Genomic DNA, 1,037,918 nt, shown 5'->3' with positions numbered 1-1,037,918 from the left:
ACACTGAAGTTGCTAAGAACTAAAAATACTTTGTCATCATAGCCAATAGACAACATTATAAACATCCTGTCAAGGCTGAAGTGAATAATGTTTAAGGCTTATACTGAATACAACTAGACTAAGATATCAGGTTAACTGGTAAATCTAATAATGAAAGTTTAGGAGCTAAAGCTATCAAATCAACTGGACCATTTTAACAAAAATTTTACCACATTCCAACTTTACTTTGAGATGAAATTTAGTGTTGCTTCTCTAATCATGTTAATCATTAAGTTCCCAGTTGAGAATGATTCATAGATGCACAGAAAGAAATTCTATCTTTAATTCTAAGGCTACAGTAGGTTGTATCTATTTAATGGGTAGTCAAGCTAGTCTGACCTTTAAGGCTAGCTCACATTCTTGGAGTCTACAATTGTCTTTACAAATATTTCTTATACTATTGGCTATATTATTAATCCAAACGTGTACAAATAGATTGATAGATAAGCATGAAATAGAAAGGTATGAAGGCCCCGATGACCAAACAGACAATGTTTTGCCATCCTTTAATTTACAGCTAAAAGAAAGGTTTGGGTACAACAAGGCTAAGAGATTTGCCCCTGGATGTTCCTGTCCCCGGAATCCAGATTTTCATCACAGTTCATTAGGGGAAAAGTGTAAATGAACATGGCTGTAGGTGTTCAGCTCCAAGAATAAAAAGTTAGACATTAAAATTCTGTTTGGGAACAAGAAATATGTGACTCATTATTCTTTATCATATACTTATTTATATATTCATTTCTTCCATGAGATGCCCTACCGTGACATTAAAAGCACCCCAAAGCACCCAAAGCACCTGGGTTAGGCACCCGACTCTTGATTTTGGCTCAGGTCATGATCTCCCAGTTCCTGAGTTCAAGACCCTAGTCAGGCTCCGCACTGACAGTCTGCTTGGGATTCACTCTCTTTCCCTCTCTCTCTGCCCCTCCCTCTACAAAATAAATAAACTTTAAAAAAAAGTAGTAACTTATCCCAAATTAAACAATAATCATGAGTAACTCCCAAATAGACAGTCCTTCCGACCAAGGAGACTGAGAGACAGCAAGTGGGAGAAAGCCATCCAAATGTTGCACCAGTTCAAGCTGAAGGACACAGAAGGACAAAGATTTAACCCATTATTTCTAATTTGTAAAATTCCACAATCCATTTCAGGTTTAAAACTCTATCTCTTCTTTTTCCAAAAGTTCTACTTCTACGCTCCACCTCAAGCATTAAGACCATCTTTTATACCCCCCTCCAAATTTGAAAGTAGCTGAGAACTTAAAAAGAATAAACCCAATAGGCACAGAGGGAAAATATGGGTCTCAGAGTTGGTTTGGGATAGGTAAAGAATATTTAAAATATTTGCATAAACTGCTTAACAAAAGTAGAGAATTCCTTTCTTCTTAAAACAATGTAGCACATAATTTTGTCTAACAGACAACCGATTGTTCTCTGATGGTAAAATAATTATGAAAATACCAGGAATTGACAAATGAGCTAGATTGCTTGCTATAATCAATATAGCTACAGTTTGAAAATAAGATGTGGGGTGAGGGGGAAGCAGGGCAGGAAATTTAGAATTTTTGTAGGACATCATGGTTTTTTCAGTCAGTGACTCTTGATAAAGGCCAATTTTGAATTAGTTTAAAAATCAGAGACCAATAGATAGCATTATAAGATGCAATCTTGGAAAACTTCACAGTAAATATTTTATTAACTCTCTAGATAAAGACAACTTTCAGGAAGGATACTAGTGATGGAACACTTTCTATCAAGTAATAGTTATACTGTACACAACCATGGGTTTATGTCTTTCTTGTCTACTAAATTGAGCTCCTTGAAGGAAAAAATGCTGTCTTCATATCCACCACTCCTATACAAAATGTGACTCAAATGTTCATGTAATTGTTTAATTTACTTACTTTTATCTTGTATGATTATGGAGCATACACTCAAATGAGAGTTTATATTAGAATCACTTTTGAAGCTTTTCATAAAACAGATGCTCAGGAACCATACACAGGCCTACATATGTTGAAAAAGCTCAGCAAGTTGGTACACTATTCCATAACATGATGAGTATATAGAGAACCACTAAAGTCAGGAACAAGGCAAAGATGCCCGTTAGCTCCACTACTGTTCGTTCATCTTGGAGCAGAGGTATTAGTGAATTCAATCGTATAAGAGAGAATAAGCAGAAGTATAAGAATCGAAAAAGAAAGAGTAAAACTATATCCAATGACATATGATATATCCGTATACCTAAAACACAGAAGAGAATCAATTCTAATACCAATAAGAAAAAACATTTAATAAGGTAGGAGATATTAAACTAACTATAAAAATCAATAACTTTCACAGACAAATAATCACTTAAAATCTATAATTGAAGTAAAAATATAGTAACAATGAAAAGAGAAATACTTAAGAATAATCTTAACAAAAAAGGTGACGAACCTATATAGGAAAAAATGTAAATACTCTTGAACCCAGAAAGTAGACCTAAAGAAATGGAAAGGCATCCCTTGTTTTGAGATAAAACAACTCAACATTATAAAGATGTAAATTCTCTCCAAGTTAATATATAAATTTATTGTGATCCTGATTAATATTAATAAAAATACCTTGAAGTTGTTTGTTTTTGTTTTGATTAATATAGGTTGATTTTAAAGTTCATATGGTAAGATAAACATGCAAGGTAGCTAGAGAAACTCTAAAGAAAATCTAATGAGCGAGGACTAGCCCTATGTGATACAAAACACACTATAAAGTCTCTATAATTTAAAAAATAGGGAATGGATACATGAATACAGAGACACATGTAACAATACAAGCCCAGAAAGAGATCCAACTACCTGTGCAACTTAGTAAATGATATACAGGTGGCTATTTAAATGACCGGGGGAATGATGGATTTAAAAAATTATTTTAGAATATTAAACAGAATTTTGGAAGAAGACAAAATTAGACGCGTATCTCACCAATACCAAAGAGAAAACTCTGACTGCATCAGATATCTAATGTAAAAAATATCATATAAGCACAAAACATAGGTGGATTCATTTAAAACATGGGTGGATGGAAAGGCTTTTTAATTTTAACTCAAAATCTGGAAGCATTAATAAGAAATCTTTTACTTCCTATCCTTTATTCCTGAAGGAATCTTTATTCAATAGGAAGCTGAGCAGAGAAAATCAACTTGAGGGGTCTGGGATGAATCTTGCAGCTACAGGGATCAGTACTAGGGTGTCTATGCACACTGAGCAGATGTGTGCCAATCAAGGGCAACATGACTCTCGCTCTCACAGCATGCTTACTTCATACAATTGGGATTCTGCCTTTGATTCCCTACCTGATACTAGACTGAAACTGGAGCCTCTAGCCTGCTTCTCTACTACCCGGCAACCCTGCATAAAATTTACTGCCATCTTCCCATCAGAAGGCCACATCCTATCCCTCAAATCCCCCTACCGTTCGTCATTGATTAAGGACCCATTGTGAAATAATAACCCAAAAGTAGCATCAAATTGACTTCTTCCGGTGTTTACGCTTTCCTGCATATACTGTTTATACTGTGATGTCACGTGGGCTCCTTGTATTGCCTGTCATCTTTATTTGTACTGCACAATCGACCCTCCTCAAGTAACAACTTCTGCCAGAACCAAGCCCAGGGCTTCTTTCAACTTTGTGTTTTGGGCCACTGGCCTGACTTCCCCAGCTTCTCACCCAGCAAAGAAGTCGTTCTTCTCAGGGAACCTTTTTCTGTCTTCCCTCTTCTTGATGTCTAGTCCTTGTTTGGTAGTTAGATAGCTAAACCCATGTCTTCTAGCCTTTAACCACCAAATTGATTTTCATTGTGCTGTGGTAGAAATAACAGGGCTTTCCTATATCGGTTCTTCTCTTTCAGGAAAAGACATGCGTAATACTTTTTTTCCCACCTTTTTTTTAATGTTTATTTATTTTTGAGAGAGAGAGAGAGAGAAGGAGAGAGAGAGACAGAACATGAGCAGTGGAGGGGCAGAGAGAGAGAGGGAGACAAAGAATCTGAAGCAGACTCCAGGCTCAGCTGTCAGCCCAGAGCCCGATGCGGGGCTTAACCTTACAGACCACGAGATCATGACCTGAGCCGAAGTCTGATGCTTAACCAACTAAGCCATCTAGGTGCCCCTTTGCCCATCTTTTAGTTAGGTGTCAGTATTTTAGGTCAAGCTTCTTGGATGCAGTTTCTAAGACAAAAATGTGTATGCAAGTGTTGTATTAAGAAAATATTCACAAGGGAGAATAGTAAAGAAATGAAGCGAAACAAGGAATTAAATAAAGCCAAGTAAATGTTCAGACAAAAGTCCCACACAGGATAGGTTTTAGCATCATCCCACAGGAGAATTCTGGAGGATAAGTGACATCTCTGAATTGTCCTAAGCTGAGAAAAGGAAACTGAGCTTATATTCTTGCACAGAAGAGTCATTAAACAACACCCACATCAGGGTTCATCCATGTGAATGCCAAGCACTTCTAAATCTGTACAAAGAAGTTTCAAAGAGAGTACCTGCTCAAAGGCAGGTGGTTGAAAAGGAGCCACAGGTGCTAGCCATTGAATTCATATAGGCTGGAGACAGAAGGAGATAAGCCAGGGACACGCATTGTCTACCTTACATGTTGAGTAGTTCTAGCCAATAAGTTTTGGAAGGAAATTACTATCACAGGCAAATTTCATTTCCTGTGCCATCCACCAGCATTTTCTTCTCCCATCTTGGCAACCCAGAACCTGCTTGGAAACCGTGGCAACCTTCTTCAGACAAGCCAGTAACCACAAGATGGTAGCGCCTTGTCAACCTGTATTCTTGAATTATTGGGAAAGAACCTCCTTCTGATCTGTTGGACACTTATATTAAAATTAGAAATAAACGTAGGCTGCGTTTGTTATCATGGTACGTCCTCTCGTGTCCTAATACACATATCATTTAGGCATTCTTTCTTCAAAATTTTTGTTGAGAATATGCCATGTGCTCGGCATGTGCTAGAGAATATAAAAACAAATAAGAATTTTTTTTCCAGAGAGCCTATTGTTCCAATAGAGTATAGTTTTTGCTGTAATACACTATGGATCTGTGGGATCCAGAGTGTTATATTAACAATAAATAGGAGACTGCAAATCGGGGAAGGCTTCTTACAGGAGGTTGCATATAAGTTACAATAGTGAGTAGAAAATAGAATACAAAGGGGCTAGGGAAGAAAGGCCATTTCATGCAGGTAGAACATGAGATGCAAAGTTCAGATTCATGAGGAACAGGTTACCGTGATGACTCAGTAAATATAACAAAATACAAATAAGTACTTTGATATTGTTTGTTGTAGCTTGGCCTATTAGATTGAAGCACAGACTAGTTAACTGAAAGGAAGACATTTCAAATGATGAGCTAGTTCATGACCTAAGGCAAATTATTATTTTAACTCACCGTGTCCTGTTTATCTATGATGAAAGATGAAGTTACTGATTTACTTCATGGGGATGTTTAATATTTGAAGCTGCCTTGAAAATATCAAGCTCTGGGGCACCTGGGTGGCTCAGTCAGTTGGGCATCTGACTTTGGCTCAGGTCATGATCTTGCATCCGTGGTTTCGAGCCCCACATTGGGCTCTGTGCTGATGGCTCAGAGCCTGGAGCCTGCCTTGATGTCTATGTCTCCCTCGCTCTCTACCCCTCCCCTGCTCGTGCTCTGTCTCTCCCTCTCTCTCAAAAAAATAAAATAAAACATTAAAAAATCTTTTTAAAAAGAAAGAAAATATCAAGCCGTTCTCAAACTTGAAGAACTAGTACAACTTCCTTGGGATCTGTGCTGATGAAAGGCAACATGATTTTTAAATCTTCAGACTAGAATAAATGTAAAGAAGAAAATAATTGTTGGTTCCCTTTCAGTATTAATAAAGGACGTTCTGCTGCTATATCTTTAATGATATGAGGCTAAAGAAAATGGTAGAAGTATGATCAATTCACAAGGCTGAAACAATTCCTAGCAGATGGGAAATTTTTCAAAGTGATTATCACTGGAAGGAGTTTCCAGGGAATAAGTACTCTGATGGCCCATTTTTAAATTTAAATGCAGATGGTGATGGTGATGATGATGATGATGATGGTGACGACTAACATCTAATAAGCAGATACTATGATCTGAAGCTGTTTGAAGTGCTTTTCCACTTACTATCTTTTTACATTCTCTAGACAATCCTATCCCATAGCTTTATTACTACCCTGTCTTACAAATAAGAAGATGCAGGCAGAGTTTACTAATGTGTCCAGGGCAACTCAATAACCTTGGTGGCTCATGGGTCTAGCAATATTCTTGAGTACTCATCTGTCCCTGAACTCTGTCTCTGTATATCTTCTTAGGACACCCACAATTTCCCTGTGAAATGAGACCCAGAGGTCTCATGGGCAGAACAATGCCTTTAAGTAAAGTATCATCATACTTGGGTCAATACTTTTGTATGTATGACTAGATTAATAAAAAATCATTTTAGTAAGCAAACTGTACGGAAGAATTAATCTGAATTCTTCTTTTTCCTGACCCCTTTTGTTGATAGTATTTAGTTACCCATCTATTTTCCATTTTAGATTCTATCAGTTTCCTAGGGGATTTCTGATTTTTTCTCAGGAACAGCTGCACATATGCATTTTTGTGGTGAACAACTGCTCCTGAAACTTCTGCCTATATTTGATGCCACTTTCCAGAATTAGCCCATTTTATTAACCAGAGCAGGTTTCCTTTTGCCCATGCTGGAATATGACATGAAGCAATAATACACACAAAAATAATCCCCTAGAAAAATATGGTTTGTTTTCTAAACACCTAAAACATTCACATTCCTGTAGCATATTTTCAGTGTTCTCAACATATTGGTGAAGATAAATGATCTGATCTACACATTGATTAAGCAATGTTGATATTGCTTAAAGTTTCCCCTTATATATTTTTTTAAAATATTTATTTATTTATTTTGAGAGAGAGAGAGAGAGAGAGGAAGAGAGAAAGAGAGTGAGCAGGAGAGGGCAGAGACAAAGAGAGACAGAGGGAGAGAGAGAGAGAGAGAGAATCCCAAGCAGGCCTGGTACTGTCAGTGCAGAGCCCAAAATGGGGCTCGATCTCACAAACCACGAGATGATATCCTGAGCCAAAATCAAGAGTCTGATGCTTAAACAACTGAGCCACCCAGGTGCCCTCCCACTTATATTCTAAGAGCACCATTCAGACTACAACATTAAATTTTAAAAGCTAATATGGATCTAAATTCAAGTACATTATAATCGGTGGTATGTGAGTAGTGTAATCTATTTGATCAAACTGAAGAGATAAAAATATGAAAGCAGTTGTGTGTTCACTTCTGAAGTGGGCATGTCCTGTTATTTTTATCTGCAAAGAATACTAGTCAGGCTTTTAATAATCAAGTGATAGACTCACTTACAGGACTGTAATGAAAACAATAGTTAATATTTATTGAGTACTTACTACATGCCTAGCTCTATGCTAATCGTTTGACTTGCATTATCTCATCTAATATTCCCTCACAAATCTGCGACCCATATATATGTCTACTAATTCATACAGTCACTTATAGATGGTAGAACATATATGTATATTTTCCTAACTCTCCACGAATACTATGAAGATTCTTCGAGTCACCTTGCATTGACAAGCAGTTTTCCCATTTCCCACTTCCTATGGAAAATACCCTTTGTTTTCTAGGCATTTACTTACTACTTCTGGTGAGTTCTATAGAAAATAATTTTCGCCTTCCATTTAGCAGATGCTGACAAGAATCAAACATTACAAGAGCGGACAATGAAGAGAGTATAGAGGGGGAAGGATAGAGTCCAGGGCTCCACATCTCCATCAGCTCAGGTATCAGTTGTCTTTCTCAGCTGAGAACAACCACCAGAAGACAGTATTAAATTAGCGGAGACAAGGGGCGCCTGGGTGGCTCAGTTGGTTCAGCATCTGACTCAGGTCATGATCTCATGGCTCATGAATTCAAGCCCTGCATCGGCCTCTGTTCTGACAGCTCAGAGCCTAGGGCTTGCTTCAGATTCTGTGTTTCCCTCTATCTCTGCCCCTTCCCTGCTCATGCTCTGTCTCTCTATCTCTCTCAAAAATAAATAAACATTGAAAATAATTAAAACAATAAATTAGAGGAGACATGACTAGAAGTAGTAAGAGGGAAAATGGAAAGAGACTTAATTTTGGTTTAGAATACTAACATGAACTAAAGACAGACACCTATCTCCGTGTCACACAAGAAGAACTCGAAAGGCCAAATAACCACACAACGTCTACCATATACGGGATGGAGCCTGAATCAAATCCGAGTCTGTCTAATTCCAAATCCTTTCTACCATTTTGCTATTTACAGCAGAGCTGCCTGGATCCACAGTGCTTTGCTATTGCAGTGGCCTGAGGTGAGAAGACTTTCATAGCCCCTTCTCAAAGCAACCTGAATCTAGGCTTTCTGATAAGTTTTGAGAGTCATAGTATGCACTGGAAGTAAAAGGAAGAGTTAAGAGAAGTGCTAAGACATGGAGGCAGTAGAGCCTAGTGACTTTGTCTATGGATTCTGGAGCCTAACCTTTTGGGATTCAAATTCCTGGTTTACTAATTACTGCCTGTGTTCCCTTGGTCAAGTTACTTAGGTTTTTATGTGCATAGGTTTCCTCATCTGCCAAATAGGGGCAATAATAATACCTACTTCTTGAAGTTGTTTTTTTTTTTTTTTTTTTTTTTTTTTTTTAACATGAAGTAATAACTACTGCAAAGCACATAGAATAATGCCTTTCACACAGCGGGTATTCAATTCATGTTGTAAGACATTTTGATATAAATGGCAAGACACTAATATTATAGTTAAACATAGGGTAGAAACCAAGAGGGCAATGAAGATCAAAAATGTCTAAAGTAGACAAAAATGGCTTAGTGAAGGGGGGGAGAAGAAAGAGAAGAGAAGATGCATAGGGACTTGTAGGCAAGTTGGACAGAAGGAATAAAGTGCAAATGTCAAATAATGACAAGTCAAAGAATACAGTTTAACAATACAGACATTGCCAGGGAGTGAGAAGGAAACCTATCTTGCTTCCTTTCTGGCTGATTGTAGAAGCAGGAAAGCAAGAGCTTCCTATGGGGAGCTGTAAGGGAGGCAAGGACTCTTAGGGAGAGCCTAGAAGAGCCAAGGGAAGTTACGACAAATCAACAGGATTAAACACACATTTGCCCTCAGGGGACTGGGCCATAGAGGTCACACAAAGGATGATGGAAATGAGGGGAAAAGGATTATTGAAAAAGAATTTTGTGGGACAAAATGAGGACAATAAATGTGTGCTGTGAAAGTGGGTGGGGAGAACAAGAATGAGGAAGTCCTGGAGTAGGAGAAAGAAGTAGGACATTCCGTGAGGTGGAAAAGAGTCAACAACTTATTCTCCACGCACTAAGAGACTGAAAGATAAACCAGGTACGTGGCCAAGGTTGAAGAATGAGTGTAGTCAGGTGAAAAACGTACAATCATAGAATTGTGCAGATGAAGAGTTAGAGATAGCTTACCCTAAACTCTTTTTTTTTTTTTAAGTTTATTTAGTTTGAGAGAGAGAGACAGAGAGACAGAGAGAGGGAGAGAGAGATCAAGGGAGAAGCAGAGAGAGGGAGAGAGAGAGTCCCAAGCAGGCTCCACACTGCCAGCACAGAGCCTGATATGAGGCTGTGCAGAGCCTGATGTAGGGCTGGAACTCATGAACCATGAGATCACAACATGAGCTGAAGTTAGACGCTTAACCAACTGAGCCATCCAGGTACCCCTTACCCTAAACTCTTACCTCATAGACGATCTCCAGCTCTGTTTGACTCAGAAAATCCATACAGAGCATGTATGTCTCCATCCATGCAGTCATGGCTCCATCCATGCTGCACATGGAGTGGTTAGGACATAGAAATCCTTTTCACACTTTTGGGTACATGCAAATTCAGGGTGAGAATGGGCTATTCGCAATTTATTAAGCCGGCTGGGTTTTCTAATGGCTAATCTATTAATTTCAGGGTTTCTGACAAGGGTATGATTTTAGACCAACCTTGTTTAAGGAAGTGAAAACATTAGCTTTCCAGACCTTTGAACAATTAACAGTCATATTTAAATTTGAATAAGTGACCCAGATTTTTCTTTAAAGTATTATTTATTTAAGTAGTCTCTACACCTGGGGTGCCAGGGTGGCTCAGTTGGTTAAGCGTCCAACTCTAGATTTCAGCTCAGGTCATGATCTCAGAGTTGGTGAGTTTGAGCCCAAGTCGGGCTCTGTGCTCTCTCTCCTCTCTCTTTGCCCCTCCATAACCCCCTGCCTCCGCCAAATAAATAAGTAAATAGATAGATAGGTAGATAAACAAATAAATAATAGTTTAAGTAATCTTTACACCCAACCTGGGGTTTGAACTCACAGCCCTGACATCAAAAGTCGCATGCTCTTCCAACGAGCCAGCCAGGTGCCCCATTTGACCTGGATTTTGACACTGATCCTGATATACATACGGTAGAAGCCTTTAGCCCTCAGTATGGCTGTAAGTGAAGCAGGAAATCAAATAGGTTATTAATAGAAGAGTTGGGCTAAATAGACTGTTGTTCCAGAAAGTTATAAGACTTTTTTTTAAGTAATCTCCATGCCCACTATGGAACTTGAACTCATGACTCTGAGATCAAGAGTTGCATGCTTTACCAACTGAGCCAGCCAGGTGCCCTAACATAAGACATTCCAAATTGTTTTGGGATTACTTACATGTGTTCACATATTAAATATATTTTCCCAAAGACTCATTAAAAAAAATATATATATATAGCTAATGCATATCAACATATTTAACTTCTAGGACTCTTGTAGCGTCCTTAAGAAATATTACCCTTTTCTTCTTTGGTAAAATTTCCAAATCTATACAGACATTAACTTTCAGAAGTAAAGGACTTCTGTGTACATCTAAATATTGAGGCATTAAAAAAAAATCTCAGACTGACAGAATCAATTTCATATTATATTTTGAACTGAATTGAAATCTCAACTCTAGGTGGCAGCTTACTCCATCACTTACTTAACGTTCATTTAACAAGCAGTAGATTCATTCACAGTTTTTCCATGAATGTATAATTTTGTGTAAAAATTAGTCCCTGGCTCACAGTAGCTGTTAAAAATAGATTTGATTTTAGGAAGAAAATCATGGCTTGAGATGCAGGTTTTCCTTAAAGCTTGTCATTCGTGGTTTCATTAAGTTGATGGGATGAAGCAAAAAAGAATAAAGATGAATGTTTTAACCAATTTTTTCTTTGAGGAATATAATCCTCTCCTGGCAACAGTTTCATGTCAAGGTTGTATTTTTATCATGCGGAATAGAATTCTGTATTAATAATTTTTTCCTGAACACACTAATTTTCAAAAATATGAAGGATGTCCAAAACTCCAGGTTCTCTGGGATTGTTTAATGATATTGATTTAACTGAAGAAAAAATATCCAAAAAAGAAAAAAGCAAAAGGACTCATATCTTCGTTTCTTTGCATCTCATTGACAGAAAATAGCCAAAGCTAGAGTTTAATTAGGTTGTCAAGGACCAAAATACTCAGGCTGACTGATTAAAAACAATGCCCTCCTCCAACCCACTTACTCACAAAACACATCTGTATGAGGTGTTTTGTGCTTTTTTTATATTTGTAAGGGCCCCAGCAATGGGTTGTGCAGAATAGCTCCAGGCACTTACCACCCAAATGACTTGCTACACTTCACAGTTGTTTCATTTTTAGTCCCAGCAAGAGAAAAATGAGTAAGGAATTAAACTTGATCCTAAAATTAGGTTTTCTTTAAAATGGGGATAATAGCAATACCTACTTCTCTATGGTGTAGTAAGCATGAAATAAGATCATGTTTATACACAGTGACTGGCACTTGACATTCTGAATGTATATATTGGTTATTCTTGTTCTTACTATTCTCGTTTTTGTGAGTTTATTAATTAATTTATTTTTAGTAAATGCTACACCCACATGGGGCTCAAACTCACCACCCTAAGATCAAAAATCATATGCTCTTCTGACTGATAAATGTTATCAGCTAGAATCTCAAAGAGACTGGTCAATGTGACAAACTCATAAAGAGATTTTATTTAGGCTCTCCTGGGCCTAGCCCTGTCTCCATACTCTTTTATGTGTAAAAGGAACATTAAAAAAAGCCATATGGCATGGGCGTAGGGGGTGAGGATATTAGTCACTGAAGTGAGAAAATGAACAATTTCCAAAATGTGTCTAATTGTTTATAAAAACGAATATAAAATTATATTTGGCAAAACTTGGAATGGTTTCTGCATTTCTTCTGATATATATATATATATGCGTGTATATATGTGTATATATATATCTGCACATATATATATCTACACATGTATATGTATATATATATATGTGTATATATACATATACATGTGTAGATATATATATGTGCAGATATATATATATTGCATATATATTTACAATATGTGTGGATGGAGAAAGAGGTATGCATTGTAATGTCATCACCATCTGCACTCCCATTTTATTGAATGATACTCTTCCTAAAACTTGTGCTCATCACTTCATTTTTTCTCGTTGAATAGAACTTATTAGTATTCATAATGAGCTACCTGGATAGCTGAGAAATGTAGTCTTTATTCTGAGTGATTATGTACTCAGTTAAAAAACCAGTGTTCTATTAAAAACCACAAGTAAAAGTGTCACTATTTTATTTAAAAATTAGGAAGAGGGGTGCCTGAGTGGCTCCGTCAGTTGAGCGTCTGACTTCAGCTCAGGTCATGATCTCGCAGTTGATGGGTTTGAGCCCCGCATTGGGCTCTGTGCAGATAGCTCAGAGCCTGGAGCCTGCTTTAGATTCTGTGTCTCCCTCTCTCTCTGCCCCTCCCCCACTCACACTCTGTCTCTCAAAAATGAATTAATGTTATCAAAAAATTTTTAAAAAATTTAAAAAAACTAGGAAGAAATGTCATGGATTATTATACCCTATTTACCCAATTTGGGCCAATGTGATTCTGATAAGTTAGATTTGAATGCATACTAAAAATTAAAAAGTCAGAAACCTCCAAGTAGGAGGTATAAAAGCTCTGCTAGGAATTTGATACACAACAAATTTCATAACTGCCACATTTTCCTGAGGTGTCTGTGAAGTTTTCTGAAGCTAGTTTATAAGAGCCTCTTGGACTCCTTAAGTTGTTCTCTATGCCTCACTTTTACTTCCTAAGAAACTCTGAGAATCACAGACTTGTTTTTCAATCAAGAAAAAAATCAGTTTACATGTGAGAAGAAAAAATTTGTTAAGCACAGACTCATTTGGAAGCAAGAAAGTGTTTCTTTTTGAAAAAAGGCAATTGACTGTATACTCAGTTGACTCAGATGGGTCCATTGCTGCAGAGTGGAGAAAAAGGAGATAAATAAGGACATGGGATTTTAAAAAGAACTGCACTACATGTAGAGACATTTCTGGAACTCAGTCAGACGGCAGCCTGGTACTCAAAGTTCTGGGAGGTGAATCTTGGTTTACAAAGCTGGGAAGAATAAAGCCCACAAGATATAAGTGAGTATCTAAGCACCCACAAACCTGTTGACTAAACACATTTCTCTTGTAATCTTCGAATTTCCTCTTATCATTAAAATTTTTAGTCAATTTTTCTTTCACAAAGATTACATAGGAGTTTTATTTTGTTTTGTTTTGTTTGTGTGAGTGAGCCAATAATACATTTAGAGCAGAATATCAATTCAAAATTTTTTGGCTGATCTAAATTTTTTATTCACATGGCCCCCTTCGCTTGGCCAGAATTTCTTTTTACCACCCTACCGAGGTTCTATTTTTGTACCCAAAAGCAGAATGCCTCACCTTAAAGAAGAATCTTGCATTTGCTACAAGTTGCACAGATAGAACTGGATTTAAATGATCATCATCTCATATGAGGAAGTGATAGGAGAAACAGAGACCTCTTTCTCAAAGCACAGGAAACAGAATTTACTTTTGAAAAAAATTCATTGTCAAAAAGTTACCAGATCAAGTTTGGACTCCTAGGCCCATTTTAATGTTCCTGATTCTCTAAACTGCATCATGGCCAACTCTCATATACGAAGAGGAAATGAACACTTTCCTTCTTGTCCAAAGTATCTAACTCAAGGATATTAGCCTTCAAAGAGACACAAACTCTGAGCTATAAAGCAACCCCTCCAAAGTGTAGTTCTGTCCAGATTTATGCCATGTGCTACCATTTAGAAAATCCAGGTGCTGTATGTAGCTAAGTTTTCTGAGGAATTTTCCACTTAACAGTCAGTGTTCTACATGGGCAACTTTTAATTTTTAAAAGCCTATTTAACTTTCAGTGTCACTAAACTTTAATACTGTAGTATTAGTCAGACTTACGGGAATTGCAAAAATGGAGATCTAGTTTTCTTTTTCCTGTTTCCTTGGAAACAGGCAAAATTTTGAAATAAAAAGCTTCCCAATTCCTTTTAGTATCTTTTTTTTTTTCCACTATCTCCTCCTGGTCCATTCAGATTCATGGTGTCTTCTTCCTGTACTAAGTGCCCCTTGTAGGATTCCTCTGAGACCTATTTTATTCTCCAGAGTACTCACTGTTCCCATTTACCTTGCTCCCCTCCCCAAGTCCAAACTCAAATTTCTTCCCCCACAGCTTTCCTTTAGGGATTATGAGAAAAGCAATCTGTTTGTCTCCCCACAGCCTTCCCTTGGGTACTACAAGGAAAGAATTTGTTTGAATCTTGTGTCAGTGATTAAGTTTCTTTAGTCTCAGGTTATTTACATTATTAAAGGAAAATGTTTGTTACCTAATGATAATAACTAATTGGAAATATTTCATTTAGGACAACAAAGTGAAATGAAATATACAGTTCTTAGTATAAAATGGAGTTAAACTGAGTGGCTTTTAATATTCCCTTTAACCCTGACATACTTTAATTTTATGAGTAAATAAGGGTTGTATAAAGAAAAGATCTTTTTGGCCACAGGCCTTTTTCCTCCCACAGCCAGTCTATCCTAGGCTTAGTTCAATTGCATTCCTTGGAACCAATTTGGACTTCAGGCTGGAAACATGTAAGAAGCGCTAGACTGTCGTTTGTCCAATGGAAATATAACATGAGTCACATAAGTAATTTTGAATGTTCTAGTACCTAATTTTAAAAAGTAAAACAAAATGCAAAATTAAGTTTATTAATATATTACTTAACCTAACATACCCAAAATATTAGCATTCTGACATGTAATCAACATAAAAATTATTGATGAATATTTTACATTATTATTTTCATAGTCTTTGAAATCCAGTGTGTATTTTATTCTCATAGAACATCTTGACTCAGAATAGTGACATTTCATGTGCTTTATAGCCACATGTAGCTAGTGCCTACCATATTGGAGAGTATAGTTTTAGACCACAAATCTCTACATATTATGATTGTCTAGGGACCTTTTTAAAAGCCCTGATGTCCAAGCCAAACCCCAGACTTGTTAAAGTACAATCTCTTGGGATTGAACCTGGCCTCAGTATTGTTTTAAGCTACCCAGGTGATTACAATGGGCAGTTAAGGTTAGGAATACTTTAGTGTTTCTCAACTTTGACTTAGGATACTTGCATGGTTTTTGTGTTAAATATCAATGCTCAGTCTTCACCCTCAGAGATTCTGATTTTAATTGGTTTAGATTGGGTACTAGGCGAAGATATTTGTTTCGATTACCGCCAAATGATTATAATGTGCTAGCCACGTAGAGAAGTAGTAACATTCTGCAATTCAGCTCTCTTCTCCATGTTCTGCCTGGTCAGCTAGTAATAGGCTTCTATCTTATTGCCAAGACCCACCTCCCAAACTGTACCCAGAGCCTTATACTTGGATCCCTGTTTTTGTTTTCTTATCTAGGTCCCTAGTGGGGATGCCAGTGGGGTATTAACCCACAGAGTATTCCATTTTTCAAAGGTCTGTAGTTACTTGCCTTATCAGTTTTTCTCTTAGGCACTAGAATTCTCCCATAAGACCCACCAGTGAATGTGTTACCTACTGACAGATTTCCCCCACACTAGCACTAGTTGTCTGCCCACTGGGAGTCCCAGATATTATCTTTCCCTGAATTATACATCATTATGCTTGGTTGCCCATCGGACAAACAAGTCAAAATAGATTTTCCCTTTACAGAGGTTGGACTCTACTACCACCTACTGCCTATCTCTAGTCACTCTAGGTGACACAGACATTCTTAGCCTTCAACTGGATTTGTCGCCTCAGCATATGCCCCACTGCAGTATTATATTGAGATTATCTATTCTCCCCTTCTGCCCCATTCTGATGCAGTCAGATCTCATCAAACACCTTGAGAAAGAGTATCTTTATGATAGGCACACATCTTCAGTCCTCCCTTCCTGGAAACCCACACTAGAATAAATTCCCTTAATATTGTTGATGACCTTTACAGTTTCTTCCCCTACTTGTAGTTTTATGCCAAACTTCACGTGAGATCCTATGCTTCTCAAGTCTGCAATTTTTCCTATAAACCACATCTTAGGTACTGCTATTGCCATCCACACACTTACCCTAAGGTAGGAGCTTTTGGAATGCCCTTGGCACCCTCATTCCCCACCTCCAATTGATTGCCATATTCTTTTTGATTCTACCAACTTTCTTCACATCATAACATTTCTCCACTGCACTTACCTTTCTAAAACACATTGAAAAAGCACACATTTGTTTAAAACTTTCCAGCTCCCATGTGCCTTACAAAAGTAAGTACGAATACCTAAGCATGGCACATAGCAATAAAATTAATATATGCTATTGCCAGGATTGTGTTAAGAACGTCCCATTTTTCAGTCTGTCCTCAGTCTTTGTTTTCAGCCTTATCTCACTACACTTCTGCCTTGTATTTTCCATCCAATTACCCAAAACATGCACTGTGCATTCATGTACTTTTCCCACTTTTGCTATTCCTTCTGCCTGGAGTATACTTCCTCCCATTCTTTGCCTGGAAAACCCCTATTTGTCTTCAGAATTCTGAAATTTGACATTCTTCTTCTATGGACCTTCAGCACTTTGCATTGACTTATGTTACCAGCACTTACTACATTATGAATTATTTTTATCTGTCTACACAGTTAGGATGTGAGCAGAAATTTCTTATTCATCTCTATGTTCCCATCCCTGGCACGTTAGATGTTCAGTAAATGTTAGATATAGTTATTGCATAAAACAATCATAGCTTCATTTATATGGAACTGTGTGAATCCTTTTATTTTCACCCACTTGGGAAGTTAATTGTTGATATGCATTCTGAGACCATTTAATAGGAAAATTTATGAACACTTTAGTCCCAGTTTCTTTTTTCGTACTTTTTTTCTTGTCATAAGCATCTTTACCCAATCATCCAGTGCTGTCCATTGTCTCAGAGGAAGATATGATAGAATCTGGAATAAAAAGCCAATACTGATATCTGAAAATTTATGTCAAAAACCAATGATGGGTCAAACACTTTGATTTACAAGAGCCAAACAATTTGAAGGAGAAAAATATTTTAGGATCCAAAAAGTCAGAGCTTGGAGAACTGAAAAAAAGTTTGCACCAGGGTTTTTAAAACTTTTTTTGATGGTAGTTCACAGAAATTAATATTTTTACATCTTGATCCAGTATACAACACACACACACACACACACACACACAAATAAAACAGAAGTTTTACAAAACAATACTTACATCTATGATATGATAGAGTAGCATTTTCTATTATGTTTGACTCCATTTAATGTTAACAAAAATAGATTTTATAACCTATTAATGAATTGCAATTTATACCTTGAAAATCTATGGTTTACGCTATAAATCATAAAATGGGAAGAATTTACTCTTTAATGTCTGGGCATCTTTCTCACCACTAGGAAAAGAGATAACATTTTAGCTAGCTGTCAAGAAGAAGGTGAGAGGAAGATGACTAAGATTTAGATCCTGCCTTAGCTAGAAAATTCAAACAGATTGAAGAGGAATTCAAGAAAAATAGCAAAGAAGAACACAGACTCCTTAAAGAAATTCTGCAAGAATCCTGCTGCTATGGGACTTGGATCCGCAGCTGGAGAATGTGTCTGGACAATAGACCCTGATGGTGCACTTGCAGAGACCCACACACATTGCAGCATAGGAGGGGAAAACAGCTGCGTGTCTTTGAGCTCTCTAGAGGTATATAGAAGAGCTAAGAAGTGGGGGGAGGGGGTGAAAAAGGCCTGAAATTAGGATGAAAAATCTCCAAATGCATGGGATCTTGTGACCAGGCACCAGGGCAGTCAGCACGGATAGCAGCAGCAGATGGCAGCCCATAATACCCAAAGGCCAAGTAAGGGCATCCAAACCGTAGCAAATGCCAAGTTAGCATGCCTGAAGATGGGTAGTGTGTGAAGGGAGAGGAACAGGGTAGAGACAGGACACGACTGACAAAGCACACAGTTTTGGGACAAGATACTCCCTGTTCTCAGGGATCTTGGTTCACTTAGGGGAGAGAAGAGAAGATTGAAGAGGCGGAGGAGGAGGAGAAGGAGAAGGAAAATGACTTTTTTTAACCTCCTGCTTGGAAGACATTACATTTTAAAGAAGAGTTAAAGGTATTGAAATGGTAGAAGTATGAGATTTCCATCATCATTTCTGCATATTTGGGTAATGACTGCGCATTTTAAACCTACTAAACAAACTGCAAAACTGACACCATTTCTAATGGCTAGTGTCTTCCGTCATCCATTTGGTCATCAGCAGAGCTTTACTGATTGGTTTGCATCAGGATGAAAATTTTGGCATTCTTCGTAACTACCCCAGCTAAGGCCGGTCACAGGGAGGAGAGGCCTTAGAGTCATCAGCCACTGGGGGCAGCTGGGGGCTTTTTGGCAGCTTGACTGAGGTAGGGAAGAGCAGAAAGGCTCATCAGCCTTTACCTGATCACCTAAGTTAGGCTCATCAGCTATTAGTCAAGAACAAGCCCGCCTATGGAGGAGTACCTGAAATGAAGGGTTTGATTAGCACCTTGGGGACAGAGCAATGCTTCTCTAAACACAATATACCTCACAGTGGATGAGCTATAAATATTGCCTAATTCCCCTAATATTGGGGATATGTGTATTCCAAGAGAAAACACTTACAGAACCCCTGATGGTATTGGGATGCACAATGGGGAGAGACTGGTGTCTTATACTGGGTGACCATTGAGAAGGACCCTGAATCATCTGAGGAAGCCATTTGAAACTCAGTGGAATAGGAGGCAGGCAGTATACATGAGCTGCCTGTCTGGTTGGGAGCAGCTGGGACCTCATGAAGTGGGTTTTGCTGACCACATTTTGAGCCCTCAGTGAACCTTAACCTGCTTTCATAGGCATGCTGTGGATGGACAGGGCTCTTGTGGAGCTCTCTGGAGTCGTACTCTCTATTCATAGCAACACTTTCTTTCTCCAGCACTTAGATGGCTCCTTCTAGTTTCACTCTACCTCCCTCTGACTCAAGGTTATCTGCCTTCTCATAGCATCTTCACTTTCATTCAACTTCTGCCCACTCTACTTTCTTCTCTACAGACAATGTACCTCACAGCGGATGCCAAAGTGTCTCTCACTAACACCCTTAAAGTTTCTTTGGTCAACCCTGCCTGCAAATTCTCAACTCAATTGTACAATCTATCCTTTCCCCCCTGTTATATCCAGGCTGCAAAGGACAGCTATAAATATAAATATAAATATAAATATAAATATAAATATAAATATAAATATAAATATAAATATAAATATAGAGAAGGGGGCCATTCAAAATATAGAGTACTCAGTCTCAGTTGGTCCTTTAAGGACATGTGAAAATCCTTCTAAAAATATCATGTGTCAGTATACACTCTCTCCAAAGCTCTAGTAATTTGTCTGCCCTTTTATTTCTGTTAATATAATTGATAGCTTATATTTATTGAACACTCCTTGTTATAGGTATTTTACAAGGATTATCTCATTTAATCCCTACAAGCACCCCATGACAGGTATTACTATTGACCTCATCTTACAGGTGAAGAAATTTAGGACTGGGGACATTAAACCATTTGCCCCTCATCATAGTAGATGAAGGAGCCAGAGTTCAAACCAATTCCTCTCTGATGTCAGAACAATGCATTTTAACCACTAGATGACTGCATATTTCTCATCAGGCCATTCTAAACTTCCTCACAGAAACCCCTAGGACTCCTGCCCTCCAGATCTTTTTAGCAATTGTCCTTACTTTCTACCTCACCATGGGCATAGACACTGGCAAACTGGAGCAACTGAAACTCCTTCCCTGGCCAACTGTACCTCCCACCATCTTTCCCCAACTATATGTGAGAATTATCAAGTCCAGACCTTCCTTTCTTCTGCTAGGTCTACTTTATCATTTATCTCCTCTCTGTATCTTTAACCTCTGCCTACTAGCTCTTTCCTCATTAAAAAAAAAAAAATCTTTAACTTTGACATTGCCTCTAGTTTCTTCCATTTTTCCTCTTAAAGCCAATCTTCATGAAACAATAGTCTCTACCTCTGGTGTCAACCCTTGAGATTGTGAGACCCATGAGGACAAAGACCACATCTGTCTTGTTAACTGCTCTATACACTTGTCCTCCCCTCTTATCACAGTGCAGGCACTAATAGACATTTGATAATGTTTTATTCAATTAAGGAATAGATGCATGGATGCGTGGAAGAAATAAATAAGATTTCCATCGCCAACAAGTTTTTGAAGACTCTGGTAGTCCTACTTCATCTGAAATCAAACTCATTATTTTCCCTCTTCATGCCTGTTTTTCCTTTTGTGATAGTTTCCTTTCCCTTATCGTGTATATGCAGCAAGTTACCAGGTAAAACTATTATATCAAATCAGAATAGCTTATGTAGTGTATTAAAAAACATTTATATTTGTCTCCCACTCCCTTTTGAAATGATTTCTCTGGGTCTAGTTATCACTTTATCTCTGGATGAAATCTAGGGCAAGATCCATGACACCCTGTTCCCTTTTAGTGACCAGCTATATCATAGCCCTGAAGACCCAGTCTCCCAGTAGCTGATCAAACAAAAGTGGCTCTCTCCTTAAAGAAGATTTTCAGGTCAATTGCTAATGTTTATAAATATATAATGTATATACATATACATGATATTTACATTAAATATAACTTACATATAAATTATATACATGTGTGTGTGTATGTGTGTATTTCATGTTGTTATATTCCTTGTTTCTCACTCTTGGCCCAGACCTTTTGAGTTCATGCCACCACATTTGTTCTATGAATCCAAGCCTTTTCATTAGTTCCAACCTATTTCTACGCTTAATCTTAAAATCGGTGGGCCCAGAAGAGGAGGTTGTACTTTCTATTCACTTGGGAACACTTTGAGAGAAGGCATGACATCCTTTTATTCCTCCAACATGTATCTGTCCCCCTGGCATCCTGATGTAGTTCCCATTTTACACATGCTCCTTAGAACCCAGCAGAATATAGAACCCTAAATGGTTAAGCCACATATTGTGAGTCTGAAGTGTTGAAAATGTGAAATATTAGGCTGAATTCAGATAATTAAACTCAAGTTCTATACCCAATTGTCTCTAAAATGGGAATGCCACAAATTCAGTACCAAAAGTTGCAATAACCAAATTCTGAGTTTCAATATTAGAATTCCAGTTCTTCCCACCCCTTCCCATAATGCACACTGATGGGCTTGCTTCTTACTCCTTGCCTATCCCACCCCTATCTATTTGACCCTTCTGTCACTCACTTTTTGGCATGAGTAACTTGGCCTCTGCTTGTGCCTAGGTTCACTATGTGGCAGCTGTTTTCATTACCATCTCATTATTTCACTGAGGGGGAGACGTTTCCATGGTGATACTGAACTGCATAAGTAGAGATTTTACTACACTGAGCTTTTATCTACTCAGTGAACCAGTTAGACGGGAATTGAGCTAGAACCTTTCCAGTAGGAAGAGGGACTGTATACTTCCCTTCTCTTTCCTGTTATTTGTCTGTGCTTTTTATCAGCGAGAGTATGTTATAATTATGAGCTCCTAACAACAGATGGGAATTGATGAAGAAAACCAGTAGTTATTTCTGTTTGTATTAATTAACTTGCCCTTTTAACATATCCATGGAAATTTCCAGAGTAGCATTACATAAAATAACTGACTAGCTCTATTCAATTTTTTTAAATAGCCCCACCAGGAAAAAAGAGTTTGGAGTCCCAGGAAAAATTCTGTATGGCAAATGGACCCAATTACTAATGTGATTATTTGCCTAAGCTTTGATTGCTTCCAAAGTTGTCATTGCCTGGGGAAACAAAGGTCACAACAGCATTGAAATGACTATTTAATACTTTCTCCACATGTGAATGAGTGGCACTCGCTTTTCCTTAATTGCTTTGTGGTTAATCCTACATTTGCAGGATGATTTTTATTAATAAATTTCCCCTTGCAGTAAGCCTTCACTAATTTGATCTTCAATAAAAGTAAATCTATCGATGGCAGCAAATTCTTTTTTCTTCGTTTGCTTTTGGACTTTTAGCCAAATCAAACCACATTTGTTTAACACTTAGGATCTTAAATTATATTCTTAATTTCAATGTAACATCACTGTGTTAACTGAACTCTAAAGACAATTAAAAAGCTTAAACAGCATTGACATTGACAGAATTATTAAGGACATTCATTAAACAAATGCACCAATAAGGTAAGTACATCAGAGCATGTGATGGTTAATACAGACTGTGATCAAACCAATTATGGCATGGAATTCAGTTTAACATAGATTTATCTCTAACCTGATCCATCCAACTTTGATGGCCAGAAGAATATCGTTTTCACATAGTTATTGATTTCTTAGCATTAATCCTATAGAGATTTTCCCATGGTTAATTTTCAATAAATGTAACCAAATAGATGGTACAGTAGGAGAAAATATAACAGAACACTTGTTGGGGAACTATTAAGTGTTAGAAAAAGTGGCTCAGGTCATGATCTCACAGTTCGTGGTTCGAGCCCAGTGTTGGGCTCTGCGTTGACAGCTCAGAGTCTGGACCCTGCTTCAGATTCTGTCTCCCTTTCTTTCTACCCCTTCCCTGCTTGTCTTCTCTCTCTCTCTCTCTCAAAAATAAATAAACATTTTTTAAAAGAAAAGGAAAAGGAAAAGGAAAAGGAAAAGATTTTTTCCCTGTTTATTCCTTGCAACAACATGAGGTGGGTATTACTATTTCCACCTAAATGTTGCTGAAACAAACATTTTGGATATTCAAGTAATGTGTCACGTGTCAAACACCTAGTCCAGTATTAGAATTGGTGTTCAAATTCTGATGTTAGGTGTATTGTTCCTAACATCTCATCAGAAGTGATTATGGAATTATGGTAGCCACCATTAGTCTCTAAATATAAACTAAAAAGAATTTGGAAGGGGCACTGTGTGGACAGTTATAGGGTGAAAGCAGCATAGAATGAATTGCAAAATCTAGCACAAAAATCTGTTTTTATGAGGAATGTTATATATTAGAAAACAATGTTCAGCAGTATCTTGGAAGATAAATCACATATTAAAATGAGAAGTAGATTTTTATAAGCGAGGAAGGGTTTGGTGGGCAGTTCAAACTTGAGTGCAGTTTCTCCTTTTCAAGAGCCCTTCTGTCAAATAAAAGTACATTGGAACTGTTCATCGCTGCTTATTTTAAGTTGCTTCTATTTCAAAGTTCTACTTCCAGGGGAGTAATATCACCTATCTCTACATGAAACTCAAGGGTTCTCTTCCCTAAGTATTTAGAGGTAACCCATAGAATGCAATAACCTGTACATTTGAAATAAGTATAGATTCAAGACTCGGCCTTGCCTTAATATCCCATTTGGCATCCAAAGTTCTATTTCGTTAACCCACTGGGCTAGATTAAGCACAATTTCAACTTTGCTTATTAGTATGTTCTAATTTACATTTTCTGTGAAACTTTGTCTTCCATATTTTAAAATAACGGGTAATTTTGGAGACAATGGTTAAGATGAGGAAAGAGACGTGTACTGACATAAAGTTATAAGGATATTCTTCTGGTCAATACTTCCAAAATATGCAAGATGACACAAACACAATCAAAGTGTTCAGTCAGGGGTTTGTAGAATCAAGTCCTATGAAAGTTGTGGTTATAGACAAAACAGAACTCCATCTGAGTGTCACCCAAGTATCACCTGGTACTATTTTTGAACAGGCCATTGCTATCAAGACATGTCTTTACTGAGAGTGCAAGTGTAATGACCTTTCAGCTTTCTAAATGTGGATAAGAGCTCAATGTCAAAATACATTGCTATGCCTCACCACATAGCTAGAAAGAAAATTAATCAAAATTTTATGTGTGCAGATGGAAATGCTTAAGCCAGTTTTACAAACCAATTACTGTTTGGTTCCAAAAACCTGTAACTTGTTCGAGATTTAATACACACTGAACAGCCTCAGAACTCCTTGAAGAATAATAATTCAAACTTAATGTGGCATGTAAGTTGTCTACTATTTCTGTGTTCCTTAGTTTCTATATTTTTCCGTTAAGGTAAGTTATAATTCAGGAACATGCAGGAGATGCCTTTATAGAATATGTTTTCTGCTGATTGGCCTTTTTACAAAGACTTATGTAGCATATTTTTAGCGATGTAGTACCGTTGCTATTATGGGACCTGATTCTGCCCTTCCTGTTCAGAATAAATGTCCTGAGAATCCTAGATAAAAACAGCTGAATTTTGGATCAAAAAGGAAGGCTTTATTTTAGCATTTGTCCTGGCGAAAGCTTCAGAATTATAATAAAAAAAAATCTAATTTCGCAGGGATTTTTTTGTTGTTGTTGTTTTTGCTTAGAAAGCTGCTAGTGTTCAAATCAAAATATAGACTCTACTGTTTTATTTTAAATAATTTTTCTTACGACATAAATAATATGTGCTTAGGGTATGAAAATTAGAAAAAAGAAAAAGGAAAATACAAAAACTAAAATGAAAATTAAAATTACTTGTAATTTTTCTACCCAGGCCATTGTTAATATTTTAGTATTTAACATTAATATTATAACCTAATGGATATTTTTTAAATAAATGGCGTAATATGATGATAGTGCTAAAATTTTAGCATCTCTAGATTTTTCAAATTGCAATGTATCATATGATTATCATTTAGTAAGCATATATTTTGAATGCTTTTCCATGTTCTTAGTTAGATCACTTGTAATGGCATGAAAACATTAAATACCAAATATAAAGTTTCCCATTTATGAATCTTGAATTTTTTGTTTTATTCTTAACAATGTTTTGAAAATTCAGATACTTAATTACTCATTTTAAGTGAATGTTTAAATTTTATCAGGGGAATAATAATTAGTAAACATGCCATTTCCACATTTTTAAAATATTAACACTTTACATAAACTAAAACTGTTACAGTGTTCTTAAATATAGCTAATGGAATTCAATATCATAGTGATTGGATGCCCATCATGGTACATTTGAAAGATACATCAACAGGCTTTTTTTTTTGTCGGAAAGTATACATTGTTCCTTTTCCTCCTTATATTTTCATTACACTCACCTCACTGATTTTTTTTTTTTTTGTCCTAATATACTCTATTTTTATGTTTGAAGTATTTATGTTTTGAAAGGATTTATTGAGGGGCACCTGGGTGGCTCAGTCTATTGAGGTTCCAACTTCAGATCAGTTCATGATCTCACAGTTTGTGGGTTTGAGCCCCCCATAGGGCTCTGTGCTGACAGCTTGGAGCCTAGAGCTTGTTTCCATTCTGTGTCTCCTTCTCTCTCTTCCCTTCTCCTCTCTCTCTCTCTCTCTCTCTGTCCCTCTCTGTCTCAGAAATAAAACAAACATTGAGAAAAAAAAGGATTTACTGATTATAGTATTACACCTCTCTGAATCAAAATATACACATAAAATGACATTTGAAAATTGATTTATTGGCTATTATCATAAAGCCTTAAGTGTTTACAATTTCTTTCTTTTGGGTTGAATTATGATGATATTTAATATTAACTGATTGGTCAAAGAAACCTAAATTTATTATGCTTTTTATAAAATGTTAAACATTTAAGTAAGATTTTATCAGATGCATTTCTTAATATGATGAATGCAGCTTTTTCTCTTTTCAATAAAGGGTGTACCCATGGCTAACTATGCCTTATTTCCAAAGTGAGACAAGTTTTAGTGAAAGGTCACTAAAAGTTCACTGATAAGTCTATGGCTTACGTGAAGTCTTTTCGTGAGTGTTTCTAAGTGCATTATTTACAGAAGAATCCACAACACATCCTCTTTAAGTGGGTCCAAACAGAGTAAGTGTGTGATAGGAATGAAAAAATCACCAGAGAAGTAGTTAGCAAGTGATGCTAAGCAGGAGACCTACCCAAAGAAAAGACAAATGTGAATTGACATCATCAATAATATTTTAGCAAATCTTAATGGAAATATATATCCTCCAGCTCTGAGTTTATGCTAAAAAAAAAAAATGAACAAAACCGAAACTCACTAATTTACCTTCACCATTGTTCTTTCCACTCAGACCTGAGACATTCATAGGACATAAATATGGAATATTTCACTACCTACTCCTTGAAAACATTTTAAAAAATTAAAAGAGACCCAAATGGTGTCTTGATCAAGGGAGGCTTCACAGACCCCCACATTTAGAATTACCCTTTGTCTGACAACCACATCATCTTTATATAACCTGGGGAAATGCAACCTTGTAAATTCAGGGCAGGTGAGGATATGCCTTTCTCTGGTAAAGTGGACAAGGGTGTTAGGGAAAGTGAAGATAGAAGAAGAAAATAGACATGATACTTTGACCATAGGCACTTTCTTAGACTTAAGAAAAACAACATTCAAAAAAAAAAAAAAAGATCTGGAAACTGATTTTCTTAAAACTGTCACTGCATATGTTCCATATGGAGTACCTGCAAATATCCCTAACGATATTGAACCTTGTGTGAACATCATTGGTATACCAGGTCTCCAACAGTAAAACATTTGCTTAAATACCCTGACTTAAGTGACTAATATTAAAACATCCTTGTTTTTAAGATAGAGAGAGGAAATTCCAACAATTGTAGGTTTAGTTATATAATAATTGGATGCTAACAGTTTAAGGTTGATAGAGACTAGCTGAATCCTCTCCCTGGTTATAGATGGAAAGCTGAGATACTGAGGGGAAAATAATTCTTCCCATGTGACTCACATAGTGGGAGCAGAGTAACTAGGATTAGAAACTTCTTTAATGGATCATAGTGCTTAGGAAAGAATTCTCTTCCATTTGTTCTTTAAAGTCCAGCCTTAATATAGTTTTAAACTAGAATTCAAAAATTGCCAGGTGCCAGGTACAGAGAGCCTGGTGAAGGGGCTTCTCTGCAAACAAGCCCCTTGCCCAAAAATTAATCTGGATCTCACTGGACCTGAATTCTAGTGTCATCACCATATCTATTTGCTTTTCATGGTTTTTACTAGTGTTTTTTTTCCCTTAGTTTCTGCTTTGGTGTTGGCCTTCTTGGTCTTTGGAGTCTTCAACTTCTGTTCCCCTTTGAAACTGCCATTTTTAAATCAGATTGTTTGTTTTTGGTATTGAGTCGTATGAGTTCTTTATGTATTTTGGATGGTAGCCCTTTATCAGATAAATGATTTGCCAATATTTTCTCTCATTCAGCAGGTTGCCTTTCATTTTTGCCTTTGCCATGAGAAGCTTTTTAGTTTATGTATTCCCAGTTATTAATTTTTGCTTTTGTTGCCTTTGCTTTTAGAGTCAAATCCAAAAAATCATCACCTAGACCAATGTCAAGGAGCTTACTGCCCACGTTTTCTTCTAGAAGTTTTATAGTTGCAGGTCTTACAATCAAGTCGTTAATCCATTTTGAGTTAACTTTTATTTATGGGATAAAACAGTAGTCTAGTTTCATCCTTTTGCATGAGTCACTCCAGTTTTCCCAAAACCATTGATTGAACAGACTGTCCTTTCTCCATTGTATATTCTTGCCTCCTTTGTTGTAAATTAATTGATCATTTATTTGTGGGTTTATTTATGGGCTCTCTAGTCTATTCCTTTGGTCTATATGTGTAAGTTTCTTGATTAAAAAATTCTACAACCTTTCATTATCAATTTGTCTAACCCTCAAAAAACTCATATAAGACTAAAAGTGTTGGGGTGCCTGGCTGGCTCAGTCAGTGGAGCATGCAACTCTTGATCTCAGGGTTATAGGTTTGAGCCTCATGTTGGGTGTAGAGACTTCTTAAAAATAAAATCTTAAAAAAAGATTTTAAATTATTTATTTTTATGATAAATAGGAGACCTAGAAGAATGTAATGGGTTTGTGTTACTTAACCATTATCTGCATCCATTTCTTACCAGAAGCATAAGCTAAACACACAAAAGTCATGCAAAATCTTAACTCCACCAAAAGTTTTTCCTTTTTCCAATACCTCTGAGATTTAAACACTGGAATTTTCCTGGGTATACTGAAGCAACAGGGAAACAATGATGATGGTATAATAAAGCCAGATGATGTTCAACTGAAGACCCTTTTGGCTCATTTTATTTCATAATCAAAATCCCAAACAAAGTTTAAAAGGGACTTGGTTCCCCATAGTGCTACCCTGCCATTTGTGTTTGTCTGTAATGTAATCTGTAGATATAGATCTCAAGGCCTGTGGAAAGTTAGCATTAAATTACTGGTTAATGTTACTCTGTAAGAAGCGTGTTCATTACAGCATGTCTTTGAACCAACTTAAATATCCTTATAGTTGTCCTTCAGTTTATGATGCTGAACGTATGGTGCTTTAGCCCTATAAGAAAATAGCAAAGATGAGATTGCCTTGTAGTCTCATTTAGGCAGTTAATTTTATCTTTGTTTTCTTAAGTCACATTTCATTGTGCGTCTCGATGGTGCAAAACTAATTGGCTCTTATCACAGTTACATTACCTTCAAAGGCAGATAAAATTAATGCAAAGTAAAAGATCACTACAATCAGAGATATCTGGTTAAAAGGGAGACAGGCTTGCATAAAGTGGCTGCACAATCCACAGAAGGCTCTGGCAGAATAATAAATCATTACTTTCTCCAGGTTATCATCTTGTGCTCTAGTTCATTATTTTGTATCATTTGTTTTAACCTTGGATTGTCCCTACTACATCTGCTCTGCTGTGATTAATTCTGCTGATGGAAATAAACTGTCGAAGGGCAATGCTGTACTGCATGACTAATTAGCCTACCGAATTATGTTCATAAATTAACATTTTGTTTTTATTCATTTAAATAAATCAAACTTGTCCAAACTTATTTTGTATAGATCACGCTAATATCAATTTATATTTTGTTACCTTTTAGCTTAGATCAGTTTACTTACTTTTTGGTCAACTAATTCTTAAACAGTTTCTCACTTTCACTTCTCTAAAATCGCCATAGAACATTATTGTCCCTGTTGGCCTAAGAGGAAGAAAGGTATGTTCAGTTAAGCTGAATAAGAGCTCTCCACCAAGCTCTCTGCTTTACCTTACCCTTTCTCAGCTTCCTCCTGCCCCCAATGCTGGCCACAACTCCTGTCCTACTCCTTTTGGTTATGTAGGACTAAATGAATGTTTGGGTCTGCCCCCAGATTCCAGTGTTGCTGGAAGCACTAATCCCTAGTGTGATGGTATTAGGAGATGGGGCCTTAGGAAGGAAATTAGGTTGAGATTAGGTCAAGAGGGTGAGACCCTCACGATGGGATTAATGGCCTCACAAAAAGAAGAGGAGATACAAAATCTCTCTCTACACACTGTGAGGATATAGCAAGGCTGCAAACTGGGAAGCCTGCTGTCACCAGACAGCGAATCTGCCAGCACCTTGATCTTGGATTTTCCAGCCTCCAGAACAACATGAAAGAAATGTTTGTTGTTTAAGTTTCCCAAACTATGGTATCTTGTTATAGCAGACCAAAATGACTAAGACAGGTTATTATTGTGAAAAACCAAATTCTTCTCATAAAAATTGTGGATTATACAAGAATGTTGTTAGTTATAAAAACAATTATTTCAAGAACAGAAAAATTGATGGCAAATGTTTCTATATATTCTGCAATACTGGGTTGTTTGCTTCCAAAGTCTATTTGAAGAATAGGACTTAGTCTTCCCAGAACACTATGTCATCAATCTTATTTTTTTTCATTTTTTAAAAATTTAAATTCAAGTTAGTTAACATATAGTGTAATAATGATTTCACGAGTAGAATTGAGTGATTCATCACTTACATATAACACCCAGGGTTCATCCCAACAAGTGCCCTCCTTAAGGCCCATTGCCCATTTAGCCCATCCACCCACCCAACGCCCCACCAGCAACCCTCAGTTTGTTCTCCATGTTTAAGAGTCTCTTATGGCTTGTTTCCCTCTCTGTTTTTATCTTATTTTCACTTCCCTTCCCATATGTTCATCTGTTTTATTTCTTAAATTGCACATACAAGTAAAATCATATGATATTTGTCTTTCTCTAATTTCACTTAGCATAATATACTCTAGTTCCATGCACATTGTTGCAAATGGCAAGATTTCATTCTTTTTGATCACTGAGCAATATCCCATTGTGTGTGTGTGTGTGTGTGTGTGTGTGTGTGTGTGTGTATACACGATATCTTTTTTATCCATTCATCCATCAATGGACATTTGGGTTCTTTCCATAATTTGGCTATTGTTGATAGTGCTCCTATAAACATTGGGGTGCAGGTACCCCTTCAAATCAACACTCCTATATCCTTTAGATAGATACCTAGTAGTGCAATTGCTGAGTCATACGGTAGTTCTATTTTTAACTTTTTGAGAAACTTCCATACTATTCTCCAGAGTGGCAGTACCAGTTTGTATTCCCACCATCAGTGCAAGAGGGTTCCCCTTTCTCCATATCCTCACCAACATCTGTTGTTTCCTGAGTTGCTAATTTCAGCCATTCTGACAGGTGTGAAGTGGTATCTCATTGTGGTTTTGATATATATTTCCCTGATGACTAGTGATGTTGAGCATCTTTTCATCTGTCTGGTAGCCATCTGGATGTTTCGTTGCAAAAATGTCTATTCATGTGTTTTGTTCGTTTCTTTACTGGATTATTTCTCTTTTGGGTGTTGAGTTTGATAAGTTCTTTACAGATTTTGGATACTAACCCTTTATCTGATATCATTTGCAAATATCTTCTCCCATTTTGTCAGTTACCTTTTAGTTTTGCTTATTGCTTGCTTACCTGTACAGAAGCTTTTTATCTTGATGAGGTCCCAATAGTTCACTTTTCCTTTTGTTTCCCTTGCCCCTGGAGAAGTGTTGAGTAAGAAGTTGCTGTGGCTCAGTCTGATTTTAATAAGAGCAGGTAAGCTCTTTTCAATAAGGGGTTCACTGCCTGAAACTTCAGGAAACTGAATAATATGAGAGAATTTAAAAGCCCTCACGTTTATTTAGAAAGTTTTCATTGAGATTGTCCTAAACTTTTATCCAAGGGCCTCGCCTACCAGCTCATGTGACACAGTTACACTCATTCTTTACAATTCCGTGTTCACTAAGGGCACGTTGGTAGCTTGAATTTGGCAATTGGGAGTGTTTATTCCAAGGAAATATGCAAACAGTACAAATCAGGGCTTTTGTTTTCCAGAGAGCTGGTTGTTAAGCACTTATCAGCACCCCCTGTTTACATGCAAGGTAAATGTTGCTAGGCATGGCTCCTTTATAAGCTTTTTCTGATCAAATTCTTTGCTGTTTCATAGAGAAGAATCTTTATATTTATATTCGTTGTTCTTCCCCTATCTCTGCTCTCCCCACCCTCTTCTCTCTTTCTTTTTCTTTTATTTGGGAGCATAGTTTCTCAGCGCTCTGCACTCTTTGAAAGAAATACCTCAGAAATTCTCTCTGAGTAAAACAACCAGGAAACAGTTATTCTCAGGCTTTTTAACTCAGCCAAGTCAGGTACCATCCCGGTTACCGCTCTAGACAGGCTTCCACAATTGTAACACCTGTTTCTGTTTTACACAGGTGGAGTCACCTTATGTCTTCTTTGATACTTAGCTTTGACAGAGGAAAGTACCATATAATTGAATCACTATATCAAACATAACTAAATCACTATTCAGCTAGTGACCAATGTGTTTTCAATGGAAATAAAAAATTTGCCTATAGGGCACTTTTTACTTTTTATTTTATTTTAAATATTTTATTTTTAAGAAATCTCTACACCCAACGCAGTGGTTCTTGAACTCACATCCCTGAGGTCAAGAATCACATACTTTACTGACTGAACCAGCCAGGCGCCTCTGTAGGGCACTTTTTAAACCAAATGAACTTGTTTTATCTATTTCATGCCTTCCATTACTGTTTCAAGCACTGAAAGGGATAAAGACCAGAGAAAATAGTCATCTCTTTCAGAATCCTTCCAAACTTCTTTGGAAAATGAGGGCTGATTGATGAAACGTATGGAGCAATGAGGAAATAATTAAGAACAAAACTGGTAAAACCTGGTCAATGTACCAAAGCACTAGAGAGGTCAGGAAAGATTGTATGTTGGAATTTCCACTTGAATTTGTCTTTGAGCAATGACTAGGACTGGGGCATTAAGGAAAGAGGAAAGAGGCACTTTATGTGAGACCAACAGCATGAGTGAAGGACTTGGCCAGTGAGCAAGTAATATCTGACTCTTGGGAGTTATTCGGAAATTTGGATGGATCCTGGGAGGTTTCTAAAAGCCAAAAGAAAAATGTGTTAAACACAATAGGCAAGAGGAGGCTATTATAGAGCTTTTGAGCATTAGAGTGATGACATCAAAGGGATGCCTTTGAAGATTAATCTGTCAGCATTATTAAAGAGATTGTATAGGTTAAAATTAATGGCATGGGAAGAAGTAGAAGTACCTTAGGTTGGCCTTGTTAATAAGCACATAGGGACCACAGCAAGGAGCAGGTGACAGCCAACACTGGGTAGAATGCTACTTATTCACTGTGGCAGAGGTAAGCATACAGGAAGTGATAGAGTAGGCACAGTGAGGTCAGAAGCAAGCTCCCAAAGCACAGCATCCAAAACGCATGCTTGGGCATGATACTGGCAACTGCCAGACTTAAAAGAGTTCATCTGATGGACAGAACACAGTGACGGGAAATCTAAGTGATGGAGCAAGAGAGCTGACCAGATGTGACAATGTAGCAGGTGTGGGAGAGACTATTCCAGGCTTCTCCCCAGGAAAGGATGCAGACACTAGAGCCAGCAAACTTCTAGAGCCTTGATATCACTTGGGATTCAATTCAATGTAGGGCCCCAGACCAAACAGGAAGCAGAGCACAAAGCTGAAAGAATATGGGGAAGAGAGATAATGGGAGGAGAGAGTGTCAGAGTATGCCAACCCAAGGAATACTTAGACACCTGAAGCTTGGTCCTCAAATAGCAGACCTTGGGCTGAGCTGTGTTGATGGTAAAGAAGAAAAGGACAGTGAGAACCCAAGCACTACGGGTAGCAGATGCATCCCAGCAATGAATTCTAAGCCTATACCAGCTTACAGATTCAAAGCTTTTGATCTCTGATTTTGGTTCAGAAACTAGCAGATCCCTGTGAGAGTACTTGAGGAAGGAGAGCTGGGAGATATAAAATGAGGATTGACCCTTGGAACTGAGGCAATAATACAGTTAGCAAGAGCCCATAGTCTAACTTTTTTTATATTTTAGCCCATTGACATATGTTTTGAAGAAGTACACATGTCTAAGTGGCAGAGGCAACAAAGAAGATGGGAAAACTTGAGAGGTATTTACATATAATTTCAGTAAAACGTTAAATAACTATCATGTACAGGGATTGTATTGTTGATTCATTCAGATTTCTTCTTCTTTTATTTTGGATAGAGAGGGGGTGCAAGTAAGCAAGGGGCAGAGAGAAAGGGAGAGAAGCAGGGCTCACCAAAGCGGACTGGTGGTCACCTAAGTGGGGCTTGAGCTCACCTGAAGTGGGGCATGAGCTCACTGGAAGCAGGACTCGAACTCAACCATGAGGTCATGACCTGAGCCAAAGGCAGATGCTTAACTGACTTAGTCACCTAGGTGCCCTGATTCATTCAGATTTCTGACCGTTTGAGCTGTGTAGAAAACTTTTATGGACATAAACTCTTCCTATATTTACTTTTCTTAGGTTAGCTTAACTCTCCTGACTTATCATGGTGGTATAATGCACGTAACTTGATATTACTTCAATAATTGACTATTGCATATAATTCACAGACGTTATTCTTTAATGAAGAAGCACAAAGTATAGTTTTGGACAATCCCATATTAACTCCAGGACATACATTTTTATAAATGAGGCCCCAATTTGAGGTTATTTTTTTATCACTTGCCTGTAGCATTTCAGCATGTTGCACTAATGATGTGGAGGATCCCACTTAATTCCAAGGGACTATCGTTCCATAGTTTCCTTAAGAGCCTAGACATACACCCATACACATAAGAAAGTCTAGTTGAGGATTTTGCTTGTTTGAATACATATTAGTTATCAAACTTTGAATTAATAACATTTTAGAGTATTTCTTAAGGTTTCCACATTACACTACCCAAATTCTGTTACCAAATAGAGGAACACAGGACAAAGTCTATAAGCGTGTCTATTAATAGAGGAAGAATTCCGTTTCAAGCAAAGGCAAAGAGGATATCTAGGCTTTATTTCACGTACATACCATGTGAGCAAAACTGTTCTAGCTGTTTCATACATGTTCATAGTGAATCACAACATTGTGTGAGATATTTTGTCTCCATTACGGAGATGAGGAATCAGGGATTCAAAGACATGTATTAACTGGCTCATAGTATAGCTGGTAAGCAGCACAGTCAGAATTAAAATTAAGGGGTGTCTACTTCTAGAGCTCATTCTTGTTTTTACTGCCCCACATTACAAAAATACGTTTGTATACATAAACTTTTATAAATGAAAGTACTAAATCCATTTTTAAAGATGCTGCAGCTACGAGGTCAATATCAATATATTTTCTGAGTTAATTAAACAAAGTTAATCCTACAGACCAACCCACAAATACAAATACATTTTTCTATGTAACAATTCAATATTTCTCAAAATACAAATCAGCTGAGAAATCCTCCTGATCGAGTGGTCACCGTAACAGAGGAATGGCATATAAGTTTCACCTGCCGTCAGGTCTTACTAATTGGTAGTGGCCACTTGGATTTCTGCATGGAGAAGAAATCTGAGGTCATGTGTAAGACAACAGGAAGGCGCCCTGGGATCCATTGGAGATGAAGGCCAGGGACATGGGTGAGGAAAATGGCAGCTATGTGCCTGTATTGGCTTGAGCTGCCACAAATATTAGAAAAGTAGTATGCGATTTGATATGCTACTGCTCAAAACTGCCTTCCGCACTCAAAATTCTCTCACTTTAATTCTCTCAAAATTATTCTCCCTTTTGTTTTTTCTAAGCTGGCCTGATCATCTAGATTAATCATCTAGATTAATTGTTTAAAAATACTGTTTCCCAGGCTTCTTATCTGGAAGATTCAGAAGCTTAAGACTAGGAGTCCAGGAATTTTATGTTGTGGCAAGTTTGGGATTATTTGAATTGCCTTATTTATTTATTTGTTTGTTTGTTTATATTTTTGAGAAAGAGAGAGAGGGAGAGAGAGACAGAGAGCGAGCACAAGCAGGGGAAAGGGGCAGATAAAGAGAAAGAGACAGTTTCACGTAGGTTCCACGCTCAGGTTCCATGCTTAACCAACTAAGCTACCCAGGTGCCCTTGAGTTGTCTTTTTATTCAGAAAACCTCTCTGAGGGACAGACATTAAGTTATTGAGCAGTAATAATTTAAGACATAATCTTCCTGATAGAGATTTGAGCACTTACCGGTCAGGAGCAAACAACAGACCCATTTGATCAGAGAAATTCGGTGCATGTGATAGCTTCCCCACCTTATATGGTTCTGCCCAATTTACTGACTCATTCTGCTTTTCCTCTCGCTCACTCCACTCAGGGAAATACTAGCCTTCTTTCTGTTGCTCTAACATGTGCATGTTTCCACCTCAAAGCCTTTGTCCTTGCTGTTCCCTGCATGGTATGTCATTCCTGGAGACTTTCACAGGGCTGGTGCCCCTAATCCTCTCTGAAGTGGTAGGACTATTAAGTGAAAAAGCTAATTGGTAAGCAAGGAGGAAGATTTTAAGTCTGTGAAGTAGACTCATTGCTTATATGACAATCAAGCTGTTTAATGTTATAAAAGGGAGGCTCCCTGCCCTAGCTCTAAGCAATGAGTTATGGCAGTCATTGCATAGCGTCTGCAATGAAATGAGGGTAAAGAAATAATGGTTTTTTTTCTAGAAAATCAAGAATGATGAATATAAAAACAGAGAACGAAGTCACTAGTTGAATAATAATTAAATCTGGGTAAAATATATTATTTAAAACCATTCAATCACTGCCTTATCTTTTTTGATTCCTGCCGGATGCTCCTGAGTAGAATCATCTGACTATCTTTGAATGAGCATTAGGATTTGGGAAGCATCTTAATAAAACACTAACTGAAGCCACTCTGAAGAAAACATCATTAATCATGTCATCTGATAAGAGATACTGTCAAAGCTAGACTTAGAAATTTATACTCAGGCTGAATTCCAGTAACATCCCTTGTGTACATTAGAGATTAGGAAAATGAGAGCTTCTTCATTTACTATATAAATTTTTGAAAAATATTATTTTGGCCTAATTTCTCAAAATGGAAATCACCTAGACACATGGATCTCCCAGTGGCAGAGTCTTTCTAGTCCAGTTCACTTTATACAATTCTCCTGTATTATCTTCAGAAAGTACTATTTTCATTTTAACACCGTCTATTGAAAATATACTGAAAAGGCTGCAAAACTCCCTATTACTTTTTAAGTAAATATAAAATCTTTAGGTTGGTATTTAAGACACCAATTTAGCTATTCCTAGGTTTACCCATCTTTAGGCAAGATTTATATCAATTTAAAAATATCAACCAAACTATAATAACTGACTGCTTAGTATATGGTAAACATTAACTAAGACATCTTGAAGATGCAAAAAATTTATGAGGGACAGCTGGGTGGCTCAGTCAATTGAACATGTGACTCTTGACCCTGGCTCCGGTCATGATCCCAGGGTCATGGGATCAAGCCCTGATTCGGGCCCCACATCAGGCTCTGATGATTCTCTGGGCAGATGATTCTCTGTCTCTCCCTCTGTCTCACTCCCTCTCAGGGTGTGCACATGCACGCTCTCCCTCTCTAAAAGAAAAAAAGAACAAAGAAAGAATATATGAAGTATTCCCATTCCTTAATGACTACCCAAATTAATCTCATAGGAATAGGCAACATTGTAAAGAATGATGCAGACAATAGGAGCTTGCAGGAGAAAGACACAAAGAGATCAGAATTGTGACGTTTGTAAAAGAGGGCCTTGAAGAAAAGTAAGATTTAGTCAAGTGGAGGGTAACAGAGAGGCTATTGGAAGTTAGGAGAATGTATGTAAAGGAATGATGGCAGAGATTTGCAAGTATCTTCTGGGTCAATAAATAGACCAATATGCACAGAGCAGAAAGTGTATATTGGGAATAGTGGACCAGATTTTGATAGTCAGGCATCAGAATAAAGGATGGGTTTTCTGTAAACAATAAAAAGGAAATCATTGAAAACTTTATGAGATCAGGTAATGAAAAATATTTTAGGAAAATAAGTCTGGCAAAAGTGCAGTGAGAATCTGTAGGAGGATATTAGGGTGCTTACCTTAGACATTAGTGATGTAAAGAGGTCTTTACCCTTAATATTTGCCCACAGTGGCTGAGAATAAGCTGTATTGGGGGCTGTTGGGGGAAAAGTTTGAGAAGTGCCAAGAGTTTGGAGAAAAGCCTCTATTGGAGGGTCATAAAAAGTCAGGGAGAGAGGTCATCTTGATAAGAAAATAGTTATCAATCTGATAATGGTTTTTAGAAATGCCAAGGAGAATGAAGAAGGCCAATAGAAATAAAATAAAAATAAAATAAATGCTTAGCCTGAAGGGAAACCATCAAAAGGACAGAAAAGTAAACCATTTCCACATGATATAAAATACATGGAAACCAATTGCCAACAAATCCTAATAGAATGAAAGAACTGAAAGTTCATAGAGATAAAAGATAGGGGTTCCTGGGTGACTTAGTCAGTTAAGCCTTGAACTCTTGATTTTGACTCATGTCATGATCTCACATTTTGAGAGTTTGAGGCCTGCTATTGGGCTTTGTACTGACAGTGTGGACCCTGCTTGAGATTCTCTCTCTCTTCCTCTCTCTCTGCCCCTTACCTGCGCTCTCTCTCTCCCTCAAAATAAGTAAAAACAAACTTAAAAAAGATAGGATCCCCAAATAAGGAAGTCTTATAGCAAATTTCTAAAAAAAAAAAAACTTCAAAGAGGAATTGGGATATTGAGAAAGGGAATGATCTATAGTCAATTTGCTTAACTAAATTATTTTAATGAATATATTAAAGAGCAGTGGAATAGTTGTGACTGTCTCCAAATTTAGACTAACAGATTCCATAATTTTGTGAATATAGTTATCGAAAGTGAGAGGGCAAAATTTCAAGGTAGGATTTTAGGCTTGAAAGGCTATATGGTATATTGCCTTCTCCGTTACAAGAATATAAAAGTTATTCCACATTTTATTCCAGTGCTTTAGAGTTTTGTTTTTTATGACCATCTCCCCTGGAATTTATTTTTATGCATCATTTAAGGATGAGAAAAAACTTGTTTCCCAATTAATAGTTTTCCACTGATTTCCATTGATTGATCAATGCACTATTTATCTAATGACATGATACACCAATTTTGTCATATATATGCATCCTTGATTTAATGCCACTTGAGCAGAATTAATTATGATATATATATATATATATACACACACACACACATATGTATATATACATATACACACATATATATACACATATATATACATACATATATATACATATATACATATACACACACACACACACACAGTTGACTCTTAAACTACACAGATTTGAACTGCTTCAGTCCACTTACATGCCAATTGTTTTTCATAAACACTGTACAGTCCTATAAATGTATGTTCTCTTCCTTATAATTTTCTTAATAACATTTTCTTTCCTCTAGCCTACTTTATTGTAAAATACAGTATATAATGTATATAATATGCAAAATATGTGTTAATCTGTTGTTTATGTTACCAGTAAGGCATCCGGTCAACAGTAGGGTATTAATGGTTAAATTTGGGGGAAGTCAAAAGTTTTAAGAGGGTTTGTGACTGTTTGTGGGGTCAATACCCCTAACTCTCACCATGTTCAAGGGCCAACTCTCTCTATACATATATATGTATTTCCTCCCCTTCAGCTTCTAAGTACTGTTGTGAGCTCTCAGCCAATAGGAGCTGGTATGTATTGTGATGGGCTGTATAAAATAGTTCTTGGCCAGTAAGCATAAGTACACTATAGCTTTCAGCTACAGAATCTGCTACTTTGCTAACCATTTGGTGAATATATTCTGCAGTGTGTGTAATTTATTATGCTATGGCTTCTCTTTCGTTTGTTTTGTATTCTGAGAGCAGTTTGTCCAAAATGACTGGTTAAATGTGTAGCACTTGATATATTTAATATATACAAGGTAATGGTGTTATAATGGTACTTAAAATATAAGTTTTGAAGAGGCTGGAGGTGCTTTCCAGGATACAATCAAGTAAGCAGATTGTTAAGATCATCAAAAAGATATATATTGATAAGTGACAACTGACATTAAAAAGCCCATTATAACATCACTATGATTTGGATTGACCAACAATTATATGAAGATACTTAAGGAAAAGATTATGGCAGGAATCTCATCCCCATTTCAGAGAATCTGAGTAGATTGTAGGAGTGGTTGCCAAAGCAGGATACCAGCAAAGCATATCCCATAGGGATTTATGATAGTGATTCTCCTATAGAATTGATTCAGTTATGTTTCTCTTTCCAGTAATACAATCCCTCCATTAAATGGGGTATGGGTGTGCTAAATTCCTGTAAGTATTCATGGGTCTGTTTCAGGAATTTAAATTCTGTAATATTAATTTATGTGTTCATTCCTGCATCAATACAACAGTTTTAATTACTATAACCTCATGTTTTATTATAGTACAAAAACATTTTGAAAAATATCTTGAATATTATTTATTACTTATCTTTCTAGATGAACTTCAAGAAAAGCTTCTCTGTCTTTTTAAATACTATTAGGATTTTTATTGGGATTATACTAACTAGGTGATTTGAGGAAACTCTCATAGTGTTCCTCCCCAGATTCATATTTTTTATATCCTTTAGCAAAGTTTTCTCATACCAATCCTACAGTTTTGGAGTTTCTTACTGGTTATTTTGCAGATTTTATTGCTCTAGGTTGTGGCAATCTTTTTTCAAATATATTTTAAAATTATGTTTTGTTGGTGTTTAGGAAAGGCAAATACTTTATCTTATCGGTAGTCATTTTGCTGACCTCTCAAAGAAATAGTTTTTCTTTTGATTGTTGGATCTTTTTGTTGATAATTATGACATTTGTAAATACCGACAGTTCTGCCTCTTTTTACCCAATACTGCTCTTTTTCTTGTCTTATTCCACTGCCTTAGAAATTTGACTGATTGTAGTGGGAATTATTAATTATATCTTTGTAAGTCTCTAATGGATTTGCTTTATCAGGTCAAGTAAGCTTCATTCTATTCTTATTTTACTGATAGTTTTATTTTTTCAAGATTGTCAAGATGATTGTAGTAAATCCTCTTTACTATATAAGGTCTATATAAATTTCTTTAAAAAATGTATGAAGACTATGACCTATTAATATTTTTAATATTTGTAAATGTTCTCATTCATGCTGGAAAAATGTGAATTATCTGTTTAGTTTCCATATGTAGTTATTAAAATAACATCTTTTATGTATGAGAGTTTTGTTAAAATTTCCCTCTATTAATGTAGATTATACATCTCTCTTCATATTGTTTTGTTTTCTTTTTATATTTCAATGTTGAGTTTTTAACTACATAAAGATTCATGATGCTTGTAACTTATGGGGGGTTTAATCAGCAAAACATATGCCATGTTTACTTTGACTAAAAGTATCACGCCTAGGTTCTCTTTGTAAGCATTTATTTGGTATATTTTTCATCCTCCCTCTACATCCAACATTTTGTTTAGATGTGTCTCCTGGTCTCTTGTAAACAGCTTATCATTAAATAAATTTACTCCCCAATCTAATAATCTATCTTTTATGAGGTTAATTTAACATATTGACTTTTAGTTAATATAGTGACTTTAGTTTAGCATATATTTGGTATTTTCTTTTTGCTCTATTTTCTTCCTTACTTACTTCCTATCTTCAGCCGAATTTGTTTACTTTGTTCACTGGGCCATACTTTTTTTTTTTTTTCCCCTGTCTAGGAGTTTTCAAGTAATTCATCGCATTTCTCTCTTGCTTGTCCTTGAATTTTAAATAACATATTTAAACACAGGTTTTTGGCTATAATGTCAATCATTTGTGTCAGTAACCTCCTTCCCAAACTACATAAGATTATTAATACACTTAGACCAATCCTAACATCTCCCAATCTCTCATGCTTTGTGGATATCATCTGGAATTTTATTTATAGATTTTAAAATATTTGCTTTATATTGTGGCTCAATTTTTATGTGAATTTTATCTTAATAACTATGATAATTGTAATTTCATGAAAAATAATATTTTATCAGTTTCACTGTTACCTCTTTCAATCCGTGTGTTCCTCTTAGTCGTATATATTTATTTTCGATATCTTTAAGTGATACATCAGAAAACACTGATGGTGGCAAAGTTCTGAGACTTTTAATATATTAAAATGCCCTAATTTTCCCCTCAAAATTAAATGATAGTTCAGCTGGGCAAAGAAATCTAGGTTAAAAATAATGGTCCTTTAGAACTGCAAAAATTGTTTCCACTTGCTTACTGCCTGGGAGATCAAACGAGAAATCTAACAGCAATCTGAATATTGTTCCTTTAAAATTACCTTGTTTATGTTTTATCTTTTGAGAAGCTTTTAGGGCCTGTCTGCATTTTCGTGGAGATCGGAAATTTCCCAACATGTCTAGGTGTGTGTCTTATTTTTCCCCACACATATGCAGACATTTTATTAGTTTCTGCAACAAGAGGACAATAATACCAATTTTTAAATATAAGTCTGAGGTCATCTGAGATGCCAACCAAATACACGGAAGAAAGATAAATGTCTTGCAAGAGGTTTAGCACAGATCTTGGAGAACTTGTGCTCAATGGGAAGGGGAGCAGCCCAGAGGAGGGGGAGTAAAAGGGGGCAGAGGGTCAGATGAAAGGGTAGTGGTGAGGGTGATGGATCTGGTTGCCTGCAGTTGCTAGTTATCCTGAAGCAACTTTAGCAATTATGCCTAAAATTCCGTAGTCACTTTCAAACACCTCCATATGATACCCTCAAAATCTGAAATCAGTAGATGAACTGTAGCTGCAAGGTTCACAAAATAATCAATGAAGCCAGAATGAGACAACCCAGAGAGAAAATCCCAGCACTTATTCTCAATCTGTCCTTCCTCAATTTAAAATAAACTCTAATAGGGGTGCCTCGGTGGCTCAGTCACTTAAGTGTGGGACTTCACTCAGGTCAGGATCTCAGGATTGGTGAGTTCCAGCCCCACATCTGGCTCTGTGCTGACAGCTCAGAGCCTGGAGTCTGCTTAGGATTCTGTGTCTTCATCTCTCTCTGCAACTCCCCCACTTGTGCTCTGTCTCTGTCTCTCTCAACCTCTCAAAAATAAAACATTAAAAATTTAAAAATAAAATAAAATAAACTCTAATATACCTGAGGTGAGATTCAGAAAGTAGCAGCAGAGCCAGCTGGGTCTTCTACTGAACTTTTCATCAAATACCAAGAAAGAACAAGGGGCAAGGTAAATTTTTATTTTTATTTTATCTTATTTTAAAATAGAATAACCTGAAGTTATTCTATTACAAAGGGACATGGCTGAATAGGTAGGAAACAGATTCTCCGTTGTGAGTTCTCTTGATGGCTTCCGCAAGGATCATGGAGATGTCGATCGCCTGTATCTTGGAGCAATGTTTCATCTTACCCTCCTGAGGTATGGTATTGGTGACGACCACCGCTTCAAAGCACGCACTGTTGATGCGAGCAAGGGCTGGGCCAGAAAAGATTCCGTGAGTCAAGATCGCGTAAACTCTGGCGGCTCCAGCGGAGAGAAGTTTGTCAGCTGCATGACAGATTGTACCACAAGTATCAGCCATGTCATCCACAAGGATGGCCACACGATCCTTCACATCCCCCACTAGCACCATACGGTCCACTTCATTGGCCTTCTTCCGTTCTTTGTGAATCAAGGCAAAGGCCACATGCAACCTGTGTGCAATGGCGGTCGCTCTCTTAGCTCCACCAGCGTCTGGTGACACAACAGTGCAGTTCCTCCACTCAGAGATATTCTCCCTTATCCATTTCAGGACAGCTGGCTCCGCATAGAGATTGTCTACGGGGATATCAAAAAACCCCTGAATTTGAGAAGCATGTAAGTCCATGGTGATGATATGATCTGCACCTGCTACAGACAGCATATTTGCAACAAGTTTGGCGGATATTGGGGCCCGGCTCTTATCCTTCTTATCCTGCCGGGCATAAGGGAAGCATGGGATGACCGCAGTAACCCGGCTGGCTGAAGCAATCTTGCAGGCATCAATCATGATCAAAAGCTCCATTAGACTGTCATTGATTTCGCCACAACCACTCTGTACTATGTAGACATCCTCTCCTCGCACACTCTCGCCAATTTCCACGCAGGTCTCCTGGTTGCTGAATTTCTTGGTCACCACCTTGCCTAGCTCCAGGCCCAGGCGGTCGGCAATTTTCTGGGATAGGTCCTGATGGGAGCTGCCCCCGAAGATTTTGATATTTGCCATTTTGCCCAATCACTCGAGGTACTTACTCTTCATCCGGAGATCACTGCTGCTGTCAAGATTGCAACCGAAGTCAGACCACAGACTAGCAAACGACTTTCCGTTGTTACCGGGCAGTTACCCGCCCGGTTCAGACGGTGGGCGCGAGCTGGTCGATGTTGATCTTGAGTCTTTGGGAAAAAAATTCCTGCTTGGCATCCACTTTGCACTTTTAAACTAAAAAAATCAAGTCTTTCTTCAGTTCATGGAAGTTTTACTTCTGTTAGTGCCTGTAGTAGTTTCCTAGGGGTGTGAAATTTAATGCCTAAAAATATAAAGTTTCTGTAAGGTAAAGGATGTATATGTTTAAAAGGAAAGTTACAGACTGGAGAAAATGTCTAACAATGTGCTTCCAATGGAGTGAGGAAAAAGACCAAAAACATTTGGAAATGGTATGAACAGGCAATTTACAGGGGAAAAAAGATAATAAACATATGAAAAAATGCTAGTAATCAGGAAAATGCTAATTTTCACACATTAGGTGGGCCAAAATTATAAGATAGATAAACTCCTCCATTGTAATAGAATGTATAAGTGTGAAATTTTGCAAGGAAAGTTTTGTTTCATAAAACCTTTGACTCAATGTATCTCCTTCTAGGAATCTACTCAATAGAAATATTCATAGACAACCCCAAAATATATTGATAATTTTATTTGTCACTGTGTTAATTCATTCAGTTAATATTTCATGAGGTATTGTCTGTCAGGTATTGTACCATTTATAGAATATAAGATGGTGAATGACAAATAGTATATCTCTCTAGAGTTACTCATAAAAACAAAATCTGGAAACTAACAAATGTCCATCAATAGGTAAAGTATCATATAATGTATTATACAAACATAAGCAGACATTAAAGAAACTGACTTATGTGCAGTCATATGGAAATATTCCCAAGATATTTCTAAATGTAAAAAACCCAGTCAAAAAGGTACACAATATATGAAATTTATGTATTTAGAATTAGGAAATAGTTAAAGCATCAAGTCATTACGGAGGTCCTTTTTATGATGATTATCTCTAGAGAGGGGTGTAGGTTGGTGGCAGTTTGGGATGAAGAAGGACTGTCACATTTTATTGCCATTTATTAGTGTAGTATTTGAACTTTTATTACTTTTGTAATTAAAAAAAGACTAATAAAAATATATGTGATGATTAAGTGTTAGCAAATTTTAAGTACACAGCTTCCAAAATGCATTAGGAGTTGGAGCAATGGGGAAAGAAATGGAAGGGACCACAGATACCAGAAATTTCAAGAACAAATTGTATCATAAAAATAATGGAAGCATCAGATATAGATCATACATTTTTATCCTGCTAATTGTGTGTCTGACTTTTGGTTCTGCAATATTTTGATGTAGCCTAAATATAAATAACTATTTTTTCATAGTTTGAAATTGATAAATAATCTTTTGAATATATTTTCTCACCCTACTTGTGAGCTCTCCCACTGAGTGGGGTTCATGAATCGGGTAAGGACTGGAGTAGGCAACAGAAATGGGTAAGATTTGACAATGTCTATGAAACACATCACTTTGCTAGAAAAAAAAGTGTAGTTATATTAAATGTGCTATTAATATAAAACCATATAAACAGCTATGTCAAAAAGGCTAAATCAAAATGTCCTGCTGCTGATCCAATCACCTCTCTTCTCAACATCGTCAAGCTTTTCTCCTCAATTCAGACTCTTCATGGTTGATAGTGCCTGCCAGCTCATTTCTGCCTACAACCCTCCATTCATGTTCCTTCCTATCATAAAATCAGCAGACCCATCTATACTGTATAATTCTCATCCTCAGCCTGACTACATACAGTGATTTCTAAAGAAAATTCTGTGGCTTAATTTAGCTGCACTAAAAAGTACTTGCAGCTTCAATTAAAATGATTTTTCTCTCAGTGTTCTCAATGTGTCACACATTTTTCACTTTTTAAAGAAAAACAAAACAGATTTTTAAATAGACTTATTATTACCTAAATAGGACTGAATGCTAATGTAAACATTAAAAACACATAGTTGGTTGCATTGCCTTGAGGTGTTAAGTAGAAGAAATTTTTGTCTTGCTGCTATTTTTTGCTCCAAGCTCTGGCTGTTGCAACACCTTATAGTTCCAGGGATTTGTCTAAAATCATAAAATGTTAAAGGTGGAAATAGCCTTCCAGACCACCCAGTCCAACATCCCGATTCACAGACGGGGAACTGAGGCCCAGAGAAATGAAGCAACTGGTTTGGGATCTAAAAGCTAATTAGAGGCAGAGTGTGGCCTAGAATGTGGGATTCCTGAATTTCCAAATAGCATTTTTCTCAGTCTATCATTTTTCTTTGAGGTTTATGAGAATAAAGGAAAAATGTAAAAGTCGGGCAGAAACTTTTACATAAAAATATTACTTTTTTTATCAAACAACTACAGTAAGGAACAACTTTCCATATCTGAGACCGAATAATCCTTTTAAAAATTATTTCCTGAAACAAATGAACAATTGGTAGTGTCATGGAAATATCTCTGTTACGCTGACATTTCTGTTACATGAATCTATTGCAAGGGGATTTAGTTCCTCTTTACTTTGGTCTTTGTGGGTTGAGAAAGACATCTGTCTTATCATTGGCTGTTCCGAACAAAAGTTACAGGTAGGAATGATGCCTATTGAAGAACATATTCTCTGTATTTAAGACATCATATCTTAATAAATTACTCTAGATAAATAAATTGTGGTATAGAGAAAATGTCTATCTTTCTCCTTCCCAAGGTAAGCATATTTAAATGTCATCTCTACAGATCTTTGAGAACTGCTATATTTTGAAGGTCTTTTGAGTCAATACCCAGAATATATATATATATATATATATATATATATATATATATATATATACACACACATATATATATATATATATATATATATATATATATATATATATATAAATATAACCTTGGTGATAGTTTCTTGCTTTACTGATTATTTTTTACCCTTTGCAATTCCAACATAAATAATTCAAAGAGAGAGCCTTGATGCAGCTTGATCAGCTAAGGAGAAAAGAAATTCAGTCAATTCTTTTAGAAAGTGGAGAAAAACAGTTGTTGTATTTTAAGTAAAATAAATGCTTTCACTAAACATACTTGCAGTTGACAAAATGCTAGATGTTTAGGTGGCAATTATAGTTCTTTGATAAACTGTCAAATCTTGTCACAACACATGTTACAAACAAGGACAGATTTAGATGTCCTTTATGACAGCTTTGTGTAGGTTGAGAATGTTTGGCAGTTAATTTCAAACAAGGAACATATTTTTCTTTCCAGCAGTTATCTGCTTGTTTATTAGGAAGAGTTTCTTTATGCCTTTAATCTTACTCATTTGACTCACAGTTCCAGATCATTATTGTAACATTACCTTACCTCATTTATTTTGTTCATAATAACCATCCACAATACTTTGAGAAAATTTCCCACAGAGCTTTACATTGGTAGAAATACTTTAAAGTTTGTTTTGTAAATTAAAGTTGACTACTGTGTGTGTTTATTGAGCTTTTAGTTGGAAATCCATCATTTTATACAATAGATGTGAAGATAATGATTAGGTAAACAAAGCTGAGTAAAACAAATAAAAGAAAAGGAGAAAGATTTGTGATTCAGAAATGCCCCTTTAATTTTGAGAGTTATTGTAGACTTACGAGGGTATTTTTGAAACATGTTTACAAATTAAAAAAAATTCCAGAGAGCTTGAAAATCCTAGTATGAAACAATAATCTTGGAATAAAAATGATGTCACATATGCTGAATAATATGTACTTGCAATGGCAGATGAAGCAGTATATATGGAGATCTTCTATAACTAGCAAATTGCAAATAAGAAATATCTCCCCAATATTTATATGAAATATTTTAAAGTGTTTTAAAACAGTTTTTGATGATGGATCTTTCCCTTTTGTGTATAATATTAGTTTCATGAAATTAGTAAAAAGATTCATGTTAATTATATTTTGACAAAACACAAGCTCCATTTATGCTATTCAATTCTTTTTTAAAGATATTTTAGGGGCGCCTGGGTGGCTCAGTCGGTTAAGCTCAGGTCATGATCTCATGGTTCGTAGGTTTGAGCCTCTCGCCGGGCTCTGTGCTGACAGCTCAGAGCCTGAAGCCTGCTTCAGATTCTGTGTCTCCCTCTCTCTCTATTCCTCCCCTGCTTGTGCTTTCTCTCTCTCAAAAATAAATTAAGATTAAAAATTTTTTTAAAAACATATTTTATCTTTTTCAATTGTGATCATTTGTTTAGTCCTCATAATAAACACTAAGACCCATTGTCCATTCAGGTAAGTAAAAACTGAGTGTACTGTGCTTTGGAATGATGTAGTGATTCTCAGACGTGAAGGACATCAAGATTTCCAGGCAAGACTGTTAGAATATACATTCCTGAACCCTGTGCCTATAGGTATTGATTAGTGGGTCCAGGGTGGAGTCCTAGGCTTTGTGTCTCTTTTTTTTATTATTTAAAATTCTTTTAATGTTTATTTATTTTTGAGACAATGCAAGAGACAGAGTGCAAGCAGTGGAGGAGCAGACAGAGGGAGACACAGAAACTGAAGCTCCAGGCTCTGAGCTGTCAGCACAGAGCTGACTTGGGGCTCAAACTCACAAACCGTGAGATCATGACCTGAGCCAAAGTCAGATGCTTAACTGACTGAGCCACTCAGGCCCTCAGGTGTCCCCCCAGGCTTTGTGTCTAATAAGATACCAGATAACGCTTAATGCCGCTTTCTGCTGACCGCACTTTTGAGAGCCACTGGTTTTTATCATCAACATTTATTTTGCCATTTGGGAAAATGAAAGGTATAGTTTTCTTTTTCTTTGACTCATTTCACTAGCTGTTGTGATGTGGCATTTTGATTTTGCTTCTAGATCTTTTTCTCTTCATATTCTTCTTTTCTATGTATGAATATTACTTTCACATATCACATAATTCTTTAAGAACTATAAACACACACACTTCAACTTAAAATACCTGTATAATGTTCCAGAAATATTTTGACAAGTACATGTAGGATATGAACTCTTGTTATTTTGGAGATTTAAAAAATCCATTAGGCATTTGAGCATCTGAAAATCAGTTTCTACCTACCAGCCCAGTAAGAATTGAATGAAAACTAAGAGGCTCTCCAATTTATTGTCTGATTTCCCCTCCTTGAATTTCTTACAGTATTCACCACTGAGATAGTTCTTTTTGTCATACCCTGAAGACCATTTGGCTGTCCATGAGGATACTAAGCATTGTACAGGATAAATACTTGCTAGTTTGATTTGATATTCCCCCTTGGGAGGAAGTCATTGTATATCAGTTTATAAAACAACAACGACGACAACAAAGTAAGCAAAAACAAAAGAATTTCTCTATCAATTAAGTGTTAGAAAGAGTACAATCTTAAGGCCTCCATATTGTTCTTTCTCAAAGGCTATTATTCCTTCATACTTCCTTTCAAATTTTAGAGTCAGCTTTCAAGTTCCACTAAAATTTTTGTTAGATTTTGATTGGAATTACATTATACCTATGAATCAATTTAGGGAGAAAATTGACATTACAATACTGAGTTTTCCAATCCATGAACATGCTATTTATTTCCACTTAATTACTTTTAAAATGAAAATAAGTTTTCATAATTTTTCTGTAGAAGTCTTTCCTTACAAATATTTTTCTGTATGGCTTTTGATATTTTCAGATATTTAATTTTTATATGATATAAATGCTATCTACTGAAAGTTGTATTTTCTGTTACATAGATATATACTTGATATTCTAAATATTATTTCTATTTTTAAAACTTTTTGGGATTTGTAATAGTTTCTGTATAAGCCATCACATCATCTGTAAATAAATGTCAGTTACGGTTCTCCTTTCTGTTCCGTGTACTTCCCCCCGGCCTTTTGTTGCTGGTTAAAATCCTCTAAATTCAGGTTGACTAGAAGTGGTGACAGGTCATTCTTGCCTTGTTGCTAATCTCAAAAGGAAAGACTTTTAGTATTTTACCATTATGGATGATGTTTGTCAGTTGCATTTTATCAGAAAATACTCTGCTAGATTAAGAAAATCCTTTCTGTTGTTAGTTTGCTGAAAGTTTCTTTTTTTCTCTTTAATCAAGAAAGGGACTTGAACAAAGTCAAGTGCTTTTCCCACAGCTTTTGAGATTATAATATGATTTTTGAGTTTAACTTCTTAATATCGTAAATTACAGTGATTTCTTTTCTAATGTTAAACCGACCTTACATTCATGAGATAAACCCAATTTAATCATTATATATTTCCTTTTTTATATATTGCTTGATTTAGTTAGTTGATAGTTTATTTAGAATTTTTTCATATCTTTTTAAGCGAATCTGGTCCATAATTTTCTTGTCTTTTCTTATTGAGAACACAAGATTATGCTAGCTATACATGAGTTGAAAAGCATGTCATTTTTTTTTTTGTCCTATAGAATATTTACATAAGTTATGACATTATGTGGAACAAGGCCAAAAAGTTTTGATTATTTATTTAATTTATCTAATGGTTTTCAGTTATATTCAGGATATAGGTTATTGGTAATGTTCAAAATTTCCAATTTTTTGTCAATTTTGTGAGGTTTTTTTTTTTACTGAATTTCTTATTTCATCTTATTTTTCAAATTTACTGACTTGATACTATCCATAATATCCTCCTATTTCATTTTTAGTACGTGCAACTTTAGTACGTGATTCCCTTTGTCATTTTTTGTCACTTCTAGTATTAAGTTTTTTTAAATATTTGCTTTCTTTTTGATCAATTTCATCAGAAGTCTATTAATTTTATTAGTCTTTCCAAAAAACTAATATTTGAAATTGTTGATGCACCCCACTGGATGCTTATTTTAGTCTTTGTTGACTAAGATTATTTTTATTATTTATTTTAATCTCTTCTTTGAGTTTATTTTGCTTTTCTTTTTTTTAAGCTTGTTGAAATGTGTGTTTAACTTATTATTTATTAATATTTAAAGCTATACGTTTTTATTCTAAGTACTATTTGGACTGAAGATTTGTGTGTAATTTTTATAGTATTTCTGTGGGTATTCAGGTAAACTTATTTTCTAATTTTGATGGCAATTTCTTCTTTGTTCAGCGGTTATATAATTTTTTGACTAACAAGTAGATAGGTAATTTTGATATCTTATTTATGGTTTCTAGCTTAGTAGTACTATAGTCAGAAGACATGATCTGTGTGATTTAAGTATTTTGAAATTTGCTGGAACATTTTTGTAGTCCTAAGTGGTGACTTTTCGTAAATATTCCATGTGTGCTAGAAAAAATACGTACTGTGGAGTGGTTAGGTGCTATAAACATACACGCACATTAGATCTGGTCTGTTTGTAATGTTCTTTATGTCTTTCCTACCTTTACTGATTTTTTTTTCCTATTTCATCAAATACTAAGAAATATGTTAAAACTTCAACAGTGATTTTTGGTGTATATTTGTCTCTATAAATCTCTCCTTTATTTCTCTGTATTTTAAGTTGTAACGTTTGGAATCGAGAAACTATTTTAAAGTAAAACTCTTTTCTCTACTAATGTCTTTTGCCTTAAATTCTATTTGCTGATAATTATATTAGCTATCTTTAAAATAGTATTTGGTTTATTTTCTGGTCTTGTAGTTTTAGCCTTACTGTATGTTTATGTATTAGTTGTGTTGCTTATAAATGCCATTTAACTTCATGTCCTTTAACTTTATTTATCCCTTCCTAACATAGAGTGGTCAGGTATTATCATTTCCCTTCCTTCTCTCCTTCCTTCCCTTTTTTTTATTTCCACAATTAAATTATTATTGTTGTTTATATAATCAATGTTCATTTAGATATATCTACCTATGTATTACTGTCTTTTCCCCTCTTTTATTATAACATCTTAAATATCCTTTTGAGATCAGTTGCCTTCTGCCTAAAGTACATCCTTACAAATTTTCAAGATACTGCTGGTGAAAAACTCTCTTTTTTCTTTTGGTGTGATGTCTTCATTTCACCCTCATTCTCAGAGATATTTTTGCTAAGTGTACAATTCCAGGTTGTCGGTTATTTTCTTTCAGCCCATTGAGTTAATCATTTTCCCTTTCTCTGGATTCTCTTGCTGCTATTTAGAACTCAGCCTGCTTTGAAGTTATTCCTTTGAAGGTAATGCATTTGTCCCCTCTAGCTGCTTTTTAAGACAATCCTTCCTTCCTTCCTTCCTTCCTTCCTTCCTTCCTTCCTTCCTTCCTTCCTTCCCTCCCTGCCACTCTCTCTTTTTCTTTCTTTCTTTCTTTCTTTCTTTCTTTCTTTCTTTCTTTCTTATGCAGATTCACTGTTATAAGTCTTGGTATGGAATTTTAAAAAGTAATTGCATATGTTTGAGATTCATTTGGTTTCTTAAATCTGTGAATTGGTGTTTTTCCTTGGTAGTGGAAAAATTCTTTACTTTTCTTTAAATATTGCTTCTGTCCAATTCTCTCTCTTACTACTGTATCTCTGGTGAAACTTAAAATATACCCCTCATTGCATATTCCATGAACCTCTCTTTCATAGTTTTTGTTTGTTTGTTTGTTTCCTGTGCTACGTACTAAATCCCTTCTTCTGACCTGTCTTCCAGTTTACTTACTCCCTTTTTATCTGGGCCTATTATGCTATAAAATGGTAGATTGAAGTTATTTTTAAAAACATTTCTGAGAGTAGTTTCAAAGTCAAAAAACTGAGAGGAAAGTACAGAGATTGTGAGGATGTGTGGGTATAGCTTCCCTTATTATCAACATCACCCACCAGAATGACACTTTTTTTTTTTTTAAATGGAGGTTGAACCTACATTGACACATAATAATCACCCAAACTCCATAGTTTACCTTAGGGTTCACTTTTGATGTTCTATATTCCATGGGCTTGGACAAATGTATACTGACATGTATCCATCATGATAACATCATAAAGAGTATTTTTACTACTCCCAAATCTTCTGTGTTCTGCCTATTGTCTCTCCTCTCCTTCCTTACCACAGGCAAGTACTGATCTTTTTTAGTGTCTCCATAGTTTTGCTTTTTCCAGGATCATATGGTTGGAATCATTCAGTATGTAGCCTTTGCAGATTGACTTTTTTCACTTATTAATATGCATTTAAGTTTTCTTCATATCTTTTCATGGCTTGATAGCTCATTTCTTTTTAGTGCTAAATGATATTCCATTTAGTGACCCAGAAATCACACCCATGTGGTAAGAGTAGGTTGAGTTTTATAAGAAACTGCCAAATTGTCTTCCAAAGTGGCTGTACCATTTTGCATTCCCAACAGGAATGCATAAGAATTCCTGTTGTTCCACATCCTCACCAGCATTTTGTATTACCAGTGTTCCAGATTTGGGCCACTCTAATTGGTATATCTCTTGAATTTTTAATTTTAGTATTATATTTTTCATTTGAAAACATTTTAATTTTGTTTTCAATTCTATGGGGGCAATTCTTAGAGTTTTGTTCTCTGAAGCTGTCTTCACAGTCATTCTTATATGAAACTAATTTTTAAATCCTAGTATAAGGGGCACCCGAATGGCTCATTCGGTCAAGATCATGATCTCACAGTTCATGAGTTCAAGCCCCGCATTGGTCTCTGTGCTGACAGTTCAAAGCCTGAAGGCTGCTTCGAATTCTGTGTCTCCCTCTCTCTCTGCCCCTCCCTCGCTCGTGCTCTGTCTCTCAAAAATAAACATTAAAAAATAAAATTTAAAAAAATCCTAGTATAAAAACTGTGTCATACAGTATATCTGGTGATTCCATTGTCTAAAGTCTTTGGAATCTGTATCTGCTGTCTTTTTTTCTTGCTGTTTTTTTTCTTTTATGCTTATTTATCTTTATGTACCTTTATAACACATGAAATTTTATATTAGAAAAATTCTTTGAAGTCTAGAATGAAAATTTCTTCTTCCAGAAAGAATTTGTTTCTGACTCCTGCGTGGGATTGTTACCAGTCTGGGACCACCTTGACCACATACAGCACTTAAATTTCCCTGGACTATCCAGGGGATATAACAACTTCTCAGGGATCCCCTCCTCCCAACCCTTTCACCCATCTTTCTAACACCACTCCCTGCTCTCTGCTCTGCTCACAAGTCATCTCTCCCTACTATGGATGGGGGTGGCAGGTTTCCTTCTGGTTCACCGTTATTCTGAAGACAGAAAGTTTTTGGGTCCCAGTTTAATGAGGAGAAGGCCTCCTATGAGACTCTTCACCTTCAGCAGGCCCTGGGCCTTAACTTCCATCACTCTTGACCCATGAAGTCTAGAAAACTGAAACCTACAATAATGACAGCTAGTCTTGGATCAGGAATTTAGGATGAGTTGTGCTCAGATTCTCTCCCTGAGGGGTAGAATGGTGGAGGCAGCAAGCAGCAACTGCCGCTGGCAGAGAATACCTGTCCCTGGCAGGGAAGCCATCTCGGCAAGCTTAGTGGTAGGAGAGACTGTACCATGGTGGCTGATGAAGAGGCTGAAATGGACAAATTTGCAGGATCTTGTAGAAGTAACAGAAACCTGTAGTCTAAGGAATTATCAGAAATAGCTGTTGGATGCGTTGAGACAGGGCTAATTTTTGGAAGTAGCTAGTGTAAGCTTGTGCCATTGTGGTTACATTTATAGTCCCAGCATGGTTTCCCCATGTCTGCTAGGACCTTTAAAATCAAGGATATAATTACATTTATGATAGACTCAAAGTTGGTGATAAGGGAGAGTAAAGGCATATAATGAATGTATATTCTATATACTAACTCCTAGTAATTTGTCTTTTTAAATGTTACTTGCAATTGTTGACTTTAGCAGTTTACTTCGCCAACAGTCACTTTTTGTGTAAATACATTCTGCTTCATATCCTTATATGTTAATTGACTTCTTATCAATTCAATTCATGAGCTTCTCATTTCAAATAAACTACAATGAAAAACAAGAAACAGCTTATTAGTGTCAATCTGTTTTCTTCCTTTCATACACATAAGAAGAGAGATCTTGCCTGTGGATAAATGAATTTGTGACAATAAACCATTATTTTAATTCTCAAAATTATATATTTTTTAAAGCAACATTTTATTTTTGTAACTTTGGAGGGTCCTGCTCTGTGTTTGAAGCCTAGAAACATAGTGATTAATAGTGTTTTCAAGTATGAGGAATGGAATGGAAATAGTTGATTTCTAATTTTCTGTATATTTAATTCAACTGCAGAGAGGCAGCTTGATGTCACAAATGTGCACAGAGGCTCTGGTGCCAGACTGCCTAGGTTTGAGTTGTGCCTCTGTAGCTTCGTATCTGAGTGACTTTGGACAAATTAACATATCTTTGCCAAAGTTTCCTCATCTATAAAATGGATGACAACCATAGTACCAACTTCTTAAAACTGTGAGGATTAAATAAGTAGAACGAATATAAATCATTAGTAACAAGTGCTTTATATATTGTATGTATAGCACAATATGTTATAAATGTTAGCTATTTATGTATGCAGGATAGGTGTTAAAAATATTGAAAAGTGAGAGCAGGACTGGTCTACGTGGAAACTTGTTTCAGATTCTTCTTTACTTGCTATTTATCTTCTTCCTAGAGCGGCAAGAACAGTGTATTAGAACTGGAAAGTTATTGCTTGTCCCTGTCTTTCCCATGGGGTTACGGTAAGCTGTGATGAGAGGGTCACATGCTGAAAGTATGCCTCCTCAAAGAGTGTGTGGTTCCATCTGACTTTTTGAGCTAGAATGAGTCTTTGCCCGTGAACTCCTACATCAGGTGAGAGCTGGGAAGACACCGACATCTTAGTGCACCTTTATGGCAGCAGACTGCCTCCATATACAATGATAGATTAAGGTTCCTGAAAAAAAAAGTTTAATCATATAGCCACGTGGAAGATTATTGGTTAACTAAAAGAGAATGGTTTCTTATTTTCCTTAGTTTATCTGATAGGGATTAAGCATATTTTGACTACAGATCATAAAATCTTTGGACTATTTGAGTGTTTAATTCTTATAACTATATATTAAGTCTCTGTTTTCAGTATATTTTATAGCAGTAAATGGTGATTGGGAAATATGATCTTTTCATGTTGAGATTCTATGATAGTAGATTATTTCTCTCAGAAAGACATCACTGAAACTTTTTGAACAAGGAAAAATATGTCTTATTTATAAATACTTCCAGGGAAGGAAATTCCACAGAACCTTTTGATGATTTGCTCTTTCTAAAAATATAATTCTTTTGGGAAATTCTATTCTATCTCACTTAAGTCTTCTCTCCTGAAGTTTAATCTCATTCTTGCTTATTTGTTCCTCAATAAAGATGGCGAGCAGCTGATATCATCCTCTTCATATACTTGAGAACTATTGTTAAAAAATTCCTTTGCTGAATAATGTCATTTTGTTAAGGCCTTCATTAGAGTTTCCATTTTTATAGACTTTGATCATTTTTACTACTGTCTACATCTCTCTCTTAAATTTGTAAATCTAAATAATTGGTGCTCATGCAGGTCTGACCAGTATAAGTATTATACTGGCTATGTCACCTCACATTCCTGATGCTTAGCTACTATTTATACATCCCAGTATCACACTTGCTTTTTTAAGAATAGTAAGGGCGTTTCAATGGAGGTGATACATCATCTCTGACCATATATTTGTGTCACAGGTAAATTAAGGCCACTTGAAAATTAGCACCCTCCCCTCACACACACACAAAAAGAGCATATCTTGATTGTAAATTTTTTCTAATTAAAGGAGTTCTTTAACAGTTGTTTAAAAACAGCACTATGTTCCAGAGCTACTTGGAGTTAATTATGGTTTATTACACACTGAAGGGAAAAAAATATCAGAGGTTGCAAAAAAAAAAAAAAAATGAATAGAGGAGATTTTTAGCAGTTAATTGAATTATATGTATTTTTAAAAAGCCAATGTGTTTAAAATAAGTAAATAGATCTTGGATTGAATTGTTAGATTTTACCAGTGATATACTTCTAATATTTCTATTTTAAATATATTTTAAAATATTTATTTATTTTTGAAAGAGAGAGAGAGAGAAAGAGACAGAGAGAGAGAGACAGAGTGTGAGCAGAGGAGGAGCAGAGGGAGGGAGACACAGAACCTGAAGCAGGCTCCAGGCTCTGAGCTGTCCACAGAGAGCCCGACTAGGGCTCAAACTGACGGACTGTGAGATCATGACCTGAGCTGAAGTCAGTTGCTTAACCAACTGAGCCACCCAGGTGCCCCACTAATCTTACTATTTTAAATGTGGATTGTAGGCACTTAGTATTTGTGTTTGAAGTCTGAATCTTAGTATTTATGTTAGTATAGTTAAAAAAAATTGAGATAATTATGTTATGAAACTGGAACTGAAATTGGCAAGGTAACTCAATGAAATTTAATATTTTCTTGATTATCATATTAGCTCTCAGATTATTTCTTGAATTTATGATTAATTCAAAGAGTACATGGCAGATTGTTTTCTTATTTTAACTCTGTTTGCATGGTAGCTTTATGATGTTGCTTTGTCGAGTGACAGAATTTTACTTGCTTCTTTCACTTGTGTTTTTGTGTCTTTAAAGAGCTTTTACCACTTTTAAAAAAACATTGCAATCAGAGAAGATTTTCATTAAATTCTTTTTTCCATACTTACTCTCTTGTTTTGCTGATGAAATCTTCGTTTACTTTTCTTTGGGAGGTTTAGTTTATGGCCAACCATTTACAACATATTCATAATTTATTTATGACTCAAATATGACCAAAATAAGACCAAATTTATGACCAAAATAAGATAAAAAATTAGTGAAACTTAACACTTGAAAGGTTCCATATGTTTGGATGTGCTCAGATTATTATTTTTTCCCTATAACTAAGTTACAAATCACTGAGATGTAACTTATGTGCAAGCACTGTATGGGATTTCATGAATATTTAGTGCTTTGTTTCTATTTCTAAGTCTGTGAAGTTTCATAAATCAGCACTGTTTTTGCTTGGTTGCTACATAGCTGTGATTTTTGTGCTGTCTCTTCTGTATTATAAAGGCTGAGTTTCATACAATTTGCATACGAAAATAATTTCTGGTAGGTAAGAAACAAATTATGTTGGCTCAATATTAAGGGTTATGATATAAATATAATGGAAGCAGGAAATACACATTTAAATTTCCACTTAAACTTGCAATTCCTATATGGTGTTTACAGGTTAGTAAATAGGGAGATCTTGACAATCTATTTCCAATTTCATGAACTGAAATCCAAACTATTACCAAGTATTTTCTGTCTGAAAGCTCCACTGGCAATGTTTCCTCAAACTTTATGAGGGTAAATATAGGCCCTTGGCTATTTATTGGGGTGTCATGTGTTCTAAATCAGAGATTTCCAATATGACCAATCATCAGTATCACCTGAATTGTTTTCTGAACATTTAGATTTCTAGACTCAACCTCAGGAATTTTTTCTTTTTTTTCTTTTTTTTTTTTTTTTACCTGGTAGCATTAAAGCAGTGATTCTCAACCTTGGCTACACATTAGAACCCCCTGGGGAACTTGAAACAAACAAACAAACAAACAAACAAACAAACAAACAACCTGATACCTCAGCTCTATCCCCAGAGATCCTGCTGTAATTGGTTTGGGGTCATTTCCATCTAACCTGAACCCTGAGAGACTTTCAGGCTAATGTCACTTTTGAGAACCATTGCTTTAAACAAGACATTTCTTTATTATTATTTTTTATTTGTTGAGAAAGAGAGAGAGAGAGAGAGCGCACAGCCTAAGCAGGGGAGGAGAAGAGGGAGAGGTAAAGAGAGAATCTTAATGAAACTCCATGCCTAGCATGGAGCCTTATGTGGGGCTCGATCTCAAGACCCAGAGATCATGACCTGAGAAGAAATCAAAAGACGCTTAACTGACTGAGCCACCCAGGCATCCCTAAACAAGACATTTATTAATTAGAGGCATAATATTCAGAGTTTCTTATGGTGAATATTGATTTGGTTTTTAACTTTACTATTTCATTACCATCTTCGTATTTTTCTCCTTTTTTTTTTGTTTGTTTGTTTGTTTATAAAGTTATAGTGATAGCCACTGGGAGAATCAGAAGCTGATACTTCCAACCAAGTTCTAGCATGAAGAATATCTGAGCCTGTTTACCTTCACGGGAGAAATATATGACTTCTTTGAGAAGTACTCGAGAAGCTGGATTGCTTTCTTCCCACCAGATGGAGAGCCTACAAACAAGTAGATTAGGCACAGAGGAGTTAATAAATTGATTTTGCTGTGCCCTGGACAACCAAGAGATCTACTTTAGCTCGAGTTGTCTCCTTGAGCCTTGGTAATAATAGATAACGTTTACTGAGTTCTTCTATATGCTAAATACTTGGAATCTTTATAGTAGTCCCACTTCCATTTTACAGGAAAGGAAATAGCAGGCACAGGGGAGTTAAATAACTTTCCCAGAGGGGCGCCTGGGTGGCGCAGTCGGTTAAGCGTCCGACTTCAGCCAGGTCACGATCTCGCGGTCCGTGAGTTCGAGCCCCGCGTCCGGCTCTGGGCTGATGGCTCAGAGCCTGGAGCCTGTTTCCGATTCTGTGTCTCCCGCTCTCTCTGCCCCTCCCCCGTTCATGCTCTGTCTCTCTCTGTCCCAAAAATAAAAATAAAAACGTTGAAAAAAAAAATTAAAAAAAAAAAATAATAACTTTCCCAGAGTCATAGTCATTATGCAGTGAGATCTGGATTTGAACCCAGACAGTCTGACTCCAGGGCTCTCTTGGCTGCCTACGATCCCATTTTGACTGACTAGCTAGACCACAGTATGGTATAATAGATATGGGCTTATAAGGGTATATGATCAGATTGAAGTGTGATTTTATATAAGCAATGTAACATGTACAACTTACTTGACTTCTCTCACCTTTAATTATCCATGTGTAAAATGGGTAATAATAACATCTTCTTCACAGGGTTATTGTGAGGCCAGCTTAGTACCTGCAATTACTGAGGAAATAACTTCTGTTTTTAATCAATCAGCACAGTGTATGAGTCCAAAAACATAGAAATGTGGGATTTGGACTCATTACTATATTTCTTATGAGTAGGCTAGATGGTAGTTCCAGAGTGTATATAAATTAGCTGAGGTTTATTCTAACCCTGAAATTCTCTTATTTTTATTAATTGTACTATTCTTCCAAATCCATTATCTTTACTTGGCAAAATTCCTCTGGTCCTATCATTGTGGTCAATCATTTAATTTGTTAAATAAAACTTATTTTTTCATAGATGTGCCTAAGAAAAGCAAAACTTCATTCCTATGAAATATACTCCTTTGAGGACTGAGTAGAAGACTCTTCCTGAGGAATTAATATGATGACTCACCTGAAAGTCCCATAAAATGATGCTTCATAATAATATTACTGCAATGGGAATGAAATAATCCTCCTGATCTTACTTTTTAAGTGCTGAGCAATTTCAGGCATGCTCACTTAACCTCGTAAGTCCATGGTTGTCTTATGTGTAAAATTTAGAAGCTGTATTATTTGATAGTGATGGTTTCTCTCACTCTAATATTATCTGATTCTGGATATTACAAAATAGCAACAAAGATGTATTTATATATGGAAACTGTATATATAATGAGAACTGCAGTTCTCACCCACCAGTTCATCGTTTTAGTTCCAACAGTTTCTTCCTTATTCCGAGCTCATCTGTCAAAACGAAGAAGTAGGATTCTGTGATTTCCAACTTTTTATGATTCTATTAATCTTTCCTCCATTATCAGCCATTTGCCAAAAATGCAACAGCCCCAGTGGACATCCTTTCCTCGGTTTGAGTTCCAACAACTTCTGGGAAATTATTTTATCTTGTTATCATTTAATATTTTCTTTACCTGATTATAGTGTTTCTCCAGGATTGATTCCTGAATATATATTTGATTATCAGACAATGCAAATCTTTTTCTAGTTCATATGCATACACATATATATAAAAGTTGCATTAGTGGATAGAAGATTTCCCCCACAAAATATTTTTAAACTTCTGACACCTGGTACCATTTACTTGTTTTAGAACAAAATATGACAGTGTCCTATTTAACACAGAATTATTTATACTATAGTATAGTGCTTCTCAAACTGTGGAGTTCTTTATATATATATGTATATATATATATATATATATATATATATATATATATACATATATATATGTATATATATATACGTATATATATATACGTATATATATATATGTATATATATATACGTATATATATATACGTATATATATATACATATATATATATAAATATATATGTGTATATATTTATGTGTATGTATATATATATGTAGATATATCTCCAATCCATTGTAGATCAATTCTTTTGTAAAATACAATAAAAATGAATTACTAGAAAAAAGATATTTAAAAAAAATAATATAATTTTTAAAATTATTTGTTGCAAGAGACATAAACTTATTCTATCAAACTTGCAAAATTATTTCTTTCACATTTTTATTCTCAATGTCTTTATGTCTCACAAGCCAATAGCAAAGAGTTCATAGAATTTTATAATCTGTGGATAATTGTGTTGCCCTGGTCCTAAAAAAGAAGTTTGACTTTTTATCATTTTTGTAAGTTTGAAATTCTTTTTTTAAGGTTTATTTATTTTCAGAGAGAGAGAGAGAGCGTGCACACGTGGGAGCGAGTATGAACAGTGGAGGGGCAGAGAGAGAGAGGAAGAGAGAGAATCCCAAGCAGGCTCTGCACTGTCAGAGTAGGGCCCAGTGTGGGGCTTGATCACATGAACCTCAAGGTCATGACCTGAGCAGAAATCAAGAGTCAGACGCTTAGTCCACTGAGCCACCCAGGTGCCCCATGAATTTGAAATTCTTTAGGAAAAATAAGCATATTACAACATCTACAATGCTGTAAATTTTTTAAACTTGTTTTTAATGTTTATGTAATTTTGAAAGGGAGAGACAGAGTGCAAATGGGGGAGGGGCAGAGAGTGAGGGGGACACAGAATCTGATGCAGGCTCCAGCTGTCAACACAGAGGCCAATGAGGGGCTGAACTCACAATTCACAAGATCATGACCTGAGCCGAAGTTAGATGCTTAACAGACTATGCCACCCACCACCCAGGCACCCCTGCAATCTTATAGTGAAAACATTCACCTCTTCATTTGCAGGAAATATTTTACTTATAATTTTGATTAAGAATGAAATGTAAGGTGTAGATTTTGAACGTTAATCCCTTGCTTCTCTCTTCCTTATTCTCCTTTCTTAACGTGTAATATGGCTTTAAAAGGCCAGGTTGGCTAGATCAGACAATCTCCACATTCAGTGACTGGATCCTTCAGGTTCTTTCTATGGTTAAAATGTAAGTAGATATTAAGCCTCACCTGTGTTTAACTTTAGTAGAAGCAAGTTGTTCAGATCCGTTCCTGACAATGGCTTTTAATGACCAGGAGAAGGACAAAGCCTGGGGAGAACCAAGTGACTCAGGCATGGAGAGGAGATACTACCAAAGGGACCATGTCTGTTTAGGCCACATGCCTAATAAACCAGCACCAGAGATTTATCCATGATTTTAATGCCAGAGCCATTGTCTGAGTGGAAAACAATCCAAAATATTGATGATGAAGGAAATTCGTGTAAGATGATGCATTTCACTTACTGTAAGAAAGAGTATTTCTCAAAATCGTAATTCTACTGGAAATTTCAAATATATATACAGTATGTATCTTTGAAAGATAGTTGCTAGGTGAGTAGATTTTCCAGTCCCCAATGAAGGATTCATTTCACAATCAGCTTAAGCCTGTATTTTTGAAACTTGAAACCTTACTCATCTGGCAGAGAAAAGGATCATAACTACTGAGAGGAAATACAAAGATGTTTCAGAGCATCCAGATTTTACTTCTAAATCTTATCCTTCACGGACATTAAAAACAAAAAATCTTATTTATCTGCCAGGGAATTTTCTGCATTACTGCACAACCAAGTTAACTATTATAATGCAAAATCTCCCTTTATAAGGACCCTTGAGAAATATTTCTCTCTGGCAATGTATTAAGAATACTGTGCTTCCCTTGAGCTACTCATTTGTTTTTATTTTTCTTCTTAGCTCTGTACTTATTAGATAATTAAATAATTTAATTAAATTTCATGGGCCTCACTTTTTCTCCTTTCAAAGGTGGGGATGAAAACACTTATAGGGTTGTGCTATAGATTAAATGAATTAATATGAATTAAATAAATTAATATATCACAAGTGTTTAGAACAGTGCTTGGAACATAAGTACTTACGAAGTATAAGCTATTGTTGTTGCTTTATCATTCAATTGGTTGATGATTTTTATTAACTATTCATGTTTTTCTTTTGTGCTTTTTCTTCTAGGAACATTAGGGTCAAATTTGTTTTTTCTAGTAGCTGTTCACTATCCTTTTAGTCCCCTTATTCTCAATTCTTCATCAGTTTATTCTTTTATTTACTTATTGTTTCATTTTCATTTATTTGAGGGAGAGAGAAAGAGAGCAGGGGAGAGAGGGAATTTTAAGAAGGATTCATGCTCTGCGTAGATCCTGATGTGGGACTCCATCCCACGACCCTGGGATCATGACCTGAGCTGAAATCAAGAGTCTGCCACCCAGGCACCTCTTTATCAGTTTGTTCTTTATTCTGGTACTTTGCATGCACATCTGCAGGCTGGGCTGAAATCTTTGTTTTTGGAACAAAGCGGTGTATCAATCAGTTCATCCATCAGTCTCCTAAAAACTGAATGATGAGTCCACCTAAGGACAAGAATTATCTCAAGAACATTTAAAAACTCAGATTGGCTTAAATGTGGCATTGAAAGGGAGATGGAATTATTATATTTGACTTAGAAAAGTCACTCCAGCCTTGTCTCCGAGGTCAGTCCTGTTACAGCAAGGGGGTGTATTGGGATGGAGAACAGTCAACCTCAGTATCAATTACAATAGAGTATCCTCTTCCTTAGGTCTTTATCCTCAGTGCCTTACACAGTTTCTGGCACATTACAATACTCAATAAATGAACAAATCATTTTTGCTTGGGTACCGCATTTTCCATTTGGCAACTTGAGCAAAGGAAACTCAGTTATAACCACACAATTCCTATAAATTAAATATTTTCTGGAAACAAGACCTTTCCGTCAAGCAAAACTCTAGGATGCTTTTTATGATTTATTCCCTGCCTAATTCACTTTGTATCACTCTTACACATACACTCTGTGTTCTAACATTATCAGATCCCAGAAGGTCTCTGAAACCAACGTGGTTTTTCATTCAGACTTATGTTTGAACATGATATGCTGAACTCTTTTATCTAGTAAAGCACTTATATTTTAAATCTGGACTTAGATCTCTGTTTCTCCGTGGGGAGATTTTTTTGGCTAATTCACTCTATTAGGCAGAACCAGACATGCCAATATTTATGGCTCTCCATGCTGGGTGTATGTTCTCCTCGTAATCCTCTAAATATTGTATTTTCTTAACTTGCTGCCCAGACAATGTGTGAGGGAGAAAGAGCACAGGTTTCCAATCAGGCAAAACTAGGTTGGGTTCTTTTTAGCTGTGTAACTAAGCCCTGCTATTTAATTTTGCTGAGAGTCAGGCTACTTGTTTTGAAATGAGGATAGTAAAATCTACCTCATGAGGTTGTTGTGAAGATTAAATTAGGTAATATATGTAAAGGTCAGCACATAATTGGTTCTCAGTAGATAAATAATAGAGTAGGTACTTAATAACTAAAATGTATTTAGCATTATTGGAGGATTCTTGAAAAAGTGAAGATAGTGTAATAGATTTATGATGATAGGCTAAAAATCAATATGAACTTCTATTTGAGGCATTGGAGTTCTTAGAATTAAATTTCTTTTAGGGTTATAAATATGAAAAGGGTGAACCATGATTTCAGCTTCCTCCTAAGTAGCACCTAGCATAGATCATGTGTTAATAGATACTCACTAAAGATTTTGATGAATGGCCAGCAAGAAATTTGCCTCCTTTTCTCACATGTCCTCAAAGTTCTATCACAGAGTCAAATTTAAGAATGATAAGCATGGTATTAGAGCAGTGGTGCCCCCAAACCTCACCATCAGCATTGGTTTCCAGATGAGGCTATTCTTGAAAGACTTAATTTAAGCTTTTCCACTTAGCATTTAATGTGACTTATTTTGTACAATGACAAAGCTGCAGGTGTTAACAAATCTAAGAGTTTAAAAATGTGCTTGTGGTATATTTAAAGTGACCAAAATAACTTTTTTTAAGATTCAAAAATAAACTGTTGACATAAATCACAGAAATACCACTGCTTAAAAAATAAGATTTGTCGCATCTTGTCTTTTTCACTCAGAATTAAAGGTTCTCTGTAATCTAGCCCTAGTTTACCTTCCTGACACCACCAGCACCCACCCCCTTCCCAGACCCTCTACAGTCCAGTCTTAAGATGAAATTTTTCCATGTCTGCCTTTAAGTCCTCCTTAGCCTCTGCTGTGTTTTAATATAGAGACATGACTTTTCCATTTTTTTAATTCCAATTTGAGCTGAAGCTCAGGGCCTGGTAGGTGCTGGAAGCTCAGGACACATTTGATTAGTGGTGGGTGACCCAAAGAGAGGGGTAAGCTAGGATATGGAGTAATCAGACATATACAGTCCTTCCTGAAATGGACTGAGGAACAATGACTGGAGTTGTTAGAGTTGATGGCTGGTCTCCACAGGCTGGTAATAAAAACCATGCTCAGTCTTCCCTGGCAATATCCTTGATGGAGAAATGCATCCTGAGTGGCAGGGGAACTGAGGTTCACAGACTTGACCCAGACACAGTGGATAAAGGTCAAAAGGAAAAGGAAATTTTGAATGAATCACAAGGCATAACACATCCTTCAGCCCAGATCTTCTCTCTTCAACTCCTTCCTTTCTCAGGATTTGTGGCAGAGCCCAGAGAGAGTTCTCTTTAGTGAAAAGACACAGAATTGAAAGCCACCAAGTGAGTGGTGAGCAATTAGTCCCTTTAGTCAGCAAGGCAGAAGGGCAGCACAGTTGGAAAGCTGAATGGGAAGAAGAGGGTGCCTAAAAAAAGTATTGGCATCCTTGTCTCCCTGATTCCCCACACTTCCAAACCACTAAGCCTAAAGAAATTTCTAGAATCTTGGCTCTTTCTTAGATAAACAAGGGAACAGCATTTAAAATACCTTGTAACTCCTTATAAGAGATGATTTCTCTGTAGGGTCCCTCAGATGGAAGAAACCAAATGTGACATTTCACAATATGGGAAGGGGGAGGCTCCTCGCTAATTGAGAAAACATTTCTATTCACAGTCTTTAGACTGAGATTTAGACTATGCTATTCCCAAATTAACATCTGTTCTTGGTAAAGATAGCATGGCTAAATTCCATTATTTAAAGATATGGCATGCCTCCATTTTACCATGGCCAGTCTATGGAGAGAGAAATACAATCAGGAACTTTCACAACCTTATGATTACACCAACTATTCTTTTTATATAAAGTAACTTATTCTTACATTGCCTCTAGAGGAAATCTGTAAACTTGAGCATTAGTCTTAAAATATTGAGTCATCAATAAAAGTTTAAGAGACTGAGAAACCAACATTTATTAAGTTTGCATCCCTCACCTACAATACTCACTTTCCCCACCAGCTTCCTGCAGAATTGGGCTCAAGATAAATACTATGACCATTGTGAATCACAAGAAGACTATTTTTTTTTGCATGTCTAAGTAATAAGGTGTTAATTTTCAATCCAGTTATGCATACATGGTGACTATATGAAATCTTTTCCCTGGTTTTAGTCAAATATTGTCCGTCCTTTAAAGCTTAATTTAAGTCCTACACGTTTGCTCTCCCTACACTCCCTCACCCATTTATTAAATTTTCTTAAGTCACATTAATGTCCTCTTTTTCAACCTCTGAATTTAAAGCATTGTTATCTCTATTTTATATTTAACTGCTTGACAAGGGCTCAAAGACACATTACGTGATTGCTTAGTCTTCCGTTAAAAACTTTTTCACCTCAGCCACTGGTTTGTTCAGACTTGATTGAGTTAGCCATACTTAGCCCCCGAAGCTAGAAATTTGGGAGATCTAGTCTGTGAAGTTTCTAGATCATTTTTTAAAGGAATAAATGAACATTTGGCAGGAAGTGCCTTTCACAAACACCATAATGAGCACGTTCCAGTGGAAAAATTTCAATGGTGAACATTAGTTACTAGTTTTTTTTGCATGGAATTCTACACTTTCTATGAATCTTTATGTTTGTCTATTTCTTGTTTTTTAATGAATAAATATTCATTGTTGAAATTTTTGAAAAGTGTGAAGAAGTATAAATGAGTACAAAAAATGTCACTTAAAATCCTAGTACTCTTTTTGGCATATTTCTTGCATTTTTTTGTGACAAATTTCATGCTTTATGTACAGTTTCATATCCTGCTTTTGCATTTGATATGACATGGGGATTTCACTTAGTCATTCAAACACCTAGCAAACATAATTTTTAAAGCAAATTCTCTTTCGTATTCTCATTATATGAATAATTCATGTTAGTTATAGAAATTTAAGTGTATATATTAACAGTAATTCCACCACACAAATAAATGCAGTAAAATTTAGTGTGTATTCTTCCACATTTTTGCCTATGTTTTTAAACACAAATTTGTATGCATATACACTATAAATAGGCAACCCTAGGATCACATTTTGTATTTGGTTTGGCAACGTGTATTTACCACTTAATACATTTTGGATATCTATCTATTATTTACTCTGTTAAATAGCTGCATAGTAGTATATTATGAAAACAGATGTGCAATGACATTTCCTCATTGCCCACTCCCCTCTCCCAATGATAGTTTCTTAGCTTTTAAAACTAAGAATAATTCTAAACTAAATACAATGCTGTGATGAACATCTTTACCTCTAAATGGCATCTGTACATAAAATTATTTCCTTAGAATAAAGTTTCACTCTTGGAACTGTCGGTTAAAGTACATGAAAAAGCTCAGTATGCTTGTTAAATATAAATTTTCTGTGGTTTTAATTTAAAAATTCCTTTGCTATTCCTTACTTCATGTAAAATTCTTGCATCTACCTACCCTTTACTTTTTAATACACTGTGGGCTAAAAGTCGTTTACATTTAAATTTGCATTACTGTTGGGTTGCCTGGGTGGCTCAGTTGGTAAAGCATCCAACTTCAGCTCAGGTCATGATCTCAGTGTTTGTGGTTTCGAGCCCCACATCAGGCTCTGTGCTGAAAGCTCAGAGCCTGGAGCCCGCTTCAGATTCTGTGTCTCCCTCTCTCTCTCTGCCCCTCCCCCACTCACACTGTTTCTCTCCCAAAAATAAATAAACATTAGGGGCGCCTGGGTGGCGCAGTCGGTTAAGCGTCCGACTTCAGCCAGGTCACGATCACGCGGTCCGTGAGTTCGAGCCCCGCGTCGGGCTCTGGGCTGATGGCTCGGAGCCTGGAGCCTGTTTCCGATTCTGTGTCTCCCTCTCTCTCTGCCCCTCCCCCGTTCATGCTCTGTCTCTCTCTGTCCCAAAAATAAATAAAAAACGTTGAAAAAAAAATTTAAAAAGTAAATAAATAAATAAATAAATAAACATTAAAAATTAAAAAAAAAAGAAATTTGCATTACTGTCATCATCAATGAAGATATTGGACATGGTTTTATAAAATTTAGTTTGAATTCAAGAAAGCCAACTAGATAGATGGCTGGTATGAAATTTACTCATAGATTGATTTGATGGTGGTTTCTGGCTCTATCTTTTGTCCTTTGTCAACCCCTTGGGGAGAGTTTATGACACTAAACACAATTTAGTGTACCCAGAAATATGAGATTGGAGCTGCATTAACTGCTTTAATTCCATAATAATACCTACTGAGAGATGAGATTTTTATGTAGGTAAGTGTTCAAGTCTGAATGAAGTCTCTTGCAATCTTCTATGAAATGTGTGCATTCAGAGCTAAAATTTCATGAGAACTTTGCTCAAGGAATTACTTTTCACCTCAGTTCAATGTTAATTTACTTTACTTGTAAGCAAGCAGAATGTCGCAATACTATTTCTATCCTAAGAACATATGCATGTTGTTCCATTAGTAGTAATATTTTCATCAGAACATTGTTGAACAGTAGCAAGTGATAACATTTGTAGGCAGTAATCAGAGACTTGACAGCTTTCCTCACCATTAACATTCTTCCTTCTAGGAGGCGAGAGATGTAAATTGAATAGAACACTTCAGAAAATGATTATTAGCTGATGTTAACACAGATACCAAGTTGAAGTTGGATTACTTTTTAAAGAAGACAAAGTGATCTTTCAGAGTTGTTGTATCTTAATGACTCTGTTTTATCGATGACAGTCATAACGAAGTGGGGGGTGAAGTAGAATCATACAAAATCTCTTTTGCACAGAGAAAGTGAGAGTTACCACGTATGAGTTTCTTCAACTTCTTGCTATGCACCTAAAATTTACCAGCATCTATCCCATTCCTTTCTTCCCTCATTAGCTGTGAAAGAATAGGTGCCTCTCCTTCTGTCTAAAACCAAACTCTCTCATCTCCTTTAGGAAACTTGTGCAACTGTCAGAACTTCTTCTTTCTCTTCTGCTCTTAATACTAGACTTTTGAAACCCTTGAAAGATGTTGTTTCCACTCCTTCTCCTTTTATTTAGTTAAAAAAAAAATTAATGTTTATCTGTTTTTGAGAGAGAGAGAGAGAGAGAGAGAGAGAGAGAGAGAGAGAATATAATGAGCAGGGGCAGGCAGAGAAAGAGGGAGACACAGAATCCAAAGCAGGCTCCAGGCTTTGAGCTGTCAGCACAGAGCTGGACTCGGGGCTCGAACTCAGGAACCAGGAGGTCATGACCTGAGTCAGATGCTTAACTGACTGAGACACACAGGCACCCCTTACTTTACTTTTTTAAAGCTTACTTTTACTTTTATGTCCAGCTCCAAATGCCTCTCTCAACCAGGGTTACATTAGAAAATTAAGCCCTACAGAATAGGATTTGAGGGACTTTTTTTCTTTTTCCCAATTTCCCATTAATAGTGGAGCGATAGTCCCTTCGTGAAGCATAGTAGAGAAGATAATTACTAACACACGATGGATGCTTTAGGGCACTAAGGTTTAAATATTTATTCTAGTAGGGGCGGCTGGGTGGCTCAGTAGGTTAAACATCTGGCTCGGGTCATGATCTTGCAGTCCCTGAGTAAAAGCCCTGCATTGGGCTCTGTGCTGATAGCTCAGAGCCTGGAGCCTGCTTCAGATTCTGCATCTCCTTCTCTGCCCCCTCCCCACTCACACTCTACCTCTGTCTTTCAAAAGTAAATAAACATTAAAAGAATTTTTTTTTAATATTCTAGTGGAGTCCTGGTTGAGGATGTCTTCTTCCATGTTTATTTAACCCTACACAGAGTCAGCGATTTTACCCTTTCTAGCTAATTCTTTGGGTATATACCTACATGTCATTGAAAAACAGGCTTGTTACTGCTTGATTTTTCAGTTTTGGGTATTATATATTGTCTTCTCACATTTGAAAATGAAAACTGTGGCATGTATAAAAATGGTCTCCCAAAGATACCATACCCTAAATATTTGAAACCTACAAATATTACCTTATTTGAAAAGGGGTCTGTGCATAAGAGATTAAGTTAAGGATTTTGAGATGTGTGTGGAGGTTATTTTGGATTTTCTGGGTGGGTCCTAAATGCCATCACAAGTGTCCTTATAAAAGGAAGGCAGAGGAGGATTACACACACAGAATCGGAGGTCCTTTGACCATGGAGACACAGATTGCAGTGATGTGCAAACTGACTTCAGACCTTTGCCCTCTAGAACTGTTGGCCTCTCCATACTCACATCCTACTGTTCTCCATACACTTTTATGCCTTTTGAGACTGCTCTGTATGGAGTACATCTATAGGTTACAACCTTAACCTCTTGCTTCATGTTGGGTTTAGCCAATGGGAATCTCATCAGGGGTCAGAGGAGAGTGAGTTTGGTGTACTTATGTCTCTGGCTCCCACTTTGGAATATCATCCTGATGATATTGTTTTGCAATCAAAGAATACAATTCCTTTCAAGATGGCCCTCTCTACTGGATTCTCCTGGATTCCAGTTACTGCATTCTTTTTTTTTTTTTTTTTTTTTTTTTTTTTTTTTAATTTTTTTTTCGACATTTATTTTTGGGACAGAGAGAGACAGAGCATGAACGGGGGAGGGGCAGAGAGAGAGGGAGACACAGAATCGGAAACAGGCTCCAGGCTCCGAGCCATCAGCCCAGAGCCCGACGCGGGGCTCGAACTCACGGACCGCGAGATCGTAACCTGGCTGAAGTCGGACGCTCAACCGACCGCGCCACCCAGGCGCCCCCCCCCAGTTACTGCATTCTTACCTTGATACAAGCTTCAAGGTAGTAACAGGCCAACTGTTATTATTCCTGGGAAGTTGGATGATTCTACCCATATAACTCTTGCCTTTATTAAGCCTTACTTAAATTATCCTAATTTGGGAGTACTACCTGTTTTCTGTTGGGACCATAACTAAGCCATAGCCAGAGATAAATACTTAGATAAATACAGAGTATGCCATTGTTTCCTGCTAGGACAGACTGATACAATAGGCAACAAATATTGAATGAATGAATCAATGAATGAAATTTCCATTATCATTGTACTGTAATGACTTTGTTGCTCTTCTATCATCTCGTCAAGACTGAAAACCAGTAAAAGGCAAAGAGTAATTACAGTCCTAGAGCTTAGTGTAATATTTAGCGCATAATATACCCTTGACAAAAAGTTACTGAATACTGAAAGAATTTGATTTAGAATCTGAATCTGATTCCCCTATTTACTAGCCATTTGACCATGGCTTAGTCCTTAGGTTCTCTAAGACATAGTTTTAAAAAATATTAATATCTACTTTACATGGTATTTATATTTATCCCTTTGTTGATTGTTATAAAGATCAAATGAAATAACATGTGTAAACGGTTATTGCAAATTATAGAGTTGCTTTTTACATGCAAGAATTCACTTCAAAGAGCATGATATATACACACTACTGATGTTCTAAAGGCAATAGCTGTTATCAATGAATACCTTAAATTTCTTCTTTGTATGTTGTTTAATAGCACTTTTTTTGGTCAGAAGATAAAGTAATCTGGACCATTTTCTTTTCTTTTCATAAAGGCAAGAACTTAGTTCTAACCTGAGAGTGTAAGGCTACTCTAGTGCCTATGGCTTGATTTTTTTTTTATCAGGGAATAAATGTCTAAAGCTGTGACTCTATTGATGAAGGTATACTTTATTACCTTTATCCCAACACTCCAAGAATCTAAGACAAATGTGGACATATATAGGTAGGAACCTATATAAAAATCTATACAATACTAGATTGTTGAATATCAGTGTTATTTGGGGGAATCATCAATCATTGGGTTGTCCTATCTAAGCAGTGAATACATACTCAAATATCTTTAATAGAATTTAGCTATATTATTCTGATATTTTTGATTTACTTATCTCAATGTTGATTATTCATCCTGCATTTAACAGACTGAGGCTAGCCTTCCTTCATGAGCCTTTGCTACATTGCTGGTTTACCTTGAAAGGTAGGCATGTGACAGGGCAGTAATCTTCACTAAGTACAAGAAGAAACTAAATATAAAGATAATGACTGAATTTCAGCCATAATAACAATAGCAGTAATAATTAATGCTAGCACTTATGGAGCACTTATTTTATGCCAGTACCATACCAAGCACTTTATAGGCAATAACTCATTTCATGTTTGCAACAAAGTATAAAGTATATACAACTATTATGCCTTCATTTCATAGAGGAGGAAACTGAGGCACAGGGAGGTTGTGATATGCTTGTTGAGCTAGTAAAGGGTAAAGCCAGAATTTGAAGTTGGAGTGTCTGGCTATAGAGCTCTAGATTTCCTACGCTATGTTGCCACAAAAAATGAGAAATGGGGGGCACCTGGGTGGCTCAGTTGGTCAAATGTCCGACTTCGGCTCAGATCATAATCTCATGGTTCATGAGTTTGAGTCTCGCGTTGGGCTTTGTGCTTGCAGCTCAGAGCCTGGATTCTGTTTCGGATTCTGTGTCTCCCTCTCTGCCCCTCCCTCTCTTGTGCTCTGTCTCTCTATCTCTCTCAAAAATCAATTAAAAAAAAAAGAGAGAGAGAGAGAAATGGAAGGCCTAGGACCAAAACATTTTTTGGGTAATAGGCCTTAACTACATGCCATGTCCAAATCCATCTACTAACTGGGAATACAAAATATCTAAATTTTATGGTCCTTATATTTGGGAAATTTTCCAGATTAGTAATAAATATACAAAATATCTTTATTTGGTGGATGAACTGAAAAAGATAGAACCAGTTTATGAAGGGCTTTGGTTGTCCAGCTGAGCAATCTGTTGTGACTTGGTTGGTTCTAGTTACCTTAAAAATAATGTTTATGTTTTTATTTCTTCTTTATTCCTTCCATCCTTCCTTCTGTCCATTTCTCCTTCCATCTATCTGTCCTTCCTTCCTTCTCCCCCCACTCACCTATATAGCATTTGTGTGTATTTCTATGTAAGTTCAGTTGTATGTTTTAAAATTTATTTAAGTATAGGGAAACCACTCTAATTTATATTTAATGTGAAAAATCCTCAGCTAAAAAATGATTTACAAATAATTACAGTTTTTTACCTCTTTTAAGGAAGCTACCATAGCTAGGTCTGAGAGAAACGTTGGCTTAGATGTCCTTTGCTGACTTGCTTTTAGTAAACAGATCAAAATTATTTCTGAATGACATAACAACAAGCTGTGTGTAAATGAGTATTTTTAAATGCTTAAAGGTACTTGAAAATAGTGGCCTGAAACAGTTAAAATAGTTTTCATGAAATTTTGTGGAAAATTCATTTATTTAATAAAGATTCTCTTTGGAGGTAGTACAAAAATTACCCTGTCCTCCTTCTGAATAGTCACAAATTCAGCTTTAGTAGTGTGTGAATTAAAGAGGTATAATTGCTTTTCCAATGCTCTTCAGTCCAATTGGAAAAATTAAGAAGACTAAGGATAGTGTTGTCTGATTCTTTTTTTTTTCTTCTTTTTTTTAAGTTTAATTTATTTATTTTGAGACAGAGAGTGTGCGTGCACAAGTAAGGAAGGGACAGAGAGAGAAAAGGACAGAGAGAATCCCAAGCAGGCTCCATGCTATCAGCACAGAGCCTGACGCTGGGTTCGATCCCATGAAGTGTGAGATCATGACCTGAGCTGATACCAAGAGTCGGATGCTTAACCGACTGAGCCACCCAGGTGCCTCTTAAACACATCACAATATCTGATATGAAAAGTGGGCACTTACTTCGTGTTGCTGATTGATGGGAATGGAAGGACAGATGTGCTCCAGGAGTGCATTTACCAATGTCAGTGGTCCCTTTCAGGTGATGGAGTCACAGCAAATGGAAGCCATTTTTTACAAAAGAAGAGAAAGAGAAACAAAAATTTGGTTCGTAAGTCATTTTTTTTCTGGTTGTTTTAGAATTTCCATTTTTAGATGAATTTCTCACTTGTGTGAATTTATGAAAGGCAAATTACGACTTCCAGTGTTTTTCTCTCAAGCTACCCACTCGGTTTTCCATTCTACCTTCCCCAAATGATTCCATTCTGTTAGAAATGTTACATGAAACTCTGTTTACACGAGGAGTGAACTGGAAGGAATGGATTGGGATTTGGGGTTTGGACCACAACTATCTTTTATATTGCCTCCTGCATATACTCATAGCAAGATAATGTTCAGCAGGTTTTTGCTTGGAGTAAAAACATACTAGATGACATCGCCTAATGAAACTCTACTATTTGCACAGGTATTTAGTACTGAGACTTGATGAAATCCTCAAGATAAAGATCAAGATGAAGACATGTACCTTCTCAAATACGCATAATGTAAAATTAACTTATGAAATTCATTCAGTCAATTTTATCACCTGCTTGCTACGTGCCAAGTACTGTTCCAGACGGTTAGCAATATAACACTGAATAGGATAAAAATCTCTAGCCTTGTGGAGTTTGCTTTAAGTGGAAATGGAGGAAAATATATAGTACTCAAATAAATGAGTAAAAAATATAGTATATCATATGGAGATAGGTACCATAGAAATAAGGAAGGAAGGGAAATAAGGAATGAAAGAATGTGAGGGCTGTCGATTTTAAGGAGGTGCTTTGTGAGTAAATACTAAAGTATTAAAGGGGGTGTATTCTGTGTATATTAGGGCAAAAAACATTGCTGCAAAGGGAACAGCAAATGCAAAGAGTGTGGGCAGTGGTGTGCCTGGCATGGGATACCAGCTAGGGACAGCAGGGATACCCGTGGAAAATGAGAGGCAGAGTTACAGGACATAAAGTCAGAAGGCAGTAGAGAATTAGATCATCTAGGGATCTTGTAGGCCATTGCCAAGACTTTGACTTCTATTTGTGTTGGTTTCCACCCTGAGAATAAGCTGTAGAGGAACAAGGTGGAAGCAGGAAGACTAGTTAAGAGGCTACTGAACTGATCCAGGTGAGAGGTAATGATGGTTTGGGAACAATGGTGGAGATGGAGAGACACAATCAGACTCTGAATATATTTTGAGGGTAAAGCTACCAGGATTTGCTAATGAATTGGATATAGTTTATGAGAGAAAGAGAGAAATTAAACATGAATCCAAATTTTGGGCCTGAGTAGTCAAAAGTTTGGAGTTGTTATTAACTGAGGAGAGAAAAACTCTAAGGGGTACTGGATTGCAGAGAGAAGATCAGACACCTGGTTTGGGACATCTAAGCAAATTTGTTGAGTAGCAGCCACAAAGCCTGGAATGAGGGGAGAGATCTGGCTAGGGGATACATTTGGAAGCACTCCATACATAGATGATATTTAAAGAGATTTGCTCATGAGATCAAATTTCCAATTCCAAGGTTGTTGTCTTTTTAGACAGTGATGGTGCAAACAGAATGATTTTAGGTGTTTTGACATGCCTAAAGTTTGTCTGATGATAATACCGAGCACAAGTCTTTTTCTACTTTTGCTCTGAACTTCACCATCATGTTCACTGTGAAGGCATCTGTTGCCAGATGGGGCTGGCCCCTAAGTGATCAGTCTAGGCCTTAAAGGCTCAAGGCTGCTCAGAGACAGTACTCACACTTTGTTGTAGTTGAAAATAAAATAAAACACAGCGGGAAACATCCAATTCCACAATGTCTTTGTGAATAATGAAAAATTTATTGCAGATTTTGTGGTTTGATAGAGAAGAAGGTTCACACAGGCATACCACATAGCTAAAATGTAATAAAAATCCCCCCACTTCTTTGCAACCCTTCTCCCCTCCTCTCTCCCCCCGCCACCCCCCCTGCCCCGGCAAAGTTAATCTTAGTCTACCAGCTATCGTGCCTTCATTCTCCTCCTTCACCCCTTCCACTATCTCTCAGAACTCTCCTTACTACCCAAACACACTTTTTCGGTGTGTTTACCCTCCATCCTCTGCAAAACAAAACTCTCCCTGCATGTAATCAAGTCTACTCTTCTCACAAAGCAGTTTAGCAACCTTCTACTGAAACTCATGTTCTATTTCAACATTTTTCAGTCTTCTCTACTATGGTGGATACTATACTGTGCTGTCCAAATCCCCCGTTCAGAACTGAAGGACTTGTTTCCTCAGCTGATGGAAAGAGTTATCCTTTGTTGAAGAGAGCATCCTTGCCCAAATGCATGCTTTTGAACTAAGGACAAAAACGGCTCAGCCACCTCACCCTGGCTCAAGATGACTAGAAAGGGCCATTCCAGCTTCAGAGCTCGTTGTGGCTCATTCAAGGCTGTGTGTGGTTGCACTACATACAGCCCAGCTTCTCCCTCTTGACTTCTTTCCCCACAAAAGGTTGGTCCCAAGAGTTCTGCTTAGTAAGCTCTCTGCACACTATCCTCTTTCTCAGAGTCTGCTTTCTGGGGAAACCAGCTGCAATACTCCCTCACTGTCACCGCCTTCCAGAATATTTGAGATTGAGTTTTTCTCACAGTTGTTCTGAGCGCCTGCCCTCAGCTGCTTTTTCTCGCCATGTGTTCCTGTTGATCACTGCAAACTTTGTGGCTTGCTCTTTCCCTGGAACTGTGATGCTGTTCTGTTCCAACAGGTGCCCTTCTAGAGGACTTTCTGTGCAACAGGCAGCATTTCCTTCACTGTCCTATGTGTCTATTCCCTACAAATCATGCACACCAGGCTACAAGGATATATCAGAATTACTAAAGCATTGCAGGCAACTGAAAGCTGTCACAACTAAGTATGACTGACATAGTGCGAAAAGAGCAGCACTCAAACCTGCTATTGGGGGTCCCTCATGGACGCACCCTAGGTATTTATTATGTTCTTTATTTTGAAATCCTTGTCTCACTCCCCATCTCCCTACACCCCCCACTCCCCCACCCCTCACGCAATGCAATAAGCACATCCTTTTTCAAACATCCACAGTATACTCTTCCTTCTGTTTTAGAGAAATCTTACACTCAACCTACAGGAGTGCTAGTATCATTTTCCTCAGTCCATTCCAGGGAGTGTTAATCCAATTGCTAAAGTCTGGGCATCAACTGGACAGTGGGCACTGGCAGTTCAGGTGTCTACTGTGAAGTCTACTTATCAATGTAATGTGACAGATATGTCTCCTCAGTTTCCCCAGGCATCCAGTGGTTCACAATTAAATTATCTCCTAAGGGCAAACTCTTTCTGAAAACTTTTCAGAGCCAGTATTACTAACTCTGTATTTCCAATACTGTATCTCCTAGCCAGTTCCATGATTAGGGGTATGTGTTATTTCCAATTCTTGAGTCATGATTTGACTTATTTTTCTTTTAAGGTTTCTCTTAGCTTCTTAACCATTTGTAATTCATCCATCTTGTTTTGCAACCTCTCCAATTGTGCTGTTGTTGTCTTCCTTCTTATTCTTTCTGTTTTTATGGATTTATTCTTCAAAACAATCATTATTGTCATTTTAATGGGGTTTTAGGAGAACCCAAGACAAATGCCTGTTCAGTCCACTGTGTTTAACTCAAAATTCCAAACACAGTGTTCTAAAACAGTTAAACGTTTTCTTCACAGGCCCTAAGTTTAAATAAAACTGTAGAAAAGTCATGATTTGAAATACAGGAATTAGTCACCAAAAGAATTTGTTGTAGCATAAATATTTGGCTACCATTGAGGTTAAGTCATATTGAAATAGGAGGAAAGAGGATTTCTTAATAATTCCAAATGAAATATATTAAAATAACATTTCAATATAAGGATTTGTGAATATGTCCTATTAGTTCTTCTGAAATTCCCCAGTCCTTTCTGGGGAAATCTTCATCCTTTCAAAATTTCTAAGTGAGAAAAGCAAGGAGGTAGAAATATTTTCCCCAGTAAGCTTTTTCTTAACATTAATTTGTCTTTTGTGTCCTATTTTCTTTGTCAGACTACAAAGTAACATATTTTAAAAATCATGGATCCATTTCATATTTAAAGATGATAAAATATGCCTTTCTTACTAGTAAGCCAAAGAGTTAGGAAAAATAGCACTTTGTTCTTTAGTGTTAAATGGACAAATTTGAGTAATGCACAAGGCAGTAGGGAGAAATGATACATATTTAAGAAATACTGTAGTCTCCCTTATCTGCAGAGGATACATTCTAAGATCCTCAGTGGATGCCTGAAGCCATGGATAGTACTGAGCTCTATCGATACTATTTTTTTTTCCCATACGTACATACCTATGATAAAGTTTAATTTGTACGTTAGGCATGATAAGAGATTAACAATACTAACTACTAATAAAATAGAACACTTCTAACACTATACTGTAATAAAAGCTATGTGAATACGACCTCATCCTTCTCCTTGTGAGGGTGTGAGATAAAATGCCTACGTGATGAGATGAAATGAAGCGACTGATGATGTAGGCATAATGACGGTGGTGATACGTCAGAAGGAGGGTCATCTGTTTCTGAACCTGAGGCTGACTGCAGGTAACAGAAACCATGGAAAGCTGAACCACAGATACGGGGAGGACTACTGTATATTACAAATCTAAAAAGCTTTTTTAAAGCACTGAAGCATGCAACTGCTATGAGATGAGTAATACCATGTAAAATATAGTTGCTGAGTTCTATTTTTCCAGGGTTTTCAACCAATACTAGGAAAGTTTTGTTAAAGAAAAAAAAAAAGATCAAAGTCTCTTTTTGAAGAGAAAAAAGAGGTTATTGATGGGTTAGGGGATATTACAGTACTCTGGATTCATTGAGAAAGTCCATTTCTTTAATGTATAAAGATAAAAGCATCCAGAAGGGGTATAATGCTGACATTATCTTTAGAAAATACAAATAGGGGCACCTTGTTGGATCTGTTGGTTGAGCATCCAACTCTTGGTTTTGGCTTAGGTCATGATCTCACTGTGCTGGGCTCTGTGCTGACAGCGTGGAGCCTGCTTGGGATTCTCTCTCTCTCTCTCTCTCTCTCTCTCTCTCTCTCTCTCTCTCTCTTTCTCTCTCAATAAATAAACATTAAAAAACACATAAAAATACAAATAATATCAAGCCTGGAAGAATAATAAGAAAATATGTGGTTTTAAATCAATAGAAATAGTTTAAACTTTTCGTTACTGCATTAGGGGACTAATGCACATTCATTGAGTCAGCTGTATTTTGCTGATGATTTTGCAATCTTTAAAGATGATTTTTATTGATTTGACTTTTTTTCCCCAACAAACTTCCTTGTTTCCATTGTTTGGTAGTTTTAATATCAACCATCACACTAATGAAATAACCAAATGGAAGATGAACCACAGTTTTCTCTTTTCTTTACATACAGTGGTTAGCCTCAAATCTGAAGCTTTTTATTCTTCCAGTTCTCTTAACACCTCATTATAGTGTTAGACTATCTATTCTAAGTTTTCCTGCTGTGAGTACTGAACACCTTCATTTGAAGACTAACAGGAATATTACTTTCTTTAATTGTGGCCCCTAAAAACACACTAGAATGCTTTTCTGAGACAACTACTTCAAAAACAGTTTCCTTTTTGGCTCCTAATTCACATACTTTATATGATCCATTTCAATGCAACTTGCTACATTTCATGTCAATACTATAATTATTGTGTTAGATATATCCATTGAAGACATAAACGTGCATCTTAAGCTGAAACACACACACACATACATACACGCGCACACACATACACACAAATAGTAACCCTTCCCTGCATGGTGAAGCTAAAGCTTGGAGGAATATACACGTGTCCTACATACCTTGAATTACATTGGATAGGAAAATCCCAGATTCTCAGAAAACATTGGAACTCTAGACTTTGGTGAGCTCCCATTGTGCCTTAAAAAATTCTTCAGTCTTAGTCTTGTGATGATGATGGAACTATATGGTAGCTGCAATCAGAGCATTTTGTGGCTGCCTGACTTAAAACCTTATCTTAGGATAGGTGGTTTTTAGCCTATATTATAATCTAAACAGAAAAGCAGATGGCACAATCAAAGGGGTAAGGAGGGTTTAAGTCACTCCGTATACAGGTGTAGACAGTTTGGAGGAGCCATCAAGTAACAGACAAGTATTTGGAATGCAGCAATGGTAGCAAGTTCTTAATGCTACCATTAAGCATACCATTGGAATGCTTAATGGTAGCAAGCTTGAGGTGTTGAGGGGTGAGTGCCTCTGAGCAGACCCTTGTGAGAGCTATATTTGCAGGAGCTTCAGGCTGAGGAAAAATGTAGTCATTGCCAAACGATGGCCCAGCAGGTAGAGCTGGAGCGATGGGGCTAAATACCCAGTGTAACTTCTTTCTCCATGCCTTCCACCAGCAAAATCCAACCAGGAGCCCAAAGGCAAGGAAACCCTGGTGGTATGGTCTGCAGAGGACTGTCTTCTGGGCAGAGAGCCAGACATAGAAGAGATGAGATCTGGAGGGAATGGATGAATATTCCCTATAAAATGAATATGGGATCTGATTACTTTGATTCTGAAATCGGGTTGAAATTAAACTGAAAACGTGACTCTGTAAAACTCAGCTACTGGTTACCGATTACACAAAGGCACAAATTATAAAGAGCAAAGTGTAAGTGGATAGTTAAGATTGGAACCCCAAATGATTTGACACATTTAATAATGTGCTCAGTCAATATCGTGTTTATTTATTTATCCATTCAGTCATCTATGTCTATTCAAGTTAAGTGGTTTACCATAGAATGTGGCTTATATTCAAAGCCTAATTTAATTCTTAATTAAAAACAAAACAAACTTTCCCCCTTTTTAGTGTATCAGAGAGCCAAAATTAGAAGCCAGGAATAATAGGAATGAAATAAACATAAAACATTTTATATGATAAGTTTTCATGATAATTAAGTTCAACATGCATATGCAAGTACATGTGGACAATTTTTTTTTTAATTTTTAAAATGTTTACTTATTTTGGGGGCAAAGAGCCAGAGAGAGAGGGAGAGACAGAATCCCAAGCACAGAGCCTGATGCAGGACTCGATCTTATGGCCTGAGACGAAATCAAGAGTCGGACACTTAACCGACTGAACCACTCAGGTGACCTAGGTTGTGGATAATTTCATGTTCAAGAGCTAGAGAAAGAAAACAGAGAAGAAAGTGGGCCTGTTGGAGCAAGAGAGACAGGAATGAGTCAAGTTAGGTTAGTTAGTAGAGAAAGAATGGTACTAATAAACTGGAAAGGTAGGTAACAGCATTACATACTCATTTGTCCACCCACATTTAGTGTCCAGAAACATTTCTGTAGTAACAGCAGTGAGCTTCTTTCCCCCCCAGTGAGCAAATTAATGGAAATTTATTTGCACTAGAATATAATGAATATCAGATTTTTTTCTTATTTTGATGGATGTGGGACATAGTGAAAGAATTGATGGGGTGAAAAAAAAAGGGTGAAAGTTGTGTGTTTGGAAAATAGGGGTATTCATTCTGTGTACCTCACGTGATTGTGTAAATTTGGGCTCTAATACTATACACTCATGCAGAGTGTAACTCATTCCAGAGTGATACACATAGGACAAAGGAAGGGACTGCCTAAACACTACTTTAGGTAATTCACTAGTCTGAAAGGTCAGGGATCCATATCTTGGTTAATTTCTTAGGTTCCCTTGGTCTTAATCTTTGGTCTTTTTTGATAGATATAGTCTGTCTCACATTATCCTTCTTGGTCTTCTTGGCCTCAATCTCTAAGAATATCTCTTTCCATGGTGTTATGGATATTGCAAAGCTTTTGCAAGTAACCAAGTTTACTGAATATGTGTATTACCAGGACTTGCTGACTTAGCATTAAAATCTTATGAATTTCCTTTGTTTATCTCATATGTCTCAATATTGAATCTTTTGTCTTATGTATTCCATATTCCATAAACTCTGCAATTGGACTTTGTGCACTACTTCAGCATGCGGGTTAGGAGCTGAACCCTGGAGTTAGACTGTCTGTGTCTGAGTTTAGGATCCCATGTTTACTTGCTAGTTGTGGGATTTTAGCATTAATTAACTTTACTCTGTCTCAATTTCCTCTTCTTAAAGATGACAATTAGTACCCAAATTGTAGGGTTGTTACAAAATTGGAAAGGGGTAATCTATGTGCTAGCACTTAGCCTAGTGACTGGTGTATAGATGAGCCTAAATAAATAAATATTATTATTATTAAAATAATAAATATTATTATTATTTTAATTTTTGTTTTTAATGTTTATTTATTTTTGAGAGAGAGAGGGAGACAGAGGGTGAACAGGGGAGGGACAGACAACGAGGGAGACACAGAATCTGAAGCAGCTCCAGGCTCTGAGTTGTCAGCACAGAGCCCGATGCGGAGCTCGAACTCACCAGCCGTGAGATCATGACCTGAGCCGAAGTTGGATGCCTAACTGACAGAGCCACCCAGGCACCCCAAATATTATTATTATATTATTATCAATACTATTGAGGCTCCTCGCTGTAAGAGGATTTTACTTCACACAGCACTGAAGTTAGACTTGGCTGAGTGACTCGCTTTTGCTAATGAAACATGAGGGAAACTGATATATGCAACTTTCAAGGGGAAGTTTTTAGAGCAGTGCACGTGTCCACCATAGCTTTGCTCTTTCTGCCAAGAAAATGTGCTTTCAAGACAGCTGTGCTCTATGTGTTGAGGCCCTAGAATAGACACAGTATGGCGGAGACTCATAGCTGAATGGCCAAGGATCAGTTTCATGAAAATGAAATAAACCTTTGAGATTTGGGGGATTGTTTGTGCATAATGTAAAAAAAAGCCTATACGTTCCTCATGCCATCAGAGTTCATTGTCATACTGTTACTTGTTGGCTGTCTTTATATCTGAGGTCTTTGTTTATGTTTCCTTTTATAGAGCAAAATATACCTTCTATGGCCTCATAGATCATTTGGCTGGGCAAAGACTTGACCTCTGAGCACTACCACTGTTAAGACAAGTCTATGTTATCTTCTGCTCTGTACTACCATTGTTGTTTATCTTGACACTTTTCTGAGTAACCTGGTAATTTATGAACACCTAGTTATAAAATATTAGTGTTTTTAAAGAATTTTCTGCCAATAAAAAATAATTTAAAAACTGTTTATTCCTATTCTTCTGCTTGGAGGATATAATGCTTATGTATTTCAAACATAGATCCAATTACCACAAATTATTAAAAGAAAAAAGACAATGGCAATAATGGGAGTTAATTTACTTAATGCTTTCTATGTGCTCCTGAATTGCATGAAAATAAAAATTACATATTTAGAAGTCCCTAGAAGAGCTTATTATGTAATAAAATGCAGAGATTAAGCTTTTTAAACACTTCATAAATTTTAAGAAAAATTCCCCTACATGTTCCAATTTTATTTAATAGTACATGATTATAGCTTTCAATGACCAAAACTGTTTGTAAAACAAATAATTTTTTGTTAACAATCATTACCCAAATTAGTCTTTTTCTAAATTTGAATTTTCTTAAGGCTATTTTATGGATGTATCCTGTTTTCTTAGGCAGGCAGCCATAAAGAACTATAGAAAAGAAGGTGCTTCTTTACAGGAAATTACAATTGTCTCTAGAGAAGGAAGGGGCATTCTAATGTTCTTAGTGCTCTGAAATAGCAACTGCAAACAGCAAAAGATTTAGGATGAGAAACCAGAAAAGGAGGGTCATACTGTAAAACTGATTTTAAATACTGATCCAAGTAATATCACATGCATTGGAAAACTTTTTACAACTTATGTTACAGTGTATGGAGTTTTGGCTCAGAGGAAGACAATAAGTTTGAAGAGGATGGTAGGTGTACTTTCCTTTTCTTTTTTCTTTTCTCTCTCTTTGTCTCTCTCTTTTTTAGTACTTACACAGAAAAGGCAGAGTAGGCAGTAGTTAGTTATACTGGGAGGAGGACACTGATATAAAAGGTGTATCTTAGATCAGAGAGGACTCTTAATCTGGACTAATTAAGACCTACTGTGGTCTTGGGCGAGTTTACTTAAAACTTGCGGATCTCAGTATCTTCATTTGCAATATTGAGTTGGATTAGATGTGACTGCTAAAATCAGGATAGTGAATATACGAAATGTCATGAAATTCTGTAACTAAGCACATTCTTTAAATTGTATTTTATTTATTTATTTATTTATTTATTTATTTATTTATTTATTTATTTATTTATTTTAAAGCTCTATGTCCAACGTGGGTCTTGAACTCATGACCCTGAGATCAAAAGCTACATTAAGCACATTCCTTTTAAAAATACTGAATAATGAAAATTTTCTAGTAAAGTCAATATCAATATTTTTGAAACTTAACTTTGGGGCTATGGTGGATATTATAGGTTGGTTCCTTCACCCATTCAAACTCTTTTTATTCTGTGTTTCTCTGGTATAGAGGCTGGAAAAATACATACTACATAAATAAATAAATACAAAATAAAATTTGCTATCCCAGCTTCTCTTGCAGACAGAGTTGATGATGCGATAAAGCTGTGTTGCGTGAGAACTAAGTAGAAGAGTGTTTAGGGCTGCTGGGAAGTCTCTGTTTTTCTTGATAAATGTATTACCCTTTTTATATTCCCCCTTTTGTTGCCTTCTGGAAAGTAGATTTGATGGCTGGAACTACAACAGACATTTTGTGGCAATAAGGGAAAAGGCCCTGACAAATCACAAAACCTTGCCTCTCCATTCTTGAGCTACCAAACCTATAGCAGACTTCTTACAGTGTTAATAAATAAATAAATAAATAAATAAATAAATAAATAAATAAATAAATAGAAAGGAATCTAAAATAAATTATCAAGGTATCCTAAAATTTGTATAGGTTTATTCTCATGGCAAACAACATTATGCAGATGGGTGAACACCCTAAGTACAAAAGGCAACATGAACTTTATGCTTTCACATCATAAGGTAACATTATATTAGAGTTGAAATATAACTTAATGATTACTTCAAGCATACTGAAAATTAACGCACAAATAGCATTAATTTGTTCATGTTCTTCCTCTAACTTAAATGGCACAAAACTTCTATATGTTAAGAACTATTTTCTTTTTTTTTTTTAATGTTTATTTTTTAGAGAGAGAGGGAAACAGGACATGAGCGGGGTAGGGGCAGAAAGAGAGGGAGACACAGAATCTGAAGCAGGCTCCAGGCTCTGAGCACAGAGTCCAACATGGGGCTTGAAGCCACAAACGGTGAGTTCATGACCTGAGCCAACATCGGATGCTTAAGTGACTGAGCCACCCAGGTGCCCCAAAGAACTGTTTTCTAATAAGGACTTTACCTAAAAATTTTATGCATAAATATATGCATATACCAAGAAACATACATCTAGATTTTGAAATCTTTTCTTTCAATGTAAGCTGATTGGCTATAGATTTGAGGTACCTTACTATGAAATACTTATAAAAATGGATATGGAAGCTCTTCTTTTAAAAGAAACTCACTGTGAAAGTATAAAAAGCAAAGATTTTTCTTTGATTGTTTCCTAATTCAAAAACTTGGTTTGACAGTCTGCTAATGTGCACACGATAACAGTGCTTCACATTTGCATCTGACTAATTGCAGTTCAGAGTATTTCATAAATGAGCAATGGGTTGTGATTAAACCTCACTATGACCCACACATTTTTGCATAAGAAAGGAATTATTAAAAATAGAGGCAGCATATTCATCCTGATTCCATTCAAAATTTAGCAAGGGAAAGAAATCCTTAATGGGTCACATTACAACCTCTATTACTGCACAGACCTCTCCCTTCAATGGGGAGTTCCTGAACAGATGATGAGCAATACAATATCCATTGTTGCAGACCTAGAAGCGGACAAAATTAATTGAGAATGAAATAGTCACTTAAATCTCCTGAGGAAGTATTATCAGTAACCATGAGAAAAATTATTTTCAAAATGAAATGACTTCCAAGAAAAAATGATTGCAGTGAAAACTAGAACTTTTATGGAGAGGACTAATGCACTCAATGACTTTTATGTGTAACAAACAAAATGAAAGCCACATGATGGGAAGGTGCTATGGTGTGTATACAGACATTGGCCTTGCAGATTGGGTAGTTTCTAGGCTATACCTGACACTAAATATATCCTCCTTTCTTATTATAGATGTATACGCAGATTCAGTTTTTAAATGTGCCTGAGGAACCCAAACTTCAGTATCACCTTGCATGGAACTATTTCTTGGAGTTCAGATACACAGATTGTGGAAGTGTTACCAGTAAGTTTTAGGGCTGTGGAGCTCTTTGCTTTCACCTTTTCATATCTTGTAGTAAACAGGGAGAGAGCCAGGTTTGGTGGGGTATGAGGCTTATGCATATTTGGGGCCCTTTTAAGTAAAATAATACAAAATTATGAATATAGGGCCTTAGAAGGCACCTGTGCACATGAGAATCCCTGGAGCTTAAGTTTTATTAGTTTCATGGTAAAACCCACCTCTGATAGTCTGTTCTTCTAGCTAAATTTCTTTATCCCTCCCCTCTACATATATATCTTTACTTTTTAAAATGGCACCACCCTTTGGTGAGGATGTGGAGAAAGAGGAACCCTCTTGCACTGTTGGTGGGAATGCAAACTGGTGCAGCCGCTCTGGAAAACAGTATGGAGTTTCCGCAAAAAGCTAAAAATAGAACTTCCTACAATCGAGCAATTGCACTACTAGGTATTTACCCAAAGAATGCAAAAATACTAATTCAAAGGGATTACGTGCACCCCGATATATTTATTGCAGCATTATCTACAATAGCCAAATTATGGAAACAGCCCAAGTGTTCACCAACTGATGAATGGATAAAGAAGATGTGGTATATATATACACCACATTTTTGGTATATGGTTTTATATATACATATATATGTATATATGTATATGGTGGAATATTACTCGGCCATCAAAGATAATGAAGTCCTGCCATTTGCAATGCTTGGATGGAGCTAGAGAGTATTAAGCTAAGGGAAATAAATCAGTCAGAGGAAGATAAATACCATATAATTTCACTCATATGTTCAATAAGAAACAAACGAGCGAAAGAAAAAAAAAGAGAGAACCAAGAAACAGATTCTTACCTATACAGAGCAAACTGATGGTTGCTAGAAGGGAAGTGGATGGGGTATTGGGTTAAATAGGTGATGTGGTTTAAGGAGTTCCCTTGTTTTCTTTTTTTTTTAATTTTCCAATGTTTATTTTTCTTTTTATTTATATGTATATATATATATATACACACACATACATATATATATACATATATATACACATATGTATATATATGTATATATATATGTATATATATATATAATTTATTGTCAAATTGGTTTCCATACAACACCCAGTGCTCATCCCAACAGGTGCCCTCCTCAATACCCATCACCCACTTTCCCCTTTCCCCCACCCCCCCATCAACCCTCAGTTTGTTCTTAGTATTTAAGAGTCTCTTATGGTTTGCTTCCTTCCCTGTCTGTAACTTTTTTTTCCCCTTTCCTCTCCCCCATCGTCTTCTGTTAAGTTTCTTAGGATCCACATAAGAGTGAAAACATATGGTATCTGTCTTTCTCTGCCTGACTTATTTCACTTAGCATAATACTCTCCAGTTCTATCCATGTTGCTATAAATGGCCAGATTTCATTGTTTCTCATTGCCAGGTAGTATTCCATTGTATATATAAACCACATCTTCTTTATTCATTTATCAGTTGATGGACATTTAGGCTCTTTCCATAATTTGGCTATTGTTGAAAGTACTGCTATAAACATTGGGTGCAAGTGCCCCTATGCATCAACAAGGAGTGCCCTTGTGATGAGTGCCCTTGTGATGAGCAGGGAGTGTCCTTGTGATCCTTGGAGAAAAATGTGTAAATGAATGCACAAGAATTCCAAATGAATAATGTATATCAAATAAATATGTACATGCATAGAATATTAAAAGTTATTTAAGTTACTTTTATTATTTATTTTTAAATATTTATTTATTTATTCATTTATTCATTCATTCATTTAAATGTTTATTTTTGAGAGAGACAGAGAGACAGAGCACCAGCAGGGGAGGGGCAGAGAGAGAGGGAGACATTGAATGTGAAGCAGGCTCCAGGCTCTGAGCTGTCAGCAGAGAGCCGGAAGCAGGGCTGGGGAACTCAGGAACTAGGAGATCATGACCTGAGCTGAAGTCAGATGCTCAACTGACTGGGCCATCCAGGTGCCCCTAAATATTTTATTTATTTCCGAGAGAGAGCGAGAGAGAGAGAGAGCGCGCGCAAGTACAAGTGGGGCAGGGGCAGAGAGAGAGGGAACAGAGGATCCCAAGCAGATTCCCTGCTGACAACGGAGAGCCAGATGCAGGGCTGGAACTCAAAAACCAGGAGATTATGACCTGAGCCAAAGTCAGATGTTTAACCAACCGAGCCACCCAGGAACCCCTAATTAAATTACTTGTATTTATTTTTATTTTTATTAAATTGTTTTAATGTTTATTTATTTTTGAGAGAAAGAGAGACAGCACAAACAGGGAAGGGGCAGAGAGAGAGGGAGACACAGAATCTGAAGCAGGCTCCAGGCTCTGAGCTGTCAGCACAGAGCCCGACCTGGTTTGAACTTGTGAACCATGAGATCAAGACCTGAGCTGAAGTCAGAGGAGTAACTGACTGAGGTACCCAGGCACCCCTTAAATTACTTTTAAAGTATGGACTACGCATAGTGACTTACTTCCAAAGAATACAGTGCAGGAAGGGGAGAAAAAAATTTATGGTGGAGACATCTGACAAACACTATTTTAGCCAGGTCAGCATCAGCAGTGATAGATCATGTTGCTAGTATGCACCCTTGATATGATGTGCTAAAAATGGCATTTTTCCTGTGTGATTTCTCTCCCAAATCCATAATGCAAGTCTTAACATGAGAAAAACATCAGACAAATTCTACTAGAGGGCCATCCTGCAATAGAGCTCATCATCACTGCTCCAAATTGTCATGGTCACAACAGACAAGGGAAGTCTGAGAAACTATCACAGCAAAGAACAGCCTAAGGAGACATAACTGCTAAAGACAATGTGGGATCCCTACATGGGATCCTGAGACAGAAAAAAGACATTAGGTAAAAACTAAGGAAATGTGAAAAATTATGGACTCCACAGTTAATGATGTCTCAATATTAATTCACCATATGTAACAAATGTACAATACTAATGTAAGATGTTAATAATGGGAAATTATGTGTGTATGTGGGGGGATATATGGAAACTTCATAGAGCTTCTCAATTACTCTATAAATCTAAAACTGCTCTAAAAAATAGTCTTTTTAAAAAAATTTTTTTTTTAACGTTTATTTATTTTTGAGACAGAGAGAGACAGAGCATGAACGGGGGAGGGGCAGAGAGCGAGGGAGACACAGAATCGGAAACAGGCTCCAGGCTCCGAGCAGTCAGCACAGAGCGCGACACGGGGCTCGAACTCACATACCGCGAGATCGTGACCTGATCAGATCCTTAACCGTCTGAGCCACCCAGGCGCCCCTAAAAAATAGTCTTAAAAAACCTACAAAAACATGAATAAAGTTATCTGTCCTCTGTGTTGAGGAGAGCCTAAAACCAGAAAAAAAAAAAAAAACAATGTAATACTGCATCATGAAGGCTAGGTTTGAACAGAAAGCTGTGGGAGTCCCATCAGGACTTCTAAAAGAAACTATAACCTTTCTTACAAAACGTTATCTTAAAATATTGGAATCTCCAGTAGCACCTAGCAAATGCCTTGCTTAAAGTTATCATGGAAATATCTAAGAGAATGATGAGCAATTCAGCTCCCTGTTGTCAAATGACTTAGATGTGGTAAAAATAAATAGAGATGGTGAATGTCAGCTATGCCCTGTGCCAACTCCCTAAAAGGCAAAAATGAGTTTTGGTTCAAATTCTGCCATACATACCTTTATTACACAAACATCTAGTGAAATCCCAGCACATTTGTCTTTTTTTTTGTGCTTCAAAAGGTATCTTGTGTGTGTGTGTTTCAACACTTTATGTGAAAGGTTTTCTTGAGAGACAAGACAGGGATAATTGCTTTCCTTTGAGTCAGTAGTAGCCAAACACAATCATCATCCAAAAAAAAAAAAAAAAAAAGTCTGGACACTAGACCATTTCAGAAAGGACTCTATCTTGGAAAGTAAAGGTTAAAGGTCACTAGATGTTTATACCTGCTTATGCGTAGTCCATATGTGAATAAGAAGTTTCTCTGAAATATATTTTTAGTCAACAGTCAACACAACCCATTTCACTAATGAGATCCTATTATCAAGATTCATCCTGTTGATGCACACATCCCTAGTGTAGACAGAAAGTTGAGCAAGCTGTTAGCACTAGCAGCCTTAGGATAGTGGCTTTTTTTATTTAAACCTAGCTGACCACCCTTGTACTATGAATTCCTCATTAGAGCAAAGTGAGGTTTAAATCTAACCACAACATGCCTTCATTCTACTATAAATGCTGAACTATTTTATTTTTTAAAGATAATATTTTCTCACTTCTTCAAAATTTTGTTTTAGAGAGACAGAGCGAGAGAGCGAGTAGGGGAGTGGGGCAGAGAGAGAGAGAGAGAGAGAGAGAGAGAGAGAGAGAATATTAAGCAGGTTCCACCTTCAGCCCAGAACCCCAGGGTGGGACTCCATCCCACGACCGACACTGGGATCATGACCTCAGTCAAATCAAGAGTCAGATGCTCTACTGACTCAGCCATCCAGGTGCCCCAAGGCTGAACTATTTTAAATTAGACACCGTACTGGTTTCTCTGAGTTATCCGGGTCTTTTTGCATTGACAGTTCAATTTTAATACTAGAATTTAAACTAAACCCAGCCACTGGCCACTAACTGAGACCTTGGCCAAATCACATCACGCCTCTGGATCTCTGTTCTCTTCTCTGAAAAGGAGGGCACTAGGTTAAGTGTCTCTTGTTCTTTACATCCGTTTAATCTATGAGCCAGTAGCGTTTTAGCTGACTTAGAGGAAAACAGAAATGTACATGCAGAGACACTAGCTTTGATTCGTTTGAGAGTCACTTTATATACACTACAATATTAGCCTCTGAAAGATTAAATGTTCGCATTAGATAAGTATGTGTAGGACTACAATTTTTGAAAACATCCTTCAGGTTTCTACTCCATATATAAAGGATTCTATAGGTGTGATACCAGAATAGACGAAGTTATAGCAGGAAAAAAAAAAAAAAAAAAAAAAAAAAAGACAACCCAGCTCTGCAAAGTAAAAATATTAACCACTGAAGGGGATCACCTTGTCACTTCTCGGACCTACTAACTCTGCCTCCCTACCCTCAGGGTTGGTCTGAGAACAGATGGTGCTCTCTGTTCAGCCTTAAAACGCCACAAACTAAATCATGTTTCCAATAGCAATCACCATTATTTCCTCCCATTTCCCATTCGTTTTTAACCTCCCCCCCCCCTCCCAAATGTAGCGTTTTCTCTTAAAATTTCCTTGAATGATTCTCTAAGCTGCAAGCGTCTGTGGGGACGCTCCAGGTACCGCCCCAAAACGCTCCCTTCTCTCAAAAAGAAGTGGCAGAGACGTGGACCCGCGGGGTCTGCGTGGCGCGCACCTGAGCGGCCGCGGCTCCCCGAGCTGGGGCGGGCACGGCGGCTGCCTGGCTCCTTCCCGCACCGTCCTGGGTCACGGCCCCGGGCAGCCTAAGGGCCCTGCGGGAGGAGCGCGGGTCGCCAGACCGTCACCTTGCGCCTCGCGTGGGCGTGTATCGCTTCGGAAACCCAAGTCTTCTCAGGCACCTGGTCCTTCCCAGGGGAGGAATCGCTGGTCCTCCACGCCGCCCTAGGCGGCTCTCTGGGTCCTGCTGCCTCCCGCGCGTCCTTCCCCGCGCCTCGGCCGCGCGCCCAGGTTTTCCCGCACTCCTTGTTCCCCCGCCCCGGCTCGCGGGTCCCGGGCCTGCGGGTCTCCAGCGCCTGGGCCCGCGGTCCCGCCGCCGGCCCTGCCTCCCTTCCCACCGGGCCCCGCCCAGCCTCGGCCGCGCAGGGGCTCGGGGCCTGGCCTCTCCGTCTCCCTCCCACCTCCGCCCCCCCTCCTCCCAAAGAGTTGCTATTTTTAGTAAATCCTCCGCGCGCCTCCACCCGCTCAGCTCGCAGCTCGCAGCTCGCTGCCGCGCGCACCGCCCTCCCGAGCTCCCCCCGCCCCCCGCGCGGCGGCCGCGGCGGCGGCGCGTCCCGCACATCGCGCAGCGCGCACCGAGCCGGCCCCGCCGCGCCCGCCACCCTCGCGGCGGTCTCCTCCTCAGGCGCCTGTCGCGGCCGGTAAGTGCCTGCTGGCGGAGCAGCGGCGGTCCCCGAGTCAACTTTCAATCCCCCCTTCGCTTCTGCCTCGCCATTCTCTTCTCCGCGAAAGATGGCTGTTTGGAGAAGGGGGAGAAGTTAGGGGGTCGCCGACGTGGGGCGAAGGAGGGCGCGACAGCCTCAGCAGGAGCGGGCGGAGGTGAGTGGCACCACAGCCCGGTCCCCGGCTGGTGCCGGGGGAAGCCCTGGGAATTGGGGGCCAAGCGTCCCCCGGATTTACCGCTGTATTGCCGGCTCGGATTCCCCAGGTTAACAGCATCCCAGTCCAGACCCCGGCACAGCTTGCCTTGCACCTCGAAACCCTGAGGCTGTGGTGGGTTGACGGGAACCTTTGTCGTAAGTTCAGCGCCAGGTGATCTTTTTTTCTGCTGGGCAAAAAGACATTGGCTACTCAAGCCCAGGCGAGGGGTCGGTGACATGACACCCCCCCTTTCCTCCCCCAACGCACACACCCAGTTTATGCTGGAGCCGAGTTATGAATGAAAAGTTTTGTACAGCCAACGTGTTGCTTGAAAGGAGCAATACTTAGTGGGGGTACCTTTGATGTTTCGTGGGGGGGGGGGGACTTCAGTTCCATGACTACACACCAGAATTCTGGGCTTTAAGAAAAGTTCCGGAGCCTGGGGGATGGCTAGTAGAAGAAGATTGATGAATCGTAAACTCACTAAGGTAAACTGGTTAATTAAATGCCTGGAGGGTGTCACGGTAGGGATAGGAAGGAGACGAGGCGACGGGGGAGGGCGGGTGGGGGGGCGTTCCCTGAGTGCCTAGCGGGCAGCGTTTGGCTTTGAAGCCATCTCCCACTTATCCGCAGTGAGAGGTGTCAGGCCTGTGCGTTCCTGTTGTGATCGAGGGGCACTGAGCTGCTCTCCAGATCCGAGGCGCGGTAGTCAGGAGAGGTGGCCTGCAGCCGGGAGCTGAGGACGCGGTTCAGGTGGTATGGAATTGGAAATTCTCTAGTGAGTCTCCCACGCTCTAGTTTCAGGAAGATCTCTCCAGTTTGTTTTCCCTGCCAGGAGGTGTATATTATCTCCTAAAAGGAACTTTTAGGTTAAGTAACCATAACATTTTGAAATCTATGAGAAATGGGCTATCTACATATGTGCCATTACACACATATTGTGCCTGTGTGTGTGTGTGTGTGTGTGTGTGTGTGCGCAAAATGTGGGAGTGAGGTAAGAAGGGCTTAAAAAGTTGAACTTCAACTGGAAAAGGATGTGAAGAGTGAGTATTATTCTCCCCAAAGGATAACAATGCTCATACAACTAAATAATCTTGGCTTGTTGAGATTTCTCGTAAAGGGTAGGATTTAGGAATTAAAGGTATTTAAAGTACAGTCCATGTTTTCAAATCTTGCAAGCATCCTTGAAAGCTAGGATAAGGGAGTAACTACATAGAGAAGTCATATTAAAGAAAAAAATTAAATTATTTGCAAAGAAAACAATTTGACATTTGAAAAGGTCTGGATGTTATTTTCTGATGTGCTGCAAATCTTTTAAATCCTGTAATTAATAACAGCACAGAATAAGTTGCAGTTAGTAAATGAGGACAATTAAAATATCATGCTTGGAAAAGATATCTTTTGAACTACTCTTTGGTACTTTGAATGTTTATTATGGAAATTATTGTGATTGAAAACTTGTTTAATATATTTGCTTTTTGCCACAAGTAATTAGTTCTCCTTTTCCTTTTAAACCACTGTTCCAGTTTGCACGAATTTAATTACCCAAATACCAAATCACTGATGTGCCTTCTGGAAAGCATTTGCATTTAAGCTACTTAATAAGAATATTGTATTTCCAGGAGGACAAATAATTTAGTTAGTTTTAAAACTTTTTTTGTAATTTATTTTCATCCATTTTGTTTGAGTGGGGCACATCTCAAGAAGAGAGCATTTTCTTGGAATATGTCATTTTCCATGTGGGGAAAGAGTGAATGTTTTCATAGATGTTTCGGTCACAAACAGGTGCAAGTAGAGTTGGAATCTTGAGTCTGACCTTTGATATTAAGCTACCAGCTAGAGAGAGAGATGCTTTCCCATCTCTCTTCCTGAATTGAACGTCTCCATTCAGAACGGACATAGGTGCACATAGGACATAGGATTGTGCAGAAGGAATTAAGTATTTTAAATTAAGTACCAGTTTATGGTTAGGAAGGAATTATTTTTTTTCTTTCTTTCTTTTTCTTTTTTTTTTTTTTTCTTAAACCTCAGTCTTCCTGTTTCTCTCTGTAATTCAGCCTGTTGGGCCCGCCTTCATTGGGAAGTCAGACCAAACACTCTGGCTAGAAAGAGTTTGGCATATTAAACTGACATCCTTTAAAAATAAAGATGGCCCTTCTGAAATTAAACAGGTAATTTTGTACACTGTAACAGGCTTTTATGATTGAGTGTTTCATGACCATTACGGTGCCCATTAATATGGTAGACAGTAGCTTTATGAAGTTACTGCCACGAATATAAATAATTACTTATTATATGTATTTGGGGTATATTTAGACAATATTTGGGTTTTTAGGAATTTTAAATGATAAAGCCAACTAACCATATAAATTGTCTAATTAACTAGTTCTAGTGATACACATAGTTCGGATTTGTATTAATATCAACATCTAAGGATGTTTTAGGGTTGTATAGCTGTCATTTCTTTTCATTAGAATTGCTTCTATCTTGAATTTGTTTAAATATTACAACATATTATACTGCAATTTACACCTGCTCAGTGGGGAAGGTGTAGGTTATTCTTAAATAGAGATATGGAGAAATAGCTAACAAGGAGACTCAGTTGAGAAACATATGGACATCATAAAATCCTTCTGTATGTAGCATCTGTACCTTCTCATTAGTGAAATATTGTAGTTATGGACATTTTTTATTACGTTCAAATGTGGCTTTTTATTTTTGCTTCAATGGGTTTTTTGTTTTAGAATGTAATTATATTAATGTTTAAATTGGCAGGGACTTTTATTGTTTGAAGTCCTTTCCTTTCAATAAAGATGTCATACTTAATTTTTACTGCATACATCCGCAGAAATGTACAATTGTTTCCTATCTTATTATTATGATGCTTACCTTTCTAAGATATTCTTCAAAACATTTGAGAGGCAGGTAGGAAGACATACTGTTCTCATTTTCAGAAGAAGGTAGCAGGTACACTGTTAGATCCAAAGTCACACAGTAGTGAATTACTGTGAGGCTGAGGGTGACATCTGTATTTCCTGTGTTCTGTTCACAATAGCATGCTGCTCCCATGGCCATGTTAAATGATATTTTCATAAATTTATACATTCCTGGATTTCAAAGTGCTTAGCTTTGTAGATATGCTGATCAGATTTTATATCTATCAGTATAGTCATAAGGGAATGAGCCTTACTGTTGTCTACTGATGGGGGAGAACCGCAACCCCAGTAGTTAATGCTAAAACAAACACACACCTCTGAGGGTTATTCATTCCTGCAGTCAGTCCATGTGCCACGCTTTTCTCTGTCCCCATTGGCCTGGCCTTATCAATTATATACCATCCTTTCATGTGCCACACTTTTCTCTGTCCCCACTGGCCTGGCCTTATCAATTATATACCATCCTGTTTTAATGGTCAAAGCTGCTTTGAATTTTATCAGTATGGTCATCAGGCTTGAAGATCATCAGGCTCACTGATGAGAGAATCAGGATGTGATTTTTGAAAAGATAGAATATTGACAGGGGACAGTAATGGACCGTCCACTCCAGAGCCAGCCAGTATCGATTAGAGATCATGTTTTTCTGGGTGTTAGGACACCTGTCTTCTCTTATTAGCTCTGCTTCTTTGGCTGAACTTACGAAATCAAAGTGAACAGAGAGTTTATGCAATTATCTGGTTGTTTCTGTTCATGTAGACAGTTTCTCTTCGTATCTAGCTAAATCAGATTTAAAAACAAAAACAAAAAACAAAAAAAAAAAAGGATAGCAACTTGTTCTTCTGTGGAGAAGGTACTCATGACATTTTTTTTTTCATTTTTCCAAATTCCCTCTTCTTCAAATCTCACTAGACTTTTTCAGGCTAATTGCCCACATGATTTGTAACAGCCAAGACTTATGATATTATATTGTTAGATTAAAAAGTGGAATACATTATCCAGGATACAGAAGAAAGCATTATAATTTCATAGACAAAAGCAATATGTAATGTTTGGCAAGCTTCGTGTATTTACGAAAATACTTTCAGGCATTTTATTTATTTAAAAAAATTGTTTTAATTGTTTATTTTTGAGAGATAGAGAGGGAAAGAGAGAGAGAGAGAGAGAAAGAGAGAGAAAACGAGCAGGGGAGGGGCAGAGAGAGGGAGACACAGAATCTGAAGTAGGCTCCAGGCTCCAAGCTGTCAGCACAGAGCCTGACGTGGGGCACGGACTCACGAGATGTGAAATCATGACCTAAGCTGAAGTCATATGCTCAGCCAACTGAGCCACCCAGGCACCCCAGCATTTTCTAATGAGGAGAGGGTATCAGGAACTCTCTACTTCATTAGGTTTATTTATTTACTGTCTTTCCCTAAATGTTTGGTTTCTAGGAGTTCATCAAAATGTTTTAAGTGTGAAATTTGGAAAAAAAAATTATTCAAGTGTGGTTTGCCATTTACTATAGGTTATTCTGTTTAGAACCTCAAAGAGAGGAAAGCAACCCATATTTAATATTCTTTGCTAACTAGGGAGAGTATAGCATGCTGCTGGTGAGATTGAGAAGAGTTGGGATTGCTGGAAATGGTACTTTCTTCCCATTTCTACAGAATATATGATAAGGAGATTAGTGTGGAGTAGTCTAGTTTGCATGGAACTGTGATGAGTGGAATTTGACTTGGCCAGTGAAGGAAGGATAAAATTTGGTTCACTCAAATATCACTCAAGATATTTAGCAGCAAGTCACTGAAACTAACTTTAGTTAATTTAAGAATTAAATAAATGTATTACAAGATATCGACTCTGTTTTCTGTTGCTTTGGACACGTTGCCACAAATTAAGCAGCTTGAAACAGCAAATGTTTATTATCTCAGTTTCATTGCTGTTCATGGCCCAATTGCATCCTGTGTGCAGGGATCTCACCAGGTGTTGGTTAAGCCTGCAGTCCAGTGAGAGGTTCACCTAGGATCAGGTCTGCTTCCAGCTTTCCTAGATTGTTGGAAGAATTCATCTCCTGTGGTTGTAGGACTGAAGTCTCTATTTTCCTGCTGGTTGTCCGGGGCCACTCACAGCTCTTAGAGGCAGCCTGCTGTTCTTTGTCATGTGACTCTCTCATAGGTAGTCTTACAACATGGCAGCCTACTTTTCAAAGCCAGCAAGGAAGAGTTGTTGCTTCAGTGTGATAAGACAATCTTTTATAACATATGGGAGTGACATGACATCATTTTTGTCACAAAACATCATCTAATCAAGGGAATGACATCACTCATCTTTGCCATATTTTGTTGAATAGAAGCAAGTCATATGTTCTACCCACACTTAAGGGGAGGGGATGATACAGTGGCATGACTCACTAGAGGTCATTTAGGATTAATCAGTGAATCTTTTTTTTATTTTGTATATTTCAAAGTTTATTTATTTTGAGAGGGAGAGCAGGAGAGGTGCAGAGAGAGAATGAGGGAGAGAGGATCCCCAGTAGGCCCCACACTGCCAGGGTGGAGCTGGATGTGGGGCTCATACCCACGAACTGCGAGATCGTGCCCTGAGCTGAAACCAAGTGTTGGACTTGTGACTAACTGAACCACCCAGGCGCCCTGCCCATTGAATCTTTGGAATAGTCAGCAGACCTTGCTTAGACGCCACTCAGTCAAAAACAGTGCTCAAAATCTGTCTGCAGAACCGATTCTGTGAGATATTATTGCGGACACTGTTGGCACACCAGCTTCTATAATAGAAGATGGGCTTTGTGTCATAAGACAGAGCATTCTTCATATATACCAATGTGGTTTGGTTGCTCATGGCCCAAAAGGATGACAAGTGTCTACTGCTGGAAAGAAGGATAAAAAATGTGAGCAAATGATTACTTAATGAAATGTCAAAGGTTTTGACCAGGAGAGGCATGATGACCGACTGGAGATGGGGTTTAACTGGAGAGTAGCTGGGAGTCCTGCAGCTCCTTAGAAAGAAAACTCTTAATAGGATTTGGGAGAATGGGGGTAATGAGGTTCCATTTAGGAATGGTGGTAACAAAGGAGTAGAAGACTTTAAAAAGATGAATCCCTAGGAGGCATGTTAGTCTAGGAATTGACTTCATTAGCCCTTAATATATTTACATATGAAAGAGAAGGACTACTGCCACTCCTCAGTGCCTGGAGCCAGTATGTGATTTGGAGGTCTGCAGCTTGCCCTCCCCTTCTTTTTCAGGAGAGAACAGAGCCAGAGACCGTTTCAGATCCATTGTACAATTGGGGCCCAGTGAATATCAGGTATTGTGTAGGGGCATGGAGGTCTATTGAGTACAGCTTGTGTTTCAGTCACTTTGCAGGAATGATTTTATCCAATCTGTATCTCATCTCTGGCCACTGAGTTCCAATTTTCCTAGTTCTGCCACCTCCACTTCCCTCCCAAGGAAATGGAGACTTTGAAAGGTTAAATACATTGCTAAGGGTCATTCAGATATGGGAGGGACCAGTTGAATCTAGTTCTGATTTCACAGCCCATGGTCTTATACATCCTGTACTCACAAGCAGTAAGTGAGGCTTCCAAGGGAAAGCTTGTTTTTCCCACTGAAGTGAATGTCAGCACTATAATTGCTCTTGGGTTCCTTCGTTCATCTTGTGAGAACTGGATACTGGAGTATGAGGGTTAAACAGAGGAGTGAGCGAGTGTGCTGTATCATGCCTTCTTTTTTCCCAGCAGGAAGTACAGATTATAGGTCTGTCTTCCATCTAAAAGTAAGAATGTGGAGTGGAGGCTGTATATTTTTATTTCTACTTATCATTTTGGCAGAAATATAAAGCTCTGTGTCTCCTTTTTCTCCTATATGTAGATTTCTATTAAATTCAATTAGGAAACATTATGAATTTTCATTGCCTCTTTGACCATAGGGTTCTTTCTGTAGCTTTTTCAGTAGATGCAACTGTTTTGATCTACTTGAAAAGTCTATTGAGACATTCCTCCTTTGTTCTTCTGTTACTCAGTCCCCCTTTCTACTCTGTGGTGCCTCTGAATTCTATTCATAGATATTCTGCTTTTTTTTACTTCTGTTTTATGTACTTAAATCTCTTCTTTAAATGGATCTAGTTCCATTGATCGGAATCATTTGCTCAGATCCCCTTGCTGTTCTACTGCAAAATACAAGCTCAGTATGGGACTCATCTGTATTCTGCTAATTTTACAGAGTTGTACCCTCCATCCCAGCATGGTATGAGGAAGACTTTAAGATTTCCCTGGGTATTCAAGTCAGAATGTAAACACTTTAAACTGAATACCCTAAAGCAGCTTTCTGATTGGATTGTATTCTATCAGGTGCATACCTATGGCTTATTAGGGTCGAGTACAAGAAACTAATCCCCAGCAAGTTATAGCTCAGGAAACTTTGAAGTACACTTATTTTTTCATATAGGATTTAGATGTTCTAACGTAGCCTTGGCCAGATTTGACTCTAAAAGCTGAAAAACCTTAGCATGGCGTGCAGATTCTCTCATAGTCTGGACCTAGCCTCTATTTATTACCTTTTCATTTTTAATTGTTGCCACTCCTTGCTGTATGGCTTTAAGGATATAAGCCCTAAACTTAGAACTAGAAAGTGGCTTAGGTTTTACGTAATGAACAACCAGCCTGACATGTAAAGAAAAGTCAAGATGTGAATGTGTATATGTGGAGGGGGTAAGAAGGTTGTAGGGAATAAACAATAACAATGTTTCAGTTCCAGCATCGAGTCATTCTTGAGGCCATTCTACTACTGTTTTTGTGGTTTTATGTCGTGTGAGCAAGAAGTTATACATAAATTGAGTTTCTGTCTCTTTCAATTGAAGGAGTACTAAATAGCACAAGTTTCTTTCAGCCAAGGATTCTCCATGCATTTTCTGAACCTGCCACCTCCAGAACTATCAGTAGCTTATCTCTTAGCCACAATCAGCGCTTTACTCCTCTGGGGTTTTATTTGGAAAGTGTGCCCATTAGGAGGTGCACCTTCTCTGTGCTCCTTTCCACCTGATCCCAACTTCTTTTCCTCCCCTGTTGTGATGCTTACTGCAGCTGACAATGATCTCGTTCTTCTCTGAATTCTTAGAGTAATTTAGGGCTCTGGCAGTGGTTTACACAGACTTAAAGTTAATTTTAGCGTTAATTGATTTTAAAAACCCATAATAAGAAAGGCTACTGTATGAGTAAAGCCATTAAAGGAATTTGCGTTTTATTGCCCAGAATAGCATTTTTATACTTCTGAGATATAGTGATATACCTAATGTATGACTTACGTAGTTTTTGTGGTCTCTTTGCAATTCGTCGGTGGCCCACTAGAGACCTATAGCCTCTCATACCTATTTGGAAAGAAAGGAAGAGGCGGTCTGGCTTCATGATGAACACCCTTCTAAATAAAACACGATGCGGAAGAACAGTCTGATTTTAGCTGAGGCTACTGGTCTCTACAGTATGAACCTAAGTTATTCTTATTAAACATTTTATGTAACTATGTAGGAACATAAAGTACAAACATCTTTACTTGTAGATTTCACAAATTATAAAATGAAAACCAACAAGCCAACATTAAATGTCCACAACAGACCGATGAAATTAAGAAGAGCTGGATTGACTTGTGACAAGTGATGTATTGCTGAAGTTAACGTTGCCAGTGTTGCATTTAAGAACATAAAGATGTAGCCTCAGATCCTGTTCTTATTTAATCCATTTCTGTGTTTTATATTAATATACATGCAGAAAGTATCCTTTGAAAAAAATGAATTAAAAAAGAAAATCCACAATAGTAACTTCAAGGCTTTGTTTGCTGGTTCAGGGTAATCAGACTTCATATATGAACAAAACTCTCCAAGTGAATAATCTTCAAATCAGTTTTAATGAAGTATCACCTGAGTACTCTATAATCCCTTTTTGTTCTCTTAAAAATGTGATCAGCATTGTAAAATTTTTGAAATCTAAATCAAATGTGTGAGCCATATCCAAAGATTGTAGGAATGGTGAACAGATTGTGTAGAAACTCCCCAGAGATAGCATGCTGTGTCGCCTTCAAACACGATGATGATTTTAACCACTGTAGTGCAGGTACTTTTGGATCCCTTGACCACGTGTTCTATAATGACTCAATTAATCCTCATCTTTTTTTCTTATCAGATTTTATTTATTTAACAAACTGTATGCTATTTGTCTTCACCTAGTACCTGCATGATTGAGAACACCAATAGCATGAAAATTCCATGGTGGTTATTTCATTTTAAGATATTTATTCAGAAATTAATTAGAATATATTCATATTTATTTTACACTTTTAGATCATTGTCCTGGTGTCCCAAAATGCAAAAGCAGAATTCCACATCAAACTCATGGATTTCAGTTTGAAGTACATAGATTGCAAATATTGTCACTTAAAATATTATACATCTTACTCTGTGTTGTATTATTAACTAGATTGTAAACTCTGTGAAGGCAGAGAGAATATGCTTACTTTTTTTTTTAAGTTTATTTATTTTGAGAGAGAAAGAGAGAACAGGAGAGGGGCAGAGAGGGAGAGGGAGAGAATCCCACGCAGGCTCCACAGTGCCAGCATAGAGCCCAATGAAAGTCATGAACCATGAAATCATGACCTGAACTGAAGTCAAGAGTCAGACACTCAACCAACTGAGCCACCCAGCCGTCCCTGTTTTTTGTTTTATTCCTCAGCGCTAAATGCGTTTCTCAGTTGGTGCCTAAGAAGTATTTGCTTATAATCAGTTTGACCAACTGTTTATATGTTGTTATTTCCTAGGGCACTGTGAACTCCCCATTGAGGGCAGGGACTACTTTGTTTTAATCTGTAGACTCCAAATGCCTGGCACAGCAACTTTTACATGAGAAATGATCAGTAAATGTTCTGAAAGAAAGAGTGGATGTGTTATTGACGTGTGTGTGTGTGTGTGTGTGTGTGTGTGTGTGTGTGTGTGTATGTGCCTGTCTTCTTTTAGATCACATGTTTCATATACAAGGCAATTTTAACACTTTTATAGATCAGTGTTGTCTAATAGAATTTTCAGTGGTGATGGAAATATTCTGTATCTCTTGTTCTCCAGTTATCATAGTCACTAGGCATGTGTGACCTTTGAGCACATGAACTGTAGTTAAGTCAGGCTGAGAGCCTGAATTTACTTTTATTAATTTTAATTATAAAATAATGCCATGTGGTTGGCAGGCAGCTCAGGCAGCCTCCATTCTCAAACTCATTTGCCCACATCACCAACACTACATTTTTTGGTTGTAATTGGATGTTGTTACTGGAGATTGTTGTTATTGGGTAAATGAGTTATATTAATTAACTAATTAATTAATGCTCTATTACTTTATACACAGGGCAGTATATTCCATCAAATTGGTTTCATTCTTTTCCCAAAGGACTGATGACATTGTGTGTCATCCCACCATCTGATTTAGGTGTTCATCATTTCCTTATTAGTTTAGAGGCCTGACACTGACCAGTTTACCAGATAAGCTTTACATATACTTTCTTTTCTAATGGCCCAGGTTTCCTTGTCTCTCCTAATAAACCATTTAAACTTGGATTCAGTATTTGTTCATCGTTATTATCATCGTCATTGTATAAGATGGTGTTTATAATACCCTGTCTTTGATGTATTAATGTCTGCTGATATTCTGATTTTAAAGGTACTGCATTATTAAAAATGTCTGAATTGCTTTTCTTCTATTAACGTTTTTGCTTTTCTTATCATTTTATCCTTTCTGGTAGAGAAGAAGAATGAAGTAGCATCATACACACTTAAACATATGATAACCCAATCCTTATGTAAGATGTAATCCCAACATAACACGTTTCAAAGCTGGTATCAGGGGCATGAAATCAACACAACAGGATTTTCCATTTAGAAAGGTAGGAATTGCTCTAAGTGGCCAAGGTTTTTTATGCAACTTGTGGCACTTCAAGAGAAGACTTTGATTAAAATCCATCATATAGTTATTGAACTTCAGTATTGGGTATGTTCACATATATTGTCTCATTTAATTCTTTAGAGAATGCTGAATCTAGTAATATATAATGGTGTAGAAATTAAATATTCAAATAAATTGAAATAAACTCTGTTGGCAGAGTTTAAAGAAATACTTTAAAATTTTCCATTCATTCTCTCCTGCTGGATATTTAATAGTTGTTTTATATGGCAGAATTTGAACACACATACTTAGGTGTGGAGACTTGCCTTTGTTCATTCTTTTAGTCTAGCTTAGCAGTTCCCAAATTTGAATATGCATCAGAATTGCTTTTCAGGGTTATTCACTCAAGTGCCTGTGAACTATACTTTATGGCTGAGTTAACCCCTTTTCCAAGGTGGTTTTGTCAATTCTAAATTTTCATCTTGGAACCTACTTTTTCCTCTTTACCCAAGAGATACATCTTGTTTTATTTCTTTATTTTCACTTTCATTCCAGTGCAGGGCTACTCATTGAGAGAACCTGTGGTTATGCTTTTGAATAGATTTCACAGGATAGGAGAAAACTCAGTAGCAATATATAGAATTTCGCACTCAGGAATTGCTGATTATGCTTTAGTCTCTTGATTGCTTTCATCCGCCTCTTAATGGTGAGATGCTAGCACTGCTTTTTATCTTCTGTCCCAACCTTGCTGATAAACGTTTCCCTAAAAATACTTAATGATGTGTATCATGCATTAGGTTCACACCATCTTATACAATTATGATGATAATAACAATGATCAAATAGTGAATCCAAGTTTTGTGAATTGTACTATAAATAAATAAATAAATATAACGTTTATTATTTATTTTGAGAACATGACCTGGGCTAAAATCAAGAGTTGGACACCTAACTGACTGAGCCACCCAGGCGCCCCTAAATATATTTTTAATCTACTTATCTGTTTGACTCAATTTTTGAAGTTACCTGCATTAAAGTAAACATTTGATGAGTTTCACACTGTAGTAAAACAATAGTTATTTGCTTTTATTTATAAATATCAGCAAAGCCATTGCCAAACTGTGTGAGCTAACTTGTTTACTAAGAGCATACTTTTGGAGTTCCTTACTACTCTTTCTTTATTAAAACAAAGGTAATAAATTCAACTTGTGTATTCAAAAATATAATGCTAAGACTGCTCAGGCCAAATGAGGAAAATGTAAGCCAAATGGAGTGGGTTTTTAGAATAAGGGCTACAGTTTTAATTTCTCTAGAATAGCAGATCTGAAATATTCTTGGGGGAATTTATAGTTTTCAAGTAACTGTTGAAAACTCATTAGATTTTTATTTCATATCCTGTTCTATTTTTCTTTTAAAGATATTTACATAATAAAACCAAATCTTTTGTATTTCCTCATGTCGTTGCCATTTTAAGTGCTCTTCATTCCTTTCATTCCTTCATTTCCTTTCATGCTTTCCATACAGTTTCCATCTGGTATCATCTTTCTGCCTGGAGGGCTTCCTTTAACATTTCATGTGGCATAGGGCTGCTAGTGAGGAATTCTCTTAGCTTTTGTATATAGGAAAGCATCTTTTTTTTTTTTTTGGCCTTCATTTTATAAGATTTTTTTTTTGATATAGAATTCTAGATTGATAGTATTTTTTTTTCTTTTTCTCAACTTTAAAGATGTTGCTCCACTGTTTTCCTTCTTGCATTGTTTCTTAGGAGAAATCTGCTGTCGTCCTTCATTTTGTTTCTTTTTCTATGTAACACATCCTTAAACATATTCCCTTTTCACTGGTTTTGAAAAACTTGATTATGGTGTGTCTTGGTATAGTTTTCTTCATTTTTTTTTTTTTTTTTTTTTTTGTGGTTTGGGTTCATGCAGCTTCTTGGACCTATGGGTTTATGATTTCTATCACATCTGAAAAGAATGTCATCACTCTTTTCTTACAAATTTGTTTGGTTTCTTTTGTCTTCTATCGTCTTTCAGGAACTCCAGATACATGTATATTAGGATCACTGGTGGTCTGTTTATCTTCTTTTATTCTTTTTTTCCCTCTGTTTCATTTTGGATAGTTTTTATTGTGTCTTCAGATTCACTGCCAGTAACCACATTTAATATTGTTGTTGTTGTTATTGTTGTTGTTTATCACACACATTGTAGTTTTCATCTCTTGAAGTTTAATTTGGGTGTTTTAAAAATATTCGTCACTATTTCTAACTTTTTTGAACATATGGAATAGATTTATAATAACCAATTAAATGAACTTGCTTGTGAATTCTAGCATCTTTTCAGTACCTGACCAGTTTTATTGGGTTGATTTTTCTACTTGTTATGGGTTATATTTTCCTACTTCTTTGAATGCCTGGTTATTTTTTGGTGGATAACAGACATTGTGAATTTTACCTTGTAGAGTGTGGGATATTTTTATATCCCTATAAATCTTAAGTATTTTTTTTAATGGGATGCAGATAGTTACGGAAACAGTTTGATTCTTTCAGATTTTGTTCAGGTTTACCCTAAACCCCATGAATTAGAAGGTTTTCCAGGCTGGTTGGTGGGAACAGGCACAATTCCCAGCCTTGAGTGAGTACTAGGTACTATTCCCTGTAGTCCTTTCCTGTGGTTCTTTCCCTGGCCTTGTGTTGTTTCCCTTATATATTGTGCTGATCAGTACTTTGCGGAATACCTGAGGGTTATCTGCAAATCTTTGGAGATATCTCTATTTAGCTCTCATTGCTCTGGAACTCTGTTTGGAGATTTCTAGCTTCTCTGATCTCCGTAGATTCTCAAATACATCTCTTCAGTTCAGGAGCTGTGCTGGGCTGTCTTGATTTTTCTTCCCTGAGCTATTATCTAGAAGCTGAAATAGGCATAGTACTCATGTCATCAGTTTTCCCATTTCTTAGGGTTTGCCTTATGTTTCCCATTTCTCAAGGATTATTGCCTGGTATCCAGTGTCTTGAAAATTGCTGTTCCATATATTTTGTACAGCACTTTCATTTTTATAAGCAGAGTACATTTCCCATCCCTGTTGCTCTGTCTTGATTAGAAGTGTGTGTCCTCCATTCATTTTTCTCTTCCATGTAAAATCTTTTTGGTCAGGATAACTTTGGAGATGATTTAAGTATGTAATACTCACTTTAGTGCAGTTTATTGGACATTCTTTTTATTTTTCAGTAGTTTCCAAACTTTTGTGTTTTAATTTTTTTTTAACATTTATTTATTTTTGAGACAGAGAGAGAGAGAGAGAGAGCATGAACAGGGGAGGGTCAGAGAAAGAGGGAGACACAGAATCTGAAACAGGCTCCAGGCTCTGAGCTGTCAGCACAGAGCCCAATGTGGGGCTCGAACCCACGGACCGCGGGATCATGACCTGAGCCAAAGTCGGACGCTTAACTGACTGAGCCACCCAGGCACCCCCAAACTTTCTATAATGAATATTTCATACTGAATTTTTAATTTTAAAAATTAAGTTTTAATGGTCAGTTATGTCCCATATTATGCTTGATGATTTTAATCATTGCCCTAGCCATTCAAAATTCTTCTTAAGGCAAGCCAGTCATAAATTAAGAATTTAAATTAGTTAAACATAATTTACATATTTTTAAGTGGATAAAACATGCTACTATAAGGAAGTGGTATATCCTATTAGCTTGTTTTTTAAGAAGGATTAAAGTCAGGTAGCTTTGTGTATAATATATTCTTGAATTTATAGGATGTGAATGACCATAAAACAGCTAAAAAATTGCTGTCTTTTAAATTGTATCACTTTTTATGGAGTTCCTTTTTATATTTATTTAGGAGATTCTGTAGTTCATGGGTAGGCCTCTAGAATGTTCACATATCAAGTAAGTAGTGAACTATGTGCTGTTGAACTATTTTATTTTTGGTTTTCTCTAGTATTTAAGTGATAAAATATAGCACTGTGAACTTATATGAGAATAGAATGACAAAATTCAGGAGCACATCTTGCTTTGGTACATGCATGTTGTTACTTTAAGCATTTTCTGGCAGTAAGGGCACAATTGACTGTGTTAATTTAAAAGAATCTTTGAGGTGGTATAGTTCCATATGCTGTAGGAATATGTCAATGATTTTTGTATTTTATAGTTTGAGTTTTAATGTAGTCTTTTGAAAGCTAGTTGTTAAGCATGGCAGGAAGACTAGAGTTGCTTTAGAATTCTTAGGAAAATAATTTTGTAAGAACAAATTAAAATTAACTTTAACTTTCTTCAGCACTGTCATAAATACCAGCACGATGAATCCAAAATTGTGGCAATGTTACATTGCTCTGTTTCCAGTATTTAAGCATAAAGGTTAGGCTAGATTTATATTCTCTTGTAAAATTGAACCAAAATATAAATTATTTCTAGAATTTTAAGAACAGAATTTTGAAAATTAAATACCACTCTGTGGTGGAGACTCCTAATTATCTCCCAGTATCTCCTTTCTCCATTGTCCTCAAACCCAGAGCCTCTGAAGTTTTGCTGGGATCAGACCCCACAGAATAAAGATGATACTTCTCAGCCTCCCTTGCAGCTAGGAATTGTGCCATGTGGCAAAATTCTGGCTGTAGAAAACAAGCAGAAGAGATTTGAGTGACTTCCAGATGGGCCATTAAAGCACAGGCATGGGCTCTCTCTTCCCTTCTAACTTGCTGGAATGTGGATATGGTGGTGTACTCTCTGAGACCTCCTTAAGAGGCCAGCGTCCTAAGGATAGAGGAGCAACAGGATTGTTTTTAAAAAGCCTGGGACAGTGACGATGACTTCTTGAGGCAGAGCTGCCAAACCAGCTTGAAGCTTTATGTGAATGAGGAAGAAATTTCTCTCATCTAAGCCACTGTTATTTTGCGTCTCTGTCACACACAGGCAAAGTTATTTACACTGTTCTCCCAATTTTTTTTTTTTGTTTGTCTGTTTATAAGACAGGTCGGTAGTGAATTTTTATAAGTGCAAGCTTAAGAGAGCAAGTGATCATGCATCACAGAGATTAAAACTTGTTCTTTGGACATGATTAAAAAAATTGAACTAGTCCAGTATCTATCAGCTGAAGAGGACCACATAAGTAATGATGGCTCTTTGAGAAACGTAAACAAAAATTTGGGGCCCATAGTTCCTATGCTGACTTTTGGAGAAAACAAGGTTTGAGAAGTGAGAGAAAGCTAAATTATTCAGCTTTATACTTGCTCACAGTCATCAGATTCTTTTTTTTCATTTTCCTGAAAATATTTTGTATTTCATAGTTGTCAAATCCTGAAGTCCACTTTTCAGTGCTAGTGTGAAATGGCACCCTTGGCATTTTACACTGTTTACTACTTACTCCCCTCTCTGGAATCTATCCCTGAGCCTCTGTGATGTCACACCATTACAGTTTCCTCCTCTGCTTCTGCTCTCTCCTCTGTCTCCTTTGTAGGATCTTCTTGAGTCCACCCCTGCCCTGTGCACACACTCTGCTTCTTGGCTCACTGTTCCTTTCGCTTCATGCTGGAGAGATCACAAACTGCAGCCATTGGCATGTTTTATTGATATCACAGAATTTAAAGAAACATTGCATTAATTGTCTATATTTGAAAATCTGGATATTTAACATGAAACCCAGTTTGGTTTTTCTTGACCAAGGAGATTGGACAATACTACTACATCTACATTTCCCATAGCATTGGGGTTGTTAGAGCTGAGTTATAGCTGCTATTTTTTGATTAGATGTGTTCTTTCCTCTGTGTTATAGTCTCTACCATTCCCTATTGCTTATATCTTGTATTTTATTTATTTTCCTTTCTTGCCTGATCTTTTAGGCATTTATGTTTATGATACTCACCTTCATGTGTAATTTGTTTTAAATTGATCATTTTTAAATTAAAAAAAAAATAATGCTTGTTTTTGAGAGAGGGTGAGGGAGAGGGAGCAGGGAAGGGGCCGAGAGAGATGGAGGCACAGAATCCTAAGCGGGCTCCAGGCTCTGAGCTGACTGTCAGCACTGTGAGATCACGACCCTAGCTAAAGTTGGACACTTAACTGACTGAGCCACCCAGGTGCCCCTAAATTAATAATTTTTAAAGGCACTTTCCTTTCTGGGGTGCCTGGGTGGCTCAGTCAGCTAAGTGTCTGACTCTTGATTTTGGCTCGGATCTGATCCCGGGGTTATGGGATTGAGCCCCATGTTGGGCTCTGTGCTGAGCATGGAGCCTACTTAAGATTCTGTCTCCTTCTGCCTCTCCCATATGCTTGCATAGGTGCTCTCTCTCTCTCTCTAGGAAAAAAAAAATGTGATTTCCCTTTCCTTCCTCTTCCTTTTCAATTTCACTTCCTCCCCCATCTCTACTATTATTATCCTAATTAGACTATCTTGTTGTCTCACCTGGTTTCTTTGCAGTAGGCAACTAGATTACTTTTATACCTCTTATCCAAATTATTTAATTGTTCTCCACACTGCTTCTAGAGTGACCTTTCTAAAATTAAAATTTTAGTATAACTATTACCAGCCTCAAGACTTTGAGTGGCTCACCTGACTTCTGGATGACTTCAGACTCCAGCATTGGTATGTACGTAAAATGGTGCAGCCACTTTGGAAAACAGTCTGGCAGTTCCTCAAAAATTAAACATAGAGTTACCATATGACCCAGCGGTTCCACTTCCCTCAGGCATATAGAGGGAATTAAAACCACGTTTTTAGACAAAATGTGTACATGAATGTTCTTATCCATTTATAATAGCCAAAACGTGGAAACAACCCAAATGTCTACCAGCTGGTGAATAGATAAACAAAATGTGGTACAGGCACACAAAGGAATATTACTGGGCCATAAAAAAGAATGAAACACTGATATATAAGACATGAAAACAGTATGCTCAGTGAAAGAAGCCTGACTTATAAGGCCTTTTGTAAGGTCTCATTTGTATAATTCCACTTAAATGAAATATCCAGAGATAAGAATAGAGTAGTGGTTGTCAGTGACTAGGGGGAGGGGAAATGGCCTGTGACCGCAAAAGCATATGGGTTTCTTTTGAAGGGTGATGAAGAGTTAGGTAGGGCTGTTGGTTGTACAACTCTGTGAATATACTAAACAAATCATTCAATTGTACAGTTTCAGAGGGTAAATTTTATGGTATGTGAATTATACCTCAAAAAATAAATCAGAGACCATAACAGACATGACTTTTGCTGATCTTTCCAGTCTCTTTTCCCAGTCCTTTCGTCTTCCCACACCCCTACCTGCCCCTTTCCCCCTTGTGTCGGTTACGAATCTACTAACTGTTGGAAGAGTTGCGTGCTATCTCTCAGTCTTATCCATTTACACATTTCTGCCAGAAGAATTCTGTCCACTCTTTTCTCTCTCAGCCCATCTAGAGAATTCCTGATTTTCCTTCAAGTTTCAGTGAAGATCTCACATCCTCTGGAGTTCCTTCCTATACATCACTGTTGCTGGATTACTTACAAGGATTAGGTAGACCCTCCTGAAACAAGGAGGAGCACCCTACAGTATGAAAAGACATTAACTTTGTTGCACTTATCCAGATTTTGCAACCAGAAAATCTAGAAAGAAGCTCCTTTAACTTCACTGTGCTTGTAAGTTCATGTTTTGTAGTTTTTTATTTTAAATAAAATATGGTGGGCCAGGTATGGGGAACGATATTTTAAAGCAAACATTTTATAAGAGTCTTAATCCAGTTTTGCTGACTCCACGCTCCATTCCTCCAACCCTGTGGGGATTAGGAGCATGTCCTTTGTGACCCCCAAATACCCTCAGCATCCATTGTCATCCTGAATGCTAACTGTTCATTTTTCTGTCTCACTATCTGGATTGGGGACTCCTTGGGGATAGCTATGTGTATTTCATTTTTCTATCTCTACAAGTAAATCCTCATAAGTCTCCATAGAAAGCATTGTCAAATTTTGAACGAATGAATGAGCATACTCAGTGGCATCAAACGTAGGCATATGGGAGAGAGAGCTTATATTTGCTATACTGAAAATCAGAGATCTGGGGCCATTTAAGAAATCCTGTGTAATCAGATGACTTTATTAAAACAACCTGATCTCTCCTCTCTCTTCTCTCCTCTTCCCCGCCTTTAAAAAGTTATTTCAAAAAGAATAGATTAATACAATGTGAGAAATTTTACTTTTCTCAGCCTGTGCACCTGAGGAAGGTGTTAGAGGCCTAACAGGAAGGTATTTTTAGGCCTTTAGGAAGGCCTAAAGTGGGTATTAAAATGGCACTTTGCCCAACAGATTTTTACAGTGTCTTCTGTATTTTTCAAAGCAGTCTTTCTTTCCTTTTCATGTCAGAAAATTCATAACTTAAAATTCATGTACTAACATTAACTCCCAGTTTGGATTGTTTTCACTGTGCAGTGACAAATAGCGGCTGGTTAATGTTTTCTCTTTGAAAAATGTGATTATACTAAATTATTTATAAGTAATCCCTGACTTTTTTACCTTTGTTTAAAAAATGTTTAATGTTTATTTATTTTTGAGAGAGAGAGAGAGAGAGCACAAGTTGGGGAGTAGCAGGGAGAGAGGGAGACACAGAATCTGAAGCAGGCTCCAGGCTCTGAGCTGTCAGCACAGAGCCTGTTGAGGGGATCGAATTCACCAGCCGTGAGATCATGACCTGAGCCGAAGTCGGACACTTAACCGACTGAGCCACCCAGGTGCCCCTTTACCTTTGTTTTTTAAAACTAGAAATACTTTCCTATCCTACATTGTTTCATTTCCCAGAATCCGACTCTAAGACAAAGGTTTGGAGAGCAGGTAGTTTCTTTAGGATGCAAAGAATACATGGATGGGGGTAGGAAAGGCAGTCAGTAAAGGATGTGTATTAAGCCAGCTACCATTTGGGGCAACTGAAGCTTAATTTGGGGGTGGGGGAAATTGCAAGAAAGCATCCCTTAGAGTTGTGTATCCAAGACACCACAGAACCAGTTACTCCTTAGTTGAGGCTGCTTCTAGCCTGCTGTGGAGAGGGGAGAAAACCCTCAGGTGACTAAATGGAAGTGTTGGCTGTTGAAAGTCTGTGGGCATTCATTTGAGTGGTAATGGCCACGGGATGTGGGCAGGCATCAACAGTATCTGCTACATCTGGAGGTGGCGCACTGGAGTGTAAGGAGTGCTGAAGGGTGACAAGTGTCAGAATTTAAGTTAGCCTTACTCAAGCATTTACCCAGCCATCGGTTAAGTACCTACTATGTGTGCAGTACTGTTCTGGGATAGACTGATTTGCATGTTGAACCACTTAGCTTTTTTAAAAACTCAGGTTCTTCCACTTACAAAGATAACTTGTTTTCTTCCTTTAAAAGTTGAGATACAGATGGGATGATATTCCTGCAACTACTTTGAAATGTTTAAAGCAGAATTTCAAATTTATTATTGTGGTATTTACCCAAATTTACCCTGAGAAAACAATGAAAATGAGGTTAGACCATAAACTTTTCTCTTGTCTGGGATGTGTTAGCTGGTCAAAAGCTTTTTTTTCTGAGGCTGTGCGAGTTTGGTCTCTATGTGCGGTTTGTATAAGCCAGTAAATTTATAAGTTCCATGAAAGGAATAAGGTACCATGGGGATGGTTATTTTTAGTCAGTTGGCAGTGAAGGCATCCCAGGGAAAATAGATAAAATGAACCTTAAAGTAATAGGTAGGAATTAGCCATGTGGAAATAGGGAAATGAGGAAGAGGCAGTGTATTCCAGGAGAGCTTGTGTTCAGTCCAAGAGGCAGTGCAGAACCCACTCAGTGCCCAGGTTAAGCTTTTGACCCATGGGTTGGTCATGACAGGGTGACATTTTGTCTCCCTTTCTAACTAGCTGTGTGGTATATGACTGGTTACTTAAGTTTTCTCTACCTTTCTGTCCTTAATTATAATTTGGGGATCCTAGTACTATCTATACTACAAGACTGTTGTAAAGATAAATGAGATACATTATATAAGGCAGTTAGAATATATTCTCAGTAACCTCATCTGTAGCTTTTGGTATCAGTATAGTTTCAGATTACAAGTCATATTTTCTAAAGATGCACCTATTTCCATACAACAGATTTCTCAAAGTATATGGAACATTAATCCTACAATATCTGCAAGAAGAAGAGATCATGAAGTTAAAAGAATTTGATAAGCTCCGTGTACCATAGATAGATGTCATGGAGAGTCATATTAAGATATTAATATCTCTGAAAAGTCTGTGAGTAAATAAACCCTTTTAACCTTGTTTAATACTGTGTATTAAATTTCTTTAATCACCAGTTTCTATTAGATACCTATTCACATTGGATGTTTTTTGGGAAATGTTAATTGAAAGAGCTTCATATAGTGGATCAAGCAAGTTACCAATAACTATACATCCACATTAATATTGCTCTATCAGAGAAATCATCTTAAGGACTTGTAAATGTGTTTAATATGACAAAATATTATTAAGATATTGCTCAAAATATTTTTTGAGAGTTTCTCTGTAGATATACCTTTGAGCCAGTTTATTAGTCCCCCCACATCAATCATTATGTGATCTGGTACATATTTCATTCCTCGTTTTCTACAGAGAATTGTATCACTTGTGCTGTGATTCCTCCTAGGCCTCATATCTGTTCAGAATGATGTTTTTTTGGCCTCACTTGAGATAATTTAAAGAACATTCCCCAGACAGTTCTGAAAGTCGACTTCCAAAAATACTTGGAGTAATGCCACCATCATTAAACTAAGTGGCTAACTTTCAAGGTGAATGGTTTTAAAAGGGGCAACAGCTACTTAGTTGTGTATTTTCTCTGCAGAATAAATGGCTTGTCATTTCATAGTCCTACAAGGAGTGCTGAATTCCTACTCTGTGCTTGTCTCTGTGGTCAATATAGTCAATTTTGGGCAAGTGTTCATAGTCTAGTTGGGGAGAAGTAAATATTCAAAAGTAATCATTATAGGAGGGGATAAATATAGTCATAGAAGGGTCAGAGCATTATGAAAATAGAGTGGGAGGGGTCTTTGTTGGAGGTCAAAAAAAAAAAGAGCATGCAATGAGCCTTGACCACCAAGTGGAGAACAGAGAGAGGATATTCCAGGTTGAGAGAAGTCAAAGTATAGAGGCCCAGAGATGTGAAAGAGGGTGGGGAACTACAGCCATGTAAATGCAAATAGAGTGAAGATGCTTCCTAGGAAAGTGGAAGGTGGTGAGACTGGGAAACCAGATGAGGTCCTGACCACAAAGGGCTTTATAAGTTCTAGGGGATGGAGTTTGGAGTTTCTTCTCTAGCTGGTAGCACACCACTGACAGACTACTGAACAGAGATGGCCACAGTCATCCTTGTAAAGAGGTTGTTTTGGTAGTACCATGAATTTGAGTCGGAATAGGGGAAAACAGGAGGCAGGGAGCTCAGGAGGCTACTGTAGTGGTCCAGGCAAGAATGAGTCTAAGCTAAGTTAGCAAGAGTGATGGTGAGGAAGAAGGAAAAGCTTTGCAAGTTGTTTAGGTGATGAGAAGGTAGATTGTCGTCAGTGACTGGATAAGAAAAATAAGGGGAAAGGGTAGTCTTGGATTCTTTCAGATGAGGCAGGGTTAGATATTGGCACCATTTGGTATGATTGAGAGTCAAGAGAGAAACACATTTTGTGGGGCATTTACTGAGCTCTGTTTTGTACTTGTTTAGTTTGAAATGCTTATTTCAATGTATACCATTAATGATTCCCAGAGTAGCTACTCTGTGCTAGATAATGTGCTAGACCCTGAGACTATGGCAAGAAAAGAGTCACAATGTTCCAGGTGCCTGTGAAGCTTACAGCTTAGTGGGAGAGACAGACACAAACACATAATTACCCAACTCATTACTTAATTAGTAAATAAATAAGAAGGGGACCTAACTCATACGGCATTGTGCAATCCATTCTGGTACTTAGCAGAACAGCCTGGTCTGCTAAAAGAGATTTGAGGTCATTGGTAAATTGTTGCTTAACTAAACCCATTAGTGACATTGCCTAGACTGGGTTTGCAAAATGAGCAGGAAAAGGGACTGAGGTTAGAATAACATGAATGTTTAAGGAGAATGGTGAATGAAAAAAGTTCTATGATGAATGTGGAAAACCTTGGCAGAGTAGTTGAAAGAAAGTTGAAAGTTGAAAGTAGTTGAAAGGCAGTGTGTGTAAAGTGTTGGGAATGTGGCAGAGAGGTCAAATAAGACAGGTGTGCAAAAGCTCCCATGAACTGGTAACGGAAAGTCTGTGTTGGCTCTAGCAAGAGCAGGTACGTATTGTATAAGCCATATTTCCATGCACTGGTGACCTGGAACTGGTTTACACTGACTTGTGAGAGCCAGCTTGTTAAATTTTCAGCAAAGATGCAGGCTGGTTGTTAAACATAGCCATTACTGTCAACTGAATTATGTATCATTACAATTAAAGACATTTTATTAAAAATCAGTATAGTAAATGTTCAAAATTCATCCTTCCTAATTATTTTACTACATTCTCTTATTGTCTATGCTCTTAATGTTATTTTTGTCTAGTTTATCTGGATATGGATGTACCATATAAAATTGTCCTACTGCCTACCTCTTCTGGAGTCTATGTTCACTGACTTCACTTTGGTATCTTGAAATTTCCCATAGTGAGAGTATTGATACCATGGAAATTGGCAAATGCTGCAAATGTGAGATTTTGTTGTGCTGATTTTCCAGACTTAAAGGGATAGATATATTGTTAATAATGCAGACTAAACTCAAAAGAATGTTGGATATGTAGCAATTGCATTGTAAATGGTACAAAAATTGAAGAAATATTTTTCCAAATATTCTTCATATATGTAAAATATTATCTAATTCAACAGAGAAGTTGTTCCCAATATTGATGAGCAAGAGAAGTTCTGACATACATATTCATTGTTTCACTTTCATCTTATTTATTAATGTAAAAGAAAATATCAACCAACATTCATTCATATCAGAGCACACCAGAGTTGGTAAATATCAGTGAAAGCACTTTCTAAGAAACAAGTTGGAAAAAAAAAGAAAGCAGTTTTCTGTGTGGAATTTAAGGTAAAGAATGTTGTATATTTCATTATTATGTGTAAATTCTGTGCTATGTCTCTTTTATACTAGTAAAATTTATAATAAACACACACGCATATATAAACACATATTTTTTTTTATTGGAGCTGATTGCTAAACACTTAATAGCACACAATGGTTGTATATATGGGATGTTTGGAAACAAGGGATCTACTCTTTTGAGAAGCAGAGAAGGGATGTTCCTTAGGTACTAGGTTATAGGTAGCCAGAAGACATTTGCAGATTTGGGGGTTTTTTGTTTGTGTTTTTGTTTGAATGGATTTATAGCCCTAATGAAGAAAGCTAGTAGAGAGGGAGAGATTGATGGTGTAGAAGGTAGAAGTAAATGTTGGAAGAAGGTGACAAACATATGGTAGGAAATGAAATGCAGACCTGTGAGAAAATTGTGGGAAAATTGAAAAATAGGAGGAGCCTTATTTTTCTAAGGATGAGGAATGATAACATAAGATGTGATAAATTCAAGTACAGGTACATTAAACTCATTTACATCAGTGAATTGTAATTGAAGAAGTGGGAAGGATGAGCTCAAGAAAAGAAACTCAGAAAGGAACCAGTTAATTTATGAATAACTTATAGAATGAGAGGTGAATATGTGATTGACCAGGGTGAATTTTCATGTTGATTTAATTTCTGAAATATGAGTTGAAATTTTAGTCTGTTTTTCGGTGGAGATATTTAAATAAAAAAGGAGTCAATTTAAAGGTACCTCATGCATTTAAATGCCAAGTATTGTTTCTTTTACTTAGCCCTGCAATGTGATGCTACATTTCCATGGACACAGGTTGAGCTTCTACAAGATGATCAGAAATGGGGTATAATTTGAGGTTGACTAAACTGCATTCATTGCATGCATGGATAGTTTGAACACAAGGTAAAATGTTATCCAGACTGCTGAAGAAAACAAGTCTTATTTTGGAACATGACTTTCTTCAGCATTATAATTTATGACTTTTTCACTTGGATTCTTGCTTTTAACACACTCATACTTATATATATGCTTCAATCAAAGAAATGCATACATAACATTTTTGCTTATCCTGTCTCAGTTCTATTAGTTTGTCATTATTAAGATTTACAGTCCTTATTTGCCTCTCAGTTGAAATATAGTAAAATAAAGAACTATTTTACATTTGCATGGTAGTTTAACATTTCAAGTCTTTTAAGATCTGTTTTCTCAAATACATATTAAATAATTGGCCTAAGTATTCAGAGATATTGGTACTGATGATGCTAAATGTGGATATTGGTATTGAAAATTCAGACAGCTGTCTCCTTGTTGCCATTGTAGTGACCATCATTGAATCTGACACTGTGTTACCTACCTCCTTCGTAAATCTAATACCACTTCAGCCATCTGGCTGATGATCCTGGCATCTTAGCCTTGATGTTTAAAAGAATAATGCCTTACTCTCTATTTCCGTTATTAGAGTTAGAACACTGTTGTGGCCCTGCTCCAGTAGCTGGTCCTTGTGTTTGTTGATTGATTCATGGTTGCAGGAGGCTATTGCTGTTCTCAACCTCACGTTCATGTTCTAGGTAGAAAAAAGGGGGTGGGGCAGGGGAGGGACAGCACCAGGCAGGTGGTGTCTTGTTTAATCACAAAAGCAAAAGCTTTAGAGAACCTTAGCACTTCCTTAGCAGTGTTCTGCTTATACCTCGTTGTCCACTCCTAGCTACAGAAGAGATTGAAAAGTGAATATTTAGTTTCCCAACATCTATAGCAAGAGACAGCATAGGAGAGAATGGCTTTGGTTAGCCAATTAATAGTGTTTGCTAAAGGGGAGGCTCTAAGGCCCTGTGTAGCTCCAACCTTTGCACTTGTATTTCTCACCAATTTAAGGCTGTCTTATTTGGGAAGGCAGCCTTTTCAGTCTCCATACCTACTGGCCTAGGAGAAACTTTTTTGGCCTCCATCTAGATTTTACTTTTAATTGGTAAGTAAAGCCATCAGACAGTTCCTGCTGGACAAGAGGATCCATTCTTCAGTGTCAGTCTAGATAGAGCAGTTCAGGAAGTGAGACACAATCCTGGACTTGAAAGGGGACCAGTGTTAACAGGCTCTCTTTACCAAGTGTGGCTGCTGGGAAGGCTCCTGTGAAAAAGTTCAGCAAGGAGGAAAGTATTCTGAGAATCTGCCTGATAATACTTTTTGTATCTGAATGCTTTAAACAAGTATAGCTGCACACATTACTTGGTTATTTTCTGGTTGTTTCCAGACTTCTTGTTTGAAATATGTTAGTTTCTGTGCAGCTAAAATATGTTAGAAAAGAGTGAAATTTAAGTAAACTATTCATGGACTACTTGGGAGCACTGAGAATGGGTCTAAAAGGAATATTTCTAAAATCCCTGTCTACAGGCATCTGGGTGGCTCAGTTGGTTAAGTGTCCAACTCTTGATTTCAGCTGGCTCCTGATCTCACATTTTGTGAGACTCAGCCCCGTATTGGGCTCTGCTCTGAGCTTGGAGCCTGTTTGGGATTCTCTCTCTCCCTCTTTCTCCCTTTCTCCCTGCCCCTCACTCACTCATGCTCTCTCTTTCTCTCTCGCAAAATAAATAAACTTAAAAAAAAATCCCTGTCCTGATCAATCTTGCACTATTCATACCTGCAAAAATATTTCTGACCCTCTAGGCATGGAATAATTCTTTGTTTTGGATTTATGAGAATAATTTTTAAATGACAAAGAAATTTGCAGTGTGTGTAAGTGAAAAGCCAATTATTAAATTATTTGCATAATTAAATTCTACCAGGAAGATATAACGAAGTATATATATTTTTTCTGAGATCTTAGTGTATTCCAGTATTGAGCTAAGCAATTCATACATATCATTTGATATTCTTGAAGTAGTTACTATTATTTTCCCCTTTAGTAGAATGTGATGCTCACAGAGATGAAGTTTCTTGCCCAATATTTCAATGCCAGTACTTCATAGCAGCTGTGATTTGAAACCAGGCAGTTTGCCATACCTGCCAGGTGTGGATCCGTGCTCTTAATAATAATAACATTAGGCATTATGCCAAAGATTTTATAGTCATTTCATCTATTATTCATTAAAATCCTCGATGTTGGTACTATTATCATCATCCCTCTTTTACAGCTGAGAACACTGAGTGTTAGAGAGATTGAGTGGCTGTTTTAATTTATTGCAGCTTCCAAGGCATGGCTTCCAAACCAGGCAGTCTGATCTGACTCCACGTGGACCCTAGACACTTCACTACACTGCTTGTATGTAGTCAGCCCCATGTTTGGCTCGTATCTCTATAGTTATTCAAGTATGTATATGAAATGTAATGTTTATTCCTAAAGAGAAAATTTCATCCACATTATAAAATTCCAGAAAAGGCCTCTCATGTTTCTCAATGATTTTGTGCTGAGAGACTTTACTCTGCCAGATCAAATTTGGTAACTGTTTTCTGGTGAAAATTTAATACAGATTGCTTTGTGCCTTGCATGTATGACCAGAGCTTAGATTAGTTCATTTTTTAAGGTGAATTGAGTGAATTTCTCTTTATCAAAATTAACTAAATTCATATTAGAAACATTCCAGGCTGAGAGAATCTGACACAAAAATTCAGCAGTGATGAATGCCTGACTGGAACAGTTATATTTTATGTGACTTGCTGATGTTTTACGACAAGGGAAAAGTGACCATTTTTATTCTTTAAGTACCACTTCGCTCAAAGGATATTAATAGATAGCAACATGTACTCCCTTTTACTTTGAGCTGTGATTGGAAAGAAAGTGTTTCTCAGTCTCAAATCTATTTCATTACAGATACATTCGTATGAAATTATAGTTCATTTTAGGTCAGTGGTGCTTTGGTTTTGGTTCAGATATGTATAAAATAAAATACAATGCAAATGTGTTACATGGGGAAAAACCAACTCTGTATTATTCCAGGCACATTTCATCACCTTTCTTTCACCCAAATTCAGTGCTATATTTTATAGTGACTGACTCACAGGGGAAAGATCTATGACTTCTATCTTGCTGCATGACCTTGGGAAAAGTTAGCTTAAATGTATGAAAGGATATTTCAGACATTGACTCAGACTAAATAAATGTGCTAAATTTGATAAAGTGAGTGGGAAATTTTTCTCACCACATGGAACCACTAATGGGCTTGGGAAGTAAACATGGTTAAGTAGACAGAGTTGCCTTTTTATTACAATAATTCTGAGTTGGCCCATTAGCATGAATAACATTTCAGTGAATTTCTCATTTAAGACTGACCCTCCCTCCAACACCCCCCCTGCAAAAAAAAACCCAAAAAACAAAAAACAAAAAAACTAAAAAACCCACAAAAAACTGGCTACACAAACCAAACAAAAACAAAGTAAAATGTCTCCAGATGAGAGAGGTGTTGTGGTTGAATTGTGTTCCTCCAAAACAGTATGTTCAAGTTCTAATCCCTGGTACCTGGGATTGTGACCTTATTTGGACAAAAGGGTCTTTGCAGATGCAACCAAAATAAGATGGGGTCTGGGGCACCCGGGTGGCTCAGTCGGTTAAGTGTCCCACTCTTGATTTTGGCTCAGGTCATGATCTCACGGTTGTGAGATGGAGCCCCACATCCAGCTCTGCACTGACAGCTTGGAGCCTGCTTGGGATTCTCTTTCTCTCTCTCTCTGCCTCTTTCCTCACTTGTGTGTTTTCTTTCTTTTTCTCTCTCAAAATAAATAAATAAACTTAAAAAGAAGGTAAGATGAGGTCATACTGCAGTAGGGTGAGCCATTAATCCAGTAGGGCCAGTGTCCTTATAATAAGAGGAGAAGAGAGAGAGAGAGTCAGGGACATGCAGGGAGAAAGCCATATGACAGCAGAGGCAGAGATTGGAGGGATGCAGCCATAAGGCAAGGAATGCTTAGGACTGCCAGCCACCACCAGAAGGTAAGAAGAGGCAAGGAAGGATTCTACCAAGTCTCAGAGGGTGTATGGCCCTGCTAAAACCTTGATTTCAGACTTCTGTCCTCTGGAACAGGGAGAGAATAAATATCTGTTGCTTTAAGCCACCTCATCTGTGGTAGTTAGAGCAGCCCTAGGAAACTAATGCTAGAGTGCATTTGAATGGTGGTGGAGAGTTCATGGTAGTGCTCTGTGGACTTGCTCTTTCCCCTTGTTCCACATTTTCCTTTTTCTCCTCATCAGAAACATGAGAATACTGGGTTCTTTTTTCCACGTCCAGCACATAGCTTTGCAACATCACTTCATCTCTCTGGGTTTCATTTGCTATGTGGGTGAAGGTAAGATGTCACACTGTTCTACGTAACATTAATGGCTGACATTTATGGGACTTCCTTATGCCAGGCCCACTGCTTAATGTGTATTATTTATATACTCCTCACAAGAATCCCATGAAGAATGTATTTTTATTATCCCTACTTTACCAATGGCCCAAATAATGACATTTGTCTCTGACTTCTTACTTTTTCTTGACTTGTCCCTTTAGAGACTAGAACATGGGAATCAGAGCTAAAATAGTGGTAGTATTTATGTTTCTTTGACAGATACCTAACCTGACTTAATCTGAGTAGAAAGGATGTAAAAGCCATTGGAAAGGAATGATAGATAAACATGGTGCTCTTGCTTTGGCCATGTCAGTTTCCACATCTGCAGAATAGAGGGTTCCTATTTTCCTTTTGAAATTCTCTTTCTTTGCTATACCTTATTCCCCTTTTTATTGTGAAAATTGTCAAATAATTTCCTTATTTTCTAGCCTGCTTAAAAATTTCATTATTGGAGTGACTTCAAGGTAGGATATAATAGAGGAATTTAGTAATATAGTTGCAATTATTGATGTTCACTGTGTGCTAAACACTGCATTCTGTGCAGCGACCTATGCGATCTATGTTATTATAACACAGTTTAAAGATTAAGGCTTATAAAAGTAACTAGGTCAAAATTACTAGTCTCCAAATCTTCATTTATTTTGCCACCAGACTCTGTTTTTGCATTTTCTTGTTAGAGAGGGCCATTAACACTGTGACATGGATTAATTTATCACATTAATGATTGACTTGGAAGATATGTATCTGGGCTCTAAGAGGATACTGACCAGCGTAAGTACATAAGGGAAATCTGGCATCTGAAAAATGGTGCTCTGAATAGAGTATCTTAGGCTTGGGGAGGGGGATACATACCATAAAAACCACAGGTGGGTCCGCATGGGGATACCAAAGATGAACTTTTTTTCTTCCAGAATATTTTGTCTAAAGCTACTCTAGAGTTAAACTCATTCATCCTTCATTACCATATTTAGGAGCAGCAAAAACTGATGTTTCTTGCTATAATTTTTTGTTGCTGATCCTCTACTCAAGAACATGGTAGCAAACCTTACAATCTGCCCCTAACATGGACCTTCTAGTAAATGCTAGGTTACAACCCTGTAATAGAAAAGTTGTTATATTTGAAATCAGAGTGCATCAGTAGTCATTCCATGCCTTTTCCTTGGAAGGCATAGACACTGTGTCCCATGCTTCTAATAGTAAAAATTCTTAGAAATACATCAAGCAGTAGTGTTTGAGTAGGTCTTCGAGGCAAAACTGATCTGACCAAGCAATGTACATTGGTGAAGTGAAATATGAAATGCTATCTGTTCTATCCTAGCTGCGGATGTTTGCCATAGAAAATGTTTGTGATGGCATACTAGAGAGACTGAAGCTATCAGTTTCTTGCTGACCAAACTTGCCTTGGTTAAATCTGTCTTCTGTCTTCTAGACCCTAGAGAGCTGTCAGTCTCCTGAAGAACTGGGTAATATAGTGAAGGAAACAGGAAGAAAGTTGGAGCAACTTAGCTAGTTTACCAAAAGGAATTAGTGGGAAAATGCACTTGGACAGTGAATAGACACTGGAAAGTCTGACTGTCTAATTTGGATTTTTCCTAAATACTTGTCATGGTGAGATGAAATATCTGTTGAACTAGGAGTAAGTGTGTCAGTATTTTGGTCACCGCTCTGCTACAAATTAACATTAGGACTGAAAAGTAGTGCTTTGTGGCAATAATTTTTTTTAGCTGTGTGTGTGTTTGTGTGTGTGTGTGTGTGTGTGTGTGTTTGTGTGTGTGTGTGTGTGTTTTAATTTGAGAGGGAGAGAGAGAAGGCAGGGGAGAGTGGAAAGGGAGAGAGAGAGAGAGACAGAGAATCTCAAGCAGACTCTACACAGCATGGAGCTCCATGCAGGGCTCAGTCCCATGACTATGGGATCATGACCTGAGCCAGAATCAAGAGTCGGATGCTCAACTGACTGAGCCACCTAGGTGCCCAAAAACTGTGGGTATTTTATATTCCCTGTAACTTCCCCCAAATTTCTTTACTACCTGTAAAAGACCATAGGTATCTTGTTGAGAGTACATGTCATCAGGTGGTGATCAAACTGCTGGATGTTGACTATGGCGTCGCCATGCTGCCCATATTTGCCACCAAAGAACATTTTCTTTAGTAACATGTCAATGGTACTACAATGTTTATCTGGACACTAGTATTTAATGGATAATGATAATGATGACTATTACCATTACAGTGTAAGCATTTATTATCAGCCAGGTAGTTCAGCGATATACCACAGGGGAAGGTTTTGCCTCTAAAGTACTTTTGGCAATGTCAGGAGACATTGTAGGTTATCAAGAGAAGGGAGGAGTGCTACTGGCATCTAGTGGGTAGAAGCCAGGGATGCTGCTAAACATCCTACAATGTACAGGACAGACCCCACAACACAGTTATGGGGCTTAAGATGCTAGTAGTGCTGAGGCTGAGAAACTGTGCTGTATAGCCTGTTGCTTATTTATACTTTGTATACACGGTGATCATAGAAGGTATTAAGACCATCTTACGCCTGAGGCCCAGAAAGGTTAAGTCAGTTTCTCAGTGTTAAACAGTTCATATAGAGACAGAGCCGACATTCCCATCTCAGCCTCTAAAGCCTATTCCTTTTAAACTAAGAGATGGTTCTAAACCCAAACCTTTTCTCCCCCTACATTGGGAAACATCCTTCACCTCAGTTTTTCATGTTTAGTGTGAGATTTTCTGTCCTTTACCCAGAAGTTTGTAGTAATATATTTGGGTTGGGGGTAGGTAGTGAGGAGGAAAGATAGGGTGTTTGGAGATTTTCAAAAACTTGAGGTATTATACTTAAATGTAATATTTTTGGCAAAAATCTGTAGTCATAAGCAGTGTGGGTGAAATACAAATGTATATTTAGAGTTTAGTGTTGCTCATACATATGCATTGTTTTTAGATTAAGAATGAGAGCTTTTAGTTTTTCTTCTCTTTGTATCTTTCAAGAGCAATTTGATTTGCTCTTCTCTTGGGCGTGATGGTGATTTGTAGAGTTTGCTGCTTGTTGAGGAATCGAATACTCTTTGTGGAAACTTGAGGGTGAGAGTTTGCATGCTGGCAGTAAGGTAGTTTTGGGGCATTTTGCACTTAGAGCATAACAGAAGATACAGAGATGTGAGGAAGACCAAATTGTACTTCGGGGAGGGAAGTGTAGAGAGCTTCAAGAGGAAACTGTTTTATTTGCTTCTTTAGTCACTGATAAATTTTAATTTTGAGATAAAGCATGACAGATAGGGGTTATTGGAGTATAAGAGGTGGGAAATTAATTTGAATTATTTTATTTGAAAACTTACATTTTTGTGAGTGGGAAGTATGGCTTAGGAAAATTGACAAGACTCATTCCCTCTGTGATACCCATTCTTTTTTTCACCAAAATATTAAATTGCTTTGAAACAGTGTATTTTGGGACTGGTGCTTTGGAAAATATAGATAGCCATGCTGGATAGGCTTCTGCTTACCTGTGCGGAGTTGAGTTTTATTGTGGAGCCTTGGGACAGCAGCTTCAATTGCTTTGTACGATAATCACATAGAACAAAGGCAACTCTTTGATTTACCTGGTGTTCATTCTATTTGGTAGATTTAGTAAGCAGAGAAAGGACAGGTCATGGAACCAAAGTAACATGAGTACCATAACAACATGCAAATAACACTTCCAAATTAACGGTAGAGGAGTTGAACACAGATGGCTTCTAAGCAGCATCCAAAAAATTGAACATTTTAAGAGAGCAATACACAGAGATATGCTCAGTGTGGCAGTCAAGTTAACCAAAAGAATGAATTCCTGCTTTCAACATTAATTTCAAAGCATTAAGAACACTGAGGTTTAATCTTTACTGTCTTATGTTAGCTATAGACATCATTATTTTAACTGGCATTCACTAATTATTACAGTTTACTTTTAAGTAAAAAATGGTTGCTGTATTATAAAAGAATAATTTTGGAAACTCTGAAACTTAATAGTTCACAAGGAAAAAATGAGGAGATCTTGAGGCGAAGATAAGATTCTCTGTATCATACCAAACCTTGATTTGAATTGTAATTGTTCATTTCTTTTTTACCCTTTTATACTACCTTTGTATTTCTTCAACATGCCAATCCCAGAAGCTTACATCCAGATCTATGGTTTCAGCGGAATTTAAATATAAGTTTCAGAAAATGCAGTAATGAAAAGTCCCTGTAGCATTCAATTGTAATATTTTATACCAGGCAGAGAAAAATGTTAATTCATTTTCACATAGAGTTGAAAGATTATGCTAGACTTGATTTTCTTTAGAGACCATATGCATATTTACCAGAAGAATAAACTCTGGTTGTCAGTTATGTGTGTAGGTTGGTGAGAATTTAGATATGTTAGATGAGGGCAGTATTCTTGTAAGAAAGAAGAGGAGACAAAGTAATGAAACTGACAGTTACTGAGTACTTACTAGATTTCAAGTACAGCACTGGGGGATGCTATATCATGTAAATGTCACAACAGGTCTGAGACCTAGATGGTATTTTTTTCATTCTATTGTAGAGGAAATAGAAAAAGTTACAATATCTAGGAAGTACCTTTTCTGCTATACCCCGATCTATCTTTAGTATCCGGACCAAGAAATGGAGATTTTTTTTGGCAGGTGTGGGTTGGGGGGTGGGAACCAAATTATAGTTGTTGGCTGACTTGAACACAAAACTCCAAGGGTTTGGATTAATCCTTAAATACAAAGGTTTTTCTATTTTGGGTTTTAAATTTATTTTGGTGTAATATTTTCATACATTCATTCAAATTACTGCTTGAAACATTTCCCAATGGCCCTGAAGACATTGCTTACAATGACAGATTTTGGCACGATGGGCACTATTTAATTTGTAAAGTAACCCCTCCTCCAATAGCAAATTTTAAGATATGGTAGGTTATCTGAATTCTGATTTTTAATGTTTATTTGGTACTGCAAGATATTACTACCCCCTTTTATTCAAAGTTATTTTATCCAAAATGGCAAAGGGACACTGATTAATTTAAAGCGAGAAGTCCAAATGTGATTTTTGCACCTGATAGCTCATTTCCATCCTTGTGTATTTTAATTATAAATAAATATACAACCCCCCAATTTAAAACAGGTTGCATTCAAAAGTTCATTTGGAACAGAGTTTGGAGTTTGAAACATTTTCCATAGAAACAATGTTATGTTTCCAGGCCAACCTACAAAAACCTATTTAAACCATATAGTACAATTTCTGCTCTATAATCGTCATGGGGCCCACACAACATATATTTCTACTGGGAAAATGCGCTTGAAGTTTGGCTTGGCATAGACTAGTGCTTCACTGGGGGTAGAGGTGGGCACTTGAAGCCCTCCTGCTATCTTGGCAATGAGAATTAGCTTTTTATTTTTTCCCTTACAATGTTGCCTAAGGTTCCCATGAACTTAGGTGAAGACTCTTTAGGATAAAGGCCAAGGCAGGGAATGGAGCATCTTCTAAGAATGGATACATGATTCAACATGTTTTGGCTGCAAGCAAGAGACTACTCAATTTGAATAATAGTATGGTTTATCCTCTCGCTTAAAAACTCTGGAATCAGTGGTTTGGCTTTGGTTAATTCAGTAGCTCAGTGAAGCCAAGGTTCTGGGTTAGGTTAGGTTCTTTGAAATCTTTATAGCCTCATGGTGATGAGATGTCCCTAGAAGCCACAAGAATCTTGTCCTTGAATAACAAACTCTGAAAGGTCAAAGAATGAGGAGTGGACTTTTAATCATAATATATAGGAAAATATCTCCCAGAAGGCCTTCTCCCGAGCAGATGTCCCTTTCTCCATTGGCCAAAGTTCTGAGTCAGAGTCTGCTCCTAAACCAGTCACTGGCCACCAAAATCAGACTGGTAGCACTGGCTTAGACTCTAAGCTTCAGATGAATTATCTTCTGGGAGGCGGGGCAGTTGCACACTTTCTCTGAGCACAATACCAAGCTCATCTGGAGATGGGTAGACAAAGAAGGTCTGTTGGGTGAATGTCATCCATGTCCTCCACGCTCCCCGCCACTAGGGAACAATGGCCTTGGGCAAGGGAGAGCTTATAAATTGAGTTTTTGTTTTAGGTTTCTCCAGTGAGCTATGTGATCTTGAAATACTCCAGTTTCTGTAAAATAAGGGAGTAAGATAGATTCATTTATTACTCAGTTTATTCATTCAAAAATGTTTATTGAGCATCTACTTTGTTGCAAGCAGTATTTTTGATACAGAAAATATAAAACGAACCTTGAACAGTCCTTCCCAGCTCTTACATTTCTAAGTGATTCCATGTGATAAGCTGTCATCTTGGTAAAGCTCTGTGGGATGGGATAGAGATGGTGTAGTCACGTAAGGCTGTTTCATGGTGTAAACTTTGGGGGGAGTTTCTTGGCCTTGGCCACTTCATATCACTTCTGTTATTTTCTTTTTCTTCTGAGAATACAGGAGATTGATCTGATCCATTCCATTTGTCCAGCCTCTAGCTGTTGTTCCTGACAGGGTTTCTGTCTTTCCATTATCCATTCTAATACAAGACACAGTGTCAGAGCATTTTTCTTATACTTCTGCCCCAAAAGCAACAGATAACTTGATTGATGTTTTCTAAGTTTTTGTTGTTGTTGTTGTTGTTGTTGTTGTTGTTGTTGTTGTTTTTCGCCTTTTAACTGTTAGCAACAGAGGAAATAGATGGTGGTGTGGAGGGGGCTTCTTCACCCTCTTCATTCATTTCTCTTAGACCTGTAGAGAAATTTGAAAGTGCACAGAAAGAATGATAGGGCTTCCGTGAACTCAAAATACTGAATTAAGATCTACTTACATTTCCATGAGATACCAGATTTGGTGAGAAAGAAGGAGAAGAGTATGTTGGAAGAAATTGACCTGTGACTGAGAACAGCTTTAGGGGCACTGAGGAATGAGGGTTCCCTCCCTTCTTCTCCCCTTTGCCATGGCCATAGCCATTCCTGCCCCAGGAACACTGCCCCAGCCCGGCTGCCATGTGGGTGAGAATCAGAGACTGGAGAAGGGAAAGGGGCTGTGTGTGCAGGCAGCATCAGAGATAGTAGACCACGAGGGAAAGGGAGGGAGAAGGCAGAAAATCCTCTGCTGAGAGAATAGCAGAAGTCCTGCTACATACAGCCTGAGTTTCTGGGCCTTTCATGAAAGTCCATTTTCTAAGGAAAAACATACATATAATCAAATGTAGCAACAAGATGAGTCCTGGCTCGTGATAGTTATGTTTTATTTTCTAAGTGATGATAAATTACATTCTAAAGTAGTTCGGTGCTTGTAACTACTATGCTTTAGAATTCTAGTGCAACCTACTGGGATGGGTAGATGATAGGGGCTTGTAGTTTGTATTATCTATCTACTTATCTGTCTGCCTCGGGAGTTGGCATACAGATAACATCCTGAAAAGGAGAACAAAGTGAATATTTCAGTCTTTGTGGGCCACATGGCCTCTGTTTTAGGTACTCCACTCTGCTGTTGTTGCACAAAAGCACCATAGACGATAGGTAAACAAATGGGTGTGGCTGTGTCCCAGTGACTCTTTATTTATGGACCACTTCTTCATGTTTCATCCACTTTCATATAATTTTCATGTGTCATGAAATATTTTTCTTCTTTTGATTTTTTTTCAACCATTAAAATATGTAAACCCCGCCCTTACCTTGTGGGCTGTGCTAAGACAGGCTGAGGGGCCAGACTTGGCCATTGGGCTGTAGTTTGTCGACCCCTGGTCTATCATCTGTTTTTCTTTCTGCCTACCCATCCATCCTCTTCCCTCTTTCATCTGTGAGCATGAATCTTATTCCATTTAATTCTACACGAGGAATTCTTAATTATTCAAGTTGTCAGCTGCACTGAACACTTATGAAGGGGATAGAGAATAACTGATCTATTGGATTGCTAGTGTGATGCATTCTGTTTCCATGGCTGAACTTGTACAAGCTTTAAATATTTTTATCAACATTGTAAAATACTACATTTAGCATTGTTATAACCAATTTGGAGTAATTCCTTTGTAAAAGATCCTTAAGGAAGCACTGTATGTCAAATAATAAATGATCTTGGATCTTGTTAAGACTTGAAAACTGCAGGTGAATGATAGTGCCATGTCAATTTTTATACGCTGAATAGGGCACTTGTTTTTCTGAGTCAGAAAGGCAAGACTTGGATAGCTGTATATTACTGTTTATGAGCCTTATCCTTTACTGCAAATCAAGTGTTTATTCCACTCCTGAACTTAATTAGCAGCTAAGAGCTTTGTGCTTTGTATTTTAAGGAAGCATGTGATTTGTTCATTAGTTCAAAAGCAGATTAATTATTATATCTTTAGTCACCATCTGTAAACACATCTAATATTGGTGAGCTCTCCCCTGCTGAGTTACCTTGAAATGCCCTGTGGTGTTTTATTAGCTTTCAATTCTGTGTTTATTACAGTTGGTTGGAGATTTTTCAATTTAGTTTATTGGCCACAGAGTCCAATCCTTCTTTGGAAAAACCACCAATTTCTGAGGGTGAGGGATTTATTAATACTGGCTATCAAATTGCTATAAACATTTCTCCCAAGTCATACTGTTTTGGTTTGGATTAAAATATTAGTAGTTCTATTACAGGCCAAGGTTTTAAGCACCTTATGTACTGTTTGGATTCAAAGAGAGAAGTTGGGAGTAAAATTAGTAACCTACATAAAAAATGTCTTCCAAGTCCAAGCCATCCTCAGACAGAATGATGAAGTACAGGAGGGCAAGTGGATAAACGGTTATACTGATACATTGGTATTTTGCTATTATTTAATTTGGGATTGTAACAACTTTTTCAGGTTTCAAGTGATTCTCAGAGAATGTAAAGAGCTTACACAAAATCATTAGTGGAGCTGGGATATGAACTAAAGTCATATGACTTGTGAGGTTATTTTCCTTTTCATTAGTGTCTAGGTTGCCAGATAAAATACAGAATGCTAGTTAATTGATATTTTGTCTCATCAAAACCTTTTTTTAGTATTAATAGTTCCCAAATATTGCATGGACCATATTTAGACTGCAAATATTTGTTGTTTATCTGAAATTTAAATTCAATTTGGCATCTACATTATCATTGTTACCGCTTGTTAAATCTGGCAACCCTAATAGTGTCCCGTTCTTCTCTCCCCTTCTGCGGGTAGGGACCCCCACTGTGCTGCTGGCTTTGGTTTATTAACCCTGTTTTAGTCCCTTCAGGCTGGTGTAACAAAATACAATAGATTGGGTGGCTTATAAAGAATAAGTTCATTTCTTACAGTTCTCACGGCTGGGAAATCCAAGATCAAGGAGCTGGCCAATTCAGTGTCTGATGAGAGCCTGATGTAACCTCATGTGGTGGAAAGTTCTAAGGATCTCTCTGCGGCCTTTATAAAGGCACCAGTACCATTCATAAGGGCTCCACCCTCATGACTTCATCACCTTCAAAACGCTCTACCTCCTAATACCATTATCTTGGGGGTGAGGATTTCAGCTTATGAATTTTGGGGGGGACACAAACATTCAGGCTATACCAAACCCCATTCTTTGCTTTTTTAGTTTGAAGTTTACCAGCTCAGGACCATTAAGTAAGGGTCTTATTCTTGCGGTTTTCCGTAGTGCCCAGTGCCTAATCTGGTAAAACAATTTGGGGGTTCACCTGTTTATCAGCATGAATGGCATCATATGCTATTTTTTCCAGGTTATGTATTTATTTAACACTGCTGTAGCTAATGCTTTAACACATAGTAACTTCAGAGGACAGAACTTCAGACTCCATGCAGAGAAAATGGAGAAGAGTTTTGAAATCATTCTTTCAGTTATTCTGGTATTGTGTTCTTGCTCACAGAACATCAGTTTATGATTTTAACGATATTTTTTATTTCACCTTAAATTTGATCATCATAGTTGTTTATTTTCTTGTTTATGATTTCCATGTCTATTTTGGTGAATTTTCAAAATTGTGTTATAACATATTTTTTAAAGATTTAGTGGATGGTTGAGATCCCTAATAATTCTGTAACTGTATTTTCACTTTTAGTAAAGGTAATGTTTTAGTAAAAGCTAAACTCTAAAATGTTTTTTTCTTTTTTGGACAATCACAAAAAAGTGGATGAAGTTAGAATTCTCAGTGTCTAACTACATAACCATGTACCAAGGTGGGGGTAGAACAGGAGTTTCTCTTTGCACCTGATCTAAGCCAGTGCCTTCCTACTTTGCCAAAACTCTAGGAAACTTATATTTTTCTTTTTTTTTTTTTTTTTTTAATTTTTTTTTCAACGTTTTTATTTATTTCTGGGACAGAGAGAGACAGAGCATGAACGGGGGAGGGGCAGAGAGAGAGGGAGACACAGAATCAGAAACAGGCTCCAGGCTCTGAGCCATCAGCCCAGAGCCCGACGCGGGGCTCGAACTCACGGACCGCGAGATCGTGACCTGGCTGAAGTTGGACGCCCAACCGACTGCGCCACCCAGGCGCCCCTAGGAAACTTATATTTTTACCAAAAAATCCCAGAGAATAGACTGGAAAACCCCTGGGTATATTAGGGGAATAGTTTTATTATTTAGTTACCATGAAGAAATTAATAAGGGCCCTAAACTCTTTTTGGACTATTAAGCAGAAATGGTGTGTTGTTAGTTTAAATATGGATTGACTCCTTTCTTCTCTCTAGACCTTGGCTTTCTCATCTGTGAAGTAAAGCAGGGGTGGGACTGGATGGCCTCTAAGGTCTTTATTATGTTGGTACTGTCTCCAACAGAGTTGGATATCCTGAGGAGTAGTTCTGGAAAATTGTCATATGGCATGAGGCTTCCCAACTCTGTGGAATCTTATAGGGCATTAGTTGTGGTATCCACTCATTCATTCCTGATCCTTTCATTTGTTCAAATATTTGCTTTCCCCATGATCTGTCCACTGAACCATGCTTGGCACAAAGCAGACACAGTCCCTGCTATCATGAAGCTTACAATGGAAGAGAAGGCACTAGAAATTAAACATAAGTGAATATGTAATAGTAAATTGAGATAAGCGTTAATTAAGGAGAAAACCAGGATTCAAATGAGAGAGAATAAAAGTGACATCCTATCTAGATTAGATATATTTAGACTCTTTGGAAGTAGCATTTAAGCTAAGAGAGATCTCTTTGGGATGAATGGTTACTTCTTGGCTGGTTATAAACAAAACAAAGCAAAACAAAACAAAAGACAACTGATGAAGAGTAGATTAGATGTCACATTTCATGGTACATGTAAAGGCCCTAGGGTAGAAAAGAGTTCTGTGGGCCCGAAGAATTAAAACTTAAGCATGGGCGGGGTGCCTGGGTGGGTCAGTCGGTTGAGCTTCAGACTTCGGCTCAGGTCATGATCTCACAGTTCATGGGTTCGAACCCCGCGTCAGGCTCTGTGCTGACAGCTCAGAGCCTGCAGCCTGCTTCAGGTTCTGTGTCTCCCTCTCTCTCTGCCCCTCCCCTGTTGACACTCTGTCTCTGTCTCAAAAATAAATAAACATTAAAAACAAAAACAAAAACTTAAGCATGGGCATTAGTGGCATCAGAGGTAGTGATGCTGCTCCTGGTGTCCAATTTCTTAAGTGTTGTATTCCCTTACTGAATTACTCCCTTGCAGTAGCTTCTCTTGGTGCTCCGCTTGTCAGCACATTCATAGGTCTCTCTCTTTCTCTCTCTCGCTGTCTCTCTCTCTTTTTGGGGGTGGGGTAACAGAATTATTGAGACATAATTTACATACTATACAGTTCACTCATTTAAAGCCTACAATTCAGTGGTATAGTGTACATTCACAGAGCTTTGCAACCATCACCATAATCAATTTTAGAACATTTTTGTCATCCACAAAAGAAATGCCACGCTTGCTCTTTAGCTGTTACCCCTCAAACTCTTCGTTCCCCCAGCCCTAGGCAACCAATAATTCACTTTTGGCCTTTGTGGACTTTTTGCTTCTGGACATTCATATGCATAGAATCATAATATGTGATTATCTGTGTCATGCCTCTTTTGAAGTTTTCTCTTACATGTTTCTTGCTTCCCTCCCTCTGCCTCCAAGTCACTACAGTTACAAGCTTTTTCTTGCCTTCAGTGTGCCAACTGGTTTCAGTGATGTATTTTTTCTTTTTTCTTTTTTCTTTTTAGACTATCAGCAACTTCCTAATTCAGAACAATTTCCAGATTTCTAAGTGCAACAGCATAGTTCATGTTGGTGAAGAGATGTCTTTGTTGTTTCTCATTATTACTCATTGTTTAGAAATCTTCATTGATGATTGGTTGGTTTTCTTTTGTCTGTTACCCAAATCTGATCTCTTTCACTTAAGTGTTAGGAATCTTGAATGAATCTTTGTACTGTAATATAATGTAACATTGTATAAAGCTTCTTTACTCTTATAGATAACAAGAAAACTTGAGGATATGTGAATTTTATAGTTTTGGATGGTGCATATAAGGAAAAATACTTAAAATCTCTTCTGATTATTATTTTTTAATGTTTTATTTATTTTGAGAGAGAGTGCATGTGCATGAGTGAGTGGGCAAGGGGCAGAGAGAGGGAGAGAGAATCCCAAACAGGCTTCATGCTCAGCGTAGAACCCCATGTGGGGCTGGATCCTGTGACTGCAAGATCATGACCTGAGTCGAAATCAAGAGCCAGACACTTAACTGTCTGAGGCACCCAGGTACCCCTATTCCAATTATTTTTTTGAAAGTGGACTCTCTGGGGGCTCTTGGGTGGCTCAGTCAGTTAAGTGTCTGACTTTGGCTCAGGTCATGATCTCACGGTTTGTGAGTTTGAGCCCCGCGTCGGGCTCTGTGCTGACAGCTCGGAGCCTGGAGCCTGCTTCACATTCTGTGTCTCCCTTTCTCTCTGCCCCCCCCCCCCCCCGCCCCGCTTGTGCTCTGTCTCTTCTCTCAAAAATGAATAAATGTAAAAAAAAATTTTTTAAAGTGGACTCTCTGCTTTAAAACTAGAGCAGTGATTATTGGCTGCTCAATACTTGTTAATATGAACTTGATTGATTGATTGATTGATTGGTAGCTGATAGTACTATTTGGTTGCTGGTTATATATCCATAGTGTGCTGAGAATCAGAATGTTATAGTTGAAAAATCAGTTTAGTTGCGTCAATCAGAATTCCTCGGTTTTGGGGAAAGTAGGAGGTTGCTTCTTTCCTACTTAGGAAAGGAAGAAGTATTAATCGTTATTTATTTTTGAGTAGACCACTCGTAGGATGGAGTGGCAGGCAAAGTGTACACTTTTGAACTACCTTCTGCAGTCAGTTGTAGAAAGTATCTTTTGAAGGCAGAAAAGGAAGTGACAAGGTCTTTCCTGGGCCAGAGCTTTGGCCATTGTCATCCCCATGCCCTAGAGAAGGAAAGAAACTTTTTCTGAGCAAGGGAGGAAGAAGAAAGTGATCACTGCCGTCTGAAGCAATGAATGCCTTCAGTCCTAGCAAAGGACTTTCGAAAGAAAGAAAGACATCCTTAAAGAAAGCAGGCCCAGGTGGGGTGCCATGGCCACTTATCCTTGGTCTTTGTCCTCTGAGCAGTACTAAGTTTAAGAATTATGATGTAATGATAGACAGTTGAAGTCAAAATTGAAGACAAATACTTCCCCAATTTGTTTTAGGCTAAGAAGAGGCTGACGTCAAGTATTTAAGAGCTATTTCAGCTAATGGCAACGGATAGATTATGGAGAATCACTGCTTGTTCTTTCGGCCAGGTGGTAATTACAGACTTAGAGAAATAGGAGTTGAATGTGTTCCATTCTCTAACACCTTCACACGCCTCTTTTTAAAAATTCTCTATTGCGTGTTCATTTGCTTCCCTCTTTTTGCTCCCAAGTCACAGCAATTAAGGGCTTTTTCTTGCCTTCAGTGTGCCAATGTGTCCCAGTGACGTTATTTCTCTTTTCTTCAGACAATTAGTAGCTTCCAAAATTCACAACGGTCTGCAAATTGCTAACTACAGAAGTAAAATATAACTACATTCAAGGTGTTTAGAAACTCTCATAAAATTGTAGTAATATGTGGAATAATAGGCAAAATATTTTATCGTATCTGAACATACTCAAATGTTTTGATCGAAGTTTTTAGCTTATTCTTTGTGAAGTCAAATAAGTTCATATCACCTGAATTAAGTGGAAGAAATGAAAAATTTCCAAAAAAGACAGTATGTTCTTTCCAGTAAGATTATTCAGAAAATGGTATAGAATCATTAAATGACTTTGGCCGAGTTCTTTGGATCTGTGAGGACTTAGTTTTATTATCCATAAAATGAAGAGTTTAGCCTAAATCTGTCTTTAGTGAGGTGGCTTGTGCAAGGCTGAGAATGAAAAGCAGCTGTTTCAAATTATATTGTTTCTTTATATCAGAATCCCAGTATATCCTGCTCCTCCTCCCTTAATAAATGACTTTATTTTTTCATTTGATTTTATTTTTGTAAAGCATCCTAAGGTTAACATTCCTTTAAAATAACTCTCAGAATGAAATTGATTGGCTATGAACTTTGGACCCTGGCCTAACTAGGTCCTCTGGCCTCAAACATAAGTGAGACTGCTCACCATGGAAACAGTTGGTACCAGCGGTCTGTCAAGGAAAGCAAATCTTGATTCAAACCTCTGCTCTTCATCCCCAGCTCCTTATCCTTAGCTTCTGTCATAAATTGCATTGAAAATTAATAACAAAAAGAACAGAGAATATTGAACTCCCGTTCAAAGCAGAAATAATTCCCTCCAAAATACCCATGGCGTGTCAGTAAAAAAACAGGATTAATCACAGAAAATAATTGTAGTCCTCAGACATGTCAGAACCTTATAATATATTTAGAGCTGTTCATTCCTCATATCAACCTCTTAAGAAAAAAAATCCACTGGGCATTTTGTTAAGCAGTGGTGATATTCTAGATGACATACGGGAAGACTTGTCAAATATCCATGACTTGAAACTAGACACAGCATGACTTCTTGTCATTTTAGGGACACTTAGCTACGTCTGGTAGCTTTGGCATCAGCTTATTTTTAGCTTCATGTGATGTCTGTTTTTCCTGGTTATTATCCCTGGGCTTAATTTTGCAATTGTAGGATATACACATTATTCAGCAGATACGAATGTTTTCACTTCTTCTGTATGCGTGAACACCTTTTTAATGAATTAATGGGCTCAGTTTCTGTTGGTTGTTTTGCATTTAAAATGGCACTCAAGTCAGATAACCAAAAACATCAAGTGCAAAAATGATTATTGTAGTCAAAAGAGAAAGCAGCTTGTTTCTGTAAATTCTTTTGTGTTGCTTACTTAGAGAAAACCATTTGATTATTGGAAGTTGCTATGGGAAGGAAGCATGTGACACTTCTGTGACATTACATTTCTGTTTGCTTGTTGGAAGTTATTATTTATTATCTGTCTGTGTGTGTATGTCTATACAGATATATATATATATGTATATACACATATATATATATATATATATATACATATATATACACACACACACATATATACATACACACAAACACACACACACACACACATTTTATTTTTTTAAATGCCTGAATGCCTCTTCTCAGGCAGGGCTAACAGAGTAAAATTTAGCCTTGATTATAATGTTCACCCTCCTGGAATTGGTCCATTACAACCATTGTGTGAATAACCTTGTGGAAGTTTCCGGTAGCTGTGCTGGCTCCTTGGCACCACAGTGTTCTCTGTGTTCATGTTGTGGACTGCTTTAAAGTTCAAGTCCCCTTACCAAGCAGCTTGGTATTTCAGAGACTAAATCTCTTGTGGCTAAGCAATACAAGGTTGACCTGCTTTACTCCTATTTCTTCTAGATAGCGTATTATTTTTCACTAATGTCATAGTATATATTAATTAAGAAGTGTTGTGAAAGGACTGCTAGGAAAAGAAATGAGCCTTTGGGTGACCGTATAAATGCCTTTATAACTCTGATGGATCAAGACCAATGAAGCTAGTGGTTAATTTCCACCATTAGCTGTACTTATACCTGTCATTAAAAAAATTCATGGATTGAATGTAGCTTAGAGATTCTCATGCATGGTCCTATTTGAAGTAGCAGAAATTGGATAGGACTTTTTAAAGGCAGAAATTAGTTACAGGAACTGTATAAAAGGGAAGAAGAGGATCAATTGTAAGTTGTCAACATTAGTGAGCAACATTATTGCTCATTCTTACTTCCTGAGAGTGATTCTGAATCAGATTTATGTTTCTACTTTTCAGCCTCATCTCCATGCCCATCCCCAACCTCAACCCACGTAATATCTGACTGAAACCAGACATATTCTCTCTTTACTTGCTACATTAGGGATTTCAGAGGGAATTCTATTCACCCAGGGAAGAGAAAATCAGGCCAGTTCTGAGAAACTAAAAATACAACTATGCAAAATTGTTTTCAGAATGGAATTCATTGGCATTTGTTTTTATGCATGACAACCCTTTAAAATATAGCATTGAATCAAACTATGATTCTGACTTCAATGGTTTTTGTCGTTTGTTTATGAATACTGACTACAGGTTTTCTTATATGGTTTGTATCTAAACAGAGCTAATTTAAGTCCCTGAAGCATTATAGTAACATTAATAATAATGATGATGATAGCAGTAATACTTATTGAACTCGTAATATGTGCCCAACAGCATACTAAGATATTTTCTCTTTTGATTCTCATCAGTACCTTTGCAAGAGGGTAGTATTGGCCCCATTTAAATATAACAAGATCTTATCAACTTGACAAAAATAAAAATTACCATTAGGAAGAGAAATGTGTTAGTCTGCAGTGTTGATGAGGGTTCCGAGGAGACCATGAACCTCTGACATACCTGATGCCTTCCTCACCTTGTCCGCTTTCACAGACTGTCTTCTTGTTGCTGGCGCCAAGACTTTAGAGTGAGAACTGGATGGCATGATAGTGTGACAAGGGATTGGAATTCTTGGGTTTATCTGAGATAGAGGGAGCGTGGAATAGACATGAGGGGGTAGAAAAAAAAAGGGAGACCAAGAGCAAGATGGTGGGGTGCTTTCCATAAAGATAATGCTGATGATAATGATGATGGTGATTATTATTTGTTATTGTTATTTTTGTGCAAACTCGGGCTCTTAGCTTAAATAGACAGTGCTGGAGATGCTCAAGAAGCAGAGAGGGTGGCAGGTTGCAACCTTCCCAGGAACTGGTAACAAGAGAAAGAAGACTACTTTGGACTTGTACCCAGCCAAGGAGTCGGGGGTTCAAGTTCAGTTTCATTATGAATCTTGATGGTAGGGAAATGCCCAGAGACATATCTCACATCACAGATCGACAAACTGAGCATAAGTGTTTGCCCAAAGTCACTCACCTTGTCAGGGGCAAAGCTGGGATGTAAATCCAGGACTCTCAATTCAAAGTACTTTTTCTTCTTCATTACACTCTCCTGGCACTCTAGATAATGATTTCTAACTTGAGGCTTCGTAGAATCCCAATAATAAATGTTATGATTATGCCTGTGCTTACTAACATTTCTAGTAATCTTCCATTTCTAAACTTGTTAATCAAATGTGTATAAATTAAAAAAAATTATGTGAGGGTGGAAAGTATGCTTAGGAATATTAAGTATTTAATTTATGGGATATCATCAAATCATTATAATCTGGACTTTTTTCTGACATTTTATTTTACCCTCTGGGACCAAGAAAGTATGGAATGCATGACCCTTTACTTGTAATCTTCACATACTATGTTTTGCTATTTTTTTTTACTTTCTGAGAGTAACAGAGTAGTAAATTGTCAAGTTTTATAAGCTAGTTTGTAATATATTGGATTGTACAAGATACCTTGGTAGGGTGAATAATGGCACTCTGTAAAGCATTCACATCCTAATCCTTGGAATCTGTGAATGTTACTTTATATGGCCAAAAAGGGACCTGGCAGATGTGATTCATTTAAGACATTTGAGATTATTCTGATTATCCTGGATTATCCAGGTGGGCCCTAACAACAGTCACATATATCCTTATAAGAGGGAGGTAGCAGGACATGTGACACATACAGAAGAGGGAAAACAGTGTGACCATGGAAGCAAAGATTGGATTCCACATGCCAAAGGAATAGCAGCGGCTACTTGACCTGGGAATTGCAAGGAGGTTCTACCCTAGAGCCTCTGGTGGGAGTGTGACCCTACTGACACCTTGATTTTGTTTTTTGAAATTGCTGTTGGACTTCTGGTCTCTAGAACTTCTGTGAGAGAATAGATTCTGTTGTTACAAGCACCAAGTTTGGATAATTTGTTATGGCTTCCCTGGGAAATGAATATGACACTGTGGAGAAGTCCAAGGCCTCATCTAGCCTCAGTCCATGAAAAAAGTAAGGGCAGGATGTAGACTTTATTTTTTCTTTCTTCCAAAGCTAGGGTACTCATTGCCCAGGTAAAATTCTCGTACTGCTGAAGTGAAATCTCTAGACATATCGGAGGCCTTTCCACCTGCAGAAACGAGGGGCTCTGATGACAAGCCAGGGGTGACAGGATGGTCCTCCTTAGGGATTCTTGGCAGAAGGGAAATGGCTCTCTGTCACCTCAAAGAACTTGTCTAAAGAAGAGATTAAATATTATGGATTCTGGGGCGCCTGGGTGGCGCAGTCGGTTAAGCGTCCGACTTCAGCCAGGTCACGATCTCACGGCCCGTGGGTTCGAGCCCCGCATCAGGCTCTGGGCTGATGGCTCAGAGCCTGGAGCCTGTTTCCGATTCTGTGTCTCCCTCTCTCTCTGCCCCTCCCCCGTTCGTGCTCTGTCTCTCTCTGTCCCAAAAATAAATAAAACGTTGAAAAAAAAAATAAAAAAAAAATATTATGGATTCTGTTGTATTTTTTATTTTATTTTTTTAAAGTTTGGGGCGCCTGGGTGGCGCAGTCGGTTAAGCGTCCGACTTCAGCCAGGTCACGATCTCGCGGTCTGTGAGTTCGAGCCCCGCGTCGGGCTCTGGGCTGATGGCCCAGAGCCTGGAGCCTGTTTCCAGATTCTGTGTCTCCCTCTCTCTCTGCCCCTCCCCCGTTCATGCTCTGTCTCTCTCTGTCCCAAAAATAAGTAAACGTTGAAAAAAAAAAAAATAAATAAAATAAAGTTCATTTATTGATTTTGAGAGAGAGAGAGAGAGAGAGAGAGAGAGAAGGGGAGGGGCAGAGAGAGGGGGAGACCGAATCCCAAGCAGGCTCCATGCTGTCAGCGAGGAGCCTAATGTGGGGCTTGAACCCATGAACCATGAAATCATGACCTGAGCTGAAATCAGGAGTTGGACACTTAACTGACTCAGCCACCCAGACTCCCCTGTTGTATTTTTTAAAATCATAATAATGGCATACAAGTTATTTTACGGGTTTTTCTCTTTGAGCACACCAAATAAGAAAAATAATAAAATAGAGCACCTTCCCCAGAACTTAGAAAAGCTTATGTTACTCTTTGACTAGGTCTAGATTTCATCCCATCTCTTTTTTAACTCAAATTCAATTAGGACACTGAATCAATACTTTATATTCTGTAAGGGAATTGTTAGTAATTATGTTTAGACAATTGATTATTCAAGATGTACCTTTTATTTAGCTGTGTAAATAAATATATCCACCTATGATAACTTCAAAAATTTTTTATAAGTTATTACTTGGTACGCAATACTCTGAAAAAATAAAATTAATTTTTCTTTCCATTACCAAAGATTTTAATCTATATGCTTATGTCAGTGAATGTATACATCCTGTTCTTTTTATAAATTTTTCTAGTACTGTCAAATGAAAAACAAGGCAGTTTACTGATACAGCATTTAATTTGAAGGTCACTTATATTTTGAATGGAAAGTCAAATTGTAAGTTTTTTTTTTTTTTTAACCAAATGGCTACAATACAATTTGACTTCCTGTTCCTTCCTAAAACTAAAATTCTCAATGAGTAGCATTTTTCATTAGAATACATCAGGCACTATAAAAATAAGCTTCTTCAGCTGGAGAGAAGTTGTGTGCCCTGATTAGCAAGCGAGCTACCCTAGACTTCAGGTATTTTAAAGTTGAACCGGGGCGCCTGGGTGGCGCAGTCGGTTAAGCGTCCGACTTCAGCCAGGTCACGATCTCGCGGTCCATGAGTTCGAGCCCCGCGTCGGGCTCTGGGCTGATGGCTCAGAGCCCGGAGCCTGTTTCCGATTCTGTGTCTCCCTCTCTCTCTGCCCCTCCCCCGTTCATGCTCTGTCTCTCTCTGTCTCAAAAATAAATAAACATTAAAAAAAAAAAAAAAAAATTAAAGTTGAACCAAGGCCCTTGCTGAAGCCCTGCTTCTGTTGTTTGATAATGAGTATTTTGCAGAGTCCTTTCAGAAGTAAACTGTATTGTTCCCTTGCTAGTTGCAGTACGTCTGACTGAGGTGATTATGGTTTGTTAAAAAGCATTTTTAGGACAGCAGAAAAATTATCTGTTTGAAAAAAGATTCCCCTCCCCCTACATGTAGTGATAAACTTAAAAGTCTTGAACATTTTCTGAGCACCCTGGCTAGGGCTTTAAAATTATCCAAAGAGCCTGCCTTTGATCCCAGGTGCAGGGAGTATGAAACCCATCAGAGTCCACCGGCAGTGCCCTGCTTCCTGAGATGCTGGTTTGGCTGGGCAGGAAATTTTGCTTAGTAACTGCTTTAAACTTTGGTATTCAGAAAGTAATATTAAATTCAGGGGAAGACTAACATCCCTGAATAAACAGAGTGATTTTTTAATGCGCCAAAGTACTTGTGGTACAGATATTGAGGCACCCTTGTTCATCAAATGAAATGTTAAACTGCTGGGGCATTTGGAGTTTACTCGTATTTTCTGATGGGATATCTATAGGGCTCTCAGAGTAGAGGTGGGGCATGGGGTGGGATCAGATCTCATCTTTCACCTTTTTGCATTTTTATATATTCTTTCCTCTCAGTTACTTGTATCATTTCTTTATTACCAAGTTGAAGTAAACACAGTCTTGCTCTTGTTCTCAGATATGATTTTTTAAAATATTTGGTTTACAGACTTTAAATATAGTGTAAGCAGAGTTTTGAAAGAGAGGGCACTTACTGGATAGGGCCAACAACACCCTATCACTTCACTGAATCATGATTTCCCTATACAAATCCTTGGTTTCTTAATTATCAAATTGATCCTGGTCCTTTGTTGTCTCAGGACTTTTTTCCTAAATCCTAATTGAGTAAAAAGCTCTGTCTGAAGAATTCCCACCTGATGTCTGTGTAGGAGATACTCTTCTGTTGCTGAGAGAAAATGGGGTTAAAGTATGAGGAACCCATATGTCTCAGGGTCTCCTCCATTTCCCCACCCACTATACAGGACTATGGAAGGGATTAGAAGTACATACCTTCATTTGGCCTAAGAAAGTAACTTAATTTTACCCAGTGAAACTCTACCCTTAATATATAAGGTGCTTCCAAAATAATCATAAGAGAATAATCCTCAAAGGAGACCATCCACTTTGCCTACTCTTCTTTCCTAGCCACTCTGGCAGTTCTCATTCTTGTCTTTGAGGTTCTTTTCCCTTTTGAAAAAACCCATGTTTGAAGATTAAGTGCCCTGGAGTTTTATGAACTGCCTTAACCTGCTACAGAATTTGTTCTACTGTTACTGGGATGAGGTCAACATCACCATGTAGAATTTTGTCGTTTCTCCTTCATCTTGCAGGGGAATTAGTGTTCTTTTAATTTCCCGGCAGTTACTCTGCTTTTAGCAAAAGGCACAACTGGCCATTTGGTTTTGTCCTTTTTGGGACCAGCTCATCTCAGGTCAATCTGATGGCCTCCCAGCTTTCCCTGTCCCCGGCTGCTTATGTCTGGTGGCCCATGGGCTGCAGACTTTTACTTTCCTTGAAGTGGAAGCCAGTTATCTCCTCTCTCAAAGGGTTTGTTAGGTCAAGAGTATTCTGTTTTATGTTTACATCTTGTGATTTCAGCACTTCCTGCCCCAGGTCTGTGGAATAAACCTATAGCAGTAATCACTGCATGAAACTGGGGGTGGGGGTGGGGCTCTTCCATTAAAATCTTCCATTATGCCAGCAGTGTGTACAGAAGCATTGGATTTAGTTGTTAAGTATTCAGTCCCACCAGGGCCCTTCAGTTCCACTCTTTGGGTTCTTTAGTTTTTGAACCACTTTAATTTATAGTAACCTTGTGGAAATACTTCCAAAACTCTGCCCTCTCCTGCTTTCTCACCCAAATGTATGCCACATGAAGACAGAGAGTGTTTCCCCCTCATCTCTTGTAAACCAGTGTATTCCATGCTGAATGAGTGGATGTCTACAGTGGCATGTTTGCATTTTGTAGCAAATAAAAATAATGATTTTTTCCAAAACCTGGAGAAAAAAAAATTCCTCAAAGAAATCAGGAGATGGAGTTAGACTGCTTGTTAAACCCTTACCATACAACTGTCTACATTAAGACAATTTGAAAAAAACTCCATGTATGTGATGTTTGTAGTCAATCTGCTTATGAGGATGGCATGTTATATAAGAGTTCTATTTATTTGCAGGGATGACAGAATCTATTTAAATTACCATGTCAAGATGTTAAGTATGTAAGTAAGATGAGTTGTTGCTATTACCGAAAAAAGAAATTAGAGCAACTTAATTAGTTTATAGGTACTTTTATTTTACCTACTAATTTTGTACAGTTTGTCTGTGCATGACATTACCTAGTAAGTAGTAGGCATTACACAAAAATTTTGTGGGATGTGGAAGATAACCTCATTAGAAGAAAAAAAAGCCCAGGTTGACATGAATCGCCTGGTAGTGTCACAATCTTATATTGCTGGTTGTCTTTATGACAAAAAACAAAATCTCCAAACCCCTATATCTATCTACATGGATCATCTAATTTTGATTGTAATGACTTACAGACTCATCAGTGGGAATGACTTTCAGACTCTCATTTTATCTTTCAGACAAAACAACAAAACCAGTTTTTTTAAAATTTATTTATCTATTTTTGAGAGAGAAACAGAGAGAGAGAGCAGGGGAGGGGCAGAGAGAGAGAGGGAGTGAGAATCCCAAGCAGGCTCTGTACCATCAGCATGGATCCTGATGCCGCTGGAACTCATGAACTGTGAGGTTATAACCTGAGCTGAAACCAAGAATTCGACACTTAACCAAGTGAGCCATTCAGGAGCTCCTAAAGCCAGTTTTATTGAAAAAAGTTAGAAATAAAACATCTTCTGATTGTGAATAACACATTTTTAAAGAAAAATTGGAAATTAGAAAGAAAGACTAAAGGAGATTAGATCACTTTAAATACCAGTTCTCAGAGGGCACCATTAACATACTGATGTACATGCTTCTCTTAGTTTGAGAAGTGAAGGCTTCGGAGCTTCTTGATTATTATTACAGATTCCTGATTTCTGTGACTGGGACCTCCTTCTGGTTCACCAATTCAGAAAGCTTGAGGGTCATCTTTGACTTCCTCTTTCCTTCACCTCTTTATCATTTGACCCTATTGGTCCTACTGCCTTGAATATTCCTGTGCTCCATTCTTTGTGGTCCACCCCCCATCCCACCCTCTTGTCATCTCTTCTTCCAAATTCTATAGCAGCTTCTTACCCATTTCTTGCCCCTAGTCCTACCCTCCTCTGCTAAATGCACTATTCTGAGAGTAGCATTTTCTGTTTCTCTAAATGTTAACCTGGTGAGGTCATATTCTTGTTTAAATCTTTTTAGAGGCTTCTACTGCCCTCTTTTCATAATCTGCCCTGATAACTCCCCAGGCCACCCCTTGCATTTCCCCACACCACCTTCTCCTCAGCCATCACATCAGTTGGCTGGCAGTTCCTAGAATGTTCTTTTTCTTACTTGTGCATTGTTCACCAGTGCTGTTCCCTGTACCTATAATACTTTTCTTCCAACCTTCTTAAAGTCTCAAACCTCCTGAAGTCTAAAAATATGAAACAGAATGGCATTACAGCGCTGTGTGTTGATTATAAATACATTTTTTGAATGATATCTTTCTGTACCTTCTCCAGGATATAACCTTATTATCACCAACTCTGGGAACTCTCCCTATCCGTAAAGACTAAGTTTTACTCATTTTGAAATTCCACAGTGGCCAGCACTTAGGCATTGTATGATTTAGGTCAGTAAGAGATACTGAATATACATGAATATGTCTGTTGAAAATTGTTGAAAAGCAATATTTTAGGTAGAGTTTACTTGAAGAGCCAACAGTATATGTGGACCGTCTATTGTGTGAGGCACTGTTCTCTGGTTCCTGTGAATTAGATGCACAGCATCTTTACTTTCATGGAGTTTGTAGCCTGGCAGCAGGATACATACACCAAACAAGAAATAACAAATAAGTAAGATAATGTCACTGGATTGAATTTGAAGTCATAAACCCAGGGTGATATGATGGCACTGAATACAGTAGCATGCTTTTAGACTGACTGAACTGGTAAGGGCTATGCTAGTTCACATATGGCATATGTATGCATATGCTGTATGCCAGGCATCTGCTGGTCATATCCTAGCTTAACATCAATTGGTAGTGGGAGCAGAGCATATTATGGAGCTAAAGGTATTAAGGTTAAAGGCTTATTTGGATAAACAGAGGGTATTTAATTAAGATTTGAAGGAACCATGATAGCATTCAAATAATGGAATGGATAAAAAACATGACAAAGAGATTTGGGGCCACCCATAGAAGAATGAATGAAGTAAAGCAATAAATAAAACTAACTGAGAGGTGTGTCTTGACTTCATGTGGAGAACATCTTTTACATACTTATAATCTACTCATCAATGGCATGGATTTGGTGAGTTTTTGACAGAGGATATATTCAGGTAGAGGTCGTGTGTCTGTCAGAAATGAGTAGGGAATTTCCTCTAAAGGAGAGAAAAGCAGCGAAGATGGTTTCAGAGATCCTATTACATTGAATTTAGGGAACTCGACCTATGTGCTTGAAGAGGAAATGATCCTAGGCAGAGAAGGAAGACCCCTCAGAAGAAGTGGATAAAACAAGAGATGACATTTCTCTGGAGAAGGGACATATGGAAAATATGTAAGAATGTTGATTTACCAACCCAAATGTCTTCATGCTGAGAAAAGAGAAACAGAAGGGAAAAAGATGAAGGAAGGTCTTACAAGAAAGAAGATTCTGTTAAGTGATTCTGGAATGCTATTGGTAGTAATGCTCTGCATAAATGTGAGGCATTGGTTAAAGGAGGAAGCTTTGATTATAAGATGTTACCTGGCTGGAGTAGTTCTTGTCAGTGTTTCTTACATGATAGTTCTTAGTGTATTAATAACCCAAATAGTATTATATAAATTAAAGTAAACTGAAATAGTATGTTTATCTTTTATTTTAGGCATGGTATTATGGTATGTCTTCATGTTTGATATTCAGAATTGTTGATCAAAGCATGTTATTTGGATTCAGGCTTGGCTTGGTCAGGGAAACAACAAAGGAACATGTTTTTCTTTAGAGCTGTTATTGTTGCCTTTTATGTTGTGGTTGGCATTTTGGCAGGCACAGGTATTATATTTGTGCTACCCAGAACTAAATAGAATTAGTTTTATCAGGCTGAAAAGAAAGGGATCTTGGCTTTTTAGAGGTTAAATAAGCTTTATATTCATGACAATTGGTTGTAGTGCAATGCTTCTATTTTTACCAATCATATATTTATTATATATTATTCTTAGATTATCCTTTTTATTTTTTTCTTCTAGCAAAAACAATTTAGTGCCAGTGTTTTAAGTAATGAATGCTTCCCAGAGAAAGAGTTGACGTTTTCCAGTTCAGGAGGAAAAGTGGTTAAAGTGGAAAACCCCCTCATTCCTAATCTTGTCCTAAAATGCAGAATAGTCATTGCCTAATCTTAATGCCCTCAGGGCTTTAGACAGACATTGCCACCTAAAAAAAAGATAAACATAGGAGTTTATACATGTTTGATAGAAGTGTAAATAAAGGGGAAATATGAAACCACAAAAAAGGAGATTTATATTTTTTTCCTAAATACTTGTGTCTCTAGTAAATAAGCTTCTTAATCCTTATTGATGGAGGATTTTGGCAATGATAATTAGAATATTATTTTGTCAGGCAACTTATTTAAACACTGTATTTCTAAATGAACCATCTCACCTTTTTGTATGAAAGGTGATAACATATTTATTATGGTCCATTTCATAAATACCCACTTACAAATAGACCTCTTCACACCTGGGTGTGCCTATTTGGAGACACTCAGAAGAAATCCTCCCAATGTGAATTACTTCTTGACTTTCAGAAGTAAGATGAAATTGCTTAAAATAAAAAGAAAAATAAAAATCTGCTTATTTCAGTGTACATTTGGAAGGTTACAAAAATTAGGTCAAATATTGATGTTTGCTTTTTGGTATTTTTGTCTTTTAATTGGTAAGTTAATAGGGATATTTCCTTGGGTGAGATCATTTTCTGTGAACTTGGGAAGAATTGGTTTGCCTGTTTGCCAGTGGACATGTGGAAAATACATCACTGAAGCATATGTTGTTTATTTTTTTATTATGAAATATTTCAGTAATACAGAAAAGTATGAATAATAAACTTAATAGTTATCTACACATATGCCCCTGTCAGATCTCTATATTTTGTGCTATTTCCCTCAGGACTTTTTGTTTTAATAAATAAAGTGTTTGAGATGTACTTGAAATACTGTTAATTTCATTCACTTGGAGGTAGCCACTATCCTGGGTATGGTGTTTATCATTCCTATTCATTTATTTATTCTTTAGCTATAATATATTTATCCACAAATATTGCCGTATCATTTTGTATGTTCTTGAACCTCATATAAATGGTATATTATACAAATAATGCTTTAGCTTATTATTTCACTAATTTACAATAAGCTTTGAAATGTATCTGTGTTGATATGTATATCTAGAGGTCCTTTATATTAATTACTATAGAGTATTCTTTTTTATATTAGCATTTATTCATTTTCCTGTTGATGAACATTTAGATTGTTTTCCAATTTCTGTTCTAAATAATCTTGCTGTGAACATTCTTGTGCAAGCAGTCGCATGGGAGAATTTCCCTAGGAGAATAATTGATGGGTCATTTATTAGTTTCCTATTGCTGCTGAAACAAATTACTGAAACCTGGTGTTTTCAAACAACACAAATTTATTATCTTATAGTTATGGAGATTAGAAGTCTGACACAGGTCTCAGTGGGCTAAAATGCAGGTGTTGGCAAAGCTGTGTTTCTTATGGCACCTCTAGGGGAGAATCCGTTTCTTGCTTTCACAGTTTTCAGAAAGTGCTAATTTTCTTTGGATTATGGCCTCTTTGCTCTGTCTTCAAAGCCAGCATTGCTGCATCTATTATTCCATAGTCACATCTCCATCTGACTCTCTTCTGCCTCTGTCTTCCACTTTAAAACACTTGTGAATACATTGGGCCCCCCTGAATAATCAGGATAACCTCCCTACATTAAGGTTATTTTATTAGTAAACTAAATTCTTCTGTAATCTTCATCACCCCCTTTGCTATGTAAGGTAACATATTCACAGGTTCTGGGAATTAGGTCATGAACATCTTTGGGGTATCATTATTTTGCCTACTACAGGTCATGGAGTGCTATAAATCTCCCTTAGACTAAATAGTTTTAAGTTTCTATTCTAAGTGGTGTGTGCTTAGAATATTCTCTCTTAAAGTGTAGGAGAATTTCAGTTGTTCCATATCCTTGCCAACACTAGGATTATGCGATTTAAAAATGATATCCAATCTGACGGGTGTGATTGGTATCTCATTGAGCATCTTTTCATGTAATCATTGGCTGCTGAAATTCTCCTTTCAGTTTGTTGCCCATTCCTTTCCTTTTCCTATCCTAAATTGTTCTTTTTTTTGTTTTGTTTTGGTTTCTTACTGATTCATGGATGTTCTTAAAATATTCCTGTTCCTAATTCTTTGTTGGTTATTTGCATTGCAATATTTTTTCCTCAGTGTGATTTATCTTTACACTTTTTGAGAGTTTCTTTGATTGCACAAGTTTTTTAATTTCAAAGTTGACAAATTCTGGCTCATTGAAGAAATAATATCCTATTTGATGTCATGAAGATATTCCTTTTTATTTTGTTAAATGTGTAACAGTGTAAGTTGTTCATTTTCATATATTTTTTTGTCTCTAGCTGTATATGTTTCTGTATTTGTGACATGTAGCAACACAAGTCTGATTTATTGGGTTGGCTCAGTTTTATAAAGGCTGTAACTGAGAACTATATAATTTAAAGGTTGATGATTTTATGAAATGTTATTGCTAGGAAGAACTTCAGAGGTGATCTAGTTTAAAACTGAGGCCCAGAGAGGCAGGGAGCAGCAATTCTAGAACTACTTGTATTGATGTGGTGAACTACATAGATACTGCATTATATTATCTTCATGGCTGAGGAGTCTGCCTGACCTTGAAGACACGTTTTATACTATTGGTAGATAACTTAACTCTTGGATTGAGTAAAATAATGCATACTGATTTACATCCAAGAAAATAAAACAACATTTACAGAGTAGAGATTTTCATGAGATGGTAGTAAATTATTTTGTTTGAACTTACCAGGGGGGAAAAGTATCTGAAGGAAGGAGTTGTTGATTTCTGTGACTGTAATGCTTATTCAACCTTCAGTGATGAGTGCATGATTATAAAAATAACTAGACATCAGTTTTGTTGAGAATAGCCTATTTCCTCTAGAGTACATATTTTCTTTTGGAAAAATTCTGTCACAAACATGCCTTTACTGTGGACCAGGTTCCAAAAGGGAGACTGCCTTTAACAAAGTCTCTCACTTCTCTATCTAGGTACTCACCCACATCACTACCTGTACCACACACACTGTCCCTTCTCCAGTTCACTGAACATATTTATTTTCTCAATATTATTCAATTCACAGACTCTTTAAGCTCAGGGATAAAATTAAGTGCATTTCTGATGCCCAAAATAAGCATCTCAAGAATTTTTCAGTATTTTTTTTCTTAAAGGAGTGTTGCAGAGGAACTTAAGAGTGAGTGACAGTTGACAGAAGATGTGGTTGCCCAGCAACTGGCAATTTAAGTAACTAGGAGCTGATATGATTTACCAACCTGATAAACAGCAAGGACTTTAATACAATCTTAAGGACTGCTACAGATGTTGCATTGAGCTATTTATATGTGTTGATCTGTCTCAGTCTATTTTAATGTGTGTGTGTGTGTGTGTGTGTGTGTGTGTGTGTGTGTGTGTGAATATTTTTTCCTGCAGAACGGGAATATGAAAGCAAAGACTGTATCTCTTCCCCTATGTGACATTAATAGAAGTTGCCTGCAGTAAAATGAGTTGGTTTAGCTACCCTTTGTTTTTATGCAGATACTCAGTTTCAAAGGATACTTTCTCACTGAGAGGAAATAAATGTCCTTTGGATTGAGTTCTGGGTTTGTTTTGAGTTCTGAGATTGTATTTATATTCTCAATAATTGTTGTTACCTTATTTTTGCAAGTTTTATAATTTGAATCTTTTCTCCACTTTTTGAAACAGAGTAGGAATTGCTCTTTATTCTTCATAAGATAATGAGGTTTAATAAGATTTGCTCAGAGTGAGTTGGCTTCATTCATTAGTGTGTTTTACTAATGGGATCAATCTCTTGATCCTGTTATGAGCCAGTTAGCTTCCTTGGAGCAGTTGAATTTTCAGCTTTGCTAAAAAGGCTGCCTTCCTGACCCTCAGCAGACATCTTTCACATGGTTCTTCTAAGAGATGTTAGAAAAGCTGCAACCCATCAGTAATAATATAGTAATCCAGAGTACCTCCTCCTGGCAAGAGTTAGTACTATCATTTTGTATATAAAGAACATGGTATACTTGAGAAGCAGTCTGTATAAAATTTGTCCTCTTTTGGGGGAAATAGAATATGCCTCATAAAACAAACTACCAACATCTTGTTACTAGCATAGAGCTTGAGATAACTTTGAGGATAATTTTATTGTATTTTTTAATTTTTTTAATTTTTTAAAATTTACATCCAAATTAGTTAGCATTTATTGTAGTAATGATTTCGGGAGTAGAATCCAGTGATTTATCCCCTACGTATAACACTCAGTGCTCATCTCAACAAGTGTCCTTCTTAATGCCCCTTGCCCATATAGCCCATCCCTCACCAAAAACCCCTCCAGGAACCCTCAGTTTGTTCTCTATATTTAAGAGTAACTTTGAGGATAATTTTAACACTGAAAATATTTTATGGTAGGGGACTACAAAAATAGATCATTTTAATCATGAAATAGTTGAAGGACACAGCAAGGTAATTTAAAAATTGTTTCTTGAAGCTATTTACAATTCACTGAGGTTAGGACTTAGGGAACTTCCTGGAAAGGAGGACATTTTTGCCAACTATGCATGTTTGTATAATATTCAATATCCTAAAGCTGCATGCCAGCTTTTCCATGGTACCTTCTCCCCTCTACCTCTGAGTGCAGTGAAAGCTTCCTTCAAATCCCTGTAGCCCTTGTGCTGTCCTATTCTTTTTAAGACATGATATCTATTAGGGGTGCAGTGTTTCACAATTCCAGAGGCAGTCTGCAACACAGAGGCCCTGACTGTCATAATGATATCTCACATTTGTTGAGCACTGCGCTAAATATTTTAAATATATTGTTGTTTGTCCCTAGTTTTACAAATAGATATTAGAGTCAACAACTTACCGGTGAGCAAACTGAAGGTCAGAGTGGTAAAATAATTTGCCTGTGAGAATATAATTAGAAAATCAGAGAGGTGTAATTTACAATAAGGTCTGTCAGACTTTAAGTGTGTTTTTCACTGTGTTTCTCTCTCTCTCTCTCTCTCTCTCTCTCTCTCTGTGTGTGTGTGTGTGTGTGTGTGTGTTTTGTTATTTTGTTTCTTAATTGTACACATATATTCAGTGGTTCTCATATTTTAGCTCAGTTAAGAATTATTGTGGAAGCTTGTTAAAAACACTGTTTCTGGGCCTTTGTCCCAAAGATTTGAATCTAGGAGGTTCTTAGATGAGTGCCAAGTATCTGAATTTCAGAACAGTCCTTGGATCACACTATGAGAGATCCTTCACACTATGAGTGAAATCTGCATGGCAGGGGCCATCTGAGCTACCTTCTTAGCTCTGTACCAAACATTCTTAGTGAGCACTCCAAGTACATGTTACACTCAAGCATGGTTAAAACTGTTGCTTTTATGCTACATATAACCCACAAAAGGTTCCATAGCATGAACCTGGGTTGACTTAGTGGAACATAATTATGAAGTTTCTGTCAGTTAGAAAAGTCAGTAATAGGGGCGCCTGGGTGGCTCAGTCAGTTGAGCATCTGACTTGGGCTCAGGTCATGATCTCATGGTTTGTGGGTGCGAGCCCCACGTCGGGTTCTTTGCTAACAGCTCAGAGCCTGAAGCCTGCTTCAGATTCTGTGTCTCCTTCTCTTTCTGCCCCTCCCCCACTTGTGTTCTGTCTCTGTCTCTCAGAAATAAATAAATGCAAAAAAAAAAATTAAAAACAAAAAGAAAAATCCATAATAATTGGTAGGGTAAAATTCAAATAACAAGATAGTTGATATGATGTATTTCTTACATATCAGTGTATTCTAGAAATTGAGGGGTATCCTAAGATATCAGTGTGTGTTCAAAGGAAGCCTCTGTAGAGAAAGAAAAAGCATAGGCAAGAAAAGAACCGGAGAGGGATGGAATTGAGGTAAATCTTAGGTATAAACTATAGTTCTTTGTAAGACGATAAGAAGGAATTAAAGATGGAAGATGGGAGGTTGGCTCAACTCATTACTTAAGGAGAGTTTTTTTTTTTTTTCATTTTGTTAAATGTTTTTATTTTTGAGAGAGAGAGAGAGCAATAGAAAGAGACAGAACATGAGTGGGGAAGGGGCAGAGGGAGAGGGAGACACAGAATCCGTGTCTCAGGCTCCATGCTCTGAGTTGTCAGCACAGAACCCTGTCTCAGGCTCCATGCTCTGAGTTGTTAGCACAGAACCCAATGTGGGGCTTGGACTCGTAAACCATGAGATCATGACCTAAGCAGAAGTCAGGCACTTCAGGGACTGAGCCACCCAGGTGCCCCAAGGGGAGTTCTTCAGAAAGGGATTAATGAAGTGAATGACCTGTTCAACTGGAAGAGATTCCAGAAAAGGTTAGTGGAAAAGTGGGTCAAAAATGTCCATCGATGGATGAATGGAGAAAGAACATGTGGCATATACACACACACACACACACATACACAATGGAGTATTATTTGGCAATCAAAAAGAATGAAATCTTGCCATTTGCAACCATGTGGATGGAACTAGAGGGTATTATGCTAAGCAAAATAAGTCAGTCAGAGAAAGACAAAAATCATATGACTTCACTCACATGAGGACTTTAAGACACAGAACAGATGAACACAAGGGAAAGGAAGCAAACAATATATAAGCAGGGAGGGGGGAAAAACATGAGAGACTCTTAAATATGGAGAACAAACAGAGGGTTCCTGGAGGAGTTGTTGGGGGGGGGTGATGGGCTTAATGGGTAAGGGGCATTAAGGAATCTACTCCTGAAATCATTGTTGCACTATATGCTAACCAACTTGGATGTAAATTTAAAAAAAGTGGGTCAAATATAGAGAAATGAGTAAAAAGAAGCAGTGACAACATGGTTCTTGACTGGGGAGGGAGCCCATGTACCTGCTGTCTTTTGGCAGCTGCCCTCATGGCTCATGGCTCATTGTTTCCCTTCTTTACCATGTGGGAACTCTGCTGTTGTCATTTCTTCCCCTCAGGTGCATGTCTGTCCATGTCTGGAGATATGTCTTGGGTGGCTTAAAATAGAACTGACCACTTTCAGTAGAGCAGTTAGTAAAATGGTTAGTAAATTCCTCCTCATAATAAGAGGAGAGGCCTTAGAGTCTACTGAAATTCCCAAGGTGATCTGTTAAGACAATAGAAAAGTTCTTTATAGAAAGATTTATACAGTGCTCAGGGAATACAGTTCCTGTTTCTTTTCAAATTTCTGCAAAATGATAATTGTTTCTAACTTACTGGATTTGATATTCTTTTGCTTTCCTTTCCATCAATACCTAAGAAGTGATTAAAAAAAAATATTAGCAACATCAGTCAGTAAAAGATTAGGGTAAAGAAAGTATAGTCACAAGCAAATATTGGCACATTGTATTTCCATAGAATACACATTTGCCTTCTAAAAGGAAGAAGCAAAGAAAGGAGAAAGCTTTAGTAATTAGATCCCTGTTGTAGCCCTAGTGGAATGAGAAAGATTAATAGCTGTGGCATAGAACTTGTTCCAGGGTCAGAGGCACTGTGTATCACAGTTTCCTCCTGGGATGGAACTTGGCCTGAAGTAAAACACAATATCTATACTAATAATGATACTAATAGTCAACATTTTTGTGCACTTTCTCCTTACCGATTACTTTACATTTATTTTTTCCAAGCCTCACAACGACCTGGTGAGTTAAGTAATTCATGTGTAAGCATCTGAGGTTCAGAGAGGTTAATTGACTTCCATAGCACCCAGCTAGTGAGACATTTCACATGGGCAATTTGCTGCATGAAGGGATTATCAGATCTTCAAGAGGTACATAGCAGCATTAAAGAAATCACAGACATTTTTAAAAAAATGTATTCAATACTGAAGTTTGGAAAAGAGAACTATGTCAATCTAAATTGCAGCAATGGATAAAGGTCTTTTGTATTTGGCCAGCTGATCATAACCCGTGCCTCCACGCTAGCAAGGGAGTAGACCGGGAGCCAGGTTCTTTTAAGCATGCTTGATCGGGCAGTTTTCTGCAGGGAAGGTTATAGTGTAAGAGTTACAAAGCCCTCCTGCTGCACAGGTATCAGAGGTTGTCTGTTACAAGTTCCTTCACTTCGACTATTACTTCCTTTTCACAATTCTATTTTGGACTTCTGTCTCGTGTGTATTTACAGGTAGACAAAGCTTTTTTTTCTAAGAACCCCTTTGCCATGACTGAAAAGGGGCCTTGTATGTCCTGCAGTTTCTGGGTATTGTGATTCTAGTTTTAAACTCAAACTGATGATAATGGCGGCTGTGACTCCCTATTCCCTATTGTCCAAGGAGGGAAGTTTCAGGTAGGGGCTTTCAAAGATGATTCAATAAAACTCAGTGCAGTAAGAGTTTTTGATAAAATGTTCTTTGTTATCTATCAGAAGCCATTTAAGATATGACTTGGGTACTGGCGTCCCTGGGGCTAAACCCAATGTTGTAAAAAAACAAGACTTACTAAGAAAAGGTCTGTTTTATTAGTGCAGGTACTGTGGTTGGCAGAACTTCTTCTTATGAAATGAAATAACCAGCAGACCATTCCTGATTGTTTTGTATATTTTTAGATGTTACCATTGAATTATATTTATAGTATAGACTACTGAATTCCGTCTTAAATATGCAAAATACATGCATGACAACTAACCTCCCAAGCTGCGTTCCCTGCTCTGTGTTACACCTACATTGTAGCCTGTACTTAAATGGCTCTCCTAAAAGTCTTATAATGGAGCTTATTATTTGCTTTTAAAATGTAAGCACAGAGACTGCATGTGAGATGTGTGGCCCTCTGGGTGACACGTTCTGTTCTTAGCTGTACTCAAAGGTGAAGTCAGCAAACATCTGGCAAGCAGACAGGGAGTGAAACCAATAGTCTTGTGTAGGTAACTGCCCAGAGACTGGAATGAGCCAAAAGGAGTCGATATGCCAGTCTTTATGAATGTGTTTGGTAATTTGGAGCACCAGATATCTGCTGTGGTATTAGGTGAGGTTAAATAACTGGCTGTATCTTTAGTGTGGCTCTTGTTGTGTCCATCAGTTTTCCAGTCCCCAGAGTCCCTGGGGTCCTGTTGCTTAAGACAACTTTTAAGTATTGTCAGGAGCATTATTTGCACAGTCCTGCTTCTGTTGTTAAAATTGAAGGGGAACAAGTATCCTTAAATCTGTATCGCATTCTCTTGTGTCTTGATGAATAGTGGTTTGATGATTTTGATGTAATGGTGAAGTTATAAAACTTGTCGAATAAAGAAATGGACTTCCTCCAGTGGAGAAAAAGCTGGGCTAATAAGGTGAGAAGCTGAACCCTTTTAGTGATCTGGGAAATCACTTCATATGATAAGCCCTAGAAAATGACAGTATCTTGGATAACAATTCACAGGCAAATTTGGTTTTGGGTGAATGGTGTCTTCCCCTGATCCGTGAAGGCATCCACCCCCTGTGGGTCTGCTCCTCTTAGATGGTGGCCCACAGTGCAGAGTATTTTCTTTTTTTTTGACCCAAATCAAAGGACTATGTTCTAGTCCTTCAGAACTCTATAATAAAACATTGGATAAATGATTCTGCAGCCAAATCGGGCAACTGCAGATTCATTAGTTCAGCCCTTCACCTTTGTTAACTCATCTATCAATAATTTATCATGTGCCTGCATGTTCCAGGTACTGTACTAGGTGTAGGCATTAATGAGATGAATACAGTATAATCCCTGAACTGAGGAGCATAGTCTTATGGTGGATAAAAGTACTTCACTAACATGAGAGGCATTATTATTATCTAGCACAAGGGGTGTTATTACAGGTACAAGATACAGTGGGAAGGGATATAGATGGGGAAGCTGACCTTTTACTTGGAGTGGCTGGTTAAGCGTTCTCATTGAAGATGGTCTTAAAGAATTTGAGCTGGAAGGTAGTGAAGAGATGATAGTACTCTTTGTAGAAAGAAGTACAAAGGCATGTAAATATGAATATGAATGATACTATACAGGAATAATCAGGACCCACAGTCCGCTGATGTGCATTAGTACAGCCATACAGGTAGTGTTCATTTTGATTATTTGGTGCCTGTGCCTCAGCAGTAGTTAACAACGTGGAACATCACCCTAGGAATAATGACAGATTGTGTGGAACCATAGGATTGTGTGAGGAAAAGAAGGAGAGAAAATGAGGTGGGAAGAAATGAATTATGAAGGAACCTGAATACCAACTAAAGAGTGTGCTGGTCGCCAAATTTTATTTGCTCACTCACTTAATCATTCAGACATTCCCTAGAGGCAGGGATACCAGATAGAAGGTCAGATAAAGAATATAATTAAGATGAATGATTACTTGGGCCAAGGCAGCACTCATTGAAATGTAAAGGAGGGCCCAGATATGAAAGATATTTTTAAGACATTAGTGTACTGGCTTTGGTGACTATCTGTGGGAAATGCAAGAATCAGAGAAGTGAAATATAATCTGAGCTTTCCAAACTGGTAATGGAGTATCTTGTATGTAATCAATAAGAGTTTGTTGAATTGAATAGAATGTTAAGAGTAATTTTCTAGTGTTTGCCTCTAAATATAAAATCGTGGTAGAATTTCATGTTATTCTAAGGCATAAGAGAGAGAGACTATGGGCTTGATGATACTCACTGCACTGGCACAGTAGGCTTATTTCACCAGTAAACTCTCTTCGAGTGGATGTTATGAATTGAGTCAGCTCATGGTGCCTACTCTATAGAGGAATAGTGGCTAACAGCTCCATCTAAGAAGAGAAGGACTGCAGATGAGTGTGAATGTCTTTGTAGACTGAGCTGTGCATTACAACATACCCTAAGTCTGGGAAAGATATTTTAGAGACACATAGTTTTTGTTAGCTACATAACAACAGAAGCATTGTTTTCTTGGTGGCACATTGTCTAAGATAATAGCAATTGTCCACAAGGAAAAAACTGTAATAAAAGGTCAGACTATAGTTAACCAAGAAAGTTTGTGGTAGGACCATGAAGTCTAAGTCTAAGGAAATGAAAGCTTATAGTGTGAGAATTCATGTAGACAGACATTCGTTCCAACTTTTTGATTTATTTTATTGTTTTTGTTTGTTTTTGTTTGTTTTGTTTTTGGGTTTTTTTGGTTTTTTTTGGTGACTGAATTCAGTCTATTCAATGGCTAGATAGGTTCTTTAGTAAGGGAGACCTGTTACTTAATGAGCCATTACTGAAACTGTAATGACTAGGTAGACACAGTCTTGATATTTAAGCAGCTCTGCTCGAAGGGTCTATAATTCGTTGTGATGCTACAGAGAACACTGGGCTAGCAGTCAGAAGACCAGTTCTTCCATTTTACCACCTACATGTCTGTGAACAAATCTCTGAAATTCTCTAAGCCTCAAATTCCTCATCTGTAAAATGGGAATAATAATGGCTTATCAGTGTACTCCAAAGAGCTGTTGTGAAGATCAGAGGAGATAATCCTTGTGCAAATTCTTTATGTCCTGTAAAGTCCTGGTGACTTGCCATGTTATTACTGTAGAACATGTCATACAGGTAGAATGGCTAAAGGACCTGTGGAAACAACCCTACAATGATGCTAATGAGAGCAGTGTGGCATGGGGTGATATAATGTGTTAGTGCCCTTCTTTCCCTGGCTGCATGGGCAACCTGAGACATTGCAAGCTATCACCCCCTTGGACTGTTGCACTATGCTTGTGCTATGTCCCACGATATCATAGCAATAACTGACTTGTAGGCAGCTGATCAACCTGCAGTCAGAGGTGGTCTTTTGGAAGCAAGACTCCCAGTGCCTTATTGTGGATTCACAGAGCTCAAAGAATATATTCAGGAAAAAAAATAACCATTCTTGGATCTCAATAGGTAAAAAATTCACAGCAGCAATTTTACTCTTGTTGTGCTTGTGTTTATCTCCTTAAATGTGCACATATATATTTTTATAGCATGAACAAATTAATGTGCAAATTAGTTGAAACTATTAATTGAAAACAAATATATTTCTATATCTGCTTGGGTAATCTGTACACACAATCAGCATTACTTGCTTTCTTTTTCTTTTTTTCATTTATCAACCCACTTGAAGGCCAGTTTCCTATTATTTCTACATTAGGCTTATTTGTAAGAATGACTAATGTACTAGGGGAAAATGTTCCCATTCTAAGAAAACAGTCTGTTTCTCTGGAGCTCATTTGGATAAAGAAGTGTAGGGAGATTTAAGAATAAATTGCCCATTCTCACTGACAGGTGTTCCCTCGCTGACCACCCCTCTTTCTTTTCTAAGTAGCTAAAAACTGTCTTTTGTAAAAGGTTTATTTGCTTATCTTTGAGAGAGATAGCGCTCGAGCATGAGTGGGAGAGTGGCAGAGAGAGGGAGAGAGAGAATCCCAAGCAGGCTCCACACTGTCAGTGCAGAACCTGACATGGGACTCCATCCCAGGAACCGCGAGATCGTGACCTGGGCTGAAACCAAGAGTCGTGAGCTTAACCTAGTGGATCACGCAGGCACCTCTGACTTAATTTGTGTAAAATTCTGTATCAATTTTGTCCCTATAATGTGTGAATACAGTTGCTAATCTGTCGATTTTGTTGGCCATGAGGAAAGAGAAATTTATGTGGCTGATGATGCACACGTGTATGCACATGCACACACATACACACAAGATGCATGTATGTGTAGAGGATCGATACCCCTGAAACATTTTCGGAGAGATTTTGATATGCCCACAGTTCATTTATGCAGCTATACTGTCATGATAATTTTGGTTTAATGCAATAAATGGGAACTAGGATGTATCAACATGGAAATGCACGTTAATTTTCTTTATGCAGCGTTCAGATAATAAGACTTTAATAATATTAGAAGGATATGTCATGTTTAAGCATAAAAGGCTGAATGGCAGAGTGAGTAGATTACATTTTAAAAAGTTATTTACTGGGGCGCCTGGGTGGCGCAGTCGGTTAAGCGTCCGACTTCAGCCAGGTCACGATCTCGCGGTCCATGAGTTCGAGCCCCGCGTCGGGCTCTGGGCTGATGGCTCAGAGCCTGGAGCCTGTTTCCGATTCTGTGTCTCCCTCTCTCTCTGCCCCTCCCCCGTTCATGCTCTGTCTCTCTCTGTCCCAAAAATAAATAAACGTTGAAAAAAAAATTTAAAAAGTTATTTACTGATATTTTAGAAGCCAAATTCATATTTCCATCTGAGATTTATTTTGCAAGTCAGGTCTAGAGCTATGAAGTCAAAACCCAACAATTCTGTACATAGCCATGAATCAGCATGTCATGGACATTTGTTATGTATGTTTGTGGAAATAAATGGCAGGTGTGTGGAAATAGAAATAACTTTTTCATTTTAGATTTGGGGATAAGTAGTAAAACTTTGGCTTTAGTATTATCACAATTAAAATTTTGGACATTATTGGCTAAATTTAGTTGTATTTGTACATATACAAGTATTTGAACAAAGTAACATAGATTAAAAAGAAGTGTTTTTTTTGAACACAGAGTAACTCTGCCACTGATGGAAGACACATTTCAGTACTGCCTCCCTCCATACTCTTAAGGTTTCCTGGTTGTTGCTTTTTGTTATTCCTAATTTAAAATCAAATTGTACATTGGGAAGCCAGAATGTATCAAGAGCATTTATGAAATGTTTCATACTGCGTTGTGAAAAAGTATAACTGCCCAAATCCTCAACGTTCACGTTCATTAATTTTAGTGTATAAATTCAAATCTCACTCAACTTTGTTTTTGCTTTTGCTTTATTACCTTTTAAATATGAAGTAGATGATATCTCATTTTTCTCACTCACAAAGAGAGGGGAGAGTTACAAGTACCTATTAGCATGGTTAATGTGAAAATGATATTAAATACGATGATAGGTTTAAAAGTACACTGTAACTATAAAGAACTATGCACATGGTGTTATTACTTTAAAATATGACATTGACATCTTTTCATTTAGAAGCCAATGTCAACATGTCTCTGCTGATAGAGAAATCAGAAGAGTTTTCTACTTTTCATTTTTCATTTTTTGTAGAAATATTGCTTTCTCATCAACATGGAAATTAAGATTCTTAAAACAATGCTAATAAAATAAGCACATCAGCATAATTTTTAAAGAAGATTTACGAAAGTATACGTTATATTGTTACATGTATGTAGCACCAAAGATATGATGAGAAGTAACCAGCTGGACTGATAACTCTCCGCTGTTTTAGTAACTAGCCTATTTCTATGTAGAGACCATTGAAAATACTATAGGTGTTCTTGGTGATGTTATTTAGTTCTTCAAAGGAAATATGTATTTATATCCTGCTTTATACATTTGGGCAAAAATAGTATAACACTTTCAAGATACTGATGGGAAAGTGAGTCCCAGTAAATATGTTGGATTCTCAAGATAAAGAGAAGTACAATTCTCAGTGTTCACAGCATTCTCTCTACAAAAATAGTCCAATTGGAATATGCTATTTTAGTAAGAAACTCATTAAGTATAACTTTAAAAGCTTCTTCTTCCTTTTCTTTTTTTTAAACTTTGACATTCCAGTAAACTGTGAGGAGAATGTCCTTCCAATTGTGTTTCCTTTGCTGAAGTGTCTAGAAGTGAGAGTACATTCAAATTGTAAGCAGAAAGTCCCTTAAATTCCTTTCCAGAAGTCCATCCTGTAAGTGCCACTCCTAGAAAGACGATGGCTGTTATTGCTTTTGGCTGGAATAAGACTGCAAAAGGTTTCAAGGAGAAATGGAAACTGTAATGGGGGTTTTCTGTCACTTGTATAGTTTATGGCCGATTTGTTCCTTATTTTAGTCCATTAAAATTTTTTTCACTAAGAACTCCTGCCTCTGGAAGGAAATCTTTGACAGTGATAGTCAAGAATTCTGTGTAATGAGACCCTTGTATCCACATTCCAAAACATGTTTTCAATTTGTATAATAATGATCACAGTGAACAAATTATAGTGAACGGTAAACAGGAAACTAATTGTAATTGTGTGAAGTGCTTTTCTCCTTACAGATTCTTTCCACACCTATTATATTATTTGGTGTTCACCATATTCCTGTGCTTTAGGGAATTTTGTTCTTTTATGGGTGAAGATTTAAGACACCAGGGAGGTTGATGTGACTGTTTCCATGGTCCAGCTGTGGCTGAGCTGAGATGCAAAGCCAGTTCTGTCTCTTTTCCTATGTAACTTGACATAACCTGTATCATACACATCTTTTTTTTTTTTTTTTTTTTTTTTTTACATTTTAGGTTTCTCCTCTACCAGTCTGTCCAAGACCAACACTGAAAGCGGAAGGAAGGCGGTGAATCTGCATTCCATCCTATTAGTCCTTCTCCAGATTCCCACGATGAGCTCGCCAGTGCAGCCCGGTCAGTCTGGTTCCTTCTTAAACCATTAACCAACTTTATGTGAAAGTTGTTGCTTTGTGTTGCTTCAAAGCAAGAAATTTCAGTCATGAAAGGACTTTTTTTTTTCTTTCTGACAAAGATTGGTTAATATAATGAATTTTGAATGTTGTATTCTACAGCTAATCCTCTATTACATAACCCAGTTTGCTTTCCAGGAGTAATTTCACTTGCATTGTTATCTGAGCACTAGGCTTTAATCCTTCTGCTCCTAATGTAGCATTTGGATTGCATTTTATGACGTTATTAGTATTTATTACATATGATGTTGGCATCTACTTCACACCCATAGTCTTTCTGATCTAATACGTGTCTGTATGCTATTAAATTGTGCTGTGGGCTTGGGAAATCAGCTTGTGGATTTACACTTCTCCATCTCTTTGACACACAGGAAGGATATTTCTCCTCCCTGCCCTTCTTTGCTGCCACTCCTGTTTCCTATATACATATTTAATTATAATCTCAGCACCTGCTTCCTCTGAGTCTAGTGTAATACGTTGCTCATATAGTTGTGATCAGCAGAGCCAACACCCATTCCTACAGGAACTGGGTGTCACTTTTGGAACAAACATAATCCAAGTCTCGAGAATGATGGAGTAGGGTCAGATACTACATGTTAATCATAGACACATTTTAAAAGAATTTTCTGCTTGGATAATTGTATATTCTTAAAAAAAAAACACCCTTTCCTCATATTGATGTCCTTGAGTTATCCAATTCTTGAGGTTGAAGCTAATATAATATTATTTTCAGGATTTACAAAAGGAGATCTTTTGCCAAGATTTTCACTCTGTGGTGTGCCACACCCAGATCAGCTACTGTGATATTCCACTGTCTCACGACAACTTTCCCCACATCCTCAACAAGCTGCCAACTTGTATGTTGAATTTGGAACTGAACATTATTGGAGGGTATATCCATGACTGTTGATTCTAAGTGACGTAGTAAAGGTATTCCAGAGTTTTTAGTTACAATCATTATTTATAATTGGCCTTGTCTTCTGGATACACAGATGAAGAGTTACCTAAGGCCTCTTAACCTCTGAGTCTTTGTGCTCCAGTGGTTCTCAAACATTAGCATTCATTAGCATCACTGGGAGGGCTTGTTAAAAATTTCCCCATCCCCTTAGTATAGGATTCAGCAGGTCTGAGGTGGGGCCCAACCCTTGCAAGTATTATAGGTTGCCCCAGGTGATGTTAGTATTGGCCTGGAGACTACACTTTGGGAAGCACTGGTCTAGCCTGCTGTACTTGTTCCTTCCTGCTCCACCCCCACCCCCACCCCACAGACAGCCCTGTGTGTGAGCTACATTGCTTATCACAGTTCTGGTATACTGTATTATCCTTTCTATTAAGATGAACTTAAAATCATGTTTGCATTTTATATATGTATACATTATATTTTAAATGTATTATATATCATGTATGTATAAATTTAATGTGTCACAATTGCATAACTTACAAAAAGTCATTTAATTTAGAACCACGATAGTTGAATATTTTTTTCTTGTGATGGGATGTTTTGATGTCATTAAAAACCATACTAAAATCGATAGGGACAAATTGGCTAAGTACAGAAGTGGCAGAAAACTTCTTCTGTTTCTGGAAATTATTGTCTAGAATTTATATAGGGGTTTGTCTTTAATTCTCTAGACCAGAAAGTGGACTTTTTATATATTAAAAAAATTGTCCTGTCCCTTTATTATCCACCACCTCGGTCATATGCTCCCCCTATTGTCACCTCTCACTCTGACTGGGAAGAGTGATGGGTAAGATTGAATGATGAGAAAATAGAATTTATGGCAGTGACTACAACTGTATCCACATGAAACATTTGAAACAGCAACTTTACCAGGATATGTATTCTTGAAATGGGCACAAAATGCAGATGCCATCATGGCTAATGAAGGATAAACTATATAGGACAAATTTGGATCCAAATTATAATTAAATTCAATGTATGAAACTCACTCACTTTTAAATAGTGCAATTTCAGTGTCTGTGTGGTTTTTATTTAGCATCTTTCTAACACATTTAGACCTGGACCCACTTATTTTTAATGAGAAACACATAATCCCATTAACAACACTATTTTAAGTGGTTAAATTCCCAGTTTAGGCCATCCAAGGCTATTTAAAGGTAACTAGCTTGCAGTGAATACAGAAATATCTTGACAACCTTAGTTAAAGAAGAGACTCAATACAATATAATAAGAAATATTAAAAATTTTTCCAAGCCTAAAGGAAAGTAGACCACATAGCAGGAAGATAAACAGGTGGGAAATTTTATGCTTAATGTGAGCTATGGGTACCTTAGAGAATTTCTCAGGTAGGTCCATATTACATCTAATTTTGTTCTAAAAGTAATGTTTTTTTTTTTGGAAGGTTGGTGTAAGGGTGATAATAGTCTTAGTTTTCTCACCTTATGTGGAACAGGGTGAGATTTTTGTTGCTTTTGAGATAACTGCTTAAGAGGTAAAGTACATTGGGCAAGAAAGCTATAGAAATGGTATTTATATGTAAGGAGCTGATGGCCAGAAGTAACATTTACTGAACTTTGTGTGGTAAAAGAGAGAAGTAAAACATAGAGTGCTTGTACCTAACTCCTCCTGAGGGAGAAGAAACATGATTAAAGGGGATTTGAGGTTAAATAGAAGTCTTACTGTACACCCAGCATAGGTGTTTGTTTCAAAGAAAGTGGATATGAATCCTTGCTTCAAGGTGCATATGGAGAAGGAGGGAATAGTATGTGTAGGTCAACTTTTTTCTGCTCAAGATGATAACAACTTGTAACTTTTTTTTTTTTTAATTCAGAGCTTCTATGTGTAAAGGTACTGTAATACATAAAATGGGCAAATACATTGGACTGTCTTCCAAAAAACATAAAGTAAAATAATACCAAATACTTTAATTCCATATATACCTGATACAGCTTATGACTGGTAATATTTGACAATTGAAATCAGCATACCCTTCCCCCCCGCCAAGAATATTGGTTTTATAATATGAAAATATCCTTTGAGACTGCTGTTTGAATGAGGAAGTTCTTGCCAGCCATGGTAATTGTTCAGTTAGGAGAAGGGAAAAAGTGGGTGATAAATAAGACAACTATTGACTGAAGCTCATTAAAATTTCCTTGTGTACTTTTCTTATAAATGCTCTGCTCTGTTGAGAGCAGCACTATCGAGGGGCCTCGGTCAGTTCTGTTTGGGAAATTTTTATGAATGAAATCTGAATTGTGGAAAGTCATAGCAAGTGGGCCAGGTGGGTTGGAGTCTTTTCTATTTGTTACAAATGCAAACTATGATCAGAGACCTGAAATGCACTTTGCGTATATAAAGGAAAATGTTCTGGCCACAGACATGAAAAAATTCTCCTGCTGTCATTAGCCTGTATCTTTTGGTGCCATATATATTCTGCTGGTGAGAAATAACCTAATCTTTTGACTTAGAAAAAGTGTTTTTCTTACATCTCATTAAAAAAAAAAAAAGCGCTATCTAAAAAGAGACTTAAATTGGCCTGAGGCAATCACCATCCATTTGTTTTGCTTTTGTTCTGCAAAGGGCTCTAAGGAGTTATTGTGCACCAGAAAAATAGCCTCACTCTGGTTATTCTAGAAATTCTTTAATAGTCAGTGTTTTGGACAAAGTATTTATGTTTGTCTTGAAAATTGGTTCTGGGATAGTATGCATTCTTGTTTTCCCTGTAAAACTTCTCCATCCATGTTCAATTATAGTTGATATCAAGTACTAAATATTACTGTCTTGATCATGTATTCAGTCAAACAATAAGTGCTGATTTTTGAATATAGAATTCGCTAGTTTTTATTTTAATCCTGGTGCCTCAATAATGTTCTAAGTTAGAGCAGTGTGTATTGCTTTTGGGCACTGAGGAGCCTGCAAGGAGGGCAGACTGGATAAGATTGGCAGCTAGCTGCTGCACTTGGGATAGTCAATCATTCACATTTCATTAAGCATCCATTTTGTGCCAAGTGGTGTGTTCTTCAGTAGGGACGCAAAGAGTACTAAATTATGGTTTCTACCCTTATAGACAGCATCCTTTAGTGGAGAGAGAGAAGAATGAGTAGTTTGGGTCCATTCAGTGTGTTAAAGTATTTTAATAAATGTAGGATCAGAAATTAATTTCTTCTGTATAGCAGTATGGATGCCATTTATAGTAATTTATTTTTTATCAGGATTGCCAAATCTCAGAAGGAAAGACTTTAGGTCTCATCCAATCTAGAGTTTCCCAACCATGTCAGGTAATAAAAGTCACATGGGGCTCTTGTTATAAATATGGATTCTCAGACTCCTCCCCTAAAGAGAATTATGTAGTCAGCTTGCGGGGAGGGTACCAGATAACAGATTTCATAGTGCTCTTCACTGTGACTTGGCAAAATACAGAAATGTTTTTTTTTTTTTTTAAGTTTATTTAATTTGAGAGGGAGAGTGAGCAGGGGAAGGGCAGAGAGAGGGGAGAAAGAATTCCAAGTAGGTTCTGCACTGTAAGCACAGAGCTCAACATGGGGCTTGAACTCACAAACTGAGAGTTCATGACCTGAGCCAAAACCAAGAGTCAGACACTTGACCTATTGGGCCACCCAGATGCCCCCCAGGAATGTTTTTTAATCTGTCTAACAAGCACTAGTAATTCTCATTTTGAGACTCTAGAAAAACAAAAAATACATCATTAAATCCTATCTCAATAGAGGTATTTCTCTTGTGAGCTAATATATAACTCAGTTATTTTGCTTTCCGCCAAATGAAAAGCTAGTGTTATTGAAAATTAGAGGAGGTAATCATTTGCGGAGAAATTCTGAAGGCTTCTATGCATTCTCTGCTATCTAGGCCATCCTGTTTTTATATGGAGGAGAAGCAAAGATATTCTTATAGAGAGAGTGCATTTCCCCCCCACCCCTCATATTTCTACCTATTTTAAGCCAGATCATATTTTCAGGATGGTCTCAAGAATACAGAAGACATGATGTGAGCCTGGACATTTTTAAGAGTAAATAAGATAGGCTGAATCAACCCTAGAATGATTCTACCTTTTACTTTTGATGGATCTATTTTGTATAATGCAGTTTTGATGAAAATGTACCCAAAGAAGTTTTGAAACAAAGAACACAACATACATGATGCCTCTTTATATTGGGCAATGCTGTGGCCTGATGGGCATCTAGGTGAGTCTGGATAGTAGAGATACTCTAGCTGTATTGCAGCATCCTATAACCTTAGTTTTCAAAGCGCATTGCATAAAGGTAGGTAATTTCTCTTTTCTTCACCATTGTGAAGACACTTATAATGCATATGGAGTGAGAGGGCCAGGATTGTCTAAACAGAAATTAAAGGTTTTGTGGAAAGATCTTATATTCTATTCCTTTTCTGATTGGCATATCTTAGGCAAAAATTAGCTGAGTTTTCCCTGCCTGCCTCTGTTTTGCTAAAGAGCCGAATTCTCTTATAGAAATGTGGTGGATTTAACTAATGATCAAAAAGTTCTTTGAAATATAAATTGTTATGGAAATGCTAAGTAGTATAAACAATTTGAGGGCAAGCATTAATAAAAGCTTCACTGCAAGCATTTTTAAAGAGGACTAATAAAAGTTTCACGGTTCAATTAATACAGCACAACATTGGGTTTTCTAGAAGCATATGGGGCCCAGAAGGCCTGCCCCTGTTTTTAAAATTTACGAACTCTTTAATGATTCACCACTTTTACTCTAGTGTATCACCCACTGTGGTGCCATTTAGTCATTAAGTAGGAAACTAAAACCAGGACAAAGCTACAAACAAATATCAAAATGTCCAAGTGGGTATTTTTTTCTTCAGTTTGTTCACAATATGTTACCATAAAAAATGAATGGTAAATGAAATAGAGTCAAAGGACAAATCAAGTAGGTTAAGGCTTCCCCTGATAAGTCTGATAAGCTTTTTAATGAAATACAGGTGAAATCTCATTACAATAAACTCTGTGTAACTAAAATATTTTCAGGCCCCCAGCTAATTATTTATTTCAAAGTTGTGATCAAGATAAATATTCTAAGATAATCAAATCAGTCTCTTCAAGTTTTGTAGCAGAATTTGATTAGAGTACAGTATTGATAGGAGATAATGAACGTTAAATTTGTTAAATATTATTTTGGATTTTCTTTTACTACTTTAACTTACAGTTATGTGACTCATTCTTTTGCTATTACTAAGTCTAAACTTCTCAATCTGATATTCAAGTTTGAAACAAACCAGATAGAAGATTTTATTTATTCTTCAGTTCCTGAGGGACAGTGCTTGAAACGTGGGCACAAATCTTTTACCAAAATATTCAGTTTAAATTTATTTTGCACATGTATTTCTTCTCAACTTTACTTTTCACAATTACACAATTGTGATTACTTTTCACAATAGGTAATTCAGTTTATATATTTATTGTGTTCATTACTATAACACTACCAAAAAACTCCTCATAATGTAGTTCAAACAGAAAAGAAGGCTGTTTCTTCCTCACATAAAGACTAAAAAGACTTTCCTGAGTGGTAGGCTCTTCTTTTGTAGTGGCTGTGGAGGCCCCAGATGGTTGCTGTCTTGTGACTTTTCTTTCTTCTCCTTGTGGATTCCAAGGTTTAGTATACATCTCTCCGTCAAGCTGATGGAAGGAAAATGGAAGAGGTGGGTTTATGTGGGACGTTTCCATAGGCACACCCACATTTCTTTGGATATAATTTAGTTACATGATCATACCTAACTGCAAAGGAGGCTGAGAAAAGCAGGCTAGCAGTGGTCCAGGAAGAGTAGGAAACAAGTTCGGTGAATAGCTGGTCAGTCTCTCCCACGTTTATTGTGAACATTTATAGCTGGGAGTAAAAATATGGTAGTGCTTATAAGAGGTAGGAGTATTTCATAATGTACTCTTGATTATACCAATTATTAAAGAGTTAAATAAGGTTCTTTCAAAGAGGTAGAAACATATTGAAATCAGGGCAAATCATTTTCTAAGAGATTCTTCAGTAAGCCTTTCATTAGGAATCATGTGAAATAGTGAAGCAGTGTAGCTATTAGTAAATTCAAGTTCTGGTTAGTGGAAGCTTCCCAGAAAGTGGGAATAATATGTACAATATAGAATATTATGTGTCCTTAATTAGTATACAAAAGGCATATCAGTGGCAGCTGAAGGCTGTCTGCCAAAAATAAATAAATAAATAAATAAATAAATAAATAAATAAATAAATAAATAAAGTCATGTCAGCTTATCTGAAATTATAGTTACATCTACTGAGGAAGAAGTAATTTAATACTCACAATTCTTATGTTTGCTGTCTATTGCATATTGGCATCACATTAAAAAATTTTTTTAACATTTACTTATTTTTTGAGAGACGGAGACAGAGCTTGAGCAGAGGAGAGACAGAGAAAGAGAGGGAGACCCAGAATCCAAAGCAGGCTCCAGGCTCTGAGCTGTCCGCACAGAGTCTGACGTGTGGCTCGAACTCACAAACTGCGAGATCATGACCTGAGCCTAGGTCAGACACTTAACTGACTGAGCCACCAGGTGTCCTGCATAACATTTTTAAACACCTTCAGGATTTCACATATTATGTTGAAAATCTAGGTCAAACAGACAGTGGTTGATAAACACTTGTTTTACAGTGAATGCAATTATAAAACAATGCTAGGCTTCATTTTATTGAAGATCCAGTGGCAAATTTTAGTACCTTGGCAAAACAAATGGGCAGCCTTTTGTTTATAACTGTATGTGGACCTTTGCAGATTTTTTTTCTATATTCGTTAGGGTTTGCTGTTAATAATATCAAAGTTGTGGGTGTGTACATGTGTGTGTGCATGTGCGTGAGTGTGATTGTTTTGCAATATTGTAATAAGTGTCAGGAAATACAGAGGTATGTAGAACCATCTAAACTCCACTAAAAAATACTCAAATGCTTTAGTTTCTATGCTTTTATATATATTTAATTTTTATGTGTTATTTTTTGAGAAAGTTAATGTATAACAGTCTTCTCCACTTATAATTTATTACTTCTAATTTGTTATAGGATTAGAAAGCAAAGAATTGTGTCAAATAAAATGTTAGTGAGCTATGAATAAGTTCTGAAGAAATTAAAAAAATTCTTTGTTATGAGCAAAATATATATGTTTGTTTTTTCTTACATACTATAATTACATTTTAATTGTTCCCATCCCCCTTATTTTCTTGTTTTCTTTCTGCCTTTGCTATATAGTTTTTTACAAATTCTAAGTTTCTAATAGGTGAGCCATTATTATGGCTTTGATTTTCTCATGTTCATCCTTGCAAATTATGATCAATACCTTTTATCCACACGTCTCATGTGTTGATTTTAAGTTGCTTCAGAGTTACTTAAATACCCCAAAGGAGAGACTCATGACATACTATGGGTGAGTATTTCCTTAAACTCTTAAATCAATTTACTGGGAATAGAAGAATTCTGAGATAGTCTGTGAAATTGTTTTGAGTCTTTTTTCATGCTAACTTTCTGACATTTGATTGTGTAAGACTCTTTGCTCTTATGATGGATGGGTTGCTCCGTAGTTAGCACTGCATAATTAACCTTTCCTTCCAGGCTCTTAACTTCTAAGAAGACTTTATATTGGTTTCATAGTTCCACTGGCAACTGGCCTAACTGGGGAATTTCCTTTGAAGTTGGAATTTGGCCTAATAATTTTTCCCACTTTGGAATTCTGTGAGTCCTAAGAGAGGGCAGATAATCATAGGGGCACATATGCAGGCATTCATCTTGTAACCTTCACCTCAGAGGAGATTGTTCTTCAGAAAGAAACACTGAGCGCGTTTGGATTTTCTGAGAATGTAAGCGAGTTTAACAAAAGCTGGTGGTGACACCTGGATCTGTTGTTACTGAAAAGGTTACTTGATTACCTCACCTATGTTTTCTGGTTTTGAGATTTTGAGTGCTTTTTGCAGAGCTAAGACTGCTGTACAAATGGGCAAAGACAGAACTGTATCTTGAACTCCTCTTTTGGAATCTCTATCTGGTTGGAAAAAATATAGAAAGTCATTGTAGTTATTGTTTGGTTTGTCACTGGGATCCCCAAATATCTGCCCAGTGTGTTCATGGATGGGGACTTATGGGGAATGTTACTGTCATTCAGCGAATATTGTCTTTTGTAGTAAATTATTAACCCAGTGATTATGAAGTAATTCTTCCTGAAAACCTGTCTTCTCTGCTTATATGTTTTATTAAAAGAAATATTATAATTAGGGATATTTTGAAAACTACTTTAAGAAAATAAAAGCACACAGCTATGAAAATTGTTTTTAGGTGGTCTTTATGTTATTTTTGAACGTATCTGTATCTTTGTGCCTATAATATGGTGCTTCATTTTTAATGGAGAATTTAATATATCTTATTTTGGCTTTATGTTTGAAACAATCTATTGGAAAACAGATTTTAAAGGTATTAGTATTTCAGTGAAAGGAGCTGAAAATTAGAAAAAGTCAGGAAGCCAATTATAGAAAGAAGAAAAATAATACATATGATAACTTGTGTTGGATAATGTGTGCTATTGGATCTCTGAATTTCAATAAAATATGTCAAAGTAGAGTTCATTTTCCCTTCTGTTGGGAGAACTGATAATCCGCCTCCCCATCTGCCTTCTTACCTTTCTTAGTTGTCTTTCTTTCATATTCTTTTCTCCTAACTCCCAAGAAGGATTTGGGATTTATATAATATGTTTTAAAAAATAAAATACATGACGAGGAAATGAAAGAAAAGAAGGGAGATTAGATAAAGCAAATGTCCTTGGTATATATACTCAAGTTCTGTAAAGTTGCTAGAGAAGTAGATTTGGCTTTGAACTTCTTGGTAGCAAGTCTTTTTTCTACTATGAGATGACTCCTTCAGCCAAACTGATTAAGTCACCGCCCTGTTTGAAAAATGTCAGAGACTGTCTATAGCCTCTACCTGAGGGACACAAGGACCCCACACCCTTTTCTTGTTAGTCTTTCTTTTCCTCCTCCATGCACCACGAGCCTCTTCTGGTCACCACATGAAGCTCTGTCCCTTCCCCGGTTCCTGCTTTTCTGCCTGTAGACCTTTGGGTGTGACTTTCTCACTGTTGGGAGTGCCCTCCCCTTCATACCAACACACCTCCAGTCCTTGGAAAATTTCTTTATTTATTATTCAAGGCATGCCTCTGTTTCATTCTTCTGTGAAGCCTTCCTTGGTGATCCTGGGCTTCTCTGATACCTGTTACCTCACTGGAAAAGGAACTTATCTCCTATAGTTGGGGGGTTTTCTTAGTCATAGCTTAGTAATAAACTAAGCTCTTTGAAAGCAAGAGACATCTTTCTAAGATTTTTTTTTTAAATGTGTAACAGTTGGTTATTTGACTCATGGTTCCTTGATTAGCTAATATGTTGCCTAGCACATAAAAGGAGCCAAATAAGTGAAGAACAAGGGATATTTTGTGAGGAGGCTGATAAACTATCTTTGGAGTGAGGGGAAACAGTTGAAAATATCTCAGTAAAACCAAGGTGCTTGATCTCTGTGGTAAATCATGTCCCCTCCCTTTGTTTCTTCTTATTTATTCTTTTGTTGACTTTCTGTTCTTTTAACTTCTTTTTTTTTTTAATTTTTTTTTCAACGTTTATTTATTTTTGGGACAGAGAGAGACAGAGCATGAACGGGGGAGGGGCAGAGAGAGAGGGAGATACAGAATCGGAAACAGGCTCCAGGCTCTGAGCCATCAGCCCAGAGCCTGACGCGGGGCTCGAACTCACGGACCGCGAGATCGTGACCTGGCTGAAGTCGGACGCTTAACCGACTGCGCCACCCAGGCGCCCCTCTTTTAACTTCTTCATGACGGTTTTGAGCTGTTCTTTTGCTTCTGTTTAGGTGCTACCCATTGAAATTTTTTGTGTCCCTCTAGGGTGTCTTTTTTTTTTTTTATTTATTTATTTTTTTTTTTTAAATTTTTTTTTTCAATGTTTATTTATTTTTGGGACAGAGAGAGACAGAGCATGAACGGGGGAGGGGCAGAGAGAGAGGGAGACACAGAATCGGAAACAGGCTCCAGGCTCCGAGCCATCAGCCCAGAGCCCGACGCGGGGCTCGAACTCACGGAGCGCGAGATCGTGACCTGGCTGAAGTCGGACACTCAACCGACTGCGCCACCCAGGCGCCCCAGGGTGTCTTGTCTATTCCTTAAACAATAAACAGTGCAAGAGGGTGGTTATCCTTTGCAAGAACTGTGGCCACATACTGAGTTCCCTGAATGTTAAGTCCAAGTTTGGAGCTGCTGTAGCTAGCACAGTAGTAGAAAGCCGACCTACCAGCCTTTTGCCTTTTAGTAACTTGAACTCTCCCTGTTTCAATACTTACAAGCTACCTCCCACCCCATTAAAAAAATACACACTGTAGGTAAGAACAGAGGAGGGAGTAAAAGTATTTTCAATTGTGGTTAAGCAGCAAATTGTTTTAAGTTGAATTCATTGGTCCAACACCATTTAAACCTTTAAAGTTTTATTTGTTTATTTATTTTGAGAGAGGGACAGTGCAAGTTGGGAAGGGGCAGAGAGAGAGGGAGAGAGAGAGAGAGAGAATCCCAAGAGGGAGAGAGAGAGAGAGAGAGACAGAGAGAGAGAGAGAGAGAGAGAGAGAGAGAGAGAGAGAGAATCCTAAGCAGGCTCTGCACTGCCAGCGCAGAGCCCAATGTGTAGCTCAAAGGAACAAAACTGTGAGATCATGACCTGAGCTGAAACCAAGAGTCAGACGCTTAACTGACTGAGCCACCCAGGTGCCCCAAACTTTTAAAAATTAATGCATTTTTGAGGTGCCTGGGTGGCTTAGTCAGTTAAGCATCCAACTTTGGCTCAGGTCACAATTTCACGGTTCATGGATTTGAGCCCCACATCCTGCTCTGTGCTGACATTCGGAGCCTTTAGCCAGCTTCAGATTCTCTGTCTCCTTTTCTCTGTGCCCCTCCCCTGCTCATGTTCTGTCTGTCTCTCTTTCTCTCAAAAATAAGTAAGAATTAAAAAATTTTAAAAAATGGATGCACTCTTTGCAGACTGTATTATTTTTTTTTTAAGTTTTTTTTTTTTTTAACGTTTATTTACTATTTTTGGGACAGAGAGAGACAGAGCATGAACGGGGGAGGGGCAGAGAGAGGGAGACACAGAATCGGAAACAGGCTCCAGGCTCCGAGCCATCAGCCCAGAGCCCGACGCGGGGCTCGAACTCCCGGACCGCGAGATCGTGACCTGGCTGAAGTCGGATGCTCAACCGACTGCGCCACCCAGGCGCCCCTGCAGACTGTATTATTAACAGTAGTAACATTTTTCTGAGGAACTTCCATGAAATATGTATAAAGGAAAACAGCTGGTTTAAAATTTATGACATTTTGATCTCTGTGTTTTCATTTCTTCTCATTTAAATTGATGAACTCATAAGCACTTTAATATGATAGTTGAAGTCTTCATAAAAATTAAATTAGGTTCCTAAATTTTCTGTGTGTCCCCATTAAAGATGTGTTTTGGCTTTATTATTTGCCACTGTTGCAGCATGATATTGGATAGATGGAGTGATCTCTTCCACTGGCATATATGTAGTCATATGGGGGTTCCTTTCATATCTGCCCAGGAAGTTCATTACTCTAAAGCTCATGGAAAGAACAGATGTGGAATAGGCAAGTACTGCATATCTTTCACTCACGGCTCTCTGGGGAACCTCTTTGGGTAGGCTCTTGTTTGTCACGCACAAAAGAAGTATGTCTTTACCCTGAGTGATGCAATGGTCCAACCTCCTGTGGGGTAACATCCACTGACAATAACGCCATAACCCATTAGTTGATCGCAAACTCCCTGAATCCATAGGGATTTGCCCCAGTCTAAATGAGTGACTAATTCTTAAACTACACGGCAAACCTGAGGTCCTTGGGGAATTGGGACATGTTAAGGTTGGATTGTTTATTTTGCTTGTTATAACTGTAGGATCATTATGGATATGTTTACATTCTGCTGTCGTTGTATGTTCTTAACCAATATACGAGGTAAAGAGGTTTAGTCTTTTTGCTTCTGCTTTCCTTCTGTTCTTTGTCATCCTACCTCCACCCCATAAAAAAAGTGTCCACACTCATCAGATCTAAGGGAATCTATATCTTTTGCTTTGAATACTTTGTTACTTTATCTGTTACTGAGAAATTATACAAATGCATATTTGAGGTTATTAGTAAAAGCCCACGGACTTAAAACATAAGCTCTGGAAACAAGTGTTACCTGTCATCTATCTGCTGTTCACTAGATCTCCCTTTGTCCCAGTTTCTTTATTTGGAAGATATGTAATGAATTTGTTATATCAATATATAAAAGATATAATTGTAAAAGAGATACTAAAGCATTTAGTGTTCATTTAGAGTTAGTATACACAAATTTGTGCTTTTGTCTCAACTGTGACCTGTAACTATCCTTTTGTGAATGTCACTCTAAATATCCACGTCTGTAGGTCTTTTCACACTGGTGACAAAACCATCATTTCCACATTCTATCACAATTTCTAGTTGTGTCTGTCACTTGCTCAAAAGCTTGTTCACTTTTGAGCAAATGGAATTATGCCATCCCTCTTTTTTATTATATATTGGCCTCCTACTCTGTCCCACCTCCAATAAATGATTGTGTTGCCTTGCTTCACCTTTTGGTGTGTTTTTACACCATTTGCCATGCTGGCATTCTTGTGTGCCTCCCTCTGAATCTGTTCTTTGCCTCTTCTGACTTCTGGTGCCTTAGTTTGTGCAATTATCACTCCAATCTCTGCCTTTCTGTTCACATTGCCTTCTCTGTGTATGTCTAATCTCCCTTTAATAAGGATATATATGATTGCATTTAGGGCCCACCTGGGTAATCCAGGATAATCTTTCCATCTCAAAATCATTAATCACAATTGCAAAGTCCTTTTTTTTTTTTTTTAACATATGAGATAAAATTCACAGGTTCCAGGGATGAAAATGTGAGTATCTTTTGAGGGGTCATTATTCAACCTACCCTACACACCTGACTGAAATAATGTCTCAAATCCTTCCATTTCGTAATTTCTGTTCATGAATTTGCTCATTCACTCACCCATTCATCAGACTTTTATTTCATGCCCACTGTATGCCAAACACTGCCCGAGGTGTTAGGAATAACACCCTGACCATACTTTTAATTACTTGATTATTTTGTCGATAAGATGTACCATACAGAGTAAACAGAGATACAGGCAAAAGAGACAGTTTGATCCAGACTGTAAGATTAATTCTTTATATGTCTCCTTTTACCTAATTCTAGAGCTTAAGTCACCATCATGCCTCAGTGCTCATAAATTAGTTCAGTAACTATAGAGGTTATGTGTAGCCTATGGGCCAGAAAGTATTTTACAGGAGGGAAAACATATATCAGCTTAAATTCAATTTCAAAGAATGTGTTCAGTACAAAATACAGACCTTGCCCTCTAAGGAATTTATAATCTTATACAATTCTTATCAACCTTTGCTGCATGTCAACATCAACAATAGGGCTTTAGAAAAATATCCCTGCCTGTTCCCCACTACATATCATGCTTGATTTTGATTTTGGGTGGACCCTAGAGGTCTTTTTTTTTTTTATAAGCTCATCAGGAAATTCTTACATGCTGCTAGTATTGAGCACAAAGAATCTTTGGTCAAGTAGAAGTGACCTGTAACTAGGAAAACAAAGGCATAGGTACTGTTAAAAATGTAAGTCAGAATGCCGTAAGTTCCATTAAGATAAAAAGAAACAAAATAATTTGTATACTTAGAGGCGGATGAGATCATATCTGTCTCAAGGGAAATTTGGAGAAGGAAGTACACGAAATGTCCTTCACAGATGGGTAAGATTTCAAAAGATTTGGTGTGTAGGAATAGGGGAGGTGGGTGGTCATGGCTAGAGGCAAGGGCTGGGGGCTCACATCTAGGCATTAAATTTCCTTTTGCTTAGATTTTCTGTCCTGGAATCCAGAAGCATCTGAAAAATATAACTTTAAACCTGATCTTCTAATCCATTTCAAAGGCAGTAGAGAAGAAACAATTTTACTTAACAGCTAATAGGTTGATTTATACATTAAAAAAAATTTAGAAACAGGGTAGGTGGACCTCTGAAATTTTAATCTAGGACCTGTAAATATTAGGAGCAGGCTTCAGTGAGAAAAACAGAGATAGAGGGGAAAGTTTTATTTTAAATGTTTCAAAAGAAGACTGGAAAACAGAAAAGCACAGTAGGAAGCAACAAAAGTAATTATGAAGTTCAAAAATGATAATAGAATTAGTGGGAGTAAGTGATATTGATAGAAAAGATAGTTAACTTTTGCTGAATTTTTCCCACAAGCTAGGGGCTTCATTACTATATTGTCTTCATTTCATGGAACTCTTCATAACTCTTGAGGTGTAGGTACTGTTCTTATCCCTGTTTTACAGATACGGATCTTGAGGTTTTGAGAGGTTAAATATCTTGCTCTGTCAAGGTCTCACAGTAAGTTGAGTGGAACAGATCTAGGACTCAGATCTAGGAACTCTAATTCAGTAGTGTGTATTCTTGACCATAGTTCTGCTAGTTGTCAGGAATAGCTTGAGACGTAGAGTTGATGAAGAGAAATTTGTCCTAGAGCTAGAAATTTAAGAATCATCTGAATAAAGGTCATAGTTAAAAACATGGGTAGCTTAAAATTAGCAAGCATGACCTTATCAATTAAAAGATGGAAATAAAGAAAAAAGAGAAAAAGAGGAGAGAGGGCCAAGGACTAAGCCACACTGAAACTTTCAGGGACAGTGTCTTATCCCTCTTTAAGGCTGCTGCTAACTTAACACATGATTCATTAAAAAAAAAAAAAAAAAAAAAAAGTTCTTGAATAGTTAAGTAAGCAACTGAACCCATCTTTCCATTCTAAAATTTTCAACCTATGCTTAAGGTTCTACTTCCTAACTTCACTTACTCGAAGGAAACAATCCTAAACACTTTCTTAAATTCTCTTGCCTGTATTTGTGAACCTGATTTAGTTTCAGATCCTTGGGGTCTTTGTTGGATCCCATTTTTTCCACCTTACCCCATGTTTTCCCCAGTGGAAGAAGGCTACTCTGTAGAGAGGTTATGCCAGTATAAGAGGATTTGCAGAGTGGTTCAGTATTTTTATCCTTTTAAACCATTGGTAAACTAAATTATTGAAAGGATAAATAATACATAAATGGTGATGTGTCTTGGCCATTGGATGTCTTTCTCCTTCTGCTTCTTTTGGAGTTCCTGCAACTTCATTTCATTCCCTATTGCTACATAGCACACAGGAGACAGCAGTATTAAATAACCCAGGAAAATAAAGTTATTGCTGTTGAAATACATAAATTACCTTCTTTTTTGTTACCTGCCGGTATAAGCAGATCAGGCTTCCTATGCTTGTCTGGTTCTTTTTAACCCCCATTGTTCTGCAATCTGGATCCAGCATTATTTATTCGAAGGGTTTCAGGAATTGAATGAAAAGGATTTCAGAATAGCTGTATGGTTGTGTCAGATATTTTAATGCTATAATGTTGTATTTCTTTTGCTGGTGTTTTCAGAATCACATTTTTGTCAATGATTTATAACTTCAACTATTACAAAATTAGCATGATACATAAACTCTTAAAAAAATACCACAGAGCACTAATCTGTAACCTGCCTGACCTATTTTTTTTCTAGTGCTGTAATTTGAATGCTGTGTATAATGTGGTCTTCTTATATAACTCATCCCACCTAACTTTATGAGGAAAATTAATGGAATGGGACTCTCATAAAATCATTTGATTAGAATCAAGGGAAATCTAACTTGCATTGAAGGTCAAGACTGCCTTTCAGAGTAAGCAGTTTTATGGTTCGAAGTAAAACAACTTATTTATAGACAGCAATCAACAAGGCAAAAAAAAAAAAAATCCATCATTCTGTTTGAAAGACGTTGGGTAAGCCAGTGATTCTTGGTTTGGGCTCTGCCTTAAAGTCATCTGTAGCGCTTAAAGGAAACAAAGACAGAACCTTGAACTGGAACCACCAACCTCAACAATTTTAATTTATGGACTCCTTATAGGTCTATGCCCAGGTATTCATTTAAACCTCCAAAGTGATTATAATGTGTAACCAATGTCCAGAGCCACTATGACAAGAAACATCAGGGAAGTACAAAAAAGCAGGAGAAAGTAAATAAATATAAAATTCTTGTTCTTTAGGAGATAACATTTACTTTCTACAAAAAGGCAATGTTGTTTTATTAGTTATGAAAATTAAACACTTGTTCTCCTATTTTGAAAGCATGCAAATTAATTTCATTTAGATATTAATTGTTACAAGGATATGTGAGAATACATATTGGTGTGTTTAAAAAAGCCCTTTTCCTGTGTTTCTAAATGTACTTTTTTATGTTTAAGATTTTTGAAACTCAACTGTGGGTCTAGCTGCTCCCCCCATCATAAATCATCTGATTTATTAACTGAAAATGTACATTAATTTACAAATGAATAATTTAAAGTCAGAGGAATGAATGTGGCAGTTTCAGTCAATGACAAATTCATTGATTATCTTGGGCATTTCTTTCTCCATAAGGAAAGTTACTGTTTCAAAATGATGTTTGGTCACTTTGTGCAAAGTATCTTGATCATTCTGGGCCTGAATTGCTTTCTCCGCAAGACTAAGGTACCACACATTGCTGAATAGCAGAGACCACGTATTGAGTGTTCCTTATATTTCACATTCTAAATGTGCCAAATACTTTGTATGTGGTATTTCATTTATTAAAGTGAAAACCCTATAGGGTAAGGGCTATTTTCTAGAATCCCCATTTTAAAGATGAGAAACCCCTTTCAGAGATAGATAAGATGTCCAAGGTTGTGCATCTGCTTAGGGTCAGGGTGTGAATTCAAGCAGTCAACACCATGGGCAGTGGTACAAAGTGACAGTAACTCAATATAAAGACAAATTTTTCTGTTTAACCAGTTGGTTAAGATCAGAATTTAAAGCTTGTATCATCGTTACAGAAACGCTTTCCAAAAAGACAGTTCTGATACTTCCCAAAGGACAGCAGATTTTTCTGTTGTAGCTAACAAGAAACAGGTGTGCTGTGGTGTTAGCATTCGTGACTGGCACTGGACTAGCAGGAGGATGGGTGCTCTGTGGTGCTGGCTGCGTTTTGAGGAAGGAGCAGTATTTTCCAAACTTCCTCAGGCCCGTAAGACTCTTCCCCACTCTTCACTTCCAAATCGTAGGAGGGAAAACTTTGTGTGAGGGCAAGCATGGAAGAGAGCTCATCTGGAATAACTTGAATGGGCTTGATGAGTGTGGGTGGTGGAAAGCTCAACAAACTTGTGGTCAGAAGACCTCAGTTAAATTCCCCTGGCTCTGACACTCATGCCGTAAAAGTACCTCAACTTTCCTGAATCTTAGTTTTCTCATCTTTAAAATAGAAATGATGATAGTAGTAACCGAATTCCTTGACTCAAGTAGCTGAATATCAAATGAGACAATATACTGTAAAAACTCTAAGGGATAAGGTGTTTTTAATACTGTTAAAGTTAATAAAGCAGATTTTTCTTTTCTAGCTGGAAGCCTTTATTTAACGGGCAGAATAGAAAAAACAAAACAAAACAACAAAACAATGAAACTCGAAGAAACTTTAATTCTACAATACCACTTCATTTTCAGTGTCCTCTACCAGAACACTTGGACTTTATCTTCACACAAATGTTCAAAACCCCTAGGCATTTAAGCAGTCTCTAAGTGCACCAATTACTCTTTAATGGCCAAATCCCATGATCTTTTTTCAGTCTTCAATAGAATTGTCATAGCAGTAGTAATTCATTCATTCAACCAGTGTATGTTGAGTGCCTACTGTGTGTCTGGAATGGTTTTAAATCATTGAACATAAAAGTTGGTGAAAAGAAAAGCAGAAAAACAATGAAATTGTCCTGTTAGTCACCTACTATGGATCAGGTGTTACAGATCATTTCATTTAACCCTTACAGCAATCCTGCAAAATTTTTTACTAGCATAATTTATAAACAAATATACTAGCATTAGAGAGCTTAAAAGATGTGTCTAGCATGTGCTAGCAAGAAGATGGTAGAACTGGGGTTAAAACCCTATTTCCTGTCTTTACAAATGACCTTTCTTTTAACCATTCATTTATGAATTCATTTACTTATACTGTACCTAGTCTAAATTCTTTTGACCTTCTTTCTTTCTATGAACATCACAGATATCTCCTCAGCCACTTGTGCTTAAAACAATGGTGCCACTTTTGAAACTCTTATTCTGCTCCCCTGCACATCAAGTTGGCTTGGATTTTGACTCTATTTTCCGTTTTTGTTGCTAGCCTTTAGCATTCATTACTTCTGGCCACAACTATTGTCATAGGCTTCCAGCTAATCTCTCTATTTTTAGTCTCTCCTGCATTCAGGCTAATTGTACAATGCTGCCTAGTAAAGCACTGCTGCTAAAGCACAAATCTAATTATTTCCTTTATCAAAACTCTCCATGGCTTGCCATGGTCTATAAAAACTGGCAGTACTTATGAGACATTTCTAGTGTCCATGGTATAGGGCGAACCACATTTCTGGCCTTCTCCTTCAATGTGCTCCTTCCCATACATGCTAACAGTGTTTTTCAGTCTTGTCTGATAGGAATCACATGGGGCTTATCAATACACAAATTCTCAGGCCCCACTTGAACCTACCTAGATAGAATCCTTAGGGATTTACGAGTCCTTGTGGTAAAACCTGCTGGTACTCTGATAGGCTCTGAGCACAGGGACACAGTTGTGACCACCCTGGGACTCTTGCTACCACTGAGTGTTGAGGAAATCAGCCAGTACTGTCTGACATTATGACACTTAGTCATACTTGAGGTCTCCTGACCACCCTTTTACACACGTCACTGAGGTGTAAACCAAGTGCCCCCAAACCCAAACGTTAATTAAAGTGAGATCTTGAGAGAAGTGATTTTCTCATATTTGTATGAGCATGAGATATTTTTATGTGCGCTCATATGGAATACATAAAGATTAACTTGTAAATAAATGTTGAGTTAATATAAGGATTGTCTCATTTCTAAATTATACATATATAATTTATGTATATAGTTTTATTATATATAATTTCTAATTTATATATAATTATATGTAGTTTCTGGATATAAATTAGATATTTGTATATATAAGTATATACAAATAAATAACATAAATATTTGTATTTTATATAAGCATATAAAATAAATAATATATAATCCATAAAAATATAAATTATAAATATATAAATATATTTATTGATATATAATATATGACATATATTATATAACATACAATTTCATATATGTGAAAGAGACAGAATGCACCCAGGAAAGAGACATATACATATATAATTGTATATAATTATGTATATGCATAAATGATTATGGGCATTTATATATAATGTATATGAATATATGTGTTTGTCTATAGATACACACATACACATATATGGCTTTTCTTTCAAAAAAGGACATAAACTGGCTTAGAAAAAGATCTTCAGTATTGCAAAATAAAAGACATTAACAATAAGATTATGAAATAAGAGAAAAATGATGACCAGAAAGTAAGATGGAGTAGAGGTATTATTCTGTAACACCTCTACATTACCATTGAAATGGCTACTAAATAGTATATTGAAATAAAGATCATTGCTTTTCTTTTTTTCTTTATCCTTCCCAATTTGTACCACTAATAAGCACAATTACCTAGTTTTAAAAATCTCCTATGTTACCACACTACATATAAACACATTTCTTTATTCTCAGTAATACCCATTTTCCCCAAATTCCTTTTAAACATAGTATTTTTATGAACTGCAAATTTCAAAATTGTGAGTAAAATAGCATGCAATTATTTTGTTTTGGAACACAAAAATATCTAGATCTTTTGGCTATCATACAAGTTAGGCTTGAAAATAAATATGGGTAGACGTTTAACTGGAAATTGAAGAAATCATTTCAAAACCCCTACATAAAATGAGATATTTAATTATATACTGTGAATGTGACCATTTAATCTGAATCCTAATTCATTTTTTCTTGCCTGCATCCATTGATTCACAGCATGTTTATTAAGTACCTACTATGCAAAGTGCTGGAAAAGATGTATATTTTTAAAATTTTGCTACAGCCTTGGAGAGCCTGGGTGGCTTAGTCAGTTAAGCATCCGACTTTGGCTTAGGTCATGATGTCACAGCTCGGCTGGTGCGTTTGAGACCTATGTCAGTCTTTGTGCTGACAGCTCAGAGTCTGGAGTCCACTTCACATTCTGTATCTCCCTCTCTCTCTGCCCCTCCCCCTGCTCACGCTGTCTCTCTCTCTCCCTCAAAGAAAAAAAAAAGTTAAAAAAAGTTAAACAGAAACTTTGCTACAGCCTTAGTACTCAATGAGTCACAATGACTTTCTCAGAGCTGAAGAAAAGTAAATCAAATCTGTATCTCCGTTCCAGGTTAATTTGCTTCAACATTAAAATACTTTTTTTTTTCATATTGGTTTTATATTTCAAATATGTAGGTATCTTTGTTCTTTTGTTAGCTTATGAAATATTTTTTGAGAATTACAGTCATACTGTGTCTGCCATGAAACCAGTGTCTCTACCATTTTACTAGGTAGAGTGTTCTCTTTTGCAAGTGGGACAGGCTAGTTTAGGATCTGTGCTTTTAATTAGTTTCCTGACCTGCTTTTATTGTATCAGCATTCAGGCCTTAGTCATCTCTGATTCAGAGGGTTTTTACATGCTATGTGTGTTTGTACTTTGCTCTTGGAGCTACTCTCTTCCTTGGTAGGAAGAGCCATGCTATATACACCCTAGAAGAGGCAGTGAGGAAGGCTGTTGTTGCTCTTGGTTACAGCTCTCTAGTAAAAAGAGGCTGGGCTTTGAAGCTAGGTAGATTCGTGTTTAAAACCAGTCTCCCTCACTTGCTCACTTTTTGATCTTGGACAAATTATCATTTCTGAGCCACAGTTTTCTCATTTGTAAAACATGGAGATTATTGTTTATCTCATGGATTTCATTGATGGTAAAAAATTTACTTCCCTTTCAGTATCAAGAAATATTTGTCGAGTATAATTAAGTGATAATATTTGTGGTATTTCATATATCAAACTAATTGCGATCACTTGTTTTACCTGTCAGTTTCCTGTTATAGGCCCAATGTTTATGGCACCTCCAAATTTGTATGTTGAAGCCCTGGTTCTCAATGTGTTGGTTTTTGGAAGTGGGGCATTTGGGAGATAATCAGGTTTTTTTAATTTAATTTAATTTTTTAATTTTTGTTAACGTTTATTTATTTTTGAGACAGAGACAGAGCATGAACGAGGGAGGGCCAGAGAGAGACGGAGACACAGAATCCGAAACAGGCTCCAGGCTCTGAGCTGTCACCACAGAGCCTGACATGGGGCTCAAACCCACAAACCGTGAGATCATGACCAGAGCTGAAGTCGGACGCTTAACCGACTGAGCCACCCAGGCGCCCCGAGATAATCAGGTTTAGATTAGGTCATAAGAGTAGGACCCTCACGATGGGATTAGTGCTCTTATAAGAAGAGAGAAAGATCTTCTTCCATGAGCATGTACCAAGAAGGGCCATGTGAGCATGCAGAAGGAAGGTGGTTATCTACAAATGAGGAAGAGGACTCTCACCAGACGCTGAATCTGCCAGCACCTTGATCTTCGACTTCCCAGCTTTTAGAACTGTGAGAAAAACATTTATGTTGTTTCAACCACCCAAGCTGTGGTATTTTGGCATAGCAACCCAAACAAACTAAGACCACCCTTTTTTTTCAATTTCTTACCAATTCCTCAGAGTAAGAGGTATAGTTTACATCTTTGCTGAGGATTCCCAGTATTTAGTGTACTATCTAGTACATAGGACTTAATAAGGAAGGTGTTGAATACTTCTTCATCTTCATGTTCTTATCATCCTTAGCCTCAGCGAAGGCTCTCCCCACGACTCGTCCACAAAAACCCATGATGGTTTAGACAAATAGGCTAATATAAAAACCTACAGTTTGATCAAAAGGTTCATAAGGAAAACAATGGAATATAGTTTCCACTATGAGGTTGGGTATAAAACTGAGTGGATTTGGATTCAAGCTCTGTCATTTATTAGCTGTGTTAGGAAGGGAACTTATTTAACTTGACCAACTCAGTTTATTTTTAAATAATCTTGACAGGCTTGTTTTGAGCATTATCAAGTAATAAAAGAAATGTGAAGGTTTTCTGAATAGTTTTATCATTCTGTACCATTATTTAAATAAGTTTACAGTGTTTCTCAATTCCTGAAAGAATGACTTTAAACACCCAGAGAACTCTTTTTTGAATATCATTCTTTGTTTCCAACGTATTTCCTTGTGGCAGGAAGCGATAAAAACACATGGCACTGACGGCTAGTGACTGAAGAGGAAGTTAATGGTGTTTGTTTTTCCTCCAGAATTAGTAGTTCAAAAATTAAAAATAAAAATGTGGCTTGCCAAGTTTGGAAAATGCACAGAATGCTTTGATTACAGGATTACAATGGACCTAATTTTTTGACATTAATATTTCTTTCATGTTTATAATTCAAAGTGCTTTTTAAAGTTAAAACTTTGAGGCTTTACATTTTATTTTATAAACTGTCATGAATAAAATATCCAAATGCTATTAAATACATGTGGAATTTACTTCTTTACCCGGTAGACTTAGAAAGCAAGAGAAGGTTTACAAAGTAAAGCAATTTGAAATCACTTGACAAGCACAGATGATGCTGTTAGGATTCCATGTCTCAATGGTAATGCCTTTGAGGAAACAATGTTTTAGATGGTTTTTAAGCTATAATGGGAAGAAGTAAACAAGACCTTTCCCTAGCTATGTACTGAAAAAACCCCGATTGTGATTGGGAAGTATTGTTTGACTCAAAGCCAGCTCATTTTTCACCAGAGACTCCTGCACACCCACAAGTTTGGGCCATTACTAAAGATGGTGAGGATGAGGTGGGATGAAGAGGGGGGTCTGCAACAGACGGCATCCAATTAAGAAAATCTACAAAAGTGACAAAGATGCTATTCTAGAAACTTAGAATAATTTTTTTTCAGGGAACAAATTGTGTAGTTTCGAAGGGAGAATACAACTACTATGAAATATCTTTCATTTAATTAAAACCAAGGTTTATGTGGTTTGCTGCTGCTGCGTGAGTACCATTTTGACTTTTGTTTAGTTATTGCTGGGTGGCTTACAGAGATTCAAATGTACTTTATTACGGGTTAAGGGAGTTCCTTTGGTAAATGTTTAACTTTTTATTGCAAAATCCCCTGTGTTCACCTCTGCTGTCAGGTGGGGCAATAGTTGTACACCCTGGGAAAATCACTTCTAAAGCCTGTTGAATGGAAAGTATTGTGGGCATTTATTGTGAGGAAGAAGGGAAAGCAAAGATGTTACAGGGGTTATATCATTTCATTCAGTAATTAGCTTTGGAAAGGTCATTGAGGACCTAGTATTTAGGAGTTGTGGATATTTTTAGATCGCGTCTACATAAAATCATGTTCTTTCCTTTAATGAGCTAGAAAGAAATCATATAGTCCTGTGTTTTCTGCATGTCACATGGGCTCTTATCAGGCCATGGAATCAGTTTTGTACTTGCAATTAAATGGTTCAATAGAATAGACCATATTACAAGATACCAGAGTGCACATGCGTTATAAGATCAAGTATTAATTTGTGAAAATTGAAATTGAGTTTTCTATAGACAAATATGTTTCTATATATACATATAAATATATTTCATTTAATATGAAATGAAGTTTTAGTGTGAGTAGCAAATGAGGAAGTTGGAAGTTACTGATTGAATCCTCACATTTCTCTGATAGGATACTAAAAGAGACTACTTCTGGTTTATTTGAGTAGGTCTCACTGAGGTGACTTATCTATATCATCTGGCCTGTCTTCTGTTAGAATCTTTGTTTTGATCACCTTCTTATCATTTACATTTCACCCCCATACTTAAAACTTTCTGTATTTTTGTCAATAGGATTTGAGTCAAAGATGTTGATTCTGGGGAAATTAATCTTCACTTAGCCTCTGAGCACCATGCTGCGGGTTGGTTGTTACTGGGGATGCCAAGTGGAAAAGAATAAACCTTTACAACTGGCTCTATAGATATTTTGTGTATTTTCCATAGGTTAAGTATGGTGGAAAGTTGGAACAATAATAAATTTCATCAGTACATACAGGTACTGTGTATTAGCTTCTACCACTTGCTCAGTTCAGTTCAACAAGTATTTCTTCAGCTCCTACTTTGTCCCATGTATTTTCCCATCCACTTACTGCCTCCTATATGTAGTTAATTAAATTGATCCCTCACTTTGCTTGTGGGATATCCCAGCAGATTTACCGAAATACATGGTGTTTTGGGGTTCTTTGTCAAAGATAATAGAGATGTAGCTCCAGGTTTTTAACACAATATTACACTTTGGGACTCTGTTGTGTTTGGTCTAGAAATGCTCCTGAAGTCAACCTTTCACTCATTCAGAGGTTCCACGATGAATAAAGTTCACACAGACTGTTTTTCTCTGTCTTACTTTCATAACACATTGATTTTTATTGAAATTTCTCCTTGTTGTTATATACAAAATGTCAGTGCTGGAGATTCTTAATTTGTATTCTGATAACTTGAGAATTAAGGCAGCAGGACCAAGGGGACCAACTGCCTGGATGCCATATGAGGTTTTCTCATGCTCACCTTGTTACTCCTTTTTACTGGCCTTTCTGTATGGCAGTTACTGAAGGTGATGTTCTGGTTTCTGCCTTTCTTTCTTTTGTTCTTTTCTTTTCTTTTTCTTTTCTTTTCTTTTCTTTTCTTTTCTTTTCTTTTCTTTTCTTTTCTTTTCTTTTCCTTGTCTTTTCTTCTTCTTCTTCTTCTTCTTCTTTGAAGTATATGAAGTGTATTGTTTTGTTTAGTTTGGTTATTAGTTGAGTATTGACCATATAAGTCATTGCCTGATGCAGGTACAGCATCGGGGAAGAGTCCCCAGATGGCACCATGAGCCTGCTTTTTCTTGATGGGTCAGTACAAAGACGAATACCCATTAGGCCTAAGCAAATGAAGGATGATGTATAAACAGAACCTGATCTTTTTGGTGGGTCTAGAAAAGCTGCCTGTTTTTCTTTTTTAAATTCTCAATATTTTTAATCTTCACTAATTTGAAAGATTGAATATGATAGTTTGTAGTCATTTTTACTTGCATTCTTATTAGTGGTTTTGAACATTTTTCCATGTATTTATTGGATTTTCTTCCCCTGTTTTCAATTTGTTTGTACCCTTTGCATATGTTTCTTTTAGACTATTTTTTATTGATTTTAAAGAGCTTTTTGTATATTATTGAAATTGTATGTTATATAACAGTAAAATACACATAACATGAAATTTACCCTTTAACCCTCTTAGAGTGTGTACTTCCTTGGCCTGAAGTATTTTTACATTATTGCACAGCTGTCACCACTATCTTTAGAACTTCTACATCATCCCAAAGTGAAAAATAAAAAAGCAACCATGCCACAAAGTAGGTGGCAGTGTCTTACCCATACATGTATTGTGCAGGCCTGAGGACATCTTTTATCCTTGGCAAGGAATGTGCTAACCTCTTCTCCTTTCATACAAGGATGGAAAAACGGCTTGAATGATGTAATCCTCTCATTGTTTTTCCGAATCCAAAGCTTCCTTGATTATTGCTACTTCACTTTAAGAGATGTACTTATACATTAAATAAACAGGTGAAAATATGTTCTCATATGACCATCTTACTGAGCAGATTCTGTTTTGTTGAGTCTTTATAGTTCCTACACTTTAATATACTGGTGTTTGATGTTTTCTTTGCTTGCCAATGTGGTATTTCCAGCTGTGCATGGAAATTAATTTTCTATTTGAATAGACAATTCCAGGAAACTATCTATTAAGTTTATAGGAGGCAAAGAGAATGTTCTTTTACAATTTTTTCCTGGTATTCTTGGCATTATAAGGGGAGTAAAAAGGTTGATATAAGAGTCCATGATTGGCAGTTTATTTTTTGTTTTTAACTAATACTACATAAGTAAAATAAACTTTGCCACGGATCACAAAGATGGTCAAAAATAGAATGTGTTTGGCAATGAGAACTCACCCTCCATTTAACAAAACAATCCTAAATGGATCTTCCATGGATTCTAAAACCTTTCTTGGGCAATAGATCCCCTTCTGTATCTGACTGGTTCTGTGAAATCTCAAAATCTAAGGTCCATAGAATATTCCAAAACCCCACGAGCCAGGTGTGTTCTAGAATTGAGATTTTATCAGTTGTGTTTTTTTTTTTTTTTTAATTTTAACATTTACCAGCTTTGGAGTTAAAAAATTTTTAATTCCAGTATACTTAACATACAGTGTTAATAGTTGTTTCCGGTATACAGCATAGTGATTCAACAGTTCTGTACATTACTCAGTGCTCCTCATGACAAAAACATTCCCTTCACCTACTTCACCCTTCTCCCTATCCACCTCCCCTCTGGTAACCATTAGTTTCTTCTCTGTAGTTAAGAGTCTGATTTTTAGTTTGTCTCTTTTTTTCTTTGTTTCTTAAATTCCACATGTAAGTGAAATCATATGGTATTTGTCTTTCTCTGACTGATGTGTTTCACTTAGTATTATTCAGCCATGAAAAGAAAGAGATCTTGCCATTTGCAGCAACATGGAAGGATCCAGAGGGTATAAAGCTAAGAGATTTTATCAGTTTTTTAAAAGGTAGCATGGGACATAAATCCTGTGTTACATGGCATGTCACTTTTATTTTTTATTTTTATTTATTTTTATTTTTAAAACTTTATTTAGCCTTTTAAAAAATCTTTTCCTTTTTCTTCAATTTACATTTTTGTTAGTTAACATTCGGTGCAATATTGGTTTCAGGAGTAGAATTTAGTGATTAATCACTTACATGCAACACCTAGTACTTATCACAAGTGCCCTCCTTAGTACCCATCACCCATCCAGACCATCGCCCACCCACCTCCCTCTGTGAACCCACACTTTGTTCTCTATCATTAAGAGTCTCTTGTGGTTTGTTTCCCTTTCTTCTCTTTTTCCTCCTTCTTATATGTTCCTCTGTTTTGTTTCTTAAATTCCACATATGAGTAAAATGGTACAATATTTGTGTTTCTCTGACTTATCTCACTTAGCATAATACATTCTAGTTCCATCCATGTCATTACAAATGGCAAGACTTCATTCTTTTTGATGGCTGAGTAATATTCCATTGTATGGATACACCACATCTTCTTTATCCATTCATTAGTCGAGGGACATTTGGGCTGTCTCCATAATTTGGCTATTAGTGATCATGCTGCTATTAACATTGGGGTGCACATACATCTTTGAATCTGTATTTTTGTATCCTTTGGGTAAATGCCTAATAGTGCAAATGATGGGTCGTAGGGTAGTTCCTTTTTTTAGTTTCTTGAGGAACCTCCATGCTGTTGTCCAGAATGGCTGTACCAGTTTGCAATCCTACCAACAATGCAAGAGGGTTCCCCTTTCTCCTCATCCTTGCCAACACCTGTTGTTTGTTTGTTTGTTGTTAATTTTAGCCATTCTGATAGGTGTGAGGTGGTATCTCATTGTGGTTTTGATTTGTATTTCTTTGATGGTAAGTGATATTGAGCATCTTTTCATGTGTCTGTTAGTAATTTTGATGTAATTTGGAAAAGTGTCTATTCATGTCTTCTGACCATTTCTTAACTATTTGTATTTGGGGTGTTGAGTTTGATAAATCCTTATAGATTTTAGATACTAATCCTTTATAAGATACTATTATAACCCTTTATAAGATACTATTTAGATACTAACCCTTTATATGTTGTTTGCAGATATCTTCTCCCATTAAGTAGGCTGCCTTTTGGTTTTGTTGTTTCCTTCAGTGTGCAGAAGCTTTTTTTCTTGATGAAATCCCAGTAGTTCTTCTTTGCTTTTGTTTCCTTTGCCTTTGGTGATGTGTTCTAGTAAGAACTTTCTACAGCCAAGGTCAAAGAGATTGCTGCCTGTTTTGTCCTGAAGTATTTTGATGGTTTCCTGTGTCACATTTAGGTCTCTCATTCTTTTTCAATTTATTTTTGCATATGGTGTAAGAAAGTGGTCCACTTTTATCTTTCAGTGTGTTCCTGAAAGACACAGGATTTTTTCCAACGACATTGTTGAAGAGACTGCCATTTTTTCCATGGGATATTCTTTCCCGCTTTGTTGAAGATGAGTTGGCCATTTAATTCTGGGTCCATTTCTGGGTTTTCTCTTCTGTTCCATTGATCTATATGTCTGTTTTTGTTCCAGTAGCATACTGTTTTGATGACTACAGCTTTGTAATGTAACTTGAAATCTGGAATCATGATGCCTCTGGTTTTGTGTTTCTTTTTAAGAATTGCTTTGGCTATTCAGGTTCTTTTGTGGTTTCATACAAATTTTAGGATTGTCTGTTATAGCTCTGAGAAAAATACTGGTGATATTTTGGTAAGAATTCATTATATGTGTAGATTGATTTGAGTAGTATGGACATTTTACCAATGTTTGTTCTTCTAATCCATGAGCATGGAATGCTTTTCCATTGCTTAGTGTCCTCTTGAGTTTCTTTCATAAATGTTCTACAGTTTTCAGAGTGTAGATCTTTTCCTTCTTTAGTTAGGTTTATTCCTAGGTATCTTATTGTTTTTGGTGTCATGTCACTTTTAATGGGGTCTGGGACAGTTCCTCATAATAAAAACATTTAATATTTATTTCTGCAGTGAAATTCATAGCTATTAATACTAAATGAGGTTAAAATAATAAATAATCTCCTGTCTGTTTAGGCCAGTTTTTATTGCCAGATGAGCTTAGATTTGTCACCAAATGAGTAATGAAAATTCTTTGTTCCTTATGGTCATCGATAAGGGACGAATAAAAATCTACCTGTATTTTAGGGATTTCCTAGTCTCTCAGTTAGAAGTGGTGTGGCTCCATGCTCCAGCCATGTTTGCTTCTCCTCAGCTCCACACTCAAGTTCTGGACTTACTATTCTCAATATGACAGATACTTTTGTTTCTAGGGCTCCGTTCCTATTACTCAATGATACTTTTACTGAATTTAATCTCTTGCTTTTAAGCCATTTTGTGCCTGGATTCTGATCCTTAACACCCAGTTAGTTTGCCAATGTGGTAAATGTCTCATCATATCTTATATGAATATATATGAATATAAATGTATATGTGTGTATATATGTATCTATACGTATATATGCGTATGTATATAACTATGTATATATGTATATAAGAAGGTATATATATATGTGTGTGTGTGTGTGTATATGTGTATGTTCACTGTTTCTGTTCTTTTGCACTGGTTATTTTCAGTACTTGAAATGCCTTTTCCTCCTGTTAAATTTATCTCCAACCACATTATTCTACTAGGGATATTTAGTTTCATCCTCTGTTATATTCTCTATATTCCCTTAGAGCACTGTATCTACCTTTGTTACAGCATGCAGTACATTGTTCCTTAATTATTATAGTAATTATCTCTCTCTCATATTAGACTGTAAGGCTTTTAGAGTAGCGCTTCTTTGTATGTCTATTGCCTTAAACAGTGCTTGGCACAGCAGAGTTTCCAAGATTTTCAACCCAGCATAAATAGAATGTGTGTGTTTGGAAGTGATAGGGTGATATTGGGAACCAGGGAAAGAGGGATGTGCAATAGAAATAGATTCATGGGAACACCTGGGTGGCTCAGTTGGTTAAGTGTCTGACTCTTGATTTTGGCTCAGGTCGTGGGATGGAGCCCCGTGTCCACCTCTGCACTGGTGGTGTGGTGCCTGCTTGGGATTCTCTTTTTCCCTCTCTCTCTCTCTCTCTCTCTCTCTGCCCCTCATCCACTCATGCTCTCTCTCTCTTTCTTTCTCTCCAAATAAGTAAACATTTAAAAAAATAAATAAATTCATGAACAAGACAGAGTAGTTTAGAATAGCAGTGGTTTTGTTTATTTTAAATGTACATGAGGGCTAGAAACTAAAAGATTCATGTGGTTTGGAGAATTAGGAAAACTTCAAAAAGGAGTTGAAACTGGGGACAGAGCTTGGCAGGTGGATGGGATTGAGGTAGGCAAAGAAGAGTTCGCAATGCTTTCCAGAGAAGGGGAAATATGTTGCGGAGGGAATGGGTGTGGATGAGAGAAGAAGATATTTAAGCTGTTGGCCGGTTATAATGCAAGTTCTAAATTAGGAGATTGATAGAAGAAACAGGTCAGTAGGCAAAGTAGGGCTGGATTATATAGGGCAATATATTGTAAGAAAAAGAATGGATCTTTTTAGAGTAAGATGTCATTGTGAATTAAGGTATATAGAACAGGGATGATATGACAAAAACATTTCCGAAAATAAATGTATCCACAGCATATTCACTGATGCGTGAACTAAAGGAAGGTGAGGGGGCTGGTTTACATCCTTTTGCTAAAACCAGTAGGGGATCATAAGGACCTGATATGAGATGATGGTGGTGAGACCAAGAATAGAGAAAACAAGTGTGACTTTTGAAAAGTAAAACTGTGGTGTGATGGTGAATTTTTTGCATCAATTTGACTAGGCCACTGGGTGCCAAGATATTTGGTCAAACGTTATTCTGGGTGTTTCTGTAAGAGTGAGATTAACAGTTTAATTTGTAGACTGAGTAAAGCAGGCTGAGTCTCCATAATGTGGGTGGGCCTCATCCAATTAAGTGAAGGCCTGAATAGAACAAAAGGCTGACCTCCCCCAAATAAGAGAGAATTCTGCCTGACAGCCTCTGAACTGGAACATTGGTTCCTCCCGGTTCCACAGAAGCCTTGTTGACCTTCAGACTCAAACTGAAATACCAGCTGTGCAGATTTTTGGACTTATCAGCCTCCATATTCTGTAAGCCAATTCCTTATAATATGTCTCTGTTTCTCTGGAGAACTCTGACTAATACATGTGGGGTGTGGAGACTGACTAGATATGGATGCTACAGGTGAGGGAGGAATTAAAGCTGACTAAAATTTAGGACTGAGAATTCTGGAGAATAATAATGGTAGCAATAGGGGAAGCTGAAATAGGCAGTCAGTTCTGAGAGAGAATATGTTTGGTTTTGTTTCTGTTGACTCTGAAGTGATATTGGAAATTCGAGTGAAATTGTTACACGCAGGTGTAGTAAGGTGGGTAGCTCCTGTGGGTTAGGCTGAGTAAGGCATCTTGGAATCCTGTGTAAGTGAACAGAAGTCATCTGACAGAACAAACCCCATAGGGGAGTGAGAGAGAGGAACAGAGGGTAAGAATGTGATTCTCACTCTCCAGGTGGGAATTACAGGCTTAGAGAAGAAAGATGAGTCAGTACACAAAAACTTGGTTGGGGACAGAGTTCGCTCTTGACATTGGTTTGTCTGTATGTGCATGAGAATGTAAGCTCCATGGAGCTGGTGGTTTCCCCCACTCCTGTTTCTCCCATTTTAAATATTGTGCTTTGGATTTGTGAGATCACCAGACCATTACTTTTACCTTTATTTTTCACCTTAAATGAAAAATGAAACAGGAATTAGGATTTCTTTGCTGTAATTTTGACTTGGCATTTAAGTAGGTATATAGAATCCGGTTTCACATTTTAATTCCTAGGACTTTGATTTCCTTTTCCAAAAATGTGAAGATTGGTTTAAGAAATTTTAGGATTTTTTTTTTTTACAGCTGACAAATACTGGGGAAAAATATCTATATGTCAAAAAAATGTTCTAAGCTGCAAAAGTGGCCTTGGGTAAATTCAGAAAATAAATTTTACAGCAAAACTTCCTCATTGCTATTTTGGAAGTTTTTATTGATTTACTATTAATTAGATTATTATAATATATTAAATAATTCAAAGTGTATAATCTTGTCTAAAAGCATCTTTGGACCAACAGATTTCCTCCTAAATTTTAAAGATGTGATTAAAAAATTCTTGGGGTGCCTGGGTGGATCAGTCAGTTGAGTGTTTCACTTAGATTCAGGTCATGATCTCACAGTTCATGGGTTTGAGCCCCATGTTGGGCTCTGTGCTGACAGCTCAGAGCCTGGAGCCTGATTCACATTCTGTCTTTCTCTCTGCCCCTCCCCTGCTTGTGCTCTCTCGCTCTCTCAAAAATAAATAAATAAACATTAAAAGAAATTCTTTACAGGGAGCCTACCCCTATTTTATATAGCTTTAAGTTAATATAACTGTAAAAAGTATTCAGAAAACAAAAACAGACTAGCATTAATTTTTCTTTAACTCCAACACTGTAAAGAAATTTCAAGTTCTTACGGTATTTTTATTCTATTACTAAGTCTTCTAACTCTTAAAATCTCATACAATCAACTTACACAAAGAAAAAAAAAGAGAAGAATCATTGGTTAAAGTGATCATATATGTTTACTATGCCTTATTCAAAATTATATTGTACCTCCTAATGTGTTTCTAGATCTGTGTTAACATCACAATACCCATTTTTAATCAGTTTTGAGTATTTGGTCAATGTGTGATATTTATTTATTTATTTTTTTTTTTAATTTTTTTTTCAACGTTTATTTATTTTTGGGACAGAGAGAGACAGAGCATGAACGGGGGAGGGGCAGAGAGAGAAGGAGACACAGAATCGGACACAGGCTCCAGGCTCTGAGCCATCCGCCCAGAGCCTGACGCGGGGCTTGAACTCACGGACCGCAAGATCGTGACCTGGCTGAAGTCGGACGCTTAACCGACTGCGCCACCCAGGCGCCCCAATGTGTGATATTTAAATTGTAGTCAATACCCTTTAACAATATTTTGATTGTACAATGTGAAACATGATGAATTTCTAAGAAGTTTGGAAAAAATAAGATCTTTCTATTTAAAAAATGTACAGTGTATATGTTGATATAATATGTGACACAAAAACTATTGAACAGATGGAGAATAGGTGCCATCAGCTTTAATCCGGAGACATTAAAATACTAATATTAACAAAACCAACATTTTTTTATTGAATGGCACTTGTGCCCCCAGGATATTGTGTGTTAGGTATTGTAATTCTAATTGTGTGCCTTCCTACTTTCTGGTAAGTAAGGGGAGACTGTCTTTGGCCATTCTTTCTTATTGACCATTTATGTGCAAATTCCATAAGGAAATAATCTGCCTTCAACAACAAGGTGCTGACTTTTTTTTGTCATTTAATGTCTATTTTGTTTGCTTTGAGGCTGTCTTTAATTGAGGACAGTTGATAGGTGAGAAATCTCTTGGGAAGGTAATCAGATACGTGCTTTTATGACACAATTCTTCTATCTACAAAATGATATCTAGAAATAGTGTATTTCCAATAGTGATACTTGAAAATGATTTATTTTTACTTCCCAGAGTTTCCCAAATTTCTGGATATCTTATGAAGGTGAGTAATTTATCCTTGAATTTATTTTACTTTTGTGTCTATTTATATTCAAGTCATTTCGCCATTCTTGTTGGTCAGCCAACATCTTAGTTCTGTTTGTGTTGTGTTTGGGCATGAGGATTTGCTCTGCAATCAGATATAGAAGAGATTAGGGGCACCTGGGTGGCTCAGTCGGTTGAGCGACCTACTTTGGCTCAGGGCATGATCTCACGGTTTGTGACGTTTGTGAGTACGAGCCCCGCGTCGGGCTCTGTGCTGACAGCTCAGAGCCTGGAGCCTGCTTCGGATTCTGTGTCTCCCACGCTCTCTGCCCCTCCCCATTCATGCTCTGTCTCTGTCCCAGAAATAAATAAACATTAAAAAAAATTTTTAAAGATATAGAAGAGATTAAAAAATAAAAATACATATTTGGGAACATAAAAAAGCATTAGAAAAACTTTTTAAACATTTCTGCTCCGTTTATAAGTCACACTAATGACTGCTTTGCTTCTCAGTAATTTTCCATTTGTAACATTTTATACCTGGATACACAAATGTAATGCAATTGAACAAGAAAACAATTATCTGTCTGGTGGAAATAAATGTATTTATCTCATTGAAACAATTGACTTGTTTAAAAATACACAGAAGTTCTGTTCAGACTGCGGTTACCTGTAATTTGTAAAGAATTTCCAGGAAAGAATTAAAATCCTTTGATGTAATGGGATCAGCTATTAAAGCCATTGGTTGTGAATGATAAATTTCCATTCAGAATTCCCCTGTCATAGAAACCTCTATTTGGAATCATTTTGGTTTTGAGAGCTTTTTTCAATAATCTCTGAGTTTTGGCTGGATCCCTGGAAAACTGCACGCAAAGGCTGTATCTTCCAGTGAAAGCTTCATGTTGACTTGTGGGTTCTATGTCAGTGGAACGTTTCAGTGCTTTTTGGCCTGGCTCAAATGTTTCTTGGCATTTTCTGAGGAGTTTGTCCCATCCCATCTATAGGATCACACTGGATTCTGGATAAATTCTTAAAGCCATCATTCATCTGCAAGCTAATTTGGGATTTTATTGGGTTTTGGAAGTGGCCTAATACCATTGGGCAATTGAGGATTCAATATTTTTAATACTATTTTCAAGGACATACCTACTTTAAAAATAATACAGGGAAAAACTACTTTTCCCTTAGTCCAGTAATTATTTTTCTGTATCTGATCTTTTCACAGAGGTCAATGTCCTGTTTTAATTTCTCAGTGTATTTTTTGCTCTCTTCACCAGTTTCTAAAATTACTGCAGATCAACAACATTTTCATCTTTCTTAGAGAGTGCTCTGGCTCTGGGCTGACTTCAGTCTTGTGATGTGGGACTGATGTGGGTTTTCATTTTTCACATTAAAAGTACTGCCACAGCTAGTTACTTTTAGTTATAATATCATAGAATGTTGGTGCCCATAGGTGCCCTGAAGATGGCCTTGTATAGCCCTCTTGTTTTACACATCAGGGAACCAGGCCCAGTTCCTTAGCTCGCACTGGAAGCTTAGGGTGGAACCTGTGGCCACTTCACAACAGAACTGGTCTATAGGAGCACCCCCTCACCCCCTACCAGAATGCTTAAGATCCACCCCTATTCCCTGTCTCAGGTTTTGTATCTTAAATCTTAAATCTTAGTTTTCCCTAATGCTTTTTAAATAATTCCCCATACTTCCTATGAATTTGGAAAACCAGCAGGAAAAAATTTGTTTTATGTTTGGTTGGGATTTCAGAGTGTTACGTATGACACCATTCTCTTCATGTTTTGAGCCATCAAGAAATAAATGTAGGAAAGTGAAAGGGATCAAAATTACTGCCTTCTTACAAATAATGTTGGGTTTGGGACCACATGGTAGACTCAAGGCTAAAGGAGGCTTCCTGTGCCTCCTACAGAATGTAGCCACCCACTGATAGATGGAGAAGTGTCCCCATCTGACTCCTGTGTAAGACCACTCTCAGGAAGGGCTGTCAGACTAGAACCTCTGAGAGACGCCAATGGAAGGCTAGGGGCCTCCCACCAGAGCCCTTTACAAGGACTCTGGCAAACTGTAGCAGCCCTCTACCACCCATAGGAAGCAGCTCCTTTCAAGTAGGCTATGGTCTGGTGAGTCTTTGTTTTCTATTCTTTTTGTTCTTACCTTACTATTCTTGCTTCCTGTAAGCCTTATGACACCAGCGTCATTTACATTCCCCCCTCCTCCTACATGATGAGTTATTTTCCTGTTATTCTCCTGAATAGAGTTGAAAAGACAAGTACAGTAAAGTCAGCCTAGGCAACTGACCGTTTGCATTTGAGGAAAATAAATGAAAATTAGGCAGTGGTGATGAGAACGCCTTGAACATGTGCTCAGAACATTCACAATAACAGGAAATGAAGAACTCTTCTACTCCGTCATCACCAGGGCATTCTTCTGTCATTTTTAAGAGTAAGCTGGGGGAAGACTTTTCCTCTTTATCTGCTGTCTTTATGTAAGCTTGGCCAGAGCTCACTGTTATAGTTTAATAAATATATTCCCAGGTATCTGTAGACAGTGTCAAATTATCTTGTTTTGTTTTGCTTTTGTCTCCTTCTGGACCTGAATTAAGTAAAATTTCAGGTCATAGAATTGTCTTGGAATTTTTAGTTGATTTTCACTTTTATGTAGGTAGGTATCTACTGGGTTTCATGACTTCGTTTTATTTTCCAGATGTTTTCTGAGTGATCATCTTGTTTCTTTACCTTCTGCATTAACAGTTGAAGATAGTTACCTATGACAACCTAGAGAAGATTTAACAGTATCCTTCCTATTAAGAGACTTGTTTTCTTTAAGATTTCTTGCCTTGTGGAACTTGTCGCACCTGTGTATAGACACTTTTACTTAATTTAGAGGTAAATTAAAAGTAATCAAAAATTATAATGTTCTGGACAATCACGGATTCTTCCCCACTGTTATGCTTACTCAGAGTTTGCTTCCTTTTAGTAGGTTTGAGGCCATTTAGATAAAAACACTGAATTGTAGAGTAGGTTTCAAATGTTATGGTTTAAGATGTTAAGATTTAAGATGTTTCAGTGCATTCTTGAATTGAAACCATCACCTTTTAGATTAATTGTTTCTGAAGAATTGGTTTCACTGACATCTCTTGAATCATCATCGTGTTTTTGCTTAGTGTGCATGTCAAGTGTCTGTTACAGTGAAAGCTGAGATGTGGCACACAGGAAATAACACAGAGGTAGACATGGTACACAGTGGAAGGCATGGGGGCAGTAGAGAGTAGTGGTGGAGTCCTATGGACCTGGGTTGAAACTCAGTTCTATCAACTGACTTTCATAATCTCTCTGGTTCAGTTTGCTCATCTGAACAATGGGCATACCAATTAATGTCTTCTACTTCAAAAGTCTTGTGAGGATTAAGTGAATTAATACCTGGAAAGCCTTTTAGAGCAGTGTCTGAAATATCATATGAGCATTATAAATCTTAGCTGTTAAACAGTCTTAACATTCCTGGGGCTCCATGGTGGCTTAGTAGGTTGAATGTATGACTCTTGATTTCGGCTCAGGTCATGATCCCAGGTTCATGGGATCAAGCCCGGCTTCAGGCTCTGTGCTGAGCATGGAGCCTGCTTGAGATTCTCTCCCTCTCCCTCTCCTTCTCCCTCTCTCCCTCTGCTCCCCTCCCCTGCTTGCTCTCTCCCTCTCTTTCTAAAATAAAATTTAAAAAATAATAAAAAAATAGTCTATATATTCTTATTGGGTTAATGGATCAATGTTTATCTGTATTTTTAAGTGTTTTTCTTAGTACATTATTATTTAGGAAAACTGGATTAGAAAGATTTCTGAGGTATTCCTGGCTTGCATTTGTTAAAAATTAAAAAAAAAATTTGTTTTAATGTTTATTCATTTTGAGAGAAAGAGCCTACAAACACAAGTGGGGGAGAGCAGAGAGAGGGAGAGAAAAAATCCCAAGCAGGTTCCGTACTGTCATCACCGAGCCTGACTTGGGGCTCGAACCCTAGAACCCCAAGATCATGACCTGAGCCAAAATTAAAAGTCCGACGCCTAACCGACTAAACCACCCGGGTGCCCGCTGGTTTGCATTTTTATTTTTATTTATTTATTTATTTTTTTAAATTTTTTTTTTCAACGTTTATTTATTTTTGGGACAGAGAGAGACAGAGCATGAACGGGGGAGGGGCAGAGAGAGAGGGAGACACAGAATCAGAAACAGGCTCCAGGCTCTGAGCCATCAGCCCAGAGCCTGACGCGGGGCTCGAACTCACGGACCACGAGATCGTGACCTGGCTGAAGTCGGACGCTTAACCGACTGCGCCACCCAGGCGCCCCTGGTTTGCATTTTTAAAGGTGAATTGTGTATCAAAAGACTAGGAGCCTCAATTGTGTATAATTTAATACTAATAAATAAAGTTGGGTTTTGGGTTGTCTGTGTGAAATTATTTGATGATTTCAGGGAATTTATTTCCCACTGCCAAACTGTATTTAATTGTCTTCATTGTTGTCATTGGTTTTGGCACTAAAATTGTCGTATAGTCATAATTGCTCAGATTAGAAGGGAAATATTGAAGAAGTCGTCCTCCAGTTATTAACAGATTAACAAGCATAAAATAGTTGGATATTTTTGAGGAATGTAGGATAACCTAATACCCAGGGGCATAATATCCCAAGGAGAAAATTTCCTAATGTGTGTTTTGGGTGTATGGAGTATTAATGTGGGTATACCAATTTTATCATGTAAAGAATTGCGAAGGAAAAGTTTTAGGGGAACCTAAAAGTTTTACTTTAGCTTGTGTAATAAACTTGACTACATCAATATCTGGAAAATAATTAGAATACCAGATTATGTTGAGTGCCTAAAGAAATATGTTTGACAACTTTTAATTTTCTTTCCTCCTACACACCACTTCCTAGTTTGTTTCTGGCACACCAGATGTGTCTCAACACAGTAGCTGATCCGGGTAGAGTTGTGTGAACACCCGTGGCATAACAAATTTTCTCATTTTCATTACATTTAATGAAACTAAAATTGGAAGGAGCAGTGCATGTGGCAAATAGTGTTATAGAGACATAAGGGGTAACTTGCCCTTTTTCCAGACCTCTGCATCAATGTGCCTTTTTTTAAGCTAATATTAAAGTTTGTATGCAAATGATGAATGTACACAAACAAGGCTCATTGTAACCTTGCTTTTCATAGTTAGGCACCAATGGGCTACTCTTGGTGCACAGAAGTGAAGAGGGATGACTGGTGGGGGAAAGTGAAAAAAAATTATTCACGGGCAAAGTTTTTTTTATTTTTATAATACTCTATTTTCTGTTTTCTAGCTTCTTTGAATGGACCAATTCACTCCTGTTTTCTTAGCTTAAAACCAGCTTTAGTTCTTGATCTCCATGGAGAAGATACTTTCCATAGGCATTTTTATTTTGTCTTTCATTTCTTTACTGTCGTAATTTCCCCATTATTCTTACTTAGCCTTTTCTCCATTTAAATGCCAGGGCATGTACTATATTTCAGAAGCTGTAATTTTCTTTCAAAGAAATTAATTTTGTTTTTAGCTTTGGCTTCATATGTGATCTGTTTGTGGGTCTCTAGTTTTGAATATCTACCAATAATTTATAGAACCATTTTTTTCTCAATTTTTAATTATAGAATAAATAATATTAAAAACAGACAGGAACTGTTCCTTACCTTACCAACCTGTGCATTTTGTTTCCTTTTGGTTTCAAGTTGTATTTGGTTTCAACTTATATTGCCGTTTTCAGGTATTATACTCTTTAATGAGTGGTTTCCAGGAGCAGTTGTTTGGTAATCATTAGTTTACTTAATCATTCCTCTGATGTTGAAGATTTAGATTTATAATGTTTTGCTATTATAAATTGCATCACAACAAAAATCTGTTTGAATATGGCCTTTCTTTTTTTTAATTTTTAAAATTATTATTATTAGTATTATTATTATGGGTCATTATTCACTCAGTTTAAACTTTCTGGCCTGATCTTATTAAGTTAAAAGTTTTGAATATTTTTATGGGTCAAAGGATGTGATTTTTAAGAAATGATTTTTGAAGTGCTTTTTCAGATGGCTTTCCACTATAAATTGCCAACAATAATGTCTTGGCTTTATCAATTTTATTTTTCTAAGAACCTGGGTATTGTTGGATATTGTCTTAGAATTTTGTATTTGTTAGTTAAATGTAAAATGGTACTTCAGTGTTGCCTTAATTTGCCTCACTTTGGTAAATAAAATGCTTTAATGCTCTTTTTTTCCGATGTGTACCTAATAATTTGATTCCTATGTGCATGTCCATGTTACTGCCTTATTTTTCTTCTGCATCTTATTTTTCTGTCAGTTTATCCCCTTTTGTAACGACCTTTGATCTCTTGTATTTGATAAAAATTTCTGCAATATGTTGTTTTCCTTTTACCATGACTATTACTTTTCTTAGTAAAAGTTAAAGATTAAACTGTAAAATTTACATCTTTTTGTTTCTTTTATTAACTCAAGGTTTAGAAAGCTACCATTGTTTCAAAAATACTCAATTTTATGCTAATTTTTATGAGCTAAATCATATGTGTATTATATATGCAAATATACACAGACACACACACACACAGAAAGACAGAGAATAAGGAGGCATTAGTATTGTAATTATATTATGCAATATAAATTTTGACCCATTTTCCCCTCAGATCACTGGTTACCTCAGTATAATTTATTAAATAGCTTTCCTCCCTGATCGTTTTGAATTTTTATTATATCATTGCATTCTTACATATAATTAGATATTTTACTGGACTTTCTATTCTTATTTGTTGATGTATTTCAAAATACATGTCAAAACCACATTATTTAAATTATTATTGCTTTATAATACATTTTAAAATCTAGTGGGCTCAGCCCTTCTTTTAAAAAATCCTTGAACTTCTATTATGTACCAGAAAAAGTGAGGATAGAAAAATGAAAATTGCCAGTTTCCCCACCCCTGGTAATCAAAGTCTTGCCAGGAAAACAGATATGAAAAAAACCCAAAAACTGGATACATGTATAATATGATAAAAATCATGATAGAGAGGTGAATACAGAACTGTGGTAGCACAAAGGAAAATAGTATGTTTTCACCTCTTTATTTTTTCTAGTTCTAATGAAAGTTTTGTTTTAACTATAATTGCTATTTTATGTCTACAAAATACTTTGAGAATGTTTGGTTTTTTAATCTTGTAATCTCATTTAGGATTATTGTATCTTACTTATTTCTAAGTTAAGTTCTATAGTTTTCTTGAATATGAAATGCTTGTTAGAAGAATTTCAAGTTAAACATGTACATGTTATGAATATTATTTGTGACAGTCTCCAGGTAATTCTACATTCGATTTATTTCTTTTAAAAAGGCCTATCTTTTGGGTTTGCTCTTAAATGAAAAATTAGAGCACATACTCCTTCATCTTTTTTGGGGGGGCACTCAAACATTCATTGATAATACTTCTGGGTGTCATAGGATTTGATACACATACAAGACACAAATGTGGAAGTGTTATCGATGTTAATTTTTGAAACCAATGATAGGTCAATGAGAAATTCCTGAGCCAAGGAAACCATATTCTTATGAAAATGTGATTGAAATTATAGAAAACAATCTGTGTTCTATAGCTGTGGAAACTTTAGACGGATCATCTTTGACATGTGAGTTGTAGTTTCTATCACTGCAGCTGTTAATTGGTGACAAGGAGGGATAAAGTGTATTAAGGAGTTTTGGAAAATAAAACATAAATACATATCAAATAGTAATTATTTCTGGAATTCTGTATACATAAGGTGTTTAAACCCTCCTTTTTAAATGCACACTAAAACTCATTTCATTATTTAAGTTTTATAAGGTATTCTTCATTTAAAAATAGTTTTGTATTGGCAAATTAGGTCAGGAATAAACAGGACCTCAGTGACGTAAATAAATAAATCCCAATGGATGACTTTCTTTGGACTTCCTCTTTTGTGTAATTCTTTTTATGTATAAGAGCACATCTCTTGGCAAGGTCCCATTATAAAAAAGAAAAGAAAGGTGGGGATGTGGGGGGATAAATATTCCCAGAGAGACTCCTTGAATTTCAGCCCTTTCAGTTACATGATTATTCTTGTGGTTACAGGAGATGAAAGGATAATGAGGACTTGGTTTCCTGAGTTATAAAAAATAATTTGGATATACACAGGGCCATTTACGTGAATAAATAGATGCCTTATAAAAATTCTCTTTGGGGAGGTACACTAAAATTATTTTAGTGGTCCAAGTTCTGTGACCTCAGAGTAAGTTCAAGTGTAGGGAGAAGCATGGCAGGCACTTGATAATAAATTTAGTCCAAGTGTTTAATTTATGTACTTCTTCATTCAAAAAAATGCTTTGGGACATCTTATAAGAATATATTTGACTTAATAATGAGAAAAAGCACAGAGAAGTAAAGATTCACTATCAGGAAAATATAAATAAGTGGGGAGTCTTAACCACAAAAAAGAAAGTAAATATATTTATATTTATTATTCATATTATGTCTCATTACATATACACATGCACTTGTTTTTTATATATTAAGTCTTTATATTTGTGTTTTAAAAACAGTTTTTAGTAGTACCATTTAGCTTTGTAGTATTTTTTTTTTTATTTTTAAAAAAAAATTTTTTTTTCCAACGTTTATTTATTTTTGGGGGGACAGAGAGAGAGAGAGCATGAACGGGGGAGGGGCAGAGAGAGAGGGAGACACAGAATCGGAAACAGGCTCCAGGCTCTGAGCCATCAGCCCAGAGCCCGACGCGGGGCTCGAACTCGCGGAGTGCGAGATCGTGACCTGGCTGAAGTCGGCCGCTTAACCGACTGCGCCACCCAGGCGCCCCATAGCTTTGTAGTATTTTTAAGTGATTCCCTTTAAAAGAATTGATTTACCTGTGGGTGATTTCAGATCAACCTTTTCAGTACCTAATTTAGGAGTAGATGGATTAAAAATGTTGGGAAGAGAACAGCAGCCATAATAAACAAGATGTATAAAAGTTACTGAATTCTCCACTTGAGAGAGAGTTTCAAATATTTCTTAATAGTTATCCAGATCACAGCCTTTCACATTTTCTATCTTAATATCTATCTCCCTTTTCTACCTTACCATCACCTGCAGCCAAAACAAAACAAAACAAAAACCAACCAAACAAACAAAAAACAAAAAATAACTCCCCTAATCTGAAATCATTTTTGTGTGGGACCTAAACATTTGTATCCAAAATATCCTAGCACATCCATTGTAAATTGTCATGAAGTCATCATTGATAACATAGAATATGGAAAGAAAATTTAGAGAAAAATTTCATCTAGTTGTCAATGATAAAGGAAAGAGAGTTGAATAATAAAATAGCACGAGTTAATAAAAAAACAATGAAAGACTAGAATTTACCATGAAAATTATGTAGTGTGTAAATCCTGAGCAACAGTTTTGAAATATTGAGTCTGAAAATCAGACCTGCAATTTCTGCATTTGTTTTTTATTATATACAACTTAATTGCCTGTTAGTTAAATCCTAATCCATCAAATAAACAAAAATAATTATCAACCTACCTTAGCTGTTTTCCCTTTCCCCTAAATCTTATTTTCCTTATTTATTATGTCATTATTTCCAAACTCCATTAGTCCCTTTGGTCTGTTATCACCCTTATACTGCTGTAGGTATGGATATTTTAATGGGAAGAGACAAGTAGTAACTTTTTGGTTTTGTGATCTTTTATATTCTGATTCAATGAAACTTTATTGATAACCTACTTATGTAATAGGCACTATGTGAAGAGCTTTTTCTTATCATACATTACTTCTCATAATAACTTCATGAGATAAGTACTTTATGGTCCTAATTTAATATAGGTGAAGACTTATTTTAGGGAGAGACTAGCCCAAGGTCACATTGCTAATAAGAGCTGCATTTTGGCTCAAACCCGTCTTTGACCTTAAAACCAATGTTCTTTCCATAGCCCTATCTCTTGCTAAGTACTCCTGACTTTTACTTAAGATACCCTGTACTCTCTGTTATTAATCATGTTTGTGTAAAATGTAGTTTTCTCTTAAGTAGATACAGTAAGGCTGCTATTGTTATCTGGGCCAAATTGAGGAATTGAATCATGGAGATGGAGCTCTGTTGACTATACACTGGTCAGAAGAGTTGGTTCAAATTTCCATTGGTTCAAATCAGAAAGAGGGACAGTTTTTTAAGGGAAAAGGAGTATGTAGTGGGTTTTTTGTTTGTTTGACACTGATGTTAGTTTTCCTTTTGCCTACTAAGGACAACTGCAAACACTATGTACTGTAAACATTGTATCTGATATAATGAGGAAATTGTGAGTTGCATAGTAGGAATTCTTTCAAACTTGACATTTATTGAGCATCTCATAAAATCCAGATATTCTACTATGTTCATTGCTCCATCCTTGAATAAGACGTAGATCTGACTCTCCAGGAACCTACGGTCTAGTGAGACTTTCAATTTGTAATAAAGTAGCTATTTTTCAAACAATTCAAATCTAGTAAATTTCTTACTAGAATCATCACCTCTGAGAGTGCCTGGGTGGCTCAGTCAGTTGAGCATCTGACTCTTGATTTCAGCTTAGGTCATGATCCTAGGGTCATGAGATCAAGCCCCACATCGGGCTCTTTGCTGAACAGGGAGCCTGCTTAAGATGTCTCTCTGTCTCCCTCTGTCCCTCTCCTCTGCTTGAGTGGCTCTCTCTCTCTTGCATTTATCACTTATCTAATAAAGAATGTAAGTTCTGGTTAAGAGAGTTTCTTATTTCAGGCAATGTAAGGTAAATCAGTTTGTACCATGATTTTAAACCTTTTTCAAATATAACCCGCATTTTAGCTTTAGAATTAAAGTATGTTGAAAAGAGTTCAATATAATGTAATTGAGTCACTTAGAAGGCCTATTTTAAACCAGTCACTTCCTTTTCTTTCTTTGTGCCCTATGAGACACGGACTTGCAGAATCAGGAAAGCATTGTTTTTGTTTTTTGGGATTTGCTATATTATGTGGAACCAAAACCAAGTTAATATGAGTAGTGCTTTTAAGCTCAAAGTAGTAAGTGACATTGAAATTTTCTTTTTCCCTTCTAAATTTGGGCCTGAAGGAGTCATGTTATAAATTGACAATTTTTATTTATTCATAATGAAATGATCCTTTTTATTTATAGCCAAGTTCATCATTTTAACACTTAATCCTCCGTGACAGTCTGGAGGACGGGAAACTTGGCAACCCTTTATTATTATCTGTTTTTACCATCAGAAAGTATTTATTTGTAACGAGAGCATGGCAATGACGTAAAGGATAGGAATGAAATACTCCCTGACATTTTTATACAGGGCGGCTTTTCCTTTGGAGTCATGACGGTAAATATGACCATAATTACTTAAAATACAGGCAGAGTCCCCTGTAAAATACAAAAGCATATAACTATAGGTGTGGAAGGAGAACATCTAATGATAAAAGGAGAAGATGTCGGCCTTGGATTAATGTTTCAGAAACCCCATCAGTAACCATCTACACAACATTTCATGGACATTTTAAAGCAACTCACAAGCTCTTGCCATGTTTCACCACCTTTGTGACTGTAAAAATCCACCCACCAGAGAAGCCCACTAACTCACACTGCCAATATTATAAATCTAAGATATTTAAAACGTCGATTTTCAGGCCCTGATAGTGTATCTTGAATACAAATATAGTACTTAGTGGATGAGTTTCTTATATTTGTTTTGGGCCTGGCAGTGCTGTCAGATCTTGAGGGAAGCCCAGTGTCAAGGGCATATGAAATGATTTGACTTTTGCCCCTGCATGTGAGAATGATGAGCTTTGATGAAAGTGTTGGTATCCTCATGATTTCCTTCTGACACAGTCATAGTATATATGGCTATTAATTGACTTGGTCTGTGTGACATACAGATGTCTGCTGGAATCTACTGATGACAAACAGAAGGAAAGACCTACTTGATAATGGGTATTTTAAACCTGTGCCTGAAAGAATGAGTTTTGAATGGTCATGCGTTCAGCAAGTGCTTTTGAGTGCAGGTTATTGTGCTAAGCTCTGAGGATGAAAACTGTGCAGTGAAGACCTGGCCCCTATAATGATAGGCATTGAAGTCCATTTGGAAGGACATAAATAAACAATATTTAAAGCAATATAAAGAAGTGAATTGTTGAAATGCATTATTAGCCCTGTCAGTGGTGAGCTCAGGCTGTGGGGTCAGAAGAAATAGGTGTGAATCCTGGTTGCCTTATTCACTGTCTTTTTTACTCTGAGCATGTTACTTAGCCTCTCCAAACTTTTGTTTCCTCCTTTGTACAATGGGATGATAATTGTGCCAGCCTGCTAGGCTGGATCAGGCAACGCAGTTGAGTTTCTTGTTGAGAATCTTCTTTCGGTTATTTCATAAGACAGAGGAAGTGTCTTTTCTGTGTCCCTCTCTTGGAACATCCAGAGAAGAGCGCATTCTCAAAATTAGGTGTCAGACTATCATATTCAAGTTGTAGTCCATCCTGCATAGCTGAAGACCAAACCACAGTTTTACATAAACCTTTTCCTTATTGAAGGTAGTTGTTCATTTATTAATGCAAATGCCTTGTGCCTTGGGTGTGTGAGCCCTAAAAATATACTTCCAGGGATAAAAATAGATCTCTTGGAGTTCTGAGATGCTGCTTAATCAGAACCAGCTGCAAGCTGTCTAGAAAATGCAAGTTGTATGAGCCAGATGGCTTTTGCCCTTTTTGCTTTAGACAGCATGTAATTTGGATAACTACAGCTACAGTAATACATTTTGCCAGTCACACTGTTTGATAAACATATTTGTTGAGAACAGCCACTTCCAATTAGAGACCCAGTAAAATGTTAATTTATTTTAATAATTTTTCCCTCTGGGGTAAGATCAGGAATACTTTTAACAGAAATGCCTGTTCACAGGAGAGAGTACTGTTGAAGGTTTCTTGTATGCCAGTGGTTAATTTTTAGGTTTGGCATTTAAATAATGATGAGGAGTATTCATGACCTACCCTTCCAGTTTTTTTCTTAAAATTTAGTGTATATGTGAGGAACCATGATTTTCTATATTTAATAACTATATTTGTTTTACCTGTGGAAAGATGGTTTGGCTAGTTTTAACTTTCTTCGATACGAAGCTAATTACTATAAACTCTGATAATAGTTATTGAATTATTGTTTGTACCCACAAACCATCATTAATGTGGTATTTCTGGGATTTTGCATTTATGACTGTGATCTATTAAGAAGGAATTTTCTCTAGTAATTGATATAACCATGAGTGATTTCCACTGACTGAAGATAACTGTAAACCTAGTCACTAATATTAGCTAAATTCTAATTTTGTCTAGTTCTTGTTCAGCTCTGATGAAACCACAAAGCTAAATGTTTGGGCTATTCACACTCTAAGACATAAGCTCAGATACAGCCTGCTTTTAAGAGATGTGAAATTATCAGTTCCATTTTTCACTAGTGGCACCACTTCTTGGAAAAGCATTTTGAAGCCTTGATCATCCATTACATGTGATGAAGTATTCTCTATTTCTTGAGACATCTACCAGGCAGCAAATAATAGATTGCTGAGCACCTCTGAAGGATCTCTCGTGTCATAATTTTTCTGTAGTTGCAAGCCTTCCAGCCTTGTGAGTTTAGCAGTCCCCCAGTGGTCTTTCTTCCTTACCCAGTTTAACAAGGAGAGGGTATTTCATCTATAGGATTAGTGATGTTAGAACATAAATTTCACTATAATAGTAGCTTCAGGTTTATTTACTGTTACTGTAGTACCAGGAACTCTGCTAATCACTTTATACATTACTGCATCTAAGCCTCCCAATAACATAGCATTACAGGGTGTATATTTTTATCCTGTTTTACAGATAAGGAAGCAATGGCTTTGGAGTATAATTATTCAACATCATACCGAAAGTGTCAGAGTCGGAATTTGAAGCTACTGTTGTTTTAATGGTTTCTCTGACTCATGCTCTTTAATTCCACCCATTAAGCTATGAAAAGTGGCATTTGACTTAGCCATAGCTGTTTTCTCAGAGATAAACAGATGCCTCTGTCCATTCTTGTATAGCAGTGATCTTCTTAGAATTTATTTTAAGCTCAGATTAATATGTGAAAAGGTCTAATCTCTCTCACTCCGCTTCATTAGATATATTGTAACTAAGGTACTTTAAACCTAAAAGTCATATCACTGGGGAAAATCTCATTTTGGTGCTTTTCCAATATGTAGTTAAGAATTATATTGATATGTAGTGCTTTGAGAAACTGGTAAACACTTGTGTGATATGAAACGGCATAGGAAGCAAGTGTTTACCAAATTTACCAAAGTGATATCCTACTTTTATGTCTTTAACAAACTAATAAGATAAAGAAATTCAGTAATGAATAGAGCAGTTCATAACTGTATGTTGTGTCCCAGGCAGCAGGAGATAAAGCAAAGCGTTATTTATAAAGACATCTTAGTTGTAGTACTGTCCACTCAAAACAAACTGAGGATCATGGAAGTATTTTATTATACTGTTATAATTATTTACATATGGAACCATAAAATACTTTCTTGAAAGATAATATAAAATGATAGAAAAGCTTGTACTTAAGTACTATGGTTTAATAATGGACTTATGCTATCTATTAGCAAATAGTTGATATTATTTGTTGTTTCCTGGAAATGAGAGGGGGATATGGGTCAAAAAATATTACTTTTTAGTAAATTGATTATTTCTTTTCTCATTTAAAATAGTATATTTAAATAATTATTAACCTGTTTTTCATATCTCACACAGTACACTCAATTAACATATAGATTCAAATGTGAAATCTGATAGTGCTTGACCCAGTTGAAGAAAATGTTTAATGTCATTATATGGAAGACATAAATGGCCTAGAGAGAGGTTTCAGTCCTTTCTTTATGTGGAGAGATATAACTTGGAATGACCCAACAAGGCTGCTTTAGTCCATATGTATCAGTTTTCCATTAACATGTGAGGTGGTGCTATGGAAAGGAAAAGGATGCATGAAAAATGATCTCTTCCAAATTTATCTGTGTTTATCCTAAGTGGGTAAATTGTTCCTTTTTCACTGTATGAGGGTTTAGTAGGTTAGTAAGTAGTCTGGTTTGTTTAAATGATTTAATAAGGAAGTATTGAGCATCTAAAGAAATGACTTTATCCTTGTCCTCAAAGAGCTTTTGGCATTTGGCACCAAAAGGGTACAATGTTATGTGATTTAAAATGTGGTCCCAGAACAATGTGATTCTTGGAGGTTAGTGACTCCAATGAAAGTAAGATAGATGAAGGGAGATCTTTTATTCTCTTTATCCCATAAGGGACTTTTTTTGCTTTTGTCTTCTTGAAGAGAAGACGAGTGTTCGGCTGAAATTGTATGTTATCGACGCTTGGGCTCCATTGGCATATTTCAAGCTGTTATTGTCAATCGTATAAATACATGTTTAGACAACTTCTGAAACACGTCTTGTTCCTTGAAAATAGAGAAGTCACTCATCTTGGTGTATCAAATTCTATAAGATGGCTCTCTAGAATTGTGTCATTTCTTCATTATGGCTTCTCTTATCTTGAACCACTTCAGAAGGCCTTTTTTTTTTCCTCCCTTTCTTTTTGCATTAGATAAACATAATTTTATTTCTAGGTGTGAAACAGTATGAGATATAGGGATGTATGTATGCATGTGTATAGGTGTGAGAGAGAGACAGGGAGAGAGAGAGAGAGCAAGAGGAAAGAATGGGAAGAGGGAAAGAGAGAAGCAAAAGAGAGGAAAGTGATGGAATGATTGAGTGATTGCTTGGTTGTATGTGACTGTGGCTTTTCCTGAAAATTTTCCAGCTGTTGTTGGCGTACTGAAAAGTTCATCCAAATCTCATAATTTCTTACGGTTTTCAGTTAAATGTTGTAAAAAGATAAGCAACAATATTATATACGCATATAAGTTGCCTTTCCAATATTTATAAATCTTAATTCTTTTTTTATTGTATTGGTAAGAATGTCAGGCTTTCATTCCCATGTTAGTGATGGGCATCATATATACATCTGACTTTATTGAAAACAACTCCGTTTAATGCTTAATAGGGTGATAACTCTACATTAAACTATCCTGGTTTACTAACCCATGAACATGTATCCAGATAGTTACATTTTTTTGAGGGAGTGTTCTGTTTTAATTGCTTTTGACTTATTGATGTCATAAATTTATTAATAGCTTTCCCAATATTAAATCATTCTGGATTTCCTGAAATAAACTCAACTGGACATGTTTTATCATGATTTTAATATGCTGCTGTGTTTGATGTATATTTCATCTAACATTTTTGCCTCCATGTTCATAAATAATACCTGTAGTTTTCTGTTTTGTCAGCTCTTTTTCAAGTTTCAGGGTTAAGTGTTAGTAGGCTTGTCATTTATGATTGAACAACCTGCACGTCATCACCTATCCTATCATTCTTTGCCCAGCTACAGTACTTTTACAGATGAAGGTAGTATGGTATCTTGAGAAAGGGACCTTTTTAAAACACACAGGCTACCATATCACCTAGCAGAAAGGTGAGGGTTACTTGAACATCCTACAACAGATTAAAAAATATGTATATCCCCGTATTTTTCTATGCCTTCACTGTTTAAAGAAGTAACATATTAAAATCATCATGGCCTGGAAACTTTATTTGGCAATAGTTGTTTACTTCAATTTTTTCTAGAATTGTTGGTCTGTTTTGACATATATTCTACTTTAAAAAATTTTTAGCAACAGACTGTATATAGGAATCTATATAATTTTTTAAATCTTTTCTGAAGTAGTGGTTTTTACCTCTCATTTTATTTTTGGGCCTTTCTTTTGAGAGCAAAGATTAGCTCTTTCTGCTTTCTCTCTCCAAATCCCTTTACTTTCTAGAATTGTACATATTTTAATATTTTTAAGAAATAATTGTTTATATCTTTAGTGTTACTTTCCTCTTGCTTTCCTTAGGTATAGTTTACTCTCTTCTTAAAAAATTATTTGCATATTTGTATTGAATATTTAGTTAATTTATTTTTATTTATTTGCAAAGGGCCTTTCAAGGTACATTTTAGGCTTTCTAACTTAACTGTAACTGGAGCATTCCATTTGTAGGACCTCTCTGCTGCTGGATTAGTACAGGTATGTTACCTGCGTGAGGATCCTTTGGAAATATTTAGCTTGAAAAATTGACACTGGGACTTAATCTAAAATCTGTATCAGGATTATACTGACAATGTCTAGTGTCCTAAAGTGGCATTTTGGCCAGGCGTGGTGGCACGCACCTCTAGTCCCAGTTACTCGAGATGCTGAGGTAGAAGGGTTATTTCAGCCCAGAAGTTCTGGACTGTAGTGTGCTACGCTGATCGGGTGTTCACATTAAGTTCAGCATCAAGATGGTAACCTTCCGGGAGTGCGGGACTACCAGCTTGCCTAAGGAGGGGTGAACCAGCCCAGGTCAGAAATGGAGCAGGTCTGAGGTGGCATTTTGTTCTCTAATTTTCAAAGCAGTACTAGTTATCCAAAAAAATTTGGAATACATATAGAGAAACACACTTTATAACTGTATAACTACTGTATAACAAATTACTCCAAAATTTCATAATTTAAGACAATCATAGCCTTAAAATATTTATTTTCTCACAGTTTCTGAGAGTCAAAAATCTGGGAGTGGCTTATCTGGGCTTTTCTGGCTCAGTGTTTTAGGAAGTTGCAGTCAAGCTGTTGGTGAGTGCTGTTGTCATCTGAAGGCTTGAACAAAGCTGGAGGATCCATTTCCAAGATGGTTCACTCACATGGCTATTGGTTACAGTCCTCAGTTCCTCTCTGGCTGTTGGCAGAAGGTCTCAGTTCCTTGCCATGTAGACCTCTCCACAGAGCTGATTGCTTTCCCCAGAGTGAGTGATCCCAGAGAGTAAGATAGAAGTTCTAATATCTTTTATGAACTATCCTTAGAAGTGACATAAGGTCCCTTCTCCTTGATCCCACCTTACCAACCTTGATACAGTGTGGGAGTTGACAGCACAAGGAAGTGAATGCCAGAGGTGGGGGTCATTGAGTTTAGTCAACACACATATCTCAGGTTATAAAAATTGTCTTCAGCCTACCATCCACACATAGTGGATCTTCCAGTGTTTTATATTTTTCCCCTCCCAATGCAGATATGACCTTGAGCATTTGCAAAAACAAATTAGAATATATGTTGTTTTTAACCTTTTCTCACATAATGGCACATCACAAACAATTGTCATGTTATGAAATAGTGTTCTAAAATAGGATTTTTATTTGCTTGGTTGACATCCATTCTGTGAGCATGCCATAATTTATTTCTACCAATCTACTAATATTGTTTTTAATTAGGTCATTTTGGGTATTTGACTAATGTAAATTGTTTATTAATTTTTTTGCCTCTAATATTGTACCATAAATTCCTAAAGATGTCATTGCTGGGATGAGGCATATAAACATTTGAAGGCTTTATACATATACTGCCAAAATATTCTCTGGAAATTTGTATTAAAGTTATGCTCCTCTTGACATAATAAAAAAAAAAGTCTGGCTTCTTTTATGCTTATCAATACTATGTAGTATATTTGAAAAATAAAAGGGCCTTATAGGGAACATGGTATCTAACTGTAGTTTTAATTATTACTTTTGGACTACTAATAAGGTAGGAGAATTACTCTGACAGCCTTATCTCTGAATCTGCATATTCTTTTTCTTGATGTTTAAGAGTATATCTTTCTTGTAATTACTTTTAAAGGTGCAAGTAATTCTCATTAAAAAAATATTATGGTTTTCTTTGAAAATGTATTTTATTGGACTTTTCCTTCAGGGCTACACAGTGGGACTGTTCTGCAGTGAGCTTGAAAATGTTGGGAAATAATTAAATTACTGAAGCACTTTCAAGGTACTGATCACTTAGTTTGATGGCTACTAACGTATCGCTTGCTTATATTTTATTGTTTGAACATTTGCTAGAATAATCGGTTAAAAGTAAGAAAAGATACTTTTTTTTTTACTTTTGTTGTCAGCCATCTGCCAAAATTTGGTGAGTGTTAAGGAACATTTGTCCAGGGATAAAAGCATAATTGAGAGTTGTCTAGTCTTAAAAAAAAAAAAAAAAAAAAAAAAGAAAAAAAAGAAAAGAAAAGAAAGAAAGAAAGAAAAAGGAAAGGCACTTTCAGCATTCTCATGGCTGTTTTTACTTGAAAAGTCTTCCTGCCCAGCACTTTCGGATCACTGGTGTTCACAGTGACGTACCAAAAAATTAACCTCCTGGACAGTTTTCTGGATCTCAAAAAATTTTCCTTTTGATAATAATTGATTTTAAACTTCAAATGTCATTAAGAGGCTGAGACAGTAAGCTGCGGTGGAACATGAGCACACGTTGTCTGACGAGGCAGAAGCAGAGTATAGCAGGGAGACCTTGGGAGTCTGAAGGGCTTTTTGACAGGCAAATCTGTTCCTTACTTGCTTTGTGATGTTGGCCCTTTTAATTTCCATTTTCTCACCTGTATAAAATAAAAGAAGCAAAAAGCCTCCTTTCCTGCATTGTTTTCAAAATTATATGCTATACACATAATGCCTGGCATGCATGGTACATGGATGAAGCAACAAGAATAACTACAGAAATGTATAATCTTCTTGGAAAGTGATATTTTCACAAGACCTAAACAAAATGGAAAATTCAGGGATTTTCAGGTGAATATTAAATTTATGCCATAATTTTGATCAAGAATGTATGTGATGTTGTATGTGGATCTTGAGAAATTTAACAGAAGACCATGGGGAAAGAGAAGGGGAAAAAATAGTTACAAACAGGGAGGGAGGGAGGCAAACCACAAGAGACTCTTAAATACAGAGAACAAACTGAGGGTGGATAAGGGGGGGCGGGAGTGGGAAATGGGTGATGGGCATTGAGGAGGGCACTTGTTGGGGTGAGCACTGGGTGTTGTATGTAAGCCAATTTGACAATAAATTATATTTTTTAAAGAAAGAATGTATGTGATGGATGGGGGAGGGAGGAGGCATGGGCAAATACTTGTTTTTTTGCACCAGTGAAAAAATTTGCTGTTATTATACTTATAAAAGTTTTCTAAAGGATTCAAAATAGAATAATATTAGCCATGACTTTCTATTCCAAAGTGACCGTGCCAGGCAAAACAAGTCATAGACAAATCATATGAACATAAAAAGGAAATGAATAGATGTGATAGATTCTCTGGAACTGGCTCTAAATGTATAATACATACACATTCATGATTTTGTTGGGGGAGGGTTAGATCTTGAAGTGGATTTGAAGAGTGGTTTGGCTTGCACAAGACTAAGGGAGAGGCAGTGTTCTAAATCTGGGGATGGTATGAACACCCGCACAGACTGGCATCCACCTGGTATTTTGCTGGGAGTAAACTGACATAACCTTGCCTCAAGAATCTGTATTTGAGATTCAGTATGAATAGGGAAAGTGTAATCAGAATACAGAGAACCTTGATTATCAGGCAGAAGAAATTAAGCAGATACTAGATCATCACTTGAAGCTCCTGGAGCAGGAGAGAAGTCATGATTCTCAGGTTTGAGAGTCTTTAATCTAGAAGTGATGCAGTGCCCCTGTCACAATCCAGATATGAAGATGCATGCTGAAAGTCAATTTGATAACCCAGCAATGAGGTGTTCAGAGTCCAAACACTGCATCTATCACTTCTCTCTTGCTCAAGAACTTCTAGTGGTGTGTTCTTGTTCCTTTATGAATTTATTGTTATAAAAAAAAGGGAAATTAAAATGTGAGGTGGTTAGGGGCGCCTGGGTGGCTCAGTTATTTAAACATCTGACTTTGGCTCAGGTCATGATCAGCTTGGTTCATGAGTTTGAGCTCCATGTGGGGCTCTGTGCTGACAGCTCGCAGCCTAGAGCCTGCTTCAGATTGTCTGTCTCCCTCTCTGCCCTTGCCCTGCTCACTCTCTCTCTCTCTCTCTCTCCCTCTCTCTCAGAAATAAATAACCATTAAAAAAAATTTTTTTAATGTGAGGTGGTTGGTTAATGGTTATTTACCTTTGTGTGGCTTTCCTTTGTTGTTCCTGTTGTTGTTGTTTTTATCTTAGCACCTTATTTTTCAAGTAGGCCAAGAAAATGCATGCGTTTAAAATCATGTAACTGTAATTATACAATTACATTTACTCTATTGTTTCACATTTTTTTTTCTTTTCTGGGCTGCCCACTATTAGTTATCCTGGCTTCTGAGCATATTTTGAGCCCCCTTTTTTTGTATTTTGCATTAATATTAGCCTCAGCATCCCATTTAATATTCACACATCCTTGTAAAGCAGGTGATGTTTTCCCATTTTACAGATATGTACACTAAACTTTCTCAAAATTAGACATCTGTTGGTGAGTGTTGGTGTAGAATGCTCTGCTGTATAACATGATGCTTCCTAAGAGAATCTGGGGGATGCACAATTTTTGGCAGGAGGAATGAGTTCTAAACTAAGAACAGTAATGTTCATTTTTTTATGCCATAGAGAGATAGATAGGGAAGTTAGTCTCTCTTGCAGGAATCCAGTTTAATTCTTTCTCAGGGGTATAATATCCAGTCATATGGCTGTTCCTCTGCTTCCTGAGGAAGTGAAATTGTTCACTAAATTGGGTGGTGGCCTTCCATATTTAAATATAGTTAGAGCTTGCTTTAGTAAAACTGTTCAAAACCACGGAAAATGTAAAATATTTGCTCTCCAGAAGATTCTAATACTCTTCAATGATGAAAAAGAATATCTTGTTTCTACTATACTAATTATGAATTTTCCGTATAACTCTAGCTTCTGAAAGAAACGAATTTGTTTACCATTAATGAGAAGAAATTACTTTTTCTCCTCCTAAAAATTATGATGCATAGCACAAGTTTTATAAGCTGTAGGGAAGTTTTTAGTTTCTAAAGTGTAAAAAACATTTTGAAAGTCAAATTAAATTGGACACCTTCTTATTATTAAAATTTCTTTAAATGCTCTGCCTGCTATGGGTTATAATTCTTGGTTTCAAGTACTAATGGAGATGTTACTTGCAAGTTAAACTCTGAGAAACATGCTTGTGAATTCTATTGTAAGTATCTCTTTTAATTGCAGTTCTTTTAAAGAGGAAGTTAACACTTAAGTATATATTAATTCTTGACAAGGACCTTATTGAACCTAAGCAAAAAATGTTTTAAAAAGTCAGGTAGCTGTTAGAATTATGTGAGAATCTGAAACTAGCAGAGTAATTATTAGGAGTTTCTTAATCTCTTATTTTTTCCAAAATGGAAAGGTCTCTTTTTTACCTTATGAAAGGAATTCTCAAATGTAAGAAAGTATCCAAACTATACTTAACAGTATAAATTAAAAAGTGAAAGCTTCTTATAATCTTATCCCACTGAAATGACCACTGATTACAGTTTAAAATATATTCTTCCAGAACTTTTCTTTGCAATTATAAACCTATATTGCCACTACATATGTTTGAAATAGGACTGATTCATACTGCATATGCTATTTTTTAAAAAATTTTTAAAATGTTTATTTATTTTTGAGAAAGAGACAGAGACAGAGAGAGTGTGTGAGTGGGGAGGGGCAGAGAGAGAAGGAGACAGAATCTGAAGTGGGCTCCAGGCTCTGAGCTGTCAGACAGCACAGAGCACCCCCCCTGGGGTTCGAACTCACAAACCACAAGACTGTGAACTGGGCTGAAGTCAGGTGTTTAACTGACTGAGCCACCCATGTGCCTTGCATATGCTATTCTTTAATTTGTCTTTTCTTACTGAATATTGACCTATTGATCTATTTCTGCATTAGTAATTACCGATTTACCTCGTGGGTTGTTAACTTGTTTGTTTTGCTATTTTAATACCAGTGTGAAAAATATGTTTTGTTTTTTTTTGTACTTCTCTATTTCCTTAGGCTATGTTCATACAGTAGAACTGTTAGGGAAAGGTAATGCATCTTTAAATTTCCATATACCTTCATAAACTGCTCCCCAAAAGGTTTTACCAATTTATTATCTCATCAATATTGCATGAGAAAGTTATTTGACCTTACTCTTTTACAGTACTGTGAATAATCAATTTTTGCTAATCAGAAAAGAAAAAAAATATTTCTTTGATTATTAGTGAGGTTGAAAGAAATGTCCTATGTTTGTGGGGCCTTTGTATTTCTCTTGGGGAGCAGTTTGCTTGTGATATTTGCCACATTTTTCTTAAGGTGCTTATTTTTCAAATGAATTAAGAGCTTATTAATATATCCTCAATACATATTGTAAATCATTACATACTTTGAATTTTGCCTTTACTGCGATATTTGTTGCACAAAACCTTAAAAATTTGATATACTCACATATGTCATTCTTTTTCCTTATGTTTTCTGGCTTTTGTTTCTATGCTAAGCATAAAAACCACAAGTAAAGTTTGTTAGACACCTAAACACTTTATGAGCATGCTGTCATTCAATCCTCATAACAACCCAATGAATAAGATACTATTAATCCTTTTTTTATAGATGGTGAATAAACAACTTATCCAAGGTCTATAGTTTTAAATGATAGCACCACAATTCAATATAGGCAGATACCTCCCAAACCCCAAGATTTCTGATGCAAACAAATAACAAAACCTCCTTTATCATTTCTACTTTTTGTTTTTTAAATAAATTTTTATATATAATAAATCCCGTGGAATTCTTCATTTTAACAGTGTGAGGAGCAATAGAACTGTTTAATTTTAAATGTATATACACATGTGTCTGTTTGTAGACTTTTTTATTATCACCTGTAATTTCTCTATTAGTATCATACTGTTTAAATTACTCTACTTTATTTTTTCTCTTTAAAACTCCCCTTAGCTCTTCTTACATACTTTTTCTTCGAGAGTCAATATGTTAAATTAGGTTTATAAAATCTCTCTTCAAAATAGTTTGCAATTGCCCTATTAACATCTTTACAGTATTAATCATCCTATCAGGAAAATAGTACATCTTTTAATTAGCCTTTTTAGTTGTTGTACAGTTAACTTCATTTAGGTCTCAGACATTTTTATTTAGGTACATCCCTAGGTTAAATCTTGATTGTGTTGGTTATTCAAATTTATAACTGCATGCCATTTTGGCAGTGGTATATGCTACTTGTCATTGATATTTACCATGTTGATTTCCATTTTATGATTATTATGTTAGTTCATATCCTCTTTTTGTATACCATTGTCAGAAGAGAAGGAATGGTTTCAGTTTGTTGGTGGCCAAAGATTCTTTTTAATGAACTATTACTATCTGAAAATCCAGTTTCATTCATACGCTCATAGGTATTATTTGATATGGATTCTGGAAAACCATTTAAAATTATATTTGAGGGGTGCCTGGGTGGCTCAGCCGGGTAAACGTCCGACTTCGGCTCAGGTCAGGAACTCACGGTCCATGGGTTTGAGTCCTGTGCCCGGCTCTGTGCTTACAGCTCAGAGCCTGGGGCCTGCTTCAGATTCTGTGTCTTCCTCTCTCTCTGCCCCTCCCCCACTCACGCTCTGTGGCTGTCTCTCAAAAATGAATAAAAAACATTAAAAAAAAATTTTAAATTATATTTGAAACCATAACGATTTTAGAAAACAAAGTTTTTCAAAACTGAACTGAGAGTCATGTAGCACCATTGAAATAGGCAGAATTTCACATTTAAATTGTCAGCACAAATCGTTCTGTCCAAACAAGTTTGATTTTTTTCCTCAGTTGTCGATCCTTTTGCCATACATGTAGGTTATGGGAAGAGTTTGGTATTCCCTCGAGATTGAGGGCCACAGGAACATCACACACACACATCACATGCAGAAACTCTTTTCTATTCCTTACATTGCTGCTGTGTCTTAGATAACCAAGGGAAAGGAGGCCTTAGTTTACATTTTCTTTACAAAGTGTGGCCAAGGATTATAGAAGAAGAAGTGAATGGAGAATGTTTTAGAAATTGAATTTCTAAAAGAAATATGAGGCTATGTAAGTATAATATAAAGTAATTATTATAGCGAAAGAAGGCCAGAAGGAGTCAGAAAAGGGAGAAAGGATCATGAAGAGGGGATGAAATGGGAAAAGATTGAGGGTATTGAGACACTTTCCCCCCAAAAGGCTTGAAAGGAAGTTGGAGAATATGGGGGATTGAAAAGGAAGGAAGGGGCATGACAGCATGAAAACCATGCAACAAAATAAAGACAAGGAACATTTAGTAAAGCTGACAGATCCTTGCAGATATAGTTGGCTTAAAAAACAAAAAACAAAAAGCCCCACCAGTCTTTTCCTTTAAACTGTTCAGTATCTAAATAAAGAAGTTGTTGATTTCTCTTTAGCAGGCTATTTTAGTAGTGCATTTTGGAGATTTCTTCATGGAACATTAGGATATTTTACTACCTGACTGAAAGTGAATAAACAGAACTGGAGGATTTCTGCTTTGCACATTTCTGAAGCTTTATTATATCCTTATATAGGTAAAGAGAGAAGTTATACACAGAGTATGCCAAAATGACCACATGCTTCACACTTGCACTACCTCTTTTTATGAAGCTAAATTTGGAGTTTTCAAAACCTCCTGTTTAAAAATACATGCCAAAGACTTCTGCTTATTGCACATTTTGTTCCTGTCCTGTACAACTTAGATCTTCCTTTACAATTCTTTTTGGAATGTTTTCCCTTTTGTCACAAATACAAAAGGATATTGACATATAATCCTTCATTATGTTTTATGCAGTAGCATCCTAATTCTCAAAGTTTGAGAACATATATATTTTTTCCTTCAAGTCTAGAGACAAATCTTACAAGAACGTTTAATTATGTATTCATGCATATACATGGACTTTTAAATATAATTGAATGAATAAAAATGAAGTTGCCACAAATTAGTTTATGCAGGCAGTCTTCACTTAAAATAACAGATACTTTACAAGAAGAAACATTCTCGACAGATTATAATTCTATTATGTGATTTATATTTTTCTGATAAGTTTCATTAAAAAAATATAGATTTGTTTTATCAAAGGGAAAACTTGTCCCTTGATTTTAAATATGAAATCATATTCAGCAATGTATCAGTCCTTTTAAAATAATATATTTAAACATAAAATAATAATATTATAAAGTTTATTAGCAAACACATTTAGAATATTAATAGATGTCTTATGCTCAATAAAAATGTTAAAATTAAAGACGAGAGTTTTAGAAACTCTCAAAATATAATTATTAATCTACCCTAATTTGACTCATAATATAATTCTTTACCCATTAATCTACTTTCCAAAATACCAACATGCCTCTTTTTTACTGTTTTACATGCCTCTGTTTGAACTGTTTTTTAAATGTGTGATTTTTCTGCAGTGAACTAATGGATAAAAATGATCTGCAAATTAGTGAATTCCTAATGTGCTAGCTCATATGTTTCCAATTTAGGATTTATTTCAATAGAGTGCTAGTAATAAAATTTTTAAAAGTGTATTTTAAAAAGATTGATGTCAAGAGTCTAAAATTCATTAGATAGAAAACATGTTAGATGGAATTTGAAAGTAAGAAATATTGTAAGAGTAGCTACAACTTAACTGGAGGTAATAGTTGTGCCTGAATAGTGGATAAGATGGCAGGATGACATCTAAGTAGTTACTTGTTTATTTAATAAACAACAATTTCAGAGCACCTGCTCTTGGCGAGGCGCTTGCTAGGTTACAAGGACTGTAACGGTAAACCAGACATCTCTTCCCCATCTTTCAGAGCTTCTAGACTTACCAAAAACAGTACATAGGTATTATGATTTGGCGGATTGAGTGTTCCCAAGAGAAATCACTCCTTGTTCCTATATGATTTCTGAGCAAAGTGAGAAATAAAAGAGTACGGTGGATGGGAAACAAAATTAACATGTTTATACTGATACAGATAGTATTAGACTAACTAGCTTGTATCAAGGGCCAAGTGGGCTTTCTGATACTAAACCCCTTCTCATACTATGAGAAATACACTCATAATGTTCTGGGAGGGCTGGGCAACTACATGCTCCTCTGAAGAGAAGCATCTGGCCCCTGTGACATTAATAGCATTGAGAAGCAAAGCACATGCTCTCTCTGGGCAGAATGGTTCTTTTTTCCCAGGAGAAAGACACTGTGCTTCCCTTTTAAAATTCACCATGGCATAGTCACTCCTTTTGGGGAAGACTAAGAGTGTCACACTAGTAGGTAGTGTTCCTCCCACGTGAGAGAAACTTCAAAATTGGGAAAGAGCATTCCCCCTCTGAATAATAATAGTGTGTGGTAAGCTAGGGTTTATGAGAAAGGAAGTATGGAATGCTATGGGATCATAAGCTAGTTTTGGGCGTCAGTGGTAGTGAGGTTTAAGCTGCAGGAGTCGGGTGTAGGACTGGGGAAAGATTTTGGGGTCAGGATGACAGACTTGTATTGATAACGTCTATAGAATTAAGAGCGATTTGGCATGGTCAGTCACAGCCTAGACTATGAGACCAAGAGTGGAGAGCAATGCTGCAGGTATGTGAGCTGCGAGCAAATCTCAGAGAATGTTGTGAACCAAATTCAGGTGAATGAAGGGCAGTTGGACACATTGTGAAAGTTTTAAGCAGAGCAATAACGCAATCAGATTTGTGTATCATGAATATCATTCTGGTTGTAATTTGGAAGGAAGCGAAACTGGACAGAAGGAGAGACCTGTTAGGGAAGGAGGTTTAAGGTTGGGAATGCATAGATTAGTCTAATTTTGTGCCTTTTGCCCTTGGAGGGCAAGATATTCAAGTAAAGATATTTAGAAGGTTACTTGAGTGCATACATGTAAAGCTGTGATGAATACCTTATATTTGAAATATTGATCAATAAATTTGTGTTAAGCTGGGACAGCTGCAAATTTAGACTTCTTACCTTCTGATAGAAACTTTTTAATACTCTTAAATATTTTCTTTAGTTTTCTGGTGAATCTAATCATTTCAATGACTTAAAAGTTTTTTGAAAGAACATGTAAAAATTCACTGTTTACTATAAGATACTGTTGATATCTTACAGGTGTTCTGGTATATGGGAGAACACAGGAAAATTTATTTTTGAGAAGACACATTTTCACTGAAAGTGAACATGCTACAAATACGTAGTCATACCGAAATGCATTCATAACCAGTTTTTCTTAGATGCTGTCAACATACAACTATGTAAAGGCTGCACTATTTCAAAAGATAATAATTTGTATCAACTTTGTTCGTAGGCACAAATAAAGAGCCTGGGACTGTATCTGATAAACTTCTAAATCTGTGTGAGAAAGTTCTTTGCAAAGATAATCTTGTACTACCCAGCCGAAGGTCCCTCAGCATCAACTAACAATGCAGCCTGCTGCCTGCTGTCATTTTTCTTTTATTAGAAATATTATCATATTATTACTTTTACAACTTTTGTGTAATGTTATAATAGCTTCCCAAGAATTTTTCCTAATATTTCGAGAACTTTTGTTTGCATTCTTGATATGAAACAGTGTGACCTGTTAGTGCTTACTGGATGAATTCTATGCTTTGAATGTCTCTTTTTCTGAGCCACTGTGCTAATACATTTTATTCACTTTCTCTTGTGATATAATAATTATATTTAAGTCTCATAGCAATCTTCTTTAGTCTATATGTGCTCAAAAGATTTATTTGCATTTCTATCCAGAATAAATCAAAATAAATTTTGCTAGAAGTGGCACCATGTGAATTGAATCTCTTTATCTTGTAGTTCCTAATCACCATGCTTTATCTGGTAGAAATGTTAATGTTTGGTGGAAAAGGAATTGCAAACACCTTTACACCCACCTTTAGTCACATATACTTTCATAGAATAAAGGTGGCTGCTTAATACTCAAAGATTTCACTGTTTCTATTCTGATTTTGTGATTTATATTGTTTCCGAGTGATTTTTACAAAGAACAATTATCTTCATAAGTACTTTCATTGTAATTTATGGACAAATTCATTGTTAAATAAAACAGATGAACTTATGAATATGAAGCTTAAAATTGCATTCTTGTGATAGGTGTAAAACTGCTTTGATTAAAAACCATCTGGTAACATCACATCCCCTAAAATACAGTTTCACCCATACAACAATCCTGATGTTCTCTGTCACAGCTATAAAGGAAACCCGTGACATTAGAAGGAAATACTTCTAGAGAAAAAAAGGCAAATTATATTTCCTTCCCTCCAGCGAGGTTGTCTAGAAAGCTCAAGCACGCTGTGGGGTGGGACCAAGAAGTGAGAAGTTCTGGTTCAAAAAAGGAGCTGCAGTCTGATGACCTCTTCCTTCTTAATGCACCTTCTTTTTTGACCCTCTGTGTCTCTTTAGTTCTGGGATAGATATGAAAATGCATGTGCCCTCCAGCTCTTATCTTTATGCTTTTTCTAGAAGGAAGGCTGGAACTATCACTAAGACTTTGAGTTCAGGAGGAGAATGTAGTCTGAGAAAATCAGGCTGAATAGGATCAAGTTTGTTGCCTACTAAACTAGTCCTGTTGTAAGTCCATGAGTTAGTAAAATGGAATTAATGCTAACTAACTGCATCTAGTTGTGTGAGCCTGTCATTCTTGAGAAGAACTCTGGGGAGAGCCAAAAGTCAGTATGACCCATGCAGAGGAGGACCCAAGTTTTGTGGGTTGTGGATCTTAAAAGTTTCGGGGTCCTTTTTAAGAAAAGGGATACAAAATTACAAATAACAAAATGAGTGAAAAGCGTTGAAAGGTGACTGTGCAAGTAAAGAGCCCTGAGCTTAATTAAGCTTCATTAATTCACAGTAAATCCATCTTTAGCTTCATGCATAGACCTGCACCTATTAAATCACATTCTGAATTGATAATAAAACTAAATATTTTTTCAATAAGTTTGAATGTTACGTCCTTGAATCCGTCCCTGGTCCTTTCCTTTATCATTTCACCATGTCACGTGTATGTGGTGAAGTGGTGATGCCATTGCACGTACTGCCCCCTAGATTCTAAACCTCAGGCACACAGGTCTCTGTGCTTGGAAGACTGTGGTGGTTTAAACTGGAATGGAGGGATGCTGGGATCATGGGTAACATTGAGCACCTTCCAGCAGCAGTTCTGGTGCTGGACTTAATGTGCTATTACGGCAGAAGCAGTTTTCATCAGTCATATGAACAGCAGCTTCCAAGTTTCGTTTTACCTGATGTGTTGTATATGGGAAAGATGGCTTTCAACTATACACAAAAATTCATAAAGAACAGGCTAAGAGTCCATCCCTGGTAGGAAGCAGTAATTAGAACAGATCTGAAGGCATAGTAAAATACAAAATGCCACCTGAGGATATTTTACTTCTCTATGAACACATTAAAAATGTATTTCCTGAGACAATAAGATCAAGGGAAAATAATGGAAGGCACAATTCAGAGATAACAATTTTTAATTTGATGAAGTTATACTTGGGTGATTGATTTTAAATCAGAAGTCTATTTACAGATTTTACAGCTAAGACATCTTACTATATCTAAAAAACATCACAGTAAATACATTATTTCTGTTGACAAGTGTCTTGAGCTTAACATATGAAAGGAGAAATAATGACTTTTTTCTCCCCCCCCCCCCCCCCACATAAAATGATTCTATTGCTTATGTTTAGTATTTATAAGACATAAGTTTGGGAGTTTGCTGGGGGGGGGTGTCTTCATATATCCATGTGATTTATTTTTAATACTCAGAAAAATATAGAATCAGTTCCACAAATGCTGTACTTAAATTGCCAAAGGAGAAATACCCTCAAACAAGAACTTTAGGGGTTGATAGCTGTGTGAAAGATGTCAAGATGGGCTATGTAATTTTCAGTGCCCAGTCGGTGTACAATGACAATATGAGACCCCTTGTTAAAAAAGTTGAGAATTTCAAGACAGCAACAGCAGAGCATGAAACCAAATGTGGGGCTCTTCCAGTCTTGGGGTGCTGTACAGCTGCATGGGTTGCATGCCCATGAAGCTTATCCTGCAAGATGTCTTTGCATGGTTTATGAAAACTTCCATTAAAGACCTTATTCATTATGTTGCCTGGTAAATTATACAGAAAGACTTAGGCAATAAATTCCTCTTTGATCATAGCACCAGAATAGTGTTTATCACTCTCAATGACCTAATAGGTTTTTTGAGCTACCACAGTTAAGTGTTATGCCCAAAAGGGGTTCTGCAGTCTGGGTTTTCGTTATTTATTTCTTCTTTATTATTTGACATTAGTTTTGTAAGCATTGTTAATGAGTTTTGGTCTTTTGTGTTTTAAGCCATCTCAAATTTTCTCTTGAACATAAGTAAAGACCGTAAATAAACAAAACTCTTAGAAGTGGTTTTAAAAGTTGAATCAAAAGAGCTATAGTCATCAACATTTTTACTGTGTGCAGTAATAGCTCCATTGATGAAATCAGTGCCTTCCAACAACATAGTTATTTGTTATACACCTCATAACCTCAAGCAGAAATAATCTGGGAAGCAGAAGGAAGCATTCCAGATAAGAAAGAGTGCAGGACAGAAATTTTAAATAGCATTAAAAATATCTTAGTCTTGAGCAAAAGCTTCAGCAGTTAAGGTTAAAGGAGATGAAGGCTGAGGCTTGGTTTATACTCTGTAAAGGAAAATCCATTGGGAACAAGCGAAGAGGGATGGGATCTGCTGGCAGACGGCCCTTTGCTGGGGTGATGTAGGCTCACTTCAGATGTAACATATACTCTTCTATTCTCCAGTTTCCGACCTCCTTAGCCAGGGTCCCAGAAGAGCAAGGAGCCATTGTGACTGATGGAGATGTGCTCTGTGCCTCCCTCCCCAAGTCACCCCACAAGAATTAAAGTGGGTTGTGCTTCAAGTAGGGCTGCTATGTTCAGTTGTGTAAGGTTTTTCACTGCACTGATGCATTGGGTAATAGGCAAATGGCATCTGAATTTCTCCCTACTTTAACTGTATCCCCTACAAGCTGTGCCCCTCTCCCCATATAAGCTAGTGTTTAGGACCACTTAAGAATCAGCCAAAAGTAGGCTTAGTAGACAGTCTAAGTATTCAGGCATCCTTCAGAATGAGAAAATGCCTTTCCTTATTAGGAATAAAGAATTTTTTCCAATTAAAGACCTTTAAAAATCAGTGTTAATTTCAGTGTGAATGTGTACTGGTTAAAATGGGATGATAAGAGTAGTGATTCTTCAGTTTTCGATAGGTACGTGGTAGGTTAGGACCCTGAGCCTCTGTGTATGAATTAGAAGCTAGAGAATGGGAGAAGTGGATGCAGAAGGAAATACAGTATTTTTCACTCTATTGGTTTTGATTTAGGTACCCTCTTCCAAAGGTATTTGTTAATTGAACTATTACTTATAGGTGTAAATTGAAGTACTATTTGACATGAATGTAATATTCTCTAAGTTTTTCTTATCCTTTAGGTGTTCAAGGGAATACTTTTATTCCCTTCTTAAAACTGATGGAAACATGTAAAATCATATATAAACACATAGAAAGATACACATTGATAAATTAGGTAACATTTTTATAATAGCAAAATGAGAACAAGTTAATTTCCATTAAATACAAAATAACGAGCAAGTTTGTGATTTGTGCCGCTTGCTTATCATAATTATGAGATACGACATTTAACTTCATATAAATTGAGACTTAGACTGCACTTTCACATTTAAAACACTAGTTGTCTTCTAAGTAGAATCTTACACGTGCATGGCTGTCCTAGTTGGAGTATTACTCCTCCTAGTTACTCTGGGGCTTGACTGCCTTCCACCAAAACATGTTGAGTGCCTGCTATTTGCCAAACATGCTGCTAAGAGGTTATAAAGCCAAAAGATTCCAGGGTTGTGGTACAGTTAGTACACAGTATGATTTTACTCTCTCTTCATTATTTCTCCCCCTGTTACTATAGTCTCTAATACTTCCTCTGATCACTTTTCAACTACTGTTGCAAGCTTCCACATCTTAGGGAAATTTTAGGCTTCTCTCTATGTCTATCTTTTCTGTAAAATCTTCACCAATCTCCCTATTTGCTAAGCACTTCTTCCCTAGTGTTTTCCAGATCACTCCATATTTTACTTTTTTATCATAGTCATTTACATTCATGTTTTTATTCCCCACTAGATTTCAAGGTCCCTGATGGCATGGATTCTAGTGAATTCTTGAGTCTCTCTTCATGCTATTAGCAAAATCCCTTTCTCATAGTTGGTGCTCAAAAATAGTATGTTGCATTAAATCAGATTGGATTAAAATAATGGTTAGCCATGCAGGGGCACAGATTGTTGACCCAGTGAGCTGTAGAGTCAGGTTGAGTTATTGTTAGCATTCTTAATTTATATTTGTTGCACAGTGGAAAACTTAATGCCCAATCTCCTATCTCTGAACAAATCAACTATTATCATTTTCTGTTGCCTTTTCTAGCCTGGTTTATTTGCACATATAATTTCTATGATCATAGACCCATAGTATAGATTCAGTTTTGAGTTCTCTACTCTTCTTTCAGATATGTGGGAGGCTCTTAATTAAACTAAAGAAACAATAAATTCTTTTCAATAGTTGAGAACTTTTGAAGGATTGTTGCCCAAAGCAGCCTTTTAATTCTGAGAGAAACATGTCTGGGGGCTTCTTATCAAGTTTCAGAAAGTATATCCTTCCTAATGGCAGTGTTATAAATGATGCCCACATATATCAGAGGATCATCCCAGACTGAGCTTTTTCTCCAGTGAAACAGCAGTATCTAATAATATGTGATGAAATTCTAATTATTTTAATGGGATTATTTTGCTTCTTGGCATATCAAACAATTTGTTTTACACCTTTACTCATTATTTTTCATTTTTAAACACTTAAATAGAGGAGACATGACAGAACAGAAGTCCTGTTTCATCTTTTAGACCATTAATTATGTCATGACAGCTTCAGTACTGATGAGACCCTCAAGACAAATGAATCTTGTCGGGTCATACTTGGTTTAACGGATTTCATTCTTTATACTTCAAACAAGTTTTCTTAGAAAACCATTAATCACTAAACTATGGATTAAATGGTGACAATAATGGAAATATAACCAACAACAAATTGTTCATGGTTGGCTTCTCCAAGGATTTGACAGCTAATTTATAAAACAAGTTATTTTTATATAGTAAGATTTTGTGACTAAAGTAAAATTGCTTAGGCAAAATGCTCAGCATTATTCTGTAGTGTGTGGGGGAATGATGCATGCAGAGACCTTCATCCTTCTCTCTTGACCCCTTTCCTGCCACTTTATGAAAGATTTCAATTGGTCCTGACTCATTGCCAGCATGTGACCTTGAAACAGTTGCTAAGTTTGCTAGTATAAAAGGCTATGAAATCTGTTTTTATCTTGTCAACTCAGGGTTCACATTGGAGAACTTTCAATTGTAGGAAACTTGGTAAATAGGTAAAGCAAAATTCCAAAGATTGTGTTGTAGGAGAGTGATAGTACCTTTTCAATTCAGGACAGGCATACACTAGGGAAATGAAGAGAACGAATTTTGTGACAAGGTGGTAGATGGCTTTGAAAGCCAGAATGTGGGGTTTTATCCATAGATCTACATGTTATGGCAGGACCACTGATTTGGGATACCCCCAGAACTTTGGGTTCCTTTTTCAGACATACTGTTCACATTACTGAGGGGGGAAGGCTCTGAAATTGGCATTTTTTTAATTTCATTTTTTTTTAAATGTTTATTTATTTTTAAAAATGTTTTAAATGTTTTATTTATTTTTAAGACAGAAAGAGACAGAGCATGAGTGGGGATGGGGCAGAGAGAGAGGGAGACACAGAATCCGAAGCAGGCTCTAGGCTCTGAGCTGTCAGCACAGAGCCTGACACGGGGCTCGAACTCACGAACTGTGAGATCATGACCTGAGCCAAAGTCGGATGCACAACCAACTGAGCTACCTGGGCACCCCATTAAATGTTTATTTGTTTTTGAGAGAGAGACAGAGTGTGAGTGGGGGAGGGACAGAGAGCAAGGGAAGCACAGAATCCAAAGCAGGCTCCAGGCACAGAGCCTGATGCTGGGCTCGAATCCACAAACCTTAAGATCATAACTAGACCAAGTTGGACGCTTACCTGACTGAGCTACCCAGGCACCCCTATTTTATTTCAGTTTTAAAGTTTTTTCATATATTTTGAGAGAGATAGTGAGTGTGTGAGGGCAGGGGCAGACAGAGAGGGAGAAAGAGAGAATCCCAAGCAGGCTCTGCACTCTCAGCATGGAGCCTGACTTAGGGCTTGATCCCACCAACCTGGACGTCATGACCTGAGCTGAAATCAAGAGCTGGAAGCTTAACTGACCAAGCCACCCAGGCGCCTCTCAAATGTGCATTGTAAACAAATATCCCAGATGATTCTTGTCCCACTTTAGACTGAAAATCACTGCTGCAGGTTAAGAATTTGGTAAAACATATTAGTATGTGTTTTAACATGCTTTTTTTTCCCCAAATTGTAACTTTTTTATGTGGTATAAAAGGGAAAAGAAAAATACGTGCTCATTGCTTTATCAAAACGGACACTGGAAATATACCTCTCAAAGGCCCAGTATGTCCTTTAAAGCAGTGCTATGCTGGTAAGTGTTTAACAACTAGCTCTCTGAAAATAAACAGGCCACACACAAGTCCTGATTTGTAGCATTTGTTGATTTTAAGCCACCAACTTAATGTCATTAAATGAGGAGTTGGGAAGACATGTACACAATTTGTTCTAGTTCCCTACTGCCCATGAGTTTAACTAGTAAGTGCCTGATAGTATTGGTAATATTGGTGAATGTTAAAATTGTACGTGTGTAGGTGTGCCTGGCTGGCTCATTCCGTTAAGCATCTGACTTCGGCTCAGGTCATGATCTCACGGTTTGTGGGTTCAAGTCCCATATGGGGCTCAGTGCTGAAAGCTGGGAGTTTGGAGACTGCTTTGGATTCTGTGTCTCCCTTTCTCTCTGCCCTTCTGTGTGTGCTCTGTCTCTCTGTCTCTCAAAAATAAATAGACATTAAAAATATTTTTTTAAATTGTATATGTGTGTATTACATATATAGTCATTATATATTATGTTATATATACTATAATGTAATATATGATATATATTTATTATATTCATATTTATGAAAAATATATATTATACATATACATATGTATAATGTATATATATATCTATAGTTTTGCCATATATATCTAATTTTTATAGAGTTAACTATTTAGACTGAGAAGTTATGTGGATGATAACAGATATTTCACCTTAAATATAACCATTAATTATTTTCTTTTTTTTTTTTTAATTTTTTTTTTCAACGTTTATTTATTTTTGGGACAGAGAGAGACAGAGCATGAACGGGGGAGGGGCAGAGAGAGAGGGAGACACAGAATCGGAAACAGGCTCCAGGCTCTGAGCCATCAGCCCAGAGCCTGACGTGGGGCTCGAACTCGGGGACCGCGAGATCGTTTCCTGGCTGAAGTCGGACGCTTAACCGACTGCGCCACCCAGGCGCCCCTACCATTAATTATTTTCAAAGCATGTTTTCAAACATTACCTTTGAGTCTTGCAAATATTCTGTGAGATCACCATGGTAGGGAAGATAGAATCAGCCTTACTTAATAGTTGAGAAAACAGAGCTGGTAAATTTAAATTTTTTTTTTTTTCAACGTTTATTTATTTTTCGGACAGAGAGAGACAGAGCATGAACAGGCGAGGGGCAGAGAGAGAGGGAGACACAGAATCGGAAACAGGCTCCAGGCTCTGAGCCATCAGCCCAGAGCCCGACGCGGGGCTCGAACTCACGGACCGTGAGATCGTGACCTGGCTGAAGTCGGACGCTTAACCGACTGCGCCACCCAGGTGCCCCAAGAGCTGGTAAATTTAAAAAAAACTTAACCAAGGACACATAGCTATTAAGAGGTAAAGCCTGACTTAGAAGTTTTTAGACTCTGGTGAAGTCATTTTCCTTCATTCTACACTAACATTTAACAAGCTGTAGGATATATCCGAGGGCAACTATATGCACAGTGCTGACAATATAACACTTACAGATGTAGCAAAATGATAATTTTTGAGATACTAGTTGAAGTGCTCCTACAACACCATGTTTCTTTTTGTTACACTATTTGACCTATCCCCAAGTCTAGACATATAAGGCATTCATTCCACCCTCATTGGCATTTGTTTTCTTGTCACATGGAGTGATCCAAAGCTCCAGGGAGACAATTCAGAGAATGGAAGAAAACTAACGAGGAGCTGAAATCACCCAGAAGGCCTCTGAATATATGCCAGTAGCTCTCGAAGTATGGTCCCTGAGACCAACCGCATCAGCATTACCTAGGAGCTTGTTAGAAATGCGAATTCTTGAGCATCCCACCCCAGACATACTGAATCTGAAAGTGTGGGGCCGTTCCCAGAGATCTGTAATCAACAGGCCCTCCAAGTGATTCTTTGTCTTGCTAAAGTTGAGAAAAGGTCTGGGTCTTAACCCTCCAAACCCAGAAACCCTAGAAGGGTCAGAGGATCTTAAAGAAGAGAAGATCTGGCTGTCTCATTCCAAGTTGACAGACTTTAAATTAGAAATAACTGAGTAATCACTAATTTGATTGCATTTACTTGAAGTGACTCGATTAAGTTGTCTGCCATTAACTGGAATTAGGGATTTAAAGTAGAAATTTAGTTTAGTTTAAGGGAAATTAAGATGGTTACATTGTATACACACCTGGGTTTGTGGCTTATAAAATCAAATTTTCTGTGTGCACTTTGGATGCACTTGGAATTTTGTCCTGGAATGAACCAAACAGATGAAGTGAACACACAGACTTGGAACCCCATGTAGTGTCAGATGGCAGTTCACACACTTGACTGAATTAAGATTCCTCATGTGCAGCTGTGAGCTGGGAAGGTAAAACACTTGAGATAGGAAGGTATGGCCAAATGTGGTCCATGTAAGTGGTCCTAGGCCTTTGTGCTGTAACCTTGGCTCCCTGCCCCTTGGCTTTGACTTCCCTGACTTTACTGATTGTGCTTTGTGTTTCTCCTTCCCCTTGGTGTGTACCTCACCATGGTCTTAACCAGGGTGACCAACTTATCCCAGTTTGCCTGAGATTCCTCCAGTTTTAAAGGTGAAAGTCTCATGTCCTGGGAACCTTTTAGTCCCGTGCATACTGGAGTAGTTGGTCACCCTAATCTTGACTCACTTAAGACTCTAGTAGGTATTTCCTTTGTTTCTTTCACTGGCACATGTTGATCCCACATCTCTGACAGACTGGCAGTCTCAGTTTATGCTGCTCCTGGGGATCTCCAGGGCACCTGACTGCTATGAGTCCCTGTGAAACAGTCACTTACATCTTGTACACATAAGTCATATTTGTAGAAGCCATGATTAGCAGTTATTTTTAGCGCCATGTTAAGCATTTCTTACTGATTTGGAGATATCTAGTTACATATTACTGACATAGTCTAACTGCACTTTATTAAAGCTTGGAAACATCTTGCTCTTGAGTGACTTCAGTTAAGGACAGTCACTTAGAGTGGGATTTAAAAGCTTCACATGGCACTGGGCATTGATTACTTGTGTGATACCTGGAAGTGGGGGTTCTAAGAAAATTAATCCTCTGCTTATGGAATAGGGTATGGGAGTTCTGAGATGAAGAGGAAGGAAATCGGTCTGTTAGCCTAGACTTGAGATGATAAAGCTACAGTAGGAGTTAATGGTCAGATAAAAGAACATAATTCATGGAAATATTTTGAAGAAAGAATGGATGAGGTACTAACCTGGGTGACTGAGAGATGAATGATGTCACCGATGAAAGAACAGGCAATTCTAAGTATAGACAATTTAAGTGAACTCAGTTTTAGAACTGTTCAGTGTCAGGAACTCAGATGATGCCAAGCAGTTTGATATTTGAGTTAAGACCTAGGAGAAAAGAGTGGATAGTGTATGCTCTTCTGTGTTCTTTTATCAAAGGTGATGGTTGAAGGTTGCATAGGATACTTGAGTCAGTGTGGCAGAAAATCATCAAGAGCAGACAGCTGAGTTGAGTAGTGTCAATGGCCATAAATGTTTTGGTTATTCCTTGATACATTTTGATGCTTTGTGTAATTAACATGTGTTCAGGATTTTATTGTGGCTTCTTCCGTGTTATTTTAGCAATAGAAATTTCAGTGAACCAATTAGAACAGTGAACTTGATTACACATGCTAATGAAGGTCTTCTTAATTAACTTTTTAATATAAAAACATCATCAAGTTCTTAAGAGCTATTTACTGCCTCCATGATAAGGAAATTAGAATTTGAGAATACCAATAATACTCTAATCCCTCAATTTCTATAGCGTTTGTAATTTGCACATCATTTTACCACTTCTTATTTCATTTCTCTCTGACTAAAACCGTTTGAAGTAGGTGGCTTAATCCCCAGTTTATAGATGAGTCAACTGAGGGAGGCGCAGAATGATGGCATTGCCTACAAAGACGTGGTCAAATAAATTGCAGCCAAGTCAGGTCTTTTGGTTCTTTGGACAGTGTGTTTTCCATACCACCATACATGCTGACATGCTGGCTGCCATACCTTAACTCTCGTGTTGTGAGTAGTTCCTCTAGTATTTCCCCAGCGTAGTGTAGACTTTAGATACTTGTGAAGATGTGGCTTCATTAACCACAGAAAGACAGCACCTCTAAATATAGAAGTTTTAGATGGATAAATATGTCTGACACTGCTGTAAGACTTTGGCACCACAATTTTCAGATTCAGTCGTCTTCACCAGGAACCCAAGAATAAAATCAGGCTGATTGAGGGCAGAAGATGGCTGAGCCAATTAAAGGAAAACTCTAGGAAGCCGGGATTAAGTAGCATATAGATGCAGGTGAGTGAGCTGGTGAAATTGCACCCCTAGCTGAAAAGCAGCACACTTTCGGTAAAGCCATAGAATGTTCCGCTAACTTTTAGCAGTGGGAGTCACATAGTCTAATACTTAATTGTCTGTAGCTTCTGGGCCTATTAGAGAGGTGTGGGTGGAACAGACTCCAGAGGCAAATCGCTGACTTGTGTGGTGGTCAGGAACATTGCCTTAGGCACTCAGCTTCTTAAGTGGTAATGCTTACAAGTTGTTTTCCCCGTAATTTTTAACCCTGGGTACAATCCTTCTCCTGCTAATGGGTATTTTAAGAGTATCTTAAAGATTTTTCACTAGCCTTTCACTTAGAGTTTGGAAATTGCTCATTTATCAAAAATACTTCCAACTGTCAAATTTGGCACTTGTTTTTCTTTTTTCTTCCCCGAAAGACAATGACTAAAATAAAAGGTGACAGAATAGCCCCAGCACAGTGGAGGAAAATGAAGATTATTGCAAACAGAAGGGTAACATCATTTTAAAATAGTTTAAACTGCCATAAGAACTAGAAGGAACCCCATTTTATCTGGGTTACTTTGAACAGACCGTACTGTCACAAAGGAGGAATATGAATTCTGACTCGGAAAGGAAGAGCCCCTGCAACCACACAGCATGAAGAGAGGTTAGAAAGAGGCTGCAAGCCCGTGAAGGCTTTCAGTCACCAGGGGCCATACGTTTCATTTTGATGTACATAAAAGCTGCCAAGGACTTTGTGAAAACTTTGAGCTGCCTTCCTGACCACCTTGGTTTCTTTCCTTCACCCATAGATCAGCGTCATTGACAACCCTGTTCTTTTCAAGTGGTTAAAGAGGTTAAAAATAAAGTTCTATTTTAGATGTACCTTTGATTTTCTTCAAAAAACATTTCAGATGATAGGAAAGAGAAATAGAGTGATAAATTTTAGTAGAGACCTGGCAGAGTCTTCCTATAGTTTAATCAAAAATGGGCTCAGCTTCAAATATATTAAGTTGCCACAGGAGAATGGGAGTGCCTTTTGGGAACAGTTAATAGTTCCCGGAATTTTAATCTCCTTTTATCATAATACAGGGTGAAAGTTCCAAGGTAAATAAAGACAGACAACGCTTAAAGGAATATTGCACAAAATGTAAGAGATGACGTTTTTAGAAGAAGTAACCCTTATACAGTTTGCCTTTCCTATGAGATGTGCTGCATATATATTCTCTGGATAGTTTGGACATCTTCCAAGACAGCAAATTCCAGTTTTCTAAAGTCCATGTTGCTGGTCTCATCTTCTTAATAGTGTCACAAGAGATCTGCTTGGAACTTTGTGAAAGTAAGGGAGAGCACTGTCTGGCATCTAAATTGGGCACTTTGGAGTAAATCATTTTAATAATGTTGACCTATTTCTTTGATTTATAACTGCAAATACTATACAGTCAAAACTACCATGGTATTCCTCACTGAGCTTCCTACTTGGGTATCGATGGAAGCCATAACTGAAAGTGGCTAGGTTAGAATCTTGGATTTCGGTTGTAATTTGGGTATTATCTTCTGTTGTGCTGGGTGTGCTGCATGTTCCGCTACTGAAAAAGGCCCTTCTTTATATTGAAACTTATTAAAAGATTGCAGTTATTTGTAATGTATACATTATTCAAGTTGCTATTTTTGCTGTAAAAATATGAAGAATATTTTATTTCATTCTCTGAACAGCTGGTGGGAGAATTTCTCTGAGGAAGAAATATTGCCTGGACTCTTGCATTAACTTTCTGCTTCTACCTTTGCCCCATATGGTTAATTTCTCACACAATAACCAGATTGATCTTGCTAAAAGTCCTCTCATGTTATTTCTGTGCTCATAACTATCCAATGGCTTTTCATGTTATCAAAACAAAATCTAGAATCTTCCTCTTTTTCTATAGTGCTGTAAATGATATGCACTCCATCTCTCCACCCTCTTTCTGATTTCATCTCATAAACCCTGTCCATTGCTCATTTTACTCTACACTGGCCTCCTTGTTGGCCCTTACATACAGTAAACACAGACCTACTTCAGGACCTTTGCATGTTTCTTTTTCCCTCTTCCTCTAGATATACAAATACTTTCTGCTGGAGCTGTACTGTTTAGCAACTATGTTTCTTTAGCTGTTTAGTTTGTTAATTGCTACTCTACAAAACTAAGAGTATTCTGAAAATTCAGAGAGATCACGTTGCTTCTCAAATGAAAATGTGAACTACTAATGTTCTCTTTGGGGATTCCTTCCGGGGAATCCCTTGTTATTGCCATAGATGGGTTTATATACAGAGAGGGTATTAAACAGAGAAAAGGAGGGGTGCCTGGGTGGCGCAGTCGGTTAAGCGTCCGACTTCAGCCAGGTCACGATCTCGCGGTCCGTGAGTTCGGGCCCCGCGTCGGGCTCTGGGCTGATGGCTCGGAGCCTGGAGCCTGTTTCCGATTCTGTGTCTCCCTCTCTCTCTGCCCCTCCCCCCGTTCATGCTCTGTCTCTCTCTGTCCCAAAAATAAATAAACGTTGAAAAAAAAAAATAAATAAAAAAATAAACAGAAAAGGTTATCTTCTCCTTTCATTGCTTAGAGCTCTTTTTTTTCTGTATTGTGTTCTCTCTGACCCTTAGCTGGTTCAGGTATTGTTTATAGCTGTTTCTATGAAGTAAACTGTGACCTTCTCACATTGCTGCTTCTTTGTAGTTTCTACTATAGGTATGACTCAGTTACACAGTAAGACAAAAGAATAAAGAAAAATTGTTTTCTATTTTATTAATGATTTTAAAGGCAATATTATCATTCGATTAAAAGCCAAGTCAACACCATTTTGGTATAATTTTCTAGAAGTTTTATGGTCCCTTGGCTCACTCATGGCTACATGCCAACTCTTGGAGTTCCCTGACATTGAATTGCATGAGTACCATAGTGGTTATACATCTGACTGGATGCTGTTGCTGGTTGCACATGTCACACCTGATAGAAGAGTAGAACTTGCTTCTTAAAATCCAGTAGCTTTTATAAATATATGCCATAAAGTGGTGCTATAATATGGAGGAGGGTAAGACAGAGTATGCGTCTGTCAGGAGATTGGATTGCTTCTCTTATATAATGCCAGGTTTTAATAAAGTTTGTTTGTTTGTTTATGAGAGAGACAGAGACAATGTGAGCAGGGGATGGGCAGAGAGAGAGGGAGAGAGAAAGAATCCCGAGCAGGCTCCATGCTGTCAGCACAGTGCCGGATGTGGGGCTCGAACTCAGGAAACCATGAGATCATGACCTGAGCCAAAACCAAGAGTGGGATGCTGAACCAACTGAGCCACCCAGGCATCCCGCCAATTGGTAAAGAAGACCTTGGGTTGCCTTGGTGGCTCAATCAGTTGAGTGTCTGGCTCTTGATGACGGCTCAGGTCATGATCCCCCATGTCAGGAGACCCATAGATATATGTATCTATGTATCTATGTATCTATATATCTATATATCTACCTATAGATATATATACATATATCTGTTTTCTTAATTTTCTGTGTTATCAGTGTCAAAAACAAACACTAGGTAGGAAAACATAAAAACATTCTATGTACATAAAGAAATAAATGTGAACCCTTTGATGATCTGATTTTACTATTGGTGCTATAAAGTTTTTCTTAACTTTGTTTTCCCTGGTTGTGAGGACTAAAGTTCAGTGCCTGTTTCTTTTAGGCTTCAGAGGGCATGGTTATGTCATCCTTGCAGAGTTAGAATGATTCATTTTTTTGTCAAAATGATCAGGGAAGGAACCCACTTTGGGTATCCCTTGTAACTTTAGTTGGGCACGGAAAAGGCCCAACTAAACAGTGATGACTTGTAGCCTCTGGATATATATAGGTAGAATGGCAGTGCTTCTTCCAAACTCCACTCAAGGTGGAAGCAATTCATTTGCTGACTGAGTAGTCCCCACACAGAAGTGTCATATTGAATCTGCCCTAAATAACACGACAAAAGCCAGAAAGAGAAGATTGGAGGAGAAAACATGGACCTAGGCTGAAGATCAAATTTCCCTGCCACCCACACATTTGTTTTGTTTACTTCGATGAAATATGAAGCTATTTTAAATTGCTATATAACACAATGGTATCAATAAAATGCAGCCTAGTTAAAAAATATATTTTATTTTTTCATTTGTGATTACATTAAGCTTCTGTGAAAATGGAACACACCACCAGTTTCACAGCAGGAGAGGATAGATATAGCAAGATTAGAGAGGCAGGATGTTCAGGATTAGAAGGATCTGTATGGCTGCAAGTGAGGTAATGATAATGATTATGTGATAATAGTACTGTTGTGCTGTTTTATGAGGCAGTAATCCAGCTCCCAGAGAAGATAAACTATGGGGGTGAAGGCTGAGTTTATCCCATGGAGGGGAATAGATTGTTGTTGAACAACCCAGCATGACAGTATGCTTCTTCTTTTTTGATGCAAGAGGTTAAAAGTAAGTTTTAATATAAGATAAGTAACTTCCCAAATAGGAGCAAGTGAACTGCTAAGCAAGGGTGAAAGAAAAAAAAAATGCATGGTGTGAGGGCAGTGGGGGTGGGGGTGGGGGAAGGGTTGCTAGAGAAGTGGAGCTGGATTTCCTTTTATGCAACAGAAACTGCAGTGCTAGTAATAGGAAAAAAAACCTTCCAGAACCAAAAACAAAAACAAAACCCCACCACCAAACATACTGGCAACTGAAATGAAGTGGTATTTTCCTAGAAAAGTATTAAATACTGCAAAATACAAACAGATTTCCATTCATCTTATTTTAAGTCACTGTTCATTCATTTTTTCACAAGTTACTATGTGCATTAGTTACAACAGCACTTACAGACAAATGGTGTAATAGCCTTGCCTTCTTATTGCTTAGTAAGTTGAAAGAGCTCTGTCTTCAGTCTTTCTTTTGTAACCAAGACTGACCAGAAAGCAAATATCCCTCAATCTTGGAGATGCCTCCTTCTTCATACAGGTATTTAAGCATCTGAAGGCTTATTTGCTTCCAGGAAATGGAGACCGGATGAGACTCAGTCCTCAGTCCATGTTGGTCACTGCTCCTGGGCTCTTACTTAGTCATGTGGTGTCAGTTCAGTTTGGGTAGCTCCACTGGCAGCTGGTTTCACTCAGGGACAGCTAGGAAAATTTTGCTTCAACTTTCAAAACTTTGGTGCTTAGTACTAATTCTTTGTCCCTCTTGGCCGCCAGCAGGCATCGCCTTGTGGTACTTTCTCCTTAGAAGCCGTACTGTCAAGTGGGCTCATGTATCAGACACCCTGTAAAATTGTAATCCCTATCTTTTCAGAGTGTCTGGAAACTATTAGAACCTCCCAAGGGAAGGGGCCACTTCTAACCCTGAGATCTCAGCTGCTCCTCCAAAAAAATCTGGTTCAAGAGCCTCACGGGCTTTGGCCTTCTAGTGCAGAGGCCCAGTTAGGATATGCCTTCTGGGCCCTCACCCAGCTGAAACTTCTTTTTAGACCCATCACTCAAAAAGGCCAACTTTCAGAATACTGAGGTGGGTTTTAAGGTTAACTTCTGAGGGTTGCGGAGATGAAAAAAAAAAATCCTTTTTTCCTCCTAGGTGAAGCTAAATTTGTGAAAACCAAGACTAACTTAATTTCTCAGAAGGGTGTTCTGCCACCGTAATTCCCCTGCTATACTTGAGAAAAGGGAGTATTGTGCCTGTTTGTTTGCCATTGAATTTCTAACATCTAGAAAATTGCCTTGCTTCTAGTAGGCCTAATATATATATTTTTAATAAATCAGGCTAAATACGTATCATTGTTTTTTTCTTCCTAAAAATAATACACAAAGACCCCTGCCTCTTAGAGCTCTTATCCTAACAAAGGAGACAATAAGATGTGTATATAGTGAGTAAGTATGTTATCTACTATGCTAGAAAATAAGTGTTGTGGGAAAAAAAAAAAAGGGTTGAGCACGGTAAGGGAGGTGCAGAGTAAGGAGTAGTTTGCAGTATTAAATAGGGTGATCAGAGTTGGCCTCATTGGGAATGTGATATTAAACAAAGACACTGGTGGAAGGGAGTTAGGCAAGTGGATATTTGGGACAATAGCACTCTCTGGACAGAGCAAACAGCTACAGCAAAGATTGGAAGGGTACTTGGCAATTTTCTAAACTGGTACAATACACATAAAATTTACCGTTTTAACCATTTTAAACTATATAGTTCAGTGACAGTGCATTCACAATGTTGTGCAACCATAACAACTATCTAGTTCTAAAACATTTTCATCATCCCAAAAGGGGACCCTATACCATTAAGCAGTTATTCTTCCACAATTTTCCTTTCCCCACCAGACCCTGACAACTATGAATCTGCTTTCTGCTTTTGTGGATGTGCTTGGCCTTTTGAGGAAGACCAAGAACCTGTTGTAGGCAGGAGCATAGCAAGTGAACCAGGTTGGTAGGGAAGAAAGTCATTGAAGTAATGGAGAGCTGAGTCCCTTTTAAGCCATTGTAGGGACTATGGCTTTTATTCTGAATGAAGTTGAGGACCATTCCAGGATTTTAAACTCAAGAATGAATTGCTCCATGGACTAGATTGGAAGACTAGACTGGAAGAGTGTAAGATAAGGGTGGAAGGAAGAAGACTGATCCAGTTGTGGAATGAATAAGTCATAGGGATGAAAGCTACCACATTGGGAATATACTCACTGGTACTGTAATAGTGTTGTATGGTGACAGACAGTAGCTACACTTGCAAGCATAGCATAACACACAGAGATCTTGAATCACTGTATTGTACACCTGAAACTATTATAACATTTTCTGGCAGCTATATTCAGTCTAAAACATTTATGTATGTATGTGTGTATTCAAATTAAAACGTTAAAAAAAAGAGGTAAAAGAACATGATGGCTCAGACAAGGTTGGCAATTGTGGAAGTACTTAGAAGGGGTTGGATTCCAGGAATATTTTGAAGCCAGATCCAACAGGACTTGTGAACAACCTGGATTTGGGGTGTAATAGAAAAGTGAAGTCAAGTGTTGTTCCTTTGGTTCTGGCTTTAGGGACCAGAAGGATAAAATTGCCATCAGCTGAGATGAGGAATACAATTTGGGCAGATGGAGTTTGAGATAATCTGTTCATCCAAATGAAAATGTCTAGTAGTTAGATGTATGTATCTGGGGTTCTTAAAAGTGGCCTGGAGTAGAGATACAAATTTTAGAAGCCATTAGTAGAGAGATGGTATTTGATGCCACGAGAGCAGGGAGAGTCACTGAGAGATTAAAGGTAAACAGATAATGAGAAGAGGCCAAGTCTTGAGCACTGGGACATACCCTCCTCAAATGCTGACGGATACAGAAGGAACCAGAAAAGGAGGAACCAAAGCAGGAAGAAAATCATGAGTGTGTAGTGATTTGAAAGCCAAGTGAAAAAAATTGAACCAAGGAGGGGAGAGTTGCTCATGAGAATGGTACTACCGAATTGACTATTGATCTGGCAGGTTGTGGTCAGCTTAAGTGGAATGATTAGCTTGTAAATCAGACTGGAATGGGTAAGGGAAGATGGGACAAGAAGAATTGGGAATCATGAGCAGAGACCAATGTTTGGAAGATTTTCTTGCAAAAGGGCTGAAAGAAATGGGGGCAGTACCATGTTCTTTAGACTTTCACTTTCATTAGAAATCTTGCTATCTCCCATTTTATAACATAATTATATAGTTAATTCATGTGAGTGATACTTTTCTTTGCAAAACATTGTTTCATTTTCTTCACCATAGATTTGCAGGACAATCCCTAACATTAAAAAAAATAAGCAAGATAGTGAAGAAGTTGAGACTGATCTGAAGATTCTTTTTCTAAACCACTAATAATAAACCTAACATTTTAAAATGCAAGTACTTTAAAAAACTGTCCAGTAAAGGGTTTGTTCATGGACTTCTTATAGGTTAGTTGATTTCTACACAAACTAAGAAAGTTTTGAAAATTTAATTTTTTTGGAAATTTTGAAGATAGTGAATTTGAATAGTCTTTCTTTCCAGATCTTTGAAAAAACAGGAAGTTGTTTGCAGTGCTTATTTTAAGGCCCTTACAATGCTTAATTTATTTAGATTCATAAAAATGTATTATGTATAACTTAGCTAATAAAGTTTTGTCTGGGATAATTAAATTTTTAAAATATGGAAGATTAAAAAGGCAATTGCAAATTTACTAATTGAATTTGCTATTTGATGTTTTTAATTTTTTTTTAAATCACAAATAGGTTCTAAAGTTGCTGAAGTGAAAAGAATTTAACTTTTCTTACATGTTCTAGTAATGGAGAAACATATAAACACCAGGCCATTAATATTTGTGTTATGAATAGACAGAGTCTGTTTTAACTAGTTTTGTGCTCTTACAACATTAAAAAGTTTTAGAGAAGAGTTTTTTGCAAAGTAGCTGTACATTAAAGAGGAGGAAAGCCTTGCATTCACTGGATATGGTATATTGACGTGAAACTTGGTTAATTTTGTTTGCAGTTTTTGAGCAGCACCTTCTGAAACATTTTCTGTCACATTCTTTCATGCTTAGCTCATTTCTTTACCTTGGTAAGTACCAAATGAATGCTTGTAAACACTAATGGATAATTTGATGCGTGCTTGAAGATGGAGGATTTCAGTGGTTTGAGGCATGCTACTCTACTCTCATTTGATAATTGTTTTATAAGCTGAATATTTCTAACGAAGGTGAGTTTCTCTCATGCACTACATGAGATGAATGGGTGTGAAATATGAGATTCAAGAGAACTCTATAAGAATTGGTTCTGAAGACCTCTTCTTACCAGGCTGTGGAAAGGAAAATCAATCTCACTGAACATTTGTTGGGTCCCTACTGTGTGCCAGTGATTGTGTTAAATGATGTGATTCAAAGAGCTAGATTAATTCATTCAATAATTAACTTATTCATTCAGTCAACATTTGTCTAGAATCATTTAGAGTATTCAAACAAACATCGAAAGGCAGTTTCTGAATATAGAACTGAATATAGAAATGACTTATTTTTTGCTTTGTAATTAACTCAATTACTATGCTATCCAATATCACCTACATTTCTAGTTTTGACTTTAAGACTCAGACGTCTTGCAGCTGGAATCTTAGAGATTCAATTGGGTAAAAAGCTGTTATATCTGTTATCACAAAACTCCTAGAAAAATCTTCATTTGTGTTTTTAGTATTTCATATTCTTCATATTTCCCTCTTTCAGGATGCATTTTTTAAAACATGCAAAAAATTTAATAAACCCACAATTATATGATCAGTCTTTGACAAAGGAGGAAAGAATATGCAATGGGAAAAATACAGTTTCTTCAACAAATGGTGCTGGGGAAGTTGGACAGCTACATGCAAAAGAATGAAACTGGAACACTTTCTTACACCACACACAAAACTGAACTCAAAATGGATTAAGATCTTAAATGTGAGACATGAAACCATAAAAATCCTAGAAGAGCACACAGGCAATAATTTCTGTGACATCAGCCAGAGCAACATCTTTCTAGATATGTCTCCTGAGGCAAGGGAAACAAAGCAAAAATAAACTATTGGGCCTACATCCAAATAAATAGCTACTGCACGGCAAACAATCAACAAGACTAAAAGGTAACCTACTGAATAGGAGAAGATATTTACCAATGATGTATCGAATAAAGGGTTAGTATTTAAATTTTTTTTTTTTTCAACGTTTATTTATTTTTGGGACAGAGAGAGACAGAGCATGAACGGGGGAGGGGCAGAGAGAGGGAGACACAGAATCGGAAACAGGCTCCAGGCTCTGAGCCATCAGCCCAGAGCCTGATGCGGGGCTCGAACTCCCGGACCGCGAGATCGTGACCTGGCTGAAGTCGGACGCCCAACCGACTGCGCCACCCAGGCGCCCCTAAAGGGTTAGTATTTAAAATAAAGAACTTATCCAACTCAAAACCCAGCAAACAAATAATCCAATTAAAACTGGGTGAATACATGAATGGACATTTATCCAAAAAGACATACAGATGGCCAACAGACACATGAAAATATGCTCAATATCACTCATCATCAGGGAAATGCAAATCAAAACTACAAGAAATATCACCTCACACCTGTTGGAATGGCTAAAAAAAAAAAAAAAAAAAAAAAACAAGAAACAATAGTGTTGGCGAGGATGTGGAAAAAAGGAACCCTTATACACTGTTGATGGGGACCCCTGGGTGGCTCAGTGGGTTGAGCGTCTGACATTAGCCCAGGTCATGATTCTGCGCTTTGTGCGTTCAAGCCCTCTGTTGGGCTCTGTGCTGACTGACGGCTCAGAACCTGGAGGATGCTTCGGATTCTGTATCTCTCTCTCTCTTTGCCCCTCCCCTACTCTATCTCTCTGTCTCCCCAAAATAAATAAACATTAAAAATTTTTTAAAAAAAGTAGGAGCACCTCGCTGTCTCAGTCAGGGAAGCACACAACTCTTGATCTTGGGATCATGAGTTTGAGCCCCATGTTGGGTATAGAGATTACATAAACAAAAAACAAACAAACTTTTGAAAAAGAAAAAGACTAACCCTTTTCTAAAAGAAAATCTAGGGTCACCTGGGTGGCTCAGTCAGTTTAGCATCCATCTTTGACTCAGGTCATGATCTTGTGTTTCATGAGTTCAAGCCCCACATTGGGCTCTGAGCTGATGACACAGAATCTGTGCCTCCCACTCTCTCTACTCATCCCCTACTCATTTCTCTCTCTCAAAAATTGATAAACATTAAACAAATTTAAAAAAAAAAAGAAAATTTAATAAACTGCAAGTTGGCAAACCTTTCAGGGTTTACTGCTGCCTACAGCCATCTACCCACCTACCCCAAATTAACTCTTTGTTATCAGTGAATGATCTTTCTCTTTTCTGGGAGAAAACACCAGTTAAGTTATTAGGCATCTAGATACCTAGTGCCTTAACATTTCTTTTTAATACCTGTTAACTTTTTAAAAAAATGAATAGGTTATATTCCCTTTGTGGGGAGAAAACTAAGATGAGAGGTTGTAAATTATTTTAATGTAACTACAACCAGTTGCAGTGATAATTCAGATCCAGAGGAGTGGCTCGAGTCAGTGCAGCCAACTAATTCCAGGAATGGTCGGGAGAACCATAGGTCATCTATCAGAAAGCTGGGGAGTATGTCCCCATTCTCCTCTCTTTATGAGTGACAAATAGTATTTGCTGTGTCATTAAAATATGAGCACTATCTATATAAATATTAGGTTTTTAATACTTTTATAACTGTACAAGAATAATATAATTATATATTTTACATAATGAACTTATTCTATCCTATATATAGGATATATCCATGTATCTATCATGTATGTATGTTCTATACATCCTAAAGTACATGAAACATAGTCAGGAATGGCTTTATTTTATTTTTTTTCAATATATGAAATTTATTGTCAAATTGGTTTCCATACAACACCCAGTGCTCATCCCAAAAGGTGCCCTCCTCAATACCTACCACCCACCTTCCCCTCCCTCCCACCCCCATCAATCCTCAGTTTGTTCTCAGTTTTTAAGAGTCTATTATGCTTTGGCTCTCTCCCACTCTAACCTCTTTTTTTTTTTTTTTCCCTTCCCCTCCCCCATGGGTTTCTGTTAAGTTTCTCAGGATCCACATAAGACTGAAAACATATGGTATCTTTAAAAATACTAAAATACTAAACATAAGAATACTATTGTCATGTTTTGAAGGAGCTGTGTATAATCCACTACTTAACACTCTGAACCTATTTCTTTGTTTTAAGCCTACTTAACACCAAAGCACACTCATAAAAGCATTGAATTGATTATGAAAGGTAATAATGGTTGAGGTCTATACTTGAAATCATATACTTTTGTTTATAGAATGTTTATTGAAAGAGAAGTTATTCATTGATGTTTAAATTGGGGTAGGTGAATATAACTAACAAGACCCAAATCTTGATGGCTTTAGTACAGTCAAGGATTGTTTATCACCATGTCACCATCCAGAGAGAGGTTAGTGTTGGTGGTAGTGGGGCAAGTGTTGGGAGCCTTTGCTCTTTCCAGTTATTTAGGAGTTCCAGCCCTTTCCATTGACTGGCTTCACTGTCATTGGATCCTCTGTATCCGGCCTATAAACAAGAGAGGAGAGTGTGAAAGATTGCATTGAAGAGTATTATTTTGGTTCAGACCTGGAAGTGTTAGCCATCACTTCTGACTGCCTTTCCTTGGTTATAGGTAGTCACATGATTCCACTTAATTTAAGGGAGCCTAGGAAGTGTTATCTAGCCTTAAGCCCTGAAAGAAAAGGAAACAAGGTTTAGAAATATACAGCACTGTCTCTGCCAATGTTTAAACATGCTACCTTGATTTAAACTTTTCTGACTGTCTTTTTAATGATTTTATTTATTTTTGAGGGAGAGAGAGAGACAGAGTGTAAGCAGGGGAGGAGTAGAGAGAGGGAGACACAGAATGCGAAGCAGGCTCCAGGCTCCGAACTCTCAGTACAGAGCTCAATGCAGGGGGAATTCACGAATTGTGAGATCATGACCTGAGCTGAAGTCAGATGCTTAACTGACTGAACCACCCAGGCACCCCCCAAATTTTCTGACTTTTGATGTACTTCAAAAGTTTCCAACTTAACACAAAGTTAGTGGGTCAAATGAAAAAGGAATGACCAAAAACATCGTGAGAAAAAAGACAATATCAAATTCACTGGCCAATTTGGAAGCAGCTATATTTAAAGAAGTAGCCATCTAAAGACAGTTCAAACTGAAACGAAAGGCGACTAAAAAATGCTTCAAATCTTAAACTAAATATGATAGTGTAAAGAGTTAGGTATCTGGAAAAAGTTAGAGAGGGAGGGAGCCAAACCATAAGAGACTCTTAAAAACTGAGAATAAACTGAGGGTTGATGGGGGGGTGAGAGGGAGGGGAAAGTGGGTGATGGGCATTGAGGAGGGCATTGGTTGGGATGAGCACTGGCTGTTGTATGGAAACAACATGTTGTTTAAATTTCATGTAAAAAGAAAGAGTTAGGTATCTGGGTATTGCCATTAGTTAGCTTTGTGTCCTTGGGCTGTTCACCTAACTCCTCTAAGACCTGATTGCATCCTCTGAAAAGTGGAAGTAATACTGGTATTTGTTTTCATCATTGCTTTAAAGCAAAAAAAAAAAAAAAAAAAAAACAATTGTGTGTATGAAAGGGTTTATAAAATAGTAATTGCTAAATAAATTTTATTTCAGACCAGTTGCATTAAGGAACAGTTACCTCCAGGACTGCCCCTGTCATTCACCTATGACTCATGAATTTTCAGTTGGCATAGAGTAGCAGAGGAAAGTCTTTCAAATATTGTAAAATCAAGGTTTCGCTGAAGTAACCTTTGCTGCTTGTAGGAAGTGTGTGGCTGAGTAATAGTTCAAAAATAGCAAGTTATTTTGAGGAAGAACATATGGTCTTTAACAAATAAAATAAGTGTTCAGAAGAATAATTTTATAGCATATTTAATCATACATTTGAAATAATTTGACTCCTGTAATTCAGAGCACTCTCTACTTTGTTATGAAGTTTTAGGTGCTTTGTTAAGTGTTGAAGTACCAAGGAGAGTACTATTTTTTTTTTATGAGAAAATTCGTATTTATTGTTTTATTTATTTTTTTCAATATATGAAATTTATTGTCAAATTGGTTTCCATACAACACCCAGTGCTCATCCCAAAAGGTGCCCTCCTCAATACCTACCACCCACCTTCCCCTCCCTCCCACCCCCATCAATCCTCAGTTTGTTCTCAGTTTTTAAGAGTCTATTATGCTTTGGCTCTCTCCCACTCTAACCTCTTTTTTTTTTTTTTTTCCCTTCCCCTCCCCCATGGGTTTCTGTTAAGTTTCTCAGGATCCATATAAGAGTGAAAACATATGGTATGTGTCTTTCTCTGTATGGCTTATTTCACTTAGCATAACACTCTCCAAGGAGAGTACTATTATGTAGAGTTGCATTTTATGAGTAGTAGCCCTTATCAATCTCTGTGAAGGAAAACTATTCCATGATTAATCAAAACTGGAATATGCAAACTAAACATTTTATATATTTATTGTGTTTTGCAAAATTATGAATGTGTACTTCATACACACACATAAATGGGAGGTGTGATTAAGAGGCTTGTTTCATAGGAAAAACAGGTAAACAAATAACACTTTCTTTGCTTTATAATGACCTGCTGATGCATGTCTACAAGGATTTTCTTTTCTTTAAATTTTTTTTTAGCTTTTATTCATTTTTGAGAGGCAAAGACAGAGCATGAGCTGCGGAGGGGCAGGGAGCGAGGAAGACACAGAGTGTGAAGCGGGCTCCAGGCTCCAAGCTGTTAGCACAGAGCCACACGCGGGGCTCAAACCCACTAACTGTTCAATCATGACCTGAGCCAAAGTCAGACACTTAACTAACTGAGCCACCTAGGCGCCCCTAGCAGGATTTTGTTGATGGTTTCCTTCAGTAGACCTTTAAAGACTAGACTGAAGAGAGTAAGGTAAGTGTTTTCTGAATATTAACAAAAAGTAGCCATAACTTTCTTCAGAGGGCTAACCAGTTGGCAGATATCATATGCAAAAACAAAAACAAACAACCAAAAAACCAAGAAACAACAACAACAACAACAACAAAACCCAAAATGTAGTCAAAAGCAGTATTCTGTAAGGAGACAGGAGACAGATGATAGGTTATGCATAAATGTGGCAGACTGAGATTCCTTTCAAATTGGAAAATAGGGAAAGACACCATCATGAAGGAGGAACATTTTCATTGGTTTCTGGAGGATGGATAGGATTTAGTTGTGTGACAGACATGAATAGTACTTCAGGCGGGATTCATGATATTAAGCAAGGCAAGGGGATGATAGAAGAACCATTTGAGATAAGTAAATGGATTGATTTGCCTGGAGAATTAAATATATAAAAGAAAAATGGGAAATAATTCAACTTGGAAAAATAGGTTGTGACCATACCTTTGATAGCCTTAAAATTCAAGCAGCTTTATAGACAGCTTTGATGAGACATTGATGAGTTTCTACAATGGAGTGAAATGATTAAGAGGACTTTGAAAGCATTATTTAAAACATCTTAATTGCCAAGGTGACTTCATAGTTATAGGTGCTTTTCAGTAACCTTGCCATCCTAGCAGACCTAGGGCTTTTCTTAATAACTTGAAGAGATAATTTTGTTTGTCCCAGATGGTTAGTTTTTAATTTCTTACCTCTGTATTGAGTGTCCAGGATTATTATGCAGTGCCCCCTATTGTAGGGTTCCTACAATAGTAATGTTGTTACTTAATAAGCAGAAAGTAATATTGATGCTGACTACGTGGAAAGTTGGGTGCTAGGTAAAGTGAGGAACACAAAAATATAAAAATATGAATGTTATAACAGCACTGTATATATAGCATTTAGGAGAGAGCAAAAAATAGTACAGAAAATAAATTCTGTTCATAGTGGTAATTGGATTTCAGGGAAGTTGGTGGAAGAATTGAAAGAGCTCTGAACCCCCAGACTGAGTGATGAGATCCACAGCATATCATCAGCGAGCTGGAAACAAATCAGGCAGCCAATGGCCAGCCATTCCTACCTTCCAATTTGGGTTCTGTCTTACTGCTCTGAGACAATCCATTGTCATCAGTAATGGAAATGATAGCAAAGGCTTTTGGAACCCTAATTTTCTTAAAAATAAATTTAAGTCAGGGGTGCCTGGGTGGCTTAGTCGGTTAGGCATCTGACTCTTGATTTTGGCTCAGGTCATGATCTCATGGTTTGTGGGTTCAGGCTGTATGCTGACAGAGTCAGTGCTGACAGCATAGAGCCTGCTTGAGATTCTCTCTCTCTCTCTCTCTCTCTCTCTCTCTCCCTCTCTGCCCCTCCTCTGAGTTCTCTCTCTCTCTGTCTCTCTCCCCTAAAATAAATAACTTAAAAAAAACTATAAAAAATAACTTTAAGTCAGTTAATAAAAATTTTAGCAAGCTGCATTGTAGTTTTTATAAAAGATGATGGAATGTTTGAGAACCGTGATACATGTGTTTTCTTCTTAAAATCTGTCAGTTTTTCTTTCAATTTCCATTCCAGTCCATTTCAAACAGGATTTTAAGTCTGTTTATAATATATAAATATAATACTGCAAAATCCAAAATGTAGTAAAATAAAAGCCAGCAAAAAATAAGGGAAGCAAAAGGTAGATGAATTATTTAATGATTTAAGATGAAGTTGTACATATAATCCAGGTGCTAAGGTACTGCTCATTTTCTGTAGGGAAAGGGCCGACACAGCTGTCTGTAGGTTTTCAAGCAGCCACAGAAAAAAGGGAAACACCAACAGTTTAAAAGATTGATACTGTGTGTCCTAGAAGAACAAGCCAGCTGTGCAGAAGGAGCGCCACTCTTTCTAATACCAAGTCTCGAGAGAAATCTTTGTGATAACGTCCTCTGAGACAAGCCCCACAAAATATAATAAATAATGAGAGTACTCAAAAGCACCCAAGTATATAGGACAAAGCTCGTCTTAGGACTTTTAAAAGTATGCTTCTAAAATGCTTTTGGCTAGTAGTTTAATGCTTAAGCATTGTCCAGGAAAACACTTCTATAGAGAACAAAAAATGAACACCAGGCACAAACTTTAAGAGTGATTTAGAGCCGACCAACAGAGTGAGGTTTGCTGACCAGCAGCTTCAGCATCACCTGGGGGCTTGTTAGAAATCTAGACTCTCAGACTCCATCTCAGACATACTGCATCAGAATCTTCAGGGGATTATCGCGGAGCACTGATTTCAAGTATGACTTATTGCACATTTAGATGATCTTTTATCGATCAGAGGGTACAAACTGTCAGCTATGAGAGGAGTGAGTTCTGGAGATCTAATGTACGGCATGGTGACTGTAGTAAACAATAGTAACATACACCACACACACACAGAAGTGTTAAGTATGGGAGGTGATAGGTTAAATAATTTCATTGTGGTGGTCCCTTATTTGTATATCAAATCATCGTGCTGTATGCCTTAAAGATATACTATTTTTATCTGTCAAAAATAAATAAAAATGAAAATATTATTTTCTTAATGAGTTTTAGCTAAACCTTATATAACATTGGGTTTGGAGATTGTCTCCCTGGCAAAATACATGAAATAAAAATATATTAGTTTATTGGTTAAGAGTAGATTTGATGCTTTTGCTATCATCCAAGCAGGGGGAAAGGTGTTAGACATAGGTAATTTATAGTTGTTATCTGTGTGAAGCAAGCATTATGTTAAGTACTTTGGGCATGTAAAAGTGAACAAGATGTGGTAGCTGTTTCTAAGAAGTAATCTAGCACAGGAGGTTTAGTTGTAAACAAGTTGGCACAAGGAAATAAAAACCACAGAGTACAAGCAAAATGCTGAAATTTATTTCTATTTTACAGATTTTTACAAAGGAGGAAACTTGGCTCAGAGAAATAATTTGCTTTGGCTAACAGTTTAATTCAAGGTCTCTGTGATCCTGGATCCAGTTTACATGTTACAGGTTCTTTTTTTTTTTTTTTTTTTTAATTTTTTTTTTTTTTCAACGTTTATTTATTTTTGGGACAGAGAGAGACAGAGCATGAACGGGGGAGGAGCAGAGAGAGAGGGAGACACAGAATCGGAAACAGGCTCCAGGCTCTGAGCCATCAGCCCAGAGCCTGACGCGGGGCTCGAACTCACGGACCGCGAGATCGTGACCTGGCTGAAGTCGGACGCTTAACCGACTGCGCCACCCAGGCGCCCCTACATGTTACAGGTTCTTAAAGGAAAGAAAATAAAAAGGAAAGCCATTTATTTAATTTATTTATTTATTTAAAAATTTTTTTTAATGTTTATTTTTGAGAGAGACAGAGACAGAATGTGAGTGGGTTAGGGGCAGAAAGAGAGGGAGACACAGAATCCGAAGCAGGCTCCAGGCTCTGAGCAGTCAGTGCAGAGCCCGATGCGGGGCTCGAACTCACAAGCCCTGAGATCATGACCTGAGCCGAAGTCGGACACTCAATCGACTGAGCCACCCAGGTGCCCCTGAAAGCCATTTAAAAAGTGACAGAAATAGTCTTATAAATCAGTAGACTTCTCTGCAGGTGAATCCTGCAGTTTTCCTCAGGAAATATTTAAGCAGGGATTAAAATTTTGTCAAAATAGAATGATTGAATTTTTTAATTTAATGTTTATTTTTGAGAGAGAGAGAGAGAGAGAGAGAGAGAAAGAACATGAGAGTGGGAAAGGGGTGGAGAGAGAGGGAGGCAGGGAATCAGAAGCAGGCTTCGTCCTGCCAGTGCAAAGCCTGATGTGGGGCTCAAACCCATGAACTATGAGATCATGAGTTGAGCTAAAGTCGGACACTTAACTGACTGAGCCACCCCGGCACCCCAGTTGCATTTTTTTCCTAAAACAACTAAGATTTTATTGATATATGAAGACAAGCCATTTTTATCCCTGAATGCTGTTTGAGGTTTAGTGGAATGAGGTATTTAGCACATAATCAGTTATCAATAAATATTATTGAATAAAGGAATTTGATATTTACCCCTGAGATCTCCTTCAGAGCCTAGTTTTATCAAAAGAATATATCCAGAATTAAAAAAATGTTACTTTATTTAGAAATATTTCATAGTGTAATAATCCCTCTTACCAGATAGGAGTTCCCCACCTTTAAGCACTTTTACTTCAGTTGGCATTGGCTATAATTTCCCCCGATCATACTGATGTGTATATTTGTCTTATATTCCCCTAGTATTGTGAGTCTTTTAGAGAATTGTCAACTTTTTTTTCCCTGTATAGAATCTAGTGAGCATTCAGATGCTTAATAAATATCTGAATGAACAATGAATGATGATCACTAATAATTGTAAGTCACATCTAGTCTAGCCACCTGTTCCTTTAATCAGTTCCCAATGCTTGCCTTCTAAACTTAGTCAAAACATTGCTAATCAGATGTGTTCTTTGATAATGTTTCTTAGTATTTACAGTACTGCTGTTGAGAAGGCTCACATTTACTGAGTGCTTATTCTTTGCCAGGCACTGTTTTTAGACACTTAAAAACATTATCTCATTTAGTCAGCATGACAGTTTTAGGAGAAATTCCTAATTTCTCTACTTTGGAGATAAGAAAACTGAGGTGTATAGGAATTAACTATTTATGCAAAGTCATGAAGCTACTAAATAGTGTATCTGGGATTTAGATTTGCTTTTAAAGCTCTGCCTACTACATAAGAATAGGAGTAAATGAGTAACTAGGAGGTAATGAATTACCAGGCCATTTATTCTCAAAGAGCATGGCTGTACAAAGTATGTTGATCTGGAACATTATAGTCCTCTCTTACTGGAAATTGACTTTTCTGGGGTGGCTAGGCTTATGCTTGGGAAGTCATCCAGAGCTAGATCAACAGCTGTGTGCAGAGAAGGTAAGGGTCAGTGTGTTAAATCCACTGAACCAGTCTTAGGACAGATACTTTAGGGTTCTAAAACATGGAATGGACATGTTAGACAACTCTGGAGCTGTTTCTGATTTAACAAAATGTATTCTAATGGGAACCCTGTTGGCTCCTCTGATGCCAGCACTACCATTCTCTCCCAGTTATTTGGGAATAGATTCTTAAGGATCCCAAGATATGTGTCACAGTCCAGTCTACTGGGGCAGTATATTGTAGGGTAATCACACAAGTCCAGAAACCGTCATGCTATAACTGCATGGGACTAATGGGAAGTATTCTCTCCTTCATTCCCACTACAAAATAAGGTTTACACTCTGTATTTAAGATGCAACAGAGAGCACCAACAAAAAGGTTGGTGGCTTGTAAAGAAAACAAGCACAGGATTAAGATAGGGTTTCTGGGGCATACTCTTTTCAATAACACCAAGAAGGTAAATTTTGTTGCCTTTTTCTGATGGTGTTTATAAGTTATGAAGTAGAATCAGTGAAGTCAAAGGCATGCTGCCTTAGTTTTTGTTGTTGTTCTTATTGCTAAAGTCAGTTAGCGAGGACAATAAGGATTTCGTGTGTGAATTGTGGCTACTTGTTCTATAATTAAAATACATTTAAATAATCATTTCTTTTGATTTATTTTAATATAGTGGTTCACTGCTTATTAATCAAGTCTGGCTAAAAAATTATGTCAAGTCAAGAAGGTTGGCTCTAGCAAAGATATAAACATATTCTCTAATCTATTCCTTTTACTAAGGTATTATTTTTAAAACCAACAAGGACCATTTAAACATGAATAATACTAAATACTGTCAGTTGCTTTATTCTTTTCTTTTTAAAATAAAACCAAAACAAAGCAATTAACTGCAAAGGGCTATATTAACCCAACTCAAAGGTTGCCTGTTTCAACATGGAAGAGTAAGGAAGTGTAGAAATTAAATTCTCATGGAAACATTAACTACTCTGCATTTCACCTGTGTTACATTAAAGTACACATTTAATAGCCTAATTAAACACATATTAAGTTTAACATAACTAAATGGTCGTTAACCTGAGAACCTTAACTTTTGTCTTCTTTGCTCTTTTTTGCTTAAATGTGCACTTTAAATTTCTTTAATAGATTTTCCCACTTAGGATACTTTTTTTCCTTTCCAAAGAGTTAAAAATAGTGAATTATCGTAATGACCTCTTTCTATAACTATGTATCATTTTGATGAGTCAATTTATTTATTTAAGAAATTAAACCTGTTGTCAGTTAAATAAAATATTTTAGAAAGATCTATGGTATCCAACTGTAATCATCAGTCAGCTAATTTTAAGCCAGCTATTATTTATGAACTAAAAGCTTCCACATACAAAATACCAACCCCTGGGGCGCCTGGGTGGCGCAGTCGGTTAAGCGTCCGACTTCAACCAGGTCACGATCTCGCGGTCCGTGAGTTCGAGCCCCGCGTCAGGCTCTGGGCTGATGGCTCAGAGCCTGGAGCCTGTTTCCGATTCTGTGTCTCCCTCTCTCTGCCCCTCCCCCGTTCATGCTCTGTCTCTCTCTGTCCCAAAAAAAATAAATAAACTTTGAAAAAAAAAAATTTAAAAAAAAAAAAACAAAATACCAACCCCTTTATTTTTATGAGCAAATATGAAATGCAATGATTTATCTTAAGAGCAGATTCTCAATTTGTGGGAAATTTAGTCAAGTGGAACTTTTAAAAATGTATGCATTGATTTTGATATGTAAATTTCCAAGCATAGCTTTTTTATTTGGCCAATTCCTTTTTACCAAGCTCTATCTAAGGACAGAATGGAAAGATAACTGATTGATCCCATAAATGTACTGATACAGAGTCTCTGATGACTTTTATGTGAAAGAATTGGGTGTGTTTGATATAATGCTGTGCTCTCTGTCACCCTCATGAAGAACATCTATAAGATGATCTCAGCACAAGCAGCACTGGAAAGATTCAATTATCATCTCACAGAAAGGTCCCTGAACAAGCCTATGAAGTCAAAATGTTTGGTTATGTAAGCCCTTCTCTAAATGAGCTGTATGTGCTGAGTATGTGTGAAAACCATGAAACCTCTCTCTGGGGAGTGGGCTACAGAAGATGCTGAACTCAGGAACTTTTGTACAACTGTTTAGAATTTTAATTTGAAGATGGAAGCACTTTGGCATCTCCTGGACCCTATCATCTTCAAGGTTTTATTGAAATATGCAACCTTTGTAATATCTTGGCTTGTAATGCTTGGATCAGGTTCTGTGTTTTTAAATCATCTACAAAATATGCAGAGAAGTTTGTTCTGATGAGCATAAAACCATGATTTATTCAGAGCCAGGCAGAGAAATATTAGCTAATGGTAAAGGGCATATCCACAGTGAATTAAGTTCTGGGTCATGTAAGAATTTATACTGATGATGCTTCAGTGTCTTGTTTTATATAACAAGGAAACTTTTTTCAGTTTTTGCTTAAGAGATACAGGCAGAGATGTGCACATGCCCAGGAGAGACCTGAGAGAGCCCTAACCTTTACCTTTGGCTGACCTTGAGCTTCTTCACAAGGAGGAAGTCAAGGCTGAGTCAGAGTTGTAAACTGTTCACCAGAACATTGCATTTTTGCCCCAAGATGCATATAGGGCCCCTTGTCAAAGTCTGGGAGACATATTGGTTCAAGGTATTTAAGGAAATCTTTGTCTAATCATTAGCTCATCACAGATTTAACTGAGCAGAGGCTTCAGTGGTTACAAATGACAAAACTACAAACTTTAGAGAATTCAGAAAAGTCACTAAGCAAACAGCAGCAAAACCAGCAAGAGAAGCAATAACAACACCAAACAGACAAACCAGAAACTTTGGGGATGAGAGAGTATCTGTTTTCCAGAATTGCTACATTATATTGCTTAACATGTCTAGTTTTCAACAAAAAAATGTGCAATATATGCCAAAAATAGAAAGAAGAAAGAAAGGTCTTGATCATACATAGAAAAAACAAAATCAATAAAAACTGTCTTTGAGGAAGCCCAGACATTAGACCTACTAGACAAAGGAATTAAATCAGCTATGATAAATATGTCCAAAAATCTAAAGGAAACCATGTTTACAAAACTAAAGGGAAGTATGAGAATAGTGTGTTGTCAACTAAATATACAATATCCATGAAGAGTTGGACATTGTAAAAAAAAGAATCAAATAGAAATTCTGGGGTTGATAAGCACAATAAATGAAATGAAAAATTTACTAGGGGAGCTCAACAGATTTGAACTGGCTGAAGGAAAAAAATTAGCGAACTTGAAGATAGGTCAATTGAAATTATTTCATCTGAGGAACAAGAAGTAAAAGAATGAGGAAAAATGAACAGGGCCACAGAGACCTGTGAGACATCAAGAGTACCAATATGTGTATAATGGAAGTTCCAGAAGGAAAGAAGCAGAAAGAATATTTCAAGAAATCATAGCTGAAAACTCCCCAGATTTGAAGATAAGTATAAGTCTATGTGTTGAAGAAGCTCAACAAACCCCAATAAATGTTATGAGGAAAATGCCAAATAAATAAACCACACCCAGACACCTCATAGTCAAACTGGTGATGCAAAGAACAAAGAGATCTTGAAAGCAGCAAAAAAACAAAACAAAACAAAAAAAAAACATAAAATCAAGCAGTCCTCAATATGACTGACAGATGACTAGTCTTCAGAAACCATGAAGGCTAGAGAAGGCAGTGAGATGACATATTCAAAGTGCTGAAAGATTCTCATCCAAAAATATTACATCCAGCAAAGGTGTCCTTCAATTTTAAGACAAATTAAGATAATGAAAGATAAACAATAACAGAGATTTTGTTGCTAGCAAACTTGCCCTACTAGATATACTAAAGAAATTTCTTCAGGCTGAAATGAAAGAATACAAAACCACAATTCAACTCCACATGAAGAAATAAAGAATACTGGTAGAGGTAACTACATAGGTAAATATAAAACTATAAATGTATTTTTGTTTATAACTTTTTTTTCTCTTGATTTAAAAGACAACTGTATAAAGCAATAACTATAAAACTATGTTAATAGGATAATAATGTATTAAAAGTAATTTGTATGACAATAATAACACAAAGGAGAGAAGAGGGGACAAAACTATTTAGTAGTAATATTGTGTGTCTTAGTGAAATTAAGTTAGTATTAATCTGAACTAAATTGTTGCAAATTAAGATAATTTTAATCTCCAGGGACTAATAAAATAATTAAAATATATTTATCTTTTTAAAATTTTTTAATGTTTATTTTTGAGAGAGAGAGAGAGATTGAGAGAGAGACAAAGTGTGAGCAGGGAGAGAGAGGGAGACACAGAATCTGAAGCAGGCTCCAGGCTCTGAGCTGTCAGCATGGAGCCTAATGCAGGGCTCAAACTCACAAACCGCGAGATCATGACCTGAGCTGAAGTCAGACGCTTAACCAACTGAGCCACCCAGGAGCCCTTAAAATATATTTAAAAAGATGACATGGGAATTAACATTATACGGCATAAAATATCTGTGTAACACAACATAAGGCAGTGAGAAGAATAGAGGAACAAAAGAGACATGACATAGAAATGGCAGACATAAATTCTATCTTATCAGTAATTTATTTAATATAAATGGGTTGAATAACCCAATCAAAGGCAGATGCTGACAGAATGGATAAGAAAGCATCTATCTTCTGTATACAAGAAGCATGTTAGATTCAAAGAAACGAACATTTTGAAAGTTAAAGGATGGAAAAAGATATGTATACCATGCTAGTAGTAACCAAAAAAAGATACTAATGTCAGACATAATAGACCTTAAGACAAAAATTTTTACTAGGGGCAAAAGAGGACTTTTTGTAATGATCAAATGATCAACCAATGAAGAAGACATAGTAGTTATAAACACTAATGCACCTAGTAACAGAAGCACAAAAAATAGGAAACAAACACTGACAGAATAAAGGGATAAATAGAAAATTCACTAATAACAGTAGGAGACTTTACCATCCCACTTTATTAATGAATACAAAAACTAGACAGATGACACAGAAGAAAATAGCAGACTTTAATAACAATAACACTCTAAACCAACTAGACCTAACAAACATCTGTAGAATGTTAGCAGAACATCTGCTCCAGCCAACAGCAACATGTAATATACATTGTTCTGAAGTGTGTAAGGTCTATTCTCTAAGATAAACCATATATGCTAGACCACTGAACAAATTTCAACAAATTTAAAAGGATTGAAAATATGCATAGTATATTGTCCAACCACAATAGACTGAGATTAGAAATAAAAAGCAGAAGGGAATTTGGCAAATTCACAGGTATATAGGAGTTAAGCAACACTCTCTTTAACCAATGTATCAAGGAAGAACAAAATAGAGTTTACATACATATATAACTATTAATGTTTTAATTTAAAGAAGTCATAGACATATCATCATTTTAAAAAATACTGTGCAATTATACAAGCAAAGTATTTGCTTCATAGCCATCATGAAATTAGGTGTGGAAGATTTTAGCAAGCTAAAAATCATTGACTATATACTCATTATGTAAGACAGACATGAATATAGAGGCCAGCAATTCATTTTGAGGGATTAACACATTCCTATTTTAGAAAGGGTGATTCTTGTTAAGACAGTCTTACTCGTGTATTGCTACTATGTGAATTTTAGTTCTTATGGGGAAGATTAATTAATTTATTCCCTTAATGACATCTTGAAGCCCTTCTTCAAATTGAGGCTTCAATTAGACAGAATTTCCAGTTGTAAGAGAAATCTGTTTATATAAGTGAATTTAGAAATTTAGCTATATATTCTTTAAAAATATTGACTGCATCTAAATGGTGTTAGGCCACAACTTTTTCATTTACTTTTTGTTATATACTTTAGTGCCATTAAGGAAAAACTATTTAGTTACTATAGGGGTATTTAAACATTGTGCCCAGGAGTGTCTGTGTATGTCCATCATGATGTATTGTTAAGTTTAGAGCACATCTGTTTAAGAGGTGGTGCTTACTGAAGAACAGCAAGGACTTTAAAAAAAAACACAAATTATTTTAGGAGAGAGGGAGCATGCAATTGGGAGAGAGTGGCAAAGGGAGAGAGAGAGAGAGAGAGAGAAAGTCTTAAGCAGGCTCCACACTCAGCAATGAGCCCAGAACGGGGCTGGATCGTACTACCCTGGAATCATGATGTGAACAGTAATCAAGAGTCAGACGCTCAGCCGACTGAGCTACCCAGGCATCTCAATGAGCGCTTTTATTATAAATGGTGAATTTGATTTAATTTCAGTCTATGTTAGGTGGTGAGAAAAGTAGATCCTGAGAACATTCAAAGAAAACTTGTCCTTTTCTTCAGATTAAGGAGGAGTCAATACTAGGTATTTCAGTGCATGGATACAATTTCACTTATAATAGTATCCATGAATGTTGAAGGGAGACCAAAGCAAAAAATCATATATGCACAAAATTGTCTCTAGAAGCAGTATCTTATAAGCTATCCGTTCATGCTATTTTCCTTTTTTAAAAATGTTTATTTATTTTTGAGAGAGAGAATGAGTATGAGGGGGAGGGCCAGGGAGAGAGGCAGATGCAGAATCTGAAGCAGGCTCTAACTCAGAGCTGTGAGCACAGAGTCCAGCACAAAGCTCCATCTCATAGACTATGAGATCATGACCTGAGCTGAAGTCAGACTGACTTCATGACCTGAGCTCAACTGATTGAGCCACCTAGGTGCCCTGTTCATGGTATTTTCTTTCATAAAATTTTATGTTTGGAAATCAGACATTTATTAAAAAGAAATCAAAGTACCCAGGAATAATATTTTATCAGTTCACCAATAGTTGTTTTCTGAACTATTGTAGTGTGGCTAGTCAACACGCAGGGGTGGGAGTTGGGTCAGAAAGAGAATCAGGGTGCCTGGGTGGCTCAGTTGGTTAAGCATCTGACTTTGGCTCAGGTCACGATCTCGTGGTCCGTTGGGTTGAGCCCCTCATCGGGCTCTCTGCTGACAGGTCAGAGCCTGGATCCTGCTTAGGATTCTGTATCTTCCCTCTCTCTCTGCCCCTCCCCTGCATGTGCTCTGTTTCTCTCACTCTCAAAAATAAATAAACATTAAAAAAGTATTTAAAAAGGAAAGGAAGAGAATCTATGCACATTCCTTTAGTCTGGGGTTTGTTTCCCCCATGGTATTCAATATATTCCTGTAAAGGGCTTTTCTATCATGTTTCCTCAACTGGAAATATTTTCTGCTTCTTTTTTTAATTTTTACATAGCTTTGTATGTGGTAGATGATACATATTAGGTGGATACGTAAATACTGTGAAAATGTCAACCGAAACCCATGAAACCATTCTTATAGTCTATTTCCAATGTTATTATTTCTTTTCATAGTACTTGGTAGAATGCTGAACACAGCTAATCTTTTGTTTTTAATGTTTTTAATGTTTATTTCTGAGAGAGAGAGAAGAGTGCATGAGCATGGGAGGGGCAGAGAGAGGAAACAGAATCGGAAGCAGGCTCCAGGCTCTGAACTGTCAGTTATAGAGTCTGACACGGGGCTCCAACTCACAAACTTTGAGACCAGTACCTGAGCTGAAGTCCGATGCTCAACCAACTGAGCTACCCAGGTGCCCACGTGCTAATTTTAATTGATGTTGATACTTCTCACAGCTATTGGAACAATTTAAAATGTACATTTTTGATCAATTAATATTTTCATGAGAACTCAGATATTTAAGAGCTAATGAAAACACTAAACCTATTAGAATATTCAGAAATCAAGGAGAACAGTAGAAAAGCTTTTATAAGATACTTCCAAAATATTGATTGTTGTATACTTTATGAAAACTTTTCAGTATCCATGTTCATTGACAAACATGTGATTGATACATGAATTGCTTGAGCCATAAAATACTTTCTCTCATGTTGCCCTATTTGTCATGTACTCATGGTATTCAGCACGTGGAATTTTCTTCACAAAAGTTGGTTGAATAGCTTGAATTTTATCTCTCTTTACTGATGTTTAAGTTACACAAATTGCATTTCCAGTTAAGTTGAAGAATTTTCAAATGTCGGAGAGGTTCCCAGAACCAAAGTTTTAAAAACACTTTTGTTGCTGAAAATCTTTTCTTAGTCTCAAGCTCCACAGTTTTCGAATGTGGTTGATTTTAATTAAAGATTAAAGAGAAAAAGAAACCATTGGAAAGATATTGGAACTAAATAATTCACTTCTGGTGAATAGGGAGTTTGCAGTTTGAGTTAATGGTATTCATTACACTGATTAAAAGCAGTGAGCCATTTTGCCCTTGTTTATTTTCCAAACCAGTGTTTTCAGTAATGGGGTGGTTGGTATTTGATGTTTTATCTGATGAGGTATTTGCTGATGGGCTGCTTTGACTTCTCTACTTAAATTGATAACCACTTGAAAGGAACTTATCAGACAAAAGGACAACTTCTTTTCTAGAGCTGGACCATTTATTCCAAGTTTAGACAGTGAAAAAACAATTGAGTAGCTTTTGTTGCCACCAGCTGTGCTGTGGTTATTTGAACAAATGGAAGATTAAAGGAAATGTACAATCTCATTATATACAGCATTACACAAAATCAGGATTCTTTTGCCTAATAAATATTGCATTTGTAGTTGAAGAACTTATAATTACTTAGATTTCAATTGCTATGATGAGTTTGCTACTCTTTGAAGGCTCATGTGGGTCCCTCAAAATTGAATCTTCTAGAATTTCAGAGAAGGTACTGCTGCCGGGTTTGTAGCAACTTTATGATTGTCTTGCAGATGTATGTATATATCTATACATAGTATATATAATATATACATACTGTACTATATATATGTACATATTCTATAAAACATGTATAGTATGTTTATAGTAATTACATATACCCATACTACATACACACATACATATACATATATTCCAAAATAAATAGCTTGAAAAATAAAACGAACCCTCCAAACTCTGAAAAATTACATCTTTCTTCAAGGATTTCCAGTAATTAATATCATTTGGCTACTCAAGGGCTTTGGAAAAAATGAGAAGTGGGTGTTTAAATGTTTTAAGAGGTAATTTTCCAAGCAATTGAGCAGGTAGTTAAAAATACCTTGTTTTCATTTTCTTGCCTGAGACAATCCTAAACTCGAACAGTCTGAAAGAGAGTAGAAGAAGCCGCATTAAACAGAGTCTGAAGTCTATGCCCCAGATTTAAAATCCTGCCAGGCTTTGGGGTTCATTGATCAGTATCTGGAGTCACTGTATTTGAAATACGAGTATGGAAACTGGGATGGACTCCTTCTAGTTGGGCCATTCTGTTGACCTAGATATGTAGCTTCATGGAGATTTTTGGTGTGCCTAATCATTCTTATAACTTATTAAATGTTATCATTGAGGAGAGATGAACTCTTGAGTGTGATGGAGTTGGAGACTGCACAAAAGGACTAGACCAGGGTTTCTGAACCTTGGCACTTTTCTTACTGAACTTTTGGGCTCCATAATTGTTGTGGTGGCTAGTTGTGTACACTGGAGGGTGTTCACCAACATCCCTGGCCTCTACAGGCCAGTAACACTATCCTCCCACACTGTAACAACCAGAAATGTCTCCAAGCATTGCCAGATGTCCTCTGCAAGGCAGAGTTGTCCCAGTTGGAAATAACTATGATAGACAATGAGCTCCTGGCAAGTGTTTTTCACTCATCTCTGTATCCTCTGTGCTTATGAAAGGGCCTGGAATAGAATTGGTCTTCAGTAAATGTTTGCATACGTTTTTTAAGACAGGTGACTTAGAGAAGAAAGGTGGTTTATTTTTCTGTCACTTTTTCTGCCATTAAGTTCCCACGTAATTAGTATAACAGGCATAAAGTAAAAAGACGATGCTTTTTATTTATAAAGAACAAATAAAGTCAGAAACATATCTGAATGCCTACTAATGATAGAAAACAGCCAAGTTTAATATGGTGCATTTTTCCTGTGGAATATTACACAGTCATAAAATAAGTCTTTTAAGTGATATTGTTTTTGTAAAAAGTAGGTTATAAACCTAAATAATGATTTATTTTGAATACATATATATGTCTTGAATATAAATATACATATATGTGTGTGTGTATGTATATATACATACACACACACAACATATATACATAAATGCATTATTTTTAGGCAAAAAGAACAAGAAGGGAAATGCTAAAATATAAGTCATGGTTGCTTCTGGAATTATGATTAGATTTTATGTTTACCTTCTGAATCATGACTGAAAAATGCTTTCCTTTCCTTTGGTCTTTGGAAAAGCCAAATAAAATAGAAAATAGCTACATCTGCATGGATTTTGTATCATGATTCAAACTGGAATTTTGTTCTATTTTTAATGAAATGACAAAAATAAATTATAAGCTTTACTATTTTTGAATTTAAGTTAGCCAAATTTTCTGGTAATTACATTATTTGATTGTTGTTGTGATATTGTTATTTGGCAAGAACTAATGTACTATTAACATTGATTTGGTATACTAAACATACTATGGAAAGAATATTTAGTATATTTAATAATTATGTGGAAATTCTTCAAATGTTCAACAAATAATTTCTACAAAGTTTGTCTGAATTACAAATATCCCTATGTAATACTGATCATCTCTCACCATTATTGTTTGTCAATATCTTATGGTAAAATTTTCTTGTAGAAATTATAATTAGGGAAGGAAATGTAGATGCTGAAGGTGTACAGTGTATGATTTTAAAAGAATTGTACATCAGAAAAATAATTGTATATTTTGAGTTACTAGTTTCGCATATGTGACTGTATACCTGCATGGTATACTCTGTGTAGATATGTATATATTTTTTTTAATTTTTAAGCTTTATTTATTTTTGAGAGAGAGAGAGTGAGAGAGAGAGAGAGAGAAAGAGAGAGAGAGAGAATGAATGTGAGCGGGGGAGAAAGAGAGAGAGACAACACACAGAATCTGAAGCAGGCTCCAGGCTCTGAGCTGTCAGCACAGAGCCCGACGCGGGGCTTGAATCCACGAACCGTGAGATCATGACCTGAGCCAAAGTCAAACACTTAACCGACTGAGCCACCCAGGCACTCCGTAGATGTGTATATTGAAGTGAAATTGTATATGAACTATTTGTGAATTAATCCCAGCTATTCTGTCTAAGTACATTTTAGGTACATACATATTGTCTTAGAAAGAGAAGATCCACAGCTTAGAACATTAGGAGTTCCCATTTCTGCCTCCTTGTCTTCATATTGAACCAGAAAGTCCCAAGTATTTCAGGCTGTCATGTGTTTGAGTAAGAAATCAAAGAACAAATATTTATTTGGCATTGGTTTCCCCCTTTGTTTCCTGGATCTTTGAAATGCTGTGATCTTACATGTTGTGCACCCCATGCCTTTCGCCCAGCCTGAACACCTGTTTTGTCTCTAATTCCTAAGTTTTCTTCAAGTATTAGTTTTAACAGCACTTCCTCAAGATGGGCATTCCATGAGGTCTTCTCTCTCAGGTCCTCAACTGTACACATAGCACTCTGTATTTCCCTTGTCACAACATTTTAATACAGAATGGTGAGTGCTATTTAATATCTGTCTTCTCCAGGAGCCCATAAGCTTCTGTGAGGGTGGAAGTTAGGCACATTCCATTTACTATCTATTAAAGTGCCCAGGGGGCGCCTGGGTGGCTCAGTCAGTTAAGCGTCAGCCTTCAGCTCAGATCATGGTCTCACAGTCCATGAGTTTGAGCCCCGTGTCAGGCTCTGTGCTGAAAGCTCAGAGCCTGGAGCCTGCTTTGGATTCTGTGTCTCCCTCTCTTTCTGCCCCTCCCCTGCTCATGCTCTGTCTCTCTCTGTCTCAGAAATAAATAAAAACATTAAAAAAAAATTTTTTAAATAAAGTGCCCAGCATATGGACTGAATTTAATAAATATTTGATAAATGATTGTGTGGCTGAATGAAGGAGAAAAATCTTAATTCTAAAATTTGTGGGAGGAAAGAGTAAGATGCATGAGAAACAGTTCTCAGATAATGTAGTGTGTGTATAGATATAGATATAGATATAGATATAGATATAGATATAGATATATAGATATGTTTAAAATATTAAATACATATGCAATATATTTAAAATATTAAATATTAGGTGTGTGTAATAATAAAAATCCTTCAGAGTCAGTAAGATATAGGGATAATTTTTTTACGATAAATAATTCTAGATCCTTTTTGTGAATCATTTTTTGAATTGTTTTAAAATTTTTCTTCCTTGGTTTTAGCTTCCTCTGAAATGTTGCCTTCTACAAAATTTTCTGCCCTTCCCTAGTTTTTCTTTTTGAAGTTGATTTCTAATATTTTGGTTAATTCTGGCTTTAATTTTTCTCCTATTTTAATCTTACCTTAGTTAAAATGAAAACAAAATAATGCCCAATAATATGTTTCTGGTTTACCATCATTATAGAATTTTATTTCTCATGTAAATGTCACAACATTTTGTCATTCATTTATTCATAATCAAAATGCATATAAGGAGCCCTAAATGTATAATGAGCTCTGGATACAAAGATCAAGAAGATATATTTCCATAGTTAGAAAATACAACTCACAATATCTATAACATTTGCCACACACAAAAAAGGAACCTAGGAATAAATCTAATAAAAGACACAAAATATCATCATGTACAAAGATGATCTTTAATGAAAGTCATTTGAAAATAATTCAAGTAAATAGAGAAAGATACTATTCTCATGAATTGAAATATTCAGTATTATTAAGTTGTTAATTCTCAAACTGAGCTATGGATTCAATGAAATTCTAATCAAGTACCCAACAGAATTTTTTATGGAATTCAACAAGCTAACTGTCAAATTTACATGAAAGGAAAGGAAAGGCAATCTTGAATAAAAAGAACAAAGTGGGAAGAATGGCTTATAACATACCTAGACTTCTTATAAAACCATAATATTGTACATTATGTCAAATGGATTAGACGGAATTACCCAGAAAGCACCAATTTATACGTGGAAACCAGATATATGACAGAGATGGCCTTGCTGATCATCAGATAAATGAGTTATTCAATAAATGGCACTGGGACAAAAAATTGAATATGTATCCCTACTTCATAAAAGCACAAAAGCAATTTCAGATGAATTTTAAGGATTTAAATTTGAAATGCAAATTGGAGATTATGATATAGCGGGTGGAAGAATTTTCTGAGCAAAATACAAAAAAGCACTAATTCGAAGGAAGGGATTGATAATTATGAACAATAATTATTATTAAATTAAAAAATATAAGAGAAAAGAGAAAAGAAACAAGTCAAAGACTGGGAAAAGGTATGTGTGACATAAATATGACCAAGTATTAGCATTCAGGATATCAAAAAAAAAAAAAAAAAAAGAAAGAAAGAAAGAAAAGAAAAGAACCCAGGAAAAACAGGACAAATAAGAGTAGTCAATTTTGATCAAAGAAATCGAAATGGCCACTAAACAGCTAAAATCAAGATCAGGGAGATGCAAGTTAAAGCTACTAGGTTATACAATTCCATACACCCATCAGCCATAAATTTGACAAAATAATAAAGTTCAACAACACCAACTGGTGGTGAGGATATGGAGCAGTAGGAAATTTCACCATACTGGGAAGTTTAAATTAGTACCATGTCAGAGAGCAATATATTCATACATATGTAGTCAAGTTGTGCATCTCATAAGGGCCCAGTCAGCAATTCCACTGGGAGGTGTAATCCCATGGGGATAGATACTCACATGTACACAAAGTGACATGTACAGAAATGTTTATTTCAGCATTATTCACAAACCAAATATCCTTCAATAGGAAAATGGATAAATAATTTGAGATATTTTCATGCAGTGGAATAGTATGTGGCTTTGATAGTAAAAAGCTAGGCATATATAATCATATATGAAATCTCAAAAATATGTTTACACTGCTATATATTGTTTAGGGTTACACACATGAAATCAAAGGCATGCTTAGGAGCAACAAATACTAAATTCTTCATGAAACTTGGAATGACATTAATGATAGGCCAGGTATGGGTATTGAATGGCCAGCTTGTAGCGTAAGGCAAGGGTGAGCTCACCCAAGAGCAGGTGTGGACCTTGGCACAGTATTTCCTTTGACAGTACTGTTCAAATTCTTATATGGAACCTTAACAAAATACAAAATCCTCTCAAGTTCTACAAATACTCTTTTGAATTTCTTGGGTAATGCATTCAGCACGTATCAAGCTTCTTGATGTTATTTTAACATGTCTTTCTGTAATTGTTTTTTAAGTGTGGTGCTTGAGTTTTCAAGAATGTTCTGAATTGTGATTGATCATTGTACATGCATTTTGAATAGGGACATCTGTCTGCAGCATATTTTGTCTCCTGACATGCCATTTCTCAGCTTGACAGAGCACCTCTATAGGGCATAGGTTTTAATAAGAAAGAATATGTGATTTTTTTTCTTCCATAGAAAGTGGGTGGTGTTACATTTTATAAAGAAATAATGAATAGTTGGAATGACACCTTATCCAATTTACTTTTTTTTGGGAGCCAAATATAAAACTAGAAATAATGCTTATTCATTTTAGCCTTTATAATATTCACTTCAAAAATTTTTAATAGAATATTTACTAAGTTTGCTCATAGTCATAGCAGGCAGTGACAAAAGTGGCTTTCTGGTCCATTTCTCCTAATTTTTTCTTTTTGTATCCTTATTATTTTTCTTTTATACCCTAAATATCTTCTTGCATTCTATTACATGAGCAAACTTATATTTTAAAACATGTCAGAACATTGTAACTTTTAAAAACATATTATGGTTTTTATTACTAATTTTAAATCCATTTTGATACTATCATTTAAGTCATTCAGTAATCATAGCACAATTTTAAAAAAAAAGAGACAAAAAAAAGAATGAGTGAGTTTTCTATGGACTCTGCCCTTGAAGAGGTCCCAGTTTAGTGAGAGAACTAGATAAAAACACCTTCATAGTAAGAAGATGTGAGCACTCAGGCAGAAGTAGGGATGGTGGCCTGTGACACTGAAGAAGCAGTGACAATCTCTGCTTGAGTGGGGGGTCACCGAGCAAGCTGACAGACAAGACACCTGATCTAAGTCTAAAGTGCCTTTGCCAGCAAAAAAAGAGGGGAGAAGGGCAGGCAAGTGGAACAGCAAGCCCAAGTGGATGGAAGAGGGAAAGGTGTTGGCCAGTTGAATGGAAAATGAGAACTTCTTGTACATGAAGAGCAGGTCTATGGGAGAAGTGACAGATAAATCTAGAGAGGTGCAGTTTTCATTTACAAAAGTTTTTATAGTCCTTTGCTTCCATTTCGATAGTTTCTGCCTGACCCTTAATATTTTGCCTTGCACTACTCCCTCCCCAAACATTTCCTAGTCATTGGAGAAGACTGACTTTTCATTTTTTGTCCTACCTCGTTTTCTCATGTCCTAACAACTTCCTCCAGCTGTCTGGGTTGATTTCCAAATATGGGAATTAACGTCACTTACTATGTTCAAAAGAGTTTATTAAAGGGTCCTACCTTTGAATCAACTACATGGCTAGCCAATTTATCCTAACTAAAGGAAATGTTCATAGTTTAACAAGTCACCAGTATAAATCTAATTGATTAAGTTTCTCTTTGGTTAATATAACTGTTCTAGAGGGTGAGTATTAAAGAAATTTTTATGACGTGTACCTTTATGGAATTAGTTTACTCTTAGTCTTTTTCCCAGTCGACGTCACTGCACACGCTTCACCTTCCACTTGCAACATCCTATACTCAGGAAGGAACACCACCTTGAACTTTTATTTTGTAGAAATCTCTTCTCCTTTGAAGTGTTTTAATTAGGACTTAACTAGCTATTTCCCATTTCTGGATGTTTTGGTAAAATTAAAAAGAATATTTTGGTAAAATGATCTGTTAAATGGGTATTCTGTCTTAAACCTTGTCAAAAGATTAGCTTCGTGTCCAGAATGTTTGACCTAAAGAGCTTAAAGGTAACTGTTGTTTGTTCACATGTAGCAATGATTTTTTAAAAAACTTTGAATGGACTGCTTTATTAAAATAATGGAAGAACTCAGTAGAGGAAGAACTCCCAGGGAAGAGGTTAAATAATATAAATAGCTCTGCTGAGAGTGCAACACAGTTCTCTATTGTGCTGTTGCCACAGCAGCACCAATAATTCAAAACAAGGAAATGGAGCCTCATGTTTAATATAATACAGACTTTTCCCTAGAACTTCTGTGGTCTAGGGTTTTTCAGGGATTGGCATGTTTATCTACATACATCTAAATTTAGATATGCCTTTTATGTGTAACATGGTAAAAGAGAAGTTCTTAAAATGCTATAAGGTGCAGTTATTTCTTAAATATTTTTGTTTATTTGTTTTTAAATCAACTTTAAAACATCAGGAATTCTGCTGAAATAAATGCCTTAGGACATTGTGAATACATGAATATGGAGAGAGACAGAATCTTTTATGCATTTCATATTCAATTTTAAAAGGTCACTTTGAAAGGTATGAGGAGGTGTTTGGTAACTCCAGAAAGAAAAAAGATTCTTTCCTGTTGAACATTTTAACCCCATGACAGGAGCTACCTCTGCTATAGAAATGTGTATTCTTTTATTCTGAGAGTCCCAATCTGGAAATTCAAAAACATGGATGTGGAAGTTTGGAAGTTTTAAAGTAAACTTTATGTCATTTTAGAAATAAATTTAAGGTATCGAACTCCAGTCTCAGATATGTACAAAATTTAATTCACCGTAAAATAAAGCACACCTAAACCTCCACCAAAAATGTTCCAATACACAATAAAAACATATTTACAAAAAATGTTGGAGTGTAGCAAACTACATTTTATTAGACATAATTGACACCACATAGTCCAGATAGAGGCCTCCTTTAGAATGCAATTTTTGTTGTCCCTGTGTTAGCTACTTTGTCTCGCTACCTGCCTACCTGGATTTCATACCACCAATTGTACACTTATTATTACTAAAAAGTAGTGTTTAGGCAATTTTGACTGTTATGGGAGATGAATAAATGAAATGATTAGGGGAATTTTTCTGTTCTGATGTTTTCTACCTAATGACTTCATGATGAGGACGATGCAAAAAAATTGGTCAAATGTATATCCAGTATGTATGTGTGTTTGCATTTTACCCACTTAATAAGGACAGATGTTGCCTAGAAACTACTTTTCTCAAAGGCTTAATTCACATACTACGTACAAATTGGCCAAATATTATTTTTCACATGAAAATTTTATTAAGGAATTATGATTCCATTTTACTTATCTATTCTGTCTACTGTTGAAAGGGGAATTCTCAGAGGTTTAAGAAAATAATTGTGTGTTAGCCTTAAAAATGATGGAAAAGTAGAAAAGGAAATAAAAGGAAAATGAAAGTGTATTTATCCATTCAGCAAATACTTGTTAAGGAGCTACTTCTGTTGGGTATGTTTCTAGGCACTGGAGATAAAGTATTAAAAAAGACAGGATGGCCTCATGCAATTTACTTATAATAAATATTTAAAGAGGGTTCTGATAATAATATAGCTTATTGAGATTTTCCAGTGTTGTTATGACTCCTTCCATTCATTCATTCAGGCAATATTTGCCTCATGAGCACATCACAATTTTTATTATGTACCCTATCTCCCTTTTTTCATGCAATGTTATTTTTTTCCAGGTTCTCAAAAGGAATAAAAGTTTAAAAATTAAATGGACTTCACTGTTATTGGAAAATAAAGTCAAGATTATCCACTCTAGGATAATCCTTTGTTCTATTTTTCTATTTCCATCCCAACCTGGAAACTTTACTTTTAGGAAAGTGTGCCTGAGGAAGACCAAGTGTGAGGTTCGAGAGCAGAACTTCGAATCTGAAACAGAGCCAGCAATGATCAATGTATTCTGGAGGATAAAAAACTTTCTATATGATAGCTATGTTTTACGTGGTACTAGTGAGCATCATAATTATTCATTGACTTCTATTCAAAGCTTTTTCTAAAGAGGAGGGAAATGTTTCATAAGCTTTGTGGCCATTCTTCCTGTTCATACTCAGTATGCTTTGTGGAACATGTTTTTATAAGTACTCTATTTAGAGAGGGAAAAAGGCCGACAAAGGCTTCCAGGACTTCCAGTCTTGAAATGATGAAAATTGAGGACCTGGTGAAAGATTTCAGGAAACCACTTATTTAATTGACTCTCTTTTCAAGTAAAATGTATTTCAAAGGATAATGGCCCAAGAGTTGACTCCAAAGCTTCAGTGTAGATCAGAAATTCTTCAGGTTGAACTATATAGCTAGCTAACGCTCAATTACCTTAGCTTCTATTGAACCATATTCTAAATACCTTCTTTTGTAACCATCACCTTGTGCAGAAGTCTATATTTTTAGCCTTTAAGCAGAGCTCAAGCACTGTATTTAGACATCTGACTTGAAGACAAAAATTGCTCAGTGAGCAGAACAAATGTTCAGAAAATAACATTTCAAGGTTAGAGTTAGTGTCCTGAATAAAATTCCTTTTCTTCCTTTCCTCCCTATTGAATATAACATAAATAATGTACCCTGACTGGCTTTCAAGATTAAAAAAATCAGAGAATAGCAGTGAACTTGAAGAAGGAAGAGGGAGTAATTAAAAATTGAAGGGGCTTCTGTTGAACTATTGTTTGCCTGAAACTAAGTATACATTTTATTCCTGATTCAGTGGGATTATGGATCTTAAAAGGATTTAAAAAATTGTATAGTAAACTTGTGGGAAAAGGGCCTAAATGGGCCTTTAGCCACCTTAAAAAATATGGAAAGAATATACATACAGTTTCACAGTCATTATAATATCCTTCTCAGAGTGGAGAGGAGAAAACTGTGTAAATATTGTTTATGATTACTTATAGAAATCATAGTTATCAGTTATTAACCATTTAAAATGTGCTGGTCATTGTGTGAAGGCCCTTTATATAATTGATCTTATTTAATATGTACAGCAATTCTATGAAATAGACATTATTAGCCCCATTTTGTAAATGAGAAAATAAAGGCCAGAACATTTAATAACATTTCTAAGACTATCTAGTTAGTGAGTGGTAGTACAGTAGGCAAACTTTTTAGGAAAATCCGAGAATGGTCCCTGAGAATCCCTAGTATTGAGAAATAAAAACATTTTAATTCTTAGGGGAATAGATGAGAGTGAAACAACAAGATTATTATTGTTAAACAAAACATTGCAAGGTCTCGAGACCTTTTCCAGAAAGGGAAGTCACATATTTGCACTGAGTGAAAGTGATGATCAGTTAGTGGAAACTACTTTAGAAGAATGCAGCTCATTTGGACTGTGTGTGACTTGGTGAGGTATTTATCCCTTCGGGAGACAAAAGAATGTTGTAATGGCATTTCACAATGGGCACATAACTGAATGGGTCTGGGTACTCCTTTTTGCTGCCTCGTGCAGGGTATGATCTTCACTTAGTACAACCCAGTCTCTACATGAACAGCTGGAACCCAGGACTGTTTTAGTGATCGAAGTTTCTCACCCTTGGAACTGGGGCCTGAAAGAAATGTTGGAAATTCTGGGTGATTTTAGGCACTGTTTAGAGAGAAAGAAAGGATACATGGAACTCTGACCCTTTTCTGATCCTCCGTTTCTAATACTCAAAGCACACTTTAACCCAGCAGAGGGAGGCATTCCATAGTAGGGCATAGTAATAATGTAAGGAGAGGGAGAGAGAGTCAATCAAAGGTGAGTAAAAGATTTATTTTTAAACTTGGTGGAATACCAAGTCATGTCACAGAAAATAGAACAGCAGGCTATTATTTGTTGAACTGATTATCATTCCTCTTTGCAGAATGGGTTTTCAGTATACGTGGCCCAAATGGTATCTTAATTAATTCATTTAAACTCCCAAAGGTTAGCATTGCATTTTGATGCCCAAGAGTGTTGTGTTGTTCTCAAACAGAGATTCTTAAGTACTAAAATTTAATTCCATTTAGTTACTGAGTCATTGACTCTTTCAGAACTCTGGAAGTTATCACCATTATTTATAGGTGAGAACATTCTGCCTGGGGAAATTCAGTGATTTGCTCAAAGGGAAATAGTAGTAAATGACAGAGTCAACCATCTAATATTTTGCATTTTATGAAAGTATTAAAAACAGACAGTTGAATACTCCCTTCAGTTTCTGTGTTTGTGGAGTATTCCACCCATCCCCCTACCTTTGGCAAAATGGGAGGTAGAAAAAACATTCCTGTGGGAGTCAGACACATCTCTGTTCAAGCCTTGCCTCATGTCACCAACTATACTACTTGGCCAATTTAACCAGCCTTCATTTTCCTAATTCCTACTATGTTGTTTTGTATGTGAATAGAAATCTGGGAGGTTACCACGTCAACAATGGCTATTTTTTGTAGTGTAGCATGATGAGATAGTTTTTACTTCTACCCTCATAAATTTTTTTCTGTTACTTGATTTGAGGAACATATATTACTTGTAATTGAAATTTTCCCTTTGAAGTAAAAAATGTGACTTTTATTTAGTGTTTACAAATAATATATAAGATGCCAATTTAAACCCCCTCCCCGCCCCCCCCCCCCCCCCCCCATTAAACATTGGGCATAGGATGGCTACACGAAACAGGAGACTGGTACCATGTCTATGTCATGTGTCCAGATCATGTGTTCTGATTTTGGGCTCAGAAAACATGACCTCAATTATTAATTCAACTGTGTGTTTCCCCCTCCTCCCCCAATTTTCTGTTAGTTGTTTCATCTTCCATAATAGTAACTCCAGAGGAAAAAAGTATGTTTTATTCTTATTAATAATCTATTTCATAATCTTCTAAGACTTTATTCTTTAAGTTGTCTGGGTGCACTACCTGGATTCCAAAGAAACACCTCTTTTTATATGCTAGACAGTGGTTTCGCAGCCAGAATTATCTGTAGTCAGTTCTGGTTCTCCATTTATGAAATATGAGACCTTCGTCAATTTACCTAGTCTTTGAGAAAATTAATCCCCTCATCTGTAAAATAGATGGAAGAAAACTTAACTCTCAGCATTGTTGAGATAATTAAATAAGTTACAATTTTCAGCTGTTCGGTATTATGGAAACTAGATGAAAATGAATTTCTTTCTCCTTGGCTTGATTTAAATCCAACACTCACTGTTACTATTGTCCCAGGTAAAAATTTGCTTATTTATTTTGCAATTAATTGGGTGTGGATTTTAGCAGTTTTTTTTAATGTTTACTTATTTTTGAGAGAGAGAGCGAGAGAGAGACAGAGTGTGAGTGGGGAGGGGCAGGAGAGAGCAGACACAGAAACCAAAGCAGGCTCCAGGCTCTGAGCTGTCAGCACAGAGCCCAACACGGGGCTCAAACTCAGGGACTGCAAGATCATGACTAGAGCCGAAGTCAGACGTTTAACCAACTGAGTCACCCAGGCGGCCCAGCAGTTTGTTTTTAAGAGTAACTAAATCTCATGGAGTAAACTACGATGACCAGCTGACACATTAACATAACATAACACATCAACTTAAGGTTGATTTCACCCTAAATTGTCTGAGTTTCTAGGCAAGCTTCACTTTATCAAGGAGTAAAATGAGAAGTCCACAAAGCCAAAGTAACAATAAAATGTACTTTTGAAGACTAAAGACCAAGTAGAGGGTGCTGTGATAATGAAGAAGATTCTGACATCCATGAAGAGTGCTTCACAACTTTTTGATGTCTTCAGATTTATGAAGTATTTTTTTCCTGATGCTCAAGGTAGAAAACTTGGTCAAAAAGAAAAGGTAAAAAGAAGAATATAAAATTTATCTATAATTGTACCATCCAGAGATAATTATTCTTCACATCCTGGGCTTTTGGCCTTTTTCTATTGAATATGCAGATACATTTTATTTGTGACATGTAAGGTTATGAATGGAGCATGTTTGTGTTCCAAGATATGGATAATAATACATACACTTTTTGTAACTTTTTTACCTAACGTTGTATTATAAACATTTTTTAGTGTCATTACATATTTTTAATATCATGATTTGTAGAAGTTGTGTTATACTTTTTCATATAATTACACCATAATTTCTTTTATTATCCCCCTTATGTTGGGCAGATAGATGATTTGCAGGTGTTTAACAGCTTTTTAAAATAACAGTGTAATGGAAGTTCATTTACACGAATCATCATTTTACATCTTTTATTTTTTATTTTTTTCCTTTAGAAATGATGCCTGGAAAAAGAGTCGCTCTCAAAGAGCATGAACTTTTAAAAAGATTCTTGATACACTGTGACAATTATTTCTCCAGGAATGGTGTACCAATTTACACTCCTATCAGTAGTATATGAGAGTGCTTTTCACATCATGAGCTTGTCATCATCTTCTATTAGCCTCAATTGATTAGCCTCAGTTGATAGCCTCAAATGTTAATCTTTCATAATTTACACTTATTTGATAACTAGTGTATTTGAATACTATGTGTTACACACACACACACACACACACACTAATGATATTCCTTTCCTTTCAACAAGTATTAGATGTGTTGTATTCAATGGCAATTTTAAAAGTTTTATTTGAATATATGGCAATACGCAGGATCTTGCCTAAAAATAATCACCTTAGCAGCAAATTTAATCCAGATGCCTAAAGCATTTTAAAGAAACTATATTTGGGATGCTTTTCTCAGAAAGACATGCTGCATGATACTGTGCTTATGAGATTTTCATATCGCATTTTATGCTGGGCAATTGGTAAGTTTGTTGCATTCACCCTAGGTTCCCCAACAATGTCGAACTAGCAACTTTCAGACCTGCAAGCATCTGCTTTTGTCATCAAAATTGAAAGACATAACTGAAAGGAAAGTTTTAGTTCACAGACTGTATAATCTTCTGATTCTGCAGAATGGAAATGAACAAACTTGAAAACGTATTTAGGGACTGACGCTCTAGTCAGCATATAGCTGAAGCCTGGAGAAAGGGTGAATTCCTTTCAAAGTAAGCAGTGGCATGACTGTACTCTCTAACAGGAAAAAGTAACATCTCTAGAAATGGTAACATCATTTCCACACCAATTTCTGTGGTTCTAAAGTTCCTTTCTATACAGTCTGGTAGTACATTTTTATTCCCAAAAAATCAGTAGCGATTGCAGAATTTTTAGTGTGTATACCTGGGCATTTTAAATCGTCTTATTATGTATGATTTTTTAAGATCTTAGCTTATTTTTCTAGGATGTCATGTTTGGTCCCTAGGAGGATCAGCTCTGAAACATTTCTAATTAAATATTTCTAATTTGGGAGAAAATAAGCTTTTATAGGAGTAAAATGTGGTCCAAGTCTTCAGCAGATAGAAGGATAAAACTGGCTTGCAAAAAAGAGAGGTTTTATGAAGTATTTCTTAAGCCTTAGAGGAGATGAATAAACTAATTTATTGAACTCAAACATGACCCAGCTTCTGTTGATGTTGTAAATAGGAAAAAGGTAATTAAATTATTAAGACACTTTCATTTTAAAGATTAACTTTCTTCTTGTTATTATTATTAAGCTCATAGAAAAACTTACTTTTTCACCTTTTTAAAGGACTAGATCTTTTTTAATCGACAGTTACTTGAGTATTTCTTTGTCATGCACTCAGTCTTCAATTCTGCCTGTGTGGGCTCTGGCTGGCTAATAAAGGAGATAAAGTAATGACCCATTATCTGGAACCCAATGCAGTGAATCCTAGTATTTGGGCACAGCCTTCTTCTGGTTTGCAGAATGCTTGATTTTTACATCTGGTCTTTAGCCAGTGCTTGACATGGAGCAGAATTTGGGATTTGAGACGAATTTTATTTGTTTGTACATTTTAACCGTGGTCCTTTCTGTGTTCAAAGAGCTTTTTATAGCTACTGTCTTCTCTCTAATGTTTTAAAACTAAATATACTTTCTGTTGCTTATTTCTTATTGTAAAACCTATGTGCCCATCTTAGAAAGATTAGAAAATGCTGAAAAGGAAAAAGAAATATCTGTCAGTAGAGAATTCCTGTGAACATGTTGGCAGATACTCCAGGGTTGATCGTATATAATTTATATATAATTGTTTTTACAAAATGAGATCAGAGTGCTGGGTCACCTGCTTTTTACACTAAATATCATATTTTGGCATTGCATATTTTATAAATGTTATTACAGCTTCTTTTTGTAATTGACCAAATAGTTCATGTTAGAGATCATGTTAGCCTCCAGAAAAATTGTGTTTGATCCCAAGAGTGTTTGCCAATCTTTTGAAAAGTGAAATTTTGCATAAAAATCTAGATGTCTCCTTCCTTTCCCTTGAAAGACAGAAGGTTCTGCACTGCTCATAATCTGTAGGTTACAGTGGGTAGGAGCCCATGGTGGCTGCTAATGGTGGCTCACGTGAGCCGAGGGCCGTGTCCTTCATTTCGCGTAACCCTCCCCTGGTTTCCTTCACTTCTTGATGTTCCTGCCTGACTTCCGAAGCAGTTCAATTTGCCAAGGGTCGTGGATTGTCTTGGGTGGTGGCTCTTCATGAGGCTGTGCTGACCTCCAAGGCAAGGATTGGAAAATTGTGAGAATGTTTTCTGGATGCCACAATGTTCAGGTGGTGCTTCTGGTATTTAGTGGGCCAGTCTCATGGTCATGAGGGGTCTTATAATGTGAGGAACACTGCTACACCTGGAAAAATTTTTCTTAAGCCATGCATTTCAAATATTTCTTTGGATAGTCATATGCGTGAAACGCCTGTCTATAATTATTTGAGCCTAACAACAAAGTCTGCTACATATATGAAACTGTTTTCTTCAATTTTATTATACACAGAATTTTCTAGGACTACAACTATCGTGTAATTTCAAATTTTATTGTTAGAAGCTTTGTGACAAATTGTTCACCATTTGGAGTACCATGTCACTGGCAACAATGTGGCTCATGGGATTTTAACCAACACGCACAGCTCTATCAGTATGCATCTGTAGCTCTCTGGTTCAGTATTGAAAAAAGGAGAAGTTCATGCTCCTGTAAAATGTTTTATGAATAAGGAACAATTCTCAGCTTCTGTAAGAGAATATTAATCATTTTTTCACATTTTCTTTAGGTCTACAGTCTGTAATTTTCCTTAGCATGTTATCTGGACCTCACTTACTGTTATTTTCCTTTTACTTTATTATGTGATGATAAGTCTGGTTTATTATTTCTTTTTTTTTTTTTTTGGTTTATTATTTCTTATTTTTAAATTTTTTTTTTTTCAACCTTTTTTTTTTTTATTTATTTTTGGGACAGAGAGAGACAGAGCATGAACGGGGGAGGGGCAGAGAGAGAGGGAGACACAGAATCGGAAACAGGCTCCAGGCTCTGAGCCATCAGCCCAGAGCCCGACGCGGGGCTCGAACTCACGGAGCGCGAGATCGTGACCTGGCTGAAGTCGGACGCTTAACCGACTGCGCCACCCAGGCGCCCCTTATTTCTTATTTTAATACTAGATTTTATTTTCCCGGCTACTCAACTGTCCAGTGTTTCACTTTCCTACTTTTCTTGTAAAGATTGGATTCTTCTTACATCTCTTCAATCTGGATTTGCTCATTGGGAGGTAGGGCAAGTTTTGGAGGACTTCTGAAGTGTGTACATACTCATGCATGGGAGCACTTGATTGATTTTCTTAAGTTTATTTATTTTGGCGGGGGGAGGGACAGAGAGTGTGAGTGAGGGAGGAGGAGAGAGAAGAAGGAGAGACAATCCCAAGCAGGCTGTGTGCTGTCAGTACAGAGCCCGACATGGGCTCAGTCTCACAAACTACGTGATCATGATCTGAACTGAGATCAAGAGTCGGAACCTTAACCATCTGAGCCACCCAGGTGCCCCAGCACTTCATTGAGTTTGCAAAAATATACTGTATTCAGGTTGGATTCAGAATCTCTGAGTTTCATTTTAGGTCAGTAAAAGAGCCTTGCAAAATACTTGTTTTAAAAGAGGGGCTTTGTGATCCATAAGCTTAATGTTCTAGGTGGGCATCAAGGATGTATCTAAGTCCTGAAGAGGCTGACAGTCTTCTAGAAAGACATTCCATAGAAATAATTTATGGCTAGACTGAGAGAATGATGAAATATGCTGTAGGACTTCAGAGAGGGTGCAAGTTGGTATGTTTGAATGGAGGAGGAAGGCTTCTGGAAGAGGCCAAGGAGGTGGCCCTGAATGTAGAAGCCTGGTGAGGCTGCAAAAAATTTTAGAGAAAGAGTGTGGGTCTTTTTCATTTTCCTTCCCTTCTTTTTGCTCTAGAACTCTGTGTGTTTTTCTCTTCCTTCTGTGAAGATATAGAAGCCACCGATGTTGGTGGGAGGGCCATGGGTGTGAAATGTTGATTTTAGGTATTTGCTCCTCCTGTTAAACTCACACAGTTAGGCAGACATGACCTTGAGGGCTTAGAAATGTGCAACTGTTGCTCTTCAAGGCAGATTGGAGCTGGGATCTCAGAACAAGGTATGGCTGGTATTTCACCTCAGTACAGTATACTTTCTTAGTTCTAACTAGAAAACAAACTTATGGAGGTGGAAAATAAATTCACTAGTTTCACCAAATTTTTCCTTTCCTCATTTGATTGGGTGAGTAGCGAGAACACTAAGAAAGGAAAAGTGACAGTAATGAATTGCTAGCTTCCTTAGCGTGCCTTAGTTTACCAAAGCTAATTCTTTTTGCAAACGCCATCACCATATGCAATTATATAAAAACTGCCAGAATTTCTCTGAAGGGACTGAAGTTTTCAATTTCTCAGCCAATCAGAGGCAGGAGTTACTGTAATGATTTGATTTTCAGAAAATTTTTTTTTCCACTGCCCTAATGATATGGTGGGAAATACACTTCAAAGTGAGTATTCCATATTTAATTCAAATGCCATACATTTAAATAACTTAGAAAATCCTGTGATAGAGGTTTCTGGGGAGCCAGTGTTTTATATATTGCTATTTTTGGAGTTGGCTTGTCACATCAGAATTACTTTATCTCATTAAAATCTGTCTTTAGGTTGTGTATTTTCTTTTCATTTACCGCAGATACTTAACAACCATAAGACAGTTCATGATTTCTTTAAAGGACGCTTAGTTTTCCCTCATTCAGAGGCATATGCCTTACTTGGCCCTATGTTTTAATTGATAAACTCTGGAGGAAGAGACTTGTCCTAGCCAGGGCCCCAAGTTGTGGAAGTGTATATATCCGGTAAACTGGCTCCATTCCAGGGCAGAGAATTTATCAGCAGTGAAACACCAGCTACTTCCCACACATCCTCTGATTGCATTAAAATCACTCCCCTGCACACCCGACTGAGAGTATGCTTAGAGTATGGAGCTGACAGACATTCTCTCTCCTCCTCCTCCTCGTTTTGCAAAATCGCTGGTTTCTGTAGTCTGTTGGGCTTCTTACTAATAGTAATAAAACGTTCATTCATTAAGTGTCTCATGCCTAGGAACTAGATACTGACTGTCACTCTCTTTCCCCTCAAGTTAGGTTGTTTTTATAAAGGCGTGCTGTACCAGAGAAGTGAGCTGGAAAACTGATCTCGGGTCTGTAGCATCAGGTACTATTTAACCAGTGGGAGGGACTGATAAAATTAGCAAGTTGACTAACCACTTCCCTTCCTTGTGGCTCTTTAATATTATAACGGATACAGAAAAGTTCAGAAGCACTGGGCTAGTTTTCGAAACCACAGCACATTTTGGCAAAGAGGGAATGTACAACAGAACGGGTAAGTTTCTCTCTTTTCACCTTTTAAGAGAACTGTGAAAAGGCTATAGGGGTGGACGTTTTTAGTTTGATTATGCAAATAGTCTTTAGTAGTTTGTAGGCTGTGGAAAGACAAACCCACTACGGGGAAGGAAGGAAAAGGTTTTCCTATCAGCAGCAGTAGCTCCAGGAACAGCAGATGTTAGAGTGAGCCAAAGGTTCAACTCCGAGAATATCTTCGTTGTCCCAGATAGATGAGAGTAAAATACTCCTGGGGAAGGATTCTCGTATTAGTAAAATTTTTGATAAATAAGTTCCTGCACTCTTAGTTCTTGCAATCAATCCAGTAGAGACATTGTCCAAAGAAATATTGAGTTACTGAACCCAGGTGTCTGGATCCTAAAATGGGTTAAGATCTTCAGTTATCTTGTTTGTGGTTTAAATTTTTATTGCTTTTAACTTTTTATTATGGAGAATCTCAAATACAAACAGAAGTAGAGTGCACTGTGCACAGATTCCCTGTGCCTTATCACAAAGCTTCAAGAGTTCAGGACTCAGGGTCCACTTTGTTTCATCCACACCTCTGTGATGGGGTTCCCACTTCAGTGCTAGTAGAATTACAATATTTTAAATGTGCGTATTCTGAATATTAAATGAAAGAGGCCTAGAATCTGTTCAAAGCTCCTGCCAGTTCAGTAACATAAGTTTTAGAGAAATATCCTTACAGAAAATTGAATTATGAATCAGAGAAAGCAAGACCAACTTTCCAGTTGTTTGGCCAATGGGAGTGGGGCATAGAGGAGAGGAGTGAAGATTAAGGACTTGGAGCTAGACTGGGTCAAATTGTGGTTCCATGCAATCCAGTGTTTTTTTAGGAAGTTTCCCAATCTTTGTCTTTTAAAAAATGTTTATTTATTTCTGAGAGAGAGAGTGTGTGAGTGGGAGAGGAGTAGAGAAAGAGGGGGACAGAGAATCCGAAGCGGGTCCCACACGGACAGCAGAGAGCCCGATGTGGGGTGTGAACTCAACGAACCACAAGATTACACCTTGAGCCCAAGTCAGACACTCAACCAACCGAGCCACCCAGGTGCACCAAGGAAGTTTCCTGATCTTTCTATGCCTTGGTTTCTCACCTGAAAAATGAAGAAAAATGACAGTATTGATGTTTTTGAAGATAAGAGACAATGAAATTGTCCATACATGTAAAGACTGGGCCAAGTGCTGAGAATACAGAGAGCTCACTCTGTATTAGCTCCCCAACTGTTTGCTGAAATGATTAGAGTCATAGGAGGGATGAGCTCTGTTCAGACAGAAAGCCAAACATGTGTCTGGGCATACTTGGTTGATTTCTGACCGTTGCTTTCTTTTGATTATTTGATGATGTGAGGCCAGGGAAAGTGTCCATGGAGATGTCTTACTTGTTCCTGGGCTCCTGAAAACTCCCTGCTCTTACTCTTCCCCACCAGCTCCGAATTAATTCTCTCTGAAGAGTGTCAGAGCATGCCTTGTCCGTACTCTAGCTTTGAGGATGAGGGACTAGAAATTTGCTTCAGCTGACAGAACAAGGAGACGTCAGTCTGGGGAGAGAGGCGCGAGCCCCTCTCATCCCGGAGAGGGGGTGTGTTGTCAGTGGGTTTAGGCAACGCTGCAGGGCCTGAGAAGCTGCCTCAGATCTGAACAATTGTCCTTTCTCTCAGAGACAGGACCCCCTAGGCTTGCTGTGGTTTTCCAGGGCTGCAAGCTGCCTAGATGCTTTCTTCATTAGTAAAGGAGGATGGTGGAATTCTGAAGATGGCAGTAAGTGGGGAAGTGAGGACTGTCCCTACTCTCTTATTTCTCTCTGTTATTAATAAAACACTAATGACTGCTATTTACTGAGCATTTACCATGTGCCTGTTACTGCTCTGGGTGGTTTTCTCATTTGATACTCCTAATATACCCATGCGACACTTAGTGTTACTATCTTCATTTTATAGCTAAGGAAACCGAGGCACAGACAGATGAAGCAACTTACCTTTGATTACCCAGCTAATAAGAGACAGCTAGGATTCTGTTCCAGGTCTGTCTTAGAGCATTTGTCCTTAAGAAATCAGTTTATTCATACTTATGCAGTCAAAATGCATCCATGATTTTACTCTTAGCCTTTCCAAGGTGAAAGTCATCAGTGTTCCTTTAAAGCAAAGCGAATGGAAAAGCTTTTGTCTAGCAATAGATTTCCCACAGTGAATTTTCATAATGCCTAATTATAAGCTGGAAATTTGTCAGAAATCTTTACAAATAAAGAGGCTCTGGTGGAGGTGGAGTTACCACTGTAAGGAAGTAAATATTGAACTGACAGGGGGACAAAAAAGAAATGCTCTTTTAGTAAATTAACCATGCCTCAGTGGCGGATTTAGTTTTTAAGGCTATTCGTGTCTCTTGAGTTTTTGTAAACGAGGGGTGAAATTCATCTGTGTCAACTTTCAAGAACATGCAGCACCGTTGTAAAACAAATGATAAACAATGGTGCACTGCAGAAATAAAAATTGGCTGAATCTTCTGGGAGGTGCTGAAGAGAACTGGGTCATGCACAGTCAGACATTTTAGAGACCTGGAATTGACTTTCAGTGGCTTTTCTTTCAGATTACTGGTACGACTGTAAAAATAAAAACCAGTGTGTGAATGAAGGAAGAGTTTCATTTCACAACTTTGGAGAAATTTTTTCCCCTCCAGTGGAGTAATGGTGTTTTAAAAAATTTTCCTTCACTGAGAGAGGCACTATCTGAAATTTCCAGCTGAAAATGAAAACATCAGATAGAAAATAATTGACTTCTCTTATCAGGCAATCAGGTGCATTCAGCAATCTCTCATCTTTATTTTTCCTTTATTGGCTACAGAACTTTTGTCATCTTGATAGGATCAGCCAAGCTTTACTTACAAAAACATTGGAAGAGATTTGAAATCGGACTTTTTTTTTTTTTTTTTTTTTTTCAGAGAAAGGGGATAAATGGAGTTGAGACTGCTGGTGGGGGAGGGAGTAAAGTCAGAAAGATCGTGGTTATAAAGTATCCTTGGATTCTTTCATTTTTGCAAAAGCGAAGATGCTATTTAGTGCTGGTGACTGCAAACCATTGTTTGCAGAACTGTTCCATTACGAGTGTTTTCTTTTCTCTAATGTCTTTATTTCAGAAGAGCACGTCATTCATTACTTGTAAGGGATTCAGAGTTGGACATTTCCATGTCTGTCTATGGCTAGAAACAGATTCAAAAGTGCCATTTTGCTGGTCCTAGTCACCTGCTTTATGCACTTAATGTAATTTCTGATGGCTTTGGTCACAGCCATTGGAAGACTGAATAGTAATGACCTCATGCTTCCAAATCCACTTGTTCCTGGCCTAATCTTCAGTATTTGTCCCTACTGTTTTGGGGATTAAATATTTTATTAAAAGTCTTGGATAAATAAAGCCTTGTTTTTCCCAGAGATGAATTCTCTTGTTTATTTTATTTATTATTATTTATTATTTATCATTTTTTTATTATTTTTTATTATTTTTTTTCTTCCTGTTCTTTTGACCCTTTCATCACAAATTTTAAGTATCACCTGCCCTTGAGATTTAGAGATCAATAATTGCAGCTTCTGTCTCCGAAATCTTACAGACTAGTGGGTAAACATTATTGTATGAAGTGAAGGAAGCTGTAATCTGTAAAGCATATCCTGTCTTTGTTAGACTATCTACATTGGGAAAGGTCTTGTGTGTGTTAGTCAGAGACCAGGCTTGGAGATGAGAGAGCTATGGATCCAGTTCTGTTACTCTGTGATGTGAAAATATCTTACTAACCTTCCTAAGCCTTGATGTGTTTATCTGTAAAATGATACGGAGCTCATAGCAGCTTTGTATGAATTATATGCTATGATACATATTAAATGTTTACATACCAGGCCATATATGGTTTGATGGATCAGAGAGCTCTCTCTCTAAAGATGCTCATTTTAAGATGAGCCTGAATGGCACAGAAAGATCTTTCTAAGTCACAGGGACCTGCTTGTGCCAGGTGGTAAGGAGTTTGGCTTCTCTGAGAGAGTAAAGACCACCATGGATAAAACATGTACAAAGGGGAAAGTTGCTTGGAGATGTAAGCAAAGGAGTTCAGATGGTGCAGAGCCTACTAGGTCAAGGCAGGGAATTGCATATTGCTATAAGTGCAATCAGAAGTGATTGCAAGTTTACACTGGAAGTTGCAGGATCTGAATAGTATTTTTAAATTATTGAGTGGAGAATAGGTTCTTAAGAAGCAAGAGTAGACATATGGAAATAGGTTAGAAAACTCTTTGAGTAGCCTAGTCCAGAAATGATTGTAGCCTTCAGTAAGTAGTACCAGTGGGGATGAGGACAGTGGACAGAACTGACAGATCCAGTATAATAAATAGGATTTGATAACTAATTAGATGGGAAAATAAGAATGAGGAAAATGTCAATTCTGATCCGATGGCATGAGCAGCTGGATCAAGGGAGATGTCATATGTGAAGATGGGGCTTGAACATCTCAACTGAAATGCTCTTGGAACTTTGAAGGGATGACGTCAAGGAGGCTGATGATGGCACATAGACCATATATGAAGCTGTGGAAATAGATCTCACCACTCGGAGATATGGTATGAAGTGAGAAAAGCTAAGGGCTCAGTACTCAACCATGGGAAACTCCAAAATTTGGAAGACAGAGGGGAATTGGTCAGTAAAGGAGATGGATGAGTAGCTGCCAGAGAAAATGGAAAGCACAAAGCATAGAATATTCAGGAGAAATGAGTGGTTACTCATATCCAGTGCTAATTAAAGAGCTAATCAATTATCAACAAATGTCATGGAATTTAGTAATGTGGAGCTTATTGGCACACAATAAATACACAGAAAATTTAATTTCTTTAAAATGTTCCTGCATTTTGACATATTGACTAATCAATTTACTGCTAATTGAATACATCAATGAAGATTAATTCTTATTTGAGAGTCATTTTAAGTGGCACTATATTTATCAATTTCCTTATTTTCATGTAGCTGTATAGTATTCAAGGAAATAATAAGTTACTTAGGCTGGTCTAAATTGATTTCCCATAATGCATAATTTGCTTGAACTTAGCACTTTTTTCCTATTTGTATTTCTGTTGTCAAGGCTGCTGGGTCCTATTGCTGAGGGCACCTATAGGGTGTGTTATTCATATAGAGCAGTGGTTTTCAACTGGGGGACAGTTTTATGCCACGGAAATACTTGGCAATATTTTGAATGTCACAACTGGGGACAGACTATGCTACTGGCTTCTAGTGGGAAGAGGCCAAGGATGCTGTTAAATATCCAACAATGTATCAGACAACCTTACACAACAAAGAATTATTTGACCCAAAATGTCAATAGTGCTGAGGCTGAGAAACCTTGACATAAATTATCATGCAGACCTATTCAGTGCTTACCATCAAGCATTGACAATAGTAGTTCTTGACTAGAGTTTTTCTGCAAGCAAGTAGGGATCTCTGTTCATGATCAGTGTTTTTGATAAGTTTGTATAGCAAGTAATATTTGAACTTTGTTTTCATCTTGGGGTTTGGTAGAAGGAATTAAATAAATAAAAATAAAATGCATTTGGATGAACTGCCTCGGTAAATTAATTTTCAGTAGAATTTATCTGTATGATTAGAAACAGAGAGCAGTGCTCCACCCAATGGATGTTAGACTGTTTTATCTCAGAGTTGGAAACTTTTAAGTAGACTTCTTTTTTTTTTTTTTTTTTTTGAGACAGAGAGAGAGTCCACACACATGTGCACACAAAGGAGGGATAGAGAGAGAGGGAGAGGAAATCCCAAGCAGGCTCTGCACTGTCAGCACGGAGCCTGACGTGGGATGTGATCTCAAGAATCCTGAGAGCCTGACGTGGCAGGTGATCTCAAGAATCCTGAGATCATGATCTGAGCCAAAATCAAGAGTCAGATGCTTTACTGACTGAGCCACCCAGGGACCTCTAGAGGTAAGTTCTTATGCTAATGGGTATATAGGGAAGTTTTAGAATTAAAAAATCATTTTAAAAGTTATTAGATTCATTTTTTTAAAAAACTATAAACTTCATCCCTTTAAAAATAAACAATTTTATTTTAAATTTTTTCATAAAATAGTCCATATATCTAAAATTGTGTATATGTATATGTACAAATATAGTGAAATACCAGGTACATACATAAAACCAACTTAGGAAATTGAATATGACCATTATCAGCGCTGTCTCCTCTGAGACTCCCTGCCCCCAAAGGATAAACACAATTCTGCATTTTGGTTTATTGTTCTTTAATTCATGTTAAAAGTTTTACACATATATGTATACATATATGTATACCTTTAAAAGGTGTAAAATTACTTTTTCAAATGCCTGTGTGTATGAAATTAGACCATTGTCTTACACCATACACAAAAATCAACTCAAAATGGATTAAAGACTTTAATACCTTAAACTATGAAACTCCCAGGAAAAAATAGAGGAAAAGCTTCATAACATTAGTCTTTGCAATGATTTCTTATATATGATAGAAAAATCACAGGCAACAAAAGCAAAAATAAGTAAATTTTGCACAGCAATGGACACCATTAACAGACCAAAAAGGCAACTTACAGAATGGAAGAAAATATTTACAAATCATGTATCTTATGAGGAGTTAATATCCAAAAAATATAAAGACATCCTACAACTCAAGGCAAAAATAAATAAGTAAACAAACAAATAAATAGCCTGATTAAAATGGGCACTCTCCAAAGACAATACAGATGGCTAACAGGTATATGAAAAAAAAATATTCACTGTTGCTAGTTATCAGGGAATTGTAAGCCCAATAATGTATCATCTCACAACTGTTAGGCGGACCTTAAGAAAAAACAAACAGAAAATAACAAGTATCGGTGAGAATGTGGAGAAATTGGAACCCTATGCACTGTTGGTGGGCATGTAAAATAGTACAGCTGCTATGAAACAGTATAGAGGTTCCTCAAAGATTAAAAATAGAATTACCGTATGATCCACCAATCATACTTCTGGATATTTATCCAGAAGAATTGAAATTGGGATCTTGAAGAAATATTAGCACTCCTGTGTTCATTCCAATATTTAGTTCACTCTAGCCAAGATGTGGAAGCAACCTAAATGTTCATCAACAGACAAAGGGATAAAGAAAATGTGGCATATATGCAATGGAGTATTATTTAGCCATAAGAAAAGATATCTTGTCATATGCTACAACACAGATTAACCCTGAGTAACTAATGCTAAGTGAAAGAAACCAGTTACAGAAAGAAAAAAATTCTGCATGGTTCCATATATGTGTAAAGTAGTTAAACTCATAGGGAAAGAAAGCAGTAATGGTGGTTGCCAAGGGCCAGAGTGGGGGAAAAATGGGAAGTTGCTCTTCAATGGGTATAAAATTTCAGTCAAGCAAGATGAAAAAGTTCTAGAGATCGATATACAACAATGTAGTTATAGTTAATAATACTGTACACTACACTTAAAAATTGTTATGGGGGCGCCTGGGTGGCGCAGTCGGTTAAGCGGCCGACTTCAGCCAGGTCACGATCTCGCGGTCCGTGAGTTCGAGCCCTGCGTCAGGCTCTGGGCTGATGGCTCAGAGCCTGGAGCCTGTTTCCGATTCTGTGTCTCCCTCTCTCTCTGCCCCTCCCCCGTTCAAGCTCTGTCTCTCTCTGTCCCCAAAAAAATAAGTAAACGTTAAAAAATAAAAAAATAAAAAAAAATTGTTATGTGAATAGATCTCATGCTGTGTGGTTTTTGTTACCACAATTAAAAAATGTATCTTTGCCTTTAGGATGGATTGTCAAAGGGAAGGGTGGAAGGAATAAAACAAGCTCAGTGACTGAGAAATGTAGGCTTGTGGCTTTTGGGTGATGGCAGTGGCATCATTAGAAAGGAGTAGACATCTTTTGTGACTGTCTGCATCCCTGGATAAAGTATGAGCCTGAGATCAAAATGACAGTGTTTTATTTGACTTTTTAAAAATTTTTTAATTTTAAAAAAATTGTTTATGTTTGTTTATTTTTGAGAGAGAGCAAGAGAAAGACAGAGGGTGAGTAGGAGAGGGGCAAAGAGAGAGGGAGACACAGAATCCCAAGCAGGCTCCAGTCTCTGAGCTGTCAGCACAGAGCCCGACGTGAGGCCCAAACCCACAAACTGCAAGATCATGACCTGAGCTGAATTTGGATACGTAACAAACTGAGGCACCCAGGCACCCCCTACATGACAGTGTTTTAAACACAATGATACAGTGAATGTTTTATTAGCAGACACACAGAAGGAGACAGGACAAGGAGTATACACAGTGAGATTGATTTTGTATGCTGCGCCTTCCTTCAGGAAGAGTGAAGTACCATGTTTATTACCTGGACTTGTCCTTGCCCTGGCAGCAGGACACTGTAGAGTTTCTCAGGGAAGTTCCAGAGAGGGATTAATCATTAATCAAGATGGCAGAAGTAGAGGTGGCTATTTGAGAGTCTTCAGTGTGGCGGGCAAGTTGAAATTGCACGAAAGGAAGAAAGTAGGACTAAAAGGGATATGAAGTTTGGGGAATGCCACAAGGAATGGTGGCCTGAAAAAAAAAAACCATCATGAGCTTTTTCTATTGTTTTTTATTTTTATTTGAAAATCCTCCATCAATTTATTTCTATTCTATATAATTCCTCTCTCTTTACCATATGCATTATTGTAGTGGCTTAACATTCAAAACTAGGTTGCATTCTTGTGACAATAAACGTGATATGATTTGGAATTTTTATATGACTTGGGACAACTTTTTAGTCCTGGTTGAAAGAATGTAATTCCCCAAAGAATCAGAAGTGGCGTCCTTGCTAAGTAGATCGCGACATCGGCAAAGCTGGTTTCTATGGCCGCCATTCACCATTCTCCTTTTGGTTGGTCTGTTTGATCCTGAATTTCCTCCTCTTCAAAATAAAAAGTTGGTCTAGATGATGGTAAAATCGTTTAAAGACATTTTCTCTGCCTTTTGAGCTTTTCTCTCTTTTAATCTTCATGAACCTTCTTCTTACGTTTTAGGGCCTAAACCTGGGGGGTTTCACTCTTCCTTCCTCCCTCCCACACAATTTAAATGTTACAGTTCTGCATTCCCTTTTCTCAGAGGCCCACTAGTTACTAACGCTAACGTGTCAGGTCTGTATTATTCACAGTAATTCACAATACACTATTATTGGCATAATGTATTCGCTCCCAGATGGTATCTTCACTGGGGGCTTCATTGCTTGCATCTGAAGAGGTGCTGCTTGGTGGACTGTTCAGGTATCATGGCAGGTTCAAGTCACAAAGGTCTATGTTCGCATTATTTATTTCCACAGGTACTTCTTTGGTCCATATTTATCTAACCTTTGTCAACATGACATCAGACATTAAAAGACCTATATTTTTACATTTTTCTTGCTTGAGATGATTTTTCAAAAGAAATTTTTACTTTTAAAGCAGTTAACATTCTTTTATTCAACTTGTACTTGAATTAATTAAATAGGTTCTTAAGTCAATTTTTATGTAATCATGTTGCTGCCTAGGGCACTCTGAAGCATATGTTACAGCTGCTAGATGTTTCAATATTCCCATATGAAAAGTTACACAAATAGTAAACCTGCTATTTTAGAATTACCTCTAAGAAAACTAAAATGTTATTAAAAACATTGTACCAGAACTTTGTTGTTTTGTAATAACACCATGAATGGAAACCCAGTAGGAAGAAGAAAAAGTATTTTATATTTATCGTAAAGACTGAATCTGTTTGGTTCAAAATGATCAGAGTTAGATTTTGAACTTTTTTGGAGCCCAACTTTTCTAAGAGTTTCAAATGAATAAAGATATTTATATAATTAAAATTCAGTTTATTATTAAAAACTGAATTAAGATGACGGTGAAAGAACAGCCCTCAGGTGTGTTGGTCTGCATTTTAAAGTGATACATTTAATGTTTATGCAAGAGTAAGACTTTTTTGTAAATTTACTTTAAAAAGTGATTAGCACCTTTGCTGTAGAGTTCCTACAATTTTTTTTGTAACACTGCATAAAATTTGAAGCATTTTTTTTTTTTTTTTTTTTTTTGCTTCAAAATTTGACCTACTTAGAAAGTCCTGATAATTCCAATGTAATATATTCCCTCAGTTTTGTAAGCGCCTTTGGGTAATGTATTGGAGAGGCAAGTAATCTCATCAAGAAGCGTAATGGACCCTATCACATTTCGAGATATATTTTTTTTCTACTACTTCTGCTTCAAATTTAGTTCTGTGTTTAATGATACCACACTCTACTGGCAAGGGTACTTTTCCAGTACTTTAACTCTCTTTGCATACAAATGGTGTTTTTGGTCTGACTGCCATTGCAGATCTTTTCCTTGAAATTAGGTGACATAATTTGATTTTTTACAGTCAGGAAAAAAAAGTGTTCATCTTCCGAGGTTTAGAAAAAGAAAGGTTGTCACTGAATAAAATGTATGGCTTGACACAATTTGAAAAATGGGTTGGTGCCAGCTCAAGTAGGCAGGAATAAACTCCTACTTGGTTGAAAAATGTGATTGGCCTGAAGTAAAGGAAAATCTCTGGGATGAGTCATTTGGGGCCTGACAATGGAGAGTGAAGCTGCACAGAAGAGGACACCTTCCCAATTCTCTTATGCCTTGGCACACACTTTCCCCTGCTTGGTTGCAGTGAACTGCGTATTTTAGTCATAGACGTTAAATTTTGAAGGCTTCTCAAGAGACTCTCTTGACAAGTAAGATATTCATTATCTAGACTTTTACCAATGAAATACTTTAGGTCCCAAGAGATATTAAGTAGCTTCCCAGGAACACACATATCACCACCCTAAAATTTAAGTCTTCCTCCCTCTAGAGCTGTGTCTCTCTAGATGGAATGTCAAAGGTAAGATCTGATTTTAACTGGTGGAAGGCATACTTCTATAAATATCAGGTTTCCTTTGACTTACCAATACTTTAATGAAAAAACACAAAAGGATGTTTTAAAAGAAGGCTGTGTAAGCCACTACAAAAGTATATGTAATGACGTATAAAATATTTTCTGTATGCTAAGTAGAAAAAAGATTATAAAGCAATATGTTCATTATATATAGTTTTTTTTATCAAAATAAGAGTAAGACATACCACAAGAGCAAATTGTTTTTCAGTGTGCAAATATCTTAAGTATCTTAATAAATATAAATGTTTAAACATTCATTTTATTTTTTTAAGTTACGTTTTTAGAAATGTTTAGTTATTTATTAGAGCAAGAAAGAGTGTGAGTGGTGGAGGGGTAGGGAGAGGAGAGAGAGAATCCATGAATCCATGAATGAATCCCTGCTGTCAGCACAGAGCCTGATGCAAGGCTCGAACTCATGAACCCATGAGATCATGATGAGCTGAAATCAAGAATCAAACACTCAACTGACTGAGCCACCCAGGTGCTCCAATAAATATAAGTTTTAAAGTTCTTGAACTATATTCAAAACAAACTATTCCAATGAACAGGCAGGTTATATTAAGGCTAAGCAGAGCCTTAGCTAGAAAAAAAATGCTTTCATATTTTGGAAGACAACTATGATTTTAGGTATGTAGTTGACAAAAAAATTACCTTTAGAAGAAACAATCATTTCATTAATGGTTGTGAAACTGCAGTTGAAAACTCTGACATCATGGATTCTAGTTAATAAAGCAGCACTCACATAACTCTTCATGAACCGTGCTGAGAAAAATACTGTCAAAAACAGAATTAAGTGGGAAAACCTGGGTGGTTCAGCTGGTTGAGTGTCCGACTCTTGATTTAGGCTCAGGTCATTATCTTGTGTTTCATGGGATGGAGCCCCATATCAGGCTCTCAGCTGATAGTGCGGATCCTGCTTGGGATCCTCTCTCCCTCTCTCTCTCTCCCCCTCCCCTACTGACATGCACATTCTCTCTCAAAATAAATAAACTGAAAAAAAGAGAGCATTAAGTATAGTTAAGGAACTTAATTTGTTTGTTTAAACTGAGGCTAAGAAATGCAAACATTTTTGTTCTTTAGATAAAACCACTTTCTCCTGCAGTGCAATTTTTAAAAATACAATGTTTATTGCATATGCATTTGGATGACCATATAATGCTCATTTTGTGTAAAATTGCTTAAAAGAATATTCCTTCAAGTTAACTCATTCAATTGGAACTTTCCAGCTTCTCAGTATAAGTATCAGAATTACATTTTAAGGTAATAATATTGTGAGCTATTGTGTAAGTGATTTGAAGATATAATTTAATGTCTCTATTCTCAGAGCAAGTTAATTTAAGTATGGTAGTTGAAGTTGAATTTTATAATAGAATGTGAGGTTGTCTTTTTTTTAACCTTACACTGAATGTAGTTACAGCAAAAAACAATCTAGACACATAGATTTTTTTTTTTGCATAAATTGATTTAATCCTCTATTTTATTCTGGAGACTTATTTAGCTTTCATTTAGTATCCCACTGGGAATAGTAAATAGCTTAATACTTTCTTTCATATTCCCATCTAAGCATTTAAATGTAGAAAGAGACAAAAACTTTGCCTCTGTATTTGAATGTATGAATTTACATATACATTTACATATAAACTGTAAAACAATAAACATGTGTATGGAATAAATCACCATATATTTTTATTTGAAACCTAATGCTACAGAGACAGAGACAAAGAGATCAAAGGAGATCTGCCCTCAAGTGGGTAGTGTCAGACCCTTCTATATCTCAAGTAGGTACTTATTTTTAATGAGAGTGATTGAATGATAGAATGGGGGAAAAGTCTCTCTTGTTATTTAGATGTTCTCAGATGATAAGGTCTTAACACACCTGCGTTTTCCTATTCCTTCTCAACCATCACAAAATTCAGAATATAAGAAAATGGATTTTGTATAAATCTTATAACAGCGTTTTTTGCTTATGTCTTTGACAAAGTAATTCATTTAAATATTTGGCAACTTTACTGCTTTTGAAGTCATATGTATTAGCATATGTGTATCTAAAATACTTACGTATTATAAAGAGAGATCTTACCCCCAAGTTGGAAATTTCCTTCAGTGGAAATTTCTCTTCTAACTTTTAAGAGCCCAAGTTGCAATTAAGTAGACAGTGTGCATGTGATTAATAATACTCCCCAGTCTGCTTGTTTGTTTACACCCTTGGGTCAGTCATGCTGATTTTATGCACTTAATTGCTACTTGTGACGTATGCCCATGTGCACAGTTCTCTGATCATGTTTCCAGTGGGGACTCACTTGGCATATGTAGTTTTTATGCATCATTTCAGTCAGAAAATGAGAAAAAATTCAGATAATGATAGTAAGTGCATGATCTGTTCTTTTTTGGTGAAGTCATTGCTAGTATGTCTGGTGTAGTTTGAGTCGGGAGTCAGGACATCATGGAAAGGGCACTGGTCGTGGAGCCAAGAGGATTTGGATTTTAACATGATACCATTAACTAGTGAGTAACATTTGCAAATTGACTACCTTTCTGAGTCTTAGTTTCCTCATTTATGATGTCTACTGTGTAAGGTGTTAGTAGAGGTAAAATTAAACAGAATATGTGTAAAGTTTGGACCTCACCTTCTAGAAGGCATAGACAGTGTCTAGTCTCTAGTAATGCACACTGTTTGTGGCATAATGAGTGTTCAGGAATTATTTGTTTGAATTAATTAAGGCACCTAGAATACTCGTAGTTGTTTGAAAGTGTTAGTTCATTCTCTTCTGTTTTAGGGATTCTATATCTGGTTGACTTACTATCTAAGACTAGTTAGGACTTCAGTTAAGTCACTTTTTGGTTCTTAATTTCCCACATATAAAATATGAACTGTGATTTTTGTCAGTCATTCTTTAATGCCTTTTCCTAAAAGCATATAATTTTATTGGATGCAATAACACTGAGAGATTGATGGTTTTTCACAGAAAGGGCAGAACACGAGCTCATGTAATTTTTAAGTGTGTAGTAAATTCATCCCCACTGTAACATAGTCAAGTAACTTGCATGATAAGCTGTTAGGTTTTCAGGGATGGCAACAGAGTAGTTACGGAATGAGACGTTAGATTCTTTATGTTGAAAATAATAGGGTTAGAGTCCATGGTAGAGATTGTTAGCTGTCTACCAAAATCCATTCCCCCTTGTTCCAAGGAAATAAAATTGCAGCTGAGCACATGGCTGACCAGCAAGGCCCAATAATTCTCAGTCCCCATTTGAGGTAGATGTGGCCATGTGACTAAGTTCTTAGGAACAGAATGTGAGTGATGTGTGTCACTCCTCCATCTATGCTTTAAGACATTCGTTTGTTACATTCTGCCCCTTTCTTTTCCTGCTGTCTGAAACTTCTGATGGTTTTGATCCCGCTTCAACCATACATTGACACGTGTTCTAGGAGATGTCAGGGCAAAAGGAGTAAAGAGTATTGGTCACCGAAGGCATTGCCAATCTGGCATGCTACACAAGAGAGAAATAAACTTCTCTGTTGTTTAAACCATTGTATTATTTGGTTTCTTTGTTACAGCAGGTTAACTTACACCCCGACTGATAGAAAGTCCCATGGATTTTGGTTGATCTGAGGTCTGCCCATCATGAGCAATGTGATCTGAGTCTCAAAGATTGAGTGCCTTCATGTGTTACATGGTACACATGTAATTCTAAGAGTTTAGAAGTTTGTTATTTAGGGATGTCTGGCTGGCTCAGTCAGGAGAGTGTGTGACTCTTGACCTCAGGGTTGTGAGTTCAAGCCCTATGTTGGGTATAGAGATTACTTAAATAAATAAAACTTAAAAAAGAAGAAGAAGAAGTTCAGCATTTATAATATGCCAGGCACTGTGCCGTGTTCTGTCATTTAATGTTCATGACCAATTTATGAGCTAGGGATTACTGTCTGGATTTTATGCATGGGAACTCTGAGGAGTGATGATTGTAAATTAGTTTCCCAAAGGTCTAGAGCTAGTAATGACATATTCAGGTGTTAAGCACAGACTATTGATTCCAGAGCTCACAATCTTAAGCAGTACCAGCCACAATTAGCACAGTGCCAGGAAAATATTAAGCATTCAATAAATACTAATAGTGTTTATTAATTCATTTGGCAAACATTGATTACCTTGTATAGGTAAGATATTATGAATTATACTGTGAGGAACTCAACGCTGGCTTTTTCTTCACATTTAACAGGTAATGTCTAGCAGACACATGGATAAGTCATTACAGTGTAAATGCTCCATGAGGTGGAAGAGAAGTAGCTTTTATGTGACAAAAAAAGGAAATATGAATCATTGAATCTTAGATTATTTACATGAAACCATGGAAGATATCACCTTCTATACTGTTTATATGGTTAATACTTAATAACTCAAGTACACATGCCAATATCAATGGACACAGAGTGGTAATCTATTTTTACTTATCTAAGTCTTGTGACTTCCCCAGGAGGAATTCTCAAACAGAATGGAAGGGTGGTATCCTGAATGGAAGATGTGTCAGAATCAAGCATGCTGTCCTGGATATTTGTATATGCTCCCCAATCTCTCCTCTATATTCCCCAATTAGGTAATCTGTCTTCATAAAACAGGATGCTATAGTCCTCAACTTTATTAGAATAGGGTAAAATGTTTATGAGGTTGAATTTCTTGTTTTACAAAATTTTTTCAATCTTCATTTATTTTTGAAAGAGAGAGAGAGAGCGCAAGTAGGGGAGGAACAGAGAGAGAGGGAGGCATAGAATCCAAAGCAGGAACCAGGCTCTGAGCTGTCAGCACAGAGCCTGGCGTGGGGCTCGAACCCACAAACCATGATATCATGACCTGAGCTGAAGTCAGATACTTAACTGACTGAGCCACCCAGGCACCTTTGGCTTGTCTGCTTACCCTTTAGGGCAGGAGGATCTTCCCTGATCAACCCCATTTGAGTAGCCCCTTTTTATCCTGGCCATTCTTTTCAACTAGACTCTGTATTTTTATTTCATAGCCTCAGTTTTATAATTCTCATTTTTTTGTGTGTGTTTGTTTTTGCTTGCATATTATCTGTCTTCTTTCATTTGTACCCTCAGCCATAAGTGCCAGACAGCAAAAACCATAATTTCCCTCTAAGATGTACAGGTTTGCTATGCTAGTGCCTGACAATAACAGGTTCTCAATAAACAATTGTTGAATAAGAAAATGGATGAGCAATACTAGGTTTGAATTAAAGAGAAATGAATCTTCTTAGTTTCCTCTGCATTCTATACTGAAAAATTAGGAAACTGGAAATATGTTTGGAACAGTGGGCTTCTACTTAGAAGCCAGAAAGCTAGATTCAAATTTGCTGGTCCTTTTACCTTCTCTCATTCTGCCAAACCATATGTGTCCAAAGAACCATATCTAAATCCTAAGCTAAATAAAGTATGACTCCCCTTTTATCAGCGTGTTTTCTGGTCTGTAAGTCAACAGGGAGAAGTAGTAATCAGTAGCCATTTGAATGACACAAATCTCAGCTTTATGCTTGTGGAAGATACAAGGAAGCAAAGTTTCAATCTATAAGGTGAGTGCCTAGTGGATGAGAAGATAAGACATACACATTACACACCATATGATATAGAACACCTAAAAGTAAAGGCTATGATTGTTGAAAGTTTTAGGAAAGGGAGCCTGTGCAATGAGCTGGGCTGATCAGGGAAACTCAGACTAGGGGTGAAAGGAGGTACTTTCTGGGTCTTGAGCGGTTATTAGAACAAGGGAGGTAACTTGAACCAAGGTTAATAGGCTGAAACACCATGGTGTATTTTAGCTTGCGTTCACCCTCACCCCAAGGCAAGGATTCCAGTTTAAGTCATTTGGAAACAGAGTCTAGGACACTGTAATAGGGAAAATGTGAAAGAGAGTAGAAGACAGCAGGGGTGGGAATGTGTGGGGGGAAGATATCAAGGAAGTTACTATGCTGGATAACTAAAGACTTATTCTACTGGTAACTGAGGGAAAGAATGTACAACATGCACACTAGAAATATTCTGAGCCTGGGTGGCTCAGTTGGTTAAGCATCTGACTTGGGCTCGGGTCATGATCTCATCTTTGTGGGTTCGAGCCCCATTTCGGGCTCCATGCTGACAGCTCAGAGCCTGGAGCCTGCTTCAGATTCTGTGTTTCCCTCTCTCTCTACCCCTTCCCTGCTCATACTCTGTCTCTCTCTCTCAAAAATAAACAAAACATTAAAAAAAGAGAAATATTCCATCCAGGGGAGGGAGCTGAGATATTTATGTGGCAACCCTTGATTCTAGCCATTGGTTGAGGACTGCTGGGCAGAACTCAGGGTTGGTTGTGTGGGGTTTATGTCCCCAGCCCCTTCTGGCCTCTGGGAAAGAAATACAGGTGCTGGAGGTTGGAAATCAAAGTTTGGCCAGGGTGTTCTACAGTGGTAAAGGCAAGTAGATATGGAGGATCCATCAGTAGCACCTACTATCGCATATGTTTTCAGAAGTAAATCTTAGTAAAGCAGCTCCAAAACTGCCTTTATGTAGTTCTGAAGTTGTAGCATTTGTAAGAAAATAAAAGATAATAGTAAGATATATTTAACAACTATTGAGTAATTTATGGGTCTTTGAAATTGACCAGTAGATTTTAAAGCCTTTCATACAGAGCTTTGGGGATTTCCTCACCAGCTTCTTTTTCATGCTCTTGCTGAATATTTGTCTCAAACACCTTTTAATCAAAGTTCTTCTCTACTCACAATTTTTGGATGAATGCCAGTGGTGGTAGGATTAATCCTGCCAGACTTTAATTCAAGACGTTCACGATCTTTTCAACTGTTTGTCCAATTTCATCAATACTTTTTTTTTTTTTTTAAATATAAATCCTTCACTCCAACCAGATTGTTTACTCACATGGCTCTGTTTTGCTCCTGTTATGCTGGACACATGAAACATGTCTCCGCTTAAACTTTTCTTGTTCTACATGTCTACTTCAGGACTCCTCTTTATGCAGCTGTCCATGCTCATTTGAGCCACACTGACCTCACCCCTTGTCTTCACTGCTTAGTTCACATTGCGACATGTGTTGCCTTAATTCGCTGAGTTGTTATTTCTCACTTTTATTATTTAACTTGTTGTATGCTTACGTCTTGGATCCCCGGCTCGATTGTATACTCTTTGAGTGGGATGGTTCTACCCCCTTTCTTTTGTCAGGGAAAGGTAAGACTACCCACCTGGGGGCCATACGTCCTGGCTTCACCCATTTGTGAGTTTTGTGTCCGTCGGCAAGTAATTGACACCTCAGGCTGCATGGACATTTGCAATGATCGATCCAAGGGTACAAAAGGAATGCAGTAAAGGAAATTTCTACCTGATCCATATTAAAAAAGGCTCTTGCTATAACAGTCATCTTGAACATTGACTTTTATGAGAATAATGATAATTGTTTAGGGTCATTTTTTTAAAAAGTCAAAACTCTTCTTCTTATAGATACCATATCATTTTCTCAAAGTAAGTGCTTAGCTATCCTTAGATTCCAAAAACAGTGTCTGACATTATAAAATCATATTAATCAAAATCATAGTGATATTTTCAAAACCATAATCCCACACATAAGAACAACATATATCACTAATGCAATTTTTTAAGGATTTTAGTTTTAAGTAATCTCTACACCCAATGTGGGGCTTGAACTCACACCCCAGGATCAAGAGTTTCACGCTCCACCGACTGAGCCAGCCAGGTGTGCCTCACTAACACCAAAGATCATTGTGCGAAAAGAATGCTATGTGTCTGTGATTCTCCACCTGGCTAGATGTACTCTCTAGATAATTAAAATACTTGAAGTCGTGCACAAATACAAGCAAAGAAATATTTCTGAAGCTGGCAAATATACATACATATGAAAATGTTACAAGTAAGTTAGTGTCTTTGTTAAAAGTTTTCCTATGACTGTGAAGAATGATAAAAACCTCAATGTATGCATGAACAGTTTCCTCAATTTAAATAAAAATTTTAGCACTTTGTTTTAGTTTATGTTTAGATACCCAATATTTATATTTAAACATTTTAACAGTGTTGTGAACCAATTTTGATTGTTAGAGACTTCTTAATTCCTATAATGAACTTGGTTCTGGCAATCGAGATTACTTAGAATGTGAAATTTGCAAAACCAAGGCTGCTTAGAATATTTTAAACATCAAAGAGGAAAAAACCTCACTATTTTTTAATGTTTTTATTTCTTTTTGAGAGAGAGAGAGAGACAGAGCATGAGGAAGAGAGGGCAGAGAGAGAGAGGGAGACACAGATTCCCAAGTAGGCTCCAGGCTCTGAACTGTCAACACAGAGCCCGATGTGGGGCTTAAACCCATGAACCGTGAGATCATGACCTGAGCTGAAGTCAGATGCTTAACCAACTGAGCCACCCAGCACCCCAAAATCTTACTATTTTAACCCCGTTTCATTCATTGTCATTCCTGTAGGCTTGTTTGACCAAGTATAAGAAATGAACATTTTTCCTATGAGAAAAAAGTTCAGTGCGAGTTTGTAGTTACTTAACCTTTGAATAGTTTGCAGCAAACAATAACATTTGCTACAAATATACTGTACTTCCTTCTAACGTGGTAAACGACATGAATTTAGGACATACAGTGAATTTCAAATTCCCTTAAGGATGTAAAAGTTTTGGTAGCATCTGTAGATAATTGGAGATACACTCCTTTATGGGGAAAAAATGTTAGGTAAGTCTGACCTAGAGAGAATGTTCTGTTAGTGCTTTTCTTGTGCTAGATTTATAACGAGAAGAAGTAGAGAATGTATAAAGCCAGAATATATGCATTCTGTAAATTATTGACATGAAATGTCACTAGACATTATTTTTCCTGTTATTCATACTGTCTCCCAAATTAAACTCAAATCATGGGGATTAACCTGAGTTTTATGGATGAATGTGAAAGCAGGAAAACTGAGTCCATCAGATGCCTTCTTAGTGCCATATTTCAAGTCCGCCTTGTGAGGCAGGTTTTACCTGTGTGTGCAGACGTAGAAACTGAGGCCCAGAAACATCAGGTGATCCATACCACCTCATATGGATGCTGAAGGGAGAATTAGCATCAACTCCAAGTCCCAAGGTCCTTATGCTTGTGGAGGTCTCTGCATTAACCTATAACATTCATATTTTATGGCAAAATTGTAGGTTTGCTGAGACTGACCAGAATTATTTTTAAAGCTGGGTTGTTTTATGCTGTTTGGGAAGAATTGAAGGCTGTCATTTCTAGGACAATGAAATGTTCAGCCTTTTACGCAGTGTTCATTTGTCTCTACCCAGTGTACATTTATCCTTGGTTTAAACACCCATTTCCTTCAAGGTCTTTCTAACAAGACTGCAGGTTTTCCAGAAAATATATTGTGTCAGTGACAGTTTATTCACCTTACTTACATAGTTCGAGGAACTGCTTGTTTAAATTTAGATACTGTTTCTGATGAAATGTTTTGACAAAGTAATACCAGCTTGATACTATTTAAAATATTTTGACAGATGGGAAAATTGTTTCAGTCTGAGTTGAGCAATACTTTATTGCAGTATTTTGCCAGTCAGAAAAAAAATGGGAAAGGTAGCCTCACTGTTTCTGAAAATAACATCCTTCCATTCTCCCTGAGAACAGAAAGGGCTCCATTCAGTCATAGATTACAGTATGTGTGCCACGTATGTTAAGAATTCATGCAATTTAAACAAGAGGGAACATTTGGGGATTATTTCCAAACAGGGAACATTATTGTTCTGTAGGGAAATAGAACCTAAAGAACTTTTAGGAAAATGTGTTTCTATAGCACTGTATCAGAACCTTCTCATGCCCTAGTGAGTGTGTTCTCAATTAATGAAGCTAAATCACTAGGATTTAAACACTGCTTTATTGAAAAAAATCCCCAAATCTAAATACTTTGTATGTTGAATTTTTACGATGCTATTGTAATAAAAATGTTTAGAACTTTCAAATTAGTTGCAAAGGTATAAAGTATAGGTGATCCTTGTTCAAGTTATATCAAGCAAATGTGTTGAAGGGGTGGTAGGGCTGTGGTTCTCAAAGTGTAGTCACTGGACCCAGGAGCATCAGCATCACCTGGGAAACTTGTAAGAAATGCACACTCTCAGGCTTCACAACCCTGGCCTTCCAGACACTGGTGGGCTTCAGCCATCTGGATTCTAACAAGCCTTCCTGATCATTCTGATACCTGCTATAGTTTGATAGCTACTGAGATGGAATAGAGGCTTTCAAACTGTCCAACGGAGCTCTGTTAAGGTCTGCCGTCTGGAAGGAGAAGGAATTATTGGGGGAATAATCAGGAAGAATATTCCAGGCTCCCCTCATGCCTGTATACACTAGGGGAAGCTTGGTTTTCTGTTATACATATCACAAGGTTTTAGATTGGCTTCTGCCACTCAACACAGTTTTGAAAACCATTGGGTTACAACTTGCTTTGGAGGAGAATGTTTGGTGGGCCAGAAAGTCTTCTCAGAGTGACAGCATTTCGTATTGTGTCCATATCATTCTAGCCATGTGGTCTTGAAACTGGGTTTAGTCAGTAAAGAAAGAACTGGTTGGTGTCTCAGTAACAGCTTCATGCTCACCAGACTCCCAAGGAACATATGTATAAATCAGAATGCCACTTTTATTTTTCAAATCACAATGTGAAGCATAAAAACAAAACACATATGATACTCATGTTTAATCCTTCCCATTTATTCTCACTACACACAAGTTAACATTTAGAGTTGGGGGGATCCCTGTCCAGCATTTGGATTTAGTGCCTTAGCTTCTGCACATTGCTACAGGTCAGATGCAGAAGTAATAATGGATTGTCCCTTTGCAAAGATAGAATCAGAAGAATAAGAAGTTGATATTTTCTCTAGGTCATCATGAACCTTATGATTCCCGTTCACATGTACACACACACACACACACACACACACGCACGCACGGAGTTTATTTTCACCCAATGGTGAAGTTCCCTAAATTCGGTGTTTTTCTCCTCTGAACTGTGTTACACAAACCTGCTATATTATTTCATTCCATTTTCTGTTTTTAAATTTTCCCAAGTGATCATAATTATCTCTATAGGTATTTTAATATCATTATATTTCATTAAGATTTGTATTTTATGTAATTTTTTTGCTGCCATCAATTATATATTCAGTTTACTTTTTTTAAAAAAAATTTTTTTTTTTCAACGTTTATTTATTTTTGGGACAGAGAGAGACAGAGCATGAACGGGGGAGGGGCAGAGAGAGAGGGAGACACAGAATCGGAAACAGGCTCCAGGCTCTGAGCCATCAGCCCAGAGCCTGACGCGGGGCTCGAACTCACGGACCGCGAGATCGTGACCTGGCTGAAGTCGGACGCTTAACCGACTGCGCCACCCAGGCGCCCCTCAGTTTACTTTTTAACCTCTGAATGCTATAGATGATGATGATGACAAAAATTGGTTACTCTTACTGTAATAAGGATCACAGAAGCTCATCCTGAGAGTGCTTACTAAGTGCTAGGCAAAGTATTAAGTACTTGGTATTTATTAATACAGTTTTTCCTCATAGTTAATTATAGTAGACTTTTAAGTTGTTTAAATGACCCCCAGTGAAAAATTGAGACACCTTACACATAGAGCCCCCCTAGTCCCTATGTTGTATATGAATGGAAAATAATTCATGATCAGCTTTCACTATGTTTAAAATTCATGTTTTCTTTTTTATTCTTTTCCATTTTTTTCTGTCTCATTTAATTAAAGAAGTGCCAGTTGTGACTCAGCAAATTAATTTTATTATTCACTCTAATGGGTTGTAACCTAAAGAATGAAAAGTTGTGCTGTCAGATTAGGTAGTATTATTACTTACAGTTTGCATATGTGGAAATAGGCACACAGAAGTTATGAAAGTTGTCCATATTTACTTAGTAAGTGGCAAAATCAAGGTTCAAACTTGGACAGTCTCTCTTCACAGCCCCCACTTGTAACACTATGTTCTGTCTCATCCACTAAGTGCTGTCAGATTGTAGTACTATCAAGGAGGGATGTACCAAATGGGGACTTTTCTCTCCAGTATGGGGTCACTGTAGTGATGGCCTCAGAATTTCTTTATAGAAAGGTTCAGAAACAAAGGGCTAGGGACTGGCTTTGGAGCTGCCTTTTCAATGCAGGCACCTTTTCTAATTAGAAAGCATGCTTTTTCTGGGAAGCTTTTGGACGAGAGATTGATGAAGATTAATATGGAAGGGAAATGGCTTTTGCCACTAAACTATCTTCCTTATGCTACCACGGGAAGTTTATTTGAAACAATCCAAGGAACAGTAGGTGGAAAAGATGTTTACCCTAAGTTGAAACAGCCTTTGTTATGTGGAGCTTCCTGGTGAATGAGGAAACGATGAAATGGAAACCATTTGAATACTGTAGGGCTTTTTGTCCTGACTCCTTGTATGTCGTACAGATGTCCTACAGATGTAAGGGTGGCTTCATTATTTTCTCACCAGTGGTATTAAGTATGATTTTATGTATGAGATATACAGGTACAAAATTCAAAGATAGGAAAGTCACAGTGTGAAAAGTTTGTATTTCTCCCCCTTTGCCTTGATTGCTCCTTTCCTCTCTCCAGAATCAGTCACTGCTCCCTGTTTCTTGTGTAGTCCTCCAGAATGTTGTGCTCTGTGTATTTGTGTGCATATGTATTAAATATTAGCATGTTATAACCCATTTTCTGTGCCTTGTGTTTTATTCCCCTTGCCATACTTCTCAGAGTTCCATATATGGAAGTCTTCTTGCTTCTTTGTTTTTCACAACTATATAGTATTTCATTGTATGGATTTTTAAACAATTTACTTAATAGGTCTTCTATTAAGAGATGTTAGGTAATTTCTAATCTTTTGCAAGGCTGATTATTTTACACGTAAATTGTCCATGGGCTCTGTGTCCTCTGCGGGGTCTCTTATTCTTTGAAGCTTCATGACCCTCTGGGTCTTAAGCAAGGACTGATAAAAACCAGACTGTTGAATTAGGTCAGGTTTATGTCAGGAAGTTGCTTGATCTCAATTTTCTTGGATGTCTATTTTTAGATTCTGAATGGTAATCATGGTAAGAAATCTTTGTTTTGCCCTAGACAATCTTCTCTGGGAAGATTAAAGTGATCCCCTTAAAAGAGTTCAAGAAACACAATTTACTAACAGTTTGGTGGGTTGATTAGGGATGGTGGATGTTTATTTCTAGAAGGACAAAATATGTGTGCTCTGAAAGTTCTATCTGCTTTATTCTCCACAGCCATTAGAACTTTTTCAGATTTATATTCCTGTAATTCATGGAGATTTGGAAAATTATATGGAGGTATGTATTTTCTGAAGTGCTGAGTTACCTATTTCCCTGTCATCTATTTTTGAAAACAATTCTGGGAACTCTTTCAGTTTTACAAAGAAAACATTTCTTCATCATCTGCATTTTCTGTCATCTCTGCATGTTGAGAATGTTTTAGCCAATTTCAGGAACAAATATTTAATACTAGTGAGTGATAATTATAGAGAAATAGATCAGCAAGGCAATCAAGTGGAAAGTTGGTAGTAATGTATGGAGAAGTAATTTGGTCTATTCTGTATTATTTCTGACTCCATTATATCCACACTAACTCAGAGATAATAAAATTGGTGCTATGTAGCAAATAATCTGAAGAAAACAATGCTGTGGATTCTTTGAGAAGTGATTTTAGAATTTAATATTTTTCTGTCAGGAGATTGATGACCTGACACTAAAAATTATTAAGGCTCAGATCCAAATAATTCATTTTCTCTTGCTCAGCATTTAGTAAAGATGTGGAACATTCTAACTAGATATTGGTTAGCCACACTTAGGATTCCAGGTTTGGTATTCTTGTCACCACGTGTGAACTTTGAAATATTTGGATTTTAATATATGTAAATGCTTTTATAATGTATGATGATTTAGATAAGAAACTATTACAAATGTTATCAATTTAATTTAAAATGCTACTCTTAAATATTTTCTAAATCTCTGGAATAATATCGTACCCTTAGTGAGCTTTAGAAAGTTTTTGCTTTCTTTGTGGCTAAGTTGTGCCTTCACCTTACGTAAAACAGTGCCTCAATTTATCCTTTTGTGCTAGGAATTTTATGTTAAAATAGAAAATAATCAACAATCCAAATCAGACATCAATCATACTCACTTTAAAAGTTATATTTAGAGACATGTGATACTTTCTTGGAGGACTTTCAGGGATCTATATTGGTTAATTTAAATCTATAATTTGGTTATATATAAAATTAAAGTTAATTTAAGTGGACAGAATCAATACCCTTCTGAATTTAATTAGATGGCCAGCATCCAAGCAAGAGATTATTCTTCTTAGTATTTTCCTATCCTCTTTTCTTACAGGGTGAAATAATTCCTTTGCCAAAGTATGTTGGACAGTTCCCTGGTGACAGGTCCTATAGAAGCTCATAGCTGTACTGTTTCCAATGTGAGACAGAGGGGAGGAAAATGTAGGCAAGTAAGCCATTGTATTCTGGAGATAGTTATGTGCCTGGCCTATCTTCATATCACAGTCCAGCCATGGAAACAATGTCCCATTTGTAGTGGATCTGCAGTGACTGTTTCTAAACCCAACTTGTAAAACATGATGGTATTTCTTTCAGGCTGAAGCATTCCAGGACAGAAAGACAGGAATAGTGGGGAAATAAATTATAAATTAGACTGGACTTGCAGTTTGAGGATCCTACTATTTATAGTTATGTTTGATATGGGATGCCTGGAAATGTGGCAATAAATTGAAGCTGAGGTTTTATTTCAGGTAATAACTTTCTTTTTTATCTCTGTTGGAGCATCAGTGAAAACAACCTAAAGGAGTTTTAGAAGGGCTGTATAGTATAACCTTCATCAGTCTTTATGTTCAATGTCATAAACACATTTTTATGTTATTGAAGAGTAGGTTTTTTACAATGTTTTAAGAAGGTGATTTAACTGTAGCTCCATGAAACAGTTGGGGTTGAGTTGCTCTGATTGATATTATAGAAATTTTTTGCTGTGTCAATGCATTTTTAGAAAAAAAAACTTAAAAGAAGTTTATTAATACGTTACATAAATATATTTCTTTTTTTTTTTCCAACGTTTATTCATTTTTGGGACAGAGAGAGACAGAGCATGAATGGGGGAGGGGCAGAGAGAGAGGGAGACACAGAATCGGAAACAGGCTCCAGGCTCTGAGCCATCAGCCCAGAGCCCGACGCGGGGCTCGAACTCACGGACCGCGAGATCGTGACCTGGCTGAAGCCGGACGCTTAGCCGACTGCGCCACCCAGGCGCCCCCATAAATATATTTCTAATGTTGTGGCTGTCTTTTTAAAAATAAATGAATGCTGAAATTTGTATTTTGTAATTCAGATTTTTATTTTTCGTGTTGTATCATCACAGATAAATATATGTAGCAGTTTCTACAGGGAAGGCATAGTGGGGAGTATGAGGAGACACAAGTGTCTTTGTTTTCAACGTTTCTTGGCAATCTGGTTGAAAAAACATGGCAAAGATACATAAAATAATTAATTAACAGTAACCACATAAAGGTGTGACCTTATTGTGAATGTCATGCAGAATATGAAAACATAAGGCCTTTGTCTAAACCCCCATGTTAAAGGGAATGGATTCCTTTTTATAAGACTGCTAACAAAGAGGAGACCAACATTTTTTTATTCTGTTTCATCTACCTTTTTTTTTTTTTTAAAGAACATTTATTGAGCACTTACTGGATGCCAGGCACTATTCTATGTGTTCTATGTATGTGAATTCCTTTAATCCTTGGCATCAATGTAAGATGGGTACTATTGTTCTTATCCCCTTAGACCAAAGAAACTGGGGCAAAGCATGATTCATTAGTTGTTCAATGTCACAGAGCTCCTAACTGAGGAGCTGGGTTAGGACAACAGGCAAACAGGACTTTGCAGTCAACACTCTTAACCTCTGTGCTTTATATGCCCCCATTCTCCTTCCCACTGGTTAACACCTCTCTGCTTAAAACCTAAGTAGATGTCCATTTTCCCCTAGTAAAATACAGGCCTTAAGCTAGGATCAGAGACTTGACACTTACTTCTGTAGAAAAAGAGGATATGTTCTTTTGATGCAACTGTTCACAGCCCTACATAACTTAACAATGACATTAATCCCCTTTGGTGACGTGGGGAAAGTTTCTAGGAGGATAACACCCTACTTTAGGAAGTTGAGAGCTGCATATTTATGCAGATGTGCCTTTCCTCTGCCTTCCCAGTCTCCTCCTTCTTCCTGAGAAGATCCTTATGATGATATATGTCACAGATCACAAGAGATTTAATCACAGCTTCGGGTGTCCACACACCAAAGATGGAGTGTGGAGACTGTGTGGAGGTACACTGGTTTTCAGATGGTCCTTGCCCAATGCGTTTTTCCATTTATACTGGCAGATCTCAAACTTTATCATGCATTAGACTCAGCTGGAAGACTTTTGCTGGTCCCAGCCCCGGAAGCTTTGCTTTAGTGGATTTGGGGAAAGGCCTGAGAATTGGTTTTTCTAAGAAGGACCCAGTGAAGATGATACTGCTAGTGTGGAGACCATACTTTGAGAACCACTGATTCATAATAAAAATGTAACTGAAAGGAGGTTAAATTTCCCCTCCCCTTCCTTCCCTTTGCTTTTAGGCCAGTGCTCACTCCTTAAATTCCCATCCTTTCATTTACAAGGATTAGAAAATCTGATGAACAGCTTTCTTGGATCTTGGAAGAACTCCAGGAAGTGTATTTATAACATAATAATCACTGAGAAGATACAGCACTTTTAGTAATAATTGACTGCAAATTTGAGTGCTTACTACATTGCCAGGCAATTCACTAGACCCACTGACTGTATTATCTTATATAACAAAACAACAGGGATAGGGCTTAGTGGTGTTGTCATCTTCATTTTATAGTAGGAAACTAAGGTATAGAAAACCACATGACTTGCTCAAGATTCCACATGACTTGCTCAAGATACAACACGTGGCATAGCTAAAATTCAAACCTGGATAACAGATGAATTCCAATAGCTATGCTTTGGACCACCATGGTTTTTTTTTTTAAGGTCATTTTTTAAAATTTATTAGAGAGAGAGAGAGGGAGTAAGGAGGAGAGGGACAGAGGGAAAGGGAGAATCTTAAGCAGTCTCTATGCTCAGCACAGAGCCTGATTCAGGGCTTGACCCCATGACCATGGGGTCATAACCTGAGCCGAAATCAAGAGCCAGGAGCTCAACTGATTGAGCCACCCAAGTGCCCCAACCACCATGTTTTTTAAAAATCTGTAGTGATGAACCAAATTTCAGTTAGACTCAAAAGTTTCAGCACAAAGTGTCCCTCATTTTCATTTCTCCTTTCATATAAGTTCTTAAGCATCCCAAAAAAAGCAGGGGAGAATAATTGCATGACCACACATTTTTAAAAGGAAATGTATAAATGTAAATTGCTGCTTGGAATATGACTTTTTTAATTTGTAGTGGTGGTCCTCTTCAAATTTCAAGGAGTAAAGCGTTAATGTTAGGAAAACAAATTTTTGCAGCTTGTTTTTCACTTGTTTATTTGCCCCTATACTTTTTTACAGCAAGGGTTTCAAAAAGTAATTGTTAAACATCTTTGAATCATAGACTTCTTTGAAAAATCAGTTAAAGATCATGAAGCTTTTCATGAGAAAGGTGCACTGAACTTTGCATACTATCCAACATCTATCTATTTGTGGGTTCTGAAGGAAGACATTCTGTCTTAAAGATAACACAGCAGAGAGAAACAAACAGGGCTTTTGTATCTGATGGCCCTGGGTTTGGATTTGTCCCTTCCTGTTTATGTGACCTTTGGAAAAGTTATTGCCATGTCTTGTTTCTTCACCCATTAAGTGGTAATGATGAAAAGAAAAATATCTAGCTAGTAGGAATGTTGTGAGGATTAAGTTAAAAAACAAAGTGCCTAGCTTGATAACTGCTACACCAGTGTTTCTCAAACTGTGAAGTGCCTATGAGTCACCTAGCGATCTTGTAAAAATGCAGACACTGATTCAGTGGGTCTGGGGTGAGGTTGAGATTTGCATTTCTAATAAGTTCTTGGGTGATGTTGCTTCTGCTGCTGTTGGTTCAGGGACCACACTGAATTGCAGGGTACTTGCTATACAATATATATAGAAGACATGTTACTTAGCAAGTACTCTTAAGTGTGTTATTAACAGAATATTTTCATTGATAACTTTGCACACAGTTTGGGGTTATCTGCCAAAATATGCACATAAGTACAGGAGTATGGCATTTAGAATTTTCTTACTGGGAGGTAATACTTTACATACAGATTTTTGTATGTACTTGCACTGTACCCCGCCCCCCCCCCCAAAGTCAGTATTGAGCCTTCTTTGGAATAACACTACATTAAAAATATTACCCATTTAAAAATATTCCTGTGTGTGTAATAGTGAATGAAAGGATGTGCTTTGTGTCAGATGTTTACTTCTGGCAGCCAGATTTTCTTAACTGAAGCAGTAATAGTTCATGGGTTTCTGATTATTCTACAAAGCAACTTGGTTATCTTCTCTTAAGACCATTGCCCTTTATATACTCTCAATAAGGAATTACTAATAAAGTATGCTGAACTTCTGCCCGGCAAACTTGAATCTTAAAGTAGATTTTTGAAGACACGAGAAGAGAAACTGTATATGAATATCTAGTTATTTTTAATCTTGACAAAAATGGTAGTATCTTGCTTGCATGTATCTTTCCCAAACATGGGCTGAGTGACTGATTCCAGTTTGTCACTGATGACACACTACCCTGGTCCTGAATCTGTTTTCTCTGATAACTATGGAGTCAACTGCTGTCTTAAAGTAAGAGGTGAAAAGATTGTGGAAATCTGTGGAATTGTTGTTAAGGCTAAATAGAACTTCCCACTTTGCGGGGAACCGACGGTGTAAGACCCCGAGCTGTGTTTCATTTCTTTTCATTAAACTAGTTTGTGTTGGTGAGAGTTCTTCTTATATTTTATTGTCCTATCTTGCACAAATGGCCCAGTAAAAAGAATATTTTGAAATCATTGGGGCTACGGAGAAATTTGCCTGTAAAAGTGGAAATGGGGAGAGAAGTCTGCCTTACCTAAACTCCAGAAAATATAATGGTCGTCAGGAGGAGCTCTGACTAATTATATTTTCTGATGACACATGCTTGCTGTTGCAACAGCATGAAAGTATAGAGGAAAAGAAACATACCAGAGCCAGTTTCATCCCGATGTTCTGGCCTCTGAGGGAGATCTCAGAATGGATTGGTTTTCTGCATACACCTGCTGGATGTGCTAGCATATGTTGGATTAGAGTCTTTCATGAAATAAGGGAGAACTACAAAAAGACTGTAGCTCAGGCCTAGAGACGAACTGAAAGGTTACAGCTTGTGTGTTGTCATCAAGAGAAAATGCTAAATAAATATCTACATTTTTTTTTTTTTAAAGAAGTGTCCTTCCTCAAGCCCACATACTTGATCAGCATCCACAACTCATATTTGCCACTTTCAGTAACAAATGGAATGCAGATGGCCTATATTGCAGTGGGTTTTCTCTTCGGACAGTGTAAGAAATGAGTAACTTTGGTGATTTCCAGGGTCACCTGTGGAGGTGATGAAAATATTTAGACTTCTCAGTTCCTACCACATTTATCAAAAAGGAAATATATGGGGGACGGGGAAAGGTGGTAAGGCCTGAGCATCTGGGTTTTTGTAACTGCTCTAAAATGGAGTTGAATCCATTTATCTTGGATTAGTAGGTTATTTGTATGTAGCATTAACTATTGATGATGGGAGATTCTTGAGAGGTGAAGGCAGTGAAATGTTGTAGATAAGGGGACTTGTGTTCTGTCACTTGTGAGTTGTATGAAATTTCTCTTTTCCTCCATTTCATTACTTGGTAAGTGGAGATATCTTAGGATGGTTAAGAAGGTAACACGTAAAAATATGTGCAGCATCAGCATCACACAGGAAGATGTGTGCATTTCTAAATGCAGACTCTCACGCCCCTTCTAGACCTCCTCAACCAGAATTCACATGGGTGGCAGGGAGGAGTTGCCTCTTTCCAAAAAAGTGTGACAAGCAGTGATATAGATAAACATAAAATGTTTGATAGTCCAGTACTGTTGTCATTACTGTTGTTTGCTTTACAGTCGTATGCTGATAAACACACTTGATGGTTGAAACAAAAACCTGTTTTATGGTATTTGGTTTTGGTACTTTCTCTTTATTATTTGCTGCTAGCAAGATGGTTTCTGTGGCTGGTGCAGATTAGTTTGGGGTTAGTAAAACTTTCAAAATTGCCTCTCAGATCTTAAAATAGATTTTACATATCTCTTTCTTTCTTATGTTTATGCATTTAAACTAAACTCTAAAGCCATAGAAGCAGTTTAAAAGTAGGCACAGTGTATTTACAAATAAAAGCTCATCTAGTCACCAATAAAATGGAAATTTGTGAATGCTTTAAGTAAATTGCCAGCCAGATTTTACAAATCAGATCAAATAACATATTTGGAAACTATCCTATTTGTTGATGCCCATAAATTTAAAAATAAGTCTAACAAATCTGCTGTTCTCACAAAGCCTAAATTTTATGAGTTCCCATAATTATTGGAATGAGAAATCACCGTTGTAAACACTGTGCTAAATTTAATTTCTTTATTTGACTTTTACAACTTACCAATATAATGCTTGTAATTTGCTCCAGCAAAAATACAGAAGACTAAATTTACAAGGCATCTTACTGTGCCCCTCAGAAAATGTTTTAGCCACCCATTTTTGAAAAAAAGGTGAAGATGGGTTTGCCATCTAAGGCAAGGCCTAAATATTATTGAAACCATTATTTAGGGCTTTTGAAAAGTTTCTTTGCAATTATATAAAATAGCAGCCTTGGGGCACCTGGGTGGCTGAGTCGGTTAGGCATCCAGCTTTGGCTCAGGTGATTATCTCACTGTCCATGAGTTTGGGCCCCACATCGGGCTCTGTGCTGACAGCTCAGAGCCTGGAGCCTGCTTCAGATTCTGTGTCTCCCTCTGTCTCTGCCCCTCCCCTGGCTCATGCTCTGTCTCTCTTTCTCAAATATAAAATAAAAAACATAAAAAAAATTTTTAAAAATAGCAGCCTTGCCTTTAACAACAAAAAATCACAACATTCACCCAATATTTTGATTTTCTTTTCTTGGAGCCCAAACTGAGGGAGAAGAGTGAGTTTTTTTGTTTTTTGTTTTTTGTTTGTTTTCTTCACATATACAATCTATTTTAGTTAGTGCAGCAGGTTGTTGTTGTTGTGGACCGACTATCAGTTCCAAATTTTATAACCTGAATAACTCATGATGGTGGGAACAAAAGGTTTTTTTTTCTCTCTCTCGCTCTCAAGACCAAGTTCTTTCAGCACTTGCTGCTCCCTGTAAGCTGCCTAGCTTTTAACAAGCTTATCAGCAAACCTGTGGGATAAAAATGCTTGAGGACATTCAACCCTGGTGTAGTGCCCAGTAACCATCAAGGATGCTTATAGTAATAGTCCATTAATTTTTTTCAACAAGTTTGAGGCTAATAAGCGATCTCTGAAGATCTTCCAAATCAGCGTTGAGCACTTTTCTTCCCTAGCCCACATTACCTGCTTAGGAGAGTAATTTGGGTTGGTCAGATACTTGATTATATTCTTTGTCTTTATCTCCTTGATGTGCACCACGGTTGATCTCCCATTGAATCCACTAGTGACACCATCATGGGACTTGGAAATCTGTCTTTAACTTTCAGCTAACAGAGAAATTGTGCTGTGAATGGGATGAGTTCCTTTTTTTTTTGTGACAGTAATAACGACTGAGGGCATAAAATCCTTTGCACTGGCTCTCTTGTCCAGCCCTGAAAGATGTGTCATGGTTGTGATTGGGTAGCTCTTTAAAGTATCCCTTATTGTCAACCATGTTAACTAATCACCAGCAAAGGACTCTTGAATTTGACAAACTTGGGATTTACTCTTAAAAAATGCCACTAAATCATGGCACTTGGGGGAAATGTCATTCTTTCAGATGACTCATTTTTTATTCATTGTTCTCTGGTAACATGAGGTAGAAGCGAGCTCTATTTTGGTAGATATGATTTTGTCCCTCAGTGAAATTCTGAGTGTGCAGGTAAGTCTGACATTTGCTCTTCCTTTCACATTGTTTCTCTCTTTGGACCTTCCCTCTATTGCATAGGGTTATGGAAGGAGTCCTGGGATGGGGGTCAACTCTGATTTTTGATCCCTGCTCTGTCTGTGGCTAGCAGTGTGTGCTCAAGCAGTCCTATAGCCTCCTTAGAGGAACTTTCCAATTGCCCATTTTTCAGCATATTTATCCCAGTCATGCTTGGGAGGAGGAGAGAGCACAGATAATTAGCATTGACTATGCAAATGTTTATCTTAGGCTGAACCGTATGCAATAGGGATTTTTGTAGGTCAGGCAATTTCATATGGCTCAAACTTATAGATCCTGCTATCCGTATTCTAAGGCCTAAGGAGATTCTACAGATTTCCTACGAGATTTTCTTACTGTTCCAGTCACACCTGACTTGAGTCTAAATAGTAGGGCAAATGAACAGCGTTCTTAGTATCTACAACTACTTTTTTTTTTTTTCCTGCCTCCTCCCTTTCATAGTATTCTCTTTCCTTCTGGCTAAATCCAGGCCTTCAGAACCTTCATTATCTTCTAATCCTTTCCTTTCATCATCCGTCCTCCTGCTTCATTCATCTTCTTACCCTAGTCTCACATGTTTTCAACACTTACATTCCATGCTGTATGTGGAATAAAAGTGGGCAAGTGAAGAAGAGCTCAGAATTGATGGTAAACTCAAGAACAGGTGCCATTTAATAGGGGTGATGCCTTTTATTTTGCTAAAGATCATTTCATTTTAACCACACAATTATTTTGTAAGCTTTAAGAAAAGAGTGTGTGTGTGTGTGTGTGTGTGTGTGTGTGTGTGTTGGTGTGTGATTGTGGAATTATAAGAATAAAATTAAATTGGGGCGCCTGGGTGGCGCAGTCGGTTAGGCTTCCGACTTCAGCCAGGTCACGATCTCGCGGTCCGTGAGTTCGAGCCCCGCGTCAGGCTCTGGGCTGATGGCTTGGAGCCTGGAGCCTGTTTCTGATTCTGTGTCTCCCTCTCTCTCTGCCCCTCCCCCGTTCATGCTGTCTCTCTCTGTCCCAAAAATAAATAAAAAACGTTGAAAAAAATTAAAAAAAAAAAAAAAGAATAAAATTGGAAAGTGGTTGCTTGATTTGGTGTAGAGAGCACTATCAAAATGGTATGTACTTTTGCAGTGCAGAAGATTTTTATCTTCATGAGGTTCCCCCCACCCCAAAAAAAAGGTTAGAGAGGGAGGGAGCCAAAACATAAGAGACTCTTAAAAACTGAGAACAAACTGAGGGTTGATGGAGGGTGGGTGATGGGTATTGAGGAGGGCACCTGTTGGGATGAGCACTGGGTGTTGTATGGACACTATTTGACAATAAATTTCATATTAAAAAAATAATAAAAGATTAATAAAATTTAAAAAAACATTAAAAAAAGAAATAAATGGTATGTACTGGTGAGTTTTGGATAGATTAGTCCTTTTGAGAGTAACTCCGTATATTGTGTCTTGTGGAAGGCTCACGCTCCTGTCTGATTTCAGGTAGCACATGAATAATTGCCTTATTAACTTTTCTCTCCTCAACTACACCAAGTTTCAATCAAATTGTGCACGCTGATGCACAATAGAACCACATAAATGTTATCCATTTCTTTTAACTTGGAGAGCTGTAACTTTGAATATTTCAGTTGGAATTTTTATGAAAAGCAAGGCAAAGTTGAAGTATTTCTGCTTTCCATTATGTATTAGCCTCAATTTCAAAGAGGTACTTAACATTTCAAACTAGCTGAATTTATTTTACTCTTCTTTTAGGTGAGAATTCCTTTAAGATTTCTAGTGGAAGAAATGTATATAGCTTCTAACTCTTTAAGCTTCCCAAGGTCCTTTCTCTTTTATTTAAAACATCTTCTGACAGTTACGTGTAGAAAAATCTCATCTATGGGTAAAGATAACATTGAAATGATCCTTTCTTTTTGGTAGATTTAGCAGCATTAAACACTGTTCATCTATACAGTAATGGCATAATCAGAAAATTTTTTTTCTAGTCTAGTACTTTAGCATTTGAATGTGAGCAGTACAATTTGGATTATTCAGTTTGTTTCTTTTTCATAATCACAGACTTTGGGCATAGGAAAATGTGTTTTTAGATATCAAAGAAGGGGTAGTGAGTGCAATTTTCATGATCATAGACTTACAGAGTAGCTAATTTTTATGGATTACCATATTAGATACTGCAGAGTACAGTTTCCCTCCAGGAATATGGTTAGATGCATCGCTGGTTATCAAGGAAAATAATTTTCAGGTTTTACTTAATGTGAGCATATCACTTTTGATACACGGCAGCTCTTATCTCCTACTTACCAAGAGATTGTATTTTCATACTGAAAAGGTTAATTCTATAGACAGAGACAGAGTGTTCATTTCTACCTTGACAGTATGCTGGCATAGAGCATGCTGATTGCTGACTCAATAGGGACATCCAATGTGTTTTTCTGGTTAGGGTACAGGAGACAAAAACAGACAGTAGGATTTAAGAACGGGATTGAGGGTAAAATGTGTGGTCGCTGTGGAAGAGAAAAACAGCAGCTAGTCTCAGGATGCAGGAAGAAACAAGAATGGTGCCCGTCAGGAGAAAAATCATCCAATAAGCATAGGGAAAAACTTGGGAGAGGATCCATGAGAGGAAAGAAGGACTCTAGGAAGAACAGGGAGTTTGGAGAAGAGAAGGAGCCTGGTTTAGGGAAGGACATCAGGGAAGAGAGTGAGTATATGATGATGGGGGAAAGAACTTCATTACTGAAGAGCAGGCTCCATTTTATTTTTATTTTTTTTTTTAATTTTTTTTTTTTAACGTTTATTTATTTTTGGGACAGAGAGACACAGAGCATGAATGGGGGAGGGGCAGAGAGAGAGGGAGACACAGAATCGGAAACAGGCTCCAGGCTCTGAGCCATCAGCCCAGAGCCTGACGCGGGGCTCGAACTCACGGACCGCGAGATCGTGACCTGGCTGAAGTCGGACGCTTAACCGACTGCGCCACCCAGGCGCCCCGAGCAGCCTCCATTTTAGATAACACTGACCTCAGAGATTTTTGACCCCCTTCTGGAATGTATAGTGTCAAATGTACACCTACCTGTTACTTATCCCTTCGAAAGTCTCTTAGTAAATAGCAAACAAGTCTTGTAGTTGTTCAGGCCAAAAACTTTGGAGTTATCCTTCATCCATTTCTATCTTCTAGACCCACATACAATTTGTCTTCAATTCATATTGGCTCTACCATGGAAAAATATCTAGACCTATGACTATTTCTCATCACCTCTATTGCCACTCCCCTAACTATTCTCAGCATATCAGCCAGAGGGAGCTTGTCACAACCCTCTAAAGTATACCCACCTCCCCCAGAGTGAACATCCTAGCTCTCATTATGTCCTTTGAGGCTCACCATCAGGGATTCTCACCTGACAACCCATTAGAATCCCCTGGGGAGTTTTACAAACATGCTGATGCCCAGGCTCTAACCCAGACCAGACAAATTTGAATCCCTGGGAGTGATGTGTGGACACTGTATCTTTTAAAAGCTCCCATGATCTAAGTATTGGGGTATCACCAAATTTTGAGTAAGACAAAATTCCAATTCTCAAAACTTTAGACACCTGGCAAAGAAGATCAGAAGACCCCACTCCTTCGCAAGTGCTACACTAGCAAGATGAACTAATTTCTGGGAAACCTCCAGGGAAGTAAGGAAATTACATACAGTGGAAGAAAATCAAAGAAGTGGGGTCCTGCTGGGCCTTGAAGGATGGGAGATTTTCTCTGAGAGAGAAGGAGAGAAAGTACATCCCAGCCAATCTCATTTATTATGGCTAAGAGATGCTAAGAGGAATTATGTTGATGTGACTGAAAGCTGAAGCTGTTGATTCTGGCAAACCTGGGTTCAATTACTTAGGCAAATTACTTCACCTCTTTCCCTGTCTGTAAAATGGAGGTAAAATAGTACTTACCTCTTAGGTATGTGAGAGTTATTGACTGTATTTGGTACATTGTAGGCACTCAATACTGTTGACTTTTTACCAAAGGTAACTAGGTTATTTCTGTCAAAATTGAAAGCAATGCCTTTAAGTGGTTCATGGCTTATACTGGGTGCTGTATACCCTACTTACAGTGTGGTTTTCAGATGACCAGAATCGGCAAACCTGGTAGTTGGTCAGAGAACTACCCTACGACCCAGCAATTGCACTACTAGGCATTTATCCAAGGGATACAGGTGTGCTGTTTCGATGGGACACATGCACTGCCATGTTTATAGCAGCACTATCAACAATAGCCGAAGTATGGAAAGAGCCCAAATGTCCATTTATGGATGAATGGATAAAGAAAATGTGGTATATATATACAATGGAGTATTGCCCAGCAATCAAAAAGAATGAAATCTTGCCATTTGCAACTACGTGGATGGAACTGAAGGGTATTATGCTAAGTGAAATTAGTCAGAGAAAGACAAAAATCATATGACTTCACTCATATGAAGACTTTAAGAAACAAAACAGATGAACATAAGGGAAGGGAAACAAAAATAAGAACAGGGAGGGGGACAAAACAAAAGAGACTCATAAATATGGAGAACAAACTGAGGGTTGCTGGAGGGGTTGCGGTAGGGGGGCTGGGCTAAATGGGTAAGGGGCATTAAGGAATCTACAGAAATCATTGCTTCACTATATACTAACTAATTTGGATGTAAAATTTAAAAAATAAAAAATAAAGTTAAATAAAAAAAATAAAATTAAATTAAAAAAATAATATAAAGGCAGACAGAGCCAGTCTTACAAAATTTTTTTTAAAAAAAGAAAGAAATGCAATCCTTCAGGCCCCATCCCAGAACTGCTGAACAGAATCTTCATTCTAACAAGACATCCAGGTGATTTGTGTGCACATTAAATTTGAGGAGCATTTTTGTAAAACATAAAAAGATGAATAAGAAATAATTCTTGCCCTTATGGAACTTAGAGGTCCCTAAAGCAACTTTAGTATTTACAGAAATAATTATCATGTAGGGTATAATGTGATAAGTGACACGAGACATCTATACCAAATGCTAAAATACCACAGAGTGTTTTAAGCTCAAACTGAAAATAGTATAAAGTTTCCTTTCTGACTGATAAAATCTGAAAGTTCTTAAAGCTACCATGAACATATTTCCTTTTCTGCTATCCTCTGTATGCAATAAACTGCAGAGCTTAACATGTATGTAAGTGCAGAGCTAAATTAGGGACAATTGACCTACAAGTACAAGTTGAATCATTGCCTAACAGAAAAGGGTACAAGAAGTACCAAAAGGTAATAAAAATTACCCAGTAATTTTCAGTCTATGAGATGAAATAGACTCAGAGAAAGATCAAGATGAAGACAAAGCATGTGAATGGAAATAGTACAATTACCTTAATTTTGGATGCTCAGCGCTTTTGAAAATAAAACCCTACTTTTTTGAGTTAAAAAACAATGAATGAAACAAAGGAATGGCCTACAGTTTCCCCTGTTGACATTATGAACAAAACATTGATGTATCAATTACTCTTCATTAGGTAGTACTGATTTCATCTTGTCAAGTTTATCATTGCAAGTTACCACAACAGCCAGAAGTAACAGTTTAGTGAAAGAACATCATTAAACTCTGTATAATCATTACAATGTACTTATTACTGTTGGGAGTATTAGCAGCAAAATGAATTAAAGGAATACTTAAAATACAGGAGACTAGCCTCATTTAGTGTATCTGAGACAGAGATGTGTATGTGTGTAGGATTATTACTACACCTATTCTTCTTCTGTTGCCACCTTCCAAAAAACCCCCAAACCAGAAAATATTCTAAAGGAGTTGCAGAGGGCACTTGAGGGGCTCAGTCAGTTGAGCATCTGACTTCAGCTCAGGTTGTGGTGTTGTGGTTTGTTCGTGAGTTCATGCCCCAAATCGGGCTCGCTGCTGTTAGCTTGTCAGTACAGAGATCGCTTGGGATCATGTGTTCCCCTCTCTCTCTGCCCCTCCCCCACTTGCGCTCTCCCAAAAATAAAATGTTTAAAAAAATATAAAGGAGACGTAGGATAAAAGTGAAGACAATTTCCATGACACGTAATGATTCAGTCCCTTCCCCTGATATGATGAAAATTGTCAGATTAATGCAGAAGCTGATAGCTTTGAATTTGAAGACTGTTTCAGTAATATTGTACATATCCTTGCATTTTATTTGAGTTTACTGCACAAGTATTTTGTTTTTTTTCCCCCCTTGGTTATTTCCTTCCTCTACTAAATTTCAGCTAAGTTTCTTCTTTTTCTTGTTCCTTGTAGTATGATGTTAAGTTGTTTATTTGAACTTTTTTTTTTCTTAATACAAGCATTTAAAGCATAAATTTCACTCTAACAGCTGCTTTTGCTGTGTCTCATAGGTTTTGGAATATTGTGTATTCTTTTTCATTTTTTTGACACACATTTTGATTTGCTGTTTGATTTCTTATTTGGCCCACTGGGCAGTAATGTGTTTAATATTTATATATTAAATACTTAATATTTACATTGTAGATTTTCCAGCTTTGTTTTATTGTTGATCTTTAGTTTTCTACCATTGTGATTGGAAAATATATGCTTGTTATGATTTCATTCTTATTAAAATTGTAATATTGTTACGTCTCTTTTCATGTGACTTAACCAGGGGATTCTTCTGTGTGTACTTGAGGAAAATGTGTATTCTATTTTTCTTGGATAGAATACACACACACACACACACACACACACACACACACATATATATATACATATAGTCTGAAGTATGCTTCAAGTAAAAAATGTTCTATTTGAAAAAAAATAACAACTTTAACTGAGGGTACTTATTTAAAATAAAGCATATCAGAGGGGCTGTGGGGATGGGTGAAAATAGGTGAAGGGGACTAAGAGTACACTTGTCACTATGAGCACTGAGTAATGATGTATAGAATTGTTGAATCACTGTATTGTACACCTGAAACTAATATAACACTGTGTTAACTATACTGAAATTAAAAAGCTTAATAAAAGAGGGGTGCCCGGGTGGCTCAGTTGGTTAGGCGTCCAACTTCAGCTCAGGTCATGATCTCACACTTTGTGGGTTTGGGCCTCAAGCCTGGCTCTCTGCTACCAGCACAAGCCCACTTCAGATGTTCTGTCCCTCTCCCTCTCTGCCCCTTCCTCACTCTTTGTCTCTCAAAGATAAACATTTTTTAAAAAAAATTAATAAAAGAAAAAATAAAATGAATATATAAAAATTTTCAAGTTTGAGGATATTTCACTTTAATTTGTGGTAAAATCACAAGGCCTAATGCGTATAATATAGGCAAAAATAATCATTTGAGGGGCGCCTGGGTGGCTCAGTTGGTTAAGCGTACGACTTCAGCTCAGGTCACGATCTCGCGGTCCGTGAGTTCGAGCCCCGCGTCGGGCTCTGGGCTGCCGGCTCGGAGCCTGGAGCCTGCTTCCGAATCTGTGTCTCCCTCTCTCTCTGCCCCTCCCCCGTTAATGCTCTGTCTCTCTCTCTCTCAAAAATAAATAAACGTTAAAAAAAATTTAAAAGAATAATCATTTGAAAGAAATGTTTAACTCATTTTGTTACTTGTCTTAAACTAATGGCATTTGACAAAAGTAAATAAATTCCGCTAGGTTTTATTCGCGATACATAGATGTTGTAAATAGTGAAAACAATTCTCAGGTGACAAATTGGACAAATGAGATTCTGACATGGTTAATTTTATTTAATATTGTTCTTACTATTAGTGAACACAAAGACCTGTTGTCTTAGTTCAAATTGCTTTTTTGTCTGGGAATGGTTTGAGTTTTTACTTTTTAGAACTTCGAATTGAAAAATCCTACTTACATTCTTCAAAAATTGTATATTTGAAAAAAAATTACCTGAAAGAATATATTTGTCTTACAATGACAACGTTCTTAGGATTTTTAAAAACATTGTTTTGGAGAAGTGAAGCTTGAAGGAAGTGTAAGTTAGATAACAGATGTCAAGCAATAGTTATAGTATTTTCTTGGCTACTTTATGCAAACACAGGGGATATGTCACTTTCTCTTTAGGAGCTAACTATCAGATCTTAATTCTCTTCACCATTTATATGTTTCTGATTTTGTCCCAAATGATAGAACATGCTGGCATATTTTTGGTACATAGAGTAAAGGGTCTGATTAGAAACAGAAGCTTGATCACAATGCATGTGGTCTCTCACCAAAATGAATATATATTTTGGATTTCTCATTGCTTTTAAATTGTTTAGGTTTTAAAAATCTCTATTAGAAAGTCTAGTTAAGAGTTGTATAGTGTATAGGCTATGTTCTTTTATGTAATTCTATCTTTTAAAGTTATTTATTTCTTTTTCTATTTTTAAATTATTTATGAAACCCATTGTCAAATTGGTTTCAATACAACACCCAGTGCTCATCCCAACAGGTGCCCTCCTCAATGTCCATCACCCACTTTCCCCTCCCCCCCACCCGCCATCAACCTCAGTTTGTTCTCAGTATTTAAGAGTCTCTTATGGTTTGCCTCCTTCCCTCTCTGTAACTTTTTTTTCCCCTTCCCTTCCCCCTGGTCTTCTGTTGAGTTTCTCAGGATCCACATATGAGTAAATCATATGGTATCTGTTTTTCTCTGCCTGACTTATTTCACTTAGCATAACACTCTCCAGTTCCATCCACATTGCTACAAATGGCCAGATTTCATTCTTTCTCACTGCCAAGTAGTATTCCATTGTATATATAAACCACATCTTCTTTATCCATTCATCAGTTGATGGACATTTAGGCTCTTTCCATAATTTGGCTATTGTTGAAAGTGCTACTATAAACATTGGGGTACAAGTGCCCCTATGCATCAGCACTCCTGTATCCCTTGGGTAAATTCCTAGCAATGCTATTGCTGGGTCATAGGGTCGATCTATTTTTAATTGTTGAGGTGCAGCAATTTCTTACTTGACACATCTCCAAAGACAAGAGAATTAAAAGCAAAAATGAACTATTCAGACCTCATCAAGATAAAAAGCTTCTGCACTGCAAGGGGAACAATCAACAAAACTAAAAGGCAACTGATGGAATGGGAAAAGATATTTGCAAATAACATATCGGATAAAGGGCTAGTATCCAAAATCTATAAAGAACACACCAAACTCCACACCCAAAAAGCAAACAATCCAGTGAAGAAATGGGCAGAAGACATGAACAGACACTTTTCTAAAGAAGACATCCAGATGGCCAACAGGCACATGAAAAGATGCTCAACGTCACTCCTCATCAGGGAAATACAAATCAAAACCACACTGGGAAAGCCATTTATTTCTAGTTATATTCCCTGTTATAGAGTAGAAAAGTTTGTAGAAATCTGAGGTCTTCCCAGTTAGAATCCAGGGGACAGCTGATACTAGGTTGTTCACTGAATGATTAAGTCATACGGGTCATTGAGGTAAACGTAGATCATCCTTCTCAATGCCCTATTTTCCATCATTTCACCATTTTCATGATTTCATGATTTGGGATACCTCAAAATATAAAAGCAATTAAGAGTGGAGGGACTTAGCCCCTCCCCACTCCTCCACTTTTCCCATGTGCTGATAACCCATTAAATGTCATGGAAATATGTGACAGGATATATAAAAATGAATTCTTACATTGATTTTTATTTGAACTCATTCTATGTTTGACTTACAATTTATCGGACTTCCTTCATTTAATAAGGGAACATCTCTTTTTCATTTTCGGTTAGTATGTAGAAGGCTTATATGATTACAAGTAGTTGTTTTTAGGGAAATCAACTTATTTCTTAGGATAAAGAGAGTTATTTGCTATAAATTAAATTTAACCTGCTTACTAAAATGTCTTATTTTTGGCTTAAATATCAGAAACTAGATATAATTGGCCAGAAAATATAATGTTGTCATATAGCTAATTTGCAGTAAAAACTATATTTTAAGTAAATATTAGTTTGAGTCATATGAAATTACTGATTTTGACCACTGTTGTCCTATAGATATTACAGTTGCATATGGTTAAACTTGATACTAAAAGCCAAAACATGGAACATTACACTAATTAAAACAATAACAAAACAAAACATGAAATGGGCAACACCTCACTCTTGGGGTGCAAATTTTTATGCTCAAGGAAACAAAAACTAAAAGAAAAACACATATTTCTGAGGAACTCGCTGTTTTTATTATCATCCCATAAATGTGAAAAAGCTAATTAAAACTATTAATAACCAGAAAATTGAGGATAAACTTGAAGAGGCTATACCAAATAAAGTTGGATGAACAGCAGAAAACACATATGAGCTACTCCGAAATAATTTTTTGTTTCTTAATAGCATCAAACTAACCAAACTTCCTGATTTTAATTAGTGAGGAACAACTTCTTGGTTATTTTAATCTACTTTTGGTACTTATTTCCTTTTTTATTGTTATAGGATTGGATGAAATAATAACATCAGTTTGGTCCTTTGTGAAAAAGGAGGTTGTGCGAGAAGGTACTCTAAGGCATCTTTCAGCAATAGGCTGCCGTAGAAAGAGGAAACAAAATCTAGCATGGTTTAAAGGATATTTATTTAAGCAGTAATTATGAGACTGAAAGACATCAGAGTGGAAATGAGGTATGGTTTGGAAGCCTCTTTGCTTTAGCTCATTTATTTTTGGAGTTCATTAAAATCAAATGAAATTGTAAAAATTCAAACCATGACTGTTTTTCTCTTTGAACTTTTTAGTTCCTGTTGAAATTGGAGAGAAAACTGCATAGTAACTTAAGTGGGCTACCAGGAGTGGCCATGCTACCCTCCAGGGGCTTTTACAGTGTGGCACTGCCTTAACTCATTCATTAAGCTCCTGTCATGTGTCAGGACTGGACTTGTAGGCTGTAGGGTGTAGACCTTAGCAATGAGGGTCTAGGTACTTATTTGGTTAGCATATTGAGACTAGAGCTCTCAGACAGAGACAGGCTTGCATTAACCAACTCACAAGATATTAATGTATAAACCCAAATGCAAATATATTGGTGTCTAATAAGAATTCTTTGCTCCAAATGGTTTAGAATGCACATCTGTGCCTACTCAGTGGTGACTCACTGAAAGTGAGTCTGCAGGGAAAATCAAATTATACCTGAAATCAAAATTTTCTGCAGGGAAAATCAAATTATACCTGAAAGGCCACGTGATGAGAAAGGTATGAAGAGAGAATGGAATGGATTGTATGATTCAGTGTTTGAAGTTAACCTCTGATTATTTTGACATCTCGATTTTCACAACAGTGATATAGCTGCCAGAAGGACTAGCTTGTTTGAAACTATGGACCAGAGTTTACTTCCCAAAGACAGTGTTTGGATGCAGATTATGTCTACGATAGACTTCCCTTTCTTTTCTTCATTTCATATTATGCTTTCATCCCTGCCCCAGAATTTTGTATACCTTACTAACGCAACTCTCTATCTGAGTGCCTTGCCCCAAAAAGGTGCTCAAGAAGTGTTTATCAGTTTATAATAAGTCTCTTAGGAGTTCTACTTTAGAAATAGTATATTTTTTAAATTCTAAGATACATGAGGTATAAAGTATAAACCATAGTTTATTGCTTCATTCTAAGATGTGTATGTGTATGGTCTCTCACATCTGTGTGGGTAATGGGAAGGGTATGACACGCCTTCCTTGCCTTGATGCTTTGGAAAAATAAAAGTTTCCAATTATACTATGTTGCAAAAGTTCTAGATATGCTAATGAATCTTTTTTTTTTTGCTTGCCAAATAAAGGTTTATAGACTATGAAGACTCCTTCCCAGAGACAAATGAAACTCAGAGTATCCCTCGTTCTTCCAAATTTAGTGAAGCTCTTTGTGATAATAGTGACTATGTGTTGCAGAAGGGGAGTGGGGTAAGAAGAACCTCCTTTTGATACACTTGAAGGTCATACTCCAGATGCTTAGTCATTTGCCAGGAATCTTCAACTTGTTGTTGGTTCTAGTCTAGTCTTTACTAAATCAACGATTTTTTTCTCCTAAAACTCTTGTCCCATTATTGAAACTAATGCATATACAAGATATTTTGCCTGTAAATAGAACAATAATGTTAATGTTTTACCATAATCCCTCACGGCATGAGTCTGCAATGTAGAGTAATGGGTTGAAAAGGTACTAACTTCAGAAAAACCAAAGAGAATTAACCTTCCAGAATACTTCTGAAACCACCAACTTCTGTTTTCTATTTTATATTTCTATACCTCAAAAAAAAAAAAAAAAACTATTTCCCCACCATTCTCTCCCTGTTTTCTAAAAATAATTTTCTCTTGGTTTGCTACCCTATAACACATGCCAAAATTCAGCCCAGAGTAAATTTTTGTAGCCAACTTAGAACCCCAAAATAGAAACTGCTGACAGTTCCTTAAATACAGTAACACTGGCAGGTGCCTTGGTAATAAATTCACAAGCTTAGAATCCACAAAACAATAAAGTTATGCAAATTGGAGCATGTAGGAAGAATAATCTGAAACAAATGGCAAAGCAGTAAGTTTAGCACTGTAGCATCCTGGTTTTACTCACATAAAACAAATAATCCTGAGGAGAATCATAAGGAAATTTAAGATCAAGGAGGGAGAGACACAGACATAATAAATAAAGGAGTACAGTTTGAGCTGACCAATTAATGATTGATTTCCCTATCATCACAACCACAGGCAGAGATGAGAAACTGATTATATGTTTTTTGCATCTGAGGTATAAGTAACAAAAGGCAAATGGAAAACAAGAAGAGACATACCCTGATTGAAGTTATCAGAGTTATGCAGTTTTAATTGTTCCTCCAGCAACATCCCCATCAGTCGTATTCAGATTAGTTGTTTAATTTTAGTCAAACAATCAAGCATGCAATGCATTTTGATTTCCATTTATTTTAAATGTCTCTGGTTAATTATCTTTTACTTTTGTTATTAATCTCTGATATTATCGGCATAATGGAAAGGTTTTTTTAAATAAGAAAAGGCAATATGTTCAGTTAACTTATTTTTAGGAAATACATAATTTCAATTAAAACTTAAAATAGCTCTAACAACCACAGAGAAAAACAGAGCTGAGGAATATAGCACCACCTTTTGTTTGTTTGTGTGGTTAAACGTAACTTTTTAACCTATGCTGTGGCTTGCGGGCTGGAACAGAGATGTTTAGCTTTTTCTTTCTTTTAATCACCTTTAAGTAATTCTCAAAGAAGTTCCCAAATGGCTGTTGTGTGCATAAGAAAAACATATTAGAATCATGACTGTTTTAAATATGATAACGTAGTCATCCTGTTTGAGGTGAAGAAAGAGTGTGGGCAGCTGTGCATTTGTTGTAGGTCGGGACTGTAACTACCCTTTTTCATATCATCCATTATCTAGCCCTGTTGCCTGGCACTGGATACGTTCTGAATAAATATCACCTGAAATAAAGAACAGTATCATTTGCAAACTTCGGTTTCACAAAAATTGAGTCCAAAGGCATGGTAGGGACTATCTGTGCAAAGCCTCTCAGGAAAGGGAGGTCTAGAGAAACATCCAGAATCACAAAGCTAAGTCACAGATGCTACAGTCATAGAGCCAGGCCTGGAACCACACACTACACTTCTGTCAGGCTCAGTACACCTCCCATGGCCACATTTGCCAGGCATTCAAAAGTTTAAGCCGGTTTAAAAAAATAGTTTGTTTTTTTTTTTAGTTGTAATTAAAATTCTTTCTAGGAGAGGAATAGGAACTATATGTAGATATGAAATAATTTTCCTGATTATTTCCTCACTTAAATGTTTCTAACTAACAACTAAAATATTCTTGTAGACTAGTAAATATTATAACATAGCATGTATAACCAGAGCTCCCCTGAGAGGCTTTCTATCCCATCTCAAAGATGATTTTTCATTTTTTCACAAGTCTGCAATTTGTAGCTGTGTTTAACTGTGTGTGTGTGTGTGCGTGTGTGTGTGTGATATTTTCTAAAAATTCTTCCCCTAGTCACTTCAATTTCATTTTTGCTTCTCTTCCAGCATATAATTGTTCTAATCAAATCAATGAGAAACATATAAAATTAGTGACTACATTCTATAGTTGGGCCAATAAAAAGAGAGAGCACATTGGAAGGGGACTATGGCATGAGAATCCAAAATCTCCACCCCCCCCCCCAAAAATTGTTCTGCTCTGGCTGCTCTGCACTAGATGTAAGATGGTAAACAAGTCATTAAGCCTCTATAGATTTCAGTTAATGCGTCTGTAAAATATATTTTTTAAATGTTTATTTATTTTTGAGAGAGAGAGAGAGAGAGAGAGAGAGAGAGAGAGAGAGAGAGGGAGGGGCAGAGAGGGAGACAGAATTTGAAGCAGGCTTCAGGTTCTGAGCTGTCACCTTGGAGCCCCATATGGCGCTCCAACCCATGAACTGCAAGATCATGACCTGAGCCAAAGTCAGGTGCTTAACCGACTGAGCCACCCAGGTACCCCATCATCTGTAAATTTTTTAAAACTTCAAAATGGTGGTTATTTAAGTGATTGAAAAACCCCACTTCTCATTTTGGCCTGTCTTTTGTGTTGAAGCTAGAGGAAGTTATTCTTTTTCATGTACAATAGACTATGAGCTAATAATTTTGTGAGGGGCAAAGAAATCAACAAGTACCTTATAAAACACTGAGAAAGGCTTTATTTCAGAAGTTGGAAGACGTTTTGATAAAACATTCATTGTGAAAAGATAAACTTGTACAAAGATCCTGACTCAAAGTATTTACCTGAGAGTGACAAGTCTATTTATCATGCCAAATTTAGTTTCTTGTATTGTTAGGGATTAAGATGTGTGCCAAGAGATATTAGATAGACCATATTCTCTGATTATAATGTAATAAAAACAGAAATTATTAACACAAAGCTGTAACACAAAATAAACAATTACTTGGAAGAAATATGCCCTTCAGAACAGTTGGGTCAGAGTCAATTAAAACTGTAATTGTGAGTCATTTAGAAAATAAGAACACTATTCAAGGGGGAAAATATCCTACTGAAATACAACAAAGCTGAATTCACAGGCAAATATATGGTGGCAAATTATTTCATTTTTAAACTACAAAAAATAAAACCCAACACAGGATGTTTTAAAAAATATAAAGTTTAAACATAACAATATTAAGGGGAATTGGATGAGATAAAAAAACAAAATTTAAAGACACCATGAAAGGTGGTGTTCATGTATCCAAGAGTTGTTTCTTCAAAAAAAGTAATTTAAAAACCTTTGGATATATGACGAGGAATAAGTGTAAAGCACTGTTATTTTAAAAATTAATAAAGAAGTTATAATGGTATACAAATAATAAAAATAGAATTCATAAGCTGATTCTCTGTGAAACCTGGTAGCAGACAAAATTTTGGTGGTTGACTACTTATAATTTTGGAGTAAAAGACTGAAATATCTGAAATGGAAGAAATTTGGAAAAAACTTTTTTAAGAATTACTCCTCAAAGTATTTGTACTAGTAAGCTGTTCAAATTTTTAAAAAGTAAATTCTTGTTTGAATAGATAGAAATTGATAGAAAGTATTCCAACTAATATTTTTTGAAGGTCACATAATTCTGAATTTGAAACTTAGCAGAAAATATCACAAAAATATATCTATACACCAATCCCTACTATGAATATATAGGCAAAAAGTCTCAGTAAAATATAGCAAATTAAATTTAGGAATATCTTAAAAGAATAATTCACCTCAGCCAGGAAGAATGACTTAGTGTCAAGAATTCATTAATAATTAATTACAGAAATATATCAAAAGAAAAAAATCTCCCTAGATATGGATAAAAAGCATGAAAAAAGTCAATACCAATTCCTAGGGGAAAATATTAATAAACTAGATATAAAATAACCCCCATTGTATAAGAAAATATACTTAAATCAGATGATATCAGAGAGTGAAATGCGAGTCATTCTTGCCAAAATTAGGGTATTCTTTTTTTAAGGTTATTTATTAATGTATTTTGAAAGAGAGGGAGAGAGAGAGAGAGCACAAGCATGCATGAGCTGGGGATGGGTAGAGAGAAGGAGAAGACTCCAGGCAGGCTCCACTCTCTGCACTTAACTTGACTCAGGGCTCGATCTCACAACCACGAGATCATGACTCAAACTGAAATCAGGAGTGGGACACCTAACCCACAGAGCCACCTAGGGTATTCTTATATTTGATGGCATATTAAAGGTTATTGGTGGTGATTACTTTTTCAAAATATCAAATAGCTTTTCAAGTTTATTAATGAAAACATGTATTTACCTCCATTATTTCCAAAAACTCCATTAAAATAACAATAAACATTTGAAAGTATAAACTCATAGGAGAGAGACAGTAGGAGAGGAGATAATTGCATAGAAGGGTTACCAACATATTTCTGGAAGATGGGAAGATGACTAACTTAGAACCACGGAAGAAACTCAAACTCAATGTCTACAGGGAGAATGACATTGAGAAGTAAGATATTTTGTTCCCCGAAACTCAGATGGATCCAGAGATTATAGGTGGGGAGGAGCCTAAAGACTGAATATAAAGGTTGGTTGACAGTTTATTTAAGTAGCAGTCAGTCACCAGATCATTTCTCTCCCTTCTTTGCCCCACCACCCTACACAGTTAGGATACTATCCTACTTCTTGTCCAGTAGGGTTAGGGAAGTTGATTTGAAGTTAGGGAAGCTTTATTTGAAGAAATTAATCCATAGAATTTTGTGACTTTGGGACACCCAGGACATGGGAAGCTGGGGGTAAGGGATAGGATTGATAAATAGGGGATCAAGGGAAAGTCTACATACTGACCGTGAGAATTGTCAACCTACTTTCTACCTGCTAACCTGAAGTCCTGATCTTCCAGAGGAACTTTGAACTTTAAAGAAATTAAACTTCTCACACCAGAGAAAGAGAAAAGAGAGAGAGAGAGAGAGAAAGAGAGAGAGAGAGAGAGAGAGAAGAAAAGAAAAAGAAAGAAAAGGAAAGGAAAGGAAAGGAAAGGAAAGGAAAGGAAAGGAAAGGAAAGGAAAGGAAAGAAAGAAAAGAAAAGAAAGACTCAGAAGAAATACATTTAATGCAGGGAACAGAAGAAAATTTAGAACAATTTAATAGTAGTCTCTGAGAGAAGCAATATATTACATTAATTAAACAAGCAAGAGGTGCTATCTTTGTTCTACCATAGATCTTTTTCTTTGCCTTAGACTTAGTCTTCTCTCCTCCTTTTTTTAAATGTTTATTTATTTTTGAGAGACAGAGAGAGACAGTGTGAGCGGGGTAAGGGCAGAGAGAGAGAGAGAAAGACACAGAATCTGAAGAGGCTTCAGTCTCTGAACTGTCAGCACAGAGCCCGACAAGGGGCTCAAACTCCCAAGCCATGAGGTCATGATCTGAGCCGAAGATGGACATTTAACCGACTGAGCCACCCAGGCGCCCCTTGTCTCCTCCTCTTTTTCTTGGGGGGTGACTGTGTTCATTTTGACTCTTTCCATTTCTTAGTCCTACACAGCTTTTATGCCACCAAGATTTCAGTCTTCTTTAGCTAGGTGGACTGAGAGTGAGAGATTCCATCTCCTGATTTCATCCTGTATTGCTTAGGGACATGTTCCAAGGTTAGACCGGGCCCATGACATTCTTGATAGAGGTGGATTTGCTGCTAAGCCTGGTCTGGTGCAAAGGGCTATGAGCCTGTTTTTAATTCCTTAGCCTCCAAGATTCTGCTGGAGACTGGAGGAGGAAAAGAGTGAGAATGAGACATGTTAATTTAAAGAATGTAGAAAGAATATTATGGAAGAGATTAGTGAGGAGAGTAGACTTATCAAGTAAGAGGTGGAGGTAAATGCTGAGCTGCTGGTCTCTCTACTAGTGCTTAGAATGTCCTCAAAAAAGAAAGTAAAAAAGAAAAAGGCAGGGTTATGAGCCTGTATGTAGGATGATTCTAAGTCATTACTTTCCCTCTCTATAAGCAGAAGAGAAGATTGGGGAAGGGATCATGCCAGATGGAATGGTGGGGTAGGGAACTTTATTTTTGGGAGGGTAATCCAAACATGAGGGGTAAGTGTCAGCCAGTCACTAAGTAGTATAATTCAAAAAATTTTTCAGCCACACAAACATTTTGTGGTTTGTAAGTTTTTCACTTGTTTATTGTTCATATGGGGTAAATAAATTATATAATTACAAAAATATGTAGTTCAAAGCAACCATTTTTCTTAGGAAGGTCAGGAATTCACCTTCTCAGAATGCTTGGGATCAGATTTTCACGTGATTGCCAGCTATAGGACCTTGGACAAATATTTTATTCTTTTGTGCTGCAGATTCCCCATCTGAAAAATGGGAACAATAATAGCACATATTGTATCAGGATCAGATGTTATTATTAACATTTTGGTATAGCCTCATTTTAAATTCCCCATGGGATGGTATCTAATTATGATTATCCGTTTGTTGTATCTTAACTTTTCTTTTTACTTCACAAGTTTTCACATTTAAACACTGATGCAAATGTAGCCACATATATAAGCAACAGCTCATCAAACAAGGGGCTGTGCAGTGAGCTCTGTAAACAGAAGCTTGCTAACAAGCAATTGTCATTGTAACAAGCAATTACATTGCCCTCTGTAATGTAAATAACAACACCTTCATTTTAACATAGGCACTTTTCATTATGAATATAGTTGACATCCTTCTCTCTATACCTTAAGCAATAAAACTGGTAGAAATTTGGTTGCTATTCTAGCCATTTGAGAGAGAGTGGATTACTATTGCTAGTTTCATTTTCTGTTAAATAGTTCTAAAAAGTCACTCTTCATTTTGAGGTGGGTCTCAGTATAAATGGTAGGGCTGATGAGTGAAATTTGAAATTTTATCATGTTACTTTCATGTTTCCATAAGCAGGAAAATTATTGCCACTATTTATTCCTCATCTGTTTTCTTTTGAGGAAGCCAACTGAACATTACGTTCTTGTGGATGTATTTCTTGAAAAAGTAGTGCCATACCACGTACTGTCATTATTTAAAAACTGTGACATTCTGACAGTGTGTCAGGAAAAGTGGTGACTGTATGAAATTTACATGCCTAAGTTTGTAGCTAAAACTAATTTTGTCGGGGAATATTTTATGATTACCAAATTAAAGAACTGTATAATTAAAGTAAAATGAGCTCTGCATGTGCCTAGAAACATAATCTCTTGGTGCTTTTGTTGGTTTTTCTCCAATGGCATTATTTTGTAATGTATATAATTTATGGCAGAAATAGTGACAGAGTAAGGTTGTTTCCCAGAAATTTGCAATCATTTGGAGAAATCCACGAACAACTTAGTATGTTGAATTATTTTCACATTCAATTTAGTGATTTTTAAAAGAGGAACAGCAAATCAACCAATTTCAGATGCCCCCCCCTCCTTCTCATACTTCTGTATTTTATTTATAGAAGAGGAAACCTTTCTTCATTTCTTCCTGTCAGCTGTGCAGAGGCACTTCTACTGAAATTGGGCAAAAGAATATCCAAAATACTTTTTAGCACTTTGAGTTAGTCTCTGTTAAATAAATTGATTAAGAAGGTTATTTTTCTAGTTAAGTTGAAATGGAGCTTAAAAAGCAGGTTATTTTTTTTTTTAACAGTGCTATATAAAACTTTAAAACATTCTTTCAGTAAGGGGAATTTATTATCATAGATGAATTTTGTGGAAGTGTAATGAATATTATTTATATTTTGGATTCTAATGTTACAGTCATGTGAATTCTTAGTTCCTTGATCTAGAATTTTCCTCACATGAGCCACTTACTTGCTCACTCTTTGGACAGTCTGGTTGTCCTGTAACAATGTAATAAGACTTGAGGAGTGTGTATGTTTTATAGTGGACTTGATTACTGCTGGGCTAAAAGCTTAGTAGCCATGTTGGAAAAGCCATATTAAGTCTATTTGAAGGAGCCTATTTATGAAATTGGACATGTGCCACTATATTCAAGAAAGGTAGTGTTTTCTGAAACTTGAAGGAGATGAAAGAATAGTTTGTATGTGAAGAAATTATATAACTGTGCATTATGGATAAATCACTTAACATCTCTGGACCTCAATATTCTCATTTATAAAATAAAGATATTCCTTACTCTCTTTAGTGACTGCACAGAATTTTTCAAGTGAGATCATGATATAGTCAATGTGAAAATGCTTTGAAATGTGTAAACCACTATGCAAGCGTAAAAGGGATTATTATTTTTCATTATTGTTTTGTTATCTAGAACTACAGTAGAGTTCAGTGCATTTATCTTATTTAAACAAGAAGTAGAAAATTGTTGTATTTAAGGTAGTAGTTCAGGTCTAAGAAATAAGAAACAGAATGTACATAGGCCTCTAATGAGACAAAGTATGTATGTAAAATCAATTGGATATAGCAATTTACTATGCTGGCAAATTGAAGTGTGTGGTAGTGTGCCATTACTATGCAGGGAAGGATCTGAACAGATGATGATGTTACAAAGATAATGACAACAATTACAAAGATATAAGCTCTACTGAAGCTAGGGTTTGTCTCTTTTTTCCTAATGTTTTCTTAGCCAAGAATTAGCTCAAGTGCATATATATTTAATAAATATTTGATGATATGAATAGCACTTACTGTTAGATACTTTCAAAATTTGCACATTTCCATGTAGCTTAAGAATTGATTTGGTATTTTTCTGCTTCTCTTGAGATGTTTATGTGATTTTTGTCATTTATTCTATTAATATGGTGTCTTTCATTAATTGCTTTCCAAATGGTAAACCAATCTTGCATTACTGGGGCAAATCCCACTTGGTCAAGGTCTATAATTTTTTATATGTTGACAGATTCTGCTTGAGGAATATTGGTCTGGAATTTTCTTTTCCTGTAATGTGTTTGTCAGATTTTGGTATAAGGGTAATGCTAGTCTCATATAATACATTGGAAAGAGTCACTTCAGTTTTCTGGAAAAGTTTGCAGAGATGCATTCTTTTTTCCTTAAATATTTGGTAGAATTTAACAGTTAATTCCACCTGGGCCTGGAGACTTTTTTTGCAGGAAGATTTTAAATTACAAATGCAAAATCTTTAATAGATGCAATGCTATTCGCATTACCCATTTCTTCTTGAATTGGGTAGTTTGTATTTTTCAAGAAATTTTCCCACTTCATCTAGTTTTTTCAACTGTTCAGGAATCAAGTTTCTGGTAATATTCTCTTATTACCTTTTACATATCTGTAGATTCTGTAGTGCTATCACAAATTCCATTCTTAATATTAGTAACCAATGTCTTTTCTCCTTTATTCATTAGTCTAACTAGACATTTCCCAGTATTTTAAATCTTAAATATTATCAACTTTTGGGTTCATTGGTATTCTCTATTGTCCTTCTTTTTTCTGTTTCATTGATTCCCACTCTAATCTTCATTATTACATTTCTTCTACTTGCTTTGGGTTTGATTGGCTCCTCTTTTTTCTAGTTTCTTAATGTGGAAGCTGAGGTAATTGTTATGAGACCTTTTTTTTCTTTTCAATTACATCTATTTAGTGTTACAAAATTTTTCTTAAATACTGCTAACAGTGCTGTAGATTCACAGATACTGATATGTTGTGTTTTCATTTGGTTTAGAAAAGTTTCCTTTTTTAGGTGTATAAATGATGATTTTATATATGTATACATTGTGAAAGAATTTCCCCTATTGAGGTAATTAACACATCCTTCAATCTCATATATTTACCTTTTTTTTCCTGAAAACATTTAAGTTCTATCTCTTAGCAAATTTCAATTGTATGACATAGTGTTATCAACTATTGTACCATGTTATACATTTGATCCTCAGACCTTATTAATCTTACAACAATATCTTCAAACTAAAAGTTTGTACTCTTTTATCAACCTCTCCTTCTCCTCCTTCTGGACCTCTGGGATCCCTGGGATCCTTGGGAACTACTATGAGTTTGCCTTCCCTCCCTCCCCCCAACTTTAATGTCCACATAGAAGTAATACCATATAGTGTTTGTCTTTCTCTGGTTTATTTCACATAGCATAGTGCCCTTCAGGTTCATTTGCTGGATCATATGGTAGCTCTATTTTTAATTTCTTGAGGAACCTACATATTGTCTTCCATAGTGACTCTACCAGTTTACATTCTCTCCAAAAGAGTATAATTGTTGCCCCTTCTCCATCTACTCAGCAGCATTTGTAATTTCTTGTCTTGTTGATCATAACTATTCTAACAGGTGTTAGGTGATATCTCATTGTAGCTTTGATTTGCATTTCCCTAATAATTAGTGGTGTGGGGCCCTTTTCATGTACCTTTTGACCATTTGTATGTCTTTGGAATAATGTCTATTCAGGTTATTTGCCCATTTTAAGATTAGGTTGTTTGTATTTTTTTGCTGTTGAGTTGTATGGGTTCCTTGTACATTTTGGATATTACTGTTTATCAGATATGTTGTTTGCAATTATTTTCTCAGATTCCATAGGTCACCTTTTTATTTTGTTAATGGTTTCCTTTGGTAAGTAGAATCTAATTTGATGAGGTCACACTTTTTTTTTTTTTTTTTTAGCTTGTGATCTCTTTACTTTTCATGTCACAGAATTCTTTGTAATTTCCCTTTTGATTTATTCGTTGCCCCATGATCATTCCTAAGGGTTTTATTTATTTTCCAAATATTTTAGTATTTTCCAAGTTATCTTTTTGTTAGTGATTTCTAATTTATTGTGTTTAGGTCAGAATATAACTTGAATGAATTGAATCCTTTTAAATACTGAGATTGTCTTAAAGCACAAAATATGGTACCACATTCATAGGCAAATATATCATATGTACTTGAAGAAAATGTGTATTCTACTGTTGGGTTTTCTATCAATATTAATAAGAGAGTGCTGTTCAAATCTTGTATATTTTTGCTGATTTTTCTATCTACTCTAACAATTATTGAGAGATGAGTATTGAAATCTCCTATTATAATTGTGGGTTTGTTTATTTCTCCTTGAAATTCTATTAGTTTTTTCTCTATTTAAAGACTCTAATATTAGGTGTATAAATATTTAGTACTGATATATCCTACTGATGAATTAATTCCACAATCATGAAATGAAAATTTTTATCTTTAGTAGTATTCTTTGGCTCTGAAATCTTGTCTCAGCTGTCTTTTGATTAATGTTAGTGTATCTTTACCAATATTTTCACTTTTAGTCTGTTTGTGTCATAATCACAATAAGTGTCTTGAACAAAGCATATAGTTGAATTTTACTTTGGCATTCAATCTGGCAATCTTTACCTTTTAATTGGACCATTTACATTTAGTGTGGTTATTGATATGGTTAGGTGTAAATCTATCATCTTGCTATTTATTTACTATTTTTTCTTTCTCTTCTTTATTTCTTTAGTACCTTATTTTTAAATAATTGAGTTTTTAAAATGACTCATCTTGTTCTCATTTTGTAGCTTGTCATCTACAGTTCTGTTTTATAAGTTTAACTCTATGGTTTATAATATGCATCATTAATTTATCATAGTCTATGTCCAAATGATATTATACTGCTACTTTTATAGTATGAGAACTTTACCAAAAGTATACTTGTATTTACTCCTTCCTGACCATGGTGATATTATTGTCGTAGATTTTACTTGTACCTTAGTTATAAACCCTACACTGCATTGTTATTAGTTTTATTTAAACATTAGATTATTTTTTAAAGAAATTTAAATAATAAGAAAAATTCCTATTTTTCCATGAGGTTGTCGTTTGTGGTGCTTTGCATTTCTTTGTGTAGATCATCAGATTTTTCCATCTGATATGATTTTCTTTACATAAAGGACTAGCATTTCTTGAAGTACAAATGTGCTGATGATAACTTCTTCCAGCTTTTGTATGTCGGAAGAAGTCTTTATTTCACTTTCAATATTGAAATATGTTTTGGCTGGATATAGAATTCCATGTTGATATTTTTTTCTATCAGTATTTTAAAGATGTTGCTCCATTATCTTCTTGATTACAGTGTTTCTGGCATGAAGTATGCTGTCATAATACTTACCTTCGTTTTTCTGTACTTAGAATGTGTGTTCTCCCCATTCTTGTCCTCCTTGCACCCGTTGGCTATTTTTAAGATTTTTATTCTCTTATTAATATTTTGCAACAATTTGATTATAATATTCTTTGGAGTAGTTTTATTCATGTTTCTTCTGCTTTGGGTTTATTTTGAGTGTATGTTTTCCATCAAATACAGGCATTTTGGTGGCCATTTCTTTTTCAAATATCACCCATCATTTGGGGGCTTCAAATACATGTATTTTACCCATGTGAAATGATTCCGTGTTTTGATGATGCTCTGATCTTTTTAAAAAATTCTCTTTTGTTGGGTGCCTGGGTGGCTCAGTGGGTTAAGAGTTCAATTCTTTATTTTGACTCAGGTCATGATCTCTCTGTTTGTGAGTTCAATTTCTGTGTCAGACTCTGCGCTGACAGCATTGAGCCTGCTTGAGATTCTTTCTTTTTTCCTCTCTCTCTGCCTTTCCCTTTCTCTCTCTCTCTCTCTCTCTCTCTCTCTCTCAAAGTAAATAAATTTTTAAAAAGTTATCTTTTCTTTCTGTGTTTTATTTTGGTAGTTTGCATTGCTATGTCTGCGAGTCCACTAATCTTTTTTTTCTGAAATGTCTAGTCACCTATTAGCCCATCCAATATATAGTTCATCTGGCATATTGTAGCTTCCATTTCTAGAACTTTCATTTGGTTCTTTTTAATATCTTTCATGCCATTACTTAATTTTTGAAAATGTGGGATACCAGTTTATAGCTGTTTAATATGCTTTTTTTTTTCCAGTTAACTCTAAAGTCTGTATCAGTTTTGAGTCTGGTTTGATTGATTTTTCTCCTTAGTTGGGTCATATTTTCTTGCTTCCTGGCATACCTGGTAATTTTTAATATATGCCAAACATTGTATATTTTACCTTCTTGAATGCTGCATATTTTTTATATTCCTCAAACTATTCTTGAGCTTCATTCAAGGAAACAACTAAATTATTAAAAACATTTTTATCCTTTGGTTCCAATTAGGCATGACTGGAGTAGTGCTGTCTAGGATTTATTATTTCTTACTACTGAGGGAGGCCCCTTTGGTTTACTGTATCTAATGCCCCATTACTCATGAGACTTTCCTCTCTGGTTGGTAGAAATAAGCACTATTTCTAGCCCTTTTTGACACTTGGGCACTCTTTCTTCTAATCTTTTATGGAGGTTTTCTTACAGACACGTACTGATGATTACTGATTATTTGAGGGAAGTCCTTCTGTGTAGCTCTGGAAATTCTTCATTTTGCTTGGTGCTGCATTCTTCTCACTAGTGCTGCCTGCGAACACTGTGCTGTCCTCAGGTTTTTGACTTTGTTTCTTCACCTCTGGGAGTCCACTGTATTCTCTTTGGGTTTCCACCCACTGTACCACTACCAGAAACTCTTTCAAGGCATTAAGCTGTGCAGTCTTTAGGCCTACTTTGTATATTTTGCATCTGTCAAGGATCACTATACTTGGTTGCCTGATGTTCTAGTGTTTTAAAACTATTGTTTCATATATTTTGTCCATTTTTTTGGTTGATTTAGGTGGAAGAGTCCATTATTCCATCTTGACAGGAAATGGAATGGGAATTTCTGATTCATAGTAATATTTGTATCATAAGAATAGTGTCCTTATTTCCCCCCCTCTTTTTTACTCAGAAGTCTGGTTTCTCAACCTCTATGTGCCTCAGTTTCCTCATTTATAAAATTAGAATTGCAGTTGTGCCCACCTTCTGGATTGTTGAGAGATTTAAATGAGACAACAGTGTAAAATATTTAATAAACACAGATAACTTCTAATAAATTACTTACCTTATTATCATTTCTGTTATGTTACAGATCACACAGAACAGTCTCTCAGTTTTAAATGCATGTCCACTTTGACTCATTTCCTACTTCTGTTAAACAAGCTTAATGTTTATGTTATATGTAAACAAAGCATTAAATGGATCTACTGATGAGTGAGAAAAATTATACATTTTGAAAGGCAGGTGGTAGCTGTTAATATAGTCATTTGGGTTAAGTTTCTTGAGAGAAATTTTGTCAAGGACACTTAATATGGTGCTCAAAATATTCATCTCAGAATGAAAGTCCAGACAAAAGAGTCCCAGTAACAACTCACCAAGTCATTTACATGTGATTTGGATCATCTCTACTCTAATTGCATACCATCTTCTCCTGCATAGGGAGATGCACATTTCATCCGTCTTTCTCAAAAAGAAGCTGGGCTGTTTAACCAAAACAAATTCAGCAGCTTGGGATTTACATATCTCGCTGGTATCTTACTCATCATTTTGTAAATGCTTGGGTCACTAAAGTTACCCTTTGGGAAATATTTTGGCATTCCCTAAGGTGAAATATTAGAAGCTATTTAATAGTAAATACTTCATGTCGTATGAACTTTTTGCAAGGAAGGTAATTAGTAAGTTGCTATTTAAAACCTCCAAGGGATTTATGGTATATAAATTTTTAATTCACAGTTATAATGCATTAGACACAATTTAATGGAAACAATATTAGGCACACTTCAAATCATCATAACATTCAGATCACCTACAGAAAAATTGCCTATGTATATGATGTGTGCAGCTCAGCTGTGTCTATTTGCAGAAGTATTGACAGTGAGGAGAAGGGGCTATACCTTACATCAAAATTAAAACCAAACTCTAAATTCCTATTTGCATATTTTTGTTTTTAAATACAATAAGACTAAAATATATTCTTTAAAAAAGGGTAGCGAAAGGTAAAACATAAGAAATAAATCTCTACCTTGGTCCTAGCTGGAAGACTCTTTTATCTTCTCTACTGTATTTGGATTGAGTAAAAGAACAACCATATTAGCATAGATTTTATTTGTACTAATCTTTATTGCCCTAATAAGGATTATTTTTATTTTAATAAATCTACCTTTATATATGTATTTATTTCCTCCAGAAAGAATTATAGTATTCTTTTATCAAAAAGTAGGAAAATGGATAATATTTATTATAGGGTGCCCACTAAAGTAATAAAGTAGTCAAATATAATCTGGAAATAACATGGGGAACCTTTATTTTTTCAGTAAGTCAATTCTGTTGGGTACCGATCAAATTATATCTGTTTTTGTTAGAATTTCTTCTGTAGTGGACAATTTGATTGGAAGATCTTTAGTAGGATTTTAATGAGTAATTATTTGGGGGGAAGAATGGTATATTTGACAGAAAACGTTCAGTTTCTTAACAGAGTTTTCTCATTAATATAATGCCCTAAATCAGGGCATTTTTCAAATTATAAGTGAAGGCTTAGAAATCCTATTTGAAATTATTATTTTCCTTTTGCAAATCATGATTAGTGTCTTGAACCCAGTAGGTGCAAATGTCTAGTAGGATATAATGGTAGAGGTATCATTTATTGATTAGCTACTATGTGGTAGGAACTAGAATAGACACATTTATTATCTCGTTGACTCCTTCCAATAAGCCTATGAGGTATTATTTTCACTATCTGATGAATAAATTGGGGCTGAGAGGTTAAGGCTATTGGCCAAGTAGCAAAGAAAAATCTAATAAAGTTGCCTGATTTCAAAGCCAGTTGATGATAGTGACAATTTCAGGGTATCTGTTTTCGTTTGTAATTTCCAGAAATAGTTCAGGTAGTATTAAAAATAAAATAGCAAATCAATCTATCACTCTGTTGTTCTTGAAAGCATTTTTCATTGCATCCGAAATTACCATTGTAAAGTTTTTAGAGAGGATAGAATCTGCATATTTGAGCCTTTGTTTTGGCAGAAAAAAATAGGAGTTAAAAATGTGCAATTTGTTCAAAGTGCAAATATGCTGTGGCATTTTGGAGTTGTTCCAAGGGCACAGATTTAACTTGGAATTTTGGTGGCTGTTACTGGGAATGTACTGTTTATCAAATTCAGTGTTAACTGCACAGTTGAAGATTTTCTAGCAAACTCTCTTTTTAACTTGAAAAAATTCTTTCACCAACTTCTGAGGGTTGATAAATAAAAGCCATAAAAAGATATGGTTTTTGATGAAGAATGTCTTCTATTAAAGGATAATCTGTGAGGTCATTCAACAGAGAGTTTGCGTAATCAGAATTTGGTTACTCTGGCATCTCTGCTAAAACCTGATGGCCTTATGTCTTTTTTTTTTTTTTTTTTTTTTTGGATGGCCAAACATCTTAATGCAAATAAGAGAGGATGAAGTTAGTAGCCCTTCACTGCCTTATTGAGTGAAATAACCAGCCAGCAAACATCTGTCAGGCAATAGTAGGTGTTCCTGAAAGGTCTGACAGGTAATATTTTAATCAGATGCATTGGTAATTCTGTGACCTGAAAGGGTTATTGTGTTTCTGAAGGCCAGAATTTTCTTTCTTCTAGATAATGCTGTGTTTCTATGCATAAAATGTCTTCAAATTAAACAGTATGAACATGGAATATGTTTTGACTTATTGCTGAAAAAATTTTCTTTGTTTACTCCCTCATTGCCTTTAGAAATTTCCCCCTCATCTCTACTACGAGCTGTTAATTCATGCAGATCATGTTAAGCATCATTTTCTCTCATGTGCTAGAACAAATTCCTGATTAAGAGGTCACTGACATAGGACTCATTATTCTACCTGACCACACAGTGAAATTCAAGAAATTGTTAGTTAAACGAATTATTGTTTAATAAAAGTATATGATTGTCTTCTAGTAGAGCAGCTCATTCTCTTTATCAACCGATGATGAAAAAAAAGATGATAGGGTTTTGAATCTGAGTGGACCAATGAAGAAATTCTGTTAGCTTATTTTTCTCCCACAGTATATGTAGAAAGACATGAACTTGTTTTTCACCAGATGGATGAGATATAATTCAAAATCATTTTATCTCTAGGTTAAGGCCCTAAAGAATCTTTTTATTTTCCCATTTGATCCGGTGACTGATTCTTTGCAGGTTATCCCACCTGTACCTCCATTTAGCATTTTTCTTTCATTTTATCCAGATTTTGGGGCTTTTACTCCCCCTGCTGGCCCCTGGCATGCATTAGAGTTGAATCTTTTCCAAGGACTCTAGTTAATTGTTCTGTCTTGTTTCTTTTAAGCCCCATGCAGAGTGATATTTATGTTCCAAATACAGCAGCAGCCATATAATTTTAAAGGTAGATGTCTTAAGCTTTTACACATTTATTTTTCTTAAATTTTTCTAGAGAGACTAGAATGCACCAATGCTAATTGAGAAAACATAGAAAAGACATTCTGAGTGTCTAAATGCTGAATCTAATTAAATTAGTTTAATTAAAAATCATTTGCTAACGAAAAGTTATGTTCTTGTTCAGAATGAAGAAAGTTTCTTTCTTCCTTGTAAGATTGCAGTAATTGTGCCACAAAAGAAGAAAACAATTATTTTCGTTTTAAAAGAATTTATAGGGGTGCCTGGGTGGCTCAGTGAGTTAAGCTTCCGACTTCAGCTCAGGTCATGATCTCACAGTTCGTGAGTTCGAGCTCTGCATCGGGCTCTGTGCAGTCAGCACCGAGCCTGGAGCCTGCTTTGGATTATGTCTCTCCCTCTCTCTCTGTCCCTCGCCCACTCATGCTCTGTCTCTCTCTCTCTCAAAAACAAACACATTGCAAAATTTTGAAAAAATAAAAATTTATAAATCCTTTGAAATTGATAGCTTAGTGTTATTACAAATAGATGGAAGCAGATGTTTTCAAAGTAATTTACTTTGACAGTGCTTTGAAACAAGTGCTCTCATTGTTATTAAATCTTTAAGACTATTTCTTTATGAGGGATTTTGGATAATTTAAACCTCAAATTTTGTCACATGCTTTTTTAGCCTCTGTAGTTTTGCTTTTGTTGGAGGCACAACCTCCATTGCATTACTTTCTATTTTTCCTTTTATTTAGGTTGGACTGAAAGAGGAATATGAATATTTCCTGAGAACGTGTTTATTTTAGGTCCAAGAGTTGCAATTTTCACACTGTTCTTTTATCGTCATTAAAAGAAAAAATCATTTGACCAGGAAATAGTGTTGTTGAGTCAACATATTTTTCGGAATCTTCTTCATCTTGAAACTGTAGGATGTTGCTGCTTTGCCATAGCTAATGGTCAGTGGGACTGGAAGACTCTTTTATCTTGTATGTTTACGATAGACCCTGGTATGCATGCTTGATTAGTGACTCTCATCATTAGTAGTCACTGAATTCTCAAAGCCAGAGAAGGTGGAAGCTTCCCATTATTTGCACGGGAGCCAGAGGATGACAGTTCAGATCGTTTCTCTTGGTCCAAGGAAAATAGAATAGCTGTTAGTTATTTTCCTTACAGCGTGGTATTGGGAGCTTAAGAAATTGCTCTTGTTTGTTCTGTGTACCACATCAGATAAATACTTTATAGAATTTCTTTTTAGACCCCAAAGCTTTGTGAAAAACTACAGTTATTCACCATTTTAATGTGTCTGACCTCATCCTGGTTACCAGCACTGGATACCACTCAGCAGTTGGCAGAATATACAGCAATCTGTATTTTTTAGGGCATAGTGAAGACTTTCTAAATGAAGACTCTTTTCCCACTCTTACCGGAAAGTGAAGGGAATGGGCATTTCATTTCAACAATACTTTTCACTATGTTACCAAAAAAGTTTCCAGATACTATGAGACCTTGATCACCACCCCCTGCAGAAGGCTAGGCGAGGAATGCTTTTTATAATTAAGTCTATGTAAAAACTTTCAATACTAGAAAATCCTTCCTTAGACATTTGCTTGGATATGTAGCCTGTCATGGGAAAACCAAACTAAAACTCCCATGCATATTGTGTTTATTCCCATTTAACTAAAATCAACAAAGTGATCTTAGTCAAAGTTGATATCTTGCAACATTTTTAAAATCTGTAATTCAGGGTCCTCTGTCTTTGCAAAGAAGAAAGATTATTTATTGGGCTTTGAAATGGCGGAGGATTGAAAGGGTTATATATTCTTCTTTTTATTTATTTGTTTGTTTGTTTGTTTGTTTTTAAGTTTATTTTGAGAGAGACAGAGACAGCGCTAGTGGGGGAGGGGCAAAGAGAGAGTGAGACAGAGAATCCCAAGCAGGCTCCACATTGTCAGCATAGAGCCTTATGTGGGGCTTGACCTGAGGCTCAAACTCATGAAACCATGAGATAATGACCTGAGCCAAAACCAAGAGTCAGACGCTTAACCAACTGAGCTACCTAGGCATCCCATATTCTTTTCAAAAGAGAGGTAGCTGGCAGTTCTAGATTAGAAAAGAGTCATTATGCAGTTAATATCCAGTGAGGTATTTTTCGGAATTCTCTACTCATAAGAGTCTTGTTAAAAATATTGATTTCTAGGCTTTTTCATAAAAGTTTCTGGGTCTGGCAATGGAAAAAGGAGAAAACACAAGCATTAGATGATTCTTAATCATCAGAAGAATTTGGGAAGGATTTACCTGGTTTAATAAATTATAGAGCCATTATCAATAATTTAGACATGAAATTTGGAGTAAAGCTTCATATATTCATCTAAGAAACATTAACTGAGCACTTACTATGGACAGGCTGTGAGCTTATTTGTTAGATGTGTGATATGGACATTTTATTTACCTTCCCCAAACCTCAATTTCCCATTTTAAAAGTAAGTTTAATTCTTACTCATAGGTGATTGGGATGCTTCCATTAGACATGTCCTAAGAAATGTATAATTTTCACTTTAAATACCACTATTTTCATTCATCAGTTACTCTGAAGGGATAATAATGTAATTATCCAATTAGATATTTGTATTGTGTACCAAACTCTCCTTATGAACTTGCATCTTTTGGAGATTTATTTAGATGTCGAGAGCCCCTTAGAATCTTTGAAGATTCAAAGACTGTCCTAATATCCATCTTCTCTTTAGACCTTTCAAAATTTGTGTATTTCCTGCCTAAGTTCATGTCAAACACATTTTCCAGTTGCTTACAACACTATTTAAATGTCAGCTATTAATTATTAAGCAGTTACTATAATCCTGGAACAATCTTAGGTGCTGTTTGTATTATGCGTTGCTTAATCTTACTGTAGTGTACATATTATGACCATTCGTGTGGGGGTTGAGAAATGCGGTAATTAACATAGGGTCTTTCAGCTTTGACATTGAAAAATAGAAATTATTTTAATCCCAATATGTCATTCTCCATGCCCCAATTCTGGCCACTGTGCCTTATATACTATTCTGATAGCTTGAGTACAATTACTTTTCCCCCACATTAGAAAATGCAGTTCTCACACTGGTTGCACAATGGCTTTCTTTTTATGCAGAGTGAAATCTAGTCCTTACCGAGGCCCATAAAACACTGCATGATATGCCTTACGTATTCAAGGATGTTTTCATTTGCTGTTTCTCCCAGATTTCCACACAGCTCTCTCCATCTCACCAGAGATGCCTCACCAGGTTACTTTATATTAGGGAGCTTACACACACACACACACACACACACACGCACGTGCACATACACACACACACACAGATAGTGCCCCTTCACCTTGCTGGCTGATTTTTTCTCTGTAGCAGAGATCAATAGCTAACATCTGCTATGGGTTTTAAATTTATTTTTCATTTCTCCCCAGTATAGTGGAAGTCCTCAAGAACAGAGACTCAATAAATATTTAAATATTAAACATTGAATTGGGGGACATATTTGATATTCTTTGCATTAGTAACTTTATAATTTTCACAGCATTAAAGCTTCATAGATGATGTCTTGGCTATCATCCTAATATCTGTATTAACTGTATTTTTCATTAAAAGAATTTCTGACTAAAAATGTGTTGTTGGATTTCACTTTTTGTACGAACAGGGTTATCACTATGAAGAAAATAAAATATATCTTTCTAGATAGGATACCTAGAACAAACGCATTTTTTTTAAAGATCCCTTACTCAAGTAACTTAGTAGGTCTTCAGTATTAATAATACTCAGTACATTTCTCTTGCTCTTCCCTTTTGAAGCTAGAGTATTAGAATGTAGGCGAAGATTAAACATTACCTCTGTATTAGGAAGTGCTCCACCTGCTGATGCAATACTTTTTTTAAGTTTATTTATTTATTTATTTTGAGAGAGAAAGAAAGAGGGAGAGCCCAAGAGCATGCAGGAGGCACAGAGAGAGAATCCCATGCAGCCTCCACACTGTCAGCATGGAGCCCAATGCGGGCCTTGAACTGACAAACCACAGATCATGAGCTAAGCCCTAATCAAGAGTCAGATGCTTAACCGACTGAGCCACCCAGATGCCCCATGATGCAGTACTTTCCCAGCTCTGGTCATCATTCAGTATTAGTATTAGTGTTATTGTTGTCATGTAAGTGTGGCAATGCGAATTCAATAGGTTTCTATTTTTTTTAACCTGCTATTATTTTATCCTTTACTGTGAAGTTTTGCCCTGTGGCAAACTGGACTTATAGGTTGTTTTTTCAAATTATTGTCCATGTGTGTAACCTAGTGATTTAAGGGCAGTCACCATGTCTTTTCTCAAGTAAGTTCTAGCGACATCATTTCATTGATCTCTCAAGTAATGTTAGTACTAGCTTTGAAAAGCAGTATATTTTGGGGAGGCAGTAGTTTTTAGTATTTGGATTCGATGGCGGGGTGGGGGGGGAGGGGAGAACTCAGAACTCACCAGATTAATTGGCATTTGTCCAAAGCGGTGTTTAGCAACTGTCAATGGCAAGTCCACTTTATTTTGATTTCCCTTTATCACTAGTTGGTCAGTTATGTATCTTCAGTCAGTACTAGTATTTTGATTTCCTCTTTCAGGTGTCTCCCTTCCTATTTTTCCTTCCTTCTCATTCTCCCTTTCTTCCTCATTCTAATCTGCTTAAAATAATAATAACTTAGTGACGTTTAAGATGCAAATGACTTTGGAGGTGAGAAGGTGGATATTTATACATATGCTCCGTGATAGGGGTTTCTAAGTGTGTCCCACTGGGGATGGTTAGTACATTCCACTGCTATAAGGGAAAAACTCCAAGTTTCCCAGAAATAAAAGTCAAAAGACAAGCAACAACTTTTTTTATTATTGCTTTCCAAACAGAGGGGGTATGATTTATGTAGGATATAAGCTTATGTCATAGCTGTGCAGGTGCTGCCATGAAGTGGTGACCCCCATCTAATCCCCATAACGACACTGGGCATTGACTGCATTTGCTTTGTTGTTACCGAGCTGCATTCTCAGGGGCTTTTAAGTTTCTGAACCCAGCCGCTGGGTAGCTGGCAGGCCTGCTTGGTGCAAGAACATTGTTTTTAAATCCAACCTGAAGTGCATTTTATAATCCCTCTCTGAGTTCAATAACTGTCCATTTGTGGTGGTTCCCCTTATGAATCTCAAGTCTTTTATCAACTGTTTTTTTAAATGAATTTAGTATTCATGATAAAGTGTTTTCTTTGCATTTCTCTTTTTTATTGCAGAAAAATAATCACAATTATTTATTTGAAAAATGATAAATAGTTGCTCGATACAAGCTAAAATGTTTTTGATACTGAGTTTAATATGTCAATAGCTGATTTAGTTATATACTTCACTTTTATTTTTAGAAGATTTAATACTCTCCCATGTCATTTCATATTTTCTTCATTCCAGCCCCCAGAGATTAGTGACTTAGTAAATATTTGTAAGTCATCCCGAAAAATTGATTTACAATTTTATTCTTTCTTGCACAATTTCTATCTATCAGGGTTTTAATATTTTTAAAGATTTCTATGTGCCATGGGTTTTTTAAAAAAGTACCTGAAAAGTATTTAACTTTATTTTAAAATATTAAACTTTATTTTAAAGTATTAACTTTATTTTGTTAAATTTCATTAATGCTTTTTTGATGTGGGAGAAAACAAATCTGTGTATTTAAGGTGAGTTAAATTTAAGAAGTTAAGAACCAGGACTCAGGAGCCAAAGTGCTTAAGTTTGAATCTCAGCTGTATCACGTCCCAGTTCTGTGATCTTGAACAACGTTAACCTCCCGTGTCTTACCTGTAAAAGGTAAGTGTTAATCATAATACTTACGTATGTTATGATTTAATTAACTTAATATCTGCAAAGCCCTACCTAAATATTTGTTATACAAAGAGATAAAGTTTAACTTTCTCCACTAAAAGATTTCATACTTTCCATTTATTTGTTTCGAGTCATTCATACTCATTATTGCAGTTTTATCATGGAATTATTAGCTTTGTCTTAAACCTCAAAAATTTTGAGCTGATAGTGAATAAAGGGAAAGTGATAGTGATAATCCACAAAGTTTCCCCTTATTTTAGGTGGAATGTGAGACAGCACAGAAGTAGTTTACGTAACTACGGGGAACCAAAGCTCAAGAAGAAAAGACTTCAAGATAAGTTTATATTTTTCTCACAGTAGCTGTGGGCACCCTTCAAGTTTCAGTGAAGTAATGACAATGTAATTAGACCTCAAAATATTCAGTTTCTTCAGTACTCCTTTGATGGCCTCAAGTCATCTCTGAGGCTTCTTAAGTTCTAGTAAGGCTTCCCTAGGCTATCTAGTCTGATTTCTCTGAAAAAATATGCATGAATAAATAGGCCCTCCTAAGCATAAAAAATTAATATTGAACATTTAACAGAAGTTGTAGCAAATATTAGTTTCAAACAGGACAAAAGGAAATGAGATGAGATGGAAGAGCCAAGAAAATGTAATATTCTGCTTAAGGGAAAACAGTAGGTTGCTGCTGATTTTTAGGCATATGTTTAAAAAAAAAAAAAAAAAAAACATTTGAGACGGCAGTAGTAAAATTGCAGTGAGGATTACTGCAGCAGAATTCCTTGGTCCTTACAACATTCATTGATGAAAAGTGCAGTATTTGCCAAGGAGTCACCTCTGGAGGGCAGTGCAGTCCTATATTTGTTGCAGGAGCTTCAGGTAGCTTTCAACGTTTCCTGAAGTTCATTTCAAAGATTCTTGGACTTGTAAGATATGAATCACTGTCTGTTTTACGTACTCAGAGGAGACATAGCCATGAAAGTTAAGTCTTTTCTGGAGGCAGGAGGCTTTACCTGAAAAGTGTGTGAGCTTTGCTCACAGCACACCGGTGAAGCTGGTTATGGAAGTAGCCAACTGATAATTTGTCTTTTCCCCCCGGCTTGGTTCAGATACCTGTGTGCCTCAACTTAAATATCCTGGTTTTGGTCTCTGCCTCGCTCCAAAATACACATTCCTGTCTTCTAAGAAAATCTGTTGACGGCCTAGAGAGTTGACAGTGTATAGTTGTCAAATCTGCTGACCCTATATAGTGTCATGGAGGTCAGTCCAGCAGCCAGCATAATATCTCCGAGTACCTTAACAAATCAGCAAAATATTTTGAGAAATGCTTTACTTTTATGAACAAAATACCCTGATAGTTATTGGATTTGTCACAGCATCTAAGGTTTCTCTCATAACCATACTGACCTTCACGTGCTATTATATTACAAAACCAACTCTTTATGTAATCAAACCAAAGGAAGAATGCTTAATTAGCCATACATGACCCTATGTTACAATATAGGCATACAAGAGTTATTTTCATCAGCACTATCTAACTATTGTATAAAGAAACATCTTTATACAGTAAGGCCTGAGCTATTTGAAGTCTCAGGAGTAAAGTAATATTGGGATTTTCTTTTTCCTCTGAAGGCTGTTTGAGAGCTTTCAGCAGGGGGATACCACATTTAAAGGTTGCCTGAGATCTCATAACTCCAAGTGTCAGAAAAAATGTGTAGATTATGAAAGACTTTTCTCATGAGCAAAAGAACTGTGCTTTTCAACCCTAAATCATGACATAGCCTTGTTATACCACAAAGAATTAAAGAATGTTAAGTAAATGACTTTTTTCCCTCCCTCTGTGCCTCTGAGGATAGTTATTAATGTTGATTCTTGCTGCTGAGTGATCCTGAAGCTACTGTCGCAACCTTTTTATTCCCTGAGTGCAAATGAATCCTTTATGAGGTAATTGAAGGAAATTGATGACATTATTTGCTGTATCTTGGGTATCAACAGTATATAAATGAAAAACAGTTATCACATTGACCAACACATTTGGATAGAAAGATCTCAAGCTGTTTTCTGCCAATGCAGACTTTGCACTTTTGTGTAGTGAAGTAGTAGGCAAACAACCTTTAAAATTATTATTATTTTTTAATGTTTTTTTCACTTTTTGAGAGCGACATGGAGACAGAGCGTGAGTGGGGGAGGGCCAGAAAGAGAGGGAGACACAGAATGTGAAGCAGGCTACAGTCTCTGAGCTGTCAGTGCAGAGCCCAACGTGGGGCTCGAACCCACGAACCATGAGATCATGGCCTGAGTCGAAGTCGGACACTTAACCGACTAAGCCACCCAGGCACCCCCAACTTTTAAAATTATTAATGCTGTGTATCAGTTTACCATCACCTGGTGAAAAGGATATGTCTTTTAGAAACACAAAGAGCCTGTACTTATTCATTTTATTTTGTTACTCTTTGTGTATTTTAATGTATTCTTCACAATCAGAATAGTAACTTATTTCATATTTTGATTTGAATATTAGTGCATGCACATTCTAAGCCAAGGATGGCTTTAACCTTTAGGTTAGTCTCACCATTTGAGCCATAGCAAATTCTGGGTTGTGTGTTGTAAGGGTGAGAGGGAAAGCATTAAAAAGAAATCTTTGAGAAATTTTACAATACAGAGTATAGATGAGTGGCTTAAATAGAAAACCTGTATTAAAACAGCACTACTGAATGAGCTATACTAAAAGAACATTCATTTACCCAGCTAGGGAAAAAGTCATCTTAGATATGGTCTCTAGTTACTTTTCTTCCCACTTATTACATTTGCCACTTCATGGTAACCTTACTATGACCTTATAGTTTATGGCCTAAAGGTAACCATTATGTAATAATGAAAATATGCAGACCAAGCTTTACCACCTAGAAAGAACTGGTTTGTTATATTTTGTTTAAATTAACACACTTTGCTGTTTATAAAACTCTGCTCCTTGGTGCTTGAAAGAAGAGAGGAGTATTAATCGTAATTAATGTGCAGATTTGTGCTTGTAGGGACTGCCCATGGTGGTGGAGGTGAGTCAGCAGGCCTTGTTGCTTTAATTAAAGTGGATTCACAAAGATATGTAAGGTTCCTAACTTAATGCTTTAAAGCATAAATTGCTTAGAAAAAAAGAAACCTAAAAATCAAACTATTAATTCCCATCTTTGCTTTCTTCTTTGATTTGTTTAATTTTACTTATCCAGATCTAAATTTATTCCTTTTCTACTTTGCTATAATCACATAATCTTATCTTTGTGAAGTAGACAGTTTACCGTTTGGATAAGGTAAAGGAAAAACTCGTAAGGCAATGAATATGGGGAATACAAAAAGCCATAAAGTGTGTCAGCACATTCTTGGTACTTAGGCCCTGATGAGCGTTGTTGCCTTCTTTGAGACCAGCCTTTGAATTCCTCTTGGTTTAGTCCTTAGTCTTGAAGATGAACCAAAACCACAACTTGGCTTTGAAAATCCATAATGCATGTGATATAAGTAATTGTAAATCGGTGATTTAAAATTCTCACTCTGCCCATTGTTAGACATTTTTCTGCTGCCAATCACAAATCCATTCTTTACTTTTATTTTTTTATTTTTTATTTTTTTAATGTTTATTTATTACTGAGAGACAGAGAGAGAGAGTGTGAGCAGGGGCGGGGCAGAGAGATAGAGGGAGACATAGAATCTGAAGCAGGCTACAGGCTACGAGCTGTCAGCACAGAGCCCTACGTGGGGCTCAAACTCACAAACCGCGAGATTATGACCTGAGCCGAAGTCGGACACTTAACCGACTGAGCCACCCAAGCACCCCGCCATTCTTTACTTTTAAATGATTATAATTATCCTTGGTAAAATAACTTTCAAATAATATTGATTATAAACAGTCACTGTCACTGGGGCTATGTTCAAGGCACATGTCTCAGTACTTGTAAATCCCAGATAAACCCTTATCTCCATTGTATGGTTGAGAAAACTGAGGTACAGAAAATTAACTGTCCTGCCTAGGTAACATGGTAAATTTCAGATGGTATTTCTGCTCCAGAGGATGGGCTAGAGTTTCAGGTCTCACCTCCTGAGAACCTGGGCTCTGCTGAGGGAATCTTTGTTTCTGTGTGAAGACTGTCACACCACTAGGATTAAAATAATTTCAACCTGGAAGACATTAGGCTAAGTGAAATGAGTCAGACAGAGAAAGACAAATACCATATGATTTCATTTATATGTGAAGTCTAAAAAACAAAACAAATGACTAAACAAACAAAAAGCAGAATCAGACCTATAAATACAGAGAACAAACTGATGGTTGCCAGAGGGGAGGGTGGGTAGAGGATGGGCAAATGGGTGAAGGGGAGTGGAAGATATAGGCTTCTAATTATGGAATGAATAAAGTAATAACATATGGTGACAGATGGCTGCTACTCTTAGGGGGAGCATAACAGAACATATAAACTTGTTGAATTACTGTGTTGTACACCTGAAACTAATGTAACATTGTGTCTCAACTATAACACATAAAAGAAAATAAAATTAATTGCCCATTAAAAAAGCGCTTTTGACAGATTAAAAATGGAGATTTTTAATTTTTTTAATGTTTATTTTTGAGAGAGAGAGAGACAGAGCATGCATGGGAGAGGGGCAGAGAAAGAGGAAGACACAGAATCCAAAGCAGGCTCCAGGCTCTGAGCTGCCTGCACAGAGCCCAGTGTGGGGCTCGAACTCACACACTGCGAGATCATGACCTGAGCTGAAGTCGGAAGCTTAGCTGACTGAGCCACCCAGATGCCCCCTAAAATGGAGATTTTTAAAAGCTTATCAGCAAAGAAAGGAATAATTTAGGGTTTTTTTCAACTTAAAAATGGATTGCTCACTTAAAAATGGATTGCTCATACCTATTAAAGAGAAATATAATAACCATTAATCCTTTATAAAACCTTGGGGTGTGAAATCTTATTTTGAAATGGACTGTTGACCTGCATGTGAAAAGTATACTCATGGTCAATTTTTACATAGACTAGAAACAGATTTAATATCACCTTCAAACTGTGGAAGACTAAATATATGATGTGTTGAGACATTGAAAAGTAGTAGCTATTTACAGATATTCTCCCCGAAGTTGGTTTGGTAAGGGATTCAACCCTTCTTTAATGACATTGATCAAAGCAGGACAGTTTGAAGGAGAAGCATTACAAAAAGGAAGACTTGCCTTGATTGCTGTGTTAGGGAATATTTGATTCCAGACTTCCATATTTCAAAAATGAAATGAGAGGCAAATCTATAGAGATATACAGTAGACTAGTGGTTTCCTGGGTCTGGGGCAGGAATGGGTATTAGCTTTACTTTGGCGGACCTTAACGGGTGTGATGGCAAAATTGTGAAACAAGATTATGGTGATGGTTATACAGCTAGGTTTAAATTTATTTCAGAAAATCATTAAATTGTACCCCTGAAATGGGTAGCTTTACTCAATAAAATTGTTTTAAAATGCATTTTTAAAAGTTTTTAAAAATCCCCAATTGTGTTTTTCAGAGAGAACTATTATTTACCTCAGATTCGGAATTTCCTCCAGCTGATATTAATTTACTTCTCATATTCAAAGCCTGACACTAATTGTTCATTAGGTCAGAAAAACAGTACAGATGGACATATGCGCCTCCTGCCCTCTTTCTCTTTACTTCCGTTTTCAGAATTTCCAGGTTGATTCGTTTTTTCCCCTTGTAACTCTAGAGGGCAGCACATGTGTTTTTATTAGAAAGACCAGTGTCTTCTCAGAAATCTTCAAACTGCAGTGACTTGCAAGAATTGAGAATGCCACATTGCCTTAGATGAACCTTCCGATTTCAGGGATTTGTGCTAAGGACCTTGATAATTGAGAGTCCTTCCTTCAATGACTCTTCAGGATGAGTCACCCCTTCCTCCCTGTCAGCTGTCCCACCTTTGGATGTCTATACCTTAGAAACATCTTTTGATCCAACCCTCAGTGGTCTGTAGGAGTAATTTCACTTAAGACTTTCACAACATTTTTCCTTTAGAAAGATTGGTTTTAAGACAAAGACAAGAGTCAAAGAAGAAAATCAGTATTTGCACATAAGAAGGGGGGGAAGATCCAGGAAACTGTGATACAAATCTTTAAACCTCATAAGTTTATAAAGTTATACTGGAAGAATTAGGCTGACAAGAGACAAATGCAATGCCAGTGTTCTCTTCAATGTATGGATGATAAGCAATGCAGGACCTAAAAATCCATAAGAATTTTTTTGAATTGTGATATGTAAACATTCTGGGTTTTTTCCCCCTGTTCTTTTCATTTAACTACTATTAGTCTTGTGTACAGTAGAAATAAAAAATATGGTTGAAAGATTAAGTTAATTAGCAATAAGGTCTATATCTTCAGGTCAATTTAAGAAATGACTAGCTTCCTCTTACACAAGTGTAAGCTTCCTCTTACACAAGGCATTTTCCTGATGGTCGTTGAGTTAAAAAAATACCTATGAGGGGCGCCTGGGTGGCGCAGTTGGTTAAGCGTCCGACTTCAGCCAGGTCACGATCTCGCGGTCCGTGAGTTCGAGCCCCGCGTCGGGCTCTGGGCTGATGGCTCAGAGCCTGGAGCCTGTTTCTGATTCTGTGTCTCCCTCTCTCTCTGCCCCTCCCCCGTTCATGCTCTGTCTCTCTCTGTCCCAAAAATAAATAAACGTTGAAAAAAAAAATTTAAAAAAAAAAAATACCTATGAAATTGTACCATTCTGGGCTATCAACACGTAAGATTTATAAGCTTTGATTTTGGTGTAAGGATCTGAAACAACTTTAGGCCCCCCTCACTGTATCTTATCTTTACTTTGAAATCCTTCCTACATATCTAACCTAGCTTGTATGTGAAAAGAGTAGACAGGTAGAGTAAGAAAACACTTGAGAATTGTTTAAACAGACATTCACATCGTCTGAGTAGACTCACAGTCCAGTGATAAAAAAATTCCATTTGCATGAACCCAGCAGTTAATTTTTCTTCTCCCATCCCTCGTTTTTTCTGTCATTCTCTTCTCTCCCTCCTTCTTTCTTCATTTCTATCACTGAACTTTGATTGCATGCTAATTGTGTTCTAGGCATTCACTATACCATAGTGAAAATGCAAGCATAGTTTCTGCCTTTGTGTAGTTCTAGCCAGTGGAAGAGACAGACAAAACATATAAACAAAAAGGAAAGGCATCATTATGGACTAAAATCAGTTCCTGGAGGGAAGAGGATAGTGAGAATAACTCTAGGGATGAAATTAAAGCTAGGAAGTCAGGAAGAATATTTCTATGGAGGTGACTTTGCAGAGCCCCAGCCACATAGAGGATTGGAAGAATAGCTTTCTGGACAGGGGAACAGAGTATGAGAAGATGCTGAGTCAGGAAAGAGCTCGGCTTGTTCTCAGAACTGAATGTGTGTCTAAGTATCTCACTGTAAGTGAAGAAGTGGGTTAATATGTGGCTCGAGGGGTGGTAGGGCAGGTAAAAAAGGTTTTTGTGAGGAGCTTGGATTTGTTTCTAGGTTCAGTGATGACTTTAGAGGACAAAAGAAAACCAGTGACATCACCATCTCATTTGGATTTTGCAAGTATAATTCTGTCCTCTGTATTGGACAGAAGCTCAAGTGAATATAGAAGACAACTGAGAGACGGACAGGGGCTCAAGTGAGTACAGGAGACAACTGAGGAGACAGTTGCAGTAATCTAGACTAAGATGGTTTTGCAATTGACTTTTACCTGTGTGTTGGGAGTAGAGGAAAAAGCTTTTTTTTTTTTTTCTTTAAAGGTATAGTTTTCAGCTTGTTAAATGTGGCTACATTGAGAGAGCAGTTAATGATTCATGGGATATTTAAAAGTACTTTTGGAAATAATAACTCATATTTCTAGTTTTATACAAACTGACATTGATTGTAAAAAGCCAAGGCAATCCAAACATCTTCAAATGAGTGTTTCTTTTATTGAGGATTGGAACTTAAAAAAAAAAAAAAGAAATATGAGAGTAGATGAGAACACTAAGAACTTGATAGGTATGTGTATCCTTTAATATTATTTTTTAAGGAACTTCTCTTTTGATCAAATACAATAATGGACTCCTGAGGTTGAAAACATGAGAAAGAACACATCTGAATAATATTATTGATTCACATCCAGGAAGACTTTATAAATGTGTGTCTACAAATACATATATACTTACTTTCATGAATGGCAGGGGGCACTTCACTGGCTCGGTCGGTAGAGCATACATTCGTGAATGCCTGAAGTATTTCAGTAGCACATTAAAATAATATGAATGGATACATTTGTGCATACTGCTTAGCAGTTGTATAAGTATATATTGGTGGTCTTGATGTGAGCAGAAGTGATATGGAAAACATTTGAGACATTTTATACCTACCACACAAGATTCCTTCCTGCTGAGGTGGTTCATGTGACATTAATGCTAAAAATAAAAGTATCCTGTATCTCCATTGCAGCATGTCTGAGAGACCAGAGGACAGCTTAACTACATAGCATCATCAACCCCTTACTACCCTCATTTAGATTTAGGAAGGTGGTGCCCAAGGGGCGAAGGGCTCAGACTCTGGAGGTAGCCTTCTTCCATTCAAATCCTGCCACTGAACTTGCTAGCTTTGTGACCTTGAACAAGTTATTTAATCGGTGTCTCAACTGTCTCCTCTGTAGAATGGGAACAATAAATTCACCTATCTTATATCGTTCCCTGGATGACTGAAAGACTTGTTGTATAGAAAGCACTTAGAACACTATGTGGCACACATGGAGAACTGTACCAGTGTTGGTAATACTCTCAAAAAGACCTGTTAGTCCCTCAAGGCAATTTGTTAAGCTGAATATAATGCAAAATGTGTTATCTGGTGCTACAAGATATTTCTTAGGGAACATAGGATTTACTGTTTATGCACCATCCCTAGACATACCATTTTCTGGGCACCTTTTTCCTTTGCCAGAAACTGCAAGAGATGTGAATAGCATTACTCTGTTAGTGGACCACTAGAGTAGAAGTGAAACTTTGTCTGGTCATGCTGAGGTTGTGGCCCAGTCCAAAGAACTTTAATATTTTGTTGGCCTTACATAGTAATTTTAGAGCACTTTGAATTAGTTGTCTATATCCTCACTTCCATGCTTTTTTTAAAAAATTGAAGATACATTAACATGGACCTACTTTTCACCGTGGCAACCATTGACTAATACTGAATGGTGACTAATTCTCGAACACTACCTCACTGTTGGGGTGAACTCTCCAGCCCCCTCAACTCGTGTGTTACCTAAATGACTCTTGCTAGAATTTGATTTTGATTATGAGACAGTTGTAGATTCGTTGTACATTAAATAAGAGCTGTTAGATGCAAAGATCTAGGCACTCATGTCTTGGTTTTGGTGCTTATGCTCAGAAATCCAACATAGGGTACCATGTAGTACATCCCACCTTCAGTTAATCCCTCTCTCTATCATTTAGTAGTTAAGAACACAGGCTCTCGAATCAATAGAGCTAGGTTTGGGTCCTGACTTTAGCGGCAACTTTAGGCACATGTGCTCTCACTGATCATCCTGAAGCAGAAAACTGACCTATGAGACCATGTAATAAGAATGTGAGGATTAAATGAAATAATGTCGGCAAAGAACCTGTCACATCGTCAGTAGTCAAGAAATAAAGTGCTTGTCTCACAGTCAGTACTCAGGATCAAGTGATTTGCCCCAAGACACTAGTAATAAATGGCAGGGCTAATATTTGAACCCATACGGTCTGGCACCAAAGCCTGCACTTCAGTGACTGTGCTGAACTACGTCTTTAAATTGGTGGTGGGGTTCGGGAGAGGGGAGGAGAGATCTTTGCTCTTGTCCCTAAGCTAGCTTCTCTTCATTCTTTCACTATCATTTCCTCAGCTCTAATTCACATTTTCTAAAACTTAAGAAGGAATTTTTCAGAATCACATAGGAGACTGTAGTACAGTGACCCTCCTTCTACCTATAACCTCAGTACCTGCTTTCTGTCTCTAGTGATCTACCAAAGTCAGTGGTGATTTCCTGAATAACCCAAGAGCATTTTCTCTGTCTCATTTTCCTCTCCAACACAGGCTGCCTACTGGTATTACCTCCTCCTGCCAATAGTGTCTGTCACCACACTCTACTGTCCCTTTCCTTCGACCTCCAGATCCTCATCAACTTCTTACTTTGTAGTCCTTGGCTCTTCTCTTATCTAGATTGTTTAAAGAAAATTCTTCTACTTACTTGGAGTCACTTACAATTCCAGTTTAGATGGGGACTACTCTAATCTTCAGTCCTGATCTTTTTCTCTGAATATATTCCTACATTTTCAATTACTTTTAAACATTTCTGAATAGATTCATCACATCTCTCACCAAGTGGGTTTCATTTTGTGTCATCATTTTTCTCATTTTGCATGAGTGAAGTTTTGAAGATATTTCTCTCTACTTTCATATTTTGTTGGCCATTCAGTCACTGTCTTTATGGCTAAGAGTTTTAGCATCTTCTCCTTACTTTGTTTCCCTGATCTAGAAACATTTATGAACCTCATGACTAGACTATTACATATTATCCTCATGATTGTTATCCTGACTTTGATCTTTTCCTCTACACTTCCTAAAACATCTCTTTAGCCAAACATTTCCAGAGGCTCCCCATTTGCTGTGGAAAAAAAGGAAAACTTCAGAATCACCATTTCCCCATCCATGCCTCTCTCTCCAATGCCCTTCTTCTTACCATCACTTTAATAAATGCTCTATTTCTTCCAAGGTTTGCTTTGGAATGCAAACCTTGCTCAAGGTTTGCTCAAGATGTCCTTCTTGAAGATTTCCATGTCCTTACCTCAGAAAATAATTTCTTCCTTTATATAGTACAGGGCTCTTGGTCCCATTTATTGCAAAATTATTACACACTACATTGCTGACAATTTTTATTTATTTGTCTTGCTTTACCAGTAAAAGCATATATTTTCCAAGGGCTGGGATGAGTTCTTTCTACTTACTTATTTACTCTTATGGTGTCTAGAACATTTCTTTGTATATAATTCTTGATTGATAGACTGACTTTACCTGAAACATGGCAGAAGAAGTATCCTTGTTTGGCATCAGTTGTGTGACTTAGAGTTACGAGCAACTTTTCAGTTCATTAAGGTCATTCAAAAATAGCCTGTTCCTAGGAGCAAAATGGTGTTTCTTCTCTTCTGAGAATTGTGAGAAAGTGTTTTAGTTTAGCAAATTTTTTTCTACCTGATTGTCTCTTAACCTCATAACTAATAACATACTGCATTTTATAGAATATACTAAAGTTTCCAAAAGCTGGAGAGATTTTTTTTTTTCTGGTCAGGCACCACAAGGAGAGAAACTGTTGTTTTTTTTTTTTTTCTCTTAAAATATTGAGGTACTAAAATTATAGGTGCTCACTGAAAATCTCAAACAACACACGGGTAAGTGAAACTAGATGGTGACTGACCTCATTTATCCTACCCATACCTCTTTCCTGAAGTTATCCAAACCAGTGCTGTCTATCCCTTCAAAACAGCTTGTCTATTGCATGTTGATTTCTTGTTTGGGTAGCATTTTTCCCCCCTAGGAAGAACTTAAATTTTTCAATTACAGTTTAGTGTAAACATTCTCATTCTGTATATTTGGTAAATAATTACATTCAGGTATATTACACCAGGGAAGCCAAAAGAAACTTTCATTTCTCTTATTTTGGAAACACTTTAACTGCTTCAATGGGCATAAAATTTAACTGAGGGTTAGATTTCTGTTGAATATGTGGCTAATACTGCTTCTGTTTAAGGATAGGCCTTAACTTTAATTCATAGAGGAATACCGTTGAAAATATGTGATTTTCCAAATTGTCCATAGTCCACAAAACACTTTAATGTACTGTTTCCTTTATTGCAGAGAGAGTAAAAGAGAAAAACTTTTTGGAAGGAAGCCAATTTATTACTGATACACTCAGGAGACCTATTGTCAGTATATGAAATGTTCTTTTCCTCCAAGGCCTCCTTATTTCTTCCTGTCTCTCCTTGCCAGCCTCCCACCCTTCTGGAATTTCTGGTTCAATGACAAGTGCTGATTCAGCATGGGCTACTGTCTTGAGCTAGCTTTTGCTGCTCCGGAGGAGTTAGGTGCTTTGGGAGGGGCAAATGGAGCAGTGGTGATTCCCCACCCACTTCTCTTAGCAGTCCGAGCTCTCCTCACTGAGTAGGACTTGTTTCTGGGAGAATAGAATGAACTGTTAGGCTGAAAATGCTCTAACCTTTCATACTTGACCATGTGGACTTTGAGCATTTATGATGTTCTGGTCCTCATTTCTAAATTTCACTACAGAATTGAAGAAATTAAAGGATTCTGTTATCACAGGATAGAAATCGGTGATGTCTGTGTGCTGCACTCGTGGTTCCCCTCTATGTCTGTGTTGGAGGGAAATAATATGTGTTCATATTATATATTAGAAGAAACTTGGTTTTTAATAAAAATATGAATCTTAGTAACTAGAAACACAATGTGTTCCAGTCATCAAAATCATGATAATTTCTGAACACTGAGGAATTTGGAGATTTGTGATTTCATGATTTATAAAGGCATGAAAAAGGAATATACATACACAATGGTGTACACAAATAAATAGCATGGAATTATTATGAGTACAAGTGTTAAGTGTAAAAGCAGTGATTTCTCTTTAAGAAATGAACAAAAAGTGACCTAGATATGGTGAATTTTTTTTCTCTTATTCACCTAATACATCAGTTTATCATGCTGTTGATTTTCAATTTCATGTGACTGTTCTCATACTGCATTTATGTCTTAGGAAGAATTACTTCTGAGTTTTATATTTGAAGGTAGAGCAATCCTGAATAGTGAAAATTCGGATATGTTTTTAAAGGCCAGAAAATATGTGCTGTTATGTTTGGTTTGTATCTTCTAGTAAAAAATCTATGCCTGAACAATTACCAGAAGTGTAGAATTTATGAGGAAAAATATTTATTCCAGTTTGATTCAAGTACTGGAAAGTGTGAGTTTTAGACTTGTGTTGATAAAGTTAAAATAGTAAACTCACTAATGAGCATTTTTGCATTTTGGATTGATTAAAGAATGTTTATGTCAAGAAAAGTACATTATGAAAGTAATTACAACCATTAATTATACTAATTCTATTTATATTTTTTAAGGAAAGGTAGAATTTAATAAGGTGGTTTTCCATAAAGCCGTTAATCTGTGACTTATTTTAGCTACAGTGGATTTTCATATAATTTCCTTCTTTACTTTTTCTTAATGTCAAATGAGGTATATATATTTTGTGACTTCCTGGTATCTGATCTCAGATGCTTTTCAAGTTAATTGTGAGGATTAATGGGCAAGACTTCTGTCTAGTAATTTTGTGTTTTAAAAGAAACATAATAATCCTAGAGAAAGAAGTGGCACAGTTTTGCCTGTTTTGCAGAATTTGGCCTAGATTAACAAATAAGAATTTGTTAATTCAGTTTTTTTTTTTTAATTTTTGTTTTTGTCTTTTAAAGTTTATATTTGGTACTGTGACATGTAGATAAATCAGTGGAATCTGAGTTAGGCTTGATTTGAAGTTCTGTTACTGATTCACTAAGTGCCACTAAGTCACTGCATCTGCTTCCTATTTTTAAAATGGAGATGTTTTCTGCTTCTAATTAGTCTCTCAGAAGTGCAGTGTTAGAAGGATTAATTAGAAAAGGCCAATAGCCTGAGCATTGAGGAAGGCATAAATATAGACATAAGGCAACGTTACCAGGTGTCTCCTCATTTTGTGTGGTCGATCTCAATTCTGAGAGTCCTGTGTCTGCATTTTCTACAAAGGACATCACATTTGCCACTAGATCCAGTGACTTGAATTGTGAGGATATCAACTGCCCCAGAGTTTGGTTTTTCTAGTGAAATGCCTTACCATCAATATTTTTTTCGAGTCCAACTTTTCCTAAAGATTCTTCAGGTTCAGAACTTTAATTCTGAATGGATGGGCCGATCTGATTACTTTGTATTAGCAATCCATTCACCTTCAAATGTTGCTCTATCAGATTTCCTGCAATGGTTCACAGCCTTTCAGCAGCCTTTTCTCCTTCTTTATGACACCTCTCAGCCACTTACTTTCAAGGTACAAACTTGGAATTGCTGGCTTGCCCATGGTTTCTTGAACAACACTGGCAAAAGGTTGGATAGCTGAGGTAAAGTTACCAGGCTTCTGAGCTAAATTGCCTGGGGCTAAATCCTTGCTCCAAGCTGCCTGTGTCATGTTGGTGATGGTACCTCAATTTACCATCTTTAAAATGAAAAACTTCTCATGGATTCTTCTGAGGATTAATTAAGATAATCAATATAAGGTTTGTAGTGTAGTGACTGGCACATAAGACATGCTCAAAATAATAGTATTATTTTTATTAACATTAGAAATATGGGGGCGCCTGGGTGGCGCAGTCGGTTAAGCGTCCGACTTCAGCCAGGTCACGATCTCGCGGTCCGTGAGTTCGAGCCCCGCGTCGGGCTCTGGGCTGATGGCTCAGAGCCTGGAGCCTGTTTCCGATTCTGTGTCTCCCTCTCTCTCTGCCCCTCCCCCGTTCATGCTCTGTCTCTCTCTGTCCCAAAAATAAATAAAAACGTTGAAAGAAAATTAAAAAAAAAAAAAAAAAAAAAAAAAAAAAAAAAAAAGAAATATGGGGCACCTGGGTGACTCACTCGGTTATTGAATTTGGCTGAGGTCATGAACTCATAGTCGTGAGATGAAGCCCCATGTCAGGCTCAGCTCTGGATGTGAAGCCTGATTGGGATTCTCTCTCTTTCCCTCTACCTCTCCCCTGCTCACGCACACGCTCTCTCACTCTCTCTCTCTAAAAGAAAGGAAGGAAGGAAGGAAGGAAGGAAGGAAGGAAGGAAGGAAGGAAGGAAGGAAGGAAGGAAGGAAGGAAGGAATAAAGAGAGAGAGAAAGAGAGAGAGGGGGGAAGGAAGGAAGGAAGGAAGGAAGGAAGGAAGGAAGGAAGGAAGGAAGGAAGGAAGGAAGGAAGGAAGGAAGGGAGAAAAGAAAAGGAAAGGAAAAAGAAAGTTTAGGCACAAGGAAGAAGAAAATGTCAGTAAGGAGGAAGAAAAAGGGCAATTATGGGCAAAAATGGAGACAACCAGTCTGGAGTGTGTCTTAGAAAAAGAAGAGAGAGTGACTGAAAAATGAGAGAGATACAGCCTTACCACTCAGAGTGTGGGCCACAGCAGCATCCTCTTCACCTGGAAGCTTGCTAGAGATTCTGAATCTCAGCTCTCCCTACCCCTGCCCCACCCCAGGTTCAAGGAATCTAAATCTTTAGCATAACCAGATCTCTGGGGAGTTCACTTGAAATGCAGCAGAGTTGAGGGGGAAATTGTTTATTTTTATGAGCAAGAAACAGTGGGACATGTATTGACACATGGAGGTAGGTACCACATAGTGGGTGACAGACTTAAGAATAATGAAGGCATGGATGATTAAAAGATTGGTTAGAGAGGAAAAGCATGGATGGCTGCTTCTTTTAAGAAAAACACCTCTTCTTAGGCAAATGCAAAGATGGAAAGAATTTGAGATCAAGAAGAAAGATAAATGTGTTCTACTGAGATGTCTTCTAAGCTGCAAGGCAACTTGCTGGGAGCAAATAAGGCAGGGATAGGATTAGTAACTGGTGTTCTGATAGGTTTGGAACCACTGTGGTGAATGAACTAGGACTAGGGTGGTATATAAATTTTAAATTCAATGCTAACTATGATTAAGTTGGTAGTGCCTGCATAGAATAATGTGCTGAGTGGGATTCTGAGGCCAAAATAATATACAGAGCTAAGAGGTACACCTGATGAACAGTCCCTGACCCTGGTAATCAGGGAGAGGTAGTGGTGTTTACTCCACACATTTGCCATCTCTGGTATAGAAGATCTCCTGGAATTGTATGAAAATTATTGAGTATGAATAAATAACTCTAATATGAATTTATGGTAAATTCTTCTTGCAGTATTATTTGATATTTCTCCAGTAATACTTAGCCTAAGAATAGGAAATGCAATCAGAGGAATAAAGCAGTGAGTTTATTCTTTAAATGCCTGACTCTGAAGTCCATATTTCATGCAGAGGCAAATAAAGCCTGAATTTGCACAATTTCATGTTCTAGAAAGTGTGGTCTAATGGGAAAAACACATACTATGGAATTCAAACACCAGATCTACTACTCATTAGTTGTGTCATTAGGTAAATTATAGTAAACCTATTCCTAGAATGGAAAACTCTGTTTCCTGATCTTTAAGGTAGGAATAATCGTAGTAATTTCCAAATAGAGTTCAAGAGAAATTGAATGAATGGAACATAATGACAAATGCATATCTCATATTACTTCTTTTCCCCTTTTGTGTTGCTTTTAAATATTTTATTAATATTATTTTTATTTTTTAAAGTTATCTCTGTACCCAACATGGGGCTCAAACTCACAACCCAGAGATCAACAGTTGCATGTTCTACTGACTAAGCCAACCAGGCACCCATGTTGCCTTTAAGGGTTTTTTTTTTTCTGTCAATTACTCCTTCTTCTCTTCTTATTTTTTGTGAGGACCCAAAGCAGTCAAGAATTAAGAATTAAAATTGAAAAATAAAATGATAGAGTGGTATTCCCATGTTCATTCCCCAGTACTGTAATTTCCTTCACTTCCTGTCCTGTGATGGCGATAAACTGAAGGAAAATGGATCATGGATGATGGTGCTTTGCAGAATAGTTTTAAGCAAGTCTTCTTAGACACCAACATATTTTTTACCAAGTGACTCAGGGAAATACAGGTTCCATAACAGAATGCAGGGTAAGTTACTAGCTGTCAGTATCCTCTAAGTGCTAAGGAGAAAATAATGGCCTAGGACCTTGGGAATAAAAGTTTCTAGATCATGACAACTGGCTTGGATGTAAGACCTAGAATTTGCTCCAGTGGAAGATCTCTGCCCCAAAATAACTTGCTACAATGCCAATGAAGACTCTTACTTACTCTTCCATGGGCTCTGGCCTTTCAGTCACACTTGGCCAAGAATCTCCTTGGCCAGTGAACTTTTACATGAATATACTCCAAAGGAGCAGGGCTGAGAGCCAAAGGGTGGGATGCATAAATTCCATAACCACCTTTTCCTTTTTATTCTTCAAGAAAATTTAAGAACATAGGATGCTGACAGATGATGACATTTTTTGGCAGGGCTATGAGGTCCTTGCTACAAGGCAGCTTTCCATCTTTGCAGTTACAAAGTTATAAACTTGGTTTCTAAAAGAAAAGCTCATAGCTATTGTGCTAGCTCATATTCCATTCTCAGTTTGAAATTCCAATGAATTGACTCTCCTTTTTTATGTAAAAGTGATGCTTTTAGTTAATCATGTTTTCTATGTCTTGTTTACTTCATTTAGCTTAAAAAGAAAAAAAAAATTGATGGGGGTACCTGGGTGGCTCAGTCGGTTAAGCATCTGACTCTTGACTTCAGCTCAGGTCATGATCTCACGGTTCACGAGTTCCACCCATGCACCATACTCCATGGTGACAGTGCAGAGCCTGCTTGGGATTCTCTCTCTCCCTGTCTCTCTGCCTCTCTCTCTCTCAAAAATAAATAAACTTGGGGCGCCTGGGTGGCGCAGTCGGTTGAGCGTCCGACTTCAGCCAGGTCACGATCTCGCGGTCCGTGAGTTCGAGCCCCGCGTCAGGCTCTGGGCTGATGGCTCAGAGCCTGGAGCCTGTTTCCGATTCTGTGTCTCCCTCTCTCTCTGCCCCTCCCCCGTTCATGCTCTGTCTCTCTCTATCCCAAAAATAAATAAACGTTGAAAAAAAAAGTTTTACAAAAAAAAAAAATAAATAAACTTTTTTTAAAAAAGGAAAAAAAAACTGTAGAAAATGTTTAAATTAAGCATGTTTATTAAAATGTCATAAATTTGGCTAATTTTATTAACATGGAATTCTTAACATGTAGGTAGCATTCACTACCTTTCTAGAAACCTTGTTTTTCATTCTCTTCCCATCTGTGTGAAATTTATTCATTTTTCTCTTGCAATACCCATCAAAATAAAGCTCATGTTTCTTTTCCGTAAGTAATATTTACTGCAGAAGAGTAAGAAGCACAGATAAGAGAAGAAGAAATAAAATCATATTTAATTCCACCATTCTGAGACAGCCATTGTTTATTCCAGGGTGTTGTAAGGGATTGCGCACTCAGATACTTAGGGGGACGGGGGACAGGGGGACAACAAATCAAGCTGGATAGAGGCCATGGGACTAGAGAGGGGACAGTTTTTATTTAGTTCCACTGATTTTTGCACCATGCAAGAAGATGGGCCTCGGGTCGCCAGTTCTTCCTATGATTAAGAGAAGAAGAGTGCCAGATTTTTTTTATATAATATAGTTAATTTTGAAGTTTGAGTGATATAAAAAATAATAAAGACAATATACAAGCCAAACAGAACAGGTACACAGACATTTTTCTTTCTTTCATATGTATAAGAGCTAACGTTAGCTATTGCAATTGTGTTTGTAATTTTTCAGTGTAAGGTTTTATTCATACAGGAAAATATACAACATGTAATTTATAATAAAATAAATACTTCTGAACCCACCACCCTGCCTAAGGACAGTATCAGTGCATGTAATACTCTATGTTTTACACTGATCCAATTCTATGATAACCACTCCCACCACCAAGTATGCATTTCACATTTTTGTTTGTTGGTTTATTTTTATAAAAAGAGACCATATCTGTATATACTCCAAAACAATCTTTAGGTTTGTTTTTTGGAGTTTTGTAAACATAGCATGATAATGTATGCAATCTTCTACAACTTGCTTTTTTTACACTGATTATTATATTTTAAAATTCATCAGTAGGTTATAATGTATAGCTGGAATTTATTCATTTTTTATTATACTTTACTATTTCATTATTTGAATAAACCACATTTGCTTATCTCTTTCCTTCATAGGTATTGACATTGTTTTAGGTTTTTGCTGTTTTTTTATGTTTTTTTTTTTAAATTTTATTTTTGAGAGACACAGAGTGAGAGTGGGGGAGGGGCAGAGAGAGAACAAGACAGAATCTGAAGCAGGCTTCAGGCTCTGAGCTGTCAGCGCAGAGCCCAACGTGGGGCTCGGACTCATAGACTGCGAGATCATGACCTGAGCCAAAGTCGGACGTACAACCAACTGAGCCACCCAGGCGCCCCTAAGTTTTTGCTATGATAGTCGATACTTCTCTGAACATGCTGCTCATACATGTTTACTGCTGCACTTGTAACTCTTTTCAGGGTAAACCTGGAAGTGGAATTGCTGAGTCATAAAATGGGTACATAAAATTTAGAATTCTAAATTACTTTCAAAAATATCTGGAACCAATTTATACACTCATCATCAGTGTCTGAGAGTTCCTGGTGCTCCACATTTTTCCCAACACTTATATGTTAAGGTTTCTTCATTTTTGTCATATGAAGGTTATTGACGTGGTCTGGGTTTGCACTTCCCTGCTGGCATGAGTTGAGCATCTTTGGATGTGCTTATTCATCATAAGGCTCCTTTTCATGGGAAATGCCTCTCTTTTCTGTTTTTTCTTTTTGTTTTTTTCTTTTGGGTTGCTTCTCTCCCTTATTGCCTTCTAGAAGTTGTTGGAATAATCTGATACTAATCCCATATCAATTTTATGTTACCAGCGTCTTTTCCCAAATTGTGGTTGTCTTTTCACTTTATTTATACTGTCTTTCAATACATAGAAGTTTTTAATTTTAATGGATTCAAATCTATTATTTTTTATTTAACAATTAATACTCTTCAATGTCTTGTTTGAAATTCTTTCCATGGAAAGATCACAAAGATGTATTTTTGTATTTTATTCCAAAACTGAAGTTACCTATCACATTTTAAATCCTTTAAATCCACCTGGGATCTGTGTGTGTGTGCGTGTGTGTGTGTGTGTGTGTGTGTGTGTGTGTGTGTGTGTGTGTGTGTGTGTATGAGGTAGGGATCTATCTTCATTTTTGTTTTCCACATGGTTAACCAGGTGTCCCAGACCAATTAGTGATCTCCATAGCTACCATTGCCATATATCAAATCTGTTATGTATCAAACACATGGTTCTGTATCAGGACTCCATTTGGTACCATTGATGAGAACTTTGCCTCTCACATAAACTCTTTTTTATGAAGCAAAACATATTATTTTGTTAAGATGTGCTTTATTTTCTGAAAAAAAAGTTTAGGTTAATTTTATGGGAAAAAAGGCCATCAGTTTAATTTCATGCCTTTTCTCTTTTGTCACCTTTGTGTTGGTTATAAGGATTCACTCTTTCCACTGTCTGAGCTTTGTGATGATTCACTTGAGTTATGTTGAAGAAGAAAAGACATCCAGGTTTCAGATATCGATTCAAGACAGGAAAACTAAATATGGAAGTCCTCACATAACAAGTGGCCAAGTAAAAAAGGGACATGCCTCTCTGTGGTGCCTTTTATCTGGAACAGGGGTTGTAATTGTTGAACTCACCATGCACACTGCAACCTTATGCTGGATTATATTACTTTATCTAGTAATAAAGTATTATTAATAAAGGATTATATAGTCTTTATAACTATCTAGATGCAGTGATTATAAATTATCTTTTGTCCATCTGCTACTAGTTTAAAAATCTACCAAACCCACTTTTAAGCCCCTTAAAATCTACTCCCTGGCTAAATGCTTTCACACTATTTATATATGGGACATTTAGAGTATTCTTAATTTTTTTTCCTTTGTTATGGTATATTTCTTTGTTCACAGTATCATTTATGTGTTTAAAATGAAAAATACTTCCAGGGTGCCTGCGTGGCTCACTCAGTTAAGTGTCTGACTCTCGATTTGGGCTCAGGTCATGATCTCATGGTTCATGAGTTCGAGCCCCCTGTCAGGCTCTACACCGACAGCACAGAGCCTGCTTGAGATACTCTCTCTCCTTCTTTCTGTGCCCCTTCCCAGCTTGTGTGCACTCTTCTCTCTCTCAAAATAAATAACTTAAACATTTTTTAAAAATTAAGAAAAAAATGTCCAACTAGGGTTCAGGTCATGATCTCATGGCTCGTGAGTTCGAGCATTGGGCTCTGTGCTGACAGCTCGGAGCCTGGAGCCTGCTTCGGATTCTGTGTCTCTTTCTATCTCTGCCCCTCCCCTGCTTGTGAGCTCTCTCTCTGTCTCTCTCAAAAATAAATAAACATTAAAAATATAAAAACAAAACAGCATAATACTGGGATACTTATGTAAACCATTTTTATACTTTAAAAATTCCCTTTTAGTCACCTGAAATGCAAGAAAAAAGTGATTAACAACTTATGTTATCATTTTCTATAGCAATATTTAGAGTATTGTAATATCATGTTTATCATGGTATCTGAAAATGAAACGAGGTTTAAATTACAAATCTAGTCTTTTCTCCTTCCCTTTTCTCTTTCATTTCCTTTTTGTTTTCTTTCTTAAATATTTGAAAATTAATATTCTTACACTGAAATCTTGAGAATATTTTATCTTGAGCTCCATATCTACTCTTTATTTATGTAATGACTCCTTCAGTGGGATTTCTAATTACGTGTGGAATAAACTTCCCCTAAATGCTGTGGGCTTAGCACTGAAGGAGGCTGTATACCAGAATGATCAATACCAGATAGCTAGCACTGTTATTAAAAAAAATCTTTTTAGAATGGTGCAGAGCAAGTCATGAAAGTGTCTCATGGTTGATCAAGGAGAGATTCAGACAGATGACTGAGAAAGTGTGCTGCTCCCTGAGTCCGTCCCTGCCATCATCCTGAAATGGGATTGTTTGCATCAGTATAACTGCTGCTGTGAGGGGGGAAAAAGGTTTATAGAGAATCTTTAAATCATTCCAGGGTAGAAAGGAATTATAAGGTCAACTTTCCCACCACCTGCCAATGCAATAATTTTTTTGAGGTTCAAAGCATATTTAAGAAAAGTTATTTCTTTTTTAAGATCTTTCTTTAAGACTTGCTTTTTCAGTAACCCCCCCCCTTTTTTAAAATAACTACAGTATAATTTGTCCATAGAGATAATGATACTGAAAAGAAAAAAAAGTATGAATTTTAGTAGACTGGAGCATAAACTATTAAGAAAGTAATTTATTCTTGCAAACCATTGTGCTTGTAGTCCTCCAGGTTCTTGAAGCCCCAAGTGGGTTACCTTCTTCCTGTACTCACTAGCAAGCCAGTCGGTGTGGTTCTAGTTAGAATCCCATAAATCTGCAATATAATTAATTGCATATCCTTTCAAGCTAGCAGTGAAAGGAGTAACACTGGCCAGGATTTTGATGTTTTGCCATATTCTGGAATCAACGTGATGGTATACGACACTGCTGAAAACATTAATTTAGAGGGTGGCTGGAAATTGCTGAAAATATTGAAGTCCAGCTAGTGAACCCAAACATTCTCCTTTTTTTCTGCTCCTAGATCAGAGAAGTCCATGTAGTTAAAACTTCACTCCTAATCGAATTCTCTATTTCAAGTCTATATGCATAAAACCATATTTTTTTGTTTAGCAAGTTCAACACTGCTTCTTATAATGTAAGTCTGTAAATCATAAGTGTGAGGGAATTGGATCATTGTGCTCTATAAGAAGCATATTTTACAATAGTTTATTTTATTTGACTTTTATCTAGCCCTTGCTGGCAATCTAATGGATTTTGTTTGATGCATTTTGCATAAGGGTTCTATTTGGTCCATAATGGTTTGTGTAATGAACTATTTGTCCTCTTCTAGATGACATCCAGTTGCTTAAAACTTATAATGAGATGTCAGGTGAATTGCATTGATTGACACTGATGGATGAGCTTGTTGAAATATTGCTGGGTTTCCTGTAGGGGCAAAGAGGAAAATTGCTGTTTAGAGCTTTGGGTCTCCTAAGCATTGAAACTGTAATCACATAAACAGAACCACTTCTGCAGCTCCAAGGTGTCATCATGAATTTTCTGGCTAATCCATCCATTCATCTCAATGGTCCAGAACTTGCGCTTCATGTCACTCTTTGCCTTTGTTCTGCACTTTGATCTTTCAAAATGCCTGTCAGAAGAAAAGTGTTTATATTGAATTATGTGTGGAAAGGGATAGGGTGCATACTTCAGAAGCTTGGCATGAAATTTGCTAAACAAACCTTGCCAGTTGCTCTGCAGCAATAATCGAGGTATGGGTTTCAGTTTAACAGTATGTAGGTATACATTTTTCCCCTTCAGAAACAACTTAACGTGGGTGTTTGGGTGCACATTTTATTTATTTATTCTATAGAATGCACCTAGCACCTTTATTATAACTGTTAAAATTAATGTTAAGAAGAAAGATAAATATTTCAGTTAAATTTTTCTCCTAAAGTGCTGATTAGAGGAGTTAAATGAAAGCTTGGTATGAAGTATGAAGTATCTTCTCTTTGTGTGTGTGTGTGTGTGTGTGTGTGTGTGTACATAATATATGTATATTATTGATTATTTTAGTATAAGATACTCTGTTTTAGTATCTTTCATGTGTATTATAATATATGTATTAAAATGTACTAGGAATTCTACAACAAAGCCAAACAAAATTAAGAACTAATTACACTGAAAGTACTATACAGGCACAAATGCAGAAAGAAATGAGTGAATTATTAATTGTTGTATTCTGTCACAGCTAAGTTCCTCTCCTTTTTCATACCTTTTGAATAATTATGGAATGAAGGCATTTTTTCCAAGTACCTCAAATTATTGAAGGACTCTGAATCAGCTTCCTCTGATATGATCCTAAGGGCAAGAAAATATGTACTGCTTCTGTTTCCCAGACTAACTTACCTTGCAATGACCAAAAACAAAATTCAGAGATCTTTTGACATTAGTCATATGTCTTTCCTTAATCTATATACTGAAACATTGGTACCTCTCTATTTGCTGGTCTGAGATTCTTGAAGTAGGGACAGGTGTTAGGTCATCTCTGGGACACTTTTGAATTGGAATTCAGTTGTACCCTCCAATGATGCTGATAATCTTGTATCAGTTATTTTCTCCTTATAAATGAGGCATTGATGGAATCTGAATGTGCTCAGCCAACCCAATAAGGTAGCTCATACCTAACAAATCCTTATTTGATCTTCAATGAGGCCCAGTCGTATTTCTGGAATCTTTCCTGGTGATTCCAATAAGCAGGCAGATTTGAAAAACACTGGGCTAGCGAGATGGAACATAGTGGTTGCACCTGAGGGAATATCAGTGTCCAGACATAATGAATTACGTGGACACAAGTGAGTAGAGAGGACTAGCCTGCTCTGCTAGTCTTCAGAGGGCTTTTTAATCCTGAGAACGAGGGCAGGTGTGTCAGAGCAGTGGCTGCACGTGCAACAGAGAGCCTGTGAGGCACGAGTAACCCAACTGCCTGGTCTGGATTTCCCCGTAGCTCAAGATCACTTCAGAAGTTAGAAGTTTTGATCCTTTACAGGTTTCAACTTGCTTGGTATAGGCACCCTTTCCCACTCTTGGGATCATTCTGGAATGATTGAAAACATTGTTATAGAAGGTAAGAGTGACAGAGCTGTAATTATCTCCTGCACGATTTTAATCATGAGACCAACCTGGGCTCAGACCAGACCTACCCTAGTCCATGATCTCCCAGGGCTAGTAGAAAAAGCTTCCTTGACCAGCTGAATAGCTTCGGGCAGACTTGGTTGTGTTAGATGGCGTTGGTGATCCTGTCGGCGATGCTGCGAGAGTAGCTATGTATTATAGATTAAAAGAAGGACAGGTCATTTTGTATACACAGCAGGGTTATGAACCATATAATGGATTTCTGTATCCAAAACAGTGGATTTTAATAAACTAGGAATTTTCATGTCTATATCATTTGCTTAATTTTGGTTCAAAATGTAAATGAATTGGAGCCAAAAGACAAGTTTTTTATCTGTAGCTGTAGTCCTTTCTAGCTGAGCTCTCCTGAATATATTGCTTTTGTAGTGTAGTAAGAAAGGTGAGTGTATTTATTTAAAGTTATCATTTATGCAAAGTTTATCTTGTTGCAGAAAAATTTTCATGAGAGCCTACAGTGTATTTTTTCTAACATGAGAAAGATAAAAGGATCATTTAAATATGTCCCTATGTCTCAGTTTACTCATCTCTAAAATGGGAATAATCATAGTAACTACCTTATGTGGTTATTATGATACATAAATATGCATATTTGGAGGGTCTTCACGATGATATTAACAGCTATTCTGTTTAGTTTTATGTCCAAGTAATCCAGAAATCCTGATGGACTTTCATTTATTTGAATATTGAAGACATTTTCCTACTTTAATAGGATTTCATAGTAAGTTAGAATTCCTTGCCAGGAAATGAGGTGTAAGTGCCACATTTGCAACACTTCTTCTCTTGAAGTCCAGGTGAAACTGAAGGAGCTTTGAAAGGAACACACCAAAACCTGAACTCTCGAGGTAACCCTTCTTTACTAATCATCGACATTTTTAAGCTTTGCCTTGAAATTTCATTTGTTTGGGAAAAAAGTTTATAATGTATTTTCTCTGGCTTTTAAGACATGCTAACTTTTAAAGAGAAATAGTAGACTTCTACTTATGATCCTTTGGATTTTTTGTGGCTGATACTTGATATTTTTAGAAATATGTAAAGCACTCCATAATTGGATACTTAACCTGAGTACTTCTAAAAATAATGGCTGATATTAGTTGGTTACTGCTATAAAATTTTTAGAATACAAAAATTATGAAATTAAAGTGGAATTAAAATGCAACTAGTTCTCTATAGATGTGTTTCTTCTAATTTGAATGCTCATTCACTAAACTATTCTTTGTATTATATGTATAATAATATATAATTAATAACGTACAATCTATAATATAACATCTCTTATGTATATAAAAGCATATATAAAATATAAAATATATATTTAAAATATAAAATATATATTTAATATAAGTTATATATATGATACCCTGAATCTCTTTATGTATATTTCTTGCCCCTAAAGCATATGTAGTAGGAAGCAGCAGTATTGCAAGAAAAGACAATGAGCATCAAAGTTAGACAGTCAGGCTTACCTGGTGTTGAGTTTTCATTTTCCATTTAGTAGCTGTGCAGCCTTGAATAGGATCCCTTAACCTATAAAATAAGATGAGGTGTATTCTTTTCTTCCATAAAATGAGTATGATAACATCTATTTTGTAAGGTTGTTTGCAAGAATAAAGTAGATTGCTTATATAGTGGGCTTGATATATAGCAGGCTATCAATAGGTTGTCCCTTCCCTCTGTATTTAGCTAGGCCACCGCACAGGTGGTGCAGATGGGACCCTGTACTGGCACCTACTGAGGGGCAAGTGGATACTTAAATCTAGCTTGCCTCCTTTTCATCGGCCTCAAACCCCAGTGTGGAACTGCATTCACGCTGCCTGGGTCAGTGAAGGCTGGGCCCTTTAGAGCCCTGGAAATGAGAATCTAAAGTCTGTGACTGAATCCTTCCTGGCCCTACCCAGCTACATGATCCCAGTCGTGTCACTTGCCTGTGTATCCATTACTTCATATATAGAAAGGGTATTAATTATCTGTCCTCCAGAGCTCTCTTGGTGTCATTTTTTTTGAAGATGAAATAAAATAATGCTATGAAAAAATAATTATAAAAGGAATGTATTATGCACATGTCTGGGTAACAGATTATTATTTTTTAAAGTTTATTTATTTTTGAGAGAGAGAACATGGCATAGAGAAAGGGAGACAGAGAATCCCAAGCAGGCTCTGCACCATCAGCGCAGAGCCTGATGTGGGGCTCGAACTCAGGAACCATGAGATCATGACCTGAGCTAAAATCAGGAGTCAGAATCTTAACTGACTAAGCCAGCCAGGTGCCCCAATTGTTTTTTATGCAGAATGGGCAGGATCAGGGGCGCCTAGGTGGCTTAGTCAGTTAAGCATCTGACTTCAGCTCAGGTCACGATCTCACAGTTCGTGAGTTCAAGCCCACGTTGGGCCCTGTGCTGACAGCTCAAAGAGTGGAGCCTGATTCGGGTTCTGTGTCTCCCTCTCTCTCTGCCCCTCTCCTGCTTGCACTCTGACTCTCTCTCTCAAAAATAAATAAACATTTAAAAAAATTTTAAAGAATGGGCGGTATCATAAAAATATTTTGATTATTGACATTGAGAGTTATTATTTAGTTAGGTTGGTGGTTTCTTTAAAAAAAGGCCAGGGGCGCCTGGGTGGCACAGTCAGTTAAGCGTCCGACTTCAGCCAGGTCACGATCTCGCGGTCCGTGGGTTTGAGCCCCGCGTCAGGCTCTGGGCTGATGGCTCGGAGCCTGGAGCCTGTTTCTGATTCTGTGTCTCCCTCTCTCTCTGCCCCTCCCCCGTTCATGCTCTGTCTCTCTCTGTCCCAAAAATAAATAAACATTGAAAAAAAAATTTTTTTTAAAAATAAAAAAAGGCCAAAAGGTCTTTGTGATTCTTCCTTCCCAGAGCTGCTGTGTGTGAAAAACAAGCAAAGATTGGGAATGAACCTAAGAAAGAGGTGTTCTGAGAAGTGAGGCCCTGGAGGTAGAGGTCAATGTGAAAGGCAGTGATTAGAGCATGATATTGATATTGTTTGGGCCAGAAGACACTGTGCAGGAAGAGGTGCTCTGTTCAATAACAAATTATATCAAAATAAATTTGGTGTAGGAGTAGAATTACAAGTTCTCCCCTAAATACGACTTGAAATGTGTACAGTTGTAATAATTCTGCTTCTGAGACATAAATATTACAAAAAGTAATACTAAACTTGCTCTCATGCTATAACTTTGATCCATTGAGTGAATGTGTGCTTCACATTGCAGAATGCTTTGATTCATCACATACTGCATACTCTGTCACCCTAAATTGATACATATATCCGTTTTTACTGTTGAGTTATTGAATGCAATATTATATATTTCTTTTGCTATGGGATCCTGGAAATCATGAAATAATTCTGGCATCATATTGACACTAGCTTCTGGCTGTTAACCATAATGCTTATGTAACGTTCCCTTCCTTTGCTTGATTTAAGAAAGAGCAATCAGAGAAGCTAAGGCAAAGATCCAGTCAATTGCCTGGAAAATTATTAGCGGCCAACACTTTGTTCATCTCTAGCCTAGAATTTTTATTTTATAGTCACTCTTATTCATTAATAATGCTTTCCCTGTAGGGGCGCCTATGTGGCTCAGTCAGTTAAGCATCCGACTTCAGCTCAGGTCATGATCTCGTGGTTTGTGAGTTCGAGCCCTGCGTCGGGCTCTGTGCTGACAGCTCAGAGCCTGAAGCCTGCTTCAGATTCTGTGTCTCCCTCTCCCTCTGCCCCTCCCCTGCTCATGCTCTGACTCTCTCTGTCTTTCAATAATAAATAAAATTTTTAAAAAGTTTAATAAAAAAAATAATGCTTTCCCTCCTTAAAAAATTGCTATCTGGATTTTGTAAAGATTTCCTTTAAAAATGAACATTAGTTCATGTTGTAGGTGTTGTGCTAGTCAGTAGTATTTATTAGTTATATTAACTCCTTATTTAGGAAAATTTCTTTCACCTCTTTTTCCTTTAAGAATGGAAAATATACTCAATGTCCACATATATGTATGATACTTGTTTTGATTGGAGTTTAAGTATCATAAAGAATAATTTCAATGTAAGTCTTAGATCTTCTTATCTGAGTGAATGTGGCAAAGATGTTTCCTATGATTTGAAATTTAAATACCAGCCTCCAGAGTTCATCATATTTTATTCTTTAAGTAAATCAGGTAGGCTACAGATATATATTGAGCAGCAATTCTGATCAATCTTTTGTGCTTCATCCTGCAAGGATAATAATGTAATAATGATTCATTGTTAAGGATGTCATTACATTTAAGCATTTTTAATCTACAGTTATTCATATAAAGATAAGGATTTTGCTTTTTATTATTTCTCCTTTTGTTCTTCAGATTTAAAGAAGAAACTTGGTCTTTCAATAGACAAGGGAACATGAAAGTGGTTTGATTTTACATGTTGAAAAATACTTAACTTTCATTCCAGAAAACATAAAGGAGTCTCAGATATCTCAGTAGGTGGAACAAAACTAGTAAACCTGGAGACTTGAAAAAACATAGGGACTTAATAGCTAAATTAGGTGCCACTCTTTGTCCAGTGAGCTCATACCGCTCATACTCAGGGACTAGAAGATATGACTGGATGATTTAGTGCAGATTCAGGAAAATATAAAAGACATTATTAAAGTTACTAGGAGGTGAAAAGTCAAAGGGGTTTCAGCCGTACAAATGTCAGAGCATATATAAATGTTCTTTTTAGTATAAATACAAATGCCATAGCTAATTTTTCTGAGAGAATAAATCATTTAGTGTGTATACGGATACATATTTATATGCTGATGTGTGTGTATTATTCATAGATGTGTGTATTACATTTACCAAACTATGTATTTATTTTTATACGTGTTTAGATAATATATTTATTTTTATTCATTGCTGATCATATTACAGTATCATGTTTTCATAATAATGTCAGATAATAATACCTAGGAGTGGGTTAAATTCACATTAAGAATAATTAGGGGAAAAAAGCACCTCACCACAGATAGTCGAATTTTAGTAATCTAATCTTTTTTCCTGTGGATGTTTACCTGAGTAAAGTGGATTTTATATATACCCGTATCTAACATAGATATATATTTATTTATGCATATGTGTTTATATATATATAAATATGTTTATGTCTATGCATAAGCTCTATTTTGGAGTAAACATATGAATTTTATAAAAGCAGAGCTCATACCAAAACACAACAAAATGGCTTCACTTCAATATGTCTGAGCAATTGAAGCGATAAAGCAGATAGGAAAGGGAGCTTGTTTTTATTAAATGACATCTGTATTGTTTTTAGTGGAACTAAATATGGAAAGCCTTCTCTTAATTCAATTTTATCTAAAACTGTAATTGGTTATTTGATCTATGGGCACATCAGTTTTATTCAAACACCAAAATAAAACAAAAGCTTAGTTTTTGAAAGATTTATATCTAAAAATCATTATTCTTACTACACATAGGGATCTATGTCTTTAGTTGAGGTGCAGTTGAAATTTATAACTTCATAACTCATAAATGAATTCTCTCTTTAGTAATGGTTTAATAGGTTCCTTCTATTTTTTTTTTGAAATAACCACTCAAAATTTGGTTCTCTGAATAATAGAAGATGCACTTAAGAGAATGAATATAACAGCTACCTTATTTTTAGTATAAGTTTATATTGATTCTTAGATAAATACAGATTGAAATTATAACTATATTATCTTACATTAGTGGTTGCCATTTGGTTTCTAGTATTCTTTGTGTAGAACAATTAAGTTTGCCTATGTAGCAAATAGACCCCAAATTTGTGTATACTCGATAAACCAAATTTGTTTTGTCTTGTAAAGAGAAACCTGCTTATTTTGTGAGCATCTTCTCAGGAAATTAATACTAGGTTTTCACGGATCTTTGAACATGTTGCAGTATTCATCTCTAAGTGGCCATCTGTTCTATATCAGCAATTGAACTGAGTTAGGTAAGGTATTGGGTAGCGCACCAATTATATTCTGTTGAACTCACACACACAAGAAATCTAACTTCACATCAGTTTGTGAAATTTAAGGTTAACCTTAAGTATGCAACTCTTTTCTGTCTTAGTTCCAAAATCAGTCAGAAGGTTACCGCATTTTTTTTCAGTATTTATGTTTCTATTTTACTGGGATTTTGTTGTCTTTATCATGTGGTTGTTTGGGACTCACAGTACATTCTTGGAAATAATAATGGTGGTGTTTCTCTTTACTGATTCTCACCTGTGGTTTGAACAGACCTAAGGGATTTCCATTCCATACAGATTCTGCAGAATTCCTAATGGATTGGTTCGTACTACTTGAAACACCCTTAGGATTTGCATCTTGTGGGACTCTTCTCTAAGAAAGTCACCGAACACTGGGATGATATCCCTCATGCTTTTCCCCACCTGGAGTGGAATGAGTAAAATACCTTATTTAAGTCTTACTCTAAAACCACTTGAGTTCCTAAAACAGTCTCTAATCCCTAAGTAAAATGAAACATTAAATTATGCCAGTTACGAGTTCCTGGCTGGCTCAGTGAGAGAAATGTGGGACTCTTCATCGCAGGGTCATGAGTTCGAACTCCACTTTGGGTGTAGAGATTATTTAAATAAACAAACTTAAAAATAAATAAATAAGTGAATAAATAAATAAGTAAAGCCAGTTAATACAAATGCATCACATTTCTACTTTTCGAGACAAAGAGGCTCTCTCAGATTAGGCTTAAAAATAACCTGTTTTCAAAAGGCCTTAAACAAAAATGACACAGTACTTTTAAAATCAAATAATAGGTTAAAATACTTCAGCTAAGTGCAAATAGGGAAATTACTATAACAACTCATAGAATATAAGTCAGAAAAGCATTAAATGAGAAAAATCAACTTATTTGATGTATACCTCCACAGTGACACCACAATTGTGACATTTTATATTGTGAAAACATAAAGAGTGGCAAATTAAATGGCACTGATTAAATTGCATTGTTGCAGTATGGAAATTCATATTAGCAAGGTAAGGATGAAGACATTAGTTGTTGTAAGTTTTCCATAAACCTTGCTAAGGGCCCATGATTAAACAGAAGAGAGTTGTCTGAACAGAGAGGAAATGTAGCCTATTACTACATGGCTTTTCCTTTGCTCCTGACTGCTGGCATAGATCTGGTCCTCACATAAGGGAAAGGAAGGCTCAAGTCTTGCTCTGTTGGAATCTGTTTACACATGGGTTTTCATCACCATTCCAAGGAGAACTCACACTGACCATCTACTGGCTTCTCTAAGAGGGGCTTTTTTTTTTTTTTTTTTGGTTCTTTAAACAAGTGCACTATTTGAAAACTGCATCCTCATCTGGAGGGAAAGAGCACTTAGTATCCTGGGGCCCCCAAATATCTTTAATTCTAGCTCTGTGGACTTTGAGGAAGCTATTTCTTCATATTTATAAAGTAAAACTTTTGAAAAAGATTGACATTGTTGGAAACAATTATTCTGGGTCTTTGACAAATGGTTTGGGAAAAGTCTTGGAGGAATTAATATGGTTGAATAAATATTTCAAACTAGAAAGAGCACAGTGTACATTGTCTTAACACAAAGTAATGAAGTAGAAATTAATAATCTAAAAAAATACTAGAGATAGCAAAAGAAAACCACTTCTCTAAAAATTTTTGACTCAAAAAGGAAATCAAAAGAAAATGATGCAATGATGAGACCGTTTGTCAAGGTGTGTGGGATAGGATAAAATGAAAATTAATTGGCAAATTTCAGACCTTTGTCTTGGTATTAAGAAAGTAAAAATAAATGACTCAATGTTAAAATGTGAGTGAATAATGCTATGAAAAGATTATGAAGGAAATAATTTTCAAAATGAAATGTTGAGTAAGGACCAATTTAATAGAGTAGACAAATAAATTGTATACTTTAGGGAAAATACCCCCTGATATTATGGGGGGTATATTTCAGGATTTGGCATTATGTTTAGTATTAGAAAATATTTTAATGTTTTACATGTTTTGGGTTGTTTCATGTTTTTTGCCTGAGGTATGTGTACTCTTGGATAGTTGATGAAAAAATTTAATGCCTTTTTATTAAAAGACAGTAAATATAAACTTGTTTTTATACACGTGTTATATACAAACTTGTGGATCTCAAAGTTAAATACAAAGTTGTGTGTGAGTGATGTTTTTCTAGGTAGTGTCAATATTAGCATCTCAAGGTGGTTTTAAAACCTCCTATCCTCCCAAATTATTATTTTCACTGAAACAGTAAATCGCTTTGGTAGATCAAAAGAGAAAATCTCCATGGTAATCTTCTTTTAAGAAATCTCCCAAATGTAGTCCATATCAATTCTATATTTCAAAGAAGAAAGAAAGAAAGAAAGAAAGAAAGAAAGAAAGAAAGAAAGAAAGAAGAAACCATTTAGTTATAGTAAAATGCTTTCTTAACAGTAACAAGTTATTCCCAATCCAATTTTTTTTTAAGTTTATTTAGTTATTTTGAGAGAGAGAGAGAGCATGAGCAGGGGAGGGGCAGAGAGAGGTAGAAAGGGGATCCAAAGCAGGCTCTGCACTGCCAGCATGGAACCCAGTGTGAGCCTTGAACTCACTAACCATGAGATCATGACCTGAGCAGAATCAGGTCATGCTTACCAACTGAGCCACCCAAGTGCCCCATTCCCAAGCCAATTTTTAAGCATCAGTCATATGTATTAGTGAACTGCCATTGACATTCTGAGTAAATAACAAGAAAAAATCTCTACCCTCCCAATGGTATTCTTGAAGTTCTAGCCAATGTACTAAGTTAGGAGCCAAAATGTTCAAATATAACTCTTCGAAATGTGAGGAGGGCAGTCCTGTTATATTTGGACGATTATTTCTTTTCAAGCAGCAGTCATTCAACAAATGCTTATTGAACATCTACCATGTGGCAAGCACTGCTCTAGGCACTGGAGATCAAATTGTGGGTTTGGAGTGTATCACTTAGAATGGTAAATAGGTAATGATGACAAAAAAGGAAATGAGATTTCAGATAGCGATCTTATGATTTCAATTATATCATTGCCTACGTAGAAAGTCCATGTGTCAGCAGAAAAACTATTAGAAATAACATGATTAGTAAGGATGTAAAATACATATAAAGTATAAATACATATAAAATACATATAAAGTACATGTAAAGTCCATGCGTCAGCAGAAAAACTATTAGAAATAACATGATAAGTAAGGAGGATGTAAAATACATATAATGGTTTTAAAATAATCATATAGATAATGTAGTGAACAAATATCTCCATTCACAATAGCAACAAATAAAATGTATAGAGAAAACTTAACAAGAAAGTGCTGGACATATAATGCACAATCTGGATATGAGTATGCATACATATGTATATGTATATCATGTATGAATGTGTACACATATATTTTTCTAATTGAGAGAATACATGACAAAATAAATGGAACAACTTATGTTTCTGGCTAGAAAGACTGTTTGTTGTACAGATGCCATTTATCTTCATGTTTTTTTATAAATTTACTGTTACTATGATCCTAACAAAATTCTGTGGGACACTTGTAAAGAGAATATAACATTCATCTGGAATAATAAACTTTAAAGAACAGCCATAAATAATTTGATTAAGAAGAGAAATAAAAGGGCACCTGGGCTACAAGATGTCTAAATGTATCATAAAGCTGCAATGGAATTGATCTGAAAAACACAGAAGTTATTTAACTAGCGCAGGGCTGGCACATTTGTGGCACAGCTACGGTCTCTTCCCATCTTCCTCTGTGACAGACGTAGCAGACTCATTGCTACGTGACCTGGGCAGCCTTCCCTGCTGGGCCCGGACATGAGCTCAGAATACCCCAGACAGGCACTATTAGGCTATCAAAGTTGCTACATGGGTTAAAACATTTTGGCACCCTGTTCAGGTATAGGATAAAAGAGGCATTTAAATTAGTAAAGAAAGGAAAGATTATTTCGGAAATGATTCTGGAAAAAACTGGCGAACTCTTTGGAAAAAAATAGAGTTAGTTTTTTACTTCACATTATATACTAAAATAAATTCCAGATGGATCAAAAGATTGAATGTAAAAAAAGAAAGCAGGAAAGAGCTTGAAGATAATATAGATATTTATCTTACATCAAAGCAAAGAAGGTCTTTTTAGCATGAAAGGAAGAAATCAATAAAAGAAAGGAGGGATGGATGAAAGTAATGAAAACTTTTGCCTTTCTCTAAATCTTAAAAGTGCTAGTTACAAAACATACCGGGCATGTTTCACAATATTTTTATAAAATATTGTTTGAAAATATGTATACATGCACACACATACATACTAAAAATTGAAACATAGAAAAGTATTTGTAGCCTTTCATTTAAAATAGGGAGATTATGGATAATTTTTAATTTTTTTCTACAGTAAATCTGTATTTTAAAAGGAGTATATATAATTTTTTTAAGTTTGTTTTGAGAGAGAGAGAGAGAGAGCATGAACACAGGGAGGGGCAGAGAAACAGAGAGAGAGAGAGATGAGCATTCCAAGCAGGCTCCATGCTGTTAGCACAGAGCCCTATGAGGGGGCTTGAATTCTCAAACCATGAGATTATTCTCTGAGCCAAAATCCAGGGTCAGACGCTCAACCAATTGAGCCACCCAGGTGCCCCAGGAGTATGTATCGTTTAAGAAGGGAAATGTAGGAAACAAGTTTTTAAATCTCATATTAAATACATTTTACATACATTATTTCTGAATTCCCTTAACAGCCTCTTGAAATATGTAATAATATTGCACTTTTAAACATCAGGGACCTGAGGCTCAGTGAGATTAAAAAAATGCCCCACAATAACTCAGGTAGGCGTAGGAAAGTTAGGATCCCAAGTGGGTGTTTGGGTGATCCTGTAGGGTAATCAGCATCAGTTATGGATTTCTGTCCTGCTTGATGTCAGAACTTGGGGGCAGGGGGAAGAAAAAAGGTTATGCTTAAAATTAGGCCTAATCTTTCAATAGCAGAAGGAGGCTTATTGTATCCCAGTTTCTGTGCCTGCCCCCGATTCCTTCCATGTATCTCCCAGTCAGCCCTTCACAGGGATAATAAGATAAATGCATTTCTCCTATAAGTGATGTTAGGCTTTTGGAGACAAAAAGACAAAACATCAAGGTTGGGTAAAAAGTGAGCTGTTTTTGTTCTTATTTGCCACTTGCAAATGTGAACTGCTTGAAGGCAGTTCTTTGATCCTTCTTTTTTTTGACCCACCAGCTTGTAAATTTTGTGTTTGAGTTCTTCTCATTGTGAAGAGTGTGAATGCTGAAAAAGAAAAGGTTTATTTCCTCATTACAGACATTCTGGAGGCTTTAGTTGTATGTATTATAGGCATGCTCCTGCAAAAAGAGGCAAAGTGATGGAATCAAATATATATGCATTACAGCTCCAGGGAAGAAATAAGCTCTCTCAGATGCAGAAGTATTTTGAGGCTCTTAATTATACTAGATAGGTGTATGTTCAATAAAGCTTTCTTCTCTCTGCATGCATGCTTCTCAAATGCAATCATTTCCCTTTTGGATAACAGCACCAAAAGAAATGAATACATTTATGTTAGTATGCTAGTGAATGTAGCCAGTTTACAGTTTGGGTCTAGTGTATGTTAGTCTACTGAAGTAAACCTGCCTCTAATTTGGAAATATATTTTGTGTATATCACAATTGATGTGTTTTATTGCTCTCTGACCTGGGTTTGGGATCTTTTCTCTGCTTCTGTTCACAGAGGAGTATTATTTGAAAACATCTAACTAGCTATGACAAATTGCAAATTGACTAAAGTAAGGACTATAGTTACACTTATGATATTGTTCCTCTGGAACTATTTGCTGATGGCAGTTTTCATCTAAGTTGGCTTTAGAAAATACTTCTAAGCAGCATGATTGTGACCACTTTGTTTCACAGCCTCCCATCCTGCACAAACCAATGAACTGAAGCCTCTGATTCTTTTATTATTAAGCACATTGTATAACATGGCAGCCACCATTGACATTTTCGGAAGAGCTAGAGGAAAGAATTCCCCTGTAACTCTTTTCCTCTTTCCAAACTTTTAGTAGCCTCCCCATTGCTTATCAAAAACGTCACAGTCCAGGGGCGCCTGGGTGGCTCCATGAGTTGAGTGTCCGACTTCGGCTCGGGTCGTAATCTCGTAATCTCACAGTTCCTGAGTTCGAGCCCCGTGTTGGGCTCTGTGCTGACAGCCTGGAGCCTGCTTGGGATTCTGTGTGTCCCTCTCTCTCTGCCCCTCCCCGCTCATGCTCTCTCTCTCTCTCAAAAATAAGTAAACATTAAAAAAAAGTCACAGCCCATATAGCCCAAAGCTACATTTCAAGCCACCTTGGTTATTTAGTGTACCCTTTGTTCCAGCAAAACTGTACCATTAAATAGTCAGCTGATGATGCTTACTCGTTTTCTGTTTCCTTTGGTCATCATGATTTTGATCTCCTGTATATTTTCTTCATCCATCTCTCTTTGGCAAGATCAACTTGCATTAATGGCCCAGTTTAACTCATCATTAAGCTTTCCCCTTATTCCCAACTCTGAACTCCTTTAGATTGCTTGTTTGCACTTCTGACACCATGCACTTGTGTAGACTTTGAGTTCTCTTGTCAGCCCAGGTAAGCCTGTGAGAGCCTTGTAATATGGACTCTGAGCACCTGCAGTGTGTATCTACAGTTCCCCATTTCTTTCTCTTTCTCATTCCCTGGGAGAATTCCTCATTCCTCACCTCATTTGGTTTCAGTTTTCCACTGACTGAAGTTTTACATCTTTAAATGGGATCTTATTGTCAGTGAACCCCTCACACAGGGAATCTCATTTGGTAATTATTATTTTTTAATTTTTTTAAAGTGTGTTTAAAGTTGATTTTGTTTTGAGAGAGAGTGGGGGAGGGGCAAAGAGAGAGAGAGGAGAGAATCCCAGTCAGGCTCTGCACTGTTAGTGCAGAGCCCAATGTGAAGCTTGAACTCACAAACCATGAGATTATGACCTGAACCAAGGTCGAATGTTTAACCGACTGCAATTTTTATTTTTAAATGGCCTCTAAGTATTTGGCCCTGTGCATGTCACACATATCTTTTGAGGCCAGAAGAATTTTGACACAAAGCCATAACATGAGACCCAGGTCATTCTCACCCCTGCCCTGCATTTGGCCTTCCCTACTAGAGGAGAGAAATTAAACACCTACAAGAATATCCCATTTGACATTGCAGTGTCTAAGGTGGTCCCTCCATCCTTTTTGTGGAACCTAGTAGGATAACTGAAATGGAAATGGAAAGGAGAATGTTCAATCTCTTCAGCTTCAAGAAATGTTTTCTCACTCCTATTCAGTCCCCAGGGTGAAGAAGATTCTAGACTGCCTTCTTTAGCCTCTTCAGCTCTTTTAATGAGTTCTACTCATGGAATTTACTCTTAGTCTTGGGACACACCATGTGGTCAAATCCATTCTTCACTTTTGGCAGTAACGTCCTTCATGGGTCCTCTCCATTTAGCAGTCTCACCATGTTTTTCCCTCCCCCCAATCCAGCAGTTGCCAGTCTTTTTATGTCTTTGCACCCTCTTGTGTCTGGCTTTTTATGGAGATTTTGAGTCTCAGATCTGTCTATTTGTGCTGATAGATAAGGAATGGTGACCTTCAGCTTCTGAGGATAGAAGACCTGAAGAGGAAGAGAGTGTCTCCAGCTCACAAGAGTGTCTGTCTCTCTCTTTGTTTAAAAAGATCCCTTTTTATAACCTTAACCTTTTCCATGTTTTGGCATGGGGTGGGCTGACCGAGGGTGGGGGGCGTGCGGGTAGGAACCTGTCCTGACATCTTTTCTGTTCATAACTGTTCTTGTGCTAGTCATGTTTATATTTCCATCCAGTACCCAGTGAGAAGGCTTGCACGTAGAAGGTGCTCAGTTAAATGCTGAATTCATAATCCTGTCCGTTTTTTAAGAAAAAAAATCCCACTTCTTAATCTTTTCTGCTGTTATAGAATCTTAGCACAATTAAAGCCTTTTTCTAAATTGCCTGTGTTGTATTTCTCAGTCAGAAGCTTGCAAAGAATATTTTAAACAGTTGTCGTGTGGGCTTTTCCTGAAATGCCATGTCACTCCAAAAGTGATACTCTGCTATTTTGACTACTTGTAGAAAATGAGGAAGGAGGTAGGCTGAACAGAGAGAAATTCCAACTGAAATAGTACTCCTAGCCAAGCCAATGGTGTAGGAACATTGCTTATCTTTAGACTTTTAGAAATAAGTAAGGCAAGTGTGAATTTTAAAAAATCTTTCCCATCAGTGGCAAAAATAAATGATAAGACAATAACGGTAGACGGAATAGGGATAAACGATTGAACAAAGTATCTCCTTTTTTGATACTTTAAATGGTAATTCCAATAGTATGATGTGGTCATATGCTTTGTTCAGGACTGTGTGCGAGAGTAAAACAACAGATTATATCAACTCATTATTTGAAAAACACCTTAATGTTTTTTTTTGTATGTTTTCATTTAGGTTGTAGGGGAAAATTTTTCTATGTGGGGGGAGAAAGGGAAAAAACCCTTTCATTCACATTCAATTGCAGTAACTGAGTGATTTCTTACACTTTAAAAGATTTTTGAAACGGTATTTTTAAATTCTAGCAGTATTATTTTAAGTTATGCCTGGGAGATGTTGGGGGGGGGGCGGGTTCATCTTGTCCAGGAGAGAAGAATCTATTTCACTGAACTATATGGGCTTGCTTTATGGAAACAAGATAAATATTCTGACCAGAATCACCCTGGTGTATTTGTACATGAGACTAACAAGATGAAATGATGCTGTTCCCAAAATTGTCTCCAGAGTATTTTATTCATGTTCTTAGTGGCTCTGCCACAGTCTTCTGGAAAGCTCTCCCTTGTTGGTGATCCTCTAAGAACACCTCTAAAGTGAGCAGTGAGGAAGGGGCCCTTTGTGGGGGTCACAGGTCTTTCACAGCCCAATTACCACAAGCCTGAGCTTAGAGCCCCAGTATTGTTTTGTACAGCTTCTGAGGATAGAAGAGAAATGAAGAAAGAAAGGTCTTTGATGACTAGCTTCGCGCGCGTGTGTGTGTGTGTGTGTGTGTGTGTGTGTGTGTGTGTCTAATCAGTTAGTTTTAGGCCCCCTACAATAGTTCGTTCAGAAATTTAGTGGGCTTCTGATATATTGCTTCCAGTCAGTTCCATGGCCACACGCAATGATTTTCTAAACTCGGTTCCTAACTCTGCTCTTTCTTTCCTTTAGTCTCCTGTGCTGCCTTCTCAGTTCGGTGGTTGCCATCTTGAATCCACCTGGAACAAAGGCTGGGGCAAGTCACAGGGGTGGAGTAGCTGCAGTTTTATTTTTCTCACAGAGTTAAGTATTTTTGTTTAATTGGGAATTTTTGATGGATGTCGTTCAAAGTTGTTAAAATATAAACTTATTTTTGCTATTTGGGGATCAGAAGCAGTCTCACTTTTCAGTCTTGCAAAGTCTGAAATTTCTAGACTCTGTACTCCTTTTCACTTCTGTCTCCAAACTGGTTAATTTTTGCGTTAGCTCATTTCTTTCTTGTTATACCTTGTACTAAGCAGCAAGGAACAAATAATACACTCTGGTACCATGGCCTTTTGCAACCATTTCCCTTAGACCTTCAAGTTCACTGGGCACTTAGGTTACTTTTTGAGTAATTATAGGCTTCTGTTTCACTAAATGGTATGGTTTTGTTTTGTTTTGTTTTGTTTTGTTTTGTTTTGTTTTGTTTTTTGGTGGCATAAATCTCCAATTTTCCAGTTGTGGTATATCTGTTTCTTGCTACCTGACTCTGACAACTAAGCCACTATTAAAATGTTGGGCCTTTGTTATGGTCTCATTCTGTTTCAAGTTGTCATTTCATTTCACTGTCTCTAGGTGTGGTAACAGAGAGACCACAAAATGTCGGTGGATTATCACAGTAAAAAATTATTTTTCATTGATGTAAGAGTCTTTACAGTCCTTAGTCCATAAGAGTTCTCCTTATAGGAGTTTAAATCAGCACAACAGTTCTCCTCTCCTGAGCACCTTACAGATCCATTTGGATGGCAGTTTTGAGATTTCTGCACGTGGCTTCTAGTGTTGCCCAGGCACTTAAAGGGAGATAGCATGTGGAGGGGTGTCGATGGTGATTCTGTACAGGTTGGATCTGGAGTGGCACAGGTCGCTTCTGCTCACATGTCATTGGACAGAATGCTGTTCTTTCACCTAACTGCAGGTAAGGCTGCGATGTGTAGCAGGAGAGGCGCTTTTAGTCATTAGCTAGTGGTTTCTGCCACAAGATGGCGGGAAGCAATCTGTGTGTTTCAACAGTATGCATAAGAGAAAGGAAAAGGAGTACCTGAGGGTTGGACTTAATGACTTGATGATAAAGGACCTTTAGGGTGATGAAGGAACTATGAACTAATGATTAATATCTTGTGCTTTTCTGAAGGTATAACTATTTTGCTTTTTTTGAAGGTAGCACAGGAAAAAAGAGGGCTTAGCAAAAGTTGGTCTCCATGGTTGCATGCTTTAAAGACTGTGTGACTTCCTAAGGATATAATTTTTAAATTTATTTTGGCATTTTGTGAACATGACTAACATGTTCTCTACACACATCAATTAGTGCAGTTGTTTTGAAAAAAATGAGATATTTTTAGATTTTAATTGTGTTTGCCCCTGCAGACAGAAGGACAACACAGAGACACAGGCATAGACACAGACAGTGACACAGGCATGCGCACGTGCACACACACACGCGCACACACACACACACACACTATTGAGAAAAGAGGCAGTGGAGAATGAGACAAGCATGAGAACCAAAAATTTGTTCAAAGATTTGACCATGATTTTCTTGGCTTTGTTGGGAAAAAATAAAGCCACATTTAGAAGTAATTCTCCAATAATAATGAAATGATGTTCTTGTGGCCCTTGGTAGCTGACTGCTCCCTGGAATCTGCTGATAGAACTAGAGAGGAGGTTTCTATGCTAGCCTGCAGGCTTCTTCAGAATTTTAGAGAAGAGCCTAGTAGGTCAGCAAGTCCTGTATCTCCCAGAAGTGACTGGTTCATAGCAGCTCTCGAGGTTTACTTCTCTTCTTGAATGTTTGATTTAATGCTTGCATCTTCCTTTTTCTTTCTGCCACCCACTTGACTCAGCCATTTTGCATGTCATTTCTGAGTTCCTGCAGTAGTTCTATAATGGCTGCTAATGTCTCTCCACTTCAGTATATTTTGTACCCTGATTTTTCCTACTTCTAAAAATGAAAATTGCTGTACCTTTTCCATAGGGTACATTTTAAGATCTTTCACTATTTTTCCCTAGACAAAGCCTGGCCTGGCAGCCAGAGGTCTTCAGTTCTGGCTTTCGGGTTCACCGAAACCAACTGCATGGCCATGGAGAAGTCTCAGTTTCTCCAGCTTCTCTGCAGAACAGTAACTGTTCCCTGCTCAAAGAAGATTCAAAAACACTGTGCACTATATCCTTTTCTTAATAATCTAAAATTGCACGGTGGCATGTTTTAAAGGCTCTGAGAAGTCCTGTCACACAGTGACCTGTTTGCCGCAGTTTAACCCTGAATACCTCTCACTTACTGACCATCAAACCCTGTTCCTCATGCATCACTTATTGACACTGCAAGAAAATCGTGTTCCCCACGAGACACACTTGCCAGTAGTGAACTACATTTGATGGCACTTAGGACCTTACAAAACTTTCTCTACTTTTTCATCTTTATTATCACCTATTGAGAATGGCAGCTGTAGAGTAAGACACCTGGATATAAATAAATCCACGTTTGCTCACTATATGGGCAACCCTGGATGAGTTATTTACTCTTTTTGTTCCCCAAGTTTTCATTTGTCAAATGAGGGTGATAGTACTTGTTACCTCATGAGGATGTTTTGGGGATCTATTTGCAGATTCCCTGGCAAATTGGCATTATCCATGACCCACAAATCTGCTGTGATTGCTCTAGTATGCATACACACACAGAGATAGATATTTCGGTGTAGGTGCTAATCTCATTAATCGACATGCATAGGTGTTTGGTAAATGAAGACTGTTGCTATTATTATAATTATTGTATTATTAGCTTAAATCCTATTCTCATGGTGTCATTTTCCCTGACCACTGACCTCCAAGAACTGTAATTTTCCCCAGAAGAGCTTGACTTCTGTGTATCACCTATCTGTGTCATTTTATTGTTGACATTTTTTTTTATCTTCTCTCTTATCATCAGCCAATAATGAAGTCATTCAAGTTAGGGATCTACATTTCAAGCTTTTTATTTTTTTAGCAGACATGGCATTTTACTTTTCACCCAGGAGGGTCTTAACTGAGTCAATTTAGCCTAAAAAAGAACCAGAGGAGAGCTAAAGGAAACAATTGGACATATTTTCCTGCTGACCCTGTTTATTTGCTGGACTGTGACATTCAGAGTCAACAGTCTGCTAGAAAGCTCAAAAGCCATGACAGATGGGAGGTGTTGAATGTAGGTTTAGACATGATTGACAAAAAATAACTGAAAATATTTTAATAAAATATCTAAAATTCTGCCAAGATTTATATTAAAGATAATGGAGATATATGTAAAGTTTATTAGAAATGGAATGGGCCTAACAATGCTTTTTAAAGTAATAAGGAAATAGGAAAAACTGTGTACTGTAACTTTTAAAACTTAGATAAGATGAGTGTTTAAAAAACACATACATTGACTCAAGATGAAAGAGAAAACCTGAGGGTCAGCAAGCAGTAAAGAAATTAATTTAGGCCAACATGCATAATGAATTAAACAAGTAAAGTTTGTAAGACCTATTATGTACAAGAAGTAAAACATTAAATTGGTCAAAGTAAGAATTAAGAGGAAAAGAGTTTTGGAGGAGAGATTCTTTGGCCTGATATCATCAGGGCTATTTCCATAAGATGGACTATGCTTGGAGAGTGAAGAGAAGGGACAACAAAGAAATTGGAAGCAAATATGGCAAAATATTAATGTGTTTTAGAACAGAGAGGCTTCTCGTATTATTTTTGTTTTCTGGATATTTGAAATATTTCTAGGTTTAAAATTCAGCTTTTACAAGAAAATCCTACCATTGGCAACAACATGAATGGGCCTCGAAAGCACTATGCTAAGTGAAATGAGTCCTAGAAAGACAAATACTGTGAGATGTCACTTACGTGTGGAATGTAAACATACAAACAAGTAAACAAACTAACTGGCAGAAAAAGATCAAACTTATGGTTACCAGAGGTGAAGGGTGGGGAGAGGGAATTGGAGGAAGGTCGTCGAAAGGTACAGACTTCCACTTATAAGATAAATAAGTACAGGATGGAATGTACAACATGATGACTGTAGCTAACACTGCTGTGTACTATATAGGTAAGTGTTAAGAGAGTAAATCCTATGACTTCTCATCACAAGGCGAATTTTTTTCCCTTTGTTTTTATCGTAGCTACATAAGAAGATGGATGTTAGCTGAAACTATTGTGGTAATCATTTCACAATTTGTGGTGAATCAGACTGCTATGTTGCATGCCTTAAACGTCTACCATGATGTTTGTCAATTATTTCTCAATAAAACTAGAAAGAACTAAATTTTTAAGAGAATGGATGAGATGAGGTGGGGATGAGGAGCAGAACACTTTATCTGGAGTAGATTTTTGTTTAGAAGTATGGAAAAGTGAGCTAAAATTAAAGCTAGCTACGAATTTTGAGCATTATGTGAGTCTCACATTTCCCATTACTGTTGCTCTGATAGAGCTGCTTTTAATACCCTACATGCCGAAAGCTTAAGAAGTATATGTATTTTTTAACTGAAATAACTTTGGCCTTCCTTTTCTTGGTTATGGGAAATTGTTTCAGTGAAAATTTCCTACAGGCTGCTTAAAAGCAACGCCTGAACAATGGGCCTTGTGGCAAGTGAAATGCGTGTGGGGAAGTACTTAGAGTTTAATGTGAGTTATTTTTATTTCCATTCATAGACATGTCTCAGTGAAGTTCAAATTATCCCTTGGACAGTCTGTTAATTTAAAGCTACACTTTTTTGGTTCCATAAAGCCAAATTTAGGATAGATTTCAAAAGCTAAATAAACAACAGTCTACCTCCCTTTTAAAAATGTGTGTCAGGTTTCTGTGTACTTGTCTTTAAATAATCTCCACTTAACATTTCTACAGGGGGCCTTCAATATTTAGGAAGAGGCTATCCTTTACAGTCATACCTTATTTGTTAAAGGGAGCTTAGAGAAAGGGGCCCTCTTAATTTTGTTCCTAAAATTCTGTAAGTGCCTTGTTGATTTTAACAAATTAAAATGGCGGCTGGCAAAGTTGCACATATTGAGAGGGAGTGATTGTGAAATGCTGGGAGGAAGGGAAGGCGGAAATCTTTGGAGATACTGCTCTGCATCTTCATGCCATAACGCCATAAAATATTTTTCTGAAAAATTATCAGAGGAAACGAATGTTATACTTTATAGCAATGGTTCAGAATCTTGATTCTTAATCAGAAATTCCCTGTGGAGTTCTTTTAAAAATAGGTATATTGGGGCCCTGTTTTGGAAATTCTGACTCAGTATTTCAAGGAGATGGGGCAGGCGGGTGTGTGTGTGTGTGTGTGTGTGTGTGTGTGTGTGTGTAAAGTTCCACAAATTATTTTGAAGCAAATTCCAGAATTGAGGATTAAACTATACTAAATTTCTTCACTGGAAATTCATTGATTAGGAGCTACACTCCACAGATTCCAGGCAGATCAGGTTGTAACAGGGCTACCACTTAGGAGAATGTAAGGTGAAGACTTAATAGAATCGCTGAATGTATGCATGTGTCATTTTTGTTATTGAAGAACACTTTACAAATCAATCAATAACATTTATGTGTTTATTAGTTAGTTTTGTATTTTAGTTTTTAAATTTTCTTTTTTTTTTCTTTTTTTTTTTTAACGTTTATTCATTTTTGAGACAGAGAGAGACAGAGCATGAATGGGGGAGGGTCAGAAGAGAGAGGGAGACACAGAATCCTAAACAGGCTCCAGGCTCTGAGCTGTCAGCACAGAGCCCAACACGGGGCTCAAACTCACAGACCGCGAGATCATGACCTGAGCCGAAGTTGGATGCTTAACCGACTGAGCCACCCAGGCGCCCCTAGTTTTTAAATTTTCATATACCATACTTTAACAAAATAAAACAAAAGCTTCACTGAGTTGAACATGCAAATATTGGGAAATTTAACAGTAATCTGGTTAACATGTTAGTTGACATGATTTATAGAAAAGTTTCCATCAAAATAGTAATTTTACAACAGTAATTTTACAATTTTACAACATGGATTTAAATGGATAATTACACTATGTTTGACATCCTACCAAGAGAGAATTATTTTTGTAGAAAATGCTGTGGTATACGGAGGCAGTTATGATAAAATGGACAGAACATGGTAGTTGAAGTAAATTCAGGGTTTGAATCATGGTCCTGCCACTAGCTGTGTGACCTGGCAGGTAATTTAACTTTTTTTAAAAAATGTTTTTAATGTTTATTTATATTTGAGAGAGACACAGTGTGTAAGGAGGGGAGGAGCAGAGAGAAGGAGACACAGAATCCGAAGCAAGCTCCGGGCTCTGAGCTGTCAGTACAGAGCCCAGCGTGGGGCTCAAACTCATGAGCCGTGAGATCGTGACCTGAACTGAAGTTGGATGCTCAACCAACTGAGCCACCCAGGAGCCCCGCAAGTAGTTTAACTTTTAAATAGGGCTACTTTTATCAACTTTACAAGGTCATTTTAAGGATTAAGTGAGACAATGTGTGAAATGCTACATAAATACAAATCAGTATTATTAATTATTTAGATTGAGACTTACTTTGTATCTTTTTTTCTATTGGAAAATGAGGTGCATATGTGTGTGGCTATTTCACGTGGTAATTTTGCGTATGTGGATGGTGGAATTACAGAAGAAATGACTTACACCAAACATTTTCACATTTATATTTGTAGCCACCTAAGCCTTCCAAAAGGGAATTACTATAAATATCTCTGCACTTTTTTGGGAAGGAGTGCATTCTTTGAGTGTTCTCAGGTGTGATCATTCTTGTCAGAAACTGGATTTCTTTGATATTACTTATGATGACATAAAAGATACATTAATGTGTGGGAAACTTAACATTGCCAACACATATAGGACTTTTTAGCATGAAACTTTCAACTATTGCTTCCCCGAGGCCATTATGTTATTTCAAAGAGGAAGCCTGAAGCTTTTAATTTTTCCTCAAAAATTCTGGAGCTTTAGAATTTCATATTGACACCATAAGATTTAATGAAATATTTTTAGATGAGAAAAACTGGAAGATACCTTCTTTTGAAAATTTGTATATTGTTCTAGTAGTTGATTCTACCTTTGGTTATATTTTCTCACATGATGAATTCTAATATTTTGAATTATACTTTTTATTCTATTAGGAGGGATGTAGGAAAAAGGCAATCTTTTGAGACTATTACTTAGTTATGTAGCCTGTCCTGACAGTGACTACCAGATTGTTTGTTATTTCTCCCAAACTCCCTCTAATTCCCCACTGCCTTCCTCCTTTCCTTCCACAAATGTTCATTGAGGGACACTGCGTGCCAGGCATGGGGCACTGGGAGAAGATACAAATGAAAAACAGGAAGTCATGCTTTTGTAGAACTTACATCCTAATAAGGGAGACAAACTATCAATAGGTTAAAAACATTTGTAAGATGATTGCAGACTTGGTAAGAACTATGCAGGCATTAGCAAGGTACTGTCGCAGACAGATCAAGAAGTAGTGCATATGGGCTCATCTCATTGCATGAGACACGGGAGGTGAAGGTAGGTTATTCATGTCGCCAACAGTTAGGAACAAAGAGGAGTTGATATTCCCTACTCCCATTACCTCCCCATACATTCTCCACTGTAATTTTATTTACCCTTTGAGGCTTCTCTTGCCTTTTTATTTGAACCCAAGTCTATCCCTGTAAATTGTTTTAAAGGATAGAGGTCAAGGTGTTAATTTTTACACCTGACTGGTGCTATTAAGAGATGATGCCCTTAAGTTTCACACCCCTTTATGGAGACCAGGCTTAAAAATTCCAAGTGTCTGATGAGTGGTGGTAATTGTGTTTAGCTAATACATTAAAGACTGCTAAGTACTGGAATTTTACCTGGGAAAAGTACTTCAGTTAGCATGTTCTCCTTGGAAACAGAACCTTTCCTGATTCATTTTTGCTTATTTTGATGGTACAGTTAACTTAGGCTGATGGTTGTCATCTTGTCCTCAACCACATTCCTTTGGTTTCTTTTTTCTTTTTTTTTTTTTGACTTATGATGTTGTGCCTTCCCTCCCTCATTGCTCCCCCCGCCCCAACTCAACTCTTCTAAGGAGAGAAATCGGTGCTGTACTGAGAAAAAAAATATTTTTGTTTCCTATCTTTGGGCAAAACAAAAAAGGAACAGAGGGTACAGATTTTTGATGCATAGAAGTAGATGATTAAGAGAGATAATAGAAGTGAATTGAAATAGAATAGACAAGCACAGGTACAAATGGGGGAAGGTGTGTGAAACAGAATAGAGGCAGAGGGGATTGTTATGTGGTATGTTAATATAATTTCTGATAAAACACAGTAAGATTTTTGTCCTGGGAAAACTCTTGCTTTAAACCTCAGAAAATAAAACACTGCCTTTGAATTGAGTTTGTTTATTTTTCTTCTTTCTTTTGTCTTTTAACAGCTTATGCTATTTTCCAGCTTCCTTGCTTACAAGCGTTGTGGTGGATTTTATAGGTCTTTAGATTTGACAAGTGGAAAGACATAAGATTATGGGTGTGATCTGTTGCTCAACTCAATGGTTGAGCTGTGTTAGCCCACTGAATTCTTTAAGATCTATTTTCATCATAATTTTATCATTTAAGTGTGACTAAACTGAATGTAGCCAATTTTGATCCATTTTTAAAAATAATGTGCTGCCGAGCTAAGACTCTCTATGCCATATTTCAGCCCCAAGCATGTTTTTATGACAAAGTAATGAACCCCTGGAAACGGGTTTATAATGGAAAATGCAACTTGACCTTAACTAGAGGAGCCCAAGTGCACCTTACAATAGCACATTTTTGAAACACACAAAATCCTTTTCTCCCAAGGGTGGTGTCACAGGAGGAAGGTGTATAATAATAGTTGTATTTACCATAAATACCTAACATATTTTATGATGATTTGATTCTATTACAAATTTCACCTTATAGATTTTAATAAAGCCGCCTATGGGCAAAGTTATTGCAGTTGGATTTCTTTTCCTTTGCCTACTGGTCTCAGTGGAAAGAAGCAAGCAACTCTTATAAAAGGCTTTAGTTTTTAGTACCTGGTTAATAAAAAATAATTTCCTCTCCTTTGGACTTGTTCATGAAGCTGAAAAATGACTCTGCAGGTCAGTGGTGTGTGGCAAAGCTAATTTCTATAAGCTTTTTATCAGGTGGTACTGAGTAAAACAATATGGGAAAACTGAAAAATCCACCTTTCTGTACCAAATTTACAAGGGTGAGAGTTATCCCCAGTGTCACTACAAGGGAAAAAATGACACTTTTTTCTTTCGGGTCTCTACTAGTACAACAAAAAAATTGGACATATAAAAGGTACAGAAGGAGAAAAACCAAAGTGTATGGAAAATTTCAATTAAGTATAGATTTAAAAATGAGATACAAATGACATTCATTGTTTAAAACACAGTAAAGCTCAACTTTTATTTGTTGTTTTGTGGACAAGGGAACCTCATAGTAGTAAATGTGAGTGAGGCAACACCTATCATAGCAACCCAGAGAATGGTTGTCATTCAAATAATGCTCTCCTCCTCAAGTTCCTTTTCCCCAAGCATCACATTATCTCAGAGGAGCATTAGAACATTCTAACCAAGAAAAATCGGGCTTCTCCCCTTGAGGTTCAGGAGAGTGTTTGCTGTGCATCTTGTGAAGTATGACACCAAGGAGCATCACACCTCTTCTGTCTCTCCAGGATACTCATGGGCCATCTTCCAGGGAAGAAGCTGGGAGCAGGGCTGTATGACATGGCCAGGCACTAGTGTGGTGGGCAGCTCTGACTCCTGGAGTCTTTAAGTCATGTTCCTTTCTCTATTTCTTTCAGCTGGGGAATATCAAGGATGCACAGCAGCGATGTTACTTAGGGCATCACAGAACCCCTTTTTACCACCCTTGTTTGGAGGCCCTCATGGCATCCTTACACTGGTCTATTCCCCTCAGAGTCCAAAAGAAGAATCAGAAATGACAGGGATTTGGAGAGGTGGTGGGTGAATCTTTCTTGAATTGTTTTTATTTCAATGCCTAGTATGGATGCTTAGAGATCACAACGTTCAGGTGGCATCATTCATTACCTTAGATGAAGGTAAAAAGACAAAAACAATGATAAGCCTTTTGGCAGAAGTAGCCAAAGAACCAGTTTTCCCCATTTAGACTTAATTTAACAACAGCGACAACAACAACAACAAAAAGTAAAGTCATGTGGTGTATAGTTGGGGGATACTGTGGATCATCAGGTTAGAAACCTGTGAAGTTGCTGGTACACTGTATTGCCAATACACTGCTATAGAACTGATTGACTGGAAGGAGGACGCATCCTACTACTGATCTGGGAAACAGATGTGAAGGATGAGTGTGGAGTCAGACAAGTGTATTATTCTGGAGGCCCAGAGGTTGGCAGTGGTCCCTTACATCATATGACCGTGGACATGTGGACATTCACTGAGAAGGTATCCAAGAGATGTGGATGGGATCCAAGAGGGCAGATAAGAGGTTAGAGGATTGTATCTAGAATGGGAGAGGATGCTGACCAATGAGATAGAAAAATTGAGAGCCCTGCTTTGATTTATACATGGAATTAGGTGACTCAAGTAGAGGTGGATGGAGCTGAATCAGAGCTCTGCTGGAAGGGTGAGGCAGAGGAAGAATTCAGATGTAGGATGAAAGTGATTAGCCCCGAGTCCTGGAATAGGAAGAGGAGCCTCTATTGATCATTACCTTGAAGAACTGGAGACTGTGTCTTGTAAATCAAGTCTGCATTTTGCAAAAATAACTTTCCTCTTAGGTTTTCTTTTCCTAATGGAGCAGGGCCTGAGTGTTTAGGTTAAGCTATCAGATGTTAAATAAACACAGCAGTCCAATTTGTGTACGCGAGGCTGAGAAACCTTAGTTGTGGTCTGAAAATGATGGGAAACTCTTAAATCTAAACTTAATCATTTTGTGGCTGTTTTGGAGGAAATAAATCTTCTTGTACTTTGCCCAACTTTCACTACTTTTAGTCCCTTTTGCTTGTGGCATGTCAAATATTTGCTATTTGAAAACTACTAGGAGTCGGAATTTTTATGAAATATTGTACATTTATTTAAAGTGTGGTACAGATATGAATTTACAAGGCTAATGAATGTGTAGGCTAACAGACCTAAATAAAATGATCTGATAGTCTCCTTCAGTGTGCTCTAAGAGATTTGTACTCAAAGAAAGTTACCTCCTTTCTTTGACACCTCCTTAATCCTTAAACATCTACTGGATGTGGTTGTTTTGCGATATTCTGCAGACATTTACCTCATTCAGTAGTTGGGAAGACGAGGTGGCAGTGGAAGTTCTGGGGGTTGGGGTGGCCCTGTTCTCCTGCAGAAGACCCAGCCCTTCCTGACTTATCCTAATATGAGATCTTTGTGCTTTGCATAGTAATACTTAGTATCTCCAGTTTAGCCATGTTGAAAGTGATTGAGCTGGAGTGGGGACGATGGTGCCAGGAAGTAACTAATGTCTCAGCAGTGTTAGGTCAGTAGCGAACAATACTCTTTCCTCTTGTCAAAACCGTGGTCAAAAACCTGCCTCGCGTGCATTTCTAGACTAAACTCATTAAATTCAGGAGCCTTCAAAGAACCCCATGCACTAAGCCCTATCCTATCTTCCTTTTTTATTCCACACACTTCAGTTATTTATTCTTCTCTTGGCTGGGGTTACTGCTCCTCGTTCACAATCTGTCCTTACCTACTTCTGGGATTTATTTATACAGGTGTTCCTCTGATCCTCTTTCCATTTTCTCCTATCCAGATTTTAGCCATTCTGAGAAACCCAATTAAAATAAAACTTTTGGGGATGCCTGAGTGGTTCAGTCAGTTAAGTCCAACTCTTGATTTTGGCTTAGGTCATGATTTCACAGGTTCCTGAGTTTTGAGTCCCTCATTGGGCTCTGTGCTGACAGCTGGGAGCCTGCTTGGGGTTCTCTCTGTCTCCCTCTCTTTCTGCCCCTCCTCCATCCACTGGCTCATGCTCTCTAAATAAATAAACAAAAAAACACTTTAAAATAAAATAAAGTTTATGTTTAAGAAGTCTTCCTTGATTTTCTCAATCTGCCATTTCTTCTTTCAACTTCCATAGAGTTTATTCATAGAATCCTTTGTGGCATGTATTTATTCCCTTGCCTCATTTCTCTCCTGCTAATCTCTTTTGTAAATGCCTTAAGTATCTTAAAGCAAGATTGTGAGGTGTGGGGTGGGCCTGAGGAGAAGACAGAGGCCAGTTTATGGAGGCTCCTGTTTGTTAAGCTGAGGAGCTCAGATTTTATGCTGTATGTGTTGAAGTAGCATCAGGAAGCTTCAGATATGTGAGAAGCATGATAAGATTTTTGGTTTAGACTACTTATTCTTGTGGCAATGTGGATAATGAAGCTGGAGATCGGGGACTAGTTAATATTTAGGATTGCTGATGGTTGGAATGAATTTTGTATGTGTAACAGCACTTAAGATAGCTGAGTGAATGACTGCTTTCATGCCCTTCTTCATTGGCTAGGCACCTCTTTCAAGAACAAACTCAGTAACACACCATATATGTTACATTAACCTTCAGAGAGAAAATTTTGGGTGGCATAGCAAGTCTAAAAAAAATCCACGGGAAATCTGATGTTCTAAACAGAGTGATTATATAAAACACTGGCTTGTGGCTTAAGCAAACACAATCATAGAATTGCATAGCTGTGAGTCAGAGCCGGCTTGGTCCTTCAAGTCCCTTGCTTGATAGCAAATTAGTGGCTAGGGAAATATGTTTACATTTCATTTCTTATTGTACATCTGATTGCATGTTTTGAGAGTTGGATACAAAATTTCTTTATTTACAGATTTGGAGCAGGGAATTATATTGACTGTGCATGCAGATTTAAGTTTCCCAGTTAAGTGTATAAATACAGTTAGGTATATACTTACTTAGTAAGGTATTACTAATTTGTCATTTTATTTCAAATAGAAACATATGGAAGATACAATAAAGAAATTCACTCTTATGGTTAAATCATCACTACTATAGAATGGCATATAAGTCTCATGATTTGATCACTAATAATTTATAGATGTGAGGAAAAACAGTTTTAACTGTTTTTAAACTATGTCTTTCCATATGTTCCCATATTGCTTTCTGTCATAAAGCTTAAGCACCTTGTTGCTCTCATTATTTTCCTATGTTTTTCGTTTAGGTCGTGTGTACTTTGAAGCCATGGCCTGCTGTATATTTGGTTGTAGCCCCTGTAACCCTAGTCTAACGCAGTGCCTAATTTCAGTAATTACCCCACATATATGTACTACAATTGAATGGCAAGGGGCACCTGAGTGGCCCAGTCAGTTAAGCATCCAATTCTAGGTTACAGCTCAGGTCATGATCTCATGGTTCCTGAGATCAAGCCCCACATCAGTTCTGCACTGACATGTTTGGGATTCTTTGTGTCCCTCTCTCTCTTCCCCTCCCCTGCTCAAGCTCTCTCTCTCTCTCTTTCAAAATAAATAAATAAACATAATACAATTTTTTAAAAGAATTGAATGGCAAAATTAATGAGTAAATAAATGTAAATAAATTAACGAATAATAAGTAAAGGAACTTGTAGGTGAGTTGGCCTGCATTATAAACATTTATTGTGTACCTATTATGTCCCAGGCTCTGAGCTGCTGTACCAATGGTAAACAAGACAGAAATGGTTCTTACCTTTAAAGTTCTTGCTTTCAGGGGCGCCTGGGTGACTCAGTCGGTTGAGCGTCCGACTTCGTCTCAGGTCATGACCTCCCAGTTGGTGAGTTTGAGCCCTGCTTTGGGCTCTGTGCTGACAGCTCAGAGCCTGGAGCCTGCTTCAGATTCTGGGTCTCCTTCTCACTCTGCCTCTCTCTCTCTCTCTCTCTCTCTCTCCCTCCCTCCCTCCCTCCCTTCCTTCCTCTCTCCCTCCCTGCCTCCCTCTCTCTCAAAAATAAATAAACATTAAAAAATGTTTTAAAGTTCTTGCTTTCAAGGGCAAGACCTCTGTCAATGAAATAATTATACTAAACTCAACTTTCCTAATCTGCAGGTTTAATGAATCTATATATTGAGTTCTTTGCTCTGTGTCTAGAATAACGTCCTAGCTCTATTTGATTATCTCTTTGCGACCCAAGAATGACTTGTTCTCTGCCAAAGGAAAGTGTTCCTTGAACATTCCCTGTTTAAAAGTAGGTACCCCTTGGGGTGCCTGGGTGGCGCAGTCGGTTAGGCGTCCGACTTCAGCCAGGTCACGATCTCGCGGTCCGTGAGTTCGAGCCCCGCGTCGGGCTCTGGGCTGATGGCTCAGAGCCTGGAGCCTGTTTCCGATTCTGTGTCTCCCTCTCTCTCTGCCCCTCCCCCGTTCATGCTCTGTCTCTCTCTGTCCCAAAAATAAATAAATGTTGAAAAAAAAAAATTAAAAAAAAAAAATAGGTACCCCTTGTTTCCTGGGGACAGATTATGTTGTACATTAAAATTTTGCTTCTCTATTAAGTCCATTCTTAGGTCTCAAGCTGCTGTAACAATCTAAAAGTGCAGTGGCGGGGCGCCTGGGTGGCGCAGTCGGTTGGGCGTCCGACTTCGGCCAGGTCACGATCTCGCGGTCCGTGAGTTCGAGCCCCGCATCGGGCTCTGGGCTGATGGCTCGGAGCCTGGAGCCTGTTTCCGATTCTGTGTCTCCCTCTCTCTCTGCTCCTCCCCCGTTCATGCTCTGTCTCTCTCTGTCCCAAAAATAAATAAACGTTGAAAAAAAAAATTTAAAAGTGCAGTGGCAAATATTTAGGCAAACAAAGAACCTAAAAATGTAAGAACAGACAATAGGAACAGGAGATTCAGAGTCAGTGCCCATCCTTTCATGACTGGTCAGTTCATAGAGTAAAATCTCCAAACAAAAAACTGTCCCATTGCTCACAGTCCCTGTGTCAGGGCACTTAGTATGGGATTCAAATTCTCAAAAGTCTATGAAGGGTTTATGAATTAAATGTTAGAGCACCAGGGATGCATTGGTTTCATAAAATAGCAATAAAGCTAGAAAAAACCAGAAAAATGGCTTTTTGGATGTCAGTTAGGATTATGTCACAGAGATGGTTTAGGAAAATGATGCGGCTGTCCTCAGTTGTAAAGGAAATATGATTGTGTTTCCTTTTGTCTAGATATACAAATTCTGCATAAAATTTGTTTATTGGGTAGATTGAGATCCTCTAAGATTGGATCCTAAATTATTTTTCAGAGAGATAATTGCATCATAAGCACAAATACCTTGGCATCTGACAGAAGTAGGCTTGCATTCTGGCCCTATTCAATTGTGTGTTAATCATTAAGTTACTTAGCATTGTACTTACATAGTACTTGCATTATAGAATTATCGGGGCGGTTAAATGAAATGACATATATGGAGAATGCTTACCATTATACTTGGCACAAAGTTGTATTCAGTACATGCTAGTTATCAGTATTATCATTATTATTATTATTATTATTATTATTATTCATAGTCTGTGAATTTAATGTTAGAAAGGAGTGAAATCTGTTAAAATTAGCAAATGTTGAAGAACCAGCCTAATGGTTTATGCTCATTAGATGATCAGATATATGAGATCAGCTATATATATATATATATCACTCTACTTACAGTACCTTGTTCTTGTGTTATAGAAGGCACACAGTAAAACAAGAATGAATGAATGAACCACTTCCTAACTTGTGTCTGTCTGTTGGCCTTTATGTATGCAGATATTCTCTAGTTACAGAAAAGTCAGACATCATATAATACCTCCACTAGCTTTCTGACATAAATCTTTTAATTACCCCCTTAGGAGGCTAGTTCACATAAATAAAACACTAGAAAAAGAAAATAGCTCTGCCTGGTATTGTAAGTTCAGAAAAATAACCAATTTCTTAATATGGTAGTAATTCCTAGTATGGCTAGCTGTGCTGGGACCAAGACCAAGGGCTTGACACTAATGGGCCGTTTATGAAACTTACATAGCCTGAAGTCATCTTATCGGAATGTCATTAGTAGCCATCACCATTGTTACAGGAAAGAATTGGGAGGCTTTTTCTTTCTTGTAGTGCTTTCTTTAGATTTCTGTATTTTGTGAGCCCCACATTTGGGATCATAGATTGGATGTTTACATAAGAATAAACAGTTGTAGTAAGCATATAATATTTTTTAATATAGCCTCTAGGTAATGGGAATGAAATAAATGGCACAGACCTATGGTGCAGCCACACTAGGAAAGGAACAGATTGAATTTGGAACAAGAGTGACCTAGTCCAAATAAAATCTTTCAGAGAACAGTTTTTTTGGAGATACTCAAATCCAATTTGTAGACCTCCACATTTTCACTAACTTTATGCCCTCCATAAAGACATGGTTTTTGATATGTATTTGTGTGCTTTCACTTCCTGGTGACCTTGGTAAGGAATCATGCCTGGAGTATAGCTGCCTTGGAAAAAAAAAAATCAAGGGAATATTTTCTAGGTTTTGCTGACTATGCCTTGGAAGCAAACGAATTATGGTACAGGGCTGGAACTTTACCTACTTGTTAATTAGCAGGTTAAACTTTTATGAGTTTCTGGTACCCTGGCGATACATGACTATTAAAATTTGCAGGTGGTTCAAGGGGAGAGAGATGTAAGTTCCTGTGCTAGTAATATATTATAAAAGTGTGTATTTCATGTGCCTGTTGTGAAAGTGGAGACTTTAATACTCTTTCACAATATAAGCTGATTAAGGAATCTTTATGGTTCTCATTAACTATGGGTCTTTTCCATAGAAAAGTGAAAAGTGTAATGCTTATAGACAGAAGCATAGGAGAAAATAATTAGGCACAGTGGTACCTCTTTGAGACTAACTGAGAGCTTAGTGACACCCTCTGTATTCACCTCTCAACCCTCAGAAACTGCTCTTGTTTCAGAAGTCGCTTCTACCACATGAAATGTTGCAAATCTGATGTTTTAGTCTTTCCCTTACGAAGACAGAGTTTGCTTAACTATACTTGCAATGTACTTAAATGTTAGTATCTTTCCTTTCTTGAGACCACTTCTTTATCAGGAAATATAAAGACATACACTGTGGTTAGGCATAAGATTCCACACAAGAAACAAAATTGTAGAAAAAGTGATAAGTTTGTAGTTTTTCAGAAAGCCATACTTTCTTCATTTTGCATGTGGTTTGGGGGACAAGAGAGACTCTCAAATAATGGCTAAATTAACATTTTCCCCCGAAATCTTATGTGACTTTTTGTAATTAGGATTAGAGCTTATTTTAACATAGAGAAGTAATGAAGTGAATTAGTTTTAATTAAGAAAAGGTGGAAGAATGAACTATAGAAAATATTTGTTTTATTTCCATCCCATTTTATTAATTCAACATTTTTCCTTACATATTGTTTGGGGTAATTTCTGTACGCTTCTCTTAGTGTTAAATCATAATCTAAAAATAGTTCTTTTTGAATACTGGATTATGATTCAGTTTTTTCACTCTATTGGTGAATATGTAATGTTTCAGTTTGAAGGTACTGCATCCATTTGTTGCTGAGAGAGAAAAACAGAAACTTTCTTCAAATGTATTCCTTTAAAAAATGATAGGTCATTGGCCAATGTTAACAATGAAGAAAGAAAATTGTACTGGCTGGACAATCCTATTGGAGCTTTTAGCTCTGGCATCAATCATAAGAATCTTGTGTCCAAAACTCTTTGTGTCAAGAACCCATAGCACTTTGTTTTGAAAGAGAATGCTTTCTGAGTGGGACAGTTACACACACACACACACACACACACACACACACACAACTGTTAAGGTCCTATATTTTTATAAGGACTAAAGACTCAATCTTATTCCTTCTTTAAAAATTAGTTTAGTGCGAGCTGGGGAGGGGCAGAGAGAGAATCCCAAGCAGGTGCCATGCTATCAGCACAGAGCCCAATGTGGAGCTCAAACCCACACACCGTGAGATCATGACCTGAACCAAAACCAGGAGTCAGACACTTAATCTACTGAGCCACACAGGCATCCCTAAAGGACTTTAACTCTTAAATATGTGTTCCCTTCACTTTACCTACTTTTATATTTCTTGAAGGATATTTTTCTTCAGGAAGGAAACATTTTAGTTTCTTTTAACCTGGTGAAATGCAAAAGTATGGGAATAGGAATGCATAGCAAGACTTCTATCTCATTTTTTTTTAAATTAAGAAGTGCTCCAAATGATATTCTTATCAAGCAAATAGTCTTTTTAAAAATGTGGTAAATATAAGCCTTACCAAAAGTGCTCTGTTTTAGTGAGGGAAGCAAACTCCATTTTGTAGGAAAGATGTTAAGAAAGGAAAAAAAGGCAGCTCTAGAGAATTATAATTCAGTCAAGGAAGTATTTGAGAATCAAAACCTAGTTTTGGAAATCTGTTTCTTGCCAAGAGAAAAGGCGCTAAGCTGCTCAGCAAGAAGCAGTTTGCGGCATAGGCTTGTCTGTCAATGTTTGGGAAGTGCTAATAAGCTAATAAGCCAGGAGTTCCAACTTAGGGTATTTGGTCTATCCACAGAGTGCTGGTGGACACCACACCTTTAGGAAAGACCCAAATCGTTCTACAAGAGTTATCGGGACCTACTTTCAGTATTTGGCCTCTTACCAGATGCCTGTCTGGGAGACACATTTATTTAAAAATAAGTAATTAGGAAATGTCTTATATATTTTCTTTATTTCCTCGTCAGAAAAACAAACAACAAACAAACAAACAAAAATAGCTCACTGAGAAAGCTTTAATAACAATAAATAAAATACAGGTGGAGAATAAAATACTCAGAGGTATACTGGAGTATACCAATTGAGGCAAGGGTTTCAGCAGAGGAAGTCTTCCTCAGGACTGTCCTAGATAAGGGTAATGACTGCTTGCAGCTTCATTGGTGTGCTTTGTGCTATGTGCCTCATAATGGTTTGGTTTGATCACTTAGTTTTATAGGAACACCATGATGGGGAAATTATCCTCCTGTTGGATGAGGACCCTAAAGTTCAGATGAGTCAAGTCACTTGCTAGGCATTGCATCACTAAGAGACTCATACTTAAGTCTGACTTGCTCTGAAGCTTGAGCTCTTTACTATATATCAGAAGACAAAGCAAATGTTATTCACAATAAAAAGTGTATGATATATGCAATAGGGACATCTAGCCCCATGTTTTCAAGGTTCAGCAGTGAGATAAAAATTATATACATATTAGAAGAAATGGCAGTCTAAAAAAAACAAAGACTCTAGTGGCAACTTGAGTTTAAAACAATAGTATAATGAAATGGATCATTTTTCTTTATACTTAAGAGAGTATTGACTTGAAAACCTTTAGAAACTAGCATAATATGAAATGCTTTAAACCACATTACAACATCACTCTAAGGTTTTAAAATATGGCCATCTTCAGATTAACCAATTAAAATATGATTTAGCTTAAGCAAATTACAAAACTCCTGAGTCAATAATATATTTACTGCTATAGTATTTGAAAGCATTCGTTAGTTTTAATCATTAACTAAACAGGGAAGGTATCACCATAATTTGAAGAACATGCAAAATAATAGTGTATCATTTCCTATAAATATTCCCTCTATGAATTGATATTTCATGCAGTGAGATCACAAAAGGAAGGCAGAGAAAGAGGAACTGCAGACATAGAAAATTTAATTTGAGGAAAAAGTTGTGGTAACTACAGTATTTTACTGGTTTTCTAGGGTCAATTAAAAACTATGGGGAAAAAAAAAGCAGAATACTTGGAAGTAATGATTCCTGCCTGGAGTCCATCTCCAGGGGGCACCAACTTAAAATTTTGTATTCTTATTAATATTTAAGGGTCCTAACATTAGTACCTGACTCCAGTTAGGGGTACACAGGACTTAAACTGGAACTTTTCGCTGTTTATTGCTACATTAACAGAGTATTATAACCTCTTTCAAATATATTAGAAGCTCCATTGGCTGTTACAAATGTCTTTGTTTATAAAACATATGAAACCATGTTAATTCTTATGTTACAGAATTTACTTGCTGGCCAAATCTTTGAAATAAATGGATATTTAGAGGAATAGATAATAATAAAGGGTATGATGAATAGGCTGGGGAGTCAGTGTTCTGTCTACTTAGACACCTGAGTAAAATAACATCTTATATCTCAGTGTAGACTGTGGCTGATGTTTATGGGGCTAAAACTCAAGATATTTAGTGTTTGCGTTGTTAGATAATAATGATTAACTATGTGGAAGATGCTGTATCTTAGTGATAAGCGTTGTTTAATATTCTGTATTTTGCCTTAAATAATGTATAAGCCAGTTGTGATAAGATTTAAATGAAACTGCTAGTAAACTCTCTTCAGACTGAGACCACACATGGGAAACTTCATTTCAAAGGAAATTAGAAGGCCAGAGGGAAGAAATTAGAAGTAAATAAATGATGTTTTAAGACCGAGGTACCATAACTAGAATGCTGCTAAGATATTAAAATACGCATTTCAAAAATGTGGTTATTTAACATTTACTTTTTAAATGTATTGAAGAGAAAACTCAAAAATATTTGAGGTAAATGGAACTTTTATTACTTCCTTTATTTGTGAAAGAAAAAAATTTACTTTCATTGCACTTTTGTAAAGATGTAGCAAAGATCTTGACCATTACATTACATAATGTCACTTTTGTAAGATTCACAGGATAAATTCTTAAATTGAGGTTTGGAGAGAATGTCCATTAAAGGAACAATAACAACAATAACAAAGTAACTTTTGTACTTATTCTTATGAAATAATAGGATATAAGTATGTCTTCTCTATCATCACTCTTCAGTTTTTTGTTTTTTTGTTTTTTTGTTTTTGCCTTGGCCAAAAATGCATTGTATAAACTACCTAAAATATCTTTAGATATATGTAAAAAATAAAATATAAGTAAAGAAATGACCTCCGAGGAACCACACACTTTTGCATCTTGATTTTCTAAGTTAGATGGTCTAGTAGACCATCAGTAGATGGTCTGAGTAGACATTGTGAGAAAAATATTGACATTAACTTTTAAAAAAATAAAAAAATACCAACATTGACTCTTATATATAGAAAAAACATTGTTATAGTGAATACAAATATTTTTTAGAAAATATTAAGAAAAAATATAACTTAAATGAAGGAGGAAGGCTACATCATAAGAAAAAACATTTGTAACCGTGTGAAGTGATGATGTTAACTAGACTGTAGTGATCATTTCACAATATGTACGAAAATAACAAATCATTATGTTGTACCCTTGAAAGTAATATAATGGTAAATGTTAATCCTATCTGGTTAAAAATTTTTAAGAAGAGTGCCTAGGTGGCTCAGTCGGTTAAGCGTCTGACTCTTGGTTTTGGCTCAGGTAATGATCTAACGGTCCATGGGTTCGAGCCCCACATTGGGCGCTGCGCTGACAGCACAGAGCCTGCTTGGGATTCTCTCTCTCCCTCTCTCTCTGTCCTTCCCCCTCTTGCTCTTTCTGTCTCTCCCTCAAAATAAATAAACATGAATTTTTTTTAAATATTGAGAGAAATAAATGGATGAACAAAATGTGGTGCATACACACAATCAGATCTTATTCACCCACAGAAATGAATGAAGTTCATTATAATACATGGTACAACATGGGTGAATCTTGAAAACACATGCTGAGTGAAATAAACTAGATTTAAAAAAAAAGGAGGAGGAGGAGAAAGGCTATTTGTTATTTTTGGGGATTTACCCTGCTTGAATTTATCATTAATGGGGAAATAGAGGATGGTTGATGTTGATATTTTTTATCTCAACTTCCTGCTTTCTCCATCTTTATTTTAGAGAATAGTCTTTTTTGAATCCCTTTATATGTTGTCCCAATTTCAGATTTTCCAAGCCTTTCTCCCTTGCCTCTTCATTCTGTAATCTGTCCACCACTTTCTTTTCTCCTTACTTTGTAGTTCCCTGCCCTTCTCTTTGTTTGTCTGTCTCTTTCTCCTCATTTTACAGATGAGCAAACGGATGCTCAGAGGCATTAAGTAGCTTGACAAAGTTTACACAGCTGCTAATTGGTCCAAGCTGGGCAAGAGCTCTGATGTCCTGTCTCCTGGCACACTGCTTTTCCTGACTTTCTAAGGAAGTTACATCTTATGTCAGAAGGTGATGCTGATGGACTGTGGGGTAGTTCTCAACTGCTTAATGTGCACGTGTTCTTCAGTCTAAACTAGAATATTCAGGCAGTGCACACTGGTATAGTTGAACCCTTTGTAGAAATACTGAACTATTTCCACACTGGCTAATAATTAACCACTGCTAGGACCTCTCTATTTTACCTCCTCCTGCTTCACCAGTTCCAGTGCACCCTAAGGAACCACTGCTCAGTCCGTGCTGCCCTACACTGTGGCCCAGTAACAATCACAGTGAGGAATTCAGCTGCTGACCGGTCAAATGATTAGTGAGGTACTTTGGGTTTTTATACAAAGGCACACTCTCTAACATTATTTTTTAGGTTTGTTTCACTCATAATAATTAGAGGGAAAATTTAATCTCTTAAAAGAAAGGTGATCCAAAATTTTTCTTGTTTTGATTTTGTCCTTCCTTCCTTCCTTCCTTCCTTCCTTCCTTCCTTCCTTCCTTCCTTCCTTCCTTCCTTCCATGCTGGGAAATGCCTGAAATCAGTACTGAACAAAATTATGCAGTTTCAAGTTTTTCCTGGTTATATCTACTCAACTTTTGCAAATGTATTCCCTTCAGAGATCATTTAAAAGTTTTGATCCTGAGGTAAATGAAAGTATCTATATATATTTTGTGGAATGTTCAGCATGGAAATACTATTATATCTTTAATGTATTATTAGACTTTTTTCTGGTTAATATGGGAAATTATATTCATTGATTTTCAGATGTTAAACCATTCGAGCATTATTGGGGTAAACCATATCTAATCATGAGGTATTATTATTCCTTTTATATATTGTTTAATTAAGTTTGCTAAAATATTATTTAGAATCTTTGCCTTTATGTTCAATGAAGGATATTGATATATATATTTTCTTGTAACATCCTTCTCAAGTTTTAGTGTGAAGGTAATGCTGTCCTTACATAGAATGAGTTGGATAGCATTGCCTCCCCTTCAAGTTTTGGAGGAGTTGTGTAGAATTGATATTAAGTTTTCTTTAAGTTTTGATAGTATTCAGGGGCACCTGAGTGGCTCAGTTGGTTGAGTGTCCGACTTCAGCTCAGGTCATGATCTCGTGAGCCTGAGTGGCTCAGTCGGTTGAGTGTCCAACTTTGGCTCAGGTCATGATCTCGTGGTCCTTGAGTTTGAGCCCCACGTCAGGCTCTGTGCTGACAGCTCAGAGCCTAAAGCCTGCTTCAGATTCTGTGTCTCCCTCCCTCTGCCCCTTCCCCACTCATGTTCTGTCTCTCTCTGTCTCTCAAAAATGAATAAACGTTAGAAACAAAAAAATTTAATTTTGATAAAATTCATAAGTCAAGCCATCTAAGCCTGGAGTTTTCTTTGTAGGAATATTTTAAACTAAATAGTTCATTTGTGTAATAAAGGATTATTTATATTACTTATTTCTTCCTAAGTGAAGTTTGGCTGTAAGTGTTTTAAGGGATATGTCCATTTCCTTTAAGTCATCCAACTTATTTGAAAAAGGTTGTTCATAATATTGCCTTATTATTTTGTAATATCTACAGAATCTGTAGTGATGTCACCTTTGTATCTTCTTTTTTTCCCAAATTTTATTTTATATTAGTTATTTATTTTAAAAATTTTTTAATGTTTATTTTCGAGGGAGAGAGTGAGCAAGGGACGGGCAGAGAGAGAGGGAGACACAGAAACTGAGTCAGGCTCCAGGCTCTGAGCTATCAGCAGAGAGCCGGACACAGGGCTCAAACTCACGCACCATGAGATTCTGACCTGAATCAAAGTCAGATGCTTAACTGACTTGGCCACCCAGGTGCCCATTTTTTCCCAGATTTGAAACAAGTTGTTGAAACAAGTTGAACAAGTATCGTCTTGTTCCTATTGTTTCCAGTGAGATCTCTGCTTTCATTCTCAATTACTCTGTACATTAAAGTATCTTTCTACTCGTGGTTGGTAAATTATAGTCTCTTTATCATTGGTTTTGAGTAATTTGATTATTATTTTTCTCTCTGTGTTTCTGTTTGGATAATTTCGATTGCTATGCCTTTGAGTTTACTAGTCTTTTCTTCTGCATTGTCTACTCTGCCATTTATCCCATCCAGTATATTTTTCATCTCACACATTGTAATTTTCACCTACAGAAGTTCAGTTTCTGTCTCTTTTATATCTTCCATATTTCCTCTTAACTTTTTTTAAACATATGGGTTACAGTTTTAATGACTGTCTTAATCTCTTGTCTGCTCATTTTAACATCTGTTTCAGTGCTATGTCAGATTCAATTAGTTGGTTTTCTTACTGTGGGTCATATTTTTCTGGGTTTCTTGAATGCCTGCTAATTTTTTATTGGAAACCAGTCATTGTGATGTTTAACTTGTTGGGTGCTGGATATTTTTATCTTCCTTTAAGAGTTGCTTTGTTATGGAAAACACTTGTTTTCACACAGTTGTAACTTGTTTCCACAGTTACATGTAAATACTTTTATTGTTTCAGGTATTGCTTTTAAGATTTGTTTGGCAAGATTGGATTAGTGTTTCGTTTGGGGCTAATTATTTCCCAGTGCTGAAATATACCATTCTGGATACTCTGCCCACTGCTCTTTCTATTATGAGGTTTTATGCCCTGGGTGATGGGAGCAGGCACTATTCCTAGTCCGTGTGTATACTGTTCAATTACCTCTAGGGTTTTCAGGTGGCTCTTCCCCATACTTCAAACAGTTTACTCACATTTTTCCTGGTACTGTGACTGGTACAGTGCTGAATATTTAGTGGAAGCCTTTTGTCAATTTTCAGAATTCTAGCTCTGTGCAGCCTTTACCCTTGTAGCACTCTGTCCTGAAAACTGTAGCTGCTGTGTTCTCCTTGGAATCTCAGATCTGTCTCCTCATGTCTGGTAGACCATCAGACTCCTCCTGGGCTTCCTCTCCCTGTGCCATCACCTAGAAACTTTCTCAAAGCAACAAATGCAGACCATGGGAGGTCTCAACTTTTTTGCTTTCCATCCCTTAGGATTGGTATCCTTTGTTACCTTGAGTTCAGGATCATAAAAACCATTGTTTTAGTTTTGGGTTTCCTTTGTTTCAGGGTTTTAGCTTTTTCGGGCAGAAGGGTAAATTCAGTTCTTGTTACTCAGTCTAAGTTGGTACAGCACTGAAGTGGGAAGGCTTTGAAATAGGATATTCAAATTGCAGCCTCAGAGAGTAAAACTCTGGAGAATAAATCTTAGTATTTTGGTTGTTGGATAAAGCTTTATATTATTTTGTTCTTTTCAGAAAATAAAAACCTGCTCATATAAAATTATAAAAACATACAAACCAAAACTCTACAGCCACACAAACATCTAAAGTTCTCTTCAATAAATTCATGAGATAAAATTTTTGTGGGCAATCTAAAGGATTATGTAGGTGGTTCCCGAAGTCATATCCATGGATGAGTAGTTATGTTTAAAGATGATTTCACCAGGCCATAGAAGAATAAGAAAAATATAGGGAGTTTTTCATAAAACTAAATTTATTCCATTTAAAAGACTTTATTTTTGACCATGTCCTTCCTACATTTTCAGTGATGAAATTCCATGCTTTATTGAATTTATTGTGATAGCAGATGGATGGTAAGGATTTTTTTAAGTCATTATCTGTTAAAAGTACATGCAAGTTGGGGCACCTGGGTGGCTCAGTCAGTTGAGCGTCTGGCTTCGGCTCAGGTCACGATCCCACAGTTTGTGGGTTTGAGCCCCGTGTCGGGTTCTGTGCTGACAGCTTGGAGCTGGGAGCCTGGAGCCTGCTTCTGATTCTGTGTCTCCCTCTCACTCTGCCCCTCCCCTGCTCGCACTCTGTCTCTGTGTCTCAAAAATAAATAAATGTTAAAAAAAAATTTTTTTTTTAAAGTACATGCAAGTGGTCCATGCTTTGTTGATTCCCTATAAAATTTTTGTTCTATTTCTCTGGGTACTCCAACAGTTTGGAAACAACAGTTTGTTATGCCCAAATAATTTTTAGCCCTACCTATTTATTGATTTATCTTTTTTACAAATATTGATTACCATAAGACTTTATGCCAAAAAGCAAGTATAGTTTCTCTTGAGCATTCCTTTTTTTTCTTTTTTTTTTTTTTTTTTGAGGATAACGTGTTTTGTCCTGTACAACTCGTAGAATCTTTGTGGACAGTGGAACATAATCTGAATAGCCTATTTGGGTCATCTTTATATTTCCTTCTTTTCTTTACCCCACAGCAGCTATGCAACTCAATTTTTTCCTCGGTAGTTACAAATGTTATTTGAAAACTGATGATTGATTTTGATTGTTTCCCAATATTGTTTCTCTTTATTGTATTACCAGAAAACAGGAATTGACTTGGTCCCTTCCCTTTTTGTCATGAACACATGGCCAGTGTATTAGTCAGGGTTCTCCAGAAAAACAGAACCAATAGGAGATCAATTGATCGATTGACATATCAATTGATATATCTATCTATCTATAGATAGATAGATAGATAGATTTGGACTTTCTTGTCCTGAATCTGCAACCTGTTATTTGAGATGTAATACTGCACACTGAATTATAAAAATAAAAAGTAAAATTATATTTCAAATAAAACTGAATACTTTATATATATATATATATATATATATATATATATATATATATATATATAGTATTGTGTATGTACATAGAAAGAGATTGATTTATTCTAGGAATTGGCATACGTGGTTATGGAGGCTGGAAAGGCCCATGAACTACTGTCTGAAAGCTGGAGAACCAGGAAAACCGGTGGTGTAATTCAGTCTGAGTCTGAAAAATTAAGAATGGGCAGGCCATTGGTGCAAGTTCTGATCTGAATCATAATGCCTGAGAACCAGGATGCCTAAGGGCGGGAAAAAATGGGTGCCCCAGCTGAAGCTAAAAAGAACAAATTCACCCTTCCTCTACATTTTTGTTCTGTTCAGGCTCTCAAAGGATTGAATACTGCCCATGTGTCAATGAGGGAGCATCCTTTATTGAGTCTACTGATTCAAATACTAACCTATTCCAGAAATACCCTCATAGACATACCCAGAAGTAATGTTTTACCAACAGTCTAGACATCTCAGCCCAGTCAAGTAGACACATAAAACTAATCCTCATAACCAGTGAGAAAAATGCCTTTTCAATGATGATATTGATAATGATAATAATATTTCAATCAGAATACTACTAATAAACACAATGTCAATTATTGATGTACTAAGAAATACATTATATCATTCAAAATTTACAACTCTGTATGTTGGTTATCACTATTCTTATTTTACAAGTAAAGCAAGTAAATCTTAAAGAAGGTAAGTAATTGCTCACAATGTCACTACTAAGGGAAAGCTATACACAAGACTCAGGTCTGTGTCGGGCAAAGGCCATGCACCCCTAACTCCAAGTGAGGAGATGATTCTTAGTGTTTTCAAAATTGTGGCAACATGTTCCTCTGCAGACACTACTCAGAATCTCCAGAGGGGCAAACAACTCTGTTCTAGCACTTCAGAATCTCCAGAGGGGCAAACAACTCTGTTCTATGCACTATTTGTTTCTCCCATTATTATACAGAGGAGAATGCTGCTAATGATAAATTATACTCTGTTGTTGAAATAAGCCTTTTAAACCTTTGAAGAGGGTTGGAAACCTGTGTTTTGTTTTTAAATAAATCTTTTCTTCTGCTAAGATCTCCTAAAAATATTTCCATTTTTATAAAAATGTTCTGGTTTCTTTATGAAAATAGCTGTAAGGATATGTCACTGGGTAGGTTCATTAAAAATTACAAGCATACACCATTCCTGTGAAAAGTTTCTGCAGCCTGTTTCCTGCGCTTGGGAAAGGGTGTAGCTTTCCAGGGATGGCTGCCCATGAATCCTGGAAGCCTGCACCTGCAGATTCCAGCCTCAGGCACAGGCACAGTGAGAACACCCCCATTTTGTAAAAGCGAAAAGATCTGCTGTTCTACAGAAATATTTGGGGCAGAGAAGTGGACCTCAATGAAATAAAACCTATAAACCACTGAGATTAGGTAAATTGCCAGAGTTGTTTGGGAGGCCAGGCAGGAACAAACATTCTCTTCCTAAATGTAGTTTTCCCTGCACTTGAGACAAGCACACTATCTGATTACCCAGGATGATTTATTTATCTTTCTAGACTGTTGACATGAAGTCTGAATTTCAGGCCCAGGAATAGGTGTACTTCCTGTAGTTATTTTGTTTGCAGAAATCAATGATTTCTGTCGTGTTACTTTTTGTGATTGCTGGAGCTAACTATATCCATTTAGTATGCTCATGTCATCTGTAATGGTAAAGTCTTTGTAAATCACTCTGGGTTTGAAGTATAGGTGCTGGTATAATAATCTAAAACATACAGAGTTCTTGCTCTTTTTATGGTTTTAGCTACAACCTTGTATTAGTGACATCAAAGTTTCTTCCTTAAAAAAATTTTTTTTAATGTTTATTTATTTTTGAGAAAGACAGAGCATGAGCGGGGGAGGGGCAGAGAGAGAGGAGATTCAGAATGTGAAGCAGGCTCCAGGCTCTGAGCTGTCAGCACATATCCTGATGCGGGACTCGAACCTACAAATTGAGAGATCATGACCTGAGCCAAAGTTGGACTCTTAACCAACTGAGCCACCCAGGTGCCCCCAAAGTTTCTTCTTGATAGAGATTTTTAGTACTAAAAACTCATAAAATTTATTCTGCCAAGTAAATAAGCTTTTTTGAAAGCATCCATTCATTTGTTTAGGCATTGACCTCCCAGATTTTATAAAATACCTAGTCTCTGACAGATATTCTCATGGATCTTAAGGACTTCAGTGGTGAAAAAGATAAGATTTCTCCTCTTATAATGGCACCTGGGTGGCTCAGTCAGTTGAGCCTCAGACTCTTGATTTCACCTCAGGTCATGATCTTTCCTTTTGGGAGACCCAGCCCTGGGTGGGGCTCGTGCTGGCAGTGCAGAGCCTGTTTGCAATTCTCTCTCTCTCTCTCTCTCTCTGCCCCTCCCCCTCTGGTGCACTTGTTTGCACATGTGCTTTCTCAAAATAAATAAACTGGAAAAAAAAAGATTTCTCTTCTTATAGAACTCATGTTTTAGCTGAGGGCTGGAGTGGAAGTGAATAAAATGAGCAAGAAAATATCAGATAGTAATACTTCTTTGGAGAAATAAAGCAAATTAAGTAATCAGGAGTGCCTGGAAGCCTGCTTTATAAATAGGGCAAGGATAAGCCTTCCAAGGAGGTATCATTTAAACTGATATCTGAATGAGAAACAGCCTGCTATACAAAGATCTGATAGAAGAGCATTCCAGGCAGAGATGACAACTAATGCAAAGATATCATTATAACCTGGACATGGCTAGACACCCATTATTTCACCTTAACTTGCTAACCTGATTTGCACTTACTTTTACTATTCAAAATTTCTTCTGTACTCTGTCCCATTCTGCTTTACCCTTCAAGTTTGTGTATTCTTTCTTTTTCTCTTTTTAAAAATGTTCATTTATTTTGAGAAAGAGAGAGAGAGAGAGTGTATGAGTAGGGGAGGGAGGGTCAGAGAGAGACAGAGAGAGAATCCCAAGCAGGCTCTGTGCTATTAGGCCAGTGCCTGGTGTGGGGCTCTATTCAGCGAACCATGAGGTCATGACCTGAGCCCAAATCAAGAGTTGGCGCTTAACTGACTGAGCCACCCAGGTGCCCCAAGTATGTGTACTCTTTTTCTTTTTTTTTAATGTTTATTTATTTTTGAGAGACACAGAGAAAGGGAGACAGAGAATCCCATGCAGGTTCTGCACTGTCAGCGCAGAGCCCAATGTGGGGCTCAAAACTCACAAATTGTGAGATCATGACCTGAGCTGAAATCAAGAGTCAATGCTTAACTGACTGAGCCACCCAGGGGTCCCAAGTTTGTGTATTCTTGATTAAAACTATCTTGTTAGCAGAGTGTAGGAATATTATTGTTTTAGCTAATTGATTCTTTAGTGTTTTCAGGAAATTACTCCACACTTAAAATATTTTTACAAAATGGCACCTGGGTGGCTCAGTTGGTTGAACTGCTGACTCTTGATTTCAGCTCATGTTGTGATTCCAGGGTTGTGGGATTGAGCCCTGCATTGGGCTCTGTCCTGAGTGTGGAGCCTTCTTAAGATTCTCTCTCCCTCCTTCTGCCCCTCTCCCCTGCTTGTGCTCTCTCTCTAAACTAATAATAATTGTTATTATAATTTTATAAAATGAATTAGCTTAAGAGTGGTTACTTAATAAACAGGTACATTTCAAAACAATTCTCCCCAAATTTTCATCTCAAAGCTTACTTTAAAATTAGCAAATATAACATCTCTTAAAAACACAAAGAAAAGCATAGTTCTTTTTATGTCTGAAAAGATGAAGGGAACTTTTTTCCAAATGAGGTAACTTTGAAGCTGGGAGACAGATTCACATGTTCATAATGTGAAACTTCCAGGGCATAATTTCCTAAATTATTTCTTTCACTGCCCTCTTGGTAGCTCAGTGTCATGGATGAGTGAGCTTACCTCACAAGTAAGCAGTTAGCTCCCCAAGAACAGACTCTTAACCTTAGCTCGCCACGTGATTAGGCTCAGGGTGAATGCACAAGATTAATGAGGGCCCTGAGTGAAAACAGTCTCTTGTAAGGACAGCACTAAATCTTGAAAGTCTGGTTGTTATTGTTTGTGGAGGCTGAGCCTTGGACCAACCCCAGAAGGGATCTGGTGATGGTCTCTCCTGGTCTGGGTATATCTTTAATGCCTTGACCCTGTTTTTCTGTGACTGGCATAATGTCATTCTCTGTTGTAATCTATTTTTAGAGCCACTGCATATTCGTGCATTTTCTCACTGTGTCTAAATGTAGATCTTTTCATTCTACTTTTACTCTGCTTACTTTCCCAGATGATGGAAAGAGGACACAATCTCACATCTGGAAGAAGATGCTTTAATTCTAGTATTTTCTCTCTCCAAGTACACTAAAGATTTTTTACTTTCCTAGGGTTAATCTAGCAGATAGTAAAATGGTGAGAAACAGTCTGTAAACTCTTCTTATTCTCTTCAGTTTCCCCCATCTAATCATTTTTTGTAATCCTATATCATTTTATTTCTAAAAAAATATGGGGCAGTGATCTCTGGGGAGAAAGGTTAGAAAGGAGTAGCCATTGGCAACTAACAGATTTAATATTGGCAGGTGAGATAACCTGGTTGGAGAATACATATGCAAATTACAAATAGATTATAAACGAAGACTTATACACATGAGGAAAATCTGAATCAACTCTGCTCTGCCCAGTTTCTGTCAATTGACTACTAGCAGTGGTCTCCAAAGAGCACTCTAATAGGCAAGAATGAGGCATTGATTTTATAAAACAGAATCTTCAAAGGAGGGAGAAACCAAGCCTGTGGGGAAAGAAAGCAGAAGTCTGGCAATAGGTCATGGGAAAGGAAGGAATCACTGTGGGGTTTGGACTTGGAGAGAGAAAGAAGTAGCAGCAGGCTACAGACCAACCTGTCATTAGTGTTTAGGAAAAAAAAAAAAAAAAAAAAAAAAGAAAGAAAGAAAAAAAAAAGGAAAAAAGGAAAGAAAGAAAGAAAAGAAAGAGAAAAAGAAAAAAAAAGCTGCCACTAACCTCAAAATGGGTTGGGTTGAAGGTTGTTTTTTCCTCTCTAGACTCATTTCCTATCTGAATTTATGTTAATAATTCCACTGCTTCTTCCCAGCCCTGAGTTTGAGGAGGGAGGGGTTAGGTCTTAAAATTTCCAATCTAATAGTCCTGCGTATGCCCCCAAAGAGTAATGTGGAAAGGTTTCTACTGAGCTAATAGCTGCAAATACATCAGTTTTCTATCAAAAGTCACTTTATAGCAGACTGCTAATGGGTAATTGAGATACACTTTACTAAAATTATAACAGGTTTAAACTAGTGGATTTTATTAATACTTGTTTTTTTACAATCCTATTACCTAGAGCACTACAGTTTATTCAGAACAGGTATCTTTTGTTTTTATTAAAAAAATAAATTGATTATAATTTTTTTTTTTTAACGTTTATTTATTTTTGAGACACAGAGAGACAGAGCATGAACAGGGGAGGGGCAGAGAGAGAGGGAGACACAGAATCTGAAACAGGCTCCAGGCTCTGAGCTGTCAGCACAGAGCCCGATGCGGGGCTCGAACTCACGGACCGCGAGATCGTGACCTGGCTGAAGTCGGACGCTTAACCGACTGCGCCACCCAGGCGCCCCTAAATTGATTATTTTTTTTTTAAAATTTTTTTTTTTTCAACGTTTATTTATTTTTGGGACAGAGAGACACAGAGCATGAACAGGGGAGGGGCAGAGAGAGAGGGAGACACAGAATCGGAAACAGGCTCCAGGCTCTGAGCCATCAGCCCAGAGCCCGACGCGGGGCTCGAACTCACGGACCGCGAGATCGTGACCTGGCTGAAGTCGGACGCTTAACCGACTGCGCCACCCAGGCGCCCCAAAATTGATTATTTTTATGAATGTTTAGAACTTAGCTTTATATGCCTTTGCTGAGTGAAAACTTCAACAGATAATTTCTGATTTTGTTTTCTTTTTTGGATATATGTATATATCTATATCTCTGTATCTATATCTCTGTATCTATCTAGTTTAAAGTTTAACTCTTTTAGAAACTAAAAGAGTTTCTAAAACAGTAATCCTAATTTATTACTTTTCTTACAATATTGAGAGAGTTTTGTTTCTAGGGCCTAGATGTCCCTTTAGAAGAAAGCTTTATTTATAAGATATTACTAGATGCTAAAGAGGTAACTTAAAGGAACAGATTTAATTGACCACTATTTTTATTTTCCCTTTGTGTATAGCAAATTACTCTAAACTATGGTGACTTAAAGTACCACCAATTATTTGCTCATGGTTCTGCATTTTATTTTTTAATTTTTTTTAATATGTATTTATTTTTGAGAGAGAGAGACAGTGTGAGCAGGGGAGGGACAGAGAAAGAGGGAGACACAGAATCTGAAGCAGGCTCCAGGCTGTGACCTGTCAGCACAGAGCCTGATGTGGGGCTGGAACTCACAAACCATGGGATCATGTCCTGAGCAGAAGTGACCCTTAACCAACTGAGCCACCCATGCACCCCATGGTTCTGCATTTTAGACAGTACTTGGCAGGATGGCTTATCTCTGCTCTCGTGGCATTCAGCTGGGGCTGAGGATGTCAAATTTAAAAGGGCCTCTCATTCTCCAGAAGCTCTTTTCCACATGGCCTCCTTTCCTTCATAGTCCCAAGCTTTTTACATGGAGGCTGGATCTCAAGGGACTGAAAGCCAAAGGTACTACACGTCTTAAAGCCTGGAAGTGTTTAACAGCCTTGCTGAGAACTAACATAGTACTACTCACACCACATTTTATGAGCCAAAGCAAGTCACAAGGCCAACCCAGATTCAAGGGAAGGGGGAAGGGACTCTATCTCTTGTTGGGAGGAACTGAGTACATTTACAAGGAAGGAAGGAATTGGGCAACACATTTGGAGACTATCTAGTGCAAAGAAGGTATAAATATATCCTTGAATAGAATGAGAAAACTCCTTCATTGGGGCACCTGGCAGGTTCAGTCAGTAGAGCATGTGACTCTTAACCTCAGATTTGTGAGTTCGAGCCCCATGATGGGCATACAGCGTATTTTAAAAAATTAATTGATTTTTTAAAAAAGAAAACTCCTTAATTTTGAAGGCCTTTTTGATGTTTTATTTATTTTTGAGAGAGAGAGAGAGAGAGAGAGAGAGAGACAGAACATGAGCAGAGGAGGGGCAGAGAGAGAGGGAGACAGAATCCAAAGCAGGCTCCAAGCTCTGAGCTGTCAGCACAGACCCTGACACAGGGCTTGAACTCACGAACTGCAAGATCACGACATGAGCCGAAGTCAGATGCTTAACTGACTGAGCCACCCAGGACCTCCAAAGGTCTTTCTGATACATACTACTTATAAATAGCATACTGTAATTTTGTCTTCACTCTTAATCTCACAATTTGAGCTTGTAATTCCTTGATTTGGAATTATGGCATTCCACATTATTGTCTTTAATGTAACAATAAAAAGTTGAACTTCTCACCTAAGTCAGACAGTTTCCAAATGTTTGCTCTTATTAACTCGACAATCTACTGAGTTCTTTTTTAAAACATCCCTTTCACCATGGTATAAGTGAAAAGAATGTGGAAGTAGATGGATTTGGGCTCAAATACCAATCCCACCTCATATTGATTGTGTACATTTCAGCATGTTATTTGAATTCTTTGGGTCTTATTTTCCTCATTTGGGTAATGAGAATAATTATATCTACCTCATCAGGTTGGTATGAAGATTAAGTAATTATATAAATTACATAACAGTCATGGGGATGTAGGAGATTTCCCTCTCCCTACTTTCCTTCAATATAGTAATTAACTTTCCTGTATAAAAATTGTTTTTTTAATATTTTGAGGAAATAGGGCCTTCCTTCACTTTGAATTTGATTATTTTAGTCACATTTTATAATAGTAAGAGTAATAATATTTTCTTTAAATATTTGAGGGACAAAATAAGTAGAAAAATTAAAAGTTTGATATAAAATTTAGAGGTTTTATCCTTTTATATTTATTGATAAATAGTGTTTATGTGGAAATTTCATTTGTCAAACTTGTTTTTCTTATCCTGTATAATGACAACATTCCTCAGAAGAAGAAGGTGTTTGGCATTATTTCTATTCTGCCTTTATAGATATTGCATGATTATATGGCTTTTATCACAAGGTCTTCAAAAAAAAATCTAAGGGGGTATTCATTAGCCTTTAGTAGTTAAATGAAGCAATAGCAATGATAATGATCTATTTTATGATAATTTAATTAAGGTTTTATTGTGTATTCAAATTACTTAGGAAAGTCTTGTGAAAATAATTTTACTCATCTTTTTTTTTTTTTTTTTTTTTGGTCATAAAATACCCTTCAGAAAGTTAAACCTTTGCTTTTAGTAAAATTATTTGGTCATGACTTTGTAGACAGCTTGAAGAATTGTGTTCAAGTAAATGTTAAAAATGTTTAAAAATACAAAATTATTAACAAAATTGTTTCAGAAAATTTTTGTTCAAGCAAATGTAGAAATAGTTGTAAAATGACAGTTTGCATCTGAGATGTATCACAACTCTGTTGTGAAAGTTGGATCAGAGCTAAGATTATTCAGCAGGGATTTGACTCACCACGAGAGAGAAATACACAGCCAAAGGTGGTGTGACAGATCCCCATTCACAGCTGAGTGGGAAGGTGACACGTGTTGGGGAGAGAGCTGCTTTCTGATGTTCCTCAGATAAAGCTTGTCAACTAAATTGAATTTTGTGTTTTCAGAGTATCAGACCGGATGACTTCTGTGGCCTATTTTAATATTTGATTAAGTTTTACTCATGGCTCCATAGGAGATCTTCCTTTTCCAGTCAGTACTAAATTATTGGTGCTTTTGCAGGAAGCAGAAAGCACCAGGTAGGTTGTGACTCTGAAGGGTTAACATTTTAATACTCATTCTAAATTTTTTTTTTCAACGTTTTTTATTTATTTTTGGGACAGAGAGAGACAGAGCATGAACGGGGGAGGGGCAGAGAGAGAGGGAGACACAGAATCGGAAACAGGCTCCAGGCTCTGAGCCATCAGCCCAGAGCCCGACGCGGGGCTCGAACTCACCGACCGCGAGATCGTGACCTGGCTGAAGTCGGCCGCTTAACCGACTGCGCCACCCAGGCGCCCCTTAATACTCATTCTATATTGCATCTATAGAAAATAGTGAGAGAAAGTTTTTCCCTGGCAAGCTTCATCAAGGTTTGGACTCTTTCTAGAATAAACTCTTAAGTTCTCTAACACTATCCTTGTGATCATAGGTAAATAGATGGAATCATCATGCCTTATAACAGGTCCATTTTGTACTTAAGTAATTATATCCCCTTGTAATGAATTCAAGTCAACTTGCCTTCTACCAAGCCAGCATATATTTTTCAACTTTGATAAGAGAAATACTTTTTCATTTTGCTAGCTTTCAGTGGGGAATAGACCCCATTTGTATTAGCTCAGTGATACGTGGACACACAATTGCAGACCTGAAAACTCACTATTTGCACTTGATTTTTGGTATTAACACATGTGTAATATTTCTTTTGAATAAGCCAGGCATAATTATGAGCCACATGTGACTAAATCAGGTAATTTCAGGGAAGTGATTGGTATACATGAAGAGCTTTAGAAATGTCAGTACTTTATATTTATTATTTTTTGTTCGTGGGAAACTCTGAAGGCAGCTGCTCTGCAAAAGTCATTTGTCACTCTCCAAGTGAGTTTCCGTATCAGTGGCAGCATTTACACAAATGCTAATACAGCTTTTAAATCTTAGTGAGAGGCATAGAATCTCAATATTTTACTAATGCACAGTGACAGTGGTACTTAATATCAAACAGCAATTTTTAAATCCAGGTTTAGCTATATAATTAACAATTGAATTATTGCAAATTTATTTACAAACATTAGGGGCATTGGGTTACCATTTTTAGACCATAATTTATTTGACATATGAACACCCTGAAAGGAAATGTGAATTTTTCATTCAGCATCTTCAAAGAGTATAAAATGACTACCTCAGGCTTATAATAACCAAAAAGTATAGTCACACTCATATACACAATCTCAGAATTGCTTTTATTTACCGCTCTCATCCTTATTTCAAGGCTGGTTGTATACTTTATGAATCCACAAATGATTGCCTTTATTGAAAGGTTTCTGTTATTCAAGATGACTTATAAAGTTTACTCAATCTTCCCTAGCAAGGGAAACAGGAAATTCCAGAGAACACTAGACTCAGCAAACCTATAAAATCTGAGAAAGCAGACCATTATTTCTGGAGACATTTCACATAACACTTTGGGAAGCAATGACTAATTAGTTTTTGGTCTTAACAATAGCACTTTCAGGGGCTTTTTTTCCCCCCTTTCCCTTTTATAGCTTTCATATTAGGAAAAGAAGGAATGTAGCTCCGAATGATGAAATATTGGCAACGTATGCACTTGCTTCTCTGTAGGAGCTCAACGCTTTGATCCTTACAATTACCTCCGTTGCCTGGCTGGTATTAACCGGCTGGGAGAGTAACAACCAATTGTTGCAGGCACGACAACATCCTAAGACGCTTTGCCTGTAATAACTATTTCAAATTGAAGGCTCTGTTCTATTCCTGAATTCCTCTTGTAGTAAATTAAGCCCTTAAAGGAACATAGGTGCTTGCTCATGCCTAGAGCCTCATCTTTTCCAGGGAAGTACCTCGACTTACCACCCAGCTGCAGCTGCCAGTGAATACTTAATCATTAAGCAGGGGTAAAACTTATTCTACATCCTCTAAGTGTAAATATTTGCATGTTAAATCTCCTTTTCTCATTTCTTTTTTCTTTCCTTCCTTATCTTTTAAATTATTCATTCATTCTTTCATTTGAGAATTTCACTTTCCTATATCTGTCTTTTTTTTTAATTTTTAAAAAATGTATTTATTATTTGAGTGAGAAAAAATGTATTTATTATTTGAATGTGCAGGGGAGGGGCAGAGAGAGGGAGAGAGAGAATCGCAAGCAAGTGTGGCACTGTTAGCGTGGAGCCGGAAACCGGGCTCTCTCTCACAACTGTGAGATCATGACCTGAGCGGAAACCAAGAGTCTTAACCAACTGAACCACCCAGGTGCCCCTTCTATACCCATCTTAACTTGGGCAGCCTGCCTTGACTCTTTTTCCCTCCTGTTCCACAACCAGTCTACCTGTCAGTAGTGAATCCTATTCACTCCACCTCTACTGAAATCCCGCTGATCTTGGCCTCCGCTGTGGCTCTTGGATTATTGTAGTAGTCTCCTCATTGATCTTGCTTCTGCTCCAAATTCTGTGACCTCCAACCTGCCCTGGTTTATTCTAAAACCAGCAGCCCCAGTGAGCTGTTAGAAGTTATACTATGTCTCACCTTTGCTCAGAACCTTCTAGTAGTTTCTCATCACTCTCAGAGTAAAAGCAGATATGCTTCCCTCGCTCTCATTCATCTCCTGCCACCAGCTCCTCACACTCTGACGTCTGTGCTGTACTGTCAACATGCCCAGCATACCCTGAATTTGGTGTTTTTACTTGCTGCTCCCCTCATTAGACACATAGATCATCTCTCCCAGATACCTGTGTCAGTCTTCAGATCTAGGCTCAATTGTCGCCTTCTCAGAGAGGTCTTTCCTGACCACTCTGTCTAAAATAGCAATCCCACCTACCTGCCCCCTATCCTGCCCCACCCCAAATTGCCTTTCCCCTTACCCTGCTTTCTTCACAGCTCTTATCACCAACCCGCAGGGTGTGTCTTTATTTAGCTGTTTGTAGTCTCTTGCCCCTCATTAGGGTATACATTTCATGGAGACAGATACTTTGTTTTGGAACTGCTGTATCTCCTGTGTCTAGAACAATGCCTGCCATGAAGTAAGGACTCAATAAATACTTCCTATTTGTTGAATGGAAAAAAGGAATAATAATTAATAAGAATTTGTTTTCTCCTTTTCATCTTTCCTTTGTCTTATGTCTCCCACTACCACCTTCCTTAATTCAGGGGAGTGCCTATGTCTCAAGAATACATTTTGTTTCTCTTTAATTATAAATATGTTACCCATCTTTTCATGTTTATAGAAAACTTACTTTCCATTGGATGCTGGTGCTTCTTTTCATGCTCTCAGATGCAGATAGCCCATGGAAGTTTGATTGTGTGAGTGTGTGTGTGTGTGTGTGTGTGTGTTTAAACTTGTCTTTCCAATGTAATATTTGCAATAAAAACAAAGGGAGTTACAGATTATGTCTTTGATACAACTTTCCCATCTTGGTGCAGGTAATTCAAGAATTAATGCAAATACAAACTTGTAGAGACAGAAATTCAAAACTTCTCTGAAGCAAATCATGGAATTCCTATGCTATTCAGATGCATTTGCAATTGAGTCTGAGAACTAACATCAAATATAAACTCTTCTCAATAGACTAGATTTACCTCTTGATTATGTTTTCACTATTAATGGAAATGTTGAAAGAATTATTTCAACTGCATGCAAGTAAAATTTCCTGAGGGACTACCACAAAATAATATTGATAATTTATGAAAACTACTGGGGTGTTAGGAATTGCTATAGGCTTTTCATTCATTAGTTAATTTTAATATTAAATTTGTAACAGTCCTATAATCTAAACACTATCATCCTTATTTCACATCCTTTTTTTTTTTTTTTTTCAATTTTAGGAAACTTGATGCTTCCAAGTGATTAGTTTGTCAAAGACCGCAGGCCCAGGGCCAGGAATGCCAAAGCTAGAAGTTGACCGAATCTGGATTTAGAGTTGATACTTATCCTCCTAAACTAGTGTTTCTCAAACTTGTGGACCACAACCTACACTAAGACAATAATTTCAAATTATGATTACTTGCCCACATATGTATAATTGAAACTTCAGTTTCATGATATAATACCCTCACCATACGTAGTGCACTCTGATATGTTCTATTCTAGCCTAGACTAACCTTGCCTCACCATGCCATGCCAATCTTCTTTTCTCTCCTCTCCTCTTCCATCTCCTCTCCATTTCTCCTCTACTCTACTCCTCTCCTCTCCTCTCCCCTATTCCCTGCCCCTCTTTTCCCCTCTCATCTCATCTCATCCCATCCTGTCCCACAATCCACTATTTGGCTTTATGACACACATACTATTTTAGAAACTGCTTCTATTATACATAAAGCACTGTGGACACAAATTATAACAAAATCAGACCTTAAGGAACCTCACACAAAATGCTGTATTAAATGTCAAAGTCTGACTTTGTTACTTCTTTGAGGTCACAAAAGTGGGAGAGATTCCTTGGATACTTACTCATGTTTTCAAGAGCCCCATCCTGATGAAGCCATGAGAACTAGGAAAATGGCCCCCATGATATGGTCATACCATGTCTATGGAGTCTTTCCATTTATTTCTTCCTAATCTATGACACCTATTTGGATACCTAATCAAAAGCTGCCATGCTTTGGGGACCTGGGTGACTCAGTCAGTTAAGCGTCCAAATTCAGCTCAGGTCATGATCTCATGGTTTGTGAGTTCAAGCCCCACGTTGGGCTGTATGCTGACAGCTCAGATCCTAGAGCCTGTTTCAGATTCTGTGTCTCCCTCTTGTGCTCTGTCTCTCTCTGTCTCTCAGAGGTAAATAAACATTTAAAAAAAAAGCCGCAATGCTTTAATTTTGTGGATATTTTTAATACATCTGTGTTATATCCCCATTAACACTGTCAACTCCAAATCAAGGAAGGACCAAATAAGATAGTAGATATAAATTGGCTTTGAAAACAGAGGGCTTAAATTCATGTAATAAGTCTTTGATGATGTATGTATCATTGCTGCTAATATTCTTCTTCTTTTATACCCCTATCATGACTTAAAAAGTAACCATTAAAAAATTGCTGTATTAAAGAGTGAGGGAATTACTGCTTTCAATACTGTATAATATTGCAATAGTGAATATGACTGTGAATTACATATCTCTTTATACTTCAGCATTAATTTCTTTATTATGAGAAAAATATTCAGCTTTTCAACAAGCATTTATTGAGAATTTGGTATATATAGGAATAACAGTATGCTAGAAGAGCACCATTGCCTACATCATAGAGTCAGAATTCCTTAGTGTGTCCTTTTTACCTCCTCATCCTCACCTCCTACATAGTCCTCCTCACATTCTCTGTGGACTTGTGCTATTTGAAGGGTCCTGAATAAAACATGTATCCATGCCTTCATGTGTTAGCTTAGCTGTTTAGCCCCATTTGTCTGCCAAATCTTATCGTGTCTTTCAAAATCCCTTTCAGTTGTTGCCTCCTTTCTCCAAGAGAGAGTCAAGCTTACATCCATCTATCCCTCTATTCATTCAGCACATGCCTATGGAGCACATATTAGGCACCAGCTCTAAGCGAGGCAAGGGTGTTATCCAGTGAATATGGCAGTTTCTCTGCCCTTGGGAAGAGTTTCCTTTTTTTTTCTTTTTCTTTTTTTAATGTTTATTTTTGAGAGACAGAGACAGAGCATGAATGGGGGAGGAGCAAAAAGAGAGAGAGAGAGAGAGAGAGGTAGAAACCAAAGCAGGCTCCAGGCTCTGAGCTGTCAACACAGAGCCTGACACAGGACTCAAACCCAAGAACTGTGAGATCATAACCTGAGCAGAAGTCTGGACGCTTACCAACAGAGCCACCCAGGCACCCAGGGAAGGAATTCCTTCTTGCTATTTGTACCTACTGCCAGCTCCCTTGCCAATTTCTCTGTTGAGTAGAACCATGTTGTTGTGTAAACATTATACCTATCTGTTTTTTTAATAGATTGTGAACTCTCATGAGGACATATATTTTAACTTATTTATCTTCGGATTTCTGGGGCCTAGTATGAAGCTTTGCACATGGCTGATACTCAATAAATGCTGAATTAATGAATGGAGAAACATAGGGTTTTCATCACAAGCCTGGTAGTGCAAGCTATTCCCAGTCTCTCAGATTTGGACCCTTTGTTAAAGCATTTTTATGTGCTTCTGTTTACATCTTCACCTGGAATTAGGAATAATGTTACTTTTTCACCTACTGAGCACTGAGTCTGAAACTTGAGTGTTCAATTTGTGTGCTTGAAATGTCTGGAAAGAAAGGTTATGTTATACACAGGGTTAAAGTCAGTGGTTTTATAGACTATATAAACTACGGTTAAATAAATAATATTTGTATTATACTAACTAGTACTAATTTAATGTATTACTATATACATTATTAGTATTAGTGTCCACATTACACAATGTATTAGTATATACATGAATACTAATACATTACACTAGTATAATGTTTTAGTACTATATATGTAATAGTACTAATAGTAATAAATGCCCAATACTTCTGTTGATGGCTCTTACTTTTTGGACAATATTGACGTGATATATGAAAAAATACAAGTTTTATAAGATCTCTTATTGCTAATGTCTTAAGTGTTCTTGTTCAATTGAAATTTGATTGAAATTGTATTTCTGAGGTGATTTCTACTTCAAATAAAATTGTGCAAAGATTATTTTTTGGTCACCTATTTCAAATTATTAGATAAGGAATCTTAATGGGAAAATTCTGCAGTTGTTGGAAGTTGGTATAATCCTGCTAGGAATTCTTGTGAATAATGGGATGGTAAATGGGGAAAAATTCCTCATTCCATTCATTTTTCATGAAAAAAATTCATTTTTGGTTGTTTTGTTTTCTCACTAACTTCAAGATTGGCAAATCTTTAGGAATCCATCTGTCTTCATGATTTTAAGTTGCAGGATTGTCATGTGGGTCTATTTGATGTCTCACATACACAACAAAGACTTAATTTAACTTCTTCACCAGGAAAAGAATGTAAGACATTTAACATCTGCTAAGAGTGGCTATACCTGTTAAGTTATAAATTCTCAAGATTACATTTTGGTACAAATTTTGCATTTGCCAAATGAAGCTTTGTTTTAATATATAGTCTATAGCTCTAGATTATCCTTGTGTTAGCAGTAGCCAGATAATGAGATGGAGATAGTGGCATATCATTGTTTACTTATTGAGGCGAGACAAATGGGTAAGGAATAGATTTGATATGACAGAAATAATAAACATGCCGGTCCTGAAGTCCATACTCTAGTTCATATCACTTATCGATGAACAAATCTAACTATACTAATTCCACTTACATGCATATTATTAGCTAATGATTCTCTTTAGGATGATGCTAATGTGAGGCAAGAGGGGTTTCTAAGGCTCTCTTTCAGTGGAACTGGAGGTTTTATTGATTAGCTAAAACTCTGTAACTCTCCTCCTAGCACTGGCAATCCAGTATCACGTTTTTTGAGCTGATTTTAATTAAAATTGATTTTAGACTCAATTTCACTTCTTCTGAAGCTAAAATGATCTGTGGAAAGTAGCCTTTTATGTGTGAGAGTAAAAGAAGAATTTTAAAAGAGTGTATGGTTATGTGTGTGGTATGTGTGCATGTTTATATATGTATAATATATTCAAGAACCTTGAAATAAAGCCTGCCAAAAATATCATACGGCTTTTTTGTTACTGTAGTTTGTTTGAGCTCTAGCCAGAGAAACTTCAGCCAGCTAAAGTCAGACTCTCAGAATCACCACTGTGTACCTATGTGACCATGGACAAGTCATTTAAACCCTTTGAGTCTCTATGTGCTAATCTGTAATCTGTTGTTGTTTTTTTAATCCCTACCACCAAAATATACACTTCAGAAGGCGTAAAGAAAAGATGCAAAACGATTGCAAAAAGAAAAAGATGGTAAATGTTGCATGCTGTAGACTGACAGATAATATATGTAACATATATATTAGATGCTGGGTAAGTATGTAAATATATATCATAAAAATATAAATTATATATGAAGTGTTCCTATAGATTACCAGACAAACTCAGTATTAACAAGGACAAGGGATATTTAAACACAATTCATAGAACAAATGCAAATGACTAATAAATATACAACATATGCTTAATAAGAAAAATTAATATGTTACCTTTGTTCACCCTGAGCATTGGTAAAAATTTTTGAAAGATTGGTGTCACCGTGTTGGTAGTGGTATGGGAAAATGGGCATTCGGATATATTATTGGAAACATTTTGGGCACCAATTTGTCATTTCAAAATGTTAAATATAATACTGTGCAAGCAATTTAGCTTTTCAGAATTAATTATTATATGGAAATATTTATACTTTTGTTCAAACTCATGCATATAGTCTTTTTATTTATATTCACAAAACAATTGGAGAATGGTTAAATTATGATATATCCATACATCGGACTGGGATAAAGACATATATCTAGACATGGAAAGGTCTAAGACAGGTTGCAGAAATGAAAAGAAAATATATGCTATATATATGTAATGTGTGTGTGTGTGTGTGTGTATACACACACATACATACATACATACATACATACATACGTACATATGAGTGTCTGGAAGAATACACAGCAAACTCTTAACAGTTGTTAGTCCTGGGATACTGAGTTACTTATACTTTTTATTCCCTAAGCTTCTAAATTGCTTTAACTTTATGGGGATAAACTTTTAATAGTATTTTTAAACCAACTGAGGTTCTAAATTATCCCTGCCTACATCACAGTGATGTTAAACTCTAATGGAAGCAGTGAGTGCAAAAATTACTTTTGAATACTGCAAGTACCACACATAAAGTGTGTGCGTGCATGGTATGACTTCATCCGTAGTATCTGGACTTCTGTAGAATGTACGTCATATGTGATTTTGGATGAGTTTGAATAGCCCCATTTGATAAGCAGTTAATTTAACCTGCACAGCTCATTACTATTGGATCTATTGGTTTCGAATAAAGCTGAATCTTTCTCTTCTTGTACTCCCAGATAATTAAAATGGGAAGGATGCCACAAACAGGAGTTTTCACTCTCTCCATCTCATTTTCTCTTTCTCTTGTAATTCTGTGTCTTCCATCCTGCCTCATTCTTCCTCTCATCTCTCATTTTCATAATACTAAAAATAGTTTTATATAAATTCTGGAAGAAAATTATAGTTTGACTTCCTCATAGTAATGTTAAATTTGAAATGTTTAAAATTGGTTAAATCAAGGCAACAAATTAAACCCTGACTAGCTGTCAATCTTACTATGATCTCTCACTCACTTAAAGACGTAAAAATCTTTTGCCCATCTCATTTCTACTTTATGGGGCTCCCAACAGCCTCTGCACCAAAAATGATGACATACCCATTACCACCTTTCTCTTCTGTCTTCTGTGAAACCCTGGGGATTTCTTGGTCCAGCGACTTGAGAGGTCCCACCCCTCATTACTACTGTTTCCTCACTGACCAGGAGACCAATTGAGAAATCAATTTAGTGGGTTGAGACCAGCTTTTAAACACAGAATTGAAAGTACCAGAGTGCACATAACAGTAAGAAAAATATCACTTATAAAATTTATATTCATTCTCTGTCTCTTTCTCTCTCAGATGCTCGTGATTCCCTAAGCCATAACTATTATGTTTACCGTAATAAATAGACATGACAAAATGGGTAAAACTCTGTAATCTGTGTGACCTTTTTCCTTACTGCAGCCTCCTCTGTATCTTTTATGAACCCTTGATAATCTTGTATTTAAATACTATCTATTTTGAAAGCTCCGTGACCTTCAGTCTTCGTGATTAATGGATGTTTGTTTGTTTGTTTTTTAAGTCAATTCAGTGTGTTGGGGAAAAGGAGATCTTGCTTCTGTTTACAACTTTACTACTCCTCCTTGCTTGCTCTTGGGGATGTTGGGAGCAGGTAACTGAACTTCTCTGGACTTTGTTCCTCCATCTATAGAATGATATAGTGATATCAAATTTTCACAAAAGCTGGAGGAATAACCCAGATCATGACTCAAAGTCATTTCAAGATCTAACATTTATATATCTAAGACCTTGTCATTCTGTTGCTCATAGCAACATCCTAGGCTCTTTCATGTCCAGTGCTATGTAGATATCCAGCCGTTTTTTTTTTTTTTTTTTTTTTAATGCATTACATCACATACAGCCATATTTTCTGTCACTTCTTACTATAATATTTTACTTGGACATTTGTCATTTGTCTTTCCATTTTAGATTTATCTTTATATTTTATGAGTTTTTAATATTTTAGCACTTATTTGGCAATGCAAAATGTTAAGCTTTTAAGTATATATATTTAGAAGGGTTTAAAACTATTCAAATGTATACATGTACACACATATAAAATTTGTATTTTTTCTATATAGTGGTATGACAATTGCTTGGAAATAATATGCTATGATTTGTTTTGGCTTTTATTTTCACAGATGCATAATATGAGTTGCAAATTATCTTATATTCCAAAAACATTTTTCAATATCATTTGTTTTGAGGTAAAGATCTCAGGACACTTCATTTTATAAATCGGAAACAAAAGAAGGCAAATCATGTAAAGGTTCTAGTCTTCTTCCATCCATCTTCTACCCAGAGAGGGACTTAAACGGTTAGAAAAGCTAGAGAGACCCAGATGGGAAATTAATTTTCACACTTTTTCAATTCAGGGATTCTGCAAAGTGAGAGCAAACTAAAGGTGATAGATGACCACCAATAATTATGTTAATGCACACTGATATTATACACAAGATTCCTTTCCCATCAGCATTTAGCATTTTCTACCCCTGTATTAGCTATGGGGATTGGAAGAGAAGAACTGTAATTTTCTTTCTCTGTCCCACTTCTCCCTGGAAGATACAATTACTTCATGCAGCCTTAAGCTTCACACTGATGCTTGTAAATAAGAAATTTGAGGGCACATGGGTGGTTCAGGTAGTTAAGCATCTGGCTCTTGATTTCAGCTCAGGTCATGAACTTTTGGGTTTGTTGGTTTGAACCCCATGTCTGGCTCCAAGCTATTAGTGCAGAAGCCTGAATGGGATTCTCTCTTTCTCCCTCTCTGTCTGCTCCTCCCCCACTTGCACTTTCTCTCTTTCTCTGAAAATGAATAAAGAAAATAAAAACTTAAAAAATTTTAGCCGGTAGGAAAAGCCAGATACACATTTTCCTCCAATTGCTAGCCTGTGTTCCAGAGCTGAGGCTTGTACTTCACATCATCTTGGTACATTACCCTCCGGCCCTCCCACCCATGCTCTATCTAATGTATTCCTGTGTTCACCTTTATCTCCATTAGGGGCCCTCGATCAGTTGGATACCATGGATTTTCACGGGAAACATAAGCGCTTGCATTATCTGAAATCATATAATTCTCAGGGTAATCTAAACTATGTCTGTAATAGGTTTTATCTTTTTCAGTGGAAGTAGTTGACATTGTATTGTCACTTTGCAATTTCTATTTATAATTCTCTATGCTGTAGTGCCATGGGAAACCTGTATTTTTTTCCTTCTCTCCAGAGTTTTCAGTGCTCGTATAGTCAAGGCAGTGCCTGGTTAATTAGCAGCTGATTTGTCCACATCCCCAGAGGCTCCTTCGGTTCTACCCCAGCCACAAAAGTACAGCTTCAAACTAAAGAAGATGACTTTGATATGGGGCTGATATGATTCACAAGGGGGCACACTTGGGGAATCAGCTATAGTGTATGCCCCAGGCACCCAGGCTGATGGCTGATTGACTCCTTATGTCTAACTTATTTTCCTAAACCAACACAACTCAATGGGAGCCCCTGATTTGCTAGGGTACCATAGATAGAAACAGAATTCCCATCATTCCTTGCCCTGATACAAACTCACTTTCATAGAAATGAGATAGTATCTCAGTAATCACTGACTAGCCAGGGATGGTAAGGACCTACTTCACCTAAAGTGGTTTATCCACTTGAGATTTTTTCTGTAAGAAACTCCTCTCACTGCATTTGATTATAAATTTTCACAAGAGATAAGTTACATTGTAGCATTAATTTTGTATGCTAGAACTAGAGGGAAAATTTTTTTCTAGTTTTATTGAGAAATAATTGACATACATCACTATATAAGTTTAAGATGTACAGCATGATAATTTGATTTACATATACTGTGAAATGATCACCCACAATAGGCTTAATTAATATCCATCACATTATATAGATTATATAGATACAATAAAAAGGAAAAAAACTCCTTGTAATGAGGACTCTTAGGATTTATTCTTAACAACTTTCCTATATATCATGCAGCAGTGTTAACTTCAGTCATCATGTTTTACATTATATCCCTAGTACTTGCTTATCTTATAACTTGAAGATTATATCTGTTGACCACCTTCATCTAATTCCCCCTCCCTCCCCCATCCCTCTGCCTCTGATAACCACAAATCTGATATCTTTTTCTGTGAGTTTGGCATTTGGTTTGTTTGTTAAGTTTCCAAATTAAGAGACATCATACAGCATTTGTCATCCTGTGTCTGACATTTCGTTTAGCATAATGCCTTCAAGGTCCATCCATGTTGTTGCAAATGGTAGGATTTCTTCATTTTTATGGCTGAATAATACTCCATTGTATATATGTGTAACACAACTTATTTTTCCATTTATCTATTGATGGACACTTCAGTTTCCATATCTTGGCTACTGTAAATAATGCTACTGTGAGCATGGTGGTACAGATATCTTTCAAGTTAATGTTTTTGTGTCCTTTGGATATATTTTCAGAAGTGGAAGTGCTGGATCATAAGTAGTTCTATTTTTAATTTTTTGAGGAACCTCCATACGGTTTTTTGTAGTGGCTGTACCAGTTTATAATCCCATCAACAGTGAATGAGGGTTCCCTGTTCTTCACATCACACCAGCATTTGTTATCTCTTGTCTTTTTAAAAAGTTTATTTATTTATATTGAGAGAGAGAGAAAAAGATAGAGCATGTGCTAGTGGGAGAGGGGCAGAGAGAGAGAGGGAGAGAAAGAATCCCAAGCAGGCTCCACAGCGTAGTGCAGAGCCCCAGAAGGGGCTCAATCCGACCACCGTGAGATCATGACCTGAGTCGAATTCAAGAGTCAGTCAGACCCTAAACTGAACCAAATGTGCCACTCTGGTCTTTTTGATGATGGCAGTCCTAATACATGTGACATGATATCTCACTGCAGTTTTAAATTGCATTTCCCTGGGGTGCCTGGGTGGCTCAGTCGGTTAAGCGGCCGACTTCGGCTCAGGTCACCATCTCATAGTCCGTGAGTTCGAGCCCCGTGTCGGGCTCTGTGCTGACTGCTCAGAGCCTGGAGCCTGTTTCAGATTCTGTGTCTCCCTCTCTCTCTGACCCTCCCCCTTTCATGTTCTGTGTCTGTCTCAAAAATAAATAAACGTTAAAAAAAAATTAAAAAAAAATTGCATTTCCCTAATGATTTGTGATGTTGAAATCTTTTTGTGTACCTGTTGGTCATTCATGTATCTTCTTTGGAAAAAAGTCTATTTAGGTCCTTTGCTCATTTTTTAATTAGATTTTTTGTTTTGTTTTTGATATTGACCTGTGTGAATTTTCTATATATTTTGGATATTAATCCTTTATCAGATAGATGGTTTGCAGACTTTTTTTTCTCATTCCATAGGTTGTCTTTTCACTTTGTCAATATTTATTTTTTTGCTATGCAGAATCTTTTTGGATTGATATAGTCCTACTTGTTTATTTTGTATATTGTTGCTTGTGCTTTAGTGTGATTCCTAAGAGTTCATTACCAAGATCCATGTCAAAGAGATTTTTTTCCTATGCTTTCTTCTAGAAATTTTATGGTTTCAGGTCTTTTTTTTTTTAATGTTTATTTTTGAGAGAGAGAGTGAGAGAGAGAGAGTGAACAGGGTAGAGGCTGAGAGAGGGAGACACAGAATCCAAAGCAGGTCCCAGGCTCTGAGCTGTCAGCACAGAGCCTGATGTGGGGCTCAAACTCATGGACCGTGAGATCATGACCTGAGCTGAAGTCAGACGCTTAACTGACTGAGGCACCCAGGTACCCGGTTTCAGGTCTTAAATTTAAGTCTTAAATCCATTTTGAGTGAATTTTTGTGAGTGGTATAAGGTAGGGGTTCAGTTTCATGTTTTTGCATGTGAATATCTAATTTTACCAACACCATTAATTGAAGAGATTATCTTTTTCCCCATTGGCAATTCTTGACTCCTTTATCAAATATTAGTTGAAAGTATATATGTAATTTATTTTTGGACTCTTAATAATTTTCTCTTTTTTTTCTGTTTTTATACCATACTGTTTTAATTACTGTAGTTTTTTGTTTTTTTTTGTTTTTGTTTTTTTTTTTTTTTTGGTATAACTTGAAATTAGCAACTGTGATGCTTTCTTCTTTATTCTTATCTTTCAGAATTTCTCTGGCTATTTGGGGTTTTTTGTGGTTTCATATAAATTTTAGAACTGTTTTTTTTTTTTCTTTTTCTGTAAAAAATGCCCCTGGAGTCTTGATAGAGATTGCACTGAATCTTTAGATGGCTTTTGGCAGTACTGACATTTTAACAATATTAATTCTTCCAATCCATGAACACCAGATATCTATTTATTTGTTTCTTTTAAAAATTTCTTTTATCAATGTCTTATTATTAAATCTTTCAGCTCCTTGGTTAAATTTATTCCTAAGTATTTTATTGTTTTTGATGTTATTGTAAATGAGGTCAATTTCTTCATAATCAGAAATTTAGTTGCTGCTGTGTAGAAATGCTTCTGATTTTTTATGCTAGTTTTGTATCTGCAACTTTACTGAATTCATTGATCAGTTATATGTGAAATCATGTCATCTGCAGCGAGGCAATTTTACTTTTTTTAATTGATACTTTTAATTTTTTCTTGCCTAATTGCTCCAGCTAGGACTTCCAGTTTTATGTTGAATAGGAGTGGTAAGATTAGGGATGCTTCTCTCATTTTTTATTTTTTTAACAAATACATCTGTCTTTTTTTAACTGAAGTATAATTAACATACAGTGTTATATTAGTTTCAGGGTGCAATATAATGATTCTACAGTTCCGTGCATTGCTTAGTGCGTATCAAGATAAGTATACATCTTGTTCCTGATCTTAAAGGAAAAACTTTCAACCTTTCACCATTGAGTATGATATTAGCTATGGGCATTTTATGTATGACCTTTATTATGTTGAGATATGTTACTTCTATGCCTAGTTTATTAAGTGTTTTTTTTCATGAAAGAATGTTGAATTTTGTCAAATGCTTTTTCTGTGTCTATTGAGACGATTACATGATTCTTCTTTCACTCTATTAGTCTGACATATAACATTTATTAATTTACATATGTTTGAATCATCTTCACATCCTAGGGATAAATCTCATTTGATGATGGTTAATGATCTTGTAGTTTTCTTTTCTCACTGTGTCTTTATCTGACTTTGATATCAGTATAATGCTAGACTCATAAAATGAATTTGGGAGAATTCCTTCCTCTTCAATTTTTTGGAGTAGTTTAAGAAGGATTTGTGTTAATTTGTCTTTAAATGCTTGGTAAAATTTACCAGTGAAGCCCTCTGGTCCTGAACCTTTCTTTATTGGAAGATACTTGGTTACTGATTCAATCTCCTTATTAGCAATCGGTCTATTCAGATTTTTTTTTCTTCCTGATTCATTGTTGGTAGGTTGTGTGTTTCTAAGAATTGTTCCAATTCTCCTAGGTTTTCCAGTTTGTTGACATATAGTTGTTTTTATTAGCTTCTAATGATCCATTGTACTTTTGTGGTATCAGTTGTAATGTCTCCTGTTTCATTTATAATTTTGTTGATGTGGGTCCTTTGCATTTTTTTTTTCTTTTGGTTAGTCTAGGTAATGGTTTGTCAATTTTGTTTATCTCTTTAAAGAACCAACTTAATGGGGCGCCTGGGTGGTTCAGTTGGTAAAATGTCCGACTTCAGTTCAGATCATGATCTCGTGGTTTGTGAGTTCAAGTCCTGCGTTGGGCTCTGTGCTGACAGCTTGGATCCTGGAACCTGCTTCAGATTCTGTGTTTCCCCCTCTCTCTGCCCCTCCCATGCTCATGCTCTGTCTGTCTCTGTCTCTCAATAATAAATAAATGTTAAAAAATATTTAAAAAAAAAGAACCAACTTAGTTTGGTAATCTTTTCTATTTTTTTCTATATTTATTTATTTTGTAACATTTCATACTTTCTTTCCTTTTAGTAAGTTTTGGCTCAGTTTGTTCTATTTCTGGTTTCTTAAGGTGTGAATTTGGTTAATTGGGATCTTTGTTGCTTTTTCATATAGGTTCATATAGGTTTCATTTAGGTTGCTTTATTCCTATGAACTTCCATTTTAGAACTATTTTTGCTGCATCTCACAAGTTCTGATATGTTTCTATTTTGTCCCAAGAAAGGTTTTTATTAAGGAAAATTATTCAGTCATTTAATGTAACTATATTTTCTCTGACAGAAAATTAAACTGAAGACCAATGTGGAAAACAAAATTGGAAACCGGATGGTCCAAGGAACATACACATGTACCTCAAAGAAGGGAATAGAGTTAAATAGGAAATAAGCACTAGTATTACCATTGAGGATACTTTTTCTAGAGTCTTGGCTTTTCAGATGCTAGTTATGGTTCATTTTTAAAAACACATTATTTAATATATATATTATTTTATATATATATGTATCTACATATACATATGTATGTATAAATATATATGTATATACATATATCCATATGTGTGGATATAGATATATAGATATAGATATATATTAGAGAGGGAAAGAGCACGAGCAGGGTAGAGGGGTAGAAGGAGAGAAAGAGAGAATCTTAAGCAGGCTCCACACACAGTACAGAGCCAGATGTGGGGCTCGATACCGTGAACCTGGGATCATGACCTGAGCTGAAATTAAGAGTTGGTCGCTCAACTGACTGAGCCAACCAGGCACCCCGAAAATATGTTATTTTTCAATATTTGTCCTGGGCTGTCAAGGTTTTGTGTGTGTGTGTGTGTGTGTGTGTGTGTGTGTGTGTGTGTGTGTGTGTTTAAAACCAAATGTTTAACTTTTGTGTTAACTAGCAGAGCACCACCCCTCATATATAAAATAGAATTCAGAAGCTAAAAATGCTTTGGATAACAATAGAACCCATTTTGCTTTCATAACTCACATGTATAAACACATACATGCAAATGCCATGATTTGTGTGTATGTATGTATATATATATCTATCTATCCAGCAAGAGGGGAAAAGAAAAGCTTCATTCACGCTACCGCTGAAGATGGTGATTTATTATCAACAGCAATAATGAAATAAGTCTCTGAGTAGTCATCTCAGTATATATTTTCTAAATACTGAGTGACATATCTTGTAACTAATAGGGGAAAAGTAGATCCCTGTATTTTAGCCTCTGAATAAATAAAATAGTTCCAGCCATAATGTTAAGGTAAATGTTTAGTACCAAAATATAAGCTGTGAATGATAATGCTATTCTATTGTTATTTTTCAAAACTGAGGATTTGCTAACCCCTCTTCTTGTTCATTATCATTAAGTCATTTATAATCTTTGTCATAACGTGACTTTCTTCCATTTAATTCATATGTACTAAGAATGGAAGAAATATTGTCTTTTTCATCTCTCTCATTTAATGACTAAATTTTCCTTAGAAGATATAACCACTGTAAGATTTAGGGCTGGAAATGTTACTTCTATGTGAGTTTCTGAAATTATTCAAGAGCTTAATCATTTTCTGACCTGAAAAGGTCATGCCTAGTTGCTAATATATGTATTATAGGAAGGCAAGAGGTTGTATTCACCATATCAATGATACAAGAATTCACAGCTGTAGAAAAATAAATTATGCATTTTCTTAAGACAATAATCATATCGTGGCAACAGATTATGTACTTAATCAACTGTAATCAGCTTTCACTAATCATAGGAGGTAAAATTAGTTCTATTATCTCAAGTCACAACTTCAAGTACTAATGTAAACCAACTTACATTGAGTTACTTTAACTTTTTTGGTGAATACTTCCTTGTTTTCCCCTGGAATATGTTTTGAATGAGTTGTGTAATTTGTTTATATATCTATATTATGTTCTATCTGATGGTCTTAATTGAGTTTACGTATTGAGAAGTTTCTGCTGACTACATACTTTCCATGACTATGTTGTTATGGTATTCATAATGCTAAAATATACAGGACTGGATGGCTCCTATAATTGTACTTTAGATGGCACAGGTCATTATTGAAAAAGGAAGTACCTATGATAATATGAGTTGATGTTCACAGAGCTTAGTGAGCCTTTTTTAATGGAAATTTAAGCCTTGTACTGTTCGTTGGTGCCAGCAGTTGTTTTTCTGTGTGTTGTAACCAGGCCTATCTGTTCTCAAATGCCTGGAGGCGAGCTGTTTACAGATGGTTAGAAAGGAAGGCATTTTGAAACTTCAACTTTTCTGAATCAAATACTCCTTTTATGCATGGATAGTTAAATGGGTAAAAAGATAGTTGACAGCAGTATTTGGAAATATCCTGAAAATGGTTTGACCTTTTCATTAGGTGCTAGAAATAAAAGCAGAGAATACAAAGAAGATTTTAATTTAACCTTTTAAACAAAAACCTGCTCACAAGTCAGACACGTCTTGGGTATGTGCATGAGCTACTGATGGCATAGAGGCTCATTTGCTCCTTAAAGAGTAAAATTTGAGCACAAGGAAAGAAAACCTTTCTCTGGAACAAGTAAGCTCTATTTAAAAAGTGTAGGTCTCTATTTAAAGAGTAGGACTGGCAAGGGCCTCTGTCATCTGGCCAGCCAAGAGGATAATATGCAGAGACATTTAAATTCAGTGGGACAAACACTACCCTTTGTTGGCTCCCACACTCTCAGACACATACACAGAGCTTCCACTAAAGTTAGAGAACTGTATCTAATTTGGAATTCAGAAGATTGCCAAAAATAAATAGTTTATTGTTATATTCAGATTTTATTCATGGTTTTCTAGGTTGTTGTATATGACATCACTGCTCTGAAGCCAACCATTCATCAGCCTGGGTCACTATTCTTTCACATGCTAAGGTGGGGGGTACGTTTAATAAAGAAGTAAAAAAGAATGTGTTTAGTATAAATTTGACAAGCCTTGAAAAAAGAAATAGGTTAGAGGTACATTTTGGAGGCAAATCTTCTCTTTTAATCTGGTCTCCATATACACTGTTTTTTAATATATTAAGAGTAAATTAAAAAAAAAACAACTAAAGCTCCCTCTTTGCCTCTACTTCCACTTTGTGGGGAAAGTGCTTAATAATATGTTTTTTTCAAATGTTTTACTCTGCATTTACAAATGTGCTTCTTTGTGTGTGTATGATGTATGCATATTTTCCTGCAGGATGCTTTTTTTTTTTTTTAACTGTGAAATGTTAAAGGCAGCCTTTTATATAAAAAGCTATAATGCTCTCAACTTATTTTAACAGTTGCATTTTATCCATATGATTAACCTTTTTCCTAATATTATTAAGTCTGCTTCAGTTTTTCTCTATTTCAAAAAAATTGCCTCAGTGAATATTTGCATACATATTAACCACTGAATGTTTGTGAACACGTGAGCTTTACATTTTTCTTAAAAAGTTCTGAATTTGTAAATAAATGTTGAATTCCATGTTGATAGATTCTTTCTTGCAACCCTAAAAATAATATAGGATTATTGATGTATTTAAAATAATGAGAATGTTTATTGACTGTAGTGTATCTATGGTATCATTGACCTTTCAAAATATCCAAATCTAGATATGAGTCAGTGGTATGAAAATAAAAATAGGAGAGAGCCTAAAATGATTTACAATGAAATATATTGACACCTAAAATAACCTCTACGTGAAAATAGACTTCCGGGTGTTTATTTTAATATTCCTATATTTCACAGAAACATTTATATAGCCTTTGCCAAAATTATGGTCTGTAATATAACCCTATTTTTTACTGGATTTTTGTTTTTAGAAGTAAAAATAAATACTAATAATGTTATGCCATTTATAAAACAAAAGAGATTAAGATGTGTTGAACTTAATCATTGTAGAACCATTTGTGTGTCAGTCTGTTGAGGGGAAAAACAAATGCAGTTATGTCCGCCACTCCATTTACTCACTTGTAGCCCAGAACTTGGGTTACATCAGAGTAATGATTTTAGCTATGCAAATTTAAATTATAAAGTCGAGATTATTTTCATGAGCAAGAGAAATGTTTTTATTTGCAGAGCCTATAAATTGTATTTTACTATCCAGACTGAATATTGTAGCAGGAACTTTGTATCACCATATACATCTAAGAAGACTACCATAGATTTTATGAAATTCACAAGTTTGATTTCTTAAAAGGCTTCATTGGCTCCTATTGTGTACATATTTCTCGTACAATATATATTTGGATGAACACAACTAGAACATGTCCAAAGGAGAATAGTGAAACTGTAGAGAGTCCTGTATTCATGTCATAAAAGAACTATAGGAGGATCTGGAGGTATTTGTCCCGTGAAAAAAAAACATAACTGTGATAAACTATTTCAAGAGCACTCATATGGAAAATAAGCTATGTTTGTTCAATGTAGTTACATTAAACAGAACTAAGACCAATGAGTAGATGTTGAAAAGGAAGCAAATTTCACTTTTTGTCTAATCTTTATGGATATTTTCTGCTTATACAAATAAAAAATATTTATTGTACAAATGAAAGATAGTACTAAAATAAAACACTGTCACTTTTGATACTACCGCCAAGAAATAGTTTGGTATATTTTCTTACAAGATTTTATATGTGTACTATTGTATTCAAATTATTTGAATGTTCATTATTAGATTTCTACCAGCTATTAGGCTGCATAGGAAAGAAAAGGAATATATTATTTCATGGCAAGTTGAGTATTTATAAAACTCATTTCCATTCAAATATTCTTACCACTTCTTTTGTTTTTAATTCATCCTTTTGGTCAATTTTTTTTTCTTGGTCAGCGTTCTATAATTTTGCATAAATTTAGAAAGGATTATTTTCAAAAAGGATTCTTGCACAAAAATATTGTGCAAAGTCAAATTATGTTTTTTGGAAAAGATGTAGGATTTGATTAACTTGCTGAGAGTGATGTTGAACAAAAATTTGAACAGCAAAGGTCCTGCAGTTTTGGTAGAATTTAACCTGTTGATAGACCAATAAGAGGGGACTTGTAAGATTTGTGGCATGGTAGGTGCTTAAAAAGATTGAGGGACAGGGAGAATAATTTGCATGTCAGAGGAGTAAGAAAACTCTTGGGAAAATTGATAAAGCCCCCGAATATTTTGGCAAAACTGAAGACTATGTTATGAAACTCACCATTTTTGCCAATACAGTTAAGCTCAAAACAGTTTATACTTAATCTGAAAGTATTCATATCCTACGACCCAGCATTAGACCATTAGATAATACCCAATAGAAATGTGTACACCAAGATGTGTTTACCAAAAATACATGTACAGAATGTTTATAACGGTCCTATTAATAATAGCCCAGAAGTGGAAACAAAACAATGTTCCTCAAAATTAGAATGGATAAATCATGATATATTCATATAATGGAACATCACACAGCAATGCAAGTGATTGTATTATTATTACATACAATAGTATTGATGAACTTCACAAATACAATGTTGAAAGAAAGAAGTGAGACGCAAAAATGCCTCATGTATGATTTAACTTTTGTAGAGTAAAAAACAGGCAAACACAATCTGATGTTGAAAGTCCAGCTTTCAGTTACTTAGAGGGGGTTAGCAACAGAGAGAGACATGAGGAGGAGTGCTGTGGTTTCCAAAATGTTTTATTTATCTGGCTGGTTTCTTGGGTGTGTTTAGTTTGTGTTAATTCACCAAGATTTACACCTATGTAAATCTACACCTATGTGATCTACACCTATGGTTTGCTCACTTTTTGTATATGTGGAGCATTAGAATAAGAGTTTATATTAAAAAAAGAAAAGCTTGGGGCGCCTGGGTGGCGCAGTCGGTTGAGCGTCCGACTTCAGCCAGGTCACGATCTCGCGGTCCGCGAGTTCGAGCCCCGCGTCGGGCTCTGGGCTGACGGCTCGGAGCCTGGAGCCCGTTTCCGATTCTGTGTGTCTCCCTCTCTCTCTGCCCCTCCCCCGTTCATGCTCTGTCTCTCTCTGTCCGAAAAATAAATAAGTGTTGAAAAAAAAATTAAAAAAAAAAAAAAAAAAGAAAAGCTTCACTACCCTTTTCACCACCACCCCCAACACAACACTTAATGCACTCTTTGTCCATTATAAGAAAGAGCTTAAGGTTGTAAGTATAACTAAATTTTATTAACCATCTGTTAAAATAAACTTCTCTTCATTTTTTTTTGAGAATTTGGGAAAAGGTCCTCCCTTCTTCACAGCCCCCTCCCCCAGTTTATTGTGAAATTTAAGTTCACTAGCACCATACTTTTTATAAAGGTTTCACCTATCATTCTGTTGTGGCCATTTTCCATGACATTCAATATTTTCAATTGGAAATATTTCATTGACTAGAAGTACTAAAATGTATATACCATTCCCATATGCCATTTGGGGGAATTTAAATTGTTTCCAATTGTGGAAATACTTTTTTAACAAAGATGTTAACACATGAAACAACTATCTCAAAAGAGTATGCTCCCTTATAGGAAACATTCAAGCTGAGGCTAGTGGAGAAGTAAGGGGGATCAGACTGCTGCTCCGGTGCCTGACAAATATTAGGCTTCTCAAAGGTGCCTGTGGAATGAGTTACTGTGTTTGGAAGCCTTTCCATCTCTGCCTAGGATATGTGAGCAAGCAAAGTCAACAAAAATATTATGAAATGTTCACTATCTGAGGCTTTTGTCTGTGATGGTTCCTGATTCTAATTATTACATTCACATGTATGATTCTTGATTCAGTTCCAGTGATTTGATATTTATTCACCAACTTTCCATTATTTTAAAGATAGAAGGTCAGCACCATTAATACTGCTGGGATCCTTTGCTTTTGGCAAATAGTAGATAAGATGTCTCCAAAATTGGCTTTGTTTAAGTGATGGAAGAATGTTTAACAGAGCTTGTACACTTTATTTTTATTCTTCATTACTCTTACACAGTGCTAGTTACAGGGTAGACATTTTTGGTAACCATCCTTGAATGATCAAAGTATTTTGTGAGAGTAAACTATGATTCCATCATTACCATTCTTCACTGAGCCATATGTAAATAAATTTAAGTCTTTAAGATGTGCTTTATTATTTTAAGAGTCCTCTATTTCTTACTGAACACAGAGGTCCAAAATTGAATTGTACTTCCATTGCTTCTTCATATTTATACCATAACTAATACAAAATTTTTATCCTCTGCTTCTTTTCTTTATGTTTTTGAGAGGAGGCAAAGCTCCAGAGATTATATTGTGATGGGTCAGTTTATTTATCATAAGGAAAAGAGGGTTTTGATTATACATCTCTTACATTTACCCTTTGAGTATAATGCAATAAGACATACAAAATGAAGGCAAAGTATCAAGAAGGGGAAACAAAGCAATAGAAACTACATGTAATTTGTGTTTCCCTATGGATACATATTAATATACGGGATCTATGTGTGCGTGTGTGTGAATATTTATGTGTATACATATATAGATATGCATAAATAATAGGGAATCCCAGCTGACCAGGACTAGAGATGGCACAAATCCCACATGTGGAATCCCCAGGCACAACATATCCCCTCTTTCCACATTATTTGTAGCAACTGATTTTTTCTGGAGGTGAAGGGACCTCTTGAAAAAAAAACATGCTTTCCAGTCAGCCCTATTGGCATATTTGGTAAACTGTGTCACATAGCGTGGCTTAGAGAACAGAAGGCAAATTTTAGGAGGGACTCCAGCAACCTTTGGGAGAGAATTCATCTGAAGGAAGAAGTCTGGCTCAATGACATGGGCTCAGGGGAAAGTGGGGATCTGGGGAGACCGTTGGTTTGAGAAGAGCATGGTGGTGTCACTGACTCTGCCTCAATCTGGCAATGCTTATGGTCAATTCATATCCCCGGGTGTTTGGTTTTGTGTGGGGCCTGAAAGAGATGTGGTACAGAAGTATTGTGTCTGAAGTAACTTTGCTGTAGGATCCATCTGAACTATGGAGCCAGCATCTGCTTTATCAGTCAGTAGCCTTGAGATGTTAGTGAGGGTGGTGTGAGGGCTGTGGAGCAGGTGATCAAGGTACAGGACAGAGGCCAGCAGCAGACTGAGGGGTGGTGCGACCAGAGCATCAAGCAGTGACCTGAGTCCTGGGCTGAGCCATGGTAGCAACACAAGTACAGAGTTCTGTGCAGCAATCTTTCAAGAGCAGGAACAGGCCAAAATGGGCCAATATATATGGCCAACGTATAAAGTAGAAGTAGCAGTAGGAACATTGACCAAAATAAATCTGTAAAAGTGATACTCTTAGAAAACAATCAGAAATATCGAAAGTGAATCTCAGAACCTGAAGCTGAGGCCCATGTGATACAGCGAAGACTAACAATCTAGCGTTTGAGCCTGATTTGTTAAGGGAACTTTGTATGAAACCACAGGTAGGTAGCCCTACCATTTACACATATAGAGGGAACATGTGAGTAGCCAGGAAGCTTATAAGCCCCATCAATATGTGATATAAATTTGGACGTGCATGTTATAACACTCCGTCAGGGAAAACTAATAGTTACTCGTTTCCCAATGCAAGTTAAACATGATTTTACTTTTTTTCTCATTACTGTGATAATTTTTACAAGATAAATTATAAGGTACTTACTGAATAAAATTTATATCTTTTTATCAGAATTTTCCTTCGGAATATGTCTATTCAGGAGTTCTGAGTTAAAAAAAATTGCTTTTTATATGTCTGCTGTGTCATAAGACTGAAATTTGCAGTTTATCTTTTTATTTATTTAAGATAGTCCTCTGCATCTTATTTCTTAAGCATTTCTCATGTTGGATTATTTCTAATGATGTTCACCTATTTCTAGGTATAATGATGAGAAAAACACTAAAGTCCAGCATCAGCATTGACACAAAGGGTACTAATTCTGGAGATAATATTCTTTTGGTTTAACAGATCAAAAGTGCACCTTATAGGCTATTTCAGGCACATGATGGTCTAATACATAAATAGGTAAATATTTTTCTCCTTGAATGTCAAATCTATAGAATTGGTAGCAGCTCCTTGGAATCCTATGTTAAGAAAGAGGCTGAGGCTTTGTGGAAAGGCATTGGTGTAATGCTTATCTGGGAGTGCTAACCTAGTGGCTGGAGGTTGTGGAACTCCCACACACTTAGCCACATATTTACCAGTTCTGGTCTAAAAGCTTTCCTTAACTAATTAGTTTAACAGGTTCACTGTCACCATATAGAATAACTACTTATTTTTTGTTATACTTTCCATAATTATTCTACAGGTGCTTTAAGTAAATATCAGTTACTGTGTGTAGCTATCAGAGACTAAATTACAAACATGTATGAATAATATCTAGTTTAAACAATATACTTGCCCAAGCAACCTAATGATGAAAACCAGAGTCCCATTTAGATTGCCTACAAACAAAAGTGAAGGGATTCCTAAGCTTGAATACATGGGGAAATTTTTCCTTTTCGATTCAATTGCAGAAATATTTAACAAGTACAGAGAGATTATGCACTAAGAGCCTAAAAATCTATGAAAACAAGCATATTATTCAGAAACTGTAATTGCCTAAATCATAATTATAGAATTACTGAAATGTCTAAAATATTAATTATAGAATAATTAAAATCCAGTTTAGATATCGCAAAAAATATCTAGGACTTGTCTATTTATTAATCTTATGAAGATGCTGGAGATTTACAAAATTAGAGACTTTTTAGAAAAATTCTAAGCTCAAAAACACCTTTGAATTCATAATTTGATGAATTGCCACTCTTCTTGGGCAACGTAATTAACCTTCTAATTTTAGATGTGTCACTACAATTTTGAGATTAAAGCTTTAGAAAATTTTGTAATAGCAGTATTTTATATTTTAATAATGCTTTAGAATTTGCAAAGTGTTATGTTTTCAGATACTCTACTTGGTAATATAAATAGGTCAAGAAATTGCCTCCACTTTCCATTTTAGGCATCTGTGGCTCAGAAAGTTTAAATTAGTTTCTCAAGTTCACAAAGCCAGTAGAGTTGGAAGTCCAACCCAAGTATTTGAGCTTTTACTCCCAAATGCTTTTTTAATGCTACATTAAGTCTAACATAATATATTCTTGAAAACAGCTTAAAATATAAATCACTAGAAGGCAAAATAAAATCCTTTTACTTACTATTCATTTGACAATGTGTGGATAGAAGGAAACTTGCTTTATTAATTTCCTAATTAAACAAAATTGTCTTCTACCTTTTATGTAGCTGTTATTTTCAGCATGTATCCTTAAAAAAAAAAAAACTGGCATTTGATAATTAACTAATTACACAAGTTTTATTTAACAATTCCATTGATCTCATTACTGGGTTGAATATAATATTTTTTTCTGTAACTATAAAATGAAAAATTGTAAATATATTTTCATTGTGGATATTGGTTCTTGCTGACAACAAATATTCAAACTAAAAATTGTCTTTTACCTAAAAATGAAGAGGGATGGCATCAAAATTTACTTTCTTCTTAACTGATTTCTAATTAGTTGTCCCTGAGCACACAGGTCATACATAATTCATAGCTATCTATTGTCTGGATTCTTCCTTTTCTTTTATTTCTTTCAAAGCTGAGTGCCTATTTGCTTCATTTAAAGATGAAAATTTGGATAATAAAACAGTTCAGGGACATGGAAGTGAATGTGGGAAAAGACCAAATCTCTTCCTGTTTGTTGTAAGAAACCTAATTTTCTACAACTTAAGAGTAGTCATGTAAATAAAATAAAGATAAAATAATTTTAAGTTCAAGATGATATTTAAAATAGTTTTTGTGGGGTACCTGGGTAGCTCAGTCAGTTAAGCTTTAGATTTCTCCTCAGGTCATGATCTCATAGTTCACACGTTCAAGCAACATGGGGCTGGCTGTTGTCAGTGGAGCCCAGTTTGGATTCTCTGTCTCTCTCTCTCTCTCTCTCTCTCTCTCTCTCTGCCTCTCCCCTGCTCTCTCTCTCTCTCAAAAATAAACATTAAAAAATAAGTAAGTTTTTTTTAATGCTAAGTCTAACTCAATGAATCCTGTAAAACTTGAACTAAAAATACTTATAGCTGTGATAGTCTTGGTCCCTTTTCTCATTTAAGGTGAATTTTTAGTTAGGACATTGATTTCATTACACAATTAAAGAATCCTGCACTTTTCAAGCTTGTGTATGAAACGAAAACAAAATAATTTTGTACTGGTGTTTATCTCTTCTCCTCTAAACTCAGAAGCAAAAAATTCTCATAATTCTCTATGCTTTAGCAATAATTAGAATTTTAAAAAATACATTATAAATAACGGTTTTAATTTACTCATTTTCTAAAGGTTGAATCCAACCTTTAGAATCTGGATCTTCTGCAGACCCAGAAGAGCGTGCAGGAAGAATGGGCCAGGTTGGGGATTGTAGCCAGCCGCCTAATTACACAAATAGGTTCACAGCACAGTTGGGTCACAAATCATGTTTCTAAACTTAGGAGATGAATCTCCACCATAAATTATTGAAAAGCACTCTGTGGTGCTCCGTTCTGCATTTTCCACAAATTAGATTACCGAGAGCTATAAAGCATCTTTAGAAAGTGTTTTCCTGGCTCTTTTGAAATTTTCCTTTATCATCAATTAGCGTCAACTTTGAAAACATCAGCTATAACCAGAAAACCTGAAACCAAAGGATAAAATTAAAAAGCAAGGAAATTATTCTTAAAAGAAACAAAAGCAGTATTTTTACCTGCTAGGTAGATATAATTTATTCATAAATATTTGTGGGTTTTATATCCCAAATTTCCTTGGGATAGAAATGTAGTAATATGTTACATAAACATAGCCGGCACATTTCATTTGTACATTGATATCTGTTGTGAAATAAGCATAGGTGAATTAGAATAAGTGTTATGAAGATAATTTCATCCTATAATGTAATTAACCCAATTGCTTTATTGTTACTACAATCATATTTAGCTTTTGAGCTCATCTATATATATTCACCACTTTTATTCATAAGTTTCACAAACCTGAAAAGGAGTTGGTGAAAGACAGTAGAAAATACGGTTACGAGTGGCATTGTACTAGGTTTAAAACTATTGGGGCGCCTGGGTGGCGCAGTCGGTTAAGCGTCCGACTTCAGCCAGGTCACGATCTCGCGGTCCGTGAGTTTGAGCCCCGCGTCGGGCTCTGGGCTTATGGCTCGGAGCCTGGAGCCTGTTTCCGATTCTGTGTCTCCCTCTCTCTCTGCCCCTCCCCCATTCATGTTCTGTCTCTCTCTGTCCCAAAAATAAAAATAAAAAACGTTGAAAAAAAAATTAAAAAAAAAAAACAAACAAAAAAAAACTATTTGGCCACTCAGCTTAGCTTGTGATTTTCTCTCATTCTGTGTTTATAAAATGGGAATATGACCCCCTTTTCTTCTTGTTAAGGCATTAATGAGTTTTTTTTTTTAAATATGTTAAGTTTACAAAGAGCTCCATTTTGTTGGCCAAAAATGTTGTTAAACTACCTTACCTTCATTGGTCAATTGGTTTTTCAGATTTTACTTTTTTTTTTTTCTTTTTGAGAGGCAGAGAGAGGGGAGGGGGGTGAGAAGGAACGGTAAGGGTAGAGGGAGAGGGAGAGAGGAAATCCTAAGCAGACTCCAGGCTTAGCCCTGAGTCCTATTCGAGGCTCGATCCCATGGCCTAAGCTGAAATCAAGAGCCAGAAGCTTAACCGACTGGGCCACCCAAGAGCTGTGTTTTTCAAATTTTTTTTTTTCAACGTTTATTTATTTTTGGGACAGAGAGAGACAGAGCATGAACGGGGGAGGGGCAGAGAGAGAGGGAGACACAGAATCGGAAACAGGCTCCAGGCTCCGAGCCATCAGCCCAGAGCCCGACGCGGGGCTCAAACTCACGGACCGCGAGATCGTGACCTGGCTGAAGTCGGATGCTTAACCGACTGCGCCACCCAGGCGCCCCTATAGGTTTTATTTTAAATGTTTATTTTTGAGAGAGGAGAGAGAGAGAGAGAGGGAGAGAGAGTGCTAGTGCAGGAGGGACAGGGAGAGAGGGAGACACAGAATCTGAAGCAGGCTCTAGGCTCTGAGCTGTCAGCACAGAGCCCAACACAGGCACGAACTCATGAACCATGAAATCATAACCTGAGCCGAAGTCTGATGCTTAACCGACTGAGCCATTTAGGCACCCCTAATTTTTTGTGTGTGTTATTGTTTTTTCTGATTAGTTACTGCCTGCCTCTGTGCAAGTGACTGATCGTATTTACAAATTGGTTGGTTTTTGCATATGGGCTTTAATAGTCTCAACTAGACATCAAAAAATCGGCTCTAATTAACTAATTTTCTTTTCCTACTAACTGAATTTGAGATTCTTGTTAAGGCATTAATAAGCTTTAAAAAAAATCAAGTTTATTGATTGGTCAAAACTATGTTTAAAATGCCTTCAGTATATTTGAACTCAGATTTTTCAGGTGATAAGATTTTTTTATGTTTATTTATTTCGAGACAGAGAGAGAGAGAGAGAGAGAGAGAGAGAGAGCAGGGGAGGGGGAGAGAAAGAAGGAGAGAGAGAGAATCCCTGCAGGCTCCACACAGTCGGCACAGAGCCTGATGTGGAGCTCCATCTCACAAACTGTGAGATCATGACCTGAGCCAAAGTCAAGGCTTAACTGACTGAGCCACCCAGGCGCCCCCAGGTGATAAGCATTTTCAAGTTGATTCTTCTTTGCCATGGGATAGGCTCTATTCTGTCAGCTAGACCTCTGCAATTAGAAGAGATCCAACATGTGTAGCTTAACAGGACACATGTGTCTACACAGGTGTCCAAACTGACATTAAAGAGTATGGTGCTTTTTTTGGTCACTTGGAGGTGTGTATGGGCATCGTGCTTCGAATGGGGCTGGGTATTATAAAAACGTTAGGGCTGAATCATGGTTGTTGTTTTGAATCATGTTTGTTTTGACATTTGCTGCTTTGCTGTCAAAGAGTAGGGGTACTTGTGCACCCAGTTCCTTGGCATTCTGGCCCAGGGAAGTGTACATTATCACAAGGAGCAGCCACCCTGTCAGTGGTAGAATGCTGGTAATTAAAATGTGGACGTTTGACCATGAGTCTCTGGAGAAAATGTTCAAAAGAATATATTGAAATGAAAAACTTAACTAGACAGAGTCATCTCTAATGAGCAAGAGAAGAGCTCTTTCAGGCTTGATAACTTAGATGAGCAATACCTGAAATATGGCTGATGTTTCTGGAAGAAAATCGTTACTAGGAAACTAGGAAAAGCCCCCAAGCTATACCAATAAATACAGAATTTGGATCACTCGGTGGTAAAACTAGTATGAACTAACCTGCTAATATTATTAATATCCTTTTGGTTTGTTTCCAGAGCAAGTAAGACTTACTGTCTTTTTAAGGATTGGATACAAATTTGCAAAGATTGGATTTACTTAAAAATTTGTAGCCAATCCTTTTTGACTGATTTGGTTTCTTATTGCAGTCTTCTACATCATGGCTGAGGGTGGTGAAAGAATGTCTTGAAATAAAAAGATACTTGTTTTTAGTTGGCCAAGACTTTGAATTTATATATATTAAAGGCTTGACCTCTATCCAAAGCAGTAACAGAGAGAGAACAAAATGTTGACTGTTGTTTGCCACTCCCACGTAGGATCTGCCGTTAATGAACCTGACTTTACCCCACCAGAACTTACTGGTTTAAAAAACTGAACCTATCTGGGATCCCTGGGTGGCTCAGTCAGTTGAGTGTCTGACTTCGGATCAGGTCACGACTTCACAGTTTGTGAGTTCAAGCTCCGCGTCAGGCTCTGTGCTGACAGCTCCAAGACTGGAACCTGCTTCAGACTCTGTGTCTCCCTCTCTCTCCACCCCTCGTCCACACACGCTCTCTCTCTCCCTCTCTCTCTCTCAAAAATAAACATTAAATTTTTTTTTGCAAAAAATTGAAACTATCAGTAAAAATTTTTCCACAAAGAAAATCCCAGAGTTCACTAGTAACCTAATAAAAACTTAAGGAAGAAATAACATTAAATTATTCTAGGAAATAGAGATCTAGCTTCTACCTGGCAGAGTAAAATGGTTGAGTTCAAACACAGTGAAGCCAGTTTAACAATACTTTTGATCAATAAAAAAAAAATGGAATTCCATGTAAACTTACCATTTTAAAAGTTTTTCTGAATGTTTTTATTTATTTTTGAGGGAGAGACAAAATGAGTAGGAGAGGGGCAGAGAGACAGACAGACAGACAGACAGACAGAATCCAAAGCTGGCTCCAGGCTTGGAGCTGCCAGCACAGAGCTTGACGCGGGCTGGAACTCCTGAGCCCTGAGATCATGACCTGAGGCGAAGTCAGATGCTCAACCCACTGAGCCTCCCAGTTGCCCCTAAACTTACCATTTTTAAAACTCCACTACAGGTACAATTCTCTGGCTACTATAGTTTCTTCCCAGGTAGAGCCAGACCTCATTTTGTTTCTTTGGTTTCTTTGGACTTAAACTGAGCATGAGTGAGTAACTTCCTTTCCCAGGCTATCAGTCAAAGCTGTGGCCAGCACCAACTTTGGCCAAGGCATGACCCAGTTATGCCATGGGGCTATGGGTTGCTGCTGGGAGCCGGCCTGAGTCAGAGAAGTATGGTAACCAGGTGGGCAAAACCCTCACGTTGGTTAGGTGTATCTTTGGGCCTTTGTATGTCTCCTTACTCTTTTTATTTATTTATTTATTTTACCTTTTATAACACGACCCTCGATTCCTTTTTCTCCTTAGCTCCAAGTGACTGAAGTCTGTTACTTCCTACTTAGTTTTAACAGATAAGTTAGACATTAAAATGCCAAGAATTAACTCTTTTGCTCTGAGATGATTTTTAAAAGATACTCGAGTGGGGTAGAAATTGGGTAGGGGAGCATAAACTTACATTAAAGTAGTAAGAGTGAAAAGAAACTTTCTACAAAAATGCTGAACAAATAAATAAAATCGCCTTTTGGTAGTATACATGCGCAAATGGTTTATTTTTCAAGTTTTTTTGTGTGGGGGCTGTTTTCTGGAGAGGCATTTTTTTTTCTTAAAAACAGGTAAGATAAGCTTAATTTTATTGACTATAATTGACTAATGGTAACCATAGAAAATGGCCCTTGGCCTCCAATATTTGTTCCCTTGCCAGTGAATCAGCCTGCCCTGGGTGATGATTTAATTTTCATGGTGTTCAAATTACAAATTAACATTTGCAAGTGTAGATTTGGGGGATTGTGCTGAAAGAGTTCGGGTTCTCCGAGGATGATGTGCCCCCCTTGGGCTACATTGTATAACTTCCTTATTAAAATGAAAGGAAATTGCCTGTTAGTTTTCTTTCAGCGTATCTTCCAGTCCTCACACTTAAGACAGGCATTCATCTAAACCTACAGAATTTTCCAATGTTATAGATTTCCCTGTATCAAAATACTTCAGATCTTCAGTTTGCATACTTCTTATGATGAAGTTAACTTGAAATGACTAAGTCAACTGTATGTTTTTCATGATCAGAGTGACTCATGAGCACAAGGTATAATTCTAGCCTATTACCGTATAGATAATATGTCATAATACTATTTGCCCTTGTGTTTATAGTTTACTTTTCGTAGAATTATAAAGGCAACAAAGCTTTTGACAATGGCCAGTCTTGGTTGCAGGGCAGAATAAACAATTATTTGTTCAATTATATGGAATTGTATGGAATTATTGTATATGAGAGCTGCATTTGGGGGGCAAAGTTCCTAGGTTTCTATATTTCATGGTTTTCAGTTTCATTCTATGGTGTCAAGAGTGGATTTTCCCAAGCTAATAGAAAAAAAAGAGAAGGGCTGCTATGTTTTCTTGTAAAATAGATTGAGGAGAAAAATTATAAAAACAACCGAATGCTCTACTGTGACTAACATTTCAGCTCAACCTGTTTAATGCACTCTGGAAAATAAACAATGGTATCTAGAGAAGAGTGAAAAAGCCAAAAAGAAAAAATTAAATTAGTGGCACTCTTTCTGTGGGAAACTCTATTAACTGTGGAAAAGAATAACAAAGTCAGACAAAGTCTAACAAAAAGTATCGTGTGTGTATACATCCTTACCCACATATACTTCTCTCAGACATACATAGACTTTGCAGTCAGAAAAAATTTGGAGTCCTAAGTATTTTGTTAAATGCTGGAAACTAAAACCAAACTGATTTTTAGAATGCAAATTAACTTTTTTTGACATGGATTGATTCTATAAAATTCATGAAATTTAAAAATAAAAATGTGTTATGCAGTGCTGAAGTAGATGCTGGTAATTTTAGATAAGTGTAAATTAAAATGATAAAAAAGAGGACTTTTAATGAAAGAGCTTCTTATGTAATTGAAGGATTTTTAAATATTTTGTTTACAATTACCACAAAAGACCAAAAAAGCTCACAAAGTTTTAGTTAAATCCAATATTTCCTAAAATGTTTACAGAACCATAACTTAGTAATGTGACATTTGCACAGCACTATTATGCTATCTGCTATCAGATTATAGGGTTCCTATTTCTTATTAAATAAAAGTAACACTTCAATTGGTACTAGAGAAAGCAACTGCTTTTTCTTTCATCATATTTTTTACTGGCAAATTTGAACTGAAACTGTCACTTTGTTAGGAGTCCCATTGCCTACTTAAATCTCCAGGGCAGCATCTAAAGAGATATTTCCCCCAGTATTTTAATATCATTTTCCTTGCCTTCCTGATAGATTTTTTTCTCATAATCCTTGAGAAAAAACATATCTTCTTGTTTGAATTTTGTTCCCCAATCGGCTAAAACCAAATCATCTGTGATTTGCTTTATTTGGGGGACTTATCGTTATTGTGTAGCCATAGGATTGAGTGGAATTGAGGTAATTTTAGCAAAAGCAGTCTTTTAAGGGAAAAAAATGGCTCTCCTTCCCCATTTCTTGCTTACAAAGTACAGATGAAGGCTGGGTGAGGGGTTTATACAACTGTGGTTTGAATGCTTGTGACTTTTTGGCTTTGTTTAAGAAAAAGCAATAAATTTTGAATAAATTGCAATATTTGATTAAAAAGATTATTTATGATACTAAACATATATTTAAACTAATAAAACTTCAGTCAGTTTTAGGTGATGATGATGATGATGATGTTGGTAATGATGGTGATGATGATAGCCCATAATAAGGGATGTCTATCCTGTGCCAGGTATTGTGCTAAACATCTCATACAGATTATCTCATTTATTCCTCCCAAGTGTTGTGTTAGGAAAAGAAAGCTGGGGCCTGGAGAAGTGGAGTCATGTGTTCACGGTCACTATATTAGTAGGTGGTTTTGTTTGACTAAGTACTTAGCAGAATCATTTAATACTACCTATGTCCTGTTATTGAATCAGAAACCTCAGAATTTAAAGGATCTAATCTTAGCATTTAAAAACGAAAGGACTGAAAATTATAAATTTGTCATACAAAGATACATCTTACGCCTCTAAGTAATGATGTCATAGCAACCCCATTTCCACAGTCACCCCCCAACATATTACATTTATTACAGCCTCTTATCCTTTTTCTGATATCTAGGCTTCCTGTTCTCCTCCATTCTTTATATATACCTGCATAATAATATTACTGTGATAACCAGGTTCACCTTATTATTCTATTAATAAAAAATGTTGGTAGAAGTCAGGACCTTTTTTGTTTGTTTTTCCCTTTTTTTTTTTAATAGGATAAAAGCCACATGCAGGGAAGTACTCAGTGGACATACTCTAGTACTAACCCGCAGATGAAGACAGAGTGATGCCGGCACTTTGTGATGTAGTAATCAGGTGCCCTCCTCATGCCAACTCTACCCTCTTCTCCATACATAACCTCTGCTTTGATTTCCATCACTGCCATTTCATTTTGCCTGTGTATCCTACATACACATGTAATTATAGGGTATACATTGTTTTGTGACTCGAAATTTCACTCCAAGTTAAGTCTGTGAGATTCATCCACAGTGATGTTTTTAACTTTAATTTTTAAATTTTCATTGCTCTATAGTATCCACCCCATCACCATATCAGAATTAATTTGCCCATTCTAATGTATATTGGTATATAGGTATATTGGTTGGTATAGGCATATTGATAGGTATACTGGTTGTCTCCAGTTTTGACCAATTATGAAAACACTGACCTAGAATGTTCTTGTACATGTACCTTGAGGAATACCTTTTTTACTCTAGGAATTGCTGTGGCATAGCATATGAGTCCATTCAAATTTAATACCCAAGGCCAAACAGTTTTCCAAAGTGGTTGTATCAATTTCCAGGCTCATTAGCACAGTCCTGGGGCCTCCGCTTCCTTGTCCATATTTGTTGTCATCACTCTTCGTAATTTTAGCTATGCCAGTGGGTATTTCGTTTTGGTTTTAATTAGGATTTCCCTGAAGACTCTTGTAACTTAGATTAAAGAAAGAAATCGAAGCTATCCTTTTTATTTATGTCTGGATTTCACTTCTTCTATTTTCTAGGATTTTTGTTTCTCTGTCATGAATAAAGCTAGCCTATAGTTATTCTGTCTTGGAATCCTCTAGTTAGATTTGGGGTCAGAGATATATCTACATAATGAGTTGGTCAGTGTTCACTCAATTTTCTGTTTCTGGAAGAGTTTAGAGTTATTTCTTCTTTAATTTTTTGGTACAGTTTACTGTTGAAGGCTGGACTTTTCTCTGTGGAAAAATTTTAATTATGGAATCAATTTTTAATGGTTTTATAACTATTCAGATTTGCTTAGTTATTCACGTATCAGTTTCATGTTTTGCCTTTCTAGGAATTTGTCCATTTTATTTGAATTTTTCCTTTTCTTTTCTTAACAGAAGACCTTTTTATAATATGTTGTTTAGCTATGTTTTCTTTTTCTTAAGTTTATTTATTTATTTTTGAGAGAGACAGACAGAGCACAAGCGGGCAAGGGGTAGAGAGAGGAGAGAGAAACTCCAAGCAGGGGTGGTCAGCACAGAGCTGGATGCGGGGCTCGGATTCACAAACCATGAGATCATGATCTGAGCCGAAACCAAGAATTAGACGCTCAATCAATGGAGCCACCCAGGTGCCCCAGCTGTGTCTTCTTTTATATTCCTATTTTATTCTTTGTGTAACAATCCAATACAATTTTACTTATATTGTTGTTCGAATTGTTATAGCTTTAGCCAGTAGGACGTGTAAATTTTTAAATAATCTCTTTTTCTGGTTAGAATATAAACTCCATGAGGATGGATATATCTGTTTTATCCCAAAAGGTTAGTAAAGAGCCTGGCATATGGTAGAAATCGATATTTATTTCTCACAAAAATCAACTCATGAACGACAAGTGAATAGAATCTGTAAAGATGAGAAAATACCATTAACCTTTTTTAGTACTCAGTGATTCCTGAGTCATCTTCCTTTTCAAAGTGTTTGGTTATTTTTCTTTTCCTCTGAGCCTCCAAGCTGCTATATAGGTAGAAAACCGATGATACAAAAGTAAATTTAAAGCAAATCTTTGTATTGTGAGACTATACATGTTTAGAAAGATAAGATTGTTGTTACCTTGGGTATTTGTCTCATTCCAGATTTTATTTGTGCTTTTTTTGTCACCCTGCCATTCCTTCAAGTTTTATAGTAACCTATTCTATATTGATTCAGACCCAAGCTTAATTGCGGTGGCCTTGGAGTTTTTCCATTGATGACCACTAGGTTTTTGTAACTTCTAGTTTTACTTCATTGGCCAGTGTGAATAAATCAAAACCTATGAGAAGGAGCTGAGAAGAATTTGTTTGCAGGACTACTTATATATATATATATATATATATATATATATATATATATATATATATATATAGACAGAGTTATAGTGTTGACAGAGAGTGCTGTTGGCTTATTATAATATTCTACCACTTTCATTCTGGGGAAGAGCAGTACATTTTCATGTTCAAATTTGGGAACTTCTCACTATTATTCACCATCATGTACAGATCTCATAAATCAAAGACCAGTTTTAAATGTCATATATGTATATTCTATTTCTGGGAAACACCAGATAGAGTGTTATTTTGGGCAACTGTGGGTTGACCTTGAAAAACTTACATTAACAAGGAGAAAAAGCACGTTTTAAATGGTGACACGTTTAACAAGGAACTTTAAAGAATAAGAGAAAGTGTGTAGGTGTTCCATAGTAACAACCTAATGGTATCACATTGTGTTTCATGAATGAGGGCAATTCACAAAGTTCCCACAAACACGACCAATGTAAGAACATAACTATCTAGTAGCTTTCTTTATCATTCATTCCATCAATGTTTTACAAGTCCCGACTAAGTACCAGACAGGATCTTAGTTGCTATGAAAATGAAAATGAGTAAGTTACAACTCCTTCCAGTCTGTAGCTCAGTTTAATTGGGGGAGGTGGGGGGAGAGAGAACTCAGCACTTACAGGTGTGTCGCTCATATTTATTTTAGGACTAATGGATTATAGGCAACATCAACTTTGAGAATAAAATCTTGTCACCTAGATATATGTCTTTTGCATTTAATAAACCAATTACAAGGAGGACTATGAGGAAATACGTCAGAAATTTAATAGAGGTGATCTCTGTGTATTGCTAATTAGTAGTGGTTTTATAAATGCTCCATGGTTTCTAAAACAAGTATGTTATTTCTTTAACTTCAAGAAACAAGAAAACAAGACATCACTGATTTTAAGCTATTATGTTTCCTTGAGTTTCTGTGCCTGACCGGTTATGCAATTTTCTGTTTGCGCTCACTAGAGATATTAGACAGTCTCTTTGAGAATGTCTCAAGGCATGGATTGACAAACTTTGCCTATAAAGTTTCATTAGTAAATATATCACGCTTTGCAGGCCCAAACAGCCTTTGTCACTATTCAATGCTTTTTAACAGGAAAACAACAATAAACAATAGGTAAATGAATGAGCATGTCCGTATTCCAATAATAATACTTAGAAAAACAGGCAGAGGGTTAGATTTGCCTTAGTTTGCTTAACCCCTAATTTACAGCATTTTTAAAAAATGAAAAGGCCTGGTTCTCATACCTCCCAGGATCAGATTCTGGAGAGATAAGCCCTTAGAACCTGCAAATTTACACAGTTGCCATTATTATTACTATTTACTATTTACCCTTAAGTTTGAGAACTTTCATTTTCTTTACCTACCAGAATACCTGAAGCACGAATTTGTCTCTACAGTATCCTTGAGGGATTTCCATTTAGCTTGATGGCTTTGAAGTTTGTGGAGCATACCTTATCAGGCAGAACTTCTATTTCAAATAATTGACAGGGAAAATATGAAGGCAAAATTCCTATGAGTTAAAGTCTAAAATTTTTTTTTAATTTTTTTTTTTTACATTTATTCATCTTTGAAAGGCAGAGAGAGACAGAGCATGAATGGGGGAGGGGCAGAGAGAAAGGGAGACACAGAATCTGAAACAGGCTCCAGGCTCTGAGCTGTCAGCACAGAGCCCGACGCGGGGCTTGAACTCACGGACCGTGAGATCGTGACCTGAGCCGAAGTCGGCCACTCATCCGACTGAGCCACCCAGGCGCCCCAAAGTCTAAAAATTTTAACTTGAAGAGAACAAGAGCCTTTTCTCCCCTGTTTACTGTTGTATTTCCAGCTACAGAAAATAGGGTAGGTGCTTGGCACAGGGCAGGTATTTCGATAAATATTTGCAGATGATCTGAATGCACTTTCATTGCTTGGCCCTCTCCCCACTTTCAGGTTGCCTGACCCTCCCTTTATGTGATAAAGAGGTAAGTGAGTCTTAGCTACAGCTTTCCTGCTTTTTATACTGTCTCTTTTGGGTTTTAATCCATTATTTCATCTCTTTTGAGTAATTTGGGGGTTATATATCCTGCCCTCAAGACTTGTGATGCCCTGACATACCTGGTTCTAAGGCAGGATGACATTTATAAGCATTGATAATGATATTAACTGAAGATTTTTCTTCTGTAAGCAGAAGAAATCAATATGCCAACTTCAACAAAAAAAAGTATTAGGAAAATTAGGTGACAACTCAGCAGCAAGTGTCGATGGACTTTCTCTCAGGAGTGCCATCAAAATATAACTCAGCTCCCAGCATTTTTCCACCTCTGGGCCTTTGCACATGCTGTGCTCTGTGCTGGTTTCAAATTCCTGGAGAGAGATAGAGATTTGTTGAGCTAAGGTCAGGGCCTCTGGGCCTTTGCACATGCTGTGCTCTGTGCTGGTTTCAAATTCCTGGAGAGAGATAGAGATTTGTTGAGCCAAGGTCAGGGACCTGTTATTTAGTTTAATTACTTGGTCACTGGGTTGGGGGGTACCATTAATCACCCCATGGAGAGAAAATCAAAGACTATTACCAGTAGGATGTGGGGGTGGGATAAAGAGATGCTAGGAAGACTCAAGTAGTTTAGACATGTTAATTTGGATGCCTTTTAAAAATAATCTGTAAATGACTGGATTCTGGTTTTCTAAAGCCCATTCCTGTGTTTTAAATTTTGCTACTAACACAAACCAGGCTGAGACCTCTAACAGGTCCAGGCCAGTACTTCTCTCTGTACTGCCGCTCTGCTGTGGATGATGTTCTGTAATTGCTACGGACTTCCTCTCGACCTGAAGATTTGATTTGAAGCCCTGCCTTAGCTGCGTTTTCCTGAGAGATTTGATTTTCAGTCCTGTTTTCCCTTTTAGATTATATTTATTTATACTATCTATCCCTGTCCATTTCCAAGAAAAGATTGTTACTGGCAGTTTTCAAATCAAATTCCACAGTAAGAAATGGCACAGATAATATTCAGACAGCTTCCTCTAATCCATTCACCTCTGGTTTTGTCCCTGATTAGCTGCCACCCAGACAGACACTGCCCCAGCACGGTCCTGGATCTGCTGTACATCATGATGGTCCTTAGAATGAAGTCCTTTCCCACTTAATGGCCCCATCTCCCCCATACCCAACCGTTTAAAGTCTCTCTTTGTTCTGTTGTTGTACTCTGCCAGGGTCGACAGGTTCTGATTGCTCTTCCCTCCAAGAGCATCTTCTTTCCCTCTAGCCACTCCCTTCTTTTTTTTTTAAGTTTATTTATTTATTTTGAGAGAGAGAGAGAGAGATTACTGGGGAGGGGATGAGAGTGAAGGCACGAGAGAGAATCCCAAGCAGGCTCCGCAATGTCAGAGCAGAGCCTGACTTGGGGCTTGAACTCACGAACTACAAGATCATGACCTGAGCTGAAATCAAGAGACCGACGCTCAGCTGACTGAGTTGCCCAGGTGCCCCTCACCACTCCGTTCTGTGCTGCAGTTCCACTGGCTGACTTTCTGCTGCGGACACACACAGATCTGTTCCCTCCACCTGGAATGTGCCTTTTCCACATATTTACACGGCTGGCTTCTTCATGCTTTTTGGATCTCAGCTCAAGAGTGACCTCCTTAATAAGAGATGCTTTCTCTATCACACTTTCTAGATGGTTTGTGTCTCCTAAGTTACTCTATATCCCATTACCCTATTTTATTTCAATGTTGCAATGATCACCATCCGGAATCCCACTTCTTTGTGTACCTGTTGATTGCTCTCTGCTCCTCACTAGAATATAAGCTCCATGAGAAAGCATGGATTTTGTCTCCAGTCTTCCCTAGATGTTTAGAGCTGGTATACGAGGTGCTCACTGAACAAGTTAATGAATTAAGGCCAATTTGCAATTTTCAAACTGTCTAGTCAAATCTAAACAGACTCACTTATCTGAGATATATTAAAGCCAGAGAGAACAAAGTTAAGCAATCGGCATCTTTTGGATTGTGGGAGGCTGAGCTTTCTGGATTGTCTGTCGGAATGTCTGATCCCAGAAACTAATACCCATTCAAAGAAAGGTGCTGAGGATTTGCTGCAGCTTTTATATTTATGCTCTTGGGTCACCCTTCTCATTATCTCTGCCAGCTCTGTGTTTGCAGAGCTCAGCAGATTATTTTATGAGGATGAGAAGAAGCAACATGTGGTGATTATGATGGAGCCTTAGCACAAGGCATACATACCTCTAATGTTAACTCAGACTATTTATTGTTGTCTCATTCTCATATAAGATCCAACCATTTCCATTTTCTGCTCAGTTGACACTACCTACATACACATCAGCCTCACCTATCTCTACAGGACAGTATTTCTTCTCCACTCATGTGTACACTCATAGCCCGTATGCACATGTGCATGTACATGTAGATCAGCAGCCCCAGTTCTGAAAAGTGTTGCACAAGCCAAGCTATAGCATAAGCCACTAAAATGACTTCTGACCTTATAAGGAAGGATTGATTTGGAAAATTTTGAGGTGAATGTAAAGACAACAGATATGTCCAGTTTTCTCTGGCAACCTTGATTTCCTTCCCCTAGTATTTCTTCTTGGGCGACACATGTAATCAGTCTTACATATTTAAGTAAATAATAATTGGTTTGCTTCTCACTGATTAGACCTTTGTTATAATGTTTTCCTTAGAGCTTCATGCTGATGGATCAACCTGTTGGTGAAATTATTTTAAATAGTTTTAAATGGTCTTTAAAAACTTCAAAAATCAAACTCTTTGGCCTCCTTGGGTGGAGTCTAAGAGGGTCTTTGTGTTGTATTAGCTGCGTGGTAAACAACGTTAGTAAATGATAAGCTTCCTGTATGAATTTATGGTGTTTCATATACATCCCTTAAAATGCAGAAATAAAATAACTAGTTCTTAACTCGCCAGGCCCTAGTATGTCTCAGCTTCTTATCCGGTGTTATTTTAGGCCTTCTAAGAGGACATTGAGGAAGAGGATGGCATCCCAGTATTTGCCTGGGGAGGGCTATTTCTGTCTTTTTGCCTGATGCTGATATTGAGCCTTGGTAATATCTCACAACTTTTTTGTGTATGTGTGTATGGAAACGTTCTTTGCAAACCAAATTAAATTTTAAAACAGCAATATATTGTGGCACAGTGATAAAAACTGAATATGCATGTAAGGTGTGTGAAGTTCTTTACATTATTCTTAAGCTTTTTCTGTAAGTTTTAAATGGTCTAAATAAAATGTTGAACAAAATGTCAGTAACATTTAAGGCAGAGTTGTGCTTTCCCATTGCAGGTACCCCCCATAGATGCCCCTAAAGCATCTGTTTTTTCTCTGGGAGACTTTGGCTACAGTAATCTCCAGGAGACGTTTCTGGAAATCAGAGACCCAGGGAAACAAAATTTGGAGAAATAAAGTTTGCATCTAATTTTTAGAATGTATTAAATGATACCGAGGAAGTAACCTTTTATAAGAGTAGAATTTTAATATATTTCTCTATTTGTAGACACTTTATTGCCTTGGAACTACATTTTTTTTCCTTTTGGGGCAGTGAGGCAGATTCACCCCAAACTTCAATAAACCTTTATCTTCTCAAATACTTTAAAAGCAAGTTTGAAATAGATAATGATCATATGTTTACCTTAAACTGAAATTCATATTCTCTAGTTTCAGGATATTAGAGAACTTCTCCTTAATAAAAGCAACACTAGAAACCTGAAAGTCAGAAACATAAAAACAATGATATTTAACATGATTCATGGCAAGAATCTGGAATACTCAGTGGAAGAAAATTGAGTGAAAATGCTACTGGAAGGATGGAGAAAGGAGGGTGAGGGGAAAGAGGGAAAGAAGGAAAGGAAGGAAAAAGAGAAGAGAGAAAGTGGGGGAGAGGGAGGGATAAATTATGCGAGGGAGAAGGAAAGGTAATAAAGAAGCAATGATCAAAAGAAAGAAATCTGTAAAGACACCTTGTGCAAATCTTGCTGTCTTCACCTGGTGGAAAGTATATAATGTAATTGAAAGGTAGTCAAATAAGTGTGAATAGAATTTTTAAAAATGTGCTTTGTGTGTTGTGAATTTACCTTGTGGGTTTTGTAGAAACTCAGGCTGCAAGCAAGGTCAGGTGCTGTGTCAGGATCAGGTAGAGCCCTTTGCCCCAAAAAGCTTGGATCCTGCTGTGGTTAATGGCCAGGACTCAATCTTCCCATCTATAGAAACTGCTGCCTTAATAACAAATTTTTGAAAATGGACCAGGAGCCATTTCCTTTTCTTGTCAGTACCCCTGAACCCATACAAGTACCATGTCACCAAATGTTCTGCTTCTAGAAGTAGTACAGAACAGTTCTGTCTATGGAATGAGTGAGTTAAGTTCTCTGAGTCATATTTTTGTAGAGATATAAGAGTGGATGCTACAGAGACTGCCAAGCTTCTTAGAAGCAAGGTTCTGGATAAATATTTTTAATTACCATCCCCTCAGTCTCTGGAGATACCCTACTATCATTATCAGAAATTTTTTGTATTATTTTAAAAAGAGATTCATTTTGCGCTCCTCATAATGCAAAGGTGGCAATTGGACCTTAAATCAATGCTTTAGCTGTCAGCAAAGAGGTGCTTTTTTTTCCCTCTAATTTTACTAACACTGTAGCCAGTCACCATGCCTCCTCAGTCCATGCAGCTGCATAATTATACATCAGATCTCCAAAATGAATTAGTTTATTTTTAAAACAGCTAATTGCCTTAGCGGAGTCATGTTTTACCAGAAGCACAAAAGGGCTTTGTTCACTGCAGGGAAGTTTTCTTCTGGAATGACTGTGTTAGGCTCTTGCTTCTGTAATGTCAGTCATAAACAATAAAATATCAGCAAAATTCACCAAGATCAGTAGTATTCCAGAGCATCCCATTGTGATTTCAGCATCGTTTCCTCTGCATGTAGTTCTATGTGATCTTAAAATTAAAATATCCTATGTAGGAACGATCTTTGATATAATGATATGCACTAGAGCCCCTTTACGTGTGTTTTTTTTCTCCAGCACACTTTAAGTCTTGTCTCTTGAAACTTAACTATGTATTTATAAGGCAGACCTCCCATTGCATGTTTGGTCTCCATTATAGGTAATAGGCCAATTCTTTGCAATCAAGAATTCTCTCTATTATAGCCCAAACTTGAACTTTTTAATTCTGATTTTGGATGCTATTGTATTTAAATAGAAGGAGCTATAATATTTAAATTATGCCACTCTGCAGGGGTGATGTTTACAGAAAACCCTGATTTAGAATAGGTAGCCGTATCAAATGCAAGTGTATGTTAGCATGTCCATCCCATAGGATGGTCCTACCTTGGCAAATTCACATCAGCAATGCTCACAAAGAGAAATGGATTCAACCAGCATTTCAAATGAATAGTCTCAATGAAAAGTATTACTCCAGGGAACAATACCCTCGTGACCTCTGACCAGCAAATTCTGGGAAACCAGATTATAATTATAAGGATGATGGGAGAATGTTGACTGAAACCATGCTTGTTAGTTATATGGTTTGAGTGTTTAATAACATGACTGGATGGATCTGACCCCATGGAGCCCAGATGTGGCAAGACCACCTCAGAGAACCTCAGATCTGTCCCCAAACCCAATATGACAGGATCTGGAGTTTGTTGCATTCCCCAGAAAGGTAAATTTAACTCCTTACACTTTCAGGTTTAAAGCATTAGTATTTTAGACTGCTACACAGTATGAGAGGAGAGCGTAAAGAATACCACACAGTGAAACTTCATTTAAAAATCCCCTTTAAATATCTTGTTTCTTCCCCTAAGATCCCTTGCTAGCAGCCAATAACCTTATCTCTATTTTTATGTTCTCATTTCGTTTTTTATTCTTTGTCCACACAGCCCCTGGAATATGTTGTATTGTTCTGAACGGTTAAACTCTGGCTGCAGTTTTGTATTTCCACCAAGAAAAGCAAATCCTGCAGTGAGCTAAACCCTTCTTTTGTTTTCAAAGTTTTGCTATTTAAGTTTGCCACCCGGAGATCTCATCTTCCATGCCAGAATCGGTTTTCAAGTAGTCACCTAATAATTCCTTGGAAAACATTCTTCTGCTAAGAAAAAGAGGACTTCCTATTTCTGATTATAGGAATTTATCAGTGTCTGGGCCCGAATACCCTCTCCCCAGAGCAGAGCTTAGGTGGGTGCCGACAACATTCACCTCTGTGCTCCATGCTTTCTCTGACTCCAAAGATAGCAATAACATCCCTTCTGACAAATCTTTCATTCAGAAGCTTAAAGTAATTAATTATATGGCAGTCAGCTCTGACAAATATCTTATTGGAGCCCCGCAAGCCCTTGAATGTAAGGGAAATAACAATAGCTTCTGGGAGCTCAGTTGGCCCCCATGAACTGATAGATTAACAGTTGACAATAGGTGGCTAAAAGCTGTGCAGGGAAGCCCAAATAGCCAATGTGTCAAAATTTCTGAACCAAGGCTGGCAGAGGAGTTAATTAGTTTTATATATAAACAGGCAAACAAAACCACACTCATACATATGTTTATTTCAGGAATCAGAAGACTATATTTATGAAACATAACTGAGATGGGTCATTTAAAAGGTCAAATTGTGTCCGTATGGAGAAAATATTTCCTTACTAGTTAAATACATTTTTGTAATTGAAGAGCTTTACGGTGGTCTCAAAATTCATTTCTGGTCACACTTCCTAGTATTCACGAATCTTCAAAACTTAAAACTGGTGAGGGCTTATCACTTGACAGATTACAAAAGAGTGATTTTCAGAATGTAATGTTATGTTGGTTTTTAATATTTGCTATTATTCTTAAATTATATTGATCTCAAACAATCATGAAACTCAAAAGAACTTTAGAACAATCATAAATTTTTTTTGTCTATTAATGCGCTTTAACAGAGCATAATTACCTTCTGCCCTTTCTGCCCGCGGTATATTTATTCAGATATTTTAAATAACAATATCAGTAGTTTTCATTTTGTCAAGTTAAAATATGTTTACCGGGGCGCCTGGGTGGCGCAGTCGGTTAAGCCTCCGACTTCAGCCAGGTCACGATCTCGCGGTCCGTGAGTTCGAGCCCCGTGTCGGGCTCTGGGCTGATGGCTCAGAGCCTGGAGCCTGTTTCCGTTTCTGTGTCTCCCTCTCTCTCTGCCCCTCCCCCGTTCATGCTCTGTCTCTCTCTGTCCCAATAATAAATTAAAAAAAAAACGTTGGAGAAATAAAATATGTTTACCTATCATGACTATTTCTGCATTTAACAGTTCTTGCTTTTGATACTAGAGACAAAGATCAGTCAATACTTTAATTTCCTGAGGGCTATCAACAGACACTAAGCCTTCCTTAAAGTAGTAAACATCTTTGAAAAAGACACTGTACTTTTAAGTGCAATTTATGCATTTACTAATTCTATGCTGCACTTATTCTCAAGATGATGGGCTGCACATTAGCTCTTTCCTTTTCTGTTTCATTACTTAATTTGGAAATCAACTTTTATTTCATGTGCCATAGTAATTTCTCATTGTTAATAGCAGAATTACAAAGAAAAAATCTTAAAAGAATACATTTAGTTTAATTAAGCAAAAAGAGAGAGAGAGAAGGGTAAGCTTAGGCAAGATTCAGTTTAGGATTTTATGAATATTGAGTTGCCTTAGAAGACACAAAGTGTTGTCACTTTAAATAGTAATTTCTTCAGAAAATCTAGCCTTCATTAAATGAAATGTTTGTAACGAAATAAACTTACACTGTCAAAGTGTAAGAGTTCTTATTATTATACATTCTTATTAATATTTGGTATTACTGATTCAGTTTTTACCTATACACTGGGTTTATAACTGTATCTTGTTATGGATTATTTTTTTATTTCCTGATTATTAGTATCCTTTACCATATTTTATACATGGATTGGACATTCCTTTTTAGTGAATGCCTATTTTTTATCTTTTGCCTACTGTATTATTGGGTTGTATCTTTTCAAACTGCTTTGTAAATGTTATTATTATATTCTGAATACTAGTCATTGGTTGGTTAAATGTGCTGTAAATGTTTTTTCTCAATGTGTCATTAATGTGTCATTAATTAATTAATGACACATTAACTAATGTGCCATTAATTTCTCTTTAATAGTTTGTACAAAACTTATATTCTTATGTCATATTTATCAGTCTTTTTTGGAATGATTTGTGTTTTTCTGTGTCTTGTTGAACAATTCCACCCCTAATCTGAAGATTTGAGCATACTCTTACATTTTTTTCTATTTTTTTTTTAAGTTTACTCTTTGTATATAGCTCATTAAACTACTTGGAGTTAATTCTGTGAGTGTGTGTATACCTGTGTATAGCTTAATATAAACATCTAATTTCTAGGGCTGTAATAGTTTAACCTAGAGAACTAGCTATCCTGGAACCATTTGTTGAAGATCTCCACTTATCTGTGGTTCCAGAACTGACCTATGTAAAGTTTTCATACATAAGTGGGCCTACTTTTTGTTGCTCTATTCTGTTATCTTACCTTTTATTTTTTATTTGAACCAATAAGGCATTCTCTTTATAATAACTTACCAGATAAGTCTTTAAGATGATAAGGCAGGGGCGCCTGGGTGGCGCAGTCGGTTAAGCGTCCGACTTCAGCCAGGTCACGATCTCGCGGTCTGGGAGTTCGAGCCCCGCGTCAGGCTCTGGGCTGATGGCTCAGAGCCTGGAGCCTGTTTCCGATTCTGTGTCTCCCTCTCTCTCTGCCCCTCCCCCGTTCATGCTCTGTCTCTCTCTGTCCCAAAAATAAAAAACGTTGAAAAAAAAAATTAAAAAAAAAAATGTTGATTGACATTTAAAAAAAAAAAAAAAGATGATAAGGCACATGCTCTCATTTTGATCTCCTTCAAAATTGTGATTACCTTCCTTGGAGCTTTGCTATTCCATACTAATTTTAGAATTTGCTTATCAAGTGAAGAATGATATTAATATTAAATATTGATTATTTTCTATCCTTGGGCACAATTTATCTCAGTATTAATTTTTTTCTTTGTAGTCTCACATCTATGATTTTTTTTTTATTTTAAACAAACAGAGGGGCGCCTGGGTGGCTCAGTCGGTTAAGCGGCCGACTTCCGCCCAGGTCATGATCTCGCAGTCCGTGAGTTTGAGCCCCGCGTCGGGCTCTGTGTTGACGGCTCAGAGCCTGGAGCCTGTTTCCGATTCTGTGTCTCCCTCTCTCTGACCCTCCCCCGTTCATGCTTTGTCTCACTCTGTCTCAAGAATAAATAAACGTTAAAAAAAATTCTTTTTTAAATAATAAACAGAGAGAATGGGGGAGGGTGACAGGAAGAGAGGGGTTGAGAGAGAGAGAGAGAGAGAGAGAGAGAGAGAGAATCCCAAGCAGACTCTAAGCTCAGCTCAGAGCCAGATGCTGGCTCGATCCCACAACACTGGGATCATGCCCTGAGCCGAAATGAAGAGTCAGATGCTCAACCAACTGAGCCACCCAGTCGCCCCTCTTCCATGATTTCTTTTTTTTTTTAATTTTTTTTTAACGTTTATTTTATTTTTGAGATAGAGAGAAACAGAGCATGAACGGGGGAGGGTCAGAGAGAGATGGAGACACAGAATCCGAAGCAGGCTCCAGGCTCTGAGCCATCAGCCCAGAGCCCGATGCGGGGCTCGAACCCACGAACTGCGAGATCATGACCTGAGCTGAAGTCGAACGCCCAACCGACTGAGCCACCCAGGCGCCCCTATGATTTCTTAAATGAAGAGTACTTTATCTAGTTTAACCATCACTCAGGGCAATCATTAACCTTATTATTAACATTATTTTAATATTATGCCATATGCTAATGGTGTGTAAGAAGACCTGTGTGCCAGTGCTCGCTTATACTAGATCACAAGGCTCAGAGATATTTATGAAGATTTTCCTCATTCTTTATCTTATGAATCGACCTCTGACTTTTTAAAAATCAGAAATTGCCTGTTTCCAGAAGCACCCTTTCCTTTTTTCTTATTTTTTTCTTTCGATCTGTTGCCAACCAACTTGTTTGTATTTTGTCTAAGATAAAAGTAAACTGATTGAGTGTGGGTTTAAGACATACTAATTAGCTACTATTTTATTGATCAGCAACTATTTACCAATGTTTGTGTTAGGCATTTAATATGTCACCAAAGCAACACCTCTATTAGGGATATATGATAGTAGCCAATATGTAGGTAAATTGAGGATAACTTGCCCCAGACCCTAAAGCCGGAATGCCATGTAGTCAGGGGTAAATCTGCATCTTTGCTTTTCTCCCTCTACCATTCTGCCTCTAAGATAACAAGATGTTAAAACTGAAGTTCAGTCAGAGATCTTGTGGTGGAATATTCTAAAGCCAGGCCAGCTGATCCTGTTGGAGCGGGGGTGGTAAGTGCCTTCCTCCACCCTGTGGGCCATGGGGTTCCTGATTTGCTAGTCGGTTTCTAGGAAGGGTGACTGAGTAGAACAAAAAGAGGGCCTCAGGTGCTGGATCTGGAGGAATCTGTCTAACACAGTTGTAGTGTGCTGAGGAAGGCGCTTTCTGTGTATCAGGGTGGTGAATTGAGTGAGAGAAAATGAAGGGACCTTTAAGGTGGTCAATCTGTCTTGCTACGACTCATGTTCCTGTTAGAAAAATTAAATCAAACGTGATTGGTAAATGGGGGGTAATAAGAATATAAAGTGGATGTTGGTTCATATGTGATTTTTTTTTTCCAAGCATAGGAAACCATAGGTGTAGAAACATAGTAACTTTCAGTAAGAAAGGGAAAAGAAAAAGCTATCGATTGGCTGCTAGTTTGGCCACGGGAGCCATGGTGACCATATTTGAGAAACTAAAAACCAGTGCCTCCACCCAGTCAGTCTCTCACCACTGATGCACACCCCTGTCCTTGTTCAGCTGCTGGCTAGAGGCAACAAGCTCTTCCTCCAAGGCCCCCTTGAAATGGAGCCCTTGCCCCAGGGCCCTGCCTCTCTCAGCTTTGGCTCAGGACCCCCCACCTCTCCTCCACACAAGTCCTGTCTGTTGTTTCCTGCATTTACCCATCCACTGTGACAGCCTCTGGCTGAGCTCTAGTTCTTGGTTTTGTTGGGGGGGTGGGGGGTGGGGGCTGGGGGGCAGGAGTGTAAGGGTGGGAGGGGCCCAACTTATTTCCCTAATTAACAATTAAAATTTTTATTGAAAATTTTTTTATGTTTATTCATTTTTGAAAGACAGAGAGAGACAGAGCACAAGAAGGGGTGGGGTGGAGAAAAAGGGGACACAGAATCTGAAGCAGGCTCCAGGCTCAGCTGTCAGCACAGAGCTTGACGCGGGGCTCGAATTCACGAACTGCGAGATCATGACCTGAGCCGAAGTCGGTGACTCAACTGACTGAGCCACCCAGGTGCCCCAACAATTAAAAATTTTAATCATAATATTAGATGATGATAATGATGTTGATGATGTTAACTTTAAAAATAACATAGGTTTTGACCATTTTACTGATGACCCTGTCACCCATTACACTTGTTATCTAGGCAGCATATTAACAGAATATGAATTTTCTCTGGAATGTAATTATCGTGTTACAGCTGACATGCTACAGGGTGCATTTTAATGGTCTGTCATTTCCTTCATGGTGTTCAAAAAGTATAGATAAAGGACTTAACTTACTTGCATCTTACTTTGGGGTTGGTTACTCAAATGCATATTCTTAACCAAGGGCTGATGCTGTGACAGTTTTATAGGATTATAACGGGTTCTGTTTACTTTGAGTACCAGAGTTTTGTCTCTAGTAGTCAGGTTTTACCCCAGCATCTGTTACATAACCTAGAAAATTTCTTTTTAACTCAAGCCTTTAGCAATATCAAAATGATTTAATGTGTGTTAATAAACCATACAATGATTTATCATACTATTAAATAAGCAAATTCTATTTGACAAATGATGACTCCTGACATGAATCTTCAATTCCTATCTTACCTTTATCATATGGACCTATGTCCAGTCTGCATTTCTTGTCTTACATAGTCTGAACACTGGAGTTTCTTTTCTGGGGAGGGGGAGCCACATTATGGCATGATGATTTTTGTCTGGTTGTTCCTTACTCATGTCAAGACCTTGCTGCAGTTTGCAGAAAAATGATTAGTCTGTGTGTCTGTAATTGCTTGTGGGTCACTTTAAGTGCCAAGTCTTCACCACTAGCATTTTTAACAGGAGTTAGTTTTCCTCCAGTATGTTTATCAAATGCCTGTTGCAAGTTGTGTATTCCCGAGGCATGATCAGGTAGCCAAGAGCCTCTTTAGTTCTGACCGTGCTCTGCATTTTCTCTGAAAAGTTGGAGCAACAAAAAAGATCAGATTCTGTTCTTTCTGGCAAGGAGAGGAGTCTGAACTGAAAACAGGAGCAGAACCCTGGACCCTGATCTTTAATAATGGATGCCAGCATGCACTGTCACACTGTTGCCACATTCCAGGGATTGATTTCTTTTTCTTTCTTTCTTTCTTTCTTTCTTTCTTTCTTTCTTTCTTTCTTTCTTTCTTTCTTTCTTTCTTTCTTTTTTTCTTTCTTTCGAGAGTGGGGGATTGGGGCAGAGACAGAGAGCAAGAGAGAATCCTAAGCAGGCTCCATGCTCAGTGCAGAGCCCAACAAGCCCTACAATGCTCTGGCTTCTGCCCCTGAGATTGTGACCTGAGCTGAAATCAAGAGTTGGATGCTTAACCAACTGAGCCACACAAGTGCCTCTCCAGGGTTATCTTTTGAACTATTTCCCCCCACGTGGATACTGTTTTGTATTGTTGTCTTGATTTCCACTGTCTTCCAGCACTTGAGATATTATTCTGCTACTCAAATATTAGAAATTGATGTGACAAAAGGCTAAAAAAATAGAATTAGAGGATTAAAAACAAGAATTGTTAAGGAATGCCTTTCATAATACTTCTTCATAATTTTGAAGAAATAATATTCCTTCCTAATTCATGTTGAGCCCTTATTTATTTTATGTTATTTTATTTTTTTCTGGAGCAGTGGTATGTTTTTAAGAACAGAGTGCTAGGATTCAAAGGACATGTGCATTCCCTGGGCCACAAGATCACAGTGTTACAGAGTGAACATTAATAGCCAGGTGTGCTTGTTTCTACTGTTCTAGAACTTTCCATTACACATTGCCCCTACCAGTCCTCCTCATTTTTCCTGAACATCTGAGGTCCTTCTTCCCAGAACCCTTTGACAGGACAGTGTTGTCAAAGGAAACAATAATTGTTGTATAAATGTAGGAAACTCTTATAATTAAAAACAGAACAAGGCTAATGTATCTTTTAAGGAATGGATTACTTTTGCTACTGCTTACTTTTGCAGTAAGAACATTAGTCAAAGAAAACAACACTGAATCATGTATTTGATATATACTACAAAGAAAGATAAAAGAGGCAGGGAAAGCATGGATATTAATGGTTAAGTAATATATACTTAGGTTTGGGGCAGGAAGAAAATTAACTTCTGATTTGTATGTGAGAAAACAAAGGTGCCAGAGGCTGGTGTGTGAATACCTGTCCCTAAGACTAGGCAGTAATTGCTGGAATGAGGGAGACATCATTTTAAGCAACTAGACATTTTAAAAAGCAGTGAAATACAGTAGGGATACAGTGGTTCTAAAGAGCCTAATGAAAAATGAGGCAAGGCAGAAACAAAGACAACAAAAAACAAAACAAGAAGAGTGAACCCAAAAAAGACTTTTTGATAGTGGATGAGTTTTGATTTATGGGTTGTGTTGGTAGACATCATTGTTGTGATCATAGGAAAATCCTGGGAAGAGTGTTTTTGGAATGAAGAATGGGCAGGGTATGGACTGTGTCTTCTCATTCAGTTCACCACCACGTTAAGAAACTTTATTCTGGAAAATTATAATTGTTCCTGGATGTACATAGCAATTTCTGGAGAAATTTTTTTTTTAATAAAATCATTTAATTTTTTTACAAATCAAATTCTTTCTGTATTTTATGTCTGATTTCCTAAGAACGATGCTACATTGGTTATTATGTTCCAAGTTAATAGATTTTATTATTTGAAAAACTGATCAGATATCGTGACTGTCTGTACATTATACCCAATGGCACAGATTCAGATTTTTTAGTGCCATTTTAATCTTGCATTTTCTTGTCAACTGTTTTGAATCATATACGTTTGGATGTCTGACAACCAGTATACTCTATATTTAATGATTCTAACATTCTTGAAATGTTATGATAATCCATACATAATTCATTTGGAAATAGTGAAAATACTACTTTAGATTTACCCTAATGACTGGATATTAACAATATGAGTCATGTTATATTGTGATATACGAAGGTGGCCATGTTAGCATAGACCTTGACAATAATTATTGGTTCTCATTTCTCATCCCTCATATTGGCTTAAAAAAATTTTTTTTCATGATATGCTCTATGTGTGGTTGATCCTGTCTCGAGTGAAGTACTCTTGACCGTTGAGCAACTTGGGAGTTAGGATGCCAATCACCTGTACAGTCAAAAATCCATATATAACTTTTTACTCCCCCCAGACTTAACTGCTAATAGCCTTACTACTGACTTCCTGAAAACATAAACAGTCGATTAAAGCATATTTTATGTAAGGGGTGCCTGGGTGGCTCAGTCAGTTGAGCATCTGACTTCTGCTTAAGTCTTGATTTCAGGGTTCCTGAGTTCAAACCCTTCATCAGACTCTCTGCTGTCAGTACAGAGCCTGCTTCAGATCCTTTGTCTCCCTCTCTCTCTGCTCCTCCCCCATTCATGCTGTCTCTGTCAAAAATAAACATTTAAAAAATTTTTAAAAACACATATTTTGTGTAACATATTGTATGTCATATATATTATATCCTATATTCTTAGAATAAAGTAAGCTACGGAAAGAAAATATTATTTAAAAATCATAAGGAGAAAATAAATTCACAGTACTATATTTATCTGAAAAAAAATCAATGTATGAGTGGACACATTAAGTCCAAACCTATGTTGTTCAAGTTCAACTACATATTTTAAATAAAATGAAATGCTTGAGAGTTTTAACTGTCATTTTTTACTAATGCCTTCTCCCTAGCTTATAAAGGGAACAACATTAGCCTGTGCTTGAGAATTTCTTACCATTTAGTCTTCGGAATGTTAATTACTCCTAGACTTTAGTTTCCCTCAACTAGCATTGTGTTCCATCAAGTCAATATATAATTATTCATGATTTGAATAATCAAAAATTACTAAATTTTAATCCAGGTGAAGTCTTGAATCTGAAATAAGTGAATTTGGCTTCCAAGGGGTCTCTGCTACTTACAGGAAGTACTGCTGAGAATTTCCTTCAGATAGAGCCAAAATAAGAAGACAGCAGTCTTCACTTAATTACAAAAAAGAAAACAAAAACAGGTTGTTATAGCCTCACGTGAAATAACTAATGTTAGCTTATTGATTTTAAATAGAATCCCTGCCATCTGGAATGAAGTCATTAGCTGGGGGGTAATGCGTTGTGGATTGGTGATACTCCTAGGCTGTGATTAAATGGCACACATGTGAGTGTTGCTATGAATCTTTGTGTCTCCTATTAAAATATCTGATTAGACCTCACAAAGTAAGCTTTGCAAATAAGCTGGGACATACTACTCCCCTCTTGCTCGTTATTTCCATTTCTTATTATTCAATTAGGAATCAGTGACTTGCTGAATACACATGGTGTGTTTATCAGCCTGGAGAGTGATAAAAATTTTCCCTTCGAATTTTTCTTTTATATTCTGTTTTCTAATATTATAGCTGATTTTGAGAAATAGCTATTATCTTAGTTCAGAATACAGAAATCTAAGTAGGCCCTCGATTATTCACTTCTTGATGTGTGTATTAATAGTGTGCTATAATAATAACTTAAGAGTACTGAATACCTATTATGTTCTTGCCATAATGGTGGAAATTTTATATTCATATTTCTAAATATTAAAGCAACCCTGCAAAGCACATGTCAATTTTTTTCATTTTTTTACCATGTTTATTTTATAACCATGATTTCTTAGTCCTTATTAAGTTGATACAATTTGGGGAAATAAATACTCCCTTCCCTTTTTGGTTCCATATGTATTGGGCAGGGTAGCAGGAACAGAATATGAAATAATAGGCAAAGGATGCAGGGATGAGATGCGTGAAGTTGAAGAAAGACACGGTGAATGTTTCTATGAATGCTTTGGGAAGAATATCAACCAGAGAAACACAAAGTTGACAACATGAGTATTCTCTTCTCCTATGGGCTTCGAAAAGTATGACATAGTATGGGACCACATCCAGCATATATTAATTATATAGCATTGTGGTATATGTTTCTTGTCAGACATTATGTGTGTATATTTTTTCTTACTTTTTAAGCTCCATAGATGACATTCATAAAGTACTTTTTTTTAAAACAGGAGGATTTTTTTAAAGTTTATTTATTTTAAGAGAGAGAGGGAGAGAGAGAAAAGCAGGCTCTGACATGGGGCTCAGTCCCACAAATCATGAAATCATGACCTGAGCCCAAGTCAAGAGTCAGAGGCTTGCCTGACTGAGCCACCCAAGTGCCCCCACAAAACATTTTTAATACGTTATTCAGCAAATATTAATTTGATCATATAAACCAATCTTGCTTGGCAGAAAACACTACTAGCTGCTATGTGAAGGTCCTCCTTTTAACTAACACTTAATTTTATACTTGGAGCTTCGTATCAGAGGAAGTTCTTAAAGGGCATTCCTCTTTCAGCTGGATTTACAACTCATCTGCAACACTAAATACAGATAAAATAAAGATCACATCTTGGTTAAAGGTTTATATATAAAAGCCCCTGCAAATATAGTCACTGTCTTGTCCAGATGGTAATTGTAGACGACTTGTTCTCTTTGAGCCTTTTTCTTACCCCATTTCCTCTCAAGGTCTTTATCTCAATGCTTTGAAGCTCCATAAGTGACTGTGAAGCTGAGGTTAATATTTTTAAAATGAGGGAATTATGACTAAGAATGGTTAAGTAACTTATACAAGCTATCCAACTTATAACTGGCTACTAAATGAGAGGGGGGATTCAAGTCAAATTCTGTCTGAATCCAGAGGCCTGTCTCCATCGAATAAGCCACATTATTTAGAATGTAATGTAGTTGCCCTTCATATGAAAGATATTCGCTGGTTTTCATGAATCAAGTGTAAATTCATATCTGACACTGAAGTTTGCACATTTTCCAGAATATATCTCTTTTTGATTTAAAAAACATGTGAACATAAGGCCCCTCCTTCTAAAGACTTAGACAATGTAGGAGCTCTTTAAAACTGAAAGGGAATTCTCTATGTCAATGAGAATATAAAGTGGAACTTTTTTGATTAGAGCTTTGATGTTTTCAGAAGAGTCATGTCACTGTTTCCTGGAGCCAGGCTGGCTGTTATAAGAGTCCAGGAGAGCCTCAAGAGCACAGGAACAATTGTTAAAATGTTCAAAACTCCTTTTTAGTAAAAATAGTTTCAGTGTAGAAATGGGAAGGTTTTAAGTAAATTCTCTAGAATCTTGAGTTTTTTAATTTCCTGTGCTTAATCCTAGGAAAATAAAGCATGATAGAATTTACCATCTCTTGTGTTTTATATTGATGATACAAAGCTTATGAATGGTTACAGTATTGTCCTGAAAAGTACTGTATGTAACATAATCATCATACTTATCTGACCAGGATGATGTTGGAATTGGGTGTGTGAGATAACCCTTTTGAGAGAGGAAAACTAACTCTGGAGATACATTTGGGGAAGGGTGGAATGTGAATGGCTGATGCAGATGATGGAAATTGTTTGCCTGACATTTATCTGTGAAAACAAGCATGAATGAAAGTGTATAAAAATCAAACATATGTATATTTACATAGATTCACATATCATATAGAGTGCTTACTATTTGCTAGGCAGTGTGAAATAGGCACATAGATGAATGACAGATCTGTTCTTGACTTGTTGACGCCTAGCATGGGAAACAGATATGTAACCAAATTGTTGAAATATCCAAAGACTCTTGTTATGATATACGTAAGGACAGAGTTAGGTCTTGTCATTCATGACTGCTCAGATCAGGGAAGGCTTTGCCAAGGAAGTAATGTATATGTGCAGGCTTTTGAAAGATGAGGTGGATTTACTACTTTTTTTGCTCTTGAGAAGATGATGAACCAGCAAGGGCCACTATCTCCTTCCATGAAGTTACCAAATGTGAGACTTTTCTATGGGATGAAAGGAAAAAAACCATCCAGGTATATATTGTCTATAAAAGTTATTCTTAAAGGATGCAAAGGGTGAAAACAAAGGAGTGGAAAAATATCTATCAGACAAATGGTAACTGAAAGAATTCTGTTAAAGTAAACCATCCTGAAACAGGAAAGATTCCTTACCCATGGACATCTAATAAACTTAGTGATACGGCTAATTGCAAATGTGTATACTTTAGTTATACACCACTGCTGTAAATATTTTTGATGAGGCAAAAAAATAAGTGCTTGGGCATTTGCTGTTTCTTAAATATGGTAGTTGACATCCAATTAGATCATTTATGAAGTCAGAATATAATTGCAATATAAAAAATGTTGCTGCTATTTTCAGTGGGAAGCATTCTGGCATTCTCTTGATTTAACATGGTGATAGGTAGTGGTTTGCTATGGTAAATATCAGCTTGACCTTTGTGGCAAGAAATGACATTTCTGGGTTGATTTTTTGATGTCTGGTGAACTTATATTAGCATGTGGAAATCAGTCTTATCACAGCTCTCAAATATAGTATTCATCCAGGTGCTACATATCACTATTGATTTTTGATGATCAGAATCCCATTTATTTATAAGATGATAACTATTAAACGTGTGGCTACATATGAACACCTACTTTGTAGAATAATATAAAATTAAATTTTTGAATCATACCAAATAGTGAAGATCAGAAAGCTAATTTTACTTAACTGGAATTCTTCCAGAATTTTGATTTTCATAGCCTTGTAACCAGACATAATATTTTGTCTTGAAACTAAGATTTCTATTAAAAGTTTGTCTTGTAAATATCTTATACATACTTAGTTTAGTAAACATGGGATAGGTTAGTCTGGGTTGGTTTGTATTTCAAAGCTGATGCTGTTAAGAAAATGATGTTTGATTATCAGCATGAGCCATTACGTGCCACTTAAAGCAAAAGAAAAGATTAATGGTTGATGCGTACTTATATTTACATTGAGCCTATTCGTACATATGAAATAGTTTTTCTATGTGAAATCAGTTTACAGTACCATAATACAAAGTGTAAAAACTACTGTGCTGTTTCTTAAGTGACTTGCAGGGAGGGAAGGTTGAATCTAAACCTATATTTCTTTGAGAACGTTGAGTCAGAATGGTATAATCAATGGAATTAACCAATTAAAAATAGAACATGTAGACGTGAGCCAATGCAATTGATAACCAGACTTTTCTAGAAACTTTGCCATCACTACAGTTACTAGACCAGTACTATAAAGTGTAACTACAAATGCATTTTTATGTTAATTTCCTAGTGCCAATATTGTTAAAATACTCCAAAAGGAAGATATTTGAAAACTTTGTTTACTCAAACTACTCGATGATGATCATTACATTAAGGAATCCACGTGAGATCATTTCTGTTGCAGTCTGTTGTCTGACCCTTTTCACTGGTTATTCTGTCCACAAGACAAGGAAATAAATGCAAAAATGAAAGTGCAATTACATTTCATTTGATTTCAACAAAAGATTATTTTTCATACGTGCATATAGCTTTATAAAATTGTGGTTTATTATTGATTTGAAGTTAATTATTGAGATTTTAATAAGACACTATGGAAAAAATGAATAACGATGAAATAGTACATGTTGAATATGATATCATACTGCTTTCTTCTCCTGGACTGGCCGCTCTGAGCTCTGCACAGAAAGACTGATGTGCAACTGACAAATACTCAGAAGAAGAGAACCTGGAACAACCTGTCTTAGTGAAGAAAAGCAGTGCACGCATCCCTGTCATCTTAAATGTACAATGCTGGGCTCATCTGCCAGTTAAGAGATACTTTTTTGGACGATCCTCCTCTTTCTACTTTGAATATTAATTGTCTTCTTCAGTCTCTTACCTAGTTTAATTATTTTCATTTAAAATAAACTATTCTCTAATAATACTGGCTTGTTTAAAATTGGACCCAAAAAAGATACTTATTCCATTTATATATTTTAGCCATCTAATCGTTGATTTGGAAAGGTTGATCTTCTCTACTGATTGTCACACTTTATCGTGCATCAGTTGAAGGTCTTATAAAATACAGATTCCTCCCAGAGATTGTGATTTAGTACTTCTAGGATAGGAAGTACCCCATAAATTGCATTTCTAACAAGTTCCCAGGTGACCTTGATGCTCTGAAATCCCCTAGAAATAGAATAAATCATGGATCAACATGTCCCATCTGAAGGGAAGAGTTAGAGAAGAAATTATTATCAATCAAATCAAGGCCAACAGTTCTAGAGCTTTTGTTGATGTTGTTTTGTTTTCATATAAAACAGCCTCCCTGGAATTTCATTGCTGATGTGTTTTCTGATACCCTTTACCTGTTCTTGGGTCCAGGCAAGATTTCCTTATCTGAAGACCATTTGGTAACCAATTAGGTTGTTTCAATGGAAAGGAATCACTTGTAAATTGAACATCCACTATTTAATAACAATTGGCAATGTTTCTCTAAGAGATAGAAAAATCAGATAAATAGACTACTTAATTCCAAATAAAAATTAGTACCCTGTACTCTATTGCCTGTTCGTTGGGAGTCTAGGTGAACCAAGTCTACTACTTACAGACAAGTACGTATAACTTTATTGCTGTGACAATAGTTTGAGAAATGTAAGGATGGGTGAAAAAGCAACATGAGCGAGTCAGAAAATGAGTGAGGAGATCCAGGTGTTGGTGAGTAATTTTGTAGATTTCCTGTAAAACAGAATTAATATTTCAGGCAAAGTGAAATACTTTGTCTAGATTTCAGAATCATAGGATTTGGTGCTAGATGAAAAGTCTGTGTTTGATTACAGATGAGCAGAGGTTACCTTAGTGTTTTAGAATAAATCAGGCTATATTACCTTCTTTGCTTCTTTCCAGTGGGACTGATTTGAGAAAAGATCAATGTGAGCTATGGGTCCAAGGATATTTTAGGAAATATTTTGATGCCATATAGATTTTTATACATCTTTTTGTGTTGTCTATATACCTGCATAAAAATAATTGGAATTATCATAATTGCTTTTGAATGACATTTTGGTATCCCTCCTATTAATTTATCACTAGTTTTGCATACTCTGTTTAAAATAACCACTTAAATAATTAGACAGTGGTTTCATTTCCATCAGTAGATAATATTAACATTTACTGAATGAGTGTAAAATGAATGTAAAATGATTTTTAGATCAATTTCCAACGTTTTTATTAAATTGAGTTTTTTTTTCCCATCAGTAAAATTGATTTTATAAATGCACAAAAAGGAACTTACTGACATTTCTTTACTGACATTGTTGAGATGATGTGAGAGGAATTACACAACATTCTTAATATTTAAGTTGTTGGTTAATGGAACTATGGTAATCAGTATACTTCCTGGTGATTTTAATGATGCTTATTTTTCCTCTAAGAAACAAGCGATACCTATTTTATGATGTGTCTGATGTCTTTTCACCCTAAACTAACTTTTCATTGTCAAGAGGTAAAAGGGAAGACTATTAATGGTAAAAACAAAACAAACCAAACACACAAACAAACAAAATACTGAAAGCATGTGGGGATAAAATCTCAAGTGAAATAACTTGGTTAACATGAAGAAGACACATTACACTATTTTATGTGGTATGCCTTTTCCTAGAACCTCTGAGAAATAGGATAATTACTAACTCACTCTTTTGGAGTTTTACTTTTCTTGATGATAAAAGCTCAGCAACTGTTTTTGTCAATTGCAATTTGAAGGGATCACTTAAATTTGAAATGACAAAAGATGTCTATTATGGCATTAGTAGGATTTTGTCATCCCTCTTACATGTTTATCACCGTTTTGCCTATTCTGTTCAAAACCACTCTGAAACAATTGGTGGTTCCATGTTTCATCACTAGATCATTCTAAAATTTATTTTGAAGATCTCAGGTAATTATTTGCATCACTTGAAAAGGGACAGAATGCCAGACTGGGGAATATGATGGGAGACCACCTGCTAGATACAAAGCATGTCTCTTTAGTCATAATATCATTAACAAGTACTTTTATAGCCTTAGTAACATTCAGCACACCTTAATTCTTACTTTGTAAAATAGGGAGCTTGTTTGTACTCAACACTATTGGATTTCAACTATTTTCTTCTTTTTTAAAAAAGATTATTTTGAGATAGAGTAGCACACTTGCTCGTGTGCATTTACAGGCACATGAGTGTGGGTAGGAGGAGTGGCAGAGAGCAGGAGGGAGAAGGAGGGAAGGAGAGGGAGGGAGGGAGAGAGAGAGAGACAGTGTGTGTGTCCCAAGCAGGCTCCACACTGTAGGTGCAGATCCCAACATGGGGCTCCATCCCACAAACTGTGCAATCATGATCTGAGCTGAAATTGAGTCAGAAGCTTAAGGAACAGACTGAGCTACGCAGATGCCCCTCAGCTGTTTTCTTCTTAATGTACAAAGCTGTTGTTCAAAAGAACTCTTACATATTCTAGTATAAACAAATAAAAGTGAGGTTGCCCTGGTTCGGGGAAGAATCTTTTCTGGAGAAAGCACTGTAAGTCAATTCCAGGGTCCCATGGCATCCTGAGGCACAGAAAGTTTGAACACCACTGTAGGCAAATTCTAAACTTCCTCCCAGGTCTAAAATGCTATGCTTGGTTACATCATCCCTGAGGTAATTTGCCAGCTCCACAATATTTCCATCTCTTGAATTTTATATATTGATTTCTTGACTGAGTGAAAGTTTAGTTGTAATATCAAATGGAATTAGATATTTTTTTTCCAGTGACAAGAAAATAAGATTTTCTCATTTTAGTTTAAGTCCAATGTGCTTTGGAATAATTTTTTTTTTAAATCTTGTAACTTATGTGTCCAAACATAATTTTGCAAGAAGTAGGAGTTAATCTATGAAAGAAGGAAAATTCAGTACCACTGTTTTCAGCAGTGTGTTATCTGCCTAATGACTTCACATGCTTCCTCCCTTCCACCAAAACCCTATGTCTCCTTGTTCTCTTTCCCCTGCCCCACACTCTGTGGTTGACCAAGATCCTTCCTCCACCAGTTGTTCTAGGAACCTTAAAACACTCTGCTTTTTCCCTTTCCTTCTCTGTTGCTACTAATGCTTTAAGAATTACATTTTCCTTACTGACCTAGTTTAGAAAAGGAAGAAGAGTTCCCAGGACTAGTGGGTTATCACTTTTGGGTGTGCCCTTATGAATGGCTAGATGGTACAACCCAGTTTGTGATGCAGAATTTATTTCTCATACAGAAATGATGTTATAAGTGTACCTCAGAGACTATAGAATGTTTAGTAGTATATGTTATAATTCATTTACTCTACAGGTGAATTTCAAAATGTGTGTTGGTCTGGGCGCCTGTCAACTACTCTAAATGCCATTTCTTCCAAAAATTGAGGTCTGTGTTTCAGGTAGCAATGAATGCAGAATATTCCTAGTTGAAGACTGACCATATTTATTGGTTGAACTACAGGTGCATATATATTTGGTCGTTCTGCCTCCATCCATTAGACAGCATCAACACTTTCTTTTCCTTTTTCTTTTCCACACTGAATTTAGCCTGAGGGGCTGAAATAGAGGCAACATTTTCAGACCTAAGCTATGTTTTCTTTTTAATTTAGATATAATAGAAACTGGATGCAGTAAAATTGATAGGTGGTACCAAGCTCACATTAGGATTTATGAAATGGACAGTTGCCTTGCATAAATGGCAAGTAAAAAATCAACCTAGTTCTTCATAAACATTTTATTCTGCGGTGTGCTTGTTTTCTGAAACTACCTCTACTAAATCTCCTGTCAGTCTTGAAACTAGAAGGCAGAAAAGCTTCTAGTGCTACAGCCAACTGCAGTGTAGCCAGAGAAACAGGCAACAAAAATAGAACACCAGGATTGCTGTGCGTGGGTGAGGCAGAAACCACATTATGAGCAAAAGCTTCCAGTATTATTTTAGAACCAATACAGAGCTCTGCACTTCTCTCCTCTCTCTTCCAAAAACACATACTATAAAAATAAAATGAAATTAAATGTATGTGCATTTGCCCTCTTAGAATTATGATTCTTATTTTTTTATTTTTTTTTTTTTTTTGCCTTTCTTTCTTTGGAAACAAATCGCCAGTATGGAAATACAGTGTGTAAAGCAAGCTGGGAGGGAGGAAAGAGTTAATTGCTTTTAAGGCCCTGCAATCGAGAATTATGGTTTGAAAGATAGAGGCTGGACAGCTGGGTTTGCTGGGGTATTTTTAAATGCATTAATGCTGGCTCCAATCACTCGGCCATGCTTGACCTATTTTTGGCTCAGGCCGACCATTGTTCTATTTCTGTGCCTGTGGGCCCTGCCGTTGTTGATTCATATGCAAATGGATTATCACTAGCTTTAGCCAACTTGAGCTGAGAGAGACCAGAGAGGGGGAAGAGACGCACACAAACAGATGGAAGGGCACCGGCTGAAGCCACTTGCAGGACTGAGGGTTCTTGCAACGCAACTCTAGCAGCCTGAAGAACTATAAGCCAGGTTTAATCAGTTTCTTTTTCTCGTGGGTACAGTTAATATTTTTCTACTTATTCTGACAAAGCAATAACCCCGAAGCACATTCCTATTCCCCACCTGCTTTTAGTTTCCGGGATAACCTAAACTCCAGACAGCCATAGCATCGACTTGGTCTTTCTGCTTTGTACACAGGTTGGTAACACAGGAAAAGTGTCCAGATATTTTGAAAAGTGTATGTCCACCTTAACAGAAAGGGAATCATTGTGGAAGTTGGTCGGCTGCTGCCTCTCCTCGGGGAGGAGGGAGGACCAGGGAGGGTAGCTCCTGGGGCCCGTGCACTGAGCAGCGATGAATCTTTCATGTAGCTGAAGTAAGAGTGATTGGAATATGCTGCAGACAATTTACGAGAGTGACTCGTGTTTTTCCTCAGATGGGGTGGCTGGACGAGAGCAGCTCTTGGCTCAGCAGAGAATGCACAGTATGATCAGCTCAGGTAAGATCCTCTTCCATAACTGAGACATTTTATGTGTGAAAGGAGGCAGACTTGGGAAATGCAGCTAAGAAAAAGCACCTCTCAAGGATTTGCTGCTTTTTGGTGTTGATGTTGCTATTTTCTTGGTGCGTCTGTAGGGTTTAACTTAGATCCCTTCCATTACCGGTTCTGTGCATATTCAGCATTTAGGGACAACAGCTTCTGAATGAAATCTCAAAGCTTCTGATGAAGGATGGGACTGAGATAAGTAAAATGTAGTTGGGGGTGCTTTGCCTTACTCTGCAAGTAGAAAACGGAGATCTGTACTGATTGCAAGCTATTCTAATGGGACTTTAAAAATCAGGTAAGTTCATCCTGGGGCTTCAGTTTAAATTGCAGCCTCTGCTAGCCGGATGATTTTATATTTACAGTGTGCATACAGAAGCACATCTATTTATAGACCTACCTTCTGAAATGTGTTTGCTAGGAGTTACAAAGGTAGTTTTAATGTGGCTTTTTCTCAGCAGCCCAAAACGAAAGTATTCAGGATGGAATAAAATTATTAATAGCAGATGCTTATTTTAATTTTCTTTAAAAACATTTGGAGAGTCTAGCATTGTCAGGCAGATGGATGGCATAGCGCACACATAAAGGTGTTACATGCAGGTGCAACCCTTTAAAGAATAACAGTTAACAGAGTCTAATTTCTGGTTTCTCTCTGTATGTGCTTGTGTCGTCAAGACGAAACTTGTCAGCTTTATCAATTTCTGTTTGTTAAAAGAGCAGACTTTCCACATGATAACACTTACTTATAATTGCTGCTCTTCATATTTAATCCTACAGACAGTTCCTAAAGCTTGGGGGGGGGTTTGTTTCCGTCCTCTGAATGTTTCAGTCTAAATTGGCTTAAAGTTCTCCCTCACATCTTCTAAGTTCCTATGTGGGCTTGATCATAATTATAGATCACCACATAGATTTCCATGAAAAGAGTGCAACGTAGAACAGCGTTTACTTGCTAGAGCTAGATGTGAAAGAAATATTCCACAGGTTGGCATGATGTCTGTTTCCGTGCTGAACACCTTCCCATTTACGCACCTATGTTTGAAGCAAGTTATCTTTAAACCTCGTTAGTTGTGATGATTTTAAGATACTTCTCTTGATCCAGTTTTTTGGTGGGCTCAGAATAAGAGATCGATCTTGTGTAATTTGAGGTGTTGACACTTAAGTGGCAAGAATTATTTTAACTAGTAGCGTCTGCTTATCTGAAGCAAACCTACTAGGATTTTAATATGGTTTATTATCTTTGTGGCTTTAAAGTTGACAAGAACTTGGGGAGGGGTCAGCTGGTGTGTCTCCAATGGAACTGGTCACTTAATTTAGTGTTTTATTTTTTAAATATGGATCAACTTTTAAACAATCACTGTATCGGGTATCTTTTCAGTACTACACTTTTTCTGTTTAGTCCTCACCTCTGTGTTAGGAGTTTCCTGTTTCTTTCACACGGTAGAGACAAAGCTGTGCCTTTGAAGCAGCAACTGGCCGGCCGCTGACATTGAATCTCTTGCCACAGGCTACAGGTGTTTGCAAGCCTCACTGTTTTTGGTGTCTTTGATAATCATATGTAACTTTACTCCGATTTTCAGTTGAGACTGTCATTTTCCTGACATGAAAGCAATAATATTTTCCAGCAGGGAAGTGCTTGAGACTGTCCGTGCAGTTGTCAGTTCTACAGGAAACATCCTGTAAGAACCAGCTCTTAAGTGAAAGGTGATGTAGATTGACATCAACTCTCAAACCTGTCTGATATAAATAAGGAAACTCCAAGTTCTGTTAATTTTTCAAATTTGAAACATAAAATCATTTGCATCCATTCTACCATGTTGTATAACATTTGATGTTGTTTAATATAATATGGCCTTAACTTTAGTTCCCCCAGTCTTTATTGTGTACTTCCTCTGAGGCCCTGGCTCTCAAACTTGGAGTCATCAAGAATATTTTACAAAATACTGATGCCTTGGTTACACCCCCAGAGTTTCTGATTTAACTGGTATGGGAACTAGCCTGGATATTGGAATTTTTACTATCTTCCCAGCAATCCTAAGGTTGCAGCAAACTTTAAGTAACACTGATGAAGGGGTAGGAGGGAGACAATGGTGATCCTGGTGACCCATTTCAGTAGGGTTTTCCTTTAAGTTAATTGACAAGTTAGAGGTGTGTTTGTCTTAATTTATCTGCAAATTTCATTTCACTCCCTTTCAGACCAGTGGCATGGGTCTATGATTGATAGGCATAGGAATGGATGGAGTCGTTGGATCTGAAAGAGATTATTTGGTAGTAGTGCAAAGTGGTGGAGACAACACTGTTCGCGGAGTCAAGAGCTCTGTGTTCCGACTCTTAGCCATTTGGATAACTGGTTACTCATCTGTAACCTGAACAATAATGATGTCCTCATGCTTACCTCTGGGCATTCTTTATGAGGTTCAAATGTAACAACATGTTATTGAAATGCAGACTCCCTATTATTATAACTATTTTTAGTGAAAGAACCTGGGCTTCTGGCTCTTCCATACCATGCTCTATCTTGCTGAACAAGCCAGCTGAGTTCAATTGTATGTCACATAGAACAATGATATTTTGTTTTGAGAGTAAGTTTTCTTTAGTTATCTTACACGTCAGTTACTTTTTTTGGTTTTCCTGTTCTGGTAAGAACTAGTCATCTCCTTGTGTAAATTGTGACTGTAAATCAGAGTAGTTTGTGTGTGTGGGTGTGTGTGTGTGTGTGTGCGTGCGCACATGCATGTGTACATGTACATGTGTTCTGTAAAGTGTCTCATTACATAGTAATCAAAGGCAAAGAATTTGCAGAATGTATAATTGAACAGTGAAACCACAACAAAGTATTTCTTAAGATTGTTTTAAAAAGCTTTGTTTTATTGTTACCTATTGCTTTGAAGTTCCCATTTGCTGTTTTAAAAGTTAAGCTCCATACTATGCATTGATAAAGGTGAGTTTTCTTCAGAGTTCTTTATATACCGTTGAATTGCAAGTGTTTTATATGGTTCCATTTTTTTCTAATATTGATCTAGCTAGGCAACACATTTTAGGGAGAACTAGGTTCTACAGTATAATCTGCTAATGTGTTTTCAGTTAAAATGCTCTGTAATATTGAATCTTGGAATTCATTATGAGTGACACATTGTGCTAGGTCAGTCTCTACTTTTGTGGCTTGTGTGGGCCAATATAAGTGATAACTGTGGCAGAAAGTAAAGCATGCACAAATATTGACTCAGGTCACTCAGCAGTAGCTGGCAGAATTTGGGGTGTTCTCCTGTTGCCAGGCATCTTGCTTAACATGTTGGACAGCAGAGCTGTCCAGACAATATTGGAACAATTACTATAAAAGAATTTCCTAGAGTTTATACAGCATTAATGTAAAATACATTTAAAATAAGGAAAACTCATATTTTTACTATGTATTCTTATTTTAGGGTATAAAAGAAAAGCATTTAAATCTAAATCCTGAATTTCTTTTATGGAAAACATATCTTCACCCTTTCAGAATCTTTTTTTTTTCCCTTTGGTGTGCATTGTCGAGGGGAAAGGAACATTTTAGATTCAGTAGCCATTTATGTCTACTTGGAAAGCAGAATCTAATTATGAAAATGTAAGTCTGTGAAATGCTCCTGTCATGTCAAGAATCACTTCTGGTATTTCCCATAATTACTGTTTTGCCATTCTCTAACTCAAGTTATCTTCACTTACAAGGCTGTTATCAATTTGAATATTTGATAGGTAGTGATCAGAAAGCTAGTTATAAATAGGCCCATTGAGAATAGGGACAAGAATGAATATTTTATATCTCTGTGGATTACACCAGTGGAATAATTGTTATGTCTGTTAAGTAAGAAAATTCAATAAAACCCCTCAGAACACTGAAATAAATCCCAATTCTGAATATTTGTTTATTTACTTATCTATTATTTTTATGTAAAGAGTTGCATGTATATGAGTGGGGGAGGGGCGGGGGGGGAGAGAGAGAGAGAGAGAGAGAGAGAGAGAGATTGAGAATATTAAGCAGGCTCCATGCTCAGCATGGAACCCGACACAGTGTTGGATCCCATGACCGTGAGCCAAAATCAAGAGTCACATGCTCAACCAACTGAGCCACCCAGGTGCCCCCCAAATTGAGATTTAAAACTGAGGATTTTGATTTTGAAGATGAGAAATTTGAAAATGATGTACGACATAATTTTTTGCCACTGATAGATAATGAAGTGACTCTAAAATTGTATAACCTGGCCAACACTCGCCCTACACACACACACACACACACACACACAAACACACACACGCGTACGCATGCACACATGCATGCACACACAGACACAGTGTTCAGCATTAAGTGAGTACAGAAAGTGATATGACCTAAGCTATCTTGGAAGGTAATAGACAAGGAAAAAAGGGAAATGGGGATTTTGATCAAGACAGAGAAACCTAACAGGCCCTGCGTCCTAGCCCCCTTAGAATTTTACTGACAAAATGACTACTTTCTCAAAATTCTCACTAACATTGCCAGATTTGAAGAGAAGCAAACTGAGTGGATATCCTTAGCTGTTGCTGTTGTTGTTGTTATTTCTTGTGCATGAGAAATAGTAGAAATGACTCTGGAAAAGAAACTAGTGAAATGGAGGAAGGTGAACGAACACTGTCTCTGGAGAAATGAAGGCTTCAGGGCAACACTCTAAGTTAGGAAAATGATCCATAATTCTTTTTCATGAAATACCCTTCCCCATCTAACCTTAGATATTCCACCAGGAGAAAACATCTTTTTACTGAATCCATGGAATTATCTAATAATTTTTCCCCACAAATGAGGCATCTTAATAAGAACATAAATTCCATAAAACAGGAATTCAAAGACGAGATGGTAAAACAATAGCACAAGAGAAAAGGATATTTTAGATTTTGGGAAACAAATGAAAATGAAAAAGCATGATAATTACAGAACAAAAATATTCATTAGAAATAGGAGGAAGCAGAACAGACACCAGTGAAACTCTTTACCAACAAAGGGGAAAGGTTTAAGACAACCGTAGGGAATGAAAAAGGAAAATGGATTCAAGCAATTGGAAAGAAGTCAATTAATAAGAAACACAAAGGAAATAAAACAAAAAGATTATTTATATCCCTGAAGTTGATATTCTAAAACATTGAAACAGAAGATAATTTTGTGAAAAAGAAGAAAGATTATTGCACTGGAAAAGAAAAAAAATAAATAAATCTGTAGACTGAAAGAACTCTCACATTTTAAGGATAGTTTGCTGCAAATGCTCATCACAGAGTCATATTCTAACTGGGCTATTGATTTTCAAATAATAAAAATTATTCAGGAGTTCATGCAAGTAAAGCAAAGGTATATGGTGGGGGGAAGGTGGGGAGGAAGGGAATGTATGGGACTCAAGAAGTATCAAGCATATCCAACATTCAATGACAAAAAATAACGAAGAAAAATCTTTGAAGTTCAAAAAGAAGTGTAACCCAATGGTCCATTCAGGCAAGAGTTATTAAAATATAGAGAAAATGGGTAGGCAAGTCAGAAATTCCCAAACATGAGCAAGGCTGCTTCCAATGAAACCCACAATGAAGAGATGAATAAAAAATGAAATACAGAAGTAGGAAAAGCATAGGCAGATAAATGGGGCAAACCATGAATCTATTTAAATAAATATGAGATTGTGGTTACAGGATAGAAAGCAAATTTTATAAAGTAGGGCAACATTCATAAACATAACCAATATGAGGCATTAGAGAGAGGTGAGATAGAGTAAAATGTGAAACTGCTGATAGCTTCTTTCTGGGCAGGGACAGACTCCCTGCTGCTTAAAATGGAAACACAGGGGTAAAAGAAAAGGACTCCAAACACTGATTTTTTAAAATAATCTAACCTTAGATCTTCTTGGAAATAGAACCTCATATAGGAAGGAAGCATTTAGTATGTTGATAGTCCCTTCAGTTGCAGTTTATAATCCTGATAAAATCATTTAATGTTTTTTAAATAAAAATAACATCAGTGATATGCTCTCACTTTTATGAAAGTATATTTGTCCATCCATCCATCTCCCAGAAGGATTCATACATAGGTTGAAAGAAATCATGGACAGTTTTGTGTGTGTGGTGGTGGGCTGGTTGCTGGGGCCAGGGGATGGGGGGACTTTTGTTTTTATCATCATACTTTTTCACTTTGTATGAATTTTTACGATATGCGCATATCTTCTAACAAGTGTTTCTTACAGACCGCACACAAATCTGCGCCAGAATATTAACGGTGTTTAATCCAAGTAGTAGGTAAATTGGTTGTGTTCTGCTCCGAGTAACAGAAAATCCTACTCAAAGTGACAACAAGGAAATTTATCACTTAGTTAAAATTGCAGGGTAGTTGACAGCACTAGGTGGTCAATAATGTCAAAAATAATCAGGTCATTCATACCGCTTCCCTCTGTTGGCCTTAGAGTTGTATCTTCTTCACAGGTCTGTTTCCTCAACAAAGCAGGAGTTGAATGTGGCAGATCCAGGCATTGTGTCTATTTATGCCCTACAAAGTCTGGAGACATAGAAGAGATACTTTGCTTCCTTGGATGTTTTCTTTAGGGAAGTTTTACTCAACATTTCTCCAGCAAATTGTCTTTCATAATTTATTGGCCAGAAAAGCAGCATCTACCCAGGAACAAAGAAGGACAGGACCACCATGATAGCTCCTTAGAGTCATACTGAGCCTAGGAGAGTGGGTGCTGCAGCTGAACGTTTAGTTTGTATTAGGAAGAAGGAAGGGAGGGTAAGGAATGCATGTTAGCTAGGCACCAGCAGTATTTGCTACAGTGTGTATGTTGGTGGTTGGAATTTTCTTCTTGGTACTTTTCTTCAGGTTGTATTTCTCAAAATATAAACAATTAAATGAAGGAAGCAGACCATGTAATTTTTTTCAATTGAATCGTGGGTGTTACTTCATTTTCATGAAGATTTTTACATCCATTTTGACACTGATAACATTTTTTTACTAGTATTGAATAGGAAACCTTTCTTAATACTGTTGTTAGAAGGAACCCTAAAAAGAATACTTATGGAAGAACCCTGGATCTCTGTAGAGTTGTAAATCACTTTTTAGAGAAGAGGAAAATCAACATTGTAAACTAATGCATTACAAACATTTATTATAAATTTGAGTAAAGTATTCCTTTAATGCTGGCTTTGAGGGATACAGAAAATATTAAGAGAAATTTATTTAATGTATAAACTTTTCTTTACACTGAAGGAGGATTATTTTTAAAATATTCAAAATGCAATTTCTTTGCCAGTATGTTGTTATAATTATTACATTTTCAGAGTAATGAACAATTTTAACAATCTGGAATAGTAACTGCATTTTAACAATTTTTTTCTGAATTGGAATACTTTGAAAACAATTTAATTGGAATAAAAGCCCATGAAAATGACTTTAAAAATAAGCTTTCAGTAGATGAAATTCAAAGATATTTTGGCATGTGCTTCAAATCAGAGTGGCAGTGCTATGGTCTGTCCCATTCTTGAAAGGAAGATAAAGTGCCAGTGGTTGGCTTGGATGCATGGTGTCCTTACTATGGGCAATTCTCCCTTTTCTAATTTTGGGAGCTGACAATCTGGAGATGAAGGGATGAGAAAATACCTTGGGTCTACTAGTTCTATTCTTCCCCCACTAAGTCACTTGCAGAAAACAACTTTAATTTAAACAAGAGTTTTTGCAATACTAACTGCCCCACGTTTTACATATTATCAGAGAACATTATGTTTAGGGTTACTCTGTGATGCTCTGGTTTGTGAAAACAAAACTGAGTAATTCTTGTGTTTTAGAAGAGTATCAGTTCCGTTCATTATTTTAATGTTAAATTTTCCTTAGTCAAATAAGGGATGGGCCTTTTATATATGGTGTTTTTTAAATACCCAATAATTAAATCCAATGAAAACTACATTTAAGGAAGAAGGAAATTTACCAAACCACAGACTGTAACTAGTCATTTACTTATGATTAAACTCTTTGCATGTTGATAAGGTTGGAAAAACCCCAGAACTTCATTTTTTTTTTACTTCTTCCCCTCATGGCCTACTGCTTGTATTGAAACATTTTATTTATAATTTATATTCAGTACTGACACAATTTTAGCCCTGTGGATGCTTTTTTCAATTTTTTGAGGTGACTTTTGGTGGGTGTCAAAGACATGACACATATCCAAAGTAGGTTAAAATATTTTTAAATTTTAAAAGTTGAAATTAAAAACAAACAAACAAAAAACCCAAGAAAATTTCACTGAATTTCCATTAAATTGCACATTGTGGCCTGGAAGTTCTCACTTTAGTGAAAACGTGTTTACCCAGAAAGTTCTCAGGGAACCTCATGTAGGGTGAATTAGAAAAGCTGTTGGTGAATAGAACATGATTCAAATTTTACTCTTGATGGTGCTTTCTAAAAATTTTGTATTTAAATTCTAGTCTATTAATGCACAGTGCAGTATTCATTGCAGGTGTGCAATTTGGTGATTCAATACTTACATAGGACCCTCTCCCAACAAGTGCACTTAATCCCCATCACCTATTTAACCCATCCCCCACCCACCTCCCCTCCGTAACCTTCAGTTCTTTATAGTAAAGCTTGTTTCTTGGTTTGCCTCTCTCTTTCTTTGAGGGTGCTTTTTAAATCTGCTTACAAATAAAATTCAGTTGTGTATTTTGAATGTGTCTTTTACATCAGACACCACTCATTTTAGATTTAAAAATATCACAATCAGTTATCATTTTCATGATTTTTCTACCACATTCCACTCTGATTTGTTTAGTCTCAATTTAGGAGGTCAGTGTTTGGAGCCATATGTTTTCATCATTTTTTTTAACATTGTCGTTCTTCTTATTAAGTAATAAGCTACTGTTTCAGAGGCTTTTTCTGTACCAGGCATTGTTTCATCTTTTAATCTTCCTTGCAGTTTGGAGAGGTATGCACTACTTAGAGCAGGATTCGTATTTTGCAGATATGGAAACAGGTTCAGAGGAACTTACTTATGGTGATCATGGGTGGGAGCCAGCAGGGTCAGGTTTGAACTTGGTTTGTTTACCATGTCTCTGTTCTTGTTTACCATCTCTCTGCCACTTTTTCTCAAAGAGAAAAATATTTTGCGTAGGATAATGTGTTTCATATCTGGGGCTAAAAAAATTGAATCAGCTATATAGATAAATGTCTAGGCATACTTCTTAGTCCTGGGAGGTTTAAGGCACAAATAGGTAACTATGGTGAAAGGCTTGGTTGGAGGAGCCTTACTTCACATTCCCAGGGCTTGATAATGATGGTGGAGGAAGTGAACACTGTCCAGGGCTGAGACAACTCAAGCCAACCTCTAGAGTTCCATGAGACTGATGATATGCAGAGTAATGAGTACACACTGTGGACAGAACCAGTATCCCCAGTGCATTTGGCATGTTGTTTGCCAGTGCTCACAGTACATCTTATAAGTCATACATGTAAGGTTTGCACCACTGCAAAATAGCACATTATAACTAATGTAATTTAGCCAGAGATCTTTTTTTTTTTTCCTTCAAATGTTAGCTCCATGGGCTTCAGTATTTTTTGACCAAAATGTTTGAATTATATCTACTTCATTCCTTACCTAGAAATCAGTTGGGCAGGGGGGAGGTTCAATAAAGTCTGTATCTCCACTCAAATCCTTATCTCAACATGCTATGTCAAATTCTTAAGCCAAAAGAATAATCTAGCTAATAAAATTTTACTCTGCCTATTTTGAATCTGTATTCATCCAATTTGGGCCCAATGTGGACTTTTTAGGTGAAAACTGGATGGTGATGTTTGTATGTATCAACATGGTATTACATTTTACTTTATCTTGAGTTAAATTTGTACATTGAATTCACCAGTTAGATACTAATGCAATTATTCAGGAGTCAGCTCCTTGGTTTTCATCAACTAATTTTTATAATCTTATTGGCTATGAGAATCTTGAGCTATCTTTATGGAATACATCGTGGAGGCATTATTGATTGTCATATTAATGACCAACATAATTTATTGCCTTCCAGGCGAAAGAAGCTTTCAGAAGATCATTAAATGCATTAAAATCTGCAGATGCCCACATGTCTGTGGCTCTCTTTAGCAGGCTGACTCCTTTGGGTCAGTTATTCTTAGCCTCGGTATTTCTATCTTATGGCATTGCAGGTCTAAGATTAGCTTGTTAGGCGTTATCATGCCATCTGAGTTACCTCCTAATATAACTCTACACTGGAATGATTATTTATAGAAAGAGCATTCTGTCATTTTTGGGTTATTTCTAGTAGTTTAAATAAAGAAGAATAACATTCAAGTGAAACCACAGATTCCTTCCTGCTGCCAAAACAACATGATAACTGTCTGCTTAAGGGGCAATAATGTTTAAATGTCTGCTTAGGGTGATTGCAGAATTCTTTTTATCTCTGCCACCTTGACAGAAAAGGTAGAACTTTGGATATTGATGTATAATGCTTGTGGAAAGGCAAAGAGGCAGTCTTGATGCTTTCTGTCACAGAGCACAGAAGACTCTGGTTGATGATGACAACAAGAGACACACAGGATTTATTTTTAGAAACAGACATTGCTAAGCTCTCTCTTTGGTGTTAATATGGCTCATAAACAGGGCTCCTCATTGTTGACCTTTCCAAGGAAAATGGCATTTTATACACACACATATACATACACTCTATTTTTTTTTACTTTGCAAGAATGACTCTATTATTAAGAAGATAACTAGAACTTTTTTTAAAGCTGAGAAATCTAAATTTTATAAAATTCCTCCAAAAGATATATAGCACTTTTTAACATTTCATGAAAATTGGGTCTAAAGGATGGTTTGTGAAAAACAGTCAAATGTTATAAGTACAATGAATATATAGATTGGCCATAGGTGTGGAAAAATAGGTGAATGTATATTATAAATGACTTAATAATAAATTAAAATACCTGTAAATAATATCATCTATGTTTCTGGCTTTATTGCAATAATATGTAAAATATAGCTATAAAAGATATTGTAAAAATTATGATTCGTTAATTAAGTTGCTGATTTAAGTAGATGAGATAAAAATTTCAGTATATAAAAAGGAGGTATAAGACTTTGCTAGTTGTTCTGGTATAACGAACTCTTATTGAACCCAACAAATTTTATGTAAAATAAAATGTACAATTTCACATTAGAGAACTGATCTCTCAGCTTACTTACACTGTAAGTTTAATTCACATCTTGGTAATTGATATATTACTTTAAAATTAGAATTGCGATTTTACTCTCTTAAATTTGCATTATGTATTTCCTGATTATTCACTCCTGATTATTCACTCATTGTTAGATGTTGAAATGTTAAAGTGCTGTGGTAATACATTTCCTGTTACACATCAATTAAAATGCTTTAGAATGGATGATTCACTTCTATAGGAATATTCATAAATTTATTATTTATTTACTGAAAACATATTATCTTCTCAAAAGGTAAATATTTTTATGTTTGTGTGCAATATAAGAAATCCACAGCCCATTGGGAACTTGCAGAATGACAGACAAAAGCAGGAACACATAGCAATTCATGTGTATTCTCAAAGAAGTCAAGATGTAAACAAATTCAGAGGATTGGAAGTAGAAGCAATTGTAGTAACCCACTGCATTCCGACCCTTCTTAATTAGCAGGTTGAAGATTTGGGGAGATGATGTAATTGCTTGAAGTTTTAGAAGCTGAATTGAAATAGTCATACACCTGATTTTTTTTTTTTACTCAAAAATATTTGAGAGCCAGTCACATACCAGGTATTATTCTATGCACAGAGGATACATCTATGAAACAAGATAAGGAGACATGTATTTGACTGATTGTTCAATTGAATGATGGATAGATAAGGCTACTTTAGATAGTAATAAGTATTAAGGAAAACTAAAAGAAAATTGGGATAGAAAATGACTGATGGTGGCAAAGGCAGTATTAGAGGAATCACATAAAACCTTTTGAGGACGCTAAGATACAAAGAATATTTCCCCGATAAAAGTTGGTTTTCCCTCAGCATTCCATTTGATCTAGAACAAACAGAATAAAATCACAGAATAGAGCAGGAGAATGGGGAAATTTTTATTAGTGGATACGTAAGAAAGTCAGGGGAAGTCTGTTCCCTGGTTTTAGAGACTTTTTCTAATTTCCAAAGAGAAATTTTGTAATGAGGTGATCTCTCCCTAGCATTAATGCTTTGGGCTGGAAATAAGGACCTTTTTGAACCACTTACCTTGGTTCTTCCCCAAAGGTTCTTCTTTGACCCTCATTCCAGCTTTAACCTCATATATGCAGAAACTTCTTACCCAAGCAGTATGAGCCATGCTAGTACTTTAGTGAAGTGATGAATTCCTCTTACCTGGGAGCCGAAAAGAATGGGGACAGTATATCCTCATCCACTGAAGTTAGGAGTCTGAAAATTTTTTCTCAAATTTGCAATATTGCACACTTAAAAAAATTTTTTTTAGAGAGAAGAGCTGCCAGTGGGGAGAGGGCGTAGGGAAAGAGAATCTTTTTTTTTTTTTTTTTTTTTTTTTTTTTTTTTTTTTTTTTTTTTTAGAGAGAGCACAAGCAGAGGAGAGGCAGAGAGAGAGAGAACATCTTAAACAGGCTTTCTTGCTCAGCTCAGAGCCCAATGTGGGGCTTGATCCCACAACCCTTGGATCATGACCTGAGCCAAAATCAAGAGTCAGTCACTCAACCAACTGAGCTACCCAAGTACCCCAATATTGCACACTTTTTTTTTTTAATTTTTTTTTCAACGTTTATTTATTTTTTTTTTTTTAATTTTTTTTTTTTTTTTCAACGTTTATTTATTTTTGGGACAGAGAGAGACAGAGCATGAACGGGGGAGGGGCAGAGAGAGAGGGAGACACAGAATCGGAAACAGGCTCCAGGCTCTGAGCCATCAGCCCAGAGCCTGACGCGGGGCTAGAACTCGGACCGCGAGATCGTGACCTGGCTGAAGTCGGACGCCTAACCGACTGCGCCACCCAGGCGCCCCTCAACGTTTATTTATTTTTGGGACAGAGAGAGACAGAGCATGAACGGGGGAGGGGCAGAGAGAGGGAGACACAGAATCGGAAACAGGCTCCAGGCTCTGAGCCATCAGCCCAGAGCCTGACACGGGGCTCGAACTCCCGGACCACGAGATCGTGACCTGGCTGAAGTCGGACGCCTAACCGACTGCGCCACCCAGGCACCCCTATTGCACACTTTTAAAAGGGGTTATTGGGGGCACCTGGGTGGCTCAGTCACTTGAGCATTTGACTCTTGAATTCGGCTCAGGTCATGATCCCAGGGCCCTGGGATTGAGCCCTGAATCGGCTCTGCACTGAGCATGGAACATGCTTATGATTCTCTCTCTCCCTTTGCCTGTCTCCCTTGCTCACACTTTGTTTCTCTACAATTAAAAAATAAATAAACTTTAAAAAATAAATAAAGAGGTTATATAATACAGTATTCATTACACAGGTGTTTATTGAGCCCTTCACAACATGCCAGGTATTTAATTCATGGAAATCATGGGATGAATAGCAACTTTCTTGTATGGCTATAGAACTGTAACTTCTAAACAAAATGTTTAGAATACACTGTCTTCATCCTTTTAGGAAGTGGATAAACTTGTGATTAATTTTTATAAAAGTTGAGTAAGGAAGTATTTAAATCTATTTTTAAAAAGGGAGAAACAACAATGTGCTAAAAACTATTTTCCCCACATGTTCTGCTTTCTCATGGGTAGGGAGCAATGATAGATACACATAGTAGGATGGACAAATATTTTTGAGGGACTGACACATGATCTCACATGCCTGATGCCTCATGGGGTTTTCCCTCAACATTCCAATTGGTCTAAGTCAAATGGAATGAAAGCACAGTTAGAATAGAGCAGGAAGTGTTCTGGAGCTATTTTAAACTCCACTGAGTTGTGCCTTCTGTAAGGGATGGGGAAACCTTTATTGGTGGGAAGGTGAGGGAACCAGGGGAAGGAGATCATCTACCATTTTCTTTAGCTTCAAGAATATTGGGACTGAGCCGAACTCCTGGACAACATGCTTTTTTGGATTCAGAGTGTAGCTTGAGGAAAATGTTTAATAACTACATTTTTTCCTCGAGGATTGTCTCATTTAATCAATTCAATTCAATTATTGAGTACTTGACAGGTGCATTTTTAGGCTAGATTTCTGGTTTATCTGTTATTGCTGTGTGTGTGTGTGTGTGTGTGTGTGTGTGTGTGTACACTAACAATCAGCTGTTTCCTTTTTCTGAAATACCCTTCTGCTGCTCTGTTCTTTGCTGGAAGAATCCTAACCCTTACAAAGCATAGTTCAAATGTCCCCTAAACCCCCCTCCCCATCCCTGCAGCACTTTCCCGGTTATATATATTATCTTCTCCTCAAATCCCCCCTCTCCCATAGTTCTTTATTACTAACTTAGAAATTTCCACTTTATGTCTTACACTGTGGTTATTTATGTATGTGTGTCCCCATCCCCCCCCATTAGTTATATTATAAGCTCCAAGAGGAAAAGGATCATGTTTTACTTCTATTTTTATTCCCTACAGTGCCTAGCATATAATTGATCCCTGAGATTATTTTTAGATGAATGAATGAGTGATTAAAGAGTACAGTGGTATCAGTCTGTTTTTAAAATTTTTTTGATTTTTAAAAAAATGGTTTCCTCTTTTATGTATAAAATAAATCCTCAGTTTTTTGTAAATTGAAAAATGTAAACTTCTTGATCTGTTAAAACCTTAACTGAAAATTAAAACCATTCATTTTAGAATATTAGTCAAGAATAATATCCAGTGTTTTGACAATATGTATATGATCCCTAAATCTTTCAGTTATTCTTGAGAATGGAATTTTGTAGTATTATTTTTTGACTTGATTTTTAATCAATAATGCCATGAGATATGTGTCTGCATTCAAAATATTAAGTGTGAAATAGATAATTTAAGACTGTCTGAATATAAATGCATTCTCTTTGGTCCCAGGAGAATAAATTTGGTTGTGAAAATGATTATAGGTATACTTTTATATTATTCAAACATTACTTCACATTATATCCTATTTTTCTCCTGTGTGAAATTTTTATGTATAGACAGCTTTCTTAGATAAAGACAAAAATGGATAGAATTTTTGGTTAATAGCACCAATCTGAAATAGTTTTGCCCCTCAGATTGCTGTTTGGAGCTCATCTACATTTCTTCAGGTATTACTTAATTGGCTATATTATTTGAGAAGAGAGCAATGGAAAAGATTTTTTGATAAACAACTTAATAATCAAATGTTGAATGCCAAGGGTATCAGTAACTTAAAAAAATTATCTAAAGTAAAATGTCAGAATAGGGAATTCACAGAGTGAGATATTAAGGAAAGACAGATGGAAGGAGTGAATCAATCTCTGTACCCAGTTTTTCAAGAAGAAGAATGCAATAAATATATTTATGTCTAAGTGGGAGAGGAGTGGTGAAGAGAGTAAGTGTAATGTAAGTAGGAAAAGATATAATTTTTTTTCAGGGTAGTCTTTGCTGAGCTTTAAAACTCAGCACAAGAAAGGATACATTAAGGCCGTTAAGGCTGAAAAAATTGATTGAGTTAGTTACTATAAATGTGGGCCAAGAAAAGAGTTGGATAATGAAACCAAATTTTGCAACATAGCTGTTGAAGTCAGCTTAATAGGGCACAGGAATGAGTATGTGCCAGTGTTAAGTCCATGACTTTGCCAATTGTGTTTTCTCATCATTGTGAGTCCATGGTAAGTTTCTAACTGCTATAATAATTGTATTGAGGTGGTACAAATCAAGTTTGGTCAGCTTTGGATTTAGAAGTTTCTCATTCTTATATTAAATATTACTAAGAATTTGTTCGAGTAAATGTCCAAAGGTTATAATTTTTGGAGCTATACAAATTAAGTTACTTGGAATCATCTGTTTTCTTTCCTGAAAGGTAAACATAAAAATGTTAGAAAAAAATATTTGGATATTAACCTAACCTAAATTGTGTACAGTAAGAAGGAAAATAATATAAATAATCTCTGGCAAGAAATAATTAAACATAATAAAAACAATGCTTTGGGGTGCCTACATGGCTTAGTTGGTTAAACCTTGGACTCTTGGTTTTGGCTTGGGTCGTAATCTCACAGTTCATGGGTTCAAGCCCCACATCTGGCTCTGTGCTGGCAGTGCAGATCCTGCTTGGGATTCTCTCTTCCTCTCTCTCTGCCCCTCACCCACTTGTGTGTGCGCTCTCTCTCTCTCTCTCTTTCTCTCTGTCTGAAAAAATAAATATACTTAAAAAAAAAAAACAATGCTCCTAATATGAAATCACTTCTTTCAGATTTTAATCAAGAGTCAACTCTCAGTGTCTATTATCCCAATAAATAAATGGAAATTCTGCCATATCATTGGCCTGGAAAGATCAGTAGTCTTTTTTTTTTTTTTTTTCTGCAGCAGATAGTATTAAACCTGAATATGAATATAAGTCTAGAAAACATTTTGTAAATTCATTCTATAAAACTTCATTAGCTTTTAGATGACTAGAAAGCTTTGTGGACATGGGAGAGAACATATTTCTATTTGATTATCTACTACCCAGTCACCTTCCTTGGGCACTGAACCAATATGTAGTAGAAATTTTCTTTATGCTTCCCCAATAATGTATGTGCGAACCATTTTTCACACATACTTGCCATCATTGGATATTGTTAGACTTTAGATATTTTGGCCAAGCTGAAAGTGGCACAAAAGTGGCACAGTATTACTTTTTTATGGTAATATTTCTGATTACTAGTGGAGTTTAATGTTTTCATATGGTATTAGCTATTTGGGTTTTCTTTTATAGAGAGAGAATTCCATGAATGAAAGAATGGTTAAAGGAAAAAAGTCTATCAGTGAATGTCACCCTGTTAACAGATTAAATGAAAAAATAATATGATCATCTCATTAGAGAAAAACATTGAGTAAAATCCAGTGCCCTTCCAGGATAGAAACTCCTCATAAACTAAGAATAGTTTATGATAGTAAGCATTATCAAACAAAGCCTTATCTGAAATTTTATTTTTGCTGGTAAAAGTAAAACACATTTTCTTTAGTGTCAGGAAGTTTATCTTTGGAGATCCTAATCAAGACATGAGCATTCAATAAGATGTGTAAAAACCTGAAAGGAAAAGGAATTCATCCAACTAATAAAGAGTTCAGTTATTTAATCCACCCACCCCTCACTTCCACTCTGGTAACCATCAGTTTGTTCTCTATAGTCTGTTTCTTGGTTTGCCTTCCTCTTTTTTTTCTCCTTCACTCATTTGTTTTGTTTCTCAAATTCCTCATATGAGTGAAATCATATGGTATTTATTTTTTCTCTGATTTATTTCACTTAGCATAATACTCTCTAGCTCCATCCATGTCATTGCAAATGGCAAGATTTCATTCTTTGTGTGTGTGTGTGTGTGTACGCGTGTGTGTGTGTATATACATATATATATGTACACACACACACACACGTACACACACACACACATTATATATATTATATATATCCATTCATCAGTTGGTAGACATTTGGGCTGTTTCCATAGCTTGGCTACTGTAGATAATACTGCTCTAAATATTGGGGTGCATGTATCGCTTTGAATTATTATTTTTGTATACTTCAGGTAAATACCTAGTACTGTAATTGCTGTATTGTAGGGTAGTTCTATTTTTAACTTTTTGAGGAACCTCCGTACTGTTTTTCAGAGTGGCTGTACTAGTTGGCATTCCCACCAATGGTACAGAAGGATTTCCCTTTCTCCACAGCCTCACCAACACCTGTTGTTTCTTGTGTTGTTGATTTTAGCCATTCTGACAGATGTGAGGTGATATTTCATTACAGTTTTGAATTGTATTTTCCTGATGATGAATGATGTTGCACATCTTTTCATGTGTCTGTTGGCCATCTATGTGTCTTCTTTGGAGAAATAGGTGATACAGGTTAAGGAGTGCACTTGTTGTGATGAGCCCTGGGTGTTGCTTGGAAGTGTTGAATTACTAAATTGTACACCTGAAACTAATATTACATTGTATGTGAACTAACTGGAGTTTAAATTAAAAAAAATTTTTTAATTAAAAATACGAATTCAGTTAAGATTGCTTATTACAAGGTCAGCATAAAACATAAAGAGTTAAAAAGATTACACAAAATGGGGTGCCTGGGTGGCTCAATTGGTTAAGCATCTGCCTTTGGCTCACGTCATGATCTTGCATGATCTTTGTGAGTTCTAGCCCTGTGTCAGGCTCTGAGCTCTCCACACAGAGCCTGGAGCCTGCTTCAGATTCTGTCTCCCCTTCTTTCTGCCCCTCCCATGCTCATGCTGTCTCTGTTTCTCAATAATAAATAAACATTAAAAAATTAAAAAAAAAAGATTACACAAAAGGTAATAAAAGATGCTATTATTTACAATAGCAGTTGAAGCCTTTGTGGAGAAATTAACAAAATTATTGAAGAACAAATAAAACTTAAATAAATTTGAGAGTTGCTGTGTTCATAAATAGGAAGACTGCATCTTTAAAAAATCATTTATTCTCAAATCAATCTATAAATTTCTTTGTTATTACAACAGCTGAGGTTCCTGGATGGCTCAGTCAGTTAAGCAGCCAACTTCAGCTCAGGTCATGATCTTGCGGTTTGTGGGTTTGAGCCCCACATTGGCTCTGTGCTGACAGCCTGCTTTGGATTCTGTGTGTATGTGTCTCTCTCTCTGCCCCTCCCTTGTTTACACTCTGTCTCTGTCTCTCTCTCTCTCAAAAATAAATAAACATGAAAAAATAAAAAGGAAAAAAAATAAAACAGCCAACTTTCTATAAGAGATAGATAACTCATAGGGGCGCCTGGGTGGCTTGGTCGGTTAAGCGTCCGACTTCGGCTCAGGTCATGATCTCACGGTCCGTGAGTTCGAGCCCCGCGTCGGGCTCTGTGCTGACAGCTCAGAGCCTGGAGCCTGTTTCATATTCTGTGTCTCCCTCTCTCTCTGCTCCTCCCCTGTTCATGCTCTCTGTCTCTCTCTGTCTCAAAAATAAATAAACGTTTAAAAAAAATTAAAAAAAAAAGAGATAGATAACTCATGCATGATACAAAAATCAAATGTACTAAATGGTATTATATAGTAAATAGTAAATCTCACTTCCACACCAGCTCAACCAATATATTAACAATGATTGGTTGGTTGGGCAAGGGACACAGACAAATAGATCAAAGGACCAGAATACAGCGTTATTTTTAATACCTTTTTATATGCCAGAATTTGCATCACATAAAATGGTCAAGGGACATACTATTATTAATTAAATGTTTTGGGAAGAATTAATATATTCAGTTTGTAAACTCGTAATCAAATGATGTACTCAAATATCTATTTTTATAATACCATTGTTAGTCAATTGGACAGGTTACTAGTTAAACTTCTCCAAGGCTGTTGTATAGTAAATGCAGAGTCTTGCATTTTGTGGAGGCATGAAGAGGAGTTTTTCAGAAGTATGGGAAGGATTTTAGTTAAGTTTAACTAAATTAGGTGACCAAAGTACTCAATATTTATATAGCTCACCAATTTTCAAAAGACAGTTTGAGACTGATTTAAAAAAAAATTTAATATTTTATTTATTTTTGAGAGACAGAAACAGAGCACGAGCAGGGGAGGGGGAGAGAAAGGGGGAGACACAGATTCCGAAGCAGGCTCCAGGCTGTGAGCTGTCAGCACAGAGAGAGCCCAATGCAAGGCCATAACTCACAAACCTTGAGATCATGGCCCGAGCCGAAGTCGGTCACTTAACCGACTGAGCCAACAAGGTACCCCAAGATTGATTTAAATAAAAGATTCAGATTGAAGGGTACTGTTGATTGAAATAGAGGGTGATAATTAAGTCAAGGAAGAAAGGTAGATACTCTACCCTAAAGCCTCACAAAATACCATTTGGTGCCTAAAACCACCAATGAGGAAATAACTTTTAAGCTGACGGCCGAGTGACTAGAAAAGCCCAGCCATGTAAAGAAAAGGCATTCCAAGTAAGAGGAACACCAGTGCAAATACCCATAAGTCCAAGATATATTTGGGCTGTTTTCAGAATAAAGGCTAATGTCACACAGAATTTTCAACAAAACAGAGGTAAAAAAATTAATGGTTAGGCAGGGACCGTTTGAATATTGTGTCCAAATTGCCTTTTCTGGTAGTTTGTCTCTAGAAAGCACTATGCCAGTGCTAAAGGAAGAGAATGTTCTTTACCTTTTAATTTTTCCATGGGTACCAGAAATATGCTGAATGTAATTCTAATCCCACTGCATGCAACAACCATTTAAATATTGCATGGCGAATGAATGAATGAATGAATGAATGAATGAATACATATTGCATGGCATTGTAGATGTGATAGCAGGAAAACTCAGTATATATGTTTATATGTTCATTCATATTTTTATGAACCTGGTAATAGCATGTAAAAGAGTTCAGGGATAATGAAATTGATTAAGAAACAATAGCCTCCAGTCTCATGGAGCTGTATCTTATGGGGGTTTTAGCTCAGGGTCTGCCATTGTGTGAAAGTAGATAATTTAGTTGTCTTGGCATCTATTAACCATGAGAGGGGTTGCCTAGATTAACTATTAAGGTCCCTACCAGCTTTAAAAATATCAGAGAATCACCTTTTTCCTTACCTGAAGCAGATCAGGTCACAGCACTATCTTTGTTGTATAACAAAAGTAATTTGATTGAATAAGAAAATTGCCACAGTAATGTGTTAGTCCAGTACTATTAGTTTATAGCACTACACATTTTGGGCTTAGGAGCTCATTCTGCTCTAGTTTGTATAACTTTCTTCTGAAGTTTGTGCTAGTGCCTGACTGGTTTTGAATGTCTTACCGATTCACAAAATCATCGGTCAGACCTGTTTACAAAAAACTATTCAGTAATTGTTTTGACTTACGTCGTTAGTTTGATACTTTGAAGCAATAAGTACAATCCCCTCCTCTTTCTTTTGTGTGCCTGCGCTATATGTGTGTGTACATACATAATTGTGTGTGTACATACATAATGCATGTATTAATTATAATTGAATTATTTTTGTTTCCTCGTAGCAAGAGTTATGGTATTTTTCTACTAGTAGTAGAAAACAGAAGGAAAAATACTACTACGTATTAACCTCTTGTAGCTTAAAACCAGATATTATTTGTTTCCATTTTAGTCATGAATATTATCATTTTACTGTTAATCAGAAATATAAAGCTTTATCATCAGTGTTATTTTTTTTTCTTCCTATCTCTTTGCCCAGTTGACTACATTTGAGTTTTCTAGATCTTTGGAACTGCATTTCACTTTTAAAAAGTAGGTGTTATTTTGGACTAATAAATATAGCAGAAATTCATTTAAATAGCCCTGTAACAAATTATTATAAAGAAGCAGAAAGTTTATTCACATACCTTACTAAATATTACTACTTAATATATGTAATTTCTGCAAGTTAGTGGTTAAATTGATAAGAAATCATTTCCACCTATCTTTTTTTCCAACAATATATTTAAATCAAAATATTTATCTTTGTCAAAACAGTAAGTTGGAGTAAGCACTACAATGTTCTTAGGAATTTTTTTATTCATAAGTTTTTCTAAACCTCAGTTTTATAGTTAATATTTTTAGAATTTAGAAAGTGAGAGAGACTGTATTGGTTATTGGTTCTAGAATCTTATTTTATTGGGTTTTACACCTACTCTGGGTGATATTTAAATGATGCCAAAGCTACATGTTGCAATCAAGATAACAACAGTATTTTTTCCTTCTTTCTCATTCCAATCTTTTGAAATGTAATGCATGGAAATTTTTCTTTCATATGTTAAGTGTATCTCATTGCTGAATATAGTGTGCCTTACTGAAGTATTCACTTCTTTGCCAAAAACACATCAGTCATTCACAAATATTCAGTACTCTGAGAATGAAAATTTTTTTAGCTTCTTGGGTAGTTGGTGAAAGCCAGTTTGCAAAGATTTCTAACTCCATGGTGTTAGACATTATTATGTGGAATCTAAGGCTTAAGTATTAACAGTACATGAGGTAGAAATCTGTATACATTGGAACCTATGAGCTACAATATTCTAGACTGAGAGTGATAGCCAGTTAATAGATTGGTGATAATTAGTCTTTTGTCTTGTGGATGAGATAAAAATGCATTATGATTTTGGAGAACAAAATTGGTTCTCTCCCAGAAATATTCATTAATATGTAAGAAAATATCTGTAAGATAAAAATAAAATTTCTGAATTAATTAAAACATGGAAATTCATATAAACAAACCTAAGACGTTGATAATAATTGCTGTAATAATTGCTCATAAATGTTTGGGGGTTACTAGGGGTGCTTGGGTGGCTCAGTTGGTTAGGCGTCCAACTCTTGATTTGGGCTCAGGTCATGATTTCATGGTTCCTGAGATTGAGTCCCATGTTGGGCTCTGTGCTGATAGTGCAGAGCTTGCTTGGTATTCTCTCTCTCTCCTCTCTCAAAACAAATAAACATTTTAAGAAAATGTTTGTGGGATGACTGAATGAATGAATTGAAAATTACTTACAATAGCTGATATTTAAACTGCATATGTACCTTTATACTTTGTATGTTTCTAGGCCCATTACATTGGGTTATCTAGGCATAAAGATATATAAAGAATATATTTAAAGGCAGTATTTTATTTGAAAAAAGTAAGGAAGATCTTCTCTTTCTTTGTTATGATACTTTTATTAAGGGTATAATATTTTTTATGAATATTAACTATGTCATACTTCGAATAGGGAATTCCTTCAATGACTAAGGTTTGAACAGCTGTTTCCTTCAGACAAAAATGGCATTTTCCTTTAAATTTTTCATCCACTTGTAGGCCTCTTTCTAGTGGACTACATTCTGGCATCCTAATTCGTTATGTCTACTATAGTTAGGAAATAAAAAAGCAAATGATTGAGCTTGTTACTTTGGTTTTTAAAGTAAGTGTCAAAAGACCCTTAGGAAGGGTTTCTTCTGTTAATATATATTCATTTAAGTTCATATCTGTAGAAAATAAACTTTGGCCAATAAAAGGCCAAATGCTTCAGTCTTTCTTATGTTCTGGATTGCCGAAGTTATTACAGTATCTTTCACAAAAGAAAATGTTACCTTAGAATCCTACTCAATATCGTATTTACCTGAAAACACTAACAGGAAAAACCCAACTGAACCTTCTTCTACCCCTTTTAGAAAATAGCCCTAAAGCTGTTTCAAAGGTAACATAGCTACAAGAAAAGAAAAGAAAAGAAAATAGCCCTAAAGAGTGTTCTTAGGTATGTCAAATTTAAATTCTAGGATAATGGTAAATTGAACATCTCATATGACTTAGCTAAAAAATCAAACATCTTCTGGCATAATAGTAGAAAATTTATATAGAAAGATTACTTTAAGGGACCAATATCTGATATTAGACTCTCTGAAAAAAACTCAGCCAGCATTCTCTATAAATTTTTATTTTTCTTTAAATAAACATGAATTATAGTCTAATTCCTAATTTCTTGGCTCAAAACTGGCAATCTCACACATTGAAAAAATCACTCTCTAATGTCTAAAGACAAACACATTTGGAAAGGTTATATAGAGTGCCAGGCACTTATGGGCTTGATGTCAATTGATGGGCTTCACCTTATGACTGCCTCATTTCACTGCTTTCCACCTGACCATTTCCTCTTCTTCTCCTTCTCCGTTTCCGTCTCCTCCTCCTCCTCCTCCTCCTCCTCCTCCTCCTCTTCCTCCTCCTCTTCCTCCTCCTCCTCCTCTTCCTGCTCCTCCTCCTCCTCCTGCTCCTCCTCCTTTTCCTTCTCCTTCTTTTTCTTCTCTCTTCCTCTCTCTCTTTCTCTCTCTCTGTCTCTGTCTCTTTCTTTCCAGCATCTCTTAAGTATCTCTTAGTTTCTGTGATTCAGGAGTCCAGATGTGGGCTAGCTGGGTCCTCAGGCCTCACAAGGCTGAAATCATTGTGTTGGCTGTGACTGTGTCCTCATCTGGATATTGGAGTCCTTTACAAGATCATTCATGTTGTCAGCAGAATTCGGTTTCTTGTGGTTGCAGTACTGAGGGCCCTGGTTTTTTGTTGGCTATGGGATAGATTGATTTTTACCTCGTAGAGTCTACTCTCAGGTGCTTTCATGTTGCCCCCACCACCTCAGCAATGAATCCTTCTTCAGCTTCAGACTTCTCTGATTTCATATTATACCAGCCAGAAAAAACTCTCTTCTTTTATTTTTTTTTTTTTAATTTTTTTTCAACGTTTATATATTTTTGGGACAGAGAGAGACAGAGCATGAACAGGCGAGAGGCAAAGAGAGAGGGAGACACAGAATCGGAAACAGGCTCCAGGCTCTGAGCCATCAGCCCAGAGCCCGACGCGGGGCTCAAACTCACGGACCGCGAGATCGTGACCTGGCTGAAGTCGGACGCTTAACCGACTGCGCCACCCAGGCGCCCCAAAACTCTCTTCTTTTAAAGAGTCCCATATAATTAAGTTAGTCCCACTTGGAAAATCTCTCTATGTTAAAGTCAAATAATTACTAATCTTAACTATGTCTACAAATTCCATTGCCAGGTAACCTAACATAATCATGAATACCAGATGGGGAATATGTCATGTGAACATCTTACAATTCTGCCTTCCACAGTAATTTTTTTAAAGTTTTTATTATCGTATATCCTTCTGGCATAATCTCATCCCCTACTCAGCTTCAGATCACCTTCAGGTACCAGCTCTGTGCTGATAACTCACAAATCTCTAGCTCAAACCCCAACTTCACTCCTAAGCCTTTAGACCTATATCAACAACTTCCACTGTCAATTTGGAGGTTTCATAGATACCTTATTTTAGAGATTGGAAAATGAATCACCTGCTGGTTTGTATGAGTGATAAAAATTCAAAGAATGTATTATGAAAATGAGTTCCAGGGATGTTATATTTCCTCACTACTCTCCACTTGTAAGTTGATAAGAAGCATGATTGCTTGTGTGATATTATGCAAGAACCCAGAACTTTGGGAATGAAAGAACTAAAAGTAAGTTCCTTAGATTCAGAGATTGCTTAGAGTCCTTTCCTCCTTTCCATTTCTCCTCTCTGCCACTCTCAGAGTCTAGCACAGCTACTTTCATAGTTCTTTCGTACATTTGTTCTAAAGAATTAGCTACTACATATTATACATTATGTACTGCTCTTGGTGTTCTCTTGTTTTCATCCAGGTTTTTCTCACTGCTGATTTGATCACTTGTCCACCTTTAGGGACAAAACCTTGCAGGTAGGGGAGTACAAGTAAAGCCAAAGTTTTCTTCATTAAGGAAGAGGCCTTTATTCCCTTTTTCTTCCATTTCTCCCATCTGTTTTCTGCCAGGATTATGACAGCAAAGTGGAAAGTGGGCTTCTAATGCAAATTTGACAAGAAACAGGGCATTGAGGACAAGAATCTTCTTTAACATGCTAAGGAACTCCTGACTATACTTCTGAAGTAGTCTTTGGGATGACAGCTCATCTGGCTAAAGTACAAGTTTTTGTTTTAAAAATACGAATGATCCTCTTCATTTTCTTTTCTCAGTCTTTATACTCACATGCTCACATTTAGAGTGTTATATAGTATGCGCACATATTTTTCATTGTTTTCCCTTTTGAAATAACATGAGAAAATTTCACCATTGACAAATAATCACATGCTTTATATGTTTTTTTTTAATTTTTTTTAAGTTTATTTATTTTTGAGACAGAGACAGAGCATGAACGGGGGAGGGTCAGAGAGAGAGGGAGACACAGAATCGGAAGCAGGCTCCAGGCTCTGAGCCATCAGCCCAGAGCCCGACGTGGGACTTGAACCCAAGGACTGCGAGATCGTGACCTGAGCCGAAGTCGGACGCTTAACCGACTGAGCCACCCAGGCGACCTGCTTTATGTGTTTTAATTGGGCATTTAAAAGGGCATTATTTGGGATGCCTGGGTGGCTCATTCGTTTGAGCATCCAGGTTTGGCTCAGGTCATGATCTCACGGTTTGTGAGTTTGAGCCCCGCGTCGGGTTCTGGGCTCACAGCTCAGAGCTTGGAGCCTGTTTCAGATTCTGTGTCTCCCTCTCTCTGTGCTCCTCCCCTGCTCGTGCTGTCTCTGTATCTCAAAAATAAATAAATAAACATTAAAAAATGTTTAAAGGGCATTATTTGTATTCACATAATCACTCATCTACTGGTTTACTGTCTCCCACTGTGGTTGACTTTCTTGGGATTAGTCTTTTCTGACTATACTGACTTCTATTAATGATTCACTTATTCAGAAACCTTTTCAGTAGGAACCAAAATCAGGAGCTTAAATGAACCAAAAAGTACCAGGAGAGGCTCAGGGATCCATCACTGGGCTTTAGGTACTCTTGAATCCTATGAAATTGTCCACACACTAATGTATTTGTGTACGTGTGCATTTTTCTTAGGGTACTGGCCATTCTTTGTCTAATTCTCAAAGAAACATGTAACCCCAGAAATGTAAGTGATCATTTTTAAGCATGATACCAAATTTGGCTATTTGGGTTCTCAAACCTGAGATCAGAAGGCACACATTAAAGTGTCAGGGAGGGTACCACAGCTAAGCCTACCCACAGCCACAGTGCACAACAGCAAGCAAGAAAAACCCACTCACAAACATATATTAGAAAAGTAGAGCTAGAACTAAAACCAAAAGAGCAGCCTAATTTAATAAGGGCCAACCATTGTGCATTACAAGCCCTAAGGGAACCACCAAGTCACAAAGCAGTGGCTGATAGGCCCAGTGATGGACCTGTGTTCTCCATATTGTGGGTATCTTTAAAAGCAGGGCTATATCTAATCAATTTTGAAAAGAGTCCCTTGAAACAGTAAAATGACATTTAAAATATACTTTAAGAGAGAAGCTTCAGCCATCTGAAATGCTTATTCCCATATGAATTAAAATAGATATATGAGTTTATGGGATGTATCTCCTGCCCAGTAAAGCTATTTTATTATGGAGAATGAATCTTTACATCCAAAAGCCCAGTGCTTTGTTTATTAATTTTATACACATTTCTCTTAAGTGACTGAGAAATTCTTTTTGTAGAATAAACCTAAAGCTTGGTTTTATAAGGCCCTCCTTCACAGACCAAAATGAAAAAGATGCTAGCAGAAACTATAGTTTAGATATTATGCCTTGGGAGAACTATTTCTATTTATATTAATGAGCTTATGAGTGAGGTCATCACAACTCATTCTAGGAAAGATCTCTGTCAGTGTAATCCTATCTAGAGAGAGTTTAAACAAGAGTAATGTTTGACTTGGCATTCTAAGTCAGAAACAAGTTACATGACAAATGATGCCACTATTTTTCACTAAATGACAAACAGATGGAAAAGAGTTACCATGTATCAAACATTCAAAAGGTTAATATCTATAAAGTTCAAATACAATACCAGTAACTCAATAGAAAGATGGTCAAAGGTATGAAGAACACATTCAAAGAGAAAGAACCAAAAATAGCCAATAAATAAATGAGTAGATGATCATTCTCAGTCATGATTAAAACATCAATGAGGTGCTATTTTTTCATCCATTATATTAGTGAAAATAAAAAGACTTCTAGTACACAGTGTTAATTAAGGCTGGAAGGAAGGGGCACCATCATGTACTAGTGGAAACGCATGCTGGTGAAATTTTGGAAAATCACAAATTGTAGTACTATCAATATTTAAACTGTACATATGCTGCAGTCCAATAATTCCTTGTAAATGCAATACCAAAATGCTTAAGCAAACGTACAAGCATTTGTGTACTAGGATATTTATTTATTTATTTATTTATTTATTTATTTGCAGCATTATTTATAGTGATAAAAAGTTGAAGATAGTTTAGGTATTGGACAATATAAAAATCAATTGCCATAATCCATACTCTGAAATGCTATATAGTCAGTACGATTAATAAGTAATGTCTAAATATATTAACATGGAAGAATGGATTATATATTGAGTGGGAAAACATCCCCAATATGTAACTATATACATGAGGATGGTAAACTCAATAGATCTATGATGATGTTGTCATGTTGTTGTTGTAGGAGCAATAGAAAAGTAGTAAATAAGAATATTTTAATCTAAAGACAAAAAAGCTAGAATGAAAAATAACAAATAGAAATGGTTAGGGCTACAGTATAAATTTAAAACAAAAAAGCATTTTGATGTCAGTGTGTTAACTTAAAGTTGAAAGTATTCATACATTTGTTTCAGTAATAAGATTGAGTATACATTTCTCTGAGAGCTTTTTTGTATAGATCAAAATACTAAAGTAACGATGCATTTTTTATTTTCATTCTCAAGACTGTCTCTTGCAGATAATTTTTATTTACAGTTTATTATACTGTCCTATTCTTCCTTCTTTACCTTAGATAGCACTCATAATTATAGAAGTGGGTTACCTGTTACTTGCAGAAATGTCATTCACTATTAATATCACTTTGCAACACAGAAATTTTTTTAGCATAATTAGAGGCAACCAGTCTGCTTAAATAGAGTTGGTTAATTAAGTTATAAAATTCTGAGGGAATATGATGAACTAAGTAGACATGTGTAGTTAGAGCTTTCTGTTCTGCTTTTTATCAAATGTTTCTGGCACCTGGTTTTCTCAACTGTCCTTCTGTTGAATATGGTTTTCAAATTGATGTTAGGAAGAGTCCGTAGTACTTTCTGGACAAGTAAGCTCTTCATTTGTAGAGTGATGATATGTCAACACAAATTTTCCAAAATAACAGTCCTACTACCCTCAGTGTCTTGGAAAGAGTTACTTGATACCCAGAGAGTGGAGTACAACTAGCCTAGAGGCTTGGTCTGACACCAAGCAAGGTTTATGAAAGAAGATAGCCCAGAGAGCTGGAGCCCTGCTCTGCTGTGTCGACATGTCTAGAGCTCAGAATAAAATTGAGTTTCCTGCTTTAGCCATAGCTGGGTCTTAAAATAACCTGAAGAAATTATAGTTCTGATTACATAGAAAGTGAAGGACTTAGAACATTCTCCTAATAAAGCCATGAGAATGACACAGAGCTTAGTCATCAGCAGTCCTTCCCTAACAGGCATTTTAGAGAGAAAAATAGAGCTTTGAAATTGGATAATTTGATTTGAAATCCTGCCTAATTATTTTAAGAATGCAGAAAACCTTTCTTTTTGGCCAAAAAAATAATGATCTGGAATCCAATTATGAAAGAACAGGCTTTTAAAATGTTTGATATCTCCAGTAATGGAAAAAAAAATCATGTCTTCAAAATTACATTCTGCTGGAAATCTCATTCTTGGATGTCTTGCTTTTTGCATTTTGAATGGAGGAATTTAATGTAATTTCCTTTTGGAAACATGGCATTGGAAAAATTAGATGGGATGTTTGATTCTGTGTTGGATGCTATCTACTAGGGTACAGAATTTAAGAGCAAACACTTCTAGTTTCATTTTAATTCCCAAAGGGAGATATCTGACTTAACCAGATGCCTTGAGATTTGTCACAACATAGATTGTTTACATGGAATCAGTGCCCAGCTATACGTGTATTTGATTAGCACACCACGAATAAAATAAGCAAAGTGGATAAAGCCTCTAATAACTCCAATTTTAAAAATTATTGCTATTGGTTCTCCTGGTAATATGCTATTCTGAAAGGCATTTATTGCCACACTGTCTCACCATGTTTAATCATGTGTTATTGCTTTCTCTGGATACCGTTGATACACACTGTATTGGCATCGGTGCCATATAAATAATATGACTGATCATAAACAACGGTCTAGGATTTACAATTTTTAAATTTTTTTTTTCAACGTTTATTTATTTTTGGGACAGAGAGAGACAGAGCATGAACGGGGGAGGGGCAGAGAGAGAGGGAGACACAGAATCGGAAACAGGCTTCAGGCTCTGAGCCATCAGCCCAGAGCCTGACGCGGGGCTCGAACTCCCGGACCGCAAGATCGTGACCTGGCTGAAGTCGGACGCTTAACCGACTGCGCCACCCAGGTGCCCCTAGGATTTACAATTTTTAGAAAAAGGATAATAAAATCAGTTAAAGCGAATCTTTATTAAGATACTTAACTTTTTTACTTATAAATTAAAAGATAGACCTTTAATTAATAAAACTTTTTGATAGGTTTTCTCAAATGGTTCCAGTTATTTTTTCTACAAAGTTAGCTGGACCTTCACAGGATTTGTCTATTTTACATGGAACTTAAATTTAACTAAGTCTTAGCAAAGTGCCTTGAAAGAGGAAGTTGAATAAACATTTGTTGAAAGGAAAAATGAGTTATTGAAATATTGTGTCTTCTATTATCATTCTTGAGAAATGGTGGTGAGACAGCTTAGTAAAAGTGACTAACAACCACGTATATATGAACACAGGATGTAAGTCTCCAAGGTAATCAAGACCATCAGGAGGATGTTAGACCAAAATTAACACCGAGAGAAATGTGTTATGCATATATTACAGCCCACGTGTGGAAATCTGTTCATTTATAGAGAGATTGCCTCTCTGTGAATGGCTAAGTCGTCTCTTCCAAGCACAAAAAACTCTTAGGGCCATTCAGAAGTAAGAGCCACACACCGAAAGATTTTAAATCATCAAGTGTCTGATTAGTAAATACATCTTTAGATATAGGGATAGAAATTTTATTAGAGTTATATGAATGTGGAGGACTCTGGGGGTGAGGGTCCAGGCTGGCAGACTCTGAGGAGCCAGAATCTTCTAACACTATACTCAGAGCACACTCCCAGCAATCTGGCCACATTTTCATTTCTTCTCTTGATGCTGAGGATTGATCATTTATTCCTAGTCACATTCTTCCCAGACCTGCAACTGGTTAGGACATAGTATCTTAGCTTTCATTCAGATACATCATAGAGCTCATTTGCTAATAGTGAAATGAGAAACAGGCAGGTTACAAACAAACAAACAAACATACAAAATGGGTCTGTCTTATTTCTTGCTCCATCTTTTTAGACTTTCTAGGGGCAGCAATTGAAGTGGGGTCAAGACTGTGTCTTACAAAGTGAGTATCAAGTGCTATGAACTTTCAATGAATGATATTTCATTTGTTCCTCTTTAGAACCCTCTTTGTAGGTGGTGGGAAAAAGAGTGAGGAAACTGAGCTTATAGAGGCTCGACAGCTTAAATCAAGAAGCATCAATGGATGCCCACTGAATTTATTCCAAAGTGGATGTTGCCATGTCTTGCTTCAGAGCACACTGTCTAGAGTTTAGGAAAAATGGCACAGTAAACAGAGCTCAATAGGTACCAAAGCCAGGGAATGCGAGATTGGGAAGGCCTGAGAGGCCTTGCAAAGGAGATCACTGAAGGGAAGTTCTGTGTGTTGGAGGATAGTTGGAGGGCTTGATCTATAATGTGGCTATGGTAGGAGATGAAGATGTAGAATAGGCAGGAGACAGATGATTAAGGCCCTTTAGTTCCATGAGAAGATGGTGGTTACGAACCTCTGAAGGATTTCAAGCAGTAGAGCTGATGATCAGAAATACTTCTTAGAAATGTAACTTTGGTTGTGGTGTCAAGGAGGGGATACTACTTAAAATGGGTTGTGTAACTATTATACAGTCCGTTAACTCTTAACTGTAAGCACCTGGGCAGAAATAGTGAGAGGATAATGAGAGGGAACCATAAGGACTAGAAATGGAGAAATCAGAAATTAATGCAAAAATAAGGGGCAGGGGAGGGATCTAGAATGACTCTTCTGTTTCTAGCATTCATGACTGGGTAGATATGATGCCACTCTTCATTCGTTTGACAAGTATTTTTTGAGTGCCATTTATGTACCAGGCATTGTCTAGGTGCCTAAGATAGATGAGGGCACAAAACAAAGTCTTATACACTTGCTCTCATAGAACTTGAAGTCTGTGTGTGTGTGTGTGTGTGTGTGTGTGTGTGTGTGTGTGTGCGCGCGCGCGCGCGCGCACGTATGTGTGTATTATTCCCATTGCTTGTCATGCTACCCATCTGGACTGACAGATGTACAGGGGATCCTGGTGGGTAACATTGACCAATTTTTATTGAATGAGGGAAGGAAGGAAGAGAGTGAAAAACCTTAAGCAGTGAAAGCATAGAGGCAAAAAGAGTCCAATGGAAACCAGCATCTGGCTGGGCTGGCTATTTTCAGAGTAATCAAATATGAGAGATATGTGGAAATTGGGCCTTGGCGTACACACACAACACACATACATCTACATGTATACATATATTTACATATATAGTGAATATGAGAAGGATGATCCATATGTAATTAACTGCTGTATTGCTTTGAGAACTGAAAGTTAACTATTTCTTATACTTGAAGAAAACCCCAAGTTTTGCAGGGATTTTAAACTCAGAATTACTAGTCAGTTGTAAATTTCAGATGTAGACTATTGCCTTTTCTTATTTAAGGGAACTGAAATTACCTCAGCCACTTATCTACTTTGTGATAGAGCCTGCTACCAGACCTATAGTTGAGAGGAGCTCACTTTCTGTTATTCTTAGTAGTTAGTCTAAGTTAAGGCAAGGACACAACTTGTACGAAGGTCAGACTCAGGATAGCAGTGTATTATACGTTGTGACTTCAAGATATTTAAATCTAAAGCTAATGGCATGACATTCTTTTATGAAAAGTATTAATGCATATGAAAATAAAGCTCAAGCTTGGAGGAGGAGGAAGATTAAGAAAGGCCTGTCTGTATACTCTCTCTCTGTCTGTCCGTGTCTCTTCAGAGATTGAGAGAGAGAGAGATTTAGGGAGTGAATTGTAATGAATAGATATGAATTATAACATTGCTAAATGAAATGTTATTATCTCAACACCTGGTTCAAAATGTACATGGAGAGTTTGTCTAAAAGATTTTGGGTAGGAGTTTGTAATAAAACTTGGCATTTCATATATATATATATATGATATGAAATATAGAAAAGTATATATAGAGAGAAGGAAACTTGTTTTTCTAAGTGTAATGTAATACTTTTAATACACTAAGAGATCTTAGGAGACTCCAAAATCATTTCAAGATTTAATAATAGTGATACATTTAAGTTTTTAGTATGACATTCATTATAAGCTAGAAAAGACTAAATAATCAGCCTGAATCAGTAAAGCCTCATAGGTTTGCATGTTATAGTGTGCTTCCTCAACTGTTCTCACAGGACAAAAATAACTAATTATTTGATAAATTTAATTTCAGAGCAAATGTGTTGACACATGGAACGACTTAGACAGGGGCCAGATGTAACAGTATATAACAAGTAATACTGGTGATTTAAAACAAATAACTGATAGAAAAATGTCATCTGGATAGACATTTTAAAGTGACAAAGTACAAAAGGCTTTGATGCTTCTATTCTTTTCCTTCTTGAAATTTCTTAATCACTTTGGTAATCACAGAAGAGAAATCTTTAAGATTGCTGAGTTTAAGTGTTTAGAAAATAAGTCTACTTCTCTCCCGACACCTGTAATCCTATCATTCATTTGCAGTCTTTACAAAAATAATCCATCTGGGTATTACGTAGTGTATGGGATTGCTCTTTGAATATAGGACTGCCATTTCTTTAAGCTAAGTCTGGCCTTGGAGAGCAGAGTAGGATGCCCATTGTCTGGCGTTTGGGTTCTTTGGCCTTGTCTCCATCTCTTGGACTGTTTTCCCACAGGTGTCTTTCCCTTGCCGCATATGATTTCTGCTGCACCCGGCTTTAAGTACTAACTGCCAGTGCTGCCTCTCGAGCAGTCCAGGGTGCCTTGCTACCTGAGACGCGATGTCCTGTAGTTACTCTATTTTGTGTCTTTGTGTGTCACCCAGCAGTTGTTCTAGACCAGTTGAAGCTCATGGTTTTAGCTATTTGAGGAGTGCACAAAGAACGTTTCCTCAGGAAACCTGCCACCTTCATAGGAAAGGTACACAAAGTGTTTAATTCATCATTATGTGAACTTTTGATTATGATATTTTGTTGGAATTATATAGCATTGTTTTTAAGTTACTGTTTGAGAATTCTTGTACCTGAATCATCTTTCCCCTAGAGTGATGCCTAAACCCTCCCACTGACCACTCCCACACCAAAAGAAGCATGCTGTGAACACGGCAAAATAAACTACTAGAGCTCAATGGCCATCACGTATAAAGGTACTAAAATGTTTTAAAAGGTGGTATTTTGTGAGCAGTGGAAAATTTGAAACAGGTATTTCAACTGACACATCTTTATTAGTACTCTGTGTCTACAGCTGAAGACTCAGACTCTGGTAGTTGTAATACAATAGTTGTAAAAGGTAGGAAAAGCCACTTCTTGTCAATGTGTCACCAAACATATTATCAAAGTTAATCTCATAAGGGTATCAGAGGAATTAAAGTTGCCTTTGGGCTCCATGTTATAAGAACTCACTGAAATTCCAAGCTACCTCAGTAGCTGACTACGTACAGCAGCAGGAAGCCTTCAATTAACTACATCAGTTCTATTTGTAGTACAAAGGATCTGTGACTTAGGATAGCCTACATAACTTAAAAAGAAAACGCTCAACTCTATCTTAACAGTATCCTGAAGTACAGCCTGAGAGGAAAGGATACATGGGGTAGGTCAGGAGCATGTAGGATAGTAACTAATTCAAAGGCAATGGGGTCTTAGGTGGAGCTTTAAAAAATGTTCTGTCTAGTCAATAAGAAATTGGGTGAAAATTTCTTTGAAAGAAAGGTAAGCCAGAATGTAGAGCAATGTTCTACATTCTAGAGATTATAACAATAAAAGTCACCAATTTAGTAGAGAAAAAGATGAACTTTTAGAAGAATTGTGGGTGAAAGAATTATTGAGGTTAAATGGACAGATTCACATGGATGTGATAGTGAAAGATCATTTCCCTGTGGTTCTGTCTGGCCGTTTCTAGGACTATAGTTACGAAAAAGAGAGGAACATTAGGAGAAAGGATCAGAGAGCGGTAGTGGTTCCGATATTTTCTTTTACTCTTTGAAACTATAACCTTTACTAATTTTTGGAAAAAAAATTGTTAAAGAGTGGAACTTGCAGGGCTTTTGCAGAATTTTAAAGCTGAATTGATCTACATTTTGCCATCTTTCTTTCCATTTTGCCTCCCCCTTCACCTTTATGGGCTTATGTCTAATGAAGTAAATTCATGTTGTTGAAAAAGAATTTTGAAGCATTGAGAAAATTGTTGGGGATCTCTGGGTAATATCACAAGATTAGATTTAAAAGTTATTGAAAGAAATCTTGTGGCTCAATGAGGAAGTTGTCAGGTTTGTGATAATATTGAAAAAAAAATATCTCTGTTGGTTTTCTCTAAATTAGGGTTCAAAATACAAAAGTCATTCTGAGAGTTTTAATTAGGATAAAAAGTCTGATATATTTTACACCAAGCAGTAGTTAGTTTTGGTAAATAAGTTTTAAGGAAAATGTTCAATCAAATTAAAATAAAAATCTTTTATTAAAATAGAAATCTATGAGTTTCCTGTTTAAAATATTCATGTGGAATTTAAATGATGAAAAATGTTAATATGATTTTAGTTTTTGAATTCTGAACTTTTTGGAATGTTTACCTTATATGTCTCTATGTAGATGATAAAAAATAATTTTAATTTTAAAGGCTATTATAATACATTCTAATATTTTATGCAAACTGTCTACTATACAGAATATAGTTTCCATGAGTTGTTTTCTAAAATAATTTTCAGTCAAAATTAATTTATTTTTCAGTATAAATGCTTATTAGTTTTAGAGCTGATAAATAGAAATGATAAATACTGGTGTAAGAAGTATAGTGTAACATATTAATGTAGCATCTTATACATAAGTGCAAATAAGAAGATTATTAATGTAAACCAATATATTTATAAGCAAAGGAAGTGGAATAAATTCTTTTTTGGATCTTCAGACTGAATGGATTTTCTGGTCCCTTACTCATAATTCTGAGATATAATCAATAAGACTAATGTTTATTCTTCTTTGCCCCTTAACTTACTGTCCCATAGTCTCTCATAAGCATTAAAATTGACTTAACAAACTCCTGATTATATACTTGGAGCATTCTTTTTAGTTTTGTTCTAGGAAGTCACTTCTAAAAGTGGTATAATGTTTCCAAATTATAAACAGTTTGCAGTAATAATATTAATAACAATACATTTTATGGCACTGGTAGATACACAAGAAGATAGGAACCAATGAGAATGGGGATTTGGTATGGAATATAGTTTATCATCTGTCAGAATATGAAGCATGAGAAGGCAATTGTTCTCCTTCTTCACTGCTCTTCCCTTCACCTTGAACAATTTCCTGCCCAGTCTAGAGCACGTATATTTGGAATGATATATATTGCCAAAGGAAACACATAAGTAAAAAACCTGAGGTGAAGTGGCTATTTCAGTCATCAGAGTTTTCCTAGGGTACTTATATTACGTTTCTATTTTCTTGCTTGATGTCTTTGTCCTTCTGTGAGTCTCTTGGATCCCAAATGTTTGGGTGTAAAGCCTTTTTCCTTACTTGACTCAATAACATGTTAATGTCCCTATAGATTTCCAACGTAGATGCCAAAACAGATTCAGAAAGTAATTTGCACATAAATTAGATGAAATGTTGTAGGTAGTATAAATCTATAAGTAAATATTGTCACATTCAAATACTGGACTTTGTAACTCATATTAAAAGGATGAATGTCATGGCAAATCATGTACCATACCAAACTAATGGAAGCAAGGTAAGGATTTTAAAAACTGGTGAATTCAACTAGCCCAAGTCTCTTTTCTCAATAATATATGAATGCACTTCTTCTTAACTATAAAAACAAAAGAAAAAAAAAACAATAAGCCTACGTTTGAAATAAACTACATAATGAGCACAAGCATAAATTACATAAAATGCACACAATTATCAGTTCCTTTTCTGTCAAGTTAAAGGCATCATTGGAAGCTTCTCAAATTTGATCTGATTTATATTCAAATTACTTTTTATAAAATAGACATTTAGTGCTTTAAGGATGGCACAATTAAAAAACAATATATATTCTTTCTGAAAATAATATTGGTAACATCCTGTTGAAGCTGCTCCCAAAATTGAGGGAGACTCACTCATGTGAAGGTAGCCACATGACTGCTTCAGAACATAAACAATGTTTTACATACTAGTGCTGAACAAAAAATGATACCCTTGCTGAAAGCCACTTCTGCTGTGTGGCTCCAACAAATGATTTATACGTTTAGTGAGATGGCAGGGAATTTTTTCAACTAATGCAAAATATTCTAGAAACAAAACAAAAAAAGAAACTCTTGCTGAGAAGTCTCTAAAAGGGTATGAGGTTTCTTATTTTACATTCATTAACTTTTTATTTTATTAAAAGTTCAGAAATAGGGTATTGGTCGTGCATTGTAAACTCACCATCTGGGTCCACTCAGCTTTCTGAGGGGTTTCCCCTAGTGTTACAAACTTGTGAAGATGTATTTCATGTTTGAAAAAAAATCAGGTATTTAATTGTATATGTGTATATATGTATATAAAATATTTATGTGTGTGTATAAGATAAAATGCATGTGCATAAAAATGCATGTTCTTGTAAAGTGTTGGAAGCTTAAATACAGATATATAGTTTTAAAAAATTACATCAATCAGTATGGAAAGGCTTACAATGAAAAAGAAACCTTTCTTTATCCCATTTCACCTTATTCCCAGTCCTGCCCATATTAACCAATTTTAATAGTTTCTGCCTTTTATGCTTATAGAAACAACATCTGTATCTTCATTTTTTTTACTGTTTATGTATTTATCTTGGCGGGGGGAGAGCACAAGAGCAGGGGAAGAGAAGATTGAGAGGGAGAGAGAGAATCCCAAGGAGGCTTCTTCTTGTCAGCACAGAACCAGTTGGGACTGGATCTCACTAACTGTGAGATCATGACCTGAGCTGAAATCAAGAGTTGGATGGTTACTTAAAGCTCTATATCTTTAAATAGATATTTGAGGGGCACCTGGGTGGCTCAGTCAGTTGAGCATCTGACTCTTGATTTCAGCTCAGTTTGTGATCTCATGGTTGTGAGATCAAGCCCCATGTCAGGCTTCATGCTGAGCCTTGAAGACTGCTTAGGATTTTCTCTCTCTCCCTCTGCTCCTCTCCCCTCCTGGCACTCTCTCTCTAAAACAAACAAACAAACAAACAAACAAAACAAACAAAACAAAAAATTAAAAAACTATCACCTTCTAAAAAATAAAGAAGTTATTTGATATATTCATTTATTAAACACAGTCTATTGACTTATTGCCTGGTAATGAGAATAATTTTCCTCTTCTTCCCCCAGTTCATAATATAGTTACACCACTATTCTTACTTTTTCTGATCATTATTATTATTATTTTAAATTTTTATTACTGTTCAGTAAACCCAGGAATAATAGGGTTCTTTACTGGTCTTCAGTTTATTGAGGTATATAGACTAGCAAAGTATAAATAACATATAAATGTGCTCTATTAAGGACTTTTGTTGCACTCATATTGCTATTTTAGTTGAGAAAGTAAGACTTTAAATCACGACAATGCCCTGGAGAAATTGTTAAATGATAACTTAATATCTCCAAATTCTTTTCTCTGATGTGCATGTAATTAACCAAATAAGAAATAGACTCTTAAAAGAATTTAAAAAACTTAAAAGAAAATCACCTTTTTCTGTGATTGAAGAAAAAAAGTCAAACAGCTCTGAAGTTAATTCATCATGTATATGTTAGTTTTTGACAGTCTTCAATAGATAATTTGATGAATTTCTTATAAATAAGGAAATAGGGAGGGAAAAAATTCTCCATTATTTTCATACTATTCTTTTTGATTCACCAACTATAAAAATGTAATTCTGTCCATATGTGCCTATGTAAGCAAAACTCAATGCCTTTAACTTCTCAGAACCACAACTGTGCTGAGTTATAGTGAACTCAATTTCAATACACAAATAAAGGAAATGTTTAAAAGGTTGATGCGTGATAAAAAATGGACTCTTTATGTTGCGTCAAAATGATGATTCTGAAAGAGAATATTGTAAAATGGACTTTGTTGTTCACAGCATTTGTTTGCTATTATGTTTTATATTTAACGAATTAAAATACTCTCAAATTGAACTATCACATTTCAGCTACTATATCCAGGAAAACTGTTGTCTACAATAGATGAAGAGCTCTCTTAAACATATTTCTAACTGGAGCAAAATATTTGATTACTTCAGAATAGAAGGATGGGGGAAAAGGTGGCCTACTTATTTACTAAAGTATACCAGTTTTGAAAATTAATTTGTACCCTTATTAAATAAAATTTTTATGGAATATCATAAACATCTATTTTATCCCTCCTCTCTCTCAGCTTTGATGTTAACTATAATGACGACTCTCTAGGCCTTAAACACTGACTTGAATTTTGGGTTCTCTGTGACTTAACAACTAAAATTATTAAAATGTTATATATATTAATTCTGTATAGTTTTTTAGAAATAAAAATAAAGCATGCATTCAGTTTAAAAAGTAAAAACTTTTAGAATGAAAATAGCAATGCCCTGCTCTGTCTTTCTCCAGTTTGTTTTTCCAGTGCACAGAGGCAACTACTTTTAGAAGTTGTTGCTTTTTTCTGCTCTTTTACATTAATACTTTGAAATAACATAGTCATATACGAAATGTATGTATTGTTGCCTTGTGTGGGGAGATGAGGAATTTCTTCCTAATATCCATTTATATATATCCACCCATGGTGTACCCATGCCACGTGCAAATGTACAAATGCACACACACATACACACATGTATATATAAGGTACCCACCCACCCCAATGATTGTATCATAATATTAAATAAAATCAACTAGCATTTACATGACTAGTCAAATGTTACTCCTGAATCAACCATGCCTCTTATTCAATGCTGCTGTTTTATTGAAGTTAATTATAAGTTTACCGCCCCCCCCCCCCATTTATCTGATTTTCTATGCTTAAATATTTCTGCCATGTGTTTATAAAGAACATTGACCAGGGACACCAGGGTCACCAGGCTCAGTCGTTTGAACCTCTCACTCCTGATTTCAGCTCAGGTCATGATCTCACGGTTCACGGGTTTAAGGCCCGCATCGGACTTTGCACCAACAGTGCAAAGCCTGCTTGGGATTCTCTCTCTCTCCCTCTCTCTGCCCCTCCCCTCACTCATGCTTGCATGCGTTTTCTCTCTCTCTCTCTCTCTCTCTCTCTCTCTCTCTCTCTCTCCCCCCCCCCCGTCTCTCTCAAAGTAAATAAATTTAATTTTTTTTAAATATGTCGAAACCTGCAACATTTCCTGGAGTTTCCAACCCATTCTACCATGAACTGGTTGCTCTCTGGTGGTACTGATCCTGCATCTTTTCCTTTGCTGTTTTCTTGGGTGATCCTCTCTCTCTTAGATCCTTATGGCTTCTTCATTGGTTTTTCTTTTGCTTTCATTTTCTGAAGAACATTTTATGGTAGCTTATATTTACTGAGTTTTTACCTGTCTGAAAATGTCATGTTTGTCTCCTTGTTGTTAATAGATTTGTGTGGCCAAACCAGGAGCACCAGTTGAAAATCATTGTGAATTCCAGGCTCAATCTGATGCTCTTTCCTTTATATGTGGCTTCCTCATCTCCTTTGGAAGCTTTTTAGAATCTTCTCTTTATCTCTGTTCTAAAATTTCACATTTATATGCGTTAGTCTTCTTTTATTCATTTTGCTGGGTATTTCTGCAGAGTCTTTCAATTTGGAGACTCATTTTTTATAGTGCTTCAAAAGTTCTTCGCTTTTTAAGAGCATTCCTTTATCAAAGAAATCTGTTCTTATTTTAATGTACTAGGTAGCTTTATTAGAGAATATTAATTATAGTTAATCAAATTTCTGTTCTTCTACCTGCACTTAATGCTTTTTCTTTGTTCCCTACCCCTTTCACATTTTTTTTCCTTTGTTTGATCTACTGAATGTTGGAAGCTTTCATGTTTAAGAGTGAGCATTTACTCAATGGAAGCTCATTATTTGTGTGGTGACTGTGGACTGGATGCTTCCTGTGTGGGAAGTTTGAGTAGTTAGCAGTCCTTTGGGTGTATGTGTATTTGTGTGCTTGTGTTTAGGGAGAATCCTTGCACAGCAGTGTCTTTAGATTTTTTCTCATGAGTTGTTCAGTGTCTCCAGAGAGGAATCTTCCAGGCTTCTATTTGAAGGGAATACACTTGGCTGTCAGAGCTCAGCAAGTAGATTGGCGAGTAGGCTATGCAGACATGCACTCAGTCAGCCTGCCACTTTTCAGCTCTACATGCATCTCAGGTTTTCTGCTAGGACTGGGGCCCTGTACCAGTTCAGTTTATCCAAGGAATAAATCTCTCCGCTTGTAGTCATAACAGGTGCAGTATGTGTAGAGGGTGAAAGAGACCTAGAGGGGAAGAGAAATCTCTTGGCTACTGGGGAGAGGACATGACATTTTAAATGCTTTGTAATCAGACCTTAAAGCAGCCCCTCTGCTTTTGATCCTGCACCTGGCCACTCACCTTCCTTAGTGCTGTGCTTGCAAGTTCTGAATCTCTGGGGGATTCTGCGGCCTGAGGCAAATGGATACTTGCTCACTGTAGTTACTTCACATGGCACTGTCTCCATTCAACACGGTGTTTATCACTGTTCATTTCACTTTTTCTTTTTAAAATTTCATTGAACTCTCTTGCTCAGTTTTGTCTCCTGTTCCATTAGCTTTTTAATTGTAGGCTTATGAATTTTAATTATTTTACTGCCATTTTATGGTATTTCTGAAAGCATGAGCAATAAATGTATTTGGTCAGACCATCACTTTTATTCAGAAGTCATATATGGCTTTTATATCATCCCAAATTATTACTGTATTCCTGTTGATGTTCTTATTATTACTGTCTGTGCCATGAGATATTTTAAGATAATACTGGAACACTCTCAACAAATTTCCTAAAACAGTCTACTGAAGCCCCCCATTATGGTCATAGACTTGATCCACATCTGTAATTTTAATGAGGGTGTCATAAGATTAAACTTCGTGCTGGACATTTGTGATCTCTTTCACTGATGAATTCATATCTATGTACAGTCATTTCTTTGGTAATAGCTTCTCCATCCAGAACTCAGCTTTTCAGCAATCTCATTTTATTGGTAACAAATTCCAGCACAGAGGAAGTATCAGAAATGTCTTTGAAACAACCCAAGTTTTATATTCAGTCTGAAAATGTTTCTCTGGGGATAGTTTGTAAGGGCCTTAAGCAAAAAAGATTTACTTCTCTTTCATAACCAATTATATTAGTCTTTGAAATGTACATTCTAGATACACAGAGCTAGAAAACAAAACATAAGAAATTAAGAGGGAAGCCTACCAGCAGGCAAGAAACAATCTATGAGATGATCAACCACCATGAGGCAGACAGAACTAGAAATGGTAAACAAAGGAACTCCAATTTGTATTCCGAGCTTGTAGCAGAAAGTGTAGGCCCCCCCACCCATATCTCTCAGGGCTTGTTTATGGTCTGGCTCTTGCCAGCACAGTTCTGTCTTTGCCTGAGAGCTTTCTTTGGTGGCTCAAACCTATACCAAATGCCTACTACAGGTGCATGGCAGGTCAGAAGTGCCAGAGAATTAATGCGACCAGGAAGTATCCTACAACCAATGACTGACAGGAGTAGATGTGTAAATATCTCAGCTTCCTTACCCCTTGGTTAAGTCTAAAGAATGTGTTGTACGCTGGCAACCAGAGTTCCCCAGAGGGATGAAGCTCCAGTTGTCCATCGTTGTAATTTGCTTTTTCTTGGCTGCCTTCCTTTACTGTCTCATTCCCTGCTCTGCTGTTGGTGTTTTATAGAATCCTTTCTCAAATAAACCACTAGCAGTAAAATTTTGCCTAGTTTAAGAGAACTCACACTAAGAAAGGACCATTTAGGTTTGGGGAACAATGATATATTCTTCAAAAGGATGGTGTTATATGTACAAAAGGTAATAAAATATTTAACTTTCAGGATGACCCACAGTCACTGAAGAAACATATGGTTATATCAATATATTCTGTTTAAGAACTTGAGAATTATGTGTATATTTAAGAAAGGTTTCTCATTTAAAATAGCTAATATATTACAGTTGGTGTTTGACCTTTACCTACACAGAAATTTAAGCCAGCGTGAATGATTCATTCGATTAGCATTCTGATATCCAAGATATTATTGTGCTAATAAAACATATGTTTGAATTTTAAGAAAATGGGAGATAATTAACTTAATAGTGCTCAATGAAAATCCTACATAAGCCTTCATAAATTCATGAGAATGTACTGGTGAAGGTATCAGTGAAGTTAATCATATAGTTACTAGTCTCTGTAGAAGCTTTCAAAGTTAAAAAAAGTGACTTATGAAATAAATGCTGGCATGAAATATTGTGAGTATACCTGTGTACACACTTCTTCAGCTTCTTCTGGAAATTCGTTTAATAGAATATCATTATTGCTACCATATTTCCACATTCTCCTAACCCTCACTGAATTAGCTGGGTCATATGGGACAAAACATACTTTTACTCTGCTACACAAACGTCATCAACAGGAATAATTGTAAAACTAACATTTTAAGTGTAACCTGAATAAAGCCTGTCTCCATGCTTTCCCCTCCTGCTTTCTCATCTTCTAACTGAAAAAAGTGGAAGAAATTGAGGGGTGAATTTTTGGACTAGTGTAGGAGAGAGCCAACTCCCTGTGCCAGGAAAATGGAAGAAATCTGGTTGTTGTTGTTGTTGTTGTTGTTGTTGTTTTTGTTCCTACAGGAGTGGAACTGAATAAAAAGAGGTGGAACAGGGGAGAGAAGGTATGGAAAAGTAATGAGAGGATGAAACCAAAGAACTTAAAAAATAGATGTGTCACATATTCGTATTTTACAGTGTTTATGCTACACTCTTCTCCCCAACTCAACAATAAAATCAAATTACCACAGAAAGGCCACAAATGAGTGGGTTTATTTTTATAGGGATCAAAAGGATAATTTTTTTATTTATGTTAACAACAGGATCAGTGCCAGGGCATGGATAAAAGTGAAAAATGCGAGCAGAAAACAGTAATTTAGTGGAGACAGGAAGTTAAAGCCAGAAGTAGCCATAATACTGTAAGGCCCTGGGAATTCCCTTAAATGAGGAAAACCACTGGACTTTGCATATAGAGGGAAAACAAGTCCAATCCAATCTGACCTAAAAATTACGTGGTGGGGGGTAGTTAAGAACCAGGGAAATGTGAATAATATCTGAGTTTTTAACCATTAGGTGCTCACAGACTTTACAGCTCTTGGAAACACCCAAATCCTGAAATTGAGCATCTCAGTTTCAACTTTTGGGTAAAGAGGTAGACCAGCATCTTTCTTAAGGCCTCAGTTGATGGATGACACCTCCAGGCCTCCATAGGTCTCAGGCGGTACATTGTTCTTAGTGACTGGAATGATCCCTGCTCTGTGCTGTGCTCTGCAAGTTATCATGGAGTTATTTTGCTGTAGGCCATTCATTTCCCTATAGCCTTGATTGTATGGAGAGGAGAGCTACAGTATTTTTCCCTTGACAGTTCTCTGCCATTAATTTCTGTACACTTCTCTGGCATTCACCTTCTGAATTTCTTTTCTCGTCATGCATTCGCTTTCATCCTCCTGTGGGATATCACTTTCCATTTGGGCCTCTTCTTCCCAGACTTGGTGATGTTTATCTATGTTGTCTGGTATCCCCACTAATGACAGGTCCTGTCTATCAGTTTGCTAATTCTCACACAGCTCAGCCACATTTATGAAATATACACGCTAGTTCCAATATGTTGGTATGTTAAAGTAGAAAAGTGAAATATGTGAGTTGCATACTTAGAAACAGTGACAGGAATTTATTGCTTCACTTTCATTTATATGTGTTTGGGGGTAGATGAAAGAGCAGCCTGGTAAGAAGAGAGCAAGTGTTTGGGAATCAGATATTCATGGACTTGATTTTACTTCTAATCTCTTACTATTTAAGCAGTATTTAACTCCTGTGAGCCTCAATTCCTTTATAAAATCAGGATGATAATACTTGTCTCATGTTTATGCTGAGGAGTAAATGGAAAGCTCCTTTCACAGGATAGGGTTGTTTGCAGTAGTGTAGTCATAATAACAATACTAAATTAGTGACTCCACGAATGACTCAATGAATGGAGTATAGAAAGGGGAAATAGTAATGTTACAGTGGAGAAACCTGGCAGAAACCTCCTTAACCAAGGGATCAAAGTGAACATCACCAGTGATATGTGTGGAGATCTACTGTACTTATGTGGATGTGAGGCGAAAGGCATTTCACCTTTTTACATCCCCCCAAAATTCATATCCTCAGTCTAATAATGCAAAAACATCAGACAAACTGACACTGAGGAAAATTCTGCAGAATACTTGAGCAGTAATCTTTAAAAAGTGTGAAGGTTATGAAACTCCAGGAAAGACTGGAAACCACCACATTTCAGAGAAGATCAATGAGATGCAGCCACTCCATGCAACAGACTGGATCTTGGAACAGTGAATAGGATGCAGAGGGGAAACTGATGAAATCCAAGCAAAATGTGTAGTTTAGCTCCTGGTATTATATCAGTGTTTTAATTTCTTAGTTTTGGCAAATGTCCTAAGGTTATGTATGATGGTAACATTAGGGGAAATGGAGTGAAGGCTGAACTTGATATATTATCTTGGCAACATTTCTGCAAATTTGAAATTATTCCAAACAAACAGTGAAAAAAATTTTTTTAATATTATAAGTAAAACTTACAGTGACAGAGAACAGATTAGTGGTTGCCAGTGGTTGGGGTAAGTGGAGCATAAGGGACTTTTTGGGGTGATGGATCTGTTTTGTATCCTGATTGTGAGTATAGTCATATTATCTATACATTTGCTAAAATTCATAGGCCTGTACACCAAAAGAGTCCAATTTACTACAGGCCAATATAAAAACACAAACAAACAAACAAAAAATAAATAAATAAAAGGGAAGAAAGTAAAGTGAATGGGAAGAACACAAGGTATAAGAAAAAATTGTAAAGGTAGAGCCTTTATGTTTCTCATATATAATGTTGTCATCAAATCAACAGAACCTTATTAAATATTTCTGTTCTTTTATGTAACAAATATTCATTGACTACTAATGATGTATTGGACACCTTGCTTAACTAAGGCTTGGAGGCACACAAGAACTTGGCATGTTCTCATATTGAAAAAAGTCCTCATTTCAAGACAGTCCAAAACATACTATAAAAAATTCTTGTGAAGAATCAGGGTATATGCAGGGTGCCTGGGTGGCTCAGTTGGTCAAGTATCTGACTCTTGACTTTGGCTCAGGTCAAGATCTCCCAGTTTGTGAGTTTGAGCCCAGTGTCGGACTCCACAATGATACTGCAGAGCCTACTTGGGATCTGTCTTTCCCTTTCTCTCTGTCCCTCCCATGCTCCTGTTTTCTCTCTTTCCCTCTCAAAATAAATAGATAAATTTAAAAAAACAAAATCTTAAAAAAAAAAAAAGAATCAAGGTATATGCATATGAGTTAAATGGCATGAAATCTTTACATAGTATTTCAAGATTATGTCAGTACTATATTAAGCAAAGTGAATTATGATAACAGAAGTTCAGAGTAGGCATTAACATCCTTGGAAGAATAGGGAATTTTCATGAATGATGAACATAGAACTCTAGGAGAGATTCTTTGTGATTTAAGACTGTTATCTTTAGGAAAAGAACATTTAACCACACGATATTTGTCTTGTTTTGTTTTGAAATTCTTACGGACTGCATAACATAATTTTGCTCCCCTCCCCCCACCCCCGGATTCATATGTGGAAGGCCTAACCTCCAAGGTGATTTTATTAAGAGTAATTAGGTTTAGATGAGATCATAAGGGTGGATCCTTATAAAGGGATTAGTGCCCTTAAAAGAAGAGACCAGAGAGCACTCCCTCTCCTTCTCTCTCCACACTGGGAGGATCAAACAAGAAAACAACTATCTACAAATCAGGAAGAGGGCTCTTCCCACAGGGTAGCACCTTCATCTTGGACTTCTCAGTCTCCAAAACTATGAGAAATATACGTTTGTTGTTTAAGTCCCCCAGTTTGTGGTATTTTGTTACTGCTGTCCAGGCAGAGTAAGACAAAAATTATATTAAAATACTCAGGATTAGTGAGCATTTAGTAAGGACTTTATAGGTATTAACTAATATGATTCTTGCAAGAACCTGGGGAGATAGATACCATTTTAGAAATAAAGAAACTGAGATATAAAGCAGTTAAATAATATGCCTAAGATCATACAACTAGTTGGGGCGCCTGGGTGGCTCAGTTGGTTAAGTGTTCGACTTCAGCTCATGTCATGATCTCACAGTTTGTGAGTTCGAGCCCCTTGTCGGGCTCTGTGCTGACAACTCAGAGCCTGGAGCCTGCTTGGGATTCTGTGTCTCCCTCTCTCTCTGCCCTTCCCCCATTCATGCTCTGTCTCCCTGTGTCTCTCAAAAATGAATAAATGTTAAAAAAAAATTTTAAGATCATATAGCTAGTAAGTGGCAGAGTCATGGTTTGAATCCAGGTATCTGACTCCAGAGCGCACACTCCTCCCCACTAAAATACCTGGTATCTATAGTCATGGTTGTTTCATTTTTCTAGCTGGAAATAAGCATAAAATGTTTCAAACATTCAAGGAACCCTGATTTTTGTGAAAAACTGCTTTAAAATACAAGTAGTTATAACACTTTTTTTTTTTTTTTTAATTCTGGAAGCAACTGGCCTTTACCGTGCCCTCCAGTTGGCACCGTGCCCCTTGCTAATGTGCATGGACCAGTACCTTTTACTTTGCTGCTTGCCAGTAGAACGTGACCTTGGCAACTTGGCATGCCAGCCAAAATTCCAAATAGCGAAAGTAGCACTTAAGTTCCTGAGGAAACTCTTTGAACCATCAAGTATGCCTTGCCATGTCAATAGACATGTCGATAGACATGGCAATAGCCCTTTTACCACATGGCTCACTAGCTAATGTTTCAAAGTGTGCCTTAATTGTCTGTCTGTTTACAATGTTCTTGTAATTCTAATATATTCTTTCTTTAATTTCGTGTTTCCTATTACTGGAATTGCCTAATTTGTCTAAAATATTCCACTTTGTGTTACTCAGCAATGACCCCATTTGCTTGCAAGCATTTTGGTGACAAACATAATAATTATATGGGATTTTGTTTTGCATCATTGTTTTTGGAACAAGAACAGGAATCCTAATTTCTCTGTACAATTACTGAAAAACAGGGTGCTCTATAAATGAATTATATGTAGTTAAATGCTCAGCCTTTATAGTCAATTTAATTCTGAAAGCTTAATAATAAATTTGATACAAGCTGCTAGTGAGCAGAGAAGCATATAGCAGCATATGATCACATAGAAATGTAATCCTTTTACAGTGTGCCTCTATATTGTTTGTATCAAATCTTTCTCTCTGACCTAGGCCATTTTTCTGAATTCCAAACTCCATATTAAATATAGCCACGTCGATGGAGGTTTCCCAGCCTCAGTGCTGTTGACAGTTTGGGCTGGCCAGTGTTCTGTTGTAGGGGGCTGCCCTCTGCCTTACAGGATGTTTAGCAGCATCTCCAGCCTGTACCCACTAGAGACGAGTAGCACCCCTCCCCAGTTGTGATGATCCAAGAATGTCTACAGAAAATGGGCAAAGTTCTCCCGGGGACCAGTATTATCCGCTGTTGAGAACCACTAAGCTAATATTCCATAGGCTTGTGAAAGTCAACATGTACACAAAATTAAATTCATTTTCCCTTCAGATATTCTCCTCCAAAAAAAGTTAAGAATCTGTCTGAGGCAAACCTTACCTCTGTCTTTTAATAACTGTGTAACTTGATCAAGCTACTAATTTCTCCATACCTCAGTGTCTTCATCTGTAAATAAATACATTAATAAAACCACTTTCATATGACTGTTATGAGGATTAAATGAACTAATACATCTAAAATATTTAGAACATTTTCTGGCCCGTAGTACACTTAGGTTAATAAATGTTTGTAGTAACAGCTGAATACTGTTAAATGTTAGCAATATTTGTGCAATACAGGAAACTCCTAAGATTTGTCTTTCCAAAGGATGTGTACAGACGATTTAAAAGGAGAGATGTACCAGTGATAGTAAACACATGGAACAATGATCAGTATTATTAAAAATCAAGAAAATGCAAAATAGCATCATGATGTACTACTTAAATATATTAAATTTGAAATTTAAAAGAACACTTGGTATTAATAACTGTGTGACAAAAAGGCACTGATAAACTGTTGGGAAAACGTGTAACTATATTCTTTCTGGAAGATCTTTTGGCAATATATATCAGAGCTTTAAAATATTTATAGCCCTTAACAGTAAATCTGGTTCTAGAAATTTATCCTAAGGGAGTAATATGCTCAAAAATTAATAAAGTAGTATGTTGATTACTCTGCTATTTGTGACAGCAAAAACCAGAAGCAACTTACAAACTGAATAATAGAAGGCTGATGAAATGAACTCATGGTGTGTTTATGTCATATAATACGTAGGTATCACATTTTCAAATAATATTTATAAAACTGAGAAAATCCTCTGGCTATGGTAATTCTTGGTTCAAAATGCCCCCATCACTTTCAAGATAGTATTAACAATCCTTAGGTGTGTAGGAGCATATACACATAAACACTCTCCTTTTAAGATTTTTTTAATGTTTATTTATTTTTGAAGGACAGAGAGACAGAGCATGAGCAGGGGAGGGGTAAAGAGAGAGGGGCACACAGAATCTGAAGCAGGCTTCAGGCTCTGAGCTGTCAGCACAGAGCCCGAAGTGGGTCTTGAACTCACAAGTTGTGAGATCATAACCTGAGCTGAAGTCAGATGCTTAACCAACTGAACCACCCAAGTGCCCCATAAACACTCTCCTTTTAAAGCTATTTTTTGGCAAATCCTGCCTACTTATCTAAGCGTTTATTCTCCCTAGGTTTCCTTCCCAGTTTCACAACCCCCTTACTTTATGAGATTCTGATATACCATAAGTAGAGGGGCATGCATCTCCATTTGAGAACCACGTGAAAGATTTTCTGTTGGGCATGTGAATGGTGACTTTGCATGATGTACTTTGCATACAATGGCTAAGGACTTCTGCCCCAGCTCTGCTTACCTGCCCAGTTTCCTGAACAAATCTTGTTGCTTCACCCTCTGAGCATTGACCCACCAACCCCGTTTCTCAACTTGGATTGCTCTTCTTATCTTTTGGCTTTTCTCTTCTTCTCAAGACCAAGCTAAAGCATCACTTGCTCTAAGAAACTTGTCCTAAACACAACCCATTCAGACTCAAATGTTTTGTCTCTCTGTATTCTTGTGGCATAGCTCTCAGACTTATTCATTCATGCCTTTATCTATTTTACTATTCATGTATTCTTCAACAAAATATACTTTGAGCCACTACTAAATGCCAGATACTATTGTAGGTACTGACTATAGTCTCGGTGAACCAAAAAAAAAAAAAAAAACAAACAAATCAAAATTTCCTGCTTTCATGGGGTCTATACTCCAGTGGAGAAGATGGAATATAAACAAATAAACCATAAAAAATAAATGTATCTTAAGAGATGATTTTGAGCAGGACTTAGAAGAAGAAAGTACTAAGTATAAGGGAGGCAAAACTTTACTTCTACCCATTTTCACTTTTCATCTGGGATTCAAAGAGACAGATTTACAAGAGAAAAAGTTATTAATGCATACAGTATAAGGCAAAAGGGAGAAGCATTTACAAAGAGTAATTCAAAGTGGTGACCTAGAACTGCAGATTATATAGTATCTTCAACAATGAATGAGGACGGTTATTCAATAAAGAACAATAAGTTTTTAGAAAAACGTTAGGAGTAGCAATAGTAGTTTTAGGCTCCCAAGGGTGGAAAACTGTGGGAAAGTAAATACATGGGAGAAAACTAAGGGAGAAAGATTTGTTTGCAGATTTCTCTTGTGCTTTCTCTGGGCTAATAAGAGTGTTTCCAGCAAAAGGACAATTTATATGCTGCCTTTATTCAGAAAAGGGGGAGGGTTGAGAGAGCTTTTCCTGCATTTGTTGCTTCTTAATTGCCTTGAGCTTAAAATAATTTTTATATCACAGAGTCATACATGGGGATAACATATTCTGGTTTCATTCACAAGCAACAGAAATATCTGAAGGAAAAGCATTCTGGGCATGGGAATAACACATATAAAAACCCTGGGCTTGCTTAGTACATTCCAGGAACAGAAAATGGGTTTGGAGACTTGGACCGAGAGAAGATCAATGAGAAATGAGACCAGAAGGGCATCTAGACGTCAGATCCAGAGAATCCTGAAGGCCGTAGTAAGATCTTTGGATTTTACTCTGTATGGTTTTAAGCATGGTAGTAACATTATCTTATTTATGCTTTAAAACCATCCTTGCTGCTGTATGATTGTTAGAAGTAAAAATCGAAGTGGAATAATCAGAAGCAGTCACAGTGGAAGTCAGGGCTGATGGTGGCTTGGATTTAGGTGACAGTAGTGAAGGTAGGTAGAAGTGATCACATTTGAAAGCTATTTTGAAATAGGGTTGACAGGATTCATTAGATTTGATCTCGGATGAAGAAAAACAAAAGCCTCAAGGACAATGCTTGAGCTGTTGGGCCTGAATAATTGGGTGGGTTTTTGTGGTATTTACTGATATGGTGAACACTAGTTGAAGAGTGTGTTTAGGAATGAAAACATAGAATTGGGTTTTGACTATGTTAGGGGTTAAATGCCAAACAAACATCAACTTGGACATGTTGAGGGAATAGTTGGACAGGAGTGGTTAGGAGAGGGATTGTCAAAGATAGGAATTTGGGCATCATCAGCATATATATTATACTTAAAATGATGGTACTGACATGTCCACTGACATAGCTGTGAGTATAGACTGTGAAGAAATAAGGTCTAAGCTCTGAGTTCTGGGTCTCTCTGCCATTAAGAGGGCAGAAAAGAGGGTCTAACAAAAAGTTTGTGGAGTGATGGTTAGTGAGTTAGAAAAACAGAAAAGTGCAGTATTAGAAGCTCAAGGAAAGGTAGTGTTTTAAGAAGGTAATTAAGAGGGTAATTATGAGTCAAATGCATTAAAAATTTATCCCTAGATTGGCATTATGAAGGTCATTGCCAAATGGCTACCTTTATCATAGAGTTTATGCTATCCCTTGGCAAAAGTGCATTTACTTAACTCTGCTTTCCATTAAAGCTGTGAATTTCAAAAGGGGATAATATTATACTCCAAAGGACATTTGGCAATGTCTGGAGACAGTTTTGATTGTTATAACTGAAAGGAGTGTGTGCTGTTGGGATCTACTGAGTGGAAGCCAGGGATTCTGCTAAACATCTTGCAATGCACAGAGCAGCATCCCCTACAACAAAAAAGTCTCCAGCCAAAAGTGCCTAAGTTGAGAAACTCTGCAATAAACTTAGTTTCCAAATTGTGTGCTTAGGGACCTCAGGGTCGACCCATAAGAGTGCTATGAGACATTTCAGATTTTGAGTGGGCACAAAGATATCCGTCACACAATACATGAAATACTAGCTCAAAGAAGTTCAGAATTTGAACATTAGATCTCTTCATTGCTTTTCATAACATCATACCTTTGCAGAACTTGGATTTTGGAAATTGCTGTGATAAAAACCAAGTACTTTATAAGAATCATTCTGGAACATGAAAAGAAAGTGTTTCCAGTCTGATTCCAAGGTTTGAAAAGTTGTTCAGTGCCCAAAAGATGTTAAGTTGTTAGGAAATTAATAGTTACTAAGTAGTTTAGACCTGACAAGGCAGTAAACTCTATTAATAGGTATTTCTTGTGGCTCAGATGTTTGGTAAAAAAGAAAAAAAAAATTACTGAGATGCTAAGGGCACCACTGAGGAGAAAGTTCGGAAGTGTTGTGCTAGATTTAAAGTTCCCCAGGAATAGATACTGTGCCTTAGTACTTTGTATCCCCAGCACTTAGCATACTCACGGTCCAAGTGTGAGGTGTGAGATGCCAAGTAAACATCCATCTGAAGATTACAGGAAATTTAATAAATATAAAATGTTGGGTATGGGATAAATGAATAAAGGGGGTATTGTGCACTGTAATGTCAAGGTAATGATACGGTAATTAGTGAAATTCTACCTACTAGTTCACTGTATGCTAAGAGATCCCTAAATATCCCTTTATTTATATGTGGTCAAAATCATGGGGAAAAAAAAAAAGCTTGGCTTTCTTACTCTTTGGCCTGTGAGTCTCTGGATTGCAATTTCTTGATTTTAGTACTTGCAAGTTAAGTTCCTCAGATTACATTGACTTATTTTTTACCACTACAAATTTCTATTCTCACTTATATTATGCATTTTGACACAACTGTGATCTTATTCTGTAGGAATATGTAAGAGGGAACAATTTGAATATCTCCTAAATTTTTGGACGCTTTTCTTCCTGTCCCTTTTGCCAAGCACTACATGCCCTTGCCTAGTGATTACATGGATGCTGGAAAGAGATGTTCTCCTTACATTTAGGAATTTTATTTTGTTTCAAATAAAAAAATAATCTTTTCAGTGTAAAATATGACTTAAGAGTATAAGCTTACAGAAACATTCTTGGTGTAGTAGAAGGTAGTTGACGTTTCAAAAGGAATGTAAATAGCCTTCTGCATCCCACACTCAGTGAGATACATCTTGAGCATGGTGTTCAGCCTCTTTGACGCTGAATTTTGTCATCTGTAAACTTAGAATAGAAATGTTACCTTTCAAAGTTGTTGTGAGTATTAGGCAATCTACCTAATGGCAAGCAGCCAGAACTGCTCCTAACCACAAAGGAGATAATGAGTAGACTGTAGCTTCTCTTCTTTCAACCTGACCCATCCTGACACCTTCCTTTTCCTTTTTCTCATTCTTTTGTTTGACCTAAACAGCCTAGGATGAAGCTGATAGAAAATATTGCCATTTAAAAATAGACAAGAGGGGCGCCTGGGTGGCGCAGTCGGTTGAGCGTCCGACTTCAGCCAGGTCACGATCTCGCAGTCCGGGAGTTCGAGCCCCGCATCAGGCTCTGGGCTGATGGCTCAGAGCCTGGAGCCTGTTTCCGATTCTGTGTCTCCCTCTCTCTCTGCCCCTCCCCCATTCATGCTCTGTCTCTCTCTGTCCCAAAAATAAATAAACATTGAAAAAAAAAATTAAAAAAAAAAAAAATAGACAAGATTTCAGTTTTGTTGGTGTTCTGTGTTGTATGATGGTATTTACCCCCTTATTGGTGTGAAACAGTAGTGAATTAGAAAATGTAAACATATTCACAGGAAGGGCCCCAGTGAGAGCAGAATTGGGAGATTCACTATGTCACCAGGGGTACAGTCCAGTTTTTCCCACCTCAGAGTGTTCAAAGTAAATCTTCTGCCCATTTGTGTGTTCCTTAGTCTTGCTTAGTTATAGCTAGCCTGGGAGAATTGGAGATCATAGACCCCATGGATAATTATACTCCAAGGTAATCATTAAGACTCAATATATATAGTAGTACTGACTTCTATCAGCTGTTTTTATAGGGTTGCTAAAATGCAGCCTGACTGTAACATCTGGCTTACTTAACTTCCTCAGCTCAATTTACTGTATACTAACCCTGATCATCAATTCCACTGGTCACCCTCTTCCCTTCCCCTGCTCTGCTCTGCTTTGCATAGAGTTGATGCTGGCAAACCGCTGATCCTTTGGTAACTGTTTTCTTCTTGGTTTAGCCAAAGGGAAGTATTGGGTGGAGGTTCAAAGACAGTTGGGAAAGCTCTTTATACCTCCCACCCCTTGTCCCACTCTGTGCCCCCTTTCTTCAGGAAGCCCTTCCCTCCATGGTCCCAGTGTATGTCATAGCTCCAAATCAGTCCAAATGACTGCATTATCTCCATGATCCCAGATCCAGTCTTGTGGCCTCGGTTTTTTTTTTTTACCATGAGGGTAGCACGTTGATGACCTTCTGGGTCTCTGGTTCCCTCTTGCCAGCTTCTGGGCTGTAATGTACTATATCTTCTCTTGTTCCTCCAATCCTTGAGACAGCAGCACTTGTTAATAAATCTCTGAGTTACCTTACTTTCCTCTATTTCCTTCATCTCTTGCAATGCTTCTTCAATGAATTTCATCATGTTGATTTTATTCTATTGGAGTAGCTTGCGTGTGTTCTATTTCTGTGGTTGGACACTAACTGCTACTACAATGGTGATGATGATATTTCTGCAAAAGCTGATAACAAGTAGTGTGATGTGTGATTGAAAGATCAGAAGACCTAACATATAAAAGAAATTTAGGAAAAACAGAAGGGCTGGAACCTCACACATAAACACAGGTTTCACTTGCTAAAATAGACAGGTTTTAATTTTGTAACAAAGGATTCATGTAAAAAAAAACTCTTAAATTATCAAAAAGAATGTGAGATATTTGCCACATACAATAAGAGAGTAAGTTTGATTTTTCCATAAAATAGAAACTAGTGTTGAATGTTAGAAATACATTAGTTGGGAACCTATTGGTCTATGTTCTACCAAATGATAAAAGGACAATATTTGACCCTGAAATTTTTGTTCACTGTATATAAAAGCTGAGATGTGTGTGTGTGTGTGTGTTATGGATTTATACTAATACATGTTACATGCATCTATAGAATAAGCATACATGAATGAATGTAGCATTCATATTGGCACATATTTTTATTTAAAAATTTATTTTTGTATTTATTTTTTTCAAGGAAGCAGAGAAAGGTTAAAGAGATAACATTAATAGACATTGACAAACTAAAGGCAAAAACAACAAAAAAGGAATTTTTGCAGTCATTTCAGTATAATTATATCTGATGTATAATGAGCTCTTGGGTTTATTGCTTTGATAAGTGTATATATGAAGAGTTTATGAGTTAAACTGTGGCTATATAAAAAAGCAAAATTCTTGCAACTGCATATATGACTGAAGGACACAGCTAGCATGTATGAGTGACTCTCAAACTCAACATTAAAAAAAATAACCCGAATAGTCCAATTAGAAAATGAGCAAGAGCCATGAAGAAACATTTCAGTAAGGAAGATACACAAACAGCATATAAGCACATGAAAAGATGTTAAATATCATTAGCCATTATGAAAATGAAACCAGGGGGCGCCTGGGTGGCGCAGTCGGTTAAGCGTCCGACTTCAGCCAGGTCACGGTCTCGCGATCCGTGAGTTTGAGCCCCGCTTCGGGCTCTGGGCTGATGGCTCAGAGCCTGGAGCCTGTTTCTGATTCTGTGTCTCCCTCTCTCTCTCCTCCTCCCCCGTTCATGCTCTGTCTCTCTCTGTCCCAAAAAAAAATAAATAAACGTTGAAAAAAAAATTAAAAAAAAAAACCAAAACCACAGAGACATATCAATATATGCCTGTTATATGCCTGTTAGAACAGCTAGAATTAAAAATGACAATACCAAATGTTGACAAGGACACAGAGAATTTGGATCATTCATGTATTGCTAGTGGCAATGTAAATTGATGCTGCCACACTGATAAACAGTTTGGCTTTTTCCTAAAACATATAAAAATACACTTGTTGTATCACCCAGCAATTGCACTTCTTTATCCTAGAGAAATTAAAAGTTATGTTTACACAAAAAACTGCAAAATTATTCATTGCAGCTTTATTTGTAATCGGTCTAAACAGTAGACATCCCCAATGTCCCTCACCAGGTTAATGTTTAAACAAACTGTGTGGTATGTCTATACCATGGAATACTACACAACAATAAAAATGGAAGGACTATTGATGCAGGCAACAACCTGGATGGATCTCAAGGACATTATGCTGAGTGAAAAAAGCCAGTCCCAAAAGGTCACACACATGTATAAATTTATATCAATGTTATCTTCCTGATTTTGATATTATTCTGTAATTATATAAGATGTAACCATTGAGGAAAACTGGGTGAAGGACACGCAGGGGTCCTCTCTGTTCAATTTTTGCAATTCTCTGTGACTTCAAAAACTTTTCAGAATAAAAAGGTTTTCTTTAAGCCATCCTTTGTGCAATAGTATTATTTAATGGAAAAGGGTTACTTTGAAGTAAATGAGGAGAGTAGGTATTAACTTATTCTGGCCCAAATCACTGGTCTCTGTATATTGTTTTGAACTTTCTTATTTTTCTCATTTAGGAATATGTCCTCACTGGTTCTGGCCTTCTGACTAGTACCTTAGTTTTTAGAAAGGCGGTATTTTCACTATATATCCATTTTATTGTGATTTAATTAATTAAAAATATAGATCATTTCATAGCTATATCATTGCTCTTTTGGTGCTCCACTGGGTATTTTTGCTTAGTTTTTTGTTTGTTTTTGTTTTGTTTTGTTTTGTTTTGGTTTGGTTTGTTTTGTTTTGTTTTACAGATTAGAAACAAAAGCAGAGCCAATGATACTAAGTGGAGCAGATAGCAGACCAGAGTAGCCAATTGCTATACTAACCTTTTCCATTCTTTTTGACCCCATTCTATTCCATTCCATTCCATTCCATACCATTGTATTTTATGATTTCCCAATCCATTGTATTCCATTCATTCTATCCTGTAAATACTGATTAAGTATCTGGTATGTGGCAGATACAAAGCAGAGAAAAATTGCTGCTCTCCTGAAGCTTATATCCTAAGAAGGGTTGTCAGAAAGATAATAGATTTAACACATAAATATATTTTATAATATAAGTTAGTAGGTGTTACAGAGAAAAAACTAAGAGATGGGAGTTATGGAGTGGGGAATGGAAGGAAGGTTATAATTTCCAAACAAAATAATGTGTAGGACACTGTGTGAGAAAGTAAAGGCTTTAGTCATAAATTGATCTGAGGCAAGAGTGTTTTGGGAACTAAGATGGGAGATGCCTGGAATGTTTAAGGAGCAGCAGGGAGACCAGTGTGACTAGAGGAGAGTCAGTGAGGGGAGACTGATTGGAGATAAGCTCAGAGGGGAGAAGAAAGGACTGATCACATAGGACTATGAGAGTCATTGCTTTTACATGGAGGAAAAGGGCTAGCCATTGTAGGGTTTTCAGTAGAGGATCATGTGATCTGAGTTAGTTTTGGACCCTGGTAATCCTTTGAGAAAGACATTTGACTTATACTATTTTGTTAGCAGTGGAGTTACAGAAGTGGTTATATTATTGACCAAATAATATATTTGGTCACACATACACACATATATATTTTTGAAGATACATTCAGTAGGATTTTCTGATGAATTTGATGTAGAGTGAGAGAGCATAGAAGGAGGAAAAGATGGCTCCAAACGTTTTGGGCCTGAAAAATTGGAAGGATAGAGTTGCCAACAACCAATATGGAGAAGACTACAGATGGAGTGGGTTTGAGGGGGAAATCAGGAGTTCATTTCTAAATATGGCAACTTTGAGATATCTTTTAGACATACAAGTAGAGGTTGCTTGTTGGCAGGTGGGTATATGGGTCTAGAGTTCAGGAGAGAAATCCAGGATGGAGATATATGTTTTGGAGTTGCCACCACATAGTGACATTTATGATGAGATTAAATGAGTTCACCAAGGAAGAGTCACTGTAGATAGAGAAAAGGACTAGGGACTAAGCTCTGGGAAACTCCAGAATTAAGAGATCAACAAGGCAAAAAGCAAGGACCAAGAAAAGAGGACCAAGAAAAACCAGCAAGTTCAGTAGGAGGAAACTTGAGAGTGTAATGTCCTCGAAGCCAAGTGAAGAATGTATCAAAAGAGATCCAGTTACTAAAATAAATCTGTTACCATCAGTGCAACTGGGTGTGTTCTGATTCAATGTTGCTGTACCTCTGGGGTTTTTTTTATTCTATTTTTATCCTGAGAAACAAGATCTTATTTTTTTGTTTTGTTGAAAATTTGGCGTACTGTATTCTTAATTTTTTATTATTCAAGTTTGAAACAGAGAAGCAATTGCTTTAAGAACTAGGTTTGGTGTTAATAGTTTTTGTATGGCGATTCTGTATTTATTTGATCCTTATTTACAGTAAATGGTGGTGTGATGTCTTAATAAATTGCCCGTTACACTTGTTACAGGAGGCTAAACTGAAATGTATTTTATATATAATTATTTGAGGAAAAATAAACTAAGCTTATCTTTATTATAATCATGTTTGTGATTAGCATCTTTTATAAATAAAACTATTTTTTGTGCTACATTTCCTCACGTACCTGTGCATGTTAAAAGATTAAGTATTTGTCTTGGAATTTGCAAACAATCCTTTGTCATAACTGTGATTAAAATAATACAAGAATTTATTTCCAGTGGTGACTAATATATGGAAGTTTGTCTTATGAAATTTGTTTGTATGTTGTACTTAAGGATATCAAGATACCAAGCACTTGAAGGATTATAGGTAAAAAATAGTAATGCAGTTTTGCTATCTAGGAAAAGGGCTAGGTTTTTTGGTTTTTGAAAATTTCTGTCTTTGAGCCTACAGAATATTTTGAAATTAAGTTGCATGTATTTGTGTTGCCTTTTGCTTATATTCTACTGTACAATCTTCATATCTGCTACTTCATAAGTAAGCTTTGCAGTACCCACAAATTATTGTTACAGTGTTAAAAATTTTAAAACAAAAAACAAAAAACAACAAACCCAATGAACTGGACTGCTGAGAACAGAGCTGAATAAACACAAGCCTCCCTTTTTACAGTGACTGTTCCAAACTAAGCAGAAGCTGCTTCTTTATTTCAGGGAAGGAAAAATAATGACCCGGTTTTCTTTATTTTTCTGGTGAGCAATTTAACTGCTACCTCCATTTGGCATATTCTCTTACTCCTTTTACTGGAATGTGGCTCTAACTGTAGGTACAGCACTCTTTACCACAATGTATATTTTCTTTGCCACAACATATATTTTGAGCCGTATTTACCAACATAGATATTTAGTTTTTCTGTGAGGTGTGGTCTCAAATCAGTTGTTTAGGGAGAATTTTGACTGGAGGTATAACCTTTGCCATGCATTTTGGTGTAAGTATGTGTGTCTGCAGAACTATCAAGGAGAGATTATTCTCCCAGATGGCATTACCTTACTAGAAACTAATGCACATACTGGCAAACCATTTGTAATCTAAATGTTCTGGCAGCATTTTATTTTCAGAAGTAGTTGTATTAACTCTTTGAACCTTTTATTATCTTCTACTCTTGAACTGGACTTTATGAAAGATCATAATTCCCCCAAATACTCCTTTTGAGTATTGTGTGTGCGCACCTTTGTATGTGTTTGTGTTGTATGTAAACCACTGTGTATTTTGGCATGGCCCAAGTCAGCAGGAAGGCTCCAGGGCTGAGGCTGCTTTCATCCTATGTTACACCCTCACAACCTTCCTGTTTTACGATAATTCTGAAACCTAATGCTCCTGCCACTTTTAACTCAGAACTGTGTTTATTTGCCTGTGGCCTGTTTTATTGTAAAATAAAAATGTTAAGAACCTTATGTTTTTAGGGTGTTTTCTCCCCAAGAGCAGTATGGTTGTCTTAAAGGCTAAATGACTGTGTTTTAATGGTGTGTAAAGATTCGGTAAAAAGTAAATTATGGCAATTTTGTTTTAAGAAGAAACTTTTAAAGGTAATATATGCTATAGACTTCAAAAAGTCCAATAAAATAATTAAGAACAAACTGTACCTGTATATCATTTTATTCAGCACTTGTGTTAAATCTTAACCTTCAGAAGATTATGCTTCAATCTGGGTGACCATTGGTAGGGGATTAGAGCCACAATTACTTAAAAATCAAGTCTTCACATATCTTGAATATCTCTAGGAACGTCCCCACCCCCCCACCCCCCCCACCCACCCCCACCTGTGGCAAGTGATCTAGGGAATTAAAGCTGATTTGCTTTCTCTGCTAATGTGAACGGATAGGTGGCTGCCATTGATTTATTTCACAGACGGGCAGTTCACACCCTCCTCATTTTTTGGTGATGCCCTTCATTATGACGCATGTAAGTAGTAAATGATAAGACAGTTGGTGAATTGTTTTGAACATTTTACTTACTTTTGAAATTATACTAATTTTCATTTTAAGCCCATCAAGAGGTATTCATTGTGTGTTTATGACATATCTAGCATCCATGTGTTCTAGGTGCGATGAGGGTAACATGTAGAATACCATCTTTGTCCCCAGGGATTTTAACAGTCTGGCTCAGTATTTCTTAAGAAGGGAGGGTGGGGCACTATTGGCATTTTCAGAGGAACAGTTTTTGTGTGGGCATGTTAAACTTCCCTGGGCCCTGACCAGAGAATGTCAGTGGTATCATTAGTTATTGTGACAGTGAAAAATACATTCATATACTTATCACATGTCTTCCAGAGAGGCCGTTAACTATACCCCTTCCTACTGAGAACAGTTAGAGGAGCTAAAGTATACTCTACATGGAGAGGAAGTGACTATAGAACTCTGTTGTTGAAACTCTATTAAAGGAATGATACTTACCATAAAAGTTGAGAGAATACAGGAAAAACAGCTGGGCAGTTGCCCCTATTTATACCATATTAGAGATTACTTTAGAAACTCATGCTGATCCTTACGCTATGACTATCTTCTTTTTTTGTCCTTACTTTTTAATTGTCTAGTCTACCTCCTGCTTAATCATCAAGATAAACTACATTGTTAGAGCTTTCAAGAACCTTTTATTAACTTCCTTTTTTCTCAGACTGGGTTGGGTGATTCTGTGTTTGCTCTTACAAGGTTTGGGGTATATCTTTGTCATCGTCTTCCAGCATTACCTTTTTGTCACGTTATGGATTATTTATGGCTGCTCAACGGATTCTGTGCTTATTGTGGACAGGAAATATGCTATGCACCTTTCCTACCTAGTTAAATTCTATGTGTGTAGTACATGTTTAATAAGCTGACTTGAACTTGACAGGTAAATGATATAAACATCAGTTGTGTAGTTTCCTTGTTTCTTGACATCCAATTAAATTTCTGTTCAAAAGACTCCTTTACTGTTTAACTATGCTCTTTTTAAGAAAATTCTTATGCCCTGCTGTTGCAAATGTAATTTAGTACAATGCTTTTGGAAAGTCATTTGGCAGTAGGTATGAAGAGATTTACAAGTTCATGGCATTTGATTCATTAATTCCATTTCTGGGAACCTCTCCTAAGGAAACAATTCTAATCATAGAAAAAGCCTTATGCACAAAAGTCTCCATTTAAGCACTGTTACTAATAGCAAAAAAATAGGGAAGTCTTCATCAAATCTGGGTGATAAAAATGGGACCTTAGGTAATTTCAACAAACCAAGTCTAATGGACAATTTGGGTGAATTGTGTGTGAATATGATCTGGCTTTTAGATGAGGTGAAACTATTTTAAAATAGAAAGGTAGAGACTTTTTAACCTAGCTAAATAATACAGCTACAAAATAATGAATATATTATCTCATTTTAGTGCACGTGTACACACAGAAATACATATACATGGATATGTGTATACATAAAAGATCCACCAGGATATATTAAGATCTTAACACTTAACAGTTCTCAGGTTAACAGTGGTGACCACGGGGTGTTAGAAATTCATGTTTATATTTTCCAACTTTTGTTTTTATTTCCTAATTTTCTACAATACCCATTACACCAGTGTAATAATAAAAGGATTAAAAAACAAGGAATTGAAAATAATTAAAATGTCCAAAGGTAATATAATGGTTAAACTAATTACTGTAAGTCTATGTTCTGTATTATTTCATTACATTTATGAGAAGTTTTAATAACATGATAAAATGTATAATAATATTCAGTGCAAGAGCAAGGTGAAAAATATGTTTTTTATATCGTTTGGTCTCATTATGTATACACTCTGCAAGTAGATCTCACCATTATTATTTCTGGATAGTAAAATCCTAGATTTTTTTTTTTTATTTTCTTGTGTTTTTTAAAAATAAATATATAATGGTTTTTATTTGGAGAAAGTGTATATCACCAAAAATTCCATCAGAAGATCTCTAGTATGTGTTTTTAATTTTTTTTTTTCTTCAACGTTTTTATTTATTTTTGGGACAGAGAGAGACAGAGCATGAACGGGGGAGGGGCAGAGAGAGAGGGAGACACAGAATCGGAAACAGGCTCCAGGCTCCGAGCCATCAGCCCAGAGCCTGACGCGGGGCTCGAAGTCCCGGACCGCGAGATCGTGACCTGGCTGAAGTCGGACGCTTAACCGACTGCGCCACCCAGGCGCCCCTCTAGTATGTGTTTTTAAAATTTTGGGTAACTGTCTCAGGCTGTTCAAAAAGTTTATAGCTGCAAGTCATGGTTGTATTAAAAAAATAATACTTCGTGCTAGAAATACTTGTTACAAGGGGGTTATAGTATGTCTTCTGTAAGGATAGATAGGGTAAGAATAAAAATTTCATGGATCCAAAAATGGTCACAAGAATTTGTGTCAATTCAACGTAAATTTTGGTTCCTTAATATTCCCATTAAGTCATTCATTCACTTATTCATCCAATAATTATTCATAGAGCATGGACTTGGGTGCTGAGGATTTAGACATAAGAAATGGGACAGAAGATATACCTACTGAGAGGAGATATAAATGATGGCTGTCTTGCTTTTTGGCAAAAAAGATTGGAAGAAGGTTAAATTCTCTTAAGACAGCAATGTCATATGTAATCAAAAGTCCAAAGAATCTTTATTTCCAAATAATATTCACTGAGTTTCCAGATGTTCTCTCAGCTCTTTAATTTGGTTCCCTGATTTCTGTCTATTCCAGTGTTGAAGTCAGCAGCCAAATGCCACATATGGAAAAATGTTCCTCTGGAAGTAAATTGAATATTTTAAAATTTACTGTCACTTATCTTAATATTTAACTCAATAAAACTTCTGTTTCTCAGTGTTTCCCCCACACATTTTCATGTGTCTGTTAAATTGTTGGTAATGCCACATAATTCAGCAGAAAACTAAATGGATTTTACCTCATTTAGAACAGTTTTAGGGATAATGTGATAAATCATTCCTTGGAGTAATTAAATAAATCTAATAAGTACCGTTTGATTTCTGATTAGCTTAAGTGTCTTTATTTATTTCCTATATGGTAAATTCAGAAAGCTCTTAACTGTTTATTCAAAGAGGTCTGAATATCTTTTCACAAGAAAATCTACCTGGGAATCCAAATAGATTCAGGAGCAATTTTTAATGGATCTCATTAGCATTTTAGTTATAAGTGAAGAGAGAATATTCTGTGCTCACATTCCAAGCTACTTCAGAAATAGTATGATTATGGTTATTTTTAAAGTCAGAAGAAGCTATTTTGGAGTCCTGTTCGTTCAACATTCTAGATGTGTTCTCCATGTGATACTGACTTAAAATTTAAAAAGCAGATGTAGGTCAAAGGAGATTCTGCAAATACTTTCGGTGTTTTATTCTGGGGCTTTGACAACTTGAAAGCAATGGCAAGTTGGTGAGTTTTTCTTTATATTTAACCTAAATACTTGGTGTATTATAAAGTCATCTCTTCCTAAATTTTCTCTATTAAAAGTGAAAATAAAAATATATTTCTTATGCTTGTTCATCATATGAGCAATGACATCTGCTTTATCTATGACACCGGGGGTAGAAACAAAAAACACTTCATGAAAGGGAGAGCTCAGGAAGAACACACAAGAAATAGGGATTTGTCAATAGCGATTTCTTCTAGGAGCAGAAATAAGTGGTCAGGAGTGAGGAAAGGGGATTTTGCCCTTCTACTTTATCTCTTCTACTGTTGCAATATTTTGCCGTGAATATACTGTTACTTTTATAATTTACAATGAGAAGATACCATTTTATTTATACATAAATTACAAGTTCATATCAGGCTTTTGGCATATTGTGAGCTTAATAAACATTTAATTAAATTTCAACATTCACTTGTGTTTACTTCTGTTTTTACAATTGTGCTTACCACCTGCTGAACTTGAAAGAATCTAATACTAAAAGCCTTTTAACGATATATGAGACCTGGCATAAACAAGCACGTACACTTTAAACATTTCAAAAAGCTCCTTAAAGAATGTTCTTATATTTGTTAAACTTTGGTCTGTAGATGTAGAAAACTTTTCTTTTCATAATAAACCAAAATTACTGGATACAATCTTTGTCATGTAGAACTTCACATGACCAGCCCTCTTTCCTGACCCAATCATGAACGGTTATTCTCTTCACATTTAACAGGTTTATTTTCAGAATCCTCAGAAAACACACTTATGTTCCTACTACTAAAAATAAGTAATCATACAATTTATTCCTAAATGTAGTGTATTTCCAATTATTGGAGTTTTTCACGAGCCATGATAACAAAGGAATTAGAGAGACATAGGGGTAAAGGTGACAAGAATGATGTCTGAAAACATTGTTCCGTCAGGGTCATCTAAAAGCTCTATATCAGGGCTCACCTCATGACTGCATTTCAGGGCCAGTCCCCTAAATCTATACACCATCCTCTACAGATGTGGAAATTGAGGTTGTACCTTAACTAACACACTAATATCTTGTCCTAATAATGTCAGCATCATGAGTAGATTTAGTCCCTCTTTAGACTAATTTTTTTTTTCACAACTACTGTAATTTTGATATTAGAAATGTGGGATTTGTAGGATGCCAACAGAAAACCAACTTGAATCTCTTTCCTTTCTTCCCATTCAGACTAATACTGGAGGAGAAGTCTGACCCAACACTGAGGGTAAACTGTTAATAAGCCCAATGACTTTACTGGTCCCTCTCTGATAATTAAAGGTCCTCAAGGCACTTTAACTGTATATTGTTTCAGTTCAGTAATTATCAATGTATAAGTCAAACTTTATTCAAAGTAAAAGTTTCTCAATTTAGTTCAGATCAGCTGCATGGATAAGTCTTAAGTAGAAGAGAGAGGCATAGTCATCTTCACTGTTTTCCCAGCCTTTGGTTTTTCTCCCTCCTCCACCAGCTTGAAAAAAAGTGTGAGGTTAGTGGGCAGTGAGGAGAGGTAACAAAGCGGGGAAGATCTTATGTGTTGGATTCCCCTGTGAGCAAACATCCCTGCTTTGGCCAGGTGATAAAAGCTGGCCTTTGTGGGTGCATTCGCTCACAGTTCCTGAACTGGCCAGTTACAACTGCTCTTTCACACTTTGGGCGCTAGCCTGTACACCTTCAGGATTTTCTTGCTGCAGTTTCCTTGACTGATTAGTTGGCCCTCGTGGGCAGATTGTAACACAGTCCAAAGTCTTGTCATTGTCTTTCTCTCCTGACCTGTATCTGGTTCCATGATGCACTCACACATTAGACCTATTGATCAGGTATCTTTTCCCACACGGGTTCAGCTACCTTCTCAACTTTGGTTTTCACCCACTAGATCTCCTAGTCCTGAGTCAGAAACCAATCTACCCTGTCTCTAAAACTTTGGGAAGCATATCAAGCTCTCTAACTGTGTTCTTTGAAGCCTTTATCACTAATCTTAAGGTGAGGGACAAGCAAGTCTTACATCACTAAGGAGGAGGGGTTAGGGATGGGGAATGCATTGACACTCTCTCAAGAATTCTCCATCTGTTTTCTCCAACTCCTTGCCCAGTTTTACTGCAGCTTTTTTTACACCTTTCGGTGTTGAGGAGTCAAGGAAGCCCACAATGGTTTTGAGTGTATTCCTCTGCAGTCCTGTTTGGGTGGTCTAAAATGCAGAAGTAGTTGACATCTATTTTCCTGGGGCCTCAGCCAAGATAGAGACAACTATTTAGTAACAGCTTTGGGAATATAACTTCTTTTTAACTTTTATTTAGTCTATGAGATGCTTTTTCACTACAAACCAATTTCCCTGATGAACATGGATGCAAAAATTCTCAACAAGAATTATTCACCAGGATCAAGTGGGATTTATTCTTGGGATGCAGGACTAGTTCAATATCCACAAATCAGTTAATGTGATACATCACATTAATAAAAGAAAGGATAAAAAAAAAAGAAAGGATAAGAACCATATGATCCTCTCAATAGATGCAGAAAAAACATTTGACAAAATACAGCATCCTTTCTTAATAAAAACGCTCAACAAAGTTGGGATAGAAGGAACCTCAAGATCATAAAGGCCATATATGAAAGACCCACAGCTAATTCAGGTATCACATTCTAAAGTTTGTTTTGTATTTGTTTCTTACAAGCAGTAATGCTGGCTGTACTACCTACATATAAGCTTAGATATAAAATTGGGTCAAAATGATCCAAATCTTATATTTTCCTATACTTATTTTGATTGATTATTTATTTACTCGAATAGATACTATACAATGTGATCTGAAATTTAAAATACGCAAGGGAATATATGACAGGTACATTTTCTTTGTGCACCAATATCTCAGTCATTCTGCCTTTCCTTCCAAAAGGCAAATATTTTTGTTAGTTATTTAAAAGTTAATTTGTCTAACATTTCTAAAAATCGCAAGGTTCATCTAGATAACTTATAAAAAATAATTTCCTAACTGTGCTCCGAGTGATTTGACTTAACTTTCCATATATGTTACCCCTCAGCTGAGAGATGCTGAGCACAGAATATAACTGTCCTAAACCTTGGTTTATCTGTAAAATGGAAATTGTAATATTAAAGACTTTACACAGTTGTGAGGATTAACTGAACAAGATAGATTTAAAGGCATTGATACAGCTTCTTAATTGAATATTCACTCAATAAATGCTTTCTAAAGTCCCAGTCTCTTTGTCATGTAACATTAGCTTTCATGTCCTCCCCACCCTTGACATTTGTCACTCTGCCACCAACATCTTCTCTGTACATCTTAAGACAATAATTAACTTGAAGTTTCCTGCATATGCCCAACTCAAAAACTTGGCTGTGTAAAGTGCACCCATGGTGACCTGTGCATATCTCTGATGTTATGCTTCCTCACCATAGTGTAACCAAATATTTTTCTCCCCAACTTTGTGCCTTGTTCAATGTTTTGTCACTCTGTGTAGTGATTGACACATAATAAACATGATGTATTTGTTGAAGGGATGACTGCACAGATCAAGCAACCTTGCTGAGGGCCAGTTGTGTTTTGATAGGGGGGAAATGGACAAAAGTGAAATGTTTCGATGACATGAGAATTGTGACCACACGATGTAGCTCACCTCACCTAGAGTCAGAGATGGAGTATTAGAAGGGTGGGGAGAAGGGGGATGTTAAAGAAAAGGCAAGGGGCAGAGGAAAGGCCTTAGAAGTCAGGTTACATGTTGAGAAATTTTACCTGGACCTCACCTTGTCTTTTTTTTTTTTTGTTTTTTGTTTTTTTTTTTTTTTTGTTTATTTGTGGGACAGAGAGAGACAGAGCATGAACGGGGGAGGGGCAGAGAGAGAGGGAGACACAGAATCAGAAACAGGCTCCAGGCTCCGAGCCATCAGAGCCCGACGTGGGGCTCGAACTCACGGACCGCGAGATCGTGACCTGGCTGAAGTCGGACGCTTAACCGACTGCGCCACCCAGGTGCCCCTCACCTTGTCTTATCCTCTCCTCCAGGCAGTAGAAAGGAAGTAGTTCTTCAGTTCGGAGACCAGAGCTCTTGAAGCTGACCACACGTGTCCCTACGTACTATATCAGTTAGCCCTAGAAAGTGCAGATTGTCAGGGGGGGAGAAAAGAATAAGCAAATGAATCATTTTTCTCTCTTGAAACATCTGATGTCTTGGTTAAAAAGTTGCAGTCAATTGGGGCACCTGGGTGGCTCAGTCATTTAAACATCCGACTCTGGATTTCAGCTCAGGTCATGATCTCACAGTTCATTAGATTGAGCCCTGTGTCGGGCTCTACACTGACAGTGGGGAGCCTGCTTGGGATTCTCTCTCTCCCTCTCTCTCTCTGTCCCTTCCCTGCACACATGCCCGCGCGCTCTCTCTCTCTTCCAAAATAAATAAACTAAAAAAAAAAAGTTGGAGTCAATATTGTGGTGGCATTTTAAGTTAATTTTTCACACATGCTGCTCCAAAACAAGCTAGTAAGAGTGTGAGTTGAATTAAAAAGGTAACCTTAACAGCTAGATTGAAAGCACTTGGCAACTACCATCTTTAAAATTTCTAGAAGAAACAACAGTTTTCAAGTTACTATCTTTTGTGTTTCTGAAATGAAGAAATATTTTGTTCTGTATATTCACTTTTTGTTATTCCTAAACTCAGTATATTTAGACAATTTTATTAGATTATTTTTAACAACTGAATTGATATATACCATAAAATTCACTCATTTAGCATGTATAATTCAATGTTTTTTGGTATATGCACAAGATCATGCAACCATCACCACAATCTAATTTTTAATACTTTTGTCTACCCTAGAAAAACTCATACCCATTGACGATGATTTCCCATTTCACTCCTCCCAGCCATAAACAATCACTAATCTATTTTTTGTCTCTGTAAATTTACCTATTCTGGATGTTTTATGTAAACAGAATCATACAAGATTTGGTTTTCTGTGACTGGCTTCTTTACACAACATAACCTTTCAGAGGTTTATCCATTTGGCCCATGTTAGCTCTACATTTAGTTTTAGTGTTACTGAATAATATTCCTCTATGGATATGGCACATTTTATCAGTTCATCAGTTGATTGACGTTTGGGTTGATTTGTGTCTTGACTATTATGACTAATACTGCTGCAAACGTCTACATACAAGTTTTTGTGTGGGTGTGTTTTCCATTTCTCTTGTTATATATATGTAGGAATGGAATTCTTGGGTCATAAGTGCTTGTCAACACTTGTTATAATCGATCTTTTTGATTATAACCATTCTGGTAGGTGTGAAGTGGTATCTCACTATGGTTTTAATTTGCAGTGCCCTGAAGACTAACGATGTTGATTCTCTTTTCAAGTGCTTACTGGTCATTTGTGTATCTTCTCTGAAGAACTCTTTTCAAGCCCTTTGTCTGTGTTTTTTTTTTTTTTTTTTTTAATTGGGTCGTTTGTTTTTGTAGTTTTGAGTTTAAACACTTAAAAGTTTATTTGATATATTCTGGATACTAGACCCTTATCAGATATGTGATTTGTAAATACATTCTTCCATTCTGAGGATACATGTTATCATCTTCAGCACAAAAGTTTTAATTTTGATGTAGACCAATTTATCTCTTTTTTTTTTCATTTGTACTTTTGATTTTGTTACTTAAAAAACCATTGCCTAATCCAAGTCACAAAGATTTACTTTTATGTTGTCTTTTAAGAGTTTTATAGAGTTTGCACTACATTTAAGACTGTTAATCTATTTTGAGTTGATCTTTTGTGTATGGTGGGAGGTAAGATTCCATCTTCATTTTTTTGCATCCAAATATCTCATTGTCCCAGCACCATTTGTTGAAAAGACTATTTATTCTTTGCCTATTCAACTGTCTTAACACTCTCATCAAAAAGTAATTGACCATAAATGTAAGGCCTTGTTTCTAGGCTCTTAATATTCTTTCATTGGTTGACACATCAGTCCTTATGCCAGTACTTCACTGTCTTGATTATTGTAGTTTTTGCAGTGAATTTTAAGATCGGAAAGTGTGAGTCCTACACATTGTATTTTCTTTACAAGATTACTTCTGCTATTCTGAGTTGTTCCATTTCTATATGAATTCCTTTTTTTAATTTGAGAGAGAGAGAAAGAGAAAGGGCATGAGTGGAGGAAAGGAGAAGAGGTGGAGAGAGAGAGAGAGAGAGAGAGAGGTGGGGGGGGGGGGGGGGAAACAGAGAATCTTAAGCAGGTTCTACACTAGCGCAGAGCCTGATGCCGGGCTTGATACCATGACCTCTGGATCATGACCTGAGCCGAAATCAAGAGTCAGAGCCTCAATGGATTGAACCACTCAGGTGTCCATCATATGAATTTTAAGATCACATTGTCAGTTCCTGCAAACAATTAAAACAAAACTGGGAATTTGATAGGGATTGCACTGAATCTGTGAATCAGTTTGGAGAGTATTGTTTTCTAATCAGTAAACATGGGATGTATTTCCATTTATTTATATCTCCTTTAATTTCTTTCCAAAATGATCTGTAATGTCATGTACAAGTGTCACAGTTCTTTTTTTTTAATGAATTTTATTCTTTTATGATACAGCTCATGTTTTATTGAACTTTTATTTAATCTGTTTGTATTTTCTGATCAAAAGTTTCTAAGAATTTCAAAATATATTATGTGGCTTTGTACTGTTAGGAAACTTCTGTGACTAAGAAATAGTTTATCGTCGTTTATATGCTCCCATTTTGCTATCAAAAGATTTTGCTACTTTAAGAAAAAAAAAATCGTGTAGTTTTTTTCTTTCTGACTTTAAAATTAATTAAAAAGTTCAATATTGCCTTAACATTGCTATATAATTTAAATGTATCAGTGATATTTTACAAAAAAATTCCTACTTGTTTTATCCAGTTGGTCTTCAAATCTTACTGATTTGAAGACGTCTTTTTAATGCATCATCTTTTTCTTTCTATTCTGTGTTGGGTAGCCCTAATTATTAAATGGTTATCTTGTGGTATTCTTTTGTTGTTGCTATTCGCTTTCTAGCTGTTTCCCCATCCTCTGGCCTCTAGTATCTTGTACTCATAAGCCTTTCTAATGACTCCTACAGACAAAATTATTTTTTCTTATGTCTGTGATTTCATAATGTCTTTAAAGTACTTACTAGCACAATACCTTTCTTAGAGAAAACTCTCACAAATTGGCACCTAAGGATGTCACTAACTATCTGTTCAGATAGTATAGTCTTTATCTTATTTTATACCTTTCATCCGGTTTGTCACCTCTCTTCTCTTGGATTCCCACCCTGCTTAGATGGTAAATTTTTTGATAGCAAAAGTCTTCACCTTTCTATTTTCAGGGCACACATAATTTAGAAATAAGAAAAAAAAACTGAGTTAAGTTGTTGATAAGAGTACAACTGAAAAATAATTATCTGTAATTATGAATGAATTAATCTGCCTTGCTTTCATGACACTCAAATTTTGGATAGTAGTAACTTGGTGAGAGCTTTATTGATCAATAAATGAGATATTATAATTTTCTCAAATTTGAGGTGGCCCATTTTTTGACTTCTGTATTCCTCTTAAGCTTCCAAATGCATATGCATTTTTAAAGAAAACTTTATTTCTGGCTTTATTTTACAATTTGGTTTTATCTATTCCATTTGCATAATGAGGGGAAGCTGTCATATAGCAATCTAAGCTAAGTGAAAAATAAGTGCTCAATTCTAATGTACCAAAACTGAATCTAAGATGCCAACTTTTAAAAATAATTGTTTTCATTCTGAATAATAATTTCATGCACTATTATATTTATATTCCTTCCAGTTATTTCTTTGTACCACATGCTTGATGTTCTTTAGGTCTTTGTTCCTAAATCTTGGGTTAAGATATTACTTTTGTACTAATACTTTCCTAATAGAATATTAAAATACAGTTCAATGTATTCATAATTTCACTTTCCTACCTTCTTTTCCTCTACGACTTAGCAAATGCCACTTTCTAGAAAGTTATGTTTAAGCTCATCTTTGGGTTTCACTGTTCCCTATGCTTTTCCTTATCCTTTTAAATCTTTTTAAACTAAGGATCGTGTCTTAGTTTTCTTTGTATTGCAAATGCTTAAGCCTACATTGAATGAATATATTTTTTAAAGTATCCCATGGTTTGTTTATCATATAATTTAAAATTGAGAATCTAAATATTTTTCAAAGGGAGAGGAATTTCTGAAAGTAATTTCTTTCTTAGCATCTTAACATCCAAACTCTGCTTGCTCACAAGATGACTTAATCAGCACCATATCAGAGACAGCTTGCTGTGTTTACCATTGTTAGTTGGGCCAGCATATGTCCAAAACAGTTGGAATGAGAAAAACAGCATTGACTTGGAGCCAAACTAGAGAGAGGTGGGAAAAAAGAGTTTTTAGCTATTAAACAGGACCAAATGCTTTGGACAGTATAGGGTACTTTTTTGGAGGGGGGAAGGCAGGATTTTTTCAGCCAAAAAAAAAGAAAAAAAAGGTTTCGTTCATATTTAAATGCACTGAAATAATAAAAATAAACTGGTGATGAGGTTTTAATTTTACTTCTGTAAGACTTTGTAAGTAATGTTATCTTTTTGTGTTAACCAAAAAAAGAAATTCTAAAATATTTAAATTGTGGGTAACTTTTTTTTTCAGTTTTACTTTTCAATTTTAGTTGTATCTTTTTTCTAATTACTGTCAATATTCTGTGACTTTATTAAGCAATGTGGGTGTCTTGAATATCCATCACATTTCATAGAATCAGAATAATATATCTGGTTTTTCTCAAATTGGGTATTGTATTGCTCTATAGTAGCACTTGTAGTGAGGAAAATGTTTATTATTTTTTCCCATAAGCAATGAATTACAAAATATACATATTTTCGGTCATTACTTTCCACTGAGAAACAACTCTTGTAGAAAAAGATGTTTTCTTTGAAACAGAAAATGGAAAGCAATGTTTTGCTATTTACAATGGAGGGTTTGAGGAGAAGTTTCCAAACACCACAATCAAGGAAGAAAACAATTTTGACCATAATTGGGTTTTGTATCTCAGGCAAAGCCTGCCGTAGGGTAATTTTTAATTAGATAAACCTTTTCTAAAGGAGTTTCTATTTTCCATTCTCTGTCATTTTCTCCTATTTGGTAGGAGTTCCTCTCTTCTCTCCTAAGACCCCTTCCTTTCTCTATGGTTAGAGCCAGCTCTGGTGGTTATTGATTTACCCAAGGAGGTCAGTGAAGGCCAACAGTAATTGCCTCCTTCATGAGATAGACTTTCTCGTAGAGACTAGTATATGTTCTATATAATTTGAGGGTGGGGAGAGAATAGCCTTAGTACCAGGAAGGGGCTTGAGAATCATCACTTTAGCCTCTTTGCCTTATTTTCTACATGAGGAACCAAAGGCCCATGGAAATAAAGTGATCAAGATTAAAACTGGAGACTCAGTTCTCTTTCTGCCATGTTTCTTCCGCTTCTATCCTTTGGCAATATATGTGCATGAGCCAGTGATTGATATATTCATTCATTCATTTATTTTTTTCTCTGAAGCAATGGTGTTCCATGACTGAGAGCATCAAATGAAACAATGACTTGGTTTTAACAATATAATCTTACCAATGAGTTTGAGGAAAGAATTTTCAGAGTAGCATAAAAGATGGAAACACGGTTTGAACCCTGGGCCCTGGAGGTGAGAGTGCACAGAGAAGGTATGGAACTGTGTGTTCACAGTCCGAATCCCTCAGGCCCTGAGGCTTGGTTATCAGGTCAAGTGTGTCAGGCCTGGCTTCCTCTTTTCTGAAGATGAGTTTTTCTTAGGAGGTGCCTTTATCTTTTATGCAAATGGACATCTGCTGTGCCAGCCCCACCTGCTCTCCAGACATGCCCAGAAATTTCTGAACCTTGGCTTTGACTGAATCCTGCCTCCTGCCAACTTTACCTTGAAGGAATAAAACCAACTGGATAGCCTACATAAATCTAACAGACACATGCCTAACTCAGCAGGTCGAATTCCCTTACTGACCTAAGGCATCACACGGGGTTCCAGCTCCTTACTCCTCCTCCAACCCCAGCAGGGAGAGGAAACCTGAGTAACCCCTGTACAAGTGTATTTCTTTTATGATAAATAAAAATTGCATCTATTTTTTTTCTTACTTTTTCTGTTTCACCAAGATAATACTTACATTTTTAAATTCCTTTCAAGGATTACAAATTGCAAACCATTGATTTAAATCACTTTTTTAAAACTAGAACTTAAATTTTTGTTTAACAAATGAGTTCTCAAGCTGCTGAATCTCTTCTACCAGTCTGATCTACGTTATGTCATGAATTCTGTGGAAAATAAAATTGAAACCATTGGATTCAGGATGGCTTTGCTAAGCTCTATGATTAGCAGTGTATTTCCTATGATCTTGGGTTACATTAATTTAAAATTACATTAATATCTGGAAGAACATTTGAGTAACTATTTTTTTCCATAAGTTTCCCTCCCCCCCTTACAACGCTAACTACTAGGGCTATTTTGTTTGAGGTACCAAATTTCTTTAGTGGTTTGGCTACAGATCTATCACTAGGGCATAATAGCCAACCTTGTAGTAGTATTATTGTAGCTTTGAGGTACACGTGATGTTTCTTTAAAACCTCAAGGTTTTAAAATACTCAGTACAAACTAAATCAACCCTCACATTATTAACAAAAATTTTAATGTCAAATAAACACAATATCCTGTAATTTCTAAACATTCCTTTCCTAAATTCATTCATCTGTTGATTTCTATAAAATGTACAGCTCTTTTAAATATATGTATATGTGTGCATATACATATATATATATTTATATCACAACTGCTACCTAGATGGGAGCAGTCTATGTTCTTTATTTTATTAAAAGAGATTTCAGTTGAACAAATATTTGTTTTAGATCTAGCTTAATGCGGGGTATGTTATCTCTGCCTCATGGAAGGGAGAAAAATTAGAAGGAGAACCTACCTGAATTGTTTAATATAGAATATGATAAAGTGACTTTCATTTAACTTCATTCTAAATTAATATTTACCACAAATTTAAGTAAGCAAGATAAAATAGCACCTAAGGAATGATGTTGTAGATGTGATCTTGCAAAAATTAACTCAAACCTATCTAGTATTCCTTATTATAACCTGTAAAATGGGGATAATGACAAGGCTGCTATATGAAATGAAAAACATTCATGCAGGGGCGCCTGGGTGGCGCAGTCGGTTGAGCCTCCGACTTCAGCCAGGTCACGATCTTGCGGTCCGTGAGTTCGAGCCCCGCGTCAGGCTCTGGGCTGATGGCTCAGAGCCTGGAGCCTGTTTCCGATTCTGTGTCTCCCTCTCTCTCTGCCCCTCCCCCGTTCATGCTCTGTCTCTCTCTGTCCCAAAAATAAATAAACGTTGAAAAAAAAATTAAAAAAAAAAAAAAAAAACATTCATGCAAAAATTGTAACTAGTGCTCAACAAATATATTGGTCACTTAAAAATGCCATCATGTTTGGGTCACCTGAGTGGGTCATTTGGTTAATAAGCATCTGACTCTTGGTTTTGGCTTAGGTCATGATCTCACGGTTCATAAGTTCGAACCCCACGTCAGGCTCTACACTGCCAATACAGAGGCTGCTTGGGATTCTCTCTCTCTCTCTCTCTCTCTCTCTCTCTCTCAAAATAGATAAATAAACTTAAAAATGCCATCATATTTGTTTATATTTTTGTTTTCCAGTTAATTGCTTAATGTGAGAAGCAAGCAACAAATCCTAAAACTAATATATCAATCCAATGAAAATACTTAGAGCTTTTTTTATATGGTCTTCTTGTCAGTATATTCTACTTTCTAATTAAGTAGGGTAGAGAAGAGAGGTGGCTTAGAAATTTGATTATCATAGGGAAACATCACTGTGTGAAAATAAAATATTGACTGTAGATCCTCTGCAGTAGGTTTGACAGACTTTTTTCTGTCAGGGTCAGATAGTAAGTATTTTAGGTTTTGCAGGCCATACTGTCTCTGTGGCACTTAACTCTGACTTTATAACTTAAATGCCGCCATACAGTATATGTAAATGAATAAGATAGACTATGTTCCAATGAAGCTTTGTTTATGAACACTGAAATTTGAATTCCAAATAATTTTCCCTTTTTTTTTTTTTTTTTTTTTTTTACCATTCAAGAATGTGAAAGTCATTGTTAGGTTGTAGGTAGTAAAGAAGAACCAAGGCAGTCTGGGTTTGGCCCATGAGCTATAGTTTGCTGACCCTAGCTCTACAGTATCCTGTTTATTTTTAATACTTTAAGTAACTTCTTATACTTTGTTTGTACAAAATGTACCACTTCAAGTTGTAGACTGATCATCTCAAAGCTGTGCTTAAAATGTTGAGAAACTTCTGTTCTATAATGCTGACAGTTCTCTGAATACAGGCCATTCCTATAAACAGATATTATGAGTTCTACCAGAAATAGAAATTTTAATGACATCTAATTAAACACCAACCGCAGAGAAAAATTATTACATTTTCTTATGCCAGATTCTGAAGGTCTTTAGTTAATGCACAGATACAGATTTATTGATTTGTATTTATTTATTTATATATATATATATATATATATATATATATATATATATATATATTTTTTTTTTAATCAGAATTTTCTGACAACTTCAGGCCCTTCTTTGAGGTAGATCCTTACACTTATCATCTAAGTTGTGCCTTAATGGCTAGAGATCATCCCTCATAATGCACAGGGACTCATACGCCAAAAAAACTCCAAAATCACAAAAAATAAACCACCACAGTCTATCCTGTCAAATCTATTCTCACACTGTCAAAAAAACAGCTGCCTCTTCCTTTTTGTTACTACTTACTTCAATTAAAAAAGTAATCTAGAAATTTATGAACAACACATTTAAATCTCATTAACACTATTTACAGTTAATTATAAGTCAGTGTCTCTACCTCTGATACAATCCAATGGGATTTAGTTTTAGTTAATCAAATACTAAGGATAACTTCATTATGAGGCAGTCTTTACCTGTGAGTTAGTAGACTGAGATTGGAAAGTAAGATGAAATAAAAAAATTGTCTAGACTCAACAGAACTTTCTGTAGCTAAAAGAGAAGGATGAAATACCAAATTTGCACTTCCTAAATACAGAACTATTTCTTAGAAAAGCATTGGAACACAGGTGTTGAGAAGGATGCCTTGAACTCACCTGAAAATACACAAATGTGTCAAAATATGCATAAATGTGTTCTACAAATCTCTCCTTTGTATATATTGGCAATTACAAGTAAATGGTTCTCTTTACTGTTAAAAATAAAAATATATGATATTGGGTTTTTTGTTTAATTTTTTTTTTTTTTTTTTTTTTTTAGAGAGAGAGAGTACAAACAGGGAAGAGAGGCAGAGGGGGAGAGAGAGAGAGAGAGAGAGAAAGAGAACGAGAACCTTAAGTAGGCTCCATGCTCAGTGTGGAGCCTGGTGCAAGGCTCGATCCCACGACCCCGAGATCATGACCTGAGTAGAAATCAAGAGTCAGACGCTCCACCGACTGGGCCACCCATGCACCCTGTAAAATATATGATATTGTTTTAACAAAAAAGTTTTCAGTCTCCTTATATCAAGGTTTATGCCAACATAAACTGCATAGAAATTAAATTGGTTACCTGTTTTGTAGAACTCACAAGTAAGAGTGAAGTGGCTAAGATCCTGGACCCTGGAAGTGAATGATGTCTGTTCTCATTCGCATTGTACCAGTTAGTAGCCATGTGACTTTGGCCAAGTTTCTCCGTGGCCTCCGTTTCGTCATCTGTGACTAAGGACCATAATCATGTCTGCCCCATTGGTAACCGGATATTACAACCTCATATAGTGTTGTACAAAAGAGTAAATGAATTAACATTTATTTTGTAAAACATTCAGAACAGTGTTTGGCACATAATAAGCACTGGTATTGGTGTTGGCTTCGTAATTTAAATTAAAAGAAAGCAACTCTCCAGACTGACTAACATTATGGTATCTTTGTTCTTAACCAAGTTTAGAAAGCCAAATTTAGAATCCGCATAGGGAAGTCACATTTTATTAGAATGCTCAAGCCCTGAAAACTTTGCATAATTCCAAGCTTGCATAATTATTTTAAAACTCACATATTCAAAGTGCTTCCTGACAAAGGATAGTGGGTATTTCTACTTGTGAGCAAAAGTGGTGCCACCATGTGGCAATAACATAAACACAGGTGCCAATGCATTTGTCTGGCTAGATTTGAAATTTTGCAATGTTAGATGAATTTTTATTTTTTAGCATTTACTTTTCTCCCAAATTGTGTGTACGAAGTGGAACTTTATTATTTTCAATTCAAAAATTCTAAATTCCCACAATTCCACAAAATAGTAATGCATGTTCTTTGAAAGAGCAGTAATGTAATCTGTCTCTGATTTGAATTTATCAAATAAAGAAATAATGCAGTGATTTTCAATTCCATGGAATCTGGATTTCCAGGGGAAGGAGCCAGAGCGGAAGTTAGTGGGTAGGACATCAGTTCCTCCTGAAGAGTTGGGCTCGTCCTGGTTTTATATGTTGGGGCTGTTCATAATGTTTTATTTGAAGAAAGTGTCCAGCTGTTTAAAGAAATGTTTTTAAAAGTCAGTACAATCCTATATTAGAAGGTTTTAGTGGGACTTTAAGACTTTTTGGTTTGTAATAAAGATCTCCTAAGAACTTCACAAACAACCCAGATCTGGAGAAGGAAAAAAAAAAGTGCATTGGTGGAGATCCTGTTTCCATCCTGTAGGATTGAAGATTAGAGGGTAGATATAAAAGACATGGTTTGAATCAAAGAGGAAAAGGAGGGAAGCATCCTACCTGGTAGCATCTCTCCTCCTTTCCTCCTCCTACTTTTATTATGTTCTTGTCTTGAGTATATTAAGCATTGAAGCTCTCAGGAAAGATTGAAAATTTTTTTCTGGTCAAAGGTATTTGTTTTTTGCTGGCAGGATACAAGAACACACAAAAGCTCTTTTTCTCATCAAAAAGGAACATAGTTACATACTTCCACTGACAAGGGTTCCTGATAGAAGAGTGGGAACACACCCTTGGAAAAAAGTCTGTTTTCTGAGGAAACAAGTATGATTTGGACACGAAGAATGTTGTTGGAGATGGGTATCTGCCAAGAGAGCTAATTTAGTCAATCAATATTCACTAACCTTAAACTTACTTATTAAGTTTATTTTATGTGTCAAATGATGAACTAGAATACAGGGTTACAAGGGAATCTGCTGCTTCAAATATTAGGTTTTCATAAGCAGAAGGAAGTATTGTTAGCCATTTGCAAGTAGTAATAATTTAGTGATTGTAACCTAGAAGAACTTACAGGTTGTAGGAAGAAAAACGGAGAAGGAAACCATTTGTCACACTTTCACAAAAATTCTTACACAAGTCAATTTGCTCTTCCCAGATGATGAGTGCTATATGTGGCTAGATAAATAACTTCATAGATTAACACTTGTGTTTTCTATTTTGAAAAACACTAAAATTTCTCATCTACTGAAGGTTTCATTTACAGGTACTATTATGTCAAGTTAAATTTTTATCTCAAATTACAAAATAATATGGATTAGGTTCTTAGCTCCTATTACCTTGAAGTCCCATAAATTGGCTTGATCTAGTTTCCCTATTGCAAGAAGCTCAATGAAGCTTTTACTGGGTTCTCGAATAGTGAGGAACTAGGAAACACTGCGATAGTTTAGAACTAAGTGGGTATTACAAATGAGTTGGCAATTCGTGTTTGTGTTATGGTTTGTTATGACTGCTTAATTCAAAAGCATATTTGCAGAGAGGGAATTTGAATTAAGTAAATGAAAATAGTAAGGCTTTGATTAAAAAGTTAGCTTTCTTTAACTTAAATGTTGATATTTCAAGGCCTACTGAAATTTTAGTCATTTGTGGTTATTTTTGTTTCCTGTTCAGACCCCTGGGAAATAAGAGAATAGTAAATCAAAGCCCAGATTGCTTCTTGCGTGTATTTTCTTTTCATTTATGCCGTGTATTAGTGCACTTTAAGAAACTAAAGACACGTATAACTTGAACAGAATCACTTTGAGGGAGAAGTGTATTTCCGGAATAATCAACTTAAATAATTCTTGTTTTGAAAATTATTCTTTTCATGTTTGATTAATTTCCTAATTCTTTTTTATTTCATGATGATGCTATTGTAAGTAGTAACTGGAAAATCAGCTAAGAATATTGTACTACTAAAGTGAAGTTTGGGCAGCTTTGTCATCAGACTGAGGATGTATTATTTGTTTTCCCATTTCCCAATTTTAATGTTAGGTACAGTCACATTTATTAATTTCCTTTTTCAGAGAAAATGTTCTTTCTAAGGCAGAAATAACACTATACATTTCAATGAAAAGCTTTCAATTAAGGGTGTTCAGTATTTTTATAAAGTCAATTATTGGTTATTTTGGAGAAAGCATTGAAGAATTTTGATAAAATAACTTATTTATTCTTTATTTACCTTTATTAAAGAAGGATTTATTCTTTTCTATTTACATTTAGTAATTTAATTCTTCATTTTTCAACCTGGGGACCAGAAAATTCTTAGCTTACAGTTATCTGTTTTGGCCTAATTTTCTTTTTTTTTTTTTAAGTTTATTAAATATGATAGAGGGTGCAAGTGGTGGAGGGGCAAAATGAGAGAGAGAGAGAGGGAAAGAGAGAGAGAGACAGAGAGAGAGAGACAGAGAGAATCCCAAGCAGGCTCTGTGCGGTAAGCGCAGAGCCCCGCGAAGAGCTGAATCCCATGAACACTGATATCATGACCTGAGCCGATATCAAGAGTTGGATGTTTAACTCACTGAGGCACCTGGGTGCTCCTTGCCTCATTTTCTAATAATATAATCTGGAATAATCCTTTACAAATTAGGCCTTATTGTTTCAGTAATTTAGCACTGTGTCCTGTTCTTGGTGATCTCTGTTGAGACAAACAGCATAAATGGGCATATTTTATTTTACTCAGTGTTCCCACCCCACTTTGGTGATTATTACCTGTCAGCACACTGAATTTTAAGAGTACATTGTGACATGGGAGGGGTGCCTGGGTGGCTTCGTCGTTTGGGTGTCCGTCTTTGGCCTAGGTGATGATCTCGTGATTCGTGAGTTCAAGCCCCATGTCGGGCTCGGTGCTGACAGCTCGGAGCCTGGAGCCTGCTTCCAGAGTCTGTGTTTCACTCTCTCTCTGCCCTTCCCCTGCTCATGCTCTGTCACTGTCTCTCAAAAATAAATGTTAAAAAAAAAAAAAGAGTAGATTATGACATGGGAAATGTGAAATGACACATTAGGTAGAAAAATATCTGAGATCATTTTTTTTTACAAATACTTATTCACTATTAATGGAAACTCATTCAGTTATCAATAATTTAAGCAGTCAAATAATATTTATCTGAAGTTTGAGCAGTCAAAAAGACCTAATAAGTAATTGTTTTAGGATTTTACTTGGGCATGTGTATACATATGCATACATGCAGTGTTTCTGATTTTATACCCATGTGATTCCCATGACTATCATTTATTCATTTATTTTTTCATTCATTCCAGCTATGCATTAAGGCATTACTATATTTTTATGCTGTGCTAGGCACTGAAAATATACTCCTTTTTCTCATGGAATTTAGGATAATGGTGAAGGGAGACTAATGTTATGAAAAGAATTGAAGAATTTAATAAGAAAATGCAATAAAACTCAGAAGGACATCCTAGAGCAAGTCATTTTTATTATATGAAGGATAAATAAGAATCAGTGTAGAAAAATGGGGTGAGATTGGGTTTTAGGAAGTGATAATGTTTATGAGACATCTCTGAAACTTAGGAGAGCATGGTGTGTTTAAGGAATTGCAAGATCAATATGACTCACGTGAAGGGAAAGTAGGTGGTATTGAGGCTGGAAACACAGGCAGAAAGCACGCCATGGAGGGACAGGCCAGCTCTGTTAAAGATTGGGTTCTGGGGCACCTGGGTGGCTCAGTGGGTTAAGCGTCCGACTTCGGCTCAGGTCATGATCTCGCAGTTTGTGAGCTCGAGCCCCGTGTTGGGCTCTGTGCTGCCAGCTTGGAGCCTGGAGCCTGCTTCTGATTCTGTGTCTCCCTATCTCTCTGCTCCTCCCCTGTTCATCGTCTGTCTCCCTCAAAAATAAAAAAACATTTAAGAAAAAAAAGATTGGGGTTTGTTGATTGGTTTTCGTGACAGAGGACTGCTTTAGTAAAACAGGCAGTGGTAGTGGAGAGATCTTAATGGATACAAAAAGTATTTGAGTGTAGAAAAGATCATTTCTGTCAATTGGATATGGGTAATAAAAGGGACACTTCAGTTGTGTCTTGTTGCAATAACTGAGACCAGAGGTGCTGGAGAAAGAGTAGTATTAGTTAAGTGGAGATTGCTGATAGTAGTTATACATTTGGGTTGCAAGTTTGGAATAGATGTTTAGGTTGGAGATAGATTGTTACCATATAGGAAGCAAATAGTCCTGGGAATGGAAGAGATCACCATGGAGAGTCCTGGCGAGAAAATAGAAGGGGACCCAGCTGGGATTCTGGAACACCAACATCATTGCCTTTAATGTGTCATGTTTTCTAAATAAGTTTATGGGTTGATCTTCTGCATCAAAATATGAGTTCTCTGAAGGCTTTCCCTACTTCTCTTATTGACTAAAAACTATTTTGTTATTAAATATGGCTTCACAAATATTTGCTGAATAAAGGAGTTAATGAAAAATGATATGTCAGCTTGATGATACATAAAAGCAATGACTATAATGTTGTTTTAGATACATACAGCCCTGTGCAATATCTGATACTTTCTTTAGATAGTATAATACTTAAGAATTTGTGCTGTAGTATAGTTATTGAGATAAAGGACTAGAGAGAAAAGATTCAAACAAGCATCAGACAGAGCCCTGTCCTTAGATAGCTTTATGCTCTGATGTAGCCAACAGGAGATAAGGAGTAAAAATGTAAATAAAATTACAAAGTTGTATATGTTTAGTTCCAAAAGACTCTTAGAAGGGTGGGGTGGCAGGTGATAGTCACGTATCAGAAAAGGAAATATCAACGTAGTTTAAATGGGCTTAAATCAACTTTGTGGAGTTGAAGGAAGAAAAAGATTTGAGTTCTTATATTTATTTCCCAAAACCCATGTATTCTATCCGAAAAACTCTCTTCAGTGATGAAAATAACCAATGACAAGGAAGTGGTAGTGAAGCTAGAATCTATCCTCCATTGCAGAGTAAACTCTTGAAGATTCCTCAAGGTGAGATTGACATACAGTGCTGTAGTTAGGGCAGAGACTATAATGAGCTACTTTTTGATTGCCTTCCACCCATCCCCAAGACCTCTTCAATAGCTTTTCAAGAAGGCTCACGAAGAAAACTGCTTATGTTAGCTGATCAGATAGTCCAAGCAACATTTGGTTCTCCCCAGATCTAGAAATTGTAGTTCGTATGTCCACTTGCCAGTGGTTGTGGACAACCATTTCCTTGGTATAGAGAACTTAATTTTCACGTACACTGGCTGTACAGGTCTGCATTGGTGACGTTGTATTCTGAGTTGCAGTTGCTGTATATGAACATTAACTGAAATAAACAGGGTCCTAATGTTTATTACATTTTTGCAAGTTTTAACTTTTAGCTAAACTGACACATACAAATTGGTGGTGAGTCTGTGCCGATGCCATTTTTTGTAAAAACCTGAAGTTTGCAGTCTACTGCTTTGAGATCTTACCAGAGGAACAGCATCAACAGGCTGCAGCCATAGTTGTGATTGTTGTAAATGGCCAAAATTGTGTGTCCGTAGAATTTTTCCATCTGTGGGGTTTGCAAGTTGTTCACTTAAAACATTCTTAAAAAGAATGGATTCTTGTTTATAAGATAAAGAGAAACCAAAGATTTCTGTTTATGAACATACAAAAATTCTCTCTACTTAACCTGTGCTGTAAATAACAACAGTATCTATGGTGAAGAATGAAACACTCCATGGCTACTAGATTATTCTCTGAACTCTGAATTAGTACTTTAATAGTTTAAAAAATATATTTGTCAAAGAAATTTAGTTACAAGTATAAACAGGGTATATATGTTGCTTAAATAGATGTGATTGTTATATACATCTACATGATCTGAGAGTTTAATTTTGAAATGGGAGCTTTTTTGTTTCCATGTTCATTAAAAACTAAAAACAGTTTCTAAAAGAAAAGTTCATGAGTTGATTAATGCTAAAAGAAGAATAAATAACTATCAAAGAAACAATTAAGAAAGACACTGGAGAAACAATGACAAGGGCTTTGTAAAGTGGTAATTAAGACTAGTTAATATATATGTGGAAATGTTCTGACTGGGCATGTGGTATTAGAATTAATAATATAAATATAATATAACATATATTTGTGTTGGCATGTGTTTGAAATCTCAGACAAACATAGTGAGTCCGAATAAAGCATGAAGTCTTGAGCTAAAGTAATTGAGGTCTGTTAAAAAAAAACATTTGTTTATAACTAGTGCTACTAATAACTACACTTTGTTCCATCAACTTCCTTCTAACTTATGTACTACTGGCACCTGTTCTAAGTACTTTGTAAGGAATTTGTATGCTCCTATGCAAGAAATGTTATGAATAGAGATGATTCCATTTCCTCATTGTTAAAATTGGTTGTTAATTTTTTTCTTGTAAGTTGGTTATTTCTAATTATGATAATATAGCAGCTGTGGACAATGCCCTTTCTTTGACATTCTGTGATATGAAAGTGACTGTAACTTGTTGAAACTCAGCCCTGGTATTGTGTTACTATTATTGCTCCTGGAGAGGCTTATTAGCCTGTCACAGAAGCTGTAAGAAAAATCCATCATTTCTTTTGGAATACGATGAGTCTTTGTCACCCACAATACAATTAATGTTAAAAATAGAAAGAATGCTTATGATATGATTATGATTAGCCAGAAATGAGCTATTGTCCAAGGAACAGAACTAATCCTGCAGGCCAAAGATGACCTACACAGAACCATCAGTTCGCTGATTGCCATTTCTCTCTGAGTTTGATGAAATATTCATGCCTTTGCTCTCCTCTCTGCAAGCACTATTGATTTCTTGTATAAACGCTGCTATATTTAGTCTAGACAAATGGAATGTGGATTGCTGCTGAATAAATTGGATGAAAGACTGGGATCTTGCTTGCCGCTTTCTCTCAGTCTTGGGCAATTATTTATAATCAAGAGCAGTTTTTCTAAGTTGAGGGTGATTTTTCACAATTTAGTGATTAGTCTCTGAACAAAGGCAAGCAGTTAGACACAATCATTTCTGTTGGGATAGCAGGTTAAGAAGTCAAATTACCCTTTGAGGTTGACAATAGCTGTTTTGGAGAGTTCTGGGACTTTTTTCCCTTATCTTTTTTTGTGGGAAGGGTTTTTTTTTTTTTTTTTTTTTTTTTTTAGAGATTTGATGATCACAATTTATGGATAAGAAGAATGCCAACAAGGAGGGAGGCCAGTGTCTTTTGAAATTCTACATTTTGTCTTTATAGGGTTAAATTCTGACCTTTGTTTATTGGGATTTCCATGTAAACACTGGGGGCTGTAGTTTGGCCTTTTTAATGCACAAATGAAATACGTCATTAACAGTCATTGCTTTTGGTTGGAATTATGCCAACTCTATAAATTAATGTTCAAAGTCTCATGTTACTCCAGAGTCTTGATTGAAAGTTCTATAGCAGGTACTGCAACGAAGAGATTTTAGAGGCCACTATCCTCATTTAGTCCCCAACTCGTCACAATTACTATCTTTCCTTTCATAAACATCAGTATTTTAGAAGACATTGTCCACCAAACAATGGTTCATTAATAAACTGTTTTACCATTTTCATTAAAGTGACATATGTAGCATCATCAACACAAGCTTCTGATCAATACACTGAAAAATGACCAGTGTTAGCAACCCAAGATTGATACCAGCCCCCCTTCCACCTCACCCATCTGCCTTGTACGTGCAATTCAAGTGACAAGTAAGGGCATTAATGTTTCATTCAGTATTTGCAGCCTTAACTTCTACAAACAAGATTTCTGTTAGCTTTTCTTGACTCAATGAAAATAGCTCTTAAATCCGCAAAGAATATAAACTTTGTAGTTCCCAACCTGGAATCTACAGATGTAAGTTACTTACAGTAGTAGTCAGAGCATTAAATGCAATTTGGAAAAATACAGAAAAGTAAGAAAGGGAAAATTATTCCTATTTCCACCCCAGATACAACTATCTTCTGTACCTCACCAGTCTTTGGTACACGAATTCAGAGACTAATACAGTTAAGAACCCAATGCTCTGGGAGGGTTGGATTTTTTGTCATTTTTGCTCTACTGCTGAGTCCAGCATCTAGCATCAAACCTGAGAATTTAAGGTTCTCAATAAATGTATATTGACTTAAACGATATTTATTTAAAGAGCTATCATAGGGTATGTGTCACTTCTATTACTGTTTCTTCACTTAATGTTGTAATAGCATTTTTCATGTTCCCATGATTTAATGATTGTGTATTTTTCCACCATATGGATGTGACATATTTCACTTAGACATTTCCTTGTAGTTGGTGATTTTAATTAAAATAATAATACTTCAATAAATAGTATGACATTGAACTGTTTTTTCCTGTTACTATTGTTTCCTTAAGATATCTTCCTACAGTTGGCAAACCTGAATCAAATGGTAAAATACTTAATACCTCTTCCTACATATCACCAAATTATTTTTTAGAAGTTTTAAGCTATTTGGTAGTGCCACTTGCAATACATAATTGTCTACTTGGTATTATGCTTACACCATACAATGGGCCATTATATACACACACAGGTAAATGCATGAATCATATAGATGATATTTAATGTTTAGAAAACAATGGCTTACTTTCACTTAAAATTTATATTTCTTTACTGGTAAAGATAAATTTTTTAAAATTGCTTATTTATATTCCTTTATTTTCTTTTTCCTTTTTCCATTTTTCTAGAAGTTTTAGTGTTTTTATTTTCTAGTACTAAATGGAAATCACATGCAATTTTATTTGCATACTCGTTCTTAATATTTTTGTTTTGTGAGCCACACAGTATCATCTAGTTTCATATGCAGGAAATTTCAATTTTTATACAACTTAAAAAACTCAGAGCATTTACTGAGAAATGTACTATATGTTTTAAGTCCTTGGAGTGGATTATTCCATTTAGTCCTTTTAATAGTTCCATGTTGTTACTGCCTGTCTTCCTTGTCTATGAGCTTTTGTGCTTATGCCTTCCATCCTACAAGTTATCTAACAGGAGTAGAATTATATGTGTGTGTATATATATATATATATATATATATATAATATAAATTGTTATGCATTGTCTAATTTATTTTAGATATTTAAAATTTAAATGTCCTATAATTATTCTCATCAAATCTTCCTCTAGTGGTTTGATTTGTTTTAGGCTTCCTCACCATTTTTCTGCCTTGCTCATTTTAGGAATAAGGTAACTGAAATATTATCATTTTAAGAACAGTACATAGAAAGTTGGCTACTTTCATTCCTTGATGTTTGGACCTGGGACCATTGTTGTGGTTGGTTAGCTAACCTACTCATCATTTTCAAGATTTTAGCATGCAGATCTGTCGTTTTCTTTGGTAGGTCCCATAGCCCTACAGATACCTTGCTAAAAAGCTTTAATTCTTAAGGAATTCCTTTATTTGTTTGTTTGTTTATTTATTTATTTATTTGGGAGAGAAAGAGCACAAGTAGGGGAAAGGGGCAGAGAGACAGGGAGAGAGAGAATCTTAAGCAAGCTCTATGGCTAGCACATGCCTGAAGCAGGGCTTGATTTCATGAACGTGAGATCATGACCTGAGCCAAAATCAAGAGTAGGAAGCTAAACTGACTGAGCCAACCAGGCACCCCAGGAATTCCTTAATTCTTAAGGAGTGTATCTTAGAATATATCTTCTGATTCTAATTACAAACCAAAATGTTTGCAAGTGTAGAAATTGAGTTGTGATACTTCTGTGTTAAAACCTGGCATCTTCTCAACAGAGTTGCATTTTTTTGTCCTAAGTTTACCTGACTTGCATAACTGATCAAGTAGAATAGGTTTTATGAATGACTTATAAACCAGTAAATGATTAGATTCATCTTTTTGGTGTTTTGTTTTGTTTTGATTCATCTCCTTGAAAAGAGAAATTTAGAAGATTCATGAAGGGGTATTGGTGGTTGAAAATGAGCATAGGGTCCATTTTTTATCAAAACTAATATACAAAAGACTTTTTATCATCGTCGTAAAAAATGACTACAGTAGTTGACCTAAAGTTTGTTGTAGGGTATAATCTCTTTTATTTTTTGTTTGTTTCCAAGTCACTGTGCTAATTTCTTATCCTCTGTCATGCCCCCTACCCCCGCCCCTTTTTTCCCCCTGTTTCTCTAGTGGATGTGAAATCAGAGGTTCCTGTGGGCCTGGAGCCCATCTCACCTTTAGACCTGAGGACAGACCTCAGGATGATGATGCCTGTGGTGGATCCTGTTGTCCGCGAAAAGCAACTGCAGCAAGAATTACTCCTTATCCAGCAACAGCAGCAAATCCAGAAGCAACTCCTGATTGCAGAGTTTCAGAAACAGCATGAGAACTTGACACGGCAGCACCAGGCTCAGCTTCAGGAGCACATCAAGGTAGCAAATGTTTCTTTGCCTCTGACCTTTTCACTCCAGAAGCCTGCAGCATGACATGAGCATAAGAAGGAGCACTGGGGTGGGGAGAGGAGGAATGTTTAAGACATGGAGGTATGGCTTGGAGGAAATTGTGATTTTACTGGTGAAAACCTTGGGTAAGTAGTAAGAGTGTTGATGAAAAACCTGCTTTGCTTCTTGGAAGGGCCTCCACTACTCTCATCCATTAGTTTACAGCATCAATGGTGGGAAATAGTGATTCTTACCTTCTGTTTATTCTCTGGTATGTGATTTTGTTCATTTGCCCCACTTATCTATTCTCCGCCAAGAAGAAAAGAAGAATCATGAATGACCCTGGGAAGATCCAGTGTGTGTGTGTGTGTGTGTGTGTGTGTGTGTGTGTGTGTGTGTGTGTATTTATTTATTTATTTATTTATTTATTTATTTATTTATTTATTTTTGAGAAAGAGCACATGAGTGAGTGGGTGAGAAGGACAAAGGGAGAAAGAGAGAGAATCTCAAGCAAGCTCCATGCTCAGCACAGAGGAGCTCAATCCCATGACCCTAGGATCATGACCTGAGCCAAAATCAAGAGTTGGATGCTCAACCGACTGACCCACTGAGGCGCCCCTTCATTTTATACCTTTAAAGAATCTGCATAATCTGTTTATCAGAAAGGATAAATTAGTCACTTTATGTGAAGAGAGAGACTTGTGTTATTTTGGGTTTTTTTCGTCTATAAGCGGATATTCTTTTTTTTTTTTAAGCTTTTATGTAAATTCCAGGTAGTTAACATACAGTGTAATATTGGTATTAGGTGTACAATATAGTGATTCAACACTTCCATACATCACCCAGTGCTCATGACAGCACATGCACTCCTTGACCCCCAACAGCTATTTTCCCCCATCCTCCCAACCACCCCCCTATAAGTAGATGTTCTGAGTATTTTCCCTACGAAGAAGACCCTATAATATTCATTCAAAATAATGACAGAAAAAGCTCAGTAGAATTATATTTGAAGAAACCTGGGCAAATATTTTCAACATTTTTTATATAAGTTCAATAGACCACAGATAAAAATTTATTAAAAGAATTTTGGATGTAGTTGACAGTTTGAGACCCAAGTTGTTTAAATTATTCTTGGAGAAATATGTCTATGTCCCAGAATATTTTATGATGGACTATTTTGTTGTCATTTTACATGTATCTATGTATCTATTTCTTCTTGTATCTTTGAGATAAATGTTACTTTAACTTTATTTGTGAAGTGTTTCAAATTCTTGACAGAGACATTTAAAACAAGGCTATTTTGTTCTGATTAAGTACATGTTTAGTTTTAATTTATTATGACAGTAATATAAAGTAGCAAATATTTATAATAAAATTCCATTTTTATGGAATAAATAATAAAATGGAATTTTATTATAAATATTTGCTACTTTATATTACTGTCATAATTAATTATGTACATCCTTCAAAATGATTTAAACACATGTTAATTTACTAATACAATAAATTACACATTCTATCATATTTATAATATTGTACAAGACGCTTGATCTATTACTCACTTGCATATTGGATACAGCATATTTATGTCAGATTAATATAGATAATTAATCTGTGTTGATGTTATATAATTTTACCACATTAATATTAGTATCTGAGAAGGTAAAAGTTCTACCTTCTTCCTTGTGTTCTTTGTTTTTTAAGATATTTCCTTAGTCTGGAAAGCCTATTGTATCTTATATTCCAAAAAAGCCTTTGACATCTGGTATAAAATGTCATGATTTTTTTTCTTTTACTAGTGAACTTTACTAAAAGAACTCTAGGGGCACCTGGGTGGCTCAGTCAGTTACGTGTCCAACTTCTGCATTTGTCATGATCTCATGGTTTGTGGGTTAAAGCCCTGCGTCAGGCTCTGCGCTGACAGAGCCTGGAGCCTGCTTCAGATTCTGTGTCTCCCTCTCTGTCTGCCCCTCTCCTCCTCACACTCTGTCTCTCTCTCTCTCTTTCTCTCTCTCTCTCTCTCTCAGAAATAAACATTAAAAAAATTTTTAAAAGAACTCTTGCAATTTATCGATCTATAAGATACCCTAAATTAAGAGTGGGGATTTTGTTTTGGGTCTCATGTGGAAACAGTAGCTCATAACTGTATTGAGTAGAATAGGAAACCTTAATTTAGTTTACAGGATTATTTTTGAATGACTTTAAAGCATTACTATTTGACTTGAAAAATATTTGGAACATTGGTGTTTAGATTTCCTTCTCCATTCATTCTTGCCATGTTAGGATGACAGTGATGAATGAATAAGATTTATATTCTTCACCATACTTTTTGTGAAGGATTTTTTTAAACTTTTATTCATTAAATAATCTCTACCCCAAATGTGGGGCTTGAACTCAACAGCCCTGAGATCAAGAGTCGCATTCTCTACCAGCTGAGCCAGCCAGGTGCCCTTCGCCATGCTTTTTAAGGTAACTGTATAGTTCATTTTACTGTGGTACCTGACTCACGTTGCACTGAATACAGGGCAATAATAATAAGTTGCTGCTTTAAATACTTCTTTTCACTTATATTTGATGCATTTTGTAGTTGTAAAGAGCCATAGGAAAGTTTTTGAAGTAATGTATTTTTTCATTTTGCTCACAAGTCAATAGTAGCAAGTAAGTAACTGATTGTTACTTTAGCTGAAAGTAGTATAGTCAGTTTACTGACATCTGGAAAATAGAGGAAAAGAGGAGGCTCTTGACAGGAAAAAGATTCTGAGATAGCCAAAAGGAAAATTTACCTTTTAAAGTGATTTTCTAAAGTAGTAAGTCGTTTTCTCAGAAACTAAAGACCTAATTTAAATTTCCTTTCGAGTTTAGGAAGCCTTTAACTTTTTATTTTATTTTTTTTTTTATTTTTTTATTTATTTTTTTTTTTAGCCTTTAACTTTTTAAATTTTAATTTACTCTTTCATGGGAAAGGATAAGAATCGGCGCTTTTAACTTTCATTTGGATTTTATGTTTATGAGGAACACATAGTACACGAGGCTTTTATTAGCATCAATCTTTGGCTTCTGTCATCAACATCTCTTGAGTTAGATGTTGTTATCCCATTTTTCAACCCACATAAGCTGAGACAGAAATACTGTAACTTGCCGAAGGACACACAGCCAGTAAATGGTTGTTCCAGGATTTTTAGCCTTGCCTGGTCTGCCATCAAAACTACCACATCATCCTCTCTGTGTCCTGTATCATTCCAGAACATCTGAAACTGGGGGTTGATGTTTTATTTCCTTCTCTTTTTTTTCAATATCATTCCTGCAGTCTTCAATAATGAATAGTAGCTATGGAGATTAAATTGTGTGATTTTTCTAGTTTTCTAAAATAGATTAAATTTCAATTTCACTGGAGCTTTGGTTGAAGCAATGAATCAATTTGACCACTCCCAATAGCTGTAAAGAGTTAATATTTAGGAGTGCCTGGGGGGCTAAGTCGGTCAGGTGTTCAACTTCTGCTCAAGTCATGATCTCGTGGTCCATGAGTTCCAGCCCTGCATTGGGCTCTCTGCTGACAGCTTATAGCTTGGAGCCTGCTTCGGATTCTGTGTCTCCTTCTCTCTCCATCCCTCCCCTGCTCACACTCTGTCTCAAAAATAAATAAACATTAAAAAATTTTTTAAAAGAATTAATATTCAAGGCATAGTTTAAGTGAAGTTATAAACTTTTCCTTTAAAATGGAGTATGTAGAAACATCCAATAAGGGACTGGTATCTCAAAGCCAAAATGGCGAAGATTTTAATATGAAGAGTAACCAGAAATGCTTGTAACCATATCCTTCTGAGAGAGGTGACGCTATTATGGTCTACATACAAAGTTGGCTTCCTTTTGCTTCAGAGTAACTCTCATGCCATTCCACAAAGCTTTTTGGTTTTGTTCTCTTACTTTTCAACAAAAATTTCAGACTTATATTAGATAGATACCTAAAACAGCAAATTATGCTAACTTCATTAGGACTGAGATCTAAATATAGTAATAATCATTAAAATTAGTGTCGTTCAAACTTACCCAGTAAATTCCATATGCATTGTGAGCATGATGTGTGAAAGAGATTGTTTTTCTGACATATGAGGACCCAGGGCTTTAAGTAGTTTAATAAGGTGTCTAGATTTCTTATCTGGTAATATCAGAGTCTGGGTAGAACTCCTCGTCTTTAGGTATTCGTCAGTGAGCACATTTACTGTTATTCATTTTCTCTGCCTGAGAGAAAACTGACATCTCCATACAGTTTTTAAGAAGCCTTCATATTCATGTTCTTCTTTGTTTGGAAGTGAATTCAAGGGATTCAGACAACCAGATAGTAGTTTAATGGAAGTGACTTCATTTTGACCACTCTCTCTATTCTGAATGTTTTTGCCTGCTGGATGAATGAATGAACGTTTGCTGCTTTGAGAACAAAGCCTATTTTGGATGTATAGATTACATTAATCTGAGAACCTTCTCTGTAAGGTTTAGGAATTTTTAACATCCATTCTGTTTTAGGTAGACTTCTCCCAAATTAATTTATTTCTCACCATTCCTTAGATTTGATTATTTTCATACTATTTCTCAGGATAAGAAATGAAGATTTCCGTTGTTTATTTATAATGTGAGAGACGTGGTAAAACAGACTTCTGGGCCATTTCTGTCTTTGCCTGTTTTCATATGTTTCAGTTGTACAAAGGAAAGCTACTCATAGAACTAAAGATTACAGTGAATTTGGTAACGAGTTTTGGTGGGGCGGCCCAGGAACTGAAGCTACCTAAAAACTTGCTTATATGACATTAAGACCATCTATGGCATTAGTTGTTTGTCGTTAGATTTCAGTCATCTACCGAAAAAGTGAGTAAAAATGTAAACTAAACGGAAACAAACTCCAGAAGCTCCTAACAGTTTGATTTTGGTCAGTGATGACTGTAACGCCTAAAGAAACTGCACACTCTCATGTCTTTCTCTTCTCGCAAGTTGCAACAGGAACTTCTAGCCATAAAACAGCAACAAGAACTCCTAGAAAAGGAGCAGAAACTGGAGCAGCAGAGGCAAGAACAGGAAGTAGAGAGGCATCGCAGAGAACAACAGCTTCCTCCTCTCAGAGGCAAAGATAGAGGACGAGAAAGTAAGAGGCACCAGGGTAAAAAACGAATCTCTTCCCTCATGTTTAGCTGATTGTCATTCAGAAAGAAGCCTGATAAAGAGTGGCATTAAACTTGTCAAAACTGTTTGCATTTAATTAAAAGAATGAATTACGGACTCAAATGTAAAGCTTTGACATTCACATATTATCTTTCTGCCTTCAGTCTGCAGAGGAAGTAAACAGAGCATTGTTTGGCAAAGATGCTTATTTCTGTTGTTTTTGAGGCTTAAAAACAAGGTTCTAGTCAAGCGATCTAGCTATGCCATATTGTTTTATAATAAACTTACTTTCACATTTCCTCACTATGCCTTCCTCCCGCTCAAGTTATAATTAATTGTTCTCTGTAAGTCAAGCCTTGCCTCCATTTAGTTTTTGAGTACCCAGACTTTGGGAAGATTTAAGGCAGAACGTTTGTTTAAAAAAACTATCCACAAGAGGGAGACAGATCCAAATAATTCCCCTATCTGAGGTCAGTTCAAAATCAGGATGTAGCAAGGTTTAAAATCAGATGACTAGAACTGGAACAGTCAGCAGTAGTTATTTGTTTAATGCTCAAAAGAGGTTTTTAAAATGTTAGTGTTTCCAACTAGCAGTTCAGGAGAGGTCAGTGTATTGTGTTGTCATTTATATTGTCCCCCAAGAGTCTTGATTTTTAAAAGGCAGGGTTTTAGTCCTCATTTTTTTAAGTTTAGGAAAAAATTAGTGTTAATTCTGGGACTCCCCTTTCTGCAGAAGCAATTAAAGAAATCATCAAAGCTCCTTTGAAAATTGGCGTTTTGAGCAGCAGTTACAAAACATTACTGTGCCATTTCCAAAAGCCTGTTTTTAGACTCTGGTTTCTTCTTTTAATAGGAAAACTTCACATGCAGTGACCAGTGGTGTTACTTCCTAATTTTTGCTAAATACTCCAGAGACATGGAAGGACAAAGCCCCAAGTCAACATCTATTTCTGTATGTGTATGTTTCAGGAGCAGTGGCAAGTACAGAAGTAAAGCAGAAGCTTCAAGAATTCCTGTTGAGTAAATCAGCAACAAAAGACACTCCAACTAATGGAAAAAATCATTCCGTGAGCCGCCATCCCAAGCTCTGGTACACGTATGTTCAGTGTTTGGCCTTTTTCATTCCCATGGGTCAAGAACATAGGTTCTGTGTTCAGCCAGCCTGGGCACAAAACCGAGGTCTGCCGTTCTCAGCTATGTGGCTGTGGTCAAGCTCCTTGAATTCTTGTCCTTCTCTGTAAAAAGACTATAATAATAATAATACCTGCCTTCTCGGGTTGCTGGAAAGGTCCTGTGAAATAATGTGGTAAACTATGCCACAGAGAGCAGTGCTTCATGAATGTTAGCAAGTATCATCTTGAGGGCAAGGAAGTAGATATGTTTTTTGGTGAATGAGTAACAGAAATGTGGGGTGGGGCATAGAAATTAGTTCCTAGTTTGCATTTTTCTATTCTCAGATGGTGCATCTGATATCTTTACAATAATTTCTGAGGATTTGGCAGGTTGAGACTTTATTTTACTTGGCTCGATAGGAGGTGGAGATCTGAGCTATTTTTAAAAGACCAGAAGCTTTGCGACTTAAAAAAAAAAAAAAAAAAAAAAAAAAAAAAAAAGGCAGGAAGACAAGGGAGGGAAGGGAAAGAATGAGAACGAAGGCAACTAAGTAAAGCTAAGTCTTCAGTGACTAGTTTACGCCTGTCCATCTGACTTCATTTTTTGCTGCACTGTAAAATGAGTACCCTGGCTTCTGATACACAAGCTGACAACATAATGCATTATGGTATTACAGATTTATGGATCCGTGTTTCCCTGAGTCCAGGGAAAAGCCACTATGAAATACATAGTTCTCCTTTCAGTAAAATATGAAGGATGTGGTGCTTTTTAAAATCAGGACAAACGGGCGCCTGGGTGGCGCAGTCGGTTAAGCGTCCGGCTTCAGCCAGGTCACGATCTCGCGGTCCGTGAGTTCGAGCCCCGCGTCGGGCTCTGGGCTGATGGCTCGGAGCCTGGAGCCTGTTTCTGATTCTGTGTCTCCCTCTCTCTCTCTGCCCCTCCCCCGTTCATGCTCTGTCTCTCTCTGTCCCAAAAATAAATAAAAACGTTGAAAAAAAAATTTAAAAAAAAAAATCAGGACAAACAGTGATAGATAAAGCATATTTGGATAACAGGCTAATAGATATCATTGCTCTCATTTTATGTGTTTGCTGATTGACTATCAGATTTTACACTTGAATTTTTTGTGATCCCTCACATCATCGAGGATAAGGAAGTAAATACTTGATTACCCTATATTGAAACTGGAAGCATCCCAGGAGTTCTATTGAAAAAGTTATTATCCTTCTGATTCTATTTAATAAGTATCTGCTTTTCTCAAAAAAAAAAAAAAAAGGTAACTGAGGCAGATTGCAGAGTAGAGTACTGTATGAATACTTTTTAATGGTTTACGTAATTTCCATCAGGCATGTCAGTTGACTTGAGAAGCCAGTCCCTGAAGAAAATTTTCAGATGTTCAGTTAACAGCCCAAAGTATTTAGAAATAAATACCATTTTATTACTTAAAATTACATACATAATTTATAACTAATTCATATTCCTTCTAAGTTACAGCTCATTTTAAGAAGAGATAATACCTTTTTTAAATGGGAAACAACTATGTACAAACAACGTGTCAGCTGAAAATTCTTTAGCTGTCCCTTGGGTATATTAAATATGACTGTCAAATATCAGTTAGCAGTCCCTTTTTATACTGAACTTCAATAGGGCCCAACTCCAGACACTGTAAATCATTAATTTATGGAATCAGAATTTAATGCTTTTTGCTCACTATGGCTAGATGAAGTGCCCTTAAGCCAGTTAATTCTTGAGAATACGTGATTCAAATAGATAATACTGGCAGAACCCTGCCCTGTTCATTGGTTTCTTTGTATATGATAATCATGGGTGTTATATCCACTGGATACACAATGTTCAGTCCTGGAAACTCTTCTCCAGTGGTGCAGTACAACTCTTTCACTATATTTGTGCAGGGAAGAGAAAACATTTTTAAAAATCATTTTCATGTTGAAGAAATATGCGATTGCCAATCTTTACCTTGTAAGTGCTGCAGAAATCAGGAGACCTGAGGCCGTTGACACTGTACTATCTCTGTAGTAGAAACATCACCCTCATGTACTTTCATATATTACCTAGCAGTTTTCGAAAATGAGTTCCTTCTATATATTTACTTTTACTTTGGTTATTCTACCTTGTTGACTAAAAAGGATTTGACTGATGACTTCGTTACTAGTATGGCTGTTAACAAAACGTGCACAGGAATCTCAGATTATCAAAACTCAGGCTTTTGGTAAATTCTCTTTTAGTGAAGCAAACTTCCGTGTAAGTGTGTGATCACACACGCCGTGGTCATTCTTGGGAATCCTGCAGCATGCTATACCACTCTGCCAAAGTGAACTTGGTTACATGAGGCTGTGGTTTGTACACACTAAAAAGAAAGAACATAAACACAGCTGAGACACGTGCACAGCATGTGCAACTGATTATTGCTGGCCAACATGCAGTAAAAACTCCAGAGCAAATGGTGAGCCCTCTTTTTCTTTTGTAGGGCTGCCCACCACACGTCACTGGATCAAAGCTCTCCACCCCTGAGTGGAACATCTCCATCTTACAAATACACATTACCAGGAGCACAAGATGCAAAGGATGATTTCCCCCTTCGAAAAACTGGTAAGTTGGTTTAGCAAGACTCCACTTGCTCTTCCATGACATACCTGTAATTTAATTTTGCCTCTAGAGGAAAGGGTCAAAGGGTTTGAATCATAACTATCACACCCTCTCCACCCCTGCCCTTAGCATAAACAAATATGTGCATGTGTGCATACACACACACACACACACACACACACACACACACACACACACCAGTTTCAACATCAGTTGATGCAGTATATATAATCAAAGTACCTTTTCAAATTTAAAAGTTCATCATGTTTGGATTATAAACAAATTATTGTCTTATTAGCAACAAAGATTAGAATTAGGGAAAGTAGAAATTTGGTTTCTTAGAAAATTTAAATCTCCACCAATGAGGACCTCTGTAATTTCCTCCATTTACCTAAATTTTTCTTGACCCTCAACCATTTACTACAAAAATGGGAATAATAAACTTTCTTTTCATCACACATTTTAAAATCCGTAAATTTTAATTGTTTGAGTGGTGAAAACATATAAGGCCAAGGCTACCTACCTTCTGAGTAAGTGACTTGCCTAACGTCTCCCAGATTATAAGAGAACTCGGAGTGATGGTTTGTACCTAATACTCTCATGTAATTATATAAAAACTTGCTTAGGAGAACTTGGACAATGAAGCTTCTATTTGGAGTTTAGTAAAATGCCTCTGGCTCTAAGGCTTGTATTTGTTTTCTTGTCTTCTCTTTTTTCAGCCCTCTGATATGTGCTTATTTAATTTGTTACATGCTCTTACCCCTGTAATAAATATATTTAGACTTTAGCTAGATATAAGCATAAATAGCATTTGTGTACATTCTATTCTAAACGTTATGTTTTCTTAGAGAAAGTTCTAAACTTAAAAATTTTTGTATCCAGAAATAACCTGAAAAGGTACTCAGAGAAAATAGTTTTGTCTATCGTATTTTACTCAGGTCTTCTTAAGAAGTGTAGATGTATGTAATTTGTATATGAAACCTAGAGAGTGGAAATGATTTCAAATAATTATATTCATTTTCCCAAGCAACCTTGAATAATTAAAATGGATATAGATTGTAAAAACACACGCTAAAGCTATATTCTGTCATAATTTACCTATAGCGTAATGAAGATTTAAAAATAAATCCATCATAAGTAAGAATTTATTACCTACCATCTAATGTACCAGGTACTGGGGTAGATCAGTGAAGTATTGGAAAGCAACCCATGCCTTTTAATTTTAATAGCTCACAGAGTTTTGCATTTCTACTATAAGACAATAGGTAGAGTAAAATGCTTCAAGAAGTAAAATACCTCAAGAAGGCTATGCAAAGGGAAGAATGAGTTTTATGTATTACATCAGAATTTCACCCTATTATGTACAAATCAGATTGCCTTTCATGTAAATAAACTTCTCTGGGATAAAAGGAAGAAAGCAAAGACTGAGCCTCCACGTATTTCTAAAACATAGAGTATAGTTTATGAAAATTGATCCATAAAGGACATGAGTTTTAGAATGTGCAGACTTTGATCTGCTGTCTTGACATTTAGTTGCACCAGTGACATGTGTAGGAACTATTGACAGAGATTATGTGAATACTGCCCCAGGTCTCAGGGCAGTGACTGGCATTCAAGAGCCCAAGGAGTCACTAAAAGGAAAGAAAACATAAGTCCCCTTACGGCAGGAGGTTACTGATGAGTGATACAGTTACATTCATGGAGAAAGACTTCTACCCTGCTGTGCACACAGCCTTTGAATATATTCTTACCACTGGGAGACTGAAAACTGACTGCAGAACTGACACTGACTTTGAAAAGAAGTGGCATTTGGAGCCAGTAAAGCATCCAGAAAGAAAATCTGATCTTTTTCAATACTTCAGAACAAGTACTAAAAACCCACACTTTGTGTCCCAGTTTCCATGAGAACAGTTTAGGATTTTTTTCCTCTGTGAGGAATGACTAGCAAGCTGTTAATTTATTCTTGTAAGAATTCTCAGTCCACAACAGAATTCAAAGAGAAATCCTGCTCAGTGTGTATGTTACAAAATTTTATTCAAATCTGTACTAATACGAAAGACATTTACTGTGTCTATGTGATATGTAATAATGGTGAAAAGATACAGCCTTTGTCTTTGCTAGTGTTATATTTTCTGTATTTGCCTGGTATTTGAAGTTGACTCCTTTTATATTGAAAATCTGACATTTATGAAGCATTAGGCCAAGGATTTGTAAAATGAAACTTTTTCAAGCACTATACCAATGAAACTCTTGAATAGCCATTAATACTTTTATATCTGTATAGATGTTTCAAAATATCTCTTTATTCAATTCCCATCATCTAAGAGAAGTATGATATAATTAAATACAGATGTTTTCTACACATTATCTAAAATACTTAAGAGATACTCTTCCTTAATTACAAAGAGGCAGAATAGTACTCTTCTAACTATAATCAATCCATTGTGTGAAAGTTTAGACATATATTTTCACTAAATGGAAGAGCACTGAAATAGTCAAGCAATAATTTTTACTTCAGCATTTGTTGTATGTTTATGGCTTAATAGTTATTACCAAAAAAGTAAATAATAAACTATTACTGTAATTATAATTAAACATATGTAATGATTGGGGAAACTAAGATGATTTTCACATAAACCTACATCATATTAAATGAGATCTAGAGTCGTGGCATCATCGATCACATAGTGTAAATACCAGGATAGCTATAATAGAGTCAAGTTTTTCTACTGGGGCCTGATTATCACCCTCTGTGGTCTACTTGAATTTCACTGAACCCAATCTTGGATTTAAAAGAAGTTGTTAAATAAGTGGGTTCTCTTTTTCGATCTGTGTATAATACTAAATGCAGTACCTTCAGTTTCCTTTTAACCTGCATCAGGTCTGAATTGCCAGAATGTGTTAGTGAGATTTAGGGGATAAAGCTGGAACCAGAATAAGAAAAGTTTTAATGATCTTAAATGATTAAAGTGGCCCCAAGGGCATCCCTGAAGCAGTGAGCACAATTTGGAACCTCTCTTGACCTCCCAGGACCCAGCCTGACAGTGATAACCTAGGAACAGTCACCCACAGAAGTTTCGTTTGTCTGCAGAAATCTGACCTTTGTCATGCAAAGTAGACCTTTACTTCCTTCCCCTTAGGAGAATCCTAGCTGCTCTTAGAATTTGGGCATTTAGGAAACATCAGAATAATACAAATAGGTGGCTCTAATCAGGCCCATTCGTAATTCACATGTAAATACAGAAATTGAGAGTCTTTTGATCCTTTCACCACAGTGAACAAGGAAAGATTTCATAATTAGTTGTGAAGTTGAGAATGAAGTAATTGTTTTCAACTTTTATATTTATCACCCACACTTAAAATAGCACTTCCTTTTAGAATTACCTTCTGTGATTCTTTTTGTTCCACGAGAGAAGGATTTGTTGATGCTGAAATTTATAATATTTTACTGAACTTTATGTTTTGGCTGCAAATTATATTATAGTGTATTAGGTGACTTTTTTCCCCTAATGTAGTACCCTTCTAGACTGATAATAAACTATAAAATAGAGAAAGGAAGCTTCTGGGTCCAGACGCTTTTGAAATAATACATATTTCTCACAAAGATACTGCATATGTGGTGACTTTGAACTGACCTTCAAAACCATTTGAATTGGATTCTATTTCCAGTGAGTGTGTACATATGTTTCATAAAATATTATGGTAAAAAAATTCTAGAAGTTTTATGCTCCGTTATATTATTGGGGTCTTACCTAGTGAACTTTGCCTTTCTTTGAATGTTACAGTCATTCCATTTATTTAATACTTTTGAACAAAGTGAACTGGTTGGCTAGATTGACCTCTTAAAGCGTGCAAGCCATATAAAGCTTGGCATGGGCTAATAGGGCTGTTCCAGCCCCACTGAAATATTCATTTTAATGGTCAGCAACACTAGAGTAAGACTCAAGGATGGAAGGGGTCCAAACATAAGTTCAGACTTTGGAAGGCCGGTGTCATTTTCCACACTGAGTAAGTTGGAAAGAAGGCAGAGATGAGATATATAGCTTTATAAATCTCCCTCAGAATAGCAGTTAGAAGTTCTGTTGTGGTACCTTGGTGACCCATTCGAGTTATTATAATCCAGAATTAATACAAGGAGGTTTTTTTAATATTATGTTTTAAAATCAGTTTTTCCCCCTTCTGTCTTTCTAATTCTGTGTTTTTCTCATGATACACAAGCACATGCTTATGTGCACATGTGGGCATGCACACACGTTTCTGCACAGATAGCACTAAAATAGTGCTTATGCTTGTAAAAATGTCACTCAGAATCTTATTCCAGGTCAACAAAAACTGGATTATTTTTACATATCTTTAGCACTCTGCCTTAATTCCATTGTTGTGGTCATTCTCACTTAAAATTAGTGGGATATTTCTTTTGTGATAAAGTTACAGCAGTTTTCCCAGAATCAAAAAGCAATGTGGCACAGTAACAACAGGCTTTGAATCCACCTACCCATTCAAAATGCAGATCCTCAATCTTAGGAAATTTACTTAACCTCTTTATCCTATGACTCTGTCATCTGTAAAATGCGAGTAATTATTGCTTTTGGTTCATATAGTTATTTTGGAAATTGCATTAAGTATTGCATGTAATGAGATTAGGATCTTAGCTAAGATTTAAGGAGTGCTTAGTTAATTTTATGTTTCTAGTTGAGAAGGAATTCAGTTTCATGTATTTTTATCAAGTTAAAACCAAATGTCTTATTGTTAAGGAAAGACTTTTTAAGGTCTGACATTCTGCCACATTAATTGATAAAACAAGGAACTGGGGAGAAAGTGACAAACATTGTTTCTAAGCTATGTGCAACTTGCAGTACTAATGTCAACATTGGAATAAAGGGTTTTGTCAGTTTTGTATCTGCCTGGCATTTCAGAGCCAAGTATGGTATCAGAAAATAGCAGCAAAATTGTTTCTGTCACCTACCATAGGAGGAACACCAATTGATGCTTTGTGTTCACTGGGGCCCAACCGAGTTTTAGTTTCTGCCCTTGACTTTTATTTATTTTTTAATTTTATTTTAAAGTTTATTTATTTTTGAGAGAGAGACAGAGTGCGAGCAGGGGAGGAGCAGAGAGAGAGGGAGACACAGAATCCGAAGCAGGCTCCAGGCTGTGAGCTGTCAACACAGAGCCCGACATGGGGCTCGAACTCATGAACCCTGAGATCATGACCTGAGCCAAACGTCAGACGCTTAACCATCTGAGCTACCCAAGCGCCCCTGACTTTTATTTTTAAATTATTAGACTTTAAGTTTAGATTTACAGAAAAACTGAGCAGATAGTACAGAGGGTTTCCATGTCATTTATTCCTCTCCACCACCAGTATTTGCTCTTACTTACATCTTCCATTAGTGTGGTTCATTTGGTATAATTAATTAACTACTAGGTACATTATTATTAGTGTAGTCCAAAATTTACATGAAGGTTTACTCTTAGTGTTGTAAAGTTCTATAGATTTTGACTCACTTGTAGTGTCATGTCATGTATCCATCATTACAATATAATGCAGAATAGTTGCACTGCCCTAAAAATCCTCTCTGCTCCATGGATTCATCCCTCTCTCTGACCAACCCCTGGTGACCACTGGTATTTTTACTGTCTCTATAGCCTTGCCTTCTGCTGCATGTCATATAGTTGGAACCGTATAGAATAATGTGTGCAGCCTTCCAGACTGGCTTCTTTGACTTGGCAATATGCATTTAAGATCCCTTCATGTCTTCCTGTGCCTTGTAAGCTTATTTCTTTTAATTGCTAAATAATATTGTACTGTATAAAGGAACCACAGTTTGTACATCCATTTACCTATTGAAAGACATCCCGGTTCCTTCCGAATTTTAGCATTTATGAATAAATCTGTAAACATTCCCATGTAGGTTTTGTGTGATGTAAGTTTTGAACCCAATTATGTAAACACATTGGAGTGTGACAGCTGGATCTTATGAAGACTATGTTTAGTTTTGTGGAAAAAAAAAAGTTCCAAACTGTCTTCCAAAGTGGCTGTACCATTTTGCATACCCACCAGCAGTGGGTCAGAGTCCTTGTTGATCCACATACTCACCAGCACTTGGTATTTTCAGTTTCAGTTTTTTGGATTTTAAACATTTTAATAGGTTATGATGGTTTCCCATTTTGGTTTTAATTTGTAATTTCCCAGTGATAGCGTGGCATATTTTTCTCTATCCCTTTACTTTTAACCTATCTGTGTCTTTATTTTTAAAATCACTTTCTTATAGGCAATGTATAGTTGGGGTTTTTTTTTTATTTTTTTAAATTCACTTATTTTTGAAAGGGAGGGTGAGGGTCAGAGAGAGAGGGGTACAGAGGATCCTAAGCAGGCTCTGTGCTGACAGCAGCAAGCCCTATGCAGGGCTGGAACTCATTAACCATGAGATCATAACTTGAGCTGAAGTCAGATGCTCAACTGACTGAGCCACCGAGGTTTCCCATGTTTTGTTTTGTTTTTTGTTTTTTTAATCCAGTCTGACAGTCTCTTTTAATTAGTGTATTAGACCATTCATATTTAAAGTGGTTACTGGTTGGGGGTGCCTGGGTGGCTCAGTAGGTTGAGTGCTGACTCTTGATTTCTGCTCAGGTCATGACCCCAGACCTCACCATACATGGAGCCTGCTTGGGATTCTCTGTCTCTCTCCCTCTGCCCCTCTTCCCTGCTCATGCTTGCTCTCTCTCTCTCTTTCTCTCTCTAATAAAAAAAAAAAAAGTAAAGTGGTTATTGATATCGTTAGATTATTACCACCACGTTTGTAACTGTTTTCTAATCATCATACTTACTTTATTTATTTTTTTTTATCTTCCCCTCTTTTTGTACCTTCTGTGGATTTGTTTGTTTTTTCTTGAGAGAGAAGGAGGGAGGGACAGTGGGAGCAGGGGAGAGGGACAGAGGGAGAATTCTAAATTGCTGTGGATTTTTCTTGCAACACTTTAAACATTTCAGTACACTCTGATCACTTGCATGGTTTCTGACCAGATATCTGATACAATTTGTACCCTTGTTACTCTCTAGACAGGTTGCTTTCTAATGTCCTCCGCTTTCTTTGAAGATACTCTTTTGTCTTTGGTTTTCTGCAGTTGGAATATGATACTCGTAGGTCTTTAGCTTTTGGAATTTATACTGATCCTCATTTCCTGAAATTCCTATACAGAGTTTTCAATGGATTTCAGTCATTATTTAAATATTCTTCTGTTCCGTTCTTTCTTGCTATTTTGGGATTACCAGTATACATACAGTATATCTTTTGTAATTGTCTCAGAGTTCTAGGATATTGTGTTCTTTTTTTACTTTGTCTTTCAGCTTGGGAATCTTCTATTGACATATCTTTGGGATCATTGATTCTTTCCTCAGCCATGTCCAGTCAACTGAGGAGCTCATCACAGGCATTCATTCTGTGCTTTTGATTTCAAACATTTCCTTTTCGTTCTCTCTTAGTGTTTCCATCTCTCTGCTTACATTTACCCATATGTTCTTGCATGTGGTCAACTTTTTCCATTAGAGCCCTTCACATAGTACTCAGTTATTTTCTCTATCCGATAATTCCAAAATCATTATGTTATCTGAGTCTGGCCTGATGTTTGCTTTATCTCTTTAGACTGTGTTTTCTCTGGCTTTTTAGCATGCTTTGTAATTTTCTGTTGAAAGCTGGATCTGATATTAGAAAATAGAAATTGAGTGGTTAAGTTTTTGGTGTGGATTTTATGTTAATCTGGCTGGAACTGACTGCTTTTAATGTTTACTGTAGCTGTAGTTGACAGAGTTTCCTGGTTTTGTTTGTTTTCCTCCCCTTTCTTAGGATTTCCCTAAGAATTTCTTTATAAATGGAGTCTCATTTACAGCTCTCTTAGTTATAATCCATTGTTTTATGTTGGAACCCTATTGATGTGGTGGTCAGACCTTGGGGAACATCAGTATTCTATAATCTTATGCTTAAACTTAAGTTTTTTAGTGGACCTAAATCTGTGATCCGTGACCTCCAGAACTGTTTCTGCTTAAGTGAGACAGAAAGGCTAGAAGGTGCTGGAGAAGGCTTATTGTTCTACCCTCCAGGTCAAGTAAAGATCTGGTAAAATATTTTCCCTTGCAGGGCAGGTTTTTCTCATGTACAGATTTTTAAATTGTTACCTTTTCCCTAGGGATGTTTCAAAATGGTTACTTTTCTCCTCTCTTCCATCCCTGCTCCTTGCCCTCGCTTACATAGGAGGGGACTTTTCACTGATCTTCACTTAGAGAACCTGCTTTGGTTCTTATGTGTAAAACCCCCTGAGATTAAGCCCATCCAGTGAGTTAGTCCATATTAGCCTTGAGCGATTTGTGCCTCTAGCAACTCATCAAAATTACATTTAGATGTTCCTACCCGTTACTGGCTCCAGTGGCTTCTGCTTCCAGTAAACTGATCTCAGCTGTGATTTTCTGTATTTTCCTGGCTCTCCAGATTTCAGGGTAGCAGTTTGCTCTGAGACCTCTATTCTCTGAAGGATCTAAGAAAACCACTTTGATTTTTACTTTGCTCAGCCTTTTTTCTTGTGGTGAGGATGGAAGTGAAGATTTCTAAGCTCTTTACGTGTCGGAGTTAATACCAGAAGTCCACCATTGACTTTTAAACCTGTAAAATATTTAAAAAAATTTTTTAAACATAGCTTTCCAACTTTTCGAGGTGACAGATTTATATTTAAGCAATAGAATTCTTACCAATTAATTATAAAAGATTTTTTTAAAGATTAACATAAATGATTGACTGTCTTTCTCAGCTTGGTCATGACTAACAAATCCATGTGCTAAAACTGTGACAGAATAGACTGAAATAATTTTAAAATCACATTGTGGAAGGAATCCAACACTTTGTGCTGAAGTCTTTGCCTAATGAAATATTCTGTGATAATTCCTTCTATCCCCTCTTCTGTATGTCATCTCCTTAATAGGAACCAACACCCTATCGATTTTGGTACTTTGAAAATAAATTCGATGAAATATTGGGTTGCAACGGAGTTTAAACTACCGTGTAAGCACGATTTGGGAATTATAAGGATTTTTTTTCTGTGTTTTTCTGACTTTTCTCATTATATCAAACTCTATAGATATGAAAAGATAAGAAAAACCAACCATAGCCCTCCAAAAATTAGAAAATTTAGTTCCTGTTTAAAATAGGATTTAATATTCTACATAGATAATTTACTTTTTAAAAGCAGACCTTTTGATAGATTTAATCACTTTGATTATGAAAAGTTAGCCATTTTAAACTATTTCATTGATTCTAAAATGCTAATTTCTTAAACAAACGTCTGAAATCTGAATGGATCTAATGGATAGTATTTTCATAGTTCAACCAGCCATGTTTGTTGGGTGTTTTTTTTTTTTTTTTTGCTTTTGCATTTTTTTCTTAGTGATTGTGCATGCTGCAGTTGATAAATTACTAGTATTTACTTAAAAAATAAATGGTTTAGAATAGTAACGTTTCTTGTGATAGAGAAAAAATACAGATTTATATGTATTTGTTAATTTAAAAATTATAAAAAGCATAGAAATTAATGTTCCTAAGAATTATTTATTCAAAAGTTAGTTGTGGTTAGGTTAGAATCAAGGAACAAAATGGTTGAAGTTTCACAATTCAATAAACAAGAAGCTGGTCTCACAGATTGTATGTGCAATATGGATGATAACTAGTTAGAGCCAAGAGCAAGAATCAATTGCAAATTGTGTGATAATTAAACAACCTTGTAAGAACTTTGAAAATCTAACTCAAAGTATTTGTTTGTGGGGGAAACTAGTATGAAAAAGCTATTATGCCCTAGAAGGACAAAGCATGGCAAATAATCTTATGGTTTGGAATTAGATCTGGCTGAGAATTACAGCATAGTGCTACCACTTCAAACTATGTGACCATGGGAAAGTTAGAGGACTTCTCTGAGCCTCAAATGTCAAATATGGAAAATACTTGCCTTGCAGAATTATTATAAGCAATAAAGATATTGCATGAAAGTGCCCAGCACAGTGACTGATACGTAGCAGTCTCAGTACATATTACCTGTATGAGTTACTGAGAACGATGGTATGACATTCATGGTAGGGGTTGTTAGTAGTAGCCACATAGTATAATTACGGAAGACGTGGAATGGTAAAAGGCATCTAGAACTATGGTCTTAATCCTGTCACTAATATCTGACCTTAAACATAGCATTTCATGATTTGGATTCAGATTTTTTAAGGAAAAGATTTGGAGCAAATGATTCCTAAGATGTATCTAAGTCCAAAAGGAAATATATTATCATGTTTCATGGAGAGTAAGATAAGAAAATGTTAATAATTTGAAGACCGTATAAATAAGAAATGATGGTGCTTTTACAGAATTATGTCTCAAATTCGTTATAATTAACTGTAACAAACTCTAATGACATATTTTTCACTCCCCGTAAAATGCTCAATTAGAAACAGGCAGGACATTTTAGAAAAGATTGGAATGAGAAATTGGCAAAAAATAATAATTAAGATTTTAAAAGCATTTAGCCATCTGCTGTATAATCATAAGAATGATTGAAAAAAAAAGACTCCTAATTTGTAATATTCACAATTTTATAACTTGAAACACTGGGGAAAATATTCCATGCAAATATATGCACTTATGTATCTCTAGACATATCTAATGAAATAAATTAAAATGTGACAGAAAATAAGTGGTGAAATGTTTGCAATTATATTTTCTTTAAATGTTCAGCCACTCACTGGGTTTTTTGAAATTAAAGTGTCCTTTATGGGAAAGAAATCTGGAGGAAACCATTATCTGTTTGCTCAAAACCCATCTTTGTGTTAAGGCAGCATGTAATAAAAGTTTATCCTGACATTCTAAATTTTTCATCAAGTGGCCTTAATTTACCTAGCCAGAAGTTACCTGTATTTTTGTTTCCCGATCTCCCCTTTTATAAATAGTTTGTTTCCCAAACTATTTGCTTTGGAGATTCTTATTTTTATCTCAAGATTTATATATTCTATATAAAAGATACATCCATACCTATCCATATAAAAGATACATTCAAAAGTCATTTTTTATAAGACCTTCATTCTGATATTTTCACTATCTATATTCCCATTTCACCATAATTTTTGCTATAAAAGCTGGCAATCATGTTAATTATTAGATATCATATTTCATACTGATATTTTTATCTCGTTCTCCCCAATTAGATGGTAAATATGTCCTTGAAGAGAGTGTTTGTAACATCTTTATTCCATATCTGACAAAACCACACTTTGTGCTGTATCTCTCAGTGAGTGAAGAAATCAATATACACAATAAAGGATTTTTGCCATTAATGAGCTTACAATCTTCAGAGTAAGTAAGGCACATAGAGTAGGCTCCAGAAAGGTTTATTGAAAATTAATTTATTATAGCATTTGGACCACCTTACTTCTTTAAAAAAATTTTTTTTTCAACGTTTATTTATTTTTGGGACAGAGAGAGACAGAGCATGAACGGGGGAGGGGCAGAGAGAGAGGGAGACACAGAATCGGAAACAGGCTCCAGGCTCTGAGCCATCAGCCCAGAGCCTGACGCGGGGCTCGAACTCACGGACCGCGAGATCGTGACCTGGCTGAAGTCGGACGCTTAACCGACTGCGCCACCCAGGCGCCCCAGGACCACCTTACTTCTTGAGGAACTACTATTTTACATTTCCAGATTATAAACATTCTTGAGTAAAAGGGAAGATGCAAACCACCTGAAGAATGTAGATAAGAGAAGACATTGAGATACTCACTTTAGTTTTCAGTATTCAGCATATTTAATTGGAATTGTCTGTTTTAATTTTATTATGTATACATTTTAAGTAGGTAACACAGAAGAAATTCTCAGAGAGCATTTACTACCTACAATGGCTGTATTTGTGTGGTTCTTTGAAAATAATGGTGTAAAAGTTCTATATCTGTATTATCCAACTCAGTAGCCACTAGACAAGTGTAGCCACTTGACATTAAACAAAATGTGGCTAGTATGCCTGAGGAGATACGTTTTTGTTGAAAATTTTCAATAAATTTGAATTTAAATATATGTGTAGCTGTTTACTACCATATAGGACAGCTTGAGTATAGACCAAAGAAGGCACAAATGTGGCCTGAGTGTTACTACAAAATCCTTCCAGTGCCCAGGGCAGACATCACTAATCAGTCAGAGCAAACTCTTCTCCCTGAGTTTGGACACAGACTTAGAAGCATTTTTAAATCACATCACCCAAGTCAGAACAGAATTATACTTTTTTGGAACTCTTAATTTTAAGTAGCAAGAAACCAATACAAAGTAGCTTAGCTTAAAAAAAAAAAAAAAAAAGGAGGAGGAGATTTGGAGGGATTCTTTTAACTGAATTTGCCTAGTCTCCATGTGTTTAGATGTTAGTTCAATGTGATCATATGTTGTTATGAGATCCTCCCTCCAAATGCTGACAAGGATAAGCTAGTACAGCCCTAGTCCTACCTCTTAGCTGCTTAACAAAATAGCAAATCAAGCATTTTCCACCACGTAGTTCTGATAAATTCCAAAGACTAACTCACTTGAACCGCTTGAGTTATGTACCACCCCTCAACACATCACTCTCACAGAGAGACAGATTGCATTGGGGAAGTAGGTAGGGAGACTGCCTCACTTGTTCACCCTGGAAGCTTTAATGTAATTTACAGTTGTTCTCAAATGATCTGGACTGAGAATGAAACTCTGACCAGCATTTATCCTTCTAAAAGGCAGCTCTGATTCTATTAACACTCTCTCCCTCTCTTTGTTTTTACTGTCATACCTTCTGCAAATAGTACGAGATTTCACTTCTTCCGTATCAATTTTGATGCCTTTTATTTCTTTTTCGTGTCTGATTGCTGTGGACTTCCAGTACTCTGTGGAGTAGAAGTGATGAAAGTGGACATCCTTTCCTTGTTCATGCCCTAAGAGGTCTCATTTTCACCATTGAGTATGATGTTAGCTGTGGGTTTTTCATAGATGGCTTTTATTATGTTGAAGTATATTCCCTCTAGACCTACTTTGCTGAGAGTTTTTATCATTAATGGATGTTGTGCTTTGTCAAGTGCTTTTTCTGCATTTATTGAGATGATCATATGGTTCTTGTCCTTTCTTTTATTAATGTAATGTATTACGTTGATTGACTTGAAAATATTGAACCACCCTTGGATCCCTGGAACAAATCCCACTTGATCGTGGTGAGTGATTTTTAACGTATTGTTGGATTCAGTTTGCTAATATTTTCTTGACAATATTTGCATCTATGTTCATCAGAGATATTGGCCTGTAGTTTTCTTTTTTGTAGTGTCTTTGTCTGGTTTTGGTATCAGGGTAATTCTGGCCTCACAGATTGAATTTGGAAGATTTCTTTCCTCTTCTATATTTTTGGAATAGTTTGGGTAGGTATCAACTCTTAAACATCTGGTGGAATTCACCAGTGAAGCCATCTAGTCCTGGACTGTTGTTTGTTGGGAGTTTTTTCATTACCGATTAACTTTCATTGCTAGTAATCAGTGTGTTCAAATTTTCTATTTTTTCCTGGTTCAGTTTTGGATGCTTCTAAGAATTTATCCATTTATTCTAGGTTGTCCAATTTGTTGGCATATAATTTTTCATACGTTTTATTATAATCCTTTGTGTTTCTGTGGTGTCAGTTGTTATTTCTTCCCCTTTGTTTCTGATTTAATTTACTTGAGTCTTTTCTCTTTTTTTCTTGATGAGTCTGGTGAAAGGTTTATGAATTTTATTGATCTTTTCCTAGATCCAGCTCCTGGTTTTCTTGATCTGTATTAATTTGACCCTATTAAATCTCTTGTTTAAAATATTATGTTATTGTCATGCATGCTCTGGGACTTTCTTCAGTGGTCTCTTCAGGACTGAGTTTCTTACTCATTCTCAAAATTACCATAAGCACTACAATTTATAGGAAGCTTTCCAAATCCTCTTTCATCTCTTCCCTGATGGTGAAATCTTCACACTTCAGTTCCCTTAATTTTCCTTTGCTACCTATGTTATTTCCATGTAAACACTGCCTCTGTCTAATAATGAAATTTACTCAGTGTCAGGATTTGCATTGTATATTTGTTGGTCTCAACAATAGAGATCACAGTATTTTTCTATAATATATCAGTGTCTTTCAGTTTTTTTTAATCTGTGACATACTACACAGTGTGAAATACACATCCCAAAAACAAACAAAAATTCATAACAATTTTATCATGTATATTAGTTTCTTTACTATTCTGTTTATTTTATTATAAAGTGCTGGTTACAACACAGCAGATTTATATCATATCCATTTTGCAAAACACTATAGAGGATTATCATGCAAAGTTTATGAAATGAATATTTGCCAGAGAAATGCGCTGAGAACTTTATGATATGAATCATTTTTGGACTAAATAATGTAATATCAAGAGGAGTGTAATGATTAATTACATGATGATGATGTTTCCCTACTTCAGATACTGTGTTGCTCCACAGTAAAACACTGATAAACAAGAGAGCAGCAAGTTACTTTGCTGTGATAGTTGGTAAGGGATAAGTAGGTAACTTATGGATTTTGAGATTACTACTGGCAGGGATACTTTAAGAACAACTTTTTTTTTTTTTTTTCAACGTTTATTTATTTTTGGGACAGAGAGAGACAGAGCATGAACGGGGGAGGGGCAGAGAGAGAGGGAGACACAGAATCGGAAACAGGCTCCAGGCTCTGAGCCATCAGCCCAGAGCCCGACGCGGGGCTCGAACTCACGGAGTGTGAGATCGTGACCTGGCTGAAGTCGGACGCCTAACCGACTGCGCCACCCAGGCGCCCCACTGGCAGGGATACTTTAAATACGTTTTAAAAATATGTTTATTAAATAATACTTTTGAAGGGAGATAATGTTAACAGCTGGTTAGATTTATATGGTAGTAATAGATCACATTGGTCACTATATGCAAAATACCATTGTAAGTATCTGTATATCTTAGTGATTCCATACAGTAACCTTGAAATACATCTCATTGTTTTTCAGTAGTTTTCTGACAGGGGAACAGTCACAGAGAGGTCAGTAATTTTTCTTAGTTCTCCTTTTATTTACATGATGAATGTAATGTCAGGTTGGAAGTTTAGTGCCAGGTTTGAAGACAGTGAGTTTTATTTCAGGACCTGGCCTTTCAATCCCTGTGTTTTATACATAAATAAATGGTATATGGTATCATTGAAAAAGGCAGTTTTACTAAAGTTATATCACCATGTTGATTCATCCTAACAAAATAATGAATTATAAAAATTAAATTGTACCAATTACAATTTAACTTCAGTCTAATGACGAATAGCATTCAAAATATTTTAGAAATAACATATGAGCTTGGATTAGTCTTCATAAGTCCAGCTAGTACAGACATTTTCCTTTGAAAACAAATTATTTAAAACCACAAATTAATGTATTCTTTCTACATCTAAATAATTAAACATTTCTTTAAATAAACATTCCAGAAATAAAACAAAAATTTAAGTTGGACTTTCCAAATATATTTGCCACAATCAAATATAAGAGCTAATTTCTTGATCAGTAACAATTCTGAGAAACTGTACATGTAAAATTAGTGCCAAAATATGACTTTGCTGTCACTGTACAAGAAAATGTTATTTTTAAAATCTAATACATTTTTAGGAAATTAGAATAGCTTGTGGATTCATAGGAATTAATAAACATACTTTATATGTGTTTATTCCACATAGAAGCTATTTTACTTTTTAGATTTATAATGTTCATTTGTAGTATAGTTATAAGAAAAAAATTATGAATATTTCTCTAGCTTTTGGAAAACGTTCCTTAAAGACACACGCATTATGTTTCCATTACTATTACATATATATACATGTAAAATAATTTCCATCTCGATGTATTACTAGGATAATGTTTGTCTTTCTTGAGGAATTAATATGCTTACTTATTGCAAGGAAAAAACTGTATATTTTTCCTTTAGCTCTCAATGCTAGAACTAAGCTATTCAATTTGTTCAACTGAAGTAGCTATCCTTAGCCTACATACAATTTTCCTTATTTGTTTATTTGGCTTCTTATATCAGATATTGTATTTTTAAAAAATTGATTTTAATGTTTTTATTTATTTTTGAAAGAGAGAGAGAGACAGAGAGAGAGACAGAGACAGAGTGCAAGCATGGGTAGGGGCAGAGAGAGAGACACACACAGAATCCGAAACAGGCTCTAGACTCTGAGCTGTCAGCACAGAGCCTGACACAGGGCTCAAACTCTTGAACTGTGAGATCATGACCTGAGCCAAAATCCGATGCTTAACCGACTGAGCCACCCAGGTGCCCCGATATTGTACTTTTTTTTTAATTAAAAAGCAATCCATATTAATCATAGAAAAATATATAAGTCAATAAAATAGATAAAACTATAGTTTCTGTGTTGGCACCATAAGTATATTATTCACTTTTTGATGTCTTTTAACATCAAATTTGAATCTCCCATGTCATATTATTGGTTAGATAATCATTCAGCATACAGCTATAGCATAATTCACTTATAGTACTCTAATGTTGGACATTTAAAATATTTCCAGTGTCTGCTATTAAAATAATTTTGTGGCAAACATTATAAAAGTTCTGTCTTTGAACAAATTGCTTATTATTTCTACAGGATAGATTTCTAGCATTCTGGTTCAGACTCTACTCTATAAGACTTGTTTCACTATTCACCTCCAACTTCAATAATTGAAAATGTCTATTATCTGTGGACACTAATCTATCTTGGGTAACTTTATTTTTTTTTTAATTTGCCTGTTCAATTTATGCCATTTCTTGAGAAAATTTTCAAATTCCTTAAAGGTGGCATCACATAAGTAACTAAATGACAAGATTACCATTGCTATTTTCTCAACAACAGGAAAAGAAACCTTGAAATATTGGTTATATACGACATTTCTTGAGTGTGCAAATGCTGATGGTGAAATATTCCTAAAGATAATTACCAGAGTTCAAATATTTTATAATGTATAAAAGTATAAAATTTTATACTTTAAAATACTGCAAAAATGCTTTCTATGTTTCTTTTATGTCTTGATATTATGCTAGTTTTGACTCTGAGGCTCTATTAAACAAATTTTCTGCCTTCGTGATAACTATTCTATTTGTGAAAACATATGCAGTAAATACAAATAGAAGGCATGTCTGTTTATGCATTCATTTGTTTATTTTTTAAAATCTTTACCCATTTTATTCCCCAAAGATTTGATATGGCCATAGAATATTAGGTGACTAAGATGATAACGTTTTAAAGTTTTTAAAGTGCTTTAGACTTATGAGCAAGGAGTGAAGGCTAGAGTATGGAGGGAAGTCTTGGGAGAGAAAATGGGTTCACAGTACCTTCGGAACAGTAGGTAGGTGGAGAGGGGAGAATCAAACAGGTAAGGTGAGGGGCTCCTGGGTGGCTCAGTCCGCTGAGCGTCTGACTTCAGCTCCGGTCATGATCTTACCGTTCCTGAGTTCGAGCCCCACATTGGGCTTTGTGCTGACAGCTTGGAGTCTTTTTCAGATTCTGTGTCTCCCTCTCTTTGTCTGCCCCTCCCCCACTTGTGCTCTGTCTCTCTCAAAAAATAAACAAACATAAAAAAAAAAAAAAACTTTTAAAAAGGCAAGGTGGTACGGAGTGAGCATCTTAAGGATCTTAAGGTGGAGGACTTACTTTTGACCGTATTGGAGGAAACTGTTGCTAGATAAGGTAGTACCAGACTCAGTTTGCAAGAAGTCACTTTTCTCTTGAAGCCTGGTATAAGAAGAGGACCAAAGAAGTCAGTGCCGTGCATTTCCATGTGTGAGATTAACATTAAACAAGGAAAGCTTTAGAGAGAGATCTTGGTGATCTATGCAGATCTGGATGAAAGAAAAGAATGGAAAAGCAGAGAGTTTAACCTAATTGCTTTGGTAAGAAGAAACATTCAGAGAACTTATAAACGGATCCAAGTTCACACAGCTAGTAAACAACAGAGGTAGAATTCGAGCTCCAGTCTTTCTGACACCAAAATGTGTGGGTACTAGTGTAGTACTGTAGATTTCACTAGAAATGGAAAAATGATAAAACCAATTGACATTAAGATGTTGAGAAGAAAGTTGATGAGTTGTGTTTTGATTGTACTGATGAAAGAGGAATATGACGTAAAAAGTAAAATTGAAGATCAACTGAAATTTCAGAATTAGAGTTTTCTTGGAGTCACACAGAAAACTTAGTAAGTTTGGGCATTTTGAGCCATTTTGAGGAGAAATGTGTGTGTGTGTGAGAGAGAGAGAAGCAGACAGGGCCAGAGAGAAGCAGACGAGAGAGAGAGAGAGAGAGAGAGAGAGAGAGAGAGAGAGAGAGAGACTGAGAGACATAGGGAGAATATGCATATGAATGTTTGGACAGTGAGAGAAGTGAGCGGGCTTAGGGAAGTGCGAGGGCTTTTCCCAGGGCAGGAAAGATGGTAGTGAGTTGGAGAATTCAAGGAGGAAGAGCTCTGTGCTACAGGAGGCAAGAAGAGAAATGCAAGTGTGGGTGTTTCAAGGATAGGTATTGGAAACATCATAATACCTTTCACTTGTTCGTAAGTAAACCATATAATCCAGAGGCGGCAAATGAGTAAAGCCTAGAGATGAATGATATGAGAACACAGGAAAATATTCCACCAGCAAGGGGAATGGAGATGCTGGCACATGAGGGAAGTCCATGACAGTCAGGTCTCTTTTCTCCCTTAATGTGCAGATTCTAGAGGGAGAACGAAAAGCCCCAAATCAGGAAGTTTATGTGTACAGAGAACTTTTGAGTTAAAAATAATCTCAGTATGCTAAAGGTTGAAACTTCAGGTTGACTAGAAGGAAATGTTTTGAAACTTGTTGGTAGAAATTGTATTAAAATGTGTGGTCAAAAAAGTTGTATATGTTTCATTTACAATTAGAAGGAAATTAAAGGTGGGTAAGGGGGGTTGCATAGGAGTTTGGAGATTGAGGTGGGTGATCAGTGAGACATCTTGCTCTGACCCTGGATATGATCTGCCTTTCTGCTACTTCACAGAATGAAGGCTGCAAAGGGTGGGAAGGATTGGGAAGGTCAGTTCTTAAGTATTGCCATACTTCTCAGAGTTCCATTAGCAGTCTTCTAATTTAAGCTATTGCAAGGAAAGAGGCAGTTTTCAAAGGTGCCCTCTTTTGATTTTGCTGAATGAGATGGTAGCAGAGGGAAATGAGAGCTGACTTTTATTCAGCACTTACTCTGGGCCAGAAATTGTTCTCACTCAGGGCACAAGAGGCCATCTTTGCTTTCCAGGAGCTCAGTATCTCAAAATCTCTAGGAGATTTTGCTGTTAACCTTATCCCCAGAAGGCAAGCATTTTTTAAGTCTTCCTATTAACAAGCTCCTTCCGGAATGTTTTCGACTTTCAAAATTGACCCCTTTCTTAAAGTAATAAAAATCAATAAAAATTCACATCCCTTGTTCTAGGTTTTCCCTCTTCCCTTTGTTGTCAAAATTCAAATCTATTCCATCATTACATATACGATTGAATTCAGAATAACACTTACTGAGCATCTATTCTGCTTAATTATTCTGCTAGGTTATGATGTTACAGAAATGTATATCATCTGATTTAACTCATTTTTCTCTTCCTTATCATTATTCTCATAGGACACCAGGGACTTACAAATCCCTAAATCTATGGCTTTTTCTTAGTTTTTTTTTTTCTTTATCTTTTGTGGCTTTTGTCTCCACTCACCAACTCTTACTCTTTCTCCTTTAAAGCTTAATTTTAATGCTACTCTTCCATTCATCTGCTTCCCCTCTGTTTCCTTACTGCATCCTTTCTGCATGCAGCCCATGGAAACATGGGATTTCTCAAGTTCAGTTGTCTCCTTCTCTCTGCATGTTGTTTTTCGTTGTTTTAATTTTCCCATGTTTTCATTATCATCAGCCTATTAAAGGCTTTAATTCTAGTTCTTATTCAGTCTTATCAGTAGGTACCTCTGACAGCAGGGTTTAACTCAACTTTCTCATTCATAAAATGAACAGACTGATCAGGACCATTTTCATTTTTACCTTTAAATTTATGGTCAAAATCTACATCTCTAATTCTCAACCTCTCCATAGGCTCCAGGCTGACATTCCCAAGATGTTCTGCCATTATTGTCACCTCCCAGGTTTAAAAGTTGACCCTCACTAGGCCCCCTGGGTAGTTGATCTCTGACTCTTGATTTTGGCTCAGGTCATTATTTCACAGTTTGTGAGATCAAGCCCGTAATGGGGCTCTGCATTGGACTCTGCACTGATCACACATACCCTGCTTGAGATTCTTTCTCTCCTTCTCTCTCTGCCCCTCCCCCACACATGCACAAGCTCTCTTTTTCTCTCTCTCAAAATAAATAAACTTAAAAAAAAAAGTTGACCCTCACACCTTCCACTTCAAGACATGCTTCTACTCCTGATTTCCTCAATTCTGCTAAAACCTCTGCTCTAATCACACAGGGTTGACTGTGAGATTCATCTTGGCTTTGTCTTTTGTCTCCTTTTTTCCAGTCCATCACCAAGTGAAGACCTTTCCCTACCACCTCACTCTTTTTTAGATATATATTTTTCCTCCCATAATACCTAATATACAACTTGGCACAAAGCAAGTGCTCAGTTAATAATAGTTAAAAGGTGTGTCTCATTCTTCGCCTCTTGTCCTATGCTATTAGTTCTCCTTCAGAAATGTCCAGTCATAATTAAAACCAATTAAATGAGAATCAGCAACATTCTCTTTTTTTCCATTCCTAGCTCAAGTACAACATTTAAACCACCTGAAATAGAATAAACTGGTAAGAAAAACAATGCTGTTCTTTGAGCCCTGATAGAACATAAATTCCGTGAAAATCTGTTCAAACCACAACTCTAATTAAAGGTTTTAGCTGCCAAATAATATGTTCTGGTTAAAGCCAAGTTAGTATTATGGAGTGTTTCAGGAATAACAGCACAGGCTTTATACTTTGCTGTTGATTTTCTCATGGGAAACTCATGTAAAGGAGAGTGATACCTCCCTGTTGACTTTAACTTTTAGAAATGCAAAGCATGCTGAAATTGTACATAATTCTCTTCTAAAGAAAAGGAAATAGCATTTCAATGGTTTTCCTCAGTGTCTTATTGAGTTATGGTGGGGCACAATTATGTCTGTTAAATTGATTTACCAGATGGAACGTTACATTTTATATTCATCTGATTAAGTTGTAGGAGACTGGAATTGTATCTCATACCATGAAGATCATATATAAAAGCAAAATTATTTTAATTAACTACATTTTGAAACTGGCTAATTAGATGTTTAAACCGTTTTTTTTCTCTCTCCTCTAACTTACATTGCACTAAAAAAGGGAAATTGTGTTGAGGAATGGGCCTTATGATACAGTTGTTTTTTGGCTTAATAATCTAATATCTCAAATGGAATCTGTGAAGGAAAAAACAGTAAAATGTTCCCACTTGAGTGCATTTTGGAAAGTGCTTGCTTATCATGGCTATTTAATATGTACAAAGTATTCTTAGCATTTCAGGGTTAAAATAAATGACCTTTAGCTTACACCCTTATGGATCTTTAACAGAAAAAATAAAGAAAAAAAGCTCTATTTTTGTCTCTTTTTTCTCCTTTCTATCTTTTCACAAATAAAATATATATTAATAAAACTTTTACCTTTTATAGAAAATTAAATATGATAAAATAGTAAATATTAATTTTAATTATTGTCCTAGTATTTTGCTAACTGATGAGCATATATCTTAATAGTTTTCTTTAATATCTGACTTCTTACCTAAAAATAATGCAATAAAAACATAGCACAGTAAAACCTGATCTAATCGGAACCAGTATTTAAGAATATGCTACTTGCAAAACAATGCCAACCTTGGAATTCATTGGACTGCTGTATTGGCTTCCTATGGCTCCTGTAATAAATTACTACAAACTTAGTACCTTAAAACACACATATTTATGATCCTTCTGTACTGGAGGTCAGAAGTCCAAAATGGGTCTCTCTGGGCTAAAATTGAGGTGTCAGCAGAGCCGTGTTCCTTTCTAGAGGCTCTAGGGGCATTTTCATCTCCTTGATGTTTCCAGCTTCTGGGGGCTGCCTGCATTCTCTGGCTCGTGGCCCACTTCCCTCTTCGAAGCCAGCAGTGACTAGTTGAGTCTTGAACTGCATTGCTCTGGCACTCACTCTTTTGCCTCTCTTTTTAGTATTTTCAAAAGACACTTGTGATTATCCTGGGCCCACCTGGACAATCCAGGATAATCTCCTTCTCTTTAAATGAGCTAATTAGCAACCATAAATCCATCTGCAACCTTAATTATTTTTTCACCATATAAAGTAACAGTCACACGTTCTGGAGAGTAAGACATAGATATCTCAGTTGCCTTATTCTGCCTACCACAACTAATTTAGAGTTTTTATTAGGATGATGATTGCTATAGAATCCTTTCACTTAGTACTTCTTCGCCAGTTTATTTGAAGTTTGAGATCTATTTATCTAGATAGTTATCTAGAGAAAGTTGGCTAATAGAAGGTGTTTAACTGAAGATCTGTCTAGAGAAGGACTCTGAGGTGACCTTAATAAATCCAGAGGCAAATGTTGCCTTTTACATCAGTCTGAGATAGATATTTGTGTTTTCTTATAAATATGTATTACAAAGAAAATCTAGAATAAAGATAATGAAGCTGTGAATTCCATTGAGGCAGAAGTGAATTACTGAGAACATTCCAAAACATAAAGTTTACAAAAGCAAAATTTGCAAAGGAAAATAATAACAAGATCTGCCCAAATGACTTGGAAGGTTTTGAAACGGAAGAAGAAGAACAGGGGTAAGGTAGCTAGAGTTTGAGCCAGGTGAAGGACAAACTCCTGTTGTTTAGATATCAGTGCTGACCCTTTGTTATTGGTGCTGTTTATCCATGGCACCTGGTTGGGTGGCAGGGGTTTTGAAGGGCCAAATGTTCCTAATGGTTGCACTGAAAGACTCAAAATTATAGTGAAGCAGATAACAGTTACAAGTAGTAGTAATTAAACACTAAACAATATAAATGTGCATGGCAAGATTGACCAGAAAGCCACTTAAACTAAACCGTACATTGTGATTGCCTGAGGAGACTAGTGGAACCACCTTCTACATAGTGAGCTAATCCAGAAAACTGGGGAACAGGTTGTCCTCTATCTTATTGTAGAGTCTTCTGTCATCGCTTGCTCTTAAACCTTCCCTTCCTCAATATGCAGTCTGTTGCAGTTCAATACCCATTTAGTTCAATGCCCATTCCAGTGGTTGACCATTCTCTGACTCCAGCATAATTTTGGCCAGTCAACTCTCTGTCTTTTTAAATTTTAAATCTAGTGTTCCTACCCTCCTACTTAAGACTCATGTAATAACTTCTTTTTTTAATTAATTAATTAATTTAAGTAATTTCTACACTCAAGGTGGGGCTCAAACTCAGGATCCTGAGATCGGGAGTTGGATGCTCTACTGACTGAGCCAACCAGGTGCCCCCGTGATACTTCTTCTATCATCCTGAAGGCTAAAATCCTTACATGGTATTCACAAACTTTCTCTTCCCTTCTCCCCTCCTGACGTAGCCTTCTCTGTAACCTTTCTCCACTCCACCCTCTCATACCACTTGTGTGAGCAGTCCCAAACAAGTTACAGTCCCAGAAGAACTCTCTGCTTTACACTCACATAAGCCATTCATACCTGATTTTCCAAATAGTCCTTGCTCTTCCTCCACTGTATGCTTGGATAGTTCATACTTCTCTGTAAATGCTTAGCTAATACATACTTACCCTTTGTTAAGCTTTACTTGGTGCCTTTTTATCACCCACAAAGCTACGCTAAATACACACTACATTCCTTATTCTGAATATATTTGCCAAAATAAATCTGGACATATCTTCATGAATATATGTCTATATTAAAATTAAGATTCTCTGAGAAATCTTTGAGGATAATACCTATAGCTTGTTTGCTATTGTATTCAGAGAGCTTATAATAGGCACCGAATAAATTTCTCTTATATGAATAAATAAATGTATAGAGTAATATTGGGAACTAGTATACATCTAGTATACATTTCTTTAGGTATTTAAAAATATAGGAAGATTCTTTATGAAGTAATTTTTAAGAACTTAGTTCACAGTAATATTTTGTGGGAATAAGATTGAGTATGCTTTTGGAGAGTTGTAAACTGGGCAAGTCAGAAGAAAACAAAGGAAACAAAGTAGCAAGCTAGACAGCGATTTTATAGTTTTATGGGAATGAACTGAAAATTTTTAAATAAACATAAGATAAAAAAAAGTTTTTAAAAGTTTAAAGCCATATATTTGAAGAAAGTAAGGTTTACAGCATTTAAGATTAGACAGTGGATTTCACTATATTTACTGGATATCATTCTCTTTAATACTTATGAACTCTTTAAAGTCAGGAGAATGTCACATTTGCAGGCAAGAAAATTGAGGCATAGAGACATTGACTAATATTTTACCCAAATCATACCACAGTGGCAGAATCAAGACTGGGAATCAGTGCCAGACTCTTATTAATATGACCAAGTAAGGTTCATGCTGAGAGCACAAATAAGGTTAGATTTATGGTGATATCCAGAGAGTTATTAGGTGATAGGTGTTAATTTTCTGGACCATACAATCCTGACTGTATGCTTGTTTTCTGGGAGAAATTGTGTCCCTATCAAATACTGGGCTGTCCCTATGCAGATCTCACCCATTCAGATGGCCCTCACTCTGTCATGAAATCAATTCACATCTATGTTTATTATTTTTTTTTATTTATTTTTTTTTTAATTTTTTTTTAATGTTTATTTATTTTTGAGACAGAGAGAGACAGAGCATGAACAGGGGAGGGTCAGAGAGAGAGGGAGACACAGAATCTGAAGCAGGCTCCAGGCTCTGAGCTGTCAGCACAGAGCCTGACGCGGGGCTCGAACTCACAGACCGTGAGATCATGACCTGAGCCGAAGTCGGACGCTTAACCGACTGAGCCACCCAGGCGCCCCTCACATCTATGTTTATACCTATAGCTCTTATGAAGTATCTGGGTAGAAAGTGTTAAAAAGTTTTACATCACAAATAAAACTATTCTTCATGACATTTCTATTTGAAAGAGTATATAAAGGATACATCTAATAAGGGAAGTAAATAAAACTGTAAAGTACATCATGGTATAATTTCTTTCATGCATAGACAGGAATTCGTTCATTCCTGAAATATTATTAGCATGATTAAGTAATGTATTCTGAATTTTTATTTATAAGTGTGGAATTTTAGAACTAAAGAGGACTTTTATTTTAAAAAGATATAAATATGTCTATAAATTCAGATAACCCCCAAGGTAGCATATTATTTAAGTTGTAAAATACTAGTTAGAAGTAAGACTTTATTATAAACTTTTAGGCTGTGGGTTAAAACATACATTTTATTTTTTTTTTTAATTTTTTTTTTCAACGTTTTTTATTTATTTTTGGGACAGAGAGAGACAGAGCATGAACGGGGGAGGGGCAGAGAGAGAGGGAGACACAGAATCGGAAACAGGCTCCAGGCTCCGAGCCATCAGCCCAGAGCCCGACGCGGGGCTCGAACTCACGGACCGCGAGATCGTGACCTGGCTGAAGTCGGACGCTTAACCGACTGCGCCACCCAGGCACCCCAAAACATACATTTTAGAGGGACGCCTGAGTTGCTCAGTTAGTTGAGCATCCAACTTCAGCTCAGGTCATGATCTCACTGCTCATGGGTTCGAGCCCTGCGTCGGGCTCTGTGCCAATAGCTCAGAGCCTAGAGCCTGCTTTGGATTTTGTGTCTCCCTCTCTCTGCCCTTTCCCTGCTTGTGTGCTCTCTCTCTCTCTCTCTCTCTCTCAAAAATACGTGTTAAAAAATGTCTTAATAGGGGCGCCTGGGTGGCGCAGTCGGTTAAGCGTCCGACTTCAGCCAGGTCACGATCTCGCGGTCCGGGAGTTCGAGCCCCGCGTCAGGCCCTGGGCTGATGGCTCAGAGCCTGGAGCCTGCTTCCGATTCTGTGTCTCCCTCTCTCTCTGCCCCTCCCCCGTTCATGCTCTGTCTCTCTCTGTCCTAAAAATAAATAAACGTTGGGAAAAAAAAAATTAAAAAAAAAAATGTCTTAATAGATTTTAGAAACTGGATTGAAGAAGACTGAATATGCCCTTAATCTAGTTTATTTCAATGAAGTGATAATTCAACATTTTACTGTATTTTCAAAGTATGGATTTTCAGAATTTGTCCTTATTTAGGTAAATATCTTATACTTAAAATATTAAAATGTATAAAAGGAAGTATTCTAGATACATGTCTAGATAAATATGAAGGTATTCTAGACTTAGGGGATATGATTTCCTGGAATCCAAAACATGTTATTTTTCGTGCTTGCCAGAAAAATGAAATTCCTTCTGCATTCCACATCTGATCTATAAGACTTCTTGCCATAACACTGAACATCAAGAAATTTTTAGGAATTAGAAAAGTTGAAGTTCATCTACTTTGCTTCTCAACAACATTTGAAACCCAACCTTTAATTAAGTTTCCTTTCGTGCTTGAATATGTGTAAGCATGCATTTATTCATTTAGCAACTGCTTATTGAGACTTACCATGAGTCTGTGTAGTTGCTAAGTACTGAGAATAGACACAAAATTATGACATCTACTGTTCTGAGCACTATGTGTGGTGGAGTAATTTCAGTGAAACAGCGAAGGTTAGAGCCATATTGCAGTGGTTTGAGGTTAGGAAGTGGTGGTGGCAAGTTCAAGGCTACTTAAAAAAAAAAGCTTGACTGTGAATTAAAGTATAACTACAGATAGTAGCTAATAATTTATATCTTAGGAGGGCTTATTTTTGTTTGAATGGGAAAGATGCACACTTGTCTGCTAAGAAGAAAGAAAGAGAGTTTGAAGATATACATCAAATATCCTCTCTTAGTATTGCATAATTTAGCTAAATTTTGCTTGATATTTTTTTGAAGCCTTATTTTGCATTTAGTATCCCTTTCTCAATGTGTTAGCATACTCAGTATTCATTCCTTGAATTTGCCAGCACCTTCCCCTGGACAAGGTTGTTTTCTCCATATAGAATTGTACTTTCCTCCCAGGTCGGCCTGTCAGTATCTCACTCAGCCCCCAGGATTTCCTCCTCTGTGCCTTACAGCCACAACCTGCTTATACTTATAGCATGGCATTGATCACAGTCTGTCATTCATTTTTGTTAGACCTTGAGTACCTAGGAGAAAAAGGCTTTCTACTTTATTGATGAGGCAGTTGCCTCAGTGTTTAACACACACTTTTTCACATTCATTGATTCATTCATTTATTCAATAAATAACTTACAGATTTAGTCTATGTAGTAGGTATTGCATAAGTACTGAATAAGCAATGGAAACATAACTGTACCCATTCCCAGCCCTCATGGAACTTGCAGCCTATGTTATCAGTATTGCTACTCAATAGAATCTTAATTAAATGACATTAAACAATGGAACCAAGTAAATAGAAAGTTTTCATTTTAACTATAAAAAAGTGATGAAATATTGTATAAATTATAATTTGTTTTTGTCCAGAATCATATTGTTTGATTAAAGTATCTTATCTTATTCCTTAAAAATGGGAATTTGTATTTTAAATGTCCTAAAAATTCAAGGAAAATTGTTATTTTCTCCTTTGTTTGTCCTAGTATTTTTTTTTCTTAAATCTAGCATTGAGTAGCAAGTTTTGTGTTCATTTATTCATTCATTTCCACTAAGTGCTAACGAAGCCAGGTAAGCACCAGGCACTCAGAAGAAACACTGGTGTAAAAAAGGGTACAGTATTCAGTACAGAGTACTGCTCTTAGATAGAAGAAGAAACTGAGTGTCTTGTCCTGGGCCTTTGAGTTTTAGAATGCCTGCTCTGGCTGACAATATGAAGCATCTATTAGTGCTATGGGAAAATGCCCATTCAGGGCTAACAACCTCCCCATCCTGGACCACATTCCTGTTACCAGGACCTCCATATGTTTTTCCAACTTCTCTGAGCTGCTTCGTAGGACTTAATAATACTCTTTGCCCCCTATGCCCATTGATAATTTTTATAATAATAAGGTTGTTGTTGCTTTCGTCCTTTTTTAAAAAAAAATGTCTATTTATTTTTGAGAGAGAGACAGAGACAGAACACAAATGGGGAGGGGCAAAGAGAGAGAGGGAGATGCAGAATCCGAAGCAGGCTCCAGGCTGCATGCTGTCAGCACAGAGCCCGACGCAGGGCTCAAACTTAGGAGCCGTGAGATCATGATCTGAACTGAAGTCGGACGCTTAACAGACTGAGCCACCAGGCGCCCCAGTGTTGTTATTTTCAATTGTGAGGAACCTAAGAATTAAATTCCTGTTTCCACTGATGGAAGGAAATACTCACAAGTGCGTTCACAAGTAGGTTCACAATAATGCGTGCCACTGGTGCAGTCTTTCCAAGCAACACTGTAGATCACCTAAACATCCAGTTATCAAATGTTTAAACAAAACATTGCATACTGACATGTGAATGTGACTACATAACATATGGTACACCCTTATAATGTGTTTTTAAAAGAATACATAGCTACTTGGGGAAAGATTGATAATAGATTTTTGAGTGAAAAACAGAACAAATGGAATTATTTTAAAGAATATATAATTGCCTGTGAAAAGACTTGTAATGCATTATTAAGTGAACAAACAGTATGCCATCATAAATATAATTTGATTCTCATTTTCAAATATTTTTATATACAAAACACAAAAGAAACATATTAGCAGGCAAAACTCAATTTGCCCCATTTCTAAAAATATTGAACATGTATGAGCTATATAATCAGAAGACAGCAATAAATGTTGTTATAAAATAAACACTTCACAAGACCACACTGCAAATTGACTAATGTGCATAACATATACCAATATGCTTTTTGAAAGAGAATAATCCTTTTTAATAAACAGATATATTTGGTATATTCCCAATAAGAAGATGGATAGATGTTGACAATAATATTTCTGAATCAAAAAGAATAGTATTATAATTTCTTCAGGGAATTGCATTCATAAATTACCGTAAGTGTGGCTAGTTATTAGAAGTTAAAATTACCAAAGAAATGATTTTTTTAAAACTCATATGAATGAATTATATATCATTAAATGGTTACAGTTAGAAAGAGTTAGATTAGAAACTTTGCTCCTGACATAAAAATGTACAAAATGTGACTCATAACATTAAAAATCTGTATTATTTGAGCCAAAAATATAAGTTGTGTTAGATTTGTAGTATTATTCTGAATGCTGACTTTGCAAATACATAGCCTTTGTCTAATTATGAAAAGTTTTAATTAGAGTAACCTAGATCTTCAGATAAACTAGATTAGAGAATTTTCTATGTCCCCAAAGTATCTTTTCATAATTGGAATGATTACTTAATTGAACAGTTCACATGGAATGGATTCCTACACTGCTACCCTGAAAGGGAGAAGTGACTCAGGCAGGAAACCTAATCTTCCTAAAGGACATTCAGAAGAGAGTGAATGAATGATAGCTTTTATGTCCTTGGTTCCAAGTGACAGAGTATTAGAATATGGCAGCTCCTAAGGTAGCCCTGTGGGTGGGAGAGAGCAAGAGAAATCCAGCAGAGAGAGAGGCTGGGTGAACAAGTACACAGATCTAGTACAGCAGGGAAGAGTGACAATGCCAGGGAAGGAATCTGAAGTTGGCAACAGAAGTCTCACCTTCACTTGTGATTTCAGTGCTAAACATGCAGTGCAGGTAAAATTGTTGAATATCTCAAATATTCATTAGTATAAAGACATATATTAATCTAGTACTAAATTTTGATTGATAATTATTATCTAAATAGTATTGTTTTTTAAACATTTATTTATTTGGAGAGAGAGGGTGTGCACAAGTGGGGGACAGAGGGGGGGGGGAGAGAGAGAATCTCAAGCAGTCTCTGTGCTGTCATTGCAAAGCCCCATGAGATCATGACCTGAACTGAAATCAAGAGTTGGGTGCTTAACCGGCTGAACCACCCAGGCTCTCTTAATTAATGGTATTATTGGCCATTACTCAATGGAAATTTCTTCCTTTTATCCTTATGATCATTTCAAATGAGAATGAAGAACATCTGTATACCATGATACGTGGTATTGAATTTTTGTCTAAATTATTGGTGTAAAGAATGTTCATAATTTAGGATTAAAAGGGAATAAGGACAAAGTGCACACAGTAAGCATCATTCTTAGATGGTGATGTATTTAAGACAGAAACTAAATAAAGTAGAAATTATAGGGGCGCCGGGGTGGCTCAGTCGGTTGAGCGTCCGGGTTCAGCTCAGGTCATGATCTCACGGTCCATGAGTTCGAGCCCTCCTGCATCAGGCTCTGTGCTGACAGCTCAGAGTCTGCAGCCTGCTTCAGATTCTGTGTCTCCCTCTCTCTCTGCCCCTCCCCCACTCACACTTTTTTCTCTCTCTCTCCCCCCCTCTTTTTCTCTCTCTAAAAAGTAAAATAAACACTAAAAAATGAAAAAAAAAAAGAAATTATAAACAGGTAAGTAAAAATATTGAAAAAAATATGTAGTCAATTACCAACAAAAAATTGATTTTATTTTATTTATTTTTTTTAAATCTTTATTCATTTTTGAGAGAGAGACAGCACAAGCAGGGGAGGGGCAGAGAGAGAGGGAGACACAGAATCTGAAGCAGGCTCCAGGCTCTGAGTTGTCAGCACAGAGCCTGATGCGTGGCTCGAACTCACCAGCCGTGAGATCATGACCTGAGCCAAAGTTGGATACCCAACTGACTGAGCCGCCCAGGTGCCCCCCAAAAAAGTGGATTTAAATATACTGAGTAAAAGATCAGAAAAGGGATAATTACTATTTTTGTTATTTTTATAGGTAACATTGCAATAGGCAAAGGCAGTAAACCAGTTGTAGCTCTCTCTCCTTCTACTTTTTTATTTTAAGTTTCTCTTAGTCTTACATATAGACTACATTAAACATTCATTTATTCAACATCTGTCAGTTGAACAACTTTTTTTGTGACAGCCAGCCAGTTGAGCTATGTACTCTATTCCACCCCTTTAATCATCCACCATGATGTACGGTAGGCATCATTACTACTCTGTAGTAGATACTAAAATGATTCACGGAGATCAGAGAACTCACCCATGGTTGCAATTGGTACATGAAAAGTTAGCAGTAAAATCTGAGTCTGATCTTTTTCTGTTTGAGACCTCTTCGCTTCTGCAAAAAATACTTTCCATGTCTGTATGTGTGTGTAAGTGTGCAAAAATGACACCCTCACACTCACATAAAACAAGCTGTAGTGAAATGACAAGTCTGGGCTTTGTCAGTTACTATTGGAATCCTGATTTTTTAACCTGTGCTTCTGCTACCTAGCTTTACTCTTTCTTTCCCGTTGTTTGTTCTCAAACCCTGCCACCCCTAAATTCATTCCACACCATGTATGAAAAGAAAGATTTGAAATACATTTAACTTATGAAGCATCTTGCACATGTTTTCTGTTTCATTTTGTTCCCTTTTTAATTTCTTTTAAGTGAAAAGAATAAAAGGTTTTAGGTCTGTCCTCTTTATTTTAATATTGATTGTTTTCATTTAAATAATGATAATCAATTTTTCATGCAAGGTTTTCTTCTCAGCAGACACATGCATTCAGATGGGCACACACACTAAAAAGCTTGCCTTCTGTTTCTGTGATTAATTGAGATGTAGAGAGTGATGGGTATGGGGTAAAAATAGAAAGGCAATTAGTGCAACTAGGCATGAAATACATTGAGATACAAGCAGAATGTCTCCCCAGTTAGTGATCTCTTTCTGGGCTCTTGAGGATTAGCATCCCATTAGCAAGTCACTGGAATGGAAATCTTCAGCCTTTGGGGAGACCAGAGCATTAAAAATGGAATTAACTCTAACTGCAAACTGAGTCAGCACAATAGATCATTAATTCTATGCCTTGGGTATATATCATGCTGAGCTTTGGTGTGTGGGCTTCTGAAATATGAGGAGTGAGCTTATAAAGCATTGCAGTGACTAAATGATGGTTATCTATCATTTCATCCTTCATCCTCACCACTGAGATACTAATGTCTTTGGTGACTCTGGTGACTCAAAACGAGTATTGAAATACAGATGAAAGTTTTTACTAGAACTAGTGCATATGGACCTTTATTTAGAAAAGTTTTACGTTGTGTATATTTTGTAATATTTGTTTTTAAGAGAGAGAGAGCATGTGGACACACATGTGCACACGTGCACAAGTTGGGGAGAGGCAGAGAGGTGGGGGGGGAGGGACAGAGGATCTGAAGTAAGGTCGAACTCTCAAACCATTAGATCATGATCTGGGGCCAAAGTTGGACACTTAACCAATAAGCCACCCAGGACACCCCAGTGTATTGTATATTTTGAAAAAATAAATTTATGTCGCACTTACTGAATATCAGTGATTCCTAGTTTTTAAAAAGCTATGTCCTTGGGGCGCCTGGGTGGCTCAGTCAGTTAAGCTTCTGACTTCAGCTCAGGTCATGATCTGAAGGTTCGGTTCTTGAGTATGAGCCTCACAAGCCCCAGGAGCCTCATCAGGCTCTCTGCTGTCGACATGGAGCCTGCTTTGGATTCTAAGTCTCCCTCTCTCTCTGCCCCTCCCCAACTGGTGCTCTCTGTCTCTCTCTCTCTCTCTCTCTCTCTCTCTCTCTCTCTCTCTCTGTCTCTCTGTCTCAAAAAAATAAACTATAAAAAAAAAAACTAAAAAACTAAAAACTATGTCCTCAGCTGATAAAGATAAAAATATCACAATGCTTCAAGTAGTATCCTACCAAAAATTGAGAATTACATCTTTCTACATGAAGTTGACTTGTTTTGCTTTCTATAGAAATACCAGTGATATTAAAAATGTTTTGAAATAAATTTCTAAGTATAAAAATATACTGAACACTTGATTATTTTCAAGTGATGTATAGTACTCCCTGATTTCTAATGATCTTTTCTTACTCTTCCACATCCTCTTTGAGAATGTCTAACAGATAGTATTATCTCCTTTGATCATCGCAGTGTAGCATAGTCATTAACAACTGCCATTTACAGATTCTTACCCCAGGGTTTCTCACACTTGGCAGTATAGACATTTGAGTCCAGACAACTCTTCATTCTGGGATCTGTCCTGTACATTGTAGGATGTTTAGCAGCATCTCTGGCTTCTACCCACTAGATTCCCAACAGCTGTACTCCATACTGACCATCAAAAATATCTCCACACATTACCGATTGTCCCATGGTGTTAACATCTTCCCTGACTGAGAAGCACTGGTTTATCCTTTACTGAGCATGATTTAATTTAATTCTACAAAAACTTGGCAGAGTACGTGGGACTTGGTTAATCAGAGTCTTGGTAGGAAACGGAACATTCACAATATTGGTCATAGACTTTTATGAAAGGAGTACTTTACAACTGCTTAGGGATGTTGAGGCACCCAGAAAATAGCAGCGAGAAACGATTCCCACCCCTAGGGTTGAAAAAGCAAGGAGAGTAAATAATGTTTCTGGAGTTCTGGGAAAGCTGGAACCATGGAGCAGAAGCCTCTCGAGGGAGATGAAATCAGAAAGAAACAAAACTCTAGCCAGTGATGCAACACTGAGGCAGAGAGAACAGAGGATACCCTGGCCCCTCCCTCCTCCTTAATCCTTTATCACTAACCAGTCCTACCCAGAGATGAGCCCAAAGGAAATAAAACCAGCAAAGGACTAGAGTGAGGCAACCCCAGTACTCAGCCTTATGGGCTCAGACAAAGATGTAAAATGGAGTCTATTGGGGCACATGGAGGGGAAAAAAAAACTGTCCCCATTTTAACATGAAAAACTGAGGTTTAAAGATACAAAGTAATTCACCCAAAGCCAAGGTACTCCATGCCCTACTAGTAATCTATAGCTGATTTGCATAAATGAACTGACATTCAGAGACTAGGAATTATTCAAGGTTATTGATTTTAGTAGCTGATAGCTACAAGACCAGAACCCAGTTCTCATTCCTAGTCTGGTGTTCACTTTTTTTGTGTCGACCTTTGAAAGAAATTTTAGAACGGTATATCCAGCCCACTCTGAAACAAACATAGGAATTAAAGCTATGTGCTGACCTGACAAATCATTTTCTTTTCCCTGAAAAGCTTACGGAATTCTAGGTTTCATGTAGAATGTTTAAATGGCCTGTGCTGTTTTTCCAAGCTTTTTGGCACATTTTAGTCTTGATTGCAGAAACTCGGCCCCAACTGGTTCAGTGTGTTAGGAGAGAGAAGGGGGCTGGACTGAAAATCAGGAGAGTGGGGACCCAGTGCTGACTGGGTCATTCCTGCCGTCCTTGGCAGTAGTAGCAGTAATGAAAGTTCCATAAACCTTTCCTTCCCTTGCATTCATCTAGATCTTCACAGTTATTTTCAGGTATCTAATCAGGTGGCCATAGCTCTAAAATAAAGGAAGTATTAGATTTTTATGTTTCAGAAATGAAGAGCCAGGCTCAGAGAGTACTGGAGTCTTACTGAATATCCCATAGCTGGGACGTGGACTTCACCTCTTCTCACTGAAAACATAGTGCATTTCCTACTCCATCCTTTAAAGTGATTAATCAATTGATAGTCTTCCTCTGGAGAGCCAGTCAATCGGTAGCATTTTATACTTAGATTTCATCATCAAGGCATGTCTAGATCAAAGTCTGAGAATCTGTAATTTTTTGTCTTCAGGTTATAAGCAAGGCCACAGTGGAAAGCAATAAGAGTTAGTACATAGAGATTCCTCATTTCTTCCTTTCTAGGTTTCAGATGAATATATTTATTAACTTACAGCTTTTTAGAGACAACAATTGGTGTTTTAAAGGAATTTAAAAATAAACATGTACAGGGAAACATATCTAAGTGAATTAATACAGTTTTATTTTCTCCCTTTAATCCTGGTTGAATCAGATGCTAGTAATTCAAATTCAGACTTCTCCACTAAGATAAAGCGGATTGACAACTCCTGGAAGGTCTGGAAGAACCTTAATCCTTTACCCAAACTGTTTACCTTCTTTGCCTCAAGGTGGGGGCCCCAGGAAATAGTACATATCAGGGCTCCGGCACTGAGCTTCTTGCTCTCAGTCCTGCTCTCTGCCTACCCCCTTTTTCATTTTCTACTTTTGCAATACTTTCAAGCCACCCATCTCTACCTTTTCAGGGTTTTCGGCCATAAAATCAGGTGTATAACACAAAAAAAAATTAACTTGTTTTATTTTTGTAACTGGATATTTCTTTCAAGTTCCTATTTCACCAAGCTCATTCCAAGTAAAGCTAAAATGTAGGGGTTCTTCATCCAACGTCAAGCTGCAGAGAAGGGAAACAGAAAACAAAAAGACAAAATGAACATGCAGATATTTGAAGTCTAAACATAAAAACAAATCAATAATAAAGAGTGATAAGAAAGAAAAGATTGTTAAGTTTTACTTTGACACACTTTGCAGTCAGGCAAAAATATAAAATTCCTTCAAAGAAAACATTTCACTCACCGAAAACTCTAGCTGCATGATACCATCATATCTAACGCAGATGATTAGTAATGCTTTGGGAAAAGGTTTATAATTGTTATCATGTTCATATACAAGGAAGGGTGGAGCAGAAATATTTTGGTATTTAGAAGAATAGACTTGATCTAGATTATCTAGGTATAGATCATGGTGTCATCCCTTTTTACCTCTGAGACCTTGGGCAAGTTACTTACCCTCTCTGTGTTCGTTGCCTCATTAATCTAATCAAGGTATAAATAGAATCTGTCCCATATAGATTTTTTCTCATGGTTAAACAAGTTAATATTAATAAGGTGTTTACAACAGTAGTGAACATGGGAATCACTACATGAATGTTAGTTGTCGTTGGAAACACTCTTTTCATAACTGTCATCATCAACGTCATCACCATTTTCGTTACCATCACTGACTTGTACTACATAGGGGCTCAATCCAGTGTTCCCATTCTTCTAGAGTATAATTACGTAGAAGCCTAATACATAATTACTAAATTAGAGAACATCACTACCTAGAATAGTTTAACCAAAGAAATACTAATGTATGTATACTAATGTATAATGTGCATTTGTACTTTGGAACATATAACCTAACTCGGAACTTTCAAATCTAAGGCTTGGCCACCCTTTCTTTCTATTTGATTGTATACTAAATGTGTAGAAAGTTTTATTCATAATGATTCTTCTTGGTTTGGTGTTAATATACCAAATATATTTTCTCAGGGTATCAGGTTAGAAACTACCAACAAAGAAATATTCCAGGAATCAGAATTAGACATAAATTATATGCTACAGAGGTGTCTTCTTATTACCAGAAGTCAGGCCAGAGTCTCTAAAAATCACATCAGGGTACTGTTTTTGTGGTATTGCGTTTCACCCTTGGGAGAATTAAAAGAGCTGACAATGACGTATAATAAATCTTACTCTGACCCAAACATATTTAATGATCAAACCTCCCAGCAATCCCAATTCTGTCAGATAAAATAAGTAGAAAACTTTATATTTTTACTCTTTTTTCACTTCATATTTAGAGAAGTAGGAAAACATTTTGCACATTTCATAAAAATAATTACTATATTTGTCTGTTTCATTCATTTAGAGTTAATGCCTTATTTTACATGGTTGGAATTTTAATTTGAGATGAGAAGGAACCAAGAAAAGGGTGAGCCGTTTTTTATACACAGGAGCAGCTGGCTCTCTATTTTTTAATTTTTATCTATTTTCTTTGTCTCAATCCCCAGCCTCTGAGCCCAACTTGAAGGTGCGGTCCAGGTTAAAACAGAAAGTGGCAGAGAGGAGAAGCAGCCCCTTACTCAGGCGGAAGGATGGAAATGTTGTCACTTCATTCAAGAAGCGAATGTTTGAGGTGACAGGTAATTGAGGACTGGGCAGACATACACTAAAAAATGCTGGTAGGAGGAATGAAAATAAATAGTTTAGAATAAACATGGCTGTTGCATATTAAAGTTATTTTGAGGAGAAACATTTCTTGAAAGGAAATTATATTGAAAACTCACAAGTAGTTCAGTAAACCCTGCCATGCATTCACCAACTGTGTTAAATAGGAAATGAATGAAAAACAGAACTATGTGTCAATCTAGGCGTAACTAGGGAATGCCAAAGCTCACCTTAATCTTTTCAGAAACAGGCAGTCCGTTTTAGGAATGCCAACTAGAAGAATATAACTTTTAATGAAATTTGATCAGAAATGAGCAGAGGGAGGTCCAAGAAGAACACTTCCCCCATACTCAGACATGAATGTACAAAATGCATCTGGGAAAATTAAACTATGTGGAACAGCAAAACCTTGACTTTTCAACAAATTTACAGAACTCATAAATGACTTTATGTGTTTACTAGTGAACTGGGACTTATGGCAGGAGGGGGATATATTGCCTTTTAGGAAGGGAAAGAAACTGTCATTTTCACTAGTCTCAAATGGAAGAGTTCTTATTTTTTTAGCTGCCTGGTTAGTGGTGGGGTGAACAGGTTAGGAAATTCAACCTGATGTCTTACAAAGCTTTCTAGTCCCAGTTGTACCTGGTCTGAAATTAGAGAGGACCTAGGGATATGAGAACCAAAAAGGCTAGCCAAAGTAATAGTATGGACTACTGTTTACTGAGTACCTACTTGGAGCTATGCATTGTATCTGGTCATTTCCTTCAGTTGCATCAATAAAGAAGTGGTCATTTGCAACCATTTTTTTCCATGGTTATACCAATCTAGTCAGTTGCTATTATTCCTCTAAGATCAGATCTTATCCTTAGCAGGTAAGGATAATAATTTTTAAAAATGACTTGTCTGTATCTCCTGTGGCCATCATAGTGTGCAGTTTGGGGAGACGATAGGGCAAAGGTGGTGGAGGTGAAAAATACAGAATACTAATGTGACTTGGTAGTTTGGCAGGTTATTTAGGAAAAAAAAGATGCATCATCTCCTATGCAATCCTGATAGATTAATATGTGTATCCAAATAAAGTATTATTGGAAACTTTTTCCTTGACAGATAAGACCTGTTAAATAAATAAATAGTAAAGTTTATACTTATTTTTAATATCAAATATCATCACTAATTTGGACAATTCTAAATTCGGCGCTATAGACTTTCTTTTTCAGAATGCATATTTGTACTTACGTAAATAAAAATCTTAATTAAGTTTTTATAATAGAGGAACTTAGTGGGTTTGGGGTGTTGGGGAGTGAATCTGTTTTCATGAATGTAAAGAAGATGAAAATATCATTGTCTAATGCAAGTAGATATGAGTGATTTTTCTAATTGGAGAGAATATGCTACCTCATAACAGGAAAACCTGAAGAAACAAGAAAAACATATACATTGCTTTGCTCTTTTTGTTTGTTTTCGCTTTAGAATCTGATTCTCTAAGGTAATATTTATATAACCCAAAGTTCTTTTCTATTTACGATCTTTTCTTCATTGTAACTTTCCCCCCACAGTAACTTGCCATATTGCAGCAGAGTTTTGCTCAATACCAATCTGGATAATGATTAATTCTAACTTAAAGGGGTTATGATTTGCTGGAGTTTTGCTCAAGTTTCTTTCATTCTTTTTTTTTTTTAAATGCCATATTTCTCCCTCCCTAATTTTGTGAGATAATGACTGCCCCTTTCATCTGAGGAAATAATGTGTTTTCAAAGAGAGACTTGTATGTTTTTTAGACACACATTTCTGCTCAGTGAGCTAGGACTTGTGGACACTTTGGCAGATTTTTTTTAAACTAGTATGCTGTACTTATTCTAAATGTCTTTGGGGGATCTGGACTACCAGACAGACAGCTGTAGTCACCTGTACTCCTCCCCCTTCTTCTGCCAGCTTTCATGTAACTGGGATGAGCTGTGTTTGGAACTTAATACTAATTACTTTTACTATCTAGGCAGAGACTTCATAGCATCATAGCAGTTAAATTGGCGTTGCTGTTCTCACATCTGTACATCTGTCTTCCCCATGACACAGGTTCAAGTGCATGCTGTTTCCAAACCTATGCCCCCTTTCCTCCCAATAATTGACATGGGAATGACTTGCCATCTCCCTCTTTTTTAAATTCCAGAGTTTTCTGCCCCTTTTCCACCAAAGCTATGTTATTTTAAAATTCTAAGCCTTGGCACATCCCCATGCCTGCGATGCCTTCTCCTCCACTCCCTTCTTCTCCATTGCCTGCATATCATGAACCACTTCTCTTCAAGCACCAGGTGCAATATCACTTATTTTCTGAGACTTTCTCAGTGATCCCAAAAAATCAGTTGCTGCCTCCCCTTCCAGAGCTCATCCAGTACAGTGTTGTAGAATCCTGTAGCGGCATTTGTTTGCTGCCTTGAGTTCTAGTGCTCATGGCAGTGATTTCTAAATAAGGAAATACTTCGGTCTGAATATCACACACAAGATATAAATAATATAGGTTTAAAATGACAAGGCAGATATAAGAAAATAACTTTTTGGTTTTTGTTTTTAAAGACAGGATATGAAAATGAGACATTAATGAGAAAACAGTAGTCACACAAGGAAGGACAAGAATTAGGAGTCTAGGGGAGACGAAGCTCCTTGAAGTATTTTTTTAATGTGTGTTTTTCTCATTAAAAGAACAGCAAAGGGGTGCCTGGGTGGCTCAGTCAGTTGAGCGACCGACTTCGGCTCAGGTCATGATCTCACAGTTCGTGAGTTTGAGCTCCGCTTCGGGCTCTGTGCTGACAGCTCAGAGCCTGCAACCTGCTTCAAATTCTGTGTCTCCCTCTCTCTCTGCCCCTCCCCTGCTCATACTCTGCCTCTCTCTGTCTCTCAAAAATAAATGTTAAAAAAATTAAAAACAAAAAACAGCAAATAAGAAAGAATCAAAGATAAAGAGCAGATTAATCAAAATGTAAGCAAAATATATAGACAGAAAGGCAGTGAGAAAGATGTGTTTCGGAATTTATACCAAAGAACTTCTTTATTTTTTTTTCATCAAAAACTTCTATAATGATCTCTAAGTGGATATCCTTACTTTTCTAGAAATTATTGAGTACTGGGTTGTATTTTTAACAGTGAAAACAAAGGGAGAAAAGTGGTATGAAAATTCAGACATGTTTCAAAAGTTTCCACAGGTTTTTGTTTTTGTTTTTGTTTTTGTTTTTGTTTTTTAATGTACTGAAATGGTGCTTGTCATTCCCATAGGGAAGGAAAAGAGTGTTCTGTGCTGTATGTTACTTAGAGTATAACTAAAGCTCATCTTTGTATGTTTGTCACGAATCTGTTTGTGCTTCACAATGTTTTTCAGAATCCTCAGTCAGTAGCAGCTCTCCAGGGTCTGGCCCCAGCTCACCAAACAATGGGCCAACCGGTAACGTTACTGAAAATGAGACTTCAGTTTTGCCACCTACTCCTCATGCTGAGGTAAGGCTCTTTATTATTTTGGTTCTTTTAAAAATTAGATCCTTGATGAGCCTTGTAAAACAAAGTGAGATTTCTGAACTGAACTTTAAAGCCACCTGTTCTTAGCTAATTTTCTGTAGGCTTATAATATATGGAATTGAATAAACTTGATCTTATTTACAAAGTTTGGATGACAATCAGGGTTTGAAAATGTTGAAATGTAATCCTCAAAAAAACCTTTTAGTGATGCTGAGTATACACTGCCCAGCAGTTGTGCAGCTCAGTACTATTATGTTTGTTTTTATTCTGATGGGGGTAGACCCATAAATACGCAAAAACAACCTTAGAAAATCTCTCAGTAGAACAGCCTGTCAAAGTAGGTTTGTTCTCCCTGGTGAGTGATGAAAAAAAGAAGGAGTATTCCAGCTGAGGAACATGGGGCTCGACTGAGCAAACATTTACTGAGGACCTACTAAGTGCCAGCCATTTTTCCTGGGAATGGGAATATAAAGATGAATAAGATATGAACTCCGTTTTTGAAGAATGAAATATTAAAGGAAATTGATCTGAATTCATGCAGTCAACCCTAATAACATTTTTCAACACATAATTTATTGAAACCAATGATGTAAAAATAGAGGAAAATAAAATTGTGAATCAACAAGAATTTTTCTATGTAGTTTTGGCATTAGGCTAAGCAAAGGCAACTGTCTATTAATAGCCATTCTTGTGAAATAGGCTGTTTTGAGGACACTATCAATTTTTTTTAAGTTTATTTATTTATTTCAGAGGAAGAGAAATAGAGAGCACACACAAGCAGGGGAGGGGCAGAGAGAAAAGAGATGGAGAGAATCCCAAGCAGGCTCTGCACCATCAAAGCAAAACCCTACCTGGGGCTGGAACTCATTAACCTTAAGATGTGAGATCATGATCTGAGCTGAAATCAAGAGTCTGATGCTTAACCAACTAAGCCATCCAGGCACCCCAAAAGACCCCATCAATTGACTGAAACTCTTGATTTTTCTTTTCTGTTATTATAATTCCTCCTTACCATGAATTGCCCCATGCAGGGAAGGCTGTACAGTAACATCTCATATATAACTGTAACATGTTTCTTCCCTTGTATTTTATAAGAGTCATGGTAACTGAGGGCTGAAAGAGACTGATCAAATATCAGATTCTTGGATCATGTACATTTCCTGATGTGTGATTATCAAACTTCCACTAAAACACTTATAGGGAACTCTCTTTGCTATTTCCTGAGACAACCCAGTTGATTTTGGATAGTTAGCCTGACTGATAGAAATGTCTTCAGTACATTATGCCAATATCTGTGTCTTTGTAATTTCATACACACATAACACACACACACACACACACACGCACGCACACGCACCCATATACTTATCACACATTATTTATAAATTGTAAAATCAGGCTACAATATAATTGAAGGCAGAAAACCAGAGGTTATGCCTAATAAGCAAAGGATTGAAACCAGTGAAGTCACTTTTGCTCTGAGGACATTTGTATACTTCAGTTTTGAGTTTTGGTTTTTAGGGCCTCACAAAACTCAAGAGAAAGAAGGCAAAGCTCCGTACTGACCAAGGAGGATAATCTAACATGAAATATTAAGCTGGAATTTCAAAAGTCCGTATCTATGCTGTGTTGGTGAGCTCCTCACCCCTGCCACCAGAAGTGTCCGGATACAGGGACAGAATTTCTCCCTGAGAAGTTTTCACCAGAAGCTAGTACTTGCATGGAGTTGTATCCCAAATTTATATAACCTCAAACTGTTAATTTGGTTTAAAGTGCCCCGGATTTGTTAGGGCCCCTACGTGTCTGGAAAAGCAAATATATATCTTCTCTAGAGGAATACACCTGCATTCTAGATTTCAAAAATTTCTCTCAGTTTTCCAAGGAAATTGGGCAGAAGAGATAGAATCTCTCTTGCTTATGATTATCTGGAAGCTATCTGAAGAATAACAATTCAGGCCTTGACATTATCTCCAGATTCTTCATCTATTCTTGTGTCTCACCATCCTGCTGTCCCTCTTTCTTTTTTTCATTTTCCTTTCTAAAATGTGATACCAGATAGAATAAGTTCTTCACATGTGTTTGTTATCATAGATATAAGTGGGATTCTTGAACTATTGGCTGAGGTATTGTATTTGTTTTAATGCATTTATATCTCAATATTGGTCAGTTTTCTGTGACCCTTTAATCACTTTCCAGGAAAAGAACAACTTGGTCACAGATATTTCTAAAAACCTTAGATTTCCATTTCCTTTAAATTTGAGGAATGTGACTCTCAGCACTAAAGGGTCTGGATTCTAAATCGGCTCTGGATGAATTTTGTGCCCTTCAAAAAAATAATGACACACTATACTACATTAAACAGCATGTATGATTCTTAGAAATTCATTGTTAGTGCTAAAAGGTGCAGAAGACCACTTACAGCATGAGAGTATTTTATTAGGTTCAGAAACAGCAGTACAATATCTTGATTGGGAAAGTATATGCAGTGAAAGTGTATTTTACACAGATTAATGGTGTGATAAACACACAATTTAGCATGATGGTTATTTCTCTGGAGGGGGGAAGGTGGGGAGTATGGGGAGAGACATGGTTTGTTACTAACTATATATATAATATATATATATAATTATAATATATGTATAATGAGAGAATATATGTATATGCATCCATATATATGTATATATATATGGATATATATATATATAATGAAAGAATATATGTATCTTCCTCATTCCTCTAAGTATTGTGTGTGTGTGTGTGTGTGTGTGTGTGTGTGTGTATATCTATGTATATACATATACATATATATATATATATATATATATATATATATATATATACACACATTACTTAGTACACCATAAAAGAACAACCAAAAAATATATAATTGTGAGATTGGAAGTAAATGGAAAATTTTGGTGAGATTCTCTCTTCAAACTTTTTATGACCTATTAAATTAAATTGAGTGTCCCAAATTATGCAACCCTATATTTAAATTTCAAAATAATATACATTGAAGAATGACAATTAAAGAAATTTGTTTATACTGTCTTAATCTCTTTTATATTCCTAAAGCCTTTATTGTCACAAATATCTGTTTAGAGTGCCCTCACTTTTCAGCTACTTATAGAACGTATTCTGTTACAAACTTTTCCTTCTACCCCCACCATTAAAAAAAAAAAAAAAAAAAAAAAAAAGAAAAAAAACAGAAGGAAATGTGATTTAATGGAGTTTGAAAGAGTAGAGGTTTTTCTTCAGGTCAGTGACAGGACATTCACCTCCAAAGCTGGAAAGACTAGTTCAAAAGCAAGCAGTGACTTACTTCATAATGAATTAATTGTGTGCCTGAACTATGATCCAAAAGGCCAGGTGGGCAGACCTTTATGCACTGATGGGTAGCCTCTCCGTGGCCCAAAACAAAAAATTCAACCCTGATGGCTAACATGTGGTTTTGTGCTGTGTTGTACTTACAGAGGTCTGTAATATAATTCATACTGGAGAGGTAAAGAGCAGAACTCAGATGGAAACTCTCCACAAATTAATATCCTAGCTGTGTTACACAAAATGCTTCCACCTACACTAGAAAAAGAGGAAAACAAATATTTTCAGCAATTCTTGATTAACAATCATTTTGGGTTTAGTATGATTTTTACAGAAATCTTCCAAGATTAACAATAGTGTGTAATTTCATATCAATAGAAATATTTTTAAGGTATGAAAAATACACATCAACTACACTTTGAAAAGCCAAGCCGATTGCTTGGTTCACCATTTGCAAAACAGGCTGATTTTACCATCTTTGGTTAAACAGCACAGGTGAGTTTTCATTTTAAAATAGTTCAACGGTGTACATTTGAATGAACCTTTATTCTGTGACCTGTAAGTATAAAAGCATGCCACCTAATTCTTTCACAGCCCGTGTAAATGAACGGGATCTACTCTACAGGATTTATTTAGGAAACAGGAAAGTAACGCTGTATCTCGGGCTGATCTTGAGGCTTAGACAAAAGGAAAATTTTTCTCTTGTAAATTCACATGTCCTGCATAATTTAGATGGAGGTTAAGACAGAAGTAGGAGGAGAATTTACTCATAAGTCCCCGCTAAGGAAACAGCACAGCCAATTCGAAAGTATGGGTCTTCCATTCGACAGGCTCCACAGGAACCTGGCTCCAAAACTGACTACTTTGTCATCATTGGTTAAGTTGCTAAACTTGCCCTGACCTCAGATTCTTTATCTGGTGAAAGGTAGTCATGCCTACTCCAACAACTTTGTTGTGAGGGATCGGTGTTAGGAAGGTGGGTAGTGAATTGTGAAGTGTGAAACGAGTTCATTTTTTGTTGTTGTTATCAGTACTGACTCCTAGTAGGGAAAACTCATTAGCATGTTTGTCTTCAAGCCAGCAAATCACATGTGAGAGTGAGTCTCCATCTGCTCTGACCACTTCTGTTCCATTTCTTCTATTTCTTGCATATGCTCACTCCTGAACTCGGCTTGTTGGAGCTACTTGTTTTACTCATTTGTAAACTTGGTTGGGGAGCTGAAACCTCAGGAGTTTCTATTTCCAGCTGTAGTCAGAAATGTCTTTACCTATCTAGTTACTTTATTGTTAATACTGTGGGCCTGCGGGTTCAAATGTTTCCGTGAATATCAACACCATTATTTTAGAGTCCGTAGATTTATTTGATAGCTCTGTTAACAGTAGCCAAGCAGCTGGTTTATTTCTATTTGAACATTAGTGTCTGGCTCTGCTGTGCTATTTTTTAAATAATTTTTTTCTAGCAGATTCAAACGATTTTTTAAAAAGGATTCTAATAATAAGGTTAAGTACTCTAAAATCATCTGAAATGTCACTTATTGTGTTTGCCCCAATCTCACATGACTCCTCTGCCTATTGTTTCATCATGTTGTTGTGACATTTGCTGTAAATGTTATGCTTCCTCCTGAGTGGGTGCAGAGGTATGGATTTCGATGGCAGAAGATAAAACACTTTCCCCCCATCTTCAGGGAAAAGAGGCTGATGTGACAAAAGAATCATTTAGTAGGAATAACGTGAGTCAATATTGTAAAGCAAGACCTTTAAGGAGACCTTCAGCAGTGCCTTTTAAATGCAAAGGAAGCCCAGATGAATGATAATATTTTTTGTCTCCATATCATTTTATAGTAGTACGTTTTTGGATGTCCAGTAAACGTAAAAGCTTAGAGATTTAGATTTCTAAAAACTTTCTTCATCACATGGAGATTTTAATTTTCTATCTGCCATCTGAAAGGACAATAGAAAATAAATACTATTGAAAAAATCACTGTAAAAACTGCAAGTATTAAATGATTAAGATATATATATTTGGTTTGGGTTTTTTTGTTTTTTGTTTGTTTATTTGTTTGTTTTGAGACAGAGCGTGCGAGCAAGGGAAGGGGCAGAGAGAGAAAGGGAGAGAAAGGGAGAGAGAGAGAGAGAGAGAGAGAGAGAGAGAGAGAGGGAGAATCCTGAGCAGTCTCCACACTGTCACCATGGAGTCCGATGCGGGGCTCTAGCTTGCTAACCCTGAGATCATGACCTGAGCCGAAATCAAGAGTCAGGTGCTTAACTGACTGAGCCACCCAAGCGTCCCATCTTTTTTAATGTGGCTCTCTTTCAGATAGTCTAATTTGGGGATCTGGGACCTTTTAAAGCTAAAGCAGACTGAGGTTTACAAGCATGTCTTCCTGCATGCCATTCTACTACACATAGATATTACCAGATCATGTCAGTCAGAGGTACTTCTGTCTCATGCCAAAGGATCTGATGTCCAGGGAAAGGTGGTTAGCTGCCCAGTCATAAGCCAGTGAGTGATGGAGCTCAAATGTAAGACACTGGGGCCATACTTATTTTCACCAGTCCAGACTACTCCTCACCAAGACTCTGTAGAGACTTACATTCCCTATCTGATGCTCATGTATATTGTAGGTAATTTTGACCATGTAGTAAATTTAAAATTCTACATCCACTTTCTCTAGGAGCTTCTTAAGAAGTAGGTGATTATTTACATAACTAGTTTTCAATCAAAGATCATCTGTTGACTTCTTTGTCTTAAAAGTCAGAAAAGTATTGCTTTTCCTCCCTCCCTTCCTCCATCCCTCCCTACTTTCCCTTCCTTCCTTCCTTCCTTCCTTCCTTCCTTCCTTCCTTCCTCTGTATCTCCTATCCCCACTTCCATTTCCCTTGCCCCCATAGGCAGTCATTCTCTCCTGTATTTTTTGTTTGCATGGGCTCTTACATCATTTGTATTTTCTGCTTTGTGCCCCAAAATTTTAGTGAGTGTAAATAGCATGGTGTTATCAACCTCATTCCATTTCTTATTTTTATCACTAAGTATATGTTCTTAGATCTAGTCATGTCATTACGGATGCATATACCTAATAGTTTGCTTTTAATTACTGTAACAATCCCTGGTGGGCAGTGCTCCATTTTATCTACCTGTTCTCCAGCGGGATGTCCCAATAGACTCCAGTTCTCACTCACCACCAAAAACTGCGTCAATAAACTTCATACTTCAGTGGACATCATCCTAAATGATGATAAGTGAGAGATTAATGAGAGAATTTCTTGAAGATATAATTCCCAGCAGAATAATTTTAGGGTCACAGCATATAGTGTAATTATTTTAGTTTATTTTTATGAATTACTCATTAGAATTGCTATACCAGTCTACAGTCCCACCAGCAATGTGTGATGGTTTTTACCTGTCTCAATTCCTATGACATTCTGAGATTTTGTATTTTTCTAATTTTTGCCCATGTTCCTTTTGTAAGAGATTTTGAGTCTTTTCATTGAAACTAACAGGTTTCTGATTTCAATGGCAAAATTAATAGCTCTGTTGAGAGACATATAATTTTTCAGTATATTTTATTCATCTGGATTGCAAAGATTATCCATAAGATAGGCTTCCAATTGCTATTATGGTGAGAAAAAAAATTTTGAGGGTCATTATTAAGATGTGAGTAGGCCTTCCCTGCCTCAACACCTGACTCAGTCATATCCTTCTTCTCAACATCATGCTCTTTCCGGTCACATGCTCCTAGCTACCAATCAAAGCCTGGTATAAAACTGACACCCTGCTCTGTGCCATTGAAGTGATTTAACCCTACTCTAATTATCATAGTTTTCACAGGTCATTAGTTAGTTTTCTATTTTTCTGTGCACCTAAGTAGCATAGCACAGTGCCACACTGTTAATCTAACTGAACTGTTATTTATTAATTGTTTTGTAAGTATTAAAAGGTGGTCACTTATACATTTAATATTTCCATTTTATCTTACTACAGGAATGCTTTGTAGTTCTGAATTTTTTTTTTACATTAAAACCATCTTCCCCATGTTCTAAGATGGAAAATGGCATTTTAGCACAGCTCTGATTTAAGGGCTGGTCGGTTTCAAAATTGCTTCCTGGAAAAATCATGGCTTTGCCTGAAAATGCTTGTGATCTCACCACAATGCTAAGGTGGAATAACCTTCCAGCCTTGTAAGAATACTGGTCAGGAACCTTCACTGTCTCAGTGAATTGGTACCTCTCACCACGTCTTTGGCTGGCTTTCAAGTGTGTCTGCCCTCTTTTAGCCGTGTAGATAGAATACAACTCTAGGTTCTTCCTAAGAATCACTAACCTGGAACAGATAGACTGTGTTGATCAAAAAGCTGTATCGAGGAACGGGGCGCCTGGGTGGCGCAGTCGGTTAAGCGTCCGACTTCAGCCAGGTCACAATCTTGCAGTCCGTGAATTCGAGCCCCGCGTCGGGCTCTGGGCTGATGGCTCAGAGCCTGGAGCCTGTTTCCGATTCTGTGTCTCCCCCTCTCTCTGCCCCTCGCCCGTTCATGCTCTGTCTCTCTCTGTCCCAAAAATAAATAAACGTTGAAAAAAAAAATTAAAAAAAAAATAATAAAAAAAAGCTGTATCGAGGAAAGTTGTATTTAAAGAAGATAATTTGAGGAAAACATTTTTTCAGGTCTGTGAAGTTATTTGTGATTCTAGCCATTCCATGTAAATTCTCTGCCTGATACTTTATCTTGTAATTGAAGGAAATGAACTAAGTAATGTCTAAATCCCTGCAGTTCTGTGATCTACTATACCAAGTAGTCTCTGTGGGAAGAACCAGCTATATACCTAGTGAACATGGGGGACTCACGACTTTCTTTGTTTCCTCAGGAATGGTCTCCATGACTTGAGCACCCTCATGTCTGTAAAGTCACCAGGGCTTTCACTTTCTTCTCATGTCCAGGTCCGCTGGTTCCCAGTTGCACATATTTATTCTTTTCCATCAGCCTCAGGACCAGATTTTGCTTCCTCTTCTTTTCTAAAGTGTCCCCCATGTCCATACTTTTTTTTTATGGTTCCCATATCCTTCAGTAATGGTGGCCCAGTGAGATATAGCTTCTATAGCAGTACCTGACAACAAATCATATAGCCTTGATCAGTTTAAAAGTTATGTTCCTGATCTCACTGGGGACCAGAATTGAGCAAATCACTCCGTTTCTTTATCCATAATTGAAGCATAATGATAGCTACAGAGTGCCTATGAAAAATAGGTTAATGTCCAAAAAAGTCCCTAGCCCAGAGGTTGGCACATGGTAGGTGTTGAAAAGCAGTACACTGTCATAAGAAATGGAGACACTCGATTTTGACATGAAACTTCAAGAGTTTAATCCCATAGTGAGAATTTTCTCAGTTGTCTTCACTTTAGTCAAAGCCCATGTGAGCAGCTGGTCCGCTGCTGCCATTATTACATCCAAGAAGAAGTATTTTTCTTACTTTAGCATAGGTTTGCTTCCTGGGATGAGGTGGAAAGATATCAGAGAAGTTCATTCTGTGAAACAAAGATGAACTCATTAGTGTAGCCTGTGGTATCTTTGGTGCCATTCCCACAGTGCATGTCAACTCTCAGTTGAACAGATACAATCTGGAATGCATATTGTACATGATTTAAAGTGCTTACTTTTCCACATTTATTTATCTTCTATGAAAACATAAGTGAATAAAATATCATTTTATTATAAATTACTGCTTGCAACTAATAAGCCAGTTAAAATATTTTTTGCTTCCTCACGCATTCGTTTTGTTCTTATTCAAGCATATATTCCAAACTAAAAATTAATATTAAAAGCATATTAATGTAAGCAAAATAAAAGCTTGCCTTTTTAATTAGAGCAAATATGCAACTGCTACTTAGAGCTCCTAATGCAAAATTGCAATCTCACACATTGTAATGATCAGATCTTTTCCTGCAGTCTTCATGCTGTGGCATTTTAGATAACTTTAGTTCTGTAAAGGGTTGCATATAAAAGCAATGTATTGTTAAAACTTTCAATATACCTCTTGATTTTCATGCACAAATATCTGCCTTGTCCTTGTGAGAAAAAAATAAAATCTGAGTTAGCTTGGAATTCCCGGTTGCAATGAAAAAAAACTCTACATTTAACCTTCTGCTCTTATTATGTTAAGGCTACGACTCATCTCCAAACAAACCTATGACTGAGGTGATGTTTTGGAATAACATCCTGTGTTTTGGTGGCGCATCACTCTTCAGTGACATTCTGAGGTTGCATTGTATTAGCACATGATATTTTCCCCAGTTAATTGATATCCCAGGTTTGTCCAGGGGAAAATCTACAGCTCCCCCAAACATGCTTGACAAGTTATTATATTTACTTTAGTCAAAGCCCGTGTGTGCAATATCCCTCTTGGAGGTGGTCTATTATTGGAGTCCCATATGCTTTTTGTTTGGGAAGAAAGCAGTCACTGTGTCATACTGTTACATGGAGTATTCTTTTTCAGGGATGTTGTTCCCTTGGGGACCATATCAGGCCAGAGTTCCTTAGTCTAATAAGACCTTTGTAACTCTTATTGTATAAGAGTTCTGGGAGGGAAGCAAGAGTTAAACAGAAAATGTAATTCAAGCAACCATATTGGGCCACATGTGGGAAAACATGACTCTTAGTATTGGATTAAAAAAAGGTATTTGTTGTAAAAAGGACTGTGATGCGAAAACATTCAAGGTATTTTCAGTGTAAATGAAGCCTTTTGTGGCACAGGGAACTCGTAATATTTTAACATTTACCTTAGCTACTGAATATGAATAATCTAAACATACACCACACAGACTTGTCTATTCATAAATTTTATACTTAAGAAAGATATTATTAATTATAGAAGTCCTGTATGGTGATATCTAATCTAAGATTTTCTTGTGTGAGTTTTCCCATCAGTAAAATGATGTTTAATCCATATAAAGATAATGATTATAGCAACATTATATACATATCATTACTCAGTAATACAAAAAATACACTCATAAGAATTACTCAATTTAATTGTTATACTTCACCAATTGAGGACAGACATGCTGATTATGGTCCATAAAGGTAGAATTTTGAAAGTGAATTTTGCACAATGAACACAGAAGCTCTTCAGATTTTGTGGTGATTTCTAATGAAGAGAATTTTAATTTGCACATAGAACTTTTGATACAGAAATCAAAATAAACATTTAATATACTTGACTATTTTGATTAATCATGATAATATAAAATATATTTTCCAAAATGTGAACATTTTACAGTAAAATTTATGACATAATGTTTTGAGACTCCTTTCTCTTTTTCTTTTTCTTTTTCTTTTTTTTTTTTTTTTGTTGTTGTTAACAGCATATGGTTTCACAGCAACGCATTCTAATTCACGAAGATTCCATGAACCTGCTAAGTCTTTATACCTCTCCCTCTTTGCCCAACATTACCTTGGGACTTCCAGCAGTGCCAGCCCAGCTCAATGTAAGTCATTACACAGCAGCCCAAGTGATATTTTCATAGGGGAGCTCTCTTTCATTTCTTGTATATTTACACTTCAGGGAAACTTGGTAGAGTTCATTTCTCAGAGAATTCATCCACTTCACTCTGAGTTGTGCAGAGACATTCAGTTTCATTTCAAATTAAAGAATTATACTGGTTCACATAATAATATTTATAAAAATAATAACTAACATTTGTATAATGCTTTATAGCTTTTAAAAAAGAAAGTACTCTCCAGACATATTATTTTAGTAGCTCCACACAGCCATTCCATGAAACAGAGATTACAGGCCACAGTTTTACAGAAGAAGAAGCTGAGATTTGGAATATTTAAAATCCCAAGATCACAGAGCCATTAAGTAACATACGTAGGACTCAACCCAGGCCTGTGTTGAGAGCTGTAGCTTCTAAGGCAGGCAGCATAGGTTTATAGAATTTATTTTGTGAATGACTTTATTTTCAGAATTTAAGTTACTGACTCTGTCATACTAAGGGACATATCTGGAAAACCTCTCTGTGAGCAATATTAAATTCTTCCCAGGAGATTCAGAGTGAATCAGTTACTTTAAAAGTCCTGACATCTGAAATAGGATCTTTGGGAGGTACTGTCCTACTAGCAGAACATAGCAATAATTATTTTATACGTATTCCCCAAAATAATATAAAAGATATGTAAGCTTTACCTGGAAAAATTCATCTGTGATTTGTTGTGTAAATAATACTTAGGCAGAGGTCATGGGATGCATTAGGTTTAAAGAGAAATTTTTTCCAACCCTTGGCACCAGTTTTTTTCAAACTTTAGCAGCACATCTTCCATGGAGTTCCAGCTTGTCAAATTCACATCTTTTACAATAAGCCCACGCCAGGAAATTTTAAAGAGTTGACCATTTTGTGATTAGTTTATCTTCAGAATATAAGACCTGTATACGGTATGCTATTTTATGCACGAGCACACCTACCTAACATTTTTAAATGACAAATTTTATAATTGGGTTCAATGCATGTTATAAAATCAATCAAAGAGATACCTGATTATATTTGGCATTTTTACCAAATGTTATCATTTCTCTTACATGATATAGTAATCTTCTACCAGTGAGGAAAAAGCAAAATCTTGTTGTTTTCTATCTGAGGATTGAAGAAGAAAGCTTAAAAATACTGATTTCAGCTATGCCTTTGAATTTCCACATGAAGCGTTAGTAAACAATTGGTTCTAGTGAAAAGAAAAAAAGGAATTAAGGATGAAACTAAATATAAATGTTCATGTATGGTATTCTCACATCTCCACTTATTAAAAATTATTTTTCTTCCATTCCTGTTTTTCCTATTCTTCAGATGATAAGCAAATACTAACATAAAAGCTGCTTATGACACATGAATAGGCATTTCTTTCCACTCTTTTTTGCGTGTTCTAAGTCATTCCTACCAGCTAACACAAACATACACCACTTTTAATGTGGTCAGAGAGAATTTTTTCCCAAAGGACCAAGTACTAACGCCAGACCATTTAATGTTTCAATGGTAATACAATTTGGTACCGTTGGATGAATAAACCAATGTGGTTTGGATTGAAGTTTCGTTTTTCTTTGCTTCCATTTTGGTGTGGATGAGGCCATCACAATTAATTTTTCAAGTTTAGCATTGCTTTGGCAAAGGGATCTCTTAATATTCCATTTCCCCACTGAATAGTGGGAAATTTTAAGGAAAAGAGGCCAGGAGAAGGAATCACTTCTAGATTAAACATTGTGTTGACTTGCCATGTGACTAAGACAAACCATTTACCTCTTTGTCCTTCAATTTCGCCATCACTGAAAATTGCTTTGCTTCCCTGGTGCACAGCAATTTTGAAAGATGAAACATGAGTTTTGAAAAGAAACATGCCACATAATTTTGAGGTATTAGACTTCTGCTTTTGTAATGCCAAAATGACCTCCATTCATTAAATTCTTTGAATAGGATAATGCATTATTACTATTGATGATATAATTATTATTACCTTATTACTGTGTTATCATACATTTCAAGTTCTTAATAGCATTTTTATTTGATCTAATTTCACTTGTAGTTTATTTTATTAAACAAAAGTATCTGCAGTGTCATTTTCAATATTTAGAGATTTGGGGATCTGTTACAAATTAATATAAAATACATGTTTAAATCAAATTCCTGCATTTTTATACAACTGCTCATTGAGTTGGCTGAAGACTTTTATTTTAAAAATTAAATATTGGAAACCTACAGCTCTGTGAACTTATTAGAGGTCATTAGAGGAATTGTTCCTTCTGCATGAAACTCCAAAACTATAGACAGTCTTATCCCAGCTTCTTTTTTGTTAATGTTTATTTATTTATTTTGAGAGAGGAGGTGGGGGGAAGGGCAGAGAGAGGGAGACAGAGAATCCCAAGCAGGCTCCACTCTGTCAGTACAGAGGCTGATGTGGTGCTGAAACTCACAAACTGTGAGATCATGACCGGAGCCAAAGTCAGACACTTAACAGACTGAGCCACCCAGGTTCTCTTTATCTTCAGCTTCCTCATTGCTAAGATACAGTCACTAGTTCAGCAATTTGAATCACTTTTATGTTTCCAGTATACCTTTTACTTAAACAGTATATTCAAATATTTTAAACATAAACTTCCCAGTTATTAGGCCTGAAATTAGTATTATTATTTAATGCTAAAATAATCTTTAAGTTCAGTACAAGGATACTCAATACTAAATTGTCTCCCACGCTTGCACCCTATTTTTATTTCTCCTTTGTTGATGCGGTTAGTTTAGAAAGACATGCTGTTGGGCAAAATAGATGAAGGCGAGTAAGAGGTACACACTTCCAGTTGTAAAATGAAGAAGTCATGGGGATGTAAAGTACAGCATAGGGAATATAGTCAATAAGATTGTAATAACTTCATATGGCAACAGAGGTAACTACACTATCATGGTGAGCAGTTCATAATGAGCACTTCAGCGATGTTGAATCACTGTGTTGTACGCCTGAGACTAGTGTAGTGTTGTGTGTGAACTATACTTCAGTTAAAAAAAAGAAAACACTAGGAGAAAAAAAAGACATCCTATTATACATTTTCCCTACTCAGCCATCAGTAAGATGGGGTTTATTTTGGGTAGGGGAAGGAAGGATTATAGAATAAGAAACTCATCTAATGGTGTACAGACCTAATGGATGAAAAAGGATTAACATCTTTATTATTTCTTGACACAGGCTTCGAATTCACTCAAAGAAAAACAGAAGTGTGAGACTCAGACGCTCAGACAAGGCGTTCCTCTGCCTGGGCAGTATGGGGGCAGCATCCCAGCATCTTCAAGCCATCCCCATGTCGCTTTAGAGGGAAAACCCAACAGCAGCCACCAAGCTCTCCTGCAGCATTTGTTACTGAAAGAACAAATGCGACAGCAAAAGCTTCTTGTGACTGGTAATTAATGACACCATCATCTTAGGGCTTTTTTTTATCTGTGTTCCAATGTAATGCCCCTTAAATTCAAGACCCTATTAAAGATTTACATTGTCATACAAGGGTCTCCCTGACACTTGGTATTGTGGGAAAGGCTACTATTTTCATTTATTTCTCTAGATACATGGTGGGGAAAACACCTCACCTTGTTAAACCTTCATACGTACCAGAGTCGATTACTGGTGAGTCACTGGTGAGATGCATACCTATCTAATGTTCTGGCATTTCTGCCTTCACCCCATACCACCTAGGTTTCTGCTGTTGTTTGCCCAGCAGAATCACTAGTTTCACCAAATGTCTCATATATCTATTTTCTGTGGCTTTTTGTTCTTTTATAAAGCAAAATTGTATGTGTGTGTGTTACATTTTTTTTTTCAGGCGGAGTTCCCTTACATCCTCAGTCTCCATTGGCAACAAAAGAGAGAATTTCACCTGGCATTAGAGGTACCCACAAATTACCCCGTCACAGACCCCTGAATCGAACCCAGTCCGCACCTTTGCCTCAGAGCACATTGGCTCAGCTGGTCATTCAGCAGCAACACCAGCAATTCTTGGAGAAGCAGAAGCAATACCAGCAGCAGATCCACATGAACAAAGTAAGCCCCCAAGCCGAAGTCAAAATGTCATAACCAATGGGGGAATTTGGGGTTCTCTTCACTGATCGGGGCACATGAGAGGAGAATGTTGGGATCTATCCATCACAGTCAAAAGGAAATCGCCATCCTAGCCCTCAGGGACAGCATCACAATATCAGTATTTTCACCATGACTACAGTCACAGGATGCTTGTGGCAAAATTGAGATTATGGATTAGTAAGGGCTTTCATGATTGAAGCCCTATCTTAATACATAAGCGCACACAGGCACCTGTGTGCAGAGCCCCATTTTCTGGTATTGTAGAAAAGGCTTGAGGCAGAGTTGAATGTGGTGGATCGACAGCTCAAAAAGTTTGCACAGGTGCAGGCAGATATGACAAGGTTAGCCAACAGAGTATTTCTCAGCAACTTGTATGTATCCATGTTGCATTTATTTTTTAGTATGCCCCACTTCATTCCAAACAATGTTTGAAGCAATTTCTCAGAAATATGTGGTAATTTTCTGGCAGCCTTATTGTGGCCCAAATGGAAAGCTGATGTATGTATCACACCACATCCTTAGGAGCTCTCCTGCTGAGGCAACCACAAAGAAACAGTGATTACAATATGACAATATCAGACAGGCCAGGCCAGTAACATTTTCAGTGAATTCATAAGCAAAACTGGTCTTCCCAGCTTTGCCACTACCGTCTGCTATGAGTTTCCAAAGCAGAGTCTTCTCCTTCCTGGACAGTGTTTTGGTCCTGGATGTCATAATTCTACCCAGTCTCCACTGTTACTGTATCACCTACAAGTATCATGGAGAGAGGTTTTATATTAAGAATGAAATTCTGTTTACTGATAGGTAGCTAAAAAGTGGCTTACTGTTTAAAAGTTTTATTGTATCATGATGTAAACAAAGCAAAACCTCCTAGGCAAAGATCAAATCATCTTTGTAATAGCATTTAGGAGAAAGGGGGTCTTTATCATGTGCTCACTTACCATGTGTTTATTGCAGGTAGGGTAGGGTGAGAGTTTTTCTCTTCTCTTTGGCCTCCAGCTTAATAAGGCAGAGCCATGAAGGAAACACAGGCTGAATACCATACTACTGAACAGAAATTCCTCCAGCCCAGCCCTTTGCTGCTTTCAAAGATGATGTGTATGTGTGTGGGATTGGGGAAATAGGACCAGGGGATAGATGGCGGTGGTAACTACCTTTCCTGCCATCTTTCATTCTACTGCAGACTATATTTCACTATATTGCTTATTACTCTTTATATATCATCAGATTGATGCCTGTTTCGTTGCTACCACATTTCTGTAAATTTATCAAATTATTTTGTATCAAATCAGTCTCACTGGAGGCAATCAACTTCCTTCTTGTGTAGTGACGGAGTACTTTTGATTTAAGAGTATATGTCTGCTATATTAAGGTAGAGTTCAGTTTGTTTGTTTTGTGGTCTCTCAGCACTACTTATAACTACTGGGAATTCCTGAAAAATTGTCCAGTGACCAGTGAGGAAAAATTTATACAGAAAGAAAGACTGGGAATCCTACATTTTGCCTCATAATATTTTGATCTGGAATTAGGTCCGTTAGATTCCTGTTAATACTTTTAAGATTATTTGGGAATACATTTTTCATGACCTAGAGATGCTGGTGTTTCAGACTCAGTGGTATGCTAATAACAGAATCTTTATATTTTAGTATCACACTTGAGATTTTGACAGGCGGATGCTAACCTCAGTCACATGGAAGAAACTAAGATGAAAAGCAGGCATTTGCATTTGAGCAATGAGAAGAGCAAATCTTATCAGAGACCTTCTCCCATGTGGAGCTGATTCCTTGGAATCTGTTAAGAATTCTTCCCAAAATTAGAAACAAACCTATACTCTCAGGTACATGTTTGTACAGTGGTTTGACTATTAAATCTTGTCTTAATTAGGCAAAATGAAGTCCAGAAAACTTCAAAGTACAAAGCTGATCTTTATATATTAACCCCTCTCAGCTTGGGTGTTTAGATTACTCAAGCAGGTCTCCAGTTGGCTTTTCTCCAAGTATGTATTCCATATGTTTGATCAAATGGCATGTGCACATTGGGTATTCTCCAGATTTTGAAAATATTTCACCTGCCCTCAATTGTGTGAGGGAACAGAGAAGAATCTTAAAGAAGAAAATATTGAATCTCTGACCTATTCTGAAGTATTCACAATAGAACCATCAGGAAATGAATTGCTACTGTTCTCCCTTCCCCAGGAGGTGATGAAAACATTTATTTCACATTATGTGAGGGCCATAACTGAGATGCCAAAAACCAATGCGTTTGTGTATAATTATATATTTATGTGTATTCTAACCATTTTGAATACCCATTAATGAGAAATAACCACAGAAAATTTAATTTATGTCATTTTTCTTTCCTGTTAAAATGGATGAATCTATACTGAATCCATTCAAACTGGAGCCAAATAGTTGGCATCATAAAAATGTCCCTGCTCTTGAGGTACTTATGGTAGCAGGAAATACATGCTCACATAAAGACACTGGTATACAGATACCCTGTTTGAAAATGTCCTTTTCTTTTGCTCCTTCAACTTTTTTTTTAAGATTTAGAGAAGCAAAAATGCAGTGACAACAAAAGAAAAAATAAGTGTATTTGTCTCTAAACCTATAGCATATTAAATATGATTGTCCTTCCTGGCATGAAATTTTTTTTAATGTTTATTTATTTATTTTTGAGAGAGAGAGAGGGATGGCAGAGAGAGAGGGAGAGAGAATCCTAAGCAGGCTGTGCACTGTTAGTGTAGAGCCCAGTGCAGGGCTTGAACCCACCAACCGTGAGATTATGACCTGAGCTGAAACCAAGAGTTGGATGCTTAACCGACTGAGCCACCCAGGTGCCCTGCTGGTATTATTTTTTTTTTAACTTTTTATGTTTTTTAATTTTAATTTTGAGAGAGTGAGAGAGCGAGAGAGCACGAGAGCAAGTGAGGGAGGGACAGAGGGAGAGGGAAACAGGATTGAAAGCAGGCTCTAGGCTCTGAGCTGTCAGCACAGAACCTGATGTGGGGCTTGAACTCACATACTAGGAGATCATAACCTAAGCCAAAGTCCACACTCAACCGACTGAGCCACCCAGGTGACCCTCCCCCTAGTATGAAATTTTTAATGATGTAATTGAATTGCTAATCATCATTAGAAGTCAAAGAAAATCTATATTTTTCAGAGTTTATATAATAATTGACTTATTAAATTTGGAAAGCTTTGTCGTATCTTACTATTATTTGAATCAACCATTTATGAAAGCCGTCATTCCTGCTTACTATAACTATACAATGTAAATATTATTAATCATACTAAATAACTTACCTACCCATTGCTTGATACTTAAATGACATTTACATGGGAAATTTGTGCGTCATAAGGATTATTTGTCTCATACAATTATGGTGTAAGTACTTAATTGCTTAGTAGAAATATCCCTGGAATGGGTATATACAGTATTTGTATTGTTATATCTACAAAATGGGGAAAGGTAGAAATGTAAGTGGAAAACCTGTCAGAATGATTTGTCTTTATACTCATCAGGTTGAATATTTTATTTTCAGTGAAGGTATTTTGAGAAGTTTAACCATAAAAAAAAATCATGGTTTACACTATTTGTTCTTTTGTTTTCTTGAGACATTTAAAGTATTCAGGAATGCATTAAACAATTTCTGTTGCTAAGGTATGGTACATTCATGAAACAATGACTTGTGGGCATTTTTTAAAAACCAAGATTCTTTATGCTAGTATCAAAAGAAGATTGATGTTGGGGCACCTAGGTAGTTCGGTCGGTTAAGCACCCAATTTTGGCTCAGGTCATGATCTTGTGTTTTGTGAGTTTGAGCCCCGCATCAGGCTCTCTGCTGTCAGCATGGAGCCTTCTTTGGATTCTCTGTACCCCTTTCTGTCCCTCCCCCTGCTTGTGCCCATGTGTGGGTGCTCTCCCTCTCAAAAATGAACGTTTAAAAAAAAAGAGGATTGATGCTTTGCCAGGTATCTTTTGTTTATTTACTGAAAGATAAAAATGGTTTCCAAAGCAAAATTTTCCCCATAAATAAAAAAAGGCAAACAAAAAAGTAAGAGGGTATTGGCAGTTTTCTTCTGGGATCATTTTTTTTTTTTTTTTAATTTTTTTTTTCCCAAACGTTTTTTATTTATTTTTGGGACAGAGAGAGACAGAGCATGAACGGGTGAGGGGCAGAGAGAGAGGGAGACACAGAATCGGAAACAGGCTCCAGGCTCTGAGCCATCAGCCCAGAGCCCGACGCGGGGCTCGAACTCGCGGACCGCGAGATCGTGACCTGGCTGAAGTCGGACGCTTAACCGACTGCGCCACCCAGGCGCCCCCTGGGATCATTTTAAATTTGAATCTTGCCGCAGATTTTTCTGTTAAAAAAAAGACTATGATTAATGAAAACAAAACACACTGCAGTTTTTTTATGATTTTTGAAGGAATATACCAATCACTGCCTAATTAATAGAAGGGCAAATCTCTAGTTGTAACACTATCTGAATGATACACAGGAATTTTCCTGAGTGTCTTCAGGCATTTTTGTTGTGAGATAATCTGGCCTTGACCTCTGCCCCCTGCCCAATGGCATTATTCTTTAAATTGTTTCTCTGTTATAGTATGTATAGGATAGCATTGATGCACACTGAATAATTTCTATTTTAATTAGAATTGTTCTAATACCTATGTTTTTCATATTCATTCTATCAAAACCACATGAGCAGAAAATTTAAGAAATTTCTTTCTTCGTTCGGTACTTATTTGAATGAAATACCAATTTATTATGCATTTATCCATTTAGCAACTCATTGAATTCTTGCTTTGTGCCAGATACTATTTTAATCACTAAGAAAATAACATTCAGAGTTCTCATGGAGCTTAAAGTATGGGGAGCAAGGGAGTGAATTATTCAGTAAACAGTAATACGATGTGTTATGTACTAGGATAGGGAACATGAGGAAGAAAATTGTTTTCATTGAGGAAGTAAAACTTGAGATTTGTTTGGTTACCTCCTTGGGTTCTTCTGTCCTTTTTTACCTCTTTCTTTCTTTCTTTCTTTCTTTCTTTCTTTCTTTCTTTCTTTCTTTTTCTCCCTTTGTAATATACTCTGTGATAAATATCTTATGCATTCCTATGACTGGACATCAGCCAACACTTTTTTTAAAAACCCAGATAAATCATGAGATGATATCTTAAATATGTCAAAGTTCACTGTAGATATAAGTATTTATTATATATTTATTACTATGATACTTAGGCATTTTGACATGAGTGCTATTTTATCATAATAAAAATATATCTAAGACAAGATTAGTAAAAGGGAGGCCAAGCAGATGTCCTGTGTTGCCCTTATTAAAACAGGTAGAAATTATGTCTGACAAGCAAGGCATGAATATAATTTTGCTCAAATGCTGGAATGGAGAAATGGGGAGTTTTCATTAATTTTAGAAGAGAATTTGACCGTTTATTTGAGTAATATCTGTTGTATTCTTTTTCCTGATATAATTTTCTAACAGAAATGTTACATATTCTTCATAACCCCTCATGATTCATACCTACTCCTTGTTCCCCATCATGCATCCACAGCAACCCAGGGGACTATAGTCTGTCATGCCTGTGCTCACACACAAGCATAGTGTGCATATATGTGTGTTATTTTGTTCTTACAAAATATCCCCGAAGGTAGTTCTAAAATAAAACTATTTTGTGCACTGTTGAGCAAAGCGTATGTTTCCCAAGGAAATTTATTTGAAGAACAAATGTAAAGATGTTACATTCCAGAAAGTTTATATTTTTAAGTCTCATGTCCTATTATCAAACAGCAAGGAAACACTTTGTGTTAGCTTTATTTTAATAAAGGTGATTATATCCATGGCTTCTTGTGGGAAGGTTAAAATTTTAAGTATAATTAGATGAGGATGATGTACCCATCTTTGCTTTTTGATGCACCTATTACTCCTGGTGTATCTTTCATGCACTGTGGCTCTTCCTAGCACCTTCTCCATAGGTACCTTAGGGATAGGGTCTTTCACGTAATACCAGCTCCCTTTTATAAGTAGGACCCACTGTAAGCTGGGACACAATGCTAACCTTCTTATGTACATTATTTTCTCAGACTTAACAACTCACTCTTTTTAATATCAAGAAAGTTAATTTTAAAGGGCTTAAGTAAGTTGACCCAGGGGACAGGCTAGAAGTTGACAGAACTAGACTTCTGACATAGGTTGTATGACACAAAAACCTGTCCTGAACCTAAATGTGTACTTACGATTTTAGTGTTGTTTTCTTCACCAAGCAGAAGAAAAGATTTCCTTTAAAAAATTTTTTTATTTACTCTTTTTTACTTCTTTTTTTTATTTTTATTTTTAGCGAGCACGCGAGCAGTGGAGAGGGGCAGACAGAGAGAGAGAGAGAATCTTAAGCAGGCTCCAAACTCAGCACAGTGCCCAATGTGGGGCTTGATCTCATGACCCTGGGATCATGACCTGAACTGAAATCAAGAGTCAGACACTCAACTGACTGAGCCACCCAGGAATCCCTCTTTTTTTAACAAAAATTTTTGTTTTAAGTAAGCTCCACACCCAACATGGGGCTTGAACTGGTGACTCCGTTATCAAGGGTCACGTGCTCTACTGACTGAGCCAGTCAGCTTCTCCAAGACAAGTTTTTCCTAATTTTATTTTTGCAAAAAAGTAGAGAACTTACAATTGAAGAGAAGGCAAACAAGCAAGCAAACAAAATAAAAGGGTGATCTTATTTTATGTATTTATTTATTTTTGGTATTGGTTTGGATTTGCTGAAATGAAGAAATTTGTTTTCCTGACCTTACTTCCCAACTTTTCACACATTGTCCTCCCTCCAGTGACTAATTTGGAAGTGGATTTACATGGTGGGACATTCAGACATCCATTGGATATTAAAGCTTCCCAACAGTGCCGTGAGTGCAGTACAGCCTGACCATGTTTCATGCCTTTCTTGCATGCTGTAAAATCGTCATTTCTTTAGATTGGGCAAACATCTTCTCATAAGAGTTCTGAGCTGGCCTGATGCTGAAAGTCTACTGACTTCATCAAGTTCAACTGAAATGCAAATTTGGCATCTCCTCTCTGGGTGGTTGGAAAATGCCTTGTTTTATGTTTTGAAAAATGGATGAGTAGAAACTTGAACTGGGCTTTCATTTAGGAAAGTAGGCATTACCGTTGTCAGGTTTAATTTCTCTCTATCCATTTGACAGTATGTTTCCATGCAGAGCCTTTAATCAACAATTTAGGATTACATTTTGCCCATTAGATGGATAGTATGTCCAAAAACTTTAGCAAGCACTGAAAGGCAGTCTTAATTTTATAACAGTAAAAAGCCTCCTAGATTATTTATCTATCTATAGAGGTTTATAAAAGAAACTTTGACTTTGCCCTTAAATAGATGCTGTTTCGACATGATTAGCCCAGTGTAAATAGATTCGTGTAGGTATGTGCTGAGCTTCAAAAAAACCACTTACTGCAATACTGGCTTACATCATCGTAGAGAATTCATATAGAACCATTTCACTACATAATTACAAGTTGATGGTTTATAATATACAGAAAATGGCTTGTTGCTTTATTATTAGATGTGATGAAATCCGGTGTTTGTAAAAGAAACTAAATGACCATTTCAGTGGATTAATGTGTAACTTTCGTAAACGTTCCCAGTGCTGCTTTCATAACTTGAAGACCAAGGGAAGGACCTCGACCTTTCCTTTTCACTCTGCACTGTTAATCTAGTCAGAGACGCTTTTACTGAATGAGAAAAACAATAGTTGGACATGACTATGAGGTAAGAAAATAGGGGAAAGAAAAATATCTGGGGAATTAAACCATGTGAGTGGTTTGACTGATGTTGATTCCAGGCTGTTCAAAGAGAGAGGAAAGCTAAATAATTTGGTTGTTTCTCAACCTTGACAAATAGTTTCATTTGACAGGATGAAATAATTAAGTCTTACTAAGGAATTTTTAATATAGCTAAGTGATTTGTGGACATGAAAACCACCAGTATGTAGCAGTCCCTTTGTTATAGATTTTGGCTGCTTATAAAGTCCTGATTTTAGTTTTCTTCCCCTGTATCTTTCTGCCCTTTCTCTAAATACTTACGAAATCTCAGGGATTATAGTGACCCTGAAATGTCATATGATCTAGAGTATTCCCATTCCTTCAGGCAGAATTGCATCCAGGGCTAAGCTCCCATATCCAAAACGCACCATTACTCTCTTGCTATCGACTGAGTTGTATCACCCAGCAATAAAAACTCACTTCTAAAAATAATTTTCTGGCATGGAGTCATTGATGGTGTTCCACAATGATTTATTAGCAACCACTATGCTTCCGCATACTGAAAATGAAAATAAAGAAGGCCTGTTCTTTCCCTTGAATGGTTCATAGGCCTGCAAACAGATCATTCCAGTCCAAGATAGTTCTATATAATGCGTAGCTCATATGAATTGTAAAATCTAGAATGCTTGGTAACATTTCCAAGAGAAGTTTCTGATGTTTTGCAGAATTATTTGTTAGTTTTGCAACTTTGGACAAAGTATTGAGCCTCCTTGTCCAATAATTCTCTAATCTGCACGTTTTAGAGGTTTATAGTGAGGATCCCATGAAAGGATGTACTGAAAGTGCTTTGTAAACATGGTGAGCACGACTGAAATCTTAATGCAGTATTTATATTCTTATTTAGCACTCATAGTTCTTTTTGTTTTTATTCTGCTAATGAAAACGGTTATCTGGAAGTGCTAAAATATCTCCAAGACACGCATTTCCTACTTGCCTCAATCTTGCATCAAGCTACTTTGTTGTAAACCAAACTACTAAATTTTGTTCCCGCTTGAGTCTTTGTAGCCATCATGAAGCGGACCTTTGATTTCTGTTTGGAACAGCATATATGTTAATTATTGAATTATTTATTGAGGTGTAATTTACACAGCAAAATATATTCCTTTTGCTGTATAATTCGGTGAGTTTTGACAAATGCATATCGTCATATAATTACCACAATCAAGATAGAGAGCAGTTACCTCAACTTCCAAACTTTCTTTGTCTTGCTCCTTTGTCGTCAATTCCTACCCCTACCTCCAGCCCCAGGCAAAGTAGATGAATTTTTGACCGTGTGGGAAACATAAAACAAATAACAAGTATGAAGGATGGTATATTTTGAGAGCAAGCAGACATCAGCTCTAAATGATCTAAACCATAGAATGTTTAAGGAAGAAGGGCCATAAGGGATTATTTTCAGAGGTCATAGGTGGACACTCTGTGGACTGCTGTCGTTGGACAGCTTGGTATCTTAAGCATTTCAATTTTTTGTCAATCTTTAAAAATAGAAAGATTTCAAATGCAAATCTGATTTCTGGCATTGTCTGAAAAATTGAAAATCTGGCTACACCGGGGCCCACATTTCCATGTGGCAATTGTTTTCTGTGGTTTATTCTTGGTATCCATTTTAAATAGGGCTTGTACTGCTATCCAGATGACCAAAGCAAGGGTTGGCAAATGGGGAGAAAGGGAAATGTTTATCAGTCAGTTGATCTGAAGATCATTGGCTTTGAGATCTTGTCTATTCTGAGACACAGTCCAAAATTGCCAAGGGTGCCTTTCCTTAACTGTGCCTCTATTCATTGCCCTTAAAAAGCAAAGAAAGAGAACTTTGAAAGAACGTGTACTATCAACTAAAGATTGGAAAGGGGACTTTTAGGGGAAAATCCTATTATGTAATATAAAAATGCATAAAATGACATAGTGATGTAAAAGAAGGAAAAATAGGTCATTTGTGTTCTAGTTGTCTTGTAACACTCTCTTGCTAAACTTTTTGTGTTCTAAAAGTTAGATCTTTCTGTTTCTACTTTTGCCTGCCTACATCCAATATTCTGTAGCAACCAGAGTGATCATTTACAAATGCAAATCAAATCATGTTAAGGGCTTGCTTAAAACTGCCCAATTGCTCCTTATTGTTCATAAGATAAAATCCAAACATCTTTTTGTGGCCTGCAGGGCTATTGTGATCTGGCTCTTGCCCCTGTCACTGACCTCATCTCCTACTCCCTTCCCTTACTTGCTGAGCCTCAGCCATGTTGGCCTCCTTTTCAGTCTGTTGGGAATGCCGTTCCATCTCCAGGAGTTGTGTTATCCACTGTACTGTATGGTAGGTTCAACTTCCAGATCTTCTCATGACTTGACCATGGTGTTGGAGCCCCTCTTAGTTTAAACCTCACATCTTCTGAGGGCCTTTCCTGCCCATACAAATGAGACACAGATGCTCACCCCTTCCCCCATCATTCCTTACCACATTAAGTTCCAGTCTTCAATTGCTTACTTTCTGTTTCCTTTTCTGAGAGCTCACCTGACTGCTCTTCTCAGGATGTGGCATATAGTAAGTGTTCAACAAAAATTGTCAAATGAATAAAGAGTGGGTGGGTAACTTTCTCAAACTCACTGGAAGGAGGAAATTTTCAGTATCCTTTCCAGTTCCGGGGGTTAACACTTACTTAAGTTATTGATATATTAGGATGTTTTGAAGCCAGAAAAGGGGTATTTTAATTGCATGCATTGATTTAGACAACCATTTGAAGTTATAAAGATAAACACGTGTTTATTAAGTATTCACTTAATCCCTGGATTAGTTTTATATCTCTTCAATATTGGAAAGAAGGAATATTTTTCAGTTTAGACTTAATTTATGTGAATAATGAACCAATATTTAGAAAATATTTCTCTCTTGCCGTTTAGTTTTGGTTCCTCTGGTTATTTCCCTAAAATGCACAGAAGTGAAATGACATGGAGTATTTTGGCTTGAGGTAGAGTTCTTCTCTAAGTAGACCTCTTGATTTGAAAACACTCCAAACGCTGCATGTTGTTTTTGAGAACAGTTGGTACATACCTAATCTATTTGTGATTTGAGACAGAATTTTATCATTGTTTTACAATCTAGTTTCCTTGGAGCTTAAGGGAAAGTTTTCGTGTTCCAAAAGAAGAGTTTTGCATTTATTTAAAAGAAAAAACAAGAACAAAAACAAAAACAAAAACTTGTGTCATTGCCATTCCCCAAGTAAAATCTGTCTTACAATCTGAGGCAGAATAAGAAAGTGATGAGTTGGGTTGAAGGTCATTTTGCGTAGTTTAATAATCACATTCAAACACTTGTGCTTAATGGGTTGTTGACAATTTCAGAAAACCAGATGTCCATCAGAAACAGATTTACTCCTTTTACACTCTTGTTCTTAGTTGCCATCCCAAAACTGAAGATATTTGTGGGGACATAAAAGATCTCTGTGGGAAAATTTTAAATACGGAATCGAAAGATACTTTATTTGACAGCACTTATGTTGACTTTTAGGCTTGTCTCAGTGTAACTTTCACAGAGATGAGCTGAATGTGCTCATGTGTAAAGGTTAGCAGCACAGCCTTTAAATATTATTTCATTAATTTTACATCATTTGCCAATAGACTAGATGATATTTAACATGGAATATAGATCATTGAAGTTTAGAGACTTGCTGTAATTATGATCCTAGCAGGGATTGATAAGAATGGAATTGCAAACGTAAGGTGGTAGAGATTTAGATAAATTATCATACCTGGTCCTTGGAATATCGGCATGAGTATGTATGAGTGTGTGTTACAAACCCAGAATGGTCATAGATTGCCTGCAACATTCTTAGTGTTCGGTACGATGGCTGTGCAATAGCATGGAGAATACAGGGAAACACTGACAGATGAGGAAGAACACAGATAAAAGGAGAAGGAGAAGTACAGCCATCATCTTCCTCTCTGCTGGGTTCCCCACCAAAGTACCTCACCTGGTGTCAGATGAATGACACACGGTGTGTTTTACAGATGGGCCCTCAGCCGAGATTCGCACAGGTCTGTGCATTTATCTGTCACACAGATGTTTTGTCTTGTGTTTTGTAGCCAGCAAGGCAACAGCTCAACTTTGCTGGGGGATCACCTCCAGATGTTCAACCAAAGAGAGACTCTGCTACCCCACTGAGAGTGAGCAGACAGTTCCTCCCTGCATCTGGGGCCACTCAGCGACAGTACAAATTAGAAAAGGGTTAGTCCCTACCATCGTTGTAATGGTCACATTTGAAGTTCAAAAACACATATAACACAACATAATCTGAGTACTGAATGTCTTCATACATAGTCAGAAACTTACAAACAATGTCAAGTAATTTTTTATTTTAAAAATCTATAATAAGTTAAACCTGCCAGGCAAGTTTTCTGTGACTTTGGTTTGTAGATTTTTCTTGTTGATGTTAATTGCTAATTTTTCCACTCTGGCAAATTTGACTGCTTAAACAAAAACAGCTTTAGTCAAATACCTGGAAGAAGAAGTTAGGTTAACTCCTTCTATGCATTTGTATTTTGCAAAGCTGGTTCCAGGAGATCCCATTTATCACTCTTGTATTTTGCGAAACTTCGCAAAGAGCACATTCTGTTTCAGAGATGGTGAAAAAATGGCAGTTATTGTTCATGTAGACCTTGGCATTTGCTTCATAACCTGGGAAGAAAAGTGTCAAAGCACTGTTACTAAGCATCAATTACACTTTCGGGTATTTATTAAAAAAAAATGATGAGTGAGAGAGACGAGAATAAATCCTAGATTCTTGACTCATGCAATTGAGTATTGCTGTTCACTCAGATGAGACAATTAAGTGAGCAAAACATTTTGAGTGGGAGGAGAATAAAGGTTTTCTTTGACCTATTTAAAATTTATGATACCTGTTTGATATTCTAGATCTAAGGAAAGATGTTGAAGCAGCTGAATATGAAGTTTGGAGCTCAGGAAGACAATGGAATTGTTTATATTAATTCAGTTGTTACCAGAATATAGCTGTTTCAGAGGAGAAAGCAGATTGGAAATGTATCGAAAATTCTAGGTTTCTATTTTTTTTTTTTTTTTTTTTTTTTTTGGAGATGGCTCAGGTTCTCCGGACATGAAATTCCTTCTTTATAAAATAAAGGTTTGAAGAGCATTATTACCAATGACTACATTTTATATGTATATGATCTCCACTCATAAGTTACTGTTTTATGTCAAGAAACATTTCTTTTACAAACCATCAAGGAATTCTGCCCTTGGAAGATCATTTTGCTATTTGGCTTTTTTGCCCCCATCATCATAACATTATTCATTCTGGCATTTTTCTCCCTCAGGTTTCCTTTAGTACATCACAACTATAGATGAAGCCAAAGGAACTCACTAGAACAAATGGCATTGTTTCTTTATTGCACACTGAGAATTGTTACATACATATCTTTGTCAGTGAGGTTGTAAATACTGACCCAATGTGATCTGTGGACTAAATGATGAGATTTGTGGGTATGTCCAGGACCTCAAAAATACATTAACAGGTCAGATTTCAGGTTTTTTGTTAAAAAATACGTATGGCATGTTCTGTGAACACTCAGCATTTGGTCAGTATTAGAGGTTTTCTTTGACAGTCTTGCTATCTATGGAAAACTATATTCTGGGAAATTAACACACAGTTTGTCTCGTCTTTGGCTGAACCAACAGTAGTAATATGAGTCTCTTACTTTCAAAGATGCTATGATTGTGTCCTGGTGCCCTTTTTGAAATGCGTTACCTTACTGACACATTAATATCCTATTTAAAATGCCACTGGATTCAGAATTAATGCAGTTACTATTTACTTTAACAAGAGAGATTTTGGTCATATGGTGTGGTTGAAAGCCTTGTTGGCATGAATTCTAAAGAGAATGGGAAAATAGAAATGAAGACAGTGAAAAGAGATAAGGAGTTTTGTTGTGAAGGGAGTTAAATAATGGGGTTGGTTGAGGGGAGCAAGGGAGGTTTTATTTAAGATGGATTATCATTTTGAAAATGTGCAAGTAAGAATATTCCAGCAGAGAGGGGAAATGTGTGTCGGAGGACAGAGTGGATAATTTCAGGAGTAGGTAGGATCCAGGTCATAAGCCGAGGGATTGACTGAGAATAAGAGCAAAGACATTGCTTTCCAAAGAACAGGAGCACGAAGGGCGAATAGGAGAGCTTGCTAAATGTGATGGTAGCCGGATGTTGAGTTTCCCTTTGGAGGCTTCTGTTTCCTCAGTGAAATAAGAAGCAAAGCAGGCAGTGAATAAAAGGTCTGAATATTAGAGGTTGGAGGGGAGAGGCAGTAGTTTGAAATTGTCAAGGAAAGAGTGGGAATGAATTAACTAAAGAAATGTAGTAGGACTGTCAGGCAGCACAGAGGACCCTTTTGATGGTTTTGCTCGTGAATTTGAAGAGAAACATTCAACATGATTGTAATTTGTTTGTTTGTTTCCTAGCTTATTCAGCTGCTTGGGTTTGGCAGAGATTCAGTATTAATCAAGGTTAGAAGTCTTACTTTTCCAGTAAAACCCTTGTTGAAAAGGGCAAGAGAGTTGAAGACAGTATAAGGGAGTCATTTTTATTGATGGAGAATGGAGCTTAGTCCAGCAAGGAGGGAAGGGGCGGGGGATAAGGGAGGGTGGGCAGCAAGAATGTGGTAGGCTCAATTGCTTAGAGCACCCTCCAGAGCTGAGGAGAGGTTAGGGTCAGAATATTCTGAGAATGATCCAGAAGGGAATGATGTTCGAAACTGAGATTTAGGAAAGTACACAGCTACCAATAAACACCAGGGTGACTCAGTCAGTTAAACATTCAACTTTTGATTTTGCCTCAGTTCATGATTTCAAGGTTTGTCTGATCGAGCCCTGCGTTAGCTCCTCACTGATGGCAAAGAGCTTGCTTGGGTTCTCTCTCTCCCTCTCTCTCTCTTTCTGCCTCTCCCCTGCATGTGCTCTCTCTCTCTCTCTCTCTCTCTCTCTCTCTCTCTCTCTCTCTGTCTCAAAATAAATAAATAAACATTAAGAAAAAATAGACCAGGGCGCCTGGGTGGCGCAGTCGGTTAAGCGTCCGACTTCAGCCAGGTCACGATCTCGCGGTCTGTGAGTTCGAGCCCCGCGTCGGGCTCTGGGCTGATGGCTCAGAGCCTGGAGCCTGTTTCCGATTCTGTGTCTCCCTCTCTCTCTGCCCCTCCCCCGTTCATGCTCTGTCTCTCTCTGTCCCAAAAATAAAAAATAAACGTTGAAAAAAAAAATTAAAAAAAAAAAATAGACCAAGGCAAAGGTATAATCACAGCTTTGGGAGCTAAAGTAGAACAGAGGAAAAAGACCTTTAGAGGTTAGGAGTTCAAGGTACTGAGTGGCCATGTTGGGACTGGGACTGGAAAGAAGACGAACAGCAATAGGGTCACCCTTTTACTTAACAGGTGGTATTTATAGCTTCCTCTTGGTTATTAAATATGCCCCATCGTCAAACATCCAGAAGCTGTAGAAGTCGCAGCCACTGCTCAGTAAGCAGGGACTTTGGACGTGGCATTTCCTGGACAGTGGTCCTGTGCTTGCTGGTGGACCTTTCATGAACGGCCCCTCAGTTCTGTCTCATGGCCACACATCCCCTATTTTTTACTCTTTCTTACTCACAGAGGTTCTTATGCTCAGGAACTTTTGACCCCCCTCCCAGAGGTGTCTGCTTCCTTCATACATGTCCTTGGCCCACCAGCTCTGATGAGCTAGCTCCCATGAGTTTCTCCAGCTAAGCTTTGGTAATGAGAGGGAGAAGTCATGCAGCTCACCAAGCATCCATCCAGAAGATGGAACTATAGCAGTCTGCCTGCAGATAGTCCCTCTGAGGGGCTCTTGCAGCCTCCTTCACCTGACTAATACCTTTCTTTAGATAAAATCTTCTCCCCACAACAGCCTCTATACCCTGCTCTTGTATATCTCATCTGAGATGAGTGATGGAGGTAAGCTTTGCAAGACTGAATGATGAGCTCTAGCTCTCTCTCTCTCTGTCTCTCTCTGAAGAATGGGTGGATGCTTGTCACCCAAAGTCCTTACCCCTGGTGTCCCAGCCCAAACTGGGACTTTTTAATGAAAACCCTGCTTATTTTCTATGGTGTTATATGTTCTTTTTCTAACAGCCAATTAAATGGGATCCTAGAGTTTTATAGTCAAAGTTTAGAAATATTACATTGTCCCTTTTCTCCAAAATCTCAGCAGTATGCAAGGTAATATGTATTTATGATATGAAGAGCTGATTAGCATTGGTACAAAAGTCCTGCAAATAATTTCCTATAAAGTGCTTAGAGACATTTAAAGCATGATGGGATGATTATTCTTATGCTGACAGCCCAGGAACAATAGAAATTAGATTGTAGACACAAAGGAAATTAATATTTAATTTGCCTTCTTCATTTTGACATACATTTTGATTGGTAGATATTCTCGTAGCTTGATTATGTCTAACTTAAGATTGGTGATGTTTACATCTTATTAGTGGCTTATCCTAAATTGTTCTTTATTTCTCTAGAATCTTGTTCTCAACCCAACCAAATATAGTATAAGCTGTAACTCTCTCCAACAAAATCTTCCAGCATTCTCCCCATCTTCTTGTGGTCAAACCCCACCAGCCTTTCATTTGCTTTAATGCCACTAAACTCCTTTTTCTAGCACACATACTGTGCCTTGGGCCAGAAATGCTCTCTACCCTTATTTCAAACCCTCATACACATAACTGACAACTCCTTTTCTATCCTTCCTCTTTCATGTCTCAGCCTAAACATAGCACCCTCTAAGTGAAACCTCCCATAGCCATGCACAGTTGTGCTCCTGTGCCAACTAGGGTGTACTCTTAGAACACCCTGTGCTTTTCATTTTCATTTACCATACTTGAAAATAAGAATAAACTTACTTATCTATTTGGTGCCTTTCTAACACACTAAACTATAAGCTCCATGAGGGCATGGTATCTTGAACGTAGTTGGCGCTCAATCAATATTTATTGAACAAATGAATGAAAACTCCCAATAATTTTACCTACAGTGAAATTTAAGGATTTCATCACTGTGTGCATAGCCATCTGAGGTTGTGTGGCCTGGAGGAAAGTCTGTAAGCCTAAAGTGGGTAAGACACCCTTCAGAGTTAGAGTACTAGGTATTCTAACTCTAAGCATGTCTTAGAAACATAGTTAGGGGCACCTGTGTGGCTCATTTGGTTAAGTGTCCAACTCTTGATTTTGGCTCAGGTTCTCACAGTTTGTGAGTTTCAGCCCCACGTCGGGCTCTGCACTGGCAGTATGGAGCATGCTTGGGATTCTCTCTCTCTCCCTCTCTCTGCCCCTCCCCCACTTGTATGAACTCTCTCTCTCAAAATAAATACAAATAAACTTTTAAAAAAAGAAACATAGATATGTATGAGTAAGCTGAAACTGGACATAGAAAAATCAGTATTCATGATTTTAGTGGTTGTATTCTAAGTGTGCTGCTCATTAGCAATATTTGGCATGTTGTTTACATGGGCACTGATGTAACAGAAAACTCTAATCACTGTTGAAAACACAGTTAGGATCTGCAGATGATCAGTCAGTGGGGACCTTATCAATTAAAACAAGATCTACTGTAAGATGAAATCATCTTGAGTATTTTACCCCATTTATTGAGCTTTTATACTATGATATTTTGCTATTGTTTACATTAGGTATGTTGTCATTTTTTAAAATCATTGATCAATTAATTCATATACTTCTGAAGATTAAATACAATTTAATTTATAAAGTCAAGAAAAGGCCTAAGTACTAATTTTCAATTACAAAGAATTTCTTCTTCCCTCTTATTTAGTTTAGATATGTTCATAAAACATTTCTACTATAAATTTTTTAATCCCACATCTTTTTAAAGTTTAGGATTTCAAAATCAATATTTCCATGTTTTACCGGTATATATAAGAGGGTGTTTATCATTTGACCAGTTAGGTATGGGAAAATTAGATAAACAAGGATTTCTCATTTGTGTTTGTATTTTATAGTGGTTGACATTTGTCATAAAAATCAGACTGTGGAAGTTTTCCATTACCGTTCCATTATTTCCATTACATTTTCTCTTTGCAGAAAAATATTCTCAGGTCTATTTGGATTAAATTGTCACAGTACAAACTGTACTTATAAAAGTTTCCTGGTTCTCCCAGAGGAAGCTTATTGACCTTTTTCCCACCATTTTCTAAGTGTGTTCAAGAGTAATCCGATTCTTAAAAGCACCTAAACACCTTATTCTCTGCCTGCTACGCCAATACAATATAGAAATGATGGGACTGCTTCAGATTCAGTATTATTGAGGAAGTTTGTTGCAAACAAATTCGTTGTGAAATTGATGTTCAGAAATTAGGAAACAGAATGCACTGAAGTAGAGTCATTAGAAATCAAAGTGTATTTTGCTTCTCTGTTACCACCAAGGACTATTGAATTTTGAACCCCTGAACACTCTCTTCTAGCTGCTTTCGAAATCTATTGAACAACTGAAGCAACCAGGCAGTCACCTCGAGGAAGCGGAGGAAGAGCTTCAGGGGGACCAGGCGATGCAGGAAGACAGAGCGCCCTCTAGTGGCAACAGCACTAGGAGCGACAGCAGTGCTTGTGTGGATGACACACTGGGACAAGTTGGGGCTGTGAAGGTCAAGGAGGAACCAGTGGACAGTGATGAAGATGCTCAGATCCAGGAAATGGAATCTGGGGAGCAGGCTGCTTTTATGCAACAGGTAATAGGCAAAGATTTAGCTCCAGGATTTGTAATTAAAGTCATTATCTGAATATGAAATGCATTGCAGGTTTTGGTAAATGGATATTTCCTATCCTGTTTATATTTCTGAATGATTTGATTTTAGTGTTTAAGGATTCTACTTAATACATATATATCTATATAGAGATTTCTCTATATACTGGTTTCTATATAGATATCAAGGTTTCATTGAAACTCCACTGGTAAGGAAATACTTGTTACACTAAAATTATACTACATAAGTATACACATAATTAATAGGCTTTAAATTCATCCCAAAGCCCGCCACACCAATTACTTCTAAGGAAAACGAACTCAGTGTTGTTTTTAGTTTATCTGTTGAGATCAGTGACTGCTGGATCAAGTCACCCAGTCTGATCAATGAAACATTCTATTAGTTCTTGAATTTTTTTTTTTGGTAAATAGAATTCAGTTTTCACATTGTTGTACATAATGTATCATACTACAGTCTTGAACACTGTTAAAGGTAGTCTGCCCCTTCCGTCCTCTCTCTTTTTTGTTAAGTTAAATGTTCTGGTTACCATGCCAATAGTCCTTAGGTTATTGTATAGATTGCAATTGAAAATATTAGGAATAGAGGTGGTTTTAAATATATAGATTGCAAAGTACAGCACTATTTTAAATATTACATTATGTCTCACCTAGCACTGCTCATTTTACTTTTATCTTGTGTTATTTGATGACATTGTCTATCAAAAAAGATCAAATGAAGCCGATGCAAGTATCGGCAAGGAGTAATGTGCAGCATTATGGTCCAATCAGATACTATATTGTATCTACAATTGTAGAAAACGTAGTAATGGTATGATGATTATCTGATATGAAGTCACAATTATGTTTAAAAGAAGAAGGTGTATCATATTTCATAATCATATCACTAGGATCTCTTAGGCATGATTCCATAATGACCCGGCATATACCATACCATTTTGGCAAATAAAAATTTAGGAAAGTTAGGCTTAACAACAGAATCTACTTGTATATAATGCACCTTCAGAAGGACTGTGTCCTTTGATGCTATGAAATACAAACAACTTTGAAGGCAACAGAAGACTCTGTTTATTTAAGTCAGTTCTTTGTCAGGTTCCTGCTGTTCTACAGAAAACTGATTCTATGCGGCTGAACAGGAAATGCCTTGTGGAAACAGGAAGTCCAAGTGATTCATGTAATGAGGAATGTAGGGGGGGGGAAACGGAGGATAGTGTTTTACTCTTTCTGTTTTTAAAGGGCACTCTATGAATTGATTTATTGTCTAAGAAAATAACACCACAAGTAGGGAAATTGTTAAGGAAGCTTTTCACTGGAACATTTCCTTCATACTCCCTTTTGATATGTTTACCTTGTTTTATAGGTTTACTTTTGTTAAGCTAGTTAAAGATTCTCTGTATTAAGACCCCTTTAATATGGATAATCCAAATTGACCTAGAATCTTTGTGAGGTTTTTTTCTATTAAAATATTTATATTTCTAAATCCAAGGTATTTTAAGGTGTAGTATCCTGTTTCAAAGGAGATAGAACAATTTTGCCAAATGTAGACATTGTAACAACTGTATGTTATTGGCACGTGTTGTTTACATTTTGCTGTGACATTTAAAAATATTTCTTAAAAAAAGGTCACTGCTAAAGATACATTATCCTTTTTTAAAAAGTCTCCATTCAAATTAAATTAATATAACTAGAAGTTAGAAAGTTTAAAACTTTTCCATATAATGAAAGTCCTTCTGATAATTTGACAAATAGCTATAATAGGCAACTTTTCCTATTACCAACATATTTTGGTTAGTATATTCCTTAAGATTAAAATGACTTTTTGTCAGTTGTTTTGCATTAAAAATATGGCATTCCTAAGATAAAATTGTATATTTTTTCCATCTCATAAATATTCATTTTCTTTAAAGTCTTCTTTCAATCTCATAAAAAAGGGATAGTGCATCTTTTAAAATACATTTTATTTGGGGAGGAACATGTGGCTGAGCAGACTTTTGTATAATATCACTTCAAAGATATGTAATCACAAACAAAAAAAAAACCTATTTTTTATAATGTCATTTGAGAGAGCTAGCTTCATCAGTACAGTTGGTGGACATTAATTGTTTGAATTTGATAGTCTTTGAATTTAATCAAGAAACTACCTGGAACCAGTGAAAAAGAAAGCTGGACTTAATTCATCTTAGAATTAATTGATAAATGTCTCTTTTAAAATCTACTGTATTTATTATAATTTACACCCTTGAAGGTGATCTCTTGTTTTGTGTTGTAAATATATTGTTTGTATGTTTCCTTCTTGCCTTCTGTTATAAGTCTCTTCCTTTCTCAAATAAAGTTTTTTTTAAAAGATCCCCTTTCATACATTTGGCTTTGTGTAAACTTGATCTATTTAATCGAATTTGAAGCTCATGCACTAGGTCTCGTATACCAAAATATATTTGCCATTTGTTGTCGAAACAAGAAAATGAAGATATTTTGAGCAATTATTTCTCGTGCCATTAAAAATAATAAATCCAACAATGATTTTAACCTACTTATGTCAGCCATTATCAGATAGCAAACACAGGTAAAATTTGTTGCCTCTTCATTTCCCCAGTGTGGCCTCTTTTTTCATGATATGTCATCATCTTTGATGTCACCTTCCAAATATAAAACTTTATATTGATAAATGTTAATTCCTAACTTTGCTCAACTTAAAAAATTATTTTTAAAAAGGTTAACATAATTCCTTCAGTGTAACAAGCACTCAGTAAATAATAAAATAATGTTCCATGTATCATAATAATTTTATCTATTACAGTGACAGCCTGACCTACAAGTATAAAGTAACAGTCCATAAATTTAAAGAGAAAAAAATAATTAAATGACTTCCCCTTAGATGGAAACAATGATTCTAATGCTAGAGTAGAGAACAAGGAGCCTGGCTCAGGTAAAGGAAACTGGACCATAGACATCCATGCGCCTTGACAGACTGTGCTAGCAAAATTTAAATCAGTCAGTACTTCATAACTTCATAATGTGTTACCTTGTTTTTGTCTCAGTGGGTTAAAAATACTTGTTTTATATTCTTTGATTCCCTTAATCTAAACTTTAATGTCTTACAAATTAAAATTACTCCAACTCACAACAATATTGCATTAGATTATTAAGAATTCTGGGGGCGCCTGGGTGGCGCAGTCGGTTGGGCATCTGACTTCAGCCAGGTCACGATCTCGCGGTCCGTGAGTTTGAGGCCCGCGTCAGGCTCTGGGCTGATGGCTCAGAGCCTGGAGCCTGTTTCCGATTCTGTGTCTCCCTCTCTCTATGCCCCTCCCCCGTTCATGCTCTGTCTCTCTCTGTCCCAAAAATAAATAAACGTTGAAAAAAAAAATTAAAAAAAAAAAAAGAATTCTGGAGCTAAATATCACTGTTACAAAATGGATTATTATTCCATAATGCCATAAATCTGATAATTTGATCAAAATTGTTGGAATACCATTAGTTATAATTTTCTAAAAATTGCCTTTGGACTTTTTTTTTAATGTTTTATTTATTTTTGAGACAGAGATAGAGCATGAGCAGGGGAGGGGCAGAGAGAGAGAGGGAGACACAAAATCCAAAGCAGGCTTCAGGCTCTGAGCTGTCAGCACAGGGCCCGACGTGGGGCTCGAACTCACAAACCACGAGACCATGACCTGAGCCGAAGTCCGACGTTTAACTGACTGAGCCACCCAGGTGCCCTGCCTTTAGGCTTTTTATAAAATTACAAGAAGAACCTGATACCAGAGATCCTCAAAAAGGAGTTGGAGGAACCAATTAGATAATGGTTTTATACTGCATTTCTGATTTTCAAACTGTAAAGTGGAAGTTCAATAAAAAGTATCAATCTCATGTTAAAACTTTTTCTTTAAGAAAAATACTTTTTGCCGGGAATTGCAGTTACTAAACATTAGATTTCCTCTTCTGGCAGTAAAAATCCACCTTCTCATTGGTAAAGGTGGCTGCTTAAATGGAGACTGCTACTTTTAATTAATCTGAAAAAGATTATCTTTGAGAAATTTTTACTTAGTTTTATACTTTTTTCTCTAAAGGATATTAAAAAGGAATTCAGACACTCAACATTTTTTTTTGAAACCTAGTACTCAACGGATATATAGGTAGACAAGATTATTTTTTTTAATTTGGCATTTCTTTGTGATTATTTCGATAATGGAAACGGAATTGTGGGTATACAATTGTGAGTTAATAATGATAAATAATCAAGGTAATTACCAATTACAATCAAGAACTTGGAAATGCAAGAGAAGGAATTCTAGATGTAGATTACCATTCCCTTTGTTCTTGATAATTCCTCCATTGGGGTTTTAAAAGGAAAGTACGGGAGGGCAATCAAAGAATTCTGGCAAATAAAACAAGATACTGGGAATGTGACTTTTCAGAACTTATCTATTTAGATTTAAAAAGTTCTCTATTCTAATTTTATAATACCTTCTTTAAGGCTTATAAAGTGGAAGGTTTAGACCATGCAACCTTTTGGGGTCATCTTGATTTAAAAAAAGACTTTCACTTTTAACTATTGCAAACATATGTCTAGTAACTTGTTTAGTTCTCACAACAACCTTATGAGGTAGATATTATTTCTCATTGTAGAGATGAGGGCACTGAGGCACAAGGAAGTTAAATAAGGCCAAGGTCACCCAATCAGTGACAGTCTAGCTCTAATTTGAACCCAGGCACTCTGGCCCTGGAGTTCTTGTTCTCTCCTTTTACTACCGCACTGCATTTAATGCAACAATTCTTTTCACCTATACAGGTTTATTAATTCACCAGTTCTCTCTCTCTCTCTCTCTCTCTCCCCTCTTCCCTATTCCCTCTTCCCTCTTTCCTCTTCCCTCTTCTCTCTTCCCTCTTCCCTCTTCCCTCTTCTTCTCTCTTCTCTCTCTCTCCTTTCTTCCAGCCCCCCATCAGCATTTCCGAACTGTTTTGAATCAATTTTCTCTTAATCGTTGTTTCCTTGTTGTAAAGTAGGAGATCAGGACTCTTTTTTTTTTTTTTTTTTTTTTGTCTAATGCACAGATGAGAGACTTAATTCTTGGACACATGATATTCAACCATTTTGAGTCATGAAAATTTGTGAGTTTCTTTTTTTCTGACCCAAGCCAGTGTTAGGATGAGGGAAAACAGAATACCTGCCCTTGAGATTAATTTTGGGCAGAGAGGAGAAAAGATTTCAACTAGGTCAAGCCCTCCTTTGCCACTTCTTATCTTTATTTCCCAACCAAGGCCAAGAACCCAATTTCTAAGCACCTAGAATGCCGCCTTTTAAAACCTTTTTTTGACTTCTGCTCTTGATAATTATTTTGAGCTAAAATAGTCTGTATAAAATGTTGGGGAGAGGAAGAACAGAGACATTTGTCTTGAGTTCTTGTCTTTCTAGGTGATTTTTCTGTTGAAAGATGCATAAAAATCCTCCTGAGGGAAGTTGCTGGCAATTCAGATTCTGACTGTACCTCCTAGAGATTCTGATTCTGTTGTCCCAACATGGAGCCCAGGCATGTAATTTTTTAAGCCCTTTGGGAGAGTCTGATTCAGATATAATGTTCTGGAGGTGCCCAAGGGCCCTAAACCACTTCCTGAATTATGGCCTGATTTTCAATAGCTTTTACCTAAGATCCTTGAACTCTTCATTCATAGTTTCCAAAATAGACTATATTCTATTTTTTGTGTATTGTTCTGTTTCATTTGCATTTTAACTCGACTACAGATTATTCTCACAATATTTACTGCTGTTACTTCTTTGATAGTATTTGTCCTTTCGGTTTATTTTTCTCTTCTAATTTAAATAATTGCTTAGCCTGTTTATAGAGTATTATTCACCAATACTTGGCAAATTATTTTTCTTCACAAGTTGTGAGCTATTTGTTGCAACATAGTTTTTTGTTTTTGTGTTTTGTTGAGATAAATTTCATATCACATACAATTTATCATTTTGTCCATTTTAAAGTATACAATTCAGTGGGTTTTTGGTATGTTCATGATGCTGTGCTGCTGTCACTACTACCTAATTCCAGAATATTTTCATCAACTGAAAGCAATCCTCTACCAGTTAATCAATCATTCCCCCTTTGCTCCCTCCCTCCAGCCCCTGACATCTACTTTAGGTCTCTATGGATTTGCCTGTTGTGGAGACTTCATATAAATGAATCATATATTATGTGGCCTTTTGTGTGTCTGGCTTCTTTCACTCTGCGTAATGTTTTCAAGGTTCGTGTATCAGTACTGCATTCCTTTTTATGACTGAATAATACTCCATTGTGTGACTATACTACATTTTGTTTATGCAGTCATTAGTTGAAGGACACATAGTTTTCATTCTTTGGCTCCTATGAGTAATGCTGCTATAAATGTTCATGTTCAAGCTTTTATGTTAACATACATTATTCTCTTGAGTATATGCATAGTATATACCTAGGAGTGAAATTGCTGGGCTCTATGGTACTTCTGTTTACTTGTGAAGAACTGCCAGATTGTTTTCCACTAGCAGTATAAGAGGGATTGCAATGTTTCCACGTCCTTCCAACACTTGTTATTTTATTTTTTTTTTAAAAATTGCAGTCATCCTGGTGGATGTGAAATATCAACTCATTGCTGCTTTGATTCCTATTTTGCTAATTGCTAATGGTGATGAGCATCTTTAAATTTACTTAGTGACCATTTGTATCTTTTGGGGGTAATATCTATTCAAGTCCTCTGCCCATTTTTTGATTGGCTTCTTAGTCTTTTTGTTGTTGAGTTTTAAGTGTTTTTAAATATATTTGCTGGATATCCAAAATGTGAATTGCAAATTATCAAATATATGAGTTGCAAATTTTTTCTCCCATTCTGTGGGTCTTCTTTCCTTTTCTTGATGTTTCTATTGGTACACAAACATTTTTATTTTTGCTGCAGTCTAGTTTATCTATTTTTTTCTTTTGTTGCTTGTGCTTTTGGTACCATATTTAAGAAACCATTGCCTAATCCAGTGTCACAAAGATGTATACCCCTGTTTCCTTCTAAGAGTTATTTTATTTTTTTAATGTTTTTATTTTTTTTTTTTTATTTTTGGGAGAGAGAGACAGAGACAGAGCATGAGCATGAGCAGGGGAAGGGGAGAGAGATAGAGGGAAATGCAGAACCCAAAGCAGCTCCCGGCTCTGAGATGTCAGCACAGAGCCTGATGGGGGGCTTGAACTCATGAACCGCAAGATCATGACCTGAGCCGAAGTCAGACACTTAACCAAGTGAGCCACCCAGGTGCCCCTAAGAGTTTTTAATTTTAGCACTTTTAGGTCTTTGATCCATTTTTGAGTTATATACACTTTTTTTAAAAAATGTTCTTCCATTTGAGTTATTTTTAAAGAGATAAGAACTTAATGATTGTTGGTCTCCATTTTCTCATGCAGCATCTCCATTTTTTTTTTTAATTTCTAGCTGATATTGGTCTCGCATTTCTCCCCTTCCTGTTATTATCTCTTGTTGCTTCCTGGCTTTTGAGGCTCTTCCTTTCCTTTTTCTTCCCAATAACCATATAAATGCTACAATCTTGCTGTTTATTGTACCTAATATAAACTGAACAAAACATTAAGTTTATTTTTCCTTTAAGAAATGCCTTTTTCTGGTGACGTTTAAAAACTAAATCCGAGGGGCACCTGGGTGGCTCGGTTGGGTGTCCGACTTCGGCTCAGGTCATGATCTCACAGTTTGTGGGTTCAAGCCCCGCGTCAGACGCTGTGCTGATAGCTCAGAGCCTGGAGCCTGTTTCAGATTCTATGTCTCCCTCTCTCTTTGCCCCTCCCCTGAGACGCTCTGTCTCTGTCTCAAGAATAAATAAACATTAAAAAAATTTAAAAAAAAAACTAAATCAGAGTTATTTTTCCTCATTTGTAAGACAAAATTCTATCCTGGTTACTCATTTTTACTCATGTCTTCTTTGCCCTTAAATTTTATGTTGAACCCGTGTTTTCCTCTTTGTTTTCATCTTTGTGTCTCTGTTGACAGAATTTCTGCAAAGACCCCTATATTTGTACTGTCCAAACTGGTAGTCACTTGTATCAATCAAGAATTTAACATGTGACTGGTATGACTGAGATATGCTGTAAGTGTGAAATGCATACTAGATTTCAGACACATAGTAGGAAAAATATATTCCTAAGTGATAAAGATGTATTTGGTTACATATTAAAATAATTTTTAAATAGATTATGTAACATTATTAAAATTAATCTTGCCGGTTTTACTTTCTTAATGTGGCTGTTAGAAAAGTTAAGATTATATATGTGGCTTACATTTTTGGCTCACATTATATTTTCTGTTATAGAATCCTGCTTTAGATCATCTTTCATTTTATATTATGTAAACAGACTTCACTACATCATTTTAGAAATAGGTGGGCTATCAAACTTGAACAAACCAGTATTTGCTCATGCCATTATCTTTCTATTGCTGTTACTCAGTTTAACATACACATGTAAATTGTTAGTGTTAGAAGGGATATGCATATCTTAATGATTTAAGTGTTTAAAGATCTCCTGTTCTTTACCTTAAAGGTAACTTGATGTCTATCAAATGCTTTATTAATATTTATCAGTTGTAAGGAAAATTCACTTATTTCTCCACTCTCATCTCAGTTATTAAATTCACTGTCTTTAAAATACGCTGTTTTATCCGGCTTTTCCATTTTATCCATGGAACCACCCTTTAGACACTGGAAAGATTATTATGAAATCACCTTTATTTCCTCTCCTTTATTTCTAATAAGCAATTGCAATACTCCTGTTTCTGATTTCCAAACCATCATATCTCTGTACTTTCTCTTTGGCTCTGCTTTCCCTGGTCAATATCTTAATTAATAGTAACACAAATTCATTCTTTTACTATTACAATAACCTCCTTCCGCATCAGTGTAGTCTTTATACTGATTTAATGAATGTACTGTAAAATACCAATGCCCTGTTCACATTCTCTGTAAACAGAACCTACAATATCTACCTAACAGTTTAATCTAAATGGTATCCTGTAGTTTCAACCCTCAAAATTATATATATATATATATATATATATATATATATATATATATATATATTTCCCCCCCCCTCTGGCTCTAGTGATAATAGTCACTTTTTAATTTTTATTTTTTGCCAGGGGTTAATGATGGATTTTTTTTCTTGATGAATTGATTACTTGATATTCCATAAACTGAATTGATTTGTGATCATTTGTATTCTATATGAATCATTATTCTACTAGACACATTTTTAGATAAAAATACAGCACATCAGATAATTTTCATGGTCTCTCTATAGTATTAATTTTTCTATATCCATGTATTCTATAGATAGCTTTTGAAAGGTAAAGCATAGAAAGAAGAAAAATTACGCCTATTAATTTTAGAGACTGAATCGACTTCATCTTTACAGATATTTAAATAGAAGTGTTACTGAACATGACAATTGTTATGTTGTTTTGACTACACACACATCAAAGTTAAATCATGGCGTTTCTCATTGTCTTTGAGATCCTCTTGTGGAACTGCCTTTTAGATGTAGATGCCTAGTGGTTACAAATGCTGGTTCAATAGTCAGAGGGCCTGAGTTCCAAATTCAACATCTACTGTCAACTCCACCTGGAGCAAAGTATTTAGTTGTGCCAAACTTCAGTTTACTCATTTGTCAAATATGATTAACATTATCATCTTTTTGTTAGGGTGTTTGTGAATTTTAAATGGATCCGTCTATGTAAATAATATAATATGTGCTAGCAAAATTGCTGCCGAGTAAAAATTAGCCATTGCTATTAATGTCATTGTTAATAGAACATCACTAAGAGCTTCTTGGACCGTTTGTAACTCTCTTCCTCTTAGTAGGAACATTTAGTTTAACTTTTTAATAGTGAATAACTTTCTCTTCAGTTAATTAAAAGCCTTAGATCAGTGCTTCCCCAACTTTTTCAAGTCCCAGCACACAGAAAATGGCACTGTATGTATATGTGTGTGTGTGTGTGTGTGTGTGTATATATATATATATATATATATATATATATATATGGCCTATGTCACTGCAGGAGGAAGACAGTATAGAACTGATTCAGCTGCAAGTCCCACCCAATTTGTGGGGAAATACCTAGGTTGGGATGTTCTTTGGAAGACTGTGGGAATGCATTACTCTTCTTCCTCTCCACTCCCTTTTCTTCCTCCTCCTTTACAGACCATAAAAAGAACCCCAAGATTTTTCCTGAAAAAACAGATTTCAACTAAGGATTCAGCAAATTTAAAACAACTCCAGGTCTGAATGATCAACATGATCTTTATTCCAAGAGATGTATTAAGAAACTATACCGACCAGGGAGAAGGTCTTCTGATAAATTCTGTCTATGCCCAGCTCTCCTCTATATCATTAATTCCCACCCCATTAACAGCACCAAAGCCATCAATGAGGAAGTTGAGTTCAGCACAACTCAGAAAACTGGCCTTGCCTGGTAGCCTACAAGGGATTCTCTTGTGACATTTGCATTGGGCTCTGCCTTTCTTTGGAGTCAGGATGAAAAAACAAGTACTAAACTTTTCTGAGTCTTTGCTTTTTAACAAATGCTCTGAGAATCTTTTTTTGGGTGGGAGGATTTTTTTTTCTACTCTCTCCAGTTGGGTGGAATGTTAAACTTGTTCCATCTGGGAACAAGAAATTCTGCATTGATGCCTCCATCTTCGTAAATTGCCCCCTGTTTTGAATAGTCATCAATCCTCTCTCTTTTACCTTCATTTAACATGATAAAGAATAAGCTTAATTTACACTGTATTTTTTTAGCATCTTAAATATGTTTTGGCCATGATGGTAATACTATCAAATCCCTCTTTTCTTTATTTATGCTTCACCAATCAAAGTAAATTTAACATTCAGTATTCTGGTACCTATTATACATGGTTTGATTTTTCTTTTATTGCTTGAATCATCTGACAACTCATCAAAATATTCAACTTGATTCTCTCTTTTTTTAAAATTTTCTTTTACCTCATGCAAATTTTAAGTGTTACTCTATACTGTATACCTTTATATATGTATAGTGGTTAGTTGTATCTCAATGTAATTGTCTTCTAGATACAGAAGCAGATATGTTTTTTTTTTCCCCAAGGGGTTCTCCCAGGGATTCAAAAAAGTCCCAATTTCTTTCTTTCTTTTTTAAAAGAGAGAGAGAGAGAGAGAGAGAGAGAACAAGCAGGGGAGGGACAGAATCCCAAGCAGGCTCCACGTTGTCAGCACAGAGCCAGCTGTGGGACTCAAACCCACAAAGCATGAGATGATGACCTGAGCCGAACCCAAGAGTCAGACACTTAAGTGACTGAATCACCCAGGTGCCCTAAAAAAGTCACAATTTCTAATGTCATGGGTTTTCTTTGTCCCATAATAATTTGAATTGAAATGTTGAATTAAATGAATTAGAGGCGTCTAGATGGCTCAGTCAGTTAAGTGACCGACTTGGGCTCAGGTCATGATCTCACTGGTTGGGGAGTTCGAGCCCCACATCAGGCTCTCTGCTGCTGGCTTGGAGCCTGTTTCAGATTCTGCGTCTCCCTCACTCTCTGCCCCTCCTCCACTCACACTCTGTCTCTCTCAAAACTAAATGAACATTAAAATTTTTTTTAAATAAATAAATGAATTAAAGTAAGGTTTCTATTTTGGTTACTTTAACTCTCTAAATCTTACTGATTTTTTAATCTACTCTTGAAAAGTAAATACAACAATTCACTCATTATATATGTACAGTTTGATGAATTTTGACAAATGTGTGTACCAAAACCTAGATAAAGAGTATTTATACCATTTCAAAGACTTCTTTCCTGCTTCTTTTTAATCAAGCCTCTACCCACACTCCCCAATCATTCATCTGTATTCTGTCACTATGCATTAGTTTTGATTTTCTACAATTTTATGTAAATAAATTATATACAAGGAGTCTATGATATTTTCCATCTGGATTATTTTTTTTCCTCTCAAAGATTGCTTCTATATCCATCCATGAATGTATCAGTAATAATGGTCTTTTCTTATTTATGAATAGCTTTCCATTATATGGATATGCCACAATTTGTTTATACATTCATCTACTGATGAAAAATTAGGTTATTTCCAGGCATGAGTGACTAAGAATATAGCTGCTGTCTTTGTAGACATTTGTCTTTATTTCTTCTGGGTAAATACCTGGAAGTGGAATTGTTGAGTTGTGAACTATTTGCTTAACTTTATAAGAAACTGCCAAATTATTTTTGATTGTTTATTATTTTACATTCTCATCAGCACGGTATGAGAGTCCTGTTACTGACACTTGGTACTATCAGATTTTTTTAACTGTATGCACTCTAGCGGATGTGTAATGGAATCTCATTGTAGTTTTGTTTTGTGTTTCTTGATGTCTAATGATGTTGAGCAGTTTTTCATATGCTTATTGGCCATTTATAGAACTTATTTGGTAAATTAATGATTCAGCTATGTTGCATGTTTTTTTTTTTTTTTAATCGAAGTGTCTGTCTTTTTATTATTGGTTTCAGGAGTAGCATATAATCTGGATACAATCAATTTCTAGGTATATATGTTGCAAGTATTTTCAACCAGCCTATAGCTTTGCTTTTTATTTTGAAAAGCAGAATGTTTTAATTTTGATGTGTCCCGATCTATCAATTTTTTCTTCTTGGTTAACCCTTTAATGTCCTAAGAAAAATTTGCTTCACTGTTTTTTTTTTTTCTTCTAGTTTTGTTTTTTCATTTAAAGCTAAGAGCCATTTTGAGCCATGTAGTTGTGTGTATGATGTGGAGAAAGGCTGAGGTTCATATCTTATATAAGTATCTTAAATTTTTCAGAATCAGTTTTTGCAAAGATTATCATTGTTCCTTTGAATTATGTTGATGCCTTTGCTGGAAATCAATTGAACATATATGTGTGAGTAAATTTCTGAACTCTTTGTTGATTCCATTGATATATATGTCTAGCTTTACAACAATACCACAGAATTTAGATTATTGTTGCTTTATAGCAAGTCGTAACACCAGATAGTGTGTTTTTCATCTATGTATTTTTATTATCTTGCTATCACTGGTTTTCAGCAATTTGATTGTGATTTCACTCAGTGCAGAGGGTTTTTTCTTTCTTCCCTTTTCTTTTTTTTTTTTTTTTTTTTTTTTGGTCCTGCTTTGGTTCACTGAGCTTCTTGCATGTGGGTGTTTGTCCTTTTTAAATTTTTGGAAAATGTGAGACATTGTTTCTTCTTATATTTCTTCTCCTTCTCTTTTGGGGCTCCAAGTACACCCAGAGTAGATGACTTGATATCGTCTCACCACTCTATAAGTCTCTGTACATTCTTTTCTTGTTCTTTTTTTCTCTTTTTATTTCAGTTTGTGCAGTTTCTATTTCCATACTCATTTTTTCTTCTAGTGAATAAACTTATTCACATCCAACAAATTCGTCATTAAGGTAGTATATTTTTCAGAGATTTCATTTAGTTCTTTTATGTATTTTCCATTTATATCCTTTTATTCATTTCCCTTTAAACCTTTGGACATATTTATAATACTCATTTTAAAGCCCTTTACTGTTAATTCTACTGTCTCCAACATTTCTGTGTCTGCTACTACTCCTTAATTTTTCTCTTGAACATTGTTCTTATTTTTCTGCTCCTTTTAATGTCTAATAAATTTTCATTAGATGCCAGACAATTTAAATTTGTGTCTTTCTTTAAATAACATTGATCACTTGAACCTTTCAAGACTCGATTTTCAGTTTTCTTAGGGCTGGTCTATGGCTGCCATGACTCTCAACCTGGTTTTTCTCTCCCACTAATGAGTATGCTCTCTGGGCATCTATTGAATGTCCTGGATGTTTACAGGGATGGGTGACCCTAGGGAGTTATTAATCCCATCCCAGGGCCCTGTGGGAGGAACGAGAATGCAGAAGGGAGCATGATCAGGAAAGTGTGAAGAGATAAATACAGCTTTGATTGGTGGGGGGGGGGTTGCGGATGGTAAAGGGAGAGGGAGCTGGTTTAACTCACTCTTAGGCCTGGGTTCACTTTAGAATCTGGTCACTTACCACTCAATTCTACATGGCTTGACCATTGTCTCATTGAATTTCTTGGGTATTGGTTATCTTCACATTCAAACATTAATTTCAAAGGGAGACATGGAGGAATAATAATAATAATTGCTTATTGATTTCTGGCATATATAGACAAACACATACTGAAAAGGGCATTGCCAACCCGTGTGTACTGAATGACATTTTGGCATCTTGCAATTATGTGAAATAAACCAAGTAAAAAACAGTAATACTGACTAGTTTTGAAAAACCTTTTCAAATTTCACTTTCAAACGTTAGATTTTTTTCTTTTTCTACCTCCTCCTTCTCAGCTTTCTTTCTTTTATTCTTTTCCTGAGTAACCTCCATGAATTGGGTGTGTTTTTGTCATTAAAGATTATACTATAATTTTGTTAGCTCATGGTCTATTAATTCAGTCAACTCACATAGTAATAATAATAAGTCTAATGAAAATCCTGAATTCAAGTATGAAAAGCATAAATAATGAAATATTTATAACATCTGCATACTGTTTACCATAAATGTAATTCTCCCCCCCCATTGAGTATCATTTACAGTTTGTATATTGTATTATATATATAATGTTTCTATTTAAACAGATAAGCCATGTCTGTCTGCACTGATTCTGAATTTTTTTCATCTCTAAGTTAAAGTTACCTTGCAATATTCTAACCCAGGATCCCTGGGAAGCAGTTTCCTTGACTTTATTTTTCCATCACAGTGCTTCTTTATTTAAGAGGACAAGTTGAAATCAAAGCTAATGAAAACCATGATTGATAAAAATGGGTAGCACCTACCAAGCCAGGAAAATTCTTCTAGAAACATGAAAATATGGATGTGTTTAAAATAATGTTGTCTTGAACAAAAGCTAGAACTGCAGTGGCAAACTTAGAGAAAATTATGTTATTGGCTAAGCAGTGGGGAGGGTGGTGCATGGGAGAAGAATTTTCTCAAGAGATTACAAAGGCTTTATGCTTTTTTCAATTGATCTCTTAAGTTGCAGTGGGTAATGGAGAGAGAGGATATAAACGTGGTAAAAAATAAGGAATGGATTTTTAACTTCGATTCAGAAGTATTGAGGTTTTGATTTGATTTGGTGTCAAACTATGTCCTTAAAGCAATCAGAAAATTGGCTTAAATTAAAGTGTTGGTAAACCTTGGTGGATGTGGTGATGGGAGGTTGGGGGGGGGGGGGGTGGATGTCTTTTTCATCCTCTTTAATTACCATGGGCTTTTGGATGGCTCCTAAAGTGAATTAGGAAGTTCTTAGATATTTGGCATTAAACTCCAGGTCAGGGAGTTTATGTGAATATTCAGCTTCTGAATCTTGGATGGTGTGCTGATACTGTATATTTTTTAATGGTTACATTTTTCCTTGTATAGTATAAAAGATTTACTGTTACAGTTTGTGTGTGGCCAGGCAGTGGCATATGGAAAAGCTGTTTCCTGCTATTTAATTTAATTAGCCCAATCACGTGCCAGCCTTCGGGCATGTCACTCTGGACCTCTGAGGCTCTTTGTCTGTCAAAAAGATGGACAATATCTTGGCTTTGTTTTGTTGCTGGGCATGCTGCAGATAAAACCATTGAAATTTTGACTATTTGTTTAGCCACATTTTTGCATTTTCACCATTTGGCTTTGATTTTTTTTTATACAAAATGATAACATTTTGGCTTTGGGAAAGTGAAAAAGAAATATTGAGGATACGAAGAAGAGCTCCTGCTCTTTGTGTTTAATGTAGGCTTGAGAATACTATGGTTTTGGAGTCAGAAATTTTTAGTCAGTTTGTTACCACTTTGTTAGTAGAAACTCAAGACCATTATCATTGAATCACTTTAACCCTAACTTAGCTGCCAAACTGTCATTTTAAATCAAGCCCCTTTTTTGGTTCTTGTGTATATTTAATGTGATTTTCTTTATCTTGCCAGATCTCTAAATCTGTCGGTGAATTTATTGTTGAAAAAGAAACTATTTCATTTTGGACGAGATATTTTGGATGAGAATCTTTTAGCTTTGTTTTGTTTTCATAGAAAGACAGCGGTTAACACATTTAGTCATTTTAAGAAATTTTCCCAGTATTTTAGTCTTTCTTTCAAGGTCAAAGATATTTTAAATTTTTTTTCTTTTTTTATTGATATGTTCAAAGTTTAAAAATTCTCTTTAATCAGATTTAAGTCATTCTTATACTCCTGATACTTTTCAAGCTTTAAAATTAGTAAAGAATGTTTGAAAAGAAACAGATTAAAAAATGCTTTCTGCAACGAATCTGATTTGCAGTGAGGACATCTGCCTAAATTTCCAGCTGAATTAACAGCAATTTCCATGAATCAAAGTGACTTGTCCCATGTGGTACACTTACTTGAATATCCACATTTTAAAATTAGGGGTCCCAGATTTGAGACTCTTAATTAATTGAGACACATGCACAGTTTGGAACTTCAAGAGGATTTGCATATGGACTTAATAATGTCCTGCAAGAGTTAAATTCAAGCACACCAAACATCTAGTCAGTGTGCACTACTCTTCTAGGTGCCAAGACAGAGCCCCTAACCTCTGACATTTCTTGGCCTTTGGCGCAACCAATGGAACCTATACTGAACAAATGACAATCGGTCTCAAAGGTCGTATCTTTGTTCCAAAGCTCATAAATTCATTACTTTCCAATAGATGAGGAATTTTCTAAAGAATAATTGCATATTTCACTCTGATAGAATTTGTAGATAAGGTCCTTACCTTTGATTATTTTCTAATTAAAAATGTGAAGTGGTAAAAGAAAAGGAAGTTAAAACCTAGATATGTAAGTCCTCTTAACCAACATAATTCTTACACTATAATTTACATTCACAACACAGACATTTATAATGATCTCATGTTTAATATAGCCGCCACCACTCAGGCAAAGCCTGTCTTATTAAGGATCTATGAGCTGCAGGGATTTTGTGTTTTCTTTGAGGACATGCAAAGTGAAAGCTGTGCTTTTTTATCTTCCTATACTTTTTACATCAGTTCTCCAGTGTAACTGCATTTAAATCTTTCATCATTGTTTCTATTTTAGGATTCATTATTCTCTAGTTCTTCAAGATAATTAATTTTTCATTTTCATTTTATTTTAAATGCATATGTAGAGTGATTTTTCTGAGAGCATACATACACCACCACACATTGATTTTAGAAGGCAGTATCCACATAAGAAAATTAAAGTTGCTGATAACTTTAAGAGTGAACATATTTTTAATACCCAGACACACCCATATTCTCTACATAGAATAAACTTATGGCTGAAATACAGTAATTTCTCATAGAGCTCTCTTTTTCAGTATTGATATTTGATTGAAAATGTTATAAAGTTAAACATGACTAAGGTTTTTTAATGAAATTAGTAATGAGGTAGCAGTTAATTCAGAAATAGAGATCTGCTTAAGATATTTTAAGGCAAGAGTATTCAGTATTAACCTAAAAGGAGAAACTTGAATATAGGTATTGAATGGCAGTACCTAATTTCTTTTAGAAAATGTAACCCTTATAAAATTCTAATTTTAAAAAAATTAATAACCATAATGAAGGCAACTGTGCAATTTCAAATAGATGTTTAAGAAAAAAAAACACCTGTATTAAAAGAGTGTTTATAATTTAACTTATGAACTCATTTGACCTCTAGCAAACAATCCCAATTAATTTACACATCAGCCTAATATTTTATTGCAGGTACACTTATGAGTGTATGACTATGTATGTAAACTGACCAACATCCTTCATCTATTTTTTTTTATTGCAATTTAGCCTGTGTATAATCAGTAATAGTGCAGGCTGATTCAGTACATGCAGGCTGAACAACTCCTTGTTCCTGGGACCACAACCAGGGAATGAGAAGATGACCATAGAACGGCAAGATAAATGAGATGGCCAAATAGATTTCTAAATTTACAGTCACTTAGGGAAATTGACGAGTGAGTAAATGAAGAAAACACAGTGTCATTTGTGCTATCCTGGTAAAAATATGTATAAAGCACAAAGTCTGCATAGGTCTTGATCACAATGTTCTACCTTCTAAGTTGCTAGATGAACTATGATCCAAACTCACATCAGCTGTCCAGTGACCGTTGCTGCCTGTGAGTGCCACTCAGGGTTCAGCAATGAATTTGGCATCTCGCGCCTGGCCCTCCTGAAGACTGAATGTAGGGAAGATCTTGAGGTTTCCAAACTACAGTTTCATGGCCTCTGCTGTACATGGAGTTATTCTGAGAAAGAGCCTCCACTGATAATTATAATAGTTGATATTTTTGTTTGTTTTATGACAATGGAGAAGATTTATCAAAGAAAGACATTGCCTGTTTCTTTTAGGAAAATTGAGAGGGGTTTTGTATTTTTTTCACTCATTCCTTAAAATGGGAGGATATTGTAGGCAGAAATCAAATTTTTAATTGTTATTTCAACTCTACTTATTACAAACTGGAATTAGCAAAATTTGTGTCAAGATATTAGGGTTGAATTTCTTAAGTGTAAATTATGTTAACATGCTTTCATCTATGGAATTTACTTATCATGGAAAAAAAATTAACATATTAACTATTTTTAAATGGACAGCTCAGGAGTATTAACTATATAAACATTATTATACACAGATCTCTTGTTTTTCATCTTGCAAAATTGAAAATCTATACCCTTTGAACAACTCCCAATTTCCCCCTCACCCCAGGTCCTGCTAGCCATGTTCTGTTTGCTGTTTGTGTGAGTTTGCCTGTTGTATATGCCTTGTATATATGGAATCCTGCAGTATTTATCTTTTGTGACTAGCTTATTTCACTTAGCGTAATTTCCTCAAGATTCTTCCATGTTGTAGAATATGACAGCATAAGTTCCTTTTTTAGGGAAGTTCCATTCATCCTTCAATGGACATTTAAGTTGCTTTCACCCCTTGGTTATTGTGAATAATGCTGCAATGAACACAGGTGTGCAATTATCTCTTTGAGATCCTGTTTCCATTTTTTTGAGGTATATACCAAGAAGTGGGATTGCCGGATCATTGATAATCCTATTTTTTTTTTTTTTTTTTTTTGAGAAAACCCCATACTGTTTTCTGTAGTAGATGCATCATTTTACATTCCTACCCATAGTGGTCTAGGGGCTCTAATTTTTCCACATCCTTAACAGTATTTGTTACTTTGTTTGTTTGTTTGTTTGTTTGTTTTGACAATGGCTATTATATCTGGTATGAGGTGATATCTCATGCAGTTTTGATTTGCATTTCCCTGATAATTAGTAATACTGAACATCTTTTCATATACTTCTTTGCCATTTATATATTTCTTTGGAGAAATGTCTACTCAAGTTCTCTGCCCATCTTAAAATCAGGCTATTTTGTTATTGTTCAATTGTAGAAGTTCATAATATATTTTGAATGTTAACTCCTTTTTGAATACGTGATTTTCATGTATTTTATCCCATCCTGTATATAGATTGCTTTTAAATTCTGTTCATTATTTTCTTTGCTGCATGGAAATTTTTAAGTTTGACATAGTTACATTTGACTGTTGTTACCTGTGATTATACAACTTTTTAAAATTTGAAAGTTCATTTTTATTCTGGCACAAGAGAGTAGCAGTCACTAACTTGTGCAGATCAAAAAAAGAATTTTAATCAATAATATTGATAACTAAGAACTTTTCTCAAAGCTACAATATGTTACTGAAAGATTCTTGATTAACACTGCAACTGATCCTTTTTAGATGTTTTAAAGTTGTCTTTTGAGCTATATACTAATGATTGTGATTTCCTTTGAGAAAGGTATCCAATTTTTAAATAATGCATCTCTTAATTTTATTTTTTTCTTAATCTTAAACATAAGATCAAGATCCTAAAAGATGATATGAGATGCTTATTTGTCTATGATTTGAGAATCTTATTCCCTACCCAAGAAGACAGTTGGCTTATAAAGTAATTATATATATATATATATATATATATATATATATATATATATATACATATATATACATACATATATGTGTGTATATATATATACATTAACGTATGTATGCATGTATATGTATCTATGTGTGTGTATATGTGTAACACAACTTGACATGTAAAGATGAGAACTATTTACACTTTTTTTTAATGTTTATTTATTTTTTGAGAGAGAGAGAGACAGAGTGTGAGCAGGGAGGGGCAGAGAGAGAGGAAGACACAGAATCTGAAGCCGGCTCCAGGCTCTGAGCTGTCAGCACAGAGCCTGACACAGGGCTCAAAGCCACAAGCTATGAGATCATGACCTGAGCCGAAGGCAGATGTTTAACTGACTGAGCCACCCAGGTGCCCCTAGAAATATTTACACTTATTATTGACAGCTATCAGGCAGGTAGACCAATATTGAATGTCCATTTTATTTTTTAATTTCTTTTTTTTTCTTTATCTCTCACATAATTTCCTTCAAAATTGTAACTGGTTAGGGGGGGAAAAAAGGCTTGTTGGATGTTTAAAAAGTCAAGTGAGTGGTGACTTAGCATTTTTAAAAAAATTATTTTATTTTATTTAAATCCAAGTTAGTTAACATGTAGTGTAACAATGGTTTCAGGAGTAGAATTTAGTGATTTATCACTTACATATAATACCCAGGGTTCATCTCAACAAGTGCCCTCCTTAATGCCCATTGCCCATTTATCCCATCCCCACACCCAACACCCCTCTAGAACCCTCAGTTTGTTCTCTGTATTTAAGAGCCTCTTATGGTTTGCCTCCCTCTCTGTTTTTATCTTATTTGTCCTTCCCTTACCCTATGTTCATCTGTTTTGTGTCTTAAATTCCACTCAATTTAGCATTTTTGAACCAAGATTGACAAATAGATTTCTACCTAAAGGTGAGAGATGGAAGAAACACAATCTGTGCTGACGGTGTTTTTGATATTTCTCATGAGTGAAAATAATACAACTAAGTCAGTAACAAAATGTATGCAAAAACAGTGTTTTCTAGTATTTAAAGTATTATAGAAAGCAATATTAAAAATAGTACAGAAAGACAAAATTTTATTATTGGCAGGGATATTAGATAATGATAATAACAATAATAAAAAGTAGTATGTATTAAGATTTAATTAAATGCCATACACAGTGCCCAGTATTTTACATCGGTTGATCACCAGCTCTTAATTACAGATGAAGAAATGGTGGCTTCAAAATAGCGCAACAGTTGCCTTCGGTCAGACTTTTAGAAAACGGCCGAGTTCAGATTCCAACCCCAGTTCAAATGTGCGGAAGTTCAGAGAGTACTTGGAGCCTCCCTGCCAACTGATGGTAGTAATATTGTCACTGACCCGAGGATCTGACATAGATCGCTGGATAAAGTCAAACTATACCTCCTTCATCTTAAAACCAGAGAGCCAATTATTACTCTTTTAATTGTTCAACCAACTCCTTCTTACTCCTCCCAATTATTTTGAGGAACGTGCTAGCGCTTATAAAAAGAAAAGTCAAAAGTGAAAAACAACCTCATAGGAGTCAGAAAGTCATTGTATGAGTTGGCATTGCAGTTGTGGCCCTGTTGTTTTCTTTATACTAAATACCTTCCGTACCATCTTTTAATTCATCCATTTAACTCTGGTGCAGAAAACTTAGTGGTCATGGCTTAGAAGACATGCAAAATGTCATTTATGGGATACTCAGCTTTTTAATACTAAGTATTACTTTAGTAATACTAAATTTTGATACAAAATTTATTTACTGTTTGTTTTTGATTTATGATATATGTTCATTCACTTTGCCTCTTTGTATATATAGAAAACACAAATTTAAATCTTAAACTTACCATGAGTTCTTTCCAGTTGGCTCACATATCCTTAACCTGCCCAGTAGATTGTGCAGTTTTAATTCTGTCTACTAACATTTATACAAAATTGTTTCCTCCCTCCTATTAATAATTACAGTAAAACACTAGATTTAAAAGAAAGGCTGGGACCCTCTCTCCTTTATATGTAAAGAATCTACTCATAAAATAATCTTAACTAAGCTAGTTTAAATCTTCATTTCTATGTTTGTTACTTACTTATACATCCATAACATGCAGGGCATTGTTTTAGGTGTTGGATATGATCCTGCCTTACTCCTATAAGCTTATAATCTGGTAAAAGGAGGATAAGTCACATACACAAATAATTAGATAAAAGATGGTAGGCTTATATGATAGCTACAGATATAATAGTACATTGGGAGAGCATATGTTTATAACTACTTAAAGAATGAATTTTCCAAATGCCCTGTGATTTAATATAAATAGTTAATGAATACCTATGCTTTCCAACCCTATTCATTTAGCTTTGTTAATGTTTTTTCTGTATGTACACATTTCCTAGGTCAACACATTTTCCATCACAACCAGTAAGCTATGCAATGTACAAGCTAGGAAGTATCCTAGCTCAATTGCTTTCACTAGTTACAACTTAAATAAATTTTCCACTCAACTTATTGGTCATGCTGGTTCCCTTTGTGTGTATTTGCATGCGAAACAATAGACTAGCTTAAGATTTTTTGAAACAACAGATTTTCAAAGATGTAAGCCTTAATTATGACAGTATGTTTAAATTATAATTGATACTATCATAGAACTCCCATTAATGAGAAAGAAATTTCTATCCTGGGGTAAATAACACCTGTGCTATTCAAAATTACTTCAGTGAATTTTTAATTTGGTTTTACAAATCTAGGCATTTCATCAGATATAATGTACTATCATTTTGGCAATATAGTCAGTATTCAGGTATCTTTAATATTCACTGAGAAAACTTTTTGGTGTAAAGAGAACAGATCAAGAGGGTGACCTCAAAGGCCTAAAGGCTAATTAATGGCCTAAGATAGGCTGACTCAAAATGAATAGGAATTCAGAATGGGAGGGAAGAGGGGAAGCTGTGTATTTTTTCAGGGCTTCACAGATGGATGGACATATTTTATTTTGTTTTCTCACAAGGGAGATGTTTTCCTCAATTGTATGTTGAGGTGTGGTCTCTTGTAATAAAGATTGTTTTAGTCTTTATGCAATAAATTTTCCCCATTATCTAGTGTAAAGTTTGGCTAGATACTCTTTATAGAGTTTTTCCACGATATAATGTATAAAGGAGAGAGGTGGCTATCAGATTTCCCTTTATAAGCTAACTAAAACCGTAGAAACCCCACAAATAGGCTATACAGTTTGCAAATTGAATGAAAATTATGATATACATATATATACATATATAACATATTTATATGAACTGACTATATATATGAGCTTTTTTATGTATACGTACATACACACATACACATTATGTATGTTGTGATACATGTATATGATATGTATTATGCAATAATGTGTACTTTTGCGTGTATACTGTTGAGAGTAATTCTCTCTTTTTCTAGTCATTGTTTTGACATTACCCTATTATTAATTCCCTTAGTTTGTTATCAACAAGAGAACAATTAGATTTCAAAAGCAACACCAAGGAGTATCATATTCTCAGCAAGAAAAGGAAGAGGGAAAAATGCTATTATATAAAGCTACCAATGACATTTTCCTTTACAGGAAATGCATTTCTGTACACTTTCTAAATAATGAGTGCTCCATTTTAGTGTACTTCTATACAAACTCTGTGAATAATATGTACAAAAGATGATTTGCTTAACTCCAATTCCAGTCACATGCTTAAATAAATTATTTTTGAAATGTTACCATGTGTTCACATATATTGCTCATAAAAGCTAACTCGTGAACGATTTGTGTATGGTCTCTCACAATTTACCTTTCCTTATTTTGATATTGAAGTCTGGGCTCACCTAAGAGCACATCACTTCTTCCTGCTTACTTCTTTCTAAATTCCCCTCTCCCAATACAAAATTACATACCCCATAAGTCCTTTCAAACAGGAGATAATCAGTTAGACAGCTTGATGCCACTGTTTCCACTGAAAAACTAGAAGAAACACACATCCAGGAGAAATGTCTTTCAGTTTATCTTTAAATTGGAGCAGGGCAGAGGTCACTAGCTGAAAGGAAGTCAAAATGACAAGGACCCTAACAGTTGCAAAGAAAGGTTAAGACAAGTAAATATCTTTCTATAAGACACTTGGACTGTTGTTAGCTACCTGGCACAGACCATTTTCCAATGAAATAAATTCACACCTCGCTGACTTAGTAAAAGTAAGGGAAAATTAGTCTAACTTAATGGAAGTCTCAGTTATAGTCTACTTTAAAAGTGATTTCATCTTATTTCTTCTAAACCTGCATCCTCTCACATAAATTAAAACTAATATGTAGGAGGAGCTAAATTAAAACTATGGTTCACACCATATTTTACATTGAAAAAATAAGCATAAATACCATTAATTAAAATGTGTTGCTAGAGCCTGTCTGAACCTCTAGGAAGAAATCCTTAATTTGGATTTGGGGGAACTTCCTGTTCTAAACATTGTAACAAGTTCTCCCATGAGTGTATTTTCTTCTCTCACTGTAGAATAAATAATGAGTTTTTAAACTAAGACATGGGAGACAGTAGAGACATTTCAGAGAGATTTCTATGGACTCCATTACAATTTTCAAAATTCAGAAATTTTGAATTTTCATAAGTTTTTTTAGTAGGATATGGCTGAGAGGCAATGTCACAAGGATCGATGGTAATTGCTGCAGAAGATTATAAAGGGTCAGGGTGGAACGATTCAAATGTGGAGAAAAAAAAATAATTATAACCAAAGGATCCCAACAGAAATGTTTTAGAAAAATGTACTGAAAGTCGTTTAACCAAAGGAAACTGCTTGATATTCTTAGGTTTTCGCACTAAGGGTAAAGTTTTCTTGGTTTATGGTTTTACAGCAGTGTTGGTGCTAGCCAAATTTGGCCAGCCATAGTAGCAATAAGGACTAGTGCTTAGCCTGATGGATTTATGGTTCGTGTTTTGCCTACGAGCTTTAGGATCATCAACAGCATAGTCTCCTTTGATTTAAACTGGATATTGTTGATTTGGTTCATGGTATATTTTTCTGTGGCCACAGCTAAATTAAAATAAGCATTTTAAATGTAATTGTCAACTATATCTAGGGAGAGGGAATAATCCAAATTGTCTAAATTTTATTAAGAAATGGAATCACGTTGTTGCATATATCATTTAAGAGAGGACACAAATTCCATAATAAAGTGTTTAAGACCTTCTTTCATGGGTAATTTTATCACCTTATCAAGATTTATTGACATCAAACAGTGGTATTTCATTAAATGGGCTGAACACTGTTACAAAAAGCGTTGAGATAGTGCCTGGAATGAGGCATCATGCTCGGTAAGTGGGCCTGACAGTCCAGTTCCTACCTGCGTGTTGCTGCCTGTGTTTCACTCTTTCTGATGGTAACAGAGGAGGTTTTCATTCATACTTCATATTAAGAAGGCCAGATGTGAACTGAAGTACATTTTGGCTTTTGAGGGTACATAGTAAGGAGCCACTACTGGTAACAATACATTGAAATGCCATGGCTTCACTTTCCATTCATAGAACTCAAATATTTGCAAACTGTTTCTAGATTGTATGATAAGAATATTATTTTTGTTTTGACCAGAAAGTGATATCTTTGAACTTTTGACTCTCCTTTGCATACTGAGGCTAAGAAGGTGGCCATAAGCATAATAACTTTATAGCCAGTTCATTCCTGTGGAGCAACAACTCCCTCCAGACATGTCTCTAATGTTGGCAGAAGTCTATGTCTGTGCTCTCATCCTCACCTAGAACTCTATATTCTTGCTGCTGTTCTGAAAGTGAGAAGGAGCCCTCTATTTTCAATCAAGTCAAATTGCTAAAGTACCACTCATGCAAAAAATATTGCTATAATATATACTCTGCATTGCTTTTTTCCTTGAGAAGAGACTATTGCAATTATTTAGAGAGAAACTGCTCTTTAAAGTTGAACAAAGAGAACGTAATATAAATAATTTTGCAAACAAGACATGGAGTGTACAACTAGCATATTTTGGCACTGTGCCTTTTTTTCCCTATTAAAATATATATCACACTTGCTAATAGAGTTGTTTAATTTCCTAAGTGAGGGTATTCTTCTCACTTCGGTGAGGTATATGTTCATGTGATCTTGTGGGATGTGATTATAGTCTTCCACTAAGGAATTCTAAAGAGAACAAACAAATTGCTGATATTATCAGATATTTGTTTAATGCATATTTATTTCTGAATGACTTTTGTGGAATTCTCCTATCTTGGAGAATTATGAGAAAAACGGTCATTTTACTTGGGTTGCAGTAATTTCACATGCGTAGCAAGAAGGACTTCTGGGAGATCTGAAAGACAGCAAACCATTCAGATCACGTTGTGAATTTGAATTAATTTTCTGCATGACAGGGTTACATTCATTTTCTGATAGTAAAAAATTCTCCTCAATGTGAGGGTGTAATATGCCCCCATTAATGCTAATAGATAACCGAGATGACCCAGAAGTTTGAGTATGTTTTCCAAAAGCTCTTCTGATGGGTGAGTCACTTTGTATTACTCATTCTGACCTTACATTCATTTTAGTGCCAAAGGGTAGAAGGACTGAAGTGAACAGAAACTAAATTATATGCTGATTTTTTTGTGGGCTATTAAAACCTTGTTAGTGTGAGACAGAAGGAGTTGTTTGGTAGTTTTTGGTTTGGTAGAACTTAACTTATAGGTAGAGGGGAGGAAAACATAGACCATCTCTGACATAAACGCTGATCTCCAACTGCTCTTTGAGTTTCTTTTGGTTGTTTCCACATTTATCTTTGATTAGTATTTTAACATGTATGCATTCTTCATCTAATCTGTGTGTTATAATGGCAGTCCTTTAGACTGGATAGTGATCTAGATAAAATTAGCCTATCAAATGTGCTCAATTTTCCATGCTAGGGAGAATTCAAGTTAACATAGTCTGCAGTGATCCAAGATCAAAGCATCAGGGTTGCTAATGCTGAGTAGAACATCTTGATCCTGATCAAGTTACATGACCTAGACACACCAGAGAAGCCATGAAAGAGTTTCACCAAAAAAGACCAATTTGTGCAACACAATGTAAGGGGAAGGGGGTGGATTTTGCAGTGATCACATCTTGTGTTTGAACATGACTTGGCCACTCGGTCGTCCTGAGACCTCTTAAACTCTGAGTCTCAAGTCCCCTCTCTAGGAAACAGAGTTGATAACATCCATCTCCCAAGGTCAAAAGTGAGCTTTAAAAGGACAGCATATTTCACGTCCTTTCACAGAGTAGATACCCTGTATGGTAACTGCATGTTGGAAAGGAATGCAGTATCATTTCTCTTAAGATCTCGTGAAGTAGAAAGGCTGGATGACTTTCAAAAGAATTTTCTCAACTGCATTTTGAAATATCGGTCCAAAGAGACATTCTCTGGGCAGATGAATTTTGGAAGCTCTGCAATTTATGTAAACTTTTGGGAGACACCCAATGGACTTTAGAAAATTAATGGTTCTGAGAAGTCCTGCAACAAAGCAACCTACTTCTTTTGTTTAACCTGACATTAAAAATAGGACCATGACATTTTTTCAAATGTTGCTCTTCTAGTGAACATACTTTTTGAACCCCTGACCTAGGACATTGAGCTCCTCAATCCTAGTCTTTAGGCAGTGAACAGCTGAAGTGAAATGTAATCTATAACATACCATCTCTCTTAAGTGTTTTATGGCATGTAGGAAAAAAGAAGATTTGGGTCTAAGTCCATTTATCTTGGGCAAAGTTTGGTATTCCTTGTTAATATCTCATTACAGAGACGTTGTGGGCCAAAGACAATTAATGGAGATCTGGTTAGTATACAATATTTTCTCGGTATGGTGTGGCTAAATTTGATTGTTTGCTAGTCTTATAGATAAAAAGGGCACCTAAAGCATCCAGATCTGACAGTCTGGTATCTTTTGCAAGTAATTTATAAAGTTACCTATTTATAGTTTATCTTAAAAAGGGAAGTGCATCATTTGGGTACTGATAAATAATGAAATTTTTTTGTCCTACCAATTTTTGGGAAAAAAAAAACTACATTATAGTCAGATGTTTGCAGTGAAGAAAATAGCCATATTCATTATCTGATGATAAATATGTTTTCAATATGATGTTTTATATACTAATTCTTTGGACCTTTAATTTTTATATTGTGATAAAATGCAAACTAGTTTATTTTTATATAATAGCTAAGAATGAAAACAAGATCAACTTAGATATTATTAAGGCCCTTGCACCCATAGGAAACAATATGTAGCAATAAGGGTCATATCTGATACTAATTTGTAAAAAGAGAGACAACCAAATCAGTCAAATATATCTTTATTTCTATTTAGCCTATTGCAACATATTCCTAATAGTTATTAGGATTCATACATTAAAACTAACAAGATTATTTTATTATTATGTACAAGAAATTGTTTTTAATGGGAGAAGAGATTCAATTTAAGAATTCTAATTGAATTACTGAAAAGCATAATACCATTCAATTTTCAGAAGGTCAATATGTCTTTATAGGATTATGTGGTGCAACTCTTTCAACTAAATGTTCATTATTAGAAAAGAAAGTAACATAGCTTACTTTTAAAGTGAAAAATAAAAAATCCTCTCCCCCCACCCCCACCAGCATAGGGAGGAGGGAGAAGGAGAAGAATGGGAAAGAATGGATGCTTCTAGTCTAACAGCAGCACAAATTGATTAGTTGTCCAGTAGGGGCTGCTCATAGAGCAGGGAGGCTGATTCTTCTAGTTACGTGATGCAGACTTCAAGGAGACTGAAATTTCAAGGCCATTCCAATGTGTGTAATTGAAATAACCTCTTCATACACTCCTGAAGTGACCCGGCCTCTGATATTTACTGTAATAAAATAGTATGTGTAAAATTAAGGAATCACTAAATAAGTAATTTGCATCTTGTCATCTGCCATAAAATGAAATTTTACTAACCACATTTAAAATGCTCCTATGCATCAGTGAGGGGAACCCATAACTACATTTCCAAACAGAATCAAAATGTTGTTAAACTCTTTTTAAACACAGATTTAGAGAATGAAATTGAGGGTAGTAAACTAGTAGCCAACTAAAGCAAAACAGATTGGAATGTTGGTAACCAATTGCACACATAGGATCCAAGCAAAACATCTTGAATTGCTAGTACCATAATAAATTATAGTTTTCACGTTTGTATTTTGCAAGTGAAAACAGCACTAAGTCAAGCTTGTGAAATAAAGACCAAATGATGACATTTTTAATTCGCTTACACCTACCATGACTGGGTAGACCTACTGCATCATGTAATAAATTGGGTAACAGAGACCAAATTAAGAAGCAAAGGCTTTATTTTTCAAAGTAAAGGCAAACAGACACTCCATAGCCAAAGTGCCATTGCAGATGGGAGAAAATGACTGAGGAAGGCAAAGGATTAATTGTCACAAAGAATCTAATGAGCTCTGATGATTTCTCCTTTCTTTGCCTCTCTCTGCTCACAAGAAGACCCATACCATATTCACCACCCAAGGGGCTGCAGTGTCACTTTCTTCAGAGTTAATTTTCTCTCTTTAACATGAGATAAAAGGCTGGATGGGGTTAGTTTCCTGGGAGTGTTCAGAGGGCAAGAAATGGTCAAGAACTGGTTTATCTCCAAACTTCATTAGACTATTAGATAACTGACGCAGGGGACCCCAATTAACGTAAAGAATGAGGGACTTCTGAGGGATGAGAGTCAGTCTCACAATGATGGAACTTGGCCTCCTGCTTCAGAAAGGAGATTCACAAATCCCCTTCGTGGAGCGGCACTCTCCTGAGTGGAGAGGATGGGTTGATTTATTTCTCTATGGTGTCCTGGAGTGTATCTGCCCTGATTGACTCCCTTGATCTTGACATCAGTCACTTTGGAGTCAAGATAATGAAAACTGCATTAAAGAGGCCCCTTCAGTTTATGCAAATGGGCTTTTATCTTCAAAGAGGCCTTACCCTTGGGAAGGTTTCTGTGCAATTTAAAAGTATTAATAAAAGAAAATATGTTCAGTATATCCTTCCTTCTACTCCTTGTTTTCCCTAATTTACGTAGGCATGGGGGTGACATTTTGTTTCTATTGTTATTAAAGTCCTGAACTTTCTTGATGCTTTATCTAAAGAAGCTAAGTAGTATTTAGTTTGAAGGTTGCTGTATGGGATTACCAAGGACATAAGTGAGGCATAAGTATAATTCTAAACAAAGTCACACATTTTAGTACTTCTTGGGAATGGATCTCTTGAATCAAGATGAATGGAGGAAACTCAGTCTGGCAAGTCAACAGGTGTCCCATAGGGTGAAAGAGCAAAAGTGATAGCATCATTAGCAATTACATCTGCAGATGTACCTTGGGCTACCGGTCAAGTTAGAAAAAAATCTTTTCATGTCTGTACATGGACTCTTTGTGGAGGGAACACGAGAAAATGCACAGAGGAAATATTGAAATTATGGGGGAGCTTTGTGTTTCCCTATCTTTTCTGCCATGATATTTAACAATATCATCATAAAATTTTCAACAATAGATGAGGATTATGTTTACATGATACAGTCCACGTTTACTTAACATTTTAGTAGATTGATTTTAAAAGCGTATGCTTCCCCTGAGATACACAGAAGGAGCCTGTTATACAGGCTAATGACACTTCCTTTTTAAAAAAATTTTTTTAAACATTTATTTATTTTTGAGAGACAGAGAAAGAGCTTGAGTAGGGGAGGCGTAGAGAGAGAAGGAGGCACAGAATCCAAAACAGGCTCCAGGCTCTGAGCTGTCAGCACAGAGCCTGATGCGGGGCTAGAACCCACGAACCATAAGATCATGACCTGAGCTGAGGTCAGAGGGTTAACCCACTGAGTCACCCAGGTGCCCCTAGACTAGTGACACTTTCAGTGGCCAGAATGGGACTTGGAGAGCAATGGTAAAAGAATGAACAGTTTGTTTGATAATTTCTCTGGTGTTTTCAAAATGTTGCCAATGTTAAAGATACAGGATTTATTTTTACCTTGATGTCAGGTTTGTGTTCCTTAGCATTCTGAATTTAGAATGAATGGTTGGTTTATGACTATCCAACAGGAGCTTATCCTCACCTGAACTTTCCTTAACAGCAACCAAAAAAAATAAAAATCAGAGAAGCACAACCTTAAGAATTGTTCCTTATTCTTTTTCTTTCTTTCTTTCTTTTTTTTTTTTTTAAGAAAAATCAGTCGCCTCTCACATTTTTATTTATTTTCTGGTTAGTATTTGGCATATATTGTACCTAGATAGTAAAATGTTTCTGTATTTCACATGTGACTATTTTGCTGAGTGCACTCAAACTGTAATTTTATTTTTGAAAGTTAGGATCTATAACATCTTTTCTCCTAACATATACTGCCTAATGAAACATATAGTTAAATGTGATAGGTTGCATTTACCTTTAATATCATTTTTTTAGATTTTCCTTACTATTTTTCAGTCAGGTGGTGACCATTCACTGGCTATGTTTACATGGTATTCCAAAATGATAATTTCTTTAAACCATTTATTTCAAACTAATCACTGAAATAGATTGTCTGCAAAATTGTAATGAGATTATCTTAAACTTCACCACAAATTATAAAACTATGTTATAGTTGCATATTTCCATAACTATAATTCTATGCTGATTCTTGCATAGTATAATAGAGCATATTATATATTGTGTGGCTATATAATGGTTCTATAACCACTATAATGATAAACCTGAGGTCATTCTTATGATTACCTGAATAAGGAATTGTATGGCTGCACAATTACAGATGACATTCACAACATTTAACAACCATTTGGCACAGGCAATGATCAAGTCAAACAGACAGTGGCAATGGTGATAGTCACATGTTCATGGAACGTTATCAGCTTTGGGCAAGAGATATGATTACAAAATATTTGCTGGAGTTATCATTCTTCCTACAAACAAATGAAAACAACTCTGGGGGGGAGACGAATAAAACAAACCAGGAGAGTTCCTTTGCTAGGGAAGACACAAATGCAAGTTCTTAGAGGTAGGCGAAGAGTACAAGATTGCCAGAGGAATGCAAAGTCCCAAAAACTGAACATGGAAGAATATCCTTCTGAAAATGGTCTAGCAGCTCCCCTTCAGCAGACTGTAAATCCTAGAGCAGCTTCTCTGAGATTATGTCAAAGCAGATGTTCATCATGGCAAGGCCTAGCCCATGAGAGAAGGAATCGTTGGCATGTCTTTTACATAAGAGACCTATGTGCTGTCCTACTCATTCGTGTATTTTCTTCCTCTTTCATTTTTTCAATCAGAAGGGTGCCATAGTATTTGCAGAAGATTTGGCAAAAACAGAGAAGTATAACAATCACCCATAAGCCCACTACCCAGAAGCAAGGATTGTTAACATTTTTCCAAGTTTCCTTCTTTTCTCTCTTTCTTTGTATCTCTCTCCTTCCCCCTCCCCACTTCTCTCTCCTCCCTCTCTATCCTCCCTCCCTCTCTCTAATTCTTTCTCTCTCCCTCCCTCCTTCTCTGTCTCTCTGTTTTGAAAAGATGGCAAATGTTTCTTCTTTCGGATAATATGTAAAGTTTTAGGTATAAATGTCCCCCTCCAACTCCTTTCTGCGGTGCCATCTATATTAAGACTGGTTAAAGTGGTCAGTCCTTCAGACACTGATATCCTAATGTTTTCAGATACCTATTAATCTGTCCCCTGAGTCACCAAGTTTTGCTCAGTCTTCATAGGGCCTGTAAGGAAATTCCTCTCAGGGATCTTGGCATGAGGTAGGAGTCAGCACTCAAGCATTCCTTTCTCTGGTTCAAATGGAATTAAACAGATTTTTTGGTATGCTTATCATTGCCAGCATTTTCATTTTAGGGTTGAATATCACATGGTGAGTGTGGTCAGTGTTAAAGCCTTGTGTTAGAAAAAAATAATTTTGAAGGCAGTCGTAAAAGTGTACGGTGAATGCTAAACACCTTATGAACCAATATCGTGAATAATGCTACAATTAGACCTGCTGGGAGATGATGTGTAAACAAAAATTGTGTGATTATTAAGTCATGGGAGCAGGGGGAAACTTACCCATTATCCTACTCACAGATTATAACCCTGGGAGCAGCAGTTCACTAAGTATATCAAAAATATTTTTGATTGGAAATTAATACATGCTCAACAAGTTGATAGTGTAAGCTCTGTGCTCCTTCTCTCCCCCTCCACCAAATGCCTAAGTAAACTTTATTTTTCAACTTGAAAGGACCTTCTAAAATTCCTCATTCTTAATGCTCTAAAACGCCCGGGTTCAGAAAATTAAATTACGCCATTTTTATCTGTTTGAGATCAGCTCTGTTTCCTCCTTTGCTTTGTGTTTACTTTCCTGCAGTAGCTGACATCAAAATGTTTTCTGGAATGCTGGGACTAAATAAGTTATGCTTAACTCAATATCTAATACAAATAGCCCTGGGGAGCTTCAGCGACACAATCATAAAAGCTATAGTTTCTTTTAATAGCTTGCCACACTTTGCTGATATAGTATTTCTCTAATCACCAATCTTTACGTGCCTTCCTGACCTTGGAGCTCTGAGCCCAAATGGCTTTGTGGTATCAAAGGCCTATGTCATTGGAAGAGTGAATGGCTTTCATTTTTCCCCTTGAAACTTCCGGTTCCTGGCATCTGTAAAGAATTACTCTGAGTGGTGTTTTGCTGCCTTGCGGCCACTGCCCTGTCCAATGGAAGTGCCTTTTCCCAGAAAGGTCACAGTGGTCAGTAATAGGTGGATATTGCATTCAGGGAGGAGGCGACTCCAATTTCGTTTTTTTTTTTTTCTGTTATAATATTCATTATTCTTACATCCAAGTCATGTTTTGTTTGCAAAATATTCCAGTAAGAAAGGGTACTCTCTGATATGTAGTAAGGCCAAAAATGTTAGCAGCAACTTTCTTTAAGTCATCCTGTGTGCAGGAAAAAGTAAACTTCCCATTTTTACCTTTGGGGAATATTACTTTTGAACAGTGCACAAGAATTCATCTTCAGGATCTGTTACTCTACAAGACCTGAAAAGCACACAGAAATGAACAGCATTGTAGTGATCCAGGAATCTTAAATATGCAGATTCTGTCCTGTAACTGGGTCAACAGGGGCAGCCACTGAGGCCCAGACTTCTGATCCATGCCTTATTTCAAAAATTGCATTTCTCAGCACCATTATGTTTTAAATGTTCTGGATAGTCAATAGTGGGGTGAGGGACTGCGTGGATGGATTCCTAGGGTACTGGCTTAGACTGAAAGTCTAGGTAATGGTTAACATTTACAAAACATTCCAATGATTGAATGTGTTGCTTTTAAGTAATATTTTTTTTACCTTATCTATGAATTAGAATCTGCAAAGAGAGAAAGATGCGGTGGGATGGGGACAAAAATAATGTAAAATACCAAGGAAAACTGTGAAGCAATTTGATATGTTTTTAATGAGGGATTCTTAATGCAAGTAAGAAGTGTATATTAAAAAACATCAGTATAGGGGCGCCTGGGTGGCGCAGTCGGTTAAGCATCCGACTTCAGCCAGGTCACAATCTCGCGGTCCGTGAGTTCGAGCCCCGTGTCGGGCTCTGGGCGGATGGCTCAGAGCCTGGAGCCTGTTTCCGATTCTGTGTCTCCCTCTCTCTCTGCCCCTCCCCCGTTCATGCTCTGTCTCTCTCTGTCCCAAAAATAAATAAAAACGTTGAAAAAAAAATTAAAAAAAAAAAAACATCAGTATAGAAGATCATGATTAGAAAATTTACAAGTATTTATATGGTGTGCAATTTCATTTATCAATCAATTCATTTGTTTACACAAAATCTGTACATGCTTTTACTACTGTAATGAACACCCACTCACTCCTGGGAATGTCCATCATCTATAATTTGATATAAATTTCCGGATTACTTTTTTCTAAATGATTCTTAGAATATTATTTTACATGTTAAGATATTCCTCCATTGATTTCAAGATTATGTTAATTTATTTTATGTTTTATATATTTATATACATTTTAATACTACTGAGGATTAAAACCAGAAAATAAAAATATCATATACCTATAAAGGCCTTTACTATAATGGGTAAACATGTTTCAAAAGTTTTTATTTTTGCTTATTTTATATATAAAACATACAGGGTTTTTACAAAATTGAATTCATACTAAATGTAAAATCCTGTAGTTTTTTTTTCTATACATGTTTCTACACATTAGCCTTGTTTCAGGTTACTAAAAGTTCTTCAAAACTATGTTTTTCTGGAATAGGCAGAATACCTTAAAAGGAACCTACTTAAGAAAATAGTCTCACAGATGATGGTGACAGTGTAACAAGCAAGCTTGTCCTTACACTGGATCCTGTAAGAAAAAAAAGTCTCCTTTTTGGAAACATACAGTTCTGAAACTTCTGAAGTCTTAGAGCAACTAGGGAATGTGAATGTTTCCTCTACTTGCACAGCTGTGTGTGTGTGTGTGTGTGTGTGTGTGTGTGTGTGTGTGTGTATGTGTGTGTATGTAAGAGAAAGAGAGATGCAGAGAGTATTTTTGAAGCCTTTGCATTTCTGTTAGACACAAGTAGTCCTATGAATGAGTTGCCTTGTCTTTACTGTCTTAATTTGACATTACTTGAAACCATTATTGTCCCTTGCAGCCTTTTGCAGGAAGATTAGTGATGGTGGGATTGCCTTGTTGGAATTTAGTTTCCTGAAATTAACGGAGATAGCTGATTTGTTTATTAAGATGAGATTAGGAGTGAAGCTAACACTTAGCTCTGTGAGTCAGCAATAGTTTTCAATCACTTTCAGACTTAGTTGGATTTATATTTACATTTTTGGAGGAACAGTATTGAGTTGGTTACATTTTGCTCTGTAACAAACCATCTTAAAACACAGTGGCTTAAAACCATAAACATGAATGATTTCTCATGAATCTGCTGATCATCTAGTGGTTCCTCTGTTCTAATCCAGTTCAGCTAGGGCTGAATGGTCTAGGATGGTCTCCTTCACCTTTCCTCTGGGAAAGCTGGCATGGGTGAGAAGCCTGGGGCCTCTCTGTACACGGTCTCATCTTCCAGGGAACTAGCCCTGGTTTGTTCGTACTGTGAGGCACAACAGGTTCTTAGGAACCAGGAGGGGCATGCCCCAGTGGGCAAGTACTTTTCAAGTGTCTGCTTCTCATTTGCTATTAATCATCTCATTGGTCAAAGCACATCAAATGTCCAAGGTCAGAGTCACCATGGGAGGAGACTACTTTGTGGGAGCAGACTACTGCACATGGGAGGGCATGTACAGAGGAAGGAATGATTCACTGTGGCCCTTACTGCTACATTTATAACACCATCATCTCCCTAATTTCTGAAACACATTTCAATTAGATAAATACAGCACCTAATTTTAAGTTTTTAATAATTTTTATATTTATGTTTCTGCAAAAGTTAAGTTGAGATCAATAAACCTAAATATATAGAAACTTGTTTTTGAAAAGAAACAAGGCATAGTGTGTTTGAAAAGAAACAAAACAAGTGTGTTTTTTGTTTGTTTGTTTGTTTGGTTGGTTGGTTGGTTTTTTTAAGCAAAAACAAAGCCAAGCAAAACAAAAAACCCAACCCTGTGAGAGAACAAGACTGTCTCCTAGTTTTGGCCTATCATTCTAGGTACTTGAGATATGTATGAGAATAATTAATACATGTGTTTTAACACAACTGTGATCTGGCATGCCAAAAAGACATTTTTTAAGTTCTCTTATTTATCACAGAAATTTATCCTGTTATGTCATCTGTTTAAAAAAACAACAATTTACTATACATTAGTACTATGAAACTCAACTGATTAGCATTTTCACATTGTTTTAGATGAAGGCAGGTTCTAAACGGTAAATTATTAGCAGCTCTTAGATATATAATATGCATAAAAATATTGTATGTTTTGCCCAACAGAAAATGCAATGCTTTTTCAAAAAATTTTTAAGTTTATTTATTTAATTTGAGAGAGAGAAAGAGAGAGAGCAAGCACAAGCAGGGTAGGGGCAAAGAGAGAGGGAGAGAGAGGATCACAAAAAGGCTGTGCGAGACACAGGGTTCAAACCCATGAACCGGAGATCATGACCTGAACCAAAAACAAGAGTCAGGTATTTAACCAACTGAGCCACCCAGCTGCCCCTCAAAATTGTAATTTTTAAAAATCAGAATCAATTACAGTCATCTCATCTTGGGAAGGCAGAATCCTGGGTAATTTGTAGATAAAGGCATCCCCTAGTAACATGCCTAGTTCATATATGAAATAGATAGGGAATATCCATAAGATATCCAAAGATATTGTAGATTCCCACATATTTATGATTTTGTGTAAATATGATTTCCCATAAATCTATCTGAGAGTATGTAAAAAAAGGAGCATGTGTCTTGGAGACAGACTTGAATTAAAATTCTGACTCTGTTAATTACTGTGTCACCGTGAACAAAATCCTCTAATTTTCTGTGCTTCCATAAGGATAATGTGGAATAAAAAAGGCAGCAACTCAAAGGGCACATAGAAAGTCTCAGTGTTGGTTGCCTTCCCTTCTCCCCTTTTCCTCTTTAGCAATTGAAACCTTCCTGAGAAGTTGCGCGTTAGACAATTTGGGAGCGAGGACGGAGATGTGATTCTCGGTTAGTCTGAATGTCCCAAGAAAAGGGACAGGCTGTTGGCACCAGCATCAGACCTATCTTTCCGTGGTTCTTTCCTCCTCTCCAATTTTCCAGTGTCTACTTTTTCAGAGACGCTGCTAAATTTCAGTGCACACTGATAGACTGGATTGCGCTGCCTAACCTTAGTGCCATTATTACTTCAGGGAAAAGGCAGTATGGGACCATAATGAGAACTTAAAACGCAAAAGCCAAAACTTTAAGTGAGTTTACAGATACACTGGTGCTTGCAGCAAGTGGACAGGGTGGGCAGGATGAAAGTCGGCGACTGTCTGGGATGCCACCTGTAAGGGTTTACCAATTCTGTGACTTAAATTTGTGCTTTTGCTAAACATTGGATGGCTTAATTTGTCAGAGTCCAAATCAAAAACACTTCAGGACAACCATAATGCTACTCTGAGAGAACCCAGGGACACGCTAATTAGGAATAAAGAGGTGAGATGGAGAAGACGGTGTATCTGGGTAACTTCACAGGGTAAAATCCTTGCATGGGCCATGGCAGCTCGGAAATCTGCATAGTAACAGACTTGTCACAAATCAAGGACAACTCGACAGAACAATTAGAATTAACATTTCACTCTGACATTTATCAAAAATCTCTGTCCACATTTTGCCCTTTGCAACCAAAACTATGGTTTTGTCCTTACATTTAGTAAGCGATTGCCTAACTTTAAACATCCGTTTATAAGGTATGCACTTCCTGCTACGAGAGTAAGGAAAAATTACATCTTTTGAAATCCTTACATCCTATATGAATCCCAAACTTATTCCATTTGAATGACAATTACATATTTTGAAATCCACACATACTATATGAATCCTACACTTATTCCATTTGAATGACAAATGCTTTAAGAATTCAAGAAAATATTAAATATTTTATGGTAGATAGCATCTGTTTCAGTGACCTCTTCTTCAAAACCTGTTTCATTTTATTCTTTCCAAAAACTCTCTAAATTGAATCAAAGAAAACCAGATATACCAGAGTATATCATATTTTTTCTATAACGAAAGGAACACAATTCTGATTTTCTAATTCATCCAATATAAAATGATACTTAAAATATTTTATTTCTGAACAGAAGCTCAGAGGAAACCAAAAACTTAAAGGTGTTATGGTATTTTGTAAGGTATAATGTGATTATGTCCCTGACTTCCTATTTCCATCATGCATATTCATGTATCAGGATGCACAGTTCTCCCAAAGAATTAATTTTTGAAATTAAATAAAATACATCAAAAGTCATGATAAGGGGAAAAGTCCATTTTCAGATGTCCAATTGTGCAAATTAATAACTGATCTTTAAGAAGACAAAGATATGTTAGAGGAAATCTATGTTGAATTTCTCTAGTTTTTCTCTGTCCTGAATATCTTGCCCACTTTTCTACATTGAGGCACAAACTAGTTTGTTCCCAATTCCATCTTTTCAATGTTATTCAGTTTTTTAAGACATAGTGAGCAAACACATGAAATATAACATGTTTACAAAGGATTCCAAATTGGAAAAGCTGGGGAGAAAGCAACGCAATGAAATTAGCCGACAGGTCTGAAAAAAGGGGGGTGAAGAAAACCGTAATGTCCACTCCCCCAACCCCTCCTCCCCCTACCTGGGGAGTGTTATATTCCTATTTTTTCCCCCAGACAGGACAATACAAATATCATCTGGAGTTGCTCCTCCACTCTCTCCCCTTTCTCCACAACACTGGCACACATTCAGTCCATTACTAATTTTAGCCACTTCCTTTTGCATATTCCCACAACCAGATCTTAGGCCAAGCGCTGACCTTGTCCTGCCTTGACTAATGTGGCATCCCTGCCACTCCTGGGCTGGGGAAGAGGGTGGCTGAAAGAGAAACAATATCAAAAACAGCCCTTCAAAACTAGAAGCATTCCCTGCTACCATACAAGTGTCATCCGTTAAATCCTCTTGAGAGCACAGAAGTGTCCTTGCTGGAATTAAGACCCAGTGACACCTGTGTGCTCTGCCCGGCCTGCCTGCAAGCACAGCCTTAGCAAGGTTTAACTGGCCACACACAGAAAAGGAGTCTTTGGTTCACAAAGTTGCAGCTCCTATGCTGTTTTAACTTTTGTTCACATTTTTCTTCCTCCACACTTTTGATTTGGGAAGATTTTGGCCTTCCCTTGGTTAGGAATACTAGAAGTATTGTGGACCCTTCATTACCTTTTGTGACTTTAGGATTCAGCATTTTCCCAGCATTCTCCATACTATATAAAACTCTATTGCCATCCATTTTTCCTCCAATATTGTGATTCTAACTAGCTAACCATATTTGAATGCATGTGAATGTATTTGAATGTATGTGAATGACACATTCTCATTGATACCCACAGCCACATCTGTGGGTGACAAATGGATATTCTCAAATGACTTTCTCATCTGCTTTGAACTTGATATTCTAGTCATTTAGTTATTTCAAAAAGAGGGAAAAAGAGGATTTGGAGCAATGATAGAGTCAAGAATTTGCTCAAAGTCTAAACATATTAGTGATTTCAATAGCTGCTGAAACGCTAAATCTGACTTTAAACATATGAACATCAGGAGAGCTATTCTCTTGCATATACACAGATTGGATAATAATTTTTCTAAAAGCCCATAGAGCTTACCTATGACCAACAAGTAATTACTAATCTACATTACAATAAATTAAGATTGGGGAGGAAAGGAGTAAAATATCAATTAACACTGGTTAACAAAGATTTTCAATATTTTACAGGAAGTGGAATACTTTTTTTTATTGATATGAGGAAATGGATAGATAAGTGTCATCCAGCAGAAATATAATGCAAGCCACATACGTGATGTTATATTTTGTAGTAGTCACATTAAAAAAATAAAAATAAATAGGTAAAATTAATTTTAATATATATTTTAATTTTAATCAATATGTTTTACCCAATATACCTAATATATAGTCAGGGTTCATAGTAAAATAATCTAGTGAGATCTTGTTTTTAAAGGTATTAAATAAATAAATGAATAAATTTTAAATTTAAATCTATCATCTATCTATTATCTATCTATCTATCTATCTATCTATCTATCTACCTATCTGCAGGAGTCTAGATCCTTTAATGTGCTAATTGGTGTTGTGGATCCATAAGAATGAAGATTTTCCAATCTCAGCACTACTGACATTCCAAAATGTCAGCCCAATAATTCTTTGTTGTGTGGGGCTCTCCTGTGCATGTTAGTATTTTAGCAGCATCTCTCACCTCTACCTATTACATGCCAATGGCACACTTCCCTACCTCCTCACCAGTTGGGCTACCAAAAGTGTCTCAACAGTGTCAAATATCCTTTGAGGAGCAAAATTTGCTACCATTGAGAACAACTGGGAAAGCATGTTGCTACCATTGAGAACAACCATTTGCTCACATCTACTTATCTAAATAGGTCTGCGTCTTGTATTCCAATGGTTAACTGAACACATACATCCACGATTATATAAAAATTAAATTAATTGAAAACATTGTAGACAATATAACATATTTTACTGGAACAAAACATGAACCTATAGTCAGTAGCTAAATTAAACCTATCATTGAAAGAAATAATCTACTTTATGTGTAAGCAGACTTGTGTCCTTAAAGACCTAGATTCTGACCCATCTGTTTGAAACCTGTCCCCAGTCTTTCCCATATGAGTGGCAAATGCCCCATCTCTCTTGCTTTTGTGCCAATCAGGTCTTTTGTTCACATATGGTAAAAGGTCTGGCTCCTCTTAACATTTTCCTTTTTTGCTTTCTTGTCCTGGAGCAGTAACAGAATTTCCAAAGTGCCACAGCAAAACTGAACCATTTCGTTTGTATAATTAAGTTCCCATATGCATGCTGATTGCATATCTGACTCACTTATTTCCTCCCAAATTGTAAGCTCCTTGAGTTTAAGGACTTTGTTGATTTTTAATACCTATCATGGGTCAAGGAAACTTGTTAGTAATATAATATTTGCTTGACGGTTGACAATAAAAATGGAATATTTTTGTAAAAACAACAACCTGTTCCTATTAATTTTTATTTTTCTTTGACATCATTTACATGCTGGACACTGGAATGGACACGAATACACAGGTCCTACCCTCACAAAACTCCCAGGTTAACACAGTGGTTTGCCACTTGGGGGATTTTGTATTTAGGGGAATTTGACAAAATCTTCAGAAACTTATTATGATAACATTTTTGGAGGATTGCTAATAACATCTTGTTGATAGAAATGAAAGATGTTAAACGCCCTGCCAACATAGGACAGAGCCCCACAGCAAAGAATTATTTGACACAAATGTCAATAGTACTGAGCTTTAGAGTCACTGGAAAGAGAAGGGCAAGTCACCAACAGTTTAAAATAAAAGCAATGCATGCCATGATAGAGTTAGGTATAGGATTCACAAGAGCTTAGAAAAGGAAAAAGAATTCAGAGAGCTTGACTAAGAGGTAGAAAAGCCTCCCCAGAGGAGATAAGCCAGGCTGGGCACACAGGTTGGAAACCACCAGCATTTTGAATGAAGGATGAGTCACTGGTTACCCCCAGGAACAAAGTGTAGAAATAGAGTCCAGGGCTGTGGATGGAGCTCCAGTGAAGCCAATTTTCAAAGGCAAGACCAGGAAGAAGAACGTGCAAAGGGGATGATAGGGAAGACCTAGAAAGATGGAAAGTAGGGATGTTGTTTCTTGGAAGCCGGAGCTGAAGATTATTTCAAGGAAATAATTGCTTACACTGTCAAGCACCTCAAAGAAGCTCAGTGAGATAAACCAGAAAAGTCTCTTCAACATTGGTAAAGAGTCACTGGTAACTTTAATGAGTGAAATCTCAACTGAAGGAGGTACAAGACAGATTGTCTTAGGCAGACTAATGAGTAGGAGGAGAGGAAAAAGTATGGGTTTGTCTTCAGGAAGCATGTTTATGATTATTTATAGAAGGAAAAAATTGAACAGTCTAACAGTCTAATAAAGGAAGTATTTAAATTGTTACACTTATAATGCAATAATAAACAACCACTAACAGACTGTTTGTGAAGGGTATTAGAGACAGGAAACATGGTCACAGTAAATGAAAAAAAAAAGATGCAAAACTTTATGCAGTATGATACCCATTTTTTTTATAAGGAGTGAAAAACAAAACTACAAAAAACCCCAAAACCAAAATATTAGCAGTTGTCATCCTTGGGTGGTGTATATTATGGGCAATTATTATTTTCTTCTTTGAATATCTTTATTCTCCAAACATTCTAAAATGAGCATGTACTCCTTTTAAAATCAGAGGAGATTTTCTTTTTTAAGAAGCTTGGCTGAGAAAGAAAAGAGAAAGTTCTGGCAGTAAGCTGAAGAGGATGGGAGTGTAGAAAGGAGTGTGTGTGTGTGTGTGTGTGTGTGTGTGTGTGTGTATTTGAGTTGGAAGCAAAGAGAGCATTTTGTATGTAGAAGGGAGAGAGCCAGTACACCAAGAGAGGCTGAAGATACAGGAGCATGGATGATTGATAGAGCATGTCCCTGAGGGAGCGGGAAGGGATGGAATCCAGATCACAGGTGGTGGGATTAGCCTTGGCTAAGAGGAGAGACATTGCTTCAACTGAAAAATGAGGAAAAGAGGTAAGGATGGATGTGGGTGCTGATAAGAATGTAGAGGAGGGGGCAGGAAGTGGAGGGAGTTGCTGTCTGTTGGCCTCTATTTCCTTTGTGAAGTAAAAGGTGAGGTCATTTGCTGAGTGGGGTCAAGGGTTTATAGAGAATGATGGGGATTTGGAAGGGCTGCTAAGGGGAAAGAGGGAGGAAGGGGACTTGGGACATATAGACAGATTGTCCGGCTGACTTGAGAGGCCAGCTGAGGCTTGAGACTGAATTTTTAATGAAGGGCACCCACTGCTGTTTCTCTATGGCTTTCTCTAGTAGCGGTCTGTAACATTAAAAATAAAGAAAACAAATAGTGAGACTGATGAGAAAGTTGCAAATCTGGGGAAAGACCCTGAAAAAACGGTATTTTGAGTCCTGGAACTGATCATGGAGTTTATGCTAGAAACGGACAGAAATAAAGCCAGAAGAGGGATGAAGGGAAGAGAAGTCACAATGAGGTCCTCAAGCTGCAGTAATGGGAGACAGGGAGTGACAAAACTAGAATAAGGAGAGCTTTCAGCTAAGAGTGGGGTACTGGGAGGTAAGATTCTAGGCATGAGAGTGCAGATGGAGGTCAGAGGTGTAGGTCAGCTGCTGTCTCCATGGACAATCCCAGCTAGTATGGTCGGTCACTGCACAATGAAAACTCCCAGAACACAGAAACTCCCATAAAATCAATAAAAAAATCAATGTAGATTAAAGTACTCTGTCTCCTCTCTCTTCCCCTGGCTCTGTCTCTACACACACGTGCGCACGCACACACACACACACACACGCACACACACACAGGTACATGTGTATAATTTGAAATATAATTAAGAAAATAATGTAGTTGTTAAAAACAGACTCCCAACAAAGAATGCTGGACCTTTTTTTTTTCAATTCCAGATATTTAATTGCTATATATCATGATCAAGTCACTTTCATATTACAGAACAATTTTTTCATTGGTAAAATGGGTTAAATTACATCTGTTTTTTAAAATTTTTTTAATGTTTATTTATTTTTGACAGAGAGAGAGACAGAGCACGAGGGGGGGAGGGGCAGACAGAGAGGGGGAGACAGAATCTGAAGCAGGCTTCAGTCTCTGAGCTGTCAGCACAGAACCCAACGTGGGGCTCAAACCCACGAACTGCGAGATCATGACCTAGCCGAAGTCAGACACTCAACCGACTGAGCCACCCAGGCGCCCCAAATTACATGTTTTTTAAGAGCTAGATTACAATTTTAAAATATAGTCAGAATTTTGGGAACCCCAAATACTATAGCTTAATTTAACAAATATTTATTGTTCCCTATGACTGGGGCATCTAATGGTGAACAAAAGAGACTCATTCTTCTCTCTCACAGATTTAGAAGCAAATAGGGGAATTTCAGGGATTATATCATGCAAGTAATAGGGCACCATCCTTGCTCTGTGATTCTATTCCTTACTCTATCCCAAGACTTAACTCATGGTTCTGCCAGAACCCTGCTGGACACAGAGCTGTCTCCTGAGAAATATCAGGGAAGAAGGATTTTTATTATTTGTGATCACAATTTGTCAATTTTTCATCTCATGTTACTTTTGTATCTATTTAATTATTTGAATGCAATTTTATGATCTTACTTGCAAGGTATTATTTTCATATACTTACATACACACACACGTACAGATGTAATAAATACACACACACACACGTACAGGTATATGCATACACACATGTAGATACACACATATAAACATATTCTGGTAGGAAAAATTCATGCATAAGCAAAGCCTAAAGGTAACTAAATATTCAGAATATTAACCCATTAACAATCAGCATATTGGCAACAGTGTCGATAATAAATCTGTTCATCTAACAGGATGTTTTATTTGCATATAAATAGGACTTCCTAAAATGGACAATTTGATTTCCTCATAATTTGAACACTTTCTGCAGGTTTGCTAATGATTTTTCATATGTTCTAAATGCCTAGAATGTGCCTAGCATTGTGCTAGGTATTTCAAGTGAGTCGTCTCATTTAACTTTGAGAGGCATCTCTATTAGATACTAGCAGTAGATACTACTGTTATTCAAAACTTACAAATTCAAAATATGGGACAACTGAGATTTTAAGAAGTTAAGTAATTTGCCTATCGTGCAGCTGTTAAGTGATAAATACAAAACAGTCTGATTTCAGAGGCCATGCTTTTCATCATTGCTCCCCAATTTCCTCAAGTAGAGATTCCCAATTCATCACATTATGTTGTTTCTGTCTTCTAAATATCTCGTAGGTCCTTCTTCTCTTCAACCCGTAACTGCAGTTCTGAGTCTGACCACCCAGCTGTGTCAACCGGATTACTATAGAGTCTCCTGCTTGTCTCTAATTGTCTGATTCATTGGATTCATTTGTAATACATGTATCTGGCCAGTGATTAAAATTAGATCACATTTACATCAATTACCCACCTTCTGCTGCCGTGGTAATCCTTAACTCTGTAACTCTGGACCAAGAGCCTGATTCCATGCCCCTGCAGTACTAATATGTTCAGGAATGAATCCATGTTTACTTGAGAACCATCAGCTCCTGCCAAGATCTGTGATGCCCACCACCACTGCCCACGTTTTGGTTGTTGCCTCCAAAGTTTTCAAAGCTTTACAATAATCAGAGTGCTAAGTGGCCCTCCATTCCCTTTGGTCTTCAATAATTTCAATCATTTCGTCAATGATTTCTTCTGCCAGAAATAAGAAAATGCCCTCTTTCACACTTTATGACCCATTTACCACAGAAGGCCCAGAAGAACAGTGCTTGGGCTTTAAATCTCATACAAAAACAGGTCTTTCACCTTTTACTGGAAGGCTTGACCTCCTAAAGCTTAAATAACCATTCAGTGGGGCCAGAGGGCAGACTTGTTCTCTCCTCTGCATTCCTCATCTTGTCCCATATTTTCTTTCATATCCCCCCAGAATTCCTTTTATCTTCACCAAACACAAAGCAAACTCATACCAACCCAAGCAAATGTTCAACAGATTCAGGGACAATTGAGCAGGCAGAAGGACGGATTGGTAGCTCAGCCAGAGGCCCACTGGTCATGACTCATCAGCTCTGCCAACAACCAGTCTTTCAATTCCCACTCAACTAAAATGAAATGTTAAGCCATCCATAAATGCAAATATAATCATTTTCTTTCACCTTCTATAACATATCAATGAGTACTTGCTGCGTTCAAAATGAAGTTCAAACTCCTAAAGATGGTTAACAATAGACTTTCAGTTTTCTTCTTCTCCCACATGTATTGTTACCTCCTCCACTGACCTTGTTTCAAACCCCATATTTAAGAAGCATGGTGTAAAATCTCCAGGTATAATTAATAATAGACTCACCATCTAATAATGAGAACTATTTTAGCTTTTACTAAGTTGTGAACAAATTATGAGCAAGTTGTGAAAAGATAATTATTATTTATTTTTTTGCTGAAGAACTAAGCAGATGAAAAATCACACCATTAACACTAGATATTGTGTTTATTGACATGTAGTAAATCAAATATAATAAGTTCGGCAGCAATTGAATATAACCACTTTAAATATCTTCTTTATATTTATTGTACATTTTCAGATTTACTTTATCAATATCATTCTTAATAGGAATTTTGGTATATTATTAATAAATAACATGTGCATAAAAATGCATGATAATATTTTAAATATTTTTCAGAGAGATAAAACAACTTTAAAATTTTTAATGTTTATTTATTTTTGAGAGAGACAGAAAGAGCATGAGCAGGGGAGGGGCAGAGAGAGAAGGAGACACAGAATCCGAAACAGGCTCCAGGCTCTGAGCGGTCAGCACAGATCCCAACGTGGGACTCGAACTCATCAACTGTGAGATCATGTCCTGAGCCAAAGTCAGATACTTAATGGACTGAGACACCCAGGTGCCACTAAAATAACTTTTAAACTGATGTTCATTCATGTAAGCCAGGAATTTATTTTAGTGAAATTTACATTGTCTGTGTCATTCTATTCAGAATTAAATCTGTTATACTAAAACCAAATAATACCAGATAGGATCTTAAACTAAAATGCCTATAACTAAGCATTATATATTAGTATTATATTATGTGTTTGTTCTTTTTAGATATTACAAGTTTCTTTTGCTAATACTAGGTTATAGTTATATCCCCTTTTGGATTGTTTTTAAACCTTATTTATTTATTTTTTGAGAGACAGACAGAAAGGCAGAGCCTGCGAGCAGGAGCAGAGAGAGAATCCCAAGCAGGCTCTGCACTGCCAGCACAAAGCCCACCATGGGGCTCAAATCCACAAACTGATTTCATGAGCCAAAATCAAGAGTTGGACACTTAACCAACTGAGCCACCCAGGCATCTCCCCTTTTGGATTTTAAAAATAAATCTATTGCTCTATGCTCATGGAGGTAGGAATGGATCAATGCAGATCAATAAACATTTAAAATGCAGTTCAGTGTAACAAATAGGACAATCTCAGGGAAGATAGAATTATTGAAGATTGGTTGTAAGAAGAAAACTGAGAAAACTTTTTGAAATTGAGAATCATTAGCTTTTAAAATTTATGAAAATAGTCATTTCTGATGCAAACACTGAAAAAATTCTTACCACACGCAATATGATCATTGAACCAATTTAAGTACTAACTAGTTTAAGTTTGTTATTTCAAGCTAAAAATAGAAAGGCCTTCTTATATACCATCAGAATATTAACAAATGCGGGTGCCTGGTGCCTCAGTCAGTTAAGTGCTGGACTTCGGCTCAGGTCATGATCTCACAGTTCATGAGTTCGAGCCCCATGTCGGGCTCTGTGCTGAGAGCTCAGAGTCTGGAACCTGCTTTGGATTCTGTGTCTCCCTCTTTCTCTACCCCTCCCCAACTTGTGCTGTATCTCCATCTCTCACAAATAAAAATTAAAAAAAAAGAATGCTATAACTGATTAAATATTTTTAAGAATTTCAATGAAAGTGCAATTAACATTGCCCTATTATTAATTTCACATTATAACTTTAAAGAATTAATTCCAAACAATGTCTATTATTACTGACAAGCTCTGGTGTCATTTATGACAACCATTATAACTACAACTAACATTACATAATGCTCGATATTTGGCAGGCACTGTTATAAAATTTGTACATTTATAAACTAATTCAACACTCATGAACATTTTAAAACATAGGTGATACTATTATCTTCATTTTAGAGAATTTAATTAATTTCTCCAAAATCACAAAGCTAACAGGTGACAGAGGTAGAATTAAAATCCAAGCAATCTGGTTTTAGATTCCATACTCCTTAACCACTATGCTCTTTCAGAAACTATAAAATATTTTGGTGAAAAAAATCAAAGACCTAAAAGGATAATAATAATAGGATATCCCATTATACTTAGTTAAAGTTAGTAAGTTAAAGCGTAATAAGCTGAAGTTAATCTATGCTGAGGCTAAAACAATAAAAGTTGTAGAGCAGGACTGAAGAGTTTGATATGCCTATTCAGTGGGCAATGGCTTTTAGAAATAATTGTGTGAAGTGAGTGTAATAAAGGCAAATTTGGCTATTGGTAGATGTCAACAATTTGTGGCAACTAGTGAGATCCCTCAGCAGAATCTGTACCCCTTTGGTTACTGTGGGCCAAGTTACTAATTAAAACAGTGCTGTAAGGTTAATAGTTTTCTGATTAGTATTATATGTGAGCTGATAACAGGTACTGAGCCATAATGGTAAAGACCAGGAATATTTTAGAAACCAGTTGTTAAAAGATATGAGACATGACAATAGACTTAGAAAGCTTTGTCTTGTTATCCTGATAACTATGCAGGGCTTTAACACAAGAAGCATTATCAATATAAAAGCTCAGTAAAACAGAATAAAAATTATGTAAGAAAAATAAACGTGTATAATTCTGTCAAAGGAGTTAAACAACCATGGAGTCTGAGAAGCACCATATTTGGTGGTTGCAGAATGGTGAAACACTGTTGAACAATCTTTAGACTATGACATCAATCATGAGACCAGTGATAAGGTAGAAAATTGACCCAACAATACTCTGTTGCTAATAGAGACTCAATTTTAGTTTTACAACAAATCACTGGTGGGGTGCCAGGGTGGCTCAGTTGGTTAAGCATCCAACTTTGGCTGGGCAGTCTGTTAGTCCAAGCCCCGCGTCAGGCTCTGTGCTGACAGCTCAGAGCTGGAGCTTGCTTCAGATTCTGTGTCTCCCTCTCTCTCTGCCCCTCCCCTGCTCATGCCTCTCTCTCTCTTTCTCTCTCAAAAGTAAATAAACATTAAAAAAATTTTTAATAAAAAATAAATCACTGGTAATAATGACATCTTATTAATGATTAATTGCCTTATCCTATACAGAAAAATATAGAACATTTAGGTTTAAAATAGCAATCCTAATTAGTCATTTTGCAGATATACCATTTACTCTTAATGAAAAAAATACCCATCAGGTACACATTATTTCATTTTATAAAAATGCTCTGAGAGGTTAAGTAAATTTCCCCTAAACTTTCACATGATAAAATGATAGGGTTAGAGTACAAACCTAGATGTTTTTACTCTGAGTCCAATATTCTTTTTAATAACTTTAGTTTGTTTAGGAAGGTGCATCAATATTAAGTTATCCACCTTACATAAAATATGAGTTACTCTGCTGGAACGATCATTTCCAAATATGAATTTGTTTTTATCAACCCCACTAAATGTCCAATCCCAGGCCAAACTCTTGGGAAGTTAAAACTACTCACTCATTTGCCATTGCTTTTAGGATTAAGATTCAGCCTCTTTAGACAGGATTTAAATTCTGTACAATCTCACTCTATATGCTCCTGCAGCCTCCTCTCATTATAAATATCCATGCTGACCTGCACCTGTTTCAGGGTAACTACCAGATGCCCTACCACCAGACCCACTCTCAACATGCTGTTCCCTCCACATGGAACATTCTTCTTCCTTTATGTCAACTTAAATCCTTCTTATTCTTCATCTTTTGGCCCAAATATCCCTTCCTTGGAGTCAAGAAGCTTATCTTGACTCGCTTATAGCCCTTACCTCAGTAGCTTCTTTATATTTTTTTGTGTATACCTGATGAATATTTGTCCCCCTCACTAGACTATAAACTCCACAGGGCAGTGACTATATCTGTTTTATTCATCATTGTATCTTCTGGTTGCTACCATGATGCCTAACATTTAATAGACTCTTAATATAGTGAATGAGTGTATAGATTAATCAATTCATTAAATTCCACCAAAGTCAAGAAATCATCACAGAATTGTTTAAATTGCAATGCCTGTTTTGTGATATTTGTTTTTAGGTTTGAGGAAATGCTTACAAAGTCATTCCTTTCAAAAATTAAATTATTTTGAGGTGTATTATATTTGTCTTTGTAAATGTGTCCTATGTTTACTAGTAAATATAATGTAAGTAGTAAATATAAGTAGTAAATATATAAATTATATTATATTTGTCTTAGTAAATGTGTCCTATGATTATAAAGGTCTTGTTGTAGATTAAACAGCAATATTTCATTCCAACTTATAGAGACGAGTGTTTATTTAAGATGTTTCTTACAGGCTACAGGTTGAGCCGTGTGTTTCCTCAAACACTTTTCTATTTTTAGAGGAAAGTTTTCTGTTTTAAGAGGATGCTTGTGGTTAAATGCCAGAAGGAATATAGGTGAAACAATATTCTTTCTCTTTCTTTTTTTGTTAGTCCAACATTTTAGAAGGGAGCTACCAGTAATTGGCTTCTAGTTCAGTGACAAAATTGGAATATCTTGCCTTTGACGCGTGTATGTTTTGGGAGATGGTGAAATCGACATAAAATCACACATTTTCTAGAACTTGACATGTTTGGTAATTTGCACACAAGCAATTGGATCTGGAGACTAGTAGTGAAATATGGGCATTCTCCTAATGTTGAGTTTAGTAAGATGTTTTCTTGGGAGGAAAGGTGAAGGTATAAAACTTAAATGCCTGATTCTGCAAGATTTCTCAACCTACTTACTTGACCACCTTGTTATATGTTTAAATCCATGGTTTTTATTTATTTATTTTTTCCAACGTTTATTTATTTTTGGGACAGAGAGAGACAGAGCATGAACGGGGGAGGGGCAGAGAGAGAGGGAGACACAGAATCGGAAACAGGCTCCAGGCTCCGAGCCATCCGCCCAGAGCCTGACGCGGGGCTCGAACTCACGGACCGCGAGATCGTGACCTGGCTGAAGTCGGACGCTTAACCGACTGCGCCACCCTGGCGCCCTAAATCCATGGTTTTTAAAATAAAAATCCACTCAGGACATACTGTCATCAAAACTGGTTTATTGGGTGCCTGGGTGGCTCAATTGGTTAAGCATCCAACTCTTGATTTTGGCTCAGGTCATCATCTCACAATCCGTGGGTTTGAGTCCCGTGTTGGGCTACATACACACTGACAGTGCAGAGTCTGCTTGGCATTCTCTCTCTCCCTCTCTCTTTCTGCTCCCTTCTCCCAAATAAATAAATAAAATTTAGAAAGAAAACCTGGTTTATTAATAGAGAAACCTAAAAGTTGTAATTATTGGGACATTATTAAAGCCACTACTGCATTTTTTTCTTGCAGCCATGACTTGTAACATTTTTTTAAGGACCTCCGATGAAAGCTACAGATTACAGGTCCAGAAAATTCACAGATGCACATACTCAAGCAACTTTGGACACAATTTCAGGGATTTTGTACCCACTAGAATTCTTCAGAGAACCTAGGCTAAGAACACTTATTCAGGATAAATCCATCTAATTCTTGTGTCTTAAATAGCAATGATTTATATTGCTTGTCATTCCTCTCATTATGATTTGTTTTATATCTGGACTCTAATTATCAAAGGGGAGGAATAAAGGAAATGCTCAAGAGATTCATCATAGTCAAACGAAACCTCTATTTTTCTCCCTTTATCTTCAGGCTATTATTTCTAGACCAGCGCTCCATTGTTCATGCTGCACTGTGCACTGGCTATCAACCAAACAGAGGGTGCTAGTGAGGACTATTGCACAATTCTATCTTCCTCTGGGCTGTTATGCAATTAAAATGATTTCAATCTATTCTCTTGAAATTTTTTCCACAGGCAATTGTAAAATGTAGAAGCTAAAAAGCAAATAAAGGAACAAAAATATAACTTGTTTTCTTTACTTTTTTATTGTGAAAGAAATTACTCATTATGGACTAGCCACTTATTTAATTTCAAAATTCAAATGTGGTTTCTTTTGTATTCTGTAGTCAGTAAAATCCCAAGTGATTTAAAATGGTCATTTTCCAAGAGCACTCCAAAGTGGCTGGATCTTAAACATTTCCAAAACAACCACAGATGTAAAGGCATAGTGTAACCACATTAGTAATTATTTTCCCCTTACAACTCTTATATCTGAGGGTATCTATGAATGCATTGGAAACAATTTACATAATCTTCACATACATAGTAACTTTTACCAATATTCTACTTAGTTGAGGAACAATGTTGTTAAATAGGTTCAGTTTTAGAGTTTAAAATAAACCTTTAAGCCTCAATCCAGAGTTATGGTATAACCACATACCATATACATTCACCCTGCACACACATATAAATGCTGGTACATTTGAAAACAATTCCCTCTGATTCTGCTAGTGATGCTTTACCTGAAAGCTGTGTACTGTTCATCTACTCACAGCTCTGCCTCGTGAGTCACATTGTTTATAGATTCCTCACGATTTGAAAATGAGGATAATATTTGACATATAAATTTTTACCTTTCCTTTGTGCCTTTTTGTATATTGTCTGATGGTATGAATAATATGCTAAGCTAAGACTCTTGTTTGGAATGAGAAGATTCTGAGAAGAAGGGAGTGAGACTGACCTGCCCTCACTGGAAGAAACCAGTGAGTACATGAGAGCAGTAATTTATCTACCTGGATCCCGACCTCTGCTACAAGGGGCCACTACTAGGAACTGGAAGGTTAGTATAGAAATAGTGAGTGCTTTCTGTTGCTGCTGAGAACAAATTTGTTATTCCATCTTCTCCGGGACTTAGTTGCCACTCTCGCACACTAGAATTCAGAAATACTGCCCATTGCTATGGGAAAAGGGGAATGATAAACAGTCTTACATATTTGTTAAAGGTACCCTGTCTTTTTTTTTTTAAGTTTATGTATTTATTTTTTGGGGGGGGGGTAGGGGCAGAGAGAGAGAATCCCAAGTAGATACCACAATGTCAGAATGGAGCCCGATGTGGAAAGGTACCCTCTACCTTATCAAAATTTACTTTAAAAAGGAACACTTTATTGAGCATTTTTACTGAGCTGGGCAGCTCAGCGGGTTAAGCTACCAACTCTTCTTTTTGGCTCAGGTCATGATCTCATGGTTCCTGAATTTGATGCCCCACCCCCACCCCACCCCACGTGGGCTCTGTGCTCCCTGTGGGAGCCTTCAAATCTGATCCTCTGTCTCCCTCTTTCTGGTCCCTCTCCCCCTTGTGCGCTCTTTCAAAAATAAATAAAAGTTAAAAAATTTAAAACAAAAATAAGAAGGAACACTTTACTCTTCAACTCTTACTGTGTACAATTTTTTTTTATCACAGGTAATACACATATTTTAGCAGATACTTATGTATATAATCATTATATAGATACATAAAAAGACGTAAAAGTATATCTTTCCAAATTACATAAATGTACCATTACATCAGTGTATTCTATATGTTAACAGAATATGCACAAAAGGATAAACTGAGAAAGGTGAGATAAAAATGAAATAAAAATCATTTGTAAATAAATTTTGCCTTGAGAGTTAATGGGCTTTTGGCACTATGATGAAAAAAGTGTTATTTTTAACAACTTTATTGAGATACAGTTCACATATCATATGGTTGAGTCCCTTCAGTGTACAATTCAATAGTTTTTAATATATTCACACAGTTGTACCACCATTAACACAGTCAATTTTAGAACATTTTAATCACCCTCAAAAGAAACTCTGTGCCCATCAACAGTAATTCCCCACTACCCCACCTCTACTCTCAGGGAACTATGAATCTAGTGTCTCCATAAAAGAAAATGTGTCTATTCAGGACATTTTATGTAAACGGAATTGTACAATACATGGTCTTGTGTGGCTGTCCTCTTTCACTTCGTATGTTTTCAAGGGTTCATCCATGCTGTAGCATGCATCAGAGCTTCATTACATTTTTTTGAATACATAATACAGTATTATTAAACCATATTCACCATGTTGTACATTACATAACTGAAAGTTTGTACCTTCTGACCACCTGGAGGCATTTTACCCCATCAACCGGAAAGTGTTCTCTGTGGCGCTGTGACGGGGCTTTCTGAGGTCTTGGTGGAGAAGGACTGCGAGCTGGTACCGCAGGCACAGCTAGAGGGCACCTTGGAACCGCATTCGGGGCGGCAGGGGGCGGCTGCCAGAGCTGTTGCTGCACAGCGGCGCTCCGGGTCTGGCCGCAGGTGCTAGTGGATCCTGCACGATGAAGGCGGAACCTACTTCCTCACCACCCAGCAGACGCTGTGCGGACCGGAAATCTTTCGTGTACCGTTTAGGCCACAGGAGCACGTGGCCAGGACTTGGACAAGGATGGGACAGAGATTCTACCTATTTGGTTCCTGTGCTGAACTAGATAGAGTAAGGGGTGTTGGAGGAAGCAGAATTTTATAACATTTCCTCGGTAAGGAAACTTGTGAAGGATAAAATTCGAGAACGAGGCCGCAAAACGTCACAGGTGCCGCATAGCGTGAGCTTCAGCGTGAGGAAGAGGAGGTTGCGCAGTTGTAGCCACGTGATTGAGGGCTGGAAATTTGAGCTGCTGGTCAGCGGCGGCCCTTCCTACAGTTCCGGGAGTGAAGACTGAGTCGAATTCCTCACTGTGGATTCCAGGGAGCTGTGTAGCTCCCCATACGGCGTGACCCGTGAGCCCAGCGAGAAAGCCAGGATTTTACAAGAACCAGGTTCGAGGATGTGGGGAACACAGTGTTGACGGCTAAAGGAGCATTTTACCTTTTCCCAAGATGCAACTGCCAGGTGGAAGAAGCCTGGCGCCTGGCTGTGTAAAGAAGCCTGTCTTGACACTCTTTCTAGAAATCTGGTTTGAAGTGTTTTTGCATCTGAGGTGGGTGGTGAGAGACGCGACCAGCTGAGTGAGGCCGGGCGTCCCCACGCGGACGAGCCCTGCAGGCTTAGTGGGCAGCCGCGTGGGGGCCTGTGCTCCAGGTTTCCAGGTGCCGCCGTGGCCCAAGGCGGGACGCTCGGGACCCACCTGGAAGATATTAAAGAGCAGCGCTTTGGGTGCTGCATAAACGGTGTGTGACGAAGCCTGGGCCTCACCTCTAGGAAGTGGCCGCAGCACCGTGGCCCCGGGATCTAGGTGTCTGTTGGTCACCTGCTCTCGCGCGGGTTGCAGTCCGCCTCCTGCCAGGTGTAACGGGTTGGCCATTACTCAGCGTCTGTGGGCGGTTGAAGACAGGAGTGGCTCACGCCTTTTCGGTACCTCCCGGGCCTCCGCCCTCTGAGCCAGGATTCTCCTGCCTGACTTCGGCCTGGAAAGCCAGTCAGGCTTCTGATTTGTATTTCCCAGGACAGAGATCTTCGTATCGGTACTTTCCTAGCGTGGATAACCTACTTAGTGTTTTCAATTTTTAGAAATGCCTAAAAGTGCTGCTACATCTGGCAGTGAGCTGTTAAATCATTTAAAGGGAAGTGGAAGTTGTGCCTTGTCCATCCCCCGGCCTCGTGGAGGAGCTGGTGCCTTTGTCTGGACTGGAGCTCGGGGCAGGAGGTGTGACCTCTTGGCTCCTGGAGCTGGAACGACAGGTCACAACGAAAGTGTATATTTACAGCACATCACAAATGTCTCTTTCTGGCTCTTTACTGTTTTCGTTGTGTAACTGTGCACTTGTCCCTAATATTCCTGGGATGTTTGAGACTTCACACCCAACCTCCATGGGCTCTGCCCATCTGACATGGCTTTGGAGCTACTAGGATTCCTTTAGAAACTTTTGCACAGCGCATGCTTTGAGAACGGACTTTCTCAGCTGATGGTAAGGACTCTCAGTGTCAGGGGGACCTGGCTCAGCAGGAACCGCTCTTTGCTTCTTGACCTGCAGCTTCCCAGGGTAGTTGGGCACATTTGACCAAGAGAGCTGCTAACAGGTAGGTCAGAGGCTGTGACTCCTCTGGTTTCAAATGCTTCTGAGACGTCTGCCTGTGCTCTTTTCTTTTCCTTCTCAAATAATCTGATTAAGCTCTCCAGAACCTGGAATTTACCTCCTTTATTTAAGGTCTCATATATTGTTCAGTGTTTGACTTCAACAGTTTATCACAGCCTTCTTTAGCTACCAGATTACCCATCTCCCCAGCAGAGCTCCCGGAGGAGGGAGGCCTATTGGTGGCCTTCAAGTGTGCCCTATGTGGTGTTTCTGGTCACTTTGTGTCATTTGATTTATGACCTTGACTTAATAGGCTTGTGATTTTTAAATGTAAACATATTAAGACTTAATTCACCAGAATTTATTTTGAGTGGATATTTATACATTTTTAGGTATTCGTAGTTTTTCAACTTGCAGCTTAATGACTAAATTTCTCCTGAAAATAGCAAATAAGTTTGTGTATTATTTATGAATGAACAAAAAAATTACTTTTGTATGGCTAGATAATATTCCATTGCATAGATATGCCATAATTTATTCATCAGTTGATGGACATATAGGTTGTTTCTTTTTTGGGTTATTATGAATAGTACTGTTGTGAACATTCGTGTTTAAATTTTTGTAAGGCATATATTTTCATTTCTGTTAAGTATATACATATTATGGAAATTTCTAGGTTATGTGGTAGTTCTTTAACTTTTTAAGGAACTGCCAGACTGTTTTCCAAAGGGGCTCCATCGTATTTCCTTTTTACTAAGTGTATGAAAGTTCCAATTTCTCCACATTCCCACCAACAGTTGCTATTATCTTTTTTATTATAAACCAATGTGGTTGGTGTGAAGTTATTTCTCATTGTTGTTTTGATTTACAAATCCCTTATAGCTTATGAGGTTGAGCTTCTTTTCATGTGCTTATTGGTCATTTGTGTATCTGTTTTAGAGAAATGTGTATTCAGAAAATTGACTTAATTTTTGAATTGGTTTGGTTTTTTGTTATGGAGGCATAAGAATTCTTTATATAGTTTGGGTACAAATCTCTTATCAGATACATGTTTTGTGAATATTTTCTCTGATTCATGGATTATCTATTTACTTGATGGTGTCCTTTTGAAACAAAGTTTTTAGCTCTGATTATATCTAATTTATGTAGTTTCAGGATATTTTTTTCTTTTGGTCTTACATCTAAGATTTACTCTTATATTTCTTAAAAGAATTTTATAAATTTAGCTCTCATATTTAGTTCTGTGATCCACTTGGAGTTCATTTTTGTGTGGTGTGAGAAAAGGTCAGTTTCATTCTTCTGCATGTGGATATGCAGATGAATTAGCTCCATTTGTTGAAGGACTAATCTTTCTCCATTGAAAAATCTTAGTACTCTTGGTAAAAATGGTCATAAGTATAAGGGTTTATTTCTGGATCCTCAGTACAATTCCATTGATTTATATGTCTATCCTTATGCCAGGAGCATACTGTTTTGATTATAGCTTTATAGATTGTAGTTTTATATTAAGGTTTGAAATTAGACTCCCCTTCCTATGTTAGGATATCTTACAGAGAGTTTGTCCTGTGTAATCCTTGATGCAGGGACTGGGTGTAAATGCTAGTGTCTATTCATGTATCAAATATTAGTATAGTTTATTTGATTTTTGTATTTTTATTTAAAAACCAAGTATCAGTAGAAGCTCTACTGTTTTCTTTTATACCCCACCGTATTGGGTTGTATTCCTCTCTTTGGAGACCACTGCTCACAGGTACTATATTGGGGCTCTATTCCGCATTATACCAGCCTTTAGCCAAATGTCATCAACCAATGTCTCACCCTTAATTTAAGGCACTAAGGTAAAAGTGAATTACTTCTATACACCCAGTTACATATCGAGAAGTGTAGACTTTCTCTGAAACTTCATTTTAATCACCTGTTGTAACTATGACTTTAATAGGATAAATTATTCCAATACACTGGTGAGTTAAAACAAAATAAGATATCTTAGTGACTTAGAGTTGTTGATTGCCACAAAACTCTTTGGTAAACCACACTGTGAAGAAGAAACACAAGAAATTTAAATGACATTTAAAAATTATGTAGATTTACCAGCTCAAACAAATAGAGTCAGATTTTTCTCCCAAATCTGGAAGGAGTTATGTATTTCTTTTGTTTCTTTTACTTTATCATTTTATTTATTTAGTTTTTTAAAAATGTTTTTAATTTTAATTCCAGTCTAATTAACATACAGTATTACATTAGTTTCAGGTGTACAATATAGTGATTCAACAATTCTATATATTACTCAATGCTCGTCATAATTATATTTCTTAATCACCATCACCCATTTTACCCATCCCCCCCCACCTACCTTCCATCTGGTAACCACCAGTTTGTTCTCTATAGTTAAGAGTCTTATTTTTTGATTTGTCTCTCTCTCTTTTTAGAAGCAGTCATATTTTTAAGATATAATATATACATTCTTCAAACTCAGAATTTAGTGAGCTCCTGTTATGTTCCAAGTTCTAAATTTGGGACTGGGATTATAATAGTGCAATGGGAGTTTCTGTTCATACGTAGCTTGCATCTAATAGTCCTTCATTGTCCAAGTCTGTCTGAGTTAATAGCAATTCGTGTTTACTTTAAATACACACATGCACACCACCTTAGCATATCTAACCAATTAAAATACTGATATTACAATGAAGTAAAACATTTCAAAAGAACCTCTAAAATAAAAATATATGCTTCTGGGGCACCTGGGTGGCTCAATTGGTTAAGTGTCCAACTCTTGATTTCAGCTCAGGTCATGACCTCGTGGTACCGTGAGTTCGAGCCCCACATCCACCTCCATACAAAGGGTGTGGATCCTGCTTAGGATTCTCTCTCTCTCCCCCTCTCTTTCTGTCCCTCCCGTATGTTCTTGTCCTCGCTCTCTCAAAAATAAAGACATTTTAAAAAATAAAGTAAAATAAAATAAGATAAAATAAATGCTTATTAGGCAATTTGGAAAGTACAGTCAGTCACAATAAGAATATAACAATCAGTAAAGCAATCAGAGTTTCAGTGTTTAGAAGTAATTACTTTTAATTGTTTTTGTCCTTTTAGATATTTTCCTAAAATTTGCACATTTAAATTTGTTTTCTATTCAAAATCCTCATTTTACATTTCTAATTTACATCCTTCTGCTCTCATTTCTCAGTCCCTTAAGGATCGTCGTTTTCTCATTGAGATGAATTTAATAATATGTTGAAATTCTAAAAATGAAATATACTTAATTGTACATGTTATTGTATTCATTTATCTATCAGTGTAAGTTGGTACAAATTAATGAATATTTTATGACTATATGACCTCTAAATTAGCTGAAACTTAATAAAAATATTTTTTCATACTTATTTTTTTCTTATCTACTTTATTTCTGTTTTTTTCTTTCACTCATTCTATTTGTATTTTCCTTTTTTTTTTTTTTTTGGTTATTTATTTTGGTGGGGGGAGGGGCAAAGAGAGAGGGAGAGAGAAAGAATCCCAAGCAGGCTCCGCACTGTCAGTCCCTAATGTGGGGCTTGAGCCCATGAACCTTGAGATCATGAACAGAGCAGATGAAGAGTTGGCTGCTTAACTGACTGAGCTACCCAGGAACTCCCCTGTTTGTATTTTCCAGTGAATCTGTATTTCCTCCATACAAAAACTTAGTCCTATAACTAAAACCATTGTGTTACAATAATATTGGTGTTTTGTTTGCGCCAACTTATTAAACATTTACAATTTATTTTCTCTGTATTTATATACAGAGAAAATGATAAATATAATAATGGACATCCATAACATCCAGCTTAAGAAATAAAATCTAATAAATAATTGTATATTGGGGCTCCTGGGTGGCTCAGTCGGTTGAGCATCCGACTTCGGCTCAGGTCATGATCTCACGGTTTGTGAGTTCGAGCCCCACATCAGGCTCTGTGCTGACAACTCAGGGCCTGGAGCCTGGTTCGGATTCTGTGTCTCCCTCTTTCTTTGCTCCACCCCTGCTCACACTCTGTCTCTCTTTCTCATAAATAAAGGTTAAAAAAATTAATTGTATATAATATATACATACTATATGACATATGGTACATTATTATATAATAGTTTAATATTGTCATACAACATAAGAAATATAGTATATAGTTGAAATTACCTGTATGTCTCTCTCCTATCTTATCTCCCTTCTATTTCTCTAATTTTGCCTATTTTTCCCATGCCTTTCTCTTTATATTTTTACTACATTCATATACACTTAAACAGTATATGATATTCACTTGCACATTTTTAAACTTAAATAATTAACTTCATATATATTATTTTCCTTGCTTTTTTCACTTACCATTTTTACTGTAGATTTATTGTTCATCTTCACTTTTACTCAATATTAGTGGATTGTTCATTGATGTGGTTGTAACAATTTATCCTTCTGCAAGCCATCTATGAGTTTTTCTTGCTCTATATTTTCACTAATGCTTGCTATTATCAGAGTTCAAATGTTGGGTCAATCTGATGAGTGTAAAATGGCATCCCCTGTTGGTTTTAATTTACATTTATTTTATTACTGAGGTTGTTTCTATTCATGTATTTGTTGGTTTATTGAAATGTTTCATTATCTGGGTATTCCTTGTTCATACTTGTCCATTTTTCTGTCCCTATTTATTTTTAAGAGTTATGTATGTAATGCAAACATTAAAAATTGCTTTATTCATTAAATATTTGCAAACATTTTACCCCTAATTTATCTTGTCTTTTCTTTTAGGCTGAGTGGTCTGGACCCAGACCCAGATCTGATTAGCACATGGCCTTGAATTGTTATGAACTTATGTCAGAACCTAAAGTGATGCCTGCTTTGTGTGCTTAGGTTTGTACAAAGCAGTGCTTCAGATGGAGGAACCCTGGGCCCTCCTCCCCCAGCCTCAGTGTTTAGGCCTCAGTGAATGGACAGCAGGCCTCATTTTCAGGGCCTAGTAGATGCTCAGTGAACATTCCAACCTGTTTAGTCTCTTCTCTTTTCCATGGTGGCGTGTATTTTACTGGCTCATGTTATAAAGTACTTAAATTCCTTTCCTTCTCCAACTTTAGAATGATATTCTCCACATTATTAAATATTTTAAATTGTGAATTTTACATTTTAGTTTTTAATCCTTTATTTTTCCAGATAGCATTAGGAATCTAAATTTATTGTTCCCCTTAGAGGTTACCAGTTTCCCCAGCATCACGTATAGACATTCCTTGTTTAACTGCTATTCTGTAGGGCATCTTTATTATTTACGGAGTTTTCATATAGTCATGGGTCTCCTTCTGGGCTCTCTATTCTATCCTACTAATTTATTATACTCTTCAATGATGTAATAATACTCTATTGTGTTAAATGATTTAGGTTTTAGTATGTATAGGTATTTGGTTGGGCCTATCTCCCCGCTTATTCCTTATGTTCAAAATTCACATAGCTCGTCTCTGCCTTTAATCTCCTATACAAAATTTAGAATGAGCTGAAACATTCCAGAAATAATTTGGGAAGAACTGTAATCTTTATGATTTTAATTCTTTCAATAACAGAGTATAGTGTATATTTTCATCTACATACTTTATATCTCTGATTATAATGTCATCAGCATACATGCTCTTTATAATATTCTTTTTTTCCTGGAAAATATATATAACAAAAAATTTACCATTTAATTGTTTTTAGGTGTAGAGTGCAGTGACATTAGGTATATTCACCTTGTTGTGCACCCATTACCACAGTGTATCTCCAGAACTTTTTCATCTTTCCAAATTGAAACTCTGTACCCTTTGAATAATAACTGTCTTTCCCCCTTTTCCCAGCCCCTGGTAACCACAATCCTGTCTTCATGAATTTATTACTCTAGGTGTGTCATACAAATGGAATCACATAGTATTTGTCCTTTGTTACTGGCTTATTTCACTTAGCCTAATGCCTTGAAGGTTCATCTATATTATTGCACATGTCAGAGTTTCTTTTTAAGACTGCATACTATTCCATTATAAATAATAATTTTTAAAAGTTTATTGACATTTGCTTTATTGTATTAGATTTGTAGTTGTTCCATAGGTGCTTGAAAGAGTATTTTATTGGTTTCAAAATTTAATAACTAGAGAATTGGGTTATTCAGATCTTCTGTAACCTCAATCGCTTTAAGTTTGTTATGACCTCCTACCATATGTGAATTTTTAATTTTTTTCTTTGTAATTCTGCCAATTTATGCTCTTTACATATTGAGTTTATGTTCCTAGGTTTAAATTTTTTGTCGCTGTTAATTTAACTTTCATATTATTTTATATGTAACTTTATATGGTCTCTAATATTTTCCCCCTAAAGTCTGTTTTGTCTCTTTTCAGGATGGCTGCACAAGGCTTTTCCTCTTCCTCTGCCCCTTTGTTTTTTTTGTTGTTGTTGTTAGTATTTTTTGTATGTCTTCATAAAATCTTTTAATTTAAACTTGCTCAGTTCCCAAAGCCTCTGATCATGATTGGTGTTACCATAAAGAAAATTATCACGAATGCATGGGCAATGACAATTACTTTATAGATCTAATCATCTCCTAGTAGAGTACTGGGTTGGCTGAGTTCAGCTCCAATTAGAGGGCTGAGGGCCGTTCCTATATGCCAGCTCAGGCACCGAATAAAAGGTAGAGAGTTCCGGTATCTTTGTGGTTAGTGGAAAATAGTCAGCGGTTTATGAACATAGCTACAGTGGCTGAGTAAAGCCTTAGACTGTAAATCTAAGAACAGAGGTTGAAGCCCTCTTTTTGCCAAGCTCTCTGGTGAAATATCACATTGATTTGCAAACTCAAAGAAGCAGCTTCAAATACTGCCAGGGCTTCTACCGCCTTTTTTTTTCTCCTAGAAGGTGAGAGAAGCCAGTTGATTAGGGCGTTTAGCTGTTAACTAAATTTTTGTGGGATGGAGGCCCACCAATCTAGTAAGGGCTTAGCTTAATTAAAGTGTTTGATTTGCAATCAATTGCTGTAGGATAGATTCTTGCAGTCCTTAGAGTTGGGTGCACAGGAGTTAAATCGATATGACTTATTCAGGGCTTTGAAGGCTCTTGGTCTGTCTTAACCTAATCTCCTAATCCATAGTCTTCATCTTTTAAATGGTAAATTGAGTACCTTCACATCACCTGTGTTTAGTAATAAATTGAGGTTTGTTCCTAGCATCTCATTTTGTGCATTATAGTTCAGCTTTTTTCATGTTTCATTTTTTTTCCATTTATTTTATATTACTGCTTCTTTTGCTTCTTTTTTATCAAAATGGCTAATTTTAATAAATTTAAGTTGTCATTTCTTTTTCTTTTTAAAAATTATTTAAATTCTAGTTAACATATGGTGTAGTATTAGTTTCAGGTATACAATATAGTAATTCAATGCTTCCATACAATACTTGGTGCTCATTAGAGCAAGTACACTCTTTTTTTAAAAAATAAATTTTTAAGTTTATTTTTGAGAGAGAAAGAGAGTGAGTGGGGGAGGGCAGAGAGAGAGAGGGAGAGACAATCCCAAGCAGCCTCTGCACTGTCAGTGTGGAGCCTGATATGGGGCTTGAACCCATGAAATGTGAGATCGTGACCTGAGCCAAAACCAAGAGTCTAGTGCCTAACTGACTAAGCCACCCAGGTGCCCCATTTTTTTTTAAAGTTTATTTATTTTGAGAGAGAGAGAAAGAGAGTATGAGGGGCAGAGAGGGAGAGAGAAAGAATCCCAAGCAGGCTCCACACTGTCAGTGACATGGGGCTCAGACCCACAAACCATGAGATCTGAGCCCAAGTCAAGAGTTGGATGCTTAACTGGCTGAGCCACCCAGGTGCCCCACAGCAGGTGCACTCCTTAATCCCCATCATCTATTTTACGCGTATAAAATGTATCCCTTTGGATTTGTATTTTTGTATTCTTTGGGTAAATAGCTAGTAGTATGATTGCTGGATCATAGGGTAGTTCTGTTTTTAACTTTTGAGGAAACTCCATACTGTTTTCCAGAGTGGCTGTACCAGTTTGCATTCCCACCAACAGTGCAAGAGGGTTCCCTTTCTCTTTTCCAAAATTTTTTTGTCTTCTTTAAAGTTATATACATCATTTTTATTTAAGCTCCTTTTAAATTATTGACATGCATGTTTAGTTTTAAACAGTCTAAAGTTAATCAGTATTTATGCATCCATCCTGAATAATACAAATACTTTAGAACGTGCAAATTTCCCGCAGCCCTTGGCATTTTACAAGATAGGCTCTAGGCATATTTATGATTCTAATTTTCTGAAAAACAAGACTCCTGAAGTTCAAAACACTGTGAAACCAAAAAGAAAATCAACTTGCTCATAATGCCAATAAAGAAGGAACATATATTCTTTAAAGAGATGGCCTTGGAAATCAAATTTTAACTTTTTTCATAATTGTTTTCCCATGATATTTTTTTCTTTTAGGTCCTATCTTTTAATAAGCTAATTCAAATAATTCTGATTATTTCACTGATTATTTCAAAGATGAAACACTATAATTTTTTATTTCTGTATTCTTGCTGAAATTGCATAATGATACTTATTATCACACATAATGAGCAGCCACCCACATGTCTGGAAACAAATGTAACCATCCAGAACAAAGTGAAAACCCAGAAGCCATAAAAGAGGTCCTTAAGCAATGACGACAAGAATGCAAAACAAAACCAAACAGAAACATAACCAAAAATTAAAGAAAAATATAATGTTGATGTTGCCTCTGCCCAGGGGTTTTATTACCTCATAATCTCCATTAGCAAGCTACCTCTAAATAAATATTTTACTCTAAGGAAGAACATTGTGCTTGCCATACAGAAAACTTCAAGACCTTTTCCTACCCACTTTCAAAGGGACAGCAGTGCCTATCCCCCATATTTAGAAAGGCTTGGGCCTCAATGACATTGATGTCTTATTAGGCATTACTGAAGAATTTATAAAATGGATGCATAGTAACTCTACTGTGAAAGTAATTTATAGTTTTTATCAGTGGGAGGAGACAGATGATGTTCAGGCATATAAGGCCTGAACCGCTTACTTCCTTCATCTAAGAAAATGTTGTCTTACAGTTAGTAACCTGAGACAATTTCTCAGAATGACAGTCTGGCAAAGTAACCAATCAAAACCAAAGCACCAATTAAATAACCTGAAAAAAGAAGGACTAATGTATGCTTAAGAAATAGCCTCAAGATAGTATATTTAAAAGATATCTTAAGTAAAAAGGCTTTTTTGAGGGGACATTGTATTTATTATTCATGTGGGCATGACACATTTTTCAGTGAGGCTCAGTAGATGAAAGTTTAGTTTGGGTATCCATCTAATTTTTAGTAACAATAGGTTTTGTGCTCTTAAGCATTTTATTTTTCTGAAAACGCGACAGAAACATTCTCTTTTGTACTTAAAATTATGGAAAATACGGACAAAATTATCTCTCATTAAAATTGCTAATAGGAAAAAAAAGGTGTAGTGAAACACATCAGTAAATTCCGGCTACAACACAAAAATACTAACTAGATGCACCTGGGTGGCTCAGTCAGTTAAGCATCTGACTTTGGCTCAGGTCATGATCTCACAGTTTTTGAGTTTGAGCCCTTCATTGGGTTCTGCTCTGACAGTGCAGAGCCTACTTGGGATTCTCTCTCTCCCTCTCTCTCTGCCCCTCCCCTGTTTGTTCTTTCTCTTAGAATAAATAAAAAAAAAATTGTCTCAATTTTCAGCCTCAAGCAGAAAGCTTTTTATTGCTTTGGAGTAATATCCATCAGAAATAAAAGTGGCTTACCATTTTGTGATACTTTGTTGTCAAATATGAGCATAGTAATGTGTGCCTTACTGGATTATCAAGATTCCCCCTATATATTAAAAGCCATACTTCATTTGTAAAAGGGTATATAATTGTGGTCAACTCTTGAAAGTGAATAATCTTTTCTCACTTCTTTAGTCCTTTTTTTGGTAGAAGGTTCAAAAATATTTGACCTATGTCTGCTCTTATGTCTAAGTTTTGACTGTGTATTTTTAAAACCATTTACCATTTTTCTTAAAGTTTTAATATGGGTGGTACATAGAAGGTTTGGAAACTTCATAAAATTACAAAGGAAAAATAATTTTCAAATCACTCATTTCTTTCATTTATCTCTTGGCTCTAACCCTAAATGATTTCAGAGTATCGTCTTTTGATAATTGTTTAGTTTCTATTATATTTTTACCTATCCATTCTTTGGTTGACTATGTTATGATTGCTTATAATAGGCTTTCTTGTTTTATCCCTATAGAGCAATCTTAAGGATGGCTATGTATCTCCTGAGTATTTATTTACTCATCGTGTATTTATTAACACTGGCTACATCTGAAACACTACATTGGAATATCTGAATCAATAGGCAAAGCTTTTATCCTTATGGAACTTACCAACTAGGGATAAAGTGCTTGAATATAGAATGTCAACCCACAAGATCAGGAGCTGTGGTTAATTCACTTTTCTTGTCTGTACAACTCAACATGGGATTTCTTTTCTTCTGCATGTACAATAGATACTGGGTGAACACTTATATGTGATAAATAAATAACTGCTACTGAACAAGTAGTTATTTGTCTCTTATCTGTGTTGCCATATTCCTAATAGTAGAGATTGGATAAGTAGGATTTTGCCTACCTGATTATGAAGTTCTGTATTAAGATGTAACATTTGTTTCATGCTTATGGCTTAGCAAAGTATTATTCCATTATCTCAAAAGTTTCCTGTGAAGCTCAAGTAAGCAATAAATATATTTTATTTAAAAATTTTTAACATGTATTTAATTTTTGAGAGAGAGAGAGACATAACGTGAGGGGAAGAGAGAGTCACACAGAATATGAAGCAGGCTCTAGGCTTTCAGCTGTCAGCACATACCCTGATGCGGGGACTTGAACCCATGAACCATGAGATCATGACCTGAGCCGACATCGGACGTTTAATTGACTGAGCCACTCAGGCACCCCTTTTATTTAAAAAGAAGTCAGTGATATTATTTCCATGGAGCTCTTACAGTATTGATTCTTTAGTTAAGAGAGAAAACCATTCAGTAACCCCAGTCATCTAAAACATGGTTAATATTATTGGCCTTTAACTTCCAAATATGTTACATATTTTCAATGTGCAAATAGTTATTTAGGTTCAAAAAAGCATAAGAACAAGATATACAATGCAGCAGAAAATAAACTCAAAAAATTTAACTCAGAAATGAGTTACATCCAGTCCATGGTTCAAAAAATTTTGCATATTATACATGCAAAGATAATTTGTCTCACACACACAGTGTGTCTAGAGCTTGTCCCCAGTCTTTACCTAATTCAACTTATCCTTCACATCTTAAACATCACATTCTTAGATGCAAGTTCCCTCAACCTCTATATCAGATTTTTCTTTACATTTTTATGGCACTTTGCATTTATTCTATACAGCACTCATTGCATTTATGATTACATTATACTTAGAAATATTTAGTATCTGTATTCTGACTAGACAATGAACATAAAAATGGCTCCACACACCAGCAAAGTATCTGGCACACAGTATGAGCTCAGGAAGTGGTTATGGCATGCAGTAAGTCGAATAGAGAAAAGATGACAGCAAGGAGAAGGAGAGAGAAAAAGTGTATCGGGAATGTAATGGAAAGTGAAAGTACATTTAATGTGGTAGCTTAAAAAGGTTCTTTGGAAAATTACAGGTTTTTCTTAGAGGATGTGCATGATTGCTGAATGTGCAGCTTCATAGATACACCTAGAGGGATGATGCACAAAAGATTGGTGGAACACAAAGGACTAGGGCCACTGTCTCCATAGACACAGTAGACACTATGCCCAGAGCCCATGATACTTGAAGGTGCTCCCAGAATGTTTAAATTTTAATGTTTTAATCAAAAGAGAAAATATATATAAAATCCATTGTATGGCAATATAAGCATAGAATGTAATTTTCTAATAATTACTTATGGAGGAAGGAACCCAAAAAAGTTAATAGTGCCCAGGGCTCATGACAATGAGAATGCAGCCCTGGGAATGATATTTGTTGTACAGTAGATAGGATTTGGGCTAGAACTTGGAAGAGGAATAGAACACCTAATGTTGAGAATGCAGGTTGGCCTAAGGTCATAGAGGCCCAAATGCCAGGCTAGGGAAGTTCTGACTTCAGTTTCCTTCAGAGACTTTTGTGTCAACTTCTTGCTTACAGGAGGGTCTTAGGAAGATAATTCTTGCAGAAAGAAGTAAGATGGGTTGTCTTAGGAATAGGGTGATCAAAGGCCTTATGCATGAGGTTAGATGAGGGTTAAAGAAATTACAGTAGGAAGAGACAGAGAAATGGAGATTACAGACATTCAGGTAGATGTTTACTCATGCATTTTAGATTAAATGCAGAAAAACCCCTTTTCCCCATAGAAAATTCCCCAAGTCATGATTATGCATTTGCATTCCCTCTGATTATAAATTCCATCAGAGGAGGGACTGTGTCATACTTACTGTTGTATCCTCAGGGCATTATAGATGGAAGCACTCAAGAAAACAAGAGAGTTAAACTCCTGTCAAAGTGTTAAAACTATTATAACTAGAACTAGGTCCTGACCAAGCCATCCTTATCATCACAGTCAATGCCCAAAGCCTGAGTATGTGACAGATGACTTCCAACTGACTGATTGATGGTACAGTTATTCCGTTGTATTGTATACAGCAGTAACAATATGTGCATATACACTAATTACAACTTATTTTAAAGTTAATTTTAAAAGATTATTTTTAAAAAATTGGGCAGTCTTTGCCTGTTGTCTGTAATGAAATATTCATAATCATAATCATAATATGCACCATTAACTCATATGCAGGGGAAGTAATAATGACATAAAACCATGCAATATGCATTGAGTACAGTTGTGTTGTATGTAGATTTGTTAGCATTCTAAGTGGGTAATTTGTACACTTAGGATATAACAAGCCTTGTGCTAGAAATACAAGCATCGCAAATAATGGGTGCTAGCACCTAACCTAATAGGAAGTGTAAGGCAAATCCTCACTAATGAGAGGTAATGTTTGCATCAAGTCTTGAAAGAGTAAATGCTAGCCAGGTAGATCAAAACAGAAAGGCATGTAAAAATTTAAAATTATAGGAATTAGTCTTATACTTAAAAGACTTTCTTAACTTTTTGGCATATCAATTTCTATGGCATGTAATAATCAAATCATCTTATATATCACTGTTCAGCCATTTTCCACATTTGTTAAGCATATGGAAAAGGAAAGAATCATAAAAAGCAGTGCAAGAGTTAGGAATTCCCTGATTTTGAAGAAGAGGAAGTATATTCACTATGTAATATAGTTAAATTAGCTGCTTGTCTGTGTTTTAGAGATAGTCTTTTTTGGAGACAGAAGTATGGACTAAGTGAATCTTCGAGGAATTCCAAACTCAGGCTTTTGATTTGATAACTACAGTATGAAACATGTTAACATTGTTAAATCGCTGAGGTTATATTTAATACTCTTTAAAGAAACAAAATTTTTATTTTATTGAGATTATACCATTCAACCTATGAAAAATTCATTGTTCTATACCATAATATGAAGGCTGAAAGGTATTAAAATATAGTTATATAATTGGTAATTTTAGGCTACCATAAATTTTATTGCCAATATTACTGAATAAATTCAAGATAGAATTTTCAGAATTTAGCCTTATTGGCAGTTTGAAAGCAGTTGAATTGTTTTCCCACTTTGTGTTGCAACAGTTCTGGAGCTATATTCAAATGTTGTTATCAAGATAGGAAACGAGTCTAAGTTGATGTTCCTTTTGAGGTTAAAGGTCTGTTTCTTTCAATCAGTTCAAATTGACAGGTCTCCTGCCATCACCTCCTCCCTAGCCAGGCAGACAGGCCCTGGAAGTCAGTGTGAAAACATCTGTTGAATGGATTTATTGACTAGATCTTGTTTTTTCTCTCCCTTTCTCTATTTTTTTTTCTTTTTCCTTCACACCGTTTATTATGTCTCTGACCTGATGAACTTAATTTGTTTACACGTCATTCTCAGTGTCTCCCTCAATGCTTGTCTCATGTTTCTTTCTACTGTGCTCTTTTCTTGGCAACAGCCCTTCCTGGAGCCCCAGCACACACGTGCATGCTCAGTGCGCCAAGCTCAGCTGGCTGTGGTTGGCATGGATGGATTAGAGAAACATCGTCTTGTCTCCAGGACTCATTCCTCCCCCGCTGCCTCCATTTTACCTCATCCAGAAATGGACTGCCCCCTCCAGCCTCGCTCTGCAACTGGTAGGAATCCCTAAAGACTTTCCCTAATAGGCAGGCTACATACACCGTTCTTGTGGGATTAAGCAATTTAAATGCTTTGAATAACTCCAATAGCAGAACGCTCATTTTAACCCAATGCAACCCAAATTTTATGAGGTTATATTGGCCACAAGACAAACAGCACATCTGATAAATCTTGGGCTTAGTATTAATAGCCTCATAAATTGTTATCATTCAAGGGCCTGGAAAACATATCAACAGGTGCATAGATCCCTTTTGGAAACAAAATCCCTACAACATTCTTTAGCACTGTTCCTCAGTCTCTTCCTCCTAGTAGTCCTGGCCACTAGGAAATTTATGATGCTCAGCTTTATTTGACTCTGAAGAGTGCCTCTCCCCACGTTTGTTTTTCACATTTTGTTTGTTTCATTGTTTTCTTCTGACTTGCCATTTAGATGACTCCTGGGAGGCAGTTGGCCAGGGCAAACCTTGCTTAATGCTACGTACGTTAGTTTCATTTCCATTTATTATGGCACCTCTGGGTGGGCTATTTGACCAATCTCTTCCTTTGCCTACAGCTGTGTTATTTTAGAACCTGGCTACAGAGGAAAACAAAGGCCAGAGGAAGGTCAAGCCTGGAACATACACACACAAAAAGGGTGCCCTTCCCTCTCCAAAGGAACTATGCTGTAAATATCCATGTGGATAAATACTCCTTTCTGTCTTCACAAGAATAGGATCCATAAGATATCCGTGTTCTCAAACTTGTGGCTGATCAAATGAAAGATAAAATAGCCCTAAGGGACTCATAACTCGGATGCAGCATGGGAGAATTCATGTGCACCTTCCCTCAAAGACTCTTACAGGTTATCTGATTTATTTTTGAATCAATTTTCAGGATTCAAGTTTGTTTTTGTGGCTTCAGTGACCTCATACAACCCTTTGTGCTGGGAAAAGTTAAAATGCTTTTTCTAAAATCACATTCCCAAGCTTTGATATCATCTTTATTTAAAAATCAATGAATGGAATGGCCAAGTTATTTAACTTTGATGGACATCTTTAATAAGTATGCAGAGGAACTACTTTTTGCAAGGTGTTATTGCACAGGCCAACATTCCATACTAGGAGTTACAGGCTAGGTATATTTGCAAGTATTTCTTGTACCATATTAACCACTGCCTCAGATCCCTGTATTGGAGCATAGCAGACCTGCCCTGGTATCCCAGATAAGCCAGGACTGTAGCCCAGTGTCAGCACAATCTGATGGGATAAGTTGTGCCTGGTTCTATCCTTGGTCTTTAGAGAGTTTTTGCTCAAAACCAGATATGTGATGCAGGGGAGTACTATTTGTAGCTATTCAGATCGGTAGCCTTCAAGAATTACATTCTTCTAAATTCTTTCTCTAGAAAATATTTTTTATTTTGGCCATAAATTTCAGAGAACACAGAGCAATCAGTGATCAGCCTATCATAGTGGCCACAAGTTTTCAGAGAACACAGAGCAATCAGTGATCATCCTATCATGGTGGTAATTCCATTCACTCAAAATTATTTCCTTAGTTTGAAAGTGAACTTCATCATAAAGTTTTGTGGTGCTGTTCCTACAGTATGTCACTGTCTACTACTGAAATCCTATTGATTGATTTTCTTATCTTGGTTAAGAGGGGTGACCCTTTCCTGATATGCTTTGGTTTCCTCTGCTTTTATATGTTCCTTAAATATGAATAAAGTAAGATTTCTGAATATTAGAATAATACTACAAGCTTGAGAAAGCAGTGTTGCCAGGTGGACAGGGTTGGAGGCCTTAGAAGAATCCAGGTGAAAAGTAGACTATAACTGCTAATAGAAGCGTGACAAACAACCTAATCATTCAAACCAAAGACTGGATCATTTCAGATGGTTAGTTTCTTTCTCATAATGTCAGCAACACAAATAGGGAAATGAGCTTGAGACTGTTTTCATATTTAATGGACTTAAGCACACTTCTTGTCTAAATGATTATATACACTTATATTTTTTAAAAACAGTATTTTATATTTAATAGACAGTAAATTTTAATTGAATCAACAAACATTAGTTTGCATAGAATGTATATATGTACATACACTCATAAACACTTAGGATTGATAGTTCAAATTTGAAAATACTGGAAGTTGCTTTGTAATTATTGTTCCAGTTAAAGAATGACTAAGTGGGGCTTCCTGGGTGGCTCAGGCGGTTGAGCATCCAAATTTGGCTCAGGTCAGGATCTCGCAGTTCGTGAGTTTGAGCCCCGTGTGGGGCTCTGTGCTGACAGCTCAGAGCCTAGAGCCTACTTCAGATTCTGTGACTCCCTCTCTCTTTGTCCCACCCCCACTAGTACTCACTCTCTGTCTCTCTCAAAAATAAAAACATTAAAAAAAAAAAAGAATGACTAAGTGATTTTAACATTATATACTTTGGTAGAGAAAAACTTTATTCTCTCACTCAGTCTTAAAAATTGCATCCTAACATTTAAATTCTTAAAATGGCTCAATTTTTTAAAAAAAGTATACAAAGTGTGTTATTTACATATATGCTAATAGCTCCTCCATTGCCATTCTGATTAAAAATACATATTTGGTTGCTAACTCTCATTTAGTGCTTTTCCAAATCCAAAGGAAACAAAACGTACCATCGTTACTCTGCTTGTTCCACATAGTGTTTAATCCAAATTTCTCCTGTAGCCTCCATTCTCTCTGAGAATCTTTGAGATCCACATGATCTCAAAATTCATTGTAGTATTTTTTTTATTTTGTTTTATATTTATTTATTTTTGAGAGAGAGAGACAGAGCTCAAGTGGGGGAGGGGCAGAGAGAGAGGGGGAGACACAGAATCTGAGCAGGCTCCAGGCTCTGAATGGTCAGCACAGAGCCTGACACGGGGCTTAACCTCATGAACCAGGAGATCATGATCTGAGCTGAAGTCGGAAGCTTAACCGACTGAGCCACCCAGGCATCCCTCATTTTAGTATTTCTAATGATCTGATTTCAGAGATGAACTATTAAGATTTTGATTTTTAGTATGTTTTAAAAGTATGTTTAAGCACTAAATTCTTTTCTTTTGACTTTTAAATATCTGCTATAGATACAGTTAAAAAAATCAAGAGTGACATTCAAGTATATTCCTTGGTAATATTTAGGTTTTTGCAAAAGAATGGTATACAATCTCACATGCTCAGTAGTTGTTCCACTAAAAAGGAAGGAGGAGAAAAAAGTACGTTACAAAGGTAGGTGATTTACTTAAATCCATTCTGTAAGAGTGGTACTTTTTGCCACAACTAAAAAAGTTATCTAATACTTAACTCACATAATTTTCAAGGCACACCTTTCAAACTTTCACCTTCCATGTGGATTCTCAGCAACCAGATAGAGCAGCCACACCATCCGCTTTTTGAAAAGAACAAATCAGTATTTCAAGTGGAAAATGTTGTATGAGTGTGATTTCAGTCAGTTGTTGTAGGATGAAGTCTTTGGACTATTTCCTGTGAAGACTTGAATGGACCAAGAAATGGATTAATATGTGGCCATTACATGGTGGTCCTACACAATGCCTGAGTACAGTTATTTCTAGGATGGGCAAGAAGAGTATAAGATTATGATGCTTCTAATGATAATGAAGAATATGTGTTGTATAGCCAGGTTGCCACATACTCCTTGAAAGGGATTTTATGATTGGAATCTGAGTATTAATACTCATTTTTTGTAATATTCAATTTAAAAGGTAGAGGTTTTTGTTCTATGTAAAGCCAAGACATATTGTTTATATAACTTCTGATAATTAAGGAAAGGGCAGTGTATTTTATTTTCTTTACCATAGTCATCTTTTCTGCTCAGGTCTTTCTAATAGAGATGAGGCTTGGCCATGGCTCACAACAGGACTTGGAGAGTATAAGGTATTATTGTACCAAATGAGATTCCCTGAAACAAAGATTTAATGGCAAATGAATTTGATTGGCTTTATCCTCCCTATCAGTACAATTTAAGGTCTTTCTCCCAGTGCTAGGCTGCTTTACATAATTTGTGAGGAAGTTCTTTCTTTGTGATATTATCTTTCTAGTCAGTGTCTAGTGTGAATAGAATCCTAGTACTCAAACCAAACCAACATTGTGAAAGCCATTAAAAATAATTGAGTTGAAAGAATTTTTCAATTGGCGTTTAGTGGGTGAAACAGCATGATGGAAAGTGAAATACATTTGACTATTTCAGTGTGAGAATAGCAACACTGGCTTGCCTTCTTTCCTTCCTTCCTCCCTCCCTCCCTTCCACTCTCCCTCCCTTCCACTCTCCCTCCCTTCCTCCCTTTCTCCTTCACTCTTTCCCTCTCCATCTCCCTCTTTCCCTCCCTCCCTCCCTCTCTCTTTCCCTCCTTCTCTTCCCTCCTTCCTTTCAATGAAAGATACTTTCCCAAGTCAGGCTAACTCTGGTTAATTCTTCAAGTTTTAGTTTATATGTTGTTTCCTTCAAGAAGCCTTGCTTGATCAGCTAAATCCGAATTCTTTATGATCCCTCATAACAAACTGGATTTTTCCCCAAATATTGTATTTAATTATTTATTTCAGGCGTTGTGTTCCACTGGGCTCTCCATGAGGAAAGAGACTGTTTTTCTGTTTTCTCTAACCCCATTTCTTAGATACATGGCTAGTATAAGGAAGGTGCTTATTATATATATTTACTGTCTAATAAACAAGTAAATCACCAAATGAACAACTGAGTGAAATGAGAGTAAATAGACGCAAAATACTGAAAATTATACAAAAAACTATCATTGGTATGTTATGTCATTTTAGGGTGATATTTATATTCTTATTAATTAGAGAAAAAGGATACATGTTCATTGAAGGCAATTTGGTAAACCTAGAAAACTATAAAGAAGAATCACCCATTATTCCATCATTCAGAGGTAACCATAAGTAAAATATGGATTTGTTTTCAGTATATTTTCATCTTCCTATGTGGCTCTCTTTAACAGAATAAAGAAAATTTGTACGTATGTTTGTGTTCTTTTTGTGTACATGTGTGTATTGGTAAGTATATGTGTATGTGTGTAATTGTGTGTGTATGTTTGTGTGTGTTTTAAAACCTCTAGAGCAACTTCTGTTACTACCTGTATCAGAATGGAGAGATTAATTTCCTTTGGGAAAAGAATCAGTTTTGAGATTACCATCTTCAAACATATGCACTTGGAATTTCTCCTGAAAAATCTTCAAAAATTTGCTCATCTGAATCTTACTGAAGATGATAAAAATAACTATTTTGTTTATTTAGGAGATTAACTAAACTTGATCATGTATATATCATAATATACATCATAGCATACATATTTATAAGTATGTATATAACATATATACATACTTATGTATATTTATGTTTTTTAATTTTTAATTTTTTGGGCTTTTTGTGCCTGACAATATTATCATCCTGTTACCTTCATGCATGCATAGTTGGACATAGACTTATTGGGGCACATGTTTTCTGTCTGAAAAGTCTGGAAATAGAGCCAAATCCTCAACCATTTGGACAGTTTCTGTTTAGCATTGATTAGAAGTCTGAATTCATACTAGTATATGTTCTTTTGTGGGCAGCCTGTTTATTCTTTCCTGTAGCCTTATAGTATGTTTTTTTTATTTTGTTAATTAAAAAAACCCAAATCATCTTTAAGATGAGCATTTGCAGATACATGTTCATGTACATGTCTCTTTCTAGTTAGGAAAAAATTCTTTAATTCTTTATATTATTCTATTACTCTGAATTCTTCCTTGAGGGAAATTACAACTTTTTGTTGAGATTCCTCTTCTCTGACTTTCATATTTTCTGCTCATTGTGTACATCTCAAAGTTTATATTCAGTAGCACCGATTCAGTTTCCTGAAATGTAAATTCCTCTTTTGTTACCTCCAGTTTAGATTTTAATTTTGCTACTGTTTATTGTTTCTTTGCAATATTTATCCATCTTTCTTTTTATTCATTAATTTAGCTTGAACTTTCCATTTAGCTTTTGGCTTCTATTTTATTGTCTTTTATTTTATAATGATTTTCCATTTCACTTTTGGCTTCTATTTTGGCTTCTTTTAACATTTGGGGATGCCAAAAAGTTTTCTAAGTTTTTATTTTGGTTCCTGTAGTAAATCATCTTCACTGACCTAACTAGTAGGAATGGTGTTTCCTTTACAGTTTTTGTAGCATATTCTCATAGGCTCTGGGTTTTGTTCATCTGTTTTGTTTGGTTTTGCTCAATTATTCTTTTTTTAATGTTTATTTTTGAGAGACAGATAAAGGGAGGGAGAGAGAGAGAGGAAGAGAGAGAGATGGAGAGGGAGAGGGAGAATAATTGGGGGGGGGGGAGGAAAAGAGAGAGGGAGACACAGAATCCAAAGCAGGCTCCAGGCTTCCAGCTGTCAGCATGGAGCCCGCATGGGGCTCAAACCCATCAAATGAATCCACCGACCTTGAGATTGTGAACTGAGTTGAAGTCCGATGCTTAACCAACTTGAGCCACCTAGGTGCCCCTGCTCACTAATTCTTGAGTATAGAGAAGTCTTTCTAGCTATTTGCCAACAAGTGTAGTGAATTCTTTTTGACTTTTTGCCAAATTACATGCTGGTTGAAGATGCTCTTGGGTTATGCAATTGAATGGCAATACCAGTCCAATTTCTAGGTTTCAACAGACTATCAGACAGTGTTAGTTAGAAGGCCTAAAGTGGGATTTCTTCTATTTCCTTTTTAACTGTCTGGTATTCTGGTAAGATGATTTACATTTATAAGTCTTAAAAATTCTTTTATCGGGGCACCTGGGTGGCGCAGTCGGTTAAGCGTCCGACTTCAGCCAGGTCACGATCTCGCGGTCCATGAGTTCGAGCCCCGCGTCAGGCTCTGGGCTGATGGCTCAGAGCCTGGAGCCTGTTTCCGTTTCTGTGTCTCCCTCTCTCTCTGCCCCTCCCCCGTTCATGCTCTGTCTCTCTCTGTCCCAAAAATAAATAAACGTTGAAAAAAAAAATTAAAAAAAAAATTCTTTTATCTACTCAGAGGCACAATTTAACACATTTTAAACATTTATTTTTAGATATTTCATTTGTTTGCTGGACAAATCACATTTCATACTTAATTGAAAATTGCGCTAGTACTTTAAGTGTATCTGTTAAAAGATATTATAACAAATATTGTAGGTGTTAGCATATAAAGAGTACAGTAGATCTAGAAATAAAAAGCATGATAAACCTTATGGATAGACTAGAATTATCAATAAAAAGTATAATAGCTGTTGTAGGTATGAAGTGGAAAAAATTAGAAATGGCCCTTGCTTCGAGATAACCCTTTTTATCCATTTTAGTGATTCTACCAATTTCAGGTCTTTTTTCTAGCCCTATATTTTTTTTCCTTCCTTACCATACAGAGTTTTTAAAAAACATTTCATACAACTATATTTATACATGCCTCATCTTAACTACTAGGTAATAAATTAAATGTAATAAAATGAAATTGTTGGCACCTGAGATTCAAATGACTAAAGCAAGATGGGTCAAAGTCAGAATGGTAGTCATGGCCCTGGAGGTGGCAAGAAGGATGACAAGGACAAGAAAGAGATATGAACCTCCTATACCAACTAGAGTGGGGAAAAAGAAAACAAAGGGACCAGATGCTGCCAGCAAGCTGCCACTGGTGACACTTCACATTCAGTGCCAGTTAAAATTATTGAAGTTAGAATTGAAGACTGTCTTCTCATGGGGGAAGAATTCACTAGAAATAAGGAAAAAATGGATAAAATGAATAAATGAAAATAAAGAGGGGAAAGATCAAAAGTGGATGATCTGAGGGAGGCCCCAATGTCAGTAGGAACCTTGGAAGAGATCATTGATGACAATTATTCCATCATGTCTGCATCTGTGGTATCAGAACACTACATCAGCATTCTTTCCTTTGTAGACAAGGATCTGCTGGAACTAGGCTCCTTGGTCCTACTTGGCCATAAGGCACATGCTTTCATAGGGGTGCTCATGGATGACCTGGATCCCTTGGTCACAGTGATGAAGGTAGAAAAGGCCCCTCAGGAAACCTGCGATGATATTGGGGGGTTGGACAAACAAGTCCAGGAAATTAAAGAATCTGTGGAGTTTCCTCTCCTGAATATTATGAAGAAATGGGTATAAAGCCCCCACAGTGGGTCATTCTCTATGGTCCACCTGTTACAGGTAAAACCTTATTAGCCAAAGCAAACCAAACCTCAGCTACTTCCTTGAGAGTGGTTGGCTCTGAACTTATTCAGAAGTACCTAGCTGATGAGCCCAAACTCATTAGGGAATTATTTCAAGTTGCTGAAGAACATGCACCCTCTATTGTGTTTATTGATGAAATTGATGCCACTGGAACAAAAAAATATTCAATTTACAGTGGTGAGAGGGAAATTCAACAAACAGCGTTGGAACTGTTGAACAAGATGATGGATTTGATTCAGGGGATGACGTGAAAGTTATCATGGCCACACACTGAATAGAAACTTTGGATCCAGCACTTACCAGACCAGGCCTCATTGACAGGAAGATTGAATTCCTCCTGCCCCAGGAAAAGACTAAGATGCACATCTTCAAGATCCATACAAGTAGGATGACACTGGCTGATGATGTAACCCTGGAAGACTTGAATATGGCTAAAGATGATATCCCTCGTGCTGACATCAACACGATCTATACAGAATATGGTCTGATGGACTTGAGAAAATGTGGAAGGAAAGTAACAAAGACTTCAAAACATCTAAAGAAATTGTTCCTTACAAAAATTAAGAAGGCATCCTTGAGGGGCTGTATCTCTAGCAGACAGCATTTGCCTTCAAGGAAATGGTTGGGAGTTGTCCCAACACTTCAGAGGGGTGAGGTTGGGGAAGTTGCCCAGAGGAATCCATGTTCCAGTTGATGTTTCTTAGCAGAACCTCTTGTGTATCTTTTTCAGTGTGATGTGTAGGATGCCTTCTGGGCTGCTTTCATCTGTTGGTCGCATAAAGTGCTCTCTCCCCAATAAAGCATGATTCCACTGAGAGAGAGAGAGAGAGAGAGAGAGAAAGAGAAGGAAAGAAATTGGTGGCACCTGGATCATAATAAACATTCAATGACTGTTTATTACATTTACATCTTTCAGAAAGCTATCATGCTATTTATTTTTGTATCATGTTAAATTTCAATCCTTTGGCCCTGCAATATATTTAATAAATGTCATTGAGCAGATACCCTGAGAAGGTATAAAACCTCAGGCAGTTGCCATAAAAGCGATATAAAGTTGAAAGTTAAGAACTCGGAATCAGGATCAAGAGTTTTAGGTCTAAATATTCTAGACTCAACTTTCTTGATAGAGCAAAGAAGACTCAGCCTAACAGTGTCATATGAAACTAGGTATAAACCTAAAGACCAGAATGGACTCTGTAGCTCGCTGATGACTTAACTACATGTAAAGATTAAGAAAAAGGAAAGATATACAGTAGGTGGTTCAAATACTTACCTCATTTAACAAAGCTGAAAGTCAAAGGAAGTACAGGGTCCAAGCATATCTAGAAATGTATCAGAAACTTTTTGGATGGAAAATAAACGCCTAGGGTTTAAAATACAGGTAAAGACTTTATGTTAAGACTCCTTTGTTTATTTTCCCAAATCCTAATTTTAACTCTTGTCCCATTGATCAAGAGAGAGATTGATCCATTGGCTTATGTTACAAATTGTAACCAGTAGGGAAGAAAGGGTCAAAGAAAAGTAGAATTCCATATGAATTCCATAGAGAGGGACAGGCTTATTTCTTACCCTATAAGTTTTTGTTTCTGGAAAAAAAAAAAAAAGAGGAAAGGAATGGAGAGGAAGGATGAGGCTAAAGTCTCACCTTCCACTCTACCTGTTAGCACCTCATTGCTACATCATTAAGATGAGTAAGTGGAGGTTTAGAGTTCCAAATTTTTATTTATTTCCCCTTAAATTTAAATGTCTTTCCAAGAGCTCCTGGACTTTTATTATAATCTCCAGATACTTGGCAATAACTTCCAGCTACTATAGCCTGTTTTACAATATTTTTTTGCAGCAGTTTATGGAGAAAATGTTAAAAGAGGAACACTACTGTGGAGCTAAAGTTAGATACGTCGAGATGAAATAGTGAAAAAAATTAAACACCTTAATGATTAGAATCTCTAGTCTTGAAAAATATGTTTTCAAAATGAGAGAGATGCTGTAATTTTTGTGTCTCTTGCCATTAACATGTATTTTATGTAGTATGAAACTGTAGTTGAAATGTATTAAACATCCAGCAAGAGGATGTAACAATTGTAAATATGTATGCACCCAACATGAGAGCACCCAAATACATAAAACAGTTAATAACAAACATAGAGAAAATAATCCATAGTAATGCAATAATATTAGGGGACTTCAACACCCCACTCACATTAATGGACAGATCATCCAAACAGAAAATCAACAAGGAAAGAGTGGATTTGAATGACACACTGGACCCGATGGATTCTATAGACATATTCAGAACAATTCAACCTAAAACAGCAGAATCCATATTCTTTTTGAATGCACATGGAGCATTCTCCAGAGTAGATCACATATTAGGCCACAAAAGAAACCTCAACAGATTCAAAAAGATCAAAGTCATACCATGTATCTTTTCTGATCACAATGCTATGAAATTAGAAATCAACCATGAGAAGAAATCTGAAAAGACCACAAAAATTAACCATAGAGGTTAAATAACATGCTACTAAACAATGAATGGGTGAACCAAGAAATCAAAGAAAACATCAAAAATTACATGGAAACAATTGAAAATGAAAACACAACATTCCAAAACCTTTGGTATGCAGCAAAAGCAGTTTTAAGAGGGAAGTTTATAGTAATACAGTTTTACTTTGAAGCAAGAAAAGTTTCAAATAAATTACCTAACATTACACCTACAAGAGCTAGAAAAAGAACAACAAACAAAACCCCAAATCAGTAGAGGGAAGGAAATAAAAAAGATCAGAGGAGAAATAAATGAGATAGAAACTAAAAAACACAATAGAACTTATCACTGAAACCAGGAGCCAGCTCTTTGAAAAGATCAGCAAAATTGACAAACCTCTAACCAGACTCAGAGAGAGAGAGAGGCCTCAAACAATCTCAAATGAAAAAGAAATAACCAACACCACAGAAATACAAACAATACAAGATATGATGGAAAACTGTATGCCAACAAATGAGACAACATAGAACAAATGGATAAATTCCTAGAAAGATATAACCTACCAAAACTGAAGCAGGAAGAAATACAAAATTTGAACAGACCATTTACCACTAAGGAGATTGAATCAGTAATCAAAAAATTCTCTCCAAATCAAAAGTTCAGCACCAGACTGCTTTACAGGCAAATTCTACCAAACGTTGAAAGAAGAATCAATGCCTATTCTTCTCAAACTATTCCACAAAAATAGAAGAAGGAAAACTTCCAAATTCATTCTATGAAACCAGTATCTCCCTGACACCAAAACCAGACAAAGACACTACAAAAAAAATATAAGGCCAGTATCTCTCATGAATATAGAAGCAAAAATCCTCAACAAAATATTACAAACTGAACTCAACAATATATTTAAAAAATTATATACTATGATCAAGTGGGATTTAATCCCAGGATGCAAGGGTGGGAGTCTCAAAACAATATTCTCAAAACAATCAATGTGACACATCACATCCATAAGTGAAATGATACAAACCATATGATGATTTCAGTAGATTAAAAGCATTTTATAAAGTACAACATCCGTTCGTGATGATATTAAAACATTTAGCCCTGAAGGGTGAATAGAAATTAGCCAAATGAGGTATGGCTTATGGAGAGCCAGAAGGATGAATTTGGGGGCATAGATGGAACAGCAGGTCTGAAGATCATATGTCGTGTATATTTTTTATTGCTTTGAAGAATGGAAGGTAGGCCCTTGTGGAAGAAACAGAGGTCAAGAGAGGAGGTGTATGTGAAGTATAAGTTGGAGAAACTTAGCCTTGAGAAATTTTAATCTCATCAGTAAAGTCACCAAAGGATTTAGGCAAAAGTAGCTGTTGTGTGTCAAATGGAATAGAGTAAAAGTCAGGTAGCCAGTGAAAAGGCTTTATTTGAGCAATTTAGAGATGTAGTACCTTGGATTATGTGTGGTTTTGGCTAGAGATAAGAATCTAGTGATTCAAGTTGTATTTTGGAGGGATAACAGTACTTGTTGGTTCTTTGGAGAGGGAGTTTCTGCAGGATACTAAGGTTTCTAGAGTGAGAAATTGTGGGTCATGATGTCCCTTACTGAAATGAGAGACATTTTGTGTGACTTAAGATCATGAACTCAAATCTGAGACATTCTCACTTTATAAAAATTATGAGACGTCCAAATGGAGATTTTAGATGGGCAATTGAATAGACAAGTGTGAAAGTATGCTCCTTAAAAGAGGGATCAGCACTAATGATGAAAATGTGAGTCAGGGGCATAGGGATGGATTTTGAAGCCACTTGAGTGTTAAGATTGGATATTGTTTGGACCAGCAAAATGACATTTTTTCACGGACATAATTTTTACCACATGGTTTGAAAATACCTATGTCATTATTCTGCATGATTTTTAGTACACTCAGAGATAAATATTTTTGCCTCTTGAGTAGCATTCCTCTAACACAATATTGTAAGTCAAAGAGAGAGGGGCGTCTGGGTGGCTCAGGTGATTAAGGGTCCAACTTTAGCTCAGATCATGATCTCGCAGTTTGTGGGTTTGAGTCCAGCATTGGGCTCTGTGCTGACAGCTCACAGCCTGGAGCCTGCTTTGGATTCTGTGTCTCCCTCTCTTTCTACCCCTCCCCTGTTTGTGTGTGTGCGCTCTCGCTCTCTCTTTCTCTCTCTCTCTCTCTCAAAAATAAAACATTAACAAAATTTTTAAAACAATAATAAAATCCATTAAACTTACTTTACAATACAAATTACTGGTCTTTATCTGTTCTTGAATAGATACTTATTTTTGCTTTTTAATTTTGGTCTTCTTCTGTCTTCACTCCATGTCCTCAGATAATGTATTTCCATGGTAATTTGTTGGAATATTTGAGCGGTTAAATGATTTCTTATGTCAGGCAGTTTTGTAAGTAACATGTTTTCCCCCCAAGGAATTGGATTAAGGGTAGAAATCTTTTCAAAATTAACCAGAGTTATAATTATCATCTACTTTGTTGCTTTAAAAAGTCCTATTTTATGTATCTATAAAATCCATTTTATGTAACTCATCATAGAGTCTAACTAAAATATGAAATATGTTAACTCATGATAATTTAAAAGCAGATTATATTCCGTATCTATGGAATCTCTACTAAAGGTATTGCAATCGACTTAATTCCTTTTTTTTACTTTTTCATTTTTTTAAAGAAACACTTCAGATGTTCCACAATATTATAAGATTGCTTACAGATTGGCATAAACTATGAGAAAAGCACAGTAAGCAAGGAAAAAACTCTTTCTGTACATCTTTGAAAGAATTGCTGAACAGAATGGGCAAGCAGTTGGAAAGTTTTCTAATTTATTACAAAAGTGTAACCCTGATCTAAAGTGAAGCTAGATGGCACACCTGGGTGGGTCCATCAGTTAAGCATCCAAATCTTGGTTTCAGCTCAGGTCATGATCTAATACTAGTTCATGAGTTTAAGCCCTGCAGGGGCTCTGCACTGACATTGTGGAGCCTGCTTAGGACTCTCCTCCTCTATTTTTGCTCCTCCCCTGCTCACTCTCCATCTCTCTCTCTCTCTCACAAAATAAATAAATAAACAAGTATTGAAAAAAAAAAGAAAGTGAAACTAGAATTACTCATGAAATTAATTCGTGATTTAGAGAGCTCATTTTGTGGCTTCAGTGATAACATATAGATCTTTACTGAATTGTGATTTACTTCATAGTGATTGAAGATACTGGTAAAATTACAGTATTTTTAAAAATCTGAAGTTTCTTAAAATTTTACCATCTTCATCCCTTTATATATTTACTAAGCTAGGGTGTGCTCAGTACTGATTAATCCAGGGGTTGACCTATTTTTGCATTTACATCCAGATAAACAAGACTAAATGACTCTTATGTGCTAGAATTTTCAAATATATATTATTTCTCTATTTGTAAATTTATTTTTAAAAGAATGCCTTTTTTAGAGTAATCATATTATCATTACATTTTATCATAACCTTGTATCATTACTCAGTCTTGTGCTGTGTTTTCTTTGTGCTGAAGGAATTGCCTACGACCCTCTGATGCTGAAACACCAGTGCATTTGTGGCAATTCCACCACCCACCCTGAGCACGCTGGACGAATACAGAGCATCTGGTCACGGCTGCAAGAAACTGGACTGCTAAATAAATGTGAGGTAATCCTGAATTGGCTACACTCTTTTACTTACTGAAATAAATCATGTAAAAAGGGCAGTATTCATTTGGGTAGTAGTAGAAAAATGTTAATACTTGGGCACAAACACCATGATCGATGAACCATTATTGATACTTGTAGCATAGCACTTTTGACCTGACTCTGGGCTAGGCACCTAGGGGGGACTCAGTCCATGTTGATGGACTGAGCAGTTGCATGATGTATGTGTGTGATTATTGCAGCATTTTTTGAGACACATGATAGCATTCTTGTTTCCAGATAGGTATCATTTATTCAGTTAAATTTTTGGGAAACTCTTCACAATCTGTTAAGTGCTGAGAGTTGTTATTTATTATTATAAGTTGTACTTTGAACTCAGATATATCCCAAATTTGCCTTTGGAATTGACTAGATTTAAAGATGAACTGTCCTCTTACCAAGAAAAGTAACTTCTTTTTATTAAAGTGGCTGATAATCTTCCGTTTTTATAGTGAAGGTTTGAGTACTTTTATTTTACTGGTATTTCTTTAGGCTCATTTCTGAAGATTCCTCGAGTCCCTTTTTCATTTAGAAAAATATGTTTCTTTTGGCTTTCACAAGTAAAAATGGTATCAATTCAAAAAATTTCCTGTATTCAGATTTGCAAAATCTGTCACAATAAGCTGTTTTATTTGGTTGCTATCATTGTCCATTGTTGCCTAAGACCCAGTAACATTCTATATTTGAGTCTAAGACATTTAAAAAATATATATATCCCCAATGTTTTTTTCACATTACTTTAACATTTATTGATCAAAAGTATTTTTACCTGTGTCTACATTATGTTCAAACATGTTCTAGGGACTAGAACTATAGAATTTCACAAGACAAATCTAGTCCTTGTTATTATAGACTGACAATATAACATGTTGCTCTTTGGTTTTGTTGTCAGTCTTTGCAGATCAGTGAAGGAAATCCAGTGTAATTCTCACTAGTTTGGGAAGAAATTAAATGGATAATATTTTGACTAAAGGTGTATCATGAGGAAACTGATATATTGAGACTACATCGAATTCACTCTACTTTGATAAAATAGAAAAGCAATCTTGTGCAACTACTTTTAAGTTAATTAAATTTTGGCAACCCAAAATGTGGTCCAGAATATTTCTATTCAAAGCCAATTTACTTTAAAGTAAACCTGTAAAATATATCAGTTGAGATGGAAATGTCAGAGCAGACAGAATGTTTCTTAGAGTCATGTGCACTTGCTGATATTTGATGCCCGAATGACATCAGTCTGATCCTTCTTCTCTGCAAAGTAGTGAAAAGAACTGATTTTGAAAATACAAAGTCATTTATTCAGTACCTTCATTTATGAGGATGTATTATTTCCTTTATTGATTTTTCTCTTTTGAAGGTGAATAATGTACCTTGTAGGTTTTTTTCTTTACATCAAAACATGGGTAATGTCTGTGGGTCATTCAGCAGATTGGGATTGTGAATGAATACACCAAAGTATTGTGTACACATTTAGTTTTCACAAGTTTTATTATATGTTTATAATAGAATTATCAAATTTTTTTCATATTTAAAGTTATTCTTTTGATTAAATGTATCCTCTTTACCTAAAACCTTAACATGAAAGAATTTGAGCTAGATTTATTTCTCTGATACGTCCTTGAGTGAAAGTCTGTTATTCATCTCTTGCCAGTAGCATCCATATTATATGGCAGAAGGATTTCATACTTTTTGGTAAATTGTAGAGTTGTCTTTAAGGTTTTTATGTTTTTGATAATGCACTGTGGAGGCCAAACCACTATGTGGTCGACACAGTCCCATATGGAGTAAATAAAGTAAACTAGCAAGGGAACTAATCCGTGGTGAACTGGTCTTAATGGACATTTATTCACGTGAACGTTTCTGTTTCACCGTTGCATCTACTATAGATGCTTTCCACCTTGGCGTTTTTTTCTGTGCTTTTGCCAGCTGAGGCATTGCTGTTTACGTTTTTTCACTTTTAGGTCTTTATTATATCCTGGAGTGTTACCCCAGCCAAATTAGCAGTGGCTGATCAGAGACTTCAAATGCATTGTTAGATTATGGTATTCCTTAAATCTTTTTACCTGAAAGAGCACTGGTTATGAAAGGAGCAAAGTGCAGAAATAAGTGGAATGTAAAATGGCTCATCCTGGTCTTAACATTTAAAAATCTGTTACCCCTTTCTGATCAGTCTTCTTTTTCAACTCCTCATGCATCACATTATTTTAGTCCTGTATTATTTGAAAGCATAAAATTCAATTTATACAACAGCACTGACTGATGTGATATCAGACCCAGGGTGAAATGGCAGAAGTACAGTGGGGCTAATGAGAATGAGTGAGTCTAGCCCTAGACCAGTCAGCTAAATAAGTGTCTTTGGTAAACAATCACACTACGAATAATGCACTTGAAAGCCCAGATCACTAGAGTTGCTCTTAATGAAGACCAACTACAAAAATATCCATAATTTCTTAATAATATAAACAGAACACTCTTTTTGCTAACATAATTTGATAACAGTTCACTAGTTGTTTGATTGCTTAAGTGATGAAATTGTTGCTCATATGTATTTATTTGCTCCTATGTTATCAGGTATCTCGGACTTCATGCTGACCTAATCATAAAATGGAATTTCTAAAACCATTTAAAAAAAGAGTTTAAGACAACTAGAGGTTGATGTTTTTTTGTATGTAAATGATTTTAGGAATATTCAAAATGTAATTTTAAAAAAATTTTAATGTTTATTTATTTTTGAGAGAGACACACCCAGAGTGTGAGTAAGGGAGGGGCAGAGAGAAAGGGAGACACAGAATCTGAAGTAGGGCTCCAGGCTCCAAGCTGTCAGCACAGAGCCCGATGTGGGGCTCAAACCCACAGACCATGCGATCATGACCTGAGCTGAAGTCGGACACTTAACCGATTTAGCCACCTAGGCGCCCCAAAATGTAATTTTAAAAATGATCATTAACCAAACAAATGTTACCCTTTTCTAGAGACTTACAGGTTGTGTGTAAGGTAAAACATAGTAACAAAAGGGGTAAAACAGAACCAAAAGAAACATAACTCCTTTTTTCTTCTTGATTGTTTCTTTCAGAAGAGTATGGGAGAAAATAAAAAGGGAACACACAGAGGTTATTTCAGAACAGTTTAGCCCACTCAGAAATAGTAGAATCTGTTTCATCAACCAGTAGTCTTCCTAGTAACTGCACCTAAAATAAATGGTACATGTTCGTTGTGGATTTTCTTTTAAAGTTTTTGCTTTGACAAGTTAAATCTAATGTACACATTTAATATATTATTAAATCATCTTGCAAGGATGCTAACCTTTTTGTCTCAAGCCAAATTATTTTGAAAATTTCAATTATGTGGAAGAGAAAACCACAGAAACATAAAACAAATCTTTTAGCATTTCACCAAAACTCATTAGAATCAGTTGCTGAAAAAAACAGGAGAAAAGTATACTATAAGTGGCAAGTGGTCAGGTACATGGTGAGAGCATTAAGGGTCAAAGAGGCAAGAAAATTCTTCCTGTATGGGCTAATAGGTTTCCTGGTTAGTGTTTATGAACCTTCTAAGGAGATCAAGGCCAATGACAGGATCTTCCAATTGGACTTGACTTATTCACTCCATGAGAGAAGTTAGGTTTCAGCTTGGGTATGAATGAATATTTACCATGATAGCCCAAACTCTTCAGGAGAATGAGACCTTTCTTTCTAAATTTGTCTAGATAGGACTACTAGGAAATTAAATTCCAGTTCTGTTTGTTCCTTGATTATGTTTAGAGCATGCATTCCTGAGAGGGTAAAATCTGTGCATCTAGGACTCCAGGGATGTGAATACGAGCCTTGGTGTCTAGGTTATCACTCTTTCCTAAACATTATAGACAAATTCCTGTCTTGGTGTGAGCAATAAGAACTCAACTCAGTTGTCTCAAAAGAGAGAGGATTTATTAGATTTTACAGAAAAGGATATAATTGAATAAGAATATAACACCTAGAAGCTGGGTCAGTTTGTTTTTCCCCGATATCCAGAGAGCGATTTGCCATCTTTGAACACTATTTTCCTGCCAGGTCTGTGTAGCCACCTATAGCTAGCAGTTAGCCAGTGCTTTTAGAGAAGGTATCAACAGATTTCTGGGGACATATAGCTGGTCAGCAAGCTGAAACCTGTGGCCAGATAAGTGGTATTCATTTATTGATTAGTGCGGTGCTCATATGTTAGCACACATCAGAATCATTGGGAATACTAAAATACGGATTGTGGGGATCCAGCCTCAGAGGTTCATATTCAGCAGTAGTGGAGTCCTGTTGGGATGAGGTCTGAGAATTTGGGTTGCTGACATGTGTCTGGGTAATCTTGATACTGCTGATCTGGCCACCACACTTTAAGAATGGTAGAATCTTTAAGATGTATACTTTAAGAACAGGATTCATCCATTCAATGGTACATCAAAATTTTGAGTTTTCCAGACTCCTGTATTAGGATCTAGAGAAGATTCATGCCCTGTCTTCAAGGAGATTACCATTTGGTGGGATCAGCCGATATTAATCAAATGGTCACAGAAAAAAAAATGTAATTACAAAATCACAAGGGATTTTGAGTTACTAATTTATGTTGCAGTGATTTTAAAGACTCTTACTGATTTGGCTTGGAGAAGAAAAATAAAATGAGAAAGAGTGTGGTCCAGTGCTGCCTCCATAGTCTTGACAGCATCAGAAGGGCCATCTGAACAAGAGATGGAAGTAGAAGTGTTGTATATCAGAATGCAAAGGAGGAAGTACCCCAGACCTAATGTTGAAGAGCTTGACCTCCTTCTGTCTTTGTTTGTGTTTGTTTTTGGCTTTTTATTTCACTGGGAAAGAAGGTAAGGAGTCTCCATTCTACTGGCATTCAAAGAAATGTCAGCTTTCTTCAACCAACAGAATAGTCAATTTTGTAATTAAACAATGATATGATAGGGAAGATGGCAATTTGTAAACATTCTATGGCCTCCTTTGTTTCAAAATAATAGACTGATCCACAAATCAGAATTATGTATTGTGTCAGTTTATTTAGCAGTGTAGAAAATCAATCAAAATGGATTCCTTCAAAGGTTATTGTTCAACATTAGATTTGACCTTACTCCTGACATTAATTATCTGTATACTTTTGTCAACTCATTTAACCTTACTCATTGGTTTGCCCATGTGTAAGATGAGGCTCTTAGGCAGGATATTTGCTAGGATCTTTTCCAGCTAGTGATATCATATGAAACTAGATGGCTAAGGAGCTCATTTGGAACATAACACTTTCTTTGGTTAAGAGTAGACAAAATTTTTAGAGTGTTTTAGTAAACATACTGCTTTTTGACTTGTAAGCTGTAGTGTAAATTGGTTGTGCTTACTAGTCCTGATTAGCAGCCAGAGAAAACATTAGTCTTCATTATATTAGATTACAGTGGATACATGGGTCAACTTCTTTTGGCATGACGTGGCACTGTTTTTTAAAAAATTGAGGTGGTTAGACCTTCATGCCTGTACTATTTAATTTTTTTCCCCAACTGAATCATTCACACTTAGTTTACTGATTCTTTAGAGAGCAAAAAGCAAAATCGGTAGCTTTCTTGTCACCATAAGAAGTGGATCTGGAGGGGTCATTCGGTATCCTCCTCAGAAACAAGTCCTTTGATTAGGTAGCCAGGTTTCTAAAGTGTGTGTGCCCTGAAGAAAACAATGTGCTTTTCTGTCCTTAAAAAATTGCAGAGATTGACCCATCATCTGTTAGAAATGCACTTGCAGTTGTTTTTCCAGAAGTGTTCATGACTCTCAGCCCCACCAAGCCACCCACAGACATTTGCTTGCTCTCACATTTGTTTTGAGAATAATAACATTTTATAATGCTTTTGTTGGATTACATATTATGTGGAATTTGCATTGGCTCTTTGTAACTAATATTGAATAACTTTGTTTCGCTTAATTCGTAAGTAAAAACCATAAGCAACATACTGTGCTGAAATGTTTAACTCTTTTATTCAAGTGCCAACACAAAGTAATTACAAAACAATTCGGGGACCCAAAACCAAGCTACTGTTGTGCCTTTTGGGACTTCCTCAGCCGTTCCAATGAGAAAAGTGGAGAGCAGGTTTAATGTAAAATCTTAAGATGCCAAGGAGCTCAGGGCTAGGGTCCCACACCTTCCTGTGCATTACAGGTAATTTTAGAAGACCTTTTTCAAATCTAAATAAAGAAATATAATACTCTTTGAGAAAAACTTTTGGAATGTGCAGATTTTCTGACATAACTGCTAAAAAGCACTGAATACTGCAAGTTAATTCAATTAAACATTTGTTTTATAGAGTAATCTAACTAGATGGCAGCACATAACAGCTTACTGTTTAGCTTGCAAAAAGAAAATTTTATGTGTGTTTGTGTTTTAGAATCTAACCACAAAGCAGTAAGAAACTTTAACAGGGAGTCTTGTGAATTGTCTCTAAAGGACAGGACAGTCTTGAGAAGTGGCACAAATGATTTAGATGTGATGAGTAAACCAGGATACATTTTGTAATTATTCTGAGAGATATTTGTATATCACAGTAGAGTGAACCTAGTCAGATAAATACATTAAAATTACTCGTGCAGCCTATAATCAGAATTAAGATGATTTGGAATTTTTTGTTTTGATTATTTTTTTCTATAAAAAAGGAAGAATTAATGTGGAAAACAATCAACAAAAGGAAATAAGACAGACTGCCCACATTTGGAGAGTGATACGGGATTATTTTAAGAGCAGCATTAAAGCTTATTTTTTAAAATGTTTGTTTGTTTGTAGAACATGAGCAGAGGAGGGGTAGAGAGAGAAGGAGTGAGAGAATCCCAGGTATATTCCATGCTGTCAACACAGAGCCCAGTGTGTGGCTCTGTGGGATGGGATCCTGTATGGGATGTATGGAATCATGACCTGAGCCAAAATCAGGAGTCAGATGCTTAACCCACTGAGCCACCTAGGCGCCCCTAAAGCCTATTAACAAAAATGAATAGTTACATGTTTTTAACCATCTGAAAATTATCATGCTAAAGTAATGCAAAATATTTATTGTGACAAAATTTGTTTCATATATGATTACTATTTTTAAAAAATCAATGCTTTAGCCCAAACCGTTAAAATGTTCATTTACAGTTGTTTACAGAATAAGTATAATCTAGGAGATTCAGTTACATAAAATCATAAAAATTGAGCAATTACACTAAAGGGTAACATTTTTTTTCTTTTTGATGAGCATAATATTTTGAAATGGGTGGAAATAAACTTTTAAGAAATATATAGCATGTATACTTTTTTACCATTCAGACCTTTATTATTGACTAGGATTTGCTGTTCTCTGAAATTCTTTTGCAATTACTTTATGCACCCAGAAATATCTTTACGTGAATTGTAATGACCGAATCAAGCAGTTTTATAAGCAAGTGGAGGCACTTGTTTTGAAGAACAGATAGATCTTTCTTACTTCCCAACCTTTGCTGTGACAACCATTTGTTGTAACTACAGTTTGAAATGTGGGTCAGTAGAGTGTCAGTATCTTGAATTCATTTACGAGCAGAAAGAATGGACAGCTCCCTCTAACATGTCGTTCTCGACCGAGGATGCACATTAAAACCCACAGGGTGTTTCTAAGTATCTATATGCCCAGGGTGTCCCCAAGGTTAATCAGACGTTCTGGAGGTAGGACCCAGGCAATAATACCTTTTAATCTTCCCCAGCTGATTTCAAGGTGCAGACAATGTTAAAAACCACTATACCAGAAGGTCTATTTCTTTTTTTTTTAATTCAAAAAAATTTTTTTAATGTTTATTTTTGAGACAGAGAGACACAGAGCATGAGCAGGGAAGGGGCAGGTAGAGAGGGAGACACAGAATGTGAAGCAGTCTCCAGCTCTGAGCTGTCAGCACAGAGCCCGACTCAGGGCTCGAACTCACAAACCACAAGATCATGACCTGAGCCGAAGTCAGATGCTTAACCGACTGAGCCACCCAGGCGCTCCAGGAGGTCTATTTCTTATCTTAAGCTTAATGGGATAGAGACAAAAAGGTGAATGGAGTCAAATATATGAACATGGGAGTGTAACAGAAGTGAGCATTTACTTGAGAAACAAAGGTAGCATTAACTCAGAAGTTCCATACACAGACTTTTAAAAATTGGGAAATGTATTTATTATTTTGAAGTTATCACAAGGTAGGAATAGGAATTTTAGAAAATATACTTATTTTTCAATTATGATTAAACATTAAGAAATTGCTTCAAAGTATAGCTAATATACTTTTGAAAACCATAGTGAGATCTCCACTCTTGCTTCAACTTTAGTAATTTATTACTTCAATTATTATATTTGCTTGCCTAAGTCAATTCTATCAATTAAAGAATGTTGAGTTTTTATTGTGTATAAGATCATTTCACATAGAATATTATCATTTTAGGGCTAAAGAGGGACTTTGAAGTAATTTGGTCAAACCTCCTAATGTTTATAAATGGAGAAATTAGGGTCCTGAAATGTACCTCATAGCTGGCTAGGAGCATGTTACAGACAGGTGACGGTCCGAACCTAGAACTCAGGGCTCCTGACCTCCAGTTTATTTTCTTTCCATGTGACCAGCTGAAAGGACCACAAGCCTATTGGGCTGCCTGTCTGCTTAATTGCCTCCTTCCCTTCTTTCACTCCCCTTTGTTTATAAGAAAAACTCTGATAGTAATAAGTTATTATCATGAGGGATATATAGAAGCAAAGAATGCAGTTGGGGGAAGGGGATTGAAAAATCCTTTATGTAAAATCAAAGAAACAATTGAATGTAGCATTTGAAAACTCCAATAGATACCATTGGACATGAGCAATGAGTCCAGAATCTTGAATTTGTTTGAGAGAAGGGTATCAAGAAAAATGAATAGGCTGTGAACTTACCCATTAAATATTAAGTATGGAATTTGTAACAGAAGGTAACTTTGACACTCCTAAGTCATTTATGATTTCTTAACTTTCGAAGTCGCCAACCCTGTGAATTTTTGTAGGAAAAAAAATGCATCCCTATATTTAGGGACACTGGATGAAATATTTTCAGAAAATGAAATATTTCAGTGGAAATTGTTGCCTAATATGTCACCACTTTGAAAATGATTAAAGAAAATAGGGTCTCCCCCAGCAGAGGCAGGTACTTTGACTTGTCAAATTTAAGTTGGACATTTTCTCTTAGTTTGGAACTGCCACAAAATGAGCCCTTTCATGTCCTCAATAATACCAAACCAATGCAATCCATCTGTTCTGCTAAATTATTTCTAGTTCCCTAACCAAAGGCACTGCTTTTTCATGCATTTTATCATGATTTTATGCCCTTTATTATATTTTACAAAAGGTTCTGATTCCTCCAGGGCCAATGAGAACTGATTAGGACACTGGCCTCAATCCAGGCTTTGAACACAGGAGGGGAAGGAATAGAACTGTTTCCTTTTTGCCCAGCTCCTTGGCAGAAAAAAATATGAATCTATACCGTGTGTGTGCTCTGTGTGTGGGTGGGTGTGGGTAGGCTGCATTTTATCCTGTCACAGTATGACTTTGGAGATCATGTTCAGAACATTCCTTCTATAATCAGGTTGCATTAATGGGCTTTATTTCAGAAAGACTATTTCTTTAGGAAAGAACCATGATGTGTTGAGAGACTCGATATTGTCATTTTATTTTTTTTTTATTTTTTAAATGTTTATTTTTAAGAGAGAGAGAGAGAGTGTGTGTAAGTGAGTGAATGTGAATGAGGGGGAGAGGCAGAGACAGAGGGAGACACAGAATCTGAAGTAGGCTCCAGACTCCGAGCTGTTAACACAGAGCCCGACACAGGGCTCGAACCCACAAACTACGAGATCATGACCTGAGCCAAAGTCAGATGCTTAACTGACTGAGCCACCCAGGCACCCCTGATATAGTCATTTGAAATAACTTTAGTCAAACTTCAAACCTGAAGGTAGACTGTTTGGGGCTCTAAACTAAATATGGTCATATACCTCAGGTGCTTATCACTGAGAGTAGTTACTCAGTACACATTAGTTCTTTTCCTACTCTGAAAGAACAACTTCTTGAATGTAGGTCACAGACACTTACTGGGATGAGCACTGGGTATTACATGTAGGGGATGAATCCCTGGATTCTGTTCCTGATATCATTATTGTACTATATGCTAACTAACTTGGATGTAAATTTTAAAAATTAAAAAAAAAGGATGCAGGTCACAGAGAATGAAAACATAATAATGAGTACATCCTACATCACAGGGTTTCTTTATTAAGAGAATGAAAGAAGAGCTACAAGCTTTGTTTCCTAAGCCTGTATTAGCAAGGTATTTAAGACCTATATTGGGATTTTAAGTGAGAAAGACCCAGAGGAAAGCTATCCTTTATATGCATTGAGTGTCCAAATATACTGAGAGTTCTCATAAATCCCTTTGGTCAGAATCATAGATGGCTTCAGATAGACATCTTGCATGCTAAGTATCTCTGAGAACGGAAATCAGTATCTTCCTAAATTGTGATTATCAGAGCACTTTATCCTATTTCATGACTCATTATGCTGTTGACCTTTGACTCAGAGCATCATGAGAGAGAAATTAAGGAATAAAGGCTACACAGGAAGTAGAAAATATGGGAAGGGCTTAAATGAAAATATCTGTATTTAAGCATAAACACATCACATAATAAATTACTGATGATAATGCCAGAAATGAGAATTGTTGGAAGCCTCAATTTGAGAGAAAAAGTTAAATATGACAAATTTAAGACATCTGATAAAAGTGAGGCAAAATGGAACTACTCCAGGAGATCCTATGTGTTAAGAAAGAAGGAATTTCAGAATTTTTAGCTTAGTCATCCACCAAGTTCCCACAGCAGTGCCCCTGTGAGATATAAATCTCAAAACATGCTTTCTCCAGATCACTTTTCCAGGTAGAAACATTTTTCATAATGAGTTGGTTTTTACTGCTCCCTTTCTGTAGAAACATGTATATCTTGTTTGTAGATTTTGTCTGGAATCCATAGGAGCAGACGGTGATTATTAAGAATAAGTACTTCCTTATATTTAGTGTAATTATTTTTTAAGAAATATATTCTATAATAATAAAAAGAACCAGTGTAAAATACTTTTTTGAAGTCAGTATAAAATACTTTTTTTGAATTCATAAGGGAGCAGAGAAAGGGGGCCGGAAAGAAATCGAAGTGAAAACTTAGGAGCTACATTACATTTTAATAGTAAGAGGTAGGACAAGAGTATAAACTAGAGCAGAATACTTTGAGCAAGTCAGTGTTAAATAGACTGCATCAGATGCCCTATCCTTACTGTTAGTTAACTGATAGTACAGAAGACAATTACTGAGATTCAGCAGGTGTCCTCCTATGATTTATCAGTGCTTGGGCTACCATCAATAATTAAATCTTGTTACCAGATTATTTTTGAAATGTGTGATTGAGCATTCCACGTGAATGTAAGTGGGATTGTGGGAGAATGAAAAAGGAGTTGGGACAAGCATGAAGTGTATGGTATGCAAATATATGTGACTAGTTTATAAAAACCTAAAGATATGTTTATTATTAATGGTGTTTAATGTTATGCCAGAGGTAGAACTTCAATTCAGAGTTGAAAAACTAACTTTATAGAAAAAGAGGAAGGGAAAAAAATCAATGAAGCTTTATGACAGTAGCCAAAATGTGGGTTTGATTGTTAGCTATAGAATTGACATTGTTTAAGATATAGATGTTTCACTATATCAGCATGTGAAATGTTAATGGCTGTGGATTTCATAGACTCATAGAAATAAGATTTGGAAGCCCTGTCATTTCACGTTGTTCATTATTCTGCCAGACTAAGACTGGTTGCCACAGTCTGGTTTCCAGTGCTGTGCCCATTCCAATTCTAGATGACTCAGACCATGGAGTTACCACTGTTTATCTTGGGGGATTTTCCACCAGCTGAAATCTCAAAGTTAAAATGTTAACCTTTAATATTTCTTTGAACTTTCTCTTGCTTATTTTATCTTATCATTTGCCATTCTTCTTTGGTTGTTCTGACCTTCCGTAACTCTTCCAAATTTAATGTTTACTAGCAAACCACCTAGGGCAATAACATGTTTGTTTATTGATCAGAGCAATGACTGACCAGTTGGCCATCATTAAATTTTCCTTTGTCTTCAGCGTTGTCTACCTGGTTTAATTTCAGCATTCAGTACCTATCTAGAAATAATTTCTCTCAAGCATTTAAAATTTTTTTCTAGAGATGTAAATTGGATGTCAAAAACAGGAAATTTCAATGCTATGACAAAGAAAATTCCATATGCATTTGTTTATTTATTTGGCACATTACAAGCGCAGTGTCAAGAAGTTTCTGTTTTACATCATTCCTGTTACCTTGTTCTTACTCCTTGGATCTCCCACCATTCCTCTCTCACTGTGACATGATGATTTATTTTCTGTGACAAGCAGAGCTCTGCCCTCTACCCAGTAAACCCCTAGGAAGTATCAGCATATTTGAGATTTTCCCAGCCTGCTTCCTTAAACATCAACAGCAACCACCTTTCCTTAAATTAGGGAGGTTGAATATGGAATTGTCCTGGTCCTCAGAGAGGTGTTGCTGTCTCCCAATGTTTTCATGTCACCTGGTGATTTCATGGTCAGGAACATGAGAGGATAGCATTTCCTGAACAAATTTTCTTTGAATTTCACTGTAGTTTTATACTAATATGTTACATTACAAGGGCTTTGTTGTGATACGTATTTTAAGTGATACATTAATACTGCCTGGGTAATTTTGGGAAGCCCAGCAATTTTCAGAAGTAAGGCTAATTAACTTCATACACCAGCATGATGTTTATTGGACCTGTAGATATGTCAACTGAGAAATGTGGCCAAGAAGAATACTTCGTATATTGACTATCTGAGGTTTCATGTAATGTGCTCTTTTGTCTATGTTGAAGCACCATTCTTTGTTGAAATGAAAGTCTCTCCCTAGCATGTGCATAAAAATATTGACTGAGTCTAGAGAGAGTGTCAGACTATCTCTGGCTAAACAGCAGTTTTGGTTTTTGCTTACCTCTTCTGTCACAGTAATGGTTTTATAAAATACATTAAATTACTACAAAAGTAAAATAAAAATGGAAGACAAGATTTTATTAGATTCAATAGATATAAAAATAGTTTGTTCAATTACTATAAGTTTCTAAATATTTACTCTGAATTTCTGTATAGACCTCATCACACACTATTCACAAACCATTCCTGAAATGTTACTGACCCTATCGGACATACTTTGAGTAACATTGATCTAGATTAATGATTCCATGAGGTGCACACATGAAGTGATCAGCATTTTTGTGATAATAGATTACATTAAAATGTGTTGATATTACTATGTTCTTTAAGAAAGTATAGAGAAATTGTTCTAACAGCTTCTTCAAGTGAATGTAAAGTAAGATTTTAATGAATTCACCTCTCAGCTAAACAGTAGCCACTAGGTTTTTTGTTGTTTTTTTTTTTGGGGGGGGTTTTTTGTTTGTTTTAACCTCTGTTTTTAAGCTGATACTTTTACAAAGGAGTTAACTCTTAATTTCTTTGTTATAGACTTATTTTTATGTCAAAGAACAATATGCTTTATGTCAGTTGCCCATTTGGGCATAGGCATAAACAATCCATAGGCTCTGAACCTTGCATGCACTCATTTTTCAAATATTATTATGGTACTTTACTAAGCAAATCAGTGTCACATTCCAGCATGATGAAACTCAGTTCATTATTAATCATCTTAAATGTGACTTGTGTCTTACTTTCTTCTAAATGTTTTTAGTGGAGTACTGTAGGCTTCTGCTATTTTCTTTCAGCGAATTCAAGGTCGAAAAGCCAGCCTGGAGGAAATACAGCTTGTTCATTCTGAACATCACTCACTGTTGTATGGCACCAACCCTCTGGATGGACAGAAGCTGGACCCCAGAACACTCCTAGGTCTGTACGGGTCTCCATTCTACTGAGAATAGCACATTCCAGCACTATCATTAGTCAATGCTGTTGTCAGTTCAAAATACTTGGCAAGCAGTATGATAAAAAAATCAGCTTTTCCAACAGCATTGCTCTGTGGAATGAGTCCTTTACAATAGAAACCAGCATAGATTAAGAAAATCTTGCATTAGAAAAAATGACAGTGCAAGTTCTATGATGTTTACTGTTTTGGCTTTGTCTACATTTTTAAGCTAAAAGAAATAAAGATTTTCACATTCTTCATGCAATTTTATCTTCACCTTTCCAATTTCTTTTGGGTCTTTTAGTTTTTTACTTTGACCTTAACATATAAAAGGCACTGTACCAGCTCATTATTACTATACCTAGAACATTACATTTTATTGTAAGATTGCATTTTAAATTTTAGTATAATCCATTTAATGCATACCTTAACTATGGAACTAAATAGTTAAGTAGATAGCAGAAGTGTAAAACTAATAAACACAATTTTTAGTTAATATATAATTTTCAAACATTTACCATTAGATATTAAAATAAAATTTATGTTGCGGAGCTTTGCATAAACTTTATATGAGTGATAGAAACAGAAGATTTCAGAAAACAGTTTGTGACAAAACCATATTTAGCTGGAGCAACTAATATTAATTATATTGTTTATTAATAACCTTTTATAGTGGAATAATAATACATGACATAACAATGTATGCCAAAGGATCATATTTTAAGTATTTTAACTAAAAGGGCATTTTAGGACTTTTCCTTGTCCCTTTCTTTCAAACAAACCTATTATGTCAGATCCCAACTATTGGACTCTTTCACCTAATTTAATGCAATTTCTACGTGATTTATGTTAACTGGTCCTAAGCAATTCAAAAGCAAGTATATGACATGTAGTAGGCAGGCATCTTAGAAAGCAATTATAAAGGGAAATTAACAGTTACCCATTATAATGCTTACAATCTGCCTTTTAAAACAAATGGCAGGCACCCCTAAATTTGTGAAGTAAAGGCATATGGGTGAGTGTGTGTGAGCATGTGAATGCATGCATGCTGGGTAGTGGTAGCTTGGAGAGAAACTGACAGAAATGGGAACGCATAAAGACTACTCAGTTTTTAGAAAACATTCAAAATTTGATGATGAGAAATACTTTGTATAGTAGAATTGAAGTTATATAATTAATATAAAGGCAAGTCACTCCAAACATATAATCTATATGTTTTTTTTCTGAATTCTTTTGAAGGAATCAATATTTGCACATGCAGATCTTTAAAAATTTTTTTTCAACGTTTATTTATTTTTTTGGGGACAGAGAGAGACAGAGCATGAACGGGGGAGGGGTAGAGAGAGAGGGAGACACAGAATCGGAAACAGGCTCCAGGCTCTGAGCCATCAGCCCAGAGCCTGACGCGGGGCTCGAACTCACGGACCGCGAGATCGTGACCTGGCTGAAGTCGGACGCTTAACTGACTGCGCCACCCAGGCGCCCCTGCACATGCAGATCTTTTACATAAAGTACTTCTTTTGCTATGGATACTATATAATAAATGTCCTTATTTTAACATGATTTAATAATCACACCTATTTTACCACAAAGTTGAAGCAAACTGAACTTTCATGGTTTTATGAGATCAAAATACTCATGTATTTAAAGATAAAAAGCTGTGTCCATTTTGATAATTGTGTTTAACTTAGTTAAGAGAAAACCAGTAGAAAACTTTCCTAATTGTTAAAATTCTAAATATGGTCTAAAAATTAAATATGGTCTAAAGGATAAATCAGTCAAGGCATATGACTAGGTACTTTGGATGTAATTGGGATAAACTTACACATAGGCATTTGAGAGGTGTTTCAAACAATTGTTATTCCACATTTTATCAAGCTGATGAACAGCCACTTTTTAAAAATTCTTTTATGTTTTTATTTATTTGAAAGAGACAGTATGAGTGGAGGAAAGGCAGAGAGCGAAGGAGACACAGAATCTGAAGCAGGCTCCAGGCTCTGAGCTGTTAGCAGAGAGCCCAACATGGGGCTTAAACTCACGAACCTTGAGATCATGACGTGAGTTGAAGTCAGACACTTAACCAGCTGAGCCACCCAGGCGTCCCCATTATTCCACATTTTAAGAGAAAGGAGGAAATACATTTCAGCAATTCCAAACTGGTTTACTTATGAAACATGGCAATACCACTGTTTTTGTAATGAAATTTTACACTTGAGCAAAACTGATTTTCTCAAAATAGTCGACATATATATAATTTAAAAATGTAATGATTTACAAGTAAATGTCAAACTATAATTTAGAACCTGGACAAAGGAGTTTCCTATGATGTATGCCATGAAAACACCAAGTATCAATAGCTTAGTTTTTACAGGTTTGTTTTCTTTTTTCTTTTCCTTTTTCTTTTTTTGTCATTGTCCATCAGTGAAATTTTACTGGAATGCACCCATCCCCATGCTTTTTTTTTAAGTTTTTATTTTAATTCCAGTTCATTAACATATAGTGTTACATTTGGTTCAGGTGTATGATACATTGATTCAATAGTTCATTACAATACCTGATGTTCATCACAGCTTAATCCTCATCTATTTAACCCATTCCCCTACCCTCCTCCCCTCTGGTAACCATGTTTGTTCTCTATAATTAAAAGTCTGTTTCTTGGTTTGTCTTTCTCTCTCTCTCTTTTTCCCTTTGCTTGTTTGTTGTGTTTCTTAAATTCCACATACGAGTGAAATCATATGGTATTTGTCTTTCTTTGACTGACTTATTTCACTTAGCATTACAGTCTCTAGTCCATCCTTTTCATTGTGAATGGCAAGATTTGTTTCTTTTTATGACTGAATAATACTCCATTCTCTGTATATACCATATCTTCTTTATCCATTCACTAATCAATGGACACTTGGGCTGCTTCCATATCTTGGTAGTTTTTATGGTTTTAATGTAAATAAATTGGCCACATATTATTAGTTTTTAGTATTTAATGTGAGATAATATTCATACAATTGATGATTTTAGAGTTAGTTTTAGATACACATGAGGAATTCCATAGACACCTCTCAGGGATCAGTGAAGCAATTTCAATATTTTGTGCCAGCTACAGGAGTAAAGAAAGATAAACAGGGATGTTGCATTGTTAGATCTAATGTTAAGCACTAAAATCAACTTTGATGACACTTTGAAGTACCTTAGTTTTTCTTGTGAATCCAGAAACTTAACTTGTTTTCCTTAATTCAAATTCTAAGTGAATAATCTCTTTTTTTAAAAAGTTTAACCTTTCATCCTTTTTTGTGTGTGTATGAAATTTAAATTTTTGTGGCTTTTTACTTCTATCTTCAAGACCAGACTGAAGCTGCCATGTACAAATATATAGAAGTTTATAACCCTCAAGATACCTTCCCTCTCTTTATCCCTTTCTTTCACTGTATATATCCTTCTTTCTCCCCCAGCCTCCCCTTCCCGCCCCCCACCCCACAGATTGGCAGGTGGGAGCTGTCTGTCAATGTGCATGCATATTTAATTGAAATTCATTCACTTGTATGATTTTCTGATTTAAAGTAATACTACTATTTTTGATAGTTATGTTCTGGACTTAGGAGGAAGGATTTAAATAAAAGTTCATTATAACCAGACCTATCAGTCTTTGTATCTTGAAAGACATCTATAGCTTATAAAATGATTAGATTTGAAAATGGGCACCATTTGTCTATTTAAGTACTCTAGACTGTGTAAGGTGACACTTTAAAAACATTTTCTCCAATCATTTTTAGTGTAAGGTTTTCCTTTGCATTAATATTCCTGTCGTTCTTAGTACCAGTTTTCATTAGCTTGTGGCTAGCTAGATCTGAGTCCATGAATAAGGCAATATAATATTATTAAAAAATAAACCCAGTCAGTTCAGTGAATTAAAAATTTTTTACACATTACTAAATTTAAATTATTGATTATTTGGTTGTTTTGTATTATAAACATTACTAAATAAAAATTCTCTTTAAGCAGCTTATCATTTATTCTCTTGGAGTTTAATAATTTTTAAAAATTACTTTAAATTTTCTTTAGTACATTTAGTACATTGTAATATTACCCCTTTTTACTGACTGTGGAATGAAGAGTTCAGACATTAAAATATACAATATTATATATTTTAATTTCACATGTGATCAGTACATCTTTGACCTGAGTCACTTTAGAGCCATTGGACTATGATACAGAAATGACCATTGCCTTTTCCTTTAATTACTTTGCAAGGAGGTTTAGGGAGTAAATATTTTTGTTTTCTCTATTAATGTACTAGATAATGTAGAAAATAAAAATTCAGGTGAACAAAATGATTAAAAATTCCATGAAATACCAATTCCAAGAGACAATCACAGGTAAGATTTTGGTATATATTTTAAAGAAGATATATATGTGTTTATATTGTATAGATTTCCCCTAAAGGTTATCCTTTTTACTTTTAAACAAATTTTTAATATTTATTTATTTTTGAGAGAGAGAGAGAGAGAGACTGACAGAGCACGAGCACGAGCAGGAGCAGAGAGAGAGAGAGAGGGAGATACAGAATCCAAAGGAGGCTCCAGGCTCTGAGTTGTATGCACGGAGTCTGATGCAGGGCTCGAATCACAAACTGTGAGCTGTAGTTGGATGCTTAACCAGCTGAGCCACCCAGATGCCCCAAGGTTATCCTTTTTATAGTGTTTTTATTTTTAAAAATTTGGATTTTGAAGAAGCTTATACTTAAGACAAGTATACTTTGTCTTAGTTATATCTGAAGTAAAAATTAATAAGTCTGTGTATTTGAATAGATGTTTTAATATTTAAACTTTTTAAGAAAAGGACAGTGTATTTCAGAAACTTTGCCTTAAGACATCACTTTAGAGGGATACACTCAGAATAGCTTAGTTATTTTAAGTAAACTATAAATAAAAAACATATTATGATATATTAATTGATGTGTAGGCTAGCCAAAACAATCTGGAGACTCAAATTTCATAGGTGTGTGTTTTCACATAGGGCAGTAGACTCTACATGTAATAATAATTATATTCATTTGCTTTGAGTTCTTGCATATCTAAAATTTGATTACTTTTCTTCTGAATCAAGTGATAAATACTATGTGACATATCATGTGTTATTAAACACCAAAATTTTTAAAATTATAATTGTATTCCCAATTTATATATTTTTTCATGTCTTCTTAATGTGTAGGTGACGCCTCTCAAAAGTTCTTTTCTTCATTACCTTGTGGTGGACTTGGGGTAAGTATGAGTTTGTTTGCTGCTTTTAAATAACATAAACTACCAAAAAAAATCCTTTGATTTATCATTGTGGTTATGGGTAAAGCCATTTCTCAGTAAAAGTTATCATAAACTTCAGGACTGGCTACAGAATTTATAGGGCTCAATTCCAAATGAAAATGCATATCCCTGTGTGCAAAACTTACTAAGAATTTCAAGATGGTGACAACAGTGAATTAATCCAAGTGCGGGGCCTTTTAAATCTACAGTTCTGTGTGACTGCACAGATAGCATATCCACAAAGCCAACTTTGCTAGACTTATGTAGCTGGAAAAAAGGTAACACAAAAGGATTCAACTGTTTTGCAGCAGAATTCAATTTTCAAGAGACTCATACTGAGTACGCAAATACCTAATATTCCTGGTGAAAATGGCATAGACTTCACAAAGTGCTTTGCATTGTGGCACACTTTATTTGTGAACCCTGGGGCCATTTGTCTCCATAATTAACAAAGCCTTTTTTGACCCAGCATATTTATACCACATTTCAAGGACAAATTTGTTTAAATATACGAAGAAAACGTGCTACGTTTTGGTGGATGGTTAGAACATATCCTTTAACCTGCAATCTATTTACAGTTAACCCTTACCAGTAACAAGTTGTCATCTTGTAGAACTAAGTACTAAGTCATATTAGGAGAGCATATTTCTAGATCAGGTTTCAAGGACTGAGGAATTTAAGTCAATTAAGTTTCTTGGACATTGAAGGGAAAGAACTGTGTGTGCCATATTTTAGGCAATATTTTACTATCACTAAATTTTATACAGGGAAATCGTACGTATTTTCAGTTAATTCTTTCATTTTAGTGACTCTAGATTTAACAAGGATAATCTTTTTGTTTCTTCACCTATGATTCTATCCTCTTCAGAAATATAAATGGCAGCTACAAGAACCAAAATCTGCTTGGAATTTATAGTTTGCTAACATTATACCAGGTTTATACCAGTTTTGTAAAATAGTTATTAATACCATTTTGCAGATGAGAAACTGAAGGCTCAGAGAAATGACCTTATTTTCCTGAAGTCACACAGTAACGGGTAAAAGTCTAAAAGTATGAGGTTGATGTGCGTGTCCATGTGCAGGAGTTCTAAAAGAGCTTATTTGTTCTTTCCATGCCGTTTGTCTTCAGTAGGCTAGTCCCTGGAGCCTAGCATTGCAGCACTGTGGCTGATGTAATGTTCCTTTTGTGGCAGCTCACCAGTGAGCTTCACTTTTTGACCTTGAGCTCAGTATAATCACTATCCTACATTAAACCCTCCTTACTTTTAGCAAACCCACTGTGAAGCCAGGAACTTGCAAAATTATTCTAGAAAGCAGAGGATAAACTGACTTTTAAATTAGGTTTCATTGACAACGGATGGCATTGGCTTTGTCATTATTTTTTAACATCCCAAGTGCCCATTTTAAGAGAATGGCTGAGTACCTGAAAATGAGGTAAAGAATGAAACAAAGCTAATGGCTACTTAGAAGATTCAATGATAGGGAGGAAATCAAAGCTGTTAAAAGAGTGATGGTCATCAAACTCCCACTCCTTTACATTTAATACATGACGCAGAGCTGAAATGAGGACAGCTCCTTAGGATCCACCTCCCAAGTCTGACTTGGGTTGTGCCTATACTATATTATCCCTTGAACACAAAGTACCTCTATTCAAACTGCTTAAACTCATACCAAGGTAGCTTCTTATTCTTTAGCTCGAACTGTTCTAGTAAATTCTTAGAAGTGCCCAAGGAATGAAGGGTCACTGCTGCTTTTGTCCCTGTATGTCCAACATAAAGCAAAGTGAGTGTCATAAAATAAGTCCTTCATAATGTTTCCAAACACTGTCTTAATCCTTGGTGACAGCAGTGGTGGTAGGTAAATGTAGCTTTGGCAGACAGAGGGGAGGAGGAAGACTGGATTAGTTTGACTTCATCAGTATTGAAGAGGGCTGGAGAGAGGCACTTCTCTTTATTAGATTGGCCTATTGGTCTTCTGAAGGTTCACACTGGTGAGTGTGAACGTGTGTGTTATGCATGCATGTGCATGCACAAGCTTGTCCATGTTGAAACTGTAAAGAACTAGTTTGGGACGCCTGGTTGGCTCAGTTGGTCGAGTGTCTGCCTGCTGCTGAGGTCATGATTTCACAGTCTGTGGGTTTGGGCCCCGCGTCAGGCTCTGTGCTGGCAGCTCAAAGCCTGGAGCCTGCTTCAGGTTCTGTGTCTCCCTCACTCTGCCCCTCCCCTTCTCATACTCTGTCTCTGTCTCTCTCCTCTCAAAAATGAATAAACATTAAAAAAAAAAAAAAAAAACTAGTTTGATTTGGCTTTTTTTTCTTCCAGAGACCAAATTGTGTTCTGAGGCATTCAGAAACCTCCTTACCCCTCAGATTTTGGGTTTTGATACAAGTCCTAAGAGAAATTCTGAATCCTTTGTGTTTCTACCAGTCTAAATTTTTACCTTTGGGACAGTTCTAGACATACAGAGTATACAAAGATACCCAGTATGAACCGAGAGTGGTCCAACTTCATAAGCTCTCTTCCCAGAGAACTTGGAAACCACTGAAATTGCCCTGTCTTAAGGCACTCTTCTAGTTCAGATCATCTAAGATGCACCCATTAGTTTGAATCCTAAAATACTTAGTGCTCCCCAAATGTTAAAGGAAACTCTAGTTCCTGGAATATATACTTGCTACTAGATGGCTTTAATATATACCTGCTGAAGGCTAATGGATTGACTGGATTTTGAGGAGAATACCTGGGATGTTGTGAAATCAGAAAATCCCTACTTCTTATTAAATTTGCCCCTAAAATTGTATATAATACTTTTTTAAAGTTTTTAAAATTCCAGTATAGTTAGGATACAGTATTTTATTAGATTTAGGTGTACAATATAGTGATTCAACAATTCAGTACATTACCCAGTGCTCATCATGATAAGTGTACTCTGCATATGAAAATTTGACAGTGTTGGCTAAGTTGCTCAAAGGGCAAATGGTACTTAAGTTTCTTTCAGGTATATTTTCCAGAATTACACTTTGAGCAACAATCTCAAGGGTTTCTAATTTCTTTGTGTTTGGTTCTCATTTTGTTAGTTACTAGGGCATGACTCATTTCTCATTAATATGTGATTGCACTGCAGAAAATGCATCAGTTGCAGAGAGCATTTTACCAAATCACAGGACTTGGTCATTGTATAATGGCATAAATAATTAAGGGACTCTGAAAATAAAACCCAGTGCAGGACCACTTTAGTTCTCACTCCTAAGGGTATATCACTAAAAATAGTGATCATTTTTCTAGCCATCTGACCTGCTGCTGTGTGAAGAAATCTTGAAATCATTTCTCAGCTTTATTTTTCCCTCTTCACTTGATAGGCCACAAAAAAAACCACAAAAGCAAGGACGAGCAGGCTTTTATGATAATGTCGTCATCAGCTCCCAACTTCAAACACTTCTGCGGCTTTTGAGTTGTCATTTATAACTTGGAACTGAATCGACCCATAATTCCCATGATACACTTAGAGAAATTGATAACAGACTCTGCACTTCTTTTATGGCTCGGAGGAGGCAACTCCAATCACATCACTATTGGCAGGCAATATTATTTTTTGACATGGTTGTAAAAGTATAAAGGGGCTTATGGCATTTGTTTAGATGAGGAATGGGCTCTCAAGCTGTGCTGGGGTTTACAGGACCAGATTAGTGAGAAGCAAAGGGAATATGATGTTTGCAAACAGGATATGATTTTATATATAAGTTTGGGTTTCATGCTCTGTTCCCTGGGGAAAGCCCTGCAGACAGCAGAGAATTCCACTTTTATCCTACAACAGACAGGCTCCTGGTGCCAAAAGGCAGAAAAATAAACGTGGTCAATGGGCAGTGTCAGACCCTTGATTGGAGGAGGAGGAGCTGTGGAAGAGGCAGAACAATTTCCTAGGAGGAATGAGGAATTGCTGAGCATGGGCAGAATCTGGGCCCGCCTAACTGGTCAAAGATGTGCCAAAAATGAGGCCCTGTGAGGTTTTATCAAGGCACCTTCTCCGGCAGCAACTCAGTCAATCTGTGAACACAAAGCTGGATTTTTATTACAAACTTTTACTCTGCCCGTATTGTATTTGATAACTCCTAAATCTGACACACTGTGGAGGTTAGAGATGTCATTTGTGTGATTTGGAGAGGGGGAGATGGGGAGAAGGATTAGGTGGTTGTGGGGAGGTAATTTAAGGCTCATTTCCATTGCCCTGAGGTTTTCAGCATACATTTCATTTATGTTCTAACTATACTTGCTGTATAGGAGGCAGGTTTGGATGAAATGTCTCAAATTCTTTTTCATTCTGTCATATTTATAATCTAAGCTCTTCCCCCTGATATATAATATTTATGTATATATAAGTATTATATATGTACATACGTTCAAAAGTATCAAATTGTCAATTTGATACTACATTTGTATCTTTATATCATTTTACCCATTTATTACATTACATTGGTTCTTCCCCAATAACAGTAAAAAAAAAAAAATCTAGTGGCAAGTCTTTTAAAGGACCTCTCTGACTTTCTTTATTGTGTTATAATATCAGGAGATTATTTATTTTCTGACAAAATCTATAGACAGATCGTTAAATTCAACGTAACAGAAATACTAGACTAATATATTTTTATCCTGCTCTTCAGAGTGGTCTTCTTAGAAACACAATCAGTATTTTAGAAGGCATAACAAATGCTATCATATGAAGAGTAAAGGGTAGGAAAAATCACTTTGTGCCAGTAATTAGATAAGGTGCAGGAATGTAGTTACTGATGAGACAAGGCCACTTTTCTCATTTGCTCATAGCCTATTCATTGGGCTGATTTGGACAAATGTTGTGCTGTAGAAACACAATGGAGGGGGCTTCCAGAACAGAAAAGAAAGAAGAGTGATGTTGAAACTATTCAAGTAGTCAAGGTAAATAAATTTTCAAGAACAATTAGGAATGAATATATTTGTATGAGTATGTGCATGTGTATGGGGGGTGGTTATGAGTATGAGGTAGGGCTACACGTCCAGACATTAATTGTTTAGGTCATAATAACACACCATATTATTAAAAATTGCATCAAGCTATTGCTGATTAGGAGGGAATTTTTTTCCCTTAAGCAACAACAACACCTAATGTTTATGCCAAAATTTATATGTTCCTTATCGTAAGTGCACACATTATGTGCTGTTCCCATCCAGTTGTCCTAAGCAGTCACTTACATCTGCAGAGTTGGGGGTGGCATCTGTTTCTCACATGCGGTAATCAGGATTATGTTGATTTCCCTTGTATTAATGTTCAGCTCAAACGTAGCTTGCAATCAGTGCTTCATTTCCTCCGCTGCTGCTATCAGAGAAGCATCACAGCCCTCTTCCCTCCAGCATAATAAGAGGACCCACTAAGATTTGGGATTTCTCTTTTTCCCATCTCCCCTTTCCCATTTGGATTTTCATTAGTTTTAAACTGGATGCAAATGATACTAGCAGGAATACCACTCGGCACCTGGAAAAAGTAACACTGATAAGCTGCCCTAATGAAATTGTTTCAGAATTTTGGTTCATGTTATGGATTCCACAAAAAGATCATGTTGCTCTAGGTGTGGGGCAAAATATTATGCAAGCTAGGAGATGCCTTCTAAATAACAAAGGATTTTTCCAGTATTGCATAGAGTATGCTAATTGTCTATACTCAATAATAGTTACAGGGAAGTAGATGGCATTCCCTACAGAGATAAACATCTATATGTTACTCTGTGTTTACTACAAAATGTAAAATGGCATATAATCTTTAAGTATCTGGTGTTCATGGCAGGAAAGAGGGCAATTAGAAATGAAAACCTTAAGTTCCTCCTCAGTTCACTTCGCTGTAGCATCTCATTTGTGATTAAATTCTTTCTATTGCTTTGACTTTATGGCTAAGCACAACAGGATGCATTTTCAAGTTCCAATTTCATTTTCCTATTTAAAGTACACATGTATATAACAAAGCTATTAAAATTCTTCTGTTGTCAACATGAGATAGCTTAAAAATGCCATCATCAAAGCCTTACACATGTGTTTTTTACATTCTTGGGACCACAACACCTATAAAAAACTGTATGAGCAACACTGTCAATCAACCAAAGTACTGTCAATAGCAGAGAAGAAGAAAACATACCAATTTCTGGAATTTCTTGTTCTATAATCTTTCTCTTGTCTGTAATAATTTTCTCTAAAGAAATTGAAACTTAGATTATGCTATTCCTAAAGGTAAATGGGTTTGGTGAACATTAAGCTTCTAATTCAAGAAATTTATGGTTCTGTGAAACAAAAGCTCTGAGAAATTAAAACATACTTGAATAAATTCAAATATACAATCATAAATTGGTTGCCACTTCTATTGTCAAGAAAACATAAGGCCTGAGGTCAGATGAACACTTAGAGTTGACAAACAAAATAGTACTTAGAAGAAAAGGAATCTTTGGTCAGCTTCTATGTTGTGCAGCTTAAAATAGACCTAAATCCTGCCCCATCTCACCTTTTCATTTTGATGTGAAAAAACTTCATTAATATTTTTATTTGTCACATCTCTACCCTGGATCCTGATCCCAATATTAATCTCTATGACAAACTAATGTCCAATGCAGAATATTGATACAGCCTATTGGATTTTTCTTTGTTAAGTATTTTGACAGAAAGTTTAGTAAAGCATAATTTCTAAATTTTCATCTATTTCAAATTCCAAAACTTAAATTAGTTTGCTGAATGCATGAGCCATAGCAATCAGTTCATGGCAGAGTCCCTAGGACTTAACCATTCCACACTCCTGGGTAGAACCCATAGCTCCTGACTCATAGGCAAGCAACATCATTATTACTGTACAACATCTTCTCTTAAGATATAGAATAATTAAAATTAAGAACTTGAAAGAGTAAGCAGTATCTTATAAACAAAGCATACATTGAATCATTTTTTTTTTTTTTTTAAATTTTTTTTTTCAACGTTTATTTAGTTTTTTGGGACAGAGAGAGACAGAGCATGAACAGGGGAGGGGCAGAGAGAGGGAGACACAGAATCGGAAACAGGCTCCAGGCTCCGAGCCATCAGCCCAGAGCCTGACGCGGGGCTCGAACTCACGGTCCGCGAGATCGTGACCTGGCTGAAGTCGGACGCTCAACCGACTGCGCCACCCAGGCGCCCCTCATTGAATCATTTTTTAATGAAGACTGTTAAAACACTAATACATTTGAGAATGATATACACCCAAAATCATTTGGTTAATTTATTTTGTTACCATATTCTAACTAATATGATTTATATGGCCTCTAATTAATGTTTACTATGGGCACATGTAGATATCCTTTAAAATGATCCTGTACCATTTTGAAGTGTGGCCATTCAAAGAAATGAAAACAAGGCCTAAAAGTAGTGAAATTCTTTGCTACTAAGTAGATGACTTTTTAATTAACCTATTGCCCCTCTTTCAGACATGTCAACATCTATTCATTTATCCATTAAAAAAATAGGTTTTGAGAGCGTCCTGTGTGCTAAGTATGGAGCAACTCTAGCCTCATATTCTTATTTAAAAATTTTTATTTTCGGGGCGCCTGGGTGGCGCAGTCGGTTAAGCGTCCGACTTCAGCCAGGTCACGATCTCGCGGTCCGTGAGTTTGAGCCCCGCGTCAGGCTCTGGGCTGATGGCTCGGAGCCTGCAGCCTGCTTCCGATTCTGTGTCTCCCTCTCTCTCTGCCCCTCCCCCGTTCATGCTCTGTCTATCTCTGTCCCAAAAATAAAAAAAAAAAACGTTGAAAAAAAATTAAAAAAAAAAAAAAAATTTTTATTTTCTTATCAGTTCTCAATCATATCCCTTATTAGGCTTATCGCTTGTACACTGTGTTAAGCTTCCTCTATTGCTGTTCATCAACTTTGTGAGAAAGACCTGAGAGTCCATGATGATATGGACTGAAGGCAAAATATCTGGTCTCTTAATAGAACAAAATCCAAAGTCATTTTTCTAATGAAAGATTTATGCAAGACAGCTTTCCTGTCTCAGTTTTCTTAGAGGCATCAAATCTTCATTTTGAGAGCTAGCAAGTGAATGCACTCTCTAGCATCAGCTCACTATTCCATTAAAAGCAAGTAAAGAAGAAAGAAGTCAAACACACAAAACGAATTGGCCTTTAGATGTAATATACTCACAGCTTCGGGCAGAATTTATTCACTCACTTATTCACTTGTTTACACAATAAATGTATACTGAGGGCTTACTATATGCTAAGAAACTATAAGTACAGCAATGAGTAAAACAGAAAAAAAATTCTGTCCTGATGGGGGAGACAGATAAGCAAATATGCATTAGTTCAGATATGTGTGTGTAATGATGAATATTCTGCAGAAAAGAAAGCAAGGAAGGAAGACAGTATGAAATCTGGTGGAGCTTGGGGACAGAACTGGTGGTTAATGGAAAGTGTTACCTTTTGGAGATCAGCATTTCTGGGTGACAGATGACCTGGGAGTCCTGGCTTCTTGTGGTGACTAAATTAAGGAGGGATAACAGGGAGCACGAGGGTAGGCTTGTCAAGACTGCTCAGAGTTTCTGGGTCCCCATCTTCATTCCTACCTATGAAGATGTGACCATCTTGGGATAGGGTTCTGTCCTGAACACACAGAGTTCAGGGCCTACTTTTTTGACTCCTGGATTTAAGTGTGGTGGTGGAGGTGGGGGCAAGTTCAATTACAGGCAACCCTGTAGTTCCTGAAATCTCTCTTAAGATCTGACCTTGGAGGATCTTGAAGGTAGGGGCACAATTATCCAGGCTGTGGCTGTGAGACATCTGGGTAGCTCCAGATCTTAGCAGCATTATGTGCTTTGGGGTTCCCAGTCCCTGGGAACATTATTTGGACATAGTTTCCCATATTGTGCAGCTGCAAATTAGATACAATAGTCTAACACCTGCCATTTTCAAGTATATTGAAAATGCCCTGACATTTGTATTATATTTCCCAGTGGTTTTTCATGTGCATTTTAGCTGCTTCTTTAATGGACACTATTGTATTGTGTCCTCAGTTGTCTCCAGCTGGTCCCTGCTGATGTATATCTGAGCTGTGAGAGTCAAGATAACTGATTTATTGATCCCATTAGGTTAGTGAATGAAGCAAAGGATGATGACTTCTCTATTTGTTCATTGCCAATTGTGTGCTGTGTGTATACAGCACAAGGAGCACAAACTTTGGGGTCTGAATTCCAGGGCTATGTTTACTATTAAATTTCTGTTGCTGATACTCTTAATATAATCTTCAGTATTAAATGGGATGAACCAACAAAAAATTTCAGCTAAGTTGTTTACAGCTGTACTGTAACAATCTAAGTAAAATTATAACCCTTAACTTTAAACCTAATAGTGTACAGAAGGTTGACTTGATGAGGTGATTATCTATTAGGTGAGATGCCCTGACCTCTCCAGCAGGGCCATAGAGAACCCTTTAAAACATACCTATTTATTGGTTCTTGTAGAACTGGACTGATTCACTGTCTTTACATGGAGCTTCCAGTGATAACCTACCTCATGTCTTAATCTTCACAGTATTCCCAGAAGTCTTGTTACTAAAGGTGTAACTTGGGCTTTCTACTCTACAGAAAAGGAAACTGAGGTTCAGAGAAAGGAGTAACTTGTTCAAGTCACACACTTAGTAGGTGGCGAAGTAGAGATCTCCTGATTCCCAGGCTCTTGACCACAGTACTGTGCACACACAACTTACCATAATTTCAACCTCATATGATTATCAACACTCATTTCCCAAATGAGAATAATCCTAGCCATAATAAAGCACAATTATTTCTTTTGCTGAAAGCCTTTTCTTTTTTATTGTACTTCCTGTAAGGTATTATCCATGCTCTCAGGCATCATTAATTTGGGGTGAAAATTATGCACCTATACACAGCATTGTAATTTGAACTAAAATAATGAAAAACCTCTGAAACTGGACCAAACCACTGTGGGATGACTAAGATAGAATCTCATTTTACACACCTATGGAGTTAGAGTTAATTTTATTAAGCTGTCTTGGAAGAAACAGGGCTCTAACATGCACTGTCCAGTACTTACAAGGATTAGCATATTATGAAATATACTTTCCATAGCGTGTTCACCAGATTAAATGAAGTAGTAGGAAAATACTGAGATGGTCTTACTTGGCTATATCTCTAATTCAGTCTTGGTGGGACTGACCAGCCAATTACTATGAATAGCAATAAGGACTCTGAGATTCTTTGATTGACCACATAACCCAAAGTAATTCATGTATTATTGGGAAATCCTTGAGTCCACCAGTACCTTAAATAAGAATCAGAATCGTAAGATGCAGCACAGCCACAACAGATATGTTCCTATGCTTATTCTCATCAGAGGCACATAAATAGCAAAGGGATATTTTTGTGAAGATGAAGAGTGACTAGAAATTGTACATGTAAGGTCAGGGCTGTCAGAAAGCAGTTGATCATACTGGGAGGGGGGTTATGGTAGAGCATTAATGTACATGGCATGCCCCTTGTCTCTTCCAGCTGCTTCATTAATAGTTCACGCCTTCTTTCCATATGGAATATCGGTCACAGTATTCATTCATCATATCCATGGTTTTACTTGGAATCTGAAGGTCCTCCCTATAGCTTCTCTATTTCTTTTTCATCTCACCATGACTAAAAAAGCTAAGGTGTGGGCATTATAACCTACAAGTGATCCCAAGGGAGTGGGCTGTCATTCATGTGTTCCTCTTAGTGTTGAACAAAAGAGAGAAAGCATGTGGGTTTACCCACACATTGTCATCATAAATCCATCCCAGCTCCATTTCAAAAGTCTCAGGATTTCAGCAGAACATCTAACATGAAATGAATATATACATTCAAAGAACAGGCATATTGTATCACATGGGAGAAGGGAGGAGGCCATTGTTAAAGGCTGCAGAGCCAACCAAAGAATACAATGAAGAATACCATAGGTCCTTGGCCCAGAAATATGACTGTCAACATACTCCTACAGGAATCGCCCAGATTACAGAGGGCTTTCAAGAGATTCTGAAGTACTGCTACCTAAATAACGAGGAACCTTCCTTGAGTGGTTTTATGGCTTTAGGGTGTATGTCTTTCCACTGAGCTCTAGAGTCAGAGAAATCAGCAATGTAAACTCTATCTTATAGTTATTTGACTTAGCCACAGTTTCTTCATCTTTAAAATGGGGACAGTTGGGCCTCTCTCATTGCATTATTATGAGGATCAAATATGGTGATGTAGGTTATCAGTGGCAACTCTGTGTAGTGAATGGACCTACTGCATTCTGATGGGTGGCCCTCATTAGGTCTTGTTTTGCAAAGAATAAAGAAGCTGCTGCCTCAAAGGTATGATTTTAAATCTTCTTCAAAGTCCTGAAACCTTCAGGTCCCATCTGACATACTACCCAGCTAATGTTCTCCCGTTAGAATCGTGGCAGTTTAGGGAGACTAGTAAGAAAGATATGGAGATTGTTTTCAGAAGCCCTTGTAATGAGATACACAGAGAAACTTGATTTAGAAATTAGAACATTTGGATTCAAGTCTCCACATTGTCTCTGATTCAACAGAACTGGATGGGGCCTGAAATTCTGCATCTCTTACCCATATGATGTCAATGTTGCTGATCCATGAACCACACTTTGAATGATAAGATCCTGTGTGACTACAAAGGGGCAAATAATTTAATTTTTCTAGGCTTCAATTTCTTTATCTCTGAAGTAGAGGTAATTAATGAAACATACTTTATCATCTCCTTTGGAGGTCAAATATGGTATTACTATGTGGTAATACTTTATCTAAATTTAAAACAGATTTTTTTAAGTTTATTTATTTATTTTGAAAGAGTGAGAAGGTGTGTTTGGGGGAGGGGTAGAGATAGGAAGAAGAGGATCTGGAGCAGGCTCTGAACTGTCAGTGCAGAGCTTGAGGTAGGGCTTGAAATCACAGACCATGATATCATGACCTGAGCCACCCAGGCACCCCTAAAATAGCTTTAAAAAATCAGTTTTTCTGGAGCGATCATAAAGCAGGCTCCCATTAACTTGATACTGGGGATCTGGTTGACAAAGACTTACAGGGATGTCTTGTCTTCTTAGGGCAAATAGTTAAGACCTGGAAGTTCTATGATGAGTAGGGGTACACCATGACAGAGGTTGGGGGCCCTAGAGGCACCCCAGATGTTGCTGGTTATCAAGCTAGAGAAAGGAGGAACCTAATGCTAGCAAATGAAAGCTATAGATCTAGGTGTGGTGCTAACTAAAGAAACATGTTCTTCACGAAATCAGTGATGTAATGCAGGACTTGAATGGGGAAACTATTTTTACATTTTAGCCAGAGTCAAACCCTGTCAAGAAATATATCACTATAGAATTGATTTATTTTCATCCATCAATTGATTCTCTTGGCACACATTTATTAAGGATCTATTATGTGTCAGATGTGTGACGATACACCCTTAGCACTGCGCTCATGGCTCTTAACACTAGTTCTCATCCTATATCATTAAGAAGAGATCTATAGAACAAACAATATAGAAAATCTTTTTTTAGTTCTTATCTGCATTTGTCTGCTCAGGCTGCCATATAAAGACACCACAGACTGGCTAGCTTCAACAACAGAAATCATTGTTTACCAGTAGCTATATAAATATAGGGTATTCCTAAATAATAGCTCAGGTATCCCATAAAGTTATTGATTGTTTTCCAAGTTTCACAGTCATCCTGTATATGGAACATCATGTAACTAGCCTACTGCAAGGAAATCCAGAGGAAAGAAAAGAAACACGTACAAAACAAACAAAACAAAAACATCTACTTATAAAACCTGATTAACCTTTTATTTTTTATTTTTTTATCTAAAAACATTTTTCATGTTTGTTTATTTTATTTTATTTTTTTCAATATATGAAATTTATTATCAAATTGGTTTCCATACAACACCCAGTGCTCATCCCAAAAGTTCCCTCCTTAATACCCATCACCCACCCTCCCCTCCTTCCCACCCCCCATCAACCCTCAGCTTGTTCTCAGTTTTTAGGGGTCTCTTATGCTTTGGCTCTCTCCCACTCTAAGCTCTTTTTTTATCCTTCCCCTCCCGCATGGGTTTCTGTTAAGTTTCTCAGGATCCACATAAGACTGAAAACATATGGTATCTGTGTTTCTCTGCATGGCTTATTTCACTTAGCATAACATTCTCCAGTTCTATCCACGTTGCTACAAAGGGCCATATTTCATTCTTTCTCATTGCCACGTAGTACTCCATTGTGTGTATACACCACAGTTTCTTTATCCATTCATCACTTGATGGACATTTTGGCTTTTTCCACAATTTGGCTATTGTTGAGAGTGCTGTTATAAACATTGGGGTACAAGTGCCCCTATGCATCAGTACTCCTGTATCCCTTGGGTAAATTCCTAGCAATGCTACTGCTGGGTCATAGGGTAGGTCTATTTTTAATTTTCTGAGGAACCTCCACACTGTTTTCCAGAGTGGCTGCACCAGTTTGCAGCAAGAGGGTTCCCGTTTCTCCACATCCTCTCCAGCATCTATAGTCTCCTGATTTTGTTCATTTTGGCCACTCTGACTGGCGTGAGGTGATACCTGAGTGTGGTTTTGATTTGTATTTCCCTGATAAGGAGCGACGTTGAACATCTTTTCATGTGCCTGTTGGCCATCCGGATGTCTTCTTTGGAGAATGTCTATTCATGTTTTCTGCCCATTTCTTCACTGGGTTATTTGTTTTTCGGGTGTGGAGTTCGGTGAGCTCTTTATAGATTTTGGATACTAGCCCTTTGTCCGATATGTCATTTGCAAATATCTTTTCCCATTCCGTTGGTTGCCTTTTAGTTTTGTTGGTTGTTTCCTTTGCTGTACAGAAGCTTTTTTATCTTCATAAGGTCCCAGTAGTTCATTTTTGCTTTTAATTCCCTTGCCTTTGGGGATGTGTCCAGTAAAAAATTGCTACTACTGAGGTCAGAGAGGTCTTTTCCTGCTTTCTCCTCTAGTGTTTTGATGGTTTCCTGTCTCAAATTCAGGTCCTTTATCCATTTTGAGTTTATTTTTGTGAATGGTGTGAGAAAGTGGTCTAGTTTCAACCTTCTGCATGTTGCTGTCCAGTTCTCCCAGCACCATTTGTTAAAGAGACTGTCTTTTTTCCATTGGATGTTCTTTCCTGCTTTGTCAAAGATGAGTTGGCCATACGTTTGTGGGTCTAGTTCTGGGGTTTCTATTCTATTCCATTGGTCTATGTGTCTGTTTTTGTGCCAATACCATGCTGTCTTGATGATGACAGCTTTGTAGTAGAGGCTAAAGTCTGGGATTGTGATGCCTCCTGCTTTGGTCTTCCTCTTCAAAATTACTTTGGCTATTCGGGGCCTTTTGTGGTTCCATATGAATTTTAGGATTGCTTGTTCTAGCTTCGAGAAGAATGCTGGTGCAATTTTGATTGGGATTGCGTTGAATGTGTAGATAGCTTTGGGTAGTATTGACATTTTGACAGTATTTATTCTTCCAGTCCATGAGCAAGGAATGTTTTTCCATTTCTTTGTATCTTCTTCAATTTCCTTCATAAGCTTTCTATAGTTTTCAGCATACAGATTTTTTACGTCTTTGGTTAGATTTATCCCTAGGTATTTTATGCTTCTTGGTGCAATTGTGAATGGGATCAGTTTCTTTATTTGTCTTTCTGTTGCTTCATTATTAGTGTATAAGAATGCAACTGATTTCTGTAGATTGATTTTGTATCCTGCAACTTTGCTAAATTCATGTATCTGTTCTAGCAGACTTTTGGTGGAGTCTATCAGATTTCCCATGTATAATATGTCGTCTGCAAAAAATGAAAGCTTAACTTCATCTTTGCCAATTTTGATGCCTTTGATTTCCTTTTGTTGTCTGCTTGCTGATGCTAGAACTTCCAACGCTGTGTTAAACAACAGCGGTGAGAGTGGGCATCCCTGTCGTGTTCCTGATCTCAGGGAAAAAGCTCTCAGCTTTTCCCCACTGAGGATGATGTGAGCTGTGGGCTTTTCATAAATGGCTTTTATGATGTTTAAGTATGTTCCTTCTATCCCGACTTTCTTGAGGGTTTTTATGAAGTAAGTTTGCTGAATTTTGTCAAATGCCTTTTCTGCATCGATTGACAGGATCATATGGTTCTTTTCTTTTATTAATGTGATGTATCATGTTGATTGATTTGCAAAGGTTGAACCAGCCCTGCATCCCAGGAATGAATCCCACTTGATCATGGTGAATAATTCTTTTTATATGCTGTTGAATTTGATTTGCTAGTATCTTATTGAGAATTTTTGCATCCATATTCATCAGGGATATTGGCCTGTAGTTCTCTTTTTTTACTGGGTCTCTCTCTGGTTTAAGAATCATCATGTTTGTTTATTTTTTTATATATTTATTTAAAAAAAATTTTTTTTTAACGTTTATTTATTTTTGTGACAGAGAGAGACAGAGCATGAACAGGGGAGGAGCAGAGAGAGAGGGAGACACAGAATCTGAAACAGGCTCCAGGCTCTGAGCTGTCAGCACAGAGCCCGACGCGGGGCTCGAACCCACGGACCGCAAGATCATGACCTGAGCCGAAGTCAGACGCTTAACTGACCAAGCCACCCAGGCGCCCCATGTTTGTTTATTTTTAAGAGAGAGAGAGCACAAATGGTGGAGGGGCAGAGAGAGAGTGAGACACAGAATCTGAAGCAGGCTCCAGGCTGTGAGCCATCAGCACAGAGCCGACGAGAGGCTCGAACTTGTGAGCCATGAGATCGTGACCTCAGCTGAAGTCATACACTTAATGTACTGAGCCACCCAGGTGCCTCTTGATTAGCTTTTTAAACAATCATTCCCCATTTATTGTTAAGATGCTAATGCCCAGGATAGAAAAATAGATCTTTATCCTATCCCTGACAGCAGTGAAGATTTCGTCAACTCTATGTTGTTTTTAAAAATAGGTATTTTCTAATAGTGCTAGAGATTGGAAATTAAAGATCAAGTTGCAGGCAGGATTGGTTTCTCCTCAGGCCTATCTCTGTGGTTTGCAGATGGACACTTTTTCACTGTGTCTTTACATGGCTTTTTCTCTGTGTGTGCGCATAACTGGTGTCTCTTTCTCTACTTACAGGGACACCAGTCATATTGCCTCTTTAACGTCCCTATCTGCAAATATGGTCAAATTGGGGTTAGATCTTCATCATTTGAATTTGGGGAGAACACAATTCCATCCATATCAAAACCTATTATCTAAGGTTGACTTTGATTGAAATCCCAGTTCCGTGTCTTATCAACTGTGTAACTGTTCGAATTACTTAACCTCTCTGAAGCTCAGTTTCCTCTTTTGTTAAAGTGACTAATAGTACATGAGGAATAAATTAGGTAATGTTTCTAAAATGTTTAACACCGTGTCTGGCACTTATTTGTTGCCCCAATCCATCCCCTGCATCTTTTTTAGATGCTGACCAGAGATATATACTTTGTGCTTTCTTTGAGTAGTAAGTTTGACTTGTTATCTCTCCCCCTGAATCTACTAACAGTCTAAGCTTTTCTCTCTTTGAATCTTTCCTACTCCCACCCCAACTTTTACTGTTGCCGAAAAGAAAATATGTATTGTAATCTTCAGTTCTAGCCCTAAGAGTAGAGGCTTGAGGATAGAAAAATATTGAACTTCTCAAATACTTTTTAAGTGGAAAAAGGTAATTATTCTATTTCCTAAAACAAATAAGAAATTTGGCTTGCAGATGTCATTATACATATTGTATAGAGCTTAAAAAAGAATAAGCTATGTTGAAAAATTAAAACTAGAATTTCTCAGAAATTAAATAAAACTGAGATGATTTCAGTGATTTTAAAAAATATTAGATAATTTCTAAGTTACCAAATCAAGACACTGTCTGCAGAAATAGCTGATCCACAATGGATGATTCATTTAAAATAGGTATTTTACCTGAAGTAATGCAAAAGTTAAAAAGATACTTAATTTCCTTCATAGTTTAACTTTTATACAACATGCCTAAAATGGTATAGAATCAGTACTTTGATGAAACCTCTGTTTCTTTGTTAAGTCTGATGTCTCTCAGGAGGTTTCTACGGGCATCTGATCATTATTTAAGCTTAAACTCAATTATTCAAAAATGCCCTGTGGCCCAAGCAGCAGCATAGCATAGCAGCAGCTGTTTACTGAACTGCTTAGTATTGGCTGAGGACTTTTGGTTCCTAACTTTCAGGATGAAATATTCAAGGCATCCGTGGAAGAATCATGTACCACATTAACCATGCTCAGTGCGTATGAAACCTGTTCTGTTAATGGGCAAACTAGTATTATATTTTAACTCTGGGAATATTTCCGAAAAGAATCAACAAGCTAAGTTTCGATTATACAAAGGAGACTGTGCCTAAATTCCTTTTCTTCTAAGTCATTCTCTTTCCCTTTTAAAATACTTTCATATCCACTTTCAGTACAGGTAGCTTAATTTCTATCACGTGCGGCTTTTCAGAGCATTAGCTTTGTTTCGGGTGCCAGAGATTGAGCTATGCTGGATGTGCTTGGAAAAGGCCCACATTCATTCAGGAAACTCCAGTTGAACTAGATCCATATGCAGCTAAAAAAAAAAAAAAATGTAGCTTTCTGATTAGAAGTAGTTTCTGGCTGCTAGCATTATCACAGATGATTTTTGTTTTTGATGTGCCGCGGAATAAAAAGTAATGTTGGAACCAAAACTCTGGGATTTTTTTTTTCTCTTAGTGAACATATTTACTGAGAACTTACTACTTTCACTGTTGTGTTGCACTATGTTAAACACTTTACATGCATTGACTAATTTAATGCTAATAATAATCCTATGAGGAAGGTGATATAATCCTGTGACTAAGGTGGTTTCATCTCCATTTTATTTAGAGCATGGTTAATAAACTTGCCCATGTTTGAACAGCTTGTAAATGGAAATAGTTTTCAAGGTCTCTAACTCTAACTCTAGAGTCAAAAAATAGATAAGGTAATACTGCACTAAACAGTGATGAAGCCATTGCCAAAGCTATCACCTAAAATAATGGAATAAAGTGGAAGAGTCCAAAGATTGGCTCCTTGGAAAATCTGTTAAAAAGCTTATTAAAAAACCTGACAATTTCTCCACATCCTGGGGCTATGAAAGCCTCTAGGTACAAACTAGTAGTATAATGCTTTGACAAATTATATTGGTAGCCATTCTCTCTTGGTACAACTTATCTTGTTAGGGTTAATTTATTTTCAAACTCTTAACGCATTTCCAATTTTACCTGTAGCTTTACCTTTTCTTTGTGGCTCTCTTACCCAAGTAGAATTCGATCTTTGTGTAATTTGGAAGGAAAGTCCTTTCTCTGTGAAATCAGTGCTCCTCAAATTATTATGTGGTAAAGGACAAGATTTTGTTTGCTTACATTTTATTTCCTGTCACAGAGCAATGCTCTTGTAAAATGTAATAAAAAAGAATTACTAAAAAAGAGATTAAAAACCGTACAAAATGCAAATTCATTTTTATTAGGTTCAACAGATATAAAATTATTCCAAAAATTTGTTATAAAAGTTTCTAAAGGCTTGCTTTTGTTTATCTTGTTGTCAGACTGAGACCACCATGGTTCCATGGACCACACTTTGAATAACAGTGTTCTATATTAGGGAGGTTTTGCTATGGTTGAATTTAAATCAACCATCTTGTTAGTTGTTATATACTTGTTACATCTGTTTTTGCTTGTTTTCTTTTTCTTTTTTATGCTTTCCTTTGGATTGAATATTTTTGAGAATTATGTTTTTATTTCCATTATAGGCTTATTTTATCTATATTTTAGTAGTTTCTCTAGTATATACATTTATTAATACATTTCAAAGTCAGTAATATTACACTATTTCTTATATAATGTGACAATCTTATAGTAGTTTGTTTGCAGTCCTCTCATTCTACATATTTTGTTGGTGTACATCTGACTTTTTACATGTGCCATAAAACCCTCAATAAAATTGTTATTGTTTTTGCTTTAGACAGTCAAGGTTTTAAGGGAATAAAAATAAGGGAAAAGTCTCTCTTATATGAGCCTTCATAATTATGATTTTCAGCACTCTTCATTTCCTGAGTGTTTTTCTTTACCATTTTTTGTATTTCAGGTCTGATGGAAGTATAATACTTCAGCAGTTAGTTTTCTGAAAATTTTTATTTTACCTTTTAAAGATATTTTTGTTCGTATAGAATTCTGGATTGACATGTTTATCCTTTGAAAACTTTGAAGATGTGACTCCATTGTTTCTTAGCTTAAATAGTTTCTGCTAAGAAATATGCTAACATTCCTGTTCTTAGTTCAAGATTTCATGTAATGTGTTTCTTTTCTCTGGCTTCCTTCAGGATTTTTTTTTTTAATATTTTAGCAGTTTGATAGTGATGTGTCTAGGTGTGGTTTTGTTTTTGTAATTGAATTGATGGCATTTTTTTGTAGTTCTGTTTTGAATTTTTTGGATCTGTGGTCTCACTTTTTTTGATAAATTCTCAGTCATTATCTCTTTAGTATTTTTTCTGCTTTATTTTATTTCTTTCCTCATTGCAAGAATCCAGTTACACCTGTAATAGACTAATTCAGGTTACTTGCTTGTTTTATGAACTTAGCTCCGAACCCCTCCCCCACAGTTAACTATTTATTCAGCACTTGTTATTATTATTATTATTATTATTATTATTATCATTATTAGCTTTCTCTCCCCCAAACAATAAAGTAAATTTAGACCAATTGTTCTTTTTTTTATATATAACTTGTTTTTTATTTTTTTAAATTTACATCCAAATTAGCATATAGTACAACAATGATTTCGGGAGTAGATTCCTCAGTGCCCCTTCCCCATTGAGCCCATCCCCTTTCCTATAACCCCTCCCATAACCCTCAGTTTGTTCTCCATATTTATGAGTCTCCTCTGTTTTGTCCCCCTCCCTGTTTTCTATATTATTTTTTCCCTTCCCTTGTGTTCATCTGTTTTGTCTCTTAAAGTCCTCATATGAGTGAAGTCATATGATTATTGTCTTTCTCTGACTGACTAATTTCACTTAGCATAATACCCTCCAATTCCATCCACATAGTTGCAAATGGCAAGATTTCATTCTTTTTGACTGCTGAGTAATATTCCACTATACACACACATATACATACATACATACACACAGCATCTTATTCATCCATAGATGGACATTTGGGCTCTTTCCATACTTTGGCTATTGTTGATAGTGCTGCTATAAACATTGGTGTGCATGTGTCCCTTCGAAACAGCATCCCTGTGTCCCTTGGATAAATACCTAGTAATGCAATTGCTGGGTTGTAGGGTAGTTCTATTTTTAGTTTTTTGAGGAACCTCCATACTGTTTTCCAGAGTGGCTGCACCAGCTTGCATTGCCACCAAGAATGCAAAAGAGATCCTCTTTCTCCACATCCTCACCAACATCTGTTGTTGCCTCAGTTGTTAATGTTAGCCATTCCGACAGGTGTAAGGTGGTATCTCCTTGTGGTTTTTGATTTGTATTTCCCTGATGATGAGTGATGTTGAGCATTTTTTCATGTATCTGTTAGCCATCTGGATGTCTTCTTTGAAGAAGTGTCTATTCCTGTTTTTTTGCCCATTTCTTCACTGGATTATTTATTTTTTGGGTGTTGTCTTTGATAAATTCTTTATAGATTTTGGATACTAACCCTTTATCTGATATGTCATTTGCAAATAACTTCTCCCATTCTGTTGGTTGCCTTTTAGTTTTGCTGATTGTTTCCTTCGCTGTGCAGAAGATTTTTGTTTTGATGAGGTCCCAGTAGTTCATTTTTGCTTTTGTTTCCCTTGCCTCCGGAGACGTGTTGAGTAAGAAGTTGCTGCAGGCAAGATCAAAGAGGTTTTTACCTGCTTTCTCCTCAAGGATTTTGATGGCTTCCTGTCTTACGTTGAGGACTTTCATCCATTTTGAGTTTATTTTTGTGTATGGTGTAAGAAAATGGTCCAAGTTCATTCTTCTGCATGTCACTGTCCAGTTTTCCCAGCACCACTTGCTGAAAAGACTGTCATTATTCCATTGGATATTCTTTCCTGCTTTGTTCAAAGATTAGTTGGCCGTAGGTTTGTGGGTCCATTTCTGAGTTCTGTATTCTGTTCCATTGATCTCAGTGTCTGTTCTTGTGCCATAGACCAGTTGTTCTTATGTTCACAAACTCTTCAGGGCCATGAAGTTATTAATAAATGAATTCCTATGCACACCCAACATTGTCCAAGGACTGAATAAATATGTGTCAAAAATATGAAGCTACATTTTCAAATTCATGTAGACATTACTGCAATTAATATGCTTCAAGTTAATTTAAAAACATTGCTGAATTAATTATAATTTTCACCACCATGTATTTTCGCAAGTAACATGTTTGAATAATGCAATAAAACTTTTCATAGTGCTGTGAATATTTGTAGCCTTTACTTAAAATGTTAACCTAAGCATCCTTACTCTAGTCTTATCCTCAGGCAAAGCTAGAATGCTTAATAAACATACCCCGCCCCCCACGAGTTAGAGAAGTTTTCTAAGTGCCCCACTCTAAGAAATCTTTAGTTAGGCTATGATCATTTCACACAAGAAATCAACCCATCTAGTTCCTCTGAGATACTTTTTTTCCCCCCATTTCCTACTTTAGAATTTTCAAGCTTTGGGTAGAAGAAATAAGTCACCCTGGACCGCAAAAGTTACGCACTGATAGCCCAGGAGCCATATTTAGCACATCTATAGATAAGTTTCTTTTTAGCTTGGCTGGGGATTTTTTAAAAAATGAGTTCTTCTCAATATTTAAGATTTAAAAAATCACCCCAAAGGCCCCCTCTCTCATTTACCTTACCTTACATTACATCTACATTACCAGTCTGACCTCTGGAGTCTTTCGAACATGTGGCTACTGCTTTAGGCCTGAATTGTTCCACTTCAGTATGTGAGACTCTCTGAGCTATTTTCTTTGTACCTTTTCCTGTTCATGGACTCTACTTGTTGATATTAGTCACTAATACCCTTAACACCAAGGAAGTTCTTTACACTTTAGTTAAATCTAGATTATACCTGCTGCAGATCTGAGGCAGCATTTAAGGAGAAGATTGTTGTTGTTATTGCCGTTTTTTAAACCATAAATTACATGGACAATGTATATTATCCAGTGTCGAGGTACATATTGGACATTTAGCTTACTTGGAACTCTGATTATTTTGTGCACTGTGTATCATACTTTCATTTTGCTGGTTGAATTTTATGTGGTCATTCTCAGAGTAAACAGTTTTTTTAAAAAAGGAAAAAACCTGATGGTCATTAAGTGCTTACCCGAAGGATTTGCAGATGCACAGAGGCTTCTGAATAAGGGGCTGGGATGGCACTCAAGCAACATCTTGATTTCTTAAAAAATCCTGACCAAGGATTTTGGTCATTTTAATTGATGTAGGATAAAGAAACTGTGAAAGCAATGGTTTTTGAAATATTACCCAGCTCTCAGATGCTCAGAATCTGTTTCAAAGAAAGTGAACATTGGGAAGTGTGACACTTACATATTTCCTCTAAACGAAATGAATCATAACCACTCAAAGGCAGTAGTCTGTCCGTGTACTCCCTGCCTTACTTTTATGCAGGGACAAACCCAAAATACTAATGAACAAACATTTCTCAAGGACCTGACTGTGAATAGGTAGAACTTGTCTCTTTCTTTCTTTCTTTTTTCTTTTTCGTATAGGTGCCAATAATCATATGATGTCCTTGATCTTTTATTTTGCCACTGATATTATATAATTATTTCTTTTTTGAAATTTTTATAATAAATTGCCATCCACTTCTTTGATGTATTAGGGAAAAATAAGTTGAGATTGAAGCAAAAGAATGGGAAGAACTGTGAAAGGTTTTTCCTGGCTCTGTCACTAAATTCGTGAAACTGAAGAAACTGAAAAGGGCAGAATAGCCCTTTAAAATAAGTTTCTATTAGTGTTGATTCTATTCAGGCGACACAATTATTTGGAAAAATTCAGGAAAAGAACAATGTTGATAAAAATGATTCTTGGTTGTATTCCAAAGAAAAAGCAAGAGAGAAAGCACAACTTTAAATTTTTTTTTTTTTTTAACGTTTATTTATTTTTTTGGGACAGAGAGAGACAGAGCATGAACGGGGGAGGGGCAGAGAGAGAGGGAGACACAGAATCAGAAACAGGCTCCAGGCTCTGAGCCATCAGCCCAGAGCCCGACGCGGGGCTCGAACTCACGGACCGCGAGATCGTGACCTGGCTGAAGTCGGACGCTTAACCGACTGCGCCACCCAGGCGCCCTGCACAACTTTAAAAACTAACAATGAAAATATAAAGCAATTTCCTCCCTGTTCCCTCTCTGTCCTCTGCTCTGCCTCCTCTCTGGACTCTCTCTCTGCTGTTTTTGCTGCTTCGTTCTTTCTCTGTGTTTTCCTTTTATTCTTGTCATATTCCATAAAGGATTTAAAGCACCTTTCAAAACAAACATGACGTGTGTGTTCAAAAGTAAGTGTGGTAATCATGGAAAAGTGAAGATAGATACATGAGCTAGGAATGAGATTAGCTTATAAGGTGTGAGCTGTAGTATCTACTATTTTTACTAGAGAAGGTCCACAAATTTGTCGTGGAGAGTTTTAGCAGCCAGTATGAAGAAGGGAGCACTGATATTTATATGGATCTCAATGTTTATAGAGCAAGATTTCTCAACTTTGGCATTATTGACATTGACAGATATTTCTTTGTTGTGATGTCCTGTTGCACTGTAAGATGATTAGCAACATTCCTGGCTTCCACTCAACAGACCCTGGAAGCTCACCTGCCCCTTCAGTCTTGACAACTAAAAATGTCTTCAGAAATTCACAAATGGGCACCAGGGGTGGGGCGGGAGGGAAGACGGTTTAAAACACGCCCGTTAAGACTACTGCTTTAAAATAATGGTGAGCGGGGCGCCTGGGTGGCGCAGTCGGTTAAGCGTCCGGCTTCAGCCAGGTCCCGATCTCGCGGTCCGTGAGTTCGAGCCCCGCGTCAGGCTCTGGGCTGATGGCTCAGAGCCTGGAGCCTGTTTCCGATTCTGTGTCTTCCTCTCTCTCTGCCCCTCCCCCATTCATGCTCTGTCTCTCTCTGTCCCAAAAATAAATAAACGTTGAAAAAAAAAATTAAAAAAAAATAAAAAATTTAAAAAAATTAAAAAAAATAAAATAAAATAATGGTGAGCAAATTATAAAATTACAAAATGCCCAGCTACTCCCGATACAACTGTGGCATTTGAAGTTTTGGAATATTTTAGCAATTTTACATGGTAGAGATTCAATACCTTTACAGATAAAAAAGTGACGTAGGTCTTAGCTGTTGCATTTCACTACGAAAATCTTTGATTCTATAAATAAAATTAGAATCTGTTTTTCAAAATGATTTTATTTTTTATTCACTTTTTAGATTTTGATTTTATTAACATAAAAATAAGTATGGATTAAGAGCTTATGCTGTTTTTCTGGGTTCTCATTTCCAGCTGCACTAATTACTAGCTGAATAACCTCTTTGAATTTCATATACAGAAATGCTTAATAATAGCATCTATGCCAGTGATTATTGTAAGACTCGTATGAGTTTATATAGGCAATGAGATTTGCATAGTGTCTGGATCTTAATAAGAACTCTATAATTATGAGATAATAGCAGTTATTATTATTGTCATTATTATTTATAGATAATAAAGAATAGAACTTTATAGAATAGGGCAACATATAATAATAAAACTGAAAAACATGAAATTAGATAGAAAACCTTATTAGTTTTCTATCACTTTCTCTGTATATTTCCTGAATTGCATTCTGCTGTGACTCCAAGTGAATAAATGATGTTTCTACCATTCATGTTCCATAGATCAGGTTTGATTCAGTAATCCTCCTTTGTATCTTTTATAGCTATAGAGATTGCAACATGGTAGTCTTCTTTCACATGTGAATAGTATTACCTAGTGACGAAGTTTTTGTAAGTAAATATGTAACCGGTGCTTTTCAAACCCTTACTGTCTCTTCTACCTCCATGCCTCCATAGAGAATCTTCCTAACTATTTTAGACTAGTGTGAGTAATTGCTATGTGCTTATGAATTGCTAGATTTTTCCCCCCATCTCTTGTTCTTGTCCTCCTTCCTTCCTTCCAATTGATGAGGCCTACTGGCCTTTGCTGATTATTCTGGGGTTGTCACATTGCCAGTTGCCCTGGATTCTCTGAGGTCCATAATGAAGTAGAGAATGTGACTCTCTCCCTCTTTTAACATAAATGTTCAATTTGGTACCAAAGTATTTTACTTCAATCTCATTTTTTAACAGAATATAAAATGCATTGCCTATTTCAGTTTTTACTTATAGTTTTCTCCATTTCTTTACCCTTCCTACCCTAATAAATAGACATGAGGCTCTGGAAATATGGGCTAGGAGGATCCCAGTGTCATGCCCTGTACTATCTTCAGAATTGTGCCTCCTTCTCTGATGACTAAATCTTTTTTTGTGAACCAAGCTTGTATAATTCTCTACCCTATTTGTATTTCCACCAGTATCTCACCACATGTGCTTGGTTCCTAATACAGAAAGACTTTTTGTGGGACAGCCTCATCTGACATTTCTGAACTACAGTTTTGGACACATGTAAGGTCCAGACCTTCCTACATGTTTAAAAGTGAGTTGAATTTTGAGGGGACTATTTTCAAATTGATAGATTTTAATTCTGGCAATAAAACAAAGCCTCTGTGGACAGTTACGCAGCAGACTTCTAAAGCTGCCTTCATGTTTTGTACATTTATACAGAAATATTTGAAAGTTGAAAACAGTCTGTTTTTCAGAATACTTTGTAATCAAAAGCTTGCTAAAAATTCCAGATGATTTCGGGGGGGGGGGGCAGTAAGTTGCATATTGCCACATTAATTCTAAAATACATTTATAGACCCCTAGTCATATATATAGCATATCATTGGGGACTTCTTCCAGGATCTTGGTTAGACCTTTTTCCCTGTCATTCAGCAGATTAAATTCCTGACCTTAAAAATGGGATACAAAATTAGAATCAGCCATGCTCATTCATATGTTGTAGATATGCTTTCTTTTTCTTCTAATGACACTGATCTTCTCCACAGTTAACAATATATGCATCTCTTCAAGTTTGAAGAGATTCCTTTCAATTTTACAATTCTTTTTCTTCAAGATCAACTTACTATTGGATGCAATATTTTTAGGTAATTGTTCAGTCTCTCAGCTTCCTCTCCCAAGATGGCATTTGGGTATCTGAAGGAGGGATGGAAATTTGATGACGTCCTTGGAAACTCATGCTGTCCTCTGAATATGCAAGCTTCCATGGCAATTTCCCTAGTCCACCTTATTGTTCCTGAATCTCCAGCCTTTGAAGCAGCTCAGTTTCTCCTGATTCCACTGCAGGATGGAGTATGTTAGGATTCCCTAGTGGGGTGCTTCTGTTGCACCTTTTGTTGCCTTTTTCCACTGTCTCAGAATCCGAAGGGACGACTTTTGGTTTTTCTTCCTCTTATTATATCCTACCTATAGCCTAGGTCTGTAAGCTTTAGGTCTCATTGTCATAAGTAGAAAAACTCTCTCCTCTGAGTATCAGAGATGCAATGGTAGCATTGTCTTTATACTGTCACTAACATAGGACTATAACCTGAGACCATCAGGCTTAGTTCTTAATATATAAAAGAATTTGGAAAAAATCCTCTTTTACTACAAAATCTGGATTTTTTTGTGTACTGATGCAAAATCCTATTTTGAATGTCAATTTCTTTACATTTATTTTATATCAATGTTAATCTTCCTTTCAGTTCACATTTCACTGCCTCCTAATGTACGTGTACATGTGTGCATGGATATGTATACACACACACACACACACACACACACATCATGCTGAAGAATAAATTGGTGAACAGACTTAGGAGAAGTGAATGTGGTGTACGGAAAGAACAAAAAAGATATAAGCAAATTAATTTTTTTTCAGATTATAGTAGTTTTGGTTTTAAGAATTTGCTTTGCATATCTCAACAACTTTAGCAAGATCTTAGGAACCAGCTAGTGTAGTCAACAGGATTGCCTTCTGCTCCACTACCATTTCTTTCCCCTTTCCTGGACTAATCTAAATAATCTACATTGTTTACAATTATTTTCCATACCCAGATCCAACTCTGTGCCACTGTCCTACTCTCTCTACCTTCAACTTTCAAATGCTAGAGCACCTGTCTTACAGTTCTAAGCTCTTCTGGTCTCTACCTTTATCATCATTGTATTATCATCTCAGCTCCTTAATCCCAGTTATAGATATCCACCAAAGTCTAATCCTTCTTGCTGTTTTTCCTTTTTTATCCCCCAACCACTCAGGATCCCATTCCATGCCAGGAGCCATTAACGATTGGTGGAGTCAACCGTCCTCTCTTACCTAGAGTTTTTTTCTGCTGTCAAAGCTTTGCAGTAGTTAAAATCAGAGCTTTTATAGGAAGATGCCCTCTTGATGGTATCACTCATGTAGGGAAATGTTTTTGGCAGTTTCTCCAACCAGTAAAATGGATATATCAGGATAAGAAATACTTTTTTTCCATTGAGAATGGCAGGAAGTAGATTTGGACGTCTCTTCTAGTGACATAGTCAGGAGAGTTCATAAGTTGTGCAAGATTTCTTACCATTGGAGCTCTTGTTAAACTATAACATGGCAAATATATGTGTGTAGCTTTTAGTAGCTAAATAGCTAATGGTCCTGAAAAACTACTTGGAACACAATGTCTTAGGAAAATATGATTATAAATTGACTTATAAACAAGTTTTTGGGATATAACCTTGCTACATACTGAATTGTATCCTTCCCCCAATTCATATTTTGAAGCCCTAACTCCTGATGTGATTTAATTTAATAGGGTTTTTTGAGGGTAATTAAGGTTAAAGGTGGTCATATGGATGGGATCTTTAATAGAATGGTAGCTTTATAAGAAGAGGAAGAGAGAGGGGTCTCTCTCTACATGCACTTACTGAGGAAAGGCCATGTGAGGACATAGTGAAAAGGCAGCCATCTGCAAGCCAGGATGAAACCTGAAACAGAATTTTAACTAGAAACCAAATTGGCTGATACCTTCTTGGACTTCCTAGCCTCCTGAACTGGGAGAAATAAAATCTTGTTATTTAAGCCTCTCAGTGTATGATATTTTGTTATGGAAGGTGAGCTAAGACAATATCTGTTAAATTCAGAATTAAATACAGTTACCATTTATGGAAAGATTATATCCAAAGAACTTGACCATTATTAAGTTAGTTATAAAGTAAGTATACATAAAACAGGTTGAAATAGTTCTTTAAATACATGTTTTTCACGTTTAAATGTAAGTAAATAAATGGCTGATAAATTTCATAGATCCCTAATGAACCTGTTTAAGGATAAGCCTGAACTTTGGATGTAGTCAAAATCTCAAGTATCCATTAAGCATCTATGTGTCTAGCATTCTTTCAACCAATGATCATACCTTTTTGACAAAAGTAACCCCCATACTATATAACTCTTAGCATCTATTACATAGTGGGTACCTAACAAATGTTAGCCAAATTTAAAAAAAGTAAGTATCTTGATTAGTAGAAGTTTATACACAAAAATTGATGGCACAGACACAGAATTTTATCTCTACAAGAATTCCAAAATCTTCTGAGTATATTCCAAAGTCAAGTAAAAAGGAATTATATGTGGAATTATATGTAGAATTATGTGTGGTTTTGAGTTACTCATTAAGTCTTTGGGATTTATTTATTTATTTTTAATTTTTTTTTAACATTTATTTATTATTGAGAAACAGAGACACAGAGCATGAGTAGGGGAGGGGCAGAGAGAGGGGGAGAGCCAGAATCCTAAGTAGGCTCCAGGCTCTGACCTGTCAGCACAGAGCCCGACACGGGGCTCAAACTCACAAACTGTGAGATCATGACTTGAGCCGAAGTCGGTTGCTTAACCAACTGAGCCACCCAGGCGCCCCACGTCTTTGGGATTTATTGATATGTTTTATGTTTGCTTGCTTTTGCAATAATTTTAAATTTGGCTTTTAAATATTTATTTATTTTGGGGGAGAGAGAGAGAGAGTGAGAGAGAGAGTGAGAGAGAGAGAGGGAGAGGGAGAGGGAGGAAGAGAGGGAGAGAGAGAGCATGCACGCAGGGGAGGGACAGAGAAGGAATCCCAGTCAGGCTCCACAATATCAGCACAGAGCCCAACACAGGGCTCAAAGTGTTAGATCATGACCTGAGCCAAAATTCAGAGTGGACATTTAACTAGCTAAGCCACCCAGGTGCCCCAACTTTAACTCTGATTAATGAGGACTTTCTATGGCACCTGTAGCTCTGTAATACTGACTAAAAATGATGCAGCACAATGTAAATGTTGGTTTTCATTTTAAACTTGAACAACTATCTTCCTCAAGGATATGTTTATATGAAGCTCAGATAAGTGCTTACATTGTTCAGTAAAAATAAAGCTTTTGGTTTGGAGGGCAAATGATTTGGTTCCCATGTCCATTTGATGATTCTTTCACTTTTTAGCTGGTAGTGTTTACCATGATGGTGTTGACTATGACAAAGGCTTGATGTTCTTAGAAAGCAAGAGTTATTTCAGGAGTGTAGTAGAAAGACAGGTGATGTCAGAGTCAGGGGTCTGTGTGAAGGTTTTGGGTCAGCTGAGTAGCTTCTCTAAGCCCCGGTGTGCTCATTCAATAAACACTTATTAGGCTGGTACTATGTGTAAGGCATTTTAAATGGGTTTAATAGTAGCCTAAATAGTAGTACCTAACATTTGCTTATCACTTACTCATTTAATCCTCACCAAAATCATATGTGGATGGTACTTTAAAAAGTTGGTGTGTCACAGGTAAGGGAACCAAAACGCAGAGATGTTAATTAGTTGCCCACTGTCATTCAGGTTTTAGCGGTAGCCATAACCTCACTGTGACAGTTTGATTCAGAAACCTCTCTTCACCACCACTCTGCTGTTGTTGAAAAGATCCTAATTTTTCTATTTATTTATGGTTCCCACTTATTATTTATTTATTCATTGATCTTGACAATTTAAGTTGCTAAGGATCTCATGAGAAAAGGCATGTTAAAATGCTTAGGAAACTGCTTAATGCATTGTGAATATGTGTAATTGTTATTTATTGTATTTGTTCCACGTCATTAGGTCTCTTTAATTCTTTTAAAAATATCTTTATTTTGTGTGGGATTTCCCTTCTTTGACCAATTCAAAAAGTCTTTCTACTTGCACAGTCACAAATTTTTTATTACATTTCCTGGTGCTTGAAGTAATTTATGTGTTGTAACTTTAAAGACCTCTACCATTCGTTTTTTTTTTACATATATTAATAAATATTTTACACATAAATATATGTAACATATATATATATCTTTATAACCCACTGTTGTACTTTTCTTGTCCTTGTTATATGTTATCTTATTGGATGCATGAAAAAGAGTAAACAGTATTTGATAAAGGTAAATCAAAAATATCAGTTCATACTTTGTTTTCATAAGAATGTTCTCTTATAGAAGCAACCATGTATTTTAATGGCCTCTCCAATTTTAATAATACCAATCTGCATGAAGACCAGCTGCCAAACTGTAATAAATGTTAGAAATTTTAAGCTTCTACTTTGAAAACCAAATTGTTCCTTGCAGTTGAATATTGTGAATGTTTTAAGTGTGAGGACCACACACTCCTTCCATTTAGTTGGAGAACCTGAACTGTGGTTGCTACTTCCTACTCACTGACTGCTACTGCTACCTGCCTAATAATTGTCTTTGGCTCCCTGTAAACCTGCAGCCAGAAAGGTATTTGAATTTTCCCCCACTAGCACTTGCAAATCCGATTTTTATGTATAGCTAAGTGCTCTTAGCCTTTATCTACTACTGGGGCCTGGTTTCTAGCAGGCCTGTAACTACGCCAGATCCGGCCTATGTAATGCTGTTTGTAATGAGAAATCTAAACAGGGAATGGCAGTGAGGCATGGCAGGAATGTGTTTCCATTGGAGAAGTCAGTATAGAGAAAAAGTATAAGCAAAGCCGTGTCCAGAAGGTCTTTTCAGCTGGCCAGGGTGGAAGACTAATGTTATTGTACATAGGTTGTTAGCCTGCCAGCCCTTCCTCACAAATTTGCTTTCTCTCTCTCTTCCCTTCTCCTCTTCTTCCCTCCCCTTCCCTCCCTTTTTCATCTATTCCTTGTCCTTCTCATTTTCCCTCTCTCATTTCTTCGGGCTGTGCTGACTGTTTGCTCAGGTGGACAGTGACACCATTTGGAATGAGCTGCACTCGTCCGGTGCTGCACGCATGGCTGTTGGCTGTGTCATCGAGCTGGCTTCCAAAGTGGCCTCAGGAGAGCTGAAGGTGAGGTCTGGGTTGCATTAAGTGTGGGAAATCCAGAGAAGAAGCTGAAACACTGATGTTGTTGTTTGGGAATTGTGGGAGTGTGGTGTGGTAATAAAAGAAAAGGGGCGGAGGGAAGAGGGCAGAAAGATGGCCACTAAGGTGTGATAATAACTAGTCTGTAGGTAGGTAGTAGCTGGTCCTGCTCAGAAGGCCTTCCTCTCCTTGGGGAAACTGTGGTCAGGGCACTCTGGTGTGTTTTTAAGAGCATAGACGTGGTGAGTAAAGCTATGGTCCAGGTTAAAAATACCCAGTATGTGCATGTCTGTCATGCCCTCCTGGGATTCTCTTTTGAAGCAATTTTTAAAATATGATTACTGAATACTCTGTATAAGCTCAGAATACCACCCAGAGAGAGGGGAGGGAAGGGGGAGAAAGGTAAATACCAGACGGGAAGGATTGGGAGGAAGAAGGAAATTGTTGATTAAAAGGGTAATGATCCAGAGTATGTTTTTCCATGAAAGAACTTCAAAAATGATCTACGCTTTATTGTTCTTTTCTTTTTACGGTCTCTTCTTTTCTACATCACATGAAAAGAACAATGTCCAAACCCCAATGTTTCCCAGTCTAAACAATTTATAAAAGCCAGAGACCTGACAGATTTTGACATTTTATTTGGTATTTTAACAGTGCTATTTAAAGGTATGCCATGTGCGTCTTGAATGCAGTTGCCCCTATAAACTTTGTTGGTGCTAACCTGGCTTTTTAATGCACTAGTTCACACACTTTGTAAGGAAATCTGAGTGGTATTTGATTTGGTATTTTTAGCAATTATAGGGATTAGGGGAAATATGATGTGAACAATATAGGCACCACAAATTTTGTTTATCTAAAATCTAATTAGGATTATTTTTCTTTTTATCTAATCTTTATTCAGTTACACCTGACTGTTCCACTTGTGTTAAAAAAAAAAAAAAGGAGGATAGGAAGGTACACTTCACCATATATTATCTTCCCAGAAGTCTTTGCTGTAACTCTTTAAGAAGTCTTAAGAAGCTTTATGTGTAGTTGACATGATTAGCATCAGAACATTGATTGCTCGTCTTAGGGGATTTATGGAGCCAGTAATGTGGTGCATACTACTCAGTCTTTACCTTTGGTAATGAGCTATTGCAAAGAGGAAAGGAATCAGCCTTACGGAGATGTTTTGGCTGTCTCCCAGTAGCACTTTAACAATAATTCTTCCTGTTTGAGTATGTCACGTGTAGCATTGGACTAAATTGACATTTAAAAAAAATAATATTTGAAGGTCTTATTTTCAAAGGAATTCAAAAAACATACAACAGCTAAGGCATAGTACTATAATTTTTAGAAGACAATGCTGTCGCAGACCCATTTAACAAAGAAAATGATTATGTTAGCATGCACAATTTCTAATTGTTTTGATTCTGTGGGAATTTAATCAATAATTTTCAAGCATAATGCCTGCATATTACACTCAAAATCATCATTGTTAGTAGCCTTAGGAAATACAGAATTGCCAAATGTACATGTGAAGAGTGTTTAACAGAAACCTATTTCTCTTTTTTAGGAGGTAGTCATTTAAAATAGCCAATTACAAACAAAGTGTCAATAACATATAGCATGGACATGGTGACCACCAGCTGTACCAACACTGACTATTTATATTAAGAACAAAGATTTGTACAAATGCTTTCTTCCCCCTTGGTTGAGAAATTAGCAGGTATGGTTAAAAAAAATAGAGGAGAAAAGATGAGAGAATAAGAGCCAGCCTAAAAATCAAGAAATCTTGGTCTAAGGTCTGCCACTTAAATCCTCTGTCATTGGTGGCAAATCATTTAACTTCTTTGGGCTTCAGTTTCTTGTTCTGCAAGATCATCAGGGTGGAATTTATAATGTTGAATGTTGTACGTGGTGCTGTTTGCAAATGAAAATTAGATTTGATTCTCAAATATACATACTATGGCACATCAAATAATAGATATTCTAAAATTGATTTCAACTTATTTTGATGAATATTTGAGATATTGCAGCTCATTTATCTTTCTGATTGTTAAGCCCAAAGTAAAAGTCCAAGACAGGACTATAACAAAGGCACTATTGCTGACAGGTCAAGAGACTGAACCTCCTGATTGCTAATAATTTTAGGAGGCCTGTGGGAATGCCATGTGGGAAAGGTAGCAGTTACAAATGATTTGTAGCCACAGTGAAGAACTGAGGTAGAGAGCCATGTTTGAGGACCTCTAGCTAAGCAGAAATGTCACTCAGTGTCCACCTGTCTCAGCCTCCAGTATGACAGGGCTGGTACACTTGCTGGCCAGTGCAGTTCACACTCCTGGCTGTGGAGTCACTTCATTCAAATCTATGAAGAGAACAGAGAAGCTTATTTGAGGACACTGGTAAGTTAGCCTCTGATAAGAAAACTTCAGTGTTAATTTTTTGGTTTTCAGCATCTGCATTCAGTTCTCATATGTTCTACCAGTAAATCAATAACTCACTGAAACAAAACTGGCACATTATAATGCTCTATTTTGTGAGACTGCACTAATTTTGCTTGGAAAACAGAGAATAATTAAGAGCTTTATTTCAAATAGGATGGGCCTGGATGGAGTACTGAACTGAGAGGTGGGAGACAGCTGGAGGTTAGGTTACTAAACTCATAGAGAATGGGGACCCAGGAGATAAGAAGTATGTATGAGAAAGGAAAATGCTGAGGACAGATTTGATTACCTGGACTATTTGCTTGATGCTGAACTTATTGTGATACCCCTTACTGTTGACAGGTTCTGTCCATTATTCACCTGAGGGTACTGATGGGCTGAAAGAATTAAGGGAATGAAAAAGGCACAGAAAGTGGGTTTCATTTTGATGCTTGAACAGACCATGTGTGGCAAACTATAGCAGTAAATTGGTGTATTTACAAAGAATGGGCATGCTCGGTTGAGTTCAGTGGAAATTATGGGGACTTTAAAGTTTTCCAGGTTTTTAACAAGATATACATGCATATCTATATGTGTAAAACACGCACACAAATGGAAATTTCTGGAATCTAGAGATGCCCAAGTTGGCCCTTTCTCAGATTGTAGTACAAAGGAACACAAATATTCTGAAAATGCTGAAATGTTAGGTGTATTGGGAACTATAATTGGAAGAATACTTACCTGAAAATGGTTTTATTGTTCTATAGCACATTTAAGAAATTATGTCTAGAAATAGATGTATCTTTTTAAAAAAAGTATTTTTTCAAGTTATAAATAGTTCATTACTTGGTTCAAAGAATGGTGTAAAATATCATGATGCATACCTTAAGTACATAAAAATTTTGTCAATTATACCTCAGTAAATCTGGAAAAAAATGATTGAACACATATCAAGCTTTACTATGAGGATGAATTTTGATGCTATTTTGGCAATGCTATAATATCATCATAAAAAGTAAAAATTGTTGGGGCTTCTGGGTGGCTTAGTTGGTTAAGCATCTGACTCTTGATTGAGGCTCAGGTCATGATCCAGGGTCGTGGGTTGGAGCCCCATGTTGTGTCCATACTGAGCATGGAGCCTGCTTAAGATTCTCTCTCTCTCTTCATCCCTCTCCTAGCTTGCACACTCTCTCTCCTTAAAATAAATTAAATTAAATTAATGAAAATTGCTTTAGTTATCTGGAAATTTTTGTCAAAGAAACCCCCTGGTACTCTGAATGATGAATGGATTTCTTTAATGTTTAAATGGATATTGTGATGCCTTGTTGCTAATAAGACCTGCTATTTGTTGAGTACCTGCTCCAGGCTGGGCAGTTTACATGTAATTTGTCATAATTCTCATAATGACCTTTGATGGAAGTATCACCAATAGGATACCAGCTCAGAGACATCAAGTAAGTTTTTGGATCCTGTACACAGTTTAGTAAATGGCAAACCCGTAAATCTCCTGACCCTCTGTTCTTTTTCAAGTACCCTATAAGGAATTTCTTATGGAAATAACAAATACAGAAAGAAAAAATAGGTTAAAGACATCTTTTTCAAATAGTCTATATACTCGTTTTATTATTATAAAATATTTAAAACCTACAAAAAGACAAATTACATTAATAACTTACAAACCATAATGGTAAACTATATACCTATGAACTGTTCAACTTAAAAAAAAATACTTTAGTCACACTGTTAAAGTTCTTTCAGTAATTAAATGTATTAATTATAATTAATTATAATTACAATAATTATAATTAAATGTATTCCTCAGATTTCTTTCCCTCCACTTAAAATCATAAGGATTTCTCCATATGAATTTATTTAGCTGTGATTCATTCATTTTCATTGTAAAGAAGTATTCCTTTGTACATCATAATTTGTTTATTCTGTTGTACTTTTTAATTTCCAGGTTTTTGCTCATTTGAGTAATGCTGCTATGAATATCTTTAACATGCCTGCTATTTCACTATGGCCTTACAAAGAGTAAAATGGCAAGCTCCTACGCTAGAAACATAGTTAATTTCAGTAAGAAATGCAAAGTCGAATTCCAAAGTTATTTGCCACAGTGACATCAGCAAAAATTGGCAGTTTAAACCTCTGAAAACTCTTTTCTCCATAAAATCAATGATAGAACTGGCAGAATTTGTCAGGATACATTTTTTAAGAACTCTGGAAAGCAACCAAAAGTTTGCAACAACTCAGGAAGCATGTATTCAAAACAAAACCAGCTGAATCTTGGTAAGAACAGTGAGCTTTGTGGTGGTTTAATTCACCCTATTCTCATCTTACTCTTTCTAGCTCCACAGTAGCCTTAACAAATAACAGCCTGCATTTTTCAGTGAAAACCAGTAACTTGGCAGTCTCCAGAGGGTGCAGAATGGGAGCTTCTTCAAAGCCTCATTCCCTGAGAATTGTCATTATTGGGCCTGTTTGGTGCTTCAGTACCAGACTCTACTTGCAAGACCGTCTTTATCTGATTAGACTTGGAGTTCAACTGACATGAGAAGCCTTTTCCCTAGAAACAGTTGTTGAAAAATTAAGGCAATTGGTTAATAACTTCATGGCTACCTGAAGCAGTAGATAACAGTGGAGAATATGATAGAGTAACCAAAAGCTTCAAAGGAAAAACTGGGGAAGGAGATGTGCTAAGGGCTATGAAAAGCCCCATCAAATACCATGAGTCCAGAAGGCCACATGCATGATAGGACTATGTTCACACGCAGGAAAGATCTGACAAGGCCCTAAGCTCTCATTTTTCAGGCTGACTTTTCAGGCTCTGCTTAAAGAGGAAGTGAAGGCCAAGGTGAAATTATCAACTGCCTGGTTGAATATTGAACATGTGTTCAACACCCAAACACACACACACATACACACATCCAGCCCCTTGAAAAAGGCTGGAGACCATTCATTTGCAAGCATTTAAGGAAATTTTTGTCCAATCATTTATTGACCACTAAATTAACCAAGCAGAAACTAAAGTACCACACTCAACATAGAATATAGATTTTATAGAATTAACTCAGAAAAGGCAATAAACAAAACAACAGCGACATATAATCTGTGTATACATTGTTATTTTATACACACTATAGTTTTAATTCAATAAAGAAAATAAGTCAAAAAAAACAGTGACAAGCCCTGGGGAGGGATGAAAATTTGATTTCCAGAATTGCCACATTACATTGTTTAAAATGTCCAGTTTTCAACATAAAATTATGAGACATGCAAGGAAACAGATGAATCAACATGAATAAATAAAGAACACCAGTAAAAGTATGTATGTAAATAAATATAAATTATAGTATATTTGTATTTTTTGTTTGTAACTCTCGCTTTTCTCAGATTTAAAAGACAACTGCATAGAACAATAACCATGGATCTGTGTTGGTGGGCATACAGTGTATAAAGATGAAATTGGTGTGATAATATCAGCCCAAAGGAGAGCATGAGACATGGAGCTATGTAACAGCAAAACAAAGTTTTTTGATACTATTGAAATTTAGTTCATGTCTGAACTAGTTTGTTAAATGTTAATTATAATCCACTGGGCAACCAGTAAGAAAACAACTCAAAAATATATTAAAGAGGGGCGCCTGGGTGGCTCAGTCAGTTGAGCGTCCGACTTCGGCTCAGGTCATGATCTCACGGTCCGTGGGTTCGAGCCCCGCGTCGGGCTCTGTGCTGACATCTCGGAGCCTGGAGCCTGTTTCGGATTCTGTGTCTCCCTCTCTCTGTGACCCTCCCCCATTCATGCTCTGTCTCTCTCTATCTCAAAAATAAATAAACGTTAAAAAATATATATATTAAAGAATATAAAAGAACATATATAAAAGAAATGGCAAGGAAATTAAAATGGTGCAATATAGAGGACCTACTTAACTTAAAAGAAGTCAGTAATAGAGGAATCGAGGAACAAAAAGAGACAACACATAGAAAACAAATACTTACTCTGCCAGTTTCAGGCCCCCCACTCTTGTCTACATTTGACATTTTCAGATTTTTGAATGTTTGCCAGTCTCGTCAGTATGGTGTTATCTTTTAGTTGTCTCTATATAGATATAGCCAAGTTAATACTGTTATATCCTTCTTAAACCTTTTATTGATATTAAATAATTATCTCAAGTAAGGTTCTTTGCTCTCACTTATACTTGAATAATACTAATACTGCATTCCTAGCTTTTTCCCCCTAGTATTTGCTTCGTTCATCATTTACTGTCTTTCCTATAAATAGCTCATATCTGGATTTTGTTTTCTAATCTGACTGTATATTTTAACTGAGCAAGTCAACTCATTTTTATTTAACATGATTAGTAGCATATGCAAATGTATTTATTTCTATCATTATATTTCGTTTTTTCCTATTATTTGTGTGTCCCCTTTCCTTCGCTTACCCATTGCTTTTTTTTTCAATTGAAAGTTTTTTTTCTCATTCTATATTACCTCTAATTTTTAAAAATATACACATATCTATGAATTGTGTTTTAAATTTTAACCGATTTAATGGATCATAAACTTAATCACTCTTTTCCTTCTCCTATCAATACAAGTATTTTAGAATGTCTTAAAGACAATTATCCTGTCCTAACTTTATAAGCTGTTATAGTTCAGTATTTCAGGTTTAAAAAAAATGATATCACTAATGAGACATTATACTGTTCTAAACCATTAGTGTTTCTTTTTTTTAAATTTATTTATTTTGAGAGGGGGAGGGTGGAGAGAGAGAGGAGAGAAAAGAGAATCCGAGGCACGCTCCAGCACAGAGCCTAACATGGGGGTCGAACTCATGAACTGTGAGGTCATGACCTGAGCCGAAACCAAGAGTTGGACACTTAATGAACTGAGCCAGCAGGCACTCCAAACCATTAGTGTTTCTTTATACTTGTTCACATAGTGATACTTTTCCTTTTTCACCATTTATCTTTGTATCTGAGATCCCTATTCTGGGATTGTTTTCTTTATTCCAGTACATTTTTTAGAAGTTTCTTTAGTGATGGTTTCTCAGTTTTTGTTTAGCTATTGTATCTTTTTGCCCTCATTCTTGAAAGCAGTTCAGGGTTGACTGTTTCTCTCAGCGCTTTTAAGATCCTTCATGCTCTTTCGGTTTCCAGTTTTGACATGGAAAATATCAATTGCCAATCAGTTGGAATTCTTGTAAATATATGTCTTTTTTCCCTCTGATTACTTTTAATGTCTTCTTTTTGGCTTTGATACTCTGTATTTTGCTTACCATGTATCTAATCGTGGATTTTGCTGACTCAAGTTGTTTAAATATATATATTAGCTAAACTGAACTTTAATGCAACTCCATGATGATACTTTGTGTAAGTCAACTGCATCTGACTGAAAGTTGCTGATTTTAATTACTAATTATAATATAAATGTATAAAATAAATACATATTCTAAGCATCTATTACATGCTAGGAACTACTATAAATACTGAAAATACCAAGACAAGGAAATTAGGTGCTATCAGGGAGAGCAAGGATAAATAAACAAATACCCAATGATACAAGTTCAGCTGAAGATACATGCTATGGATAAAAAATAAAGCATGAAAGAGTTTTAGAGGGAACCTGAGGGAGGGCTCTGCTAGCTTGGGTTTTCAGGAATATCTTACTGATAGGGAGAAATCTTTGCTGAATGAAATAGGGAAGAATCATGTAGATACGTGGGAAAGGAGTATTCCATACAAAGAAAAAAACAAATACAAAATCCTTCTTGTAGGGTGGAGTAAGTTTTGACATGTTTAAGAAACTAAACTGCAAGATGGCCGTGTGTCTACATCTGAATTATCTGCCAAGGTCCTCGCAGAAGTTGATGTTAGAGAGATAGTCATAGGCAAAATGATGAAATGTACACACACACATGTTATACAGCATACTCACATATGTGCATATGAAGGTAGCAATGAAAACTAAAAGTGTATTTCTAATAGCTTCAGGAATAAGGGTAGCGACTACATTATATACTGATTATAGATAAGGAAAGTTGCATTGCCACTTCAAATGCATTTTGCCACCAGTTTGGCCTTTCTTAAAAAGTATACTCTCCATCCCGAAATGGTACAACAAGTAAAGTATAGAATGCAATATTTGTGTTGACTCTAATTTCGACCAAGTTCCCAAGCTGAGGACAATGATTATTAATTACATGCGATAGACACCATTTCAATGAATTTATTAAAATATAGCTAAATAGGCCTGCAATTATCTCATCTAATCCAGTTTATATAACAAAAAGTGAGATAACAGACATGTGGTTAATGGAAGATTCTTCAAATGGACTATAAATATTTTGACTCTTATGCTCTTTTCCCTTCCTGTGCTTCCCCCCAGCCTAAGCCAAATGTGTAAGAGGTGGGGAAGAAGTCTAAGGAAATCATTTATGTCTGCAAGGGGGATGAGTGGCTTTTCAGTCCATAGCATGATGCATGTTGAATTACAGAACTTTGTAGGATGTCTCTACACTATTACCAGGATAGGGTATGAAGAAGTTCACAAGAGGGCCTGGCATAGGTATCAGGAGTTTGGGAGCTGGGTAAAGATAGAAGAATGCCTAAATTTGTCTCCTGGAGAATACGAAGTGGAGAGCTGGCTGAAACTGCCATGTGGGCAGGTTGAAGAGAGAGGGGTGAACAGTGAAACTTGGCACTGTTGGTGGAGCAAGGTGTTTTGTTTTGTTTTTATTTTTGTGGTGGTGGTGGTGGTGGTGGTGGTTATTTTTTCCCCATTTGTGGGGCAGTGGACACTTTGGATGAAAGCCATATCTCACCAAAGAAGTCTGCCTTCCAGGGAAGATCTCCTCCCTCCCTCACTGTATTGCCCAGTGATTGTAACTAGAAATGTGAAGAAGAGCTGGTGAGGCTTGCTGGTGAATTCATTGCCTACATCGGTGAACCTTGCAGATTGGAGCTCACTGACAGTAACTCTGAGGAACCTGTGAATGTTCCCATTGAAAGAGAGACAAGCATTTGGATTCCTGCCATGACAGAAGGCATTCCAAAAGCCAAAAGAGATCTCCAAACTGCTCTGCTAATTCAAAGCTTTTATCCTTTTATTCTCCCACCCTCCAGAGCTGGAGGAGCCATAAGCTAGGTGTGAACGTAGTGGGGCCTCCTCCTTCAGCACACACAGATAGACGCACCACGTTTGCCCACTACTGGTTCCCAGTTCTGTGGGTCAGCAGGTCAGTGGAGGAGAGCTTTGCATGTGATGTGACACTAAAGAGTTTAATTAGGCTGAACTGGACTTTTTAATATCTAAAGATGAAACTGTTTCTGTAGCTGAGAAGCTGTGGACTATATCAGATAGACTAAAGACTTGTCAGTACTGGGAGTGAAATAAAGCTGTTTCCTTTTTATAATTTAGTTCATTTGATAGAGCAGGATGTTGGTTTCTATTACTACTGTAACAAATTACCACAGATTTAGTGACTCAAGCCAACCAAAATTTATTATTTTCTGCCATGGAGGTCAGAAGAAGTATACAGGTCACATTGCAGCCCTGATGACACCTTTATTTTCACCCAGTGAGACCTGTACAGTTACCTTGCATAATCAGATGTTGGCAGAATTCATTTCCATGTGGTTGTAGGACTGACGTCTCTCTTTTCTGGCTAGCTGGCAGCTGGGGGCTACCTTTAGCCCCTAGAGGCCTCTTTGTGTTCTTTTCACGTAGTCCTTACATCTCAGAGCCAGCAAGAATGCATAGAACCCTTCTCAAGCTGTCATTTTTCTCTCATTGCATTTCTGTCTGACCACAGCTGAGAAAGGTTCTCACCTTTTAAGAATGTGTATGATTTGACTGGGACCACCTATACAGTGCTGGGTGCCCTTTCCAACACAACGTCTTTAATCATAATCATTTCTACGTTTTCTTTTGTCATTTAATGTTAACATTCACAGATTCTGGGGATTAGGGCATGGAAATCTTTTGGGGGAACTATGCTTAACACAAACAGCGACTAAAAATTCAAAATAGATTCCTTCTTTAATATTCTCACCACACATGATTGTGAGCTATTTAGTAATCATTGATTTTAAAAATAGATAACATGATTTAGTTTTTAATCAAAATAGAAAGTACATTGAATAGAATGTACAGATTTTCAAGGATATGAAGTGTTTTTACAAATGTCTATACCTTGCTACCACCACAAGTTATAAAATATTTAAATCAGGAAGTTTCCTCATGCCTTGGTAGTTGCTCTCCAGTACAGGCAAACACTGATCTGCTTTTTCTCATAGCTGCCTAATTATTCTTATTGTGGAGCTCTATATATAAGGCGGTGGTATACTGTGTGTCACTTTTCTGCGTCGAACATTCATTTATATAATATTTTTGAGATACATCCATGCTATTCCATATATTGTTTAGCTTGTTAACTTTTATTGCTGAATAGTATTCTATTTTATGAATATTATGCAATTTGTTGATTCATCTCAGTTCTGGAGTACTATGAATAAAGCTGCTATGAAGATACTTTTCCAAGTCTGTTTTTGGACATATGTTTTTATTTCTCATAGATAAATGCCTGGGAGAGAAATAACTGAATTATAGTTTAAATGTTTGTGTCAATTTATGAGAAAATGGCAACTATTCTCCAAAGTAATTATTATATTTTATCTGTATAATCTATAATTTTGTCAGCTCTTTTGTTCCGGAGACTGGTAATTTTTGTCTTCTTTTTTTCTTTCCTGATTAACCTAGCTGGAAGTTTACCAATTTTATTTATCTCAAAGAACCAACCTTTGGTTTAATTATTACTTTTTTTCTGTTTTCTATTTCATTGATTTCATCATCATTATTTTTCTCTTTTCTTTTTACATTGGGTTTCATTTTCTCTTTATTTTTGTTTATTTTAGTTTTTTAAGGGAGAAGCTGAGGTCATAGACCTGACATTGTTGACTTTAAAAAACAAAAGAGCCATTTATTTTCTCAGCAAAATTCATTTATTCAGGAATAGCAGAGGAATTGCAATGTGAGACAGTTAAACAACTGTGAACTAGGAGCAAATCCAGAGAACAGAAGATAGAGGCTTGCTTTTATAGGGGAAAGGAGGAAGCTGGGAGGGGCTTTTCACTGAGTTTTTATTGGCTGGGCTGCTATGAGGCAAAGAAAAATCCTTCCTCCTGCTGGGATATGTAAAATAAGCCTTCTTTTGGGAATGTGAGGTATGCTTCTTAGGGCTAGTGGTAGTGTGTGAGAGCACCTCCTTCAGGGCTTCCCAATTCCATTTTAATTGAGATTTTCTTTACCTGTTTTCCCAAGATTTTGATCTTTCTTTTCCAATATGGGCACTGAGTGCTATAAATTTCTTTCTTTCTTATTATTATTTCGAATAAAAATTGTTTATATTTAAGAACATGAACACTTGATATACGTGTTCTTAGTAAAATTTGTACTACAAACCAAGCTAATCAATATGTCCATTTCCTCATCTAATTACCTGTTTTTCCTTTTTGATTGAAGAATAATTAACATAAAATGTTACAATTAGTTTCAGCTGTACATTGTCCTGATTCAAAAATTCTATACATTATTCAACAATTATAAGTGTATTCATCTGCTCTCACTGAATCACATTATTATAATATGATTGACTATATTCCCTATGCTGTACTTTTCATCTCCATTACTAATTTTTTTTATAACTGGACGTTTGTACCTTATATTCCCCTTTATCTATTTCACCCACCCTCCGACCCACCTCCCCTCTGGGATTCTCTGTATTTAAGAATCTCATTTTGTGTTTGTTGATTGGTTTTTTGTTTTGTTTTGTTTTTAAGATTCTACATGTAAGTAAAATCTTATTGTATTTGTCTTTCTCTGTCTGACTTATTTCACTTAGCAATGATACCCTCTAGATCCATCCATGTTGTCACAAATGGCAAGATCTCTTTCTTTTTAATGGCTGAGTAATATCCCATTGCACCTATATATATGTGTGTGTGTGGATACATAGATAGATAGATAGATAGATAGATAGATAGATAGATAGATAGATAGATAGATAATAGTCTTTATCCTTTCTTCTATCACTGGACATTTGGGTTGCTTCCAGATCATGGCTATTGTAAATAATGCTAAAATAATCATGGAGGTGAACATATTTTTTCGAATTAGTGTTTTTGTTTTCTTTGTGTAAATATCCAGTAGTGGAATTAGTGGATCATATGACATTTCTATTTTTAATTTTTTGAGGAACCTTCATAATGATTTCCATATTGGCTATACCAATTAATATTCCCACCAGCAAACAACAAGGGTTCCTTTTTCTCAACATCTTCATCAACATTTGTTACTTCTCTTTGATTCTAGCCATTCTAACAGGTGTAAGGTGATATCCGATATCTTATTGTGGTTTTGATTTTCCCTGATGATTTGTGATATTGAGCATCTTTTCATGTGTCTGTTGACCATATGTCTTCTTTGGAAAAATGTCTAATCAGGTCTTCTGCCCATTTTTATTTATGTATTTTTTTAAAAATTTTTAATGGTTCATTTAGTTTTGAGAGACAGAGATCTGCAGAGTACGAGCGGGAGAGGGGGGACACACACACACACACACACACACACACACACACACACACACACGCACACAGAATTCAAAGCAGGCAGCAGGCTCCAGGCTCCGAGCTCTCAGCACAGAGCCCGATGTGGGGCTCGAACCCATGAACTGCGAGATCAGGACCTGAGCCAAAGTCGGTCACCTAACTGACTGAGCCACCCAGGCGCTCTTCTTCTGCCTATTTTTAATTGGAGTATTGGTTTTTGGATATTGAGTTTTATAAGGTCTTTATGTATTGTGGATGTTAACCCCTTATTAGATATATCATTTGAAAATATCTTCTTCCACTCAATAGGTTGCCTTGTAATTATGTTGATGGTTTCCTTTACTGTGCAAAAGTTTTTTACTTGGTGTAGTCTCAACAGTTTATTTTTGCTTTTGTTTCCATTGCTTAAGGAGACATATCTTAGAATAATGTTGGTAAGGCTGATGTCAAAGAAATTACTGCCTATGTTATCTTCTAGGAATTTTGTGATTTCAGGTCTCATATTTAGGTCTTTAATCCATTTTGAGTTCATTTTTGTGCATGGTGTAAGAAAGTGGTCCAGTTTCATTATTTTGTGTATCACTTGTCCAGTTTTCCCATCACTGTTTAATGAAGAGACTCTCTTTTCCACATTGTATATTCTTGCCTCCTTTGCAGTAGAGTAACTGATCATATAAACATGAGTTTATTTCTGGGCTCTCTTTTCTGTTCTGTTGATCTGTATGTCTACTTTTGTGCCAGTACCATACTGTTTTGATTACTACAGCTTTGTATTATATCTTAAAATCTGGCATTGGGACATCTCTAGTTTTGTTCTTTCTCAAGTTTTCTTTGGCTAATCAGAGTCTTTTCTGGTTCCATGCAAGTTTTAGTATTATTTGTTCTAGTTCTGTGAAAACCACTGTTTGTAAATTGACAAGAATTGCACTGAATCTGTAGATTGCTTTGGGTAGGTAGTATGGACATTTTAACAGTACTAATTCTTATATTTCATGATCATGAAATATCTTTCCATTTGTGTCCTCTTCAATTTCTTTCCTCAGTGGTTTATAGTTTTCAGGGTACAAGTCTTTTACATGCTTGGTTAAGTTTATTGCTAGGTATATTATTCTTTTTGGTGCAATTGTAAATGGGATTTTTCCCTAACTTCTCTCTAGTTAATTATTACTATATATAAATGCAAGAGATTTATGTATATTAACTTTGTGTCCTTCAACTTTACTGAATTAATTTATCAGTTCTAATAATTTTTTGGTGGAGTCTTTAGGGTTTCTTTTTAATGCAGTATATCATGTCATCTGCAAAGAGTAAAGATTTTATTTCTTTCTTACCAATTTGGATTCCTTTTATTTCTTAGATGATTTCTTTGGCTAGGAGTTTCAGTAGTATGTTGAATAAAAGTTGTTGGAGTGGACGTTCTTGTCTTGTTCCTAATCTTAGAGGAAAAGCTCTCAGTTTTCACCATTATGATGTTAGTGGGTTTTACATATATAACCTTTATTATGTTGCAGTATGTTCCCTTTAACCTACTCTTTTGAGAGTTTTTATCATGAATATATGTCATATTTTGTCAAATGCTTTTTCTTCATCTCTTGAAATGATTATAAGGTTTTTATCTTTTCTAAGTTGATGTATCATGTTGACTGATGTGCAAATACTGAACCACTCTTGTATCCCTGGAATAAATTCTACTTGACCACCATCGTGAATAATTTTTTAATGTATTATTTAATTTTCTTCTTAATGTTTTGTTGAGGGTTTTTACATTAATGTTCATCAGAGGTATGGGCCTGTAGTTTTCTTTTTTTTTTTTTTTTTGTAGTGTCTTTGTTTGGTTTTGATATCGTGTAATGCAGGGCCCATAGAATGAATTTAGAAGTTTTTCCTTCTGTTCTATTTTTGGGAATAGTTTGAGATGAATAAGTATTCACTCTTATTTAAAAGTTTGGTAGCATTCATCTGTGAAGCCATCTGGTCCTGGACTTTTGTTTGTGGGGAGGTTTTTGATTACTGATTCATTGTCAGTAATTCATCTGTTCAGATCCCTTTTTTTTCTTGTGGTGAGAGCACCTGAAAAGTACTTTCTTTCTTTTTTTTTAAGTTTACTTATTTATTTTTGAAAGAGAGACAGCGTGAGCAGGGGAAGGGCAGAGAGAGAGAAAATATCTCAAACAGCACAGAGCCCAGTGCAGGTCTTGAACCCATGAAACTCTGAGATCATGACTTGAGCTGAAACCAAGAGTTGGACACTCAACTGACTGAGCCACCTAGGTGTCCGTGAAATGTACTTTTTAAGAGTGTTGGTGTCTAATTGGGGATTTTTGCAGATATCTGTCTATAATTGATGTGAAATTGAATTCTAGAGTCAGAAAAATAAGCTTTGTGTTCCTTGAATGGTACATTTATTGAGACTTACAACAGTGTAAGTCTCTTTATCTCCTCCTATCTGTATTATTTTATCAGATATTTTACTTTTACACATATTATAGATCTCCACAACAAATTACCATTATGGTTGTTTCAGTATTTGAAATTTTTTAAAGGGTATGTTTGTATGTGCTTGTGTGTGTCTATGTGTGTGTCACAGAGAGGAAGGGAATGAATGAATGTGTGTATACATATATAATATAAAGATAGTTTATAAAATGTCTTTTATATTTGCCTGCATATTTAATCTTTCTGGTGCTCTGTATTCATGTGGGCAGATCCAGACTTCCATCTGGTATCATTTCCTTTCAGTGTAAAGAATTTCCTTCAGCATTCCTTGTATTGCAGTTCTATTGGCAACAAATTCATCTTTTGTTTATAAGAAAATGTTTTTCTTTTCCTTTAATCTTTGAATGATATTTTCATTTGATGTAGAATTTTATGTTGATCATTATCTTATACTTTAAAGATATCCTTCCAGTGTTGTTTTTTACTTTTTTTTATTAATGATGAGAAAGCTATTACTCTTATAATTGACCTCTTTATTTAATGATTTAATACATCTTTTTTCTCTTTTTATCTCTTTTTTAGTAGTTTTGTGATTAACGATGGTTTTCTGATTTTATCCTGCTTGAGTTCATTGAGTTTGTTGTGTAAAGTGGCTTTCTGTTTTTGATAAAATTTAGAGTTTTTAGGTAATATTTCTTAAAACATTTTATCCTATTCTCTATATCATCTGATTCTTAGAGTCCACTTGTGGTAGGGTCCCCTCCCTAAGGAGAGGAAAAAAAAAAAAAAGAGAGAGAGAAAGAGAAAAGGAAAACAAACAAAAAACCTTCAAGGTAACCTGGTTATGCAACTACGTGACAACATCCCTCATGACCTTATTAACTGAGACCACTTAATCAGACTGCATATTTGTGTCTGTTACCATTTTTGGGAGACAAAGAATTAGAACATGTATAAAAGACTATGCCACATCATATTCGGTGCTCAGTCCTTCAGGTACGAACCCAACTGAGCAGTACTGGCACAAATAAAGATACTTCCTGGAAATTAAAAAGCCTCAGTCTAATGACTCTCTGTGCAAGAATACTGCTACACAATTATATGTTTATTTTATCATTTCACACTTAACGTTGGACTTACAGGGTTTGTTGATTTTCTTCAGTCTTTTTCTCTTCTCCTTATTTCTATTTGGATAATTTCTCTTTACCTATTTTTCAGTTCATTGTTTTTGTCATCTGTTGTATCCAAGCTGCCATTAACCCCATTACAATAATTTTTCATTTCACGTAGTGTATTTCTCACTTTTAAGATTCCCTTTAAGTTATTTTTTATAGCTTCCAGATCTCTTTCGAAATTCTCCTCTTTAACATATTTCTCTTCATCATCCTTTCCTATATATTGTATAACATGTCTATTATAATTATTTTAAAATCTTTATTTGATAATTCAAATATCTGAGGCACTTTTGGATATGTTTCAATTACCATATTTTTTACTTAATTGAGTCTTATTGCTTCTTTGCATGTCTTGTGATATTTGATTATATACTAGGCATTGTGTTTAAAAATCAGTAGAGACTAGAAAGGGTTTGCTTCCCTGGGATTTGATTCTTTTAAAATCTCTTCCTGTCCAAAGCTCTTCATTGATTTAAAGAAAAGTATGTTTTGTTTGTTTGTTTGTTCAGTGATTTATTATTAACTTTTGTAGGACTGAAGTTTTATACATCCTTTTCCCTTCTAATCAGCTGTGTATCTCCAAACAAATGTATTTTTGAGAGTACATTCAAGTTCTCTCCTGATTCACGTTTTCTCTCTCATTCTCCTAAGGGATAAATGTCACTAATTATAACAGGGGCACCTTAACTTACTTCTCTTAATTTATTCTTCAACTTAACGTAAGGAACAAATATGTTACTAATATTCTCTCAGCACATCCACTGTGAATGGATATTTAAACATCAGAAAAAGGAAGAAACCTTGGCACTTACATGTTTACTCTTATGGAACGCTGCTTTGTTCTTGACCTTCTCATCATCTTTCATACCAAGTGTTTTAACTTTTCTGCACACTTTTAAATTAGTCAGTTTAGACTGAAGGTAAAAGGTGAACCTACCTATTACTCAGATTGTTTGCTCAGGAACTAGGACTTGTTGCCTAGTTGGCCTGCCTGTGGTGTTCTACTGCACAGTCTGCTTCCTTCGAGGTTTTTATTTTACCCATCTGCTTTTCTGATGGCTAATATTTCAATTTCTAGTTTGTAGTTTTAACAACCTGCTCCATGGTAATTGGATATGCCTATTTCCAGCCTCTCCATCTGGTTCTTGGCTTTGGGCTGTCCATATTTCATTACTTATATGTAATTTTGCTCATACTGACTAAAAATTGTGTATCTGCCCTCAGACTCTATCTATATCTCTGTCCCCTCTAAACTTTGCTGAGCTTTTCTCAGTCCCTGACACCTACTTTAGACTTTTAGTCAAAGTTCTAATGATATTTTAAAAATAACTGTGACATGTGAAAGAAAGCTTCCTAAAACAAATTCCAGGCTCAAAATTTGCATTTACTTACATTTTATACTGCTATATTTTCATTTCAGTATTTAAAATGTAGCACATTTATAATGGGGAAAAGATTCTAACTTACTTATATTTGTTTTTTATCTTTAAAATATTAAATTTGATACTTGCTGGTTTATGCCTCATGCAGATGTTGACTTTCCTCCTAGTTCAATCTCTGCAAAAGACATTGTTTTGCTTTTTGATACAGTGTCCAAATCACACATATCATATTCCCTTAACATAAGTATTTTACACCACCTTTATAATTTTATATTGCAATAACTTTAATATGCACACCTACAGACTTGTCAAATGAAGTCTGATCATTTGTTTAGGTGTTTTTTCCACATGATGCTGTTATGTACATATTATAATTTAACTTCTTTGATTGAAATTTTGATTCAGTTGCCTACGTTTGACTGAGTTGACAAATTTAATTGCTGGTATCCTTGTTATAGTATATAGTCATGGAGAATTAGAATTTAATGAAGGAATAAAATTTACAATTAGAGTTAGGAATAATATGACCAAATTTTAAAAATATCTACCTAAATAACCCAGACATTTGAGTAATAGTTATAAAATGTACATTGCTACTCTTAAAATTTTTGAAATTTCACTTATCTAATTGAATAAATATATGTATGTACCAAAAGATACCAAGAATATTAGAATCACCATCGATTGAATGAAAATCTACTATAGTAAGATGTAAATATAGTGACAAACGTGATCTTAGCCATGGGGCATTTGTTGACATAATATTTCCCCCCAGTGTCATTTATTATCAAGTCTTGGTCATTACTATGCACTTACTATTTTTTAATATCCTATAATGATTACTATTATTATAATGACATATTGTTAAACTTACTATTATCCTCACAGAAGGCTATGATCATGATTTTTCCGGTTCCTAAAAGGAAAACAAACCCAGAAACTCTTTTGCCCCAATTCCTTTTGTTTTTCCGAAGTTTTTTCATATTGAGGCTCTATTTACATAATGAAAAATACCTGATTATTTGGTCAGTATGATCCAAAAACCAATCATGTCTCAGGGAATTAAATTGTTGGACCTTGTGTCAGCTGAAACCACTGATTGTTAAATTAAACAAATAGCTTTTAGTGAGTTAATTGCCTCAAAAACCTTTCCTGATGATCCTCCACCTCCCAACAGAAAATTCGTCATAGTGGATCTACTGTTACGATTTTCATACAGGCGTCAGCCTAAATTGTGTGTAATATAAGCACCATCAAACATGTTAAATGCCTTGTCTCTTTTCTACCAAGAGACTGGTTTTTCATGAGTGTGTTTATTCCTGTCTATAGCCATATCTTTGCCAGGCTTAAGGCTGTAGGCATTATGGGCCACAGATGCCAGCCTTCCTAAGAACTGTTTTCCAGTGCTGTCATCAAGCTTCTTCCTTCTGGATTCTTCAGGGAGCAGGGCTGGCAGCTGTGCAGATGCTTTGGGGTCCACCATTCAGTTAAACTGCTAATGCTGGGCTCCTGTTTTCCTGGCTCCCTTGAGCTCACTCAAAGAAACAAAATGGTATTCCCATATGTCCCTTATTGTTTTCTTGGCAAATCTCCCTACCTCCTTTAACCTCCCAGACTCTAGTATGTAAGAGACAAACTTTCTTTGTGAAATTTCCTTTCCTCTGAAGCTGTAGATTAATAGCATTGATTCTGAAACAAACTGTCTTTTTATAAAATCATTTTTAAGGCTGAAGTTAACTGGTTTTGAGGACTATATTGACATATTTCAAAATATTATGCATACCAGTGAATTGCAGTTAAAGGCAACCCAGAAGACTGACCTTGATTTACTAATTTCAATGTCAAATTTTATAAGTGGTTCAGATATTATTAGGAGATACCCACTGACTTAATAATGTTCAAGTATTCTACAGTGTAGTATTTTATCCTTACATTCCCGTTTAGTTCCTTCCCTTTGGAAAGAATCACAAAGCAAGATTTAATATTTTATTTATAGAATTAGGGGCACCTGGGTGGCTGAGCTGGTTAAGCATCTGACTTCAGCTCAGGTCATGATCTCACAGTTCGTGGGTTCGAGCCCCGCGTCGGGCTCTGTGCTGACAACTCAGAGCCTGGAGCCTGCTTGGGATTCTGTGTCTCCCTCTCTTTGCTCCTCCCCTGCTCACGCTCTCTGTCTCTGTCTCAAAAATAAACACAAAAAATTTATAGATAGAGTTAACAATAAAGATACTATACAGTACTTCTCAAAGACTAATGGAATTGAGTGCAAGTAGATAAAGTCTAGCATTTGTCAGTAATAGGTCTTTAAGATGATGTAATTTGATCCTTTTTTTTTAATGAAGACAGACATGATAGGGCAAGCCAACTATTTACAGTGTTTAGTAGACTTAATGACTTTCTTTTTACTTCCAAATGAAATTTTATTTCAAGAATTGAAGGCTGGGAAGAGGAATATTCTACTCACATTATTGTTGCCATACTATAAAACATGTGGAACTATTTTTCATCACAGATACTAGGTAGTTGAAGAGGAAGACCTCAGAATACACAAAAGGTTTGCAATTACTATTCATTAGGAACTTTGAGTGGGAGCTGGTATAAGGCATGTTAAACAAATGTTAAGTTGTATCATATCCATAATGATCAACTCAAGATTGCAGGTTTTTTAACATCTTCTTAACACTCCTATACCTGAGCCATGCCTGAAAAGTGGAACCTGAGCCAATTGTTTCACAAACTCTTACAAGGAAAACATGTCAGGGAAGCAGGACAGGAGGAGTTCCTCTCTGTTTTTCTTTCTCTGCTCCTGAGTTGATTTCTGGTAATCTAAATCCCCAAATGCATTACCAGGAAGTGATAGGAGGGGAAGGAGTATTCTTTCAATTTTCATGAATGATCTTTCACCTAAAATTGTAACATCCAGTGTTATCAACAAACATATTGTGAACAATTTCTTTTGAACAAATTTCAACTTTAGCTGAAAGAATGGACTTTCATACCACTATGTTGATTGTAATCAGCACCATTTTGGATGGGGAAACAGAATCCACAAGTTCACATGAAACATCATAGATATTTCACAATGTGCTAGAGAATTTTGATGGACATTTTGCCTTACTCCACTTTACCTGAATCAGAAGGAAAGAAATAAATTGCGTACTTAATGTAGCAAGATGAGTAGTGGTATTTATATTTTAAATCCTATTACAGAAAATATTATTACCCCACCACCACCAAAAAAAAAGGGAAGGGAAGGGACTGGAGGGGAAGGGAAGGGGAGAGAAAAGAAGGAGAGGAAGGAAGGAAGAGAAAGAGGAGAGAGAGAGAAAAAGAGAAAAAGGAAAGAAAGAAAGAAAGAAAGAAAGAAAGAAAGAAAGAAAGAAAGAAAGAAAGAAAACCCATACAACAATTAAAACACCCAAACAGGATCCAACAGACAGAATAATCACTTCAAGCAATGGTTTTTAAAAACCAAAATTTTACTATAATACAAAAACTTTAGGATTTTCTATACAAGTAAATGGTACAGAAGCATTATATCTTTACCATGTTTCTGACCTCTTCCCTCTGTGCAACTTAATATAAAGAACCGATAGTTTATTACTATAAATAAGTTTTAAAATGTGTCAAACCAGCTAATGCATGCTTTATTTTTATTACTCTTTTTAAAAAATTTTTTTAAATCTTTATTTATTTTTGAGAGAGTGAGAGAGAGACAGAGTGAGAGCAGAGGAAGAACAGAGAGAGAGGGAGACACAGCATCCGAAGCAGGCTCCAGGCTCCAAGCTGTCAGCACAGAGCCTGACACGGGGCTCGAACTCACGAACCGTGAGATCATGACCTGAGCCGAAGTCGTACACTTAACCGACTGAGCCACCCAGGCGCCCCTTTATTACTCTTGATCTATCATATAAAAGACTTGTACACTTGGCAAGCGTGTTTCTTGAGATGTTAAAGAGGTCACTTAAGAGCATACAGATTTGTTGGGAGGTAAGTTGTGCTAGCCAGCATAGGCTAAATTTGAGATTCTGGTTGCTTTCAGCACTACTTTTTACTAGCGCCAAATAGCTTATTCACCAATATATTTGACAATTATAGTTATTATTTAATAGTAAAGTAGATTAAAATGTTTCCAACTATTTTTTAAATATATAGGTAAAGGAGTGTTTCTTAAAAGTCATTTTCAAAATTGATGCTGCATCAGTATGAATATGGAGTAGCTGGGGTTTTGGCTTCTAATGAAATATTTCAAGCACATAAACCACTGCATATGAATTTCCAATTCAAAAAATGTATTGAAGTAATAATTCAACCATCACATCTTTACTTGGGAAAACATGCTGTAGAGTTTTTCCCTGGTGTTTTTCCATGTTTTGATACATGGTATTTCAATGAGGATTGATACTTAAGTACATTTAGAAATACTTTAGTAGTAATAGGGTGGTAATTATTAGGTTCTAAATTAGCAGTCCATTTAAAAAGAAATTTTAGGGTTGATGGGGGGTGGGAGGGAGGAGAGGGTGGGTGATGGGTATTGAGGAGGGCACATTTTGGGATGAGCACTGGGTGTTGTATGGAAACCAATTTGACAATAAATTTCATATATTAAAAAAAAATAAATAAATAAAGTTCTAGGTTTTAAGTCCAAAAAAAATAAAAATAAAAATAAAAAAATAAAAAGAAATTTTAAAAACAGAATCAAATTAATTGGTTTGACATGCTCAATTAGTCTTTGGATAGTAGGCAGTTAAATTATACATAAAAAAATTATACATAAAACATTTTTTTAAAACAGGACAGGTTTCTTTGATTTTGTTCTTATAGCTTCCAAAAATAGAGTTACATTGAAAAGATTAAAAGTCTAACATTTGACCAACTACTTCTAACACAACAACAACAATAAGAAAAACACAATCTCTTGTCAGTTTATTAATATCACAGAGAATTTCTGTACTATGTACTGCAGTTATGTTTTTATAAAGAATAAATAAAATTATTAAGTTGCTAATGGGACTACAGGCTATATTACAAGTAGTTTAAGCTCTAGATCATTGTTTAATATTTTTGAAATGTATACATAATTTTTACTTTTTTCTCTTTTGGATTCTATATGTATTGGCCTATTCTGTTATATAATGTGTTCTTGACTTTCTACATTACCCTCATCAGTTGTCATTAGGCCCTTATTTACCATGATTTCTGAAATTTAAATTACTCTATACCATTTGGAATTACTAATGGTTCTTACTATCCATCACATACCTACTTGGCCATGAGGATGTTAGAGAAATAAAAATAGACATTTCTCCTGTTCATGAGACCATCGTAATGAATGGAACAAATAAAAGGATCACATTGTTTTACATTTTCCAAATTTTCATTTACCATCCATGTGAGGGCAAACTGAGCTTATGTAGAAGAATTTGACTTTGGTTAGGTGAGGTAAACAAAACAAAACAAAACAAAACAAAAAACAAAAAACCCAAATCTTTAATGTGGTTCTACTGGTTTGCTTACTGCCTGGGGAGGGTTTCACTGTGTATATAATGAATTTACAAAGTTTGGCATTTTGAGAAATTTGACCAGAAAATAAAAATAAATATGTCATCTGTTATGAAAATAGACAATAGTCTAAAATGATTGGATTCCTTTCCCTCTCATTCAAATCCAGTTTTACATACAGACAATGTCACAGATTCCCTCTCCATGACTATATATGGGAGCAGATAGTCTCCTGCATTTCCCCATATGATGACATCAGAGAACACATCCTTCTCTTTAACCAAGGAGAAGCATCCACAATACTGATCCAGACAACAACAATAGTAAAAATATGGATGAGTACACTCTGGAAACACCATTGCTGTTAGTGACTAAAGTATTGCCAAAACTCTATGATTAGTAATGTTCGTGATTGAAGAGAATTTAAAACCTGAAAGAGATTTTTTAAATCAGATTCTTAAGATAAAATACATCTCCATTAAATTGATACAAAGTTACAGAAAAGTATTTCAGCATTTGTTTGCTTAGATTAACTACTTAATCTTCATAACTGAATAAAATACACATCAAGGAGTTTTTTCATGAAGTAAAGTAGAAAATTCAATAGGATATGAAATGTGTAGGTTTTACTACTATAATCTGAGATGCTCAGAAATTAAAGGACATTAAGTAAAGACATATGAACTTCAAGTTTTGAGAAAACTATTTTATAATGAAATGAAATGATTATTGTTAGCATTAGATGAGAAAATAATAAATTGATCATCTGAGTCCTTTATTGTATATAGGTTTTTTAATGTTATTGAGGCTAGTAGACTTTTGAATTTTTTGAATGTACAGTTAATTATTAAAATGGCTCATTGAGAAATATTCATTGAAGACATATATTGTTTTTTTAAAAATTTTTTTTAATGTTTATTTATTTTTGAGAGAGAGAGTGACAGAGACAGAGCATGAGTGGGAGAGGGGCAGAGAGAGGAGGAGACACAGAAGATGAAGTGAGCTCTAGGCTCCAAACTGTCAACACAGAGCCCAAAGTGGGGCTTAAACTCATGAACCATGAGATCATGACTTGAGCCAAAGTCGGACACTTAGCCAACTGAGCTACCCAGGTGCCCCATTATATATATTTTTGAGCCAAGGAAAACCCTGGTTCAAGTGGTATCCCATACATAAATCTTTTTGCATGGGGCGCCTGGGTGGCTCAGTCAGTTGAGTGACTTCTGCTCGGGTCGTGATCTTGTGGTTTGTGGGTTCGAGCCCCATGTCAGGCTCTGTGCTGACAGCTCAGAGCCTGGAGCCTGCTTCGGATTCTATGTCTCTCTCTTTCTCTCCCTGCACCTCCCCCACTCACACTCTGTCTCTCTCTCAAAAAATAAATAAACATTAAAAAAAAAATCTTTTTGGGGCGCCTGGGTGGCGCAGTCGGTTAAGCGTCCGACTTCAACCAGGTCACGATCTCGCGGTCCATGAGTTCGAGCCCCGTGTCGGGCTCTGGGCTGATGGCTCAGAGCCTGGAGCCTGTTTCTGATTCTGTGTCTCCCTCTCTCTCTGCCCCTCCCCCGTTCATGCTCTGTCTCTCTCTGTCCCAAAAATAAATAAACATTGAAAAAAAAATTTAAAAAAAAAAAAAAATCTTTTTGCCAGACAATAAAGGGTACAGAAAAATACAAAATAAATTCCTTGTTAAGAGGCTCATAATCCAGTGTGAAAATCCAAGATTTCTGTCAGAAAACTAGTGTCATTTTAAACTACTTTTGTACAATAGTTCATCAAATCACAGACTCCATTAATTGTAAGGAACAAAATAGTTATGTGTTTCTAAGAAAGAAGATGCTCCCATGTCTTTTTTTATTTTTCTTAGTTTATTTATATTTATTTTGAGAGAGAGGGTAAGGGACAGAGAAAGAGGAAGAGAGAGAGGATCCCAAGCAAGCTCTGCTGTCAGTGCAGGGGGCAACATGAGGCTCAAACTCATGAGCCATGAGATCATGACCTGAGCCAAAATCAAAAGTTGGACGTTTAACCAACCTACTGAGCAACCCAGGGACCCCGATGCTCTCAATTCTTAATACGCAGCTTCCCACAAAAAGCTGGGATGGAAAAGTTGGGATCTTTGAGATAAAGAAGAACTTACAGCAAGAGCAGATCAAAGAAATGGCCAGAGATAAGGACCATAATGGTATCTATTCACAAATTTATTTGATCATTCTTTACTGACCACTGGCTATCTGCCAGGCACTGTATAAATCTAGATGATAAAATGGTGATCCAAGTTATATAGGAGTGACCCCACTGTGGGGGCATTAATTATATAAGTTACAATAATCAAAAGTAAAAAACAAATAACCACACTAAGGTATATTATTACAAACTAAGACAAGTTCTCAGAAACAAGGGTTGGCAGATCTCTAAGTACATATTACACAGGAAACTGATGCTGACCTACTGAGGCTCAAGGATGGTTTCTCTGCAGAAGTGATGTTAGAACTGAAATGTGCAGGTAAGGAGGTGTTATCTGGGTGAATGGAGAGAATACATAAGTGGAAGACATTCTATCCCAAAGTAGGAGCATGTGCAAAGTCCTGTGGCTAGGGGAAACAGGCTCATTGGAGGAAACAAAAAGCCACTGGCTGGGGTGGAGAAAGCAAAGTGGATGGTGGTGCAAGGTGAAGCCGAAAAGGTGAGCAAAGGCCAGATTGTACAGTGTTCCTAGTTTTAAATGCTTGTTTTTAGGTGCCAGATATTCTGGGTTGGACTCCCAGCCCTGTCACTTGCCTAGGTATGAACCTTAAGCAAATTCTTTAATCTTTCTATGCCTTGATTTCCTCGTTCATGAAATGAAGATAAAAATGTTATCTCCCTGCAAGAGTTGTTAGGATTAGATTAGCAATAATAATCCACAATAATTATTATTTATCATATTTTTATTTATCAGGGAAGTATGTTGAAGGAAGAAAGGGACAAAGTAACTAGAAGTGTTTATGGACTGGATGTTTGTGCCCCAAAATTTATAATGTTGAAACTTTAGCCCTGCTAGGCTGTATATAAAGAAAGGGTCTGTGAGGAGGTGATAAAGGCTACATGAAGTCATAGTGTTGAGACCTTAATCTAATAGGACTAGTGTTCTTGTAAGAAGAGGAAGAGATTAGAATTCTCTCTCTCTCTCTCTCTCTCTCTCTCTCTCTCTCTCTCTCTCTCTGCCCTTGTGTACGTACACTCAGAAGAAAGTCCACATGAGGACTCTAGGAAAAAGTCAGACATCTGCAGGCTGGGAAGAGTTCTCAACACAAACCCAACCGTGCCAGACCTTAATCTCAACTTCTAGCCTTCAGAACTAGAGAAATTTCTGTTGTTTAAGCCCTCCAGCCTGTGGTATTTGGTTATAGTAGCCTGAGCAGACTAATACACCAAAGGAGTAAATTGGAGGAAAAGGGGGACAAGATATCTGAAAATATCTGCAAGGAAGTGAATATATTGATGGGCCCTGAATTCTAACCAGATAAGGAGGGAACTGAACATGGTGACAAGGATGAATGATGAATAGCAAAAGTTAAATAAAATCAGTGGATTGAATGTCTTGGTGCAGTTGGGGCATTAACTGGAAAATAGGATTGTAGTAGAGTTGTATGTTTGACGCTAAGATTATGGAGTAGATGTCTCAATGGTAATGGCAAAGTCTAGTAGTATGACTGTAAATGGAAGATGGAGTCACTGATGATGAGGAGTCAGAGAACTGAGAAATCAAGTGTCTATATGTATGTATATTGAAGTCAATAAATAATTATTGGAGGAGTGATGGAGAGAAAGGCAGAAATTCAAAAGGCAGAATATTCAAGGAGTAGATAGAGATGTAAGTACATAGATTTGAGTGATATTTAGAAGCAAAATCAACAGGAATTGGTCATGAGTTAAAAGTAAAGGGAGGAAGACTAGGGAGAGGGAGCCATTTAGGATAACTCATTAGCTTCTGTCTTGAGCCACTGGATGAATCACGGTATCATTGGTAGGTTAGAGAAGATCCGAAGTTTGATCTTGGATGTATTGAATTTGAAGTGAACTTGCAAGTGAGTATTTAAGTGAAAATATTGAGTAGGTGGACTGATATTTTGGTCTGGTTCAGTGCAGGGCTTACCCTGGAAATATAAATCTGTGAAGTATCTGATGATGGATGGTGATTGAATCCACAAAAGTGGTGGCATTGCCTCCGAAGTCAGCGTGGAAAGAGGAGAAGTCTAAGACTGAGTCCTGAGTACTTTCATTATTTAAAGGGCAAGCTGAGGAATATGAACATTCAAGGGAAGCTGATTAAGAAATGGAAAGAGAGATAAATAAACCTGGAGAACATGAAATCATGAAAGCTAAGAGAAGAGAGTGTTTTTGAAAGGAATATATAGCCAGTAGCATTTAAAGCTGAAAGGGTCCAGGTAGGCTGAAAGCATAACCAATATCTTTGGATTTAGTGACATGGAAGCCATTGGCAACCTTAGTAAAAATGTCTTTACTGGACTACGGAAGTGGAAAATAAATTAGAGGTAGGTAATTGAGGCAGAGGTGAGGATAAGGAAAAAGGAGACAGAAAGGTTGCCCACCATTTCAAAAATTTTGCTTGCTAAAAGGGAAGAAAAGTGTGGCAGTTGGAGGGATCAGTGGAGTGGAGGTATATAGTATATTGTATAAATGTGTATATTTGTATAGTTTTGGTTAATATATATATATATATATATATATATACATATATATATTATTTTCAAGATGGTGGAAATGAGCTTGTTTAAATCTCAATTGTGTGTGTGTGTGTGTGTGTGTGTGTGTGTGTGTATAATTTGGAATCTTAATATGAGTTTAATATGATAGTGAGAAAAACACAAAGATGGTGAAAACGTAGGAGGGAGTGGGATCCTAACTACAGGTGGTAAAATAGATTTTAGGAGGACTAACACTTCCTCTAATGTAACAGGAGGCAAAGGGAGCCAGACTGCCACAGGGCTCAGTTTCAGTCATCTGACTGTGTTTATCTCTTCTCTCTGTGTGTGATCTAATCCTTTTTTACAAGAAAGTATTGTGGGGGGTGGATGCAGCAGGCTTTATACTTTTAAAGCAGCCATGAGACACAAGGAGAACACCAGCTCTGTCTAGTACTGCATCAGGGTTGTGAGGTGTGAGAGAGGAAGCAGCTACTATTGGAACAAATTGTGGAAGAAGCAGCCCTGCTAGGCTTCAGCTAAGGAAAGGGGGGCCCTCAGAAAAGATGTGGAAAATGTTAATAAGAGCACAGTGGAAGCTTTGGATGGATCGCAATGATTGTGAAAATGTTTGCAAGAAGATAATTTTCAGCCCCAAATCAAGCAGTTTCAGAAGCAGTTTAGCAGAATGGTGGAGGTTACTGTGGAAGATTATAAAGTGAAAGGCAAACGCCTCTGTCAAGGAATTTGGCTGTATGGGAGAAGATAGAATTCAAATTCTCTTTGTCTTCTTTTCCTCTGTAGTCTAGTCAATTATTTATGTGATTTTATTTCCATCTTGTTCTTTAACATGATTTCTATTCAGATTGGTTTTTTTTTGTACATAATACTTGATTTTTTTAAGTTTTATTTAAATTCCAGTTAACCTACAGTGTAATATTTGTATATAATACTTTCTAAAATCCTTTCTTCTGAGTCATTGTTCATATTTTTCCTCTTGCCCGGAATACCCTTTAAATAATTTCTTTACCTTTGTGAACACAGCTCTTCCTGGAAGACCAATTCAAATCTATCTCTTAACTTTCTCTTTGGTTTATTTTTTTTTCATTATGAAATAATTAATGTTTGTTGTAAAAACATTTGGAAAAGATATGAAATTATAAATTTAAACTAACCCACATGATACCATCACTCAGATATATCATAGTGTGTCTATTATTTTTAACACTATTATTTCCAAAGTCGATGTCTTTCTGTTCTACTTAATATTCGTAATAACATTTTAATGACTGTATAATATTCCATGGTATAGATGTACCATGGTTCATTTAAACATTCTTCTAATATTAGCTAACTTAGATAATTCCCATTTTTTCCTGTTGTAAATAAAACATTATCTTTTATATAAATACTTGTCAACAAAGTTAATAACACCTTTACGGCAAAAATCCTTTAAATATTTTAGTAATTCAAAGGGTAAATGTTTTTAAAAGGCTCTGAATCTATAAAGATGGATTATTTTCCAGAAAGGCTATATTATCTTCTTCTAAGCAGCATTTTTGAGGATATAAAGTACCATTGCATTGTCAGTATAGAGTATTGCAAAAAATTCCAATGTCTTGGGTCAAAAAATGTTTTTCTGTTAGGATTTAGTTTGCTTTTATTTGATAATTTAGTTGAATATTTTTTCATATTGATCACTGAATTTTTTCTTCTTTATAGCCCTTTACCTGTAAAACATACTAGTTTTAATTGAATTGTCAAAGATTATTAGTATTGTGAATCCAGTTACAGAAATTCATTACATGCTAATTACATTGCCGTGTATCATATTTGTTATTTTCATCCTGTTGTTTTTCCAAACAGGATGTTTGCACTTATCATAATATGTACTTAATAATCTATCCCCAGAAGTCCAATAGCACACTAAAGCCTTATTCTACAATCTTAAAATTTCAGTCTCTTTAGTCTTGACTATTCATTAATAGTTTCTCTCATATTAGTCTTTTATTGCCAGACAGATAGTAAGTACCTTAAGAACAATAATAGGAAATATGTTTATCATCATGTCTACATTTGTAATTGATATTGATTTAACTCCTAATTTGCTTCTGAGATTATCATTATCTATATGCTTATCAAAATATATAGCAAATTAGCTCATTGTATGTTGGTTACCATAATGTTCTAGAATATTTATGTAAATTTATGTATATTTAAAGTCCTAAGGAATAAATCATTTGTCTTGATACTATCTTTATGACTGCAGTAAGATTTGGAAAAAAAAATCCCTGGGGTGTATTAAAATTATTTCAAAAGTTTTAGGTTTCTATATTAAAAAAATATCTTTGAGCATGTTACTTGAATCATACTTAAGTGAAAGGTGGTGTGAACCATCTGATGAATGATTTTTTTTTTTTTCACATCAAGCAACCCAATTTTTCTGAGCATGCTGGCTTTGTAAGGATTTATAGTTCCTTGCCTTCATGCTGGAGTTACTTCAGCTTTCCTTGATGCATTCCAACTAATCTGGAGGTTAAGGCATTCCTTGATCATGGATAGATCTGATTGCTACTCAGCCCTGGAATTCTTTATAAAATTCCAGAATGTGGGCTAGAAATTGACTTAGGGAATCCAATAAAGTTGCAAGTCTTGGCAGTCATCCAAGCTAAATTTATAGACTGGAAGAAATATGGGCTTTCCATTGTTCTCTTTTTCACCTTTCTGGCGTTTCTTTTGTGTGTATGTGAGTGTGTGAGTATAAATTTATCATTTTGCTGACAATGGAATGGAAATAACCATTAAGAGAATCCGGCTAAAGAATTTTCACTTTGGATCTTCCCTGGTCTTTCAAAATTTTGACCCAAACCTGCACGAAGAGTGAATTTCTTCTCCCTCTGTACAATGTTGTTGTCATAAAATAAGAAGTTGTTCTTGAAAATGAATCATGCTAGGGTAACAGCTGACCTGCATATTTGCCAGTTAGGTACAACTCCCAAATCCCTGTTCTTCCCCTGGCTCAGCGGGAGCCTTCTTTTTGAGACATGATCTGAGAAAATGTGATCATATATATTGTTTCTGTTCACTCTATGAAATGACAATAGGGGCAAGAAAACAAGCTCTGAAATCTGTTACAGACTTGAATCTTTTCATGTGTGCCTGATGCTCTGTAGAACATGGAGATCCAAGCCATCCTCCCATATCTGATCACTGAAAACCTGTCTTGTTTTTACAGAATGGGTTTGCTGTTGTAAGGCCCCCAGGCCATCATGCTGAAGAATCCACAGCCATGTAAGTACCAGGGACTGTTGCCCATCTCCAAGCGCCACGGTTCCTGGCGGTCACCTGCCCCGTGCATGTCTCTGAAGCCTCTAATTGTTAGCAGATGGACTGAAAAATCTTGCAAGGTACTCCTAGAAGCAGATTTATGGCTTCAGAGATCATATAGCATTTTAAAAAATGCTCTGAACATTATTTATAATGGTTTTCCTGGCTGATTTGCTTTCTTATTTCTCTGTTCTTCTCTATTCCGCAGGGGGTTCTGCTTTTTTAATTCAGTTGCAATTACCGCCAAATACTTGAGAGACCAACTAAATATAAGCAAGATATTGATTGTAGATCTGGTATGTATTCCTGGCCAGAGCTGCATTTTCACTGACTTCAGATAAAAGGGAATGAATTTGTATTTCTCTGTTACGTTGTCTTGCTTTTAGCACTTGCAAACAACATCCTTTGAATGTGGAAACTCATTAAATTCAGGATTGCAGTTCTGAAACCATAAACATTCACGTTTCACTTTCATGGTGTTAACTGCAATTTAATGAGAAGAAGGCGCAGATCAGGGCAACTTTTATGATCCTTAAATGAATTGATACTTCCACAGTTAAAATAACCCAACAGAACCTGAATTTACTTTTCCCTGCAGAATATAGACTTTAAATAGTCAGATGTGCTGGAAAGAATGCTGTTGCTTTGGTAACCAATTGGCCACTTCCCCTGGTTAGCAATCATGTTGCTTGTTGTGCAACAGTGGTATTATTAAAACAAGTCAGCATGTCATTCTTTCTGAAAGATCTCAGATCATGTATGCCAGTTTGGGATGACTCCCGGCAGGAACCTTGAGTGATTAAAAGTCAGAGGCATTAGATTAGTCTTGCATTTTAACATGATGCATTCTTACACAATAGAGTTATAATTTGTTTAACAAATGGTTTGTTTAAATGCAGATGACACTTGGCATGTTGTCTATAGTATATTCATGAATAATGAGCTGGAGATCTGCCCCATACAAAAAGGCCAGCCCAGGAAAGGGCGAAAGAAAACTGACTGGTGATTTATGAGCCCCGTTTTCGGTTTGCCTCCAGTTCACGAGGAGGTGTAATAGGTTGTCTGACAAAGCATAGACAGGAAATGAACCCTGGCATCCAAAGCGAACCTGCTACATCTGCACTTAATTAATTTTTGCAGGTGATAAAAGATTTAAAGGCAAAATATGTTAAAAGTTTTTTTGAAGTGCAAGGCTTAATAGTCTAAATCTTGTTCATATCTGCACTCATAATTAAATCTTATTGGGAAGTCGTGGCCTCACCATCCAGCCCTCTGATTCAGTTAAGCAAACACACTAAAGGGTTTTAGAAAGCATGAACAAAGCCATGTGAAGAAATACTTAGTTAAATTGAAATGAAGATAAAAGGAATGAAAGACTGATAACTGTTTCTAATGCTTGGTAGGAATGGATGTTTTCTACGTACTGCATCATAGCCTCCCTAGAAGCACTTTGGTGCTGAAAATTTTCCATGTATTTTCCAAATATGCTTGAGTTTCACTGTAGGTCATAGTTCACCATTAAAGAAATGTGTTGAAGGTCTAGATATACTACAGCAGCAAGGTCTTAAAGGTCTTAAAATTTTACAAAAATGAGAACATCAATACCTCTATTCCCATGTACACACAAAATGACATTTTCAATAATTGATAATTATAGATTTACATGATTTATAACCTAGTAAATTTAAAAAGTAATATAATATGCTTCTAGTACCATAAAGATAAGCCAAAAACTTGATGAAGACCAAGGATTGTAGGAAAATTTTTCTAAGTTTTCTAAATTTGTCAAAATTATGCAGGAAGGAGATTGGTAAACTGTTTGTCCTATCCTTAAAAATTATTTTAGTATTAATTTCTAAGGAATCTCTTCTATCATTTTATGCTTCTGTGAAGATAATCAATAACTGTTAAGGTCCCTTTGAAAACACATTTGTAATACCCAAACTCTAAAGTAATAAATTGTATAATCGACTTAAAAGCTAAAATGCCTTGCTTGTGATCGATACTTTGTACCTCATAGGATTTGTATATAAAATTTTGCTTGTTTGAACATGTGATGCATATCTATATTAAATATCTAATGTTTATATTCTTATATATTAATATAAGACTACTCTAGATAATTCAATATGATTTGTAAAAATAAATTGTTTGGTAGCTCCAAGGAATGTCCTATAAGCTTACTGGCCTTTGATTATAAATTTGCTCTATTATTCAGTCATAAAGGATACTAATTTCCCAGCGGGCTATAGTAGAGGAGAAGTTTCTGTTTCAGATCCTCCAAATATATGAGGTTCTATCCAAAGGGTTGCCTCTGAGATCACCACCAGCCCACATATTCTAACTTTCAAGTCTTCCAAATTCTGCAGCTGCAGGGATACTTTGAGGAAATTCCCTTGTTTTCTTCCAGCTGCCGAGAAGGAAGTTTTAAAGTGCCACGTGGCTCAGAGACATCCGTTCTCCCTGGCTGACAGGTCTATTCTGCAAGTTAGCAAAGGAGAAGTGAAGGTTCTTCAATGGTACAATAATTTCATTCCTGCATATCTGCAGTTATTCACTTTAGGCTAATCAGTGTGAACTAGCTCCACAATTCTTGGGCCAACAGAGGGCAAAACTACTCCATTGTCCAGCAGCTAGTTTCATCATTTTTATATGCCTAGTAAATAGATAAATAGAGATCCAGAGCTCTACTTCACCTCCTATTTGGGGCCACAGGCAAATTCCGAGGCGTTGAGTATTTTGGGCAGGAATGATTCTAGTTGATCTTTGGAGCTTATTCATTCCAATTCTCCTTCTGGGGAAGATTCCAGAGACATTCAGAGTGGTGAGGAGAGGGAGCAGGTGCACTTGCTTTTCAACTCATAAGAAACTGTTCATTGTGTTCAGGGCATGAACCGTCCTAGAAAGTAGGATTTGCTTCCCTGACTCAGGTAGCTTTTATGCAATGTGACTTTCAATTGAAAATAAAACATTTAGACTTTCTTCATTAAAAAGTCACTTCAAATGTCCCTAGATTTTGGGCAATTCTATTTTTAGTCAAGCACCAAATTTGACAAGAGAATTGTCACAAGTGCCTGTTCTAGATAATTATAAGTGACATTAGCTGGCCAAATATATGATTTATTTAAAGCTGTTTAACATTATAATGAAAACACATTGGTCCTAAATCTTTATAGAAAATAAATTTTCATAATATATTTTAACAAGTAAAATATTGAAATGATTTTTCATCATTTCTCAGTAAATCCTAGTAAATTTTGAGGCATTTAATGATTCATTTCATCTCATTATTGTAGTAATTCCTCACAATCACCAATAGTTTTCTTATATTAGTGTAGCATATATTTGTTGCTATGGAGAGAAAATATTCACATCATACCTGAGTAGTAAGTACTTTTTATAAATATTTTACAGCAGGGAAAGTTGAAAAAGTATTCTCAAGGTTATATTATAAATTGTTGCCCCAAACAAAAGGCATATTTGGACTTGTCTTTATTCCTAAATACTTTGTGAATATGAACATGGAATCAAAAATTTATCCAAGTATTTTTAGAATGGGTTTGTGTATTTTAATTATATCTGTTGGATCCGTATTATACTGTGGGCAAGATTAGATTTCTTATTCAGAAAAGTATGCAATAAGCACCCAACGCATTTTCAAGAGCAAATGATTTTATATATAAGACAATTTATCATCTTTTATTTGACCTTCTTAAATAAGCCTTTATAACATCACTAAAGAAACAAGAGTAATTAATGCCTTATTTTTCTGGTTTTCAAAATGTAGACCTATTTAGGGCCAGAACAATTTTTTCTTCCAATGCTGACTAAAACTTCTGTCATTGTAGTAATAATGCAAGCCTTCCTTCATTACTATTTTTTATAGTATTTTGTTTCCCCATCCTCTAGGTATCTAGTAGCAAATTAAAAAGACATTATGGTTTAGTTTCATTTTTGCTCACATAAAGGAAAATAGCTATACTATCTTTGCCTTCCTTTTTTTTTTTTTTTTGAACATTCACAAATCCCTGGATTAATATATTTTCACCAAGCTATATTTTCTCCTGATGTGTATGCCTTCAGCCACAAGTTTCTGGATGCATATTTTATGATTCCTTATATGATATATAATATGATCCCAATATTTTATGATTCCTTAATTGATTTTGGATATGTGTATAATATGAAAGGAGGAGACGATTAGTATATGTCTACACTGTGGATAGCAAGCTCAGTGCAGGCTTTCAGAAACCAACAAAGTGAGACCTTGATGGTATTTAGTGAGAGAGTTCTGGGCTGGGAGTTGAAGACAAGTTATGTAAACCTCAATAAAGAGCAATGATGACCACCAATCTTACTTCACACATTTGCTAAGAGGATCGAAGTGGTAATTAATGTAAAGTGTAAGTTAATATATAATGGTTATGAGTTTGGCTTTGGGAGTAAGAAGTGAATTCAAGATCCAGTCTTGCAACTTTTCCTCTGTATAGTCTTAGTAAATTACTGAAACTCTCTGAACCTCAGTCTACTTATCTTTTAAATTAGGGATAATATCATATACCTCATATACTTGTTATATAATCCATTCAGACTAGTTAATATAAAGTGTCTGACACAAAAGTTGTAGGGATCATTGTTGAAACTAGTAAGATTTTTACTGATACAAAATAAAGTACAATATAAGTACATAGTGACAAGTGACTAAAACTTTTTAAACAAAACTGGAAATTGTATATGTTGCACATGTAGCAGTAATGTTATTTTGAATACAAATATATAAGTTATTAACTTTTGAGAGTGGTCTGTGTTATTTTGTTTGGAGATATTAGGAAGCATATTAATTGAGATTAACACTTGAGCTCTTTCAGTGAAGATAATTTAAAAAATGCTCTTAGTTTTCTTTTTCCCATTTCTTTTATCATTTCCAGCATGTATCTATCTCATAAAACAATAGAACCAAATAACTGTTACATTTTAAATCATTATCATATACAAATGTCCTAAGAATTTGTTTTCATTCATTTTAATGATACAAGCTGTTTTGTTTGTTTGTTTGTTTGTTTGTTTGTTTCTTTGTAGGAAGGGCAGTATGGTGAGGGGAAAGAAAAAAGAGAAGGAGGCTGGGGAAGAGAGCCATGATATAATATTAAAATTAGGCAGATTGGACAAGGTTGCATAAAGCTCCATGCCATCTTTCTGCGTTGGCCCAGATGATTTAATAGCTGATGAGCTCATGCTCCTGTGTCTTCGACTCTTGCCGTCACAATTTTACCAAAATAAAGTATGAAGTCCTTTTTGCATCTGGCGTCTCTTTTGAAGTGATTCTAACTGCTGAGGGATTGCTAACTGAACTGAATGCTCCAAGAAAGCCAATTTACTCAGCTGGTTGCAAAGCCTTTGACCTTAATGGTGGGACTTGGCAAATCAATGCATACACGTATGTTTAGTGTTCTGTCAAGAATTGTGAAAATGCTCTGGAAGCCATAGATCCTTCTGCAAAATACTAGTTTGTAGTTTAAACATTAGTCTTTCTTCAGAGGCCAATGAGGCTAGTTAATTAAGCCTGAGGGGTTATGAACTGTTGGCAGTTAATAAGTCATAAAATTCCTCCATAAAACAGGATGCGAGATTCCATCACTGAAGCAAAGAGTACAAAGGGCCGGTGTATAAATATCTAATTGTACCAAAGGACTGGGCTTTCTCAGTGACTGCTCATCTGGAGTCTCCAGGGCATGTTCGCTGTGGTTTCCTGATTTTTAGAAGCCAGTTTAAAAAATGAGTGCATTAAAGGGTAATTTGCCTGAAAGGTTCAGGAAGTAAAGGGGGTGGTGTGGAAGCAAGCTGAATGGGAGAAAGAAAGGGGGACATAGTGAGAAGACAGAAAATGAGAAGGAGGGTGGGGTAGAAAGGGAACTAGAAATGAGAAAAGTTGTCTCCACGCAGAGTTAGACATGACTGTATTTGTCATCTGTTTTCTTTTCCCTGTAGGATGTTCACCATGGAAATGGTACACAGCAGGCCTTTTATGCTGACCCCAGCATCCTGTATATTTCACTCCATCGCTATGATGAAGGGAACTTTTTCCCTGGCAGTGGAGCCCCAAATGAGGTTCGGTTTATTTCTTTAGAGCCCCACTTTTATTTTTATCTTTCAGGTAATTGCATTGCATGATTACCCCTAATTTTCTTGTCCTTTGCTGGTGTTTTAAATTACACGAGATTACTGAATTGTCCCATGGGACCAAGAACCAGTGCAGAACAAGTGCATAACCCAGAGCACTGGTTGTCAAGCAAGGTTGGGCTGATTTGACATGTTGTTTGATGTTTATTTCGAGAGCTCACATGTGTTTGTTTTCCTCTCTTCTTGCTTTCTTCCCTGCACCCTCATCTGCCCACTGTGTTGTTGTTGTTTTTTTTTTTTCTTCCTAGGTTGGAACAGGGCTAGGAGAAGGATACAATATAAATATTGCCTGGACAGGTGGCCTTGATCCCCCCATGGGAGATATCGAGTACCTTGAAGCATTCAGGTTGGTACTTCTTTTTCTGAGAGTGGCAAATTAGAAAACAAATGTCCATTGAAACAACACGAGTTGTAAAAGAGAAATGTAAGTTTTAAACAAGGGAAAGTGGCTAAAGGAGCCATTCCATCAAAGCTCTAAAAAATGTTTGGTTTAGGGGAACTGAATATTGCTACAAAGCCACATAAAGAATATGTGTAAGAAAAAAAGGTACATCAAAACCTAATTGTAGTTGTATAGGTATATGGCCAATGGCGTAGGCATGCTATCCCCTCTCTACAAAAAAGAAAAGGGAAGAATTTTATTAAGTAGTTCTGGAAACTTCTGCTTATTATAACATGTGATTTAGAATGAACGTTAGCATATTAGATGCTCTGAAAGGTCCTTTGTTACCTACTTAATTTTGTTGAACAGGCATTTCCCAAATTTCATTGGACTACGATTCCCTTTTGCACATAGCACCACTCAGCATTCTTGGTTCTGAGGAGCTAGCTCACTTTTGGAATTTTGGCCTAGGCAGTCTGATTTCATGGTAGAGTAAATGACTTTTCTCTTTCATAATATGTATATTTTCCCTCTCACATTAAAACATCAATTGATTCTCTGTATTTAAGAGTCTTTTATGGTTTGTCTCCCTCTCTGTTTGAAACTATTTTTTCCCCTTCCCTTTCCCCATTGTCCTCTGTTACATCTCTCAAATCCCACATATGAGTGAAAACATATGGTATCTGTCTTTCTCTGACTGACTTATCTCACTTAGCATAATAACCTCCACTTCCATCCACGTTGTTGCAAATGGCAAGATTTCATTCTTTCTCATTGCCAAGTAGTATTCCATTGTATACATAAACCACATCTCAAACTGAGAGTTGATAAGGGGGGAGGGGGGGTTGGGGGGGAGTGGAAAATGGGTGATGGGCATTGAGGAGCACACTTGTTGAGACCAGCACTTGTATGTAAGTGATGTATTTATCATGGGAATCTACTCCCAAAGCCAAGAGCACACTGTATACACTGTATGTTAGCCAACTTGACAACAAATTATATATTAAAATATAAATTAAAAAAAATCAACTGATTAATTCATTGTTTTCAGTTTCTCTACAAAATGTAAGCAGTAATTGAAAGATAGGTTTGTATATACATATTATGTTCTGCTATTTTCTCCTATAAAGAACTTTTAAAATTAATTCAAGCAAGAAATGCAATAAGTTAAAAGCTTTCTTTTGGATATGGATTTTTTTTTAAAGAGTTTAATTCTCTGGTGTTGAAAACATACTATCAGTCCTTGTAAAGGACTATTTTAATATCAAATTATGTCAATATTACCTCACTTGCAAGATTTTAGGAGATTTTAACCTATTGTTAATGCATGATTTGGGGGTGTTTTGTTTAGTGGAAAGCAAAACAAACAACTGCATAAGAAATCTTAGAAGCATTATTTTTAAATTTACCATTTATAAATTCCCAAGGCGAAAATCCTATTGATGATGTATTTGAAACTTAAGGATATAATAGGGAAATTTTTCCACAAGTTAAGTTTTAGTGAGTTTCTGCTGTCCTGTATATCATGCATACTTCAATTTCTCATTTCAGTTATTTTTCATTTGCAAACAGGCCCAGGAAAATGAAAGAAAATATCTATTTTCAAAAAAATACATTAAAAATAAATATATTTAGGGGTGCCCAGGGTGGCTCAGTCAGTTAGTGCCCAACTCTTGATTTCAGCTCAGGTCATGGTTCCAGGGTCATAAGATCAAGTCCCATGTTGGGCTCTGCACGGAATGTGGAGCATGCTTACGATTCTCTCTCTCCCTCTGTCCCTCTCCTCTGCCCCTTCTCTCTCTTTCTAAAATAAAATAATAAGTAAATTTGGTTTTGAGACACTAAGGACAATTCTACCCACATTCCAGATTTTTATTTTGGAAAAAATATATACCCTCAAATATCTATACTATTTACAGAAAAAAAATAGCTGAAATAAGTTTATTTACTTAAAGACTGGGTTGCCTATAAAGATATTTTGGGTTAATTTATAATGACAGTAAAAAATTGCATTAAGAAACTTCAGAAGTTTCACTGCTATGATTTCTGTTTACCTATATTTGCAACTTACGAAACATTATTAATATTTTAAAGGAACTCTAATGGGATAAACACTTTAATACGTCACATAAGAATTTATTTGTTTACCAAGTTAACTTGGTAACTAGCATGATACATTTAATTGTCAACCTTACTATAGCAATGATTATATCCATTGATCTGCAATATGGAATTCTTAGTTTTTTTATTATCATAATACTATTTGGGGTATTAAGGCTTTACCTAAAATGGATTATGCATACCCAGCAGGGAAAGAGAGTTTGTATTTTGTACTACTTGTTCTCACATCACAAAGTGAATGGTGGGTAAGAATGTTTTCAAAGAACCCCTTTGGGGGCACCTGGGTGGCTCAGTTGGATAAGCATCTGACTTTGGCTCAGGTCATGATCTCACTGTTGATGGGTTCCAGCCCAGAGTAGGGCTCTGTGCTGACAACTCAGAGCCTGGAGTCTGCTTTGGGTTCTATGTCTCCCTCTCTCTCTGCCCCTGCCCCACTCATGCTCTGGGTCTTTCTCAGAAAAATAATTAGTTAATTAATTAATTAATTAAAAAAGTTGTTTGAATAACCCCTTTGAACACAACAATATCATTAAATAATGTGAAAACAGATAGTAAGTATACATTATTGTTTTTTGAATGAAATGGTAAGTGAATCAAGTGCTCTTGAAAGTGACTGAATGTCCTCAAGAGTGGTACTTTCTGTTTGCCTGGAATGCAGACACTTTATATTAGTAAACTTTTCTAAACTTCCCAGTGCAGTCACCATACCTAAGCTTAGTTAGAGGAGAAGCAATATTACCTAGCTAGGCAGATGAAACGTAAAATTTTAGCTTTTAAGGTTTATAGCTATTTAGAAACCAGATTTAAACCATAATAATTCTGTTAATTTTGAACTATACGAAGTCTCTTTGCCATTCAACTTGTATGACTAGAAGTACTTGTGAAGTTGTTATAGAGGAATCAAGAAAGTAAATCATCTCTTCAAAAACATTCATAGAACACATATTGTGTACCAGACACAGTGATGAGTACTTGGAATTTTGAGCTGACTTGCTCAGGATCATAAAAGAAGTGATGCTTAGGGGCGCCTGGGTGGCGCAGTCCGTTAAGCGTCCGACTTCAGCCAGGTCACGATCTCGCGGTCCGTGAGTTCGAGCCCCGCGTCGGGCTCTGGGCTGATGGCTCAGAGCCTGGAGCCTGTTTCCGATTCTGTGTCTCCCTCTCTCTCTGCCCCTCCCCCGTTCATGCTCTGTCTCTCTCTGTCCCAAAAATAAATAAACGTTGAAAAAAAAAAATTTTAAAAAAAGAAGTGATGCTTACTATTCTAGAGAACAAATATGCTTAGACATAGAGGGGATAATATAGTGAACTATTCCTGAAGAGTTTCAGGAAAGGCTTCATCAAGTTTTGTTGGACCTGTGTTTTCAAGGATGAGTGAGTTTTCAAGGGGTAAAGCAATTGGAGTGGGGGGCACTTATACGAAGCAGAGAAAATAGACTGTGAAAACCATAGAGTCATGAAATGATCTTGCTCTGTTGGCTTAAGAGTTTAAGGGTGGGATTGCCTGGCAGGAATATGGATCATACTCCATAAACTGTTTTGTTGGCAAAGAATTGCCCATATGAATATATAAATGCCTTTCTAATCTGGAGTTTTAGTAAGATAAACTCCAAAAACAATTTTTGATGTAGTATTACTTTATAAGCATATACTTCTTAATACAACCCTTGTTTCCCGGTATTAAAACTGAAGATCTTTCTGGCATCCATTTGTGGGTGCAGTATATGAAGATGGAGGAAAAAGTAAATGGGGCCGTTTCTTTTTTTCTTAATTTTTAATTGTTAATCAATTTTTAATTGATAGTATCTTTGGAGGGAAAGCCTCTCTCTGTGCAGCTATAGGGAAATATAAGATGGCTGCTTGTTTTACCAATGTTTGTCACATAGATTATTCTTGTGGTTTCTATTATGTGCTTTTTCTATAGCAAAAAGAATATTGCAGGCAAATGAAAAAATTTCATGTTTTCTATAAGCTTTAAAATAATTTTAAAAGTTAAATTGAATATGTAAATTAGTTCACATAACTAGTTATTTCTTCCATGTAGTTATTGTTCATATCTAAAAAATCGAAAATATATTTAAGATTTTTCATAACTTTAAAAAATATCCAATAATATCAGATATCTTTTATGGTGAACTAAAGTGTATTCCAAGACTACCATTTCATAAAATAATTATGGCTATCTTTATTGAGGTCTTTAAAAAAATTTTTGTTTAATGTTTATTTAGTTTTGAAAGAGAGAGAGAGAGAGAGTGAGTGAGCCTGAGTGGGGGAGGGCCAGAGGGAGAGGGAGACAGAATCTCCAGGCTCTAAGCTGTCAGCACAGAGTCCAATGCGGGGTTCAAACTCACAGACTGCAAGATCATGACTTGAGCCGAAGTTGGACACTTAACTGACTGAGCCACCCAGGCGCCCCCCATTTTTAAAAATGTTTTAAATTTTTTTTTAATGTTTATTTTTGAGAGAGAGAGAGATAGTGTGAGTGGGCAAGGAGCAGAGAGAGAGGGAGACAGAATCTGAAGCAGGCTCCGGCTCTGAGCTGTCAGCACAGAGCCCGACGTGGGGCCTGAACCCATGAACTGTGAGCTCATGACCTGAGCCGAAGTCAGACGCTTAACCAACTGAGCCACCCAGGTGCCCCTTAAAATTTTTTTTAATGTTTATTTATTGATTTCTTAAATGCAAGGTCCTAGATTAGAACTTTTATAAACATTATGGCTAATTTTTAAATGGTTTGTTTGCATAAGCCACAGAACTACTAAGTGTAAGTGCCATGGTGTGCATTCAGTTTATGGCTCTTAAAATTTCTCTGTCACACCACATTGCTACTCTTTCCTATTGTTCATCAATTAAGAGACTAAGGAGTTATAAAGCACAATGAAATTCTACCAAAATATAAGACCTTAACCCCCAATCTAAGTCACAAATGTCTGGTACACAGCATTGCAAAAAAAGAGCTATTCAGTGATGCTGGCTGGATGAATCAATGAATAAATGAATGAGTTAGAGAGGAAATGATACTGGCTACAGTAGAAGCACTGGAAACCCCTGGCATTAAGTCACCCTAGCAAAAATCTGAAACCTATCTATCTCTTGGCTCCTCAAGGAGTATATTTTACAAGGAACTCTGAACACTCACTCATTTGGTTATAATATTGTCAGATGTCTTCTCTTCATTTAATAAATATTTTTTTGAATGCCTGCTAAGCAGGGTCTGTTTCCGTCACTTCAAAATATTTTCCCAATTGTTCTGTTTCATCTATAGTCCCTAGATGAGCACTGGATGCATTATGTTTTCTAAAAATTCTTTAAGAGTTCTGCAGATGTTTAAATGATTATTTATAAAAGACCATTTAAATTGTTTGTTTATAGTGGGCAGGACACAATATCTCATGCTCCTAATGAAACCTAATGAAGTCAACATCTCCAAATGTTTTTTAAAAATGAGCAGTTTCCAATGTGGAAGTAGGACATTAGTAGTTCTTGAAATGTTGCCTATTTTATTCAATAAATAAATGAACGAGTGAATGAGTGAATAAATGACAATTCCTGTGTAGCTTTTTAATTTCAAAAACGAAGTACAAGCCCCTTAAAATCAGGTTTTGTTAAAATAATAAATGACTCATTTGACATACACTGAAGAGTAGCTAAGAGAGTAGAATAGAACTGTTGATTTGGGTTCCTTTGATACAAACAAGTTGTGATTTAAGAAATAACAACTCCCAAGCTAGTGTGTTATAGTCTGTAGTACCATAATTAATATTTGCTAGTGTTGAGGATTTCCAAAAGACAAAGTATCTATAAATAGTAGTTATTAAGGAATATTCAGGGGAAAACTCTGACCCAGACTATTCTATTTCACTGAGATTGTTCGTATGCCAACTAAAAAAGGGGATTTGAGTGAGTTTTCTAATTTAGAAAACATCTACCCAAAATTTTTGTTGTTACTTTTTTGTAAACTACCTATTTTTTCTTTACTGACTTATGAAGTCTCTCTAATCAGAATATTTGTAGTTATAAATATGGCCTTTGCTAAAATACTTAGACCACATAACCAAGTAGGTATATTTGTTACATCTTCCAAGCAGTCCAATCATTTGAATACATACACAGTCCAAACAGCCTATATCTTTTTCTCCTGTCTTTGGTTCATAACTGTTTGCTTTAATGATATAAACAAATTGAAAATCCATTAATACAAGACTGTGACTGGAAACTTGACTAGATAGCATAGTTATTCTCACTTCACTAAACTGTTGGTTCTGTTCTAGGTGCAGCATCTTTAAAATGGGAACCTTGGCTTTCTATGATTCTTTCCCACCTGTGGCAAAAAATTAAAAAAAAAATACACATATAACTTGAGAACAAAGAATTGAACCCTTTATTGTCATATTCATAAAGCAAGTGTTCCTTAGACAGCTAAACAGTAATGATTATCCTGGAGTTTTCTTAGAGTGGTTGAGTTTACCATGGAAAGATGGTAGATAATTTTGGTCAGGGGACATAAATAAGTGCAATATTTTATTTTGTCTCCTTGTTATTTAAGCAAACATACCATCACTATTCTAATTTTAGAGGACTGACTTCTAAATATTCTTGTCATATATAAGAGATTGCTAAATTCTGTCTGAAAAAGAGGTAAGACCATAATAAATATTTATGTTCTTTCTTGTTAGTAATGCCAACTAAGTAAATATTTTATATTGTTCTTACTTTTATCATATTTTAATATAATTTAATGCTAAGAGAGTGGAAAGTAGTATCATTGTAAAAATAACGTAATGATAATAATAGCATAGACCCTTCATTGAACACTTAATATTTGTTAGTTGCTCATTTTTTTTTTCATCTTACAAGTTAAGGGCTCCCAATTGCTAGATGAGGATACCAAGCCCCTTTTGAGTTTCAGTAGGTTTCCTGATGTCCCACAGCTGGTAAATGGTGATTAGGGACTCAATGACAATAAGAGTGAATGTGAAGACAGTACTCTTTGGGCCCCAAGCTATAAGCTATAGTTCCTCTATCAAGAGTAGGAGTGACAAAACAATAATATAGTGAGAAATTCTTTGCAAATACATTTTAGTCTATCCAACATTTGGTTTGGACATCTAAATTGGTAACACTTTTAAAATTGAAAATAACTCCTAGATTTTCACTACCCTTACATAATAACTCCAAGCCAATTCTCTGTGTGCCTTTCTACCTCATCTGACATAATAAGAGAGCCTATCAAATAAAGCCCCTATAATTTTTCTTCCTTTTTATAACCAGACTATTTACAGTGTGAAATATATGTTTTCCCTCTTTGTTAAAAGGCATATTTTTTTCTTATGTATACATTTACATTTTTTGAAATGAGTATATAATTGAACTTGAGAAATACCAAATTAAATTTTAATGGAATATAGAATGATAAATTAACTTTTAGATCCAATTTTGAAATAAAGAATGATTTGTTGTCATCTAAAAATCATACTCAATACTGCAAAAATGATTTGGGGTCTTATTTTGTCTATAAGAGCTGTGGTTGATGCTTCCCAGTCTTGAAATGGATTCTCAATTGTTAGTGACAACCAAATATATTATGCTCATGATAGTATGTATTTTCCCAAGGATGTTGAAGAAATTTTGGGAAAGCGGGTGGAATTTCTTGAAACAATTTGCCAATATGAAATACTGTACATATCAAATTGGCCCTACTACCATCTTTCCCAGACCATTTATCATAGCTCACAAATCAAGCCCACATTTTCTGTTTCTGAAAGACTTGGCTAATAAAGAAGATGTGGGCTTCAAATCTGAACTTGTCAATCAATCTTGGGAACAAAGCAGTAATGATTTTCATCTATTGATATTTTATTTCAATGAAGAGCAATGCATATGAATTTACTGCTGATGTGATGGACACTTTTACTTATTGTCCAGATTCTTTTCTTTATATTCAGCATGTAGAGATGTTTCAAGAAGTTTTATCAGAACAGGTCAGAAGAAAAAGATCCATAGGAATAAATTTTAGAAAGCTGTCAGCTCTATCTGCTCTTTAGTTTCAGCAATAAGTATAGTTTAACAACATTTTTTTCTCTTTCATCTGTGCAACATATTGTACCAATTTTCATCAAAAAATTACAATTTCTATAGGTGTGTGTCTCTAGATACCCTTAGAATTCTGCTCCCTGACCCTAAGAGTAAATTGATCTTATGCACACCTGTCTTCCTTAGGAAACTTGCAAACTTCATTTTTGAGTTGAGCATCAAAGAGATATGATATTATTAGACAGTAGAGAGCTCAGGTAAAAAGTCCAGGAAGTATCTTGAAGTGCTTGAAGTTTTGAAAGGCGAATTATATTATCTGCAGTGAAGAACTATTTAAAGTAGTTCAAATGCTCCAACATAGTTTTTATTATTATTTAAAAAGGTCAAATCCACTGTAAAAATTTTAAGACAACATTTTTCCCTTCTGAGTTAGAAATTTTAAAGCCCAAAATTTCCAGGAACTTGTGTAGCAGTTATACAGTTTTCCAAATAATAAGGACTAATTAAAAGTGTAGCTATGTTCAATTAAATCTTTTCCCTAGCAGTTCTAGGAAAGAAAGCAATTTGCGTGACTAAAAATGATTTGTTTTTATTTTCAAGATGGAACAATGGGTTATAAAACTTTTTTCTTGCACAAAATCCTTCCAACATATGTGTAATAATACTCAGAGATATCAAGAGATGAAAGCTTTCCATGAAATATGTGGAGGTTTTTAGCCCAGAAATAGCAGATCTTTTGGGTTGTCAAGCAACTCAGATCAATTCATTAACTTATCTTCTTGTAATAATGGAATTGTCTTGCATTTAATTATTATATAAATATAATGGAGAAACTATGGAGTCACACTTTTCCACAATTTTAGTGAATATATTAATATTATGCTTCATTTACTGGTAAGATAAAACCAAGTAGAAGTCACTTATTTTATATTTCTTTGGACAGCTATTAACCAAATTTCAGTGCCTTTGGGTCTTAGATGTGTTTCCTTGAAACTAAATAATTCCCCTTTATATCCATGATTTCATACCTAAAGTTTGTTATTATTAAGTTTGTTGAGATGACAAATAATGTGGAAAAAGAGAAATTTTGTTTTAATATACCATAAATGCAAATTTGTAGTCCCTTTTTTGAGAACAAGGTAATGTTCACTAAGGGAAATTCACTTACTTTTCCAGGTAGAGGAATCATCTTTGGAAAACTTCTGTTCAACAGAAAATCTGTTCACATACTACTTTTGAGGCTCAGGGCTGAAGTTTACACCATTTTCTGGTAGGCAGGACTTTCAGAGAATAGTCCAAGCCTTTGCATGACATCAAACATCTGGATGATAGACTCAGTTTTCCATATTTCATCCCAATGATTTGATGTAATGTAGATGAAACTTATAAATCAGCATCTGTTCCCATTTATGTTATGCAGACATTTAAACTCCCCTGGCACTCTTTTAGAAGGGTGAGGACTTTTCTTTGAATCTCCCATCTTTCTTGTGGGCACCACGGTCTTGGGATTGTCTAAACATCTTCTATTCTGAAGACCAGCACTGATGTTATGTAAAGCCATATGGAGGGCAGTGGATTTATGAACTACTTAATTTCTAATGGGAAGGACTTAGCAAAATAACATTCTTGCCATTTTATTTCATATTTGCAATTTAAAAAGTAAGTAGGAGAAGAGGTGTGATGGATGATTGAGTCACCTTTAAATCTTTGCAAAATTTTTAAATGCATCTACATTTCACTTTGAAGGTATTTTGCATACCAAGACACTTGTGGAAAAGTCCATCAGGAAAATAGCATCTACACATTATCTGACCTATTAAAGAAAGATACATATTGTTGTACTTGAAAACAAAAATATTGATTTACCTAGGATGTGTATTTTTGTTGGTTGATACCTTCTTGAAATTAAAATAATATTGGAGTTACTATTATGGACTGAATTTCAGAAACAAAGGGGCATTTTTACTCGAACAAAGTCAAAGGCAAAATAGTGAAGAGGAATTTATTTGCAATCCAGAGCAAGAATGGAGTGGGTACAAATCTATAATTTAAAAGTTTTGTAGCCCAAGAAAGCTTGGTCACTGGACCCTCTGCTTTCAGTTTCAGAAGAAGTCTCTTAGACACTAAAGTTACGACATCAAGCCTCTGACTTTTCTTTGTGTATACAAGTTCCCTTCTTTGTGTGAGTTTCCCTTTTATAGTGCGGGATTTCTAGATTGAAAATATCATTACAGAAATTATTCAGTGATGACTGCCTTCCAATAAATATAATTACATAAATATAGTATAATTTATAGCAGGTGAAAAAGGCAGGGACAGAAATAATAAAATCTGGTGTGTGTCATATTTTACTGATTTAGTTAAAAATGATTAAATTCTAAACTTTTCAGGGAACTGAAGTCTGCCAAAGTTTGTTAATACATTTCACTTTGTTTCTTGAGGATATGACAGTTGATAAAAATCAAATAATTGTATCTAGAATCCAAATGAAAAATATTTAATTAATATGTAAGGATCACTCACCTGTTTACTATTGTCAATATTTTTTAAACTTAACAAATTAATATTTTGTCTGTCTTCTAAAATAGCGATGATATATATCATATAGATATATATCATTGCATTATATATAATATTTGCTATATTTGCATACATGTATGCATACATAAATACATAACACTGCATTATGTTTAGATATATATGTATACAGATATGTGTACACATATACCATATGTGTGTATATATGTACATATGGATGTGTGTGTGTTTTTGATATATAAAATGTTTGACACAGTTCTCTAAACATGCTTTGGAAAAAATTAGTATGTAAAGATTTACTCCCATTATCAGAGCTGAGCATGAAATCTTGTACCAAATTTGAAGGACTTATGAGGCCCAATTTAAAATTTTGTTGTTTCATAATAACTTTGGAAAAGGGCATTGTTCCTTGTAAAATACCCACATGTTCTCCTTTGGAATGGCTCCAGACTGTAACTAAACCACGACGTTGCCCCCTGGTGCTTTATGTATTGTTTAATTGTTTGCCTTTGGTGGATGTTTTTATTAAAAGCCTATTATTTAGGATAAGACCAAAGTGTCATTTTAAGAACAACAGAAACAGAGCTGTTCAGTCCCATAGTTCTTTTTCATAGGTGTGTTAGTGAAAACTGGATGCAGCTAATGAGCCTGCCAACATTTTTTCTTGTAATACTTCAAAAAGAGCAACAACAACAACAAACAAAACTCTGGGTTTTTATTTTTCTCCAATAAAACATGGCTGAATTGGCTTAGAAGAGCTGTAAGTCTATGTGGCTGTACCCAGGGCAGAAGGGGAAGAGAGGTGTCTGCATGCTGTGTCTACCCACTCTGTCTGTGTTTGGTCCATGACAGCCTGGAGTTTCATGCACTTTGGTACATGCGGCCATATGAAACCCATGGAACACAGAGGCAGGGAAGTCCATGTGTCAGGAGGGTCATAGTGGGCTTCCTAGGGTATTTACCAAACCCATGTGTGCTTTAGTGTATGTCAGAGCTATAAAGAAAGTTTTTAATGTCCTCCCCATCACCACAGGTCAGATGCAAGGTAAGTATCATTCTGAGATTCTTAGATCACTGTGCATGTAAATTAGGTCTGGGAAAAGTTTTTAATTCAGTGTTCTTCTTGAATGTTTTATTTTCTCAAGTGGCATCATATTAATCACGCAACTGATTTCTCAGAAGTTCGTTCTGGAAAGAATTCACCATGTTCTCTAGCAGTTCCTTGCCACAGAGAGCAAGCAAGAATTTGATTAGTCTTCTTCCCAATCTTGTTTTTGTGACTGTGACCCACCCTCAGGCAAAAAACTTGAAGGCAATATACCTTGATAAAATTTCTAGGACTTAAATGATCTCATTAAATTCCGATGCTAGATATTATGTTGACATTTGAGGAAATATGATTATTGACAAAATGTAAGCCTGTTATACACTATATCACTTCAAAAGGAGAAAGGCCATTAGGGCATAATTACATCAGGAATAGTATACACATTTAGCTGGTTTATAAACTGTCACTTTCAGAAGTACGAAGACGTATAAAAATTTCCAAAGGTTCCATTATGACCCTATTTCCAACAGTATTCTCTGACAAACTAAATAAATTACTGCATGTATTGGACCTTTGAGGCTTGGGGCAAAGAATGGAAAAATTATTTACAAAAGCTTGAAAATATTTAATCACTAGAGGCAGGGGGGCAACAGTGTTTTAATTAGCAGGTCCTCGGGCCATTGGCTGACTGGAGGCTTTCTCAAACAACCACACAAATGCACTGAATAGCTGTTTGCCAGCCTTAGGGTCAGGCCTGAGATGAAACAGATAAGATAATTGGCTCTAATGAAATCCAGAAGGCCTTGGCTTTCTTGTCTGAGCTTGGATTTGAAAAGTGCGTGTGGAAGTGAGGCTTAATTCAAACCAGAACTGAGCTAGGCCCATTTCTTAGTGACTTTGATATTGTTTGAAGTTCTAAAAGTGTTCGCCACACCACTAGCCTGCTGGGCTGGGCCTCCCTGGTACCCTTAATTACTAAGCTTTATTGCTGACTTTACTACACAGGAAAGGGGCCATTATATGTTCCATCAACATCAGCTCTTCTCAGATTGGAGGAAAGGACAGGGTTAAAGGCCACTGTAGGAAGGCAAAAACTTCACTTTGAGGTAGTCAGATCATTTACCAGTGTTGAATTTCACCATTATGCACATACATTCCTTAGAACACAGAAGCCCAATTTCCATTTTTTAAACAAGTGATTACTTTCCAAAACATTTTTGTTTGTGCCTGTTTTTCGCAGAAAGAACGTTTATTTTGGGGGTCTGAAAATATTGCACCTGATATATTGAAAATATATATATACAACACCTCTCAGTCATCAAAACACAAAAGGTCTGGTTGGATTCTATAATAAGGAGGATTATTATTAATGCCCCTTTGAAGTGGAAATAAGTGAGGGACCCTCCTGTGGTGTGAGAGTTGTCCTGACACCCTCAGGAATAAAAACCCCTCAGGAGACTCTACAAAATTAAAGCCTGGCTTCTAGAGTGTTTCACAAACAGGTTATACATAAGGGTTCCCAATCCAGTCCAAAGCCAAGAAGCAAGCAAAACTGAGGAAGCTTCCCTCTTTAGGGGTCAGCTATAGTATCACCAAAGAGTCCATCCTCCTGAAGCTTGCTGCTATTCCTCTTTTGGTACAATTGAAAAAGATGGTTTCTGCATCTTAATGAAGTAATAATTATTCACCCCTTAGCCCTCTTAGATGAAGAGACCTGGACATGCCATAAATAGCCAAGGGGCATGGAGTCAGAGTCCATTTCCTGTCCTATTTAACACCTTTTGGTTAGGAAAATCATGAATGACACCATCTGATTTGGCTCTTTTTGAAATAAAAAGTTAATTATTTTTGCATTATTTAAGTAAACTTGACATTAATGTGTTCTCATTTCATGCATTATCCTGGTGACCATTCATTTAGTACTCCTTTCTGAGTGTTCTTTTGCACAGGCTGAATTTGGCACTGGTTCTCCCCAAGGATGTGGCTTCACCTAAGTAACCACATGGAGAACCCAGGGAAATTAGCATTAAGGAGACAAAACTAAGCCTTTACTCCCTAATTTCTCCTAAAAGAAATTAAGGAGGCCCTTGACAGACCTTGGTCAGTGATGAACCTGATATCAACTCAACACCAATCAGAAAAAAAGAAGAGTCTTAGAATACTCAGCTAATTCAAAATATTTGCTTTTTCATTAGACACTGTTATTGACTGAATGTGTCAATTCATTTGTTGATACTGTAACCCCCAGTGCAATGGTGTTTGGAGATGGGGCCTGTGGGAAGTAATTAGAGTTAGATGAGATCATGAGGGCAGAGTTCTGATCTGATGGGATTAGTGAAGAGATATCACAGAGCTTGCTCTTCTCCCTTTCTCCTTCTCTGTGCACTGAGGAGAGGCCATGTGAGCACATGCTGGCACCCTAATCTCAGACTCTAGGCTCCAGAATTGTGGGAATTTCTATTTCCGTTGTTAAACCATCCAGTTTATGGTGTTTGGTTATGGCAGCTTGAGCAGAGTTAAGACATCTACCACAAAGATCTTTCGGAGACCAAACAACCCAATAATGGCTCTAAATTTGAGATAGCAATGAAAGGATTTTCCATACTACAGTGTGCTAAACAGTAGATTCAGGGGATGCTAGCAAGTGTTTCTCAACGATTAAAATATGGTGAAAAAAAAATCTCCCCTTAAAGATAAATAATTTGCAAAGCAAATTTAAGACAACAATTTTAGGTATTAAGGAAATTTATCATATTATTTAATGTGTTATTTCCTCAAATTACTTGAACATAGATTGCCCTGCTTCCCAATTACTTTCCCCCAAAATGATTATAAATATGGAAACTAGCATTTTACTGAACATAGTTTGGAAAATCCTGACATATAGGGAACAAACTTGGTGAGTATTGCAGACAGTTCATTATTAATTAAACATAATATAAAAGTAAATAAGATCATTTATTCTTATGATACTCAATATAGTTAAAAATAAGTACAATATATGTTATATATTATTTATAATACATCAAATTTTATTATTAGATAAACTGAGCACACGGATGACCTATATTCTACAGATTATCATCTCCATTTTCCACTGGTTGCATCTGTGTGGTCCTTAGCATAGAGTCATAAAGCCAAAAAAGAAAGGAGAAACAGAATCAACAAGAGAGAAAAAGGGAAAAAAGGGTCAGTTTTCTTTGATATCACTATTAAATCATCCAGTGAATTTTCTTAGGGTAAAGTTACTGCCATTCAAATTTATAGCAAATTGGTTGTATTTTATAGTTACTGTATATATTTTGTTTCAGCTTAAATATGTGCACATATCTCCCAAACTTACTTGAGATCAGATATGACACATTAAAAACATGGATTTGTTTCTTTTTAACTCTTACAAACAGCAACTAATTGCAGTGTGAACATATAATTGGTTTTATGGGTAAACCCATTTATGGACTTACAAAGTTTTAAGACCTCATTTGTTATTCATGATTATGTTTTGCTGAGGGAAAAGGGGGGAAATTAATCTGTCTTTATGTCAATAAGGGAGGGTTTTAATTAAGTGAATATCTTTCATGATAAGAAAGCACACCTGAAATAAGACAGTAAATGTTAAAACATATTACTTTTCCTGGTTAAACAAGTGGCTTTGGAAGCGGATCCTGTGATATCATGGTGTGGCAATGTCATTTGGTTTCTAAAGATAACATTTCTAGATGTACAGATGTTCTCAACTTTATTAAACCACAGCTGTGGTTATCAGATGTTTATTCAACAGATACTGCAATTATCAAAACAATAAATCAACAATGTCCTTAGTCATTTGCTTAAAATGCACTTTCAAGTACTAAGTACTCAGCCAATGTCTTAAGATGTCCATGTAGGTTGAATTATACAAGCAAAAGAAAAAAAAGCCTAAATAAAAACAAGCAAAGACAAAAAGGTTTTTTTCTATCAAAGGATTCAGACACCATGAAATAGCATTATGACAATGAGCCTTTATGACATTAAAAGAAAATACCTTTCTTGGATAATACAGAAGAATACAACCTTTCTTGGCTAAATTGACCCTGATTCCAATGTGCTACATATGGGATGTGCTTGAGAAACCATGGTGTGGCCACAAGGAGCAATGTTTCATGTGATGGAGACTCTTGTACTTCTTGTTCTGGGAGAGGCAGATGTGTGACAATTCTCTTCCCAAAATGACAGCTGAGAGAAGAATAAGCCTACAAAATGTTTCCTTCCATGACCCATTAATAGCGTTTTTTGGGCCCAGCGTAATAAAGAAGCGTCTTTCTTGCCAAAGTTCAAAAGTTCTGCATCTATTGATTTGTCCTCAGACATTTTTATATGTTGGACAAGTTACTTAAAAGATCACACAAATTAGTGTCAGCATAGAAAAAGAGTTGGATGTTCCATCACCATTAATTCAAAATGAGAAACTGAGTGCATTACCAAGACAAACTTGAATGGATTTAGAAATATACTGAGAAGAAATCAGTTCTGGTTTCAGTGTTTCACTTTGCCCCACAGTGGCTTGCCTTTGCTCATACCACATTTTCCCTAGGAGGATCTGGGCTGCAGTGCCTGCCCACTGGTGCAGATATGACTATCTCTTGGTAATTATCATCCTTTATTTGCCTTCCCATGAAACTGCACTTTTAATTTTCAAAGGGTACAGGTAAAATGTTAAGACCTGGATCTATATGATGTAATTCTTTTGAAATGTTAGTGTATTGATTTATATTACATCATCTAATCAACTTTTGACAATTCCGTTAGCATGGAATGTCTTTAATTCTGTCTTCTAAAATACATTTATGAAAAAAAAAACATTTTCCATTTTCTTTATGAAAACATCAACTCAAAGCTGGTTTCCTGAATGCTTAGATTCATTAGACTTTTTTCCCCTTTTGTAATACAGAACCAGCCACACACCAATGCCTTCTAACCTTCTGGCAGGCAGGTATGCCTGTGGGGGAAATACCATAGAAACTGAGGTTTATTGGAAACTTGTCCCCAGATAAAGCTCTCTCTGAAATGGCTCCTGAGTGGTACAGAAATGGCACAATTCTATTCTGCCTTATCAGTATCTCAGTTCAGCCTTTGGAGCATTTTTTATAAGAAGTAGATGTGCATAAAGCTGCCTTAGGAATAACTGATCTAATACTAATATGGGCTCAACTCTAAGCTAGTTGCTATGGAGGAAAATGCAGAAGTATCCAGTAGTCTCCCTGGAAAAGTTTACAGTCCTGGTTGGGAGTGAAAATTACTATGAAAAAAGCATGAGATATTGACCATTCAGTAGAAGAATACAGATAAGGGAAAGGATTGCTGATTCAAGCCTTATGAGCAGGACCCACTTCCTCAGGTATCCAGGGAAGGATAATTTCATACAACACAGGCATATTATCATTCCTATTCAGGGGCAGACCCTTTTTATGGGTCTCAATCATGTACAATGATGCGGACTCTCAGAAAAAGAATACAAAGGAAAAATTTCAAAAATAGGTGCAGGGCTTCCAGAAGTTTCTATGTGAGTGGAAATTAAGCTTCACAAGCTTTATAGTAAATATGTCTTGGTTCATATAATCTTAATGCCTTGGATTGCTATCATTTGGAATGAAACAGTGTACAACATATCATGTAAAGAGCCTTAGATAAAATTAGGGGCTATCCTAGCTAGTGATGGGAAGCAGACATTTTACAAGGGTGGAGAATCTCTTAGAGAAACTGCACTGATAGAGAATGGTCTTGTCATAAAAATTCAACTTTGGTACATTTTTCATCCTAGGGCACAGAGCAAGGAGATCAAAGTAAAGGATGTTTTTTCTCTTACCAGTATATGTTAAGGTCGATAATGAATGAATGAATGAACAGAAAGGATCCATAAAGGGAAAATAATGAAGTCAATTTAAACAAAACAAATCCAAGTGAGGGTAGTGAGAGCAACCAATGTTTGCTTGGGGGAGTATACACTTTTATTTTGGCTTTGGTGTGAAGAGTCTGCACCTGTTTGTGAACACGTTCAAAATCTGGACTGAGGCAAGTCCCTGAGCTGGCCTGGCTCTGACTTTTCTTCTAAGGTGTAGTGTTGCTTTAATGTGGTTCACATGTAGGGTGTTTCATCTTAACTAGAGTGATTTATATTAATGAAATGAAACAGAATATATTGACTTCTCAGTCTCTTTTAAAAATATTAAATAAATATGTCTAGGACTTTTGTATGATTGTGTTTATTAAAACAAATGGAAAGCTTTAATGCATTCCAAAATAAATGTGTAGGTGACCCTGAGTATGGTTAAGTCCATTAGGAAAAACAAATGAGTTTGGGGTTCCATATCAATGCTGAAAATTCTAAATAACCATTAAGATCAGACAGCATCAATTCTAAGGTAATTAATTCTGTGATTTAGAATATTCTTTTGTCTGGCTTCAGAAACTTTTTTCCTAAAACCATGATTCTGAAAATATATTCAGGGCATCATTATAAATCTGATACTAGCTCTCCTTAGAATAGACCTTCTTGGAAATAAAGTATGTCATCTTTACTTTTAAAGTGTCTTTGAAAATGTTATAATTTAAGAATTTAGGGGAGAGGGAAGATGGCGGCGTAGGAGGATGCTGGGCTCACCGCGCGTCCTGCTGATCACTTAGATTCCACCTACACCTGCCTAAATAACCCAGAAAACCACCAGAGGATTAGCAGAACGGAGTCGCCGGAGCCAAGCACAGACGAGAGGCCCACGGAAGAGGGTAGGAAGGGCGGCGAGGCGGTGCGCGCTCCACGGACTGGCGGGAGGGAGCCGGGGCAGAGGGGCGGCTCGCCAGCCAAGCAGAGCCTCCGAGTCTGGCTTGCAAAAAGCGGAGGGGCCTGACGGACTGTGTTCCGACAGCAAGCGCGACTTAGCGTCTGGGAGGTCATAAGTTAACAGCTCTGCTCAGAAAGCGGGAAGGCTGGAGGACAAAGGGAAGGAGAGCTGCTGAGCCCCCTGACGACAGAGCTCAGTTTGGTGGGGAACAAAGGCGCTCGCCAGCGCCATCTCCCCCGCCCATCCCCCAGCCAAAATCCCAAAGAGAACCAGTTCCTGCCAGGGAACTTGCTCGCTCCGCGCAAACACCCAACTCTGCGCTTCTGCGGAGCCAAACCTCCGGCAGCGGATCTGACTCCCTCCTGCTGCCACAGGGCCCCTCCTAAAGTGGATCACCTAAGGAGAAGCAAGCTAAGCCTGCCCCTCCTGCCCCTGTGCACCTTGCCTCCCCACCCCACCTAAGACGCCAGATCCCCAGCATCACAAGCCTGGCAGTGTGCAAGTAGCCCAGACAGGCCACCCCACCCGACAGTGAATCCCGCCCCTAGGAGAGGGGAAGAGAAGGCACACACCAGTCTGACTGTGGACAAGGCGGTGGGCTGGGGGCAGACATCAGGTCGGACTGCGGCTCCGCCCACCAACTCCAGTTATACATCACAGCACAGGGGAAGCACCCTGCAGGTCCTCACCACGCCAGGGACTATCCAAAATGACCAAGCGGAAGAATTCCCCTCAGAAGAATCTCCAGGAAATAACAACAGCTAATGAGCTGATCAAAAAGGATTTAAATAATATAACAGAAAGTGAATTTAGAATAATAGTTATAAAATTAATCGCTGGGCTTGAAAACAGTATAGAGGACAGCAGAGAATCTCTTGCTACAGAGATCAAGAGACTAAGGAACAGTCACGAGGAGCTGAAAAACGCTTTAAACGAAATGCATAACAAAATGGAAACCACCACGGCTCAGATTGAAGAGGCAGAGGAGAGAATAGGTGAACTAGAAGATAAAGTTATGGAAAAAGAGGAAGCTGAGAAAAAGAGAGATAAAAAAATCCAGGAGTATGAGGGGAAAATTAGAGAACTAAGTGATACACTAGAAAGAAATAATATACGCATAATTGGTATCCCAGAGGAGGAAGAGAGAGGGAAAGGTGCTGAAGGGGTACTTGAAGAAATAATAGCTGAGAACTTCCCTGAACTGGGGAAGGAAAAAGGCATTGAAATCCAAGAGGCACAGAGAACTCCCTTCAGACGTAACTTGAATCGATCTTCTGCACGACATATCATAGTGAAACTGGCAAAATACAAGGATAAAGAGAAAATTCTGAAAGCAGCAAGGGGTAAACGTGCCCTCACATATAAAGGGAGACCTATAAGACTCGTGACTGATCTCGCTTTTGAAACTTGGCAGGCCAGAAAGAATTGGCACGAGATTTTCAGTGTGCTAGACAGAAAAAATATGCAGCCGAGAATCCTTTATCCAGCAAGTCTGTCATTTAGAATAGAAGGAGAGATAAAGGTCTTCCCAAACAAACAAGAACTGAAGGAATTTGTCACCACTAAACCAGCCCTACAAGAGATCCTAAGGGGGACCCTGTGAGACAAAGTACCAGAGACATCACTACAAGCATAAAACATACAGACATCACAATGACTCTAAACCCACATCTTTCTATAATAACACTGAATGTAAATGGATTAAATGCGCCAACCAAAAGACATAGGGTATCAGAATGGATAAAAAAACAAGACCCATCTATTTGCTGTCTACAAGAGACTCATTTTAGACCTGAGGACACCTTTAGATTGAGAGTGAGGGGATGGAGAACTATTTATCATGCTACTGGAAGCCAAAAGAAAGCTGGAGTAGCCATACTTCTATCAGACAAACTAGACTTTAAATTAAAGGCTGTAACTAGAGATGAAGAAGGACATTATATAATAGTGACAGGGTCTATCCATCAGGAAGAGCTAACAATTATAAATGTCTATGTGCCGAATACCGGAGCGCCCAAATATATAAAACAATTACTCATAAACATAAGCAACCTTATTGATAAGAATGTGGTAATTGCAGGGGACTTTAACACCCCACTTACAGAAATGGATAGATCATCTAGACACACGGTCAATAAAGAAACAAGGGCCCTGAATGAGACATTGGATCAGATGGACTTGACAGATATATTTAGAACTCTGCATCCCAAAGCCACAGAATATACTTTCTTCTCGAGTGCACATGGAACATTCTCCAAGATAGATCATATACTGGGTCACAAAACAGCCCTTCATAAGTTTACAAGAATTGAAATCATACCATGCATACTTTCAGACCACAATGCTATGAAGCTTGAAATCAACCACAGAAAAAAGTCTGGAAAACCTCCAAAAGCATGGAGGTTAAAGAACACCCTACTAACGAATGAGTGGGTCAATCAGGCAATTAGAGAAGAAATTAAAAAATATATGGAAACAAATGAAAATCAAAATACAACAATCCAAACGCTTTGGGACGCAGCGAAGGCAGTCCTGAGAGGAAAATACATTGTAATCCAGGCCTATCTCAAGAAACAAGAAAAATCCCAAATACAAAATCTAACAGCACACCTAAAGGAAATAGAAGCAGAACAGCAAAGGTAGCCTAAACCCAGCAGAAGAAGAGAAATAATAAAGATCAGAGCAGAAATAAACAATATACAATCTAAAAAAACTGTAGAGCAGATCAACGAAACCAAGAGTTGGTTTTTTGAAAAAATAAACAAAATTGACAAACCTCTAGCCAGGCTTCTCAAAAAGAAAAGGGAGATGACCCAAATAGATAAAATCATGAATGAAAATGGAATGATTACAACCAATCCCTCAGAGATACAAACAATTATCAGGGAATACTATGAAAAATTATATGCCAACAAATTGGACAACCTGGAAGAAATGGACAAATTCCTGAACACCCACACTCTTCCAAAACTCAATCAGGAGGAAATAGAAAGCTTGAACAGACCCATAACCAGCGAAGAAATTGAATCGGTTATCAAAAATCTCCCAACAAATAAGAGTCCAGGACCAGATGGCTTCCCAGGGGAGTTCTACCAGACGTTTAAAGCAGAGATAATACCTATCCTTCTCAAGCTATTCCAAGAAATAGAAAGGGAAGGAAAACTTCCAGACTCATTCTATGAAGCCAGTATTACTTTGATTCCTAAACCAGACAGAGACCCAGTAAAAAAAGAGAACTACAGGCCAATATCCCTGATGAATATGGATGCAAAAATTCTCAATAAGATACTAGCAAATCGAATTCAATGGCATATAAAAAGAATTATTCACCATGATCAAGTGGGATTCATTCCTGGGATGCAGGGCTGTTCAACATTCGCAAATCAATCAACGTGATACATCACATTAACAAAAAAAAAGAGAAAAACCATATGATCCTGTCAATCGATGCAGAAAAGGCCTTTGACAAAATCCAGCACCCTTTCTTAATAAAAACCCTTGAGAAAGTCGGGATAGAAGGAACATACTTAAAGATCATAAAAGCCATTTATGAAAAGCCCACAGCTCACATCATCCTCAACGGGGAAAAACTGAGAGCTTTTTCCCTGAGATCAGGAACACGACAGGGATGCCCACTCTCACCGCTGTTGTTTAACATAGTGCTGGAAGTTCTCGCATCAGCAATCAGACAACAAAAGGAAATCAAAGGCATCAAAATTGGCAAAGATGAAGTCAAGCTTTCGCTTTTTGCAGATGACATGATATTATACATGGAAAATCCGATAGACTCCACCAAAAGTCTGCTAGAACTGATACATGAATTCAGCAAAGTTGCAGGATACAAAATCAATGTCCAGAAATCAGTTGCATTCTTATACACTAACAATGAAGCAACAGAAAGACAAGTAAAGAAACTGATCCCATTCACAATTGCACCAAGAAGCATAAAATATCTAGGAATAAATCTAACCAAAGATGTAAAGGATCTGTATGCTGAAAACTATAGAAAGCTTATGAAGGTAATTGAAGAAGATTTAAAGAAATGGAAAGACATTCCCTGCTCATGGATTGGAAGAATAAATATTGTCAAAATGTCAATACTACCCAAAGCTATCTACACATTCAATGCAATCCCAATCAAAATTGCACCAGCATTCTTCTCGAAACTAGAACAAGCAATCCTAAAATTCATATGGAACCACAAAAGGCCCCGAATAGCCAAAGTAATTTTGAAGAAGAAGCCCAAAGCAGGAGGCATCACAATCCCAGACTTTAGCCTCTACTACAAAGCTGTCATCATCAAGACAGCATGGTATTGGCACAAAAACAGACACATAGACCAATGGAATAGAATAGAAACCCCAGAACTAGACCCACAAACGTATGGCCAACTCATCTTTGACAAAGCAGGAAAGAACATCCAATGGAAAAAAGACAGTCTCTTTAACAAATGGTGCTGGGAGAACTGGACAGCAACATGCAGAAGGTTGAAACTAGACCACTTTCTCACACCATTCACAAAAATAAACTCAAAATGGATAAAGGACCTGAATGTGAGACAGGAAACCATCAAAACCTTAGAGGAGAAAGCAGGAAAAGACCTCTCTGACCTCAGCCGTAGCAATCTCTTACTCGACACATCCCCAAAGGCAAGGGAATTAAAAGCAAAAGTGAATTACTGGGACCTTATGAAGATAAAAAGCTTCTGCACAGCAAAGGAAACAACCAACAAAACTAAAAGGCAACCAACAGAATGGGAAAAGATATTTGCAAATGACATATCGGACAAAGGGCTAGTATCCAAAATCTATAAAGAGCTCACCAAACTCCACACCCAAAAAGCAAATAACCCAGTGAAGAAATGGGCAGAAAACATGAATAGACACTTCTCTAAAGAAGACATCCGGATGGCCAACAGGCACATGAAAAGATGTTCAGCGTCGCTCCTTATCAGGGAAATACAAATCAAAACCACACTCAGGTATCACCTCACGCCAGTCAGAGTGGCCAAAATGAACAAATCAGGAGACTATGGATGCTGGAGAGGATGTGGAGAAACGGGAACCCTCTTGCACTGTTGGTGGGAATGCAAATTGGTGCAGCCGCTCTGGAAAGCAGTGTGGAGGTTCCTCAGAAAATTAAAAATAGACCTACCCTATGACCCAGCAATAGCACTGCTAGGAATTTATCCAAGGGACACAGGAGTACTGATGCATAGGGGCACTTGTACCCCAATTTTCATAGCAGCACTGTCAACAATAGCCAAATTATGGAAAGAGCCTAAATGTCCATCAACTGATGAATGGATAAAGAAATTGTGGTTTATACACACAATGGAATACTACGTGGCAATGAGAAAAAATGAATTATGGCCTTTTGTAGCAACGTGGATGGAACTGGAGAGTGTGATGCTAAGTGAAATAAGCCATACAGAGAAAGACAGATACCATATGGTTTCACTCTTATGTGGATCCTGAGAAACTTAACAGGAACCCATGGGGGAGGGGAAGGAAAAAAAAAAAAAAAGAGGTAGAGTGGGAGAGAGCCAAAGCATAAGAGACTGTTGAGAACTGAGAACAAACTAAGGGTTGATGGGGGGTGGGAGGGAGGAGAGGGTGGGTGATGGGTATTGAGGAGGGCACCTTTTGGGATGAGCACTGCGTGTTGTATGGAAACCAATTTGACAATAAATTTCATATATAAATAAAAAAAGAAGAAAAAAAAAGAAAAAAAAAGAAAATGCAATGATTCAAATAAAAGAATATTGTAATGTCAGACAGGAATTTTTATTTTTTAATATATGTTTATACTCCATAAAGTACTTACCTGATAACTCAGAATACCTTCTACAAGTAGAATAATGTATAGTGAGTGATAAATAGTGAATAAAATATAAAAGTATAAAAGAAGGTGAACAAAGTCAATAAAATGTAGAGAAAAAAAAGAATTTAGGTTCTAGTGTGTAATTGGTATTACTAATATAGAACAAATCATTTCAATAGAATTTAACAAAGCAGCAGAAATATTCTTTTCAACTCTTAGATTTCATTAGTGTACATTTGCCTATCCCTACACAACACTATCATGTAATTAAATTCCATGGAAATTAAATAAGTCAGATGAATAGAGTTTTAAAAAATTGGTTGATTGGATTTTTTTCAGAAATTAACTATCTGGAAAAAACATTAGACAAAGGATAATTCATATATCTGGTTGTCTTCACTGCTGGTTGAACTATAATTTATTCAGCTGATTATGACATTTAGAAAAACCAGAATTAAGGGAAAAATTTACTTGCTAGGACCATAGTGACACACTTTTAATTCCACTAGTATAAGTTAGCAGTAATCTATTTTGGAGAGACTTTTTAAAGTCAAGGCTAAGAAAGTAAAACTGAATAAAATTTGTATTTAAAAAAATCTTGTCGATTGTTGTGGGCAGATTTCGCCAGATCTGTACCAGAAATTTGCCTAATGCCATGTAACTATGGGTATTTGGTAAGCACGTCAGGTGGCAGCTACAACATTTTTGAGAAATGCTTAGCTCCTCCGTCTGATGGTTGATACATATTACACTACCATAGATTAGCAATTGAAAAATTAGGGGCACCTGGGTGGCTCAGTCAATTAAGCATCTGTCTCTTGATTTCGGTTCAGGTCATGGTCTAAACAGTTTATGAGATTGAGCCCAGTGTCAGGCTCTGCAGTGACAACACAGAGGCTGCTTGGGATTCTCTGTCTCCTAAATCTCTGCCCCTCCCCCTGTGCTCATTCTCTCCCTCCCTCTCTCTCTTTCTCTCTTGCCTCTCTCTCAAAATAAATAAACACTTAAAAAATTTTTTTAGTGTTTTTATTTATTTTTGAGACAGAGAGACACAGAGCATGAGCAGGGGAGGAGCAGAGAGAGAGGGAGACACAGAATCCGAAGCAGGCACCAGGCTCCGAGCTCTCGGCACAGAGCCCGACGCGGGGCTCAAACTCACGGATTGTGAGATCATGACTTGAGCTGAAGTCAGACGCTCAACCAACTGAGCCACCCAGGTGCCCCAAAATAAACATTTTTTAAAAGAAGAAAACCTATAGTTTTATTTTTGATCTATTGGGTATATATATATTAAGTAAGTGATATTCTTGTGGGCCTCATGGTAGTGATGGTGATCATAATGATGTTGATGCTGGTCATTTAATAAGTACTAAGATTGTTACGGTATCTTACAGCATAGAAAATAAATCTGTGACACTTCAAGAGTATTATCACTTAGAAAAGAGGATCAGAAGAAGGGTCACTATGTGGGTAAAGAAAGTACAGAAATGGCTGAATGAAGACAAATAAAATAGATAAAAGGAAGTGAGGACAGAGTATGATGGCCTGAGTAGGAAAAAAATTAGTGGAGGAAAAATCTAAAAAGCCTCTTAGAGGAGTAAATAATCAAATCAGGGGTAACTTTTAAAAAACTGGATGGGAGTGAGGAGTCACTACAATTAAGAAAAAAACAAATATAGTAAATGCCATTATTTCAACTGCTATAATTTATGATCATTGCCATTATAGCTTTTTTGGTCAGTATATTTTGTCAGTGCATTTAAAACCCAAGGAAGGCAATGTGGTCAGTGTCTGTACAAATTGATCCGTTCTTATGTTGTGATTGTTAAACATTTTGAATATCACCAAGGTGTAAAATAATTCTTTTATACCAAAATGGGAAAACTTTAGCAATTGGTTGCTAAAGTGATTGGTGTCAGATTTCAGAGGTAGATGGAATTAGGGAGGGAATCCTTTAATCCCATCACACTCTACTCTCCAAAGGCAGAGTTGAAAGCAAAAGGCCTCACTTCCATCACAGAGCCAATGACCAGCAGAGCATAGGTTCAAACATGGATGGTCTGACATCAAGTCCAGGGCTCTTTAAACTAGATTCCATACAGCAAATTTTTTTTTCTAAATATACATCCCCAAAGGTCTGTCTTGCCTGGCATTGTGCTATTGTTGAGAAGTTTGAAAGCTTGACTGATTAGTGGCTGTTCTCTATGAACCTGACATAAATGCACACTTTCATGACTTAGAGAAAATAGTTGCAGTAATATTTTTTTAACTTGGCCCATCATCAACAGCCCTAGTTTCCTTATTCCTGTCATTGTACTTTAAGACTTCACCACAAACACTCCTTTCCTGCTTCTCCTCTGAAGATACTGTTCATAGTTCATCACACCCACTGTGTTTAGAAATGGTGGCCATGCTGGACTTGAACAACTCCTTTTTAGCTGCCTATGGTTTCACCACTTAAATATGTTAAATTTAATTAGGCTGTGGTTGCTAGCCCCTTACTTTTTAGCTTTCTATTCTGTCATTTAGTGTTTCCCTTGCACAGGGGTGAAGAGAAGTAGGGGAGGGGATCCTAAGCCAAATCCAGGTCGAGCTATCTACCCAACCAGTAGCTGATTCTACTACTGACTCAGAGTCTGTTTCCCAACCTCTATAGTATCAAGAGACCTTTGCATTAATGGAAACATTCCTTCTTTTACTTCTATGCACTGCTGTCTTCCTTGACTTCATGCAGAGAAACATGAGGGGCAAAATAATTGTAAGCATTACAGCCTTTCACTCTAACGACCTTGACTCTGTACTGGGATAAATGTCTAATTATGAAGAATTCGCACAGACCACAGTAGCAGGGCTGATGTTTGCTTTGCACACAGACCAACATCTGTTGTATCTTTGGAGTGGGACTCTTGGTTACAGAAGCTGAATCCTGCTGTTCTCTTAAAATGCATGCTTTGAAAAGAAGGTATACTCATATTTTGGTCCTGAGAGATACTGCATCATAGGTTCAGGCTAAAGGCTTACAGCCACCAAGAAACTATGCGTAAATGGTTGGATTTTGAACCTAATCCCTAAACCCTAAAAATCAGAATCCATTCCTTGAATTAATCCTAAAAAATTAGGACACATTTTTCTGTTTTGGTCATTATGGTGAGCAGAGTTGACCACACGGCAGTCTCCGTAACCACTCATGGCTACAACAACCTCCAAAGAGTGTCTGTATGATTGATTTTAGAAGCTATGTAGGTACAGCTTCTATTTTTCTTGAACTGAACTTGGGAGTGGGCAAAAAGAGGTCTATTTTCTACAAATGTATTAGCATCATCCCTTAATTTCAGTTTATTAGTTTTGTGATATAAATGCAGGAAACAAAGAATTTCATGTGCATTGTCCTTTGAAATACCATAGCAGTTTAATCATTCATTGTTTTCTATTAACATTTTTTTCTAGTTAATGTGAGTAGTACAATCAAATGTAACATCATTTCAGGTGCAAACTATTTCTATATAGGAAACCAATTTTTTAGTTTGCCACAGTGTTATAAAGCACATTGCCTAATTACTTAAATTATTGAGAGCCTGAGTTCAGGAAGCAGATTGCCTGGTTTCATACCTCAGCTCCTTCACTTACTATTGGCTGTGTGACCCTGGACAAGCCAGTTAAGCCATCTGTGCTTCAATTTTTCACATCTACAAAATCTCTCTATTTCACATTCCTACCTCAAACTGGCTAGAGAAGGGCTTCTGGGGCTTTTTTAGAACCCATGGGATGCAGACTGGTGTATACATAATACACATTTGTAATGTTACTGTAGAGTTGTTTTAGGTCGAAGTCTCTTTGTAATAAAAGAGATGTGTGGTTATTCATATGTCTTCATCATTCAAATTACTTCCATTCTTATTAAAACTATTCTTTGGGATAGTACTTGTTCGCCAAGTCCACAGTGCCAACAATTTTTTTTTTTTTTTTTTTTTTAGCCATTATCATCTTTCTCAATCCCCTAGTAATTTGATATTCTCTTTCTTAAAATTTGTACCCCTCCTGATTTTTATAACACTATGGTCTTCTGGATCTCTTTCCATAATTTTAAGGGCTCATTCTCTTGCTTTTTGTTTTTCTTGTTTTTCCTTCTGCTCCCTGAAAGATAGAGTACCCAAGGTTCTGTCTTAGGCTCCTTCTATATTGATCTAATAATATATCCAAATAATAGAAGGTTTCATATTCATAATTTGGTTTGGTAATAAGAATATAACTTTGTTAGAAAAAAGTTAGAAAATAGACATACATAAATATCATCACCTGTATAATTCTTCTCACAAAAGACAGTGTAATGATTTTAGGATGGATATGGCAATTTAAAAATTCTCATATTTAATTAAGTATAATTTTGAATAAACATTAGATATTAATTTAAATTAAGTTCTCCTAGGGAAAAGTAAAGTGGAATCCTTGTAAGATATCTACTATTTTGACTGTTGATTCTGGTTGCAAATGCTGATTAGACAACTTCAGAAGCAATTTTGGTGACACTAATGGAATGTCTTTGCTAGAAAATGTAATAGTAGACAAAAATACATACAATATTTTCCTAGAAATGTATACTTTAAAAATAGCACTTTCTCTTACATAATCACATTTAATCCCCTAAACTCTGGAAGTAATATTTTTTTCATCCCCATTTAATGAAGGAGGAAACAGAATAAAAACTCTGCTTATTAATAAATGTTGTATAAGCAGATTATAGTTTTTAATCTATAATTAATAATGATAAATCATTTATACTGTAATTATGAAAGTAGTACTTGTTTATTATAGAGAATATGGAAAATAAAGACAAATATAAAGAATAAAATTAAAAATATCATTTGGAATCCCAGAATCTAGGTGTAATTTAAAATAATTTAGCATACTTTTTTATATCTTTCAATAGTATTTTTACTCCTGCATTTTTAAATCAATAAACATTTTCTTCATGTCCTTAGGTATTCTTTAAAACATAATTGAATTCAAATTATGACTATAAACCCTTCTATAATTTAGGTTGAATTAAACTATAATTTCTTTTTTTTTTTAATTTTTTTTTTTTTTTTAGCGTTTATTTATTTTTGAGACAGAGAGAGGCAGAGCATGAACAGGGGAGGGGCAGAGAGAGAGGGAGACACAGAATCGGAAACAGGCTCCAGGCTCCGAGCTGTCAGCACAGAGCCGGACGCGGGGCTCGAACTCACAGACCGTGAGATCATGACCTGAGCCAAAGTTGGACGCTTAACCTACCGAGCCACCCAGGCGCCCCTAAACTATAATTTCTAATAGTTACATAATATTATTTTATCAGTTTTCTAAGAGTAGACCTCTAAGCTGTTTACATACTCTTATTATTTTAAATATTAACCAGACTTAACTTTGTCTCCATTAAATCTGATATTTTTCTTAAGGAAAAAATTCTGGAAGTTGAATTATCAGTCAACAGATATGATAATTTTTTGTTTCTTGATACAAAGTGCCCACTTGATTTCCAAAAATGATCCTAAAAATGTATAATCCCACCAGTAACATATATGAGTACTAATTTCACCATAAGGATTGTATATTCCTTACAAGTAAATAAAAGTTTGGTTATTTAGTGTGGTTCTACATTTTTCACTTACCTCTCAGCCTTATTTTTTCTTTTCTCTCTGATTCTTCTAATCCAGTTTTCAACTCTTCACTCCCATGCCTGTCATGATTCAACTTCATTGAAATTTTTACCATTTTTTTCTACCATGTTATGGCTTCAGTAATTCCATGACTGGCACAAACTGTTCCCTTTGTCTGAAATTATTTTCTTCAGGTGGATAATTGCTTCTTTTCCATTAAGCTGTGAGGTGCGACTTATTAAAAGATTATAAAATCAATTATGTGGGTCAAGAATGGCATTTTTGAAATGGGCTTTAAGAGAAAATGTAAAGATGTAAATATTGTTTTATGAAACGTGTGTGTGTGCATGTGTGTGTGTGTGTGTACACATGTTGGTTTACAAAGTGAAATGTATTTTTTTTTTTTTTTTTTTTTTGCTCTTGGTCATGTCTTGAGAATTTTGAAATACACTGCTTAAGCAAGGCAACTGAAATATCATTTTACATTTCCTCTACATCTTAGAGACAGTCAACAACTTCCTTTTTGTGTCTACATGCATAGCTATATTTTGGGAGGTACTAATTTTAAATTAACAAGGAAAAAATTCTGTATCTGTATTGGAGGGCTTATCACTTTGTACTGGGGGAAATTTGCTTTACAGATCTGTTTTACAAATGCCATTTGAGCTCCTGTAAGTATAGGAGCCTGTCTTAATAGTATAAAATCCAGCATGTGGCAAAGAGATTGAGTGTAGATGCTTAATGGATGCATGCTGGATAAATGAGTGAATGAGTGAACAAATCTGTGAATAAGACAGTCTGCCAAAGTCCAGCTTCAGCATTGTTTTCAAATGGGAATGTCACAAATACAAACTAATTTTTAAATATTTATGAAATATATACCGCTTGGAAAGGTTTTAAAAAGTAACTTTAATATTTTTTGTGTGACGATATACAACTGCTGTGTAGATGACTATAGCGGATTGTTTGGTTGTAAGACAAGTATGTATGTGCAAAGTAAGATCAATTTTCAGGGTTTTTATTCATTGGAATCTTGGTGCTGCCCAGGTGTTCAGCAGCTTATTTAGCATGTCACTGTATCACTACAGCAATATCCATTGCTGCCATAACACCCAGTTTTTAAAAAATAAAAATAATAAGTCACATAACTAAACATTTGTATACATGGAGCCAGACATCTGTATATTTGGAAAAATGGGTGATCAGTGTATTTTTTTACTTCTTATTACTTAGATATTATTTTCATGCTAAGCCAATTGACAATCCATAGTCTGACTCATTGGTAGTATGTTTTTATCATAACTAATAAAATAGTAAATATTATTTATGCTATCAGGCCCTATGGAAAGTACATTGTTAGTGGTGGAATGAACATTGTGGTTGGAATTGTGCCTGGAAATAAGTTGCTGATGAATAAATGTCCACAGTCAGTCTCATTTCTACTATCCCCTGTAAAATGGAGCATAATGTACCCACTTCCTATCTAACTCACAGAAACATTGAAGTGATTAATTTGATACGTATCATATACCTTCATCTCTTCATAGATTCATAGCATTTAAAAACATCATTTTTCATCCAGTAATGCTATTAAAAGGCCGTGAAATTGTCAGGTTTCTGAGAACATGGTCTTTGGAGTCAGGTAGATTTGGGTTTGAATTCCAATCATGCAAGTTACTTGCCAGATAAACTTGGCAATTTTTTTTTCACTTCATTGAGTCTCAGTTTAATTTTCTATTAAATAGGAGATCAAAATACACAGTTTCTGGTATGTTGTAGGTATCACAGCACTAGACATAATGTAAGTTGTGCGGCTCCATGCCTGGCATGTGTTGGATTGTCAAAATGGCTGATAAGTTTATTGTTGTTGTAAGAAGAGTTAGCTTGCCTCCAGCATAAGTGAACTATTTCTTTAGCTTTGAGATGAATTCTACTCCCCTATCATTTTAGATATAAATAAAATTAAAACTCCTTGATCTCTTCCTGATGGAGGAGATACCCTCACCCTGCACTTCAGAACTGCATTCAGTTCTCAAGTTCTTCTTTCCTTCTCAGTCTCTTTCTGGCTATGCCTGAGGGATTTAAATTACTAAATGAGCTTGCTTTTTTCTTGTTCATCTTGTATTGTTATGCAATTAAAAGAAAAAAATCTTGATGATGCTGCCTTCCTCAAAAAGGCCACATCAAAAGGTAGAGTTCACCAAAAATAATACACACTTTTTCCGAAGACACAAACAGTTCCTTGAAAAGGATGTCATGCTGTAATTTGTTTTGTGAATTCTATAAACCACAGAACATTTACTTACAGTAAAGTTTGACCTTTCTTTTCCTTTCTTTTTATGCCTACAAAGCTCCATCTTCTCTTCTTTTGAGAAGAAATATAAAGGCTAACATCCTCTTTAAAGTATGTGTATGTGTGTGTATACACATATATTATAGATTGGATTTTATTGGAATATTGAGTTTAATTTTTAGCCAGGGTCTTTTGGCTTAATGCAATAATATTTTATGGAATGCAATCACTTGTGCAAAGACCAAAGGGAGGCCCATTTGAAACTTTACAAAAAGAATATTCTGTGCTCATAGGGTGATGGGAAATGCAATATGTGCACTAAGCCCCACATTGCACCCCACTGAAAGCAGAGAAATCCCTATGACTGATTTGATGGTAGTAAAATCTCTTTAGGGATTTTTTTGGATAAAGAAAGTAATAACAAGAAATGGGCACATAATTAAGTTTCCAAAATGCACGTGTCACAAGCATCTTATTGTCCCTCTGGAGGAGAAATTTACTTTTGACTTAGGTAGACATTTTTCCTGCTATGAGCCCATTTAAAAAAAAGTCAGCCTTTCCAAATTCTCTAAACAATCCTCTGCTGTTTGAGTTATAAAAACATTTTACTGTCATTTGTGTTCTATTTTCCACTCATTATGGCAGTGTTTTACAACCACCAGGTTGCTATAGAAATGAAAATAAACAAAGATTTGGAAAGATACATGTTTCAGGGGCTTGTTCTGCCTCTCTTGCCCGAATATGTGGATTATGTTCTCTAAATATACTTTCTTCCTCGATTGTCCAATTGGTCTTTGCCTAAGGAAACAAAATTGAAAAATTTGTGGTCTCATTTATGTAAAATTTTTCTGAAAGTTTTCATAAATTATGTTCATGTCCTAACTAAGAACAAATTGGTCTAAAAGAGAGAGAAAATTTATTAAAAAATAAAATGAAAGAAAAGGGAAGAGGGAAGAAAAGATGGAAAGGAAGAGGGAGAAGGAATAAGGTAGGCATAAGAGAAGTTAGAACTTAAAGTCTGCTGTAAATCTAGCTTCTCCATAGGTGCCCATGGTAACCGTAAGGAGGAACTTATTTCTACCTGGGAAACCAGAGGCAATTTGCAGGGGTTTAAGAAGGAATCCATAGTTTTCTAGTGCATTACCCTGGAGAAGATTTTGGTCCTCTCTGTTTTAGCTTCGCATTGGTTGCCTACAACTCAGTCCTTTATTAACTGGATACTGGCAGGGCAACTGTCCATTTCTAGCCTTAGCTTTTACAAATTTGGAAGAACTAATTTAGCAATACTTACAAAACTAAGACATAAGATCATCTGTGAGTTACTAGACCCACATTTGAAATTGTAATAAAATGTTTCTTAAAAATGTTGCAAAAGTATAGCCACATTTTGGGCATATTAAAATAGATGGTATTCATATATTTTCATAGTTCCTAGGAAGGAGCATATGTAAACATACATGCATTTCATTTTTTATTTCAAAGCAGAAGAATGTTTATTTCAATAAAATTTTAATATTAGCTCTTAAATGACTTCTAGAAACTCCAAACTAATCATGTCTTAGAGTTTCCTAATTCTGGTTTGTTAATTTTTCTAGACCAAGTTTCAATATAGAGTTCAACAAAAGCAAAATCTGTTAATTCCTTTACCACTCTATCTCTGTATGGTAATTACAGAAGATTCTTTTTATCCAATTTGATAGACTAGCAATTTATAATTTTGCCCAGCTTGCTATGCCTGAGTGTAGGATTTTGTGTAGGAAGCTAATGCCATTCCACAGGCAGAGGAAGAGCAAATATAATACCATGAATATGATAACATGACCTTCACTGACAGTGTCCCAAAGCCAGGAGAGCTACTGTGAGAAAGATATTTCTCCTAACCATCAGTTCAGAGACACATTGAGTAATATCTCTGAATTAGTAAGAACTATTACTGTCCATATGACACATCTTAAGTAAGGAAAGTCCCTTAGTCCCTTCAAGTATTCATTCTTTTTTAATAACAGAGATCTAAAATTAGCATTGGCATTTTATTTTTTTTTTTTTAATTTTTTTTTTTCAACGTTTATTTATTTTGGGGACAGAGAGAGACAGAGCATGAACGGGGGAGGGGCAGAGAGAGAGAGGGAGACACAGAATCGGAAACAGGCTCCAGGCTCTGAGCCATCAGCCCAGAGCCCGACGTGGGGCTCGAACTCACGGACCGCGAGATCGTGACCTGGCTGAAGTCGGACGCTTAACCGACTGCGCCACCCAGGCGCCCCTAGCATTGGCATTTTAATATACTGAAGTAATATTAACTTACTAAATGTCATGTTTAAAGCTCCAATTAAAAGAATAAACGTCATGGACTAGGAATATATATACACACACACACACACACACACACACACACACACACATGCATACACATATATACACATATACATTATTATATATACACACATTTATTTAGAATGTACATATTCCTATTAGAATATATTGTGAGGTATTATGAAACACACACATTTAAATGAATATGAGATCTTAGACCCATTATTATTTTTTTAATGATGTTTGAATGTAGTTTTCTTATTTTCATCAAGGATTCATTCTTTTAAAAACAGAGTACTAAACATTTTAATGTAACAAAATAATATAAACTCACTAAATTTCATATATAGATCTTCAATCTTTTTAAGAGTGATAATCTGCTCTAAATATGTAGTTCATAAGTACTTTTTTTTTTTTTTTGAAGTGTATTGATTTCTTGACTCTGGAGTTCAGAATCCTCAAAGGAAAGATGCTCTTCAGAATTGACCAGGAAGGATAAGGGCAAATAAATGAATATGGAAGACGGATTTTGTTCAGCAAGATGTTGAGCTTCAGGCAGTGGTTCTTGTTTTTTCCAGTTTTATTGAGTTATAATTGACATATAACATTGTACAAATTTAAGATGCACAATATGATTTGATATATGTATATTCTAAGTGATTACAATATTATTTAACATTTATCGTCTCACATAATTTTAGTTTCTTTGCTTGTGGTGAGAACTTTTAGTTTTCTCTCAGCAAGCCTCGAATATGCAATACAGTATTGTTAACTATAGTCATCCTTTAGTATATTACATTCCTTATTTATCATATTTATCTCATATTGATTTATCTTATAACTGGAAGTTTGTATTTTTCAGCCACTTTCCCCTAATTCTCCCACCCCACCCCCCACCACCAGGCAAGGGTTTTTCTTATCAAATGCAAATGAAAGAGAATAAGAAGGTTAAAAAAAATGTTTCTTTGGTGAAGTAGGTCTGAGACATAAAAAGTCATATTTTGTGAGACGGCATATGACTTTAGAGACCATCTAGGGGAAGCGCCCCCTACCCCTATTTTATAGCTGTAAAAACTAGTATTAAGGAAAGATAGTTTACTAAGGTCACAAAATTAGGAGCAGGCCAAGAACAGAAACTAGATATTATTTAGTTGAGAGTCCATCAATGTTTTTACTTCACTACAATTGTACACTGAAACTAGATAATTCAGTTTTGAGATGGTACCCAGTAGAAAACATTGCAGAATTTGCCCCCTTTTATGAAGGCTTTTTAAGAAATCCCACCTTTCCCTTCTCCCTCCCTTTCATACAGTGTTCTAATGCTCATCAAAGAAAGAAGGTTAGAGAATAATGTCTTCTGTGCTGGCAGAATTTCTGTTTTAATGCTTTATTTGTACAAATAAAAAAGACCTAGACACTTAGACAAATATCTAAATTGATCAACAACAATAGGTTAAGGTAAGAGGAAATTCACATTGAGTAGAATTATAGAGGCAGAGAAAAACTATGTAGACACAAGAAAAGAAAATGCAACATTATATGAAGAAATAGAAGCCATATCATATATATACTACATCTTCTGAAGTTGTGAAGAATATTTATTCCCTCTTTTCTTTTCTTTTCTTTTCTTTTCTTTTCTTTTCTTTTCTTTTCTTTTCTTTTCTTTTCTTTTCCCCAGTAGTATAATTCTAGATTAAAAATTATTTAAATGGGGCATATTCTTATAATCATCATCCCTATTCTGTTTTTTGGCTTGGACAGTTTTGTAACCAGCCTGCCAAGAAAGAAAGATAGGATTATCTGATGATTGCACTCAGAGCAAAAGTTCATATACAATAACATGACAAAAAAAATGTGGATGGCTTTTACTAAATAAGGCATTTCACATATATTTCTGAAATGTGCATAGGCTGAAGAAGAGTGAGGGTCTAAGAAAACCTGAGCTGGAAACATGAAAAACCAGAGAGGTTGTCATTTGGCATTTCATTCAACAACTGTTTATTGGGTGACCACTATGTGGGAAATATGACTATTCTAGGTCCCAGGTATACATCTGTGAACAAAGAGGCAAACAATTTCTTTTATTTATTTATTTATTTATTTATTTAGTTAGTTAGTTAGTTAGTTAGTTAGTTATCTATCTATTTATTTAATTTTGTTTTTAATTTTTTTTAATTAGCATATAGTGAAACAATGATTTCAGGAGTAGATTCCTTAGTGCCCCTTACCCATTTAGCCCATCCCCCCTCCCACAACCCTTCCAGTAACCCTTAGTTTCTTCTCCATATTTATGACTCTCTTCTGTTTTGTCCCCCTCCCTGTTTTTATATTATTTTTATTTCCCTTCTCTTATGTTCATCTGTTTTGTCTCTTAAAGTCCTCATATGAGTGAAATCATATGATTTTTGTCTTTCTCTGACTAATATTCACTTAGCATAATACCCTCCAGTTCCATCCACATAGTTGCAAATGGCAAGATTTCATTCTTTTTGACTGCTGAGTAATACTCCATTATATATATATATATATATATATATATATATATATATATATATATACATACATACATACACACACACACATCTTCATTATACTTATACATTATACTTCATTATACTATACATAATACTCCATTATACACACACACACACACACACACACACACACACACACCACATCTTCTTTATCCATTCACCCATCGAGGGACATTTGGGATCTTTCCATACTTTGGCTATTGTTGATAGTGCTACTATAAACGTGGGGGTGCATGTGTCCTTTCGAAACAGCATCCCTGTGTCCCATGGATAAATGCCTACTAGTGCAATTGTTGGGCCATAGGGTAGTTCTATTTTTAGTTTTTTGAGGAACCTCCATACTGTTTTCCAGAGTGGCTGCACCAGCTTGCATTCCCACCAACAATGCAAAAGAGATCCTCTTTCTCCGCATCCTCACCAACATCTGTTGTTGTCTGAGTTGTTAATGTTAACCATTCTGACAGGGGTGAGGTGGTATCTCCTTGTGGTTTTGATTTGTATTCCCTGATGATGAGTGATGTTGAGCATTTTTTCATGTGTTGGTTGGCCATCTGGATGTCTTCTTTGGAGAAATGTCTATTCATGTCTTTTGCCCATTTTTTCACTGGATTATTTGTTTTTTGGGTGTTGAGTTTGATAAGTTCATCATAGATTTTGGATACTAACCCTTTATCTGATATGTCGTTTGCAAATATCTTCTCCCATTCTGTTTGTTGCCTTTTAGTTTTGCCGATTGTTTCCTTCACTGTGCAGAAGCTTTTTATTTTGATGAGGTCCCAGTAGTTCCTTTTTGCTTTTGTTTCCCTTGTCTCCAGAGACATGTTGAGTAAGAAGTTGCTATGGCTAAGATCAAAGAGGTTTTTACCTGCTTTCTCCTCAAGGATTTTGATGGCTTCCTATCTTACATTTAGGTCTTTCATCCATTTTGAGTTTATTTTGGGGTATGGTGTAAGAAAGTGGTCCAGGTTCATTCTTCTGCATGTCGCTGTCCAGTTTTCCCAGCATCACTTGCTGAAGAGACTGTCTTTATTCCATTGGATATTTTTTCCTGCTTTGTGAAAGATTAGTTGCCCATAGGTTTGTGGGTCCATTTCTGGGCTCTGTATTCTGTTCCATTGATCTGAGTGTCTGTTCTTGTGCCAGTACCATACTGTCTTGATGATTACAGCTTTGTAGTATAGCTTGAAGTCTGGGATTGTGATGCCTTCTGCTTTGGTTTTCTTTTTCAAGATTGCTTTGGCTATTCGGGGTCTTTTCCATACAAATTTTAGGTTCCATACAAATTTTAGGATTATTTGTTCTAGTTCTGTGAATAATGCTGGTGTTACTTTGATAGGGATTGCATTGAATATGTACATTGCTTTGGGTAGTATCGACATTTTAACAATATTTGTTCTTGCTATCCAGGAGCATGGAATCTTTTTCCATTTTCTTGTGTCTTCTTCAATTTCTTTCTTAAGCTTTCTATAGTTTTCAGTGTATAGATTTTTCACCTCTTTGGATAGATTTCTTCCTAGGTATTTTATGGTTTTTTATGCAACTGTAAATGGGATTGATTCCTTGATTTCTCTTTTGCTTCATTGTTGGTGTATAGGAATGCAACCGATTTCTGTGCATTGATTTTATATCCTGCAACTTTGCTGAATTCATGAATCAATTCTAGCAGTTTTTTGGTGGAATCTTTTGGGTTTTCCATATGGAGTATTATGTCATCTGCGAAGAGTGAAAGTTTGACCTCTTCCCGGCCAGTTTGGATGCCTTTTATTTCTTTGTGTTGTCTGATTGCAGAGGCTAAGACTTCCAAAACTATGTTGAATAACAGTGGCGAGAGTGGACATCCCTGTGTTGTTCTTGACCTTAGGGGTAAAACTCTCAGTTTTTCCCCATTGAGGATGATATTAATGTTGGGCCGTTCATATATGGCTCTCATCATCTCGAGGTATGCTCCTTCTATCTCTACTTTCTTGAGGGTTTTTATAAAGAAAGGATGCTGTATTTTGTGAAATGCTTTCTCTGCATCTGTTGAGAGGATCATATGGTTCTTGTCCTTTCTTTTATTGATGTGATGAATCACGTTACTTGTTCTGCAGATATTGAACCAGCCCTGAATCCCAGGTATAAATCCTGCTTGGTCATGGTGAATAATTTTTTTAATGTATTGTTGGATCTGGTTGGCTAATATCTTGTTGAGGATTTTTGCATCCGTGTTCATCAGGGAAATTGGTCTGTAGTTCTCCTTTTTAGTGGGGTCTCTGCTTTTGGAATCAAGGTAATGCTGGCTTCATAGAAAGAGTTTGGAAGTTTTCCTTCCATTTCTATTTTTTTGGAACAGCTTCAAGAGAATAGGTGTTAACTCTTCCTTAAATGTTTGGTAGAATTCCCCTGGAAAGCCATCTAGCCCTGGACTCTGGTTTTAATTTTTTTTTTTTTTAACATTCATTTTTGAGACAGAGAGAGACAGAACATGAACGGGGGAGGGGCAGAGAGAGAGGGAGACACAGAATCGGAAACAGGCTCCAGGCTCTGAGCCATCAGCCCAGAGCCTGACGCGGGGCTCAAACTCACGGACCCTGAGATCGTGACCTGAGCTGAATTTGGGCGCTTAACCAACTGAGCCACCCAGGCACCCCTGGACTCTGGTTTTTTGGCATATTTTTGATTACTAATTTGATTTCCTTAATGGTTATGAGTCTGTTCAAATTTTCTATTCCTGTTTCAGTTTTGGTAGTATATATGTTTCTAGGAATTTGTCCATTTCCTCCAAATTACCCATTTTATTGGCATGTAATTACTCATAATATTCTGTTATTGTTTTTATTTCTGTTGTGTTGGTTGTAATCTCTCCTCTTTCATTCTTGATTTTATTTATTTGGGTCCTTTCCTTTTTCTTCTTGATGAGACTCGATAGTGGTTTATAAATTTTGTTAATTCTTTCATTGTTCTACTGTTTTTTTGGTTTCAATAGCATTAATTTCTGCTCTAATTTTATTATTTCCTGTCTTCTGCTGGTTTTGCGTTTTATTCGGTGTTCTTTTTCCAGCTCCTTAAGACATAAGATTAGGTTGTGTATCTGAGATCTTTCTTCCTTCTTTAGGAAGGCCTGGATTGCTATATACTTTCCTCTTATGACCGCTTTTGCTGTGTCCCAGAGGGAGTCAAACAATTTCTTCCTTTGGGGACCTTGCATCTAGTGTGGACAATTAGACAATAAAATATACAATGAACACAATAAGTAAATAACGTATCACTTGGGAAGATAAGTGTTATGGGAGAAAAAGAGCTGAGTAAAAGAGTTTGGAATGATGGAGGTGGAAATGGAGTGATGCTAGGTATGGGGAAGGGCATTAGGGAAAGGTCTTACTACCCTCTCTTCATGATACATGAGCAAAGATTTGAGTAAGGTGAGGGAGTTAGCCATCTGGGAAAGAGTGCTGCAGGCAAAAGGAGTAGCCAGTGTAAAAATCCCAGTGTCCAGAGTGCATCTAGCCTATTTGTGAGTAGAGTCCTGGTGGAGTGTGGTAAGAGATGGGATCACATTGATGCTGGGCAACCTCATTGTGCAGAGACTTGAGGGCCATTTAAGAAACCTTTCCTTTTGCCCTGAGAAAAATGGTCAGGATCTGGTATGATAAACATATCAACCTGGCTGCCATGTTGAGAACAGAGTATAGAGTAGGTAAAAGAGATCATAGGGCTATCTCCTAGGAGGCTGTAGCTCTAATTTAGATAAAATATGTTGGCACAGGCCAGGGTGGTGATATAGGAGGTGTTGAGATGTGGTAAGTTTCTGGATATAGTTTGAATGTGTAGACAACAGGATTTCCTAATGGACTGGAGATGGGTGTGAGAGAGAGAAAGGGAGCTGCCAGAGATGGAAAATTGGGACAATAAAGAAAACAGAGGGTGGTGATAGAGACAATGTTTATTTGAGTTTGTCTATGTTGGGTGTGTGAGATGGAGGGTGGATGTTAAGGAAGAAGAGCAGGACTTGCTGGGGTTGGGATTGGTGGATCTGATGGACAATAAATAGTATACTTGGTGTGCTTAGAGCTTCCAAAGCTGACCCTCTTCCGCAAATATCCATTATATCCCTTCCCTTGGTGTGTCCTCGGAAGGGGACTGGTCTAGTGATGAGTGAAGTGCTGAGGGACATCCTGAAGCACCAACCACAACCACTGCCTAGAATCTGTTTAGCAACTGTTCTTTGATATGCTTCCTTCCTCACTTGTCTAAGCATTAACTGTTAGGAAGAGTTTTCCTTGGGAGCATCCTCCTGCACTTCATGCACAAACATATGCAGATGGATGAAAAGTGTGCATATTGTAATAATACATTTTTGTAAGAAAAATCTAAAAGGAACAAGTCCTTGTACCATTTGAAAATGTGTAATTTTATAGTATGATGCTTTTAAGTGGTGACCTACAATTAAACTATAAAGAAAAGTATAGACTTGAATTTTCACCTATAATTCATATTTACATGATTATAATATGCCATTATAAAAATTATATAGGGGATCAGAATCTGCTGTCTCAGAGGTCAAAAGACCTCATAATTCTAAAACATACTTTAAAATACTTAGCTTAATTGATGAGGACAGAAATGATATAAATCAGATCATGTCGCTGCTGTACTCAAAACTTTCCAGTTTCCTTTCTTGTTCAGAATGAGATCCAAAGTCCCTATAAGGGCCTATGAGGCCCTACATGAACTGACTTTATGCCACTTTTCTGACCCCATTTCCAACCATCTTTCCTTTATTCACTTTATGTCAGCCATAATTGCCTCCTTGTGGTCCTTTATGAATATACCAAAGACCCTCCCACTTCAGGTCCTGTGCATTTATTATTCTCACAGGCCAGTGTTTTACCCCCATAATTCACTTGACCTACTTCTTCACCTCATACGGTGCAGCTTTATTCCACTGCCACCACCTCAGAGCTGCCTCCTCTGTGTACCCATACCTAAATTGCACCACCTTCCATGACTTTATGTTTATTTTTCACCTTAGCCGTTAGTATGTGCTTGCTTCTTTATTTATACACTGTCTTTCTCCTCTATTAGAATGTTAACTCCACGAAGGCAAGAGAACAGGGACTCTGTATGCTATAAACCCTGCCTACAGTAGTTTCTGGAATATTCCAGGAGGTTGTTAAAGATTTGTTGAGTGAATTAAATGACCTGAGTGATGCACTTACACTATAGTCAACTTTGCAGTTCTTGAAAAACTTGTCACCACTATCTCATAGCCCCTGGTTTCCTCAACATCAAGCTTTCCTGGTTCTGTGCCAGACATGTAGGGCTGGAAAGTGCATGCCTTTAAAACCTCTGCTGCTGCTACTCCATATGCACCATATGCTCCAATCATGTCGAAGTATTTGTCACAGGTCTCCGTATCCTTTCAGGTGCCCATGTTCTTGCCCTTGCCCTTGCTCGTCCATCCGCATGAACTCCCTACTTTTTTCTTCTTGGCAACCTCTTACACTAATGTCCAAAATCACTTCCCATGTTCCTTCTGCTGAACTGTCTTCATACTGACTTCATCCCTATTGACTGCCCCCTCCCTTCTGTCTCTTGGTACATTGCTTGTGCCTGAGTTTGTGCCATGCCATACTACAAAAACGTATTTTCCACCTACTTTTCTTTGTAGGTCATGAATTTCTTGAGGGCAGAATTACAACTTGTTCATATCTTTGAATCCTGGCACAGTCCTAGTGCCTCTCACATAATAGGGGCTCTGAATAATAAAACATATTGATAATTCTATATATTAAAAAGCTTTGAAATGCTTTACATTTTGAGTTTAAGGCTGAAGAATCAAGCCTTTTGTTTTTCTTAAAGCCAGAGGAGTGCTCCCCTGCACTGAGCATGCCATATGAATGGGTAGCATTGTATACTGTTTATTCAGCATACACCTAGGTGAATCATGGGAAATCACTAGTGTGACTCATCTTAAACAAAGCACATGACTCAGTGTCACTGCAATCAATTCGTTGACCATTGACTAGAGTTGAAATCAATCCAGAGATCTGATACTAACTTAGGAGGTTCTGATTTAGAATCACATTTCACGGAAATATGTCCAAAATGGTATTCTTTTCTTCTATGACAGAATCTCCAATGGTCAAATGGAGGTGAAAAAGCAGATAGGCTATCATTATTGCTTTAGTAGTTTGTTTTTATAGTGAAAAAATACATATACAAATCATCAGGTCACTGGGCCTTCTTTCTCATTCTCCTGTGATACATCCACTACTTTGGTCCTATGCTCCTCTGTTTCTTGGATTTACTTTCTTGATTTACTGAAGTACATTCTTAAGTAAATTATTCAGAAAGAGTGTTTTGGAATTAAATTTCTGAGTCCTTACATGTCTTAAAGTATTTTTATTTAAGTAACATACTTGAAAATCAGTATGTAATGACTGGAAACAGATTTAAAGTTTAAAAATAATTTTCCCTTAGAATGTGAGGACATTCACTGTTGCTGATTGGTACTTTGATGTCAAACTCCTTCTTGATCTCTTCTGATGATGACTTTTTTTTTTATTTTTTAAGAATCCCTGGGGATTTGAAGTTTCATGAGAATAGGTCTAAATGTATATGTATGTTTTTATGCATAGTTTTGCATCAGTTGGACTTACTGTTCAGTTCCTAAGAATTATCTTCTGTTATTTGTTGAAAATTTCCTCCCCTGTCTCAGCATTCTCAGGAACCTTGTTATTCAAATATATGACTTCTGCATGAATCCTTTAAGTCTCATATTTTCCCACTTATATTTTGTCTATTTCCTTCCTTATCTGAGGATTACTTTAATTTTATTTTTTCAGACCTTCTATTAGTTTATATAATTATTCTTTTTATCTTTAAGTGCTTTCCTTGTTTTTTGTTATTTTTCATATTGGCATGTCTTTGTTTTAAAGATAAAATATTTTTCTGAATCTCTGAGATTATTGTTTCTGTTGACTGAACTATCTCTTTTCTTCAGGCTTTATTTTAATCTTTTGTTTATGCTACTGGTTCTCCTTATATGTCAGGAAATTTATGTTTTGACATTGACGTTTATGAAAGTAGTAACTAACATCAGATTTTTCCCTGTGGTTGAAAAATGGATCAAATGGGAGCTCTGTGTCAGCCCGTATGGGATGAGGTGTGTGTTACGCCAAATCCCACTTTGGGATTAGCATTCCAGGAGATGGCTCATGGTCTCTGAATCTCGCTAAATGACAAAAAAAGGAAGACTATATTTTGGGGTAACCGTATCCACACTCTTCGTTTTCTGCAGATACCTCCTTTTCTTAGGAGAATCAACTGAGTATTCTGCCTAGGATTAAACACTGGTTGCTGGCAGATAGGAAAGGTAGTTGAGGTGTTGGAAATAGTGCTGGTCCTCTTAACCAACTAACATTTCTTAATCTCTTGTTTTCAGTTTTGCCTCTTTTCCTTCATCATATGTTTCTTTAGTGGGGTTCCATTGAGTGGGAGTGTCTCATGTCTCTTCTGTGGTCCCATAAGAGTGTATTCAGGGTGGTAGCTTGTGTTTATTTGTTTAATTTTTTTCAGTATGCAGTCTCCCTCTTCTAGAAACTTGTTAAAAATCCCTGTTTATTAACAACTCTTCTATCCTCTTTTGTTGTTATCACTTCTTTCTTTTTTTTTTTTTGTATGTTTATGCTTGGTAATATTTTATTTTGAAATACTGTTAGACTTCCAGAAAAGTTGTAAGAATAGCATAGAGTTCCTATATTATCCCTACACTCAGTTTCCCCTAATGTTAAAAATTTACATAACCATAGTATAATTATCAAAATTAAGAAATTGATATTTGTACACTACTATTAGCTAGGCTACTGATTTTATATGGGACTGCATGCAGTTTGTCCACTAATGTCCTTTTCCTATTGCAGGATCAAATCCAGAGCCTTATACTGCATTTAGATGTCTTCTCCAATCTGTAGCAATTCCTTAGTCTTTCCTTATTTTCCTGGCCATGGCTTTTAAGTATACTGGTTACTTTTTCTGTCAAATGTTCTTCAATTTAGGTTTGCCTGATGTTTTCTTCTTATTAGATTTGAAATTATATATATTTTAGCAATAATACTATAGAAATGATCAACCTTTCTCAGTGTGTCACATCAGGGACAATTGGTGTTGATATGTCTTATCACAAGAGATGGTAACCTTGATCACTATACTGAGATGGTATCTGCAGGGTTCTTTATTTTAAAGTTTCTATTCTTTTCCTTTAGAATATCTTGGGGAAGATACTTTGGAAGATATAATGCAAGCACCATGTTTCTTCTCAAACTTTTGCCCACAAATTTCAGCATCCTTCCATGGCCCTTGTCTGCATCAAATATTTCTGTCTTGTTAAAATGGTGATTTTCTATTTCTCTCAATTCTTGTATACATATTAGTTGATTTTTTTCTATAAGGCAGAATGACTTATTCTCTATTTATTCCATTATTTTTAAATCTTTGTGTGATTCACATATACTTATTTGACTCTGGATTATAATCCAATACTCTCATTAGTTGTTTTTTTCCTGAAATTGTCCCAGATTTGGCCATTGGGAGCTCTGTCACATTTGTTCATATGCCCTATTAATATGTCCTTTATCTTTGAGCATTTCATTATTTTCTGTCATCACAAGATGTTACAGAAATACCTGGTATTTTCCCTGACACAGCCCAGGAATCAACCACTTTCCCAAAGATCATTGGAGAATGATATTAGAAAACAAGATCTGGCCACTGTTATTTGCCCCTGGGCTGTCATTGCTTTTAGGAAATACATACTAACCCATGCACGCATATACATATCTAAAGTTATTTCTATGTCTGCTTGCTTGATACGTATTTAAAACCATGAGTTCATATAAACCTGTACTTTCCTTCCATTGGGATATTGGGAAAGTTGAGAGACAAACACATATGCTTTGTTTGCTATCTTTAATCAAAAAACCTAGTTGTTTAGATAAAATTTTAAATGAATGCCTTTGAGGATGTGTTTCATTTAGGAAAAATTATCGCTTTTCCCACTTATATTTTACCCAAATGTGTTTTTTAGTCTTTCAGACGTGATAGATCTTTTGAATTAAAATTCAGTCTATACTGGCATAAACAGAAGAGTACAAACACTTCACATACATTGCTAAAATAATTGCGGCAATAAAGAGATTTGTGGTGTCTTAGTTTCCTCAGTTTATCAGGGAACTGAGCCTAAGAGACTTTAAAGAGGAAAATAAAGATACAGTTCAAAATTTAGCATATCTTTAAGCCAAAGGAATTTGCAACATAATAGACACTCATTATATACTTCTTAAAATAAATAAATGAACCTTACCAATACCACTGTTAAGCACCTGTTACCATTTAGTTCTTCAGTATACAGCATATGTTGTAGCATAGCATCACTTTTACAATTATACATCACGAATTCATTAAACAAACAACTAGCACTCAGATACAATTCTAAGTATGTATTTTTTTCCAATTTTCCATTTTTCTTATTGTTTGGAGTTAATTCAAGTATATAGGATTAGTCCTGAAAGAGCATTTTGAAATTCTGTGTGAAACTGGAAAAGCCATATATTTGTGAATTCAGGAGTGATATACATAACAAACATGATATTTGCTTCACATGGAAACTAGTAGGATCTGTATATTTTGAGATTTGTTGATAAATAGATCTTATTCTTTTGGAATTAGGTAAGATGTCTTTGTTAACAAAATGTTCCATTGGAATGAAAACCTATTCCATTCCATACAAATTTCTATTTTGTTCTAAAGTAAGAGTAATTTGTTTTTACTTTTGGCAAAAATGGACATTTTCAAAAATGTTTTGATGGGGTGAATGGCTTGTGTCTTATTCTTTCTTACTATATGCCTTCATTTGAATGGAGTATATCATCCAATACCTTCTTGTGAAAATATTTGTGAGAGATATTATTTTTTTTTACTTTTTAAAGTAATCTCTTCACCCAACGTGGGACTCAAAGTCACAACCCCAAAATCAAGAGTCACATATTCCATCAACTGAGACAGTCAGATGCTGTCCACCCATTATTTTTTACAATTTTTGAGATATTATTTTTTTGTTAACAGTTTGAATATCTGAAACTTTATTTTCTACTCTCAGTTTTGATTGGCAATTTGAATGAGTAGGACGTTCTAAATTTTAAAAAGATTCCCAAATAGTGATGTAACCAACATGGTGACATAGGTTGTTCCTGGCTTTGTTCCCCGTCAAAAGAACAACTAACAACTATTCAAGGAAAAGACATCACTGAGGGAGTTCTAGAGCATGGGGATAAGGCTGAAGCAACCCCCTGTACCACAGTGACCAAGGCAAACTACATTAGAAGGGTAAGAGAAGTGGCTACACATTGACCACATTGTTCTTAACTCTGGCTGGCACATCCCCACATATAGAGGTCTCCCCTGAACCTCTGGTTCCTTCAGGGGCAGAAGAGAACCCAGAGGAGACAAGACCACTCCCAGCATTGTAGGTTGCTTTGCAGGAGACCCTACTCTGATCTCATATCACAAGGATTGTGGGGAAATCTGTGGGGCTCAACCACTGAGAATCTGATTGTGGTGGAGAAGGGGGCGGCGGGAGGGTTTGCAACAATCAGCACATGGATCTTGACCATCCATCTTTATGACTGCAGTGCCTAAGTAGTAGTCCCAGTCAGTAGTTTTGCTCATCTGAGAACCAAGTCAGGAGTACACTTTGACCAGAGAGCATGTCAGCCTGCAGATCTACCTGATTGAGATTCTCAAAGGAGGAGTTTTACAGGCCTTAGAGCCTGGTTTTCCAGGGCCAGGCAGTGAGTTGAGTTGCAGCCCCACCCACTTTGGAAAGTGTCTTCTGGTCCCATTGGACCATCAGGGCTGGAGACAGTTTCTGGAAACTGTGGCCCAGTGGCACTTAACCTAAGAGGTGGGCAAACAGAGCTGATTGCCCCCATAGCAAAGCCAGTACTGGGAGTGGACTATTCCTCTACCATGCAGACAGGAATATTAATGAATTCATAGCCAAGGCTGAGGGTAGCTCCAAGACCTTCCCAAACAACAGAGCCTATTTGGGAAACTGAAAGTAGTTTGGAGCCACCTTGACCCCTCCCACTGCCACCCAGGAAAGGGAGCTGAGACATAACTTTACCTATTGTAGACAGTGTCTTTCTGTCCTGTCTGACCAGAAGGGCTGAAGACAACTCCTGGAGGCTCTGCAGCTCAGTGGAACTTGAGCCATGAAGTGAGTGGGCAGAGATGATAGTTTGAACAGCAAAGCCAGTGGACCTGTATGGTCAGGGAATTTGGGGTTGCTGATTGGCTTGAACTGAGACAACAAAGAGCTGTATACTTGGCTTTTGAGACAATTATGGGGAACATAATTTGTAGCCCCACTTATTGCTGAATACAGTCTTCAGCCTGTCTGACCAGGGCACCTAACCAGAGTGCATGGATAAATTGCATAGCACATTCAACAGCCCTACATACAGTAGCATTTGAACATGTGGCTCTTGACCATGGCCCTTGGCTTCCCCAACTGCAGAGCAGAACTGGTAGACTCACATGACCTGGGAAAGCTCTGGCCTGATTCTGTCACCAAACCCAGGCCCATCTGCCTGATGCACAGCAGAGTCAATCACTGAAATACCAGGTATGCAGCAAGGAAGGGTTTATTTGAGAGGCAGCCAAATGAGACAGGGAAAAAGCCTTAAATCCAGCTCCCTGAAGGGTGAGAGAACAAGTTTTTTGTAACTATAGGGGTTGAGATTACACACATACTGATTTAGAAAGGCAAGGAAACTTAAGACTATTCATAAGAAAAGATGGATCATGCTCATTTGAGCAAACATATATGTAACATATATCCCATGTTCACTTTGGGGTGGATACTTAACACCAGAACAAGGCAAAACTCAGACCTTGACCTTAGGAGGTTATCTTAGGAGAAGGAGAAAGGGCTTTGGGTATGCTCTGAGAGTTAGTATAAAGTGTATGGAGTTTGGGAGTCATTATCTTGGGTAAGGAATGCAGGGCTTTGCTTGTTCATAGGCTGGAACCTTATCAGTTGATCCTGAGTCCAGACTTCTGCAGAGACAGCTAGTAGATTTTTAGTGGGGTCTGAAAAGACACAATAGCTGATTAGGGGGAAGCAGTTCTCTGAAAACCAAGCTTGAAATTTTCTGCTAGTTTCAACCTTATGAACCCTCTGGGTCACAGTTTCAATTCAGATCCCCACACAACAAGCTATACAGGCCTTTGCTCTCATCATGCGCACCTACCAGGGCAAGGAAACAAATTCATAGCTTCATCTATTACTGAATATATTACCCAGTCCTGACCATTCTAGTAAGCCTGACTAGAGAATCCAGGCAACTGTGGATCCCATCTTACAGCTTCACTTGGGTAGGGAACCAAGCAGCTGTCTTACTCAGCTGTTTTCAGCCAGTAGCACATGTTTCCATCCCAGTACTCAAAGCTCAAACAATTGCATTGCTTCCAAAATAAACCATAATAGCAGGTCCCACCTGCTCAAGGACTTTACCAGTTGACACACCCACAGGTGCAAACCCAGCTTACTGGTGAAAAACTGTCTCTGCCAAAGCAAACCTGTAAAGTCTAAAAGAGGGTAATTATTCACATGTGCAGATACCAACAAAAGGAATCAAGGCTCACAAAAAATCAAGTAAATAATATACCACCAAAGGAAACTAATAAAGTTCCAATGACTGTCTCTAAAGAAAAGGAGATCTGTGAACCACCAGGGGAATAATTCAGAATAATCCTTTTATAGAAGGTTAGTGAACTACAAGAAAACACAGACAACTTCAAGAAATTAGGGAAGTAATGCATGAACAAAATGAGAAGGTCAATAAGGAAATAGCAACAATCAAAAAAAAAAATCCTAGAATTGAAAAACACAATAAGTAAAGCGAAAAATTCAAAAGTAGTTTCAACAGGAGACCCCACATTGCAGAAGAAAGAATAAGCAACCTGAAGGATAGGATATTGGAAATTACTCAAGGGAGCAAAAAGAAAAAAAAAAGAAAAACAATGAAGAAAACTTATAGGAATTATGGGGTATAATGAAAAGAAACAATTATCACATTATGGGAATTCTAGAAGGAAAAGAGAAAAAGAAGGAGATAAAATGTATATTTAAAACAATAATGGCTGAAAATGTACCAATCCTGGGAAAAGAAATGGACATCCAGATTCATGAGGTCCGAAGGAACCCAAATATATTGAACACAAAATAGGGCTAAACTAAAACATATCATAAGTAAACTGTCAAAAGTAAAAAAGTTTTAAGAACAGTAAGAGAAAAGAGAGAAATTATGTACAAGAGAATCCCCAGAAGACTGTCAGTGGATTTCTCAACAGAAACTTTTCACGCCAGAAGATAATATATTCAAAATATTGAAAGAAAGTAACTGTCAACCAGGAATTCTATACCTGGTGAAGCTGTCATTCAGAAACAAATGAAGGGTAAAGACTCTCCTGAACAAACAGAAGCTGAGGGAATTCATTACTACTAGACCCGCCTTATGAGAAATGCTAAAGGCAATTCTTTGAGTGGAAGTAAAAGGACACTAATTGATAACATAAAAACGTTAAAAGGTAGTATGAACCTCACTGGTAATGGTAAACATATAGTCAAGGTTAGATTCTGAACTATGTTAATAGTGACAGATAACTCACAACTCTAGTTTGAATGTTAAAAAAAAAGAACATAGTAAAAATACCAAAACTCTAATCTGTTATTAGTTACACATTATATGTTTAAAAAACATGTAAATTGTAACAGCAGCCTAAAATGTGAGGGGAAAGAGAAAAGTGTTAATTTTATGAATTGTATTGATGTTAAATTGTTATTAGTTTAAAATAGAGTGTTAGAAGTTGAAGATACTTTATGTAAGCTTCTTAGTAAGCACAAGGGAAACTCCTGTTGTAATTACACCAAAGAACACAATAAAGAAGTCAAAACATACTGATACCGAAAGACAGTAAGACACAGAAAAAGCAGGATAAGAAACAAGCAACTGTGGATCTACAAAACAACTAGAAAACAACAACAAAAAAAAAAAACGGCAATACTATTTCCTTATCAATAATTACCTTAAACGTGGGAGAAATGTGTGAAGGAGACTACGAGGTACAAACTTACAGTTTTAAAAAAGTCATGGTGATGAAAGTATAGCATAGGGGATATAGTTAATAATACTGTAATATAATTATCGTGGTGAGCATTTCCTAGTGTATATAATTGTTGAATCACTATGTTGTACACTTGAAACTAATTTAATATTCTATGTCAACTATACTTCAATTAAATATTTTTTCATTTTAAAAATTATTACTTTAGGGGTGCCTATGTGGCTCAGTCAGTCAAACATGCAACTTCGGTTGAGGTCATGATCTCACCATTCGTGGGTTCAAGGCCCGTGTCAGGCTCTGTGCTGACAGCTCAGAACCTAGAGCCTGTTTCAGATTCTGTCTCTCCCTCTCTCTCTCACACTCTGTCTCTAAAAAATAAATAAACATAAAAAGAACTTAAAAAATTAAAAAAATAAAAATCATTACTTTAAATGTAATGGATTAAATTATTAGACATAGAATGGCTGAATGGAAACAAAAAAAAAAGATCCAACAATATACTGCCTACAAGAGACACTTTAGCTATAAAGATGTACACAGACTGAGAGTGAAATAACAGAAAAAGATATTTCAAGCAAATAGTAACCATAAAAAACCAAAAGTAGTGGTACTTACATCAGACAAAATAGACTTTAAACTGAAAATGGTAAAAAGAGACAAGATAACTATGTAATGATAAAGGGGTCACTACATCAAGACGATAAAACAAGTATAAATACTTATGCATTGGATTACCTAAATATGTAAAGCAAAAACTAGCAGAGCTAAAAGGAGAAATAAATGGTAATTTGATAATAGTTGAGGACTTCAATACTCCACTTTAAACAATAGATCAATCATCTAGACAGAGAATCAATAAGAGCAAACTTGAATAATGCTATAGACCAAATGGATATAATAGACAAATACAGAACATTCTATCAATGACAGCAAAATACATTCTTCTCAAGCACACATGGAACATTTTCTAGGATAGACCATATGTTAGACCACATATAAGTCTTAGTAATTAAAGAATATTGAAATCATACCAAGTATCTTTTCTGACCACAATGGCATGAAACTAGAAATCATTAAGAAGAAGCTTGGAAAATTCATGAACACATGGAAATTAAACAGCACTGTCCTGAACAACCAGTGGATCAAAGAAGAAATCAATGGGGGAAATAAAAAGGCTTATTCGGACAAATGAAAATGGGAACATAACATACCAGGCTTTGTGGGATGCAGCAGAAGCAGTTCTAAGCGGGAAATTTATAGAAATAAACACCTATATTAGCAAGCAAGAAAGATACCAAATAACCTAACGCTAAGGAACTAGAAAAAGAACAAACTGAGCATGAAGTTAGAAAAAGGAAAGAAATAATAGAGATTGGAGAATAAATAAAAGAGAAAACAGAAAAAGTAAGATTAACCAAAGTAAGAATTGCTTCTTTGAAAAGATAAAAAAAAAAAAAAAAAGACATAGCTAGACCAACCAAGGAAAAAAGATAAAATACCCAAATCAACAAAATTATAAAGTCAAAAGGAGACATTAAAACTGACATCACCAAAATTCAAAGGATGATAAGAGGCTATTGTGAATAACTATATGCTAACAAATTAAATAACCAGAAGGCATGAGAAATTTTCTAGAAGCATGCAGCTTACCAAGACTGTTCAGGAAGAAAGAGAAAATCTGAATAGATCGATTACTAGTAAGGAGATGAAATCAGTAGCCAGAATCTCCCAACACAGAAAAGCCCAGGATCAGATGGCTTCAATGGTAAATTCTAGCTGGTGAAATTAACACAGATCTTTCTCAGACTCTTCCAAAAATTCCTTTTACAAGACTAAGCATTATCCAGAAAAAACAGAAAAGCACACTTAAACAAATACTACAGGTAATATCCCTGATTACTATTGATGCAAAATGTTCAATGAAATACTACCAAACTGAATTCAGCAAAACATGAAAAAGGATCATTCACCATGATCAAGTGGGATTTATACCTAGAAAACAGGGATGGTTCAACATAGATAAATCAATCGATGTGACACATCACATTAACAGAATGAAAGAAAAGAACCATATGATTATATCAATAAATACAGAAAAAGCATTTATCAAAATTCAACATTGATTCATGATAAAAACTGAAAATTTCAGGCAAAGAAGGAACATATATCAATACAGTGAAGTCCGTGTATGACAAGCCCTCACTCAGGTAACATTGTTGAAATGTTGCAAGCTTTTCCTCTAACATCAGGAACAAAACAAGAGTGCCTACTTTCATCACTCCTATTCAAGATAGTACTAGAAGTTCTAGCTGGAACAATCAAGCAAAAAAGAAAAAAAAAGTATCAGAATTGTAAAGGAAGAAGTAAAATTGTCTGTCTTTGCAGATGACATGATTTTATATATAGAAAATCTGAAAGACAACCAAAAACTGTTAGATCTAATCAGTGAATTCAGTAATGTTGCAGGATACAAAATTAACGTACAAAAATCACTAGCATTCTCTACACTAATAGTGAATTTTCTGAAAAAGAAATCAATCCCATTTACAATAGTATCAAAAATAATAATATATATAGATTCAATGTAATCTCTATCAAGATTCAATGGCATTTTTACAAAGGTAGAAGAAACACTCCTAAAATTGATATAGAACCACAAAAGACCCCAAGTAGTCAAAGGAATCGAGCAAGAACAAAGCAGGAAGCATCACATTTCCTGATTTCAAGCTGTATTATAAAGCAAATTTATCAAAATAGTATGGTACTGGCACAAAAACAGAAAAATAGAACAATGGGACAGAATGCAGAACCCAGAAATAAATTCAAGCATTTACAGTCAACTAAAATTTGAGAAAGGAGCCAAGAATACTCAGTGGAAAAAGGACAGTCTCTTCCATAAGTGGTACTGTGATAAGTGGATATTCACACATAAAAGAATATATCACACATAAAAGAATGCATCACACATAAAAGAATATCTTATACCAGTCACAAAAATTAACTTGAAATGGATCAAAGACTTAAATGTAAGTCCTGAAACCATGAAACCCCTAGAGGAAAAACAGGAATAAGCCTTCTTAACATGAGCCCTGGTAACAGTTACTTGGATATGACACCTAAAGCACAAGCAACAAAATAAAAAGTAAATAAGTATGAGTACATCAAGCTTAAAAGCTTCTGCACAGTAAAAGAACCATCAACAAAATTAAAAAACAGCCTATGGAATGGGAACAAATATTTGTAAGTCATATGTCTGATAAGGGGTTAATATCCAAAATATATGAAGAACTCATACAACTCAAAAGCAAAAATACAAACAACCCAATTTTTGAAAATGGTCCCAAAGGACCTGAATAGACATTTTCTGAAAAAAATATGCAAAATGCCAACAGGTACATGAAATGATGCTCAATATCACTAATCATTAGGGAAATGCAAATTAATACCCCATTGAGATATAACCTCGGGTCTGTTAGATGGCCAGCATGAAAAAGACAAGAGAAAACAAACGCTGGCTTTGGTGTGGAGAAAATGGAAACCTTATGCACTGTTGGTGGAATTGTATATTGGTGCAGCCACAATGGAAAACAGTATGGAGAATCCTCAAAAATTAAATATAGAACTACCATATGATCTGCTTCCGCTTCGGAGAATATATCCTAAGAAGATGAAAACACTAACTCAAAAAGAATGTGCACCCTCATTTTCAGAGCAGCATTGTTTATAATAGCCAACATATAGAAACTACCAAGCTTATGGAAGAATGGATAAAGAAATTATGGTATGTATATGGAATGGAATATTATTCAGCCATAAAAAAGAGGAAATCCTACCATTTACAACAACGTGGATGGAACTTGAAGGTGTTATGCTAAATGAGTGATGTAAGTCAGAGAAAGACAACTACTTTATGATCTCACTTATATGTGGAATCTAAGAAACAAAAAAAAAAACAAGACAAACTCAGGAAAAGAGATCAGACTTGTGGTTATCAGAGGCAGAGTGTGGGGTCAAGAGGAATTAAAGGAAGGTGGTCAAAGGTACAAAATTCTAGTTAGAAGATAAATAAGTAGGAGGGATGTAATGTACAACATGATGACTGTGGCTAACACTGCTGTATGATATACTGGAAAGAATTATGAAAGCTAATCCTGAGTTCTTATCATGAGGAGAATACTTCTTTCTTCTGTTTTTTATTTTATCTAGATGAGAAGGATGTTGGCTGAACATGTAGAGTTAATCATTTCAAAATACAGATAAGTCAAACCATTATGCTGGACACCTTAAACTAATACAGTTTTCTATGTCAATTACTTCTCAATAAGACAAAAAAAAAAAAGGAAAAAAAATCTCTTAGACTGTTCTTTGTATGTTGACTTCCTAAGTGGATTCTTTAAGTGTGTGATCTGACATTGTCAATTTTTCGTGTCTCTATTTTGGTTATTCTTTATGAGAGAACTTATCAACTTTATCTTTTAAATAGTCTATTATATGTTTTGTTTGCTTTTTCTTCTTTTAGTAGTACTCACTTTTCATTTACTAGATGTACTGTTTTATGTCTTTGAGGATAATCCTAATTTTTGCAATTATAGTGTCTTCCCTGAATTTTCTCTGGTTTTCTGAGTTCTCTTTCTTTTGTTTGTTTGCATGTTAGTTTTGTTGTCTTTTATTCTGGAAATTTTCTTCAAACAATCCTTCATATTTGAGAAAAGGACACTGAAAAGATAAGTGGGAGCTCTGTATGTTGAGTGGGATTTTGGAGTAGGACATTCGCTATGGGAAGACTAAGGAAAAAACCTGATTGTTGGTCTGAGTGACTCTCAAGTGTCAGTTTCTCTAGGTATTTTCTCTTTGGTCAGTTTGTTTCTCTAGGAAAAGAGAAAAGTCTTTTCTTTTTGTAGCTTCCACTGCAGAACTTACACTTATGTTTTAATTTTCCTCTCTGTAGATTGTATCCATGTCTGTCATATATTCAAATTATATTGGCAATCCTTGTCTCCTTTACCGTATTTGTCCTTCAAAAATATATACATATATATTTAATGTCCATATGTAGAGAGAAGCCCTTATGGAGAAGATAGTGAGCTGTGCCTTGAAGGATGTTTACCCTTCAGTCAATCTTGCAACTGTAGAGGGGGAGAAACTTTTCCCAGAGAGGGAAAGGAGATGGAAAATTGGTTACTATGATGCATGTGATTGGATGACAACTTTGTTTAATCATCTACCCCCGTATTTTCCTAGGAGTACTGCTTGTTTGCCAAAGGAGTACATAGGATTAATCATACTGAGTTCCTTGATAAAACACTCTTGATTCTTTGAGACCATTTATTCCAATATCCCAAATACATATATCACGTGGTATTTCATTCATATGAAAGTAGTGAATTGGTAATGTGTAACAATTTATGAAAATTATAATGTAAGTGTTGGCATTATTGGGAAGGAAAAGGATTGAAGGTATCACTCCTGATAATGTAGCTTTATTAGAGATTCTTAATTATATTGAAGAATAAAATAATGAAACTGTACATCATAAACAAAATTAGGTTTTTCCTTAGTTTCACTGGTGGCCTAACTCAGATGTGAGTGGCTTTCCAATTGTTAGAAAGACTACCTGTGAAAGTCATTTACATGCACACTTTTGAGTTTGAAGTATTAAACTTTCATACTTTTATAATAGTGGAATTATGAAAAACATTGTATTCATTTATATCTCTAGGTAAATTTCAAATAATTATCTTTTATAACTTCAACAACTTCTTATTTAAATTTTTAAGTGTAGAACTAATATGTGGTCACTGTAAAAATAGAGATTGGCAAACAAAAAAATTAAAAGAATTCAATTTTGTCACTACTTAAGGTTAACAATTTTAATATTTAGTACAGTTATTTCTATCTACTAAACACACAGTAGAGACCTTACCAATTTTTAAATTTGCTATTGTGGGCAGTTTCCCCGTATTATTAAATAGTCTTTAAAAAATTGAATTTTAATAATGGAACATCGGTCTTGAATCCTACATTATTTTTTTATTCTATTTTATGAATCCCAGTAGCATCTATTGATCATTTTCTATCAAATCCAGCACTGAGGAAAAAGGGTTTAGGGTGTCCTGAGAAGGCTAAAGAGGTAAATGCTGAAGTGTCTGAGTAGGACCAGCAGGGGTTGCTGTCATGGATGAGGCTGCCACATTCCTGGTGTCTCTGACCTTAGACTCACTTAACATTATAGTCTGGATTCTATTAAAGGAATTTTGTGTTTTTCCTTTGCAGGAGTTACCCCCTACCATGACAAATATTTAAAAATGTTTTTTTTAAGTTGGAAAAGCAACTTTTTCTCAAAAGAAATTTATAGTTCAAATTTACACCAAGTTTTCACTAACTGGAGCAAGCCAGGTTTTCACTAAAGCTTCGACTTTCCTCTGTAAAACATTAGTCACTCCCTTGGAAGAAGCACTTTTTTTTATAGGCAGTGGGATAAAGCAGCCACAGATGTGCATGTAATATGATGGGCTTTAGAATGTACCTGTAAAGCTTTTTTTTTTTTTTTTTTTTTTTTAATTTAGAGGAAAAAAAGATGAAAGAAAAAGACTGAATTGGGATGCTAAAATAACAGTGATTCACTATTAAGGAAATGATAACTTTTTGATCTCTTCAAATGGTGTTTTCTTTTCCCCTTCTCTTTTATTCTTGGGAAGTTCTTGAGGTTGTGCCAAGTCGTTTTCATTGCACAATTTTTAAAGGTATTCACCATTCCCATGTGTAACTGGTTGCCTTTTTACTGTGTAGGACTGTAGTGACGCCTGTGGCCAAAGAGTTTGATCCAGACATGGTCCTAGTTTCCGCTGGATTTGACGCATTAGAGGGCCATGCCCCTCCTCTGGGGGGGTACAAGGTGACAGCAAAATGTGAGTATTATCTTTTAGGAATTTATGAAATGTTAAGACATAATAGGTCTTTAAAATGGACAGCACCTTTTACTTGTGTCTAGTATGCTTAGGTAAGACTTTTAAAAATAATTTAGATCATGTTTACTGTTCTGTCAGATTCATCTCTCTGTAGATGTTTGCCTTTAAGACAAACAAAGTTAAATAGTTTTCTTTGTTAGACTTGGTGAGGCATTTCAGAACCTTTGTTTTCACAGAGTCCCGTTTTGCTACTTAAAGGCAGAAGTGATAGGACTTCTGTTTAAAATACATTAAAAGACTTGAAAGGTCATGAGTCTAGAAAAGCTACTGGGTTTTTTGCAAAGAGAATGGAAGTCACTGTTTTTATTCCATTGTACATGTGGTAAAAATTTGTGTTTCCTAATAATGCTATCTATGGTCTTGTGGGTTTGAATGCAAAAGGTATAGTTCCCCTTACTCAGCAGCTCTCTACAAGTGGGTAGACAATGCTCAGGATCTCTACTGGTCTTCTTTTGTGTTGCACAGATTAACTTTTTGGCTGTGTTCCTTAGCATTTGCCATGTGTTCTACTACACACCAAATGAATAAATGAATTTTGTGTTATACATTCATTTACATAATGTGACCTAATGGAATCTGGCTAGAAAGAGGCTTTCTTCAAGAACAATCCCCATGCTCTCTGAATGTGAAAATAAGGCATACATATAGTCCACACACACAAATGTATGCTGGCACTCTGGATATGTATAAAAAAAGAAGGAAAAAAAGCAGAATTACACAAAGAATCGGATCGACTATTGTGTATTTTAATGGGGGTTGAAAACAAATAAAAGCAACCTAAGTAGTTTTTAAGTGTGAGAGATGAGTTTAGAGCAAGTGTGTTTTATTAATTTAAGAAGAACCAAAGAACCAGCACCATGCCAATCTTTGTTTTTAGTTGGCTTCTCATGTGAGAGAGTTTTCTGCACTCTAATTGTTCCAGTAACATTGTTAGGTAGTAGCTATATTTAACATCTATTATTTACCCAGGGTTTTCGGTGCCTCGTTGTCTATTGAAAACATATTGAAAGAGGCAACTCCACAAACACAAACAAAGTGTAATAATTCACAAGTTTGGTAAAATAGAAGAGAGAGGTGTTTGGTTTTATCAGATGTCTTTATGATCCCTTTTCTTTCTTCATGAAATTCCACTGAAGTGTATCCTTCCACTGCAGATAGACCTCTTTAGCATCAAGACTGCTGAAGAGTTTAGTCTGAAAAAAAAAAAAAGAGCTATACCCCAAGTTGAGATAAACCCAAACAATGGAAAACACATGGAGCAAAGACACAAATCTAGAAAAGGTGTTCCTTGCTATTAAATCCAAAAATCTCCCTCCAGAAGGAGGAATGTTTGTATTTGGGTCTTTCTTCCTGCCAAGGAGGCAAGTTGTAATGAGTCCATTTCTCGGCACTAGCTGCAAGGAACTAATCTTTTTGTTTTCTCTTTTGTTCATTTTTTTGCCAAGTGAAGTTCAAATATCAAATATCATCTTGGAAGGTATAATAGAAAGTAGTAGTAGTGTCATTTATGTTAGGCATAGATATAAGAAACATGGTTTCTACTTATTTTAGCTTCAGTGTAATGCACCAGGACCTTTATTATGTTGTGTTTCTTTATGCATTTTGGGGGGAGCTCTTCATTGCTTTCTGTGCCAGGACAAGTTTGTCTATAATCTCTCCAGCCTTTTAACCCTCTTTGTCTGTTTTCCCTTCTTATATCTTTTCTACTCAACATACCATATGTTTCCTTACAAGGTGACTTGTTTCCTAAGAAACATATACAGACATAAATTTTAACTGATTTATAATTGGCCCTCTCTTGAGTACATACAGTTTAATAAGGAAAAGATAGACGATGAGGAAAGGATATACTAGAACTCAGAGATTGTAGTAGAACCTATCTAAAACATTCACATATTTCATAGGTGAGAAAACTATTTTACCATCTGAAATAATTGGGGTTAAAATCAAAGTGCTTACTCTGAATTTGTAGTTAGATAATATTGCATGAGGCTTTCACTGGATTTTTTCCACTAAAGAGGACAGTGTTTCATAAAATGCCTGAGAATAGAGTACTTGGATGCATACTGCAGAGGCCATTTTGGTGCCCTAGACCCTTAATTCCACAAGCACAGTCTGTGATAGACACTGACTAGTCCCCAGATACTTAAATGAAAAACCACAGAGCATCACATCTGGGCAACTGTTTGTATGTGTCATCTCATACAGGCCTGAGTATGCCAGCTATATTTTCTAGAGATGCTGCCATAATTAGGTAGAGGTTAGGATTACCAGACAGCTGTATAGTTAGTTATTCCCCAAATAGCTCACCCCTGTGTCTCTTTGTTCTTTCTCTAACCACCTGGCAGATGCATTTATGTTGTTTTGATTTGAAAGTTCTCCACAGGCGATCAATATAGGTCCTTCATTGTCCTATGCCAGAAGTCATTCTCCATTTGAGAGGAGTCCCTAAATGACGCTAGAAATAGGCTAAAGCCTATAGTGAAAAGTAGGTAGAAATTACAGAAACAAATCCATCTCCTAATGTTTTCCACCTAAAGTCACCTCTGCCCCAAGTAGAATATCCAAGGATTTTAGAGAATGGTTTGGAAGATATTGTTGTGTCAGAAATGCTAAAATTTTACTGTCATAGCACATTGAATAATCTTTTAAAATAGTTTTGTTTAATATCCCTGAATGTAAAAAGGTAAATTAAGTCAAAACAACTAGTGTTTTCATCTGTATTTGGATATCTAGTTAGCTGTCTGATTTTTTTAAAAAAGAATTGGTTGATACTATGACAAAAATTTCAGTTCAAACATAAAGGTGATTTAAATTAAAGCTGATTCTTGGCTAGTACTATTTTTCTTCCTTCTTCTTTTCTCCTCTCATTTCTTCACATATTAAATGTTCTCTACAACAAAATATTCATATTTGTGCTAAAGTTTTAGATTGTCTGTATTAGCTATTTAAAATCTATGCTATTGTTTCAATTAGCCACCAGAATTAAGGCCTACATTGAAAAGAACAAGTATCTTTGTATCCTACCGTAAATACTACATCAAATTTTATCATGAAGTTCTAAGTGTATCTTTTTAAAATACTCTCATACAGGAGCTCTTGGGTGCCTCAGTCGGTTAAACCCTTAATATTGACTCAGGTCATGATCTCAAGGTTCATGAGGTGGAGCCCTGTATTGGGCTCCACACTGACAGTGTGGAGACTGCTTGGGATTGTCTCTCTCCCTGTCTCTGCCCCACCTGTGCTCACTCTCTCTCTTGCGCGCTCTCTCAAACTAAATAAATAAATAAACATTAAAAATTATTTAAAATACTATCATTCAGACCTAATACCTTTAGGTTACAGTTTAAGAAGGTTGGCATGACAATGAAGTGTCATGTTCCAACAATAAAATTAATTCACTAGATTGCAACACCCCCTGGGTTTGTGATTTGTCAACATTAAAAAGAATAGTTTCTTCAGTTCAGATTAATTTACAACAAAATATATATTTTATTTCTTTTCAACATGTTTATATATTCTCTGTTTTCATTGCCTTCGCATAGTGAACTATGTGTAAATTTCTTTCATTGTGTGAATAACAATTTTTCCTTTATTTGGAATAATTCAGAAGTCATTGTGGGGGCACCTGGGTGGCTCATTTGGTTAAGTGTCCAACTTTGGCTCAGGTCATAATCTCATGGTTCATGACTTCAAGCTCCACGTTGGATTCTATACTGACAGCTCAGATCCTGGAGCTTGCTTTGTCTCCCTCTGTCTCTGCCCCTCGCCTGCTCACACTCTGTCTCTCTCTCTCAAAAATAAATAAACATTAAAGAAAAATTTTTAAAAAGTCATTTTGAGATGATAGCCATGTCTGATAAAAAAAATATATGTTCCTTTTACAAACAGAGCATTTTTATAGTTCTTTAGATAGTAACTATTTGCCTCAGCAAATAAATAAATGTTATTTTGATATGTAAAGCAAATAAATAAATGCTATTTTGACATGTAAAGAACATCTATTAGTTGGCGGGGGGGGGGGGGGTGGAGATCAAATAACATATCTTAGTCTTGAATTACCATCTTCTTTTTGATACAATGTTTTATCCTTTTTCCTGATCCTCTTAACTCCTTTTATCCCACTGTGAATGTCTGCCTGGCAGGGAGAGAGCACTGTGGTGAAGCAGATACCTGTATAAATGAATTCATACTTAGCTTTGAGTTTTACCTGAGGAAGTATTAAAAATCCTTGATTAGTCAATCCTTCAAAAATAAGTCTCTAAGAAGTTGTGTGTTAAACCAGTCAACAAATAAGTGCCAAGAAATAAACTTGTTAAGTATACGAGGCTATGTCAGACTACTTCATCAGCTTATGATGGATGTTTGTGCTTCATACCCCTGAGTCTACAGAATGTATGGTTCAAAATGTCCTCTGTCCACACATTTTATTTGTCCACAGAATCGAAAGCAGACTGAGCCAGAACTAAATATATTTTAGTGAATGTGAATTTTTTTCTTGTTCTCTTACCGATGATTCTACCCCTATCTTAACATGTCCATGGCTCTCCTCTGTCTCTAATTTTCTCCCCATTATTAAAACCTAGAAAGAACTTGATCCCATTCACTTGCATGTTTTATTTACTACTTGATTATATATTTTTTAATTAAATTTCTTTTTTACATGTTGTTTATTTTTGAGAGAGAGAGAGAGACAGAGCACAAGTGGGGGAGAGGCAGAGAGAGAGGGAGACACAGAATCCCAAGCAGGCTCTAGGCTCTGAGCTGTCGGCTCTGAGCTGTCAGCACAGAGCCGGATGCGGGGCTTGAACTCACAGACTGCGAGATCATGACCTGAGCTCAAGTCAGACACCCAACCAACTGAGCCACTCAGGCACCCCTGATTATGTATTTTTTTAATGAGAGGGTATTTCAGCTAATGTGATAGTTCTGTTTGGCAGTTGCATCTTTTATTATTTATCTGTAATTGTGGAATCAATGCTTTATATTCTTATGGTGGAATTTCAGTCCATAGCAAACAGGCATAGAGAAAAGAAGTGTCTGAAAGACAGTAACCAAATGCCATTTCATGAAGGATGAACCTTAAGCCTGAACTGCTTCAGTTCTTTTATATTAGGGTGGAAACTGAGGGAATATTATGCATAACTAATTACTCAAAAACATCCTCCCATCCAACTACCATCAGATTAACCTCTGTTACACATTTCTGTGCTATTTCCCCAGAAGCTGGACCAGTGCCTGGCACATTTTCTAAATAATTTCCCTTTTTTTTTTTTTTTTTTTTTTTTTATGAGTAAAGCTAAATGAACTCATGATCTTTTAAGCAAGTCAGATGCTTTCTTCCAGTATATTTGATGCTACTTGAATTAGGATTTCATGGGGTTTTTTTGTTTGTTTGTTTGTTTGTTTGTTTTGCTGTTTTTTTGTTTGTAATTGCTGTCCCTCTATCACTGCCACTTCTTTCCAAGGCTTAGACGACATATTCATGTTTCTTACAGTATTTTAACTAACACAAACCTGTGTTTCTGACAATGGTCACTTGTTCAACATTTCCCTTTAATAGAAATTGTGTTGAAAATAGTATAAATATTAATGGGGGAAGTCACAGTTTCCTTGTAGCAGTAGGCCTTGCACAAAAGCACTGAGTTCCAGCTGTTAGTACCTACTAGAATCTAGATGGTTAAGATAACTCATTTCATCTCTGTTCAGAAAAGCAGGACAGTGGAAGAGTGAATTCTTCAAATAGCAAACCAGAAGTAAAGATGAAAAATTAAAGGAAAGTACAGAAGAGCTCATTCGGGTGTCAGAAGATCTATGTTCAAATCTCCACTTTGTCTCTCACTAATTTTGTAATCAAATTAGTTTCCTTTTATTTATTTTGAGAGAGAGGGAGGGAAAGAGAGAGAATTTCAAGGAGCAATGCGAGGCTTGAACTCACAAACCATGACATCATGACCTGAGCCCAAAACAAGAGTCAGACGCTTAACATACTGAGCCACTCAGATGCCTCTCAAATTAGTTTCCTAATCAGAAGCAAATATGGGAGAGTTAGAGAGATAATACTTATACCTACAACATAAGGAATAAATTATTAAGTATTATGAGTTAATAGTTATGAGTTAATAGTTTTGAATTTTCTTGTTGATATCATTTCAACAAATCTAAACATTCACCAAAAGTCTGGGTAGTTAGATGATGTATTTAAACACAAAATATACAACCCAAATGTTATAGCTTGAAAAATATTTGAGACTCTTACTTGAACAAAATGGAAAGAGAATAGCCAGAAGTCCTAGGAAACTGTGCAAGATTCTAGGTAAATAGTAGTGTATGGTCCATTCATTTGAAAGTCAGGTTGGTAAGAGAAGTGCCTACATCTCATTTCCATATCCATATGCATTCCTTTTTTGTAATAAATCTGGGGGTAATCGAATAAATGGCAATGCTTTTAAAAGAAAATAATGCATTATTATTTTGTGATGAGGATAACTTAGGCTATACCTGCCTAAAAGCTGGCAGTTTGTTTTGGTGTATTGAGGTGTACTTGGATTGTGACATTATTAATATACTCATCCAGAGTGAGTTATCCAGTGATGCATTTTTAGCAATTAAACTATCTGAAATACAGCTGAAAATCAGAAAATAAATAGCACTTCTGAAATGCAAAAATAGATGCAGAAAGCACATTTATAAAGGTATAGACCCACCTTCTTGTCCTTGCTAAGATTCTGCTTAACTTCTTACATATATAACTAGGGTACCTGATTGTCTATCTGATTTTACATCCTGCAGCAGATTTAAGGAGCCATTTGGAAGCAGAGGTAGATGAATGGATGACAGGTATATTTCTGTCTCTGAAGTTCTTAAATTTGGGTCCACAGACCTCCTAGGAGTCCATGGATAGAATCAATGGGGCTCATGAACTTGAATAAAAAAAATTACATTATTATTTTTTAGTGAAACAGTTACTTGCCCCTTATTAGCTGTATGAATTTAGGAAGGTATTTGTTTTCATTATAAATGTAGGCAACAAACCATAACAATATGAGTAAAGCAGATGACTTTATCACCAATAGAAATGATAGCTATTTTCATATCACTTTATTGCTGTGTAGGTATTTCCAATAGTTACTCTTATCATTACTTGGAAGTGATGGTATATATCAGACCTGCTGCTCAATTGTTATTTGATGCGCTAATATAGAATTGTATGTATTATGCCATGGCTTTCCCCCATATTTTGGTAGTTATTTTCAGTATAATAATTGCCTTTGGTATCTGTGTACTTTATTTTATGCATTTAAAAACATTCTGAGAAGGGATCCATAGGCTTCACTTCAAATACACACATACCTGTATGCATGTACACATGCACATGCATGCACACACACACACACCCATAATCTTTACTTAGAGACATCGTTTGTTTATATTTGCTAATTTGCTTCTCACATTATGCTTGGCATAGTTATTCTGTTATATAAAGTCCATGTCTGAAGCAAACCCTGAAAAAAATACTGAGTGTTCAGTTTTTCCAAGGATTTCTTGTCTGTAAAACAAACTTAAGATAGTCTCACATTGCAAAATCTTCATGTCTTGTACGTGGAAGTCACACAATTACTAAGCTTCACGTCAATAATCTGTACATCATATGTCTTCTTTTTAGGAAGAATAAAGTAATGGAATCCAGGAATTCAGAAATTTTGTTTAAAATTATACACTCATTTTTAGATTTTTAAAAAAGTTTTGCATGATTTAAAAGATGAATAATAAAAAAGAATTATATAACAAATTCATTATTTCCACCATTTAAAATTGGCAACAGCTAAATATTTTTATTATATTTGTTCCAAGTCTTTTGTTTGTAAAAGAAATAAAACTTGCAGATGAATGTGAGCTCCACATTAATCACTGACCCTATGTCCTATCCCCCTTCCCTTCTTAACCACTGTCATAATTTGTGTTCTTTCCAGCATACACACACACTACAATAATATTTTAGTGGGTATGTTTTTAAATTTACCATGTATAGCAAAAGGTAAGCATGATCATTCTGTTCGTATAGTTTATGAAACTTGCTTTTTTTGCTTTAAAATAATTTTGATATACACTCATGAATATATATATTTTTTTCAAAAAATATTTATTTTGAGAGAGAGAAGGGAGCAAGCAACTGGGGGAGCGACAGAGAGAGAGAGAGAGAGAGAGAGAGAGAGAGAGAATCTCAAGCAGGCTCCACAGTCAGGGCAGAGCCCAGTGGGAGGCTTGACCTCACGAACCATGAGATCATGATCTGAGCTGAGAGATCAAGAGTTGGACACTCAACTGACTGAGCCACCCAGGTGCCACTGCGTATCTTTTAATTTCTGTGTATTAGGCATTTATGGACATATACCATCATGTATTTTGTCTATTCTCCCATTAGTGGATCTTTAAGTTGTTTCCAGTTTTCATTATAAACAATGTTTAGGTGAATATCCTTTTACAAGTCTTCTTTTATCTGACATTGACTTTTTTAGTCTGGTTGGACATTTGTTTCTTCTTCAGTATATAGCACTTATGGGTGCCTGACTGGCTCAACAGTAGAACAGGTGACTCTTGACTTTGGGGTCATGAGTTCAAGCTCCATTTTGGGCATAGAAATTAGTTAAAACAAACAAACAAACAAACAAGTATATGGCAGTAAGTAACACTTAAAAACATGGAAGGAGGGGCGCCTGGGTGGCGCAGTCGGTTAAGCGTCCGACTTCAGCCAGGTCACGATCTCGCGGTCCGTGAGTTTGAGCCCCGCGTCAGGCTCTGGGCTGATGGCTCAGAGCCTGGAGCCTGTTTCCGATTCTGTGTCTCCCTCTCTCTCTGCCCCTCCCCCGTTCATGCTCTGTCTCTCTCTGTCCCAAAAATAAATTTTAAAAAGTTGAAAAAAAAAATTAAAAAAAAAAAAAAACATGGAAGGAGATGAAGGAAAGAATTCCTTCTCCCTTCTTTACCTATTCCTTAAACCACAGTCCATATCCCTTGTTTTTTACAAACACATAACCCAAACAACTAATCTTGCTTCTTTACCTTTTTACACTTTGTGTATCATACCCCTTTTTTCCAATTAAAAGTGGCAGAGAGGATGTTGTTGTGTACTAATATGCTTCAAGTCTAATATGAACTTAAGGGGAAAACATGGACTAGAAGTCATTTAATAGATAAATAAAGTATTATTTTCAGGTGTTTTCCAACAGTACTTTGGGAATTAAATTGAAATTGAGGGGCGCCTGGGTGGCGCAGTCGGTTAAGCGTCCGACTTCAGCCAGGTCACGATCTCGCGGTCCGTGAGTTGGAGCCCCGCGTCAGGCTCTGGGCTGATGGCTCAGAGCCTGGAGCCTGTTTCCGATTCTGTGTCTCCCTCTCTCTCTGCCCCTCCCCCATTCATGCTCTGTCTCTCTCTTTCCCAAAAATAAATAAATGTTGAAAGAAATTGAAAAGACTTTCTACTCAAAGCTAACCCAGTTGACTATCCTATCAGTGACTATGGAGGGCACTATGACCCTGAGGTTGAAAGCCCAGTCTGGTCATCCAGTAGATGAGTCATAATCTTGGGCTGGCCTTAGAATGACCACAGGAATGTCACTCAAGTCTTGAAGATTGTTTTCTTTACTGGAAGGAGACATTAATTTCATTTTGGCAGTGCTTTTGTTAATAGATGATAGAGTAATACCTGCTGGCCATCATTGAGTTTTCACTCTGTGGTATGTACTATACACACAACTTCTGTGCATTATCTCATTTCATTTTTATGATTAAGTGAGATAATATATATAAAGCATCCTTTTTTTGTATTTTTGTATTATTATATTCTTTGATTTTCTTACTATCTTGAAATCACTAAAAAGGACTTAGTAGTCATTTAAAATTCTAATTTTTTAAAAAAGTGACAGGAAAAAATAAGTGACTGTTTAAAATCATGAAGCTGAAGAATAGGAAAATCACAACTTGATCTCATGTCTTTTAACTTCCAGCTTAACATATTTTCTACTTGGCTCAACAAGTTATTAAAAATATCCCAAATAAATTGGTAGAGCTTTTAATTGCTATAGAAACTTATTCTGAATTGCAAAAATACAGAAAATAAAAAGAAATTTCACCAATAAATTTATTTGAATACAATTTTCCAAGTCAAAAAAGTAGGTGAAGGTTTTCAGATATATGGGAGCTTACCAGTTTGTAGATAATATTTACTATTTTTCATGGGACATTCTGCCTAAGAATCAGTCAGGGACTTAGTCTTTGGCTCAAAATTCCCACATACCAGACTCCTTGTTGTACTCATGACCAAGTACATGGCCCCCTGCAAAGACAGGGGAAAGTGGATTTACAGGAGATTTATATTCATAAATGTCCTATGCAACATAGTTCCTTGTAACAGTCAACATAAAGAAGCAACATAGCCAGTTAAGAAGGAAAAATGCCAGCATATTAAAAAAATAACAAATCAGTTTTAGAAATGATTTTATTTTGAAATGACAGCCAAAATTTTATTCAATGAGTGCTTCATGTTTTACTATTACCCTGCCTTCATTTTCTCACTCAATTGCCTGTTTCCTTACACCACATGACAACTCAGATACCAAATTGTAGAAGAATATTTTCCATCTGTAGTGCTTAGTTACTGATGTCATGAAACAATCCTTAGGCTAGGATGACTACTATTTAGCTTTGAAGAGCAAAATTACTGTAACTCTTTTATAACTGGGGCCAGATCAACATTGCTCTTGAGAAGAAAATACATAAGCAGAGTTTTCCCTGAAAGAGGATTCCAGCTGCAACTGTAGAATAAAATGTGGACTGTATTTCATTGATACTAAGATGCACTGTTTCATAATATAGCATGTCTGAATTGGGATGCTTCTTACATTTGATGGCATTTCATTGTTAGATGAGCACTATTTTTTTTTATTTTTAATTTTCATAGTGATATATAAAAAACAGTCACAATTATTTTGTGCTATATTTGATAACATGTTAGATTTGACAAAATACAGGATTTTGCTCTTTGAGATGTTGTTTTGAAAATCCCAAAGGCCATACTAAAATTACAGCTTAGATACCCGTTTTATATTCCCTGTCTAGGCTTCCAGGGATTGAGTAGAGTTGTGAGAAAGTAAAAAAATACAATAACAATATAAAACAAATGAACAAACAAAAAACATGATCAGGGAGAAATTTTAAGTTAGTGGATTCTCATCATGTGACTTTGCTTTTAGCTAAGACAAAAATTGTCCTTCCTTGGCCTGAAATCTCCATCTGACTGTTTATTTTGATGGTCACTCTAACTAAAACAGTTGGTTTCCAGTTCATTTTACAAATCAAATCAATAGAAAATAGAAACTGTTAGTCAAACAATTTGTTAAGTAATGTCATAAGTCAGTACCAGTACTATGAGCGTATGGGCCAGTTATGTGACTGAGAATTATCTACTAATGTGTGCAGTGATGAAGTTATTAAAGAAATTATAAGGAATTAGTGTATACTTTTAACCTACAGGAAGTTTTTCTCACACTACTCATGAGCTGGAGACAGTCATGATGGTCTAGCACACTGGTTTCCAAACTGGGAAGCAGCAGCATCACCTGGTGGCCTTGTTAGGCTTGCTGAGCCTCGCTCCTAGAATATTTGATTCATTAGGTCTGAAATGGGGCCTGCAATTTGCATTTGTAAGTTCCCAGGTGATGCTAATATTTCTGGGCTAGGAGCCAAATTTTGAGAACTACTGGGCTAGTTATAGGAAGAAAAAACACAGGATTTGGATTTAGTTGATCTATAACTTGGGTCTAATTGGCTACCAATTCACTTTTCTGTGTCTTAATGCTCTTGTCTCTCAAACAGAAATGATACACATTATATTGTTTGGGCTAAATATAGGGCTGTTATTATGTACAATAAAATAAGGTAAAGGAATAAATGAAAAAATGCTTTCCAATATGTGACACTCTAAATATAATGAGATATCAATGATACTATGCCCATTAAATTTGGGGATAATTGTTTTCATACACCTGAGCTGTGTTCACATGTCAAATTACTTTTGCAATCTTATATGGAAATAAATACTAGTATTTAGTTACTTTGAAATGTTTAACATTTAAGTACTTTTTAAAATGTTTATTTACTTATTTTGACAGAGAATGTATGCACGTGCCTGGGCTGGGGAGAGGGGGAGAGAGAATTTCAGGCAGGCTCCACACTGTCAGCACAGAGCCCAAAGCACCACAATTACTCTTATTAACATCTATCGCTATACATAGTTACAGTTTTTTTTTCTTGAGAACTTTTAAGATCTATTCTCTTGGCAACTCTCAAATATACAATGCAGTATAATTAACTTCAGTCACTATGCCATACAACACATCCAGGTCTTGTTCAGTTTATAACTGAAATTTTTTTTTACCTTGTGACTACATGTACGCATGTAACCCACCACCACCCCTACCTTTAGCAACCACCAATTTGTTCTCTGTATCTATGAGTTATTTTGTTGCTGTTGTTTTCTGTAAGGAGATGGACAGAATTCCACATATCTCCTCCTTTCCCTGCCTCCTTTCAAACAGAATCCCCAAGCTTGTCTCATGTGATTCTGGAGTTCATGGGACAGATAAGTCATTGGGAATTGCAGTGATTGTCTTCTTACCAGGTCTGATGAATCCAGAGAGCTGTAGATAATTAGCCTCCTCTGCCCAATGTTTTTCTCAAGTAGTTTCAGATCAAGAGTCTCTTCCAAGGAATTCCCCTTATCTCTTTAACCAAGTAATCTAATTGTCACTCAGTAGAGTGCCATAAACTCTACCAGATCCCTTGGTGGAAAGAACTCTGTAGGCAGGAGTTTTCTCTTAATCTCAGAATGTGAAACATTTTAAATCAAACAATATGAAAAGTGACAAGACAAATATGAATAATTTTCTTCCAAGTTGTTTTCAAATGCAATACTTCTTTAAAGAAATTTCCTTATCCCATCTCCCTCTTTTACCCTATCAGCAAATCTCAATACCAACTTCTGCATAAGAAATGGTGTGGCTGTAATCAGATTATTTTGAACCATTTTAATTTATTTTATGTTATAATAAGTAAGACCTTATTTTTCAAGGATTATTTACATTTAGTTAAATTCAATTTAATAAATTTAATTTAATAACTTAAATTTAATATTTAAATTTTCAAAAATAGAAATAACTTTAGTATTTTAACCATTTTTCCAGGAATGATTAAATGCATATATATATTTGATAAGCTATAAGCATTTAATCTATTGTAAACACATTACATTTACTTTGTAAATCTTTGTAACAATACTGTAGGATAAACAATATTGCTATGTTTCCCATTTTACAGATGAAGAAACTAAAGCATAAAAAAAGATAATGGCCTGATTTTATATATATATATGTGTGTGTGTATATATATATGTATGTATATATATATATATATATATATATATATATATATATATGTACATAAAGTATGTATGTATATAAAGTATAGATAAGGTCTTTATTCCCTGCTGTTTTCCTTTTTTCTCTGATTTGGTAGCATTTATCCATAAACTGGAGAAACTACCTATTTCAGAAATTATTTTTACCAAATCATTGACCATCTATGGCAGATGACCTGTATGCTTACTGTTCCTTCCTGGAACTACAATACAATCTGAAAAAGGATAGGTGGAGCTGGTGATGAAAGACAAAAGTAAGGCCAGAGAGGGACCCATTAGCCTAAAGTAGTGTACTGAGGGTTTATTTGGCTAACGCTTACTTAATTCCACCACTGTAGGATATTTTGGTGAGTCTGTCTGAGCTGGGTTTCATAACATATACTTGGGCACTATATAAAATCCAGTCTTCTCATTTAGAATTGCTTATCTCAAAATTGGAAGAGTTGCCAGATACATTCATTTATTTGCAGTTTCTTTGGATCTACTATAAACAATTTTCTCAGATGCTGTTTCTGGTCAAAGGTTTCTCCCCATAGCACTGTCCTTATGCACAATATTGCCTTTCTGTTTTAGGGTAATCATCTAAACAAGAGTCCTTCTGTAAGAGTCCCTAAAATCACTTTATTGTCCAAGTAGCCAGTAGAGGGAATCATTTATTAAATGTAGCTAATTTCAGTAACTGACAGGCACATGAAGAACCCAAAGAAAACAGAAGAGTGTCAGGCTACTTGGGATAGTTCCAGGAAGGTCATCTACTTTAAGAGCTGCATTTTATTAAGGATTGTGATGGTTATTGGAACTATTCCTGTTGTTTTACTCAGTAGTCTCAGGGGGACTATTTGGCACTAGGGTGCAAAATGAGATCAGCAATTAGGAAAAGACACCACTGCAGGCATTTTAAGAGTAAATCATTGAGTACCAGACTTAATAACTAGTAAGTGCCAGGCCAAAGTAATAGCCCAAGGTTTTTGGAGAATCCAGCTTCTTAATCTTTCCAGTGTGCTTGCTGCTGTGGCTCATTGTGTGACCGCCTTCAGAGGCAGTGTCTGGGTATTTGGCAAGATTCAATTGCAGTCAATTCTTGATTTCCATAAAATAGATCATCCAAAGGTTTTGAAGTTTTATCATCTGGAAGCTAAAAACGCTTATACTAACCACATTTATTTATCTAGGGCCAGCCCTAGAGCCACCTTCCACATGGCTCAGAGGCATTGGCATTGTAACAGCCTGTCAGGTCTCTGTGTGAATGGATCTGTTCCCTTTGGTGGCAGAGGAGAGCACTTCCACTGATTGGTTTGATGATTGTCACGTTGGAGAAGAAAAAACTTGAAGAGCAGAATGTTAAGTAACTGCTTATTTGCAATCTAAGCTACACTTTCCACCTCCAATTTTTCTAGGTGTGATTTTTCCCACTTTCATATAACAAGAAAAGAATGGAAAAGGAGTGAAGGGTCAGGATAAGAATTAGAGTAGTGTGTTAGAAAGTACGTTAGCTAGGAAGTAGGAGACTTTGTTCTAATCCTGATTGAGACACTAAACGTCAGTTTAAAAAGTTGATGTCCCTAGTCCTCACCTGTAAAATGAAACATTTGAACCAATGACCAATAGAATGGTTTAAAATTCGCTCTTAGAATAGTGAGAGCTATAAGCATTTAATAAATGCTTATAACCTATTGCAAGCAGATTACATTCACTTTTTAAATCTTTGTAACAATACCATAAAATAAATAATACTGCTATGATTTCCATTTTGCAGATGAAGAAACTAAAGCATAAAAAATATAATGGTCTGATTATGAAAGAGCTACAGCTGAAATTCACAGGTGGTCTAGTTTCAGAGCTGATAAAAATGTATTTTTCTTTCTATATTTGTATCAGAAATTGACCTTGAAAGCAAGGAGAGACAAGGACCAGAACATATTTAGAACTTGAATCATCATAGGGATCCAAGTTTATTAAGTTCACTCATTTGGCTGAAATAGCTACATTTCTTTCCTTTTATGCTATTTCCATTCTTATTCCTTCTCTCCTAGAAGGTCTTTTTTGTATATTGAGAGCATAAAACTCTGTATCATGAAGACTTGGGCCCTGCCCTGTAAAGACAGAAAGAAACTCTGGCCCCTGTGTACCTATTTTCTCATCATGCTTTATGAAAAGACAAGCAAAGGGGCAATACAAAGTAGGAAAAGGAGATTGATTGCACAGAAACAAACTTAGAGGGCCCAGGAAGGTGTACTTGATTTTGTCCCAGACGTGCAATGCTATTAAATCTTCCTTATAGAAGACTGGTGAAACTTCTTTCCTGATAGAGAGATGAGATTTATATTCTAAAGGTAATTACTACTGAGTTTAAGGAGCATAAGTTTATGTCCCATGTTTGTTTGTTTGTTTGTTTCTCCCTGGCTCTTACTTGATGCTTCTTATATTTGGCTTTTCTTCTGGAGCTGAGTGTTGAGAACAACCTACATGGGGTTTCAAGTAGGCAAAAGGACTGAAGAAAATAAAAAAGGAAATCTAAGTAATTTTGTCATTAAGGCAGTGACTTTCGACAGAGACAGGCATATACCTCCATATCTAGGGCTCTCCTACAACATTTTTGCCCTTTTCACACTGATAGCAATAGTGCTATCAGAAAGGAGAAAGAGATGCAGGCTCTAAATAGCTAGTAATTATCTGCAAAACCAAGTCACTTACTCAGGGTAACCAACTGAGTTGTGCAATTTGTTCTTCGCACAGAGGTGAGTGGGAGCTAACGTGTACCCTCTGCTATCATCATCAATCAAATACCATGGCCTGGGTCAATGTTCAACCAGGGAAATGAAACCAGAAAGAAAAGGTGCTTAATTCATTCAACAGATATAGAGTGGATACCTACTATGGGTCTGATGATGTTCTAAGTACTGGGGTTACATCAGTCTAAACAAGTCAAAACTCCCTATTCTAATGCAGCTTATATATCCAATAGCTGGCAGCTGCCACATTGGACAGCACTTATGTAGACCATTTGCATCATCACAGAAAGTCTTGTGAAGAGCATTTTCTAGTGGTTAAAGATGAAACAAAATAAGTAAACTTGTAGTACATTAAGATTTTGTATGCTATGAATAAAATTAAAGTAGGGAAAGGATCAGGTTATGCTTGGAGAAATGAGATTTTCAATTTTAAAAAGGATCATCAGAGATGGCTTCACTCATAAATGACATCTGCATGAAGACCGGAAGGTGATGAGGGAGCACGGCTGTGAGACCTACATAGATCTCACATTCCTAAGCATGAAAACAGGGCAAAGGCCCTGAGGCAGAGGTTCCTTGGAGTGCTCAAGCAACAAGGGAGGCAGTGACTGAAGTGGGATGATGAAGGAAGAAGGAAAGTGGAAGAGGTGAGGAGGGGTTGTGTTCTGGTTTATTTTAAAGGTAAGTGAATTGGATTTGCTGACAGATGGGATCTGGGGGAGGGGTGGGGAGTAAAGGATAACTCTAAGGTCTTGGGTCCGTGTACTAGATAGGAAGGAGTCGATATTAACTGAAAGGGAGAAGATTGTGGAAGGATATTAACTGAAATGGGGAAGGATGATCAGGTGTTCAGCTCTGTACACATGAGATTTGAAATGTTTCTTAGACATTTGAATGTAGCTATCCGGAAAGCAATTGGATATATGTGTTTTCAGTCCGGGATAGAAGTCAGAGCTAAAGATAGAAATGTAAATGTTATCTGCATGTAGGTGTTATTTAGAACCATGAGACCAGGTGGGATCACCTGGGCGGGGGAGGGGGGGGAGTGCAAGTGTATGTAGAGAGGAGATCTAAAGACTGAGACTTGGACTGCTCCAACATTATGTCATCAGAGTCCTAAGGAGGTGTCACACGAGGAGTGGCTGATTGTCATTAGCAGAGCATGGTGTCCTGGAATCCAATTGAAGCAAATGGTTCAAAGACGAGAGCATAATCAGCTGTATCAAATGTTGTTGATGAGGGAAGTAAAATAACACTGGCTATTAAACTCAGTAACACAGAGGCCACTGCTGACCTTGTCAATAAAGGATTTGGTGAGTTAAAAGCCTGATTAGAGGAGAGAGTTGGAGGAGAGGAACTGACTTCTGAGACCATTCATCTTTTGAGGGATTTTGCTTTAAAGGGATTAGAGAAATGGAACAATAGGTGGGAAGAGGAGAGTAAATTAGCATTTAAAAAAATATTAGTAAAATAATAACATACTTATGTGATGCTGGGAATCATTTGGTACAAAGCAAAATCTTGATGCTGTTGTAGAGAGAGGGAAGAATTATTTTCTGGAGAAATGCCCTTGAATATATGAAGGGGATGAGATCTAGTCCACTAATGGAAGGTTTGACCTTAGATACATGGACAATTTGTCCATAGTAACTGAAGGAAAAGCAGAACACATGGGTCCAGATGCTGGCAGGTGTGTGAATGTAGTGGTAGAAGATTTATCAAGTATGCTTCTCATTGACTTCTTTAGTGAAATAGGAACCGAGGATATCACTCAGAATGAGAATGGGAAGGACATTTTGGAGGTTTGAAAACCAAAGAGAATATATGCATAAATAGCTAGGTGAGCAAAAAAGGGAATCTGGTAGGAGGTTGCATGGAGCAATGTTAAGGGCCCACATAAGTTTCATGGTCTTCATTTGAAGTGAGACAAGTCAGCATAACTGTGTTATTTTCACCAGCTGCATTGAACAATAGAGTTTAACGGAGATTAAAGTGAAAGAGGCAAGGAAGTGATTATCTGATGTGGTATGCATTTCCATTTAGCTAAAGGAGAGAAATGAAAAATGTAAGAGTATGAGAATGAAAAATTGATTGGATCAATGAATGGCAGATCCCAAAACTATTGCAATTGGAGTGGTAGTGGGAGTAAACTGAAAGATAGGAGATGATAAAAAGGAGAATCTTGGAATTGATATTGTAGAAGGATTCTACTTAGGGCTGATTAAAGAGACCAGGGCATGACCATAAGAGAGAATCACTAAATCCTATTCTAAAAATCATTTCACAAAGGGAATCACTTTAAATTTTAATTAGGTCAGTATATATTTTCTCTGAATTAGAGTGTTGTCTCTTTCTGAAAGAAGAAAAGTTTTGATAAGATGAAATCAGTTTATGCTTAAATTTAAAATTCAAAAATAATAGGGTGGCATATTACCGTCAGATAACATCAGATAGATCTCTTTGGCCCATTCTCATATGAACCTAGACAGTGTTCCATTGGGGGTTGCATTTGATCTCAAGTTTGAGCTTCTTGTTCCACGCAACTTCCAAGAGTTTACGTGAAGAGTGTAGGGACTTCATATATAAGCCTAGTACCAATAAGCATTATTTAATGCTTACTCAGCCACTTTCTTATGAATGTATTTCCCAAAGAGAGGTGTGACAGTGTCTTAGTATGGATCTATGTTACTGGACTATATACAACCAAAAAGAAACTATTGGTCTATTTCTGTAATGAGGGAAATCTCAAAAAAGAGCAGGTACATGTTTCATTAATGTCAAAGGGAAAGAATCAAGAAGATACTTTGTCTAATTAGTAGGAAATTCTAAGTGTTATTTATGATAAAAGGAAATCTTGGATGAGATAAAATCAGTTGATGATTAAGTTCAATTTTTTTTCCATGAGAGCTTTATATATGTTTCCAAAATAAATGAACAAATACTTAAGTTTATTCTTGAGGTATAAATATGGAAATATTTCTGCCTACTGATCTTGCAGTCAATGCAAAAAAACAAAAACAAAACAAACAAACAAAAAACCAAGCAAACAAGCAAACAAAACCCACAAAGTAGAACATGGACAGTTGCTTACTTTAAGACCTAACAGTAATATGCACATTTTCTTTAACTTTACAAAGACTTTGATAAAATCCTCTGGTCAGGCAGCATTCATTCACCATTGCCTTTAAAAGTAGAAGGTAGAAACTTATCTTCATTAAGTGATACTGAATGTCTGACACCACATAACTAACCAGAGAATTCAGTAGCTTAGGGTCCATGGGATGCCTCAAGTTCAAAGGGAATAGAGACATCCTGTTTGGTGTTGTATTTCACTCATGCTGTTAAAACTGCCCAGATCCCCTTAAGTGTTTTCTTTTTCATTCTTGAGCATGGTCTTCTTTGGTTCTCATGAGTAACACAAAGCGTAATAAAAGTCAATGTCAGACCAAATAATTTTCACAATGTATCATAAGATTTTATTTTTTAGATAGAAAGGTCTTTTCTTTTGTACAAAAAGTCATTTTGTTAATGATGGTGAAAACAGGTCATGCGGTCACTCTTCAGGACCTGTGGCTTGCTAGAGAAGAAAGAACATTGCTTCAGAGTCACCAACTCTGACTCAGTGCCTTCAAAGTGCAGATTCTATTACTGAAACATTTAGTAAAAAGATCTCTATTGGGAAACATTGAAAGTAGATAAATTAAGCTAACTCGTCCAACGAGAAAAAGTCATTCTCAATTTCTGAGACCACAAGCATGAACAAAGAAAACTCTGTATTTAAAGATATTCTAAGATTCTCAAAGATATTCTAAAAGATTTAGCAACATGTATTCATTCAGAATATGGAAATGTTGGGGCCCCTGGCTAGCTCAGCAGATAGAGTATGCTACTCTTGATCTCTGGGTTGTGAGTTCAAGCCCCACATTGGGTGTAGAGCTTACTTAAAAAAAATAGAAAGAAAAAGAAAAAAAATAAATAAAATGCAGATGCTAATTTTTTTCTAGTGTAAAAGCATGACCTGTAACTTCTTTGAATATCTCAAAGCTTGTTTTCACTAATATTTACTAGTCTTAAATCTTAAATCATAGAAAAAATTCTGACTGAACAAAATCTGGTATGACTGAATTTTTCAGAAATAGCTTTAGTGGTAGTTTTTTACATACTTATTTATAACAGAGAGTGATAAATAAATATGAAAATGTAAGTTTTAAGTATTAGCTATATATTGAAATTTGGCTGCTATTTGGGGGAAAAGTTATAAGGTCTCTCAAATAATCATTTACTGAGTAATTTCTGAAATCTGAACAATGCTTAAAGACTTGGGAGAATTCATGGTTTCTCAAAACCCTAGGACTTTTTGTATTTTCTATTTTTCTTAGAATATATGTATAAGAGAATAGATAAATATCACGTGATTCCTAAAATCTAGTGTTATAATTTACCACAAATTATTTAAAGAATGTTGTGATGGCTTCTGATACCTTCTGCTAAATTCTGCAGAATATCAAATATCAAATTTGTAGTTGATACTCAATTTGAACATGTTCTACTGGAGAAGGTCTGATTAAGTTGCTTGCTTTGGCAACCAAAAAGGATGAATAATGGGCTATAATTCTCCGTATATTATTTTTAAATTATTTTCCATGTAAAAATTTTATTTCCTACTTGTTACATATGTTAAATGACTACAGTTAAATGTTGTAAGTGATTATAAGACAAATGATATTTGCTCCACATCCAAACATCCTTTTAAACTTGGTTATTCTTTTTAGTATTGTCCCCCCATTCCTGCCAAGGGTCTTTGCTACCAGGGAACAATGGCATGGAAATGATGTTATTAAAAGACCATATCCATGTGTGGTCTTTCTACATTGCTGCCTTTTACTGTCATTCTTAAAATGTCTCCTATGAATCAATCTCTTCAAGACCAAAAAGGATGATAAGAACATTTAAATTTTGTTATGGGAAGAGCCCAAATGTCCATCATCTGATGAGTAGATAAAGAAGATGTGGTTTATATATACAATGGAATACTACTTGGCAATGAGAACAATGAAATCTTGCCATTTGTAACAACTGGGATGGAACTGGAGGGTATTATGCTAAGTGACATAAGTCAGTCAGAGAAAGACAGATATCATATGTTTTCACTCATATGTGGAATTTGAGAAACTGAACAGAAGACCATGGGAGAAGGGGAAAAGAGAATTTCAAACACAGAGGCAGGCAAACCATGAGAGACTCTTAAATACAGAGAACAAACTGAGGGTTGATGGGGAGGGTTTGAGGGGAGAGGGAAAAATGGGTGATGGGCATTAGGGAGGGCATTTGTTGGGATGAGTACTGGGTGTTATATGTAAACAATGAATCATGGGAGTCTACTCCTGAAGCCAAGAGCACACTGTATACACCGTATGTTAGCTAACTTGACAATAAATTATATTTAAAAAACTAAAATAAATATGGAAAGAATTTTAAAAAGAACATTTAAATTTTTAATGTATAGAAATTAGCAAAACATATTTTGTGCATTTAAAGAAATCACCTCTTGTGGAGTATGAATTTATACACAGCTACATGTCCTTACAAAGCATTATTTTAGACATTTCTCAGTAGAACTAGTTCTTAATGATTGAATCATTTATTGATTCATTTGTTTTATTTAAAAACATTTATTGAGCCTTTAAAGTATCATAAGTGTTCATGGTGTATTAAGAAAGGCATAGCAACACAGATATAAAATAACTTACAATAACCTAGGGGAATAGAGATGAAGTAGATCAATTTACCTGGTCAAAGAAAGACCCTGCTGACATGGTAACTGAAATATGACATGAAACGGTGAGTGTTACTCAGCCAAATGGGACAGACAGCCAAATGGGACAGACACATAAATGAAAAAAATCCTGAAAGTACATAGTATTTTCATGGAAATAATGAGTGGCCTCATGTAGAGATAGTACCTGAAATATGAGAAGGAGCATGATTAAGGGAATGGATTATCTCTGAGAGTTTCCTTTGACCACAAAACAAAGTGAGTTTTATTAAGCAATCTTAAGGGAGGCAGCGTCTCATTTTATTTAGGTTGTAAACTCACAAAAAGATATATATGTACTTACAAAAACTCACAAAAAGGTATATATCTACTTATGTGCCTAACTACCTACCTGTCTCACCATCCATCCATCCATCCATCCATCCACCCATCCATCCATCTGTCATCATTCTACCTATGTTGGGACTCACTTTCACAATAATTGAATCAAATAATGAAATAATACTTTTTCCCGGCAAGAAAAAATTAAGTCTGATTTAGTTGATTGGTGTGACAAATATATTTGGTATTGCCAATTCTACTCTATGGTGAATGTTTTCCATAGTGTAATCCATAAACTGGATCAAGGGGCCCAATATTTCAAGGAAATGTTTTTAAAGCACTATTACAATATGCTTAAAATACATCCTTTAAAAATACTAGCTCATAAAAATATTAGACATCCCTTTGAAATATGCAAGAGAGTATGTAGTTTTTCATACGCAGTTAAGATTGTGCTACCAAAAAGGTATGAAGATTGCTGAGTTAGAAAGTTATTGTATAGGGAAGGTTTCCAAAGGCTTAGGTTTTGGAATCTCCACCACGTAAACTGTTATTAATAAGAAATCATGTTTTAATCTTAGGATATATTTGCTATGGTTTTACTGATTGAAAACATAACATTTGGATGAGCTATAGACTCACTCTCTCAGAGTCAAAATGCTGATTCAATGTCCCATCAATAGATGGCACTTCCCTTGTTGTGTTTAGATTTGAACTGAATTCTCACATAGTAAATAGCAATCAGCATGATTGAGTTAACTCAATGCCTTGGTGTTAGCCCCGGCATCACTTTTTCTGAAATTTGCTCATGATTCCTGCCCCTCAATATGACCTTGTTTTCTTCTTTTTCATTATCTTTACTGCAATTCATGAAGGATCTGACAGCCTAGGCTAGGTTAGGTAAAGACATTGATAAGGAAATACTATCATTCATTAATAGCAAGTTTCAACCAATTTTGTGTTGATTAAATAAATCATATTTTATAGGCTCTAGAAGATACAAATTTTAATTATGTTTTATTCCAAAATTTAAATTAGTGGTATTTTAGTTATTACTTTAGAAGACAATAAATTTCATATATAAAAAAAATAAATAAAAAAAAAAAGTTCTCCAAAAAAAAAATAAATAAATAAATAAATAAATAAATAAATAAATAAAAAGTACAGATGTATTTAAAAAAAAAAAAAAAAGAAGACATGGTAGATAAGCTAACTTACAAAATAATTAATATGAGTACAGTGTGTTAATAATATTTAAAATCAGTATATAAGCCTTGAACTATTCATTATAATTTTTTATGTATCAAGTAGTGTAGATAAAGACATATATCCATATAAATCATATCTAATGTTTAATAAGCTATATACTCTCCATGACTTGGCATATAAAAAATAATTTTATATTGGGTTTGAAATATGAATGGAAGAATTTAAGTTTCTATTTCTTATTTCCAGATCTCAGAAATGAGAACATTCTGTTTTCTTAAATGACGTATTCTTTGAAATAGTTGATAGTATGCACAACTATTTGCAAGATGACAGAAGAAGGGATTCCTGTTTGTGGATCTCAAACAGGGAGTTCCTCTAATTGAAAAACAAACACACAAACAAAAACAAAACATGAACAAAAACACCTCTTCACACAATCTACTCAAAAGAAAGCAAAGAATTCCAACAGCACAGCATTCCAGTTTTCTTTCCCCCTGCCCAAAGGATATATAAGTTTTATGAATGCATACTTGAATTTTCTTTTAGTTGTAATACTCTTGCTTTTAAGTCTACTCTGAACAACTCAAATCCCCCAAACACACAGACACTCACATATACACACGCTTGCACCCACGCATACTATCATTATTTAGAGAACAAAGGTAAGTAAACTTAAGATATGTATCATTAAGATTGGGAAAGTTCTACAGTGCTGACACCAGTAAGCATGAAATGTACTTGATCCTGGGATGGTGTGAAAACTATGAGTTTGCCGATTCAAGAACAGATGGCCTCTATTCACCCCATGTGGCTAAACTCACAAATGCCAACCTTAGAGACGCCTTACCTTTGCCCTGTCTGTCCCTTCTAGACTGGTTCTGTTGTATTAAGGGTTATTGCCTTCTTGGCCCTCCCTGCAATCAGCTTTTGAAGTCCATGGCCACGAAGGCAGTGTGAGACACCATTATGAGAGAGGTGTTTGCTTAAAGATATAGTCCAAGCAAGATCCCATGAACCCCTTGATAGTCTAGCAGGGAACCACAAACTCCAGCCAATATATTCTAATCCCCTTAGGATTCAGAACTGCCTACCATAAAAACATAATGGGCTGTTTATCTGAGCAGCCAGGAGATAACATCTTAAAGTTACAATCTGGGTTGCAGACTGGTGACATGAAGCAGTAAGAAATCCGAATACCTCCCTTGCCCTGGGAAAAACAACATGTGAATAACCCAGTATATAGACATGACTGGATGCTCCTTTCTCATGCTAATGAGAGTCACAATTTTCCCAACATTTTTCTGTTAAATAAATTAAATATACTTGGGAAGAAATGGATGGACCCTGCCCCTTACTCCATTTGCATGCTTTATACTATTTTTGAAGTTTGAGGCTATGTTGGGAAATATTCCCACTGGCACAATCAAGTGAATTTTTGTGGCACATTTTGACTTCTTTTCAAAGATTGCTTAAATTTTGTGACATTAATCATGATTGTCTAATAAAATACTATAGAGATTCCCAACAAGATGCTTTATTCCCAGGGCTCCCATACTACAACAGATCAGATGCTCGTGTGTGTGTGTGTGTGTGTGTGTGTGTGTGTGTGTGTTTGTGAGTGTGTGTGTGTGTGTGTGTGTGTGTGTGTGTGTGTGTTTCTGAGGTTGTGTGACTAATGTATTTTCTCCTCTGATTCTTTCATTCTCTGCTGGGGCAGAATTAAAATATCTCAGACTTTTAAAACATTTTTTTAAGGCCTGTTTTTATCTGCATTGCTGACATTAGGAAAAAGAAAAGCTAGACTTGATTTTTAAACTACATCTATTGAACACTTTATGTAGTGGAGATTTTACAACCTTTTGTTTCTACTGAGCCTGTTTGTTATTATCAGTCAACTGAGACAATCTCATGTCTGTAGGGGATTTCCCCCCCCTCAAATAAATGAACCTCTGTGATTATGGATAGTGATTGCACTGAGTTTCTAGTCTCCTCTTCATTGGACATAATAAGTATTTTGGCATATATACATATGACTCTTAATGAGCTATATTTCCACCAACTTGGTCCATTTTAACCATTTCCTGAACATTAGATAGGATTGTTTTCATAACCAAACCTATTTAATCATAAAAATAGTCTCTATTAATCTAATATGTTTAATCTAATTTCTTTTATCCTTAGACCTGCATACATACATTTCTAATCCAGTGTATTTAACAAGTAGCTTTCTTTTCCATTCCTTCCAGGGGTTAAGTCATATTCAACTTGAACACAAGCTTTTCGGTTATACCTATTTTATTTTCTTTGACCCTTTCAATAACTCTTTAAAGTGACAGGGGAAAGTTACACATAAAAGTGCTCTGCAGTGTGTAGAAATAGCTTAAGCCACAACTGTGTTGTGCTATTCAATAAAGCTATCCTCATGGGTAACTGCCCCTAGAGGCTGAAGTCTCTGGAACTGCTCTAAAAGAGAGTACACTCCATCCTAAAGGACGACTGGAAAGTGAAATATCTGCCCTCCTTGGGAATGTGCACTAATGCTGCTTTCCCTTGCAACTTAAAAACATTTTATTGGCTTTAAGAATTTGTTTAATCAAATCCTAGTGAAGGTCCTTCTCACTCCTGGGGCTGTTTAGTAAAATATGGATTAGGACAAAGCCCTCTAATGTGTCCTTAGGAGAGTCATCATGGTGAGATCCACTGAGGGGTGGGGGAAATGAACAGTCTCCATAAAAGAGCTTTTAGCCAAAAAGGAGAAAAATGAGGCTTTGGCAGGAAAACTCCCTGTGTTTGAAACGAAACTATGAAAGTAAAGTATGTCAGTAAAACAGATTTCCCCAAAGGTTAGCTTGGAATAGAATTTTCAATATAATGAAGATAAAGCACTTTTTGAGAACCCCCTTCTAACAATATTTCATTCCTAATAGAATTGCCTGTGAGCAACTGAAACAATTGACAAGGGCAGGGGAAAATATTCGATTGAATAAATTGCATGACTGAAATAAATAAAAGTATACTTAGCTCATTTAGACATCTTGTTGGGTTTCCTAGAATATAATTTTGCTAAGTAATCAAATTAGCACATAAACAAAAGAGGAATACTTTTGATTTTAGTACCCAAGGAATAGAAAATGTTGGGAAAAAGAAATTTCACACTACTTATAAGTAAAACATTTCTTTACCCTAAATGTAAAAGCTTTCTAAATCCAAGACTCTCACTGATCTCATTCCTTGGAGTGTGTTCTAAGAAGTATAATCATCTACAGTAAGAGCACTTATTTACATATGATATTTTGCTAAGGGTTGTACGAAACAAATTGTGCAGAGAACCCACTGTCCTGTAGGAAAGATCAGTCAAATGTATATAAAAGCAAAATACAAAGTTATTCACAAGGAAATGAACAAATATATTCAGTAATTTGCTTGTTTGAGCTGTTTGCAAACAATACGTGTTCAGACCAAAAAATAAGTTTGTTGATCACAGTAGGAGAAGGGGAACCCTAAGAATTGATGAATTTCAGCCTCAGGGTTAGTTATAGGAAGGGCTGTAGAGCTAGGAAAACCTGGACTTGGGTCCTGACTCCAACACCTTTTGTAAACTACATGACTTTAGGCTAGTTGTTAACCTCCCTAAACCTCAGTTTCCTCTTTTATAAAACAGAAATAACAACTAAAATTTATTCATAGTTCATGTACTAGCAGAGGGCCTAGGCAATGGTAAGTGTTAGGCCAAAATTACAGGCATACCTCCTTTTATTGTGCTTCGCTTTATTGTACTTCCAAGATACTATGTTTTTTACAGATTGAAAGTTTGGGGCAACCTTTTGTGTGGCAAGTATTTGGCACCATTTTCCAATATAATTTGATTGCTTTGTGTCTCTGTATCATGTTTTGGTAATTCTCATGGTATTTCAGACTTTTTCATTATTGTTGTATTTATTATGGTAATCGGTGGTCAGTGATCCTTGATGTTACCCTTGCATTTTGGGGCACCACGAACCACACCCATAAAAGATCGTGAACATGTTGATAAATATTGTGTGTGTTTTGATTACTCCACCAACTGCTCTCTCCTCAAACTTCCCTTTCCCCTTTTACACAAAATATTGAAATTAGACTAGTTAATAACCCTACTGTGGCCTCTAAGTATTCAAGTGGAAGAGTCGCTCTCCTTCATCTTAAATCGAAAGCAGAGAGTGATTAAGCATAGTGAAAAAGGCATGTTGAAAGCCAAGATAAGCCAAAAGTTAGGCCTCTTGCACCAAACACTTGGCCAAGTTGTGAATTCAAAGGAAATGTCCATGAAGGAAATTAAAAGTGCTACTCCACCAAACTCATGAATGATGGGAAAGTGAAACAGCCTCATTGCTGATATGGAGAACTATTTAGTGGTCTGGATAGAAGACCACAGCAGCCACAACACTCCCTTAAGCCAAAGCCTAATCCACAGCAAGGCTCTAACTCTCTTCAATACCGTGAAGGCTGAGGGAGGTGAGGAAGCTGCAGAAAAAAAGTTCAAAGCTAGCATAGGTTGGTTCATGGGGTTTAAGGAAAGAGGCCATCTCTGTAACATAAAAGTGCAAGGGGAAGCAGCAAGTGCTGATGTGGAAGCTGCAGCAACTTATCCAGAAGAGGTAGCTAAGATAATTAATGAAGGTGGCCACCCTAAACAATAGATTTTCAATGTACACAAAACAGGCTTCTATTGGAGGATGATGCCACCAAGGACTTTCATAGCTGAAGAGGAGAAGTCAGTGCTTGGCTTCAAAGCTTCAAAGGACAGGCTGACCCTCTGGTTAGGGGCTCATGCAGCTGGTGACTTTAAGTTGAAGCCAGTGCTCATTTACCATTTGAAAATCCCGGGGCCCTTAAGAATTATGCTAAATCTACTCTGCCTGTGCTCTATAAATGGAATAAGAAAGCCTGGCCGACAGCACATCTGTCCACAACATGGTTTACTGAATATTTTAAGCCCGCTGTTGAGACCTAGTGCTCAGAAGAAGAGATTCCTTTCAAAATATATGACTGCTCATTGACAGTGCACCTGGTCAGCCAAGAGGTCTGATGGGAACGTACAATGAGATGAATGTTGTTTTCGTGGCTGCTAACACAGCATCCGTTCTGCAGTCCGTGGATCAAGGAGTAATTTCCACTTTCAAGTCTTCTTATTTAAGAAATACCTTTCATAAGGCAGTGGCTGCTATAGATAGTGATTCCTCTTATGGCTCTGGCCAGAGTCAATTGAAGACCTTCTGGAAAAGTTGCATCACTCTAGATGCCTTTAAGAACATTGCGATTCATGGGAAGAGGTCAAATTTTCAACATGCATAGGAGTTTGGAAGATGTTGATTCCAGCCCTCGTGGATGACTTGGAGGGATTCGAGACAGCAGTGGAGAAAGTAACTGCAGATGTGGTGGAAGTAGCAAGAGAACTAGCATTAGGAGTAGAACCTGAAGATGTGTCTGCATTGCTGCAACCTCATGATAAAACTTGAATGGATGAGGAATTCCTTTTTATGGATGAGCAAAAAAGTTGTTTCTTGAGATGGAATTGACTCCTGGTGAGGATGCTGTGAAGATTATTGAAATGATGACGAAGGATTTAGAATATCATATAAACTGAATTGGTAAAGCAGCAGCAGAGTTTGAGAGGATTGACCCCTGTTTTGAAAGAACCCAGTCCTGTGGGTAAAATACTATCAAACACCACATGCTACAGAGAAGTGCATGGACAAAAGTAAAAGTCCACTGATGTGGCAAATTTTCCTGTTGTCTAATTTTAAGAAATGGCCACGGTCACCCCAACCTTCGGTAGCCACCACCTCAGTCAGTCAGTCAGCAGCCATCAGCCTCCAGGCAGTACCCTCCACCAGCAAAAAGGTAATGCCTTGCTGAAAGCCCAGATGGTCATTAACATTTTTTTTGGTGATGAAATATTTTTAATTAAGCTATATACATGGTTTTTTTAGACCTAATCCTCTTGCACACTTAATAAAATACAGTTATAGTGTAAGCATATCTCTTACATGTACTGAGAACCGAAGAATTCATTTGACTCACTTTATTGTGTTTGCTCTCTGGTGATGATCTGGAACTGAGCTCCCAGTATATCCATAGTTTGCCTGTAGATAATCAGTAATAGTCCTCTCACGAGTATTTATTCTTCCTTTTGTCACTCATTCAAAATGACCTCTAATAGAATTTCTTTTCTTCCAATTTCTGAGGACATTCATAAAGAATCTGTTTTAACTTAATTTTTTTCTTTTATCATTATCTCACTGACTTCCAGCAGTTAACTATAAAAAAGGTAACTTTTCATATTTTTGCAGAAAATGTTAACTGTTTACTTGTCCTTCTTAACAGCTATTTACTCTCATGTTTTCAGTTACCTCATGTCTTCAAATACCCTATATCTTAAACTAAAATGGAGCTTCTGTCTGTTCCTAAGGGCTATTCTCCCTTTCGTTGCCAGTCACCATTAGTCAAGAATGTACCATTTGGCTCACTCTGGTTTAGGATCTTTGTAGTCCAGCATGCTGTTCCCTCTCTTTATTTTATCAGTCTGCAGTTACTTTAATGTTTCTTGTGGAATTGGAGCCAGATACCTCATATTATGCTCACCTCCACATGACCTTTCCACCACTGGCAAAGAATCTAGAATGGGAATAACGCTGGCTACAATTGGGAAGAGGGATTCTGCTGAATGTCTGAGGCTGAAATACTAATAATTACCACAGGCACAATTCCTGTCTTTCCAGAAACACCCAACAGTTGGAACAAGTGAAAGCTTTAAAATATTTTAGACAAAAAAAATATGATTTTTCCATATTTCTTTTAAATAGATAAAGGTTATTTTCTACCTTAGTGAGAAGTAGAAATTACTGAAATAGTAAGGCTTCTTTTCTACTTCACATATTTATACAATGGAAGTAGAAGATAATTATGAAAGACACAGTGCGCTTCACAGTCCCAATATATTAGAAAAGGAGAATGAGCTAATATAGCTAACAAGTCACAGAATTCACAGGACAGCTATCGTGGTCAGGGCACCATGCTGCTAATGTGATGATAAAATGTAGTTAACATAAGATGTAGTCTTAGCCCTTACATTAGTTCACTAGAGCTTCCATAACAAAATACTGGTGGATTAAGCAACAGGAACTTATTTTCTCATAGTTCTGGTGGCTAGCAGTTCAGGACTGAGGTGGCAGAAGTCTGACTTCTACTGAATCCTCACTCCTGAGGTTACAGGTATCTCTCACTCTCTTATAGGAACACCAGTCGTACTAGATTAAGGTCCTAACTAATGGTATCATTTTAATTTAACCATCTTTTTAAAGATTCTATCTCATCAAATGGCTACATTCTGAGGTACTGGGGGATTAGGGTATGAATTTGGAGAGAATTCAACCCATAGTAGCCCTTGCAAAGTTTAAAGTCTGTTTCAAAGAATAGAAACTATATAGCAGTACTGAAATTAATCTAAAATCCTTGGATTTATAAAGTATTGCACTGGTGGGCTGCTGGGGTTGCTCAGTCATTTAAGCATCTGACTCTTGATATCAGCTGTGGTCACAATCTCAGAGTTGTGGGATTAAGCCCCACATCAGGCTTCTCACTGAACATGGAGCCTGCTTGGAATCTCTCTCTCTCTCTCTCTCTCTCTCTCTCTCTCTCTCTCTCTCTCTGCCCCTCTAATTGTTCTCTCTCTCTCTCAACTAAAAAAATAGAATAATATCTTTGAAAAAATAAAATATTGTTCTGGTTTATTATTCTAAATAAAACTTTATCTGGCTCAGAGTTTCCTACTTGCTAGATCCTCACCATAAGACCATGAGAAGCCTTCTAATCGTCCTCAAAGCCATGCTTAGATTTCAGTGAGAAGATTGAAGAGGGTTATATAGTTAAAAAGTTTCAGAGGGGGTTGTAGCCTTTAGTCCATTATGGTTGCTGTTCATTGTCCATCTCATGTGTTCCACATGAAGGCAAGTATTTTCACTTACTCTGTGCCAAGACAAGGGACAGAGATGTTTTTCATTCTCCTCTGGCTCCCGATTTCACAAGCTCTTGGTATTCTTTTGCTCTCAAAATGTATATGCTGCCTCATCAGCAGTCCTGCCTTTTCCTGATAAGGGAAGATAAACGTCCCTATCTTTTGGAGAAATTAGTCTTTTATTTAGTGAATTTTAAATGTGTGCATTATTCTCTGTTATCCCTTCTACATCAGCCCTCCAATCTGCTTGGTGCCCTAGGAGGCACCAGGCTCCCTTGATTCTAGATGATATTGACCATTGAGGGTACTGGTAGGAGCCTAGAGGACAAGATGCTTCTTCCTACTCCCACTTGTCTTTGGACAAGGGCTATATTCTTCTATCTAACATTATAGCTTCTCTATCACATGGCGTCCTGTTCCCCACAGCTACAGATCTCTTACTTCTTCTCATTGCCCCTCGTACCTAACAGTTGCATTGACTTTCCATTGTTTCACGTGTTGCTTTTGCCTCAGTAAAAAGTACCTTTATTAAACTCTCTTTTCACATTCTTTAAGGTGCCATCTGTTTCCTACTGAGACCCTAAATAATGTTGCTGGGGATACAGTTATGAGAATAAAAAGATATATTCACTGGCCTTTGCAACTTAATTTTGGGGAGTGATGACAGTGTGGGAGTAAGACAGCAAACAAAAATGAATAATGCTGGTGGCAATAAGGGTTAAAGGAAAATCAAAGTGACTTGACAGAGAGTGGCATGATGGCTACTTTAGATTTAGGATTCTTCCTTCCCTCTCTATGAAACCACATCTGGGATTAAGCCAGTTTCACTTTAACCCAAGCTCCAGTCTCCATTTTCCTTACCCTCAGTGACAATCTATATATCAAATGGTCTTAATAGGACTGCACTTCCAAACTAAAGTCTGGTGGAGATTGTTGAACCTGGCTGCTTCTTTTTGCCCCTGAACTACAAAAGTCATCAATAGTCTCTGAAGACTGTAGAACTTTACACTCCGAACCCAAAGATCTGCTATTTTTTTATGAATAGAAGAGAATGTGTGTATGTGGTGTGTTATTGGGAGGATGAGGGGTTGGAAGGAATCTTTCTGTTTTCCTGAAAGGAAGAAGAGGCACTAGTTAATATCTCAATACATTGTTTTTCCGTATATATTGCAAGAAAATTTAAAGTAATAGAAGACAGAATAATTAAACTTTACTGACTCTTATTTTCATCATCTATGTTTGGATTTCTTCCACTACTAAAACTCCATGAATTTATCATTTTTGTGTGATAAATGATTGACAAAAGTAGCTGCTTTAGGTTTTCAGGAGATCGCTTCAAATCTAGGTGGTCAGAGATAGGGCAGGTTTGTGAAGAAATGACATTCAAGAGACTCCCTGTGCTGTTTGTAAACTCTCCTTACTGTGATGTTTGCCCTCTTCAGCAAAGATCTCCTTTATATTTGGCATAACCTCAAAGCCTCTGCCTTTTCTTTCTCTATAAGTTGCTCAGTATATTCTTTGCCTTCAGAGCTCTTCCTCTCCCTTTCGCTGGCCAAGTTGTACTGATCTTTGAGCTCCAGCATAAAATATCCTCTCCTTAAAGAGCCTCTTGATTCCCAGCCACAATTACTCACTTTTGTTAACTCCTAGTGATGCTCTTGGAATCTCTTCTCTTGCTCATCCCTTTATCTCTGTCCTGTTATAATCTATGACCTTGCCTTATGTCTCTCACTGGCTCAAAGGCACTTGAGAGTTTAGGATTGCATCTTAGAGTAAGTGAACACACACTAAGGCTACCTTGTCTCTTACAAGCTAGCTAACATGTATTCAAAACTCCTTTCTATGGACTTTGGAAAGCCCATTTTTCTCTCCCAACATTATGAAATATTTAGGGTGGAGATGGTGAAGATACTGGGATATTTATAGTTTAATGGATATGTTAAAGTTTTAAAGGCCTGGAAAGCTCTAATATGAATCAGTGAATACCAGAACTTTTATCCTAACGATGAGAAAGTTTGGGTGTAAACCTGGGGAAATAGAGAACATGGGATGGCAGGAAAATCTTTCTTTTCTCTTCATATCAGGAACATCCTCACATTAAAAGAAGAAAACAGTGCCATGTGCATTACAAAGCTTAGAATCCTCAAGCAGATGCTATGAAAACATCCACTAAAACCCAAAGTATCCCAAGGGTGGGGAATCCATCCTGCAGGATATAATGTCATTCAGAACAGAGAAAGCTGAATTTTTTCTTTATAATTTTGTTTGAGTCAGAAAAAACGAGTTTAACATAGAGGTGAGGAAGGAGGTTCTCACAAAAACTCTAGATTATGCTCATTTGGAAAACATTTCTCAGGTAAAATAGACAACGCCCAGGTTAACTATATATTAAAAACATTTGTCACGAGGTGAGGGATAATAGCAGTTTTTATAGTAGGAAGTTTAAATTATTTAATTCTTAAGTGATGAAGTTTTGTCTAAAAAGATTTTTAAAGAAGGGGCATGTCATAAGATGCTATGATGCTTATTAAGATTACGTCATTCATGTTATTACCAGTTGAGTCATACTGCTAGTTTAAGAATTCCCCACAGATTTCATGATGTCATATTATTTGACAGGCAAAATTTGACTACAGGTGGGTTTTACCACAACCTCAAAAAGCAAAGTAGAATCCAGCAATGATGTCATTGTGTCCCATCCTTACGAGATGGGCCACAGACCTTTGGAGCCATAGCTAGGTAATTCCTTGGAGAAGGATAGACCAGTGATCCACAGTGTCATGCAACCCAGTGACATGGAATCTGTAATCCTGGAAAGAAAACAAAATGCATTAAGGGCAACATGCTTAGTATATGAGGTATCCCTACAGTTTACCTTACTCTTGGTAATATAGTGACACATTGGCTAGAATAGTGAAGTGCTGTCTTCAGAGTAGGTATAAGAATGTAGGGTCATTTTCAGCATCATCCAGATCCAGAAGTACCTTGAAAGTAAAAGTTAAAGGTGACTTCTATGGAATTAGTTCTGATCAAATTTATACCTATAGTATATGTCATAGTGTATTTTGCTATGTATATATAGTATGTGTACATAGTATACTTTAGATATTTTTACAATACTGTTTTCATGGTAATGTATTTTATTCTAAAGGAAAAGATAATTTTTATAAAGTTTTTTTTTTTCTATACATTAAGAGGCACTGTGAAAAAACTTTAAGTGGGGCCTATTTTTAGATGCTCGGTGGAATAGGTGGTACTTCAAAAATGTGTGAAAAAAATAAAAATAAAATAAATGTGTGTACATTCTTTAAAAAGCTTCATATTCTAACGTAAGTGCAATATAAAAGCTAAGAGCCACATCAATTACACAGATTTTAAGTAGTCAAAGCTCAATAATTTTTCACTGAATTTATATATATGTAGTTTGGAATTAAATATATTTAAAAGCAGCACAATAACTGAATGCTCTTTGGGAAGTTATTTTCCTTTATATTTTCAGTTTTCTCATCTATCAAAATGGATATAAAAACCTATATTCTTATTTGCTATAAGAATTAAATGAGATAATGTTTTAAAACTTTTTGAAAATTACAGAGGTATCCAATAAGTGAAAGTACTATTGCTATGGGGCTTTCTTCTTTATCAGTAGATTTTTTAAAATTCTAAAAATGCGTTACGTATGAAATTAACACTTTTGTTGAAAATCAGTCTAATTCAGTGGTTCTCAGCTCAAGGTGACTTTGCATTCCAGAGTATGTTTGGCAATGTCTGAAGACATTGCAGTTGGCACAGCTGGATGGTGCTACTAACATCTGGTGGGGAGAGCTCAGGGATGTTGCTAAACATAATACAAGACACAGGACAGTCCCCTATAACAAAGTTTTAACTGATCCAAAATGTTGATCATGTGGAGTTTGAGAAATATTGGTCTGCTTGATTTTTTTAAATTGTATATGACATTACTTACAATGATTCTAATGAAAACTAGAGTAATTCTCTTTTTAGAATTTAGGAGGAGACAGATTTGTGTTGAATGCAGGTAGGCCTGACTTTTAGATCTTACAGTTTTATCAAAGACCTTGTCATGCTCCTTAAAAATGCTATACCAGAGCATATCTAAAATATATTAGAGCATAATATTTAGAGCATAATCTAAATATATGTTTAGATTAATGTTCTCACCATGAACTATAAATAATACTAATCTTAAATATTAGAAAACTATCTAAAGAGGAGTTTTTAGTGAAAAAGTTGTAGTTAGTTGTAGCATATACAAATGAGTATTTTCTTTGCTTAAACTTTTTCTATTTCTCTTTTGGGCATTGAGAGGAATCTAGCATTCTTGAGAGCTAGAGCAAAGGCTATAGCTATAGCGTTGTATATAAATAATGCAGTCTTTTCAACACATGGCTAATTTTCATAGTCAGACTTGCTCCAGTTCTTATCCAAATCTTTTCCACATCCATTCTGGAGAAAGAGATCTTAATTTTCTGTGTCTAAAACCTGTTTGTATTCAAGACAGTCATTCATATCAGAATAATAAAATTTAAACTACTTGACATAGAAATGTTTTTCATTTGTAGATGGAGGCCATTGTCAAAGTAGAATGGGAGGGATTTTGGCAACCCATCTGTTGATTATTTAATACTTAAGGGATTAGGCTGCTTGACACTTGGTACCTCCCTTCTAGACACTTACAGTCCAAAATTCTAAGATAATGACACAGCAATACACACTTTACTCCCCACTCTTCCTAAAAAAAAATTATGTACAATTTTCTTTGTTTCATTTGGACCACATTTTCCTGCTCCTGTGCCAGAAAATAAGAGGAACCTTATACCAACCTTGCTAATTACTATTGACATCAAGAGTATGCAGTTTTTCATTAAAGCTTTAAGAGGTGGTTCAAGAGATGTGAAAATGCAATTTTATTCTAGGCAGAGGAGAAATTAAAACCTTAGAAGCTGGGAATATGAAAATAAAATCAATACACTGAATAACAGTGAAGACATTAAAGAGTAGTGGGCAGCGTTAAGGAACTATGAGGAGTTTCAGGCTGAAAGCAGGTGGGGATAGTGGGAATAGTTTCACATATTCCAGTTCTCCCATTCAATCCTACCCAAAAAGTAAGACTAGCAAGAGTAAATTCCAGCTTCCTATTGTTAATTGAAATACATAGCTTAAAGTGATCATCGTAAATCATAAATTAGTTATTTTGAATAATTCAGGTACAGAGGACAACTAATGGTGTGCAGGTACATGTTTATCAAAACATGTACAAAAACAAAAAAAAAACAAAAACAAAAAAACAAAAACAAAACAGAAAAACAGGCTTGTGCTATAATACTCCCACATGACCAATTTCAGCTACCAATGTGAAGTCACTTTCACAAGTTGAGAAGACATGTACAATAGCAAACTATCACACAATATTTCCACCATATCGTTACCATAGATGCAAATAACCCCAGGACCATAAACAACAGCAGAAGTACTAAATAATTAGGAAGTGATAAGTTTTACTAGTGATAAGTGATAAGTGATAAGTATACTAAAACTTTGTTTTAGTATACTTTTTATTGTAATATTATGTATATTAATATTTAATAATGGAGATGCTTACATCTGGCTTACAAAGTTTCTGAAAATGTAGCAACTAGTTCTCACAAGTCAGTATGAGCTGACCACTGATGAGGATAGTTCTTTCAACTTCCCATATCACTTTGGTGTATGAAGTTGGAACTTGAAATAAAACATGGTGAGTACTCCATGAAGGTGTACTGAAGGTCAAAACTATGTAACCATTAAGATTATAGCAAAGAAGAAATCTTGAGTGGAAGTTTTCATTATAAAAATGGAAACAGGTAGAATAAAACAGCAGTATTTGGAAAGAGTATAAATATTACAAGAAAAAATATTCAGTGAGGAAAACTCTTTTAGGTACTAAGAATCTTTTAGCCTGTTCATATTTGCATAAAGGGTCTGTTGGATTATAAAATTCCATAATCCATTCAAATAAATATGTATGACCAGTGAATGATAACATGAAATCAATGTGTGTGTGTGTGTGTGTGTGTGTGTGTGTGTCTGTGTGTGTGTCTGTGTGTGTGTCTGTGTTTAAATGTGGCATCTACCAGACCAAATTTGAAGTGCAGTTTTTATTCAGGATCCTTGAAATCTTTGGTAAAGACCGTTGTTATTAGAGCATGAAAACAAAGTAGACATTTTCTTTGGACTGCCTGAAAATTTAAGGTACATTTTTGTCTTTATGCCAAGAGAATTGGGTATTTTAAGAGCTAAACCCTATATTGCTATGGCTTTTATCAAAAAGGTTCCATTTAATATATTGCTCTGAATTTTCCAGTTCCTTTCTTGTCTTTGGAAAACCACAATAAACTATTTTTTAGTTGATTAAAATAAAAGTAGAATGCTTCATTTTGGAGGGGAAAAGTACAGCTGAATCTTGAGCTTAACCAGAAAAAAATTACAAAAAGGTATGCACCACAATGAAGCTTTGAAAATGAAGTCTTGAAATAATGAAATAATGACAATTTGTAAATCAGGAGTCCAGAAGTTCTGTTTCATGAATATGTTGCAGTTTAATTTCGTTATATCTCTCTGCCATTGTTAAGAAAAGCAGCCCAAACTTCAAAGGGACCTCGCATGTGTTCCGAATCAGGGCTTGAGAGCTGATGTCTGACAGCCCAGAAATTAAAACGAAATAAATGTGCTGTTTAAAGTCCCATTTTTTCCCAGCAACAATAACAACAAAATCACTTTTTATTTTTCTATATTAAGGTTTTTATTTTTTTCTTGTTAACTAAAATTCTCCTCCTTTGGATATTTCTTCATTTACCTGTGATGGGCCTGCACCTTTGGAGTGCAGAATCCCCATGGACTTCAGAGGGAATGTCAGACAACCAGAAGAGATGTCAAGACTGTGGGATCAGCCTTTGTGACTTTTTCTGTACATTAAAACAGATCTCCCCTCAAAAAAAAAAAAAAAAAAAGACAAAGCACCATAGTTGTTAGGCCATGCCCAAACACCTGCATTTGGCTGTTCTTGAATTTTCTTGGGATGACGGAAACAGACATCTCTGAAGAACAAAGAAAGGCTCGGGATGGTTTGTGTTTCAAAGTGCACTAGCATGGATATGAAATGTCAGTCACTAGCCAAAAATTTGGCAACCATTTCTGTGAGTGCCAAAGAGAGTAATTAGAGTTTGACCTGAAGAGTTCTGTTATTTGGGGAAGGAAAGATTAGTCTTTCACTAAGGTAGAATTGTAGATGCAAAGGAACTTCAAAATCATCTACAACAATTTCTTAGTTTTTCAAAGGAGATAGTGAGTACACAACATCTCCGACTGGCAACATGGTTTGCTCAAGATGATACAGTAAGTGTGTAGGATTTTGCTGAATTCTGTCATGTGGTGAATGAAGTGGATATAGAAGCTGTTGGACCTCAGAGAGAAACAAGCACATAAACACTTTAGGTTTAGGGATTGCTTTCTACCTACTTCTTACAGCCATTACTCTCAAACATACCCGTCTTTCTCTTTTAGTTGATATTAATAAACATCCAGGAAGTGTGGGCGAATGGCAGCCAGGAACAAAGGGCCCCCCACCTCTCCACGTTTTTGCAAAGAAAAGTAAGCCACCCTGGGAATGTGCTAGATTTAATGGGCTTGGGTTCTTTCTCTCCTTTCCCACATGCCATCTTGTAGTCTGCACATCTGGCCTGCAGAGTATCCCAGAATATTTGTTTCCGGATCTTGAGAGACTTTCCTGAGCATTGCTTGGGTAGAGTCCACACTTTGTTCATGTTAAGTTACATTTGGAGAGTATATAGTGCCCAAATGGAGAAGACGATGCACTTCAGTTTTCACATTCCCTTAGAAGTTCTGTGAGCACATGTGGCAGACAGAAAAGAGACAGTAAAGGTGGGTTAAAATACTTACAACATTCACAAATATGAAATTTTAATACATTCCTGAGAAAAGAGCAAAGAGAATGCCAAAGCACAGATCTCCCTGGCTCAAACATGACAATGTTTTCAGTCAATAATGACTAAAACCTCAGATTCAAGCACAACTACTCCTCAGTCTAAAGGCCCCTTGGACTTGTTAGTATGAGGAACAATGGCATTTGATTTATTCAGCAAATGCTACTGTTTTGGCTTACTGGCTAATACACTAAAAATTGGGATATCAAACTACTCTTTCAGCATCTTACAATTAAGTTGAAAATAAAATAACGCATACATACAAGAAAAGACACTATCTGACTAAGTGTATTCTGCAGGCAAACTGTGTAGTGATCAGAGAAATTTCTCTAAATATTGTGATGGGAGGCAGCACAGCTAGCTCTTGAATGATGAGTTAGACATAGATGAGGAGAGAAAGGAGATGGAAAGAAGGACACAAGCAAATGTGTCACATTTGTTCTTCACAATCACTTGTTGAGCTTTACTTTGTCACATTGTGCTTAAGTAGATATGTGTATTCTTCCATGTGTTATTATCCCCAGTTGACAGAAGAAGAAATGGGGACTCAGGGACATTAAATAACATGTCTGAGATGACACTGGTGACAGAGAAAGAAATAGAATTCACATTCCCAAATCTGTCCTGTTCTCCAATGCACTGTCCAGAAGGAAAGCCTATACATATACAGGGACAGCAATTTGACAGTATGGCATATTGGGACCTGGATTACCAGCCAGATAGTTTGAGCATTATCATTTGCAGATATTAATAGGATTTTCGAAGGAGAAGTTCTAGAAGATGAATAATGGATAATATTTAGACCTGTTTGATTAGATTGGAATATACAAACAAATGACCTACTGGCAATTTTTGATTGAGAATTTGATATAGAAAAGGAAAGTAGTGATGGAGATTTCAGTCTTTAACTTAGTGATAATGGATGTAGCTGTAACAGTGAAAAGCTTCACTGGTGGACAATGTTTGCAGAGGGAGGGTAGAGTATTGAAGGCAGAATGTTGGGAGAACCCATATTTTTCAGGTGAAGAAGGTAGAGAAGCTGGCAAGTAGATTCAGAGGAGGAGGAGGGAACAGAGGAGAACCTGAGAGTGTAATGCCACAAGGCCAGTTGAGAAGAGTTTCATAGAGCAGGGAAGAAAAAAAAAAAGGTTAATGGTACAGAAAACCAGTGTATCATTCAAGAGATATTCTATAGGTTAATGTATTTAAATGAGATATTTATTTATTTATAATTTTCTCCCATTTATTTATGCCAAGAATATACATAGGAATTACCTGCTTTTTTCACATGATCTTTAAAAATTGCCCCTAAATTAGGACACTAAAATAACCATGTTCTTATTACTTTTTATTACTTATTACCCATCTCTCCCCCACTAAAAAGTTAGTATATCCTTACATGATGTAGTCACACAACCATTTGAACCACTTATCACTACAGATGCTATCTCAGTTTTTTTTCAAGCAGAAACAAAAACCTAAGTAGACCCACTTACTTGACTCAGTCAATCAATTGAAATGCTGAAGTGTCCTAAGAACTTACTTTTACTTATATGTTCAGTGATGATACCAGTTGGAATTCACCAGAGTTCTCCCATTAACAAGCTTTGTTTTAACCCCACGAGCTGAAAAGTTGTTTTCAACTGAGAATCATTGTAATATTACGTCTTAGATCCTCTATTCAAATCAAGCTATGCACTTTGAAGTAGTAGGTAATAAAGAGGCAAGTACCATACAGAAAACTTTCCTCAATAAATACTTAATAAATGATGAGTCATGATTAATTTAAAGGCCTAATTATAAAGACAATTCAACGTGCTTTGGGAAAATTTTATTATCTTTAGAAACATAAGTCAAAAGGGTACTTACGTGTCATTTTGCAAATGATTACTTCCAAAAAGCTGCCTATTACCACTATACCCTAAACTATTTATTTATCATTAGCAGAAAGTTTTCTTCATGTTGGCATTTTACTCTTTATAATTTATCATAAGAGTAACCAAATTGATAGTTAACAAGGTTTCATCTTAAATATGAGTAAAATAGTTTCCTTTTAATACTACGGTTTGGGAGAGCAAGGACACAGTTCCAACTGAGAATACTTTCTAGTAGAGGAAAAAGGCTTTTATCATTCCAGAATTGACAGTTATGTAACTCATTATGATGGGCATGGCACTTTATATGAGTTTTACAAATATTAATATTTAAATATTGAGATGAGGCCCCCATATCTAAAACTTCCTGATAAAAATAACCCGCTGACATAAATTCATCATGGGAGAGCCCTTCTTGAAAGTGTATTTCATGGAAACTAGCGAGAAAAGGAGGATAGCACTTATAAAGGGAGGTTGAGGGGGGGCACCCAGGTTGCTCAGGTGGTTGAGCATCCGACTCTTGATTTCGGCTCAGGTCCTGATCCCAGAGTTGTGGGATTGAGCCCTGTGTTGGGCTCCTCACTGAACATAGGACCTGCTTAAGATTCTTACTCTCTCCCTCTGCCCCTCTCCCCAATCATGCTCACTCACTCTCTCTAAAATAAAATTTAAAAAATAATAATTAAAAAAAGGGGGGAGGGGGGAGGTTGGGATACATCCCGGAGCAGGGAAGAGCTGAAAGGGCAGGTTGAAATGCTGTTTCCTATACTATTTCATGGAAACCCAAACTTGGAGTAACAAAGCACTCCATTATTTTTATACCTATTTATTTTACAGATAAACTGTTTTGCTTGTTTTTTGGCAGGCTTAAATCATTAACTACTACAAAGTTATAAAAGATATCAAGGGATCAACCCAAATCGCAAAGCTAGAAAGAACCTTAAAGATTTTGTAGTCAGACAGTACTCAGACCTCAGTTAAGGGACTTGTTTGAAATGCTGATTCTGAGTCTCATCCGAGAGATTTGGATTTCAACTTAGTTGAGAATGAGACTCAGGAATCTGCATTTTAATAAATACCCATATGATTATGTTTAGCCAGAAGTTAACCTCACTTTAAGAGATACTTAGTCCAATCCTTTTGTTTGATCTTTAGAGAAATAAAAACTGAGAGATGGGAATTAGCTTTACCAAGTAGGTCAGAGAACTTGAACTACAATTCAATTGATAATATCCACTGTAATTGTCGATTAAGGTTATCCAAATTGATAATCAGTGGTGCCACATTGGTTCTGTCACTGATGCTTCATAGGACTCGCTAGGTAATCTTTTCTAGAAACTAGCATTCTCTAGGCAATAAGAATCAACAGTTGTCTTGGGAGGTTTTAAGCAGCTGGCAGAGAACATCTGGATATCTCTTCAGAAAAATAATCTGTCTTTAATGAATTTAAGGTTGAAAGTTAGTATGAGAGTTACACAACTCTTTTGAGACATAATGGTTATCATAAAAGCCATATTCCTTTAATAATCACTTTAAATTTCTTTTGTTATCTATTATTAATTAGGTAATTTGGGGAACCCGGTTGCTTTTTTTTTTCCTGAAGCTGTAACTCTTATGACTAGGATAAGAAAAATGCCAACGGTCACATCATAATAAAATTCCCACACATTTTAGCTCTAGGCTTGGCTGTTAACATCTAGATCCTGAAATTTTAACTATTTTTGGTAAATTTGGACTGAACTTTAAGGGAGGGGCAATAGATTCAACTGCTGCATATTCCAAGTGTATTCCAGTTTAACTCCCAGCCTCGTGCATCTGTGATTATCTTTAGTCTGAAAATCAGTTGCCTAATCTCATTACAGATTCCTGTTGAAAGACATCCATGACCTCCCAGTTCTAATAATTGTAGAATTACCAGCAGATTATGCTCCTTCATTTATTCTTACACATACCCAGCTAATCCCAAAAGTCCTGGCAACTCCTCTTTATCTTTGATCTACCCATACTGAATGTAGCCTCCGCTTACTTCACTCTCTCAATATTCCAGTCTTTTCATCTTTCAGATCCCTTAAGTGCCTTGTAGTGTGTGACCTAAAATGCCACCACCCTCCCTGAAATACTCGGTTTTTGCAATGCCGAAGTTTTTATGGTATTTTCTATAAGATGAATAGTTTGGGTGTCATTAACAAAGATACAACCTCAAGATTCAAGACCTCTAGCATGATCAAAGGAAGCCTCCTTTTTCATTTCTCGTAACTCCCAACTTGGAAAAACAGGGGAAAATGCAGGATAAAAGCCATGATGTGATGTGCTCTGCAATATTTAATTTTTTCTCCAAAGGATGATAGTTATATTCAAATGTGTGATAGATATATGAGGTACTTCCTTTTTTCATTTCCCTTTAGTTCATTCAATGATTTTTTTTTTAATGTCAGGTGGGACCTATATCCTATAGCCCAAAACTACTTTGATAATAGATATTTAAAATAAAACCCCTTTTTTGCAGATATTGGCAAATTTAATCATGGCATTTGTAAAGATTGTATAGGATCCGGGCCATGTTTGCACTGCAGACATTCTGCCACACAGTTGGAGAAGGGGAACTTTTTTTTTTTTTTTTTTTTTAACGTTTATTTTTTTTTTTTAATTTTTTTTTTCAACGTTTATTTATTTTTGGGACAGAGAGAGACAGAGCATGAATGGGGGAGGGGTAGAGAGAGAGGGAGACATAGAATCGGAAATAGGCTCCAGGCTCTGAGCCATCAGCCCAGAGCCTGACGCGGGGCTCGAACTCACAGACCGCGAGATCGTGACCTGGCTGAAGCCGGACGCTTAACCCACTGCGCCACCCAGGCGCCCCTTAACGTTTATTTTTGAGACAGAGAGAGGCAGAGCATGAACGGGGGAGGGTCAGAGAGAGAGGGAGACACAGAATCGGAAGCAGGCTCCAGGCTCTGGACCATCATCAGCCCAGAGCCCGATGCGGGGCTCGAACTCACGGACCGTGAGATCGTTACCTGAGCTGAAGTCGGACGCTTAACCAACTGAGCCACCCAGGCGCCCCAAGGGGCACTTTTTTAATAGCTACTCTGTTGGGCTTATTAGATTCTTATGGGTTTTACTAAATGCTATGCTTTCCTTTGTAAGTGTTCTTTAAGTATTTCAATTAAATGGTGATTTCTTTTAAATATCAGCAATAACAAATGTGTAACAGAAGCCATGTATTACAGAATTCTTAATCTTTAACAAATACTTTCAGAGCCATTTCATATTTATTTAACATACAATTGCTATTTAATTTAATGTAAATTAAATGGTTGCTTGAAACCTATAATTTACAAGGTTCTTGAATCACTTTTTATGGTAGGAAAAATGAGAAATCATCAGTTTTGCCCAGAGGGTAGATACTTATCTTTTAAAATCAGGTATTTTTGTCTTGAAATTAAAAACCTAGGTCATTTGGGAAATGGAATTACAAGGATTGTTTTTATCAATGAGTCACATGTCCTCATATTCCTTAAAAGAGAATTATTTGATTTTCAACCATTTAAAAAACCTTTAAAATTTAGCTGATACTAAAAAATTTAGCTGATGAATTATCATCTGTCTCATTTACAGGCATCTGTTCGTAAAATATATACAGTAGGACTCAGTATTGGGTTTTTGTTGTTGTTTGTTTTTGAAGAAAAGACCAGATTACTTTTGGTACTATGTGTTAGGTACTGTGCTAGTTCCAAAGATAAATATAAAAGAAAAAAAATAGTCATGAAGTAACCACAAGGACAAGAAGGACAAACTAATGGATCAACTTTTTGGCAATAGTCATTCACTGTAAGTGTTGCCATGTCTGTCATTATCTGAGCAGAATTTCAGGAATGCTGCCATGAATTAAGGCTACGCTAAAGTTGAAAGGCAAACTTAGTTCCACAGGTTGGTTTGAAAGGTAATTATGTTTTTTTGGCAGGGACAGGAGGGCGGACAAGGTGGTGGTGGTAAAATATTTCTTTTCAAATTGTCAATATCAGAAAAATCAAAGTGGACATTTTTTCCTGAAAATTAGCCTTTATGAATGTAAGTAAAAGCTTGAGTAGGAAGAAAGGGTTACAGTCATTAAAATTTGGTGATTAATATTCAGACATTATTAGTGCTACAACTGTAGCACTAATACATTATACTAGTGCTTCAGTATTATTTGGATTTCAACACAGGCAAGTGGTATAAAGGACAAGTCCCAGTTTCAACAAACCAGTTTCTTACTACAGCTTTCCATTGATTGTGTTGCTTCGACAAGTAATGTCTTTATAACTCATTCTCCCTTTTGGGCAGTTGTGTGATGAATAAATGAGATAATACTGAATTTAAAATATATAGCATGGTTCCTAGTGATATTAGCTCTCACTAACATTAGTTTATAAGTGATATAAGGGTAGGGACTGTCTTTGTTGTGCTCAAAACTATATCCTCATTAGCTAGCATGGTTCCTGACATGTAGCAGCTTCTCAACAAATATTTCTGAAATGAATGGATCAGCTGCAATTATTTTATTGAGTCTTCTTGAAGGCATGGCATTCTAGTTTAACTCTGTATAAAAGTAAATTAACGAAATTCCTTATGAATATTGTACTATGTAAAAAACAGTCTATGACAAGAAGGACTTGACTTTTCTCTTTGCTGTGTTGTATTTCTTTGAGCCTTAACTTCTTCCGCAGACTCCTCCTCACCACTCTTTGAAAATAATTTTCTAATTATACTGTCCATAGTATTTTTTAAAAAGCATTCTTAAAGAAAGGAAAAGAGATTTTTCTATAGTAGGTATATCTTACGAGCGTAACATTCATTTTTCGCTGCCTTGTTTTCTTTACTTTTCTCCAGAAAATGCTCTACATTTTGTTGAGCTTCGCTCAATGTGAAATTATAGATTGAGGATTTGTGGCAACCAGTGGCAAGCAAGTCTATTGACATTATTTTTTCAACAGCATTTGTTTTGTTGCATGTGTCTGTGTCTCATTAAAGTAATTTTTGCAGTATTTCAAACTTTTAATTATTATTATATTTTTTATGGATTTCTGTTGCAAGAAATATTTGAGGTTACTACTGTAATTGTTTTGGGGCACCACAAACTGTGCCTATATAAAAAGGTGACTAACTTAATAAATGTTGAATGTGCTCTAGCGATAGCCATTATACCATCTTTCTCCATCTCCTCAAGCCTCCCTGTTCTTTGAGATGTAAAAATATTGAAATTAGACCAATTAATAACCCTACAGTGGCCTGTACGTTTTCAAGTAAAAGGAAGTAATCCATCTCTCACTTTAAATCAAAAACGAGAAATGATTAAGCATAGTGAGGAAGACATGTTGAAAACCAAGATAAGCCAAAAGTTAGGCCTCTTGCACCAAACACTTGGCCAAGTTGTGAATTCAAAGGAAACGTCCATGAAGGAAATTAAAAGTGCTACTCCACCAAACTCATGAATGATGGGAAAGTGAAACAGCCTCATTGCTGATATGGAGAACTATTTAGTGGTCTGGATAGAAGACCACAGCAGCCACAACACTCCCTTAAGCCAAAGCCTAATCCACAGCAAGGCTCTAACTCTCTTCAATACCGTGAAGGCTGAGGGAGGTGAGGAAGCTGCAGAAAAAAAGTTCAAAGCTAGCATAGGTTGGTTCATGGGGTTTAAGGAAAGAGGCCATCTCTGTAACATAAAAGTGCAAGGGGAAGCAGCAAGTGCTGATGTGGAAGCTGCAGCAACTTATCCAGAAGAGGTAGCTAAGATAATTAATGAAGGTGGCCACCCTAAACAATAGATTTTCAATGTACACAAAACAGGCTTCTATTGGAGGATGATGCCACCAAGGACTTTCATAGCTGAAGAGGAGAAGTCAGTGCTTGGCTTCAAAGCTTCAAAGGACAGGCTGACCCTCTGGTTAGGGGCTCATGCAGCTGGTGACTTTAAGTTGAAGCCAGTGCTCATTTACCATTTGAAAATCCCGGGGCCCTTAAGAATTATGCTAAATCTACTCTGCCTGTGCTCTATAAATGGAATAAGAAAGCCTGGCCGACAGCACATCTGTCCACAACATGGTTTACTGAATATTTTAAGCCCGCTGTTGAGACCTAGTGTTCAGAAGAAGAGATTCCTTTCAAAATATATGACTGCTCATTGACAGTGCACCTGGTCAGCCAAGAGGTCTGATGGGAACGTACAATGAGATGAATGTTGTTTTCGTGGCTGCTAACACAGCATCCGTTCTGCAGTCCGTGGATCAAGGAGTAATTTCCACTTTCAAGTCTTCTTATTTAAGAAATACCTTTCATAAGGCAGTGGCTGCTATAGATAGTGATTCCTCTTATGGCTCTGGCCAGAGTCAATTGAAGACCTTCTGGAAAAGTTGCATCACTCTAGATGCCTTTAAGAACATTGTGATTCATGGGAAGAGGTCAAATTTTCAACATGCATAGGAGTTTGGAAGATGTTGATTCCAGCCCTCGTGGATGACTTGGAGGGATTCGAGACAGCAGTGGAGAAAGTAACTGCAGATGTGGTGGAAGTAGCAAGAGAACTAGCATTAGGAGTAGAACCTGAAGATGTGTCTGCATTGCTGCAACCTCATGATAAAACTTGAATGGATGAGGAATTCCTTTTTATGGATGAGCAAAAAAGTTGTTTCTTGAGATGGAATTGACTCCTGGTGAGGATGCTGTGAAGATTATTGAAATGATGACGAAGGATTTAGAATATCATATAAACTGAATTGGTAAAGCAGCAGCAGAGTTTGAGAGGATTGACCCCTGTTTTGAAAGAACCCAGTCCTGTGGGTAAAATACTATCAAACACCACATGCTACAGAGAAGTTCATGGACAAAAGTAAAAGTCCACTGATGTGGCAAATTTTCCTGTTGTCTAATTTTAAGAAATGGCCATGGTCACCCCAACCTTCGGTAGCCACCACCTCAGTCAGTCAGTCAGCAGCCATCAGCCTCCAGGCAGTACCCTCCACCAGCAAAAAGGTAATGCCTTGCTGAAAGCCCAGATGGTCATTAACATTTTTTTTGGTGATGAAATATTTTTAATTAATTAACTAGTTATAGTGTAAACACCACTTTTATATGTACAGGGAAACCAAGAAATTCATTTGAGTGATTTCATTGAGATATTCACTCTTGTAGTGTTCTGGAACTAAATCCACAATATCTCTGAGGCGTGTTTCATCCTAGGCTCTGAATCCACAAAGTTGGGATTACGTTTTAAGAGCAGGGATTGCAGAGTCAGAGGATTCAAATCTTACCTGTGCTGTTTTACCTTAGACAGTGTACCTAATCTCTCTGTTTGTTTTCTTTTCTACAGTGACAGTAATGATAATAACTTCTTGGTGGGGGGGGGGGCTGGGAAAGGGGTTGAGCATTAAAGAAGTTGTAAAGTGTTTAGCACAGAGACTGTGCTGCACTAAGTTTTGTGTAAATTAGCTGTTATCACACATTCAGCCAGTCTGCTTTATGTCTCTCTACTATTTATGTATCAGTTTTTAATTAACATAATAACAATGCCCAATACTCTACTAGGCAATGGATATACCAACCCAGGAAAGAGATGGTCCCTGTTTATACCCTGTTAGGGTGAACTCACAAATTAAGTAGTATATAGAGAAAAATAAGTATGAGGAGGCACATAGGAATAATTCTTTACTGTACAGTGGTTTTAGGATGTTGCTTATGTCGAATTTAAAGGATGAGTAGGAGCTGACTTAACATGGACAGCATATTTCATCAGCAGAAGCTCATATTTATGGGCACTATTTGATTCATCAAACTGTATAGATAGTAATCTCTAAATCAAGGGAAGACTAAATGTCAGGGAATGGCAGAAGATGGAGCTGGAGAAATCATACCTTGAAGGCTGTGAATTTAATCCTGAAAGGTGAAAGAAGTCAATGACAGGTGGTTAGATGCCTGGTATTTTGAGCTCACTGCTGTATCTGAGTGAGCCTAGAGTTTTCTACTGGCATGCTTGCTTATTTCTGTGCTCAGAGTTTTCTCCTAACTTGTTCACCCTTTCAGCCATATAGTCTTCCCAGAATTCCTTGAATAAGATATATTAATTAGAAACACCTTGCAGTGTACAACCAGATGTGGCCAATGATCATGTGGCCAATGATCACTTTCAACTGAAAGTATTACTGAAGTGTTTATTTCAGCTGAAAACTCCTCACAGCCTTATTATTTCCCAACAAACCGTCTTCCCCAGATCCAATGAACAGTATGCTCAGGCATTGCCAAGGTACTTGTTTTATACCTCAACGTACTGGCACATGGCACTTAATGGAGAAAATGAGTGGGGATTAGTGAGGACAGTTGACTACTTCGAGCACATGGTGACATGCATTAGTTACTTCATCTTTTAGGTGAAAAGTAAACATGCTTTATTTTAATTTTGGGGTTTTTTTTTCCACTTATTTTAAACAGGCAGTAATCTCAGTGGATAAGGCTTCAGACTCTAAAGCCTTAATTGAGTCCTGACATTACTATATTGTAGTTGTGTGACCTGGGAAAAGTTATTCAACTTCTCTTTGTTTGCTTCTCTATAGAAAGTTTGATATTCTCTGTAGCTACCTAATGAGGTTGGTGTGACTATTAAATGAAATATGTCTACACAGTCCAAGGATCTGGCATAGAATAAATGTTTTAGAATTTATAATTGTTGTAATTGTTTAGTTGTAGTTTCAACTTTCCTTATACTCTCAAATTACCTCATAAATTAGAATTACATTAATTTTTCTTAGACCTGCAATATATTCAGGGATATGTGAAAACTTAGTAGCTAAAATACTACCCACTTATTACCTCATGGTTCTGTAGGTCACAAGTCTGGGGAGACTCAACTGAGTTCTCTGCTTCAGGTCTCACAAAGCTGATATATTAGGCAAGAAAACTCCTTATTAAGATTCTGAGGAACAGTCCTCTTCTGAGTTCATTCAGGTTGCTGGCTGAAATTCGGTCCCTTACAGTTATAGAACTGAGGTTCTCATTTCTTTGCTGGCTAGAAGTTACCAACATTCCTTCTTACATGACCCAACAATGTTCAATCTATTAATGATGCATCAAGCCCTTATTATGCCTCAAATATCTCCAAGTTCCTCTTATGGGGCCACCTGAAGAAAACTCTTTGCTTATAAAGGGTTCATATGATTAGATTATGTATCCACCCTCTTTCTGCTCAACACTGTTCCAAATTTCCCTTTTGTTACTTTTTCAAATTAAAATTTTTTTCCATACTACAGGAGTATATAATATGCATAGGTTCTACCCACACTCAAGGAGAAGGGGATTATACAAGGGCAAGACTTACTAGAGTCATTGAGGATCATTCTGAGAATTCTGACTACCATACTAATTTAAATATAATCAAGTAAAACTTGAACATGCTCATTCCAAATTCACTCATTCTATCAATAAACACATACTGAACACCTACCATGTACCAAGCTGTATGTTAGGTTTGAAAGTATTCATCAATTCTTGGCAATTTACTATTTCAAAATAGATTTTTAAAAAGCAGGATTATCTGAAAATGTTGGTTCCTGTTCTCCAAACTTACTTTTCCACTCTCCAATTTTGCTTTCTGGAACTATAATAAGTATGATCCTGTGTCAGCATAATTGAGTATTCTAGAACTAGGTTTACTAATGGAAAAACTAAATAAATGAAAAGAATGATACCATGTATAATATATTGCAGATTTATCTAATAGACCTTTTAAAGCATTAAGAGGTATCCTGAGGTGAGGAAGTAATAGTTACTGATATTGCCTGTGTGACAAGTACTGGATAGATTATTTACAGACATTATTTCACTGCAACCAACCAGTGTTACTATTCCTGTGTTGGAAATGGGAAGCTGAAGCAAAGATATACAAATGTCTAACAGTGTAAATGTTTGGGTATGTCCTCCATTATCCTCTGAGTTTCCTCTAAGCAGATGTATATCTTCCATCTATTAAACTTTATTAAAAATGTGTTTATTTTATAACAGTTCTCTGTTTCTATGTTAAATTTTATTTATCTGGGTAAGTGTCCCTTATATTTTAGTTCCTTGGAGGCAGGAACTATATCTTACTCATCCATGTATTTCCCTGGCTATTATTGGAGTATATGCTCAGTAAATACTGGTTGAATTTGAGTAGTGCAAACTACTATAATGGGATCATCATTCCTTAGCATGAGTCTGTTCTGCTCTTATTCCATCTCACTTAGCCAATTATGCATGAGCATCCATGAGAGAATAGATCCCATGTGTTTGATACATTATTGAAAACAGCAGTAAAAACTGGTGATTGGCAAATCAAATTGCACTTAGGGCTTGGCAAAAAAAAAAATGTTGATGGGTAGAAAAGAATGGTCTTACAATGTCCAAAAGCATTTTCTAGGGATTTTTTTCGTTGCTGGTTTTATATTTGTGTATTTTAAGGGAAATTTATTTCACATGTTTCTGGTTTGTTTACACTTAACACACCAAAGCAATGATTTGTAAAAGCAATTTGGTATCTAGGAACTCTTTCTAAAGTTCCTTTTGAACTGGAAATCATGTCTGAAAATATGGGCAGTATTAATAGTTATGAATTGGCTGAATGGTAACAAATGCACTCACTGAGAGCTTTGGGTTCTCACCCCAACTATATTGTTAACAGTTTGCCTTTATAATTCACCTTTTTAGATACTACTTTTCTCATCCTTAAAATGAAAAGATTGGAATATATAATCTTAAAATTCACTTCTAGATCTAAAATTCCATGATTAAAATCTTTTATTAAAAAATATATTAAAACTGCTATTTGCCAGGCTCTGTTCGATGTACTGGTTTTTTTTTTTTGAGGTGCCTTTTTATGATTTAAATATTCATTTCAAATATGAAAGAATAATTAATCTTTAGTTCTATTTACAGGTGAAAAAATTCAGATTCACATATCTATTTGAAGTATCAGATTTACATATAATACTGTGGCACATAGTAGGAATTTAGTAAATGTTGATTTGTAAGTGGATCCTAGTTGGAGAGAGGGAGGGAGGAAGGGAGGGAGGGAGGGATGGATGGATAGTCAAAATGCCAGTCACCTTTCTTGCCATCTTATTCTCAGGAATTCTTCAGGAAAATGTTTTCCAATTTAATTTTTCAGAAATAAAGACACTGAATTCTGTTGTCTCAGACTTTAAGATACAAACCAACTATTCGTTTGTTTTCAAAAGATGCCAAGAATATAAATTCACCTCCTGGAGCATCACTGACTAGAACACTAAAGGGATTTTTACTGTAGTTGAAAGTACCTTCTTTGAAACATATGCAATATTTATAGGGCTGTTTAGAATAAGCCAACTGAAAGATTTAATGATAATAATCTCCATATTCCTTCTAAAATTGATTTCCGGTTTCAATGAACTTGGAAAGAGTCCTAGGACATCAAATAAATAAAGATCTTAGCATGAAATGAATCTTCAGAATATGTTCATAAATTTACATTTTAAGCATGACCAAAATATACATATATATTTGCCCATTATTAAGGTGATACTTTAATGAAAAATTTTCATTTGCTTGGAATAAACCTTTCTGGCTACAGATGAAAGGATTTTATGGTAGCGACAATGGTTTTGTGAGTTAAATGATCCCAACATCATCAGGAACGAATCACAAGTGCCTACCATATGAATTACAGCACCATGAGTCTTAAAAAGGTATTTCTGTGGAAAGCATTCTTCCCATCTGTAACAATCAGATTCTGCTTTGAAGTCCTGCTAGAGAGTCTTACAATACATGAGACAGCCACATGCTACCCAAACTTCTCTCTCAGCTTGAGTTTGACTGCACTTTCCCAAAGAACAACAGGGCAACTTAATGATGAAAGGGTTAGAGAGGAAAATGGCTACAGCTTTTGTAATTACACTTCACTGTATGTGCATTCTCCAGGGATCCTTTCTGGATACAACTGTGGAAATTTTTCCAGTGGATGTGCAAAACTAAATTTCACATTAAAATGGGACAAAAGTGTGTATTCTTTGATCTCTCCTATATTGAATCTACAGTGTAGTCTTCACAAATATTTCTGGCCCAAATGAAACTAACCTGCTAAAAATGAGTAAATTATTATTGAGACTTTTTAACTATATCAGAAAGAGTTAGAAAAATGATATAAATCAATAACACATTAGGTGTCAGTATTTCAAGACACTGTCACTACTGCTGATTTCCACTCCACTACTTCTCCTGAAGGGGTGTGGGGGTGAGGATTGCCTCTGTCATCCTGTTTTGTTTTGTTTTTTTTTCACTTGAAGCTTTCCTCAACAGACAGAAAATAATAGTGTAGAAACACTTGAGTGACTGGAAGACTGACATCAGCAAAGTTAAGAGATTAATGTGAGTAGAATTAAAAAGACTTGTTTACTCACTTTGTGTCTATTTCTTTATTAACCAAATGAATCATGACTCAGGTACTTTCTCTGGCATTGGTTGCTGATTCTAAACTCTAATCTATTACAAGAGGGCAAAATAGCAATGGTAACTAAATTGTAGGTTAGAGAGAAGTCCCTCTTCAATGTACAATAGAATCTCTCAGTCTTAGCTTACGTAAAGAATTCTAATTCAGCCATTTTTGTAATTTCATAATAGAAATGGTCTATCTGGGATTATCTTTCATTTCCCTGGGCTTCTATAATAATGTTTCAGTTATCCACAACAGGCATTGCTGAATATACCTAGGTTCTAAAGGAATGAAGTTTATAGAGTTTGGGAACGTTGTTCCCATTTTGCCTTTATATGTTTTACTATTTACGTTCTATCTCATCTCTGATAAAAAAGAAAAGGTAGCAATAAAAAGAACAGGCCTCTTTCCATAATTAAAAAAAATACATAATAACACTAGCATCAAATAAGTGCTAATATGTAGTGGCCATTTTAACCTTACAGGAGGATATTATTTACAATCATATATGAAACTGAAAACCTAGTAACAATTTAAAAATCTAAACACAGAATTGGTTGGTATAGTAATACATTCAAAATAACATTGTAGAGGACTTGAAAAATGTTTCCCACTATTAATATTTGTAAATGTAAGTTAAAAGATTATAATATGATCCTGTTTTATTTTTAAAATACACAAAAACAACAAACATGAAATACTACAAAAGTGGAATTGGTATCTTTGACAGGACTGTGGATTTATTATTATATATATTACAATTATTTTACTACTATTATAAATTTTATTATTTATTAAATATTAGACAATACATTTATATAATATATAACTACACATATACTTATATATTATACTATTTATTTTATTTACTATTCATTATTTTCTATTATTTTCTAAATTTTCTACAATGAATATGTGTTTGGTTTTCAAAACAGTCTTTTTTTTAATGACAGTAAAAATAAAGCTAGTTAATGTTTCCTTTCACTACCACTATTCTCTGAGAACTATTTGGGGAACATCAGATGAAGTGGTAGAGACATGCCATTTAGAAGGATGAATCCTTTTTTTGTCCTATGACTTAACTATTAAATACATATCTAAAGTTTAATTGTTGAACGCTATTTGAGCAACTTTTCATTTCAAACTACTTTTCTGAACTAGTAAAATTGCTGACACAATATGATTTTGGCCAGAAGTAACACCCCATAGAATACCAAGAAATCAAATTGAAACTGATAATTTGAACCACTAACATATTTACAGCTTACTTAATAATTCTTTTCAGCAGCAAAAAATTAAATTTGCATCTAGTAAATCAACAGAACTGAACAGAAGACTTCTAACTCAAAATGCCCTTCCAATTCTCTTGCTCAGTGGTGTCTCAGTTTTAGTAGTTACCAATTCACCTGTGTTTGGTCATGAAAAGAAATGACATGCTACAATGTAGCTTCCTTCTCATGCTTGTCATTTAATGCTGATTAAATTAAATTAATATGATGCTCTTTAAAATAACCAGGCTGCACACAGGATTCTTTAGTGTAGTAGTAGCAGCAGCAGTAGTATATTAGCATTAGTACTTTGTTAAAGCCTCATTCTGGAAGTTCTTCTCAAAAGAGTTTAAGGTACCGAATTTCACTTTGAAAGAAGTATTTCTTAGAGAATGCCGTCACAGTCAATGCAGTAAAGTAATAGGGAAGACTGACAAGTCTGATTTTCAATGACTCTATACTGATTTCACTGACTAACCTGTGCCTGCCCATCTTGCTACACCACAGGTTCCTCTCTAAGCTCTACTCCCATGCCACCCCCCAAAAATAATCCAGAAGCTAAAGGCCTATATGGACCCTAAGAACCCAGTTCCATCACCATATCTGGTGATTGCTTGAGTCCAAGATGCACCATGTTACAGAGATGTGTTTTTTTGCTTGATCACTTTTTTTTCTACAAGCCCTCACACTCAGGACACTAACCCCCTTGAAAAAACAAATCACTGGCTATGGTTTCTGCTGTCATTTTTCAACTCTTCAGGCTAAGTTTGCTGTAACAAGCAGGATGAGCTTTTGTGCCTTTTGTGAAGATAGAAGTAAAAACTATTAAATGTGGCTTGCAATTATGCCTATTAAAAATATTAAACACATGGGGCGCCTGTGTGGCGCAGTCGGTTGAGCGTCCGACTTCAGCCAGGTCACGATCTCGCGGTCCGTGAGTTCGAGCCCCGCGTCGGGCTCTGGGCTGATGGCTCGGAGCCTGGAGCCTGTTTCCGATTCTGTGTCTCCCTCTCTCTCTGCCCCTCCCCCGTTCATGCTCTGTCTCTCTGTCCCAAAAATAAATAAACGTTGAAAAAAAAAAAATTAAAAAAAAAAAAAAAAAAAAAAAAAAATATTAAACACACACTCATGCACGCACACACATACACACAGACACACAGACACACACACACCACTGAAAGTTTTGTCTCACATGTCCTGAAATATAATACCTTGACATTAATAGCCATGCTTGGCTTCTTAAATACCTCATATATATGTACAGCAGTAATGGACACAGTAGAACTCGGGCTAACAAAGCTAAACAGTTATAATTGAATTCCTTACTTTGATTGGAAGAGAGGCCACAGGCCTTATAGAAATTCATTTCTTTACTTCACTTGAATGTTTTGTGCATGCATAACTCAAAAGTTCAGCTGCTTCAATCTGTGGTTCAAAATCACATGGGTAACATGTGAATGGAAATAAACCCTGTAGGTAAAAGAAAGAGGAATTTGGATAGAGATCAAAGATTAGCTTCATTCCATTCTTTCCTTCCACTTTTTACTATCCCATCTAAATTTGGTATTTTATGGGACTTTTTTTTTTTTTATTTCTGAGGAAAAAGTGAACTTAAATCAGATTTGAGATTTTCTCTCTTTCTCTCTCTCTTTTTCCAAATCCATGTGATTTGATCTGCTCAGTAATGACTTTAGATAATTCTCAATTGTTAGGAACCTTTAGTATGAAAGATATGACATACTGGCTTGATTTATTATTATGTGTTTTTAAGCTCTCACTATAGCCCTGGGTTAGGTTATAGAAAAAGCTGTTCTGAATATTTCACAATATTATTAGCAGAAATATTTACCTTTTTGCCTGTATGTAAGTATTGTATTTCTTTTTTATTTTCTAGATTGGAAGTCGTTACTATGTGCTATTAACTTTGAACATTTCTAAGCATTAGGGATCAGAACTTTGCATCACATTTTCTGAAGGCTTAGCATTCTTTTTATAGTAGTCAGGTAAGAAGGTAGAGTTTAGTGTGGCCATCCTCATTTCTAAGTGACCTGTGGAAAAACTCTTATTGGTACCGTAATGCGGTCCGTAAGAAGTGAAAAATATTGCAGTGCTTGAAAACAGTTTTTATGTAATTTTAAAATACTTTTTAGAATAATTTCTGCCAATTATTTAGCAACATATAGTAATTATAAAATTACTATTGTGACTTCTATCAGAGTAGTAGCTAAGTGGATAGAATCAACAATGAAGTGCTTCAAGGTAATGGGGGAAGTGAACTCATCTTATTCATGGCTAACCTCAAGTGCTAGACCAGAACTGAAATTCTAGACGGTTATGGTTTATTGGGTAGATATCTCAGTGCATTCCAAGGATAAGATGATATTTTTCTGTTGTTCCAAAATGGAAGCAACATACTTTGGTTTGGGGTCTCATTGTTTCACAACTTGATAGGCTTTCATTTAGTTCTACCAACTTTATTCTGAGAATTTCCTTTCTTTTCAAACAAAACCCCACAATGCTTAAGAATAGAAGTCGGGCTTATAAGTATCCCAGGCAGGCTTGCAGAGCATGCACTTCCATATTCAGATTATTCTTTCAAGTTCTTATGGATGTAGAAATATTCTAAATATTGTAAGTACTATATGAATGAGGAAAAATGAAATAATGTCCTTTGTACTTTAGAATGGATAATGCAAGAAGCTAAAAATTGAATTAATGTAAACATGGAGAAATTAATGAAAATACTATAAAGACAAAAAAGATAATTGGTTTGCAAGTGTTGAAGGGTGAATAGGAAGAATAAATAGGTTGACAACAAGGGCTTTTTAGGGCAGTGAAACTATTCTAAATGATACTATAATGGTAGATACATGCCATTATGCATTTGTCAAAACTCACAGAACCATACAGCACAAAGAGTGAATCCTAACCATGGACTTTTATTAACAATAATATATCAATACTGGCTTAACAATTATAGAAAATATACCACACTAACAATGCAAGATGTTAGTTATAGAGGAAATGATAGCAAAGGGGTGGGATAGTATAGGTGAATGCTCTGTACTTTCTGCTCAATTTTTCTTTAAATCCAAACTGCTTTAAAAAAATAAAGCCTGTTAATTATTAAAAATATAATTGATTTAAAACTAATATTTTTATTCCTTACAAGTTCTTAAACCATATTTTAAAAATGAAATGCCATATTGAGCACATGGTTTTATTTCTTTTCATTTATCTTATTTTTTTTCAATTGTCCTTAAAATTGGACAGGTTGGATACAATGTTACATTTTTTTAATGTTGAATGAGAGACATTTACATCTGGCATTATGAGAGTCTATACATCCTGAAACACTTCTACATGAAAATATCAAAACTACTTTTTAAAACTATGAATGATTTCCAAAAAGATGAAGGAAGGTGAGCAAATACTATAGCTGTTGGCTAACCTGGGCTATCCCAAATTCTCCAGCTGGATAGAGCTTGAACATTAATAGACTACTACATACTGGGAAAGGGAGTCAAAGTCTTGGGCCTCTGAAGGGAGAGGTTTTTATTGGAGACCAACATAAAGGTAGGAGAAAGGGCCAACTGTAAGAAAAAGGGTGAATGGAAGAGGAAATTCTGATGAATAAAACTATAAGTCTATCTTAGCTACGGCTATACTGGAGGAAATTTCAAAAGAAATAAAAAGGGAAAAACTATTTTTTTTTCCATGAGAATTTGTAATCAAGTTCTGGAGTCCACATTTACAATAATTGTGCATTAAAAAAGAGGCCCTTTAGGGGCGCCGGGGTGGCGCAGTCGGTTAAGCGTCCAACTTCAGCCAGGTCACGATCTCGCGGTCCGGGAGTTCGAGCCCCGCGTCAGGCTCTGGGCTGATGGCTCGGAGCCTGGAGCCTGTTTCGGATTCTGTGTCTCCCTCTCTCTCTGCCCCTCCCCCGTTCATGCTCTGTCTCTCTCTGTCCCAAAAATAAATAAAAAACGTTGAAAAAAAAAATTTTTTAAAAAATTAAAAAGAGGCCCTTTAATCTAAGAATTTAAAATTGATCCTAGCTGATGGTATCCCAGCCATCCAGTAGAAGCAAACAAAATCACACTCAACCCACGTTTCAAAAATAAATATCAAGTTCAATTAAGGCTTCAAAAACTTCTCACATAGGAAGTTCCAGTGTATATGGGCTCAAAAAAAAAAAAAAAAAAAAAACACCTCAAAACACAGAAGAGAGAGAATTAAGACATGAGGGTGAATCATCAGAAAAATAAATAGTAAGACTAGGCCCTAAAGACTTTGAATAACAGATACAGGATATATAATAATAATGGGTAAAGAAATAGAATGAAGAAATGAGCAAAGACTAACAAACTATAAAAATAACTAAGAAGTTATGAAATCTAACCAAATAGAACATCTGTAATTGAACAACATAATCACTGAAATGAAAATACCAGTATAAATGTTAAACAGCAGGTTAGACACATCTGGAAAAAGAAAGGCTAGAAAGTAGATCTAAAATTAAAATACCTCTAATGCAGGACAGAAAGAGACATACACAATATGAAAGAAACCTTACGAGACATTGAGGATATAATGACAATAACCACATACATCTAATTGGAATTCCAAAATAGGAAAATAAATAAAATTATTTCAATAAATTTGAACGATTAAACAAATTTCTAGAAAAATGTAACTTATGAAGATATAAAAAGCATGAGTAGCCCTATAATCTCCAAAAAATTTATTTCAATAGTTAAAAATCTTCCTCAAAGAAAACACAAAACTCAAATGGTTTTACGGAAGATTTCTACCCAACTTTCTAGAATGAGATCATGGAAAAAGGGGGTCCCAACCACATCAAAATTCAACATGGTCAATACAGGAGTGCAAAATTATAGATTAACCCCATTCATGAACATAGGTGAAAAAATCCTAAACAAATCACTAGCAAAACAAATCCAGCTGTGTACAAAACAGATAATTACATCATAACCAAGTTTATTTTGCTTTATAAATTTAATGATGGCTTAATATTAATAATATTAATGTTACAACACTATGAAATTATAGGAGAAAAACATCTCATTGTCATGTAAATAATTAAATTTAACACCTATTTGTAATAAAAACTTTAATTCAAAGTAGAAATAGAAAGGTCCTTCCTGAAACTGAATGAAACCGCAATACAATGCCATGATTCATTCACTTACTTGGTAAGTTATACCAAATATTGGCAAAGATGTGACTGAACTGGAATTTTTATATACACTGCTTCTCAGAGTGGGGATTGATTATATAGCATTTTACAAATAATCTGGTATTATTTAGCAGATTTTAAGCCATAGAGATTTCACTCCACTGTTGCACATGTGAACCACAAGAGTGATATAAGAACATTCATAGAGGCATTGTTTGTAATAATAAAACACTGGGGTGTTGTAATAACAAAAATGCTAATATCTGTCATCAGGAGATTGGGTAAATGAATTCTTGTATACGCATAATATGAGCTACTGGACAGGAAAGAGTTATAGCTACATTTGTCAACAGAGATGAGCTAACAAGACATTGTATGAAAAGAGCAAGTTGTGAAAATAGAAAACCACTTTTATAAAGTAAAAAAAAAAAAAACACAAAAAAAGCAAAAGCATTATCACCACAAATTCATGGTCCTGATTTCCCAGAAGAAGAGGAGGGATGTTAATACAATACACAAGAAGCTTCAAAAGTATTATTAACATTATTTTCCTTAAACTAGAAAGTGAGTGAAAAGATGTTTTGTACATCGTTATACTTAATAATATAGAGAGATGTTATTTTTTTTAAATTTATTAACTATGTAATCAAATTAATTGATTAATCATAATCAAAGGGATGTCTATAAAAATCTAACATAGTTAATTTGAGGTGATATGAAAAAATTTCCTTTTATATAATAAAGTAAAAGCAGATGATGGAAACAATAAACAAAAGTCCAGCAAATGAGATTATTGACCTTATTTACACTTGCCAAATGCTATTCAAATTTTTTATACAGGTACATATAGAATGTGTTGTGAAAGGCAGTACTGTGCACTGGTGAGCAACCAGACTGATTGCTGTAAATTTTGGTTGTGGTACTTCTTAGCTGTGGGATCTTGGATTTTGGTTCCCTCATATATAAAATATAGATAATAATAGCACGTAATTTATCAAACTATTATAAGTATTAAATGAGTTAGTCCATGGAAAGTGCTGAGAAAGGAGACACACAGAATAAATGCTCAATCAATATTAGATTCTAGTAATATTCTCTTTTGATTTAATACTCTGAAATGTTGTTTGTGTTATGGTAGGCTTTGGTCATTTGACGAAGCAATTGATGACATTGGCTGATGGACATGTGGTGTTGGCTCTAGAAGGAGGACATGATCTCACAGCCATCTGCGATGCCTCAGAAGCCTGTGTAAATGCCCTTCTAGGAAATGAGGTAAAAATCATTAAAAGTATACTAGGGTAGGGGTAAAGGACTAGGAAATCATGCATACATAATTTTAATTTTTTTTTAATCTCATGTAATCAGAAAGTGTAATGTTGCTCTTACAATTTTAAGAAAGAAGGTAAGCTTTCAGAAGTTTACATGTACTCTTGTTATATGGTATAATTTTTGTCCAGTTAATCCACGTAGCCCTTCCCTCAATCAGGTTATTTGCAAGCTTAATAAATAAGTAAAAAATAGGGATGCCTGAGTGGCTCAGTCGGTTGAGCGTCCAACTTCGGCTCAGGTCGTGATCTCATGGTTTGTGGGTTTGAGCCCCACATTGGGCTCTGTGCTGACAGCTCAGAGCCTGGAGCTATTTTGGGCTCTGTGTCTCCCTCTCTCTCTGCCCCTCCCCCACTCATGCTCTGTCTGTCTCTGTCTCTCTCTCTCTCTCTCAAAAATAAATAAACATTAAAAAAAAATTTTATAGCTACAAATAACCCTTGGGAAGAAAAATGCTTTGTATACTGACACAACTAAATACGCAGTGAAACACTGAAAAAGAAATAAAGAAAATTTCTCTTGAAATTTTCCATAGGATTGTGTCAGTTCAAGTGAGAAAATAAAGCTTCTTAAAAATTTTTCAGCTTTATTGAGATATAATTGGCAAACAAAACTGTGTAATACATTTAAAGTATACAGTGTGGGGGCGCCTGGGTGGCTCAGTCGGTTGGGCGTCCAACTTCAGCTCAGGTCACGATCTCCGGTCCGTGAGTTCGAGCCCCGCATCGGGCTCTGGGCTGATGGCTCAGAGCCTGGAACCTGTTTCGGATTCTGTGTCTCCCTCTCTCTCTGCCCCTCCCCCGTTCATGCTCTGTCTCTGTCTCTCTCAAAAATAAATAAACATTAAAAAAAATTAAAAGGCAAGTATTATTACTTCAAAAAAATATATACAGTGTGATGATTTGATATATGTATACATTATGAAATGATTCCCTCCATGAAATTAATTTAGCACATTCATTACCTCACATACTTACTTTCTGGTTTTGTTTGTTTGGTGAGAACACTGAAGTTCTACTTTCTTAACAAATTTTAATTATATAATACATTATTATGAACTATAGTCATCATCTAATACATTGGATCCTCATTCCTTATTCATTTTGTAACTGAAAGTTTAAAACCATTTACTAAACTCTCCCTGTTCTCCCCATCCCTCTGGCCCCTGGCAACCACTATTCTCTGACCCTATGAGTTCAACTACTGTTTTTTTTGGGGGGGGGGGGGGAGGTCTACATAAGTGATACCATACAATATTTTTTTCTATGTCCAATTTATTTCACCTAGTATAATGCCCTCCAGTTTTAACCATGTTGTCAAAAATGACAAATTATCTTCTTTTTAAAAAATTAAATAACATTCTATCATATGCAGATATAAATGCCACATTTTTCCACTTATCTGTTGATGGACATTTAGGTTGTTTTTGTACCTTGACTATCATAAATAATTCTGCAGTAAACATTGGAGTACAGATATCTCTTCAAGGTAGTGATTTTGCTTCCTTTGGTTGTATATCCAGAAGTGAGTTTGCTGGATCATGTGGTAGTTTTAGTTTCTTGAGGAATCTCCTACTGTTTTCCATAGTGGCTATACATCGTACCTTCCCAAAAACAGTGCACAAAGCTTACCTGCTCTCCACATCCTCACCAGCATTTATCTCTTTTCTTTTTGTTAATGCATGAGGTAATATCTCATTGTGGTTTTGATTTGCATTTTCCTGATGATTAGTGATATTGAGCACCTCTTCATATACATGTTGGCCATTTATTTATATGTCTTCTTTGGAAAAAACTTCTAATTAGATCCTCTGCCCATTTTAATTGATTTATTTGGGGTTTTTTTGCTATTGACTTGTATGAGTTCTTTGTATATTTTAGATATTAACCTCTTATTGGACACATGGTTTGCAAATATTTTCTCCCATTCCATAGGTTACCTTTCCATTTTATTTACCCTTGCTGAGCAAAAGCTTTTAAGCTTGGTGTAGTCACACCATCTGTTTGTTTGTTCTTTGGCTTCCTTTTGTTGCCTTTACTTTTGGTGTCAGATCCAAAAAAAACATTACCAAGGCCAATGTCAAGGAGATTATCCCCTAAGTTTTCCCCTAAGAGTTTATGGCTTCAAATCTTGCATTTAAGTTTTTAATCCATTTTAAATTTATTTTTGTGTATGATATAAGATAGGGGTCCAGTTTTACTCTTCTGTGTATGGCTGTTCAGTTTTACCAATACCATATATTGAAGAGACTGTTCCTTCCCCATTGTATATTCCCAGATATTTAGTTACACATTAATTTACCACATGTGCATGAGTTTACTTTGGGCCCTCTCTTCTGTTCCATTAATCTGTGTATGTGTTTCTAATGCTAGTAGCATTGATTACTTACAGTATACTCGAAATCAAGAAGTATAGTGACTCCAGCATTATTATTCTTTCTCAAGATTTCTTCATCTCTCTGGGGTCTTTGTGATTTCATATGAGTTTTAGGATTGTTTTTTCTATTATTGTAAAAAATGCATTTTGATAAGGGTTTCATTGAATCCATAGATTGCTTTGAGCAATATGAACATTTTAATAATATTAACTCTTATCCATGAGCGTGGGATATCTTTCCATTTATTTGTGTCTTCTTCAATTTCTTTCATCAATATCTTAGTTTTTGGTGTATAGACCTTTCCTTGGATACATTTATCTCTGAGTGTTTTATTGTTTGTGATGCCATTGCAAATGGGATTGTTGTATTTCTTCTTCAGATAGTTCATTGTTAGTATATAAAATCTGATTTTTTAATGTTGATTTGCATCCTGCAACTTTACTGAATTTATTAATTCTAATAGTTTTATGGTGGAATATTTAGGGTTTTCCACACATATTGTGTTATCTCTGAGTAGAGATAATTTTACTTCTTCTTTTCCAATTTGGATGCCTTTTATTTCTTTTTCTTGCTTATTTGCTTTTACTATGTTGTAGATTGTAGTTACTATGTTGAATAAAAGTAGCAAAAGTGGGCATCCTTGTCTTTTCTTGATCTTAGAGTATGGTGTTAGCTGTGGGCTTGTTATATATACCATTTATTATGTTCAGGTATGCTCCTTCTATACTAAATTTGTTGAGCTTTTTTAATCATGAAAGGATGTTGAATTTTGTCAAATGCTTTGTATGAATGTATTGAGATGATCATATGACTTTTATCTTTCATTTTGTTAATGTAATGTATCACAATGTAATTTATCACAACCTATAAAGATAGGTTGTCTGTTGAGATCTTCCTTTTTTTATTGATGTAATCATCTGTCACTATAAATATCCCTCTTAGAACTACTTTTGCTACATCCCATAAGTTTTGGTGTGTTGTGTTTCCATTTTCTTTTGTCTCAAGATTTTTTGAAATATCTCTTTTGATTTCTTTGACCCGTTGGTTGTTCAGGGGCATGTGGTTAAATTACCACATATTTGTGAGTTTTCAATATACTTGGAATGCGGGATGATTTCGGTCTTTTAAAATTTGCTAAGACTGGTTTTATGGCCTAATACATGATTTGTCCTAGAGAATGTCCCATATGTGCTTGAGAAGAATGTATTTGCTGCTGCTATTGGATAAAATGTTTTGTGTATGTCTGTTAGGTCCACATGGTCTAACACGTAAAGTCTATTGTTTCTATATTGGTTTTCTGTCTGGCTGATCTATCCATTATTGAGACTGGGGTATTAAAGTCCCCTAATATCATTGTATTTTTGTCTGTGTCTTTCTTTACATCTGTTAATATGTGCTTTATAAGTTTACTTCTTCTATGTTGGGTGCATAAATATGACAATTGGTATATACTCTTGATGAATTGACCCCTTTGTCATCATATAATGACCTTCTTTTTCTCATGTTACAGTTTTTACCTTACAGTTGTTTTTGTTTTTGTTTTCTGATACAAGCAAACCTACCCCTGCTTTCTTCTCATTTTCATTGGCATGGAATATCTTCCTATCTCTTCATTTTCAATCTCTGTGTACTTAAAACTGAAGTGATTCTCCTGTAGGTAGCATATAGTTAGGTCTTATTTTGTATTTATTCAGCCACTCTGTGTTTTTTGATTAAAGAATTTAGTCCAATAAATTTACATAAATTTATGCAGGCTTCCTTTTGCCATCTTGTTTTTTCTGACAGTTTTGTAGTTCCTTTCTTCTTTTCATACTGTCTTTCTTCGTGAATTGATGACTTCCTGTAGTGGTATGTTTTAATTTCTCTTTCTTTCTCTTTTGCATACTTCTGTAGGCTTTTGCTTTGTCATTACCATGAGGCTTTCAAAAATCTTATATGTATAATTGTGTATTTTAAGCTGGTAACATCCTAACTCTAATGTATACAGAAACTCTACATTTTTAAACTTGCCTCCCATGATTGTTTTTGATATCATAATTTATAGCTTTTTATATTGTGTATTCTTTAACAAGTTTTTGTAGTTACAGCTATTTTTAATACTTTTTTCTTTTAACCTTTACACTTGAGTTTTAAGTGATTTCCCTCTGTCATTATAATATTAGAGTATTCTGAATTTAATTATGTATTTGCCTGTATCAGTGAGTTTTATACTTTCATATATTTTTAGGTTACTAATTAGCATTCTTTCGTTTCAGCTTTGAAGAACTCAATTTAACATCTCTTAAAAGGGCAATCTAGTGATGATGAATACTTCTGTTTTTTATTGTAAATTTGTATCTGTCCTTCAATTCTTTTTTTTTTTTTTAATTTTTTTTCAACATTTATTTATTTTTGGGACAGAGAGAGACAGAGCATGAACGGGGGAGGGGCAGAGAGAGAGGGAGACACAGAATCGGAAACAGGCTCCAGGCTCTGAGCCATCAGCCCAGAGCCTGACGCGGGGCTCGAACTCCCGGACCACGAGATCGTGACCTGGCTGAAGTCGGACACTTAACCGACTGCGCCACCCAGGCGCCCCTGTCCTTCAATTCTTAATGACAGCTGTGTTGGGTAGAATATTCTTGATCAGCAATTTTTTCTTACTGCAATTTGAATATATCATCCAACTTCTTTCTGGTCATTAAGTATTGTGCTGAAAAATCCACTAATAATCTTAATGAGACTCCCTATCTGTGACAAGTTGCTTTTCTCTTGCTGTTTTTAAGAGTCTCTCTTTGTTTTTAACTTTTGACAACTTCATGTGACTTGGTGTTGATCTCTTTACATCCATCTAATTTGATACTCTTGGGATTTCTATATTTGAATGTCTGTTTCTCTCCCCAGGATAGTTTTTAACCACTATTTCTTCAAACAAGCTTTCTGGCCATTTCTCTTCTCCTTATGGAACTCCTATAATGTATATGTTGATTTGCTTGATGGTGTCCCATAAGTCCTTTAAGCTATCTTTATTGTTTGCATTCTTTTTTTTTCTTTTTGCTTTTTTGACTGGGTGAATTTCACTGCCCTATCTTTCAGTTCACTGATCTTTTCTTCCATTTGATCTAGTCTGCTCTTGAATATTTCTGTTGATCTTCTTTGATCACTTTGTTCATGTGTTGTTGTCCTCACTTCAATGACCATCTTCACAGCTGTTATTTTGAATATTCTGTGGGGTAAATCTTATCTCCATTTCATTAGGATCAGTTTCTCAAATTTGTCTTCTTTTGTTTATAATATATTCCCCTGTTTCTTCCTTTTCTTTAACTCTCTTCGTTGGTTTCTGCACATGAGGTAAAACGTCCACCTCTCCTAGTCTTGACAGAATGGTCTCTTGTAGGAGATGAACTTCATCAATCAGCTCAGCCCAAGCTCCTTGTTACTTCTTAAGCCTTTGTGATTGTTCAAGCCACAGTCTTTGTTGTTAGTGGCAAGTTGACAGTATGCCAAGATCTATCAGTGTCCCTAAGGTAAGGATCACAGTCAGCACCTACATTTAGGTTAAATAGAAGCTAGATCCATAGATAGCAGCTGGGAAATTGTGTAGTCAAACCCCTTCCAGAGAGACACTGTGAAATGAACATTTTTGTCTGTTCTCTCTGTGCTGAGCCTGGGTGTATAGACATGGGGGTGGAGATGGGAAGTGCTCCTATGCCTATTTAAAAACTCTGTATTTGTTTGCTGTAGTCCCCAGGGACTCATGAACACAGGTACTCTTTGCTCTCAGAGCTACATGATTTAGGGGCCCATTATTTGGGTGAGAGCCATAAAAGTTGGGGTGCTAGATGTGTGAATAGACTCCTTCCAGAGAGATAATGGTTACTTGGTTTTATTGCTGGAGGGAACCAGAGAGAGAAGGCAGGAGAAATGCCTAACCAGCATTTTTAGGCTCTAGGGAGAATCACGGTCAGCACATTGATGTGTGCTAATTAGAAATCAGATTCCTCAGGCAGCAATTTATAAAGTGTGTGGTCAAGATATTTCCAAGAAAAATGGGGAGATGGGAGATTTTTTGCGTGCTCCCTCTGTGCTGAGCCTTGGGGTATAGCTCTTCTCCCACACCTAAGAAATGTTATTTGTTTGCCGTATCCTGTGGGACTCATAAACACAAGCCCTGTTGACATTCAGAGCTACATGTTTGGGGACCCCATTCTATAGGTGGGAGCCTTAAAAGTTGGGGTTTTGGATGTGTGGTCCAAACCACTTATTTCTCAGGAAAAGCTGGGAGTTGGGGGTTCCCTCCCAATTGTATGGTGCTGTGTTGGTCGTGGGGTTTATGGTGAAGGTGTATCTCAGTCTTTCCTACCCATTTTGATGGGGTATTTTCTCTTTTGGTCAATGCATAGGAGTCATACAGCTAGTTTCTGGATTTCTCTCAGAGGGAATTGTTCCATGTACAGATGTACATTTGATGCATCCATGGAATGATGGGAAATTTAGGAGTCTCCTATATCACCATTTGGTCTGGAGTTTTAAAAACTTTGACAACCTTTTTCTGTTTATTTATGAATTCTCTAGGCTAAGAGATATTATTCCCATCTTAGAGATGGTGATAATGAGTCTCAAACAGGTTGGAGAAATCCTTTCAAAGTCATGCAGCTAGAATGCATTAGATCCAAATTTTGAACTTGAATTTGCATTGCCAAACATGATTTTTTTTTCTTTCACATTATGTGACTAAATTGCAACATATTTTTCTGATTACTCTGTAGACATCAGATCACATTACCTTTAGGTTCACTTTCAGATTATGGCAAACTTTTGAACTTATTAATTGCAAGTCAACAAATATTTCAGTTTATATATATTCCTTAATGTTACCAATTCTTTTTATTTATAGTGAATGTTTACAAGTGTTAAGACTGTTTTAGGTTTTACTTTCTTTCATGAACTTGCAATGTGACTACTTAAGAAATAAACATATACAAAATATTTTTTTAAATCTGTCATGTATATTACTTTTAACAGTAACTTAAGCTTTTGCCTGTAGTATTTATGAAGGGGAAAAAAGTATTTTCTCATCTGCCTGCTGAACATGCAAGTTTTATTGTCATCATTATCTTACAAGTCTGTAGTGCTTCACCTTGATTATTGTGCCATATTTATTGAGATAAATATGTACATTTTTTTATTTTAAGGAAAATATGAGAAAGAAAGCTTGAGCACTCTTTAAGTCTTTTCTCTATTGTATAATTTTAGATAAGACAATAACCCAAAAGATGTAGCTATCTAATGATTAGTGTTCTTATTAGTAGATTGTTATTTCAGATCACACATAGTTCAGAGTGTCTAATATTTTCTAAATATTAGTCTTTCTGAGTTTCCTATGAACAAATAATGTCAAAAATAATATTTGGGTGTTTATTGTATTAAAGGTTTATCAGTTAGTGTTGAGCTGCCCTATGCCTACCAGAAAACATATTTTGCATATTCACCTTTAGTCACAGCTTACTTATTTGATTTTAAATGTGGAAACATTTTAGAGAAGCAGACTGGTTTTAATATTTACATTATAAAGGCTTATGCCAGATGTGCAGAAAATCACAGTAGGTTGTGGATTGTGGCTCCATGGATGATTGACCTGCCTAGAAAGAAATGTTACCCGGTTGCAAAAGCCAACTATTTTTCCAACTATGTGAAAGGAAATTATGGATTTCACTGGCTCTCTTTGAGCACATCCATTCAAATGAAATTCTGTTTCTTTGTGCTGGTAATCACTACACTTGGCCTACTTTATTCTTCCAAGGGAGGATTACCAATGAGAATGGAATAATTTTTTTTTTTTTGGTGGTCTCTTTCTTTAAGAGAGGGCTCTGTTTCAGAACATATTGAAGTCCATTGTGTGGAGTTAAATGGTTGTGTTTTGTACCTTCCTTCCACTGCTGGACCTTTTGACCAGGATAGGATATCTTTGGTCATTTTATTATGCGAGCTATCCCTAGAGATCAAATATATTGTTTTCATATAGCAATTAGTGACACTAGAACAATGTCCCCTAATATAAAGTTTGAGATCTATTCTCAAACCTTTCTATACCCTTTCTCTGCATTTTTACAGGCTTAAGATGGAGGAAAGGATAAAAATGTCATTGGTCAATCTTAAACATGACCATATGGATGTATTAGGTACTAAAAATTCCAGTAAACAATGACTGAAATGCTTGTTTTCAGCTATATTAACTCTTTAATCATCTATAATATCTGGATGTCTTATAGTAAATTTGATTTAGTTATTATAATACCTTAAATATTACCTTGTCTTTTTTCATTGGTTATTTTTTTTTTCAACGTTTTTTTTTATTTTTATTTTTGGGACAGAGAGAGACAGAGCATGAACGGGGGAGGGGCAGAGAGAGAGGGAGACACAGGATCGGAAACAGGCTCCAGGCTCCGAGCCATCAGCCCAGAGCCTGACGCGGGGCTCGAACTCACGGACCGCGAGATCGTGACCTGGCTGAAGTCGGACGCTTAACCGACTGCGCCACCCAGGCGCCCCATTCATTGGTTATTTTTAATTGCATAAGCACAATCTAAAATTTGTGTATTATGAGCTAAGGGAAAACAAATTTAAATAATCTCTGGTTTTCTGTACTTTTTCTATTGAGAATTCTTCAGAGTATACATGAAATTATAAATTTCCCACAAGATTCTTTAAGGGAAACAGATGGATTTGGTGTATTGAACTTTGAAAGGTAAATTTTGGTGTGTCATGTCTATCAGTATGCAGAGGAACAAAGCTTAGGGAAAGAAGGATTTTTTTTAATGAAAAATGGAAGAAAAATACATGTGTGTTGTGCATTATAATTCATTTGAAAAAAGGAAATGAAAACGTAATACTTGAAACAACTTAAGAAACAAAGAGTTCTTCTCACTTTCATTGACAATATAATTTATAATCCAAGGTCTGGCTTTCTATATATTTTTCAGTTCAGAGGTCATCATGACTAACAGCATGACTGCACTGAAGTTTTAGATTTCATTCTTTTAGAAAAAGCAATATATAATAAGGCATATTGCATGTACCTCACCATTTTGAAAAGTGCATACATGTAGTTTTCACAATGGTTTTACATAGTAAAGTCTAGGTAAGAAAATTTTTTAAAAAATCTTTCAGTTACCAATTATTGCAATTTCAAATCCCAATTTCCCTCCAAACTCCCTTTTCAAGTGATTAATAGGGCAATTATAACTTATTATCTGGGATTTCACTTTTACAAATAGCAAAATATAGTAAAGCTTGAGCTTAAAACATTGGCAGAACCTACTTTGGCTTCTCAACACTGAACATGAAATTGAACTCAAATTAGGAAGGTCAAGAAGGGCCTTTTTGAAGGACTCTGCACTTTGTCAGATGTATTTATTCATGTGCAGAGGATTAGAATTCATAAACATTTTGCCAGTTTTTTGAATGCTGTTTCTTTTCCTTGTTCTTGGCCAAGCCATGTCAATACAGCAAAATGCTGCTTCGTATGACTTATTATCAGTAGAATAATATGTATTACATAACCCAAAGGAATTATAAAATCAGCAGGAACTCTTGGCCTGCATCTTAGTGTAAATATATAGATGGGTACCAAAAAACTTGATTTTTAAAAAATTAAGTTATCTGAGTGATGCAACCAAAATAGGTATTTTTCTTTTTAAATATTTTTATTATGAAAGTGATCTAATTATCAAAATGCCTTTTAGCTATTCTTTAAAGAAATAGGCACAAGGTCAATCAAAATAATATACTATTGGATTAAAGCTAATTTGAGCATGGTACAGAAAATTCCTTGAAGCAACTGATTTTGAAGACCTACCAGAAGTCCATTTTTTTTCTTTTTCTTGGCAAAGTTCAGAATTTAGACTTATCAATCCAATCAGTGTATGATGAATATTTTTGAACTTCAATGAAGCACTTAAAAACACTAGCTTGGGGTGTGCAAGAAACAGAAGTGACTATCTAAATGAGAAGAACCTGGTTGCTTGAAATGGCATCAGTGATCCTTATGAAAATAGTTACATCATTTTTAGAATTAGTAATAGAAACATCTGCGAGGTTCTCAGAGAAACTGATTTTGGTACTCTGCATTTGTGCTGGCTAGCAAACAATGGCACAGTTACTTTGAGGCCACATTTGCCTACTGTTATGCAAAGCCAATTAACAGCACCCTGGGTTGCTTCCCCTGAAAGAAATTTCCCCAAAAGGTGAGAAAAGCTTAAGCCCTTGGCATTCCTATGGAATCTAAAAGAAAAACATTGAAAAACTTCAGGCAGGTAAAAGAAAGGAGAGGACATATAGGAGGAAGAGCCTTGGGTAGTAAGTTGAAAACAGGGCCATTAAAAGGCCACCTGTCAAAACAGAATAAATGACAGTTTTAAGCTTGTTAGATTAAAAAAAAAAAAAAAAACAAATTGCTGTAGACATGGAAGCTGTTGGGATGATGCAATAGCCTCTGGTATTAAAGGTTCACCATTTATATTTGAGTCTATGGCAATTTTTTTCTTTCTTCTTTTTTAAAAATGTTTTCTTATTTGAGTACAGTTGACAAACAATGTTAACCTTAGTTGCAGGGGTGTAACAGTGATTCAGCTTCTCTATATGTTATGCTGTGCTCGCCACAAGTGGAGCTACTATCTGTCACCATAAAATGCTATCAAAGTATCAATTATAGCTTTTTTAAAAATCTCATTAACTCTTATTAAGGTTTGGCTTTTACTCCTTCCTTCCTCCATTCCTTTTTTCCTTCCTTTTTCCCTCCTCTTCTCTCTATCCCTTTTTCCCTCCCTCTCCCCTCTTCCCTCCCTTATTTCTTTTCTCTCTTTCCTTTTCTTTCTTTCTTTCTTTCTTTCTTTCTTTCTTTCTTTCTTTCTTTCTTTCTTTCTCTCCTTCCTTCCTTCCTTCCTTCCTTCCTTCCTTCCTTCCTTCCCTTCCTGTCTTCCTCTCTCTCTCCTTTTCTTTTTCTCCTTTCTCTTCTTCTTCATAATAACTGCTGTCTCCTGTCGAGTAGGCTCAGCTGCTTTCATCTGACTTGGATTTCAGAAACAGTGACTACACTTAGTGGTTGTGTGTTTTCATAATCTTCCCAAGGTGACTTTTTGCTCTAAAGATGCTGAAAAAGTCACTTGGACTGACTGTAGTAGGTGTTGACAACCACACCTGAGGTGAACTTTTGAGATGGTATTGTGCAAGTTGGTCATCAGGGGTTTGTTTGCTTTAGATTTTGAATAAAGAAGTAGTGTTGCCATCTTTTCATCCTTCAGATTATGTATGACTGACTCCATTGGGGAATTGGTATGAATCTGGCAAAGCCTGCAAGCTCTTAAATTGTTGGAATTCATGAGTAGAGAAAGGGAGAATTGAATGCAGGGACACTGTATGATAATACAGAACAATGTTTTTTCCATGGTTTTCTCTTAGATTATGAAACATATCCATGCTCTGAAAGGGAATGTATGAATAATCTAAAGAGAATAAAAATGTTTTGGAAAATAATATTTGAAGATACTTTCCATTGTAGATATGTTGCATTTCTTGTATTTACAAGGCTTATGAGAAATGGAGCCAAAGTGATAGGTGGATTTTTTTGTTTGTTTATCTTTTTTAGCAAATGCCAAATAAAGGAGAAGTTATCTGGATAATTCAAAACTCCATCATGTACATCTCACATATTGTTTGTCTTTAGGCTTTTCAGAAGGTGTTAAAAGGAATGTGAGCTGGAAACCTAGATACTTCAGAGGGTTCTGATTACCAATAAAAGAGAGAAAGCATTTCTTTTCAGTGGTGAAACAAACATGTTATGGCATTCATTTATCTGCCCTTTCATTCATTAGTCTTTTATTGGACATATATTTTATTTCCAAAACTTCTAATACAAATAAAAGTAAAAGCAATATAAACAAAATACTTTGGGAATATAATATAGGACCCTTTGTTTTTAACTATGAGGATGGAGAAATATTTTAATAGATATTATAATAGATATTAACCTTTCTTGGACTTGAATAAAAATGAGATTTTGGCAAGCTAAAACCAAAGGAAAGGATTTATCTCTTGTAGTAAAAATACATAGATAAAGACGTTAAGACTTCTTAGAATTGTGGGTGGTTCTGTTTTGGGTTTGTTTGTTTTGGGCACTGGAGAGGCTACTTTGAGTGGAATAAAAGTAAATAATGAGGCTGGATCAGTAGAATGGAATAAGATAAGGAACTGGAATTTCTGTGGAAAATATGGAAGAATTGAACTAATAAGCCCCATGCTGGGGGGTAAAATAATGACAGAACTGTGTATGATTTTTCAAGAAAGCATACTCTTATACAAGAAAAAAAAATCATTAAGGAGATAATCATTAGGAAGAGTTTTCCCCTGATTATTAATAAACAAAATAATAGTCTATCAGTGATATGTTAGAGCTGGCTTTCAGTGGCTTGTGAGAGCTAATTGTGTGTGTATCTCTACTCAATCCTGAGTTCAGTGACATCACACTGGTATCTTGAAATAGGCCTTGGTGGGAATATTTTCACCATGGAATTCAGCAAATGCTACAAATTACAGCTATTTCTGTTAAACATTTGCCAGCACACCACTGCTACATGATGTGAAGCAGGTCTTCTTAGCAGAAAATTGACATTTGGAAAAGAGTATAGTACAAATCGCTTTACTAAACAACAACAACAAAAATTTAAGGAAAAGCAGTTTAAAAACTTGTAAATTAAAGAAGAGAAAATTTTAAAAACACATGAGTAGGAAGAAAACTAAAGATCAAGGACAGTAAAACAGGAGGACTTACCAAGTATAACTATCAAATTTAAGCTTATTTGAAAAACAGGGGCAAGGAAACAAGATTTTTGGCATGTAGAATGAACTAAGCCTTCTTTATAAAAATTCATGTCTAAACAGTGGACATTGTGTTAGGAAACTACACATAAAGCACTGAGAAAACTTGCTTTCAATGTTATTGAAACTTCATCTTAATATGTACCTTTAGATACATAGTTTGAAATGTTTTCTCATTGTATCTATAACCTTATGTCAAGGCTTAAAAATATTGATAGTATAAATTATCCAACTAATTGCATTCCTTATTCTCTTTCCAATAGACTACTATGCCTCCTTTTTACCTTTAAGTTCATTTTTAACTCTTTAGCTAGTTCTTGCTGTAGGTGTTTAAGTATACCATTAAGTCCAAGTTTGCTGTGGTTAAGTGTCATAGAAACTGTGGGATACTATTCGGGTATGACAGTGAATAGAGGCATCTGTTCATAGTCTTCCTTCTTCCATTCATTAGCTGATATATTTTGTCATGGTAGCTTGGGATGAAATTCAGTAAATAGTGCAATAACATCAGGAATAATCTCAGAATCTAGCCTTCTTGTCCCTTTTATTTTATTCAGGTAATCCTTTAATATTTCATGTGGGCTCCATGGCCATGACTGTACCCTTTGTTTCTTGGTTCTCCTGATACTCTCATAAGACTCGTTATGTTTATATCACTCCTCTTGGCCAGAGATGTTTCTTTATTGCTATGTGATGTCATCCACATGTAGGTAGGGTGCAGGCAGACTCAATCTGAATAATCTCAGTAATCTGTCAGTGTAGTAACTTGATTATCAATGGAATCCATCCTGATTGACTTTTTTTTTCAATCTTTTTGGTCAAAGATTTTAATGACTTCAAATCAATAAAGAGGATTATTTTGAGAATGACTCATGAATCACAATATGGATAAAATTATAACCAGATTAACTTAAGCAATCAAATTAAACATATATAACTAATTGAAGACATCTCCAAGACAATTATTTAAATGAAAGTTGAGTTTTAACTACCATTCCCTCCTCACTAGGGAATTGATAATAGTTCATCAACATGGAAGGTCAGATCTATATGGCAAACTGCTTCCCTTATCCTCTTGATCTTGATCACTATATTCTTCCAAAGTTTCACAATATTTTTCATCCTGACACTGAACCCTTCCTAGATTTTTTCTGTGTTGCTTTGCATGTTATAGTGGGTCTTTCAGTCCCTTTGTAGGTAAATTTGTAGCCTGTATCTAAGAATATAAATTATTTTTCCTGAAATACCTACAATCTCACCTTTTTACTTAAATGCACCATAATATGTAGAAAAAATATGGAGTTAATAAACATGTTTATTCCCCTATTCTTTTATGTCAGAAAACATATTGTCTTTTTAAAATGTTTTTTGATTGTAAAATACAATATTCAGAAAACTGTATAAGGTATGAATGCACAACTCAATGAAATACCACTAATCAAGCACATATATCACCACCAACCAAGTGAAGAAATAAAATAATGTCAGCACTTCAATAGACCCCATATTTTTCTTTTCCAGTTAGTACTCCCCTTCTCAACACAAGGTTTTAATTTACCAGTTTTTTAACTTTATATAAATGAAATCATACAATATCTATCTCTTTGTATATAACTTCTTTTGCTCAATACATGTTTATGAGATTCATTCATGTTATTGCAGCTAGCTATAGTTCAGTCATTTGCATTATTATGTAGTATTATTACACTTCATAAAAGGAATATCTAAGAAAATGCCACACTTTACTTATTCTGGTTTTAATGACTATAGAGAATTTTTCCAGTTTGGGAGCCATTATGTACAATGCTATGATGGACTTTATATATATATATATATTTATATTTATATTTATATTTATATTTTTTGTATTTATATTTATAAATATATATATACATATATGTTTCTTGGTGCATTTCTTTACACATTTCTGTTGACTATATATCTAAAAGTGGTACTGCTGGGTTGTGGGATTTGTATGTGTTTAGTCTTTGTAGATAATAACAAACTTTTCCAGAGTGGTTGTCACAATTCATATTTACCAACAGCATGTGACTGTTTCCATTGTTTTACATACTTCCAGCATTTGGTATTGTCAGTCTTTTAAAATTGTTAGACATTCTGTTGTATGTGTAATAGTTTATCGTCATGGTTTTGTCTTGCCAAAATACTAATGAAGTAAAGCAGATCTTCATCTACTTTTTGATTATGTGTATATTCCGTTTTTGAAGTACCTTTTGTCCACTTTCAGACTGTCATTTTTCTTACTGATTTTGAGCCGTTGTTTATGGATTCTACTGTTGGTTTCATGTGGTGAAATACCTTGTCTATTTACCCTTGTAATTGTGCCCTTTGAAAAATAAAAATAATTTTTAATGTATAATCTGTCATTTCCTTTATGGTTAGCTCTTTTGTATTCTTTCAAAGTTTTCTTTGTGTATAGCCAAAGCTGTGTCAATACTCTCCTTTTTCTTTCCTTAAAGCTTTACTTTTGACTTCAACATTTAACTGCATAGTCCATCAGGAATTGAACGTCTATATAGCACGAAGTAGAAGTTAAATTTTTGTATGTGTGTGTGTTTTTAATGTGAATTAAAAGTTGATCCTGTACCGTTTATTGAAAAGACCATCTATTCCTTATGGCTGAGCATTAGTATCTTTGTCTGTGTATTCATAGAGATGTTGTTGTATTCCACAGGTCTGTTTGTCTATCCTTTTGACAGTACTATACTGCCTTCACTACTATAGTTTTATAAGAAATCTTGATATCTGGTAGAACAAATCTCACATTTATTTTTTTGTCTTCAACACAGTCGTGGCTACATTTGTCCCTTCTTTGTTTTTATATAAAATTTTAGAATCAGCTTGTGCAGTTCCACAAAAGACATAAATGGATTTCGTTTGCCAATAAGAACAAAAGATTATCACATTATAATAAAAAAGTGCTGTTTAAAAAGGAACACTTGTTATAATATAATAATAAAGTTTAAATATAAAAAGAAAAATTAAACTACAGAAATTAACTGAAATAAAGCTTATGTGGCTATATTAATATCAGGTAAAGTGGACTTTAAGACAAAAAAATGAAGTAGAGATAGAGATGCTTCATGGTAGTAAAATATTCTATTAACTGAGAAGATGAAACAATTCAAAAGTAATGTATCTAACAATTCAGGTTCAAAACATATCAGGCAAAAATTGAAAAAAGCAAATGGAAAAATAATCAAAACCAGAATCATAATGACATTTTAATATACTTCTCTGAAACTGATTGAGAAAGAAGATAATAAAAGAGGGTGTTATGTAGATTTAAATACTTTCATAAACTTGCCCTAATTGAAATATATATAATAGGCCATACCCAATAATTGCGGAAAATCATTCTTTTCAAGGACACTTGTAATGTTTTCAAGAACAAACCATATTTGGGGACATAAAGCAAATTTTAATAAATTTCGATTGAATTCATATAGACTATAACTTCTTACCATAGTGAAATTAAACCAGAATCAATATTACATAATACAAACAAATGGAAACACAATCCATGGTTATGGATTAAAAGACCTGATATTGTTAAAATGTTCATACTTCCCAAAGTGATCAGCGTATTCAGTGCAATCCATATCAAAATCCCAATGGCATATTTTACAGGAATAGAAAAAAAATAATTCATATGAAACCACAACAGACCATAAATAAACAAATTAGTCGTAAAAAAGAAGAACAAAGCTGGAGTCTTCACACCTCCTGATTTCAAAATAGATTACACAGGTTGGTAATTAAAATTGTACGGCAATGCCATAAAGGTAGACTTGGAGACCAAGAGAAAGCACATAAATAAATCTACACACCTACATGGTTAACTGATTCATACATATACGGTCCCAAGAATACATATTGGAGAAAGAGTAATCTCTTGAACAAATGGTGGGAAAACTGGTATGTATTTATAAAAGAATGAAACTGGACCCTTATCTTATCTCATATACAAAAATAAACTCAAAATGTATTAAGATTTTAATGTAAAACCCAAAACTGTAAAACTCCTAAAAGAAACCAGGGAACGTTTCATGACTTTGGTCTTGGCAGTGATTTCCTGGATATGACACCAAAAGCACTGGCAACAAAACCGAGAATAAACAAGACTATCAGATTAAAAAGCTGTACAGCAAAAGAAACGATCAACAGAGTGTAAAGGCAATCTATGGAATTGGAAAAAATATTTGCAAACCATATATCTGATAAGGCATCTAAAAAATATAAGAACTTTTAACACTATGGACTAAGGACTTGAACAGAAATTTCTCCAAAGAAGACATATACTGGCCACAAAGTATATGAAGAAATGTTTAATGTCACTAATCATCAAGAAATGCAAGTCAAAACCACACGGAGATGTCACCTCACATCTGTCAGTATATTATCAAAAATGGCACAAAGATGAGTGTTGGCAAGGACGTGGAGAAATTAGAACCCTTGCATGCTATTGGTGGGAATACAGAATGGTACAACTGCTCTAGAAAACAGTATACAGGGCCCTCAAAAAGTTAAATATAAAACTGCTGTATGATACAGCAAGATCAGGATCTTGAAGAGATAATAGCACTCCCATGATCATTGCAGCACTACTTACCAAGGACAAGATGTGGACACAAGCTAAATGTTTACTGAAAGATGAATGAATAAGAAAATGTGGTAAATACATGTTATGGAATACTATACAGCCTTTAAAAGGAAAGAAATTTTGCAATATGTGAAACATGAATGAATCTTGAAGACATTATGCTAAGTGAAACAGTCCATTCGCAGAAAGACACATACTGCATGATTCCACTTACGTGAGGTATCTAGAATAATCGGATTCATAGACTGAGAGGGTGAATGGCGGTTGTCAGGAGTTGGAGGGAAAGATAAATGAGAGTTAGTAATCAATGAGTATAAAGTTTAAGTCAAGCAAGATCAATAAGCTCTGGTGATCTGCTCTATGTCATTATTCCTGGAGTCAACAATAATGTATTATACACTTAATTTTTTAAGTGGTTGGAATTTGTGTTAAGTGTTCTTACTACAGTAAAATAAAAGTAGATACCAATGATGTAAAATAAAATGAAGTATAAAAACAAAACTAAAAAAAAATTTAGTTATGTAATTTGAAATAAAAAACCAATTGGAAAAACTCATTTATTTGGAGATTTCAAAGTACAATATCTCATGTGCCAAAGAAATCACAGTGAGTATTAGAAAATATTTTGAGTTGAATGATGATGAAAATATGAAATATTAAAATTTGTGTCATGTATATAAAGGTGAATTTGGGGAAAATGTAAAGCTTTTAAATGTGTATATTAGAATAGAAGAAACTTTAAAATTAAAGATAGACGTATAGAACTAAAGCAATTAGAAAATCAAAGCATGAATTAAACATGAAGTAAGCAAAAGATATGTATAGAGAAGAAATAATGAAATACAAAACAAATATATAATGTATAAGATATTCAAAACTCAAAGTTTAGGGGGCACCTGGCCGGCTCGGTTGGTTAAGCGTCCTACTTTGGCTCAAGTCATGATCTTACAGACTGTGAGGTTGAGCAGGCTCTGGGCTCACATGTCATAGTCTGCAGCTTGCTTCAGATTCTGTTGTCTCCCTCTCTATCTGCCCCTCCCCCCCTCTCACACTCTGTCTCTCTCTCTCTCTCAAAAAAAAAAATGAATATTAAACTTTTTAAAAGGAAAAAAAAGTCAAAGTTTAGTTCTTTGAAACAATTAACAGAATTGATAGAAATCTAGCAAGACAGAGAAAAGTTATGCATTACCAGTACTTGAAATGAAAAAGTAGACTTACCACAGATTTTAATGTGTGGGTTACAAAAGAATATTTAAAGAAATGTTTATGTAAAACAATTGAAATTTTATTTGAAATGGGAAATTTCTTATAAAAATATAACCTTGAAAAAACTGAATCAAGAAGACCAAAAATTTGAATGATACTATAATAATTTACAAAACTGAATCTTTTTTTAATGCTTTTATTTATTTTTGAGAGAGAGAGAGAGAGAGCGAGAGAGAGCACAAGCAGGGGAGGGGCAGAAAAAGAAGGAGACACAGATCCAAAACAGGCTGTAGGTTCTGAGCTGTCAGCACAGCCCAATAGGGGGGCTTGAACTTGTGAGCCAGGAGATCATGACCTGAGCTGAAGTCAGATGCTTAACCAACTGAGCCACCCAGGTGCCCTCAAAATTGAATCTTTAAAGCCAAATTTACCAAGATAAAGTACCATGGTGAACCCATATGGCTTCACCAGTGAATTCTATAATTTACACTGTTTCAGAGTAAGGGGGTAGGAGTAAGAACACAGCTAATTATTTGAGACCAGTATAATATGATACCCTAAACTTGAACAAACATTATAAGAAAGGAATATTAAAGGAAAATTCTGCTCATAAGCATAAACAAAATTATAGCCATTCTTCAATATCTTAAAACCCCATAACAAAATTATGTTTAAGCCAGGAACATAACATAGTAACATTCCAAAATAAGTAATTATAATTCACCATATTAAGAGAATGATAAAGAAACATAACCATTTCAATAGATGCTAAAAAATCAGTTGATAAATTAAACACCCAATTATGACTTTTGACGAACTAGGAATAAAAGGAAAATGTATTAACTTGATAAAGGATATTTATAAACATTCTGTAGTTAGCATCAGATTTAAGGGTGAAATATGGGAATTTTTCTCTGAAATCAAAAACAAGGAAAAGATGCTCACTTTTACTGCTTCATTTTAACATTGCATTGGTGGTCCTAGACTGTGTAATAGGGTATGAAAAAGAAACAAAAAATAAAGTTTAAAGATAAATAAACAGATGTCTCATTATTCACAGATGATATAATTGTGTATGTAGAAAGTCTATACAAAATTACTCATTTACACATTACTGGACTTAATAACTAAGTTTCAAGAATGGTCAATGTAAGTTCAAAAATCAACTAAAACCTCAACTAAAAATCGATTACATTGATTTAAAAATGAATTATCCATTATTCCTTCTAGTCTTTCACCCTAAAACCATGCCCCAACTACAGCAGGTAACCAAGAAAAAAACCTATCCCACTTAGATATGTTAGCTCTGGAGGCCAGAATAAAGAAAACCTCTTTATGTTTTCTTTCAATTAATCTTTCCTTCATTCAACATATTTTTTTTAATATTTTTAACGTGTATTTATTTTTGAGACAGAGAGAGACAGAGCATGAACAGGGGAGGGTCAGAGAGAGAGGGAGACACAGAATCCGAAGCAGGCTCCAGGCTCTGAGCTGTCAGCACAGAGCCCGACGCTGGGCTCGAACCCACGAACCATGAGATCATGACCTGAGCTGAAGTGGGACGCTTAACCGACTGAGCCACCCAGGCGCCCCCATTCAACATATTTTTTAATGCCCACCATATACCAGGCTATATCTTTGCCTTTAAAGGCCTCACAACAAAGTGGAAAATGACAGACGTGGCTTACTACAAAAATGTGTAGAGTAAACATGAATATTTATGTGGAAAGGAAGAACAGAAGTGGAAACCATTTGCCCTCACAGAGAATTTTCACAGAGCAGACAATGTTCGTATTGGTCCTTGGATGATTTAGCAAGGTTTCACCAATTCAAATAAGGATAGAGAAAATAGAATTTAGAAGAAACAGAATAAATAAAGGCATTAAAGTGTGGAAACACTGGGCGTATTTGGGAAACATAAAAGCTAACAAGAGTAGTTAGTAGATCCTCTGCTTGATTGATGTATACATCAGTTCTCATGTACCTAATTGCAAAATCTCTGTTTAGCCTTTTCTCTGTTCAGTTCTGAATCATGAAAATAATAAAGTTGATTTTCTTGTCTCATGAATACAGAGTAAATATTAAAACTCTTACTCAAGAGCTTCTCCAAGGATACCTTTGCCTATTTCTATAAATGCACGTTAGCCAACTAAAATGATTTTGATTAAATGGTCTGATTCTAAAGAATCTGAAAATTACTTATTTACAACATGATAATAGCCACAATTTTATGGTGTTTTAAAATAGCTGTAATACTTAGAAATTACACGATATGTGAAACTTAGCAAACATTTGAATTATATCAATATGGTATTGCCACTTTCTGTAAAAAATATAGAAAAATAAATTTCCCTGTCACAGTCAGAAAATTTGTATAAAGAAGTTATGTAAGTAATGGTTGCGTTTAAGCTTTAGATATGCTGGATGAGAACTTCATGTGTCAAGAGGTTGTGTTAAAAATTATCTAGTGTATCTTCTTACTCCCTGATAATTATCATCACTTGATGGAATTGCTCAACAAAGATAGCATGACGGATGTGTGATATTTCCTTCATCTGCATCTGTTTTATCTTACTATAAGTTTTGCATACAAAAGTATTGTTTTATGTAAATTACTTCCTTATTTATATTTTAATAACTCTTACTAACATTGATTAGCCTCAACAGCCAATGTTTTTGCTGTATCTTATCAGCCAAACCAAATACATAACAGAGCTTTACTGCATATTGTTAGTTTCTGTCCAAATTTAAGAAAAATGACTATTCATTTAATATTATTTCATTATAGTTAGTTATACCAATACTTATAAATATTTGTTAAATAGATGCTTCAAGCAGATATTTTTAGTGCTTATAATTTTGAATGATTAAATCAACAAACACTCTAGAAAAGACAACTCAATTCTGTGGTCTCTCTTATGAAAACAGACCCTAAATGCTACTTAAATCCTCCAAATGGCATTCACCTAAAAACATGCAGGGAAATGGTTTGGGGGTTTAAATTATCAGTGTAATTGCTTTAATTCTCTAGGTTGCTTTTATAAGTAGACACAACTTTATCATATTTAACTGACCATTCCAAATTGAAGGTTTAGTGTGGTTTGTATTTTTACTCTCAACACCCTGAATCACATTTACGTTCTACATAACCCAGATCTTAAAAATAGCCCACAAACCTCAATGCAGGAGAATTCCAGAAATGAGGTTTTTACATTAATGATCTGCCTGTAGTTTTCTTTCCAGTAGCCTGCACCTTTTAATTTGTCAGCATTTTCCCCCTAATGGCACAGGAGAGCTTTTTGAAGAACTAAATATGCTGAAATCACCTCATTGTTTTGTTCTTAGATATTTGAACATAGGGTGATGTTTCAAAAATTTTGTTAGTAAATTCTACCTGATTTCTATTAAAAATGTTCTTTAACCTCTGAGACTGAAGTGAAAGGAGTATTTATAAGAAAGGTAGTTCAACCCTATCTGATTCTTGAGTAAGTTTTCCAAGTAACCTACTGCCTATGATTCATTACTTCCTTTGAGTTAAGAGGGTCTTAACTAGGGTAACATATTCTTGAAGATACTATATGAAATACCAGATTTAAAAATTGATTTTAACAAATTTTAAGAATTTGAGATTACAGAACCTTTTCACTGACACTTTTTTTCTCTCTTGCTAAACTGTATTGCAAATAACCTTTTGATGTTTTAAAAGGTTTTTCTTTGGCAGCTGAAAAGAACCTTCTTGAAAGTTGTATTTAGTGAATTTACCCATATATAAATATCCCTGAGCTACTCAGTTATCCTATGGCATCTGGAAGAAAGGTGCTATTGTTTTAGATTCCATGATTGAAGTATAGAATAATCAATTCAGAGAGACCCTGGGGGGAAGATTCACTCACATATGCTGTGGAAACTTGGAATTCCTGAGTTTTTAGGTTTTTTCTACAGAAAAAGAGACATAGATGAGTTTTTCAGTACAATGTCTAGTGACATCGGTTCCTTTTCAAGCCATATTATAATTTGACCATCAGTTTGAATTTGTGACTACTAACTTCGGATTTTCTAAGAAAACTCCTTTTTTTTAAATACCTTTGTTACTATTACTTTCCTTGCTTTCTGGATTTCAGTAGCTACACAGCTATTTTGTTTGCAAGGTTCTGGGTGTGCGGTTTCTGCTGCTACACACCAAGCAACATCACCAAGGTATTCCCAGGATGCATCACCAGATTTAGTTCTGCCAGAACAATCCATAAATTATTTAAAGTTCCTCTTCATTTCTCACAAAGCAATGTTTGCAAAGCTTGTCCATGAAAAATCATTGTAATTCCAGAAGATCATGATAGATTTGCAAGACAGGAATTTGTCCTGTGCTTCCACATGGACTTCTGCCTGCCTAGTTATGAATATAGTAGAAGTTAAATGAAAATGCACAGTTATTTCCCTTTTAAACATGAAGTTTTTTTAGCTCTGGTTTTATTTGAACATTTTCTCTACCATTTCTTTAACCGCAGTTGAGTAAGAGCAGCTATGTCTTATGGCTTTCTACTGTGAAGTGTCCGAAAGTGTAAGGTGGCCGGATGTAAAAATACTATGAAAGTATGGATAATAAACTGCCCACTTTCCGTCTACTGCAACTTCCCTGAGGTTTTGTTTGCAGGGCCCAGCTGCATATACAGACATGATGGAATTTGGTTTGTGAAGAACCCACAAAAATTACACAAATAACTCAGATTTTTAATGAATAATACACAGACATGCACCTGCTTCAGGGACTTCATAGATTAGTTTTGTGACCAATAGAAAAGCCCTTTGGAATTCAATTACATGGCTACAAAACAGAAAATAAAACTGGTTACACTTTTAGAACTGCTATCAGCAAAATGAAAATGTTAACTAGTTCTTGGGGCAGCCTTTTTTTTAGGTTGTTTCAATTTGCTTTGCTTCTGTCAGACTTACTATAAAGTCATAATATTCTGCTCTTTATTATCTACTCTTCTTGCAGCTGGAGCCGCTTGCAGAAGATATTCTCCACCAAACCCCGAATATGAATGCTGTTATTTCTTTACAGAAGATCATTGAAATTCAAAGTATGTCTTTAATTTTTTTTTAATTTCTAATCAGGTACAATTAATTAAACATATTGAGAATGAGAACACATGAAAAACATATTTGAGCTTCTCAAATATGAGAATCATATTTAGAATTCTAATTTACACACATTATGTATTTATACCTAAATGTGTTACTGCCTTGCTCTTAATGTGCTTAATCTAACCTTACACTGATAACTCAGAGCCTTTATATTTAGAACCATGTTTTTCTCATATTTTCCAAGTGCTTGGATTCTTTTTTCATTACTACCACTAAGTATCCATTAAAAAATGAAATTAATATAGAAATTTTAATTATATTGTCTAATCTTAACTAAGGGTAAGTTATCTCCTAATGATGTTAGAATTAAGGAATCATTTACTGGTTTTCAGTTTGTCAAGAGAGGAGAAAGTTAGTGAAAAAGCCTCACTACTAGAAAATCTAGGGTCCCTGGGTGGCTCAGTTGGTTGAGCCGCTGACTTCGGCTCAGGTCATGATCTCGCAGTCTGTGAGTTCGAGCCCCACATTGGGCTGTGTGCTGAGAGCTCAGAGCCAGGAGCCTGCTTCGGATTCTGTCTCCCTCTCTCTCTGCCCCAAAAAATAAAAATAAACGGTAAAAAAAAATAAATAAAAACAAAAGAAAAGAAAAGAAAATCTAAACAAAGGACGGAAAGTCAGAAACTTTACTATCCATTTCCCTTCACACACATAAACACACATACACACACTTGAAATCAAGCATAAATTAACAGGAAAGTTAGCATGAAGGGAAAAACCAAATGGCAAAATTATGTGTGAAGAAGAATCAGGAAAACCCTTAGCTTTGCTATTGTCCTATAGAAACATTTTTTAAATACCACTAAAGAAACCACCTTCCAGCTTTCTAAGTTTTTGACTTTGCTAGCTCAGAAGCAATTTTGAGATATGGGTGTATGTGGGGTGCTGTGACTATTTACAAATCATGCCATATAGGAGCTCAAAGCAATCTCCACTTTACTTAATTTCATTATTGCCTGGATTGAAGGTCATAGGTTCCCCATAAATGTTTATTAGTTATATCATAACTGGAATAAAGTCCAAATTTTAAGGATCTTCAGAGACTAGAAATGTAAACATTCAAATATTTGGAACCAAAACCTGTCATTATATTGTCTCATTTCCATTGAGAGTAAATTAAGAGACTCTATTATATATTGTTCTGGATCTTAAGGAAAGGGATCTTAAAATGATCTTTGACAGCCTTCTCATATTCATCTACATCCACTCTAATACCCCTTTCAGGTAATCAATAGTATAAAAATACCTACTTTTTATACATATTATTTTCTTTTATTCTGAGCATTCTTTTGCCATTATACACATAGATTATTAAAAGTTATTGTTCTTATGTATCTTCTGATTGTATTAGCATTCTTTAATACTTATGATATGTTGATAGAAGATAATTTCATCAGTCATCAAGGCACAGAAGTTATGAAGAAGAATAGGTAGAGTTTCTGGCATCAAAGAGTCATAGTCCAGTGAGTGAGAGACGCTTCAATAGATCCTTCCAATATGGGGTCATGAGGTGCACTGAGACAGTAGAGAAGGAGCATTCTCTTTCTTAAGTCACTTTCAGTGGGGTTGAGAGATACTAGAAAGTGAGGAAGGTAGAAGGAAGGTTCAGGGAAGGCCTGTTGGCAGTGATAGGGCCTGAGCTTGGTGTTAAGGACTGAACAGGATTTGGGCCAGATGAAGAGCGAATGTTTGGAAGAGAGTAACAAAAGCAAGCTCTCAATTTTCACATAGGTATGAAAAAATCACAGTTAGTGTACATCTTCAAAAACTGTACTGTTGCCTTTTGTATTAGATCTAATTTCCTGGTAATAACTTTCTACTGCATGACTTTACCACGGACATTTTTGAGTGATTTTTTCAGTCTGCTCTAGCCAAACAAACCTGTTTGTCTCTTGAAAAAGACTCATTCTACTATCAAAACTTGCTCTATGAGAATTCTACCACTGTGGATTGTGAATTAGTCTTCTGCTCTAAAATGCATTCCACAGCACTCAACACTGACAACTACCCCCATTTAAAATCCCCTGTCTTTCTAAACTCCTACTGAGGATTCCATCCAGCATTTGTAAACCCAATACTTCCACTAACTCTCAACACTAACATGTGGATTTTAATTAGTAGCATTTTTCCTTAAATTTCTTCTATTATTTGAGTTTTTTGTGTACTTTATGGTCTGTTAGTCTTGGTTCCTTCTTTTGATGATAGTCAGGAATATGGGAATCACATCTTTTCACCCCTCCATGTACCTGTGGAACGGGTTGACAGCAGGGGAGATATTTAAAGTGCATAGGGGCCTGGGAATGGAAAGCAGGCAGAGTTAAGTTGGGAGGATTTGATCTTCAAGGCCCTAGGGAATGAGAGCTTGCATCAAAGGGAGTGTCTGAAGAAGGCCTCCTCTTTCTTAGCCATGGATACATGACATAGTGGGTACTGTTGTTGGCTACTCAGCAACAATGCCTTCCTAACTTCTACTCAAAAGAAGCCTGGTCTTAGTCATGAATCCTTGCCACCAGATACCATGCAACTCAGAGAAGATGAACTTATGCCCAGTTCCAGGGAAGCTGTTCTTCGTCTAAGCCTAAACTAGTTAACCCACTTAAATAGTGATTGGTTAAGGAATCGGGTATGTGACCCAATTTTGGCCACTGAGAATTAAAGATGGCTTCTTGGACAGTATTACTTTGATTCCTAAACCAGACAGAGACCCAGTAAAAAAAGAGAACTACAGGCCATTATCCCTGATGAATATGGATGCAAAAATTCTCAATAAGATACTAGCAAATAGAAGTCAACAGCATATAAAAAGATTATTCACCATGATCAAGTGGGATTCATTCCTGGGATGCAGGGCTGGTTCAACATTGGCAAATCAATCAACGTGATACATCACATTAATAAAAAAAAAGAGAAGAACCATATGATCCTGTCAATCGATGCAGAAAAGGCCTTTGACAAAATCCAGCACCGTTTCTTAATAAAAACCCTTGAGAAAGTCGGGATAGAAGGAACATACTTACACATCATAAAAGCCATTTATGAAAAGCCCACAGCTAACATCATCCTCAATGGGGAAAAACTGAGAGCTTTTTCCCTGAGATCAGGAACACGACAGGGATGCCCACTCTCACCGCTGTTGTTTAACATAGTGGTGGAAGTTCTAGCATCAGCAATCAGACAACAAAAGGAAGTCAAAGGCATCAAAATTGGCAAAGATGAAGTCAAGCTTTCGCTTTTTGCAGATGACATGATATTATACATGGAAAACCCGATAGACTCCACCAAAAGTCTGCTAGAACTGATACATGAATTCAGCAAAGTTGCAGGATACAAAATCAATGTCCAGAAATCAGTTGCATTCTTATACACTAACAATGAAGCAACAGAAAGACAAATAAAGAAACTGATCCCATTCACAATTGCACCAAGAACCATAAAATACCTGTGAATAAATCTAACCAAAGATGTAAGAGATCTGTATGCTGAAAACTATAGAAAGCTTATGAAGGTAATTGAAGAAGATTTAAAGAAATGGAAAGACATTCCCTGCTCATGGATTGGAAGAATAAATATTGTCAAAATGTCAATACTACCCAAAGCTATCTACACATTCAATGCAATCCCAATCAAAATTGCACCAGCATTCTTCTCGAAGCTAGAACAAGCAATCCTAAAATTCATATGGAACCACAAAAGGCCCTGAATAGCCAAAGTAATTCTGAAGAAGAAGCCCAAAGCAGGAGGCATCACAATCCCAGACTTTAGCCTCTACTACAAAGCTGTCATCATCAAGACAGCATGGTATTGGCACAAAAACAGACACATAGACCAATGGAATAGAATAGAAACCCCAGAACTAGACCCACAAACGTATGGCCAACTCATCTTTGACAAAGCAGGAAAGAACATCCAATGGAAAAAAGACAGTCTCTTTAACAAATGGTGCTGGGAGAACTGGACAGCAACATGCAGAAGGTTGAAACTAGACCACTTTCTCACACCATTCACAAAATAAACTCAAAATGGATAAAGGACCTGAATGTGAGACAGGAAACCATCAAAACCCTAGAGGAGAAAGCAGGAAAAGACCTCTCTGACCTCAGCCGTAGCAATCTCTTACTCGACACATCCCCAAAGGCAAGGGAATTAAAAGCAAAAATGAATTACTGGGACCTTATGAAGATAAAAAGCTTCTGCACAGCAAAGGAAACAACCAACAAAACTAAAAGGCAACCAACGGAATGGGAAAAGATATTTGCAAATGACATATCAGACAAAGGGCTAGTATCCAAAATCTATAAAGAGCTCACCAAACTCCACACCTGAAAAACAAATAACCCAGTGAAGAAATGGGCAGAAAACATGAATAGACACTTCTCTAAAGAAGACATCCGGATGGCCAACAGGCACATGAAAAGATTCTCAACGTTGCTCCTTATCAGGGAAATACAAATCAAAACCACACTCAGATATCACGTCACACCAGTCAGAGTGGCCAAAATGAACAAATCAGGAGACTATAGATGCTGGAGAGGATGTGGAGAAACGGGAACCCTCTTGCACTGTTGGTGGGAATGCAAATTGGTGCAACCGCTCTGGAAAGCAGTGTGGAGGTTCCTCAGAAAATTAAAAATAGACCTACCCTATGACCCAGCAATAGCACTGCTAGGAATTTACCCAAGGGATACATGAGTACTGATGCATAGGGGCACTTGTACCCCAATGTTTATAGCAGCACTCTCAACAATAGCCAAATTGTGGAAAAAGCCTAAATGTCCATCAACTGATGAATGGATAAAGAAATTGTGGTTTATATACACAATGGAATACTACGTGGCAATGAGAAAGAATGAAATATGGCCCTTTGTAGCAACGCGGATGGAACTGGAGAGTGTGATGCTAAGTGAAATAAGCCATACAGAGAAAGACAGATACCATATGGTTTCACTCTTATGTGGATCCTGAGAAACTTAACAGAAACCCATGGGGGAGGGGAAGGAAAAAAAAAAAAGAGGTTAGAGTGGGAGACAGCCAAAGCATAAGAGACTGTTAAAAACTGAGAACAAACTGAGGGTTGATGGGGGGTGGGAGAGAGGGGGAGGGTGGGTGATGGGTATTGAGGAGGGCACCTTTTGGGATGAGCACTGGGTGTTGTATGGAAACCAATTTGACAATAAATTTCATATATTGAAAAAAAAATAAAATAAAGTTAAAAAAATAAATAAATAAAGATGGCTTCTTGGATGTTCAGCCTGTGCAGTCACATAACTCCACACTTATAAGGACCCAATGCATAGTTTCATGCTCTTCCTAAGAGCAAAACTTTACTAAGTTTTGAAAAAGGGGCCCACATTTTTATTTTGCACTGGGCCCTGCAAATTATTCAGCCATTCCTGATAAAAATCAAGGTGTTAGTGATGTGAAAAGATATTTGCCAGGAAAGACTGATAGTAACTTTACCACAGGGAGAACTCGAGTTGTGGTTAAGAAGGAACTGGTGAGTAAAGGTTGTAATGGGAAAGACAAATACAAGATGAGAATGATCTCTTGTCATTTGGGACATGAAGTAGAAAACAGTGCAGAGAAAGTTGTTTGAGACTGTGGCTTTGACACTATGTGGTACATTTTTATGTAGTTCTTTGAATTGTGTGTCTTTTGGGACCATTTGAATTGTATGTCTTTGAGGCCACTCTTCCAGACTAAAGAACCAGAAAAGGGCTGCATAAGGTCCATTAAGCAATAAAATAATGTGGGTGTTTCTGAGTAACAAACTTCGTAATGGCTTGAGAAATTAAAATTATGGGCTTCTGCCTTAGCAAACAATGCTAGATTTCCTTACAAACTATAAAATTGTACTCTTACTTTTATTTTTCTCTGTTTTATAACTCACTCTTCCATTCCAAGTCCTCTTATAGGGCTTCAGGCCCTTGACTAGGCTCCCCTTTTCCCCTTTGGTGGGGAAAGTAGTCAGGACCCACTACATAATTTGCAGATCCCAGTACAAAATGAAAATGTGTGAATACTTCCTTGTTAAAAAAATACTGTAATTTCATGAAGGTGACAGCAGAGCACTGAATGCAACATGCGGGCCCTTCTGTATATGGGGGTCCTTTGCAACTGCACAGGTTGCCTTTAAGGTGGCCTTTGTTTAACTGAAGAACCCCCTCTTCACATATGTCTCTGAGCATCTCACAGGTGCCTCCTTTTAACTTCGGGAGGTGTTTGAATTGTTAGTATAGGTTGTGAAGGATTCTTTTGTGCTACGGTTTGGGACTACAGTATCAGAAAACTATGTAAATGTCGAGAAGCAGGATTTGTAGCATGTGGGAAACATTCAGGCAAGTTCCTAGATAGCCTTGTCCCAAGACAGACAGCAAGGTGCTGACAGGCCTTCTGTGAATTTCTCTTTGAGAACAGAGCCCCCCAGCTGAGGGTATGCAGGTGCTGGAGGCTGTGATTAGCATTGGCCCTTTGCCTGGCCACATGTATGGGAATATTTGGCAGCAGGATCATCCCTGTTGTCCTGTCGTTGTTTATGTTACTCATTTAGCTAAGAAAGAAAGACCTTACGAGGCAACGGCAGGGCAATCATTATTCCTGACAGGTAATAAAGACCCCTCCTGACAGGTTAGGGTCTGGTTTCATCTCAAGATGGCGGATGTATACAAAGATCAACTATGTTTGAGATGGTCAAGAAGCTTCTTGTTTGCACATGCTGTTCACTTTGGTAACAAGTGTTCTGCCTCATCCCTATCAAGTTTTCTAGACTTAGCTCAGATGTTATCTCTTTTGAGAAGCCATGTATGAGTCTCCCTTTCTTGTTATTCTAGATTAGGTACATTTCCTGTGTGTTTTCATGGCAGAGATTGTTTTTGTTGGTGTTATTTGTTTTTAATTGCTATATTCTTTACACAGTGTCTGTCCAAGGTAGGCATTGTGCAAATGTTTATTGAATGAATAACAGTTGAATCAGTTGAATCCGTTGATCTGTCCATATTTGCCACATTTTTTTCTTAGCCCAGGTTAATTTTCTTAACTAACTAACATAACTCCTTGGCTAGCCCATGCAGATAAGAGATTGAGAAGAATAGGCAAATTATGTATGAGCTCTTTTCTTCTGTCTTCCTTAACCCATAATGATGAATCACTTCTAAGTTAGGAGGAACATGAATTACTTGTGAGCTACCACTTTCATCACTAATCTTAGAGGTGGCAATTCTCAGAGCTGAAACTAATAGTTTGCTTGTGGCTAGAATCACCAGTGAGTGATGCCAGGTAAGAGTCAGCCCAGAGAAGGATAAAGAACCCTCATCTGTATGTTTCCTTTTCTAAAACCCACCCTAACAAGTTACAGAGTCCATTGAACACTTCTTCCCTTCTTTTTCATTGTAAGGTGAGAAGCAGGGTTCCCAAATGACATTTTTCACACCAATCCTGGCCCATGATAACATTTTTACTGATTTTGAAGGGAGGAATTATGAAGTGAGTTTTCCATAAAACTCAATCCATGTTATTTGAAAGACTATAATTTTAAGCTCTAAAACATATAATGAATGATATTGATATTGATCTGTGAAACCCCAAAATATGAAAACCACAAGTATAGAGCCATGGTTTCCTTTCACTTACTCACTTTTTAGTAAGAAGAGTACTTTTTAAGTGTCAACCAATTTTGTAGACCTCCTGAATGATAATAGTGATAATCATAATATCTTTTGATTTGTGGATCAAGAAAAATATATATGTACACAAGAATTTGAGGATTCTTTACAAATTTAGCTACAACGCTCCGCAGCTGATAAGTTGCAAAACACCAGGATAGAGGATTTTAAAATGACAGTAACTCCAATATGATCCTCTCTACCACTCACAAACATGATGAGGAGCAAGTCACTTAGCTTCTCTGAGAAATTTCAGTAAGAATGGCATGGCATATCACCATACTGCTTTTCTAAATTGGAGCTACTGTGGCAACAAAATGGCAAATAAGAAGCAAGATCATTAAAAAAATGTTTGGAATTTTCCCACTCCACCCCCCCACTTTCATCTTTTCCCCACACTAGTGATTCTTCCCTTGTTTAGTGAATTGGAGTCTTAGAATTCCATATTATGCCAATCACAGCAAAATAGTTACATAGGCCAGAATAAGGAAAGGACAGTATTTGTCATGTATGTTCTTATCAAATAACACCCATGTTTCCTGCATGTAAAATTTGTCAGTAGGCCCTATTTCTTAAAATACACACACACACACACACACACACACACACACACACACACACACACGTATTATTTAGGGCAATGAGAAGTGAATTTATGGTCCTCTGAATTTATTCCACTTTTGAGGCCAATATGAAAAAGAATACAATTTTCTCACTTCAGGAGAATATACTGTGGAACTAGGTAATTGACTATAAGGTAGTCACTGATCCACTGGTTTAGGCACCACAATGAAATAAGAAGTAAGAACTGATGTTGCAAGCAAACAATGGCAAGTTAATTTTGTTGATTTCATTTCTACTCTATTTCCAAGGGAGATAACTAGTTGGTAAAATAAAATATAAACACTGTTGATGTACCCACTAAGTAGATCATCAGAGCAGTGTAAGAGATTTATGTATAGTAATTAATGAAACAAAGCTATTAAAGTAAGGTAAGATTTGTTCTAAAGAGACAACCATTGTTTTCTTTTAAGTGAAATGCCCTTCTCAGCCATCTCCTCCCATCGTTCTAATTCCCCTTATCCACCCCCTTATCAAGGAGAAGGGGCGTTTACATCACAATTAAGGAGAAAATCCAGATTATTTCTAAACTGAAAGGAATTTGCATATATCTGTTGTGAGGAAACTGTCCAATATCTTGACCTCAGGGGCTATGCACATGGATTAAAGGATTGTTCCCCATATTGCAACATGCACTGCATAAATCATCTTGCAACCTTTACTAGGTTCTTTAACTCCATTCCCAAAGCCTCAACCACATTAAGTTTGGTTTTTTTTTTTTTTTTTTTTTTGCTCCTTCTTATTGTATTTTGATTTTCTACCTTTTTTTGATATATCTTTCTCTTTTCCTCTCTCCTCTACCTCCATCCTATTGAGATCCAGGAGAGAAGAGATACCCACAATGTTGGAAAGGTTTTAACTCAGAAGGATCTGAGGACTCATTTCAGTCAGGGAAGGAACATGCTCAAATCTGCACTTCACAAGATTATTATGCCTGCAAAAAGGACAGGAGATTTAGCATGGCTTATTGTCACATGTGAGCAGTTTAATTCGGAAGGAGAATTGACTTGCGATGGTAATTAATTGGCATGGAGAGAATTAATAATTTCCAGGTATCAAGCTTGAACAACTGAGTAGTTGGTGATGTCACCTCCTATGATAGGGAACAGCAGAGGAAGAAAAGGTTTGGAGAGCAAGATGAATGATATTAGACTTAAGAAGATATTTGGGGCATCTGGCTGGCTCAGTCAGAAGAGCGTGTGACTCATGGGGCACCTGGGTGGCTCAGTGGGTTGAGCGTCCAACTTCGGCTCAGGTCATGATCTCACATTTGTGGGTTTGAGCCCCGCATCAGGCTCTGTGCCGACAGCTCAGAGCCTGGAGCCTGTTTCTGATTCTGTCTCCCCCTCTCTTTCTCTGCCCCTCCCCTGCTCATGTGCTCGCTCGCTCTCTCTCTCTCTCTCTCAAAAATAAATAAACGTTAAAAAAAAAAAAGAAAAAGAAGAAGAAGAAGAAGAAGAAGAGCTTGTGACTCTTGATCTTGGGATGGTGAGTTTGAGCCCCAGGTCAGGTGTAGAGTTTTCTTTAAAGAAGAAATTTTGTTGATTGAAATGCTTGAAATTAGGGGAAAGGCATCATCATTCTAAATATGAGTTTTTCACTACAGTGAAGTCATGGAGGGACATTAGATTAAATTATTTATACAATGTAAACCCTGTAAACTGCTAGCAAATAGTAAAGTAATAATTATTAAGTGCTTTCAGTGTGCAAGGTACTGTTCTAAACACTCTTATTAATATAGATTAACTCATTTAATCTTCCTAACAACCCTATGAGGTAGGTACTATTTTCATTAACATTTTACAGCCAAGTAAACTGCGGCACATCTAGGTTAATCAACTTCTCCAAGGTCGCACAGTTAAAAACTGGATAAAGGCAACATCATAAATCAAGCAGTCTATCTCCAGAGTATATAGTCTTAGCCATTATGTTATTCCATCTCACAAATAAATTCATTATTTGTACTTTTTGTGTACACTTTTTCCATTTCTTTGAAAAATGACATATTTAGGGGAAAAATCAATTTAACTGAAGATTTGGAGTTTTGTAAGTTCTGGTTAATTGAGGTTTAGTCCGTTCTAGAAGGGCAGTGCCAAATTATAAGGAGCCATGGAGCTATGAATCCACTTTGGAGCCCTTTGTAAACTTGTGAAATACATCTAATCACAGAAAAATGCAAGGATTGGCAGAATTTCAAATCCCTACCCTGTTGAGTTTAAAACCTTGACTGTTGTCAGGTGTGAGCTGCTATTTGTCATAGATTTTTTGGTTTAGACAGAGGCCTTGACGTTGCAGCCCTGGGCCAGGCAGACCTTCACTGAAGAAAAGCAGCATTAGACATTTTCCCACTATTAACCCCACCAACCCTTACTTGTATCAGAGCCAGGTCAGACTTGCACATGTGGCTCTTTGAATGTTGATTTTGAACTTCTAATTAACCATTCTCTTGACATGTTGAGACTCTGATTATTGTTTGGTGGAGCACTAATACTAGAATATACCTGAATCAAAAGGAAAATCTGCTATCTGCTTAGAGACTTAACTTGTCTGGAATTTTTTTTAATTCCAGCTGCATCTATGGTTACAAGTTTTCTTTCACTCGTGTTCTACTAAGGCAAAACTAATCAAACCACAAGAATAAATAAAACTGAGTGTTTCTAAGACTGAACACTCTTTAAGAATAGGATTGCACTGTAATTATATACTCAGCTGTTAGCACCCAGATAAGCTTCACACACACATTCGATACCATTCACTGAGATAAGGCATGTTAGAAGGTCAAGTTTGGGAGAAGGTAATTTGCTAGGTGTTTATATACATTACATCTAGTCCTCACACAGCTCTGCAGTGAATAATTAGTTTCCTCATCTTGTTCATTAATAAATTGAGGCTTAGCAAGTTTAGGTTGCTTGTTGAAGGTCTTTCCACAAGTAAGCAGTCAACCAAGACTTGAATTCTGGTCTGACTTTGCTGTCAAAACCCTCTTTCTTTCTGTTAAAGCATATGACCTTCCTCTTCCTCATTTCATAGTTAAGGGCAGAGTTCCACCACATTTCCTATTCCCAAGTATCCCAGGATAGACACTAAACTATACCTCTTTTAAAATATAATAGATTCTGCATACATTAAAACAGACTATTTTAATACATTACTGGGCTTGCTAGCATGTAAGGGAATAGGATGAAAAAACAAATAAACTGAAATTTAATAGAGTAAGTAACACAAAAAGGGAGAGTATCCCTGGGTCAAATGACAGTATCAGTGTTGTAACTGCACAATAAAGCATAAGGTCTGCATCAAAGTTGGGGATATGAATTTGATGGGTACCAGTGAGGTTTTATCTTGGTCTACTCCTGGTTCTGAAGGAAGCAAATGCACTTTCTTTCTGGAGGAAAAGTATCCCTAATTTAGACCCCAGTATATGCAGAGATGAAGTTCAACAAAATATGAATTCAAATAAATAAATAAACATACATATTTAAATAAATGGATAAAATCAAATATACAGGGGCACAAGCCACTAGGGAAAGTCAGCAGAAAAGAGAAACAAGAGAATAATAAGCCTTATCTGTGGGGTTAAAATAGAGGAGAGGCACTATTTTCAAGGAATGATAACGGATTAAAAATACTCATTTACTTTCACTTCTCCATGGAGTTCCACTAAGATAATAAAAAAGAGGGGTTTTATGTTGTTTTCTTTTGTTTGTTTTGTTTTGTTTTTAAGACATGGACTCATAGGGATAAAGAACAAAAAAGGAAATTATAAGAACCTGGAGAACAGATGACCATCTGTTAGTGTCTTGGCAGACTTGGGGGGAATAAAAGTCCTAAGCCAGTACTGGCAGGTATATCTCTGACAGTGAGGGATACATCAGACCCATATGCCATAGAGTTGTTGACTCACACACCTAAGACTCTTTATTTTATTTCATTTCGTTTCATTTGATTTATCATTTCTCTTAATTCATTTTCCTTTCCTTTCTTCACTTCTGTGTCCACCTTGAAAACAGTTAATGCCCAAATTCTTTTGCCCTTCTACCTTTCAATCTGCCCTAAAAATCTTGGCATTCTACTTTACCAATCTAATAAAATCTCTACTCTGGATATATTCTACAAAGAACTTTCTCCAATACTGTACCTAAGTTAACAGGTCTGCTCATGATTATCCTGAATCATAGTACTTTGGCCTCCTGTAAATTTATGATCACCAAATTCAAATGGGCCCATTATAATCCTCCTGTATTACTCAGATCAATTTACTCTCTCTCTCTCTCTCAAACTACGCTTCTTCAAACTTCTCTCTCCTCAAACCTCTATCCATCTTACCTTTACCTCCCTCCTTCATCTCAGCAACAAACCTTAGAGTAAATTATAGCTACCAAACTGCTGTCTTTGAACTGTTCATTGCCATTAGCATTTAAGCATCCTAAAATACTCCTCATCTTAAAAAACAAAACAAAACAAAACAAAAAAACCAAAAACCAACCTCCAACTACCTCACTCCTTTAGCTTACTACCTATCTCTCTTCAACCCTTTAGGAACCAAATCTTGAAAAAATGTTTCTATCTAGCCGTCTCCATTTTCTTAGTTCCAGTCCCTGTCAGAACCAGTCTAGTGTGGTTGCAGTCTCACTGTGGTCACAGTGGCCTTTCTGCTGCCAGATTTAAAAAGGTGACTTTTTGAAACTTTTTATTTTGAGATGATTTTACATTTAGAGAAAAGTTGCAATTATAATACAGAGTTCTCATATCACCTTCACTCAACTTCCCCTAATGTTAACATCTTGCATAACCATAGCAATAATTACAGAAAGTAACAAATTAACAGTAATATAATTCTGTTAACTAAACTATAGACAAAGGAGTCCACCAGTTTGTTCACTCTTTTCCTTGTTCTGTTCCAGGATTCAGTCTTTGATTGACACATTGCATTTAGTTGTCATGTCTCAGTCTTCTCCCATCTGTGACAGTTCCCCAGTCTTTTTATGACCTGGGCACTTTTAAAGAGTGCTGGTCAGTTCGTTTAAAGAATATCTTTCAGCTTTGTATTTTCTGATGTTTTTCATGAATAGATTGAGGGTGTGCATTTTGGACAAGATTACCACAGCAGTGATGCAGTTTCTTAGTGGTTCAGATCCATGGTACATAATGTGAATATGTCTTATTATTGGTGAGGTTAAACTTCATCACTTGATTAAGGAGCTCTCCAATGTGATGCTATAATGCTTCCCTATGGAATGAATAAATATGTCGGAAAGATAGTTTGCAATTATGCAAATATCCTGTTTCTCCCCAAGCTTATCCACTAATTTTAGCAGCCATTGGTAGATCGTGCCTGCTAAAATTATTACTCGGGTGTTCCAATGCTGATTTTCTATTTCCCTTACTCCTTAGAAGTAATGAGGAACTGTCCTTTCTCTTCCCATTATTAATTTTGTTGCAAATTATTCTCGCTTTGGATCTTTTTCAGGCTGGCTCCTATGTCCTTTGGACATGGTCCTATCTTTTTGTGAGCATTTTCTTAGTTTTTGGCATCACAAGATGTTCCAACTTCACCTTGATTTTCACCTACTACTCTGAGTTCTTCAGAGAAACATAATCTATATAACAATAACTATAATAAGTGTATATATATATGTATATATATGTGTATATATATATATATATATATATATATATATATATATATGTTATATATTTGTATATAAATAATGAGGCAGTAGATCATGCAGTTGTAACTGAAGCTGAGAATTCCAAAATCTGCACTTGGCAAGCTGGAAACCCAGAAGAATAAATAGCAGAGTTCCAGTCCAAATTCAAAGACCCAAGAACTAGGAAAAACAGTGGTTTAAGTTCTGAGACCAAAGACAAAAGAAGATTGATGTCCCAGCTTGAAGAGAGTCAGAGAGAATTCTCCCTGATTTAAGTTTTTATTTTATGCAGGCCATAAATCTGCTGAATGAAGCCCACCCACACTGGGGAGGGCAATTTGCTCTACTCAGTCTACTGACTCAAGTGTTAGCCTCATCCAGAAACACCTTCCCAGACATACTCAGAGTAATGTTTAACCAAATATCTGAGTACTCCGTGGCCCAGTAAAGTTGATAATAAAAATTAACCATCACAAGTCCATCTCTTGTCAACTTGGCACCATACACATCTCCTTAAACCATACTTAATCTCTAATTGTAGACAATAACAAGTTCATAGTTCTGCCTAACATGATACAACTTTCCTAAGTACAACTGAAAACACACCAAGCACTTAACCAGGACAGTAGCTAGAGTTTTGAGTAATGTTTGGTCTTCTCATTGTCTCATAACTTAAATTCTATAAATGTAAAATTAACAATAGTTAAATATTGTTATGCAATGTTTATTGTTATTAATAATAAATATTATGATATAAAGTCATTGCATCTTATGTTACATGATAAAGGAGGAGAGGACAGAGGAAAACAGAGATATTTGCATACAGATATATTCATAATAAAATAAGGAGGAAATACTCTTGACAGTTACAATCCTTGTTATGGAACTAGTCTTATGGCCATAGTTAGTATTTATAACTACCTTCTTCCATTACCCATTCTGTATTCCCTATGCCTTCAGGAAGCAACTCAACTGATTATGGTTAACTGGTGGAATGAATCAAACCTTCATTCTGGAATTAGTAGTCCTGCATGGATTGGGTTTTTGTAGTTTTCCACTGACCTTAATCACAGAGCATAGTGGTACCAAGGTATGCCCTAAGCGATCTGTATTCCACACATTCTCTTCCTTACTCCATTGTGGAGTAGCAGTCCAATTTTTCCTTGATAATCAGGGTTAATCATCCCAGCCAGCACAGTAATTCCTGTCTTTGCCTGTTGATTCAAAGGCATAAGAAGGCCAAAGTTTTAACTTCCAGCTCAATGGAATCATTGTTATGTCCCCTGGTGGAAGCTTGGGCTAGCAGAGCGTAAAGTCACAGGAACAAGAAGTAAAAATTTTGCCAATGGTATAATATTGAGTAGTGAAACTTCCATTTTCACCCCTTGATTCCTGGACACATGAGTACTGGATATGGGAGAAATACCACCATATATTGGATTCTGGTAGAGAGTATATGCATCTTCCTAGAGAAACTTGCCCCAGTCCTAAAAATATTACCAGCTGGCTTGCATTGAAACTGAACCTTTTATAGGCCATTCCACTATTGTATCAACCAGTTACTTCTACTCTGCTGTCCTTTATGGTAACCACACCTACCTTGCCTTTGGTAATTGAATGCTGCCACTTGCCCCCTGCCACTCGGATCCAGTTGCTCCCACCATATTTAGGTTTCCCAATTCAATGACCACAATTCCCACTGTAGATTATGGTCTGCGGAAATAAGCAATCACAAGTCTTTTCAGGAATTCTAGTACTCGCCTTGCAAATTTATCTCATAGTCATGGTAAAAGGCATGTCTTCTGGATCCTTCCAGTGTGGATGAATAGGTCACAAAGGACAAATACACTCTAACAGTCTAATATTCCTATGTCTTCAAATCCCATTAAACCAAGGGAGTTCTTACATTTCTAAATCACTCACCGAGAACCACATTTTTGTCCATGTTTTAGCCAACCAAACAAATGAGCTGTTCGAGCCCTTCTGAATACCCCTAACTGCAACATTAAATGCAGAATCTCTGCCTAGTGAGTTCATCATTCCCTACCTAAATCCTTTTCACACTATACATTCTTCTTGTAATTGTACAATATGGGTAAGTTATTTCAACCCTCTTTACTTCAGTCTGCTCATTTGTAAAATAAAGAAAGTAAAAAATTCTATCTCACAAGGTAATTTTAAAATTATATGAAATTACATATACATTATCAGGCAAATAATAGGCCTTCAAAAATTGTTTCTTATCATTTTACTTATTGTTGTGTTTCTCCCAGACCATAGCTTCATAGTCCTCTCTATAGGAATAACTCCAAAAATTTATATCTTCAGCTCAGACCTCAGATCTGAGTTCCCTATGTTTATTAAAGCTCTAGTTCAGCATCTTTTCCTTGATATCACCAAAGTACATTTAGTCAACATGTCCAAAGCTATTGTCATTATTCTTTCTCTAAACCTTAGCCTCTTCCAGGTTACTTGATCCAAGTAGATGGCACCCTTATACTTCCAGTTTTTCTAGGAATCTAGTTTTTATAGGAATTTAGGAATTAGTTTTTGTGTTGTTTCCATTGCTATCTACATCCTAACCATAATCCCATCCTTTTTGTTGTATCCCTTCAACATTTCATTCATCTATCCTCTTAGTTTTGTTCCCATGGCCACTCTCCCAAATCAGGCTTCCATCTTCTTTCTCCTAGACCATTTCTATATCATACAAAATGGTCTGCCCACACCCACCCCTGCTTTTTCCACTTTTTTGTCTAAAGTTCTGCCAGAATAACTTTTTACAAAATAAGTCTTAGTCTGTATACCTCCTTGCTTTAAACCAGATGTCAACAAAGTTTTTCTGTACAATGTAGGATACTAAATATGTAAGGCTTTGTGTTGCAACTGCTTAATTCTTCCATTGTAGCAAGGAAGCATCCATAGCCAGTGTGTGATGAACACAGCTGTATTTAACTACAACCTAATTTACGAAAGCAGGGTGTGGGACCAACTTGGTTTCTGAAAAATGAAAAATCTGAAACAAGTGTATCTGGATGGGATGTTGAAATAACAGACACCAGTTGTGAAGGACACCTAAAATTCTGGGCTGGAAGGTGGAAAGAGAAATATTTAACATTGCTGCCACCTGGTATGCCAGGCAGGTGTGCTGTAGCCACAACTTGTGACATGCGTAAAGGTACCAAGCCGCCAGAAAGTGGGGTTAGGGAAAATGTGGGGAATAAAATGCTAGGGATGGATAAAATATATTCAAGAAATAGAGTGGGAGTAGTCCTGCATACAGCATTTACATTCTGAATGTTTTTATTTTACATTGCAGTTCCACAATTATTTATTTTGTGGTTACTTGCATATTTTGATTTTGCTATTAATACTGTTGGCTGAAATGTGATCAGAAGCAAACATACCTGTTAAAAAATGTAGTGCTCAATTGCTGTTTCCTAGGAACGTTGATAAAGAACATGTATCTTCCACAAAATGTTTCTCAGTGTTCATCGTTCATCACGGGGACATAATGATATCATAAATGACATGAATACTGAAGACAATAATACTGCTGAATGAGTAGCAATATCTACTTTAAAATTGAGTATTATTTGAAGAAAAACAAAACAAAAATAAAAACTAAAGCCAAAGATGGCAGTTTAACAAGTGCAGTTGCAGAAGGTACATTTAAGTATCACTTTGTGAAGCATGACTTTTTATTTAGATAAAATGACCATGCATCTCCATTTTAAAAATAAATTTTGAATTTCAAGTGTTCTTTTCAAGCTCCAAAGTGAGGTAATGGTTGTTACATGTTGACTCCACTGAAAGAATCTCTTGGTTCAATGATACAGTGTCCTTAGATGCTTCAAACAGAAAAATCAGTTAGTTCTAATAATGGTTTGATATTTTTCATTCAATTTATGGAATCAAAGTAGAGCTTTTAGAAATAAATCTGCCAAAAATGAAAGATTGGGTATTATTATGAATGCCATTATAAATTACAGTGAAAATCTAACACTGACAATAAAATAACTTGGTTTTATATTAATATGCAAATTTAGATTTGGGGGGAGCATAGCTTAATCTTAACAGAAATGTGTTTGTCATTAATTATAAACAATATAAATTCCCTAAATTTTTATAAATAACAATAAAATTAAACAATAATTTAATAAAATTTTATTTAAAAATTTCTTTTGAAAACCAAGCAGGTGGGTGCCTAGGTGGCCCAATCGGTTAAGCGTCCGACTTCAGCTCAGGTTATGACCTCACAGTCTATGGGTTCAAGTCCCACATCGGGCTGTGTGCTGACAGCTCAGAGCCTGGAGCCTGCTTCAGATTCTGTGTCTCCCTCTCTCTCTCTCTGCCTCTCCCCCACTCATGCTCTGTCTCTCTCCATCTTGCAAAAATGAATAAACATTAAAAAAATAAAAATAAATAAATAAAAAAGCAAGCAGGCTAAGTATTCCACCAATAAAAATGTAAGGTATTTTCTCAAAATTTAAAATACCTTTATATAAATCCAGGATGAAACACAGGTAAATGAATTACTGCTAAATGAAATACAAAGTTTTTGAAATACAGCTGATATTGATGACAAAGGAAAAAAAAAAACTTCAGCATGGCAGTTCAAATTTCCTCTCTTAGTTGCCCATTATCAACCATACTTTAGAAACGTTTGAGATGATTATTCTAATATTGAACTATTTTGTAAATGAGTTTCTGAATTTTCATTATATTTTTTCTATTCAGAATTCATTAAGCAAAATATTCAATAAATGGACCTCTGCCCCTACATATGAAGAAGTAACTACTCTAGGAATTGTCCTTTGATTAGAAATAAAACTAGAAAAACATATATATGGAACACTGTTTTGGGCACTGAGCACCAGATACTGAAGGCCTATAATCCCAGCAGGAAACAAACAAGGAAAGAGAAATATGAGTCCTACAGTTGCCTGAGGTTACTGATAGAGGGAAATCTCGAGGCTTCAGCATAGGGAGGGAGAATACAAATAGAATCCAATTACTTTTCTGAGTTGAAGATAAAGTAATCAGTGTTTGGGGAGATTGAAGTGACTCGAATTTGTGAGTCAGAATATTTGAGGTGAAGTTGCTGCACAGAGAAGAAATTCTGTGTATCTGGACAGGAGTGTCTTTAAACCTTTATCTTACTTATTTTACATGCATGAGGTGAAATTCCACAAGGCTGGAGAACTAACCATCGGAAACCAGTAGGTTAAACAATTCAAACAGTTCACACAGGACTGAGAATAATTTGCATTCCTCTCAGCCAGAGTGGAGAGACCTTGTAATACATAAGGCAACATGTAGAGAAATCAAAATGGTTTTCTCTTAGTTTTGGACTAAATTAGCCTTGTACTAAAACCTGCTTGGGAGCCAATTTGACAAAGAGTATGAGCAAGCCTCAAAAGGATCATACTGATTGCATGATTTAATTGTGTGCCCAAATAAAGTCCAACATGTCAAAGAACACATCAAAATTCAATAACCAGAAATGTTCAAATTAATAATGCCAAGCATCCAAATGAAAATTACCAGACATGCTATGAAATGGGAAAATATGACCTAGAACTACAAGACAAATCACTGATTCAGAAATTCAGAGGGGAGGAGTTAAGATGGTGGACAAGTATGGGGACCCTGGACTTTCCTCATCCCTCAAACACTGCTATATTGAGGTCAGATCATTTGGAACACCCAGGAAATTGACCTGAGGACTGGCAGAACAATTTCCAAGGTTGTCAGGAGTCAGCATGGTAGGTATGAGGTGCATGGAAGTGAATTGAGGGAGAGAAAAACAGTGGTGCCTCAGAAGGGAAGGGAACCCTTTCCATAGGGAGAGAAAAGGGAGACAGAGAGGGGTTAAGAGAGTGTGGTATCATGTTTGCACAAGACAAAAACCTCTCTGGACCACAGACTGGGGACCGAGAGGTACTGAGTGTTGCAGTTTTTTTGCAAACAACTTGTGGAGCTCAAACTCTGAAGTTTTGGAAGTGTGTGAGTTTCTCCGCAGTAGAGCTGTGGAGTTCACTCCTGGGGAGAAGCAGGGCACTGGTCCCAGAGTGCATAGCATAGTGTAGGGATCTCCTGGGTCTCAGTGGAAAGAACATTCCCCTTCCTGGAGTACATTTGGAAGAGGGTAAGTTGCCTCTCCCAGGACAAAAGACCCTGCAGGCACCAGCAAAAGGCCTTTCATCAGCAAGGGACAGAGGTGTGTGCAGAGGGCAGATGACTTGGTTGTTGCTTTCCAAAGTGCTACACTGTACATTTCATGCAGAGTGCACATGCACTGTTTTTATCTGGGGCAAAGGATATCAGACACAGCGCAGAGTGGAGAGGTTTTTGGGACAAAGCACATCAGGCACAGCTCAGAGAGGCTGTACTCTAGGGGAGGGGCATGGATATGTGCAGTGCTGGGTCCCTCGAGATTTCAAGTTTTGATTCCCAGCCACAGAGCAAAGGTAAATTGCAGGAGAGCTCTGGTGCAGGGTACGCTGACTGCCCTCGCTATTCTTTGAGGGCTTCCTGAATGAATAGGGAGTGTGTGAGATCCTTTGTCCAGAGACAAGAGAGTCAGGTGACGCCATTTTACCTTTCACCACCAACACAGTGGGACTTCAGAGAGCAACACAGCAGCCCCCAGTAGAAGCTGGACCCACTTAACCCCACCCCCCTGTACCTGGAAACTGCATTGGTAATGGGGCAGGTCTGACTCTGAGCCAGCTCAGTGGGCCTCTCCTCCAGAAGACCAGCATAGGCAGCACCCCACATGCACCAACTGTACTAATCATAGAGTGCTTCAAAGCATCACCTACAGTTCTGGTAGAAATAGGACCAAGCTTACTTTTTTTCCTTCCTCCTCCTTCTCCCTTCTCCCTCCTCACCTTCCCTTCTCCCTCTTCCCTCCTCCTCCCTCCTCTCCCTCCTCCTCCTCCTCCTTCTGTGTCTTCTATACATCATATACGGGGTCAGAAATCAGTCCTCAACAAGTACCAAAAGATTGTGATCAAACCATGTATATTTTCAGATCATGATGCTATGAAACTTGATGTCAACCACAAGAAAAAATTTGGAAAGCCCTCAAATACATGGAGGTTAAAGAACATCCTATTAAAGAATAACAGGTTAACCAGAAAATTAAAGAAGAAATTTTAAAAATACATGGAAGAAAATGAAAATGAGAACAGAACAGTCCAAAACCTTTGGATGCAGCAAAGGCAGTCCTAAGAGGGATGTATATTGCAATTCAGGCCTATCTCAAGAAGCAAGAAAGGTTCCAAATATAAAACCTAACCTTACATCTAAGGGAACTAGAAAAGGAACAGCAAACAAAGCCTAAAGCCAGCAGAAGAAGGGAAATAATAAAGATTAGAACAGAAATAAATGATACAGAAACCAAACAAAAACAGAAACATAGATCAATGAAACTAAGAGCTGGTCCTTTGAAGGAATTAACAAAATTGATAACCCCCTAGCCAGACTTATCAAAAAGAAAAGAGAGAGGATCCAAATAGATAAATGAATGAAAGAGAGGTCACAACCAACACCACAGAAATACAAACAATTATAAGAGAATACGAAAAATTATATGCCAACAAACTGGACAATCTGGAAGAAATGGACAAATTCGTAGAAACTCAGAAACTACCGAAACTGAAATAAGAAGAAATAGAATACAGACCCATACCCAGCAAGAAATTGAATCAGTAATGAAAAATCTCCCAACAAGCAAGGGTCCTGGGCCAGATGGCTTCCCAGGGGAAGTGTACCAGACATTTAAAGAAGAATTAATTGGGGTGTCTGTGTGGCTCAGTTGCTTAAGTGTCTGACTTGATTTTGGCTCAGGTTGTGATCTCAAGGTTCGAGCCCTGCATCAGGCTCTGCACTGAAAGCACAGCGCCTGCTTGGGAATTTTCTCTTCCCCTCTCTCTGCCCTCCCTGGCTTGTTTGCCCACTCTCTCTAAATAAACGGACAAACATAAAAAAATAAAGAAGAATTAATACCTATCCTTCTCTAGCTTTTCCAAAATATGGAAATGGAAGAAAAACTTTCAAACTCATTCTATGAATCCAGCAGTATCTTGATTCCAAAGCCAGACAAAGACCCCACTAAAAAGGAGGATTACAAGCCAGTATCCCTGATGAACATGGATAGGAAAATTCTCAGTAAAATACTAGCAAAGCGAATTCAACAGTACATTAAAATAATTATTCACCGTGATCAAGTGGGATTTATTCCTAGGCTGCAGGACTGGCTCAATATTCTCAAATCAATCAACATGATATGCCACATTAATAAAAGAAAGGATAAGAACCATATGATTCTGTGAATCGATTCAGAAAAAGCATTTGACAAAATACAGCATCCCTTCTTGATAAAAACTCTAAGAAATCACAGAATCAATCCCATTTGCAATTGCACCAAAAACCATAAGATACCTAGGAATAAACCCAACTAAAGAAGTAAAAGATTTGTACTCTGAAAACTATGGAACACATATGAAAGTGATTGAAAAGGACACAAAGAAATGGAAAAGCATTTCATGCTCATGAATTGGAAGAAAAACATTGTTAATATATCTATGCTATCCAAAGAAATATACACATTTAATGTAATCCCTATCAAAATGCCAGAAGCATTTTTCCCAGAGCTACAATAGACAATCCTCAAATTTGTATGGAACCAGAAAAGACCCTGAATAGCCAAAGCAATGTTGGAAAAGGAAAACAAAAGTGGATGCATCACGATTCTGGATTTTAAACTATATTACAAAGCTGTAGTGATAAAGACAGCATGGTACCGGCACAAAAACAGGCACATAGATCAATGGAACAGAACAGAAAACCCAGAAATGGACCCACAGCTATATGGTCAACTCATCTTTGACAAATCAGGAAAGAGTATCCAATGGGAAAAAGACAGTCACTTCAGCAAATGGTGTTGGGAAAACTGGATGGCAACATGCAGAAGAATGAAACTTGTACTACTTTCTTACACCATTCACAAAAATAAATTTGAAATTGATGAAAGACCTAAATGTGAGACAAGAAACTATGAAAACACTATAAGAGAACACAGGCAGCAACCTCTTTGACCTCAGCTGGAGCAGCTTCTTACTAGACATGTCACCAAAGGCAAGGGAAACAAAAGCAAACATGAACTACTGGGACTTCATCGAGATAAAAATCATCTGCACAGTTCAGGGAACAATCCACAAAACTAAAAGACAGTCTACACAATGGAAGAAGATATTTGCAAATAACATTTTGGATAAAGGGTTAGTATCCAAAATCTATAAACAACTTATCAAACTTAATACCCCCCAAAAAATAATCTGTTGAAGAAATGGGCAAATATATGAATAGACACTTTTCCAAAGAAGACATCTAGATGGCTAACAGACACATGAAAAGATGCTCAACATCACTCATCACCAGGGAAATGCAAATCAAAACCACAATGAGATACCTACCATCACACACCTGTCAGAGTGGCTAAAATTAAAAACACAAGAAACAACACATGTTGGAAAGGATGGGGAGAAAGGGAAAGCCTCTTGCACTATCGGTGGAAATGCAAACTGGTACAGCCACTCTGAAGAATAATATGGAGGTTCCTCAAAAAACTAAAAATAGAATTACCCTGTGATCCAGGAAGTGCACTATTAAGTATTTACCCAAAGGAAACAAAAATACAGACTCAAATGGGTACATGCACCCATGTTTATATCAGCATTATCAACAATAGCCAGACTATGGGGAGATGCCAAATGTCCACTGACTGATGAATGGATAAAGAATATGTGGTATATATGTTACATATGTACATATAATGGAATAATTATCAGCCATCAAAAAAATGAAATCTTGCCATTTCCAATGACGTGGATGGAGCTAGAATGTATTATGCTAAACAAAATAAGTCAATCAAAGACAAGTATCATATAATTTCACTCATCTATGGAATTTAAGAATAAAACAGATGAACATATAGGAAGGGAAAAGAGAAGAGAGGGAAACAAATTGCAAGAGATTCTTAATGATAGAGAACAAACTGAGGGTTGATGGAGGGAAGTGGGTGGGAGATGGGCTAGATGGGTGATGGAGGAGGGCACTTACTGTGATGAGCGCTGAGTGTTGTATATAAGTGATGAAAATCACTGAATTCAACTCCTGAAACCAATAGTGCATTTTATGTTACCTAACTAAAATTTAAATTTAAAAAAAAGAAACTTATTCAGAAATTCAAGGCATGATAGAATTAGCAGATAAAAATATTAGTTACTCCTAATATGAAGAGGAAAGTTGCAAGCATGATGTTCAGAGAAATTAAAAACCTGGAAAATGTGCAAATGGAAGTTTTAGAGATGAAAAATTATAAAAAAAGCATTTGAAATTTTAAAAAAATATGTACCCTAGAAGAATTAATGGCAGATAATACATTGCAAACAACTAAAACAAAACAAACAAAAACAATGAAGTTGAAGAAGTAATAGGAACTATTCAAAATGAAGAATAGAAAAGTACTGAGGTGCACCTGGGTGGCTCAGTCGGTTGGGCATCCAACTCTTCATTTCAGCCCAGGTCATGATCTTATGGTTTGTGAGTTTGAGCCCCACATCGGGCTCCACAGTGACAGTGTGGAGCCTGCTTGGAATTCTTTCTCTCCCTCTCTCTCTCTGCCTCTCCCCCACTCTTTCTCTCTCTGTCTCTCAAATAAATAAACTTCAAAAAAGGGAAAAAAAAAAGAAAAATGCTGAAAAATAGTATATCAGTAATATATTGGAAAGCATCAATCAGCTAAGATATCTATAATTAGAGTTCCAGAAAAGGAAGAAGTTTGGGAAGTATTTAAAGAAATAGTGGGAAAGGGTTTTATAATTTGATGAAAACCACAAATCCACAGATCCTAGAAGCTCAATCTCAAGCAGAATAAGCATGAATAAAATCACACTGAGGAACATTATCATGAAATCTTAAAAGAAGCTGGAGAAAAGAAAAATCATATTGCATAAAAAGAAACAAAACGATGATAAGATGAAGATACGAATCTTTCAATCTCAGGATAGGTTAAATGACAGAAGCCTGGGATTAAAGACTACATAGTATATGGTTTCATTTATATGAAATTATAGAAAAGGCAAAATACAGTGGCAGAATTTCAGTTATTATTAGGGGCCAAGAAGGAGGGTAAGAAATTCATGCCAAAAGGCCAAAATAAGATTTTAGGGATGAAGAAAATATTCTATATTTCGAATATATGTGTGACTGCACACATTTGTCAACATGCATTATAATCTGCCCTTAGAACTGGTAAATTTAATTGAATATGAACTATACTGAATGAGGCTGATAAAAAAAAAGATAGTTATGAAATGAAGGAAAAATACCAGCTTTTGAAACTTTTAAAGAATTCAGTTACAGAAACAGTGTTTTCAAGAGAAAAAACATTTAAATTGACCCCTACAAAAATAAGGGAATAAAGTAACAAATTTAGTATCAACAGGCAAACCATGCACAAGATTTAATTTTGAAAATCTGTAATTGGGCTTTCAAAGATGTCTATTTGTTGACAGAATCATTGATAAAATTCCTATTCTTAGTTGTGTATTCTGAAATAGAATGAAATTGAGATGTCATATGATTTTGCAGCATCTAAATTTAGTAAATAAAATTTTATAGAATCATAAATGGAGAAAGCTTTCTTGATAAGTTCAGCTTACATAAAATGTTTGCCAAATAAAGGTACCTGTGAAAGAAGGGAAAAACAGTAGTTGTGAAAGTATTTGGTATGAAGTAGTCACTGATATCAATATTTTAAAAATTGGAAGTGAAAGATATCCCACATATAGCAGAATTTACTACCATAGCACCACACTTGTGAAGATGGGGTCAACCAAAAATATTACAGTCTCTTGAGAAGAATATTTAAAGATGCCACAGTTTCAAATTTATTAACTGTAAAATTCCACTTTGAAGAAGATTTCAGGCAGTTTTATGAAAAAGTATAAAATATTTGGACCACATTGAAAAAAATGCAATCTTCATAAAAATACCAATGATATTCTATTACTGAGAGATATGGCCACAAAATTGATTAACCTATGTGAATATTTAGCAGCAATCATAATTCTGCTTATGTTATTTTCTAATGTTTACATAATCAGTATAAAGTAGTTACTATGCTTTGGCATATATGAATTATAATATTTTTGTTTTTTTAGAATGAATTTTAGTTATGAAAATAACTTTTGAATAGGACTATTTTATATTTTATAAGTCCACTGATAAAAACAGTTTGCTGACCAGTAAATGAACATTTCAATGACATGATTTTTATTTTTAGCCCCATTTTAACCTTAAAATTGCTCCAACTTGGATGAAAAATTACCTGGTCGCGCTACTGATACACCAACTTTCAGTACATCTTTATTTTTACATATATATACAATACTTTGGATCCCAATAAATGTCTCCATTTTGATTAAAACATCTATCTTAAACTCTATTAAGAAGCTCTGAGCTCTGGAAAATCTCTGTGGGGCCCCTTTAAGTCCCGGGTGTTAATAATCTCTGAAGTTGATGGGGATTGGAAATGGTTTACTACCAGCTTCTTGTCCTGTGAGAACATGGTGTGTAATGACAAAAGACAACATTATTTAAGCGCAAGCTTGAGAAATGACTCTAAAGCCCCAGAAGGATGAGGGAAGGGTGAGGTTTCAGGGGTCAGGAGGTGTTCAAAGTGTCAAAGGCTTTGGTTGGGAAAACTTTTGGCTAATGTGTTGCTTTTAACACAGCAAATACCTGTTTTTCCAAAACGCTTCTTACCAAGAACAATGTTGTTGTTACTGAAGTCTGATTACATAGTACCTGCAGAATGTCCTCTCATGGTTCCTACCTGACCCAATGACACCCCATCTATGGCCTCCCTCTAACTCTTGACTGTCTGCATCTATTACCTGGTTCTTACCTTTATTTTAGATTCATTCTTTGCCTTTACCAGAAAAAACAGAAATGTAGAATAATGAAGGTTAAATAGTCAAAAAGAAGGAGGAGGAGGAGGAGGGTTGGGGGAGAGGAGGGAAGAAAAGAAAAGGAAAGAAATAAAAGGAAAGGAAAGGTGTTGAAAGTGGGGAGATTTACATAGTGGGCAAAATGAATAAGGATAGAGGATATAACCAAAGAGGGAGTGTGCATGTCCAGTTTTAATGTAAAACTCCTCTCTTTTGACAGTTTTATTGCTTTAGGAGACTAATCCACTGGTGGCTAGTTACTAATATTTTACTTTATAAATAACAGCTCCTGAAAACTCTAGCAGTAAACCTTGGTTCATTTCTCTTGTGTGCTAATAGGGGTATTATTCTCGTGCCAACAGATACGATATCCTGGCACATATGTTTGTGAAAGAAAAAAAAACCTACTCATCATGTGAAAACATAACTCATAAATTTGTAGTTTGAATTGGCTGCATATGGCACAGTCTGTGCTATACCCACTTCCATTTTAATTATTCTCCTTCACAAATAGAGATAGTAGTCTATGAATGCATTATTAATATAGAATATTTCCTTTGTTTTTATAGGCTTTCCAGAGGCCATATTGAATTCAAAGTTTTGGGTTATTTCTGAGTCAGAAACCTCATACATTTGGATAAAAACCAAACTTCCAACGTTTAATCTTAACTTAGCAGGATATTTTATACACATTACATTTTATTCCAAAAGGTCTTAACTATTTAAAATCTTTCTTACTACTCACATACCTAAAGGCTAAATGTTGAAGAATCATTGTCAGTCATTCTACTGAAAAATTATGATTAACGATTCACACCTTCCATCCTGATTGTGTTTGGGGAGTAAAGATGTTTGTTTTGTCTATGGCCAAGAATTCTCTTCTTAAGGGAAAATGTACAGTGCTTCCAAATTAAAGCCCTTTATTCTAGATGTGCCATATTTTCTAAAAGTGTTTACTGACCTCCTCAAGCGTTTAGAGACTCACAGAGAAGATTTTCTTCCATAACAAATTTATTCTAACATCCAAGTGTAATACATAACATGAGATCAGAAAAATCACTATCATTGAGAATTATAGCAAGGAGACCCCTTTCATTATCAACTCTACCACTATCATGTTATAACTGTGGAAATTGTGCTCCAGAGTGATCCAAATGACTTCTCTGGGACTGGTGTGTAGTCTCCAACCTATAAATCTTGACTTTTAGTTCAGGGCCCCTTCTTCAATGGACTTCTTACTCATGCTCTTCAATGAGCCCTTATCTCCAGTTTTATGATAGCTTCATCAATGTCTTACTGGTAAACAGGTGTTTGCAATAGTATAAGGTTATGAGAAATGAAGAGTAAAAAGGACAAGTCTTACATGGTTGTCTCACTTGGTGTAAAAACTCACACCATAAAGTCAATAAAAGGTGCATCAAGTGAGTAACATATCTGAGGAACATGGGTAACCTGTTATTACCAAATATGATTTCTTTGGTAAAGCAAAGAATGTATATAATTCTTATATAATATAAATAATTCTTTTAAGTTGGTATTTTTATAGATTGAGTCCTTTTTTATGTTTTTATGTATAGTGGAAAGAGGGTAGAGGAGGACTGAATAAAGGAGGACAACAGAGTACAGAGCAAGAGATATTTTGGAGTCAATCCTGGATGAGGATTTCAGCTTTTCTTCTTCCTAGCCATGTGACTTTAGAAAGGTTACCCAACAGGGGCACCTGGGTGGCTCAGTCGGTTAAGCGTCATACTTTGGCTCAGGTCATGATCTCACAGGTTGTGGGTTCAAGCGCCATGTCAGAGCCTGGAGCCTGCTTTGGATTCTGTGTCTCCTTCTCTCCCTGCCCCTCCCCTGCTCATGCTCTATCTCTCTCTGTCTCTCAAAAATAAATAAATGTTACCAAAAAAATTAGAACAATTACCTAATATTGCATCATAATTGTTATGAGGATTAAATGAAATTATAAATTATGAATGTGAAAACATCTAACATACTCCTTGGCACATATTAGGAGTTAATTAATGCAAGTTTCTCTTTCATATAGTGTATAAAACATAATTTAACCCATAAACCACCTGCTACCTGTTGTTGTTTGTCAGAGGCCCCATATTAGTCACTCTAGAGAAAAAGGAAAGGATGTCATCCAGCATCACCAATTTTCTGAATATCCTGAACTAAAATAATGTTTAGTAGTAATATTTTGTGTTGGGGTGCCTGGGTGGCTCAGTTGGTTAAGAGTTCGACTTCCCCTCAGGTCATGATCTTACAGTTCATGAGTTTGAGCACCGTGTCGGGCTCTGTGCCAACAGCTCAGAGCCTAGAGCCTGCTTCGGATTCTTTGTCTCCCTTTTTCTCTCTGCCCCTTCTTCCCTTGCACTCTCTCTCTCTCTTAAAAAAAATTTAAAAAAAATTTTTTTTTAATATTTTTTTTTCAACGTTTATTTATTTTTGGGACAGAAAGAGACAGAGCATGAACGGGGGAGGGGCAGAGAGAGAGGGAGACACAGAATCGGAAACAGGCTCCAGGCTCTGAGCCATCAGCCCAGAGCCCGATGCGGGGCTCGAACTCACGGACCGTGAGATCGTGACCTGGCTGAAGTCGGACGCCTAACCGACTGCGCCACCCAGGCGCCCCTAAAAATTTTTAATAAAAAAATCAAAAATAATATTTTGTGAAACTCATTACAACTGGATGCACTTAGAGGTGGAATATGGTATTTCCAACTTGAATAAGATTATAATGACATTGTAAACTAGAAAACTTAGGGTCTTGGAATGGAATTGTCAAATCAGAGTCATCTTTCAAAGTTGAGAGAGGTAGGGGTGCCCTAAATAATAAGCCAAGATACATTTCATTACCTACCTCCTAAACCTCTCTTTACTCCATTCCCTCATTTCTTTCTGTCACTTCCTTTTAGTTTTAGACATCATCATTTCCCACCTGGATTTTTGCCAAGATGTGAAATTGGTTTTCCTGCCACCACTCTCATCACCTTCCAATTCATCATCCAAGATCTGTCCAGAGGGATCTTTTAAAAACTTAAACCTGATTCCCTGCCTCTTCTGCTTAAAATGGCCCCTTTTCACCTACAGGTTGAAGTCCAACATCATTCACATGTTATTCAAGACAGTGTGTTAATTAACCTATGTCTACAACAACAGTCTCCTTCATCACACTCAAGACTTTTCCAAATGCTCCAGTTGTGCCTAGCAATGGACTTTGTAACCCCCTCCACCACCACCACCGCCAACAACAACAACAACAACAATAACAACAACACAGAGACATGAGATTCCAGTCTCTGCACATCTGTGTGTACTATTTCCTCTTCCAGGGTTACTTGCCTCCCTCTATTTAATGTTGACTAACTTCTGATGGTCTTTCAAATACTCAGTCAAGTGTTGTTTTTTCTGGCAACTCTTCTCTCATTTTCCCATCATCATAAGTATATATTCCACTTAGTTCCTCTCAGGATCACATGGGCAGTTTCCACACAGAATTGTCATTTAGACCACAAATTTCTTGGTGTGAGGGAAGAATCTTTATGTCCTCAACATCTAGCACAGTCTTAGCTTTCAAAAAAAATGTTAGTTTGTGGGTTCATTCACAGTTAGAATTGCTATCATTTGGTCCTAGTTGAAAGCTTTATGATTCTCATACTTTGGTCAGAATAAGTGATCACAACAAGTAACATTGTAGTAGACAACTAAATGAGAAGTGATTGGGAGATTGGGTCTTCTCCCCTAACATGATATCCATTCCTTTGTGAAGCAATAAGATAGGGAGAGGCAGATTAAAAAATGTTAGAACTGGAAGGGATTTGAGATCTTTCCCCTGTTATGAGAAGCAGAAATGAAGTGGTCCTGGACCCAGTTATCTTCGTTCCCAATCCAGCATTCATCCATTTGCCTTTTCTTTTTTTTTTTTTTTTAATTTTTAGTTTATTTTTTAAATTTTATTTTAGAGAGAGCATGAACAGGGGAGATGGGCAGAGGGAGAGAGAGAGAGAGAATCTTAAGCAGGCTCCACACTCAGCACAGAGCCTGATACAGGGCGTGATCCCATGACCCTAGGATCGTGACCTGAGACGAAATCAGGAGTTGAACACTCAACCGACTGAGCTAGTCAGGTGCCCCATCCATTTGTCTTTTCTATTCTAGTAGAACTTTTTTTTCTGTTTTTTTTTTTTTTTTTTTTTTTTTTGAAGTAAGCAAACTCTGCATGCCAAATTCTTTCCTAATTCGTCAGGCTGCAGAGATAGTTCTAACCTGGTAAGTCATGTCAGCACCTAGGAATATTCTCCTGCTTTGATTTGAGATGACTCAATACTTCACACACACACACACACACACACACACACACACACACACACACACGCAGAATAGCTTAGGGGCTTCAAGAAGGCCATTGACTCTGCTTTTTCATATTTATCCCACTGGCATGTTTTCATGCAATGACCTCCTCTTTTCCTCATTCCCCTTCCCCTCCTCAAAAAATGAAACTTCCGTATGACATGAGGAAGGGTGCCAACATCAACCAGTGCATATATTAAAGTTTTAAATCAATTATTGTTCTAGTACACACCCTGGGGTTAAGAAAGAAAGAACATCCAGGACTAACAAACCTGATTGTTCTGGCAAAGTTGCCATTCAATTCATGCTGGCATTTTGGGGCTTTTCTTTTTCTTTAATATTCTAACCTCATTTTTTTATAAAAAGGTATTGGCTCAATAGCAATTTTTAACATTACTATTTCATTCAGTTTCTCCATGAGACTTCTACCTCCCAGTCTCTTAAGGATTTCCCAGGGGGCACAATGCCCGGGGTTTGCTTACTTGATTGTGGAGACAACTGCCAGTCTGATAGTGAGTTCATTAGACCATGGATTATTCCTCACTTTATTACCCTCTAAGCAAGGGAGAGACTCAGGCTGGGGACTATGAGCACTTCACAACTTGGCAGTCTTAGACTGAGAAAAAGGCTTAATCATAATATTTAAGAAACCAAATTACAGCTATGTATAGCATAGATAATTTTAACTCAACAACTGCTCTGAGTTGGACCTATATAAGTAGTCTGATTAATACTGCTCTAAAATTCCTATTAAAATATGATGCATTTTTTTTCTAGGCAAGTACTGGAAGTCAGTTAGGATGGTGGCTGTGCCAAGGGGCTGTGCTTTGGCTGGGGCACAGTTGCAAGAGGAGACGGAGACCGTTTCTGCCATGGCCTCCCTGACGGTAGATGTAGAACAGCCCTTTGCTTCAGAAGACAGCAGGTATGGATCCAAGATGGGGGAGTCATTAAGGTCAGTAACATCCAGGCTCATCATTAGCATTTGTGAACCTCTCTCCAGGCTTTCCTTCTCCTGTCTCCTCCACTTCCACCACCTGTGTTCTCCAAAGCCACAGATGCCACAGCACACACTATAGGCCACCAAGAATTCCATTCTTAGTGGGAAACACAGAACTAGAGCATGTGGTTGCAGTTCACAGAGAAATAGAGGGCGTGAGATACATGGTGAGAAAAATCACTCCTTGTTGAGTAATTTAGTGCAGATCATTATGGAAAGAGCTGCTTGTGGGCTTTACTTCTTAGTTATCTCTCATCTTCCAGATATTCTTTTTCTATCATCATTTTGAAATTACTGTTATAACAAAGTGAAAAAACGAGAGCAGTAGTTGGAGGTATTACTAGTCAATAATTTAGAAAACCTAAACATGTACGAGCTCCTTATATGACTATTCTTGTGGTACGAGGACTGGATAAAGATACAAGTGGCCTACAAAGGAGATGGGAGTGTGTGAAAAGGAATGTGTGGACTCTTCAGTCTGATTTTATTCTATCTTATGATAAGAAGTTGAATCCAGTCAGTCTTCATATGAGTATAGCTTTCAGGAAAAGAAAAATAAGGTTAACCTAAGATTGAGTTTGCTTATTCTCCTTCTGAGAAACGCTTGTTGGTTTGTGCATTTTGGTGTTCATCATCCTATCATACAGACAGTGTTACATTCAAGATTTCTTTTAAGTCTGCCAGAACCAAATCCATCACAAATGTACATATATTAACATTGGTGCTTTCTGTAGCTGGCTTCAAAGTCACATTTTCTCAATTTAAAAACGAATCAGGTGAGGCTTTACTAAAGCTCTTCCAGCTTGCACTTTTAAAATGCTTCTGAGAAGGAAATCATATTCCCTCTGTCAATAACATCACCATTAATTATACAAATCCTGCTACCTAGTACCTAGTTGGCAATTTTCCCAAGAATGTGCAAATTTGAACCGTTTTAGCTTTCTTACTTTTACTGGACATTCAGAGTTTAATGGATTTAACATCTTGCTTTGGTGAAGAGCAGGAGATGCATTGAATAAAATATTTCATTTTTATGCAAGTATTTTTCTTACTATAACCATTTAAGACCAGATTACCTGTAAAAAAAAAAAAGTTGTATAATACTATATTAGAAGGCATCTTCATATGGGCATCTGGAGCATAAAGGGAAAACTTATTTCACTTCTTCGATAATATGAACTAACCCCCTGCAGTTCCCAGCTAAGAACCAAACCAAGTTCATAATGCAAAGGTGTTGCAATTATTCCCAAAGCCAAATGCAGTTAGTTGTCTGTCATCGGAGGACTATAAAACTGAGCAAACTAAACATCTGTTAGTGTTGGATATAAAAGGAATATATTTGTTCTTTAGAATTCATTTAATATAGAGAAATGAAGCTAAATTCCAACCTGAGTGAAATGAATTGTAAATAATTTTGCTTAGAATAATTAAGAATGATAAGTCATGTTATAAGCCCCAAGTAGTAAAAACAATCTCAGAACTTTGGCATGAATTCTCTCTATAAGTATGCTTGCTTATCCTCAGGTAAATAATGTGTTTGACTTCTGTTAATCAGTGGGGACTTAACCCTGGCTTGAGTTCTCAGTGATTTTTTTTTAAGAGCTCACAGTGATTTTTAAGCTTCCTCTGATAGCAGAGAGAGAATGAGAATGGGAATGTTCTGATGTGTAGGGAAAACAGAGTTTACGCTTGTGACCTGGATTCATGTTTGTTTACCAGTATGAAACACACTGTATCTATTTTGATTGATTTTTCTTATGGAAAGAAAAGTAGTTTTGCTTGAAATATTTTCCAAGGCTTTGCACTCACTTTTTCAGCAGAGGAAAAGAAAACTTCTTCTAGAATTGGCTTTTGCATTTCTATTGAACCATGCATGAATTTCATCAGAGAGAGTCAGAGACAGAGAACCCTTGAAAGCCACAGCACATTTGTTCTTTTCAGGGGCATGCTATTAGAATTGTCTCCCTACTCAATACAGGAAAGAAGACTTTCAGAATGAGATAAAAAGATGGAAATGTTCTTGGGCCTTTGTTATAAATGTAATATTATAAGTACACAGGAAATTAAAAAATTAGAAAAATCAGAATGCTAAATGAATGGAAAAGAGTGAAGGCAAGATTCTTTTTATAGGAAATTCTTGCCAGTTATTTTGGAGGATATATTGGTGTTTGGAGTGAGATGACTCATTTTGTACTAAGATTTTGGGTAAAGCAGCTCTTTTCCTGGCCAACTCATATCTGACTCATTTACCACTAGTGAATAAGGGATAAAATGCTCCTGGCTAAGAACCATTGTAAGTATTTTTTGTTCATTTTTCTTGGATGGGGGGTGGGGGGCAAAAGGGAGATGACAACACATTGCAAACAGTTATTTCATTTTTTACAACTTATTGATGGACCATGAAGAATAAATTATTAGAAAAAGGCTGATATGTGAGGATTCATTTTAGAGATGATTAACTGAAATACAGTTTTCAAAACATGGTTTTCAGGTGGCAAAGGACTCGAGTGAGAAAGAAAGCAATAGCAGACCAGAAAAAAAAAAGACAAAAAAATGAAAGGGGCCCAGTTATATGTTCAAAGATTATTTAAATAGATAGACCTGGTCACTTAGAAGAGAGAACTATGATTTTAGGTTTCTTCTTATTTGCTAGGAGACTTCACCTTTAAAAGATTATAGTTTGCATTGGTTGGATATCTGTTTCAAATGCTTCTACTTTGAAAAGGTCAGTGCAGTATTCAGGTTTATTCTTGGATACCAGTTCAGGCTGTGCTGAAAATCAAGAAAAATCTCTCTCTGACAATCAAAACTTCAGGATGATAAACTATTCAGTTATCAGGAACACAGTTACAATCCAGAATTCCTGAGTGTCTCTTTCTCTTTTTTTAAACCAAAACAGAAACTGAAAGTTACATTTTCTTTTCTTTTTTTTTTTTATGTTTATTTATTTTTTAGAGAGAGAGAGCATGTGAGCATGCGCAGAGGAGGGGAAGAGAGAGGGGGAGAGAGAATTGTAAGCAGGCCCATGCTATCCGCACAGAGCTGGGTGCAGGTCTTGATCTCACAGTTGTGAGATCAAGACTTGAGCCAAAATCAAGAGTCAGACACTTAACCGACTGAGCCACCCAGGTACCCTGAAAGTTATATTTTTCAAATGTCAGTTTGACCTGTTGATTATAGTGTGAACCAAGTTAGATTTTCTTAATACATTCCAATCTGGTTGTTTATTTAATTATTTAGTCTTCTAATTTTGGCAGCTTTTCTCATGAGATGGTTTCAAGTCATTATATAATACAGAAGTATGAGAAAATATATGATTCTAAGCGTAGCCATTTTGTTTTTTGAATAACTGTCTTACTCATGAGTATAAAAAATGTATAACGATAAATTGGAAAATCCCAAGTATCATCTCCCTATCACGGTGATAGTGAATGGCCTATCACTAGTGCCAAGGACATTTTCAACCACATTTTTCTGTATCTGAATATTTATATAGAAATATAGACTACTATTAAAGACACATTCATGTCTAGTATTCCTAGAAACACAACTTTGTTTTCTGTTCTTTAGGATTATATCTCCAAGGCTTCTAAAGCTAAATATTGCACAAATTATGCAGTTTTCTGATTTTTTTTCTATGATGCCATTATTTTGAGCACTTGTTTATCTAACCAAGCAAACATTCCAATATAAATTTTATTCTGAATTTTCATCCAGTGTCAACAAAATCTTAGTTGAAAAATGGGCTAAGTGGGCTAACGATTTGGAAGCTCCTGGTAAAAGGAAGGATAATCTGTCCCTTCTTCTCTTCTTTTTCCTCTTCTTTTTGGGGACCATATTTTATCTCTGTTTTTTGGTGCCTATCATATGGTCACAGGGTATGTTTAAAGTCTGACTTAGCATGTTAGGGTTCAACCCAGTGCCCATTTATATATTTTAGGGTTCCTTCTGAATTCTTAAAAGAAGTGTTTTCTAAGGAAAAAGCACATTTGAATGGGACTATAAGTAAAATAAGATCACATGATAACTTCAGCTTCCTATCATTTCATCTTCATCTCTACTCCTTCACTCTTTTCTTCTTAACACTACAAAGGATGAATAGAGTCTGAATCAGCTTGCACAGATTCAAATCCCAGCACCAACTTAATAATTGTGTGGTCTCAGGCAAGTTACTTATCTCCCTGGGCATTGTTTTCCTTGTATTTAAAATGAAGGGAAAATTTCATAGGGTTTTGAGGAGAAAATGAAACAGTACATCTTAACACAATACCTAATACATAGTAAATACTCAGTACAGATTGGTTTCATTATTTTTCCCATCATTTTTCTTCTTCCACAATTTATTTTTGCCTCCTTTAATACATAGTTCATCATCCAGTGATGTATATTAGAATATAGAGGCTGTACCTGGGCATCTATGGCTGACTGTTCATAGGTTAAATCAGTAGTACAGTCATTAAACACAAGGGATTGACAAATAATCTCTAAGCAATAAATTGGTTGAGTTCATTAATCTGTAATTAGCTGACTTAACTCAAGACTTTCACAATGCCTAATACATTGTAGGTAATAAATAAATACTTAATGAATGAATGAATCCAAAGAGAGAAGATGAAATACTGTGAAAATGGCAACATTTTGTAATGATACCTTAGCAATTCTTGTCTCTCTCGATTTACTATGTTTTGTGAGAGAATTAGTATTTTTATATTTTTATAAGAGTTTTCAAAATGTTTATTTTATATGTATTTTTAATAGGACTAATTGACAATGTCAATTTTCAGATAACTAGAAACCATAGTACTCATATCATAAAGATGGATTGACTGAATAAATACAATAAAGGAGGGAGGAGGCAGCAAAGTATCTTCCTGAATGGAGAAAGGAATTGTATTTAGGGAGGGAGACAAACATGGGAGTGATGCTGACAGATTACAGGATTATCCTCCAATCTGCGGAATGAGGAAAGAGAATATCCAGTCCATTCATTCTTTAAACACATCTGATTATTCTGTATGTGCTGGACAAAGTGTTGAGATTCAGGGTCACAAAGCTTCCTCACAGTCCCCAAAATGTTCATATACTTGAGGATTTTATTACTTTTCTATTGCTAGCTTTAAAAATTACTGTAAAATTAATCAGTGGCTTAATATGACAGAAAGGTCAGAAGGCTGACAAGTCTCTAGGCTAAAATCAAGAGGTTAGCAGGGCTTGAGTCCTTTCCTGGAGGACCTAAGAGAGAATCTGCATCCTTGTCTTTTCCAGTTTCTAGAGGCTGCCTGTATTCCTTGGCTCATGACCCCCTTCTGTATCTACAAAACCAGCAGATATACATCCTGCTGACCTTTCTTCACTTATCACATCTCTATCTGACTGAAAGAAGAAAGCTGGGAAAGCTGGCTTATAAACTGGGAAAGATTCCCTGCTTTGGAAGACTCATGATTAGATTAGCTCCACTAGGATAATTAAGATAATTTCTTCATCTCAAGGTACTTAACTTTAATCACATCTTCAAAGTCAGTTTTGCCATGCAAAGTGACTATATTCACAGCTTCCCAGGATTAGAACATAGACACCATTGGAGGCTATTATTCTTCCTACCATAGGATTAGACATGAGTAACCAACTATAATAAGTGACAAGTAATTTGCTATATTGAGCTGTAGAAAAAAAAGAAGAGCTAACACAGACCAAGAAATGGGAAACAAATCACAGAGCAGAACAACTGAGCCAGGGTAGGAAAATATATAGGATTTCACCTAGTAAATAAGAAGAAATGTATCTTGAGATAGAGACAATAGCTTGAGCAAACCATCTACTTTTTTAAACTTCTACTGCCAACACTGAGTCCAAAGTACCTTCATCTCTTGTCCAAACTCTTATAGTAGTTTCCTTACTAGTTCCCATATCCATTTTTGCTTCCTTTCTAATCCAGTTTCTATGGAGCAATCTGGGAGCTCTTCAAAACAAAACAAAACAAAACAACTGGAGAGCAAATCCTGTCATGCCTCGGCTTAAAACCCTTCATTGCCTTTCCATTCCATTCCATTAGCATTATCATTCTTAACAGGACTCATAAGCCTCCATGATCAGTGAACTTATTTCATTTTTTTCACTTGATCTTAGCCAAAAGGCCGAGAAGCGATATTTCATTTTTTTTTTTTCAAACTGGAACGTACCTTACATATACTAGTATGCACAAACAGATTTTTTTTTTACCTATTCCATACTCAAATGAACATCACTCAGAACAAGATCAAGAACATTTTCCTCAGCCAGCAAGTTGCCTTGTGCCTCTTAGTCAACGCCATTTCCTCCAGAGGTAATTCGGTTTTTTTGTTTTTTGGTTTTTTGGTTTTTTGGTTTTTTAAAATAGTTTCAACACTGTAGATTAGTTCTGCCAAACATTAAGTTTAATTTAAAGGGAATCAGTAGGTCATTCAGATTTTTGTCTGTCTTATTTTACTCCACTAAGCATAATACTTTTGAGACCCATATAGTCAGTAGCTTGTTCATTTTTGTTACTGTGCAGTATCCTCCTGTATAAACACACCATAAGCTGTCTATCCTGTGGGTGGGCGTTTGGCTTGTTACCTACGTGGGGCTATTAATTTATTTCTCTGGGGCTTTTTAATGAGACATAATTGACATGTAGCATTATATTTTAGGTATAAAACATAATGATTTAATATATGTATATTTTGTGAAATAATCACCACAATAACCCTAGTTAACATCCATTAGCACACATAGTTATAATTTTTTTCTTGTCATGAGAACCCTTAAAATGTATTCTCTTAACATTTTTCAAACAAAAACCACAGTGATATTAATTATAGTTACTATGAGGTACTTTACATCCCCAGGAATTATTTATTTTATAATTGGAAGTTTGTACCTTTAGACCACTTTTACCCATTTTACCTTCCTCTTACCCCTACCCTCATCTCTGGCAACTACCAGTCTGCTCTCTGTATGTGTAAGTTCAGAGGTTTGTGTAAGATTCCACAGGTAAGTGAGATCATACAGTATTTGCTTTCTCTGTCTGATTTATTTCACTTAACATAATGTCCTCAAGGTCCATCCAAGTTGTCACAAATGCCAAGATTTTCTTCTTTTTTGTGGCTGAATAATACTCCATTGTGCCACATTTTCTTTATCCATTCATCCACTAATAAATACTTAGGTCGCTTTTATGTCTTGGCTATTTTAAATCATACCGCAGTGAGTATGGGGCTGAATATATCTTTTCAAGTCAGTTTCTCATTTCCTTTGATAAATACCCAGAAGTGGAATTGCTGGATCATAATATAGCAGTTCTATTTTCATTTTTTTGAGGAACTCCCATAAAATGTTTTCATAGTGGCTGCACCAATGTACAATCCCACCATCAGTGCATAAGGGTTCTCTTTTCCCCTCATCCTTGCCATCATTTGTTATATGTTGTCTTTTTGATAATAGCCATTCTAACATGTATGAGATGGTATCTCATTGTGGTTTTGATTTGCATTTACCTGATGATTACTGGGCATTTAGCACCTTGTCATGTCCTGTCAACCATCTGTGTGTCTTCTTTAGAAAAATGTCTACTCAGGTCCTCTGCCATTTAGGGCTATTATGAATAAAGCTATGAAAATTTATTGTGGTAAAAAGCATGTAACATAACATTTTCCTTCTGAACCATTTTTAAGTATACAGTAGTGTTAACTGTATGCCCATTATTGTGCAACATATCTCTAGAATTTTTTCATCTTGCAAAACTAAAGGTCTATACCTATTAAACAGCAATTTCTCTTTCCCCTATTCCCCAGCTCCTGCAAACCACTATTTTACTTTCTGTTTCTAACAATTCAACTGCTTTTGATACCTCATATAAGTGGAATATGCAGTATTTGCCTTTTGTGACTGGCTTACCTCACTTAGCAAAATGTCCTCAAGGTTCATCCATATTGTAGTATATGATTAGGTTCTATCCTTTTTAGTGCTGAATAACATTCCATTGTAGGCATATGCCACATTGTCTTTATCATTCGTCTATTAATGGACATTTAGGTTGCCTCCACCTCTTGGACACTGCGAATAATGCTTCAATGAATATGGTATGCAATTATCTCTTCAAGATCCTGTTTTCAATTCTTTTGGATATATACCCAGAACTGGAATTGCTGGATCATATGGTAATTATATTTTTAATTTTTTGAGGAACCTAAGTCTCTATGAAATTTTTGTACAAGTTTTTATTTTGTGAACACAGCACTCAATTTTCTTTGATATATACCTAGGAATAGAATCGCCAGGGTGTAGGGAAGCCATGTGTTTGTAATACATTTCCAAACTGCTCTCCAAAATGGTCGTGCCATCTTTCATTCCCATCAGCAATGAATGACTACTCCAATTACTTCATATCCTCACCTGCACTTTGTAAAATCAGTCTATAATTTTAGCCTTTCTAGCGGATATGTAATGGTATCTTACTGTGGTTTTTATATTTTTTTCCAAAGACCTATATTCATGTTAATATCATGCCCCTTGGCACATGTACTCCATACTGTTTGGAATACTTTTCTTCCCTTTCTTCCCACTTGACCATGTACTGGCCTCTCCATTTTCTTCCACTTATCCAAAAAATTCAGATCAAATATCACTTCCTCTTCTTGGAGAATATTCACTGACCATCAATCCCCAAATTAGGTCAGGTACCCCTGTTCTATTTTCTGTCTCCTCAATACTTGTAGTACCTAGAACAGAGCCAGGGTGCATAATAGACATGCAGTAATTATAATTTGAATCAGTGAAAGATTCAGTAAACTGTAGAGTGCCAGAATTAGTAGACATGTGGAGCTTTGGGAGCTGTGGGAAGGTAAGTGTGGCAGCCATTCTGGAAAGCAGTTTAGTACTATTTACTATACACAAAGCATATTAACTAGTAATCCTGCTTCTGAAGATGGTCTTGTCTAAAGTCATTAAAGTATATATATAGTAGGAAGTTCACTACAGTTTTATTCATGGTGGGTAGACAGAGGGAGTCAAACCTAGGGTCCATTATTGGGAGAATGAAATAGTTAAAATGTGGCAGATATATATATATAGATAGATAGATAGATAGATAGATAGATAGATAGATACATATAGATATATAGATATATATATAATGGAGATACCATGTAGTACTTGGCAGTGACAGACTAGATAAACATAACTGCATGGATAGATCTAGTAAATGCAGAACTAAGTGAGAAAATTAAGCAACAGAAATTATATATATAATATATATATATATTATATATAATATATATAAATATGTAAGTTTATACATAATATGTAAATATATAAATATATTAATTACATAAAATAAAAATATATGCTCACAAAACAATAATATATAGCTCTGAAGAGTACCCTACAAACAAAATAATGTACATAACAGGCATTAGATTGTCTGCCTTGAAGGAGGAAGAAAGAGTAAGATAATGGATTCAAACAAGTCAATGAAACAAGAGAAAACACATATTACTAAATGACATTATTCATATAAACAAATAAATACTGTTTTAAAAATCATAGGAAATGAAATACATTTTGGGAAATGTACAGGAATGTAAGGCAAATACAAGAATTTAAATTTATGCTATATATTTTCTCAAGTTAAATTGTTTACTTTCTGCTTTATATTTTTGTAAGTTATCTTAACCTGTGATTGCTGGACTGAACAGATCCTTCTCTTAAATATATGTAATCTTCACCCTTTATTGACAGAGAATCATCAGTGTTCACTGTTAAGTTGGCTGGCTAGAGTAGAAGTTTATGTCTTCCAATTAGCCAAACTATTGTACTAAAATTTATCTTTGGAGGTTTTATTTTATACGTATTGTTGACCTTACTGTATCTGCATCTTACCTACTTACAAATGGAATTAAATTTAAAAATGTAAAGATTGCATCTCTTCCCTTTCCCTATCTCTTTCCACAACTGTATTTTTGCTAATCAAGGTAAGCTTGGTGTATATGTACATTGATTATGGAAGTGGGGAGCCCCCACATTTCCAGAGCATTGCTTCTCACTGTTTCACAAAAAAAAAAAAAAATACATTAATGGGGCGCCTGGGTGGCTCAGTCAGTTAAGTGTCCGACTTCGGCTCAGGTCATGATCTCGCAGTCTGTGAGTTCGAGCCCCGCGTCAGGCTCTGTGCTGACAGCTCAGAGCCTGGAGCCTGCTTCGGATTCTGTGTCTTCCTCTCTCTCTGACCCTCCCCCATTCATGCTGTGTCTCTCTCTGTCTCAAAAATAAATAAACGTTTAAAAAAATTAAAAAAAAAATACATTAAAAGGTCATTCCTCACCAAGTTCATTTTCTAAGTGTTTCACAAAGATGATTTCTTTTTAAAAAATCCTTTTAAAGAAATATGTAGACTATAAAACATATCTAGGGGATAGGAATTAAATAAAGACAATACCACCTCCACTGAAAGCTATGTATGTGAAAAGGGAAATACTATAAATTATCACAGTGGCAGATGTAAATAATACAGTTCTTCTGTAATTGTTCAACACTTTACAGTGTATAAAGCATGTTCTCTTAAATTACATCCCTGAGGGCAAGTCAAGGAATATTTCAGTTTTAAAGAGAAAATTGAGACTCTACAAATGTTGACTTGCTCAAAGTTAAATTTTAGAAAGTGGTAGAGCTGGGACTTAAGCACAGAGCATTTGCCTTGAAATCCAGGAGATTCTACAACTTTCTATGCTACTAACACTATCTCTATGCTACTAACACTATCTCTATGCAGCAAGACACAGAGAGAATTGGTTAGTTATGTGGATGCATATTTGATTCAGTAGAAGGTGGGGATTAGTAAGTGGACTATTTCCAAAAAAGTGGTTAGTATGAAATAATTTATTTTTACTTTAGAGAGAAAGTGCATGAGTCGAGGAGACAGAGAGAGGGAGAGAGAGAGAGAGAGAGGGAGAGAGAATCTTAAGCAGGACTCACACTTGGTGCGGAGCTAGACATGGGGCTTGATCCCACAACTCTGGGATCATGGACCTGAGCCGAAATCAAGAGTTGGACATTCAACTGACTGAGCCACCAAGGTGCCCCAAAGCATGAAATGATTTTGAAGGGAGGAAAGAGAAGAGAAGCATCTGTTCATGTCCTCAGAGTTTAGGCTGGACATGTATGTATCTGAAGAATGCACAGATCATCCACCAAGGATAGGTATGTGTTACTTACATCTGTGACCCATGGAATGTTTTCTGTCTATACTATTGTCTCTGAAATTCCAGCCATAATTGAGTCCTGGGTATGGGGGTAAAGATCATCTTATTGTAGATTTGGGTTAGAAATAGGAAAATTCAGGTTGGGGGAATGATGTCACTATTATGGGAGAGCAGAGACCTGAGCTTTTTTCCCCCAACAAAGATCAATAATTGGATACCTGTCCATGAACAAAAACAGCTCTGGGAGAGCTTAGCAGTCTACTCACAAACTTTAGCAGAACAGTGGAACAGAAAACCTGAGAATAACCACATAAAAAGGGAATGAAGAACAGCTACATTTTGCCTGAGTCATCCATTCTCCAGACTGACACTACTCAGCACCAGGAGGGCCTCAGCTAGAAAGAGTTCCCCTTGCTGGGAAGAGGAGAGTGGGATGAGTGACCAGCATCCCCACCCTTTTGGGACACTGCAGGAAGGACCTACTTCAGTTTCACCCCACCCAGAGAACTGGCAAAGCTGAGACATGTAGAGATTGCCTGGAACAAGGAAGAAGTGTGGGCACAACCAGTATCAGAAATGCAATGGGAGGGGCACCTGGGTGGCTCAGTCGGTTGGGCGACCAACTTCGGCTCAGGTCATGATCTCATGGTCCGTGAGTTCGAGCCCCGCATTGGGCTCTGTGCTGACAGCTCAGAGCCTGGAGCCTGTTTCAGATTCTGTGTCTCCCTCTCTCTCTGACCCTCCCCCGTTCATGCTCTGTCCCTCTCTGTCTCAAAAATAAATAAATGTAAAAAAAAAAAAAAAAAAAAAGAAATGCAATGGGAGTGATCGTGGTTCCCAGTGACATGCTCTGCAGGGAACCCAGTAGCTTTTACTGCTGACGAAACCAATGTCCAAAACAGCTCCTTCAGACCCCCTGGAGATTTTACACCAGGTTTTTACCCCAGAGGTTTTCATGTTCATGTTATCTAGTTTCCCAAGTCTCTCCTCATTTCTTCCCTCTGTCCCCCATGCCTCTGCAGCGTGGGATTTATACTGGCAGCCAGCCCCAGCTTCTGTGGCTGCACCAGTGCAAGACACCAACCTGGACCCCTGCCATTGATCCACCACCATGTACAGACTCAGGGATTGCCCCTCCAGCTGTGCACCAGCATGCTGCTGGCCTGACTCCCATCACCAGCCTCCACTGCCACTTGTGCACCCATAGCAAGACCCTGCAGCCATGGGAGTCCATTCTGACAGTCATGGCCCCCACAACTGGCAGAGAACAGGATTCAGCCCTATCTTCTGTCTCTGGCCTGAACTCTTGAGCCCAGGTGCAGCTAGGCCCTTCAACTCTGTACCTGCACACTCCTGGCCAACTCACTAGCCTCAACTGCTATGTTTATACCTATGGTGAGGCCTTGCAGCCACAGGAGCATACTCCAAAAGTCAAGGCCCACAAAGTTTCATGTAGGCCCACATCTAAACCTGACTCAGACCCAGTGATTTGAACCATTGGGCTCAACTGCATCTAGCCCCTTCAGCTGTGTCCTTGCACCCCACTAACCTGAATCCCAGCATTGGCCTCCACTGCTGTGCCCCTGGGAAGGCCTTGTAATCACAGGAGTGATTATGAATTATTGGAATCTCAGTAGAAGAAGGTGACAGAAAGCTTATTTAAAGTAATAATGGCTTAAGGTACCTGGGTGGCTCATTCAGTTGAAAGTCCAAATCAATTTCTGCTCAGGTCGTGATCTCGTGGTTTGTGGGATCAAACCCCACGTCAGGCTCTGCACTGACATTGTGGAGCCTGCTTGGGATTATCTCTATCCCTCTCTCCTGCCCCTCCCACCCTCAAAATTAATAAACTTAAAAAATACAAAGTAGTAATGGCTGACCTTCCCAAACCTGAGGAAAGATTTAGATAACCTGGGTTCATGAGACTAATAGGTCAGCTCAAAATTCCAATACAAAATTATATTCTTGGGGGTGCCTGGGTGGCTCAGTCAGTTAAGTGTCCAACTGATTTCAGCTCTGATCATGATCTCGTGGTAGTGAGATTCTCTTTCTCCATCTCTTTCTCCCCCTCTCCCCCACTCATGTGTGCGCTCTCTCTCTCTGTCTCTGTCTCTCTCTCGCCACAAAACAAAACAAAACCAAAAAAAAAAGACCTTCTGTAAGACACATTATAATAAAACTCTCTAAATCAAAGACAAAGAGAAATTTAAAAGTATCAAGAAAAAAAAATTATCTCATACTAGGGAACTTCAGTAAAGATATCAGTGGTTTTCTCAGCAAAAACCTTGTAAGCCAGGAAAGAGTGGGGTAGTATATTCAAATGCTGAAAATAAAAAACTGTCAACCAGGATAGTTTATTTAGCAGAGTGGTCCTTCAGAAATGAAGGTGAGATAAATCTTTTTCCAAACAAACAGAGGCTGAGTAAATTCATCACACAACACCTGCCTTAGAAGAAATGCTGAAAGTAGTTCTTATAAGCTGAAGAGAAAGAATGATACTGAATAACTTGAAAACATGAAAATATTCTGTATACTAGTAAAGGTAAGAATACAGTCAGAATCAGAATGTTCTAATACTGTAATATGATGTTGTATTAACCACTTAACTCTAGTGTAAAAGTTAAAGGGCAAAAGTATTAAAAATAGATATAGGTACAATAATTTCTTAACAGATACATAGTATAAAAAGATGTAAAGTGTGACATAAAAAGCGTAAAATGTAGGGAGGAGGAGTAAAAGGGTAGAATTTTGCATGTGAGCAAAGTTAAGTTGTTATCAGATTAAATAGACTGTTATATGTACAAGATGTTTCAAGTAGGCCTCAGACTAACCACAAAACAAAAAGCTATAGTAGGTACACCTCAGATAAAGAGAATGGAATCAAAATATACCACTAAGAAGAAATATCAATTCAAAGTGAAGACATCAAGAAAGGAAGAAAGGAACAAAGGGACTACAAAACAGCTAGAAAGCAATTAACAAAATGGTAAGTTCTTAGTTATCAACAATTATTTTAAATGTAAATGGATTAGATTCTTCAGTCAAAAGGTGTAGCATGGCTAAGTGAATTTAAACAAACAAACAATACCATCTACATACTGCCTATAAAAGACTACTTTAGCTTTAAGGACAAACATAGGCTCAGAGTCAAAGAATGAAAAAGACACTTCATGCAAATGGAAACACAGAATAGAGCAGGAGTAGCAGTATGTATGTAACAAAAAATAAATTTTGAGTCTAAAACTGTAATAAGAGGCAAAGGTCATTATATGTTGATAAGTAGGTCAGCTAATCAAGAGGATCAGCTAATCAAGAGGATACAATTATAAATCAGCTAATCAAGAGGATACAATTATAAATATACATGCCACCAACATTGTAACACCTAAATAAATTGAGCAAATACTAATGGATCTGAAGGGAGTAATATACAACAACACAATAATAGTAGGTGACTTCAGTACTCCACTTTCTACAATGGTTACATCATTCAGAGAGAAAATCAGTAAGAAAATATTGGACTTGAGCTACACTTTACAGCAAATGGATCTAACAAACATAAACAGAACATTTCATCCAACAGCAGGAAAATATACATTTTTGCTCAAGTGAACAAGGATCATTCTCTAGGACAAATCAAATGTTATGTCACAATACAAGTGTTAGCAAATTTTAAGACTGAAATTATACCAAGTATGTTTTCTCACCACAATGGTATGAAACTCTGAACCAACTGCAGGGGGAAAACTGGAAAATTCACAAATATATGGAAATTTTAACACACTCTTGAACTAATTGTTCAAGGATGAAATCAAAAGAAAATCAAAAAATGTCTTGAAATAAATATCTTGAAGCAAACAAAAATGGAAACAGAATATACCAAAACTTATGGGATAAAGGGAAAGCAGTGTTAAGAGGCAAATTTGCAACAGTAAATGCCTCAATAAATAAATAATCTCAAAACACCCAAGTTTACATCTTAAGGAACTTCTAGAAAAAAAACAAACTAAGCCCAAAGTTGCTAGAAGAAAGTACATAACAAAAATCACAGCAGAAATAAATGAAATAGAGAATAGAAAAACAATAGGAAAGATGAACAAAATTAAGAGTTGATTCTTTGAAAACTAAAAAGGTTGACAAACCTTTAGCTAGACTTACCAAGAAAGAAGACTCAAATAATAAAATTATTAATGAAACGGGATACAACTAATACCATATAAATACGAGTGGCATAAGAAACTACTATGAACAGTTATATGCCAACAAATTGGATAACCTACAAGAAATTAATAAATTCCTAGAAATATACAATATACCAACACTGAATCATGAAGAAATAGAAAATCTGAACAGACCAATAATGAGTAAGGAAATTGGATCAGTAATCAAAAACCTCTCAAACAAAATTCCAGTCCCAGATGGTTTCACTGGTGAATTCTTCTAAACCTTTAAAGAAGAATTAACAGCAGTTCTCAAACTTGTCCAAAAAATCGTAAAGAAGAGAATACTCTCAAACGTCTCTTAATATACCCCATATTGCCTCAATATCACAGTCAGATACTACAAGGATTCTACAAAAAAAGGAAAATTATAGGCCAACACCCCTGATGAACATTGATGTGAAAATCCTCAACAAAATACCAAGTAATTTCAACTACACATTTAAAAGATAATACAACATCATCAAGTGGAATTTATCCCTAGGATGGTTCAACATATGCAAATCAATCACCATGATACACCACATTAATAGAATGGAGGATAAAAATCATCTGATTCTCTCAATAAGTGCAGGGAAAACAACTGACAACATTTAACATCCTTTCATAATGAAAACTCTCAACAAATTAGGTATAGAAGGAACATACCTCAACATAATAAAGGCCATATGACAGACCCACAGCTAACATCATACTCAACAGTAAAAGTTGAATACTGTCCCTCTAAGATCAGAAACTACATAAGGGTACCTATTCTCACCACTCCTATTCTACATTGTACTGGAAGTCCTACCAAGAGCAATTAGGGAAGAAAAAGATACAAAAGGCATCCAAACAAGAAAAGAAGAAGTAAAATTATCTCTGTTTGCTAGTTGCAGAATACAAAATAAGATCTACATACCAAAAAGAAGACTCTGATGAAAGAAACTGAAAATGACACAAAGAAGGTTTAACTTTTTGGAAGTGTCCATACACCAAAGTCATCTATAGAGTCAGTGAAATTCCTATCAGAATTCCAATGGCATTTTCCACAAAAATAGAAGAAAAAAAATCCTCAAATTCATATGGAATGACAAAAGACCCTGTATAGCCAAAACAATCTTGAGAAAGAACAAAGCTGGAAGCATTACACATCCTGAGTTAAAACTGTTCAAAGCTGTAGTAGTCAAAACAGTATGGCACTGTCATAAAAGCAAACATAAACCAATGAACCAGAACAGTCAGCCCAGAAATAAACCCTCACATATACAGCCAACTAATATTACCAAGGGAGCCAAGAATATTCAAAGGGGAAATAATCTCTTCAGTAAATGGTATTGAGAAAACTGGACATTCCCATGAAAAAGAATGAAATTGGACCCTATCGTACACCACTCACAAAAATTAACTTGAAGTGGATTAAAGACTTACATGAAGACCTGAAACTATAAACATAGTTATAGTTTAGAAAAAAAATAAGGAAAAAAGCTTCTTGACTTTGGTCTTTTGCAATGAAGTTTTTGGATATGACAAAAAGAAGAAAAAGCAACAAAAGCAAAAATATAAACATGTGTAACTACATCAACCTAAAAGTTTTGCACAGCAAAAGAAACAATCAACAAAATGAAAAGGCAACCTATGATATAGAAAATATTTGCAAACACATGTATATATGTGATATATGGTATATTTGCAAATCATGATACATATATAAGGGGTTGATATTCAAAATATATATGGAACTCATACAATTCAATGGCAAAAAGTAATAATTTGATTAAAAAATGGACAAAGGACCAGAACAGATATTTTTCTAAAGAAAACATACAGATGGCCAACAGATATATGAAAAGATGTTCAACATCATTAATCATTAGGGAAATGCAAATCAAAACCACAATGAGATACCATTTTACATCAGTTAAAACGGCTAGCATGAGAAAGACAAGAGATAATAAATGTTAGTGATGGAGATTGCTTAATAAATTAAAAATAGAACTACCATGTGATGCAGCAACCTCACTACGGGGTATATAATCCAGAGGAAACAAAATCAGTATCCTGAAGAAATATCTACACTCTCATGTTCATTGCAGCATTGCTCACTACAGCCAAGACAAGGAAACAACCTAACACCTGTCTCCATTGATGGATGAATGGATAAAGAAAATGTGGTATAAACTTCCAATGGAATATTATTCAGCCATAAAAGAGATTCAGCATGAGTGAACCTGAGGGCATTAGGCTAAGTGACATAAGGCAGACAAAGATAAATACTCATTTGTATGATCTTACCTATATGTGAAATCTAAACCTATTGAACTCAGTATGTATATAAGATGATGGATTCTTTTTTTTAATGTTTATTTTTGAGACAGAGAAAGAGCAAGAGTAGGGGAGAGACAGAAAGAGAGGGAGACACAGAATCCGAAGCAGGCTTCAGGCTCCGAGCTGTCAACACAGAGCCCGATGCGGGACTTGAACCCATGAACTGTGAGATCATGACCTGAGCTGAAGTCGGACGCTCAACCAACTGAGACACCCAGGCCCCCAGATGATGGATGTTAACTAAACCTATTATGATAATCATTTCACAATATATGTAAGCCAAACCATCATACTGTACACCTTAAACTTATTCAATTATATATGTCAATTATTTCTCAGTAAAACTGGAAAAAGTCCACATTGAACTGATAGAAACAGAGAATAGATTGTTAGTTACCAGGGGCTGGGAGTTGGGGGAAATGGGACAATGTCGGTCAAAGGGTACACACGTTCATTTATAAGATGAATCAATTCCAAGGATGTAATGTAAGGCAAGGTGACTATAATTAACAGTAATGTATGCATGAAAGTTGCTATGAGATTAAATCTTGAATGTTCTTACCATAACAACAACCAGATGGTACTTACATGAAGTGAAAGATGTGTGTTTGTGGTAAACATTTTGCAATATATTTGTGTATCGAGTCATCACATTCTACACCTTAAACTTATACAATGTTGTATGTCAGTTGGATCTCAATAAAGCTAAAAAAAAATAGGAAAACTCAGTTTCCATTAGAGTTTTCTTCTCAGCATGCTGATAATTTTAGTTTGGAAAGATTTTAATAGAGTATGACTCATTTAAATAGTTTTTTTTTAATCTTATATAACAATGCTAAATGCTTTCTCACAACCTCCTTATCCAGTATACTCTTGGACAGGCTATAACTTCCTAAGAAATGATTTTTTTTTTTAGTACTCACGTGGACTGATTTGGCACCCCTTTAGGAAATGTCAAATAATGAATATCTGATATTTCTCATGCTTTAGAGGATGCATTAAAATCCTTTTTATTACCATCTCATTGATATTATAAAAACACTAAGTTAAAATGGCAACTACTTGGGGCACCTGGGTGGCTCAGTCGGTTAAGTGTCCGACTTTAGCTCAGGTCACGATCTCTCGGTTCATGAGCTGGAGCCCCGTGCCGGGCTCTGTGTTGACAACGGAGCCTGGAGTCTGCTTCAATTCTATGTCTCCCTCTCTCTGCCCCTCTCCTGCTCGCACTCTCTCTCTCTCTCTCTCTCTCTCTCTCTCTCTCTCTCTGTGTCTCTCAAAAATAAATAAACGCTAAAAATTTTTTTTAATGGCAACTACTTTATTTATAGATGCATAGAAATCTTGATTTATTTTCCTTATAAATGTATAAAACAACATGGCTAAATAGTTAATTTGTCTTCAGGAGCAGCTTTGTTTTAAACATAGCATTTTTTTTCCATTATGAAAGTAACTCACAGAATCATGGCAAGTATAAACTATATGAAAAAAATGAAAACCACCTATCTATTACTGCACCATCCAAAGAGAACCATCATCCAAATATTGTTTCCTTAGTTTCCTGTGGTAGCATAGGCATAACTCTGTATCTCTGAACCATTCACACAATTGTATGCATATGTTACATGACAAAGGGACAGATCCAAAGTATTAAATAACTAATGTCTCATAGTGTTTATTGTTTACAAGTCAAGTTTGTATCTTTTTTTTAACCTTACCTAATTCTGTAAGGAACATTTTTTCCCTCTGGTTTTGAACCTGAAGCCACTGCTTCATGGGAGTGCAACATTAGCAGTTACAACATTAGCAAATCGCAGAGCTCAGACTCAAACTCACTTCTCTCGGCATCTCAAATCCTAGTAGTCTTCCTCAACAGTCCAACTACCTCATGTATTTGGATTTCTCCTACAATCTGTCCTTTTGACTAAATTAAAAATCATTCTAAAAGTTTGCCTTAAAACACCCTCAGAGTGTTACTAAATTAAGTTTAAATATCAAGTATAAATTTCCAAGCAATTAGTTTTGGTTTTGCCTGAGCAGAACACCCCACAGATGATGCCGAATAAAAACTATTTACACACTTCCATAGAGCATTTCTTGTAAAAATGTTGGGTCTGTAGCAGCGATTTACTAATCAAATTCAGAATTTGATTTGAAATGCCTCCGGCAGGCAGCCAATCCAGTTATGAAAGAACAGAAGCAAAAACTAGAGCCCTGGTGAGGCTCCTCCAGAAGCTAGATGGGTCCTTTGCTCTCATTAGCAAACTGGTTCCATAGGAAATCATTGTAATTGCTCCTAAAATAAAATATTGTAGTTAATTTTTTCAATAAATTATTGGACTGTACTAGACACAAAACATGTACATTTCAGAATCTAGACTTATAAAATATTTTGACATGTTTTAATATAAACAGGAACATTTCCAATGATTGCTTGGATCTAAAATGTTTTTCCACTTGACATTTGTTTATACTTCCTAGGAAAGAAACTCTATTTATGGATAACTGAATAACACAAATAAACATTAGAGAGAGCTGAAAAATCAGCTTTGATTATGCATGAAAATCTACAATGTCATTGTGTACTCTTATGCCGTATTCTGATTGCCTGTTTATTTTTACAGAACTGCTGGTGAGCCTATGGAAGAGGAGCCAGCCTTGTGAAGTGCCAAGCACACACCCCCCCCCACCATATTTCCTGTGTGTGACATCATTGTGTATCCCCCCACCCAGCACCCTCAGACATGTCTTGTCTGCTGCCTGGGTGGCACAGATTCGATGTAACATAAACACTGGGCACAAAATTCTGAACAGCAGCTTCACTTGTTCTTTGGATGGACTTGAAAAGGCATTAAAGATTCCTTAAACATAACCGTTGTGAGTCTAAAGTTACAGTAAACCATGATTGGAAGAAACTGCTTCCAGCATACTTTTAATATGCTGAGTGACCCACCCCCACGCCCAAAGTTTAAACTAGTAACATCCAGTACAGCATTAGATACTGTTAATTATGGATGCTACAACAGCCAGCAAAATTTTGGGCAAAACCTAAGAAATATTCATTCCTGACATTCTGATCAGTTTTTTTTATTTCATTTTTGTCAGTCTTAAATTGCTTACAGGATTTGCTTTTGGGTATGAACAGATAGCAGTTCTTGACATATTGCGGGGTGGGGGAGGGGTTGTTTTGTTTTGTTTTTTGGCCTTTAACACATGGTTCAACTCTTACTCGTAAGAGTTCAAGATGGAGGAACTGGGATGAGGCTTTGTTCAATGGAATAAACCATGCTGTCTCTCAAAGTCCAAATGCCAAAGGATCTTCACAAACTGTATGTAATGGTGCAATGTTTTATGTCACATTTCTTGAGAAAAATAACCCTATTTCCCTAACCTCCCTCTCTGTGTTCTCACACATGGGAGATTTGCAACTGTATTTGAGGATGAGGTCTTCTATCTGCCTCCTACATCCCTTGCTCTCATGATAGTCACTTCAAGCATATGCTCCATAGAGGATGGTCTTACTTTGTTCCAAATCTATCAAGAACTTTGTTCTCTTTTTATTTTATTTCCTCCATCACATCCATTCTTTTTACCTTTCATCCCTCCTTCCTATAGAAAAGCTAAAGATTAACCATAATTTTCCCAATTACTTAGGAGCTTTGAGTCTTTCTTTCTTTCTTTGATTCTTTCTTTCTTTCTTTCATTTATTTTTATTTTATTTTATTTTATTTTATTTTATTTTATTTTATTTTATTTTATTTTTATTTTTCAGGTTAACAGTTGTTTGGCTTGATGTGTTCTTTTAACTCTGACACCACTGAGGTGAAGGAATGCTACTGAATTTTCTAGATCTTTGAAATGTGTTAATGGAGGCATTGCCTATTTGAAGTCACCTTGAATTGAGTTAACCATGAAGTTGTGCCTTCCTGTGGGGAGGGGGGGAACAAAAATACACTTAACCTTCATACATGTTACCTTAATGTCAAAGGCTAAAAATAAAGGACATTTATTTCTGAGAATAAAATCAATTTACTAAATATAAGTAGGTTATACCCTACCTCCCAAAATTTTATTTCAATGTATAACTCAAACACCTAAAGACACTGATGTAGAATACCTCGCAGTATTTAATGTCTGACA

General features: G+C 36.4%; 3 protein-coding genes, 2 long non-coding RNA genes, 2 other non-coding genes and 2 pseudogenes across 20 annotated transcripts; 5 read left to right on the top strand and 4 right to left on the bottom strand.

Moving 5' to 3' along the window:
- Positions 1 to 43,070: 43,070 nt before the first annotated feature.
- On the bottom strand, positions 43,071 to 44,191 carry PRPS1L1 (phosphoribosyl pyrophosphate synthetase 1 like 1). The gene has a single exon (XM_025929609.2). It carries the CDS (start codon positions 44,087 to 44,089, stop codon positions 43,133 to 43,135), a length of 957 nt encoding a protein of 318 aa, XP_025785394.2. The 5' UTR covers positions 44,090 to 44,191; the 3' UTR covers positions 43,071 to 43,132.
- Positions 44,192 to 55,195: 11,004 nt separating this feature from the next.
- On the bottom strand, positions 55,196 to 74,888 carry LOC147583224 (uncharacterized). The gene is made up of 3 exons (XR_015246469.1): positions 74,512 to 74,888; positions 59,270 to 59,346; positions 55,196 to 55,714 (listed from the first exon to the last, which is right to left on the bottom strand). It is a non-coding gene; the product is annotated as an uncharacterized LOC147583224 (long non-coding RNA).
- Positions 74,889 to 92,866: 17,978 nt separating this feature from the next.
- Positions 92,867 to 801,470, top strand: HDAC9 (histone deacetylase 9). Of its 13 annotated transcripts, XR_015246442.1 has the most exons (18): positions 92,867 to 93,148; positions 163,466 to 163,585; positions 493,076 to 493,138; positions 582,236 to 582,477; positions 587,470 to 587,635; positions 588,607 to 588,733; positions 591,239 to 591,360; positions 628,262 to 628,393; positions 631,789 to 631,904; positions 642,598 to 642,720; positions 645,956 to 646,166; positions 646,584 to 646,801; positions 665,182 to 665,445; positions 736,166 to 736,343; positions 750,589 to 750,717; positions 764,614 to 764,734; positions 769,956 to 770,005; positions 801,385 to 801,470. XR_015246442.1 is itself a non-coding variant. In XM_086694833.1 (13 exons), the coding sequence occupies exons 2-13, from the start codon at positions 163,564 to 163,566 to the stop codon at positions 665,494 to 665,496; spliced, it is 1,827 nt and encodes a 608-aa protein (XP_086550959.1). In that variant the 5' UTR covers positions 92,870 to 93,148; positions 163,466 to 163,563; the 3' UTR covers positions 665,497 to 667,823. The 13 variants fall into 13 exon arrangements, 12 of the variants coding, with proteins under 12 accessions (XP_086550959.1, XP_086551003.1, XP_086550931.1 ...); XM_086694833.1 differs by lacking the exons at positions 736,166 to 736,343; positions 750,589 to 750,717; positions 764,614 to 764,734; positions 769,956 to 770,005; positions 801,385 to 801,470 and having other exon boundaries at positions 92,870 to 93,148; positions 587,479 to 587,620; positions 588,607 to 588,727; positions 665,182 to 667,823; XM_086694805.1 differs by lacking the exons at positions 736,166 to 736,343; positions 750,589 to 750,717; positions 764,614 to 764,734; positions 769,956 to 770,005; positions 801,385 to 801,470 and having other exon boundaries at positions 92,871 to 93,148; positions 587,479 to 587,635; positions 665,182 to 667,823.
- On the bottom strand, positions 128,168 to 129,177 carry LOC147583223 (uncharacterized). The gene is made up of 2 exons (XR_015246438.1): positions 128,694 to 129,177; positions 128,168 to 128,574 (listed from the first exon to the last, which is right to left on the bottom strand). It is a non-coding gene; the product is annotated as an uncharacterized LOC147583223 (long non-coding RNA).
- On the bottom strand, positions 190,184 to 190,312 carry LOC112867101 (U6atac minor spliceosomal RNA). Its single transcript, XR_003224163.1, has one exon. It is a non-coding gene; the product is annotated as a U6atac minor spliceosomal RNA (small nuclear RNA).
- Positions 215,397 to 215,693, top strand: LOC147583222 (signal recognition particle RNA). Its single transcript, XR_015248647.1, has one exon.
- Positions 718,769 to 720,874, top strand: LOC112866353 (BTB/POZ domain-containing protein KCTD5 pseudogene; annotated as a pseudogene).
- LOC112866558 (26S proteasome regulatory subunit 4 pseudogene) lies at positions 743,515 to 745,145 on the top strand (annotated as a pseudogene).
- A 36,406-nt stretch (positions 801,471 to 837,876) lies between the features above and the next one.
- LOC147583221 (histone deacetylase 9-like) lies at positions 837,877 to 1,036,650 on the top strand. Of its 2 annotated transcripts, XM_086694897.1 has the most exons (8): positions 837,877 to 838,817; positions 839,015 to 839,134; positions 839,455 to 839,552; positions 897,701 to 897,819; positions 959,340 to 959,473; positions 983,585 to 983,669; positions 1,015,816 to 1,015,993; positions 1,036,403 to 1,036,650. In XM_086694897.1, the coding sequence occupies exons 3-8, from the start codon at positions 839,521 to 839,523 to the stop codon at positions 1,036,440 to 1,036,442; spliced, it is 588 nt and encodes a 195-aa protein (XP_086551023.1). In that variant the 5' UTR covers positions 837,877 to 838,817; positions 839,015 to 839,134; positions 839,455 to 839,520; the 3' UTR covers positions 1,036,443 to 1,036,650. The 2 variants fall into 2 exon arrangements, with proteins under 2 accessions (XP_086551023.1, XP_086551022.1); XM_086694896.1 differs by lacking the exons at positions 837,877 to 838,817; positions 839,015 to 839,134; positions 839,455 to 839,552 and adding an exon at positions 894,460 to 894,951.
- Positions 1,036,651 to 1,037,918: the final 1,268 nt, after the last annotated feature.

This window comes from Puma concolor, chromosome A2 (genome assembly GCF_028749965.1).
Source record: "Puma concolor isolate L17-30 chromosome A2, mPumCon1.1.hap2, whole genome shotgun sequence".
Classification (NCBI taxonomy): Eukaryota; Metazoa; Chordata; class Mammalia; order Carnivora; family Felidae; genus Puma; species Puma concolor.
The sequence above is the reverse complement of the archived record's forward strand: the minus strand, read 5'-3'. Positions and strand labels throughout refer to the sequence as shown.

Coding starts and splice junctions, on each gene's coding strand:
- PRPS1L1 (XM_025929609.2), bottom strand. CDS start 44,089: ATGGCAAATATCAAAATCTTCGGGGGCAGCTCCCATCAGGACCTATCC.
- HDAC9 (XM_086694799.1), top strand. CDS start 163,564: ATGAGCTCGCCAGTGCAGCCCG. Junction 493,139..582,235: donor GCACAGTATGATCAGCTCAG/GTAAGATCCTCT, acceptor CTGTTTCTCTAG/TGGATGTGAAATCAGAGGTT. Junction 591,361..628,261: donor TTTCCCCCTTCGAAAAACTG/GTAAGTTGGTTT, acceptor CTCAATCCCCAG/CCTCTGAGCCCAACTTGAAG.
- LOC147583221 (XM_086694896.1), top strand. CDS start 894,836: ATGTGGAATCTAAGAAACAAAAAAAAAAACAAGACAAACTCAGGAAAA. Junction 897,820..959,339: donor GTACAAGGTGACAGCAAAAT/GTGAGTATTATC, acceptor GTGTTATGGTAG/GCTTTGGTCATTTGACGAAG. Junction 959,474..983,584: donor ATGCCCTTCTAGGAAATGAG/GTAAAAATCATT, acceptor CTCTTCTTGCAG/CTGGAGCCGCTTGCAGAAGA.